Genomic DNA, 1,153,433 nt, shown 5'->3' on the forward strand with positions numbered 1-1,153,433 from the left:
ATGGAAAAAAAAAAAAGTTTCAGTTTGAAGGAGTCCTTTCCTTGAAAAAGCCGAGCGTTACAAAGCAAAGCACGGAAGAAAAGGCAGCGGATCTCCCCTCAATTAGCTCATCGCGCATTCACTCAGTTCTCCCACTCCCGATTTAGCTCCTCCTTCTGCACCACGTGAGGGGGCGGGGCAAGCTCTCTCTGCCCGAGCTTTCTGCCTCTGTGACGTAAAGGACAAGTTCCTGCTCTGCAGGGAGCGAGGTGTGGCCTCGGGCCCGCCAGCCAACCAGCGAAAGGGAACGCTGGAGTAGCGCTGGGCTCGTGAGGTGCTGCGGACGGCTCCTCCTTCCACCCACCCCCGTCCGCAGGGGAATCTAGTAACGGCGGGAAGCCCTTCCCCTCATGGGGCTCAGCCCTACTTGCGGAGAGCGTGCAGGGGCTGGAGGGGCCTGTGTCCTCCCCTCGCCGTGAGGAGCCCCCTTCCCTCCGTCCGGGTAGCATGGCACCCACCCTCCTGCAGAAGCTCTTCCATCGGAGGGGCAGCCTGATGCCTCCCTGCGTCGGCGGCGCCCCCCAGTCCGGGACTGCCTTTAGGTGAGGAGCGGGAGCTGGCTGGGTGCATGATTGGTGGGCGGGGTTTGATCTTTGCAAGATCAGGGGAGGGGACCGGCTGTCTTGCGGGGAGCAGGCTGGGGCTGATTTGTGCTTGCGGGGAGAGGGCAGTGACGTGCTGGTGATTTCTTATCCAGGGGTTCTTCTCTAGCCAGCTGTGCCCCCCTCCCCCCGTGGAGTATACATGGCTTTCAATAGAATGGAACAAGGGGGTTTTAATAGTGCGTTCTACCATATGACTCAGTGTGGTTGAGGTGACAGCTGTCTAGTTCTGGGGTGGGCATGACCGCATTTTGAGAAATAATTGATCTGCATAAAAAATAGTGTTTCTATAGTTTGGGGTTGGTCTTTTTTTTTTTCTTATCGCACTTTGAAAGGAATTCTGCAAAATGGCTTTTGAGAACTAAGGTGGCATTTGGGCACTGCCAGTGAGCTGTTGATAGTATAGGCTTTATGTTCCCCTTTGCGATTTGGATTCTTTGTAGATAATGATACCATTTATTTATTTTATTTATTTATTTAAAAAGCATTTGTTACCTGCTCTTCTACATTTAGAATTGGATAAAATCTTTAAACCTATTTCTTTTTGGGAGGGTAAACAATGGAAAGATTTGACTTAACAACTGAAGATTTAAGTCTTTCAACCCTGATGGGAGTTTGATTCCCCTTAATATTCCTCTAACACATCATCACTGTGAAAATATAAATAATTTCCCTGGAGATTGGTTGATTAATATTTGTAAAAAGTCTTACTTTTTTTTTTTTGTGACCCCTGAAGCAATTTTCTGCAGCAAAAGGCTGGAATAACTGTACTGTCATAGGGGGCTGCTACAAGATCTTCATAACTAAAACTTTTTTGTTTCTTTTCTGTTTAAAACCCCATTCTATAAACTAAATAATTAGCTGGGAAGGTTAACTTTGGCTTTGCAAGCCTGCGATTCTGGGAATATCCTTTGGATATATTCTTGATTTGTTCTCTGCGTTTATTAGTTTTAATTGTTTTTATGACATAATTGCTTTATTATGTATGTATTGAAATTGCTATGTTTTTTAGATGTTAACACCATGTGAACTGTTGTGATGAAACCACGAATGACAGTATACAAAATCTTTTAAATAAATAAATATAAATAAATAGAGCGGTGTACAATATGAAACAAAATACAGACGATAGGAAGGAAAGGCAATGCAAAATTTCAGGGACGGGGGAAGGACAGCAACAGGGAGTGGGATCCGATGTGCCAAGGGAGTAGATTACTAGATAGTATCCCTTGCAGGGGGGCAAGTTGCCGGTAGTCCATTGTCATCTTGGTTCGGGAAAGCTCTCTTGAAGAGGAAAGTTTTTAGGGCTTTTTTGAAGAAAAGCAAGTTTGCTTACCGTAAACAGTGTTTCCGTAGATAGCAGGATGAATTAGCCATGCTGTCATGGAACTGTCCATCAGGGCCCAGGAGGCGGAGCTTTTTAGTAGAAATGGAGCTTTGCTCTGTGCGGCTGCGTGTGCCTTCCTGCGCAGAAAAACAGTCTCTCCTCAGTCTGTGATGTAGCAGATGGTTAAGAACTTGCTGACTATCCAGGGAGGTGGGTGGGTCAGCATGGCTAATTCATCCTGCTATCTACAGAAACACCGTTTACGGTAAGCAAACTTGCTTTTTCCCGTTGATAGCAGGGCTGAATTACCCATGCTGTCATGGGAGTCCTAAGCTCCAGATCATGCTATTATAGTGCTTAGTTTGAAGTCTTTTCTTTTTTCTTTTTTTTTTCTTTTTCTCGTGATCCCAAGCGTGGATAGTCAGTTGCAGCTCAGGAAGAGCTGGACAGAGAGCTGGTTGAAGACATCCATAAGATAGGTAAGAAGGGAGAAGTGGTGATCGTGGGTGACTTTAATATGCCAGATGTAGACTGGAAAATCCCATCTGCAGAAACTAAAAATAGTAGAGCGATAGTGGATGCCATGCAAGTATCTTTGTTCAAACAAATGGTGTTGGAACCCACGAGAGAAGGAGCTATACTCGACTTAGTGCTCACTAATGCAGATAATGTCTCAGATGTCCAGGTGGGCGCCCACCTCAGCAGCAGTGACCATCAAACGGTATGGTTTAATATCAATAAAAGAATAGGGAAAAGAACCACAAAGACCCGAGTTTTACAGTTCAAAAACACAGACTTTGAGGAAATGGGTAAGTACCTGGAGGAAGAACTAAAAGGATGGGAGAACGAGAGAGATGTGGATCAGCAGTGGACCAATCTAAAAGGAGCAATCATCAAGGCAACTGCTCTATATGTTAGAAATGTAAAGAAAAGCAAAAGGAAACTGAAACCTATCTGGTTCTCAAAGGAGGTGGCTGACAAAATTAAAGCTAAAAGAACAGCATTCAAGATATATAAAAGATCCCAAAGGGAGGAGCACAAAGAAGCATATTTGAATCAACTGAGGGAGACAAAGAAATTAATCAAGTTGGCAAAAAGTCAAGCGGAGGAGAGGATTGCCAAGGAGATAAAAAATGGTGACAAAACATTTTTCAGATACATCAGCGAAAAGAGAAAGGTCCAAAGTGGTATAGCAAAATTGAAAGGTGGTAATGATCAATGTGTGGAGAGTGACGAAGAAATGGCAGAAATATTAAACGAATACTTCAGCTCTGTGTTCACTAAAGAAGACCCTGGAGAAGGACCATCTCTACACAACAAGAAACTGGAGGGAAGTGGAATAGATGAAAATCCTTTCACAGTAGAAAATGTGTGGGAAGAGCTAAAGAACCTGAAAGTGGACAAAGCCATGGGGCCTGATGGTATTCATCCAAGGATATTGAGGGAGCTCAGAGATGTTCTGGCGGCTCCACTGTGTGACCTGTTCAATAGATCCCTAGAAACGGGAGTGGTGCCGAGTGATTGGAGAAGAGTGGTGGTGGTCCCGCTTCACAAGAGTGGCAACAGGGAGGAGGCTGGAAACTACAGACCAGTTAGCCTCACTTCGGTGGTGGGAAAAGTAATGGAGTCACTGCTGAAAGAGAGAATAGTGAACAATCTACAGTCCGGAGAATCAATGGACCAGAGGCAACATGGATTCACCAGGGGAAGATCCTGTCAGACAAATCTGATTGACTTTTTTGACTGGGTAACCAAGGAATTGGATCAAGGAAGAGCACTCGATATCATATACTTGGATTTCAGCAAAGCTTTTGATACGGTTCCGCACAGGAGACTGGTGAATAAAACGAGAAGCTTGGGAGTGAGTGCCGATGTGGTGACCTGGATTGCAAATTGGTTGACGGACAGAAGACAATGTGTGATGGTAAATGGAACCTTCTCTGAGGAGAGAGCGGTTATAAGTGGTGTACCGCAAGGATCGGTGTTGGGACCGGTCCTGTTCAATATCTTTGTGAGCGACATTGCGGACGGGATTGAAGGTAAGGTTTGTCTTTTTGCGGATGACACTAAGATCTGCAACAGAGTGGACACGCCGGAAGGAGTGGAGAGAATGAGACGGGATCTAAGGAAACTGGAAGAGTGGTCGAAGACATGGCAGCTGAGATTCAATGCAAAGAAATGCAAAGTCATGCATATGGGGAGTGGAAATCCGAATGAAATGTATTCGATGGGGGGGGGAAGGCTGATGTGCACGGAGCAGGAGAGGGACCTTGGGGTGATAGTATCTAATGATATGAAGTCTGCGAAACAATGCGACAAGGCGATAGCAAAAGCCAGAAGAATGCTGGGATGCATAGAGAGAGGACAGAATGTTGGGAATTATTAGAAAAGGAATGATGAATAAAACGGAAAATGTCATAATGCCTCTGTATCGCTCCATGGTGAGACCGCACCTTGAATACTGTGTACAATTCTGGTCGCCGCATCTCAAAAAAGATATAATTGCGATGGAGAAGGTACAGAGAAGGGCTACCAAAATGATAAGGGGAATGGAACAACTCCCCTATGAGGAAAGACTAAAGAGGTTAGGACTTTTCAGCTTGGAGAAGAGACGACTGAGGGGGGATATGATAGAGGTGTTTAAAATCATGAGAGGTCTAGAACGGGTAGATGTGAATCGGTTATTTACTCTTTCGGATAGTAGAAGGACTAGGGGACACTCCATGAAGTTAGCATGGGGCACATTTAAAACTAATCGGAGAAAGTTCTTTTTTACTCAACGCACAATTAAACTCTGGAATTTGTTGCCAGAGAATTTGGTTTGTGCAGTTAGTATAGCTGTGTTTAAAAAAGGATTGGATAAGTTCTTGGAGGAGAAGTCCATTACCTGCTATTAAGTTCACTTAGAGAATAGCCACTGCCATTAACAATGGTTACATCGAATAGACTTAGTTTTTGGGTACTTGCCAGGTTCTTATGGCCTGGATTGGCCACTGTTGGAAACAGGATGCTGGGCTTGATGGACCCTTGGTCTGACCCAGTATGGCATTTTCTTATGTTCTTATGTTCTTATGTAATATCGAGTAAGAAAAGGGAAGTGATTATTCCCCTGTACAGGTCCTTGGTGAGGCCTCACCTGGAGTACTGTGTTCAGTTCTGGAGACCGTATCTTCAAAAAGACAAAGACAAGATGGAAGCGGTACAGAGAAGGGCGACCAGGAAGGTGGAGGATCTTCATCGGATGACGTACGAGGAGAGATTGAAGAATCTAAATATGTACACCCTGGAGGAGAGGAGGAGCAGAGGTGATATGATACAGACTTTCAGATACTTGAAAGGTTTTAATGATCCAAAGACAACGACAAACCTTTTCCGTAGGAAGAAAATCAGCAGAACCAGGGGTCACGATTTGAAGCTCCAGGGAGGAAGATTCAGAACCAATGTCAGGAAGTATTTCTTCACGGAGATGGTGGTGGATGCCTGGAATGCCCTTCCGGAGGAAGTGGTGAAGACCAGAACTGTGAGGGACTTCAAAGGGGCATGGGATAAACACTGTGGATCCATAAAGTCAAGAGACCGCCAATGTAGAGTGGGTGGCTCACCAGAACGATGGCTACTGCCCGGAGACAATACCCTTATTAAATAAACATACAGATGCTTACTGTGACTCCAACATCGCTCTAAGCTTCAACGGCAAGAGGAAATGTGGAAAAAAGGATTTGCAATCACAAAGAGGGGAGTAGCTGGCTTGTTACGGCGGTTACTACCCCAAACCAAATAAGCCTAATACTTCACTTTCCAAGCATATACAGCATAGTTCTCTGCTTCAACGGCAGGGGAGAAGAAAAGAGGGTTCGCACTCACAAAGCGGGGAGTAGCTGGCTTATTACGGCGGTTACTACCCCAAACCAAATGTGCCTGATACTTCGCTTTCGATGCATATCCAGCATGGCTCTCTGCTTCATGGCATGGGAGAAAGGCTGATATATCAAGCATTTCCAGCATAGCTCTCTGCTTCAACAGCAGGGGAATAAGAAAAGCTGAGGCTTCACGCATATCCAGAATAGCTTCAACTGCAGGGGAGAAGAAAAAAAAAAAAAAAAAAGATTCGCACTCACAAAGCAGGGAGTAGCTGGCTTGATACGGCGGTTACTACCCTAAACCAAAAGGGCCTGATACTTCACTTTCAATGCATAACCAGCATGGCTCTCCGCTTCAACGGCAGGAGAGAAGAAAAACAACCAATAGGGGCTGTATGACATAGTCTGGGTAAAGGGAATAAACATGGGTGTAGCTTGCTTATTGCAGCGGTTACTACCCCTACTACCCCTAACTAATCAAGCTAGGTATTTCACTTGGATGCAGCTCCATCACTGCTCTCTACATTAATGGTGGGGGTGGAAGGGAAATAGAACCAAGAGTTAAGAGAAAAAGATAAGTATGAGAGAAAAAAATGTGTGAAGCTTGCTGGGCAGACTAGATGGGCCATTTGGTCTTCTTCTGCCGTCATTTCTATGTTTCTATGTTTCTATGTATTGTCTGTAAAACCACTTTTCCCAGTTTAGCGTCATCCAATGTCTGTTGGTCTACAGTAATGCGAAGTAAACGTGTGTAATGAAGACCACGTCGCCGCCTTGCAAATGTCTACTGGTGGTACTCGAGAAAGATGAGCGAGTGAGGTGGACATTGCCCTCACTTGCTGTGCATTCGGGCGAGAGGTTAAGGTTAGTTTCCTCTTGTTGTAGCAAAATTGAATGCATTGGGCAATTCAGCTTGATATAATCCGTTTGGCTACTGGGATCCCAGGAGCGTTGGGATTGAAAGAAACAAATAACTGTGACACTGTAGTCTCCGACTGTGTGCAACGTTTATAATACGTCAGCGCCCTTTTGCAGTCCAATGTTCAACAATCTTTCCCTTTGTTCTGATGCGGTTGGGGAAGAACGTTGGCAATGCAATGCGATACGTTAGGGCGATAGCTAAAGCCAGAAGAATGCTGGGCTGTATAGAGAGAGGAATATCTAGTAAGAAAAGGGAAGTGATAATCCCCTTGTACAGGTCCTTGGTGAGGCCTCACCTGGAGTACTGTGTTCAGTTCTGGAGACCGTATCTCAAAGGAGACAAAGGATGGAGCGGTCCAGAGAAGAGTGACCAAAATGGTGGGTGGTCTCCATTGAATGACTTATAAGGAGAGGTTGAAGAACCTGAATATGTATACCCTGGAGGAGAGGAGGAGCAGGGGTGATATGATACAGACCTTCAGATACTTGAAAGGTTTTAAAGATCCATGGTCAACAAACCTTTTCCATTGGAAACAATTTAGTAGAATTAGGGGCCACTATTTGAAACTCCAGGGAGGAAGACTTAGAACCAATGTCAGAAATATTTCTTCACGGAGAGGGTGGTGGGTGCCTGGAATGACCTTCCGGAGGAAGTGGTGAAGACTAAAACCATGAAGGATTTCAAAGGGGCATGGGATAAACACTGTGGATCACTAAAGGCTAGAGGATGGGAAAGAATGAAAAAAAAGCATGGGGTAGTGGGCCAGGGGGTAACCTGCACGGAGCGACATTTACTGCTGTGGGAAGCTTGCTGGGCACACTGGATGGACCATTTGGTCTTTTTCTGCCATCGTTACTATGTTACTGACCTTTCTAGTATAACTCTGAATAACCCTGTACAGTATGTATCTGAAGTAAGTGAGCAATTCTAGGTCTTTTATTTTATTTAAATGTTTGTGAAAGTCACAGTATTTCTTATGAGCGTGAGTGACGGGTATGTCCTTAGTGCGGGGTATTCATCTCAGGGGGTACACTTGGTGAGGTGGGAAGGATCCCAGTGTCTTTAGGATAGTGAAGGGATTCTGATGTCTGTGCAATGCTGCATTTAAAAGTAGGAGAGGGACCCCTTATTTCCCATTTGCCCTGGGCCATGTGCAAGTATAAGAACATAAGAAAATGCCATACTGGGTCAGACCAAGGGTCCATCAAGCCCAGCATCCTGTTTCCAACAGTGGCCAATCCAGGCCATAAGAACCTGACAAGTACCCAAAAACTAAGTCTATTCCATGTTACCATTGCTAATGGCAGTGGCTATTCTCTAAGTGAACTTTATAGCAGTTTAAGGCTGCCCTTGGTGAGTAACTTGGTGTTTATGGCTAACGATGCTCCCCAACCCCCCATTTTGCTAGGAGCAAAGCTTCATATAGAAATGATGGCAGAAAAAGACCAAATGGCTCATCCAGTCTGCCCAGCAAGCTCCCACACTTATTTTCCCATACTTATCTGTTTCACTCACCACCAAGTTCAGGGCCCTTGTTGGTAACTGTTTGATTCGAATTTCCTGCCACCCCCTGCCGTTGATGCAGAGAGTAATGTTGGAGTTGCATCAAAGGTAAATCACAAGGCTTAATGGTTACGGATAGTAACCACCGCATCAAGCAAGTTACCCCGATGCTTGTTTACCCAGACTGCACGTGATCAATGCCTTGTTGGATCTAAATGTAAATCCTCTTTTCCACATTTCCCCCTGCCGTTGAAGCAGAGAGCAACGCTATATATGTATTCAAAGTGAAGTAACAGGCTTAATTGGTTTAGGGTAGTAACCGCCGCAATAAGCAAGCTACCCCACACTTATTTGTTTACCAAGTCTTTGCAGTTCGGTCCTTGTTGGTTGTTGTCTGAATGCAAATCCTCTTTTCCACATTTCCCTTGCCATTTGATGCAGAGAGCAATGTTGGAGTTGCATTAACTGTGTGAAAGCTTATTGAGTAAGGGTAGTAATCACCAGGTAGTAGCCACCTTTCCAGCAAGCCACCCCATGCCTCTTCTCTTCATTCCCATCCTCTAGCCTTTATGAATCCACAGTGTTTATCCCATGCCCCTTTGAATTCCTTCACAGTTTTAGTTTTCACCACTTCATCCGGAAGGGCATTCCAGGCATCCACCACCCTCTCCATGAAGAAATACTTCCTGACATTGGTTCTAAGTCTTCCTCCCTGGAGTTTCAAATTGTGACCCCTAGTTCTACTGATTTTTTTCCAACGGAAAAGGTTTGTTGTTGACCGTGGATCATTAAAACTTTCATGTATCTGAAAGTCTGTATCATATCACCCCTGCTCCTCCTCTCCTCCAGGGTATACATATTTAAGTTCTTCAATTTCTCCTCATAAATCATTTTATGTAGACCCTCCACCTTTTTGGTCACCCTTCTCTGGACTGCCTCCATCCTGTCTCTGTCCCTTTAGAGATATGGTCTCCAGAACTGAACACAGTACTCCAGCTGAGGCCTCATCACTTCCTTTCTCTTACTGGATATTCCTCTCTATGCAGTCCAGCATTCTTCTGGCTTTAGCTATCGCCTTGTCACATTGTTTCACCAACTTCAGATCGTTAGACCGTATCGCCCCAAGGCCTCTCTCCTGCTCTATGCACATCAGCCCTTCACCCCTCATCAAATACAGTTCTTTTGTATTTCCACACCCCATATGCATGACTCTGTACTTCTTGGCATTGAATCTCAGCTAACATATATCTTCAACCACTCATCCAGCTTCCTTAAATCCCGTCTCATTCTTTCTACTCTTTCCGGCATGTCCACTATGTTGCAGATCATAGTATCATCCACCAAAAGACCAGCCTTGCCTTCTATTCCATCCGCAATGTTGCTCACAGAGATATTGAACAGGACTAGTCCCAACTCCGACCCTTGCGGCACTCCGCTTAACACCGCTCTCTCTTCAGAGTAAGTTCCATTTACCATCACACATTGTCTTCTGTCTGTCAACCAGTTTGCAATCCAGGCCACTACTTTGGCACACTCCTAAGCTTCTCATTTTATTCACAAGCCTCCTGTGCTGGACCGTATCAAAAGCTTTACTAAAATCCAAGTAGATGACATCGAGTGCTCTTCCTCGATCCAATTCCCTAGTCACCCAATCAAAAAAGTCAATCAGATTTGTCTGACAGGACCTTCCCCTGGTGAATCCATGCTGCCTCTGGTCCAGCAATTCTTCTGACTGTAGATAGTTCATTATTCTTTCTCTCAGCAATGACTCCATTACTTTTCCCACCACCGAGGTGAGGCTAACCAGCCTGTAGTTTCCAGCCTCCTCTCTGCTCCCACTCTTGTGAAGCGGGACCACCACCGCTCTTCTCCAATCACTCGGCACCACTCCCGTTTCTAGGGATCTATTGAACAGATCACGCAGCGGACCCACCAGCACATCTCTGAGCTCCCTCAGTATCCTGGGATGAACCTCATCAGGCCCCATGGCTTTGTCCACTTTTAGTTTTCCTAGCTCTTCCCACATGTTCTCTTCATTAACAAAGATTTAATGTGGGTTGTGTCTTTTTTCCAGGCCACTATAGGAATAAGCCAAAGACTATATAGAGTGTGAGCTTTTGAAACTACACAGAAGCCAGGTCAGTAAGTGTGAGTGGGCTTCAAATCCGGGGTCTCTCCAGTGGGGAAACTGGTGCCTTTCATGCAAAGCCACAGAGTGGCTTGAACTAAGGCAGCTTCTGATCCCTGTTGGCCCTCCCTCCTGAGGATCTGGATTGGTCCTCGCAGGTCAAGAAGGAGTAACTTGGGAAACCCTAATGGTTCTGGTTCTGGGCCTGCACTGTTTGGAAACAGGAGGTGAAGTTCCATTGCCTTGGGTTGTGCTCTGAACTTGGACAAGAATACTGGTGAAGGAACCTGTTATGATTGGACTGGTGAGTAGTAGATGTTAGAACTGGGTTTAGTGCAGTATTTAAGTGGAAAGATAGCTTCTCCCCCAAAAAGGTGGGGTTAAAGCCGTGGGAGCAGTCCCAAAATCTTTAACGCCTCCTACTATCCCTAGCCTAGAAAAAGTACTTTTGGGGAAAAATATTAGTGATGGGCTGAGATCCCCGTCACTTTTGTATCAACACTGAGATGTGTTGGGGTTTCAACTGAGGATACTGAGAACAGCAGGGGGGAACCTTAGCAACCCTCTGACAAAAACGTAACTACATCAAAGAAAACGAGAGAGGCTGACTTCTGAAATTGATCATGTAGCATAAATAGGACGAGGCGCAAGAACTTGCAGATTAGGGGTAGATCCAAAACAGCAGAGCGTGCCTCTTCTGGGGAGAAAAAAAAAAGGTTTTCTGTTCAGGCTTGAGCTCCCACCATGACCCAAGCTGGGGCCATTAAACTGACAGGAGCTCATAGATAATGAACAAAAGACCAATAGACTTGATTGTTAGCTTTCACAGATTTGAAGACAAATAAACTATTGTGCTAAAGAAAGAAAAAAACACTTAATTAACTTTTTGTCACTCTAGCTAAGCAGAGAGAGCTGAAGAAGGTAACTGCTCTGAAACAAGATAAAATTCAAATAAAGATGGACTTGTTATATGCGCCTGCCTAATAGGTACCACTATGCCACAAATGAACTGTATACACTGAAAATCTTTATGCTCAGGTGATATTATGTCTCTGTAGTCTATCTGTTACTTAAATATATCCCCCTCTAAGGCATCTTCCCAAAGGTGCATGGACAACAGGTCTTCCTCCTGGGCACCCACCACACTTCTGCTGTACTCCTTGCCTGCACAGCCACACCGCTGACAGAAATAGGGCTGTGGAATGGTTGGCACTTTTTTAGCATGCTTATTTTAATGTGGTATTCACTGAACTGCAGTAGATGAATACCTCAATAAAGTACACATTAAAAGGGAAATTAACTGCACCTCTGGAGTACAATTAATTCCAGGCTTATGGCTGCATTAATGCAAATTTGCATGATAAAGTGATCTACATTATTTTGAATTCAGCAGATTTTCCTGATTGGGTTATTTTTAATGAGCTCATTAATATGCACAATTCACGATATTCCTGCAAGTTTCTTTATTATTATTAGCACAAATTTAGTTTACATATGTTAATGTGATATTAATGTGTGCTGACAAAATAGACATGGAGGTGGCCTTATGGTGATTTCCAAGAAATCATTGAACCTCTCCGTAGTCAAATTTACCATTGCATCTCCATTTGAAGTAATTTTGCTTAAGTCACATGATTTCAATTTACGTTTAGTTTACTCGCCACCAGGTCTGTTAGAACATAATTGTTCACCGTTAATCAAATTGCTTGCTAGTAACACCATTGATCTTCAATTTGCATGTTGATATTTTTCCATGAACCGCTGATGCGATGCCTTTCTTGACTCTGAATGCTTTGGGATGGGATCAAATAATCTCTGAACAGACTCATAAGGCAGGCCATACTCCTAGATTTAATTTTAAAAAATAAATCATGTTTCCAATATAGAAATTTCACAGTTGAGTATTCCGTGGTATGAGCACAGATTAATTTAATTCTCACCAAAGAACAGTATATACAATCTCAGCAACAGAATTTTTTTTTTTAAGAAAAATAACGATTTTTAAGAAAAATAATGATGATCTAAAAGCTCTATTGTTGAATTTCAGTAGAATTGATTTTGAAAATATCTCATCCTGTATTGATAATTGGGACAAAATATTATCAAATATAGCTGATAAACTGTCCTATTCGATGTGAGTCATGTAGTGACAAGAAAAATAGTAATGCTTCATGGTATACTAATGAGTTAAAAAAAAAAATTAAACACATCTTATGTAGACACGAAAACAAATGGAGAAAATCACCTTCTGTCCATAATATTGGAACTTATAGAGCTTTATTTAGTAAATATAGAAGAAAAATTTATCAAGCTAAAAATTCGTACTATAATAATAAAATTCATGATTTAAGATTCAATCTGAAGCTATTGTTTTCAACAATTAAGTACTTAACCAAAACACAAGTAATTTTAGCGATTGTAATAAGCCACTTATATCATGCAAGTATAATGATTTTGCCTTGTTCTTTATTTCTAAAATTACCACTTTTCTCAGTAATTTACCATCAACTAATAATTCAATTAGATCTCAGTTGACTCAAAATTTTGCATGGTCACATTTTGAAGTAGAATCAGAATACTTATATTTACAAATTTGAATCCCTTTCAGTGTCCTTTTGATCCCATTCCAACTAGCTCATTGAAAATACTAAATGACATCACTCCAGTGATTACAAAAATAGTTTTTACAGACACTCTAAAATAGTGGTTCTCAACCTTTTTTGTATTGGGACACACCTGGCAGATAATGCTTACAGGCATGATGCATTGAATACTTGACCATCACAGGGCTAAATGTAAATATCCACAGGAACCTGCCCCGTCCCCAAATTATGGATGCAGAGCAGAACTAGCATATTTCAAATACAACTCGTTATATAAAAAAGATATTCTGATTCTCGTGCTATCTCAGTACTAGAAACATAAACTCCCTTACTATGAGGTGCATTGTAAAATACAAAACCTGAAAAGAAAACCCACTCAGCACCTGTGTAGTAAACCTTCCATATTATTACAACACTAATTCCAAGAACTTGAACAGCAATAGCCCTTCCTATGAAAAGGCAGCAGTGCAGCACCAATGCATGTCCTATTGAGAATGAGAAAATGCAACAAAGATTGATACAAATCCCTACTTACTAGTAAAATACCTCATCTTAGTCATACATACAGATCTGACCTTCACCAAATGCAGAATAAAAGACCACAAATTACAAATATGGAGACAGAAACTGGAATGGAAACCTTAAAAAGCCACTCTACATGCAAAGCTGAAGAACTAGAAACAGATACATTTCCTCCTACACTGAGCAAAGTACAAAGGGGCCGATGCAAGACAGTGTGCTCAGCCACGAGCACTGTATAACCCGCAGTCGGTCACGGGATTAGCGCCTATTTAACGCGCGTCCGATGCGGAGTGAATGAGAGAGCGCTCATCACATGCGAATGCACGTGAATGAGCCTATTACTCATTCACTCCGTATGCAAAAAGATAAATGTGCGTCTGAGACACATTTATTGCTCAGATATTAACGCCTTCCTGGAGCAGGCGTTAATAGCTGAGCGCATTGAAAAGAAGTACAGAAAAGCAGAAAAAACTGCTTTTCAGTACTTATTTTATTTTTTTTACTTTAAAAAAGAACTTGGCAGACCGGCGTCGGTCTTCATAACCAGCAGCCGCGGCGGGTCGCGTTAGGAAGGAGGCACTAAGGTTGCGCAAGCGACCCTAGCGCCTCCTTCCTAGCGTGACCCCTAATTTCCATATTGCATGGTGCCCCCCCTTGCGGGCGCCATGCGTGAGTTAAAAAAAAAAAGCGGGTGCTGAAAAATCAGCGCCCGCTCTCAGTGCACATAATTGCATCGGCCCCATAGATAGAAGAAATGCACCTTCCCAAAACTGACATATTATGGCTCTGGCACCTCGTCACTCCCCTTCCGTGCCTCTATCATCCTTCACTTTTCCAAATTATTCCCTATCAATCATCCGCTCACACTGACGTCCCTGCTTAGCATTCCTGACCCCCCACATTCTCTTCCCTGAGCTCCCTCCCTCCCCTGCTTGACTCTCCCTATCCCCTTCATCCCATCTCCCTGCCTTCCCAGTGACCCCCCCCTCCATTTCTCACCCCTTCCTGCTCAGCAGCCCCCACACTCCCTCTCTGTTCCTCCTTCATCTTCCCAGCATCCCCAACCTCCTTTCCCCCACCCTCCACAGGATGAAGAGCTCATCAGCAGCATCACTCCCAGACTCAGCAGGGGAAGATAAAGTTTGTGTCCCATCAGGTACAGAACGGCAGGAGCTGGCAATGTCTCGCTCTGATCTGGGTGGAGGAGAAAACAGCCTCCCCCTTGGCCAGAAAGAAGAGAAGGAAGTGAGAGTCGCCTCCCATCAAGCCCAATGTATGAGAAGTCAACCAACTCCCACCCGGGCTAATAAGGAGGCAGCTACCTGCTGCCCTGCGACACACCTGTCGAGAACCACCGCTCTAAAACACGTTTCTATTAAACCAATTAAAAAACCTAATTGTTCTGATCATAATTCATTTAATAGTTACAGACCAATTTCTTCACTACCATTTATTACTAAAAGTAGTACATTATTAATTGACCAATTATCTAGAAGAGCATCGTATTCTGTACCCTAATCAGTTTGGCTACAGGAGAAATCATAGCACTGAAATTTTATGATCTATAACTAATGTCACCTGGCGTGGCTTTGTTAATGGACAATCTTATATTCTAGTATTACTCGATTTTTATCTGCAGTGTACGACACGGTCGATCATAACATACTACTTTCTCGATTTGGTGAGACTGGTATTAGTAATCTTCCCTTTAAATGGTTCAAATAATTTCTTAGTAATGGAAGTTATCAAGTTCAAATTGATCCCAAATCTAATGTATACTATACAAATTCTGGCGTTCCACAGGATGCTTCTCTGTCCACTACTCTTTTTAACATACTAAATTCCAATATGCAAATTATCTGGTCCAGGTTTAAACTTTAGGATATATGCCGACAATTGCAGTTTTTTATTCCAGTTACTCAATAAGACATACATTGAAGTTACTTCATATGATAGCGATTCAAAAATGAATAGTTCATATAAATAAGATGGTTTCTAAATGTAAGTAAAACTGAAATATTCCTAACTAGGAAATCAATTCCAGATCAACTTCCCATTTTAAATTTGGATCGAGCAGTATTAATGTTTCTGTTGCAGCTCGTCATTTAGGAGTTGTTATTGATACTCAGCTGACAATGAAAATTCTCATTCAAAAGAAATAATCAAGTATGGCTATTACAAGCCACAAGTACTCAAGTGAATGAAGCCACTATTAGAACAAGATGACTTTCGCATAGTGCTTCAAACTTTAATTTTCTCTAAAATTGATTCTTGCAATGCACTATTGATCGGGTTGCCTGCTGCTACTTTAAGAAGAATTACTTCAGAAGACAGCAGCTCATGTACCTAATGACACTGGGGCGGATTTTAAAAGGCGCGCGAATAGCCTACTTTTGTTTGCGCTCCAGGCGCAAACAAAAGTACGCTGGATTTTAGTAGATACGTGCGGAGCCGCGTGTATCTGCTAAAAACCTGGATCGGCACGCGCAAGGCTATCGATTTTGTATAGCCGGCGCGCGCCGAGCCGCGCAGCCTACCCCCATTCCCTCCAAGGCCGCTCCGAAATCGGAGCGGCCTTGGAGGGAATCCTCTAACGCCCTCCCCTCACCTTCCCCTCCCTTCCTCTACCTAACCCACCCCCCCGGCCCTGTCTACACCCCCCCCTTACCTTTCTCCGGGGATTTACGCCTCCCGGAGGGAGAAGTAAATCCCCCCGCGCGAGCGGGCCTCCTGCACGCCGGGCCGCGACCTGGGGGCAGGTACGGAGGGCGTGGCCACGCCCCCGGACCGCCCCGGGCCGTAGCCACGCCCCCGTACCCGCCCCCAAAACGCTGCCGACATGCCCCCGAAACGCTGCGACGACCGGGCCCGCCCCCCACGGAGAACCCCGGGACTTACGCGAGTCCCGGGGCTCTGCGCGCGCCGGGAGGCCTATGTAAAATAGGCTTCCCGGCGAGCAGGGCTCTGAAAATCCGCCCCACTATGAGCACATTACACCTATATTAGTATCACTGCATTGGTTACCAATCCAATATCGTATCCAATATAAGATACTTTCTTTAATCTACAAAATGACACATAGCAAAGATACAAATTGGATTGGTACAGCTTTACATTTACATATACCATCCAGATCTCTTAGATCTTCAGATAAAGGATTTATAAATGTACCTTGACTATGGTCTGCACACTTGAGTGAAATTAATGACAGAGCAATTTCAATAGCTGGCCCTAGACTGGAATACTATGCCTGATGCTTTATAGAAGGCTAAAGATGTAAAAATCTTCAAAAAGGATTTGAAGATCTGGGTGTTTAAATTAGCTTTTCAAACACACAATTTTTTTCATGAAGCTCAGTTAATGTTCTTGAAACTAAAACAGTGTATTTAACATAAATATTGTTATTTCATGATGTATAACTGTTTTGTATTTTTGTATGTTGTGCATACTGTGAATGTTCTTTTATTTTTGTAAACTGTCTTGATCTAAAAATATAGGAAGGATGGTATATAAATACTTGTAAATAGAGCGATTTAGTAAATGGGTCTGTGTGTGTTTCTTTCAAGGATGCACAGAATACAACAGACATCCATTAGCATAATCATTCGGAAGATCACCTAACTTCATTTTAGCTCTCTGTTTCCCATTCTCTTCTCTGCCCCAGAGACCCGCCTAATTCCTGCTGGTCCTCAGAACCCAAAGGCTTAACCCGCAGAGTAAAGATGAAGCTCTAGACCAGTGGTCCCCAAACCTGTCCTGGAGGGCCACCAGCCAGTCGGGTTTTTGGGATATCCACAATGAATATGCATGAGAGAAAATTTGCATGTTATGGAGGCAGTGCATGCAAATTTTCTCTCATGCATATTCATTGAGGATATCCCAAAAACCCGACTGGCTGGTGGCCCTCCAGGACAGGTTTGGGGACCACTGCTCTAGACTGTCCTGCTACAGCTGCAGGCATAGGCCTCAGGGGTCCGCTCTCAAGGCTTTGTCAACTACACCATAGCCCAAAGGGCTCACATACCCGCTACCCTTCACGATCGACAACTACTCCAAAGTTAATGGAGTAGAGCTAGGATGAGCGGAGTTCAGTTTTGAAGCTCAATGTGAGGCTCCATGAAAAGACTTCAGCACAAAGTCTTGCGTGTAGAGTATTGAATCTGTAAGTCCAAAATCTTTTCTTAATCAGGACTTCATGCACATGATCCAAAAGTTGATATTGATTGGAGATTGCCACGATCCACTGGCATAGGATTGTTGGGTTTCCGATACGACAGCTTCTGAGCTGGTACGTGTATGCTTGTTCTCATGTGGATGATAGCATGAGTTGGAAGACATCTGGTGAACAATACTTGGCCTTATGACTGGATACAAAGTTTGTTGCGATACTAGCTAAATTGTAAGTTGAAGACGGATTGCTGTTCTCCTCCATATAAAGCAGCTTCCTCTCCTTGGTACAGTTCACCGGCATTCATATTAAAACTGCAGGGGACATCATATGACTTGACTTCCATCTTATGTTACTCAGGCCTGCAATCAATTTGGTTCAATTACATACTCCATTTATTTATTTATTTATTAAGCTATCTATCTATCGAGTTTTATATACTGTCATTTGGTTTCGCCATCACAACGGTTTACAAAATGATGGTTTACAAGGTTAAGAAAGTTAACAAGGAATCCAAAAAGGTTCAAAAGAAAGTTAAACTCTAAACTTATCCCTACAGCATTTAGTATAAATCATTGATTAGTAAATAGGCCCTTGAGAGTGAGATTTCTGGGATGGGGCAGTTTACAAACAAATGTAAGATATATATATCTACAATGTAAGTAAGATGGTTTTAAAGCTTGATGAGTGACTCTTAGGTTTATTGGGGGGGGGGGGGGGGCAGTTTTCAAATCTTGGTGCATTTTTGCACTCCGCGGGTACATCTACCCGTGAGCTTTGTCCCAGTTCTCTAGGGAAAGTATGAGCGTACATCATTCCCTTTGAAAATTGCTTTGAGGGAAAAATTACCGGCTGATGTATACGCCTGTACTTTTTCCCTTGAAAATTCCATGCAAGGACGATAAGTTTCAAAGCAGATTGTGGACGCACATTGGTGCATGTGCATCGGCCCACTCCCAGGGACGTGGCAGTTTTATAACTTGGGTGCCCATATGCATGCATGTCATATAATAGCCTGAGCGCATGCATATGTGCACCTAATTTTAAGTGGACACGCCCCTAGGCATGCAAAGCCCACGCCCAGGTGGGGAAGCGATGTGGCTGGAGCTGGCATGGGTCATCCCGGATGCCAGTGAAACGCGAGGAGGGATACTCTCTCGCTTTCATCCCCGGCGAGGGGCAAGGGGATGGGGGGGGTCATTGTGCCCCCTGAGGCTGGCAGACTGCTCCCCCGTGCGCACGAGAGGTATTTTATAATGGGTGTGCGCCCACCCATTGCCAGTTCGTCCACCAGTTCGCCTAATTAAGAGCTAGGTCCTCCAAACCCCCCCTGGTTTAATAGCCTGCCCTACCTTCAGTTACACCATACCCTTTAAACCTCCAAAATGGCTTTTTTTTTTTTTTTAAACCACTTACAGCTCCTCCGTAGCAGAAGTAAACTTACGCGGCAGTGGACTGGGGCACGTAAGTCTCTTACACGCACATCTCTTGGCCACGCTCCGCACAGACCATGCCCCTTTTTTTGAAATCAAATGAGCTGTGCATGCAGCGGGAGATACGCGCACAGCGGGGCGGTTTTTTAAAATTTGGTGGGCATGCGCAAGCCAGACTTGTATGCGCGTCTCCTGATTTTGGCGCATGCCGAGCTTTTGAAATTCCCCTTATAGGTTTGAAAATGCCATCTACATATTTTATTCCCCTCCTCTACCCTAAACACCTCCTTTTTTTTTCCTAGCTAAAAGTTATGTGTGGTGGTGATTTCCCTCGTGTACCTTTCTAGCCGGGTAAGGGCTGGATGATTTTCAGACAGCCAGCTTACCCGGGTAAATTGGTTCTGAGAAGTACCCGCTGTAGGAGGCATGGAAGCGACATATGTCTTCCGATTTGATCATCTAAAAAAATAAATAAAAATCCCTTAAAGTACGTTTCATGCTGCCTTTCTGCACAAAAAAATTGCAATACCCAAAAAATCAGTGAAAATGCCACTTGCAGGGCAGGTTTGGCCTTGCTGCACTCGTGTCTCTTGGGTCTGGAGAAGTTGGCTGGTTGCATGGAGCACAGCCTGAAGGGGGGCGGGGGGCGGCTTGGACTGTCTGCTGTGAGCTTTGCAGCTCCTGGTTGCTGTGCTTTGTCGCTGACGGATTTAATGCGAAAAGCAGGAATGCAGGTCAATGCGCACAAAAAAAAAAAAAATGATGTGAGGCATTAACCCTTTTATCGGACTAAGTATATTTTCTGACTTGAAGCAGCAATCGTGATTCTTTACGGGAAAAGCAGAAATAAGTCTGAGGATGATAATAAAAAATGAGAAGACGAACGGAAGGCAAAAAATAGAAAATTTAAAGACTAACGCTCCCGTTTGCAAACCTGGGCTGAGAGAAGCCGAGCAGCCTGCTTCCTGTTTTTCACTGGGCTGAATTTCCTCTTTTCAGGCCTTGGAAGTGAAATTCATTAGTGCCCAAAACAGGTTCTTGGCAGCTCCTCTCGCTCTCATCATCATCGTTTAAATCTGTGGGCTTAAAAGTGAGGAAATAGAAATTTTGCAGCAGATGGAAGAGCAATAGCTTTTCCAGAGAACGCCCACCTATTCTAAATTTCTCCTGCGCTTGGCATGAGCCTGTGGGAGGAGGAAGTTTGCTGCTAGAGGGGGGCGAGGGCTCACATTCCCATTTTTAATGTTGATTTTAAGATTTTTTTTCTTTTAGCTTAGGATGAACATGTGATGTTGGCGGGGTGAGGAGTTGGGGGTGTTGGCTGAAATTGTTGCTCTCGCCCCTGTTTGCACACACCGTGGCATTTTCACCTCAGATTGTACGTAGCCGTCGTGCCCATGACTCTCTCTCTCTCTCTTTTTATTTATTTTTTTGTAATGCAATTTAATTCTTTCTCTCACATAAACACCTGAAGACAAGCTGTAACTGATCAGAGGTCTGGCAGACATAGTGAAGCACCCCAGTTTGCTGCGTAGGTTTTCCGAGGGAGTCGGCATGCTGGAGAGCATCACTGTTTGCTGCCCAACTCAAGGGTGGGTTAGGGCTTGCCTGTGTCACGGACAGCAAAGGGAGTTGCTGAATTTGTTCACGGGGGGGGGGTCCTCAGCGCATCATTTCTCCTCCGGTTGCACTAACCTGATGAAGGGAGCGTGGGCCTTGCAAGCTACTCACGAGTGTATTAAGTCCAAGAAAAATGGTATCGACAATGACTTGTTTGCTGGACCTTTTTTTATTTTTACATATCCAAGCGGGCAAAACAGTGCAACCACGCTACCAGATTCAAAACATAAAAATCTGGGGATTCTACCAGCGCATTAAACAGAAAACACCTTATTGTAATACATCACTAATTATTTTTATTTATTTATTTAGTTTTTACTTAAAAATGGTTTTCAGAGCACTCAAGTGAACAGAACACATATGGGGCAATCAGAAGTTGAGATTTCCATTTTAACACTTTAACCCACAGCCATGCTACTTAAATGTTTTAATAGTTTGCTTGTTAATTGAATGTGTGAAAAATTCTGAATCCTGGGGATAGGTAATTGTGCCAGTGGGTAAAGAAGCTCCAAGCTCAAGATTCAATGAGGGCTTCTTGTGAGCTAAGAAGTCACTGTGAAACCCGTCTTAATGACCCATTTCGGATATGGCTGAATTGAGATTTAGCTTAGCTGTCAGGCAGCATGCTTTCTGCGCCAGCAGCACAGCAGTCGGTGATGTCAGATCTTGACCTCTTGGTTAGACCTGACCATGATTGCCTGCCCCCCTGAATCTGATTCCTTATGCTATTTTGCAAACTTGGCAATTATCAGATAAGATCAGCCTTCTGGTTGGTGCATGTCAGAATTGCACCACTCATCATGCACTGCTCTCTTGAATTTCTGCACCTCAGATGCATTTCTCTAGAAATTTGTTTTTGTTTGCAGTGAATCTTAGCTGCCAAGCAATTGAACATTTCTCAAGCTAAGAAAGCTTACGCCTCATACTGTCTCCTTCAATCGGTGTGTCCATTCTGTTGCAGATCTTAATATCATCTGCAAAAAGACACGAAATGCTGTTCAATATCTCTAACAGAAATATGGAGCAGTACTGGTTTGGAGACTGCTCCCTCAGGCACTCTGATGATAACCACTCTCTCCTTGGAGGGAATGCCATTTGCAGCTACACTCTGTCTCTTGTTCATCCAGTTTCTAATACAGTCAGCCTTGAAGCCCACCCTTAGGTTGCCCCATTTATTTCTGAGCTTCCTATGCGGGACAGTGTCAAAAGCGTTGCTAAAATTCAAGCTTACTACATCCAGCGCTCGCAGAATTAGATAAGGGGTGGTCAACGCAGTCAAAAGAAAGGGATCAGATTTTGCTTGAGATGTCTCCTGGTGAAGCCATGCTGCTTTGAATCCTGCAACCGACTGGCGTTAAGATACGTGGCAATCCTTTACTTTAGTGGGCTATGTGTGGGTTGTTCGTTTTGCTGGTTTCAGGAGAGAATATAAAACAGGCACTGGGGTGTCTTGGTTCCATGAGCTGTATTGCTTCAGTGCGGTGTAGTTGGTGGTTTCCTGTGGATGTTGAAAAGTGTGAGAACATTGTCAGCCCTGTAGTTTAAAGCTTCCCCTCCACAACTGTCCTTCCCTGTATTAATACAGGCAGTCAACAAATACACTTTTACCTGGATACATTCGGCACACCTTCTTTGCCTACTAATTTGTTCATAAAATATTAGCTTATTTTTTTGTTCATTCTCTCAAAATCTTATTAGTAATTTAGTAACTGCAGTACCTGTTGAAGCCAGTAGAGGGTTTAAGTAGGTTAGACATAGGAAGGGGGAGAATTGCTGGATGTTAACCAAATAAAGTTTATAGATGCTTTCTAATTTTCATTGGTGTTGCTGGTATGTTTTGCTTTTGTTTAAAAACTGTGATTTCTCATTGGGTTTGGCTCATCAGAACTGAGATGAACAGCCATACAGTAAGACCCAGAACCTGCAACACCTGTCAGCTTACTGTCTTTGCCCTTAATCTCATCAGGCACCCATTTTATTGTGCATACAAAATAATATTAATAGACATTTTAACCTATCAATGGGGCACTTTTATTATTTGTAAAGTACAGTGGAGTTAATTCGCCCTCACCAATATTTTGGCCTTCAGAAGGTATATTAGCTTACCCAGACGTTGACCAAACTTAGCTTGCACTCTAACCCCGCAGCCCACCCTTTCCCCTCTCCTTTCTGCCTCTCCTTTCTCCCCCATTCTTCACCCCAAGCAAAGACTCCAAAACCCCGCAGCCCACCCTTTCCCCTCTCCTCCTTTCTGCCTCTCCTTTTCTCCCCCATTCTTCACCTAGCAAAGACTCCAAAATATAGTGTTTTTTCCCCTAAGCAATGATGCCTAAATTCTGTTATTAGCTTCCCCTCACCCTCCTTTAAGCCTACCCTACCATTCTCCCTCCCCCCCCTCCCCCCCCCCCCCCCCCACCACACACATCTCCCTGTCACTGCCATCACTGGTCTGGCTCCTACCAGCCCACATGTACATAGTTTCTATTGTTAATTTATTTTCTTCAAATGTTCCTATCAAATTTCTCTCTTTCCTTATCCTTCCTACTGCTGTTCTCTCTCCTCTTTCATTGCTGCTCCCCTTTCCCCATCCCTGTGTATTGTATCTCACTCTCTTGTTATTTTTGTTACAATGTAAACCGGCATGATGTTCTGACGAATGTCAGTATATAAAAATCAATCAGTCAATTAAATAAATAAATAATAAATATAGGAGCTAAATATCAGCCGCTATTTGATATGTTTTCAAACCCAAAAAAAACAAACAAAAAATGGATTTGCAGAAGAAGAAACTGTATTCAGTCTGAGCCGGAAGCTGTGCCAGCTTCTCCTCCATTCCCACTCTTCTCCAACCTAGGTGTGGAGCTTTTATTTGCCTCCCTGAGAATTAAGGCCAGCCGACCTCCCTTTTGCCCACGCAGCTTCCGTTACTGCCACTTCTAGCAAGTCAGGCATGTCTCGTCTCCTGCCTTCCTATATGAGAAAGGTAGGGTCTGCACATGTTGTAGATGGAGTGGAGGAGTAGCCTAGGGATTAGAGTGGCGGGCTACAAACCAGGGGAAGCCAGGGCTGAAATCCCACTGTTGACCCTTGTGACCTTAGGCAAGTCTCTTTACTCTCCATTGCCTCAGGCATAAACTTAGAATGTGAGCCCTCTGGGGACAGGCAAACAGCTACAAGTAGCTGAATGTAATCCGCTTTGAAGCGTTGAAAGTTGTAATATAAAAATAAAATAAATGTGCTCATTGTCTGCTGTTAGAGTGAGTCTTCTGTAGATTAATACTTCTTTTTGCACTTGTTAGACACCATATTCTTTTTGGGGGCAAGTTTTTCAGTCTGTCCCATTCCTCGTGAGATTCCTGATCCTGACCTGGGAGTCTGAGCAGTTCACCCTGGATCCTGGAATCTTCCTTGCACGAATGGCAATATCCAGTGGTCAAACTCGGGCTCCAAGGAAGCAAGGCTTGGAAGGGACTCACAGTTTGCATTCCCCGGCCAAGAACCGGCGCTGCAATGGCTGGGCTGAGATGGGAGTTGGCCACAATACAATGCTAAATTTAGAGACCCACCCCTTCCCTCTCACTGCCAACACATTCAGTGGCAAAAAATAAATCTCTAATTGCATCCCACACCTGGCTACAAAAAAAAGCAGTCCTCTCTCACCTGGCTGCTCCTGCCCCCCTCAGCCCTCCCCCCATATTCTGTAGCAAATAAAATGAAAAATTCTTCTCTTCATCCCTCACTTGGCTGCACCTTTCTCAACTCTCTCAGCAGTTCCCCAAACCCCTACCTTTTTTTTTCTTTTTATTTATTTATTTGTTTGGTGTTTGTATACCGATATTCAACAAGAGTCATCACATCGGTTCACATATAATAGAGAAATACAATGTGAAAAGTAGAATGAAAAATATTATACAAAATAAATAAAAAAATTAAAGAAGACAGAAAAGAGAGAAAAAGAAAAACTAATTAAAGTGAGCTTAGGAGATAATTGTTATTAACATGTTGAAAAAGCTTTTAGAAAAAGCAAAGTTTTTAATTCTTTCTTAAATGTTTGTGAAGAAGATTCAAGTCTTAAATTGATTGGAAGGGAGTTCCATACTATCGAGCCGGCTATTGAAAAAGCACGTTGTCTTGTTGAAATGAGATGGGATGTTTTAGGAGATGGGGTTTCAAGGAGACCGGTGTTTGTGGAGCGTAAATTTGTTCTTGAGGTTTGAAAAAGAAGTGTATCCGTCCAGTCAGACTTATTGTTATATAACGCTTTATGAATGAGAGAGAGAGTCTTGTATTGTATTCTATAAAATATTGGTAACCAGTGAAGATCCTTGAGTACTGGAGTAATGTGATCCGACTTTTTGAGGTTACTAAGTAGTCGTGCTGCAGCATTTTGCAAAAGTTGAAGCGGAGTAATGGTAGAAGCAGGCAATCCAATTTGGAGTCTAATTTGGAGAATAGGAGGTGATCACAATCATGATGGTGAAGAAGAGGTTTAATCCTTTTTAACCAAACTCTCCTCCCTCACCTTGCAACATGCCTCAGTTTTTCTCATCATGGTACAGGGACCGGGGGAAGATCTCCTCATCTCAGCTGCAGAAATATGGACAATGGCTGGGTTCACAGCTGAGGTGCTGGCTGCCATTCTGTTTCAGTAAGGCAAGGAGCTTTGCCTTACTGAAACAGATTTATTTGGCTCACGTGTTTATACTGCGTCCACCGTTGGCACTAGCATGGCACATTACCAGCACTGGAAAGGCTCGGATTTATTTCTGCTGCCTAGATACTGCTGATGGGCATCCTGTGCTCTTTGGTGATTACAAACAACCGGCTTTAGAGAAGGGGAAAGAAGAATGAGTAGCAGCAGTCGTTCTTGGGCCTCTACATGGTTGTGTGCAAAAGTTTAGGCACCGCTAGTCAAAGTGTACGTTTCAGTGATAAATACTGCCCCATTTACAGAAGAGTGTTTGGGCGGAACTAGTAAACTTGAAAGTGGACAAGGCCGTAGGATACTAAGGGAACTTGAATATTTTCTTAGAGTTTGTGTGTCTGTGTAATATTGGCACTTCTCAGATGGCTGAATGGTGCATGCCAGCCTTGTGCATCAGGCTGCGCCCCCACTCCCCCCCCCCCCCCCCCCCCACTCACAAGTACCTGTATCCACCAGTGACATACACCCGTTTGTATGAACTCTGCCCATTCTTGTGAGCTGGATGGACTTGGAACTAACAGGGACCTTGCATAGGTGCAGTGAAACTGCCCCTCTCTCTCCAAATAAACTCATGACAGTCTTTGGCCCATTGCCAGAATCATTTGCTCCTGTGGGATTCATAGGTCCCCCTTCTGGGCGTTGCCCTTCTCCAGTCTCCTGATCTTACAGACTAGGGGGGTAGAAGGTCTGGTGACTGGCCTCAAAGCCCTGCAGTCCTTCCCTGAAAAAATAGCCATGGTGTTTAGTGTGGCATCAGAGAACATATCAGGTCTCATGGAGGCTGCACTTTGCAGAGGGGTGGAAACAGAGAGAAAATGGCCTCTTGCTTGGATGCTCACTCTGTTCCCTGTGCAGGATGAGGGTTTTTTTTTAAATTGCCACTTTTGTGTCTCTTTTTTTTCTCTGTTCTGGGAATGGGCCTGCATGGCCTCTGGAACTTGGGGCACGAATGGCACCATGGGAAAGGTTGTTGCCTCCCTCAGGGCTTCCTTATGTGACTACAATGTGCGTAGTGTTTCAGATGGCAAATGTCATCACAAGTTGTGTGTGTGTGTGTATGTGTATATGCAATACTTTTTTTTGTTGTTATTCAGATATTTTATTTGGATGCCTTACACCTATGGCCTGCAGCTAACCTTTGCTACATTCTTGTGCTGCCCTTGTAAAAGAAAAAAGTATATGTATATTTTGGAACAGTCTTATCGGTTACTTGGATCTCATCCCAGTAGCTTTTCCACTGCCTAAAACCCCCCAGCTTCCAAAGTTTCCAGACAAGCTGAAAATAAATTGAACCTTCTGGCTAACAAATAATCCTCATAGTATTTGTAGACCTTGCTTTCTGCCGCTTAACTATAATTTGGTACAGTGAGGTGTGAAGCTTGAGCCAAGATAAGTAATCCTAACTGCTGGTCTCTTATTTGCTGCTAGAGGTTGGTGTTAAACTTTCACGCTGCCCCCTTGGTCCAGGGCCCTTGGGAGACAGTGGCCCAGCTGCAGGTCGTAACTGCTTATTGATCCTCGTCTATACAGTAAGCTCTTTGAGGGGTTGGGATCTGGCACCTGCTGCATATTGCACCTTGTAGGTTTCTGTCTGGTTTGAACTCCTTTCCCTTGTATATTGACACACACATTGATGGACTTGTTTTCCCGTCAGTAAGCAGAGCTGAATTATCCATGACGTGAATGATCTCATCAGGTGGCACCAAACGGACCTCTCCCTCTCGGCTAGTAGAGCTTTTGCTCTACTGAGCCTATGTGGGAATTTCCATGCCGGCATTGTCTCATGAGCTCCCCTCAATCTTTATCTGAGCACCAGTACAGATGTGTACCTTTCTCACTCTCTCTCTCTCTCTCTGTTCTTTCTGTAAAAACTTAATACTTTTATCTTTAAAAGTTGCCTCGCTGCCTCAGAAGCATCCACTTTTCAGTGTTTCTTCTTCCTCATTTTTTTTTTTTTTATAATTAAGAGTTTTTTTCCCCTCACAATATCATGGAAGAAGAAATCCCCTGACAGTGGATTCAAGGACTGTGTTTGTAGCAGGAAAATGTCCATTACTGATGGACACAAACTCTGCTACTGCTGCCTTAGACTGAACCATAACCAGGCCAGTTGTTGCAACTAAAGACAAATACATGTACTTGGAAATCAGGGCCTGGAACATGGAGGAACTGTATAAGTCTCTTTAGAAGTTGCAGTCTGTCCTCTCTGGGTAATGAGTTCAAGAGTATTTCCCCTGTCGGCAGGACAAGCCAAATCCTCTGGATTGAGTAAGCGTCATACATTTGAAAAAGAAGAGGTGCTCTGCGAAGCAGCCAGCACACAAAAAGCACAGAGGTTCAGATCATTGGCAGCACTGGAGTGAAAATCTTTTGTTGCGCTCAATGCTTCAAGCCCCAGATTATAAATCATACTGATCCTCAACACCTATATCATCAGGGCAGATTGCTTCACCACTGAGTCATGTGTCAGTCCTTCCAACACAGCTGTATGCTGTCTACACAATTTTAATGGGAGAAAAGGGCATATGACATCTCTACCCCCATCAATTTCTAGGGTCCTTTTGCCAGCAAAATTAATGGAACAAGGGCTATACCTGGTATTTGCGTTCTGGCATTGCTCACATCTAATCGGCCTCCAGCTCAGATTTTGCAGAGCTGAGAAGATGTGCAGGATTCCATACTTGTATCAGAAGAGGATGTTCCATAAACTATGCCAAGACAAAGGGCACTTCAGCCTATAGACCAAATAGCACAGTTGGTGAAGGATTTCTTTACCTCTATGGTGGGTAAAGAAAAGAAGAGTATTTACTGTCCAACCTCTCCTTTCCAGGATATTGGATTTACTCCCACACGGAGTCCTTATGTTTACAGTTCCAGAATATACTTCAGAACCTATGCCAGATGGTTCTACCCATGGCAGTCACATGCAGTGGAGTCCAGCCAATCTGAGGATGTACATCAGGAGTATATCTCTCCAAGATGATTGAGGGCCGCTCCTCAGTCACCTATGTCATCATTGGTTCCTGGCTTAGTCCAGTCTCAATAAAGGTCGATAGAAAGCCTCTCCAATCCCTCCTCCTGGAGCTACCAGAAGATCTTTCCTATGCCAGATTTCTGGACAAGTTGGGAAAAGCTCTGAATCAATGTCCACGAAAATAAAGATCCCCGTGCAAATGTCTTTGGTCTCTTCCAAATTTTGGACACTCTGGCTTAATCAGCTGCTATCCCCGTCCATGATATCCTACAAGAATTGCAAACAAGGATATGGGAAAATCCTATTGTGCAAACCAAAACCACAAGAAGCAATAAACCTGCACTTAAGCAAGTAATCAGCAACACAATAATGCAAGAAGACGTCAAGGTTCCACAAACAGTTCATCAAAAGGTGTATATTCACAGAAATTAATCCGGCAACTCCACTTTCATATAGCATACATTTTGTAGAAGTCCCCCGACACGGACCCGTGTTTCGCTGTGGCTGCGTCGGGAGGGACCATGGACATCAAAAAGAATCTGAAAAAATATACATACAAATGTGGAACAAGAAAGAGAGGCTACTTTTATCATTATACATACAAGTAAAAAAGCATACCTTTTATCATGCATTCCAAATGTCAAAAGGGAGCGCGTATAGTCTCCTCAAAGGTAGACATTTAAACAGAAAAAGGCGCCTTTTTCTGTTTAAATGTCTATTTGAACAGCAAAACTGGTGGATTGTAAGATTTATTTCCTGACCTTTTGAGGTTGTGCTTTGTTGTGGCTCAGGACTTCCACCCCTATTGTGTGCATATGCACACAATAGGGGTGGAAGTCCTGAGCAAACACCGTATGCGCATTTTTTTCTTTTCTCTATACTTCTCCAACACGATCGTCAATGCAGAAATCAAGTCTTTGGGTCAATCTTTGCCAGATTATTTTCCAAGGCCCGATGTGGACTTGAACTGGGTCAGCCCTGGAGTTCAGGGCGGCCTTTCTAAGCTTCAGTTCAGCCAGGAATCTGAAGGAAGTGGAAACAGTAGAGAAAACTGCTTCAGATAGCACCCAAGGCAACATTCTTAGGCATCAGGGATTGATCAGTGCTCAGGCAAAAGAGGTTGCTGAGAAGCATGAAGTTGTTTGCAGCAAACTGAAGGCCGGAGGTGTGCTGGGGGGAGGGGGGGGGACAGTCCGCCCCGGGTGGCAACAGGGGGAGGGTGCCATTACTGTTGGCAGGAAGGTCCTGCGGCGGCGCAGAACAGCGACGTGGTGGGGGAAACCCCGCCAGCAAAAGCGAGGAGCTGCAGTGGCAGAGGTCATTGGCGCCGCCGGCATTTCCTAGGGCTGGCACGGTGACCAAGAACAGGAGCAGTGCTGCTGCTGGTGCTCTGGGGGCCGGTGGAAGAAGAACAGATCCAGCATTGCTGCCGGTGCTCCGGGAGCTGTTGGCAGAAGAAGAGGCCCTGCAGTGCCCCTGGTGGCCAAAGAAGGGAAAGACTGGCCCTGTGAGAGTAAGTGCCAGTGTATGAGGATGTGTGTCTGTGAATATATGAGGGATATGGGAGGGTGTGTGGGTGTTTGTGTGTGTGGGTGTGTGAGGATGCCTGTGTTTATGAGACGGTGAATGTATAGAAGAGTGAGTGTGTGTGTGCCTGTGGGTGCGTATGTGTGCAGGGATGGGTGTGAGAGAGAGGAAGCATGTGTGGGTGAGACAGGAATCCTGTGTGAGAGATAAAGAGGATGCGTGTATGTGTGAGAGAGAAACGGAGGAAAGTGTGTGTCTCTTTCTCACACACACACACACACACACACACTCAAGCTTCCTCTGTCTCTCACCAAGCGTGTATGTGTGTGTGTGTGTGAGAGACTGAGGGATCATATTTTATTTGGGTCTGTGTGTGTGTGTACCCCCAGTTCACGACAATCTCAGGGTGACAAGTATGGAGAGTGGGAGATTTTTAAAATCCTTATTAGTTTTCATTACTGGGTGTTATTTAATGTCTGCTGTTTCGAAATATTTTATCGATGTTTGTTTAGGAAATTTTTAAAAATTTGTACAGGAGCTTCTAATTATTGAATAATATTCTATTCAGCTGTTTTGAAATGTATACTTTTTAGTATGGTTTTACTAGTCTGATATTTCTTGAAGTCAGGGAGAGAGCTTTTTCTATATCAGGACCAATAATGTGGAATCAAATTCCTCGTGAACTACGATTGCAAAAAGATCTTAAGGTCTTTAAAAAGATGTTGAAAACTTGGCTTTTTAAAAAGGCAAACGACTTTTAAATTCCTTTATCAGCCATGGCATACTTGCTACATATAATTTTGAGATTGTTTTTTGCTTGTTTTTACTTTGTATTATTTTAATTGTCTTTTGTTTTTACTTTATATGCTTTTTACTTTGTATCCCTCTTATTTGTTATGTTTTCTTTTATTCTTTTTATTTTGTAACTGTAACGTTTATTGTTATAACTTTGTACACCGTTAAGATTGTCCCCACAGATTGATGGTTCATAAAAGCAATAAATAAATAAACGATTGTACTGTTTTAAGCAATAGTGATTTTCTGCTTTTCCATTGTTGTACTGCATACAGAATCTGGCTTGTGGTTTCCAGTTCAGTTTTTGTCTGCATGTCTGAAAGTGAGATAGCCTTAGAAAATAAGGTCCTATCGCAGGCTTGCGCTAACAGCGCAAGCCTGCGATAGCTAGCGAAGGTAGCGCACGCCTGCGCTACCTACACCAGGGCGGAGTCTGCCCCAGAAGAGGAGGAGTCGGGGCGTCACCGGGGCCGACTCTGCGACGACGGCGCGGACAGCAAAAAGGTAAGGGCCTTTTCGCTGCCTATTTCGCGACCAATAACTACACCTTTTATGGTGGAGTTATTGGGCGCGATGCCGGCAGCGATCGCACCTCGGAGGTGCGATCGCTGCCGGCTAGCGCAGGACCACCCCCCACGCTTTGGCCCCCAGCCCCTCATTACCGCATTTTTCTAAAGTATCGCAGGCCTGCGATACTTTAGAAAATGAGGCCCATAGGGATGTGTGTGTGCGTATGTGTGTTAGTGTGTGAGACAGAGGGAAGCGTGTGTTGAGAGAGACACAAGAGGAAGTATGTATTCCATGCATTAAGAAAGGTGGAAGGAAGGCAAAATGATTACCAGCATGGTTAAAAAGTGATGTGAAAGAGGCTATAGCCAAAAAACATCCTTCAAAAATTGGAAGAAGGATCCATCTGAAGAAAATAGGAAAAAGAATAAGCATTGTCAAGTTAAGTGTAAAACATTGATAAGAGAGGCAAAGAGAGAATTTGAAATGAAGTTGGCCAAGGAGGCAAAAACTCATAATAAAAACTTTTTAAAATATATCCGAAGCAAGAAACCTGTGAAGGAGTCGATTGGACCATTAGATGACCAAGGGGTTAAAGGGGCTCTTAGGGAAGATAAGGCCATTGCAGAAAGACTAAATGAATTCTTTGCTTCCATGTTTACTAATGATGATGTTGGGGAAATACCAGTTCTAAAGATGATTTTCAAGAGTGATGAGTCAGACGAACTGAACCAAATCACTGTGAACCTGGAGGAGTAAGGCCTGGACGAGAAGAGGCCGAGGTGCAATCGCTGCCGGCATTGCGCCCAATAACTCCACCATAAAAGGTGTAGTTATTGGTCGCGAAATAGGCAGCGAAAAGGCCCTTACCTTTTTGCTGTCCGCGCCGTCGTCGCAGAGTCGGCCCCGGTGACGCCCCGACTCCTCCTCTTCTGGTTCACTAAAGAGTAGCAAATCACCTGGACCGGATGGTATGCATCCTAGGGTACTGAAGGAACTCCAAAAATGAAATTTCAGATCTATTAGTTAAGATTTGTAACCTTTCATTAAAATCATCCACTGTACCTGAAGACTGGAGGGAGGCCAATGTAACCCCAATATTTAAAAAGCGCTCCAGGGGCGATCCGGGTAACTTATAGACCAATGAGCCTGACTTCAGTGCTGGAAAAATAGTGGAAACTATTTTAAAGATGAAAATCACAGAGCATATAGAAAGTCATGGTTTAATGGAACACAGTCAACATGGATTTACCCAAGGGAAGTCTTGCCTAACAAATCTGCTCCATTTTTTTGAAGGGGTTAATAAACATGTGGATAAAGGTGAACTGGTAGATGTAGTGTATTTGGATTTTCAGAAGACGTTTGACAAAGACCCTCTAAGACTTCTAAGAAAACTAAAAAGTCATGGGGTAGGAGGCGATGTTCTTTCGTGGATTACAAACTGGTTAAAAGACAAGAGACAGAGAGTAGGATTAAATGGTCAGTTTTCTCAGTAGAAAAGGGTAAACAATGGAGTGCCTCAGGGATCTGTACTTGGACCGGTGCTTTTCAATATATATATAAATGATCTGGAAAGGAATATGACGAGTGAGGTTATCAGATTTGCAGATGATACAAAATTATTCAGAGTAGTTAAATCACAAGCAGATTGTGATACCTTGCGAGACTGGAAGATTGGGCAAATGAAATTTAATGTGGACAAGTGCAAGGTATTGCATATAGTGAAAAATAACCCTTGCTGTAGTTACACGATGTTAGGTTCCATATTAGGAGCTACCACCCAGGAAAAAGATCTAGGCATCATAATGGATAATACTTTAAAATCATCAGCTCAGTGTGCTGCAGCAGTCAAAAAAACAAACAGAATGTTAGGAATTATTAGGAAGGGAATGGTTAATAGAACGGAAAATGTCATAATGCCTCTATCGCTCCATGGTGAGACCACACCTTCAATACTGTGTACAATTCTGGTCGCTGCATCTCAAAAAAGATATAGTTGTGATGGAGAAGGTACTGAAAAGGGCGACCAAAATGATAAAGGGGATGGAACAAGTTCCCCTATGAGGAAAGGCTGAAGAGGTTAGGGCTGTTCAGCTTGGAGAAGAGATGGCTGAGGGGGGAATATGATAGAGGTCTTTAAGATCATGAGAGGTCTTGAACGAGTAGATGTGAATTGGTTATTTACACTTTCGGATAATAGAAGGACTAGGGAACACTCTATGAAGTTAGAAAGTAGCACATTTAGGGCTAATTGGAGAAAATTCTTTTTCAATCAATGCACAATTAAGCTCTGGAATTTGTTGCCAGAGGATGTGGTTAGGGCATTTACTGTAGGTGGGTTTAAAAAAGGTTTGGAGGAGAAGTCCATGAACTGCTATTAATCAAGTTGACTTAGGGAATGGTCTCTGCTATTACTGGCATTAGTAGCATGGGATCTATTTAGTGTTTAGGTACTTGTCAGGTACTTGTAGCCTGGATTGGCCACTGTTGGAAGCAGGATGCTGGGTTTGATGGACCCTTGGTCTGACCCAGTTTGGCAATTTCTTACGGTCTTATGTCCTGTGAGTCCCCCTTGCCATGGCCATCCCCAGAAGCCTGGCTCCGGAACTGAAATGGGATGTTCATGCTGCAATTGGATCAGCTCCTCCCTGTTTTTTGTTTTTTTTTTAAAGTTATAAACTTCTTTCCTCTACTCACTTTAAGACAATTATTTATTCACCCTTCTTGAGTTGACTTAGTTTATCTACTGTTTGCTTGACATTAATCTATTGTAAAGCTTGTTGCTATGTTACGTTACAATGTGAACCGGGGTGATGTTTTTAACGTGCCCCGGTATATAAAAAAAATCTATAAATAAATAAATAAATAAATAAATATCTGCCCCCATCGTGCTATTTTATATTTCACAAGTGAGCAAAGGATAAACCTTGTGTAAAAGTCCACAGAAACAGTATTGGTACTTTTTTTGCTTTCCAGGAACATGATGCAGTCATCCTTGGGTTCAACAGCGACCTTGAAAAAGTAAAAGAAAAACATTGCACGTGCATGCTGCTTACGTAATCCAGCAGCCAGTACATAGCGGATATATAGAAATGGGTTTAGTGGCTTCTGGTTTATTTTATCATGAATCTGCGGTGCTCTGAGCTTCAGCCCCCGGTTAGATATTACTCCTGTTAGCTGGGTGGGTCAAGCATCTTTTCTTTCTACTTTCACCAGCTTTACAAGAGGCACCTAATTGGCTGTTAAGGTTAAACACCCGCATTAGTAGAAATTAAAAGGCCAGGGGTTTGAAAAACAGAAATGGCACCAACACCTCATCCCCCCCCCCTTTTTTTCCCCCTTTAATATTTACTGAACATTTTAACCTAATTGTAAAGTCTAGAGGGGGAAGTGGGAGAAGTGGAGGCGGAGGTTTAATAATTACAAGGCAACTATTCTAGAATGATCTGTGACTCAGGTGGTGGTTACCAGAGCACGGCTGTGCTGGAGACCTGGATCCAGCTTCTGCTCCTTGGGTTGGCAGGGGCCAGGCAAGGCCACTTTCACAGGCCCCGAGAGGGCTGGAGGAGAAGCCGTTGCTCGACCCTGGCACCTGCCGGTTGGCTCAGGAGTACATTTTGTAGCAGCTTCCTTTAAGGGATTGTAGTTTTGTAGTGCTAACCTGGAGGATTGCCACTGTAATGATTGGGCAAGGCAGGGAGGGGTTGTGGAGCTTTAAAATAGGGGTGATGAGAAGAGGCCCCAGGTGGCTGAAGATGGAGGCCTGAGATTTTGAAGCTTTACAATACCCAGTGCAATGTTGCATTGATAACTTGGGAGCTTGCTGCACTACTGTGAGTGTAATACATTGGGAAAATAGTTCAGGGTGCATTGAGTGTTGTGCCGGTAAGTCTCTGGTTCTGCGTCTGGGTCCTATTACAGGGCAGGTGAGCTCTTCTGTGGAAGGCTCTGTGCTGACTCGAGGTTTCCAGCTGCATGTTGTTACCAGCGTTTCCTTCTAAGAGAGAAGATGAGCCCTCAAATGTGACTGCCGTATTACTGACCACACACACACACTCCTGCTAGAATGTTTTTTTTTTCTTGTGTGTATAATCAACTAATGGCCTTATTCAGTATTAAAATCTCCTTCTACATTCTGCTCTGGCAGTATTTAATTAGATTTGGCTTATTTTACCGGATAGATTTATTTCTCTTTCCTCCTCTGGCTGGGACTCCAGCTGTAATTCTTTATGAAGAGATATTTGTTGTGATGGTGTACTCTGAACGGTACTTCACCTTCGCTGCCGATCATCAGTCGACTGCTCTCGTGAGAATAAGGAACTGCATTTATCACTCGCTGCAGCCCATTTTTTTCCTGGCACAGGGAAGGAAGCGTGCTTCATTTTACACATTTCAAGCATGCATGCAGAATCTTCCCTGCCCTGTGCATTAGGGCAAGAAGGATACGAGGAACTTTTTTTTTTTTTTTTCCCAACAGTTGTGTTTTGTGCCTGCTGCAAAAGCAGGGCTGGGCGAGTTCTCGGGGGAGGGGGCGTCACGTATATGGTGTGTGTAGCACAGTTCTCACTCCAGCTTTTGATTCCCCCGGTCCCATCCTTCCTTCCTCTTTTCCCAGCTCACTCTCCACTTCTCTCCTTTTCTCCCTCCCTTCCTTCCACCACAGTTCATTCTCTGGGATCTGTCCTCCCTCTAGCTTGATTCCTGGTCTTCTCTCCCTGTTTTCTACTTCTTTTCTTCCCCAATCATCTCATGGATCCCAAGTGAGCCTGATTTTCCAGGGGGGGCAGCAGGTTTGACAGCGGTACAATACCGACGATGAAGAGCACCATAGTGACTCCTAAAATAAAAGCTGCAGCTTGCCTCCATGCCCTCTTCCTGCCAGCACGTGCTTATGGGCACAGAGGAAGTGGTTTATGCAGATGCCACGGAGAGGGGTAAGAGGCGAAGGAGAAGATCATCACAAGGTCAGTGCCTACACATGCTCTTTCTGTCTCCCTCTCTTTTGGGCTGCACTGGAGCTCCTGCAGCAAGATTAGATCAAATCGTCTACTGTGATTGGCCACAGGTGGGCTCTATTTTCTTGTCATGGCCCTTGATAAGGCAGTTTTTTTCACCCCTAGCTAGTTTGGGTTTGCTGGGGTAAAGAATGGGAAGTCTTACGCAAACGAGACTACTTGTGTTTTTTTGTTTTTTTTTTAATTCTTTATTACTTTTGGAATTGTTTTTTTCATGATTTATAGAAACATAGAAATGACGGCAGAAGACCAATCGGTCCATCCAGTCTGCCCAGCAAGCTTCACACTTCTTTTTCTCATACTTATCTGTTTCTCTTAGCTCTTAGTAACCTTAGGTTCTATTTCCCTTTCACCCCCACTATTAATGTATAGAGCAGTGATGGAGCTGCTTCCAAGTGAAATATTAAGTTTGATTTGTTGGGTAAGCGGCAGCATAGCTCTCTGCCGTTGAAGCAGAGATATGCCTGAAGTATTAGTTTTTCTTCTCCCCTGCCGTTGAAGCAGGGAGCTATGCTGGATATGCATTGAAAGTGAAGTATGCCTTGAAAGTTACATTAACTATCATCAATATTGAAAAGCCTAATAATTGGTAATACCTATAGCCCATGAACCCAACCCTGTTTTTTGGGTTTTTTTCTTTTTTTAATTGGGAGATGGCAGCCCTCCATCCTTCCGCTCCGTGAAGGTGGAACCCCAACCACTGGCCACTGGCATCCCGCTCCGTGAATGCCTCTGTGGCTACTGCCGCTCCGTGCAGTGTTTTGCTGCCTGCTCTTTATACGCGACCTCTAGACCTGATGGATCCACAGTGTTTATCCCACGCCCCTTTGAAGTGCTTCACAGTTTTGGACTTCACCACTTCCTCCAGAAGGGCATTCCAGGCATCCACCACTCTGTCCGTGAAGAAATACTTCCTGACATTGGTTCTTAGTCTTCCTCCTTGGAGCCTCAGCTCGTGACCTCTGGTTCTGCTGATTTTTTTCTGACGGAAAAGGTTTGTTGTTGTCTTTGGATCGTTAAAGTTTTTCAAGTACCTGAAAGTCTGAATCATATCACCCCTGCTCCTCCTTTCCTCCAGGGTGTACATATTTAGATTCTTCAACCTCTCCTCGTATGACATCTGATGAAGTCCCTCCACTGTTGCTACACAACATTTTCCATGTTGTGTAGCAACAGTGAAACAAACGTCTACTTTAGTGCATTTTGAATCATATTTTTTAGGCAGAATGAAAAATGTTCAAGGGTGTGAAGGCACCTTGAGAGATATGGAGAAATCTCCCTTGAAGTTTGCTTTTTTTTTTTTAACTAACCTAGTTTCAGAATATGCAATGTTACATTTAATTACATTTCACTTTAATGCCCCCCCCCCCTTCTCAGTATGACCCAGAGATAAAAGCATTTAAAAGAAATAAAAAAAAACAAACCAACAAAAATGCAAAATACAATAAGTAGCCCCTAAACATAACAAAATCATTATCCCACTTTTTCACCACAAGTGAAAGGAAAACCTATCACAGTCTCCCATCCCTGAATACAAAGCTAACATTCACACTCCCATCTCTCTCCCAAATAGGTGACATCAGAAAGCAGAAACTGCAGGGCTGGGGAGTCTCTGTTCAGATATTTGTTAAGTTTTGCATCTTACTAAAAAAAATATCAGTAACCTGATTTAACTCATCTGGGATGTGTCCTGCCAAGAAGGGAAATAAGCACCAGAAAAGCCAACTCAGCCAATCAAATTCAGCAGTTTGTTCAATGACATACGTACACCCAGACCGTAATGCTTTGAATTAGGTCCCAAGATTTTTATTTGTGGCCCCCTAAGTCCAGACTATGAATTACCCCTATGCTTCAGGTAGGGAGTACCACATGAGAAATTATATTTACTAATATGATTTATCTTTGATTTCGTAGCTTGGTTGGCTGATGAGACAGGGTCTCTGTCACCCCAATACCACAATTATGTGCCCTTGCCAAACAACCTTGCTTGTGGCACTAAAGACCAGATAAAATCATCACACCAGAATAAATAAGTACTTAACTCTTTTACTAGAATTATGTAAGTTTCTCCGAGGACAAGCAGGATGGTAGTCCTTACACATGGGTGACATCATCAGATGGAGCCCAATGTGGAAAACTTATGTCAAAATTTCTAGGGCCCATACCACGCGTTCTAGGTGGGGTCTAGGGCCATATACCACGCGTTCCGGTGGGGTCCCTCTTTAGTCTCTTTTTTTTTTCCTGTGGAGCTGTCAGCATTTCTGTTGGATTGAGCTCTAAACTTTGGCTTTTTGCCTTGTGGAAAACGTCTCTTTTTGTGGTTTTTGCTGTCTCTCTTCGAAAGTCTGTCCCCGGGTCCCTCTCGGAACCTCCCTGTAGTGTATCCAGTCATGGTTTTTGGCGTTCAGGTAAGTGTTTTTTTCCTTTCGCGTTCGGTTCCTTCCATGGTGGCGGTGCCTCGATGCCCGTTTTCCATCGATATGCACTGCCATAGTTCTGTATTTTCCAGTTCGTTTTGCCTCGTCATGGCCATGTCTGGCTTCCGCTGATGCACCAATGCCCAAGGACCATGCTGATCACCGATCCTCATGTGGTACTTATCCTGTGCCTGGGTGCATCGCATGATGTCCGGAGTTGCCGCTTGTGTGCCTAGATGACACCGAAGGGATTTTGACTTCAACTTAACAAGATGGACACCCTCTTCGGGTCAAAGAAGTCTGAGGCATCAGCGGCATCGGAGGATCTTGGAGCCATACCAGTGGACACCACGCCATAGAGAAGCAGGACCATTGGTTCCGTTGAGGTCGCTGGTGGATAGGGGCGCTGGAGACTGACCATTGTCGATCTCCGGGCTGAGAGAGTCTGGCTCATCATCCTTGACCTCGGCACGGGGACACGCCAACCTTTTCCACGATGCCCCTGAAGCGACCCCCCATGGTGAGGTGTGCCAAGCCTCCGTTGATGCCTGAGGTCCGCGACTGTCTCCACCAGTCCTGGTGCCAGTCACTGATCCCCCTCATGGGCCCGAGGAAGATCTGGCTACCCTCCTTCCTCCCAGTCAGTGTTGGCATTGGCAACATTTGAGGAGGAGCTGGAGCATTTGAGTCCAGCTAGCAGTGGAGCGGGTGCTGCAGGGCTTTGGACCTGCGGCACCAACAGCATCAGAGCCAATGCCATCCGTGCTTATACTGCTTCTGGAGAAGCTCAGTATGCTCATTGGTGCCTTACCGACCCAGCTGGTGTCTGTTTCAGGGATGGCACCAGTGCATGGCAGGGCAAAGAGGCCTTCCCCTACCAATACGATGGTCATCGCCAGTTCCTCTAAGGAGGAAGCTCTGCTGAGGCTGGCGGAGACACCGAGGTTGGTAGTTCCCCGTCCAGTTTCATTGATGCCTGTACTTCTGAACGACAGCCGAGCACCCTGTGGCATACAGTGAGGATGAGGATCCCTATGGCCCCTGGGGGGATTGTCAGATGGAATCCTCCTCCAGTGATTCAGATGGTCTCCTGTCAGACCTTTCTCTCCAGAGGAGTGAAGGAGGTCCCCGCTTGAGACTTGACCTTTGCAGGGTTTGTCAGGGTGAGCGCAGAGGTCATCCCATTCCAGCTTTTGACTGAGGAAGAAGCCAGGCACAAAATGCTTGAGGTTCTTAAGTTCATGGAGCTTCCAAAGCAGATTGTGGCAGTCCCAGTACATGAGATTCTTATGGAGTTGCTGCTGAGGATGTGGGAACAACCCCTCACGGTGCCTTCTATGAATATGGAGGCAGTCAGCTACCCCACCAAGCGGTGTGGTCGAATCCGCTCTCAAGAGGGCCAAGCGCTCTCAGACCCACTCCTTGCTGCCCCTGGGGAGGGACCACAGAGCGCTGGATGCTCTTGGGAGGAAGGTGTTCAAGGTGCTATGCTTATTGCCCGCATCGCTGCCTACCGGCTCTACATGGGATAATACTCGTGGGACATCTGGAAGCAGGCGCAGGAGGTGGCTGAGCAGCTGCGTCAATAACAGCAAGACACCTCATGTCGCTGGTGCACAAGGGTTTGGAGTCTGAAAAACACGAGGTCCGTGTGACCACGACATCGAGGGTCGCTGCAGCCTGCAGCCTGACGTGGCTGTAGGCCTCGGAACTCAGACCATAGATGAAGGAACAAGTCACTGACATGCCGTGCACTGGAGAGAATCTCTTCGTAGATAGCGTGAAGAACACTGGCCCAACTCTGGGAATCCCATGGTTTACTTCATACTAAACAGATACCTGGCCTCTTTCAGTCTCTTACAGAAACCCACCACGGTCCACCCATTTCTCTTTCCCAGCAAGGATTTATGCTCAACTTCGACTGAAAAACTGAAACAAGATGAGATACTGAATTTGTGACGACAAGGAAATAAACCTTCTTACTTTTCTGCTAAGATACTCTCTCTGCAAAGTTCAGATTTCTTAACTCAGTCTCTTAGGAGGGTGATCCAGCCATGTGCTCCTGGGCCCGGATATCTCTTAAAGGAAGTCTCTTAGCTCCTGGATCCTCTGTCCCTTATTGGGATTTTACATTTAGCTCACCTATAAAGCAAGAACAGCTATCTGTCTATTTCCTCCGAGTGCAGACTTCTGTCTCTCCCTCTTGATAATTAGCTCTTCAGGAGAACTGATTGCAGGGCTGCCAGATGCACTCCTGTACTCCTGCCTCCAACTCCTGGCAGTCCCTGCGCCACACAAACAGATAATACCAGCCAAATTGCGCCTTTTCTACCTTAATTGGTCTTCCAACAATCCTTTGGCTTCCTCCTCCGCTGGCTATGTAGTGCTGTTCTTGGGGCAGGCTAAACAGTACAACCATTTTCCCAACTTGTTAATGCTGTGAGTGCTGGATGCTGGCTTTCCCAGAACATTTGTCATTCGCAGCAGAGCACATGGGTTTTGACGTATTTTTATATTCCTTCATCTTGGCTGTGCCGGCTTGCACTCTCTGCAGAGTTGAAAATCCCTTTTTAATAGGTTCAAAACACTTCACTCAAATCCAGGCGCATTTCGGCTCACATTGTAAGGTTCCAACACATAAGTTCATGGGTGCAGGAACCTGGTTTATAATAGCTTGCTACGTATTGATTAGAGTATTAACGTTCTCTTTGAGAAAATAAAATGCCAGGTTCTATAACACTGAGCTGTTGTGTTGGGTAGGTCATATCTGCACATTTTGTTGCTTGGCATCATGAAATTGCTAGTAAATGTAAGCATGTTGCATATAGCAAGATCATATGGAAGAGAGAGAAGGAGGAGTGGTGACGGCATTTTCTCCTTGCCATTTGTTGTTGCAAAGATTTTGAGCAGTGTCACAGAGGAATAAACTCGCCAAACCCTGCAGTGTTGACAGCAGTGGTGGGACGATAGGCAAAGATCTATCACAGCACTAAAAACCCACAACACAGAAATGAGAGGAAAGCTAGAGATCAACCATTGGTCTATGGCACTGCACCAAGAATGACTGTACAGTGTCATAGACTTAATAATTCTGGTGGATAGACTTAGATGGACTTAATAGTTCTGATCTGCCATCATATTATCTGTTTCTGTATTCCTGGTAGAAAAAGTTAGTCCTTTCTTTTTTTTTTTTGTAGATAATGCTAATATCTGCAACAGAGTGGATATCCCTGAGTGAGCAGATAGAATGAGGTGTGATCAGAGTGTTTCGCAGCTAGGTTTTAATACCAAAAAAGTGCAGAATCATGTTTTTGAGGGTGTAGCAATCCAAGTGCACAGTAAAAAAAAAAAAATGAGGGTGAGACACTAATGTGTGCAAAATAGGAGAGAGACCTAGAAGTGATCATATCTGATGATCTGGAGACAGCAGAACCATGCAGCCAGGTAATAGCCACAAAGACGCTGGGATGTATATGGCAAGCAGAAGAAAAATAAGTGATAATGCTTTTCTACAGGACCTCGCCTGGAGAACTGTGACCAACTCGGGGGAGGGGAGGGCTATACTACTGCTAGGATATTAAGAGTCAAAATAATCCAGAGAAGAGCTACCACAATGGTGCAGAGCCTGTGCCAAAAGGGAATAGGTATAAATAATGCACAAGAAGAAAACCTGTTTCGGTGGAGAGAGCACTCTTGAGCAAGAAGCCATAATATGAGGTTTCAAGGAGATAGCATAAGCAAATATTTTGTATTGTGAAAGGGTGGTAGATAAGTGGAGGTAAAAACTGTAAAATGGAATTCCAGAAAGTAAGAGAGAAGCCAGGAATGAAAACTTCCTGTGCCAGGTTGCCAGAGTGCTTAAAAATTGGTGCCTGGCCCAGAAGTAGCTGCTGCAGTGAGCCTGGGCCCCAAAGAGAGCTGCTTTTTGCCACTACAGAAGAGAACCTGGAAGGGCCAGAATAAAGAAATAAATAAAAATATGAACCCAAAAAAAATTGAAAAACTAAAGAAAACACAAGTAAAACAAAAATGACAAAAGCAAAAATGCAAAGCCAAAATAGACAAAAGAAAAAGGAGAAATGAAAAAAGAATTCCAAAATGTAGCCAAAACAAAAAGAGCAAAAAAAGGTTCTAGTTTCTCAAAATTTTGCTGGTTACCCAAGTTATATAAATATATTTCCAGCTCTAGGATAAGCACAGAGAATCCCTAAATGCAAATAATTGAAGGGGAAACCAGAGATCCACTATGGTCTGTTACATCGCACCAGGAAGGAAATGGAGCAGACACAACAGGTTTTGGAGTCCTTATTTGCTGTCCGATTCTAGGCATCTATGTTCCACCTGTCTTGGTTAGCCTGGGTGCGATTGAAAACCGTGAGGCCATTCATCAGTAAGCCAACCAGCAGTAAAGTTATCTGGATAACTTTAACCAAGCATTCAGCGGGACAAATCTCTCACTGATTAGACTTGGCTAAAATTATCTGGATAAAGTTATCTGGGTAATTTGTTTTTTAATGTAGTGGATGAGCGGCCCTGATGCCTTCCCCCAATTCTACCCCTATTCTGAACCTCCCTCCCTCAACCTCCAAGTGTACAGCTAAGCCAGCAGGAGGAGAGGTTTGGCAGAGAGCTGTACCGACATTTAAATATGCATTTATCCATGTCACTGGCTTTATGATTTGTCCTTTCATTACCAAATCTTTCTCCTGAAGAAAAACGAAACCAACTAAAAGCTTCCCCCATCAGAAGTTTCAGTAATACTGGGGGCCCATCAATAATAGCTGTGACATCGAAAGCATTTTCACTCAAATGACCCCTTTCGTGTAAGGCCGATGGAGAGCCAAAAGAAAGCCATACTAATACTGGAGAGAATCTCAGCTGGAAATATGCATTACCTTAACTGCCTGTTTTGTCGGTACTGTTGCTTTTATTATGTGGCTGTAATATTTTGAAAGCACACGTATATGTAGGTAGCAAGGTAGCTTCTGGCAAAAATCAATTGAAATTCGTCCTGGCCCTGGGGCTCTGGGTGTTTTATTGAGCAGCAGGTGTGTTAGCCTGGGGTCTCAGCCCCGGTCACATGCCCTGTGGTGTGGAGCAATGGGTCCAGCCTGACCCGGGTTGCGGCTAGCTTGCTGCCAAATTTACGGGTTGCTGCAGAACGTTGCACAGATAAGACGGGGACGCAAGTGCCGGGTGCTGCAGCATGAGCTGCAGCAAGGCCAGACACCAGACCCCGAAGTGCCTGGCCTTGTTAAAGTTCAGAGACCAGACTTCGGTCATGCACTGCTCACAGGCAGCTTGCACCATTATTCATTATAAAGGAAATTTTGTCTTGGGGTTTTTTTTTTGTTTTTTTCTGACTTTCTGTGTTTATTTTTCCATGGAATTTGGGAACTCGTGAATCTGTGGCTTCAGGGTGAAGAACTTTCCGAAAGTCACGAATTAACCAGGGCGTAGCTTGCTGCTGCAGGCTACGGGTGGTAATTTAATGGCTGTGTCATTTCTGTCCATAAGTCATCTGCCTGTTTGGAGCATCTCATTGTTATGGGCTTGAGATATTCTTTATTACTGTGGAATTGCCTCATGGAAATAACCTAAAATCATAAGTAAACTGAACTAAAACTAAGCATAGTAGATGTTTCTAAGGAACTCCTTTTGTTTACAAGGGCAAAGGTGCTTAATTATGGATCTTATTTCGTACTTTCTGATTATAAAGAATTCAGTGGCTTGACGCTTTGACTTGGGTGTTTAAAAAAAAGATGCTGTTGAAGGTTCATGTACTGGATGTGAAAGGTTGAACTTGGACCACCAGGATATGCCTGTACTGTATGTATTACACTGAGTCAGCTTCAGAAAGAAGCTGTTTGGCACCATGCTAGTATTAAGAAGAGCAATAGCGGTCAATTTGAGAGACTGAGTCTATTCCCAACCTGTCACGGTAGGCGCAAGACAAGCGATATAAACTCTGCACCTCTAGTTCTGTAAATATATACTCGGCATCACCGGAAATCCCACTCCAGTAGTGGGTGCAGAACAGAATGAGGATATTTCCCTATACGACTCGTCATGCAAAAAGCGAGTAGCCAAGGTGTATGCTAATAGTGCCCCTGGTTACCGCCGGCAAATCGTTCAAGATTTTGCGGCAATTATGTGGCAGAGTTGTATAATTCTGCATGCAATTGCAAATGAATGTAGTTTTATGTAATTTATAAAAAAATAAATTCCTTTTCCGGCAATTCTATGTTCATGTAATATATTTTATTTTAATTTTTTTTTGGGGGGGGGGGGGGAAAGGAATCTTAGTGATGGCAGATTGTGAACCCTCCGGGGGCAGAACCTGAATGCAATCTGCTTTGAAGTGTGGAAAAGCGTAATCTAAAGCAAATAAATAAAATAAGTGTCAGGCGGAATATAAATTAAATAAATAATTCCGGGAAAGGAGGGGGGATAGAGAAAAGAAGAAGGAATCTGGGGATCGGGAAAGAGAAGATCTTGGAGAAGGAATCTCAGGTAGGAGGCAGAAGAATAGAGGTGCAGGAAAAGAGGAGAATAGGGGGAATCTGGGATCAGAAGGAAAGGGAATGAGTGGAAGAGAGAATGGACCCAGGATATGGAGAGAGGATTCACTCAGACCCATCCCCTCAGCACCGATCCCTTCATTCACAGCCTCTCCAATCAGTTTGCTCTCCTCACTCATTTCTGTGATCCCCTCGCTCACACTCCACAGCTCCTCAGATGCCCTCACTTTCTCTCCATCCTCCCTCTTCATGCTCTCTGATCTCCTGATTCATTCTTGCCTCCTATCCACATATTCACTTCCTTTCCCCCATTCCCACACCATGACTGAAACCCTCATTACCTTTACTCCTTCCCAGTCCCCTTCCCGAGTACTTTTCAGTCCTCCCCCCTCCGTGGATCGGTGGCAGGAATTGAAAGCTGCAATTGGACCCGGGCACAAAAAGAGGAGGACGCAATCCTGTGTGCCAAAGCTGCCGGCCTCTTTCGTCCACCCAGTCAGGAGTTACAGCATGGCCGGACAGCCTCTCCACAACCCGCAGCTGGATACTCTGCCTCTCAGCAATTCCGTTTCCCCGGTCTCCTGGGGCAGTTCTGCTGACAATGGCAAAGTCTGCAGGAAGAAGTGGACCTTGCGGTGGTTCCCGTGGAATTGTCTGAGAGCAGGGGCCCTGCTAATAGATTTAACATACAGTAGGTTCATTTCAGATCCTTCAGGCTAACTTTGGAGGTATATTCAATAGTGAAACCACACTATTGAATATAGCCTGCTATCTTATGTTGAATAATTTTATTGATTTTACTAGGAAGATCACAAAGAACAGATAATAATCGTGGCCCGGAGAAGTTGAGTATTGACTCCTACTCAGGCCATATCAACAGCAATAACAGGATAGCACAGAACTCCCATCCAACCACCCTAACCCCCCCCCCCCCCCCAAAAACACTACTAGATATACAGCAAAAAGAAATCCATGCCAGTTGTCAGTCCATCAAGAGGGCGAAACAGTACTAGAGTCCCACAAGATTCTGTTTCTAAGTAGACTTTATCAATCATTGATGAGCAAGCTTCGGGATTGGTGAGGTAGAGACTGCAAGTAAGGATCCCAGATCATCAAAAATTGTCGGCGAGACCGGAGTGTTGCACGGGAACACAGGTCCTCCAAGCGCAGTAGGTGATGAAGATGATTACGCCAAGTCCAAAAGGAAGGACCGTTAGAGTCACACCAATACATCAGTATTACTTTTTTCCCTACAAGGCAGTCTTTGTGAAACAAAAGACTATGTCCCTTTCTCAATGAGATACGTGGGAAGTGGCCAAAAAGAAAAAGTAATGGTGTAATGGGCAAGGAAATTCCCAGAAGGTCCATTAGGTAAGAAGCAATACGGCCCCAGTACCGACGTATACGCGGGCAGGCCCAGAAAGAGTGGGATAAATTACCAATTGCACGCTGACATTTACCACAGAGCGCAGATGTGGACAAACCGGAACGATGGGCAATCTGTGGGGAAACATACGCCCGTCTTAAAAATTTATATTGCATTTCACGATAATACATGCTCACTGTAGTATGGGTTATTCGTCCAAAGCTTGCCTTTAAAATAGAAACATTGAGAACAAAGACACCATCCTTATTCCAACGGTCAATCAGCACAGCATAAGGTTCATTGCGAGTAAGTGATTTTAATCTTTTATAATACTGAGACAAGGATGGAGCCTCTTGACCTTCAAAGCGCAGCATCTTGTCCAAAGAATTAAAGACCTCAGCTGGTCTAGGTTCCAAGGGCAATGACTGAAAATAGTGCTGGAACTGGAGGTAGGAAAAAATGTGTCGAGTCTAATTTATACATAGAGCGTAATTCAAGAAAGGGAAACATCTGCCCGTCACAGTTAAGTACATGATAGCCGGCTATCTTAAAGTTAGCCAGCTAACTATAACCTCCTAACTTTAGGACAGCTGTTTGGCCCAAACGGACTTAACTGGCTAAGTCATCTGACTAGCTCTGATTATTGGAGTTAGCCGGTTAACTTAGCTAACTCAACTCCTCCCAGTTATGCCCGTGGAACGCCCCTAACTTACAGGTCATTCATCAAAATGCGATATGGCGTTAACGCACGTGTTAACACCGTAACGCATGTGATAACATGATTATCGCATGGCACGAATGCAGATTATTTTGTAGGGGTGGGATTAAGTAAATGAGGGGTAGTATCGCACCGTGCAATAGCATAACGCATGATATCACATGGTTTTAACACTGGAAATAACCACACCTTTTTTCCTGGTGTTAAGCTGTGCGATATGCCTGAAACAGCCGTGACACAATTTGTGATAAATATTGCAAATTGCATTTTGGCCATTTCTGGGCTTGGGGAGGGAGAGGGGAGAGTGGAATGGAGTGTAGAGAGAGAGAGCCTCTGGGGAGGCCTTCACAGTATTCAACTATTTATATGACTATAGGAGGGCCAGCTAATAGCCTGAAGTGATATGTTGGTGGTGGTTTAGGGATCAGTTTTACATGCAGAGTACACCTCAGTGAAGATTTGACATCATTTGGAGTGAGGAAAGTCTCATAAAGATGAGATTTCTACTATGTTATGTTATGTATAGAGGGAACCATCAAGCTAGGGCGAGATAACATAGTAGAAATCTCATCTTTGTGAGACATTCCTCACTCCAAATGATGTCAAATCTTCACCAAGGTGTACTGTGCTGTTCATACATCTTACTCTACATGAGAAACTGGCTCCTAAACCACCACCACCACCTCACCTCGAGCTGTTAGCTGGCCCTCCTATAGAGATATAAATAGTTGACTACTATGAGGGCCTTATAAATAGTCTCTCCCTCTCTCATAGCCTGTCTGCTCACTTCTTGAGCTGCAAAATAGTGCTTGACACATGCAAATTACCCTAAGCTCATCCCTTTCTCTTACTGCGGGCATTATCCATGCAATATTATAGCATTTTGATGAATCTAGGGGTTAGCCAGCAAAAATTTTAGCTGCTTAACTTCTGAGTTAGCCGGCTAATTGCTTTTGAACATGGACCTCTGTTACCAAATTTCAGTGAAATCCGTCAAATGAAACAATCCTACAAACATTGCAAAATGACTCACCTAGAACAGAGCTTCTCTGTTTTTATTTCACAGTGCACTTTCAAGTTTGCTTGATCTTCATAGCAGAAGAAACCACATTTTTCATTGTCGTATATTTATTACCTGTTGGACACTGATCACATGACTGTAAAAATGCCAGGGTATGTATCATTTTGCCCAGCACCATCTCCTACTCTCTCGCTCTCCCCTTCCCAGCACCATTTATTTATTTCTTTATTATTTATTTAAGACTTATAAACAGCTTATGACAAATAAAATTGACCTAAGTGATATACATATTAACAACATAAGAACGGTGAGCAGACCGAGAGTCCACTAAGCCCAGTATCCTGTTTCCAACAGTGGCCAGTCCAAGTCACAAGTATCTGGCAAATACCCAAACAGTGAATAGATCCCATGGTGCAATTGCGCAGTGATATGTAATGGCTATTTCTTAAGTCTCTTGGTTAATAACAGTTTATTGACTTCTCCAGGAACTTGTCCAAACCTTTTTTAAACCTGCTACAATAATAGCTTTCACCATATCCCCTGGCAATTAATTCCAGAGCTGAAGTATGCATTGAGCAAAAAAGAATTTTCTCCAATTTGTTTTGAATGTGCTATATACTAACTTCTTTTTGAAAGAGTAAATAACCAATTTACATTTACCCGTTCTATTCCACTCATGATTTTATAGACAGCTGTCTCTTCTCCAAGCTGAAATTATCCAAAACCAGAAAGGTATATAAGTGAAGTAGTTGATAATACAACAAAAATCCAAAACTTCATGACACCAAATTTTGCAAAACACTTATTAGCTGATGATTCTCAGATGTTAAAAATGAGAGGAAAAAAGACCTCAGGACCTCATGTTTGTTCTACATAGAACATACAACATGTAAGAGGTAAGTTATAATCATTGGTCTTTAAAAAAAAAACCAAAACCTCCAAGCACCAAAACTTTTATTAATTCCTAATTTTTTCGTTTTATATTGTCTTAAAACTCATACATTGTATTTCAATTATAATAGCAATCCATTATTCAAAGACACTATTGCTCAAATTTCATGATGATAATTCTTTCAAAAAACAGTTCTCAAAAATCATCCGGATAAAGCAATAATTTCAATTTATCTGAATGAAGCATTAAACAATGCTATAATTGTGCCGGGTGTATACTGTATCCACTCATTATTCTCAAGCAGACATCAGCTGATGATTCAAGGCAGTTACTCTATGAATGAAAAATATCAATTGAACACACATTGGCCACAGCCCAATCACATCATATTACTGAAGTCCTTGCATACCTTCAAAATCACGACGTTTAACATCCGTACAGTTCTTCTTTGCGGGCTAAAACCGCTATGGCGATTCAATAGCAAAAACGCCAGTGCATGCGCCCCTATATTTATTTCAAATTTCCACCAATCACACTTGTTCCTTTTAAATAATTATCCACAGTGATATCTCGTTTAGTAAAAAAAAAAACCAAACAAAATTTTCACATCTCAAAACTGGTGCTCAAATGTCCCCAAAATTTCATACCCATATATAAATGTCTCGTATCATAAAAATGCATATGAGAACAATATCGGAACCAGATAACCCTAGGTATACTTAGTAAAATGGGAACCAATCAATCTCCAGGCTTAGTCCAAAAGGTGGAAAACTCTGTAATTTATAAATCCATCTAGTTTCTTGCTGTAGTAATCTTATGACTTTGTCACCACATATCAGATATGTTCATATCTTGAACATATCAAATCCACTTCTAACAGTGGATTTGATATGTTCAAGAACGGTGCATTTTAAATCACAAAAATTGTTTCATTTCGATGCAATGATTGACTAACGGTGCCTCTCTCTTCGTAGTCTTTAGACAACTTTTATGTTCCGCTAGCCTTCTGCGTAACGATCTAATGGTTTTGCCTACATAAGCCAGCTTACACGGGCACAATAGAACATATAACACAAAATCTGATATCTTACGATTACTCCCTTGTTTCAAGGATTCTCTTTTGGAAAATTGAGAATATATCTTGGCCATCAAAAATCTCATGTTGTGGGGTACAGTCACTGGTGCTTGCCTCACCTAGGATCCAGAGTTGCCTCACAGGTTTTCAGCCCCTTCATGGGAATCCCAAAAGGGGATCCAGCAAAAATGTATCTCACTGCAGTTAATTAGGAGACTATCCTCTGCCAGGTTGTGCACAGAGAGGTACACCTTCAAAAATAAAGTTCATGATGAGGCTGGGAGGTCTCACCAGGGAGTATAAAAACTGCATCCTCACTGCTCTGAAGTTAAATCAAAATGACCACACTGAATACAGGGCCGGCGCAACCCACTGTGCAAGCCGTGCACTTGCATGGGGTAGTGGCCTGAAGGGGGCGGGGGCCTGGGGGCCATAGCCCCAAGATGAAAACAGTGTGGCTGACACCGCCACCACCCGACCCCACCAGGAGGACAGGAACAGGAAGAGGGAACTGCCGCATGGCTGAGCGGAAGGAGTCGCGGGGCCGCCTGGTGCAGAGGGAAGGAGCTGTGGGCTTGCATGGTGGTCCCAAACAGCCAGAAGAAAAAAGCCACGAGGCAATTCCCATCCTGCCCCACGGTGGAAGTGAAGAGAATCTTTGGTGTGTGGGTGTGAGTCTGAGCACGTGTGTGTGAGCATGTTTGTGTGTGTCTGTGTATGTGTGTGTGAAAGGGAGCATTAAGATGGGTGAAGAGACCAAACTCTAGGGATGATGGAGTAAAAGTCTAAATAGTTCTTTTTGAGCAATAAATTATGCAGATTATATCAGGAAAGGTGGTTGTATCCAAGCATAGGGTGTTCTCTGAATGGGTGGGGAGTTCAGGCCTCTTTATGTGTGTGTCTAAGCATGTTTGTGTATGTTTTGAGCAAGTATGTATGAGAGGGATTGTGTGTGAGAGAGGCTGCATGTGTGAGAGCATGTGTATGTGTCTGAGCATGTAGGTATGAGAGATCTTGTATGTGTGTGTGAAAGAGAGCGTGTGCAAGAGAGAACACATATATTTTGTATGCTATGTATGTGTATGTATAGATATATATATCTACATTTACATTTATGAGAGCGGGAAGAGAAAGCTTGTACATCTCTCTCCCCCCTCTTCTTCGACAGTACCAGGGTGACTGGAAATAAATTCCCAGGTATGGAGAGCATGAATCCTTATCCTTATTAGTTATCAGTTTTAATTTTTGGATATTATTTGATGTCTGCTTTTTTGAAATATTTTATTGGTATTTGTACAATTTAAAACAAATTTTATGAGTTTTTTAAATTATTGGATCTTCCATTCATCAGCTGTTTTGAAAATTCTTTTTATTAGTATATTTATACATAAATACTTTTAAATTGTTAAGCTCCGCGGTTGCAGACGGCTGCGACCGCTACTGCTCACCTCTCTTTCTCCTACTTTGGCTCAGTTGGGCGAACTCACAGCTTCTGCCAGCTACCACAGGCCTTCCGGCCTCCGTTCCCGGGCCTACCCGGGCAGGATGGACACTACCGACAGCCATCTTGACCTTGGGGTACCTTAGGCGCGTGCGCTCTCCGACCTGCTTTATCCACGTCATGGTGGGAACCTCAAGGGTGTCTCCATCAGATGATGTCATTCAACTCCGGTATTTATACTCGGCAGCCCAGACAGCTGGCGACTTAGCGACGAGTTCACTTGCTGTTCCTACCTACCCGCTTCAATGTTGTTTTGTTCCTGCTTCCATGGTGTGAGACTATCGGGTACCCGCTCCTCGGGAGCCCTTCCTTGTCTCTTGGCTATCCGCTCCTCGGAGGGCCTTGCACCCGGATTCCTGCCTGCCTCGCTCCCTGAGGCTTTCTACAGAAATTCTACTTATCTTCAGTCGCTGTGAGTACCACGCTGTGTTTATTATCTATGTGGAATCCCTCTCCGGTGTACCCCGCTCTGTGGACCATTGCTTTGAGGAGCCACCTCCGGGTCAATCCTGCTCTACGGACCCAAGCCGTGACACCACTAAGAGGAACCCTTGCCGGTGTACCCCGCTCTGCGGACCACTACCGTGATCTTCCATCGAGGAACCCTCCAGTGTACCATCTCTAGAGACCAGTGTACTACAGAGACTGTATCACTTCCCGGCACCCCCTGCTCCTTGGGTAGTACCGCAGCCTTGCCTGACCACTCTTCAGCTAAGTCTGATGTCAGTCTGTGCTGGCGTTCCGAGGCCCGCCTCCTGGGGCCTGCCTCCATCCCGCAGCCGAGGCTCCGCCTACTGACGGTGAGGCTCCGCCTACTGACGGTGAGGCTCAACGGGGCTCCTCCCTTGGGCAGTACCACCTCGGCCGAAGGGCCCACATACTGACATTTCCTAACATAAATAAATATGATTTATGTATTTATTATATTTCTTGATTTTATTGTTTGACTGAGGATTGGAGATGGTTCTGTTTTCCATTGTTGCACTGCATACCGAGTCTGACTTGTTTCTATTTATACTTTATGGTTTCTTTTTTTCTGTATTTGGTGAGGGTCTGCCTGTGTCCTGCATGTGTGACCAAGGAGAGGTATTCTGCTAGCATTTAGGGATCTATAGCAGCTTGGTTTGTTCTGTTTTCCTAATAGGAAGTGTATTGGTGTTTTAGGGCCTAGTGTAATATTTGCAGTGCTGCCTTATCATTGATGGGGTTCTTACTTTTTAAGTGCTGGCAGTTAGTTACTGTTGTTTTGGTATGGGAGGCTTATTATATTTTAACTGTAATTTATTCCTAGCTTTCTGAGGGTCAAGCCCACATCCAACACATGTAACAGTAGTCCTAATGCCATATGGGTTCTAAGTATCTTTTTTTGTAGGGTTTTCTGGTTGCATTATAGCAGTGCATGTTAATATAATATACATGTGATTTTTTTTTATCTCAGAAGACTGTACTTTGAATATTCTTTTTCATGTAAAGTCTGTTATGAATGTATATTTTTAACTGTGAGTGGGGAGGGTGGGGGTCGGATGCAAGGGTATAAGGTTTGCCTGTGGCACCTAATATTCTTGCACTGGCCATGGGTGTGTGGGAGGGGGTGAAGAGGTGGGGGGGGGGTGACAGTTTTTAAAATTTAGGTTGCTGGAATGAGCTGGACTTTTTTGGGTGGGCCCAAGGCAGAGACTAAATGAAAATTCGGGGGGTGGGCAGCACAATAATCGTTCACCCAGGGCAGCAAAAAGGCTAGCACTGACTGTGACAGAATACTAAAATGGCTGCACTAAATAGGAAGAGGAGTCCAATCCAAACCCTCCAGGTTGGGAAGGGCAGAAAGGGAATGGAAGGCTCACAGGTTCTAAGCAGGGATCTGGGGCCATCTAGTGGCTGACCCAAGAGGGCGCCACAGGTTCCAACGCACCTCATTAAACACATTAGCATATTTAAGAAAATTACATTATTGGTTTTCTTTGATTATTACAATTGGCAACTAACTCAATCCGGGGATTTTATGTTTTACTATCCTGGAATTCAAAATTATATAGGATCCCGATTGGCTTCATGACTAAGAAGTCAGCGTGCAGCTGCCTTTCTGTATATTGAAGACAAAAAAAGAAACAGGCAGAACATCGATAAGACTTAGTCCAAGGCTTGGCAAATCCTGGGCGCCAGGTTGACGTGGCACCCAGGGATATTTGTACTCTGCTCCTGGCCTAGCTGCCACCGCGGCCGCCTTTGCTACTGGAACCTGCTGTCCTCTTCCAGTTGGAGCCACGCAATGCCTAAACTCCAGTGCTGGTCTCGTGGGACTTGATATTTTGAGATCAGTGCCGGAGTTCGTTCATCACGTGATTCAAATTCACCGAGAACCCTGGAATGCAAACTGGAAGAGGACGGCGGTACTGGCAAATGGTGGCAGCCAGCAAGGTGAGGCAGAGGGGTGGTGGCTGGCTGCACAGTGGCTGGCTCGGGCTTGGTGGATGATTGATTGGGGGATGGTTGAGAGAGGAAGACTGCGGAGGATGAAGGAGAGGTTGCGAGAGAGGGAGACTGTTGGGATCAAGATTTGAGAGGTTGAGGGGAACCTTGGCAATGGCAGAGGGTCAAGCTGCTCCTGAGGGGATCGGCCACTTGCTATCAGTGGGGGTGCTAGCGTGCTATTGAGAGCATGCTTGTGGCGGGTAGACTGGCCTAATTTACTCTTTCCCCCCATCCCTTTAGAATCAGAATGGGAAATTTAACCTTAGTAAATCAGGGCCTAAAGGAGCTACAACAGGCCTTGTAGGGGAACCTCCCCCCCCCCCCCCCCACACACACACCCCTGTGCTTGAATATTCCTCTCTTGCACCAGTCCCCCTCACCTCTGTTCGCGGTGCCTGCCCACTGCTGCAGCATGTGTAGACAGGAAGTTGAGCGCTGAGCCTCCTGCAGCCGGGGCATGTGCTGACTGGCCCTGCGGCACCCCCTGCCTCCTCTTCCTGCACAGGCATCCTGTTACCATGGAAACCCGTTTGCGGGCAGGGGGGGGGGGGGGTTGCTACAGGGCCTGTCAGCATATGGCAGCCAAGGAAGACCCAGCGCTAAATTTCCTGTGTCTGCTTTCTGCTGTTCTTGCAGGGCTGGTGGCTTGGGGGCAGGCCCACATTTAGACATGATGCTCTGGCGCCTATAAAACACTTAGCGCCAGAGGCAGCTGCCTCCATTACCTATCCCTAAATCTGGTCCTGACAATACGTGCTGCTATTTGGTTACTAGAACTTGCATTGGAGAATTTTTTTTTTTTAACTTTTTCTGGAACATCATACTTTCTTTTCCAGATTCACCCATAGAGTCCATGATTTGCAGTAGCTCTCCTAGCAGGTTTCAGTTTTTGTGCAAGCCTTCTGGGGTAGCGGATAAAATGATCATATTGTTTGCATCCAGCAGACATTTGATCTGAGTCGTCCAGTGTCAGGCCTGGATTGTAGGATCTCTGCAACAATGTTGTGGGGGAGAGGTCACGGATGATATTGAAAACCCTGTGGGACTGAGTCCGCTCCTGGCTGCAGCCTGAAGTTGTCTGCCTGCGTAGCGATAATGCAACAGGTGTGGCGCTTGCATTCCAGTCTCGTGCAAGCAGACTGTTCTGAAACAGGTATTGCCTGATTGTTGTGCAAGGAATGCTGGAATATTCAGAATGCTCTGTTCACATGGGTAGGAATTAAAACTGCAGCGGGTTTTTGGAAGCCATTCTCACTGTGGAGCACGCTTCACGGTTTTTCCTGTAGGGGATTCGGGTCAAGGAACAAGAGAAGGAAACTCTAGACCATGTTCTAAATTCCACTTCCCCTCCCCCCTCAAGCTCCTGAGTATTTTATCGGGTTACTTGGTTCCCCCCCCCCCCCCCCCCCCCGTGGAAAAGGCATCCGGTCTGAAATCTCCGTGTGGTGAAGGAGGGCAGCAGCTTACTGCGCAGTGTTGAGAAGAGGTTTTTTTTTTTTTCTGCTCTTCTTCAACTGTTCTTTTGTGTTCATGGCAAGGGAGAGAGTATGAAGAAGATGGTGGAGCAGAAACTCTCCTCTTATCTCTCCAGAACCGAATTATTCAGTCTGTTTTCTACCTGGATGCCAAGTGGATCAATCTGGTGGACAATGCGCACCTTGTGCGTGCTTTTTTTTTTTTTTTAATGGCTCAGGTTGGTTCCAGGGAAGAAGGCTCAGTGAATCAGGGCGAAGGGGTATGGCTGGGTTATGATAACATCAGCAAATTTGACTTTCTGTTACTGTAACCAGTGCCGCTGATTGCATCTCGTTTAATGATTAATAGGCAGGACAGTGGAGGTGGCTTTGTTTGCGATGTGCCTGCGGTGTTTCCGGTTCGCCCTCCTTGGGACCCTCTTTCCTTTCCACGCGCGTCACTCTTAACCCCCAAGTCGGACCGTTTTGACCGCTGGATTCTTGAAACGCATCGGGGGGCCATCCTATGTTTGTGTTCTTGTCCCTTGTCCTAGATTCAGCTCGTGATTTGTGTTATGTATTTATTATGAATAAATTTATGTGATCTGTGTTGAATGATGTTTGGAAATTCGGGGCATATAAGATCTTATAAATAAATATACATTAGCTGAAAAGGTATGTATAAAAAAAAAAGACAGTCTGGCTCTGTCTCCCCATGTGTACACGGAGGTCCCGCCTCTCGCCCATTTATGTATTTCCAAACATTTAATATTCCTTTTCCTTCCAGGAATGGTCTTGAAGCAGATTATAATCAGTTTTAGTAGATTAATGGGTACAATAGCAGAAAAACAGCTGCGGCATTGTGTGTCTGCGCAGACCACTTCACACCTACAGCTGTTTCATCCGTGCAGCGGGCCGCTACCTTCTCCAGCTTCCGAGCAGGGCCAGTGCAAGGGTCTGTAGCGCCCTAGGCACACCAAATGTAACCCCCGCATCCCAAGATGAATGTGCACTCTAACAGTCGTAGATATACAGAGCTTTGGTTACTCTCTTACATTGCGCTCTCTTTCTCTCTCTCTCGCTTTACAAACCTAGTGAGTGCTCCATGACTTCACATTTTGAAAATGGTGCCCTCGCATACCTCAGTGGCGTTCCGCCTACTGATGCCACCCTAGGCGACCGCCCAGTCCTGCCTAATGGTTGGGCCGGCCCTGCTTCCGAGCACACAGGTGCTTCTGCTTCAGCTGATGGGAACTGTGATCCCTGCCAGCCATGCCACTCAGAAAGGCCAGCAACATGCGTAATCCGCGGTCCCAGTGCAGCTCTAAGAACATAAGAAATTGCCATACTGGGTCAGACCAAAGGTCTATCACTCCCAGCATCCTGTTTCCAACAGTGGCCAATTCGGGCTACAAGAAGCTGGCAAGTACCCAAAAACTAAGTATATCCCATGCTACTGATGCTAGTAATAGCAGTGGCTATTTTCTAAGTCAACTTGATTAATAGCAGGTAATGGACTTCTCCTCCAAGAACTTATCCAAACCTTTTTTAAACTCAGCTACACTAACTGCACTAACCACATCCCTTGGCAACAAATTCTAGAGTTTAATTGTGCATTGAGTGAAAAAGAATTTTCTCTGATTAGTTTTAAATGTGCTACATGCTAACTTCATGGAGTGCCCCCTAGTCTTTCTATTATCTGAAAGAGTAAATAATCGAATCACATTTACCCTTTCTAGTCCTCTCATGATTTTAAACACCTCTATCATATCCCCCCCTCAGCTGTGTCTTCTCCAAGCTGAACAGCCCTAACCTCTTAAGGCTTTCCTCATAGAAGAGCTGTTCCATCCCCTTTATCATTTTGGTCGCCTTTGTGGCAATGCAGTAAATGACATCCAACAAAGACCAGAATGGCACATCTGGTCTATCCAGCAAGGTGCTTTGGGTGCTAGCTGTTGCTGAGTCCAGGTTACCCCAGATAGAAAAGTCACCACAGGTTATGTCAGTGCTTTTTTTCCATCATCTCTGCCACTGTGGATCCTCTGTGTTTATGTCATGCCCTTTTGAATTCTGATCATTTTTTTCTTCACCCCCTCTTCAGGGAGGGCATTACATGCATCCACCACCCTTTCCGTGAAAAAATATTTCCTGAAATGCAAGTGTGCCCCATTGTAACTTCCTATCATGCATGATTGCTAAAGCTTCTTTTCCATTGGAAAAAATTTGTTGTACTTTAAAATTATTTTTTAGATATTTAAAAGTCTGTATCATATTCTCCTTGTCTCTCCTCTCCTCTAGTGGATATATATTTAGGGACTGAAGGCTGATCTCCTATGTCTTTTGGTGCAGACCCTGTGCTATTTTGGCTGTCTGCCTCTGGATCACTCCTATCCTATCTCTATCCTTTGAGTTACAGCCTCCAGAACTGAAAACAGTACTCCAGGCAAGGTCTCACCAGCAACTGCTACAGGGGCATCCTCTCTTCCTTTTTTCCTTCTGGCTCTGGTAGAGTGGCAGATTGCAGTAGGCACTGCTCACCCTCTGCCAGTAGCCCTCATGTGTGCCCACTGCCCAGAGAAACAAACAAACTCTGATATTTATATCTAGTGCATGATATACTAGTCCTGTGGGAATTCTGTGCTACTGTGGAGCGCAGAATTCTCCTGTGCAGCATCTGTGCAGAATTTGGCAGGCCTCGGCATGCCGTGAGCAGGACTGCCTCCTCTTGCAGCATGTCTGGGCCTATTCCATCTTTGCCGTGAGTAGGACACCCTCCGCTCGCGGCACACCAAGGTCTGCTTAATTTTTTGCCACGAGCGGGACGGCCTCTGCTCACGGCGAATATGGAACAGCCCACAGCGTACTACAAGCGGAGGCCATCCTGCTCATGGCAAAGATGGAGCAGTCCTTGCCAAGAGTCAGTTTGTGTGTGTGTGTGTGTGTGTGTGTGTGTGTAAGACTGCAAGCCTGGGGGGTGAAAGAGAACATGTGTGAAGGTGTTTGTTTGTTTGTGAGAGAGAGAACCTGCGTCAGGGTGTGTGACAGAGAGCATGTGAGAAGGGGGGTGTGTGTGTTTGAGAGAGGGAGTCTATATGTGTGTGTGTGTGGGGGGGGGGGGGTGGTGAGAGAGGGAGTCTGTGTGGATGTGTGTGCATGAGAGAGAGGGAGCCTCTGTGAGAGGTGTGTGTTTGTGCACTAGATAGAGAAAGTGTGTGTGTGAGAGAGAGAGAGAGACACAGGGAGCTTGTGTGAGGAGCAGTATTGAGAGAGGGGTCAAACTTTGGGAGTGGAGATAGAGTGGAAAGGATTGAGTCTAGAGGGGGAGGAGAGAGAGAGAGTGGCAGGTAGAGGAGTTTGGGCCTGAGAGGGCAAAGTGAAAGGAGACTGGCCAGGGGACTAGGGAGAGAGGGTGGAAGAGATACTCTTACAGTGAACTTCTAGGGAAATTCTGATCAAACTATTTAAAACTCTGCATCTTTAAATAATAACTTTTTTCGGTATTACATTTTGAATTAATTTCTTAACGTAATATACATGACAGTCTTTATTTTGACCAATATAAAATATGCAGGATTTTACATTTTTGCCCAGAATTCCCCCAGGAGTAATATACACCCCCCCAATCCTCCAGTTTCGAGGAAAGGGGGCTGCTTAAATGTTTCTTATATCTCGAGCTCTGTGCACGGGGGGGGGGGCGGCAGTCTTGCTGTGATCGGAATGGGCAGCGGCTCGCTTTATAGCGAGGGAGTGCACTGCAGAGCTCTGCAGGGTTGCTAAGAGGTGTCAGATGATGCTCGCTCACATGACAGCCATTAAGAAAGGAGGCGATTGTGGCCAATGTTGGAACAACCTTGCAGCCCGTGCACAAGCCGTGCATGCTCCAGCCCGGCCGTGCGGGGCCGGTCTTGTGACCAGTTAATCACTTACTGTACGATCTCGTGCTGGGGAGCAGAAACCGGGAGCCCGTCCTGTCAGCTGCTTGCAGACTCGCAAGCCTGCCGGAGATGCATTGTCCTGCCCGGGGGAGGAACGGCCACAGGTGGCCGACCGAGACCCTTTTGGGCGGGAGCAGCGCGCGGGAGGCAGCGGGCTGCTGAGAGAGAGAGAGGGAGAGTGCATGGGAAAAAGCGCGCGGGAGAAGCCACCGAGAAGATGTGCGGGGCGATCCCGAGAGCTGGCGAGCACCCGGCCGGGAGCCCCGCGGAGCTGGCGAGGAGTTGCAGTCGCTGCTCCAGCCCCCCCAAGAGACTGTGCACAGGCAGCGGGCAGAAAGCCCGGGCTGCTGGGGAGCCGCCGACCAGGTAAGGAATAATTTATTGAGCAGTTTTTCTGCCAAACTTGGCCAGAGTAGGTAAAATACAAGAAGCAGAATGCGTGCGGTACAACGCAAACTGCTGAAGCAAAATTAAGTAGGGGGGGGGGGGGGGATAGCCTTCTGCGGGTGGGGAAAACCAGTGCGGTGGAGGGGCTGATTCAATCCCACCCCTCGGTTAGGCTGTGGGCAGTGCAGGTGCCGTTGCGTCTCCTGCTGCATTGGGCATAAAAAAAGAGAGTTGCACTTTCCCCCCAGTTGCCCTCTTTCCTTGCAGGGCTGGAGGGACTTGCTTCTTGGGGGATTTTATTAGTTTGAAGGATTTCCCATGCGTTTGCAAAAATCTTAGGTTGACTCTCCCTAAAAAATCTCCCCTCGCCGCCCCCTCCGGGTTTTAAAAGAGGGGGAGATGTAAATTGCAGGCTCAATGTGGCACCGTTAGTAATCGCAGAGCGTAACTTGTTCATTTACTCCATTTCGTGTTTGAATGTAGTGAATGGTTAGGTTTGTTTCAACTTTTTTTTTTTCCTTACAGAAATTGTATCCTAAATATTTACAGCGTGCACAGGTGCAAAGCAGTTTGATTTGATGCTGATAAGAAATCCGTCCCTAGAGTGCTGCCAGGCTGCTTGGGCCGTGCATTTCCCCACAGTGCTGCTATACTGAGCAGTCCCAATTGGTATTAAGTAGGCTATGGCCAGGAGCTGCCTCACTACCCCTCAGCACAGGGTTTGAGGATTTTTGGTGGGAGCTCTGTTATTCCGCATAGTTCAGCGGCATTGGCAGTACATTTTTTTGGATTTTGACATGGGGCATTTATATTTACTGCTGTTTCTCAGACCGTTTTGTTTTTGTTCTTTTTGTTTTTTTTTTATTACCCTGGACAGAATTAGAGCCAGTGGGGGCAGGGGGGAGCTTTAGTAAATCAGACCCCATGTTCGATCTTTTGTCATTTGATGGCCTTCTACGGTGATTGTGACTTTTGGCTATCTGAAGTGTTGTTGCCTGTGTGTTTGACCCGGAGTAAAAAAAAATCCAAAAAACAGTAAAAAAAAGAAACACAAAACCCAGTGAAAAGCAGGAGATCCAACCACTTTGATTGTCCTGACAAAATCCGGAGTCAATAATATAATAAGCCATCCTTTGCCCAGGTAAAAGGAATATAATGAGAGATGAGGAGGGTGTTTTCAGTCCCCAAAACATGTAGGAAATTGAAGGCCACTTCAAATTAGACTTGGGCCTTTCTATCAGAGCAGCACCCCCCTGGCCCATATGGTCGTGACTGAAAGGCCTGGCAGCTTCCAGAAACGTTGTCGTGTGTTTTAATCTGCTGAGCCAGCCCTGGCGCTGCCTGGCTACGTACGGTGTTGCTCCTGAGCCCCTCCGCTCTCCCCCCCCCCCCCCCCCCCACAGAAAATGTGCACCATGTACATTACTCGCAACCTCTGACTGACTTACCTCGGAGTGACAGGTTTTTGCCTCCCAGAATGTCATCTGTTATCTTGTTTGAGTTCTGAAAAAAAAGCAACCCACCAACAAAAATTAAAAATGGTGCTGCTTCATTTTTATTTTCTGTCTGCCTAAAATCTCTGGCACTGAGGCCTGCCTCCACTACAGATATTTTTGCATCTTTGATGAACTGGAAACACAGCTCTCTTCCTCCACCTACCAAGGAGTGGCCTAGTGGTTACAGCCATGGGCTGAGAGCCGGGGACACCTGGAGTTCAATTCCCAGGGACAATGCCTTGTGACTTTGAGCAAGTTGCTTTATCTCCCATTGCCTCAGGTCCCTGCATAGATGATAATTCTTTGAGCCAGGGAATTGTAGCACCTGAATTGCTAATGGTGCTATAAGCCAGCCGGAGCCAGTTTTGGAAAGGAAGAACTGAAATCCCAAAATTCATTAAGACTCATTGGAGCCGACCAATAAATCTGTGCGGGAAAACGGGAAGCTCAGTGTTGAGCACCCGCTTTCCTAACGCGCGCCCAGCCACCTCTCCTGGGTGCGCGATCGAATGTTTAAATGAGGGGTCGCGCTGCCAAGGAGGCGCTAGGGACAAATGTTGCTCCCCTAAGCACCTCCTTGGCAGCGGATGCCCAGGAAAGGTGGCTGTCAGCGGATTAGGAAAAGGGATGCTCATTAATTGATTCCCTTTTCCTAACCAGATCGCTGGCACACCTTTTTTTTTTTTTTTTAAACATTCTGGTCCTTTTGGTTCCTCCGACTTAATATTGCCACTTTTTGGGCTGCTCAGAAATTAACGCCTGCTCTGGGCAGGGGTTAATTTCTGAAGGTAAAAATGTGCGCATGGGGTACACACTTTTTTTTTTTTTTTTCCCAATCGGGGGAGAAGCCCCATCAACGTGCATTTGCCTGCGATGAGCGCTATTAGCTTCGTGGGCGGCTTGGACGCGCGTTTTGGATGCGCTTTTTCCTGTTAACCTTAAAAGGAGTTGGAGTTAGCAGTTGTGTAAATATAAGATGTAAATGTAAACCTCCTTTTTTTTGTGTCTGTTACCTTGTGTCTTGTATATGCACGTTCCGTTTTCTTTTTAAATAAGTAACTTCCTCTTGTTCCTTTTTGGGCTTCCAGCTTGATTCGAACTGGCACCTGCTGGAGTTTTGCTGACTTCAGCATTCTTTTGTGGCCACCTAGAATATTTCCCCCCGCCCCCCTCATTCTTTGTTCCCCGTTGCAACCCTCTTCTTTGTAATCCGACCATTGCAGTGAAAGTCCTGCACGAGGGCCAGGGACCACAGCTTCCATCAGAACCTGGTATTTGGGCACCATGAACCCCAGTGGTAGGTGTAGCAGTGCCGCAGTGCCTAGGATCCCCTCACCACCCCCCAACATCCCCAAACTCCTACAGCAAGCCCCCATCACCTTCCAGGCTCAGGAGCAGGGACTAGATGCAGAAATCAACCTGTGGTCACCTGTGTGGCAGCGTCAGAGCTGGCTCTAGGGCATATGTTGCTCTGGGCAAAAGTAGTCAATGACAACCCCCCCCCACACACACACACATACGCACGCACATTCTCCTCCTTTGCCCACCTCCCATCCCTCCAGGTGCGCGCACACACTCCTTTCCCCACCTCTTGGCCCTGCAGGCATTCTCCCCTCCTCTCCATCCTCCTCCCGCTGGGCAATCTCTCAGTGTATATAATAGACAAATTCTGAGGTCATCTCAATAAAAGCAGCACGAGCTCCCCACTGCCAGGCACTTTGGAAATAACACAAACCCAATAAAAAAAAAAACACATCCCAAACTTACATAGCAGACTTGCTGTAGTAAAACAGCACAAACTTTCAGGTTCAAACAGCAAAAATCCTGTCTATGAAAGGCAGCACTGCAGGTATTTCACTGGGCCTTACAATACCAATACACTTCCTACTGGGAAAACGGTAAGTCAGACTGCTTCAGATCCCTACACAGAAACTAAACACTAATAAAATACCTTGCTTCTGTCACACACAGAAAACATAGACATGCCCTCATCTATTATAGAACAAGGGGCCACAAATGAGAAATAGAAATAATTGTAAACAAAACTAGAAACCCAGGAAGCCAGTCTGTGCATGCAGTGTAGCATGTGAAAAAGAAATGCATTTACTTCTGTACCGTGTAAAATACAAAGGCATCAGAGACGCACATTTCCCAAAGCTGACATATTCAAATCACTGGACATTTTTTTTTCATCCAATTAGTTCTGGTCTTTTTTTTTTTTCCTGCTTCCCGTGCCTTTCTCTTCTCCATTTTTCCTCTTTCTGGGTTTTCTTTCCATTTCCTGTTTTTCTCCTTCTGTTTGCTTCACTTCCTCTCCTACGTCTAACATTGATCTTTTCCTTTAATCTCATTTCTCTGCTACTCTGTTCAGTCATAGCTAGATTTCACCTTCTCCAGTTCTCTCTGACCTAGCTTTCTATCTAACTCTCCTTTTTACCTCTCCCTCCCTTTCCCTTCCTCTCAGCCTTCCATCTCCCCCTCACTGATCTCCAGATATCTGACTCCATTGTTATTATCCCCAGCTGTTGGCTCCTTAATGACTCTCTCCAGCCATTGCCCTGCATCTTTTTACCTCTTTCCTTGCAATTTCTAGTCATATTTTCTTTTCCACCCTCTCTCACCTCTCCTCATACTACCTCTCATCTCTTACCCCCACTGTCCTTCCCAGAGCTCATAATCTCCCTATTTTCATCTTTTGCCTACCTCCCAACTTTCCATCTCCCAGTTTCATCCCCTTTCCTTGTCCTTCTTCCCCTGTTCTCACTCCTTCCCTAGTCTTCCCCATTTCTTCCCTCTGTACTCATCCCATCCCCAGCCCTCAATCAACTTTCTTCTGCCTCTTTCCCTCACCAGCTGGTCACTCACCCTTTCCTCTGGTTCCAGTTACTTTCTTTTGCATCTTGGTCCTCTAACCCTCGTCATCCTCTCATCCCTAATCCTCTCTCCAGCTCCTTCCCTCTCAGGTTTGGTCTGTCCCATCCTCAATCCCTTGAACACTTTCAATTTTCCCTCCACCAAAACTTGGTCCTTTCTCCCTCTCTGTTCCACCAGTCCTGGTGCTCTCTCACCCTTTCCCTCCTTCCCCATCCTGGGCTTATTCCCTTGTCTTGGATCGTTTATTCTACTTCATGCCCCCATCCTTTCTCCCTCTCCTTGTCTGCCCCATCGCCAGCTCATGTTGGTTGCCATCTTCCCCTGTTACCCCATATGAGGTAGGCTCCTGCTCTGTGCCCCCGATTCCTGGTTCTTCTGTGGACCCCTTGTAGCCAGCAGGAACAGCACTCGTTAGCACGCGTGCTTCCTCTGTTGCATGGGGCCAGCCTTGCAGTTTGAGCTGCAAGATTCCATAATCTCGCTCCTCCTACCGTGAGATTGCCCCAGCGTGGCAAAGGAGGTTGACGTACTGTCAAGTGCCCCTCCCCCTGCCAGCTGCGTGCATGGTGGCAATGGTGTGTGTGTGTGAGGGGAGGGAGGTGTGGAGGCATATGCAACCCACCAGACTTTGCGGAGGCTTAGCCACCTCAAAGCTCATCTTATACTGGATGCCAGTGATAACAGCTGTTCCCAGCTCAATGGGCGATGCTGAAAGCACCCTGCGCTCTCCTCCTCTTATGGTACCCTGGTGGCCACACAGCTCATCCTACCCAAGGCTGGCCCAAGTTGCCATTGAGCAATCCCCTGCTTTTTTTTACTTAATTGCAGGGCAAGCTGCCAGGTGTACAGGTGTCATTTTATCCAGTGTCCTCTCTGCCTACAGAGAAACTTTTTCAGTAGGACAGAAATTCGCCCAGAGGGCGGGATAGCGACAAGTAGGAGAGATGAGTCAGCAGACTACAGCGGGGGGGGGGGGGGGGGGGGACAGCCTACAGGAGTGATTGAAGCCAGATGAGAGAGACCTTGCTTCCAGCCCTGGTCGCAGCTCTGCCTTTTGGCTTATCGATTGATTGACTGTAATGGAGCGAAGGCGCCTGATGCATTGTTTCACAGGCAGCCAGCTACATGCAGACTGCCTGGCACTGGAGCTGTGAACCATGCAGGACAGAAGGGCAGCTGTCCCATTGCAACCCTGTACGTACCATGCAGGACAGAAGGGCAGCTGTCCCATTGGCTCAGCAGCTTTTGTGATGAGAGGGGGAAAGTCCTGGTCATCTGATAGTCTTGTGCTTTCTGATGGACCTTCACAGGGAGGTGAGAGAAGTCGCATCAAGGAAGGCTGCGCCTGAGGCTTTTGTGGATTGCTCATGCATACAGAGAAGGCAATGGGAATCGCAGAAATGGTGAAATAATATACTGAAAAAGATTAACTGGCATATTTGTGTGTGCATGTATGTTTTATAAATTGTGTATAATTTTTGTTTTTTTTGGATCATCCGCTTGGGACTTTGAATGTTAAAACACAAACTGGGGAGAGATGGGAGAAGTGCTAAGTGCTTCTGTGCAGTACCAAATCTGTTACAGATGAAGTTGATTGACAAGTGCAATTATTTTTCCCCTCTGTAATCTTGCAGTGTATTTAAATTATATTCCATTAAAACAGGATTGTGCAAGGCTTTTTTTTTTTGTTTTTTTTTTAGGCTCTGCAGCTTTCTCTCCTGTCTTGTGCTGTACTGCATTCTACATCGCATTCACTGCTTGGCATTAGCAAGTTTAGTTTTTCTTAACCTGTTGGTGGGGGTAAAAAAAAAAAAAAGTTGACAAATATACGCAAAAGTTTAACCAGTTTTCAGAGCGGACTTGTAATTTTCCCACCAAATCTACGTGCACAAGTTACACCTGCTAAAAGGTCTGCACAAATGTTTGATGAAAATTTTACATGCACACTTTTGAAAATGCAAAAGTGTATATATATATGTGCAACCCCCCCCCCCCCCTCCTTCCCAGCGTCATGCCTGGAATTGCCTCTCTCAGTCCAGGTGAATTTATGCCTGAGCATGACATACAGGTACATGTTTACCCCCCTTCATATAAAGCAGGCAGTTTTGAAAAGGCCATTTCTGTGCCTAAAATGCTGTTTTACCTGCAGGAGTCCTTTCTAAAAAATTACTCTAGTATGGTCCTGTTTGAAAGCAACCACACAGACTGTGCAAGAGGATCTTATCCATGAGATAAGAGTTCTTGTGAAGAGCTAGGAGACAGGTCACTTTTGTTTTCACCACAGATGAATCATCTAGTGACAGTGAAGAAAGGGGCCATAAACATTTTAGAAAACTGTAATGAGTCTGTTCAACCCTTAGCTTCTGCTTCCTCTTCATCCTTGCGTTTTAGCTCTATCCCTTCCCCACTCCCCCTTTTTTTTAAATCCTGTCTAGGACATAGGACGGAGGGAGACAGGGACAGGAATGGATGTCAGACCATGGATAAAGCCCCCTCACGAGACACCCCCTCAGGATGGTTTCAAACCCGTCGGAATCCACGGGCATCGATATTTCCAGCTTCCCTCTCTCTCTCTCTCCCCCCAGTTGAATTGTCACTGTTGCAGAAAGGTCTTTCTTCTGTTCCTTCGGTCAACTATGATCCGATACAGAAGAGGGTATATGAAATTTCAAAGCCGTTCGTATGCCTGAAACACTGTTTTCCTAGCGTGTAGCAGATGGACTCAAAACAAATGGGTATAGTGTGCTCGTGCTAGCAGTTGGAGACGGATCTGACGTCAGCACGGTTACATATACCCCCACAGGAAGTGTAGCAATTCAGTAATTTCCGTCTCCAAAGCAGTTTGGAGCTACCTCACGCTCGCTGAGCGTGTTTCCAAATTCTAACGACTAAATTCCTAGAAAGAAGTTATCAAGGCAGCCTACATAGAGGCGGGAAAACCACTGCCTCTACAGGTCAAGGCTCATTCTACCAGAGCACAATCGGCCTTTTGGGCAGAAGCTAAGCTGCTGTCGCCTGCAGAGATATGTAAAGCGGCGACGTGGTCCTCCCTCCATACCTTCTCCAGATTCTACCGTCTGGACGTCCAGGCCAGGGAGGACACAGCATTTGCGAGGGCAATCCTAAACGGTCCTCGGGCAGCCTCCCGCCCAGTCCGGGAGTAGCTTTTTACATCCCACTTGTTTTGAGTCCATCTGCTACACACTAGGAAATGTAGAGATTACTTACCTGATAATCTCGTTTTCCTTAGTGTATGCAGATGGACTCAGCATCCCGCCCGGCTGCCGGCATACATGGGGATTCACCGACTCACGGTAAGCCATGTTTTCTTATAATAGGCCATCCACCCTGCCGGGTGTCGACGCCTTCCGGTTGAGAACACTGGCGGTCTCCAGCTACTATCAATCGGTCAGGTTAATCCTGTTCATTTAATCGATCGGTCAGCTACAGCTTTTGCAAGGAAGATTACTGAATTGCTACACTTCCTGTGGGGGTATATGTACCCGTGCTGATGTCAGATCCGTCTCCAACTGCTAGCACGCGCACACTATACCCATTTGTTTTGAGTCCATCTGCATACACTAAGGAAAACGAGATTATCAGGTAAGTAATCTCTACATTTCTGCATGTCTGCTATAAAACAGGCCTGGGCTCAGTGCAAGAGTTATACGTGTGAGACAATTTCCCATGTACTTGCGTGTGCACTGAAGAGGTGATCCGGGAGGGGGGTGGCGTGTGTGTGGAGTTGAGACTCATGTAAATATTTTTTTGTTTTAAAAAGTATGCGCCCAAGTTACACCCTGCAGAGAGCTGCTGTAACTTTGTGCAAGGTAAGTTGTGCGCATCCCGTACCAGTTACCTGAGCGCTTTCGAAGAGAGCCTTGTGCACGTAGGTTTGCTTTGAAAACCTTGGCTAGAGTCTGCGTGTACAAGTGAAGTCCATGCAGACTTTAGCCCTACCCGCACTGCTGTAAAATGACCCTCTAGGTATCCAGCAATCAGAAATACAGATTGTCTCTTCCCCCCCCCCCTTCCACCCCTAAATAGAAATAGATGTTGTTTCTATTACTGGCAAGTTTTTAGCATTGGCAGAACCAGGAAGAGGGTGGGTGGGGCACATTCTAGGTGCTCTTGCATTTTTCATGCTGTTATGGGGGGGAAAAAAGGGAAAAGGGGCTTGAAAAAAAAATTTGAAGAGTGTTCAAGGATTTGAAAAATGAGCTTCAGTAGCAAAAAGTGTAAAGTTATGCGTTTGAGGTCGAAAACCATTGGTTATGTATAATTTAGAAGGACAGGAGCTGTGAACTTAAACCAAGAATAAGATCTAAGGGGAGTAATCTCATGTGACCTGAAAGTAGTCAGTCAATGTAGTAAAGCGACAGGGAAAGCTAACAGTAGGCTCAGTTGCACAAGAAAGCATCAGCAGCAGGAAACAATATTAGAAAGATGTACACAATATTTCCAAAGGTATTCTGTACATAACCCTATATCAGTGATTCTCGACCCAGTCCTTGGGACGCATGTAGCTGTCTGGTTTTCAGAATATCTGCAATAAATATGCATGAGGTAGGTTTGCATGCGCTGCTTCCATTATATGCAGCTCTGTCTCATGCATGTTGGTTGTGGACGTTCTGAAAACCTGAGTGGCTGGATGTATCTCCAGGAATGGGTTGAGAACCACCACCCTATAGCACTCTTATACAATTCCCCCCTACAACACATATACAGTCCCCTACCAAGCCAATTCTCTTATCTCACTAGACCCTCCCCACACTCCTCATCCCCAGTTGACTCTTCTCCCATTCCATACATCTCTCAACAATACTGATCCAGAACGAGTTGTAAGGGTATAAGGGATGTGTGTGTGTGTGTACGTGCAGCAGCCATATATGAGAGAATGTGTGTTCAGGGTGTGGGGTGAGTGTGTTTGCTTCAGGTTGTGTGTGTGTGTGTGCCGGCTTATATGTGTGTGTTCAGGCTCCAGCCATCTGTGGGGTGTGTGTGCTTTAGCCACTAGGGGAATGTGCAGGTTGTGTGTGCTCCTGTTGCCAGCTCTTTCTGTCCATTGAATTTTACGCTTTCCACGCATGTGCACATGAAAGAGGACACAGAGAGGGATCTTTGTTGGGCATGTAATGTTTTCTTCACTGTAAAGAATTCCTAAAAGGAAGGAGATCCACCTTGAGTACTGTTCTGTTCCGGAGGTTGTACCTTTTATGAGGGCATTGAGTGGATGGAAGCAGGTCAGCGGAGGAGGGCTACAAAAATAACGGCCTGCAACACAAATCCTACGCCGAAATGTACTCGCCGGAGGAAAGAAGGGAAAGGGGTGATATGATAAGACATATTCAGTGTTTGGCAGGTTTCAGTAAAAAGAGGGAATCTTTTTTCCATAGAAAAAAATTTCATGGCTTGGGGGTCGTGTTTGGATGGAGAAAGAATCAGAGAAAATGCTGCTTTATTAAGATGGTGGCAGATGTTTGGAATGACCTTACCAACAGAGCAGAACTCGGGCATGCTTAGGATAAGTGGATGGTGGTAGAAACAGGGTTGGGTAGTATTGCAAGGAGCCTACCTTTCATTCCATGGAGAGTAGAGGCAAGGGGGAGAGCTGGTGAGGAGGAAGAAAACCTGTGGCTAAAGGAAGCAGGAGCTAGCAACACTGCTGGCTGTGTTGGAACCAATAATTTACAACTGCCTAGAAACAAAACCGAGTCAGTGCTGGCAGGCTGGTAGTGGCCATTTTCTGTTCAGCAAGGTTATAGGAGAAGACAAGAGGCAGATAAAAAGAACACAGACACAACCAAGTGACACTGCAGGCCATGGTGTAGTTGAACTGGTTACCAGCAAGTTACTGGTTAGGCCCCAGAAACCAGCCAGATTGGTGGTGACCAGGCACCAGATAGCAAGGCCATGGGGTCCTGGGAGATGGATGTTCGGGCAAGAAATTCAGTAATTTTGGTAGCTGTTTAGATTATTGCAGTGCTCGGCGGTGAGAAATTGGTGGGGAGGGGATATTGGTTATTAGGTTAAATATGGCATCTTGTTTGCCTATTTACAAAGGTTAATAATGAAGCAATGAAAATAAAATAAAAAAATAGACTTGGATTAGGAGCGATATTCTACAGTTGGGTGAGGTTCTGTAGCTGGGATGTGTCCTTGGCAGTGTGGCCCAAGATAACTGGGCAGACCGAATGAACTGTCTGGTCTTCGTTTTCCATTATTTTCTATGTTACTGTGTCATCTGTGTTGGTCCTGCTATTTCTGTAGTAGGTTGTTGGTACTAGTTGTTTGTTCAGTGCTATTAGATGTATGCAGCGCTATACAGATACACATAAGAGATGGTTCCTGCTCTATGGAGCTTACGGTCTTTGCCAGAAAATTCTTGGCTAACTGTTAGTTCTGAAGAATTATTTTAGTGCTTTTGTTAAAGTGAACCCTACACTACTTGGGTAGCCCGAGATTGCTTGCCTGGTTGTTAGGTCTCCAGAGGTGGAGGCTGGTTCTCCAAGCTGCACTGCTGCCTAAACTGTACATCCTGTTTCGCTTTGCTGCATGACCCCTGTGCTGAGTGAAGTGTACAGTCTTATGGATAAAAAAGCACAGATAGTGAAGGAATTTTGTATTCACGTTGCACTCTTTCCTTCTCGCCCCTTTACCAAGAATTTGCCCATGGTCTGTGCATGTTCCTTGCTTGGAAACGGGCTTGGCCTCTTGCTCTTTGGGCCACAGACAAGGATAAAAGACTGTTGTATGCTGGGCCGTCAGGCTGCTGCTGGATCAGGGCACTGCTACAGCTGGCTGCCAAGCCTCAGAAAGTGGATACCCTGTATCACCCCATGCAAAATGAAAACACACTGCTGTAATGCGTGCCTAGGAAGGCTGTGCACAATTTTTAACAAGGGCTTCATTTATACCATGAATGAGATTTACTCGTGAGGGCAGTAGTTGGAACATTTTTATGTGGATAAAATTGCTCCTCTCCCTTGGTTAATAAAAGTACGAGCACTGTTTACTTTTACCTGCACAAAAATGGGGCGGAGTTGGGTCAGGGGAGTGAAAGTTTGCGCTGCTACCCTGAACCTGCTCCCAGGCCGGTGCACAATACCCAGGTGGCTTTTGTTACCTGCGTTCTGGGCACTGGCCAAGATTTTCAAAGGGAAATTCTGCGAGGCGCTTCCGTGGGGAGAGTCCTTACTTACCCTCCTCAGTTTTGATGGGTGGGGGGTTTTTTTTGGGTTGTTTGTTTTTGTTTTGTTTTCTGTTTGGATTTTCACCTGAACTCCACAAATCTAATTTCTTCACTCCGTTTTCAAGGCTACCCTTGTAAGGCTTGCCGGTTTTAGCAAACGGACTCCAGCACTGTGCACGGGGGCTATCTGCCCGTGAGAGTGGGAGAGCGAGTTTTGGCACCCACCCTGCTCTTCAGCTCGGTTAGCAGAAGGCGGCTTTCTGGAGTCCAGCGGCGTGATGCCTTGGCAAATGACCAGAAGACTCTCCCTGGGTGTTTTTTCAGGCATAGGACAACAAAAGAAGCTGCTGAGAGGACAAAGCTCTGATCATTTTTTTTTACATAATGCACTTGGTCACTCTGCACTAGCGTGGCTGTGATTTTTTTTTTTTTTTTAAGTGATAAAAAAAAAGATATATATGTACTTTAAAGTTATTGCTAACTTTACAAATTGAAACAGGGCATTGACATTGTAGTCATAAACCCATTGCTGATAACAATCTCTTTATTTTACCTAATACTTTTTCTGATTGCTCTCTGGGGCGTGACAGGAACTTTTTTTTTTCCCAAACTGAGGAGCAATCTGACAGCTGTTTGCCTTCCTCTGACAAGCCAAGTCATTTCCTAAACTTGGAATTTTTTCTCAAAATATGGGCATCCGAGCCACCCACGCCATCTGCCTTCACACTGACTGAAACGCATACCGATAAAACAATAAACTGTTGGATTCAAAATTGGCTACAGTTTTGTTTATCACACTTTCATATACATGACCTTGACCAAAGCAATATTAATACCTAACTCGTTGCCCTATGAGCATCTGCCACGCCCCCAGCAAATATGCCCACCCCAGGCTACCCAGCCTGCAGGCGTCCAGCAGCATCACCACTGCCAGCATGTGAGGTGCCCACTACATTCCAGCAAGGCACGCACACAAATGCGATTATCCCAGCCAAACTTTCTAACTAAATGATGAGTGATCAGCTCCCCCCGGCCAATCCATTGAAGGAAGAGAGTATAAGTTTCCTCGGGTAACACCAGCAAGATATAAATCCAGCTGTGACAAACAGAAGAAAAATACAGAAGAAACGCAAAAGCACCACAGGGAGGGTGGGCGGGAACCTGAAAAACAAGAAAGGAAATGGGGAGAAAAGCGCTGGAACATGGACTCACGCCCCCATATCCCCAATCCCATGTACCAGATACCAAGCCCAGCATTCTCAGTGGAGCCAATCAAAGCACAACAAACCTTGTATGCTTTGAATGAACATAAGAACATGCCATACTGGGTCAGACCAAGGGTCCTTCAATCCCAGCATCCTGTTTCCAACAGTGGCCAATCCAGGCCATAAGAACCTGGCAAGTTCCCAAAAACTAAGTCTATCCCATGCTACTGATGCTAGTAATAGCAGTGGCTATTTTCTTAAGTCAACTTAATTAATAGCAAGTAATGGACTTCTCCTCCAAGAACTTATCCAATCCTTTTTTGAACCCAGCTACACTAACTGCACTAACCACATCCTCTGGCAACATATTCCAGAGTTTAATTGTGCATTGAGTGAAAAAGAACTTCCCCCGATTAGTTTTAAATGTGCTACATGCTAACTTCATGGAGTGCCCCCTAGTCCTTCTATTATCCGTAAGAGTAAATAACCGATTCACATTTACCCGTTCTAGACCTCTCAAGATTTTAAACACCTCTATCATATCCCCTGGGAAACGAGAAGCCCCCCATGTGATCCCACCACGATCCCCCCCCCCCCCTCCCAAAACAAAACCACTAGAGGATGCGTGTGGCAGGGACAAGAGACCACATTGCCATGGGCAAACCCGGATCTGTCCAGGCCCGCCCTGTCAGAGGATGCCTTTCAACCAAACTGAAACTTGCAAGTTACTGTACATAATTTCTGGAATGACTTGCTTTGCCACAGCTAAGGATTCTCTGTCCTTTTCTCCTACCCCATCATAACATGTGGTTCAGATACTTCTCATAAGCTGGCTGTGTACATACATCCCAGGTTAAGGTGACTTACTTTCCCTATAGGTTTTGAAAAGCATAATGTTATTTATGGTGTCTCTTGTTGTTGTTGTTGTTGTATTCACAACAAAAGAGAACATTTTCGGTATCTTTCTCTACACTGTAGATAGCAGTATTTGAGTATATCACATGCACAAGCTACTTTGAGATACAATTTTAGATTTCAGTCAATAAGAAAGTAGATATGCATTTTTCTGCCACTCACCAGCTAGTCATGTTACAGGGCGCACCCACACACTGTTGACTTAAGTCCTGAGTGGGGAGATAAAACGTGCTTAGCTAGTAAATGGCAGGAAGAGCTTCCCTCAGACAGCCTTCCTAGCTTTTGTTTATTTACTCTCACTGTGTACAGACATGTGCGAAATGAGCCATAGATTTTAATAAACCTCTGATGCTTTGTGTTGGGAATATTAGGTTGAAGACACAATTGCTGTTCCGAACACAACATTTTTAACCGAATGTATCTAGCAAAACCTGTAAAAAAAAAAAAAAAAAAGTTGTTAACCATTCTTTATTTCTTTATAAGAGTAATCCTGTGCTGCCACCACCTTCTTGTCTTGCAAAACATATTGGAATGAGTGTATGAAAACAAAGACTGAATTGCAATGTTATGGTGACATGGAGCTAGGCCAGTTAACATTTCTAGCCTTTATGGTCAGAGGGTCTTAGTATATATTGACATTAGAATATATGCACTTTGTACAGTACATAACCGAGTGGGTTTTCTCACAAGTTTCTCTGTATTTTATTATTTTCCTTTATTCGTAATAGTCACGAGCAGACCTGATAAGAAAGTTAAGGGTGAGGGCCCAAACAAATTAAGGGTGGAGAAGAGGTGACCCACAACGTATCCACATTGACAATAAGTTGTTACACTTCGGCCTTTTCTTCCCCGGTCATCACTATTCAGCAACAGCCATGGGTCCCATGTTCTTGATTTTAAGCCAATTACTGTCTGGGTCTGCGCCTGGATTGAATGCTCTGGTTGTGTTTGTTCCACAGCTGGCCATGCTCCGAGTTTGATCTGAATTCCATTCGGCTGATTGTGTACCAGGACTGCGAAAGGAGGGGCAGACAAGTCTTGTTTGACTCAAAAGCTGTTCGGGAGGTTGAGGAGGGAGCTTCACAGGTAGGAAATACTGATTTCTCTTGTGGTGAGCTACTTTTTAATTTTTCCTTCTGCACCTGTCCTTCCAAGTAAGTCAGAAAAGTTTCTTGAGACAAAGGAGGTGTGGAGAATTTATTTCATATGTTCCGATATATGCTATACTCTGGTTCTGGTTGGTTTAACACCATGTGTGCATTGGAGGTATTTTTGTGGAAATGTTTTGTCCGTATTGTGCTAGTGTAGATAAGAGCAAAGAAGTGATGGCACCTATTAACGTTTTCCCCCCATGTGAGGTGCTCTAGCACATCTTGCAAAAAGATTGATTGAATGTTACTGGTTTTGCATTGAGCTTTCAGCCCAGGGTACCTCGTATGAGATGTGGGTGAACCTGAAATGCTTCTTTAGAGACAGGAGTGGTTCTGGAGGATTGGAGACAAGTAGAAGTAAGGAGGAGGCTAGGAACTGCTGCAGGTCCATTAGCCTGACATCTCTGGTGAATAAATGAATGGAACTGCTGCTAAAACAGAGGCTAGTTCAGTTTCTGGAATCCCAGTGAATTACAAGATACGAGGCAGCATGGTTTTACCAGAGGTAAATCTTGTCTGACGAATCTGATCAATTTCTTTGACTGGGTGACCATAGAGTTGGATCAGGGGATAGTGCTAGATGTAGTATATTTGGATTTCAGTAAAGCCTTTGACACAGTTCTGCATAGGTAATTTGAAAATAAACTGAGCATCCTTGGTATGGACCCTGACGTGACTGGGTTAGAAACTAGCTGAGTGGGAGACTACAAAAAGTAGCAATAAATGGAGTTCATTCCCAGGTGTGCAACATGGGTTGGTCCTTGGACTAGTACTTTTCAACATTTTTGTAAGTGACTTTGTGGAAGGACTATTGTGAGAGGTTTTTGCAGATAATACCAAAATCCACAACAGGTTATATACCCAGGAAGCTTAAGGAATGGTCTTGAGTCTGGCAGCTAAGATTTAATGCTAAAAACTGCAAGACTTTTGCATTTGGGCTGCAAAAACCCAAGGGAGTGGTACAGTCTAGGCGGGGGTGACATTCTTCTATGTATGAAACAAGAGGAGGATTTGGGGGGTGATCGTATCAAGGTGACTAAACAGCTGAATAAAGTGACAGCAAAAGCCAGAAAGATGCTTTGGTGCATAGGGAGAGACATGATCAGCAGAAAAAAGGTAGTGATGACATCTCTGTATAAGTGCCGGGTCAGACCTCATTTGGAATACTGTGTACAGTTCTGGCGACTGCTCCTTCAAAAGGATAGGAACTGGATGGAGTCAATCCAGAAAGTGGCTATTAAAATGGTCGGTGATCTTTGATCTAAAGCTATGGGGACAGACTTAGATTATTTAAGCATGTATGCCCTAGAAGAAAGATGGAATAGGGGAGACATGATACAGAAATTTAATTTATCCAAGCTATCAATGCTCAGGAAGGCAGGGCCAGCTCAAGGGCAAATAGTGCCATGGACGAAAAATAGTTCCTGCCAGCTCTTCAGTGCTCCAGAGTCCAGACTAGCATAACAGGTGATCCAGCAGCGCCCAGGTTGCCCCTCAGTTCATGGAGCCTTGGGTGACTTTTCAGTGCACCCTACCAAAAGGATGGCACTGAAAGGAGGCAGGTGCTTTTCAACAGAAAGAAGGCTCTGGAATGAGGGGACATGAGATGAAGGTGAAAGGGGGTAGGCTATACGGTAATCTAAGGAAGCATTTCTTTATATAAAGGGTGGTGTATGCATGGAATGGCCCCCCCCCCCAGTGGAGGTCATGCAGACAAGGACAGCTTTTGAATTAACAAAAGCATGGGACAAGCACAGGGGATCTCTGAGAAAAAGGTAGGGATTGCAGAGCTGAGCAGTTGGTATGGATGGGCAGATTAGATAAGCCTTATGGTCTTTTAATACTGAGGGGGGATATGATAGTGGTCTTTAAGATCATGAGAGGTCTTGAACGAGTAGATGTGAATCGGTTATTTACACTTTCAAATAATAGAAGGACTAGGGGGCATTCCATGAAGTTAGCAAATAGCACATTTAAGACTAATCGGAGAAAATTCTTTTTCACTCAACGCACAATAAAGCTCTGGAATTTGTTGCCAGAGGATGTTGTTAGTGCAGTTAGTGTAGCTGGGTTAAAAAAAGGTTTGGATAAGTTCTTGGAGGAGAAGTCCATTAATGGCTATTAATCAAGTTTACTTAGGGAATAGCCACTGCTATTAATTGCATCAGTAGCATGGGATCTTCTTGGTGTTTGGGTAATTGCCAGGTTCTTGTGGCCTGGTTTGGCCTATGTTGGAAACAGAATGCTGGGCTTGATGGACCCTTGGTCTGCCCCAGCATGGCAATTTCTTATGTTCTTATGTCATGTTTCTATGAAAAGAAATCCCCCATTTCTTAGCATTCAGACAGGTTAATCCATGACCAGTGGGTTATGCACCTCTACCTGCAGATGGAGACAGCGCAAAACTGAAATCATGGTGTGTGTGTATATTTATATATATACCCCTGCAGTGACATCAGCCTGCCAGTATTCTCCGTCTCCAGCAGATGGTGGATTTGCATCTCCCTAGTGGGTATTTAAAAAAAATAAATAAATAAATAAAAATTCAGAAGGAGAAAAGAAGAAAATTAATTTGCCCTCACTTTTGTGGTGATACCTTATGGTTCCTCCCTCAGTTGAGTTTTCCTGAGATGATTTCTGCAAATCCCTCCCACAATAGAGTGCCTTGCTCTGGTATCTGGTTTTCTGCCTTGGACTTAGCTGTAGAGAGAAATAGCTAAAAGGCTAGCGGCTGCAGGAAAGCCGAGCCCAACGGTAAAGGTCTTTGTCCTCTCCCCCCACAGCTGGAGTCCAACTCTATACTCAGCCAGGATGGCCTGAGCTCAGGTAAAGAGTTAATATAAAAGAAAAAAAAAAGAAGAGAGAATTTTAGGGATTCCATTTCCTTTCTGGTCTTCAAGCCTTGGTGCACCAATCTGATGTCCGTTCCCACCTCTGGGGGAGCTTAGGGAGTCGTGGCAGTTTGGAGGGTTGAGCAGCCTTTTGACTAGGCTCCGCTCTCAGGCTTTGCTTAGACACTGCGTGGTAGGCCATGGCGGCGTTTGCGCACTCTTCTGCGTGCAACTCTGCTGCGAAACAGTGTCTGACATTGATTCGCCCTTGTGCGCCTACCTGGACCGCGTATTGGACATATCCATTTTTGGCTTCCGTAGTGTACACTTATTGGACAGAGCTTGTTTTTGAGCATCCTGTCCAGGCTCGCTTGTGCAGATGCGTAGTTGGGTGCACAATTGTCAGGCGCCTTTAGGAGCATGCTTCTAGTGGGTGTTTATCCATGGCGCCAGTAGCAAAGAAGCCTAAGTGCCTTGCCCTTTGTGCTGCTTGCCGTATTCGTGCATCTCAGCCTGGCATCCCCTCTGACTTGTGTCAGTGCTCCTTGGAGGCGCAGGGAGAGTTGTCTTCAGCTGATTTTGCTGAGCCCGGCCCTAACCAGCATGATGTGGGAATGGACCGGAGGGGGACCTGTCAGAGGCTTCACTGGTTTTGGGGCTCCCCTAACTGGTTCGTTAGCAGGGGAAGGCAATTCAATGGACGCAGAACTGATGCCCCCTGGTTTTGGTATGGATCCTTCTGCCCTTTCTTGGGTGAATTTTTTCAAAGGCTGCAGTCCTTCAGGCAGGCAGTGAGTTGGCTAAACCTAAGAGTTCAGGATCGCAGACTACAGATCCCTGCATGCCTGGTGCCTTGGATAAGCGTTGGAGTACGTCTAGACCTGCTGTGGGTCACGCTGATAGAGACACAGATGGCATGATGATGAAGGCGGTCCTTACTCCCGGGAGGCTCTGGTCTCCCAGACAGTGAAGATGCTGCGGGTGCCGGGTGCTGATTCCATGTCTGAGTCAAAGAAGAATCCCATTTTAGTTTTGTTGCTTAAAGCATCATGTTTTTTCCCCATTATGGATGCTATTTAAGAATTGATTGATCTTGAATGGGGCATCCCAAAAGCTAATTTTAAAGGGGTGACGAGCTTTGGATCTGACTGCGAGAAAGCAATTGCGCTTTCCAAAAGTAGATGCCCTGGTTGATGCTGTCATCAAGCGGATGACTATCCCTGTAGAAGGGGGAGTGGCATTGAAGGATGCGCAGGATAGGAGAATTGAAGCTGTCCTTAAGTAAGCCTTTGAGGCTTGGGCAATGAATTTGCAGATAGCCTCTTGCAGCTCCCTGGTGGCTCACTGTTGCTTGCTTCTCTCTCAAGAAGTCGATGAGTCTGGTTTGAATTCCAGAGCAGTGATGGAACCGGCAGCCGCCCTTTTGCTGGTTGCAGGCTGCGGCCTGGTCTGCACTTCTGCCAGAGGGTTGGCTTCGGTGATAGTGGCCAAGCGTCAGTTATGCCTGAGAAATTGGTCAGCCGATACAATTTCAAAGTCTAATCTTACACAATTGCCTTTTAAAGGATCACGCTTGTTTGGGAGTGAGTTGGAAAAAAAAGAGCCAATAAGTGGGGTGAATCCCAGGTTTCTCGGTTACCAGAGGATAAAAAAGCAGGCACTGTGCTCGTTTGGTGCAAGAGGTCGGGCTAGGGGTTTCACATGTTTTTGGCCTTACAGAGGAGCAGCTTTTCAGAGGGCTCGACCTTTGGGTAGGTCTCAGTCCTTTGTCCCAGGCAGGGTGTGGGCTCAATTGGCGCTGCCCCCCAACCCCCTGAATGAGAATGTTCCGACCCACCCCTGGGAACAGGAGATAGGGCAGAGCTTTCCAAACTTTTCATGTTGGTGACACACTTTTTAGACAAACATAATTTCACGACACGGTAATTCAGTCTACTAGTAAACCAGAGGTTAAAGGTTAAACGAATGAAACATATTTCGACAATTTATGTATGTTTCCTTAAATATATACATAAATAAAATGTTTCACGACACAACCTATCTCATGAAAACCTTAAATTTATATTAAAAATATATATTCCAAGATTCATGTTATTGTTATAATTTATGAGAAACAATAATAAAACAAATTGTCTGTCCCCCACACACTCATCTCTCTCCTCCCCCCAGCACATGTCTGGCCCCCACACACTCATATCTCTCCCCCTCAAGCACATGTCTGTCCCCCCAGCACGTTTGCCCCCACTCACTCATCTCTCGCCCCCCAGCACATGTCTGGCCCCCACACTCATGTACCTCGTCTTTTTGATTGTTGCCAGTTAAGTGCTTCACTCCCTTCCATGATCACCAGACACTGCTGCTTGCAGTCAGTACTCCTCATGGCCAGGCCTCATCGGCAGCAGCAGCCAATGCAAGGATGGCTGGGCTCGTTCCACCCTCCAAGCCCCCCAAAAAAACACGATTGACAGCAAAAATCACCCAATAATAAGCAACCCATAAACTGAAAAAAAAAAGTGAATCTCTAGGAAAAAAAAGCCCAAACTCGCATCAGAGTTGACCGGGCTTGCGCGACACACCTGCACACTGCAGGCGACACACTAACGTGTCCCGACACACAGTTTGGAAAGCTCTGAGATAGGGGGTCGCCTGCCTCTCTCTTTTTTTTTTTTTTATCGGAGGTGGGTCAAGATCATGTCAGACCAGTGAGTTCTGGAGGTGATAAGAGTCAACTATGCTATGGAGCTTTTCAGCGTTCCTCGGGACATTTTCATGGTATCTCCCTGCAGCTCTCCACAAAAGAGGCAGGCAGTGGAGTATATGTTGTCAAGGCTCCTCAGCCTGCGGGCTGTGATCCCGGTGCCCATGTCACAAGAAAATACGGGCTGATATTCCATCTATTTCGTGGTACCCAAGAAGAGGGGTTCCTTCCTCCAGAAGTTGTGAGCACCATTTCTGTGCTTTGCAGAATGTCTGTTTTGAAAAGCTAAAGGTCACACACACCATACCCAGCCACCCTCTGCGTTATATATAAGGTAGTCCATGGGTTATTTTAATGTCTTCCACTATAGTTGTTCACATGGGCACATGGGTGAGAGCAACACAGTGTGACTTTTTAAAAATTCTTTTTCTCAGTGACTTGTCAAGCACATGATTAGCAGCCTTTGTTCCTAATGACAGTCACACTGCGGATTAGATAAGCAGCAATTGCACAAAATTCCATGCCAAATGAAAACTGGCATGGGAAGGTAAACAAATAATTGTGCCATAGGGAAGATCCAGAAAAATGCTCTTTGCACCTTTCTGTTTGTAGATGGCAGTGAGGTTTGGGGGAGAGGGGATGGGAGGCATACATGGCTCATTAGTGTCATCACTTCGGCTTTTTCACAACAGAATGGGGGGGAAAAAAATAACCATTCTCTGTAATCCAGCGGTGCTTGCATTTGAACGTTGACACTGAAAAACGGTCTTAATCTATATATGAATGAGCTCTGTGATCAGTGGCTCACTGAGTGACTGCGGTGGATCGTGGCTGCGCTGCTTTACCTGACGGGATGAGGGCTCTGCGTCCTTTGGCATGGTGAGCAGCAGCAGTACCTGCCTTGTCTGCTGTGGTTTGAAATGGGGATTTATGTGAGTCGTCGTGTGTGCGTGTTTGTGGTATTCTTCCTACGATAAGAGGGGCAATTGAGAGAAATGCTTCAACAGGACACACTAATACAGTTGTTGGCCCACCTAGTAAGCTAGATGGTAAGAATCTGTCTCCAAAAATTGGACAAGATAACTGAGATGGGTCAAGCCTCCAAGCAGGATATCTCTTGTGTTACATAAGGCTTTTGCCTTGTGCCCGGTGATCCCTGCTCCTTCTGTAGCATTAACTGGTTGATCAAAACCCTACAGGTTTGGTTTTTTTTAACCATCTCTGCGTTTTTTTTGTAACTACTTACTATGCCCAGAGCAGCTGTCAGCACGACTGTGACTGTGGCTTTGCAAAAGGGTGCTTTTATGCATGACTCTTTTTAGCAGATTTTTTTTTTTATTTTTATGGCTTATTCCTGCTGTAAAACTCTGCTTTTGGGTCGGCAGTGCCTTGCTAGATTTGCAGTCTGAGCGGAAGGCTCAGCAGTTAGACTGACAGAATGTGTAGGCACTTCTCAGCGTACAAGTTGCTTCATCAATTCAGGGGTGAGCTCTTAGATGTATGCATTTCCTATACTGGAGGGGGAACCTGGTGGGGAGAGGGAATATTTCTCTCTCCATCTCTCTCTCTCTTTTGTAATCTGTTGCCGTTTAAAATGTGTTTGACTTGTAGGTCAGCAAATCGTATCATTACGCAGTAGCCTCTTATCCAGCTGTTCGTGCCTACTGGTGTAAAGTGACGGAAAGTGGAGTGCGTGCACTCCTTGTTCTTTTGACAGTCTCTCACCTTGCCGTGGCTTCTTTGTGTTTCACAAGTACTATCAAATTTAGTGTCTCTGGTAATGATCTGATGAAAAACGCCAAGAAGTGGTCATGGTGCCACAATATCTATCTCTCTCTCTCTCTCTGTATGTATATATATATATATATATATATATATATATATATATACTGGTTGAAGGGCGCCCCCTCCCCCTCTAAATCTATATTGGCCTCATTCTCCATTCCATCTTAACATCTCCTATTTGGAGAGTATGAAGAGAGAATGTGTAAGTCAGTGGGCATTGCACTGCATTGCAAAGTTTCTTTTTTGCCCCATTAACAAAAATAAATAAATATAGAGAGATAATGTACCTTTTTGAGTCTCCATGGCCACTATCGCATGTGTGGAAATAATGGTTAACAAATACAAATAAATAAAAGAAATATACCTTTTTTTTAATGTTTCTTGACTAGTTTTTAGGAGCCAACACCACCTTCCTCAGGTCAGAGCAAAATGAGGAAAAGATGACATTATCAGAAAATATAAATGAATTATAAAAAACATTCCAATGATCATGGGAAGACGGGTTGGGGAGAGGGATGATAGGCAGTCAAATGGAGACAGACTGGGCCTTTGAGGCCTTTCTTGTCGGTTTCCAAAGGCACAGCCAGAGGTAAAATCACAGTTGTGCATACATCTGCCAGGGAAAACCCCTCTGGATACTACATTTTTAAAATGAAAACTGTTTGGCACTGTTCAGGTCTGTGTGCATGTGTCTGTAAATGTAAGAGCCTCTGCCTATCCCTAGAAATTAAAACCAAAATGAATGCAAAACGTGTCTGCATTTTTGTTTGCTCATCATTATTTATTTTTTTAAACATCTTTTGGCCCTCAAATCCAGTAACTTTCAATGCGGGTTACAGTAAAAACACACACATTAAAATTCAAAACATACAAATAAATACAAAAACAAATCATAAATCTAAAAATATTTATAAACGTTAAATTCCTGCATATGCTTGTAAAAATAAGAAAGTTTTTAACTTCTTGCGAAAAGACCTGTAATCAGTTTCCTGCCATATTTCCATAGGATACCTGCTGTGTTTTGGCATGCGTGGGGAGAAAATAGTTGAGGAAGATGAGATGTCAGCCAGGAAGGTCCTGCTGGAACTGCTGCTTTAGGTTTTCCAAGGAAATACATTACTTTTTAGTTGTTACCATCCCTGTTGCTTGGGACCCCTCTGTGGGTAGGAAGCCATGGTATAAATCAGAGGTAGTGTAGGATCGGTGAGAATTCGCTAGAGGTTGAGCACGCAGTGATGAGGGAGATACTTGCTCAAAAAAAACCTGATATGCTATGTTTGCCTGTAATATAAAGTCAGAATTAACCTTTTGGAGCCTGCAGATGTTGAGCTCTTGCATTGAATTTTAAGTCCTGAAGGGGTCAGCTCATGGCCAGGGTTCTAGACTTGAAATCATCTAGCAAGCAGAGATCTGTATGTATTTTACCTATTTCGGCAACGTTTTTCAACACAGAAATCATTGGAGGATGCCCAATTGAAGACACTGGCGAAATGCTGCCAGACTAGCAGCAGTGGGACCTGCACCATCTCTTCCCACAGTGCCTCGTCGTCGGCTGGCTGTACGCAGCAGGCCAAGGAACCTCCTCCCAGGTACCAGGTAAGGTGAACATTGCACGTCTGGAAATGAACAGTTTGCAGTCTTGAGTTTTCGGATAGCTGTCTTCTCTCATTCTCTTTGCCCTCTCAGCACTGTTGCTAACATCTGTCCAGGCTGTCTTCCTCTTAAAGGAGGATTTTTCTCCAGAGTTAAAGAAATGACCTTGAGTCTCATTACAAAAGGTCAGTATTGGTCTGCTTAAATCCTCTTTCCTAGATATGAGTCAGGTGCAAACCCAAATCGTTTCTGATAACTGATAATAGTGTTTTTAAATACAATTTTTATTGTCAAAGCTGAGCATCTTTTTCTGTCTCCTGAAGAGTAGGAGAATGTTATTTGCATAGTTCTGCTTATATCCAAAGTATGTATATTACTTGGTTACATGGCCCCTTCACTGAGTAACTTTCTCCAAGTTCGAGCACGGGAAGGACAGGTGACTTGCTTAAGATGATGAGTGAGCAGTGACACTTTTTTTTCCACCTTGGGTCTCCAGTTGTCCTAGCTCAGCCCATGTCATGCAATGACTCCTCTCCAATGCTGCCGCAGGAGTAAGGGGCCAGAACCTGGTCTCTCTTGACTTCAGACCTGGTTTTGTGCCTGAGGAGATTTCTTAGACAAAGTAGTTTATGAATGAAGTTGCAGGTTCCTTTTCCTGTTGAAAACACACTAGGCACGCACTTCATTCTGTAAGGACAGCAAAATCCACTTTAATCAGTATTAAAAATCTGTTTATGCCGCAAATAAGAGATAACTTGTGATGATGCTAATGCAACATCTGACATTTTGGCAATGAGGAAAGGCAGAAAAAAAAAAAAAAAGGAAACTGTGCTTTTGTAAAGATGTTTGCTGTTTAAGCAACTTGACTGAAACCTGCCACGCATCGTATTTGCATGTGGCTTTGACAGTCATGGTGGCCATTGCTCTTGTCCCCGCAAGCAGCCCATGCAGGAATGCTTTCTTGAGACAGCGAAGGGCTCACTAGGCCTTTTATTCGCACAGAAATCCTGCTTCTTTTGGTTTCCCTTATTTCAGTGTATTTGCATAAATAGACATTTATGGCAGTTGAACTCTTAAGTCCAATAACTTGCAGAAATGCCTTGGAAGAGAGGATATTATTGCCATTTACCTCAGTTGGTTTTTGGCACCTCTGCTAAGACCATCAACCAAAGTTATGAGTTATTTTTGGGTACTTGCCAGGTTCTTATGGCCTGGATTGGCCACTGTTGGAAACAGGATGCTGGGCTTGATGGACCCTTGGTCTGACCCAGTATGGCATGTTCTTATGTTCTTAATGTTATGATAGTAACCAGCAATGTTAGTACAGGACCACTGGAATATCTGTCTAATCTATCTATCTATCCTTTTTGCCATCGGGTTACAATAAAACATTCATAATAAAAGAGAAACATATTAATAGAGAAAAGACACATTAAAAAGCCATAGAAAACTCAATTCTATATGGTGCACATCGTAATAAATAATTACTAGACAGGACCAGGGAACTTGCAGGGCATAACAGATGTTATGTGCTAGGGACATGTTGATAATCTTGTCTGAAGAGAGAGCTTTTCAAAGCTTTCTTGGTCTTTAGCACTGGGCATTAATCTAATGGACGGAGAGAGCAAGTTCCAGATAGTCGGGCCTGCAATTGAGAAAGCTTTGGTCCCGTGTGACTGCCAATCTTCTAATTCTTGGAGATGGTACTTCAAACAAGCATTTGCCCTGATGATCTTAAATTTCAGGAAGGGACATGAAAATGTAGGGTTGAGAGTAACCAGGGCCTGCCTGCCTGTTTGCTTGAAAAAGGGCTACCCAGCCCAGCATGAACAATTGATTAGTTTGAGAATACCTGGCTTGTTTCTTAAAGATGTTGAACATGCAGTGTTCAGGATCTGGGTGTCGGTCAAGGTATTTCAGCATGCTGTGGTCAGCTTTTGTCTCCCCTTTTGCCACCATTAGGTAAAGGTTTGTGCATTTAGGTTTGTTTGGGTATCTACAGGGGTAAGATGCATATCTGTCATATTATTTATGGATACTGTATACCCTGGTGAACTTCTGGCTTTAATGCGTATCCAGTGAGGGATTGTGCATCCTTCCCCTGTACTGTTCCTGAGGTCTTTCTGAGTTTATCCTTGTTCTATCTTAATTAGCTACTTTTTCTTCTTTTGTTTGGCATCGGATATCTGCTTTCAAATTCAAAGCCATTGCCTGGCATTATTAATCAATGTGTGCATTCTGTCTACTCCATTTGGATGTTTGTAAAGGTCACTGCTTTCGGTTTGGCTCTGTGCTGTTTGTCGGGCACAGCATATACATTCAAGATGATTAACTGGTCACGTGACTTGGAAATAGCCATATCCATTTGTGGCTTTGAAGTGTCCAGTTTCATCCATGGTTTTCCGTCAAGGGTCATATGCAATGGAAAACTCTTTTGATGCTGGTGAGAAATGCTTTAGGAACAGGCATGGCCTTGGCTGCTGCCCACAGATTTGGTTACAGCATCTCCAAATCCATTCCAGAAACGTGTGGGCTTCCTGTGCAAATGGTTTACGACTTAAATCTCTTAAGCTTCTGCCTGTTCAGGCCTTCAGTTAAACAGTTGATGAGCTTCAGTAAAGCACCAGAAAGTTGTATTTTCCATAGACTGAAAAACATCAAGGGCAAGGTGAAATCATAGGAAACTGAAGGCAGGGAGGGAGGGAGGTTCCTACGGAATGTGAGAAAATACTATTTTTCTCCGAGAACAGTGCTGGACACTTGGAACAGATGTCCAGTGAAGGTTATAGGAACCAGAATATTGGCAGAATTCAAGTTTGCTTGGGATAGAAACAAAGGGACCTTAGCGGCAGAAGGAGGGGGGGAAAAAAATCATAGATTGAGAAAGATCAGTGACATTATAGCAGGGAGGCACAAATGGGCCAACTCAGTGGATTAAATGGTCCTTTTCTGCTGACATCTTTTATGTTTCTGTGATGTAGATAGCTTTCATCTCTATCCGGAGCAGTCCATAATTCTGCAGCATTGTTGTAGTCTACTCTGTGGGTCATGTTTTGTGTCTTTCTGTTTATACGTGAAGGCATTCAAAATATAGTTTTTAAAAAAATGTGAATTATTGAATGGCAGGTACCTTTTATTTGTATTTAGCAATGCCACTTAAAGGTGCAAGTGGAGCCTGGAGGTCATGGGTGTGTTTTATGTAACCCAAGAGGGCACCCAGGATGCGCTGATCCTGCAGTGCCTGAACGTTTAGATCCTGTGCCCTGATTGAGCTTTGAACATTGGTTTAAGGGCCAGAGAAATGTGGATTTTTTTTTTTTTTTAGATTTTTGGACTTCAGATAATTCCTGAATTTAAAAAAAACAAACAACTCATTTTATTACTGAAACGTATTTTTAGAATCGGTACGAATATCTTTTTTGTATATGCTTTGTGGTGGAAGAGGCTTGCCATAGCAGGTAATTTTTTTGTGTGTTTTTGTTTTAAATGTGCATAGTTTAAAATTCAAAACTGGACCAACAAAATAAAATATACATTTTCCAAAGTGAGCAGATTGGTTGTTCATTGTGCTTTCCCATCTCCAGCTGCTGAACCAGTTTTTCTGAAATCTGACAAACTCGCAGGAGAATTGGTACTCGGACTGTTTCCAGAATCTTAGGAAAGAGACTTTTTTGCATTTTGGATGAAGATGGTGGGGGATGAGGCAGATAAAATGAGCAATGGACAATTTTGAACAGAGAAATGACTGCAGAAAAGGTCCAAATGGTCCATCCAGTCTGCCCAACAAGCTTATGGTAGCATCAAAAGTATCAGGCTTATTGGTTAAGGGTAGTAACAGCCGCATCAGCAAGTTACCCCCATGCTTATTTGTTTTCCCAGATCTTAACATTTAATGTCCTTGTTGGTTGCTATCTGAATCTGATTCCCCCTTTTTATTCTTTTCCCCCTACTGTTAAAGGAGAGAGCAATATTGGAGCAGAGCAATAATGGAGTTGCATCAATAGTATGAAGGCTTATTGGTTAAGGGCAGTAACCACCGCACCAGCAAGTTACTCCCATTTACTTTTTTCTTCATTTAGTCTTTAGGGATCCACAGTGTTTATCCCATGCCCTTTTGAAATCTTTCACTGTTTTTGCCTTCACCACCTTCTCTGGAAGGGCATTCCAGGCATTCACCACCCTCTCTATGAAGAAATATTTCCTAGTTAATACACGTGATACTGGAGCAACAGTAACATTGCTGACACTACCACACCACAATAAGCATCCACTCCGTTGGTCTATTTTATAAGTTTTTATGCATCTCCAGTGCCGCAGATATGCTATCGGCCATCCAGCCCAGAGGTGACTCCATGCCTGTTCCTGAAAAATTAAGATTGTTGTTGAGTTCCTGTTTGGGTCAAAGATGTAACTATGAGTCCAAATGTCATTCTCCTTGATTCCTCAAGGAGTGGCTTAGCAGTTAGAGGAGTGGGCTGAGAACCAAGGAAACCAGGGTTCAAATCCACTTTCTCCCGTGACACTCTTTGTGAACTTGGGTGTAACTTGATTTGCTGCTGTCATAGGTTCTCACGCAGCTTCTAAGCTCTTTGGGGCAGGGACTCATTGTACCTGAATGCTAATAATACTGTAAGCCGTCTTGAGTATTACTTGGGGAAAAATGGGTTAAAAGTTAAAATATTATGGGTTTCAGACTTGTCCATATTTGTATGTAGATTATGGTCAGATTGTTCTTGGCACTTGCGTGGACAGAAGGTAGAAAAGTCCCAGTGAAAGTGGTTAGTACTAATCTGGGAATCTTCCGTTCACTTTTCCCGGGATTGACTCTGTGTTTCTGTTGCAACACGTGTGACATGCTGCCTCCTCTTGTTCTCCGTGTAGTACACCAGGCCTGCCTCGGATGTCAGCATGCTGGGGGAAATGATGTTTGGCTCCGTGGCAATGAGTTACAAAGGTTCCACATTAAAAATCCACCATATACGGTGAGTTTATTCCTTTCTTGTACTGCCTCTAATAAGCGCTGTGATTTTGTGCAGTCCAGTGTTGGATGTGTGGTGATAAGAGAATGTGCTTGTGTGTTTTTTTTCTTTGCAGATCTCCTCCACAGCTAATGATAAGTAAAGTGTTCTCGGCTAGAGTTGGAAGCTTCTCTGGGAGCACGAACACGTAAGGATTTTCTTCTGAAATTGTTCCTCGTCTGTGGGCTTTAATTCCAGTTCCAGTAGAGGACCTGTTTTTTGTTTTTTTTTGGGGGGGGGGGGGGTTTGAAGATAGTAAATTTCCTATTAGCAGAAGTTAGATGAAAATCAGAATTGCCAGGTTATTAAAAAAATTTGAATGTGACTTAAAAAAAAAAGAGAGTAGAAGTTGGGGAGGGTGCGCTGTCATCAGCCTATCTTTCAGACTTATTCGTGTTACTGCATATGTGCACGTAAGTGGAGATTTATCCTATTATTTTATAAACTGCATGGCAGGAGCTGCACAGTACATTTGCTCCGAAACTTACATGCATGTGTTTCAGAGTATGCAAATAGTTGCAATGCAATAAAGCAGTTACTTTTCCTACCTATATTATAAACATGCACGTGTATATTTTAGGGCCATAAAAATAGTGCATGTAAGTCTAAAAACAGGTATTTTATAATGTATGCACCCATAAATACTTTGATGATTGCTCCGCCAGTTCAACCAGTCCATTTCCAGTCCACCAGGATCCTCCAGCACTTCAACCTGAACTCCTACCAGTTCACCCAGACCTCCCACCCAAACAGACAACAGACCAGTCCGATTTCTATTGCACAAGTCAATTAGCAGGTGTAAAATAGGGTGAATAAGTTAGATCATTTATATACCAATATCTCTTACAAAAGAGCAACTTCTACACGTACCTCTTGACACCGCCCTGGAATGTCATCTAAATTGCTCTTTTTTTTTGTGCTGGTAAATGTGTACACAAACTGAAAATATGCACCTGCAGACACTGGGACTGCCTATTTTTTTTTTTCTGGTGGTTTTTTTTTTGTCATTGGAAAATAAAGTGGGTAAATATGAAAATGCAATCTGCATGCTTTATTGTCTTTCCCCCGCCCTAAACATGCGCACCTGAGAACGCCTTCTCCTAACGTGGCTATAAGAGCGCATGCGATGTGGAACCCCGCACGACCTCTTAGCTGCATTGAGGAAGGGAGATTTCTCACAATTCCTGCTTTACATGCATGAGCAGCTTTGAAAATTGCCACCTGTAATTACTGTATTTGCACCTCAAAGGAAAAAGCTGTTTACGTTTTCGCAAAGAAATGCCTAAGCGAAAATAAAAATATAACAAAGATATACTCTTATTACAAGAAAAGAATCAATAATATATGGTTGGGTGGGGTCACAGAAGAGATACTTTATTGGAGTGTGAAATGCCATCATGAAATGTTTGTTGGCTGCATAAAAGATCTCTGCAACCTCCTCTTGTCTTACCGTGCACAGGGAATGACAGGCGCGTGCATTTATTCTTCACCACCCGTCTGAGAAGTAAGACGTTTTAATGATCCTTTCTGCAGCGTCGAAGACCTCTCGCGTTCAGGGGGAGGGGAGGGTGATGCGCTGCCTTGATATTGTTTCAGGTCATTGACGATCAGCAGCAGAAGCATAATTTTCCTGTTTCTTTTTTATTTATTTATTTGTTTGTTTATTTATTTATTTTAGTTTGCAAGATAGCTTCGAGTGCATTAACCAAGATTCCAGTCTGGGAAAACTAGGCTCAAATCACAGCGGCTTGCCCACCTGCCCCAGTGGAAGCAACCTAGGTAAAAACAAGACTACAAATCTGCAACAGTTTTGCCTGCGTGTCTGTATGTGTTGTCTCTCCACGTGGACAGCAGTTTTGCTTTAAAGCTCGGATCCCTTTTTTTTTTCCCCCTTTTTATTTTGTGTCTGTTTGCCTCCACTCCCCTTCCCCCTTGTTCCTTCTAGGCTTTTTGCAGGTTTGCAGCAGCAGGCTGCTGCCTGGCGTGTCCGACGCGAACCCACTCCGCCTCATCCGAAGTGCCTCTTTCTTTACAGGTTTGTGTGGCATGCGGAGTGTACTGTGACCCACACAAAACAAATGAATTCTGCAAAATGACAACTCCATTTTGGCGTAAGTTCCACGATCACTCTGCAGAAATGGAAAGACCCGAGGATCTGATACCAGTAATGGGAATGAGAAAATTTAATGAACTATTAAAAAAAAAAAAATTCCATCCCATTTTTCTAATGTTTACTATCAAGATGAATAATATTTGTTAAAAGGAGAACTTCGGGATCCTATACTGTTATTTTTTTATATTATTCAAATACCTTTACGTGTATTGTTAATTTATTTTGGTACTTGTATTACTGTTATCGCTCTCAGTTATGGGTGCTACAGTCTTTTTTGGAGGTTCCTTCATTTCATCCTTTCCCAAAAATGACCTTTGCTGTAATCTTGTACTGCTCACGGCAGCTTGGGATAAACATTTAGCAAACAGTTTAATTCAGGGCTTCCCAAACTATGAGTCAGGACCCCAAATGGAGTCCCAAAGCCTTCAGTTGGGGGTTATAAGTGACTCAAATGGCAGCGTTCTACCAGGAAGCAGAAGCAGCAGCATTAGTAGTAGAAGGCCGAGTGGGGCCAGCATAACGCTCACAGGCCCCGAAGTGGCCTCGCCCTTGCATGAGTATCAGTGGTGACAGGAAACTGTGCATGCTGAGAAATCGGAGCCACTGCAGGGCCTGTGAGCTTGGACTGGGCACCCAGGCTTCATGATGATTTTCATTACCAGTGCTGTTGCCGCTTGCAGATCACAGTCGGGCTTGGGACCAGCGATGATGGAAGGGGGGGGGGGGGGGGCGGAGTCGAGGGCTGAGTGTGCACCAACCAGTGAAGTTTGCCACTGCTCTTCTCACCTCAACCACCAGTGAACCCTACCCAAGAGAAAAATTGTTGCCCCTGCCATCGGCCTGCCCTCTATTCTCACCAGTTGTCATTCACATTTGAACCCAGGTAAACGTTGCCACTGACCCTGGCTGGGGGATGTTTGGAGAAGGGGTTGTTTGAAGGGAGGGATCGGATGCAGGAGGGGTTTGAGGATTAGATCAGCTGGAGAGGGATTGACTATGGAGGGTGAGAGTGTGGGAGTGAAAGAAGATCAAACTGGGGGAATGTAAGAGAGAGGAGCTGGGGGATGAGAGCGGATCAGCTAGGGGAATGTGAGGAAAAGGTTGGCGGGGAAGGAGGTGAACAAGGGATGGGGATGAGGGTGAGGGGGGGATGGGTGAGGTGAGGGGGGGGGGAAGGCTAACAGAGGATCAGTTGAGGGTTTTAAGAAGGGCTTGGGGGTGAGAGAGGACCGGGGGGGGGGGGGGGGGAGTGACTAGGGCTGGGAGGGGTGAGAGAGAGGGGATGGCTGCAGGGGTCAGAGGAGCTGGGGGATGCCAGAGGGGATCAACTGAAGGGGCAGAGGTTGAGAGAAGGGGTCTGCTGGAAGGGAAGACGTTAAAAAAAAAAAAAAGAGGTCCTCTGCAGGGGGTGGAAGATGAAGTAGATGGAAGCTGAGAGAGGATTGACTAGTGAGTGAAGACTGAGAGAGGGGAGTGTAGGTAGGCAAGGTGTGATGGTTCACAGGGACTACACCCCTTCCAATTTGTTTTGGTCGTCCTCTGGGTCATGTAAGTTTTCAAGTGCTAAAATGGGGTCACATTGGCTAAAGGTTTGAGAAGTCCTGCGGGAAAGGAGAGGACTATGGGAACAATGTATGGGCATAGAAAGATTATAGGATGGAATATGGAGATTCTTTTTTTTTGGGTTGAGTTAATGTTGGCTGCAGCCAGTGAAGAAATAAGTAGAGAGACCACCACAAAGTATGAAAACAGAATGTAAGAGAACTGAAATGCTGCTTATGGATGTGAGGAATTAAACTTTCTCTTCTGTTTTCTTCACACTTTTTGCCCCTCTCTCTACTTGTGCTTAATTTTCCTTGGATTATTGGATAGTTCAAAGCTGGAACCTGGAGCCACTGCACCATGGAGGAGTAGGAAGCTAAATAACTACTATTCTATGTTTACCAACAATTTATCCATTTGTAGTAGTGCAGCCAGTAGTGGCCAGCATTTTGACACAGCATGTCAATAAAGCATCTTCTTAGAAATAGCATTTTTTTCCATTCATTTATAATTACTTAAATCAGTGGTCTCCCAGCCAATGTTCCATCTAAGCTGCGCGTTTGCGCAGCCACGCATAACTTTTCTGGAGGCCGCGCACAACTTTTCTACCCCCGCGCATTAAGACCGGTCCAGCTCATCCCACCACGGCCCGAAGTACAGACGAGACCCCCAAAGCTCCGGGTGCCCCACAGTATTAAAAACCCATGAGAGTAGCACTTTCTCTATGCTGATCTCGCAATGCACGAGATCAGCATGAAGGAAGTGCTAGCCCCGCAAATCTTTTATATCGCGGGGCCTGCCCAGAGAAGGTAGCAGAACAGGCTTCAGTGCCAGTAGCAGCAATGGGCTTCTCTCCAACAGCCATGCAGCACAGTAAGAGAGGCTCCTGGCAAAAGAAAGAGGGGGCCTTCCTTAAGTATGTGTATGTCTTATGAATGGGAGCTTGCCTGGAGGGGTGTGTGTGAGAATGTGTGCCTACCTGGGGGTCTGTGTGAAAATGGGTTCCTGCCTTGGGGGTCTGTCAATCTGTCTGTGTGTGTGAGAATGAATGGGTGCCTGCCTGGGGGTCTGTGTGTGAGATGAGTGGGGGACTGCGTGTCTGTGTGTGAGAGAATGATTGAGTGCCTGCCTAGGGGCATCTATGTGTGGGTGTGAAAATAAATAGGGGTGGGAGGAGCAGTGCAAGAATGGATGGGAGCCTGCCGGGGGGGGGGGGGGGGTTGTGGGAGTTTGCCTGGCTATATGTGTGAGAGAATGAATGGGAGCTTGCCTGAAGGTGTGTGTGTGTGTGAGAGAGAGAGCCAATGAGAGTGAGTGCAAGTGTGTGTATGTGAAAGAGAGATAGCATGTGTGTTTGTGTGAGAGAGCCTGTGTGTGTGAGAGCATGTGTGTGAGAGACAGCATATATACCGACATTCGATCTCAATCGAGATATCAGACCGGTTTACAGGTGTGATACAGGTACTGTAGGTATTTCTCTATCCCCACAGGGTTTTTGTACCTGAGGCAATGGAGGGTAAAGTGACTTGCCCAAGGTCACAAGGAGCGACAGCAGGACTTGAACCCTGGTCTCCTGGTTCATAGTCCACTGCTCTAACCACTAGGCTATTTCTCCTCCCATGGGAGAGGATGTGAGAGTGAGAGCTATTTCTCCTCCCCTGTGAGAGCATGTGAGAGAGCTATTTCTCCTCCCCTGTGAGAGCATGTGAGAGTCATGTGAGAGCATGTGTGTGAGACAGCATGTGAGAATGAGAGCCTGTGTGTGAGAGTGAGACAGCATCTGTGAGAAACAGCGTGTATGTATGAGAGAGAGTGAGCATGTGAAAGTGAGAACCGTGTGTAAGCCAGAGCATGTGAAACTGGGAGCCTGCATGCATGTGAGAGTATTTGAGAGACAGCGTGTGAGAATGAGCACCTGAGTGTGTGTTTGAGTGAGATAGGGAAGAAGACGGGTAATGAGAGAAGAAACAGAAAAAAAAAAAAAAGAAATCCTGTAAAAGGAATTGGGAAGACAGAGAGAGGGAATTGGGGGGGGGGGGGGGGGGAAAGCCTGGGACCAACTGATTAGAGACTGCTGTGGCGGTCAAAAAAGCAAGCAATGTTAGGAATTATTAGGAAGGGAATGATGAATAAAATGGAGAATGTCATTATGCCTCTGTATTACTCCATGGTGAGACCACTCCTTGAGTACTGTGTACAATTCTGGTTGCCGAATCTCAAAAAAGCTATAGTGGAGAAGGTACAGAGAGAGGCAACCAAAATGATAAAGGGAATGGAACAGCTCCCCTATGAGGAAAGGCTAAAGAGGTTAGGGCTGTTCAGCTTGGAGAAGAGACGGCTGAGGGGGGATATGATAGAGGTCTTTAAAATCATTAGAGGTCTAGAAACGGGTAAATGTGAATCGGTTATTTACTCTTTTGGATAATAGAAGGATTAGTGAGCACTCCATGAAGTTAGCAAGTAGCATATTTAAAACTAATCAGAGAAAATTCTTTTTCACCCAATGTACAATTAAGCTCTGGAATTTGTTGCCAGAGGATGTGGTTAGTGCAGTTAGTGTAGCTGGGTTTAAAAAAGGTTTGGATAAGTTCTTGGAGAAGTCCATTAACGGCTATTAATCAAGTTCACTTAGGGATTAGTCACTGCTATTACTGCATCAGTTGTTTGGGTACTTGCCCCAAGTACTTGTAGCCTAGATTGGCCACTGTTGGAAACAGGATGCTGGGCTTGATGGACCCTTGGTCTGACCCATTATGGCAATTTCTTATGTTTTTCTGTTTCTTATGTTTTTAAGAACAGACAACAAAGGTAAAAAATAAAATTATTTTGAATTTTTAGTGATTGGCGAATGTGCATTACATATTTTGTATTTTCTTCTTTCTTCACTGTTCAGAGTCTGGTTTCTCGGGTTTTCCATTTTATTTTTGTTTGCCTGTTTCTGTTTCTAATTTGTTGTCCCTTATTCTGTATTTGGTAAGGATATGTCTGTGTTCTGCTTGTGTGACTGAGGTGCAGAATGTCCATTGGCATGTAGTTTTTCTGTGTGGCTTTGGAGCAGTAGGTGGTGTATTAGTATTCTAGGGTATAGTATAACATTTGCATTGCTGCCATGTCCTAGATAAGGCTGCTACTGTTTGAGTCCTGATATACTGCTGGTATGGTATGGAAGGTTCTAGGTGTCTTTTTCTTTTCTTTCTTTTCTTTTTTTTTTTTTTGCAGGGGTTTGTGTTCTCAAAGTGTTTGGCAGTGAAGGGTATGCAGTTACTGAGATGTGTGTGTGTAAGAGGAGGAGTATTGAGTGAGTGAGTGAGAATGAGTGTGTGTGTATTTGTGAGAATGAGCTTGTATATGTGAGAGAGAGTATGAGAGTGGATCTGCAAGTGTGTGTATGTAAGAAAGTTTGTGTGCATGCTGCTCCAATGTTTCTTCTAAGTATTGGGTTGCTGTGAGCATATAATTGATATGCTTTTTGTATCTGAGAAAGTAGTGCACACAAGGTAATTAAACCAAAAATCTTTGCTCACAGCAACCCAATCCTTAGAAGGAGCATTGCTCCCAGCACTGGACCAGACTGCTTGGTCTGGTTTCCAGAATATGAAACTATTCTAATTTAATCTGGTTTGCAGACCCACATGGCACAAATGTCTCACATGCATGTGAATTGTGGATCTCTTGAAAAACAAAACAGACTTCTGTTGCTTACTGGATGTTTAGTGCTTGTGACACGTGCACTGTAGGATCCTGTAGTTCTCCGTCAGCGAAACTTCCAACATGAGGAACATTTTGATATTTTTACTTTGCTTATATTATGCCCTTTACTGGATCAGAAGTGAACCCTTTCATTTCTAGGAGGATCCTGTGACTTACCATGTGATTAACTGGTGTGCGGATTTCTGTCCCTCTTGGATGATTTTTCTTACCTGTGTTTTTCCTTTGCATAGCAATATTTCATGATGATATTTTGTGTTCATTTAGAGTGTGACAGTAATGATACATGGAACCAACCATGAGTTTAATCTTTTTAAGTTAAAACATAATACAGTATTGCAAAAAAGAGCTTGAATTGGTTTCTGGCATGGTGTAATGATTGGACATGCTGGAGAGTAATCTTCCAAAATAATCTGTCCTCTGGATTAAAGTGGAAAAAAAAATACAACAGAAGATCACAAATATTTCACGTTTTTCACAAATCTTGCATGCTTTGAGATTGAAATCCCGAAATACTAACTATTAACAACTATACATATTTGGAACCTTGCACTGCTGACTTGATGTAATTTGAAACATGTCAAAAGTAACAGGTGATCCAAGTCAGGCAGGTGGTCATTCACAAAAAAATATTTGCCATAGACATTTAACATTCAGTTGACTTAATTCAGGATTGGTTGGTGAGAAATGAGATCCACATACCACTGTGGTCACACAGCCACAAGAAAAAGAAGTATAGCAAGAGGGCAGTGAATAGAGACAGGTTATCAGATTTTGGAAACCACCACTTTAGCAGTCTGGATTTCGAAGTCTTTTAGTTTTGTAGAAGGATCTTCTGATTTTGTTCTAAGCGCCTGTATGGGTTGGGAATTAAATTTTGGGAACCACCGGCTTAAATCAGCTTTGCATAACCTGTGGCTGGGGAGAAAAAAAAAACATGACTTTTTGAGAGCCTTAGTGCAGTTTTTACATCCTCACAGACCTAGAATGCAGCTAGAACGTGCAGGGGGGGTCACGAGGAGGGACCTGGGCTGAATTTATGGCTCATGTCTCTTGCTTCATGGGCTGGCGGAAGTTGTGGATGCTGTAGAAGCAGTCATCAAGTAGCGGCAACACTTGCTGGCCGGATTCAGGGCCCATAATTGCAGGCTTCCAGAATGGAGCCATAGAGCCCAGCCCCTAGATGAGAACTTTCAGACAGGAATAGAATAAATTGGAAGGGGGAAAAGTCCCCGAGTAGTTGTGAATGAAGCCTCGTGATTGGCAAGATCCCAGCCCTGCTTCCCACTGAGGGTCAGGAGGAAAGTGGCAGGTCAAAAAGAAAACTTAGAGGAGTTAAATATTTGAATGTTGCTCATTTGTTGACTGGCCCATGGCTAACTTGATTCACTCTCTGACAAACATTGCATGCCACTAGTTCAAACTAAATGGGTATCGAAGAAGGCATATGAGAAACCAAGGTTGGCACATTTACCTTCTGTAGTTCGGTATTCTGTAATTCCAACGCGCATTCTTATCCAAAAGTACATTTTACAGTCAAATGGCACAGTTACTTGCTTCGTTGTTTAATCGTATTTGCTTGTTTGCTGCAGCACATAGTACACCTGTGGATATGCCGAGCAGAGGGCAGAATGAAGACCGAGACAGTGGCATTGCTCGATCAGGTATTTTGGCTTTCATTCTCCATGGGTTGATTTGGAAAGGGTCTGAATGGAAGCACGTTAGTGTCATGTTTTCATTTTGAGGATCTGCACCAGATCCATTCCTCAAGAGTCACATGCATGCATGCAAATCTATCTCATGCATATTCATTATGCATATCCTGAAAACCAGGCCTGTTTGTGTCCGCTTTCAGGACTGGAGTTGGCCACTGCTGAACTAGACTGAGAATAACTCCTGCCTAAGACTAATTATTTTTAGCTGGAGGATATCAGAAAATCCAACAGACAAAGTCTTGGACCTTTTCCTTTAATGAGCAGGGCCGAATTAGCCATTACACTGGATGATATTCAGCAGCACTGAACAGACCTCTCTCCTAGTTAGTAGAGTTTTTGCTGTATGAGCATGTGTGGGAATTCCCGCTCGGGCATTGCCTTGTGAGGTCCCTGAGCACTAGCATGAACGTGTTCCTCTGTCACTCTCAAAATCTTTCTGGGATCATCTTGATAATTCTGCCTCTGCAGCCCCCCCCCCAAAAGCAATTTTCAGTGCCACCTTTTCGATAAAAAAAAATAATAATAAAGCAAAGAGGAAAGAAATTTTTTCCACAGAATGTTTGGCAAGAAAAAAACCACAGTAAGTGGATTCAGAGACTGCATTTGTGGTGTTCATTAGAGACGGACAAGAGCTCTTCTACTGTTATCTCGGACTGGATCACTACCAGGCCAAGCGTGACAGTTGTAGACGGATGTCCCCACATTCCCAAAAGTCAAGAGCCTGGAAAAAGGAGGAACTGCATAAGTCTCAGAGAAGCTGCAGTCTGTCCTCTTCCCATAGTGCAGTTTTGTTTGCTTCACTGGGTTTAGAGTTGCGCAAGAGCTCCTCAAAAATATCTCCCTCCTCGGCAGAACAGGCCAAATCCTTGGGGTTGAATAATCATAGCTAGCATGCATGAAAGAAAAAGAGGCGCCACTCTGTGGAACCTCTGGAGCAGCCGGTGCCAAAAAAGCACAGAGGCTGGAATGATTTGGGACCGTTTACATGTAAGGCTTCATTGGTGCTGTAAACACATAAATCCACGATGCATTGAGTCCCAGAACACTGATCCTCAACACCTATAGCCATAGTCATTGGAAACACCGATGCAACAGGCCGCAGACCTTCCTACATAGCTGTATGTTGCCCTGCCAGCATGATTATCAGGAACATATGGGAACATCTATTACCAGAGCACTCTTTCCAAAAATATTACTGGAAAAAAGCCTAGGTCTAGAGACACCAGATCCCATTTGTTCTCTGGTTCCTCTCATTTATATTCAAAGTCCACCCAGACTTTGAATATAAATGAGTCCGGAGGATGGGCAAGATTCCATTCTGGTATCAGAAGAGGATATTCCACCACCCATGCCAGGTCAGAGGGCATATCAGCCACTTGACCAAGTATTGGAGTTGGTGAATGATTTCTTTACCTCTTTGGTGGCTAAAAACAGAGAAAGTACCTTCCAACTTTTCTTTTCCAAGATGTCAACTTGAGTTCCATAAAAAGAAATCCCAGTATCCCCAGTTCATATGGATACTCCATCAGAACCCCTGTAGGGTGGTTCTAGCCATAGCATTCAATTGCAAAGGACTTTAGCCGTTCAGAGGATGTACACCAGGAATACGCTCCTCCAAGGCAATAAAAGATCCTTCCTTAGTCTACATCTTCATTTTGGAGTCCCGGATCAGTGTTCCCTCATTTCTAGGCTTTGAAGAGGGATTTCCTCTGACCCTCTTCCAGAGCCTCCAGATCGGTTCTTTTCAACATAATTATAAATGATATGGAAAGGGATCCGACAAGTGAGGTGATCACATTTGCAGATGAGACAAAATTATCAGAATAGTTAAGTCACAAGCAGATTGTTAGAAATTGCAAGAAGACCTTGCAAGACTGGAAGATTGGGCCTCCAAATGGCAAATGAAATTTAATGTGAACAAGTGCAAGGCGATGCATATAAGAAAAAATAACCCATTCTGTAGTTATATGATGTTAGGTTCCACATTAGAAGTTAACACCCAGGAAAAAGATCTAGGCATCATAGTGGATAATACATTGAAATCATCTGCTCAGTGTGCTGCGATGGTCAAAAAAAGCAAACAATTTTAGGAATTATTAGGACGGGAATAGTGAATAAAATGGAGATCTAGGCGTCATAGTGGATAACACATTGAAATCGTCGGTTCAATGTGCTGCGGCAGTCAAAAAAGCAAACAATGTTGGGAATTATTAGAAAGGGAATGGTGAATAAAATGGAAAATGTCATAATGCCTCTGTATCGCTCCATGGTGAGACCACACCTTGAATACTGTGTACAATTCTGGTCACCGCATCTCAAAAAAGATATAATTGTGATGGAGGAGGTACAGAGAAGGGCTACTAAAATGATAAGGGGAATGGAACAGCTCCCCTATGAGGAAAGACTAAAGAGGTTAGGACTTTTCAGCTTAGAGAAGAGACGGCTGAGGGGGGATATGATAGAGATATTTAAAATCATGAGAGATCTAGAACGGGTAGATGTGAATCGGTTATTTACTCTTTCGGATAGTAGAAAGACTATGGGGCACATTTAAAACTAATCGGAGAAAGTTCTTTTTTACTCAACGCACAATTAAACTCTGGAATTTGTTGCCAGAGGATGTGGTTAGTGCAGTTAGTATAGCTGTGTTTAAAAAAGGATTGGATAAGTTCTTGGAGGAGAAGTCCATTACCCGCTATTAAGTTCACTTAGAGAACAGCCACTGCCATTAGCAATGGTAACATGGAATAGACTTAGTTTTTGGGTACTTGCCAGGTTCTTATGGCCTGGATTGGCCACTGTTGGAAACAGGATGCTGGGCTTGATGAACCCTTGGTCTGACCCAGTATGGCATTTTCTTATGTTCTTATGTTCTTAATACCTCTGTATCGCTCCATGGAGACACCGCACCTAGAGTACTGCGTGCAATTCTGGTCGCCACATCTCAAAAAAGATATAGTTGCATTGGAGAAGGTACAGAGAAGGGCCTCCAAAACGATAAAGGGCATGGAACAGCTTCTCTATGAGGAAAGGCTAAAGAGGTTAGGGCTGTTCAGCTTGGAGAAGAAACAGCTGAGGGGGGATATGATAGAGGTCTATAAAGTCATGAGAGGACTAGAATGGGTAAATGTGAATCAGTTATTTACTCTTTCAGATAATAGAAGAACTAGGGGGCACTCCATGAAGTTAGCAAGTAGCATGCTTAAAACAAAATGGAGAAAATTCTTTTTCACTCAACGCACAATTAAGCTTTAGCATTCATTGCCAGAGGATGTGGTTAGGGCAGTTAGTGTAGCTGGGTTTAAAAAAGGTTTAGATACGTTCCTGGAGGAGAAGTCCATAAACTGCTATTAAACAAATTGATCTGGGGAATAGCCACTGCTAATACTGGCATTAGTAGCATGTTATTTATTTAATGTTTGGGTACTTGTCAGGTACTTGTAACCTGGATTGGCCACTATTGGAAACAGGATGCTGGGCTTGATGGACCCTCTGTCTGACAGTATGGCAACTTAAGTTCATATGTTCTTAACACTCTTCTACGGAAGACCTTTCCTACTCCAGGTTTCTGGGCAAATTGGAAAAACCCTCATAGTGAATATGTAAGGACAAAGATCCTCACATAAATGCTGTAGACCTCCTCAATCTAGAAACACCAGCAGAGTCTTGAGTTATTCTGGTCCATCATCTCCTGCAAGAATTACAATTTAAATTGTGGGAAAATCCCATTTTCTGTACCTCAGTAGCAAGGAAACTTGACCTCCAATACAGAATGCAAAAATCTCCAGGATTTGGCATAGTGCAAGTACCCCATCAATCATTGTAGAGTTGACTCTTAAAAGAGCAAAGAAAACAAGAATGTACTTAAATAATCCTCCAGGAAAAGACCCTAGGCAATTAGACAAGTTCAGCAAAAAACTGTTTCAAAGCTCAATGCGCAGATTTCTGTCTACTAGTTCTTGATAGTACAATATTTACATGATTGCATATAAAAACTAAAATCTTTTCTTCCAGCTGTTAGATATTGAGAAATGTACACACCATCTTTTCAATCCATCTACGAGGTGTTTGATAACTACCGCAAGTTCCTCGTCAGCCACTATCGGAGCTCACCATATGGTTTGGTTGAGAGCCTTCATGATGATGTCCACAACAAATTGGCAGATGTACCCTGCCTAGGTGATAAGGTCTCTGGAGAAAAGCTCAGAGAAGCAGTAGTGCAAATTTAAAGTACAGCACGTAGCAGTACAGTCCCTCTCCATGGGACCAGAACAAGAATCTTCTATGAGGCACATTTACTACATTTTTAAAAGATCATATTTCTAGAGCCTTCCAACAATTCCAGTGATCTTCTGCTTCTGCTTGCCCAACAACAGCATCTTCTGCCAATGCCCTCAACAGCATGAGCGCTGTTGACCAGAAATGATGCAACAGGTCCAGCCCAAATTTAGACCATGTTTTTGACCTCGTCCAGATCCAGCAGCCATCCTCTCCAGTAGGTGACAGAATCCAGCACAACCTGGAGGAATGGCATGAGATCACGAAAGACCTCTGGATTCTCAAAATAGAAGAGACTGGTTACTGATTGCACTTTTCCCAGTTTCCCTTGCTTCCTCATCGCTCAGCCTTCAATTCAGATCTATCTCACTTGAAGCAATTCCACTTGGAGGTAGAGTTGCTACTCAAACAATGGGTGATTAAAACAGGTCTCTCCCTGTCAACGTGGTCAGGGGTTCAACTCCCATTACTTCCTTAACCCCAAGAAGTTCCTAGGGATTGAGACCCATCCTGGATTTAAGAAGCCTGAACAAACATACTCCAGGAGAAATTAAAAATGGAATCCCTCCATACAATCCTCCTCTTCGTCCAGAGGGGGGAGTGGATGTACATCTAGATCTCAAGGATGCGTATGCTCATAGACCCATCCATCCCTCCCTCCCATTGGCATTACCTATGTTTTATTGTTAATTCCTCCCATTATCAGTACAAAGTACTAACCTCTCTGCCTGTCAGCAGCATTGAGGGTCTTCTCCAAGTGCCTAGTAGCGCATTTACAGCATCAGAGCATTCAAGTTTTCTTTACCTGGACAATTTATTTGTGACAGTGAATTTCAAGAAGGACGCCCTCCAGAAAGCAATACAACTCCTATAATTGCTAGGGTAGCTAGTGAATTTTGAGAAAGTCACTCTTAATTCCCTCTGAAAAAATCAGATTCACTGCAGGAGAGAGCCTTCCTCCCGCAAGATTAAGCAAATACTCTTATGTCACTAGGTTGCAGACTCCTGAACACAGACCCAAATTTAGACCAGCCCCAGCCAGAAATGTATTGGTAGTCCTAGGTCACACAGCGGCGGCATGGCATAGTATTGTTAACCCATCTTCCATTTGTCTCCTTCAATGGGGACTTCATTCCCAATGGGACTAGCTAACTCAATCCTTGACAACCAAGGTGGAAATGTCAACTGAAATGAAACAGGATTTACGTTGGTGGCTAGATCCCTTCACTCTTCAGGAAGGAATACCACTATATCTACCTCCTCACCAAATAACACTGGTAACAGAGGCCTCCACAAGAGGTTGGCAGGCCTTTCAAACTCAAGGGGCATAGTCAATCCAAGAGACATTTTTCGATCAATCTCCTCAAACTGAAAGCAATTGCACATGCTCTAATGACTTTCACTCACCTCCTCCAGACAAAGAGCATTCTCATTCAAACGGATTATCAAGTCACCCTGTTCTTTATGAACAAGCAAGAGAGCACAAGGTCATGGACTCTGCGTCAAGAAGCGATAAAGATATAGGAATGGGTATATAAATATCAAGCTGTCTTACAAGCTACCTATCTTTTGGAATCTCCAATATGCTGGCAGATCACCTCAGAGTTTTTCGACTTCATGAGTGGTCTCTTCAGGAATCAACAGCCGACAGAATGTTCAGTTTATGGGGATTTCTAGCAGTTGGTTTGTTTGCATCAGAGCAAACTCGAATCAACTCGGGACACTTTTCTGTTAGACTGGAAGGTATGATTTTCCACTGATTCCTTTAATAGCCATAGTGTTACAAAAAGTACTGAAAGATTGATCCCCTCTAATTCTCATAGCTCCAGCGTGCCCCAGACAAGTCTAACTCGCGTATCTAGTACATCTCAGGTCATATACTTATTAACTCAAGAAGAAGGACATCTGTTTTATCCGAACCTTCCCTCACTCAGCCTGATGCTTGGATGTTGAACATTCAGTGATGAAATAATTGTCCTTACTCAAAGCAGTTGAGGACATAATAGTGTCTACCAGAAAACTGTCTAGAAATGTGTTTGGGTTCAAATGGTAAAGGTTCTCCACATGGTATTAACAACATAGTTTGATCCATTTGCATGCAAACCAAAAGACTTCCTGAATTATTTGCTCTGGCTTTCTGATTCAGGCTTTGTCACTTCATCAATAAGAGTACATGTCAGTGCCATAGCAGCTTATGTTCAAATAGATGGTAAGCCTGTCTCCATTTATCCATTAGTGTCCAGATTTATGAAAGATTTGTGGCATAATAAACTGCCAATTGTGAAACCTCTTGTACCATGGAATCTGAATGTGGTCCTGACACAGTTTTGAAGTTGCCCTTTGAACTGTTTGAGACTACTTCCCTTGGGTTTCTAGCATGTAAAGTAATATTCCTTATAGCAGTAACTTCAGCCAGCAGAGTCAGCGAACTTCAAACTTTGGTTCATTACCCTCCTTATATGCAATTCTTCCACAATAGAGTGGTGCTCAACACCCTCCCGAAGTTTCTACCAGAGGTTGTGTCAGCTTTCCATATTAATCAAGCCATCATGATACCTATGTTCTTCCTGAGGTCGCACACACAAGAAGGTGGGAAAGCCCTTCATACCTTAAACTGTAAATGAGCTTTGGCTTCTCACAAGAGAAGAACTCAGCCTCATCCTCAGGTTTAACAGTTATTCATCTCTCATGATCCTAACAGACTGGGCATAGCAGTGGCCAAATGTACATTGTTGAACTGGTTAGCCAACTGCATCACATACTGCTATATGCTAGCAGACCTACAAATCACAGACACCATCAAGGTTCGTCAAGTTAGAGCCATAGCTGCATCAGTGGCTCATCTACGAGCTGTACCTCTTGAAGACATCTGAAAAGCTGCAACATGGTCATCAGTTCACAACTGGACAAGCAGTTTTGTGTACGGTATTCACCCAGTAATCCACTCTCCACAGTGGAGTCTGGGTTGCTTAATTAGTAATCGTTCCGCTGTAACCCTATCTGGCGACTCCCCACATGTAATGGCTAATTCAGCCCTGCCTACAGACAGAAAAAGCAAGTTTGCTTACTGTAAATGGTGTTTTTTATGGATAGCAGGATGAATTAGCCATGACAAATACCCACCTACCTCCCTGGAGAGTCGATTACCTAGCTAGACTTAGCTTTAAAAATCGACAGAGGGTTTCACATGCCAACGCCCAAGTAGGAATTCCTGTACACACTCAGTAGAGCAAACGCTCACTACTAGCTAGGAGAGAGAAGTCAGTTTACTGCCGCCAAATGACATCACCCATTTGTAATGGCTAATTCATCCTGCTATCTACAGAAAACACTGTTTATGAGATGCAAACTTGCTTACCTCCCTTCCTTATGAAGACCATGGTGGCTACTATGTGGAAGGGGAGCCACCGCCCTCCAAGGTTGACTTTTTCCATGCTGTTTCCGCTACCCAAAATTGCTTTTTCATTGAGTGAGCATCTCTATTGCTGTTGACCAATCTGGCTGTTGCTTATCTGCCATTGTTGGTGGACACCAGAGGGGCTTGAAGAGTGAGGGATCACTCTTGAATGCTGTCCATCTCATAATGTGCAAAAAATGTCCACAAAAGTACATGAGCTCTTAATGATTTGATTAATGAAAAGTCCCTTTTAATCTGCTTTGTGCTCCATTTCTGCAGCCTCCCTCAGCAGCTTGTTAATCACACCCTTCCCGTCTCCCAGCTCATCATCCTCCAGCAGTTGTGCCAGCAGCTTCCAGCGCCGCTGGCTTCGCAGTCAGACCACCAGCCTAGAGAACGGAATTATTCCCAGGTGGTGAGTGTTTCCTGAACTTGAGGCTAGAAGGATGGGAGTATTTACTGGTATTTCTGTGAGATGCAAATTATTTTAGTTTAGTTTGGTTTTTTTTGTTTGTTTAGTCCTAGGCCATGCCTGCTGTTGCAGGAACTTGCAGCTGCTTTTTGGCAGGCAGCAATACAGAAAGCGTCTAGCGTCAGGCCATGAAGCACAGTATAAGTAACATGCACTATTCCATAAACTCTGCTTCACAGTCTGACAAGCATCCTAGAATACATCAAAACCTGATTATTTTTCTTTCTTCTAAGCATTCTCTTACCATGATGTCTTTCTTTAGCTGTATGGAATGATTTCATGTCCTTCGTTGTTCTGTAATCGGAGAGGGTTTGGTTAAATCTGGTTCTTCTCTATGAGATCTGTGTTGGAAGGTTCTGGAAGTTTCTTTTGCATTCCCTTGTGAGTGAAAAGCCAAGATTTTTCCATCCTGCTTGAGATTCTAATGCATTCTTTTATGTCAGTGTCTGAGACTGCCTCAAGGGAGGCCACATAAATATTTCTAAAAAGAACCTAATAATTTATGCTGCACCATCTGTGTTGTACAGGATAATTCACATGATGGCAGCTTCTGTTTCCTAGCACTTAAAATATGCATTAAGTAGGAGCCACAGGGAGGTTAAGTGGTTTGCTCGTGGTCTCTTTAAGTGGTAGCTGGCAAGAGAAACGGATCACAGATTGGCAGGCTTGTGGTGCTGGCTCCATTAATCACGAGGCTGCTCGTTGCCTGAAAACAGATCTGGTCAGAGCTGAGAGGCAAGAGCCCCAACATCCGGAAAGAGCCTTGCTCGCAATGAGTGCTGCCTCCCCCAGTCACCAGCAGCAGACGCTTCTCCACAATCTGTGCCCTTAAGGAGTCGCCTTTTTGTTTTTTGTTTTTTTTTCCAGGTCGACTGAGGAGACGTTTAGCATGGCTGATGAGAGCTGCAGTTCCAACCCAGCCATGGTGCGGAGGAAAAAAATTGCCATTAGCATCATTTTCTCCCTGTCGGAGAAGGAAGATGTGCAAAGGGATTTTCAAGATTTCTTTTTCTCTCACTTCCCTTTACTTGAGTCTCATCAGGACAAGCTGAAGAGTGCCGTTGAAAAGGTACAGAGTGGGGCCCGGGTGTTTTTACTAAGAGAGCTTGCAGTATCCTCCTGCTGATGGAAAGGCTACGCTATCCTTAATCCGCTGGTGTCCGAATATTAAAGACGATGAGGAATAAAATGGGAATTTTAAGGGGGTAATTTCCAAAAGGATTTGCACACACAAACCTCTGTACTATTCCCATCAAAGGCCTTTTTAAGTGATTTTTGCACGTACTATTACACGCACTGCAAAGAGGCGTTTTTGGTGGGGGAGGGGGTGGGGCGCGCAGAATTTGGGCAGAGGTCAGACCTTGTGCTCATACTTCTGATTTTCGAAAGCACGTGCTTTAAGTCCACACGCACGGAGCTGCACCTGCTCCCTAGCAGATGTAACTTTTTTTTTTTTGCGCGCCTGTCGTTTTCAAAGCACTTAAATCCGCTTTGAGATTTCTGTCTGACGTCTGTGGGTTAAAAGGTACCCAGAGGCTTTAACCTTTGCATGCTGTTTGAAAATGACCCTCCGGATGTATGTAGAGAGGAGCCTTCTTTCTTAGGATAATGCACCGACTTCCAGGGAGTGCTCTCGGGTGTGACTCCACACTTGAAAATTAACTTAGCTTACGGCTTCCTGCGCGGCCTCTAGATCCCCCCCCTCCCCCCTTCTCTTGCGGCTGCAGGCTGCGCTGGAAGCGTAAGCTTAATGTAAGTTAACTCTTCCAGGGCTGCCTGTCTTAGAGCAGCGCCGGAGGTGCCGGGAACGGGGCAGAGGGTCCCTCGCTCCCGGCAAGCGAAAAAAAGAAGGTACTGAGGGGAGGTGAGGGGGGTATCTGCGACCATTTCTCTTCTTAGCAGGAGAGTGGGAGGGGGCAGGCTGCTCATTAAAATATATATAAAAAAAATAACAGCACAGGGCACATCTACTCCCAAAAACGTTTTTGGAGGTAAATAGAGAACGGCCCGACAGGGCCTTCGAAAGATATTATGGGGGGAGGGAGGAGATTGCCCCTGAGGCACCTATATTTGAAAGCTTTTTCGTTTTTCATTGTTATGACAGTGCTACTTAGCCGGATATCTTTTCAGGATAATCCGGTTAAGTAGCAAGTTATCCGGTCACACATGGCCGGATAACTTAAAAAACTAAATGGCTAGGATAACAGTTAAGCAAGTATATTCAGTGGGACGTTTACCTCGCTTGAATGTACAAGGCAAGTTATCCGGCTAACTTGTCCACTAACCACCTTACTGTATGAGGACCTCCTTGTTTTCATGTTTGGTATACGCAGGTAACTTGTGTTGTAAATGGCCTTATTCTGCGTGATGGCTTGCCAATACACGAGTAACTCTGCAGATAGGGGCCTTGCCAAAAGTTTACCCCCAGTATGCAGCAGTCAGTCTTAAAAGCATGTGTACTGTCCTGCACAGCTCAGCTGCGCTCTTTGCCTGCAGTTGTGGGGGACCCAACTAATAGTATACCAGAGCCTTAGTTATCTGCTTCGGGACTTTTCTCATATTCCCTCGAGTGTTTCCCACAGCAACTTCCCCCTCCCCCCCCCCCCCCCCCCCCCCCACCACCACCACGTCAAGATCTTATATACTGCCATGACCTTCTGTAGCTCAGGTCAGGACTCTGCCCCCCTTCCAGGGACTGTCCTGCACTTCTCTGTGATCAACAAACAGGTGTTACGAGAGGGGCTAGTTTCACCCTGCCAGTGAATGCCTCCTCTGCGGCATCGACAACCCAAGGAGCGGAGACTCGACAGAGGAGTCCAACCCAAGGAACCCTGTATGGCAGCGCAGTGTGCTGCAACTCGGCCGGTGGGGGGGTCAAAACTCTTAAACAACATTTTTGGTTCTATGAAAGAGGGAATACAAATTAATAATGCTGGGATAATCTTAAATTCAGGTATGCCTGTTAAAATAAACCCTCTGCTCAGCAAACTGAAGTAGCAATAAAGACTGTACCCATGCAATTTTCCATTCTTCAGCAGTGGCTGTAATTAAAATGCTTGATGTCCAGCCCCTTAGCTCTGTCTTTCAGTTCTGATAAGTGGCTTCCTGTGAATACCTGCTGCTAGCTCGAGCGCCGATCGTGTTCTGCATCCAGGCAGGGAAGGGAAGGCGTCAGCGGTTGTTCTGTTGTTGGGGAATTCATGTGTCTTGGAGTTTGCTCAAAATGGGGAAACTGAAATTGGGAAACTAGTTGTTTCCCTCGTGGGAAAAGAGACAAAGGATTGGGTTGTTTCACGTGCATAAGTGAAATAATCAATTTATTTCCTGCTCACACAGCCAGAATGAAGTGCACTGTGATTCACAGCAGGATTATGAGTAATTTTTAGTTCCATAAAATCCAAAGTACATGTGGGACAAACCATAAATAGTTCCACACAAAGTCAAAAAACCAGGAGGATAGAAAAAAAGAAAAATGAGACAAAAGTACATAGAAGGATTCAGAATCTACACTGTAGGACTCGTATTTAAACTCAAATGCCCCAAGAAAGAGCACCACTAGTAATCATACTCATTTAAAAAAAATTTAAAAAAAGAGAAATACAAACCAACTTGACAATCAGAATGCATGGGTTAGCTTTAATTTTGTACCTATTGTTTTATTTTCACAAATGAACACTGTTTGTATACCAGCCCTGCTTGATAAGTCGGATAATTGTGATTTTCTTCTCTTTTTTTTGTTTGTTTTTTAATTTAAGGCCATGATTCTGTGTAGAAAGATAGCGGATTCCAGTCAGAGAGTCCAGGTGTACATAAGCCGTGTCATGGAGGCCTTGGGAGCATTCAGGTGAGTTGGGAGCCAGGCTTACAAGTGCCATCAAGTCTTTAGTAAGCAAAGGTTCCCCAAATCTGGCCCTTGAGGATCCCTCCCCCCTCCCCCAGCAGGGGTTTAATTTTTCTGGCTATCCACAATGAGATATTTACACATATTGGGCCTGAGAACCAGTCTCTCTGCATGTTGGGCGTCTCAGGGAGAGTATGTGGGGACCAGTACGTCCGCTAGATCGTTGTTACCTGCGTAAGACTGCACTGGCGCAGGGAATTGTTCCATTATGCTGGAAAAGGGGGAATATATACTTTTTAAACTTGTGTTTATCTATTTAGAGGGCAATACTGAGTGGGTCAGCGAGTGGGCGGTTACCCAGGTAAGCCTGCTGCAGAATATATTTGGCTAGAGTTATTTGGGTAAAGTTAGCCAGGGCACCTGAGGACAGACTTATGTGGCTACCTCCTATCCAGATAATACTGAATTTCAGCGCCACCTTCATAAAAGTTGAGCATGCCCCCCCCCAACTCTCCTCTCTTTTTTACATCCGAATAAATTTTACCCAGGTTATGACTTGCTCAGGTAAAATTTAGTCGGCCGGTGGGACAAAAACTTCTTTTAACAATAACTTTTTAAGGTAGTAAAATAAGTGTTCCGACTGAACTCACATTGCCTGGTGACAAAACCCTGAACCTACAATATATACAGCTCTGTTCTCCTCTAAAAGAGCCATTGTCTTGGATGGAGTTCTCACTGGATATGAAATCGCGTGAAGTCCCTGAAATCTGCCGCACAGCATCCTCACTTTTTTTTTTTGTTTTCTGAGATGATTTTTACCACCATCTTCCTCTCGTACAAACCATCTTCTCAGAGGCTTCGTCGTTTTCTTCCTGTGAGAGTAATTGCTGCTGTAAATTATTTATTTGTCTCCTCCTTGGTTGGGCCTTCTCTGCTCTTCTCCTTTTCGGGACCATGAAAAGGCCCTGGCAGCAGTTCAGGGAAACCACGTCCAGTAGGTCAGCGTCTCCTCTGACAGTAGGAAAGATAAGCTGAAAAGGGATGAATCCCTATTGTAGGTGAGATTTCCTCTTTTTCAAATTAATTAAAGGCTTATCTCTATTCACACTGGGGGGGGGGGGGGAAAAAAGTCCCTCTGTGCCTCAGGACTGCCCTTGCCTCAGGTCCAGCGCTCCTTCAGGCAGGCGAAAGGGAACCCAGGACAACTGCAGCATGGGCAGCTCCCAAAAAAGAAAGAAAGTGAAGCTCTAGATGTGGGCACTTCCCGGACTTTACTCTCCTTTATCCTTTAAAGAGGAAAAAAAAAGTCTTAACTGTAAAAGGGATATGCTTCAAGTTAAAAACGAAGAGGTCGATATCCAAAGAATTTTGTGCATGCAGCTTAAAGGTTAATGGAGACATGGAGACATTTTTTCTGTTTGGGTAAGAGAGAAGAGGAAGACGGTGGTGAAAACCACCTCACGTAAACAGAAAAATGAGGATGTTGTGTGGAAAATTTCAGGGACTTTACTCGACTTCGTTTCTGGCCAGCGCTCCAGCCAAGGAAGGCAATGACTCCCCTAGAGGGTTAGAGGGTTTGTGCGTGTTGCGAGTTCTGGTTTTGTCATGACACGGTGTGCGTTCAGGTTAGAACATTTTGTAGACCTATACGGTTGAGAGATGAATTTTAAAAGCTCGAGGCGCAGAATAATTAGGGAATGCGCGAAGAAGTTGGGCTCAGGCGCACCCGAGCAGATTTTTAAAAGCCGCCGAGACGTGCGCGTATCTCCTGCGGCGCGCGCATCTTGAACGTTTTCAGAGTGGGGCGTGGTCTGGGTGGAGCGTGAGCGTTTTGGGACGTGAAGCAAAACTGTGCATGTAAATACTGACAGTCCAGCGCGCCGAGGCCCCCTGCCATGTAACGTTTCTTCTGCTATGGATGCCGTGTAAGTTAAAATTTAAAGAAAACTAGGCAGATCTGCAGGGTTTTAAGGATCGGGGGGGGGGGGAGGGGAGTGAAGGGTGTCACGGCTGGGGGACCTATCTCTTAACTGGATGAACTGGTAAAACAGAATGGCGTCAGCACTCACTTCTCTTAAAATTCCCCAGTTTACGGGGTAGAAACGGGATTTGCGTGCGCCCACTTAAAATTGGTGCAGATGTGCACGCGGCCAGGCTGTTTTTATAACATGCGCGTGTACGTTACAAAACGACCGTGTAACTGGGCGCGGGCTGACATACGGGTGGAAATGTGCGCACGCGCGCCGGTTTGAAAGTTGCCTTCTTATTGTTTAAGGAAAAACAAGAGCTAGTTTTTGGTTTTTTTGCTTTTTTTTTAATTTCCCCGTTCTCATCATTCCTTTCCGGAAATTGATTCCCAGCAGAGGAGCTCCTTGCACCACTGCACGGATCGGTTACTCTTCTGGTCACTGAAGCAGGATCCCCCTGTCCTTTATGACATCCCGTAGGCCAGGGCTCAGGCTGCCACCCGATCCCATTTTGAACGTAGAAGCCAGAACTTCACAAGCTGTTAGACTGGCTAGTGTTATGTATTAAAAAAAAAAAAAAGAAATGTGGGAGCATTTCATGGTTCCTTCTTTGGTGCATAAATTTGCATATGGTTATGATTATTAACCGGGGCAGGTTTAAAAACGCGTGATGGTGTCAGTGTGCTCTAAGCACCTTGCGATTTCAGCTGAGCTGACCTGCTTCCTGTGGGAAAGAAGAAGGCATTCCAAGTGTCAGGGCTTTGAGGGCACATGAAAAGTGAGGGCTGGAGGTCAATGGGCGTGCTAGTGTCTGTGGCAGAAATGTGAATGAAATGAAATTGGATGAACTGCTCCAAACTTATTAGGGGGAGGCAGGGCAAGGACAGACAAGATGGTCTTGCGAGGCCAGGTTCCTTGTGTAAAAAAAAAAAAAAAAAACCGAGGCCAATGGATTTCAAACCCTACAGCATACAAGCTTTCAGCGTCTTTATCTAAGTAACACTGGAAGCGCCGGGATCACATAGCACAGCGATCCCAGCATTGACCAAGGGGGCCCCAGTGCAGGTAGTGGGTGGATGGGAGGGAGTTTGCCTGCGGGGGGGACGGGGGGGGGACTGTTTGTAGGGGGGAGAAAGTGAAATGTATTTCATTCTTAACAGGGAGGCCTGGGCGTGGCAGCGATATTCTTTCTGCTTGTAAAATAAATTTATTGAGGTTGAGAGGGAGGGTTCTTGGCCAGCAGGAAGGGGGTGTGGGGGTTGTGAATTGGGGTGCTGGGGGTCCACAATTTTCTTTTTATTTATTTATTTTTAATAAGGTGCGCTACTTCTCGGATATCTCTGAAGATATGCAGGTAAATAGCAAGTTATCCAGCCACACAAGACCAGATAACTTTAGGACTGCTTCAGAGCGGGCCTAAAATTATCCGGCGCTACTTCTCGGATATCTCTGAAGATATGCAGGTAAATAGCAAGTTATCCAGCCACACAAGACCAGATAACTTTAGGACTGCTTCAGAGCGGGCCTAAAATTATCCGGCTAACCTAGCCAGATATACCTGATATTCGGCCAAGTTAGCCAGAATACTCAACCCCTCCCCAGAATGCCTCTGAAATGCCCCTTTTTTTTATCCAGCTAAATTATAGCCAGGTAACAACTACTTATTTGGCTATAATGTACCCGGATAAGTGGCTGAGTATGCCAAATTTGATATTTAGACGATAACTTTTTTTGAGTTATCTGTCTAAGGGGCTTTTGAATATGGACCTCGTGGGATCTGCCTTCCAGGATATGGGTTTAACCCTGCTGCATGAAAGAGGCAGCAGCAACCTCGTGCCAATAATCCCTCGTGATTTCCACTTGCCAGCGAGCACTTTCTGGGTGAGAGGACCAAAGGAGGCATGAAAATAATTTTCACTTGGGAGCAGAAGCTGAGCTGGTGCGTCAGGCTCCTTCTCTGGCCTTATTCAAAGCCAGCCTAAAAGCTCACCTTTTTGAGGCCATCTTTAAAGTTTTACCACTTCTCTTTGATAAAACACATTTCTCACAGACTCTTGCTTGTCGTGCACGTTTATCTTGACTGGATTGTAAGTTTTTGCGGAGTAGATGACTGTCTTTTATGTATATCTATACAGTGCTGTGTATCTCTGGTAGTGCTTTAGAACTGATAAGGAGCAGTAGGAGTAGGAGCAGCGGGGAGCACAAGAAAAGAATTTGCCAGTTCCAGCGTCAGTCGTGCATGCCACGAACGGTAACACGGATGAAGAGAGCTTTAGATTTCTCACTTAAGGCTGTACTGCTCCAATAATTGGTGCTGTTGCAGTGTTTTATTATGGGGGGGGGGTCTAATGTTGCCTTCTGCTTTATATGTATTTCTGCTATTTTTTTTTTAGGTTATTTTATAATGGTGTTTGTGGTGATGTGCATTGTATTGTAATACCTGTGTTTTAAACTTGTTCTGATCCCGCCTTGAACAGGTATGTACATCAAAAGGAGGGATATCAATCTGTAAATTAGATAATTACTCCCTGCTTGGAATCATGCACTGAATGAAGCTGACATAGTCAGGATGTGTGTGCTTGGTCTTACCTGTTTTGGTTCCCTCCCCCCACAGTTGCAAACAAGATATTTGAGTATGGGGAATTTGTTGTTTTTTTGGGGGTGGTTGTTTTTTTGGTTTTTGGGTTTTTTTGCTTTTGTATTTGCTTAGATTGGAAGTTGATTCTTCTTTGGAGGTGTTCTGGTTCTTTACCTGTGTTTGCTCAGACAGCTTTCGTGAGGACAATGGAATTGTAGTAGAAATGTGAAAAAAAAGTTCAAAACACAGATCATACTCAGTTTAGTAGTTTCCAAATCAGATTTAGTAGGATTATTATTTAATTTCTGTAAGCTTATTATGCAGCACTGTGAAGAAGGTAGTGCTTTCTGTGATGAAGCCGCATGGTAAGGAGGACCTTGCCCCAAAGGATTTAGAGTGGAAGGGCTGAGTACTGGGAGATTTAATGAGGGGATTTAAGGTTACCCAGGGCGTTGAAAATCTGCAGCACTGCCTCAGGGAGGGATCTAGAAGAGATGCCAAACCTACCACAATTTCCAGAGTAGTGAATGCTGGCAATAGCAAAGGAATTGCCACAATCTGAAAGTTAAAAAAAAAAGTACATAAACTTCAGTGAGGCCAATAATCAGCCAGCTGCATCCGGATAACGTTAACCGGGCAAGTTTGTCCAAGTAAAATTACCCAGATATTAAGACCAAAGACACGCGGGCTTGACTATCTGATCTAAAGTTACCTGGACAGAGTTGTAACCCAGAGTTGTTACCTGGACAGAGTTGTAACCCAGGTAACTTTAGGCCTGTGATTTACTCAGTCACCGTTATCCGGATGCAGCCAGCTGCATCCGGATAACGTTAACCGGGCAAGTTTGTCCAAGTAAAATTACCCAGATATTAAGACCAAAGACACGCGGGCTTGACTATCTGATCTAAAGTTACCTGGACAGAGTTGTAACCCAGAGTTGTTACCTGGACAGAGTTGTAACCCAGGTAACTTTAGGCCTGTGATTTACTCAGTCACCTGGGCAATTTTGTCCAGGCACTGCTGCCTTTATTTTATTTTCATTTTATTTTTTTGTGCAGGTAAATTTTTGTCAGGTCTGCACTTTGCCTGGACAAAATGTAGCCAGGATGCAGAGTAAAGAAATTTTAAACCTTTTGGGTCTGAATGGCTAACTCCAACCCTTTGAATATTGACCTTCTATTGAATGATATGAATGAGGATCCAGCCTGTGCAGAGGGTTTCCCTAGTTTGCTTCCCGGATCAGGTCTTCCATATCCCGGTCGGCTGGTGCAGAGGACGGGGGGGGGGGGGGGGGGGGGCGTTTGTGGTCATTGTTAAGGGTGGCGTCTGGTGGCTGTGTTCAGAGCTTCACGCAACAGGGATCTGGAAGGAGCACCTGATGCATGCCCTTCAGCTTCAGGGCTGCTTCTGCTGCTGCAATGTCTGGAGTAGGAACGGTGGAGTGTCTATCAAAATAAGGGAAAATTTCCCTGGTAACTGCAAATGAAGGCTTCTGGTGCCAGGATTCCAGAACTGGTTCCCATTTTTAAGCTGTGAGGAGGAGGAGAAAGGAAGAATTAGCTGGCAAAAAATAAAAAAACTTTTTTTTTTCTTTTTCATAATCTGAACAAGAGTACAGTGAGGCCAGGGTTTTCAAACCGGAGAAAATCCTTTCCCCAACTTGTTTCATACGAGCTCCCTGGGAATTTGAACCAGGGATTCTGTTTCTTCCAGTCCTGTCCTTTTAAGTGGTAGAGTACACAACCAGCAAAGTGACAGCTTATTTTCCACTGAGTCAAACTGGATGCAGTGTAGGCTAGGATAGCTTTTATCAAACCACCATAAGAATTATCCTGAGATGATGGTGTACAGGAGTTTTCGAAATGGCGTATGCCCGGTTTTTTTTTTTTCTCCATCTTTGGATAATTCTCAACATTGGGCCTGTGATGGGTATTGCAAGCTGCAACAAATTGTGCTCTCTCCAGGATCAGAAAATCTACACTTGAACCCTGCACACAATCTGTTCCTCATGTAAAGTTAGTTTTCTTTGTCTTATTGCGTGGATCCCCCAAATCCGCTTCCTGAGAGCCACTGACCAGGTTTGCTTTTATAGAACAGCCAAAATAATTGCATTTAACCTGCTGCTTAGACCAAAAGCCTGCCAGCAGGAGTCCTGACTAGGCATTGTGGAGAGGCTGACTTTCTTCCAGGAGTTCTCAAAACCTGGATGTAGACCCATTGACTTTAGAAAACTAATTCTCTACACTTCTGGTGATCAGTTATTCAGATGTGTCGTAGCTACAGCCATCAAGCATATTCTTGGTGGTTTCAGGGAGGGTAATTTTTTAAAAAGGCAATACCATAGTTACAGCAGTGCTTTTCCTGCATAAATGTGCTTTTATAAAATTGCCTGCCCAATAGGTGGATAAAACTACACATGAGATCCACATTTGGGAGAGGTGAGAGAGGGGGGCAAATATTTTTTTATTTTAATTATTAGGTGCATAAACTTTTTTATGCAGTTTTGCCAGGACAATTTTCAAAGCAGACCTGCGTGCATAAAATCACTTTGTAAACCGGTGTAACTCGTGCAGGCTGTTATAAAATGACTCCCTTAATGCTAGTTGGAGTTTCTACAGGAAGCTGACCTGTAGTTACTTAAAATCTCTATGGAGAAGGCGATGAGCTGCAAGTACTGCTTTGTTGCTTTCATGCGCGTGCCGTAATTCTGACTGGGAACTGCATTACCTTTTGGCAGTTACTATGCTGCAGCAGTGAATAGAGAGGGGTGAATGATTTTCTGAAAAAAAAAAATCAAAATCCTTCAACTTGAACAAAAAGTGTTTCACAAAACATAAAGGTGAATTTTAAAAGACTGATGCATGCATTAATTAGGGGATGCACGAATATGTCGGGCTTGTGCGCATCGAGTGGATTTTAAAAGCCGCCGAGATACGCACACATCTCCTGGAGCATTTACATCTCAAACATTTTCAAAAAGGGGCGTGGGCATTTCGGGGGCATGAACCTGCGACGTGTGCATAAATACTTACGCGATCCGGCACGCGCCGAGGACCCCTGGGAATGGCTTCGGCGCATACCTCTTAAAATTCCTTGATTTATGCAGTAGAATCAGGATTTGCGTACCCAGGTGCACACCCACTTAAAATTTGGTTCACATGTGTGTGCAGCCAGATGCGCAAGTTATAAAATAGCCGCGTCCCTGGACATGGGCCGACGCACGCATGTGTACATGTGCGCCAGTGTGCTGGTTTGAAAATTACCGTCCTCGTAAATGGTGGAGAGAAAATATTGCTCATCCATGGAAATCTAGTTCACAATTTGGTTTTTACATTGGAAATTGTTTAGCAGCAGATGCTAAGCTTTTAGAAGACTTTGAAAGAGAGAGACAGACACCCGAGTTATTAAATATTCTGAAGAGCATCCATGAATTCCTGGCCTTTTTTGAAACAAATCTTTATCGAAATGGTTAGCACCAGAATTTCTAAAGCGAATTTACATATGGTCTTAGGAATTGATTCCAGTAGGGTACTGTGTGCCCATCCCCAGTGATCGTGAGGCTTAAGAGAGAAGAGGGAGCAGTGAGCGGTATGGACATTCCAGTGCTTTGCTGCATGGCATCGAAAGCCTGTACTGCAGCATTAACGTAGTCTGACAACAGGGAGGGGAATTCTTCAAAACCTTTTCCACAAGTAAAACCGTGCTTTCTGGAACTTGCCCTCCTCCTTGCCCCATATTTACGTAGGGTTTCTATGCATGTAACTCCCATCGCTGTAGAGGGAGGTGTTACTGGGGGTGGGGTCTGCAGCAGCGCACGTACTTTTGAATTTTAAAAAGTATGCGGGTGGTGTTTGCCATGAAAAGTACCTACCCAAACTAGTAGGTGTAAATGCGTGTGGATACTTTTATCCTGGGGTAATTTTCCAAGTGAAAGGATACGCATGCTTTCTCTTTGAAAAGTAATACAAAGCCCGAGGGGAAAAATGTACCCACAGACTCCAAGCATATATGATACTGACTTTCAGATACTTGAAAGGTTTTATAATATGATACAGACTTTCAGATTTTCAGATACTTGAAATGTTTTAATGATCCAAAGACAATGACAAACCTTTTCCGTCAGAAAAAAATCAGCAGAACCAGGGGTCACGATTTGAAGCTCCAGCGAGGAAGACTCAGAACCAGTGTCAGGAAGTATTTTTTCATGGAGGTGGATGCCTGGAATGCCCTTCCGGAGGAAGTGGTGAAGACCAAAACTGTGAAGGATTTCAAAGGGGCGTGGGATAAACACTGTGGATCCATAAAGTCTACAGGGTTAATGCAACACCAACATTGCTCTATGCTTCAAAGACAAGAGGAAATGTGGAAAAAAGGATTTGCATCCACAAAAAGGCAGGGGAATAGCTTGCTTGTTACGGCGGTTACTACCCAGAATCAATTAAGTCTGATACTTCACTTGGAATACATATCCAGCGCAGCTCACTGCTTCAACAGCAGGGGGGAATGAAGAAAAGAGGATTTATATTCAGACAACAACCAATAAGGACTGAATTGCACAGGCTGGGTAAACAAGCGTGGGAGTAGCTTGCATATTACGGCGTTTACTACCCCTAAACAATTAGCAAGATACTTCACTTAGATGCAGCACCAGCACTGCTATCTATATTGATGGCGGGGGTGGAAGGGAAATAGAACCAAAAAGTTACTTATAAGGGCCAAGAGTAACAAGAGTAACAGCTAAGTATGAAAAAAACAAGTGCGAAAGCTTGCTGGGCAGACTGGATGGGCCGTTTGGTCTTCTTCTGCCGCCATTTCTATGTTTCTATATGCAGACGGTCTTAAAATTATCCCCATAATGTGCAAGGAAGCGTTTTGTGGAAAAGAAGCGATACTGGAAGCATGTGCTTTGTAAGTTGCTCACAGACCAGATGAGTTTATTGAGCCGTGCGCGCTGTGCTGGAAGAACAAGAAGCCTCCTGTGGTCCATGGGAAGCTGTCCTGTCGGGACACTCTCTGTACTCCTAACTGCAATCGGTAGTAGATGGATTTTAGCAGGCTGCACAGCTGTGATGAAAACGCTAAATCATAGGGAGGGCAATTTTCAAAGCCGCTTCCGCTGGTTATAGCATGTGCTTTGTAAAATTGCTTGCCTGCAGTTGAAAGAAGCGTTCTTGTGGATGGGGGGGGGGGGGGGGTTGGAGCTACGTGCATACTTTTGGCATTTTCAAAGAGATGAGTGTGTTTTCCCCCCCATAAAATATCTGCGTACTGATTAGCAGGTGTAATTGTGTGCAGGTAGTTTCAGAGGGATAATTCTCAAAGGGAAAGCACACATGTATTTCTCCTTTGAAAACTGTGTAAAGTTTGCAGGTTAAAAAAAAAAAGTACTCTGAGACATTACACCAAAACGAGAAGTTAAAAAACCACCTGCCCCATCATTGGGGCCGTTGGGGGGGACATCACTATCTCACTGCTTTCTAAACCTAGTAAGGACCCCACTGAGTGTGGATCGTACCGTCCCGTTTTGCTGTTAAATTCTGATTTGAAAATATGGGCCAAAATCCTCCAGCTTCACTTAGAGAGTGTACTTCCCTTCTTAGTTCACCGCGATCAGACTGGGTTTGTTAAGGGGCGTAACTCTACTGCCAACACTAAGCGTCTGTTTGATATCCTGTGTCTCTCTAAGAAGCTCGGAAAGATGGGTATGATTGTCTCTCTGGACGCAGAGAAAGCATTTGATCCTGGCACTTTCTTTTTCTAGTCCTGAGGAAAGCGGGTATACCCGAGAGATTCTTGCAGTGGGTGAGTGCTATGCACTTGGCCCCTAGAGCACGCCTCTTAATAAATGGGGTACTACCCCCTGTCTTTTCAATAGCGCAGGGGGTGCCCACTCTCTCCATTGCATTTTGACTTCACCATAGAGCCTCTCATGGCCCTATTCAGGCAGACGCCTGCTATTAAGGGGTTTCATTTCGGCTCTCCTATGCATACTATCTCTCTCTATGCAGATGATGTCTTAATATTTTTGTCTGACCCAAATTCATCTGGTCCAGCCTTGCTTGAAGTTCTCTCAGGGTATAAAGTCAATTATGATAAGTCTCTGAGATTCTCCATATTGGTCCCCGCCAGCTGGTTCCTGACTGCATGGCCGCTTTTTGCTTAGTAGGCGAAGTACTTCTCTATTTGGTAATTTTTGCACCTTGGGATCTTTTTTTCCCCAAAATTATGTAGGGCTCTTGGACAGGGTACGTAACGAGTTGCTGAAATGGGCTGACCTTCCATTATCTTGGGTGGGGCGCATTAACTTAATTAAAATGAACATCTTACCCACATTTTTATACCTGTTCCAACATGTCCCTTGTGACGTTCCAACTAAGTTTTTTGATACATTGCACAGTTTGATTTCTAAGTTTCACTGGCAAAATAAACTAGTCAATTGTGCTCGCTAAAAAACAGGGTGAGATGGCGCTCCCTAATTTTAAGGTGTATTATTGGGCTTCTAGATTTCTGCCCCTTAAGGTTTGGTTCTGACACTGGAAAACAGTCGAGGTCTTTGGAACAGCTCCAGTCGGATGAGGTAGATCTTACGATGTTGCCCTTTCTTTCTCATGCCTCTCCTTTATGCTGCAGAGTGACTAGGAATAGCCCTATACTGGCTCACACTCTAAAGGAGTGTAAGCAAGTGCTAGGGTATTTGAGTTTGGATGAGAGTAAATTGTCTTTGCTGGGCCCTGTTTATGGTAACACCAATGTTTCTGGTCTCAACTTCTCTCCATGTTTTAAAGAATGGAGAGATTGTGGTCTATGTAGCTTTGCGCAACTTTGGGACGATGGACATTTTCAGTCTTTTGAGTCCTTGAGTTTAGAATTTGACCTTTTCGCACGCACACACGTAAATGTATTTACAATTGCGAACAGCTCTTTCTAAGCTGCTTGATTTCTATTGCCCCAGAGCTGAATGGTATGCAGTTATTTTTCAGACCCTGAAGCCTTTATTAATGGTACTACTCTTGTTTATTGGGGAATATTACAGGGGATGTTTGGTACTTCATCTCCTCAGGGTCTTATAGACCAGTGGAATCAGGACTTGGGGCTTTCCCTTACAGTGCCCATGTGGAAAGATAGATGGGTTAATGCCCATCGCAGTTCTCTATGCCAGCGTCGTGTTGAATTGATGATTCGCTTCCTGCACAGGATTTACAGAACGCCAGTTTATTATTCCAATATTTTTTCTGATTCTAGTTCCCTTTGCTGGAGGGGCTGTGGGGAACAAGGTACATATATACATATGTGGTGGCATTGTACGGGCATATGTCAGTTCTGGCGCAAAGTGGCTGATATTATAGCTGATATGATTGATGTCCCTATTTTTCTAGTGCCTGGGCATTGGGATGGTTGATGTCCTATTTTTCTAGTGCTTGGGCATTGGGATGGTTCTCTTGTCCCCAGAAAGTTGACGCTTAGTGGGTCAATAGCTCTTAGCAGCCCGTTTCACTATTGCCACCTTTTGGAAGTGACAACCCTGTCTGACATATTAGAAGCAACAAGTTCCTACTGTTGCAGATATAGGGCGCCTCCGATATGCCCCTAGGCATGAACAATTGAAATATAATGCAATCTGGGGTCCTTATCTCAGATTTATTGCTGACAATGTAATTAAGGTCTTGCTTATCTAGGTTCTCGTTTGGTTTTATGTGGGCCGTGGTTGTTTTGTAATAAATGTTCAATGCATGGTTTCTTTGTGCTTGTCAATAGCATTGCACTCTTCTGTTTTTGTATGCCAAGAAAATGTCATAAATAAAGAGTTAAAAAAAAAAATCACCCCATCCAAAAAAAAAGTTCAACAGATTTTATCTTTTTTTTTTTTTATATTCGTTTCCTGTTATTGTGAGAGTGAATTCTGTCTGCAGTGGCTATTGGACAGTTAACACTCGATCAGTTTTTTCTTTTGCTTGTGGAGTTCAGTCACCTTTCATCTTCTCTACATAGGGCTTTTTCTTTCCGTAGGGAAACTGTCTGGAACCTGTACTCTGTGCCAAGGATCGCGGAACCAGTGTGGCTCACCATGATGTCCGGAACAACTGAGAAGAACCAGCTGTGCCAGCACTTCCTCAAAGAGTTTGCACTTCTGATAGAACAGCTCAGCAAAAACCAGTACGTTAATACCCCCACCCCGTCCACAGTGTATTCACTTATTGTTGATTATTTGTTCACACCATCATTAGAATCTGTAGACCAAAAGTTTAGAACGTTGCACCAATCTTGTTTGCGTCTTTTGCTTTCAGGTTTATAGCTGCTTTACTGACGGCAGTGCTGACCTATCACTTGGCGTGGGTTCCAACAGTGATGCCAAACGATCATCCTCCCATAAAGGCCTTCTCTGAAAAGCACACATCGCAGTCCTTGAACATGCTGGCAAAATCCCATCCGTATAATCCTCTTTGGGCACAGCTGGGTTAGTATCTGAATGTTACAAATTTTTCCCCTCTTTATCTACTCAGGTGAGGCTACAGAAGTAGAAACCGGATAAGATTGTGGAAAGGGAGAGGCCGTGCAAGGAAAAGAGAGGATACATTTTTGGAATATCACAGGGGGGGGATATTTTGACAGAGGCTTTATTTTTTTTTTCTTTTTCCCGAACTGCATAACACCACAGTGGCAAAGTAGTCTTACATGGCAAGAAGATACAGAGTAGTGGTCATACTCAGATAATATGAAAATAAACAAGTAATCCATCTAGATCTCCATTTACTTGTATGTAGCAAGGAAAATTATCAGTGGCCTGCGTAGGGCTAAAGTTTGTGTAGCAGACTTTATCCCAAATTTTCACAATGGATTTATGCGCTAAGTCCACTTTGAAAATTAGCGGGTGTGTGCGGAACCCAGCATAGCGCATACATGAACCCTTGCTCATTAGCAGGTGTATATGGTGCAAGTAGATTTCTGCACATGCTTTTCAAAAATGAAAGTGTGCTGCAAATAGTTTCCCTGTGCTGACACTGCCCCACTCCCCACGGAATGCCTTTTTCTCGTTTATGCAAAAATATATAACCCCTTTCCTGGGGCAATTCTAAAAAGCCCCTTTACGCTTTTAAAACCACATTTTATTTGTATAAATCCTTTTGAAAATGAAGCCCAACATGTTAGTTTAGCAGCATTTGTCTCTATCACTACATAGGTTACATAAGAACATAAGATATGCCATACTGGGTCAGACCAAGGATCCATCAAGTCCAGTAACCTGTTTCCAACAGTGGCCAATCCAAGTCACAAGTACCTGCAAGTATCTAAACATTAGATAACTCACAAGCTCTATTGCTTATTAATTAGTGTTATAGCAGTTTATGGATTTTTCCTCTAGGAACTTATCCAAACCTTTTTTAAACCCAGTTACACTAACTGCTGTAACCACATCCTCTAGCAATGAATTCCAGAGGTTAACTGTGCGCTGAGTGAAAAAGAATTATCTTCAATTTGTTTTAAATGAGCTACTTGCTAACTTCATGGAGTGCCCCTGGTCCTTCTATTATTTGAGAGATTAAAGAACCTATTTACATTCACTTGTTCAAGTCCTTACATGATTTTGTAGACTTCTATCATACCCCTCCTCAGTTGTCTCTTTTCAAAACTGACCTAACTTCTTTAGCCTTTCCTCACAGGGGAGCCGTTCCATGCCCCTTATCATTTTGGTCACCCTTCTCTGCACTTTCTCCAATGCAGCTATATCCTTTTTGAGATGCCGTGACAACAGTGGCACACGGTATTCAAGGTACGGTCTCACCATGGAGTGATTCAGAGGCATTATAATATCCTCCGTTTTATTTGCCATTCCCTTCCTAATAATTCCTAACATTCTGTTTGCTTTTCTGATCGCCACAGCACACTGATCCAACGATTTCAATATATTATCCACTATGACACCTAGATCTCTTTCTTGGGTGTAACTCCTAAGATAGAACCTAACATTCAGGTCGATACAGTAACGTGCAGTTAAAGATTGCCCGTCTGTAACGTGCTGGGAGCGCACAATACAGACGAGTAAGGCGATCCAGCAATACAGTCTCCAGTTTCACGCGTCCTTAGCGCTTCCTAAAATAGACTCATAACCCTTTCCGCACCCAGCATGTAAATGAACGAAAAAGCTGTATAATGAAGGAATTAGCTATTCCCCTCCGATACTGTAACGGGCGCTGATATTATCTCCTCAGTAACCCGCTGTTTTGCCGCGGCCTTAACGTGTTAGTTTACCGCCTCCCCCTAGTAGGAGTTAGTGTAGTGTAGTATAAAAAACATTGCTTACCCGCCCTGGTCCCGTCCGGTCTTCGGTCCAGCCCGTCCGGTCTCCGGTGTAGCCCCAGTCCGGTCTCCTGCAGCCCGTCCGGTCCCCTCCTCCCGAAGCAAAAAAAAACAAAAAACGAAAAAGTAGCAAGGCTCGGGCCTGCTACGGCAGTCCCTTCTCCCTTCCTCCCGATTTCGCACGGCCATTCATCCAGGCAAAGGGAACCGGTGGCGAAAACGGCCCACGGTTCCCTCTGCCTGGATGAATGCACGGCCACCGGCAGTGAAGGAATGGCCGTGCGATTTCAGCGCTGAAGGCAGTCACATGCCGTGACCACGGCATGTGACTGCCTTCAGCGCTGAAATCGCACGGCCATTCATCCAGGCAGAGGGAACCGGTGGCGAAAACGGCCCACGGTTCCCTCTGCCTGGATGAATGCACGACCACCCGGCTCCCTCCGCCTGAATTAATGCGCGCCTGTGAGACCCGGCAGGGTCGCACAGGCGCACATTAATTCAGGCGGAGGGAGCCAGCGGCGAAAGCGGCCTCCGGCAACCCCCACCGGCAGTGAATGCACGCCTGCCGGTGGGGGTTGCCGGAGGCCGCTTTCGCCGCCGGCTCCCTCCGCCTGAATTAATGCGCGCCTGTGCGACCCGGCCTCGTTTGAACACGCGCCCACCCGCCCCCCGGATACCGCTGCCGCGCCCGCCCGATCAAACACGCGCCTACCCGCCCGCGGCCTCGATCGAACACCCGGCTCCCGCCGCCGCCCGCCGGCCGCCTGGACCCACGCCGCTGCCTGGATGACCGCATGAAAGTGACAGGTATTTAAAAATTTTTTTTTTTTTAACACTCAGGTTTTTACATATTTTTGGGTTTTTTTTTTTTTACACTTCCTGGTGCCTGTCATTTCAAATGTCATTTGAAATGACAGGTACCAGCGCACCCAAGTTACTGTATAGGCGCTGTATTAAGCGCCTATACAGTAAAATGGGTTACGCGGGCATAACCCTTCCCTAACGCTTTAAAGCCGCGGCATGCATTTGCATGCGATTAGAAGAGAGTATCGGGGACTAAGTGAAGAGAACTGTGCGTGCGGGGAGGAAGGGTGCGCCTGACACTGCCGCACTGTTTCTACCGCGGCCTTACTGTATCGACCTGATTGTGTAACTACAGCAAGGGTTGTTTTTCCCTATATGCATCACTTTGCACTTGTCCATGTTAAATTTCATCTGCCATTTGAGTGTCCATAAAATATAACCCTTCAAGTCGGGGCTTTGATTGATTGTCCTCACTGCGTCTGTTGTACAAACAATATACGCAGACTCCGGGTATGAATGGAAAATTTTAAATCCTGGTGGGAGTGCGGATTTTGTGAAGACTCTGGAATTGCGCCCCAGACCATCGTTGGGGAGACTGGATCTGTTCCCAAAGAACATTACTAAATTGCAAACAAAGAGGGAAATATGAGAGGTTTGACCGAGAAATGGGGAAAAAAATATCAGAATGGAAAGCTATTGCTTCTCTTTGCATGGTATTGTCTGCAACGGGTGCAGGATTTTCTGGTAATGGTTGTCCTGTTCTTTTTCTTTGATTATAATACTTGCTTCTGCATAGCTAATCATATTGGGCTTGATATTCAGCGCCGCTTAGCCGGGTAAGTTGGAACTTATCCAGCTAAAGTGGCGTTGTTTGAATATTCGGCCACGTTCAGCAGCTGCTACTTAGCCGTATAATTATTTATCCAGCTAAATAGTTATCTAATTGGTGGGTGGGAATGGGAGTGTTCTGGGGTTTTGCTATGTATCCAGCTGGATAAGTGACGATATTCAAACTTATCTGACTAAGTTAGTCCTGCTGTTGAGTAGGTCTAAAGGTAGTCGGATAAGTTTTATCTGGCTAACTCAGTGTTATCTGGGTATATCCCGGCTAACTTCCTAAGCCAGATAATGTTTGAATATGGACCTCCTTGTTAATTGCTACATTATTCAAAAAGTCAACTTTTTGAATTAACGTTTCAGCATTCACAGTTCCCATTTCTCTTCCTAATTCTTAGATATTACTGAAGAGTTTAGACTTTGTTTTATCATAAGAACATAAGATGAGCCATGCTGAGTAACATCAAGGGTCCACTGAACCCAGTAACCGGGTTTTATACACATAAATGCTTTTGAAAATTACCCCTAAAATTACCAGGCATGTAGATAGAAATGGTTAAAAGGGGAAGAGTCGATATTGTTTTTGCAAATGGAAATCTTGTCTTACAAATCTTTTATGACTTTTTTTTGAATGTGTAAATAAAGATGTAGATAAAGATGAGCTGGTTGGTACATTATATTTGGATTTTCAGAAAGCATTTAACAAAAGTCCCCCATGGGAGATTCCTCAGGAATTGAAAAAGTCATGAGCTAGGAGGCAGTGTCCTGTTGTGCATTGGGAACTGGTTAAAAGACAGGAAACGGAGTAGAACCAAACGGTCAGTTTTCCAAATAACGAAAGATCATTAGTGGAGTACTCTGGGGATCTGTATTAGGACTTGTGTTGTTTGACATATTTGTTCATAATTATCTGAAAAAGGAAATGCTGAATGTAGAGCTTCGGTGACTCTAGTTCTTTCCTTTCTACAGAATGGCCTTGAGAAAGGGTTATCTTATAATTCCCTGGAGGCTCAAGTCTCCGCTCTAGGATATCTGAGGGGCCAGATCCAGCGGTCTCTTCTGGTGACTCATCCCAATGTGGTGTGTTTTCTCCGGGGTGTAAAACACGTGCACCCACCAACTCGCAGACTATGCCCCTCCTGGAGCCTGAACTTGGTTCTTCGGGGGTTGTGCGAAGCCCCCATTTGAGCCACTCAGGTCACTTTGAAGAATCTCACGCTGAAGGTGGTTTTTTTTTGGTGGCGATTTGTTCAGCCAGGAGGGTCTCTGAGCTTCAGATCTTATCCTGCAGGGAACTTTTTTGCTGCAGCTCGGATTCCAGAGTCTCGCTACGAACAGTCCCATCCTTTTTACTGAAGGTAGTCTTCGCTTTTCACCTGATTCAATCGGTGGAACTTCCGGCCTTTCCTGATGTGGAGCTGAGGGATCCTTATTCGAGACAACTGAGACGGCTGGATGTCAGACAGGCCTTGTTGCTCCATCTGGAGGCTACTAAAGTTTTCTGTTTATCGGATCACCTTTTTGTCTTGTGGCATGGCACAAAGTAAGGTCATAAGGTGTCTAAAGTTACGCTTGTTCGTTGGTTGAAGGAGACCATTGCATCTGTATATATCTGCTGTGGTCGTCCAGTCCCAGAGGGCCTGAGGGCTCATTCTACTCGAGTGTGTGCGACCTCCGGGGCGGAATGTCAGCTGGTTTCCCCACAGGAAATCTGCAGGATGGCTACCTGGAAGTCTTTACACACCTTTGCTAGACATTACCGTTTGGATGTCCAGGATTCGGACATCTGTAATTTCGATGCTGCTGTTCCCAAAAATCGCTTTAGTGGTTAGTATTATTATTTTAGTTATAGATACTTCTCCCACTGTATTGAGCAAGCCCCAGACCTAACCAAGAAACTATTGAAAATAGTAAATGACATACAACTACTACCAGCGCTAAAAAACCTGATTTCTAAACTAATAGCAAACTAAATTGCCACCTATTTTGAGATAAAATCAAGGATCTCCAACAACTTCATCAAAACAACTCCCACTCAGAGACAAAGATAAACTCATCACCACCAAATGCATTAGATGTTTGGAACTCATTTACCCCAATCCCTGAAGAAGGCCTTGGGAAGACTATAGCTACCCTACATCCAACAACCTGCATCCCTGATCCATGCCTATCCAAGCTGGTAAAGTTAGTGAGTAAGGGACTCAAAACCGGGGCATCCAAAATTATAAACTCCTCCCTCTCTAAGGACATTGTTTCTGTAGAGCTAAATAACGCCATGGTTGAGTTACTAATAATTGAAAAAAAAAAAAAAAGACAAACCTATCACCAAGTATCAAATATCCTCTTCCTAGGAAAGCTTATGGAACAATCAGTGAGAACTCAGCTAAACAAGTGGCTAAGAGAAGAAAAGATGGCCATCGCTGTATTGGATGATCTTGAAATATTGCAATAGGAGTCATGCAGCTGTTCTAGTGTTGCTGTAATTTTCAGCAGCTTTTAATACCATAGATCCCAATATCATGATATCACTACTAGCAAAGGCTGGCCTAAGTGGTCATTACCCAGTTCAGCAACTTTCTGTCAGAAAAACAAAAACTGGTAAATTTCGCTGTCACCACGTCAACACCCTGGATCTTGAACTGTGGATTTTCCCAATGCTGTATATTTTCACCAGCACTCTTCAACATATACTTCAATCCATGGTGCAGCTAATTTGAACTTTTGATGTAAAGGCCTACAGATGACTTTCAGCTCGTACCAGCAAAGACACACTTATCAGCAACAATAATTAAACTAAGCACATGTCTTGCAGCTGTTCAAGAATGGACAAAAATACTACCAACTCCATCTGCATCCCAACAAAATGGAGATGCTATGGATACAGAACAGGAACAATGAAGTTCCTGATCTGAAAATCCCATTTGGAGCCTTTGAACTTTCACTAAAAATCCAGGTAAAAAGCCTCAGAGCCCTCCCCATGCTGCCACAAATCCAAGCACAGTAAGGAGCTGCTACTTTCAATTATGTAACTTGTGAAGACTGTGCCTGCTCATCGAGAAGTCAGACCTACTCACAGATGTTCGTGCCTCAGTAACCACGTGACTGGGCTACTGTAATGCATTGTACAAGGGTTTAATAGATATGGCTCTCCACAAATGTATGTATGGATTCAAACGTCATGACCACATCCACAGATGTACGTAAGGATTCATACGTCATGACCACATCAAACCTGTGCTATACTGGCTGCCAATAACATACAGAACAAAATTCAAAACTGTGACCTTGACTTTAGGAGGAGATGGACCTATCTAAGTTAGTGAAAGGCTCTCCTCACATGCCTTCCAGAGCACTAATATCCACACCAGCAGCCTCCGAAACAACAACATCAACAAAAGAGATCAGTACAACAAATACACAAAATCAGTCCTTCACGGGAGCAGCACCTGCCTTCTCAGAAGAGCTCTGAAAAATACATAGAACCATAGAAATGACGACAGAAAAGGACCAAGTGGTCCATCCAGTCTGCCCAGCAAACTTACGGTAGCATCTGCCACACCATACAGGTCATCCCCATTCTTACCAGTTTCCCAGACCGTCAATGTCAGGGCCCTTGTTGCTTGCTGTCTGAGTCCAGTTCCCCGTTACCTCTTGCCATTGAAGCAGAGAGCAATGTTGGAGTTGCATCAAACGTATCAGGCTAATTGGTTAAGGGCATCAGCAAGTTTTACCCCCATGCTTATTTGTTTTCCCTGACCATAAAATTCAATGTCTGAATCCAATTCCCCTTTTCCTCTTTTCCCCCTGCTGTTGAACCAGAGAGCAATGATGGAGTTGCATTAACAGTATGAAGGCTTATTAGTTAAGGGTAGTAACCGCCACACCAGCAAATTATCCCCATTCAATCTTTCCTTCATTTCCATCCTCCAGCCTTTAGGGATCCACAAGCTACTCTTGCTTCAGGAAGCAAATAAAATCCTGGCTTTTCTGTCAAGACTTTAATCTAAACCAGGACCCCAAAGCTGCTAAATTGACTATGGGAAACTGAATGGCACTTCAACTCAAATTGCCTTAAACATGCTGCTACAGTCCAGAGTTTTGCTGTGTGGCTATTTATTCTCAAGAGTTAACGTGATTAGAGCTTAGTCAGGATGAATGTTCTATTTAGAGCTGGGCTTTGAGGCACACCTTAAACCTCTGTGGAATTATATTGTGATATTGCTGCTACTTAAAACTGTTTACACCTTTATATAATGTGAAGCTACAAATGACTTGTTTGTAAGATAAATTCCTAACATGCTTTTTGAGTGACTCTCGTTTTCAAAAAGGCGGGAAGTCAATCCAAGTAATAAATAAATATAACTATTTATTTAAGTTTGAGGCAGTTGTTTGAGGTCCTAACTGGAGGATGCTTGTACAGCTACCATGCTACATCTTTGGAGGGGGTTTCTCCCTCTCCTGCAACTTGGGGGTGGCTGTAGGATTTGGGGGGGGAAGGGTGCTGCCCTGACCCTGGGCACTTTTATTCCATCCCTGTTTGAGGATATTACTTGACAATTTTGGTAACTTTTGAAAGTCTTAGCAGCAGTAGCCTTTGAAAACCTTCACTATTGTTTAATTTTCCCACTGTCTTCCATCATGAGAAATGCCAGGTCCTATTGCAGGGCAATGCAGTACAGTCCTGCCCTCTTGTGGTTATGAAACTAGTAACGTTTTTGTTTTTAAGATCAGATTCCTATTAGCCATTGAGACCTTGGATTATTTATTAGAATGTATTTGATGTCTTTTCTTGGGAGACTAAGATGTAGGCTTGAGTAATAGTGCTGTTTAAAGGAAGATCTTCCGAGGAAAAACTTTATCATTTTTCTTAAATCTGAGCAAGGGTAGAATCTGAATGTGATTAATTTCACTCTGTTCTTCTGCTTTCTAACCTCAGGTTTGTTTGGCAGAGGTTTATGTTCCTTCTCTCTCTCTCTTTGTAGGTGACCTGTATGGTGCTATCGGCTCTCCGGTTAGGCTGACCCGTACTGTCGTGGTTGGAAAACGCAGAGACTTGGTGCAGCGCATCCTCTACGTGCTCACTTATTTCATACGTTGCTCCGAATTGCAAGAGAACCACCTGACCCGGAGCAAACGGGTGAAGGACGGGGAGCAGGTTCTGAATGGCAGGAAGATCACCACCGCGCTGGAGAAGGGACAGGTGGAAGAGTCTGAGTATGTGGTGGTCACCGTTAGCAATGAACCTGCTTTGGTGTCTCCGGTCTTGCCACAAAAGAAGAGCAGAGCAGCAACCTGTGCAAGCAGCAGCAGCCCCAAGACATCTGACACTATTGAAAAGCCGTCTCTTAAAGACCAGAAAGAAGATGTGAAAGTCACAGTAAAGACTGAGCAGTTCTTGGAGGCCCCTCTTCTCTCATCAAGAAGAAGCGTTTTTGAAAGCCTTGGCTCTTGTCGAGAAATGGCTCCTCAGCTGAAAGAAACTAAGCAAGAGACTGTAATCAGTGTAACCGGAGCTGCAGCGTATAGATTAGAGGAGCTAAACAGGCCGCAGGATACAATTTCAAAACTGGAGAACTACAGCCCTGTAGAGGTGGAGAAGACAAAACACGGTGTAGCAGGAAGGTGCCCAGAGAGGTCCTCGGCGCTTCCATGTCCTAGCAGAGAGGCTCAGAGAGGTGCCAGCTTAGAGAAGGTCACCTTCCAGATTGGAAGCTCAGTATCGCCCGAGTCTGACCTGGAAAGTCGCAGGAAAGAGATGGGTGAAAAAATAAATGCCCACCGAAAGCCTCCAAAAGTGAAAAATGGACCGTTGCTTCTAGGTAGTGAGGCACTGGATATTGCCAAAAGCGAGCCAGGAGATCCCAAAGCCTTATGTAAGCCACGTCCAAGGCAGAGAATTTGCTACACACGGATTCCGTCCTGTGAAGATGCTGAAGGTATATTTGATGAGTATTTCACAGAGGGTAATGGCATTGAAACCAATACAGCGGATGATATTTCTGCACCATCTACCTTCCCTGCTAAACGTTTACTGGTGTCTGATACTGCAGCACAGAACAGAGTTGCCCAAGTTCCACAGCACTGCAGGGCTCCCTGCCCTCAGGATTCAGAGTGCACATTGCCATACACTGCCAGAGCCGGTCCTGAAAGGCAGGACTGTGGCAGGGCAGTTGCTGCCACTGTCCCCCGGGGGGATGCTGGCAAAGAGATTGCTCTCGGAAGTGAAGGAGGGATTCCTAGAAATGAGAGTTCAGACAGCGCGCTTGGAGAGAGCGATGGCGAGAGGAGCTCCTGCAAGGATCAAGATTGCACTGGTGACAGGCATGAAGAGTCCACGGAAGAAATAGACCTTCCTCTACCCAGGTAAGGGGGTGCTTGGGGGTCCACACTTTGTCTATGCATTCCGGCCAGAATTATGTTTCCAGAGTCGCTTAAATGGGGTCCATACTAAATTCTTATCTTTTTTGGCCATTTTTGTCTTATTTAATTTATTTTATCAGACAGTGGCATTAGGAATGCATGAACTTGTTTGAAGTGGCAACTTGATTATTAAAATAGAAAATATTTATAATTCATTCTTAAATCCTGTAAAAACTGCACGTCTTCCCATTACATCGTATAAGACTAGCTGCAACCTGCAAAATATTTATGGTGAAATGAGTATCCTCCTCCCTACTTTCTATCCTTCCCCCAACACCTCCTTCCATGCCTCCATCACCCATCTCACCCCTTAGTCCTGTCTTCCTTTTGTTCTTCACCGCTCTTCCTCCAGCCTGACCTCAGCACTGTCCCATTAAACCTCTATTCTACCTCTGACTAATGCCTAGTCCCTCTTGCAGCCCACATGGGCCGATTCACTGACCATAGTGGCTTCATCTGTCATCCAGCCCATGTGGGCTGCTGCCTCTGGCTACTTCCAACTGTGCAGTTGCGTTTTATTGCCACTGTGTGGACTCTGTGCTGCTACCCTGCATTTCCTTGTGGTTGAGTGCACATTATTTAGTACACAATGTGTTTACTTGGAAAACGATTTACAGCATGCTGAATATGCAAACTATGTGCGTTTGAGCCTACTAAAAACCCTTTTTCTGTGAGCCACTATCAAAATTGAATTTGATAGAGACACTATACAGGAACCCAAGCATATTTTATTTATATATTTATGTATGTGTGTGTATGTATGTATGAACGTGTATGTATGTATATATATATATATATATATGTATGTATGTAGAAAGCAAGAGGTAAAAGATCATTTTAGAAAACATGTAAGTTTTTTCCTCAAATATATTCTTCAAGATTTCAGATTTCCAAGTTAAGATACTTTGGAGGGCACTTTAAAAACTATTTTTTTCACCCCACAGTTAACCTGAGGTGCCTAAAACACTTGTCTTGGGTAGGGAACTAAGCCCCCTTAAATATCCACCACTGGTTAACTTTAAATCCTGACCAAATGGTCTATTGAAGAGTGCAAGCATATTTGATTTAGAATAATCAATGGAAAAGGGAAAGATAAGCATGTTCAGATCTCCTTTTTGCAGATTTCTTTCTTCTGTGCTCCACTTTTATGTATTTATTTATTTAACAGCACTTATAAGCTGCTTTTCCGAATGCAATCAATTACACACTTCTGAATACAGCAATTATATCTTGGATGTCATGCTACTGACTGGTTTACTTGGGTTCTCAGAGAACTATTGACGAGCTTATAGCTAGGTCTTGAGACTGCAAATACCTTCAAAACTTGTCCTTTAGATTTACTATTTTCCCATAATAAGGTTGTATTTAAGTATGTTCTGTATAAGTAGAAAAGGAAGGCATCCAACTAACCTGTAAAAGTTTGTAGTCGTTAGGCTTGCCTACTATTGCAGTTTTAGAATAGGGAGATGAATTAGGCCCAGTTATTGCCAGGCTTGTGGTTTGAATTTCTGTTATATTTTTGTGGTCCATCAGTCATAATAAGCTGGTATGTGAATACTGCTTAAAATGAGCTATAGAAATTAACCTCTGGCTGTTTCCAGAGATTGAGGAGGATGTGGCAGCAGCTCAACCCGGGAAGGGGAGGATGATCCTGGCAAGAGACTGAGTTAAAACTTTGTTGAGAGAATGGAGGGAGACTTTCAGTATCTCTCTTCTCTTCTCCTCTTCCCCACCCCACAGCGAGGTGGTCACAGAGGCAAGATAAACTTAGAACTCGCATTGCTGGCGGTAGTGGCAGTGACTGGCAAGAGCTAATGAGAACAAGCTTGTTGACCCATGGCTGCTGATCCTCCTGCTCCTTCATCACGGGGCACACTTCTTCCAAATGGGAAACACACTAGGGAAAAGAAGAAGAGGCAGAGCCTTGGATTCACCAGCATTCCAGCATTAGTCTTGGTTTGTTTGGTTTTTTTTAAGGGTGCCAGCATGGTCCCAGACCTGGGGTTCTCGGGTCCTGTGGTCCACCCCAGATCCTGGAGACCCAAATCCAAGAGTCCCTGCACTCAGGAACTCCAGGTCTAGGACCACGCTGGCATAACACCATAGACTAACACTAGCCCCAGAAATATGAATTACATTTTTTCCACCCCAACCCAGAAGTTAAATTCCCAGCTTTAAAAAAGGCACAAGTTAAGAGTTTAGGATTTTAATGCACCTCCCAGAATTAGGCAGTAATAAGTGCTTCCTTTCATTAACAAGGAATTTACATGAAGGTGCGCTAGTTTGTGCCGTTTTTACTCATACTTGTATGCATTCTGTGAACTAAAATCCTTATTAAATTGCGAATAAAGTTATGCACACAAAACATGAGTACAATTGTGCATTCAGCCAAGTGCACCTTATTACATGAGCCCCTGAGAGAAGGCAGTTCTCAAATAACCAGTTAACATAGGTAGAATGCTTTTTACCCACATAAATTGCTTTGAATGTGTACAATGGACGATGTCCCCAAAAGACTGGGGATCAGATCAGTGGTAACATAGTAGATGATAGCAGAAAAATATCAACTAGTCCATCCAGTCTGCTAGTTATTCCTGTCCACACTGCAAGGATACATCCTATCCAAATTGTGTCCCTCTTCATAAAAGTGACAGAGAGGAGAATGGAAACTATAGGCCAACTAGTCTTACCTCAGTAGTGGGAACATTTAATGGAGGCTGCTGAAGAAAACGTTGTGGAATGTCTAGAATCCAGCAGATTGCAGGATTCGATGTGGCACGGGTTTACTAGGGGGAGATCATGTCGAAGAAGTCTGATCGCCTTCTTTGGGTGACGAGAGAATTGGATCAAGGGCTTGTGCTAAATGGGGTATACTTGGATTTCAGCAATGCTTTAGATACTGTCCCACATAGGAGGCTCATAAAAATAAACTGTGCAGTCAGGGGGTGGGCCCCAAGGTGGTGGACTTGATTACAAACTGGCTGAGGGATAGAATACAGAGGGTGATAGTAAAACAGAATTCACTCTGAGGAAATTGGTCTCTCTCATTTCTCCCCTGTCTTGCCTCTCCTCTAGGATGTCTGGTGCAAACCCCACTCTTCTCTGAACCATCTCCACACCATCTATAACCTCTGGAGAAGCAGCCTTCAGAATTGGACACAGTATTTCGGTCAAGGTCTGCCCAATGACCTGTACAAGGGCATAATCACTCTCTCGTATCTCTCCCTGTGCCCTCCAGCATCCCTCCGGCTCTGGCCACAATTTTATTGCACTGTTTCACTACCTTGAAACCATCAGATATAATCACCCCAAGTCTTGTTCCAGTTCTGTGAACGTCAGTAACTTCCCCCCACCCCACCCCCAACATGTACCTCTCTCCCAGATTTCTGCATTGAAAATGCATAACTGCATTTTTCATTATTGAAACGTAGTTGACTGGTCTTTAAGCTTTCTTACATTACTTCTCATACCTCCCACTCCTTTAGACATTCTGCTCTGTTTCAGATCTTAGCATCATCCACAAAAAGACACTTTTCTATCTAATCACTCCACCATATCGCTGACAAAAATATTGAACAAAACCAGCCTCAGGGCCTATCGTTGAGGCACATTACTCATCGTCACCTTTCTTCCTTCAGAGCAAACTCCATTTGCCATCTGTCTCTCAACCAGTTTCCAGTCTAATCCATCACTGTAGGGCCTACCTCTGGACCCTCTATTTAAGAACCTCCTATCTGGGACTATATCAAAAGCTTTTCTGAAATTCAAGTATATGAAATCCAGTGCCCCCCTCGATCTAATTCTCTGGTCACCCAATTCATCTGTCAGAATCACTCTGTGGTGGAAACAGAATCCTTTGGATCGCACAACATGCCAGATTCAAGTTACTTCATTGCCTTTTCTACTGTTGAAGTCAAATTAACTAGTCCATAATTTCCTCCTCCCTGTCATCCCTTCTCCAGTCTCACGGAGCCACTCCTGTCTCCAAAGGTCTATTAAACAGGTTCTTTAGCAGACTTGCCGGAGCTTCTCTGAGTTCCCTTGCTATCGTGGCATGTAGCCCATCCAGCCCTTCAGCTTGGTCCACTCTGAGGTCTTTACAGTTCCTCACAGTCTCCTTCATTAAGGGCATGGTTGCTACTATACTTAGCCTTGTCAACAGTCGGTGATCTTTCCCCAGTTCCTTCAGTGAATATCAAATAGAAGTATTTGTTTAAAATTTCCGCTTTATCCTTGTCCCTAGCCACACATTTCTGCAAGACTCTCTTTAATCTTAGGAGACCACCTCCACCATTCCTCCTTTCACTGACATGTTTTAAAAGAAAAAGTCCTGTCACTTCGTTTTACCTCTTTAGCTAGCAAGTCTTCTTCCACGTTTTCCTTTGCCATCCTGACTACTTTCCTGTCTCTTTCAGCTTAACAAGATATTTTTCCCTGTGTTTTTCTTTCTGAGATTCCTTGCATGTTTTGAACACCTGGATTTTTTTTTTTTTTAATTTTTGGCACCTTTTTATGGAAACCATATTGGTCTCTTTTTTTCTCTTATTTACTTCTTTAACAAAAATGTGTTGGTTTTTTTTTTCTGTAGCGCCTTTAGCCCAGCTCCCCGTTCTGCTTCACCTACATCTTCCCACCCTGCTAGTGCATTTGAATATACTGCCTCATTTAACTAAAGTTGGTAATTTTGAAATCCAGGTCTCGGCCTTTTGTATGATTCATCTCTATCAGGCTAATAGCGTGTGGAAAACATGCAGCCAACTCCCCCCCCCCAAAACTAATAGCGCTCATCACATGCAAATGCATGTTGATGATCTATTAGTTATCCCTGCTGGATACTGAAAGTAAAATGTGTGGCCAAGCCGCACATTTTACTCTCAGAAATTAACGTCTGCCCAAAGGCAGGCGTTGATCAAGGACAACACCGGGAAAGTGTACAGAAAAGCAGAAAAAACTGCTTTTCTGTACACCCTCCGACTTAATATCATAGCGATATTAAGTCAGAGGTCCCAAAAATAAAAATTTTTTAAAAAGCTGCCCGCTAGCCCGCGGGTTGGAAAACGGATGCTCAATTTTGCCGGGGTCCATTTTCTGAACCCGTGGCTGTCAGCGGGTTCGACCACCAACGCTGGTAAAATTAAGCGTCGGTTGTCAGACCCGCTGACAGCCGCCGTTTCCGCTAATAAGGAGGCGCTAGGGAAGCGCTAGTGTCTCTAGCTTCTCCTTATGAGCGTGGGCCCTAATTTATAGAATCGCGCGCCCAAGGAGAGGTACCTGGGCGCGCGTCGGGAGAGCGGGCACTCAACACGGAGCGCTGGCTCTCCCGCGGAGTTTTTTGAATTGGCCTGCATGTTAGCTGTTATCTTGAGCATAATTGCTGGTGCTCAGGGATCTACCTACCTAGTCATTAAAATCACTTCCTCCATTCCTAAGTACCAGATCCAGTATTGCCCCCTTCGCTCATGGGTTCCATTACCATTTGTCTAAGGAGAACCCTCGATGGGAACCCAGGATATCTCTCTACTTCTAACCAGTCTGCAGACAGTGTGGTCCAGTCTGCAATGTCCTTTTGTGGATTTGGGAACTGGTTAAAAGACAGAAAACAGAGAGTAGGGCTAAATGGTAAATTTTCCCGATGGAGAAAGGTGAGAGTAGTGGAGTGCCCCAGGGCTCTGTTCTGGGACTGCTGCTTTTTAATATATTTATAAATGACCTGGAAATGGGAGCAGCAAGTGAGGTGACCAAATTTGCCGATGACACAAAATTATTCAAAGTTGTTAAATTTCAAGAGGTTTGTGAGAAATTGAAAAGGACCTTGCAGAACTGGGAGACGTGGACAGTGTTTTATAAACCGCGTCGTAGACTGTGCTTGTACGCTTGGTCCCTCCCAACTCAGTGTACGAAACACAGTCCATGTCGGGGGACTGTGGTTCTGATTTTAAAAAAAGCAGGAATATTTATTTATTTATTTATTTATTTAGAATTTTTATATACCGACATTCTTGATAAAAAAAAATATCAAATCAGATCGGTTTCCATTGGAACAAAAACAATCGCAACTATGGCATTACATTTAAACAAGTTGTCAAATCATTAAATAACAGATAATTATAATAATTCACGCTTTGTGAATACCCGGCTCTTTAAATGCTCATTAAAAGCTTATTATTTGAGCAGCTTATAACCGTTTGGACAATATAGTCTTTACCAAATCTTTCACTGTTGATTTGGTGATTTGCTTTCCCACCCTTTTCGTATGCAGGATAACTAGCGCCAGACTGCATTTGAATGAGAGAACATCAGAACTAGACTAACACCCCAGGGCTGCTTAGAGTATTTTTTTATATGGTATGGAAAAAGATTGTGAGATTTTGAACATTATTAGTGAAAGCAGAAACCAGCAAGCGAAGAGGCATAATACTGACACCAAAAACCAGATGATTTAGCTACTGCTGACTCCTGCAACGATAGCAGCAGTTCATGTTGTCACTTGGATAGACAATTTTAGAGAGAAAAGATATAATCAGAAAAAAATCCAGGGACACTTAGAAAGTGACGAGCAGAAAAAATCACTGAGATCACAACATGGGAGCAAGCAGAAATGATTTACAGCTTATCCTAAAGAACTAAGTCCGATAGAAGAACATTTAATAATCAGGATTATCCTTTGTCTATTCTTATGCTTTCAGCCACTTTAACTTTGAGGCAAAACTTTAGAAACTTCAAAAGACACGAACATATTTTCTTTTCAAGCAGGTGGAAGGTCTAAATTAACAGAGTATGGACAAACCCAGGCGTAAGAGCACCTTTAAGCTACCAGTCAGTAATGCAGAAGAAACAGTTTTCTTAGCTTGATCAAAAGGGAAGCCAACAGCTTTATCTGGAGAACCAAATGTAAAGCACATGGCCATCCCCAAACAGAGGGAAGGATTAGCAATTTGAAAATTGTTCTCAAAATCGTTATTAATCCAATTGACAAGGGGCAGCATGGGGGAGGGGTTATTGCTATCCAAGATTATGGCAGATACAGGGAGGAAGCAACTCTCAGAAGCACAGTGCTACAAAAGATTGGCTGATAACCCTGCTTTTAAATATCACAAAAAAATAGACTACTTTTGTCTACGTGTACAGAATGAATGGCTTGAAAAAGCTGCAGCAGCCAGTTCTCCATACTTCACCTGAATCCCTAATTCCCTTAAAAATCCACTGGACAGGTTGATTATATTACTTATTAATTCAGCATGTCAGCTGATACCAGTTATTATAGGACTATTTACTTAAAACAATTGTTTGAACATTTCCATCACATCTGAAAGACAATCTGATTTAATAATTTACAGTTTATTGATAGATAATGAGCTATCTGTAATTAGCTAGACACAGTGGTACCTGTATAATATGTATTTTTGATATGATTGTTGAATAAAATTATACATATTAAATTTGTTTGGCATTAGAATGTGCCGAGTTCCTCTGGTTTAGTAGTAGATTGACTATCTGTAATTAGGACATTTGATCCTTCATGGAAAGAGCATATTTTTTGCATATCACATTAAATTCCATCACTCTATCCATTGCCCAAAACTGTCCAATTCTTACCAGACCTAAAGTCTCCCAGTTTTGAAAAATCGTAGACTTAAGACCTGGAGGGAAATCTCTATTATAGCAAATTGGTTTGTGGACAGAGAGACAATCTGATTTTTAAACCAGTTGGCCAAGATGATTTGACCGAGGAATCAATTTTGGTAAAATTGGACATATCTAGTTTATATCCCAGTAACCCACATATATTGAGGTTTTTGTTTAACTTGCAGAAATCTGTAATAATTGTGAAGGACTACTGATTTTTTTGTATGCATATCATCATTACAAGCCTATACAGTAGTGTTGCCATGTTAGTCCATTTTATATAACCTGATGAAGGGAGTGTATCTCTCAAAAGCATCAAATAAAAAGGTATCACAACTTTTATGTGTTGACTTTCTATTTCTACGTAAATCCTATACAAGAAACTTTTACCTGCCCTCTTCTCCGCCTGCTACAGCTATTTAAAAGCAATTGCCATCTTCAAATACATGCAAGGTTTAAGAATTGAAGGATTTGATTTACATAAATTATTATGTGATGATATTCAATGATTTGTGGAGGGGGGTGCATACATGAGAGAGAGATAAAGGATGCAATGAATAGAGCTAACATTGTCAGTGACTATTGAAAAACCCCAGTTGGCCCTTCCAGTTTGCCCAGTTATTCTTATCCATACTGGAAGGATAGCCCAGTTTTAAATACAAAAATTGTTTTAGACAAACAAGAGAAAAGCATCCTAATTATTCCTGTACATACCCAGATCAGTCCAGACCAGTGGGTTATGCACTCCCACCAGCAGATGGAGTCAGAGAGCAAAGCTTCAAGCCACTGGTATCCCAAGTGTGCCACCTGCAGCTCATCAGTATTTCTCTGTCTCCAGCAGACTGTCGTCCATCCCGGGCAACTTTGGCTCAGGAGGATCTAGCGGGTGCAGTCGACCAGCAGGGGAATGACTCCACTCCGCCCCCGAGGGACACTGCTGCAGATCAGGGTGAGGTCTCTCCAGATGTAGATATGGGTGACGACAATCAGGATCCGGTAGGACCTAGTGCTGAGGGGACGACCCCGTGTAGTCCGGCTGTTTAAGAGGGAGGAATTGCGCCCCCTTATTCCCCAAGTGTTTGAGGAATTGGGGGTGAGACCTTCGCTGAAAGATTCTGACAGCGAGAGAGTGAACCTAGTCCTGGACGATCTCCGGGGTCCACCGAGTGCTTTTCCCATCCCGAAGAAGATTCAAAAGCTCATCAGCCGGGAGTGGGAATCCCCGGAGGCGGGGCTTAAGGTCGGCGGGGCGATGCAAAAACTCTACCCGCTAATGGAGGAACATTTAGAACACCTCAGGGTACCTAAGGTGGATGCGGATGTATCAGCGGTGACCAAGAAGACGACCATTCCAGTGGTGGAAGCGGCTGCTCTCAGAGATGTGCAGGACCGCAAGCTGGAGCTGCATCTGAAGCGGGTGTTCGAGGTCTCCTCCTTAGGACTTCGGGCGGCGGTGTGTGCCAGCATGATGCAAAGAGCATGTTTATGTTGGATTCAAAAACCGCAGGACTCATCATCTTCTGGGACTTTGTCAGCTTCTCAGGCGGCTCGTCTGGAGGCGGCAGTAGCATATGTGGTGGATGCCTTATATGACTTGGTGCATTCGGTGGCCCGGACTATGATCTCCTTGGTGGCAGCTCGGTGACTCCTATGGCTCCACAATTGGGCAGCAGATGCTTCCTCCAAGTCGCAACTGTGCAGTCTGCCTTGTCGAGGGAAGTTGCTGTTTGGAGAGGATTTGGATCAGCTGATGAAATCTCTGGGGGATTCCAAGGGCAATAAACTGCCGGAAGATAGAAAGCCCTACAGGAAATCATTCGGTCCTCGATCCCGTTTTTGGGGTTTCCGAAAAAGCAGGTCAGGGAGGAGTGTTCCACCCTCTGGTTCCAGACAGACGTCTTCCCATACACAGCCCTTTCGTGGCTCCAGTCAGGGAACCGGAACTGGGAAGCCTGCCTAATGAAATCAGGCCCGCCCACTCCTCAGACGGGATGATTGGGGGCAGGTTGTCCCAATTTAAGAGGAATGGGCCAGGATCACCTCCGATCACTGGGTGTTGGAGGTGGTAAAAGAAGGTTATGACTTAGAATTTTCATGGTTCCCAAAAAGGAGGCACTTTCTGACCTATCCTGGACCTACAGAAGGTGAATCGCTGGTTGAAGGTGCCCCGTTTTCGAATGGAAACACTTCGAACAGTTATCGCAGCAGTTCGAAAGGGAGAGTTCCTCGCCTCCTTGGATCTCACCAAGGCTTATCTACACATCCCGATTCGCAGCGCTCACCAGAGATTCCTTCGATTCAAGATCCTGGGTCAGTATTTTCAGTTCTGGGCGCTGCCGTTCAGACTGGTGACGATCCCGTGTACCTTTACCAAGGTGATGGTCATGGTGGCGGCGACCCTCTGGAAGGAAGGGATAATGGTCCATCCTTACCTCGATGGTTGGCTGATTTGAGCCAAGTCAGAAGAGGAAGGTGAGCGGACGGTTCTTCATGTCTCCAGTCCCCCTAGACTGGGTAATCAACAAAGCAAAAAGTCATCTGACTCCGTCACAGTGTCTGGAGTATTTGGGAGCTTGTTTCGACACCCTACAGGGCAGGGTGTTTCTCACGAACGACAGGATGTACAAATTGCAGCAACTAGCGAACTCCTCCTTGAAACCATGACTGCCCTCGGCTTCAGACAAATCATCAACACCTCCACCCACAAATCTGGACACACCCTAGACCTTATGTTCACCAACAGTCACATAGACATCCCCCAGCCTCCAACAGCCTCCTCCATCCCATGGTCAGACCATAGACTCATTCACACCAACCTACAACTAAATCATCCACCCCACAGTATTGAACTGGACCAACAAAATCATAGAATTCACTAAACTATGCCCAAGCAACGAACTCACCAAAATCCTCCCATCAAAACTAAAAAACCTTGACTTGAAAAATGCAAACACTGCAATGAACTCGTGGACAGCCATCAATTCAGAAGTAGCAGAGCTCAAATGTCCAACTATCAAGAAAGTAATCAAGACCACCAACAAGCACAAATCGTCCTGGTACACACCGCAACTAAAAAACATCAAGCACCTACTAAGACAAGCCAAAAGAAAATGGAGAAGAGATCCATCCCTTCAACTAAAAGACAGATACAGAACCATACTATACATTTATAGAACTGACATCAAAAAAGCCAAAAGAGACTACTATGCCAAAAAAATCCATGACCACCAATTTAACCCCAAAACACTATTTGCATATGCCTCAGAACTTATTCAACCCACCACCAACACCACGCACCAAGAAAACCCCAACAAATCATTTATTTATTTATTTACTTGCGGATTTTTGTATACCGACTTTCATTTAGTGAAAAACATCACATCGGTTTACATTTAACAAGAGAGATAATGGCACGTTATAAGAAAATTATAGCGGATGCAGGTAAATATAAGACAGACTAGTAATTAAGGTAGTTAGGAAATTAAATAACTATTAATTGGAATTCGCCAACTACTTCAATGACAAAATAACTAAAATAATAGCCTCAAACCCAATCACCATCAAGCCTCCATCCCACTACAACCTGGACACAATTCGAAGCAGTTGCCTCAACAGAAGTAGAATCCATAATACGCAAACTTAAACCCAGCCGCACACCCCAGTGACCCCCATCCCCATAAAACTACTAAAGCTAATCCCAAACATCATAGCCAGACCCATAACGGACATAATTAATATATCTCTAGACAAGGCATCTTTCCAGACTCCCTCAAGTGTGCCAGCATCAAACCAATCCTCAAAAAACCACAACTCGACAAAGACGACCCATCAAATTACCGGCCCATTTCCAATCTACCCTTCATCACCAAGATACTTCAAAAAATCGTCAGCCATCAACTCTCAACACACCTAGAAAACAACATACTATCCCCCTCCCAACATGGATTCAGAAAACACTTCAACACGGAAACACTTCTCCTCACCCTTACAAACCACGCCCTCAGAGGCCTGGACCACGGCCAATCCTACCTCCTCATCCTACTCGACATATCTGCAGCCTTTGTCACCGTCAACCACAAAACCCTACTAAACAGTTTAAGCGACATCGGCCTTGGCAACATCACACTCAACTGGTTTAAATCCTACCTAACAAACCGCTCCTACAAAGTCAGACTTAACTCCACAGAATCCAAGCAAATACCCCTAATACATGGAGTACCTCAAGGTTTATCCCTCTCTTCCACCCTCTTCAATATCTACATGCTCCTCCTATGCTCTCTCCTCACCTCTCTCAACCTAACCTTCTTCCTATACACCGATGATGTTCAGATTCTACTTCCCATAAAAGACTCCGTCAGGAGGTCACGTGATATGGTGAGCCGGGGAGGACGGAAACCCTTGAGCTCCGAGTGCCTAGCTCCCTCAGCGCTTTTTTAACCTGCAAATAAGGCTCCAAAACCTCAACCAAACGGAGAAACTGTGAGTTCTTATGTCAATCGCTAAATATATGAACAAGTCGTCACCCCCGATGGCTTCAAGAACGGCAAAAAAAGATAAGGAAAAAACGCGGGGCACTGAAGCTAAAATGGCTGCCGCGGGCGAAAACGCCGGGGATCCCATTTCAGCAGGGCTCACGCTCCCAGCTATTGAGCAAGTTATAAAGGCAGCCCTAGATGAAAAATTAGCGGGGCTGAAGGAGCAGCTAGGGGAGGTTCAAGTAGCAATTGCTGAACTCTCCCCCCGTCTTGATCATGCCGAAGGGAGAATCTCTGTATTGGAGGACGATGCCCTCAGAGCTGAGACTAAGGCAGAAACGCAGGGGAAATTGTTAACTCAACTACTTGACAAAGTAGATGATTTAGAAAATAGGGAAAGGAGAACTAACCTTTGTTTTTTGGGGTTTCCTGAGGAGCTCGAGGACACAGCTATGGGAGATCTCCTAGAGCAATGGCTCCCTGAGGTTCTTGATTTACAGCAGTTTAAGGGATCCCTTAAAGTTGAAAGGGCACACCGCTTGGGAGTCAAAAAAACTAACATCGCCAGGCCACGACTAGTCATAGCTAAATTCTTAAGCTTCACCCATAAGAATGAGATATGGAAGGCTTACAGGCGCAAATCCACCATTTCTTATGAGAAGCATAATATCAGAATTTTCCAGGACTACTCTGCAAGGGTGTCTGAGCTGCGCAGAGGTTTTTCACCTATCTGCTCCCAGCTTTACCAACAAAAAATTAAATTCTCCCTTCAATACCCAGCGAAACTCAGGATTTGGCACAAGGATCAACAACTCATCTTCCAAACCCCTGTCACAGCTGCTGAATTTCTGAAAACCATTTCAACCACTTCAGCATCCGAGGGGCAGGGTTGAGCCAAAGGGGCCACGGACATAACCTTTTTCTATGTTCTAGGACACCGATATTGGTGATCCCACGAGAAGTCTCTTCCCATTCAACCAGGTTTAGAAGGGACAGGATCATCCACCTGCGTTCCAGCATTTCAGCCTGGCCTAGTCCTCCATTAACCCTGTCGTCTCTATCTGACAGCCATAACAACCCTACTTACACATCTCCATGAACAGTGGCTTTAATATGTGTACTTCCACTTGGGGACCTGCTGGCTATGATGTCTGGCTACAGCACTCGTACACTAATCAAATGACCTCTATGCCTCCAGGATTGAGGCTTTTTGTTATTTGGACTCAATGGGGAGGGGAAAGGCATGGGGGGGAGGGGAGGGATGTTTTCGATAGAGACAGTTCCATTTCTGTATTCAGCTACTTTAAGGCTCCACACAATTTTTATCTACTGCACTCAGTTGTTATACTCCAAGACTACAGACAACCGTTATGCGTCTGGAAGAGATCTCAGCCCTATCAGAAAGGAGGGAGGGCCAGGCTGGGGGCCTTCCACTCCGCTTCAATTCAGATATTCCCACAACTGTTCAGTTTTTTTTTCTGCCTTTTACATGCCTAACCTGATTTCCTGGAATGTCAACGGGCTGGGCTCGCCCATCAAACGCCGCAAAGTCTTAGACCACCTCAAGCGTTTGCATACAGACATTGCTGGCTTACAGGAAACTCACCTTACGACAGCTGAGAGCCAAAAACTGCAGAGAGACTGGGTTGGCTCCTGTGTCTTTTCCGCAGCAGTCAACAGAAAGGCGGGGGTTGCCATACTGATCAATAAATCAGCGAATTTTCAAACTGTTAAAAGCATAGCAGACCCTGAAGGTCGCTTCATCCTGCTGATTGGCCATTGGAATAACCTCTTGATCACGCTCTGTAATGTCTACGCTCCCAACGAGTACTCCCACTCCTTTTTCACAACTATCGGTAATCTGCTGCATTCTCATGCACAAGGGCAAGTGTTTCTTATGGGCGATTTCAATTGTGTGCATGATGCCTCTATTGACAAGAGCCCCCCGCTCTTACGACCTTCCACCACGCCCAAGAAAGGCATCGCATTCCTCTGTCACCAACTCAATCTCCTTGATGTATGGCGTGTTCTCCATCCTGGGGAATTAGATTATACCCATGTATCCAGATCCCACCTGTCTTTATCCCGGATTGATTATATTCTTGTCTCACAGGCTCTTTTTTTTCGGATACAGAAGGCCTCCATCGAGACGCAGGTGATCTCGGATCATGCTCCAATATCTCTTTGCTTATCCCCTCTCCATGCTACACAAGGTGACCGTCTATGGAGATTCCCGAGTTATCTTAAGGATGATCACAAATTCAAGGACTACCTACAGCTTAAATGGACGGAATATATGGACAACAATCAACCGCACACATCCGACCCCCAGCTCTTGTGGGAGGCGGGGAAAGCGGTTTTAAGAGGGGACATCATCGCCTATGTCTACCGGCGAAATAAGCAACTTAATCAGAACATCTTGCATCACGAACAACAGCTCGCAAAAAGTAAACGGGACCTTAACCTGTCTCCTTCACATCAACGAAGAAAGGAATACTATAGTATTCTCGGAAGCCTGAACGCACTCCTACATATGCGAGCTCAAGCTTTTCTTCAGAAGGGAGAGCAGAATCTATTCCGATTTGGAAACAAATCTGGTAAATTACTGGCAAACCTGGTCCGAGCAGCCAGAAGGAAAACCTTCATCAATAAAATGCACTCCACTAACGGGACAACCACCACAGATCCACGGGAGATCTGCGAATCCTTCCGTACGTTTTATGAACACTTGTACACACCAGACCATGGGAAGGGGGAAGCAGAGGAGGATGATTTTTTCCATAATCTAACACTGCCACGTCTCAATGGCCCTCAAAAGGACTTTCTCAACAGACCGATCCAACCTTATGAGGTCTCCCAGGCTATATCCTCCACTCAAGCCGGGAAGTCCCCGGGACCCGACGGTATATCCTACGACTTCTATAAAATACTTCAGCAACAACTGGCTGTCCCTCTAACCCGCTTTTATACGGCGGGTCTTGCTTCGGGGCACTTTCCCCCTACTTTTAACATGGCTCACATCACAGTTTTACCAAAGCCTGGCAAAGACCCACTGCAACCCTCGTCTTACCGCCCAATATCTTTACTAAATTGCGACTTAAAGCTTCTAGCGAAGGTCCTAACTGAACGCTTGAACGTACTACTGCCCTTCCTAATCTCACACCACCAGGTGGGGTTTGTAAAAGGAAGATCCCCGCATGCTAACATCCTAAAGTTGGTGACAGCCATGGAAATATGTCAATCTCAACAAATCCCCGCATTGGCCATCGGATTTGACTCCGAAAAAGCGTTTGACAGGGTAGCCTGGTCATATCTCTTTTCCACCCTTCAACGCTTTGGAATTGGCGGGGACTTTCTGCAATACCTACAACTTTTATACCATCAACCCCTTTCCCGGATTCTCGCCAACGGTTTCCTCTCCAAGGATGTTCATCTAGGGCGTGGAGTACGACAAGGGTGTCCATTGTCCCCACTACTTTATATCCTGGCCATCGACCCCTTGCTGCGCAAACTAGACCAAACCTCGACCATCCACGGTTTTGGGGGGCCGTGCCACGAATTCAAGATTGCGGCCTTCGCAGACGACATCCTGGTCTTTCTCACTCAACCCACCCAATCGCTGCCGGAAGTGTTGCGGTTACAGCTCCAGTATGGCCAATTTGCAGGCCTAAAACTCAACCTAGATAAATCCGAGGTCATCGACGTCACAGGGTTGGTACACAACAGTTGGTCTGGTGACTTTCCCCTGCATTGGGTCTCTAAGGAACTTAAGTACTTGGGAGTCCGCATACCTACCCGCATTAATCTTCTATATCAAGTAAATATCCAGCCGCTACTAGCCCAAACAACCACAAAGTTACGTCAATGGGCATCTTTGCCTCTTTCGCTCTCTGGCCGGATTCAATTGGTCAAAATGATATTGCTCCCAAAGTGGCTTTACATCCTGCAAATGGCTCCTCTATGGCTCACTAAAAAGGATTACAAAACATTCTCAAAGGCTCTGCGACTCTTTCTTTGGAAGGGAAAGAAAGCGCGATTGTCTATGGCAATTTTGACTTCCCCGGTGGATGCGGGGGGTATGGGGTGCCCAGACCTGCTTACCTACAATTTAGCGTGTACTCTTCGCTACGTCAATGATTGGCTATTCTCCACGTCCCGGTTTGTCCCTTACGCCCACTTTTTGGAGTGGTATGGAGTTACGTCTTTGAACCCACTCTTACATTTACCATCCACAATGATCCCGTCTCCACAAAAACACTACATAATCTTACGCACGTGCCGGAAAGCTTGGCTCACACTTTGTACCAAACATCACTTATCTACTCGCATGACCCCGTTACTACAGATAGTGGGAAATCCACTCTTTGAACCTGGGTATCACAAAGGCCCGTTCCACAGGTGGCTGAGCGTTGGGCTCTCCTACGTTTACCAACTTTTTGAAGCGTCTACAGGTCTTGTAATATCGTTTCCAGAATTGTAGGCAACTTACAAGCTCCCAAACTCGGACTATTTTGCCTATCACCAAATCAGGCATTTTATTCGCAGTTTAAACTTCTCGCCGCCGATTCTACAAGTTGCTCAGCGGATACGGGACATCATTCAACCGGGCCTAGCCAAGAAACTATCTGTCTCCCAAATAACGAAGTCCTTACTAGTCATAACACCACTGTCACATCTAGATAACCTCTACCACAAATGGACGCAGTGGGCTAACTGTACAATTACGCTGGATGACTTTAAGCGCAGTGTGGTAACTACCCCTGAACTTTCAGATAACGTATTACTCCGGGAAACTCATTACAAATTTATGTGGCAAGTATATATTCCGCCTGCTCGAGCCTACCACATGCGGATAGTTCCCACCAACAAGTGCCCCAAGTGCCAGACAGAAGATGGGGATTATTATCACTGTTTTTGGGACTGTCGGAAAATCCTATCCTTTTGGAAACAGATTACCAGTCTCTGTTCACAACTGCTCCACACAAAGTTACCCCTTGATCCATCTCTCTGGCTCTTTGGAACGCCACCAAGTGCGACCGGCTCTTTGAATGACACCAACCTGACATTCTTAAAAAAGGCAGGCCTGTTGGGTAAAAAAGCCATACTTCAGACCTGGACAAACCACCTACCACCAACTAAAGACATGTGGTTCAAGCAATTGGTGCACCTCTGTACTATTGAACATGCAGTGGCGAGGACCGCATCTGCAAAGACTTCGGCTCTAATACCGCTCATTTGGTCCCCTTTAACAGATTACCTGTCACCCATAATTCCGATCCACCATACTATACCGTAATCATACCAGATTGTGCATTTGCGGCTCTTGTTCGCTTCGATTCTACCAATTTTACTGTCTGTGTGCCCGAGATCATATCTATGTTTATGCTTAAGTTTATGTTTGCCTGTATGCTTATGATTCTGCTTCTGATTATGTTTTTGAATCTGAGTATAACTCTGATCCTGTAGTGGTTACTGCAGATCCTCCTATGCTGAACTTTTTGTGCCATTTATTAGAAGCATCTGACGGAAATGGAACTGAGGAAGGGGGGGGGGGAAGGGGGGGATATCAGGGGGGGAGGGAGCAATGCAATATCTATCTATGTAAATAACTATGACACGAGAGGTGAAAGACTATACGGACTCAATGGAGGGGCTGGTTCAACAAGGTTCATTCTGTTATTTGATAGTACTCATTATACAGCTGCTTACCACAGAGGGATCGCACTGCCGATCTACCCGTTTCTCCACATATCGTTGTGTTGTTATGCGTTATCCTGTATTTTGTATCAGAGGATTTGTACAGTGTTGATTTTACGTGCTTATCATTATTACTGTATTGCTTATTTCAAGAAAATCCAATAAAACATAGTTTCAAAAAAAAAAAAAAAAAAGACTCCGTCACAAACTCACTCAAAATCTGGGACAGCCACCTGCTGAAGATAACACACCTACTTTCTCAATTGTCCCTCAACCTCAACCACAACAAAACCGAAATACTTCACCTCAACAACAAGATAATATCACCCCTTAAAGACAACATCTCAATCGCTATAATAGTCAATAGATTATCCTCCTCAACCAGAGACCTCGGTATAATCATTGACAACGAACTCAACATGTAAAAACATATAAGCTGAATAATAAAGGCCGGATTCTTCCAACTGCAAATTCTCAAGAAAATCAAACCTCTTCTCCACACCCAAGACTACAGAACTGTACTCCAAGCACTAATATTCTCCAAACTCGACTACTGCAACGCCCTTCTACTGGGCCTCCCATCTAACACCCTCAGACCACTTTAACTACTCCAAAACGCTGCGGCAAGATCACTATCAAACACCAATAAATCCAAACACATCTCTCCAATCCTCAAAAACCTACACTGGCTACCCATCCCACAAAGAATTCAATACAAAACATTATCACTCATACACAAAGCACTATACACCGAAAAATTTGACTGGCTAAGCCCTGCCCTTCACTTTCAAACCTCCCAAAGAACACTACGATCCACCAACACTGGACTAATCCCTATGCCTTCACCAAAATTGGCCCACATGACATCCACAAGGGAATGAGCCCTGACAGTCGCTGGTCCAACACTATGGAACAGCCTACCAACACAACTCAGACTCAACCCCACAACCCAATCTTTCAAAAAAGACTTTAAAACATGGCTCTTCCAAAAAGCTTATCACAACGACCCAATACATATGTTTACAAAATCATAACATATAATTCCATTAAGATCAACGCAACATGCAACAAGGACCAATATAAATATTCTAATCATTACTCCCACCGTCTCCCCACTACCCCTCAGAGACCCAGTGCAAATATATGAAACATCGCCAAAAGAAGCTATAAAGTTCAACGCAGCATGTTACAAAGATCAATGTAAAATGCTAACAATGTTCAAATTCAGATCTCACAGCATTCCATTGTAAAACAGGAAGCCTATACCAATAGTCTCCCCTGTTGCACTATAAACTGGTGTGATATGTACAATGAACATCGGTATGGAAAAGCAAATAAATAAATGTGTGTCTCTTGTTACAGCTTCCAATTCCCAGAGTGTGGAATTACCTACAAGTTCTGGGGTTCATGGCTTTGACGTTGCAATTGGTGCCTTGGGCCTTCGCTCACCTGAGACCGTTGCAGAGAGATCTACTGTTGCGGTGGGACCCAGTGTCGGAGCAATACCAGATGTCCCTGCCTTTGTCGCAGCGAATCAGGTCCAGCCTGCAATGGTAGCTGTCGGAAGACAGCTTACAGAAGGGGATGCCCCTCGAAGTCCCGGATTGGGTGATCGTGACAACGGATGCGAGCCTTCAAGGCTGGGGAACAGCGTGCCTCGTTCATGTGACGCAGGGAACTTGGTCCTTACCTGAACAGTCGTGGTCTATCAATCGCCTAGAGACAAGGGCAGTCCGCAAAGTGTTGTTGGCATTCCAGTCCCTTGTGCAGGGGAGAATGGTTCGAATCTTCTCGGACAACGCCACCATGGTGGCATAACTCAGTTGCCAGGGAGGAACCAGGAGTCCAGCCGTGGCACAGGAATCACACCTCCTTTTCGCTTGGGCCAAGCTTAGTCTGGAAGGCATCGCAGCCTCTCACATGGCAGGTGTGGACAACGTGCAGGTGGACCTCCTCAGTCGCCAATAGTTGGATTCCGGGGAGTGGGAACTATCCCGGGAGGGTTGGAATCACATTTGTGACTGATGGGGAGTTGCCCAACTGGACCTCATGGCGACCCATGTCAATGCCAAGACGGACCGGTTCTTCAGCTGAAAGAAGGAAATCGGGGCAGTAGGAGTAGACGCCCTAGTCTGAAAGTGGGCAACCGGAATCCTCCTGTATACCTTTCCTCCATGGCCCCTGATCGAGCACGTTCTCCAGCCCATAGAAGACCATCCCGGTTTGGTAATTCTGGTGGCACCAGAGTGGCCGTGGCGGCCATGGTTTGCGGACCTGGTACAGTTGACGACAGACGGCCGGCTACGCCTAGCTCATCTGCCGAACCTTCTGGGACAAGGGCTCACTTCTCTCTCGCAGCCTGGTGTTTGAGAGGAGATGGTTACGGATGAAAGATTATTCGGAACAGGTGATTTCCACCCTGCTTCAGTCCAGGCGGCCCTCAACGTCTATGGCATACGCTCGAGTGTGGAAGGTGTTTGGAGTCTGGTGTGACCAGCAGGGTGTAGTGCCGTTGTCGGTGACCATTCCTCAGGTCTTGGGGTTTTTGCAGCAGGGATTATCTAAAGGTTTGGCTTATAGTTCCCTGCGTGTTCAGGTTTCGACCCTGGGATGTCTCCTAGGGCGGGTAGGTGGCAGGCCTCTAGTCAGCCACTCGGACATTGTCCGTTTCCTGAAAGGGGTGAAGCACCTTCATCCTCCTCTTCATAAATTATGCCCAGAATGGAATCTCAATCTGGTGTTGAGGACACTTCGTGATCCCCCTTTTGAGCTTCTAAGACAAGCTTCCTTAAAGGACCTCACCTTGAAGACGGTGTTTTTTGTGGCCATCTGTTCCATGAGGCATATTTCAGAATTGCAGGCTCTTTCCTGTAGGGATCCCTTCCTTCGCATCTTGGCTGATAGGGTGTCCTTGCACATGGTCCTTTCCTTTTTGCTGAAAGTGGTGTCTGCCTTTCATGTTAATCAGTCCGTAGAATTACCCGGATTCCCTGATTGGGCTCGTGATCCCGCTATGGGAAGAGATCATCATCTGTTAGATGTCTGTCGAGTTCACCTTCGGTATTTGAAGGTCACTAACTCTTTTTTTCGAAAATCGGATCACCTTTCTAAGGCATTCTTGGCTCGCTGGCTGAAGGAAACAATTTGCTTGGCCTACATCAGGAAGGGTCACCCCATCCCGACTGGTTTGAAAGCTCACTCGACAAGAGCGCAAGCGGCTTCTTGGGCAGAGTGTCAGTTGTTGTCGCCTGAGAAGATTTGTAGAGTCGCATTCTGGTCTTCCCTGCATACCTTCACAAGGCATTATTGTCTGGACGTTAGAGATCTGGACAGAGTGCTTTTTGAGGAGAGCGTCTTGCGAGTGGGTCTTTCGGGTTCTTGCCCAGTGTAATGTGGCTTTGGTACATCCCACTGGTCTGGACTGATCTAGGTATGTACAGGAAAGGAAAATTGGTTTTTACTTGCTAATTTTCGTTTCTGTAATACCACAGATCAGTCCAGGTGCTACTGCCGAAAGACTGATTTACCAAACGGTTAGCTGCTGATCATAGGGAATCTATCGGAATGATTTTATAATATTTTGGTTTTTGTTATGAATCGTGGTTCAAACCTGGTTTTCAGGTATTGGGGTAATTTGTTTCGGACCCTTGAGGGAGTTTTTTCCTGTTTGACCTTGTTTCGGAATTAGATGGTTTTTTGTCAATTATACTTTGGGTATCGATAAATACTGATGAGCTGCAGGTGGCACACTTGGGATACCAGTGCCTCGAAGCTTTGCTCTCTGACTCCATCTGCTGTTGGGAGTGCATAACCCACTGGTCTGGACTGATCTGTGGTATTACTGGAACAAAAATTAGAAGGTAAGAACCAATTTTCCTTTACTGCATCACTGAATCATAGAAGATGAATTATACAGCATTTGTCACATCTTACATATGAGCACTACTTTACTACTTGTTTGTTTAAAAGAAGGGAGGGAACCAAAAGGATGGATGATCCGCGCAGATCAGGTTAGAAAATATGCAGTAAAGTATTTATTTCTCAAAAAAGGAAATCATTTCAATGATTTGGGCTGCTCATGCTGCAGTATAATTTATGGAACTATTTTCTAGGGATGTGCATTCGTTTCGTACGTTTCATATTACATGCTTGTATAGGAAACGTATGAAACGAATGCACATCTAATTGGCATGTAAAGGGAAACGTATGAAATGAATGCACATCCCTACTATTTTCTGCCACCCTCCGAGTGGGAAGAAGCCCGCATGCCACTTGTGACAGTGACTTCACCTTTGAATATGTCCCAGTTATTTTTGTATTCTTTTAAGACTGGATTAAAAGTGCAATATGTAATCTGACTTGGTGAAAGGCACTTCCTATCGAGGAGAAACTGCCACAGAATTCTCTTCCTCTGTTTTACGTATGCTTTTTAGAATCTGGTCCCAGTAGATTTATTGTGGGCAAAACTATGAGAAAACCAAACGACAGGGCAGTGGTGTAGTAAGAGTCTCTGGCGCTCAGGAGCCAAAGTATTTGTGTTGCCTTCCTTGCACCACCACCCCTTGTGCCACCGCACCCCTCCCACGTCCCGCCACCACCAAAGTACAAAAAGAGGCCTTCGGGTGCCCCCTACAGCCCGGCACCTGGGGGGAGCTTTGACCCTTTCCGGACCCTCCCCCATTCCCCTTATTGCACCACTGGCCTAGGGCCATAGAACAAGAATATACTAAAGACTAGCAAAAGACAATAATATTCAATGAATTTTTCAGCAAACATAAAACACCCAGTGTCATCCCTGTGCATGCAAGGACTACAGAACAGGAAATAGAGCAAAACTACCACAGGAGAGTGAAGCATTCTGTATATTTCACCTTCCATCAACTTCACCTAGGGCCTCTTCCCTCTGTGCAGAGGGCTGCTGGGATCTGGCTCTCCTTTCATCTCTCCCTGCAAGAGGCATACCTGAGAAATGCTTGCCTGTGACTTCTTAGCCATGGGTTGCTGAGCTCATGCATCGATGAAGGGCACAGCTATCTGCGAGAATTAGAGTAAATTGCAGGACACATTGATCATCAGCGCTTTGAACGCACTTTGCGGCACTAGGTTCCTCGTTGTGATCTCCCTTTTTGACAGTTGCCTACTTTCTACAGGTCTGAGCAATATGACTTCATCTGTGGTACATTATGGGAGTTTGGGGGTTTTGAAAATTGAGTGCCCCTCTCCTGTTGCCATTTCATTTTTTGAATAGTGCGATAAAATGTCATTGGCATGACTTGTAACCCAAATAGCCTTGCCTTTGAGATTGGATAATATCTTAAAAGTGGGCTATAATTTAGTTTCTTAAGCATTTCACTTTCATACTTCACAGTGCACATGATTGTAGCCCATGTACATGGCAGTTCTCCTAATAAAACATGTGATGTAAAAATTATGCCCCAAAAAAGTAATGGGTGAAAGATGTCTCTTATTTTTTTTATATTGTGTTAACAAGGTTTTAAATAATGCTTGTTAATTTGCCACAGGTTTAAAGTAATAGCATTATGAAGAACATGTTTTAAGGATGGATCAGATTGGTGGAGGGGTGGCACTATATGTTAGAGAGCATTGAGTCAACAGGATAAAAGTTCTGCAGGAAACAAAATACAATGTTGAATCTTTATGGACAGAAATTCCAGGTGAAAAAGGGAATAAAACAGTAGTGGGGGGTATATTACCATCCAGCTGGCCAGAAGGAACTAACAGACCATGAAATGCTAAAAGAAATTAGGGGCACCAACAAAATCAGCAGCACAGTAATAATGGGTGATTTCAGTTACCCCAGTATTGAAAGGGTGAATGTTACATGAGGACATTCTAGAGAAGTAGAGTTCCTAGATGAAATAAATGATTACTTCATGGAGCAGCCGGTACAAGAACCAACAAGAGGAGAAACTATTTTAGACCTAGTCCTTAGTGAAACACAGGATTTGGTGTGAGAGGTAACAATGTTGGAGCCACTTGGCAATAGTGATCATAACATGATCAAATTTGTCTTAATAACTGGATGGGAGCGCAAAAAAGAAATCTAGTGTGACAGCATTTAACTTTCAAAAAGGGTACTGTGATAAATTGATGAAAATGTTTAGGAAAAAACTGAAAAGAGCATCTGCAAAGGTTAAGAGTTTAGCTCTAGCATGGACATTTGTTAAAAATATCATCTTGGAAACCCAGACCAGATGTATTCCAGGTAGGCTAAAAGACTACCAGCATGGTTAAAAGGTGAGGTGAGAGAGGCTATAATATCTAAAAGAGCATCTTTCAAAAATGGAAAAGGGATGCAAATGAAGAAAACAGGAAAAAGCATAAGCATTGATAAGAAAAGCAAAGAGAGAATTTGAAAAGAATCTTGCCGTGGAAGCAAAACCTCACAATATAACTTTTTTCAGGTTCTTGTGAGGTAAAAAGCCTGTGAGGGAGTCAATTGGTCTATTAAATGATCAAGGGATAAAAGAGGCAGTTAGAGATGACAGTCATAGCAGAGATACTATATTCTGTTTTCAAAGATTGACTACTGCAATGCGCTACTGCTCGGCCTCCCCTCCTCCACAACGAAACCTCTACAGATGCTCAAAACGCAGCAGCCAGGATCCTCACTAATTCACATCATAAGGACCACATCACTCCGATACTGAAAAACCTACATTGGCTTCCCATCCATTATAGAATACTGTTCAAGACCCTGACCATAATCCACAAATCCATCTACAATCAATCCTCACTACAACTCACAATCCCACTCGAATTCCATAACTCCAATAGACCGAAACGATCAGCATACAAAGGAACTCTCCAGGCACCTCCACACAAATCCTTTATCCACAATTCCTATCAAAAACGAACACTGTCCTCCGCCGGACCACAGCTATGGAACACACTACCCCCAGATCTACGCCAGGAACAATGTCTTCTTTCCTTCAGAAAGAAACTGAAAACTTGGCTGTTCTCTCAAGCCTTTCCAGTAAGAGACTCTCCCTAACTAGCAATGACTTTACCCCCCCCCCTTTCACCTACCCTCTCCTCCTACCTCCCTCCCTCCCCGCCACGACCCTTTTATCCTCCACCTTAAGGAAACGTTTAGATTAAACAATTTTAGCTAATTGTACCCGCTAAATTAGCCTCCATGCAAAACAATTGTTTATAGTTGCCTATTTCGCATTTCCTTAAAAAGCGTCATCTTAATCTAATTCCTTCTACTTTCAATTGTCCTGTATTTCTCTCCCTGTTCATTGTAACTTTCATTCTTATAATTTATGGTTTTCCCCTGGTTTTGATGTAAACCGGTACGATAAGACATTGGTCTTGAGCATCGGTATATTAAAAGAATTTAAATAAATAAATATATGAATTCTTTGTTTTGGTATTCACTGAGGAAGATGTAAAAGATATACCCATTAAATTATATTATAAAATGGCTCCCCACCTCAATATTAATAACTCAAATAAAGTACTCTAATCACTTGAGGTACACTGCAAAAGTAGCAGAATATAACGTAATTACGTTATATTCTGCTACTTTTGCAGTGTACCTCAAGTGATTAGAGTACTTTATTTGAGTTAAAGATATACCCATGCCAGAAATGATATTCAAAGGTGATGATTCAGAGGAACGGAAACAAATCTCAGTGAACCTTGAAGATGTACTAGGGAAAACTGATAAAATAAAGAGTAGCAAATGATCTGGACCAGATGGTATACATCCTAGAGCGCTGAAAGAACTGAGAAATTAAATTGCAGACCTGCTATTAGAAATTTGTAAACTATCAGTAACCTCATCAATGATACTTGAAGACTGAAGGGATGCCAATGTAATGCCAGTTTTTAAAACTGGATCAAGGGGGTGATCCAACAAACTACAGACCAGTGAGTCTGATATCAGTTTCTACCATTTTGCATGGCACAATCATAAAGAACAAAATTGCTGAACATATAGATAAGCATAGTTTAATGGCACCAAGTCAACATGGATGTAGCCAAAGTCTTGCCTCACAAATCTGCTACATTTTTTTGCGGGCATAAATAAACATGTGGATAAAGGTGAGCCAGTTGATATAGTGTATCTGGATTTCCAGAAAGCATTTGAAAAAGTCCCTCACAAGAGACTTCTTCGGAAATTAAAAAGTCATGGGATGGGGCAGTGTCCTGTTGTGGATCGCCAACTGGTTAAAAGATAGAAAACAAAGAGTAGGGCTAAATGGTAAATTTTCCCAATAGAAAAAGGTAAATAGTGCAGTGCCCCAGGGATCTCTTCTAGGACCACTGCTTTTTAATATATTTATAAAAGACCTGGAATTGAGAACAAGCGAGGTGATCAAATTTGCTGTTGACATAAAATTATTCAAAGTTGTTAAATCACAAGAGGATTGTGAGAAATTGCAAAACTGGGAGACTGGGCATGCAAATGGCAAATGTCATTTAATGTGGACAAGTGCAAAGTGATTGAGTTACCTCTCAGGAAAAAGATCTAGGTGTCATCATTGAAAATACGTTGAAATCTTCTGCTCAGTGTGCAGCATCAGCCAAGAAAGCAAATAGAATGCTAGGGACTGTTAGGAAAGGAATGGAGAATAAAATACAGAATATCATAATACCTGTTTATCGCTCCATGGTGTGACTTTATTGTGAGTATTGTGGACAATTCTGGTCACCACATCTCAAAAAAGATATAGCAGAATTTAGAAAAGGGTGAGTAAAATGATAAAGGGGATGGAACAAATTCCCCTATAAAGAAATGCTAAAGAGGTTAGGACTCTTCACCTTGGAGAAGATGGCTGAGGGGAGATATGATAGAAAATAATGAATAGAATGGAACGAGTAATTGATAGTCAGATGTTTACTCTTTTGAAAAGTACAAAGACCAAGTAATACATTTAAAACTAATAAGAGAAAATATTTTTTTATCCAACGCATAATTAAGTTCTGGAATTTGTTGCCAGAGGATATGGTGAAAGCTATTAGTGTTGGGACAAGTTCCTGGAGGAACAGTCCATTAAGGTAGAGTTGCAGAAATCCACTGCTTATTCTTAGGATAAGCAGCTTGGAATCTGTCAACCCCTTGGGATCCTGCCAGGTTCTTGTAACCTAGCTTGGCCACTGTTGGAAACAGGATACTGGACTTGGTGGACCTTTTTGGTATAAACCAGAATAGCAAGTCTTATGTTCTTATGCAAGTGAATCAGTGGCCTTTTTGCTAAGATTCAGGTGTAGAGTCTGGGCAACCATCTAAATTAACCTTCATTAGTTACCAATTCAATATAGGATACAGTACAAAGTATTAACCTTAATTCACAAAATAAGTCACAATAACGATTCCCTGTGGCTTGGTACCAGACTGCATGTATACTGTCCGCAATGTAGCCTAGACTCTGCGCAAAAAAAAAAAAAAGTCTCCATAGTATGCTATCAATCCAGCAGGCACATCTAGAGGAGGTCAGGGATGGAGCGATCTCTGAGGCAGGTCCCCTACTGTGGAACACAATGCCTGATAAGCTGCGACTCACATCTGACCTGGAGGAATTTAAAAAATATTTAGAAACTTGGCTCTTCAATCAGGCGTTCAGTGAACTGCTAAATGCAGAATAGGATCTCAGACAGAGCTTGCAGAAGAATAATATAACTGTCTAAACTTTATGAATTTGACTGTTATGTTTGGATGTGTGTCATCTTAAATTTGTTGTTTTTATAAATGTTTTAACTGTAAACTGCTACAATCTGTGGAGTACGTGGTATAAAAATAATTTAAAATAAATAAGTTAAGGATGGTCCCTTATTGATGTTTTGGCTAAGATTGAGAACCTACATAGTATGGGGAGGGGGGGGGGGTTAACACCCTGCCAGTTGACCCCATTGGGGACACGATTATGTTAAGAAGCATTGCCAAAGCAGAAGAATTAAGCATCCTGTTCATATAATTTTTTTTTTCCTTTTTAACTTTTTGTAAGATCTTGGTTGAAATGAGAAACCCATTCTGTGGCCTTCCAAAGTTGTACGTGTTGACGTGGTGACTGCTCAGTCCCAGCATGGTGTTTGTGGCGGGGGGGGGGGGTGTTTTAATTGTGTTTCTGTAAGTTACTGCTTTGCATTTCAGGTCTGATACCATCAGCAGTCCAAGCATGAAGAACTTTGGAAAGTCCCTCTTTGGTGGTTACTGTGCCACCTACATGCCTGACCTGGTGCTGCACGGAACAAGCAATGATGAGCAACTGAAACAGTGTTTGCTGGCTGACCTGGTCCATGCCGTGCACGTGAGTTGTTCCGACCTTTGGCGTTATCGGATTCTGCTAGTTGGATTGAGTAGGTTTCCATGGAGCCAGGCACCAGTTTTGAAGGCTTGGGTAGGGTGGTCCCTGGTCACAGTGCAATTACCAGCATTATTAGTCCCAAACTGTACCTCCCATCTAGCCAGCTGGAGCAAGTACTCTTATTAAAGTGCACCTAATAAAGGCAAGGTCGTTCTACAAGTATCATTACGTAGGTTTTCATTAAGTAGTTGATAATTCTATACCATATTTGTACATTAAATTTATATCAGGTGCTACAAGTCCTACAGACATACTTTAAATTTCTCTCTTACCAACATGCACACATTCTGAAATTTACTTGTAAATATTTTATATTCTGCCTTTTCATAAGTCTCAAGGTGGATTACAGTCCAAATTGCAATCAGTCAAATCAAAGACACTGAAACATAAGGTTACAGCATATCTACGGGTATGGCTAAAGACAAGAGGTAGATTGTAAGACGTCATCTACATTGAAACAGAACATACAAGTATATAATAAAGGATCCAGTGGGTGAAATGGATAGCAAGAGTCTAAACATGGGTACAAGAGTGCAGATGCAAACACTTTGTACTTAGGTAGTAAGAAGAAATTGAGTAGGAGTAGTCCAGTGGTGGACAAGGTTGTGGGCTCTTGAGCAGGAAGTTGTGACATTTAGGGAGTAGAGGGAGGAGTCACTGCCTTGGAATCTAGGGGAAGGCAGGAATTATTGCACATTTGGGCCGATTCAGTAAAGTCTGCGGGAGAGCGGGCGAACGCCTGCTCTCCTGTGCGAGCGATTCAGTATGCTAATTAGGCCCGGCGGTAAAACCAGATAAAAGGAGGCGCTAGGGACACTAGCGTGTCCCTGGTGCCTCCTTTTGGACCGGAGCGGCGGGTGTCAGCGGGTTTGACAGCCGATGCTCAATTTTGCCGGCGTCGGTTCTCGAGTCCGCTGACAGCCATGGGTTCGGAAACTGGACGCCGGCAAAATTGAGCGTCCGGTTTTCGACCCGACAGCCGCGGGCCGACTTCAAATTTTTATTTATTTTTTTACTTTTGGAAAGTTTCGGGACCTCCAACTTAATATCGCCATGATATTAAGTCGGAGGGTGCACAGAAAAGCAGTTTTTACTGCTTTTCTGTGCACTTTCCCGGTGCCCAAAGAAATTAGCGCCGACCTTTGGGTAGGCGCTAATTTCTGAAAGCAAAATGTGCAGCTTGGCTGCACATTTTGTTTTCTGAATCGCGCGGGAATACCTAATAGGGCCATCAACATGCATTTGCATGTTGCGGGCGCTATTAGGTTCGGGGGATTGGACGCGCGTTTTCGACCCCTTACTGAATAAGGGGTAAGGGAAAACGCGCGTCCAATGGTATCGGCCCGATTGTTAGCAAAGGGCCAGTAGAAACCTTTCCTCTAGTGACAACCATTTGTGTGCCAGTGAGTGTAGTGACAGTTTGTTGCTTATACATAGGGAAAATATTTTTGTATTGATTTTTTTGTTGTAACATTGGAATTCCCAGTGAAAATAAAATAAAACTCAAAACAAAGGTCCCTACTTGTGCATTGTAGCAGATGCATCATATCATTGTGGTCTGTGATGTAAAATAAAACCCCAATGTCACTGACGCAGCAGTGAAGGGAACAAAATGGTTTTTTCTCCCACATATGCATGCAGTCCTTGTACTGCATTGCAATTTGAATTTGTCAACTCCTATTGGGTTTTTTTTCTTTTTTGGAGTTTTGGGATGGGGTAGGGGGCATTTGTTTTATATAATATACTGGTTTCCTTTTACTAATGAGCTGTGGCGTTTTCTCTGTTTTTTGCACGTCTCTGGGGTATATTAAATGGGGAAAATCCTGAATGTGTGCATGCTTTGCAGCCATGAAAAGCTTAATTTCTCTCTTCCAGCGCCCAGTGCTGGATGAGCCCATTGCAGAAACGGTCTGTATTATCGCAGACACTGATAAATGGAGCGTTCAGGTGGCTACGAGCCAAAGGAAGATGACCGACAGCATGAAACTGGGGAAGGATGTATTGGTCTCGAGCCAAGTGTCCAACTTACTTCAGTCCATCTTACAGCTTTACAAACTCAACCTCCCTGCTGCCTTCGTAAGTTTCCGTGGTGGATTTAATGTGCGTGCGTGCGTGCTGTGCCGATGTCGCTCAGAGGTATACCTAAGTCCGTGGTGCGTGGGTTGGTCAGCGTACATATTGGATGGGCAGTTTTACCTCGAAGAGCTGTGCTCCCTTACAGTGTGCAGAATTAGAATTCCTGGTGAGTCACATTTGCGTGCAACCCCCTTCCTGCTCCTGCTCCTGCAGAGCCAGGCCTGGGTTAGTGAGTCGGGCAGAGATGGAAAGAAGAGGGCAGAATAACATGGTGGGGGTGGGGAGAGCAAGAGGGAGAACGGTGGCAGGGATTTAGAGGAGGATCAGAGATTGGTCCTCTCCAAGTTCATCTTATGAAAGATGGTATGTTGACATTTGTTTCGTGTGCAGGGGCTGGCTTGGGAAGCCCTGGTCTAAATAAAAGGCATCACAACCTCCTACAGTATAATCTGTTTTGTTTTTATTAACTGTTAATGAGGTGCACATTGCATGATACGGAAGACTGGACTCGTAGAGTGCATGACAGCTGTACACGCGCTCCCTGCACTGTGGGTGGGGTGGGGTGAGAGTGGGGAAACATTTGTGTATGTTATTTGTAATCCGCTGAGATTTGTGGATCAGCAGAATATAAACTGCTTAAATAAATAAATAAACATTTGAATATTCGGGATTCGGTTTACGGATAATTGCAGCCAGTTTGAAAAATTCCTCCAGGCCTGACTTGCCATGGATGAAATGCCGTCATGCTTCATCTTTCCCCAATGATTTTTTTTTGGGGGGTGGGGGAGTAGCAGGACTTGAATGCCTTTTCTCCCTGGCACATGCACACACCCACTTAACCCCCTCCTGGAGGTCTCTCTCTCTCTCCTCCTACAATCCTCATCCCCCTTACTCTTCTCTTCTGTGCCTCTCTCCCAGCTCTTTCTCCTCCTTTACCCCCATCCCTTCATTCCACATGCTGCATTTCTCACTGTCCCCCTGAGTCCCTGGTCCTGATTGCCGTCTTGCCTGTTGAATAAATCCCAGGTGAGCAGATTATATGAGCCCTGGCCTTAAGCGCTTCAAGTTCAAAGCGCCACGATTTACTCCCATCCTAATAAAACTAATTGGCTTCTTATAGCCGAGAGGTCTAAATTTAAGGTCCTTACAATTGTTTTTAAAGTGTTACAGGATGATGGGCCAGAATATTTAAAAACTTTTATCTTTTTATGTGCCGACCCAAGGTTTACACTCTGCTGATTAAGCAGCAATTGGTGTTCCCTTTTTTTTTTTTTTTTTTAAGATTTTTGACTGCAAGTGACCCAGAATCAGACTTTTTCTTTTGCTGGCCCTCAGCTCTGTAATAGTCTCTTGCTGTGTGTCAGACAGGAGACTGACTTGCCATCATTTAGAAAGAAGCTGAAGACATTTTATTTTATGTGTTTTTATTCCTGGCAAATCACTGGATGCCTGTTTCAGCTGATTTGTTAGACATGTTACTTTCCTGGATATTTTATGTTCTTTTGTCTCAATTTTTATGTGCTTGTTTTGTAATCTGCATTGTACAATGATATTGAGAAAGGTAGACTAGAAATATTTCACATAAATAAAGCATGTATCCATCTTTGTTGGTGAAAAAGTCGTTCCAGAAACAATTTTATGTTGCAGCCAGGGCAACGGGGTGATATAAAGCAGCAAAGAGTCTTCAAGTGCAAGACATAGGAGAAGTGAGTGACATTTGCATGGACCTGTAAATTGTAGCCAGTGTGGTTTGGTACCACGTTTATCAGCCACTTGAAAAAAGTGGTATAGATGAAAGAGGGGGTTCTTTTGTTATTGACTTTGATAAGGCTGGCCTTTCTTCAGAATAATTTCAGTAACTTTTTAAGTTTAAATCATCTTCTCTAGAACTGTGGTTAAAGAGCATGCGTAAATAAGGATAACCCCACTAACAAGACACAAAATAGTACGTGATACGCTCACTAATGAGAATTAACAGGACCAGAATCAAGTCCACTTGACACTGGCCTGTACATTGCTATTCTTTTCTTTTGAATTTTTTCTTCCATATTTTTCTTCCCTCTATTTTTGGTCAACAGGTTTAATTCTTAAGGCTCATTTGAATTGTGAAAAAATGTCTTTGGTGACTGGCAAGCTTGAGCTCTGTTAGTGATGTCTCTAGTACCCTAACACAGTTGTTAGCATCCCAGTCTAATCGACAGCAGAGTTTAGGTCTGAAGAGTGTAGGGTTGGTGTGCTTTGATCTCTCATGTGTACTTAGCCACACAAACCAAAAGGGGGCACCAGTGGGTTACCTAAATTGTAAGAACGTAGATAGCTGCATGTAGTTAAAATTGCGTTCTTCATGTCTCTTGAATTGGGAAGACGCTTAAACTACTGACTTGGGCACCCAACAAAGCAAATAATCTAGCTTTATATTCTGCAAAAAAGGTCTTGTAATGTCATGATTATATATTCTGCTGCTATTTTCTACAGTGCATCATGCATCTTGAGGATAGACTTCAGGAGATGTATTTCAAAAGTAAAATGCTCTCGGAATATCTGCGAGGGCATACCAGAGTTCATGTGAAAGAGCTGGGAGTTATCCTTGGGTGAGTATGATGACATGGGTTTTTTAATTTATATTTTTATATATGTTTTATATATATGTAATAACTAGTACCAGGTTTACAGCATAACCAGCCTTCTTTTCTATCTCCTTGGAAATTTTCCTCTTTTTAAATCCTCTCCTCTTCCTTCATGTAGCCCGTCCCTTGGCAAGTGAGTCACAGACTACAGCTCCATCAGTAACCTGATCTACACGGATCCTGAGCCTGGCCATTAGGTGTCAACATTGTACAATGACTGGGACTTTCTGCCCGCAGGGGCTATGAACACTACCTCTGCAACATTCTCAGTCCCAACTAGTCCAGGGAGCAGAAATGAGGCAGTGCATAGCTTGTCTCTTAAATATGAAACAAGAATGGAATATAAAGTAATTATGAAACGTGTAGAGAAATTAAAGAGAGAACTATTATTTACAGCATCTTAGAATACAAGAACCAGGGGTCATTCTATAAAATAATGAGGCGGTAGGCTTAAAATAAAAAGGACTCACTTCTTCGCACTGGACCTGCCAAGTTCATTGTCACAGGATGTCATGGAGCATAATGGGTTTAAAAAACGGGGTCAGACAAATTTACGAAGGATAGATCCGTCACAATGTTGCCCCCCCCCCCTCCCCCCCCAGTTTCCACCCGGCCCTGAACCCAGAATTATGGAAGCTGATGATAGATCATGGCTGGGCAAGCAGACATACCCTGCTTCTCACACACCTTTCTCTAAGCCCTTGCTGCATGCCCTGGTGTGTGTCGGGCTAGAAGAGTTTTTGGTCAGACCCCATTTGGCAATTAGGACATTCTTAAAATTCTCTGAGGACAAGCAAGATGGTAGTACTCACACATGGGTGACATCATCAGATGGAGCCCGACATGTAAAACTTATGTCAAAGTTTCTAGAACTTTGACTTGGCACACTGAACATGCCTAGCATGTCCTATACCATGCATCTACATGGGGTCCCTCTCCAGACTCTTTTTTTTCCATGGAGCTGCAGTATCATGATGTGAGTGAGTTGACTTTGGTTTTTTCTTTTGGCCTTTGTGGAAAACTTCTTTTTTTCTTGTGGTTTTCATGTTTTTTTCTTCATGGTGTTTGATGCCGGGTCCCTCTCGGTGCTTCCCCTTAGTGATCCTAGTCAAGGTTTTCAACGCTGCTGGTAAGTTTCCTTTCACGGTTGATTCCCTGCAGCAGCGGTGCTTCAGTGGCCGCCGGCCATCGAGGCCCATCATTTGACTTTTCTTCCCTTTTATTTTTCTTTCCTTTTATTCATCCTGTCATGTCTGTGTCCAGGTTTAAGCGATGCCCTCAGTGCTTGAGGACCATGTCCATCAAGGACCCCCATGATGAATGTGTTCTCTGCCTGGGGGCATCATCTGACATCTGGAGTTGCCCAAATGCACTTTGATGACCCTTAAAGAACGTTGTCTTTGTCTCAACAAGATGGAGCACCTCTTTGGGTCAAAGAAAACCGAACCATCGGCATTAGCACCAAAAGACCATGGAACCACACCGATGGTCACCAAGCCATATCCATCGACAGGACCATCGGTGCCATTAGCGGATAGAGGTGCCAGAGACTGGCCATTGTCAGGCTCCTCCAGACTGAGGATGTTGTGTTCCTTGTCTTTGGCCTCGGTACTGGAGAAAGACCGTGCCGAGCATCGAGGGAAGCCCAAGAAGCATCAGCATCAATCTTATCAATGCATGGTGCCAGGCATGGGGATTCGCCAGCTCATGCTGTGATGCCTCCAAAGCGACCCTGTGGTGAGGAAAGCCAATCATCCATCAGTGCTGGGGGTCCGCGACAGTGTCCACCAGTTCTGGTGCCAGTCACTGACCCTTCTCTCAGTTCTGAAGAGGATCTGGTCACCCTTCCTTCCTCCCAGTCAATGTTGGCATCAGCAATGTTTCAGGAAGAGCTTGAGCGCCAAGTCCAACTGGCAGGTGAGGAAAAACAAAAGGAGATAGATGCCAAATGTCTTTTGCAAGTATTTATTGTGGTGGAGACGTGTTAAAAACTGCACAATAAATACTTGCAAAAGACATTTGGCATCTATCTCCTTTTGTTTTTCCTCACGGCTTTTATAGATCACCTACCTTCTTGTTTCTTAGGCCCAACTGGCGGGTGAGCAAGCATTGTGGGACATCGGTCCAGTGGCATCAATAGTACCCGAGTCAGCACCTTTCATTCTGGAACCTTTGTTAGAGAAGCTCCATGCGCTCATCGGCACGTTAGTGACCCAGCTGGTGTCTGTGACCATCAGGACACTGCAGCCTCCCCCTTGCCTATCCGGTGGTCTTGGCCGATTCCTCTGAGAAGGAATCTCCACCACGGCTGACTGAGAAACCAAGGCCTGCAGCCCCCTGTCCAGCTGTACCAGTGCCTGCACCTCTGGACAAAAGCCGAGCGCCCAGGGCTCCTCCGTGAGGATGAAGGCCTTTTTGACCCCTGGGGGAATGACACATGCAGTCATTTACCAATGGTTCTGAGGGTCTCCGCTCAGACCCCTCTCCTTCAGAGAAGCAAAGAAAGTCTCCACCTGAGGACTTGACCTTCGCAGAATTTGTACAGACGATGGTGGAAACCATCCCGTTTCACTTACTGACAGAGGAGGATGCCAGGCACAAAATGATTGAAATCCCCCAGTACGTGGAGCCTCCTAAGGAGATTGTGGCATTCCCAGTGCAAGAGATCCTTAAGTAGTTACTGCTGAGGATGTGGGAATAGCCCCTCCCAGTGCCTCCCGTAGACAAGAAGGCGGATGGGGTTTACCTCATTCGGAAGGCTTCCAGATTCGATAAGTGATAGCTTCACCACCAATCGGTGGTAGTTGAATCCGCTCTCAATAGGGCCAAGCAGTCTCTGACCCATTCCTCTGCACCCCTTGGGAAGGATCACAGAGTGATGGACGCTCTTGAGAGAGAGGTTCTTCAGGGGGATGTGCTCATTGCTTGTATAGCTTCCTACCAACTCTGTATGAGCCAGTCATCAAGGGATATCTGGAAGCAGGTGCAGGTGATGGCAGAGCAGTCTCCTCAGCAGCAGCTGGACACCCTTATATTGCTGGTGTATAAGGGCCTGCAGTGCAGAAAACTTGAGGTCCGCGCGACCTACAATGTTTTTGAAACAGCATCAAGGGTCGCTGCAGCAGGAATCGGTGTCTGCAGAATGGCATGGCTGTGGGTCTCGGATCTCTCACCGGAGGTACAGGAAAGACTTGCGGACATGCTGTTACTGGGGAGAATCTTTTCAGAGATAGAGTGAAAGATGAGTGGCCCAGCTTTGAGTCCACCATGAAATCTTCCAATAATTCTCCGTCAGCACTCTGGACCCGTCCTCCTCTGCTAAGAGTTTGGCAAGATTGGGTTAGAAGAAGAAGTCTTCCTTCCACCAGAGGAAGTACTATCCTCTGCCCCCTCATTCCCGTCAGCATTTGAAGCCTCCCTCTGTGTCTTGGGACCTCAACATGGTGTTAGCTCAGCTGATAAACTCCTTTTGAGCCACTGCGCATCTGTGACCTGAAGTACCGGACCTGAAAGATCATATTTTTGGTGGCTGTCAGTGAGCTTCAGGCCTTAGTGACTTATCCACCTTACACTAAGTTTTATCATGACAGGGCGGTCTTGCATACCCCACCCTGTTTCTGCATAAGGTGGTGACGGACTTCCATCTTAACCAGTCCATCCTCCTGCCAACATTCTTTCCCAGGCCCCATTTGCAACTAGGCAAATGAGCACTGCACAGTTTGTACTGCAAGCAAGCCTTAGCCTTCTATCTGGAGTGGACAGAAGCCCATAGACAGTCCACCCAACTTTTTATTTCTTTTGATAAAAATAAGTTGGGCAGTGCTGTTGTCAAACAGACACTATCCAATTGACTAGCAGATTGCATCTCCTTCTGTTATGCCCAGGCGGGACTGCATCTTAAGGATCATGTCAAAGCTTATTCTGTCAGAGCCATGGCAGCGTTGGTGGCCCACTTGCGAACAGTTCCCATGGAGGAGATCTGCAAGGCTGAGACGTGGAGTTATTGCCACACATTCACATCTCACTATTGCTTGGATAGGGATGGCCGACGTGACAGCAAGTTTGGTCAATCTATCCTTCGGAGTCTTGTTTAAGGTGTAGAACCCAACTTTACCCCGCCTAGGGCCCATTGTTTGGGTTTAGGCTGTCTCCCCCTCTTGTTACCAACAGCACCATTGTTGTGCTTGTTGGCACCTGGTTGGGTGTCTGTTGGTCCCCTTTTATGTTGGGGAGCAGCTTGTAGCTAGAGATTCACCCATGTATGAGGACTACTATCCTGCTTTTCCTTGGAGAAAGCAGAGTTGTTTACCTGTAACAGGTGTTTTCTGAGGACAGCAGGACAGCAGTCCTCACGAAACCCACCCATCATCCTGCGGATTTGGGTTTCTCCTGATTTTTGTTACATATCTAATTCTGTGTTATAAGACTGAGAGGGACCTTGCGTGGACGGGCGATATAGGGCATGCTGGGCATGCTCAGTGTGCCAAGTCAAAGTTCTAGAAAGTTTGACATAAGTTTTCCGGGTTGGGGCTCCATCTGATGATGTCACCCATGTGTGAGGACTAAAATCCTACTGTCCTCGGAGAACACTTGTTACAGGTAAGCAATTCTGCTTTCTATACCAGCATTCTGTATGTTGACTTCCACTTAAAATTAGCTAATAGAAAAGCAGCAAGGTAGGGGAGAGGATACCCTTTTAATAAAGCTGATACAGATGTAGGCTCTCAGGGCTATTTAAATTCTTTTCCCTGGCATTTTATATTGGATCTGTGAACTGGATTAATATGCATATTTTGGACATACTTGAAATCAGATATGTTTGGGGGGGGGGGGTTCATTTAATTTATATATTTGTATATGGCCTCACCAATCTGGGCTACAATAAAACATGAATCAATGAAGTAGTAAAACAAATTTGAGAACTGTATAAATATTTTTGAGGTGGGTGGGTCATAGTTGGTAATTCGATTATTAGGAATGTAAATAGCTGGTTGGCTGGTGAATGTGAGGATTGTCTGGTAACATACCTGCCTGGTGCGAAGCAGGTATACCTCACACGTCACCTAGATAGAGTTTTAGACAGTGCTGGGGAGGAGCTGGCTGTCGTGGTACATGTGGGCACCAGAACATAAGAAAATATGGGAGAGAATTTCTGGAAGCCAAATTTATGATTTTAGATAGAAAGCTGAAATCCGGAACCTCCAGGGTAGCATTCTCTGAAATTCTCCCTGTTCCACGCGCAGGTCCCCACAAGCAGGCAGAGCTCCGGAGTCTCAGTGCCTGGATGAGATGATGGTGCAAGGAAGGAAGGATTCAGTTTTGTAAGGGACTGGGAAACTGTTTGGGAAAGGAGGAGCCTTTTCTGAAGGGACAGGCTCCACCTTAACCAGGGTGGAATTAGGCTGCTGGCACTAACCTTTAAAAAGGAGAGAGAGCAGCTTTTAAACTAGAAGAAAGGGGAAAGCCGACAGTCGCTCAGTAGCAAATGGTTCAGAGGGAGGTATCTTCGAAGGATACTAATGTAGCATCTCAATAGAGAGCATTCAATAAAAGGAAAACTAGTCCATGTGCCTATAAGTAATCATCTGAGCTAAAAGATTCCAAATTATGCCTGTCAATTTATTACCAGAGGATGTGGTTAAGGCAGTTAGTGTAGCTGGGTTTAAAAAAAGTTTGGGTAAGTTCCTGGAGGAGAAGTCCATAAACAGTTATTAATCAGTAGGGAAACCCCTGCTTGTTGCAAGCATTAGTAGCTTGGGATTTATTTAATGTTTGGATACTTGCCAGGTACTTGTGATTTGGATTGGCCACTGTTGGAAACAGGATGCTGGGCTTGATGGATCCTTGGTCTGACCCAGTATGGCATATCTCACGTTCTTATGAAGGGGCTGAGATGGGTGGCTGAGGTGTTATTGTAGAAGAGTTTTATACAGTAATTTTTATTGTACACCACTTTGTATTGGGCCAATAAGGCAGTATAGAGGAAATTATAATAAATAAACCACACAGACATAAACATAAAAACTCATATATTTTTTATATATGCATAAAACAAATAACCCATAAGACTTAAAAGCCTAAGGGCTTCATTTATTAAGCATTTTTCCCATAGACACAAAATTGGAGAAAAGCCTTCATAAATCAGGCCCTAAGATTGGTAATTTGGAATCCTAAGGTCCTTAAAATGTAACCACATTCCAAAGATCCTTGATAGAAATTGACAGACATGTGGAAGTCCATGTTCAGCACTACTTAGCCAGGTAACTACTCATCTGGCAAAATAGCCAGCTAGGTGGTTGTCAGGGTAGAAACTTAACTGGGAGAAGTTGAGTTAGCTAGATAAGTTATCCAGCTAACTCTGGTCCCACCAGAGACCTTTCCTAAAGTTTAGCTGTATAGACTTAGCCGGCAAATTTTTACATCGCTGGTTACATTCAGCAGCATAGCCGTGCTGCTGAATATCCTGGCTAAGTTAAATGGATGAGTTTATCTGGCTAGATAGCTCAGCTGAATAGTGGCTGATTATGGACCTCAAGGATTCTACATCCACCATAGAGTAATCCAACCAAACTGTAAAAATTCAGTATAACAAACAAACCTGAAGAAGCTCAGCAATAAAAGTGCTCATTTTGTATACAGGGTAAAACCCCCAGTTTAACCCCTGTGCAGAATATTTCTGAGAGCCATGTTTTTACCTTGTGTGAATTGAGAACAGAAGGAGACAGCTTGCATGCATAAACATGTTCTTTTAAAGGTGTCGTCTCCATCCAGCCGCTTCACTTGGGTTCTTAAGTGGATTTTTGGCAGTCTTCACACACTGTGTTCTCTTTCCACTTAAGTAAAATAACAGATGAAAGGACAGACTGGTCCCAAAGAACTGTAGAAAAACAGTTGAACCCTATTAAAATCCCTTTATTACAATGAAAATCTATTGAATGTACACAGAGAGAGAGAGAGAGAGAGAGAGAGAGTGTGTGTGTGTGTGTGTGTGTGTAAAACAAATTCCTACAACAATGCAAACCTCGAGCTGTAGGAGAACTATTAACAATAAGATATCTTTTGCTCTGAGATCATAATAAATGGATTTACACTGCACAGTATGTATAAAATATAGTTTGTCAGTGTTTCCCAACCTTTTCAAGCACGTGTTGCACCAACATCTACGGAGCAGGTACTGCGGACATGCGGGAGGACTCATGTGGCCAAAAGAAGAGCCTAGAGAAACACTGAAATCCTCGCCAGTCTCTCTTCCAAACTTTAAAACAGGGCTTCCCAAACCTGTCCTGGGGACCCCACAGCCAGTCAGGTTTTCGGGATATGCACAATGAACACGCATGAGATAAATTTGCGTATCGTGGAGACTCAGTATATGCTAATTTTATCTTGTGCATATTCATTGTACATATCTTGAAAACCCAGCTGGCTGTGGGGGTCCCCAGGACAGGTTTCGGAAGCCCTGCTTTAAAAAAAAAAAAAAAGGAAGAGAGGGGGCAGAGACATACAGGCACCTGTCAAAATGGACCCGCTCCCTCTATATACAGGTGCAGGAGAAGGGAGATGTCGGTAGCCTAGTATGTCATAAAATACTAAATCTGAATATTGCTGGAGGCTGACATGACAAACCTTTTTGGCTGTCTTTCTGTATACTTCTAAAAGGGGCATATATCTTTTCTTTTCTAGGATTGAATCGAACGACCTGCCTTTATTGGCTGCTGTCGCCAGCACCCACTCTCCTTACGTGGCTCAGATACTTCTATAAGCTAAAGTGCCTCAGGGTATCCGTTCTTTCACCTGATGAAGGCACCAGAGGAAGAGCAGAGAAAGTGGCCGGACTGAGGAAATCCGTCGACGAAGCCACATTCTGCCCTTTTCCTTCACCTTAACAACGTCGTCCCCTGCCGGAGAGTTTACAGGATTTAAGAGGCATTCAGGTTTTAAGTACTTCAGCTTGCCTCTGTGCTGCAAAAAAACAAAAACAAAAAACAGTGCACCCGCAGCTTTCTCTTTGCACTTCTCAGAAAACTAAATTGGTTGTAACACTACAGTGAACACTTGTCCTGCTGGAAATGAGCAACGTGGCCCGCGCTAGTTCTCCGCAGAACTGCATCACCAAGCATCGGCTGCTCTTGTCTTAGCCACGTACATGCATCATTCCTGCGTTTTCATATGGGACGGGGAAATGGCTTTCATGCTGTTCGAGCAGAATGAAACAGTGAACGTGGATTTAGCTGTTGGATTTTCTTGCTCGTCTGCTTGCTCTGAAAGCCACCCGAGCTGCGCGGTGGCACGCTAAGTGTTACCACTGCAGTGTTCTTAAAGGGACAAACTTGGTCCATGGAGAGGAAAGGGGCCTCTGTTTAATTTTTATTGTAAGTTTACATAGATTGTTGCATACGATGCGATGCGCTCTCTGGAGGGGATAAGGATTTGTATGGTGAGCGTGCACAAGGGCATTGCTCCTGTGTCTTAATACCATCAGATTTTTAAACCTCTGCTTTTTTTTTTTTTTTTTTCCCCCTGTAAGTTTTGAATCACACTACAATACATTGTAAGGCTCGTAAAGTGTTCGTCGGAGACATGCCATAGGATGAAACGAGATTGGTCTTTCTCGCTGTATTAGTGCTTTCAAGCTTTTTTTGATTAAAAAGGGGTCATTTGGACTAGCTTAGGGGCCGATGCAATACAGTGCGCCCGCTATCGGATGCTGGTTAAATAGGCGCTAATCCACCCCCTAATGCAATAGGAGGATAAGCGCCTATTTAACGTGTGCCCAACGCGGAGTGAATGAGTTGTCGCTCATCACATGCAAATGCATGTGAATGAGGCTATTACTCATTCACTCCAAATGCAAAAAGATAAATGTGCGTCTCAGACGCACATTTATCGCTCAGATATTAATGCCTGCCTGGAGCAGGCGGTTAATAGCTGAACGCATTGAAAAAAAAGTACAGAAAAGCAGAAAGAACTGCTTTTCTGTACTTTTTTTAAAGTTAAAAAAAAGAAAAATAAAACCTCTTCCAGCTGCTTTGAAGACTGACGTCAATAATCTCGGCATCTGTTTTCATAACCTGCTGACTGCAGTTATGAAAACAGACGCCGAATTTATCGGTAATGGTGTTCATAACCGGCAGACCACCGGTAACTGCGGGGTCGTGTTAGCAAGGAGACACTAAGGTCGCGCTAGCAACCCTAGCGCCTCCTTGCTAGCGTGACCCCTAACTTGCGGGTGTCATGCATGTACCCTGAAAGCGGGCGCTGAAAGGTCAGTGCCCGCTTTCCGCAAATTTTATTGCATCGGCCCCTTAGTTACCTTAACCTCAAAGAAAAATCAAGTATGTCTTTTTTTGTTTGTTTTTAAATCGGATCTGGTCACTTTTTTTTTTCATAGCAGTTGGAGTATTTTTCTTTATACCCTTGTAAGAAGAGACTCTTGTCCACCTGAAGATCTAACCTGTATGAAAAAGGTGGCATTAATCCGAGAATTTCTCAGGCTTCTGGGAAACAATAAGGCATCTAGCCTCATTATTCCTAGAAGGCAGGATTTACTGCAAGTTATAAATAAAATTTTATTGGAATTACACACCTGAGGCACGCCTGGCCCCCAAAGCAGATGAGCAGTACAAGCTGTGTTCTTTGTTTTGATCCAATAAAAAGTACCTGCACCTCCAGCAAAACCATCCATTACAACGAACCTTCACAACCTTATTTTATTAGTATTATTATTTTTTGCACTGTTATCTCTGCCTATCTATGTACTAAAGTCTGGTGAGTTGTTTTTTTTTCCTGGAGTGGTCAGAGATCAAGCTTAGCAGTGAATCTCAGGAGTTACATTGCCCCTTAGAAAAATTCGCACAAAGTGTGCCGATAAAACCTGCACGAATTGATGCGGCCAATTAGTGTTTTCCCTGCTGTTGGTCCCTCCCCTGACGCTATACTACTTGTGCAGTTTCCAAAATGAAGAAACCATGTTCATTTCAGCCGGGGTTTACCCTCGATTTAAAATCTTCTGCTTTACTCGCTGCTAGGCCATTTAGCAGTCCTTTTGGGTTTTTTCCCAGAAACGTTCTAGTAAGCCTTTCTCCTTTGCTATAATGAATTGTGTGCACATGGGAAGTGTGTATCTTTATTTTATTTTTTTCTCAACGCTGTAACTAAAATCTGCCTGCCTTCTTTCCAGATCGCCCCACCTTCCCTCCCTTTTCTCGTGTAGAAGTCTGCTCCGAATGTTCAGTCAAAGAACATTGCAAGACTGGCAGACTTCCCTCTGATGTACTATGTCTGTAGTTAGTGCCAGTGTCCCCATATAATTAGAGCAGTTGAATTGTTAAAAACATGAAGTATTTTATAACCGTTAACCAGGTTTAACAAATTTTGGGCTTAAAAAAAAACAAAACTTTATAAAATTAAAACAAACTGAAAAGTTTTTCTTTTTTTCTCTTTCCCAAAATACTACCTCAGTTGTTCAGATTACATTGTTCTTGCACTTTTTTCAGCTTTGTAAGTCTTAGTGTGGAAAGAAGCTTCTTTTATTTTTTACACAGCATTCTGCTGCCAAAGCTAGTGAGTGTGGCTCCGCAGAGCAGAAGGCATGTGAAAATCTCCTGTTGTCAACTGTTCAAAACGCTTTCATTTTACCTTCTGGTTTTTTTTTTTTGTGACATGACTATAAGGGATGCGAAACCAGGAAAGAAGATCGTGCTGAAAACTGATAATGAAATAAAAGGTGTAGCTTTTAAAAAGCTGTAAAATGTACACAAGATTTTCAATTGGAATACCTTCTCATCAGTATTAATGGCAGGTCTGCAAGGATCCAACACTGCAGTTTACATCCTTTTGGCATACAAAGTGTTATTCTTTGGTGCTCCTTTGGGTGGATTTTCTCGCTGATCCTTTGGGTTTCCATCCTGACCCAAATCAGCCTGACTAAGGCTACAGTGCAATGAGGCTTCAGGTACTGGTGGCAACTTTCTTAATCATTTATTAAAAAAAAAAAAAAAAATTACTTCTTGAAAATATTTGAGTTTGGATAACTTTGTGCAGAAATTCAAGACTCGAGGAAACTATGATTTAGAAACAGCAAACCCTACATCTGCGCATAAAAGGGACTAAGTAAACGTGACCATTCGCCACCTTTAATTATCAATTATCATTATCAATTGCACCATCATGAAAATCCTAAAGGTGGAAGCCTGCAATTTTCTTCTCAGCCCTTCTGATGTTTGCATGCAGTTAATTCTCTCTGCTCTGCTTACTGGGGCCCATGATCCACGTATTATGAGCCAGGAAGCTTGGAGAAGGAAGTGGTGCCCATAAACGGCAGGACTGGGTAAGAAATAATCAAGCAAATTTTCAAAGACTGCGTGTGTAAAAATACAGGGATTAATCGCAGAAGTGCCAGGCCCTGAAAAAGGGGGAGGGGCGGGACGGAGACGGGGCAGGACAGCGGCAATTAGCTGCTGCCTCAGGGAAGCGCATGCCGGCAGCTGGTCGGCGTGTGGAAAATACTTCTGCTCCAGAGGGAGCAGTAAGTAGTGAAATAAAATTTGGGGTAGCTAGGTAGGGGTTAGAGGTCGGAGGGGAAAGGGAAGGACGGTTAGGCAGGGGGTAGGGAAGTTCCCTCCCAGTACGCTCCTTAATTGGAGGGAACTGGAAAAAAGGCTGCGCGCGTCGGTGCGTAATTTGAAAATTTCGCCTCCCTCTCCGTGCGTGCGAGCTGCTGTCCGCCTGCACATGCGTGCGGGTGTTAAAATCCGGTGCGCATGTGCACGCGGACATCGGGATTTATAACACGCACGTGCTGGCGTGCGCATGTTATAAAATTGGCGCGTCCATGTGCGCGCACGTGGTTTTGAAAATCAACCCCAAAATGAGTATAATATGCAGAAAACAATCTCTCTCCGCCCCTACTCCTTAGTCAGAAGGCTGGGTAGCTATTCTAATGGCAGCTTCTGTTGAGGGTTTTGGTTTGTTTTAATTATCAAACACTAAATTGCATTTCTCGAGATATATATATATATATATATATATTTTTTTTTATTTTTTTTTTTAAATTTTAGTGAAGTTTTCACTTCTGGGGATAGAAAAACCCAAGCTTTGTAAACTGCCAAACTGTGTCAACTCATAAAGGACTCAGTCACTGTGTTAAGCAGACTTTGTGCCCTACTGTCAGTTTTCTCTGAATAACCAGAAGTGGTTTTATCCAGGCAGATATACCATACAAGCACTCTCTGTGCCATGATGAAACAGAAGAGGTGTTGGATGCTGACTGGTTTATCAACATGGAAAGAATTTGCATTCTGTTGTGCTTAATTGCTATCTGTTCTTAAAGCGCAGGTTCTTATACTTGATGTATATTTGGTTGAATAGTTGGATTGAATTGTTAATGTCAGGTACACTGTGTGAAGATTTTCTGTTATTGTATCATTTGATCTATTTTGTTATGTGAAATTTTGTGCAATAAACTTTTGAATACACTGCAGTACTGGTGGTCTTTAAATGGTGACTTTTAAAAGCCCGACGTGCACATTGGTTGGGCGATGCGCAAATATGTCTGGCTCGTGTACACCAAGTGGATTATAAAAGCCGCCAAGATATGCGCGTATCTCCTGGAGTGCGCACATCTCAAACGTTTTCAAATAGGGATGGAGCCATGGGCATTTCAGGGATGTGCTCGTAAATAATTACGCAATCCGACACGTGCCAAGGCCCCAGCCGCTTAACTTTTCTTCTGCTGTGGTTGATGTGTAAGTTAAAAAATAAAGAAAAATAGGCAGATCTGTGGGGTTTTAAGGGTCAGAGCTAACTGGGGGAGTGAAGGCTATCAAACAGTGGGAGGTTGGAGGACCTTTCTCTTAACTGGGCGAACTGGGGACGAACTGATAAAACTGTGAATGGCAGTGCACGCACCTTTTAATATTCCCTGCAGAATCTGCACACACGTGTGCGTGCCCACTTAAAATTTGGCACACGTGCACGCCACCAGACTATTTTATAACGCGCACAAGTACCGAAATTACCGGTACCATTTATGTATGGAATTACCCTCTTATGAAACAATCATTTAAAAAAACCCTCTTTTTTCAAGAATATGCACATAATATTCCTGGTTGCACCCTCTGAGTTCGTGTAACACACACGTTTATGCATGAACAAAGAGAACCGTGGATACAGCCTCGCACGTTTTTGGGAATATAAGTCCTTTTGTGAAATACAATTAGCGGTTCATCATATCCAATACTCGTGGAAAGCCCCTGATGTAGCCTTTAATTTTGGGCGAAACTCAGCCTGAGTCGGGCCATTCATGCATTCATGATTTTATAAACTTCCGCCCTGCCGCCTCTTTTCCAGGCTGAAGAGCCCTAACCTGTGTAGCCTCTCAGCACAAGGGAAGCCATTCCGTCCCATTCCCTTTTTCATTTCTATTGCTGTCCTCTGCACCTTTTCTAGTTCTGTTATGTCTTTTTCAAGATAGGGGCGACCAGAACTGCACACAATACTCGGAAGTATGGTCGCTCCATGGTTCAATGCAGAGCACACTATATTTTCCATTTTATTCTCTATTTTCAGATCATTGTTAACTTTGTTTGCTTTTTTGACCGCTGCTGCACACTGTGCTGCAAATTTCAATGTTTTGTTTTATTGCATATGTTTATTTGTAAATCGCCTAGAATATAAGCACATAAGAACATGTCATACTGGGTCAGACCAAGGGTCCATGAAGCCCAGCATCCTGTTTCCAACAGTGGCCAATCCAGGCCATAAGAACCTGGCAAGTACCCAAAAACTGTCTATTCCATGTTACTGTTGATAGTAATAGCAGTGGCTATTTTCTAAGTCAAATTAATTAATAGCAGGTAATGGACTTCTCCTCCAAGAACTTATCCAATCCTTTTTTAAACACAGCTACACTAACTGCACTAACCACATCCTCTGGCAACAAATTCCAGAGTTTAATTGTTTTAAATGTGCCACATGCTAACTTCATGGAGTGCCCCCTAGTCTTTCTATTGTCTGAAAGAGTAAATAACGATTCACATCTACCTGTTCTAGACCTCTCATGATTTTAAACACCTCTATCATATCCCCCCTCAGCCGTCTTTTCTCCAAGCTGAAAAGTCCTAACCTCTTTAGTCTTTCCTCATAGGGGAGCTGTTCCATTCCCCTTATCATTTTGGTCGCCCTTCTCTGTATCTTCTCCATCGCAACTATATCTTTTTTGAGATGCGGCAACCAGAATTGTACACAGTAGTCAAGGTGCGGTCTCACCATGGAGCAATACAGAGGCATTATGACATTTTCCGTTTTATTCACCATTCCCTTTCTAATAATTCCCAACATTCTGTTTGCTTTTTTGACTGCCGCAGCACACTGAACCGACGATTTCAATGTGTTATCCACTATGATGCCTAGATCTCTTTCTTTGGTGGTAGCACCTAATATGGAACCTAACATTGGGTAACTATAGCAAGGGTTATTTTTCCCTATATGCATCACCTTGCACTTATCCACATTAAATTTCATCTGCCATTTGGATGCCCAATTTTCCAGTCTCACAAGGTCTTCCTGCAATTTATCACAATCTGCTTGTGATTTAACTACTCTGAACAATTTTGTATCATCTGCAAATTTGACTACCTCACTCGTCTTATTTCTTTCCAGATCATTTATAAATATATTGAAAAGTAAGGGTCCCAATACAGATCCCTGAGGCACTCCACTGCCCACTCCCTTCCACTGAGAAAATTGTCCATTTAATCCTACTCTCTGTTTCCTGTCTTTTAGCCAGTTTGTAATCCACGAAAGGACATCGCCACCTATCCCATGACTCTTTACTTTTCCTAGAAGCCTCTCATGAGGAACTTTGTCAAACGCCTTCTGAAAATCCAAGTACACTACATCTACCGGTTTACCTTTATCCACATGTTTACTAACTCCTTCAAAAAAGTGAAGCAGATTTGTGAGGCAAGACTTGTTCCATTAAACCATGTCTTTCTATATGTTCTGTGATTTTGATATTTAGAACACTTTCCACTATTTTTCCTGGCACTGAAGTCAGGCTAACCAGTCTGTAGTTTCCCAGATCGCCCCTGGAGCCCTTTTTAGATATTGGGGTTACATTAGCTATCCTCCAGTCTTCAGGTACAATGGATGATTTTAATGATAGGTTACAAATTTTTACTAATAGGTCTGAAATTTCATTTTTGAGTTCCTTCAGAACTCTGGGGTGTAAACCATCTGGTCCAGGTGGTTTACTATTCTTCAGTTTGTCAATCAGGCCTACCACATCTTCTAGGTTCACCGTGATTTGGTTCAGTCCATCTGAATCATTACCCATGAAAACCTTCTCCAGTATGTGTACCTCCCCAACATCCTCTTCAGTAAACACAGAAGCAAAGAAATCATTTAATCTTTCCGCGATAGCCTTATCTTCTCTAAGTGCCCTTTAACCCCTTGATCATCTAACGGTCCAACTGACTCCCTCACCGGCTTTCTGCTTCGGATATATTTTTAAAAGTTTTTACTGTGAGTTTTTGCCTCTATGGCCAACTTCTTTTCAAATTCTCTCTTACCCTGTCTTATCAATGTCTTACATTTAACTTGCCAACGCTTATGCATTATCCTATTTTCTTCTGTTGGATCCTTCTTTCAATTTTTGAATGAAGATCTTTTGGCTAAAATAGCTTCTTTCACCTCCCCTTTTAACCATGCCGGTAATCATTTTGCCTTCTTTCCACCTTTCTTAATGTGTGGAATACATCTGGACTGTGCTTCTAGGATGGTATTTTTTAACAATGACCACACCTCTTGCACACTTTTTACCTTTGTAGCTGCTCCTTTCAGTTTTTTTCTAACTATTTTTCGCATTTTATCAAAGTTTCCCTTTTGAAAGTTTAGCACGAGAGCCGTGGATTTGCTTACTGTCCCTCTTCCAGTCATTAATTCAAATTTGATCATATTATGATCACTATTACCCCGCGGCCCCACTACCGTTACCTATCTCACCAAATCCTGTGCTCCACTGAGAATTAGATCTAAAATTGCACCCTCTCTTATCTGTTCCTGAACCAATGGTATTCAACCATGAAGCTCGGTATAGAAAAATGTGAAATAAATAAATAAATAAATAAATAAATTGCTCCACAAAAATGTCATTTATTCCATCCAGGAACTTTATATCTCTAGCATGTGCCGATGATACATTTACCCAGTCAATATTGGGGTAATTGAAATCTCCCATTATTATCGCACTACCAATTTGGTTAGCTTCCCTAATTTCTCTTAGCATTTCACTATAAGCAGTATATAAAGTAAATAAATATCGTCCACAAGGACTCCTAAGGTCTTTTCCTGGGTGATGGCACCCAATTCAGAAACTAGCATTGTGTACCTTGGGATTATTTTTCTCTATGTGCATCACTTCACACTTTTTCACATTAAATTTCATCTGCCATTCAGTAGCCTGGTCTCCTAGTCTCACAAGGGTCTTCTGCAGTTCCTTGCAATCTGCTGCTGTTTCAACAACTTTATGTTATCTGCAGATTTGATCACCTCACTCATAGTTCACTTTTCCAGATCATTTATGAATTCTTAATGTTTTATTGGCCAATGTAACGCCCCTTAACCTCCAAGCACTTTCAGCATAGTGTCCCTCTCTATGCCTCATCCAAGGGCCGTGTAACCTACAGCTTCTCTTATAGGCCCTGCTGCCTAGTTTCTCTTCCTGCCTCCCATGCTCAGGGTCTGTTTGGAGAGTATGCACATTCAGCTGCTCCTCCCCACCCCCTTTTGATGGCGAAGATGCACATCTGCCCATTATTTTAACTTACATGTGTAACTTTCCTGTCATACACACAACTTTTTTTTGTCAGGGAAGTTACATGTGTAAACTACTGTGCATGCACAGCTGAAAAATGACACGACACAGGTCAGGTGCATAATGTATTCTATGGTATAAAGAACACCTCAAAAGGAATAGCAAAGGGAGGAGAGATTGAAATGAGCAAGATAATTGAATGACCAAGAACAGGGAATTTAGTTTATAAGATTCATAACCCCACAGTTACATGAAATTGCTGAGAGATATAGCACCCCTTTTAGTCTTATTTTTTAACCTTTAATGAGAATTTTTATATTTCCTGGTAATTAGGAATGTCCCTTTGCAATTGCTTGCATATTGCCAAACTGTGCAGAATCAAGCCCCATCATCTTTGTTCCTGGTGAAAGAAAGTTAGAAATGTAAAACATGGCAGAGTGATCATGGTAGGAATTAATTCTAATACTGCTAGTTGCTTGAACTTTAATATTCTGTTGCTTGATGTCTGAAATCAAGGACCAAGCCTTATAGCTTTACTGTGTGGCTATAACAAAATTCCATACTTTAGCTGATTTTTATAGTCTGTTTTTCAGCACTGTAGGTATTTCCCTATCCCCAGAGAGCTCATAATCTTAAATTTGTACCTGAGGCAACAGAGGGTTGCCCAAGGTCACAAGGAGCAATGGTGGGATTTGAATTCTGGTCTCCCTGGTTTATAGCCCACTGCTCTAACCACTAGGCTACTCTTCATGGTAGTGGCTGTAAAAACCTTTTTTTTTTTTTTTTTTTTTAGATCTTTGTTGCTGGTTTCTCACAGGGAACTGAAGAGTCAGTCAACAAGGAAGAAAAGCAAACTAAAAACTAGTATCAATTAGTTATTTATAACCAATATACTTCTGCTGCCTTATTTATTTCTCATCCCCTGATCTGCCCCAGCCTCTCTATCCCTTCTGATACAACTCTTTTGGGAAGGCCATGTACCGCTTGGCGGAATTTGATTCTGTATTGTAATATCATGCCTCTGTTGAGGCAGATGGCAGAAAGATATCTGACCCAATGCAGCATGCGCTCATACTGTGCACAAATCTTGACTTTACAGAGGAGACAGCAGGTCCTGCTTATAACTCTCTTAAGAACATAAGAAATTGCCATGCTGGGTCAGACCAAGGGTCCAACAAGCCCAGCATCCTGTTTCCAACAGAGGCCAAACCAGGCCACAAGAACCTGGCAATTACCCAAACACCAAGAAGATCCCATGCTACTGATGCAATTAATAGCAGTGGCTATTCCCTAAGTAACAGTACACAGCTCCTATCTGCTCCCTTCTACCTCAGGAGTGCCGACCCTGCACCACAGCATAGTGCAAGATTTGTGACTCCTGTTGTAACTCTCCAGTGTTTTGTTTTTTTTTATCTGGGGGTGGGGTGTCTTGCGACCGTTGCTGCTCGATGTCCTCACTCCGCCCTCTTTACCTCTGGTGCGACTCCCTCCGGGTCTGGTGGACGGCTGGCTGCCACGGCGTCTCCATGCCGTCTCCCTCCTGCATCCCCGGACCGGCTCGACTTTGCAGATCCGCCATGTTGCCTGAAGACCTAGGGCGCGCGGGCGCGTGCTCTGAAGTACCAGCAAGAGCGCAAACCTCAGGGGCGTCCCCCTGAGATGACGTCATCCGCTTCCAATATTTAAAGGTCTCTATTTCACTATCTAACTGAGTTAGCAAGGGGTTGGGTATGGGACTGTGTCTCGCTACCTACGGACTACTCCCCCCAAGCTCCTCTGCCTCCTCGGACTTACCAGAGGTACCCGCTCCTCGGGGGCCTCGCTCTTTTTCTTTACTTTCAGATTACAGCTAGGAACCGGTACTCGCTCCTCAAGGGCCCATGTTCCTGGACACCCTGAAGATTCTCTATTACCTGGAAGCTATCGCTGCTACAAACAATTGTGAATTACCATCGCTCTTTCAGAGCTTTCCCTGGAACCAGGTACTCGCTCCTCGAGGGCCTAAACCTTTCCAGCTCCTGAGCTTCCTTGAGACTTTATGTGAGTTTTTGTCATCTAGTTCTGTTCATGAACTCTGCCTACTCTGCCTATTCACTTTCTACAGTTTCTCAACAGCTCAGCCATCCTGGATCGCTGTTCCAGTATCTGAGGGACTACAGCCCTGCCGGGCATATCAGCTCACTACTGCCACCTCTGGTGGTTTAAAAAACCTGTTTAATAAAAGAACTAATGTGTTTCTGTCTCCATACTCAAGCCTAGCCCGTGGTCCCTCTCGGGATATCCTCCCGGGGGCATGGTCATCTGCCACCGGCCCAGGGATCCACCCACAACTATATCAGATTCATTACAGATTGCTACTCCTTAGCAAGACGATATCTGAGACACTACAGATTGCTAACTCCGCCTACGGAATACATCAGATTGCTACTCCTATCTGGTTGCTCCTCCTACCAACATAGCGGATTATGACAGGGGGTGACTAAGCATTACATTCCTTTTGCCCAGTTTCGACTTCTGTAATCCCTGTACCACACAGAATCGTCTTCCCAGCTTTGGGGAGCATTGGGGTCACTCTCCCAAGGTGGGGAGATCGAATCTCAGGGGCTATGAGCTGGGGGCAGGATGACCTGCAGGGTCAGAACTGGGCCAAGGACACTCCAGAGTTAAAATAAATAAATAAAAATCTATGGCCCGTCAAAAGTTGGTACACTACCATAAAATGTTTACTGCAGAATCTTCGGAATAAAACATATTGACAAACACCAAATCGTAGAGGTAATCAACCAAAATTTACAGTTTTTAATCAGCTCTTCACTCCTCAAACATTAAATACTTCTTGCTTCTTATTCTACACTTCTCTTCCTTTAGTAATGGTTACTTCTTCTGTTAATGCAATATATATTTCTACTTCACCTTCTTTTTTACTCAGTCTCTACCCAGGTCTATCCTGGCCCTCTTTTCCTTTCCATTAAAACAGTTACTCACAATGTCCTGTTCAGCTCTAGGAAGAAATTCCTCTGATGCAGCAGGTAGGAATACACTGAGCCCTGCATTAAGTCCCTGCTGGTGGAGGTTGCTTCCTGGTCCATGCAAGTCCCCATGCAAGTCCCCATGCAAGTCCCCACCACGGTTAAGTGCAGGTTTCTTCAGATCTTCAAAAACAGTAAGGCAACACTTTAGTTTCTTTCCTTCAGGCTTCCTTGAGATTATGGGAGAAAATCTCTGCCCCTTACCTGCTACTCCCTTCCGTAACCCTGGGAGAGGATCACAGCTCCAACCTTTATCTGTCCTTTCAATCTGGAGCAGCCTCAGACTCAGTAGAGGCAAGACTTTTATTTACTTGTCCCATTGACTGAGCCCAAAGGGGCTGTATCCCATTGTCAGTCAAGAAGGGCAAGTAACACCCTCTGACCAAGAGATGACCTGCAAGCCCTGGAAAAATCTCACTCTAGTTCTAATGTAACCTTTTGCACTTTCCTCATCCTGTGCACCCTTTACAACTGTTAATAGCCTTTTCAGATTTCCCATAAGGGGAAAATCCACAACTTTACATTGTACCTCTTTAGAAATATAAAATGCTGTATACTCTGTGGCAGAGGGGTGCCAGACTTCCTATTCAGTCCTTCAGGAAAGATTGATGTACCTGTGACATGTTTTCAGTAGAATTTTTTAACCTTTTTTTTTTTTTTTCTTAAAGTCAATGACATGAGTTGTGTAATATGTTTGCCTACCTTTATTAACTAACAGTGCCCTTTTTGGGGTTGCCAAGGACTGTGCTGTAGCAATAGCATATTATACAAAGAGAAGATATTGTATCTGTTCCAACTGGAATTCACTTTGTTGTGCCTGATGACTGCTCTCGAGTTCTGAAAAAAATGGCATCAGTGTGGGGCATATATTACTCATGTGGCCCCAGATACAGACTTATTGCATCACAGGCCCAATAGCATAGGTGATTCTGGGTCTAAGCAAAAAAATAAATAAAATAAATCCACGTGTGAGAGTTGAGTATAGATTCTCCTTCCTTCACTCTCCAGCTCTAGATTTCATATTCCTTGCTAGGCTTCCCCTGTTCTCATTGACACAGCTACCAACCTTAGGTGACAACCTAGAGGGGATGGAACTCAGCAATACAGAAATAATTTAAAGAAAAAAAAAATCAACCAAAAGAAGAAAAGGCAAGATACAACCTGGGCAGTACAATTGACCTCTTCTTCAACTGTTAGTTCCCATTTCTCCTCCTGGGCTAGCACCAGTGATCTGTTTAGCATCAAAAAACAAAATAAAATCTAAGCTGATCAGTGACAAAGAGTAGTAATTGACATCACAATATTTGACAATACTTTTACAGGTGTATTGTAAAAAAAAATAAAATTATATATATATGTATATATCTCCCCAAGCAAGACAAAGGTTGACTATTCATAGATCCAAAGACAGAGACTTCCCTCTTTACAATGATAACTGGAATTCTTAATCATGAGACCACCTTAAGAATATAAGAACATGCCATACTGGGGCAGACCAAGGGTCCATCAAGCCCAGCATCCCGTCTCTAACAGTGGCCAATCCAGGTCATAAGAACCTGGCAAGTACCCAAAAACTAAGTCTATCCCATGTTACTGTTGCTAGTAACAGCAGTGGCTATTTTCTAAGTCAATTTAATAGCAGATATTGGACTTCTCCTCCAAGAACTTATTCAATCTTTTTTAAACCCAGCTATACTAACTGCACAAATCGCATCCCCTGGCAACAAATTCCAGAGTTTAATTGTGTGTTGAGTGAAAAAGAACTTTCTCCGATTAGTTTTAAATGTGCCACATGCTAACTTCATGGAGTGCCCCCTAGTCCTTCTATTATCAAAAAGAGTAAATAACCGATTCACATTTACCTGTTCTAGTCCTCTCATGATTTTAAACACCTCTATCATATCCCCCCTTATCCGTCTCTTCTCCAAGCTGAACAGTCCTAACCTCTTTAGCCTTTCCTCATAGGGGAGCTGTTCCATCCCCTTTATCATTTTGGACATCCTTCTCTGTACCTTCTCCATCGCAATTATATCTTTTTTGAGATGCGGCAACCAGAATTGTATACAGTATTCAAGATGCGGTCTCACCAAGGAGACATTATGACATTTTCCGTTTTATTCACCATTCCCTTTCTAATAATTCCCAACATTCTGTTTGCTTTTTTACTGCCGCAGCACACTGAACTGATGATTTCAATTTGTTATTCACTATGACGCCTAGATCTCTTTCTTGGGTAGTAGCTTCTAATATGCAACCTAACATTGTGTAACTATGGCATTTTTCCCTATATGCATCACCTTGCACTTATCCACCTTAAATTTCATTTGGATGCCCAATTTTCCAGTCTCACAAGGTCAAGGGACAAAGCAGTGTCATTAACTAAGGCTCCGGATATATCCCTCAGGTTCCACACACCTTATGGACCACAGGCCTCCGCCCTTATAGAGAGTTTCAATGATAGGTTAAAAACTAAGCTGGGTATTATAATGGCTTTAGCAAATTAACCTAGATAAGAGTCATACCTTTAGTATTAATGGCCTTGGGGGCATCACCCCATTCAAAAACAGGACTCACTCTATTTGAGATAATTACTGGCAGGCCATTGGCTCTTGGTCCTATTCCAAACTTTCTACTGCTCTCATATTTTCTAAGGAGGAGTTTTTAGATCATTATCTTTTTATTGCAGAGGGTATTGGCTTCATACTGGCAGAAAGTATGAGCATCTTTTCCTCCAGTGAACCCTGTGCCTACTGAGAATGTGCAACTAGGTGATTTTGTTGTATTGAAGATTTTTCAATGGAAGAATTCTCTGGCCCCTAAGAAAACTGGGGCCCTTTCAGATACTGTTAACGTCACATTGTGTTGTGAAATTAGAAGGGCACCATCTTTCAGATTGTAAGAAAGCCTACAGTGCTGAGGTGACAGGAAGCACCTAATCATTGACTTTGTGTCCCTGGGCCTTTGGCACCTCACCTAAAGACTTATTCTGGCCCACCAGCGACGTGATACTGCTTCCTCTCCTAATTCGACTGCACTCCACAGTAGCATGGCCATATTTGGGACCACATGTCCAGACTTACCTGGCTTATACTAAGACATTACAGGAATCTCTGAACCTTTCTGATTGCTGGCTGTGTTAACATTTGAAGTACGATGGCTCTGAATTTGCTCCAGTTCCTTTTAATGAGTCTTAAAAGCACCTTGAATTCCGTCTCAGTTCTTCGAATAACCTGAGTTCCGTCTTAGTTCTTCAACCCTTCAAGTATCCTGAGTCTCGTCTCATCCTTCAAGTATCCTGACTCTGTGTGAATCCCTCACGTATCCTGAGTCTTCGTCTTCGTCTGATGTCTTCGCCCTTCAGCCTCTGTCTATCCTGTCGCACTTGCCGTTCCCGTATGGCAGGTCCAAAAGGGCTATCGAGTGGCCGGAGGGCTACCCCAGAGACCAACAATTTGTTGCTGGGTCTCTTGATGCGATCAGGTTCGGCAGAGGCCAGGATCCTGCATCTTCAGCCTGTGCTTGGACACTCCTTGCCTGCCTTGGTGCTTCCTGGAGCTCCTCTGTGGTTGTGTTGTGGCCGAAGAGTACACAGTCTCCCAGAAATGGGAACACTGGAGGCGTTCCCATAACAGTTCTCTAGTCATACAATCAAAAATATCAATTAAATTTGTCTGACAGGACTTTCGCCTGGTGAATCCATGCTGCCTTGGGTCCAGCAACCCACCAGTTTATAGATAATTCACTATCCTTTCCTTCAGCAGAGTCTCCGTTAATTTTCCCACCACTGAGGTGATGCTTATTGGCTTGTAATTTCCAGCCTCCTCTCTGCTACCGCTCTTGTGAAGTGGGGCCAACACACAGTCACGCGGCAACACTCCTTTTTCTGGGGATCTATTGAACAGGTCTTTCAGTGGATACACCAGCACATCACTCAGCTCCCTCAGTATCCTGGGATGTACCTCATCCGGCCCCATACCATGTTCACTTTCAGTTTTCCTAGCTCTTCCCCTACATTCTTTTCTTTAAACAAAGTTTTCAACTATCCCACCCCTATCTACAGTGTTCTCAATCAGCAGTGGCCCTTCTCTTGTCTATCATTTTCCCCTCTATTCTGCATGCAGCTGTGTTGAATCTTGCTCATCCAGTGTCTGTTTCATGTGTCTTACTGAGGGTTGTGTTGTATGGGTAGGAAGCTTCATTGTCAGTTTTTAATTTATTTTGGCTGGGAATTTAAATGTTATAAAATAAAAAAAAAAATCAGTGGAAAAATGACTTTTATAACACACTGGAGAAAAATCAGTGGAAAAGTCATTCTTCCACTGATTTATTTTTTTTTTGTTATAATATTGAAATTCCCAGGAAAAGTAAAATAAAAACTGAAAATGAAGGTTTCTATGTATGCACAATGTTTTTTTTCTTTTACAAGATTATCGTTTTTATCTTAGTTAAATGGAGTAATGAATTTGGCTACAGCTTTATTGCTTTGTCATTTTGTTGTATACTCTGATTTCTGCCTTTCCTTTTTGTTAAGGCTTGTGAGTATGTGGACCCTTGGCCCAAGGCGTGAGTTGTTACAGCCTGTGGGGAGGAGCCCCACAGGTCCATGCCGTCGGGATGCGAGATACCGGCAGAGCGGGGAGCTCTAGGCACAGTGATGGAGAGGTCCCCAGGACCAGGAGCCAACCCCCGCAGGGTGGTAGGTTATAGGTGATTCTCAGAGGGAGTTCCTGGAGAGAGAGGCACCAGGCAAACCATGGAGCGGTAGGCGCAGGAGTAATCAAGTAAGAGGTTCTCCGGGAGGTCAGCCCCAAGGGGCAGAGCTGCAACATGGTGGTAGGTAAGAGACATAGACCACCCACATGGTAGAATAGTGTGGTCCCGAACCCAGCTGCTGACGTTGGCAGGAGCCCGGAGAATCGAGGTATTGCCAGCGGTGTAGCAAAGGACTGACCTGAGGAGCGGGACAACTGACAGTCAGGAACAAGTTGGAGTCCAGCCCCGAGAAGCAGGGCAGGACTAAGTAGTTCTCTTGAATAGAAGCGCGGCCCGAGGAGCGGGCAGGCGCAGCCAGTCTTGGTAGGAACACGACGCAACCCCGAGGAGCGAGGAAGGCCAGACGAACTCACAGGTGGCCGCGGCGTTCCGAAGGAGACAGAGTAGTTGGAGCCAAAGCAGAGTAGGACCCAAGAGGCGCGGAGCCAGCCCGAGGAGCGGGTAGGCCACGGGAGCGAGTCCCCCGACGCAGCGCACACTGCCCCCGAGGAGCGGGTGCCAGATAGGGTCCAAGAGCGAGGCAGCAGGTGGCGTCTCAGGAACACACAGGAGTCAGGCCACGGATGGAACTTGTTGCCAAGTCGGCTTGCTGGGGGCGAAGGTGGAGCTTAAATACTAGAGGCCGATGACATCATCACAGCGGGACGTCCCTGAGGTTCCCGCCAAAGAGGCTTCAAAGGCGGGGCCTGTGACGCACGCGCGCCTAGGAAGGCCCAGCGTTGGAGTAGGAGGAAGCGGCGTCCATGCCACCGAGAGAAGTCCCGTGGGACAAGGCGCTGAGACAGGCCCACGCAGCGAGCAGCCCCAGGGAGGGCAGGAGAGCAGCGCAGGACGTGAGTAATCGCAGTCGCAGCCGTCTGCGACCGACAGGCATAACACTTTTGGTATTCTTCTTTTTTATTACTATTCTCAGCCTTGTCCTCTCCCTTTGCTATCTTGTTTCTCTTCTTTTCTGTATGTTTGGTGGTGAATAGGTCCATTGTAGTTTGTCAGGAAGCATTTAAGTAACTTTCTGTTCTTGTGAAATCTTAACTTGAAAATGCTGCTTCTGTAGCTGAAGGAGCAATAACCTCCAGTAGCAGCACTCATAACTCTTGGATAAGCCCATTCACAACTCAGCCTTCAACCCTGAGGCTCAGCCAGTATAAACCACTTTTATTTTGTTACTTTCTTGTGTGTGATGCCTTTGTGTTTTGTAGTGCAGTAAAATGGTGTGAATGAAATATGGGCGTTACAGGTTGTGTGCTATAAGTCTGACTGTGCTTCCTAAAGCTAGGACTAGAGTCAGTGTGGGTTTGTGATGTTTGCTAATACTACTGAGAAATATCACAGTACTGAACACGTTCTGATTTCCATACAGTCTGGAGAATAGTTAGTGTGAGCATGTAGGATGTAAATGAATGAGTGAAAGAGGAGTATATTTTTGACTGCAAGTACAAATATGTTTAGAGTAGGAGAAAGAAGATAGTATGAAGTTATATAGGATAATGGTAGGCATTATGATATATAGAAGCAGTTTTTGAAAGGCAAACTCTGAGAACCCCCGCAGGAAAAGCAGCACTGGTCCCTTAAAAGTAACTTTCACACTGGAAACTTTAGGGAAGCCTTAAAACAGGAGAATATTGGGGAAATGGCTTTTTATGCGGGTTTCTTTTTGGATAGTCTTAAAAACAATAAGAACCTAATATTTGCCATACTGGGTCAGATTAAAGGTCCATCAATCCCAGTATCCTGTTTCCAACAGTGGCCAAAGCAGGTCACAAGTATCTGGAAGGATCCAAAAAGGTCGATAGATTTCAAGCTGCTTATCCAAGGGATAAGCCCTAAGCAGTGGAATTCCCCAAGTCCACTTTAATAATAGTTTATGGCATTTTCTTTAAAAGTCAAAGAGAGTTTATTACTGATACATTTCTTATTAATTTTTAAAGTGTCAAAACGAAACAGTGGGAGCCAAATGGCTGGGGCAGCACTCCACCCTGGATTTACTGCTGCCTTGAACAGGAATATATATATATTTGGATCGAAGGGATCCAGCAGCTGAATAAAAGACAAATATGTATGTAGTGGACCCTCCAGCTGTTACCATTAAGCCTGGGTGAACCCTTAGTTAAGAGCAGTATAAGTTAGTGAATGGGGGAGATTACCATTCAAATGTATGTCCTCCCTTTGAGGGTGCTGTAATGGCTGTCCCCCTGAAAAGGTTACTTAAGCAGCTCTCTCCAGAGAGACTGGGGCCAGTATGAATTATGTTTGGAGATTTAAGAGGTAGGTTGGAGCTTTTCCCATTTTGGATTTTTTTAGGCCTACTCATAGGACTCCACTGCAAATGCTGCTGGGAGTTTGTGAGTTCGGTCGTGGATCTGCCCTGCTGTATCCACTCCCTGGTGGGTAGGATTTGTATCCCAGGATAATCTGGGCTTTTGAAAGTCTTTACTTTCCGGCTGATACAGTACAGTGTGCTCCTGTGGAACGCACTGTTAGCCCGCTTTTGGATGCACGTTTTTGATGTGCTAGCTTTACCCCTTATTCAGTAAGGGGTAATAGTGCGTCGAAAACGCGTGTCCAACCCCTCCGAAACTAATAGCGCCCACAACATGCAAATGCATGTTGATGGCCCTATTAGTTATTCCCGCACAATCCAGAAAGCAAAATGTGCAGTGAAGCCGCACATTTTACTTTCAAAAATTAACTCCTGCCGGCGCCAGGGAAGTGTACAGAAAAGCAGAAAAAACTGCTTTTCTGAACACCCTCCGACTTAATATCATAGCAATATTAAGTCGGAGGCCCCAAAAATTAAAAAAAAAAAAAAAAAAATCGGCCTGCGGCCCATGGGTCGGAAGATGGATGCTCAATTATGCTGGTGTCTGTTTTCCGAACCCATGGCTGTCAGCGGGCTCGAGAACCGACGCCGGCAAAATTGAGCATTGGCTGTCAAACTCGCTGACAGCCACCGCTCCTGTCAAAAAAGAGGCGCTAGGGACGCCCTCATTTGCATACTAAATCTCCTGTGCAAGAACAGAAATTTATTTATGATTTTAAAATCATGGCACCATATGGTTTAAATTTAGAGATTGATTTTTCTGTTTTTTATGACACATTTTTAAGCATCCATTATTGCTCATGTTTTTAAATTGTTCTCACCATTACAGAATACATCTTTTATTTTTTATTTTTTTATTATTTTTTAAATTTTTTATTTTTTCATTTCTCAATAAAAAAGTTAAAGATAATGAGAGGTTAAAGATTGTCATATATTCATATATTTATTAGGATTTTTCACGGATATGATCTTTCATTTTTATTTTTATTTATATTTTTTGATGAGTTTCACAATACGCAATGTTGCTCCACCTGTAGAGAGTTGATTGACATGTCTGTTTGATAAACACGGAAGTTAGGCTCCATCCATTGTTAGTTGAATGACATCCTCTTAAATAAAATAAGATATTCTTATTTTTTAAAATTTGCCTACACCTGTGGTTCTGTGTATCTTTATTTCTAGTTTTTTATTATTTCCTTTTTTTATATCTGTTATTAACCTTATCGTATTTTTTCTCTGCCCACTCACAGTTGATTGACATCTCATTTTGGCGCCAAACATAAGTTTAAAAGACATTGCCCCAATTGATCATTTTTTTCATTGCATTAGCTGGATACACTTTTGTGTACTTTGAATGTAATGAGAGCATTTACAATTGTATTACAGTTCGGCAAATATTGGTGCATTTATTTTCCGGCACGGCAGGAACATTGACAACGTTGCTAATTTATCGTTTTGAAAAATGTTCAGTTTTAGGTTTTTCCAGTAGCGCAATTTTCTGCTTCTGTGGCTCAAATTTACCAATCTTAGGGCCTCATTTTCCAATATCGCATTGGTATCGAATGCGATACCAAAAAGGGGTGTACCTTATGCTAATAAGCATGTGTATTCCGAATTGCAGTATCAGCTATGCGAAAGGCTGTTACTGCAAGTTGCGCTATTAGCCCAATTTGGGGCTACATTGCCAGTATATCGTGGTTCATGATGTCTCCTGACAGGCTTGGGGGTGGGGCAGAGAGAGAGAGAGCGAGAGAGCCTTGCCATAGTGCCTCCTCCCTAGTCAGGTATTTGTATCCCTATGGTAGGCCCACCTAGTAACTCGAGGTGAGGTTTAAGTATTAGTGTAGGGGGTTAGGGGACACTTTGACATTCAACGGCACTCCAAGATGAGATTTGTGCAATGTTCTCTCCACCTAGCTTGTTGTTACCCAGGTAGAGAGTCCATCAAGCTAGGTGGAGAGAATATTGCACAAATCTCATCTTGGAGTGAGTTTCCTCACTCCGAAGGTCATCAAATCTTCACAAGAGACCACTGTTCTGTTCGTACGTCTCACGTTGAATGTGAAAGTGGCTCCTAATCCCCTACACTAACACTTAAACCTCACCTCGAGTTACTAGGTGGGCCTACCATAGGGATACAAATACCTGTCTAGGGAGGAGGCATTATGGCAAGGTGCTCTCTCTCTCTCTCTCTCTCTCTCTCTCTCTCTCTCTCTCTCTATCTCTCTCTCTCTCAAGACATCATGAACCACAATAAACCTTTACCAGCCTGTAACGCAAATGAAAGAGGTGTAGTTATTGGCCGCATTAGGAACAGTGTGGCTGTTTCGCGGCACACGATAAATCCTCCCTACTTTACATTTACTCCGCCCCCTGAATACGAAATTAAAAATTTGCATTTGCAAACCGCATTAACTGCTGTTAGCGTGGTTTGCGGAATTATCATACGCAGTAATTCCTTGGAAAATGAGGCCCTTAATTTGCAGAAGAGTGTTTTTTTCAAAGGGTTAGTTAGACAGCATATGTTTAAAGAGGATATTGAGCTTTGTGCACAAGTTACTTAAACAACATAGTAATGCTTATATGGCTAGAAGCAGTTTTCAGTAGTTTTTGTATAGAATTGGACTTTATATTCACTTCATTCTTGCACCATATATATGATTAAAAGACATTGTCCCGATCAATCACATAGTATTTACAATTAGTATTATAGTAAGTTTATTAATTTTAGATAATTTTGTTCAGAATTTCAATATCAGTGCCGGCAGTGCACTGTTTATTTATGTTTATTTATATTTATTTCTCGGCATGGCCGCAAGATTGACAGTGTTGTTAACCTATTATTTCGGAAAAGGTTCAGTTTTAAGTTTTTTGATATTGTGGCTCTAACGTATAATTTTTACAATTTGCATAATTAAGGTCTTTTTAAATGATAAGACAGCCAGCGTATGTTCAGAGATCATGCTGACCTTTGTGCATAAGTTACTTAAGTAACATAGTAACGTTTATATGGCTAAAAGTAGTTTTCATTGGATTTTATATTTTTTATGGGGTTATTTTATTCAGAACACCGGCTGTAACTTGTATGCACATCCTTTCCTGTCGGAGTCTGGAGCTGGCTCCGATTGCAATCGAGAATTTTTAATGCTGGGTGTATACACACTACTTGTGCAGTGCGAACACGAAGGCTCACTAAGTGTGGTTTTGTGAGGTAATCATACTTCATTTCATTACTTTCTCATTATATTTAATTTTTTACCATCATCTTTAAAATTAAGTTTTACATTAATAATATTTTTTTACATTAAGTCTGTCTATGATCCTCTGAGGACTGAGCACATTTATGAATTTGACAATCTAGTCTTAAATAAGGTACGATCCTATAGAATTTTATATTTTGTTTTTCATTACAAGAAAAATTAATTCATTTATTATTAATATTTGAGTGTTTGTAAAGCACATTTCGCTGTTTTAGATGACATAAATAATTTTATCTGTGTTTTTATCTCTCCTCTTCTTTGCTTTCCAGAACATGTCTGTACCCTTTTATATTCGTGATTTGAAAAGATATCTATTTTTATTAATTATTTTATATGATGACTGTTTCTCTGTATGCTTAATTGTTTATGTTAAGCCGATTTTGTGTCTGTGTTTTTTAATTGTATTAATTTTTTTAATTTAAATTCTTAATTTAGATTATTTATTTATTTTATAGCCCCTGAAGCAGCCCCTTGACGGGCGAAACTCAGGCCTAGAGTCGGGCAATTAATAAACAGATTTTCAAAGGACTTTCGGCTATTCCTTGTTCCGATTGGATTCAGGACACAGGGAACCCTATATCTGGGACTGCCCAGGTTAGTGAAGACCTGCCCCACTACACCCTCCATGAGGACAGAGAAAAGTGGTGACCTGGTACCAGGACCTCAGCTTAGGGAAAAGAAGAAATTGTTTAGAGAAGACCCAGGAGGAAGTGTCTGCTGCCCCTCTTCCTGCCCACCTAAAGGAAAAACTAGAGCTCCTCCTCCAGACAGGATCCCTCCTTTCAGGTGTTCGATTGAGACAGAGTATTGAAGATCAACTACCTGAGAGTAGAGAACTATTTAATACCATTGAGGACACTCATCTGGAGTCTTCACACCCTGGGCAGAGAGAGGTTTTGAACTGTCTGTGCAAAAGACAGTTTTCACCAATTTTACCAGTTTTTTGGAGGGGTTTTCCTGCCCATCTAAAGGGCACTCCACTGAGCAAAACCCTGGAGGGTGGAGGTTTCCCTGGCCCTGGTAGGGAAATCATCGCACAGATAGGGAAGAAAAGCACTGTAACACACGAGAATTTCTGTGCTGCTGAGAAACACGTTTGTGCTATATCCTGTCTGACTTTTGCAACGGTAAAAGACTAATCCAGTACTTCCCATGTATTTTATTGGGCACGTACAGCACACACAGCAAGGAAAAATACCCCTCCCCAAGGACAAGAGAAATATAAGAGAGTCACCCCTATCACTCTGGGCTTTGAAAGAACAAATCTTTCCCCATCCCCCCCCCCCCCCCCCATCAAAAAAGAACCAGGCCTTGGGGTTAAGAACCTGTGTTCTAGCTAGTCTAAGTTTCCTGCCCCGAAAAGACAGTAGCAAACTTTTTTTTATGGCCCCATGTGTGTGCAGTCAGCACCCAGGGATGAGGTTACATGTATACGGGTGAATAGGTGTTTGTGGACAGATCTGTGGGTGGAGTCGATGAAATAATAGAGTATATCTAGTACCTCCTCTTTATGGGTTTTCCAAATATCTTTTTTTCAGGTCATGACCAAATACTCAGTTTTTTGTAGAATGTCACAGTTTAGCATTCTTCTGCTATCCATCCTTCAGATGCCAAATTAGTTTGGTTGAATCTGAAAAATGCAGATAAATTCTAAAACTATCTTAGGCTTAAAAGAACCGAGGATCTTTTCACACTAACAAAAAAAAAAAAAAAGAAAAGATGACGAAAGGATAATATATAATGTTTTCTTCCTGAATTTCCCTGGAGTAATGTTATTTTTCGATGTCTGGGAGAGAAAACCATGATTACAAAAGAAGAAGCCTGCTGGGCTGGGCAATAAATGCGGCATGTGGAGGATCCAGCAGTGAACATGACGCTTGATAAATATTTCATGTGCTTCTTGCAAGACCTGCTCGTCCAGCTGTACAAAGGACAGGGCAACGGTGAACACATGAAAGACGGCAACCTCATGATCTCACAGAGAATTTCTTTGTGACATTCGCTTTGCCAACTGCAAATTGTCATTTTTCCCCTTGTTACTCATCTTCTCATTCCCTGTCCATCAGCCAAAACAAATACAATATGGTTCTGCTTCCAAACCGTACAGTCGTATGTGTAATCTTTGTGCGTCAGAATTGACATTCAAATATACAAGTGCTTTGTATTTCAGTTGCAACAAGAAGATGGGTAAGACAGAAATAGAGCATGTGTTCTTGTATTGCCTTAGAGATGGCCTGTCTAGCTGGTCATTACTGCTCTGAGCAGAATGTGGCAGTCCCAGCTTTGTGCTACTACTCGTAGAAGCTAGAAGTGCCATGGAGGAAATACTCAAAGCCTAGGAGACATGAAACCTGTACTCATTTGTCTCGCCAAGACCATCCAGAGTTTTCAGTGAAGAGGCTTTGTTTGGTTTTGTTTTTCCCAAGCCTACTGTGTTTTGTTGGAGTCTCCCTTGTTTTTGGGGGGGGAACAGCCAGACGTCTATGTTAATGAACTTATAAACAGGATACTAAAAGGGAATTTCAGAACTACCCAAGAACATAAGACATTCAAAATTAAGATGATCAAATACTGTGAAATAAGCCCCAAAAGACTTAATAGGGCCTGATTCACTAATCTTTTCCTTATAGACACAGAACAGGAGCAAAACCTTGGTGAATCAGACCAAGGGTCCATCAAGCACAGCATCCTGTTTCCAACAGAGGCCAAACCTGGCAATTACCTAAACACTAAGAAGATCCCATGCCACTGATGCAATTAATAGCAGTGGCTATTCCCTAAGTAAATTTGATTAATAGCCGTTAATGGACTTCTTCTCCAAGAACTTATCCAAACCTTTTTTGAACCCAGCTACACTGACTGCACTAACCACATCCTCTGGCAACAAATTCCAGAGCTTTATTGTGCGTTGAGTGAAAAATAATTTTCTCCAATTAGTCTTAAATGTGCTACTTGCTAACTTCATGGAATGCCCCCTAGTCCTTCTATTATTCGAAAGTGTAAATAACCAGTTCACATCTACTCGCTCAAGACCTCTCATGATCTTAAAGACCTCTATCATATGCCCCTCAGCTGTCTCTTCTATGGCTGTAAATCCTGCCATCTGTCTCTGTCAGTTTTCTTAGACACCACTCTCCTCTTCCACCATTTCTGAAAGGGGGGTAACCAGCACAGAATGGCAGTTACTACCCTTGACCCAAGGTACTGGGTGGGGGGTTACTACCCTTAACAGAAGGCAACCTGCACAGAGCGGCAGTTACTACCTTTAATACAAGACATAGGGAGGGGGATAACGTCAACAGAGCAGTAATTACCACCCAAGCAACTTGCTGGGCAGACTGTATGGACATTTTGGGACTTTTTTTGCAGTCATCTGCTATGTTACTATGGACCGTGACCACCCCATCCTTCCTTTCACTTTAAAACTCTTCATTATTGTAATGCAACCTGTAATTTGCTTGCATGCTGGGGCAATTTCATGCCTAGCTCATTTTGCATTGACCTAATGAAGGCAGGGTAGCGCTTGACCTCTAGCCACAAATGTATTAAGTTAGTCCAAGAAAAAGATATTGCCTACAACTTGTTTTTCGACCTTTGTTTTTTTACAGATCCCTACCAAAACTCCTGAAAGTGTACACATGCTCCTTAAGTCCAGGGACAATGAAGCGGAGGGCTTTATAAGGAAGGGAGAACCTTCAATTTTAAACCTGATCAGGTCTCACTGTCAACAAAAATGTCCCATGTCAGGGCAGATGGGGTGGGGGGTGCAGGTGAGATGAAAGTGGGGAGGCTAAGCCACAAGCCAACCCAGCAACAGGAGGAAAAATAAACTGCATGGGAAGCAGTAACCTTACTTGTATTGAATTTTCCTTCAAAAGGGACAAAAAGGAATTCAAACTCAATACCGAGATCCATGTTTTTATAAATAAGGCCATTGTTTTATACATGGGTTACTGGTAGAGGGCCAAATTCTTCTTAATCAAATCATAGAATCTAAGACGGCCATTTTCAGTGGTGTACATAACTGACCACATTCCCACATGAGGAGGTGCACCTAAAGTTCCACCCAGTTTATAAAAGCCCGCATGTCACTGCCATAAAAGTGCACACATATGTTTTGGAACACGCACATTTTTTTAGTTCTGAGATCTGCATAGTTTTTATACCTGTTTTATAAAAGTACATGCATATATTTTACATGCTAAATAATTGTAACAAGTGCATGTAATAAGTCTCAGTTTATGCATGGAGGCTGATGTGTGCATCTATTTCCCTTATGAAAACACTTCTGCGGCGTGCTTCCAAACCCCAGTTCACCTAGATCTTCACCAGTTCATCCACACCCTTCACCACGTTCTCCATACCCCCATCCAAAAACTTCAGACAAAAGAGGTCACATTTAATTCCTATGACTTAATTAGCTGGTGTAAAACAAGCGCATTGCTTGATGACATATGTGTAACCATCCATTTATAAAATACATAAATATGCACATACTTTGAAACCATGTCCCAGAATGCCCTTGAAACATCCTCTCTATATATACAGATTTTCTGAAACAGCAGTGACAGTATGCACATACTCCTACCCTTTTTACATGTATATATGCCGATTTTATACACACAACCCCCATATAAGTCTTTGAAAATGACTCCTAAAATTTTGCCTTGTATCATAAAAAACTTAATATAAACAAAATTCCATCAGATAGTCTAATGTATGACTCTAACGCTCATAAAAAATGGCTGACAAAAATGCTCAATTAAGCAGGAAACCTAAATAAGTCTAGCCAATCAATTCAATCTGATACCTTTGCATAGAATGATATGTACTATACTGGTAGAGTAACACCAAATTTACAGGTAGATTTTAAAAGGAGCGCACGCACATGGATTTGCCGATTTTATAACATACGCATGCCTCCCAGTCTGCTCCAATTAAGGAGCGAACTGGGAGGGAACTTTCCTATCCCTGACCTTACTTTTCCTACCTCTTCCCCTCTCCACCCTGACCCCTAACCTAACTCTAACTAATTCCTATTTTTTTATTTTTTACTTGCTGCTCCATCGGAGCAGAAACAACTTCTGCTTGCCAGCAGCTCAAAACAGCGGCCAATGGCTGCTGTCCTGGCCAGCCTCCATCCCATCCCGCCTCTCTCCATCCAGACCAAGCCCCGCCGGCCCGCCCTTTTTTCAGGGCCCGACACTTGTGCATGTATCAGGATTTACGCATGTGGCCAGGCCCTGTACAACAGGGCCCGGCCACGTGCATAAGACACGATTTTTATGCGCATGGCCCTTTAAAAATTTGCCCGATACTGCATTGAATGGACTGGCATAGATTTATTTAGGAATGTGTGTGTGTGTGGAGAGAGAGAGAGAGAGAGAAAATCAGACATAGTTATAGTTATACATGCGCACATTTAGATATACACTGGACCCTTGACTTACGAACTCAATTGGTTCGCGAGAGCTGGTTGTAACTCGAGTTGGTTGTAAGTCAAGACTATTTTTTCCATAGAAAATAATGAAAAACCCATAATGTGTTCCAAACCTCCCAAAAGCACCACTTACCTAACCATTTCTATAATAAAAAATGGTTGTATAAGGTCTGTAATTACCAGAAACACCAATACTTCCCTAGTGTACTCACTAAAAAGTTATAAAATGTGCTTTGCCTACCAGAAACAACAATTCCAGTTATTTATTTATTTATTTAAAAGTTGACATCTTTGGTTTGCAGAAAGGGAGGAGGGGGGAAGACGAAATGGAAGGTGGGTTATTGTTCGGAAGGAGAGTCCCATTCCATTAGAACATCTGAAATCTGGCTCTCTAGTGTCCTTTCTCTACTTTTGGGGGTGGGGGGTCTGTAGCCCACTAGGACCTGCTTCTGGTTCACTTGGTCTCAACCTTTTCGCAACTAAAAACTGGTCTAAGGTTGTCTGTGTCTGTCTTTTCTTCAACACTGTTCGGTAGTATGACATGACATTATCATTAAGCAAGTGAATGCAATGATTGGCTTTTCCTCTGTCTGGGTGGGTCTTCTCTACAAATGTTTGTAGCTCTGTCCATTTTTTTCAGGAATTCCTTAATTCCAGAAGAGGAAATTTGCTGCACTGATTGTTGCTCCTCCTCCTCCTCCTCCTCTTCAGAAAGCTCCTCAGCTGCCATTCTCTGTTGCTCAGGCAGAAGTTGCTGAAGTTCCTCTGTAGACAATTCCTCTGAGTGTTCCTCCACCAGTTCTTCAACATCAGCCCTGTTTACCTGCAAGCCTATGGGATAGGCAGGAACAACAGCCAATTACAACCAATCTGCAAAAAAAACCCCCAAAACTGCATGTACATGGCACAGGTCCTAACCTGAAATTTGGTCGTAGCTCAAAACCGCAAATGTTGGTCGTAACTCGAGCTGTTTGTAACCCGAGGGCCCACTATATATGCATACATATATATGTATCCCCTGGGATTGTCTCCTATCACAGGACCCCAAAGACAATACCTCAATTTAAGGTCGATTTTTAGAGTTGCACATGAGCACACGTGTGTGTGTTTGCCGGTGTGCACATGGATGTGTGAATGTTATAACATGCGTGCGTATGTGTGTGTGTATATATATATATATATATATATATATATCATGTGCTTAGGAAGACGTGGTGTCTGTCTATCTAAAGCAGAGGACCAGAAGGCTCATAAGAACATAAGAAAGTGCCATGCTGGGTCAGACCAAGGGTCCATCAAGCCCAGCATCCTGTTTCCAACAGAGGCCAAACCAGGCCACTAGAACCTGGCAATTACCCAAACACTAAGAAGATCCCATGCTACTTATGCAATTAATAGCAGTGGCTATTCCCTAAGTCAAATTGATTAATAGCCATTAATGGACTTCTCCTCCAAGAACTTATCCAAACCTTTTTTGAACCCAGCTACACTAACTGCACTAACCACATCCTCTGGCAACAAATTCCAGAGCTTTATTGTGCATTGAGTGAAAAAGAAATTTCTCCGATTAGTCTTAAATGTGCTACTTGCTAACTTCATGGAATGTCCCCTAGTCCTTCTATTATTCGAAAGTGTAAATAACTGAGTCACATCTACTCATTCAAGACCTCTCATGATCTTAAAGACCTCTATCATATCCCCCCTCAGACGTCTCTTCTCCAAGCTGAACAGCCCTAACCTCTTCAGCCTTTCCTCATAGGGGAGCTGTTCCATCCCCTTTATCATTTTGGTTGCCCTTCTCTGTACCTTCTCCATCACAACTATATCTTTTTTGAGATGCGGCGACCAGAATTGTACACAGTATTCAAGGTGCGGTCTCACCATGGAGCGATATAGAGGCATTATGACATTTTCCGTTTTATTAACCATTCCCTTCTTAATAATTCCTGTTTGCTTTTTTGACTGCTGCAGCACACTGAGCCAACGACACTGAGCTGTCTCATGTGGCAAACCCAGCTCATCTGCATACTTCTCCCAGCAGCCCCAGCAGAAGACTCCAGAGGACATTGTGAATCATTTAGGTTTGAGCTTTCACAGCTCCTCCACTCTTTCCATCAAAAGAGGACCTGAAGGCTGATCCGCATACCTCACCCAGTAGCCCCAGAGAGGATTCCAGACGATACCGTGACCTGTCTAGGCTTCAATTTCCACAGTCCCTGTGCTCTGCTTAATAGCTGAGAACTAGAAAGCTCATTTGTATTCTTCCAGCAGCAGACTCCAGGGGACACTGTGAGCCACCTAGGTTTCATCTTCCATGGTCTCTACACTGTTTCCAGCAGTAGAGAACTGGAAGGTTTATTTACATACTTTTCCCTGCAGCCCCAACAGAGGACTCCCAGATGACACTATGAGCTATCTATATTTCAGCTTTCACAGCTCCTGTATCCTTTCTAGCCGCAGAGGACCTGAAGGCTTAACAGCATACTTCTCTTAGCAGCCTGTATCTTAAGCAGGGTATGGCGTTGGTCAGAATAGCCAGCCAGCTTGAAATCGTGCGACCAAAAGAGCACCTTCTTCCTCCGTCTTATAGGAACAATGGTTTTACCAGCGGGCACAGACTGGGTAGATGCCAAGAGGATTTTCTTCTGATCAATAATGTGCTGTGGCTCATCAGGCACATCCTCCGAGTGAAAGGAATGTGACAGAGCGTCTGCTCTGGTGTTTCTATCTCCAGGGCGAAACTTGAGCACGAAGTCGAACCTATTAAAAAATAGTGACCATCTGGCCTGTCTGTAATTCAGGCATTGAGCGTGGCAGAGATACTCTAGAGTTTTATGATCCGTGAATACGGTTATTTGATGTTGAGCGCCTTCGAGCCAGGGTCGCCATTCCTCAAATGCAAGCTTTATTGCTAAGAGCTCTTTATCGCTGATCCCATAGTTTTTCTCGGCTGGAGAGAATCTTCGTGAGAAGAATGAACAGGGACGTAAGGCTTTCGAGTCTCCAGGTTGGCTCAACACAGCCTCTACCCCCCACATCTGAAGCATCAACTTCTACTATGAAGGGCTTGTTGGGGTCTGGATGCCTCAAGCATGGTCCTGTGGAGAAGGCAGTCTTTAATTTCTCGAATACGGAAATGGCCTCTGCTGACCATTTTGAAGCATTGGCACCCTTGTGAGTCATCGCAGTCAAAGGTACAGTTAAAGAAGAATAATTCTTTATAAAGCTTCAGTAGTAATTGGTGAACCCCAGGAATCTCCTTAAAGCCTTCAGGCTGCTAGGTTGAGACCAAATCTTAATACTTTCAAGTTTGTGAGGGTCGATTTGGAAGCCTTCCTTTGACACTATGTAGCCTAGAAAAGGCACAGAGCCTTTGTGAAATTCACACTTAGAGAGTTTGGCGTACAGACGGTGTTCGCGGAGACGGTGGAGTACTTGCTTAACGTCTGCAATGTGAGTGTCCAAATCCTGGGAGAAGATGAGTATGTTGTCCAGGTAGACCACAATGTTCTTATACAGCAGATCCCGCAAGATGACATTCATCATATTTTGGAAAATGTCAGGTGCATTGCACAATCCGAACGGCATTACAAGATACTCGAAGTGGCCGTCTCGTGTATTGAAGGCTGTTTTCCATTCATCGCCGCTCCGAATGCGAATGAGGTTGTAGGCCCCCTTCAGGTCAAGCTTAGAAAATATATTGGCCCCTTGCAGCCTGTCAAACAGCTCTGAGATTAACGGCAAGGGGTAACGATCTTTGATTGTGATTTTGTTTAGACCTCAGTAATCAATACATGGACGTAAGGTACCGTCCTTCTTCCCTACAAAGAAAAAGCCTGCGCCAGCCAGCAACTTTGATGGTCGGATAAAACCCTTCTGGAGATTTTCTTCAATGTATTCCGACATTGCTTTATTCTCGAGAGCTGAGAGAGGGTACACTCTTCCCTTCGGTGGCTCAGTGTTGGGCTTCAGTCTTATGGCACAGTCATAGGGCCTATGTGGAGGAAGAATATCAGCCGCTTCTTTGGAGAATACATCCCCGAAGGATGCATATTGGGGCGGCAGCCCTGGCATCACTGGAGTCGTAGGCATGCACATGATAGATAAGATCTCCTTAAGCCACTTCCCATGACATTCTGGGCCCCAGCGAGCGAGATCCAAGGATACCCAGTCAAATTGGGGTTGGTGCACTTGTAACCAGGGTAACCCCAGGATGATAGGGTGCATGGCCTTTTCCAGTACAAAGAAGGAGAGCGATTCCATATGGAGAGCTCTGGTGCGGAGAGTAGCTGGTATGGTTTGGCAAGTCACGTCGCCCAGTAAGGGTTCTCCATGAATTGAAGATAACAGTAGTGGATTTTTCAACTTGATGAGTCGTCTAAGAATAAAGTTGCTCCCAGCCCCTGAGTCCACCAGGGCAGGGGTCTGAACTGTGATTGGTTCGTAGGTCAAGGAGACTGGAAGAGAAAGCGGGGGAGAAGTCACAGTAGGGCCTAAGAACGGTCCTTTTGCAGGACTTAGGCCCTGTCCGATTTCCGGACGAATGGGGCATGTAGAGACATCATGGCCAGGCTGACCGCAGTACATGCATAGGCCGCGCTTCTTCTGAAGTCTTCTCTCTTTGGAAGTAAAATGTCCATGACCAAGTTGCATTGGTTCATCTTTATCTACAGCAGGAATTACTGGAACCATCCGAGGTGCAGATATGGCACTAGCCTGTTTCAACCCAGGTAACACCTTGGGCCGGAGTTCCTTCACCTTGTCCCGGAGCCGATGATCAATCCGAGTGACCAAGGCTACTAATTCGTCCAGCGAGTCAAATGTTTCGCGAGCAGCCAGCTCGTCTTTTAAACGGGTATCCAGGCCTCTGCAAAAAAGTGTCTTGAGACATTTGGGGTCCCAGCGAAGTTCTGCCGCAAGAGTTTTGAACTTGATGGCAAATTCAGCCAATGATCTGCTGCCTTGCTTCAATTCCACCAAAGCAGAACCGGCTACAGCAGTACGAGCAGGATCATTGAAAACGGATTTAAACAAGTCCATAAATCCTTCTATGTCCTGCAAAATAGGATCCTTGTGCTCCCACAAGGTAGATGCCTAAGACAAGGCCCTACCAACCAGGTATGACAGGATGTAGGTTGTCTTGGAAAGAGCCGTTGGAAATAAAGATGGCTGTAAGGCAAAGTGCATGCAGCACTGGTTTAAGAAGCTCTGGGCCTTCTGAATTTCACTGGAAAAGCGGATAGGAGCCGCCAGTGGTACAGCAGTTTTTAAAGTTACCCCCTGAAACTGACTACCTTGATTGGGAGGTGTGTCTTGAATCTTCTGTGTGTGTAGCTGATGAAAAGCTGAAGTAAGTTTCTCCAAGGCGTCTTGCTGCTCCACAATGCGCTGGGCTAGGCCCGGTATGGCCTGCAAAGCACTGAGTTGTACCGGATCCATGGAGTTAGCAATCTGTTGGTGTTTGAGGTAGTTGTGGGTGGATCTTTGGGCTGGTGGCAGATGATCACGCCCCCGGGGGAAGATCCCGAGAGGGACCACCGGTCAGGCTCAGAGTATGGAGACAGACACACACTAGTTCTTTTATTAAACAGTATATTGAAACACCAGAGGTGGCAGTAGAGAGCTGGAAGTGCCCGGCAGGGCTGTAGTCCCTCAGATACTGGAACAGCGATCCTGGATAACTGAGCTGTAGAGAAACTGAATATAGTGAGTAGGCAGAGTATGCAGAGATCAGGAATAGAACCTTGATGGTAACTCTCACATAATAGTCTCTAGAAGTAGTCCAGGTGTTGGAATGAGTTAGGCACTTGAGGAGCGAGTACCTGGTTCCAGGGAACACTCTGAGAGAGAGAGATGGTAACTCACTGGTGTAGTAGACAGCGATGACTTCCAGGCAGAATAAGTATTCAGCAACCAGTCTGGGAACATGGGCCCTCGAGGAGCGAGTGCCAATTCCTGACTGTGACCTGAAAAACAAAGAGAGAGCAAGGCCCCGAGGAGCGGGTATCTCTGGTAAGTCCAAGGAGGCAAAGTAGCGTAGAACGAATCCTTGCTAATTCGATTAGTTAGCAATTTCTATGACCTTATATATCCGGTACTGATGACATCATCTCAGGGGATGCCCCTGAGGTTCGCGCCATTGCTGGTACATCAGTCGGGGCCGCGCCGAGCGCACACCCTTAGGCCCTTGTGAAACATGGTGGATTACAGCGTCGAGCTGCTCCGGACTCGCCAGAGGAAGACAGCAGAATGACGCCGCGGCAGCCAACCTTCCACTTGAGCAAGAGGGAGTCACCAAGGAGGTGAGGAGGGTGAAGTGGCAACATCGAGCAGCGACAGTCGCAACATCCAGGAACTCCAGAACCTTTGGACCGCACCAACAGCATGATCCAAAAGGCAGCCAAAAAGGGCAAAAAGACCACCAATGCACATCGGAGGCCCATGCCTCAATTTAAGGCAGGTGAGATGATATGGTTAAGTACTCATCAAATACACCTCAGAGTGCCACCTTTGTGGCTTGCTCCATGATACATTGGACCTTTTACAATCCTTCGCCAAATAGGACTTGTGATCTACCAGTTGAGTCTGCCACCTACATTGGGTATACACAACATTTTCATGATTCATTATTAAAGCCTTTAGTACTATTCTGATCCTCTAGAGCACCACCACAAGAGGTAAGACGTGAGGACCGCATAATTTATAAAGTAAAAGAAATCTTGGATTCTCTGTGCAGAGGCAAGTGGTGGGAATACCTCATCTCCCAGAAGAGGTATGACCCCGAAGAAAATACATGGTATCCTGCTGCCAACATTCTGGACCCCAACTTTCTAAGGCAGTTTCACACCCTACACCCCAAGAAACCCAGACCTTCAGAAAAGGGGGATTTAAGAGAGGGGGAACTGTTGCATTTGGTGGTCTGTGGGGTAAGGCAGTGAACTTCCTCACTTATCTCTAGCACTAAGGCCGATGGGATGAACACTGACATCAGGGAAAGCTTCCCAGAGAACATGTGGCAGGCTGCCACACTCAACCTGCCTATGCTCCCATGATGCTGGTCCTTGCGCACTGTGCCGTCCTTAGGCACGCGCATGCAACATCATGGCAGATTTAAAGAGACCACAGCGGGAAAACTTCCACGGCTCCTGCTGATGATGTCATCTTTGTTGCCCTATAAAAGGGCAGTTCCCCCACAGCAAGATATCTCGGCAATAGGTCGACTGTCTTGCAGAGCAAGCTGCCTCAGTGTGTTCCTGGTCTTCATTGCTGTGCTCCTGGTCTTCATTCCTGTATCCCTGGTCTTCCTTCTTGAATTCCTGGTCATCATCTTATCAGTTCCTGGTCATCCTTCCTGAGCTCCTTGTCTTTGTCCTGTGGTCAGTCTTCAATTCTTCAGTGTCTTCTTCTGCCCGCCTGTGCTGTTCCTCACCTCTCTGCCTGCCTATCCATCCTGTCTTCCCTTGGCTGGATCTCTGGTTCTGACCTTGGCCTGCTTGGTTCTTGACTATGATTGAAGTCCACCTGCCACTGATGTTTGCCTGACTCTTGTGACTCGGCCATCTCCATGGATATCCACCTCATCAGAGGTCCACACCTAAGTCCTACCAGCCTCTGCACTCGGGGGCTCAACCGAAGGGGAATGAGGGCTGGTATAGGTGAAGCTCCAGTTGGGCCTCTGCCATAGCCAGCTCCACTAGCCGACGGTGGGGACCTGCAGGTTACGCCAACTCCACCTCAGTCCAAGGGTCCACACCCGCAACATTGGCAATGGTGTGAATACGTACCTCTTTTAAAATTCCCCGACTTACGAGGTAGAAGCAGGATTTATATGCATAGATGTGCACCCACTTAAAATTGGGCACACGTACCAATGGTCAGACTATTTTATAACATGCATGCATATACGCATGCAAGTTATAAAATGATTGCATATCTGAGCGTGTGCCAAAGTGCGTTTGTGCATGTCTTTGCATGTCATTTCAAACTCCTTCCTAACCCTGCTGCTGGGAACACTTCTGCTCACTGTGGGCCTGATTTTAAAAAGCATTTGCATGCAGGGACAGTAACTTTCAGAGCGGCACGCAGGCACAAATGTGCATGCTCATTAGCCCACAGCAAGGGACATGGCCATTTTATAAAATGTGTATTTATGTGCAGATGTTATAAAATAGCCTGACCACCCACACGTGCACACAATTTTAAGTGGACGCGTGCCTGTATGTGAAAATGCCACTTTTACTGCATAAGTGGAGGCATTTTAAAAGGCACATGCGTCAATGTCATTGACTGTTTTCCCACTTTCTTCCCTGATCACTCAGTTAAGGGATAGGACTTCCAAATCCATCTAGTTTAATAGTCTCCCTTCCCCCATGTTAGCCCCACCCTTTAATTGATCTGTCTAGAATTTTTTGTTTTACATCTTACATGTCATCCATAGCAGAAGTAACGTTACGGGGAAGGGGACCCCAGTGTGCATTAGTGCACGTAAGTATTTACACACAAATTTAAGGTTACAATCCCAGAATACCCATGCCCACCAGATCATGCCCATGTTCCACTCCTTTATACAACTTTTCATTTGTGTGCACAGTGGCAAGTACGCGCATATCCAGCCAGTTTTTAATATCCGCTCGGTTCGCGGATATTTGTGTGTCCTCTAATTGATGCGTGCATTAGGCTTTTGAAATTGGGCTTTACACATGTAAATTTATTCCACAGATTTATAGTCCGCAATTCACAAAGCACCAATGCAGATTACAACCGATATGCCTAATAAAAACATAAACATAAATACACTTTACTCGAGTACATTTTTCTTTTGAAAATAGCTACAAAATATTTCATTGAATTGTCCTTAGGATATTTTCATCTAAATGCTCTTTACGTACCTAACTCCTTTGAAAATTATCTTCTCTGGGTAAAAGGACGTGTATTCAGGGCAGGTGATTTTCTAAAAGTTCATTTCAGCGAGCAATGCACTGTTTTACCCACAGGAAAGACTTCGAAAGTTGCCATCATTGTGTCAAGGAAAGGTGCAAGGTCATAAGTTTTTGATGTTGCTTCAACAATACTGTACCTTTGATGTTGTAGGGAGATATCTCCTGTTTACCACTGATGCACCAATTATGAAATGTAATAGCCATGTACAGGCCAAATTCTGACAGGGCCCAGACACTGTCACACACAGCAAAAGAAGGAACTTTGCCCAAGTACTTTAAACATTGTAATGGAAAATGAAAAGGCCTTGGCCTAATACACTGAAGGATACCTTATCAGATGTGCCTGTTTGTCAGTCCTGTGCAAATATAAAGGAGACAGAGAGGCAACAATTTAAAATTCTAAGTAGGTGTCAGGGACAGCAAGCAAGGAGAGGTCATAAAGACCCTCACTCTTAGAAGGGGGAGGGGCAGCCTGAGATGGAGAAAACCCTTCTGACACACAGCTTGGCATACAGACGTGGCAGCTGTCACCCCTAAGGAATGGGGAGGGCAGAAAAAGACCTGCAATGTGGCAAAAGACCTTCCACCCACCACAAGGTTATGCATGAGGTTATGCATATTCATCAGATGGGAAGTATAAGATGGGGGGGGGGGGGGAGGCAAGGAAGAGAAGGAAGAATGGACTCCCTGGGGAGAGTAGCCCTGAAAGAAGGAGGAAAAAGGCAAGCAACAGACCCCCGAAGAAAAGAAGGCACAAACCCTGAACACAAACCCAGAGAGAAACTCAGTGAGCGAGAACCTGTGCTGAGGTGTCCATGGAAGCAAAAGAGGGGCCAGAGGCAGACCAGCCCTCCCTGCTATTGAGAAGGGAGAAGACTAGGTGTGGCCAGGTGATCGGAGAGAGGAGACCCCGGCTCAGGTGTGGAGCGTGACACGGAGTCATAGACGGTGAAGGGTGAGAACCAGCCCAGAGAGCCGGCAAGCACCAGAGCCAGAAGCCTCCTTCCTGCACAGCCTGCCCGCTCTGCCAGCACCAAGTCCAGGAAGCAAGACTCTCCCCTGCCCACATTCTCCATCTCTCCAGCCAGAACCTGCTTCAGAGGTGAACAAAGGTATCACCTGAAAGTTGGAATCAGGGGTAAGTAAGTTAGCCACAAGTATTAACATATTAAGCAGGCTAAGATTTATGGCATGTTTTGTTACCACCCAGGATCCAGAACTTTCTTTAGGGAAACTGGTGCTTAGTGGCCAGGATGTTAGAGATAGGAATTGTTGTTATTTTCTATATGCTATGTCCTGCCAGATCTGATAAATAAAAGTTTATTTCTAAGGAGAATACACGTTGTCTTTTCCCTGACTTAGGATCGCAAGCGAGGTAGGAGGCAGCTGGCATTGTCTTGTAGCAGACAGATCCCTTCACCCCTAAATCTGCCTACAATGTCATCTACCCATCTTCTACACAGTTTGTCATTTTATGTAAGTTTTCTTGGGCAGCAGCTTTCAGAACATTCTCATATGATGGCCCAAAATTATGCAGTTTGTTGTCTAATATATTGTAGGACAGATTGCAAACCTATTTTATCAAATCTTTTCATTTCCAGTTCTATTTGTGTTACTCCTAATGCCATTCTTTATCATGTCATTTCTGTTGTTGTTAATTTCCGTTCATGAGTTGATATTAAAATCCATGTTTTACCATGATAAGTTATTGTTGGCATAAAGATAGCCTCGAAGAGGTTGGCTTTTGCACTATAGATAGCTATTTATTTTGAACCAAGGATGCCACCTGTCCTAATACTTGCTTTGCTTTTATTAATCTTATATTGATTTCACTATCTAGTCTGTCATCTTCCCAGATGCTTAAATTCAGTTGCTTGTTTAGGTTATCATGATATACAAATCTTCCTTTTACCACTACTTTTATTACTTCTATAAAAGTGACATAATGTAACTGCATTTTTATTATCTGTTTATGAAGTCAAACTGCTTTAAACCAATGTACCTCCTCACTCAAGGATATTTTGTAGACATGCCATTGCACAGCTATCACAAAATGAGATCAAACACAAAAAGCACTCATCCTCACACAAATTCACAATTTAAAAAATAGTGAGGGCTCCTTCCAGAACCCACAAGATAAAAGCCAACATTGCCTTCACCAATATTTAAAACAATTGATAATCTATTGTTGCTGAATTCTGTTAACAGTGAGGAAAAGGCCTCAGAACCCAGCATGCACTGTTCATTCAGAACACAAAACATGCTATAGGGTAATATCATCATGGGTCAGAAAAACCTCCATATCCCCCTATATTTTATTGAAAATCACAAAACTTTTTTAATCCATCTTTTTATAGCCTTTTTCTTAATAATAAAATGGGAACTTATCTCATGTTCCTGAATGTGAAAACAAACTGCTGACAATGGCCAGCTTTTCGCTTTCTAGCTGCTTCAGGTCGAATTCTAAAAAAAATAAGAGCATGTAATCACTATAAAAGATCTTAAATGTACATTACTTCAACTGTACAGATACATTATGTTCCCACAACAGCGCATACTCACAGTTCATTACATATTCAGCACTTTATTTTGGTGGACTGTGCCACTCCTGCAGACTTGTATGAAAGACGGCAACACCTGCGCTCAGTGTTTATATAGTAGCCTTAGGTTTTGATGTACATTTCCTTTGATCAATTATGAGGACTCACTAATTATATTGTTCATCATTATGCCAATAAATTCTCCACTACTCCTCATTCATTATCCAGTTGAATTTCGGTGAAAATATTTTTTGAAAAAAGGACAAAAATTTGTCTTCTTCTGAACATACACGCCAATCACCAACTATTTAAAGTTTCGATATTCTGCTTTCTTCAATTGAAAACTTCAAGTAAACTCCTCCATGTATTTCTGAAAAAAAAACCAAACGATTGTAAAGATCAAAATAGATTTTGATACCTGAGAATCACAGAAAAGAGGACCATTCAATAGATACCATGAGGTTCAATACTATGCAGCCTGTAAATCCAGCGTTGTTCAAGCTGGAGTAAATTTCCATCTCGATCTCCTCCTCCTCTAATGTCCTGATCCATTCGATCAATGGCATTTTAAGCTGGAAAAATCATGCTGGAAATCTAAACAGTGGGATGTAATTGGTGCTTTCATCTTTTTATTTTTCAAACAGCTTTTATGTTCTGACAATCTTGTTTTGAAAGATCTTTTTGTTTTACCAACATAAACGAACATCTGATCACATAGACTACATAATCAGAAGAACATATAGTAAAATGATGTAAATCATACTTGCGCTGGTCATAAGGATTTAAAATTCTTTAATTTGTAGCATATTCTCACAGAATGTACAATTACCACCACGATAATGTCTACAAAGAGGTGAACCCATAAAGGTGTTAAAATTATTCTTCTCAATATTGGGCAACAATGCTGGGCTAATATATTCCTTGACGTTCCTTGAAAGAGTATATGATGTGTGGATGGTTAAATCTCTGAAACAGGGATGTAATTCTAAGGTGGATTGATGTTTCTTCATAATTTTTACAATGTCAGGCATTTTATTGCTAAATCTGGTTACAAAATTCAAAGTGCTGTCATTTGTGTTGCCAGATCGAGATCTTGATAGCAATAAATCTCTATTTGAAAATAAGGCTCTTTTGCATGCCCTCCTGATTTGTATATAAGGATAACCTCTGTTTAGTAATTTTTGAGACAGAACTTTTGAATGTTCTTTAAAAACTGTAACCCTTGTACAATTTCTTCTAATCCTTAAAAATTGGGAGTATGGTAAACTATTTTTTAAATGTTGAGGATGAAAACTCCCATATTCTAAAAATGTGTTTCTGTCCATTGGTTTACTGAACAGTGTTGTCTCTAAATTACCTGCCTCAGTCTTTTGTATATGCACATCCAAAAATGAACTGCTTTGTAAATCATAATTCATAGAAAATTGTATATCCTCTTCGCAACTGTTTACCCAGTTTTGAAACTGCTGAAGTTGATCAACAGAACCAAACCACAAAAGGAATACATCGTCAATAAATCTTTTCCACAGTCTTATATTATCTCAAAATGGTGAGCTTTCTATCCAAGTTTGCTCAAATTTATCCATGTATAGATTGACAAGCGATGGTGCCATGGTGGTTCCCATCGCTGTGCCTGACACTTGCTGATACACTTTTCCTTCAAAAATAAAGACATTTTTTGTCAATGCAAGTCTTGACAAAAACATGATAACACTTAAGGATACTTGATGTGGTTGTGGTTTGCTCTCAAAAGATCTCAAAAAATATTTAATAAGGACTGTTGAGGTATTAATGTATACAAAGTGTTGTGGTGGAGGCGGCCTTGAGCATAGGAATGCTCGAAGGCCTTGGCAAATCTGTTGCGCTGCGGTGGAAGGGAGTGCTAGGGGGCGCTCCCCAGAGCAGGACGAGGGATGTGTGCCCTTGTGGCAAGACTAAAGCTAGTCTGGGACTGGAGCTTGGAAGTCCGGAGACAAGACGTGGAGCTTGGAAGTCCAAAGAAAAGACGTGGAGCTTGGAACTCTGAAGACAAGACGTGGAGCTTGGAACACAAGGGATGAGACAAGGCGAGCAAGGTCCCTCAGGCGCTCTACACAGCCCGTAGGTTGGTCTCGGACCACTCTGTCCTCTGTGCGCCCTACTCAGTCGGATGGCTGATCACGGACCACGAGAGGAGTGGGCAAGCTCTGGACATGGACACAGGTCAGGACAAGTTACCCCTTGGATCCTCCAGAGTCGGAACAGGAACAGTCTTTAAAACCACAAAACTTGGAACTGGAATCTCGGATCAGGTAAAAGCAAGGAATCTCCGGAGGCACGGATAATCAGGACCTGGGACAAGACAAAGGCATCAGGACTGGAACAGTGGAAGCCAGGCAGGAACAGGATGCAGTGAAGTCCAAGGGAGGAGAAGCTTCCAGGAGGACTAGCTCCTTGCCAAATTGACGATGGACTGTCTGAGGAGCCCTTTTGTAGGGCAGAGAGGCAACTCCCTGGGAGGAGTTCCAGATGGACCACACCTGTGCTCGTCCTTTAAGTCAGGGAAGAGAGGCAGGCCTGCCCCTAGAGGAATCTGGGCAGGACCCTGGACAGCGGCGTCCCTGCTGCTGAAGATGTAGGAGCTGGAGCAGAAGGAAGCCGGGTCTCAGGACAGGCCCGATGTGGGAGGCGGCCTCTGGGCCGTGCATGGAGGACAGGGGGCGGCTCCAGCCATGAAGAGGACACCGGGGATGCGGCCTCCTGGTCATGAAGAAGCGGTGACGTCAGCCCCAGCCGTGGAGATAGGAGCGATGGCGTGGCCTCCAGGCCGTGGGAGGGAGACCGGCGGCTCCACGCCGCAAGAAAGGCCCTGGCTTCTGCGGCCTCCGTGCCGCGAAGGTAAGCGCCTCCCATGGCTCCAGCCATGGGAGGAGTGCAACACAAAGATTTAACATCTATCAAATAGAATGAGCTGCAATCCTCATTCGATTCTTGTATGAAGTTTAAAAAATGAGTTGCATCTTGAATGTAAGACTTGATTTCATCCACAGAAACTTTTTAAAAAGTATCAACACATATTGAAAGTTTTTCTAGCACTGAATCATTAGCAGAGAAGATAGGTCTCCCAGGTGGATTTATGGGATCTTTGTGTACCTTAGCTAATGTGTAAATCGTAGGAGTTTGCAAATGTTTCAGATTCAAAAAAACAAATATATTTTTCATTAAAAAAACCTTAAGATAGAGCCTGCTTTGTGACTTGTTCAATCTCATTCTGTAATGATCTGCTAGGATCCGATTTTCAACGTTTATATGTATTTGTATCTTGTAATTGACTTAATATTTTATGGACATAGACAGTTCTGACCTGAATCACAATTGATCCGCCTTTATCTGCATTCCTGATGACAATCGACCGAACATTCTTTAAATCATCTAATGCTTACCTTTCCTCTCGTGTCAAATTGTTCTTAATATTCATACATCTTTTAGACTGATTTAATTCTAAACACTCGACATCCTTAAGAATTAATTTTCTATAGGTATCTAAAACAGAATCACATGGACCCGGCGGACACCACCTTGATCTGTCACAGACTCTAAATATTTGTTATTCTGATTGTATTTGCTCACTGAAATATAATTTCAAAATTAAAGTGCGCATAAATCTCTCAAGATCTATGTGAAATTGGAATGGATCATGGCGACTAAATGGAACAGAGGAGAAGCCTCTTGACAATACAAGTTCTTTTGCCTTGCTCAATGAACAATTTGATAAATTAATTATTGTGGATTCCAGTTGTTGTATCATGTTGATGACTGTGTCCATTTTCTCTGATCTTGATCTTGACTGTGGTCGTCTCTCTGAATCCTCCAATTGCCCCTTCCCCGCCTCTCCTCTTCTTGCCATTGTCCGAGGAATCATCAGATGATGAATTCCCAAAAGTGACATGATGTCCATCTTTCTTCTGATGGCCTTTCATCCAAGGGTATATTGATCCACCCTCATAATCTTTTTCATCTCGAGAGAATTTATTCTTCTTATATTTTCTAAGATCACTCCTAAATCGATCCACTGATCTCTGCAGATCTTCATGATTGGACTCAAATAATTCAGTCACTGACTCCGATTTCAACTTATTCTCCTGCTCATCAAGTTGAATTTTCAGTTCCTCATTTAGTTTCCTTGAGGATTCAATTATTAAGAACCTAAGATCTAGTGAGCATTTATTTAAAAATGAATTCAATTTTTCAATGAAATTGTCATTTTCTGTGAATAATTTGGGTGCTTTTAAAATTCTTAGTCCTCTAGGTATTTTCTCCAATTTACAATATTCCGCCAAGGTTACACTGTGGAGCTCAGCATGAATACATTGTTTATTTGACATCAATAATTCAGACCATTGTGACGATTGGCCTTTCAAAAATTCTTTATGTAATGAAGAAGATTCTTGTAGTACAGAATTAACATAATCTGTACTATAACTGAAAGCACTGTGCCAGGCGTTGGCCAGGCCTGCATATTTAAAAATAGCTCAACCAATACAGGCAATGAAAGCAAAAATCCCACAAGATAAAAGCCAAAATTGCCTTCACCAATATTTATAACAATTGATAATCTATTGTTGCTGAATTCTGTTAACACATTCAGGAACACAGGAACATGAGATAAGTTCCCATTTTATTTTTAAGAAAAAAGATATAAAAAGATGGATTAAAACTTTTTTGTGATTTTCAATATGGCGGATTTTCTGACCCATGAAAATATTACCCTATAGCATGTTTTTGCTTTCTGAATGAACAGTGCATGCTGGGTTCTGAGATCTTTTCCTCTGTGTTAACAGAATTCAGCAACAATAGATTATCAATTGTTATAAATATTGGTGAAGGCAATTTTGGCTTTTATCTGTGGGATTTTTGCTTTCATTTGCCTGTATTGGTTGGAGCTCTCCTTCTGGAACCCTGCAAGTGTGAGCCCTAAATCTGGCCACTAGATGTCACCATTGCATGATGACAATAACTCCCTCCCCTATCCAGGGGCTGTAAACACTGCCTCCGCATCAGACCAGGGAGCTGAAGACCTGAATAGAGAATCAATCCCAGGTTCCTCCACCTGCCAGTGCACACCATTGGGATGGAGCCACTTGATCGATCATCCTTTCTCTTTTTTAAAGAAGTATTAATTAAATTTCCTAGCTTTTGTGAAAGGTAGCAATCAAAAACTGATCTTCACTATTCCCAAGAACGAGGCCTTGTGCTTTTCAGATCTCCCCCTCTACCACCACCACCACCACTACCTTGCCCCCAGAATGAAAAGCTGTCTTCATAAAAATATATATGAACTTTGCCTCTTTGGGACAATGTAAAGAAGTTAAATCTCTTTTGTTGTATAGTCCTTGCTATACTGCCAAATTTGATTAATCTAGTGTTTTATAGCCAGAACAATTTTTACCACAAATATGTGTGGAGGTAATTAACTGTCAGCAATAAATACCTACAGTCCGTGGGTATCTATTGCCTGCAGGACTTGATACTAATTTTCAAAGTGCGTCTGTGAACACTGCTTCTCACGGCGGGCAGAGTTGCGCATGTGGTGTCCCTCGTGCACACAGGGCAGGCAGTTTTCTAAAAACTCATTTCAACGGGGAAATCACCATTTTGCTCAGAGAAATGTCATTGAAAATGACCCTCTCTATCAGCTCGATCCAGTAAAGTGTGCTCCGTCGGAGCGCACTGTCACCCTGCTCTGGACGCGTGTTTTCCCTTACCCCTTATTCAGTAAGGGGAGGAAAACACGCGGCCCGCCCGCGGCACCTAATAGCGCCCTTAACATGCAAATGCATGTTGATGGCCCTATTAGGTATTCCCTAGCGATCCAGTAAGTAAAATGTGCAGCCAAGCCGCACATTTTACTCTAAGAAATTAGCGCCGCCCAAAGGTCGGCGCTAATTTCTTCCGGCGCCAGGGAAGTGCACAGAAAAGCAGTAAAAACTGCTTTTCTGTGCACCCTCCGACTTAATATCATAGCGATATTAAGTCGGAGGTCCCCAAAAGTAAAAAAAAGTAAAAAAAAAAATTAAAAAAAATTTTGAATTCGGCCCGCAGCTGTCGGGCCGAAAACCGGACGCTCAATTTTGCCGGCGTCCGGTTTCCGAGCCCGTGGCTGTCAGCGGGCTCGAGAACCGACGCCGGCAAAATTGAGCGTCGGCTGTCAAACCCGCTGACAGCCGCCGCTCCAGGCCAAAAGGAGGCGCTAGGGACGCGCTAGTGTCCCTAGCGCCTCCTTTTCCCCGTTTGCACCGCGTCGCCTCATTTAAATACTGGATAGCGCGCACCGGCGAGGGGCCGGTGCGCGCGCCGGGAGAGCGGGCGTTCGTCCGCTCTCCCGCGGACTTTACTGGATCGAGCTGTATGTGTTTAGAAAGCTGTGAGCCTCTGCTTTCCAATGCTACATGATATTTGTTTGTGAGATATAATAAAATATATTTAAGAATATAGGAAGATAAGATATGTCATACTGGGTCAGACAAAGGGTCCATCAAACCCAGCATCATATTTCCAACAGTGGCCAATCCAAGTCACAAGTACCTGGCAAGTACCCAAACATTAAAAAGATCTCAAGCTACTATTCCTTATTGATTAATAGCAGCCTACGGAGTTTTCCTCTAGGAACTTATCCAAACCTTTTTTAAACCCAGTTACACTATGGGGTAGATCTTAAAAAAGTATGCGCGCACGTACTTTTGTTCGCGCAACTGGCGCAAACAAAAGTACGCCGGATTTTATAAGATACGCGCGTATCTTATAAAATCCAGGGTCGGCGCGCGCAAGGCTGCGCAAAATCGGCAGCCTGCGCGCGCCGAGCTGCGCAGCCTGCCTCTGTTCTCTCCGAGGCCGCTCTGAAATCGGAGCAGCCTCGGAGAGAACTTTCCTTCCGCGTCCCCCCACCTTCCCCTCCCTTCCCCTATCTAACCCACCCCCCAGCCCTACCTAAGTCCCCCCCTACCTTTGTTGTACAAGTTACGCCTGCTCAAAGCAGGCGTAACTTGCGCGCGCCGCCTCGCCATCCCCCAGCACAGGCCGCAGTGCCAGGGGACTCGGGAACGCCCTCCCAGCCTGCCCCCGAACCATCGCCATGCCCCCGGACCCGCCTTGGACTGTCCCCTGACCCCGGACATGCCCCCGGACACGCCCCCTCCTGCCCCTTCTACGAAGCCCAGGGACTTACACATGTCCTGGGGCTTTGCGCGCACAGGGCTTTTAAAATCTACCCCTGTCATAACCACATAATCTGGCAATGAATTCCAGAGCTAAACTATGCGCTGAGTGAAAAATAATTTTCTTAGATTTGTTTTAAGTGAGCTACTTGCAGGGCCAGGCAAGAGGATTAGGTACCCTAAGCACCTTCTGCCTTGTGCCCCCCCCCCCCCCCCCCCCGGTTGCACTCGGCCATGAGCAGGTTGGGCATGGCTCGCGGCTGCACCGCCACCTCCGATCTCGGCACCGATTGCGCTGAAACTCTACTACTCCTCCTTGCCGCCACTCATGGCCAGCAGTCCCACAAAGCTTGCACCCCCTAATGGTCAGCACCCTAAGCCGAGGTCTAGTTTGCTAGTGGTTCTGCCGGCCCTGGCTACTTGCTAACTTCATGGAGTGCCCTCTAGTCCTTCTATTATCTGAGAGAATAAATAACCGATTTACATTAACCTGTTCAAGTCCTTTCATGATTTTTTAGACCTCTGTCATATTCCCCCTCAGTCGCCTCTTCTCCAAACTGAACAGCCCTAACCTCTTTAATCTTTCCTCATAGGGCAGCCATTTGATGCCCCTTATCATTTTGGTTGCCCTTCTCTGCACCTTCTCCAGTGCAACCATACCTTTTTTGAGATGTGGCAACTAGAACTGCACACAGTATTCAAGGTGCAGTCTCACCATGGAGCAATACAGAGGCATATGACATCCACTGTTTTATTTGCCATACTCTTCCTAATAATTCCTAACATTCTGTCTGCTTTTTTGACCGCCACAGCACACTGAGCTGATGATTTCAATGTATTATCCACTATGATGCCTAAATCTCTTTCTTGGGTAGTAGCTCCTAAGATAGAACCTAACATTGTGTAACTACAGCAAGGGTTGTTTTTCCCCTACATGCATCACCTTGCACTTGTCCACATTAAATTTCATTTGCCTTTTGGAAGCCTTTTGGAAGCCCAATCTTCCAGCCTCATAAGGTTCTCCTGCAATTTATCACAATCCGCTTAAGATTTAACTACTCTGCATAATTTTGTGTTAACATCGTGTTCACAGCACAGAGGGGAGGGAGTCATGATCATCGCTGATTGTGAATGAAGGCTGAGGACAGGTTGGCTGGATTTAGAGCCGATGGTACAGGGTTCAGGAAGGAGCTCTGGTACATGGCTCCCAGGCTGCTGCAATGATCAGACTAAGAAGAGGGGGAGGCTTGTGGTGACAGGATCCCAGCACTGGTTGCACCAGAACTGGATGACTGAGTCCAAAAAAAAAAATCAAAGAAAATAGTGCACAGTTTGTACATACTTTCTCTTTGAAATTTGGTATAAAGTATGAAGAATAAAAAATATACCCATGGACTTTGTCCCAAAATGGACTTTTTGAATATTGCGTCTTTATGAACATAAGACTTGCCATACTGGGCAAACCAAGGGTGCATCAAGCCCAGTATCCTTTTGCAACAGTGTGGTCAATCCAGGTCACAAGAACCTGGCAGGCCCCCAAACTGTGGATACATCCCATGTTGCTAAAGCCCAGAGATAAGTAGTAGCTTTCTCTAAGTCTGTCTTGTTAATGACAGTTTATGGACTTCTCCAGGAACTTGTTCAAACCTTTTTTAAACTCAGGTACACTAATAGCTTTCACCACATCCTCTGGCAATGAATTCCAGAGTTGAATTATGCGATGAGTAAAAAAAATATTTTCTCTTATTAGTTTAAATATATTACCTAGTAACTTCATTTTGTGTTCCCTAGTCTTTGTAGACTTTGAATGAGGAAACAACTGATTAATATTTACTCGTTCCATTCCACTCATTATTTTATATACTTCTTTCATACTCTCCTCGGCCAACTCTTCTCCAAGCTGAAGAATCCTAACCTCTTTAGCTTTTCCTCATATGGGAATCGTTCCATCATTTTGGTCACCCTTCTCTGTATATATTTTACTTCTGCTATATCTTTTTTGAAATTTGGTGACCAGAACTGCACACAATACTCAAGATGAGGTCGCACCACAGAGGCATTATGATACTCTATGTTTTATTCTCTATTCCTTTCCTATGAATCCCTAGCATTCAGTTTACTTTCTTGGTTGCTGCTGCACGCTGAGCAGAAGATTTCAACGTATTATCAATGATGATACCTCTTCATGATTGGTAACTCCTAATGTGGAACCATGCATTGTGTAGCTATAATTTGGGTTACTCTTCCCTAGGTGCATCACTTTGCACTTATGCACAGGAGCTATAAATACAGACCTTCCTGGCTCAGTTATGAGCCACAGCTCACCAAGGCTTTAAAGACAAGGTTTACTGGCTGGCCTTTGCTCTCCATCTCTGTTGCCCTAAAGGAATCCCTTTAGAACCAATTCAGGTTCAAGCAGCCCTAATTAAGAGGGAAAAATGTATCCCACATTGGTAATGTTAGTCTTGAATCCTCCTAGGCTTAGCCTTCTAGCCTACTTATGCTGATGCAGGTTCATAGGTTCTGTTCTGGCTTCCTTTGCCAAAAGAATTTCTTTCCTCATGGCTTTGGCATCCTTGGCTTAATGCCTACTTGGGCTTGGCATTTTTGACAATATTGGGAGTCGGTGTAGATCCCCTGTGTGAATTATTGCCAGCTCTCTCTCTCTCTCTGGATGCCACAGTGTCTGGCCAGAATGTACTTCCTTGAGTACTATATCATCATTTAATTATGTGTCAGTGAATGAATTGCTATGTCTGCTTGGGAAGGTTAAGCCAACTCAATGTCCACTGGGCCCAGGCCCATCTTGTATCATAAAGGAAGGGGTTATAGGCCTTATAAGAAGTGCTATACTGGGTCAGACTAAGGTCCCTCAAGCCCAACATTCTGGCTTCAACAGTGGCCAGCCTGGGTCACAAGTACCCGTCAGATCGCCAATAGTTGATCTATTTTTGTATCTCACTCCCAGAGATAAGCACTGGCTTTCCCAGGTTTATCTGGCTCATAACTGTTTATGGACTTTTCCTTCAGGAACTTGTCCAATCCTCTTTTGAACTCCATTATGTAATTGCTTTGATCAAGCCCTCCAGCAACAGAATAAACAAATATCTCCTCTTCCTATTGTTATGTAATGGATGTTTTAGTGTGCCCATGGGCCTCGGCCCGACCCCAGATGGATCCAGGACCGAACCAAGGGTTGACGGCATGTTCCACCATGGTTGACAGTCTTACTGTTTGCCAGGCCTGCAAGCTCCCAAGGCCAACAACAGGATGATGTTGGAAAGTGAATGGTCCTCCTACCATTCCGAACCCTTTCGGACCTGCTGCATGGAGCACCATGGAGCAGCAGGCCTGGCCTGAGGTCGAGGGCAGACGGGCCTTGACACGTAGACATGACAGCAGGATTGATGCAACGGCATCACAGACGAGGACTTGACACCAAGACTGATGCAGACGGCATCAGAGACGAAGGCTGGCACTAGACAAGACACCAAGGTAGCTGAAGACATGACACCAGGATCGATGCAACAGCATCGCGGACGAAGACATGACACCAAGGCTGATGCGAAGACATCACGGACCAATGGTCGATGCAACAGCATCCCAGACCAGGGTCGATGCGACGACATCAGGAACAAGACATGATACCAAGAGTGATGCAATGGCATCCAGGACAAGACGAGGAACTGACAAAGTCCAGACGAGACGAGAAGCTGGGCGGCAGGACATTGGCACTGTCTCTCAGGGCGCCCTACTCAGTTCACCCGCAGAACTGAGTCACAGACCACCCTGTCCCACTGCGCGCCCTACACAGCCCAAGGAGGCTAGTCACGGGCCACGCTGAGAACGGGACGAGTGCAGGGAAGGATCCAGTCGAAGCAGAACTCCAACGACAGAGCCGATGTCGTCCGAAGCTCCACCCACGGCTGGCAGGACATGACGGCTCAGGAGCACAGGACACCAGTCCACCTGTAGGCTAGTCCACGCTCGGGCAAGACATCATCCGAGGGTCCCCCAGCCTACAGGACCAGAAGGCTCAGGAGTGCTGAAGATGAAGACACAGGAGCAGGACATCGAGGAACCAGGAACAAGAGGAAGCAGAAGACCAAGACGAAACACCAAGACACCTGGACGGGGACCTCAGACATGAAGACATAACTTGACATGGTGTGACATGGCGTGACAACAAGAACTCCATGGAGAAGACGAAGAAGACCTGATGGAACTCTGGCAGGCAGGAGCCTCCAGAGTGAAGCAACTCCGATGCAAGGCAAAGACTGACTGACGTAGCAGCCCTTTATAGGGCTGGTACAGGAAGTCCCATTAAAGGTGGAGCCAGCACACTTCCTGTGTCTGGCCCTTTAAATGTAGCAGAGAGGCGCGCGCCAGCACCTAAGGGGAAGCAGGAAGCTGTGCAGGACCGCAGACAGCGGCCTGCACCAACGCACAGCATGCAGAAGAGGCAGGGCTGGCCTGAGTCGCAGGCCTGACGTAGGACGCGGCTCCAGCTGCTGCAGGAAGCTTCGAGGGCGGCTCCAGCCACCAGGAAAGACCGAGGCTTTTGCGGCCTCCAGCCGCGAAGATGGTATCAGCGTGGCGGCGGTCCCGGGCCGCAAAGAAGGCAGGAAAGTCCGCGGCTCCGGCCACGGAGAAAAGGAGAGACATGGGCGGCCTCCGGGCCTCAGAAGGGAGTTAAGTCCGCGGCTCCGGCCACACAGGAGACCCGACAGCGGCGTCCTACCACGTCGGGAACGGAAGAAGCAGCATAGGGTGAGTGAGCCTGCTTGCGGGGGAACCCACGGACAGCGTTCATAACACCTATTCCTTCCACCTTAATCCAAAATGTCAATTTCTTTTTATCACTGTTGAGATGGGCAAGGCTTAATGTTCTTAGGGTTGTAAGACAATTTAAACAATATATTAGGTATTTTAAGGTATTATCTATTTAAGATTTTATTTTGTAGTTTTAGGTATTTATTTATTATATACTATTTTAGTATATAGAATATATTTATTTCCTATATTCTTTGCAAAGCATTTTGATGTAAGTTAGAGAGGCAGTCTAATAAGACAATAAATTAAACTAAACTAGAACCACCAACACCTGGCAGATGGAGACATGAATGCCCTACCCCTCGAGAGGTTCTGCTTCCCTAAATGATCCCCCAAAGTCAAACCCCCCAACTACCCCTACCTACCAAAAGGCCAGTCACCCCCACTTCCAAAAGTAGCAACTCCCACCTGGCAAGAACCTGATACACCTCCTTCCCAGACTGGGGAAGTGGCAGGAGGTGGAGAGTGTTTCATAACAATCTCCACTTTAAATAGATTTTTAAAGATGATTAAATTAGGAATGTAAATGAAAGATGTGTGAATGGACAGCAGCCAGGGTTGAAGATTTGACCATTGATGCTATTGCACACAAGTTTCAAACGCATGCTAATTCAGCCCCTTAAGTGTGTTTGTTATTGATTACAAAATGCCTTGAGCGCTCTTTAGTAGGCATGCATCTGCAGCACAGAGTGATATGCAATAAATGCACAACGTGTGGCATATTTTTGCATGCAAATGCTTGTTGCAGTTTTTTCATGAAAGTGTTCAGAGGTTTAAAGAGTTCCATCCCGATTTATTCCAAAGAGAAGTGGGTTTTGAGCAAACAAATGTTTTAGTAATTTAGTGTTGACCTATCTGGTACTGAATGCCCGATAACAGCGCATTATGGTGCTCTTTCTAGAAATGCAGGCATCGCCAAATAGAATACTCAGGCACTAGTGCTGGAAGAGGGAAAAGAGAAAAGGGATTCTCTGGGATTTTCTATAGCAATTGTTTAAATGCTAGCTCTTTCCCCTCCTAGTATATGGTCCTGTTGCAAAAAAATATAGGAAAGGTCTTTAACTTTAGCTGCTAAATAGATGGTCACACAGAAGTCAATCATCCAACTGTTTAGGTGCCCAGCTTTGGCAGTTAGGATCCTAAATTGACTTTATTGAAAATTTACTATGGCTGAGTGCCAATGTTTAGGCTCTTAGAAGCCGATATTTTAAAAAGCCTGAGTCCCTATGTGACAGACCCCATGGTTACGTCACCATTAAGTCCTGGGTGAACCTTTAGTTTAGCTCAGCTAGTGAGAGTGCAAGTTAGTATGAGGAGGAGGTTATCATTCAAATTCAGCCCCTCCCTTTGAGGAATCTGGAATGGCCGTCCCCCTGAGAGTCTATATAGTAGCTCTCTACGGAGAGCTCAGGGAACAGTCCCTTTAGGTTTGCTGAGAGTCAAGGGGTAGAGAGGAGTTCTTTGCTTGAGTTGTTGTTTCAGGTCCAGTCAGAGGAGCCAGGCAAACCCTGCTTGGTGGTCCTGACCAGGGTTGGGAGGGGTCATATTTATCTAGTCTGCACACTGGCTGGTTAGGATTGTTCCTCTGGGTATTTTGTTGGGTTTACGATTTTAAGTGGTAGGGGCCTTGTGAGAGCCTGTACACCACCTGGGCTCAGGGAACAGGGAACCCTGTGTCTGAGGCTGAACAGGTTAGGCAAGACCTGCCCTCCAAACCCTCCACGAGGAAGGAGGTGTCAGTGACCTGCTGCAAGGAGGAACTCTGTGTTAAATTCAGTTGGGGATAAAAGACTTTGATTCAAGATCCAGGAGGATGTTTTGCCTGTTCTTCCTTCTTGTTTGAAGCAAAGAGAACGGCTTGCTTCAAGGGGATTCCTCCCGTCAGGGCAGGGCCGGCAGAAGCACTACATAAACTAGGTGAGGGACTACAGCGCCAGGGTCCTAGGGGCAGCAGCTGCGGCAGCAAGAGAGAAAAGATGGCCGCGGCAGCGGTAATGGCAGCTCAGCAGCTGCCGGCAGGATATTTCACCGACTAGCGACCTCGTCCGTCGCGCCGCCTCCTATTGGCTTGAGACAAAGTAGTTTGACTTGAGCCGGTTGTCGGGTTGGGTGAGGATGGACGGGTCGCTCGTCGGTGAAATATTCTGCCAGCAGCTGCTGAGCTGCCACTACTGCCGCGGCAGCAGCAGCTGTCTCTTCCCTCTTCCTGTCGACTGATGAGCAACCCGTCCGTCCTCACCTAAGCCGACTACCAGCTCAACGGGGACGGGGGAGGAAGATGCAAGGCACAAAATTCACCTAGGGCGCCTAATACGCTTGCACAACTCTGCATCAGGGATCCAGAAAGAGGAAATGAAGAGACTGTGTAAGAACAAGGAGATCCTGAAGATCTGCCAGCTGTGAGTAAAGGAAATAAAAATTCACTGTGGACACTCATCTGGTGTTTCCACTACCCTGGGGCGAGAGAGAGATTTACTCTCTGTGCCATAGACTCTTTACCATTTTTATCAGATTGGAAGGGGTTTTTGACCATTCTAAAGAGACCCTGCACACCTGAGAGCTCCCATTGACCAAGTCCTGGAGGTTGGATGTTTCCCGGGCCCTGCTATGTGAGTCCTGCACAGACAAAGGGAAGAGACTGTAAGAAAAGAAAATAAGAGAATGCTGTGGTGCTGCCCTTTGAGTTATTGTGCCATCCATCATCAGTGTTTAAATAGTAAAGACTTTCATTTTGTACACTAGATCAGTGGTTCCACAGTATTTCTTTCACACTCACTGTACCTACTATAAGGACAGGTCCCCTCTCCCAAGGGATCACAAAGGAAAAGGAACGGTGTAGAAAGGACACCCCTGTCACATTGGGCCCTAGAAGTAAGAGAGACTGTGAGAAAGCGAGCCGGTGAGTGGTTCCAGCCCCAAAGAGGAACAAATTCTTTTATGGTCCTACCCATGCAGGACAGACACATCAATGTGGGGTAACATCTACATTTAAGAAGCTAAAACTTAGGTACTAAATTTAAGCCTGCTATTCATTTTTCTAGATTTAAGAACCTAAGTTAAGTGTCTAGTGCTGAAAATCAGTCTATGGAGGGCAATTTTTTAAATATTATCAAGGGAGTTGAGGAGAATGTAGAAGAAGAGGAGAATGTAGAAAATTCAAAGTCCTTCTCTTTTCAGTTAATAAGAATTCTCTTTACTTCTGTCTTTTAAAACCTGCACAAATTTTTGTTTCAAAGGTCTCCTGAAATTCAGGGTAATTTTAGCAGCAATTTAAGATGTTCCCTGACACGTGCATTGTGTTTCGCCAGTGGACTCCTATCTGACAGACATTTGTGCAAGTGTATGAATAAACCCTCTTTTGTCCCTTCCTCCTCGGCAAAACACAGTACTCATGTCGGGGGACTACTTAAATTGCTATTAAATTTACCCCGAACTTTTCTTGAGATATCCTTGCAAGTGTATTATTAAGGATTGTTTTGTTTTGTTCCAGAACAGCTAAAAGACTTTTGTTGACTCTAAGAAATTGCTGTTGCCGATTGGCTTACCTAATGTACTGTCAATTTAACTGTTAGGTAAATGATGTTGGATTAAGTTCCTGCTCTGCTATTTCCTTATTTGGTTTCTTTTTTTTTTTCTCTTCTTATTTCTGCTTCCTCCCCCCTTCAATTTGAATTTGTGGACTATTGGATGTGTTCTTATTTCCCTTATTTGTTTCTTGAGTGATTTAAATATGTTACATCATGTTTCTACAAAGTGAATGATTTGTTATAAATGTTTAAAATCAATAAAAAAATTATGCACATAAAAAGATATATATATATATATATATATATATATATGTGTGTGTGTGTGTGTGTGTGTGTGTAATGCTATATAATTTTTTAATTCTAAGGGTAATTAGGAGCAGGGGGTGGTGGAAGATGGCAAGTTAGGTCCTGTATGGCCTTTGCAACTGGGGTGGGAGGGAGGCAGGGAACAGGCCACAAAACCAGCAATGCAATTCACAGCTAATCAGTATTGGCCTTCCCTAGTCTTTCTCTGTCCTGGGCCGCCCCCCCCCCCCTCCCCTCTTCTCCGAGGGCCTTATCCCCTTCTAAGGAAAACGCCCTCAGAGCAGAACTCCCTTCCTGTCTTAAGGTGGACAGGCTACATGCCTGATCCTGGGCTTTTAAGGAGGGTTTGCCATACATTCCTTTACATCACCTTGCCACATTGCTTTAACGCCATCAGTCTTTCACCTCCCAACCCAACCTCTTGGCTCACTGTACCCTAAACGCATGACTTTTCAATTCTTGGCTTTGAATCCCAACTACCAAACCTTTGACCACTCCTCGAGCTTTCCTCGGTCACTTCTCATTCTCATTACTCCTTCTGGTGAGTCCACTCTGAAGCAGATCTTAGAGTCATCTGCAAAAAGACAAACTTCCCCTTCTAATCCCTCCGCAACAATGCTCGCGAAGATATTGAATAGACTCGGTCCCTTAACCGATCCTTCAGGTACTCCACTTACCGCTCTTCTTTCTTCAGAATAGGTTCCATTTACCACTACTCCCTAACGTCTCCTGACTCCTTGGGACCTCTCCACAGTCTCACCCATAGCTCCCTGCCATGCCTGACCTCACCTCCCAATGGTGTGGGCTGGGAGCTCCTCCCTCGGGCCAAGGGCCCACATACCCACAAACCATAACAGTCATCATCTTTTTTTTAAGACAGACCTCAGTGCCTGTTCCTTTTCCCGTGCTCCCTGCATTTCAGATGCTCAGATACTGATTTTGACATTAAGAGCTACTCCTCCCCCATTTCTCTCTTCTCTATCTTTTCTAAACAGGTTAAGGCCTGGTAAGACTGTATCTCATTCATAAGACTCTCTGAACCATGTTTCCATGATAGCAACAATATCCAAGTCCGCCTCCACTATTAGGGCCTGCAGGTCTTGAATTTTATTGCCCAGATTACGAGCATTTGTGCTCATAGCTTTCTAGCTTTTCTTCCTCAGCTTCTTGCTCTTCCTGGTCATCTTTTCTGCCCTTTTGTTTAAAAGTGGACTCGAGCTGATTTTAGTTAATTTCTCCACCCATTTCTTATATTTGTCAGGGGCAACATTCCAGCTTCCTTCTGCCACTCCTGTCCTCTCGTTCAGTGGTTCTCAACAGGTGTGTCGGGACACATTGGTGTGTCACGAGGTCCTGGGAGGTGTGTTGCAGGGCCAGCTGTCTTCTTATCAGCCTGGGTGGGAGTTGGTTAACTTCTCTTACATTGGGCTCGATGGGAGGTGACTTTCACTTCCTTCTCTTCTTTCTGGCCCAGTGGTAGGCTCTTTCCTTCTGCACCCAGATCAGAGCGAGACATTGCCAGCTCCTGCTGTTCTGGGCCCCGATGGGACATAAACTTTTACCTTCCCCTGCTGAGTCTGGGAGTTGATGCTGCTGATGAGCTCTTCATCCTGTGGAGGTTGGGGAAAAGGAGGTTGGAGATGCTGGGCAGATAGAAGTGGAAGGGAGAGGGAATGTGGGGGCTGCTGAGCAGGAAGGAATGAGAAACAGGGGGTCTGGGTAGCTGGGCAGGGAGGGGGTAGGGAGAGTCAAGCAGGGGAGAGAGGGAGCACAGGGAAGAGGATGTTGGGGGGGGGTGTCAGGAATGCTGGGCAAGGATGTGAGTGTGAGCGGATGATTGAAAGGGAGTAATTGGCAGAAGTGAAGGATGATGGAGACATGGAGGAAGAGTGACAAAGGATACAAGAACCATAATATGTCAGCTTGGGGAAGGTGCATTTCTTCGATCTTTGTACTTTGCTTCATGGAGGAGGAAATGTATTTCTGATTCTAGTTCTCTAGTTAGTTTTGCACTGCATGCAGAAAGGCTTTTTGAGGCTTCCGTTACAGTTTTTGTCTCCACATTTGTAATTTGTGGTCTTTTACTCTGTATTTGGTGAAGGTTGGAACTGTATGTCTGAGTGAGGTGAGGTATTTTACTAGTAGGTAGGGATTTGTATCAGTCTTATTTGTTGGGATTTTCTCATTCTCAATAGGACATGCACTGGTGCTGCACTGCTGCCTTTTCATAGGTAGGGATATTGCTGTCTGAGTTCTTGGCGTTAGTATTGCTATGGTATGGCAGGTATGCTACACGTGCAGTTTTTTTTTTTTTTAAGGTTTGTATTATACAATGCGCTTGATAGTAAGAGAGTTTGTGTTTCTGTTACTGAGATAGCACCAGAATCAAAATATATTTTTTATATGGCGAGTTGTCTGGGGAAATCTCCTTTGCATCCAATGTTTAGGGACCTGGAAGGGGGGGGGGAGGGAAGGTTCCTGTGGATTCAGAGTATATGTTTACATTTTGCCGCCATAATGGTCAAGTGCTCAGTGCGTCATGCATGTAAGCATATTTGTCACGTGTGTTCCAAGAGAAAAAAGGTGGAGAATCACTGCTCTAGTTTATGACGTGATCCCAATTTCTCAGTTAAGATCCTTTTTCTGGCCCATCTAGATTGCTTTTGACCTCCCCCAGCTCAACAACTCTCCCCAGCTCTCTCCCCCTTCGTCATGCTTGATCTCTCCTCCCACTTAATCAATTCCATAGTTTGCTCACTATCGTCCCATCCTGACCTCTCCCATCTCTTCCCCCCCCCCCCCCCCCCAATCAGCTTTCTCTCTCTACCCCTACAACCCCCTCCATTCTCTCTCCTCTCCTCTCCCAGAAGGACTCTCAGCTTACCCTCTCTGATCTCTCCCCCCAGGCTCAGACTTTCCCCCAGTTCTCCCTCTCCCCATCCACTAGCAAGAGCCCCAGCTTTCTCTGTCCCTCCCCTACTCTGGCTTGACCCCTCTCCCCAGCTCTCTCCCAACTCTATTTCTTCCTCACTTCCAGCCTGCCATTGCTGTTGCTTCCTGGTCTCTGTGCCTAATTCCATGGGACAAATGCAGAATTCTGCAGGAATTCTGTGCAACACAATTCTCCCAGGAGTACTCTAGGTTGTATGTTACTGCAGGGAGCACTCATTCAGTGGTTTCCTTTCTTTGTAGATGAAGTATTAAACTCCTTTAAACAGATGACTCCCTAAGCACAGGGACAGTTTCAATTCAATCATTCCCAGTTAACTCTTATTCTGTTCATGCAGGCCTCTGGTCATCCTGTTTTTCTTTCAGATTCTGTGGTGCGACAATGTCGTGTTTATCTTTATGTGATGCTGTAAAGAATTCTTTATCAAGCTAATCATCTCATGGTATCTTCTGAACCGAAGATTGTTCTGTCAGCCTGCCATCCTATAAAATCATTTTCACGTGACGTAAATATTTTTATTATATTTTCAAGTTATAATTTATAACTGTTTATTCTTTGGGAGTGCCAGGGAATTTATTTAATTACACATTATGGTTTTGCACTGGGTCATTTTTCCTTGTCATTCCTGCCTCAGGGCCTGTGGTACAACAACATTTCTATTTCTAGCATGTTAAGTCCTACCTTGGTGCAAACCAAAACAAAATATAAAACTATTTTGTATTGCATTGCATATTTCAGCTGAGCAATAAGGCATGACAAGTCAGTGGGGTATGCTTTGAAGTTCTTCAGTTGTTGGTGAGGTTTCAGGTTTATTAACCACAATCTGCTCTCATGCAAATAAGGTTGGCCCTGCAGTAACTCATTTCTGTTTTGAATTGGACTTGTGCTGCTAAATACAGGAGATAAGGCTTGGACATACTGGACCTTATTCATAAAGGGCTTTTCCCCCCATTATATGCCTATGGAACACTAAAGACCCGATGCAATAAAGCTTTACTCCCAGTATGTATCTCTGAGTAAAGTCCTTGATGCATCAGGCCCTAAGCTGTATTGGTTCTTCATATTAAAGTCAATCAGCAACATTTGTGGAAACTATGGGTTATAAAATATCGCTAAATACCATACCATAACAAAACCTGAATGTTTGGCTGTAGACCCTTGGACTGAGGCTTGATTGGCTTTACCTGCAGGGAGGAGCCCTGCAGGTTCTCACCATTGGCAGGTGGACCCAGGCGAAGCAGAGACTGTCAGGACCTTCACCTATACCAGCCCATGTTCCCCTCGGGTTGAGCGTTTGGGTGCTGGGGCTGGCAGCACTTAGGTGCGGGTCTCTGCTGATGGCAGGCTAGGATCATAGGCAGGCAGCAGTCAGAAGTGTCGAGGGTCCAGGTAAAGGTTGGAGGTAAGCAGTGGTCAGGTGTATCTGGAGTCCAGGCAAAGGTCGGAGGCTGGCAGCCGTCAAGCATATCCAGCATCCAGGCAGAAGTTGAAGACAGGCAGTAGTCAAGCATATCCAGAATCCAGGCAGAGGTGAAACCAGGTATCTGTCCGAGGAAGAGGAGGAGGAATGGATAGGGCTTGAGCTGGGAAGCAGGCAGGCAGGCAAGAATGTTGGAACAAGGTGGGCAAATGAAGACTTGAACAGATAGATGAAGACCAAGACAAGCTAGGCAAACAAAGACTAGAACAAGCTGGAGCGAAGGCTGGAAGAAGCAGGAATGAAGAGTAGAACAGCTGGGAAGCAACATGCACTACGCTGGGTAGCTGGACCTGTTGCCGAGGCATCGGTTAAGCGCCCAGGCTGGTCTTTTATAGGGAGCACTGTGTGATATCATCTAAAGGTCCCACAGGGGTTTTCTCGCCACGGGTACCTTTGAATGTCTGAGAGTCAGTGCATGTGTGTGTTAAAGGAGCTGCTGGTGTTCCACTACACTAACATAGAAACATAGAAACATAGAAATGACGGCAGAAGAAGACCAACCGGTCCATCCAGTCTGCCCAGCAAGCCTTACACTTATTTTTCTCATACTTAACTGTTTCTCTTGGCTCTTAGTAACCTTATGTTCTAATTCCCTTTTCACCCCCACTATTAATGTAGAGAGCAGTGATGGAGCTGCTTCCAAGTGAAATATTAAGTTTGATTAGTTGGGTAAGCGGCAGCATAGCTCTCTGCCATGAAGCAGAGGGCAATGCTGGAAATGTGTGAAGTATCAGTTTTTCTTTTCCCCTGTCATTGAAGCAGGGAGTCATGCCGGACATGCACCGAAAGTGAAGCATGCCTTGAAAGTCACATTAACTATCATCAAATATTGAAAAGCCTAATAATTGGTAATACCTATAGCCCATGAACCCATCCCTGTTTTTTTTTTTTCTTATTTATTTAATTGGGAGATGACAGCCCTCCATCCTTCCGCTCCGTGAAGGTGGACACCTACCACTGGCCACTGGCATCCCGCTCCGTGAATGCCTCTGTGGCTACTGCCGCTCCGTGCAGTATTTTACTACCTGCTCTTTATATGGACACCTACCACTGGCCACTGGCATCCCACTCCGTGAATGCCTCTGTGGCTACTGCCGCTCCGTGCAGTATTTTACTATCTGCTCTTTATAATGGCATCGTGTGGTCGCGTCAGGGAGGCAGTCGGCAGTGTCCTGCTATGTTGAGGAAGCTTGCAGCCAGCACGGCCATGAAGGTAGGGGTGACGGTTGGCGGGAGCAGCCTGCGGACTGCTGAACGTAACACTGAATATGTCCCTTCCTGTTAATTCCCGAGAATGGCTTGTCATACAGAAGTTCTTGTTTGAGTAGAGTCCCTGAAACTCTGTCCTTTTATTAAAGGTAAGTATTTCAGATTTAGAGCTCATCTTCCAAAATGTGTTGTGCAGACTTGGATCGCCTTATCTCTCTCTCTTAGATGGCAGACACTGGACCTCTGGAGTTAGAGATTTCCAAAATATCCAAAAATTCAGTTTCTTCTCCTTCTCAGTGGGCAGGGATGGGTGGCAGAAATTTCCTCCCAAAACCACAGGAACAAAACTTCTCAAAGCTCAGAACTGCTCTTCTCTTCTTCTCTGCCAGGTCAGTGATGTCCCTCCTTAGCTGTCGGCTAGCACCATAACCTGACCTCCCACTGGTGGGGGTGAAATTCCTCCTGGGCACCATTTGCAAAAACAAATAGCTCTCCCAAAAACCACTCTCTGAAAATCCTCCCTTCCAGACCTGGGGGTACTGGCCAGGGATAGGTCTGTTAGGCCTAAATTGGAGACCACTACACCACTCTCTTGCTTTTCAAATCTCTACACTTGTTCCTCATGCATTGCTGCTTTTAAGTTGCTAGCAAACCAATCCAGCCAAGCTGCTCTGGAAATGATCTTAAGGGATGGTCAGCAAACTACCCTTCCCACCTACAATCCTAGCCCAAAGCTTAAGCTAGGGTCAGTTTAGAAGGTGGGGACTGTGAAGGGGTATACAGAACACCTGTTACTAGTAATCTGTAATCTATCGTTTAAAACAGCCACAATTCCTGAATACTGGATGGTGGTCAATGTGACACAACATGTTCAATGTGGTTAACAATGTGAGCATTCATTATTACAGTACATAAAACAATTTCACAGATTACATGAAAACATTCAACAATACTGACTATTAAGTCTGTATATATGTTATGTTACATTTATATACTGCCTTCCTTGAATGAAGCTCAACCCAAAGTGGCCTATAACAAAGTAGTAAAACATCATAAGAAAATAAAATGCAAATAAAATATAACAAAAAGAAATATGAGGTCAATACTCATATAGTTTGTTCAGCTAAGTTGAGGACTTAGCAGGACAAACCGCAGATTTTCAAAATTCCCACACTCTGACTGCCTCAGCATTACCCAGCTAAGTAGTTAGCCGGATGCAATATATGTGGAAAACCTGAAGGCGATCCTGGGGTATTCTGGGGTGGAGTTGTGAGCCGGATACCTTATCTGGCTAACTCTGATATCTGAGTAACGTATCCGGCTAACTTTAGGACTACCGGAGAGCAGATAAAGTTATCTGCTAACTCAGACTTTATCTGGGTATATTCAGTGAAGTGCTTAATCAGTAGTGCTCTGCTAAATATCCTGGACAAGTTATCCTGCTAACTTTAGCCGGATAACTTACCTGCTCTTTATGCTACTGAATATCATGCTCTTAATATATAGAAAATGGGGGAGATGGGCACTTGAATGATGAGGGTTTATTTTTGGGTGGGGAATGGAGCAAAAGAGGGAGGTGACAGCATATCAATTTTAATAGCAATTGTGGTATGCTAGGAAGAGAAGAAGGAGTTGAGAATAGCAGTCTTTTCTGATTTGGCAACAGTGTAGAACTGCCTTCTGAATACATCCCTGCTAATAAGACTACCAGATTTACAGGCCGATGCAATACTGTGTGCTAGGTGAAGTGCACTGCTTAACCTGCAACTGGACGCGCGTCCATAACCCCCGAGGCAATACGAGGATTACTGCATCCAAAAAGTGCATCCAAACCAGCGAGTAGCTAATATTGCTCATCACATGTAAATTCATATCGATGAGCTATTAACTATCACCCGCCTATGCAAAAAAAAAAAAAAAGTGCGCCCAACTTGCATATTTTTACTCTCAAAAATTAATGCCTGCCCTGGAGCAGGCGATAAGTCTTGTGGAGCCCCCAAAGTTAACAGAAAAGCAGAAAAAAAACTGCTTTTCTGTAGTTCCTCTAACTTAATATCATGGCGATATTAAGTTGGAGGAACAGAAAAAGGAGTAAGGTTAAAAAAAAAAAAAAGAAAGGGGCACTTAATATAAATGTATTCACTCCTTCACTTAAGACCGATTGGTCTGTTCACTGTCACATGTCAATGAAAGGACCAATCACCTTTCAGAAGGCTGTCTTGAAAGGGGATTGGTCCTTTCCACTGACAAATGTCAGTGGAAAGGACCAATCAGGAACAGCCCTGCCAGAGTTTGGTCTCCGGCATGGATTCCTGGCCGGGAGGGAAGAGATTTGTAATCTGACAAGGGCAGTTTTATCATACGCACCTCCGATTTCTGATTTCAGGTATAGGACCCCCGAGTCCAACCTGGACCACTTGGTCCATCGGGCCAGACCTTGGGGAGAGGTAGCTTAGGTCAGGTCAGCCGCTGGGTGCCCAGCCATGTGTCCTATGCGCCAGATGCCAAGGACATGCTAGGGACGCACAATTTTCCCTAGCGTTTCTTTTTTAGCATGGCAGGTCATTTAAATATTATATCAGGTGCCCAGGAGAGGTGGGAGGGCTCGTGTTAGGAAAGCGGTTGCACAGCACTGAGTGCCCGTTTTCTACGCACTGATATTGCATCGGCCTATTAAAGAGAAAATATTGCAGATTAAATGTATTTATTTAATATACAAAACTATGAAAGCTGAGTGACAATCTCTTCATATGCTGAGTTCATTGTTGTTATATCTTCCTTAAATTTATTAAGTGGACAGTCCTTGACAATACTTGACATTTCTGTATCTTACCACATCTAAATAAAGCTCAAGAGTGAAAATTCACACAAAGATGAGATTTCTACAATGTTCTCTTGCCTTAGCTTGATGGACTCTCTATCAGGATTCTATCAAGCTAGGACGAGAGAACACTGAAGTAATGTCATCTTGGTCTGACTTTCCTTACTCCAAATCATGTCAAATTTTCACGAAGGTCTACTGTGCTGTTCATATATCTCACTCTACATGTAAAACTGGCCCAAAAACCCTAGATCACCACCAAAACCTCACCTCGAGTTACTAGCTGGCCCTCCTATAGTGGTATAAAGAGTTGACTACTATGTGTGCCACCCCAGAGTCTCTCTCTCTCTCTCTTTCTCACTCACAGCACTCCTCTCTCCTCTCCCAATGCCCTAAAATGCCCGAAATGGAATTTGCTATATTTATCGCAAATTGCGTTTTGGGCATTTCAGGCATATTGCACAGCTTAACATTAGGAAAAAAGGTGTAGTTATTTCCAGCGTTAATAGTGTGCGATAGCATGTGTTACGCTATCGCACCATACGATAGCACACCTCCTTTTCATTAATCATCTCACCAAACCCACCCAATCTCGCCCTTTTGAATAAATTTGACAAATTTGCATTCATGCTGCAAGTTGTGATAATTATCATGTGCGTTATGGTGTTATCACGGGCGTTAACGCCATAATACATTTTGATGAATGACCCTGTTTATTTGTTTAAATGAAACAATATAATCACTATCTTTGAATAATAATTAATTTATAATACAATACAGAAAAAAATTACTCAAAGATGTGTAATTTTTAATTTTTTTGAATAGAATGTTGTGATTATTATTTATTTGTCTAATCACAATTTCTTACAATGTAAATCAATGCGATGTACATAAAAACAAAAAAAGTGCAAAAGATTACAAAGAACAAAATTATCATAACTTAAAACATAAATGAACATACAATCAAAGATAAAAATAAAAAGCTAAGACTGTATCATAACATAGAGACATAAAGTGATGGTATGACATGGTGCAATAGTATTAATATAATAAATAAATAAATATCAAAACTTATACACAAGTATTAAAAATATCTTAATAAAAGACAATATCAGGAGGATACAAGGACCTAAAAAAAAAAGGTTAAATACAGAAAACAATTAACTTGTCAAACATTAAAATAAATCAAAACAACATCTTGTTCAAAGTACCTAACAACTGTATGGAGAAACTCGCCAGCAAAACTAGAAGGACATCAGGACAGATATTTCAATGATTTCAGAAATGATTCCATTATTAAGAAAAAGAAAGATCATTTCATCATTAAGAAAACAGCGAAAATGTGCAATTTCTAGCTTAGGCCTAGATTCATCATTCTGCTATATCTATAGCAGAATGATGGCCCACGAACAAAAAGTGGACGGGGGGAGGCGTCTGGGTGCAGCCAGCTGCATTGCGGTGGTTTCGCCCACCATGGTGCGGCAGCGCCACACACTATCGCCCCCATAGCACCATGGGAAAAGGTATAGTTATTTCCCGCGGTGCTACCAGCGATAATGTAAAAAACATTATCGCCTGCAGTACTGCTAGGACATAACTCCGCCTAAACCCCACCCACACTTTGCCCCCTTCCCTTAATCCCTCGATGCGGCCGGTATCGCCTGAGGCAGGGTCGTTATCGCATGTGATCAGTTCACATCGCAGCTTGATGAATGACTCAGTAAGAGAGATGCTAGTCAGACTCAAAGGCCTTCAAGAAAGATAAAGTTTTCAAGGCTTTTCTAAACTTGAGAAAATCCTTCTCAAAACAAATGGCTATCAGAAAGGAGTTCCGTAGACTAGGTGCTAAGTATGATACACTTATTTCTCTCGTTGATTTCTTTTGGAGATGGTAAAACTAATAACTCTTGCTGAGATGAACAAAGCTGATGACCGGGCCAATGAGGAGTTGTGAAACAAGCAAGATATGAGGGGTACCCCACTGTAGGGCTTTAAATGCTAGGCACCCAATTTTAAATTGTATTCTTAGTGATGAAAGAGTCGTATTTTTTTCCTTCCAAATATTAACTTTGCAGCCGTGTTCTGAACCAGCTGGTCTTTTTGTTGGGTTATATGAGAAACTATGCAAGAAAGTGTTGCAATAGTTAAGTAGATTCAGAATAAGTAGAATGGGTTAGAATTTTTAGATCAAAGAGATCAAGCGAAAAAGTAAGATGACTCTACAATATTGGAGACCTGTCCATAGAAATTTAATGAATTAAGCCATACTCCTATTACGGTGATTGTTTCTTTTAAGTGAATGACATTTCCAGCTATAGTACGAGATGGAAGATAATTAAATTAATTTTCCTTGTAAATCACATAGCTTCATAAAGCCTGCCCCTGACCCTAGATCACTTTCTCCTTCTCCTAGTCTTGACTCTCAGCTTTTCCCTACTCCAGGTTCGGCCTTCACCCTTTTTGTTTTGAACTCTTCCTCAAGCTTGATCTCTCCCTCACCCCTCAGGTCATCCCCATCTTTATCCATCCCAACCATGGCAGAATTTATATATGGAGCACCCATAGACAGTGAGGGAATAGGGGTCCTACTCCCACCCCCATCCCAAAATCATCTCTCTGGTCCTCCCGCTACCTCTGAATCACAGCAGCACCCAGCCCAGCAGTAGCAGCAATGCAACTCTAAAAAGAAAATCCAACACAGGGCCTCTTGCCGCCGGCCATGCTCTCAAGGTCCTGTGGTGGCTCCACTCCTCCTTCCACATGGGCTTCCTGCTACTTTGGGGGGCTAACACAGGGCCTTGAGAATGCAACCGGCGTCCCACCCTGGATTTTCTTTTCAGAGTTGATTTACTGCTTCTGCTGTGCTGGGAGCCGCTGAGACTTGGAGGCAGGCCTGGATAGAAGCACAGGAGCAGCATCAATGCTCTGGCGCCTCTCAACATGTGGCACCCAGAGGCAGTTGCCTATGTTGCTTATGCCTAAATCTGGGCCTGATCCCAACTCTTTCTTTCCCCCAGCCTTTTCTCACTCTGCCCCCCAAGGCACAACCTCCCCCCCCCCCCCCATTTTTCACTCCCCAGCAAGACTCTCAGCTTTCTCACTTTGCCCCCCAGGCTTCACCCCTCTGCAGCTCTCTGTTTTTTTCTGCTCCCCTAGACTCAATCCCACCCAGCAAAAGCCTCCAACATTTGTGGCCTCCACCATCCTCCAGTTCTCTCTCCCTCCAATAAGACCTCTGCTTTTTCTCTCTGCTCACCCAGGCTCGATTCCACAGCTCTTTCTCTCTCTCTGCTCTAGGCTTGAACCTCCTCTCACTCCAGTTCACTCATTCTCCTCACCCAGTTTTATGTCTGCCCCCTCCCTTAACTTCTTCATCAATTTTCTTTCTCTCAGCCCCACCAAGCTTAAACCTTCCCTCCCAGCAAGACCCTCCCTCCCTTCTCTCTCTGCTCCTTACTCCTCCATGCTTAACCCCTTCTCCAGCTCTCTCTATCTCTGCTCCCGGTTCCCCCAGCTGTCTCTTTCTCTCTTCTAGCCCCTAAGCTCCTTTCTAGCTCTCTCTCAGGCTTTACCCCCCACTGCTCCCTTCTCTGTTGGCTGTATGAGCAGACCCCTACTGCTGCAGCTTCTTCTCTTCGGGTTCGCATAGCCCAGCAACTGCTGCCACAGAGCCGATGTTAACCCAGATGCTTCATCCTTTCGGTCACACAGGCTGACACTGATGCTTCCTCCTTCTGTCCTGCACTGCTGGCTCCTGTTCCCCCTGCTGAATTCTGCATGGCAGGGCAGTTCTCTGCAAATTCTACATGACGGTGCGGCACAGAGCTCCTGCAGGAGTAAGGGCAAACATGTAGGAATCCCTAGGCTGATGTCCCATTACAAGACCCCAACGGGTATCTTTAAATCCAAGGCCTTCTGATGGCTCGTATTTTTCTTACTAACATTAAGCCCCTCTGAGTCCAGGATTCCCTGTCTGGGACGGGGGAAATTATCTCCAAGGCTCTGAGCGTTATTAAATCCATATTTAAACATTGCGGTCTTTTGAACACAGCAGTAATAATCACGCTAGAAGCTGGTTATGGTTTCCAAATTAACTTTACTGATGAATAATTGAAAATGAAAGAAAACGGTCTTGTACAATTCCTTGTTTCATACAGTAATTTCTACCGTTGCTCTTTCCAATCAATCTGTGACATTATGATTTAAGGTAATGTATTATTATATTATTCATCCTTTCCAATTTCAGAAATAGTTTTAAAGCTCTCCCAGAATTTAGTGGATAAATTCTTAAATCCAATGTAGGTGTAATAAATTAAAGCTGGAAGTCTCTTTCCTTTATCCGGATGTACTGAAATGACTTCTTATCCATTCTCCTCACAGTCCTTGATTCTACCTGGAGGCTACCTCCTCGCTCCTCTCTTCAATATCCTGATAATATTTTACTGGTTAACACTAGATAGATGCCACTGGTCTTGTGCAAAATGCAACTGCTCCTCTTCCTCCTCCCAGAAATGAATGGAGATTCATTCATCCAGGGCCTTTCAAGGCCAAGGGATCTCTTGGATTAGAGACGCTCAGACTCCTTTTAGATGTTAAGCACCGAGTCCCTAGATCCTTGGGAACTCAGGTAGCTGGTAAAAATAAAGATGTCAATATTCAAAAGCCATTTAGACAGATTATTGAAAAATTATCAGGCTAAATGACTAGCTGGCTATATTTAAAGCCGTATGTGGGAGGTGTTTTGTGACAGGCCAGAGTTAGCCACATAAATTATGTGGTTTACTCTAATATTTGGAGTTAGTCACTTAACCAATGCGGCTGTCTCTGGTCGCACCATAGGTCTGTTCTAAAGTTAGCCGGATATACTTATCTGGCTAACTTTAGGATAGCTGGGTATATTCAGTGGCGTAACTGCTCCACTCAATATCCAGCTAACTTAACTAGCCGCTCCGTGGCTGAATATTGGCACCAAAATGTCTCCAAAATACAATCAAAATGGAAAATGAAAGGGTAGAATAAAACTTCCTTTAACCTAATTCAAAAGAGACCGAAAATGACATCATTAAGTTTGGTACAAGGCTCCCTTTCCCCCTTTCTATGTCCATACTTCCTTCCATGAGGCCTAAGGGTCCTTTCCCAAAAGAAAATGCAACAGAGCCAGGAGCAGGACCATGAGGACAAATTGTTCAAAAGTAATAGCTGCAGAGCTGCAAAAGTTTGTTTCCCACAGCAGATGACACTACCAAATTGTTTTCCTTTCACATAAAATCCTTAAGAACCATTTGGAAAACTAGATTCTGTACGCAACCAGTTTGTAAGCTAAAGAAAGCAGAGAAAACCTCTTCTCTCAGCAAACTGGAATGCAGCTTTTTTCAGTAATAGCATACTATTAATAATTACTATCCGTACTTATAATGCCTTTAATATGCAGTAATAAAGAGGTGCTGAAAGGTACAGGCTGCTTTCCCAAAGGGAGCACAGTCAAAGATGACAGGAAAGAAAAGGCTTGATCTTTGATTTTAGCTTGACCGATTGATGTTGTATTTAGTTGATGATAATCCGGCAAAACAAATTAATTCTGACGGAATAATGTGTGTCTTTCTGCTCCATATAAACTTAGGGACGTTTCAGTTTCCGGATTAGTCCTGGATAAGATTGGAGTCTTTAGAAACTGATGATAAAAAGGAGGAATAAAAGAAATAACAAAAAAAAAGATGTTGTCCGTCATGAACTAAAGTGGTCTTGAAAGCTCATATCTTACAAAATCGTTTTGTTGTTGCTTTAAGAACATAAGAACATGCCATACTGGGTCAGACCAAGGGTCCATCAAGCCCAGCATCCTGTTTCCAAAGGTGGCCAATCCAGGCCATAAGAACCTGGCAAGTATCCAAAAACTAAGTCTTTTCCATGTTACCATTGCTAATGGCAGTGGCTATTCTCTAAGTGAACTTAATAGCAGGTAATGGACTTCTCCTCCAAGAACTTATCCAATCCTTTTTTAAACACAGCTATACTAACTGCACTAACCTCTGGCAACAAATTACAGAGTTTAATTGTGCATTGCGTAAAAAAGAACTTTCTCCGATTAGTTTTAAATGTGCCCCATGCTAACTTCATGGAGTGCCCCCTAGTCTTTCTACTATCTGAAAGAGTATATAACAGATTCACATTAACCCGTTATACACCTCTCATGATTTTAAACATCTCTATCATATCCCTCCTCAGTCGTCTCTTCTCCAAGCTGAAAAGTCCTAACCTCTTTAGTCTTTCCTCATAGGGGAGCTGTTCCATTCCGCTTATCATTTTCGTAGCCCTTCTCTGTACCTTCGCCATCGTAATTATATCTTTTTTGAGATGCGGCGACCAGAATTGTACACAGTATTCAAGGTGCGGTCTCATCATGGAGCGATACAAAGGCATTATGACATTTTCCGTTTTATTCACCATTCCCTTTCTAATAATTCCCAACATTCTCTTTGCTTTTTTGACTGCCGCAGCACACTGAACCGACAATTTCAATGTGTTATCCACTATGACGCCTAGATTTCTTTCTTGGGTTGTAGCACCTAATATGGAACCCAACATTGTGTAATTATAGCATGGATTATTTTTCCCTATATGATTCACCTTGCACTTATCCACATTAAATTTCATCTGCCATTTGGATGCCCAATTTTCCAGTCTCACAAGGTCTTCCTGCAATTTATCACAATCTGCTTGTGATTTAACTACTCTGAACAATTTTGTGTCATCTGCAAATTTGATTATCTCACTTGTCATATTTCTTTCCAGATCATTTATAAATATATTGAAAAGTAAGGGTCCCAAAACAGATCCCTGAGGCACTCCACTGTCCACTCCCTTCCACTGAGAAAATTGTCCATTTAATCCTACTCTGTTTCCTGTCTTTTGTCATCTTGAATCAGACCAATGATCCATCAAGTCTAGTATCCTTTTTCCAACAGTGGCCAATCCAAGTCACAAGTACCTGGCAGGATCCCAAAGGGTAGATAGATGCCATACTGCTTATTCAGTGCATTTCCCTCAGTTCACCTTAATAATGGTTTATGGACTTTTCCACCAGGAACTTGTCCAAACCTTTTTTAAACCTAGCTATGCTATCAACTTTCATCACATCCTCCTGCAATGAATTCCAGAGTTTAATTATGCATTGAGTAAAAAAAAAAATCTTCTCCTATTTGTCTTAAATGTATCACATAGTAACTTTACTGAATGTTCCCTTGTAGAAACTTTGTAATTTTTAAAAGAGTAAATAACTGATTCACATTTACCTGTTCTACTCCACTCATTATTTGATAGACTTCTATTATATTTCCCCTCAGCTGTCTCTTCCAAGCTGAAAAGCCCTAACTTCTTTAGCCTTATAAGGCTATCACTAGCTACTAAGACTCCAGTTTTCTGCATATGATAGGACTACTGGTACACAGAAGAGGAAATCTTTATTCTAAGAAGCTGAACATGATGGAATGTACTCCAGCTATGCACGCTGTCTGCAAGGGATAGCCATTATCTTTTTTTTCTCCTACACATTTCAGATTGCTCCCACACCCAGTCCTAGTTACAAAGCCCTGAACAAACTATATTTCTGCGCTCAAGGAAAGTAGGCTACAAAGGTCCTTAGTGTACACTCAGCTGAATTACTGTCTGTTCTTCATTTATCATTTGAAGAAAGCCACAGTACCTCCCCCTTCTACATTCTGTCAACAAAATATATTAAAACCAAAACATTTGATGTGGCCTATTCAAGTCTCTCTCTTCCAGTGATTGTGGAGAATACTCTCTGTGGAATGTTAGGCCGTGGTTGGCCTTCTTTCGTCGTAACTCCCAAGAGAGCACAGCTAAATATATGCCTTCTAAGGGGCAAAGGAGTGTTTTGCAAACGAGCCAAGAGGTTTGTAATATCTGTGCTAGCTCTCCCACAACTAAACATGTAAAAACATCCCCCATGTTTTCATTCATGCTATATGATGTCTGATTTATGTTTTTCTTTTACTTCACAGACTTTTATTTGTCCCATTTGTACAAATCCACTCAGCCACCCAAATATACTGACACAGCTCCTGTGCTTCATCAGTTATCTGTCAGCCTCTGCAGTCAATGCAAAATTCTGGCTTTCTGATATCTCGTCCGGTTGGCCTCCAATTCTGGGAATGAGCTAAGCTTTAATGAAAATATCTATATTTACAGTTTATTTTCATATAGTGCTAGAATTCATCTCATGTTATGTTTCCAACTAAATAATAATACTAATAGGAAACTGACAGCCACAGGGGGACTGATTAGTTTAATATTAAAAAAAAAACCAACAACAACTAAGCCTAAATTTAACATAGTAATGTCAGCAGATAAAGATCAGATGGTCCATCCAGTCTGACCAGCAATTTGTTTATGGTAGTAACTGCCACTCCATGCAGGTTACCCCCATGTGTTCTGTTGGATTTTTTTAAATTAAATGAATCATTCAAAACAAATACTAGGAATTATTCAGAAAGGAATGGAGAATAAGATGGAGAGCATCGTAATACCTCTGTACAGGTGCATGGATAATTGCACCTTGAGTATTCTATATTGCTCTCCAGTCTGAAGAGTCCTAACCTCTTTAGCCTTTCCGTCCCCTTTCCTAATTCTGCTATATCTTTTTTGAGATGGGGGCGACCAGAGCAATTCATATAGCATGAATGAAAACACGGGGAATGTTTTTACATGTTTAGTTGTGGGAGAGCTAGCACAGATTAGATTGAGGGGGAATATGATAGAGGTACATAAAATCATGAATGGTAAATGGGTGTAATCCCACCCTGGTGTGCCTGTGCTGCACGGGCGGGGCATAAAAGAATGGGTTACTCTTTGGGGCTGGAACCTTTCCTCGGCTAGCTCTTTCACATTTCCTCCTTCTCACAGGGCCGCATCCTTTGTAGGAGGGGGGGAGACAGACTTCCTGGGCCTCCCCTGGAGGTGAGGGGTTGTCTGGGCTTAATGTAAGTGCAAAAGAAATACTCTGGACTCACTGTGTTAATGTCCAAAATTAAAGACTTTACTGTTTAATGCTGGTGATGAATGGCACAAACTCAAACTGGAGCATTGCAGGATTCTCTTCTCAATTTCTTACAGTCTCTTCCCTCTATCTGTGCAGGACTCATTTACATCGGGGCCAGAGAAGCTTCCACTTTCTTGGATTAAGGCAAATGGAGCTGCCAGATGGGCAGGGTCTGTTAGGATTGGTCAAAACCAATTCCAAAACTGATAAAAATGTTAAAGAGTCTATGGCACAGAGAGTAAATGTTCTCTCTCTCTCCCCAGAGTGGTGAAACACCAGATGGGGGTCCCCAGTGAGGTTTGCTCTCCTTTACTCACCGTTAGAAGATCTTCAGGATCTCTATAGCTCTTACACAGTCTCTTTCTTTTTTCTTTCTGGATCCTTAATGGGAAGGATCCCCTAGAAACAAGCAGTTCTCTTGCTTCAGACAGGAAGGAAGGGCAACCAAAACGTCTTCCTGGATCTTCTAACAAAAATTGCTTCTTTTCCCCCCTTTTCTTTGCCTTGGAGCGGGTCACCCCCACGTCAGGGGTGTCCCAGACAGAGGAGATTCCCCAAGCCCTGTGCCCAAGAAAGGCTCAGATGTGTCACAAGGCTCCTACCATGAAAAATCTCAAAAGCCTCAAAAACAACCTAGAGGAATATCCCAACCAGCTAGGGAGTAGATTGGAAGAAAAACCCTCCCAACCCTGGTTAGGACCACCAAGCAAGACTTGCTTAGATCCTCTGACTGGGCCTGAGAAATAAAATAAAAAAAATCTAAGCTCCTCTTTACTGTGTGCAAACCAAAAGGGACTGCCTCCTGAGCTCTCTGTGGAAAGCTGCTAAATAGACTTTCAGGGGGGCCGGTCATTCCCGACCCCTCAAAGGGAGGGGCTGCTTTTGAATGGTAACCTTTCCCTCACACTAACCTACACTCTCTCTAGCTGAACTAAAGGCTCACCCAGGACCGTAGGGTCCGTCACATAAGGAATGGTTATTTACCCTTTCAAATGATGCTATGACCAGGGACAATCCTTGTGTGATGGACCCTATGGTCACGTCACCAGCAGGACCTGGTTGAGCCCTTAGTTCAGCTAAAGAGAGAGAGAGAGAGAGAATAGGTTAGAGTAGAGGGATGATCCATTCAAACGCAGCTCCTCCCTTTGAAGAGTTTGCAATGGCCGTCCCCGAGACTCTGTTTAGGAGCTGGAGGAGGCAGTCCCTTTAGGTTTTCAGAGAGTGCAGAGGTGCTAGGAGATTATCTTTTGTTGTTTTACAGGCCCAGTCAGTAAAGGCAGGCTAAAGCAGGTTGTTGGTCCTGACCAGGGTTGGGAGGGATTTCCTCTTCCAGTGTATAACCTGTCACGTTGAGTTCCTTCTGGGTCTAAGTTAAGGGAATTTTTGATACTTTTATTTAGAAGCCTCACTGGACACCTGAGCCTATCTTGCACGTAGGAATTGGGAGACCCTGCGTGTGAGCCGCCCAGGGATAGGGAATATACACCCCGGAAGTGGTGGTGACCTGCTGTGAGGAGGGGACTCCACCGTTAGTTTCTGTTCCTTTTTGGGGAGTACACTTTTGTTAGAAGATCCAGGAGGAAGATTTTGGCTGCCCCTTCCTTCCTGCAAGAGGCAAGGGAACTGCTTGTTTCAAAGAGGGTCCCTTACATCAAGGATCCAGAGAGAGTGCTAAAGAGACTATGCAAGATCAAGGAGGTCCTGAAGATCTGCTGACTGTGAGTAAAAGAAACAGCATCACTGGGGCCGCCCATCCGTTGTTCACCACCCTGGGGAGAGAAAGAGAAGAAACACTTTATCAAACACATTGTCTCTCACCCTTGACTGCCTCCCCTCTCCCCCTACCCCCATCCCAGCCCTCCTACCCCCCCCCCCCTGCTTACCCTCATGCTTCCCCCGTCCACAAGATTTATGAATAATTGTGAATAATTACCCAAGATTAACCCACAGCTGAGTTTAATCTAGCTGATTTTGTATCGCTGCCTTTGGTTTTCTTGGTTTTTCAATGACTATTTTAGCACTCTTCAGTTGATATCGTTTTAAAATATCTCTCCATAGTTTTAAAATATCTTTCCTGTCCTCCAGCTCCCAAGTTTTTCGCTCCCTGTTTGATGTAACTTTTTACCTTCTGCATAGTTGTTAATTGGTTTCCCCTGTTCTATTGTAAACCGGTACGATAAGACCGCGTCTTGAGTATCGGTATAGTAAAAGAATTTAAATAAAAAAAAAAAAAGATTTACTCTGTGCCACAGACTGCTATTTTTATCAGCTTGGAAAAGGGTTTTCACCATCCTAAAGACCCTGCCCATCTGGGAGCTCCACTTCATTTTAAACCATGAGAGTGGATGCTTTCCCTGCTCTGATATAAGTGAGTCCTGCACAGACAGAGGGAAGAGGCTGTAAAGGAACTGATGAGAGATTTCTCTGGTGCTGCGATTTGAGTTTTGTGACATTCACCATCAGTGCTTAAGTAAAGCCTTTTATTCTGGACACTAACCAAGTGGCTCCAGAGTATTTATTTCTGCACTCACATCAAGGACTCCCCAGGGGAAGCTACATACATCAGGGAATGTGTAAGAAGCCATCCCTGTCACGTCGGGACCTGAGAGGACTCCATTCTTCCCCCAGTCCAGCGAATCCACACCTTGGGAAGTAAAGGAGGTACAGGAGCTGGTCAGGGTTCCTGCCCCAAAGAGTATAAATAACTTTATGGTCTCACCCATGCTAGACCTGCACGTGGGGTTACACTCCAAACTAAAAGAGAGTGGATTTAAAACAAATTGGTAAAAGTGTTTTTTTTCACTCAATGCACAATGAAGCTGTGGAATTTGTTGTCGGAGGATGTGGTCACGGCATCTAGCATAGCTGGGTTTGAAAAAGGTTTGGACACGTTTTCTGGAAGAAAAGTCCATAGACTGTTATCAACCAGATGACTCTGGGAAACCCGGTCTTTGTCGCCAGGAAAGAGCAACAGGAAATCGGATCTGCTTTTTGGGACTGGCCGTTGTCAGAGACAAAATGCTGGGCTCCTTGGCCCTTTGGTCTGACCGAAAGTGGCACTTCTTTTGCTCTTATGCTCTTAAGTTTCCAAGTTACATAAACCACAAAGCATGTGGTTTAATTAAATTCAAATTGTGGCATACAAAACATATGTTAGGCCATTTACTATTGAAAGCTGGAGGCTCATATAACAGCCATTTATTAATGCTCCAACAATAGTGGCTGCAATATATCCAGCTCTGTCTAAAGGGGAATTACTAGAAACCTTTTCTGTTTACTTGTTTTAAGAGCCTTCTACACTACTTTCAAATGGAAGGAAACCTATCTAAGGTTTTTAAGGTAAAAACAGTGTTCTACCTCCCTCAGCTTGAGTAGTTGTGAAAAGATGATGCCAGCATGTGAAGTGAAGCTGTGAGCTTGGGTAGCTTTGCTGCCAGCATCTTGCTCCATTGTGTTATTATTTTGACATCTGTAAGTATGCAACATTGGCGGGGATGGGCTTCCTCTGACGCAAGGAGTTTTTTTTACGATTAATAATACCTGTCAGACTCCTAGGAGGACCTTCTTAAGAAACCAGAATTAAGAGTCCATGTATGCAATGGGAATGAAATAAGGACCAGCTGAATCCTGGTCACCCTCACTTCCGCATTACAAATATTGCTGAGTGGTACTGATCAAGCTGGGTGCTCTACTTTCGTGTTTAGCTTTTGATCCAGTGCTTTCTTCCTCATTAAGGAATGGGCTAGGAAAATGCCTGAATACTTGACAGCGCCCTCATTCCAGGTGAACCACAGAGATACTTTTACATTTTATTTTTTGCTTTATTTTTTTTCACTCCGCAGTTCCCTTCTGCTCCTATGGTCTTCTAGCTTGGTTGGAACCAGGACAGAACTGGCACCGTTGGCCTTCATTCACAACTACTCGGAGATCTTCTCCTTTATTTTATATTCACTCCCAACTTTCTTAAGTGCAGTCACTGCAGCAAAGGTCATCAGCTGGGGAGGTGGCGCAGGGGGGAGCGATGCATCAGGGCTCTTTCTGAACCCCTGTAATTATGGGCCCTACGTTCCGCTACTTGGTGTCACTATTGCAAAATGACTCTTCTAACACCCTCCTCCACTGCCCGCACAGTGCCCCCAGCCCTGAGTGGCTTGAGGAATGGGTGGCCAGAGCTAGGAATGGGACTCACTGCCACCGAGCCAGTGGGCCAGCTTCATGTGTGGGAATTTGAGGCTTGGGGATAAATACATGTCATATAATCCGAGGACCCGAACGATCTTCCTACTTTTATAATGTAAATGAGGTAAATAAAATTTAAATAAATACCTGCCTGATTGTTGCTGAGGCCATGGGAGCCTGGGGAGCTCCAGGCAGCCAAAGGGAGCCCAAAAGTGCTGTGATGAGTTTTTTAAAAATAGATAAATGCTGCTCAGTGCGGCCGGTGTCCCACTGCAGCAGCAGCAATGCTGAGAATGCTGCCTCTGCCAGCTTAAGCCAGCAGACAGCGTCGTGGCTGTAATCAAAGGCCCGGCGCGATTACAGTGCAGGCCAAGGGGTCCTCACAGACTTGGGATAGTGACGTCAGTGAGAGGCTGCCGACACAGTACCTGTAAGAAAATTAAAGTTTAAAAGTTAATAAAACTTAAACTAATGATCTTAAAAGTGTAAAAAGGTGACTTTCAAAAGGGGAGCATATAGAGAGACTCCCACCAGTGTTAGCCCCTGAGAAGTATCCTGGTGAACCTGGCACCAATAAATTTAATAAACTTTTGCCTATTAATAAAAATGAACATTTTGCAAGTATTGGTATGATTTAGGGGTGCTTGTGACCTGACCGCATCTGGAGTTTGGGGTTAGAAATGAATATCAATTCAGTTATCCCACCCATTTTCCCAGGAGTTTCCTGTGAGTGAAAAGTGATTAAAACCTGTCAGAAACTGGGGTTTGGCGGTGGTGGTCGCCAGGTGAGTTCATGTAAATATGGATTTAACCCTTGATTTGGGGAAAAATGTTTAATATGTAAGTTAAAAATATAATTAGCTGAAAAAATGTTAAAATAGCTAATATGGTCATGAAAAGACACAGGACTACTGTTACATTTATTTAGAAGCTAACCTGAAAGTTTGGTGTGATTTTGAACTCTGCAAGTGGAGTTTTTTAATTGGTTTCATTTTCCCATTCATTTTAATGGCAATCTAAAATGTAGTAAAAGCAAGTTCCGTGCAGCTCTCAGAGACAGAAAAAAAGAAAACTCTTTGCCATCCCATAGACAATGCCATGGTAATGTCATAGTAATGCTATCTCATCTCACTGTCTATGCAAGGCATCTGGGTGATCAGGTCTGTGTAGCAACACTAAATTGAGACAAAGCACAGAAAGATTTCAGAAGTAATTTGCCTTAAAAGAGTTTTGAACATACTAAAAATTCTTTTGAAAGCTGTGTCCTTAGTCAAGGAGTTTTAAAAAGTTTTCTTGATGGATAAGAAGGTTTTTTTTTTTAAATAGATGAGAACTATTTCTTGAAAAGATTTCAGAGGCATAAGGATCTCTTCTGAGGATTTTTCAGAAAGCACGGGGGGATTGCAGGGAGAGCTGTGCTGGAAATCTGAGACAGGATTGTGCTAGAGGCTGTGTTGCAGACTGAGGCAGAGCTGTGCTGGAGGTTACGGGGAGAGCTGTTATAGAGACTGCAGGGGAGAGACCCAGTTGCCTCTTCCTGTCACAGAAGCCTAGACTAAGTGGAAGAGTACCCAAGTACCCTAGGACACACTAGCTATGTGGGTAACAGTATGAGAAAGTGGTGCTTACTATAATTCTAATCCTTTCTGAGGTGAGGAATTAGTTAAAATTGAGGCTAACTTTCTATAGCTGGTCCATGGTGTTTTTTTGTCAGCTTTGATAGATAAGTGGATATGAGAAAAGTGGATGATTGATGGTCCGATTCTGAGCTGATTTAATTGAAGTACAGACTACCTCAGAACATTTTTCATTAAGTCCCACAGACTTCAGATTGTGTACACTCCACCTGTAGATAAAGGTGCTACAGTGTTTAATCACAGGACCTGTAAATAAAGGTATCTCTGTGTTGTTTCCTTAGAGGAAAAAAAAATCTTTGAAATAACTTGAAATATAGAAGTCCTACAACTTGTTCCTGTCTCTATTGACAAATAAGTGTAGAATGTGAGAGAGACAGAGTGATTAAATATTTTCTTTACTTTGTGAGTGCTCTCAAAGTCAGCATCCTTAGTCAGGGTTGAAATAATAATTTTTTTTTATTTCTATTAGCAATAACTCCAGTCTCATTTGGATGCACATGCTAGCAATATTGTAGACTGCGGAAGATTAGCAGTGTGAGACAGTCAGTCTTTATTACTGATTTGGTTTGAGATAGCATAGTAGGTGGACCACTGTATCCTGAGACTTCATGGTCAGGTCCAGTCTGCACCATCAAGCAGCACAAAATATTCCTCGATCACAAGCCACCAAAGCTTCACATCATTCCTGGGTCAGCGCTCTCTACCCAGCGTACTCAAGCAGCACTCTCAAAAATTATTACCCAGCAATCAAAGATAAGTGTGCACCAACAAACTGTGACACAATTTTGGTAAATTGCACTAGTGCAACACACATGGACATGCAAGAGGTTAAATCAGGTTAAAGATAAAAATACTCTTCAGGCACTTCTGGAAAATTCCAGAAGTGCCTGAAGAGCCTGTAATAACAAGTTAACGCAAAGAATCAGATTTCTTGAACTGAAGTTGAAATTCAACGTTTGTTCTCATTAAGAAGTAACTAACTGAGAAAATAGTTATCTGATAGTATCTTGGTAAGAAGTAATCCTTGTACAGGAAACGGCTTCTATTCCAAACTATGTTAAGAATTAGAGTGAAAGCCACATATGGAAAATTGTTTTTGTGCACCAGAAGTAAATTATTTCTCATTGAAATTATGTACATTATTGAAAGGTTTGTTTGTTCAATAATTACGCTTGTTTCTAGAAGTGAAGAACATAGAAAATTATCCATTTGCCAGCAAAATAAAGTTCTTTAATTATGAAAGTGCCTCTGAAATCATTTTTCTATTTTGATTTATTTTCTGGTGAAAATACCCTGGGTGTGCAAACTATCTCCATACCATCTTTAAAAGCAGAAACCCCAATAGCCTTACCATCTGGCTACACATGTGACAGTGCCCAAGGATGTTTACAATAACACAGTCCTGGATATTTTAGGCTGAGAGCATTATGGATGACATGGTGTGGATCCTTTGCAGGAGGAAAATTCACATTTTGTATACCCTATAGATCATTTACAGATTTTCTCATGCAAGTTGCAGGATTAGACTATATGGTCAGTGTATTTCAATTGATGACTGTGGTGCATCTCTAAGAGACAAGCCATTTGTTGAATGCTGTTGGGAAATGCAAGTGATTTATTTTCTGTTCACTAAATGTCTCTAATGACAGTCAAGAAAAGATATTGTCATTACCCTGAATGCCTTTCTTCATGCTGGTTTATGGTTTGTACGCTGGAGACAGAAAAGCAATAATTTCAATTAATAAGAAGCAAGCGATGGCATTTGTTAGAGCAGGGATTCAGGAGCACGAGTTATAGGAGTATTTTTAGAACAATGAAAAACAGAAAGGCGTCTTAAAAATCTAGAAAGAACTGGTCTTCTGCTGCCCCGGGCAATGGGAGCCAGGGGCTTCCATGGTGGCAGCATTCACAGCCCATGGGCAGGTGGAGCTGTGGTCATTCCATCAAGGTGACAACTAGTGGCCAGATTCAAGGCTCATGATTGCAGGGTTTGGAAAGAGACCTAGTGCATGGCCCTTGGCCCAAGATTATCACTGCAATAACTAGAGTAGGTATGCTAGGGTGCGGGGAGGGGGAGAGAAGGATGGCTATAACATCTGACTTATCTGGCTAAGTAGTGCGCTTTAAATATTTGGCTGTGGTCAGTGGCCACACACTTAGCCGGATAAATACTTATCTGGCTAAGTGATGGGAGGTGAATGGGTGTAATGGGAGGAATTATCTATCTAACTTTGACCAGATAAACTTATCCGGCTAACTGTAGGATAGCTGGATGTATTCAGTGGTGTGGTTGCACCAGTCAATACATAGACTAAATTAGTCCAATAGGTTTATCCCGCTAACTTGCCGAGCCACACAGTGATTGAATACGGATCTCATAATGTATAATTCATTATTATGTAAGAAAGGGTGGGAGAAGAAGGGGGGTTATATTGGTGCCACGGAGCCTTTGTTGTTTTTCTTGAAGAAAGGCAATGAAGGCTCGGCAGCCTCAACATAAATACTGCCCCCTCCCCCCAAAAGAACAGACGACCAGGATTCTTCCCTCCCCTCAGCCCTTTCTTCTCTCTCCCCTGTCAGCAGCCCCTTCCTCTCTCTCCCAGCCCTCTCCTCACCCCTTTCAGCACCCCTCCTCACTCCCCTTTGTCTCCTTCTCTCCCCACTCTTGATCTCTTCTCTATTTCCCTATCCCTTCCTTCTCTCCCCCTGTACCCACCCTCCTGTCCCTTCAATCTCCCTCCTCTCCCTTCATCCACCTTCTCCCTTCCCCTCCTTCCTCTTGCTCTTTACTCTCCCTGCTCCCACCCTTTTCTCTTGCTCTCCTCCAGCCCTCACTGTCTGCTCCCCAGCTCTCCCAGAACCTTTCCATTCTCTGTCCACCATCCACTTACTTGTACTGGTGGTGCCATTCCTCCTCTCTCTGGGTCTCTGGTAGCATTGCTAGGGGCAGCAGTGGCGGCAATGCAGGTCTAGCCATAGCAGCAGCAAAGAAGCACAGGCCCAGCAGCCACAGTGGTGGAAAGCAAGGGTGGGCAGATCCGGCTATGGTGGGCAATGCAGCTGATACTGAAGAGGTCTGGTCCAGTGGCAAAGAGTGTGGGCAGGTGCTAATGCACCTTTTTATGTTCAGCTTGCTGGCAGCAGAGATTATATCTTACAACTTGCGCCACAAGCAAGTCGCACAGAAGGGGGAAGATCAGAGCACTTGTCTTTATGCATTGCTTTTCTCAGGTAGCAGGAGAGGGTGGGAGAGTGAGGAGTTGCCACCTCATACAGAACGCTTTTTTAAGAAAATGGCTTGCTGGCCCAAAGTTGGTGGGGCCATGGCCCCGTGGCCTACCTCGTTCCAATGCTTATGTTTTACCTAACCTCTCAATTCTTTTCCTACTATTGCCCTCCATCTATGTCCAAAACATGGCCAGAATTAGTTAAAATTGCTGACCGTCAGCATCTCTGCCAGTAGGCTGTTTCAGGCTTTATCTTCAACTTGAATTTTGACAAGACCAATGCTTAACCCAACACCCATGCCCCCTTCCATGCCTTATTTCTGAGTTGTGTAATACTCCCTGTAGCCACCAAAATTAGTGAGACTGTTATCCAAAAATATCTGGCCTTCCTTTCCTTACTGAAGTTTAGGTTTTAGCCTTGGTCCTTTCTTGCAGGTTACTGCAGCCTTCTGGGAAGCCCAATGAAGCTGTGCCACTGCTGTTAGGGTTGTAACCACTGCTGTGTGCTGGCTACCCACGTATATTCTTGGAAGTCCGAGGCAGACATACCACTGCTGGCTGAAGGTTATAGCTGCCTTTCCATGCAGGTTACCTCAGAGCCATCTTGGAAGACTCGTGCAGACATACCACTGCTGTTTAGGTTATTGGCAGTTAAGAGACAAAAATTGTATCTGTTACCATGGAGACCATTTGTCACTGTAAGGTTGCTTAAGCCTTCATCATAGGTTAAAGTGATGAAAAGTCCAGCAATGGGAGGTTCCAGGGGTCTAGCTTGCTTTTTGATTGATTTTCTTGCTGAAGCTCATAAGAAGGTTGGGTGTTTGTCTAAAATGTATGTAGGTGTCTCCCTAAGATTCTAGGGAGAGTCATTGATCAGAAGAGTAAGGAAGAGATGGTAAATGTTTGTGGCTCACCAGGGCTCCTAACAGGAAAGGTGGTTTGCCTTTTCTTTCTGTTTGGAAAACATTTATCTTTCCTTCAGCCATTTGGTGTGAGTTCCAGGAGGAAAAGAGCAGTGCCTAGAACGATGAAGATTCCCAGGTCTCAGGGACAGAGACTTGTCCTTGCTGCAGAGTTCACCATCAAGATGTTTGAGTACTTTTCTAAGTGGGAGAAGAGGATTTCAAATTATATTTGGGTCCGAAAGGAGAGGAATCCCATAGGGAACAGAGGAGGACCTAATTCCTTCACTTGTTACTCAAGCAGCCTGAGAAATTGACTTCTTGTGATTTGATTTTTCTCTCTTCTGACTGAGACTGAGTATCTACCATTTGAATACTGTATGAAGAACTGTTTGCCTGTACTTTTCTATTTTTATACTGCTTTACATGATTTTTACTACAATAAAGTATCATTTTGTTTTGGAACACAACAATCAGTGTATAGGTTTGTCTATTGTAAGACTTTACAGCTTTGAGTTCTCCCATGGAAGAATCCTGATCTGAACTGCAGACAGATTTTCTTCAACCTCTGCAGCATTGGAAGGTGGCCCCTTGACTATTTCTTGGTGAGTCTAGAAAAAGGAGATTATATTATCTTTACAGTGACTACTTCAGTTGAGTTCTTCTATACCCTCTGATAGGCCTATATAAGCAACCGTAAGACTATCTAGAAAATTTCTATTGGGAGTATCCCAGTTCTTGCTAACAAGACAGGCAGCTAAGATGGATTCTCTGATGTCAGTAAAAATGGACATTGGCTTTTTTGGGTATATGCAGCTAACAGCAGAGATGAAAGACTTTGCAGTTGCTGTGTTCGTGATCAGCTTGACGGATTTATAGGCATTTCCAGCCTAGCTGGAGCCAGTAAGGCCCAGAGAAACACAAAGACAATTGGGGCTTTGTGAATCAGTACAGACAGAACACTAGGGGCCTCTTTTTATGGCTCTGAGGCCAATCCAAGAGTAGGACTTATCAGTGCACTGTCAAGATGTGAACAACTGGCAGTCCCTAAGCTGATTGCATGCTGAACCTGGACAAAGAAACAAAGGACCTGGAAAAAGGCATAAAATCAGCCAATTAAAAGCCTTAATTATGCATTTACCTGAATATGGATGAAGCTGCTGAATTATGCATAGGTAAGCTCTTAAAAGCAGCATGGTGCAAGCACTCAGGGTTGATCATTGCCCACCCAGAAGAAGATGACCCATTTGAGTGCTGTCATCAAGCTCCCTGCACCCGTGACTGAGAGAAGGACTGATCCCCTCCAAGGTGTCCTTGAATAGAGATATTAAGTGCACTTTGCTGCTGGTGAGTGACAAGATGAAGCCCTTCTCGGTTCTGGACACTCTGGCCCAGAGAACAGATCCTGCATGGCATATCCAGGCCACAGAGAGAGACTGCGCGGAATGTCCACTACACTGGTGAGAGTTTTAATCTGTCCCTACCGTGGGTCAGAAATATAGGTTTATGTTTAACTCTTCTATATAAATCTTGGCTAGCAGGGTCAGTGGAAGCACTAGGCGAGCTAGGGCGCCACTGCCGCTTGCGAGAGTTAGAAATCAGGGCTGTGACCGGGGAGGGGGAGCGGTGCAAGGCAGAAGGTACCTAGTGTGCCTAATCCCCTTATACCAACCCTGTTGACTAGGGAGGTGATGTTAACCTTTATTCTGTAATCTGATAAGCCGGATGAAAGGTAAGCAGTAATCTAATTGTTTGTGTGTTCCCTGATGAAATATTATGCCTTGCCCTGTGTAGCTGAGGAATAAAGCATTACTCAGACAAACAGTTTGATGAATTCCCTGAGCAGACAGACAGGAGAGGTCACTGGTAAATAAGGAGGTACATAAGGGAGAGCTGGGATAGGAAATCCTAACTTTTCTCCCTACATTCCCCTGGAAAATGGGTACATTAATAAACAGGAAAAATTGTGTATCTTATGCTCCAGTAATGAATACCTGAAAGGCTGTGGGGTTCTTTAAAGATTAGGTCAATCAGGTGTTAGAGTGGACCTCTGGTGGTTATTCATTGTTAAGGGAGATCCTGGATTCTCTGCAAGGAGAACTGTTTTGTCAACTGGTAATGGAACTGTTATGCTGGAGGACCCTTAACCGAGGGGGAGTTGACGCTACCTGTGAGGAGGAGCCCCACAGGTCCCCACCATTGGTAGGCGAGGCTGATGAAGAGCAGAGTCCCTGCTGGAGCTTCACCACTACCAGCTCAAGTTCCCCTTAGGTTGAGCCCTCAGATGCCAGGGCCATCTGGATTTACGTGGGGTCTCTGCAGCAGTGGAAGTCCAGGAAAAGAGGAGGTACTAGAGAGTAGGCCAAGTTCAGGAACAAGCAGCAGAGTATGAGATCAAGTTCCAGACAACAGTCGGGGCAGGTAGCGTACCTTGTGGTCAGGTTCCAGGTAAGAGTCAAGGCAGGTGGTGTATCTCGTGATCAGGTTCCAGGCAAGGGTCGAGGCAGGCAGCATATCTCATGGTCAGTATCCAGGCAAGGGTTCAGGCAGGTGGCAAATCTTGTGATCAGTATTCAGTCCAAAACCTAAGCCAAGGCAATCCAAGGAACAAAGAAGAAGGCTGGGAACAAGGAACTCAGGTCAGCAACACATACAGCTCAAGGAGCAAAGGCTGGAAGCAGGGTCCAGCCTTAAATAGTCCTCCAGCAATGATGTCATTTGGGAGGGCCGCGGGCATTTTCCTGCCGGGGCCCTTTATATAAAGGAGAGAGGCGTGCCTAGAACAACACCAGAAGCAGGAGGAACTCAGCGGTATCAGTGGGGTTCCTTCCGTGAAGGAGGAGAATCCGTGGCATCGGGCAGCTTGGTGGCCCACCATGAAGGAAGACACATTCTCCTATGTTGCTTCCTGTGTAAATTGTGCCAGACAGAAGATGCCACCCGGTCATCCTTGGGGTCTATTCCAACCCTTACCAGTACCAGACGAGCCATGGACACATATTGCCACAGACTTTGTGGTGGACTTACCACTCTCAGGAGGAAACAACATGATTTGGGTAACTGTTGACCGGTTCTCAAAGATGGCTCACTTTGTGGCTCTCCCTGGTTTACCCACAGCTATGGAGCTAGCCAAGCTCTTCATCATGCACATCTTCCGCCTACATGGCATGCCCAAGCACATAGTCTCCGATCGCGGAGTTCAATTCACAGCTAAATTCTGGAAGGCATTATGCAAGACGTTTGACATTTCTCTCGACTTCACCTCCGTATACCATCCTCAATCAAACGGACAAACAGAGAGGATGAACAGGACACTCAAGTGGTTCATTCGTGCCTACGTGAACACTCGCCAGAATGATTGGGCAGAACTGTTGCCCTGGGCTGAATTCGCCACCAACTCACATCCAGCAACTTCCACTGGATCAACACCATTTGAAGTGGTTTACGGATGGCTACCATTACCACCACTGCCACTTCCACTGTCTGTGTCATCCCCGGCAGTTCAATCTACTGCCAAAGATATTCAACAACTCTGGACTCAGACCAAAGTGATGCTTATCAAAGCAGGACTCCGAGCTAAGAATGGATACGATGCTCACCACTGCAAGGCTCCAGATTTCCAGCCTGGTGACAAAGTCTGGCTATCCACTAAGCACTCAAGACTTAAAATACCTTCAGCTTGCTTCGCTCCACGCTTTGTTGGACCATTTCCTATTCTCCGACGATTAGGCAATCTCACCTATAGTCTGAAGATACCACCTACATTGAAGATTCATAATGTGTTCCACATCTCACTATTGAAGCCATTGATCCTTAGTGAGTTCTCCAACAAGACACCTGAACCTACACCTATAGATGCAGAAGAAGACATCGAGTACAAGGTAGATGCTGTCCTTGATATAAGAAAAAGAGGCAGAGTATGGGAATACCTCCTGTCATGGGAAGGTTATGGACCTGAAGATAACTCATGGACACCTTTGGCTAATATACTGGATAAAGAGATGCTATAAGGTTTCCATAAGATGCATTCTCATAAACCAAGACCAGGTAGGAAGCCCGGAGGACGCCCTTTGAAGCGGGGTACTGTTGCGTCCGTCGGTGCTAGATGGCTTCGCCCCGTGTGCCTCACCTAGTTCACAGCTCCTCCCGCATCCCTAGGGAAAATGGCTGCCGCCGTGTCTACAAGCCGACCTCTCCGGCGTCCCCAGAACGGCTATGGTGCTGCCTCCCGCCATGCTCCTCCCAAGGGCCTACTAGGGTGTGTGCACACGCACACCACCCACATCTTTATTCCAGCTATGGCGCGAACCTCGGGGGTGTTCCCCTCCACTGACGTCACGCCATCCGGGTATATAGCCTGTTCTTTGTTGCTAGCTCGTTGAGTTAGCAAAGGATTGATTTCAGCAGGTTCTAAGCTACTCTGCCGCTTCCGAGCTGCCGCTGGAAGCTCTCTCTCTCTCTGCCCTTCGGGGTATTGCTAACTGGGTACCCACTCCTCGGGGGCCCTCTGCTTTATTTCAGGTGCCTTACAGGGATCAGGTACTTGCTCCTCGAGGGCCTGCTCTCCCTGCCTCGGTGCCTTTACCATCTTCTTCAACCTGGTGGAATCACATACCTACAGCAACCATCTAGTGATTAATCTCAGTCTATCTCATCCACAGTACTGCCTTACTGGGGAACCTACACAGGAATCCCCCTATACCAATGGGATGAGAAAGGTCCCCTCTGCTGAGGGTCCTGAGACTGCTACTTCCAGACTACCTCATTACTGCCACCTCTGGTGGTACCTACAAGCTGTTTAATAAAAGAACTGAACTCTGTGTTTGTGCGTCTGCGTTTAGCCAGTACTGCGGCGCCTCACGGGGCTCCTCCCCGTGGGCGTGGTCATCTGCCTCAGTACACAGGAATCCACCCAAACACCACTTAACCATAACAAAAAGCTTCTAGATGAGAAGATTCTAGAAAAATGAATTTATTACCTAGCTTCTCCACTAAATATTTGCAAGGGTATTTTAGAAAGCAAGAAGCCTCCAGCGACAAGACTCAGGATTTTAGCTGCAGAAATATTCTCTTCTTGAGCTATGTCTCTCCAGAGATATCAAGGAAAACCTGCACTTTAAACCCACAAAATGGAGTCTCCTTATATTTAAAATACTGTTGAAAGAAAATCTCTTTATCACTGGCTAAGGCAAAAGAGACAGCCAATGTGGATCTAGTTGTGATTTTATCATTTGAGGTCTGAAGAAAAAGGGAGAGATCAGCGCTAGAGAAAGCAGCTAAAATATCAGAAACTCCTGTGATAACAAGAAAGATTTATCAGTAGTGAACTGCAACACCTCAATAGCATATTTCTTAAACAACTCTAATCCAGACATCAAACGAGACTTAGGAAAATTCAATAAGTGCAGGTTTTTAGATCTTAATCTATTTTCTATTGCTTCACACTTAGAATGTAAACTCAAGATATACGTGCCTGACCTCTCCTTATTTAAAGGGCCTGTGGTGAGAAAACTCCTGCGGTGCTCATTGATGACCTCACAAGGTAAGCCCTATAAAGGGCTCACTTGTTCCTTCCCTCATCTCCTCAGCAACAGGTCCACCAACTCCTGAGTACTCCATGTTGCTTCTGGCATTCCTGCCCTTGTCTTCATTTCCTTGTCCAGCTTGTCTTCAGTTCTTCATCCAACTTATTTTCTGTCCTCATCCAGGTGTCTCCGGTTTGTCTTCTGTCTTCGTCTCCATCCTCATTGCCATCCTGTGATTGTCCTCGCCTGCCTATCCATCCTATTTCACTCCCTTTGGTCAGATACTTGGTTTTGACCTTGGCTTAGACCTCGGATTCGCTTGACCACTGTCTGCCCCTGGCCATTGTCTGAACTTTGGATACGTTTGACTGCTGCCTGCCTCTGACCATTGCCTGGACCTCCGCTATGCCTGATTGCCACCTGCCTATGACCCAGCTTACTACAGACCTCTCCTGCCATCTACAGAGAGCCCACTTAAGTCCTGCAGGCCCCAGCACCCAAAGGCTCAACCCAAGGGGAATGAGGGCTGATGTAAGTGAAAGTCCCGATGGGTCTCTGGGTCTCTGCTTTGCCTGGGTCCGCCTGCTGACAGTGGGAACCTGCAGGGCTCTTCCCTGTAGGTAGAGCCAATCCTACCTTGGCCTAAGGATCCACAAAGACAACAACACTGGCCTGGGCAAGAAGGTTAGATTCTATAGATTCCAGCCTACTATCTACCTTTGTTAACTTAGAGGAAACATCTGTAGGATACTGGCATAACTGAGTCACTATATTAGACAATTTAGTTTCTATTTGTGAAACAATCTTCCAAATGTCCTTTAGAGAGATATCCTCAAGTTCCTTGGATGAGCCAGTTGATACCTCCTCTAAAGACTGAGGGGGTCAAACTGGCTCTGGTATAGGCTTTTGCAGACTGCCAAAGTCAAGGGCTGGGGTAACAAGTAGTGTAAAGACTGTCCCTTCAACAACTTGAGGTAGAATCTCCTCTGAAGGACTACTATTATTAATCAAGGTAGCCTACGCATCCATAATATTTAGTCCTAAGGAACTAAAGTGTTAGGTGGGGTGGGGAACAAACTGAGACTTAAGGAGATTTCGGCCAGTTCAGTACACAGATTAAACCACCATGATGAATTTAGCCACTGCACATGTGACTCCATGGGCACTTGTATAGGTATTGAAATATGTGGAGAAGCAGATGTTTTGCCTTTTCTCTTCCTCCCTATCTCCAGATGAGAAAAAAGGACATAAGGGGTGCGCCCCATGGCATGCAGTTTTTAAGCATGCTGGCAGCTGTGCACCATTATTTACCACGATTTAAAGCCCCCAACATTCAGATTACTTCAGTGTTGGGTGGCCAGCTGGTGCCTGTGGCATTCTCTCCTGTCAGTAGGCCACCTGGAACACGTCAGGAAAAGCTGCTTTCCCAGGCCATATTATTTTATCCAGGGCTTACACATGACTATTAAGAACTTGCATTATATTGTATAATAATTTTCCTAAAATATGACAGTTTCTTATAATGATTTTCTGACCATTTAATTAAATAAAACTATATATAGCCTGATGAAATGTGGTTAATTATGAAAAACAAATGAAGTGAGCACTTTGTAAAAATATTTTATGTGCAATAAAACATAATTCATAGTTAATATCCTATTTGATTTGCAGCTGTTAACATTCCAGTAACATTACTAGCATTGGCATTTTGTTGTGTGCGGTAAACACAGGGAGTACTGAATTAATAGGCATACTATAGATCAGAGCAGGGCCGGATTTACTTCAGTAGTCTAAGGTATGATGTTGGGGCTAGGAGGATCCCTAAGAAAACATTGCGGTGAAAGGGGAGTGTCACGTCTGTGCTGATCAATTTAAAGGTAACTCCTAGGCAGGGGTATGCAGGGATCAGGAGCCAGCAGGACAGGCATAGGTCTGCCTGACCAGCCACCTTCCCTTCGGGTTAGGACCTTCAGTGCTGGTGGCTGTCAGGTCTTATGGGAGGCGGTACACAGGGTCGAGGAAGGACACCCACTGGAACCAGCAGGCAGCGAGAAGCAAGAGACGAAAAGGTGCCCTCAAGCAACGGTGAACACCGACAAGCCAGGGATAGACAAATAAGTGCAATGCAGAGTAGGTGCAGAGACCAAACAAGGAACCAGACAAAGTTCAGGACATAACAGAAAGCACAAGGGAAACACTTGGACAAGGGGGCCACTGGGAGGCCTAACACAGAACAGGAACAAAGCAAGGAACACACAACAAGAAAGGCAACTGAGAGGCCTAACACAGGACAGAGCAAAGCTAGGAACACACGAGCAAGAAAGGCCACTGGGAGGCCTAACACAGGACACAGCAAAGCTAGGAACACACAAGCAAGAAAGGCCACTGGGAGGCCTAATACAGGACAGAGCAAAGCTAGGAACACACAAGCAAGAAAGGCCACTGGGAGGCCTAACACAGGACACAGCAAAGCTAGGAACACAGCGAGCAAGAAAGGCCACTGGGAGGCCTAATACAGGACACAGCAAAGCTAGGAACACACGAGCAAGAAAGGCCACTGGGAGGCCTAACACAGGACACAGCAAAGCTAGGAACACACGAGCAAGAAAGGCCACTGGGAGGCCTAACACAGGACACAGCAAAGCTAGGAACACACAAGCAAGAAAGGCCACTGGGAGGCCTAATACAGGACAGAGCAAAGCTAGGAACACACGAGCAAGAAAGGCCACTGGGAGGCCTAACACAGGACACAGCAAAGCTAGGAACACACGAGCAAGAAAGGCCACTGGGAGGCCTAATACAGGACACAGCAAAGCTAGGAACACACGAGCAAGAAAGGCCACTGGGAGGCCTAACACAGGACACAGCAAAGCTAGGAACACACAAGCAAGAAAGGCCACTGGGAGGCCTAATACAGGACAGAGCAAAGCTAGGAACACACAAGCAAGAAAGGCCACTGGGAGGCCTAACACAGGACACAGCAAAGCTAGGAACACACGAGCAAGAAAGGCCACTGGGAGGCCTAACACAGGACAGAGCAAAGCTAGGAACACACGAGCAAGAAAGGCCACTGGGAGGCCTAACACAGGACAGAGCAAAGCTAGGAACACACAAGCAAGAAAGGCCACTGGGAGGCCTAACACAGGACACAGCAAAGCTAGGAACACACGAGCAAGAAAAGCCACTGGGAGGCCTAACACAGGACAGAGCAAAGCTAGGAACACACAAGCAAGAAAGGCCACTGGGAGGCCTAACACAGGACACAGCAAAGCTAGGAACACACAAGCAAGAAAGGCCACTGGGAGGCCTAACACAGGACAGAGCAAAGCTAGGAACACACAAGCAAGAAAGGCCACTGCGGGGCCTAACACAGGACAGAGCAAAGCTAGGAACACACGAGCAAGAAAGGCCACTGGGAGGCCTAACACAGGACAGAGCAAAGCTAGGAACACACGAGCAAGAAAGGCCACTGGGAGGCCTAACACAGGACACAGCAAAGCTAGGAACACACAAGCAAGAAAGGCCACTGGGAGGCCTAACACAGGACAGAGCAAAGCTAGGAACACACAAGCAAGAAAGGCCACTGGGGGGCCTAACACAGGACAGAGCAAAGCTAGGAACACACAAGCAAGAAAGGCCACTGGGAGGCCTAACACAGGACACAGCAAAGCTAGGAACACACAAGCAAGAAAGGCCACTGGGAGGCCTAACACAGGACAGAGCAAAGCTAGGAACACACAAGCAAGAAAGGCCACTGGGGGGCCTAACACAGGACAGAGCAAAGCTAGGAACACACAAGCAAGAAAGGCCACTGGGAGGCCTAACACAGGACACAGCAAAGCTAGGAACACACAAGCAAGAAAGGCCACTGGGAGGCCTAAATGGAGAAAAGAACCAGGCAAGGTGTACAAGAACAAGGAATCTCAGAACAAGGACACTAGGCAAGGAATACAAGGACAAGGGCCACACGCAGAGAAGAGCTTCCACACTGAGGCGGGAAGTAACCTGTGAGAGAGGGTTTTATAGGACTGGCCTTGCTGCATCATGCAGTCTTCAAGGTGGAGGGTACGAGTGTGGCCCATTGAGGGCCCCTGCTGGCAGGAGGGAGGGGGGGGGGGGGGGGTGTTACTTAGCAGCCGTATCATTGCAGGGTTGGCCCTCTTTTTCAAGTGCTGTCAGCCTGAGCAGCAGAATCCTGTCCTGTTGGACGCACCCCCTGAAAAGCCCGGGAGTGAGCCAGTGCTGTTAGGAACATCTTAGAATTGCGACTGGCCTGCCCTTGTGCCTTTACGGCGGGGTTTCAATGGGATGCTGCTGCATAGGCTGTGGGGCGCTTAGAAGAAATTGTTACTAGAACGATTAACAAGGCACCCTTTCAGCCCTAGTCAGCTGCGTATACTTTTACACCCATATACTGTAATCCCTCTTCTCAAGTCTCTACATTGGCTCCCTATCAGTTTCCACATATAGTTCAAGCTCCTCTTACATACTTACAAGAGCCTTCATTCTGCAGCTCCTCTCTCTCCCTACAACACCTCGTGAACGCCGCTCACTCTTATCGCTGCCCCTCTCCCGACCTATGCTTTCCACCTTGCTGCACCATACTCTTGAAAGAGTCTCCCTGATTCGGTGCATCCTGCTCCCTCTCTACAAATCGAGTCTTAAAACCACCTTTTTGAGGCTGCTTTCAAATCTCAACCCCCTGATTATCCCGCTCATAGCCTTATTAATTTTAACCATCTTTTTAGTAAATGAGACTCCCAAACTCTCTTTTCGCCTTATATTTTCCTTGATTAGATTATAAACTCTATGGAGAAGGGGTTGTGTCTTGTGCGTAACTGTGCAGTGCTGTGTACATTGCGTAGTACCATAGAAATGATAAGGAGTAATAGCAAATCTGAATCCAGGTCAGAGACAAATATAGTGGCAAACATGGGGTGTAAGAGAGCTGAGGCATGATGTAGAAGAGTGCAAAGTTAAGAGAATTCCTTCCACAAAAAATTTAGGGGTAAATTTTAGGAAGTGTAGTTGGGATCTGTGTATGTAGAATAAGCAGGTACATGTACACATTCGCTGAATGCACTTAAGTGGATCTTCAGCCAGCTAAAATGGTGCGCATTAAGTTAGAAATCTGCTAAACTTTGCCACATGTAATAGAGAAGTTCTAGGGGTGTGAATTAGATGAATGTGTGTACCGTGCCTGTAGATGGCATGCTGTTAATGTGCCTAACTTTACATTCCTGTTTTACTTAACCTAAGTAAGTATGTTTTTAGCAGTATAACAACCAACATTAATATTTGTGCCTTGTTGTAAACCGTTGTGATGGTACCTAGCTTAACGACAGTATAGAAAAGATTTTAAATAAAATAAAAAATAAATAAACAAACAAACCTGATTCACTTCAGACAATTGCCTTTTGTTTGAAATTCAGCTTGTTTTGCGCAGGCTTAAAAGTAGGTGGGTCACGTCATGCATGCCCGTCTATGTGCTTTCATTGGCCGGAGCGCCCAAATCGACGGGCGCTCTGGCCAACGAAAGAACGCTTCGCTCGTGCCGGAGAGGGCACTTCACGCCGAGCCAGGAGAACCGGGACCTGCATGGGGGGACCGCTGCGAGCCGCTTTCGCCTCCGGCTGCCCCCTCCGGAGGGCGGCAGAGAAGGGAAGGGGCTGAAAAGCAACAAAAGGTAAGAAAACAACAGAAAGTAATGTCGAGTCGCTTCGGGAGGAGGGGATTTTAGGTTTTTAGAGGTTTCCTTTTGGGGGAAAGTTTGCCGTCTACCATTACCCCTGCCTCTAACGCAGGGGTAAGGGTAGGCGGTAAGTTAGCAGGTTAAAAGCGGGGCAAAATGGCAGGGTAAAATAGCGATAGTCGGGGCGCGCGTTACTGTATGGGAGGGAATAGCTAATTCGCTCGTTTACATCTGATATACATGCCGCGTGCGGAAGGGGTTACCCGGGGATTTAAAGAGGCGGTAAGGATGGGTTAAAGGGGATAGTGTATCGCGGGAAGGGCTAACGCGGCCGGAAAGTGAGTAGAAAGCGGGTTAGAAGCGGGGTAACCGCGGCCCCACTTTACTGTATCGAGCTGTTTGTTATTAAGCTCCCAGTTGAGAATCTAGCTCATCCAGTCTAAGGCCTCTGTTCCATGACATTTGGAGGTGTGCAAAAATGTGTGTGGATGAGTAAATCGCCATGAAATAAAGCTGAATATCACCTAAGACAGGCCAAATACCTTTCTTTGTGGTGAGAGAAAAAACAAACAAACAAACCTGAGGCTGAATATCTCCAGACAGCCAAACCATTTTCACAGCTCTGGACTTTTGCAAACAAGAGGCATAAGAGTCTGTCACAGAGATTACCCTATTATTGACCCATTGTGGATATTTATGTTCTGTTGTTTTACCTGCCCGAGTTGTAAATAAGGATAATCAAAATCAGGACTGAGCAGATTTCAATGTGTAATGCAAAACTCTCGTGCTTCTGTGAACTGTCTGCATGCTGTGATACCTATTAGGAAAATGGCTCGCCCGATGGACCCGCGAGCCACTGTACTCACCATGACGTCGCTGAGAGCGGCCCAGAACGCTGTCAACCTGCTCCCATGGCTGGGACGCCACCATCTCCTCAGAGATGTCAAGCGTGGACCCACTCGCCACCATGCTGCTCCTGTCAAGGGATCTCCTTGGGTGCGCATCTGCATACAGTATATGGGCCCTGCAGTGGGGGAACACTGAGCGGTGCCCTCCGATGACATCATGCCAACCGGCCTATTTAAGCAAGAGCCTCGCAGCATCTCCTTGCCTCAGTGATGGATCTCCTGCCTTGCAGTGCATGTTGCCCAGCATTCCTGGTTCTTGTGTTCCTTATTCTCTTCCAGCCTTGCCTCGTCCAACATTGTCTTCTACAGCCTTTCTTGTCCTGTCCTTCTTGTCCGGTGTTTTCAGTGTGTCTTTATCCACTCTGGGCCTAACTCTCTGAATCTTGCCCTCTTGCTTGGACCTGAACACGATTGCCTGCTGCCTGGACCTGACCTCTTGCTTGGATGTTTTTTGTTTTTTTTTTCTTTTTAACTTCTATGTTTCTTCCACTTTTGTTTACCTTTCTCTTTTTTCATAGTTGTCATCCCTTGTTAACAATTTTCATTGTTATTAATGTTAAATGTATTTGACAAAGGTAACTTTTTTCCTGCATCTTCTGTTTTAATGTAAACCAGTATGATTTGTATATTATACAAGAATGTCGGTATATAAAAATTATAAATAAATAAATAAATAAATGTGGCCACAGCTAGTCTATCTCATGAGCCAGAGCCACAGGCAGGCCTGGATTTGTCAATAGGCACACCAGGACTTTGCCTAGAGTTGCGAAAATCCGGGGGGGAGCAGGAAGGCTGAAGATTTATTTTCCTCCCAGCTGTGCTGAATCTCACTCAGGGGAGAACAGCCCTCTGCTTCCTGATCCAGCCCCTCCCTTCCTGGGCAGCATGCAGGCAACAAGATGGGAGGGGGTAAACCCAGAGCACAGAGAGCAAAGGGGGATCATTTTGGTAAGATTGGGAGGGGCTGAATGGGGATCATTGCAAGTGAAAGGCTGAGGCATGAGAGTGGATCACATGGAGGGAAGGGGACAGTGTTTGTGCTTGTGAGAGAGAAGGGATTGGTGCTGAAGTCTGTGTGCCAGACTGAGACGTTGGAAAGGAGTTGTATGAGGGAGCAGGACCAGAGCACAGTAGGGAAACCTCCTTCCTCTCCTTGTCCCCTCCCCCCCCCCCCCCCCAACAGGTCAGGTTCTCTCTCCCTTGATTTCAGATTCTATCCCCCAGGTCCTGGAACACCCCCCCCCCCCCCCCCCCCCACATGTTGTACTCCCTTCACCCATCCCAGAACCACCATCCCTCTCCCTCTTTTCCTGCCTATCTCAGATTCTTTTTCCCCCCTTTCCTCTACCTTCCCCATATCCCATCCTCCCCATCCCCATTACTTTCTACCTCTCCTCCCTCCACCCTCAGTCCTCTTTCCTTCTTATACTCATCCCCCATCCCCAGGCCTCTTTCCTTCTCATAGTCCTTCCTCCTAGCCCCTTTTCACCTTCTCGTCACCCAATCCCTGGTCCTCTCACCCTCTTCCTTCTCTTTTGCCCATCCCTGAGATCTCATCCCTGTACTAATACTTAAGATCCCTTTTCCTCACCCAATGCAAAAAATTAATTATACAGATACAAGCGAAGTTGGGAAATGACTTAATTTTTATAATATAAAAGTTGGAAATGTTTGCCAATGTGCTTCAGATTTTTCCACTTTTTGCCACAGAATCTGTAAGACTCCTGCTCCATGTTGTCTGATCTTACCTGCGGGGGGGAGGGGGGTGGTGGAAAATTCCTATATCTGTCTCTGCCCACTGGGGAAAGGGTTCTGTTATCTGTGTGGCCAAGATAGCACAGGGCTAAAGTCTGCAGAAACCCAGAAGATTTACGGTTGGTGGTACATAAATTAACTCGTTCCTCCTCCAGAAAACTTCAGAGGTGCCCGGTAATGGAGCAGCTGAAGCCCCATGATGCTACCAGCTCCAGCATACATCCTATGGACCTTCATTCAGAGGTTTCCCACCTACGAAAAGGGCTGGTTGGGCCCAAGCTAGTCGTGACCATGAAGGTGGAGGGTCACCCTGCGAAAGCACTGTTGGACAATGGGTCACAAATTACCATCATTTTTGACTACTGGTATGAAGCTGCTCTGAGACACTTACCCAGGGCCAGTGTGTCCATTAGGTGAACTTCAACGGTCTCCTAGGGTGCCGAACCATAGGGGCGCCGAAGAGCAGCCACAAGCGGGGCCAATTCCCGTTCATGGCAAAGAGGAATAGAGACTGTGTACACCGAAACAGGTAGGGGGGTGCGACCGGGGAGGGGGCACGACCGGGGGGGGGGGGGGGGGGGGGAAGGTGGCAGCGCAAGGGTCGCCTAGGGCGCCCAATACCTTTGCACCAGCCCTGCACTTTACCTATAAATCCCATAGAGGGGTTGACCATCTGGGGATTAAGTGAGTCAAGCTACCCCTATCAAGGGTATATAGTAGTGGATAATGGAAAATGTGACAGGGATCAAACAGCTGTTAAGATGTTGGAACTGATGTGCCCTGAAGCTAAAGGTTGAGACAATACTCCCTTCATCACTGGAACCAATGCCAGTTTGTTCCAGCCACTGGCTAAGAGATGTCAAGAGCTGGCAGGACCCAACTACCCTGTTTCCCCGAAAATAAGACAGTGTCTTATATTAATTTTTGGTACCAAAGATGCACTAGGCCTTATTTTCAGGGGATGTCTAATACCGTTGAGCTGCTGGCTGCCCCTGCGTCAGCCATGCCTCACCAGTGTGCTGTCAGAGAGAGGTAAGAGTGTGCAGCATTCATGGTAGTCAGCTTGGGCTGACTCTGCTGCTTTTGAACCTCTGCACACTGCTTGGAAGGGGTCCCCCGACTGGTACTGCCACCATCCCCAGATGTCTGTAATCTTGCTGCCACTGTCACTGCTGCCACTTGGCTATTGGGGAGGCGCCAATTGCTGCTACTGACACTGAAGCCCATTCTGCTGCCTCCTCTGTGCAGGCCCCGTGGGCTTCCACTTCCTCCATGCTGATCTCGTACATTGTGAGATCTGCATAGAGAAAGTGCTATTCTTGCACATTCCCAAAGATCACATGTGCCAATCACTAAAAAGTAATTTTTATTTTTTTTTTTACCTTTGCTGGCTGATGTTAGTTTTCTAATTGGTTGGTCACAGCCTTTTTTTTTTTCCATCTTCCCTTTCTTATTTTTTTGCCAATTCCTTTTATATTGTCCTTTTTTCTTCCGTATTTCTTTTCTCTCCGTCTTCTTCCCTCAAACACAGTCAGGTTCTCATTCTCACATGCATTTCTCTCACACACACACAGTCTCTCACTGGCTCATGCTGTCTGACGCTCACACACACAGGCTCTCTCTCACTCCCACATGCTGTCTTGCTCAAGCATAGGCTCTCACCGTCACACGCTGTCTCTCTCACACACACACACAGAGGCTCTCACATGCTGCCTCTGCAAACATTCAGATCCTCACTCTCACACACAATCTCTCAACTCATCTCATACACGCACGCACCCTCTACAGACCCTCAGCCTCTCTCTCACCTCTGGGCCTCCTCTTCGCGGGTCGCCGCAGGATCGGCTCTGCAGCGGCCCTGAACTTCTCGGGCCTCTTCCTCTTCTTGGGCCGCTGCGACTTGGGATTCGCAGCAGCCCGCGGCGGCTCCTCTTCTTCACGCGCTGATGCTCTTTCTGCTTCCTGCCCATGCGGCTCCGGCAACGTTTACTTCCGGGCCGCACAGGCAGAAAGGAGGAAGAGCATCAGTGCGTTTGCACGCAATCTTTTTCTTCGGGCAAGGAGGCTCAGCGGCCGCATGAGCCTCCTTGTGCCCGGGCGCATCGGCTCCCCTCCGGATACCACTGCAGGCCTCCTCTTCGCGGGTCGCTGCAGGATGGGCTCTGCAGCGGCCCTGAACTTCTCGGGCCTCTTCCTCGCTACCGGGCCTCTTCCTCTTCTTGGGCCGCTGCGACTTGGGATTCGCAGCAGCCCGCGGCGGCTCCTCTTCTTCACGCGCTGATGCTCTTTCTCCTTCCTGCCCATGCGGCTCTGGCAACGTTTACTTCCGGGGCCGCACAGGCAGGAAGGAGAAAGAGCATCAGTGCATTTGAACGCGATCTTTTTCTTCGGGCAAGGAGGCTCAGCGGCCGCATGAGCCTCCTTGCGCCTGGGCGCATCGGCTCCCCTCCGGATACCACTGCTCGCATCTGCTCCTAATACTTTGGAAACTTTATTTTAAAAAAATAAATAAAAAAATAAAAAATGACGTCACAGGATTGACCGGCCCACCGGGGGAAGCCTGATCCCCCGATAGGTCAATCCGCCCCTGTTTACAAGGGATGTCTTACTTTCGGGGGAGGTCTTATATTTAAGAATTCGGCTAAATCCCTACTAGGTCTTATTTTTGGGGGATGTCTTATTTTCGGGGAAACACGGTATGCCAATGTGTTGACCATCCACCCGTTGTGCTTAGCAGCCTACCACCAGGGAACACCATCAAACTCCCTAATGATTGACGAGGATTTGGGTCTAGTTTTCGGGTGCTGTCTGTTGCCTGCCACTTGCAGCTTCTCCCAGAGGCAAAGATGCAAATTGTAATGGTGGAAGCCTCCCCAAATACTCGGCTGCCTGGAGGACTGCTAGTTTAACAAGGGGTTATACCTGCCCAAAGTTTGAAGAGAGATCGGCTGCAGGTCTGGGTGCGAAATGAATCCAAAAAAGAGATCACCTTGGATGAGGGCTCTGAGATAGCTCAAGCTTACACTGTGGACACTGTGACAGTTGGACTCTCCAATCTCCCCTGAATGGAAAGAAAGATTAATTCAGCAACTGTACAAGCGTGGCACACATAAGAACATAAGAACATGCCATACTGGGTCAGACCAAGGGTCCATCAAGTTGTTATGTTATATACCATCGCAACGGTAAGTTGTGATGGTATATAAGGTAAGTAAATGTAGGATATCATACATTCTAACAGGTGCCAATAAAGTTCGGTTACAATTTCATAAATAAAATCATTATTTGAGTAATGTTGGTCAAGTCCAGGTATATTATTGAGTTACTATTGCTTTGAAATATTACTTCTTAAATGTAGGATTGAGTAAATTCATTCTCATCTGCATTACCCTGTACTTTCATTCTCTACCCTCCACACTCTTTAGTGAAGGCTTTTTTAAAGAGCCATGTTTTTAGATTTTTCTTAAAAGTTTTGAGATTATTCTGTAATCTGAGTTCAGGGGGCATCGTGTTCCATAGTATGGGCCCAGCCAATGATAAAGCACTTTCACTCACTTGGGTTAATTTTGCTGACTTTACTGAAGGGATTGTTAGTAGTGCTTTGTTTGCTGAGTGGAGGTTTCTTTGTGGAACGTGTACTCGTAAGGCTGTGTTTAGCCAGTCTGCTTCTTTATCATATATTAGTTTGTGTATGGTACATAAGGCCTTGTATTTTATCCTGTATTCAATGGGTAACCAATGTAAGTCAGCTAGAGTTTCGGTTATAAGGTCCCTCCTCTTTTTTCCCGTTAGTATTCTGGCTGCAGTATTTTGAAGTATCTGGAATGGTCTTATCGATGTGCTTGGGAGTCCTAGTAAGAGTGTGTTGCATTGCTAGAAAAGATAAGTGTTTGCAATACTGTTCTGAAGTGGGCAGGTGTGAGTAATGGTTTCAAACTAAGTCTATTCCATATTACCATTGCTAGTAATAGCAGTGGCTATTTTCTAAGTCAATTTGATTAATAGCAGGTAATGGACTTCTCCTTCAAGAACCAATCCAATCCTTTTTTAAACATTGCTATACTAGTTGCACTAACCACATCTTCTGGCAACAAATTCCAGAGTTTAATTGTGCGTTGAGTAAAAAAGAACTTTCTCCAATTAGCCTTAAATGTGCCACATGCTAACTTCATGGAGTGCCCCCTAGTCTTTCTATTATCCGAAAGCGTAAATAACCAATTCACATCTACCCGTTCTAGACCTCTCATGATTTTAAACATCTCTATCATATCCCCCCTCAGCCATCTCTTCTCCAAGCTGAAAAGTCCTAACCTCTTTAGTCTTTCCTCATAGGGGATGTGGGGCTGGCCAAAGGAGTAGAGCACCCTATACGCCTGCACAACACCCATCCTTTCCATGAAAGGTCATGGCGACTAGCCCCAGACATGAAAGCATCTACAGGACCTGTTGGCTATTGCAATAATACAGAAATCAAGACCTCCCTCATAGTGGTGGCTAGGAAGAAGAATAGGCAGCTCAGATGTGCATAGACTACAGGACATTGAACAAGAGAATTACTCCAGACCAGTACACCCTGCCGAGGATAGATGATGTATTAGATTCTCTGATAGGATGCAAATGGTTTTCTGTGTTAGATGGATCTAAAAAGTGGGTATTACCGGATCCCCATAAAAGAAAGTAATAAGGAAAAAAACGCCTTCATCTGTCCCCTGGGTTTCTACCAGTTTGAGCGGATGCCCCAAGTTATGTTCTAGTAACTTATGGAAAAAACTGTGGGATACATGAAGGCAGTTAAAGCTTTACTTTTTAAATTGGCATTTAATTTGTCCTGCAAACAATGTAGCTGTAAACAGGTAATAAGATCTTCCTATAAACAGGAGACATCTAGCCAGCCAGATGTGATTTCAAGATAATCACAATGAATATTTTATGAGATACATTTGCATGCACTGCCTCCCTTGTATGCAAATCTCTCTTTCATGCATATTTATTGTGGATATCCTGAAAACCTGACTGGCTAGGTGTGTCCCGAGGGCTGGGTTGAGAACTACAGATCTAGTGATCCAATTAACTCCCTGCCAGGCTTCTTACTTTTGAGGTAGTTGAAAAAAAAATTCATTAGTTTTTGTGTGTATGGCAAGTTTCCTCTTAAATTCTCTCTTGACCTGCCTTATTACAGGCCAATACAGTAAAGTGCGCTCTGCAGAGCGCACTGTTAGGCCGTGTGTTTTCGACGAGATATTTTTACCCCTTATACAGTCGAAGCGCATGGCCAACCCCCCTGAAGCTAATAGCGCCCGCAACATGCAAATGCATGTTGATGGCCCTATTAGTTATTCTCGCACGATACAGAAAGTAAAATGTGCACTGGAAATCCAAGATGGCGCCGAGGGGAGATCCAAGATGGCGCCGGTGTGAGAGGACATAGCGTTTGGAGCTCCTGCATCGATATTTAAAACTTTTTTCTTATTGCAAAAGCAAGTTAATCAGTCATGCCTCATACAAAAAGAAAAGGCAGGGTAAGAGCGCCTACCTCGGGAACCTCTACTCCAGCCCTGATGCAGACCACGATAGCAGAGTTCTATCCACCGGCAGTGAGACCTCCAGAGAATCCCATGCATGTGGCGGCCGGAGAGCAGACGGCATCACCAATGGGTGAAACAACTCTAAGCCCTGGAGCAATGCTAACACCCTCCCCCCCCCCCCCCCCCCCCAGGAAAGGCAATGGCAGCGGCAAGCCTGGAGCTAACTCTTCAACGGATGTCGGTGGATGTGAGTACGCCCAAGGCAGACTTTGCTGGGGAGATCGCTGGCCCTGCGATTGAAGGGGGATTGAGAGCTTCTACCCCGGTGGGGGGAGGGGTGCCCTCAGAGAGCATTCCAGCCGAAGGAGGGGGAAGGTCTGATCTCTGAGGAATTAAATATAGTGGTTCAACCGATTTCTTACCCTGTATTAAGGCCGCTGGAAAAACCTAACAATATAACCCTTGAATCTTTATGGTGTGCCATTTCTACATTGCAAAATTCGTTAATGACTATAACAGATGTTCTAAAAATTACACAAGGCTCCTTTGGAAATTTAAATTCAGTAATGAATGCTCAGAAGGAGAAAATGATACAAATGGAAGAAAAGTTGGAAAATTTGAATTCAGTTCAGAATATGATTATAAAAGGTGAAACAGCGATGAATAGATCATATATTAAAGGACAAGCTTTTTCAGAGTTGGGGAGCCACCACTGAGAAAGCCCAATGAACATACCCGGGAACTCTTCAGATTTGATTTGGAGGCCGGAGAACTCTGGGTGCTGATGCTGAAGTGGCCTGTGTGGGCCCCAGAAGAGGAAGTCACCTGGGCCTGCATGGATGGGAATAAGGAGGAGTGTGGCCTCAAGACAGGAAGAAGGAACAGGAGCAGTGTCAGCTGCATGGGCCACAAGGGGGAGGCTGCTGCTGCTGGTGGGTTTGGGGTGGGGATAGAGAAAATGAGTGAACATGTGTGTGAGTGAGTGAGTGAGTGAGTGAGAAAGAGACTGTAGGAGTTGCACAGAATGGGAGTGAGCACAGATGTTTGAGAGAGTGTGAGAGATGGATAGAAATGAGAATGGGAGTGAGCATAGGTGTGAGAAAGTGTGTAAGAGTGCAAGTGAGTGTAAGTTATGTGTGTGTATGTGGGAGTGGGCATGTGTGTGAGGAAGAGGAAGTGAAAATTAGTGAGCATGCCTGTAAGAGAGTGTATGTGGGAGAATGAGAGTGCAAGTGAGCATATGAGTAAGAGTGAGAGCAAACATATGAGTGGGTTAGAGTGTGTATGAGAAAGGAGAAAGTTTGTGTGCATATCCCCCCTCTCCACACTAATCCACAAAAATTTCAGGTTGCCTGGAAAAGTTCCCAAGTATGCTAATCAGAGTAACATTTAAACTGCATTTTATAGTTTGAACTGAAGACAATAAACAACCCTGAGAAGATCTTAATAAACGTCTTGGAGTGTAGCAGACCAGTTTCTCCCATAGATATCTGGGGCCATTGTCCCTCATAACTTGGAAGGTTATCATCAGCAGTTCCAGTCTAACAGAAGGAGTCGCTCTCTTTCTTCCTGATTTCCACAAAATCAAATGTGTCGCCACATTCTGCAACAAGGGCAGTCTGCCTATAAACGTTTTCAGTAAGCCCACGTATAGAATAGTGCAATAATCCAAGACCGAAATAACCAGTGAATAAACAACTCTTTTTAATGATTGTTGATCTAAAAAGGGTCAAAGCTGCTGAATCACTTTAAGCTAGAAGTAAGCCCTTTGACTAACCCAAAACGTGTGTCCATCAAGAAATTAGAATCTAGATACACTCTGAGACTTTTTACTTTAGAGAACAAAGAAATAAAATGATCCTCTCTAACTGGTCAGACTGGCATTGTCTGTAACATCTCAATATTATTGCCCAAATAAAGAATCTCAGACTTGTTCTTGCTCAGAACCAACTTACTATCCAGCAATCAATCTGATAAAGCAACCATGCAAACTTGCATTTGCTTATTTATTAAAATTTCTTATAGTCCGCAGTTTCAACAGTGTTCAGACCAGATTACAGTTTTAACATACATAATTGATTAAAACAGAACAATTAGTAAAACAAAACAACATAATACAATAAAAACAGGATTAAAAAAAAAATTACAATGATTTTATCAATAGCCCCTTTCATGGGCATAGGCAGGATCCAGGGAGGGTTTTTTCAAGAGTGGGGTGATCACAGCATGTTTGAAAACAGTAGGAACAGTTGCAGTAGAAAGTGATAGGTTGAGGATGTGACAAATGAGGAGACTAGAGCTAGTTTTCAACCTTTTTTCGGCCAGGACATACTTGACAGATGGTTCTCACATGCGTGACACACTGAATATATGACCGTCACGGGGCTATATGTAAACATACACTCTGCATCCACAGGAAACCCCCTCCTGACCCCCAATGGGTCAGAACAGAACTAGGGCATTACCCATACAACTCACCATACAAAAAAGATATTCTGGTTCTGATGACATCTCAGTAAAAGCAAAACAAACTCCCTTTACTACCAGGCACATGAGCCCTCCTTATGAAAAGACAGTAATTTACCACTAATGCTATAAGACTGATACAAATGCCTAGATGCTAGTAAAATACCTCATCTTGGGGAGCCGGAGGTTGAGGAGCGAGGAGACCCCATACCTGTTGCCGCTTCTGTTGCCTGGAACAACCGAGGTCCCGGAACAGCTGGCCGACCTGGTGACGGAGGGAGGCGGCCAAACGCGACTGACTACGAGGCCAGGAAGTGACGTCAGCACAGGGCGCCTGCTGCTATAAAGACAGCAGCAGACGGAGAAATATCTGGGAGCCGGAGGTTGAGGAGCGAGGAGACCCCATACCTGTTGCCGCTTCTGTTGCCTGGAACAACCGAGGGTCCCGGAACAGCTGGCCGACCTGGTGACGGAGGGAGACGGCCAAACGCGACTGACTACGAGGCCAGGAAGTGACGTCAGCACAGGGCGCCTGCTGCTATAAAGACAGCAGCAGACGGAGAAATATCTGGGAGCCGGAGGTTGAGGAGCGAGGAGACCCCATACCTGTTGCCGCTTCTGTTGCCTGGAACAACCGAGGTCCCGGAACAGCTGGCCGACCTGGTGACGGAGGGAGGCGGCCAAACGCGACTGACTACGAGGCCAGGAAGTGACGTCAGCACAGGGCGCCTGCTGCTATAAAGACAGCAGCAGACGGAGAAATATCTGGGAGCCGGAGGTTGAGGAGCGAGGAGACCCCATACCTGTTGCCGCTTCTGTTGCCTGGAACAACCGAGGTCCCGGAACAGCTGGCCGACCTGGTGACGGAGGGAGGCGGCCAAACGCGACTGACTACGAGGCCAGGAAGTGACGTCAGCACAGGGCGCCTGCTGCTATAAAGACAGCAGCAGACGGAGAAATATCTGGGAGCCGGAGGTTGAGGAGCGAGGAGACCCCATACCTGTTGCCTCTTCTGTTGCCTGGAACAACCGAGGTCCCGGAACAGCTGGCCGACCTGGTGACGGAGGGAGGCGGCCAAACGCGACTGACTACGAGGCCAGGAAGTGACGTCAGCACAGGGCGCCTGCTGCTATAAAGACAGCAGCAGACGGAGAAATATCTGGGAGCCGGAGGTTGAGGAGCGAGGAGACCCCATACCTGTTGCCTCTTCTGTTGCCTGGAACAACCGAGGTCCCGGAACAGCTGGCCGACCTGGTGACGGAGGGAGGCGGCCAAACGCGACTGACTACGAGGCCAGGAAGTGACGTCAGCACAGGGCGCCTGCTGCTATAAAGACAGCAGCAGACGGCGCGTAGTTGCCGTCGGCGCGCTGCCTAAGCCGCGCGCTCCGTAAGGGGCGCGCGGCTTGGTCCGGCTTAGGCCGGCGAAGGCTGGGAGGCTGCCTAGGACTCTTCGCCGCAGACCCGGGAAGTCCCCTCTACTCCGAAGCCATAATTGTTTGGAGCGACAGAAAGTGAGTACATATCAGTTTGTTTGTAATAACATTTTCAGCTTAGACGATGCCGCATACTAAAAGAAAAGGCAAAGTGAGGCAGGATGCCTCGACCCCAGCCAAACCGAGCCTAGTCCAAACAACAATAACTGATATATACTCACATACAGAAAAAAAGCCCCCAGAGTTTCCCATTACAGTGGAAGATATTGAGCATATGTCTCCACTGTCGGGAGAAGTCAGCTTAAGTCCTGGGGAGCCAACAACACCAGCACCACCAATGGGCCTTGCAACTATCAGTGGACTAGATTCACCCATAAAACGGATGTCGTTAAGTGGGTTGAATCCGTTCGAGGAAGCAGAAGATAGGGTTGTGAGGCCAAAGGAGACGGGAAAGGTTTTCTTCCCGTTCCAATTGGTGGAGCAGAAAAGAGATAATCCTGAGGGTCAACGGAAGGAAACTGGAGGGAATACCCCGACCCCTTCACCTGGACATGTTGCAGGACAGGAGTCTCTTGGTCAATTGGAGGGTTTTGCTATGTTTAATGCAAATGCTGGAAATCCAAAAAATGTATCAATGGAAATGCTATGGTCAGCTATACTGCTATTACAGAAAAATATAGTGTCTTTAAATACTAATATAAAAGATATGCAGATCACCTTGTTAAGTATTAACCCTTTGGTAACAAGTAATGAGGTGTCTCTTGTAAAGGTTAAGGAAGAATTAAATTTAGTTAAAGAAGCACAAGTATCGATTATAAAAGGAGAAAATACCCTATTAAGGAAAGTAGAGAATTTGGAAAATATAGCTCGATATAATAACTTAAGGTTTGTGAACTTTCCTAAGTGTAGATTGATCTCCCCGAGGGAGCAACTTAAGAATTATTTTAGAGAAATATTAGCATTAACACCTGAAAGTTTCCCTTTAATTTCAAATTTATATTTTTTAAATGAGAGAAATCAAGGTTTAAATGTAGACTTGCCTCAACAAGATGATACTCTGAATGTCACAGAACTGCTGGAAACCTCAAGTTCTGCCCAGATTGAAAGAAGGGGAACACTAATGGTTAAATTTTCCCAGTCTTCGGATAAGGAAAAAATTCTAAAAATGTTTATGCAAAATAGAACCGCTTCTTATCTGGGTCAGAAGATTTGGGTGTTCCCAGATGTGGCAAAAGAAACACAGGTTAGAAGAAAAAAGTTTATAACTCTAGCTAACAGCGCTAGAACATTTGGTATTCGGATATATATTAGGTTTCCCAGCAAATGCATAATGTATGTAAATGATCAGAAATACATTTATTATGATCCAGATGATCTCGAGAAATTTCTAGAGCAACATAGGAACCAGAGTAGGGGAGAGGGGACTCCAGAAAATAGCTCAGTTGGTAATGCAATAATTGAATAATCTGTATATTTCTGTTTATATATATAGAATTGTTTTGTTTATTAATTGGAATTGTTCAAAGGCTCCCTTACTGTTTAGTATTATGGAATTAGGAAGAGAAGGAATAATAGTTTTTTTTTTTTATATATATCATTGTTGGATGACGTGATTTATAAACATTCCTGAACCTGTAAAATTTCAATGTAAAAATTGAAATACAGATATGAATGTAGTTGTATTATAACTAAAAATTCATAAATAAAGAATTTAAAAAAAAAAAAAAAACCTCATCTTGGTCACACACCCAGAACTGACCTTCACCTAGTATAGAAAAACTACAAATTATAAATATGGAGACAGAAACTGGAATGGAAACCCAAAAAAGCCACTCTGCATGCAGTGTGAACCTGGAGAAATGGAAAGAGAAATATAGCACCTAACATAGTCCCAGGATCTGCAATAATGCACACAAACTAACCCACAAAGATACACCTGTATTATGGAACACACTCAAACACTAACAACCCTAGCTATGAAAAGGCAACACTACAAATATTAAACCAGGCCCTAAACACTTAATATTAGGAAAACAGAATAAGCCGCTATAGATCCCTACACAGAAATAATTGTAAAGCTATACTAATGAATATTACAAAACAGCTGATGAACAGAATAACATCCAACAATTAAAAACTCATAAAAATTATTAAAAATTGTCCAAATACCAACAGAATATTTCTAAACAGTAGACATCCAATACTTAAAATGGCAGTCAATCAAGAAAAATAAACTTAAAAAGCCACCTTTACTTACCCTCTCCAGCAACTCTCCTACTCCTTTCCTTTGCAGGCCAAAAGCACTCACCAGAAGCAGCAGTGGCTGCTTAAGCTCTGACCTCACAGTCCTCTTCCTTAGGGCCCACAATCGGTCACTCACACATACATACACCCCCCAATTAGACTCCACGACCAGTATCTATCTCCCACATACTCACCAGTCACCTTCCTGACCAGTCTCTGTCTCTTACATACACCCCCAATCATCTTCCTGACCAGTCTCGCACACGCACCAGTCACTTCCCTGACCAGTCTATGTCTTTCACACACACTCTAGTCATCTTCCTAACCAGTCTTTCTCTCACACACATGCTCTTTCACTTACATACAAGATCTCAATCACACACAAATGCTCTTGCTCCCATTCTATCACACACACAAGCTGTCACCCATGCACCCAGGCACCCATTCTACCACATACACAAGCTCACATCCATGCACCCATTCTACCACACACACAAGCTCTCACTCACACACCCAGTCACCCTTTCACACATACACACAAGCTCTCACTCACGTACCCAGGCACCCATTCATACACACACACACACACACAAGCTCTCACTCACGCACCCAGTCACCCATTCCCACCCACACAGAAGCTCTCATTCAAGCACCCAGGCTCCCATTCATACCCACACACAAGCCCTCACTCACGCACCCAGGCTCCCATTCACACCCACACAAACACCCACACCCAGGCTCTTATTCACACCCACATAAATACCCACACCCAGGCTCCCATTCTCATGCATGCACCGGGCCTCACTGCCAAATCTCTTCTTCCTTCGCTGCAGGGATGGGCTCCAGTTCCACTGTGGCTTTACTTCGGTGGGCCTTCTTTTTTGCTGCCACAGGGATGGGCTCCCGTGGCGGCGTTGCTTCGGCGGGATCAGGTTTCCTCTTCACCGCCATGGGGAAGAGCTCCAGTGGCAGCCTTACTTCATTAGGGTCAGGTTTCCTCTTCCTGTGGCGGCCTTACTTCCTCGGGGTCAGGTTTCCTCTTTACTACAACGGGGATGAGCTCCCGTGGCGGCCTTGCTTCATTAGGTCGGGCTTCTTTGCTGCCACTGGCCTGGACACTGCCACTCCTCCCAGCCCCCCTCAATCTACCCCACCCCCCGGCTATGGAATGCCTCTTCTTCCTGCCCCACTGGCCAATCAGAGGATTCCTCCCTTCTTCCTACTGCCACTGGCAGGAAGAAGGAAGGAGGCTTCTGATTGGCCTGCGGGAGCAGGCAAAAGGGAGAAGGGAACCACAACCGGGGCAGTGGGACACTGGGAGCCGAGACACACCTGATGGTGCTTGGCGACACACTGGTTGAGAATCGCTGGGCTAGAAAGATAGATGGGATAGGAGCTGGGTGTGAATGGGGTCAGAGGAAAAAGTAGTGCGTTTGGAAGAGGAGAAGACAGTTTCCGCCTTCTTGATTTCAGAAAAGGAAGAAAGGGTGTCGGTGTCTAAGGGAAGAGGTGAGGGAGATGGAAGGGATTGCTGGAGAACCTAAGATTAATCTTGTGAGCTTTGACATGGAAGCCATGCTATGGGGAGGGAAGGAAGGGGGATGGGAGGCTGAGGCAGTTTGAGGAGGGAAGTGAGTGTGGTAAAGAGATGGTGGGTGTTAGAGGAAAGGGCAAGGCTGTTTGTCAGATGGATGGAGTAGATTTACTTGGTGAGAGCCATAGCAGACTGGAAGGAGGGGAGCATGAATTTGAAACATATGAAGTTAGAATGTGGATGAGATTTAAGGCAGAAACTTTTTGCAGAGTGGATGTAGAACATAGGAAGTGAATTCTGGAGATGAACCAAGGTTGGCGGTTTGGTATGCCTAGAGACCTTTGTTTTCATTTTTTATATATTTTTCCTGGATATTTATCAGTGTTTATTACAACAAGAACAAAAATGAGAGAGCTCAATGGAAAAAAACGAGGCATCATTTTTCTGGGTAAGTATAATTTGTGTTCTTGTTGCAGTAAACGCTTATAAATTCCCAGGAGAAATAAAATAAATTCTGAAAATAAAGGTTCCTAGGTCTGCTTTACAGGACTGAGGTGGTGGGAGGAGGCAGAATAGAGGGCAAGAGTGTTCAAAGCAGAGGAGAGTAAAGTGTTGTATGAAGAATTTGCCGCATCAACAGACTCTAACAAGGTTGTGGAGGGGAGAAGAGCCGAGTGCAAGGGTCAATAGCCTGGAGATTCCCACGTGCGTAGTGAAAAACGGAAGTTAGGTTAAGGCAGTGGGGGTGACACAGCATAGATGGAAGTCAAAGTAAGAGGTTAAGGCAAGGAGAGCTCTGAGGCATAAGATGGGTTGTCAAGAGTGGGAGTTAAAATCCCCCAAGAATAATGAAAAGGGATGTTGGTTCAAGGAAGAAGGAGGGGGGAGACTTAGCGGGGGATCGATAGACGACAGCTACCCTAAGAGAGAATGGGGTGAACAGGCAGATGAAGCGAGTGTCAGAGGAAGAACAGCAGTCAGACCTTGAAAGACAAAGGGGTTGAAACCTGCAAGAGCGGAAGAGTGGCAGCCAGCACAAAAGCAACAGCCTAATTAGTGGGGCGCACGGGAGAAAAAATAACTTCCGTGACAGAGAGCAGCAAGTGAAGCAAAGTCCTCGGGGAGAGTCAGGCCTCATTCAAAGCAAGAAGAGGGAGGGGATGAAAGAGAAAGAGGTCATGAATATTGTTGGAAATAAGAGTTAGCATTTCATAGGGAACACGAAAAAGGGAACATTGGGATAAGACTGAAAGGGTAACGGGTTAATGTGGGGATGAGGTGAGAGTTTACTTAAAGGGCCAGGATCGGGACTGATATCTCCATTTGAGAAGAGGAGGAGGAGGAAGAGGAGCAGGAGAGCATGGAGAACAGAAGCAGAAGTGTGAAGGCAGTAGCAAGGATGAGATGCCCTCAGGGACAGTGGGGATGGCCGGATGACAGAGAAAATTCTGAAGCTGAAGAGCCGGCCTGGAGTCACCGAGAAGCACAGTGGGCCTATGTCTAGGGTGGGAAAGGTCTGGGGGCAGCAGGCTAGCTCGAGATTTATTGCCTCCCAACTGCACCGAATCTTACTCAGCAGAGAACTTTCCTCTGCTTACCCGATCCAGCTTCTCTGTTCCCAGGCAGTGTGCACAGAACAAGGAGGGGGGAGAGCGAGGCCGAAGCAGAGCCAAGAAAAGCAGCTCTACACCTGATCCAGTCCCTCCCCTGTGCAGGAAGGTGGAAGGGGGCAGCACCAGCAGTGCCTAGGGGTGGCAAAAATCTAAATCTATCACCGCTCAAGAGTGGTGGAGAAGGCAGAGGTGGAGAAATTAGAGAAGGGGGGGGGGGGTGGTGGTAATGGACTTGATATTTGGAATGATAGGGGAGGCACAGCATCAGGAAGAGGAAGTGTAGTGAAGCAAAGAAAAGAAGAAATGGGACTGACCATGGGCTGATCCTATGTGGACAGAATTTGTTGCTGAGTGATCACAGAACAGAAACAGAAAGATGCAGACAAAAACTAAACTGGAAACCCCAGGAAGGCAGACTCTGCATGCAACGCAACACTGGAGAAAGAGAAAGAGAAACAGAAATGCATTTCCTCCTATGCTGTGCAAAATGCAAAGAAATCAGAGATGCAGATTTTCCAAAACCAACAGAGAAAATCCAAGACTTCTCACAAAAGAATCCTTGGGGAAACAGCAGCAAAATATGGGCTCCCCTGCCAGCTGGCCAGAAATGAAGCCTGACCAGGGATAACACGGACCAGCAGCAACCCCTGAGACATGGCCCTGAGGCGTGCTGGAATTTCTGTACCCGGACCTTCATTACCTGAGTTGTAATGTTCTCCTCTTCTTTATCTACCCTTTTTTTTTTTTTTTTTTTTTAATTATTCTGTATATTATTTTGGCAAGACATGTAAAATTACCATGCCAATAAAGAAATCAGAATCTGAGTTGATCCTACGGTGCATGGCCTTCTGCCCCGGGGATGAAAGGAGTGGAGGGTGGCAGAAGCCCAAGCCCCGGCGGGTCATGGTGTCCGCAGGTGTCCACAGCCCACTCCCCAGTACCACACAGGCTCTCTGAAGTCCGCTCCACCAGCAACATCAAACTGGATTTAAGTCCTATAGTGCCTAGGATTAGAGGTCGCACCGATAGCCGATGAAAGCTTTCATCCTAATTCTGGCAGGGAAGATTTAGGGCTTGCTCATCTTTAACCTGCCCCTGCCCACTTAAAAACCACTAAAATGCAGGAATATTTCCATCTGCTGCCCCGTCAGGTACGCTCACTGCCCAGCTTTCTTAATCTGCAAGAGGCATAGGTTTGGAAGTCTGCTCTACACTCTAAAGATATGGCTAGTTAGAGGCCTGCACAAAAGGTTTTTGTTGGGTTTTTTTAACGTATTAAAATAAATTGGGTATTACTTCAAAATTCTGGCAGAATCTACAGATTCTTGCAGCATGACAGGCACCCTCTAGCTTGAGCACTGCATTCTCCTTTCAAGAGTCAAGTCCTTGCATTCACTTCAGGTCTGAAGAGGCGGGAGCAACCAGCTTTATGAATAGTGAAACGGAGACTCTGCAGGGTCATTCATGGCACTAACAGAAAGTTCTCACGTTCAGACACTGATACATAATCATCTTTACATGGGTTAAGAGGTTCTGAGGTTCAGCAAACACCAAATTCAGGTTTTCAACCCTGCAATTCTGAACTCTTCACGTAAAATGTGAGCTGCTTTATTCCCAAAGCTGATTACTGGATTAGAGGATCTCTTTGCAGGCTCAAAGATTTCCAGATGTTGAAGCAGCTCCCAGTAGCTTATGGAATCCAAGTTCTCACCTTGTGATTCAGAACCACTAGAGGTGGAGTTAACTTTTGGGTAGTCAATAAGCAGCATTAAGCCTATTAGTATTAACGGTGGGTAGTACATCAGGGATGACATTTGCCATGGGGGGGGGGGAGGGGCAGGAGGGAGAGGCCCAGGTGAATCAGCCTTCCCCTCCACCCCCACTCATTTGTGCTTTTATGTTCTTGCCCCACATCTAGGGGCGGATTTAGGTTTTTGTCACCCCAGGACACTGTTGGTGGTGTCTCCCTCCCCCACCCCAAGTAGCACATTACCAATGACATTAACATTGACCAACTCAAAACAGAAATAAAGTAATGCTGTGTCTCAACCTTTTATATTTCATGGCACATTTTTAAGTTTTCTCAAACCATTTGGTACACCACATAAAATTTTGCACGTCCTATTAGGAAAACAAAATAAGCCAAGCTGCTATAGACTCCTATACAAAAACTACTTGCTAAAAGAATACCTCACTGTGGTCACACATGCAGAACACAGACAGATCCTCACCAAATACAGAATAAAGACATCATAAAGTATAAACAGAAACATGCAGATAAAATTTGAACTGGAAACTGCAAGAAGTCTGACTCCGTATGCAGTGCACATACAATAGAAAAACAGAAACATAACCATAATAATTAAAAAAAAAAAAATTAAAAAGATACAAAACATCAAACATAATACTAAAACTATACTAATAAAAATATTTCAAAACAGTTGACAAACTGAACCAATAATTAAAAACTCTTAAATATATTTAAAAATTTCACAAACACCAGTAACATATTTCAAAATATTGAACCCTCTAGTCCTTTAGATTCCAGTGTGACTGGAATCTAAAGGGCTAGAGGGTGTGCACAGACTTTATCCTCTTTTTCTCTCATATACTCACACACTCTCTAACACACACATGTTCATTCTCACTCATTTGCTCACTGACTCTCTCATAAACACTCTCACTCAGGGCATGTCAGGCTTCAGGGTGCCTGCCTACCTGTAGGACACTCAAACCTCACCATTTCCTACAGTCTGCATGAGTCACCTCCCTTCACCCCCCTGTCTGCAACTGGTGTGCGTGCAAGCTGAATTTAAGTTCCCACAAGAAGAGGATGGTTCACCGACACTGACTCACACATGCTGACTCAAACACACACACATACACACACACACACACACACACACACACATACACTCTCTCTCACTGACTCGCACACATGCTAAGTCCCACACAAACATTTGATAACTTACACACAAGCTCACTCTCACATAAACATGTAAGAGTCCCTTTCACATACTCTTTTGAATTCCCATCTCACCTCCACTCCCCCTTTCCACTCACTCCCTCCCCTTCCTTCCCTTATATATCCACCCCTCTATCACTCATCCCTTCTCTCACCTCCTCTCCCTTCCCTCTCAAACCCCTCTTCCCACTCACTCCGTTCCCTTCCCCTCACATGTGACTCACCCTAACCCAGTGGCATAGCCAGAACTGATTTTTTGGGTAGTCACAAGGTTAACATGGGTGGGATGTAGGCATGCAGGTCTGAGACCTACTAGTTGTATTCTTATTGATAAATAATGCCAAATACTGTACCCTACAATGGCTTTCTAAGTAGTTTGCAACAGCTATTATGCATCATGTGTGAAACTTTAAAACATTTTAACTCAACTATTTCAAGGTCTTACCAGCATTAAAAGTTCCCTATTAATCTGTATTATTTTATATTTATTGTGGTTTATAAAAGCATAAGTATATCAGATAAAAAGCAAAGAAAACAAACAAATCCAATCAGTCATGTAATAAAACAAAAATCAATGTATTATTTCATGAATCCTCTTTGAAGAAAGCCAGAAATCATCACAACTGCAATAAAATAGCATTAATCATCAGAACAGGTGCAAAGCAGAAGTAGGACAATTCACATTACAACCAACATGAAAAGAAAATTCAAATTCTGGTGTCACCTCAGCAAAAAATATCTCTCCACTGCTAAACATTTTGTGTAGTAACATAAACTACAAAAAAATGAGACATCTAAAACCTTGCCATATATACAGGCACAGCACTGACTCTCAGGACTCAAATAACAGTAACCTCATGAAAAAGCAGCAATGCAAATACTACACCAGGCCCTAGAATATTAATACATCGCCTACTGGAGTAATAAAACTAGCTGGACTACTACAAAGAATCTACACGCTAGCAGAAATACTGCACTTCAGTCACACACAGTTACACGGTTAGGATCCATATTAGAAACTACCACCCAGGAAAAAGATCTAGCCATCATAGTGGATAATACTTTAAAATCGCCAGCTCAGTGTGCTGCAGCAGTCAAAAAAGCAAACAGAATGTTAGGAATTATTAGGAAGGGGATGGTTAATAAAACGGAAAATGTCATAATGCCTCTGTATCGCTCCTTGGTGAGTCCACACCTTGAATACTGTGTACAATTCTGATCGCCGCATCTCAAAAAGGATATAGTTGCGATGGAGAAGATACAGAGAAGGGCAACAAAAATGATAAAGGGGATGGAACAGCTCCCCTATGAGGAAAGGCAAAGAGATTAGGGCTGTTCAGCTTCGAGAAGAGACGGCTGAGGGGGGATATGATAGAAGTCTTTAAGATCATGAGAGATCTTGAACGAGTAGATGTGAATCGGTTATTTACACTTTCGGATAATAGAAGGACAAGGGGGCATTCCATGAAGTTAGCAAGTGGCACATTTAAGATTAATTGGAGAAAGTTCTTTTTCACTCATTGCACAGTTAGGCTCTGGAGTTTGTTGCCAGAGGATGTGGTTAGTGCAGTTAGTGTAGCTGGGTTCAAAAAGGGTTTGGACAGATTCTTGGCAGGGCTGGTGCAAGGGTATTAGGCACCCTAGGCAAACCTTACAGTCTGGCACCCCCTCCCCACACACAATTTTAAATTATGCATTTATAACATATTTTACATGAAAAATGACATTCTGAGGTAAAATTAATATACAAGTTATTGTGATAATTTCATGCACTGTTGTGATGCCAACAAGAAAACTTTGCATCTTGGAATTCATATGGCATCATACCTATTGTGATATATTTCGGCATGGTCCTCCCGTATCAACATAGTACTATTTGCCAACACTCAAAGAATAACAACCCCACCTATGAAAAAGAATACCACAAATATTATACCAGAATCTAAAATATCAATACACCTCCTATCAGGAAAACAGAACAGGCCAAGCTACTACAGATCCCTACAGAGAAACCACATGCTAAAAGAATGCTTCATTTCAATCTTTGCATGCAGAACACAAACCCTTACCAAATACAGAATAAAGCCACATAAAGAATAAATAGAAATGTGCAGACAAAAACTGAACTGTAAAACGCATCACGCCAGACTCTATACAGTGTAACAATGGAAAAACAAAAATTTCACCATTCCTCGTGAAACAAATCAATACAATCATGATATATAAATCATTAATCATAATTATAAAATCATACAAATAAAATAATTTCAAAACAGCTGATGAATAGAATGTCCAATAAGTAAAGACTCATGCAAATTTTGAAAGCTTTACCAAACATCAATAAAATATTTCAAACAGCAGACACATCACATTCTACCCAATAATTAAAATGGTAGTCAATCAAGAAAAATTAACTTAAAAAGCCACCTTTACTTACCCTCTCCTGCAGTTCTCCTACTCCTTTCCCTTGCAGGCCATACCAGAAGCAGCAGAAGCTGCTGAAGCTGTCCTCACAGTCCTCTTCCTTAGGGACCACAACCAGTCTCTTCTCTCTCACACACACATACACCAATCACAACCTCAGGACCAGTTTCTGTCTCTCACACACCAATCATCTCCCCAACCAGTCTCTACCACTCTCTCACACACACACATACCAGTCATCTCCCTGATCAGTCTTTCTCACACATAAACATGTCATCTCTCTGGCCAGTCTCTCTCAATCACACAATGCTCTCGCTCTCTTTCACTTACACACAGGCTTCAATCACATACATGCTCTCTCTATTTCACTTACACAGAAGCTCTCAATCACACACATGTTCTATCTCACTTACAAACAGGTTCAATCACACACATGCCCTCTCTCACAGCCATAAGCCAGCCAAAAACATGCTCCATCTCTCTCACACACACACATTGACACACACAAGCACCCTCCCTGTCTCGCATATACACCACACACATACAGAAGCACCTTTCCTGTCTCACATACACATTACACTTTCACAGAAGCACCTTGCTTTCAGACTTGCATGATTTTTCACTTCTACTAAAAGTGAAAGTGATGCTCCCAACCCTTAAATAAGAAAACCACATTCCTATTAGAAAGCAAAATGACACCCTTCCTTCAGGTTCTGTCCTCCCAAGGAACAGCCACCCACACCATACAGCTTCTCTTGTTTTACACTTTCAGGCAATAAAGCAAGTGTCTTTCTTCAAACTATCAGTCGTATGATTATTCATGTGGGAGATATGGAACAGAAAGACATCCTTAGTCAGCTTCCCTTTTAAATGGAAAGATTCCAGTCTTAGGCATTTAAAAATATACATTTTCTAAAGGCTTAAAAAAAAAAAGCAAAACCGTTTCAGATTGGAACTATTCTAGTCTTCATGCTTAAATTATGCTTAAAAAAACTAAACAAACAAACCCCACCTGGCATCAGTATCTTAAATTTGTGATTTTGCTGAGATTAAAATTTTAAATACTTTAATTTTTTTTTTGCTTTAGTATTTGTCTCTACCCACTTTAAGTTAAATTTTATTTTCCAGAAGAGAGATGCTTAAAATTCAGTAATTTCATCTTTCATCCAACTTTTCAAAAGTTGTGCTACCAGCACAAAAGTTGAGGTATATGCATTTTTTAAACTAGCAGATTCCTTTCTCACTCACACACTACATACACACACACAGAAGCTCCATTCCTTTCTCACATAGACATCACATACACACACACACAGAAGCTCCATTCCTTTCTCACATAGACATCACATACACACACACACAGAAGCACCATTCCTTTCTCTCATACACAATACATCACATACACCCACATAGAAGCTCCATTCCTTTCTCACATCACATACACACCATATACACCCACACAGAAACACATACACACAGAAAGATCAGCGCAGCCGGAGACTTCGGCCACATGATCAGCTAGACTGGCCCACCGGGGGAAGCCCGATCTCCCGATAGGCCAATGCGTCCCTGGTGCCGGTGGCCTTCCACCCCTACCATGTGACAGGGCTACCGCTGCCATTGGTTGGCCCCTGTCACATGATAGGGGCTAAAGGTCACCTGTGCCATTTTGGTTAGTGGCAGCCGAGGCCCCGGGAGTGGCAGATCGCTCCCGGGCCCTCCGCTGGACCATCAGGGGGGCATCGGGAGGGTGGCACTGGGGGGAAGCAGGGCGAGTCGGGGGCTGGCAGAATTTTGAAAGGGCACTTTTTGCCCTTTCAAAATTCTGCCGCCTGCCACGGCGCCCCCTAAGTCTCAGTGCCCTAGGCACAGGCCTAGCTCGCCTAGTGGTTCCTCCGGCCCTGGTTCTTGGAGGAGAAGTCCATTAATGGCTATTAATCAAGTTTACTTAGGGAATAGCCACTGCTATTAATTGCATCAATAGCATGGGATCTTCTTGGTGTTTGGGTAATTGCCAGGCTCTTGTGGCCTGGTTTAGCCTCTGTTGGAAACAGGATGCTGGGCTTGATGGACCCTTGGTCTGACCCAGCATGGCAATTTCTTATGCTCTTATGTTCTTAAAACAGAGACTGACTCTTAACTCATATAGAAATAAAAGAGTCTAAGACTACAATTTAGAAACATAAAATGCAGACAAAACTGAAATAGAAAGCCTGAGAAACTAGACTCTGAACAGTGGAATACTGAAGAAAGAGCAAAATACAAAAAGTTAAGAAATGCACATTCCCAAAGACGGCATATTCCAATTGCTAAATCTCAAAATATATATATTTTTTACCTTTGTTGTCTGATCTTTGTATTTTTCTCATCAGTTGGTCCCAGTCTCTTTTTTCCTATTTTTCCCTTGTCAGTCATTTCCTAATTCCTTTTAGGATCTCTATTTTTGCTCCTACTATCTTTTTCCCTTCTTCCCTCCCACACACACGTGCGCTCATGCTTTCTCTCACAGACTCCCTCACACACAGAAGCTCTTACTCTCATATGCTCTACCATTGACCACACATAAGCACTGACTTTCACATTCTCTACCTCAAACATAAGCTCTCACTCTCTCACCCCTCCTCCCCCGGCTCCCATTATCACACACAAAGATGCACACCTAGATTGCCATTCTTATACACACACAGACACACACCTAGGCTCTCATTCTCATCCACATACACTCACCTAGACTCCCATTCTCGCCCACATACACACATGCCCAAGCTCCCATTCTAATCTACACACACACACAGGCTCTCATTGTTACCCCCCCCCACATACATCCAGGCTCCCATTCTCACCCACATACACTCACCTAGACTCCCATTCTCGCCCACAGACACACATGCCCAGACTCCCATTCTAATCCACACACACACACACATATAGGCCCTCATTCTTAACCCTCCCCCACCCCCATACATCCAGGCTCCCATTCTCGCCCACATACATATAGGGCCTTTTCATTAGGGATGTGAATCGTTTTTTGATGATTTAAAATATCGTCCGATATATTTTAAATCGTCAAAAAATCGTTAGGGCCACGATACAATACCAATTCCCCCGATTTATCGTTAAAAAATCGTAAATCGGGGGAAGGGGGAGGGCAGGAAAACCGGCACACTAAAACCCCCTAAAACCCACCCCCGACCCTTTAAATTAAATCCCCCACCCTCCCGAACCCCCCCCAATGCTTTAAATTACCTGGGGATCCGGCGGTGGTCCAGAACGGCGGCGGTCCGGAACGGCCCCCTCAATAGAATCGTGTTGTCTTCAGCCGGCGCCATTTTTCAAAATGGCCGCCGCAAAATGGCGGCGGCCATAGACAAAAACGATTCGACGGAGGAGGTCGTTCCGGACCCCCACTGGACTTTTGGCAAGTCTTGTGGGGGTCAGGAGGGCCCCCCAAGCTGGCCAAAAGTTTCCTGGGAGTCCAGCGGGGTTCCGGGAGCGATTTCTTGCCGCGAATCGTTTTCGTACGGAAAATGGCGCCGGCAGGAGATCGACTGCAGGAGGTCGTTCAGCGGGGGTTCCGGACCGCCGCTGAACGACCTCCTGCACTCGATCTCCTGCCGGCGCCATTTTCCATACGAAAATGATTCGCGGCAAGAAATCGCTCCCGGAACCCCGCTGGACTCCCAGGAAACTTTTGGCCAGCTTGGGGGGGCCTCCTGACCCCCACAAGACTTGCCAAAAGTCCAGCGGGGGTCCGGAACGACCTCCTCCGTCGAATCGTTTTTGTCTATGGCCGCCGCCATTTTGCGGCGGCCATTTTGAAAAATGGCGCCGGCTGAAGACAACACGATTCTATTGAGGGGGCCGTTCCGGACCGCCGCCGTTCTGGACCACCGCCGGATCCCCAGGTAATTTAAAGCATTTGGGGGGGGGGTTCGGGAGGGTGGGGGATTTAATTTAAAGGGTCGGGGTGGGGTTTAGGGGGGTTTAGTGTGCCGGCTCACGATTTTAACGATTTTTCACGATAGTTTACACACCCAAATGGCAACAATACGATTCCCTCCCCCTCCCAGCCGAAATCGATCGTTAAGACGATCGAGGACACGATTCACATCTCTACTTTTCATTAGGCACAGCCAAACTCCTTCTTCTGCTACCACGGGGATGGGATCCTGCAATGGTCTTGCGGCTCTGGCCCTCCTCTTCACCGTCGCGGGGATGAGATCCCGTGATAGCATTGCAGCTCTGGCCCTCTTCCGGTGTCAGACACTCCGTGGTTGGGTGGGCCTGAGCCCAAAGTGGATGGGTCATAACCCACCAAGGCCCACTCGTGGCTACGCCACTGATAGTGGCTGCTGCTGAAATGGGCTGGAGAAGATGCTGTGGAAAATGAGCTGAGGGGAGTCAGAGGATTTTTTTGCTACTGGAGGCAGGGTTTTTTTTTCTCTGGCTGCTGCCCCCCAGATAACTGCCGCCCTAGGCACAGGCCTAGTGTGCCTAGTGACAAATTCAAGCCTGCCTACACCCACTCATGCCTTTGTTTTCTTCTCCCCCTCCCTGGTGTGATCCTCCCTCTTTCTCCTCCCTGCTTGCTGGAAGGAGGATAGTAGCACTTTTCATCTGCATCTGCTTCCCCCTCAGGCTCTGCTGGCTTGAATCTGAAGCATAGGGCTGGTGGGTTCCATGAGGCTATGGGTTGCTGTGTGGTAAAGCCTTCAGATTCAAGCTGGCAGAGAGGAAGCAAACACAGGTAAGAAGCGCTGCTGTCCTCCTGCCAGCAGGAGAAGATGGCACCTGGAAGGGAAAAGGGGGAAGGATGGAAGAGGCTGCTGTTAACACACGCTTACAGCTCTGCAAGGAGACATTGTTGTGGAAGGGTGTCACACTTGTTGTTTTTCCAAGTACTGTGTTCTTTTTTTGCCAATTTACCAGAACTTATTTATTACAAAATTTATAGTCTGCCATCTTACCAGGACTTGTTGATAGCGAATTACAAGCAGAATAACTTGCTGATTTGCAGTGTCTGGGGCACGGACTAATTTGTCAAACCTTAGGGACAGCTGGAATGGGAGCTAGAATTGGAACTGATGGTAATTCTAATGTGCATGCAGATAGCATGGGTTAACATGTTTAATACGTGGCGGTTACCCGTCTTAACCCCCACATTAAGGTGCAGTTAATGTGGACCTTAATATCCATACATAAGTACAGAAGCTCGAAAATTCTCAAGTCCCTATTCTAGAGCGGGGAGGGGGGGGGGGGGGGAGTTCAAACTAGCCCTCAGAATGCACCTAAGTTTTCAGGCTATCCACAACTAATGTGCATGAGATAGATTTGCATACATGAAGGCAGTGTATGCAAATCAATCTCATGCATATTCATTACTCTGTTCTAGAGCCAAGAGGCTAGGTAAAGTCACTCCATGTAGGTTAAGCCTTTGATATTCTGGCACTACTCTAGACTGTACAGTATACTGTCACTTTAAGAGCTCACTCAGGCCCCTGGAGGATTGTATCCCTTAGAGGAGTCTTGTTTTGTTGTTCAAACACCTTTAGATGAAGTTCTCTTGCTCTTAAGAAATCTTCGATTTTAGGGCTCCTGATGCATGGAGCACTGGAAAACAAAATAAATGGAATCAATCTCCAGTAAAGGCCGGAAACAAAATGCACAAGCCATGAGCCGGCGCTAGGTGGCGCCAGGTGTACAGGAGCAGGGCGCCCGCAGACGGGCCCGAGAGCTTCCCCTCGCCGCGCTCCTCCTCCTCTTTTCTTGCTGGACCTTCCCTCCCTCTCGCTGTCAGCGCTTCCTCACCATGGTCCGGGCAGGAAGCGGCGCGCTCGGGCCGCGGTGTTCCTGAGGAGCGCCGGCAGGACTTGCACCCCGGCTAGCACACGCCCCGCCCATTCTCCAGGCTCTGGCCCCTTCCTCTCCCGGATGGAGAACGGCGGTGGCGGCCGCCGGGTCCCCCAGAAGCAGCCGCCGGCAGCGGGAAGGAGGGGCGGTTAGAGCCGGAGCCAGCCCGAGAGGGAAGCGGCGCCGCCGCCTTATTGGCCGCGGCGTGTGATTCGGCTTCCCGCGCCAGCTCCGGAGCAGAGAGGCCCTGCACAGCTCTGCGGAAACGTTGCCTGCAGCCCCCCCCCTCCGGGGCAGGATCGCCCTCTCCTCCTCCCGTGTTTCGCGTCCCCTGATCTTCGCTGGACTGGAGGTTTATGCAGTCACCACCTCCTCCCCTGCCCCGGAGCCTGGATCCAGAGAGGAGGGGAAGGGGAACCGGTCTCGGACACCCCCCCCCCCCCATCCGCTGATCACTTCTCGAAAGGAGACCCCGACGTGCATTGATCCCGAAGGAAGCAGCTGGGAATTATTCATATGCATGTCTATTTTAAAATTACTTTTTAAATCATTTTGTTTGGTCTGAGAGTACTTTCCGGGTGGATTTTTTTTTGTTTTGACTCGGGATGGCATCCTATGTGGATAACAGCTTCCGCCAGGCGGTGATCAAGAACCCGACAGAGCGCAGCCCGCAGGTAACTCTTCCGCCGCCGTCTTGCAAATCGAATGGTGGAGACAGCAAAGGAAACTTTCTGTTGTTGTTTAATGTCGCTTCCTTTCTTGATCAGAGCATGAATCAAGTATTGTGTTAGCCGTATAGGGCCACTCGAATACCTAGCAATAAAGGACAGCAAATACGTTGCAGGCGATGCCTTTTCCTTGAATTGACTTCATAGGTTTCCAGAGCTGCGCCCCCTCCTCCTCAGGTCAACCCTGCACTGACCGCAGTTCTGGACACTACCTGGGCAAATATTGGACACACGGAAACAGACACACAAAAAAGGGGTTGAATTAGCACAAGGTAGAGCCACGCTCGTGCATCTTTCATATATATTCATAATTTAATCAGCTTAATCTTTTATTTTAAAGTGGAGAGTATATTGCACGTTTCCCAGTTATTTCTGATCCACGCATGAGGAAAGTTATTATGATTTATACGCTTCACTTTAAAAGTTTGTTTTAAGATGATTGACTTATGAAAGAAGATGTATTATTAGATCAACAAAGATGCAGAAATGCATTGTTAATCGAACAAGTTATTTGGTGACCTTTTGTTTTCTCCGTTGATCAGTACCGAAAGAGCTCTAGAATGATGAATGAAAAAATGAGTATCGTTTTTATTGTAAGGTCTTGCAAATTTGCAATTTGTAAGGTCTTGCAAGGAAGTTTGCTGTGGGCACAGAGCAGTGAATCCCAGATTGTGTTAGCCTTCCACAACAGTGAGAGGGGGAAGAAGGGGCTAGCATTGATCAACGGAGTTGTGCTTAGGTTGCCAGCTAGTTTCATACCACAAAGAACGGGCTCATCTAGGCTCATTTTTTATCGTATTGCATTTATAGGTAATGGGTGGCTTTGTGCAGCCCAGCCTGCAGCACTTTTTACATTCACACAACCAACCACCCGACCAGTCTTCGGTTACAGTCAGCAGGCTTTTATTAGCTGGTTGTAATTGACATTATCCCTGTTTTACAGGAGAATGCACCAAGTGGTCATATAGTAGATTTTTAAAACCTATAAAATAACAAAGCACACAGAAGGGAATCAAACCACAATAAGTTTCCCCTGGTAATCAACCCAGCCTGCTAAAACACTGCGCCCTGAACTCCCCATCCTGCCAGAACTAAATGTAAGCAGGCTTAGGCAGCTTGGAGAAAAAAACCTCTCATGTCCTTTATAAAGAAAATAGAGCAGTTAATTAAATTAGCCCATTTTACCTGCTCAGAATCAGATTACTTAATGACCTCTGACCTAGGCAGCTTGAGGAGAGAAGGGGGAGCAAGGAGAAATTCCCCCCAACAATTTACTCCTGCTCAAGATGGATTTATAATACCGTGTGTCCATTGGGGCAATTTATCCAAAGTGGTTTTTTTTCATTTATTCCAACCTTCATGTTGTGAAGCAGAGCTGTACAAACGGAGTAAGGACTTTTGATGGTTCATGAAAATTAAAGTCACCATGGTCTAACTCCCCTAGATTATAGTTTTTAGCAAATTTAATATATTGCGCATCTATGGGTAGTCATATACATTAAAAGGGTCCAGCACAGCTCAAAAGTGCAGCCCATGAAAATCCCCTCACAATTAGAAATAAGGAAAAAACCCAGCAGAATACAGTTTACTAGGAGAGAGAATTCTCATATTCTTTTATATCTGCTACACGTGAACTTTTAGTTCTGGTTTTCCCCATTGATAAGAAAATCAAACTACAAATCCATGCCTGCAGTGGGAGAAAGCCAGGACTGGGTTAGCTGGTGCTTTAGGATAAGGAGCCAGGTGACAGCTCTACTTGTGTATGACATTCAGAAGGGGTTTGGACAAGTTTGTGGAGGAAAAGTCCGTAAACGTAGGTGCATTTGGGAAAGCCACTGTTTATCCCAGGAAATAAGCAGCAAGGAAAGGATCGCATAGGCAGCTGCCTCTGGTGTCAGATTTGTATAGGTACCCTAACAGGGGAGGGTTAGGGGGAGGAGATTGTCCCATCCCTGCAGGGGCAGATCCCCCTCATTGCCTATGGGCTTACACCAAATTAATCTGAGTCTGCTGTATGGGATCTGCAGGGTAATTTGTGACCTGGATTGACTGTTGTGTGAGACAGGATGCTGGCCTCAATGGGCCTTTGGTCTGGCTGAGCATTGCACGTCTTGTGTTTTTAACCTAAGCTTTGGAAATGTTAGCTGCCTGGTTTTGCATGTGTCTGCACTCCCAGCCCTTCCTGCTTTTGCAGGCCTTTAGTAGATTTTCTGTGTAATGGCAAAGCTGGGGGCACAATGAGTGACTGGGGCCGAAAGATTGAAGACTGAAGATGAGAAATAACAGGAGTCTCATGAGAAGGAAGGAAGAGTTTAACACGTTCTCAGCCCTGAACTCAGTTTCTTGCATTCCTTGGTAAAGCTTTTTGTACATTTGGACCATAAGGTGCCTTACAGATTCAACAGTAGGTGCCATAGAGTAAGTGTGCAAGAGGGCTGGAAGTGGAAAGGTGGCTTTATCACTTCATCTTGTTAGACTACAAAAGAGCTTTCAAGTGCAGTATTGTTTGCTTAATGATCTGACAGTAGGTGAGAACAAATCCTGTGCAAAGGAGGCTTAAAGGTTTAACCAAAAAGGTGCAAGGTCATGTTAGCATTGCTGTCTTCTGCCAGACATCCACCCACAGATTGGTTTAAAGGCAGGATTAATGCCTAAAGCAGGCAGTGATTGGATTGCAGTTTGTCTTCACACTTCAGGATTGCAGCCCTCTCCTCTCACCAAATAGAAACCTTCCTAGAGCAGGGCTTCCCAGACCTGTCTTGGTGACCCTGTGGCCAGTCGGCTTTTGATGATATCCACTTACTGAGTTTCCAGGTTATCTCATGCATATTTGTTGAGAATACGAGATTTGCTCTGGGGGTCCCTGGGTAAGTTCAGAAGGCCCCGTCTTTGTCAAAACTGTGTTCTTTGTAAGTTGCCATTCCTTTTATTTTGATCAAGTATCAGAATGATTCATAGCTGTTGTAATATGTTAGAGACTGCTTGGGTGCTATTATTCTTTAATAGGTTTGGTCCAGTGTTTTAGTTGAAGGGATAAGTGATTTGTTCCTAGCGCTTTATGTACTGGTAGAGCAGAAGGTGGGTATATGTAAGTATATGGAGTTGTGGTATTACAGGACATTGACAGTTTCTTACTGACTGCCCAGAGTTTGCATTCAGTCACTGGAAGGATGGAGCATACTTATCCAAAAGCACCACACCTTCCTTCCTGACATCACTTGTTAATGGTTCATACTCGAGGCACTAGGGCAGGGGCGGGCTACTCCAGTCCTCGAGTGCCACAAGCTGGTCAGGTTTTCAGGATAGCCGTGATACATTGGCATGTAATGGCATGCAACTACATCTTGTGAATATTCAGTGTGGCGTTCTTGAAAACCAGACCCGGCTTGTGGCATTCAAGGACTGGAGTTGCCTACCCCTTGCACTAGGGGTTGAATCAATGATTCGGAGCAGTGCAACTGTGTAACCCTGTGTATTTCTGTAATCAAAGGTGGAAGAGTGACTTGGAATGGGGATGAAGAATGAGAGTTACATCTTGCTCGTGCTTGGAAGAGTGGAAACAACATTTATGTTACATTAAATGGCTTTTCCCAGTGCTTAGTTGTGTAAACCAAGAACTTTCTGTCTTCCCTGACCTGCGTGCCCCAGTAATCCTGTAGGCTTTTATATGAAGGACTGGTTTGGTGTGTCTGTCATTACATCCTTAGGGTCTAATTTGCTAAGTTTTTTTCCCTTTGACGCACAGACAGGCCGATCCACCAGAGAGCGCTTAGCTGAGCGCACTGTTTAACCTGAGGTTGGATCTGGTGACACTATTAGATATTTTCCCTGAATTAAAAAAAATGCACTCTTCCCATTTAATATCGTGGTGATATTAAGTCGGAGAAACACAAAGGACAGAAAGTAAAAAAAAAAAAAAAAAAAAAAAGCGTGCCGGCAGTCAGGTTAGGAAAAGGGAGGCTCAATTAACCAGCGGTCATTTTCCTAAGCCGTGGCTGTGCACAGGTTAGCAAAACAGAGGACTGTAAAACTGAGCGTCCCTTTTCCTAACCCGCTGACAGCCACCTCTCCTGGGCGCCCGCTGCCGAGGAGGCACCCGGGGCGCACGTTTGTGAACATTCCCCTTGTGTGAATATTCGATCGCACGCCCAGGAGAGGTGGCTGGGCCCGCGTTAGGAAAGCGGGAACTCAACACTGAGCGCCCGTTTTCCACGCTGCTTTGTTAGATCGGCCTGAATGGGAGAGAAGCCTTTGTGAATTAGAGCCCTTAGTTTGAACCTGACCCATCATTGCAAAGGACCTGAAGCTTTCTCTGAATCTGTCAACACATAATTATGGTTTTTAAGGATCCTGAGCCTTGCGTTGATTCCTGGCTGGGGAAGCTTCCTGGCTATTCGAAACTTAGATCCATGGCTAAATACAGCTGTGTTATCTGCAGATGATAGCAGTACTGTCTTGGGGCACATTTTTTGAAAGTAAAACTAAGTGTAAGTGTCTTGGCAGATATTCACAGTCACCTAAGCGACTGGATTAGATCTGCTAGGTCGAGGTTCACTGTCGTCTGAAGGAAGGCTGTTTGATAGGCTTTGGAGCATGAACTGGGGGACTCTGTTCAGTTCCCACCTTACTAATGCATCACTGCTGGCAGTTACTGGCATCCTTGGGAGAAAAGCGTGGAGGCGGAAGTACTCGCTCTCCCCATGAGGTCCTCCCTCCAAAGTAAGGTTGAGGCGTACAGCCAAAGCAGCACTGGGAGCCTCGAGCTGTACCTTTTCTAGGGATAGCTGGTGGACTTCACCATCAGTCCAATAGCTTTTTATGAACACCAAACTAACTAGAATGTTTTATAAATTAAGAGATTAATTGTATAAATTAGTATTTATGGGATCAAAGTATTTATTGCTGCATGACCCATTTCTATTATGTACTATTTCAAAATCCGTTTTGAGCTGTAAAGTCCATCCACCTCCACCGTGTTACTTTTGGAGGAAGACAGTTTGTTGTGTGAATAGGAATTTTACTATAAACTACTCTCCAAACTAAGGGATTGCTTTTAAAGCTTTCTCTCTGACTTCTCTGTTTTTCACACTGTTGGCCACTTTCCAGGTATCAGCAGCTCTGTGATTCTCCTCTTGTAACTCTCTCTCTGGCTTCTGTTTGTGTCCCCCCATGACTCTTGTCTTTTGATCTCTTCTCTCCTCTTTCTTCATGTTGCCTTTGGTCCTCTTCTCCTCTGGGTCCCGATCACAAATTGGTGACAAAGGGTTCCCTGGAACTAGACTGGGATCAGCAAGCAACTCATTTCACAGAGGACCTGTTGTCCCAAAATGGATTTGAACTGGTGACCTAGAGGTGAAAGGCTCTGTAATGCTCTGACAATTAATTTGAGCCATCCAGTACCCACCCTGCCTATAGTAAACCTTCTCCATTTTTTCTGCATAAGATGTCTCTCTTATGCAGGTAGTAATCAAATCTGCCTCACCAGAGCAGAACTGTCTTCTTCTGTTTAGCCTTGGTGCACTGATTCTCCTTCCATGATCTCAACCTATAAGTCCCTTTTGCCAATCATGTCGTCTTTCCTTCCTCTTTATGTCATCCTCCTCCTCTATTCTCAGTCTCAGCTAATGGCATCTCTGCCTTTTTGGTCCCTAAGACTAGTCTTGGCATCATTTTTGACTCTTCTGTTTCTCCTCCTGTATTCACTCTGTTTCTAACTTCTGGTGCTTTGCTCTTCACAACATTGCCTGCTGGTTCTTTAAGTCCCTGCCATGCAAAGATTTTTTTTTTGTTTGTTTTGCATCACTGAGGAAATGTAGTGGTGCGATCACAGTTGCATAGTAGATGATGGCAGAAAAAGACCAGCTGGTTCATGCATGCTGCCTGGTTATCTTGTCTGCCCTGCAAGGGTATATGCCAGCTGCCATCCATAGAGTGTGACCACTGTAAGGTATCTCTCCTTTTCCAGGACAGCTTTTACTTTCTTCCCAGTGTCCTTGGAATGGGCCTCAAAGTGACTGACAGGTTATAAACAGGTTGGGTGGGAAGTATGAAGGGAGTGGTAAACAGCTCACTCTGAGGAAAGTGAGGTGTTGTAGGGATTGGTCCTTGATCTGTTTCGCTTCAACATTTTCATTAGCAATATTGTGGAAGGGCTATGGGGAAAGATTTGCATTTTTGTGGATGATAGTGAAATCTGCAACAAGGTAAATGCCATGGAAGGTGTGGAAAACATGAGGAGGGATCTAGTGCATATTGGGGAATGCTCTAGAGTCCACAGCTAAGATTTAATGCTAAAAATGCAAGGCCATGCATTTGGGTAGTAAAAACCAAGGGAGCAAGGGTGAAATTCTGTTCACAAAAAAGAATGGGATCTGTGAGTAATCATATTTGATGACTTTAATCTGGCCAAGTAGATAAGGTAATGGCAAAAGCCAGAAGGATATCTTGGTTGCAGGGGGAGAGAAAAAGGGGGTTCTTTGTTGCCTCTGTATAAGTCCCTGAGACCTCATTTGGAGTATTGTGTACAATTCTGGGGTTTGCACCTTCAAAAGTATAGAAACTGGATGGAGTTGATTCAGATGGCACCTGCTTACATACAGGCAGATTCAGAACAACCAGCGGGAGAGCCGGTGCTTCGTGTTGAGCGCCCGCTCTCCCGATGTGCCCAGGCACCTCTCCTGGTTGCGCGATTCTCTATTTAAATTAAGGCCTCCTTATTAGCGGAAGCGGAGCTGTCAGTAGGTCCAACATCCGATGCTTAATTTTACTGGCATTGGTTGTCGAACCCACTGTCAGCCAGGGGTTTGGAAAACGGATGCCGGCAAAATTGAGCGTCTGTTTTCCAACCTGTGGGCTGGTGGACAGCTTTTTTTTTTTTTAAGTTTTTTTATTTTGTTTTATTTTTGGGAACTCCGACTTAATATCGCTATGATAACACAAGAAACACAAGAAACTTGGGTGTTATACTTGACAACCAACTAAACTTCAAACCATATATCAAATCTATCGTTAGCAGTTGCTATTTCAAACTCCAAACCCTCAAAAAACTCAAACCCCTCCTCTACTTCCATGACTTCCGCACAGTACTCCAATCACTAATTTTTTCAAAAATCGATTACTGTAACGCACTCTTACTTGGACTCCCTGCCACCCACCTCAGACCTCTCCAACTCCTTCAAAACGCTACTGCACGCATCCTCTCTAATGTCAAGAAGAAAGACCACATTACCCCCACCCTCATCAATCTCCATTGGCTGCCCATCCATTCACGCATCCTATACAAGACCCTTACCCTCATCCACAAAAGTATTACTAATGAACACTACAACTGGTTAAGCCCACCCTTCCTCCCTCGTACCTCCACAAGACCTACCCGCTCCTCCCTTCGTGGAACTCTTATCCCCCCATCTATAAAATCCACAAGACTCATCTCCACCACCAATAGGGCCCTTTCCCTCGCAGGCCCTTCCCTGTGGAACTCCATGCCACTTGACCTTCGCACCGAAACCTCCACACCCACCTTTAAAAAGAAACTCAAAACCTGGCTCTTCCTCCAAGCATACCCCCAATCACCTTCACCACCTATAAACACCTTAACCCAACCTCCATCTAGTACTAGTACTAACACCCCCACCACAGGACCTACACCCATCCCCTCAAGACAACCACAAACCCCCCCACTTATCATGCACACAATAATTTATCTCTTATTAGCACCGTACATATTTTCTTACCCCTTTCACTGTTGCCCTTGCACATTTTCAAATATTGCACACAACCGATGTACATACCACTTGTTCATTGTTTCCCTGTACATATTTTCTCCTCACGTTTCCGTCTTCACCCCCCCTCCCCTCCCCTCCATCCCCTATTTATTTAGTTATTGATCTGTTACTATTTTCTAGGTTACACAATGTTCCTTGTAAAGGCTTTGCCTATATATATCCTTGTTTTAAGTTATCTGTAAACCGGCACGATGTGCAAACGGTTGCCGGTATATAAAATTAAATAAATAAATAAATAAATAAATAAAATTAAGTCTGAGAGTGTATAGAAAAGCAATTTTTTTCTGCTTTTCTGTACACTTTCCCGGTGTTGTCCATGATTAACACCTGCCTTTGGGCAGGTGTTAATTTCTGAGAGTAAAATGTACAGCTTGGCTGCACATTTTATTTCGGGGATAACTAATAGACTCATCAACATGCATTTGAATGTGATGAGCTCTATTAGTTTCGGGGGGGGAGTGGCTGTGTGTAAAAGGTGTGGTCAAACGAGGGCTAAACGGTGCGCTCCACCTGATAGTAATGTACGATAGTAAGGATATCAGAAAAAGATCAAATGGTCCATCTAGTCTGCCCAGCAATTTGCTTATGACAGTAACTGCCTCTCTGTGCAGGTTATCCCCCATGCAGAAAAGTTATACCATCCCTTTCTCTAAGCCTTTAGGGATCTGCAGTGTTTGTACATGCAAACAAGGTTGAAAATCTAATGCTAACTCTGCCCCCTTGTAGCAGATTTTTCCTTGAAATGGTGGGTGTAGTTAAGTAGGTGGAGTTTTCAATAAACGGGAATATTGCTTTAAGAATGAAAAAAAAAAAGCAAAAAGATAAAAGGTAGTCTTAGGATCTGATTCACTAAGGCTTTTCTCCCATCATTTGTTTAAAGGAAATGACCTTGATGAATCAGGTCTTAACGAAGTTAATTATCAACGCGGTCATCTAAACAGTATTTTTACTTTTTCCTAATACTGCTGCTTTAATGCTATGCGCCGGTAAGTAACACAGGGTCAGCGGCAGTGGGCTGGCGTTAAACACACGGTCCTGATTAGCTCTCCGCCTCCAGGGCGTGAAACCTCCAGACTCCTCTTTCTCGGTCTTACACTGACCAATCAGGAGCTTGCGGTTTCAGCCAATCGAGCGCTGACTTTCATTCAGAACTTTGAGCTGCTGGGCGGCCTTACCCCGTGACCCAACCCTGCCAATCGGTGACGCGGCCGCCGCTAGCGTCACGCCCCTCTGCCTATCGGCCTGCCTTACCCCGCCCCGCCCCTAGGTTTCCAAGGAGGCTGACAGCGCCTCCTCCCCCCCCCCCCCCCCTTGGCACTGGCAGGAAGCGGCAAGTGCGGGCCATCGCGGAGTCCCTGAGGAGCGCCGGCAGTGGAATCTCGTCTCCAGCTCCGGAACGGCGGTGGCATCAGGGACCGCCTCGTCAGTTCCCTATCCGCCGCCCATCTCTCCTTCCTCTCCCGGTATGGGGCGGCGGCGCCGGGTCCTGCAGCAGTTGTCGGCGTGAGGGCCGGCTAGAAGCACTCCCCCCCCCCCCCCCACCCCCACAACGCGTTACAAGCTCGGCCTTCGGTGAGACAGTCCCTGCTCAGCGCCGCTCCCGGAGGTTGCAGGGATCCTTTCGCGGGAGGAGTCGCCGCTCGGGACGGTCCCGGGCTCTCCCCTCTTCCGCTCCTTGCCTGGCCTGGGGATGGCATCGTACGTGGATAACAGCTTCCGCCAGGCGGTGATGAAGACCCCGGCAGAGCGGAGCCCTCAGGTAGTAAATGGGTGGGGGGTGTGTGGACAGAGATCCGAGAGGTTGGTGAATGGTTTCCAGCCTTCTCCCTGCCCGTGGTTTCTGTCTGCTTCGGGGCGGGGAGAACTGTTGGCCCACAGTCTTTGAAATTTGCAAAAGATTTTAGTTCTCTCTGCTATGGTGAAAGCATAGACGAAGTTTACTGTCATAACCCTTTCGAAAAACTGTGCCCTTCACCCTTTTAGGATTCACTGATATTTTCTGGTGGTGTCATCTTTTGCCCATTTTATTCTGACTTGAGGATGGGAATGTTAGTTCCTAAAAGTTAGTCGAGACATATATTAAGTTAGCCCAATAAAAATGTATCTGCTTTATTTTGGTTTGTTTGTTAATCTTTATTTCTTAAAGGTTAACAAATGTTATGAAAGTCTTTGCACACTTAGGGTTGTGCTGACAGTAAAGATTGATGAATATTTTGTTTCTAAGTTTCATTTTGTCTGTATTTGTCTAATGTTCTTCCCTGTTATTTGAAATCAGACACACTGCAGTCATAGGGAGAACTGATGACTAGGAAATCTCTGCTGCATTTCCCCCACCCCGCGCAAGAACTTCCAGAAGTGTTCGCTGGCACCAGGGGTGGGAGGGCGAGGCCCAGCCTGGACCCTAGTTCCTGACTGACTACAGTCCAGCTCAACCAGGCTCTGCTTTTAGTAGAACCCGGACTGGGAGCCTGGATCAACTGCCTGCTCTGTGGAAGGAGGAATCTAAACAAGGACTTGGTTGTACATTAACAAGTTTGTGGGGCTTTAGTGAAAATGACATTCCTTCTTTATTATGTCATTTTGTTTTGTTCTGGTTGCTAGAGTTCACTAGAGAAACTTTTTTGCTACTACAGAAGAGACTAAAATAACATGTGGAAGTGAGCATCCCACCCCTTCAGAAATCCATGAGGTTTTATCGCATGCGTTTGTGTACATGGGGCTTTATTAGAGATATGGACAGCTTTCTCTTCCAAAGACTTTGGTTAACAACATTCTTTTTCGCCCAATCAACTAGGTGTATTGGAGCTTTTGAACTTATCCCTTTATTGGTTTTATTCCTTTTGCAGCCTACCGTGAATCCTAGAAATTTCCCCTTCTTCTAAGCTTGATGGACACACAGCCTTTAACTCCTATTACAAACCTAGACCTTGGTTCATCAGAAACTCTGAGCTGTAGAACTGGTTGCTGTCAGGAGATATTAAACTCCAACATGTGATTTTTTTTTCTTTCTTTTTTTTTTTTTGTATTCCTTTAAGCTGCAGTAAAGATACTTGGGTTTGGTTGGGGGATTTTCTGACTAGTCAGGTGGAGATGTACTCCTGAGCATAATTTTTCACTTTCACCTGAATTTTCCAGAGTTGAGGCCTTAGTGGTAGGAAGGAAATGTGCTCTTACCTCCTCAAGAGAGGAGTCCTGTGGTCTGAGTGATTCTGTACTGCCTGCAGTGAGGCCATTATTTGTCACCATGGCAACTTGCCCTGTATAGGCACCCAAACAGGAGAAAATGATAATGTCCCCTTTGTAATTGTCTCATTTAAACCCCCATCCCCCTCCATCCCTGAAAGAAAAAAAATATCTGGTTTGTATCTCAAGGGCCTTTCTTTTAGGATCATTTTGCTATGAAGATCGGGACCTGCTGACCATGGCTGGAATGGTTATGGAGTGACTCGCCTCAGTCTCTCTAGGGCCCTTCTGCACGTTACTTTGTCATCCGTGACTGCAGGGAGATGAGAAGCAGGGTCTGTAGCCCAGCAATGCACCGTGCAACCTAGGAAGGGTTTTATTAGGAGCATTACTACATCATCTAAGCTGGGGAACTACTTGGTTTGAAGCCCTGTAGTGTGCAAAATGATTATTTGCTACCAAGAGGCTGGGAATCCTTTACCCCCCGTTTTTGGGGTTTTTTTTTTTTTTTTTGCAGCGTGCTTGTAATCTGGCAGGTGTAATATTTTGGGAGTAACATGATTGGTTGTCTGTATACATAACAATATCTTTAACAGTCATTTGGTAATATTAATGGACTTTGGAGGGATAAAAATCAGCCACTTGTGCAGCAAAGACCTGGTGTGGTTTGATCTTTTAATAGCCAGGGGCCAGTGATGCTGGCCTAGTGCTAATGACCAGAGAGATACATTTGTCATGGAGATTTGTGACAAATTTCATGGGGAAGTCCTTCACAGCTTTAGCTCATAGGTTTTAATTTCCTTATAATACCATGCCGTTTGACAAAACTTTCTCTTCCCAAGTCTTGCACAAATAGAGTCTTGTTCCTTATGTTTCTTTTCAGGGCTTTGAAAATCCTCTGAGACTTATACGCATCAGATAAAATACGGTCACCTTGCCTTCCACTGTAATGTGTTTTGTGGGACTTGGTGGGAGTGTGTGATGAGGGCATTTCTTCCCTGATAAGAGTGCAGTCCTCTCGCTCCTCCACTTTAATGCAGTCCTCTTGCTCCTCTTCTTACCCACTTAGCCCTTTCATTCTCCTCCTCCCTTAACCCTGCCGCAGCTGCCTTCCAGACCCTGATTGGGGATGAAGAACCTCTTCCTGTGTCTGCTGCACTAAGGCAATGCCTCTTTCTAGGGCCCTCGACCTGGGGGCCAAAGATACCATCACTTCCCGCTTCCAGAGCCTCTCCATTAGCTGTTCACTCCAAGCTAAGTGGGCAAGGGGGTTTTGATTCTGAAAGGAACTGCCCGCCCCCACCTGCAGCATGCAAGGTGAGTTTCTGTGCAGAGGACATTAGTCTGGGATCAGTTCTGCTCTTCATGTGTATCGCTAGGTGACTTTTCACATCCCATGTGTTTATGTATCCACACATTATTTGTGCTTTTAATGATATCTCTGCTTTAGCACATGTAATCAAAGCAGTTTGGTACAAGGGTAGGGGCTACGAGCTGTAGTCATAAACAGCATGGAACATCCAGGTCAAGCGATACTGAGGTCAGGACCTGGAACCCCACCCCCCCAAAAAAAAATGGGGCTAGTGGAAGACTAAAGTAGAGTAACCTTTGAAGGCAAGCATAAAAACATGAGCAAGGCCCAGGAGATGAGCTGGTGAAAGGATGGGAGGGGGCTTGCCAGCCAGCCAGTGAGGGCATAAGGGGAGGGTAGGAGCCGAGAGGTGTTGAGCTGGCATGCTTGGAGCAGTGACTGGCAGTGAAGGCATTGGCGAAAAGGAGAGAAAAGTCACGGTCAGAAGGGATGAGTTCTGGATGGGTTGAGTAGTTGGAGGTGGTAAGACATAAGAATATAAAGATGTACTGTGCTGGGTTGGATGGCGGACCAGCGAGCCCTGCATCCTATCTCAGACAGTGGCCATCCAGGTCACAAGTACCTGGCAGATCCCATAAAGGAGATCTATTTCTTGTTGTTCCCACCCAGGGATAAGCGATGACTTTCTCGAGTCTACCTGGCTAATAACTGTGTATGGACTTCTTCAGGAACTTGTGTTGCAGAGTGAAAACATACTTTCTGTGATTTGTTTTAAATCTGTTGTTTGTTAGTTTCATGGAGTGGCTCCTTGTTTGTTACTTGAAAAGGGGGCACTGCATGAAGTTAGTCTTAAATGTGCTACATGCTAATTGGAGAAAATTCTTTTTCACTCAGTGCACAATTAAACTCTGGAATTTGTTGCCAGAGGATGTTGTTAGTGGAGTTACTGTATATGTGTTCAAAAAAGGTTTGGATAGGTTCTTGGAGGAGAAGTCCATTACCTGCTATTAATCAAGTTGACTTAGAAAATAGCCACTGCTATTAATTGCATCAGTTGCATGGGATCTCCTTGGTGTTTGGGTAATTGCAAGATTCTTGTGGCTTGGTTTGGCCTCTGTTGGAAACAGGATGCTGGGTTTGATGGACCCTTGGTCTGACCCAGCATGGAAATTTCTTATGTTCTTATGTAAATGACCACTGTTTACCCATTCCACCTTATTCCTGATTTTATGAACCTCTATCCCTCAGAGTCCTCTCCTTTCCAAGCTGAAGAGTTCTAACCTGCTCAGTCTTTATTCATAAGGGAGCCGTTCCATCCCGTATTATCATTTCTTTGCTATTCCACCATGTCTTTTTCTAGTTTTTCTAGTTATTTTTCTAGTTCCACCATGTCTTTCTTCAGTGGTCACACCACCACCATGCCTTGCTCAGTGGTCACACCACTGAGCAAGGCAGTGACATTGTGGTATTCTCCGTTCTTCTCTAATTCCTTACCTTGTATTTGCTTTCTTCACCACCGCTGCATACTGAACTGAGGGTTTGAAAGTATTGTCCACAAGGATTCTGAGGACCTTTTTCTGGGTGATGGTGTCTAATATGGAACCTGAATTTTAGATCCCCCCCCCTCCCCAGCCACGTGAATCAGTTTCCATTTGTCCATGTTAAATTTCATCTGCTGTTCAGATGTCCAGTCCTCTAGTCTTGCAAGGTCCTTTTGCAATTTCTCACAATCCGCTGTTGTTGTTTTAACAACTCCTGAATAATTCTGTGACATCTGCAGATTTGATTATCCCACTCATTGCTCTCTCTTCCAGATCATTAATACATTTGTTAAATAGCACAGGACCCAGTACAGATCCCTCAAGCTCTATACTCTCAGTCATATAGACACACGTGGCTTAATGATGGAAGAGTCAACATGATTTTAGCCACGGGAAGTGTTTGCCTTACTAATCTATTAGATTTTTTTTGAAGGTGTAAAAAAAAACATGTTGATAAAGGTGAGTCACTTGATATGGAGTATTTAGATTTTCAAAAGGTATTTGACAAAATCCCTCATGAGAAACTTCTCAGGAAATGAAAAAGTCAGTTTGCCAGATGGAGTTAGGCTAGTCCTTTTGTTTTTAAGAATATTTTCTATCATGTTACCTGGCACTGACATTGGGCTCACTGGTCTCTAGTTTCTTGAATCAGTTCTGAAGCCCTGTTTAAAAATTAGGTGTGACATTGACCTCCTTCCAGTCCTCAGGTACTGCAGCTGTTTTTGAAATGGTAGGTTGCAGATTACTAATAACAGTTTTCAGTTTCATGTTTTGTGATGAATACCATCCAGTTCTGGTGATCTGTTACTCACTTTGTCGCTTTGACCTATTACATCTTCCAGTTTCCCAGTGGTTTGCTTTAGTTGTGCTGAATTATCATTGTCTGAGAATGTTGCTGGTTTGTGTATGTCCCCAACATCCTCTTCAGTAAAGACTGAGGAAAGAATTCATTTTATTTTTCTCCTATTTCTTTGTTCTCCCTGCATATCCTTTTTACCCTTTGGTCACCTGGAGGTCCAGCTGACTCCCTTGTAGGTTTTATACCTGGAATATACTTGAAAACATTTTTTAGTTTTATCTCTAAGGCAAGATTTTACAATGGAGGCATACTTGTGTCACTTTAAATTTCAGAGAATTTGAGTATTCTCATGTATAACGCAAATGTTAAAATAGTTCCCATTGTTGCACCAAAATGAAACTCTGCTCTAATAGGCTAGTGCTAGATGCTTTTTAGTTTTGTACTGTGTGTTGCTGTTAAACTGTAGACTCAACTTTTTTTTTTCTCATACCAACAATGCTTTGCTTTACAGGAGCTTTCTATAGAGAAGAGTATCATACCATGATACATCTGTAAACACGGCATAGAAACATAGAAACATAGAAATGACGGCAGAAGAAGACCAAATGGCCCATCCAGTCTGCCCAGCAAGCTTCCCTCATTTCTTCTCCCATACTTATCTGTTTCTCTTAGCTCTTGGTTCTAATTCCCTTCCACCCCCGCCATTAATGTAGAGAGCGGTGGAGGAGCTGCATCCAAGTGAAATATCTAGCTTGATTAGTTAGAGGTAGTAGGAGTAGTAACCGCCGCAATAAGCAAGCTACACCCATGCTTATTTGTTTTTACCCAGATTATGTTATACAGCCCTTATTGGTTGTTTATCTTCTCCCCTGCCGTTGAAGCAGGGAGCTATGCTGGATATGCGTGAGGTATCAGTTTTTTTCTTCTCCCCTGCCGTTGAAGCAGAGAGCTATGCTGGATATGCATCGAAAGTGAAGTATCAGGCACATTTGGTTTGGGGTAGTAACCGCCGTGACAAGCCAGCTACTCCCCGCTTTGTGAGTGTGAATCCTTTTTTCTTCTCCCCTGCCGTTGAAGTTATGCTGGATATGCGTGAAGTATCAGTTTTTCTTTTCCCCTGCTGTTGAAGCAGAGAGCTATGCTGGAAATTCGTGATGTATCAGTCTTTCTCCCATGCCGTTGAAGTAGAGAGCCATGCTGGATATGCGTCGAGAGTGAAGTATCAGGTACATTTGGTTTGGGGTAGTAACCGCCGTAACAAGCCAGCTACTCCCCGCTTTGTGAGTGCGAACCCTTTTTTCTTCTCCCCTGCCGTTTAAGCAGAGAGCTCTGCTGGATGTGTGAAGTAACAGTTTTTCTTTTCCCCTGCTGTTGAAGCAGAGAACTATGCTGGATATGCATTGAAAGTGAAGTATAAGAATGGAGTGATCAAGCTAGTTGAAAGGCATCAGGAATAGAGGAAGGTGGAGGTAGTAATTTGGATATTTGGTTTGGGGTAGTAACCGCCGTAACAAGCCAGCTACTCCCGTCTTTGTGAGTGCAAATCCTTTTTCCACATTTCCTCTTGCTGTTGAATCTTAGAGTGATGTTGGAGTCACAGTAACCATGTGTATGTTTATTGACTAAGGGTATTGTCTCCAGGCAGTAGCCATCATTCTGGCGAGTCACCCACTCTTCATTGGCGGCCTCTTGACTTTATGGATCCACAGTGTTTATCCCACGCCCCTTTGAAGTCCTTCACAGTTCTGGTCTTCACCACTTCCTCCGGAAGGGCATTCCAGGCATCCACCACCCTCTCCGTGAAGAAATACTTTCTGACATTGGTTCTGAATCTTCCTCCCTGGAGCTTCAAATCGTGACCCCTGGTTCTGCTGATTTTTTTCTTATGGTAAAGGTTTGTCGTTGCCTTTGGATCATTAAAACCTTTCAAGTATCTGAAAGTCTGTATCATATCACCTCTGCTCCTCCTTTCCTCGAGGGTGTACATATTTAGATTCTTCAATCTCTCCTCGTACGTCATGCGATGAAGATCCTCCACCTTCCTGGTCGCCCTTCTCTGTACCGCTTCCATCTTGTCTTTGTCTTTTTGTAGATACGGTCTCCAGAACTGAACACAGTACTCCAGGTGAGGCCTCACCAAGGACCTGTACAAGGGAATAATCACTTCCCTTTTCTTACTCGATATTCCTCTCTCTATGCAGCCCAGCATTCTTCTGGCTTTTGCTATCGCCTTGTCGCATTGTTTCGCAGACTTCATATCATTAGACACTATCACCCCAAGGTCCCTCTCCTGCTCCGTGCACGTCAGCCTTTCTCCCCCCATCGAATACAGTTCATTCGGATTTCCGCTCCCCATATGCATGACTTTGCACTTCTTGGCATTGAATCTCAGCTGCCATATCTTCGACCACTCTTCCAGTTTCCTTAGATCCCGTCTCATTCTCTCCACTCCTTCCGGCGTGTCCACTCTGTTGCAGATCTTAGTGTCATCCGCAAAAAGACAAACCTTACCTTCTATCCCGTCCGCAATGTCGCTCACAAAGATATTGAACAGGACCGGTCCCAACACCGATCCTTGCGGTACACCACTTAAAACCGCTCTCTCTTCAGAGAAGGTTCCGTTTACAATCACACATTGTCTTCTGTCCGTCAACCAATTTGCAATCCAGGTCACCACCTTGTCACTCACTCCCAAGCTTCTCGTTTTATTCACCAGTCTCCTGTGCGGAACCGTATCAAAAGCTTTGCTGAAATCCAAGTATATGACATCGAGCGCTCTTCCTTGGTCCAATTCCTTGGTTACCCAGTCAAAAAAGTCAATCAGATTTGTCTGACAGGATCTTCCCCTGGTGAATCCATGTTGCCTCTGGTCCATCAATTCTCCGGACTGTAGATAGTTCACTATTCTCTCTTTCAGCAGAGACTCCATTACTTTTCCCACCACCGAAGTGAGGCTAACCGGCCTGTAGTTGCCAGCCTCCTCCCTGTTCCCACTCTTGTGAAGCGGGACCACCACCGCTCTTCTCCAGTCTCTCGGCACCACTCCCGTTTCTAGGGATCTATTGAACAGGTCACACAGCGGACCCGCCAGAACATCTCTGAGCTCCCTCAATATCCTTGGATGAATCCCATCAGGCCCCATGGCTTTGTCCACTTTCAGGTTCTTTAGCTCTTCCCACACATTTTTCTACTGTAAAAGGATTTTCATCTATTCCACTTCCCTCCAGTTTCTTGTTGTGTAGAGATGGTCCTTCTCCAGGGTCTTCTTTAGTGAACACAGAGCTGAAGTATTCGTTTAATATTTCTGCCATTTCTTCGTCTGTCTCCACACATTGATCATTACCACCTTTCAATTTTACTATACCACTTTGGACCTTTCTCTTTTCGCTGATGTATCTGAAAATGTTTTGTTCACCATTTTTTATCTCCTTGGCAATCCTTGGCAATCCTCATCATGCTGCCAGACCAGTTCAAACAAGTGGTATTTGTCCCCCCTACCAGCAGATGGAGGCAGAGCAAAAGCTGATCTGATGTTCTTTCCTACATTGTCTGGTACAGCAGGGAAGACCTCAGTAGTTCTCTACCTCCAGCAGATGGTAGGTGACTTCAATTAAGCAGGAAGGAGGAGGAAAAGTTGCTCCTGTGGCAACAGCCTTAACTTCAGGCTGATTTCCTTACTGGGAGCCTTGGCCAAGTCGGATGCTATTCCATTACGACAGTCAGAAGGGTGGCCTGCTCTTCCTCTCTCAGGGCAATCTGGGCGCAAGATCCCTGTATTGCCTTTCTCTGGCTAAAGGACTTTGGTGCTCTGTGACTTCAAGAAACACTGAAAAAAGAAAAATGTTGCAGGAAAGAAAGCACAGCCCTAGGCTAGCAGTGGTGATTTGGCCTGCCGTGTGTGTGGAGCAGTGGGACTTAAATCTGGTCTTGAGAGTCTTAAGAGGGGGCACCGTTCGAGCACCCGAGGATCTTACATTGAAGACAGTGATTATTGGTAGCTATTGGTTTGGCCGGAAGAATACTGCGGTGAAATCTTCTACTCGGTGTGCTCAGTTTCATTTTATCCATCCAGTGACCCCCGGATGTTGTCATCCAGACAGCATGGCTAAGCCTGCTTATTGACAGAAAAAATAGAATACAGGTACCTACAGCTATAATTAGGGTTACTCTTCTCTAAGAGCATCACTTTGCACTTGTCCAAATTAAATTTCATTTGTTGTTTACATGCCCATTCTTCCAGTTTTGCAAGGTCCTCTTGCAATTTCTCACAATCCTCTTGTGATTTAACAACTTTGAATAATTGTGTTTCAGCAAACATGATCACCTCGCTGCTTGTTCCCATTTTTAGCTCATTTATAAATATATTAAAAAGCAGTGGTCCCTGAGGCTCTCCACTATTCACCTTTCTCCACTGGGAAAATTTACCATTTAGCCCTACTTTGTTTTAACGAGTTGGCGATCCACAATAGGACACTCACACCATCCCATGACATTTTAATTTCCTAAGAAGTCTCTTGTGAGGGACATTGTCAAATGTATTCTGGAAATATAGATACACTATATCAACTGGCTCACCTTTATCCACATGTTTGTTTACGCCCTCAAAAAAGTGTAGCAGATTTGTGAGGCAAGACTTCCCTTGGCTAAATTCATGTTGGCTTTGTCCCATTAAACTATACTTATCTATATATTCAGCAATTTTGTTCTTCATGATAATTTCTACTATTTTGCTCACACAGATGTCACTCACTGGTTTGTAGTTTCCTGGATCACCTAGTGATCCCCCTTCTGAAAATTGGCATTACATTGGCAACCCTCCAGTCTTCAGGTACCATAGATGATATTGATAGTTTGCTGACCTGCTATTGGAAATTTGTAATTTAATTCTCAGTTCTATCAGCACTCTGGGATGTATACTATCTAGTGCAAGTGATTTGCTACTCTTTTTAGTTTGTTTGCCCTCGTACATCTTCCAGGTTTACTGAGATTTTTCATTTCCTCTGAATCATCACCTTTGAATATCATTTCTGGCCTGGGTATCCCTTACATCTTCCTCGGTGAATACCGAATCAAAGAATTAATTTAGTCTCTCTGCTATGGCTTTGTCATTCCTAACTTGATCATTTAATGGACCAACTGACTCCCTTGCAGGTTTTTTACTTCAAATGTACCTGAAAAATTTTTATTATGAGGGGTTTTTTTTCCGGCAGCCTTCTTTTCAAATTCTTTCTTTGCCTTCCTTATCAATGCTTTGCATCTGACTTGCCAGTGCTAATGCTGTTTCCTGTTTTCTTCATTCGGATCTCTTTTCCATTTTTTAAAAGATGTTCTTTCAGCTATTATAGCCTCTCTCACCTCACCTTTTAACCATAATGGTAGTTGTTTAGACTTCCTTCCACCTTTTCTAATGTGTGGCATACCAATATGGTATTTTTAAATATTCATTCCTGATTTAAACTCTTAATGTTTGCAGTTGCATCTTTCAGTTTTTTCCTATTTTTCTCTTTTTCTCCTAGTCACAGTTAAATGCTGTCACACTAGATTTCTTTTTTTTGCGCTCCCCTGCAGTTAAGTCACTTTTGATAATGTTGTGATCACTATTGCCAAGAGGCTCCAACACTGTTAGATTTCGCACCAAATCCTGTGTTCCACTAAGGACTAGGTCTAAAATAGTTTCCTCTCGTGTTGGTTCTTCTACCGGCTGCTCCATGAAGCAGTCATTTATTTCATCCAAGAACCGTACACCTCTAGCATGTCCTGATGTGACATTCACCCAGTCGATACTGGAGTAATTGAAAATCGCCCATTATTACTGTGCTGCTGATTTTGTTAGCTTCCCTAATTTCTTTTAGCATTTCCTTGTCTGTTCATTCTGGCCAGATGGATGGTAATGCACCCCCACTAGTGTTTTATTCCCCTTTTCACCTGGAATTTTTATCCATAAAGATTCAACATTGTTTTTTGTTTTCTGAAGAATTTTTTGTCCTGTTTGACTCGATGCCCTCTTATCGCATATAGTGCCACTCCTTCACCAATTTGATCCATCCTATCATTGTGATATAATTTGTACCCTGGTATCAGTGTCGTATTGGTTATCCTCCTTCCATCAGGTCTCTGAGATGCTAATTATATCTACTTCTTCATCCAGCGCTATGCATTCTAAATCTCCCATCTTATTTTTTAGACTTCTAGCATTTGTCTACAGACATTTTAAATTATACTTTTTTATTTGTATTAACAATCCGCTCGTCAGTTGACGAGCGTAATTTGGAATCTTTGTGCTCTTTACTTAGACACCTGGTCCACTTTGGCATTTATTGCATCCTCTCTATTGGGATGCCCTAATTTCCCTGTTCTCTTAGAGCCCTTCTGAACGACTGTCAGCTTTACTCCATCATCTAGTTTTAAAAGCTGTGCTATCTCTTTTTAAAGGTTAGAGCCAGCAGCCTGGTTCCACTCTGGTTAAAGTGGAGCCCATCCTTTCGGGAAAAGGTGTCCCTGTCCCAAAGTGATTTCCAGTTCCTAACAAAACCCTAAAACCCTTTTCCTTGCACCATCATCTCATCCATGCATTGAAACTCTAGAGCTCTGCCTGCCTCTGGGGTCCTGAACGTGGAATGGGGAGCACTTCTGAAAATGCTACCCTGGAGGTTCTGGATTTCCACTTTCTACCTAAAATCCTAAATTTGGTTTCCAGAACCTCCCTCCTACACTTTCTTATGTCATTGATACTGACATGTACGAAGATAGCTGGCTCCTCCCCAGCACTATCTAAAATGCTATCTATGTGATGCATGAGGTCTGCCATCTTTGCATCATGCAGGTAATTTACAAAGCAATCGTCACATCCACCAGTCGCCCTACTAGCAACCTTCCTAATAATTGAATTGCACCCACAACTGCCGTCCTAACCTTTCCTTCCTGGGCACCTGCTCCTGGATACACATCCTTGGTGTGAGAGGATGCTACATCACCTTGAGGGCAGATCCTAGCTACAGCCTTGCTTCCTGCCTCATCAAAGTGATGCTGTACTTCCAATCCCTTACTGTTTTTTTTTTTTGTGTCTTCTTTGTTACTGAAATTATTTGTTCATTTGGTAATATCTTCTTTTGAGCTTCAAGGGAGTTTAATGGTTCAGCTTGCTATACCAGACTATATAGGGAAGGATGTCAGATTAGATCAGCGTTCTCTCTGCCTCCATCTGCTGGTAAGGGGCACAACTCTCACTCATCTGGACTGGTTTGTTAGGACTCAAGGAAAGACAGCAGTTAAGAACCTAACTAAACCTTGTTGGAGATTGTGAACTCTAGTTTTCAATGTTTTGTATATGAGTGATTTTTCTTGTTCAGTTATAAGAGAAGACTTTATATAATGTCTACTCATCTAAGTTTTCTTAGCAGGACAGGGTTTGTTGGCTTGAGCTGGATCTTTTGCACATTGGAACTCATGAAGGTAGTGGTGGGGTGAGAGAAGCAGAATTTCTATTTTCCCTTTGATGTCGGAGGACTTGGGAGTGGGAATGAAGGAATGGATTGGGAGTGTATTGAAAGAAAGTATATATTGATTTTCTCTTTTTCTCTTTTTTTTAATCTTTGATTTTTCTTTTGTGTCTTTCCATGCTTAATAATTCTAGATATTCTTGGGTAATATGATATTTTTTATCAGTTCCTTTAAAATTCTTTCTGTCATGATTTTAGTTGACCACTGTTGATAGCTATGAGAGTCTAAGTTTCCTCCATTTTGTTTGAAGTCTTGAAATTATGAAATTTGTTATCGTAGAAACCATGACGACATTATTGTGTACTTGCTGGTGATTACTAGTTATCATGATGAAAGCTCCAGTTCAGAGGATTACTTTCAACCTTCTTATGGGTTGGCTATGTCCTATGTTGGAAATAATATGGGTGTTTGACTTGCTATTAATTGCCTTATGGAATTCATTTCCTTGCTTTGGATCAACACAGCCATGGTAGAGGAGCACAGACAGCAGCTAAAGTGCTTGCTCTGGTGACAGACACTGGACTCTGGTCAACAAGGATCAGGCAGAAAACTCTGATAATCTGAACATGAATTGAGTGGGGAAGAAACTGAAACACTGTTGGGGGGGGGGGGGGGGGGGAGGAAATGGGCAACACCTTTTAAAAGCATTTAGCATGACTTGAAGCCGATTCTTGCTATGTGTTCCCTTCCACAATCAAGCATACAGCCTGTTCCAGGTAACTGAAAGGTCGGGCCTCTGTACGTGAAGGCCGCTCATCAGTGGAGCACAGTGGCAACGTGATGGGCTTAAAAAATCAGAAGCACATGAGGTAAAATAGTTGCATTTCAGATGTCACTTGTTGATGTGCCAGGGTTTGCTGGTAATGGAATAGATGATGCTGTGTTCCTTGTTGTAAGCATTATTTTTGCTATCGGAATAATTTTAAGCCTTTTTGGTATGAGGCAATGGGAAGTAATAAATTGTAGGAGGCTTAAATGTTCCTACCATGAGTAAAATCTTTTGACAGGAAGCATTTCAGGGCAGCTCTGAGTAACGCCTGTCAAATGAACCTAATCTCCTGGCAGGTCTTAGGCATTGACTTCTAGTAATGTTCCTGGTTTTTGAAGACAGACTTTGACTCGTGAGTGAAACGGAAATATTTAGTAACCTCTGCAGACTGCTGTCACCGCCAGGAACCTTGTTCCAGTCAGCATTGTAATGCTGTGATGTAATACTGAAGTTAAGCGTGGTATAAAAGACTCATACATTTCCATGGTTTGCCGTCAATTTACTTTTTTTTTTTTTTTTGGTTAAACAGGATGTTTTGTCATCTCTTCCCAAGCTGGTTATTGGGTTTGCTTTGCCAGGGCTCTCATGAGACTATAAAAGGGGCAGATTTCCAAGGCCCGGTGGCGTGCGTAAAGCCCCGGGATGCGTGTAAGTCCCGGGGCTTGAAAAAAGGGGTGGGGAATGGGCGGGGCAGGAGCCTCCAAGCACAGCGGCCATTTGGCGCTGTGCCTGGGATTGCGGGCTGGCCATTGGCCGGCGCGTGCAACCTACGCCTGCCTGGAGGCAGGCGCAACTTATAAAATAAAGGTTAGGGGGGGTTTTTAGGTAGGGCTGGAGGCGGGTTAGGTAGGGGGAGGGTTGGGGGGGGGGGGGGGGGGCGGAAGGAAAGTTCCCTCCGAGGCCAGCAGGGCTCCCCAAGGGCTCAGCACACACAAGGTTTACTATTGTGCACTCCCTTGCGCGCGCCGACCCCGGATTTTATAACATGCCGGGTTGCGCGCACAAATGTACGCCCGTGCGTAGGTATTAAAACCTAGCCCAAAATTTGCCATACTGGATCAGATCAAAGGTCCATCAAACCCAGTATCCTGTTCCCAACAGTGGCTAATCCAGGTCAAAAGTGTCTAGCAGGATCCCAAAAGGTCGGAAGTTGGATTTTCCCAAGTCCATGGTTTATGAACTCTTCTTCCAGGAATTTGTCCAAACCTTTTTTAAACCCAGCTATACTAACATCTTTCACCACATTCTCTGGCAATGAATTCCAGAGCTTAATTATGCATTGAGTGAATAAATATTTTCTCCTGTTTTTTAAATGTACTGCTTAGTAACTTCACTGCATATCCCCTAATCTTTGTACTTTTTGAAAGAGTAAACCTAACAACATAGTATTGACGGCAGAAAAAGACTAAACAATCCATCCATTCTGCTCAGCAAATTTCCCATGGAAGTAACTGCTGCTCCATGCAGGTTACTCCCATGCATTCTGTTAAGGGTTGCAATAATTACATTCCAAACCAAGCATCTGTCAAATCCATTACAACATTGTTATAAACATTTGGACTTGGCCGTAGAAGCAGTCCTGTGTGTTATCCCTGATGTCTGCATATCAGTACCCTAGACCAGTGGTTCTCAACCTTTTTTTGGCCGGGACACACCTGACAGATGGTTCTCACATGCGTGACACACTGAACGTCTGACAGTCACGGGGCAAAATGTAAATATACATTCTGCATCCTCAGGAACTCCCTCAACCCATGATTGGTGCAGAGCAGAACTAGGGCATTACCCGTACAACTCGCCATTCAAAAAAAGATATTCTGGTTCTGATGACATCTCAGTAAAAGCAAAACAAACTCCCTTTACTACCAGGCACAATAGCCCTCTTTATGAAAAGACAGTAATTTACCACTAATTCATGTCCTATTGAGAAAACACAACAAATAAGATTGATACAATTGCCTACATGCTAGTAAAATACCTCATCTCGGTCACACACCCAGAACTGACATTCACCAAGTACAGAAAGACAAATTATAAATATGGGGACAAACTGGAATGGAAAACCAAAACAGCCACTGCATGCAGTGCAAATCTGGAGAAATATAGCATCTAACAAAATGCACACAAACTAACCCGCACAAAGTTAAACCTGTATTAGGATTATTACTGTTTGAGTGTGTTCCTTATCTGTGAAAAGGCAACACTACAAATATTTAACCAGGCCCCAAACACTTATACACCTCCTATTAGGAAAACAGAGCAAGCCAAGCTGATCCCCATTCAGAAATAATTGTAAAACTATACTAATAAATGTTACAAAACAGCTGAGGAACAAAATAACATCAGTTTAAAAACTCATAAAAATTATTAAAAATTGTCCAAATATCAATAAAATATTTCAAAACAGCAGACACATCACATAATACCTAATAATTAAAATGGCAGTCAATCAAGAAAAATAAACTTAAAAAGCCACCTTTTCTTACCCTCTCCAGCAACTCTCCTACTCCTTTCCCTTGCAGGCCAATAGCACACACCAGAAGCAGCAGTGGCGGCTGAAGCTCTGTCCTCTTCCTTAGGGCCCATGACCAGTCGCTCACACACAGTGTGCGTCCAATGCACACATTTTCTCTCTCCAAAATTAATATTTAGATTTATATTCCATTTTGCACTTTTTTGTCATCTGCAAATTTGATCACCTCCCTTGTTGTTCCCATTCCAGGTCATTTATAAATGTTAAAAAGCAGTGGTCTCAGAACAGATCCTTATGGTACTCAATTATTCATCTTTTTCCATTGAGCAAATTGACCATTTAACCCTACTCTCTGTTTTCTATCTTTTAACCAGTTCCCAATCCACAATAGGACACTGCCCCCTATCCCATGACACTCTAATTTCCTAAAAAGTCTCTCATGATGAACTTTTGTCAAATGTGTTCTGGAAATATCAACTGGCTCACCTTTATCCACTTTTTTATTTCCACCTTCAAAAAATATAAGCCTGGTGAGGCAAGACTTATCTTGGTTAAATCCATGTTGGCTTGTCCCAATAAATTATGGCTACCTATATTTTCAGTAATTTTGTTCTTTATGATAGTTTTGCCCAGCACTGACGTCAGGTTCACTGGTGTAGATTTTCCTTCATCAACACGGAGTGTTTATAAAAATTGGTGTTACATTGGCAACTCTCCAGTCTTCAGGTATCATAGATGATTCTAAATATAGTTTACAAAATTTCTAAGAGTATGTCTGCAGTTTCCTTTCTCAGTTCTTTCAATAACACTGCACTGCGCGTACATGTCCCGCAAAGAAACCTGAGATCTGCTAATAAGGCTCTACTAACTGTCCCCTCTGTCAAATCAGCACATCTCACGCTAGTAAGGGAAAGAGCACTGTCACTGGCTGGTCCCGTACTATGGAACACCATGCCACTTGAAATAAGGCTGCAGAGAAATCTGAAAATATTCAAAACCAATCTGAAAACCTGGCTATTTAAACAAGCATTTTATAAAGAGAAGGAGAAAAATAGTTGATTAATACGGACGCACAAAACAAGAAGTTATTGTTATTTTTAACCTACAAATGCATAATTAATGTTAAATTCAAACCGCCTAATAATTTCCTAACAAACAGGCTTAACTTAAACACTTAGTTTATTTTCCTAAATTGTTACCGTACTAGGATGGCACATGATTAATTTGTAATCTATACCACTCTTAATTTTCATTATCGTGCCTTTTTGTAAACCATTGTGATGGTTATCTAACTTAACGACGGTATAGAAAAGGTTTTTAAATAAATAAATTCTGGGCTGTATATCTGGTACAAGTGACTTGTTACTCTTTATTTTGCTTTTTTGCTTCAAATGTACCTGAAAAAACTTTCTATTGAGTTTGTTTCCACAGTAAGCTTCTTGTAAAATTCTTTCTTTGCCTTTCTTATCAATACTCACCCTTTAACCATGCCGGTAGTTAGACATCTTCCCACCTTTTCTAATGCATGGAATACATCTGGTCTGGGCTTCCAAGATGGTATTTTTAAACAAGGTCCTTGTCTTCTGTAAACTCTTTAACTTAGCAGCTGCAGCTTTCATTTTTTCCTAACCATTTTCCTCATTTTATCGTAGTCTCCCTTGTGAAAGCTAAGTGCTATCACAGTAATTTCTTTAGTGTCCTCTCTATCTGTTCATTGTGGCCAGGCAGATGGTAATACACCCTATTCTGTTTTATCCCTCTTTTCACATAGAATGTCTACATTCTGCAGTGTGTGTTTTCCTGCAAAAATGTTATCCTGTTGGCTCAATACCCCCTTTAATATATAGTGCCATCCCTCCACCAATGTAATCCATCCTGTGATATAACTTGCACCCTAGTAATCCCAGTGGTTATCCCCCTTCCACTAGGATTCTGAGATACGAGTTATAGCCACTTCTTCATTTATTGCTATGCACTCCATCTCTCCCATCTTAATTTTAGACTTCTAGCATTTATATACTGACATTTCAAAGTAATGTGGTTTTTTTTTTTTTTTTTTAGTTTGCCCCTCTCAACTGACAAGGTTGTTAATTCAATCTAGAATCTTTCAATTCTGTCTGCTCATCACTTAATAGCACTTGGGCCAATTTAGCATTTATTGCAACGTCTCGATCGGGATGCCATAACTTGTTGTATTAGTATCCTTCTAAGATACATCATTCTGAACCATGTGCTTCTGAGCAACTGTCGTCTTGTCCCCCATCATCTAGATGAGTGGCTTCGGGCTTGAGCTGTCTTGTTGTTCCCCAGCAGCGTGGCAAAAAGCACTGAGGTATTTCCTAGCTGGTGGAATGCAACTAATCTCGAGCTTTTGGTCCCCGACTCCCAGAATTTGGAAATCCAGTAATATTTTGAGGTGTGCACTTCTAGTTTGGTTGTTGCATTTGAATTTGCAGGAGAGGCTTTTCTGTCCCTGCTGTCTGCTTTTATTCCTTGTCAACCCAAAACTTTTTTTTTTTGTGTTCACTGTAGATGCTGATTTTAATGGCCTTTTTACATGAATCAAGACTGTGGGAGAGTCTTTTTAAATGGCATTTTTATAGCGGTGATGTCTTCTCTGTTTCTTTGCAAAGGACACAATACGACTATAAAAACAGGACTGGTCAAAAAACGCAGCATTAAATGCCGGTGAGAAATAAAACCAGATAAAGCTGAGGAAAAGAGCAAAACTTGAACAAGGAGCTGCATGTAGAACTATTGGAGCGGCCTGCATTCTGGGATGCACACGTCCACACAGATATATGCAGATCTCATGCCTCTGAAATGTCCCTCTCAGAATCCTCTTGCACTTCCTGATATTATAAAATTTTGCTATGACTAGGACACTAAATAAGTGTTGGGGATATACGCACATAAGGGCAATCTCATAAGCTATCTTCCCTTAGGAAGTTGGGATAAAAATTGAGGTCGTATATGCTGTTAACAGCATCACATACTAGTTTTGATACCCATCTGTTGTGGGCTATACCAGAAGTGAGACTTTCTGCTCTATCATTCATCAGGGTAACTACTTTGTTAGCAAATAATACAATCCTCATCATTTAGTTGTAGCCTTTACATGCACTATTCGTAGAATAAAGCTTTTTTTGCTCTTAAATCTAGCACAACAGAAAAGTGCTTGTGCCTATATTTGACATAGACACAAAAGGGGTTGAATTGATACAAGTTTGAAACTTGTGAGCAGTAGTGCCAGTCATCAAAGCCTTAACTCTAGCTACTGTCCATTTGTGCATCTTTCATTTACATTCATATTGCAATCATCTTTAAAAACAAAAAATCTGTCTAAAGAGTAGAGTATAATAAAACATGTTCTTTCCTCATGTTTGGATCAGAAATGATTGACTAAGTATCAAAGTACAAAACTAATTATTTGCATATTTTAATTTAATTTTAATCTGTCATGGTGGTTATCTTTTCTCCCACACACCTTACCTGGTAGGCTGTGGTGGTGGTGTTGGACTATTGCTCTCCCCCTTCCTATAGATTTCAACTCCTTTTCCCACCTCAATCCCTCCCTTTTTTCTTCCTTTGAAGCCCCTTCCATCCACCTATTCACTCCATACTTCTCCGGATAGCTGTCCTCTATCGACCCCCTGATAAATCTCCCTCCTCTTTTCTCACAGACTTTTGATTCCTGGCTTTCCTTCTTCCTTGATCGGTCTTCCCTTTCTCTTATCCTTGGTACCTTTAACCTCTGTGTTGATGACCTCTCTAACTCTTATGCCTCAAAACTCTTTTCTTTTTAAGCTCTTTATGTAATATCTGACTCTGCTCTACCACCTCTACTCACCAGGGTAGCCATTGCCTTGTCCTAGTCTTTGCTTCCAACTGCTGTCTTTTGACTTTTCCATCTCCATTCTTCCTGTTTCAAATTTATCACCTGATAACGTTCACACTAAACTACCCTCCCCTTCACATTTGTCCAGTCACCACCTAATACTTTAGAAATCTCCAAGCTGTTGACCCTTGTAAATTGTCCACTGTTTCATCTCTCATTTCCTTCAAAACATTGTCTGACTTGTATAAAGAAACTGCTTCATCAACCAACACTATACTCTCTTCAGCCTTGGACAGTCGTGCCTCTCTTCTTACCAGTCCAGTAAGGCGCACTAAACCCCAGCCTTGGCTCACCTTTAGAACTTGTTACCTAGATAAGATAAAATAAGATAAACAATCTTATTTTAGTTGCAATTATTGTAAATAGATCTTTCTGTAAATAAGTTCCTTCTATTTTGACGGTTGTTTGTTATTCTCTATTTCACGCTACCTATTTTTTCCCTCTCTTCTCCTGTCTCCCTTACCCCCCCTCCTTTTTCTGGCCTGCTCCCATCCCCTGATCCCTGTTCATTGTAATTCCTCCTCTATTTGAGTTAATTGTAAACCGGCGTGATGTGCCAAACGAACGTCGGTATATTAAAAGTTGTTAAATAAATAAATAAATAAATAAATAGATTCCTGCGCCTGCTCTGCAGAATGTCTCTGGCTAAAATCCTGTGCCCATACAGACTTCATACACTTCAAATTTATGCTGACCACTTTCCAGTCTAATGCCCTTGCCAAACAAGACTACTGTGCCCATCCGCCAAACTCTTACATCTAATCCTTGCCATTTCTTTGCCACACTTAATGCCCTCTTCAAACTTCCCTCTCCTCCCTCTACCCCTTCCCTCTGCCCAGACTATAGCTAGCCACTTGCATGACAAGATTCACAAAATTAGTCTTGAGTTCTCAACCAGGCCACCTTTATCTGCCTCCTTTCTCTACCCTTCCCTTCCCCTAGCCTCTGCCACTTTCTCCTCCTTTTCTGATCGCCTAGTGGAAGAAACTGCTAGGCTTCTTGCTTCCTCCAAACTAACTACTTGTTCCTCTGAACCTGCCCCACCCAATTCTTTAACTCCATATCCACTGCAATCATTTCTTCTATCTGTCCCATCCTCAATCTATGACTCTCGGCTGTTACTGTTCCTGCTGCCTTCAAACATGCTGTGATCACACCGCTCCTTAAAAAACCCCCTCACTGGACCGTGCCTTAAAAAACCCTCACTGCACCGTGCCTGTCCTGCCAACTATCATCCTATGTCTCTTCTCCCTTTTGCCTCCAAACAACTTGAATGTGTGCTATTCACCGCCTCTCTTGACTTTTTACATCTCAAACCATCCTTGATCCACTCCAGTGGATAATGACATATATAAAGGATAGTTGTTGCTTGATGTTGAAATTGGAATTTCAGTTATTTGAAAACATACTTATAGTGAGACCGCAAATGATCGAGTTGTCCGGAAGACCTTGTCGGGTGACAACGTACTTCGTCAGGCTTATTGATGCGATCTCATAAAGAAAAATAGTAAATTAAAAATAAAAATTTCTGACCATTTTAAACTCAACATGGCCAAGACAGAGCTGCCTTATTTTTCTCCCCAAGCCCATCTCCTCTCTTCTTCCTCTTTTTCTGAGGATAATATGTTCATCCATCCGGACCCATCAGCCCGTAACCTAGGTGTCATCTGCGACTCCTCTCTCTCCTTCTCTACACATATCCAAAACTCTGCTAAAACATGCCATTTTTCTCTATAACTTTGCCAAAATCTGCCCCTTCCTTTCTGAACACACTACCAGAACCCTTATCCACTCCCTCATCTCCTGCTTAGACTGTTGCAATCTGCTCCTCGAAGGTCTCTTGGCAAGCCATCTATCTCCTCTGCAATCTGTCTTAAATTCAGCTGCACAACTTATCTTTCGCCAAAGTTGTTACACTTGCATAACCCCTCTTCTGAAGTCCTTGCATTGGCTCCCTGTCTGCTCCTGCATACAGTTCAAGCTCCTCTTTCCAAGTGCCTTCACTCTGTAGCACCTGACTACCTCTCCTTTCTTATCTCTCTACACCTCTTCTTGATCTCTCCACTCATCGGACAAGTCACTTCTATCTATGCTGTACTTCTTTACTGCTAATTCCTGACTCTGTGCTTGCCACCTGGCTACACCGTGTGCTTGGAATGGTTTTACTGAACTGGTGCGTCATGCTCCCTCTCTTGCTATATTTGACTCCTTTTTCTAAAAACCCACCTTTTTGAAGCCGCTTTTAAATCTTAGGATTGATTGTCAGCTTTTAGCCTTATGAAAGCTTTATGAAATACCCCAAATCTCTTGTCTTGAATGTTTGTCTTATTAGATTAAGTTCTATTGAGCAGGGACTGTTTTTGTGTGTGTGTGTGTGTGTCTGTATGGTGCTGCGTATGTCATGTCGTGCTGTATAAATGTTAAGTAATAATAGGTAACTAGTTTAAGAGGCCTAGTGATGGCTACAGCAGTGTCCCAATCACATCGGCTATTGCCGAGTTTGCTCATGGCTGCTTCTTACTAAAGCCTTGTTCAGCAAAGAGTTTCTTCCATACTTTGCTTGTGGGGAAAATCCTGACAGCCTTGTTCACACCAAAATCTTCAAGTTTCTCAACCCTTGAAACTATTCTAAAGAACAAAATCACCGAACATATAGATATGGTTTAATGGGATACAAAGGCATAGATTTACCCAAGGGAAGTCTTGCCTCACAAATCTGTTGCATTTTTTTTAAAGGGGTTAATAAACACGAGGATAAAGGTGACCTGGTAGATATAGTGATTTGGATTTTCAGAAGGCATTTGACAGAAACCCCATGAGAGGCTTTAAAAAAAAAAAAAAAATAAATTAAAGTCATGGGATAGGAGGCAGTGTACTTTTCTGGACTGCAAACTGGTTAATAGACAAACGGATAGCAGGATTAAATTAAATGGTTGATTTTCTCAGTGGAGTGAGGTAAACAGTGGAATGCCTCTGGGATGTGTATTTGGACTGGTGCTTTTTTATTTTTTTTTATTTTTTATTTATGCATTTTTAAACAAATACAAGCATCCACTTGTTAATGAAATCTCTCAGATACAGAAAGACATTGATTACAAAAGAAATTTAAATATATTGAAAAAACATGTACCTCTGTAATCTAATCAAATAGAAATGCATGGAGAGCGAGCAATCACATCTAGTAGAAATATAATCTTATAAGGGATGGTCCAAGAAAGCAAAGAGGTAGGCGATCTATGATACTGTCAGGTGAGCACAAAAGGAATAGATGCCTTAATCTTTTTCAATACTTTATTGGTGCAGAGACGTTTCAAGTGAATTGCCCTATATCCTGATAAAACACACAACATTTGCATGGGAATTGCAACTTGAAGGTTGCTCCTTTTTGTGTAACTTCCGCCTTCATATTTAGAAACGCTTTCCTCCTTAATTGTGTTTGCTTAACCAAGTCCTGGTAACACCAAACTTTTTGACCAAAGAAAGAAACTTGACTGTTTCTGAAGTATTGTTTGAAAATATTATTCTTATCCATCAGGAAAGCAAAAGTAACTAACAGTGGTCTATGATTTGATACTGCCATTTTCTGTGACGATTCCAATATAGTTGTTAGATCTGGTAAAGCTTGATCCTCAGTATTATTTCGATTATCTTCAGTTGGATAGAGATAGTATGCCTTTGTTATTACTGGTTTAAGTTCCTCCGGTACTTTCAGTATTTGAGAAACATACAACTTGAATAAGTCCAAGGGAGCAATATTTCTTAACACAGGGCAATTTAAGAATCTTAAGTTGTGTGCTCCTTAAATTATTCTCAATTTTTTCTAGTCTTCTGTTGACCACATTATCATTCAGAATTATAGCAGACTGTGATTTTTCTACTTCAGCGACTCGTTTTTCTAATTTTTCAATGTTACTGTTTTGCACCACAATTTCAGCAGCATTTTGATTAACTTGCTATTTGACTTCCAAAACTTCCTTAGTTAAGCCCAATATAGCCTTCTCTAAGGATTGGAGAGCATTCCAAATAGAAGTAGGGGTAATTTCAGGTGCTTTCACAAGCAGCAAGATGGAGACCTGAGCGGTCACACTGTGAGGAGCTCCTGATTTTCTTTGAATTACCCGTTTCTAATGCCGCACATTAAGTGCAAAGCCCGGGTCCGGTGTGGAGACAGTTCCTCCACACTGGTGGAGACAATGCAGCCCAGGATCGGGAGTTTTTTTCGCAGTGGTGCCACCACTTACACCGGGAGAACGGGTTGCTGAGGAGCAGGCTGTGGACCGGTGCTTTTTAATATATTTATAAATGATCTTGGGGAACAAAGAGCGAGGTGCTCAAATTTGCAGATGACACATTTATTCAGAGTAGTTAGATCATAAGTGGATTGTAATAAATTGCAGGAGGGCTTTGCAAAACTTGAAAATTGGGCAACTAAATGGCAGATGAAATTTAATGTGGGCAAGTGCAAGGTGATGCATATAGAGAAAAATAATCCATGCTGAGTTACATGATAAGTTTTCATGTTAGGAGTTACCACCTAAAAAGATCTAGGCATCATAGTGGGCAATACATTGAAATTGACTGCTCAGTGTGCTGCAGCGGTCAAAAAAGAAAACAATGTTAGGAATTATTAGGAAGGAATGATGAATAAATTAGTGTCATAATTCATCTGTATCACTCTATGGTTAGACCGCACTTTGAGCACTGTGTGCAATTCTGGTCGCCGCATCTCAAAAAAGACATAGATACCCTGGAGAAGGTACAAAGAAAGGCAACCAAAATGATAAAGGGCATGGAATGGCTTCTCTATGAAGAAAAGCTATAGAGACTAGGACTGTTCAGCTTGGAGAAGAGATGGCTGGAGGGCAGATATGACAGAGGTCTACAAAATCATGAGAGGAGGATGTGAATTGGTTGTTTACTCTTTCATAAAATAGGACTAGGGAGCACTCTGAAATTATCAAGGAGCGTATTTAAAAGGTAACATAAATACCATACTGGGTCAGACCAAGGGTCCATCAAGCCCAGTATCCTGTTTCCAATAGTGGCTAGTCCAAGTTGCAAGTACCCAAACATTAGATCACATGCCACAATTGCTTATTAATTATTGTAATAGCAGTTTATGGATTTAATCTCTAGGAACTTATCCAAACCCTTTTTAAACCCAGTAACACTAACTGCTGAAACCACCTCCTCTGGCAATGAATTCCAGTTTAACTATGTGCTGAGTGAAAGAATTTTCTTCGATTTGTTTTAAATGAGCTACTTGCTAACTTCATGGAGTACCCCCTGGTCCTTCTCTTATCTGAGAGAGTAAATAACTGATTTACATTAACTTGTTTAAGTCCTTTCATGTTTTTGTAGACTTCAATAAATCAGAGAGAATTTACTTTTCAATTAAGCTCTAGAATTCGTTGCCAGAAGATGTGATTAAGGCAGTTAGCTTAGCTGGATTTAAAAAAACGTTTGGACAAATTCCTGGAGGAGAAGTCTATAAAATGCTGTTAGTTAAGTTGACTTGGGGATTAGCTACTTTAGTAGCATGGGATCTATTTATTGTTGGGGTACTTGCCAGATTCTTGTAACCTAGATACTTGTAACCTAGATTGGCCACAGGATGCTGGGCTTGATGTGACCCAGTATGGCAACTTCTTATGTTCTTAGTCAACACAGTGGCCAAGAGTGAATATGATAGAGTGTAGTTAGGTAGCATTTCCAGTTATTCATCGGGTAAAAACTTGAAAACCTCTTTCAGGGCAGATAGTCCAGCTTAAGCCTATCATGAAGTGAATCTGCCTAGTAGCTCCTGAACCAGGCCATGACAATTTCGACAGGAAGAAAAACAGAAAGAGCTCTATCTTTGTTCATTTAGAAGGCAGTATAAATGGTTAGGGATTCTGATTTTCCATTTTTTTTTTTTAAACAAAATACATGTGGATGGAATGGAAAATGAATTTCATCTGTATTTATCCTTTTGATGACATTTCCATTGGGAGATAAAATAGAGTTGGACCTTTTGATGGTAAGAATTTGTCTGGATAATTCCAGGAGGAAGACTCCCTCTTCCTTGGAAGATGTGTGAACAGCCACCGCACGACTTTGCTTGCCATGACTGCTGATACTCAGGGCCCGAACTGTTGCTATGTCACTTGCTTGGAGGTTAGTTGGTTTTAGCAATGGGGAGTAAGAACTTAAAATCAAGAGGCGAAAGAGCAGACAGTTTTTTAAATATGGGCTTGCTTTGTATAAAAATGTGGTAAAATACAGGCTTGAGTCATAAACATAGTTTGAGATGGTAGCCTGCAGTCATGAAGCTTCGTAAGAATTCCGTAAGTGGTATTTCTAAACAGAAAACACTTTAGTTTTGATTTTATATTGTATAGTTCATAGAGGGTTTTTTTTTTTTTGCAAATGTGTGTGAGCCTAGATTCTCAACAGATTTGTTAGGCTATTGCTGATTAATCTTCATTTCAACAATAGTTTTCACTGTAGTAGGGGAGTACTATGTTAACCCATGAAAAACATAGCTAGTTGAAAGAAAAAAGACAAACAAATTGGGTTGACATGACTTTTTAAAACACTTTTTTTTATTAAGGCCGATGGTATCAACTTTTAGTATGACTAAGGTCTTCTCTGCCTCAGCAGTGACTGGAATTGTGCCTGAAGGAATCCAATAGGAATAGACTTGGAACCAGATAAATGTGCTCATATGAGAGGATTGATTGTACACACTGAGGGCAGAAGAAATGAGAGAGAGAAAATAATTTATTCACACACACGTTAAAAAAGCCCAACTCTGACCGAGTTTTGCACAAGCGGCTGCATCAGGGGCTTATTGGATGAAATGCTCTTAATATTACACAAAAAACTCATAATAGACTGAAGCGAATCAGTGAACAGCATCTTTAGGAATGAAATACATCTACCAGTATACAGAAATCATTAGTATATATATCCTATTATATCCAGCGACATGCTCTTCAGAGATGATACAGTAGCATTACTGGAGACCAGTGGATTCTGGAAGGAATATGACGAGTATATGCTAAAGCTAGAAAGCCCAATGAAGGACGCAGTCATAAAGTCTCTGTATAGTATATCCAAGGAAGAGGAGATCAAGGTGACTGTGGAGAATCTACTTCTATTAGAGGCAACAATATCAGTCCTAGAAAGGGAGCTAGGACAAGGCCATGCTCAGTTTGTTTTGCGGTACCTAAAAAAGGAGCGAACCTTTTGGCTGGTGCTGGATTTGAAGACGGTAAGCTAAATTCGTAAGAATATTGCAGTTTTGCATGGAGTCACTGAGGGCAGTAATGGCGGCAGTAAGAAAAGGAGAATTTCTCGCATCTGTGGACTTGGGGGGATGTGTAGATACGCCTCGGCCGGAGAGGAGCACCAGCAGGTCTTGTGATTTGCAGTAATGGTGAAACGTTACCAATGCAAGGCCGTGCCCTTTGGATTGGCAGTCGCGCCCAGGACCTTCACAGAAGTCATGACGGCGGTGGCGGCCTTCCTTCACGGGGAAGGTCCTGGGGTCTGCCCTTATTTGGACGATTTGGCTAGTCTGAGCCAGTTCCCACCAGGAATGTGACCAGGGAAAAGAAAGCGTCGGGCAGGTACCAGAGAGATTAGGATGGGTACTGAACCAGAGCAAGAATCACTTGCAGACCACGGGAGCACTGGTGTACCTTTGCACACACACACACAGCATGTTTTCTGCACATAAATGATGTATGTGCCTAACAAATGTTTTCTGCACTGAAAATACTTTTATGTGCAGAAATCATACTTCCTGCGCACAAAGGAGTCCTTTCCTTTTATTTAAACCAATGCAGTGTCAAAAAAAGAAAAAAGGGATACATAAAATCAACGGATAATGGACAGCCAAGGGATCAGTGTGTAAAGTCTGGCATTAAAACTGTGCGCAGAAATTGTTTCCTAATGCAGGTGTTAAAGTGACTCCCAATGCAGTAAGCCAATGGGACGCTGGTGCACTCGGTGTTCTTTAATTTGGCTGGCCAAAAGAATCTCTCAGGATTTGAGACAAAAATAGTTCCCCCCCCCCCGTCTCTGATTTTAAGTGTTTCTCCGTTCTCTGACCAGCTGACGAGCTTTAGCTGTTGGAAAATAAGGATGTGTATTTTGTATCTTTCTCTTATGGCATTACATTATAATTTAAATATTTTGGAAGAGATGTGTGTTTGGAGTATCATGAAGCCTGCGTTTAGCCTGATACAGTACTGTTAAACTTATTTATATTTGAAACTACCATTGATGGAATAATCCCTGCAAATTGCTGTAGATGTTGGAAAGCTTCAGCCGGTCTTTGGCTGAGCTAGATCTGTAGTTGTGAAAATAGATTGCCGGAGGAACTTTCCGTTTCTGGAGTCTAGCTTTTTACCTTTTTGGAATAAACTGGCTCTGACTTATCTTTCAAGCTAAATCCAGTGTGGGCCCAGTAGTGGTGAGAAGCATGAAACAGGCTCTAAAGCTGCCAGGGCAAGAGGAAGGCTTTAGGCATTTAGAAAAGAAATGGAGTGAATGATGAGCTGAGTGCGTGCGGCATCACTATTAAGTCGTGTATACCTTTACCTCTCTGTCCTGCTGCTGGCAGGAATCTGTTCTTCAGCTGTGCAGGTTTCAGAACATCCGAAAAGAAAAAGAAACTCTTCCCATGCCATATTGTTTTACTAATGCGTGGATTGAGTTAGCATGCCGAAGACTAAACAAAAGGTAGTGTAATGGATTACAAATATAGTTTCTGCTATAAAGCCCAGGGTTGTTGTAGCCTGAAAAATGCTTCTTGGAAAATCTCAGAGTGCCTAAAATTTTGATGCTTGGCGTCGGGAGAAAAACTGCTGCTGCTAGGCCCTTGCTAAGGAGAGCTGCTGCCACTGCTGCTGTCCAGGCCAGGTCTGGGCCTCCCTCCTAGGCAAGGGCCGTCTGCAGAATCAGTATCTCTTGCTGGACCTAGGTGGTAGCTGGTGCCGTGCAGCAATTTTATTTGTGTTCATCTTTCTCCAGTCTCCTCTTTTGTGGCTCAGTGACAGCCCCTTCACCCAAGCCCAACCCCCAGCAACTTCGCCATATCTGGGATCGGGTTCAGCTGCTGTGGTAGTGACTATCCAGTCTAGACTGGCACCTGGTGCCAAAAGTAAGGTGCCCAGTAGTCCTGATTTCTATGATTTATAGATTTTCCCCGGCCCTGACTTGTTTGTTTGGTAGACTTTCTACTTGTTTATATAGTGCTACTAGACATATGCAGTGCTATACATAGGGCTGGAAAAGTACCGATTGCTCAGCACTTGATGCTGCCGAGGCCTGAGAGGAGCTGTTGCCAGCAGCCTAGGAACCACCTTTTTAGCAGAGTTACTGGTAGGAGACATGGAGAAGCTGAATATGTGACTTGGAACCAGAGTTCAGAAGGGCGCGGTGCCATCAGGCCACACTGGAGAGTCTGATCTACAGCCCAGAAGAGCCCCCCCCTCTGCTTACGAGGTCATGTTAAGACACCAAGGCCCAAAGCAGCTTTCTGCTGCTGGGCTGCACTGAGGAGGAGCTGCAGTTCCTTGCCTCTAGGCCACGGTGAGGAGGAGCCAGGGCTGTGGCTGGGGGCTGCATTGAGGGGGAGAGGGTAGGAAAAGGTTGGTAGGAGGGAAGCAAAATGGTTAAAGAAGCAAAAAGAAACCGATTAACAAGATGAAACCAGGATGAAGTAAATTTCAAAGGAGAAAAAGACTTTGTTTCTACACACTTTATTTGGCACTTAAATTTTCAAAACTACTTTTGCAGTGCTGGCTCTACCAAGCCACCCTGCTCTGGGGAGTTTATAGGTTTGCAGTCTAGTCCTGAGACGGGGGGGAAGTGAGCACTCATTGCTGGGCAGCCTGAGCTAGAGCCTGGTGTTGTGGGACAGGGGAAAAGAGGGCTGGTTTTTAGCCTTTGGATGAGTGGAGAACCAGAAGGGCCGGGAAATCCTTGGTGCTGTGCTAAGCCACACCGAGCTTATCCAGGCTGACGAGTGCTAATGCTCTGTATTCAGCCATGGCTACTGACGCTGCAGTTTCCTTGTACGCTGTTTTTTGTCTCTGAATAACTTCCCATCACCCTCTCGGTGATGTCCGTTTATTTTGTTGAGCCAAACATCTTGTGCTCCTTTCAAGCCCAACTTCTCTAACTCTTCCTCTTCTCTTGCCCTCGGGGCTTTTCCAGAGCCATTTTGAATGCTCCGTTAGAAACAATCCGGGTGAGATTATTAAGGAATGAAGACGGGGGTGACTCATCCATATCCTGGACACAAGCATTACTCTAGCATCAGGCAAGGCTTTCGTTCTTTTTCCCGGGCTTCTTTGGATATTTTTCTGAGAAGCAGCTGGGAATGACTGCAAGGTGTTTATGTTCTTGGGGGGGAAAAGTTAGACTGACATCTTTGGCCATTTCCGCTTCCATTTATAGATTCCTCTGTAAAAAAAAAAAAAAAAAAAAAAATATTTGTTTTGTAGCTGTAACGGAGACCTGCCCTCCCCCTAGCTCAGGCTCTCTTAATTCAAGGGTTAGGAAAATTCCTTGGCATACTATTAAAGAATCTGCTGCAGTTCTGAGAGAAATCACATAAGGTTTTTGTGAAAGAGGCCATTCTGATTGGAGCCCTTCAGCTGGTGAATACTTGTTCTCCTGTCAAAAAGTAAACATTTTCAGACTTTGTGTGAATCTGCCCATTTTCTTTTTCCCCTCCTTTTGCTGCTGCTTCTTAGCTTTCTTCCAGTTATTTTTCTCTCTATCTCTATTGTGTATCTTTCAAGTTTCTTGCATCATGTGTGTGTTTTTTTTGTTTTTTTTTTACTCTTCCAGCCCTTGAGAGTCCATCTGAGTTTTGATTCTCTAGTGAATCTGAAATAACATCAATAAAATGTCACCCTCTCTTCCTTTTCTCTCCTGACTCTCTCCTCTTATCAGGGTCTCCATTTTACTTGTCTGCCAGCTGTCTTCTACCTGTGACTTTATTCTCTCTTTCCTTGCTCCTCTGCAGTCTTGTCTTATCCTCTCTGGGCATCTGTACCCCAGACTTGCTGGCTCGAGCCTTAGTCTACAGGGTTTGCATGGGGTCTTTAGGGATGGGAAGAGTAGGAGAAAAGTTGAATAGATTTTATCTTTTGAAGGTAAGGCAATCTATTCATTAGCGGCTTATTTTTCCTCTCTGATACACCCCTCAAGATGGTTTCTTGATCGATTCGGCACAGGCTGTGTAGATTTTTTTTTTCCTCCGAGTGGTGCTGCATTCTGGCTTGCGTGACTAGAAAGAATTGTCGTTTTGTGGCTTGATGGCATGTCTCATGCATTTCCCGTTTCAGTTGATCTGCGGCTACAGCTGCAGCTACTTTGGTGTTTCGGCGTGTGCACAGCTCCAGAGCACTGAAGTGTCAGGACCAGTCAGTTTAACTTGCCCTTGCCACTCCTGTGCAAAATAGGAGGCTAAGGCTGTCCGCATTCCTTCTGTTTCTAACGCAGCTGAAAGTTTTCTTGGCCATTCGTTTCGATGGGCAGTTAGTTTCCAAAACTGTCAGTGTGGTATTTGTTAAAGAATGAGGAATGATGGCTGGGTTCATTCTTACGTTTTTTCCAGGCTGTGCATTTTTTCCGGGAGTTAGCTTAAAAGAAATCTCCAGTTCAGAATGGAATGTTTTACTGCCCTTCGGATGGAAGGATTTCAGGAAGAATGGCAACTCAAGTTTGGGGCGGAGGACAGGGAAGGACATGCTGTATTTCACTTGCCTTAAAAGGGGTGAGCTTTTTTCCTTTCATTTTTTGGATTTTTAATCTGCCTCTCCAAATAATGCTCAAAACAAGTTACAGTATTAGATTGAGTGTATATTTTGCCTTTCCAGAGCTTGGCTTGGGGGAATCACTGGCATTCAAAAACTGAGCTTCCTTGGTTACAAGAGCATTCCTTTAAGCACATTCGAATCACATCTAGTGAAAAGTATACTAAAGGAATAACCACATTTCTTACGCAATCCAAAGCAGCTACTCCGTTGTGAAATTTGAGCTCTGTGCAGAATGCTGTATAATGTCCATTTGTTTCTGCAGTCCATTTTCCTGACAGTGGGGGGGATATGCAGGGGCTCAGGAATGGGGGTTTTCAGGAAAACAGCAGGAGTTATTCTGCATTTTAAAATTGCATCTTAAATTTGAAACCTTTACTCTCGGATAAATAAGTTAACCATTTACGAAAGACTGGGATATCTGGTGACAGGGTTTGGAAAAAAAAATATGAAAAACAAATAGCGCTAGCTCCCCTGCCTAAAATAGGTAAGACTTGTGTTAGAGAGGGTCACGTGCTTAGCTGCAGTATTTTCTTGTTCACCCCTGCAGTAGAGTCACTGAAAGTGCAGAGCAATTCTAGACTCTCTCATGTTGCATCTTGGACAGGGCCCGCTGGGTGTGGTGATCCTGCCCTCTCCCGTGCTACAACATAAGACGGTGGGGCCTGGAGTGGGGATCCCTTGTCTTCTCTCCCTATGTTACACTGGAGTGGGGTTCCACATTTTCTCCTTCCAGTGGTGCACTTAGCTTTTGGGAATGGATATCTCCTTGTTTTCACTAGATGTTGCTTTTGGAAGTGGGACAGTCCTAGTCTTCCTCCTGCACCATAGACCGTGCAGCTGGGAGTGAGAATTCCCCCCCCCCCCCCGTCTCTTCCTCCTCCTGCGCTGCAGTATAGATGGTGCTTTCATGCTTTTATAACTTTCAACAGATGAAAGATTAGGATCAGCTCTTGCTAATCTGTCAATTTAACTGCAGGCATAATAACTAAATATATTACTCCAGAGTTCTAACAAAACCAGGGCCTTTGGTTTCTTGCGGTGCCATGGCAAGGGTCATGGGGTCCGGTCCCCCATGGTACTGCAAGAGACCTGAGTCAGACTTAGCTTGGCCTGGCGTGCATTAAAGTTGCCTCATCCTGCCAGCAGGCGAAGAGGAGATCTTCATGCCGCATTTGACACCTCCCTGGCTCAATTGGGCCTGATAGCAAGTGCAACTATGAAGACTTTACAAGTAAAAGCTGGAAGGGCCTTTTGTGGAATAAAGAAATCCCTGGTTAGGTTCAACCCTCCCCACACCTCCTCACTAAAACTGCCATCAAAATTATTCAGTAGCATTATTTAGCCGATTCTTATACGGGCATAAAGTCTGCGATCTTGCATTAACTCAGAACAGGACAGAGCAACCAATAGAAACCCTTCAGCTCTGATTTGGGAACAGACACGCTGCCTCCTCAGATATTCCCCCAGCAGTGGGTGCGGAGCAGAAGCAGGACAATTTCCTTTACTATTCAAATATCTGGCGTCTCCTCTGTAACCAAGCCACAAATTCCCTTCACTTTCAGGCACATGGTGAAGTAGTACAAAACCCTACAATAATCCCCATCTGCATCTGTTTAATAAAGCTACCAAGCATGACAGCCTTGGTCACGTAGGCAGAACTTCATCAGACTCACTAAGATTTCTCCCTCCGTTCTCTGTCCATGGGAGAATAGCATAGTGAGTCACTCTTAAGTGGGACCACAAATTAGAAATGGAAGGATGCAGTTAGAAACCATACTGGAAACCCCAAGAAGCCAGGCTCTACATGCAGTGTAGCCCTGGATAAATGGAAACAGAAATGCATTAACTATGTAAAATACAAAGGTACAAGATGCACATTTTCCAATGCTGGCAGAGAAAATAAAACTTCCTAGAAAAGAGAGAGCATAGAATCCTAAGAGTAACGGGAGAGGCAGCAGCTACAGCATAATATGTTGTATCCTGCCACCAGGCCAGAAACTTTATTTTTCTTGTGTACATTGTCATTCTTGTCTGTCACTAGTTTATATAGCTGTGGATATCGCAAAATTGTCAGCAGTTGCCTGCCATTACCTGTAGCTTTTCAATGACTACTTGTAGTGCCTTGTGTCTAGCACATGTATTCTCTTCCAGTCTGTTTCATTTTAAGATTTGTTCCTGTTTTCTTTTTAGTTAGCAATTAATGGGAGGTATCTGACTCAAGTAAGGTATTCCTTCTCACAGTGACACCTAGTGGCTAGCTGAAGAGCAGCATAGGAAGTAGCTCTGGAGTATGATATTCTTCCCTCATGCTCAAGAAGCCAGGGTTACAGGTGGCTTTTGTGGGGCAAGGGACTGGGTGAAGGAGAAATATAGCTGTAGTACATGAAGGGGTCTGATGAGAGCAATATGGTGTATACAGATAAGCTAGGCATGTAGGAGACTTGGACTGAAATCTGTTTTCATTATTATGTAATAAAAGAGATCTCCATTACTCTTCCCAATAGCACTCACATGACACTGTTACAAGTCACAAGTGTTTACAAGAATTATTCTGTGACAAAATCAGTATTTGGCGCCTTAAACACACAGCTGCTATGTTTAGCTATCATCACATGCTTTATGCGTCAGCAATTTTTAATTAGGTTGCCTTAACTTTTTTTTTTGTGATCTATTAAAGCTATTCAACTTACAATCCATATAAATAAAAATGTAAATGTTCGTTTGTTCAAAATCTTAAATCTCCGAAAGTTCTTCATCGATTGCTTCGAAATTTTGACACAACGTTGCATTCGAATACGCGCGTATTTTTATATACCTATATTATATAGATGTCACACCTGTGACAGGTAAAAACATGCTTTTTGGGAAAAACAGCGCCATCTGTTGGACGTAAAAGCAACACATGTTATCTACAATATAAATGGGCTCTGACCCACGGACCACAAATGCGCAGTAGAGAGTAGCTCTACTGCGCATGTGCGGATCATAGAGCTCTGCGCTACGTGCTGGGTGTCACAGAGGGGAGGAGGAAAGGGCAGACGAGTCGCCGCTCCGAGAAACGGCTCAGCCCGTTCCTCCGCCGCTGGGGAAGGGGGGAGGGAGTAGGGACTGCTGGACAGTTACACACAGGAGGAGGAAAGGGTAGAAGAGTCGCTGAGCCAGTCCGTCTACCACCGGGGAAGGGGGGGAGGGAGTTGGGACGGCCGGAGCAGAGCTAATGCGCATTGTGAAATTAAACCAGACTGAGCCACGGCAAAGCGTGGCTGGGTACAGTTAGTATGTCATATTTTTGCTTACTGTTGAGAACTTCTTCCTAGAATAATGATTTGTGTCTTGAAAATCATTTGATTTTTCTGCCTTTTTTGTGTACGTCATGATTTTACTATTTTCGGTTTAGTTGGTGGTGCCAGAAGTAGTAAGTCACTTCTGTTGACAAATAACAGGGCAAGTAGAAAATTGATGGGGCCCGTTTTTGTTGCAGTTTCTTTCACCTGACAGCATTCTCTGAAAAGGAAACCTTGAGAGGCAAAATTCCTCCTTTGGTGCAAACACATCTCGAGTGCAGAAAGAACGGAAAGAGCTCCAAGTGGAAATCAATGCTCCCAACACATCCAAGCTCTCATATTTCTCCAAATCTAATTTAGAACTAGAAAAAAACATAAATACAAAAAATCTCAAGGACTGCTGCTAAAGATTTCTTGGCAACCAACACAAGGAATAACATATTTGCAAACAAATAACAATTTCGCAGCTGTATCATCTACTGGCATACCCCAAACACCTGAAGTCTGTTTCCCAGGCCAGGGTTCTAAAGAAAAGAGAGAGGGGACAAAAGACATCTCTGCCTAGTTCCTTGATGCAAAGAGAAGACTTATGACATACATCCATTCACTAGTACCCGTGCCATTGGATTAGCATAGTGGACTATAAATCAAATACATAAATACTCCAGAATATTCCCACCAAATCCTATATATTTCAAGGTGCAAAAACAGGAAGACCAAGAGACCCAATCAGAATCTGCCTCTGCATTGAGCCCTACTACCAATGGATCTCTCACTATTTCCCTCTTCTGTACCCACACTTCCATTGTGATTAATAATTTCCCCCCATTAATACTCGTACAATTGGACACAAATCCCACCTGAGACCCCGCCACTAATAAAGGCAAAATAGGCTGCAACTCGTTTGCCGTATTTACACATATATTTTAACATTCTGATTTAAGAGAGATCGGCCTGTAAGAAGCAGGGTCCTCCAAGTCCCAACCTCTTTTAGGTATATTAGATATTACCGCTTCCTGCAAAGTCTTAGGCGTCAACCTTTTTTCCACCATTGCATAAGGGTTGGGCCAATTGGGAGGGTAGAAACTTACATAAATCTGAACTCAGCCCATCTGGACCTGGGGATTTCAAAGAAGGAAGTGAACAAATTAGGGAACGTTCACTTTGACCAGATGGCTCTCAAAGTTGTGATAAAGATAATTTCCTCAAATTGTTCCCCTAGTAGAGTATCTTCATTCTCCCAAGAATACAAATTGCAATAATAATTTTGAAAGACAGTACAAATATCCCTAACAGAGTGAACAGTATACCCCTCTAGAAATTTTTTTTTATAGTAGAAATAAATTTAGAGTTAGCTTTAACCAATTGCACAAGAAGCCTTCCTGGCTTATTACCATGTAGATAACATTTGTTGCAGGGATTGCAAAGAATGTGATGAAATATTCAGTAAACACTGAGTATCGGTAAATTCATTCCTTAGAACTTCAGAGTTACATTGAGAGAGGTGTTCTGTGTGTGGGTGGGTTTTTTTTGTTTTTTTTAAGGGCACCAGTTTTATCTTCCAACATTACTATATCCTTGGCCCATTTTTTTTTCTTTTTCCCACACACACAACTTACACAGGTCAATACAATATCATGCGCTGAGCTAGCACGCAGGTTAGCTAGCGCTTGGACGCATGTCCATAACTCTCTGATGCAATAAGGGGGTCAGTGCGTCCAAACGCGCGTAGCTAATAGTGCTCATCATATGTGAATTCCATGTAGGTGAGGCTATTGGCTATTACCCTGTGATGCAAACAATCCTTGTGCGCCCGAGGCGCACTTCTTAACCCGTCAAGTTTTACGCCTGCCCAGAGCAGGTGTAAAGTCTTCCTGTGCGTCAAGGGCTCAATTTAAAAACCAAAAAACTTCTTTTCTGTGCTACTTAGTATTATTGTGATACTAAATAGGAAGAGCCACAGAAAGCAGAACCATGCAAAAAAAGGTCTTGACTTAAATTTCGGGGTGCATAATATGCACCCACAATATACACACTCGGGGCCATATATATTGTGGGCATCTTGTGCCAGTAAATTTGCTGCTGCAGGATAAAGCAGATGCTCATAAATTGAGCATCCATTTTGGTTACCTCCACACACACACACAACACTTAGTATTAATTCACTGCTTAATTTAATGCCGATTGGGTCCATTCACGGTCGCTGTCCTGAAAGGGGATTGGTCCTTTTCACTTACCCTTGTCAGGACCAATGGGGGATGGGGAAGAAACCCTGGCCAGGCTGTTGTGGATGCACAGCCATTTCTCCTGTGCACCTGATGCAGAGCACAAGGGACTGTCTTCAGAGATTAAAATATAATCAATCTGGGAATAGTCTCATGAGCTCTGAAAAGGTGTGTAGACTCTCAATCAGGAGGGTTTAAGAGTTGCCAAGCATCACAATCTTAGTAGTATTTTAACCGTTCTCTGTTTACTTGTTCCTCACCACTCATGATTGTATAAACTTCTCCAGGCTGAAGTGCTCTAACCTGTTTAGTCTTTCTTCGGAAGAGAGCCATTCCATGTCCTCCTCGCTTCCTCTGCTAGGTACTGAGCAGTAGCTGTTTCGCTGAGTTAATGACTACGTCTTTGCTGACTTCGTCCCTGGATCCCTCCAGCCGTTTGGGTACTTATGAGCTTCCAGAATTTTTTTTTTTTTGTTTATACATTAATAATGATCAGCAGGGAAGTAGCACTTCTGTTCCAATATTCCCGGAAGGCTTGATGTAAAACAAAAAAACCCCCCAAAACAAAACCCCCAAGACTGGTCTTCACAGTGTGACAGAGGAAGGTTAATGTGCATGACTACTTGTGACCTTTTATTGAAAATGAGACCTCTCCTAACTTGTACGCCATCAGTAGGATTGTATTTACCTGCCTCTCGTGTGCTAAATTTCAGGGAGTATGTCTACAAACCTGTTACCATTGTATGTGGTGGTATGCTGTAGTGACTATAATATTACATTGCCTCGCCATATAGGTGAGGCATTTGTGTTTACATTCACTTATCTGGTTGTCATGCTGATGCTGCCACTGCACTGTATGTATCTGGTTTATCGCAGCGCTCTTTATGTAGATTGTATGCATACCAAAGCAAACCTCTGACTCTTTGTGTTGGCAAAAGAATCACATTGTTTCACTCTGCTGAACATATATATATATATAGCTGCCTTATAAATAACTTCAGAAACTAGTGCTTATTAATGAATAGTCAGCCGTGAGGAATTTGAATGAGCGAATGTTTAGTTTCTGATTTCCGTGGCCTACTGCCATTACAGTGGCTTGGATTTTTTTTTTAGCTTTTTAAGAATGAAAAGTATTTTGTGAGCAGCCTTGACCCTTCATACTAACAAGGCTCCAGTCTGAGCTACTGGAACGCTGTAGGAATGAGCTGCTCATTTAAATCAGCTTTTTTTTTTTCTTCAGTCCTGCAGCATGGCTTCTAAAAAGGGAAAAGAAACAATACCATTATTATCCCATGGCAGTTGGGTAACCTGGGACCCAGAAAGCAAGTTATATAGAGCCAGAACTGCCAAGTGACCCTGTCTTTCTTGGGAGAAACGTTTGGCCATTTCTGGTTTTTGCACTCTTATCTCAGCGCATGGTGGTAACATATAGTAAAATCCCCATTAGCTGGCACTCTGCCAACTGGAATACTCAACTAACTGGCTGGCATCCTAGCCCCATGTTTGTTTGTTTTTACTGGGTTGCTGCACAGAGGTGGGGATGTGCGTGCTCCTTTACGGCCCTGTGCTCCACACTGAGACTGGGTGAAGGTAGATTGTCCAGAACTGCTGCCAGGAAGATTTTAAACAGAAGACAGAGAGCATGGGGGGAGTGGGAGTTAACCAGCATAGAGTATTCCCCATGTGTACCGGAGAATGGGGCTTTAACTGGGCATAGTAATATAGCAGATGGCAGTGACTAGAGACAGATTATAGTCCATTCGGTCTGGCTTGTGGTTGTGGTCCTCACTGCTAAGGAAACTTCCCAGCTGCCGGCTGCAGAAACTTGACCACTTGTGGCATAATCGTTTGTTCTCCACGTCAGGTTGTGGTGTCTTCATTGGTTTTTGGTCTTCCTTGGTAGTTGAGCAAATGAGTTTCTGTACTTAATCCAATGCCCAGCCTTCCCTAGTAATCTAAACGGCTGCCAACACTTGCAAGGCTGTTGCCAGAAGCACAGTAAAATGTTGGCTGGTCCAGGTAAGCGGTTTTGCTTTATCTCCATCTTGTCTTCTCATCATCTCTCCTCTTGCTTCTGACCTTGAGGGCATGAAGGCTGGATTATTTCCTTGCACTGTTCTCTCTATCTGTCCCAAGCATGCTTGAATTATGATAGCATTGCTTTCTACCTCCTTTGGCTGGTAGGTTATTCTGGGCATCTATCACTCTTCCAGTAACGTAGTATTTTTCTCACATTTCCTTCCTCCAACCTTATATTGTACCCCTTCGTCTTGCAGTTCCTTTCCTGTGGAGATTTTCACCTGTAATCTATTGAGGCCTGCCAGATCTTTGCATTTTCTCTCATATCCTCCTTTTCTCTAGTGAATACTTTTCTTTGTAGAGCTTGTGTCGCAGATCCTGTATCATTGTAGTAGCCCTTCTCTGAAATCCTTCGATCCCTCAATGTCCTTATGGAAGGTATGGCCTGCAGAATGGAGCCCAGTACTAAAAGTGAGGTCCTTGGTGGCCTACATAAGGGGCAGTATTACCTCCTTTTTCATGCTGATGATGCAGGTCTGCAACCCTGCCTGTTCCTCTCTTACATTGACTGCCTACCTTCAGTTCGTCTGAGCTGATCGCTCATAGAGAGATCTTTCTTGGCTAAGAGTTTCTCGGTCTTGTCCTTCTAAGTTCTATCTAGGTAGTGGATTTTTGTACGCTGTCCAATTAACTTTTTGAAAACCTTTGAACATTCTTCTAATTTTTTTCACATTTTTTTCCCTTAAAAAAAAATCTTCTGTATTTTCTTTGTTTACACATCTCTTGAACCATTCATTCTACCAAAATAAATCTTTGCTAAAACAAGAGTTGGGATGCACTCTCTAATTTAGCCCAGCACAGAAGCCTTTGCGCACAAGTTGCTTCAACTTCTGCCTCACCAGCAATCCAGAGGAAGGGGAAGTGATGTTAGTAATCGGGGGTGGGGGAAGAGGGCCTCCCTAAGCTTTTGGATAAAAGACAGGAAACAGAGAAAGGTTAAATAGTTTCTCCAATGGGGAAAAGGAAATGGAGGATTGCCCCAGGAGGCTGTACTGGGAGTCTTGTCACACATTTCAAAAATGATTTGGAAAAGAGAGCAAAGAGCGAGGTGATCAGATTTGCAGACAAGACACAATTATTCTTTTGTTAAAATGAGTGGATTATGAGGAACTGCAGAAGGACCTTGTAAGACTAGGGACCTGGGCATTTGAATGGCAGATTAAATTCAATGTGGACCAGTATAGAGTGATACAAATGGAGTGACTAGGGGGGCTTCTTAACTAAAGGTACACAATGCTGGGTTCCCTCTTTAGGATTCATCATCCAGGAAAAGGATCTTGGAGTCATTGTGGGCAGTATCTTGAAATTCTCAATTCGGTGTGCAGTAGCAGTGAACAAAGCAAATAGAATATTAGGAATGATCTGGAAAGGAATGGCAAATAAAACGGAAATTCCTTATCTTCCTGCTAGACCAGTCATTACTTGTAGGAATTCTGTCCACAGCTGTTGGAGACAGGCCATACCTTTCCATGTGCTTTCCACCTCTCTTGTGATGACATCTATAAGGGAGTTGTGGCTTAAGGCCATTACCAGTAGTCTCTTCCTCTAGTAGCCGTCGACAGTGATTTCTACACTGCTCCCAGAGCCCTGGTTTAGCCTTGGCCTGGTGTAGCCACCTGGCTCCTGGGGCAACAGCTCCTCTGAACTGTTTCCCTCAGTGATAGCCTGTTCTCCGAGAGAGAGGGCTCTTAGACTACAAGAGACCAGGGGGCAAACGTCCCCTTGGAGGGACATAAGGGGTTTGGTTGGACTCCCTTAGTAGGTGGGGCTTCCAGAGAGCAACAATTGACCTAAACTTTCACATTCAATTTTTCTCTTGCTTTTAGAGAGAACCACATGTCTAGCTCGCTGCACCAAGCACTAGATTGCTCGTTTCTTAGACATGGTTGGATTCCCTGATTTACTAATAGAATCGCTTCTGGATGTACATACAAAGGACAATTTATTATGCATTAAAAAAATCTTTCTTCAAGATAGCATGTCATGTTACAATAAAATTAATAAGAAAAGATATTCTCCTATGATTTGTATTGCAGATACGGTTTTCAGTGACATGTATTGCTAGAGGAATTCTGCATGCAATATTTTAAAATTCTGTATATTTTATTTACTGTATAATTATGATCTTGGAGTACTTTAAAATACAGAATAGAGAAATGCATAATTTCTTATTTGTACTGATTTTTCCTCAGAAGTTCTGAAAAAGTACATTATAAGGCCACGATATTAAGTCAGAGGAGCCGAAAAAAGGAGTAACAGAAAAGCAGTATTTTCTGCTTTTTTGTTAACTTTAGGGGCTCCTCAAGAATTAATTCCTACTCTGGGGCAAGCAAGGAGTGGAGGAGTAGCCAAGTGGTTAGAGCCAGGAGACCAGGGTTTGAGTCCTGGTGCCACTCCTTGTGACCTTGGGTAAGTCACTTTATCCTCCATTGCCTCGGGTACAACCTTAGATTGTAAGCCCTCTGGGGATAGGGAAATACCTACAGTACCTGAATGTAATCCACTTTGAAGCGCTGAAAAAAGTGCAAAACGGAATATAAATCTAAATATTAATTTTGGAGAGTAAAAATGTGTGCATTGGATGCACTTTTTTTTTTTTTTGCGCATGGGGGGTGGGGGGTAATAGCTAATATCCTCATCAACATGAATTTAGTTATGCACTGGTTAGGATGTGCGTTTTGTATGTGCTAATCCCCTTATTGAATGAGGGGTTTTGGCGCGCATCCAAGTGTTAAGCAGTGTGCTCGGCCAAATGCACTATATTGCATCAACCTGATCGTGTGGTGATTGGCCTGGTCAAGTTATTCAGCTTCAAACCCAATGAAGTCTGATGCTCCTTGTCCTGCGGAACTGGGCTGGATATTAAGTACTGGATCATCCTCAGTCTGTTGATAATGTGGAATTTGGCAATACTATGACCTCTTCAGTCACAAAATGAGTCACTCAGTAACAATGCCAGGGAGCAGTGACTCTCAAATCCAGTCTTCGAGTGACCCAGCAGGTTTGGTGCTCAGGCCATGAGATATATTTGATGGAACACCAGGCTAATTTGCATATGGGTCAAATTGACTTCCATTACCAAACGTGACTACAGTATAAATTTTAATTTTTAGCGTTCAGAGAGAAAGAGTAGTCTATATCTAAGTAGATTGTTTCAAAATTTTTAAAACGGACCTTTATACCACCCTCTGTGAATAGGGACCACTCTTGTTGGTTCCCTAATTTTTTAGAAGTCAGGTAGCTGTATCTCATTAAACAATTAAAGGGCTCTCTGTAACAATAGAATATCAAATTAGGCACATATACAAACTTATATGGGTTATAAAGCAGAGGTTCACTTCAAATACACTCACAATTTATGAAGTCCGTGGTTTAAATTCAACGTGTCAAAGAGGACTACTTACTGACTCTGCCAAACAGACTTGAAGGCAGGTATGCGCATGTCCATTTAAATATGCACTGGTGTGAATATGTCATAAGTGACGTCGGCTGTCATACTTCATAGCAATGTGCATTCAGCACACTAATTAAAACTGGTATTGGTAAGATATGAACATGATTGTGTAAACAGAACAGTGTTATAGATAAAAAAAATATAGACCATTCTATTTCATGATTCAACCCTCTTGGGGCAGCCATTTGAAGGCGGAAGATCCAATGCTGTTTGCTCTGTTTTAATTTCTTCAATCTGTTACCCCCGCGCCAATGTGAAGGTATAAATTCCAGCACAGTCCACTGTCTTAAAAAATATGTTGTTTCTCCTGAAAATGCAATACTAAAGGGGCCTCCACTTTGTTGGTCTTCAGACAGCTCCGATGTTCAATCAATCGAGTTCTAATTCTGTGCTTGGTCATACCCACATAACTTAGATTACAAGGGCAGCTAATTAAATATACAACAAAAGAAATTCTACAAGTAAACTCCGTGGGTAAAGAGAATTGACGTCCTGTGTGGGATTTAATGGAAGTCAAACAACTTTTTAATGAACAAATGTCACAGTACCATGGTTCAAAAGAGTCCATTTGTATTGGAGGATTATAAAAATCCGAATGCACCACATGATTTTGGAGATTTAAATCTCGTGAACGCAAACCTTAACGAAGAATGAAATATAGGATGGACTTGTAAGATCTTCCAGTGTTTGCGGATAGCTCTACAAATTAGTACTGATTTAGTTGTATGCCACAACATCAGAGTTTGGCGGTTTGAATCCCCTCTAGAATCTTTTTTTCAAAAAAAGGAATTGTCTGTTGGAGTACAGGGCTCGCTTATTATTCATCTTTAATTCATCGTTCTGCCATATGTTGGGCCTGAATTTTAAATTCCTTAGTGTCAGAACATAAGTGACATAGTCACAAAAATTGCCCAAGATTGGTCTTAAAATCTGTTGGATGGAAGCTGTTAAATTGCAAAAGATTATTGAGCTCGTTGGGCTTGTGATATATACTGGTGTTCAAAGTGTCATTATGTTTAGTAATAAGAATGTCCAAAAAAGCAATCTGATGTTGGTGATAATTCATAGTAAACTTAAGAAAAGGGCTTAATGTATTGAGCCATTGGTGAAATTCAAGCAGTCTGGAAGCGGTACATTGATGACATTTTTGTAATATGGCATGGGTCTGTACCCAGTGAAGGACATGTCTGGCCCTTTCAATGATTTGAAATACTGGGAAGGGGCAGAGCCAGGATTCCCAGGGGTATGGTAGATAGTAAGAGTGTAAATAATATTTCTATATTTTTCAGAAATTGCCAATCGTTTCCCCCATTGGCACTTGTTTCCCTCTGAGGTGTTAGGGTGGTGGTGCAGACCCTTCTTCCTCTCGCACTGTTTCCCTTCCCTTGTCTTCTGCTCATTTCTTCTCACCCTTCCTCTCCTTTCCCTTCCCTTCTCTCTGACTCTCCTTCCTTCTCTTACCCCATCCTTTTTTCCTCTCACTTGCTTCCCTTTCTTACTAACTTCCTTTTCTCATCCTTTCATCTTTCGCTTCCCCTGACTCTCCTGCACCCTCCCCCCCTGCCATCTCACTCCCCCCACCTTGGGTTGTGCTTGATCTGCTGGTAGGGCTTGGCTCCTCTATCCAGCAGCTTTGTACAGGGGTATGGATCCAGTTAGATCCCTTTCTGCTGACTGGTCCTGGGAAATCCCACCAGCCTGTATCACTGGGCATGGGGGAGGAGGGGACTTCCGTACCTTAGGAATTAAAAAAATAAGGTGGTGAGAGGAGACCAAGATGGCCACTGTGTAACGAATATACGAGCATAGCAGCTCTGGGCTATTGCTATTATTTTTCTGGTTATCTATCTTCCTTTACTTGGAAATTACTTTAAAACATGCCTCACACCAAGAGGAAATCCAGAGTAAGAGATTTGACTTCGTCAATTTCCGAACTGAGACAGCTGCTGATAGAGGCGTTGTTCATGAGGACCCCACCAATACAGCCTGGAAGTGAGGTCGCTGGGATAATCAGCAAGGAGCAGTTACTGAGCCCACTGATCTATGAGACATCCTTAAGCCCGGGCGCACCAATGACACTCAAACCACCGACGGGATTAAGAGAGGAAGAAATTTCACCTGAGATTTTGAGAGAGAGATCTATCCCGATGAATCTTGGCGTCCAGAGAAGAGATGAGGATTACTCGGCTCTTCGATGAATCCGGAAGTATTGGGTTCCAGGAGCCAGGTCGAGGAGGCACAACAATGCCGGGACCAGCTTGGAGAGGGCCCAGTGGAGGTAGGAACGGAGAATGATAAAATAAGAGTCTTGTGTACTACTCCACTCATTGTACCACAAAAAATAACGCTAGAAGAAATTTGGAACATGTTGATAACTATGCATAAATCCATAAATAATCTGACTACGATGGTACAAGAGTCTATCTGTAAAACCAATATTTTGGAGAAAAAAATGGAAAATATGAAAACTGTAAAGGTAATGGAGGGAAAAATAGAAGATGTGGAGAAAATTCAAATTCACGGTATAAAATTTGAAAAAATACACACGGACAAACTAGAAACAATTGAAAATCAAATGAGAAGGGCAAATCTTAGAATTTTGAATTTCCCCAAGACAAAGATATCTGCAAACGATTTACCTTCGAAATATATTAAAGTATCCTGATCAGGCATTACCTGCGATATAAAAAATGTATTATTTACCCCAACCTTATTCTGAAGATATCTCACAACAAGAAAATCAACTGGACATAAATGTGGACTTGTCTGATTTGTTGGAGAAATCTTTTTTGAGATGGAGATAAAAAAAAAAAAAAAGAGCTACCCTATTAGTTCAATTTACATTTGTGATGGAGAGAGATACGCTTCTTAGATCTTTTTTCTGATTTCAAAAATTGAACTTCTACGGACACCCGATTAGAATATTTCCGGACATTGCAAGGAATACCCAACTTAGAAGAAGAAAGTTTATTGCAATGGGGGGGGGGGAGGTAATTGCTAGAGGGGCAAAATTCGTACTATGATTTCCTTGTAGATGTATGATTGTGCATAAAGATTCTAAGTATGCATTTAATGACCCCGATCAATTGCGCTCTTATTTAGATTCTCACTCCTAGGAATCCCCACTGTGGGTTGGTATAGTTAAGTAGTGCGGAGTGAATTACACCGCATTTGTATTGATATTTGTTCATTTTTCCTTTTGTGTAACTGCTTCTTTCACATCTTGGTCTCCCAATATTTCCTTGAATGAATGGATAGTTACAGAACATTCGTGTTTTCTTTAAGGGATTATTCCAAGATCTGTATTTCTGTTAATATGCTTAAATTTCAATTTAAAAAAAAAAAAGGGTGGGTCGTATTTGGGGACACCCGCTATAAATGGTTTTAATAAGAGCTTCATTCTTCCTCAGCTGAATTGCATTGCTTCATTGGAGGGCAGGAAAAAATGTAGTGATCATGCCCAACCTTCCTAGTTTTCAGCACCTGACCTGTTTGAAAAGGAATTGATTACGATTCAGCTTTTTTTTTTTTTTTTAAAGTAACAGTTTAAAACATATTGAACTAATTTAAAGTTTTTTTTTTTGGACACAGGCCCAAAATTGAAATATAGTACTTTGAGCAAAACACAGAAAAAAAGTTTATGTAAAAGGCATGCACAGGCTCTCTGGCTGCACATTCAGAAGAAGCCAAAGTTCAGAAAGTCTGCTTATTCTGCAGAGCTTTCAGAAAAAACTTCCTTTGTGCGTGAAATCAGCATTCTTGTCGTTCCTTTCACCGTCTCTAAAATTAGAGGATAACTCTGTGATTGGAAAATTTGTTTACTTTGATTTTTCTATCGTGTGTGTGTGTGTATATGTGTGTATGTGTGTATGTATATATATATATATAGTGTGTGTATAAAACCATATTGAAATTTAAATACAAAAATACATAAAATCAAATTTTATCTGGTGATTAAGCATAGAGTAAAATAAAATTAACAAATCATGTTAAAACTATAAAACATACTAAGTGAGCTAAATCTACTAAAAATAAAAAAAAATAGTTTTATAAATGTTTTATTTATCAACAGTTAATACTTTAAAACTGCCAAAGATGAGAGAGCACAGTAAGGATTATCCTATTCTGTTCAGGTGAAAAATTAGGTTGTGGACAAGGCTTTGGATTAATCTTTCAATGAAGGAGATTGTTGCCCCGATGGAGGTGAGTACTCCGTCTCCAGTATCTCAGGAGAATGAAGTATCTATGATGGAATGCCTGCAAAGAATTTGTTCAGGATGGAAGAGATCTGAGACATTGTCTCATTCGCTGAAAGTGTCTGGTTAGATACTCTCAGAGAGTAAAACTGGGGATCTGTACATCTCAGTGAAGAAGAAGGTTCAGAGGAAACCTGAGAAAATAGTTATTTACTAAGGGTGGTAGATGCCTGGAATAAACTGCCCTCCGAGCAAGTGACAACCAAAACCGTGCCAGAATTTAAACGTGCTTGGGACAGACACCAAGCACAGAGGGAAGGGGGCGGGGTGTAACAAGTAAAAGAAATGAGGGAGGGCCCTTGAGACAGTTTACTCTGTCACAGGAAACTTTAGAGAGCCGAAGAGGGGGAGAATAGAAGTCAATGGGCAGAGACTGGCAGGGCAGAACTACTATCTCTAACATCCGTGGTCAGACTGCATCAGGCTTCTAGCAAGGTAGGGGTAAGTTCTGACCTTAATGTTAAAAAGCATGGGGTGACTGGCAGTTTCCTAGAACAGCCTCACTGGTTTCAGTGGCTGCTTGGCTTATTACAAAGCTTGGTGGTAAGACACAGAGGGAGCCTGGGTGTTGGATTAAGATGACAAGGCTTGGAAAAATCTCTCAGCAGAGGTGGAAGACGCCAGCACTGGAGCAGGATTTAAACATGCTTTGGACAGATCTAGAGGGACGTTGATAGGATCAGGCTTGAGAGACTGAGTGAAAGACCTAGGAGGAGCAGGTATTGATTCCAGAATGCTAATTCATATGCTCGTGTGCCCAAAATGGCAGAGGACCAGAAAGGAAGACAAACTGGATGCATTATTTGCTATGTTGTTATGATTCTCTTTTCTTATTCTATGACTAAAATGGCTACTGAAAGGATGTTAGATGTGTGCACAGGAATTAATTGACGAAGCCCTCAGTAGGGGACAGTTATCCATTTGAGGGGCAGCCAGGGATGGCATAACAGTCCACGCTGGCCCTGTAATGGAGAGACGCTTGTTACTGATTTAATTTATTAATTTGTGATGGTTTCAAAAGCTTATTCTGTGCAGTTTTTTTTTTCCCATAGTCTTCACTTGCCAGGACTGTCTGACTGACGGCCTACCCAAGGACTTTGTGAGTCAGCGGAAGTTTAACTGGTGTGAGGAAGATGACCCGAGCGTGTGTGGGAGCCCAGAAGAGCAGGCTGGGGAATGGAATGGTGGAGGGTTGCCAGCGTAACTCCATAGTGCTGCTCATGATTTCCCGTAATTTAAAGATAGACACGCGCATGTGTGTGTTTCTGTTTATATAAAATAGCCCTCCATGCTGGCAGAGCCATTACCTTTCTTTGGTTCCCTTATTGATGTTGGATATTGGGGGCTGTCACGTTATAATGAAGTGTGTTTAAAGGCATGGACTTGTTCTTTCAGTACAGAAATGAGCACTCTGAAGGCAGGCTGGGCAGCAAGATTTCACTGCTCGGCAGCAATGGAAAAATAAATACAGAAGGAGTAAGAGAAAATGATAGAAGGGATTGGCGTAAAAGAAAAAAATGTCCAATTTACTGGATTAAAAAAAAAAAAACCTGTTCAAATTTTGAAATGTATTCTGTTCCATATATGTCCCCCAGAGCCTGAATGAGTTTAGTGTGTGTTAAGAAGGAGGAGTTACTCAGAGGACAGAGGCGGTCTAAATCCAGGAAAGCTTTTTTTTGGCATCGTATCTGAGGTAAAGAATAGAAAACGCGGCTCTCCCTGTAAGAGTCTGCCCCTTCATGCTGACAGAATAACTTGAGGCAATTCAGTTATGCTCTCCGTTGCAGGGGTACCCCGTCACGCTCACCCTGTAGTCTACAGAGTGGGAGTAAGCACAGAGGTAGAGGATATAGGCAGCAAAGTAAACTGAAACTCTTCTCCCAATGACCTTCTATGGGAGTAAAGCTTAGTGAGTCGGGCCTACGGGCAGTTGCTTATTGCTAAAGCAGCACTACTTGGAAAGCATGTTAAAAAGTGGGCAGTTTAAAGTAAACAAAATCTCTGAAATTCCTATTTCTTTTCCTGATTTGTCTAATTCTTGAAGAGATATTAATGTTTAACATGTCTGAAAGCTCTTGACAGCTCCTGTCATGGATATGGATCTGAGAGGGTGGGGGAGCCACCGTGATGTTCCTCCTTGACAAAAATCTGATGGACTCACAGACGCGTGAAGTGTGGCTTTCCCGTGAACAGCTGGCGAGTTGACGGAGAAGCAAATTTCTGAAAACAAACGTGGCCGTAAGGCATGCACGTTGTTTATTTCACCACATAAAGTTGACCAAATATAAGAAATGAGACCAAAAAAAAAAAAGGTGACCTGGGAATAAGACTAAGGGAGGCAACAGTGGAGTCCAAAGCCAGGTGTGCTGCTGCTTTAGCATTTTCTCAAATTCTTCTGGGCCGATTCAGTAAAACGTGCTGGGCCGTGCGCACTGTTCAACACGTGTTTGGCCGCGTGTTTTCAAGGGGCGTCTGTTATACTGTAAGGGGGTTTAGCACCTCAAACTCACGGCCAAATCCCCTGAAAACTAATAGCGCATGTTGATGAACCTATTAGTCATTCACCCGGGATTCCAAAAGTAAAACGTGCGGCCAGTTCTGCAAGGGCAGGCGTTATTTTCTGAGCAGCCCAGAAAAGTGTACAAAAAAAAAAAAAAAAGTCGGCGGGTCCGGTTAGAACGGATGCTCAATTTTACCGGCACCTGTTTTCCTAACCGATCGCTGTCAGCTGGTTCGGAAAACTGACGCTCGTAAAATTATCTGTTTTCTTAACCCTCTGACCGAGCCTTTTTCCTGGACCAAGGAGGCACTGAGGGCATGTAATCGTCCCTAGCGTCGTCTTTTAGCGCGCCCCCTCATTTTACATATAGGATCACGCGCCCAGGAGAGGTGGCTGGGCGTGCGTCAGGAGAGCGGGTGCTCAACACGGAGCACCCGTTCTCCTGCAATCGTTTCTGTATCAGCCTAATTGTAAGTAAAGGCAGTTAAAGACCAAAATGGGCCACCTAGTCTGTCCAGCAAGTTTCTTTTTGGGTTTTTTTTTAGGGTACTAGCAGCTATTGCTCCGTGCAGGCCATCCCCAAGCCTAAATGTAAATTTGGTGTAATAGAGGAGTTACCACATTTCTTCATTTCCATTCTTTAGCCAGCAGGGATCCTTTGTGTTTGTCCCATGCCCTTTTGAATTATATTACTGTCCTCATCTTTAACACCTCTTCCAGGAGGGCATTCCATGCATCCATCACTCTTTCTAGAAAGAAATATTTCCTAACATTTTGTCCTTCGTTTTCCCCCTCGGAACTTCATAGTGTGATCCCTAGTTTTACAGCTTTCTTTCCATCGGAAAAGGTTTGATTTCTGCACATCATTAATTCCTTTCAGGTATTTGAAGGTTGTCACAAATTTCTGAAAGGACCCAAAAAACAAAGCGGTAGCCGATCCAGTGAGCTGTGTAACAGTGACGACAATAGGAATCGGATGATAACAAGCCCTTTATTAAAATGCCCGACTCTGGCCGAGTTTCGCTCCCTTGCACAGAGCTGCCTCAGGGGCAATTCATTTTACCAGGACTTGATTTGATCAATGCAGAAAAATTGTATTGATTGTGCCTTCAGTGCCGATGTATTTTCAATCAAATAGACTTGATCTAATCAGCGTAGTGTTGCTACGTAATAGCTGCTTTGAGGTAAAACCGTTCTATACTTGACAAATTTGAAATGACGAGCCGTAACTTAGCTGGTCAAGCTAAGTTACGGCTCGTCATTTCAAATTTGTCAAGTATAGAACGGTTTTACCTCAAAGCAGCTATTACGTAGCAACACTACGCTGATTAGATCAAGTCTATTTGATTGAAAATACATCGGCACTGAAGGCACAATCAATACAATTTTTCTGCATTGATCAAATCAAGTCCTGGTAAAATGAATTGCCCCTGAGGCAGCTCTGTGCAAGGGAGCGAAACTCGGCCAGAGTCGGGCATTTTAATAAAGGGCTTGTTATCATCCGATTCCTATTGTCGTCACAAATTTCTGAAATCCAGGCTTGGATTCCCCTCTGGCAGATACAGTAAACCCCGCAGGAGAGCCGGCGCTCCGAGGTGAACACCCACTCTCCTGGGTGCACGATCAAGTATTTAAATGAGGGCCCGCGGTAAAAAGAGGCGCTATGTCCCTAGTGCCTCCTTTTTGATAGGAGCGGCGGCTGTCAGTGGGTTTGACAGCTGATGCTCAATTTTTCCGGTGGCTTTTCTTGAGCCCGCTGACAGCCACGGGTTCGGAAAACAGACACCGGCATAATTGAGTGTCCGTTTTCCGACCCGCGGCCGATTTAAAATTTTTTTTTTTAATTTTTGGGGCCTCTGACTTAATATCGCTATGATATTAAGTCGGAGGGTGTACAGAAAAGCAGTTTTTTCTGCTTTTCTGTACACTTTCCCGGTGCCGGCAGAAATTAGGCAGGCGTTAATTTCTGAAAGTAAAATGTGCGGCTTGGCTGCACATTTTACTTTTTGTATTGCGCGGGAATAACTAATAGGGCCATCAACATGCATTTGCATGTTGCGGGCGCTATTAGTTTCGGGGGGGTTGGCAGTGTGTTTTCGACGCGCTATTACCCCTTACTGTATAAGGGGTAAAAATAGCGCGTCAAACATGCAGCCAAATGCGGGCTAACAATGCGCTCCACAGGAGCGCACTGTACTGTATTGGCCTGAATTAGTTATGCTGACATCTGTCAAAGATCTGAGACTGAGGTGCAGAATTAATAAGATGGCTGCTGGATGACGAATGGCTATTGCATGCTAGTGTTTAATTAAATATATATTTTCTTTAGAGGCTAAAGTTTTACATTATTTAGAAGTAAGTAAATTGTTTACTGGTGAAGTTGACTGTTAGGACACTTAGATAAAATGTAATCTTATGCATAGGTATTAGTTACAAGAATTAAGCATAAACTCTAGGAATTGAATAAATATTGAGATATTTGGTTCCTGATTGGTTGAGAGCTAGCTATCAATGTTTCTGGATCATATTTAAAGTGTTAATTTAGTCTGCGACACTCGGAGCTCTCCGGCTTTGGTTAATGACTGTAACCTGTTTACTACTTTGCATGCAAATTGATAAGATCATTAAGAGGAATTTCAACTGGCTCAGCTGATTGCATGGTTTTACACATTTTTCTTGGTAAGTTTTTAACATGGACTTCAGCTGAAGTGTACAAAGGCAATTTTAGGGCCTCTGGGAAAATCCCTTTGGATTTTCCTCAAGGTCCGTATCATATCTCCCCTGTCTCTCATGTCTGATGGTCAGGTTTTCAGGTTCAGGCATTTTTTTAAATATCTTTATAGTCACGTTAAGTAAAATAAGTACGTTTTAAATGGTGTTCGATCCAAAGAAGTTTGGAAATCACCAAGGGATAAAAGTCCTTCCCACAAAACTCCAGAAACATATTGAGACAGGAAAACCTTCTCGCCCCCAGGCTTTGATGCCTTTTGCTGAACTTCGTGTCTGAGGTGAAAGAGGCTTAGACACTGTCCAGAGAAACAATATTATTGCTGAAGTTGATTAAATAGTTGAAGTTCATTAAATTCTTGAAAGGAACTTCCTTGCATAATGCAGCCATGAAGTGAGGGGATTGTGAGAGTTCCTCGGGTATATTGGTTTGACCCGGCAGTGTCCTCATGCTTCTTTGGGCCTCCAGCTCAGTGGTACCCAGGGCTGGGTTCTTGGCATCATGAGCCTTCATAACTACCTGGGAATCGTCCCTCTATTTAATGTACCTCCAATATACCCACGCCAGTCACTGCAGCAATAGTCCTGAGCTGGGCGCTGTGCATCAGGGCTCCTGCTGGAACCCTGCAGTCATAAGCCATGAAAACTGGTCACTAGCTGTCACCCTTGAGCAATGACCAAAACCCCTTACCCAGAGGCTGTGAGCACTATCTGTGCAGCACCCGTCCCCCCCACCCTACATGAGACACTCATGCCTCTTGACTCCCTGCTGGATCCACAGCAATCACTACTTCTTCTTTGACTTCCCCAGTCTCCATCCTTGCCATCTCCTGTCACTGTTCCTCTGGCCTTTTCACAGGAGGAATCTCCCACTTCCATCACCACTGCTGCACCTTCCTCAGGATCTCCACCAGGCCAGAAAACAGACAACCCATTCATAGCCTGAGCCCCTGGTTTCTTGTGATAGACTTTTCAAGAATGTGCAGCAAGACCTGGCAAATTTGCATAATTTTTGCATTTATTTGCAGTTTTAATATTGCATTTTTTAACATTATAAATATAGTCCTTTTCTGACATTAGTGGCCATTTAATTTATGTGGCTCTTTATTAGAGGAAAAGGGATCTTGGTGTGTTACTGGAGGAAGTGGGGTAAAGATCTGGAGATGGGGGAGAGAGAGGGCTCTCAGAGGAGGGAAATGAAGAAGGGACCTCTAGCAAAATATTTATTGGAGGGATAAAGGAAAGAAGAGGATAGAAAGACAAGGGAGGAAAGGATGGGGAGATCTAAGAAGGGGGCTCTCGGGTTAGGAGAAGGAATGATCCATTCTCACCACTCACAGGTATCTCTTCTTTCTCGTTCAGTCCCCTCATTCACATCCCACACTCCTTCCAAGCCTCTCACGTCATGCACCATTGCTCCAGACCCAGCCCTCCATTGTCCTCATTTACACAGCATAGCTCTTCCAATTCCTTCCGTCACGCACGCCACAGCACCTCCGATCCTCCACTCCCTCTGTCCGCAACCCCTCAGATACGCCTCCTCCACCCCTCCCTATCCCTTCACTGACTCTACTCTACACTTCCCACAACACCTGAGATCCCCTTGCTCATTGTTCCTCTAGTTTCTCTTTTTCACCTTAAAAACCCCTAAAATCTCCTAATAAAATGAACTACAAATCATCACAAATAACGGGGAGCGTGACTTTAAGGGATTTGTAGGCATGTCTCGCTATAGCGAGAGCGCCTGTTGGGGAAGGTGCCTCCCTAGGCATGCACAGCCCCCTGCTGGAGTCTGCTGCCGCTGGAGAGCGGGAGGAGCAGCGGAGCAGCGGAGTTGATGCTGACCAGGTTGGGAGGGTGGTGTTGCAGGGAAACTTGCCTTTGTGCAATCCCTCTACCATGCACTTTTCAACTTTGTTACTGCTATCCTAGGATACTTCCCTTTGAGTGAAGAGCCCTATGCAAGAAAGGAAGTACTATAAATAAAAAGTGAAGCCTAGTGGTTAGAGCAGCGGGCTATGAACCAGGAGACCAGGGTTCATGTCCCACTGTCGCTCCTTGTGACTTTGGGCAAATCACTTTATCCTCCATTGCCTCAGGTGCAAACTTACAGGCTGATGCAGTAAAGCGCGGCCATGGTTACCCTGCTTCTAACCCGCTTTATACCCACAATTTGGCCGCGTAAGTCCAACCCGCGATTCACTATCCCTTTTAACCCATCCTTACTGCTTCTTGAAATCAACGGGTAACCCTTTCTGCCTGCGGCATGTATACGACATGTAAATGATCGGATTAGCTATTCCCTCCCATACAGTGACGTCATGCATGGCGTGCGCTCATGCGCATTCACTGCCTTGAGCACCCAAATTGCACGTACAGGCGTGCGTTCATCCACCTTCGCCGGCGGGGGCTGCTGGAAGCCGCTTTCGCCGCTGCCCCCGGGAGGCAGGGGAGCCGCGGTGCGCGCCTCGGGAGGAGGGGAGAGAGGACTGTTTGTCATTCACATGCAGTAAGTTTACTTTTGTTGCACTTTATTCACATTTGCTTTAATAACATGTCGAGTCGATTTTTGCCGTGCGCCTTGCTTCGGGAGGGGGGGGGGAGAGATGACTGGCAATCCCCGATGCCCGAGCGTAGGAGAACCATCCACTTCCTGGTACCTGTCATTTCAAATGACATTTGAAATGACAGGTACCAGCGCACCCAGGATACTTTATAGGCGCTGTATAGCGCTCTATACAGTAAAATGGATGGCTCAGGCCTACCGCTTCATGGACGCGCTTTGGACACGGCTTGCATTTGTTTCTAATTTAAATACTGTATCGAGCGGTATGTGATCCGAACTGTGCGTGCGGCAAACGAGGGTGCGCCCGGCACTGCCGCACTCTTTCTAACACGTCCTTACTGTATCGGCCTGTCAGATTGTAAGCCCTCTGGGGACAGGGAAATATCTACAGTACCTGAATGAGATCCGCTTTGAAGTGCTTAAAAAAAGTGTGAAAAGCAGAAAATAAAAATCTAAATAAATAAAAAATAAAGCCTCTTCCCGTGTAGTTGGAGTTGAAGGGAAGACTCCTTGGAGAACCTCCTGTGTCAGAAACAGATTGTGCAGCTGAACAGTGCTGCCTTCGGCCTGCACAACAGACCTTTCCTTTATTGGTTGTAATTGTTTAAAAAAGGTTCACATGTTTTTAACATATGTGCAGAATGTTTTAATCTGCTGTTTCCTGCATAAAGATTGTGTTGCAAACAGCCGACAGCATTTCGAAGGCCAGAAGATTGCTTTCTTCTCTCCTGTCAGCACATCTACCTCAGTGGGTAGCAATAACCAGTGGTTTATCTTGTGACAGGCTTAAGTTGCTGTGTTTGTTGGTAGTTAAGTCAATAACTTTTACTTTGGAGAGATGAGGTGGTTATATAGTAAATAACTGGAGTGGCCAGGACTTCATGAACTTTTAATACATTATATAGTTTTAATAATTTTTTACAGAAGCTTTCACACAAAATTATAATACAAAATTACATTGTATTGCCATATACATTTAGAAGGCTATGTAGATGATCCAGGCAAATATATGTGCAAGAATGTAAAATATGCTGCATTTAGTAGAAGTAGGTTGAAATGTATTTTTGGAGAGGGAAAAGGCAGGCAGGACAGCAGCCCTTAAAATCCGATGTCCTATGTAATGTTTCTCTTCAGAAGAAGTGGTACCCAGATGGTACAAACACCTGCCAGCCTGTGGTGCTGAAAGGAATGCTCAGAGGTTCAGTGCAGGCCATGAAATAACTGGAGGTTCCCCAGGACAGTCCAAGAGCATGCTGTGGCCATTTTGCAGATGAGGCTGGCGTGTTCCACGGTGCGCCTCGTGCTACTGCATGTGCCTACCCACGTTTTATTTTAGTGGCCTGCGCTGTGTCGGTTGCGATGGAGCCCCATGGTGGAAAGCCGTTTCCTGTGGTTTTTGCTCTCTCTCCCCCCTCACCATTTCTTGTTTCCCTCTCCTGACCTGTAGAGATACTAAGACAGATTTATTTGAGGTTGTTGCTGAGCACCAGCCTTACTGGGGCTAGCTTTCGAAACAAGATGAGGCAGGGTTGCAGGCCTTGGCAACCATTCCCAGTAGGGCATGTTGTTCAAAATTCAGTTCAGGATTTATATTAGTAGAAGTCAAGTTACAGAACCCCAGGGAACAGGAGAAGAAAGCGAAAGCAGCAATCCTAACTAGAATGCTCAAATTCAGCTTGCTTTTTTCTTGACTCGTTTGATCTTATTCCTTGATATCCCTTTTTTTTCACTGATAGGTGTGCACCTTTTGTTATTGTTGCACCCCTGTTTTAAATATCATTTGAGTATGTTCTTCAGCTGTTCACATTTGTTTGATTTTCATTTGGATCCTTTTATGTATTGTCTAAATGTCTGGTAAGGGTTGGCAGAGCAGACGTCTAATAATTGTATGCATGGATAAATATAAGCAGTTTTTGAAATATTTAAATATTAATAATTTTTTCAGGAAACATGAATTGGAACAAAAAAGGGAATCTTACGGTTTGTCCACACTGAAATAGCAAATAATTTCTTTTGAGAAGCAGGCACGAATTAGCCATAATACGTGGGTGACATCATCCGATGGCGCTGATAGGGACCCAGCTCTGAGCTCAGTACAACTTTACTGAGCATGTGCAGAATTTCCCACACTCATGCTGCCTTGTGAGCCACTCAGTCTTTCTTGGTCTTTGTGCCTTGTCATTGTTTTCTATTTCTTTACATTGCCTTTGCAGCCCCTCAAACAGAAGTTTTTCCAGTTTAAAAAAAAACCCAAACAAACAAGAATTTGGGAAGTTCAAGGCCTGTCTCTATAAGCATGGGATGTCATTATGGATATGCATGCTAACACTGCCTGGGCTTGGACCATGACTTCTCCATCCCATCACAGCTGTGGTGGGATGTCCTCTAGAGTGCAGCCACATTGCACTTGGAAGGTGGAAGCCCTAGGAAGGGCGCTAGAAACAAAGAACCCAAGCCTCTATGAGGGGCTGAACAGTGAAGCTGCTCCTTGTCTAGAAGTGAGTTGTCATTGGGCTCTCAACGCAAGGAGTCTAGGTGAAATTCCTCCTCATCTTGACTCTGTGTAAGAGAAGACTCCCTTCCTCCTCCCACCCAGGGTGCTGGTTTCTGGGTCTACCTCAGGCCAGAGGTTGAGTGTGGCACAGACGTCTGCGGTGCTGGATGAGGCACCAAGAACAATTCTTAAATCACCTGAGAGTCCCCCTTTGTGCCTGTCACTCTTGGAGCTAAAGAGAAAATTGGACTGGGCCCCTTCTTGACGCTGAGGCAGGAGATAGCCTGGTTACTGTAGGTCCTTATGGTGTGAAAGTTTCCCATAGTACCGAGACATTTGTTTTACCCAGCCATGGGACTGACGAGAGTGCTGACCATATTCTCTGTGTGGAACTTACAATCCAGAGGACAATCCTGCACAATGTAGCATGCCAAGACGCTGTTGGTTGTATTGGAGCATTTCTGCGCATATGCTCAGGACTCCCACTGTTGAGATTCGGACATGGCGTGAGGCATAGCTAGTGCCATGCCATCTGTGGACTAGGGTGCTATTTGAAGGGAAGTGTTGATTCTAGTGTGGGGCTCCTCAAAGTCAGCTACTTTTGTAGTGCAAACTGTTGCCATGACACAGAGTTTTTCTATAGCTATACAAACTGCCCTTAGAGATGGTAAACCATTCTAGGCTTCTGAAGAGGATGTCTATCCTCTAAATCCAGCACAGAATGTCCCTCTGTCTGTGGGGGCCCAGCTGTCAGAACTAGTGAAGATTTTCTTTGCCTCTGTAAGCCCTGGAGACCAAAGAGGGAAATTGGAATCTCTCCCGTCTAAGGTGGAGGAATTTTTCCCACATTAATGGGGCTGTCCAAGGTCCCACACTTTGTGCTTCTCCATAAAAACTTTCAGAAGTAAGTCCTCACCATGAAGTGATGGCTTCTCGTCATTTAGGGTTATTCCCCTCATGAGTTGGAAAAGGGAAGAGGTGAACTTTGTCTATGTTGAGTTCTTTCCAGATATTTCTCTTGTAGAACAGTGGTAGTCTCCTCAGTCATCTTCAGCCTCATCGGTGCTAAGCACACTCACAGTCACTCAAACATGCCTCTTGGAAAGGACCCAAAGGCACTGGACACATTTTGGGGGAAAAAGGTTTTCCAGGGGCCATGTTGAGTCCCCAGATTGCAGATCATCAGCTCTATATGCTACAGTATCTGCACGAAAGCATGCAAAACGTAAAGCCTCTGATGGACTCAACAGACCCAGAGCAGGCAGACTTCTGCTGAGCAGTGGAGGACATGGAAGAATTATTAAACATCTTATGTTCCGTGAATCCATCTAGGTTTAGCACAGATCACAACATAACATGCATATAATAAAACATACATACTAATAATGTGAAAAGTACCTCATTTTTTTCACTTTTGATATTGTGGCCAAGACTTTGGCCTCTTCTATAGGAGCTCAACGGCTTGCATGACTGTGAGCAAGTGGTCTTCAAGAAATCGTGCCTTGTACAGAGGACAATTTGTTTGGCAACAAAGTTGAAGAGATGGTGTCTTTTTTTATTTTAAAGAACTTCAAGCCACCTTGCAATCACTATCAGCTGCAGTGGGGGACCAACTGGCCCCTCCCAATGCCAATATTTTCCCTACAAGCATCTATTCTTCCAAAAACCCCATACCACTCTATTCAGCATCTCTGAATTCCTCCCGCTCTTCAGCAGCAGCTCCCCTGCCCAAGATTGACAAATAGGCACAGCAACGCCAGACAAAGCCCACAACAAGTTTTTGATGAATGAGGCTCACACCTCCCTGCTGCCTCTGGTGGTGGTGGTGGGGGGGGGGGGGGAGCAGTTCAGTCCTTCCTTCCTTCCTTTATTGATTGATTGATAGACTTTTTCTATACCGGTGTTTGGAACCAGGACCTTCACATCTGTTTACAATCTCAGCAGTATTCACACATAAAAATGTTAAAATAAATCCTTACAATACAAACAGTTATTATTAAAACTTCATCAAAGATGAAGGCAGACTAAAATGATCTAAAAACTAACAAACATAATAAAAATCAGAATGGTTCTGTAGCTCCATAGATCAGTGAGTCCTGAAAATTGTGGTGTATGGCTACTGCTTAAGATTCTCTCTCCCTCCGCTAATGCAACAAACTTCAGTCTTTTGGGTTCATCCCTTCTCAGTTGGCCCAATTACAACTGAAAGTGAAAGCTGCTCCTTTAGCAGAAGACTGTCAAACCTGTTCCTCCTCAGGAGTGTGCCTAGGGATTCTGTTTCAGGTATTTCCTGTTTCTCAAAATGTTTTGGGGGGTCTTAAGAGCTATACTGGACTTAATGAGACTGAACAAGTTGTTGGCATGGAAGGGGTTCAGACGATTCTCGCTTTTATTCAACCAAGAGATGAGATGTATGCTTTAGATCGGAACACTTATGCACACATCCCCACTCATCCTGTATATCAGAAGTTTCTCTTTTGTGGTAAAGAGGGTGTTTTTAAGTCTTATGTATTAGTAGCTCAGCTTATTGGGCAGGGAGTCTGTGTGTTCCCATACTTGATTGAGGACAGGTCCATTTCAGTCAGGAGTTCTAGAGTCCCTTGAAGACCATATAGCAACTCCAGTCCCTGGGTTTCCTGGTCAACTTTACCAAGTCAAGCCTGGTTCTGGCTCAAATAATTTAATTTGTAGGAGTCTGGGTAGACTCACGCGCTTCAGGGAAAAGTATTTCTCCCCATTGAAAGGACTGCATTGCTGATGGGCCTAGAAAGAGCCTTCCTTCAACAGGTCCAAGCGTCAATAAGGTCAATCTTGATCCTTCTCAGACATATGGCAGTGCATTTGGTTCCTTTGTGTCATCTACATAGGCATGACCTTCAGTGGGGCTTCTGGAGCCAATTTCTGTTGTGTTTTGTTTTTGTTTATGCCACTTTGTAGCCTTGTTGGAGAGGTGGGTAACCATTTATTTTCAAATTTATCTCTCCAAATCTCTTCACCAACTGGATGAGATCATGAATCTGAAAGCTCTAAAAGTGAGTTTTTCACTGTGTATTCTACCACATCAAATGACTGTCTGTCTGCATGAGTTATCCCTGGATCAAGGGATTAAGGATGACTTGTTCAATTGCTGGGGAAAGCTGACTATCTGTTCACCTCAGAAGGCAACAGAAAGTTTGAAGTTATGTGTCGTGTATCTGAGCAGCAGTAGATCAGCTCTTGATGGTTTTGTTCTATACTGGATCATTCATATAATCTGTGTAAACTCAGAGATTCCTCTCATCACCAGGACTGTCCAAAAGGTCCTTCAGGGCAAGGTGAGAATCTTCATAATGCCAGCATGGCCATGTCCAGTGTTGTATCCATATCTTGTCCAGCTTTCAACTCAGTCCCTGGTTCCATTGGAAACATCTCCGACTCATCATGTAGGAGGAAGGCAAGCTTTGCCGTTTGAACCTGCCACTGCTGTTCCTCATGGTGTGGATTTTGAATAAGCAGTAATCTCCTTGCACCTTAACAAAGAGATGGAGAACGTTCAGATTTCTGCCAGGTAACCTTCAACTAGACTATCCTACTGCTTCAAATGGAAGAGATTTTCAACTTTGTGTAATATCAACCAGTGGGTTCCCCTTCTTATGTGGCCTGAGGGACTTGCCTTGGTCTCTGTTCTTCTTCTTGGCTTCAGGCCTTAGTACCTCTTCAGAGGTCATCTCAGTGTCATTGTGATATATCACCAGCAAGTGGATGGGGCACCCTTCTCTTGCTCTACCTCCTGGTATCAAAATCCCTAAAATGATTTTGGCATTCAAAGCCTCTGGTCTGCAAATCTCCAGTGTCGTGGGACCTCGGTTTAATCCTAGTACAATTCATGAAATCTCCTTTTGAACCTCTTGAGTTGATGGACTTGAAATTTCTCACCTGGAAAGTGTTGTTTTTTTGTAACTGTAACCTTGGAAGACACAGAGATTCTGGTTTAATATTCACCATATCTGCAATTTTTTCACAATAGGGTGGTTCTACAAACTCCCAAGATTTTTCCAAAGCCATTAATCAAGTTGCATTCTTTCCAAGACCTTGTACACACAAAGGAGAATGGTCTCTCTACTCCTTGGACTGTAAAAGTGCTCTGATAAATTACCTAAAGAAGATTAAAATTCACAGTCAAGTCTCTCAACTGTGTGTCATTTTTATCCCAATAGTTTGGGAAGGACAGTTGCCAAACGAATTGATTGACTAGAGGACTATATAGTATTCCATTGCATGTTGGCTGGCTTACAGATTATAGACTCTTATCAAGGCTCATCAAATGAGATCCACGGCAACATCAATGGCTCATTTCAGGGCGAACTCCATCAAAGACATCTTCAAAACTATTATTTGGTTGTCAGTTCACACCTTTGTGTCCCACTACTGTCTGGACAGCATGCCCTGAGGAGACAGTAACTTTGGACAAGGAGCTCTGTGTAGCCTTGTTCTCCAAGTAGTCTGCTCTCCTCTTAGTAGGGTTGAGTTGGTTTTTTGTAAGTGCATCTATTTTGCAACCATCAGCTTAGGATTCCTCGCATGTTAAGTACTGTACATAAGATTTGTCATACTTGGTAATACCAAAGGTTCATCAAGCCCCCATTATCCTGTTTCCAACAGTGGCAAGTCCAGAGCACAAGTACCTGGCAGGATCCCAAGGGGTAGATAAATTCCATGTTACTTATCCCAGGGATAAGAAGTGGATTTCTGCAAGCTCCACTTTAATGGTTTATGGACTTTTTCTCCAGGAGCTTTTTTTAAACTTTTTAAAGAATTGTTTGCAGTCAGTCTTATGCTTAAGGTCTTGAATTTTCTGTACCTTGTCCCTCCTGATGAAGCGCTATCATGATTGCATCGGGGGATTGACCTAGGTTGAAAGGACTATCAGATTAACTGGACTGCTGCATTTGTTATGATTAAAAGTCTACTTTTGGTTGATGAACTTCCAGTGTTTGGCTACTGCTTTGAATTTTTGTACATCAAACCTCCTTGGCTAATAATTCTACTTGAGGTTGTCGTTTTCCGCTTCCTTTTGGAACAAACCTTTTAAAATGCTTACAGCTTTCACCACATCCTCTGGCAATGAATTCCAGAGCTTAATTATGCATTGAGTAAAAAAAACTATTTTCTCTTATTAGTTTTAAATGTATTATCTAATAACTTCATTGTGTGTCCCCTAATCTTTATACTCTTTAAAAGATAAAAAACGATTAGCATTTACTCGTTCAACTCCACTCATTTTATTAACCTCTATCATATCTCCCCTCAGCTGTCTCTTCTCCAGGCTGAAAAGTCTTAACCTCTTTAGCCTTTCCTCATAGGGAAATCATTCCATCCCCTTTATCATTTTGGTTGCTCTTCTCTGTACCTTTTCTAGTTCTGCTATAATCTTTGAGATGTGCACACAATACTCAAGATGAGGTCGCACTGTTGAGTGATACAGAGGCATTATGATATTCTCTGTTTTATTCTCCTTTCCGAATAATCTCTAGAATTCTATTTGCTTTCTTGGTTGCTGCTGCACACTGAGCTGAAGATTTCAATGTATTAACGATGATGCCTAGATCCTTTTCCTGAATGGTGTCTCCTAATGTGGAACCTTGCATTGTGTAGCCGTAATTTGCATTACTCTCCCTAAGTGCATCACTTTGCACCTATCCACATTAAAATTCATTTTCCATTTGCATGGCCAGTCTTCCAGTTTTGCAAGGTTATCTTGCAATTTCTCATAATCCTCTTGTGATTTAGCAACTTTGAATAATTTTGTCATCGGCAAATTTAATCTCCTCACTTGTTCCCATTTACAGGTTGTTTATAAATATATTAACAAGCAGTGGTCCTAGGACAGATCCTTGGGGCACTGCACTATTCACCTTTCTCCATTGTGAAAATGTACCATTTAGACCTACTTTCCGTTTTCTATCTTTAACCAGTTCCTAATCCAAAACAGGATACCGCCCCCTTTCCATAACTTTTTAATTTCCTAAGAAGTCGCTCATGAGGGACTTTGTCAAATGCTTTCATGCCTGCTTGACAGAGAAAGCAAGTTTGCTTACCTGTAAACAGTGTTCTCCGTAGATAGGATCATCTAAATTAATACCTGTCCACATCCCTGTAGCGTTGATTACCTTGCTAATGCTTAAGCTGTGGAAGAGACCAAGGCAGCCCATGCATGATGACTCCTGTGCTAAAGATTTACTGAGCTCTGAAAGCTGGGTCCAAGTTATGGCTGATTCATTATGCTGTCTATGGAGATCCCTGTTTACAAGAAAGCAGCTTTGCTTTTTTTTTTCTGTTGGTTCATTGGGATACATAAAACGTCTGGGAACTTCCAGTGATTATCTACTAATTTTGCCACCACAAGACAAATGCAATGACTTTGAAGAATCGTAGCTGGCTTAGAACATTTACATGGCCTGCTAGTGATGAACCTTGATGGGAGCATGTGACTGGGTTCTTATGCTCACTGCAAGTCACCATGCATCCCCCCCCCCCCCCCCCCCAGGAGCTTCTCCGATTTGACTGAAACATTGCTGTCTTTATGCTTCATTTATTGCTGCTTTTAGGGCAACTCAAACCATCATTTTGTGATGACTAGTTTTGAAAAAGCTATTCTTTCTCTGCAGCTAGTCAAATTATGCATAGGGGGGCCTTCCTTTCTCAGTTGAAACTGATTTTCACCCTAATTGTGAGTGAGTGACTGTGAAGCCGTGCTTTGGCTGATGCTTCTTCGGTTTCAGCCCTTTCCCGGAGTGTAAGAGCATGGCGTCCCGGTTACCCACCCATGCACGGCAGCCCCCCTCCCGCCTCTCTGTCTCAGCACAGACTCAGAAGTTCATTGTAGGGCTGCGCTGCAGAGGGCAGGATCATGAGATGGCTGCCAAGTATTGAAGGGAGGAGGGGCCCGGAGTCACCACAGCCGGTAAGAAGAATGTTTGAGGGGAGTGAGAAGCTTTTTGTGAGGGGCGAGAGAGAGGGGATTCTTTTGGGGGGAGGAGAGATTTTTGGGAGGATTCTTGAGTGGGGGAAGGAGACTTTTAGAAAGGAGATAAAAGGGGACGTGCAGGGGGAGAGGGGTGAAGGGATCAGGATCACCTGGAGGATCATTGAAGGGGAGGTTATATAGGTGGGTTGGAAGGGAATGGGACAGTGGGAAGTTTCTGTCCACCAAAATAGTTTCCAATATCTCCCCCCCCCCCCCCCGTTGATTTTCTCCTATTTTTGTTCTTGTCAAAATGAACCCTGATAAATTCCTGGGGAAAACATAAACTGAAAATGTAGGTCCCTAATTATGCAGTGGGTTTTATTTGTTCCTCTCTATTGTCTGAGATTGTAACATTCGGGTTGTATATTTAGGGGCTGGAAAAATCCGGGTGCCTAATATTTGGGCGGAGGAGCTGTTGCTGCTGCCAGGGAGAAACCTGCATGGCTGGGCCAGGTGGATGAGTCTCTGCTGCTGGGGACAGAGCCACTGTCACGCTGCAGAAAAACTGAGGGGGAAGTGTAAAAAATAAAGATGGGAGGGAAAGTTTTTTGGTTTGAAATTGTGCTGTACATCACTTTGTGCTTATTGTGAAAAGTGGTTTGTAAATTTAATGAAATGGAAAAATAAGCAAGAAAACCCCCACACTTTTCATTTTTTTGCCCCCAGCTGGTGCCTAAGTTTTTCAGAATTTTTCTCACCCCTGGTACTTTTCTCTTCCTTCCCCAATTTCCCCCTCAAGTGTACTCCCTACAGGCTCGGCCGGAGCACCTTGGACTTCCCTTGCCGGCCGAAGGCTGCCCCAGTAGCACCAGAGCCCTCTTCTTTCCCTGTTTGGCACTCCCAAACCCGGGGGCCTTCTTATAGGGAAGACTCAACTTTGCTTTGACTTGAGCTGCATGGGCTGGCCCTTTAATCTCAGTCTTTTTCCTTTCTCGCCATTTAGCTTTTTAAAAATCTGTACCCTTGAACTGTGTTCGCTTCGGGTTGGGCAGAGTCTATTTATTTAAAATGATTTATATACTGCTTTTTTATACTGGAATGTAAGCAAAACAGTTTACAATAAAACATACTTTATTTTACGTATGCTGTATTTTATTATTTAAGATAAATAAAATAGAAAACAAAACATTGCATAAAAAACAAGGGGGAGGATAAGTGAAGGGCGGAATACTTATAGGGGAAAGCGAGTCAACCGGACATCTGGAGAGGTTAGGTAATGTCATCAATGTTGAAAGCACATTTAAACAGAAATGTTTTTAGATTCTTTTTAAATTCTTTCACATTGTCAAGGTGTCTTAAGTAGTCTGGATTGGAATTCCAGAGATGGAGGCCAGCAACTGAAAAGGCGCGTTGTCTCGTGATGTCAAGTCAGGCAATTTTGATGGTACTTGTAAGAGGTTTCTGTTGGCCAGGCGTAGACTTCTATTGGGCCTATAAATGCAGAGTTGTGAATTGAGCCAAGTTGATGTATCATCATGTATGAGATTATGGATCGTAACGAGAATTTTATATTTTATCTTGTATTCAATGGGTAACCAGTGGAAGGAGTAGAGTACTGGGGAGATGTGGTCTCTGCGAGATTTGCTGGTAAAAATGCGTTCTGGATTAATTGCAGTGGGTGGACAGCATTATTGTACAATCCAAGCAGCAGGGCATTACAGTAGTTGAGACTAATAAAGATTAAGCAAAATGGTTCTAAAATCTACTTGATACAGTAATTGAAACACAAAACAGCTTTGCCCTGCCCTGGCCTTGTGTTCTGCATGGGCCTTTGCTCATGGAGTCGTATGCTGAAGTTGGATGAGGATGGGCAAAGCTCTTTAGGACCTCGTTCATTAGGTAAGGTAGGCTAGGGCATCTTAGAGTCTCCTGGACTTTGGGTGGTTCAGAGATTGGGGTAGTTTGTTAGAATGCTCTGGAAGTTCTTTCCTTTTCCCTAAGTGCTGTCCTGCAGCAGAAAATCAATTCTCCTGCTGGAAAAGTCTGCTGACTTAAGGATATTGCCTGCCCTTCTTTGGAAGAACGTTGTATAGGGTAACACCCGAAAGTGAAGTTACCTATCATTCCCATGATTGCTTGTTGTTGTCTCTTGGCTTGTTGGGAAATAAATTCAGGTTTCTTGATTTCAACATGCAATTTAACCTCAGAAGGTGCAAGATCAGTTTAGAAATGAAAGAGGCTTGGTGGAGCTTTCTGGTATTGTGGTTTTCAAACGTTCTCATTCAGGACCCACCTGAGTCCTTGCAAAATCCCCAATTCTATGACTGCAGTCGCACGATGCCTGGACAGGGGGGCTGGCTTTGAGGTTACGAGTAACCCCTTTCAGGAATCCAGAGCAACTAGAAGCAGCAGTAAAAGAATAGTAGAGAAGCTAAGTTTTTTCCCCTTAGCATAGGCTGTAAGCTAACTTCTCTACACTTCCCAGCCAAGGACCTGCAGGCAGTCAGGCTTGTAATGGTGACAGCAAGGGGATATATTTAACTAGAGTGGTGCAGACGGAAGCAATCTGGATAGACCAAATGGTCCTTGTCTGCTGAAATGTACTATGTTATGAGAAATGAAATGCATTCCAGACCCGAGAGCTTGTAGTGCTGCAAATGGGATGATATAGGTTTATAGCAGGAAAGCAATCCACATACAGTATTGAACTTAGCTGAGTTCCCCGTTTTGTCAGATTGCAGCGGGGATGCCCCAGCTTCTCTCCTGGGTCCTTGCCAGTGGATGTGGAAGCTGCTTTTAAGTACCAAGTTCCAGCTCTCCTTTACTGCCCTGCCACTTCACTGTCATTTGCTCATATGTTGTACCGGAGCACACCGTTAAAACTCAGACCTCCTTTTTCGCTAAGCTAAACACCCCAGGGCTCTTGGGACCCCAGTTGTCCATAAATATAAACTTAAAATGGGGACTTGTGAAGTTTTGTTTTCCACCTTGGCTCGTCTCTGTGTTTGGGGCGGGAGGTTTTGCAAGTTGCCTAACTGGAGCCGACGGCAGGGTCAGGATACTTGGGCAATGGGTTTATCTACGTGACGGACTTTACTGCAGCTTCCATGCGCCATGCGACTGAGCAGTGGAATGCAGGAGCTGGATGCCAGAAATTCTGCCCTTGCACCAGTTTCAAATAGGGGCTTAGAGAGAGGCTACGTCTCCTTTCAGTGCATCAGGCTCGGAGACAGTAAACAGGTGCTGCGGTAATCGCAGGCCTAATTATATCCTGCGGCAGTCTGCTTGTGAATGAATCATTAGATGGTAGGAGGCAGAACCGCATGTAGACCCATTTCTGTCTCTTCAGTGAGCAGAGATGCTGTGGCTGGAGACTGCCGCACTGAAACGCAGGTGTCGCGCAAGTGATAAGTTGTCTAGTGTTTTTATTGTGCCAGCTATGAGTTCAGTTAGGAACACAGAGTAATGTGATTAGCAGGAAGAGCTGTGAGCATCCATGTGCACGGTTAGTGAGGATTAGGAGTGGAGCTGCTTAACTTGTAGGGAACATTGTGCCTGCCTGCCTGCCTGCCTTTCATCTGTGAGCTAGATATGGGCAGCCCAAGATCAGGACAGGTGAGAGAGACCCTGAGAGGCCTTGCTGATGTAGGAAGCTCTGCACGAAGATTGTGCACGGAAATTCAGTGCACAGTTTTAACGCAGGCACAAAAAAAATTGAACTTCAGGTGCAGGAAGGAAATGGTATGCTGATGCAATGGGAATTAAAAAAAAAAAAAAAAAAGGCACGAACCAAATTTAAAATGAGTGCCTCGCAGAGTCTGCACTCTTTATCTTGGGTGGTGGAGGAAGTCTCTCAGACTGGATTTATGCACACAAAACACCATTTATGCTCTTTTTTTGTATGTGCACAAAATGATTTTGCTTTTATAGTGCAGAAAACATGCTTTGTGTGCACAGAGCATGTTTTCTGCACATAAATCCCCAACTGCTGGTCCTGGCAGCAGAAGTTCTGCTTCTGTCCATAGACTGACACAAGCGCTGGAAACTTCACTCCACTTCTGACCAGGAGTAAAAATTTCCAGCGCAAAGAAAGCCGGAGTTAAGCCAACACACCTGTCTGCATTGGGGGGAATAGCTAATGCCTTCATTAGCATGGGATTTTCTTGCAGCTAAACACCAGGCACGGATTTACTGTACGCTTTTTGTGCGCAAACTTTCTGCATTGGGAGTAAAGTGTGTGCACAAGAAACGCGTGGACAATAGAAGGTAAAACTGCGCTCTCGTCCACACGCACCTTATTACACTGGGGCCAGTGTTGCAGCACGCAGGCTTTAAAATCATGTTAATGCAGCCATTCTTCTCCGAGAGAAAGGTCTCTCTTGTTTGCAGTGTCGGAGAAAGCTTCATGCGTTCCTGGCCCTTTTTTTGGGACAGCTGCTTCAGAGATGTCTGCTCCTCGGAGAGGCTCATCTTTTCTCGGGTGGATGGAAGGATCTTGGCTCGTGTCCTTGTTGCCATTCAATCTGTTTAGGGAACAGAAGGGCCGCCGGCTCTGCCTTATCCTCGAAATACGCAATCCGGTGACCTGCTGACTGTTTACCCAGTGACAGAAACAGGTTACGACAGCTGAGCCCCGGTTCCGGGCACTTGGGTTTCTAAGAAAGGTATTTGTAGCACAGATGTTTTGTGGTGTGAAAGATTAGCGCTTTTACAGGGATGGCAGTGAAAAAAGCGATCTGTGCTCCCACGTCTTGCACCTGAATATAAAACCTTTCTCAACACTCTCGTCCCCACCCCCTATAAGTGTAGTATAGTTACTGTGTTAAATGCCTTGTGATAGTAAAGGCTTGAGGCTTTCATGTTTGCATTTAACCACTCAAAATTGCATAAAGTCTTTAACTTAACTTTCTGTGAGTTTTATTGTTGAGTTTAAGCACTTGTTGCTATTTCAGAACTGTAACTTTAATTTAACAAAAATTTAACCAAGAGATATTTAAAGCTAGGAATCCAGCTGGAAGATGGTAGCTGGGGTTTTATAGAGTTCGTCAGGCTTGTTGCTGGGTCCTTCCATACAGTCAGATGGTGCAGTAGGGCGAAGTCTGAGAATGAAAAAGGCATCAGTAATTGGGTTCTTTAGAAGTTATTAATTTATAGCTGAGTAGCAGGGCTGGTGAAATCCCAGGTGCCCAGGTCACCTGGGCACTTAAAATTTGGAGCCTGATGCCATCCTGAGCCCAACAGGCACTGCAGTGGCCACCTAGGTCCCAGGCCCAGTGAAAGCATTGATGACCAGTTCTGAGCTCATACCAGCTTCAAAGACATGCAGGCCGATACAGTAAAGTGTGCTCTGTTAACCCGCGATTGGACGCGCGTTTTTGACTCGCTAGCTTTACCCCTTATTCAGTAAGGGGTAATAGCACGTCGAAAACGCACATCCAACTCCCCCCCCCCGAACCTAATAGGGCCATCAACATGCAAATGCATGTTGATGGCCCTATTAGGTATTCCCGCGCGATTCAGAAAGCAAAATGTGCAGCCAAGCTGCACATTTTCCTTTCAGAAATTAGCGCCTACCCAAAGGTAGGCTTTAATTTCTCCGGGCACCGGGAAAGCGCACAGAAAAGCAGTAAAAACTCATGGCGATATTAAGTCAGAGGTCCTGAAAGTTTAAAAAAAAAAAAAAAAATTGAAATCTGCTCGCAGGTTGAAAACCGGACACTCAATTTTTCCGACGTCCGGTTTCCGAATCCATGGCTGTCAGCGGGTTTGAGAACAGACGCCGGCAAAATTGAGCGTCGGCTGTCAAACCCGCTGACAGCCGCCGCTCCTGTCCAAAAAGAGGCGCTAGGGACGCGCTAGTGTCCCTAGCTCCTCCTTTTGCCGTGGGCCCTCATTTGAATACAGAATCGCGCGCACAGGAGAGTGCCCGCTCTCCCGCGACTTTTTCTGTATCGGCCTGATGGTGAGGCTGGTGAGAGAGGAATGGTCAGAGAGGGGAGAACATAGGCAAAAAGCAATATAAGGAAAAACAAAATACACACACAGGAAAATAAGCAAATAATTAAACAAAACAGAGATTAAAAGCCAAAAAAAACCCAACCCAAAATTGGGGGGGAAAACCTTGCCATGTGCATGTTAATAGGCTTGGGCCAGCGCTGAGTGTCTGTCTGGGAGACTGGGCTTAGTTTATGATGATCCCGGAGTTTGGTTTCTAAAGCACATGCATTTGTTCTTTTCAAGTTCTGGTCTCCTCCATAGCTCTGGCGCCTCTTGGTGATGGTGTTTTCCCTTATTTATGTGTATGTTATTTACGTATTCCTTTCTGAAAGAATCCAGATAATCTGCGTCACCTGCTAGTTAATTTGTTTGGGAGCCAACGGTTTTCTTCTGAGTTTACAGCTCAGTGGGCCAGGGGCTGGGGTCTGGAACCATGATCTTTGGTTTGCAGCTACCCCTATTTTGTATCGCCTCCCAACGCTGCAGTCATGGATCCCTAAATCAGGCCACTAGGTGTTATTGCACGATGACTGCCTCGCCCCCCACCAGGGGCTGTGAACATGGCCTCCATAGCACCTCTAGCTTGGGGAGTGGAAGATCTGTACCGGAAGATTGAGCCTCTCTCAAGGGTTTGAGATACCTCAGCCCAGATTCCAGCTCTCCATCTTTTCTCTAGTTTTGATCCTACCTTCCAGTACATACGCACCAGCTTTTTATCTGTCTCCTCTCACTCTCCGGCCTTCTTCCACACCTCTGTTTTAGCTCCTCTTCCCATTTCCCTGCTTGTTCTCTCTCCCCACCTGTTACCCACTATCATTTCTATTTGTTTTCACCAGCCCCCCACCTTCCTTAGTTTCTCACCTTTCCACACTCCATCTGTCCCATGGCAAGCACCAGAAGCATTGGAGGAGTAGACCTGGGGAGAAGCAGCAGGCATCCTGGGGGACGGTGAAAAGTGCTGCACTTCTGCTCCCGTGGCTGCTACCTTTTCCATCTGTCTCTGCGCAGATGTCCTTTCTAATCAGGAAGCTCATTGCAGTAGGAAGACAGGAGGAGGGGAAGAAGGCACCAGCCGCAGGGTGGCAGGCACAGCACCTGTGGTGCCTGCTTTGTGCGCCTTATTTCCACCCCCAGGTTTCTCTCCTGCAGTTTAGCTGCTTGCAAGACTGTGAGATGCCAGTGATCTCGGAGGTGGGAGGGAGCACAGCTTGGTGCTGTCAGTGGATCACCGAGAGGAATGAGGTTGGCTCTTTCCGTTGCAGTGGCAGGTGCTTATGTTCTTCAGGTACAGATTCCTTTCTCACGTGCAGCAGCGGTGGTCTGACTGCACATTCCCTAACAGGCTTCAAGGAAGTCTCAGGGGTGCACATACTCCTGGCTGAGAACTGCTGTTCCAAATCATTGTGGGAGGAGTAGAAAGATTGAATGCAAAAAAAGTGGGCCGTTTTCTATTTTTGATTGCAGAAATCCAAGCGAGCAGTACCAAATGAACTGTAAGGTACTGGTGTGCACTGAACGAGAGAGAGATCTTAGGGTGAATCATATTTCATGATTTCAAGGTAGTAAAACCATGCAAGAAGTCGGTGGCAAGAAATGGAAGAATGCCAAGGTGCTTTGGAAGAACTAAAGCTAATGGAGCAAAGGGTGGTAACGGATCATTGGTGAGAGAGCAGTTAAAAGTATTGTGTCCCGTTCTGGAGACTGTATCTCTGAAGGGCCATTGCAGTAAGGTGCGCCCAGCCTGGTGCATGGGTTTTACTCATGGACGCTTGCTTTGGGCGTACAATAATAGTGTCTGATGCAGCAAGAAGATTAGCCAGTCTAAAACGTGCATCCTGACCAAAGCTTATCAGATAGCAGTGCACCCATCGCATTTAAACAAAGACAGTAGCTATTACCATCCGATGCAGGAAAGCGTGCCCCAAAGGCCCAATACATATTATTTTTATTCTGGAAAAGTAATTTCAGTTCTGGAGGAGGCATAAAGTTTACTTGCAGTCAAGAGCTCACGAGAAAACACAAAATGGTGGTGCAATAAATGTGTCCCTTGTAGGGTAGGGTTGTTTAAAGAGATTAGTATAAGATTGTTATTTGGGGTTAGAACGAAAAATTTAAAAAAATGTATGTAGGGATTAGTGGTGCGGAGCAGGATGATCAGCTAAAGGACACCTTAAACTATAGGTGATTCCTTTCCTTTTGGTAAACAGGCATGGCAGATTTCTGTAACTTTGTGTAAGCGAATCACTTTTGCTAGGAACACACAATTTAGACATCCATGCTCCCCAAGCAAATATAGTTTTGAGTGCCAGAAATTACCATTTCTCCCTAGCGCCCCCTATTTGTTTGCTCTCATTAGAGCATTGCAGCGAGCGCCCAGGAGATGTGGATGTGCGTGTCTCTTATTGCAACGGCTTGAAAGGGTATAGACAGAGTAGAGACAGTCCAGAGAAGGGCTACCAAAATGGTGCTGAATCTGTACCAAATGTCAGATGAGACGAGGCTCAAGGATCTAAATATTTATTTACAATTTTTTATACTACCTGTATTGGACATTGAGTCTAAGTAGCTTAAAATTCCATGCGTATTATAATAAAAAAAACCCCCACAAACCAACAAAATCCTACCAACAAATATTGATAACAGTGCAGCCTAGTAGTTACACTTATTTATCTTTACTGTTAATATTACTAATATTATACCCATAATGGAGATGAGAGAGAGGGTTATGACGGAGAAATTCAGAAATCCCAAAGCCATAAATAATGCACAGGAAGCACGTATTCTTCAATGGAAAGGGAGCTGAAAGTTAGACACTTGGGGGATGCATGGAACAGACTCCCAGTGGAGGTGGTGGAGGCCAAGCCAACAGAATTGAAGGAAGCCCGGGATAAACATAGGATCCTTGGGCGGGCCCTGAGGAACTGCCTCCTGAATGGGCAGACCTGATGCTCAGTCATTACTTGGTGGAAGCACCTTTAGCAGCAATGACAGCTGAGAAGTTGTTGGGACAGGTTTCCACCAGCTTTGCACACCTAGTATTTTCAACATTAGACCATTCTTCTTTGCAAAACTGTTCAAGCTGTCAAGTTCCTTGAAGTGATGATGGACAACACCCTTCAAGATATGCCACCAAATTTCAGTTGGCTTAAGGTTGGGGCTCAGACTCAGCCACACCAGGACATTTACCTTTTTTTTCCAATCTAGAGTAACTTTACTATGTGCTTCAGGTTGTTGTCATGCTGAAAGGTGACAACAGTTTCACCCTTCTTGCAGAGGGTAGCAGTTTTACTTCAAGCACTTTTCTATACTGTTCTCCATTCATTCTGTTCTGTTCTGACAAGGGCCCCAGTTCATGCTGATGAGAAACATTCCCATAACAGGATGCTGCCACCACCATGCTTCAGTTAGCTTAGTGGTCTCTAGAGATGTGATGTGTCAGTTTGCATCAAATGTAATGCTTTGTTTTTAGGAGAAAAAGTTCTGTTTTAGTTTTCAGACCACAAAATAGTTTGCCACATGGCTGCAGTATCCCCTGAATGTTCTTTTGCATATTTCAAATGGGATTCAAGGTGGGCTTTCTTGTTTGTGTCCTTCTGCCACCTTGTCATGCAGGCCAGAATGATGGTGAGCTTGGAATGTTTTTGTCACATTCACACTTTGCCCATTCTTGAACATGGCAGCCTATAGCTTTTTCAAAGTTGCCATTGGCCTTTTGGTTACCTTCCTTGCTTTGTCATTCAGTTTGGAGGGATAGCCTGATCTAGGTTAGGGTCTTGGTGGTGTCATACACCTTTCACGTTTTAATAATTGTCTTGACCATGCTCCAAGTGATGTTCAAGGACTTTGCTATTCTTTTATACCCATCCCCAGATCTGTGCCTTTCCAGAACTTTTTCCCCAGATTTCTTTTGACAGCTCCTTGGTGGTCATGGTTGGGTCTTTGCAGTAAAGTGCACTACTCAGTAGAGGGAAACCAACAGGAGCTGATGAATTTATCATTATGTGAATCAGTTCAGTTTAACTCAAGTGGGGCCAATTCTTAGAAGTATGGCAGAAAAAGAACATATTGGCTATCTAGTCTGTCTATCCACACCAACTAGTCAGCTTTATAATCCCTGCCACTCCCTCAGAGGTCCTCTTTGTTCATCTCATGCTTTCTTGAATTCATGTATTTATTTATTTATTTATTTTAGGTTTTTATATACCGGAAGTTCCTGTATACAATACATATCACTCCGGTTCACAATTAACAGAGAAAACTATCGCCGGGAAGGCGGTTTACATGGAACATACATGGAACATGGAACATATCGAATAAACTATAGTAAAGTACAATCTAATTTAAAACAACTGAAATAAACTTAGGAAATAACTTGGTACATGTAACTGAAGCAAGATGAACATTACATTATTGCTGCAAGGCAAGGCTGGATGTTTGTTCTTATTGCTATTAGCTCTCTGGGAAAGCTTGATGGAATAGCCAAGTTTTGAGTTTCGCCTTGAAAGTAATGTGGCATGGTTCAAGTCGGAGGTCTGGTGGTAGTGAGTTCCAGAGAGACGGGCCCGCTGTGGATAGAGCACGTTTTCTCAGGGTAGATTTTGCAGGTTGTGTGATCATTCTATTCTGGTATGCCGTTCTGGTTGGTTTGTTAGAAGAGTGTAGTTGAAGCTGGAAAGTTAGGTTGAGTGGGGAGATGTTGTGAAGGGCCTTGTGAATCATCATGCAGGTCTTGAACTGAATCCTATATTTGATGGGAAGCCAGTGGAGATGTTGGAGGATCGGGGTGATATGGTCCCTTTTTTTGGCATTGGTAAGTATTCTTGCAGTGGCATTCAGTACCATCTGGAGTGGTTTGGTAGTGAATGCTGGAAGGCCTTGCAGGAGTGAATTACAGTAATCTAATTTAGTGAGAATGATGGCCTGGAGTACTGTGCGGAAGTCCCTATAGAGTAGAAGGGGCTTTAGTTTCTTCAGCACTTGTAATTTAAAGAAGCATTCTTTTGTGGTGTTATTTATGAATTTGTTGAGGCTGAGTCTGTTGTCTAGTAGTACTCCCAGATCTCTGACTTGAGGTGCTGTGGAGTATCCTGAGGCGTCTGGAGGGTTGCTGGATGTTGGCGGGGCAGATTTATCTGGTGCTATTATGAGGATTTCCATTTTTTTGGTGTTTAGAACGAGGTTGAGGCTGGTTAGAAGATCGTTGATGGATGAGAGGCATTTTTTCCAATGATCCATGGTTTTGTGTATGGTCTCTGTGATAGGTATGAGAATTTGTATGTCATCCGCGTATAGGAAATGGGTGAGTTTGAGGTTAGTAAGCAGATGACAGAGTGGGAGAAGGTAAATGTTGAAGAGGGTGGGGGAGAGTGATGATCCTTGTGGTACCCCCATCTTGGCTTGGATGGGGTGAGATTCCTTATTGTTTATCTTAACTTTGTATGATCTGTTCTCTAAGAAGGATTTAAACCAGTTAAAAGCTGCTCCAGTGATGCCGATATTTGTCAGTTGTTGTAGTAGGTTAGGGTGGTTCACGGTGTTGAAAGCTGAGGAAAGATCCAGGAGCGCGAGGAGACAAGGTTGGCCTTTTTCGAGATTGAAGATGATGGTGTCCGCTAGTGTGGCTAATAAGGATTCGGTGCTTTTTTTCTTTCGGAATCCATATTGATTATTGGTGAGGATATTGTTCTCTTCAAGGAATTCAGCAAGTTGTCTGACAACTTTCTCCATAATTTTAGCTAGCATGGGGAGGTTAGCTATAGGTCTGTAGTTGGCCGGATCTGTGGTGGGAAGGTTGGGTTTTTTGAGGAGAGGTTTGAGCAGTGCTGACTTGAGTTGGTCCGGAACTTGGCCTTGGGCGAGGGAGCAGTTAATGATATTGGCAACTGGCTTGGCAATGATGTCATGGATTGAACTCAGCAGGTTTGATGGTATATGGTCTAAGGGGTGAGAGGACGGTTTTATCTTCTTTAGGATATTCGCTATTTCTAAGGTGGACGTGGGTTCAAGAGATTCAAGGACAGCTGTGTGTGTGATGGGTTGAAAAGTGGTTGATGTAGTTGATTGCTGGTTGTGGTTGTTTGCGAGGCTTGTGTGTGGCGTTAGTCCTTTGAGGGGGGCTACGAGTGCTGTGATTTTGTTGTCGAAAAAGTCGGCAAGTTCACTGGCTTTTTTTTGAGCTTGGTCGTCTGGGATGTTTGGTCCGGGGGGTTTAGTGAGGGCTGAAACATAAGAGAAGAGGGCTCTTGAATCAAATGAGAAATGGTGTATCTTTTTGGAGAAAAATTCTCTTTTTGTTTTGTTGATTTCGTTTCTGTAGGTATTGAGGCATGACTTGTAGTTGAGGAGGGTTGTCGTAGATGGGCTTTGACGCCATTGGCTTTCTTTGTTTCTAAGCTCGTGTTTACGGGACTTCAACTCTGTGGTAAACCAAGGTTTCCTGTTGTCTTTATCCGGGTTGATGGACTTTGTTGTCAAGGGACACACTTGATCTGCCACCTTGTAGGTGATGTTGAGCCAAGATGAGGTTGCTGAGTTAGCGTCAGTGAGGTCCAGATTTATTAGTTCTTTTGCTAGGTGTTTACTTAGTTGATCTCCTGAGCATTGTTTCCTGACTGATATGTTGATTGTTTGAGTTATTAGGGGAAGTGGCTTCTTGATCTCTAACATTGATGATATGACTCGGTGGTCGGTCCAAGGTACCGCAAGGCAGGTTGGGGTGGAGTGGGATGAAAGACCTTCGTTTATAAAGATCAGGTCTAAGGTGTGACCAGCTTTGTGGGTAGGTTCTGTCACAATTTGTCTGAAACCCATATGGTTGAGGGAGGAGAGAAGGGTTTTGCAGTTGGAGGAATGAGGTTGGACATCCACGTGGAGGTTGAAGTCTCCCATCAAGATGGCCGGTTTTCCTGAGTTTAAGTGTTTTGCTGTAAGTTCTATGATTGGGGAAGGGTCTGATTCCAAAAGACCAGGAGGAGCATAGATTAGGGCGATGGTCAGATGTTTAGAGTTGAATAAAGCGAATTCCATATTGGCTATGGTATTGGATGTCTGCAATGTCAGACCTAGTGATTTTTTTGTTGCTAAGAGGAGGCCTCCTCCTCTTTTTTTGCGTCTGGGTATGGACAGTATGTCATAGGTCTGGGTGGGAAGCTGGTTGATTAGGGTTGTGTCAGTTGGTTTTAACCAGGTTTCTGTAATGGCACAGATATCTGGTTTAGAGTCGGATAGGAAGTCATTGAGTATGTGTGTTTTCTTGGATATGGATTGTGCGTTAAACAGCGTGATAGAGAAAAGAGCCAGGCCAAGGCATTGTGTGATAGGAGTCAGCATGATGGGCCTGAGTCTCTGTTGGCGGTTGTGGTGGAGTGGTGTGGTGGGGAGCTTGGGTGCTCTCCACCTTTGGTTGTGGATGATGGGGATGGTTAGGGAGTGCATGTTAGGACAGTAACAGTAAGAGTTGTTGACTGCTGAAGGCAGGAGGATGTTGTCTGGTGCTGGTTGGGTGCAATAAGGTGGGGAGATAGTTTGTTGTTGGCTGACTGCTGGGATGGAGGCTGGTTGCTTCAGTAATAGGTTGGTTAAACGTTGTGTGATAGAGTATCCGTATGGGCCTGGATGGCGGAGCGTTGCAATACAGTTGCGTGCTGCGTTGGGTTGTGAGTACTTGGTTTGTGACTACTGTTGCTGGAAGGAATGTTAGTTAAGCGGAAGTTTACAATCTTAGGCTAAGGATCGGGGCTCCTTCGGGGCTGCAACTAAGGGGCGAAACTAAGGGGCAAGCCCCTTTGTCGCGCTCCTTCGGCGCACGGCGTGCGGCGCCTGAGATGACTGAGATTTAAAGGTGCTGCTAGTCTACTAGTCTTGGTGTGATTGGTTGCCTTGCAGCCGTCTGCTGGTTGGCCGGTTCTCGGTGGGGGGCGGGCTTCGGCCGCGAGGGGAGCGGGCCTGGAGCGGTGCTTCGTTTGCTCGCGCTGTCGGCGGTGGCCCCGTCCGGGTAAGAGGTTTTAAAGAGGCCTTACCCCGATGGGTCGCCGGCGCCGATTGCGCAGGCCTTGCGGCGGGAGCGGCAGCAGCTCTTCCCAGGTAAGCGGCAACAAAGAGGGCGATTCGCGGGCTTCGTATTTAATTTTAAAGGGCCGTCTGACCTCGTCTGATTGGCTGCCTTGCAGCCGTCTGCTGGTTGGCCGGTTCTCGGTGGGGGGCGGGCTTCGGCCGCGAGGGGAGCGGGCCTGGAGCGGTGCTTCATTTGCTCGCGCTGTCGGCGGTGGCCCCGTCCGGGTAAGAGGTTTTAAAGAGGCCTTACCCCGATGGGTCGCCGGCGCCGATTGCGCAGGCCTTGCGGCGGGAGCGGCAGCAGCTCTTCCCAGGTAAGCGGCAACAAAGAGGGCGATTCGCCCTCTTTGTCTGTCCTTGTCTCCATTTCTGCAGGGAGACTGTTCCATTCATCAACTACCCTCTCTGTAAACAAATATTTCCTTAGAGTACTCCAGAGTCCACCTGCTTTCACCCTCATCCCATGACCCTTTGTTCTAGAGCCTCCTTTCCTTTGAAAGAGACACTACTCCTATGCATACCTTGGAGGTATTTAAATCTCTCTCTCTATCTTCCATTGAACCATGATGGCAGAAAACGGCCATATGGGCTATTTAGTCTGCCCATCCACACCAACTATTCAGCTTTCTTTTTTTTTTGCTGACCATTCCTCTCCCTATGCACCCAAGCATGCTTCTGGCTCTTGCCATCGCCTTATCCACCTCTTTGGCCATTTCAAGATCATCAGATACAATCCCCCAGATCCCACTCTCTTGTGCTTAGAAGAATTTCATCCCTAGACGGTACTCCTCTCGTGGGTGTTTGCAGCCTAAATGCGCAATGCTGCAGACCGTAGACCATTCTTTAAGCTTCGCTAGATACCCCTCCGATTTTCCACATCTTCCACCCTGTTGCAGATTTTAGTATCATTGGCAAAAAGACAAACATTTTTCTGATGATCCTTCCCAAATGTTGCTCATGAAAACGTTGAAAAGACCCAGTCCAAGGGCCGATCCCTGTAGTACCCCGCTAGTAATATCACCCTCCTCCGAGTGAGCTCTGCTTACCATTACCCTTTGTTGCTTCCCAGTCAATCACTTTAGGGTCGATACCCTAAAGTCACTTGGTGTGTGCTTTTGAAGGTAATTAATGACACCGAGCTTTGCCTATTTAGGATTGTTACAGAAGTACAAGGTGGGTGAACACTTAACCAACCAAGCTAGTCCGTATTTTCAAAAGAGTTCTGGAATATATTTTTAATTTGGCTGCTGTGGGTTAGGATGTGTGGCCTCATGGTGCAAACACTGTTTTAATGCATTTTACTTCCAAGCTATAAGGCAACAAAAGGTGAACATTTTGGAAGGGGGTGCAAACTTTCTACAGCCAGTGTAACCTGATACCTTTCTGACTTTTTGAGAACTAAGCTCCCTTCATTGAGTCACTGTATTCCCTGCAACTTGTTTAATGGCCTTTTATTTCTGTGCATTGAAGTGGATCAAAATGGCAACCACAATGGTTTATTCAAGCGTTTTCACAAATTTCGGTGTCTAATATTAACACTATATGTTGCCTTCATGTTTAAATACTTTAATTTCTCACGCACCTACCCCCTGAACCCCTCAATGCTTGTCCACCAGAATTGCTCTGCCTTATGTCTTGAGCACCTGTTGCTGACCCCTCGCCCCTCCTTGGCATCGCTGCCTCTTTGTGTTGAAAACTTTTTCTGTTAGCTCTGTTGCCTTGTTTTAAGCGGTAACACATCCTACATGCTGCACGAGTGGGGTCTACAGTGAACACAATGCTCAAGGAATAAAATATTTTTGGGTTTGCTTTAAATAATGGACCTAGCAGACCTAAAAAAAACAAACAAAAAAACAATTAGTAGTTGATTTCCTTTTGATCAGAGGACCTGCTGACTGCTTTCCTGGGACTCCCTCAGCTTGGGGCTGGGTTTACCTGTGACCCATGAGAGGGGTTAGCTGCCAGGATCCTCGAGAGGCTGAGATCTGCTATTCTGCTGCATTTTGTTAGATGTAAGAAAATCACATTTTTTTCAAAGTTTTCTTGGATATGTTTTTAAAACAAAGCTGTTGAACTATTTGTTTTGTTTAGTTAAGTTCCTAGGGCTGATATTCAGTGCTAAGCACCTAACTTAGCTGCCCAAACCTAGTTTTTGCAATTGCAGGCCTAAATCTAGATGCCCAGGTTTTCGGCAACCAGATTTAATATCCTGTTCCGCCACAAACCTAACCAGCTAAATTTTTTGCTGGAAACGTGCCTGAAATCTGAGTAGCTAACTCAGTGGCTCAGCAGAGGACTGAAGATCCATCTCTTATCTCATCTCCGTGCTTGAGCCTATAATGGCAGTTACTGCCCGACACCTCTAGTCTGCCCACACTTTCTGGTCTACACAGCTGATATATAGAAACATAGAAATGACGGCAGAAGAAGACCAAATGGTCCATCCAGTCTGCCCAGCAAGTTTCACACTTTTTTTTTTCTCATACTTATCTGTTTTTCTTGGCTCTTAGTAACCTTTTGGTTCTATTTCCCATCCACCCACACCATTAATGAGAGAGCAGTGTTGGAACTGCATCAAAGTGAAATATCTAGCCCAATTAGTTAGGGGTAGCAACCGTCGCAATAAGCAAGCCACACCCACCTGCCCACCCAGACTAAATAATTCAGTCCTTGTTGGTTGTTGTCTGTATATAGATCCACCTTTCTTTATTCCCCCTGCCGTTGAAGCAGAGAGCTATGCTGGATATGCTTGAATTATGTCTTTCTCCCCTGCCGTTGAAGCAGAGAGCTATGCTGGATATGCTTGAGATGCTGGCCTTAACAGCTTGATTTGCCTGGAGACATTTTTCCTTTCTAAGTCAGGTTTTATTGTCTTCCTCTTTGGTTCTTTGCCTTCCTCAGTAGATGAGCATACAAGTTCCTATACTTACTCCAACACCCAGGCCTTCCGTCTCCCCCTCCCTGAATCTTACCACCAAATTTGTGATAATCTAAGTAGGTAAGGAGCACGACTGTTGCCCTGACATCCGATTAACTATGTCCGTAAGGACTTGCTGGCCGGTAACTAATCGTCGACTTGTTTGTTCCCATCCAGTTACTCTATGGACTGCAGTATCGCTAGCTCGTGTTCCCTTTGTGCCTTATTGTCTTATTACCGCTGCCTTTGCCTTTTGCTCTTGCAGGAGTAAAGGGTGGTGTGTTTGTAATACCGTAACCTCCTAACCTTCTTCCTACCACTATTTCTGTCCTAAGCTTGCTTGAATTCTGTCATGGCTGTGGATGATGATGCTTTTGTCGAGAGGCTATTCCAGATATAGACCCCCTTGGTAAAGAGATACTTTCTTGAGTTTTCTCTAAACTTTCCTCCCTGCAATTTAAGGTTATGACAATTGACCTTAAATTTCTTTTTCTATAGACATTCCTTTCTTCCCCTCAATATCATTATGAAGGTGCAGCCTCTTGAACTGAACACAGTATTGAAGGTGGGATCTTAGCAGCGACTATACAAAGGCAGAGTGCAGCTTTCCTGCTGATGACTGCTTTTTGATGCATACTGTCACCTTTCCCCATTGCTTTATTACATTGACTCCTTGAGGTCATCTGAGATAATTACTGCTATTTCTCTTTCTTGCTTGTTTGTAGGTCTTGTCTTTTGTCTATCTCATGCATATTTATTAGGGATATCCTGAAAACCTGACCAGTGTATGACTCTTGAGGACTGGAAGTTCTCACCCTAGTTCTAATGGATTTTTTGCATCCCAAATCCATAATTTAATACTTTAGCACCAAATGTATACTGCAGAAATGAATATCTGCAGATTCGCCGACTGTGACACAACTCAGGAACCTTGTCCACCAAACGTGTGTATTGGATAAATATATTGTCAAAACTGAATGGTTCAAGAAAACGAGGGATTTTGTGAAACGATGGGAGATATATTTAAACTTTGTCTCCTTTTGTCTGTGGGTTGCTCCTCAATGATCTGCCCGTAGGATGATCTTAGTTGGAACTCTAATATTGTATAAGTGAGTATGACATTATCCTGAGGGTAATTCAGATGAGAAGGTCTTCCCATCCCTATTAGATTCTGAGAGGGTTGGGAATCCTGTGGATTTTCTGGTTGTGTGTTTCTTATTATGTTTTTGTGCCTGTCTGTTTACAGAACTCCTTTCCGACAGGCAATTAATGTTTATTACGAAGTGTTTGAAGAAGAATGCACTGGGTTAAATAGTTATTATAAGGCTGTTATATGAAAAAGTATTGTACTGAGTCTGAGGTGGGAGTGTTGTGCCTGCTTAGCACTCTTGTTTCTTGTGTTTTCATGTCTTTTTCAGTAAATAGATTTAAACATTTATTTATTTATTTATTTATTTATTTATTTAAGTTTTTTTATATACCAACATTCAAGACGATGGTCCCATCATGCAGGTTCACAAGAAACAGGGGTGCAATTAAAATAAACTTTACAATTTGAACAATAGTGCAGAAAAGCAGTTACATGTAACAGGGAAACAATAACTTGGAGTAAGAAGGAAAATGAAGATCAGATAATTATATATATATATAATAACATTATGAGGAGTGGCTATTAATGCTATTCCTAGCTAAGTATGTTGATTGAAGGGAGTTAAGTAATGTTGGAGTTAGGAAAGGCCTGCGTGAACAGCCAAGTCTTGAGTCTTTTCTTGAATGTTGAGATGCTGGGTTCCATTCTAAGATCCGGGGGAATGGAGTTCCATAAAGTTGGACCAGCTGTGGAGAAGGCCCGATCTCTAAGCGTGATGTGTCTGGTAGTTTTGGCTGGAGGTACTTGAAGTGATCCTTTGTAAGCATCTCTTGTCGGTCTTGTTGAGTAGACTAATACTTTAGCACTGAAAGTAAAATTTTCAAACCCTTGACTGTTCCAGTTTTTTCAAATCCCCTTTTGTTTGTTTTGTCAGCTCTTCTGGGTGGTCTCCTCTGTTACAGATTATGTATAGTATCTGCAGATAAGCATATTTTGTCCTGACGTTCATCAGCAATGTCGCTGATTAGAGGTATTAAAAACTAGTCCAGTAATGACCCCGCTGGTCACCTTACCTTTACCAAAATGGACTCCGTTTACTGCCACTCTCTGTGTCCATCCTCTTAACCAGTTCCTCATTCAGTTTGCAAGTTTTTGTTCTGCTCCTATCTTCTTCTTGGCAAAACAACGTTAAAAGCCTTACTGAACGTCAGATAGCTAATGTCTGTGGCTGCTCCCTGATTCAACATTTGCAATACCTCTTTAAAGAGCCCAGTGAAGTTTGACAGGATCTTCCTTTTTTGAAACAATTGTCTAGCATCATGCAATCTATTTTTTTCCATAGTTTTGCCCACTACTGAAGTCAGATTAATAGATCTGTACTTGCCATTAGTTAAATCCGTTGGACTCCAAAGCTGCTTTGGTGTTTACCTGTGAGGTACAGTTCTTAACTTCTGGCTGCATGCTCCTTTGCCTGAAGAGAGGACAGCAAGGCATTACCTTGAACCCTGATTGTCTTAGCAATTGTGTTCGCATCACTTTTTCCCTACAGAAGGACAAATTATTATTAAACGTAGAAATGATGGCAGAAAAGGACCAAAATGGTCCATCCAGTCTGCCCAGTAAGCTTCCTATGAAGCATTTTCCGCATGTGCAGGTTCCCCTGTTTCTCTTAAGGGTAGCAATTGCTGCTCTGTGCAGTTATCCCCAAGCCTTATGAAAACCCATAAAAATTTACTGCTAGCAGCACTTTTATTGGGCGATGAGCCTTTTTGAAAATTCAGACAGTGCTGCGTCATGTGCTTTGCATATGGACTTGGCCATAGAAGCAGCCTTGTTTTATTTTCCCTTATGTCTGTACATCAGTTCCAGACCGTAAAAGTTGGGGCCCTCGTTTGGTTGCTTCTGAATCCTTTTCCCCCTGCTGTTGAAGCAGAGAGCAATGATGGAGCTGCATCAACAGTATCAAGACTTATTGGTTAAGGATAGTAACCACCCATGCACTCTTTTCTTCATTTCCATTCTTTAGCCTTTAGGAATCCGCAGTATTTATCTCATGCCCCTTTGAATGTTTTCCCTGTTTTGGTTTTCACCATCTTCCCTGAAAAGGGGCATTCCAAGCATCCACCACCCTCTCTGTGAAGAAATGTTTTCTGATGTTAGTTCTGAGACATCCTCCCTGGAGTTTAATTTTGTGACCCCTAGTTCTAATTTCTTTCCAGCGGAAAAGGTTTGACATTTGTACATCATTAAAACCTTTCAGCTATCTGAAGGTTTGTATCATATCTCCTCTGCACCTCCTGTCTTCCAGGGTATACACATTCAGGTCCTTCAGCCTCTTATCTTAGGTTTTCCGATACTGATCCCACACCATTTTGGTAGCCCTTTTCTGGATTGCCTCCATTCTCTCTATCCTTTTTGAGATAAGGGCTCCAGAACTGAACACCATATTAGAGTTGAGGCTTCACCAAGGACCTGTACAAGGGCATCACCACTTCACTTTTTCTTACTGGTTATTCTTCTCTCTATGCAGCCCAGCATTCTTATGGCTTTAGCTATCACCTTGTCACATTGCTTTGCCATTTTCAGATCTCCAGACACTAACACCCCAAGATCCTGCTCTTGGTCTGTGCACATCAGTCTTTCGCCCCCATATCACATATTGCTCTTTTGGATTACCGCCTCCCAGATGCATAACTCTGCACTTCTTGGCATTGAATTCCAGCTGCCAAATCTTTGACAACTCTTCAAGTATTCATAAATCACTTTTCATTCTCTCTACTCCTTCAGTCGTGTCCACTCTGAGTATCATCCGCAAATAGACAGACCTTACATTCTATCTCTTCTGCAATGTTGCTTACAAAGATATTGACAGAACCAGTTCCAATACTGATCCCTGTGGCACTCCACTTAACACAGCTCTCTTCAGAGTAGGTTTCACTTACCATTACATGCTGCTGCTGTTTAGGATAGACTCTCGCCTTTTCATTGGTAGTTCAAGGCAAGTTACATTCAGGTACTGTAGAAAATTCAACATGTAACTATCATACTTTGGAATATTTATAAATGAAGAAAGGAATCCATTTGCAGTTACATGGAGCAGGTTTTGGATGACTTGTCTCTTGCTGCTCTATGCGGTTAGATTGGAACTTGCTCACTGTTTGGGTTTTCTCTGATGGGCACTGAGAGAAGCCATGATGCAGGATGAGTTCATATGCCCAAGGGACATGCCTGGTTTCCCAGCATTTCTCTGCAATCTCTGCTGAATGGTGCAAAATCAGGGCTACTATCTCTTGGCTGTTTCCTAAGTATTGTGCTTATGTCTTAGTTGACTTGAAAAGAGCTTCAAGTTGTAGGGGAGGCCTTTTGAGTGGACTGATCTGTTTTTTAGTGCAATAAAAAGGTGTCTCCTGCTACTTGTTTTTACATCGTTATTTCTAGGTTTCTTAAGAACCGAATGGATGAGTAGATAGTGCTCCAGTCCACAGCCTTCTCTTGGTTTCTTTTAATTGATTTTCTGGAGCTCTTGAACTCCACCTCATCCTCCCAGTTTAAGTAACTCCAAATCATACTGCTCCAGGAAGAATTTAGAAAGGAACGTTTTGCCAATTAGGTTGCTTGTAAGTGTGCCAAGAGTTGACTGAGGTTTATAAAATTATCATTTTTTGATCATGGCAGTAATTTGGTTAGAATTTCAGTGTGCTTGAAGCCAAGACTGATTGACATTTGTAGAAAAATGAATATTGAGTTGGTCTGGTCTGCTCTGCTCTGGTAAATTGAGCTTGGTTGTGTCAGGGTGGTATTAATGCACCTCTCTTACAGGCTGATTCAGTAAAAGTCGCGGGCGAGCGCACAGACCACTCTCCTGGGTGCAATTCAGTATTTAAATGAGGGCCCACGGTAAAAAGAGGCGCTAGGGACACTAGCGCATCCCTAGCACCTCTTTTTTGACAGGAGCGGTGGCTGTCAGCGAGTTTGACAGCCGACGCTCAATTTTGCCGGCATCTGATCCAAACCCGCTGACGGCCACGGGTTCGGAAACCGGACGCCAGCAAAATTGAGCTCCAGTTTTCAACCCGGCCGATTTTACATTTTTTTTTATTTTTTATATTTTTTAGTTTGGGACCTCCGACTTAATATCGCCATGATATTAAGTCGGAGGGTGTACAGAAAAGCAGTTTTTACTGCTTTTCTGTGCCGGCAGAAATTAATGCCTACCTTTGGGTAGGTGCTAATTTCTGAAAGTAAAATGTGCGGCTTGGCTGCACGTTTTACTTAGTGAATCGCGCAGGAATAACTAATAGGGCCATCAACATGCATTTGCATGTTGCGGGCGCTATTAGTTTCGGGGGGGTTGGACGCGCGTTTTCAATGCACTATTACCCCTTACTGAATAAGGGGTAAAGCTAGCGCGTCGAACGTGCGTCCACACGCGGGTTAACAGTGCGCATCGGCCTGTTAGGGAGCAGCCTGCCGTGCACTGAGTGTTTTCCTGTGCAGATACATTCATTTGATTGTCAGGATATATCTGCAGTCTAATATAAATTCCTTCACCTTCAGGTATTCTGTACCATCAGAGATGTAAACAGGAGGCAGTATTAAAAAGGGGGCACAGGGATGCGCTAACTGAAGAAGATAGTTTGTAACTTAAAAAAAGGCAAAGCAGGCATTCTAAACGTACATATGACCCGTGGAAGGATACATGTGGTGTTTCATCAGGGCATTTCTGTATTTTGCTGATAGATTTCTGGACTGTAGCTCATTTTTTCCCCAGTCTCAGAATTTCATTCTGTGGATGGATTTCTTGGGTAGTTCTGAGGACTTCTTTGAGTTTGACTTTTTCCATTTTTCATCTGTCTGTGAAATAATTCCAGAGTTCCTCCTGTCCAGAGAAAGCTGGGGGTGCCACCCCCAGTCTTCTGGCAGGTACCCGTGGCAGCTCAGGCACCATTAAGCCCTCTGATATTACCGGGTCCTGAGCAGATAACAGAGAGGTCCTGAAACAGCCCTGAACACTTTTGCTAAGCCGCCTTTGTGCTTCCCTTTAGACATTTCTTAATATGTAACACTAAAAGCCCTTTCCTACAGCTTCCATCTAAAAAGAATCTCCTGTTCTCCAAGGTCTCTGCCTGTTTTTCATTTTAATAGAAAGTGAATGGGTTTAACAGTGCAAACAGTTTCTCAGCAGTTCAAATCGGGGATAGTCTGCTGATTAGGAGAGGAGGGCATGTGAAAGGGGTCATTGTAACCCTGTTCCCTAACGTGACACAGGAAGGCAAGGAAAGCCTGGGAATTAGTGCGGTGATGGCCTTTAACTGGGGGCATTGTTTGAGTGAGGCGTAGTCCCCCTCAGATTCAGGTTCACGAAACTTTTAATCGGCATGACAGTTGTCCGCGTTGCCAAAGTAATATGTAAAGTGGTAAAAAAAAATATAGGAAATACATAGAAGCAATAACAGTAAAATAAAATTACAGGGTACAGAAAGGCCAGGTTCTGGTGCTGGTCCATGTTGTCCTTGGTCACATCATCTTTCTGGCCTGGTAGTAGAAAATAGCATATTGCAGAATGTAGCTTGTCTGTGTGTTTGGTTTTAACATTCATGATACACTTCTTTTTTTTTTTCTCATTTTGCCATTGCGTATAGAAATTGAGAGTACATGTGCACGGGGTGCGATGTTGTCATGCCCACTTCACTCAGATCAAATCTTTTTGTCTTTATTAGCCTGTGAAAGCAATGTAAATGGCTTTTGTTATAGTTAATGCATTCTTTCTAAAGTGAAAGGTATGTTAAAGGTTACTTCTCTGCTTCAGGGAAGAGATCTTGGGATCTTGGGAGGGGAGCTGCAGTGCCAGGCCCCTGTTCACAAGCAGTTTGCAGCTCTTGCTAGCTTGCTTTTTTGAATTTGTTGACCTTTCTACAAAGAAGTGCCTGTGTATTTCTAATCTCTTGCATCTGACCAGTTACTCTGAGCATAGGGCGTTTTGCTGTCAAAGTTAAAACAGCTGTGCCATATAGGAGACCTTGTCATTAGGCAGCTCCCTGCCCCCTCCCCCCCCAAAATGGTTTCTTGTCAAAGATCTGAATGGGTAACATGGAAGTGAAATGGCCCTCCGCCTTAACTAAGCCTGCTCTGCTAAGTCCCCTGCCACCTAGTTCCCTACTATGAATTTGTGCTTTATAAGTAGGTAAATGGAAATACCCGGGAGAGTCCACACAATCTGCCTTGGCAGACTTGCCTCACTGCTTCCATGTCAACCAGGACCAGTTATAGAAGGAAAGTCTGTCTCTCTCTCTCTCGTTCAGGAAACTTTATTGGCATTACCATCTGTACATGCGTTGTCAAAGTAATACATAAAGCAGTTAAAAGAGAGAAAAAAAAACACATACCTAATGGTGATAAAAACTGACTCTCACCCTGAGAAGTGATCTTGTGGTTTCTGTGACCCTGTCGAGGTGTTTGGGCTCGGCAGTATGTCTAGTAGTGCTATAGAAATAAGAGGCGGGGGGCTGGACGTGGTCTTCTGCTATTGTATGGCTTTTAGTACGCAGAGTGCTTTCTGAGGGAGACTGTGTGGTAAGATTCTTGTAAGGCGTAGCCCATGGGACTCCAAAGGCCCAGCCCATGTAGATCTTACATAAACAAGGTATTATCTTTCGTTTCTACACAATGCAGGAAGGGGCGGAGAAAGGGACTTGGGCTTTGAATTCATTGTTTCAGTTTGAGGAAATGCCAATGAAGGTCTAAGCTAGGTAAAAGCCATTTGAGCTAAGGATTTCAGTCAACAGTGCTGTTTCAGGTGGATCTAAAGTGGTCTCCATGGTGTGTGTTCTTCCCTTTAATCTTCCTAAATTCTTTGGAGTGCAGACTGGGTATTCATAGGCTGCATTGCCAGGCGTTTCTTGCTGGAGAAATACGTTCAGGTGACCCTCTGACTCCCAGCATTGCTTCTCTCGCTGGCAAGCTGGGCCGTTGCCATAGCGACTGTCAGAATGCCTTTGGCAGCGGGGAAAACCGAAAACCTGGGATCTCACCCGCTCCCAGCAGTCTTCCACCCCGTACAGCCATGCAGCGTAATTTCTGAGAAATTTAAAACTGACCTTTTATAACGAAGGATTTGCAGTTGTGGTGAGAATTTCCTATTTAAGCCAATTTGATACCCTGAATTTCTTGGCTGGCATGGCATCGAGTGTAATACTGAGATTAAAATGATTAGTTTTATAGCTATGAACCTCAGTTACAGCATAAGAATTGGCCAAGTTTTTTTCTTGTTTTTTAAACTATCTTTGATTTGTGTAATATAAGATTAATTGATACATCTGTTGGGCTGTCAGTACCGTCTTTAGTGTTTAACTTTATTGTTGGCCAAGAGGCCTGTGTTTTGACCATTGGATTGGGCTCAGACTCCTGCCCCTGCCTTGAGCTGGTTGGATTGGGCAATGTGGATAAAACACCACTTGGAGCCCCTGGGGGGAAGGGAAACCAAGAACATCTGCTCTTACGGAACCATCAAGTGGTAGCGCAGAGAACAACCGTGGGAGCAGCACTAAAGACAGCGGCCTTCTGCTTGAGCAAATGCCGGAGGCCTTTGTGTGAACAGTGATGGTTTCCAAGTTAGAAGCAAAGCGCAACAATAGGGGAACAGGTAAAGTAGTCAAAAAGCAAAGTGTAGTGGCCAACTTTTCAATGGAGCAGGACCGGACCCTTGGGCTGGCCGCAGCCGCCCCTCCCCCTTTTAAATCGAGTGTTGATTTTTCCTAGGCAGATTCTGCCTGCCTGCCTGTCCTTGGGGCTTGGTTGAACTCTCCTCTTCCTCTGCAGCTCCCAGGAGGACAGCGCGAAGTAGAAACAATGCGGCACAGCTATGGGAGAGGCAGAGGAGGAGGAGAGTCAAACCGAGCCCCGAAAACAGGCAGGTGGTTGGAGCCGTGCCTGTTCAGGTTTTACAGTGTCCGGTTATCCTTGTAGCCGGAAACTGTACAACAGGCTGCAAAATCGGGCTGTCCAGTCGAAAACCGGGCAGTTGGTCACCCTAAAGTGTAGAGTAAGTAGCTCAAGGAAACTGCAACAATAGAAGCAAATGTATTGTATGATTATTTTTAATGAAGAAATAATCAGTAAGCCAACTAATGAAAAACAAAGTATTTTCAAAAAATTCTGCATGGCAAAATCCAAACACATGGCAAGCTGACAGATAGCACATTTGTAGGCGAAGGCATCTTCCCTAATGAGAAGAGAATGAAGAAGAAAAAAGAGGCCCGACAGGAAAGGACCTGAAAATTAGTTTGGGAAGTAGTCTACAGCAGTTTTTCTCAATCCTCTCCTCCAGGACCAGTCTGGTTTGAAGAATATCCGGAATGAATATGCATGAGAGACGTTTGCATGGTTTGAAAATCCAATTGCCTGCTTGCCACAGGCGAGTGGATTTTTTTCTGCGGACGAAATGGTGGTATTTTAGTTCCTGATTCGGACCTCTTCAGGAGGAGGATTTGTAGGAGCAGGAGGTTGCGTCCAGCAGAAGCAGATGGCTCTTTCTGTGGCCTTCCTTGGGTCCTGGCAGAATGGGGTTGGGGAGTAGGGTGAGGGAGTAGAAGAGGACAATGAGTGGGAGAGGGGATGGATTTTTTTTTTTAAATAGAAATGTTAGCGATAGCGCAAAAGAGGCATTGAGAGACTCTTTGAAGAGGAGGAATATGTAGAGGCTGATAAGGAAAAAGCAAAATTGCTTAACAAATCCACCCCCTCTTCCACAATCTCACACTGGAAGGGCCTGGAGAAGGACCACTTAAAATCAAATAAGATTAGAAGTGAGGCTACAATTTATTTGATTTTCAGAACAGTGTATTTGTGAGGAGCTAACTAAACGTAAAGTAGATAAGGTGTTTGGGCTGGATGGGATACATCCGAGGGTATAGAGGGAACTTGGAGAAGCCTGGCAGCTCCACTGGCTGACCTTTGCAATGCTGCCTTAAGCCCAAATTTTAAAAGCCTAGTGGGCCGGATTTTAAAAAGGTTACGCGCGCCGGGCCTATTTTAAAAAGGCCTGGCGATGCGTGTAAGTCCCGGGGCTTTATAAAAGAGGCGGTTTGGGGGTGGGGGGCGTGGCCAGAGGCCTCCGCACGGCCGCTGGGCTGGGGATCGCGCACCGGCAGTTGGCCGGCGCGCGCAACTTACTTCAGCCCCAGGGCTGAAGTAAGTTCTGAAACAAAAAAAGAAAAATGAAAAGGTAGGGGAGGAGGGAAGGTGAGAAGGCAGCGCGGCTCGACGTGCACAATTGTGCACCCCCCTTGTGCCCGCCGACCCCTGATTTTATAACTTGCGTGTGCCTGCGCGCACCAGTGCATGCAAAAACTGTGGGATATGCGCATGGCCAGACAGAGCGCATTTTAAAAATGGCCCAGCCACGTGCGTATCCCCGGTACGTGCAGAAGTGCCGGGCTCCTTGAAAGGGGCGGGGAAGGGTGTGGGCCAACTGGGACAGCGGCCAATAGGCCCTGTCCGGGGGAAGCGCATGCCGGCAGCTGTCTGGTGCGTGGAACTTTATTATTCAGATGAAGTAAGTTCCAAAAAAAAAAAAAAGGTAGGAAAAGGGGTTTTAGGGGTTTGGGGAGGAGAGGGGGAAAAGGGAGGCAGAGTAGGAAGGGAGAGGGGAAACTTCCCTCCCATTCCAGACCTTAATTGGAGTGGACTGGGAGGGAACTGGTGTAGGCCCGATGGTGTCACCGCGTGTAATTTTTTTTTTTTTTTTTTAAATCCCACCCCTTGCAGGCACGAGATGCCACCCGCCCGCACTTGTGTGCGCTGATATAAAAATCGGGTGCGCGCGCAGGAATTGTATTTTCTAACATGCGCAGGTTTTAAAATGTATCCCTTAGAGTCTGGAGTAGTTCCAGAGGACTGGAGAGGGGCAGATGTGATTCCTTTTCATGAAAGTGGAAGTAAGGAGGCTGAGAACCATAGGCCAGTTAGTCTGATCTCTGTGGTGAGCAAATTAATGGGATCACTGCTCAAACAGTTTCTGGAATCCAATGGATTGCAAGATCCAAGGCAGCATGATTTTACTAGCGGTAAATCTTGTCAGATGAATCAGATCAATTTCTTTGATTGGGTGGGTAGAGAGTTGGATGAAGGGAGTATGATAGACACAGTGTACTTGGAATTCAGTAAGGCCTGTGACACAGTTCTGCACTAGAGACTTACAAATAAATTGAGCGCCCTTGGGATGAAACCTAGAGCGACTGACTAGTTAGAAACTGGCTGAGTGGGAGGCAACAAAGGATAGTGAGCTTTCTCTGAGGAGGGGAAGCAGGAGGACCACCACAGTCTTGGAGCTCCTCCAGTGCAGCCTCCTCTGATGGCCAGGGCCTGAATGATGTGCTTTGAACCATGTCAGCCAGAATTTTGAAAGTTGCTCTGTTATTGGTTAACGCCTGTTGTAAAGGAAGGAAACTAGGAGTTAGCCTGGTGGTTCCAGGAAAGCCAGGGTTCAGATCCTTCTGTCACTAGATTGTGACCTGAATGTAATCCGCTTTGGAGTGTCACAAAAGGTAGAATATAAAAATACATTAAAAAATTAAAAAATACATTGGCATCTTGAAATGTTGACACGTCTCCTTGTTTTTTTCAGACAAGTTCAGTACAGTCTCTTGGCTATCTCCTGATGAAAACTAATGGCCAAATCAGTTTTTTTTTTATGATAGCCACCTGTCCACTGGATTTCTGCCTTGCTGGCTGTCATGATGGTTTGTTGTGGCGTAAGCCCATAACTCATTTGCTGTCTGAAATCTTGGTCCTTGCAGAACCAGGCCTCCAGTGTAGTGAAGGCAAGATTTCATGCATATGCCTAATGTGGGAGACTTTTAGTAATCTAGCAGCATTGCCGATTTCTTCAAAACATCAACTGATCTCTTTCTGGGCTTTGCCATTGCCCATGTGAGTCTTATTTCTAGATTAATTTTCTTCCAGATGGTTTCTTATGTTTTTACTGTCCTTTAAAAAAAAAAGGCAGCTTTTATGGACCCGCCCCCAGTTTTTAAAAGTTGCCTTCCCTGGATTTATTCTTAGCCGGCGGTGCTGTTTCTTGGATTTGCTTGTGTCGCTACAATAGCTGCATGAAAATCTGGCAAGGATTAAAGGCAGCAGGATTTTGAGCAACTCCCGAACATGAATATTATGAAAAGATTAAAATACGAATCTGAGGGAAAGAGAAATGTTAATGAGTTTGTTTCACATGCCAGCTGAATCTTCTAAAAAAAAAAAAAAAAAAAAAAAAACTAGCACTGTAGCGCCAAAATATTTCTGTGCTTTTAAATTCTCTCTTCCCTGCCTCTGAGGGAAAAGGCAGTAGGGGTCCAAGAAACACCGAATGGGATTCTAATTAATTAACATTTTTTTTTTTTTTTTTTAATACAGCTCCAGCTCCCACCACCTGTCCCTTCAGGATAGGGGGAGCCCATGCTGAGTATAAAATAAAACAATCCCCGGTTTCTGCTCCTTGTGTCTTTTGTCTTGGAGGCAAAAAGAAGCAAGAATGCCTCAACTTGTCCTGAGACGAGCTGAGACCAAATGGAAAAAGTGGTTGAAAATGTTAGTGAAGTAGATTGTGGGCGTTGGAGGGACCCCTGTTCTGCAGGAGGGGGAGTGGGATTAAAGGCTTAGAGCCACGAAGCCGGGCCATCTTTTAAAAGAAGTGACCATATGCCACTCTTATGGTTTTCTGTAGAAAAACCTGCCAAAACGTTCCAACTGTAACCTCAGAGAGAGAGCAGAGTGCCCCCTCCTAACCTGTGCCTATTCCTTGCTGAGGCGCTGTGCGTAAAATGGTTGGGATGGGACCGGGATTTTCACAGTACGGGTTCATAATGTGCCAGCGGCAGGATTATGAGCCCTCGTGATCGGCGTACCAGGGAAATGCAGGATCCGGCTGCGGGCAGGAGAGAGATTTCCAGTCCTGCTGGCAGCTGTCAAGCAAGGAGCAGAGGAGAGAGAGCGTTCTTGGCCCCTCCAACGTAGCATAACGTGCACCCTGTATGAATCTGGACCGGGAAGTTAGTGCCAGGGCTCTTCAGATGGGGGATGCTCTTAAACTGTCAAAGGGAGACGTAAAACATAGGAATGCATTGCATTATGTGGGGACATTTGGTAAACCACTCTTGATCAATTACACTCTTTTCAAAAGAAAACAGTCTCTCCTACGCCTTTAATTTGTTTTTGAAACAGAAGCAGCAGTAGCATTTAAGAAGCCGACCGTTCTGAGGTTGTCCAGCTGGGTGCAGGGGAGGGGGAAGGTAAAAGGAATTGCCGAGGTGGCCATAAGGCAGCCGGCAAAGCCCCCACATGCAGACTTACCCGGCCTGAGCTTGCTGGTAAGATGAAGGGGAATGGGCTTGGCGGTTCCATTTCACGTGGCGTGGACTGTAAAGGCTATTCAGCAGCAAATGCGGACAGCGCCCACAGAATGAATGAATGAATGATCTTGTGAAGAAAAATGGCTTGTTATGGTTTGCATTTTGCAAGTGCCGTGTGCTTTGCAGTGTCTGCTGTCCTGCGGTCTAAATCATGAGAAGCGCAACAGCGCCAAAGGGGAAGGCTAGTAATTATGGGCCTCGTTATGTGCTCTGCCTAACCTCCTTGTCCTTGAATGCACTGAGGGGAGACATCTGGGAGCTGCAGGGTCTTCAAACACCCCATTAGACTCCTGCCGTTCTGACGATGGGAGGGAAGAGCAGATTTTAGGCTTCGGATATCTTCTGCACCATGCCATGTCAGTGAGTAGCGTTCCACAAATATAAGATTACTTGGGATACTTGGTAAACCTGGGGTAACCCTCCATTGTAAGCCCTCTGGGGTCAGGAAAATATCGACAGAACCTGAATATAATCCGCTTTGAAATGTATGAAAGAGGGAATATAAACGAAACACGTAGAACTCGGTAAACAGTGTACTTTCTTCTAGTGTAATCCATACAGTAGAAAGTAAAACAACAATACATAAGTCAGAGAATTTCTACAGTCGCACAATTTCCTGGCTCTGGGGTTGTCTGCTCTCCCTAGTCCTGCCTTGGACTTTACCTCCGTTGGTACCCGAGTAAAACTGCAGATTTGGAAACTCCCATGGAATATTAGAGCTCTCCTCTAAGAACAAATTTATAGATGAACCTCTGCTGGTATTCCCTGAAGCAACAGCTTTATAGCTACTTCACCAGCCTGGCCTTCCTCTCCTCTAGACTCTCTTTCTTAAGACAGTAAATATAATAACCTAACCAGGCAAGGCATATGACGTTAGCCCACATCCAACATGCACTATAGGCCTAATACCATATTCATTCCAAGAGTGGGTTTTTTATTTTTTTTTGGCAGGGTTGTGATGTTTTGTGGTTTTTTTTTTTTGTTTTTTTTTTTTTTTTACCTCAGAAGTCTGTACTCTGTGTCCTTTTTCATGTAAAATTATTATAAATGCAGAATTTTTAGTGTTTTGAGGGCATGGGGGGGCACGGGCACAAGACTGTAAAGTTTGCCTAGGGTGTCTAATGCCCTTGTACTGACCTCGAGAGTGTGTGCCGTACAGAGACCCCCACCATTCACCCATCTCCTACTTCTCCTGGGGAAAAGGTGGGAGGCGGGCCTTAGGGTTCCTGGGCGTGCGGCAGGGTTGCCAGCTTCCTAGAAACGTTATCACTGACATACTCTGCCCCCTGCTTCCCCCTTCTGCAGCATTTGAAATCCTCGAAAGGGTCAGACTTGCCCTTCTTGATGATTTTACCTGTACCATGCTTTGTGCCCCCCCCCCCCTCTCTGAATCTCATCCCTTGCCTCAGGCCGGAGATTGCCTTGAGCCGCCCCTGTTAGGAATTGTTGGCTTTTACACGCGTCAAGTGAGGTAACTTTTTAACGTGAGTGTGAAGGAAATGACCAGCTTCACCAGTTAGTCCACCAGTTTGCCCAGTCTATTTCTAAGTCATCAAGACCCCCCCTGGTTCTTTAGTCTGCACTTCCCCTAGTTTACCCAGACCCCTCACAGAATTTGATTCAGACTTACACCTGATAAATAGAAGAAGTAAAGATCGCAGGTAAGAGCCGTACGCATGCTGCGTTCACATGCTTATTTGTTGGCCTCGCCCCGCGGTGCCCTTGACCCGCCCCAAATTCGCCACTTTATGTGATCAAAGATTTTCGTACATCGGTACTTGCACGCGTATGTGCGAGGTTTATAAAATAGCCCCAGCGCAAATAAGTGCTGCTTGTGCCGTGCATCTCCCATTAAAAGGACTGCGTAACCTTGCATGTACAATTCAGTGTGTGCTTGTGGACATCTTTCTGTGCTCATGAATTAAATGTATGATTCATAAGGAGGCAGGTCAGTTTGTTTCTCTCTTCACTTATTTAGCATTTTTGGTTTTGATGATGATCTTTAAAGATTGCATAAAGAACACAGGCATTGTATGTTTACAGTAGGATGGAACATTTTGTGAGTGACAAATAGAAATCATATTTAGCCCTGCCTTCTGAAATGTAACAACAGGGTGAAAGCCATGGTGAACTTGTGCTAATCCTCTCACCCTGAGCCATTCAATTCCCAAAGTGTGGCTTTGTACCACTCCTTAACTCTTGTTTGTTTAGTATCTACCCATTATCCCAGTGTAAGCCACACAGGAAATTATTACCTGCATTCAGCACATCTTTGATTTGTTCTTATTGGAAGCTGCTATTAAACAAATTGGCACTGACCCCCTGCTGATGTCCCTTTGTCAGATTTTGTAGGCATTTTGAAACGCAAAAACAAATGTTGCATTTTCAACTTGACTCTTTCAGGGCTTTGGCTTGAAGAGAGCAGGTTTACTAGGTTTTTCCGTGGGTAAACGTGGTTGCTTGCATAAAAAAACATTTTATTTTTAAGCATCGTAAAAAGGGGCAGAGAGTGTAAAGCACTTGAGTGAAGTCCTTCCATGTACCTCAACACTTGTATGTTGTGTCTGCTTCAGTGCAGGTGGAAGGTCCACAGGTATTCCTTGACGGCCACGAATTTTCAAAGGGAAACTCTGTGGGGAGGCTTCATGAGAAAATGAGCTCACATCCTTGGAGCTGCAAGCTGCCCAGGGACTTTGAAAAGAGTCCAAGATGGACAGAAAAATATATATGCATATTTTGGACATGCTTTAAAAAAAGAAAAAAAGATTGAATTAGCACAGGTTTGAAACTTGTGAGCTGCAGCGGCATCCAAGGAAATGGCTTCTCTTGTAGGCGAAGGCCATCTCTTTGCAACTTCTGAAGTGCAGTTTTAACTAAGCTGACAATCTAAAAAAAACAAAAAACAACCCATCATTAGCCAGGTTTTAGGATTTATATAAGAAGGGGAGCATGATAGGATCAGTGACATTTTGTGGTTTCTTCCTAGATTTTTGTTTCACCTCTTCCCAAGTCAGTTTCCATGCTATTAAAATCTGTGCTTTCCCCCTCCCCTGCAAACTCTACCCCTTTTGATATTTACATTTCCTAGTGTAACTCTAAAAACTGGTGCTACATCTCTCTAGCTTCTTACACCAGCCCAAGCATGAGGTAAATGAAAGAAAATTATTATTTTTTTTTTTTGAGGAAAACAGTTCAAACTCTCAGCCGAATCATAGTTAACAGCCAGATTAATAAAATCATAATGCCATAATAAAGACAGATGGAAAATCCCATACACAGTATAAAAGACACCATTAATTTTAGATAATATCGGGTATCAGAAACCTACCAGATTTGCATGAAATACCAAAGACCTTAGCCTTGCTTATTCTGAAAATGACTATTTGGTATTCAGAAAACAAACTTTTAGTGAAAGCTAATTTCACAACATTGGAGCAGCGGAAGACTGTTTTTCAAATTTGATGGGCCCCCTATCATTTCTGCTAAGAACATGATGTACCAGCAAAAGATAGGATAAAATGAAAAAAGCATATGCAATGAACACTGCTCTTACATTACCCTTTTAAAACATTACTCTCTCAAATTGGGCACAGCATGGTATTGGGAGCCAATGTAGCTTTTTAAAAATAGGAGTAGTTCTGTCGCTGTATTTACCGTACATACAGAGATCACTTAGGTTGCTGAGCTTTGGATTAGTTGCAAGATATGGATAGTTTTTGAAGGAACTGTGGGATACAAAGCAGTACAATATTCCAAATGAGAGAAAGGTAGGGCATTTATCACTATTCTTAGATCATATAATAAATGCATTCCTCGCAATTAAGGAGATAGGTGCTTCCATGCAAAATTTCGAATCCATAGCAATTTCTAGATCTCAAACTTGGGTTCTGCTAGGAAAGAACTACATTGCCATTTGAAATCTGGGAGATCTGTAGTTGGGTTTTTACAAATAGTTGGGGTTAGATCGGATGGGTGGCAGGGAGAAGGTTAAGGAATGTGAATGATTGTAGTGTAGGCTTTGGTGATGGATGATGTAATTGTTTGGGGGATATATGCTCTTTTTGAACTACTTCCATAGAAACATTAGAATCAGATTGTGTATTACCCATTGTTTTTATTGCATATCTGATTTGCACATTACTTTGGTTGAATCTAACCATTCAGCGAGACAGCTTATAAATAATTACATTAAACATCTTTTCATCCATAATGCCTTAGACACTTTTGAATATAGGCTTAATTTATTCACCCATGTCCAGCTGTTTATAGTGTGATGCTTATTTAAGATCACCAATTTGATGTCCTTCTCCAAAGATAGAAAGAGTTTGATTTCTGTGGCCATAAATGCAATAATGCGCTTCGATTTCTCAATAATCTTACCCAGAGGTTGCAGGTAGCTATTAAACGATATGGGTGCTGGGAAGTGCCTTGTAATTCCTTTGGATTTATCAGCTGTATCTGACACTTTTGATCATGTTATTTCATTAGAGCAGCTTTGTGAAAGGCATATAGGTGGAGCCATTCTTCAATGTTTTCAGTCTTTAACCACCAGGATTGCAGTGGGTGGCACTGGAACATCCAGAATGGCTCCACCTATACGCCTTTCACAAAGTGTCAGATACAGCTGATAAATCCAAAAGATTTAACTGGGCAGTTCCCAGCACTCTTTATCTATATCCATATCCCATTACAGAAATGTTATTTGTTCTAGTTGATTTCCATTATGGAAATCAGGTTGGTAAAGGTCTAAGAAATCCTCTTCATTTATAAAATCTGCAGTCGCTGGACTACAAACTTTTCAATCAGCTTCCCCAGGAAGGGCAAATGTAAAACAGGTCTACAGTTTTCAGCATTGCTAACATCAAGTTCATCTTTTTCAAAAAAGGACAAATTGTGGAGTTTTTTAAAATGGGTTGGGTATGTAAAAATAGGAAACTCTGAATCCTCCCACTTCCCCCTCTCCCAAGGCGTCCCACAAGGCTCTTCACTTTCCTCCACCCTCTTCAATATATACCTGTTACCCCTCTGCCACCTCCTCTCTGACCTAGGCCTCAAATTTTTCATATATGCTGATGATGTCCAAGTCCTCATACCTATCCAAGAATCCTTTACCAATTCCTTAAGATTTTGGGAGAAATGCCTCTCCTCCATAAACACCCTCCTCACGAACCTCCACTTAGCTCTCAACACTACAAAAACAGAGCTGCTTATCATAGCAAATCTACAGAACCCCAGACTAGCCCTCTCAAGCAACCCTCCGCTCAACCTGACCTCTAATACAGCCTTTTGTACGTAATCTTGGTGTCATGACTGACCAACAACTGAACTTCAAAAAACACATTAGCACAGTCCTAAAAGAAGGTTTCTATAAGCTCCATGTTATGAAGAAACTCAAATCCCTAAGCTATACACACGACGTCCGTACAGTCATACAAGCGACCATCTGCCCAAAATTGGACTATTGCAACTCCCCTTTTCCTGGGCTTCCCGTACGCCACCATCAAACAGCTTCAAATGCTCCAGAATGCGGTAGCCAGAACCCTCACCAATTCCCGTAAATCTGACCATATAACCCCTGTCCTCAAAGAACCGCACTGGCTCCCTATACCCTCACGTATCCTCTACAAAACTCTCACCATTATCCACAAAACATTATACAATCACAATTCCAACTGGCTTGAAGACCCACTGCGTTTCATCCTCCAAAACCGCCCCTCTAGAACAGCCCACAAAGCTACCCTTCACACCCCCTTCCTCAAGAATGCCCATCTCCCCTCCACGAGGGAGCGAGCTCTCTGTTGCAGGTCCCACCCGTTGGAATTCTCTCCCCGCTGAACTCCGCACTGAGACCTTCGCTCAAATTTAGAAGAAAGCTGGCTCTTTAAGCAGGCATTCCTAGCATAGGTCTCACAAGTCCTCCTCTCAAGCACTCCAACATATAATATTTATTATCAGGTTAAACACTACTATGTAACCTTTTGTTATCCTTACCTTCAGGTTTCTATTATGTTTATTATTATTATCTGACCCTCCCAAAGTGTTCCATTTTGCCTCTCTCCTGTTTATCCCCGCTGGTTAACTTCTTCAATGTTATTATTATTATTATCCGTCACGTCATTATTTAATGTCATACTTCTTATTTGCAAACTTTCAACCAATTGTTCCTCTTTGCTTCTTCTTTGTTAATCCCACCCCACTCCCGTTGTTCTTGCTTCCTCCCCCCCTTTTTCGCTGTATTACTCTTAGTTCATTGTAAACCGATGTGATGTGATGTACCCACGAATGTCGGTATAAAAAAGTAGTTAAATAAAATCATGCCTTTCCTTAAGGAGTAATTCATTACTTGTTGCCTTAATGAAACAGGAAGGACTTGGGCTGGGTGGATTTAACTCCCTGCAAATATTTGGAATGTCTGTCCCCTATCAAGTCATTGAAAATTACTTCATGCTACTGCATAATGTGCATCAAACAAGATTTTCTTAGAGCTCAATGAATCTTCTCAGTTTTCTTACAGAAAAATCTAAAAAGACATTTACTATTCAAATTCACATAACTAGTCCCTGACGAGGGCTGCTATAATAATTTATTTGCAATTTGAAACATCCGTCTAGCATGATTACTTGCTGACATAATCCTCAATTAATACAATGATTTCTTTGCTGTCTTAATACTCTTTATTTAAGAATATAATAATTGCCGTACTGGGTCAGACCGAGTCCATCAAGCCCAGTATCCTGTTTCCAATAGTGGCCAATCCAAGTCACTAGTACCTGACAGAATCCCAAACAGTAGATACGTTCCATGTTGCTAAAGCTCTGCCTTTTCTAAGTCTATATGGTTGACAGTTTATGGACTTTGCCTCCAGGAACATGGCCAAACCTTTTTTTTTAAGTGCAGCTATGCTGGTTGCCTTTACCATATTTTCCAGTAATGAATTCCAGAGCTTAATGGTACATTGAGTGAACAAGAATTTTCTGCAATATGTTTTAAATGTGCTGCTTACTAACTGTATGGAGTATCCCCTAATTTTTGTATTTTTTGAAAGTGTGAATAACTGATTCACATTTACCTGTTCTATTCCAGTTATGATTTTATAGACCTCTATCATATCCCCCCCCCCCATAACATTTATTTTCCAAGCTGAACAGCCCTAACCTTTTTAGCTTTTCTTCATAGGGGAGTCATTCCATCCCCTTTATCAATTTTTTTTAATTTAAAGATTTTTATTGAAACAACAACATAAAGCAACCTACAGACCGGACCATATAATCAGGAGAACAACATGCTTAAGAAACAGCCCGGATATGAAAACAAAACCGTTATCTGCTGTAGGTTATACATCAAAGGTTTATCAATTTGGTCGCCCTTCTCTGCACTTTTTCCAGTTTAGCTATATATTTTTTTTTAGATGTAGTGACCAGAATGGCGCACAGTATTCTAGGTATGGTCTCTCCATGGAGCGATAGAGGCATTATAACATTCACCGTTTTAGTCTCCATTCCTTTGTTAAGAATTCCTAACATTGTTTTTTTTTTTTTTTGACAGCCACCATACACTGAGCTGAGGATTTCAAAGTATTGCCCACGATAACGCCCAGATACTTTCCTGAGTGGCCATTCTCTAATATTGAACCTAACTTTGTGTAACCTCAGTATGGGTTACTTTTCCCCATGTGCATCACTTTGCACTTGTCCCCATTAATTTTCATCTGCTGTTTGGATACCCAGTCTCCAAGTTTTGCAAGGCCCTCCTGCAATTTCTCACAAACCACTAATGATTTTACAAATCTGAATAATCGTCATCTGCAAATGTGATCACCTCACTCATCATTCCTTTTTGCAGAACATTTAGAAACATGTTAAAAAGCACCTGCTCTAATAGCAGCACTCCACGTTACCTTTCTCCACTGAGATAACTGACCTACTCTGTTTCCTGTTGTAACCAGTTTGCAATCCACAATAGGGCATTGTCTTCTATCCCATGATTTTTTAATTTTCTTAGGAACCTCTCATGGGGGACTTTGTCAAAAGCTTTCTGAAAATCCAAATGCACTGCATCCACCAGCTCACCATTATCCACATAGTTATTAAATCCCTATTCCTTCAGGTCCATTGAAGGTGTGTTCCTTCCCTTTTCAAGCTCTGAATTTCTTCAGAAAACCATGAAACTATATCTGTCAGATGTGGTGAGCACCAACATAACAAAGCCACCAAGGGAAGGGCTGTATTGGAATTTCCATTCCATCAGTCTGGCAAACTTACAACAGATTCCTTCTCCATAGCCCCTTCTGGAAACATTATGACATTCTCAGACTTAATCGGGTCAGTTTTATCTCTTGAACAGATCTTTCCTATCATCACACCCCTTCTCCATACTCAAGACTTCCGCACAGTACTTCAGACGACTATATTATCAAAACTGGATTATTGCAACTCATTATTGGGTCTCCCCTTTTCTACTATTAAACCCCTTCAAATGTTGCAGAATGCCATGGCTAGGATTCTAACAAATACCCACAAAGGTGACCACATCACCCCTATTCTAAAGGACCTCCATTGGTTACCCATTTCCTCCTGCATTAGATACAAAACTCTCACCATCCTTCATAACTCCCTGTACAATCACAATCATTCTTGGCTCGAGGATGCGCCCCGCTTCCGCTCATCCAATCGTCCCACCAGATCCACCCTCATAGGAACTCTCTATACCCCCACACCATGCCTCCATCAGAGAAAGAGCCCTCTCTATCGCCGGCCCCTCCCTCTGGAACACCCTGCCCACGGAACTCCGATTAGAACCATGTCTTCGCAAATTCAAAAAAGGAATTAAGACCTGGCTCTTTAAATTAGCTTACCCAGACTCTGACCAAACTTAGCCTGTGCCCCATCTATTGTACTCACCCGCAAAGTTGTCTATTGATTAATGTATAGTTTTTCCCTGCCTTTATTTAGTCTATACCTTGCATCATTTGACTTTTGCTCTTAATATTGTTTTCCCTCCGGCTTACTCCCTTTGCAATGTCTGTCCAAACTGTTTGTATAATTTATGCTTGCGATGTCCTAGTTCCCGCAGAGTGTTTAGTCTGCAAAGTTTTTTTAATTATTTGTACATATAATATGGTGTAATATGGTCCCAGGTACTGTTCCTTTTTACCTTCTTCCTTACGGCTTTCCATCTCTGTTGCCGCTCGTTCTCCTCTCTTCACTTCTGCTCCCCTCCCCCTATCCCTGTTTTTTGTACTTTCTGTTTTTTTCAGTTATATTGTAAACCAGCATGATGTTCCCACGAATGTCGGTATAAAAAAAGTTAATAAATAAATAAATCAAACAATTCCTTTTTTGGGATACTGTTTGAAACCACAAATTTCATGAGAATATGATCCAAGCATTATTTGCTTCTGGATTAAAATTAAAAAAAAAAAAAAATCTAAATTATGCCCAACTGATAAGCAGAGAATCCTCTGGATGATAGTGTCTCATGTATCTGAAAATGAAATCAATGTGACAGAGCGGTAAGTGGTCCCAGAAGGATGTTAAGCTGCACAGAGAGAGCAGCTTAACATAGCAGGGGGAAAAAACATAGCTTAACTAGCAGGGGAAAAATGATGATGCCCCTGCACAGGTCACTGGTGAGGCTTCACCTGGAGTCTTGTATCTCAAAAAGGTTAGGAAGAAGATGGAAACGATCCAGCGAAAGGCAGCTAAAATGGCACAGGGTCTGTACCAAAAGACAAATGAGCTGAGACTTGAGAACCTAAATATGTACATCCTAGAGGAGAAGAGTGATTAGGTGGGGGATATGATATTGACCTTTTGATATCTGAAAAAAAAAATATATATATATATATTAAAAAAAAATAAATTTACAACCCAGACCTTTTCCAATAGAAAGGAAACTGTAGAATTAGTGGTCATGATATGAAACAGTTGGGGGAGAGGCAGCGTAAGTTTCTAGAACGATATAAGAGAATATTTTTTCACGGAAGAGTGGTGGGGATGCCGCCCTGGAGGAAGTGGTGAAGACAAAAACGGTGACGGAATTCAGAAGTGCATGGGAGAAACAGAGGATCCCTATTGGCTACAGGATAGAAACAAAGAATTGAGATAATGTGGTAGCTTTTCTGTATGGGGATATAACCCTAAACACCTTGCTGAACAGACTGAATGGACCATTTTGATCTTTAGCTGCCATCATTTGCTATGTTACTAGGCTTAGATTTCCCATCTGTGGAAAACAGAGCACAGATATTGCTATCGAAATTTTCTGGTTTCCTGACTTGGGCCATATCAGCATGGTGGTAAATATCGCCTGGCTCAAGAATTTTTGGGGTATCCAACATTAAATCCACTAATTCTATAGAAGATTGCCCGTACCTCCCAGAGCATGGTGGACCACTATATTTTCCAAGCTTCAAATATAAATCTTTAATACTTTTAAGTATTGAGTGTTTGCTCCTCCCGTGGAAATGGTTTTCAGATGGTGTTGGTTTGGTACCATTTTTGTAGTTTTGGAATGTGCCGTTAATGGAAAATCCACATGCACACATTTCCATTGGCCTTTGCTCTCACAGCTGTAATGATTTATACAATGATTCTGCATTTAGGCTGCCAGAAGTTAATCATCCCCTGCTTCTTAAGGTTTACCTTGTTATCTTCCTGGAAAAAAAAAAGTCTTTAGTGAAGCACATCTTTCTGCCTACTGATGCTTCCACGTTTCATAGTTATTGAACTGCGAGGTTGCTGGTAATACAGAACAGGTCCCCACACGTTGTTTGCCTCATGGTGCTCGGTCAGCAGTTTTCTCATTATTACCAGAGCTCCCACAGCCAAGAAACTTAAGATGGATCATCTACCCAACACATATTTCTTTTTTGTTTGTTTGACAAGATGATTAAACGGGGTTTTATGAGATAATAGTTTCTCTCTGAAAGAAACCCAAACTGAATGATTTGCAGCAGGGTGTCTAATGCGCAGCCTTTCTGACCCTTTTAGACCAGCATGTTGTCATTAAAGATGGTCCATTCCTCCTGTTTTCCCAAGATGTTTGGTTTATAGTGGCACTGATACTGTAGTACAGGTGCTCTTAGCTTTAATGTTTGAGGGTTGCAGAGAGCCTTGTTTTCAGAGTAACCAAAATAGCAGATTAACCTGGTTCTTGGAACAAGTGTATGTAAACATTCCTGATGGTTATTCATTTTGGGCAACCTGACAATAGGATTAGTTTGCTGCCCTCGGCCAGTGCTGAGAACCCTAAGACAATCTACCTTGGATTATAGTGCTCATATTATAAGTGTAGTGCTAACTGTAGGAAAAGTGTGTCTTGTCATGCTTTTGGGATTACCTGGTTTTGTACTGCAACTGGTCTGATCAGGAAGTAACATGTTGGTGCGGGGTACGTAGAACCAGGGAATGGAGGGCTTCCAGTGAGGGGAAAAATCTATTCTTAGCATGCACTGGAGCCAAAATCAAGGAGGATAATTTGTTTTTGTTTAAAAATCTGTAGCTGTGTATAATGTATATCCAGTGGGGCATTTGAACTTGACTGATGCTGCTTATAATTATGCAGTAGGAAATGTAATGCTCACTTGCTATGCTTTGTTGTATTGTTTTAAAATGTTAGATAACTAGATTACAGATATATTTTGGCATGTTTTTACAGTCAATATAATTCAGTTTTGCAATATTATATCATCGAACATCCTAAAGAGTGACCGATATGGGCAATTATTGTATAATTCCAGGTTGAGACTGAGAAGGCAGGCTGCTAAAATGAAATTGGTAGACACCAGCAGGACCTTTTGATGTCTGGATGATATTCGTTATATAGTATGTTTTGTAAGATTTGGCTTTTTAAAACTTCAAGTAAAGTACTGAATATGATAATATGGGAAATGTGAATTTGGTAGATCATACAAGACTTCAGAAGTCTGGTAAATGTGTTTTGTGTTGGGTAATTTTTGTTACCTTTGGTCTGGTTAAAGTTTTTTCTGTGGATTTCTGATTCTACTACTCAGTAAAAATCTTGTGAAGGCAAATTAAAAACATCTTGTTAACTCACCCTTGTGAATTATATACTGTTTTCACTAGCCAAATTATCTGTTAACATTGAGAGGGTGAAGCTGGAGGAAAACAAATCCCAGCATGCAGTGCAGGACCCATTCCCAAGATGGCTCTCGTCTGTGTCCCCATCGGCATTTATTGCATCACCCTCACTCATGTTGGAATTAGTCCATCATATCTGTTAGAACAAAAAACAGCCACTCATTAGTTCATGAGCAGATTAAACGGAGGGGCATATCCTTATACCATTTGCATGTTAAAAGAGCACTTTGAGTGCAGTAGTTTTATTTTTTGTTCTGCTTATTAACTTGGTCCTGAAAATTCCTTTAAGATGTGGTGTTGGATTTTAGCAGCTGGTTTGAATGTGATCCCAGCCGGTTTTGTTCTCTCTTAGCTGAAGTTATTAAAAATGAGTGCTGGGATGTTTCTGTGATGTCTGTCTGTCTGTCTGGAAAATCAAGAATATTGAACTGGAGGTAGTGCAGTCTAGTGAAGTTTGAGCTGAACATTGATTTCTGATTTAACATGCTGTTCGATGCCAGCGGTAGTGGCTTTGGTGCTTAGCAGGTTATAAATTCCATGACCAACCCCTTCTGCTTCTCTGTTGGGATTGATATTGCAGTATAAATGTCTTAACATTTTTATCATTTCTTCTTACCCCCATAGTCCATGACTTATTCATAAAGAAAAGACTCGCTGTTCTGTGTGTCGTCTTAAATTATGCAGTTGCAGTTTACTCTGCTCCTTCACAGAGACCTTCCTCTTGTAACATTGATTCAGTACACACTTTTATGTGTGTATAGAACACGCAGTGTTCTGGGTGCACTTGATGGGCTGGGTGGCTTCATACTGTCAGCAGCAGACTGTTGAAAGGGGGGAGTACAGCTTGGGAAAAAAATGATTATAATCTGCTTAGCAGTGCACTATGCAGTATTCTCCATGGACAAGCAGAATAAAGTCAGTCACTCATTTGGGCAACGACATCCACCGAGACACAAAAAGCTTTCTCAGAGCTTAGAAAAACTCAAGTTTTTTCTGAACACGAGTGAACCTTCCTGTTTAACTACCTACTGCATGAGTCTCCTCAGTCTTTTTTTCCCCTTCTATTCATGTGAATTAATTTATTGCACACTCTAGCTGAGCAGCAATTTTTGCATTATTACCTAGAATTAAAACTTTATTTTTCAAAATCGAGTTCCAAGTCTGGGCCCTGTTCAGGATGTGCCTAATTTCACTGCCTGTGCTTTTTTTTTTTTGTGGAGCTATATGCTTTGGGATTTTTGGAGCTGCCTCAGGCCTCCACCTTAGGGAAGAAAAGGAAGCCACCATTGCATGAGGGACCATTTCCCAAAACTAAAAAACTAAAAAATAAAAATCAAAGGACCTCTTATAGTCTGTGCCATCATTTGGTGCAGTCTTTGCAGGCATCGTTCCCCCTTCAGTAAAGAGGTAGATGAGCTTACACTCTTCAGTCATCTAGGGATACAGACATTTTTGCCAGAGATCAATACAGACTAAGTAGCAGTCTTTGCAACAACTTTTGTCCAATTGAATCTGTCTTTTGTGCAGATATTCTGCTGGTGCCATCCATTAATATAGGCATTGGAGGTTTGTCTGTGGCCAAAACATCATGACACATCTTTTGGCACTGAACAGACAAAGTAGGAGAATTTGGAAGCTTAGCCATTAGCTATGCCAATTCTGGTCTCAGAATCAGGTAGTTGTTCTCCAGTGATTCCTCCAACAGGAATAGATCATCATTCATTTGTGAAAAGAATGTGGGTGGATTTTATGAAAAAATACCTTATGGATATGCCACCTCCTTTTCCTCTATTTGAACAATTCTCAACACAGGGGCCTCCAAGTTGGAAAGTCAGCCCACTGTTTCACTTTATCAGTGTAGATGAAAAGATCCAAACTCTGATCTGTTCTCAATCTCAAGAAATAGGCCAACCCTATTGTCCGATTCACAGGAAGGCTCAGTGTCCTCTTACACCTCTGTCATTTCATTCAGATGATAGAGTCCATGGGTCTTCTGTCGGATCCCTCCTTTTCAGCATCCTAATAGTACATTTCTTCCTGAGGACATGACATACTTTGCTTTTTGTGCAAAAAATGGCCGCAGAAATTCCATTCGCTTTACAAGATGAAGCAGAATTTAGAGAAGATGTCTTTGGATTGCTCAACTACGTTGTCACCTAAACAAGTAGTAGCAGTTCAGGTGTACAGACTGCTCCAAAACCTTTATGCAGGAATGTAGCAAATATCTTTATCTACTATTCCTATAGCAAGGAAATTCGATCTCAGATACGGAATTTAATCATTTCTGGGACATCACAAGGTTAGATACAGCATCAAATCAGCTGTAGGAGAGTTGAATTTGAAAAAAAAATATTACAGCGCTCTCCTCCTGGGAAGATTGCCAGGATGCTGGGTTACATAGCAAAGAAGGTGTTCAAGCAGCCATGCTGAACTCCAGACTATGAGCTTGGTTCAATATAATGCATTCTTGCCTGCAAATACTGAAGTCTTTGGCAGAAATTCTTCCAGTAGATAAAATGGACCCCTTCAATTCAGTAATTCAAAAAGCAGAAGAATGTGATAAGCATGTAATCAGATCAGCCTATGATGTCTTTTCCAGAATTTCTGTAGTAGCTGTTGGGCCCAGAAGGCTGATTTGGTTGCATACTTCAGGACTCTTCAGAGATGTGCATGAGGAGCTTGCAGATGCTCTGTGCCTGAGTGATAATCTCTTTAGAGAGAAAGTTGAAATAGTTCCTTCTTAGCCTTTCAGTGGCCATGACTGAACAACCCTCAACGTTCAAAGGGTCAGCATCAACCCTATAGAAGGCAATACTATTCAAGGAAAAGATACCAGGAGTACTCTTAAACGCACCCTTGTTTTCATTAGCAACATCAGAACAGGCCACATACCAGAGAAAGATCACAGCCTAAGCCTCTACAGTAAATGGAATTCAAAACTAACACTTTTTTTTTTTTTTTAAATTACAATCTCAAATCTGCTCTGGTAGCCTTAAACACCCTTCTAGTGGGGGGAAGGCTTCAATATTTCAAACCAGCTTGGTCTTTAGTGACAGCAGACCTTTGGGTACTAAATTATTATATAGCAGGACCTCAGATTTAATTTTAATCCACTCCCCCAAACAATTTTCCAATGAGGTGATAGATATGTGTATAAATACATAAAATACATAGAAAGTAATGCAAAATCTAATCCTAGTTATTAATATTTAATACACTTTCCAACAACTATTTTCACCCACTGCTATTTATCACTGCATCATCTTTAGTTATTAATTTTCAATTCTGAATGCTTGCTTGAATAAGAGTTTTGATCAGTTTTTAAAATTTCAAGTAATTATATTTTTTATGAGCCTCCAATGGTAACAAATTCCATAGTAATGGGCCTTAGTAATTAAAACAAGAGTCCCAGGTAGATTAAGTCTCATTTGTGTCTGCGAAAGTAAAGCTAATAAATCTTGATTTGACAATCTGAGTTTTCTTGAGGTAGAATATAGTATTAGCAGTTTAGACAGATAACTAGGCATATCTTTATAAAATGACTTAATTAAATTCGCTGCTGTATTTTGTAGAATTTGAAGTCTTTTTAATAAGATTAAAGGCTGGCTTAATATGCCGCTACAATAATCCTATTCTAGTAAGGATTAACACGTGCTCTAAACACTGTAAATCCATATTTTTAGATAAGATATGATGTACCAAATATATCGAAGATAGAAATCTCTGTGGACTGCCGCTGTTGCTTTGGACTGTCAAAGATAAATCCTTATCGAGGATGACCCTCAAAATAAGTTATTTTCTCTTAATTTTATTTTGGTTCCTGCCATTTGTGGAGCAGACTTCAGTGTCCCCCTTTTTGGCAGTCCACATTGCTTCTGATTTTGTTGGATTAGCCTTTAGTCTGTTAAGCCAGAAAGCAATATCAGCTAAGCAGTTACTAAACTGAGACAATACTTCTGATTCTTTCTCATCTAATATGCTACAACCTAATGTTATTTGTCTACATATAGCAAGTAGAACCCCTTTCTTGTATCATGTTTGCCAATTGTGCAAGATATGAGTTTAAAAGAATGGGGGCTAAAACAGAACCTTGTGGTATACCCCATAATAGTGCTCTATTAGTTTATAACTTTTTATATACCAAATTTTCATGCGAACATATCAAACCGGTTTACAGTAGCTAACTAGTTTAATATTCTTCTTCCCATTTGACTTGGAATGATTGATTATTAAGGAAGGTATTCTCTAGATATGACAACTCCTAAACCTGTTCCACTACAAGAAAGCTTCTGTTCCAAAAAAGTTAGTTAGTTTCCAACCCATCTTGGAACTTAAGAATCTCAACAAATACATAAATACGCGTACACACACACACATCTTAATTCACAAGGCTCCTAGGAAATTTCCATGCTTCCCCAAAATGAATGACCACTAGCAGTGTCATGTTCTTCCATTTGGCCTCTCAGTGGCACTCAGTTTTCACAAAATATCTTGCTGCTGTTGGCGCTCACTTAGGGGTGAACAGTGTTTGTTTTTCTGATGTCGGTGACTGGCTTATACGGGCCAATTCCCTTCAGGAAGCTCGTTCCTCCACTGTGTATGAAGAACATTCATCAGTCCCCAGGATTTTTGACCAATTTTCCAAAATCCAGCATGAAGTGCTCTCATGTTATAAACCTCATTGGAGCCTATGTCACGAACCAGACAAACTTTTCTGCCTGCCTCTTTATGAAGATTTTAGGCCACATGGCAGCAAATGTCCATTTTATCCTCCTTGCACGTTGTCACATGAGACGGGCTCCGTGGCTACTGAAGATTAATGGATCCAACACCCATTGTCGAACAAGGTGAAAATATCCAGTGCTTGTCAAATCTCTGATATAGTGATTGGATTGTTCGAATCTTTTATTTTTGTTTGTTTGTTATTTTTATAGTTACTGAATAAGTAATTATCACATGTTCATATAAAACATAAAAAAAAAAAAAGAAATACTTTGGCATAAATTAGAAATTAAACACATGGTACAACCTTAAATCCAACACTTGGTGGGAAAGCAAAGATTAACTCCATTCAGTCCTTGCAGTTAACAAACAAAAATAGTAGCATCCCTAGTCATTAAATTTCTCTCTCTCTCTCTCTCTCTCTCTCTCTCTCTCTAGAAAGAAATACCCTATATTCCTTGGACATATTTCTTAAACAGCAAACTTATCACTACATACAAATCTTTTAAAATGTCAGCTTTTTCACCAACCCTAAACAGATGCTTCCGATCAGAGTTTGGGAGCTGATCTGAAAAACCTTTGAACTCCAGGGATGTGGTTGCAAAAAGAGAAATTGCTTCATGTAAATCTTCAGTGCTGTGAAAAGTGTTTATTCCATGGATGAAGCTGGTGTTGATCCAGACAGACTTCCAAGTAACAATGATCTATGTTAACAAATGAGGGCAGGCCTTTTCAGTCTTTGTCTAGAGGCCTCCAGGATTTGGAAATGGGCAGTTTCGAAAGAAAACTTCCTTTGAAATGACTGTCTTTCGGGAAAACAGAATCTGATAGTAGATAGATTAAATAACCAGTTACAACAGCATGGATGTTCACTGGATGGTTAGATAGTGCAGGAACTTTCCCAAATTTGGAGCACTCTGCAAATTATGCTTCTTCAGTCTTCCCAACCATATTTCCTGCACTAGTGCTCCAGAAGACCAGCAAGGGACAGTGTATCTCTGGATGTTTCCCCAATTTCACTTATATCCAAAACAATTTAAGAGCTGAGAGCAGGTGAAATGATTTTGATAGCCCCTATCTGTCCTTGTCAGATTTGGTTTCTGTGGCTTTAATGCCTAGCAATGCAACAGCTAATAAGATTGCAAAGATTCCCATCTCTCCTCACTGAGTACAGCAGGAGCCACCTACATCTCAACCTTCAATCTTTGGCTCTCACTTTGTGGATATTGAAAGTTAACTAGAATCTATGCAATTGCCTACTGAAGTAAGGCAAGTTCTTCTAGCTTTAAGAAAATACGCTACCAGTAGTTCATTCTATTTTTAAATGAGGAAAGATTTATTATCTGGTGCTCACATCTTGGTCAGGACCTCGTTAACTGTCCTGTCCATTTTTCACTTCATCTACTAAAGCAATCTAACTCTGGATTGAAAACTAACTCTGGAGTTCACCTTAGTGCTCTAGACGCATATCATGAAGACTGGGGCGGTGCTCCTAACGCCCATCAACTTACAGTTGCCAGATTTATTGAAGGTCTCACACATAAAAGATCCTCCTGTTTCTTGGGATCTAAATGTAGTTTTTGCTCTGCACAGCTCAAGAAGCTACCATTCAAAATATCTGCAACAGATCACAGATTTCTTTCCTTTCTTTAAACGTTTTATTTTTAATAGCAATTACTTCTACTTACAGACTAAGCAAATTGCAAGCCCTGGTTTCATACTCTCCTAATACTTATTTTGTTTTCACAACATTGTAGTTTTGAACACTCATCTTAAATTTCTCCCAAATGTGGTTTTGCAATTTCATTGAAATAATCCATTATATTACCAACAGTCTTTAGGCGACCACACACACCCATGAGGGTGAGCAGGCTCTTCAGACATTGGACTGCAGAAGAGCTTTACTGTCCTGCTCAGAACTAAATCCCACAGGAAGTTCTCACAGCTCTTTGTATCTTTTAATGCGGTTCAGTGGCAAACTATTTCAATTTGAATCTCTGCATCTCCTATTGCTACAATCAGTCAGGATGACACCTTAAAAGAAAGGTGAAAGCCCATTGGGTTAGAGCTTCACTTTGCTTCTGTAGAAGGTATCTGCAAGGCTGCTGCTGGGTTTTCCATTTATACTTTCATTGTTCACTACTGCCTAAAAAAAATGCTTCACAAAACCACAATTTGGAAAGACATTTCTTCCAAGCTCATATATTTATTTATTTATTTATTTATTTATTTATTTAAGGCTTTTATATACCGACTTTCTTGATACAAATCAAATCAACTCGGTTTACATCGAACAAGCAGTTAACCATAACCAATTAACAAAAGACAAAATTTGATGAAGCATAAAGTTACATTATAACAAGGGAACAAAAACTGGGGATAGGAAAATAAAGGGGGGAGAACAGAGAGAGTATACTATATACAGGTGGGGGTGTGGGAGGGAGGCAAAGGAGCCAATGTCGTTATGATGTATTAGTGTGCCTTAGTGCTTGTTTAATTACAGTGGAGATGGGAACAGTTCTGAGTTAAGCTATTGGACTAAGAACAGGGAAAGGCTCGACCGAAAAGCCATGTCTTGAGTTTTTTTTTAAAAGTTAGGAGACAGGTTTCCTGCCTGAGGTTCGGGGGCATGGCGTTCCAGATGGAGGGACCTATTGTTGAGAATGCCCTGTCTCTGATATTTGAGTGGTGCACCGCTTTGATTGGAGGAACGTGTAAAGATCCTTTGTAGGCTTCCCTTAAGGGTCTGGCTGTAGAGTGAAGTTTGAGAGGGTGTAGCAGGTCAAGAGGCGTCTGATGGTGAATGTTTTTGTGAATGATTGTAAGTGATTTATGTAGAATCCTAAAGTTTACTGGGAGCCAATGAAGATCTTTTAATATGGGAGAGATGTGCTCTCTCCGATTTAGTATTCGTCAAGATTCTTGCCGCCGCGTTTTGAAGCAGCTGGAGGGGTTTTATTGTAGTAGCAGGAAGACCTTGCAAGATGGAGTTGCAGTAATCGACCTTAGAGAACAGGATGGCTTGGAGGACCGATCTGAAATCATGATAGAAGAGAAGCGGCTTGAGTTTTTTGAGTACCTGTAGCTTGTAGAAGCACTCATTTGTAGTGTGGTTTATAAATTTCTTTAGGCTCAGGTGACTATTATGACTCCAAGGTCTCTTGCATGGGAAATTTGTGTGTTGGTGTGTAGCTTTTGATGGAAGGGGCTACCTTCTGGGGTGATGAGCAGGAGTTCTGTCTTGTTAGTGTTAAGCACTCTTCCCTCCATCTTCGGACAATAAATATACGGGTTGCAATGATCTATTGGAATACAGATATAACAAACTAATCATGCAGCCATCTGCTTGGGAATCCCCACTTGTGTTGCTGACTTTATTCTGCCTGTCCATGGAGAAAGCCAAATTGTTCCCTTGTAACAGCTTTACAGAGTTTTCAGTACAAACTGAAGGTCTGTAATGTTAGACTGGAACAGTGAATGATATCCAGAACACTTAAAAAACAAACAAACACCCCCCCCCCCCCCCCATGTTTCTGTAAGCAGCAACACCTGATTGAGTTAGGCAGTGTATATGGGGGTATCGGAGTATTCTGTCTTCAGTTGCAGGGAGGTCCGAGTGGCACACACTGAAGACTGGCAACCCTCTTATAGAGCAGATCAGTATCCCAACAATGGATTTCTAAGACAAGAAAGTGAGGGGTTTCAGAGAAATCTGGGGAAAGTCCAGCTGGTAAGGCATTTGTTAAATATTAAAGGCAGCTAGAAGGCCTGTTGGATAGTCCTATCTCGTCACTTGACTTATGCAAGAGGTTATCTTATACAAATTGTATTTAGGGCTCATTTATCAGTTTAAACTGTTAAACCCTGATAACAGCCCCCTCTGTATGAAAAGTGCTTTTATCAATTTAAACTGATAAATACTGTGAATTTATCTCATCCAGCAGTTCTGGCCTTTCTCTGTTGCCATTGGAAACTGACTCCAGGTGCAGTCCTGCAGCAGCTGGGAGGGCTGGGGCCAGAAGCCACTGTATGGGGAGAGCATACTGTGAGAAAAAGGATACAGGGGGCTATGTTGAGGGAGAGTGCTAATGACACTGAGGAGGAGAGGCGAGAATAGTCTTGGGGGCTGTGGGGGAAGGGTACTGGGGTGTAGAGGGCTGCGTTGGGTTGGGGAAGAGTATTGAGGCTGTTAAGGGCCATGCTGGACTACGGCTGTGAGGAATTGTAGAAACCAAAACTATGGTCTGCCTAATTTGTAAGTATTTGCTTATAATTGAACAATATGATTTTCATTCAGCAAAAGAAACTCGTGAGCAAAATGTACACAGTCTGTGATCCAACAACAAAATGTACAGTTGTGCATTTGAGACCCACAAATCCAAGGAAACAGTTCAAGACAGAGGGTGGGATAAACGAACAGCCAGGAAAATAGGGCATTAGAAGTTTGAATATGAAATTTGAGTGAAGTACAAAAGTTACATGTTAAATCTTGTGTGTGGGTCAAGTGATTCTATTTTTAATTGGATATTACTGGAGAGTAGTGGCGCTTATTTCATCCGGGAGAGTGATTAAGCTTTTCCTCAATTTATGAACACTGTATGTGTCCTGTTCACATTGGGCTCTCTTTATGATTATCCAGTCGGTGGTTGTTTTTGAACTCTTATTTCTGTATATTTCCTGGGAAATGCTTTTCTTCTCATTTATTGTATTGACCCCATATGTGTGCTAGGCAACAATCATATGGAAAGCTTTATTTGAGCAATGATTAAATAAACTTCAGGGAAGCCCTGCATTTACTTCTAAGGGAGGGGATGGACAAGAAATGATGCTTTTCCTTGGTTGTTAGTCATGATCAAGGAATGTAAGTTCTCTCTGTGAACTGGAATGCTTTATGAGATTTTTCGGAATTCTACAGAGATGCAGGGGAGAGAACAGTTTGAAGATGCAATTCTGTAATCCACATTTAATTTTCAAAAATTCTCCAGGCTGTCATTTAGGATAGAGGAAAATATGTGGAAACACTGAGAGAAGCAGGAAAGGTAGTCAGGACAGCAAAAATGCAGAGGAAAAATTAGCTAAGGCAGTCGGTCCTTATGACAAATCAGTAAGAATGTGGGCAGCAGAGCTTAGTTGCTTATGATTCTTGACATGGACTGTGATGTGAATGCCTCTGCTATGGTGCCCAGAACTGGACTGAGACTACCAACTATGTTCATGCAGACCACCAGCAATTTATTTATTTATTTAAAATATTTTCTGTACCGTCTTTCAGTATATTACCGTCACAACGGTTTACATAGAGGCACATATAGTAAATTGTACATGCATCTGTTCCTATTTATTAGTAATGGAGGTGCCTGATAAGCTCGGTAACATAGTTTCACAATAATGGCTATGTGTTCAGTGTTGTCTAATCTGACCTGTGACTACAATAAAGACGGTTAGATTATACATTCAATTAAGAGGTGTAGTAAACAAACCATGACGTACATACATAAAATGTGCTAGTGCTCTAAAAAGATTTTGTGTGTACAGTGTTCAGCGTTTTTCTCCTTCTCGCTCGCTTTGTGAAAAGGCTTCTCTAAAGAGCCATGTCTTTAAGCTCTTTTTGAAAGTTTTGAAATCTCTCTCTAGTCTTACCTCTATGGGCATGGTGTTCCATAGTATCGGTCCGGCCAATGATAGTGCTCTTTCTCTGACTTGTGTTAGTTTTGCAGTTTTGACTGAGGGGATGGTTAGGAGGGCTTTGTTGGCAGATCTCAGGTTTCTGTGTGGGACATGGACACGGAGTGCTGTGTTTAGCCATTCAGCTTTTTCGTCGTGGATTAGTTTATGTATAGTGCAAAGGGTTTTATATTTTACCCTGTATTCAGTTGGCAGCCAGTGTAGTTCAGCTAGCGTTTCAGTGATATGATCTCTTTCTTTTGCCTGTCAAAATTCTTGCGGCCGAGTTTTGGAGTATTTGGAGTGGTCTTATTGTCGTGTATGGTAATCCTAATAGGGCATTACAGTAGTCATTGCTGGCAAATATTAAAGCTTGTAGGACAGTTCGGAAGTTCGTTTGATTTAGTAACGGTTTAAGTTTCCTGAGAACCATTAGTTTGGCAAATCCTTCTTTGACTTTTAATGATATGTGTCGTTTGAGGCTGAGTTCTGTCTGTTATTACACCGAGGTTCTGTACTTTCTCGGCTATTTCAATTTTCTGATTGTTTTTTTTAGTACCGGTAGTATTGGAGATTGGATGACTGCCATGTTTTTTCGTTCAAGGTGGAGGAATTCGTTTTTTCTATGTTAATGACTAGCTCCATTTGGTTTAGTAGTTGTTTTATGATGTCAAGGTACATGATTGCTAGGTTTAGTGTTTTTTCCAGTGAGTCTTCGATTGGTAGTAATATTTGAATATCATCGGTGTATATGTAGTGTATGATACGCAGGCCTGCTAGAAGATGGCACAGTAGAAGTAGGTAGATATTAAAGAGTGTAGCGGAGAGTGCTGATCCTTGTGGTACTCCAGTTGCTAGATTTATTTTCTATGACAATGTGTTTTTTATTTGAACTTGATAATATCTGTTACTTAGGTATGATCTGAACTAGGCTTTAGTTTTTTCCTTTAATCCAATTTCATCGTCTTTTTAGCAGTATGTCATGATTTACTGTGTCAAAGGCAGAGGACAGGTCAAGCATTAGAAGGATGTAATGCTTACCATTGTCAAAACCTCTCATTATGCTGTCAGTCAATGAGAGAAGTAAGGTTTCAGTGCTGTAATGTTTGCGAAATCCGTGCTGTGATGGGTATAGAGTATTATTGTTGTCTAGGTGTTCAGCTAATTGTTTCTGAATGATTTTTTCTATTAATTTTGCTATTAGTGGTAGATTTGATACTGGTCTGTAGTTACTCAGTATAAGTGGGTCACTGTTCTTTTTCTTTATTATTGGTTTAATTATTGCTCCTTTTAGGTTATCTGGAAGGGATCCTTCCTCTAAGGAGAGGTTTATGATTTTTGTTAATGTGGGGGAGACTATGTTGGCTAGTTTTTTTTATGTCGTTTGTCGGTATGGTATCAATTATATGTGGGGCTGGATTTATCTTTTTTAGTATGGTTTCAACTTCAGGTTCTGTTGTTTCCTCAAATGTGGACCAATGTGTACTGTCCCTTCTGTGCATTTTGATTTCTTGTTTTGTTGTGTTTCGAATTTTGTTTTTAAGGTTTTATAATTTTGTCATCGAAGTATTGAGCTATTTCGTTACATTTGTTTTCAGGTAACTCTGTGGGAGCTTCTGTTGTGTCGTTTGTAAGGTTTTTGACTATGGTGAATAACGTTCTAGGATTATTTGAGAATTTTTCAATTTTTGTTCTATAGTATTGGTTTTTGGCATCAAGGATTGTTTGTAGTAGGCTAGATGTTTTCTATATTTAGTTAGGTTTTCATTGGTTTTGTGTTTTTTCCAGTCTTTTTCTTTTTTTCTCAGATTTTCCTTGATTTCTTTTATCTTTTGGTTGTACCATGGGTTTGTTTGTTTTGGTTCTTTGAGGGTATGTTTCATCGGGTTGATTTCGTCTGCTAGTTTATTCATTGTTTCTGTCCATGTTTTTGTTGCTGAGTGGCCATCCTTAAACTCACATTTTTTTTAGTTTTTTGTCTAGTTCATTTCCTAATGATAATAATAATCCAGTTCTAGATGTTCAATGTATTAGACTAAGGAATTGTATTTCCTGCTTGTTCGACGTTCACTGTAAACCGGCCTGATTTGCATTTTATGCAAGAAGGTCGGTATATAAAAATTAAAAATAAATAAATAAAATGTTAAATGGTGGTCGGTATTTAAATTCTATTGGTTCCGTTCTATGTTTTGGCTGGGGCCTCGTATATTTAATGGTTGATTGTATTAGAAAGTGGTCGGACCATGGAATTTGTGAGTAGTTAGTAGCTTCTTAGAACACATTAAAACAAATTATGAATGAAAGGTCAAGGGAGTGTCCTGCTTTGTGTGTTGGATTGTCTGTAATTAATGTGAACCCTAGGGCTGACATAATGTCCATTAATGTTCGGCAGGTGTTTGATAAAGGGTGTTCGTCCATATGTAAATTGAAATCACCTAATACTATTGTAGGTTTTGTTGTATTTAAGTGTGTTGTGAAGAATTCTATTAGCCGTGATATATTTAGTTCAAGGAGGCTTGGAGGGCAGTAAATAAGACATATTTGTATGTTAAGAGCTTCAAACATAGCAATTTCATGGTTTGTTGGGGGTATTATAGGTAGCAGTTTACATTTTAAGTTTTTTTTTTCAGTTATTAGTAGGAGTCCGCCTCCTCTTTTGTTTGCTCTGGGAATTGAGAATACATCATAGTTCTTGTGTGCCATTTAGTTTTTTAAAACGGTGTCAGATTTTTTTAGCCAGGATTCTGTTATTGCAATAAAGTTGGGTTTGATGTCATAGAGTAGATCCGTGATGATTGGGAATTTTTTGGTTATGGCTTGTGCATTTACTAGTAGGAAGGTGATCATTAATAGGTTTAAATCTCCATTGTTTGTGTCTTTTGTTCTTTTGATTTGTATTAGGTAATTTGTATTTGTTTGTGTAGTGTTTGTTGCTTTGTATTTTATTTTGTCTTTGTAGCTTTTCATGTCTTTTCTGCCGTACTTACCTTTGTTTAGGCAGACTCTAATTGTTTGTGTTACCTGTTCTTCTCTCTCGTTGTCCATGTTTGGTGATCTGTGGTTGTACAGCAAGAGTTTCCTGTTCTCTGGGAGAAAGGCTGTGTAACATTGTGATGATTCCCTTGAGTCATCAAAGCAAGGCAGCAACTTTTTTTTTTACATATGTTAGTGAAATGCAGAAGCATAGAGGTGGGAGTGTAAGTGGGACATGAATAGGAGGAAAGTGCTGAGGAAGCAGATGTTCTGATCAAAAGTTGTTGTACAGTGAAGAACATATTAGAGAAGTATCACAGACACATAACGAGTACTTTTTTCGATGGGGTGATCAAATTGGGGCCAAGCAGTGTATATGGTGTAATTTGTATTTCATCAGTGAAGTCTTTGGTACTCTCCCATGAAGGGCTCATAAATATCCTGAGCAGTCTAGGATTGAGTCCTAAAGTGACAAACTGGGTTGTAAACTGGTTAAGTGATGGGCAGCAGAGGATAGTGGAAAATGAGTTTTGTTCTAAAGAGAGGAGGGATATCAGAGGCGTGCATTAGGGTTATCACTGGTTCCATTTCTTTTGAGTACCTTCATAAGTGATATTGTGGAACATTTGAAAGGAAAGCTTATCTTTATGATGGACCCTCCAGATAGAAAAAAATTGGGATTTAAAGAAATTTGAGGACTAAACAATAGTGTATTAAGATTTAGTGCAAAGAAAGTGTAGTCATGTATGTGGATTGCGGTAATTGAAGAGAGCAGAGCATGGTAACATAGTAAATGACAGTTAAGGACTAGTTGGCCCATGCAGTCTGCCCAATTATCTTCCTCTTCAGTTTTGTATTACTTTGGGTATATGAGCATATAAATTTTAACATAAGAATAAAAACATGAGTCCTGTTCCCCTATGAGTTCTTCCCACTATGAGAATAAACATTAAACACTGACAGTAAAGAGGAATTGTTTTATTAGTAAGATATCTTATGGAGCAATGCAGAGAAAGGTAAATGCAAGCTCAAGAGCTTTTTGGTTGTGTGTAAAGTTATAAACATTGGTGTTCAGATTTGGGGGGAGGCAATGTGTTAGTTTATTTGTAAGCATAACATTTTCTAATTGGTTAATTCTTTTTATCTTAACTCATATATGCTAATAATACTGAATTGTTGTAACTTTGACCCAGAAGGCAAAAGTGAAACTTAATGCTGACCTTTGAACTTTAGCATTCCAACAGCCTTGGCTATTTCCTCAAGTCTGACCACGTCAGTCTTATGCTGCTGCTATTTTTCTGCTTCTTCACCACTACCAACCAGGCTCTCTCCACAGAGGACCTCCTCAAAATGTTCTTACAAGACCAATAGTTCATTAAGTTCAGCATTCTGTCTCTGACCGATGCCAGTCTGGGTTACCTGGAAATACTCAACAGATCCAAATGAGGAAAGCCATTCCTATACTTCATACCAGCGCTCTCCCCTCTATGCTTTTACCCATCCTCTCAACCCTGCCCCTGCTCTCTACGTCTGTTAGGGTAATAACCATGGCTACTTTATACAGGCTTCCTCAGTCATCTTGGAAGCCTGGTGCCACTGTACGGCTGCTGTTAGATTTGTAATCTTGGCTACTCCATGTGGTTACCCTATCCTTATTTATTGGAAGCCTAATGCAGCGGTACAGCTGATGCTAGGGTTGTAACAATGGTCTCCTGAAACCCCAGCCTTCTTGGACGTCTAATGTAGCTGTACCGTTATTGCTAAGCTTATAACATCCATACATGAGAGCGCATGGGGGGAGGGTTTGAGGATAGGACTGCACCTGGGCGAGGTGGGGAGGTGTTATTTGCTAGTGATGACATGCACTCATGTACTCCTTCCACGCACTACCCCCCCCCCCCCCTCCAAAAACAAATTATAGAAGGGAAGGGAGACGATGGAGAGCATATTTGGTTCCTGGAGGAATTTTTCTCATCCTGTCTATATCTTTCAAGAAAGGAGAATGGGTGGCATATAATAGCGCTTCATAATGCACAAAAAGCAAACATTTTCCAGTAGAAAGGAAGTTTTAAGAACAAAAGGCTGTGATATCAGTCTCAAATGTGATAGATTTAAAAGTAACATAAGGAAATATTTTTTTTATAGAAAGGTAGTGGATACATGGAGCAGCCCATAGTGGTGATGGTGTCAAAAATAGTAACAGAATTCCAGAAAGTCTGGGATCAACTCACAGGATACATAATTGAGAGGCAATGGAAGGTAAAGACAGAAATAAAGCAGGCTCTAGATTGTTGCAGCAGGAAAGGCTAATGCTCAGACCAGATGGGTCTGGTGGTGTGTATCTACTTCATATTCTATAGTTCTATGAGGATCCAGCAGGATTCCATATAACTGGCAGTGAGCATTATCGGTAGGTAAAGCTTGAAGGAAAACACGAGACGTTACCTGTCTGCTGGCAAGGACAGTAGAGCTGCAGGGAAATAGAATTAACCTAAAAGAATGAGTTTGAGACGTCATTTTGTAAGATTCGAGAGACTTTTTTTTGCTTGCAGTCAGTGGCTATTGAATCTGGCTGCTTATTGGTTGATGTGAGCTTTCCATGTTTGATAATAAATAGTTTCTTGTACTCAAACTTGATTGGCTGACAAAAATGTATTTAAAATATTTAGTCTGCCTATCTCCTCTTCTAGGTGGATGATACAATCATATTATAGTATGAACACTCATAAAAATAAACATACAATTACATAAAACAAAGCACATCATATACATAAACAGGACAACTAACAATACTTGTTGAAGCACATTTACTTATATCTCAACCAATAGAAATCCATATCTGACCTCATCCATTGATACTATAAGAAGTTCTACTCCATAATGCAGTATTAACACAGAAATGATGGCAGAAAAGGCCCAAATCGTCCATCTAGTCTGTCCAACAAGCTTCTTATGGTAGAATCTGCAGGTTATGCCAATGTTTCTTTACTGTTAGTAACATTTTTACTGGGTGATGAGCCTTCTTGAAAAATCACAGTGTAGCTTGATGTACTTGGTCGTAGCAGCAGTCCTGTTATTTCCCTTAAGTCTGCACATCAGTACTCAAGACTGTTTAAAAAAAAAAAAAAAAAAGTCAGAGCTTGTGTTGGTTGTCTCTGAATCCAATTCCTCTTTCCTGCCACCCCCTCCCCTCTGTCGAAACAGAGAGTGATGTTGCATCAAAAGCATCGGGGCTTATTGGTTAATGGTAGTAATCCCATGCTTTTTGTTAAGGCATGGGATTACTACCTGTTCCCTTCAGGTTTACCCCTATGCTTATCAGTTCCCCAGACCTTAAAAGTTGGGGCCCTTGTTGGTTGCTGTCTGAATCTAATTCCCGTTATCTTCACTGACTGGAAACTTAGCACTTAGTGAATAGCTACTGCTATTACTGGCATCAGTAGCAAGGGATCTACTTAATGTTTGGGTACTTGCCAGGTACTTGTAACCTGGATTGGCCACTGTAGGAAACTGGATGCTGGGCTTGAACATAAGAAGTTGACATACTGGGTCAGACCAAAGGCCTAGTATTCTGTTTCCAACAGTAGCCAAGCCAGATCACAAGTACCAGGCAGGATCCCAAGGGATAGATAGGTTCCAAGCTGCTTATCTCAAGAATAAGCAGTGTATTTCTGCAACTCTGCCTTAATAATGGTTAATGGATTTTTCCTCCAGGAACTTATCCAAACCACTTTTTAAACACAGCTACACTAAAAGCTTTCACCACATCCTCTGGCAACGCATTCCAAAGCTTAGTTGTGTATTGAGTAAAAAAAAAAAATTCTCTCATTAGTTTTAAATGTATTACCTAGTAACTTTGGGTCTCCCCTGGTCTCTTTGTACTTTTCAAAACAGCAAACAGCCGATTAATGTTTACACGTTCCATTCCACTCATCATTTTATAGACCTCTATCATATCTCCCCTCAGCTGTCTTGCTGAAGAGTCCTAACCTCTTTAGCTTTTCTTCATAGGGGAATTGTTCCATCCCCTTTATCATTTTGATCGCCCTTCTCTGTACCTTTTCTAATTCTGCTATATCTTTTTTGAGATGTAGTGACCAGAACTGCACACAATATTCAAGATGAGGTCGCTCCGTTGAGTTATACAGAGGCATTATGATATTCTCTGTTTTATTCTCCATTCCTTTCCAAATAATCCCTAGCATTCTATTTGCTTTCTTGGCTGCTGCTGCTGCTGCTGCTGCACATTGACTTGCTGAAATAAGTACGCCTTGAGTACTTTCCGAAATCTGACGACTGATGTTTTAGCTTTAATATCTTCGGATATATTATTCCGATTACAAGGCTCGACCACACCAAATACCCACTTCCTAGTTTGTGGTAACCTGACTTGTCGCACAGATGGAGCAAATAGATTTTGAAAAGCTGATTTTCAGAATCTGAACTGCTTGGTAAATCTTTAAAATGGCTCGAGCACAGTTCAGAGCAAGGCAGTGAATGACTGTAAACACCAGCAAAAGGAGCTTGAAGTTAATTTGCTAACACTGGCAACCATTGTGGTCGAGCTAATATGGGTGTGATGTGTTCCCAAGCATTCACCCCAGTAACAGTTTGCGTTGTTGCATTCTGTACAATTTGTAGGTTTATTTTTATTGTGGACAATAGGAAACCCACATAAAAGCATTACGATAGTCAAGTGAGGAAGCCACTAGCACATACATAACAGTTTATAATTCAGCTTCAGAGAGAAAAGGCTTTGTGTGTTTGTCATGTACTCGCCTACCATGTAGTCTCTCCATGCCCTGGTCTTGCTGCTGTGACTCCTCCTCACCTGCAGAGGCCTTAAGCGAGCCTCACCACCAGCCTTGCGCTGCCCAAGTCTCAGTCCTGTGTAACCCAGCCTTGTGAGAATCACCGTGCCTCTTCATGGAGTAACCCTTGGCTCTCTGACCTGGCCATTCTTGTCTTGTACCTTGCCTTGAGGCCTGCGGGCCTGCTCTTGTCTTGAATATTGCCGTGCGGCCTGTCTAGATCATTCCTTGCTCCTTGCCTTGTGGCCTTCTCTAGGCTTTGCCTTGCCTTGTGGCCTCTGGGCCTGCTCTAGTCTTGGATCCTGTTTTGTGACTTTCCAGGCCTTTCTGTACCTAGGGGCCCTCCTGCCTATAGCCTAGTGGCCTTTGGGCCTCTAGTCTTGCTGCCTTTGGGCTTTTATGTTCATTGTTCTGTGTTGTCTTGCCTAGTCCTTGTCCAGTCCTGTCTTTGGTTTTGTCATGCCCTGCCCGGTCCAGCCTTGCTGTTACCCTCCTTGCCCTGTATCAGTGTCCTGCCTTTGCCGGGGTATCTCTGTCTCTATCTGTGCTTGTATCCTATCCCAGTTCCTGCTCTGTGCTCCAGCCTGTCTGGACTCACCATGATGTGCTACCACCGCAAAGACCAACTGGCTCCCAGAACCCAAGGGCTCAACCTGCGGGAGAGGGGCCAGCTAGGCAGAAGACCGGCCCAGTCCTGCACCGCTCCTGGGGGGTGGTTTACCCAGATCCTAGCAACCGTGACAAGTCTCGGCGTACGGAGCTTGTAAAAAGAATTCTTCTCCGTGTTCTTTATCTGATGTTGTAGTGAAAGAGAGGTATCTAAGAAGAACTGCGAAATTGTGCACCTTTCACTCCCTCAAATAATAGATGTGAAGGAGGTGCCACTTTCAAACACAGGGCTTGGATCGGGGGAAGGGGAAGTGGGAGGGGCAGGTTCTGTTTTCTCCTTTTGAGCTTCCAGTTTAATTGGAACCAGCCCCTACAGGAGCCACAGGACCTTCATTTGCAGCCACCCAGAGTTTCTTCCCAAATTTCGCCACCTCTCTCCAAGTACTGCCATCTCAGTGTCAGACTGCGGCTTCCTGGGGAGCCTGAGTCTGGCCATTAGGAGCTGATATTGTGCAAGGACTGGCTCTTCCTCTTGGGGATATGAATGCTATCTCTGCAGCATCCCTAGCCCTGGCTACGCCGGGCTTGGGACTTTGAGCCCAGGTTTTTCCACATTTCTACTGCGCAGCACTGCCTTTGAGGCTGTGGGTCAGCTCCGTGATTATCGTTTGACAATGTAAAATGTTTTCTGTGAGCGCTATTATTACTGTCGGGATTGTTTGCTTTTACACTTTCCATTGCCCCCGAGGAAAGCTGTTTTCTTGCACTGTTGCTTTCACTCTGTTTTCAGTCTGCCGGACAAGTTCCAGTTCTACCCCCCTGGCTTTTAAACTTGTGCTCTCATTAAACTCATCCCACCAGCTGTGCCCACCTCTGCGCTTCACCTTTCTTCGTCTCTGACAAAGAGAGAGGAATTTTCAAGTGCATGTCATGCTTCTTTCTGAAATGCTGCCTGCAGGATTGTTGTGTGTTTTATTCATTCTCCCTATTTGCTCTCAAACCTCATCAAAATTAAACTATGCTTTGTTCCCATCCTCTGAGCTATCCTGATTGTATGGGCAGTCACATCTCTACAGTCCTTTCCTATTTATAGATGGAAACACCTGCATCCTTTCCTTTCACATGCAAGGACTCTCTATTGTTCTCTTCCCGGCGGGCCGCTTAATGTTGTTGGGAAAACAGAGGCTGCAGCACCTAGAGAGGAGTCAAACAGCAGGGCAACACTGGAGCTTTTTCTAGCCGATGGAAGATCATTGGGGAGTCTTCTAGGCCCAAGAAATCCAGAACCAGAGAGTATTTTAATAGCCGTGTGCCTAGGGTGGCAAATGATGAAGGCACCCACAACGGAGACCCCCCTCTTTCACCCCTGATATCTGTGGTAATCTTACATCTGGCCCTATTAATGCCCAGCGCTTCAATCTAATAGTCAACATTTAGAGAAGGGGTTCGGGTTTTCCATCTGTTTTACAGAATTGATTTTAAAGAGTATTTTTTAAAACTATTTCTGAAAACAGAGCATTGCAATAAAAAGGCTCCAGGGGCGATCCGGGTAACTATAGACTAGTGAGCCTGACTTCAGTGCCGGGAAAAATATTGGAAACTCTTCTCAAGATCAAAATCACAGAGCATATAGAAAGACATGGTTTAATGGAACACAGTCAACATGGATTTACCCAAGGGAAGTCTTGCCTAACAAATCTGCTTCATTTTTTCGAAGGGGTTAATAAACATGTGGGTAACGGTGAACCGGTAGATGTGGTGTATTTGGATTTTCAGAAGGCGTTTGACAAAGTCCCTTATGAGAGGCTTCTAAGAAAACTAAAAAGTCATGGAGTAGGAGGCGATGTCCTTTCGTGGATTACAAACTGGTTAAAAGGAAACAGAGAGTAGGATTAAATGGTCAATTTTCTCAGTGGAAAAGGGTAAATAGTGGAGTGCCTCAAGGATCTGTACTTGGACTGGTGCTTTTCAATCTAACTAGATAAATGATGCCTGACCGACGTGCCGCAAATGCGCAGTAGAGAGCAGCTCTACTGCGCATGTGCGGGCGAGCACGTCGGTCTTAGGCAGGGTAAGGAAAAAAAAAACATGGCGGTGGCAGCGGGCGGCGGTAGCGGGGGCGGTGGTGGCAGCGGGCGGTAGCGGCGGGTGGCGGCCAGTAGCGAGGGAGGGACGGACTGAGTGAGAGGGAGGGAGGGAATGGGAGGGACGGAGAGAGGGAGTGGGAGGGAGTGACTTAGGGAGAGGAGGGACTGAGGGGGGAGGCGGGATTGGTGAGGGGGAGGACTGGGATGGAGGGAGGGACTGGGAGGGAGAGGAGGGGAGGACTGGGGGGAGAGAGGGAGGAGAGATGAGGGGGAGGGAATGGGGAGGGAGGAGAGGAGGGACTGGGATGAGGGAGTGAGGGAAGGAGGGAGGGAGGTAGAGGGGAGGGCCTGAGTGAGAGGGAGGGAGGAGTGGGTGAGTGTGTGGGAGGGAGGTAGCGTAGGGGGTGGGGAAGAGGGAGTGAGGGAGAATGGTGGAGAGGTGAGAGACAGGGATGTGAGTAAGTGGAAGGGTAAGAAATTGTGGAGCAGAGAAAAAGGGAGTGGAGGAGGGCTGAGGGGGAGGGGATGGGTTTGAGAGAGGGTGGGGAGTGACTGAGGGAAGGGGAGAGAGGTGGGAGTGACTGAGGGAAGGGGAGGGAGGTGAGAGTGAGGGGAAGAAGGCAGAAGGAGACAGAGGGTGAGTAAGACTGAGTGGAGGAAAGGGGAGGAGTGAACGAGGGGAAGGGGGAGAGAGGGAGAAAAAGTGTAGAAGGGTGCTGTGTTAGAAAATGGACTGAAAACAAAATGTAATGTAGCCCGTTTTAACGGGCTTAACGGCTTGTATATTTATAAATGACCTGGAAAGGAATACGACGAGTGAAGTTATCAAGTTTGCGGATGATACAAAATTGTTCAGAGTAGTTAAATCACAAGCGGATTATGATAAATTACAGGAGGACCTTGCAAGACTGGTGGAAGATTGGGCATCCAAATGGCAGATGAAATTTAATGTGGACAAGTGCAAGGTGTTGCATATAGGGAAAAATAACCCTTGCTGTAGTTGCATATTAGGAGCTACCACCCAGGAAAAAGATCTAGGCATCATAGTGGATAATACTTTAAAATCGTCGGCTCAGTGTGCTGCAGCAGTCAAAAAAGCAAACATAATGTTAGGAATTATTAGGAAGGGAATGGTTAATAAAATGGAAAATGTCATAATGCCTCTGTATCGCTCCATGGTGAGACCCGCACCTTGAATACTGTGTACAATTCTGGTCGCCGCATCTCAAAGATATAGTTGCGATGGAGAAGGTACAGAGAAGGGCAACCAAAATGATAAAGGGGATGGAACAGCTCCCCTATGAGGAAAGGCTGAAGAGGTCAAGGTTGTTCAGCTTGGAGAAGAGACGGCTGAGGGGGGGATATGATAGAAGTCTTTAAGATCATGAGAAGTATTGAACAAGTAGATGTGAATCGGTTATTTACACTTTCGAATAATAGAAGGAGTAGGGGGCATTCCATGAAGTTAGCAAGTACAAATTTAAGACTAATTGGAGAAAATTCTTTTTCACTCAACGCACAATAAAGCTCTGGAATTTGTTGCCAGAGGAGGTGGTTAGTGCAGTTAGTGTAGCTGGGTTCAAAAAAGGTTTGGATAAGTTCTTGGAAGAGAAGTCCATTAACTGCTATTAATCAAGCTTACTTAGGGAATAGCCACTGCTATTAATTGCATCAGTAGCATGGGATCTTCTTAGTGTTGGGTACTTGCCAGGTTCTTGTGGCCTGGTTTGGCCTCTGTTGGAAACAGGATGCTGGGCTTGATGGAGCCTTAGTCTGACCCAGCATGGCAATTTCTTATGTTCTTAAACATTGCTTGTGTAGTTTTTGATCTGTGTTTTTCATGAAGTTCTTCATCATTCACTGCAGCATATCCTAAAATGGAAGTACGGTGTATTTTGTTTGTAAAGATTAGTGTAAATGATGGCAGTAATCTAGCAGTAGCAAGCTGTGATTCTGGCAGCATTGCCCGGTTTAGAAGTCCTTCCTTTTCATATCTTTTAACATGGTAGTGTAATAGGAATAATGTATATGTTGCAGGAGTGCGTGGCAGTAGTGTAGTCCCCGTAGTGGGAGTGTGGTACGGTCACTGCAGGAGCACATTCCCCCTCAGTGATGGGATGTGGAGCGGCTGCAGCCGGAGATTTTCCACAGTTACAGTACTACACTGAAAATTTAAGGATAGATGTTTTATAGTGAAATGAAAAAAAAAAAAATACTTTGAGCATAAATTTGAAATTAAAAAAAAAGAAACAAAAATAAGGATGAAATAACTAACCAGGGAATAAAAATCAAAGATCAGTGTTTTTAATGATGCGGTTTCCAAATGTCGAGTGCCTGTGGACGTGATTGCTGTGTTCATTTACAGTAGGTTTAAAAATAATCTGTGTTAGTCCCTCCTTATCCTCGTTTGTTACGTATATGTCAGATCTGAGCTCTGGATTAGTGCTTTCTTTGGGGCTTTTGTTATACAGAATTCCTTAGCAAGCTTGTCTCATGTACTTTCCAGCAGGCAACTGATCATGGCTCTTAACGTTGAGTTTATTCGGACAAGAAAAGGAATTTTAGGGAGGACTAAGCCTTATGGTTAGAGCAGCAGGCTGAGAACCAGGCAGGCGGGATTCAAATCCTGCTGACACTCCTAGTGACCTTGGGCAGGTTACTCTCAATAGCCTCAGGTACAAAATTAAGGCCTCGTTTACTAAGCATTTTTTCCCCATAGACACAGAATGGAAGAAAATTCTTAATAAATCAGACCCTTAGATTCTAAGCTGTTTTGGAACAGGGCAAATATTTGTTTACTCGGCGCATAATTAAGCTCTGGAATTCATTGCCAGAGGATGTAGTGAAAGCTGTTAGTTTAGCTGGGTTTGAACAAGTTCCTGGAGGAAAAGTCCATAAACCATTATCAAGGTGGCCTTGGGGAAATTCATTTTTTTATCCCTGGGATCCCTGGGATCTATTGACTATTTGGAAATCCTGTCAGGTGCTTGTGACATGGATTAGCCACTGTTAGAAAACAGGATGCTGGCCTTGATGGACCTTTGGTCTGACCCAGTATGGCAAATCTTATTGTCTTAATGTGACTTATGTTGAGCTACCAATGGAAAGGCATGTGTTAAATCTAAATTAAAAAATAGAATAATGAATGATGTGAGAAAAAGCAAAGGAATTGCGAACCAGGGGCAGATTGGCTTGTCTGGGCTTTGGGCATGCCCCGATGGGCAGGTCACATTGGTCATGTGAAAATTTCTGCATTTCCTGGTGTGTAGCCAGATGGACTCAGAACAAATGGGAGGCGCGGCCGGGACCCGAGCCTCCCATTTGTTCTGAGTCCATCTGTCTACACTAAGGAAAAGGGGATTATCAGGTTGTAATCCCAACATTGCTTGCTTGCTGTGCTGTGTCACCGCTGTCTGGGCCTAAAGAAGCCGCCGGCAGAGCCATCCTGCTGGCAGCCCAAATGAGGAAAAGAGATCTGGGCTGCCGGAGCAAACAAAGAATGACCAGGATCCCCAGGCTGGTGAAGCCGAAAGCGAAAGAGACGCGGCTGCAGCTGGGGCAGAGGCAGAAAGAGACCGGATGTGGGCCACCGGATCCCAAGCCAGCGGGGCCGAAAGAGAGAGAGACTGGCTGTGGGGCACCACCGGATCCCAAGTTGGTGGGGCTGAGACATGCGGGCTGGGTGGGGCTGAAATAGAAAGAGAGGCTTGCTGAGAGCCGCTGCTGGATCCCAGGGTGGCGAGGCTGAAATGTGAGCAGAGCTTACAATAGTGTGAGAATTTGGGAGCCTGCTTGCCTGTGTATATGTGCCTGTGAAAGAAAGAGAGTTTGGGAGCCCTCTTGCACGTGTGCGCCTGTGAAAGAATTTGGGAGCCTGCTTGTATGTGTGCGTGCACCTGTGAAAGAGAGTGTGAGAGAGGTTCGGAGCCTGTTTGTTCGTGTGTGAACCTCTGAGATAGATTGGGAACCTGTTTGCATACGTGAATGATTGAAAGGCTGCTTGCTTGTGTGTGAGTGAGGAAGGAGAAAGGTTGTGCACCCCTCCCTCTCTCCTGCTGATAATCCACGTCAATTTTAGGATGAGTGGAAATCAAATCATAGATATGGAGAACCAGGGTATATATTTTATCGTTGCCAGTTTTACTTATTGGGTATTATTTAATGTCTCCCAAACACCAATAATATTTGAAGAGTAAATGAAAAAAAATTGTTTTCATTTATTAGATAATCTATTCATCAGCTGTTTTGAAATATGTGGGGTTTTGTTTTTTTTAGTATGGTTTTTCTATTAGGTTTCATATTTCTTGGTTTTATTGCTTGATGTTTTATGAGGAACAATAATGTTTCTGTTTTTCATATACAGTGTGTGGCTTGTTGCAGTTTTCAGTTCATATTCTGTCTGCATGTTTTTTTTAAATACTTTATTGTCTCTCTATTCTGTTTTTTTGTTGAGGGTCTGTCTATATTCTGCCAGACCAAAGTGAGGTATTTGGTTAGGTTACAGATTCTGTGTAGGGATCTATAGCTGCTTGGCTTGTTCTGTTTTCCTAATAAGAGGCATATTGATGTTTTAGGGCCTGGTGTAATATTTGCATTGTTGCTTTTTCATAGGTAGAGTTGTTGCTGTTTGAGTGCTGGCAGTTAGTGCTGTTTTGAGGGGATTTACTATATATTGTAATTGCAATTTAGTTTACTCATGGTTTTCTTAAGGCCAAGCCCACACATAATACATTACAATATGAGTTCCAAATGTCTTACTTTTTGCAGGGTTTTATGATTGGCACCATAGCAGTGCACATAAATATAGTGTGCATGTTATATTTTTATTTCAGAAGACTGTACTTTGAATGTCCTTTTTCATGTAAAAGCTTATTACAAATGCTTGTACATGAAAGGTACATGAAAGGTACAAGGGTATTAGGCACCCTAGGCAAACCGTATAGCAAGGCTATACGGTTTGCCTAGGGTGCCTAATACCCTTGTACCAGCCCTGGCTCCATGTGGGAAAGCAGAATTCTATCTAGAGCTGTTATGGGTCAAGCTCTCCCCAGTCTCTGCTGCAGCATTGATGCATATAGCCTTGATCAGGGCTTAATTTTCTTTTTCTTTAGCTCTGTAGGAAGCAGAATGGATTACTTCTAGTACACCCTCTCCAGGCAGAGCAGAATCTAGGGTATCATAAAAATAGCAGACTGTAGTACACAGTCAATGAGTATGTGCTGGCGTAGGAAGGGCCCTGAGAAGTGGACATAGGGAAGGAGTGAACCAGGAGATGCCTGTGTAGTGTTAGTGAGACTTCTGTCTGAGGTGACTGGACTGAGCTCTTAGAGGGGCAGCTGACTACGTCGGTGCCAGGAGCAAGGAGGCACTCACTGAATGAGCACAAGAGAAGCAGCACAACAGCAAATGTCTTTGTGTGTGTGTGTTTGTGTATCTGAGCCAATGGCTGGCAGTGTAGTTTTCTCATTATTTGGCAACTGGTTCGAAAGCTGATTGGTTGTAAAAACCACCAGACCAAGAATTGAGGATATATGAGGAATGTGATCAAATTAGTTGATCGACCAACTGATTGTATGGATAGAAGGGGGATTGCAGCACAGTTTGCTCATCCTGGTCTAGGAAGAGCTTTACTTAAATGTCACCTTTTTCATAAAAAATTGTTAGAGTCCGACAAAACTGAGACGAAAAAATGTCCAAGTTACATGATGTATCTCTCAGCGATTAGCTCTGTGTGCTTTTGGGAGGTATTGAAGAAACTACTGCACAGAAAGCACATTAGTCACAAATACCCTGTGGACTGGTTTAGAAAAGATCCCTCGGGCTGGCATCTGCCTGCAATCCGCCCCTCCTGCCCAACCAACTGGTACTAATAAGCAAGTAATGTTTGTGTAATGTTCTGGAATGGTGTATGATGGAGTATCTGTGTTCTACGAATTATGAGATGTAGTATGACTGGACACACTACGTTCATATAATTAAACACAATTGAGTGTAATTCTTGAGTGAACTCATAACAGGGGAAGGGACCTAGAGAAGAGAAGTTTGTGGCAAGGCTGAGAGATCTCTGAGAGTGGAAAACTGGGGGCATTCTGTCATCTCTGGTCACTTGCCCAATGGCAGGACAAATCCAGAGAGATTTTTCCCACCCTGGCTCAGCTACACGCACTTACTCTCTTATTACTAGCTGTTCAGTTTTCCACACATGACTTCATCCATAGCTTTTGCACCCGTTCTTTATCAGACTGGAGGGACTTAGCCAGCAAGGGTCTGGCTTTCTGCTTATTTTAGCATTCATGCATTCCCTCGGACTGAAGGCAGGAACAAGCTCGCGTTACGTATTCTGCTGCCGGTTACTGTTTTTAAAGTTTGCGAGAGGCTGGCAGGTGGATTTATCTCGGAGCCCGTGAGCTGGGCAGTTATCTGCCTTTGTTGTGGGCAGTGTGTGAGACGCTGGCAGCCTGCTCCGACGCTGGAGCGTGCTGTTGCCATGCCACTGGACGGACTGACACAGTCTTCTGGATTTATCGTTTCCCTCCAAGTGGATGTACTTCAGGGCTTACTGAGGGCATTGTTTCCCGCAAGAGCTGGTGCCAAAGATTTCTCTGATGTAGACCATGCTGTTCGCCTGTCTTCCCTGCACCTCTGCTTTTCTCTTCCTCCTCATTTTGCTTTCTGGGTAATACTTAGAAGAAATGTTTCCCAGTTCATAAACTAGATCCTCTTTGGTTATGGGCTTTTGTGGTGCTCGTGGCCCGTTAACATGCTCACTGCCATCACGAGTTGCGCTCCTTGGATCCTGCACAGTGTGGGAGCCCTTGGGGAGAACTTAGACGTAACTGAACTGTGTTTAGTTTGAGGACACTCCCTCCAGTCAGGATTCACGTAACAGATCCTGGACAATACAAGGTCATCCTCAGTGAAAGAAGTAATGGGGAATCTTAAGTAGCTGGTGGATCTTAAGTAGCTGGTGCAGTAGGGTTTTGTGTTGGAGGCCAAAATTGTCCACTCTTGAGTATCTTTTGTAACGTTTTGCATCTGCTTTCTTGGAGGCTTTGTCCGAGGGTGCCGAATGGAAGATATCTGATCATAAATCAGGCTCTCTGTATTAGAGATGTGCTTCGGGTAAAAATTTCGTGTCTGGCTTCGTTTTGGGGCTCCCCCACGGGAATTTCATTTTTCCTGTGGTTCGGGGGATTTTTTTTCCGGGGGCCCTGATTTTCGGGTTAGTGCGCATTATCGGGAGTTAGAATGCACTAACTCAAAAATGAATTTTTTCTGAAATTTCGGAAGAAGTTACATCGTTTTTCGGTTCTCCCGAACCATTCTGAATTAGGCAATTTCGTTGACAATGCCTAATTCGGGAAAAATGATTGCATATCCCTACTCTGTATATCATTTTTGTATCAAATGTGAGTATTTTAGGACTTAAAACTGTTGGGGGAGTTCTGGCTGCTTCTTGCTAGACAGGTCAGAAAACCAGGTAATGGCTCGCAGAAGTGCTTACCCGAGTGGGGTAATATCTGCATTAATACTGCTGTCCTAGCAAGGATGATAGGAATAACTGAAAAGCAGCCCAAACTTTCAAGGAGGGCTAACACAAATTTTTTTTTTTATTAAAGAAAATATTATTGCATAAGAACAATGTAATTGTGTGTTAGTATTTAAAATGAGTATGATATTTTAAAGTTTAATGTCACTATTTTTTTTTTTTTGGCTTACTATTGAAAGTGGTATCAGCTGTGCCTTTTCTAAAATGCAGTCTAAGCACGTTCCATAGGCTGTAATATTGGAAATTGTGGTGGTGAAAAAAAAAACCCCTCTTACTTTAAATGTATTTTAATGTGTTACTGCTGTCATGGGAATTTTAACTTCTGATGTTACTGCATATGGCTCTTGCAGCGACTACCAGAGCTATGATCCCACTGTTGCAATGCTGTTGAAATCAATTGTCGTGTTAAAACTATCCATCAAAAAGGGCTATATATATATATTTTTTTTTAAAGATGTCATTTCCTGTGATAGGTGGGACTATTCTTAACAAAAATTGTGGTCTCTCTCTCCAAGCCCGCAGAAGTGTGCACTTTTTGGCTGCTGAGGTAAAGCCCAGGGAAGACTGGTTGTAACAACTCCACAGCCAACACGTTTCATTAGCACATTGGGAAAGCAGAGCTACCCAGTCAGAATTTAATTACTCGCGCTGTAATCGCTTTAACAGAGCAAAACCAGGTCAGGTCACATCTTTCACGCTACTCTAAAGGTTTACTAGGTGTAATTGGTGATGAAGCATTAATTATCGCTGCACACTTCCCATACATTTCAGATGCATGGATCCTCATTAATGCTTGACAAGTGCTCGGCACCTACAAATTTTAGTGGCGAATCCATCAGGCTGAAAAGGAAACAGCACTGCAGACTTTAGGTTAAAGTATATTTTAAATAAATATACTTGAACAGTAATACTCGTTCAAGGGCAAGCAGGGTGAATCAGCCACACACGTTGGTGATGTCGCTTGACTGTGCCAAGAGAAGAGTTGCCAGAGTATTTTGGAAGAGTCGGAAAGGCTTCCGTAGTCATGGCTACAGTCTTTTGTTCACATGCCACGTCGTAGAGCCCCCTCAGTCTTTTTTTTTGTCCAGGAAGACAGTTGGACACATTTTCTTGTGCAGAACCACTCTATAAAGCATTTTTTTTTTAAATCAGTCAGCTTCTTCTATCTTATCTGATGTTGGTAAAATCCTTAAATTGATATTTTTGGCACTTTTAAGATTTTACTACTTGTGAGAGAGCACTTGGTCTCAAATTTTTCTTCCTCGCTGCAGCCTTTTGTGGTGGTCTTAGGTGATTCCCCCCCCCCCCTTTTTTTTTTTTTTTTGCTCACAAAACTTTTAATTTCACCAAAAAAGGCCAGCAGCATCTAGTGTTGCTCCTGCTACAATTTCAAGATGGCCATTACTGATCAAAATAAAATTTTACATATGATACCCAGGGTTAAGCATGATGCCCATGGATGTGGCATCTGCTCAGAATGATACTGAAGGCCATCAAGGTCTGGAAACTGAAATTCCAGGATATCTTCTTCACCAAGCCAAAATCTGGTGCAACTCTTTCAATATCAGAGCCTGGGAGCTACCTTTATCCCTTGTTACTGAAATTGAGATGCAGGGAACCTTCCAGCTCTTACTACCAGAAGGGTTTTCAAAGTTAAGATCTCTAGAGATTTAGCAGCAAACCATTGAGTGGAGGCATAAAAGCTTTGGCACCATTTGCCATTGGTGCAGGATTCCTAGAACAGGGAGGCTGCACCTTTGGGTGCTTGATCTTTCAAGCAGCGTCATCAGGAGGTAAAATCAATTCCCGTTCAGAAACACAACTGTATCAGTCTCCAGGGACCTAGATGTTGCCATCAATATATTCTTTTTGGTTACCCAGGAGGACGTGTTGTCCCCTACTGAGGCGTCACTAGTGTTTGATACAGCAATGTTTGAGAGGGAATTGGTCATAAGGATCCTCAAAGGCTGATGTCAGCACCAAGAAGCTCGATATCATCTGTGGTACTATCTGGACAGTTGGTAGTAACATAGTAAATGATGGCAGAAAGACTGTCCCATCTCATACAGACCGAATCCCAGCTGTCAGCCACAGGTTATGACCGCCTGCAAGATTTCTTCTTGTCCAGGACAGTCTGTTTTTTTGCTGCCTTCTTTTGTAATCTACAGTCTTAGGTAGAGAGAACAAAAGATTCCCACGTAGTTCTCTCTCACACCCACCTCTCCCATGCCTAACCGCAAGGCTCTATATTATAAATAGCCAGCAATATTAGCGTGGCTGTTTCCCAAATATCTGTCCTCCTAAGTCCCTTGTGCAGCCTTCCAGACAGACTGTTGCATGAACGCTTGTGTTTCCACTAGGACTTCTGGTTGTTATAGAGCGTGCGGTTGCTGCTAGTCGAGTCTACCATTGCAGCCCCTCAAACGACATGACTACCTGGATGCCTGTGTTACTCGTAGGACTTCTAGCATTTATATTAACCTTTTTACCACATATTCTGGCAGTCTCACTAATTGTTGAATCAGATGAGCACAATTCTATAAACACTTAAATACATGTTGCTAAGTTGTACTTTCTTTTCTCCACTATTAGCAGCTAAGGATCCTCTGTGCTTATCCCATCCCCTCTTAAAATCTGTTACTGTTTTAGCTGCCACCACCTTCCCCAGGATGGCGATCCACACTTCTACCACCCTTTCCATGACACAATGTTTCTCTTTAGTCTATACCCTCGGAGCCTCATATCCTGACTTGTTGTTCTAATAATGCAAAACCCCCTTTCAAGAAAAAGGACATCCTTTTTCTTGAAAAGGGGTTTTGCATTATTAGTACCTTTCGGGTTAAAGGAAGACTTCTTTTGTCTTTGCATTTGTCTGACATTCTTTCATTAGCATTGACTTTGTGTTTATTTATTTATTTATTTATTTATTTTATTTAAAGCCTCTTCTATTCCATGTAATACTATTAGTTCAACCCAGATTTACATCTTTGCTTTATATTTTGTTATATTTATAATTGTAATGTTAAAAGCAAACTACATAAAACAGTGACAGACTTTTATTCATGATTGTGGTGGTTGTCCTCAAGCAGAGCCACCGTACGGAGGGGACCACCGAGCAAGGTGTTCCCCTGAACCAGTGGGTGTTGGAGAATTATTCTGTAAAGGGAAAGAGGTTAGTTGGTGCATAGTGATTAATTGCATCAGTAGCATGGGATCATCTTAGTGTTTGGGTAATTGCCAGGTTCTTATGGCCTGGATTGGCCACTGTTGGAAACAGGATGCTGGGCTTGATGGACCCTTGGTCTGACCCAGCATGGCAATTTCTTATGTTCTTATTGGCATCCCAGAAGGATGGTGGTGGCAGCAGCAGCATGCTGTGGGGATGTTTTTCAGCCGCAGGAACTGGGAGAGACTAGTGAGGATCGAGGGAAAGATGAACGGAGCAAAGTACAGAGAGATCCTTGCTGAGAACCTGCTCCAGGGCGCTTTGGACCTCAGACTGGAGCAACGATTTACCTTCCAACAGAACAAGACCCTAAGCACACAACCAAGACCAGGAAGGAGTGGCTTCGGGATAAGTCTGTGAAGGTCCTTGAGTGGCCCAGCCACAACTCGGACTTGAACCCGATCAAACATCTCTGGAGAGATCTGAAAATAGCTGTGCATCGACTCTCCCCCAATCCAACCTGACAGAGCTTGAGAGGATCTGCAGAAAAGAATGGGAGAAAATCCTCCAATCCAGGTGTGCCAAGATTGTGGCATCATACCTAAGTAGGCTTGAGGCTTTAATCATTGTAAAAGCTGCCACCACAAAATACTGAGTCAAGTGACTGAATATTTATGTAAATGTGATATGTAAGTTTTTTGTTTTTTAAATTAGTCTACATAAATTTCTACAAACCTGATTTTGCGTTGTCGTTATGGGGTATTGTATGTAGATTGAGGAGGGAAAAATGCATATTCATTTTAGAATAAGGCTCTAAGGTAACAATGTGGAAACAGTGAAGGTCTGAATACTTTCTGAAAGCCACTTGGAGCCCCATATTATGACTTCTTATTGCCACTGAAAAATGCTTGCCATTTTTACATTTGTATCTTTTGAAGTATTTCAATATCTTTCTCATATTGCCCCTCTACACATTTTATTTAATTTAATGTCTGGAATGTTAGAAAAATGCACAGACTATATGATTAGAGTTCTGAACGTTACACAGTGATGTTCATTCCACACCAGGAAATGGTTAAATGCTTTTTGACAATCTGAACAAAACAAAACAAAAAAATCTGAAAAAGACCTCATTCATAATGGAATATATTTTGTTCTCGGTTAGTAGTAGTTCTGATTCAGTATAAAAATATTTAGGAGATTATTAGAGAATTTTTGAGATTCTTTCTTGAAGTATTTATATGCATTTTTTTGTGAAACTCTTGGAACTCAGATTTTTAAAATGCAGTGTCTTTAAATAGCAAGCTCCAGAACCTACTTGTGCTGCCAGTAGTGGGGTCCAGTGCTGTAACACCTAGACCTGGGAATTGTGACCTTCTGGATAGAGATGGACCTCTCTTCTGACTGAATTGATCAGAGAGAAGGGATGTGGCTTGATATCATGTGATTGCACTTCTGTCATTCAGCCCTGCTCCTTCATATTCAGGATGCTCAGAAAACCAGCCTGCCCTCCACATCGGAGCTCTTATCTGCCCTCATCACTTTTCCCAAGTGCCTTCACATTACAAATAGCAGGAGTGCGCCTTGTCCCCTTTTCTCTTTAGGTGTTGTCATGAACTCCAGAGTTGGCCGATTGTGAAGTGACTTTATTTAAAATCATTTTTAACTCACACCCACCAAGGTTCAGGGTGGAGTTCATAAAAACATACATAAAAGCTAGCCATAAGTACAATGAAAGACTTCATATAATAAATGTCTACATGTGTGTGAGAAACAATATAATTGTCACTCTTTGGGGTGAGGTACTGCTTGAGAGAGCCAACAGGATTATTTAGGCAGGAAGTACCAGGACTACTGATTAAGGTCCTTGAAAGCAAGGTCAAACAGAGGTTTTGAGTGCTTTTTTGAAAACATTATCGGTATAAGCACAGAGTTGACAAGGTAATGAATTCCAAAGTGAGGGGCCTGCTATGGAGAAGGCTCTTTCTCTTCTATTGTCTAATTGGACGAGTTTTGAAGAGGGAATGTCCAAAAGATGCTGATTTGAAGAATGCAAGTTGTGGATTGGTGCATAAAATTTCAGAAATCTGCTGTGGTGTTGATGTAATAACCTGTGGTGGGGGTGTCATATGTTCTAGTAATAGTGAAGCTTAGTGCTTCTACATATGAACGATAAGAAGCTGTGTTGCTCAGTTACCCTGGTGGTTCCATATTCCTGGGTGCTTTTTTAACTTGTAGACAATCAGAAATTTGATCCTGAAGGAGAGAGATGCACCATGCCTGAAGCTTTTCTTCGCACTTCTTCCACCTTGCCAATTCTTGCTTTTTTCATCTGTGCTCATCTACAGCCTGGTCTCTGCAGGCTTCAGTTGGACTTGAGTCAATTCAAAAGCAATCAGCCTCTATGGTTACAGGGCCGGAGGAACCACTAGGGCAATTAGGCCTCGGCCTAGGGTGCCGAGCATTGTGGGGGGGAAGGGGGGTGAGGCAGAAGGTGCCTAGGGCGCTTAATCCCCCTTGCACCGGCCCTGTATGGTTAGCAATGGTGCTGTGAAAGTAAAGGGAACATTTTTAGAAGGTTAAGCTGCCCCAGGACAAATTAAGACACATCCCAACAACTAGGTGTGCCCTGATCCTCTTAAAATGTTCAGGGCTCATATTTTGAATTGGAGGATCGAGTCCCCTTTAATGCACAGAATGCTTTTACAAAGTTTTCTAGCTTGATGTATGAAAGTGAAAGTATTGCGTGACAGCATTGTGCTGGGTTATGAACTCTGGCAGTGCAGCTGGGAGGCAGATATATAGCCTTAATAAAATTAAAAACCGGGCCATTTTATCCAGTAGTCATCTCAAATTATATGAATGGGGTGAACTGGGTTCTAACATTGTCTAAATCACATTTAAAGAAAAGCAACTTATTTTTTAACTCTTTATTTATGCATTTTTAAATGTTAAGTTAAACTTGACAAGAAATAGTATATAGAGATCAAAATATGCAATTGAAGAAATATAGGATCTCAATTACTCTGTCAGACCACAAAAGTTGGGAAATCCAATTCAAATATTCAGGGGAAATAATTGCAACACAACAAATCAGTCAAGCGCTTAGGGAGAGAATCTTCATTTATATTTAAGCACCCTATACCGTGGAGACTAGCAACTAAGGCTACAGAATCCTGTCTGCATCTATCTTTAAGAAAAACATTTAATTGGGATGGGTCAAAGAAGACATACCGTATTTTCCGGCGTATAAGACGACCCCCCCTTTTTTATACATATTTTTAAGAAAAAAAATAATTTTACACTCAAACAGGATCAACCCTATCTATGAAAAGGCAACACTACAATACCGTATATCAGGCCCTAAAAACCAATACACCTCTTATTAGGAAAACAGAACTAGCAAGCAGCTATAGATCCCCACACAGAAATAATTGTAAAACTATACTAATAAGCAGAATAAATGTTTCAAAACAGCTATGAACAGAATAACATCCAACAATTAAAAACTCATAAAAACTGTTAAACATTCTCCAAACACCAATAAAATATTTCAAAAAAGCAGACACATCACATAATATTAAATAATTAAAATGGCAGTCAATCAAGAAAAATAAACTTAAAAAGCCACCTTTACTTACCCCCTCCAGCAGCTCTCCTACTCCTCTCCATGCAGGCCGTAGCACACACCAGAAGCAGCAGTAGTGGCTAAGCTCTATACTCGTGGTCCTCTTCCTTAGGGCCCATCTCTCTCTCTCTCTCTCTCTCTCTCTCTCTCTCTCTCTCTCACTCTCTCTCTCTCACACACACACACTCTCACACTCACACACTCTCACACTCACACACTCTCACACTCACACACGACCAGTTTCTGTCTCTCACACACCAATCATTTCCCAAACAGTCTTTGACACACACACCAGACACCTTCCTGAACAGTTTCTCTCATGCCATACACACACACAGGCTTCCCACTCCCGTGTTCTGCTTACCGTAGATATACGGGCTTCTCACTCTCATAATCACTTTCTCTGTGTCACACACACACACACCAGTCTCTTTCTCTCACACACACCGTCACCTTATCAACCAGCCCTCCCACTCCCATGCTCTCTCTCACATAATCAGGCTTCTTACTCCCATGCTTTCTCACATACCCAGATTTCTCACTTCCATGCTTTTGCTCTCTCTCACACTCACATACACATCAGTCATCTCTCTGAGCAGTCACTTTCATTGCCTCTCACATATACACACACATGAGCTCTCTGACCAGTTTCTCTCAATCACACACATGCTCTCAATCAAATGCATTCTCTCACTTACACACAGGCTGGCTGGCTGCTTCTCTCTCTCACTCACTTCCTCTCCCCTCCCCGCCCCCCAAGCACAAATAGTAGCTGCAGCAGCCTCCTCCTCCAGCCCCCGCAGGCCAAGAAAGAAGAATCCCATCGGCTGTGGGAGGCTCATGCTGCTGTCTCCTTTCCCTATTATCAGCTGCTTCGATTGCTCGGGGGCCTTTGCTGCTGTCGCCGCTGCTATTTTTTCATGCGGCACAGCTTTCTCCTTCCCGCGCACCGCACTGTGTATCACTTTCTGTTCCGGGTCGGGGGGGGGGGCGGGAAGAAGAAAAGGCCAGCCGCGGATGCCACAGCTTTTTTTTTTTTTTTTTGCACCGCTGCCGTTCCCGCTGGGCTTGAACGTGCTGATAGCCCAGCGGCAACGGCAGCAGGGAAGGATGAGCAGCGGGAGAGACCAGGAGCACGCGACACACCTGCCAGTGCTTGGCGACACACTGGTGAGAAGCGCTGCCCTATAAGACAACCCCCGACTTTTGAGAAGATTTTCAGGGGTTAAAAAGTCGTCTTATAAACCGGAAAATACGGTATTTAACTCCCTGAAATTTGACGACACACTTTCAAGGGAACAACAACCAAAACAAAGCCTCCAAGTTCAAAATGGCTGAACGCATCAATAAAAAGCGTAACCTCTTAGATTGGGTGATTTTAGCTACATCTAGAAACATGCAAATTTTAAACCCTAAAAAGGTGATATCTTTCTTAAGGAAAAACAACTTCAAAATAAAATTATGATCAGAGTCTAAAGCAAAAGTAACAAGTAACATTGTAGGTACAACTTCTTCATCCACGGATCATCTTTCAAGAAATGAAGAAAGATGTGAAGAATCTAATGGACTGGCAGCAACAGAATCATCTCTCACTTGAGTGTCTTTCTGATTCACCGGGACTTAATAAGCTTTTGGTATAGGAGGAAGCAAGCTTTCTGTGATAAATTTTCCATGAATTATTTACGTTGCATCTCTACAGGAGTAATCAGCTTTTTCTTTGGAAAGTTAACAATCCTGATATTCCAGTGACTAACAACATTTTCAAGATTTTCAATCTTATTTTGTAGATCCAGGTGCCCAGAGGAAACAACTTTGACAGACTTTTGCAAAACTGTCTCCTTGGTCTCTCAGGAGTCTACTCTCCATGAAATTTCAAGCAGTTAAGAATGTGAAGCTTCAACTGAGTTAGATAAATCTCGTTGCTGTATAACAAACTGAGCAACCTGAGTAGAAAGACTGGTTATAGCTTCCCAAATAATGTCCAGAGTGATATTGGAGGGTCTAACCAAAGGAGTAAACACTCCCTTCCAAAGGAGTTGTAGAGGAAAGAGAAGCGGGTAAGAATTTGGCTCCCTGCACACAGCAGCCAGGAGTGCCATGGCCCTGCTCTGCCATTTGGGCACCTCCCAATGCCGCCACAGTTGGCGTTCTGATGTTATCCAGTCACGACTGAGGCAAAACGTTCTCGTCGGCAACGGCCATAGGGCACCTGGGTTGCGGAGGAATTCTGTGTTAAAGTTGACTTGAAGTTTGGGACTGCCGCTGACTGATCTCTGCTCGGCGAACTGTCCAAAGACACCTTGATAGTCTGAAGGAAGATCTGGCTCCGGAGAATGTGTTTGTTCATCAGGCCGGTTTGGAGTAGAGGTTTCGTACACCTCCGAAAACTCTTGCCTTGCCCTTCTGAGAAAGTAAGAGGGCATTGATGGAACTGCTTCCCTTAGTGTGCCAGCAACTTCCTTTTAATGAGTTTATTATTTAGATTGCAACATCCTCACAAATCCCCATTCAATTCCACCAGGTTTGTTACCCTTTTCCTAAGTTTTTGAAAGAAAACTGAACTGTTCCTTTTATTTTTCCCTTTAATCTATTCTGCATAGGCTTTTTACTTATCCTTCCCATCTGATTCTCATTGGAGGTACAACATATGCAGACTGATGATTCTCCCATACCTGCTTCCTTATGGTATGCATGAGTACAGGAGTGTAGTAAAAAGGATGGTGAAGCAGTAATGAGCTAGCAACATTTTTTCAAGAAAAAATTAGCAAGTCAATTGGCATGTTGATGGGACTTCGGATAATGATGATTTTGTTCCAATTAATTGGTAATATTTTCTCCAATAACTAAAAGAGGTTTGTTGCATATTCTTCCTAAAATCAAAAGATCAATGTGTACCTTGGATCCTTGCCCTTTGTGGGTTGTAAAGAATATGGTTTGGTAATGCTTTGATTAAAATCATTAACATTTCTTTAACTGGAGGAGTAGTTACTCTTTGAAATGTTCCATAGCTAGACCAGTTCTGAAGGATTCTTCTGTGTTTTCTGAACTGTTATCCAGTTACCGCCCTATCTCTAATCTTTGCTCAATAAGCAGAAATCTGGAGACGTGGGTACAGCTTGTTGAACTTTTGGAAGAGCATAACATTTTAATAGAGAGCAATTTGGTTTTAGAGTTGGTCAACACTGAACCGTGACTGCTTTTTGTTGGATGATATGCATTGCAGTTTGGCACACAGTAAATCTGATCTCTTTGACTTTTGATCCCATTAGTCTCATTCTAATCTTATAATGAAAATGCAGTCTTATCGGTGTTGTGGTATGACGTAGCACTATTTAAATCAGAAAAATTACAAATATGGTTAGTATATTGTCCTCCTGGATTGCTTGAACATAACGTTTCCCCCATAATAGAATTTGTGGCCAATGAAATTAAACCTGACAAACTAGCAATCATACTGGGAGACTTCAGCATTCACATTGATAATATCCCACGGTGCAATTCAAGTAACACACTAATTGACTCATTGTCTGCCTTAGGGTTTGAATTAATTTCTTCAGGACCCACACACAAAGCAGGTCATTCCCTTGACTTAATGTTTATTAATTTTAAAACAGAGTGCCCACCTTCCATGAAATACACGAAAGTACCTTGGTCAGATCATCATCAACAACAAATACAAGTGCAACAACTATAACTAATCATCATGAATCTTTTTCCTATCGTCCACCAATAAATATTGAGGATCTCTCAGTTGAAACAGAACAAAATCTAAGTAGCTTTAATCACCAGAATTGTGAAAATGCCTCTGCGGCATGGCTGCACCACTAATAACACAGCTGATAAACTAACTCCCCTGAAAGTGGTAACTAAAAAAATCTAAAATAAAGGAACATAAACCATGGTACAATAAAGAAATACAATTGACAAAAAACACTTTGCGTAAAAAGGAAAAAATATGGAGAAAAAATTCTACAATCCCGAATTTGGCAGCTTATAGAAGTCTCCTGGCCCATAATAAGAAACTTATTAATGAATCAAAAAAAAGAATTCTTTAATAATAAAACTAAAAATGTATTTGCATAATTCTAGGATACTATTTACAATGGTTCAAAATCTCATTAGAGACCCGTCTGAAGATTGCGATTCTTTACCTGAATCAAAATGTATAGAAATTGCCGATTTCTTAAACAAAGAATAATAAATTTACTAATTGGACTAGATAATAACACATCAGACAGGATCACCATGGGCATCAGGGAATATGCGAAATGGTCCAGCTTTGAGGAGGTTTCATCTATAGAAATTGAAAACCTGGTGTATTTTTTTTGGCTGGCATTTGTTCTTATTTGTTTCTTGATATTTTATTTTTTGCTTTAATGTGTTGATTGTTTCTTGTGGTCTCTTATGGTTTGATTTTATGTTTTTGTAAATTTGATATTGTGATGTATGTATTGCAAGCCATGTTGAACAAAATGGAAATAGTGACATATAATTGGATTAAATAAAGAATAAATAAATAATTTGCTGGCAAATAAGGATCACTTTATCCCCTTAGTTTGCTCGTATGTGCCTGCCTACTGTAATGCCATAGATCTTTCTTGATCTATGGTCTTCTCATTCCCTTGCCCTACCACTAAGGTGCTTTCATGTCTCTCCTATGTTTGCTTGAATTCTGCCACTGGTTTGGATCCTATGACTTCTGCAGGAAGTCTTTGTCCAGGTGTTCACCATCTTTATATTGAAAAGTATATTCTCTCATTCTTTTGAGTCTCCTTTTCTTCAGCTTCATATGATGACCGTTTTTGTGTTTGAGTTCATTTTCTATTTCTATTTGGACTTATGTCCTGCCTTATTGAACCCAATGGGAATGCCCAAAGAAGGTTACAAACAGGTTAATAAACTGTATTTCTGATACTTGCTGTTCATTTTTAACACAAATACATCATAATAAAAAAAAGTTGTTGTGATAAGCTACATTTATTATAATTACATTAACTAGTTCAGAGAAGAAATTAAATCTCTTTACGACTTGTCCCTTGTGGAAGGATAATGCCTTCATAAGACCATGTTTGAGACCTTATAAAATTTTGCTTGCAAAATGGTCATATTTGAGCAGTATCATCATTTAAAGTAACCTGCTCATTTTGTTTTGATTTTTTTTAAGGGATTATAGCACTCAAAAGTTTCTCAGCAATACAGTACATTCAGAAAGTATTCAGATCACTTCACTTTTTTCACATTTGGTTACGTTAAAGCCTTATTCTAAAATAGATAATATGCATTTTTCCCCCCTGAATCTACACATAATACCCTATAATGACAAAACGAAATCAGGTTTGTAGAAATTTGTGTAAATTAATAAAAATAAATAAACACTGAGAGATCACATTTACATAAGTATTCAGTCCCTTTGCTATTTTACTCAAAGTTGAGCTCAGGTGCATCCTGTTGCCATTGATCCATCCTTGAGATGTTTCTTTAACTTGATTGGAATCCACCTGTGGTAAATTCAATTGGACATGATTTGGAAAGGCACATACCTGTCTATATAAGGTCCCACAGTTGACAGTGCATGTCAGAGCAAAATGAAAGCCATTAAGTCGAAGGAATTGTCTGTAGACATTCGGGATAGGATTGTGGGAAAGGATACAAAAATAGTTTCAACATTGAAGGTTCCGAAGAACACAGTGGCCTCTATCATTCTTAAATGGAAAAAGCTTGGAACCACCAGGATTCTTCCTACAACTGACCTCCTGACCAAATTGAGCAGTTGGGGGAGAAGGGTCTTCCTTGCTCAGTGATGTGATGAAGAACCTGATGGTCACTCTGACAGAGCTCCAGATTTCTGCCATGGAGATGGGAGAACCTTCCAGAAGGACAACTAAGTACACTCTTCCAATCAGGCCTTTATGGTAGAGTGGCCAGATGGAAGTCACTCCTTCGTAAAAGGCACATGACAGCTTGTTTGGAGTTTACCAAAAGGCACTTAAAAGTCTCTCAGAGCATTAGAAACAAGATTTCTCTGGTCTGATTAAACCAAGATTGAATTCTTTGGCCTGAATGCCAAGCATCATGTCTGGAGGAAACCAGGCATCACTCATCACCTAGCAAATAATATCCCCATGGTGAAGCATGGAGGTGGCAGCATCGTATTGGGATGGTTTTCAGGTGAGTGAACAGGGAGACCAGTTAGGATTGAGGGAAAGATGAATAGAGCAAAGTACAGAGAGATCCTTGATGACAACATACTCTAGAGCACTCTAGACCTCAGACTGGGGCGAAGGTTTATCTTCCAACAGGACAACGACCCTAAGAACATAGCTAGGATAATGCAGGCGTGGCTTTGGGACAAGTCTGTGAATGTTTGTGAGTGGCTCAGCCAGAGCCTGGACTTGAACATGATCTTTGGAGAGGCTTGAAAATAGCTCTGTATCGACATTCCCCATCCAAACTGAGCTTGAGAGGATCTGCAGAAGAATGGTAGAAAATCACCAAATCCAGGTGTCTGAAGATTGTAACATCATATCCAAGAAGACTTGAGGCTGTTTTTGCTGCAGAAGGCGCTTCAACAAAATACTGACATACAGAGTCTGAATACTTATGCAAATATGTTTGCTGTTTTTTTTAATTAATTTGCACAAATTTCTACAAACCTGATTTAGTTTTATCATTAATGGGGTATTGTGTGCAGATTGAGGAGGGAAAAATGCATATTATCCATTTTAATAAAATGTGGAAAAAGTGAAGGGGTTTGAATTCTTTCTGAATGCACTATATATTGAGTTTGTCCAGTAAAAGGTTATCGTCTACTGCAACTTTCTTGTTGAATTTTTATTTCTACATCCCTATAATCTAAAAGACAGTTGAGAGGTTCTGTCTTTGGTCTTTGTGTGTTTTACCGAAGCTGCTCGTCAGATTGAGGAGAGCAAGCTGGTGCCATCTTGGATATAGCTCTTTGTGAGGCAGCAACATTTAGACAATTCTTCTGCCTCCAAAGAGTGCTGTATGCTATGGTGTAAGGGGTGGAGGATTGGTGGGGAGACAGCCCAGAGGGATGTGCGGGTCTGCTAAGGAGCGTAATGGGATTGTGGTGCTCTCTGGGGCTGCAAAATGGTTGTGGAAATGTGGTTCCAGGGAGGGCTGGTGGCGAGAGGAGCGAGGTCATTCTGTCATTTTAATGGTTTCTTCTACTAGTAAAATATAAAATATATTAAGGTGGAGCATAAACTGAGGAGGTAGTATGCATTGGACAGTGGAGGAAATGCCTAACAAAGGCATTAAGTTCATGGGCGAAAAAAAGATTTTAGAAAACAAGTGCCAGCCAAAATTTGTAGAGGCCAGGGAAATTCTTATTTTCTTTGTAGCTTTTATTTTTTTTCTTGCTCTATTTTTTTTTTATTATTTAAATTTTTTTTGGGGTGTATTTTTTTTTTTTTTTGGGGGGGAAGGAGGATACACACACACACACATACATACATATATATATATATATATATATATATATATATATATATATATATATATATATATATAATTTGCTTTTTTGCCCTTGCTCTATTTTTTTTCTGATTCCTGTATCTCTCCCTCTCCCTCGTTCCTCCTCTCTTTTCCAATCTTTCCTGTTCTTTGTGGACAGCAAACTGCCCAGGGTCACAGTGGCTCCCTTGTGACCTGTGGAGGCTCTTCTTTGGCTCAGGCCTGCAACAGTTACTTCAGCTGCCTTTGGGCCTGGGCCAGCCGCAATCAGGGCTGATGCTAGGGGAGTGATGGGCAAATTAGCCAGAGCGGGGACCCCTTTGTGATTGAATTGGGGGTGAGGGGAGTTTGTCCTGACAGTCTGCTATAGGCCCACTGATGCGCAGTCCAATAGCAAGCCGTGGCGGACCCCTAGCAAGCACTCTCCCCCTGCCCCAGACTCTAATAAGAACTTTTACCGCTTCCTTGCCCCAGCGACCACTCTCCCCAGCCTCTAAACTTACTTTACATTGTTTTCCTTCTCAGTGCTTCCTGCATTCCAGCTCATAAATGCCAATTAATGCCACTCTCTCTCCTTAAGTCCTCTGCCTTATTAGCTTGCTTCAAGAGTTGACGAAACTGATGGATTGATGTGGGGCTGAAGACACCAGGGAGTCATCTCATGGTCTGTCTGGCTTAGGGGAGGGAGAGAAGGAGGGAAAAGTGCGGGACAAGCTGATAGCATGGGTGGCTGATAACATTGCCCTCTATATGACATGATAGAGGATATTTATCTCCTTCCTCTTTGGGGACCCCCAGACATCTGCCCAGAGCAGTTGTCCTCCTGAATCACCTCCCTTGCCTCTGGCTGCAGCGAGGAGTCCTAGAACTGAACCCACTAAAAAGGCTTTTACTCCACCACATCACCTCATAAATCTTCAACCCACTCTCCTACATCCTCCCACCCTCAAATTCACGCTCACCACAGCTCTCTATACACCCCCACTCACATGCCATCCACACATACCCCATCCACACCGATCCTTTCCACCCACACGCCGCAATCCATACACATGCTCAGCCATGCACATCCACCTGCCCCCAACTCCCCATGCCCCCTGCAACCCACCCACATCCTTCATTTATTCTACACACCCTTTACTTCCACACTGCATACACCTCATATCCCTATACTGTACACAATACACCCACATTCCTACATCTGCCAAACACACGCTCATGCAAAACCGTCATGCAAACCCACCACATACACCCCCCCATAAAGCCACATGCTCGCTCACATACCCACCCCATCCCGTCTTCCAATACCTTCATACACACCACAAGTATTTACATAATTCCACGCTGCTGCCTCCCTGTTCCCCATATACACTCTCCATACATAAGCACCCACACATTCAACACATTCCTACCCTCACCTGCCTCCCCCCAAACTTCTACACCCAACACTCACATGACACACCCATGCACACACTTGCATCCTCTTATATAATTGTAGCCATCTCCACACTTAATACACTCCCTGCAATCATCCACACTCCCTAAATACACCTCTACAACAAAGCCCACTACCACCACTACTACCTCACACACCACATCCACTCCGTCTCCAAAACTGTTGGAAAGCATTCCCGAAGCCATGCCTCTGCATGACTTCCCTGCTTGTTTTACATGGAGGTTGTTATATCTAGCACTGCATGGTAACTAACTACATGACTGGCATTTCATATTCCAATAAAAAATACTGAGGTGGCTAATGCAAAGTGTAGTATATCCAGTTCCCCCATGTTTTGTGTCTGCTATAAAGTAGCCATTACATCAACACTTGTGTCTTATGGTCCCAGTCCACGATTTCCTTTGGAGTTCAATACCTGGGCTCCCTGAGGCTGCCCCGTGGGGGCTGGGAGCATTGGACTGGCTGTGTCTGTAGCCCCTGGCTGGTCCGAGGAGCAGGAGACCTGGTCTAAGAATTGAAGCTGGTTCTCCTGCAGGGTCCTGAGCAGCACTGTTAAGCTATTGGATTGGTCCATGTACAACATGTGGGGGTGGGGGGGACGGGGGACGGACGGGACGGGACATTTTAACCCAGTTAAACCAGTGATTAGAAAAGATATTGTAATCTGTAGTAATTCTTTTGCCAGACTAGTGTCATCTGGCTAGACTCTCACATTAGTCTAGCCAGCATGATGAAACTGTTTTTCCACTGGATGAAATTTATGGTTGCATTAATTTGACATAAATTTTCCCTCTCTCCTGACAGTGTTCCAGTCCTCCTCACCTTTTTTTTTTTTTTTGTTATTGAAGATTGTTGGTAAGGAGAGGGTCAGGCAGGCGATTATTCACATTCTACACATTTTCAGTTGGCTGGGGGAGGGTGGTTTTGCAGCATGTCAATCTATGGGATAAGTGGGGGAGCGATTAACTTTGACCAGGGGCTCTGGCTTTCTACCAGGCGTCTCTGGTGTGCATATTGCACTAGATTGGCAACACATGATAGCAGGCCAGAGTGAGCCAGGCGTTCCTGGCCGATGGATTCCCTGGATTTATGGAGAAGGAGCCCCAGGTTGTGGGTGTGTGTGGCCTCTTACTTGTGGAAGGAGACGCGTAGTGCAGGAGTCATCTGCCGCTTCAGCTCTTGCAGAAAAGGCAGGAAGGACTTCCAAACAGAGGAAATTATTTAAAACTCATGGTTTCTAGGCAGAAAGAGCAGGGCTATTTGGAAAGCCCTTGTGTGCTACGGCAGACATCAAGAAACCCTGTTCAGAAGAGGATTCTGTCAGTGTTAATGGACGAAGCTAAACTTTTTAAAGAATGGGAACTATTTTTTCTCTCAATTTATATCCTTTCTGTGGTTTTCAGCATTCTTTCAGTTTTAAGAAGTCAAGAAAAGTTGCAGATTACTTCCATGCATGCTGGTCTGAATTATTGCAGGAAAATCACAGTTGCACATATTTGAATTAAAAAAAAACATTTTGTACTTATTTTCCTTATCTGTGAGGTCTTTGGCTTGTAAGTTGTTTACCCAACATTCTTGGATATTGGAATATCCCTAGGAGGTGCTAAATTGGATGGCTCTGCAGTGCAGTAAGTCTTCATTCACAGCTACCTAAGGGATGCCACCATTTTGAATCCCCTTTCATAGAGCTCAACCATTGCAACTGAGAGGCAGCGGGACTGCTTTTCATTCTGTATCCTGGGACGTGCGCCCTTTAGCCAGCCAGTAGATGTCACATATAATGATGGGGAGTTCCTCCCCTGTGGTCTGGGAACGTTGCTCCAAAGCATCTCCAGCCCCTGCTGGGTCAAGGAGCAGGAAAAAAAATGAGAGCAAATGTTGAATGCTGGTGTGTGTGGGAGCATCTGGAGGAAATGGAAGAAGTGGCGAGAGGTAGAGCTAATGCCTGAAAGGGAGGGGAAGGGACAGGAGAGGGCAAAAGAAAACCAAAATTAGGCACAACATTTTTGACAGGCATTTAATTTTAGTAAATATTTTTCTAGTCCACCTGCAGTGTTTGTATGCTATAGAAGAATATAGCAGTTACCTAAGTGACAGTTTTCTGAGTGACTGAAATCTATGCAGATGGCACTACTTTTTTTTCTCCTAATCTTGACCCTTGCTGTGTGCGCTATCCATGATTGGGTACTGTGAAGAGGGTATACTTACAGTATACTTACAGTGGCTTGAACAAATCTTCATACTCTTGTACATTTTTCACATTCTGCTGTCTAAAAAAATACAAATCAAAATGCATTAAAGTAGGGATTTGTTTCACTGATCTGCATAATGTGCTCTACACTTCCATCATGAAATAATTATAGAAATATTCCAAATGTAATTAAGAATAAAACCCCAAAAAGGTCTTCAGTGCCTAAGTTTTCACCCCCTTGGTCATAGCATATCCAAATTAGCTCTGGTTCAAAATTTTCCTTAATAAGGACCATAATAAGTGACATAAAGCCTATCTGATCCAACCATAGGAGCTGAGCTGACTGGAATATTTCTCGATGGAGAATCACGCCGTTTCTGTTATATGAGGTGAATTTGATCTAATCATGCCAAACAAGGAGCTGCCAAAAGAACGGCAGGGTAACCTTGTTCAAAGGTGTGGAAGGCTGTAAGAAAGTTTGTGTCTTTGAATATCCCATGGGGTACTATCAAGCCTTATCTTTTTAATGTGGAAACAGTTTGGCGCCACCATGACACTGCTGCGATTAGGCTTTTCCTCCAAAGTCAGTGGCGATGGCTTAAGACATCTGCTGGAGGAGGTTTCTCTCTGGCTGAAACTGGGGAAAGTGTTGACTGTTCAACAATTTTAAGATTACTCCACAAACATGGCCTTTATGGGAAGGTGGAAAGAAAGAAGCCATTGCTGAAGAAAATTCACATGATGTGCTGCATAGTGTTTGCAAAGAAACACTTGTGTGACGCTGCACCCATGTGGGAGAAGGTTTTGTGGTCCGAGACCAAATGGTTAATGGTTTTTAGTCTCAATGGTAAGCAATATGTGTGGTGTAAAACAGAGCACCCTGCGGAAAATGTCATAATGCCTCTGTATCGCTCCATGGTGAGACTGCACCTTGAATACTGTGTACAATTCTGGTCGCCGCATCTCAAAGATATAGTTGCGATGGAGAAGGTACAGAGAAGGGCAACCAAAATGATAAAGGGGATGGAACAGCTTCCCTATGAGGAAAGGCTGAAGAGGTTAGGGTTGTTCAGCTTGGAGAAGAGACGGCTGAGGGGGGGATATGATAGAGGTCTTTAAAATCATGAGAGGTCTTGAACGAGTAGATGTGACTCGGTTATTTACACTTTCGAATAATAGAAGGACTAGGGGGCAATTCATGAAGTTAGCAAGACTAATCGGAGAAAATTCTTTCACTCAATGCACAATTTGTTGCCAGAGGATGTGGTTAGTACAGTTAGTGTAGCTGGGTTCAAAAAGGTTTGGATAAGTTCTTGGAGGAGAAGTCCATTAATGGCTATTAATCAATTTTACTTAGGGAATAGCCACTGCTATTAATTGCATCAATAGCATGGGATCTTCTTAGTGTTTGGGTAATTGCCAGGTTCTTGTGGCCTGGTTTTGGCCTCTGTTGGAAACAGGTTGCTGGGCTTGATGGACCCTTGCTCTGACCCAGCATGGCAATTTCTTATGTTCTTATGCCTACAGTAAAGCATAGTGGGGACAGCATTATGTTGTGAGGATGCTTTGCAGCAGTGGAGAAAGGGAGGCTTTTGAAGATCGAGGGAAAGATGGATGGTGCAAAGTACAGGCGAGTCCTGGAGGACACCCAGTCTGGTATAGAACTGGGCCTAGGGAGAAGATTCTCCTTTCAGCTTGTCAATGATCCTAATCACAAAGCAAAAATGGAGTGGCTTAGCAAGAAGAAAGTGGATGTCCTCTAGTGGCCCAGTCATAGCCCAGTACTGTATCCGATTAAAAAAAAAAAAAATCATCTGTGGTAAGATTTAAAGATTGCAGGCTTGCACCTTTTATCAAGTATAAAGTGACATAGAACAGAGCTTGAGAGGAAAGAGCACATCAAGAAAACCTCAATGTATCCTCAGAGCCCTATTTTAGGCCCCCTGATTAGCTCTTCTCTGCTGTTGAATTCAACTCCCATGTTTTTAATGTGTTGTCACATGATAGGCTGTGTCCATTATTTAAGAATATGTAATGTTATATGATCTTGTTCCTCGTATCTATGTATGTTTATAGTGTACCCTGCCCTGAACGTAGGAAGAGAGGGTAGTAAATGCTTTTTAAATAAATAAATAAAGCCTTCACATAAATAGTAGTACTGGATGATTTGCACCTTGGACTTCATGTCCCCTTTGATCCATTTTGGAAACACTCTGGTAGCTGAGGATGTGACCTCATTGTTGGGTGAGAGGGCATGGAAGGATAGCAAGAGCAAGCGAGCCATAAATGGTGAATATCCATAAAAGTAGTAGGTGGGCTAAGTACGGTAGATGCATCTGGGATGATTGGGTAAAGGAGGCATATAGAGTGAACATAGCATTAAGAGAAACATCTTAAATTTGCACCTGCCAATAAACATTTGTGTTACCTCAGTAGGCAATTTTTTTTTGTTTTTGACGTGATCAACTACAGGAAAGCAGTCTAATTCTGTTCCTGAATGTTTTATAACCAGTGGAACACCATAAGGAAAGACACAAAAAAAAAAATGTAGGCAAATGCAAGATATTTGAGTTGATATTTGAAAAAAATGAGCTTGCAATTCTACACAGATGTAAAAATGGCCATTCAACCGTATAAGCTGACCAGTACGGTGTATGCCCTTGGTATTCAAAGTCTTACCATCATCCTGAATACCTTTACAAGACGTCTTCCTGTAGTCTACTTTTGGAAGTCTGGCTTCTGATTGCAGCTGAGAATCGGAATCGGATTTTAAGTTGCAGACATCTTTATGAAGATACAGTCGATTAGATTTCTCCTCATGGCCGGTGCTGCCACCTCCAGTAGTACCTGGTGAAACCGAGGGAGACAAAGAAAGAAATCAGGAGAGCAAAAGGATTGCCAAAGAGGTAAAGTGAGGTAACAAAAAACATTTCAGATATATCAGAGAAAGAAGGGAGGCCTGAAGGGAAATTGAAAAGTGACCAGGAGCATTGTGTGGAGACAGGCGAAGAATCAGTTCGGTATTTACAAAAGAAAACTCTGGAGATGGACTGTTGCTGGTTGAGAAAACCGAAGATGGGGATGGGGTAGAAGAAACTCTGTTTACAGAACAGAATGTATGGGAAGAGCTGAAACAACTGAAAGTGGACAAGGATTTGGGACCGGATGAGATACATCCCAGGATACTGAGGGAGCTCAGATGTGCCGATGAGTCCGCTGAAAGACCTGTTCAATAGATCCCTGGAAATGGCAGTGGTGCCGTGCAACTGGAGAAGAGCTGTGGTGGTCCCGCTTCACAAGAATGGTAGCCGAGGAGAGACTGGAAACTATAGGCCAGTTAGCCTCATCGTGATCATGGGAAAATTAATGGAGATGCTGCTGAAGGAAAGGATTGCGAACTATCTACAGTTTGGTGGGTTGCTGTAGTGAGGCAGCATAGATTCACCAGGGAAGGTCCTGTCAGACAAATCTGTTTTTTTTTTTCTTCTTTTTTTGATTGGGTGAAGAGAATTAGATCGGGGAAGAACACTAGATGTGATTTTCTTGGATTTCAGCTTTCGATATGGTCCTGCATAGGAGGCTTGTGAATAAAATGAAAAACTTGGTTTCTGTGCCAAGGTGGTGACATGGACTTTGGTGACTGACAGGAAGAGGGAACCATGTTAAATGGAATGCCACAGGGATTGGTTTTGGGACTGGTTCTGTTCAATATCTTTGTGAATGACATTGTGGAAGGTGGGATAGAAGGTAAAGTTTATCTAATAAGATCTGCAACAGAGTGGATACACCTGAAGGAATAGAGAATGAAAAGTGATTTAAGAAAGCTTGAAGAGTGGCAGGAGACTTGGCAGCTGGGATTCATTGTGCATCTGGGGTGTGGTGATCCAAAAGCTCTGTATATGATGGGGTGTGAAAGACTGTGCACGAACTGGGAGAGGGACCTTGGGGTGATAGTGTCCAATGGCCTGAAGGCAGGGAAGCAGTGCGACAAGGTGACAGCTAAAGCCAGAAAAATGCTGAGTTGCATAGAGAGAGGAATAACCAGTTAAAAGTGGTGGTGATGCCCTTGTACAGATCCTTGGTGAGGCCTCTCCTGGAATACTGTGTTCAGTTTTGGAGACCGTATCTGAGGCGGTCCAGAGAAGGGTGACCAAAATGGTATGGGGCCTGTACCAGAAGACTTATGAGGAGAGGCTGAAGGATCTGAATATGTATTTGGAAGAGAGGAGGTGCAGGGAAGATATGATACAGACTTTCAGATACCTGAATAGTTTTAAAGATGCATGTTCCTCAAATCTTTTCCAGGGGAAAGCAAACAGTAGAGCTAGGGGTCACGATATGATGGGAGAACGACTTAGAACTAAAATCAGGAAATATTTCTTCACAGAGAGGGTGGTGGATGCCTGGAGTGCCCTTCTGGAAGAGGGGGTGAAGACCAAAGCAGGAAACAGACTAAAAAAGTTATGGGTTAAATACTGTGGATCCCTAAAGGCTAGAGTTGGAAATTAAGAAAAGGGTGCATGGGGGGTAACCAGCATGGAGCGGCAGCTGCTACCTTTAACAGAAAGTATGGGGATTTCTACTCCTAATCAATTAGCGTATATGATTTTCACACAACTGCAGCATCACCTTGATGGGGGGGGAGAAAAGGAGAATTGGATTCAGACAACCAGCGCTGAGCCCTGACCTTTACAGGCTAGGGTACGGTTTTGCAGAAATTATGGAAAATCGCAGGATTGCTTCTACAGCCAAGTCCTAAAGCAAAGCACGTTCAAACAGTAACATTGTATGAATTATCAGGAAGGCTGCTCGCTCTGTAAAAATGTTGCTAGCAGTAATTTTGTTGTGGGTTTGGCAATTGCTTGGTTTTGATTTTTAATATTACTACCCTTAACAGAATCTTGAGGGTAACCTGCACAGAGTGTCAGTTACTACCATAAGAAACTTTCTGGGCAGACTGGATGAACCACTTGGACTTTTTCTGCTGTCATTACTACGTTACTATGTGTAAAAAGTGTAATGAACGAGAGTAAAAGAGTATTTTCTCCCATTTGTCTTATACATATCATCTAGTAACTTCATTGAATGTCTCCTAGTCTTTGTACCTTTTGAAAGAGCAAACCGATTTGTGTTTACCTGTTCCACTCCACTCGTTAGTTTGTGAAACTTTATCACATTTCCCCTCAGCCATTTCTTCTCCAAGCTGAAGAGTCCTAACTTCTTTAGCCTTTCTTCATAGGGGTATCGTTCCACCCCCTTTATCATTTTAGCCGCCTTTCTCTGTACCTTTTCTAATTCTGCCATATCTTTTCTTAGAGACACATAATACTCAAGGTGCGGTTGCAGAGGCATTATGATATTTTCTGGTTTTTTTTTTTTATTCTTTATTTCTCAATTTTCAAATTAAATATTCTCTGTTTTATTCTCCATTCCTTTCCGAATAATTCCTAGTATTCCATTTGCTTTTTTGACCACTTCCACACACTGAGCAGAGATCCTTTTTCCTGGGTGGTGCCTCCCAATGAGGAATCTTGCATTGTGTAGCTATAATTTGGGTTTCTCTTCCGTATGTGCATCACTTTGCACTTGTCCACATTAAATGCCATCTGCCATTTGGATGCCGTCTCCCAGTCTTGTAAGGCCCTCTTGCAGTTTCTCACAATTGTTTTGTTATTGCACAGCTTTGAATCATTTTGTATCATCTGCATATTTGATCACCTCATATTACGCCGAGGTTTTTTCAGTTCCCAAATAAACTCTTTAGTTACTGAATTGAGTCAGAAGAATTACCCATACTTTTGATACCATGTCTTTTTGAAGTCTGTTATCATTGTAGCCTCTACCAGCTGCTCTGGGAAAGCATTCCATGTGTTGTCTACCCTTTCTCAAAATTAATTTCCTGATGTTGCTTTTGAGCAATGTTCCTTCAAATATTTGAAAGGCTGTGTGTACCAAAATTTTGTTTTCTGTGCAACTTTTTATAAGCCAAGTTCAAATTTGTGCACTACAAGCCAGCATATCAGGATTTCTTGCGCATGCTATGTTTTGCTGTGTGCGTGCACAGCTTAGAGGGAACGGTGCTTCTGAATCTACCTTCTGCAACCCTTGTTCTAAAAGTGTTTTTTTTTCAACTGAAAAAGACTGATGGTATGGCCCGGAGTGCTGTTCAGCGCTGTGCAAAGGGGACCTGGGCTTGATTCCTGGATCAGATCTTCCGCTCCCTGGGTAACCAGGGCTTGGAATGCTGCAAGAGTTCACAGCCCTGGGGTGTGAAGGAGCCAGTCATTGCACAATGGTGACACCTAGTGGCCACCTTTAGGACCCAAGATTGCATGGTTTCAGGAGGAGTCCTGATGCATGGCCACCCATCCAGGGCTGTGCTGCAGTGGCTAGACGAAGTGAGTTAGGGAGTGGTTATAAAACAAGGGAATACATCCCTGGCTCATGGTACCCTGTGTGGTTTTGTTTGAACTAGAAGCCAAAAGGAGCAGGATGAAAACGGTGGGTCATTTGAATGTGTCTCTCATCTCTTGCCTCTTCTTCAGGATATATGCATTTAGTTATAGATTTTGCTGCAGATCTTTGCCATTTTGGTAACCTTTCTTTGGATCTCCTCCACTCTGCTAACCTTGTCGCTCTTGATATATATATTTTTTAATTAAATACAAGTGCAGAAGGAGAGGTATGATGGAGGCAGGAGCAGTCCCAGCTGTATGGAATTCATTGCTACACCACATCAGACTTGACCCAGACCTGCTCGCGTTCAGGTGAAAACCTGGCTGTTTGAAGCAGCTTTCAATGTTGTTAAGTGACAAATGCCCTGCCATCTCCATGTGCAGACATTTCCCAACCTCTGCATACCACAACCTGGTTCTCCATTTCAGTTCATAGGTCACATTCTTTGAAATCGTCGGCTTAGTGTGTTGCGGCAGTCAAAAAAGGAAACAATGTTAGGAATTATTAGGAAGGGAATGGTGAATAAAACTGCGGATGTCATAATGCCTCTGTATTGCTCCATGGTGAGACTGCACCTTGAATACTGTGTACAATTCTGGTTGCCGCATCTCAAGAAAGATATAGTTGCGATGGAGAAGGTACAGAGAAGGGCGACCAAAATGATAAAGGGGATGGAACTGCTCCCCTATGAGGAAAGACTAAAGAGGTTAGGACTTTTCAGCTTGGAGAAGAGACAGCTGAGGGGGGATATGATAGAGGTGTTTAAAATCATGAAAGGTCTAGAACAGGTAAATGTGAATTGGTTATTTACTCTTTCGGATAATAGAAGGACTAGGGGGTCACTCCATGAAGTTAGCATGGGGCACATTTAAAACTAATCGGAGAAAATTCTTTTTCACTCATCGCACAATTAAACTCTGGAATTTGTTGTCAGGGGATGTGGTTAGTGCAGTTAGTGTAGCTGGGTTTAAAAAAAGGTTTGGATAATTTCTTGGAGAAGTCCATTACCTGCTATTAATCAAGTTGACTTAGACAATAGCCACTGGTATTATAAGCATCAGTGGTGTGAGATATACTTAGTTTTTGGGTACTTGCCAGGTAATTGTACCCTGGATTGGCCACTGTTGGAAACAGGATGCTGTGCTTGATGGACCCTTGGTCTGACCCAGTATGGCATGTTCTTATACTAGGAATCCTGAACTGTGTGGCACTCTGGGCAGAATCCCTAACTCCCTTTGCACCACTTAACCATACAAAGTAACTACCCCTCATCTCAATAGGATATGCCTCTAGTCCCTGACATATCAAGAAAAGCCTATGACACTGTCACCAGTTTGATGAGATTAAACCCTAATTAGAAATCATACATGGTATTTGAATGGGTAGCCAAAACTGGCCCCACTTAACGATTCTGTTCTACTTTTCCTATGCTATTTTAGTGAATCAAACTCTCGTATACCCTTACCTATGAACCCTCCTGCAACTCCCCAACCTATTGATTGTGTAGCACTAAACAGTGTGACCTGCTATGTTATATCAGATTTAACACCAAAGCTGTAAACTTACTTTGAGCTCCCTGGCTGGAAAAGCGGGTAACAGACGATGATACCGCAACTTATAATAGTGCAGGCTTTTTTCAGTAGAAAATAATTTCTAGAGCCAGGGTTTATAGAAAGGGGTATAATTCTTCATGGAAAAGGTGGATAAATGGAGTGGCAGACTATCAGTAGCGGTGAGGGCGGTGAAAGCTGTATTGGAATTTCAGAAAGAATGGGAAAAGCACACGAGATCCTTAGATGTGGAGGAAACACTGGAAAAAAGCCAGAGATGGTCTGAAGGATTGAATTAGGGAGGGAAAATAGACTACCTTAGAAAGGGCCTTGCCATTTCCTACCATTTCGTTCTGCGTTTCGGAGCAACAAAAATCTCCCTGAAGCAGTGCAGTCATTTGGCTCCCTGTTGGTGCAAACTGCTGGTGTATGTGCATGGATTTATTTATTTATTTATTTATTTATTTATTTATTTATTTAATATATTTCTATACCGGACTTCATGAATGGGATTCATATCAGGCCGGTTTACATGGAACTTGTAACCAAACAAGATTTGTATGTGTAGATTTGTATGTGTTCTGCTAATCTGTGGCAATGCTATAATGGTCCGGCTAGCAAATCAAATCTGAATTAATTGTACAGGAAAAATACAGAATTTAAAAGTAATTTCCCTGCACGTCTATGAAATGTTTGTAGCTTAGATCTGACTGCTGCAAACACCACTATTGATACATATATGTTGAGTTTTGCCCACTGTAACTCTTCAGTTCAGATAGCTTGTAAACAGCTTTATACAGCAAAAGTAATTTTTCCAGTTTGCCTTTCTGCTCTAGATCATGGGGCTGGAAAAACAGTGCTTCGCTTCGTAGATGTACCTTTACTGCTTGTCTTACTACTTCCTTTGAGTCAAGGAGAGCCTCCACAGGGCTGGGAAAAACCCAGGTGCCTAAAAACCCATTCTTGGCACCCGCTGGAGGTAGGGTTGCCAACTGGCTTCAGATTTTCAGGACAGGTTGATGCAGTCCTGGTTTTACCCCCACTACATGCAAATATTTACAGTCTTGCTTTTCTTAGGTAATGCAATAGGGAAACTAGAATAAGTCCCAGCAGGCAATGGGGTAAAACCAGGACTGGCTCAACCTGTCCTGAAAATCTGGAGCCAGTCGGCTACCCTAGCTGGCGGGGTGGGGAAGGGAGGGAACAGCAACAGCCTGAGGCCTGAAAAATTATCAGCCCACTTAGGAGGGGGACAAGCAGCGATGGACTAGAAAAACAATTGGTCACAGATTCCTAAGTGTAGAGTGGGGGAAGCAATAGCCATAGTGCGGGACTTGATATAACAGTGGTGGTGAATAGCAGGGGACTGTGGGGCTCAGACAGCAGAGAGTTGGGAGGGGGAATGCTGGAGGGGAGAGAATAAACAAAGTTTCTCTCCTGGTCCTTAAGTCTGATTTAAAATGTTCCTCTTCTGTTCCTTCTGGATGTCAGGTATCTGAGAGGGTTTTTTGGCGCAGAGTAAGACTGTTTATCTGGCTTTCTCGTGCCCAGTTTTCTGTTTTGTCGCTCACTGGGGAAAAGCCTCTAAAACAAACATTGTGTACTGTTGAGGTTGCCTTGTAATCTCTTCAGTTCATTAATCTCCTTTCTGACTGGAGAGGGTGGCAGGCTCTAATTCCTCAGCAAACCTTTTCCCACACCGATCTCTCTCCTCCTGGAATCATTACAAGTTTCCCTCTGCTCTGTGGAAAGCACTTGTAGCAGCCCGGGTATGTGAAATGATTTTGTCTAGAATGACGTCCGCACATCTAAAGCTTGCATGTGTCTGAGTGAATTGCTTGACCTGTGAGCGCTGCATATATTCATTTAAAGGGCGGGTCGACTTGTGAAAACGTATTCAGCATTTTAATGACTGTGGTAGTAATTTGTGTATTGTTGCAGATTTAATTCCATTGCAAGCTCAAATTGATTAGTGGTTGCTCAGCAATCTGTGACACAATGCCTCTTGCTAATCATGGCATCCATGCTCATTAATCTGAAAAGATTATGCTGCTGTAGTCCTAAGATGTCTGTGTGCTGACGAATACGCTTATTAAAGCTGGAGAGAGAGAGCTGTGTTAAGGCATCTTCCTTTGACAATATGCTTAGTCAACTCTTTCATCCTTCTGAGGTATTTTGAGTAAGCGCTTGGTGGTATTGGGCTAAGAATCATTACCTTGTGGATCTGTGAAGTCAATTTATTTTATGGCCCTTCGGTTATCTGTTGCTCCTTTGGGCTTTCAGCTTGGTCGAAACAGGCACCATGGCCCTTAATTTGCAACTATCTTGTATTTTATAATCTGCTTAGTAGATGATGATATTTGTGAAATATAAATGTCAAAATAAATGAATAATACCTGGGCTAGTCCCCCTTATAGAAGCCTCTCCGGTCTAGCCCAGCCGTTACAGCACTCAGAACCTGTGCACCTTGAGTCTAATTCCTAGATAGCAGTGAGATATGCTGGAAGTGCTCCAACCAAGAGGGAGGCTTGCATAGTAGATGACAGCAAAAAGCAAGCCCAGTTGGCCCATCTTGTCTGTCTGATTATTGTCCATGCCACAAAGGGTATGTCCTAGCATCCAGCCATAGTGGGTGACAGCTTGTATGATATCCAGTCTTGTCCTGCACAGTTTTTGTCATTTTCCTTTTTAATAATTGACCATTTCGGGTGGACAAGCATACAAGATCCCCTATTTAGTTCCCACCCAATACTCCTCACTCACCTGTTCTCATCAGAAAGCTAATGCCCCTATTCAGCCAGATTCGCCTGGATATCTCTTCGGGACAAACAAATTAAACTCTACAAATGAGCTCTGCCTCGGGTAGGATTTAAATCTATGATCTCCCTTTCTCCTTTAAGCCTCCTAAAAGTGATATCTTCGTTTAAGATTTAGTTGCATTATCCCATTGGATACAGCCTTTTGCCAGAACTGTGTTGATATTTTCCTTGTTGGTAATATGCCACATACTAAAAGGAAGGCCAAGCTAAGGCCTCCAATTGGTTTGGTATCAGCAGAAACAGGTCAGAGGACTGTATCGGAACGGTTGACCTCACCTAATTCCCTGATTGGGCAGACCGCTGTGGGAGAAGCATTAGAGCGGAATCCTTCGCCCCTGGTCGAGGAAATATCATTGAGCCCTGGGGCACCGAAAGTGCCACCACTACCTGGAATAATAAGGGGTTTTACCCCAGAGGTTCCAGGGGATGAGCAAGAGGAAAGCCTGAGACCTTTGGACATGAATGACATGCTTAAACAAGCTAAGCCTTTAGAACCATCTGAGCAAATGAAGCAAGGTTTTTTACAATTGAGTACTTTAGAAAATTCTAACGTCTCTCCCAAAGATACTAGCACTCCAAAGTCAAAAAATTATATTAAAGAAAGACAGCAAGATATTGAAATAGTTATCAAGTCAGATGGTTTGATGAAACCAGCTAATGTCACCTTGGAAAATGTATGAAATTATTTGGTTAAACTGGATTTGTCAATCAATAAGTTAACTGAAGCTGTAATGAGAACTACAAATACTTCTGTACAAAATACTGTAAAGTTAGAAGATAAAAAAAAAGAAATGCAAGAATTAGACAAATGTGTTCTACAAATAGAAAAAAATCCAAAGTCATCAAATAAATGTTGAAGGGGAGGTAGATAAGAGAATGGAAAATCTTGAAAATTCTATAAGATCCTTAAATTTAAGGGTAAATAATTTTCCAATTGTTAAGAAATTGGACTCTATAGAATTATTTAGAAATTACTTATTGCAAATTTTGAAAATTCCTGATAAATGTCTTCCTGTTATAGTAAGAGCATTTTATTTGGGAACAAGAAAAAAAGAACCAGAGCAAGAGCATTTGATAAGGAATGATAAGGAGAAAGAGAGAAATTTCAGATTTAAAATTAATTAATGGTACTTCAATAGATTTATCTGATTTACTGCAAAAATCTCAAGAAGTCAAAACAAGAGGGATTGTATTGATTCAGTGTGCTTTTATCACTGATAGAGATAATATAATGAAGTTCTTTTTTCGCAACCGGTTAAAGACCTTTTATGGTCAAAGAGTTTGGATTTTTCCCGACTTAGTAAAATCTACTCAGCTGCAAAGAAAGAAATTTCTACTAAGGAAGGATGTGCTAGATAAAGGAGGGTATTATATGCTTAAGTGCCCATGCTGATGCAGTTAAACTAGATTGAAAGAATTATATATTTACAGTCCCAGATGATCTCAGGGGTCTTCTTGCAGTATAACTTACGGTATTTGTAAAAGAAGTGGGTCATAGATAATGCATATTTTCCTTTTATAAATTTATTATTTGATTTAAAACCGCTTAAAATAGGAGATTATCACTTTTGTTTTACCTTATTTAGAATAATAACTGACTGTTAAAAAAAACCTGATGATTATATATTTTTTTCCTAGATAAATGATTGTGATATATTTTCAACTGTAATTTTTATTTGTTGTATTCATTTGTAAAGCAATAAATAAAGAATTAAAAAAAAAAAGCAGCTAATGCCCGAACATTTGGCCTCCTGAGTCTGTTGCATAGCCTGCCAGCTATGTGACAGTCGCTAGGACTTCTGGTTATTACTGTACCAGGAGCCTGCTAGACAGACCCAGTTGCTAATTAATTTTATCGTTGCAGTCTGCTTTCACATCCTATGTTTTTCTCTCTGAACAAGTGCACATACCTCCCGATGTATCCATTTTCTTCTCAATGTCCTCTTTTAGACCCAATTTGTTCCCCTATTCTCTTCTTGAGATAATATGACCACACAGTCCTAGCTTGCGGGAGTAAAACTGTTACCCAGGTCTTTCCAGTTTTCTTGCAGGATGCCTCTGAGGTGAATCGGAATGAGATGCAGAAGGGGATGTATTTCTTCTCTTGTCCATTAAAGCTGGAGCTGTCATAGCTCAAGGTGATGAAATAGTGTGATAAGACCCAGAGGGATACTCAGAGTGCATATGAAGAGGCCTAACAGTAGGGAAAAGGAGTTAATACCTCTGTGCAAGTTACTGGTGAGACCTCACCTAGGCCATACCTCATAAACATATCGAGGAACTTTCTGCCCAGAGACACTAGAATTCTGATCAAATTGCTGGGTCTCTAGACCAATGCCCAAAACTCTAGGTGCCATGCTTGCAGAAGACTGCCCAGAATAAGGACTGGCTGGAGCAGTGTGGGCCCGAAGGAGGAGGGAGCGTCTGAGCCGTGCAGAGAAGGATGAGCGTTGGTCCCCGTCCCCCCCCCCTCTCACAGGGAACAAGAAGTGGGAAGCACTGGCCCCTCTGAGCAGATGCAGGAAGAGCAACAGCGTCAGGCTGTGCAGGGAAGATGAAAAGGGGGGCAGAAGGAGGAAGAGCAGAAGCACTGGTTCCATGGGCTTGGAAAAAGAGCCTGCTGGAGCTAATGGGGATCAAAGTGAGGAGAGAGAATGTGTGTATGTGGAAGGAGGGAAAGGAGTTGTGGGTGTGCATGTGGAAAAGGGAGAGGCCTGTGTGAGCATGTGTGTGAGGGAGCCAGTGTCTGTGGAAGCGGGAGAGGCGTGAGAGTGCATGTGTGTGCGAGCATGTACGTGTGAGTGTGACAGTGTGCGTGAGCATGTGTGTGTTAATGCGTGTGCGAGAGAAAATTTGTGCACATGTTGCTACCAGCCCTGCCCCCCCCCCCCCCCTATCCTGTGACAATCTCAGGTGACTGGAAATCAAAAGTTTCCAGATATGCTCATAAAGGATACAGACAGGGTGTCCTGGGAAGGCTAAAATAGTGCAGGTCGTCTCATGTGACGTGAGACTTAAGGTCAGACCTAAATATGTGTACCCTTGGGAAGAGGAGAGACTGAGGGATATGATAGAAATTTTCAAAGATCACAAGAAGCAAACCTTTCTTTCAGAGGAAAGCTTGATCTAGAGGTCACACAGGATGGGAAGATTCGGGAGCAACAGCAAACTATTTTTTATTTATTTTATTTATTTAACAATTTTTTTTATGCCGACGTTCGTGGGTACATCATATCTATTTATAATGAACTAAAAGAAATACAGCGAACAAAGGAGGGAGGGGAGCAGTAGTAACGGGGGGCAGGGAATAACAGGGCAAAGGCATAACAAAAAGAAGGTTCAATGGATGCAACTAACATGAGAGAGAAATTATATAATGTATGGTGGGGTAATAAACATAAACATACAAAACATAAAAGTAATTAACATAAAGGAAACATAAAATAATTAGCATAACTATCATGTTATTATTGTTAACATAAAGCTAACAAATTAGCTTAAAATAATAACATGGAAGAGCTATTTCTTCACAGAAAGGATAGTGGAGGCGTGGAGAGGTTGCAGAAAGCATGGGAGAAGCCGGATGGGAACCCTAGATGCAAAGAAGTCAGGGGAAAGCCAGAGATCAACTGGGGTCTCTGGCCTTGGACTATGAATTAAATTGGGTGGACTAGGTGGTTTTGTAGTCCTTATCTGCTGTCATATGGCTGTTCCCTCAAGCTTTTGGATGATTGTGTGGTTCAGCCATTAAATTACTTTGCAATTTAACATTTACTATGAAGGCTTGGCCTGAATGAGTGAGTGAACATTGTATGTTTTAATTGCTTTATGTGTATTTGTCAATTGTATTTCAGATCTTGATGGAATGCAGTGAATACATTTTAATAAATAGTCGCTTTGTGTCATCCAATGACGGCTGAGGGAATGATCTTTATATGTGCAAATCATATTATATTACTATTTTGCTTGTTATGAATTTTTGTAGTTAAAATATTCAAGGAAACAAGAACCTCAGTTTTCTCATTTGCAACAATTTGTGCTTTTTTCCCCCCCTTGTATGAGAACCTGTCAGATGAAAATCCTTTGCTTTCCGTTCCGTTGGAATGGAATTCTGCTGAGTCATGGCGCTCTCCACCCCCCATGGCACCACGAGCCTGCGCTCTCCACCCCCCCCCCATGGCACCACGAGCCTGCGCTCTCCAACCCCCCATGGCACCACGAGCCTGCGCTCTCCACCCCCCCCCCCCATGGCACCACGAGCCTGCGCTCTCCACCCCCCCATGGCACCACGAGCCTGCGCTCTCCACCCCCCCCCCCATGGCACCACGAGCCTGCGCTCTCCACCCCCCATGGCACCACGAGCCTGCGCTCTCCACCCCCCCCCCCATGGCACCACGAGCCTGCGCTCTCCACCCCCCCCCCCCCCCATGGCACCACGAGCCTGCGCTCTCCACTCCCCCCCATGGCACCACGAGCCTGCGCTCTCCACCCCCCCAATGGCACCACGAGCCTGCGCTCTCCACCCCCCCCCATGGCACCATGAGCCTGCGCTCTCCACCCCCCCATGGCACCACGAGCCTGCGCTCTCCACCCCCCCCCATGGCACCACGAGCCTGCTCTCTCCAACCCCCCATGGCACCACGAGCCTGCGCTCTCCACCCCCCCCCCCATGGCACCACGAGCCTGCGCTCTCCACCCCCCCTATGGCACCACGAGCCTGCGCTCTCCACCCCCCCCCATGGCACCACGAGCCTGCGCTCTCCACCCCCCCCTATGGCACCACGAGCCTGCGCTCTCCACCCCCCCCCCCATGGCACCACGAGCCTGCGCACTCTCCACCCCCCCCATGGCACCACGAGCCCGCGCTCTCCACCCCCCCCCATGGCACCACGAGCCTGCGCTCTCCACCCCCCCCCCCCCCAATGGCTTTTCCCTCATTGTATAATCCCCTCCCTCCTGTCTAGGCCCGCGGCGGTGCTTGGCTGGGGTTGCGGTCCGTGTCTTCTATTCAAGCCCAGCACGTCCGCTCCCTGTGTTTGGTCATTTTGTGTGGCTGTTGTGTGAGGCCTTGCGGACACTCCAGCCTCGCCCCCAAGGGCTGTAAAGGCTGCGTTTGCATCTCCAGCTGGCTCAAGATGCTGAAGCCGAGTTTGACCTTCAAAAGTGGGCCTTGTGCACTGGACTACTGAGCCCTTGCCAGCCTGCTTATTTGTGGCCTGGTTAATGCTGGTCATCACTGGGGCCCCTGGTAACGCAAGGGATCAGGTCTGTAGGATTTATGGATTGGGACGCAGCAGTTAATAAAGGACATCTTAAAGATCAGTTTTTATAAGCAACTGAAAAGAAGAAAATAGAAAGTGCGACCCCCCCCCCCCCCCCCCCCCCCCTTTGAGAGGCTGTGGCCTGCTCTTCCTTTATTCATGTGACCATGTAAGCACATGGATGAAGCTTGTGTAAACAGAGTTTTTATAAGCATCTGCTAATGTCCGTTAAAATGAGCTCTCAGGACCCAATAGCTAAATCTACCATTTTTTGTTGTTGCAGTTCTGAGGTGGGGTTAGTACGTTGGTCATCGGGAGGTTTGTGGGAGGGAGGCCAGTATGACAGGCATGGGGAGGGAGTGCAGCACAGACGGACATTCCCAGTGTTTCCATCCTGTGATCAGAGGATAAAGCCGAGCAGCTCAGCAAATTCCTCCCAGCTCTGCGCAGTCGAAACGTCCGAATATGCTGAGCTCGCTGAATGGATGTAAGGCTTGGGAAGAGGTTCGTCTCTCTCTCAGCCCTCTCTCACCCCCCACACACAGTTCAAGGAATCCAGCTGTAGTTTCTCCGAGTGAGCTGTCGGTTAATTAAAATGTCAGACTGAGAGATTGCAACCCGTCACTTAAAGAGCACGGCTTAAGTGAAAAGGCCATCGTCCATTTCCTTGCCTCCTAGTGGGAAACAATGTTGTGGCACAACCTTACATCTCCAGGCCTTTGCTGGCAGGGACGGACTCTTCTCCGCAGTGGGTTTCGGTTCTCTCAGCGACTTGTCTGGGCGGTAGTGAGCACTTGAGTTATAGTCATTAGTTACTCTGCTTTCTTTCACTGGCCTGGCCAGGATGCAGACACTCTGCTGATTTTGGCAAGAGGTGCTGCTTTTGCAAACTTGGCCATGAATTTGTGGTTTACCAGTTGCAGTTAAATCAATGGAGATTGATATCTAGGTCGGGCGATTCAGTAGCTCCATGCCAAGGAGGGGACAAGCTGAGCCTGTCCTGATTTTTAACCCTATGGCACGCATTGAAGAGAGCAGTTCTGATTTTGCTATTTCCATAAAATAGTTTTACCCCATGGTAAGGAGATTTAGTGCTGCTATGACTGGCCTAAGCTTAACCTGCTGGAGGTGGGCACTTTACAACCCATGGGTCACTTTTGGCCTGCAGAGATGTGTCGGGCTCTGACCTGTGGCATTACTTCCTGCCAAAAGTGGTCTCAGCTCGCCCATTGGATCTGTAATCCTCCTTCACTCTCGTTAGACCCCTCCCAGACCAAGCCCCCAGAGAGTGGCCCTTGGGCTAAAATGGTTGCCTAGCCCTGAATAGTCACCCTAGATACAGTGCTTGGGGTGCTGCTGCATACAAATACTTGAGTACTGTCCTTTATCCAAAATGAAATGTCTCTGTTCTTTGGCTGGAGTGTGTGGTGAAAGGCTGAAAATAAACCCTTAAATGGAGTAAGCCTACAAATTCAGAAGGGGCAAACCTGGTTTGTATTTCAGTGAGAGCTAGGTTATCACTCTGATTGGTGTCTGATGGCCATTAAATCGCACGCACAGGATTTCTGGGTAGCATCCAGTCGCACACTTTCCAGTGATGGGAATTTGCATGCTGCAAATTGCAAAAACTGTGCATTCTTTCACTTGCAGGTGATTTCACGCAGCCCTATTTGGGAGTTGTATTTTTTTTTTTTTGCTCTGCTTTTATTTAGACTCGCTCTTTCTCCTTACAAGATTACTTGTTAGAATACTTATTTTTTGACTGCATAGAAACCCAAGGCAACAAAAAAGTTGTAGGCGATACTAACTCAGTGTTTCCTGACCCTCTCCTGGAGGCGCACTTAACAGGTTAGGTTTGCAGGATGTCCATAACGAACATGCATATGGGAGATTTGCATATACCAGATCTCCAATGTACACCCATCTATCTCTTGTATATTCATTGTGGCAATTCTGAAAATCCATCTGAATAGGTGTGCCTGCAGGGGAGAGGTGGCAAACGCTGAACTAACGCGAGAGTGATGCTCCCTTCATCAGAACCAATGCAAAAGCTAAAAACCTGATTGTGTTATCTTCATGGTATTTTGGAAGATTGCATCCGCATTATTATTATTTTTTTAAGACTTTGTTGCTTTCTTTTTCTGGTGTTTATTGTTCTACTACCTCTCTCTCCACAAATGCTGGCCTGTCCTTTTAACCTCAGAGAGAGAGATGGAGCCAGGTGGTTCATGCTCTTAAGCACCATGCAAAAGCCAAAGCTCGCTCTGCCATCTTGTGGTAGTTTGCTGTATAAATAAGATAGGGTCCTTCATTTAAACCAGTTTTCACCCATAACATCCTGGATGTTTCCAAACCTGACAATCAGTTTAAACTGATTTTCACCCTAAGTTTAGGATGATTAAAAAGTTGCTCCAGAGCTGCAGATGCATTTTCAAGGCCTCCAGCCACTGCTGGAACCCAGTGCGGTCCAAAGCACATGCAGTGTTTTCAACTTCCAATCCCTGCCAGTGAAAGCGTTCACCCACCACTGCCACCCATGTCATGCTTCAAGTCCTGTCTCCTCACCCCTTAAGCAGCCAAAGTGCCTGCTGTCTGGTGCCATGTGTGCATTTGAAGCAGGCCCTGCCCACCAGAAGCCCTTCCTGGCAGGCTCCCTGCCCTGCACAAAAGCAGAAGTGCATTGGCGTAATCCTGCTGCTGAGGGAGAGAGAAGACTGGCACTGCCACCAATAAGGAGGAAGGCTGTTGCAGGGGGGGGGGGGAGGGGAATGAGGAGGGAGACTCTCAGCAGGGGGTGGGCAGAGAGAGAGAGATGCATGCTACAGGAGGGATGGGATAGAGATGGGGGGATGCTGCTGTGCTGAGTAGGTGGGAGAATCAGTTTAATGTTTTATTGTCCTGGCTTCTGTCTGCCAAAATAAACTTTGATATTTACCCGGAAAAATGAGGAGTCATTTATTTTGACTGATTTTTCTCCTGTTTTTCACTCACTGGGATAAACTGCCTCGGTAAAACGTTCCATACGCCACACGTTGCATGGCGTTCTGTAGCCAAGTTTTAGAGCTGGAACATTTTGCGCCACTTCAAGCCTCTGAATATTTATAGGACTGCACATCAAGTCGTCTTCCTCTTTACTACCCACTCTTCCTCAGCGCAGAGGCTATCGGGAAGACCTAAATAGATTGGAAACTGACTGTCCTGCTTGGTTTGTGGCTTTCTCTGTCGAGGCTGGTGTTCCCATACGGGAGAGGAGCAGATTTGCTTGATCTGCTTTGCAGCGGCTCTGTAGTGTCGTTTACCAAGGAATGTGTCTTCCAGGAACAAATGAGAGTTCTTCTAGGAATTTCACTTTTTCCAGGGTTGGGGCATACTTTACACTACCTGCATGCACAGGTCTTTATTGTTAATGGAATTCGCCTCGTGACTAATTTAGGGAAAGGTGGAATATCAAAGCTTTCTAAATTAATCAAGACGACACATTTTGTGCGACATTTCATTTTACAGTTGGTATTTCTGGTAACCTGTGTACTCCTTTTGCTCTTCTCTGTCCCTTTCCAGTTTCTGTGGCACTGCTACATTAAATTAATACTAATTCTAAACCCCTCCCCCCCCAAAAAAAAACAAACAAACCTATTTTGATCCCTACCATCACCTCTTCTGTGAAGAAATATTTCCTTAATTTACGCCTGAGTCTATCCTGTTTGAGCCTGATATCCCAATCTCTTTCCTGGAATCTCCTTTCGGGGGGGGGGGGGGGGGGAAATGTTTGCTTCTTGTGCAGTTTTGAGGCATTTACATAAATCTTTATCATATCTTGCCTCTCCAGTGCTCTTCTAGGATAGACGTACTGTATGTAGAGGAATATCTTTCTAATTCATAGTGAAATATTCTGAAATAAAGCAATATCCTGAGATTTACTGATGATAAATGTTCTAAAAAACAAACTCTCATTGTATCAAAGATGAGAGAATATTATTTGCTAAAATGGTGTTTTTCTTTGTACCAAATCAGTCTGTAAAGCAAGAAAAATCTCATGTAAAAGCTGTAAGAATCACAGAGGAGTGACCTTGTGCACCAGGGTCAGGATCGGTGCAAGGGTCTGTAGTGCCCTCTGACATTGGTAGAGTTATGGTCACCCACTTACAGTGTGCGCTCTCTCTCTCACCTAGTGAGTGCTCCGTGACTACTGCTTTCACATTTTTGAAAATACCGCCCTCGTGCGCTCCAGCGGTGCCCCACCCTCTAATGCCGCCCTGGACAACCACCTCGTCCCGGCCCTGACCAGGGTTCTCTCTGTATCCTCTGTCTTACTGTCCTTGTGCGACTCTTTCGTTTGCGGTCCACTAGAGAGTGGGCGTTCAGTGCACGGTTGTCCTGGTCCCCCCGAGGCAGTGTGACAGGCTAGCTGGGAGGCTGTGCCAGCCCTGTTAAGACAAGGTTCACTGATTTTATACAGCGTGTGCTTGTTTCGAGCTCTCTGTTGTGGTCTTGGTAGGGAGGACATATCTGAACTATTAGAAAATGGGGTCCTGTAAATCTGTGGTCTGCTGGGTGACTGGTTTCTGTGGTATGCTGTGAATTCACTTTTTCATCAGAATGAGGTTTAGAAAATCTAAATAATAAAAGCTGGTTAAACTGCCCTTCAGGTGGCCGCCTCCTGAGGGGCCAATGGGCAGACATTATTTTTCACATTCTTTTCAAGCCTTTCACATTCTTTTCAAGCCAGATGCTGGCAAGCTTTTCCATCCTAGTCATATTTTTTTTTTTTCCTTTAAATAAAGATTGGCAGTTTTTCCCTGCTTTTAATGATTTCCAATATGACATGTTGGAGAGAATTATGTAAAAAGGGTCCATAATCTGGCCATGGGCAAAATAACTCTCCGAAGAAGGGACAGAAAGTCACCAAACTGAGAACACAGGAAGGAAAATGAAATATTTTGGATGAGCATGAAAACCAGAAACATCTGTGCAGAATGGAATGTCCCCAAAATATTCCCTTTCCTTTATGATGGGAGGCGGTTAAAGGCTGCAGAATCCTAACAGGGAGAAGGGGGGGTGGGGATCTGAAGCAGCTGGCAAAGGATGGCACCTTTCAAGCCACCGCCCGCCCTGCTTCCTCACCATCTCTCCTCCCACCCCCTCTGTACCTCTCACCCCCTATACCACGCGCGCACACTCCTGCATGCATTCCCCGTCCCTCCACACCCTCTCTACCCACCCACCGAGAGAGAGAGAGAGAGAGAGAGGCACTAAAAGAAAACCTCACACTTCGGTGTATCGCATCGGGCGCTTCTACAGATCAGTGCTGCCAGGGAATGCTGACGCCAGGCCTCTGCATGCTGAGCTCCCTTGGCGTTTGGTACAGAGCTTTTTACTGTTCAATCAAGAGGAGAAATCTGCATACTAAAAATGTTTCAATTCAAGTAGAGGTTAGGGGGTTTGTTCCCAGGGCAGATATGTCCTTTTTACAAACTAGGATTTGCTTAAAGTAGCAAATAGTTATGTGTTTTTTTTATTTTGGGTTTTTTTTTGGGGGGGGGGGGGGCGCAGCAAAATCCTACCAGCGCAAGACCCAGCGGGGTGCTCTGCCAGTAACTGGGGGAAGATGGTGCATGACCGAAGGTTCATCTAGGGAGCCAAATACCTTTGCACCGTCCCTGTTTGTTCCGCGGGGGGGGGGGGGGGGGGTCCATGGAGGATCATCCCAGCAGTTCCATTACAAGCCCTGTAACCCAAAGCCTTTTTAGCGTTTCCCTTTTACTGCTTTCTTCTCTGGCCCTTTTGTTTGCAGACTATGATTCTGCTGTTTGAGAAATCCGAAGCAGATTCAGTACTTAATAGCGAGAGTTAAAAGCTGAAACCGCTAGAGGGCGTAGCTGTCTCTTTCTCTGTAGCAATTTATTTTATTTTATGTGCGTCCCGAGACATGGGTCACCGAGAAGGAAAATAAAAGGAGGACTTTTAACTAGGCATGGTGAGGCTTGAGACAACCAAGAGGATGCAGCTTGTGGAATTTGTTTATAACTAATGCTATAAAGCTCTCACAAGGTCTGGAATATTTTTTATAAAGTACTGTGAGCCAGTGCACCTTATAGCAAGCCTACGATTTGAGAAAGCTTACGGGTCTAAGTGGCAATAGTGAGACATTAGTGGTAGGAGTGGGAACTGAGCCCAGGTCTTGTTCTCACTTTATTATTGTAATCACTAGGTCACTCGCTTTCATCCCATGATCTGTGCAAACAGATTTAAGGTAATTCCATATCATGATTTGCTTATGGTTTAAAACAATTTTTTTTTAAACAAATGCCTGTAATTTCCTGGAAAATCTGGTTTTTAGTAATGCTATATATTTTATAATAATGACCACTTAATCTCAAGATTACAAGAATTTTGAGGGTGGGGCATGGTCATGGTGTGAGATTGCCGAGTGCTGTGTGTGCTGGTCAAGTTATATTAATGGTTAATACTTTAAAATAAACAGGCGACGTTGGAGAAGTGGTAAATGAATATAGGAAGCCAGTTCCTCCAGACAGTAGTTACTTGTAGGAATATTCTTCCAAAAAAAAAAAAAAAAAGTTTTAATGCCACAAACAGAATCTTCATTTTTACCATGCTGAGGATTTCATATATGGAACTGACATTTTTTCTTTGCATTACTGCCTGGCGTGCCTGGCTTCAGCTCTTCTGCTGTAAGGAGGAGGTTTCTTCTTCCAAAGTCAGGCAAGATGACAGTCACATGAGGATGATCAAGCCATCGAATGGTGACACCCTTGTGTTGCCAGGTCATGCTGCTGTCCCCTGAGAACACCTGTTACTGGTAAGCAGCTTTGCTTACTGGCTCACCTCGTCTGTTACTGACTGGATGCAGAGCCGTATGTCATCTGGAGGTTGTGTATGATGGTAAGATCTTCTTCAAAACTGGACACTGTATAGCTGCTGGATGCAGCAATACCCTGTTATAACATTCTGCTCTAGTGCGGTGCTAAAGAAAACGTCTGCTAATTTTTGGTGTGGGTTTTAATTTACTTACATGGTAGACTCTCACTGTACTGTGGGATACGGTATGCTAATGGGATGCAAATTGAGCAGGAATGCTAAAAGAAAAAAGTGTGAGTTAACATGAAAATCCGCTCTAAGGCAGAAAAGTGCTTGAAAAACAAAAGTGGGGGCGGTAGGTGTTGGAAGTTGGAAGGAGTGTGACCAAAATGGTCCTGCATGCACACTGTCGCTGTGTATGCTATCTTGGCCACAGTCTTGCATGCAAGGAATGCTGAATGAAATCAAGGGATAAGGTCCCTGGGGCGAGCACCTACAGCCGAACGAAATGCACTTTGGCACTCTATATCACAAATTTGGCGCATAGTTTGGCTGTAAGTGCCTGCCCCAGGGAGCTTATCTCTTGATTTCATTCAGCATTCCTTGCATGCAAGATTGTGGCCAAGATAGCATGCACAGCGTCAGTGTGCATGCAGGACCATTTTGGTCACACTCCTTCCAACACCTACCGCCCCACTTTTGTTTTTAAAGCACTTTTCTGCCATAGGGCGGATTTTCATGTTAACTTGCACTTTTTTTCGTTTAGTATGTCCTGCTCAATTTGCATCCATTAGCTTACTGTATCCCACAGAATCTACCATGTGAATAAATTAACTTGTGCTAATTTTTCTTTAGTAGATAACTTACCCTTTCATTTCACTTGGCTTGCATGTGAGAATGTGCCCAAGGAGGCAATCTTGCCTGCATGACCATTCTGTCACAATGCCAGCGTGTGCTATTCAGCTGCAGGTGTTCACCCCAGAGAGCTTACACTTCCATTTCACTTGCCATGCCTTGCCACAGCTGAACAAGTACGCACAGGCACTGAGGCACAGTGGCATTGCGTGCGAGATTGGTGCTGTGCATTGGGGTACACGTGTGTGTATGCACTTTCTCTCTCCACCCCCTTGCAGTATCCACTTTGTAGCCCTCTTCCCCGATATGCGTGAGGATAGGTCAGTGCTGTAGTTGGGGATACATTAGGGGGTGGGGATGATAGTTGTGTGTGTGGGGCACAAGTGCAGGGATGCAGGCATGTATGGCTGGGGGCAATTGAAATTGCTTCACTTGCCACAACGCTGGAAATTTAACTTCCGAGTCTAAGGTGGAATTAGTTCACATTTCTGGTGACCGTGTTATGCTATTGCTGTGCCTAGCTGCTTCCGCCGCTCTGGATGCAGTAATAGTGTGACTTTGGCCACCAGAAATATGAGTTTACGCCACTTCAGACCAGTGAAGGAGTTACATTTCCAGTATAAGCTCTTTGGAGAAGGCACATTCAGCTGTACGTCCCAGCTTTGGCATACTTTTCAGTTGTAGGTGCCTTTCCTGGAGAGCTTACAATTTGGACAGCTATAGATGCCCACCCGAGAGCTTAAAGTGGAACTGTAATTTCTTCCTGGGGCAGCGGTGGCATACCACACTGGTTTACAGCAGTGGCTAAGGTTGGCCACCAGAAATGTGAGTTTCCTCCACTTCAGACCCAGGAGTTACATTTCCAGTGTCAGCTGTCTCTAGCGGAGATTTTTTTTTTTTTTTTTTGCTTCTCCTGACCAGCTGAATAGTTTATGCCTGGGGCTAAAGTGCTTACTGTTCAGCCTTTGCTTTGTTGCGCTAGCTGTAGGTACCTTTCCCAGAGAGCTTACATTGAGTTTTCATGGCATGCCTTGGGATGGGCACCAGCAGTCTCACATGCAGTGTCATTTTTGCATGCTGGCTGAAGTTATTCTGTTGCTGTGCCCAGTATGGTAGAAGCAGCTAGACACCACCACGCTGGGCACAGCAGCAGAATAACATGGCCACTAGAAATGAGTTGTTTTCCCTCCCATTCTGACCCAGGAATTAAATTTCCAGCGCTAAGAAAATGTGCCTTAAGCTGTCTGCCCTTTAAATGTGCCTCCTTGTATTGCTGGGGAATAGCTAATGATTTCTTTAAGAAGGGATTTGCATACACCAGCGCAAATTTTAGAGCCGGTGCTTACTTTTGTTTTGGCGCACATTTTTTCTGTGTTAAAACTCCCATTAAATACCAGGGATAACTTACTTTGGAAAAATGCAGGCTAAAATGGGTGTAAACATCTGTGCCCCCATCAGCTCATCTTATTACATCTGCTCTACAGTTAGGCATGACAAGGGATTGCAGATGTTGTTTGCATCCTTCTCGTCAGCTGAATGGTGCAGGTTTAATGCCAGTAGCTTATAAGAGGGCTGTGTGTAAAAGGAATTGTTCACATACCCTGAAATGCCTGAGCTTATTTGGTATATCTAATTGTCGGGCCGATACAGAAAAAAGTGCGGGAGAGCTGGCACGCGCCCGCTCTCCCGACGCGCGCACAGGCCACGCTCCTGTGCTCGTGATTTAGTATCGGCCCGCACGCAAATGAGGGCCTGTGGTAAAAAGAGGCACTACGGACACTAGCGCCTCCCTAGCGCCTCCTTTTTGACAGGAGCGGCAGCTGTCAGTGGGTTTGACAGCTGACGCTCAATTTTACCAGTGTCGGTTTTCAAGCCCGCTGACAGCTATGGGTTCGGAAAACGGACGCCGACATAGAGTGTCCGTCTTACTGGCCACGGGCACATTTAACAATTTTTTAAAAAAATTATTTTTTATTTTTGGGGCCTCCGACTTAATATTGCTATGACATTAAGTTGGAGGTTGTACAGAAAGCAGTTTTTTCTGCTTTTCTGTACACTTTCCCCGGTGCCGGCAGAAATTAGGGCCTACCTTTGGGCAGGCCCTTATTTCGGAAAGTCAAATTTATTTATTTATTTATTTATTTATTTATTTGGAGCTTTTTATATACCGCGGTACGTATAGGTCTACATCACCTCGGTTTACAGTAAACAATAACTTAGTCAAAGGCTTTACAAATAACCGGTTATACAGTAAGGAAACAATAGCAACAGGCTTTACATATAACAGTTAAACATATAACAGTTAAAAGTATGTCAACAATCTAAATAAATAGTTTTTACTGAAATAACAAATTCCCGAGATCAGGATATAGCTTCTGTACATGTGCGGCTTGGCTGCACATTTTACTTTCTGAGCCGCGCGGGAATACCTAATAGGGCCATCAACATGCATTTGCATATTGCGGGTGCTATTGGTTTCGGGGAGGTTGGCCGCGCGTTTTCGATGCGCTATTATCTCCTTATTGTATAAGGGGTAAAGCTGGTGCGTCGAAAACGTGTGTCCAAACCCGGGCTAACAGTGCGCTCCACTGGAGCGCACTGTACTGTATCGGCCCGTGTGAAAGTAGGGGATGGAGAGATTAGGGAGGCGAAGAGTCAAACTGGCAGCAGCACTTAAGATTGGGTATTGACACAACTTCTGAGATGCTCTGCAAACATTCAGGACACCATGTGCATAAAGAATATTGGTCCAATCAGGGTTGCATTAAAATATCCACAGGAAAATTTAGGGTGCGCTTCAGTTGGTAGTTTCTTGGAACACACTTTGTTTGTGTGTAAAGCTCTTTACAATTATACTTTTAAGAGGCGTACTAATAAAGCAGTGGTTGTCCTCAAAATATCAACTAAGAAACATAAGTACCATGCTGGGTGAGACCCAGTGGTCCATTGAGCCTAGCATCCTGACTCCCGACAGTGGCCAGTCTGAGTCACTGGGAGAATAGCTGGCAGGAGCTGCATGACAGCAGTCTGCTGTCGGTTTGGCGGGCCATACATAGTGAACCAGGGAAGCATGAGCGACAACAATAAACAGTAAGATAATAAATGATGGCACACAAAGGCCCATCTAGTCTTCACAGCAGTGATTTTTATGTGCATTTACTGAAAGTAGATGAAATTCCCACATGGAGCCCCTAATCCTGTTGTACCTCTTTAGGGTTGCAGCTGTTGATCCTTGCAGGTTTTCCCATGCCTTCCAGGAAGTACGGTGCAGCCATATTGGTGCTGCCTTGGGCTGCAGCTGTCACTCAGTGAAGGTTGCCCAGTTCCTTCATTACCATTCTCTTGCCACTAGGGATATTCTGTGGTTTATGCCATGCTTTCTTGAAGTCCGACACTCTTCTTGTCATCACCACCATCTCCTCTGGGAGGGAGTTCCTGGCATATGTCACCCTCTATGTGAAAAAATACCTCCTGACATTGTTCCTGAATCTACCTTCCTTAGGGCTTCATATTGTGACTCCCAGTTCTCAGCCTCTTCCATTGAAAAAGCTTGGTTTCCTGTGCATTAATATCTTTCAGGCAGTGTCAGTTGTGCTGTTGTAAATGCCTTCCCCAAAGCGCTTATGCAAATATAGCCAATTGCATAAGTGAGAAAAGTGAAGAATTGTGCTAAAAATATCTACCTCAGAGAGCAATGTTATGCAAGTCTAATGCACCTTTTCAGCTGTTACATACACAAATCATGTTTTGTGTATAAGTGTTCTATGTGCAACAAATATTTATGCTCTTGAGATGTTTTCTGTGCATAAAACATGATTTATGAGCCCCATGTGTATTTGTGTCCACATTTTTGGGTTAGTGCACTGCATTTTTTTAAACACCGGATGCATTTGCATGTCGGTAACTTACTGCAGTGTTTTGCAACCTTTTCAGACCCAAGGCACATCTACATTAACAAAAATGTGTGACACGCCAGCCTCCACAGGGCAGACAATTTGGACATTAGGAATGTGCAGGGAAACTTTTTTTCATTTCAGTTTATTTTATTCATTTTTGGAACTTTTTTACATTTTTAATTTCATGGGCTTTTTTCCCTTTGCTTTTTTCCTTTTTATTTGTTTCAAGAGATAGTGTTTACTGTTTTACGAAATAAACCCAAAAATGTTTGCAGTTTTCGGCAGGGATTGTGCATTTGTTTTGGGGTAAAATGAACCAAAATTAAAATATCCGATTTGGTTTGGCTTATAATTTTGTTTTAAAATGAATCCACATCCCTGTTGGACATGGAAAGAACTTACATAGTCCAAAGAAGAGCTAGGGAAGCCCCACAGTCTCTCTTCCAGGTTTTAAAACAAAGGGAAAGGGCAGAAACGCCTATGAACAATGGAGAAGTCAGTGTGATGGAGCCAGGCAGGTAACTTAATTTCCTTGGCTTCCACGTGTGCCTGCTGTCCCCAGTACTCAGAATGAGTTCACACTCTCCCTGTCTTGCTCAACCTGGGGGATAAGACCGAGACTGGAAGGACTCAAAGGAAGAGAGGACAAAGCAGGCCCAGGTTATCCATGCTCTGCAAGCTGCCCATTAATTACCACATTCCAGGGCTCATGCTGTAGCTGGGGACAAGGCATGCATGATTACACACCTCCTCCGAAAGGAACTGCTATATGTTTTTTAAGAGCCACTGCTGAGATCAGAGCTCAGGTGCTGGTCTGGATCTGAGCATCAGGCAGTGATGACTTTTTTTTGTGCATGCCTAATCAGGTCTGAAGCGGTACCAGTGTACCATGACACACAGCTTGGAAAACACTCTGACTGCATTGGGTTATAACTCAGTTTTTTTTATCATGTGAGTAAAGAAAACGTAAGTTAAAATTTAGCTCATGTTTTTAATCGCGTTTTCTTACATCGGGCCCTCAATGAACAATCCTTCAGCAGGGAAAATTAATCATGGGAAATATAGTTTAAAAGCAACATGCATTGTAGGAACATGGCCTTCTGAAGTACATTCTCTATGATTCTTGGTATCGGAGACAATATCCTGACATTAGATACTTCAGAGTCTCTTCCCTTTGTTTCGGGGGCTAAAACTCTTGCTAGTGAAAGAGAATTCTGCTCCTCATGGGTGAGCACTAAGGATTAGAGGGAGATGGCAGGAAGTCATTGCAGAGAAAAAAAGAAAGCAAATTACTCAAGACAACTGTCCAGAGCTTCCATTAATCCATTCACATGAAATACAACTTCCCAATGTATTTAATTTAATTATTTCATATATTTATTGCCTAACACTAAAGCCCAAGACAATGTACAAGCAGTCATAGACAGAATAAAATAATTATCAACATCGAATTAATACATAAAACAACCTACAAAATCAAAATGTAATAATCCTTAAAATAATATAGATGATGATAAACTAGCCCAAAGAGATTGGCTTTTGACAATCCCCCTTCTTTTCCGTTATTAACTGTGGCTCGATGTGTTTGGAGCCAGATTTCTTCCCTTCTTCCTGGGACACAAGGATGGAGTGCCTCAGAGCTGCTGGTGCCACCTCTCTACGTCAACCCTTCTCCACCTGGCCTAGAGTCCCTTCTCTCTCCTCCTCAGTACAAAGCATAGTTGGAGCTGCTCCCCACCTCACACAGACACCAAGCAGCGCTTAAAGAAAATCTGTTGTAAGGAAAATCCAGATAAAGAATCAATAAAACAAAAAGTCGAAAAACCCAAAGCTAGGGAAAAAGGGAACATGTAAACGTAAAAACCACTAACTGATCCATATATGGAATGCAATACCAAAGCCCCTGACAGCTTAAAGACTTGCAGGTTCTTCACAAATGATTCAAGCTAGGTTATCATCCATTGACCTTCGCTTTTATCATAACTGGTGAAATGCTAAACAACTACTTGACTTGATAAAATAGTTTTAATAATTTCAAATAACTTTAATAATCTAAAATATCTGAGAACCCAGAGCATCTCTGTTTACAGCTGAATGTTGTTGTAAGAGGCACAGCACCAGGGACGTGTCAGATTAGCGTGGGATGAGATGAAAGTCCCAAAATATCCTTTGGTTTTTCTCAGGTGGTTGCTTCCCGTATGTGTTTGGGCATAGGGGGAGAGGACTATTATGTGTAGTGCCGTTCCCACCCCAAATTAGAATTGCATTCTGTTGGACTTTGACATTAATCTGGTGGCTTCTCACCAACGTTTTCATGAAATTTTAGCAAGACTATGGACTTTCTTTTCCGTAACAAGGGCAGATGCTATGGATGTCTGCTCTATAGCATGCTTGTCTTAAAATAGAACAGTACCCTGTGAGGGCTTGAAACGGGACACGGAGCCGTGGACAAATTTTTGAGAACAGGGCACTCTGTCTCTCCTAAACTTGTTTGTGTAGATCAATTGCTTTCTTTTAGAACTGCTGCCACAGCTCACTAGCAGCAGAAGCGTGTGCAAGCTGATGCCTGGCAGATGACTCTTAAGCTTGCCAATCTGGGAGCAAGAACTCATCTGGAGACAGTTTAGGCCCTCTCCTGCTGAATTTCTCTCTCTCATTCGCTCCCCATAGGACGTTGATGAATAATTCTGCGCCTCTCTCTTTCTTTGCATGGTGCTCTGTCAGAGCAGGTATGGTGCACTTTTCATGTTATGTGATAAATTTCACTTGTGATATTTTTGCTTTTTGTTCTTTTACAGTCTTATAGTAGTAAATTTACAGCCTGTATGTATTTATCGAATTTGAAAAGAAGTTGGGGAAACTTTGTTTCAAAGAGGAAAACCATGTAATATGTTTTTTTCATTCTCTGAAAAAAGCCACAACATTGCATATTGATCTGATAATTCTAATGATTCCATTTCCATCTGTTTTCAGGACCTGGAGATCGTGTATTCATATCTCCATGGAATGGAAGCATTGTCTAATCTGCGGGAGCACCAGCTGAGGTATGACATTGTCCCAGTACCTTGTTAGCACTGGACATCTCTTCTCTACCAGAAAGGCAGAGAGGAATCAATGGGCTAGAAACTATTGATTGCTGAGGTTACTTGATTTTCTGACTCTGTTTATAGAAGGCTGGCAGTAATAGTGTCGTATTGATCGTACAGAGCGTTTTTTTTTTTCTCCTTTGTGCAGTCAACCTTTAAAAGTCCTCTCTCTCCCCCTCCCGTCATACTCCAGTTTTAGGGCAAAATTTTTTTTTTTTTTTTTTTTTAAAGTTTATTAGCTTAAAGGGACATTGCCAACATTTTCAAAATCTTGAACTTGGAGCACCAATGCATTAGGAAGTCTATTCACTGAAATGCTGAATTATTTCATAAAATTCCCTCTTATTTAACCTGTTAAAGGTGCCCTGCTTGCAAAAAGACTTTTTTTTTTCACAAGTCTTTGTGTTCTCCCTTCCTTTGTCACATGTGGACAAAAGCAGAGATCTGACAGGACACATGCTATTATGCTCCTTAATGCTGGGAATGGATGTACCATGGTGTAATAGTGGGGGACTGGACCACATATTAAACAAAGCTACGTTAATGTGTTTTGGGCAATGATAAAGCCCAAGGGAAGCTGAAGCCAGCACTAAAGAGAAACTTAACCTGGAAGTACTTTGTATTCCTCAGAAAAGCAGCTTGTTTGACATGTGCTAATGTTTTTTTTTTCTCTGAACTGTTTGTACTGAAGAATTGATAGTTATTTTTTAAGCTTAGAAGTTAGCATCCTATTTTTCTTTTTGTTCCATAATAAAGTAAGATAGCTTTAGCTTTTGTTTTGGAGATGGAGATTTTTTTCCTGTTGATAAGTAGGCTGAGTTAGCCATGCTGTTTTGGGGTGTCCTCCGGGTGGCACAGGGTGGAGCTTTTCTTAAAGAATACAGAGCTGAGCTCTGTGCCTGGTCTCCTCAGTTTTTTTTCCTGCGCAGCTCACTGGATGTGCGGATCTACTTCTCTCATTTTTCTCCTCACAGAAGATTTCTTTTTTCCCCTTGGTAAACCCACAAAAGTACTTTTCAGTGCTAACATGGCTCTGAAGACTCCTGGATTCAGATATTGCCAGTGTGGCCAAATTATATTCATTATCGACAGACATAATTACTGCTACTTGTGCCTGGGGCCTGCCAAGACCAGTCGATGTGCTGCGACTGCAGCAGGATGTCTCCAAGGGTCCAAAGGTAGTGGGCCCCAAAGATAGCCAGGCTGAGAGAGAGCGAAAGTATCTATTCGGGTTCCTATGTCCCAGCTTCAATGCACCATTCAGAGCATTCATTGTCGGGGCCTAAAACACAGTGTCCCATTCAAGAGAAACGTGCGTCATCGGTGGGCCTGATGCCATCATCAGGTACTCAGGATAAGCAGAGCTAAGTAGGGAAAGCTCCCAGAGTGCAGAAGGCGTTTCAAGCCATTTAAAAAAATCCATAAGGAGGTAATGGTGTCAACTGAAGTGTCATCGAAAGTGTCTGGAGTCGGGAAATGCCTTAGCCTACGATGTACCTGAAATGCAATACCACCCATAAAAAATCTGTGTAACGCCAACCTGTGCATGCAATGCAAAACGATGCACGGCTCTGACCCCATCAACCTCGAACCAAGCATTAAAGGACAAGCATGCCACAGCACATAAGCCACGATCGACGCACAAACATTTGATGTCTCATTTGATGCATCCAAAGCAGGTGTTGACTAATGACTTACTGGAGAATGATTGGACTTCTAAGCACTCAAAACCTCTAAAGGAGTGACAACAGGATCCACAGATAGTATTCCTGCTGGAGGAACTGTTGGCTTCTGATCCTTCGGAAGTGGAGGAGGTCATATCTTCCCCAGTACGTCCAGGTTCTGATGGATCCTCTACATTTTCTCAGAGGGTTTATTCGGACGTCTCGTCCATCTTCAGACAAAAGGCAGCTACCTCAGCTACAATAACCTCTAACCAAAAGGCATAAGTCAACCCATAAGGATCAGGGACCATCTGAGCATCACAGAGGACCAGATTCTTCCATCTTGCTTGTGGCATTAGCCCCATCTAAAAAGTTAGTTAAAAGATCTTCATCACATGTAGGTGTAGCAGGAGACTCTGCTACTCCACCACCAAAGGAGAAATATTCCCTACCCACAGGGAGAGCAGCTTCACAAGCCATGTCCCAAATTTCAGCTATCCTGAAAACTTTTTTTTCTTCACTGGAAGGGGGCCGCCATCCATGCCCACAGCCTAGTCTGTCGAGGAAGGTTTCTCCCCACCTTCAATTCCTTCTTCTCTGGTTCTGGAACATAGTCGTCCACAAGACTAGGAAGAACATCCAGATCCAAGTTTTTCCCCAGAACCGGGTAGGGAGCATCGGGATTCTTCTCCGACTTCCCTGGGTACTTTAACAGGGATTCCGTTGGATTCCCATGAAAACCCGCCAGAGCCTTCATCACCTCCAGAGGACATATTCTACGTTTGTGGAAAAGGTAGGCTCCGTCCTCAAAGTGGAGACTAGAAAGGTGCCAGATCCAAGGTCCGAGGTAATGGGCTTCTTAAAAATCTTTGATGTCCCATTGGAATGTACCGCACTACCATCCCATGAGGTTCTTGATTCGGTCATGGACAAATCTTGGCCACTCCATCTTCTGCAAAACTGACTTGAAATTTCGCATGAGGAAATCACCTCATTATGGTACAATCCAATATCCCCATGCTTCTGTGGTCATTGAATTGGTCATGAAAAAATTGTGGCTGCATTCCATCACACCTCCTGATAAAGACAATAAGTACCTGAATGAATTTGGGTGAAAAGTTTTTCAAGCAGCCATGCTCAATGTGAAAATACAACATCAATTCTACATCACTCAGTACCTATATAAGTGTTTAAAAACCTTCAAGACACACATTACACCAGCAGTGGGTGGCCAAGCTCTTGCTCAGCCCTTAATAGACATTGAGGAGGGACTACAGCATCTCCTTCATACCATTTGTGAGGCCTTCGAAACATCAGCTGATAAGTCAGCATTGTCCATAGCAGCCTGCAGGATAGCCTGGCTCCGCATCAGTGCTAACCGAGAAGACATCCATGAAAAACTGGTGGACTTGCCTTTTAAAGGGGATAACTTATTTGAGGATAGGCTGCGAGAGACTGTCTCCCAGTTGAAAAAACAGAGTGTAGTAGTTTCATCGCTCACTTCACCTTTGGGTCAGCAGTGCCTCCTCTAAGATATTACTCCAGTTAAAAGGGTTTTTGTTTTGTTTTGTTTTTATTAAGGATATCAGTATAAGTCATACACTCCCTACAGACCACTGCCTTACCAGATCCTGTGGCAGGAGAGGCAGCAAGTTCAACCTAGAGGCCGCCAGAGAGGTCAACATACGCAAAAAACCAAGGCCCCAATCAAAAGCCACAATTTTTGAACATAGTTCGGCCGCAGCTGCCTTTAATGATTGGGGGCAGACTCTCCCATTTCTACCATGCCTGAGATTCCATCACATCATACCGTTGGGTACTGAATATGGTTCGCAATAGATACAGAATAAATTTCCGAAGGAAATCTTTGCTTCCCCATCTCGTTCCATCATTTTGGGATCATGGGCAGAATTTATTTCTACAACAGGAGGTATACTCGCTACTTCACCAACAAAAACGGTTCAGGTGCTTCCTCAACGCCAGCGCAGCAAGGGATTTTATTCCCAATACTTCCTCATCCTGAAAAAGAGTAGGGGTCTCCATCCAATACTGTCCTCCATGCCCTCAACAAGTGCATTTGGAAGGAGAAATTCAAGATGACATCTCTCAAGTCCATTCTACCATTCCTCCAATCCAATGATTGGATGTACTCCTTGGATCTCAAAGTTGCTTAGTCACACATCCTGATGCACCAATATTCCTGGCACTACTTGTGTTTTCAGGTCAGTGCTTAATATTACTAATACAAAGTCCTCCCTTTTGGCCTCTCGTCAGCCCTCAGAGTGTTTATAAAATTCGTAGCTATAGCTGTGCCCTACCTAAGAAGGAAGGATATAAAAGTCTTCCCGTATCTGGATGATTGGCTTCTCGTCTGGACATCCAGGCCAGGGAGGACACAGCATTTGCAAGGGCAATCCTAAACGGACCTCGGGCAGCCTCCCACCCAGTCCGGGAGTAGCTTTTGTACATCCCATTTGTCTTGAATCCATCTGCTACACGCTAGGAAATGGAGAGATTACTTACCTGATAATCTCGTTTTCCTTAGTGTAGGCAGATGGACTCAGCATCCCGCCTGGCTGCCGATATACATGGGGTTTCACCGATTCAAGGTAAGCCATGTTTTCTTACATAGGGCATCCACCCTGCCGGGTGTCGACTAAGGAATCATATTTCCTGCTTATTCTGTTTCATTGTAAACCGGTATGATTTGCATTTGATGCAAGAATGTCGGTATATAAAAGTGAAAAATAAATAAATAAATAAATTGCCAAAGGATGTGGTAAAAGCTATTAATGTTGCTGCATTTAAAAATGGTTTGGACAAGTTTCTGGAGGAAACGTCCATAAACAATTATTAATGTGGACTTGTGGAAATCCATTGCTTATCCTTGGGATAAGTTGTATGGAATCTATCTACTCCTTGGGATCCTGCAAGGTACTTGTGACCTGGATTGGCCACTGTTGGGAACAGCATACTAGGCTTGATGGATCTTTGGTCTGACCCATTATGGCAAGTCTTATGATCCTACCTACTCTGCAGAGAATCCATGGCCCCTTGGAATTGAGCAACCAAATGGAAAATAAAAATCTTGGCAGTATTTTTGCCAGGAAAGAACAATATATTAGTAGATAGATTGAGCCGTCGGTTACAAGTACACCAATAGTCAGTCAATAGCCTCCTACTTCAGAACCTGTTCAGTTTGTGGGGCGCATCGGACAATAGATTTCTTTGCTTTGTCTTTCAATCACAAACTAGAAATCTACTGTTCCAAGAGACCACCTTAGAATGCAACAGCACAGGATGCTTTCCTAATCTCCTGCAACAGGGAAATGTATGCTTTCTCGCCGAATCCCATAATAGGAAGGATGAATCTCAAACTGAAAGCAGACAGGGACACCATGATCTTCATAGCCCCCTACTGGCCCCATCAGCCAGGGTTTCCATGGTTGATAGGTACCCCAGGAATATTACCGACAAACTCAAACCTGTTGAATCAATATGGGAGAACAATCCTTCATCCCAATCTCAAGACCTTAGCATTGGCAGCATGGATGTTGACAGCAGCCTAATTAGATACCTGCATTTCCAGCAAAGAATGAATAAGATTCTGATGGCTTCCAGGAAACCTGTCATAAGAAAGTCTTACAACTTTTAAATGAAAAAGATTTGCTACCTGGTGCTCTGGTACCCAAAGTACTTCATCTCCTGGGCTCAAGTCTAAACTCTAATTTGGTCAGACTGCATTAAAAACGCCATAACAGCTTATCACAACATGACTGAAAGCAAACCAATTTGCTCAGCATCCTTTGGGAGCAAGATTCATGAGAGGACTTTACAACCTTAAACCACCACTACAACAACCAGCACCCCAACGGAACTTGAATGTTGGATTAACACAGCTTTTAAAACCACTCTTTGAGCAGCGGATATGAAATTTCTCACATGGATGTTATTTTTATTAATAGCCATCACTTCAGCCAGAAGAGTGAGTGAGCTGCAAGCATTAACCTATAGTCCATATATACAGATACTCAAAGATAAAGTACTCCTTAGAAAACAACCTAAGTTTCTACCTAAAGTAGTATCTCAATTTCACTTGAGTGAACAAATTATTCTTTCAACACTTTTTCCAAAACATTTTCCACAATCGAACAGATCGAATAGATTGTAGAAGAGTGCTACTATTTTATTTGGATAGAACAAAGTCCCTCTGAAATTTGCTCCAACTTTTTATTTTATATGATATAGCTGTAAAGGGCTCAGCAATGATCAAACAAAGGTTATCCAGATAGTTAAGACAATGCAGTTCATATTGTTAATCTGCAAAAAACTTGGATTCTCTGGCTACAGTAAATGCACATCATGTACAGGCAATGAGTGCATCAGTGACTCATTATAATGTGCCAAAAAGCTGCCGCATGGTCCACCATACATACATTTACTAAACACTGCCTAGATCAAAACTTAGTAAAGACAGTTCCTTTGGACAAGCAGTGCTAAATAACATTTTTAAATAGAATGGAACTTCTTGCAGTATGTACAAGTCTGAATATACAAAACGTCAAAGCATCCTTTAGTTGGGGAGTCCCATTTGTGTGTTTGATGCTTGTCCACTGAGAAAATGAAGTTTCATACCTATAACAGGTATTCTCCATAGACAGCAAACCAACTTGCCTCATGGGCCCTCCCTCTTCCCCAGGAAGTTTATGAAGCTTGGAAAAAGTCTGAGGAGCAATGCTAGTGCAGGAAGGGCCATCATGCTCAGAAGAACCTTCTGAGCATTGAGAGACAGCATCCCAACTTAGTGCCATCAGATATCATCACCCATTTGTGTGGCTGTTTGTTCTGCTGTCCACAGAGAACACCTGTATAGGTAAGCAACTTTGCTCTCCCTCACAATTACTCCTCCCTTCCACCTGGCCTCTTTCATCCCCCATCCCATCCCTTCCTTTCATTTCCCCTCCCTTCACTCACACTGTTCCCTTCTCACCCTTCACCTCTTACCCAAGTGTCTTCCTCTTCTGCCAGTTGGGTCGGACATCCCACGGGCATTTCTATATTAGTGGTGCCAGGGCTGTAGCAGTGATTCTTGTTTGCCAGTGGGGGTCGGAACCCCCCTGGCACTTCTGCTTGCTATGATGTTAGTAAGTTGTATGTGGGGAGGAATCATGGGTTACGTTTCCTGTGCTACTGATCTTGTGCATTGCAGGATCTGCAGCAAGAGGAAGTACTGCTGGTGATTTTTGCGCTTGCTGAGAGAAGTGGCAGAATGTATTCCTGTGGCTCCGGTGGGCCACGTTAAATATGCTGCTCCTCCTTGCTGCCAGGGACCAGATAAAATTTGCCCATGGGTCAAATGTGGCCCTTGTGCCATAGGAGACCCTGCTTTAGAGGGACAAGAGTAGGCAGAGAGTATACTTTTACTGGGATAATATTAAACATGAAAAAGTCTTGAATATATTAGTCTGATAAAATAAACCTGGGAGTGAGTGAAGTCAAGCGGCAGGTGCCAAAGCTGGGTACATAGTGGCATGCTTAGAAAAAGAGTAGAAGCAAAGAATGAGGATGTCATCCTCCCTCTCTTTAAGGTCTTTGTCAAATCACATTTGGAGCACGATGTACTTTTAGGCATCCATTCTCAAAAAGGATATCCAAACGTTAGAAAAGGCATAAAGAAAGTTCATTAAATTAGGGTTTCCCAAACTTATCCTGGTGGCCTCACAGCCTTTTGAGTTTTGAAGATACTCATACTGGACATGCATGAGATAAATTTTGCATATATTAGGTTTCCAGCATATGTAATCTTTTTCTGTGCATGTGCACTGTGGATTTTATGAAAACCTGATTGGCTGTGGGGTCACCAGAGTAGGTTTGAAAGCTTCTGCGAAGCTAATAAAGGGGTCACAGGCTGATGCATGCTGAAAGTGTCCCAACTGGGGATATTTATATTTGAAAAAAGACATTTAAGAGGAGTTTTTTTACACCATGGAAATATATCAAAGGAATTTGCAGTGAAACTTCAGGCAATCTGTTTATTGGAGGAGCTACAAAGCTAGGGTTATCCTTTAAAATTAAAAGGGTAAAAGATGAGGTGGAAAATGATTCAGAAAACTTGGACATCCAGCAACATTTGTAGATACTAGGAAATATGATTTGGTTTTCTTTTCAGTTTTCTTTTGCGTTTCTTTGGTTATTTTGCTCTTTTTCATACTCATTTATTTTGTGCTTTTCTTTGTCATCCCTCCTTTCTTGGCTCTCTCTCCCAGTCTTTTTTTTTTCTCTGTCATTACGAACCATTCCCCTCTGTCCTGAATTTGGCGTTCCAATCTGGCAGACTATTCTAGTGTGGCCAGCTATTCCAACGTTTCCTAATGTGGGCCTGACAGAAGGGAGCTGTGATGGGGTTAAATAGTGGCTTCTGTTATCCACAGACCGCACTGGTGACTTCTGTTCCCTCTGGGCAAGAAGCTGCATTAGTATAAAGGACAAAGCTTTTTTCAAAGTCTTGACAGATCAGCTCAGCCAGTCAACATTCCCTTTGGGTTAAGCCTCGTGTGCTTCTCATCCATCTCAGGCAGTCTGAGTTCACATCCGGTCGAAGCCCCATCTTTCTCCCACCTTAGCCCCACTCCCAGCTGCCATTTTGATGACATCACAGGAAGTTGTCATAGTCATACCCTCAGAACATTATAACCATGCCCCAAAATGTACCTTCTTCTGGCTGGTTTGATGACAGCACAGGAGGGAATGCCCCCTTTTTTAAATGAGGTATACTGAAACTGCAAATACGTTTTACCAAAGTGGGGCCAACTGTATGGGGAATGGAAATGTCAAGATGGCACCGGTTGTATAGGGCTAGGAAAAGACAACATGCACAGTCCGATCATGCATAGTAAACATCACCATGGAGCATGTGGAGGCAGCCATGTTTAATGATGTCATAGGAAATGACATAGTTACTGAGCATACTCAGTAACCCCTGTTTAAAAGAGGCCAAAAAGAAAGGGCATGTCCAGGGGAGTTGGTACTTTCTTTGTTTAAGGGAACTTACAGACATTTTTACAGTCTAAAGAGCGATATTTAAGGCTTTTTTCCTCTATCATATATAGTAAATGTTGATCTAATCTTTTTATTTATTTTTTTAACAGATGCAGGCTGTTTTGTGAAATAGCTAATCTTAGTGTAAAAAAATCCTGTTTTCTTTTTTTTTAATATACCATTCATATTTTTCCTTTAGCAGGCAGTCTACAACCTAGTATGTGCAGTATAGAATTTCAGTTCATAGCTGCTGACACTCACCATACAGAATAAGTGATCACAGAAATGCAGACCCTTGGTGCACTGTACAAAATACAAAGATATCAGATGCCTGGAGAAAATTAAAAGAATGAGCAGTACCAGGACTCTGTAAAATATGCTGAAAGATATTTTCAAGCTGGAGGCTTTAGTAAGAAATCGTATATTTGTAAAAAGAATCCTTTAAGCTTTTAACCCTGGCAGTGAGAAAAGCGGCCATGGAATGACGTGGAAGAAACAGGATGCATGCTGGACTGATTTTTCTTAACACCAGGCAACACCTGAGAGCAAGCCCCCTCCGTTCTCATACCAGTTCAGTGACACACACTTTTTTATTTTTAATTTAGCAGGTTTAAAATGCAAGCAGTCATGCTTTAACAGAGAAAAGCGATCATGTAAAAAATGTTATGAGACATCACAAAAAATCCAGGGCATGCCCCCAGACATGTCCTGGAGGTGAGTAAAAAGACAATGGCACACCATATGGCAACCGGCATATAAATGGGAAAAACATGGTGTGCCGAAATATAGCCATTTTTTTTTTTCCAGAAAATAAATGGTCATGACACAAGATGTAGTTTTAAAATAAAGCCATTGACAGCAGAAGTATAGAATTAGAAGGCAGATGCATGCTGGACCATGTAGTTTGCACCTGGGAACAGAGGCCCCATCCTCCTTTATCACCATAGAAAAAAGGAATGCTCAAAGCATATTCTAAAAGATTTTCAGTATCCATGTTAAATGATGATTAGTTAATAAATTGGGGAGTGTCCTGAAAAGCCATAAATGTGGTTTGCTTGTGATATGAGCTTTTAAAACCAAAGAGAAATGGATTTTGCAAATACTAGCTAATGAATTGGGAGCATCCAGGGGTTTCTCAGACAGGCCAAGAATATGCCTAGATGCTTAAAGTCAGGCTTTGATAGTATGGGAGAGTGGAAATACCTTTTTTTTTTTCTCTCCCAATGATTTTGAAATGGATAGGAGTTAGGATGAGCAAGTCTGAACGTGTCTGGGGAGGGGGGAGCGAACTGGTTCTCAGAAAAGGCTTCACCAGATACATTTTCTGGCTCTGAGGGCTTTCAGAGGTCAGTTTGGCAACAAAATTGACCTAGTTCAGGCAAACAGGCAGCCATGTTCTGTCTGAACAATCAGGGAAGAACGGGTTCTGTGCTGGGATCAGAATATGGAACCTGGGCCATCTTGCAAGGAAAGGATGACTCTCAGAGCCACTTATTTTCCAGGCAAGGAGAATATCCTAGCAGACAGACTGAACCGGCACCTAGAACCATATGATTGGTCCTTGGTCAGAGGGGTTGCAAACCAGGTATTACACAAGTGCAGAGCACCTGTGTTGGATCTGTTTGTATCTCTGAACAAAATATTTCCTCATTTTAGCTTGAAGAGAGGAAATATTACCTCAGTTTTGTTTGAGGAGAGTGTTGAAAGACAAATTTGCCTCAGCTGCTTTCTCCCGAAATTGGGGGAAGGGCCTTCTGTATCTGTATCTTCCAGTCCTTTATAGTGGCTAAAACTCTGAAGAGACTGGGGAACTGACTCTCATCATAGCCCCCTTGTGACTGAGTCATGTTTGGTTCCTGCTTCTTTGGGAGTCGTCCATCAGAGAACTAATTAGCTTGAGAATTTCTCCTGCACTCTTCACATGGAACCAGAGAATACTACTTCATCCTTCACAGCCTGGATGTTAAGAGGGTGGTATTTGATTCCTGAATCTGTTGAACTAGGTGACTTCAGGTTCTTTGGCTTCTAGGAAAGCCTCCACTAGAAGGTCTTATAGTTTCAAGTGGAGGAGGTTTGCTTTCTGGTGTGAGGGAAAAGTCCTAGAACAGGAGTGGGCAATTCCAGTCCTCAAGAGCCACAATACATTTGCCTTTTCAGGATATCCCTAATGAATATGCATGATATGTATTGAGGCAGTGTGCATGCAAATCTGTCATGCATATTCCTACGTGTGAACAGATACTATTAAGGAATAAGTTCTCTCTGAAGCAGGTGGCATCCGAAACATGGGACAATTCGGGGTTCTCTTCAGTGTTATACAGCTAAGTGTTTCTAGCAATTTTTTGGACAATATTAACAGTTAACACCAGTCTTCAGTTAGGATATTATGAACATGGTGTCTAAAACGTTATGTGATACAATTTGAGTATTGATTATTTTATGTCCATTTCACAAAAAAACAAAAAAGAGGACTGTCAACTTACATACGATTGGTTTTAGCTGACTTGGTGGCGATCCGAACATAAGAAAATGCCATACTGGGTCAGACCAAGGGGCCATCAAGCCCAGCATCCTGTTTCCAACAGTGGCCAATCCAGGCCATAAGAACCTGGCAAGTACCCAAAAACTAAGTCTATTCCATGTTACCATTGCTAATGGCAGTGGCTATTCTCTAAGTGAACTTAATAGCAGGTAATGGACTTCTCTAAGAACTTATCCAATAAACACTGCTATACTAACTGCACTAACCACATCCTCTGGCAACAAATTCCAGAGTTTAATTGTGCGTTGAGTAAAAAAAGAACTTTCTCCGATTAGTTTTAAATGTGCATCTTCTACATCCGATTAGTTTGAAATGTGTATCTCCTACATCTATTTTTATAGTATTAAGAGAGATTTATACATCTACTAGTAGGAAATATATGACCAAGTTCTATATTTTTTCTTCTCTTTACCCTAGAGAAAACATAGAAACAAAGAAATGACAGCAGAAAAAGATCAAACAGCCCATCCAGTCTGCCAGCAAACTCCCACACTTATTTTTCCATACTTATCTGTTTCACTGACCACCAAGTTCAGAGCCCTTGTTGGTAACTGTTTTGATTCAAATTTCCTGCCACCCCCTTGGCGTTGATGCAGAGAGTAATGTTGGAGTTGCATCAAAGGTGAAACATAAGGCTTAATGGTTAAGGGTAGTAACCGCCGCATCAAGCAAGTTACCCCAATGCTTGTTTACCCAGACTGCACAGATCAAAGCTTGTTGGATGTTGTCTGAATGTATATCCTCTTTTCCACATTTTCTCCTGCCATTGAAGCAGAGAGCAATGCTGTATATGCATTCAAAGTGAAGTATCAGGCTTAATTGGTTTAGGGTAGTAACCGCCGCAATAAGCAAGCTACCCCTACACTTATTTGTTTACCCAGACTGTGTAGTTCGCCTTGTTGGTTGTTGTCTGAATGCAAATCCTTTTTTCCACATTTCCCCTTGCCGTTGAAGTTGCATTAATCGTGTGAAGGCTTATTAAGTAAGGGTAGTAATCACCAGGTAGTAGCCACCATTCCAGCAAGCCACCCCCATGCCTCTACTCTTCATTCCCATCCTCTAGTCTTTATGGATCCACAGTGTTTATCCCATGCCCCTTTGAAATCCTTCACAGTTTTAGTCTTTACCACTTCCTCTAGAAGGGCATTCCAGGCATCCACCACCCTCTCCGTGAAGAAATACTTCCTGACATTGGTTCTGAGTCTTCCTCCCTGGAGTTTCAAATTGTGACCCCTAGATCTATTGATTTTTTTCCAACAGAAAAGGTTTGCTGTTGACCATGGACCCTTAAAACCTTTCAAGTATCTGAAAATCTGTATCATATCACCCCTGCTCCTCCTCTCCTTCAGGGTGTACATATTTAGGTTCTTCAATCTCTCCTCATAAGTCATTTTATGAAGTCCATCCACCTTTTTGGTCGCCCTTCTCTGGACCGCCTCCATCCTGTCTCTGTCCCTTTGGAGATACGGTCTCCAGAACTGAACACAGTACTCCAGGTGAGGCCTCACCAAGGCCCTGTACAAGGGGATCATCACTTCCTTTCTTTTACTAGATATTCCTCTCTGTATGCAGCCCAGTATTCTTCTGGCTTTAGCAATCGCCTTGTCACATTGTTTCGCCGACTTCAGATCATTAGACACTATCATCCCAAGGTCTCTCTCCTGCTCTGTGCACATCAGCCCTTCACCCCCCATCAAATACAGTTCTTTCGGATTTCCACACACCATATGCATGACTCTGCACTTCTTGGCATTGAATCTCAGCTGCCATATCTTCGACCACTCTTCCAGCTTCCTTAAATCCCGCCTCATTCTCTCCACTCCTTCCAGCATGTCCACTCTGTTGCAGATCTTAGTATCATCCGCAGAAAGACAAACCTTACCTTCTATCCTGTCCACAATGTCGAAATTAAGGTTAATAAATAATAATACAAAACATTTTTAAGGTGATACCATTTAGGTGGACTAATTTAAAAGAAATCTTGACTAGCTTTCGAGAGCTATAATCTCTTCCTCAGTTCAGTATAGAATGAGCAAAAGATGGCATTTCCAGGAAATATAAATGAAACCTAAAAAATATTTTTGTGTCCTCTGCAGACTTGATCACTTCTTGCTTCTCTTTCCAGATTGTTAATGATTAAGTTAAACATGGGTCTTAGTATAGATCCCTGAGGCACTCCATTATTTACCTTTCTCCATTGGGAAAACTGACCATTTAGTCCTATTTTTCTTTTCCTGTCTTTCAGCCAGTTACCAATCCACAAGCCTCCTATTCCCATGGATTTTAGCTTTCTGAGGAGCCTTTCATGAGAGCTTTTTTTCCAAAGCCTTCTAAAAATCCAGATATACTGTATTATGTTACTCACCTCTATCCACATGTTTATTCACATCTTCAAAGAATTCTATTTATAGATAGCATTTAGACTATACATCACTGAAATTCATTGAAAATTTAAATTCTGTGCACAGAAGAAAAACCAAGGCAATTATCAAACCAATAAAACTAAACCAATCTGGAAATCCAATCCACAAATGGTGAGAGTGGTGGCGGGGGGGAATAACTTAAGCTAGAATATCTGCCTATACTTCTATTTACTAATAAAGACCACAATAATGTACAAACCTGTGCCCCACTATAGACTCTTTGCCATGCAAAAAACACTTAAGTATGTTTTCCGTAAGTCATAATATCTGATCTCCCTTAAATACTATAACAGAGTTGTAGGGAAATTTCAGAAAGTAGCTACTATTCTTAATACCTGCTCTTTATAAACCAGAAAAGATCACCTAATAATCTGAATCAATTTAGATAAATCAGGAAAAATGTATAATCGGTCCAAAAAAGATCTATTTAAAAAAAAAAAAAAAAAAAAAGAAAAATTCAAAATCAGATCTCTGTCCATTTCAAGAACATGCATAATAAAGTCTCTCGATGCTATCTCTTTTTGGGAATTTACCAGAGAGCTTAGATGTCAAGATGATCTCTCATTTCCAAGGGTTCCATCTGGCCGCCTTGATCAACAGGCAATTGCTTCTTAGTAACAGGTCTATCCAGTACCGAGCGGTAGGAAGAGCTGCGTTAGTGCCCGGCGCACCCGCGGTTGCCGCACGCACAGTGCAGCTCACCTACCGCTCGATCCTGAACTATAATTTCATGCAAATGTAAACCGCGTCTAAGAAGGGTCCGTGAAGAGTTAGGCCCGCGCAATCCATTTTACTGGATAGAGCGCCTATACAGTATCCTGGGTGCGCGGGCCTAACGCTTCACGCCACGCTGGTATCTGTCATTTCAAATGTCATTTCAAATGACAGATACCAGGAAGTCGGGACTGCCAGTCCCCCCTCCCCTCCTCCCGAAGCAGGGCGCGAAAAGCAGCCTTGCTCCGGGAGGAGGGGAGAAGGGACTGGCAGTACGAAGCGGCGAAGCGACTTACTTTTTGCAGCCCCCTCCGGACATCGGACGACCTCTCCTGCCTCCAGCTGCTCGCGAAGATGGACGCCTGCAAAAAGTAAGCCCGGAGCAAGGCTGCTTTTCGCGCCCTGCTTCGGGAGGAGGGAAGAAGAGACACTGACAGTGTGAAGCGGCGAAGCAACTTACTTTTTGCAGCCCCCTCCGGACATCGGACCTCTCCTGCCTCCCGCTGCGCGACTTACTTTTTTTTGCAGCCCTCCAGCCATCAGCAGGAACGGATCGTGGCTCCCCTGCCTCCCGGCGAAGATGGACGCCTGCACGGGGGAAAGCGGCCCCTGTGCGTGCAATTGGCTGCTCAAGACGTCACGACGTTTGGCGTTGCTCCGGGACTAGGGAAGAAGGGGCTGGCAGTACGAAGCGGCGAAGCGACTTACTTTTTGCAGCCCCCTCCGGACATCGCTTTTTTTTTTTTTTGCTTCGGGAGGAGGGGAGAGGACTGGGGCTGCCCCGGAGACCGGCACCCATGATTGCGGCCGGGGCAGGTGAGCGGGGGCTGGGAGAAAGCTTGCTGCCTCTACCGCAGGGGTAAGGGTAGGCGGTAAGTTAGCAGGTTAAACGCGCGACAAAACGGCAGGGAAAAATAGCGATAGTCGGGGCGCGGGTTACGGGATGCTAGGGAATAGCTAATTCGCTCGTTTGCATGCAATATACATGCCGCGTGCGGAAGGGGTTTCCCGGGGATTTTAGGACGCGGTAGGAGTAGGTTAAAGGGGATTCGGGATCGCAGGAAGGGCTAACGCGGCCGGAAAGTGATTAGAATGCAGGTTAGGAGCGGGGTAAATGCCGCACTTTACTGGATAGACCTGTTAGTAAATAAGAGTTTAGATAGAGGTGGTGATTGTTCACTGGAAATCGTTATAACCTCAGAGAAATGTCTTGTAACTATTTCATAAGGGGAGATTATTTTCCCTCTAGTACAATCAACAAATCTCAAGCTGTTTTCCATAGAATCATCTTAAAGCAAAGAGAATCAGTTTGCTTCTCCAAGAAATAGTTGATTGCAAAGTTAATATTTATGAATTAAAAGAAGAATGTTGATTCAATAAGGCATCATTGCTGGTCAGCTTTTCTGCCACAGAAAATGAAAATGTTATACAGCTGAGTTACAGAACTAGGGAGAATCCCATCCAGTCTTAGTAATATAGAAGCAAAATCTTACAGGAAAACAAGTTTGGCCATTGGAGACAGGTTTCCTTTCGATGTTGGTGAGGGCTCAACTGGTTGGAGCTCCATGAACCTACTTCTACTTAGAATTGCACTTTGAAACCTTCACATTCTGCTTCACTTCCCCTTTCATTGAGCTGAACCAATACTGCTCATTGTTGCAGGGGGGGAGTGCTACACTTAAGCTCCCACTTGAGCAACTTTGAAAGCCAATTCTCCACTTGAGTCTTCTACTTCTACCAAAGGAGCAGGTGAAGATGTGACCAGACTCTTGAGCTGAGTAAAATTTCCAGGTAGAGGTGGAGGGATCCCATTCCTCAGGACTGAATGAAAGTTCACTGCTCAGAGAGGATGCCTTTGTTGTCCCTCTTGGCATCTCTCTTAGAACACGTCCAATGTTGATCTGTGGAGGAGATCATTCACGAGTCCAGGGAGCACATGGCTGAGAGTAGAGTATCTGTCAGAAGAAACTGGGGTTTCCCTTCCTTTTGTGAAGCATCTCAGATAAAAATGAATGCAATAAACTGCCAGTAAACAGAGAACTACAACACACCTGCTTGAGCAGATGCCATCTTGCCCCTTAAAAGAATTTTAATAGGTTAGTAAGACAAGAACTCCCTTTGCTAAATCCATGCTGACTCTTTCCCCATTAAGCCATGTTTATTCATATGACTAGTAATTTTGTTAGCAAGTAGCTTTGACCATTTTACCCAGCACCAGTATCAGGCTTACCAGTCTGTAATTACTTTGCTTACCTCGAGCCCTTTTTGAAAGTTAATGTTGCATTTGCTACACTTCAGTCCTCAGGTATAGAGGCAGGTTTGAATGACAGGTTACAGATTATCAGTAGCAGGTCTGACATTTCATGTTAATTTGTTTTGAACTCTGGGGTGAATACCATCAGGTTTTGGTATTTGCTACTATTTAGTTTGTCACTTTGTTTGACCACCTTGTCCAGATTCAACTGATTGAGTTGAGTTATTCTAAAACATCACCTACAATGAATAGTTCAGGTGTGAGTATCTTCCCAACATCCTCCTCAGTAAAGATTGAAACAAAGAATTTTTTTTTTCTGTGGCTTTATCCTCCCTGAGTACTCCTCTTACCCCTGGTTATCTAATGGTCCAGCCGACTCCCTTTTAGGTTTCATGTTGTTAATGTACTTGAGAGAATTTTTATTAGAAATGTTTGCCTCTTTGGCAAGTCTGTCCTCAGATTCTCTCATGGCTTGCTTTATTACTAAAACATGCCTTTCTAAGTCCATCAAGCCCAGCATCCTATTTCTTGCAGAAGCCAGTTCGGATCACAAGTACCTGGCAGATATCAAAAAGCAGATCTTTTTCTTGTTACTCCCTCCCAAAGATAATGATGATTTTCCCTAGTCTGTCTTGCTGCTAATATTTTATGGACCTTTCCTCCAGGAACTTGTCAAACCTCTCTTAAGCCCATCCATTCAAGTTGCCATGACCACCTCCTCTGGCAGCAGATTGTAGGGCATGGTTGTACATTGATTGTTAGATTCATGGAGTGCCCCCTTGTTTTAGTATTATTGGATAGGGTAAATAACACTTTTATTTGCCCATTCTTCATTCATGACTTTATAGACTTCTGTCATGCCCCTCTTGGCCATCTCTTTTCCAAGATGAAGGCCATAACCTGCATAACCTCTCATCATAGAGAAGCTGTACCCATCCCCTTTACCATTTTTGTTGATGTTCTCTGCATCTTTTTCAGTTTTACTGTATCTTTTTGAGTTGGGGTGACCAGAACTGCACACAGTACTCAAAGGGCAATTGAACTATGGCTTGATACAGAAGCAATATATTTTTCCATTTTGGATTCCTAACATTCTATCTGCCTTTCTTTTGCTGCCACTGAGGATTTCAACGTATTGTCCACAAGAGTCATGTCTCCTAATATGGAATTTAGTATTGTCTTCCTGTAGTTGCGATTATTTTTCTCTATGTGCATCACTTTGCATTTTTCCACACAAAATTTCATCTTCCATTCAGATGCCTAGTGTTGCAAGGCCCTTCTGCAGTTCCTCACAATCCATTGCTGTTTTAACAACTTTGAATAATTTTGTGTCTTCTCAAATTTGATCACATCACTCTTCGTTTCTTTTTCCAGATAATTTATGAGCATGTTAAACAGCACAAGTCCCAGTATTGATCCCTGGGGCAGTTCACTATTGAACTTTTCTTCATTTGGAAAATTAACCATTTAAGTCTTACCCTCTGTTTCCTGTCTTTTAATCAGTTAACAATGCACAATAGACATCTATCTCCTAGCCCATGACATTTTAATTTTCCAGAGTCTCTCATGAGGGATTTTGTCAAATGCCTTCTGAAAATCCAAATAGTCTATCTCAATGGGGCTCATTTTAGCTACATGTTTGTTTACATCTTAAAATCTAATAGATTTATAAGGCAAGACTTCCTTTTCCTAAATCCATGCTCTTATCCATTAAGCCATGTCTGTCTGTCCAGTTATTTTGTTTTTAAGAATAGCTTTTACTACTTTGCCCAGCACTAACGTGAGGCTTACTGCTCTACAGTTTTCTAGGTCACCCCTAAAGCCCTTTTCTAATAAGAATATTACATCGGCCACTCTCCAGTTTTCAGGTATTGTGGCTGTTTTAAAATAGGTTATAGATTACTAGCAATAGTTTTGCAAGTTTCATGTTTGAGTTCTTTCAGGATTCTGGGTGGATATCATCTGGTCCTGGTGATTTTTTTAGCCTTTAGTTTGTCATTTTGATCTATTACACCCTCCATTATCATAGAGATGTGCTTTAGTTGCTCTAAATCATCACCATCAAAGAGTGTTTCTGGTATGGGTGTGTTCCCAACATCCTCTTCTAAAGACTGATGCAAAGAATTCATTCACTTTTTCTGCTATTTCCTAGACATCATTGAGCACTCTTTTTTTTTACCTCTGTCTTCTAGCGGCCTGACTGACTCCCTTAGTCTTTTTGCTTTGAATGTATGTGAAAAGGTTTTTATTAGTTTTTGTTTCTCTAGCAAACATTTTCTTAAGTTGGTCTGCCTACCATTTTACATCTAACTTGCCAGTACTTATGGGCTTGTCTATTTTCTTCATTTGTGTCTACTTTCCATTTTTTTGAAAGATGCCCTTTTGGCTTTAACTGGTTTTTTTTTTCACCTCACTGTTAAACTGGCTGTCATTTGGTCTTCCTTCAGTCTTTTTTAATGGATGGAATATTTTATCTGGGCTTCCAAAATGGTATTTTTAAATAATGTCTAAGCCTCGAGCAGTTTTTAATCTTTGCAGCTGCTCCTTCTTGCTTTTTCTAACTTTAAGAACATGAGAAATTGCCATGCTGGGTCAGACCAAGGGTCCATCAAGCCCAGCATCCTGTTTCCAACAGAGGCCAAACCAGGTCACAAGAACCTGGCAAGTACCCAAATACCAAGAAGATCCCAGGCTACTGATGCAATTAATAGCAGTGGCTATAAGCTAAGTAAACTTGATTAATAGCAGTTAATGGACTTCTCCTGCAAGAACTTATCCAAACCTTTTTTTGAACCCAGCTGCACTAACTGCACTAACCACGTCCTCTGGCAACATATTCCAAAGCTTAATTGTGCGTTGAGTGAAAAATAATTTTCTCCGATTAGTCTTAAATGTGCTACTTGCTAATTTCATGGAATACCCCCTGGTCCTTCTGTTATCTGAAATTGTAAATAACTGATTCACATCTACTCATTCAAGACCTCTCATGATCTTAAAGACCTCTATCATATCCCCCCTCAGCCATCTCTTCCCCAAGCTGAACAGTCCTAACCTCTTCAGCCTTTCCTCATAGGGGAGCTATTCCATTCCCTTTATCATTTATCATCTGTATTTTCTCCATCGCATTTTTTGAGATGCGACGACCAGAATTGTACACAGTATTCAAGGTGCGGACTTACCATGGCATTATGACATTTTCCATTATATTAACCATTCCCTTCCTAATAATTCCTAACATTCTGTTTTCTTTTTTGACTGCTGCAGCACACTGAACAGATGATTTCAATGTGTTATCCACTATGATGCCTAGATCTTTTTCCTGGGTGGTAGCTCCTAATATGGAACCTAACATCGTGTAACTACAGCAAGAGTTATTTTTCCCTATATGCAACACCTTACACTTGTCCACATTAAATTTCATCTGCCATTTGGATGCCCAATCTTCCAGTCTTGCAAGGTCCTCCTGTAATATATCACAATCCTCTTGTGATTTAACTACTCTGAATAATTTTGTATCATCCGCAAATTTGATAACCTCACTCGTATTCCTTTACAGATCATTTATAAATATATTGAAAAGCACCGGTCCAGATCCCTGAGGCACTCCACGGTTTACCCTTTTCCACTGAGAAAATTGACTATTTAATCCTACTCTCTGTTTCCTGTCTATCTTTTTTTTTTTTTTTTTAATTTTTTTTAAAGTTGTATGCTACCGCAATAGTTTTCTGTAACATCCTCCATCCAGTAATGTCAAATTTGACTGCAATATGATCGAAATTGCTATGTGGCCCCACCACAATCACCCCTTGCATCAAGTCATGTATTCCACTGAGGACTAGATCTTAAGTAGTTGCCCCTCATCAGTTCTAGGATTAGTTGTTCAATGAAACAGTTATTTGTGGCATGTAGAAATTTAACTTTTCTAGAATGTCCTGTTAAGACATTGACCCAGTCAATAATGGAGTCATTGAAATCTTCTATGATTTTTGTGTTGCCAAATTTATTTGCCTTTTAATTTCTGCTAGCGAAGGTGTGGCCAGCTCCAGTCCTCGAGCCACAAACAGGCAAGGATTTCAGGATATCCACAGTGAGTGGGCGTTAGATTTGAATGCACTGCCTCTATTATATGCAAATCTATCTCATGCTTGTTCATTGTGGATATCCTGACACCTATTTATTAAATTTATTAAAGGCTTTTATATACCGACTTTCTTGATACAAATCAAATCAACTCGGTTTACAATGAACTAAGCAGAAAATATAATTAACCAATCAACAAGAGATAAGGAGCATTCAGTTACATTATAACAAGGATGCCTTAACTTGGAGTAAGAAATAAAGAAGGGGTGAACGAAAAAAGTAAATAAATAAATACTATATACAAAAGAGGGGGGCAAGGAGCCAACCTCTTTAATAAATTCTGGCCTGTTTGTGGCTCTTGAGGATTGGAGTTGGCCACCCATGTGCTAGCATATCACAGCCTTTCTTCATCTTAACCCATCACACATGGAATTTCTATCCTTAAGAATTCCACATTGTGTTTTGTTTCCTGTATCGTTTTTAATCCTGCTTGACTGTATGCCATCCTTCACATATAGTGGCACCCCCTACCAATTTGATCTACCTGTCATATTGGTATCACACAGTTCCATCATGTCACTGAGATGCCTACAATGTCTATATCCTTGTATAATGCCATAAATTCTAACTCTGGTCTTATTATTCAGACTTCTGATATTAGCATACAGACAATTTAAAGAATATATTTTTTATCTGTATTTCTGTTTGTATTAGATGCAATGTTTTATGCCTAATTTGGCAGTGTTTGTGTCTCTCTGTTTTCCTCATTAGATCCTGCTTTCCCTTTTTCAAAAGATGCCTTTTCAGCTTTTGATGGCTTTTCACATCATTTAGCCATCTAGATGCTTGTTTGTCTTTTGTAGAATACATTTTGTTTGAGCTTCTAAGATGGAGTCTTTAAACAGTTTCCATGCCTCATACAGATTTAAAACCCTTGTAATAGTTTTTTGTTTCTTTACCAGCTTCCCCATCTTATAGTTTCTCTTTTTAAAGTTAAATTATTACAGTAGTTTTATTATTTGCCCTCCAATAATTACCTTAAGTTTGATTACATTATGTTCACTATTGCCAGGTGGCACCACCATCATTACCCCTTGCAGCAGATCCTATATTCCAGTGAGAACTAGATCTAAAGTATTTCCTCCCTTCTCCTTGGTTCTAGGACCAGTGGCTCCATGAAGCAGTCCAATATGATGTCTGGAAAGTTAACCTTAGTGACATCCCTGATGAGACATTCACCTAATCAATATTGGAGTAATTGAAATCTCCCATTTATTATTGTGTTTCCATGCTTAATAGCCGGTCTACCTCTGTTATCCTTTCATAATCTGTTTTACTATTCTGGTTGGGTGGGTGGCAATAAACCCTTCATGGCAGTATATCTCCCCATCACGCATGAAAGCTATGGAATCCTTAACATATATCACTTTGGATGATTTTCAATATGTAAAGCGATTAATAAATGTTGTTAAACAAACCTATAGTGCCATGCTGTTCCACTTCTATGTGCTCTGTCAGGTTGATACATTTTGTATCCCGGGATTACCATGTCCCTTTGCTTGTACATTTTCTACTGTATCTTTGAGAAGCCTATTTTGTCAGTATCTTCATCTAGTGCCATACACTCTTATCTTATTTCTTAGACTTTTGGTACTTGCATATGGACCACCGAAGAGTTATTTTTATTCTTTTTCATAACCTGCTTACTAGCAATTGATTTAGGTAATTTGCACAATATATCAAGTGTAGAGTTCATATTAGAAAATGGTATGTTTGGGACAGACAGTTTGGGGGTAATTTTCAAAAGGATTTACATGTGTAAATGTAACTGCCATTGTGGCAGTTCTCAAAAGCCATTTACCTGTGTAAAGTGCACTTACATGGGACTATCCAATGAACAATTCAATGGCAGGTATTGTAGCAATTTTCAAAAGCCTACCTGCTTGAATAAAGTGCATTTGCAAATGTAAACCCAGTTTTAAGTGTGTAAATACTTTTGAGAATCAAGCCCTAAATCTCTTGTTCTAAACTTGTTCAAACCAGTTTTCAAACTCATTTGATAAAGATAGTTAAAAATATATGGTGTGCTTGGAGTTTCCCCTTTTTCACTCTGGGTTACTCCAGAGTTTACTCTTGGTTTATATAATATTGTGTTCAAGAGTTAGTTTTAATTCTTCTATCAGACCATCTTTGATTTGCTCAATGGACATCTTAAAAGGAAACTTCTTACTTTGCTCGATCTCAGGGGAGAAATTTCACTTATACAACAAAAACATTTATGCCTCCTTACAGGTGAGACACTACTTCCCCAGTTTAAGGATTGGAGTCTATACTCTCATCTGAAAAGTTTGTCCATTGCACAAATTTGATGCCATCATCTGCTAATCTTGACGACAAGCTAAATTTGCTAAACAAAAATATTTAAAGCTTTGTAATAAAGCATTTGAAAACCATAGAGTACAGCATTCTATCTGACATCCACAAATACAGAGCTATTTAAAATAAAAAACCTGACAAATTTGCAAGTTAAAAATGACTCACTCTTTAAACATGAGGTGGACTTGGGGGTTCTTATCCATTGTGGATCAGAGTACTTAAAGTTCTGGTTTCTATCAAATAAAATATACATAGGTACTCGATGTTCCCATAGACTTTTCCTTTTACTTAGAGGTATATAAATGGCAAGAATTTACAACAGAATAAACAGTCTGAGTACAATCCAATCCCATTGACTATGGTTGGCATTTATCAATACAGTTAAATCCTTTCTCTTGGCACATTGATGTTTGCAAGAAAAATACTTTTTACAATGTCAGTCTCTTGTGATTACTCATGTTCAAGACAAATAGGTAAATGTCACTTGTGTGCAGGGTACCCTGTTTGTCAAATCAAATAGAAGATCATTAACTGAACACCCATAAGGTGTGTTTGGATTCTTACTTCTCTCCCCATACAGCATGACCACTGGCAGATTTGGAGTGCTGGTTCCAAGCTGAAAAGTATTCAGAGATCCTATATCCTGGTGTTTTTGGTATTGCAATGAGCTTAACCTACAAGTGATTCTGTAGATCCTCTTTAATGCCTTCCTGTATTTCTACTTTTTTTTATATTTCTATTTATACTTCCATGCTACTTTATTTCCCTAAAAAGTGGACACAAACCAGTTTACATAAAAATCATGCAGTATATCAATACAAATTCTGTTTAGTCTAGTCAAGGACTCCTCTCACTTCATTCTCCTAGTGAAGTCTTTCTCTAGCTTGAAGTAGACTTCTCATTCTTCCATACCCTAGCAAAGAACTTGACTACAGACTTTTCTGTATTTCCTTTCCTGGCAAAAACCACTACCTGCATACCCAACAAAAGGTTTTAATAGATGATGGCTCAGCAAACCAGCAAGAGAAGGAAGAGCCAGTGCAACTGTATCTGCAAGAAGAGGGGGGTGCCCATGTGAGGCAGGAGGAGGAGCTAACGAAACAGAGAAAAATGAAGGAAGAAAATAACCATATGGCCTAACCAGTCTGCTTATTTACACAACTGCTCAGCTATACTATCCCTACCATTACCTCAGAAATCCTCTATGCTTGTTTCATATATATAATCTGCTTGTTTCATATATATATATATATATATATTTTTTTTTTTTAAAATTCAGATACTATCCTTGTCTCCACCACCTCCACTGTGAGGCTGTTCCATGTATCCACCACCCATTCTGTAAAGAAATTCTGCCTTATATTCTCAGAATGGTAGTCTCACACATGGGTAACATCGGATGGAGCCTTGCTCAGAAAACTTATGTCAGTTTCTAGAACTTTGAATTAGCACCTCTGAGTATTCCCAGCATGCATTATACCACATATCTAACTTTTTGTTCTACATTTTAGGGAAAATCTCTTTATTTTTCTGTTTTGCACTTATACTTTACATGGTCGACATGGGGGTCCTCCTGGTTCTCCTGTCAGCATCTTAGATAGGTTTTACTTCGTTTAGTGGTAAGTTTTCTTTTGGTGTTAATACCCCGGTGCGGCGGTATCAACACCGGCATGTGGCTGTTGCCATCTATTTCAATCTGTGTCCCTCTTATTTTGTGACGTCCTGTCCAATTCAGGGTTTAAGCAATGCCCCCGGTGCACAAGGACCACATCTATCATGGACACCTATGATAGATGTGTCCTTTGCCTTGGGGCATCGCAATACATCCAGGGTTGCAGCAAATATGCCAGGATGACACCAAAAGGAGACAAGACCTGCCTTGACAAGTTGGAGTGCCTCTTTGGGCTGGAGAAGACTGATCCATCGGCATTGGAGGCATCTGCATCGAGGGACCTCAGAGCTGCACAGATGGATACCGATACATCGGCAAGGCTGTCTGTTCTGTTGAGGTAGTCTGCTGAAAGGGACATCGGAGACTGGCCATTGTTGGGCTCATCCAGGTCAAGGATATCTGCTTCCTCGACCTCAGCATGGGGGATGGACATGCTGAACATCAAGGGAAGACGAAGAAGCATGGCATCTGTCTCCATCGATGCATAGTGCCAGGCATGGGGATGTACCATTTTTAGCTGTGATACTCCTGAAGCGACCCCAAGGTAAGGAGAGCTAATCCTCCAATCCCAGGGGTGCACCAGGGATTCCATCTGTCCCAATGCCAGTCATTGATCCTCCTCTCAGTTCCGAAGAGAATCTGGTTACACCTCCTCTGTCCTAACCTGTTTTAGCATCTGCAGTATTTGAAGAGGGAAGTGGAGAGGCGTGTGCAGCTGGCCGTTGAGAGGGCAATGTGCAGCATCAGTGCCATGGCACTGTTGCTCCTCAAGCTGCTGCTAGACTCCTTACATGCGCTCATCTTCATATTATCAACCCAGCCTGCAGGACACTGCTGCCATCTCTTGCTGATTCGGTTGTCGTTGCTGAATCCTCTGAGGAAGAAGCTCCTTCTTGGCCAGCAAAGACACTGTGGCCTGTGGCCTCATGTCCAGGCCCATTGGTGCCTGCACTGCTGGACAAAGGCTTGGGCACCCAGGGCCTTGTTCCTGGTCGGTGACATTGGGGACGAGGGCACGTAAGATCCCAGAGGGATGACTCATCCATAGTCTCTGACAATGCCTCTGATGGTCTCCCCTCAGATCTATCTCTTCTAGAAGAACGAAGAAAGTCCCTGCCAGAGAATCTCTTCTTTGTAGGGTTTGTCAGGTTGATGGTGGAAAGCATCCCCTTTCAGTTAATGACTAAAGATGATACCAGGCACAAAATGCTCGCTATCCTCCAGTGTGTGGAGCATCCAAGGAGATTGTAGCAGTCCCAGTGTGAGAGATTCTTGTGGCGTTACTGATGGGGATGTGGGAACACTCCCTCACAGTGCTTCCTGTGAACAGGAAGGTGATCATGATTTATCTTGTCCAGAAGGCTCTTGGATTCGACAAATATCAACTGCCCCACCAATCAATGATAGTAAAATCCGCCCTCAGGAAAGCCAAATATTCTTGGACCCATTACTCGGTGCCCCTTGTAAGAATCATAGAGCAATGGACACACTTGGAAGGTTTTTTCAGGGAGCTATGCTCTTTGCCCACATAGCCACCTATCAGCTCTACATGAGCCAGTATATGTGGGACATCTGGAAATAGGTACAGGATGTTGCCGAGCAATTGCCTCAGCAGGAGCAAAACACACTCCTGTCACTGGTGCACAAGGACCACTCTACCTACAACGTTTTCAAAACAGTTGCGGGAATTGGTGCCTTCATACTTGCATGGCTGCGGGCCTCGGATCTCAGACCTGAGGTGCAGGAGCGACTCGCTGACATGCCAAGCATAGAATAGAATTTCTTCAGAGATGAGGTCAAGGATGTGATGACCCAAATCGGGTATCACCATGCAACACTTCAACAACTCTCTGCCAGCTCTCCAGAGCTGTCTCCTCCTCCAGGAAGTCTTTGAGGTCAGGGCAGAGGAAGTCCATTTTCTTCCTGAGGAAGTACTATCCTCCGCTGCCTTGGTCCTGTCAGTCTCATCAGGACTCCCTTGGCCACCCCAGGCAACAAACAGCCCCAAAGCCCCAGCCGGCATTTCAGTCAACGGGGACAGGGTTTTGACTGGACCATTAGGATCATAGCCCATAGCCTCACATGCTTTTGCCCCTCCATTGGGACGAGGGGCTTTTGTATGCATATCTTTTAGTTCTACTGGTAGCGAAGGCTCTCTTGAAGCTTTGCAAGGTTATAGGGATTATAATTCTCAGAGCCCTTCATTGGCTGAGACAAGTCTGGTTTCCACTCTCGAAGGAAATATCTATCTTTAAACTGATCAGGCTGGGGACTTCTCCAGAACTTATCACCCAGGATTGGGGCAGGTTGTGACATCCCAACCTCCAGGCTCTGTCGCTCACAGCCTGGGTATTGAGAGGTTAATATTGCAATCCCTCTGTCTCTTGGAAGATGTGTCTTGGGTCCTGGTGGCTTCTGGAATGCTTTCCACTAAAAAAATCCTATGGACTGAAGTGGAGGAGGTTTTCCTTGTGGCATGAGCAGACAAACTTAGATCTGTTTTCCTGCTCCCCACAAAAACTGCTTGACTACGCTCTAAACCTATCAGATGTTGGCTTGAAAACCAACAGCATGGAAGTTCATTTAAGTGCAATTGGAGCATATCACCATGTTGTAGATGGTACGTCCATATCTGTACAGCCTATGGTTGTACACGTGGGGCCTGCTTCAGTTGAAGCCTCCCCTAAGGCCCCCCCGGTGTGTCTTGGGACCTCAGCATAATGTTAGCTCCATTGATGAAAGCTCTTTGAGTCACTGCACTCCTGTGACCTGAAGTACCTGACCTGAAAGGTCATATTTTTGGTGGCGGTCACTTCAGCGAGCAGGGTCAGCAAGCTTCAGGCCTTAGTGACTTTTCCATCTTAAACCAAGATTTTTCATGATAGGATGGTCCTGTGTATACACTCTAAGTTCCTGCCTAAGGTGGCGTCGGGCATTAATCTTAACCAGTCCATCATCCTGCAACATTCTTTCCCCGATCTCATTTGCACCAAGGCGAACAAGCCCTGCACAGTTTGGAGTGAACAAGAGCCTTAGCCATCTATCTGGAGCGGACAGAAGCCCATAGAGAATCCACCCAACTTTTTCTTTTGATATGAATAAGTTGGGTATCCCCATTGCCAGACTTTGTCTAATTGCTTAGCAGACTGCATCTCCTTCTGTTATGCCCAGATGGGATTACATCTTGTGGGTGTTGTCAAGGCTCCCTCTGTTAAAGCCATGGCAGCGTTGGTGGCCCACTTGCAAGAAAGTCCCATGGAGGAGATCTCCAGAGCTGTGATGTGGAGTTCTCGCCACACGTTCACATCACACTATTGTTTGGATAGGGATGGCTGACACAACAGTAGGTTTGGCCATTCTGTTGTTTGGATCCTGTTTGAGATGTAGAACCCACTCAGTAGTGCATGGTTCAGAGAAATGTATCCTTGAAGGATCCTAATGAAACAGGAGAGTTAGGACATCCCAACAGAGAGGTTCCATTAAAAGCAAATATAGTTCATATGCCTATATGTAAAAAATCACCAAAGCTAATTTCCGAATTATCCCAAACAACTGAAAAACAGGTTGTTAAATAAGCAAAAACCACACTTTGAAATGTCTGTATGCTAATGCCAGAAGTCTAAGAAGTAAGATGGGAGAGTTAGTTTATAGCAGCAAATGATGAGATTGACATAATTGGCATCACAGAGACCTGGTGGAAGGAGGATAACCAATGGGACAGTGCTATATCAGGGTACAAATTATATCGCAATGATAGGGAGGATCAACTTGGTGGAGGTGTGGCACTTTATGTCTGGGAGGGTATAGAGTCCATACAAAAAACAAAAGAACCAAAACTAGTCTTGTCACCGTAAACCAAGCAAACAAAAAAGACTGTGAAGTCTAATGTCAAACTGTGTGCACCTAGTGTAATACAAAGTGCTGCAGAAATCTTAATGAAATTTTTGTGAAACCGCATCAGCAAGCCTGACAACGGCCGTGGGAACACTTGCCGTTCGGACCACTCGTCATTTGCGGTGTTGGTATGTCCATGCAAATTACTTGTTTCTATGGAGGAACAGATAATGTTTATAATTCTTTGAAAACAAGTAATTTGCATGGACATACCAACACCGCAAATGACGAGTGGTCCGAACGGCAAGTGTTCCCACGGCCGTTGTCAGGCTTGCTGATGCGGTTTCACAAAAATTTCATTAAGATTTCTGCAGCACTTTGTATTACACTAGGTGCACACAGTTTGACATTAGACTTCACAGTCTTTTTTGTTTGCTTGCCAGGGTTTAGAGTCCAACAGGATAAAGATCATACAAGAGAGTAAATGCTCAGTAGAATCTATATGGGTAGAAATCCCATGTGTGTTGGATAAGAGTATAGTGATAGTATACTACCGTCCACCTGGACAAAATGGTCAGAAGATGATGAAATGCTAAGAGAAATCAGGGAAGCAAACCAATTTGGCAGTGCAATAATAATGGGAGATTTCAATTACCCCAATATTGACTGGGTAAATGTAACATCAGGACTTGCTAGAGGCATAAAGTTCCTGGATGTAATAAATGATTGCTTCATGGAGCAATTGGTTCAAGAGAGGGAGCTATTTTAGATTTAATTCTTAGTGGAACGCAAGATTTGGTGAGAGAGGTAAAGGTGGTGGGGCCACTTGGCAACAGTGATCATAACACGATCAAATTTAAACTAATAACTGGAAGGGGGACAATAAGTAAATCTGAAGCTCTAACACTAAATTTTAAAAGGGGAAACGTTGATAAAATGAGGAAAATAGTTAGAAAAAAAACTGAAAGGTGCAGCTGCAAAGGTTAAAAGTGTTCAACAGGCTTGGACATTGTTTAAAAATACAATCCTAGAGGCGCAGTCCATATGTATTCCACGCATTAAGAAAGGTGGAAGGAAGGCAAAAGATTACAGTCATGGTTAAAAGGTGAGGTGAAAGAGGCTATTTTAGCCAAAAAAACATCCTTCAAAAATTGGAAGACGGGTCCATCTGAAGAAAATAGGATAAAACATAAGCATTGTCAAGGTAAGTGTAAAACATTGATAAGACAGGCGAAGAGAGAATTTGAAATGAAGTTGGCCATAGAGGCAAAAACTCATAATAAAAACTTTAAAAAATATATCCAAAGCAAGAAACCTGTGAGGGAGTCTGTTGGACCATTAGATGACAGAGGGGTTAAAGGGGCTCTTAGGGAAGATAAGGCCATTGCAGAAAGACTAAATGAATTCTTTGCCTCAGTGTTTACTAAGGAGGATGTTGGGGAGATACCAGTTCCGGAGATGATTTTCAGGGGTGATGAGTCAGACGAACTGAACGAAATTTCTGTGAACCTGGTAGATGTAGTAGGAAAGATTGACAAACTAAAGAGCAGCAAATCTCCTGGACCTGATGGTATGCATCCTAGGGTTCTGAAGGAACTCAAAAATGAAATTTATGATCTATTAGTTAAAATTTGTAACCTATCATTAAAATCATCCATTGTACCTGAAGACTGGAGGGTGGCCAATGTAACCCCAATATTTAAAAAAGGCTCCAGGGGTGATCCGGGTAACTATAGACCAGTGAGCCTGACTTCAGTGCCAGGAAAAATAGTGGAAACTATTCTCAAGATCAAAATCGTAGAGCATATAGAAAGACATGATTTAATGGGACACAGTCAACATGGATTTACCCAAGGGAAGTCTTGCCTAACAAATCTGTTTCATTTTTTTGAAGGGGTTAATAGACATGTGGATAAAGGTGAACCGGTAGATGGTAGTGTATTTGGATTTTCAGAAGGTGTTTGTCAAAGTCCCTCATGAGAGGCTTCTACGAAAACTAAAAAAGTCATGGGGTAGGAGGTGATGACTTTTTGTGGATTACAAACTGGTTAAAAGACAGGAAACAGAGTAGGATTAAATGGTCAATATTCTCAGTGGAAAAAGGTAAACAGTGGAGTGCCTCAGGGATCTGTACTTGGACTGGTGCTTTTCAATATATATATAAATGATCTGGAAAGGAATACGATGAGTGAGGTTATCAAATTTGCGGATGATACAAAAGTATTCAGAGTAGTTAAATCACAAGCAGACTGTGATACATTACAGGAGGACCTTGCAAGACTGGAAGATTGGACATCCAAATGGCAGATGAAATTTAATGTGGACAAGTGCAAGGTGTTGCATATAGGGAAAAATAACCCTTGCTGTAGTTACACAATGTTAGGTTCCATATTAGGAGCTACCACCTAGGAAAAAGATTTAGGCATCATAGTGGATAATACTTTAAAATCGTCGGCTCAGTGTACTGCAGCAGTCAGAAAAGCAAATAGAATGTTAAGAATTATTAGGAAGGGAATGGTTAATAGAATGGAAAATGTCATAATGCCTCTGTATCGCTCAATGGTGAGACCGCACCTTGAATACTGTGTACAATTCTGGTCGCCGCATCTCAAAAAAGATATAGTTGTGATGGAGAAGGTACAACCAAAATGATAAAGGGGATGGAACAGCTCTTCTATGAGGAAAGGCTGAAGAGGTTAGGGCTGTTCAGCTTGGAAAAGAGATGGCTGAGGGGGGATATGATAGAGGTCTTTAAGATCATGAGAGGTCTTGAATGAGTAGATGTGACTCGGTTATTTACACTTTCGAATAATAGAAGGACTAGGGGGCATTCCATGAAGTTAGCAAGTAGCACATTTAAGACTAATCGGAGAAAATTCTTTTTCACTCAACGCACAATAAAGCTGTGGAATTTGTTGCCAGAGGATGTGGTTAGTGCAGTTAGTGTAGCTGGGTTCAAAAAAGGTTTGGATAAGTTCTTGGAGGAGAAGTCCATTAATGGCTATTAATCAAGTTTACTTAGGGAATAGCCACTGCTATTAATTGCATCAGTAGCATGGGATCTTCTTGGTGTTTGGGTAATTGCCAGGTTCTTGTGGCCTGGTTTTGGCCTCTGTTGGAAACAGGACGCTGGGCTTGATGGACCCTTGGTCTGACCCAGCAGGGCAATTTCTTATGTTCTGTTCCCAGCTAGGGCCCATTGTTTGTGTTTAGGCTGCCCGCCCTCCCCATTACTAACAAAACCAGTTGTGCTCATTGCCACCTATTTTTGGTGGGTTTTTTTGAACCCTTTACATGTTGGGGGCAGCCTGCAGCTAGGGATTCACCCATGTATGAGTTCTACCATCTTGCTTGTGCTCTGAGAAAGCATTGGTAAGGTAAATATAAAACACTGATAAGACTAAAAAGAGAATTTTGAAAAGAAGTTGGCCATAGAGGCATAAACTCATGATAACTTTTTTTTTTTTTTTAATTCTTTATTAGTTTCACATATTACAAAACCAAAAATTTTGCAATGAGAAATAAACAGATAGGTGGAAGATGGCGGCACGATAGGAGTCGGCACCGAACAGCTCCTTGTTTCCTCTGAAAAGTAGCGTTTAAAAGTTTAATATGCCTCCGAAGAGAAAAGGAAAGGTCAGGGTATACCCCTCGACGCCTCCACCATCTTCGGCAGTGTATCAGGAGATTACTCATGATAACTTTTTAAAATATATCTGAAGCAGGAAGACTTGAGGGAGTTGGTTGGACCGGTAGATGATTGAGGGGTTAAAGGGGCACTTAAGGAAGATGATGCCATCGCGGCAAGACTACATTAATTCTCTGCTTCGATGTTTACTGAGGAGGATATTGGGGAGATACCCGTTCCGGAGACTGTTTTCAAGGTCGACTGTTCAGATGAACTGATTCAAATGACAATAAACCTCAAAGATGTAGGCCAGATAGAAAAAAATGAAGAGTAGCAAATCACCTGGACCGGATAGGATACCTCCCAGGATTCTGAAAGAACTAAAAAAATGAAATTTTAGACCTATTACAAGTAAATTGTAACCTATTATTAAAATCATCAGTTGCACCTGAAGACTGGAAGGCAGCCAATATAACACCGAAATATAAAAAAGGGCTTCAGAGGTGATCCGGGAAACTACAGACTGGTGAGCCTGACTTCAGTGCCGGGAAAAATTGTGGAAACTGTTGTAAAGAGTAAAATCACAGAACATATAGATAGACATGGTTTAAGGGGGGGACAGCCAGCATGGATTTACCCAAGGGGAAGTCTTGCCTCACAAATCTTCACTTTTCTGAAGGGGTGAATAAGCATGTGGACAAAGGAGAACCGGTAGATGTGGTGTATTTGGATTTTCAGAAGGTGTTTGACAAAAGACCCTCATGAGAGGCTTCTATGAAAACTAAAAAGTCCAGATCCTGGAGACGTCCTTTTGTGGGTTGCAAAGTATTGCATGAATGGAAGAGGCGGGGGGGCATGGCTGAAAAGGTTAGCTCACTCCTGCACTAGACTAACCCCTCCACTCTTCTCTTAACTTTAAAATATATGTATTCGTTCTATTTAATTCTTTTTTTAACAATTTTGTGCTGGAGAGAGATTGTCTAAAACAGATACATCAGTTTCGAAAGCTGTTGGAAGGCAAATAGTGCTTCACAACTTTCTAGATCAAACAAACTCTTTTCTGTGTGTGATGCAAAAAGAGGCTCCTGTAAAACAGTTGGGTGCAAGCTGATGGGATACGTTCCACAAATTCTTAAACAGTAATTCTTTAAATACATTCCCGGTTAGCAAATCAGCACCAGCGGGTCAGCTGCTTGCGCAACCCAGCGCTGCATCTGTAGTTCTTTCTGATCTCCAATTACATTTTTCTCAGCCAGTTAAAGCCTAGTAAGGGTAAACCTGCTGCTGACCGTGCCTGACCTCTTCTTTTCATAACACACAATGAAAGGTTCTTTGTGAAGCAAAGATCACATTTGCACAGCATAAACGCCAACAGTACAGAACTAAAGGCTTAAGTTCTTCTACTTCATCATTTTTCATCAATTTCAAAATTATTCCGATTTGACGAATGCTAAACTTCTGCAAAAAAAAAAAATATATATCAGCATAGTTGGGTTACTTTAACCCTGAAATTACTGATGCAGTGAAAATGGTTCTGCTGCAGAAGGGTTAAGGACAACATAAGCAGAAGGAAATATTACAGTGATTTATAGTAGAAATGAAGTCTGCCATGGGGCCTGACTGTCACCTGCCTCTCGGGTATTCATTGAGACTAGAACTGTGTATGGCACTGTGATTCCGGCCTTTGAGGTGGCAAGCTAGGCCACCAACTGCTACGGAAGTCTCTCGTGAAGAATGGAATTAGCTCTTCCCTCTCTCCCATTTATTTATTTTGAGAGGGGCTGGGGTGACTTTACTCAAAGCTGCCCCTTCCTCAGTTCCCATCTGGCTAGTTACTTTCTTATCATGCCCTTATGTGCCTTGTCTGCTTGACTAGATTGTAAACTCCAAGGAGTTGGGAATGCCTATTACGTGTGTCTGTAAAGACTGCATATACCTGTTAGTGCCATATAAATAACAAGTGTCAACAAGTTGTAGGCGATGCCTTTTTATTGGATGAACTCTTAACTTTCTGGAGTTATGCTTCCTTCATCAGGTCAGTGAGAAAACAGCACAATTACACTGGATTTAAATAGTACAATTTATTTAAAAGCTCCTATAACTTGCCCTCCTGAACTCAAATGATAGGCCAAAGCAGTGTGCAATAAATATTAAAACGTACATAGACGACATGTGCAGATAAGCTAAGGCCTAACTGACTCTACTATTTAATAGAGATATGAATCGGAACTGATATCGGATCCGATTCTGGTTCCGATTCACATCTATAGAGATGTGAATCGGAACTGAAATCGGATCCGATTCTGGTTCCGATTCACATCTCTACTATTTAAACCCAGCGTAATTGCACTGTATTTTCACTAACCGGATGTATTGACTTAGTCCATTAAAAAGGTATCACCTACAACTTGTTTGACTCTTATCTCAACATATTCATATAGACTAAGACAGCAACCATTATGCTTCGCTCGGTGATTTACAGTAAAAGACTACAGAGAAGGACTGCAGTTCACTTTTATTATTGAGAACTGAAGTAGTACAGAGGATTATCGCTCCAGTGACTCATTTGTGATAATTTTTAATATGATCTGCAATGATATACTCGTCTTGGGATGAATATCGGAGTTCGTCAGCTTTTTATGAAGATTTCAAAACAGAAATTTAAAAACCATAATTTAAAGTTAATAAATATAAATAAAGCAAAGGGACCTATGATGAAATCATGAGTTTGATTGACAGATAAACTCATGGAGTGTGGGTCCTACAAACAATATATGTGGGTGTATTGCACATGTGGTTATATCATAAATGAGAAAATTTGACCAGTGAAACCTATCTTGTTTTGTGAGTGTGTTGCACTTTAAAGGGTTTCTGGAATACATTGTGTATATTGGGCGTTTTTTGTGATTAAGTAGATCTGAACCACACATGACGTATGGTACAGTATTACTCCAGGACAACTTCTGTGCTTACATCCCACACCGTCTGGATCATCTGGGGGGAGGAAGTGTTTGTGTGTGTGACAGAGAAGGGATTGGTGCTAGTGTATGTGCGCCCTGAATGGGGATCATTGGGGGTGAGAAGAGAGGCTGAGTAACGTGTGGATCAGCTGGGGGAGGAAGGAGGAAATGTGTGAGAGAAGGGATTGGTGCTGATGTATGTGTGTGCCAGATTGAAAGGTTAGAGAGGGAGATTCAAGGGGGAGCAGGACCAGAGTTCTGTCAGGACCCTGCCTCATCTCATCCCTTCCTCCCCCCACTACAATTCAGGTTCTCTCTGCCTTGGTCTCCAGATTCTTTCCCCTAGATCCTAGAACCTTCCTTCCTCTCCAGATCCTGGAACACACTTCCCAATATATCCTGCTCTTTTCTCCCCTTTCTCAATTCCTCAATCATCTAGGCCTGTGTGATTTCCTGCTTGGACTACTGCAACTTACTCTATATTGAGATACCTTCTAAATTAAATCATCAGTTGCAACTCATACAGAACACTGCAGCTCAAATGATGATTAATGTGAGCAGGTATGACAAGACTACTTCAACCCTAAGGGTGTACCAATGGCTCCTACCAATCTACCGTGCCAAATTTAAAATCCTAACGCTTACCTCTCAGGCAACATACTCCTTATCTCAGCTGTTGCCTCTTCCCATATATGCCTCCCGCCCTCTGCACTCAGCATCACAAGCCCGACTAGCTGCCCCAGTCCCAATGGAGCTATGCTTTTTGAGCCACTAGGAAGAGGACCTTCCAAGGAGCAGTCTCAACTCTATGGAACTCCCCAACTATCCCAAGTGTCTCAGACCTACTGCCTTTTTCAGAAAGGTACTAAAAGGTGGCTCATCCAAACATTATTCAGCCCACAGCTGACACCCCGAGCTGAAAGCCAAACTTCCTGTCAGCGACCAATGCACTTTACTAGGTACCCATATCAGTCATCTGGCCCTGCCCATCTTCACCGATCCTATTTCAACCACGGCATCATTCTAGGAATTATGGATCCTCTCCTAACTAAACTACACAGTCTGTTTCCACTACATGTTACCTTATTTCACAAGGCGTACTGATGCTCCCCTTGATTCTTTATCTAAGCTGCTCTGTATTTGTAGAATGTAACTATAAATGAACGGCTCATCCTGTAAGCATATATTCATGAATCTGCCAATCCGGCTGCAGTATTCTTGAACATAGGACAAGTCACTCCTATCTGTACCCCTCTCCTCTACCGTCAATTCAGACTCCGTGCTTTCCACTTGGCTGCGCCCTGTGCTCGGAATAGTCTTGCGGAAGTGGTGCGTCATGCTCCCCCTCTTGCCATGTTTAAATCCCATCTAAAGACCCACCTTTTTGAAACCGCTTTTAAATCTTATTTCTGATTGTCTGCTTTTAATCTTGTTAACTAACTTTCTTTTCTTTTTAACCATTGTCTTGCTTCATGAAACACCCCAAGTGACTTGCCCTGTATGTTTGTCTTATTAGATTGTAAGCTCTGAGCAGGGACTGTCTTCTTGTATGTTAGTGCAGTGCTGCATATGCCATAAAGCACTACACAAAGGAGTGCTGCATATGCCATAAAGCACTACACAAAGGAGTGGTATTGTGAATTGCAAGTTTTACACTGTGAATGTAAACTTTAGCCTGCTGCAACACGATTTGAACTCTTTAGCTGGAAAATCATGAAATAAAAGATACATTTCACAACAGAGAGAGGTTCTTAAACTTGCAAAATTTTTAAGTTTTCAGTGCAGAATTCTCCAAGGAATGCAGTAATAGGGCACCCTATCTAGGGCTTCTGGTTTTTCTTGAATATTTTACTTTAGCAATCCACAGAGCCCAAGGAGAGCTCCAAGCTGGTGGCAGTGCTAACATCTTGCGGCAATACAGCAGTGTCTGTGGTTGCAGCTACAAATGGTAGCAGCTGAAAGAAGTTGTTACTGCCTGCATCTCCGCTTGGGCTCTTCCTGTAACCTAATGAAAATCCCTGAAATCCAGAAGACCTAACCATAAGGCAGTGAACTACCCTCCCCTTCTGTATCACCTCCAGCACTCGCTCCGCCTCACCCAGTTCCTCTCCCAACACACACTCTCTCATATCTTGTGCCTTCCAACTCTCCCCACTTCTGACCCAAGGGAATAAAGGCAACATTTGGGAAGCTATATATCCAAATACCCCCGTAGTATGGCAAATAAGGTCCCAAATCATCTAGAGGCAGTCATGGAACAGGCTGCCGTGGATGTAGTGGCTGTCACAGAGATTTGTACATGGAAAACCCTGACTGGGATATAGTTATTCTGGGAGACAACCTATTCAGGAAAGACAGGGTAGGAAGAAAACCGAGAATGGTGGCACTATATGTTATAATCTACATATATTGTATATGTATCCTGGATTATTGGTCTGGTGTTAGTCTTTTGCCAATCAATCAACTCTTGGATCAGTGTCCAATTAATGTGACAACCACCCTTCCAGCCAGAGAGGGAGACGCACACAGTCTGTAAGACATGCTATGTATGTATGTATATATGTATGTATGTGTATGTATATATACACACACACACACGTTGGGAGTTTTTGACACACCCACTCTTTCTGTCCTACACATTCCGCTGTTGTGCTGGTGTACAAAACAGCGAGTGCCCCCGCTCCAGCCCTGCCGCCTCCTTTATGTAAAGTTTTTGCTTGTTGTGAGCCCTTCCCCAGCCTGCAGCAGTCTCCTACCGTTCCCACCCGTCTTGGCACCCCGACTCTGCAGAAGGCTCTCTGCTTCTACAGCCACCCGCCGCCTCTGAGAGCTCAGCCCAGCCACCTCCCATAGAAGGCTCCCCAACACTGCACAGTCACTTTCTCCTGGCTCTCCCCCTCCCCCTCCTGGCTCTCCCCCCTCCCTCTCCCCCTTGATTGCAACTTGCTTTCACCTCTGTGTTCCCCTCCCCACCACTTCAGGGCACTCCCATTAACTGAATGCTACACAGAGCCTGTGGCTTTTATGGCTGCCCAGGCTCTGGTCTGCCCATCTATTCCAGAGGAGAGGGGACCACAAGTGATCCCATACTGTTCCCCCAGGGCTTAATAAAAGAGAAATCGAGCCTTGGCTGAGACTAGGGAAAGCCACAGACTCAAAGGAGCGCAATTCTAGATGGAGGCCTGCTCTCCCACATGGAGCCAGTTCAGCCAGAGCTGGTAGGTGCCCTGGGCCTTGCAGCTTGGCACCTCTCTGTCCGTCCGTCCCCCCCTCCCACACACCATTAAAAATGATGAATTTATAATAGAATTTTCATGGAAAAGGTCAATTATAGTTCAGTCTTCTGAGGTACAAATATCACAACATGTATATTTATTTTCATTGCTGTGGTGCTCACCAGAAAACCCTGCTAAACTCCTCAAAAAAGACACTTTGAATCCATATGGCATTAGCCATATTATGTGTTCTGAGTCTGGACTTGACCCAGAGAAAGCCATGAGTAAACTGAATTACAATTGCAATACAGTAAACCTCCCAAACCTAAACCGTGCTAACTGCCAGTACTTAATCAGTGACAGCCCTACCTATGAAAAGAAACACTGCAAATATTACCCCAGGCCCTAAAACATCAATACATCTCCTGTTAGGAAATCAGAGCAAGCCAGGCTGTTGGAGATATCTACACAAAAACTGCACGCTAGCAGAATACCTCACCTCGGACACGCATACAGAGCACTGAAAGACCCTCACCTAATATAGAATAAAAAAAACCCCATAAAGTATAAATAGAACTGTGCAGACAAAAACTGAAGTGGAAACTGCAGCAAGCCAGCCAGTGCAACAATGGAAAAACAAAATCAATCGCCTTCCTTGTGAAACATCAAATATAGAATCAAGAAATATAAATCATCAATATTAGTAAACCCATACTAATAAAAATAATTATTTCAAAACAGCTGATGAATGGAACATCTATTAATTAAAAACTTGTATAAATTGTAAATAAATTTCCCAAGCACCAATAAAATATTTTAAAACAGCCATGTCAAATAACACTCAATAATTAAAAATGAATATAAAAAACATCCCATGCTCTCAGTGGGGCCAATGCAATACAGTGTGCTCAGCCAAGCGCACTGTTTTAACCCACAGTCGGACGTGGGTTAAATATGCTCTAATCCACCCCCTAATGCAGTAGGGGGATTAACACCTATTTAACGTGCGTCCGACGCGGAGTGAATGTGAGAGCGCTCATCACATGCAAATGCATGTGAATGAGCCTATTAATCATTCACTCCAAATGCAAAAAAATAAATGCATCTCAGACACACATTTATCGCTCAGATATTAACACCTGCCTGGAGCAGGCGTTAATAGCTGAGCGCATTGAAAAGATGAACAGAAAAGCAGAAAAAACTGCTTTTCTGTACTTATCTATTTATTTATTTATTTATTTATTTATTTACTTACTTTAAAATAGAGATCGGCAGACCGCCGAGTTATGAAGACTGACGCCAGTAAACTCGGCGTCAGTTTTCATAACCGGCCGTTTGCCAGTAATGAAAATGGCACCGATAAACTCTGTGACCGTTTTTATTACTGGCAGACAGGCAGGTTATGAAAACCGAGACCGAGTTTACCGGCGTCAGTCTTCATAACCGGCAGCCGCGGCGGAAGGAGGCGCTAAGGTCGCCCAAGTGACCCTAGCACCTCCTTCCTAACGCGACCCCCTAATTTCCATATTCATGGTGCCCCCCCTTGCGGGAGCCATGCATGCATTTAAAAAAAAAAAAGCAGGCACTGAAAAGTCAGTGCCCGCTTTCAGTGCACATAATTGCATCGGCCCCAGTATCTGGGAGCTTTGGATTCCAGTCATCCCTGAGATTATTGTTGATTAGTTTTGTGTGTGGGGGTGGGGGCGCAAGAAGGGGAAGACGCACAAACTTTCTCCTCTCATATACACCCACGTTTGTTCTTACAAATGCTCACCGACACACTCACACACATGTGCTTACTCACACAGTCTCACATACTTGTCACACATGCACCGTCTCTCGCTCCCAAACATGCCATGCCTGATCCAAGAGTGCTCACTAACTCAGCATACTTTCTCTCTCTTCACCCTCCGCAGCCTCTGAATACGTTTAAAAAAGCTTTTACCTTCACTGATGGTCCGAGTTAGATCCGAGCAGGGCTGCCTGTGGAGGTTCCCCATGGTGTGGGTGAGGACGGCTGAATGGCTCCAGTGCTTGGGGGGGGGGGGGCTTGTTGTTTTTTGCAGTGGCCAACAGCAAAGAGTAGTGGGAGGCCTTCAGCCGGCAGTGAGGTAGGAGTGTGGGAGATCTGCTGGCAGAGGAGGAAGCAGAAATGTGAGTGGAAGCGGTGGGAGTGTTTCCTGCCGCCATGTGCTGGGGGGAGAGGGGAGCAGGTCCCAGCTGCCACGGTGCTGGGTGGGGAGCAGACCCCATTCTGCTGCGGCTGTCATGATGAAAATTAGAAGGTAGACCTGAGTGGAGAGCCTCATGGGGGAGGCTCCTGTTCTCTGACAAGAGCTGCTGTGGCCTGAGTGGAGAGCCTCATGGGGGGAGGCTCCTGTTCTCTGACAAGATCTGCTGTGGCCTGATGTTGGTTTTAGCAGCTCCGCAGGCAGGGACCACTGCGACCAATACCAACTCGCATGATTGGCTGAACTGGCCCACCAGGACATCCCCGATAGGCCAGTCCGACCCTGGTGAGAAGGTTTCAGGTGGGCCACTAAGTCTCACGTAAACTAAGTAAAAATAAAATAGAAATATGTTTAGCTAAGTTATATATTAATACTTGAGATATATCATTATTTTAACAGGAGGTGTGTGAGAGGGTGATGCCTTAGAAGCAAAAAGGTTGAGAACCTTTGGTTCTTTTCCTTGAACCGGATGCTCTGGGCCCTGATTGGTAACTGGCACTTGACTCTGATATATTCCTTCTGACTGTAATCACAATAAAAAAAAACCCCCCAAAAAAAACAATGTGGCCAAGCAAATGACGTTTGGGAAACCATCCCCAGGAGAAAGCACAAAAACATTCATGAACCCTGAGCAGGATTTATATCTCTGTTTTCTGTTCTTGTGTTTCAGGCTGATGTGTGAAACCGTGCGATATGAAAGACATGAAGCAAATGAAGTTTTGTACTAGTAAGTGTTTTCTCTCTCTTCGTGCAGTATAGAGCCCAAAGGAAGCATTTCCGCTTGGTCGCAGCTTGCTGATAGCTTGTCCTTTGCATGTCCTCTAATTGCAAAAAGCTCCTGCAGTATCTCCTTTCTGTAGCATCCAAATGTGCAGATTGTAACACATCCCGGTGACAGAGCTTACACTAAAAGTCATGTGCCAGTGTGCACTCTATTACATTTGTAGCCAGGGAAAAAGATCAAGAATTAGTGGGCGTGACACGTTATCTCCTCATATTAAGCTGTCATTTGCTTTTCAGTCTGTAGAGAGAAAATGTTTGTGATCAGCCTTTCCTGCTATAGCTGCCAGATCAGCTCAAACTAGCGCAGCTGATAATTAGCAGGGGTATGAGCTGATGCCATTTCTGATCTAGTGGAAATGTATTACATGCACTGATTGAGCGCACAGCGACACTGTTGCCTCAAGAGGCTTATAATGGTGTTCTTTCATATCACATGACTCAAGCTAATGTGGAGGAAATAGTTGCCTTTACAAAGGTTTTGTATAAGTACTGTATAACAGTTTTACGGTAATCAACAACTTAGGTAATTGTATGTAAAGCAGCAGTGTTTCATGTTTGCATTTATTTTTTTCCTGAGTCAAGTGATCTCGTTTTAGGGGGGAAAATGTAGTTTATGGGAAACTCATCCGGATACACACAGATAATGTCTGCAAGATCTCTCTAGTCCACAGATTCCTGGCCACTGAACCTGCCTGTTCACGAGGTTTATTCTCACATCCTTGTAGCTGTCCCAGACTTTCTTGGATATTGCTAATCTTTTGGCTTCTGACACGTCCACTGGGAGGCAGTGTATTGTCCAGCCAGGTGACAGGGCTTTGCATGGCTATACCAGTGTTTCCCAAGCAGCGTGCCATAGTGCACCGGCGTTCCTGCAGACCTGATTAGGTGTGCCACAGAAAAGTCACCACTGCCTGCTGCTCGGATCCAAACCAGTATATAGGCCCTGCGCTCAGCACCTCGCAGCAAGTAATGGCTCTGAAATGTGCAAGAGTACCTTTTTGAGAACAAGCATAGTTAGGCACGCTGCGTCTTCTTGCTACAGCCGGAACCCCCACTCTGTGGGAATTAATGGGCAGGATGCAGGGCACGGGTAGCCAGGCTCTGCTTTGTGCAGTACATACATTATAGACAGCTCCTCCTCTTTCCCCCATCCTGGACCTCTTCCTTTGAGTCCTTCCAGCCACTGTCTTATCTCCAGGTTGAATGGGACAGGGTGAGTTATGCCCTGCGCATTGGGTGTGACTCACTCTGAAGGTTGGCATCAGCAGCCGTGGAGGAGCTCTAGTAGGCACATGTGGCAGTCAAGGTAACTAACCAAGCCAGCTGCCCACACCTCTCTGACTTCTCCTGTCTCCTGCACTTGTTATATAGAGGGCGCAGGTCCATTCTAATGGGTGCATGTGTCTCTCCACCGCTTCTCTCCCTTTGTTTTAAAATTTGGAAGTGAGAGTGGTAGGGCTTTCAGTGCTTCCCGAGCTTTACTTTTGCAGAGGCTGGTGTGCCACACAATGTTTTGTTAACGTCCGTGTGCCCTGTGCTTGAAAAGGTTGGAAAACATTGGGTTATACAGTTATTTCAGTACCTACAGAGTGTATGCCTGGTACGTAGAAGATGCTTTCTGCTGCTGTGAGAGAACATCCTTTGATTGCCACCAACTGCAGCAGAGAAGTCTGCAAGCTCCCCGTTCTGCGTAGTGGAGATTGCTTAATGACATATCTCTTTTCTTCCAACACAAAACACAGACTTCCAGCAAGATACCCCTCTTCCAAGCACTCTAACATGTTTTACCGAAGGATCTGTTCACCTGCCTTGAATTTTAAAGTTGGGAGATGCCCTGTAAATGGGAAACGAAGAAATGGCTGGAGGATCAGCAGCATCTTCCCATTCCTCCTGCTTTACTCATCAAAATGATAAAGGGGATGGAACAGCTTCCCTATGAGGAAAGGCTGAAGAGATTAGGGCTGTTCAGCTTGGAGAAGAGACGGCTGAGGGGGGGATATGATAGAGGTCTTTAAGATCATGAGAGGTCTTGAACGAGTAGATGTGACTCGGTTATTTTCACTTTCGAATAATAGGAGGACTAGGGGGCATTCCATGAAGTTAGCAAGTAGCACATTTAAGACTAATCGGAGAAATTTCTTTTTCACTCAACACACAATAAAGCTCTGGAATTTGTTGCCAGAGGATGTGGTTAGTGCAGTTAGTGTACCTGGGTTCAAAAAAGGTTTGGATAAGTTCTTAGAGGAGAAGTCCATTAATGGCTATTAATCAATTTTACTTAGGGAATAGCCACTGCTATTAATTGCATCAGTAGCATGGGATCTTCTTAGTGTTTGGGTAATTGCCAGGTTCTTGTGGCCTGGTTTTGGCCTCTGTTGGAAACAGGATGCTGGGCTTGATGGACCCTTGGTCTGACCCAGCATGGCAATTTCTTATGTTCTTATGTTCTTATCATGACTGCCCACCACTTGAATGCCCCTTCAGAAACGACTATTTTCCTGTGCTCGGGCATTGCTGTTTTAAATCTATTCTTGCAGTGAGCACATTCTGATGATTGTGTTTTAGCTGTGTGTGTTAACTTTACAAATGAAACTTGGAACTGGACAGTCTGGCAGGTTGAGCGGCCCCCGGTGGGCTAGGCCTCGCACTTAGGCTTTTTTCTTGTATGCCATGTGGTAGGCCGCGGTGGCCATTTTGGCGCGCTCTTCTGCATGGGCTGCTGCCCTCTATAGGCCGTTGGTGTGCTCAATGTGTCAGCTCTGCGCAAGCGTTGTGCACTCAGTTTTTGGGCGTGCTTTTATGCGCACAAACGTTTTTATGCACTTACCTTGGCGCATAGGTTGCACGTGTGCCTTGATGCGCTTTCTTCTAGGCGCTTTTTGGGTGCATTTCATTTTTTAGTATGAGGCTTTCCGACGCACGTTTACAACAGCGATGGTGCCGGTAAGCAAGAAATCTAAGCTTCTTCCTATTTGTGTTGCCTGTCATATTAGGGCTTCTCAGCCTGACCTGACTTCTAACATGTGTCAGCCTGCTCAGCCGCTCAGGGAGAGCTGTCTTTCTTGGATTTTGCTAAGCCTGGCTCTTCCCATTCTTATGATGGGTTGGTTATGGCCTTGACTGGCGTCCTCTGCTGGCAAGGGCAATTCTATGGGACCAACTCCATTTCTTTCTGGGCTTGGTCTGGACCCAGCTGCTTTTTCTTGTGGAATTTTTTCAAGACTTACAAGCCTTTCTTCAGGCGCAGTCCTCTGCTTCCCCCATTTCTGTCTGGTTGGACCCTCAGCCGGTGGCTCCTCCCTCTTCCAGTCCTATGCTTAAGTGCCGAGGCTTGCCTCAGCTCCCTGTGGATGTTCCCAACAGGAATCCGGATGGCTCCGATGATGAGTTTGATCGTGATTCCCTGGAAGATGGGAAATTCCTCCAGGGTTGGAACCGTATTGAACCATGCTGCGGTTCTTTCATAGAGATGAACTGCCTGCTCTGATTTCCCAGACCTTGAAACAGCAGGGTGGTGTTCAGCTGCTATGTCAGAGCAGAGGAAGAATCCTATCTTGGTTTCCTTATGTAAAGCTGCTTGTTTTTTTCCTGGTGATGGATGCCATCCAGCAATTGATTGATCTGGAATAGGATGCCCCAGAGGCAAAGTTTAAAGGGGGTCGGACACTGGAAGGCCTTTACCCCCTGGATCCGGCTATGAGAGAACGTTTTTTCCCAAAGTGGATGCTCTGGTATGTGCCATGTCTAAGCGGACGACTATCCTCATAGAGGGAGGGCGCAGCTTTGATGGATGTACATGATAGAAGGATTGAAGCTATTCTTAAGCAAGCCTTTGAGGCAATGGCGATGAATTTACAGATTGCCTCCCGTTGCACCCTAGTGGTGAAATCTTGTCTGCTTCTCTCTGAGGGTTGATGAATCTGGAGGGAATTCCAGAGCGGTTATGGAGCCTGCTGCCACCTTTTTAGCAGACACAGGCTGTGATTTGGTCCAGACTTCGGCCAGAGGAGTGGCTTTGATGTTAGTGGCCAGGCGTCAACTCTGGTTGCGAAATTGGTCAGCTGACACAGCTTCTAAAACAAATCTTACCTAGATGCCCTTTAAAAGCTCGCTCTTGTTTGGGAGTGAATTGAAGAAACTGGCCAGTAAGTGGGGCAAGTCTTCAGTGCCTCGGTTTCCGGAGGATAAGAAACCTTTACAGTGCCCCTTTGGTATGAGGGGTCGTTTCTGGGGTTTCAGAATATTTGTGCCTACAGAGGGACGACCTTTCAGCAGACTTGGCCTTTTGGTAGGTCTCAGTTCTTAGTCCCTGGCAGCCCAAGAGAGGAACAGGCTTGGGTGATAGACCTTCCCGAGCTTCCCAATGAAGGTTTACCGACCCACCATCTGGAACAGGAAATAGGGGAACATCTCTCTCTTTTATCCAGAGGTAAGTTGAGATCACATTGGAGCAATGGGTCCTGGAGGTGATACGCAAAGGGTGTGCACTGGAATTTCACAGTATTCCTCGGGACCTGTTCATGGTGTTCCCTTGCTACTCCTCGCAGAAGAAGCAAGCAGTGGAGTTCACGCTTCAAAGGCTTCTCAGACGGAGGGTTGTGGTTCTGGTGCCCGCATCTCAAGAAAGAATGTGGTGATATTCCATTGATTTTGTTTTGCCTAAGGGGGGTAGGGAACCTTTCATCCCATCTTGGAATTCAAGAGGGTCAGCCGTCACTTTAAGGTGACTGATTTTCGAATGGAAACCTTACGCTCTGTAATAATGGTGGTGCAGTCAGAATTTCTGACCTCCTTGGATCTGTCAGAGCTTACCTTCAAATTCCCATCCGATTGGAACACCAACACTTTCTAAGCTTTGCAGTATTGGGGTGCCATTATCAGTTTTGGGCACTGCCTTTTGGTGTAGCCACTGCTTCTAGAACATTTTCCAAGATTATGCTGGTGGTAGCAGCAGCCTTGTGAAAAGAAGGAATCCTGGTGCACCTGTATTTGGATGACTGGCTGATTCGAGCCAAGTCTCAGGAAGAGAGTCGCTTGGCAACACACAAAGTGATCTCCTTTTTGCAGGAGCTTAGTTGGGTGGTGAACCTGACCAAGAGCAATCTTCAATCATCCCAGACGTTAGTGTATCTGGGGGTCCAGTTCAACACGGGACAGGACAGAGTTTTCCTACCGGAAGTTTGGATCCAGAGATTGAAGCTTCAAGTGCGTCAATTGATGAACATCATAACCTTGACGGTGTGGCCCTACCTTCAGGTACTCAGCTTGATGACAGCTACCCTGAAAGTGGTGCTGTGGGCAAGGGCGCATATGTGTCCTCTTCAGTGCTCTCTTCTCTCTCATTGGAACCCACAGTCTCAGAATTATGCGGTTCGGCTCCATTTGCCGATGGAAATCTGCTCCTTCCGCCAGTGGTGGTTGCAGGAGGATCATCTAAGAAAGGGAGTTACCTTGTCCTCTCCAGCCTGGTTGGTACTCATGACAAATGCGAGTCTCCATGTTTGGGGGGGCTCACTGACTGGAGCTATCTGCCCAGGAGTGCTGGAATGCCGAAGAGACCCATTGGAACATCAATCGCCTGGAGGCCCGGATGGTACAGCTGGCATGCTTGCATTTCAGCCATAGGCTGCGGAATCAAGCAGTTCGCATGATGTCGGACAACGTGATGAAGATGGGCTATATCAGTCGCCAGGGAGGAACAAAGAGCCAGCAAGTGTCGCAGGAAATAGATCAGCTGATGGAATGGGTGAAAGGTCATCTGCATATGATCTTGGCCTCTCACATTGCAGGAAAAGAGAATGTAAGAGTGGAATTTCTCAGCGGGGAAAGTCTGGACCCAGGAGAGTGGATGTTGTCAGCTGAGACGTTTCAGCTGATGGTGGATCGCTGGGTCCTTCCATTCCTAGATCTACTGGCGACTTCTCAAAATGTGAAGGTTTCTCGCTTCTACAGTCGCAGGAGAGATCCATGGTCCCTGGGAATAGACACTCTTGGACAGGTCTGGCCAGATATCAGATTGCTTTATGCCTTTCCTCTGTGGCCTTTGCTGGACAGGATAATTCGCAAGATCGAAGGCTACAGGGGGCTAATACTCCTAGTGGCGCTAGATAGGCCCATGCATCTGTGGTATGCAGATTTGCGGTGACTCCTGATGGAGGCCCCCCTTTTGTCTTCCGCTGCACATGGATCTGCTTCAGCAGGGACTGGGTCTTCATGAGGATCCGACTCGATTCTGTCTTATAGTTTGGCCCTTGAGAGGACTTGCCTGTTAAAGCGTGATTATTCCTCTGCGGTGATTGCCACTTTACGGCGCGCTTGCAAGTTCTCCACTTCCTTGGCTTATGTGCGGGTTTGGAGAGTTTTTGAGGCCTGCTGTGAAGAGCGGGGTGTTCTTCCTCATTCAGTTAAGATCCCTCTCATTCTGGATATTTTGCAGGATGGATTGAATAAAGGCTTGGCCCTTAATTCCTTTAAGGTGCAGGTTGCAGCTCTTGCCTGTTTCAGAGGCCTGGTGAATGGTGTTTCCTTGTCATCTCATCCTGATGTGGTCCTTTTTTTTTTTTCTTGAAGGGAGTGAAGCACCTTATTAGGCCTCCTTTGAGGTTACTGGTTCCATTGTGGAATCTTAATTTGGTGCTGGACTTTTTGGCGGGCCCTATGTTCCAACCACTGTGTAGCCTTTCCTTTCGGTTGTTGATGTTGAAGTGTTCCTGGTGACTATATGTTCTGCGCGTCAGATTTCTGAGCTGCAGGCCTTGTCTTGCCGGGAGCCGTTCCTTTAGATGACTCCAGGGGTGATATAGTTGCGTACTGTTCCATCCTTCTTGTCCAAGGTAGTCTTGGACTTTCATTTGAATCAGTCCATTTCCTTGCCATCCCTGGATAAGGTCAGGGATGTGGAGGAGCTTCGCTTTTTGCGCTCCTTGGATGTTAAGCATCTTGTCGTGCGATATTGGAGGTCTCTGAGTCTTTTCAAAAGACGGATCGCCTGTTTGTTCTCCATGGTGGGAGTAAGCAATGCGCTCCAGCTTCGTGGGCTACCATAGCTTGTTGGATTAAGGAGGTGGTCACGGCCGCGTATGTGGATGCTGGAAAGCCGTTGCCTACTCAGGTTAGGGCTCAGGCACTGTCATGGGCAGAGATTAGTCTGTCTCCTGTCTAAATCTGCCAAGCTGTGATGTGGCCCTCCTTACACACTTTTTCCAGGTTTTACCATCTGGATGTGCAGGCTCAGGAGGATGCAGCCTTTGCACATACAGTGTTGACTGGACCACGGGCAGCCTTCCTGCCTCTTGGGGAGTAGCTTTAGTACATCCCACTGGTCCTGAGTCCATCTGTCTATACACTAGGAAATGGAGAAATTACTTACCTGATATTTTTTTTTTCCTTAGTGTAAACAGATGGACTCAGCTTCCCGCCCTCGACTGCCACATGAGTGTGTCAATAGAACTTCTGTGGGGCTTTGGGTCCCAAGGTATTACTGGTAAGTGTTCATCCAGACCCTAGCTTGGGGTACCTAGAATCTTATGTGAGTTCACTATTTATGGTTGGTTGAGTACAGTTCTGTTTTTAATCAAGTTTTTGCTAGTCTGTCCACAGTTGTTTTTGAAGAGAATACTGGCAGGCTGTGACAGCTTGCTCTGTTGCCATCTGCTGGCAGGAGAGCATAAACCCACTGGTCCTGAATCCATCAGTCTAAGGAAAACAAAATTTTTAGGTAATTTCTCCAATGGTGGCAAGAGTAATGACCCTTGTACACTAAAAGTTTTTTCCCATGTTGTTTGTAGGAAAAATGCTTAGAGGCCAGTTTTCAAAGGGTTTAGAAGCTTAACTTTGGGAGTTAGGCTCCTAAATTGTCTCGTTTGAAAATTTGCTAGGCCTGACTGCTTACATTTAGGCTCCTAATTTGACTAGACCCATGAATTTAGTACCCTAAAAAGAGGGCAGCTACAGAGGCAGAGTTAGGACAAGGGAAAAAGTTAGATGCTCTGCACTGATTATTTGCACTATTTATTTATTTATTTATTTATTTATTTATTTATTAACTTTTATTTACCGACATTCGTGCAGCACATCATGCCGGTTTACATAGAACTCAGATGGGCGATACAATAAAACATTAAAACAAAACAATGTATAAAGAATAAAATAATGTAAAACCATAACAATGTAACCTTAGAACAACATACTATTTCTTACAAAAGTACACATTAACTGATCATGATCAAAAAATAAATTAAATTAAGCTGTAGGGGGAATGTTGTTTCTTCTAGGGTATCCAATTATCCACTAGGTACCGAATTTACTCTCCTAAATTTAGGAAAAATATAGTGTCCTAAATCTAAGCACCTAACAGGTCGATACTCTAAGGCCGCGGTAGAAAGAGTGCGGCATTGCCAGGCGCACCCTCGTTCCCCGCACGCACAGTTCTCTTCACCTAGCGCTCGATACTCTCTTCTAATTGCATGCAAATGCATGCCGCGGCTGCGAAGCCTTAGGCAAGCTTTAGGCCCGCGCAACCCATTTTACTGTATAGAGCGCCTATACAGTATCCTGGGTTCGCGGGCCTAACGCTTCACGGCCGCGCTGGTATCTGTCATTTCAAATGACATTTGAAATGACAGGTACCAGGAAGTGGACAGTTATGTTCCCCGATGCTCGGCAAACTTTCCCCCAGCCCCCGCTCACCTGCCCTGGCCCCGTCCGGTCTCCGGTGCAGCCCCAGTCTGTCTCCTCCTCCCGAGGCAAAAAAAAAAAAAACCTGAAAAAGTAGCAAGGCTCGGGCCTGCTACGATAGTCCCTTCTCCCTTCTCCTCTCCTCCCGATTTCGGCGCTCAAGGCGGCCGGGTGGGCGTGCATTCATCCAGGCAGAGAGGGAGCCTTGAGCACCGAAATCGCACGGGCATTCATTCATGCATCAAATTCCTTATAGGAAAACCTCTTTCTAACAAATAAGTTGATCTCCAGCCTTTTTTTTTTTTAAAATCAGAAAAAGACCACTGAACCCTAGTCATAATGAAAATAACTTTGGCTCCTGAATGGGCAACCGATTAGACTGGGATAAACAGAAACAATGCCCGTGCGATTTCGGTGTTCAAGGCATGAGCGCCGAAATCGCACGGGCATTCATTCACTGCCGGCGGGGGCCGTGCATTCATCCAGGCAGAGGGAGCCGGAGGCCGCTTTCGCCGCCGGCTCCCTCTGCCTGGATGAATGCATGCCCACCCGGCCGCCTTGAGCACCGAAATCGGGAGGAGGGGAGAAGGGAGAAGGGACTACCGTAGCAGGCCCGAGCCTTGCTACTTTTTCGGTTTTTTTTTTTTTTTTTTTTTTTGCTTCGGGAGGAGGGGACAGGACTGGGGCTGCAATGGAGACCGGATGGGGCCTTGAGCGCCGAAATCGCCCCCATTTTTTACACTTTATTCCCGTTTTAATTTTCTAACACCACACTAACACCAAGTAGAGGGTGGCGGTAAACTAACAGGTTAAGGACGCGGCAAAATAGCGGGTTACAAAGGAGATAATCTGAGCGCGCGTCACAGTATCGGAGGGGAATAGCTAATTCCTTCATTATACAGCTAATTCGTTCATTTACATATCATATACATGCTGCGTGCGGAAAGGGTTATGTGTCTGTTTTAAGAAGCGCTAAGGACGTGTGAAACTGGAGACTGTATCACTGGATCGCCTTACGCGTCCGAATTGTGCGCTCCCAGCTCGTTACAGACGGGAAATCCTCAACCGCATGTTACAGTATCGACCTGTAAGTTAGGTGCCCAATTTATGCATCTATTTTCAGCTGAAAACTGAGGTCTCTATTCAGTAGCATGGCAAGCAGACAATTTATCTGACTAAAGATAGCCAGAAAAATGGTCGCAGATATTCAGTGGAGTGCTGCCAGTTAGGCACCCCACTAAATATAGCCAGATAAAGTTCCAATTAGGATGTTATTTGGCTAACTTTGAATATTGGAGTTAGCAGGATAAATTATCCAACTAACTTAGCTCTACCTTGAAACACCTCCAACTTATGTGGCTAACTTTTATCCTGCTAAACAGTCAGAGAAGTCTGAGTCTGTCAGAGTAGCAGGAAATTTAAAACATGAGTGAAAGCCTTCATGGAATAGCAGTTACAACCCCGAGCAAGAAGGCAAGAGGGTAATCTGCACAGTGCATCTCTTTCAACCCTGAGCAAGAAGGCATGGGGTAATTGCCACTCTTTAATTTTGATATGTTTCCTTTTTGTCAACTTCTAGTGAACCTCAGGGTGAGGTATAAATTATATGTGGATAACATCCAGTTTTTTTTTTCTTCCTGTTTCTTCCTTACTTCACAATGCTCTTATTCAAATATCTTATTCCTTATTTGAAATTAAAGACTGATTGTCCTGTAATAGAGCTTGCACTGAATATTGGTAAGACCGAGATTATCTTGCTTGCTCATTTTCCTCTTGCAGATCTTCTTCCTTTTTTGTTGTTTAATGATCTACAAATAACTGTCTCTAGCCAAGTGTGGCATCTTGGTATTCAGCTGTACTCTACCTCTGTGCCCTCACATAATAGTTGTAAATAAAGCATTTCTGAAACTTAGATTGTTACAAAATAAACCCTTTGCTGCCAGTTAAAGTCTTTAGCACATTAATTTGCGCGTGTGGCGCGTTAGTGCTAGCTTGGCTTGACCGCTGTAATGCTTTGTGTTCAGTCCTGCCTCAATCTACCTTAAAGGCTTTTCAGGTAGTCCAGAACATGCTGTCTGCTGGTGATTAGAACCCTTATTCATGGGCACATTACTCCAGTTCTGGCAGGACTCTGTTGGCTCCTGACCGTGTGGAGAGTGAAGTTTAAAATTTTAATTGTTTTTAAAGCCATCAGTGGCCTTGTTGCCTATGTGTTTTAATTCTTCTAAAAAAAATCACCCTTTTTGTACTCTAAGTCCTACTTCCGTAGCTTCCTTGATGATCCATCCTTTAGCAGGTGAGTTTGGAGGAATCCAGGGCGTGAATATTTGCAGTAGTGGATGATGGTGGAACTCTTTGCCAGAAGAGCTCAAAGCTGAGACTTTCACAGCAGAAAGTTACTTAAGGCGTATTGATTCGCTCAAGTTTTTTTGCATAATCTAGATTTGATCGGTACTTGCTATGTGCAGTCCCTGATAAGTGGCTGCACTTAGTCCAGTGGTGGGCAAACTATGGCTTGCAGGCCAAATCCGACTCTTAAAGGTTTTTTTCTGGCCCACCTATCACTTGGACACTATTATGTGTGACCTACTGATGCTCCAACCTGCCTGCCCAACGTCATCAAAGACCAAGTTATCGCCCTTGATGACACTCGATGCATGAGCAGGGAAGTTGGAGCATTGGCTCTGCACAGGCAGGATTCCCATCTCCTAGCAAAGAGAGCTTAGCGTACTGGCGAGATGAGACCCGTTCGTTGGCACTGGTGGAATTCCCATCCCCTATCAGTGAGTTACTGGCGTTGGCGGGGTTAACACCCCTCGCCAGCAAAGAGAGACCTCACTTGGTGGTGCTGACAGGGTTATCACCCCCCTGCCAGCAAGGAGAGACTCCATTTGTTGGTGTTGGCAGAGTTTCAATCGCTGCCAGCAAGGAGAGGCCCTGTTAGTGTGCCGAGAGGCCCCATTGTTGGCATGCTGGTGGTGTTTCCACTTCTCACAGCCAGGAGGGCCCCATTGTCAGAGCGCTAGTGGGGTTCCCATCCTCTGCAAGTGAGGAGAAGCCTCACGCTGCTGTGAGGAGGAGCGGTAAGTAATAAGGGCATAAGGGAAGGGACAGAAAGGGAAGGAAGGGAAAGTGGTGAGGATGGTAACAGAGAAATAGAAGGGACATGAATGAGTGGGAAGAAGAGGGTAAGTGACTGAGAAGGGAGGTGGTGAGTGTCAGGGAAAGGAATAAGTGGATGGATGGGAGAGGGGGCGAATGACTGAATGGGAAGGGGTGAGAATGAGAAACAGAAAAGGGTGAGTGGGAGTGAGGGAGTAAATGACTGAGAGGGAGGAGGACTGAGTTGGGAGAGTGAGTGACAGAGGGCATTGACTGAGAGGGAACATAAGAAATGCCACACTGGGTCAGACCAAGGGTCCATCAAGCCAGTATCCTGTATCCAACAGTGGCCAACCAAATCACAAGTACTTAGCAAGTATGAATAGATCCCAAGCTACTAATCCATATTGATTAATAGCAGTTTATAGACTTTTGCTCTAGGACCTTATCCAAACCTTTTTTAAACTCAGCTACACTAACTGCCATAGCCACATCCTCTGGCAATGAATTCCAGAGCTTAATTATGCATTTCGTGAAATAGAATTTTCTCCGATTTGTTTTAAATGAGCTACTTGCTAACTTCATGGACTGCCCCCTAGTCCTTGATTTATCTGAAAGAGTAAATAACTGATTCACATTTACCCGTTCAAGTCCTTTCATGATTTTGTAGTCCTCTATCATATCTCCCCTCAGCCATCTCTTCTCCAAGCTGAACAGCCCTAACCTCTAAAGCCTTTCCTGATCGAGGAGCTGTTCGTACCCTTTTTAATTTTGGTTGCCCTTCTCTGCACTTTCTCCAGTGCAACTATGAATGAGGTGACCAGAACTGCACACAGTATTCAAGGTGCGGTCTCATTGTGGAGCAATACAGATGCATTATGATATCCACCATTTTATTCACCATTGATAAGACAGGCGAAGAGAGAATTTGAAATGAAGCTGGCCATAGAGGCAAAAATTCATAATAAAAACTTTTTAAAATATATCCAAAGCAAGAAACCTGTGAGGGAGTCGGTTGGACCATTAGATGACCGAGGGGTTAAAGGGGCTCTTAGGAAAGATAAGGCCATTGCAGAAAGACTAAATGAATTCTTTGTTTCCGTGTTTACCAATGAGGATGTTGGGGAGATACCAGTTCCGGAGATGGTTTTCATGGGTGATGAGTCAGATTAACTGAACGAAATCACTGTGAACCTGGATGATGTAGTAGGCATCCTAGGGTGCTGAAGGAACTAAAAAATGAAATTTCTGATCTATTAGTTAAAATTTGTAACCTATCATTAAAATCATCCATTGTAACTAGAGGGTGGCTAATGTAACCCCAATATTTAAAAAAGGCTCCAGGGGCGATCCGGGTAACTATAGACCAGTGAGCCTGACTTCAGTGCTGGGAAAAATAGTGGAAACTATTCTCAAGATCAAAATCGTAGAGCACATAGAAAGACATTGTTTAATGGAACACAGTCAACATGGATTTACCCGGGAAGTCTTGCCTAACAAATCTGCTTCATTTTTTTGAAGGGGTTAATAAACATGTGGATAAAAGTGAACCGGTAGATGTAGTGTATTTGGATTTTCAGAAGGCGTTTGACAAAGACCCTCATGAGAGGCTTCCAAGAAAACTAAAAAGTCATGGGATAGGAGGCAATGTCCTTTTGTGGATTACAAACTGGTTAAAAGACAGGAAACAGAACATAAGAACATAAGAAAATGCCATACTGGGTCAGACCAAGGGTCCATCAAGCCCAGCATCCTGTTTCCAACAGTGGCCAATCCAGGCCAATCCAGGCCATAAGAACCTGGCAAGTACCCAAAATCTAAATGGTCAATTTTCTAAGTGGAAAAGGGTAAACAGTAGAGTGCCTCAGGGATCTGTACTTGGACCGGTGCTTTTCAATATATATGTAAATGATCTGGAAAGGAATACGACGAGTGAGATTATCAAATTTGCGGATGATACAAAATTATTCAGAGTAGTTAAATCACAAGCTGACTATAATACATTACAGGAGGACCTTGCAAGACTGGAAGATTGGGCATCCAAATGGCAGATGAAATTTAATGTGGACAAGTGCAAGGTGTTGCATATAGGGAAAAATAACCCTTGCTCTAGTTACACGATGTTAGTTTCCATATTAGGAGCTACTACCCAGGAAAAAGATCTAGGCATCATAGTGGATAATACTTTAAAATCGTCTGCTCAGTGTGCTGCAGCAGTCAAAAAAAAAGCAAACAGAATGTTAGGAATTATTAGGAAGGGAATGGTTAATAAAACGGAAAATGTCATAATGCCTCTATATCGCAGGTGCGGCTATATTCAATGTGCGTTGAAGACCGCACCTTGAATACTGTGTACAATTCTGGTCGCGCATCTCAAAAAGATATAGTTGCGATCGAGAAGGTACAGAGAAGGGCAACCAAAATGATAAAGGGGATGGAACAGCTCCCCTATGAGGAAAGACTGAAGAGGTTAGGGCTGCTCAGCTTGGAGAAGAGACGGTAGAGGTGGGGATATGATGGAGGTCTTTAAGATCATGAGAGGTCTTGAACGAGTAGATGTGACTCGGTTATTTACACTTTTGAATAATAGAAGGACTAGGGGGCATTACATGAAGTTAGCAAGTAGCACATTTAAGACTAATCGGAGAAACACACAATAAAGCTCTGGAATTTGTTGCAAGAGGATGTGGTTAGTGCAGTTTGTGTAGCTGGGTTTAAAAAGGTTTGGATAAGTTCTTGGAGGACAAATACATTAACAGCTATTAATCAAGTTTACTTAGGGAATAGCCACTGCTATTAATTGCATCAGTAGCGTGGGATCTTCTTAGTGTTTGGGTAATTGCCAGGTTCTTGTGGCCTGGTTTGGCCTCTGTTGGAAACAGGATGCTGGGTTTGATGGACCCTTGGTCTGACCCAGCATGGCAATTTCTTAATTTCTTATGTTCTTATTCCCTTCCTAATAATTCTTAACATTTTGTTTGCTTTTTTTGATCGCTCTGCCACACTGAGCCGACAATTTAAATGTATTCTCCACTATGATGCCTAGATCTCTTTCCTGGGTGGTAACGCCTAATGTAGAACCTAACATCTTGTAATAACAGCAAGGGTTATTTTCCCCTATATACATCAACTTGCACTTGACCACATTAAAGTTCATCTGCCATTTGGACGCCCAATCTTCCAGTCTCACAAGGTGTCCCGCAATTTATCTTAATTTGCTTGAGATTTAACTACTCTGCAAATTTAAGCACCACTCGTCGTACCCCTTTATAGATCATTTATAAATAATTAAAAAGCACCGGTCCTAGTACAGATCCCTGAGGCACTTCACTGTTTATCTTTTTTTCCATTGTAAAAATAGGCCATTTAATCCTACTCTCTGTTTCCTGTCTTTTAACCAGTTTGTAATCCACAAAAAGATATCACCTTCTATCCCATGACTTTAGTTTTCTTAGCAGCTTTCATGAGGGACTTTGTCGAATGCCTTCTGAAAATCCAAATACACCAAATACCGGTTCATCTTTTTCCACGTGTTTATTCACCCCTTCATAAAAATGTAGGAAATTTGTGAGGCAAGGCTTCTCTTGGGTAAATCCATGCTGGTTGTCCCCCCCCTTAAACCTTGTCTATCAAATGTTCTGTGATTTTACTCTTTATAACAGTTTCCACTATTTTCCTGGCACTGAAGTCAGGCTCACTGGTCTATAGTTTCCTGGATCTCCCCGGAGCTCTTTTTAAATATCGGGGTTACATTAGCCACCCTCCAGTCTTCAGGTACAATGGATGATTTTAATGAAAGGTTACAAATTTTTACTAATAGGTCTGAAATTTCATTTTTGAGTTCTTTCAAGATCCCTGGGGTGTATACCATCCGGTCCAGGGAAGGAATGGGACGATAGGGAAATGAAGGGAGTGAGTGGGGGGTGAAAGACTGAGGGAAGGGTAATGAAGCAGTCGAAAAGGGTGAGGGGTGAATGACAGAGGGAAGGTAAGATTGAGTTGGGAGGGTGTGTTCCAGAGGGAAGGGTAGAGGGTGAGGGGTTGAGTGACTGAAAAGGAAGGAAGGTGAGTGAGAGGAAAGGAAAAGGTAGACAGGAAATAGAAGAGGGGAGTGAGAAGGGTAGAAGGGTGCATGAGTGTGTGTATATATAAGAAAAGAAGAAGTTTGGTTGTACCCTCCTCACCCCTACTAATTCAAGTCTTCAATCTCAGGGTGATTGGAAATGAAAAGTTTCCAGGAATGGGGGGGGGGGGTTATCCTTATTAGTTTTAATTATTGGGTGTTTGAGGTGTCTGCTGTTTTGAAATATTTGATTTTGGGGAAATGTTTAAAGTTTGGTTTTTTTTTTATCCTTATTCTAAATTATTAGGTGTTCTATTTGTCATCTGTTTTGAAATACGCTCACTGATTTGATTGATTTATATTTCTTGACATTGTTTTATGAGGAATGGTGATATTTCTGTTTTTGCATTATTGCACTGCATATAAGTCTGGCTTTTATTGGTTTCCAGTCTTGTTTTTTTGTCTGCACTGACTATTTATACTTTATGGCCTGCATGTGTGATTGAGGTGAGGTAGTCTGCTAGCTGGAAAAATGCCTTGTGCCTGTTGGGTTGAAGGTTGTCCTGATTTGGGTAGAGCCTGGGATTCATGATTCAAGGGGTTTCTTAGGTGCTAAAAATGATGGCGCTTAAGCTTGCTGGACACCGTAATGCCTGTAGCAAATGGTAGGGATTTGATTGCTGTGGCGAGGACCAATCGCGGCCCTCGCCATGCTTGATAACTTGTAATGTGGCTCCAGCACATTACAAGGATATGTTAGAGGTGTTTAAAATCATGAGAGGTCTAGAACGGGTAGATGTGAATCGGTTATTTACTCTTTCGGATAGTAGAAAGACTAGGGGGCACTCCATGAAGTTAGCATGGGGCACATTTAAAACTAATCGGAGAAAGTTCTTTTTTACTCAACGCACAATTAAACTCTGGAATTTGTTGCCAGAGAATGTGGTTAGTGCAGTTAGTATAGCTGTGTTTAAAAAAGGATTGGATAAGTTCTTGGAGAAGAAGTCCATTACCTGCTATTAAGTTCACTTAGAGAATAGCCACTGCCATTAGCAATGGTTACATGGAATAGACTTAGTTTTTGGGTACTTGCCAGGTTCTTATGGCCTGGATTGGCCACTGTTGGAAACAGGATGCTGGGCTTCATGGACCCTTGGTCTGACCCAGTATGGCATTTTCTTATGTTCTTATGTTCTTATTTGCCCACCCCTGGCTCAGTCAGCTCCAGGTATCTAATTTCTTGAGGTTTCTTTGATCATTTTTGTATTTTTTGGATCTGGTGAGAAGCTCAGGATGAGTTTTGAGAGAGAGGTTCTACCCTTCCTTATAGGTATAGCCACAGTCAAGGTTCCTAAGATATTTATCTTTGTCCTGTTTGCATGCCTCTCTATTATTGTAGTGGTTTTGTTTTTATGGATTTATGTTTTGTTACTCACCTAGAATTGGTGATAGGCAGGCTATAATTTTTTTTAAAGAAATAAAATAAACCTTCATGGAGTGCAGTTATAACTCTGAACACTGTGCTGGGCACATTGGATGGAGCATTTGGTCTACATCTGCCATCATTTACTATGTCCTTCATTTAACTGAACAAGTCATCGAATATTGACCCCTTGGGCACCTGCATTTGGTTGAAAATAGGCTCCTAACTTAGGTGCCTAAATTGAAAAGCCCAGCTTTTTTTGATTATGGAGCTCTGTGTGTACAGGCCCTGTAGTATGATTCAGAAGAGAGGAGGTGGTCTTTATCTTGTCTGCTGCTCTTTAGTTAAATTTCTGCTGGTTTTGGAAATGCTAGTAGGCTTCAGTGACTGGCAAATGCCAAAGCACACAGGCTCAGCACTGACCATCAGGGAATCCATATTTCTGGAATAATGGATTGCTTCGTTTCACACATCTTGGAAATCAAATTCTGAGCAATAAATCATTTTGGTCAGGCAACACAGACTGCTGCTGTTAGAATCTCACTCTTGCTGTGTCGTTGTCACAAATCAGAATCCAAAGGAATATAAATATTCCTTCAGCGTAAACTCTGGATTGGAGCCAAGCATGGTTTAAGAAAGTATTAGATTAGCAAGATGGTTAAAACTGCCAAGAAAAGATGCAGAGATTAATTTCAGATGGCATCCAAAGTATATCCTATATAACAAACACCAGTGAGTGGTGTTAGGAACCTTCCTAATAACACACGCTGGCGTTCTTTTTCACTTAAAGCACAATTAAGCTCTGGAATTTGTTGCCAGAGGATGTGGTTAGTGCAGTTAGTGTACCTGGGTTTAAAAAAGGTTTGGATAAGTTCCTGGAGGAGAATTCAATTAACTGCTATTAATCAAGCTGATTTAGGGTATTGTGACTGCTATTACTGGCATCAGTAGCATGGGATCTACTTAGTGTTTGGATACTTGCCAGGTTCTTGTAGCCTGGATTGGCCACTGTTGGAAACAAGATTCCGGGTTGGTGGACCCTCGGTCTGACCTATTTCCGTCCACCATCTTAAATGTTGGGACACATATTATGTATATAAGTTTGCGTTACCACCTTCAAGCCGTATGCGTGAATATGTATATAAGTTTGCTATATCGCCTTCAAACTTTATGCTCTTTCCTACGTGCACTCTCCTCTGCACCTCCCAGTTCTTCCTTACCCTGTTTTTTGTAACTGCTCTCTTCCTTCTTTGTTTCCCCCCTGTTACAGGTAAACCAGCATGATATCTCTGATGATGGTCGGTCAAGAAAAATCACAAATAAATAAATAAAATAAATTCTTATGTTCCTATTGATCAAATGAATCCAGGCTCTGTTATGGTAGCTGTGCGGGGCTGGTCTTGCTGGCAGTGGCTCTGTGAGAATGGGCAGCCTTCTTTGTTCTGATGCCGCTGCTTCTCTCAATGCTGACACTGCTTTCTCTTGGGAATGGTGCCTGGTTGGGTCCTATGTGCTTGATGGGGCCACATTTACCTGCTCTCAGCTCCTGGTGGTTTCTGCTGCCAGAGGACATATTCTGTAGTGGCCTGGCCAGGGGCTTTCCCTTTCAGCTGGTTGTGCGTGAGGGCCGTATGGGGGTCATATATTATGCCATAGAACACACACAAACAATATCGCAAAGGCAAAACTTAGCTTTCTATGGCGTCAGCTCCCGCACCCGTCTGTGGTGATGAGGTCTGCCCTCAAGAAGGCAAAGCATTCTCTGATATGTGCCTCTACTCCTCAGGGCTAAGAACACAGGGCCCTGGGCACTCTAGGTAGTAAAGTTTTCCAGGGCTCCATGCTGATGGCTTGTATTACCTGCTATCAGTTGTATATGTGCCAATATTCCAGGAATCTCTGGAAGCAAGTCCAGGATCTGGTTGAGCGCCTGCCTCAGCAAATGCAGGAAGATTTCCTGAAAGTGGTTCAGCAGGGGTTGAAGTGCAACAAGCATGCAGTCCGGTGTCTTTGAGATGGCGGCGAGAGTGGTAGCAACTGGTATTGGTGCCCACTGTATGGCTTGGCTCCGTGCATCCAACCTCTGTTCAGAGGTTCAGGAATGGCTTGCGGATCTGCCCTGCATCAGAGAGAATCTCTTTGGTGGCAAGATTAGAGGCAGTAGCGCAGTTGAAAGATCATCACAAAACGTTACAGCATCAGATCTGCAGTCCTCGGGGAAGAAGTCTTCACAGCGATGGCCTAGGCGCCCTTTTTACCGCCCAAAGTAATACTATCCTCCGGCGGCCAGAGTGAGGTCTCAATGGGCCGGAACTAGAGCTCGCCCTCGGCAAGCACGAGTTCCTTGGCCTCGACTGGTGCCGCAGCAAAGCCCCGCCATGGGGTTTTGACTGGCTGCAAGGGAGTGTAAGCCAGTCACCAGTTCCCTTGACGTTGGGCCCTCTGGAGGTAGGCTGTGGTTCTTTGTGGACCCATGGCCGTCTGTCACCTCGGATCAGTGGGTCCTATCCATCGTTCATCGGGGGTACCGGTTAAATTTCCAGGGTGTCCTGCCAGAGTCTCCCCCATGCTTCACTTAAGGCTGCTTGGCAGATCAGGAGATACTGTTAAAGGAGCTCTCCACCCTTATAATGGTTAAGGCAGTCGAGCCTGTCTCCCCAAGGAAAAGAGGGAGCAGCTTCTACTCCAGGTATTTCCTGATTCCAAAGAGAACTGGGGGCCTTGAACAAGTTCCTGAAACGGAAAGGTTCAAAATGGTCTCTCTCGGCACCCTAATATCTCTCCTGCGGAGAGAGGGGACTGGCTGTGCTCCCTCAATCTAAAGGGCGCCTACTCCCACATCAAAATTTCCCGTGCCCACAGGAAGTACTACACTTCGTGGTGGGCGGGAGCCACTTACAGTACAGAGTGTTACTGTTTGGTCTGGCATCTGTGCCTCGTGTTTTCACCAAGGGTCTAATGGTGGTGAGTGCTTACTTGCGAAGGCTGCGGGAGCAGGTGTTTCCCTATCTGGACAACTGGCTCAACAAGAGTGCCACCCGGTAGGGGGCACTGAGGTCTCTGCACTCCACCATTAGGGTACTGGAGACCTTGGGTTTTCTGGTCAACTACCCAAAGTCCCATCTAGTCCCGTCACCGTGGTTGGACTTCATTGGGGCCAGATTTGATACGGTGCAGGCTTGGCTGTTTTTACCCCGAGACCATGTGCTCACCTTAGTGGCCTTTGCTGGAGCAATCTCTCTGTGTCGCCAGGTCTTAGCACACAGTATGCTGCGGCTGTTGAGGCACATGGTGGTGGCCATCCATGTCACTCCCTTTGTGCGTCTGCACATATGCAAGGCTCAGTAGACCCTCTGATCCCAGTGGCGCCAAGCTGCCCAGGATCTCCAGGTGCGCATCCGAGTTACACAACTACTCTGGGTCTCCCTGTCGTGATGGGAGACCCTGTCCAACTTAGAGTCGGGAGTGCCCTTTCAGCTTTTCTCTGCTGAGGTTGTGATCATCATGGATGCCTCGCACCTCGGGTGGGGTGCCCATGTAGGGGATTTCCGCACCCAAGGTCGGTGGTCCACTCAGGAAGTGCAGTATCAGATAAACTTCCAGGAGCTCCGGGTGATCTGATATGCACTTGGGGTGTTTCGGGATCACCTTGCCAACGAGGTGGTCCTCATCCAGACTGACAATCAGATGGCAGTGTGGTACCTGAACAAACAGGGAGGCACAAGATCATTCCTCCTATGCCAGGAGGCGGTCCAGATCTGGTTGGGAGTTCTGTCCCAAGGGATCCTCCTCTGTGCCATGTACCTTCCAGGACCAAGGAATGGGGTGGCGGATGGCCTGAGGTGCTTGCTCTGCCCTCATGAATGGTCCCCGAAGCAGGAGGTAGCGGATCAGATCTTCTGTCCATGGGGAACTCCGGATATGGATCTGTTTGCCTCCCCCTGCAACATGAAGGTAGCTCTGTTCTGCTACCTGATTGGGGAGAACAGCCAGCAAGCCAGCATCGGATGCCTTTGCACACCATTGAGGCAGGGGCCTCCTGTATGCATATCCTCTGCTTCCACTGGTGTTGAAGACCCTCCTGAAGTTCCAGCAGATCCAAGGGACCATGTTCCTCATTGCTTCTTATTAGCCGTGGCAGATCTAGTTCCCACTTCTGCAGTAACTCACCCTGAGGGAACCGATCAGTCTGGGGGGCCGCCCCAGACCTTCTCACTCAGGATCTGGGTAGGCTGTGTCATCCCAATTCCTGAGCCTTATCCCTCATGGCGTGGATTTGAAAGGCTGATCTTACAGCCCCTGGACCTCTCAGAGGCGGTTTCCCGGGTCTTAATGGTGTCCAGGAGGCCGTCTACTAGAAAGTCATAAGGCCTTAAGTGGAAGAGGTTCTCCGCTTGGTGTGAGGGTCATGGGTTAGATCCGTTCTCTTGTGCCACCCCTAAGCTGTTGGACTACCTATTACACCTCTGAGTCTGATCTAAGACCAGTTCAGTTAAGGTGCATCTTAGTGCTATTGAGGCTTACCACCAATAAGTGGATGGTGTGCCTGTCTTGGTACACCCTATCGTGGGGTGCTTCATGTAGGGTTTGCTCCAAATGAAGCTTCCCCTGAGGCCCTCCACAGTATCATGGGACCTCAACATACTCCTGGCGCAGTTTATGAAGGCTGCTTTTGAACCTTCATGTTCATGTGACCTAAAGTTTTTGACCTGGAAGGTCATCTTTCTAGTGGTGGTCACCTCAGCGCACAGGGTCAGTGAACTTCAGGCTTTGGTGTCGTACCCACCTTACACGAAGTTCTTTCCCAATAAGGTGGTTCTGTGTACACATCCTAAATTTCTGCCAAAGGTGGTGACGGATTTCTATCTGAAGCAATCCATCGTCCTACCTACCTTTTTTCCAAAGCCTCATTCACACCAGGGCGAGAGTGCTCTCCATAACCTGGATTATAAGCGAGCCTTGGCTTTTTACCTTGAGTGGATGGCAGGTCATAGGCAGTCTATGCAACTTTCTCTTTTTTGACAGAAACAGATTGGGAGTTGCGGTAACCAAGCAGACATTGTCTAACTGGCCTACGAATTGTATCTTTCTACTAAATGCAGGCGGGACTGCAACTGGGGGGGGGGGGGCCCATGTCAAGATTCACTCTATTCAAGCCATGCAGTTCTCTTCACACCTTTGCCTTGCACTACTGTCTGGGCAGGGCTGGCTGATGAAATAGAAACCAATCTGTGCTCCGGAATCTCTTTCAGATGTAAAACCCAACTCTTCCTGCCTCTGGCCCTTTATTCGGGTTCCAGCTATCTCCCTCTGTTACCAACAGCACCTCTGTGTCTGTTGGTGTCTGGTCATCTTGTTCCGGGAACAGCCTGTAGCTAGATATTTACCCATGTGTGAGGACTACATCCTGCTTGTCCTAGGAGAAAGCAGAGTTGCTTACCTGTACCAGGAGTCCTAGGACAGCAGGTTGTTAGTCCTTGCGAAACCTGCCACCCTACAGAGTTTGGTTTCTCTTACAAAATTTATTTTATTTTTTCTTAATTCTATATTGAGACTGTAGAGGGACCTTGCGTGGATAGTGGCATCCTGGGCATGCTCAGTGTGCCAGTCACAGTTTTCCGTGCCGGGCTCCATCTGATGTTGTCATCCATGTGTGAGGACTAACATCCTGCAGGGGAGAAGAAAAAAAACCAACAAGGGCTGTACAACATAGTCTGGGTAAAACAAATAAGCATGGGTGTAGCTTGCTTATCGCGGCGGTTACTGCCCCTACTACCCCTAACTAATCAAGCTAGATATTTCACTTGGATGCAGCTCCATCACTGCTCTCTACATTAATAGTGGGGGTGGAAGGGGAATAGAACAAAGAGCTAAGAGAAACAGATAAGTATGAGAGAAAAAATGTGTGAGGCTTGCTGGGCAGACTGGATGGGCCATTCGGACTTCTTCTGCCGTCATTTCTATGTTTCTATGTTTCTATAGGAGAACACTTGTTACAGTATGGAGCAAGTCAAAGGAGAAAGAGAAATGGAGGGAAGTGACATATATGGGAATTTGGCATCCCTCTCTGGCTCCAGTGGGGGAGGGCAGTGCCTGGATTGAGAGCTGCAGAGGCGGCTGATTCAGCTCAATGGAACAGCAGCTGCTGGCTCATGATGGTGAAGGGCTCTGGCCATGAATTCCTCTCTCATGCCTCTTCACCGCATAGAGGAATGGTGGAGGAGAGAGAGATGAGTGAGTGAGGCCCCCACTTCTTGGCAAAAGCAAACCATCTCCCTGTGGGGCAGTTATGGCAATCCATTTCGTCCAGCCAGAGAAGCAGAGATTTCCTTGCAATTCCATAGCTGTCTTCAGAATGTATCCTCCAGTGCCAGAGACTGCAGGGAGCCAAGATGGGTAAGTGCAGTCCTACCAAGTGTGTGGGAGCCAAACTCTGTTGCATCCCACTGGTGAGATGGAGATGGTTTGAATGAGAAGGAGAGAGCTAGTGAGGCCCATCTCCACTTCCAAATGAACACTGACAGACCCCCCCCATGGGGAAATCATCTCAGTTTTGACTGGCTTTTTATTTAGTAAATAGATAAAAAGCATTGTTGTAAGATCTGCCAGTATAATTCAATAGCAGTTTACCAAGCTTTAAGCATTCCCATGGACAACTGTTGTGTAACACAAATAATTATCTGTTAAAAAGTGGGTAGTGGCTGCCTTATACTTTCTAGCAGAAAGGCTTATTAAATCAGACCTTTTCTACGACCAGAAATCTTTTCTCAGTATCATAAAATTACCTAGCAGTGCTGTATTTGTTAGTGCGCATATTTACATAATCTGATGGCTTACTGATGTAACTCCCTCTTGGTTATATTAGGCCCTAATACAGGTTACAGCAGAAGTCTCTGGGGCCACTATCTCTCGGATTTCTCTTTTTTTTTTCTTGATCGCTCCATCTGATACGGTACAGTAAGCCCTAAGCTCCTGGGGGTAGGTACCTTGAAAATCTCTCACAAGCAAGCAATCTCTCTCCAATTTGTACTCACATAGGCGGATCTCTCTGTTAGGCAGGCTGGTTCTTGAGATGTAAAAGAGCAGGCAGAGGCTTGGAGTGGTGTTCAACAAAAATAGTTTTACTGTCACTTAAACATACAGTTCTAACAGGAATGGTAAAATCATCAAAAAGAAAACCAGCAGGGTGGCAACTGCAAGCACTACAGTCTCTATCCAGGTCAGCCTCTGAATCAGTGTCCCAATGTCCAAGTCTCTCCCCCAGTGCTGGGGAAAAGAAAGAAACTTCTCTCCAAAAGTAAGGCAGGCAGCTGGTGGTGGAATAAACAAATTCCCTCCTCCAAACGTTGGCACAAACATCTGCAAAAAACAGTTGTCTCCTTCTAGGTCACTACAGTCCCCACTTTTGCTGATTTTAAGGCAACAGTAGACCCCACCTTGACTGGCAGCAGGGCTAACAGCACCAGGCCTGTCCGTTTTGGGGGGGGGGGGGGAGGGGTAATCTGCTGAACTGGGAGCAGGTCACAAAAACCAAACCAACTCTCAAAAAGCAAAATCCGCCAAACTCTTCTGGTGCAGATGGAGGTCCTACTGGGATCCACCCAGAGCAGCAGCTTCCACTTCCAACAAAAAAAAAAAAAAAATACATCCAACCATACCCTCTTGTCTCAACTGGGCTTATGAAGGGGAGCTCAGCCAATTTCAAAATAAGGGGGAATGACAAACAACTGGGGGGTGGGGGGGGGGGGGAGTAAAAATGCAAAAACCTCTCCCAGGAGCTGGAAAGAAGGCAAATACATCTAGTAAGGAGCGAAGCCGTCCTTACACTGATTTTTAATCAGCTCATCTTTGTTTAAAAAAAAAGTTCTTTAAAAAGCCTTCAAATAGAAAAATATTGCAGATTACATCTAGTAAAAACAAAACAACTTGTCACGTACTCTTCAGTGCACAAACCTGATTACATTTCAGCCAAAAAATGCCTGCTTTAGGGATCCTCTTTATGCTCCGGTTTTATGAACACAAAGTTATGTAAAATTTTGTTTGCTTCCTTACAGATCGATACAGTAAAGTGCAACCGCGGTTACCCTGCTCCTAACTCACCTTCTACTCACTTTCCGGCCGCATTAGCCCTTCCCGCGATACACTAACCCCTTTAACTCATCCCTACCGCCTCTTTAAATCCCCGGGTAACCCCTTCCGCCCGCGGCATGTATATTAAATGTAAACGAGCAAATTAGCTATTCCCTCCCAAACAGTAATGCGCGCCCCGACTATCACTTTTTTACCCTGCCGTTTTGCCGCGCGTTTACCCTGCTAACTTACCGCCTACCCGTACCCCAGCGTTAGAGGCAGGGGTAAGGGTAGACGGCAAACTTTCCCCCAGCCCCCGCTCACCTGCCCTGGCCGCGTCCATGGGTGCCGGTCTCCGGGGCAGCCCCAGTCCTGTCCCCTCCTCCCGAAGCAAAAAAAAACAAAAAACCCGAAAAAAAAGTAGCAAGAGAGCGAGGGGAGAGACGGGCAATCCTACGCTCGGGCCTGCCAGTCCCTTGTTCTCTCCTCCCGAAGCAGGGCGCGAAAAGCAGCCTTGCTCCGGGAGGAGGGGGGGGGGGCAGTTTAAAGCGACGAAGCGACTTACTTTTGCAGACCACCCCCCTCCGGACATCGGCGACGACCGCGGCTCCTGCCTCCAGCCTCCAGCTGTCAGACAGACGCATCGCACGTGGGAAAGCGGCCCCTATGCATGCAATTGGCTGCTCAAGACGTTCACGTCTTGAGACGAGAGCGAGGGGAGAGACGGGCAATCCTACGCTTGGGCCTGCCAGTCCCTTCTCCTCTCCTCCCGAAGCAGGGCGCAAAAAGCAGCCTTGCTCCGGGAGGAGGGGGGGAGCAGTTTAAAGCGACGAAGCGACTTACTTTTGCAGACCACCCCCCTCCGGACATCGGCGACGACCGCGGCTCCTGCCTCCAGCCTCCAGCTGTCAGACAGACGCATCGCACGTGGGAAAGCAGCCAATTGCACGCATAGGGGCCGCTTTCCCACGTGCGATGCGTCTGTCTGACAGCTGGAGGCTGGAGCCGCGGTCGTCGCCGATGTCCGGAGGGGGGGGGGGGGGGGCTGCAAAAGTAAGTTGCTTCGTCGCTTTAAACTGCCCCCCCCCCCTCCTCCCGGAGCAAGGCTGCTTTTTGCGCCCTGCTTCGGGAGGAGAGGAGAAGGGACTGGCAGGCCCAAGCGTAGGATTGCCCGTCTCTCCCCTCGCTCTCTTGCTACTTTTTCGGTTTTTTGTGCTTCGGGAGGAGGGGACAGGACGCGGCCAGGGCAGGTGAGCGGGGGCTGGGGGAAAGTTTGCCGAGCATCAGAGAACATAACTGTCCACTTCCTGGTACCTGTCATTTCAAATGTCATTTGAAATGACAGATACCAGCGTGGCCATGAAGCGTTAGGCCCGCGAACCCAGGATACTGTATAGGCGCTCTATATAGTAAAATGGGTTGAGCGGGCCTAACCTTCGCCTAACGCTTCGCAGACGCGGCATGCATTTGCATGCAATTAGAAGAGAGTATCGAGCGGGAGGTGAAGAGAACTGTGCGTGCCGGGAACGAGGGTGCGCCTGGCACTGCCGCACTCTTTCTAACGCGGCACAACTGTATCGACCTGTTTGTTAGATGAATACATGAAAATAACCTGGATAACTGACAGCATGTCGCACTGCTCGACAGCAAAAATGTCTCTGAAATGAATGTAGTCAAACTGTACTAAATCTGGGTCAGTGAGAACAAAAATCATGCTTGAAATTGTTGATCGGCTTTAACCTTCAAGTTATGCTGCTGGGCCAGTATATATGACTTTTGTCTTGTGAATTGCGGGAGGATAATGTGGGTTAAAAAGGAAAAAGATTTCAAATGAATCCAGAAATGACCAATATGCACCTTTTGAATCTGTGACTACATCTATGACCATGTGATGTGTGACAAGGAAAAGACGGCTTGGGAAGTCTTCCAGTTAAGTGCAGTGGTTCCATCCCTGTCCTGGGGACCCCCCAGCCAGTCGGGTTTTCAGGATATCCACAGTGAATATGCATGAGAGAAAATTTGCATGCACTGCCTCCATAACATGCAAACTTTCTCTCATGCATATTCAGTGTGGATATCCTGCAAACCTGGCTGGGGGGGGGGGGGGGGTGTCCCGTCCCAGGATAGGGTTGGGAAACACCGAGTTAGTGGTAACAAATTTTCTCAGAAACAACAATACAGACCACTACAAGGAGTTGGTGGAAAACCTCCTCAAGGCATGGAAAAGCCTTGTCTGCAACATGTCGCTAAAAAGACATTTTTTGCGCACTCATCTAGATTTGTTTTTCTTTTTTTCCACCAAACTGCAGAGCAGTGAGCGCTGAGCATGGTTATTGATTTCACCAGGACATTGCAGCAATGGAAAACAGTATCAGGGCAAATAGAGCCCAGCAGTGTTTGTAGATTATTGCTGGACAGTGACAAATGTACCATTTAATGAATACAGGAGACAAGCCAAGAGCTGAGTACTCACTGAATAAGGACTAAACTATGTACATATTTATACATAATTGCTTTCTATTCCTTTCTCTGACCCATCTCTTAATGTAGCTAAGTCCCTTTCTTTGGCAATAAATGTCATATAAATCCTCATTCTGCTTCAAGGGGGAATGAGAGAAATGGCTTTTTCAGAACTTTTCTTGGCAGTGCCCCCCAGGTGTGTGCCAAAAGCATGGCCACATGATCTACTATATCGCGCGCCACGTCCGTCATTCAAGAGAGGAGTCTCCTGGGCTCGGGTATCATGCATATGAACACTACATTTCCGTCCCCTCTGAAAGATTTCTTAATAAACATATACATAGCCACACATCGATACCAGCATTAAAAAAAAAAATAGACTGTCCTGTTTGTGGCATTTGTCATTCAACAGCTCTGTCCCTAGTGTTTCATTGATCTCCTATATTATTTTGTAAGAATAAAAGGAACCGGACTGTCCCCTGTGGCCTTCCTCGCTCCAGGCCAGTCAAGGGACCTTCAAAATATTTCTTCCTGTCTTCTGGAAAGGACAAGCATTATTGTTTCCTGAGATTACAGGTAAAGGATAAACTGGTGTTAATGTCGAGAAATTCGGTATTTTATTTTACGGAGGAGAGACACCAGAAAATGATCCATCGTGGTCTTGAGCATTTGAATGCTCAGGAACACAATTCTAATTCTAATATCTCCGGGTGCCTTTTGAGCCTCATTGTCTGTCTCCAGAATGATTTTAAAGAGCTTATCCCAAGACAACATAATTACAATTATTTATTAAAAAAAAAAATGCAAACTGGAGGAATTAACAATATTAGTTTAGCTATCTTTCAGCATTATTTCATAATTTGCTGTGACCTAAAGGAGAAAGCAGTGGTACACACTGGATGGTTATTCCTGGAGGCTCAAAGCACACTTTTGTTAAATTATTTTTTGATAACCAAACACGTCATCTAGTGGAGCAGAGCTGGTGAGAGCCCCAGGGTAAGAAATTGGTAGCACTTAGAACATATAAAGTCAACTTTGCCATATGAACCTGCAAAAAATAAACCCTTTCCTCACCTATGGGCCCCTTCATCTTGTTGAACAGGTTATTGAAAGTGGCAATCAAGCTGCAGATAGTTTACCTTTGACAGCTGTTTGCAAGCCTTTCATTTCATAAGAGGTTAATGATGAAAAGGCTGTGAGCCCTCAAGGCAAAATGCAGGCCGCAGGCTGAATATTTTTTTTGCCAGAGAAACAAAAGAATTCTAATTTTCTTACCTGTTCAGGTCATCTCTCCTACAGTCTTTTTGTTTTCCTGCTCTTCTGAGGTCTGACATAAGATATCTTTGTTTCTCTTGCTGTTCTTCTCTCAGATGCTTTTTAAATACATTTGGGGTAATTAATGTACTTGTGTATATTGGTGGTTTTTATCATACTTTTTAACTTTATCACAAACAGCAATGTTGAAAAGTAATTGAATTTTCTAAAATAACAATGGGGGATGTTTAATGGGAGCCCATCCTATTTGAAAAGATGGCTAATTGATGCCTCTTACTTCCAGGAAAATCTGGTGTGAGGTGCTAAGGAGTACCATAAGTCTGTGCTGATCCAGTACAAAAATTCCATTTCAGATTGTAGAATTGCTTCACATAAGAGAAGAATGGAACCAGGAGTTACCTACTAATAGAGGCATTAGATAAAGCAGCCGCCAAGCACATCCTGGTTATTCCTGTTCGCAAGGGGAAGGTACCTTAGCACTCAATGCCTGATGCTTTCTTAACAGCTGCTTTAATGCCAAGCCCAAATTATTTCTATAAGGTTAAAAGAAATCCACATGTTTGTCCTGTTTAGTGCCTACAGTAGCAATATATAATGGCAATGGCTAACTGGGGAAGACTCCCCCCCACCCCCCATGCACTGGGACATAAAGGCTATGTTGTCCCGTTGCTGAGAATTAAAAAACCTATTCATTTAGCTCCTTTCGGTGTTTGTGTATAGCTCCTTTCGGTGTTTCAGTGTATAGTTCAACCAGAGACATGCTAAAACCTCATCAGCATTTAATGCCTTATTGTTCTCATTGTCTAAATAAATAATAAAGCGAACATTGTCTTTAAATACAATGATTTTGAAAAATGTTCATCTGTATGTACTTATATTTTTGTGTTTTTTAAATTTTAATATTACTTGTTTGGTATACATCCAGAGTTAATTGGCTTATGTGCAGCCGAAAGCATTTTAAACCCATTTCTGATCTTGTTGTGTTGAGATCTTACAGTTTGATCCTTCTGCATTTTAATGCTAAAATTGTATCACATCTTACCTGTGTGTGTGTATATGCTCATGCATCAAGGATTAATATAAGAAGTACATACTACTAATTATTTTTCATAAAAAATATTAACCGCTTTTGATTCTAAAATCATCTTTCACACACAAACATCTGTTAGGTTTCCAAACCCTATTAAAAGTTTGCATAAGTGGAAAAATGGTTTAATAGTTGTCTATTGAGTTGTAATGCAGGGGGGATAAAAAAAACAAAAACTTGACAATATGAGGAAAAGTAACTAAATATAAACTATATTACTACTTTTACCCCTCTAAGAAATAATGTGATCACTTGCCTAGATTACTTTTCTAAAGGTTTACGTGATTCATGACTTATAAAGTAGTCTATTCTCTTGTGTGATATGTTGATATTGCATTTTATTGACTCGTATATTGCTTGTAGTTTTCTTGATAGGCATCAAAAATATTTAAATAAATATATAAATGATTTCAGGTTGTTGGTTATTGTAAGAATGTACTTTAACAAACAATACTATAACAAGGATCATAGCCTCCTGAAAGATCAACTTCAAGAAAATGGATGATTATATTAAAGCCACAACATATCAGAGGGTAGTACACACTGCTTTTGCTTTTTAACCACAAATCTTAAACATATAAATTATAAGGGTTGGCATCAAATGGGCCACAGTGGCTTACCCATGTCTGCCACTAATTGTCATGTGCCAGTGCAACTTGATGAAACACTCTAATCCTTTAGTGACTCATAAAACCATGTCCATTTTTCACTCTCAATCCCAAAACAAAAATCTTTTTAAAAAACTGAAATACTGGAGATGATGTGATGTGTTGGGCCTGCAGGACATGAGACTGAGTTACGGGTGCTACCCTGCAAAACATTTTTGCTTTAGCTGCTTTTTTCAATACTACTTAGTTTTTGAAGATTTGGTCCCTGAATTCTATGGACAAATTTCTTCATAAGAAAAAGAAATGTCGCTAAAATTACCAGCAAAGAGAGAGAAAAGGCAAAATCGCTAGAAACTAAGAAGGCTGATGCTAAGGGCCATGTGTGCTTGATGAATCCACACTAACATGCCTAAGCATGGCTGTTGTAGCAGCACTTGATAGTAAATTAGAGGGATCATGAGATGAGGTTAAAAGGGGGTAGACTCAGGAGTAATCTTAGGAAATATTTCTTTACAGAGAGGTTGGTGGATGCATGGAACAGCCTCCTAGTAGAAGTGGTGGAGACAAAAACAGTATCTGAATTAAAGAAAGTATGGGATAAATACAGGGAATCTCTAAGGAAGTGATGAGAATTATAATGCTAACTTAATTGGACAGATGGGCAGACTGGATGGGCCATATGGTTTCTGCCGCCATGTTTCTATGTATGTACAAACAGCAGAGGTTTGAACCTCTACTGCTGAAATTGGGACCTGAATAGAAGCTGCAGTGATCTGCATAAATGCAATTGAAGACACAGAAACATTGAAGGAAAAAGTCCTTGCCATGGAGAAGGCAGCAGAGGACTGAGAAAATGAACTTGATATTGAAAATAGATCATGCCAGAGCAACTTATTGATTGTTGGTATTCTGGAGATTGTCTCAGAATAGGAGTTACCTCAGCTATTGGAGACTCAGCTGGTTCAGGCCTTGAACATATTGGGCCTATGGAGGAAAACTTGTCTTTGAAAGAGTGTACCATCTGTGAGTGTGAACGGAGGGCTGTTATCAACTACAGATGGCCATTGCAAAAGCCATAAATTACACTCATAATAGCAACTCATAAAGTTGCTGCTATTCAAGCATATAACAAGAACAGAGGTTTACAATCCTAAAATCATACAGTGCTAATTTTTCAGGATTACTCCATCAAAGTTTTGCTAAACAAAAAGAATTTGGCTTGTTTACACTGAGTTGGCTAAATCCCAGATGATCAAGCGGCCAGCAAAGCCTCAGAACTAGCCACATACTTCAAGAAAAAATCACCAATCTGATCACACCTTTAAATGCCAATAATGGTCTCCTTCCTCCACCCTCGTACTCTGCATATACCCAGCAGATCACAAGCCTGGAAAACTTCGAGCTGACTTCCTCCTTAGAGATTGAATTAGTCCTAAAGAAACTCAAACCTGCCTCTCACCCCACGGATGCGATCCCTTCCAAACTTACTCATCGCCATCTCTAAAACCTTCGCCAAACCAATCGCCGACATCATTAATTGTTCACTAATACAAGGCTTAGTTCCCAACCCCTTGAAACTCGCAATTCTTAAACCACTTCTGAAAAACCCAACCTGTCTCCAGACGACCCTGCCAACTACCGCCCTATTGCAAAACTCCCCTTCATCTCCAAAATCTTAGAAAAAATACTTATCAACTGTCAGAGTACCTGGATGATGATAAAATCTTAGCACCCTCGCAATTCGGTTTTCGCAAAGCCCGAAACACTGAATCTCTCTTAATCTCTTTAACAGACACCATACTTTTAAATCTTGATAAAAAAACAACCCTGTCTACTCATTCTCCTCAATCTTTCAGCCGCCTTTGACACTGTGAACCACTCAATTCTCTTGGATCGGCTAGCTGACATCGGCATCAAAGGCACCACTCTTAACTGGTTCAAGTCTTTTCTACAAAACAGATTTTACAAGGTCAGAGTCAACAATAATGAATCACGCCCCGTCTGCTCTTCTCTGGGAGTCCCTCAAGGCTCCTCCTTATCCCCGATCCTCTTCAACATTTATCTTTAACCATTCTGCCAGCTCCTCTCTAAACTAAAATTAACTCACTACATTTACGCAGACGATGTGCAAATATTCATCCCGATTATAGAATCTCTACAAAAAACTCTAGAATTCTGGAACAACTGCCTTCTAGCCATCAACAACCTGCTCACGAGCCTTAACTTAATCCTTAACTCCAACAAAACTGAAATACTCCTCATCTCACAGGACTGTAACTATGCAATGTCTAACATGCACCCCACTAATCAAACATCCTTTTCTTCTCAAGTTAGAAACCTCGGAGTTATCATGGACAATCAATTAAACCTAAAGAGATTTATCAATAATGCTGCTAAGGATGGCTTTTTTAAATTGCAAGTCCTAAAACGTCTCAGACCTCTCCTACACTTCCAAGACTACAGATCAGTTCTCCAAGCAATCATTTTCTCAAAAATTGACTACTGCAACTCTCTCTTACTCTGCCTCCCAGCTAACACCATTAAACCTTTACAAATGCTTCAAAACGCCTCAGCCAGGATTCTGACTAATACCAACAAAAGAGATCATATCACCCCCATCTTGAGGAACCTACATTGGCTCCCAATCAAGTTTAGAATCATGTACAAAGTACTAACGATCATACACAAAGCCATTCACAAGCTCATCCCTCTGGAACGCAACATTCCACTTTGACCACATATACCCTGCAGACCGGTGAGAGCAGCTTATAGAGATACTCTCCTTGCTCCACCCATCAAAACCTCTTTAAGTAAACGAGCTATGTCAACAGCAGGCCCCGCGCAATGGAACTCTCTACCTCCAGAACTCCGGCTGGAAAAATGCCCGATCACCTTCAAAAAGAGACTCAAAACTTGGCTATTCGAACAAGCTTTTTATTTATGCCAATGACTTTCCTCTCTTACATCACCTTACTAGCTCAGGCTATATATCAGATTATCTATTCAGATTATCTATCTGAATTAGCATTCCAATTCAGCAGTAGATCAATCCAAATCTTGCTCCTTGTACCTTAATCTTAAATTATTCCAGTATGCACCTAGATCTTTTAACCAGGTTAGACTTGATTCCACATAAGAATCTTATTTATTCGTTTTCGTTTTCTTAATTCCCCAGTTTCCTTTTGATCCAAGTTTTACTCCCTTGTTTAATGTAATCGCATTCTTACATGCTTGTTACTGTTATAATGTAAACCGAGATGATATGTAATATTTATACATGAATTTCGGTATATAAAAATGTTAAAATAAGGGATGGATTTAGTTCTTTAGCTGTTAAGGGGCATATTTTGTTGGCGACTAAGTTGGTAATGTTGAACCAAGAGGAGAGGACTGAGTCGGCGTTTGAAAGATCTAGGTTGTGTAGTTCATTGGAGAGATGGGAACTGAGGTCTTCCATGGAGTAGGGTTTTCTGAAGTGGAGAGGGGGAGGGTTTTTCTTTTACCGTGAGGTTGGCGATGATCGAGTGGTCTGACCAGGGGACTGGGGTACAGATGGGAGGTGTAGTCTGTGATGCTGGAATTTATGAAGATAAGATAGAGTGTGTGGCCTGCTTTATGGGTTGGGCTGTCAATGATTTACTTAAATCCCATGGCCTTGATGGAAGCTAGTATGGCTTCGCAGTTGGGGGATAGAGGAGCCGTGTCGACATGGAGGTTAAAATCCCCCCGGATAATAGTTGGGGAGGAGTCGTTTGTGTTTAGCAATGAATTCTATGAGGGGGGAGGCATCGGTGTCTAGTAAGCCTGAAGGGGTGTAGACTAGGCAGATTTGTAATTGATTAGATTTGAAGAAGCCAAATTCGAATTTAGGGGCGGTCTTCATAGTCTGAGGTATTAGGTATTTTTTGGTGGCTAATAGTAGGCTGCCTCCTCTTTTTTTGTGTCTGGGTAGTGAGAATATGTTGTAAAGATGTGATGGTAATTGTGTTTAAGCCAGGTTTCTGTGATTGCACAAATGTCGGGTTTCGAGTCTAGCAGGTAGTCATTGAGTATGTGAGATTTTTTTTTACGATGGATTGTGCATTAAAAGGAGTGAGGGCGGAGGTCATGATGGGTATAAGGGATCTCTGTTGGTGTGTTTGAGTAGAGATAGAGGGTTTTTTATGGTTGCGGTAGAGATGTTTGAGGATGGGGAGAGGTTGCATCTTTGTTTGAGTGTAGGGGGTATAGTGTGGTAGAAAGTAGAATGTGAAGGGGTGGAGGCGGTTTAGTGTGGAAGGTGGGAATAAGTGCCATGTGACTGCAGAGGAAGGAATGGGGTGCGTGGTTGGAGGGGGTGTCGTACTGGGTTGGATGGTTGAATTTCAGAGGAGGGATAGGCGAGGGGGTGGTGGGTGAAGAGGTTATTTTGTTTTGGTGGGCACACCTAGATCCATCCTTCTTAATGCTTATAAGGTGATGTTGGCAGTGAAAAGTGGAAGCCTGGAATTTCTTTTAGCTGTGCTGAGGGGAATTGGGGAGAGGAGTGCTGGTTAGGGAAAGTGCATGCTTTCCCTCCGAAAATAAGCTACAAGGTCCATAAGGACTTATCTGTTCAGACTATTTGATGAACAGATTTTAGAGAACATGTTTCTCTGAGCTCTTGCATATTTAACATTAAAACACATTTTATTGTTTTAGTTTCTCTGACGTATTTCATAAGAGCAATAATCCCCTGTAGGGAGTCTGGTTACATGAGGTATGCAGTTTGCTCTGGGGCTAAGAGTGCCAAACGTGTTCATTATATTGCCTTCAGGCTTCTGAGTATGTCACATTGCTTGACAGTCCCTGTACCGGCGGATCATGAAGCTTAGGTGCCTTACAGAATCCAATAACCCTTGTACGTAGACACTTGGCCATGGTTTAGCTGTACAGGACTTTGTCTGTTGTGAGATTCCATTGCATTCAAAATTTGACTGCCCATGTTCATTTGGTTTAAGGTGATCTCTTCATTGGATCGTGATTTATTGTGCCTTAGATTTGTCTGCTGTTCAGATGTGGTTTTCAGTTTTTCAGCTTCACATTGCCCCAGTTTGAAGTTTTTGCTTTTCCCTTTGCTTACTCTGTGGGCTTCCTGCCCCTTTCCAATTTACAATCCCTGCCACAATTTCCCTCCATTGGAAGTTTATTCTTTTTGACAGATAAGGGAACACTGTGACATATAGCTTGTTTAAGTAGTTCAAACATTGGATTTTAATAACCATGCTATCAGCGTCTGTGAGGGCAGAGTGAGTGGGTTGCACTTTTCTGAAGTCTGGTGTAGCTGAAATTAGTGTTGCCAGCAAGCTGAGACATTATAATTAAATATTTTTGGGAATGGTGTCATAGAAAGATGAATGAATTCTGTCCTGAGGTGGTAGCACACCTAGGACTTCATTCTGATTGCTCCTGGTATTGTGTGGACTGGGGCAAGGCCAGCTCCAAACAGCTGTGCACACTGAGAGTTAGTGGCTAAAGATGCGCGGAAGTGAAGCGCATAATGGAATTTTCTGGATTACAAAAGCAGAAAATGCAGTGCATTGAGAAGGGGTTACACATTCAAATGGTAGCAAAAGAAGAGACGGTAACCATAAAGCCTTCGATTGCCTATTCATCTTTAATATATGGAACAATCTTCTTCAAATCAAATGCTTTTTTCCCCCCCCCAGAATGCTCCAAAAGACACAAGGCAAGATGTACACTCCCCTGACATGGGCCGTGTTTCGCCGGGGAAGCTGGGATGGCAGTACGAGTACACTTTAGCATCAATATAAGGAGCGGATAAATTCAGTGTTTTGGTCATGATCCGTGTAACAATAAAAAAAAAAAAAAAAAAAGTACATTTCCGTCACTGTGTTACATCACAGTGTGACAGTTGCTGTTTGTAACTCGAGACGTAGTGTTCCTGTCAAAATGTTGCAAGACATCTCACAACCGTCACGCTGTAATGGAAATTTACCTGGTTTTCTTTTTTAAATTGTTACACGTATCACGACCAAAATGCTGTGTGGAATTTATCCGCACCTTAAACTGATGCTAAGGTGTACTCCTACTGGCTCTCATTCCTGGCAAAACAGCCTGTGGTGGGGGACTGTATGTCTTGCAAATTGGCTTGTGTCTTTTGGAGAGTTCTGAATAAAACAGCATTTGATTTGAAGAAGATTGCCTATTCATCTTTAATATATGGAACAATCGAAGGCTTTTTGGTTACTGTCTCTTCTTTTGCTATCATTTTCTGGATTACTCCATCTGTTTACCTCGCTTTACAAAGCAGATTGTGTGGAAATTTGAAGTCAGATGTCGCACTTTGTGTTTTATTATTTTGTTTCTGCTTATTGTAAGGCTCCTTTCCTTACCCATCTTTTCAGCTTTCTAACAAAGGTTGCCTTTCTGGGTCAGACTGAGGGTCCATTAAGCCCTGTATCTGTTTCCAACAATGGCCAATCTAGGTTACAAGGGCCTGGCAAGTACTTTTATTCCAAATGTTAAATATATTCCATGCTACTGATGCCAGTAATAAGTAGTGACTATTCCCTAAGTCAATGTGATTAATAGTTTATGGACTTTTCCCCCAGGAACTTATCCAAACCTTTTTTAAACCCAGCTACACTAACTGCCGTTACCACATCCTCTGGCAATGAATTCCAGAGCTTAATTGTGCGTTGCATGGAAAAAAATGTATCTGATTTGTTTTAAATGAGCTACTTGCTAACTTCATTGAGTGCCCCCTAGTCCTTGTATTATCTGAAAGAGTAAATAACCAATTCACATTTACCCGTTAAGTCTTTTCATTATTTTATAGACTTCTGTCATATCCCCCTCAGCCGTCTCTTCTCAAGCTGAACAACTCTAACCTCTTTAGCCTTTATTAAAAAGAAGAGCTGTTCCATGCCCTTTATCATTTTGGTGGCCCTTCTCTGAACTTTCTCCAGTGTAATTATATCTTTTTTGAGATGCGGTGGCCAGAATTGTACACAGTATTCAAGGTTTGGTCTCACCACAGAGCGATAGAGGCATTATGACATTCTTCGTTTTATTCACCATTCCCTTCCTAATAATTCCTAACATTGTTTGCTTTGATTGCCGCTGCACACTGAGCTGATGATTTCAATGTATTATCCACTATGATGCCCAGATCTTTTTCCTGGGTGGTAGCTCCTAATATGGAACCTAACATAGTGTAACTGTAGCATGGGTTATTTTTCCCTATATGCATCACATTAAATTTCATCTGCCATTTGGATGTCCAGTCTTGCAAGGTCCTTCTGCAATTTATCATTATCCACTTGCGATTTAACGACTCTAAATAATTTTGTCATCTGCAAATTTGATCACCTCACTCTTTTCCCTTTCCAGATCAAAGCACCAGTCCAAGTACATATCCCAGAGGCACTTCACTGTTTATCTTTTTCCACTGAGAAAACAGACCATCTGATCCTACTCTCTGTTTTCCTATCTTTTAACCAGTTTGCAATCCATGCTTTATCTTGCATTATTTGCCCTCCTGTTGCTAGAAGTGCAGGATACAGAATCTCTTCAGACTTACCATTTGTACTGATCCTTGGGGTTGGCAGTGAGCTATTGTCATAAAAACATTGGTTGGCTTTTCTCTTTCACGAAGGAGAGTGAGTGCTGCTTCACCAGCATTCCTAACCTCAGTCGTCCCCCTAGCTAGCCTGAGGAACCCGAGTCAGGAGCTGAATCCATATCCACCGCTTGACAGTGCAGGTCACAAACCATTGGGCTAGGGATCTTCTAGAATGTGTTTTTTTTTTGTTACTGCTTGACCTCGAAAGTACTAACTGTACCATAGTGCTGAGTTTAGTGAACGAGTTTGCAATGAGTTTTTCACAGTGCATGCCTTTGCCATGTATATTTTAACAGTCAGATTATAGCATTGCTTGTAAATGTATTCTCCATGACTACATTACTATGCAGTTATTGGGTTGTGTTGCTCACATTTTTCCTTCTTCCTTCCAGCCCTGATGACATTGGTACATGTTGGTATATCCTTCTGTCCGGTTCAGTGTTCATCAAAGAATCCATGTTTCTTCCGAGGAGCAGGTAGGTTTAATTATTGGCCCTGCATGGTAAGGGTTTTTAGTTGCTTTTGAAGTTGTATTTTTTTTTTTGGTACTGTTGATGAAACAAGTGTGACCCAATATACTCCCCAGTGTTCTTCATTAATGTCCTCTTTGTAACAATATTACTGTATCATAGTAATTGGTGTAGAAAACTGTGCCCATTTCCTTCTTCACTGCTAATTCTGTACCCTTGGGCAAGACATTATACCCTCCTTGTGTGCATATTTAAATAATTAACTTGTTGAAGCAGGGTCATAACCACCATGTAAATAATCACTCACGGCACTCTGTGGGTCTATATGAAATATATTGTTGTTGTTAAATAAACGTATATGATCTCAAGTGTTCCATTAAGATGATTTTGGAGTGTGGTGTGCTGGACTGGCAGTGGAAGCCATTTTCTAGAATCCAGGCTTTTGCGGTGCCAGCTGCTAACTAAACAGCCCTCTATCATGGGACTGTGTATCTTCTCCTTTTTCTTGTCAGTCACTCAGGAAAAAAAAGTGACATTTAAGAAGGAGGGAAGGGGGAAAGAATGGTTTGGAGGACCACGCTAAAACTGTCTGTTCTTCTAACTACAATTCTATTAATACACTAGAAGATGGGTTTGTTTGTGTTTTTTTTTTTTTTCAATTGGAGAAACACATTTTAAAGAACCCATAATTCAGATCTTGACAAAATATAGAAAAAGTAATTATTAATGAGAAGTTAATTTAAAAAATAGGGAGGATTTGCTGATATGTATAGCTGTATTTGGGAGAAATACCTTGGTATCCAGTCCAAAAAGGAGGAGTTGAGGAATATCATTCTCTTTCATAGCTAATAAGACAAAACAGGCTAGCTTACTTGTTTAGCTTTTTTGTAATACTGAGTTAGAAAAATAATTGCAAGCAATCCCTCCAATAAAGATACATAAAAGAAAGCAATTTCATTTTCTGACCCCCATGGGAAAAAAAACTATTGAAAACTTTGCTGCTTTGTTATTGAAAAGATTTTAATGATTCTCCTTTTAATTTTCACATAATTTAGTTGTCTACTGTTTGAAAGTATACCCATGGTAATCATTGTATTAACAGAAATGGTCTATACCTTTCAAGGCCCGAGAAAACAAATGTTTAATAACCAGTGTCTTTACATTAATCCTTATCCTCCTGCCTGAGCAGGGTAGGGTTGCAGTCCTGAAAACATGACTATTGAAACACTCATTTAGCCTTATAGAAGTATTCTATCAGTCCGCTTGGTTTTCTTTGATTATGGTTTGGAGTGTCATGGGATTGTCTTTGTTTTCCACATTAAGAGGCGGGTGGGGGCAGTTTTGAAGGCCATGTGTATTTGAGACCGTTTTGCCTCTCCCCAGTTAAAAATTCCTCTTATGCCTGAAGAAGTCCACGCCAGATATAGAAAGGAAGGCCATTCTGGTTCAAGATATTAGAAGAACCATTGTACATCGCACCCTTTTGTTGTGTTTTGCTTTCCTTGTGATTCTCTTTAGCAGTTTAGCACTGTGCTGTAGAGGATGAGACTACATCCTTTTACAAGGTACCCTAAATTACAACATGGTGGTAGAGTGCCGAAGAGACTTACAACAGCCCAAATATCTTCCTTGTGTGCACTCATGGAATGGTTATTAAATGTTCCACTTCCTTTGAGGTTGCTTGTTTGTAAGAAAAATTCAGAATTGTTTGGCCAGTGGGCAGATGATAGAGGTTATAACGTGTTCAAACTTGCCCCATTCACCTAGCTTCTTGGTGAAGACATACTGAGTAAATTATTGTAGGGCACATCCCGTTCCTTGTCTTTCTCTCCTTGACTTTTCTTCTTGACTTTTCTTCTTTTGCTCCCTTTCTCTCCTCTCACTGCATATCACGTGTACTGCTTTGTGATTTTACGAGGTGATATATTTTGTTATATTTTCTTCTATTTGATTTTGCATTTTAGAAAACGATAACATGGTAGAACAGAGAAATATGATAGGCCATATAGTCTTTTTATTATTTTTTTTTTTTTGCTATCTTCTCTGCCCATTCATACCAACTACTCAGAACAGAACAAAACCTACCGCAGTAGCTATATATAATGGTGAAAAAGTAACTCCTACTTAGTTCAATGTAAACCGATGTGATCTGTATTTTAATACAGGAACACCGGTATATAAAAATCTAAAAATAAATAAAAATAAATAGTTATAAATTGTTGACTTTTTTATACTTCTGTATCATAACTATAGCTCTTTATGCATTAGAAAGCTTGGTTACTGCTGAGCAGTGACCTACCTTGTGTAATATTTTTATATATTTCTGCAGTTGCTCTGCTTTTGATCTCCCTCTTTTTTTTTCCTGCCTTGCTGTGTGGTTAGTTTGATCATATTATATTACCTGTGAAGACAAGCAGGGTTACTCAGTTACACAAATTAGTTATTTGACACTGCATTGGCGCTATATGGATCAAAACTTCCAGAGCTTGCTAGAAAGGCAAAAGACTTTCGCTGCTCATGCATGGCAGTTCTGTGCAGCAGCAGCCCTGTGCCTCTTCTGAGGTCCTGTTTGTCTTCTGTACCTATTGGATATTGTTTCTTCCAGTAGCCCTGCAGCGATATTTGAGGAATCCTCCTCTTTCTTTTAACTTTGATTTTCTGCCCAAACTTGACTTCTAGTTTCACCTGGTGAGATTTTCGGCAGTTAAGCAAGTTTTTATTTCATTTTCTGATGCCTTTGCCTTGCCAGTGCTGCCTCCCCCCCCCCCTCAGTGGGGCCATGCCAGTAGGCCACACAGCCAACCTTTTCGGTTTGGATCATCTTTCTTCAAAGAACAAGAACATTTCTTTGATCTTGCATCAACAATTTTCCTCACCATATCTGAGAAGCAAGCCAAATTCTGTCCCAACCAGAAGATGTTGATCACTGATCATCATAATGTTTTCTACACATGTGATATCTGTGCAAGGACATCACCCAAAATGGTTTGAGCTTGAAAGAATAAGCTTCGAGCTCGCCTCAATGAAATTAAGTTGAGCTCCTCAAAGCCTTTGAAGACTTGACACAGGGGGCCAGATTTTCAAAGGGGTAGCGCATACCTCCCCCCCCCCCCCCGAAAACCTGGCCCAAATACCCCCTGCGCGCGCCAAGCCTATGTTGTATAGGCTTCCGGGGCTTTCCTTGGGGGGCATGATGGGGGGCGTGTCCGGGGGCAGCACCACGGGCGTGGTTTCGGCCCGGGGGCATGGCCGCAGCCTCCGGACCAGCCCCCGGACCAGAACGCGGCAGCCGGCCTGGCGCGTGCAAAGTTACGCCTGCCTCGAGCAGGCGTAACTTTCGCGACAGAGGTGGGGTTTTTTTTTAGATAGGGGGGGGGGGGGGTGGGTTAGGTAGGGGAAGGGAGGGGAAGGTGGGGAGAGGCGGAGGGAACGGAGGCCGGCTGCGCGGCTTGGCGCGCGCAGGCTGCCGATTTTGGGCAGCCTTGCGCGAGCCGACCCTGGATTTTAATGGATACGCGCGTATCTATTGAAATCCCGCGTATTCTTGTTCGCGCCTGCGCAAGTTTATGAAATCTACCCCAAGGTGCATGGAGCTGATCATGCTGCTGAGTACTAGGTTAAAGCGAGAAGAGAAATCTTACCCTCCCACTCAAGTAAAGGAAAGGGCTCATAAAACTTGAAAGTATTGACGAGAGTCTGTGAGGGTTGTGGAAGTTTTGATGAATCGATAAACATTTTTATGCTCTGCTCAGAGAACCTGGTAAGGGCAAAAGGTTCTAAATCTTCCAAAGTTGCCTTGTCTGGTAGAGGACTTCCTCAAGGCTCAGATATCATTCTTGTTTCTAGAGGACCGGTCAAGGGCCAAAGAGCTGTAGAGGATGATCAGGTCCTTACAAGGCCAAACCTGTTTTTTTCAAGACAAAGATGAACAGGATGGTCACTGAGGCATTTGCTTGACATGTCAGAACCAAAGTCTCCATATCAAGCAGTTTAACTCCAGTAGGTTCATCGAGCAATCCATCCTTGTGTTTGACTCCCCATGCCCATGTTGGTATTGCCTGTGTCGGAAACAAGTTAAACTGGGCTGTAGCAGGAAGCCTCTCGTGCCTCTCATTTTGGTTCAGTTCCCATATCCACTAAGGTAAGTTTTAGGCTTTTGCAGTATTTGCCTTCAGGATTATTTTCGTCTTAGATTTTCTTAGAACATCTGTTCATAGAGGAATTGGAGTCCAACAGATCCTGGAGCCCTGCTTATGTTCAGTCTGAGTCAGGTTCTGAAGAAGACTTCTCCTCAGACCACTTATCGGGGTCTTCTCTGCCACTGGCAGAGAATAGTTCTTTATCAGAGGACCTTTCATTCCCAGATTTCATTCAGATGGTTGGCAAAGTTCATAATCTGATTATGAACTTTGAGGTTGAGCCCCAGGCACCTCTTCTAACCCTCTTCAAGTGCCTGTAGGCCTTTATAAAGCTGATGGCAGTATCAATCCACTCTTTTCCTGTATGAACAGAACAGGATGTTAGACTCTGTCTGCTTTACAACATGAAGGTGCATAAAGAACCATGTCCAGGCAACTGAAGGATTTGATAATTCCCAATTACCATATCAGTGTGATGGTCAAATCCATTTTCATTTTATTTATTTAGATTTAGCTCACACCTTTTATTGGAAACTCAAGGTGCATTACATTCAGATATGGTAGGTATTTTAGTAGATATATCTGTAGAGGGTTAAGACATCAAGGGCACAATTCCCAGATTCTATTTATTTAAAATAATTTATTTATCACCTAACAGATTACATCTTCCTAAGTAATTTGCAACATAAACAATTTAAAATAATACATTTACATAAAAAGAAGGCCACAACAGCTCAATCAGTCCTGTTGAACAATTTATTTCATCAAACTATATTTTAGAGCTTTCCTGAATTTTAACAGATCCACCTCTTCTCTCAAACTAGGTGGCAAATTATTCTAAAGTTGGGGGATCATTCCTGAGAAAGATCTTGCATTCAGGTGAGAATATCGAAATATTTTAACCTCCTGAACTCTCAGGAAATGCCCTTTCAAAGACCTCAAATTTCTGCTAGGCTTATACCAACTGAGAAGGTTTTTCAATTGCTGTGAACCTACTCCTTTTAAAGTTTTAAATGCCAGAGACAAATTCTTAAACTTGCATCTGGCACCCACTGGAAGCCAATGCAGATCCAATAATAATGGCTCAGAAGGAGTTCTCCTAGAACTTCCTGTCATTATGAGAGCAGCCACATTCTGGATAATCTGTAATTTATGAATAGTTTTGACAAGCATTCCCAAAAGCATTGCAGTAATCAATATAAGGCAGCACTAAAGCAAAAACCACTGACGTTTTTGGGAGAAAGCATTACCTGACCATTGAGTTTCATCCTCTCCTACTTTTGTACAGGATCTGTATAACTCAGTACGTGCATACAATCTAGAAAGTGCAAAGATTTGCTGAGTTTCTCTCTCCTAATGGCTGCAGATGAGGACTCTGAAAAACATCTGATGCTTCTGACCTGTGATGTTTATGGGATGGTCTCAAAAGCTGCTGCAATAGCTGTTGATGCTCATGGACTCCCAAAGTTGTGGGCTTCAGGCCTTCTTGAGAATGTCCCGGAAAATCTTACAGATGTCTTAAAGTGGAGGTAATTTATTTAGGGAGTAGATTAAGGAAGCAGTGGATCTTATAAAAGACCACCATACTGTTCTTTAAACCCTGTAAACTGTCACCTCCAACTTGTCAAAAGTTTCACAGTGTGCCAGTTGGGAAACAATTTAATCTTTTCCCCAGGTAACAGAACTCAAGCCCTCAAATAACACAAGCTGACTGACTCTCCCATACTGCCACCTGGACAAAATTAGAGATGGGATTTTGACTGGACTCTAGTGGCATAAATTCCACCCAACAGCCCCTATAGGGCAGTGGGAGGAGGGGTACACCAAGGAAGAAAGAGGTGGCCTCTTGCAGTTACTCCTGAATCTTCTGAGGTGGCTCCCGCCTGATGAGAGCCCTTTCTGAAATTCTCTTGGGGGTCCTCAAAATGATTTTATGCCACTATTGGCTGGACCCAGATGAAACATCCATAGTTCTTGAGTGATTTCTCAAAGATTTACCTTTAGGAGTGAGGTTCAACATTTTTGTAAACCATTGGCCTGTCTCAGACAGCTGGGTCCTCTGGATTGCAGAAGGCAGTTAAGATTACATCTATTGTAAATAACTACAAATTGCCTTTCCAGGAGAGCATTTAGACTCAATACCAGGACCACCTCAGTTTGGAAATGTCTTCCCTCTTGAAGAGCCAGGTCATAGGTCGTATCTCAGATTTGTAATAGAGATAATGCACACTTCCAATACTGTGCACTGAGTTTTGACTTAGCCTCAACACTGTAGGTATTCGCAAAAAAAGTGTGGCATAAATGCACAGACTGTGGGTTTATATGTTTCCATGCATTGTTTGCAAATCACCATCTAGCTGTTAGTCATTAGGGTTTATCATTAATTTCCCAACTTGAACCAATACCTCAGCTGAAATTCATAGTGCTCTGCTAAACATGGCTCAGGCCATAAATTATGCCCCTCCAACATAGCCATTAACATTGTGGCAAAGTTAGAGGGATAATGTAGTCTGACAACAGCCTGGTCCATGTTGAGAATTCTAGGCCTATTGGCATCCATAATTCATGTAATTCTTATGACACACATCTGTATGAAATAAACCCAATGAGATATTTGTCTAATGGAAGAGCTTGAAGATGCCCTATCTGGGTGTGTCTCCCATTTCAGTTTCACTTTGGATTTACCCTTTCAAATACCTAGAAACATTGAAACATGATGGCAGATAAAGACTGAATGGCCCATCCAATCTGCGCATCCCTCCAGTTAATTTAGCCTTATAATTCTCACCACTTCCTTAGAGATCCCCTGTATTTATCCCATGCTTTCTATACAGGGGCAATATCACCTCTCTTTTTCTGCTAATCATTCCTCTCTCAATGCAGTCAAGCATCTTTCTGGCTTTTACCATCGCTTTATCCACCTGTTTGGCCACCTTAAGATCATCAGATACAATTACCCCCAGAACACGCTCTTCCTTAGTGCTTAGAAGAATTTCACCACCTCCTTACCAAATCTTCCTTATGACAAATACATTAAACCCTATGAAACTCCTATGAAGGGCTTCATATCCAGAGCCTCTGGTGCCTCCTAAAAAAAGAAGTTGCACATCAACCTTCTGGTGTTAAGGGGAGCAATGAAAGTGCTAAAGGTTTTCAGAAGTCAAGCGGCCTGCAAAATTGTCCTTGTGTAAATGGAGAGTTCGTTGATCATGTTCTACTTGAACAAACTGTGGAACAGGTTCCTCTCCATCCTGTTTTGGCAGACACTGTGGAACTGGATTATCTCACATGGACTACCCTAAGAGTAGTGTATCTACAAGAAAGACAATATCCTAGCAGACAAACTGTGTCACCACCTGGACTCCCACTTATGATCCCTGTATCAGAACGCAGCAAACAGGATCTTTCTCAAGTGTAGTCTATTGAAGATGGATGTGTTTTCTGCAGTCCAAAAGAAGATCAGGAAGCAGGCTAGTGGTGCACACCTTCTGACTTCTTTACTGACATGTCCTCCTGTACATGCAGCCTCTGGTGGTCAAAGCCTTATTAAAACTCAGAAGGCTACAAGTAATTACAATCTTTCATTGCTTCCTTTTGGCTTAGACAGATTTGATTTCCACTTAACTGGGATTTTTCCCTGATTAAATCAAATTGGTAACTCCTGAGTTTTGATCACACAGAACCAGGGATTGCTGCTGTATCTCAGCACCCAGTCTCTGCCCTCACTGGCTGGATGTTCAAGGGGAACGTAGCATATTCCTTTGCTTTCTTTAATGAGATGTCAGATCTTTAGACTTCTAGAAAGGAGTCAATTAGACTATGGTTTTAAGTAGAGGAGGTTTGCTATCTGGTGTGAAAGCAAGATCCTAGAACCCTTCCTTAGTTCCATACAGTAACTGCATGTATACCTGCAACATCTAATAAACGTGAATTATTGAGAGGTAAACCCCCATAAATGAGCTGTTGTACACTTACGCTGTAACAGCGTTTTAACTTTTGTGCACTCATTGCAATCGTGCATGCTCACTGAAATTAATCATGGGGGGTAACCCTTTTCATTTCACGTAAGACGTGCTGCTGTTCTTGAACAGAGAAAACTTTTTTTTGAATTTTTTAGAACAATTTTTTCCTTTGAGAAGATAAGTTTGGTTTGTTTTTTTTTCCTTTTCATTGATGTCTCTTAACTAATGAGTCAGTTGGAGTTGATGTTAAAGTTCCAAAGAATTGTTCTAAAAAATTCAAAAAAAAGTTTTCTCTGTTCAAGAACAGCAGCACGTTTTATGTGAAATGAAAAGGGTTACCCCATGATTAATTTCAGTGAGCATGCACGATTGCAATGAGTGCACAAAAGTTAAAACGCTGTTACAGCGTAAGTGTACAATAGCTCATTTATGAGGGTTTACCTCTTTCAATAATTCACATTTATTATATGTGATTTTTTCATAATTTGTTTGATATCTTTATCACATACAATACCAGTCTTTTGATTTTTGAGTACCTGCAACATCTGTCAAAATAAGGCCTCAAAACCAACTCTTTCATGGTTCACCTCAGTGCAATTGGTGATTACCACCCCCCAGTAGAAGGAAACTCCATTTAAGTACGGCCTCTATTTATCAGATTCATTTGTGGCTTGTTTCATTTGAAGCATCTCATGAAGTCTTCTGTGTTGTCATGAGACATCAGAGTAGTTCTCACTCAGCTGATTAAAACCACCTTTGAGCCATTTACCTCTTGTGAGGTTAATTTTTTGGTGGTGTCCACTTCAGTCCGCAGATTAAATGAGCTCAAAGCTCTAGTGACTTGTCCACCTTATAGAAGAGTTCATCAAATAGGGTGGTGCTCCATACACATTCTAAGTTAGTACTTGACTTCCACCTTAATTGGTCAATTTTCCTGACATTTTTCATTATGAAAAAGTTGCTTTACTCCTTGGATTGCAAGAGAGCTGTTGCATGCCACCTAGAGTGGACTCAAGTCCTTAGAAAGTTAATGCATCTTTTTATTTCTTTTGACTCCGATAAGCCTGAAAATGTACTGTAGTTATAAACCACGTCTGATTGGGTAGCAGACTGCATCTACTTCTCTTATCCCAGGCAGATCTGATCTTTGTGGGGCATGTCACGGCCCATAATGCAAGGACCATGTTGCTGTTGGTCCGTTCTGCCTCCACTGAGAGGATTTGCAAGACTGCAACTTGGAATTCAGTCCACACATTCCCATACTATTACTTTTGAAACATGGCCTCCTGGTGGGATAGTAGGTATTGACCGTTCATCTGCCATGGTGTCTTTGAGGGGGTAGATCCTAACTCCATTCCTCTTAGAGCCAATTATGATGTTGTGTTCTCTTACCAGTTTAAATAACATAAAATAGACTCAGGATTTTTCAGCAACAATATTTCCCACTCATTGTCAGAAGGCATAGTTTCCTCCTTTTGGGGACGACAGCTCTTAGTTAGGAAGTCCCGTGTGTATAATTCGGTGAACTGCTTGACTTCATGTGTTCTCTGAAAATAGTAATTCACCAATCACACTAATCCCCCCCAAACACACACACATACACACAAACTCTGAGTTGTTTTCTCCCCAAAGCTGATAAATGGAACAAAGTTAAATCATGGCGCATCTGCAGCACAGGAGCTGCTGTGCATGAGCAATGAAAAGCTTTTGCCTTTCCAGAGAGATCTGGAAATTTATGTTGATCCAGGTCATGTTCCCACTTCTGTGACTGATGAATTGTTGTCTTCAGTGAACACTTGTTGCAGGTAAGCAACTTTGCTTTTTGAGTATACCGACTATAAGAGTTATGCAATTTTAAAATAGAATGAAAATGAGTATATGGCTGAGTTTTAGTAGCACTAAATGCTGCAGCAACTTTATGGACCAGAAGTTCTTTGTGAGAACTAAAATCAAAGGCTGGATAACTATTTGTCAGAGCAGTATGATGCCTGTAATTCCATCTCCAAGTGTTTAATCCTGCAAGTCAACCCCTGCCTTCTCCCGAAAAAGCTGCTGCTGCTTGTCACAAAGAATTTATTGGATTTTCAGAAGTGGAGATGGGTGGGAGTGAGGAGGGGTAATGAGAGGATTGTATTTTATTCCTCTGGTTAAATTAGGGATTTAACTAAAATTTGGAGTAATGATGGATGTGAGTATGCTAATTCTAGTTGAGATACTAAATAAATAGCTCACTAAGGGCCCTATAATGTAAAGGCAATTCCCAGCTACATTTGATTTGACTGTAAGCTGTTTCAGTGCCTCTGCTCATTTAAACTTACTGTAATCCGCCTTGAGACCAAATTTGGGAAAGTGCGGAACATCAAATGTTCATAAATTATGTACTTGTCCTTCATCTGCGGCCCCGCTTAGGGGTTGGAAGGAAGTGGCAGTGATGGTGACAGGCCTGAGAGCAGTTGGAGGCATCTGCGGTCCTGATTGGGGGCCTGAGAGGCAGCAGGGGGAGGGGGTTATAAAAGCAGTGAAAGGGCTGAGGGTGGGAGAGAAGATTGCGTTGGGATGGGAGTGGAGGAAAATAGTGAGAGAGCTGCATGGTAGTGGGCTGGGTGTGTGCACTTGCCAGGGAAGAAATGCACTCACCATTACCCCCCCCCCCCCATGTTTTCAAAATAAATATTATTTTGGGCAGAGGGGCAGCAGGAGGACTATTGTCGGACATAACAGCGCCCTTGGTGGGGGAGGGTCTCCCGTTCTGCTGATGAGAGGTAGACTACCTCTGTCACTGGTGGCATGGTGCCAGCCTTGCCTACTTCTCGTGAAGGCCCTGGACAAGAGTACATAGCGAGTACATTTTTCCTTCCTTGGTAAATCCTAGAGGAAATTTCACATCTGTTCCTGTTGACACCCATTGTCTCTTCTGTACGGTACTGGCAGAATGGCTATTCTGTGAGAATGTATTCATTTATTTAAAATTTAAATACTGCAAAGCATAATTTCTAAATAGTGAACAATATATATATGGATAAATTCAAATTTATAAAGTCCAAGGGTGTCAAAAATATATTTATGACCCAACACAATAACTCTCTTGTTCCCCTCCAAACACAGCTTTTGTCAGTATGTAAAAGGACCTCATCTCTGCGGGACAGACATTTGCATTGTAAAACTAAATATTTAATCAGCAGTCCACTGAAAGTTCGTGTTCACAAAAACTTTTTCTTTTGAATTTTGTTTGCTAAATATGTGAAATACAGGTGTGTTTACTCTTCAAATAACTTTAAATGATATGAAACCAGAAATGACAAAAATACTTGGATTTTTTATCACGATCTCATATTTGGTCATGCTTCAATGCTCCTTAACAGTATTTGCATCAGGGGTTATTTGCAAACTCTGTGGCTTCTGTAACTCTTTAAACTCCTAGTTCACATGCGCCACTATCAGACCTTTCATGATGGCTGGTAGCAGTGTGTGTGCACTTTATAAGTACTTTTAATAAATAAATCAGAATAGATTAATATTCTGATTTAATAAATATTTAATCTATTCTGATATTTAATCTATTCTAATCTATATTTAATCTAATCTAATATTTAATCTATTCTGATTTAATAAATAAATCAGAATAGATTATTTTAATAAATAAATCAGAAAAGAATAGGTGAGTTTGAGCTGACTGAAGGAAGCAAGCATTGAATTATTGAAACCTGGCTGTGATGGGACTAGGGACACTTAGATCTGACAAGCTAGGCATCCATCGCCTCACTACCAGGAGCTTCGGACTGAGAGTTTTCACCCTTTAAATTTGTTATCTCTTGTTGTCTCCATATTTGGTTGGTTCAAAGTCATTCTTCACTCTTCACAATTGGACTTACTGTTCCACTATCTCCTGCCGTTTGGCTTTTAGCCTTGCTATGGAATACCCTCCCATTTGATCTTGGGCAGGAAAATAATTACTTACGTTTGAGAAGAGGTTAAAGCCTGGACCTTTCCACAGACGTTTGCTCTCCTCATGTTTGTACTGTTCTTATATTCAACCATTACCCTTGGCGTATGACCTGGTTGTTGTCGTTTTAGCTTTTATCCTCTGTTGTATTTGTGATGTTTTATTAGTTATTACTGTTTTATTGATTAGTTTTGTGCACCTTTGGGGCTCACTTTATTTTTAAACTGCTTTATTGGTTAAATGCTTTATTGATTTATTGTCAGAATTATTTTTTTTTATTAGTCTTGTAAACCACTTTAATGGCCTGATGGATTTGCAATGAATCAAGTGAAAGGGGGGTAGACTCGGGAGTAATCCAAGAAGATATTTCTTTACAGAGAAGGTAGTGGATGCATGGAATGGCTTCCCCCTGGAGGGTGGTGGACAATATCTGAATTCAGGAAAGTCTGGGATAAACACGGGAGTGGAAGGGATTATAAAACGGCTGTGATGGGCAGACTGGATAGACCGTTTGGTCATTTTCTGTCGTCATGTTTCTGGGTTTAAACTAAACTTTATTTCCGTTCTCATTGCTTTGTGATAAGAACTGTTCAGTCTATTAAATAAAAACTTCCTTTTGGAACATGGATTCACCAGCATGAAGTATTTAAGTTTGCAAATCTCTTCTCCCCCCCCCCCCCCCCCCCCAAGAAACCCTTAAATATTTCTTGTGCTGTGACATCTTAAAGCTTGAATCATTGATATCTGCCTCTGTTTATATGAATACCTCTTTTTTTTTTAACCGTTCCTATTCTCTGTTTCAAGTTTACTTGATTTTGTTGCATTTCTTCTGTTTTATTCACATATGCTTTTTTTTTTTTTTTCTATTTCTTGTATAAATCTCTTTGGGCCAGGATCAAACTAAGCCTTGACCTAAAGAGATTCTCCCATTATGTGTTGTAGAGCTGGTCCTAAATCTGTGGCTGCGTCAAGAGCTCCCCTGACTTGACCAATCCGGTTAGCCAAGTCAGTTTATTTAATTATGTACCACACAGTATCCAGCTAATGCATTGATTTGAATATGGGCCTTGGATTTTGACCACTTGGTTTTTCCTTTCCTGAAAAATGAAGACAAATAAAAAAAAAAAAAAAGCTAAAATGTTTATTTATTTATTTAATGGATTGTGTCTTGTTTTATTGTTTCTCATTTTATTGTTTCTCTGCAACTTGCTTAGTGTATGGACTTTCTATTATAAGCGGCATGAAAACACTTTGAATAATAAAAACAAGAAAATGCAAAATTATAAAGGTTAAATGTCTGTTAAATAAGTAGGTTATAACACATGGCAGGGTATGCAGTCATGATTGTGGGAGGAGCTTTCAAAACGCCAATATTTTAGGATGAAAAATGAGAGAACAGAATTGAAGGGGTGTGTATGTGTGTGTGTGTGTTTGTGTGGTGGGGGGGTTCTTGTTTAATCTAAATCCATGTTTAAAAATTAAATGAGATGTATTCTGATTTATTGAAACACATTGAGCTAGAGCAGAGGTTCCCAAACCTGTCCTGGAGGACTCCCCAGCCACCTCCGCCATGAATATGTATGCGATAAATTTGCATGCAGTGGAGGCAGTGCAATCAAATCTCCCTCATGCATATTCATGGTGGAGATCCTGAACACCTGACTGGCTGGGAGTCCTACAGGACGGTTTTGGGAGCCACTGAGTTAGAGGATTGTGTTCACAAGGAAAGCTAAAAAAAAAAAAAAAGTTTAGTTTTTTAATCCAAGATTTATCCTTTATTCCTTTCAGCTCCATAGTTAGAGGCTGTGCAGCTCGGATCGTTAAGACCATAAAATTGATACTACTTTCCCAACATTATTATACATGCTCCGTTGGCGTATCCTGGGTTTTGTATTAACGGTGATGGAGTTAAACTGTGTGCTGTGAATAATTGTGATCCTTACCTTTTACCGTGCCTGTCTGCCCCCTGTATTAGATAATGCTGTTTGATACTGCTTCAGGTTCAGCCTCCGTGAGCAGAGGAAGTTTTTGTGTCTGTGAGTTAAAATAAAATGAAAGCAATTTTTCTAGTGCTGCTGTCAAAGTGACCTAACACAGGAGAAATGGAATTGTGGAATAGAGCTAGTGGACCTTGTCTTACTGTTTAGATTCGCTGAGTAGTTAGAAGATATCTACTTTTGGTCATTGCATGAACCACAAATCTAGAAATAGATTTATTGAAGTTTATTTTTTGATTTACATGGTTGTGATTTGCTAGCAATTACAGTTGCCAAGTATTTAACATTTAAGGATTTCAATTTACATAGTCTATGCAGCAGACTTCATAATTGCTATCAGCGCCAATAATTAAAGATAATGGTCCCTTTTTTAAGCTTTTAATGTTGGCTCTGCCTTTTGGTTAATTTAAAATTCCATGGAGGGATGTATTGCAAGTGGTGACCTAATTTCTGCTTCCACGGCAGAACTGGAATTTGTGAGGTGCAGAAATTGTCACGTTTTATGCCAAAGAATGATTATAATAATTTCTCTTTCAATATTGGATTCTCCTAGGGAAACTGCAGCTCAAGTCGGCATTTCAGGGTAAGAAGTGAATTTATGTATGCAGAAGAAGATGATTCCCTTAAGAAGTTCCCTGTCATTGTATGTTAAAGGTCCATTTAAAAGCAATGCCAGGACCTAGATCCAAAGCAAATTTGTCAAGGCTTGTCTTAAGCATCCTGCTTTTATGAAGCTCGTAGTGCTTCTCAAATGTTTGCACTGTTCATGTTAAGCAATAGATGCATAACTCTGGTGTGATCATGTTTAAGGGGTTAATTTGAGACCCCGGGGTTAGGCAGTGTAAAATAGGAATGATGACTTTTCCTCCCTCAGTTGGAGTTCATGAGTTGTGAGGCAGCCTCACCTCCTCAGTCACTGAACTCTGACAGCTGGCTGTCATTTGACCAGATAAGGATTACTCCCCTCAGTCCATGTTGTTCTGCGGCATCAGTTTTCCTATCTGCTGAGAGTTATTTATGGATGGATGCTGGGCAGATTCATCTGGCTCCTTTGGGCTTCCAACTTAATTGAAACCTGCCCCAGTGAGAGCTATGACACCAAGAGCTTTCATTCCCTGCTTCCTGGGGATTTTTTTTCCCATTTTAAACCCCTTCCCTGCCTAGCCCCAGCCATTGCAGTGGCAATCCTCAGCTGATATAGCCTCTGATTTGTCCCTTATCTGTGTCTTGGCTAGATTGTAAGCTCCGTGGAGCAGGGACTGTGCATTATGTCTAGTAGCGTTATAGAAATTAGGCAGTGGTAGGCCCACAGATGGTAGTTTCTGTATGTGCAGCTGAGGTCATCATAGCAGAAGGATTTGGACTTCCTTGTTGGCATTTGTAGCCCCTGTCAACCTCGGGAGCAGGAGCCAGACTCGCCAATCAACCCTGAATTGAGGAGGCAATTTATTATCTGCTTAATCTCCTCTGCAAAGTTTGTGCCTTCTCATCTGGCCTTCGTGCTTTCCTGGTTTTCCCATCAGGGTCCCCATCCCTCCTAAGCAACCTTCTGTGACGGTGAAAGCAAGTCAGTTTCCTTGTATTTAGTTGTCTTGGAGCGTGACCTGCACTTGCCATTTTTATCCTGGTGCACATGCTTCACTGGTAGCTTGGCTCTTCAATAGATTTTAAAATGAGAAGGCCGTGTTCAAGTAATTCTCAATCATTTTGGTGGCTGCTTTTGTGCTGCCTTTTGAAATGTCTTGGTTCAACGTTCCTAGGGCTGCCTGTACAGGTTTTACGATGACGGGCATTTTGCTCCAGTCATACAGGTCTTTGGTTCGACCTTGAGACGTGCCCAAGCTCAGATATTGTAAACGCCCTAATTTTGTCTCTGTTCCATGAGAGAATGGCCACTGAATGAATGGAAATTGATAAAGAGCAGTTGTCGAGCAATAACTGAGGTCAGGACCCTGGTATGCGGAAGCAGCACCCAGAATGACACGTGCAGCTCTAGGCTTAGCAGAGGCCTAAGGGAATGCTGGCCCTAATTCTCCACACTCTGTAGCAATGGAAGCAGGCACTCAGGCTCAGATACCAAATGCCAAGGCTATTAAGTGTTGTACCCGAACCTTACGACCTTGTGCACTTGTCCTTGGACCTAGCAGCTGAGCGCACACTGTTCTGTGGATCTGCCTTGCCAAGCAGGCAGAGAAAGGAAGCACCAGGCTTCAAGTCCTCCTCGGGCCATGCCTACCGGCAGTCACAGAATAGTGAAAGTGGAAGAAGGGGGCCAGCAAGATTACACCTCATACAGTGCTCCAGCCTCTGATGGATGGCCCGGGCCAAGAGTCAGACAAACAGAAACATGACAGCAGAGAGAGACCATAAAGCCTATGTAGTCTGTTCAGCCACCCCATTGCTCAGCTTTAAGTCCCTAGCCCTCCCTCGGAGATGCAGCAGGCCTTCTTCCAGCACTGCTCTTCTCCTGCTGTCCTGTCAGTCCCGAGTGTGCCTGCAGCTGCTCACTTGAGAGACCACACAGGTGTGAGAGCAGAGATAGGTGCCTGGCCCCATCGGCTCTGAGCTGTCAATGAAAAGATGTGAGCTAAGAAGAAAGAAACACACGTGCATTGCTGCCTCTTTCCAGCTGTCGCCTATCTGCTTCTGATTTTCAGCTGCAGTGTGGGCAAGCGAGGCTGACCAGTGGACAACTTGAATTTGATGCTAGCCCAAACCGGCTGCCGTCTCCAGAACCCTGGTGCTCTAGGCATCCACCTAGTGCTTCCACTAGCCTTGAACACGCACTAGGACTGAAGTGAGGATTGTAGCAGAGAAAGAAATGCATGGGTTGCACGCGCTGCCACTCCCTGCACAACTAGTGAAGGCTGTACAGGTTATGGACCAGCTTTTATAACCTGAAGTGCAATCTGCTTTCAGGTAGTCTGGGGGGCGGTGGATCTGTAGCTGCTTTTTCTGTGATCTATGAGGCTGCCTGCCTGCCATGGAATAAGCATGGTGGGGTTATTAAATCCTAAAGGATAAAAATCTGGTGTGCAACTTGGAATCCATTTGTTCCACTTTCAAGGCAATGAAAATCATGCGTTTGTCAATAGCCAGGTGCTGTTCCTTGTTATCTTTTACAGCCTTCATTGACATGATGATTTTAATTTAGGATTGCTTGAATCTTACGTTGGGATTTAGACTCCATATCAGGACTCCCTAGAATATGATGTGCAGTATATTTTGAATTTAGACCTAGACCAGTGTTGGCTCCTTAAGGCGGATTAGGATCAGCGGCACAGGCTGTTTTGTGCGTCCCCTTTTCCTCTCTTTACTACTACTAATTGTTCTGTAGCACTATTAGTTGTATGCAGCATCGTATGGATGCACTTAAGTAGACCGTCCCTGCTCAGTAGGATACCGTTGAATGATGTTCCATCTCACTTTCAGAATTTTGAGGTTAATGTGGTGAGCATTGACCAGAATCGTGTAGCTTTCATTGATAGTAGCTTGACAATGAAGCCTCATGTGAATTTGTTAGTGAAGAATTCATCATTTAAGCTGCGTCTCCTACAGGAGGCTTCTACCTCTGCTTACTGCCCAAGATTTCCGGATGGACCTACAAGCATTAATTCTCACAGGGCTGGACAATTGCAACTCTTTTTGCTTTTGGGACTTTCGGCCAACACAGTAAAGATGCCGCAGATAGTGCAGAACTCTGCAGCAAGAGTTCTAACAGGAATTAGTTCTTGGGAAACCCCATTTACTGGTGTTGAAAGTGATACAGTTGGTTAGCCATTGAATACCACATCAAGTTTAGGATTCTGATGATGGTGTGTCAGTTTTTGAGCAATGACATTGCACCTTGGGCAACTGCATTATTGCGCTTTTATATACCAAGATGATTGCTCTGCTCAGCTGATGCTGGTTTAATTGGGGAGGGGGGGGGGGTCTGTTAATTTTGTATGGTCAGTCTAGATGAGGCACGTGAGAGGAGGGCCTTCTCAGTGGTGGGGCTGCTTTTGTGGAACCCACTTCCAGAAACTGTGAGATCTTTTGGATGTTTCCTCTTTCCGAAAAGCAATGTAAACGTTTGGTTGCACAGGCCTTTGGCGACAATATTATATAAATATGGTAACTGACGAATACTGGAGGATTTTTGGTCAGGAAATGGAATTGATGCTGTCTACATATAATAAGTCAGAAGCAATGGCAGGATTTGGATCTGGATCTTTTGCATCTTGGTTTTTGTTGCATTCTGTTTTTGTTTTCTATTATGCATATGGTTTTATTATTATTTGTTAGGTTGTGATCTGCCTGGAAACTTGGACAGTGCAGAAGAGAAATTCTTTTAAATAAATACCAGGCAAATCGGAAGCTTCAGGAAATGTATTTATTATAGGAGAATGGTTAAAATCAATGTCTGTGGTCATGGAGAAGTACAAACATGCACATGTAGACCTTTACTTATGCAGGGTGATGTTTCAATCTCTGTTTTTATTCTTGCTAATCCTTTAGTTTGGGCACTTGAAAAACAGTTTATAGACAGAAATATTAAGAGTTAAAGGAAAATTGGTCCTTACCTGCTAATTTTCGTTCCTGTAATACCCAAGATCAGTCCAGACAAGTGGGTTTTATTCATCCCTACCAGCAGATGGAGGCAGAGAACAAAACTTTGGGCACTGCCACATATTCGAGAGTGCCACCTGCAGTCCCTCAGTATTGATCGATACTAAAGCCAAGATAATTAAACCAGTGGGCGAACTAAGCCCTCAGGATAGATACCCCTGGACTGGATAGTCACACTAAAAACCTTAACTATACAAAACATGTGAATAAAATCTGATCAAGGGAAGAAAACAAACTCTGCTTTGCTAATAAGAAACCCAGCAGCAGAACCAACAGTCTTTCATTACAGATCTTCAGGGTGGGCCTCTGGACTGATCTTGGGTATTACAGGAATGAAAATTAGCAGGTAAGAACCAATTTTTCTTTCCTGAACATACCCAGTTCAGTCCAGACAAGTGGGATGTACCAAAGCCCCCTTAAACCGGAGAGGAACCCGAAAGACCCGCTCGCAGGACACTCTCCCCAAAGGGTGCTGTCTCCGGGGCCCGCATTATATATCTTTCACTAAGCATTATTCAAACGATAATGCTTAGTGAAAGTGTGAAGCGAAGACCAAACTGCGGCCCCACATATCTCCTCAGGAGACACCAGCTGACAGTCTGCCCATGATGCCGCGTGAACACGAGTCGAATGAGCTCTAAGCCCCACTGGAATCGCACGGCCCTTGGATACATAGGCAGCGGAAATAGTCTCTTTCAACCAACGAGCCACAGAAGCTTTAGATGCTTTCTCACCCCTTTTGTGTCCCCCGAAAAGGACGAATAAATGATCAGAGCATCGGAAAGAATTGGTGACCTTCCAGTATTGCAACAAGACCCAACGCACATCCAAAAGATGGAGATCCCTCCCCATTGAGGAATCCCGATCCCAATCTGGAAAACCAGGCAGCTCTACCATCTGGTTCACATGAAAAACAGTCACCACCTTAGGAAGGAACGAAGGCACCATCCGCAAGGACACCTTGTCAAACGAAATCTGGAGAAAAGGATCACCACACGAAAGCGCCTGCAATTCTGAAATCCTCCTAGCTGGGCAAATGGCTAACAAGAAGACAGTTTTCAAGGTCAGAATCGTTAGACCCCGACCAAGCGGCTCAAAAAGTTCCTCACAGAGTGCTCGCAATACCGATTGAGACTCCATTCCGGGCATACTTTGCGAAGGGGGAAACGTAGATGCTTAACTCCCTGAAGAAAGCGGACCACATCCGGATGGGCAGCCAAAGCCTGCCCTCGAACCTTCCCTCTGAGACAACCTAAAGCTGAAACTTGAACCCGGAGCGAACTGTGGGCCAAGCCTTTGGATAAGCCCAACTGCAGAAAGGACAAGATATGGGGTGCGGAAGCCCTAGGGAGATCCACTCCCTGCTGTTCACACTAAGTCCCAAAAACCTTCCCCACTCTTGAATAGGATGTCTCGCCTGAAGGAGGGTAGTAATCATCTGTTCAGAATATCCCTTTGAACGCAATCGCCGCCACTCAAAAGCCAGGCCACGAGACAGAATCGATCCGCACGATCTGAAAATATGGGACCTTAATGAAGCAGATCCTGTAAGTGGACCAGGCAGAGTGGCCAGACGCAGCAGATCTGCAAACCATGGACGACGCGGCCACTCTGAAGCCATCAGAACTACCGGACATGGATGAGCTTCTATTCTTCTGAGCACCCATGCTATGAGTGGCCACTGAGGGAAGACATACAGTAGAACGCCGGTCAGCCACGGGCACACTAAGGCATCGAGCTCTATGGCCCTCATCTCCCTTCGGCGGCTGAAGAATGTCTTGGCGTTGACTTGTCGCCATCAGGTCGAACTGAGGAGTCACCCCCCTGGCACAGAGGAGGTTCCAGGCTTTCGAGGACAGTTCCCACTCCCCCAGATCCAACTGCTGATGGCTGAGATAATCTGCTTGGATGTTGTCCACCCCTGTGATGTGGGAGGCGGCGATCCCCTGGAGATGGAGCTCTACCCACACAAACAATAGCTAAGTCTCCCGAGCCACGGCTGGACTATTGGTTCCTCCCAGGCGGTTGATGTAGGGCACCATCGTCGCGTTGTCCGAGAACACTCGCACCATGCAGTTGCGGACTAAGGGGAGAAACACCAGAAGGGTCATGCGCACTGCCCTTGTCTCCAACTGATTGATGGACCACGACTGTTCTGATGCTGACCAGTAAACCCTGTGCAGACCTGCCCAGGCACATTGCACCCCAGCCCCGAAGATTGGCATCTGTAGTAACCACCACCCAACCTGGAATTTCTAGGGGCATCCCCTTCTCCAGATTGCTCCTTGTCCTCCACCAGGCCAGACTGGATCTGGCCACCAGAAGGGGCAGAGCCAGAAAATACTGCTCTGATAGGGGGGTCAAGTGGGACAACCATGCTCTCTCTGGAGGGGGTGCATGTGAGCAAACTCCCAAGGTACCAGTGCCAAAGTTGACGCCATCAATCCCAGGACCTGTAAATAATCCCAGACTTTGGAGATCAGCAGTCGAAGCAAGCAAGCTATCTGAGCCTGAATCTTGACCACCCTGTTGGAAGTGAGAAACATTCTGCCCTGCTGCGTGTCAAATCAGGCACCCAAGTACTCCAGGGACTGGGAAGGCACAAGGTGCCTCTTTGGTAGATTGATCCAGCCCCACAATTCCAGGAGAGATCTCACCCGGATTCTGGCTGCACACACTCTTCCTGTGACTTTGCTCTGATCAGCCAGTCGTCCAGATAGGGGTGCACCAAGCCCCTCCTGTCTCAGGGCTGCCACCACCATTACCATCACCTTCGTGAAGGTCCGAGGAGCCGTGGCAAGGCCAAAGGGCAGAGCCCGAAACTGAAAATGCTGGTCCAGCACCTTGAACCTTAGAAACTTCTGGTGGTCCTGTCTAATGTGCAGATAGACCTCGGTGAGGTCCAGGGACCAAAGAAATCTCCTTTTCTGACTGCTGCAATCACGGTTCGTAACGTCTCTATCCAGAATCGTGGTACTTTCAAACTCTGGTTGACCTATTGGAGAACCAAGATGGGACGAAAAGGTGCCCTCTTTCTTGGGGACCACAAAATAAATGGAGTACCTTCCTCGTCCCTGTTCGGAAATTGGCACTGGGACTACCGCCTTTCGGCTTGACAACCTTTGAAGAGTCTCCTGTACTGCCTCCCACTTGCTTTGGAAAAGACAGCAAGACTCCAGGAACACCGACTGGAGAGGAAGAGAAAACTCTAAGGCATAATCTTCCCTGATGACTTCCAGCACCCACTAGTCTGAGGTTATCTTAGTCCTCTCCTTGTAAAAACGGATCAGCCCGCCTCTGATTGCCAATGACAGGAATAGACCTGCATGACTTCATTGGGAGGATTTAACTCCGCCTGCTCCCTGAGCAGCGCCTCTTGCAGCTGTTCCGGATTCCCGAAAAGACTGCCTCGTCGCTGAGGATCCAGCTGATCTGCCAGGACGGGAATGGTTGCGACTCACGAAAACGGGGTCGAGAGGAGAAAGACTTCCGTGTCAACTTCCTATCCTCTGGCAGCCTATTTCCTTTGGTCTCCCCCAAAGATTTTATAAGCTGGTCGAGGTCCTTACCAAATAACAGTTTACCCTTAAAGGGAAGGTTACACAACTGTGACTTAGACGAAAGGTCCGCTGACCAGTTTGCACAGCCACAACAGCCGTCTCGCTGCCACCACCGAGACCATGCCATGAGCTGTGGTCTGAACGAGGCCATAGAAGAGAGTAACTCCTGCCTCAAGGTGGGCTGCCTGGACAGTGTTCCGGTGGCAGATTGTTCCTGTGGCCTCTGGATCCAACACATACAGGCTCCCTGCATCAGACTGGCACAGACCGCCACTCAGAGCCCCAAGGACCGATACCTTCAAAGGCCCACTTGAGCTGCACCTCCAATGTCCAATCACTGAACTTCCTTCAGAGCAGTGGTGCTGGCGACTGGAATTGTGGACTTCTTGGCAACTGCAGCATTCCACCTTCGGGACATTGAAGGAATCCAAAAGTTCTTGCAACAAGGGATAAAGCTTAGATATTGCTCTTCCCACTTTTAAGTCTGAGTCCGGACTCCTACTCACGGCTGATCAGGTTCTGTATCTTCTTAGGAATGAGGAAAGTGCTTGGGGGGTGGGGGGTCTCCGCAGTCCATCCAACACCGGATTAACCCCTTCATTATCCGAATCCTCCAGGGAGAGCTTAACCTCCAATTCTAACACCTGGGGGATAAGCGGGTGCAGCTCCTCCCTCTTGAAGAGACAGATCACCCGCGGGTCATCGCCGTCCCCTTTCGGGTCCTCAAAGGTGCCCTGATCTTACTTAGGTTCCGATGGATCCTGGGGATGCCCCTCATCAGGATCCGCATCCAGATCTCCCGCTGGAGATAAAAGCCCTTCACCCTGAGGGCCATCCGAATCCTCAGAGTCTGAGTCCAGTCGCATTAGTGGGTCCCCTGAGACCCACCCTGTGAGCCTGCGGAACTCTTAGGGAGCCCCCTTGCCCTCTTAGCGGAGTCCCTTGGGCTATCCTTAAATCGTTGCTTTCCCGCCTCCCGAGCTAGGAAGGCCTCGTGAAGCAAGAGGACAAACTTGGGTGGAAACCCACCTGGGTCCCCCGAGGGCCCTTCCGGACTGCTGGGGCCCGAACCTGCTGGGCCCTCCGCTTGCACTGTGGGAGAAAAGGGGGGGATCCCTGGAGCCGTGGGGAAGAACCCCTTTATCCAGATCCCCTTCCATGGGGACAGAACCATGACCCTGCGCCCCCCCCCCCCCCCGATGTTTGCTTGCAGACCAACGAGCTCTCCAAGATTTAGAGTGCTTGGAAGAAGCTCTCCCCCCCCCCCCCCCCCAACACCCCGCTGTAACGAACCGTGCTGAGGAAAAGGGATTAAGAGAGGCTGACCTCACTCACCAGGCCCGGCAAGCCTCCATAAATGGCCTGTCTGCCATCAGGCCTAAAAAAAAACAGCACAGCCTCCCCTAAAATCACGGGGGAGGGGCAACACCATGCAGTCGCCGGCCAGCTCAGACGCGAAAGGGTGCACTGACGCTGAAAATCCCGCCGGGGACAAACGTGTGTGCGATCATCCCGGCAGAAAAAAAACACCAAGGAGACACTTCCCCCAGCCGGGGACTCCCTCTTAGCACCACCGGCGCCAATTCTCCCTTCCCTGCATGGCCCTGTGCCTCCAGGGCCAACCCTCAGCAATCCTGCCGGAGCAGGCCGCCTGACAGGTGCTCTGACACTAAATCTGAGCTGCTGCTGCTGAGCCTCACAAACTTTTTTTTTTTTTTTTTTTTAAAGACACACAGCCAAATTCAGCCCAGGAAAAGGCAAATACAATTAACAGGGGGATACTTCCCTGAATCTCAACCGGTAGGCGGAGGGGCTTTGGGACCCCCTGAGGGAACTAGTCCCCTGGCTATCAAGTGATCCCGGGGGTCGCGGGCTAAAACCTGGCAGGGGTATCCAACCCCCCATTCGCCCAGCTCAACCTTGAGGGATGGCCCTCCACAGGAACACCTGGCACCTTGGGGAGCAGAAGTCCTCCAAAAATCCTAATCAGTCAAGACTGCAGGTTTAGCACCTCTTACCATCTGCTGGAGGTAGAGAAATACTGAGAGACTGCAGGTGGCATGCTCATATATGTGGCAAATGCCCCAAAGTTTTGTTCTCCACCTCCATCTGCTGGTAGGGATGAATAAAACCCACTTGTCTGGACTGATCAGGGTATGTTCAGGAACTTTTGATTTTTGCACATTGCAGTCACGATTTTTGATCAGATGTATTTGACTTAAAAATGCTTTTCAAATAGATGGAGGAGCAGTAGGCTGAGAACATGGGAAGCCAAGAGTTCAAATCCCACTTCTCCCACTGCTTTTCCTTGTTATCTGGGGCTCACTACTTCACCCTCTATTGCCTCAAGTATATCTTAGAGTGTTAGTCCTCTTGTGCAGGGAAATAACTAAGTACCTGAATTGTAGCACTCTTTGAGCTCAGATTTGGAAATGGCGCGTTATTAAATCCAAATCCATATATGAGATTGCACCTCATTAACTAATCTAGCAGTTTAAACATGCACAGAACTCGGTCATAATTATCTTATACGTTTGTAGATGTGTCGTTCATTTATCTATATCATTTCTCCAAAATGTCTCTTATTTTCTAAACGTATGCCAGAGCCTTTATCCATGCGCTCATCATCTCCCGCCTAGACTTCTGTAAGTTCCTCCTCAGTCTGTCCCAAATTCAGCAGCACAACCAATCTAACGTCAACGCCACTATGATCATTTAGCTGCTTCTTAAATTAGTACACTGGCTCCCCGTCTGCATCCGCATAAATTGAAGCTTCTTATGATCGCCTAGAAATGCTGCCACCACCATTACCGTCACCTTTGTGAAGGTCCGAGGAGCCGTGGCAAGGCCAAAGGGCAGAGCCCGAAACTGAAAATGCTGGTCCAGCACCTTGAACCTTAGAACTTCTGTGGTCCTGTCTAATGTGCAGCTAGACCTCGGTGAGGTCCAGGGACCAAGAAATCTCCTTTTCTGACTGCCGCAATCACGGTTCGTAACGTCTCTATCCACTCACGTCTCTATCCACTCACAGTTCCTCTTTGCCTCTCCTCTTATTTCTCTGTACATCCCTTTTCTCCTAGGACAAGGAGGATGGTAGTCCTTACATGTGGGGTGACATCATCCGATGGAGCCTGGCACGGAAAACGTTTGTGAAAGTTTCTAGGAGCTTTGACTAGCACTATCCACACGAGGACCCTTTTCAGTCTCTTCTTTCCACAATGCAGTTGGCCCACTCTTTTCTTGTTTGTTTTGTTTAAAAAAAAAAAAGTGCCGTGTTTTTTTCCCGGTCCCCCTTTGTGGTCAGTTGCCTCCTCGGCGTGGTCATTAAAATTGCTGCTTTTTTCGCTTCTTTGCGATTGATTCTCAACACTTTGCCTCTTGGTGATCGCCGGTCATCGACCACATGCCGGGTAACTTGTATGGTGTTTGGTTTTCGTCGATTGCCCCTAGTTCCCGCAGACTATGTCCATCATGGATCCTCATAAGGTTTATATCCTGGGGGCCTTGCATGATGTCCGTGGGTGTCGCCTGTGTGATCAGATGACCTCCAAAGGCCGTCGTGCATGACTTGATAAGATGGAGAAATTTTTCAGTTCTTCCAAATCTGCTCCATCCACACCTGTGTTGGAGTCATTGACACTGAGAGGTCACGGGGAGCCCCTTGATATGCTCCCTCTTGCTACTTCTCACTCTCCACATCTTCAAAGGATCGCAGGGATGGTGACCAGTCCTCCATGATCTCACAGATGTCCCTAACATTGGGATCTTCTGCCTCCTCAGTGCTGGGGAAAGACCGGGGCCAAGCACCGTGGAGATCCCACAAGCATTCCGCTGGCTCTGGTTCCAATGTGGTACTGGTGGCGGCTGTACTGCCACCAAAGTGATCCTTGCCATGGAGGCCCCATCCTCCTCTGCCCCCAAATGTTCCCCACAGATATCGGTGCCGGCACCTTGCCACCTTTGAGACCTGAGGAAGAGCTGGTGATGCCTCATTCCCCTCCCTCAGTCCTGGCCTCGCCGGACTTCCAGGAGGAGCTGGACTGCAGGGTTCAGACCGTGGTGCTCAGAGCTCTTCAGAGCATCGAGCCGCCCGTTCCACCGGCCCCCCATACCTGTGCCTGAGCCTCTGCCATCTGTCCTAGCACCCCCGCTTGAGTATCTGGATGTTCTTTTAGGTGCCCTACCGACGCAAACTGGTGCCCAAGGGGCCTTCACTCCTCCAATGGCCACCGATGCCTCCCAAGGGAGCGATCCCGATCATCTGGTCCTCCGGGGAGGAAGATGCGGCTGGTTGCCATATTCCCGAGGCCTCAGTTTCCCTGAGCCTTTACCAGATCCTTCTGGCCTCCTATGCCCCCAGTCCCCTCGATGCCAGGGGAACCATCGATTCCCACAGTGCCCCTCGAGGCCTCCAAAGCCATTGGAGCCCAGGGTGATATCACCCACAGGCCTTGCCTGCGTTGCCCTCTTAGTGGGGAGGAAGAGCATTTCGACCCGGGGGGGGGGGGGGGATGATTCTACGGAGTCTTCCTCAGACTACTCAGACGACCCTCTCTCAGAGCCTTCCCTGCCTGAGGAAAGGCGTCGGTCTCCCCCGAGGATTTTCCTTCGCGGGGTTTGTCAGAGTCTATCCCCTTCTAACTGCTCATGGAGGAGGATGCGCGATACAAGATGCTGGGGGTACTCCAGTTTGTCAACACTCCTAAGGAGATCATGGTGGTTCCCATCCTTGTCAGCTTCAGGGACCATCTCCTTTGGATGTGGGAGCACCTGAACTCTATCTCCCTGTCAATAGGAAGGCGGATGCCACCCGTTTGGTGCAAACAAGTCGTGGGGTTTCAAGAAGCAGCACCTCCCCCGCCAGTCAGTGGTTGTAGAGTCCACCTTCAAGAAAGCCAGGCGCTCCCATACTCACACCTCTGCCCCTCTGGGGCGAGAACATAGGGAAATTGCCTTGGGTTGCAAGGGTCTTCCAGGGCGCCATGCTTATCACCCGGATTGCCACCTACCAGTTGTACATGACTCAGTACAACCGGGAACTTATGGAAACGAGTCCAGGATATTGCAGAGACTTACCACAGCAGCAGCTGGAGGCGCCCTCTGCTGTTGTCCTGCAGGGCTTCAAAGCTGGCAAGCACGAGGTGCGATCCACCTATGACATCTTTGAAACTGCAGCTCATGTAACCACCATGGGCATTGGCCCCCATAGGATGGCCTGGCTCAGGACTTCTGATCTCTGTCCAGAGGTGCAGGATAAACTAGCTGACCTCCCCTTCACAGGTGACACCCTCTTTGGGGATAAGGTTCAGAGATGCAGTGGCCCATTGAAGACCCCACCACGACACCCTTCCCCGCCTCTCCGCTAATGCCTCTGATGCCCCTTGCTCTGCCAGGAAATCTGTCCAGGCCCAGTTCCAGGAGCCATTTTACAGGCAGAGGAAATATTATCCTCTGGCCTCCTGATCTTGCATGCCACAAACTAGCTCCAGGGGCCGCCCTCACCAACAGTGAGCACCCAGACCCCTCAGCCCTAACCCACCCGCAACAGCCGGCTTCAGGGTTGTGACTGGTGGTGAGGGAGTACAAAGTCAGCTGGGCATACCCTTGACACCAGATGCCCTGGTGGTAGGCAGGCTCCTCAGCTTCGCCATCGCCGGGAGATCACCTGGGACCGACAGGTTCCTTACCATAGTTCGTCAGGGGGTACCAACTCAACTTCAGCCGACTCCCAGGGACCTCTCCACCCAGCAGGACATACTTTGGACAGACTCTCCGCCCTTCTCGCAGCGGGGCCAAGGGTTCTATTCAAGGTATTTCCTTTTATCAAAGAGGAGCGGAGGCTTGCGCTCCATTCTCAACCTCAGTGTGTTTGAACAAGTTTTCTCTTAAGCGAAGTTCAAGATGGTTCTCTTTGGATATTCTGATAAGTCTCCTCAGAAGAGGAGACTGGCTCCTTCTCCCTCCATCTCAAGGAAGCTTATACTCACATAGCCATCTCCTCAGCCACAGAAAATACCTTGATTTCGTGGTGGGGAAGGTGCACTTCAAGTACAAAGTGTTGCCTTTTGGGCTGGTTTCTGCCCTTCGTGTCTTCACCAAATGTCTAGCGTGGCGGCGGCGTACCTCCGGCGTCGTGCAGTTCATGTCTTCCCGTACCTGGCCGACTGGTTTGGTCGAGCAATTTCCCATAAGGGGGCCCTGTGTGCTCTGACCCTAGCAGTGCAAATGCTGCAAATCCTTGGGGTTTGTGATCAACCACCCCAAGTCTGATCTCTGCCATCTCCTCAACTGGATTTCATAGGAGCCAGGTTGGACACTGTGCAGGCAAAAGCGTTTTTGCCCACGACTTGGGCTCTTGGGCTTGCCTCTCTGGGCGACCCTTTGTATGCAGCAGCCAGTGTGTGACTGCCTGCTCCAATTTTTGGGCCACATGGTGGTCTCAGTCCATGTTACCCTCTCGCCTTGATTGTGCATATGCAGGGCACAATGGACCCTGTGGGCGCAGTGGCAACAGGTCTCCCAGGACCCTCGAGACTTCACTCTTGGTCACAGAACCCGTTGAGGTTGTCTGTCCTGGTGGGGATTTTCCTTCCAAGCTGCTCTGCCTCAGGTGGTACTCACAACTGATGCCTCTCCTCAAGGCTGGGGCAACCCATGTGGGTGGCCTCCACACGCAGGCGCTCCGGGCCCTCCACACGCAGGCGCTCCGGGCAATTCGCTCCGGGCCTCCACACGCAGGCGCTCCGGGCAATTCGCTACGCTCTGTGGGCTTTCAGAGACCAGTTGTTCCACAAAGACGTCCTGATCTGGATGGACAACCAGTGTAGCAGTGGTGGTACATATCAACAACAGGGGAGGCCACGGGCTCATTCCTCTTCTCTGTCACTAGGCAGTGCAGGTATGGACCTGGGCCTTGTCGCAGGGGATGTTGCGAGCGATGTACCTGCGCTGAACGTGCTGGCGGACTGGCTGAGTCGCTCCTTCCAGTCTCATGAATGGTCCCTCAATCCGGAGGTAGTGGCCAATGTGTTTTACATCGGTGGGATACTCCAGATGTGGGACCTCTTCTTTTCCCCACACAATCACAAGGTGAGCAGGTTCTGTTCCCTGTGGGGGGGGGGGGGGCAAGACATCTGCCTGCGATGGCCTTCTCCTCCTCTGGGGGAGAGGTCTGCTTTATGATACTCTCCTCTCCTGCTCCTCTTGAAGACCCGGCTGAAGCTTCAACAGGACAGAGGGGACCATGATCCTCATGTGCCTTTTTGGGCTTTGACAGCCTGGTTCCCTCTCCTGCAGGACCTGTCGATCAGGCCACCCATCCAACTGGGGACCGCGCCAGCGATCTGAACACACAGATCCAGGGCACCCTGCGCCATCCGAACTTCCAGGCATTGACCCTAAATGGATTGGATGTTGAGTGCTTAGTCCTTCAGCCCCTGGCCCTCTCGGACAGTGACTCCCAGGTGCTGTGGCTTCTAGGAAACCTTCCATCTGGGAAGTCCTACAGTTTAAAGTGGAGACAGTTCTCAGTCTGGTGTGCAGGGCATGGCTTAGATCCATTCACATGCCCCTTTCCCCAGCTGCTGAACTACTTGTGGCATCTTTCAGAGACTGGGATTCAAAACCAGTTTAGTCAGGGTCCATATCGGCGCTGTGAGTGCATACCATCAAGGCTTCGCGAGTACACCCGTATCGGTGCAGCCTGTAATGGGTTGCTTTATGAGGGGCCTGCTCCAGCTGAAGCCCCCTCTTTGGCCTCTTGTTGCATCCTGGGACCTCAACATTGTCCTGGCGCGACTCATGCATCCTCCCTTTGAGCCGCTGCGTTCCTGTGACATGACATTCCTCACCTGGATAGTTATATTCCTGGTGGCGCTTGCTTTCAGCTCGTAGGGTCAGTGAGCTTCAGGCCTTGGTTACATTCCCGCCATACGTGAGTTTTTTTCACAATCGTTTGGGCTTGTATACGCACCCTAAGTTTCTGTCTAAGTTTGTGACTGATTTCCACCTTAATCAGTCCATCGTGTTTACCTGCCTTCTTTCCTAGGCCTCATTCCCATTCAGGGGAACGGGCTCCTCATACTCTGGACTGCAAGAGGATCTTGGCTTTCTATTTAGATCACACAGCGTCGCAGGCAGCCCACCCAGCTCTTTGTGTCCTTCGATTCAAACCGGCTGGGAGTGGCGGTGGGTAAACAGTCTTTATCCAGCTGGCTGGCAGATTGCAATGCCTTTTGCTATGCGCAAGCAGGCCTTCCGCTGGCTGGCAGAGTTAAAGCTCACTTTGTTCGGGCTATGGTGACATCGGTGGCTCATATGTGGCAGTCCACATCATCGAAATTTGCCAGGCGCACCGTGGGAGTTCTCTTCACACGTTTGCAGCTCACTTATGCCTTACAAGGATGGGCATCAGGACAGTACCTTTGATCAATCTGTCCTGCGCAGTCTATTCCAGACCTGAACCCAAGTCTTCCTGCCTATTTGCCCCTGGTGGGAGCCAGGGCAGGTCCCCTGCCAACCAGCAGCAACCGCAGTTGTTGTGTTTGTTAGCACTTTGTTCGGTAACTGTTGGCCTCACCTGCTGAACGGGGACATCCTGGAGCTTGGTGTTCACCTACATGTGAGGGCTACTATCCTGCTTGTTCTAGGAAAAAGCGCAGTTGCTTACCTGTAACAGGTGTCTCAGGAATCCTGCCCGCCTCCCCATGGAGTTGGGTTCTCCTTCCGGTTTGTTTTATATTTTCGCTCGTATTGTTGATGTTACGAGACTGAAGGGCGACCTTGCTTGGATGCGTGGATAGTGCCATGTTGAGCATGCTCAGTGTGCTAGTCAAAGCTTCCAGAAACTTTGACAAACGTTTTCCGTGCCGGGCTCCATCAGATGATGTCACCCACATATGAGGGCTAACATCCTGCTGTCCTAGGAGAACACCTGTTACAGGTAAGCAACTGCGCTTTCTCAGACTTCATTCATTTGGTAAACTGCTCTTTTCTGTACCCATCGCCCCCCCCCCCCCCGCCCACCTCTTCACCAAATCTCCTTTCTGCGCCTTCCATCTGACTGCACCACATGCCTGAAGTTGCCTTCCTGAAGTGTGTGCCAGGTCCCCTCTCTTACCAGATTCAAATCCAGCCTAAAAACTCACCTCTGTGAGGCTGGTTTAAAGACCTGGCCCTCAGTGAGCTCTAGTCTGGGAGTGCATTTCTCAGTCTGACAGAATGAGGGCTGATAATCCAGATTCAGAATTTACAAACTACAGTTCTCCTTGAAACATTTCCAGACCCCAGATGTCAAATCTGATGACACTCAAACATTGCCTTTCCTCAACCACCTGTCTAAATCCCTCTTTATCAGTGCTTTGCTGTCTTAGCTCTAAACCTCTTTTTATTTATGTATTTATCTATCTGTGTGTCTCTTCTGTTTGTCCTGACTAGATTGTAAGCTCCAAGAAGTAGCAGTAGTCCTGAATGTCTGCACAGTGCTGTGTACATCTGGTTTGTTCTATATTGGGAATTCTCAGTTGAATCCTTGGGACATATCTAGCCAGTCAAGTTTTCAGGATATCCACAATGAATATGTATGAGATGGATTTTCCTACATTGCTTCCATGGTGTGCAAATCTATCTCAGGCTAGGTGTGTCCAGAGGTCTGGATTGAGGCTCCCTCTCCTATGTAAATAATAATGATGATAATTGGTCTGCTCTCTCTGTTAGTGCTGCAAGCTACTGAATTTTATGTTGGAATGATTCTCTTACTCTCCTATCCTTCTTTCAGCTCACACAACTCACATGCCGATACAGAAAAACGCGCGGGAGAGCGGGAGCGCGATTCAGGAGGGTGGCCTATGCAAGTTAGGACCCACGGTAAAAGGAGGCGCTAGGGACACTAGCACTTCCCTAGCGCCTCTTTTCTGACTGGAGCGGCGGCTGTCAGCGAGTTTGACAGCCGACGCTCAATTTTGCCGGCGTCTGTTCTCAAACCTGCTGACAGCCACAGGTTCGGAAAACGTATGCCGGCAAAATTGAGTGTCCATCTTCCGGGCTGTGGGCCGATTTAAATTATAAAAAAAAAACAAAAAAACTTTTGGGGACCTCCGACTTAATATCGCTATGATATTAAGTCGGAGGGTGTACAGAAAAGCAGTTTTTTCTGCTTTTCTGTAAACTTCCCCGGCGCCAGCAGAAATTAATGCCAGCTTTTGGGCAGGCGTTACTTTCTGTATCGTGCGGGAATAACTAATAGGGCCATCAACATGCATTTGCATGTTACGGGCGCTATTAGTTTGGGGGGGGGGGGGGGGTAGGACACGCGTTTTCGACGTGCTATTACCCCTTACTGTATAAGGGGTAAAGCTAGCGCGTCGAAAACACGGGTCCAAACCTGTGCTAACAGTGCGCTTTACCAGAGCGCACTGTACTGTATCGGCCTGTCGCTGCATCAAAATGTATCCATTTCAGATGAATCTATATGGCTCGGCAGGGCTGCATAATTATGCATATAAATCTGTATGCATAGTGTGGAAAATCCCTAAGAAAGAAGCCTTTGTGATTCCCCGGAGGCCCTAAAATTGCCTTTGTACATTTCAGCTGAAGTCTGCTAAAAACTTTAAAGAAAAAATTGTAATCTCTCAATACTTGGAATATTTTGTAATCTCTCAATATTTCTTCGATTCTTAGAATTTGGCACAAAGCCAGCTCTGAATGAATTTTAGACCAGAGCTGATGGAATGGAGCAGCTGGACGGCTTTATTATGACGTCGGCAAAGATGAAGATCGGTGGCAAGTTTCAGGGATTCCGGCTCTGAATTCCTTTGTTAGTTGTGCAGACAGTTGTCATGATGTTTGAGGCTGCTCTGTTCTACCTAGGAAATAGAGCAGATGCTGCTTGGAGTCTGGACATGTGACAAAATATGCTAAAAAGCAAGCAAACCTATACCAGTAACCTAGATGGCTTTTCTGGTTAGAATTGCTCCTCGATTAATGCGTTGTGGCTGACAAGGCCCTGGATAGGCAGTTAGAAAAAGAAACTAAAGGCCGAGAACCAAAGATGACTTATGGCTATTGCATGCTAGGGTTCAATTAAATCCGTATTTCTTACAGAGGCTAAAGTTTTACATTATTTAGAAGTAAGTAAATTGTTTACTGGTGAAATTGACCGTTAGGATACATAGATAAAACGTAAGCTTATGCATAGGTATTAGTTACAAGAATTAAGCATAAACTCTAGGAATCGAATAAATATTGAGATGTTTTGGTTCCTGATTGGTTGAGAGCTTGCTATCAATCTTTCTGGATCATATTTAAAGTGTTAATTTCATCTGCGACACTCTGAGCTCTCCGGCTTTGGTTAATGACTGTAACCTGTTTACTACTTTGCATGCAAATTGATAAGATCAATAAGAGGAATTTCAACTGGCTCAGCTGATTGCATGGTTTTACACATTTTTCTTGGATTTTAGGGCCTCTGGGGAATTTCAAAGGGTTTTTTCTTAGGGATTTTCCACAATGTGTGTGTGTGTGTGCAGCTCTCCTGAGCCACTTTCATCCTTCTATGAGAAGTAAGGTTCCTGTATTTATTTTGGGATTCCTGTTTGTGTTTAATCAGCAGTGCCTCCTGCTTGCAGCACAAATGAATTTAGCTGAAAGAGAGAGCAACTGTGAGGGGAGTGGAAAATTGACATCTTTCCGTGGGGGGGGGGGGGGGGCGGGAGGACTAAAAACAGAGCTGGTGTTAAATGATTAAGTGGACTCTGAAATGCTGTTAATGGACCCAGCACTTCTGCCGGAGATGCAGCAGGCTGTCACCCAAGTATTCCACATTGCTGTTTACAACTTTATGTATCTGGGTTTTTTGTTTTCTTTTTTTTTTAATATGGACCACAGAAAATGGCTTCGTTTGTCATCATTCCCTCAGACGCTTCTGTTTTACAAATACACTAAAATAAAATCCAGATGAGTGCCCTGCATACAGCCCTTCACCAACACCAAACTGGCCCTGGGGCTTGTGGGTGTGGAGGGAGTTGTCCATTTAAATGGCCCTGTTGACTGCAAATGTGATGGCTTGGTAGCAGGCTAGTTAGAAATGTTAACAAGCTTCATTAAAAGCCAGATGTTAAGGGTTGGGCGGCTTGTTCATCGTTTAGTATCAAATGAAAGCAGAAAAGAAGGTCTCTTGTGAGCAGTTAGGGGTCCTGCGTCAGAACGAGCCATTTAGGAAAAAGGAGGGTTTCTCATTATTATAATGGGCCTCAGTGTCTCTGGTCGGCTTCAGCTTCCTGCTGCTGGTGATGAATGCGTTTACATTCCAGCCCTGAGAACTAAGCATTCCAGTGGGGAGAGAGCCTGACGGGCCTGCCCAGCAGGAATGTGGCTTTGGAGGCCCAGAGCGAGGGAGCAGAGCCCTCCACAGAGTGCCCGGGCTTCTGTCTTCCTTCCTGGGAACCTGGAATAGCAGTGCCAGGATGGCTCAGGTTTGGGGCACTGGCATAAACCTACTCTGTGCGGCCCATCGGATCTTTGCAACGGACTTGGATATAACGGAGAGGGTTCTGTCATTTCCTTGATGCTCTCAACTTTTAAGCAGTGAGTAATTCTGCAAATTGCATTACAAATGTCAAATACAGGAGGCTGTGCCATGTGCAAGGAAGATATTTGTTGTAGTTGGGCTGGGATGTCTTGATGATTTTTTTTTCTAAATTGTGTGGGACAGAAGGGAACGGAGGAGAAAACATTGTTAGCTGTTAAAATGTGTCTCTGGATTTCACCGTGTGTGGGTGGGTGATCTGAACAGCTGATGGATATCTCATTTGCTGTCGGGGGAATATTTTGATCATTGTAAAACTGTGTTTGCCATTAAAAGGGAAAAGTATTGTTCAGCTAAGCAGTTGGCACCATAACTTTGAATCCAAAATATTACAGCTGCCTGTGACATGCAGAGATGTCAAGCCTTTTTAGATTTCCTGCTAGTCATTGTCAATGATTTTTAAGGTTTATGTCCTTTTGATTGTATTTTTAAGTTAGCGGTGCATTTATTTGCATTGATGAAATAAGCAACGACACCCCCCAATTAGATACATATAAAGTGGACATTTGAATTAGAAACAGGAAACTTCCCCAAGAACCAAAACTCATATCAAAACAGCAAAGTTTAATTAAGTAATACTACTTGGAGTGCAGGTCACTTATTTTTTTAACTCTAGGCAGACACACAAAAACATGTGCTGAATTTATTACTGGAAAAATACAAAATACATTGTATGAGGTGAGCAGTCAGCTAATGATGTTGAGGTGAACCCCCATGCACAGAACAATTACTCCACAACCATTTGTTAGTGCCAGTGTTTTCTGTAGGTATGGACTGTTACCCACCTAGGACTGTGGGTAGTGCAGGATATAATTGCCAAACTTGTCTGACTCGCCCCTGAATGAGTAGGTGAGACCTCCAGCGGTTGCAGTGTCAGCAGTATGATGTGCCAAAATCTAGCTGAGGAATAGATTTTCCAGAAAGCCTACCTACATGGCTTAGAGTGACTTATTTTTTTGATGTAGATAGATATGTCCAGAATCTGAAAAGACGTAATGAGGGAGTTGGTATGAGGTTAGATCCTGTTAATGCTGAGGTCTCAGATTCAACCCGGAACCAGAAACCTTGTATCAATCTGTAACTCCAGGTCACAGGTGAAGCCTCACCTGGAGTACTGTATTTGGTTCTGGAGACTGTATCTCAAGAAGAATAGAGACAGGATAGAAGCAGTCCAGAGAGAGGCAACCAAAAGGGTGAAAGGTCTGTATCGGAAGACTTATACATACCCTGGAGGAGAGAGGGGAAATATGATACAGACTTTTTAAATACGTGAAAAGTATTAACAATGTGCAGGAATAAAACCTATTGCAATGGAAAAGAAGCTGTAGACCTAGGGGTCATAATTTGAAACTGCAAAGGTATAGACTCTGAGCCATAATCAGGAAATATTCCTTCATGGAAAAGGTGGTGGATGCCTGGAAGAGGTGATGAAGACAAGAATGATGATAGTGTTCAAAAAGGTACAGGACAAACACAGACCGTAACTTTCAAACTGAGGCGCACGTTTGCCGACCTGTGTCCATTTTATAACATTTCTGCATATATGAGTGCATGTTATAAAATAGCCTGGACGCGCGTACATGCACACAGTTTTACATGGATGCACGCATGTGCATGCAAATGCCGCCTCTACTGGGTAAGTGGGGCGATTTCACAAGCCAAGTGTGCTGAAGCCATTGGTCATTTTCCCAGTTTAGGGATAGGACTTGCAACCCCCCGTAATTTATTAGCCACCCTTCCCTCCCCCATTAGCGCTGACCCTGAAAACCCTGCTGCCATGCCTATATGTTTTTGTTTTACTACCATCTATAGCAAAAGTAAATTTATGCCGCAGGGGAATCCAGCGTGCGCAAGGAAGCTTAAGTGGGCATCTCTTGGCCAGGCCCTGACGCCCATTCCCCGCCCCTACTCTGCCCCCTTTTTAGAAGCTTTCTACTTGTGCGCACAGCGGGGGATGTGCCTGGTGTCCTCGGACGGCTTTTAAAATCCACTCTGCGCGCGCCAGCCCAACTATATATCTCTATAAAGAAAAAACAAGCACTGTTGAGCTTATGTAAAAAAAACTTTATTTAAAGATTCGAAAGTTAAAATAAAAGAGCAGCACCTGCTATATTGTCGGGGCTTTCCATCTACTCGTTCAGAGCACTATTCATTATTGCATGATGGTGGGCTGTGTGAGGGTGCGTGTGTGTAGGTAGTTTGTATTTTACCTCACTTAATAGGACTATATGAGCTTCTTTCATAAACTTTATAACTGTATGCTCGATTTTGTTATAAAAATGTGTACTGTTTTTGTACAATTTTTGATTTGTTGCATTCAATATAGCAAGTGCTGCTCTTTTATTTTAACTTTCGAATATTTCAATAGTTTTTTAGATAAGCTCAACAAGTGCTTCATTTTTCTGGGTTTTTTTTTTTTTTTGGTATTTAACAATGCACTTTATACTTTTGCTCAATTTCCTTATATTTCTATGTATATCTATATATCTATGTATGTATATATCACATTTTGGGGGAGACATGGGCTGCAGCTCAAAAACTGTGCTCATCCCTGTTTATTTCCCCTGTCTGATCTTTGGGCACTGGATTGCTGCTGTGTGAGGAGAATCCAGAAAGTCACTTCTTGTGGTGTTTGGAAGATTTATTAATTGTGACACACACACACTTTATTCTGTCTCAGTATTTCTTTCCATGACAATGGAAAATAACGACCAGCCCTTTAAACATTTTTTTTTTTATCATGCCTTATCAATGTGCTCTGATATTTGAGAGAGAGCCTCATGTGCAAAATCCAGGGACACCATCAGTAGACGGGAAGGCAGTGGAAAATGTTTTTAATTCTAAAACCCTGACTAGATTTTTGGGATCTTCCTTGCATGCTATACATGATATTGGTTTTTCAATTAGATTTACTCTGATACCTGCACTCTCATGGTATCAAAGCTGCGCCCTCTTACTTTTTGGTGTTTTGTTTCATCTTAAGCCCACTTTTGTAGTACGAGTGCAGCTCAGAGGGTGTGGTAAGTAAAGCCGCCTGGAATGGATCTGGGCAGAAGCCTCTGTGCTCATGCCGACCTCTGCAATGTAAAGCAAATCTGTTTTGGAGCTTGAAAGCAAGGAGAATAATAATTGGACGAGCGTGTGATGAAATGGAAAAGGGCACCTATATAGATTTGTTCCAGTAAATTAACTGAGTGAGGACAGAAGTGGGCAGGTGGATATCTTTCTCTACAAAAAAGGATTTGATGGTGGCTTTTCAAAATAGCACAGCGCCTGGCGTGGTGGTTTACTTTGTGACCTTGAAATCTTATCTTGCACTTCCTTTGCATTGAGTTATGCAGAGATCTCGGACTTGTTAATCAGTGATAAGCATGTGAAACTTTGGGCCTGATGTAAACAGAGCGCACAGTTTTACCCACTGTTGGGTGCACAGATTTTACTCCCATTGCAGCAAGGAAACTGTGTGTGTAGATTGACGTGTACTGGTTAGTGCCCTCCAGTTTTTTTTAGTGCTGGAAAGTTTACTCTTGGTCAGAGTTGCATAAAGTTTCTAGCGCCAGTGACAGTCTATGGGCAGAAGCTGGAGTTAACATAGAAATGACAGCAGAAAAGGACCAAATTGTCCAGCCAATCGGTCCAACAAGCTTCCTAAGGTAGTAACTGCCACTCTGTGTAGGTTTCTTCCATGTTTCTTTTAAGAATAGTAACTGTTGCGCTGTGCAGTTATTCCCAAGCCTTATGGTACCCATAAAAATTGCAGTTTTTTTTTAATTGGGTGATGAGCTTTCTTGAAAATTCAGATAGTGTTGCTTGAGGTGCTTTGCTCATGGACTTGGCCATAGAAGCAGCCCTTGCTTTTTCCCTTATGTCTGTGGATCAGTACCCAGACCGGAGAAGTCTGGCCCTCTTGGTTGTTGTCTGTATCCTATCCCCCTTTTCTCCTTGCCAGGTTCTTGTGGCCTGGATTGGCCACTGTTGGAAACAGGATGCTGGGCTTGATGGACCCTTGGTCTGACCCAGTATGGCATTTTCTTATGTTCTTATGTCCTGCCGTTGAAGTGGGAGCAATGTTACATTATATTAGAATCATTTGAGGCCTATTGGTTAAGGGTCGTGATCTCCATGACTTGTGTAAAGGGTAGTAATTGCCACACCAGCAAGTTATCCCTCTGCACACTTTTCTCATTTCCATCCTTTAGCCTTTAGAGCAGTGGTTCCCAACCCTGTCCTGGGGACCCTCTAGCCAGTCGGGTTTTCAAGATAGCTGCAATGAATATGCATGAGAGAGAGTTTGCATGTTATGGAGGCAGTGCATGCAAATTTTCTCTCCTGTATATTCTTTGTGGCTATCCTGAAAACCTGGCTGGCTGGGGGGTCCCCAGGACAGGGTTGGGAACCACTGCTTTAGAGAGTGTTTTGGTTTTTTTTGTCTTCACCACCTCCTCCTGAAGGGCATTCCAGGCATCCGTGAAGGAATATTTCCTGATGTTGGTGCTGGCACCCATACTCAGGATTTATGTGCAGAAACATGTTTTCTGTGCACAAATATTTTCTACTCTGGAAGAATTTTCTGTGTGAAAAACATGATTTTTGTGCACAGAAATTGTCTTGAGAGAGGACCTCCCACGTGCCCATTTTACCTTGGGTTTGTGTGCACATTTTTAACTCCCGATACACTAGAAAGATATTTGTTCGTGGCCGAGTTAAATATTTGCTCAGCACGTGCATTACGAAAATGTGCGCTGAATTTTAGCGCATAGCTTATTACAGCAAATCCTTTTATTCTATTGGCTAATTTAACTTTCCTGGGAACCTACTTTTGAAGATGTATTTGAATAACTATTTTAGTTATAAAGGCTTATTAGAAATTTTCTAATCTGACAAGGAGTTCAGGATAGAATGCAAGGCATTTACAGAAAAATACAAGTGATAATGGCACAAAAATGGGTAGAATTAGCACACATTTGAAATTCATGTGATTTACAGTCTGATCTCATTAATCCTTGCTTTATTTTATGCAGATGCACTTTATCTCCTACATTATCTGTAACCTTTTGCACCATACACAAAATAATATATGATAAAGAAGCACTGGCTAAACACAGCCTTACAAGTACACTTTCCACAAAAAACCCTCCGCTCAGAAAACAAAGCACTACTAACAATCCCTTCAGTAAAGTCAGCAAAATTAACCCAAGTGAGAGAAAGAGCTTTATCATTGGCTGGGCACATACTATGGAACACGATGCCCCCTGAACTCAGATTACAGAATAATCTCAAATCTTTTAAGAAAAATTTAAAAACATGGCTCTTTAAAAAAGCCTTCACTAAAGAGTGTGGAGGGTAGAGAATGAAAGTACAGAGGAATGCAGATGAGAATGAATTTACTCAATCCTACATTTAAGAAGTAATATCTCAAAGAGATAGTAACTCAATAATATACCTGGACTTGACCAACATTACTCAAATAATGATTTTATTTATGAAATTGTAACCGAACTTTATTGGCACCTGTTAGAATGTACGATATCCTACATTTACATACCTTAGTCTATGTGCCTATTTGTAAACCGTTGCGATGGTATATAACTTAGCGACGGCATAGAAAAGCTTTAAAATAAATAAATAAATAATCTGAATTTGATGCATTGAATATAAAATTAAATTTCTATTTAGTCAAGCAGGACTAATCAGCCTCACAAGTTACGTGACATTATTGGACAGCACTGATAGTGTTTCTCAATAACTTTTCTCCATATACTGGGGATTTTCTGCTTTGCCCACCTGCACGTGGGCCGTCTCGGTCCTTTTTGTATGTGGATCTTGTATGTGTGTCCTTTCTCACTCAGAGAAATTTCTGTTGAGGTGCAAGCCGCCTCATTCAGCTTTTTGTTTCCTTTATAGTCCTTGCAAAGAACTATGTGAGGTTTTAAATAAGATCTGCGGAATTTTAGATAAAGGTGGCATTGTCCTAATCATGCTCGATTTGTTAGCGGTGTACGATAGGCTTGACCACTCTATTTTGTGGAACAGGCGTAGATGGGACCAATCTTGAATGTTTTTTTTCCTAGCGTGTAGCAGATGGACTCAGGACCAATGGTATAGTGTGCTCCTGATAGTAGTTGGAGACGGTGTCAGATTTCAATCTGACGTCAGCCCCTAGTACATATACCCCTGCAGGAAGCTCTGCTCTTCAGTATTTCTCCGTCTCCTTAGCAGTTCGGGACTGTACACAAGCTTGCACAGTGTTAGAAAATCCAAACCAAAATTCCAAAACGAAGAAGAAATAATCTTACCTCTACAGACGAGTCCCGCTCTCCTGCAGTGATACCTAAGGGTCCCTCCCCCAGTTGAGAATTCCTGAGGTGATTTCCGAGATCCCTCAGAGGTAAGCCTCGGTCCGGTAGCCGGTTCCTGGCGTGGACTTAGCCCCCAGGAATGGGAGTGGCTGAGAGGCAGAGGGTGCAAGACCAAGTGCGGCCGTGAAGGTAATTTCCCACTCCCTCCGCAGCCGGAGACCGCCCGGCACCAGACCGGGAAATGCCAAGAACAAGGTAAGGTAGAAAACTTTCTTAAGTCTCCGGTCTCTGAGGCTCAGATAACCATACAGATCGCCAACCGGCGTCTGTCCCATCAAGTTGATCAGCCTAGTTCGGGCTAGACCCCGATCCAGCTTGAGTGCCCTCCCACGTGGAGACCCTCCGGGGGGGGGGGGGGGGGGTTGCCATCTTGCTCGTGTGGTCACCGGTGCCATTTCCCCCCCTTGATCGCCATACTGTCCGCCTAACTGAGATGTGCGCACAGTGGCGAGCTGGGCGCATAACATACTTGTGCGCACAGCGGCCCACGCATAGGTACTGTGCGCACGAGGCACACGAGGGTGCTGGGCGCATAGCGACATGCTCAATAGCGCCGGGCGCACAAGTTTGGCTTTACGCACAGCGGCGCGCGCATCTCCGTAAGTGCACATACTGGCCTGCAAGCTTATTTTCACAGCGTGCACGCACATCCTTGGCGCACCCGGAGCGCATATCTAAGCTTCCCGGCGCGTGCATATAACCACACAGACCGGGTTTGAATGCCCCTACGCACACAAACCATGGCACCACCCGCCAAGAAAGCCAAAACATAAGCCTGTCCAGCCTGCCACATAAGAGCTGCGCAGCATGAAGAGGCTACGGCCCTGTGCCTACTGTGCGAGACGGCTCTGGGAAAACCAGGGCAAGGTACCCCCCAGCCAGTACAGGAATCCGGCTCCACCGATAGTACCCCGGACCTCTCTATCCCCAGCTCAGCCCTCCCTCAGATGTGGCCCTCAGGGAACACCGCTGGGTTCAACATGGACCCAGGAACCTTTTCCTAGGTGGAATTCTTTAAAGGCCTGCAAACCTTCGTCCAGGCGCAATCGGCGCCACCGGGGACACAGCCACAGCCTCCACCAGAGGACCCAAACCTACCAGGCCCTTCTTGGCCTCCAAGAGATGGGCCCCCTATGGGCAAAACCTCACCTTAGGGGACACGGACCCCTCAGAGGAAGATCAAGACTCCCTAGAGGAGGGGGAAAATCCCTCCAGGAACAGAACCATACCAAACCATGATGCGTTTCTTCTCCAAAGACGAGCTAAGCCTGAAGGAGCTGGCCATTCCAGGCACCAGCGCCACAACGGAACCAAAGATGAACCCTCTTCTGGTCGAGCTCCGTCAGGCCTCACACCATTTTCCGTTGCCACAAGCCATACAACAACTGATCGACCTGGAATGGAATGCTCCGGAGGCCAGTTTTAAAGGAGGATGGGCCCTAGAAGCCCTATACCCACTGGATCCCTCAGCCAAAGAACTCCTGGTGTTTCCCAAAGTGGACGCCATGGTCTGCGACTTCACAAAGCGCACTACCATTCCAGTCGAAGGAGGGGCAGCACTCAAGGATGCCCAGGACAGATGTCAGGAATCCATACTTAAAAAGTCATTTGATGCGGCAGCTATGTAACTGCAGATTGCTGCCGTGGTGACACGTGTCTGCTTGTCACTTGCCAGGAATACCTCCACGCCAGTCAAAACATTAGAACCAGCGATATCCTTCCTCACAGATGCGACTTCCTAGTGCACACCTCAGCCAGGGGCATCTCATCCATTGTGGCAGCCAGAAGGCAACTCTGGCTTCGAAGCTGGTCAGCCGACGCGACTTCCAAGATGAAGCTCACGAGAATGCCCTTTAAAGGAACCCTCCTGTTCGGAAGCGAACTAGAGAAGTTAGCTGACAAATGGGGCGAATCACCAGTACCTCGGCTACTGGAGGACAAGAACAAGAGAAGCCAATGCCCCTCTCCCCGAACACCCAGGGGCAGAGGATCCCAGCATTTTAGATCATACAAGAATACATACCAAGCACCTTGCCCCACAGGCAGGGTCCAGTCCTTTCGGAACAAGGTCCAGGCCCCAGCCGCACCCCACAATGAGAATCAACAGACCCATCCACAAGAAGAAGCCATAGGGGGCAGGCTTGCCCTATTCTACCAAAGAATGTACAATGTAAATAAGTTTTTTAATTTTCAAATTATCACACCTCTGCAGTCCTCCTGCTGTAAATACCCCCTCCTGTAAATACCTCCACCTCGTTTATGGTTACGCTCCTCTACTTTCTTAGCTGCTATCCCTTCCTCCTCCATCTATCCCCCTCACTCCCGCCCCCCGATTCTCAACTGCTCCCTCACCCGCTCCCTGTTTTTTGCAACTTTCCTCTTTTCTCAAATTTTATTGTAAACCGGCGTGATGTGCCCGCACGAACACCGGTATATTAAAAGCTGTTAAATAAATAAATAAAATAAGATGGGTCGAGATAACATGGGACAAGTGGTCCTAACCATCATTCCAGAGGGATACTATCTGGACTTCCACAGCATCCCCCCAGACAAATTTGTGAACTCCCCTTGCCACTCCCCCCTCCAAGAGGACGGCAGTGGAAACCACATTGACCAAATTGCTCGCCCTAAAGGCTATAACACCAGTGCCCATGCACCAACAAAATACTGGGCACTATTCAATCTATTTTATTGTCCCCAAGAAAGAGGGAACGTACTGGCCCATTTTGGACCTCAAGTCACTCAACCGCTACCTGAGCGTAGGGTTTTGACACTTCTGCATGGAAACCCTACGCTTGGTCCTAAGGGCAGTACAGTCGGGAGAATTTCTGACCTCCCTGGATCTGTCAGAAGCCTATCTGCACATCCCGGTTCATCACAACCACCAGCACTTTCTATGCTTCGCGATCATGGACCACCACTACCAGTTTCGAGCGCTGCCCTTTGGGCTAGCCACTTCACCTCAGACTTTCACCAAAATCATCGTTGTAGTGGCAGCGACACTGAGGAAAGAAGGAATCCTCGTACACCTGTACCTGGATGATTGGCTGATCAGAGCAAAATCTCCAGAAGAGTCATCAGATGATATCCACAGTCAAGAACCTACTGCAGAACCTTGGGTGGGTCGTCAACACAACCAAGAGCTGCCTGCAGCCCTCCCAATCACTAGAATACCTGGGAGTCCGGTTTGACACCCAACAGGACAAGGTCTTCCTTCCCGTTACAAGTTGAAGGAAATTGATGGACCAGCTGAGAAAACTGTTGAACAGTGCTCGCCCCACGGTATGGGACTACCTCCAAGTCCTCGGACTCATGACATCAACCCTAGAAGTCGTACCATGGGCAAAGGCCCACATGCGACCACTACAACGTTCCCTACTGTCACGATGGAACCCGATGTCCCAGGAGTACACCATTTGCCTCCAGCTGCCGGCGGAGGTTCGGACCCAGCTCCTTTGGTGGCTACAAGAAGACCATCTGAGCAAGGGAGTAAGGCTATCCTCACCAACCTGGGTCTTGCTCACCACGGATGCGAGCCTACAAGGGTGGGGACAATGGAACAAGGAAGAGTCTGGATGGAACATCAACCGACTGGAAGCCCGGGCAGTCAGCCTAGCTTGCCTATGATTCAGTCACAGACTCCGAGGAGAATATGTCAGAGTCATGCGGACAATGCCACAACAGTGGCCTACATCAACTGCCAGGGAGGAACCAGAAGCCAACAGGTGTCCCTGGAAATAGACTCCCTAATGACGTGGGCGGAAGCAAACCTGCAAGGGATCTCAGCTGCCCACATTGCGGGAAAAGACAACGTCACTGTGGATTACCTCAGCAGAGTCTAGACCCGGGGGAATGGAGGCTATCAACCACAGCCTTCCAGTTGATAATATACCGCTGGGGAACCCCAGCCATGGATCTTCTGGCAACCCGGTCCAATGCCCAAGTTCCCAACTTCTTCAGTCGGAGACAAGACTCTCAATCCCAAGAGATCGATGCCCTCATCCAAACCTACTACTGGGCAGGATCATCCGCAAGATAGAACACCACAGGGGGCTAGTACTTCTAGTAGCCCCGGACTGGCCAAGAAGGCCATGGTATGCAGACATGCGAAGACTTCTAGCGGGGAACCCCCAGTGTCTACCTCCACACAGGGACCTGCTCCAGCAAGGACCGATCCTCCACGAAGACCCAACTCATTTCTCTCTTACGGTCTGGCCATTGAGAGGACTCTCTGAAGAAGAGCGGATACTCGAGGGCAGTAATTGACACCCTGCTCCGAGCATGCAAGTTTTCCACATCTTTAACTTATATACGAATATGGAGAATATTCAAAGCCTGGTGTGAAGACCGTGACAACCTTCCGTGGACAGTCAAAATTCCAATGATCCTGGAGTTCCTGCAGGACGGCCTGAAGAAGGGGTTGTGTCTCAACTCCATCAAGGTTCAACTGGCCGCACTGGCTGCTTCAGAGCCAAAGTGGATGGAATCAGTCTGTCCTCCCATCCAGACATCTCCCGCTTCCTAAGAGGGGTCAAGCAAATCAGACCACCACTAAAGTGGCTGGTACCCCTATGGAATCTCAATCTAGTACTCGACTTCCTAGCGGGAGCCTCCTTCAGACCTACATGCGGTCTGTCCCTACGGCTCCTGACCTTGAAGACTGCATTCCTAGTGGCAATATGCTCAGCCGTTCACATCTCCGAACTTCAAGAACCATCCTGTCGGGAACCGTTCCTCAGATTCACACTGGGATCCATACAGCTACGCACTGTCCCCTCCTTCCTTCCAAAGATGGTTTCTCATTTCCATCTAAACCAAACCATCTCGCTGCCATCTCCAGACAAGCATAAGGATGTGGAAGACTCACGACTTCTTCTCCATCTTAACGTCGGCAGACTCCTAGTCCGATACATGGAAAGATCGGAATCTGTATGAAAGACGGACCACCTATTCGTATTTCACAGCGGGAAGAAACAGGGGGAAGCAGCCTCACGGGCAAACCATAGCCCGCTGGATCAATGAAGTAATCAAGTCGGCCTACGTAGAGGCAGGCAAGCCTCCGCCTCTACAAGTCAAGGCCCATTCCACAAGGGCCCAGGCAGTGTCCTGGGCAGAAACCAAGATGCTGTCACCCGCAGAGATCTGTCGGGCAGTGACGTGGTCCTCCACACCTTCTCGAGGTTCTACCGCCTGGATGTTCAGGCCAGGGAGGACACAGCATTCGCAAGGGCAGTACTAAGTGGGCCACGGGCAGCCTCCCACCCGGTTCAGGAGTAGCTTTTGAACATCCCATTGGTCCTAAGTCCATCTGCTACACGCTAGGAAATGGAGAAATTACTTACCTGATAATTTCCTTTTCCTTAGTGTAGACAGATGGACTCAGTATCCCACCCATGGCTGCCTCAAAATGCAGAAACCTCGGGTGACATTCCCCGAGAGCAAGACAAGCACGGGTAAGCCAGACTTAACCCTAGTCAAGACACCCATAGTTACCAGGTGTCGGCGTTTCTCGGTTGACGACACTGGCGGTCTCCAGCTACAATTCACATCAACTTTTTCAAGTTAATCAAGTTATCCAAACACACATATATCTGCCAGTGCTTTTCGAGGACAATACTGAAGAGCAGAGCTTCCTGCACGGGTATATGTAGTGCTGACGTCAGATTGAAATCTGACTCAGTCTCCAACTGCTATCAGGAGTCCATCTGTCTACACTAAGGAAAAGGAAATTATCAGATAAAGAATTGCTCCAATTCCTTCCTATCAGGGAAATGTAAAAAAAAATAAAAATAAAATAAATGGCTGGATAATTGCTCAGAACCCTGCATACTTCTGGGTGGAGTTCCCCAAGGGTGTGTCCTCTTTTCAGAATTGTTCAATATTTATTTGCAGTCTTTAGCAAAGATCCTTATTGTTTTTCAGTTGGGTTATTATTCATATGCAGGTGATGTCTTCCTTTTGGCTTGGGCATTGATAAATCAGTCTGTGTTTTAAATGAATGTCTTCAGGCAATAAATAATTGGATGAAAGTGGATAAGCTAGTTTTAAATCCCAGAAAAATAGAGGTCCTATGGGTGGGTAGGTTATTACACCCAAATACAAATTTAAAGTTACTGTTGGATGGATTGGCCTTTTCCTTTATAGCAGATGTCTCTAATGAAGAGAAACATGGATGCAGGCATACCACTATTGCCAAGAGTGCCTTCGCTAAGCTTTGTCTAATGCACCTATTGTGGCCTAATTTAGATTTTAAAAATTGCATGCTATGTTTCCTCATCTGTTGCAACTGTTTGCAAGCTGCAGTTGATTCAAAATGCAGTTGCTTGAGTTATATCTGGCTGTAAATACACAAATTGTATCAGTCTCATCCTTGGAGACCTCATTATCTTCCAATAAGGTGGTGCGCCCAATGTTTTAGGAGTGAATTTTCAAAGGAGTTTTGCATGAAAAAGTTGCACAATATCATAGCAATTTTCAAAAGCCCGTTTACGCATGTAAATCCATTTGAAAAATACCTCTTTGTTTAGAAAATCATTTTTCCCCGATATATCCCAGCTTGCACTTTAAGGTCCTCCTATGAGGTTCCTCTGTGTTTCTTCTCTGGAGGAGATGAGACTGGTGGGATCTTGAAATCGGCCATTCTCATGTGTTGTCCCTGCACTCGAACTCCCTTGCAATATAATCTGTTCAGCCATTAGGAGGAAAATTAAAACATGGCTTTTCTGGCAGACCATTGAACCCTGAGTGAAATTTAGTATCCTTTCTGATTTATATTTTCTTATTCATAGTTCTATTTCTTTTTATTGTGGGTTTGGCTTTTGATACACAGAGGCCACTATTGAAAATAAAACCTTGAACGGTTACTTCTGCAGCTGAAGTTAGTCGGATAAGTTATCCTGCTGAATATCCCTGAATAAATTAATCTGGCTGCATTTAACCCTAGCAGGCCATATTCAAATGATTGCCTGTGAGATTTAAAGTTATCTGGCTAAAGTTAGATAACTGTAGGGTTAACAGACTACATTTGAAAAGAATATAGCTGGGTAAGTGACACTGTTTAAAAAAAAAAAAGTGGTATGCGGGCCTTTGGTCCAAATCCCCCAACAATATTTTACAATTGGGCCCTGCCGGGCTGAGTCCCCACCCCCACAAATCCCTCCAAAAGGACTTGGAAAAAAAACCATTTTGTAGGAATTCGCTGGGCGGCCACCCCTCCCCGGTTTGGCAAATTTTGAACATAATGCTCCTTCCTCTCTCCTGTTAGTCCTCCCGGCCCACTCCGCAGTACCTTCACATACCCCTTTGCTCTGTTGGGATCACTCATGGCGCGATCCCAGCTTCTAATGAAGAGATTTGCAGGTGGCGTTGTAGAACCTCCCATTACTGTTCAGACACTGAGTCCTGATGTGCTAGTAGCTTTGTCAGTCTGTATTCCAGGATCTCTTTGAGGGGTGTAGAATCCAACCTCATCCCTCCAGGGTCCCTTATTATTTATTTGGGTTGTTCTCAGGAAAAAAAAAAAGACACAAGGTTTTTGCCTGCAAAATAAATAAATCTTACTCCGCTAATTAGCGGTTTGATGGTGATGGTTCCTTTTTGTGTTGTCAGCCCTTATCTAGAGATTCCCATATTCCTGACTGACTGATCCTGCAGAGGAAACACAGTTGCTTATCTGTAGTAGATGTTCTCTGTTAGCTGCATGATAATCAGCTCCTGCACACCCTATTGCCTGCCCTTTTGGAGCTGGATTTTTCTAAACTATTATATAGATCTGAGGGACCTTGTGCATGAGCAGTAAGGCGGGACGTTCCATGCACATTGAGATAAACTTTCCAGGCTCTTCTGCAGCTTTCAAAGACTGGTTCCATGTCTGTGTCATCAGAAGGATTTGGCTACCTGTATCCCTGGGTATCCTTTTGTCCACCATGAACTTTTTGCATGCCATCACCAGGTTTGCCTAGGTCATAATTGGGACAGATATTAAGCATTTTTCCCATTGACGCAAAAGCGTCTGCTGTGAGGGTTTTCTATTCTGTGCTCATGTGAGAAGCCTTTGATAAGTTTGGGCCAGACTGATAGCTTTTAAATATGTATGTGCTCCACTGCATTCAAATGTGCAACCATTTATTTATTTATTTATTTAGGCGTTTTATATAATGTTCCAAAAGAAAATCGCAACGGTTTACATTAGGGTTCTTATTTGAGGTCAACAATCATATGCTTTATGTTAATGTTCATTTTTCGAATTCAACACCATAGAAAATACATGTTCTAGATCATAATTACATATCATCATGGCTATCGGAGTGGTTCCTCTTCTAATTACTTGTTAAATGGAATTTAGAGCAAAAATCTTGGATTCAGGATCAATTTCTAGTAGCCTCGTCCACTGATAAAGAGATTTAGAAAAGAATGCAAAGAGACTTCTTTAGTTTAAATTTGTCTAGACAAAAAGAGGAGGAAAAAAAACCCCATATTTAAGCTCCCACCTTTTTACTGGGAGTGCTTGGCGAGTTACATTCAGGTACAGAGTGAGCCCGATTAATTAAGGGTTTTTCGCCATTCTTAGTCTAAGCAAAATCCCTTGGTGTAAATCAAGCTCAGTTTTTTGGTATTAGTATAGTAAGAGAAGAAAAACAAAGTAAGTTTCCTGCTTGCTGGAAAACTTTTTTCTCTCTCTAGAGAGGGAGGAGGAAGCAGATAAACAATCAAGTTTCTTCAGGCCACTTTAAGGAGGAGAGAATCATTTCTATTTTATCTTTAATTTCATCCTGTCAGACTCCGGATGCACAGACAGTCGTACCCTTTGATGTGTGGAATTAGAACCGGGGAAAAGGTCTGTAACTGAGTAATCACCTCTAGCCTAGCGCTGGGCTTTCAGCTGTGCAGCGGTAACTCAAAAGCTTCATGCTTCTTTGATATCCTGCTGCTTCTGCCGTGCAGAAGAGGGGACAGCGCTTCTAGAGCTGGTACGTGAAGCAGGGATGACAAACTCTGGTTCTGTACGTTAATCATGGACTTACCGCTATTAGATGCAATTATAACTCATGATTACCCATTGTAGCTGTCTTAAAATGTAAACCTTAAAAACAGGAACAGAGCTCACCATTCTTTTGACGTGGGATTGCTTTCTTCTGTTTTCTTGAAAAAGGTTTTGGTTTAACCAATAAATTCTCTCTCATTTATAAACCATTTATTTGCTTGTGGACGCTAGGCAGATAAGAGTGAAAAATGTAAATAGCACAAAAATTCCTACAATGTAATTCAAAGAAACATAGAAATGATGGCAGAAAAGGACCAAACGATCCACCCAGTCTGCCGAGGAAGCTTATGCCATTATCTGTCGCACTGTGCAGGTTACCTCCATGCTTATTTTCCCAAACTGTAAAAATCAGGGCCCTCAGATGCTGTTTGAATGCCGTGGAAGCAGAGAGCACTGATGGAGCTGCATCAAAAGTATCAGGCTTAGTGATTAAGGGTAGTAAAAGCTGCATCAGCAAGTTACCCCCATGTTTATTTGTTCCCCAGACCATAAACGTCAAGGCCCTTATTGGTTGCTGTCTAAATTCAGTTCCCCTTTTCCCACAGCTGTGGAAGCAGAGAGAGGTGATAATTTAAACAAAAAAGCCCATATCAACAGTAATAATTATAACTAAAACGATGAATATTAAGTAAAAGTCAACATAACCAAACAAATCATAATTTAAAATAAATGTCTTAGCAGAAAAATCAGAAGCTGTTTAATAAAGTACTAAAACCAAATTAAAAACAAAGGCGAATAAGCAGGTACTACATGTATTCAAAGCCAGAGGAAAATAACCAGGCTTTACAAAGTTTACAAAATCCTAAGTAGTCCCCAGTTTGTCGAAGCAGTTTAGGCACAGAATTTCCCGAAAGCGGGACCTAGGCAGGGAGAAACTTTCTTCCTAGTCTCCTTCAAGGAAGGCATCTCCAGAAAAATTCCTGTTAAGAACAAAGGCTTCTTGTTGGGAGAAATCATGAGGCTGAGGGCCCATTTTCCGTGGACATTTAAAAGCTAATGATAGAATTAAAAACTGAGCTCTGTAATTAATAGGAGGCCAGTACAAAGAATAGAGCACAGTTGGGATGTTGTATAGTTGTAAATCATAAGCTGCTTTAACTTAGAACACAGCAGCTTTCTGTTGTTGATGTAAGCACTCAGAGAATTACTATAATCTAATCGATTTGTGATCAGAGCATGGTTCACAGTTGCCCGATTGTCTTGTGAGGGATAAGAACGTAGATGTTGAACTGTATGGAACTGTGCAATGCATGACTGCATTACGCTCATAATATGAGACTGTAATATCAATTCTGAGCCATGTATGACCCCCCCCCCCAATATGTGGGTCTCAGTCTTCAGAGGTAGTACAGAGCTTTCCAAATTTATCGCTGGGGAATAAAAGAAGATGGAAGGTTTCGAGATCCAGCGAAACCCTCTTTTGAGGGTTTACTTTAAGCTTATTAGATCTTATCCAGTTGCGGGCTAGTTATAAACCCACATGCAACTTCTCCATAGAATCTGTCACAGGTCGAGCTAAATCCCAATATAATTGTATGTGTAAGATTTGAATTGCATGCCAGCAATTTTAATTAGGATCCATACAGGGCTGGCGGAAGCACTAGGTGGGGGCTTAGTGTGCCAGGGTCCTGGGGGCAGCGGCAGCAAGAGCCAGCATAGTGACGATCTTACGGCAGCAGTGCAAATTGGATCAGGGTGAGTGGGCGACTGACGGACATGCTGTGCAGAGAGAAGAGACGGCTGCTGTCTCTGTGGCGGAAGTGGCGGCTCAGTAGCGACGAGCGGCCCATCTATCCTCACCCGACCCGACAACCGGCTCGAGTCAAAGTCTACATAATATTCATGTCAAAGTTTGACTCGAGCTGGTAATCGGGTCGGGTAAGAACAGACGGAGGCTTCACTTGAATCTCTCACCTTAGCCAATGATGCTTCTTCTGCTTGGGGGAGGGGGGTGGAAATTCTCAGTGAGCTGTGGGACAGAGAGGGAGGACAATGACTGGGAAGGGGGCGCAAGGCAGAAGGGGTCACCTAGGGTGCTTAATACTCTTGCACTGACCCTGGATCCGTAGAGGTTTTAGATACGCCCCAAAATTTCATATTCCAGGAAGGAAAAACACATAGCGATCTCTCCACAAGGAAGGAGAGGACCAGGCCAACATACTACTTCTGATACTTTAGCATGAATGCTTCAGGAACATTTTGTAACTTTTTTCTCTGAATTATTAGGGAGATGAAATTGGTTGTTTTTTTTTCTTTTTGTAAGGATTGCCCAGTTCTTAAACATCTACCTTGTACTTTTTATAGATGGCCCGGTATAACATGGGCTTTGAGTGGCACTAACTGCCTGAGCACAGATAGTGGGAGGAAACAGAGGAGAGTTGTGAGTCTCTGCAACACATGTCACTTTGGAGTTGCTTATTTTCATAGCTGCCGTAAAACGGAGGGGGGGGGGGGGAATCACAAAGAGTAGGTGTGCCTGCCCTTACGATGTGTACTTCTGGAAGTCCTCCATATACTGGTATTTACTTGCAGCAACTTTAGAGAACCTATGCACTAAACATTTTCCCCGTAGACAAAATGGGGCCCATAGAAGCTCTCGTTGGCAGAAATAAAACGATGTGCGCTATCTCGTGATGGGCCCCTTTGTACCGATTAGTAGGGATCTGCATTTGTTTGAAACAAAATAGATTTTTATTCAATTGCCTGGATGTAAAGTAACTGTCCCTCTGTTAATAACAAGATTATAAAGCTATTAGGCTATTGTCCTTCCTAACTAAAGCTCTCTGGCTAATACTGCGGTGACCTTTGACATCCGTCTGCACTTTGGTGCTGCCTAGATCCCAGCAGCTATTTCAGACGCAGCGAGATATTTAAGGCTTTTGGAATATGCGCTCTCTGAATATGAGATAAATAGTTGAGAGGTTTGGACCTATACAGTTCTGTTCGGGACAGATATTTATTTATTTATTTATTTAGATATTTTTATATACCGCAGTACGTAAGAAGATACATCACCGCGGTTTACAATCAACAATAAATTAGCAACAGGCTTTACAGATAACAGGTTTTACAGACAGTAATCCTTTTGTCCCAGTTGCAGTGGTGTCCCCTAAAACATTGAGTGCCCAATCTGAAGTAAATTTTTTCTGAGAGTTGAGCTGGCTCTGAGTAATGCTAATATATTTAAGTTAAACCTTCTTCTTAGCCAGGGGTCCTTAGCAGTTCCGGTCCTCGAGGGCCACAAACCAGTCTGGTTTTCAGGATATCCCTAATGAATATGCATGAGAGAGATTTGCATGCACTCTGCCTCAGTTGTATGCAAATCTGTCATGCATATTCATTAGGATACCCTAAAACCTGGACAGGTTTGTGGCCCTCGAGGACTGGAATTGCCCACCCCTGTTCTTAGCTAAACTAAGTATCATGTGATTGGTTTTCTTGCCGTTTTCTTATTTTTTCCTTGTAGTATTTTTTTTTTTGCTTGCTGCAAATCTTGAAAACATTCTTGTTTTTTTCCCAGCTGCTGCTAATGTTAGTTTTCCCTGCATTGCAGCCTCTGCTTTCTATGCAGAGAGTCTGCATATTCACTGCAGGACAATTGTTGAATTCAGTATGCTCATGCCACTGTTGCACAAGTTCACCAGTAACCTCCGGGCAATGAAGCAAGAATGTGAGCACTCCATTTATCCTTATTTATATGCAAAGCAGCTCGGCATATAATCCAAAACTGTGATTTGCCTCATGCCGCAGAAATTAATAATATTTGAAATTTACTTTCAGCAAGGAAAATTTTCCTGTGAAAGTAAACCTTGTGTCTGGAGAGGAGATGAATAATGCCAAACTCTAAACCGTGCATCAAATAAGCAAAGCTGATTAGTGAAAAAGCCCAGTGCATAGGTGAGGACAAAAGATGAGTTGTATGACCAGAACTCTGTCAGCATCAATATACAATTAATAATCCTCCTTAAGAGAAGATGACATTTTAAATAAATACATAAAATAAACGTGCTTCAGCATGCTTAGACATAGGAGGGAGAATACGTGTAGGAAATATTCCTCTACTGTGAGGGTTATAGATATTCACAGTTGTCAAACCTGAACTCCAGTTTTAGCTATGGAAATTCCTTAGTGACATTATCATCCGTGTATTCTGAGAGGATATCAAAGATACAGCCAGAATTATGACTTCTTATTTTGTTTTTAACTTAGCTGATGGAAAAAACTGATCGGTGAAACCCCATCCGAGTTCTAGTGTTCTTCAGCTGTTTGAGAGTTTTTGAAGAAACATATCAACCATGATTTTTTTTTAAAGCTCCCATAATATTCCATCATTAGTAGGTCTATCAAATAGATTGATGTTAAATGACAGTAGTGTCTACTCGAAGAATTGGATAAGTATCTAATATGCTTTTGATATCCAGTCTACGTAGTATATTTTATGAGAAGTAAAGATGTTTGACTCCAGTATGAAAATAGCAACAAACCTGCCACTTATAACATGAAGCCTATGACAAAAGCAAAACATGGAAGCCAAGCATATGACAGGTGATGAGGATTATAAAACGCATCTAGTCTGCCCAGGTACACTTCCTGGTGCAATGCTGGATAACCCATTTTATCTCTGGCTCCCTTCACTGAGCAGAAGAAATCTCTCTTCTTGTTCCCGTATTTATTAGTGCTCAGTTATTTGAGTAAAATTAAGCTGCTTTGTGTGTCCCCACTCAGAGGTTAGAATGGTTGTATTTTTTAGTTTAAATCCTTTTTTTTCATTTTCAAACAAATACAATAACAGTAAAAATATAGCATTCACAAAGGATCGAGCTGTATGGTTGGTCCTGCCCATAGGCTCGTAGCATTGGGCAGATTACAGTAACAAACAGGACTTCTCACATTCCCCACTCATGTTAGGACCAACATGGGTACAATTTGATATATGGGTTACATCCAAACTCTCTTCTAAACCTATGATTCACAGACTAAGCCCAAACCTGGTTAGAAGTGGGGCTGCTGTTCAGCCCTCACAATTTGAATGTTGCGTAAAATTATTCAGGAATTGTGACCAAAACAAAATTAGATCGCTGTCAAGAAATACTTTAATTATAAAGGGTAGAAACCAATGTTTCAGTCGTATTCCTGCTGCGTTGGATTGGTTTCCGTATTGTTTTCTGGGACCATAAAATGATTTGGGTCATGGCCGTGAAGCCCAGCAGAAGTGTCTGGATTTTTAATCCAAATATACAATTCTTCTTTTTTCCATGTTTTCAGAACTGGCATTGGCCTCCTTTTAGCATTTAAAAGTATGTGCACTACTTTTTGCTGTGGAAGAAAGGAATTGGACAAGAGTAGGATTGGGACAGGGAAAGGAACGAATGCAAGGAAGTTTTATTTTGAAATCCCCATGCGTCCTTTAAGTACCTGTGGCTCAACTATCTCTAAAGTTTCAAAGGGAAAATCCACAAGGAGTTTCTCTTTTTAAAATTAGCTTGCAGGTCTGTGGATGCAAAGCCCTGCGGAGTTTGAAACTTGCCCCAATACAGTTATAAGTCTGAAGGGGAGATAATTGTTCACTCAAGGCCAGACTTTCTATTACTATTTCTACTGGTGTATTGTCAAGTCTTGAAAAGGAAACATATCTTTTTAGCCTAATTTCCAACAGGGAATCCGGCCTCATAAAATCATGTCTCTGTCCCTTCCCTTGTATGTATGTTTCCTCCCTGCCCCCAATAACTTTTGAGCCATTCATCCAATTTCTTTCAGATTTATTCCACAGATGACAGAGCATCTGGTGATCCCTTGATGTTCGCATTAATTTTTTTTTTTTTTTTTTAATCTTAGGGGCTCATAGGGAAACAGGGCTGTTCAATTCAGCTGTAGTCCCGGGGAAGACAAAGTACATTATGATATGTCACTGAGCATTTTTAAAACTGTTCCACCAGTGGCCAACACTGAGCATCGCTATCCTTGATGTGAGGGAAAGACCAGCCCAAGCAGCATGGGAAACCTCTGCAGCATCAGCACCGATCACCATCATCACATGGTGCCATGCTCATGGCAGCACTGGGGTCTACTGTGCTGCCCCCAAATCAACCCCACAAAGAGGAGGCATCGATCTCCATCGTACCCAGAAGTCCTGGGTGTCCCCCCACCGACATTGGTGCCGGGAGGCTCCGGTGACGCTTCGTCCTGCTGCTCCTCCCTCCAAACTTGCTTCGGCGCACTTCCAGGAGGATCTGGTCTGCAGGGTGCAACAGGCAGTCCCATCAGGCCCTTGGTGTCTGAGCCTGCCCCTGCGATGCTAGCACTGCTGCTGGAATGCCTCTGTCCTCTTGGGTGTCCTGCCCACCCAGCCACGATCCCTCGATGCCCCAGCGGCTGCTGAGTCCTCCTCCTTTTGGTGTCGTCCCCCTTATGGGGTCCTTGGAGGAGTATGATGCCTCCTGTCCAGGGGTACCATCGGGGATGCTGGTACCACACCTACTTTTGTCTGGTTCGGTTCCCAGTCCCTTGAGGACCTCTGTGCCCTTGAGGCCATCAGTGCAGTCAGTGCCTTTGGTTTCAAGGCTGGGGGTCTCAGGCAGGGGCCTTCCCCAGGGGACTTCAGTGAGGAGGAAGCCCCGTATGATCCCTTTGCAGAACTCTGGAGACCTCCCCTCTGATCCATCTTCTCCGGATGAGAGGCGTAGGTCCCCGCTGGAGGATCTGAACTTTGCAGAACTCTGGAGACCTCCCCTTGGATCCACACAAAAGTTCGCAAAGGATCCACACAAAAGTCCGCAAAGGATCTGACCTTTGCGGACTTTGTGCGGGCCATGCCTGAGTGCTCCCTTCCAGCTTCTGGTGGAGGAGGATGCCTGTCACAAGATGCTGGAGGTTCTCCAGTTCATAGATGCTCCAAAGGAGGTGCTCGCTATCCCTATCCATGATATATTTAAGGAGTTGCTCCTCAGGATGTGGGAGCACCCAGTCTCCATACCACTGGTGAACCGTAAGGCAAATGCACTCTACCTGGTCCAGCCGGCCTTAGATTTTGAAAGGCACCAGCTCCTACACCAGTCAGTGGTGGTGGTGTCCTCAAAAAAGCTAAACGCTTCCCATACCCAAGCTTTGGTGTCTCCAGGGCAGGAACACTGGGCTGCAGATGCCCTGGGTAGGAAGGTGTATCAGGGTGCGATGTTGATCGGTCTCATCACCTTCTCCCAGCTTTATATGACCTAGTACACTCACAACCTCTGGAAGCAGGTCAAGGAGTTAGCCGAACGCATATCCCCGCAGCAGCAGGAAGTCCTCATGGTAGTTGCCCAGCAGGGCTTGTCATGTGGCAAGCATGAGGTTCGTTCCACTTCGAGACTGAGGCAGCGGGCATTGGAGCCAGTAGGCTGGCATGGCTTCAAGCATAAGAACAAAAGAAATTGCATGCTGGGTCAGACCAAGGGTCCATCAAGCCCGGCATTCTGTTTCCAACAGAAGCCAAACTAGGCCATAAGAACCTGGCAAGTACCCAAACACTTAAGAAGATCCCATGCTACTGATGCAATTAATAGCAGTGACTATTCCCTAAGTCAATTTGATTAATAGCAGTTAATGGACTTCTCTAAGAACTTTTCCAAACCTTTTTTGAATCCAGCTATACTAACGGCACTAACCACATCCTCTGGCAACAAGTTCCAGAGCTTAATTGTGCGTTCAGTGAAAAATAATTTTCTCCAATTAGTCTTAAATGTGCTACTTGCTAACTTCATGGAGTGCCCCCTAGTCCTTCTATTATCTGAAAGTATAAATAATTGATTCACATCTACTCATTCAAGACCTCTTATGATTTTAAAGACCGCTATCATATCCCTCCTCAGCTGTCTCTTCTCGAAGCTGAACAGCCCTAAACTCTTCAGCCTTTCCTCATAGGGACATGGTGCAGGATGCAACTCTGTCCGTGTCACCCCCTTGACCCACTTGCATATGCGGAGAGCCCAGTTGACTTTGCAATGGTAGTGGCATAAGGCCTCCTGGGACCTCAGCGTGTGGGTGCACATCACACCACCCCTCCAAGTCTTCTTGTCCTGGTGGCACATCCTGCCCAACCTGGAGTGGAGGGTTCCCTTTCAGACCCCTTCATGCCAGGTTGTGCTCACTATGGATGCTTCTACCCTGGGCTGGGGGGGCGCATATGGACGGCCTTCACACACAAGGTTGCTGGTTGGCCCAGGAGGCTTCATGCCAGATCAACTTCGTGGAACTTCGAGTGATCAGGTATGCACTTTGGGTGTTTCAGGATTGCCTGACCAGTCGAGAGGTCGTGGTCCACACCAACATCCAGGTAGCAATGTGGTACATCAACAAGCAGGGAGGTACCGGATCACTCCTCCTCTATCAGGATGCTGTCCAAATTTGGTCCTGGGCCTAGACTCTGCAAATTCTGCTTGGGGCTGTATACCCGGTAGGGTCAGAGAATGTGGTGGCGTATTGCCTGAGTCGAGCGTTCCACCCCCATGAGTGGTCCCTGGACCAGGGGGGGGGGGGGAGGTACCGGACATGGATCTGTTTGCCTCCCCCCCCCACAACAACAAAGTGAGCAATTTCTGCTCCCTACACAGGGAGACCAGGAGACCAGCCTCAGATGCCTTTGAACACCACTGAGGCAAGGATAAAGCATAAACATTGGCAAGTTAAATGTAAGATATTGATAAGACAGGCTAAGAGAGAATTTGAAAAGAAGTTGGCCATAGAGGCAAAAACTCACAGTAAAAACTTTTTAAAATATATCCGAAGCAGAAAGCCTATGAGGGAGTCAGTTGGACCGTTAGATGATCGAGGGGTTAAAGGGGCACTTAGAGAAGATAAGGCCATCGCGGAAAGATGAAATGATTTCTTTGCTTCAGTGTTTACTGAAGAGGATGTTGGGGAGGTACCCATGATGGAGAAGGTTTTCATGGGTAATGATTCAGATGGACTGAATCAAATCACGGTGAACCTAGAAGATGTGGTAGACCTGATTGACAAAACTGAAGAGTAGTAAATCACCTGGACCGGATGGTATACACCCCAGAGTTCTGAAGGAACTAAAAAATGAAATTTCAGACCTATTAGTAAAAATTTGTAACCTATTATTAAAATCATCCATTGTACCTGAAGACTGGAGGATAGCAAATGTAACCCCAATATTTAAAAAGGGCTCCAGGGGCGATCCGGGAAACTACAGTCCGGTTAGCCTGACTTCAGTGCCAGGAAAAATAATGGAAAGTGTTCTAAACATCAAAATCACAGAACATATAGAAAGACATGATTTAATGGAACAAAGTCAGCATGGCTTTACCCAAGGCAAGTCTTGCCTCACAAATCTGCTTCACTTTTTTGAAGGAGTTAATAAACATGTGGATAAAGGTGAACCGGTAGATGTATTATACTTGGATTTTCAGAAGGCGTTTGACAAAGTTCCTCAAGAGAGGCTTCTAGGAAAAGTAAAAAGTCATGGGATAGGTGGCGATATTCTTTCGTGGATTGCAAACTGGCTAAAAGACAGGAAACAGAATAGGATTAAATGGACAATTTTCTCAGTGGAAGGGAGTGGTCAGTGGAGTGCCTTAGGGATCTGTATTGGGACCCTTACTTTTTAATATATTTATAAATGATCTGGAAAGAAATACAAAGAGTGAGATAATCAAATTTGCAGATGACACAAAATTGTTCAGAGTAGTTAAATCACAAGCAGATTGTGATAAATTGCAGGAAGACCTTGTGAGACTGGAAAATTGGGCATCCAAATGGCAGATGAAATTTAATGTGAATAAGTGCAAGGTGATGCATATAGGGAAAAATAATCCATGCTGTAATTACACAATGTTGGGTTCCATATTAGGTGCTACAACCCAAGAATGAGATCTAGGCGTCATGGTGGATAACACATTGAAATCGTCGGTTCAGTGTGCTGCGGCAGTCAAAAAAGCAAACAGAATGTTGGGAATTATTAGAAAGGGAATGGTGAACAAAACAGAAAATGTCATAATGCCTCTGTATCGCTCCATGGTGAGACCGCAACTTGAATACTGTGTACAATTCTGGTCGCCGCATCCCAAAAATATATAATTGCGATGGAGAAGGTACAGAGAAGGGCTACCAAAATAAGGGGAATGGAACAGCTCCCCTATGAGGAAAGACTAAAGAGGTTAGGACTTTTCAGCTTGGAGAAGAGACGGCTGAGGGGGGATATGATAGAGGTGTTTAAAATCATGAGCGGTCTAGAACGGGTAGATGTGAATCAGTTATTTACTCTTTTGGATAATAGAAAGACTAGGGGGCACTCCTTGAAGTTAGCATGGGGCACATTTAAAACTAATCGGAGAAAGTTCTTCTTCACTCAACGCACAATTAAACTCTGGAATTTGTTGCCAGAGGATGTGGTTAGTGCAGTTGATATAGCTGTGTTTAAAAAAAGGATTGGATAAGTTCTTGGAGGAGAAGTCCATTACCTGCTATTAAGTTCACCTAGAGAATAGCCACTGCCATTAGCAACGGTAACATGGAATAGACTTAGTTTTGGGGTACTTGCCAGGTTCTTATGGCCTGGATTGGCCACTGTTGGAAACAGGATGCTTGGCCTGATGGACCCTTGGTCTGACCCAGTATGGCATATTCTTATGTTCTTATGTTCTGTATGCGCATATACTCTACTACCGCTGGTGATGAAGACTTTCTTGAAGCTCCGGCAGGACCATGATTCTCGTGGCCCCCTGGTTGCCGAGAAGATTTGGTTTCCAATCCTTTGGGATCTCTCCACCAGGGAACTGATCAGTCTAGGGACCTCCCCCGACCTGATCACGCAGGATCGGGGCAGGCTGTGCCATCCCAACCTCCAGGCACTGTCTGACAGCCTGGATGTTGAGAGGTTAGTCCTGCAGTCCCTTGACCTCTCTGAGGATGTCTCTCGGGTCCTGATAGCTTCTCGAATGCCATCCACCAGAAAGTCATACACTCTGAAGTGGTGGAGGCTTTCCATTTGGTGTGAGTCATGGCTTGGATCCATTCTCTTGTCCTACTCCTAAGTTATTTGACTACTTGCTATCTCTTTACAGTGCTGGTCTGAAAACCAACTTGGTCAAAGTGCACCTCAGTGCTATTGGGGGCCTACCATCATGCAGGGGATGGTTCGCTTATTTCCATGCATCCTGTGGTGAGCTGGTTTATGTGGGGTTTGCTTCAGCTGAAACCTCCCCTGCGGCCTCCTGTTCTGTACTGTGATCTCAATGTGATTCGGGCTTACCTCATGCGAGATCCCTTCGAGCCACTGCGTTCCTGTGAGTTGAAATTCCTGACGTGAAAGGTTATCTTCTTGATTGCAGTTACTTTGGCACGAAGGTTCAGTGAGCTTCAGGCATTGGTAACATACTACCTTAGGCAGAAACCTAGGGTGGATGACTGATTTTCATCTCAACCAGTGAATTGTCCTGCCTACCTTTTTTTCCAGGCTGCATTTTCACCATGGCGAGCTGGCTCTACATAGCCTGGACTGCAAAAGAGCCTTGGCTTTCTATCTGGAGTGAACAGCAGGCCACAAATAGTCCACGTAACTCTTTGTATTCTTTGATAAGAACAGATTGGGCATTGCGGTCATCATGCACACGTTATCCAACTGGCTGGTGGATTGCATTTCCTTCTGCTATATGCAGGTGGGCTTTCACTTTGGAGGCCATGTCAAGGCTCATTCCATTCATGCCATGGTGGCTTTGGTAGCCCATTTGCATACATTTCCCATGGCAGACATCTGCAAGGCTGTGACGTGAAATTACCTCCACAAGTTCGCGACCCATTACTTTTTGGATAGAGATGGCCATAGGGACAGCAACTTTGGTCAGGCTGTCCTGCAGAACCTTTTTCAGTGAGAAACAACCCAACTCTTCCTGTCTAGGGCCCTATTTTTCGGGGCAGGTTTTTCCCTGCCATCGCAATTGTGCCCGTTAGATCCAGGTTTGGTGTCTGTGGATCTATATAAATTTGGGTATAGCCTGCAGCTTGGTATTCACCCATATGTGAGGACTGCCATCTTGCTTGTCCTGTGAGAAAGCAAATGTTGCTTACCCATAACAGGTGTTCTCAAAGGACAACAGGATGTTAGTCCTCACGAAACCTGCCCGCCACCCCGCGGTGTTGGGTTCATAACGTTTTCTTATTTTATTTTCGGCACTACCTGTAGCTTTTTAACAAGACTGGAGGGGGACTCTTGCTGGCTGCAAGGTTAGTGCCATGTTGGGCATGTCCAGTAGGGGCCAGTCAAAGTTCTGGAAACTTTGACAGAAGTGTTCCGTGATTGGGCTCCATCCTGTGATGTCACCCATATGTGAGGACTAACATCCTGCTGTCGTGTGAGAACACCTGTTACAGGTAATTAACATTTGCTTTCTTGAGTTATAAGGTGGTCCAACATGCCTCTGTTGAACCTTCCATCTCAACTTGATCCCATAATAACATTTAGACCATAATGACATTTAGACCCCTATGTATAGATGCCTATACTTTGTGCTGTTAATTTCCTAGGTGGTTACTGTTGTTTACTTGGGGGCTGTGTAAGTGGATCCTGTATTGAGAACTAGGGATAGATGGAGATAAATATGTTCTTGCTTAATTCTATTTTCTCTGTTCAGATCATATTTGACTCCTGTAATACCCATGATATGACTGATATGTCAAGATTATTCTTGTATTTTTTTAAATTGCATAAATAAAAAAAAAAAAGAAAAAACTTTGCGTTAATTCTGAATTCATTGAAGATCAGAGGGTACCATTTACTTTAATTCGGGACCTAGAAACATTTCCATCAATATTATATTCACTTTCTTGAGAAAATGGATTTAAGCATATGCTCTGTTTTGTAAAAGACTGCCAAAAGGTTCTATGTATCTGGGATACCTCCAATAAACCCTCACTAAGCAGGGTTTTGGACCTGTCCTCAATTCTATGCTTATAATATACATGAAATTCCTTCTCCCTTTTTGGGCATACAAAGTTGCTCTGCTGAAATCAATAACAGCTGAAATTGGAGAAAATGCACAGAGCATGTTTATAATATGACATCGGCAGAAAATATGGGCAAGAATCCAAAATGCCTGCCCACACTTCAATAAATTACTACCCTGCCTCCTTTAAAATTCTCTCAAAGCATTTTTGTGTACAAGATCCTGATAGTGGTTGATAGCCCACTAGATGTACAGTCTATTTGCAGTATGAAATGTATTATTTTTGTAATATGTAATGTATTGTATTTTCATTTATGTGATTTTAATGATTTAATTTTATTGTGATCTGCCTATGACAGGATCCTGGTATATGTGTAAAATACATTTTTAAATAAATAAATGAGACCTTATTCCATAGGTAAAAACAGTATCAATTTTTATTTGCCTAAAAAAAAAAAAAATTTTTTGCCATGGCTTAGGAGGATAAAAGCCATTACAAACTGCAGTCATGGAAAACCAGTATATATTGTAAACCAGGTGTCCCCAAACTTCTGATCACAGGCCAAATCCTACCCACCAAGACCAGTTTTCTGACCTGCCTACCTCAACCAAAAAAAAACAAAAAAAAACCCCCATCAGCATCATGGCATGTAAAAAACAAAAACTTCTGCCAAAAGAAGTGCCTGCAGCTCAGCTGGTGAGGCTGCATAGTTAGTGTCATGAGACAGAGATATTGGGACCCACACAGCATCAGAGGGGGACCTTCTGTGTGTGGAGTGAGGCCCTGGTATTGCTGCAGCGGTGCTTGTGGAATGAGGGCAAGGCTGGAGCCATTCCAATAAGAGAAGGGGGAAGGAGAAGTTCTTTTTGTTTTTTTTTTTTGGGTGGGGGGGATGTTGGAGTAGTGAGGAAGAGTGAAAAAGATGCTGGGGGGGGGGGGAAGTAGAGGGAGGAAAGAATAAGTGATGCTTTTGAGAGGGATGTTGGAGTGGTGAAGTAGTCATCCCTGGGAATATTTGATTTCCAGTAACACTGAGATTGTCAAGGGGTGAGGGAGGGGGCACAAGGGAGTGGAACCAGTAGCAGCATGTGCACAAACTCTTTCACACACACACACACACATATGTTCACGCAAACTCTCTCACATACATATACATGCTCATTTTCAAACACTCATTCCTCATTTGCTACATACATGCACACTCACATACATGCACACTCACATGCATACTCAACTTCTTTCTCTTCCACACACTGTACACTCATTATTCATCTTGATTCCCATTAGCCACAGCAGCCTTCTCTTCACCAGTCCCATGGGATCAATGCTCTTCTTCTTCCTTCTTTTGCAGCACAAGCCTGCGCTGCTCCCATTTCAATTTCCCAGGGCAGGCTTGACGTTGCTGGATCTGCTGAGAGGGGCTGATGCTGCCCATTTCTTATTCCCTGTAAGGGGTGCCAATGCTGCTGCTCTTGCTGCACAGGAGCCGATAATTTTTCGTAGTCCTTCTCTTTGCGGCCACGAAGCTCCTTCTCCTTTGGTCCATGCTGCTCCAGCTATTCTTTATTCTGGGTCTCCTTCAGCAGGCCATCCAGAGTTTTCAGGTGTTGGTCCAGGGACCTGACAATTTGTTCAGAATTCTGAGTCTCTGGGCCAAATCTGGAGAGTTCCAGATATGGGAAAAATGAAAGATGCTATGTGGGGAATGGGGAAAAGCGAAAAAGAGATGCTGTAGAGGGAGTGGAGCAGGGCAGAAAGATACTGTGGGGAAGATTAAAGGGTAGATGGAGAAGGATAGATGTGAAGGAAGTGTGAAGCAGTGATGCTATTGAGGAGAAACGGGAAGAGGATATGCTGAGGGATCAGGTTTGTGCACTTCCTAGAAATATTAGTGCCATTCTATCTACTGTGTCCCTGGGATACCTGCCTCTCCTCTTTCCGATTTAAAATTCTAAAGAAGGCCAGAGTGGTTTTCCTGATTTCCCCCCACCTCTCACCAGCGCACATTCATTTTGAAATATTCTATGTGGTCCTCACCATGAAAAGTTTGGTGACCCCTGTGCTAAGCCAAAAAACACACCACCAATTTGCCCTTGTCTTCTTTCTACCTTCTTAATAATAGCTCTCCTGCTCATGAAGATGTAATATTGGCTTTTCAGAAAGCACATCTGTTGCTTACTTTGAAAGAACAGCTTTCCATTATGCCGAAGCTAGGCTGGCCTGACAGCTTATACACTTAAATCAAGCCAAAATAGTATAAATAATATAAATATGTATGTATGTTTGTGTTCACTCAATTTTATATCCTGCCTTCCAACTTGCACAAGACAGCTTACATAGTTACACACAAGGTTACCCTATCTACCCAGACATATCATGACATACCATGGCAGCCTTCAGTGGAGCCACACCTGGAAAAGAGAGCACAATTACATCTGACAAGGAACTCATGTATTTAAGATGACTAATATCCTAATCAGCTATTTCATGACTTCACTTATATCACACACACACACACACATTCGCACCTACCCAAATAGATGTTAGGTGAACCATTGGTATACTGTGCAAGCTTTCTGAGATGCCGTATTTAGTCTAGACAATTTTCTGTCGTCCTCTTCTGCCTGCACAGTAACATCTTCTGGCCAAGGAAGATGGACACAGCCATTATGCAGCATGCAGCACACAACAAAGAGTTAATTGGTTTTGGATGGAGCTTGGGGAAAGAAGCATCCATTGTGGCCTAGAGTTCAGAAATTAATTTTCAGCAGGCAAAAGGTTCATACTGTAATCCATCCTCCCAATACAGCCTGATACTTGCATGCACCTATTTACACCCCTCCCCCACACTTGTACTGTAGAAGTAATAAGAGCCTCCAACCATACCAATTAATGGTTAAGAATATATTAATTACTCAAACTGTTGTTGATCAGATTTAGTTTTTAAGAATAAGGATACATTATCTAAAATTAGATTTTAATGCATTTTATCAAATAAAATATATTTTAATATAGCAGTTGCTTTAATAATTCAAGATAGAGGTACTTTCACAGTTTCTAAATTAGCACAACAGATTGTCGAGTTATACCTATAAGGGTCACTTCATAAGATATATACTTTTTGTTTCTATATATGTATATTTTACTTTTCTAAGCTTAAAGACTGAATCCACTTCAGAGACAAGCAATTAACTTCTGCCCTTTTTTACAAATGTGTCCTGTAAAATAGGAACATACACAGAGGTATTTCCTAGCTCAGAAGTTATAAGCAAAGATAGGAAACTGAAGAGAAGGAGTGGAATGGGTCAGTAAGATAGATCTGAATTTAATGTTTCCAGATATCACACACAATAAAATATAGCAGGGTGTGACTTGCTAGCATGAGACAAAGAAAGATCTGAGACCTGTACCAGAACTCAACACAGCATGGAAAGATGTCCAAACAAGTAATTGCAGATAAAAAAAACAAAACAAAACTCAAGAAACTACTGTGGACTTTTGTTAAATAGGCCATGATGATCAAATAAGGTATGACATGGACAGCCTTGTCATTAAATCAGATTTGAAATGAACTCTAGCCAGTTGGTAACAACTTGCTGATTTTGCATTGTCCCTCTGATTGTCATAAGCCTCAGTCATACTCTGAGATATCTGGAAGGCCAGTAATTCAGATTTCTATGAACTGGCTAACCAGTAAAAGAGGCCTAGCACCAGACACCAACCAAATATGGACAATCACTGCATGCAAAACCATCAGTACAGAAGTTTAAACCAGGAAGATCGCAAAAGACAATAAAAAGTGCTAGGAGCACAAGACATCCCAGAGGGTCCTGGCAGCACAGTTGCATGCCCTGCTAAAGACTTTGATTTGGCCAGACTTTTGAAGCAACTAAACTTCGGGTGATATAAACCCTAGATGTGGGATAACTAATCAGCCTCACAGGGTAACCACTTTACCAAAGTAAGCTTTAATAAATTTTGGGTAAATTTCTATTTTAAGTGATATTAATCTTTAGCTTAGAATGGCATGTTGTCTAGGAAAGAAGAAAAAATGAATGGGTATCAACTGGGGAGACTAATGATCAAAAGCCCCTTCTAATAAACAGTTGAGGAAGGAGATAATCTTTACTCCTATAAAGTAAGAGGAAAATTTATTAAACTCACACAATCACTTTTATACTATGACTTTTGTTCATTGAACAAGGAAATACAGCTTCTGCTATGTTCAGTAACATTACTAGCTTTACTTGCTTGTACTGGAATTAATTAAACCAAAAAATAGTTAAAAATGCAATTTAATATTGCTTGTCAGGAAAACTCTGCTAAGCTTGGGTATATTCTTATCTTATCTGAACTGATAGTGTGCTTTTTATGCCCCAGTAATTTGAGATTGACCAAAATTTTGCACAGATTTAATTTAGAAAAATGACATTCTATTTATCCCAAAAATAAAGATTAACTTAAAACCTTCTTAAAATTACTCTTTTCTCACACAGATAAATGGAAGTTGAAAGAGATGCATAGTTTCTCTCTCTGTTAAGACATTGTCATGTTCATTCGTTTGCAGCATCTGTCTTCTAACACCAAGATCAGGAAGCGATACAGGGAGGCAGGGTCATTGATGCTGGCCATGAGAGTGTCAGTCATTGGTATTGATGGGACTTTCATGATGGTGGGCTTTTTGACTCCTTTGTTTCAATCATTTTTATAGAAGTGAACCCACATAGTCATTGCATATGGATGAGGGCTTTACACAGCTTTTAATTGATGTTTCTCTTTTTATAAGAAATTAGTTCATTTTCTATCGAGAACTGCATTATATCAACATAACAGAAATACATGAGGACTGAAGAGTTGCCAGTGTAGTACCATTTTAAAAAAAAGGGATTCAGGGATCATCCAGGAAACTACAGACCAGTTAGACACTTGTGCCAAGTAAAATGGTAGAAACTATCATAAAAAGCAAAGTTGCTGACCATAGTTTAATGGGACAGAACCAACATAGATTTAGCCAATGAAATCTTGCATCACCAATTTGCTCCATATTTTTGAGGGCATAAATAAACATGTTGATAAAGGTGAGCAGTTGATACAGTATATCTGGATTTCCAGAAAGCATTTGACAAAGTCCCTCATGAGACTTCTTAGGAAATTAAAAAGTCATGGGATAGGGGCAGTGTCCTTCTGTGGATTGAGAATTGGTTAAAAGATAGAAAACAGAACAGGGTTAAATGGTAAGTTTTACCAATGGAGAAAGGTGAATAGTGGAATGCCTCAGGGATCTTATCTGGGACCATGGCTTTTTAATATATTTCTAAATATATTAAATATATAAAATAATAAATTAGGAGTGGAGGAGTAGCCTAGTGGTTAGAGCTATGAACCAGGAGACCAGGATTCGAGTCCTGCTGTCGCTCCTTGTGACCTTGGGTAAGTCACTTTACCCTCCATTGCCTCAGATACAAACTTAGGCCTGGATTCATCATTCATCACAGAATGATGAATCCAGCGAAAACAGTAACGTTATCGCAGGCAGCTAAGATACCGCCGACTTCTCCCTCCCCCGTCCCGACTCTTCCCCTCCCCCTAATTTGCATGCGATATGGCCTTATCGCATGCATTAGGGCCCTAATGCACGCGATAAAGCTTTAGTGAATGACCCCCTAAGATTGTAAGCCCTCTAGGGATAGGGAAATACCTACAGTACCTGAATGTAATCCACTTTGAAGCGCTGAAAAAATTGCAAAAAGCGGAATATAAATCTAAAATAAATAAATAAACGACCAGGAAATGGGAACAATGAATAAGGTGATCAGATTTGTCAATGACACCAAATTATTCAAAGTTGTTAAATCATAACAGAAATATGAGAAATTGCAAGAAGACCTTGCAAAATGGGAGACTGAGCATGCAAATGGAAAATTAAATTTAATGTTGATAAGTGCAAAGTAATGCACTTAGGAGTAGATTTTCAGAGGGTTACGCACGTAACACCCATAAAACCCACCCCAAACCCCCCTGCGCGCGCCAAGCCTATCTTGCATAGGCTTCCGGCGCGCGCAAAGCCTCAGGACGCGCGTAAGTCCCAGGGCTTTCCTGGAGGGCGTGTCGGGATCCACGCGTCATCAGGGGTGTGTCAGGGTGCGTGATGCGGCCGGCACATCATCCAGGAGCGGGGCCGTGGGCACGGTTTCGGCCCGAGGGCGTTCCGGCGATGTGGCCGTGGCCTCCGGACCGGAACATGGCGCGCGGCAGCCGGCTGGCACGCACAAAGTTACGCCTGCCTTGAGCAGGTGTAACTTTTGCGACAGAGGTAGGGAGGGGGTTTAGACAGAGGTAGGGAGGGGGTTTAGAGCGGCCTCGAAGGGAACAGAGGCAGGCTGTGCGGCTCGGCGCGTGCAGGCTGCCAATTTTGGGCAGCCTTGCACGCTCCGACCCCGGATTTTAATGGATACGCGCGGCTATGCGCGTATCTATTGAAATCCCGCGTACTCTTGTTCGCGCGTGCGCAGATTTATAAAATCTGCCCCTTAGGGAAGAGTATCCCAAATTATATCTATAACATGCAAGGTATAAAGGTATAAAGCTCTGGAATTTGTTGCCAGAGGAGGTGGTTAGTGCAGTTAGTGTAGCTGGGTTCAAAAAAAGGTTTGGATAAGTTCTTGGAGGAGAAGTCCATTAATGGCTATTAATCAGTTATACTTAGGGAATAGCCACTGCTATTAATTGCATCAGTAGCATGGGTTCTTCTTAGTGTTTGGGTAATTGCCAGGTTCTTGTGGCCTGGTTTTGGCCTATGTTGGAAACAGGATGCTGGGCTTGATGGACCCTTGGTCTGACCCAGCATGGCAATTTCTTAGGAGTCACCATTCAGGAAAAGGATCTTGGGATCATCATTGATGATACATTGAAATCTTCTGCTTAGTATGCAGCAGCAGCCAATAAAGCAAATGGAATGCTAGGAATTATTAGGAAAGGAATGGAGAATAAAACAGAATATTGTAATGTCTCTATATTGCTCCATTATGCGAGCCTATCTTGAATATTGTGTGCAGTTCTTGTCATCACATCTCAAAAAATGATATAGCAAAATTAGAAAAGTTACAGAGAAGGGCAACCAAAATGATAAAGGGATGAACTAGGGCCCTATGAGGTTAGGACTCTTCAGCTTGGAGAAGAGATGACTGAGGGCAGATATGATAAAAGTCTATAAAATGAGTGAAGTGGAATGAGTAAATGTTAATTGGTTGTTTACTTTCAAAAAGTACAAAAACTAGAGAATGCACAATCAGGTTACTAGGTGATAAATGTAAAACTAATAAGAATTTTTTTTTTACTCAGTGTATAAGTAAACTCTGGAATTCGTTGCCGGGGGATGTGGTAAAAGCTATTAGTGCAGCTGCATTTAAAATGTTTGGACAAGTTCTTGGAGGAAAAGTCCATAAATCATTAATAAGGTAGAGATGCAGAAAACCATTTCTTATCCCTGGGATAAGAGGTATCTATCTACCCCTTGGGATCCTGCCAGTTCTTGTGACCTGAATTAGCCACTATTGGAAACAGAATACTGAACTTGATGGACCTTTGGTCTGACCCAGTATAGTAAATCTTATGTTCTTATGTTCTAAATCCTCAAATCACTTTCCAAGCTCATTGTTACAGCAAGGCCAAAGGTAGATAGTCTGATGGCAGTGTCAAAAATGTGTTTTGTAACCTAGGCATACTTTTGTAATGCCTGCATTTCTCACTTCTGTCACATATAGAAGAATATCTATAATGTTTTGCTATCCTTGCTTTCATCTTCTTTGGTTTGGAGAGAATAAGTTCTTTTAAGATATGCTCACCTAATGACGTGAATTTGACCATACAGCACATACACACCCATATCGTCAGACATCCCAATGCATATAACCTCTCCACACTCATACAACTTGCATATAACAACCTTTATCCATAAATACTCCCATACATACTCCACCACAACCACATTCACTACATGCAAACACAGCTACATCCCCAAAAAACACACTCCTCAAACCCTTTTCATCCATATACTCCCGAAAAACAGCCACAGCTCACACATATATACCACAGCTACCTCTCTACATATTAAACACCCTCTGAATTTACTCATGGTATTGACAAATACATACTCCCATGGACACCCACCCATCAACACACACCCATCCTCCCACACCATCCGTTCCCTGCAGCACCCCCTCATACCAACTCTGTCTCCAAATCTGATAAAAGCATTCCCTAAGCCATGTTTCTTCATGCTTTTCATATTTGTTTTTAGTTGGAATACTCTAAGCTCTTTCGGATTTTATAGAAAATTGACCTGTATTGCTCGGAGGTAGATTGTTTGATGTATCTCATCTGTTGGTGGAGACAGAGGTCAGAGTGTTAAATTTAGAAAAATACAGATACAATTTTAATTGAAACACATGGATTTCTTCCTGAGTTCCATTATTTGTGAAGGAGAAAATCACTTTAAAATTGAAGGAAAGGGTTTAGTTCTCAGAAAAAACAGCGATGAAAAAGAAATTGTGAATAGGGCTATCAGCTGCAAACCCTCTCTGGGACTGGAAAAAGCAATTAGTAGAGACCAATCATTTTGTGTAACGGTCCACTAAACATAAATGGGTTTGCTCATCACTTTTGTTACCTTAACTCTGATTGAACTTCATTTCTTTCATCTGAGTTTAGCTACATAACACATGTTGAAACACCATTCTACAGCAATACCATACAAAGGAACATTTAATTTCAACTTTTTATTTGCTCAGTTTATTTTTTTCCAAATTCCAGAAACAGTAGGTAGCAGAGCAGATTTTGCTTCTCAGCAGCAAATTTCTGGGATAGAGGTCTGACCAGCACACTTTCCTAGGCTGTGTGAAAACATGAAGGCCTTTTTAACAGTGCACTGCCATGTGCATGTACACCTTTCTTGTTGATCTTGTTGAATAGCATGACAACAGAACCATTTATTCCCTTGTTTGTAAATACTTCTAATTACTTTTATAGATTCTCCATTGAAAAGCAGGGCTGAAGTAACCATGACACTTGCGGTGACATCAGTGCCAAACGGACCCTCTTCTTTAGCTCAGAAAAGCTTTACTACTGAGAATGTGCAGGAGTTCCCGCACGCTCTCTACTTTCTTAGCCCATCAGTCTTTTTTTTTTGTCCCTGCTTCTGCTCAGATGTATACTCTCTCTAATTTCTCCTAAACTTCTGCTTTTGCAGTTTTTTTGTTGTTGTTTGTTTTTTTACTTCTAATCACTTTTTGAGTTGATTCACTACCTCAGCAGCTCCTCAGTAGCATTAAACTGAAAAGTAAAAATTAGAGAAGTCAATGTGCCAGATTCCAAGGAGGCCGTAACCAATGACTTGAGGGAATCTGTGTGTGGTTGCAAGATGTCCATCACAGATGGCTACCATATCTTCTACAAGTGTCTGGTACCTGATCATAGCTAATTGCTAGTACATGTGTAGTTGCTTTTCTTAGAGCGGCGCTTTCTTGATCTCCTTTCATGGCAAATTGAGCTTGAATTCCTTGGCCAGGGCTTCCTCAGCTGTGGCATTAGACTTTGGATCCACTACAATCCTGGAGTCAAGCAACACTTGGACTCTATGAGTGAAGGAATGCGGTCCTCTGCGCATTCCCAGGCCTCCCCCCCCCCCCCCCAATAGGGCTTGTCAGTGCCAAAGAAAAACTGCTATTTAACTCATTTGGAGCCAAAGATGCATGTACCATCTATGCTGCTGAAAGTTGACAGCATCAGTACATCGGCCCCCAGCACCATCAATGCACTTGGCGCAGGAGCCGTCAGCAACAGTAATGCAGGTTGTGACTTGAGCAACGGGGGGCCCTGGAGGAGATGCTTGACAGTTACCTATCTCCATGTTGGTGATGTCATCTCTGTTAGAGGGAAGGGGCATCTCTGTTAGATAGACCACTTAAAAGTGAAGCAAGGATACCTAGAGAAAGGTAGGTTGGCTTCCACTGATCAAGTCTGAATGACCACATGCTGCTCCTTAATCTGGGCAATGGTTTCTTTGATCTTATTGCTGAAGAGATTGTCCACAGAACGTGGGACATTGACCAACTTGTCATGACAGTCCTCATGCTGGCTGCTGGTTCTCAACCAGGCCATATGGTATACTGTAATGGCTGCTGCAGAGGATCTTGCCGCTGTGTTAAATGACTTGCACAGTGACCAGATGAGATGGCCTTCATTCTTCCATATCCAAAAGAGCCTGCCAACAGCTCTCCTGCTCCTTATCCAGTGTTTACTAAAGAGTATGTTGGGGAGATACCAGTTCCAGAGTAGGTTTTCATGGGTAATGATTCAGATGGACTGAACCAAATCACGGTGAACCTAGAAGATGTGGTAGGCCTGATTGATAAACTGAAGAGTAGTAAATCACATGGTCCGAATGGTATACACCCCAGGGTTCTGAAGGAACTCAAAAATGAAATTTCAGACCTATTAGTAAAAGTTTGTAATCTATCATTAAAACCATTGTACCTGAAGACTGGAGGATGGCTAATGTAACCCCAATATTTAAAAAGGGCTCCAGGGGAGATCCGGGAAACTACAGACCGGTTAACCTGACTTCAGTACCAGGAAAAATAGTGGAAAGAGTTCTAACCATCAAAATCACAGAACATATAGAAAGACATGGTTTAATGGAGCAAAGTCAGCATGGCTTTACCCAAGGCAAGTCTTGTCTCACAAATCTGCTTCACTTTTTTGAAGGAGTTAATAAACATGTGGATAAAGGTGAACCAGTAGATGTAGTATACTTGGATTTTCAGAAGGCATTTGATAAAGTTCCTCATGAGAGGCTTCGGGGAAAAATAAAAAGTCATGGTATAGATGGCGATGTTCAAAAACAGAATAAAGAGACCAGAAGTTAGAAATGTGCAAGCAAAAACTGAACTGAAAACTGCAACAAGCCAGATCCTGTATGTAGTGCAACAATGGAAAAACAGTCGCTATCATTCCTCCATAAAATCTTAAATAAAGAAATCCAAAAAATATAAAATTTCAATTTTAATAGTGAAATCATACTAACAAAAAGAACAAATATTTCAAAACAGTTGACAAATAGAGCATCCAATTAAAAACTCAAATTTTTGTTTTAAAATTACCCGAATACCAATAAAATATTTAAAAAGAGCAGACTAATAAGTATTAAAAAAAAAATCCTATGTTCTTTATGCATAGGAACTTTTGATTTGTACCACCTTGAGGTTGTCATGGAGAAGTCAGGGTTAAGGATGCACACAAACTCTCTTCTCTCTCTTATACACACACTGTAACACACAACTTCATTCTCATATATACTCTTTCATATACACACTCACATAATGCTTACTTGACTCATAAATTTTATTTATTTATTTATTTAACATTTTTCTATACCGAACTTCATGACAGGCGTCATATCAGGCCGGTTTACATCGAACTTAGGGGTTAACTTAGCAAAAAACCATATAACAAGAAGGCCGAAGCGCAGATACAAATAACAGGGAAAAGAACTTGGAGGCTAGAGTAGCCAGGAAATAAAGGACAGAAAAAACTGGAGAATGAACATGGATGAATATGCAGTTACTGGTTTGTACATTTAGTCTATTGAGCTAAATGGAAGCACTGTTGCGATGTTATGCTTGAGGGAAGGTTTGGACAAAAAGCCAAGTCTTGAGTTTTTTCCGGAAGGTAATCAGGCAGGGTTCCAGTCTTAGATCAGTCGGCAGGTTGTTCCAGATGAAGGGGCCAGCTGTGGAAAGTGCTGTACATGTTCACCGGCACACAAACACACTCATGTTCACAAATGCACACTGAAACACACATGCTCGCCCATACTCACTGACTTACATGCACATTCACATGAGTCACTCCAACTCTTTCTTCTCCCTCTCTGCCTCTAAATAAAAAAAAAAAAACCCCAAAACCTTCCATTGGTGGTCAGGCAACATTTATTTATTTATTGTATTTAGTTCACTAAATCCAATTAACAAATTGATCATTGTGGATTACATTGAAATACTGATAAACACATGAACACATTACATCACAATTTCAAAAAATTACACAATAAAACAAATTACAATTCAAACAATAAAAAAAAGATAGTGCTTTCTAGTTGTATTCAGGCAGGGCCCCAAAAGAATAGGATCTGAGTAGCTCCCTGTTGCTGCTGCTGTGGGTAGAGGTAGGTTGGAAGGCCCCGATGCTTGAGAGGGGGGAACTTTTTTTTTGTGGTGGGCTTGGGCATGAGGGTGGTCGCAGCTGAGAGCACTGCGAAGTGTTTCAGCCCATGGTGAGGCAGCGCCAGGAGAAGATAGGTGAGGCGAGGCAGCGAGAGTAGTTCCCATTGTCAGGGTCGAGGAGGGAAAGGAAGGTGGTGGGAGAGGCCCACGGAGCCACCTTACCATTGCTACTGCTTTTATTGCTATGCGCCATAAAAAAGTAAGGTGAGGCTCCCGCTGAAACGGTGGTGGAGGAGGGAAGGAGAGCAGCGGTAGCAGCCATGTATAGCTGGAAAAATAAGGAGAGCCTTGGGGGGAGCTGCAAAAAAAGCCATAGTGCCCCTGCAGGGCCTGACAGTCGCAGAGGCTCCGCAGACATGGGGCTGCTGCCACCAGTGCCAATCATGCGATTGGTCGGACTGGCCCACTGCGGTATGCCTGAAGCCCCGAGAAGACAATCCGCCCTTCGTTGGAGCAGTGGTAACCTGAGGAGGAAGCTGAGTGTGGTAAAGAGGTTGGAAGCAAGAGAATGTTAGATGGGCAAAGCAAGTTTGCTTGGTGGGTGTAATGGCGGACACCACCCCAATCTAAAAATAAAAAAGCAAGCAAAACCAACCCCATCCCTTGCAGCAATGAATCTATACAGGCAGCTCTTAGAACAAATTACACTAATAATCCCCACTCAGTACAAGAGCCTTTTCCAAAACTCATAACCTGAAACACCACATAACAGCCCTCCCTCCACGTCCACAATTTTGAAAAGGGTTGATCTTTTATCCACAGGCTACTTAGATGGCTTACAGAATATATCAAAATAGGTCAAGATTTTTAAGCTGACAAAAAGACAAAAGTAACTTTCTAGGTTGAGAATTTTAAAATACATATTTAATTTAATAAATAGACACAGCAACACTACTTCATAAATATTTCCTTCTAAAAATTGTTTAAAAGCTACACAGATAAAGGGATAGACATAATTGGCTTTCAAAAAATGTTCTGATGAAGTAGGCTCTGTCCTTGAAAGCTCATCCCTCAATAAATTGGTTAGTCCAGGGGTGGCCAAACGTTTTGCTCTTTCATGTGCAAAATGTGGCTCTTGCCCTCATGGCCACATGGCAAGTGAGTAGTGTTGCAGAGGACAGAGTCGAGGGACTGGAGCAAGAAGCGTACATAATAGAATAGAGCAGAGAAGAGCCATTCTGCGCCAGCCTCCTCTCTCTCTCTCTCTCTCCTGACCTGACAGTGCTGGTGGTTGCTGCAGAGACAGGAAGAAGTGGCTGAAGCAGGAATCAGATGATTTTCTCTGCTTATCCCTGCTGTACTACTCAGCCTACCCCAGGAAGGTGGTAGGCTGGAGCTGATAGGCAACAAAGAAGAGCCAGTCAGCTCCCTGCTCCAACCCTCCCCATCCTGACCAAAGCCCGACCCTACCTGCTGCCTGGAGTAGAGAGCATCCTTCTATGGTCTGCACTCTGGAGGAGAAGGACTGGAGTGTACAAAACCCTAGGACTAGCAGCTCAATGGGCTCCCATGACTTTGGATTTAGCCAATAGAGGGAAGGAAAATGTTACCCATAGCTCCAGTCAGGCCAGAATAATTTGTGGCAAAGGATTGGGGGAGAAAGCTGTAAGGGGGAAAAGGTGGTGAATGTAATTGAATACTTGGAGCAGTTCATGAAGTGGTACAAGAGGGGATGAATACTTCTGAGGGTAGTGACTGGAAAAGAGGTGAATGTTGCAAGAGTTAGAGAGGCTCATCACATGAAGAAACTTATGCTATGGGGAAGATTGGGGGGGACGGGACAATATTGTTTTCCTCCCCCATGTCTCTGATCAGTAATGAAATTGGATTGTTTGGCATTTTATTCCTCCCCAAGATCTATTCTATCATATGTTTTGTAACATGTTCTGCAACAGGAGTGAAGCGAGCAGGGCTTGGGTGGGGGAAATAGAGAGAGCTGGGATAGAGTATATGAGAGTCATGGTGGAGGTGGCATGAGAGATCCAGGGATAGGGATAGAAGGGGTTCAAAAGAAAGGGGAAAAGCAATGAAGAGTTGTGAGAAGGGTGGGGGGTGGAGTATGTGTGTGCAAGAAAGGCAGAGGTGGTGGTGAGGGTTTGTATATGAGAGCCAGAGAGGTGGAAGGGGAGGAATGGGTGACAATAATAAGTAGGTAGTGAAGGTAGAAGGGAGAGTGAGAGAGGGTAAAGGGGGAGGGTGGTAACAGAGCCAGAAGGGGTGATGGGACAGGGGAGAATGGAAGCTAATGCTGTGATGGCAAGGAGGTGTGTGAGAACTAGGGATAGTGATTTCAGAGAGACACACACACATGCAAGAAAGGGGGAATGCTTCTGGGGAAAAGAGGAGAATTTTGGGGGAGGGGTGGTGAGTGTGCGAGAGCCAGAAGGGTCATGCGAGAGAGCACTGGGGAAGAGGGGTCAGATGGAGAGAAAAAGGGGTGTAGGTGGGGGCAGAGGCAGGGGAGATATTGGTGGTAGACAGAAGGTAAGGAGGGGAGGTAAGAGTAGGTCAAGGGCTAGGGAGGGGAGGTATTAATGTTGGAGCCATTGGGCCTCTGTCATTGTTCTTGTTATGCTGGGGCTGATTGAGAGAGGCCGATGGGGACAAAAGAGAGAAAGAGACATCGAGCAGAGCCTAGGGGAAGAGAGAGATGCTAGTCAGACAGGTTGGGGACAAGGTGGGAGGGTTGAGAGATAGGGGCCAGGATAGGATTCAGAGACAGGTGGAGTAACTGAGAGCTTGGAAAGAGAATTGAGAGAGACTGGTGAGGACAGAATGAAAGACTTGGGAAGGGGACAGGGTGGAAGGATTGAGAGAGGCTAGTGGGACTAGAATGAGATTGTGAGAGACTGGTGGAGAAAGGGTTGGGGGGATTGAGAAATAGACTGAGGGGGGGGGGGGGGGGGACAGGACTGAGAGAGGTTGCTTAGAACGGGATGGAATTGAAAGAGAGAGAGAGAGACCATGGGGACAGGGTGGGTGGATTGAGTGGCAGGGCTCAGTCTAGGCTCCCCCCCCTCATCTTTTGAAACCTTGAGGCTCTTTGATACTGTGCATCCCAATTTCTTGGCTCTTTGGGTGGGAAAGGTTGGCCACTTCTGCCATACACTACAGTTGGGAAGAGGATTGTGTGGGAGGAAGAGGGCGACCTCTATTTTTGGCAACGTAGTAAAAGCCTGTAAGATGACATTGCTATGGCAACCCCTGCCTTGGGAATGATTTGGAAAAAAAAAGTCATAACTTGGAGGAGGGGGGGACGGGGAGTGAATGACTGAGTCTTCTGTTATAAGTGGTGAAATGTTTGTTTTTCTTGAACGTGATATACTGCTTAGGCAATCCAAGCGGTTTGCAGTCGATCACATAACCTTCAAGCCTTGTGCACGCATTTCTGGCTGTCATGCCACTTTTCCCGCCCCTGATACTGAAAGCATTTCCAAAACTTGTGGACTGGCGTTTTGATCTCATATGTTGGGAGGTCAGCAAACTCATCCCACAAAGTGTGCGAAAGCTCCCGGTGCTGGCATTGTGTGAGTGGGAGAAGAGTGTGCTGCTCGGAGCATGCGGGCGGGTGTCTCTGTGCTGGGGATTGCCAACCCCTGAACTCTGGCATCTTTTTCTTGGTCCCGTTACAGGCATCACAACGAGGATACCAAACGCAAGAGTCTTAAATTAGAGCTCTAAACTATTGTTAGAGGAGATGAGGAGACATGTTCTAAACTGCTGTAAATAGTCTGGTTGTGAATACAGGCATGCCAGTGTTTTCCAAGTTTAACTTTCAGGAAGTGAAAGGCTTTGGCTTTCTTTAAAAAAAAAAAAAAAAAAAAGTGCAAAAAATGCTTTAGAACACTAAAGGAGGGAAGTGGTAGAAGGAATATGACAAGATATAGTCAAAAGCTTAAAAGTACAAATAATGCCCAAGAAGCAAACCTTTTCAGTGGAAGGGAAGTTCCAAAACAAAAAAGTCATGATATGATAGGCAGCTCATTTGTGTGTAGCGTGTTTGTTTCAGGGGCCTCCCGCTGTGCAGGCAGAAATGGATGCATGCAGCGGGCAGCCCATCAGCCTGCTATGCAGCAGCGCTGGACAGGGTGGGCCTGAAGGGGCGCTGTGTGTCCTGCTGGTGAGTCGGTAGTGGCACGTGTGCTGCTGGAAAAATGGCACCTGTAGAGATGGGGGTGAAGAAGGCTTGAGGACGGCTGGAGCAGTGGCAGGGCCCAGTCCAGGCTTCAGTACTTGAGCTGGCAGGCTGTCTTAGCCCATCATTTTTGACTGGCCTTTTCCACTAGTTAGAAAGGGTGGTGGATGCATGGAACGGCCTTCCAACGGAGATGGTGGAGGCAAATATAGTAACAGAATTCCAGAAAGCCCTGGGATAGGTACAGATGATCCTTAAAGTGAGGAAATGAAGGGAGCGCCCGGGATCAAAGACGTTCTTTGGCATTGCATCATGAAGTAAATTGTGCAGCCTAGATGGGGGCCTTACCATCTTTATCTGCTGCTGTAGTCTTTTTCTGAGAAAGCTTTAATAGCATTTATTCCCTCGGACCAGGGCATTTAATCTCAGTTCAAAGCCTTCATTTTTCTCCTTGAATCTTGATCTATTCCACATAAGGAATAAGCCATTGGGTAATAGGGGTTAAGTGTATGTTTATAGTAAGAGCAAATTCAGTAACTTAAATCTTGAGTCTTTCTGATTAGACACCATATCTTGAATGCATGAAACCTGGGATTCGGCTGCAGGGTGCTGCTATTTTTCTCATACAATATATCCTGGATACTTTCCTTGGGAAGAACTTCCTTTGCTTGAACATCGGTATAATTGTAGGGCTTTTGGCTTTAGCAGAGCTTGTGAATTGGGAACATATTTGCAACGATGATCATCTTTTGTGGTTATCTATTGGTCATCAGAAAAAAAAATTCTCATGAAACTAAATTCCTGACTGGTTCTGTATTTCTTTTTCATATGCTTTTAATTGCCTTGGGATGTTTTGAGGGCTAATTTGGGATCATTTACAACTGTGATTTTGCTTAAATTGAGGGATTTTGTATACGTTTGTTTCCCTTGCAGTTTTGGCAAACGCTCTGCAGGAAGCTTCAGGCGTGGCTGTGAGTGCATTGTTTTAGAGCCTTCTGAAATGATTGTGGTAAGTGCCTGCTTCTTCAAACTATTTTAAATCATGATCTTCTTTTCTGCAGCAGATTTCTTTCCCATGGAAGCCTGGTGGCATACTCAAAAGTACAACTGATATTTTATGTAAAACATAAAAAAAAAAACCTCAGCTAATATTTTAACATCATAGCATTCAAAAGTTTAGGAGCTGCATAATTAGAATGAGTTTTTTTCTTTCAAAAAACCATTTACATGACAGTTTGCCTTAATACCTGGAGCATCAATGCTAGATTTTAATGTCAGGTAACATTAAAATGCACCTAGAGCATTGCTTGTTTTATTTTCTGCATGTTTCTTGCGTATTTGCTTTTCCTGTACCTTGCCATTTAAATAGGAGATATGGTAGTGGATCACCCAAAAATTACAGTTCATTTTTTGCATTAATTTAGTTGTGTTAAATTTGCAGAAGTAAAAGTCATTTCAGAAGTTGCCTTTCTATTCGATTAACATGATATTTGGAACTAGCTATTGAAAACTGCACACCCCGTCATAACTTGATGAAGGGTGTACAATTCTCAGAAGCTAGTCACAAACGTGTTAGGTTAGTTCATTAAAAGGTATAAGGCCTGCAAGCTGTTCACATTGCTCCAATAAGTGAAATGCAGTTTTTAAAGCCCCAGATGCAAATTCAACCCTCCTGGACACTAGAATTGTAATACTTTGCTCATTATCTGACTTCAAAGACAAATTGTGTAACTATAGGGCACATCTAGTTTCTACCCAGTCTCAAACTAGTGAGATAGTCATTCCTTACCCTTCATTCTTCAGTTGGGGGGGAATAAGGCAATGTCGCTGGCTGTTCTTATTGCTAGTATAGAATGTGTCCTGTAGAGCTGAAGCCTGTCTTTGATGTCAGTTCACAGGCTAATGATTTTGTTTAAAAAAAAACTTGGAGCAAGCCAGACAGGCACATCAATTATTGATGCATCAGTGATATCCTTTGATATTATTTTGGCACAGAGTTTTTATTTGGTACAATATACAGGAGGGGAAAATGATTGATAGTAAATACAGATATTTATCCCCAAGAGCAATGTTTCTGACCTGACAATAGGTTGCTATTTTTAGAAAGAATATTTTAAGCTGGATGGATAAAAATAATTCTCCTAGGACAAGCAGGGTGGTAGTCCTCACAGATGGGTGACATCATTAGATGGAGCCCGGCATGGAAAGGTTTTGTCAAAGTTTCTAGAACTTCGACTGGCACACTGAGCATGCCCAGCATGCCACTATCCATGCGCCCACGTGGGGTCGCACTTCAGTCTCTTTTTCTGCGATGTAGTTGCCTCACAGTAGTGGAGCTCTGCTCTTAGTTCATCTTTTTCAAAGTATTTTTCCCGGTCGTTTGACGTTCTTGGTGCCGGGTCCCTCTTCTTTGGTCGGTGCCGTCTGGCATGCTGTAGGTGTGTTAACATTTTTCCCTTCGTGTGGTTGATTCCTGGCAAGTCGCCTCTTGGTGACCGGCCATCGACCGCTCGCAGGCTATTTTTCATGGCGGCGTCCTGGTTTTTGCTGATGCCCTAGTTCCTGCGAACCATGTCGATTACTGATCCATATGAGGTATGTATCCTCTGCTGGGGGCATTGCACGACGTCCAAGGGTGCCATCTGTGTGACCAGATTGACCCCAAAGGCTGTCGTGCCTGGCTGGATAAGATGGAAAAGCTTTTTGCCAGAAAGTCTGATCCATCTACTTTGGCATCGGGGCATTGTCACCTAGAGGCCGAGGGGAGCCATTAGCTATGCCATCCCTCTCGTGAGAGAGGAGCCGGTGACAGGCAGTCTCAGGTGTCGTCACATTCAAGGATGTCAGGCTCTTCTCCTTCCTCGGCTCCGGGGAAAGACCGGGCCGAGCACTGAGGGAAATCCCGCAAACAGTCACTGGTCGCTGTTGCACATGGCGCCGGGACTGGTGCGGCATTGGCGGCTGCCATGCTGCTACCGAAGCAATCCCGTGGAGATCATCTATCAGACCCAGGAGTCCAAGGCATTCCCCGCTGATTGTGGTGCTGGGCACAGAGCCTCCTCGGGGCTCCGAGGAAGCTCTGGTGACACTTCCTCCTCCTCGTCCATCTGTTTTAACTATGGCGGACTTTCAGGAGGAGTTGGACCGCAGGGTTCAGCAGGCGGTGCTCTGAGCTCAGAGGGGTATCGAGCCGCCATTGGCACCGCTCTCCATGCCAGTGCCGGAGCCAGCACCGTCTCTCTTGGCACTCCTGCTGGAGCATCTAGACATCCTTCTGGGTGTACTTCTGATGCTGCCGGTGCCGGGGGATCATCGGTTCCCACAGAGGCCACCGATGGTGATTCCCATTATTGGGTCCTCTTAAGAGGAAGAATCTGTGCAGCTGACGGAGCCCTCGGGGTTTTTAGTGCTGCGGCCGGGTTTCCCTGATCCCATTCCTGGATCATCGGGGATCTCTGTGCCCTCGATGCCAAAACCGAGAGGCTTAGACAAGGACCCTCCACTCCAGTTCCCAAGGGACCGCAGTGAGGAGGAGGCCCCATGTGATCCCTGGGGAGATAATTCATCACAGTCTCTCCCCCATGCCCATGTGTGGTCTGTTCTCTCATCAGGAAGTGCTTATGAGAGAGCTCTCTATTTATTTATTTATTTTATTTATTTATTTAAAAGCTCTTCTATACCTTCGTTAAGTTAGCTAACCATCACAACGGTTTACAACAGGGCACGATAATGAATAAAGTAAGTGGTATAGATTACAATTAATCATGTGCGGTAACAATTCACTTCAATAAACTGTGTGTACATTAAGTTTGTCTGTAGGGAGCATATTAGATGGAAAGAATTTAACTTTAATGTGCATTTGTAGGTTACAAATAACAATTTCTAGTTTGGTGCATCCTAATCAATCAACTGTTTTTTTCCTTCTCTTCAAAGATAAAAGTTTAAAATGGTCTCTTTGGGCACCTTGATCTTTCTGCAAATAGGAGACTGGCTCTGCTCCCTCAACCTAAAAGATGCCTACGCTCACATTGAGATCTTCCCCAGCCATAGGAAGTATCTCCACTTTCTAGTGGGCAAGGAGCATTTCCAAGACTGTGTGTTGCCCTTCAGCCTCGCTTCGGCTCCATGGGTCTTCACCAAGTGCCTGGCGGTTGTGGGGGCACACCTGTGCCGGCAGGGAGTGCACATGTTCCCCTATCTGGATGATTGGTTAATCAGAAGCAACACCCAGCAGGGGGTGCTCCGCTCCCTGACACTAACTGCGTCAGGGAGCTAAAGCCTGTTAGCGTTAGTCTCTGGGATTTGTCATCAACTACCCCAAGTCCCATCTCAGCCCATCTCCACATCTGGGCTTTACTGGGGCCAGAATGGACACAGTTCAGGCCAGGGCGTTTCTGCCCCATGACCAAGCACTTGCCCTGGCATCACTGGCGGGTTTGGTCCACTGCAATCAGGTTTCTGCTTGCCTGTTGCTCCGTCTTCTGGGTCACCTGGCTGCATCTGTCCATGTTACCCCATTCACCTGCTTGTGTATGAGCAATGCTCATTGGACCCTGCACTCTCAGTGGCTGTAGGCAACCCAAGACCTCAATGCATGTGTCTGCATCATGCAGCCTCTTCAGGCCTCCCTGTCCTGGTGGGAAAATCTCTCCAATCTGGAGCGGGGACTTACGTTTCAAGCTTCCCCACACCAGATTGTGCTTACCACTGATGCAACCACCCTGGGTTGGGTGAGGCGCATGTGGACAGCCTCCATACACAGGGTCGATAGACGGCACAGGAAGCTTGCTGCCAGATAAATTTCCTTGAGCTCCGAGTGATCCGATACTCTTTGGGCATTTCGGGATCGTTTGTTCCACAAAGCTGTCCTGATCCAACTGGACAGTCAGGTTGCAATGTGGTAAATCAATAAACAGGGAGGCACGGCTCCTTCTTCCTTTGTCAGGAGGCGGTGCAGATATGGTTCTGCACCCTATCCCAAGGATGCTCTTGCAAGCAATTTACCTGGCTGGGGCAGAAAATGTGGTGGCGGACTGCCTAATTCAGGCGTTCAACCTCATGAGTGGTTGCTGGGCCCCAGTTAGACTTCTTCAAAATCAGTTGTTGAAAATATTGCCTTCACTGCCTCAGAAGCAGTAACCATAGAGGAGTGTGCTGCTGGTTTTGGGCATTGTACGCCTACTGCTCTGCTAATGCCAGCCTTGGATAGCTGTCCCTACCTTTCCCCCTCTGCTCCAAAAGAAGAGGGAAAGGAATAAGCAGCAACTGCATATGCTCTCGAAATTTCAATTGCTTTGGCCTTGAGCTGCCTTTCGCTCCTACCATTCTGTGGCTATGAGCATTTCTCTTCAATTTAGGGGTGGGATTATGTTTTTTTTAAATTGCTGTTCCTAGGCTGGGCTGGCTCTGCAGCAATTTCTTTACCCCTGCCAAGGCTGCCATTCCCTCCCCTCCCTTTTCCTCTGAATGATTTGATGGAATTTGAAGTGTGCTTCCTACTGGGGGTTTGGAATTGATACTGGACCCCACTCATTCTACTGTGTGGAGAACTGTTTCTTACACATATATATGATGTATATGTGCTGTGCTTTGTGCACTCAGTGTTGACTGAATCCTTTTCTACAAAAAAAACTGTTAAACAGATCCAAAAAGACTGGCAGCCTGGTAAACTCTTCTCCTCTTAATTCTGTCAATGTGCAGCCCTCACTGCTGTCCTATCTCAGACACTCAGATGAGTCAAGACAAAAAATCACTAGCACTGCTGCAATCTCCACACTTCTACCCTGATCCTCCCCCCCCAGAGAAGAAAAAAAGCAGCAATATAACTGCCTCTGTCTTTCTGAGTAGGACCACTGCAACACAGAAGATCAAAAACAGGCAGTGCCAAATCCAGCTTTTTCTAGGTTTTTAAATTTTTAAGTCTGAAACAGCTTCTCAGAACAAGATTTTTCCTAATATCTGCTAGAGGAAATAGAAGAGCTTCTTGCACATGCTGAGTCTTTTCAATGGGACATCCATGTCACTTGATCCAGAAAGCACTATAAGCTTGTTAAAAAAGATGCTGCACTGTGATTGCCATACAGGCAAGAGTTGGTTGTTATAGTTATCAGATTTATTTATTTTATTTATGGCTTTTCCAATACCTTTTTCAAGAGAACATTCTTGAACAGAAAAGAAAAATGAAATTTACAAAATGCAAGCAGGAAAATAAATAGAAACTTTCTTCAATTCCATAAGTTCATAATAGGAGATCCAATAAAAGGAAAAGCAGTATTAATATAGCGAGTTAATCAAATTAAGGGTACTCAACCTTCTAAAGGAGGGACAGGCAGAACTAACTTGTTCCCCCCTCAGACTGCAAGACCGGTTTGTCAATAAGGAACAGTGCTAATTGGGAAGGAAAGAAAAACACACACGAGAGGCCTTTATACTTTGCAAGACATTAACATGGAAATTTTAAAACAAGGAAAGCCCCAATCTGTAAGACTCTAGGTCGCATCAAAAGAAATTGTTGCCTCCTCTTTTGCATTTGTCTGACTTTAAGGTGGAGAAAAGATTCAGAACTGTGCCTAAAGCATATTCTTAAGATCTAGTTATAATCAAGTTCAAACACAAACATGAACAACATTGTGGCAACTTCCACAAGGTCACTGCCGGAAGTTTCCAGAAGTGTAGATATATCCATATTTGGTGTTAAAGAATCCATACCCTGAGAGCCTGCTTGATTTTCTTTCCTCTTAAAGGGGGGTAAATAATATGATTTGGATAATGGAGGTATTGCCGTCTCAGGAACCTTAGATGTTACCATGAGTCATTTCTTAAACATATCTTTTGCTGACATATGTGGAATTTTAGGAATTTTATGAAGCAAAGGTTTTTTTCCACATATTACATTTTCCAAATTTTCAAGTTTATTCTGCAAAAGTTGATTTTCTTTTATCATTAGGTCCTCAGTAGGCTTCGGTCCTTGTACCTCTTGGCTAACTTCCTCAAATTTCTTTTGAAAAAAGTGATTTGATTTTTCCAACAACCTTACTTTGTTTTCATTATCATTAACTTTGTCCACTAAGGGATTAAGTTGCAGAGAAGTTGAGGCTCTGAGAGTCTCTATAAGCCTCTCATATAAAATCAAAAGTTATCAAGTTGGGTCTTACCAGGGTAGATTGTGCAAAGTTTTGTAAGGGTCTTATAAATGGGGTAGAGAGAGATTCTACCTGGATCTGAAAGCTTCCCTCCATCGGTGAGCCAGCACAGCCCACATTGGAACTTTCTCCAGCATCTCCTCCGTCGCTTCCTGGATGGCCTGACCCTGCACGGGGTCACAGGGCATCAGCATCATCAGCCCCCCCCCCCTTCCCAACATCACATCTGGTTCTCTGGAGGTAGCCAGGTTTGCTGGTGGAGCCCTTACGATTGGGGAAAGGGAGGTTGATAAGTCCAGAGGGGAAGCCAGCACATCCTCATCAGCCTTCACATCCAAGGACAGCACTTCCAATCAAATCCCGCGTGAACGTGAGTGTCCATCGGGCCTGAAACAGAGGGGTACGATGAGACAGCTGGGTAGGTTCTCTCCTTTGCCCTGGGTTTATGGGCTGTATGCAGCATTTCTAAAGAGAACAAATCCTGCTCCATCAGCAACAAAAGGAAAAAATTCACACAGCTTGCTCTGCCACAGCCTTCTTGGATCTCCTTACCAGTTGTTTATTTACTCAGCAGTACACAGTCATAGACTTCAATGGGCCATAGACTTGAATGGGAAACCCAAACAAATGAGACAATGTTTGTTCCATTTGTGGGACCCACACCTGCCATTCGTTTCAGGGGATTCACAAGTGAAATAAAAATAGACTTGTTTGTCGTATTATATCCTTGATTCAAACAAATGCATATCTATAAAGTATATAAAGGCAGCATGGCTCCCCCAAGCTCTGCTCAGAAGGGCTTACGATGAAGGCAAGGTCCTCTTCACAAGCTTGTGGGTGAGTAGTGTTGCAGATCTCAGTATTTGAGGGTGAATGACCTATTGTGTTGGTCATTACAGGTGGACTATATGGATGAAAATGAAGAATATTTTCAACGCCAAGCATCTCATAGACAGTCTCGAAGGAGGTTTAGGAAAATTAACCAGAAAGGAGAAAGACAGACCATTATTGATACTGTGGATCCTTATCCAGTGGGAAAACCACCTTTACCAAGAGGCTATCATACTGTAAGTTACTCAAACCTGATGTGTTCAATTTAAGGAGGGATTAAATATATGTTGACATTTCACAATTCAGAGTGATACCATTGCTGTTTAAAATGAAAAGTATAGTTACCTAAATAATCCTGGCTTTCAATCATCCTTAATGGCAGGCATGCACAAAATAAGTAATTTAGAGTGTAAAAGTGCATGATTTCAAATCATAAAATAATCCTTTAATTTTTTACCTAATGGTTGTAACTGTTTACCAACAGAAATTAACAGCATAAAGCCTCTGACTATGTGAAATTAGCTCTTCCAAAACCAGATTTTTTCAGTGTATTTTTCATGAATGAGTAGTGATGACAGGTTGGTTTTGCAGGGGTGGTGATTATGGGTAAAAGCAATCCAGTCTGCCAGTTCTGCTAATAAGTGTAATTTGAAATGTAAAAATGACAACCTTCTTAGTGAAAGAAAATTGAGTTTGCATTGTCAAGTGGTCAGTGGAGTTCTGTTTAGCATTAGTAAACAACAACAAGAAAAGTTTCCATTTTAGTTGCTCGAGCTCTTTTATTAGATTGTCAGCAGGTTTGCATAAATTGAACTTTGCACAAAATATTCCCCATAGCTAACAGCTTCAGGCTGCCAAATTCAGCAAACATGGATTAAAAGGTTCCCTGTCTCTGTTGGCCAAAATACTGTTTCTCATTTCCCCTTGAAATTGCTTTACTTGTCTCCTCGTCCCTGTTCAAATGTATTTGCATGTGTGCATTTCTGCCTTTCCTTAGTAAGTGACCGCAATTCTCAATTGCTTGTCTTCGCAATTAGTGGTCTTTCCATATGCCTAGAATAGTAATCGCATCCCAGCCCAATACTGCTCATGTGCTTGTACAATATTATGCTTGCTGTAAATTTCAGATTTAGATCACTTTACCAACCCATTTTGAAACACAGCATGGAAATTCTGGGCAATGCCTTTTGGTGCTGGAAAATTATATTTGTATGGTTTTCTATTTGCTGTAGTTGCTGTAAGGACTTTACTCTGGAAATTTGAATTGGCAACTGCGTTGCTTTTGAGAAAACCAACGTGGTATGCCCAACCTGATGCTCCACAGATGTGAAGGAAACCAGTTTCAACTCTTGAGTAAAGCAGATTTACTCTGTTCTAGTTACTTTGGGTCTCCAACTATCGTTTTATTCATTGCAAGTGGATCCCACCCTTTCCTGTTTTACTGAAGGCCAGCAGGACAAGGTCTTTCAAGCAAGGCTGTTTTCACACTTGGAATTCTTTGCTTGAAAAACAGGGCCTGAGGAACAGTTTTCAACGTTTTAGAATAGGAATTTTAAGAAAGTTATCATTGTTTGGTTACTTTCAAGTTCCTCTACTAGGGATGTGCATTTGTTTGAAACAAAAGTGTAAAATGGAATGGACGAGCCCGTTTTTGTTTTGTTTCAAATGAACCAAAAAATAAATTTTGTGAATTTTTAGTTTTTGGAAAATGGTATGTGCGGTTTCCTAAAATCAAAACAAATAAAAGCCTTGAAAATGAAAAACAAACAAACAAAAAAATCCCAAAAAATGAAAAAGCTAAATGAAAAGGAAAAAAAAAGTGTGCACATCCCTGCTATTAACTCAATGGTCATTACTGTCTAAAAGATTTGGTAACCAACTCCTGCATTACAATTAAAACCTTAAATTAAAAATAGCAAAATCGACTTCTTTGAAGTCACACTAGTCTCAGTCCAGTTCATTTTTTCTACTGTATGTGCCCTACCCAATTTTTGAATGAGCGGCAGGGGTTTGAAGGAATGGCTAGCAAGAGGCTATTTCCAAGATGGCGCCACTTCTTAGCACTGCTGCTAGCCCACCACCAAGGACCTAAATTCATTCTTTCTCCATCTCTTTTTCCATATGTATCTTTTCTCGCATCTTTCAGCTCTCACCTATTGCTCCATTTTCCTCTTTCCTAGCCTTCCGTGTCTCCCATTCCTTCCACCTCTTTCCCCATTCCTCCATTTACACATTATCCATGTATGCCTCCATTTCCATTCTTAACCCTTGCCATCAACAACCTCCCATTTTCCCTGACCCCAGCATCCTTTCTCCTGCCGACACTTATGTCAATGGAAAAAAGTGACTGCCTAAATAATAGCAAAGACTTCCCTTAGTTAAAATCTATTAGAAGTCTTTGAAGGTATAAATAAGCATGTGGATAAGGGTGAACCAGTCAACTGAGAGGTCCCTATTCAGTCACTGTGCAGCTTGGCTGTTTTGCCAAATAAACGTGTCCGGCTAGCTTAGCTTATACTGCTTAATATATCCAGCTATCTTAAAGTTAGCCGTATAAGTTTCTCAAGCTAACTTTAGGACAAGTCTGCAGGGCAACCCGAATTAGCTGGCTAAGTTATTTGGCTAATTCTGAATATCGAAAGTAGCTGGATAACTTATCTGGCTAACCCAAATCCTCCCTGTTATGCCCATTCCCCTTCCTCCACCAAACTGGATAAATATTTAAAATGTGCCACTTAACTGGGTAAGTTAAGTGTCGCTGAAAATGGACCTCATAGTGTATTTGGATTTTCAGCTGGCATTTGGCAAAGCCCCCATGAAAAACTCCTCTGTGAATTATAGGCAGGGCTCTATTGTGGACTGGCAGCTGTTCCCAGAATGGGACATAGAGTAGGATTATGTGATCAGTTTTCCCCAAAAGATAGAGGCAGAAAATGGAATTCTACAGGGATCTGGAAGAAAAAAAACATTGAATGAGATGATCGAATTTGCAAATGGCACAAAATTATTCAAAGCAGTTAAAACACAAGCAGACTGTGAGGAATTGCAGAGGCCCCTTGCAAGACTAAGTACCAGGGCATCTAATTGGCAGACTAAATTAATATGGACAAGGGAAAAGTGGTGCACAAAGGGAAAAATTATTCTAACTATATGCAATTCTGGGTAACACATTAGGAGCTACCAGTCAGAGAAAGGAAATGAAACCAACTGAAATCCTCCACTGAGTCAACAGCAGTGGTCAGAAGCAAATATAATGTTAGGAATTATTCAGAAAGGAATGGAGAATAAAACTGAGAATATCCTAATGTTTCTGTATAAATTATGGTATGACTTCACCTTGAATATTGTGTGCAGTTCTGGTTGCCCCATCTTAAAGATGTAGTGGAACTGGAAAAGGTACAGAGAAGGGTGACACAAATGATAAAAGGGATGACGATTGCCTTATGAAGAGAGGTTAACCAGATTAGGACTTTTCAGCTTGGAGAAGGGATGAATGAGAAGGGTAATGAGAGAGATATATATAAAATGAGTGGCATGGAACAAGTTAATAGGGAACAGTTATTTACCATTTCAATAGTACTAGGACTAGCAGACCTTATATGAAATTAACTGGTATCAAATTTTAAAAATTTTTTAATTTGAGTGTTTTTTTCAGTCAATACTCAATCTGTGGAAATTACCACCAGAGATTGTAGTGAAAGCTGGTAGCTAGCTGGACTTAAATGGACAAGTTTCTGGAGAACAGATACAGTTAACTATAATAAAGAGGAAAGTTTGCCCTGTACCTACATAAGTGGTTTGCAAATTGAGCTCCGCCCCTCTCTCTCCCTGTACGCTCTAGCTCTGCCCCACTTCCTAAATTCAGATGCTTCTGCCCTGACATATTTATATGTACTGGTGTGTGCCAACCAGAAAACCCTATAAAACCAAGGCGCTTGAAACCTATATGGTATTAGGCCTATTGTAATGCATGTTGTGTGTAGGCTTAGCCTTCAGAAAGCCATGAGTAAACTATATAACAGTTATAATATGGTAAACTTCCCATATCAAAATACACTAATTGCCAGTACTCAAACAGCAACAACCCTAACTATGAAAAGTCAACTCTACAAGTATTACACCTGTTAGGAAAATAGAATAAGCTAGGCTGCTATAGAACCTTACCCAGAAAATGCATACTAGCAGAATACCTCATCTTTGTCACAAATGCAGAACACCTCACCAAATACAGAAGAAAAAGACCATAAAATCCCCATAGAGTAGAAAGGTGCAGACAAAAACTGAGCAGGAAAAAACAAGCCATACTCTCTATGCAGTGCAGTAACGAAAAGCAGAAACATCACCACTTCCCATAAAACATCATACAATAACATCAAGAAATATAAAATAATACAATAGTAAAACCACACAAATTAAATATTTCAAAACTGCTGATAAATAGAACATTCAATAATTAAAATATGTTTAGAAATTTAAAAAAAATTTCTCAAACACCAATGAAATCTCACTCACATACACACGCCCTGCTTTCACTCACTCATACATATATACTCGCTCTCTAACTTACACAAATGAGCCTTCTCTCTCATACACATGCACTCTTTCACATTCACATGCTCCTTCTCTCATTTGCATTCATACACATTCTCCCTGTTTCTCACTCACACACACACACACACACACACTCTCTCTTTCTCTCTTATTCACATTCACACACGCCCTTTCTCACACATGTGCTCCCTCTCTTACGTACTCACACATACTCTCTTGGCCTCTCTTACAGTCATACTCCCTCTCTGACACACTCAATCACACATTTATTTTTCTCACACACTCACATGCCCCTTCTCTTTCACACAGATGCCTCTATCATGCACAGTTACATACACATCTCACACATACACTCACATGCTTCCTCTCTCACATGTACACACGCTCCTCTTTCATACACTTGCACGCACACATGCTCACTTTGTCATACACTCACGTATACATACTATCTCACACACATACACACACGCTGTCTCTGTCACGTGTGCACTCTTTCATCTACACTCACATGCACACCCATGCCCTGTCACCCACACTCATAGGCATGTTCCCTCTCACACACTCAGACTTATACTCCCCTCCCTCTTACACACACTCATATGTTCCCTCTTATACACATATCTCTCATGCATACATACTCAATGGTCCTCTCTCTCACACACACACACACACCATCACTCCCATTCTCTAAAGCACGCACATCTCTCATACATACATACTCGCATGCACACACTCCCTTTCTCACACACACTTGCACGCACACATTCCGCTAAAGCACAGTCATGCATGCATGCTTCCTCTCTCATGCACACGCCCTCTCTCACACACTCACACAAATGCTCACTCACATGTATACGTGTGCTCCCTTCCTCTCATGTACATGGCTTCCTCTCGCACATATGCTTCCTCTCTCTCACGTGCACATACACATTTGCTCTTGCACATACACACATGCTCCCTCTTTCGCTGACACACAGGTGCTCCTTCTCATACATATGTGCTCCCTCTTTCATGCATATGCTTCTTTTCTCTCATGCCCCACACATGCTTTTTTTCGCGCGCGCACATGCTTTCTCTTTCTCATGCACACATTTGCTATCTCTCACATGCACACAACACTTGCTCCCTCTTACATGCACACATGCACCCTCTCTCACATACAATGCTCTCTGTCATACATGCACATGTACTTTCTCTCTCGCTCATGGACATACACATGCTCCCTCTCTCATGCACACGCAGACATGTGCTTTGTCTCTTGCGTGCACACATGCAAACATGCACACATAGTGTTCCCTCTCTCACATAAGTACACACACGCTCCTCTCTTGCTCGCGTGCACATGTGCTCCCTCTCGTCGCGCACACCTACATGCTCTCACATGCTTTCACTCTCACACATGTTTCCTCACATGTGCTCACTCTCACGTGCACAAACACATGTGCGCTCTCGCTCTCTTACTTTTCCTTTCTTTGGCTCTCAGGCTTCTCTCTCTCCCACTTCTGCCAGGCCTGCTCATGGGGAGGATTGCAGTGCAGCAGAGCAGGATTACTGCAGATAGCAGTATGAGCCTGTTCTGCCATTGGCTCCTCCTTGTATCTTTGAAAGGCACCAGGCAGGTCCTTTCTTTGCGTTGATCTCATGCATTGTGAGATCAGCTGAGAGGAAGTACCAACGGGAGTTTTAAGTAGGCTGCAGTGCTACTACATGAGGGGAGTAGTGGAATGGGCTCCCCTCTTCTTTCTCTGCCTTGAGTCCTGGTCATGCATGAGCTGAAGTGTGGCATGGGCAGCTATATTTATTTATTTATTTAACAGGTTTTCTATACCGATAGTAGATACATCATATCCGGTAACATCAAACAAAAGATGGAAAATACATAGAACGGGGCAGGGGATAACAAGTGGCAAGGGAGCTGTAGACAAGGAGGGAGGCTGTAAGGGAGCCTGAGGAAGAGAGAAGCTGGGAAAGGAACTGGGGAGAAACAAATTAACGTAATTTAAAATAACATATTGTAAATATTAAACATATTAACAAATTATACATAATAAATACATTATAAATCTCTCCATGTACTAGCTATGGGTGTGGGAAACAGCATTTAAGGGTAAAGTATTGGGGTGAGGGCTTATATGAGAGGGGATTAGTAGCAGGGAATGTACTACAAGGGTCTAGTCTGGAAATGCCAGGTGGAAGAGCCATGTTTTTAGCTTTTTTTTGAATTTGCAGGGGCAAGGTTCAAGGCGGAGGTTTGTGGGTAGCGCGTTCCAGCGCGTGGGGCCAGCAATTGATAGGGGGCGCGCTCTTATTGAGGTGAGACGGGCATTCTTGAGACGGGCATTCTTGAGACGGGCATTCTTGAGGTTAAAGCACCGTCCTTAAGTTTTTAACTTGTACACTCTATGGTAAAATTTCTTTTACCGGCCTATCTTCTTTCCAGCTTGTTGCAAGCTTCCAAGTTCTCTCCCCCTGTTGATTGTAACTTTGACTTATTCCTACTTATTGTTATCTTTCGTTTACTTGAATTTGTTACTCTAGTTTTTCCCTTTGTTAAACTGTAAACCGATCCGATATGGTAATTTACTATGAAGGTCGGTATAAAAAACTGTTAAATAAATAAAATAAATGGGATGTGCAAGGTGAAGATTTCTGTGTGGCCATGCACGTATGAACTATAGAGGAAACCTTAGTCCAGTTTCTCAGTGGACTAATTGATGCCATCATTGAACTCCCGCAATCACAAAAGGAATCGGCATTAAATGAGCAGAGAAAGGGAATTGTGAACATAAGGACATAAGAACATGCCATACTGGGTCAGACCAAGGGTCCATCACGCCCAGCATCCTGTTTCCAACAGTGGCCAATCCACAGCTGGGTTGATGCCTATTGGTAGGACCGCATAGAAGGACTTCTGTTGCCAGTTCCTGTGCTGTACCTGTTCTGTAGATTAGTGGCTAAGTTATTAATTTCTAGTTCCATAAGTTCATTACCTTTTACAAGTGATAAGATCTGTATAAAAATAAGAATAAAAATTATAGTAACTCCCTTGTAGCCCTGCTGGTAGGAATAGAAGCCACATGATTGGTGGTACTCCTTACGAATCTGTGGCATTTTTCCCTGCAATAAAGGAGAGGCTGCCTACTTCAACTATTAATAGAATGTAAAGAAGCCTGCTGACAAGAGTGAAAGGAGCATAAAAACCAAAATGAAAAACTTTCAGATCGTCTTTTCTTGTGCTGATTTACAGTGATATGCTCTCCCCAGGGAACAGGAAAAGGGCCTGAGAAAGTACTGTAGGAGACAGAAGGGAATGTGTTTATTGTTGCAGCATGTAGAGACTTTACCATTTATAACTTTTTTTGTTTCCCCAAAAATGTTTTATTATTCATCATCCTACCAAACAGAAAGGTACATTGACATACCATGTCATTCAATTCAACATTCATCTTTTAGACTCTTAATAAAGGGTATTGTAAAACTGCTCACCCTCAAAAAATCCCAATCAAAAGAAGAAAATAAAAGAAACATGGTAAACTGGTGAGGAAGGATATTGCCCTTAACAAGACTTACAGCATTTATTTATTTAAAATTCTTTATAATCTGCTTAACATTGCCATAGTCATTCTAAGCGAAGAACAAGATACAAAATGTACATTAAATCAAAACTATACAATATTCTCTTAATAAACAAGAATCTACTATGCAGTAATCCCAACTAAACAAAATAACCCACCTCCACCTCAACAGATACGAGCCTTGGTAAGACCTGTTCCTGTTTTCCTATACAGATACCAGCCACAGAGAAAAGAAAGTAATTCTGGAGCAAATGTATAACATTTTAGGCACAAATTTGGTTTTTACTTTTCTGTTGGAAACAAGGGGGAATGTTAGCTTGAAAACATTAGTGCTAGCTGTAGTCTTCACAAATAACTTGGGTCAGCTCAGGGGCTCAGTGGTACTAGTATTTATTTGTTTGATTTGCTGCTTCATCAAAACACTCAAAGCAGTTTGCCATAAAATCATAATTCAAAGACAAATATAAGCAGCTTACTCCCTGCTATGTGTTGGATTCTGGGACTGGGTTTGTGCTCCCATGGCTGGTTAAGGCTGTGGATACTCAGGGGGCAGCAGTCACAGCCTGGGGTAGGGGCACCTAGTGGCTGACCCAGGGATAGGTAACTCCAATCCTCGAATGCCACAAACAAGTCTGCTTTCGGGATATTCACAATAAATATGCATGAGATCGATTTGCATAGTGGAAACCAGACCTCAAGGGCCAGAGTTGCTTATGACTGGACTAGACCTTAGTGCCCACATTAGCTGGGCTTCGGAGAGACCTGTGGTTTGTGGCCTTGGGTCCAGGGCTACCTCTTCAATGGTAGGGATGAGTTGGGAAGGGGATTTAAAAAAATGGGTTAAATCCCTGGGTATCTGCAGATGAAGGGTGCTGTAGTTCAATAGAAGCTGTTTCTGTTTTGAGCAGGAGGAAACTGCCAGGCCACAAAGAAGCATCTTGCTTGTATCCTGGCTATATTGTTTCTTCTTTTGGTTATTGATTTATTTTATGTGACCAGATTTTATTATGACCACATCCCCTCCTTAATAAAACCATTTTCCCTTGAGTCTATTCCTCAGCAGTTCATGCAGTACTGTTCTTTTTCATGTACTGGTGTACTACCTGCGTAGTTTTGATAAGAAGCAGAATGGCCATGCACTGATTTATCTATCATAATAGTAATAATACATTAGAGGGCCAAAGTGAGAGTGAAAAGCTCTAGATCACTATATAAATTCACTCAAAGTAGTTTTAAACATGTGACTTAAATCACTGAAAGAGAGAGCAGCAGCACCATACTGACAGGTGCGATTGAAGATACAGAATCCACTGCTGACAGAAAATGGAGAGCAAGTTTATACCAGTGTATGAAAGGCAGCAGATTAACCAGTTATTTACCACTGAGTTACTTCTGATGCAGAAACATTTATTTTGAAACATGGGGACGTATCACTACATTACAGTGCAGAGGACTTGTTACAGTAATATATCGCTGTACTGTTTGAATTTTGTAATTGCATAACATCAATGCCTGTCTTCCCAAGCCACTTTCAGAAATTTATTTTTTTTTTAGTTTTATTTGCATGTGAAAAAAATTGAATGTGACCAATGTTAGGAATTATTAGGAAGGGAATGGTTAATAAAACGGAAAATGTCATAATGCCTCTGTATCGCTCCATGGTGAGACCGCACCTTGAATACTGTGTACAATTCTGGTCACTGCATCTCAAAAAAGATATAGTTGTGATGGAGAAGGTACAGAGAAGGGCGACAATTGATAAAGGGGATGGAACAGCTCCCCTATGAGGAAAGGCTGAAGAGGGTTAGGGCTGTTCAGCATGGAGAAGAGACGGCTGAGGGGGATATGATAGAGGTCTTTAATAAAATCATGAGAGGTCTTGAACGAGTAGATGTGAATTGGTTATTTCTACTTTCGGATAATAGAAGGACTAGGGGGCACTCCATGAAGTTAGCAAGTAGCACATTTAAGATTAATCAGAGAAAATTATTTTTCACTCAACGCACAGTTAAGCTCTGGAATTTGTTTCCAGTTAGTGCAGTTAATGTAGCTGGGTTTAAAAAAGGTTTGGATAAGTTCTTGGAGGACTTATCCAAACTTAACTGCTATTAATCAAGTTGACTTATCCAAACTTAACTGCTATTAATCAAGTTGACTTAGGGAATGGCCTCTGCTATTACTGGCATCAGTAGCATGCAATCTTCTTAGTGTTTGGGTAATTGCCAGGTTCTTGTGGCTTGGTTTGGCCTCTGTTGGAAACAGGATGCTGGGCTTGATGGACCCTTGGTCTGATCCAGCATGGCAATTTCTTATGTTCTATAAATTGCCTGACTGAAGTTCATGTGATTTGTTATCAGCGGTTCGTAATATGAGGGTCACAAACATAATTTAAACAAATATTTTGAGTTTGATTTGTCATATGCTTAAATAACTTTGAGTGATATTTTTATAGTTATTATCATGCCAGGAGAGGCTGCATAAGAAATACTGTCAAACTTCAAACTCGTAATAGCTTATTAGAAATTAAATATAAATGACAGTGAAGAAAGTGTCATTATAATAAAGATAACCGGTATCTGAATGATCCAAAATGTATTTTTTGCAAGTACTGCTGTTTTAACCAGTGCTTTACCCAAGCGATGCAAGTTCCAATGTTTCTCAGAGTTTGTATACTACTATTATGCTGTGTACTCTCTTGCACAGTACACCCTTATCTGAGTGTAACGAAAATTTGCTCCGCTCATTTCTTAGTGCTGGTGTATGCCTGCCTGGTATTTATTCACAGCTGTAGACCTACATCTTCTTACACTTATCTGTCAGCTCTGGCTTACTTTCCATTGCATTGGCCAAGGGAAAGGAAACCCACTCAAACTGCATTCAATGTTGAGGTTTGGTTTGGAGCCTTCTGCCTCCTTCCAGTCTAACTCCTGCATGCATGCCCAGCAAACTAGCCCCATACTATGTTACCTATGATTCTATGATTGTGACAATCTAGAAATGAAGGGGCCCATCTTTGGGGAAGAACCCCAGCATTCTATCTTTTCAAAGGGAGTCTGGTGAACTTAGAAATATATATGTGTGTGTGTGTGTGTGTGTGTGTATATATATATATATATATATATATATATATATATATATATATATATATATATATATATATATATATATATACACACTAGGGTTTAGATTAGGATCTAACCAAGTTTTGAATATAACTTGTGCTAAAATACAGATCATCCTAGGGCAGGGGTCGGGAACCCATGGCTCGCGAGCCAGATATGGCTCTTTTGAGGGCTGCATCTGGCTCGCAGACAGTCGCCACACTTTCCCGCTGACCCAGCTGCTCCCCGATCCTCCTCCGCCCGGGCGGAACGCGGCAGGACAGCTGGAGTCAGCGGCACCGGCGTGCTCTCTTCTTCCCGCCCCCCCCCCCCCCCCCGCAGGCCCGGAAGAGGAAGTGGAGAGTATCGGGTGTGTGCGCGGCAAGAAGAGGCCACGCTAGTGCGCTCGGCATCGGCCCGAAGAAAAGAAGACTGCAGCGCGGCTCGGAGGAAAATGAAGAGGTTCAGCCGCGGCCGATGGGACTCCGCCTCCGCGAGGGCTGAAAATGAAGAGGTTAGCGTTGGGAGGAGGCTGCTGCTGCCGCGAGTTCCTGGGGTGAATGAGCGAGCAAGCATTGCTCATTCATTCACCCTGGGAACTCGCGGCAGCAGCAGCCTCCTCCCAACGCTAACATTGCTCACTCATTCACCCCGGGAACTCGCAGCAGCAGCAGCCTCCTCCCAACGCTAACCTCTTCATTTTCAGCCCTCGCGGAGGCGGAGTCCCATCGGCCGCGGCTGAACCTCTTCATTTTCCTCCGAGCCGCGCTGCAGTCTTCTTTTCTTCGGGCCAATGCCGAGCGCACTAGCGTGGCCTCTTCTTGCCTCGCAGGCACCCGATACTCTCCACTTCCTCTTCCGGGCCGCGGGGGGGGGGGGGGGGGCTGTGTGTGTGTGAGAGAGATTGCATGTATGTGAATGATTGAGAGCCTGTACATGTGAAAGAGAGTATGTCTGTGATTGAGAGCCTGCCTGTGAGAGAGAGAGAATATGAATGTAAGTTTACCATTGGGAACCTGTATGTGTAAGTTTGTGATTGAAAACCTGTTTGTGTGAAAGAGTATGTGTGTATGATTGAGATCCTTTGTGTGTGAGAGAAATCATGTGTATGTATGATTAAGAGCCTGTGTGTATAAGTAAGAGAGAGATCATGTGTGTCTGTGTGTGATTGAGAGCTGGTTTAGGTGATGGAGCATGTGAGTATGTGATTGAGAGCCTGTGTTTAAATGAGAGAGAGAGACCATGTGTGTCTGTGTGTGATTGAGAGCTGATTTAGGTGAGGGAGCATGTGAGTATGTGATTGAGAGCCTGTGTGTAAATGAGAGAAAGAGAGGGCATGTTTGTAAGCATGTGAATGAGAGTCTGTGTGTGAGAGAAAAAGACAGCATGTATGTGTGTGATTGAAAGCCTGTGTGTGTGTGTAAGCGTGAAAAGATAGACAGCATGTGTGTAAATGTGTAATTAAGAGCCTATATAAGTGAGAGAGAAAAAACATGTGTATATGTGAGGACTGAGAGCATGTGTGAATAGGTGTGTCGTTGAGAGCCAGTGTGAGAGAGAGCGCTTTATGTGACTGAGAGAGGAGAAAGTTCCAAGCAAACCACCCCACGTCCTGCTAATTCAGAACAATCTCAGGACACCTGGATATCAAACATTCCCAGGTATGCAGAGCAAAAAAATTTTTGTATCCTTATTATTTTTCATTACTGGGTCTTTGTGTCTGCTATTTTGAAATATTTTGTTGGTATCTGGAAATGTTTTATATGAGTTTTTAATTATTGGATATTCCACTCATCAGCTGTTTCGAAATATGTTCTTTTTGTTAGTACAGTTTTACTGCTGATGATTTTATATTTCTTGATTTGTTTTATAAGGATGGGTGATGTTTCTTTTTTCCTTTGTTACACTGCATACAGAGTCTCTGGCTTGTTGCAGTTTCCAATTCAGTTTTTTCTGCATGCTTCTTGTTATGCGTTTTGGTCTCTTTATTCTATGTTAGGTGAGGGACAGCACGTGATTCAGGTGAGGTTTTCTGCTGGCGTGTAGTTTCTGTGTAGGACTCTATAGCAGCCTGACTTGGTCCGTTTTCCTAATAGGAGATGTATTGGTGTCTTAAGGCCTGGTGTAATAATTTCAGAGACTTATTGTACTTTAAAAGTGTGATCTTACATAAAATGCACACATTTACTTGTATTTAGTTTTAAACATATTGTAAGGCTCTCATGGAATTACATTTTAAAATATGTGGCGTTTATGGCTCTCTCAGCCAAAAAGGTTCCTGACCCCTGTCCTAGGGGGTTCCAAACGTTTTAAGAACATTACAAATTGCCATGCTGGGTCAGACCAAGGGTCCATCAAGCCCAGCATCCTGTTTCCAACAGAGGCCAAAACCAGGCCACAAGAACCTGGCAATTACCCAAACACTAAGAAGATCCCATGCTACTGATGCAATTAATAGCAGTGGCTATTCCCTAAGTAAAATTGATTAATAGCCATTAATGGACTTCTCCTCCAAGAACTTGTCCGAACCTTTTTTGAACCCATCTACACTAACAGCACTAACCACATCCTCTGGCAACAAATTCCAGAGCTTTATTGTGCGTTGAGAGAAAAAGAATTTTCTCCGATTAGTCTTAAATGTGCTACTTGCTAACTTCATGGAATGCCCCCTAGTCCTTCTATTATTCGAAAGTGAAAATAACCTAGTCACATCTACTTGTTCAAGACCTCTCAAGATCTTAAAGACCTCTATCATATCCCCCCTCAGCCATCTCTTCTCCAAGCTGAACAGCCCTAACCTCCTCAGCCTTTCCTCATAGGGAAGCTGTTCCATCCCCTTTATCATTTTGGTTGCCCTTCTCTGTACCTTCTCCATCGCAACTATTATCTTTTTTGAGATGCGGCGACCAGAATTGTACACAGTATTCAAGGTGTGGTCTCACTATGGAGCGATTTAGAGGCATAATGACATTTTCCGTTCTATTAACCATTCCCTTCCTAATAATTCCTAACATTCTATTTGCTTTTTTGACTGCTGCAGCACACTGAGCTGCCGATTTTAAAGTATTATCCACTATGATGCCTAGATCTTTTTCCTGGGTGGTAGCTCCTAATATGGAACCTAACATCGTGTAACTACAGCAATGGTTATTTTTCCCTATATGCAACACCTTGCACTTGTCCACATTAAATTTCATCTGCCATTTGGATGCCCAATCTTCAAGTCTTGCAAGGTCCTCCTGTAATGTATCACAGTCTGCTGGTGATTTAACTACTTTGAAAAGTTTTGTATCATCCACAAATTTGATTACCTCACTCGTTGTATTCTTTTCCAGTCATTTATATATATATATATTGAAAAGCACTGGTCCAAGTACAGATCCCTGAGGCACTCCACTGTTTACACTTTTCCATTGAGAAAACTGACCATTTAATCCTACTCTCTGTTTCCTGTCTTTTAACCAGCTTGTAATCCACGAAAGGACATCGCCTCCTATCCCATGACTTTTTAGTTTTCGTAGAAGCCTCTCATGAGAGACTTTGTCAAACGCCTTCTGAAAATCCAAATACACTACATCTACTGGTTCACCTTTATCCACATGTTTATTAACCCCTTCAAAAAAATGAAGCAGATTTGTTAGGCAAGACTTCCCTTAGGTAAATCCATGTTGACTATGTTCCATTAAATCATGTCTTTCGATATACTCTACGATTTTGATCTTGAGAATAGTTTCCACTATTTTTCCCGGCACTGAAGTCAGGCTCACTGGTCTATAGTTACCCTGGAGCCTTTTTTAAATATCTGGGTTACATTGGCCATCCTCCAGTCTTCAGGTACAATGGATGATTTTAATGATAGGTTACAAATTTTAACTAATAGATCAGAAATTTCATTTTTGAGTTCCTTCAGAACCCTAGGATGCATACCATCCGGTCCAGGTGATTTGCTACTCTTTAGTTTGTCAATCTGCCTTACTACATTTTCCAGGTTCACAGTGATTTCGTTCAGTTCCTCTGACTCATCATCCCTGAAAACCATCTCCAGAACTGGTATCTCCCCAACATCCTCATTAGTAAACATGGAGGCAAAGAATTCATTTAGTCTTTCTGCAATGGCCTTATCTTCCCTAAGAGCCCCTTTAACCCCTCTGTCATCTAATGGTCCAACCGACTCCCTCACAGGTTTCTTGCTTTGGATAAATTTTAAAAAGTTTTTATTATGAGTTTTTGCTTCTATGGCCAACTTCATTTCAAATTCTCTCTTCGCCTGTCTTATCAATGTTTTACACTTAGCTTGACAATGCTTATGTTTTCTCCTATTTTCTTCAGATGGATCCTTCTTCCAATTTTTGAAGGATGTTTTTTTGGCTAAAATAGCCTCTTTCACCTCACCTTTTAACCATGATGGTAATCGTTTTGCCTTCCTTCCACCTTTCTTAATGCGTGGAATACATATGGACTGCGCCTCTAGGATTGTATTTTTAAACAATGTCCAAGACTGTTTAACACTTTTAACCTTTGCAGCTGCACCTTTCAGTTTTTTTTCTATTTTCCTCATTTTATCAAAGTTTCCCTTTTTAAAATTTAGTGTTAGAGCTGCAGATTTACTTATTGTCCCCCTTCCAGTTATTAGTTTAAATTTGATCATGTTATGATCACTGTTGCCAAGTGGCCCCACCACCGTTACTTCTCTCACCAAATCTTGCGTTCCACTAAGAATTAAATCTAAAATAGCTCCCTCTCTTATTGGTTCCTGAACCAATTGCTCCATGAAGCAATCATTTATTACATCCAGGAACTTTGTCTGTAGCAAGTCCTGATGTTACATTTACCCAGTCAATATTGTGGTAATTGAAATCTCCCATTATTATTGCACTGCCAAATTGGTTTGCTTCCCTGATTTCTCTTAGCATTTCATCATCTGTCTGACCATTTTGTCCAGGTGGACGGTAGTATACTCCTATCACTATACTCTTACCCAACACACATGGGATTTCTATCCATATAGATTCTACTGAGCGTTTACTCTCTTGTATGATCTTTATCCTGTTGGACTCTGTACCCTCCCGGACATAAAGTGCCACACCCCCTCCAAGTTGATCCTCCCTATCATTGTGATATAATTTGTACCCTGATATAGCACTGTCCCGTTGGTTATCCTCCTTCCACCAAGTCTCTGTGATGCCAATTATGTCAATCTCATCATTTGCTGCTAACTCTCCCATCTTACTTCTTAGACTTCTGGCATTGGCATACAGACATTTCAAAGTGTGGTTTTTGCTTGCTTTAACAACCTGCTTTTCAGTTGTTTGGGATAATTCGGAACTCATTAGCTTTGGTGATTTTTTACATATAGGCATATGAACTATGTTTGCATTTAATGGAACCTCTCTATTGGGATGCCCTAACTCTCCTATTTCATTAGTATCCTTCAAGGATACATTTCTCCGAACCATGCACTGCTGAGTGACTGTCTGCTTTCCCCCTTGTTCTAGTTTAAAAGCTGCTCTATCTCCTTTTTGAAAGTTAGTGCCAACAGCTTGGTTCCACTCTGGTTAAGGTGGAGCCCATCCTTTTGGAAAAGTCTCCCCTTTCCCCAAAAGTTTTTCTCAGAGCTGTATGTTGAGCATTTTTTGAAACTAGAAAGCTCTGGATTATTTCCAAACAAAACAATTATTAGCATGCTTTACATAATATATGTTATGCTGAGTCAGAACAAAGGTCCATCGAGCCCAGCATCCTATCTCTGACAAGTGGCCAGTCCGGGTCACAAGTACCCAGCAGATCCGAAAGAGTCTGTTCCTTGTTCCTCACTCCCAAGGATAGGGATACTGAATATGTTCAACATCTGTTCACCTTTTTCCATCCTGAAAACTGTTTAGTACTACTGTTTCCTGTCTTTTAATCAGTTATCAAACCACAAAAGGACATTGCTTCCTATCCCATGACCTTTTAATTTTCTGAGTTGTCTCTCATGAGGGACTATTTCAAATGCCTTCTGAAAACCAAAATGCACTATATCGACTGGATCACCTTTATTCTCATATTTAATAATACCTTCAAAAAAGATCTAGTAATTAAAACAAAGAATTCTGTTTGCTAAATCCATTTTGGCTCTTCTCCCATTAGTCCATGTCTATTCATATGGCTTGCAATTTTGTTTTTCAGAATATCTTATACCATTTTTCTTGGCATCTACAGCAGGCTCACCAGTCCTTAGTTTCCCATCTAATCCTTGGACTCCTTTTTAAAAATTAGTGTTACATTGGCCACCTTCCAATTCTTCAGGTGTTGTAGCTGTTGCGGCTGTTTTTAATGATAGCTTATAGATTACATAGTCTTCAATTTCATGATTGACTTCTTTCAGAACTCTGGGCTGAATACCATGTGGTCCTGGTAATTTGTTACTATAGTTTGTCAATTTGCTCTATTACATTCTCAATATTTACAGTGATTTGTTTCACACATGCGTTCCTTGCTATAGCAGCTAACTTTCTTACAGATGCAGTCTGCTGCTTGGTGGCCATCTTGAATGAGGCCATGGTTTGTGTGTGTCTCAAAAAGAGATTATCACTGAAACAGCACTTGAGAGAGTTTAGTGTTTTTTCCAGTTAAATTTTTATTGCAATGTTTCATTTACAAAGAAATGTAAAAAGACAGGAATGATGAAAAAGACAAAGGAAAAACATCCTTACAATAATCAGTAATAGTCAAATAGCCCACCTTATAATGAGGGAATTCATATTACATAAATTAGAAATAACAAAATTAGGAGAAATATTTACTAAGCACCCATCTTTCTAACCAGCCATCTTATCCCTAATAAAGGTTTCAAGTTGTAAGGAGTCAATGAATATAGAACTATTTCCTTGATACATAATAACACATTTACAAGGGTATTCAAGAAAAAAGGTAGCCAAGCCCCCAAGTCAATAACTCTATTTTATAACTGTAAGAATTACTTACTATGACATTGTGTAACCCTATAAATATCAGGAACATATATAGATCCGTTGACCACAGAACAATCTATCTTTATAAACGCAAAACTTATGGAAGACTAAGTTCTTTTCCTGTTCTAAAGAAAAGGAAGCCAGGACAGTTGCTCTAGTTGTATTATCATCCATTGAGATAGATTTTTTTTTCAAACATTTTTAGTGGGATATTTTACACTACAGACCTAAGCAGTGGCAGAAAAAAAGCATATGTTTGTAAAAACTGTTTGAAAACCCTTCTGATATAGTTGCCATTTGAAAGCAGTTGGTTGCGTAGTTATCACCTTGATACGATTGTGAAGGATCTGACAGAGTAAGAAGGCTTTGTTTCTGTAAGACAGACAACTTCAGAGACTCTTTCAATGGGGCATCAGGAGAAGATATAACTGCAAGCCCTCCAGAAGTCAATCCTTCTTTCAGTGTAAAAGGAAAGGCTGGCACTGATCCTTGAACGTTATCTTTCAAGGAATGTTTCTGAAATCGGAGTTGGAGATTGTGAGGCGCTAAAGGAGACTTCAGATGTTTCTGCATGGTTGGAAGGACGTGTTAGAGGACAAATCAGTTCTCAGAGAAAACAGTTATGTAATAGAAGTATTGGGACTTAATTTCAAAATAAAAAATGTCACCATTCTATGTCAAAGAACAAGGAGAAAACAATATTGTAAGAGGTACAATTGGTTATCTAAAAGACATGAAGGATTATCGTTCTAGTTTTCCCTTGAGAGATTCCTAGGGATCCATTCATTCTATTTTGTTTATAAAATGTATGAAGGGTTCCACCCAATGTTGATCTTAAAACATTTCAATCCGTGTGTAATCAGGAAGATTTTCAGAATGGAGTCTGTCATCCTATTGCAATCAGTCAGGCCAGAGGATTACCCGTACTACCTAAGTTTTCAGGACACTTTATGTATTATTATTATAAAATGCCATTAGTGGTATTGAAGGTTTATGATGGACAACAGCCTTCTTCAGTACAGTGTTCTACCATTCAGGATGTTCTCTGCATTTAGAATTTTCTCAGAGGTTTTTGTGATAATCATAGCCATATTGGAAAAGGAGGGAATCCTTTGTTTATCCTTACTTAGATGATTTATTATTAAGAGCGCCTTCCTATTAAATGGCAGTGATCGCCAGGTTGCATATGAGGGTTCTTCAAGGCATACTATTGCAAAGCTGTAAGATAGCATATTTATATCTTTCAGCAACCTTTGAAATGTTCAAGAAAGTGCAAATGTTTCAAACAATTGATTTGTAATGGGCTCCTCTCTAGCATGAGTGCTCGAGTCCCATAGCCTAATAAACTGTTATCTTGGTTCATGGGAAGTGTGATGAAAGCTAAGCAGCTGAATAGCAAATTTGGCTATGTAGTTGCCACCTTAGCAGACCAGACTAACCATAACTATGAGGAGATATGCAAATGGAGAAGAAGGAGGAAATCCTTTGTGAGAAGAGCAGAAAATGATGCTTATATTACATGAAATAATTAGCAGATTATCTGTCATTACATATGTATCGTATCTATGCAAGTCTTGGTTAGATTAGCACACATATATTCTAAGCACAGTAAAGTAATTAATGTTATTACTTGCCTGCTGGTAATGGTTTGGACATGATATTGATCACAGGGAACATAGGTGCTGTTACGTACAGACTAAGTAGGTAACAGCACCTTATCTCAGTGTTGTATGTATGTGTATATAGATAAGGTACTGTTACCTAGTCTCCAAGAGGTGTTCCAGAACAAAACCTGAGATGATGCTACATATAGGAAGAGTTCTGTGTAGAAGAAGACAGTGCACACAAAGATCCATTACTACAAGTGTAATCATCTGGCTTCTCCTGTCCCTGGGTCCCTTATCAGTTTCTCAAAGTCCAACTTGGTCCTGTCCCAAAAGATACAGTTCATAGGATCCTAGATAAACTTGCTTCAGGTGAACATGTTTCTTTCTTGTCAAAGGAACTAGAGTTTTTAATGAACCTGGCAAAGTCCATTCTATAATGGTACTAGAATCCAGTAAAGTAAATCCTTATTCTAGATCACATGGCCATAGCTGTGCACACGGTACCTCTGACTTGGGGGATTTTCGGTGGGATCAATTGGTCCAGCCTTTATCCTATCAGATATTTGTACCTCCCGAGATGAAAACATCATTCCAGTAGTGAATGAGCCTGGAGGTTCTAACGATGGATCTCTCACTACACATCTTGATGCAACAAGTTAGTCTTCCACTGATGCTTTTAAAAGAGGGTGAAGAGCGCATACCAGTTCTGCTTAGACCCAGGAATGGGATCCCTAGCAGAGAGTCACCTGCAAATTCATGTTCTGAAGCTGCAAGCCATCTGTTAAATAGTAAGAATGTTCTTCCATCTGCTCTTGAACAAGAGAAACTTGATTCAGACAGATAACCAGGTGACCATGTTCTATGTAAAAAAGCAAGGAGGTATGGGCTTGTATGCCCTCTGTGAGGAGATGCCACCCCTTCTCCCCCCCAAATCTGGTCATTGGCTGATCATTAACTCACTCATTTTCAGGCAGCCTTCTTACCAGGAGTCCACAATGCATTAGCAGACTATCTCAACAGAATTCTTCAGCCGCACTCATAGTTGTTGGATCAAGAGTTTTCAAACTTCTTAAGTCATTGAGGAATACCGGTGTTCAACCTGCTCACCTCAGAGGGCAACAGGAAAGTCAAAGCTCTGTTTCTTGCATCTGAGCAACTATAGATGAGCTCCTGATGCTTTTGTGCTAGACCGGAGTGTCAGTCTGCTCTTATACCTGCCAATTCTCTCATTGCCAGGACATCCAGAAGGTCCTTCAGGACAAGGTAAGAGTGATTCTCTTAGCACTGACTTGGCTATGGCTAGTGTGGTATCCATATCTCATCCATCTGTCCTTTGTCTCCAGTTCCCTTGAGGAATTCTCAGACTCTCATCACACAGGAAGATGACAGATTCTGTCATCCAAACCTGCCTTTGCTGGCTCTCATGGTGTAGATTGTGAACATGTAGTAGTCTCCTCCTTACTTCTTCTTAAAGAGCTGAAGGATGTACTGCTTTCATTCAGCAAGCCTTCAGCCAGGGAGTCCTACAGTTTCAAATAGAAAAGGTGTGGGATCTCTTCTCCTATGGCCTGAAGGGCTTGCTTCAATATCTATTCTTCCTCTTGTCCTCAGGCCTTGGCATCTCTTCAGTAAAGGTTCATCTCAGCGCCATTGCAGTATATCACTAGCAGGTGGAAGGAGCTCTGATCTCTCTCCACCCTTTAGTATCTAAGTTCATGAAAGGTCTGTCACATTCTAAGCCTTCAATCAGTAATCTTTCAGTGCCTTGGGACCTCAACATGGTTCTGACTCAAGTCATGAAACCTTTCTTCAAACAACTTGAGTCAGTGGACTTGGAAGTATTTCACCTGGAAAGTGTTGTTTCTTGTTGCTGTCACTTCAGCATGAAGAGTAAACAAATTACAGGCTCTGGTTTGCACCACAAGGTTGTTCAGTATGCTCACCCTAAATTTCTTGTGAAAGTGTTGTTTGCGTTCCACACTGTCATGCTACCAGTGTTCTTTCCAAGACCATGTGCTCACTAAAGAGAACAGGCACTTCACTCCTTGGACCGCAGGAGAGCCCTGGCATATTACTTAAAGGACTCAACCTCACTTATTGTTCGTTAATCCCAATAGATTGAGAAGTGAATGAAAAGTTGCCTAGTGGATTGTATAGCACACTATTATGCGCTACCTGGCTTACAGATTACAGATTCCGTTGAGGGCTCATCAAGTGAGAGCCACGTTACAATAAACTCCGTTTATTGTAACGCCTCACCGCGATAGTTTTGTTTTATGTAAACCGACCTGATTTGATATTTGTATCGAGAATGTCGGTATATAAAAATGCTAAATAAATAAATAAAATGATAATTCCAATGGCTTATCTCGGGGCCACTTCTGTTGAAGACATCTGCAAAGCTGCTGTTTAGTCATCTGTTCACACATTTATATCCCACTACTGTCTGGACAACATGCATTATGACTGATTGATCTGTTTATGGAGAAACCCTGTTTATAGGTAAGCAACTTTCTTTGACTTGTTCCTACATTTATTTCCAAGATTAATTCAACCATATGTCCTCATCCTGAGTTGACTATAGGAAATAATTTACTCTCTCTGGCTATTAGATGTTTAATATTTTATTTAGACCAAGGTTTTAGAAAGGCAGCACAATTTTTTTTATTGTGCTTTGTCCAAACAAAAGCGGGAAAACCTATTTGAAACGCTTCATTTCTGGATGGATAAAGAATCATTTTTGAGTCTCGTAAGGCATTTGGCATTCGGGCATCTGCATTTGTGAGAGCTGATTCAAAAGCAGCAATGGAAACGTTGCAAGTAGAGATGGTTGATGTGTAAAGCTGCTATACTGATTTTGTTACAGTCTTTAATGAAGTATTAGAGAGTTAAGTGGAGTTCACCTTTGCAGACTTCAGAAGGGTTCTGCAAACCACCATTGACTTTTCTATATAAATTACAGTACTGGTAAGTCCCTACAGTACAGATTAGAGCAGGGCTTCCTAAACTGTGGGTCGGATCCTCAAATGGGGGTCACAAAATCTTCAGCTGGGGTCAGAAGTGCCTCAAATGGCAGTGTTCTTCAGGTACTAGCATCATTAGTAGTGGAAGTCAGCAATGGGGCCTGTGAGCCAGCAAACGCTCATAGGCCCTGCAGTGTCATTACCCTTGCATGAGTTTCTGTGGTAACAGGAAGCTCTGCATGAGGAAGGATTGGGGTCGCTGCAGAACACACAAGCTTGCATTAGCCCACAGGTCCCGGGCTGACTTTCATTTATAATGCAGCCACTTGCAGAACATAGTCAGGCTTGGGACAAGTCATGAAGGAAGGTGAGGGTTGAGTTGAGTATGTATGGGTTGGTGGAGCTTGCCATTGCTCTTTTTCCTCACCCAACACTGGACCTATCCAAGAAAGAAATGCTGGCCCTGTCATCAGCCTGTCTTCTCTTCCTACGAATTATCATCTACCTATGGCCCAGGGCCCAAAAGAAAATATTGCTGCTTACCCTGGCCAAGAAGATGCTTCACAAGAGGCTATTTGAAGGGACGTATGAGATGCAGGAGATGTTTGAGGGCTGGATAAGGTGGCGAGGGCACTGGTTATGGAGGGTGAAGGGGGGAATAAGACCAGGGAATCTAAAAGGAGAGAGGATCAGCTGGGAGAAATATGAGAGAAGGATTGGAGGGGAGGAAGTGGGAGGTGAGAGGGAAAGAATGATGGGGATGAAATTGAGGGGGATCAGAGAGGATCAATTGGAAGATAAGAAGGGCTTGGGGTGAGAATTAGCTGGGAATGCTACTGAAGAAGACTTTTTCTTACCTGCCAGTGTCTTTTCTGTTAGTTTCCAACCAATCTGGGTCTACACATCCTGCCTTAAGAATCTTCAAAATGGTTATCTACTGTGTCAGGCTGCCTTTTAATTGTATGGTTAAAATGTCTGAGTGGCTAATTTATCTTAGTTTGTCTTTATGTATAACTAATGAATAACATTATCTGGACAGGAAGCAGATGTTGCTTGGGTAAGGAACAGGAACTTTACAAGATTCAGGGGAGTTTTGTTGGTCTTCAATGTACCAGTAGGTCACACAATGCGTTATGACTGTACCTTTAAAACAAGTGTGCGTCACCCATACATACACGCATATGATTTAAAATATGTCTACTACACATAATCTTAAGCTGTTACTCAAGCAAACGTATCTTCCTTAAGATCGTCAGATTTAAGACGCACAAGTATGCAGATTTAAAGCATGCTGGTGTGAAGAACATTGCCAGTTTTACCAATTAGTCCTCCAGTATTGCCCACTCTGGAGGTCATCAAGACTCCTCTGGTTCTTCAGCCTGCACCCCTCACCTTGTTGTATTTGGCCTAAAAAGCAATTTCTACAGACTTGACACCTCATCAGGAGCGGCAGTAAATAAACGTGATTAATGGGCACTGGATTTAAAAATTAGGATTTACATGTGTAATGGTCATGCCTGCCCTCTATGCCCTAGCTCTACCCTCCCCTTTTTTTTTACCTCACGCCCACGAATGTACCCACATAATTTCCAGCTTTTAAAATATGCGCTGTTTGCGCTCGGCCCAAATGCTCACATATAGGGCCCTTTTAGCACGAGCAACACTTTAAAAATTCACCCCTGTGGTTCCAACTGACTGACAACTAACAGAAAAGGAGTTGACAGATTTAAAAAAAAAAAAAAAAGTTCTCTTAACAGACACAACCTGCAAAAACTTGCATCTTAGTAGGGTATTGGAAATTGGGCAATGCATATAAGATTATTAGTAAATGAAACAGCCAGACTGACTAGTGAATTCATCTGCTAATAATGTACCTTTAGGTAGAGCAGAGTTACATTGAGGGGCCTATGGCAAAGACCTGTATTTGTGTTTATATCTTCAGTTGTTGGAGTTATTTCTACTTACATTTGTGTGTATGTTTGCCCTTTATGCATTTCAAAATGAAGTGAAGCTTAATTCCCACCTCATCCCACCCTGCTTTCTTTATAGGGTTAACAGAGACTTTGCCCTCCAGTAGTAGGGATAATAATTATGATAGATCTTGTATATATGTTTTGAAAATTCTGTAATGTGGTTCGTGGGTACCACATTATGCAAATGTTTGCTGAAATAATTTGTTTTTATTTGAAATATTGAATCATCTATTGAGCCCTCATGCTTTCTGGAAAGAGTATGGTTAGCAGTGTTGAAATAGGAAAGGGAGTGTTTGAAGATAAGTCAATTTTCTTTGGGTCCAAGCTCTTCCTCGACATATTATTTAACATTATTTTCATGTTGGAATGTTTTATGGCATGATTGATAACTTTCATCTTTTCCTTTCCTCCTCTATGGCATTCATTTCATTTTGGCTCACAGGAATGCACTAAACCTCAGGTACTGTAACTGTTACGTGTACAGTCCTCTAAGACTAATGGTGTACTTGTACACTTGCACTGTAACTAATCATGTCGTCAGACTAATGTGGCTTAATTTATTATACTGTTTGTCTATTTTCTCTGAAGTTGTGTGTTCCATATTGTGCACGGAAAGTGTTCACAATCAAAAGTGAAATGGTCTGAAACTGTCTAAAATGCTGTGTGGCGTTCACCTTTAACCTAGTTACTTTATCTCCTTTCAAGCCTTCTTGGCTTCTGAGAAGGTAGAAGCTATGTAGCTTGGGAGACTATGTAAAGTGCAAATATAATGCAAACACTGAGCACTCTCTTTTCTAACGCGAGTTTAGCACACACAGAATAACATCACTTTTGATTGTGAATATGAGCCAGTTGTAACCATTCAAAGGGCAATCCAGATCACGCTCTCTCTAAAGCGACACAAGGGCCTGGTACTTCATTGGTGGATACCCTGAACACCAGGTATTAGTTTGGTAATGAATAGCCCAGTGGTGGTAAGTGAAATACCATGTGAATAGGTACTCAAATCGTATAATTATATATGCTTTATTTGCTTATATATTTACTCACATGCTTAAGACAGATTACATATTATGAGAATAATTTTCAAAGCCATGTATCTGGATAAATAAGCATGGCTGAAAAACCCCTCCCTCAGTCCAGGTAATAGTATCAGCCATATTCCAAATAGTTAAACGGAAATACTTATTTAGAGGGGAAAAAAATCAACAAATACACTTAATGTGGTTTAAATGATATTCTGAAACAAATTCAAAGCTTTCTGTAGAAAGAGATTCTTTATTGGAGTACTTGTATAATGTAAATACAGTACAAAGTAGCATGTTCTTCTCTTCTGTTTAAATTTGTGGAAAAAACTGAGGACCCTGAAATGAGTTTAAAAAAAAAAAAAAAAGTCATTTGGAAACTTATGCATGCTAATGTTCATATTGTGAGAAATAAAGTCCTGGATTCAGCAGAAGTCATGGAAGAGGCTTTAGTGGCTGCCAGAGATATGGTACCCAGAAAACTATGACTGGGTTAGAGTTATTCTGGGCTACAATCTATTCAGGAAGGACAGGTTAGGAGGAGTAGCAGCGCTATATATAAAAAAATATTAAAGCAATAGAACTGCAGATCTTAAGGAGGAGGCACTGTTGGTTAATCTGGAAAGATGGAACGGAACAGCCATTTATATTGGTGTGACATACAGACCTCTCTTGCAGGCAGAAGAAATGGATAGAGATTTAGTGGAGGATTTTTACAAAATTGCTATGAAAGGTGAGGAGCTATTAGTAGATGACTTCAATTTGCCGGATGATGATTGGGACATCCCAGCCATAATGTTATTTAAAGGCAAGGGGGATCCTGGATTCTCAGAAAGTAAAACTGTTCTGTCAACTGATAATGGAACCTACATGGGGAGGGGTGGTACTGGACCTGATGCTCACCCATGGGGACATGGTTTCTGATATATAGTGGTCACTGTTTTGGGTGGTTCAGTTTTAGAGTGCACATGTTGATGGTTCATTCAAAAGCAATGGTTCTAGACTTCAGGAAAACTAACTTTGTTAAAATAGAGGAGCACCTCAAGGAGTCATTAGTTGGATGGGAAAATCTAGGGAGAAATAGAAGAGCAGTGGGCAAAACTAAAAGGACATATTTTAAGGGCAATTCACTTTTTTGTTAGGAAAGTTATTAAAGGTAAGAGGAAAAAGAAGCTTCTATGGTTTTCTAAAGAAGTTGAAAATGGAGAAAAGGTTAGTGTTCGTAAACCTCAAGGGATCACAGAAAGAGGAAGACAGGCAATATCTGGAAAAGGTAAGAGAAGCTGGGAAAGTAGTCAGGAGACTGAAGATGCAAATGGAAGAAAAGATAGCAAATATGGTAAAAGGGGACAAGACGTTTTAAAGATATGTTTGTGATAGGAGAAAGTGCAAAAGTTTCATTGTGAGACTCAGAGGTGACGGGGAGGAATATGTAGAGACTGAGGATGGAAAAGCAGAACTGCTTAGCAAATATTTCTGCTTGATATTCACTAAGGAAGGGCCAGGAGTAAGGCAACAGAAAATGGATTTCAAGTGAGGTAAACTTCAAATGGTTTTCAAAAGACTGTGGTCTTGAGGTGCTAGCTAAACTAAAAGTAAATAACGCAGTGGGGCCGGATGGGAAGTTTGCAGCTCCACTGTTGGGACTGTTCTTTTTAGTCAGGAATAGTTCCAGAGGACTGGAGAGAAGCAGATGTGGTTTTTCTTCAGAAAAGAGGAAAAGAGGCTGAACTACAGGCTCCTCACTTCCACTTTAATTTTCTTTAGTGAGAAAATGAATGGAATTGATGCTTAAAAAAAAAAGTGGATCGTGCAATTTCTGGAATCCAGTGGATTACAAGATCCTAGGCAACATTATTTTACCAGAGGTAGGTCTTATGAGAGTGGGAAGGGGGAACTGAATACAAACAACCAACAATGGCCCCTGACTTTTTTGGTCTGGGGTTCTGATATGCAGACATAAAGGAAAAAGCACAGGACTGCTTCTACGGCCAAGTCCCAAAGCTAAGAATGTCAAGCAGCATTGTTTGAATTATCAAGAAAGTTCTCATCCAGTAAAAATGTTGCTAGCAGTAATTTCTTAATGGTTTGACAGTTGCTTGGTTTTGATTGTAAATATTAGGACCCTTATCAAAAGCCTTGGGGGTAACAGCACAGAGCAGCAGTTACTACCCATGAGAGAAACATGGGGGTATCTTGCATGGAGCAGCAGATATTACCATAAGCTTTCTGGGCAGACTGCCATCATTACTATGTTGATTTTATTTTTCATTTATATTCTACCTTTTCTGAAACTTCAAAACAGATTACCTTCAGTAACTTGACCAATTTCTTGGTCAAGTTACTTCACTTTGTCTCTGTGATCTGTTCAATAGATCCCTAGAAACAGGAGTGGTGCCAAGTGATTGGAGAAGAGCGGTGGTGGACCCGCTTCACTAGAGTGGGAGCAGAGAGGAGGCTGGTAACTATAGGCCGGTTAGCCTCACCTCTGTAGTGGGAAAAGTGATGGCGACGCTGCTGAAAGAGAGAATAGTGAACTATCTACAGTTGGGAGAATTGCTGGACCAGAGGCAGCATGGATTCACCAGGGGAAGATCCTGTCAGACAAATCTGATTGACTTTTTCGATTGGGTGACTAGGGAGTTGGATCAAAGAAGAGCGCTCGACGACATCTACTTGGATTTCAGCAAGGCTTTTGATACGGTCCCGCACAGGAGGCTGGTGAATAAAATGAGAAGCTTAGGAGTGAGTGCCGAGGTGGTGGTCTGGATTGCAAACTGGTTGACGGACAGAAGACAATGTGTGATGATAAATGGAACTTACTCTGAAGAGAGAGCAGTGTTAAGCGGAGTGCCACAAGGATCGGTGTTGGGACCGGTCCTGTTCAATATCTATGTGAGCGACATAGCGGACAGGATAGAAGGTAAGGTTTGTCTGTTTGCGGATGACACTAAGATCTGCAACAGAGTGGACATGCCGGAAGGAGTGGAGAGAATGAGACAGGATTTAAAGAAGCTGGAAGAGTGGTCGAAGATATGGCAGCTGAGATTCAATGCCAAGAAGTGCAGAGTCATGCATATGGGGTGTGGAAATCCGGAAGAACTGTATTCGATGGGGGGTGAAGGGCTGATGTGCACGGAGCAGGAGAGACCTTGGGGTGATAGTGTCTAACGATCTGAAGTCGGCGAAACAATGTGACAAGGCTATAGCTAAAGCCAGAAGAATGCTGGGCTGCATAGAGAGAGGAATATCGAGTAAGAAAAGGGAAGTGATGATCCCCTTGTACAGGTCCTTGGTGAGGCCTCACCTGGAGAACTGCACTCAGTTCTGGAGACCGTATCTCCGAAGAGACAGAGACAGGATGGAGGCGGTCCAGAGAAGGGGGACCAAAAAGGTGGATGGTCTTCATCGAATGACTTATGAGGAGAGATTGAAGAATCTAAATATGTACACCCTGGAGGAAAGGAGGAGCAGAGGTGATATGATACAGACTTTCAGATACTTGAAAGGTTTTAATGATCCAAAGATAACGACAAACCTTTTCCGTTGGAAAAAAATCAGCAGAACCAGGGGTCATGATTTAAAACTCCAGGAAGGAAGACTCAGAACCAATGTCAGGAAGTATTTCTTCACGGAGAGGGTGATGGATTCCTGGAATGACCTTCCGGAGGAAGTGGTGAAGACCAAAACTATAAAGGACTTCTAGGGGTGTGGGATAAACACTGAAGATCCATAAAGTCTAGAGGATGTGAATGAAGAGTGGGTGCCTCAAGGGAATGACAGCTACTACCTGGTGATAATACCCTTATTCAATAAACATATGCAAGGTTAATGTGACTCCAACATTGCTCTAAGCTTCAGCGGCCATGAGGAAATGTGGAAAAAAGGATTTGCATTCACAAAAAAGCGGGGAGTAGCTTGCTTGTTATGGCGGATACTACCCCAAACCAAATAAGCCTGATACTTCACTTTCAGTACATATACAGCATAGCTCTCTGCTTCAATGGCAAGAGAGAGAGACTGACACTGCACTTTCAATGCATATCCAGCATAGCTCTCTGCTTCAACAGCAGGGGGGAATGAAGAAAGGTAGATCTATATTCAGGCAACAACCAACAAGGACTGAATTACATAGTCTGTATAAACAGATAAGCATGGGTGTAGCTTGCTTATTGCGGTGGTTAATACCCCTAACTAATTAAGCTATTTCACTTAGATGCAGTTCCAACACTGCTCTCTACATTAATGGCAGGGGTGGAAGGGAAATAGAATAGTAACCTTTTTTTAAGAGCCAAGAGTAACAGATAAGTATGAGAGAAAAAAAAAGTGCGAAAGCTTGCTGGGCAGACTGGATGGGCCATTTGGTCGTCTTCTGCCGTCATTTCTATATTTCTATGTTTCTTGGACTGGGTGACCAGAAAGTTGTTTCAGGGGACAGCGTTAGGATGTAGTTTACTTGGATTTTAGCAAGGCCTTTGACATGGTTTTGCATAAATGATTTATAAATAAACTGAGCAACCTTGGTATGGGCCTTGAAGTGACTGAGTGGGTTAGAAACTGGTTGAATAGGAGATGACAAAGGATAGTGGTAAATGGAGTTCACTCCGATGTGTGGCGTGTTACCAGTAGTGTACCACCGGGATCAGTCCTTGAACCAGTTTTTTTTTCAACATTTTCTTAAATGATATTGTGGAAGGGCTATTGGGAAAGGTTTGTCTTTTTTGCAGATGGTATCAAAATCTGCCACAGAGTAGACATCTAGTTAGGTGTGGAAAACAGGAGGAATCCAGCGAATCTTGAGGAATTGTCTAGAGTCTGGCAGCTAAGGTTTATTGCAAAAAAAAAAAAAAAAGCTGGATCATGCTTTTAGGAGCAATACAGTATGGGGGTGAAATTATTCTATATAGGAAAGAAGGGTGGGATCTGAGAGTGATCATATCTGATGATCTCAAAGTGGCCAAACAGGTGGATAAGGTGACAGCAAAAGCCAGAAAGGTGCTTGGTTGCTGTGATGGCTTTGGGGGTCACAACACTGGCTGACTATACCAAGAACGGGCAGTACACAGACAGGGCAAGACTGGCTGGTTTTAGCTGGAGCATGAGCAGGGTGTTTTCTGCCTGCAGTGGCTACCTTTCCCTTGGGTTGAGTCCTCTAATCCTGGTAGCCAGTAGGACTTGGACAGGAGTAACACACAGCACACACTGGGGCTTTGTACAACTCAAACCTGGAGACATGAAGGCGCCCCTAGAAGCATGACAACCACTGCAGGAGGCCTGGATATATGAAGCAAACTAGGATCAAACAGGAGCACAAAGCAATCTAAGAATAAACAGGAACATGAAATTTGGTCTCGAGACTAGGATCAAACATAGGACCATGAAGATCAAGCTCTGGCCAAGTAGACTTTGAGCCTGGAATATAACTGTGCCCCAACAAGAACAAGATGGCTGTCAGCAGGAAGTGTGGGCCACAGAGCTGGGAGGACTAACCAAAGTATCTGAGGACCACTGAGGCCCTCTTCTGACAAGAGGCAAGAACTGCCCAACAAGGCCTCAAAGGTACATAGGGAGAGAGAAATGGTCAGGAGAAAAAAGGAGGTGATATTGCCCCTGTATGGGTCCTCGGTGAGACCTCATTAGGAATACTGTTACAATTCTGGAGACTGCATCTTCAAAAGGATATAAATTGGATGGAGTTGGTTTGGTGGGAGGCTACTAAAATGGTGAGTGGTTTTCGTTGTAAAGTGTATGGGGACAGATTTAAAAATGGTTGAAAACAATTTGAGTGCTTAACACAAGCAGAAAAGCAGGCTGCATGTTTTAAATAAATGAATAGTCCAGAGCTGCACTAACAGCTTTTAAAATGTCTAATGTTTTAAAATGTTGATGTTCATCTGGTAGGATGTGGGCCACAACTGGATCACAGGCTGACTTATAATGAATTGGAAGAGATCTTCTGAACTATCAGCATATTCATGTCTTTCTCTGGAACTTCAGCCTTAAAAACAGTAGGGATCAGGTTGAGGTGTTTGTATAATTATAACAGAAGATGGCGCTCAGACAGGAATAAGTCAGGAATGACATGGAGAAACTGGCACCTTTGATCCCTCTTAATTTTCCTGCTGCAAAACTGTTAGGCAACTACAAACACAGTAGAAGATTGCTATTGAACTACATGTCTCTAAAAATGTTTGGTTGGTAAATTTTAAGATCTTTTGACCAGAAAAGACATTGCAGTAGAAATCAGTAGTAAATTCTTTATTTCATGAAAAAAAAAAAATCCAAAATCTGCAAGTATGAAATTCAGCTTAATGATGTGCCTAGGCTTCTGCTTTTGTCATTTATAGTTGCCAAGTGTGTAAAAGACTAAGGAAATGCTTTAGTATGAAATGTTTGTAAGGAAAACAATATACAGAACATACGGATTTTGTGACAAGGTAATTTGCTTTCCCCAGTAAAACTCTGTTTGCTGCATGTATTTTGTCTGCCTGAGAGCAGGGTTTATGCCATGGTGCTGTGGATGGCTGACCTCTGTAATCCCTCCATTTTAGGTGGCAAATGTCTCCCAAGTACAGCATTCCTCCAGTGGCGCTTGTATCACAGGGGCAGTTTCTCTCTCTTGAGGGCAGGAACACCTGTCTGAAGTTACTGTGGAGTGTCCTGTTCATCTTGGTAGTTCCAGGTTTATCCTGGGGCAGGCTAGTCTAAAATAATGAGGGCTCCGAGTGCCAGGCACCTTTCCCAGATGTTTTGTTTGTTTTTAAAGTCATCCCTGAGTGTAACTAGCAGGGCTTGTAAAGAATTGGGGAATGGTGGTAATACCACACACATTGGGAATATTTAGTGTTGCATCACTTGCAGGCACTCTTTAAAAGGTTCCGTTTTGAGATACTTTGCATGAGCACCTTTTGAGAGTCTGCTGGGTGTGTGGTGTAGGTTTAACATAGAGGAGGAGGAAGTAATTAAATGAAGAGAGAAGGCTTTCGGGGGGGGGGGGAAGCCCCATGATCATTTCTGTGGCTCACTCTGTTCCCCAAGACCCTGTCTTCTGAAGGTAACTGTGCCTTAGCATATGAGAAGCAGTTCTGGGATATTTCTTATTTGAGCCCACCACTGCAAATAAAAAAAAGAAAATCACCCAAGCTTCTAAATGTTTATGTCCTGTTGCACAATTTTTGAGCATCTTGAAGCACAAAATGCTCATTTTTGCTTGAAATCTTAGGAGCTGCTCACATCTCAGTGTGGGAATTACAGCAGCGGTACATTCCAGAATCTTTTCATGATAACCTAGTGGATGGGAAATCGAAAGCATTAAAATCTCCTTTTCTTTTTTTTTTTTTTTTTTGAGGTTTAATTCCTGATTCCCTGAGATGTTGTTTTTCATTTCAGTGACTGTTATGAATGTCCATAGGTCAGGGGCTGCTGGACTGATGATCCTTAGCAGCACCCCAGGCAGGCGCACCCCAGTACTAAGAACGCTGAAACTTCCTCTCAGATAGCTGAAGTCAGGCCTTTGCTATAGATTTTTACCACCAAAGGGTGCTGTCATAATAAAAAGTGCATGCCTGTGGTGGTCCCCATGATCCCAGGTCCCAGTGCTGCTACATCAGGAGTCTGGTGCCTGTCTTTTGGAACTGGTTGGGGCCCATGTGCACCATGGTGGTGGTGGGTGGGAGGGAAGGCAGTGTGGCCAGCCAACAAGCGATACTGAGGGTGCACTTCACAAGAGGCACTTCTCTAGCCCTTGGGCCTTTGAGGGCTCCCAGAACGGCTTGGGCATGTCATTTTGGGGGGAGGGGTGTCAAAAAAAGGAGGGATAAAAATAGGGGCAAAGAGTAAGAACAGAGACTCATCTGTTATAAAAAAAAAAAAAAATGTCGACTTATAACAGAGAAAATATTAGAGAACATAAAAAGAAAATCTAGTGCCGTAATAAGAAACACATAAGAAACATGACCAAAAAGGCTATTTTTAACAATCGAGCTAATAGGTCTGCTTTAAAATCATGCAGATTTTTGTTTCCAGTTTCTCTGCTAGCATTACATATATTTTAGAAATGAGTCAAACCCGTTTGTTTTTCTTGTGTTTAATGAGAGCTCTGAATAGTAAATTGCAGAACGAAGAATATACATAAACTATCAATTTGTGCTGAAAAGAAAAAAAGCAAGTTTAATAATTAGGAAACAGGAAAGCGATGAGGGTTTGTTTGTTTTTTTTTTTTTTTTTTTTAAAAGGCATTATAGCAATGTAATGTCTTGCTTAATGTAGTTCCTTTGCCATTACAGGCGAAGGCCATCTGTTTGTATTTCATTTCTCAAGTGCCCTTCTCTTTTTATCACAGTAATATTGGTATCAGCATTACTGTTCCATTTCAGTAGATGCTTCCAATATAAACTCTGTTAACTAGTGTATTTCCAGAGTACATCTGACATGATTCGTACTGGTCTTAATCAAAAAACATTACGGCTCTGCATTTTTCAGCATCCCAGTCTTCCATTTCTCCCCCGCTGCACACAGTTCTCAGGTATATTAGTGCAGCTCTTCCAAGCTAACTGTGCTGGGAAGCAGATCCCCGTCTTCATGCTGGTGCGGCGTGACCTCCTGGAAGGTTTGTACTGGCGGTAATAATGTAAGGTCAGAGCAGCAGGAAGAAACACACGCCCTTTGAATATGTGGCATTTTCAGCATCCTGGTGGATCAATGTAATGTTCCCAAGTCTCGCGTACTCGCTCTAACATGATATAGCTAGTATAGCTATTAAACCACTTTGTAAAATTTGGTAACCACATCTCCCAAAGTGCCTGGCATCAAATGAGGGACATTGACCCTAACAGTCAGGAACAAAAAGCCCAAACCAGCAATGTTACCATTTTGCTATTCACTTGGAGTTAGTGCCATCCTTGGGGGAGGGGGGCATAAAAAAGGCTTTGGTTTAATGCACAGTACTGTTACTAGTTTTTGGCAAGCTGACACCCCCTCTCCCTACTCGGCGAGCATTGCCCGCTGCAGCTCAGTCATTTTTGCTTACCCATGACACTGAGTTGGCTCAGGTGCCACCTCTTGCAGCCCAGTCCTTGTGTGAGATGTAAATCAGCAGACAGGAGAGAATGTGGTCTCAATCCCTGGGCCTGATATCAATCCAGTTAAAGATGGAGCATGATTCATGGCAGTCAGAAGGTGGTGATGTTGACTTCCTTCATTATATCAGTAGCTCAACTCCTAAGCTCCACAGTGGGAACACTCTCACTGTTTGTAATGGACCAGACCCTCCTGTCGGACAGTCAGACTTGTTTGCTCCAGACTATCCAACTTGAGAGTTTTTGTACACTCGAATGGTTACCCAATCGGGATGGCCTCTACGAGAAGAAATCCCAGAATCACAGGCCTACTATATCCCTTGTCTATAGTTTTCCTAGAATGGGATGATAAAATCTTTTTCTGGGCCTTTCCCCAAGCAGACGTTTGCTTCTCTTTCCTTCCATTAGCCGCATGCAGTTACAAATTCATGCAGAGCAGTTGAGAGAATGGTATGCCGAGCACAGTTTGCCCGGCTCTCAGCTTTTGTCGGCGGATGTCTATTTTTACGCATTACATCATCTCTGCTGCAGCACACCACAGCCCGCTGGGATTCACTATTCTTTCACTCTGCTTGGAAAAGAAGCTGACGTTGATGTCCTAATTGGGCCTATCTTTTGGCTGCACTGGGAAATTGAAAGTAATAAGGGTGTTTTGTGGCAAGTCATGCAGCAGTTCAAGCAATTTAGGTGTCAGAAATAGTACAGCTAGGAGGGGGGCCTGTTCTAATTTGTGAACAACGATGGCTCTCTTTGGCTGTAAACATTTGAAATCTTTATTCCAAAAAGCTCCAACTGTAGGGTTGTGTGTTTTTAGCCAAATAGATGACGTTTGTATTTTTTTTTTCACCATGAGATACTACAGCAGTTAGAGCTGAAACTGAGCTGTTAAGATGTCTGGGTAATACTGAATGCTAGTGTGCTTGTAAAAGCTTCTTTTATTACTGGATTTGTTTGTATTACTTTCTCAGTGAATTGTACAAATGGAAAAATGATGTGTGTGCTTTCATTGAGCGGAAAAATGAACATTTGAAATTGAATGTAATTCTCTCTCTCTATATATATCATTTTTATATGAGACATTTTCCTTGGGCTTCAGTTTGCTGCTACATTTCGGGTACCTTTTCGGACTTTTGTATATAGTGTTATATGTAAGGAAAATCAATTTTCCTGGAAAGTTTCTCTGTATCCACGGCACTAGGAAAGTGACACCACTCATCAGAAAAGTGATTTAGCACCCTAATAAAGAAAGATTAAGAGATCTGTTTATGAATTGATTCATGCTCCAATTTCCACTTGCTTTTTGTCTGCTGCTCTCCATTGTCACTCAATATATGACCCCCAAGTGAAATTCATCAATGTATAGGTCTGGTCGGCATAGTACAAGAGACTAATTGGATGTGTAATTGTATGTTGGAAGTGCAGAAAAGGAGATAGAAATGAGTGGGAAATGTCGAAGGTCCAGTCAAGCGAAGAAAAATAGTTTATAAGTCTTAGATTGTATCAAGGTGAAGAAGAAAAAATGATTGATTGCTCCATGAATGTTTAAAAGTAACTACTTTTTTTTACTTACAAATTCCCAGTCTTTAGGACATTAAAGAAATTGTAGACCCTTCTCTCCAGGAGTAGTTTACGATATAGGAGTGTTTCGGTTGCTCTTTACAATGCTCTTTTCTTGGATTGCCAGGTTCTATTTACATAGAAGATATTCATTCTTATCATCATCTTTGGGACTATGTAGGATGCTGAGCTATGCGCACTAACGGGAAAAGTCTGAAAAATTCAACATTTTCATTTTTTGGGATGGGAGGACTTGGGCCTTCAGCATTTTCAAATGTATTTTTAGCCAAATCAGATACAATTTTATTTTGGGGGGTTTGAAGGATGGTAATTCAGAATGTGAAATCTGGTTTTCAAGATTTTCAAAACTTAAGGGTACTTCAAAACTGGGAAGGAGATCTGTGCCAAGTTAGCTTTAAACTACACCTCTATTACAGAAAACTTTGAAACCCAGCCAGCCCACTTCTAGTTACATCAAATGAAAGAAAAAGTCAGGGATAAAACTGGAAAAAACATTTAGCTGGTCAGATTGATTTGGCCGAGAATTGTCCCCTTTCCCTGGCTAAAAGTGCAGCCAGGCATTCATGGTGTGTGGACTTTTAGCAGGTTAAAAGGAGGAATTCCCAATTGGTATATTTAGGGCAGGGGAAGAAACTATGTATGTGAAAATTTGTTGGACCCAAGAAACCGATCCAGTTGGCTGTGTTAGAGTAAAAACAATAGGAATCGGATGATCACACGAAGCCCTTTATTATGTGCCCGACTCTGGCCGAGTTTCGCTCGTAGAGCTGCCTCAGGGGCAATTCAATTGTTAGCAGCAGAATGATGTTCAGTACGTTCCGTAGATATGAACAGGAATTAATAAATTTCTGTACGTGATTTTGTGACAGTGTACATGTGACAGCAGCCCAGCAGGCATTGTTAAAATCCTGCCAATTGAATTGCCCCTGAGGCAGCTCTACGAGCGAAACATGTGAAAATTTGTTGAAATGTATGTGAGCTTGTATGCATTACAAACATATCAGTTATTTACAGTTCCCCCCACAGTGATATATTTGGTGATAGTTGTTGATTATCACACTCCTGGCAAGTGATTCCCATTTGAATAGTAGGTGAACTCCCAGGCTGCCAACTGCTCTCCCCGATCAATTCCATCTCCTCCCCCTTTCCCCTCCATTCCCAGGTATGCTGAGAATCTGGGATCTTGGGTCCTAGATTGGTGATAGTATAGAGCTGCTTAACTAACTTTTCCTCCCTCACTGCAGCAATGCCACCAACAACCACATCAGTGACCATGTCTGGAGCCACAGGGAGAGAGCTGAGACCTTGCATGGTCCTGCTATTGCTACCATGACTCTGTGGTGCTTCTATTGAATTAGAGGCTTCTCGGAAACAATGGTGTGGGTGTTTCAGCATGCACAATAAAGAGATACTGTAACAAAAATGGGCTGCATGGTAGAGTTGCAAGAATAAAGCCATCACTGTACCAGTGCCGCAAAACAGCCCACTTACAATATGCCAAACAGCACCTAGAGAAGCCTCAAAACTTCTGGAACAAAATAATGTGGAGTGATGAGACCAAAATTGCTATGATGAGAAGCACATCATCCCTGCCGTGAAGCAGTCAGGGGCATCTCTGCTGATTTGGTGGGGTGTGAGCTTCAGCCGCACAGGGAATGAGTCAAAATTGATGGCAGCATGAATGCAGCATCTTATCAGAAAACATTGGAGAAGTTGCATTCGTCAGCCAAGAAGCTGCGCATTTGGACTTTCCAACATGAAAATGATCTGAAACACAAGGGCAAGTTGACCTTTTAGTGGCTGCAGCAGAAGAAAGTGAAGGTTCTGAAGTGGCCATCACAGTCTCTCCTGACCTCAATAGCATTGAGCCACTTTGGGGAGAACTCAGACTTGCAGTTCATGTGAGACATCCAAAGAATTTACAGGATCTGGAGGCTTTTTGCCAAGAGGAATGGGCAGCTTTACAAACATGTGAATGAGTCTCTTTATTTTCTCAACTACCATAAAAGACCGCAAGCTATCATTGATGCAGAAGGGGGCAATACATGATCCTAAGGGTAGGTAAACTTTTAAACAGGATCATTTTATTATTTCCCTTATTGCTATGGTTTGTTTGTTTGGTGCTATTTTTGATGCATAATATTTTAATTTGAAACACAAAAAATAACAAACGTTTTTATCTGATCACTTATGTTTCCTTAAAATGCTACACATCTTACACATTCTGCCAGGGGTTTGTAAACATGAGCACAACTGTATGTACATTATGCATATTCATTGTGGATATCCTGCAATCCAAGCTTGTTTGTGGCTCTTAAGATTTGGAGTTGGCTACCCCTGTGCAATAGCCTGGTCATCCTCAAATGCCTTTTTTTACCCTGGGCCATCTAGTGGCTCATCTCACTCCCTCACAAGCTTCTTTTTTCACATGCATTTGAAAAATAACTTATTAGTTTTTGCCTCTATGGCAAACTCCTTTTCAAATTCTCTCTTGGCCTGCTTTATTAATGTTTTACATTTGACTTGCCAGTGCTTATGCTCTTTCATTTTTGCCTTGTTTGGATCTGCTCTCCAGAAAAATGTCCTTTTAATTTCCCCTTTCACCTCACCATTTAACCATTTTTGGCAGTCAGTCTGTATTTGTCATTTTTTTTTAAGGTGTGGATTGCATTTTATTTTGGCTTCCAATATAGCATTTTTAAACATTTTCATGCAAACATTTAACATTGGCCTTTCAAACTTTTAACCTTTGTAACCACTCCTATTAGTTTTTTCTTATTAATTTCTTCAGTTTACCATAGCCTCTTTTTTTTTTTTTTAATTAAATATTTCTGTAGTAGTTTTACTTAATATCTCCCTCCAGTGATTACATCTAGTTTGATTGATCACTGCAAAGTGGCCTCATCACTATTACTCCTTCCGCCAGGTTCTGCATTCCACGGAGGATTAGATTCAAAATAGCTTCTCCTCTCATTGGTTCCAGGACCATCCCATTATTACTGTGCTGCCAAATTTGTATAGCTTCCCTAATTTCTGATAGCATTTCATTGTCTGTCTTGATTAAGTCCATACATTCTTACTCTCCAGTCTTATTTTTTTTAGATTTCTAGCATTTGCATTCAATCTTTTTAAGGTATGTTTTTAATTTTTATTCACAAACTGCTTATTAGCAGTTAATGCAGGTAATGTAGAATCTTCAAATTTGTCTGCTCTTTTTCTCTTGGTCTATTGCTGGATATTCTAATTTCCCTGGTAGGCCAATATCCTTGAAATATATTGTATCTCACTTCAAGCCATGAGCTCTTCAGTGACTCAACTTCCCCCATTATTTAGTTTAAAATTACACTTGTTTTTAAATGTTAACGCCAGTAGCAGGGTTCTACCTGTTTCAAGTTGAAGCACATCTCTTTGCAATAGGCTCCCTCTTCTGAAAATGTTCTTTAGTTCCTATCAAATCTAAAGCCCTCTTCTCTGCTCCTTCCTCTCAGTCACACATTGAGCTTCTGGAGCTCTGCCTGCCTTTGGGTCCTGCAGTGGAAGGGAAGGCCCATTTCCATTTTCTGCTGCTGCTGGTAGCTCTAGTTTGGTAATTGTCTTTTGAGGTAGACAGTGCTACAGTAGTCTAAGTGAATTAGTACTATTGTTTGCAAAACTGTTTTGAAGTCGGCTATAGGAAAGGGTGTAATTTTTTACAATGCAGAAATGCCAAAATGCTTTCTTTGTAACTGCTTATACTTGGCTCACCATGATAATGACCAAGTTAAGGATGTCTCCTGGGCTTTTAATTTCATGTTGGGGACATAGGATGATGTCATCCAGAATAAGTGAGAGGGCATTATCTAACCCTAGAGAGCTGTTAACCCATAGCCTTATCCTTGTTTAACTGTAGTTGGCTGATAATCATCTAGTTTGTTACTGTCCTGTGGCACTGATTTAAGGAGTGTCTTGATGAACACGCCAGTGCATGGTTCAAGGATAAGAAGAAATTGTATCCCAAGTTGTTATCTGATATCTGCCAATCAGGATTTAAACCAGTTTTGCACTCTGTCCATGATTAAATTAGATCAGAAGATGAGGACGACAGTCTTGTCTGTAAAAACTAGATTAGCAGAGACTTGTAATTTTGGCTGCCAAATACATGTGCTTTATAAGAGTGCACACTAGCATGCTCTTTGCAAAGAAGCATGTGTGCAGGACCCAGAGACAGTGGAGAGATGCCTAAAGTCATGGGATTGGAGGAAACATGGGTTCTGGCAGCAGGAAGGTTCTGTTCAATAGATCTTTGGAGGCAGGAGTGGTTCCATGGGCCTGGAGAATAACAGATGTTGATTGGGGGACTAGGAAATTAGATCGAGGGCTTGCACTGGATGTGGGTTTCTTTGATTTCAGGAAAGCTTTTTTTTTTTTCGCTGTTCCACATAAGAGCTCACAAATACCTTGAGCAGCTTAGAAGCAGGGCACCAAAGTGAAGGAATGAATTAGAAACTGAGAAACAGAGGTTGGCAGAAAAAGGAATTCACGCTCAGGAAACAGGTGGAGTGCCTTGTGGATATCCTGGAGCCAATTCTGCTTGATATTTTTGTGTTCTAAAAAAAAAAAGAATGGTTTGTCAATTGTTTCATTAAACTAAATTTAATTCTACTATTCCAAATATACATAGAAAAATATTTTTTCATATCCACTTATCGCTTAAAAAATAGTTTAAAATAATTTGTAGATGGACAAAGCATACACAAAACATAGGGGGCCCAACATTAAAAGTACATTCAGCGCCATTTAGCCAGATAAGTAGGATTTATGTGGCTAAGTAGTGGCTGCTGAATGTGTGTCTTAATTTCAGTGGCTGCCGCTTAGCTATATGTCCCTTATAATGATAAAAGTTATATGCACAAAAAGTAGGTGTATACTGGGCAGATTGGGGCAAAATAAGTTAGTTGTGTATAACCTTTACAGCTAACTACCAATGTTCGGAGTTAGCCGCATAAATTTGCGACGCCCCATAGAGCAAATCTAAACTTAGCTGGGTAGTGCACACACATACGTGTATATTCAGCGGCTTTGTAAAGCTGCTGAATACACATTAATACTTACCTGAATTAGTTCCTACCTGCTAAGTTACTTACGTGCCAGCTTGGAATATCTACCTCTTAAGGTGTAAAAACAAAAATACAAAAAAATTACAGAATTGAGAATATAAAGCACATCAAGAAACAGAAATATCCTAACCAAAACTCCAAAGTACACTAGGACAAGAAATGCCATACTGAGTTAGACCAAGTGTCCATCAAGCCCAGTATCATGGGTCTTAACAGTGGCCAACCAAGTCACAAGAACTCAAACATTAAATGAATAGATCCCAAGCTACTAATCCTTATTAATTAATATCAGTTTATGGATGTCTAATCTAGGAACTTATCTTTTTTAAACCCAGTTAGACTAACTGCTGTAACCACAATCTCTGGCAACGAATTCCAGAGCTTAATTTGCATTGAGTGAAAAGAATTTTTTCCTATTGTGTTAAATTAAAAGGCTGACTAATTTTTTTTTAAATTTATGTGAAAATGTCTCCTACCTATAAATAAAAGGATGAGCTATTCTTCATTTCTAAAACTAAGTAGAAAAAAAGTCTAAGAAACAAGTCTAAGAAACAAAACAAAAAAAAAAAGTAATGCAAAAAATCCCTTTTTCAAAAATTAAAAGAACAAAAAGTTAATAAAAACTATCCCCCTCCAAAGTAAGGTCTCCACATTTGAATTCAGCCAGAAAAACTTACCTGTTGTAGTTTAGGTCCTCCACCAAAAGCAAATCATAGTGGGAAACACAAGTCGATGTCTAGGCTCCACATCCATTAAAGACAGAGAGAGTTTTTATTAAAGAGCATGGTTTGAAATTCTTCATAAGCCCAGACTTTTTAAATAACCTCAGTTCCCACTTCTACCCCCAGTCTACCTTAACATTCAGCCCTTGAAGGGTCAGTGTCTATAGATTTGTGATTGCTTGTGGTTGTACAATTTAACTGATTAAGTTTGACTGATAACTTTGTGAGCAACATTATTTATTTATTTGATGCTTTTCTATACCGGCATTCATGATACAATCATATCATGTCGGTTTACATGGAATGGGGGTACAATAACCTTAGATATTAACAAAGCGAAGAGAAGCAGAAGTTACAATAAAACAGGGGTGCTGGAACTGGAGGAAGAGGAAGAACAAAGCATAAGTAACTCAACGGCAAGAGGAGCAATTATTTACATTGTGCTGAATGTACAGTAATGATTGCTATGTTGAATCAGTGAGTTTCTGGAAAGGCTTGTTTAAATAACAAAGTCTTAAGCCTTTTTCTAAAAGTCACCAGGCAGGGTTCTTGTCTGAGTTCAGGGGGAATAGCATTCCATATGGTTGGTCCTGCTGTAGAGAAAGCCCGTTCTCTGGATGCTAGATGGTGTGTGGATTTGGTTGAGGGGGCGTGCAGGGATCCTCTATAGGCTTCTCTGATAGGTCTGGATGAGGTGTGTAATCTGAGTGGGAATTGAAAGTTGAGAGGGGCTTGGTTGTGGATGGTTTTGTGGATGATGGTGAGGGACTTGTGTAGAATTCTGAAACATATTGGTAGCCAGTGTAGATTTTTGAGAATGGCAGAGATGTCTCTTCTGCAGGAGTTTGTCAGGATTCTGGCTGCCACGTTTTGAAGCATCTGAAGAGGTTTGATGGAGGAGGTGGGGAGACCTAGCAAAATGGGAGTTGCAGTAGTCTATCTTGGAGAATATTACGGCTTGGAGGACAGTTCTGAAGTCTTGAAAGTGAAGAAGTGGTTTAATTCTTTTTAGTACCTGCAGTTTATAGAAGCAGTCCTTGGTTGTGTAGTTGATGAATGTTTTTAAATTATAGAGGCTTTAGATAGAAGAGTTTGCCTTTTTGCAGAGCCCATTAAGATCTACAACTCCCAAGGGTAGCAGACAGAGAATGAGAAGTGATCTATGAAAGATTGAGGAGTAATCGGGTGCTTGGCAGTTACGATTCAGTCAGAAAAAGTTCAGAGTTTTGCATTTGTGGTGCAGAAATTCAAGAGCAATATGTGATGAGGACTGAAAAACTGATATGCACCAATCAGGAGAGAGACCTCATTATTGTGAATCAGTGTGAAAAGGTGGGTGGCCAGAATTAGAGAGACACTGAAGTTCAAAGGGAGAGGCATAACCAGTTGCAGTGGCTAGAGCCAAAGGGATACTGAGGTGGATCAGGAGAGGCATAACCTGCCAAAAAAATGGAAATGATAATGCCTGTGGTAACTTGGGTGATAGTGGCTTGGAAACAGCCAGATGGAAGAAGGAGGCAGTCTCTGTTTTCTTTTGTAATTTATTTTCAGTAAACAAATGAAGTATAAAACAAACAAATGATGACGTGACTCCTGGCCTTGAGAATCCGATAGGGTCGTTGCCGTACCACAACTCCAGAAGGTGTAATGATGTCATGGTGCACCAGATGGGTACGACATGGTAGATTCAAGAAGATCGCCTTATTTTGCTCCACCAGCTGCTTTATGTCAGCTATCTGTGCGGTAGACAGCTGCTCTCTAAATGGAATCTGAGTTTGGTCCACTTCAGGTCCAACCTCTGGACCAAACTCTCCTTCTTGTTCCACTCCGCACTCCTGTGCCACCCATTTCTTCAGAAGGTTTATATGATAGATTTGTTTTCTTTTGTTGATCTGAATGTGCTAGTTTGTAATCCTTAGGTCCTATTTTCTCCAAAATTTCATAGGATCCATGCTAACGGGCTAACAATTTACTTTCTGAATATAGAAGGCAGACAAGGATGTGGTTTCCCAGCTGGAATACTCTTTGGATCATAGGACGATTGTAACCTCGGGTTTGGGTAGCCTGAGTTTTCTCTAGGCACAGGTGGGGTACCTCCTAAGCTTTTTTTAGGCGATCTTGCACTTGGAAAAACATAGTCATCAACTTTCAGTGTGGGGTCCTTTCGACTTCCCAAGTCTTACAAGCTGTGTCAAAGATTCCTCTCGGTCTCCTCCCATAGAACAACTCAAAAGGGGAAGCCCCATTGAACTCTGTAGCACTTGTGGATTGTGAACAGCACATGGGGTAGCAATGCGTCACACTTCTTGCCATCTTCATCCACAAATTTCCTCAACATTTGTTTGAGCGTCTGATTGAAGCGATTGACAAGGCCATCGGTCTGTGGGTGATACACCAAAGTATGCAGAATTTTTACCTTGAGCAAGGTGCAGAGTTTCATTACCTTGGACACAAACTGGGTTCCATGATCTGTCAGGATCTCCTTGGCAGCCCAAGTAATGAGAATACCTCCATTAGGGTGGGCGCCACTGTCAGAGTTTTCATATTCTATAGTAGTATTGCCTCCGAATAGTCCAGAATGATGAGGATGTACTTATTTCCTTGAGTAGATATCTCTAGTGGCTTCACAATGTCCTTGCCCACCCTTTCAAAAGGGGTCTCAATTATGGACATTTGTATAAGAGGTGCCCGACCATACGCCAACAGGCTTTGTGAGTTGGCAGCCTGGCAGGACCGGCAATACAACTGGACCTGTTTATGTAGGTCCTGCCCATAGAACTGTGCCAAACTTTTCTCTGGTCTTTTCCTCCTCCACTTGACCCCTGAGCTAGTTGTATAACCTTCTGATGATATGGGTTGGGAGCTAGGAATTGTTCTATCAATTCGCCTTCTATACTTCCCTTTGTAACTCAGTAAATTAGGTTCCCTTTCATAATGAAATAAGGAGGAATAGGGTCTGTAGCCTGCACCCAAGGGACTGGCTTTCCATCCACCCTCTGTATATGCTCCTAGGCCCACTCATAGGACTCATCCTCCCTCTGGGCCCGACTGAAGCTCCCTGAGTCACCCCCATTTTCTGACTTAAAGTGGCCAAGTAGTACATTCTGGTTGGGTTGCTGCTCTTCCCCCTGACTCTGACCCTTTCTCCCCAGTTGCCTCTAAATTAGCAGCTTAACTATATTTGTCCTGTTGGCATTACCTCCGGGACTTAGGTGTTAGTCTTTCTGGTACAGTTCTTTGTCTTCTATGTAAAAGAGTTCTGGAAATGCCAATTCTTCATTGTTATGGCTGCACAAACCCATTGTGAGCTGGTTCCACAGATTCTCAAAGTTTGGACAGTCCCATCCTATCACCATGGTGTGGGGTAGCCAAGGAAGATCTCTCACTTCTGTTCTGCCTTGGCTGACCAAGATCTTCAATTATACCTGGCTTGTGGGATATTGTCATTGGTTCCCGTAGATGCATACCGGGGTCACCACTCTGTTGTAGTCAATTTGTATCCGCTTCACTAATTCTCTTTGAGCATTTTTACACTGAATTCACCAATGACTGGGTAGGATCACCATTTAGCTCAACTTCAAGCACAAAAGTAGAGACTCCCCGGCTGGGGAGATCCACAAAATTATAGAAGTGTGGGGCTATAGCATTAACATCCATTGGCTAGCCTTCCTTGTGGGGACAGTCTTGAGCAAAATAGCCTCTCTTGCCACTGCTGAAATATGGCAGTCCCATGGATTTTTGCAATTGACCAAAAAAAAAAGTCCAGCCTGTCTGGCTCCGTCAGCTGCCAGGGTCTCCTATCCTTAAGACTCCTGCATCCTCTTCCTGGGTTGGGTGGTTTCCCCTGAGCCTGTGATTCAGGGATGGGCTGAGCTTGGTAATAAGCCTCTGCCATTTCTAATGCCTTCTCTAGCATAAGATTCGGGTGTCTGCACACTCATTGCCGCATAGGGCATTCTAGGCCATTTAGGAATTTTTCCAGCAAAACCACGTTGGCTACCCCGATCTTCCCTTCCAATAGCAGCCACTTCCAAGCCACATCCTTAAGTTGGTGGAAAAGGTTCCACAGGTTCTCCTCTGGTTGACAGAATCACTGTCGGTAAGCTTCTGGAGTCTCACTCTAAAGTGGCTGCTTTGGCTTCCTGATATGTGGCCTTCCTTTCCGGATTGGTGGTTTGGAAGGCCTCTTGAATAGATTCCCCAGATAAAGTCATCCAGTTTTCTTCTGGCCAGCCTGCCAATCGAGTGGTCTGTTCAGAATTCTTCAGGAAACAATTGGGGTCTTCTCCCGGGGCCATCTTAAGTATAACTGGCACCAAGGAAGGTGGCCTGGTCACAGCAGTCTGCATGGCCTGTGTTACCTGAATTGGCATTGTTTTGCTGCATACGTTGTTCTCTGAGTACCTGCTGCTGCTCAGTTTGGGTTTGCAGAGCATTCTGCAGTTGCTGCTGCCCTGTAGCAAGGACCTGGATCACTTGCTCCATCTTCCCTGCTTTCCGAGCTGCTTCCAAACTGCATACCTTTCAGGGGAAGGAGAAGTGAAAAAACACCTGCTGATCTGTCTGGCCCTGATTCACTGCTTGAACCCTGACTGTACAGGTCAGCAGCCCCCTTGGCCTGTTGTAGCTTCATCTGGGTGAGTGGAACTGGGAGGCCTCAGGAAAAAGAAAAAAAAAAACTTTGCAGGCATTTTTTTTTTTGTTTTCTGTTGCTGCGGGCTCCTGTCTGTGCTTCCTGCTTAGTTAGGAGATCCCACAGCTAGCACCATATGTGGTAACTTGAGCGATAGAGGCTTGGCAACAGAAAGAAGGAATAAGGAGGCAGATTCTGGCTATTTCCTTGTGTACAATTTATTTACGGTGAACAAATGAAGCCCAAAGCAAAACAAACAAATGATACAGTGCACCTTTAAGTTCAGGTAGCACCAGCTCACCTTAAAGTTCAAGTAGCACAGAGACATCACACACAGGTTTTAGCATAGGCTGGCTTCCTGTCTGTTCCCTGAGGCCTCCCTAACCCTTCTTGGCCCTGTCTTATGCTAGGCTGAAGGGATTTTCCCCTGCGCTTAGAATCCCTTGCCGGGTTGGGACTTAAGGAGGACTGGGCCAGCTAGCTGTGGCCAGTCCCTTAAGGTGGTCTGAGAGAGTTTCCTGTATACTCCCTCACAGCCTCTGTACAGATTATTTGTTGAGACCTCCAGTAGAATATTGTGTCCATTTCTACTACCTTCAAAATTATCTAGACAGGCTGGAGGTGATCTAAAGAGAGGCTTCAGCTTGCCATGGGGGAAGGGGCTTCATGTGGGATTAAGTATGGGATGTATGCTTAGAATGTTGAAAATAAATGGGAGAACACAAAAATGACTTTTGGGAATGGCGTGGTATGCTACAAGTGGTCAAGCTTCTGTGGCTGGCAGCTGGAACATACCCTTGCAGTATAGATAAGAATAACAGGATAGACTGAATGGGTAGGTTGGTCTTTTTCTGCTGCTATCATCTGCTTATGTTATAAACATCATGTGAAATCCTTTTTTGAGAATCACTAAAGCTGTTTCTAGGGGTCACAGTGTGTTTGTGGATCTTGGCTAGTATTAGAATTGGAAATTAACATGTAATATGACAAATCAGTGACCAGTGACATCGGAAGAGCAACCTGACAGATAGAGTTTATCCTAAAATAATAGTATTCGGAATTAATATATTTTTAAACAAAATGCCATTCATATATGTCATAAATAGAATAGGTAAGTTGCTTATTCAGATTCCCCTTCCCCCACTGTTTACTTATGGGGAGGATTTTTTATAAACTAATTTGTGACTGTATCACTCCTGGGACACAAACACTTCCCCTCACTCATAATCAGGATTAAACATTTATTTAATGAGCATCATTATGAATTCCTTGGTTATCAAGCACACAAATACAAATTTAAAATTATATGAAAATGTGTAATTAGAGCCAAGTAATATGTGTTTTATAAGAAGGTGCAAGAATTGTGAAGGTATTCAACATAATTAACTTTCTGATTTTCATGAATCAATTAGACTCATTAATATGGAGAACCACTGTTGATTGTCTGCCCTGGAGCACTTGCATTTCACATCATCAGTGTTTAGAATCCAGATGTAACAAGGAGATGTGTGGAGCGAACACAGCTTAGCCTGCAGCTCTTGGTGATCCCAGGACTCATGGCTCAGCTGAGGGCAGAATGGGGGAGGAAGTAGTGTGTCCCCCCCCCCCCCCCCAGAGCACAAGCTATCTGGGAGCTGGTCTGCTCTCAATATCCCACCAAAAACTGGCCCTTAACCAGCCAGCTCAATTGAAGCTGTGACCCCTGATGACACCAGCTTGGTAGCTTGGAGCTTTTAGAGGGGGGCGGACACCATAGATGTGATTCATCTACCATCCTCCAGCAGGAACTTGCTGGGGCTGACTCCACAGCTGTCTCCTGCACCAGCAGCTGAACTGAGAAACTCCTGGGAGTTTGGAGAATCTGGGGGAACTAGCCCACCTGAAGCTCCGCTCCCTGATAGCATGGCAACCTTGGCTTTTAAAGAGGCACGACACTGTCAGTGGGATGTGGCATCAAGGAATCCCAAAGGGGAATGTCCCTTGGATAACGTCTTAGAAAGTCCAGTTGAAAAGCCCTTGAGGGTTTGTGGCCTATTGGTGAGGCATTTTTTTGTCTGTTTTGGATTATTTGCCTGAGTAAAGGTTGGAAATGGTGGAAGGAGAAAATAAAAGTTTTTTAGTTGACTGGTTTGCAGTTTTTTATATTCAGTTTATTCTTATGTATTAGAAGCTTGTAGATTGGAACCCTCAGAGAGTATGAGGAAGGATAGGGGCATGTTATTTGGATTTGTTTTAATATATGTTAGAATGCTTTGTTTTCTTGTTAATATAATTAATTTAGATTTGCTTATATTAATTTAATGATGCATTGTACACTTAATGTGTATTTTGCTTAATTTAATGATGCACTGATTATGTAGTTGATATATCATGCTTGGATGTGCTTTGGTAGCGTGTCTTGACCCAAGCTACATAAAAAGGGTGAGATGGGAGATAATGAATGCTCTGTCTATGGAAAAACGTGAATGAAATTAGATGAACGGTTTAAATCATTAGTGGAGTTAGGAGTATGGGGGCCAGAGAGACACAGACATAGAACATAGTAACATAGCAATGATGGCAAAAAAGGACCAAATGTCCATCCAGTCTGCCCACCTGGCTTCTTATGGTAATATCTGCTTCACCGAGCAAGTTACCCCCAAGTTTCTCTTAAGGGTAGTCCAGGCAGTTACCCCCAAGCCTTTTGATAAGGGTAGTAATATTTACAATTAAAAGCCAAGTAACTGTCAAATCCATTAAAAAATAGTTACTGCTAGCAACATTTTTACTAGGTGGGGAGCCTTCTTGAAAATTCAGGTAGTGCTGCTTGATTTGCTTTGCTTTTGGACTTGGCCGTAGAAGCAGTCCTGTGCTCTTTCCCTTATGTCTGCGGATCAGTACCCAGACTGCAAAAGTTGGGGCCCATGTTGGCTGCTGTCTGAATCTAATTTCCCACTCCTCCACACCCCCCATCAAAGTAGAGAGTGATACTGCAGTTGTGTCAAAAATATTAAGGCTTATTGGTTGAGGGTAGTACTACCCTTAGCAGAAGCACAGAGATTAACTGTCGCACTGAATAGGTTACCCCAATGCACCTTTTTCTTCATTTCTGTCCTCTAGTATTTAGGGACCCACAGTGTTTATTCTATGCCCCTTTGAATTCTTTGACTGTTTTTGTCTTCATCACTTCCTCCAGAAGGGTATTCTAGGCTTCCAACACACTCTCTGTGAAGAAATATTTCCTTACATTGGTTCTGAGTTGTCCCCTGAAGTTTCATTTCATAACACCTAGTTCTACTGTTTCCTATCCGACGGAAAAGGTTCAAACATAAGAACATGCCATGCTGGGTCAGACCAAGGGTCCATCAAGCCCAGCCTCCTGTTCCCAACAGAAGCCAAACCAGGCCACAAGAACCTGGCAAGTATCCAAACACCAAGAAGATCCCATGCTACTGATGCCAGTATTAGCAGAGGCCAGTCCCTAAGTCAAGTTCATGCATCCTTAAAACCTTTCTTTCAGGGTATACATATTTAGGTCCTATAGCCTCTCCTCATAAGTCATTCAATGGATACCTCCCATACCATTTTGATCACCCTTCTCTGGACCGCCTCCATCTGATATGGTTTCCAGTGCTGAACACAGTACTCCAGGTGAGACCTCACCAAGGACCTGTACAAGTGCATTATCACCTCCTTTTTCTTACTGGCTATTCCTCTCTATGCAGCCCAGCATTCTTCTGGCTTTATTGATTGCCTTGTCACATTGCTTTGCTGTCTTCAAATTGCCAAACAGTATCATCTCAAGGTCCTTCTTGGTCCATGCACAACAGTCTTTCATTCCCCATCACATTCAGCTCTTTTGGATTGCTGCACCATAGATGCATGACTCTGTAAGATATTGCATTGAATCCCATCTGCCATATCTTTGACCACTATTCAAGCTTTCTTAAATCACATTTCATTCTCTACTCCTTCTGGCATGGCAACTCTGTTGCATATCTTAATATCATCCCCAAATAGACAAACTTTACCTTCTGCCCTTTCCACAATGTCACACTCAAAAATATTGAACAGAACCAATCCCTATTGCATGCCACATTAACACCATTCTCTCTTCAGAGTAGGGTCCATTTACCATTACACGTTGTCTTCTGTCAACCAGTTTGTAATCCATGCCACCACCTTTGCGCTCACTCCCAATCTTCTCATTTTATTCACAAGCCTCCTGTGTGGAACTGTATCAAAAGCTTTGCTGAAATCCAAGAAGATCACATTGAGCTCTCTTGTTTGATCCAATTCTCTAGTCAATCAATCAAAAGAAAAAATCTGTTATATTCGTCTGACACAACTTTCCCCATGTGAATCCATGCTACTTTGTGTCTAGCAACCTACCCAGTTATAGATAGTTCACTATCCTTTCCTTCAGCAGAGTCTCCATTAATTTTCCCACCACTGAGGCTAACCGATCTGTAGTTTCCAACCTCCTCTCTGCTACATCTCCTGTTTCTTTAATACTTGAATCTTAATTCTTCGTGCTCATCCAATAGATTCATCGGTTTGTACTCTAGATGGGAGTCCCTTTCTTGGTTTCTTATACAGAACTCGAGTAGACGTTTTATGCCTAGTTACGCTAGAAAAGACAAGGCTGATTAAAATATATCTAACTAGAGTTCTGTAAATATTTCCAGAACCCCAACATCATACTTCATGATACACAACAACATCCTCCATTTAATCCCACTTTAATTTTTCTCGCTTATGATCTTGCTGTTTTAGTTTAAAGGCTCTGTTTTTATTAATGTCTTCTCTGGCTGTCTCTTGACTTGAGTGTGAGCACCAAGGAGTATGGACTGTCCCTTAGGTCTGTCTGTACATTGCGATGTACATCTGGTTTGAGCTAGACAAATCGAGCAGGAGCACCTTAGCAGTTTATGGCCTAAAAGTGCCCTCTGCACCCAGCAGTGATTTAGTAAGCTTCAGGTACACCTAGAAAGATTTTATGTAAAACGAGATGTTTACAAAACCTGATAAAATACAAAGGGGGGGGGGGGCAGAGGATGAGGTGGGTGTGGAAGAACACCTTGCGAGAGCAGAGCTTAGTAATACTGTGATACTCCTCTGAATAATGAGCCTTTCATGAGGGGAGTTAAGCTTCAGACCACAAATGTTCCATAGCGCTTCCTTTGCTTTCCCTGGCCACTGTTTTAGGGCCTTGTTCTGGTAGGCACAAAATGTAGCATCAAAGAAACACTCCTAGGGCCAAGTACCAGTTGGACCAACCACATGAAGGAGATTAGAACCTTTTTTTTTTTTTTAACTTTTCAAAATACAGAAGGAGAGAAGCTTTGGGAATCATTTAAGAGTTCCTGCAGCATGCTCCCACTGAATTTAAAGCCTTTGTATTATTGGAATAACAACATCACTATTATATGGCACCGTTGCTTCCCCTCAGGTCTGTTCTAATATTTTTTTTTACAATGGTTTTTTATCTTTGCTATGGATTAAATGCAGGCACTTTATTTGTATGCCACTTTTTCATGTAAATCTTCCCTGATGTCCCTCTCCGGATGTGTTTGCTGTTTACACACTTGTAAAAGAATTGAGATGTTGTGGAGACGGGTTTCTCAGGATAAAGGGCATGATAGTGCAAGTCTTTGAGTAGGAAGAGCATTCAATAACTTGAAGCACGGATTTCCCTTCAGGATTCAGAAATAAAAAGGGCATGCTTAATGACTTTGTTGTCCTTGCCAAACTGAATAGTTGAAGTTATTTGGCTAAAGCTGCTGCTTTGGGCTATTTCATTCAGGTACTGACGTATTTACACACAGAGATCTTGTTTCTTGAAGGACTGCTCATTTTTAACCCAGTTACCTATAGGGGGAATGGCTTTATAAATGATTGATTGTCTTCCCAATTTGCCCATTTGTCTCCCCCCCTCCACCAATGATTTTTGAACCCATCATCCAATTTCATTCAAATGTATGCCACAGATAGAGCACCCAGTGACACCTCCTCCCTGGCTCCCATTCTCCATATGCCCTCAGTGCCCTTGTTACTTAGGGCCAGATGACCTAAGCATATTCCAGTATACACAAAATGGGAAAACATCTTGTGTGCATTAACCCCTTGGTTTCCATTTTTTTAAACTTCTCATAGGGAAATAGGTCACTTTAGCTCAGTTGAAATCTCAGGGATTCATTGATCATTTTTAAAGCTACCCTGCCTTTGGTTAGCGACTGTGGTCACCAATTGACTTCATGTCTTGCCCTTTTTCCTATAGGGAAAAGAATCTGTTTAATTTATGTACTTAGTACACAAAAATTCACTTAACAAATGTTGTCATAAGCATGTGAAAATGTATGTACCAGAGAAGGAAACCAGGCATCATGAAGCGTTCACACACCTTGTTTTAGGTTTGAAAATACCAGATTGGCTAGATTATTAGGTAAAGAGGTGTTTAAGGTATCGTGTATGTCAAAAACAAAACAAAAAATCCCCCTACCTCATATTTAGATGTGACATTATTTTATTTTTGTTCTTTTATTATTGTGTTTAATTTATGTTTGTTCGTTTTAGTCTTTGTGAAATTTTGTGATTTTATTATTATGTATGTAATTTTGTATATCGCTTAGGCCATTTGTGTTAAGCGATTAATAAATTTCTTCAAATACAAATAAATTATAAACATAGCCAAAGCCCTCCCCGCTAAAGACAGATTCTCCAGCACAGCTCATCCTGTCAAGCCCATAAGAGCTCTGGTGAAGTCCATCCTGCTGAGACTGAAGACTGCCACAGAGGTCACTGGTAGACCTCCCAGCTCACAAGGCAGAAGACCGCCCTACAAGAACTCCGAGTTGGGTGGGAGAAGAAGCAGGGCCTCACAAAGCCAGCAGAAGCAGACGCAGTGTCCCGCCTGGCATGGGTGGCAAAGAAGCAGCATGGTCCTACCAGGTCTAGGCAGGAGAAAGAGACAGCGGTGAAAGGATTTATTGATACAAGACAGCCCTGAATATGAGGATCTTCTAATATCTGGAGTCATTTTATAATCTGGCCAATACAGTACATCATGCTTTAGTAAATATAGATCATTTTAAAATATGCCTGACCCTTTCCCAGTTTCATTAATGAATATAAAAAAAGACCCTTAGTATGTTTTGAAAATGAGGGTTGTAATGTCTTCCGTCACTGGTAAAGAGCGATGATATGTTAGAATGCTCTTTGGCACAGCGGCTTGATTTTCTTGAGAGGACTGACATACATGCTGAACGGCATGTTCTGTGCCAGACGCTGTGAGCAGCCGTGGCATGTACGAGTGGCAGTTCATTCTCCAGTCGAGAGAGAGAGAGAGAGCGAGACCAGCCGAGAGGCTGCACTGACTGCTCCGGTTTTGTGGTCAAATAAAAATCTGGATCTCGGATTCATCTGCAGTAATAGCGCGACAGGAAGGGACGTGGGTTCAAATGGTCTGTAAGATTAGGAAATAGGCTATAGGAACTGCGCATGTTGCATCCAAATAACCGTAACCATGCTGTTGCCTGAATATTAATTGATGGCACCGGGCTGCTTCAGTTGTAACAGTGCCTTTGCCAAAGTCCATGTGTTTAACAAGCTGCACTGCCAGCAAGGCTTTCACACTGTTTAATGCTTGCTTTCAATTAGTCATAAAATATAATAAGAAAACTGTACTTAGTTTGCCAGAATGTTAATTTGCTACTGCTGGGCAATGAAATTAAGGAGTTGTGTTTTTTTTTTTTAGTTCTTATTTACTACTACTTAAACTGTTTTAAATTATTGGAAGCCTTTTCAGATTGCCTTCAAATTGGATCAGCAAATGAGTTGTCAGAGAAATGTTGTTAATGTTGACGCTGCTAATAAGCTAGTATTATGGGAGCAAAATGCATTTTGGATCTGCAAATCCCTCACTTGCCTCTCAAGAAGAGCAGGAAACTGAATTATCCCTTCTGTCTCCTGTTCCAGTTTGATTACTCTCTGGTTGTGGCATGCTGTCTGTTACACGACAGCATTAAGATGTGTTTATTTTATCCACCTATAAATAAAGTTTTTACATTTTGAAGTGGAGCTGAGCTTGAGGAGCACACAGGTTCTCTGTGCTGCACGTGTGGCAATGGGGATATTTGTCAAGGTCCTGGATGCTCTAAATTGTTGTTCAGTGAAAAATATCGCAACGGGTGGTAAGGTCTGGAGGTCCTTGCCCAGGAGTAAAAGATGGAGAAAGCATTTGTTGCTGCATTTATCACCGGCACTGCAAAGAATGACTGCTCTAAGCATGTCTGTCACTTCCAGCTTTTGATGGAGAAGCTGGGGGGGGCAATGTGAAATCCCTACTTGAAAGTAAATGCTAGGAAATGAAATACAATCCTTGTAAACAGAGGCTGCTTGAGCCTAATGTCAGCGCCTAAATATAGATGAAATTTTTGTTTTATCACAAAAGTAAACAGTCGCTGCATTGATGGGTCCCATGATAGTGACGGGAACCAAACACCTCTCCTGGTAGCAAGGGAAGGGAAGAAATGACTGAACCGTTTCATGTTATTTTTTTAAAATAGATTATTTCTAAGTGCCAGAAATTGGCACTGAAGATTAATTAGAAGAGGCTGACCCCATGAGCTTATTTGTTTTGAAGCCCCTGACGAAGTCTGCAGTGCCTGTCTGCTTTTCTCCCATTTGCAGGTCCTACTAGCTGGGGAAACCTGGAGTCTTAGATGGTGAGACCCTTGAAAAGGAAGAACGAAAAGAATTGTAGAGAGCTCTCAAAGACCCATCAGGAATTACTTCCACTCTGACTCTTGCTTTGCCTCTTTCCATTTGGTTTTCCTCCACATTCCCTCTCCCTTGTTGCCCAAGTATGGCTGTTGGTGCCTGTTGGCGGGAGAGCAGGATGCTCTTTGAGCACCTGATGGCACTGGAAGAGTGCTGCTTGATGTATTCCTTTTTGGAACTTGTATTACTGAAAGGGATGCCACTGAGCTCCTCTATAAAAAAAAAAAAAAAAAAAAAAAAAAAACCGATTGAAAAACAAAAAAGCTCCCCTTCGGATCCTTGTCCTTTAGTTCTCCATGGAGATCCTTTTTTTATTTTTTCTCATTTATGGTGCTGGAGATGCAATAGCAATGTTCACACAGACTTCACAATTGAGATCTGCTTTTCAAACTCTTTCCCAATTATCAAAAATGTTGGACATGTGCAGCGCTAGCCACTTTCAAGGAAACGAATAGCAAGGAGGTTTTGGACGAAAGGATTTTCTTTTTTGTTAATTTTTAGAGTAGGCAATTAAGGTCTTTTGAAAGAAGCACTTTAATAGTAAAACTGACTGCATTGAGCTGTGGCATTGCTGCTTGTCTTCCATGCTTTTAACACCTTACAGAGTCCTGTCTGGAAGCGCAACGTCGTCATCGGCCCAGTGAGGAACCGAGAGCACAGCGCGTAGACCACTGACCCCCAGGTGCTAAGTCAGATCTGGGCTCCTATGTGACCATGCAGAATACTCAGCTGCTTTGGAGTTAGCCGCCACCACCACCACCTTAATACCTGAAAAAGCCCAGGTGTATTTTTTGGGCTGTCTTTCAAACTGGCACTTTGATTCTGCTGCCTGCAAGTTGGTTTTGAAGGCATTCTGTAGTTCTAGTTGCTTGCCAGCGTTCTTTCAGGAGCTTCCTAGGTGCCTGTGCTTTCATCACCATGATAAAAATGTAGCTTGCAACCTTTGAAGTGAGCCCTGATTTGAGCTTTGGCCACAGCGCTTTTATGATTGTACTTTTGTTGTAGTAGAGCTGAAACAAAAATGACTCCCTAGGAAAAACCCCTGCAAAGATTAGTGGAATCGGAGCCTGAGGCGTGAAGGAAATTCCAGCTTCTAGTGCACTCTTCCAAATGCTGTTTTCCGAGGTGGTTCACAAAGCGTGTCTTTATATGGTATATATTGTTAAACTTGGGCCTGTTCGTTATTTATTGTATGTCAGCTTACAGTAAAGACTACAATAATCTTTTAGCAGTGACAGCTTGGACTGCTTGAGGTAGCAGGCTGGGTGGCTTGTTTAAAATCTCATGCACTGGGAGGGTTCACTCATTGTCTGCATGGTGTGTCTAGTTTTATTGTCTCGTGTTTGCGAGGTAGGAGATCTGTAATTTGATGTGCAGGAATTTTCAGTAGCTTGAATCTGGACCTCTCGTGGAAGTTATGTCCCTCGGGAAAGCCTTGGCTGAGAGAACAAAAGAAACAGGGCTTTGAACTGATATTACTCTTCAGACTTTGCGCCTCTCTGCTTCTTGTCCTGTATCACACGAAGTGACAGATAAGAGCGAGGTTTAACATTGCCAAGCTATTAATAGGAAACAGTGCAGTTAATGTTGCTTCACTCAACAGTTTTTCCAAGTGTCGGTAATATGGAATATAAATGATGCCAAGTAGCTTGGTGGTAATGCTATGAACTGTGAAACAGAAGAGCCAGGTTGGAGCTCTTGTTTGTTGTAACTGCAGTATCCAAGTCTGTGACAAAACAATGTATTTGTGCATGGGTGGGGGTTGGCATTCCAATCTGCTGGCTTAAAGTAGACATAAATGTTTAGTTTAGAGGAGGTTTCTGTCCTGAAGTGACTGGTGTACAGTAGCCTAGCTAACAACCAAAAAAGATGATTTTACACAATCAAAATGTGAATATAAAAATACTCATAAATCATATCCAAATACATGTAAATATATAATTACAATATAACATAGAAATGATGGCAGAAAAGGACCGATGGTCCATTCAGTCTGCCGCACCGTGCAGGTTACCCCCATGTATTAGTTTTGCTTGACGTGCTTTGCTTATGGACTTGGCCGTAGAAGCAGTCCTGTACTTTTTACCTTATGTCCGAGTAACAGTGTCCCAGACCATGGACGTCGGGGCCCTCGGTTGTCGTCTGAATCAAATTCCTCTTATCCCCCTGCTGTTTAAGCGGGGAGCAATGTTGCAGTTACATTAAAAGCATCAAAGCGTATTGGTTAAGGGTGGTAATCTCCATGCCTTCTGCAAGATTCCCCACTGCATGTGTATCTCATTTCTGTCTTCTAGCCTTTTAGAGCAGTGGTTCTCAACCTTTTTTCTGTCGGGACACACCTGTTAGATAGTTCTCACATGCGTGACACACTGAATACATGACAGTCACAAGGCTAAATGTAAATGTGCACTTTGCATCCACGGGAACTCCACCCCAACCCTCAGCAATGGGTATAAAGCAGAACTAGAACATTCCCCATACAACTGGGGTACTTGTTAGGTTCTTATGGCCTGGATTGGCCACTGTTGGAAACAGGATGCTGGGCTTGATGGACTCTTGGTCTGACCCAGTATGGCATGTTCTTATGTTCTTATATTCTGGTGTTTTCTTAACAGCAACACAAACTCTTTCTTCTACCTGGCACAATAGCCCTACTTATAAAAAGACAGCAGTTCACCACTGATGCATGTCCTATTAAGAAAACACAACATACAAACATAAGGTGAGATATTTTACTAACCTACATTTATTTATTTATTTGAGTTTTATATACCATCGTTCGGTTTTGCCATCACAACGGTTTACAAAGTTACGATGTTTAACAGTGTTTCCAAAACGGTTCATATGATTGCTAACATAGAAGATATTTATGAACTAGGTTTGTAGATTAATCAAAATATATTACAGAACTGAGAAACAATCATACGTTTCTTGGTCCATCTGTTTTCCTAGTGTTATATTATGGGAGCGGAGTTTTGAGTCAGTGGGTGAGTTGGTAGGCTTTGGTAAACATGCTAGTTAAATACCTCACCTTGGTCATGCACACAAAATCGACCTTCACCAAGTACAGAAAGACCACAAATTACAAATATGGAGACTGAAACTGGACTGGAAACCCAAAAATGCCACTGTGCATGCAGTACAAAACTGGAGAAATGGAAACAGAAATATAGCACCTAACATAGTTCCAGGATCTGCAATAATGCACACAAACTAATCCACACAAAGTTACACCTGCATTATGGCATGCACTCAAATGGAACAACCCTACCAATATAAAGGCAACACTACAAATATTAAACCAGGCCCTAAACACCAATACACCTCCAATGAGGAAAACAGAAAAAGCTAAGCTCCTATAGATTCCCACACAGAAATAATTGTAAAACAATATGAATAAATGTTTCAAAACAGCTGATGAACAGAATAACATCTAACAATTAAAAACTCTTAAAAATTATTAAACATTCTTCAAAAATCAATAAAATATTTCGAAACATCACATAATACCCAATAATTGAAATGGCAGTCAATCAAGAAAAATGAACTTAAAAAGCCACCTTTACTTACCCTCTCCAGCAACTCTCCTACTCCTTTCCCTTCAGGCCACACCAGAAGAGCACTAGCTGCTGAAGCTGTCCTCATGGTCCTCTTCTTTAGAAACCACAGACTGTCTCTCGCTCTCATACCCACATAGACACACACCAGTCACACCCTCCGGACCAGTTTCTGTCTCTCACACACCAATCATCTCCTCGACCAGTCTCTCTCTCTCGCTCTCTCTCTCACATGCACACACTTACAGACGCACGCACGCACACGTATGTCACCTCCCTGATTAGTCTTTCTCACACATACACATGCACCTTTCTGACCAGTCTTACTCAATCACACAATGCTCTCGCTCGCTTATTTACTTGCAGGCTTTCAATCACACACATACACATTTATACAGTTACATACAGGTTTTCAATCACACTTACACAGGATCTCAATCACACACAGGCTCTGTCACTTGCATACATGCTGTCTCTCTCTCTCACGCACACACACAATCTCACACATGCTCGCTCACACTCTCTCTCCACCAAACTAGTGAACTAGCGGCAGCAACTTCCTCTTCCAGCCCCCACGGCCTCGAGAAAGGAGTCCCATTGGCCATGGGACTGATGATGATCCTCTTTTTTGCTGCACGCACTTTACCTAGCATGGTCTCTTCTTCCTGCACGCGGCCACTGCACTTCATTTCCTCTTCGGGGTTGGGGGGGGGGGGGGGGAACAGGAAGAAGAGACCAGGCTGGTGTTGCTGACTCCAGCTTTCCTGCTGCATTCTGCCTGAGCTCTCAGCACTTTAAGCCCGGGCGCAGGAAACGTTCTCATCTCGCTGGGGCAGGGTGACCGGGGAGTGAGGCGACACCTGTGCGACACACGGGTTGAGAACCGCAGCTCTAGGGATTGGTTCTCTGCAATGGGATTTTTGAAGGAAATGATATGACAACGTCCAGTAGCTTTTCTTATCTGTCTTTTGAGGAGATTCTGTTCAAGAACATTCTTTGCATATGACTTGCACATTTTTTCCCCTGAAGAAGCTTGAGAGCGCAAAACATGTCAGGAGTTTGTTCAAGATTTTTTTTTCCTATTTAGAGATTTGTAATCTGGCTTTTGGTAGTTCTATGTGGTTTCTGGACATTTCTACAAATTGTTTTATTTTTGCCACAGCATTTTAGGGGGTTTGTCTGTATGCATATTGTTGTCTCTTATATTGTAGTTATATATATATTAATGTATTTGTATATGATTTATGAGCATCTTTGCATTCAAGTTTTGATCTTTTTTTTATTTTGTATATCTTTTTTGGTGGTTTGCTTTTTAGATGGTATATTAAATTAACTTTTAAATTTGTAGAGTAGTCTAGACCCAGCTGTAAGGGATCACTCTTGTGAGGCAGGAGAAAGAGAGTGCGTAGACAGCTCTTACTGTGCAGAATAGAATTATACCGCTCAAAAATAAAGTGCATTGCAGTGTGAAGATAAAATCATTTGGGGAAAAAATGACTATAGTTTAAAGGAACACTGTCGAGATTGATAAAATGGAGATGTCAGAGATTTGTTTTTAAGTCATGGTGGCGTATCCTGTAGAGTCAGATTGAAGCTGGAAAATAAGACAGTAAAAGCAGGACTGCAAACTAGGCAAAGTTAACAAAACGTGAAATTAGGGTGTGCTGTCCAAATGGGTAGCAAAGCCTCAAGAACTGTGAGCAAAATATAAAATAGGTTGAGTAAGACGGGCCCACCAAAATTAAACAAATGGCTTCTATAAATGGGAGTACATATGGAACACAACATTTTTATTTCTATTCAAATTAAGGCATCACAAACTTGTCGCTCAGGAAGAAATAGTTGCGCAGGATGGTCTCAAGACACTAATACAATTTACACACATTTACTGTTGCGCCATAGAGCAAAGTAAAAGATAACAGAAGATTAAAGCTAAGACATGGAAATGTGATTACATTTTGTGGTAGTTCAAAGCTGTTATAGCAATCAGATCATTTTTGCCAGTGGTTTGTTTTTTTTTAAACTTTCATTTTCCTCTTTCGGTGGCAGTAGAGATGTTCAAAATGAAGTGAATTTTAGTATTTACACATTTTAAACAATGCAGTCTGACACAGCATAGTGTTATCTTCAAGTTTATATCCTTAAAAAAAAAATGGCAAACTTCCCTCTTACACGCACACTATTCTTATTAAAAAAAAAAAAAAAGGAGGATACTTCGCTCCTTTCTCTTTAATTAACTTATGTAATGGATGTTAGGATGTGGCTTGCCCTGTACCCTTTCTTTTAAGAGTAAAATGACCATTTGTCATACTTTTAAGCAGAATTCAGTACCTTAAATACCTTTTTTTTTTTTTAAATTAAATAAATTACAACCTAGATTGACAGCATATTAAGATTATAAAACCTATATAATTTGCCCAGTGTTCTTTCTTTTGAAGGATCAGAGATCCAAGTTGATCACTTTTTCACAGCTATGCTTGCTTGAATTCTGTACATTTTTTTTGCTTCCACCTCCTTCACTGGAAGACCATTCCAAACATCCACCACCTTTTCTGTGAAGAGATATCTTCTGTTGCTCCTCCTTCGACTACCCTATTTTATCCTATGTGTAATAAAATATAAAAAAATGGAGCAGGTATTAAAAGACTGATAAATGTAAGTATATTACCATTTTTTTTTAGCATATAACGTCAGGAGAATCATAGGCAGTAGAATCAGAATTTGATTTGTGGCTCCACTGAGTCATCTGCCTGTTATGCATGCTTCTTTTTACAAAGATTGTGTAACCTCATTTACCTACGTTAGTGTCAGAACAGCAGCTCATCAACTGTGGAGCACATTGGACTAATAACTATAGGATGAGTGACTTCCATGGAGGCGGGAACAAATTGCACGTTGGTACTTTATAAGATTCATATTTCATGTGTGTTTATGCATGGTTAACTTTCAGTGTCATAAACTATAGAGGTAAGTTTGTGCCAGGACAGCAGCAGCAAGACAGATTGTCAGGTTCTACGAACCTGTCGTTTCTGATACAAGGAGTACTGTATGGTCAAACTGGGTTAGCAGCTGAAATTGCAGCAGAACGTCTAACATGGAATCAGGAACTTTGTGCTTTCGTGTAACAGGAGGAATACGACAGAGTCCACTTTCTCTAGCCAATCTTTTCCATAGATTGTTCAGTTTGCAAAGTTTATTCAGCTCATGGCCATCTCTAAACCAAAGCCTGGGTACAGCTGATGCATGTAGGAGACAATTATCATTTTGCTTTCTTGATTTCCCTTCATAGTGCCATGATATTGAAGTTGGTATCAGGAAGGATAAGGATGGCAGAAAAGGAGGAGGAGTACTTTATGTAACAAACAAAAAAAAAAAACCAACCTGATATACAGGTAGCATTGAGAAAAGAGGGTGTACTGTGGGCCATCTTAGGAAGGTGAGATGGCACTTTGATGTACACTGGTATGGTCTACAAACCTCCGACTCAGGCAGAGGACCTGGACAGAGAGCTGATCAGACATCCATTAGGGGAATGTGGGCAGAAATGGTGTTGGGAGTTTTTAACCTGCCAGAGGTGTATTTTGAGAATCCTGTCTGTGGAATCTGTTTTGACTCCTTCAAGGTCTTTCTTCAGAAACATGGGATGGGGCTCATGCTGAACCTGATACTTACAAATGGAGAAAGCATTTCTACTGTCCAGTTGGGAGCCCAACTGAGTACCATTGATCATGAAACAGCATGGTTTGAGGTAACAGCCAAGGTCAAAATGAGTCACACAGAAATTTCAAGTCTGAATTTCAGTTACCAACTCTGGTAAAATGGGAAGTACCTTAAAGAGGCTCTGGCAGTTTAGGACTATATAAGTAAAGTGGAAGAACAATGGGGCGAACAAAGCAGAGCTCTAGAAAGAGCAACACATATTTGTTAGGAAATCAAAAGTAAGAGAAAAGAGATCAATTTAGTTTCCTAAAGAGTCCAGTGTATATATATGTGTGTGTGTGTGTGTATATATATGTATATTTTATATTTCTAGATTTTTTCCCAATTCTTTCTCAAGGCAGTTTACATTTTTTTTTTAGATACATTAAGTCCCCTTCCCAAAGAGATTTCAGTCTTAGTGGATACCAGGAAATGGGAGGTAAAGTGACATATCCAAAATCGCAAGGAAATGTCAGTGGGAGAAGTGGAATTTGAACTGTGGTTTCCCTGCTTTTTGCCCATTGCTCCATCCACTAGCCCTCTCACTCCACTCCAAATACTGCAGAACTCTGCTGCCAGAGTCCTAACTGGAACAAAAAGAAGTGAACACATCACACCAATTTTGACCTCACTTCACTGGCTCCCTATCAATGCACGTATTGCCTACAAATCAATGACCATAATCCACAAAATCCTAAACAACGATCATCAAGGTCTTAACTCCCTAAACATAATCCCTCAAAATCCTTCAAGAAACCTACGCTCCAATAACTCTGGTTACTTAAACATTCCCCCTATCAAAGATGCGCATCTGGCAACCACAAGAGAAAGAGCCTTTTCAATTGCCTCACCTAAACTGTGGAACACCCTACCTAAATTCCTGAGAACTCAACATGACCTAAAAACATTCAAAAAGGACCTAAAAACACTAATGTTCCGCAAATTCCTCACTGACTTTAAGACGTCTGATCATTCCAACTCTCAATTGTATACCTCTTAATTCACTCTCTTCTCCCTGTACCCGCATGCCCTCCCCATCTAACCTAATAATGCTCTCTGGACTTGATATGCTTATCTCTGATATTGTTTAAATGGTTTTTACTGCTACTCAACTGCTAAGAATATGTTTAACGTTCATATTGCTTCTCAGTTACAAGATAAATGTATACTTTTGTAAACCGTTATGATGGCTCAACTGAATAACGGTATATAAAACTCAACAAATAAATAAATAAATAATATGGCTTTCGAAAGAGATAAAGTAAGAGTAAAATAATTAGCATTCAGAACATACAAGGGATATGAGAACTAAACACACGAGTGAATATCTGGTGAAGCTAAAAGAAGTGGCTAAAGCAGGACGGGAAAGGAACCAGTAGAAGAAAAGAAAGCTAAAAAGATATAAAGCAAGGTGACCAGATTTTTCCCGTGTATATCTGCGAAAGGAGAAAGGCTAGAGGTGAAATGTGTGGCGGGGTTAAGGAAACACATACTTCTGTTTATCCACTGGGATTGGAGATATACTGCCAGTTGTTGGCAGGGGTACAATGGTAGAGGGATAGATGCACTATTTATGGAAGAGAATTTGTGTGGAACTAGAAAAGCTGAAAGTGCACAAAGCCATGGGCCCTGGACGGGATATATCCTAGGGTAGTGATGGTGAGCCTTTTTAGGCTCAGCGTGTCAAAACTTCAGAAAATGCATAACTTGACTCTTCTGGTGTGTCACCCCGCTTTCCCCGAACAAAACAGACACAATTCTTTACTTATTTATTTATTAAAAATAATTATATTTATATATAGTACCAGCACATCTGGTGCTATGTATTACATTAAAAAAATGGCAAATGATTGCAAAAATGAGTAAAACAAACTAATAACGACAAAAACAAATTCATCATTAAAAACATTTTCATGCAGCAGATTAATCAAACAGGATGAAAACAGCAATCATCCACACACACACACACGCTCCCTTGCACCCTCTATGCAGGGATTCCTAAGGGTTATCTGAGGGCCTTACATATTTTAATGAATGCGGCTGCTCGGGTGATTATTGGCTGCCCATTGTCCGTGCATTTTTTATGCAGCTATACTGGTTTCCGATTGAATCCCGGATCCACTTTAACATTTTAACTTTGGTACATTGAATTGTATACAGTAACTGTCCTGCCTATCTGAAACATTGGTATAGTTGTATAATCCTGAAAGGAAGTTATGTTCCATGAATCATCAGCTGTTAAACATTCCAGGTGGTAGAGGGACACGTTTAAGGTTAACAGCACAGTGTGCGTCCTCTCAAAATAGCTCCCAGTTTCTGGAACTCCATTCCTTCTGACTTGCACCTGATTCAACATTATAAAAAGTTTAGAAACCTGTTTGGGAATGCTTTTAAGTGTTGTGCTAATTGTTTTATGTTTAATGATTTTTTTTTTTTATTGCTGTAATCCGCTTTCAAAAATATTTTGATAATGAAGGCAGAATACAAATTTTTGTAAACAAACCGTTATGAACTTTAAGAAGGTATGACATAAGCAGAAGATCCCCAGTTGTAAAAAAAAATTAAAAAGTGGCGAGAGGGAAGCATGACCCAATGGCACACATTTAAAGTGCCCTACTTAAACAATTCAGTGAGAGCTGGGACTGCTAGAATAAATGGCAAAGTGGACAATATGAAACATTAGAAGGCCTGTCGTAAGTAAATGCTGGTAACCAAGCAGCTAGATGCAAATGGCGGGCTGTGCAGGATACCTAAGAGGTTGAATGTTCGGACAGCAGCTGCAGTAGTATAGGTTGTAATGATAAAAAGAAAGTGGCAGATTGCAAGTAGAGTAAGGACTAGAAGTCCTATTGGAAGTACTGGCAACCACAGAGTTAGGTCTGTCTGGCAGGCTGCAAAGATCATTTAGCTTCTGGACTATGCAGGGAACCTAAGAGAACAGATGTTTGGGCAATGGCCATTCTAGTATTTGCAGCACTTTTGGATTACTACAGGCTTGTGGTTAGACATGGGAAAGGTGGGGTGCTGGGACTGAATTTTATATGCTCATATGCCCAAGATGGCATCATACAGAGGGAAATGACATCATCTCCCCTTGGGCTGACAGTTGATATATACAGTTGTGCTCATAGGTTTACACACCACTGGCAGAATTTGTAAGATATATAGCATTTTAAGAAAACCTGAGTAATCGGACAAAACGTGTCTGTTATTTTTAATGTGTTTCAAATTAAAACTATTATGTAACACAGAAGAGCATAATCATTAAACCATCTATAGCAATAAGGGAAATAATAGAATGGCCAAAGGTTTGCATACCCTTGAACATTTGGGCTAATAATATACACTCAAGTTGACATACAGGTTGCGATGGCAGTGTGAGTTGGTGGTTACTGAAGCATGGGGAAAGCAAAAGAACTGTCAAAGAATCTGTGAGCAAAGGTAGTTCAACTTTATAAATTAGGAAAAGGATATAAAAAGATATCCAAAGATTTGAAAATGCTAATCAGTACTGTTCAAACTCTGATCAAGAAGTGGAAAATGTTGGGTTCTGTTAATACTAAGTCACAGTCAGGTAGACGCAAGTTATAAAATCGGGGATGGCGCGTGCAAGGGGGTGCACAATTATGCACCTTGCACGCGCCGAGCCTGCTCCGAGCCTCACTGCCTTCCCCCGTTCCCTCCCAGGCCGCTCTGAAATTGGTGCGGCCTCGGAGGGAACTTCCCTACCCCCACCTTCCCTTCCCTTCCCCTACCTCCCCACCCTTTCTCCCCTACCTTTTTCTTTTTTTCACTGTTTCAAAACCTACTTCAGCCCTGGGGCTGAAGTAAGTTGTATGCGCCGGCCAACTGCCGGCGCGTGCTCCCCGCCACGGCGGCAAATGGCTGCTGTGCTGGGAGCCTCTGGCCCCGCCCCCTCCCTGCCCCTTTAGTAAAGCCCCAGGGCTTACGTGCTGAAAATTTGGCCCCATGGTTACAACCATACAGCACCACCCCTACAATGAAGCATGGAGGTGGATCTCTGCTGTTTTGGGGGTGTGTGAACTACAGCGGTACAGGAATTTGATGGTAGGATGAATGCAGCATCTTATCAGAAAATATTGGAGAAGAATTTGCATTTATCAACCTGGAAGTGCATGAGGCGCACTTGGATTTTTCAACATAACAATGAACTGAAACATAAGGCCAAGTCAACCCTACGGTGGCTGTGGCAGAAGAAAGTGAAATTGCTAGAATGTCCATCACAGTGTCCTGACCTCAGCATCACTGAGCCATTTTTGGAAGAACTCAAACATGCAGTTCATGCTACAGCCAAAGAACTTAAATCGATCGGGAGGCTTTTTGCCAAGAGGAATGGGCAGCTTTACCACATGAGAAAATAAAGGGCCTCATTCACAACTATCAGAAAAGACTGCAAGCTGTCATTGATGCAATACATGATATTAAGAGGTAAGGGTATGCAAACTTTCGAACGGACCATTTTATTTATTTCCCTTATTGCTATGGCTTTTTAATGATTGTGCTATTCTGTCATGCATAATAATTTAATTTGAAACACATTTAAGAAAGCAGACGTGTTTTGTCGGATCACTCATGTTTCCTTAAAATGCTACGCATCTCACAAATTCTGCCAGGGGGTATGCAAACTTTTAATCCAACTGTATCCTTAGCAGCATGGACAGGAATAATTGGGTAGGTTAGTAGTTTTGTCATCCGCCGTATAAGTCAGTAGTTATGCTGTGGGTACAAACCCTCTATTTTCCTTTAAGAATCAAGGAGAAGGAATTGCTTGGATTTTTCACTTTTTTTTTTTTTACTCTGTTGGTATGTGTGAAGTTTGATTTCCTTCTGATTTCAAGAAGAAGGGCAAAACTGCCATTGGGGTAGAAATGTGAATTGGAGCTGGTAAAAATTCCTTGCTGTACTTTGCGTCCCCAGCTATGTGCAGTTTGACCAGTGGCACAACTCTGTTCAGAGTCTCCGACAGCTTGTCAAGTGAGAGCCCTTTATACATTCTTGCTCGCCAGCTGAACAGCTTCGCAGCGATTCTTCTTGGGGGGCTTTCCGACCCATTCCTCTTGCCTTCACCCGTGTGCGCTATCCGGCTAAGATTCGCTGCTTCTTCTCACCCCTGTCTTAAGCGATGCTGCGAGGAGCCGGAAATCAATGGATCCCCTCCCTCTGGGACCCACAGAAGCTGGCATGATACAGGCAAGAAGAGCTTGTTACGTTATCCGACTTGTCCATTTCTACCTTAACGAGCGGAAGAGTTAAGTACGTTAGGGAGGGGGGGTGGGGGGGGGGGGGGAGAGGCTTGAGGAAGGGCGTCTTTTGGTGTGAGAGGAGTATTTCAGTGACCCGAGAGCGGGGAGGGAAAGGTGCTTGGTTACATCAGCAGGGGCTGCACGGAGTCTTGCCTGTGCAGGTGGAGAGAGACTTCGGCGACTCGCCTGCTGCGGGAAGCAGCGATGCCCTTTGCTTCCGAACAGGAATTTGTATATATTTAGAAAAGGAGGCTGCTTTTTTTTTTTTTTTGCTACCCAGGAAATGGCTTTCCTTGTGCGTTGCTATGCCAACTGCCTGCAGCCGTGGTCCTCCAAAGTAAGCGCACTAATGTAATTATCTGGGCTGTGTTACGTTCTGACTGTGGTGATGGGGGGGGGGGGGGGGGGGTGCATGTGCTTGTCGTGTTTTCCTCCTGAGTGTGAGGGATAGACATCATTAAATGAAATGTCCATCAGTGCCGTGGTGCCAAGATTAATTGCACAAACTTGGTTAGTTGAGTGGAACAGCTCACTGGTCACTGCTCTGTCAGCATCATTAGCAGGCAGGGAGGAGGTCCTTGTTCACATGCTTTGCCCTGATTATGGTCTTTTTCTGTATTGTGTGCGGGAGAGAGAATCTGGGATTGCAAATGAACGTAGAGTGTTAACAATGCCTAGCTGCATGCTGACGGTTGCTGCCCTCACCCTGACTAATTTAGCACTGTATTAAGCTTTTTAGGGAGGGAGTCTGTGCAGTCAGCCATTTTAGCTTTCCCCCTTCACACCCCCTCCCCCCCCCCCCCCCCCCCCCCCCTCCATCCCTTACTCTGCTTTCCTTTTCCTCCTATTCTTCGGGCTCCGCAGTGGTTTTGTCCTTCTGGAAGAATGCAGGATGTGTTAGTGTTTCCTCGGTCTCCTTCCGTACTGAGATGCTTAGACTTTCAGCGTTATGAAAATGGAGACGGACGCTGTGCTCTGGATTGGTTTCCTGCTCGCCGAGACTGAGGGCTTTTCGCAGCTCACCAGCCGTAAGACTTCGGGCTCCTGCTTGCTTCCCCCCCCCCCCCCCTGGCTAGGACGGGGCTCTCATTTTTAATGCAAGGCTGCCGTGTAGGGCAGCCTGCTGGTCCTGGTGCATTGGTGCATGATGTTTAGGTCCCTTTTCGCCTGTGTTCCTTCATTATGAAGCCCCTTGCGTTCCCAGCTAACCATGGAGTTATGGGCCAACAGGAGAAACAGCCAGTAAGTATGGCAAACGCTGATCGTTCTGTAGGCATCGCAGGCTTGCAGTCCTCTGCCCCTTCAGGCAGTAGCTTTGCTGCTCAGCTGCCTGCCCAGCCAAAGGTGGCGAGGTTTTTAAGTGGTCGTGCAACCATTTGTTTTAATTCTGCCTGCCGCTTGGATTTGTGTAAGGAGAGCAGTTCACGCCTGCCACAGCTGCTGTGGTTTCCCCGAGGGTGAGAAAATGTGCATGATGGCTATAGAGAGATGAAAAGGGAAAACAAAATCGTAAACACAAAAATGGCTTTCCGTTTATTAATGCAGAGCAGAGTCTGTCTTTAAAAGACTGGAGATTTTTATGTTGGAAGTGTTGTGTCATGGCTTTCCGGAGAGCCCAGGTAACTGGCATGGATGGTGCACGGTGCCCCCTTTTTTTTTTTTTTGCCAGAAGAGGTTGGTAATATTCGGGCACATCCCACTGAACTGCTTAAAATGCAGTAATGGTTGAGGGGCACTACAGAACAATTTGAGGGAACAAATGCCTTAAATGCCGCTGCTTTATAATTGATCCTGTGAGTCAGCTACACCTTTTGTAATGCTGTAATTTCACAGGCAGCCAGGGTTTGTTTGGGAGAAAGGAAAGGCAGAAGTAAAATGGCAAGTCTTAGCCAGGGCCTCGGGAACATTAATCCATTTAAAATAAAAATAAAAAAAAGATAAAAATGTGAGGATGCAATATGAAATGTAGACACGCGTCTTAGATTTTTTTTTTTTTCTTACAGTTTGATGTGCACTGTTGCTTAACAATCTCTAGGTTTTTAGTGGCAAAGTCTTTAGATAGCTTTTACCAATAGGTTCTCTGAATCTGCATAATTGTATGTGTTAATGTCTCCGTAGAATTAATATGTAGCATGGATGTATCTCCTTGGCGCTGCCCCCTGAAGTTCTGCGTAGGTACCTGGAGTCAGTGGGGTGGGTGTGTCCTCCAAACTAGCAAAGTCATTTATTGCCCGTGACCAACATTTTCTGCATTATTTCATGTCCAGGGAGCTGTTTCCTCTTTGGGATCGTTTTAAAGCTTAAAAGGGAACATCAGTCAGGTTCTGCAGCTAGAAAGAAACAATGTCTGCGTGTCGAAGAGCATCCACTTGCTCTGGTAGTTTTATTAATGACATTAAGAGCATTGCTGACCTGAAAAAAAAACCAAAAAACCCCTCCGCGGCCTGTGTTGCAGTGGTACATGTCGTTTCTTCCGACTTGCTGATGAAACCCAGTGCTTCTCATGATGCAAGGCTGAATGCGTATGGTTGTTTATGTAGTCAGACAACACATGTGGCCATTGGAGCAATTGCTCCCAATCCCACAGGGCCGATTTTAAGGTTGGCTTACAAAACCTCTGTTGTGGAAATAGCCTGAGCTTTGCATATACACAAAGCAAGTAGCAATTTTAGTTTTGCTTGCCTCTTGTCAGGCAGGGGCTACAAAAAAATGGAAACTGTAGCCTGACACATTATGCACGGGTGGGAGATATTTAGGAAAGTTGGGCAGCAGTCAAAATCTTGTAAGAGATGGGGAAACACTCCCCCCCCCTTTATAATTTTCTTACCTTTATTTTTTGCTCTGTCTATTTTTTTTCACCTTGTTGTCGTCTCTAATTTTTCTTTGCGCATCCCTTCCATTCCTGCATCCAGCTTCTTCCTCCCAGTGTTCAAGCCCAGCCTTTTTCCCCCCCCTGCCCCTTTTACTCTCCTGCTGACGAGCCTACCTGCCCTTTCCTCTCTTCTGCCCCAAGCCATGGTGACCGTGGCTGCAGTGCCTTCTCCCTTCAGGCCTTGGTGGATGGTGGACTGCCCTGAACTGCAGCAGCAGGCACCAGGAACCATATCGTGGGTTGGATTTTTCCACTCCTGTGAATATTTGATTTCCAGGAGAGTTGGTTTAGTGTTAGTGTAAGAAGCAAACACAAAGCTGCCACTGTCCCAGGCCTCCCTTTCCAAGAGTGGCTGTCAGAACTGGGTCCCATTGTTATTGCCACCTCAGGTGCATCCCTTCTGGCACATCCCTTCAAGTTTTTTTTATTTTTTATTGTTTTTGCCAGTTAGCCTGTTTTGGCAAGAACTACGGCTGATCCCTTTTGTTACCGTTAGTGTAAATCTTAAACTGGGTGGTGTTCCAGTGTCTCAGACTGTCACGTTGAGGACTTCCTAGCAATATGAGTGAACGCCAGTTCAAGGTTTGTGCAGAGGTTTATTCAGTGATATTTAAGTAGAACCAAAATAGCAACCTGAGAAATTTCTGCAGGGTAAGACCGTTCAGCATAAAGGCAACACAAACAGTCCAGGATCCAGTCCGCCAGTTAATCCAGTTATATCAATCTTCTACATACTTGACAGTTACAGGAACTTCACAGTACCTCAACGTTCTTCTGTTTACAGGAAAAGATACTCGAGAATGAGCATTCACAGGGCTTTCCAGGTCTGATGGCATAATTCATCTTGGCCTTTAGTCCTCAAGTTGCCAGAACACTATGGTGTTCCAAGCAGTCGCCTTTGAAACCCTAAGGACCAGTCTGATCTTCAGGGGCAGAGCCACTCACCAGGCTAACCAGGGCTGATGCAAGCATATTTGGCACCCTAGGCAAACCTTTGGTTGGCCACTCCCTCCCAAACTTAACGACTTGCGGCGGAGTCTCCAGCACAGTGCTCCCGTCTTTGACGGTATTAGCCCTGGTACAACACCTCTGTGGACCTCATATTAGCAGGATTTTGCTGCCCTGAAAATCTTGCTGCTCTATGCAACTGCCTAGTTTGCCTAATGGAATCATCAACCTTGAGGCTATCATTTTTTTGAGCCTGGATTCCTCAGTGCCATTCTGTGGCTCTTCATGCAAGGCAAAAGCTTTCTACCAAGCAGACCCCGGTTCAAGACCCACCAGAGCAATTTTTGCCCTAACACTGAAAGAGGCAGTGACAACTCCAGTGGTGGAAAAAAACAGAAGTATGAATATAAGAACACAAGAATTATCATAGTGGGTCAGACTGAGGGTCCATCAAGCCCAGTATCCTGTTTCCAGCAGTGGCCAATCAAGGTCACAGGTACCTGTTAAGATTTGACAGTAGTGGACAATTATTGCCCTGTAAGTAATCTTGCTTTTCTTAATAAGATTTGGGAAACATTGATTCAGACTCAGATTGAGGGACTTCCTATGGGTTAATCTGGCTTTCTAAAAGGATGCAGTATTGAACTACTGTTTTAGCAAATAATATCCATATGGGAGTAGATAGAGCAGATTCCATTTGGGTACTGCTAGACTGATTTGCTATGTTTGACACTATTGAGTACAAGTGTTTGTTAGAGATGGGGGTATCAGGTGTTGTATTCAAATGTTGTTTTGTCATTTTTAGAAGGCTGATCACACTGGATATCTTGGTGTGGGAAGTATTTTCCAGTTTAATCACTTGCCTGTGGAATTCCACAGGGTTTGATATTCTCTCTACTTTTTAATATAAACTTGGCCCCATTATCTTAAGTAATTTAGGAGTTTGATGTGGAATGATTTATGTTTTTGTTTGATATCCAGGTTGTTGCTAATATTGGTAGAGGTCAGGAACTTGGTATTGGTAACTTGAACAATTGTTTGGGAGCAGTGGTGAAATGGCTGAAATGAAAAGTGGAATCTGATCAAGTCTGTAGCCCTATGGCATAGTAGATGGGGCTGGGCAACATCAGTTTTGCCAGTAGTGGCAGGGGTAGAGCTGACCCCTAAGAACATAAAATTTGCCTTACTGGGTCAGACCAAGGATCCATCAAACCCAGAATCCTGTCTCCAACAGTGGCCAATCCAAGCCACAAGTATCTGGCAAGTACCCAAACATTAAATAGATCCCATGCTACTAATGCCAGCAATGAGCAGTGGCTATTCCCTATTGATTAATAGCAGTTTATGGGCTTCTCCAGGAACTTATCCAAACCTTTTTTAAATCCATCTACACTAGCTACTTTAACCACATCCTCTGGCAATAAATTCCAGAGCTTAATTTTGTGTTGAGTGAAAAAGAATTTACTCCAATTTGTTTTAAATGTGCTGCTTGCTAACTTCATAGAGTGCCCCCCTAGTCCTCATATCATCCGAAAGAGTAAATAAGTTTCACATGTACCCGTTCAGGTCCTTTCATGATTTTGTAGACCTCTATCATATCCTCCTTCATCTCTTTTCTCCAAGCTGAACAGCCCTAACTGCTTCAGCCTTTCCTCATAGTGGAGCTGTTCTATGCCCTTTATCATTTTGGTTGCCCTTCTCTGTACTTTCTCCAGTGCAACTATATCTTTTTCGAAATGTGACCAGAATTGCACACAGTATTCAAGGTGAAGTTTAACTATTGAGAAATACAGTGACATTATGACATCCTCCGTTTTATTTGCCATCCTCTTCCTAATAATTCCTAACATTGTTTGCTTTTTGGATCGCCAAAGCAAACTGAGCCAAGGATTTCAATGTAATATCAACTATGATGTCCAGATCTTTTTCCTGGGTTGTAACTCCTAAAATAGAACCTAACATTGTGTAGCTATAGCATGGGTTATTTTTCCTTATATGTATCACCTTGCACATGTCCAAATTATGTCTGCCATGTAGACTCCCAATCTTCCAGTCTTGCAAGCTCCTCCCGAAATTTATCACAAACCACTTGTGATTTAACTACTCTGAATAATTTTGTGTCATCTGCAGATTTGATCACCTCCCTCGTTGTGCCCCTTTCCAGATCATTTATAAATATATTAAAAAGCACCAGTCCAAGTACAGATCCTTGAGGTACTCCATCGTTTGCCTTTTTCCACAGTGAAAACAAAGCATTTAATCCTCTGTTTTCTGTTTTTTAACCTCTGGTTGGAGTAGGCTTAAGTGATCTTTAAAGAGGTTGTAAGAAGTTTGGGAGTCCAGTTAGACGTCCAGCTGTCCTTGCAAGACTAGATATCAACAACTGTTTGCAGTACAGTCTCTGTTATGATAAAATGCTCAATTGCATCCCTTCATAGAAGAGAACACTTGGCCTTGATTAATTGTTTGTTATACTAATCCACCTTAAAAGTTTAATTTCAGTAAATAAGGAAGCATGTCAATGGTTTGGAGATGACCTTTGTGGGATGAGATATGAAATGAAATGCCTGGAACTTTGTTGGAAGAGTTCTAGGTCCTGTTTAGTTTTTATTGATTGGAGGAGGTTGGCAAATAGTTATAGGAAGTAAGTTGTGACAAGGAAAAGAGAGGTGCTTTCTCGCTTTATAACGTCAGCTCACTGTGCAAGTAGAGTGCTTTGTAAAGAAGTGAAAATGCTCTTGGGCCAAAATAAAACCACGAGTGTGCTAGCAATGCCAAATGAATTATTCAGAGTTTTTAACTTTTTTAGGGATTGGAATTGTTTGGGAGATTTAGGAATATCGTGGTCAGCTATGGTTGTACATCTGCAGGGGGAGGCCATCGGTTCATTTGATTTGAAACAGATGTTAAATGGAATGGCGCCCGCTTGTAGATCAGTGGATCCCTGTTCCCCCGTGCTTATTACATCTTTGACACATCAGCGATTGGATTGGCTGTCTCATATCGTTAATGTCATTGAATGAGAGCTGGCTTTTAGGAGAGCCCTAAGAGGTTAGTCCTTTATTAAGCTGTAGTTGTATCCTATGCAGTATGAAAGTTATAGACAATTGCTCACATATCTTTTTTTTTTTTTGTCTTACATTTTTGAGAAGATGATGGTAACTCAGATTTCTGACCTTTTAGAAAATACAGGAAGAATGGAAGACATACAGACCAGTTTTAGACCAAGGCATAATACAGAATCTGTTACTGTCTATGATGTTTTGCAGCATATTAATATGGGGTATTCAGCTTTGTTGATCCTGTTGACTCTTTCCAGTTCCTTTGATGTGATGGACCATATGGTTCTAATTAATAGGTGTCAATAGGGGTTATGGATTATATATTGTGTGTAATAGAACACAGATGATTTCAGATGGAGGTAGAATATGCACAGCCTAAGGTGGAGTGGATGGGGAGAGCTTTTTCAGGTTCTGGGTATCATAGGGTATATTTATGCAGATGATAACCAGTTTCTGTATGACTAGAATTGTAGTTGGATACAAGATAGTCATTTGAACAAAACACTGAGTTTTTGGAAGTAGGTAGGATTTTTGAGAAGCCGTTAATGATGTTAAGGCAGCCGGTGCTGGAAAATCGTTAGATATTTTGCCTAAGGTTAAGAGGCTAGGGATGACCCTGGACTTTGTATCTTCTTTAGAGGCTTTTGTGTGTAAATTGTGTAAAAGGGCACATGTGTAGTTGAAAAGAATACCTCAGCTACGGCCATTTTCCAATGCAAATGCGCTGAAAGTTTTAGAACAATATTTGTAGAAGTTCCAGATCACTGTAATCACTATCTTGTTAGTGGGGCTACTGGTTCATCTCACTCGAAAACTGAGGTTAATCCAGAACAGTACAGTCCGATTAGTATATGGGAAGACTAGACGGGAAAAATTTCACTATTACTTTCTTCCTTACATTGGCTGCTGATAGCTGAGAGAGCTAAGTTTAAATTGCTGACTTTGACATTCTGGTATATTCAGGCCAATGGCCTAACATATCTGTCCAACAAACTGGCTTGGTGTAAGCCTGGGCGAATGGACAGGTCTTCCTAGGGTTTCTCCTAGAACTATCTCAGGGGTACAGGTTTAAATCTAGCATTTTGTTTGAAATGGCCATTAATACAGCTTTGGTGTCAAAGGCCTTGAATTAGCTTCCAGTTATGATAAGGAGTGAATTGAATTTAAAATTCTGAAAGTTAGTTAAGGCTCACTTATTTACTTATTCCCTTTTAAGGATAGCTAAAGGAGGGTATATAGATTCAGATATTTTAGATATGGCAGTTGTCTTGGGGGGGGGGGGGGATTGTGGTGGTGAACACGATTTGAACATAACTGGAAAAAAGCTTTTCTTGTAGGTGATAGCAAAATTGTTTTATTATGAGTGTGAAGTTGTAAACCACTTTTATTGTGGTAACTGATTATGCGGTATGTAAGTTTTTTTTTAAAGATTTAAAAAAATCAAATAGATTATCAGAGCTCACATTATGAAGGGTTTCTGTTATCTCAGTTGAATGCTTGCAGCTCCTTCAGAACCCAGCGGATAGACTCCTAATGGGGTCCAGGTGCAATGATCATATTAGCCCCATTCTGAAGGAGCTGTATTGGTTGCCAGTATAATTTCAACTAAAATTAAAGTTGTCTTGTCTTGTCTTTAGATGCCTGTGTATTGGGGACTCCACCATATTAGGCAAGTCTCCTGTTGTATTGTACTCCAGAGAAGCGTCTTTGCTTATCTTAGCTGACTTCTGACTACTCCTTTGTCAGAAGCAAAGTTTACAGTGACCGTAATGTGCTTGTGTGTGTTCTGGTTAATTTCTTTGTTCCTTGTGAGCTACTGCAAAAAAACCCAACTACTTTTAGAAAAAGAACTTAAAGGCGTGGTTCTTTGAGTAGGAATTTAGCTAGCAGTATCTGAGATGGGTGAAATTGGGTCAATTAGATCCAAGAACAGGGATTTTATTTGTGGTATACTTGTAGTGTGATTTATGATTGTATATGACTGGATTTTAACATTGTTTTAACTTGTAACTCGCCTTGATAACATTTCAAAAAGGCAAGATATCAAATAAAGATACATTGTTGTATTCTAAAAATTAGTTATTTGTGAGCGCAGATACATACTGTCTATGTGTATGGATGAAAATACATCTATCACACATACAGCACATACATTCAGAAATAAGATATGCCAAGAGGGATACTTTAATCACAGGCATGTATAATTTATGTGTTTGGTAGCCAAGCTGCTGCTATTACTGACTTTATGCATGAAAGCTGGAATTAATTTTGGAAGTACCATATAGTGGGCTCTCTGACTATTACTGTATTGATCTGGGACCATTTCTTGAATCCATTTTGATTTTTCTATGGTCTTCACTGAAAGTTTTTTGTTGAGTTTTAGCCATAGTTTAATGTTGGTGATGCATTGTGTAGTTATTAGCTTTTACAGAGGAAAAATTGAAAATTGATCTACCTTGTTCTTTCCAGTTTATAATGGCGCCATTCTTTATATTTTGTCTGGGCTATTAGTGGTGTTTCTTCAAAATGCAAAATTTAAGATACATGTCATTGATATTCAACAATCTCAACAGCACCATACCTACAGCGACTATCATATCTTTACATACCCTATCTGAAAATGTTTAAACTCCCTGTTCGCTTGTGATACTGTACCTTCTTCCCTCCCCCACTCCCTCAATTGTCTCATAAACAAGCAAGAGCTTTTCTGATGCTTTGCTATGATTGGAGCCTCCTGAGAACCAGAGAAATGAGGAGTTCAGATAGTTACAAAGAACTATACATTTAAACAAGGTATCCTATTATGAGGCGCACTCTGTGGCAGTTAGGTCCAATTCAAGGTGTTGTGTCATGGGTAGGCAACTCTGGTCCCAGAGTGCCACAGACAGGTCTGGTTTTCAGGATATCCACATTGAGTATACGTATGCAAATCTATCTCATGCATATTCATTGTGGATATCCTGAAATCCAAACCTATTTGCGGCACTGCAGGACCGAAGTTGCCTACCTCTGTGTTATGTATAACTGTTAAAGCACTAAATGATTTAGGGCCATTATATTTCTCAAAAGATCAATTGCTGACCTCTAAATTGTCACAGATGTGGAGATTATCTCAGGAGGCATTTTTGATAATCCTTTGTTAGACAAAATGCGGGAGTGTTCCTTTTCTCATATTTCACCCAAACTGGTATATGGCTTTGAGTGAGGTCTGGCTAAAAATCGATGATTAAAATTTTAGAACTATAATTAAAATGTTTTTGTTAGATGTTCTGTGGAAATGGGTCTGATTCACTAAGGCATTTCTCCCATTCTGTGTCTATGGGGAAATGCCTTGATGAATCAGGCCCTTAGTATGGTCTAGACAATTTTATCCTCTTTTTTGGATGAGCTTAGTATCTGACATGTTTTAAATAATCTCCCTTGATCTTATGAGGCTATGTTTAGACCAGAGTATTACATTTTTTTCCTGTTAAATTTTTTTCTTTTAAATTTCTAACTGTTCTCTGTACCGCTATTTATTTATTTAAAAGTTTTTATAAACCGCACATATGGGCACTTGCGTGTCCGTCTAGGCGGTTTACAAATTTACATACATAATAATAACAAAAGAAAATTTAATTACGTATTCAAAACAAAATAAAACTTATTAGGTTGGCAGATATCATTGAGTTAGATTCAGATATTGTATTTGTAAGCATCGTTAAATAAAAAGGTTTTTAGCATCTTTTTAAATTCGTTGCGGTTGGGTGTCATCCGGATAGAGTCAGGTATAGAGTTCCACAGGATTGGATCAATAACTGAAAATGCTCTTTTCCTTGTTAATGCTAGGCTGGTTGTTCTGATGGATGGGATTTCCAGTAGGCATTTGTCTGTTGATCGTAATTGTCTTGTAGGTTTGTATATGTGTAACATGGAGCAGATCCATACAGAGTTGGGGTTATAGAGTAAATTATGAATAGTGGTCAAGATTTTATATTTTATGCGATGGGTTATGGGGAGCCAGTGTAAGTGTTGTAATATGGGAGTGATGTGTTCTTTCTTTGGTAAGTTGAAAATTAGTCTGGCAGTAGCGTTTTGGATTAGTTGGAGAGGATGTAGTGAAGATAAAGGTAGTCCAATATATAGTGCATTGCAGTAATCTAAGTTCGATAGTATTAAGGCTTGTGTTACAGATCGGAAGTCAGATGATAGTAGCAGTGGTTTGAGTTTTTTGAGCATGTGTATTTTGAAAAATGATTTTTTAACAGTTTCTGATATGTGTTTGGATAAAGATAGTTTGGAGTCAACAGTTATGCCAATATTTCTTGCATGGTTTTTTATGGGAATGGATTGTCCATCAAAAGTGAATGTGTTTGGAGGGCATTGAACAGAGTCGGGGACAGTTGATAGATAAATTAATTCAGTTTTTGCTGCATTTAGCTACATGGCAAAATTGATGTTAAATGTAAACCGGTATGATTTGTATCTCTACAAGAATGTATAGAAAAATAAAAATAAATCATTTTATAGCAGCTCTTTTGCTGTGTTCATGATTTTATTTATGCATTGTTTGTTTTTTATATTTTGTTGGGGTAATTAGTGTTTTATGTATTTGTTTGTGTCTTGTATGGTTTTCTGTTTAAAGATCTCAGAATTAATTTTCATTGAATTTTGTTATGATTGCAGTGAGTTATCCATATGGATTTTAACTGTATTTATATTGTATTTTTGTTCAGCAGCTTGAGACTAATTGATGAGAGAGCAGTCTAAAATTAATTGAATTAATAACTATTCATCCCTAGAACTCATGCAGCATGTCTGGCAGCAATGTTTGGCTTTCCTGTAGTGTTTCCACCTTTTGTGACGCTTCACAGTGACTTGCATTCAGGTATCTAGGTATATGTCTGTTCCCAGAGGGCTCGCAATGGAGAGTGAAGGAACTTACCCAAGTCACCAAAGCTTGTTAGCGGGATTTGAACCCTGGTTTTCCTGGTTCCTTAGCCAGCTGCTCTAACCACAAGGGTGTTCCTCCGCTCTGTGCACCCAAGCTGTGATTTTATTTCATAGAGGGCTACCAAGAACAGAAGAATTTTCAATATTTATCTCCAATGTGTATCATTTAAATAATGCTTTAAAAGGGCATGTCATGTTTTATTAACTATTATTGTATGTATAATGCATTATTTCATATGAATATCAACTTGCTTATGTGTTCTAGTGACAGCATAAAATAAGAACAGACGTTAGCTAGATAACCTGCGCTGTCAGATCTATCCCTGAGTTCTATTGGAAAATCTAGAATTCTAGCATTTAAAGAAAATTCTGAAATTAGTGCTTTTGAAAAATGCTGACATGACAGCTGTGGAAAATGAAGATGAGATGACTGCTGTTTTGCTTAGCCTTGCTCTGGAGGGACCACCTCAAGAGGCGAGAGGTTAATTCAGTCTCCTATACTGCTCATTGTTAGGCCTTTCAACTAAAGACTGCCAACAGTGATGTCAGATTGTGAATATAGTATTATGTGGATGCCATATTTATTGTACTGCTTATCTTACTACTTTCGTGTCTTCTCCCAGTTCGAGCCTTCTGTCCTCTCTTTTGCTTATTTTCCTCCCAGCAAACTTGATTTGTATTACTGTACTACTCACATGGGGGCCATCCTCAAGGCATTAAAAGTCATATTTACAAGTTTGTTGCAAAGCCTGTGACTTATGACAAATTGTTGACAGAACTGCCATGAATTATGGCTTTATTAATACTGGCAAATACAAGAGCAGTGTATGCATTATATTTATATTTTATTAGCATTGTCATCAGGCTGGTTCATGCGATCTATCAATAATGTATTCTTGGTGAACAATCTTTCTTTGCCTTATTCACTGTTGGTCCATCAGTATATCTTCCTTGTCAGGTCCTAGAAAGAAAAGTCATGAGTGCTGTGCTAATATAGTTTGAACCATTTTCTACCCCAGAACTTGTTGTGTATGTTGAGGAAGAATGAAGCCATATGATGTGGCTTCTATAATATACCATTCATTTCCACAAAGCTCATTATAAATATAATAATCCTAGTCTTTTTGAATTAAGAAAGTAACCAAACGAAAAATGTAAGTGATCAGCCAATGGAAAAATGCACTGTACAGTTTTTCTGCTGTTTGTTCAGTTTGCTAGGTACTTACATTTATACATTTCTTTTGCCCCTAGTCTTGTATACTGCAGAGAGAATTTATAAGAGGAGACTAGATGGGCCATATGGTCTCTTTCTGCCCTCATGTTTCTATGAAATCAGAGACTGTTTTATCCCCTTTGATATATCATCAAAGGAAACAAAGGACTCGAGTCACCAAGGAATTTCTCCCATTCGGTACTTATGGGAGCAGCCTTTGGTAGATCAGGCCCTAAGACTGCACTGTTTGGCGTGCTTACTCTTTATGAGAATGGATGATGACCTATGAATGAAAGCAAACAGTTTGTTATCAGCAAGGTAGAAGAACTTAATTTATTGTGAATCTTTGCATTGATACAAGAGGACATAGTATATGAGAAGCTGGAAAAGAGAACTAATGTGCTAAAGTCTTGCTGTTACTTTATGACTTGTTTTTTTGGACGAACAAATGAGGAGGCTCTTTATACTTTGTGCTGCAATTTTTCTCTCTTTATTAGCGCAATGATTGGTCTGGAAGCCAGGTTCTGTTACACTTGGTTTAGAATCCTTTAAAGATAGGAAATTGATCATGTCTGGACTGGTAGATTGGTAGCATCACAAAAAAACCCTCACCTCCCAGAAATTCTTATTGGGTAAACTTTTATTTTCTTCTTAGCCATCATTCGTAAAGCTATACATGGTCAGCATGGCACTGTAATGCGACCCATTTAGGGTGGAACTTCTCCGTATCGCCAATGGGTCAGATTCGTAAATCCTCATATAGCTTGTTAGATTATATGAAGTTAATCAGCTTTTCCTAAAATCAAGGTTGGTTCATTAGATGGCTGTAAAATGCCTAGGATGCTTGGGGAAAAGAATGGCGGTTCTGCAAAATGAAACCTCTCATATGGTGTCTGTCGTAATAGTGTCAGACTTCTCTAAATGGAAATATACTCAAGTGGGAGAAGCACTACTTCGGATTCTTCAGGTTCTTGTGAGGCTGAAAAGTTACAGTGCTTTCCAAGAGTGCTGAAATGACAAATGCTGCCAAGAATTCTCTATCAACAAGTAGCTAATGATAGCACGAAGTGATTGATGAGCTATTCAGAGACGAACAGAGTTTTCACCAAGGGCTCCAGTAAAGCAAATGTTGAAAAATAATGAATCCTTCAAGACTTTAGTTACAGCCAACTGGTTTTACACTTGACATATAGCATCCTGTTGGTGTGTGGTGTTCTCCCGTGATAAGCAGCAACAGTGAGAACGGGCTATTGTGCTCTGCAGGTCCTTCTCACACTACCAACTTATATTGGGATATGTTAATGCAGTGTTTCCCACCCCTCCCCAAGAGAAACACCTAGCCAGTCGGGTTTTCAGGATTCTCACAATGAATATGCATGAGATAGGTTTGCATATTCTGAATCTCTTATGTATGCAAACCTATCTCATGCATATTCATTATGGATGTCTTGAAACCCTGACTGGTTAGATGTCTCTCCAGGAGAGAGGGCTGGGAAACTCTGAGTTAATGGAACAACTTAAATCGTGGTAATGTCTAAGCTTTTGAGAACACTTGGTTCCTTCAGATGCAACAGAATCTGGATGGGGTTTCTATTTTTCATATACAAGCTCTATCTGGAGATAGCTGCAGGTATGTAGAATCAGAAACTGTTTTGTCTCAATCTCATTTTAATTTCCCTGACATATTTTTGCTTTGTGTTACTTGCTTCTGCCCCTTGAGGTAGAAGTCTTGTAGCAGATTAATATTGTCTCCATTTATAAATAGTTTTTGAAAATGCACATTCAGGATAGTTCTGTGTGCCACTGCCTAATCTGTCTACTTTTGTTTGGAGATTGCATAGTTGGTTGACATCAGTTCATACAAAATCTGTTAAAATTCAGTAAATTTTTATTCACCACAGATAAGCAAAGGATCTTCCTGATTCCAAGAAAGTGACTTTCTTGGAATCAGGAAGATCCCAACTTTGCTAAAGTGACTTTAGCAAAGTTGGGATCAAGATATTTCCACTAAAATTTACTTCAGTTAAAATCTTGGAAGCATGTAGTAATAGTACATTATGGTTCAGGGCATGACAAATAAGGACTTCCTAGAACAGTAGTTCTCAGCTCAGTCCTTAGGGGCACACCTAGCCAGTCAGGTTTCAGTGTATCCGCAATGAATATGCATGAAGTTGATTTGCAGAGAGTGGAGGCAGAGCATGCATGCAAATCAATTCCATGTATATTCATTGGGGAGATCCTGAAACCCTGACTGGCTAGGTGGTACCTGAGGACTAGGTTGAGAACCACTCTTCTAGGAAATGGGACATTTGTTGTCCACACTGTTTCTTTTGTTCATTTTACAATGTTTGCTATACATATAGCAGGAGCTGTTTTGATATGAAAATGTGTTACCTGAAGAATGAACAGAAGGAAGCCATGCTAGAAATAAATGCCGATTTTAGCACTTCAATATGGAAAATAAATTGTCATGGCCATAAATGTACTGATAATGCAGTGTGGCATTTTGATTGTCACCCATGCATCTGTTTCCAACAAGAAAAACAGAGGAATGTCTTCACACATCATGCATAAAATTTCCTAGATTCTGAGCTTATGTTTGTGCTGAGTAGGTGAATTACTGTGGAGCTGTCTTTGTTTTTTTTCCCAATCATTTCAAAATGCGTGAAATGGAGCGCTACATAGGACTTTGTCACAGCTGAAGCATAGAATAGTATTGTTCTGTCTGGCTTACGTTTCAAGTTGAATACCCGAGAATGTGGGAAAAGATACATGTTTTAGGAAATCAGGTAGCTACGATTGTGAAATCCTTGTCCTTTTTTTGGTCTCAATTTGTTTCCAAAACCTTCAATAGATTTTTTTTTGTATACACAGCAGAATTTTAATGTCTGCCCCATAGTTAAAATGAGGCTTTTTTTGTTTTTATTTTTACAGATACTTGTATGTTGAATCTGTTGAGTTCAAGTTTCACTTTCATAGAGTATAATTCCTTTGCAAGTTAGTTTCCCTTTTTTACATTATTTGTGGCTGGGGTTTTGTTCCTGCTTTACGTTTTAAAATGTAAATCATTGAAGGCAGGCATTGCTTTATATTTTGCAGTGTGGTTATGATTTCACTGCTGTCATGATTATACCAATAGGTTGTTTCCTTTGTCCATTTCTTGATTATTATCCGGAGTCAAAAAAATATTAGAAAATCTAAAATCCAGCCCAGAGTTTTAGAAGCTGAGTCTAGCAATCTGGGGGCAAGAGGAGGAGGTGACACAAGATCTGTGGATTTGACTCTTCTCATGTTGTTGGCCAGGAAGGTTGCTACTATTGCTGGCTTTTTCCATATCCGTGGCCTCAATAGGCAGGAGACCAAAACAGATACATGTATGAAATCAATTTTAATGTGATTTTTAGATAATTCTTCACTATTTCTGTGATGCAAAAATAAATTATTCCAACACAAAACAAGTCTAGAATTCAGTGGCAACTTAAGAGCGCAGTTAATGGGGGTAAAATGTTTGCTTACCGTAAACAATTTTCCGTAGCTAGCAGGATGAATCATCCATTACATATGGGTGACATCATCTGGTGACAATGAATGGACCTTTCTCTCTTAACTAGTAGAGCTTTTGCTCTACTGAGCATGTGGGAGACTTCCTACTCCGACATTACCTTGTGAGCCCCTCAATCAGTTTTAAAGTTAATTCTAGCTAAGCAGTCAGCTCTCCAGGGAAGCAGGTATTTAGTATGGCTAAATCATTTTTATATATGGAAAACCCTATTTTTGATGAGCAAACTTGCTTTTTCTGTCAATAAGCAGGGCTGAATAAGCCATTATATGTGGGGAGTCCCAGGTTGAGAGCTGTTTACTGTTTACTGTAATAAGCAACTCGAACCCACTAGGGAGAATGGAGTACTGGGTAAGCAGGCTACGCAAAACTGCTTGTCTGAATTTACTATCACTCTTTGAGAGAGTTTCCAGACAGTAGTGGGGCACAAAGGTGTGTACTGATAACCATGTTGCAGCTTTGAGGATGTCTTCAAGTGGTACAGCTTGTAGATGTTGCGTCCGTCAGTCTCAGACGGCTTCGACCTCTGTGCCTCACCTTTCTTTATGCTTTCTCCACCAGCCTCTGAAAGATGGCTACCACCACGTCTGCAAGCCGCTCTCCCTGGCGTCCCCAGAATGGCTATGGCAAGGCTATCCGCCATGTTTCTCCTGAGGGCCTCCTAAGGTGCGCGCGCACGCCACCCACATTTTTATCCACGTCATGGCGGGAACCTCGGGGGCGTCCCCTCGAGTGACGTCACGCCATCCGGGTATTTAGCCTGCCCTTCATTTGCTAACAGATTGAGTTAGCAAGGATTGGAATGTCTCCGGTCTAAGCTACTCTGCAGCTTCCTTGCTGCCGCTGGAAGCTCTCTCTGCCCTTCGGGGTCTCTCACCTAACCTGGGTACCCGCTCCTCGGGGGCCCTATGCTTTCTTTCAGATGCCTCTTCGGGATATCAGGTACTCGCTCCTCGAGGGCCTGCACTCCCTGTCTTGGTGCCTGTATTCCAACTACTTCTGCCTGCTGGGATCTACATTCATACAACTACAACTTAGTGAGTAATCTAACCTCTGTCAGTCTGTCTCACCTACAGCTCACTACTGGGAACCTGCATCGGAACCCCCTATACTACCATTGTGTGACTGGTCCCCTCTGCTGAGGGTCCCTAGACTGCCTCTACTGGATCTCCTCGCTACTGCCACCTCTGGTGGTATCTACAAGCAGTACAATAAAAGACAAATCCTCTGTGTTTGCGTGTCTCGAGTCTAGCCTAGTACTGCGGTTCCTCACGGGGCTACTCCTCGTGGGAATGGTCATCACCACAGTACCCAAGAATCCACTCAAACACCTCAAAACCATAACAGTAGATAAGCCACTGATGCAGTCATGGCCCTTATTTAATGAGCCTTGACGGTGGCTGTAATTTGAAAGCCTGCTAGTCTATAGCAGTGCGCAGTGTAGTCTGCTAGCCAGTTACACAATACATGTTTGGCTACTGCAATGCCCATTCTATTGAGATTGTAAGAGGTGAACAGTTAAGAAGTTTGATGATGAGGCTGAGTTCTTCTCTTGTAGTATTTATTTATTTATTTATTTAAAACTTTTTATATACCGGCATTAGTAAGCATACATCATACCGGTTCACATTGTAACTGAAAGGCTGAAATTACAATTAACAGGGAGGGGGAAACAGGGAGGAGTATACATAGAGCAGAAGGCAATGAAATAGAAGCATAAGCTAAGGTGTGAAGGGCTTTCTTGTGTGCATGTGTGTGTGGCCTCAAGAAGACACGATAGCTTGATTACAAGTAAAAGCTGATACTATCTTTGGTAGAAACTTTGAATGGGTGTGAAGCAGCATCCTATTGTGAAAGAATTGTGTATAAGACAGATAATGAACTAAAGCCTGAAGTTTGCTGACTCTTCTGGCTGATATCACTACTAGGAATCTTACTTTCCATGCTAGAAACTTGAGAGAAACCAACTCCAGTGGTTTATATAGTAGCTTCATCAGTTGTGCCACAACCACATTTAGATTCCGGGGAACAGGTGATTTTATCACTGGAGGCTTAGTGTGCCATATGCCTTTCATGAATTTGGATACCAATGTATGAGTTGAGTTAGGCTGGCCCTTGATTTAAGCATAAGCAACTATGGTATTGAGACCTGATTCAAATAGAATGAGCAAATAGTTCAGTAATTAGACTTGTATGCAAATGGATCTAAAGTATTGTGTTGACAACATATGGCGAACCTACTTCTTTTAAAACCATAGGCCCTTCAGTTGATGGTTTTATGGCAGACAGGAGAATGTTCTCAATTTCCTTGGGAAGAGACTTTGGCAATTATTGAGTGCTCAACATCCAAACTATCAAGTTGAGAGAGGGAAGGTTCAGATGAAATAGGCTTCCTTCTTGAGTTAATAAGGATGAATTTAACCTGAGAAGAATTAGTGGATTGCCGGACATCTGTACTAGATCCATGAACTAAATATGTCTGAGCCATGTTGGAGCTATGAGGATCAGCAGTCTGGTCTATCAGCACTTTTTGCACTGCTCTATCAGTGGAGTTGGTGGAAAAGTGTATGAGAGATCTGCACTCTGAGCAGAAAAGCATCCTGAGCTGATCTGAGTTTCTTGGGATGAATGGAGCAGGACTTTTTCTGTTTTCCTCTGATGCAGCTAGATCAATTACTGGAAGTCTTCATAGACTGAATATTCTGCTGTTGACTGTTGTAGAGACCATTCATGTGGTCGAAAAACTCTGCAGAGGCAAACTGCTAACATGTTGGAGATGTTTGTGTACCCATTTCCATATCTTTATCACTTTATGGCAGAGAGTCCATGAGCCTGTGCTTCCTTCCTGGTTCACATAGAACATGGCTACTTGGTTGTCAGTTTGAATGAGGTTGCTGTTCCCCTGGAAAAAAACAGTGAATGTTGCTAGAGAATATTTAATTGCTCTCAGTTCTAGGAGGTTAATTTGAAGCATTCTGTGAATGACCACATTCCTTGTGTTTGTACGGGTCCCATGTGGGCTCCTCAGTCTTTTATGAAGGCATCTGTCACTGTTATGGTTTGTAGGAAATTGTGAACCCCGGGCTGAGATGAGAGATGTCTCTGCCCACAGGGAGGAGCCCCGTGAGCCTCACCATTGATGGGCGTGGTCTCAGCAATGTAAGACACAGCTGTGAGAGAGACTTTAATAGAGAGAAAAGATAAGACATAACCTGAGGAGTGGGGAATGCAATAAACACTGTCCTTTAGCAATAGATATACCCAGGGTGATACTGTAGAAGAGAAGGTCTGGTAGTGGCCCGCAGCACAGGGTACACCAGGAGATTCCTACAGGCGGGTAGAGATACCTCAAATGTGCAGATCTGGTAGTGGCCCGGAGCGCGGGGTATGCCGAGGATGACTGTACTGTAGGAGACAAGGCAGATGGGTCTTGAGATACAGGAACCAAGCAGAAGATCTTGAGTAGCTGCAGCAATACCCTGTAGCTCAGGATAGGTGGAAGCGATAATGCTGAAGAACGATAGTGGCCCGAGGCACAGGGTACACCGTGGAGACATCAGCAATGTTGGTATCGTAGAAAGCTGAAGAAGGTACTCACACAAGGAAGTCCCACAAGAGAGACGCGAGGATCGGGTCAGGAGAAGTCCAAGGCAGGAAGGCCCTCCGAGGAGCGGATAGCCAAGATGCGGAAGGGCCCCCGTGGAGCAGGTACCCAGAGCGTCCGAATGCCACGAGGAGATTCTAGAACAGAAGATCCTAAGTGGAGCGGATTTGAGAACTCCTTGTTAACTTGTCTTAGCAATGGGCCGTTAAGCTTAAGTACACCAGTTAAGCTTAAGTACACCAGTTGATGTCATCAGGAGGGGACGCCCCCGAGGTTCCTTCCATGACATATACAGAAGGAGGCTCTGCACGCGCGCCAAGGTGATTCCGGAAGTAAGATGGCGGTCGGCAGCGCCCACATCATCCCGGATATGCCAGGGAGGTCGGCGTTGGTTAGCATACCTGGCATATCAATCATTCTTCCAATGATTGATAGTGCAGGGAAAAAAGAAGTGAGCATGAGAGGTCGCAGCCATTGCCAGCATGTCTTGATGAGGAAGTAGATGGAATGGAGATACAGTGTAGACTCAAATTGTTACTCTGGTTTTCAAGGTTTGAGTGAGCTGGTCCACAGAAGGAAAGAGATTTTTCACCAGCTCCGCTATCTGGTAAAGAGGCTGATGTGCCTTTTGACTTGGTGTGAGCAGTGGAACATTCTCTTCTGGTACCAAAAGTTATTGTACATCATCTGGGCTCTGTAAAATCTGAATTGGAGGCCTATTGGATGCGAGAAGTACCAGAGAATAAATGGGATCAGGAGTCTCCTTGTTCTATTAATTTTGTTAATGTAATTTAGGGGGTTGGGGTATTATATCCCCTGCTTCCCCTGTCAAAATTTTGGGCAGGCTTGCATTCAGCTGCGTTGGCAGCACTGCACGCGATGTGCTCCTTTTCACTCAGGCATTTGGGCAGCAGGGTTGAGGTGCAATTGGGCCTTTGACTCCAGCCATTGCTGTTAAAAGAATTTGAGAACTGTTCAGGAGTGCAGCACTTAGAGCTCACATCAAAGTAGTCATTAGATCAGGTTTTTTCAAACTCCGTGTGCTGGCTGGGCTTAATTGACTACTACATGAGTCTGAATTTACGAGCTTCTTTATTTCTTTAATCGATTACTGCAATGGTCTCTATCTAGGTCTTCCAATGACCACGTTGCACCCTTTGCAACTCCTTCTCAGTGCTTCAGCCTGCTTGATCTCTGGGATTAATCATTTTTCACATATTACACCGACACTCATTGACCTCCATTGACTACCTATATAACAGTGCATTGAGTATAAAATTGGCCTTACTGTTTTCAAATTTATATACTTGGACTCTTGTCCCTGGTCAAATGCTTTACTTAAACTATACCAACCATCTCAGCGAGGTCAATAAGATGTTCCATCAATCAAAAATGCTCGCCTGTTTGTAACACAAAATCCACCTTCTCTGTAGCAACTCCTATTCTATGGAGCTCCTTCCTTGAGGAATTGCGTCTCTGTACGTGTCTTAAAACTTTTAGAGGTCTTCTGAAAACCTTCCTTTTCAAAAAAGGCTTATTGATTAATTTTTGGTCTGTTTCCCTTCCCCACTGAATGAGGCATGGTTGCAGTTCTGCTTGATATTTGTTTTTCTTCTGTATATGATCTGTTCATTTATTATGTCTAGCAATTAATGTATTTTATACTGGGCATGTTTTTGTAACATATATTTTATGGATGTTTTATTTTGTACGTCGCTTATGCCTTGACTGTGTTAAGTGACTAATAAATTGTAATAAATGTAAATGTAGTCCAAGCTATGTTTTTAACTTCCTTGGCTATTGCATCTTGCTGTCTAGTGGATTGCCAGCTTATGCCCTAGATCCTCTTCAGTTCTTCCAAAACTCAGCTGCTCACTTAATAAGTCATAGAGGCGAGTGCACCTAACCCCTGGTGCTGCAGGAGTTGCACTGGCTCCCAGTTATTTGGAGAATCCAGTACAAAGTTTTGGCTGGGGTACATAAAGGGTTTCCAACTTTTTCACAGACCTAGACTGTACACTTCAGGGAGCGGGAGGAGTGTGTGTCCCCTCTCATTTGCATACATTTGTATACATTTCTCTTTCAGCCCCTCAGGGCCAATGGAGGACCCCTGCTGCTCAGCTACGCTCCATGACTAACTGAATTACAATATTATAAACCTCCCATAATAACAGAATACCTCACCTCCATTGCACATTTATTTAAAAACATTTATTACCCATCCTTCATACGTTTAGGGCGAGGTACATTATAAACATACATAGAGAAGAAGAACAAAATCATGCAACACATTACATACTCTTGAATAAGGGAACATAGCCTATCGTATGACAGCATATTAAAACATAGGTGTTGACTCCAACAAGGACAGAGTAGCTACTAGGGGGCCAAAAATAGGTTACAAAGGACTTGCTGAAGAACACAGACAAACTTTCACCTAAAGAAATAAAGAAGAACATAAGATATAAATAGAAACATGCAGACAAAAACTGACCTGGAAATCACAAGTCAGAACCTGCATGCAGTGCAACAATGGAAAAGCAGAAACGTCACCATTCCTCAACAGTGCATTCAAGAAATATAAAACATCAATCAGAATAATAAAACCATACTACTAAAAAAAAAATACATATTTCAAAATAACATCCAATAATTAAAAGCTTATGCAAATTATAAAAAATTTCCTAAACATTGATAAAATATTTAAAAAGAGCAAATACATCAAACACCTAATACTTAAATAAGGATTTTAAAAATCCCCTGTTCGCCATAGCCATCACCCTGAAATTGCCATGGATTGGGAGGCGCACACGTATACACACATACATAACATGCTCCTTCTGTCTTTTACACATATACACACTCAATGAGAGACAGAGGGGAGGGTGTGTGTGTGACACACACGCTTCTTCTGTCTCACATACACACACACACACACATTCTTCTGACTGTCCTGATTACGTACACATATTTCTTCTGGCTCACACACACATACACATGCTACCTATGTCTCTCGCACACTCACATGCTTACCTCTCTGTCTCACACATACCATGCACACATGCTTCCTCTGTCTCTTGCACACTATACAGGGCCTCGTGGGACTGGAATGGCCAGAGGAGGGAGACAGGCACTGTGTATGTAGGAGCAGGCAGCAGTACAAGGAGGTACATACCTTAATTTTGCAAGACCAGCAGACAGCAGCTTTAATTTTGAAGGCTGCAATGGTGATATCTCTCGAGCGGGACTCAGAGATAGCTGGAAAAGGACAGGAGTGGTCTCTGAGAGATGGCTGGGCCAGCCCAGTACTTGGAGGGAGGGAGGGAGGCAGCAGCTGACTGTAGCAGACAGCAGTATAGCAGGCAATGCAGTGACAAAGGTGACCAGAGACCGAGGATGGCCTCTTTGGAGGCCCAGAGGACTTTGGCTGCAGTGGGCCGACAGCTTGTGCAGCGTGCACACCTTGCAGTCAGACCGTAAAGAAGTTCAGCGGGGCCTGTCGTAAACTCGCGGCTCTCCGTTGTTAGCAGTGGGCAGAAAACAATTAGGGCTGCACCGACCCCCCCCCCCCGCCCATCGCAGTTGTACAAGTCCTGCCTGAGCCGCAGCAAGGAAGAAGCCAGGAGCAGAGGTTCAGGGTCAGGGCAGAAACTGGTTCCAGAGTACAGAATCTGCACGAGAGGCCCATAGGGCAGGCAAAGTGTGCGCTCTTTTCCTTTTTGCAGCTGTGCTTCCAGGCCAGATTTAAGGCACTTAACTGGTGGTACGCCAAGGGCAGGGGCCGCTCAAGGCAGTCTGCCTGAGGTGAGGAAAGAAGTGGCGTTACCCTCTTCCCCCCCCCCCCCCCCCCCCCCCCCCCCCCCCCAATTACAGGACAGGTCAAATCATCGAGAAGGCCAAGGATGGAGGAGTTCCTCTTGGTTTGGCCCTTTTGATGATTTGAAATACTACAGAAGGGGGGAAGGCAGGGTTTAGAGTTCCCAGAGGAGTTGCAGATAGTGATAATATTTCTAGGAAGCTGGCAAACCTGCCACCCACTCTCAGGAACCCTACAGCCTTACCTCTGTTTCCCCGGCATTTGCCCCTGTCAGTGGCGGAGTCTCCAGATTGATGCAAGAGTATTAGGTGCCCTAGATGCCTTGCACCCCCTTCCTCTCAGCTCTCACCATACATAATTAAAAAGTTACACATTTATAACAGATTTTACATGAAAAAGGACATCGATCTCTGCTTCAGCGGCAGGGGGAATGAAGTAAAGATGATTTATATTCGGACAACCACCAACAAGGACTGAGTTGCACAGGCTGGATAAACATGAGTGGGAGTAGCTTGCTATGGTGGTGGTTACTACCCCTAAACAATTAGCTAGATACTTCAATTAGATGCAGCTCCAGCACTGATACTTCACTTAGATGCAGCTCCAGTGCTGCTAACTACATCGATGGCGGGGGTGGAAGGGAAATAGAACAAAAAGTCACTTACAAGGGACAAGAAAAACAGAAGTATGGGTGAGAAAAAAAAAAGTGAAAGCTTGCTGGGCAGACTGGATGGACCGTTTGGTCTTCTTCTGCTGTCATTTCTATGTTTCTATGACATTCATATTTTTCTGAGATAAAAATATCCCAACATGTATATTATTTTTGCATGCACTGCTATGTGCCAACCAGAAAACACTGCAAAAAATAAATTTTGAACCAATATGGTATTAGACCTTTATTAAGGTGCATTTGATAGAAAGCCATACATAAAATAAATAATTACAGTCTAGTAAAACTCCCATACCAAAGCAGCACTAAATGCCAGCACTCAAACCGTGACGACCCTACCTATGAAAATGCAGCACTACAAAATATTGCACCAGATCCTAAAACACCACTACAATTCCTATTAGGAAATAAAACAAGCCAGTCTGCTATAGAGCCCTACACAGAAACTATATGCCAGCAGAACCCGTCATCTTGGTCACACATGCAGAATACAGAACGGATCCTCACGAAATACAAAATACAAACACTGTACAGTAAAAATAGAAAGGTGCAGAGAAACTGAACTGGAAACCTCAAGGAGCGAGACAGTTTTCAGTTTAACAATGGAAAAACAAAGTCACCATCTAACTTTAAAAAACAACAATAAAATTACAAAATATAAACCACCAATCATAATTTATTTAAAAATCATTTAATAGCCTAAGTGATAAACATTTTTCTAAGCGATGTACAATATATTACAAAAAAATCTACACAAGTCCTGTTTAGTAAAACTATATATATAAAAAAAGAAATATTTCAAAAACAACTGAAGAATAATCATTCACTAATTATACTAAAAAAAAAATGTTTAAACATTTTTCAAAGACCCAATAAAATATTTCAAAACAGAAATATCAACTGACATCCATACCTGGGATCTTTTGATTTCCAGGCACCCTGATTGCCATGGATTGGGGGCAGATAGTGCACAAACTATCCTCTCTCTTATATACACACACACACACACACACAAGCTCTTTAATACACATACAGGCTCTCTTGCACACAAGAAAGCTGTTTCTCACTTTGACACACACACACGCAAGCTGCTTCTCAGATACACAAGCAAGCTACACGTGCGAGTGCATACCCACACGTTGCCTCTCCCACACACATGCAGGCTGTCTCTCTCTCTCTCTCTCTCTCACACATGGCCTTGCCCTCTGCCATGCCAAAATGAGATCCACTGCCGGGTCATCTTCCCTCAAGCGGGAAGCCCAGTATTTCATTCAGCGGTGTCTGCAGGTCATCTTTTTGCTGGCGGGGAATAGGAACTCTTCCAGCGGCATCCATGTGGTCTTTTGCTGGCAGGAAGTGGGAATCCCTCCAGTGCCTCATCCAGCAGCTCAGGGTCCTTTGCTGGCAGGGAACGGGAGCCCCGCCAGCACGTCATCCAATGGCATGAAGTCCTTTGCCGATGGAGAGAGGGAACCCCTGCCAGTGCATCAGCCAGTGGTGCCTTCAAGGTCTTTTACTGGTGGGGGAGTAGGAACTCCTGCCAGAATGTATTAAAGAAGCCCCAGCGGAGTAATTTCATTGCTGGCGGGGAGTGGGAACCCTGCCAGCACCTCATCTTGCAGAGCCACAGTCTTCCTGCCAGTGGGGCTTGGGAACCTTGCTGGCATTAGCATCCTGAATATAAAGGGGAGGGTGAGGCGGCCATTGCAATGGTATTTTGGGAGATGCTGCTGCTCCCAAAAGTTTGCCTTCTGGAGCAGCCACCTCATCCTGCCTCATTATAGAACCACCCTTGGCCAGGGGCACTGCTGATTGGCTCTCGAGATGCTGAGCCTTCCCCGCAGTATACCAGGGCTTGTTTGACTGGGCTTTTACAGTGTCCAGTTATCATTGAAACCGGACACTATACAACAAGCTTTAAAACCGGGCTGTCCAGTTCAAAACAGGTCAGTTGGTTGCCCTAGGTACATAAAATGACAAATACTGAGACTATGCCATTGATGAATGTTGATACTGCATAACCACAATCCATCGCGAGGTTTGAGATCTTCTCAGAGGCACTCTCCAAAGTCCCTTCAGTGCATTGTGCACGGCTCTCTGAGACCCGTGATAGGACTTTTTCCATGGCTGCTCCCACGCTTTGGAACTCATTAACAACTGCCCTTCGGCTGGCAACTTGTGTAAAGTTCTTTAATTTCAATTTGGCATTTCATGTCTAAGCAGTGTCATTGGCAGTCCTTTTTTTTTTTTTTCTTCCCAAGATGTTTGAATCTGTCTGGCACTGATTGTCCTATTTGTTTGTTTCAGTTTATATTTGTATGTTTTGATTTAATTATGTATGCTTTGACCTGCGAGCTGCCCAGAGCTGCTGTTTTGGTGCAGGCAAAAACTTTACAATAAATAAACTCCCTGGTTGCTGCAAAAACGGTTTTCTTTAGCAGAGATCTCATCAACTGGGATATTTATTTGCTGTTGCACTAGAGTCCTGGAGAAATAGCCTTTAAATCCTGATGTTGCCAGGATAATCCTGGAGTCTTGGCAACTCAACAGAGAGCTGGAGCTGTAGGTCTGAATCCCGTTCCTCCCACTCATTCACCTTGTGAAGCCTTGCCTCTACGTGCTTTCCCTACTAGTACATTAAAGTCCACTTTTTAACAGCTGGAGCATTTTATTTATGTGGGACTTACATTTCGTGCAGCTTTTTGTTATGCGAGCTGTGCAAAGCCTTAAGTATGACCCGGGTGATTTAAGGTTCACATGGTGAATAAGTGGAATGAAGGTGAGATTCATGCCTTCAGGTTTCACCGCTCTGTGCTTAGAAATGCCAAGACTCCAGGATTGTCTTGGTTTCATCAGAACGTGAAAGGTTAATCCCCAAAGACTGCTAGTAACTCCAGAGAAAATGAGTACTGAATTCTCAGAGAAAAAGAAAACTGACTAGCGAGCTTCAAGAAGCCTATTCACTGACTTCCTAAATGTCAGCAGCCTTTCTGGCTGCAGGAAAGGGCAGAGTTAGTAAGGTGGATTCCAGACCCAAGGTGGAGGCGCAGGAAACGAATGGATGACTGCAGAGAAAGGAGAAAGCAGGGGTAGGACCAGGTAAAAAGAGAGAGGCCGGGCAGATGGAGGAAGCTGGGGGAGAAACCAACAAAGATGGAGAGGGAAACTTGTGAGGAGTGGGAACAGATGGGCTTTGAGGATTACTATGGCAATGTGTCCATGTCGTCATAACCATGTAGAGCCAGAAATAGTTTAAAAGATGTTCAGGAGAAAGCAAAAAAGCATGAAAGTAAAGCAATTTCCCAAGGTATAGGGCAGGACAGGGAGAAGTGCCCTGTCCTGTGCTCTAAGAGGTCAGAGGCGTGGTTTTTAGATGGGGGAAGAGCTGCCTGTATAGTAGCACTGGGGTTGGATTTCTCTCTCGTGTGCCTCTAAGTGCAAGCGTAGGGGGATCTCCCTCTGAACATGCACTGTGGTGATGCCTGAGTGGCTCCCTCTCTCGAACAAGCACCACTCATCCTGAGTGGCAGTGTCCCACCAGAACCCTAAAGGCACAGGGGTAAGCTGGTGGTGACTTTATTTTGCATTGCTCCGAAGGCCACTGCCCTGCAAGCATCTTTTAAGGCTCATCAGTACTTCGGAGAAAGGGCTTCCTGGCTGGAGGAGGTGCTGCTTGATTAGAAATCTAGGTCCGAGAGCACCAGCAGCTCGAGTGGTTGCTGGAAGGTTTTTATGGAATTCTTGAGGCTGCTGATCTGGTGAGTCAGATTTATCTTCTCTCTTCATTACTTTCATGTGTTCCTGAAGACTGTAGTCTAACCTACAGTACCTGAATGTAAACCGCTTTGCAGTGTCTGAAAGGCGGAATAGAAATCACATAAATAAATAAACCAGTGTTTGTATTGTCAATGCTTAAGGAGATCAGCACACAGACCCAGCTTTAGTAGTATAAATGCAATAATATTTCCTTATTAATTTATTTAGTGTGATGAATATATTTTAGATATGTCATTTTGGGACTTGTAAGATTCCTAGTGTTACTAGGGATTTTGTGTAATATGTTTGAACCGTGTGTACATGAAATATCTTGCACGCATTCAGACGCGTATTTTCTAATGATGGCAAACCGTCTCGACAGCTGCAACACTTTTTTTTTTGGCTGAGCTCCAAAAGCAAGCAACATCTCTTTTAGGTGTTAGTGTATGGGGGGAGGGTGTATGCATGGCTTTCTCTTCCCTCTCCACCACACGCCACTGACAAAGGCCATAGGTAGGGGGAGGGCAGGATGGCATTAAGCCACCCAGCAGGCTGCTCAGCCCGTCCTTCTGCCCACCAGCAAACCGCTCGCCCTCTGCTGCCAGCACCACAGCTTGCCCGCAAAGTTTAGAAACTGTGATGGTGTCAGCATTGAGAGGGGGTGAGGTGCTGGGAAGGGATTGGCATGCCACCATTTGCCAAGTGTGCTGGGGGTTGCCAACCTCTAGCCTGCATAATACATTAAGTTTCTGTAAACCCAGTCCTTAAAGCAATGACATCATGTGATGAAAACTTTAGGAATTGATCTAGTCTGAGCTGGAAACCCTATCTATGCACTAAGCAGTACCCGATATAGCAGTGCTGGGACCCGCTTTTTCTGTGCCCATGGCAGATACTTAGAAACCCAACTCCCTTGATTTACCATTGCCTGCCCTAGCACAGCACTGTATCCTTTTTGGCAAAGCAACAGCTATCCCTCTGGTGGTAGCAGTTTCAGCAGAGCGCACACCTATCTCACACCCCTCCTATTGAGGATCCCATTCTCTTCCCCCCATCCCTTGTCCAGCATCCCCTTTCTTTTCCACACCATTCCTTGCCCACCCCAAAATCTGCACTGTGCTCTAAATCTAAATCCCCTTTGACCCCTCCCACTCCTTAACCTGCATTACCATTTCTCTCCCCTACCTACACCATGCCCGGTATCTTTCCCTTTCTCCTCCACTCACTCCCTGTCCAGCATCCCTTCTCTCTATTCCACCAGCACCCCATTCTTCCACCTACCCCTTACCTAGCAGCTTCCTCCTCTCTCCTCCTCACTCCCTCCCCAGCAGCAGTAACACTCCTCCCCCTATTCCCTGTCCAGCAACAGGAGTCATCTCTTTTTCACCCCCTCCCCAGCCAGCAGTATTTGTTTTTTGGCTTCTCTCTCCCCCTCCCTCCCCTCAGCAGTTTCACCCTCCTCCCTCCCCTCTTTTTGGCTTCTCTCTCCTCTGCTCCTCGGGCTGCAATGCTGTAGATCTTTATGCAGCAGCGTCAGCAATAGCTGCAGAAACTTAAAGTAAAATCAGCACCGACCTGTGAGCCATCGTGCACCCACAGGCAGCCCTGACCCTTCTCTCCCACACGGGCCGATTCAGTATGGTGCGCTCGGCTGAGCGCACCTTTAGCCCCCGTTTGGCCGCACGTTTTCCATGCGCTATTTTTACCCCTTATACAGTAAGGGGTAATGCGTGGAAAACGCACGGCCAACCTCCCCCCCCCCCCCCGAAACTAATAGCGCCCGCAACATGCAAATGCATGTTGATGAGCCTATTAGTTATTCCCGCGCGATTTAGTAAGTAAAATGTGCAGCGAAGCCGCACATTTTACTTTCAGAAATTAACACCTGCCCAAAGGCTGGCGTTAATTTCTGCCGGCGCCGGGGAAGTGTACAGAAAAGCAGTAAAAACCGCTTTTCTGTACACCCTCCGAATTAATATCATGGCGATATTAAATCGGAGGCCCCAAAGATAAAAAAAAAAAAAAAAAAAATTTGCCCCGCAGCCCGCAGGTTGGAAAATGGCCGCTCAATTTTTCCGGCATCCGTTTTCCGAACCCTTGGCTGTCAGCGGGTTTGACAACCACCGCCGGTAAAATTAAGCGTCGGCTGTTAAACCCGCTGACAGCCGCCGCTTCTGTCAAAAAGGAGGCGCTAGGGATGTGCTAGTGTCCCTAGCGCCTCCTTTTTACTGCGGGCCCTAATTTGCATACCTCGGCTTCCTGAATCGCACGCCCAGGAGAGTGGCCTGGCACGCGCCGGGAGAGTGGGCGCTCGTCGGCTCTCCCGGGAGGTTTTCTGTACCGGCCCGACAAGCTTATTCATTACAGCATCCTGAAAACCTGAGGGGCTAGAAGACCCAAGGACAGATTTAGGAAACCCTTCTACGCCTCCCCAATTAATTTTCAGGCCTATATTCAGCCCTGAAATGTTGATAATTAAACTCATGAGGTAACCCGCACTGAGCGGCAGTCACTAACCTTAAGAGAAGGCATGGGATTACTACCCTTAACCAATAAGCCTTGATGCTTTGATGCAACTGAAACATCGCTCTTCTCTTTGACGGCGGGGATAGGATGTGGAAGAGGAATTGGATTCAGACGACAACCAACATGGGCCCTGACTTTTACTGTCTGGGGTACTTACATGCAGAAATAAGGGAAAAAGCACAGGCCTGCTTCTACAGCCAACTTCATCAGCAAAGCATTTCAAACTGCACTGTTTGAATTTTCAAGAAGGCTCAACACCCAGTAAAAATGTTGCTAGCAATAATTTTTTTTTTTTATAGGTTATCATAAGGCTTGGGGGATAACTGCACGGCACAGCAGATGCTACCATAAGAAACTTGCTAGGCAGACTGGATGGACCATTTGGTCCTTTTCTACTGTCATTACTATGTTACTGTGTATGTTCCCACCGCAGCCCTTTCCAGAACAATCCTGTAAAATCCCATAATTGGACATCATACTTTTAAATATTAAACTTTCAGTGTGTGTGTGTATATATATGTTTGTTACACATATGCACGAAACTGTTTGTTTAAAAGTGTGTGTGTGTGTATATATCACATGCAAATAAGTTTCAGAATCATATCACAATATCTGATGAATGTCATCTGTGATTTTTGGAGATAAGACTGCAAAAAAAAAAAAAAAATTCCCAAAAAATAACCTAAATTTATCAATTTAAAGACATTCATTCTACATTGGTTGAAGTTAATCTCTGAAATGGCTAGCTGGGCTGAACTGGAATTTTCTATCTTTACTACTCACCATAGGAAAAACATTCAAATTATATTGTCACTTCAGTAGCAGTGACACAAAGTCCATCTATTATCAGACACTTTGTAAAGTAACAACACCCTATAAAAAGTCACTCAGATATCACAAATTTGCCAAACTAAAACAGAATGATCTTCCAGAGCTCAAACAGCAACAATCCTGTATGAAAAGGCAATTCTGCAAATTTTTCACCTGGCCCTAAAACACCAGTACACCTTCCAGTGGCAAAATAGAACAAACTGGACTGCTATAGATTCCTACCCAGAACCTACATACTAGCAGAATACTTCATCTCCATCATACATTCAAAACACAGATCCTCAACAAATACAGAATAAGGGATCACAAATTAGAAATGGAAATATGCAGACAAACTTCTTTTGAGTTGCCATCCACGCTAGCTTAACCCCATTCCCCTTCCCCTCTACCTCATTCCTGTTCCTTGCATAGAAGAGGGGAGAGGGGATCAAGAGAAGAGGAGGTGCTAGATTAAGGAGCAGATGGCTCGTCTGTGCTTTGCATGGTACGCTTTCTGCTCCAGGCTCTTCTCCCCACCATCCTATTCCGTGCATGATACCTGGAAGGGGAGAGTCATCAGGGCAGAGCCTTGTGTGCTTCTGCCCATAGGTAAAACCAGCCTTGCTGATGATGCCCCCTTGGGCTTGCTTACCCTGGACAGTTGCCCCTTGCTGGCTTTGCACTATGATCAGGAAGGGACCCTTGACTTGCTCTACCTATCATGTTTAGAACATAAAGTTACAGGAGAGTGTTTCTAAATAATGATAGATGTTACTTTGATATGATCAGCATTAAAGTAAAGCTACAACTAAAACAAATTTAACCTTTATTTTAAAAAAAAAAAAAAAAAGGTATTTTTTAAAATTAAAGCGCAGCTTACATTATTCTAATTCGCACATGGGCAGAAATGTTTTTCATTTCTGATTTTTATATCTAAACCTGGCAATGTCTCCACTGCTCAGCAGCACCTTCTGGTATGAGTTAAGACTAGAGGCGGTGCCAAACTCTCTTGTGTTTGGGAATTACAAAAGACTATTTATTTATTTATTTAATTTTATATACCGGCAACCGTTTGCACATCGTGCCGGTTCACAAGTAACTTACAACAGAAAGTATATAGGCATAGCCTTTACAGAGAACGGTGTATAACGTAAAACGCAGTAACAGAACAAATAACTAAGTAACTGGGGAGGGATGAGGGGGGGGGTCGATACAAAGGGGGGGCAGGGGGAGGGTGCAAACAGATACATGGGGATAAAATGTGAATAGGGATTAGAGGAAGAAATATGTATGGAACAACGTCTGAAATGGGTGTTTGCACTAATGTTAGGATGACTGCTACTATGCCTAGCTTAAGATATTGAAGTATAACCAGAGGTGTCTAGGATCGTAATGACTGAATTGTAAATTTTTTGCTATATTTATTTTTTATTTTGTTTGAAATAAAGCATTGCTATCTGCCAACAGTCTGTGAGTTCCTGCAGGGCTCTGTTTGACAGAAGAAGCTTGCTGAAACTATAGATCTAATAGGGCCATGTCCCCTGCAAAATTAATGGTTTTCATTTTTTTCTAATTGCGTTTTCCAAGAATAATGGCCTTTTTATTGGGAGCTACAGTCTCCAATGTAATTGGTCTTGATTTTCTTAGATTACCTTAACTTTTGCTTTGAGATGTCCAATGGGGTCACAAGCAAGTTTATAAAGAAGGAGATACCTTTTGTTTGATGAAAGATTAGTTAAGAATCTGACTTAATTGACCTGCTTCAGAAGCAGAATTGATGGTTTAGTACTGTTGACTGTCCAAAGAGCTGTGTGTATTTCATTGAGCTAGGATAAGAATATTGGATTAGTAATTCATTCTCTCTGTTTATCAGGGTGGGTTGCTGATGTAAACAGCATTTGAGATTCAGGTAAATCTCAGTTGCACTAAGAAATAAAGACTCATGATACTTTGATGAAATAAGTGAAAATAGTTGCCTTATTTATTTAGGTTTTATATTCCACTTTTTTTTTCAGCGCTTCAAAGCGGATTACATTCAGGTACTGTAGGTATTTCCCTATCCCCAGAGAGCTTACAATCTAAGTTTGTACCTTTAAGTCTTACTTTATTCATATTTTTACTAGCAGATGCTTATTGTGAAAAAGGATATAAGCAAAATAGCATGTTCATCCCTTTTCTTATAACTATCATAAATATTTAACAGGGAGCCAAACCTTATACACGTTTCTTATATTAGTGTTAAAAGCTACAGTTTGACCAGCACCAATAACTGTCTACAGTGTTTAAAATCTTTCACCAGTTTTGTTTTGGCTCCACTTCTGTGGCTTTTTTTTTTTCTTTTCATTTTGTGCAAATGTTTTACTTTTTATAATTGTATGTATTTTAAGTAAAAAGTATATTTCTCAATCAGAAACACTGAGGTCAGTGATCAATCTTCAGCAGTTTGATCTACACAGCGGCATTGCCTATTATTTCTCTGCATAATTAAAAAAAAAAATGTATAGGTTGAAGGTGTTTTCAGAAAATGTTATGTTTATTTCCCTGTGGTAATGAAACAGAAATCAACAAGAAAAAAAAAAAAAGAACCGCAATACATTTTACGGTTCTAATCAGGTTTGCCAACTGTCAGGAAATGTACTAACCATGCAAAAAAAAAAAAAAAAGCCTGTAAAAAATAATTTCATGGGAGTAAAATGGTCATAAGCGACAGGGCCTGCGTAAGGATCAGTTGTCAATTCTCCTACAGCCTCAGGTAGTGGGACTATCTATCCAGTCCTCCTAGTCCTGTGCCCCTCGCTTCCCAATAGACTTGTTTTTATACTAAGGCAATTGCAACAGCCAGTTGCCAAAGCTTGGTCCTACCCTTCTGGTCCTTGTAGTCTGGCTCCATTCTTGTGCTCAGAAGACTTCTTTGTCTCCAGGTTCTATCTTCAGCATTCCTGCCTGATTCTCTTTTTGTTGCTGGATTTCTGGTTTGTTCCAGCTCTTTGCTATGTTCTAAACCTCTCGCTCCTTGTTCATCTCTGGGGCTACTCCCTGTTTCTCATGCCTCACCAGCCACTTGCTCCTGAGGGCTCAACCCGAAGAGGAGTGGCATAGATGGAAGACTTTTCTATCGTCAGCTGCCTGGATTTCATTCTTCTGTTGCTAGGCCACTTATTTGTGGGGCAACCTACAGACCACAGTCACAACCTGTTTCTGGTGCTGTGGGCCTAGCTTCTGCAAATCTGAAATACTTTATTTACTTAAGTTTAATATTCTGCTTTTCCAAATGAAGCCCAAAGTGAGTTACAATAGCATAATAAAATACCTTATAATTTCAAACCCAGCAGGTTACAATAACATAATAAACAGTACACATACACAGTACTTGAGAGTTGGGGAGTATGTATGTCTCTGTAAATAGCAATTCCAGCTGCACACAAAATAGTGACAGTAAAATGTACGTCAGTAAAACTAGATTAACCGAGCACAAAAGCTGCTTAAAAACTGGAAAAATGGAGGCACCATTAGTGGCACACTTTTTGGAACATCCACACAGCTTCAAAGATTTAAAATGGACTATTTTAGAATACATTCCAAAACATTGGCATGGAGGGGACAGGGTGAAGCAGCTTCGTCAACATGAACAGCGCTGGATTTTTCAATTATGTTAAGTCTCCCCTAATGGGCTCAACCAAGAAATAGAATGGACACAGTTCATGTGAATTAATTCTTGAACTTACAATCTCAGTTGAAATCTATACACAATCATGAATAGCCCGCCTCCAGACCAAATCATGGGCATGCGTATAAAAGTGAGAATAGACAGATAGTTCAATAGGAGGTATCTCCAATACCGCGGGGATGTAATGATAACGCCCGCGGACGAGTAAGCCTATCTCTGAAAAGTGAATACCAAAAAGTAGAAACTCCGTAAATGTGGTTGTGATAATGTTCTTGTCGTTGTAGAATAAATATGAAATGAAATCGAGAAACAATCCCTTGAAACCCGAAGTATCGGAATACAACCTGATATCAGAGAGATCCCTGAGGCATCTGGGACGTGAAACGTGATCACGTTAAAAAAGAAAAAAATATATATTTTTGAGTGCTGGCAGTACACGACTAACGATTAAAAATGGCCCTTTAGCAGTTCAGTAATGGAGCAGCAATGCCCAAAATACTGCAGGGCGTTATGAAGGTCGTCTATGAGATACACTAGGTATTTATGAATGTTAGGATTCTAATATAGTTCTTAGAGTTAACCTAAAGGCAATTCCATAATTGACATCATATTGCCCTCTTTGAGTGCCATTTAGCTGGATTGGAATTGAAAGCAGAAGATGGACAAAAGTAATCAGGAACTTATTTTTGTAGTGTTATTGTTGGGACCTTTCCTTCCTTTGAATCCTAGTCATCTTTATTTGAGGAGCAAGCGTAAGGAGATAGTTGTGTGACGTACATAGCTTTACGTGTGCTAATCTGCCAGCTCTGGTTCCTGCAGTGTGAGCAGCTGCGCACTCTTCTTGAGGTTAAAGGCCACTGGATAATATTTCAGCCTGTGCTAATCTTGCCAGCTACACTCTGATGTATAATATCCAGCCTGATCTCAAATAATCAAATTGCAGGTGCTGCAGCAGAGTCGGGCCACAGAATCTAATAATAATCCCCCAGTGGGTTTGATTTGTACGGTTCAGGTCACTGTGTCTAGGCATCTTTTGGCTTCCAAGCCAGCAGCAAGAAAGATATTTTACATACAGGAAATGCCAAAATTATTCCTTGGATTTATGCATGGATGTTAGAAACAAGGGGCTGAAATTCAGAAGCCACAAAAAAAAAAAAGTGCAGATGTTGTATTTATCCTAATTTTATGATTGCAGGCCCTCATTTTGTTGCTAATCACATTATAACTTTTGCAGTCTTTACCTGCCACCCTTAATCAGATTTTAGCAAAGCCAATTTGTTGGGGATAATTACAGCCTCAAGGCCTCAGCTCAATGGTGTGTGAGTAGAGTGGGCAGGTGTCTTGAGAGCGAGAGTTCTCCATTAAGGAAGGTCCTGAAATGAGTGTTTTTAAATGAGGATTTTTCTCTCTGTATCTGGCTTTCAACATTTTCAGGCCAGTTTTGGTGGTGTTGAATTAACCTCTGTATTAAAGCTTGCATCATCCCGCTCCACTGTGTTGGTAGGATCATCCTGTTCTCTGCACAGTGGTGGAGGTGATACACTGACCTTTCTACTACCCCCACTTCCACTCAGACATGCAGCAATGATGCTGAACTAGGTGCAGGTTTTCTGTCACCAGGTTAAAAAAAAAAAAAATATTGACGTGGCAGACAAGTCGTCAAGAAAGATCACATAGGGCTTTGGAGGCAGAAAACATTAAGTAATTTAGAAGATCAAGCCAAAAGAAACTGCAAATTAAAACATTTCTGAAAAGTTAAAATGCAAAGAACCCAGCTGGAATGTAAAGAAAATGGCTGGATAATAGTTAGCAGAAACCACGCAAGTTAAGTTTTAACAGCATTCATACGGGAGCTGTTAGCAGAGAAAGAGGTAAAATCTTAATTGTTAAGCATGTTCATGATGTACCTTTTGTTCAACCTCCTCCAGGCGCCTTTCCATGACTAAGAGGAGAAACTACATCGTGCTAGAATTGAATAGGAAATAGAATATCAAACTGCTACACTCTCCTTTTATCTACATTGTAACTGTGAATTACCAAGTCAGAGAACGAGCTTTATAAAAAGGGAAAACGACTTCAGGAAAATACTGAACATTCTTTGTTGTTTCCAGCGAGTTCAGAATTGAACTCACAGGACTTGGCGCTCTTCATGACGACTCCCAAGGAAGCCATGCAATTTATAAAAACACAATCTGAAGGACAGAGTGGGAAATGACTGAACCATAAATAGAACTTTTTTTCAGCTTATGGCAGAAAAATGGGCTTACGTATTACCGAGAAGCTGTGAAAAATACTTGCTGACATCTTTAGTTCCTGAGAACTTGAATGGGAATGTTTGAGCTAGCTTTTATTTTCTAGAGAGACTCTCTCCTCATCTCGTTTTGTAGGAGAGGGAAGTTCAGACTTTCCGAGAAGAGTTGATCCAAGGAAACTGGAATTAAGCCCCAACAGGCTGACTGCTGGGGACCTTTTTTTTTTTAAACAAACTAAACTTTATTGATAATGAGTAGAAACTTAACACATTCTAAATAGTCTGTTCTGTTTCTCTTCATGTGTGACTAAATAAGAGCTCTTTCTCGGAATTCACCATTTCTGCATTATATTTTGCCTAAAGTAGCACTTGCAAATGACCCAAATGCTTTCTTTTCCTCTGACCCTCTGTTCCCACAAAGCATCCAATTCAGGGTCCTGACACTTAAATCTGACATGTGAGGACAGACTTAAGTTCATTTTCCCATCGGTTATACGTTCCGTATTCATTCACTGGCTATATGTTTTCATTCACCGGCTATTATGTTCCGTATTCATTATACAGCTTTATTTATTCATGCACTTGTTACATGTTCCCTATTCATTTACTTGTTATAAGTACCATATTCATTCTCTCTTGTTATATGTAACGTATTTAACGTATTCTACTGTTCTGTGTACAGCCTCTGGCTAATGTACAGTTTTATGCACAGCCTTTGGCTAATTTACAGTTTTATGTAAACCGGAGTGATTTGTATTTCATACAGGAACCTCTGTATATAAAAATTAAAAATAAATAAATATATGCTTTTTTTTTTTTGCTATAACGATGTTCCACTAATTACTTCCAAACTACAAAAGTCACATTTCTTCCTAAGTCCCGTTGTTCCCCAAAATGTAATACCCTACCTGTAGCTGTTTCCAAGTTATAAAATTGTGGACACACAAATATTGGTATCATCTTTTAAGCCTCTGTTCAGTTAGAATCAAAGCAAAAAAAAAAAACCAAAAAACCCACACATTTTACAATAATGATCAATAAACCAGCATCAACTGTATTGTAATTAAAACTATCTATTCCAGTGTCTACAAAATTCCTACAGCCACCTCAGAGTGTAAGAATAGAATTTATATATGTTAACTGTACAATTAATGTTAAGAACTAAGGCCTTTCTTCTGAGATCCAGAGGTGTTGCACAGATTTGATATTATACCTGAACCATATTCAGAGTACAGAAGTGCACAAAGGTTTCCTGAACCCAAAAATAAAACACCCCCGTCCCCTACAATCAGTTACTAGAATCCTAATTTCCTACCAATTATATTTAACTCACTAATTGTATAACTGTTATGACTGGTAGATTACATACAACATTTCCATACTGAAATAGTTGAATAAAAATGTGAGCAATTGTTGGCATTAATCATCAAAGTATCAGATGCACGGCAGCTAAAGAAAATTGGATTACATATCTGTTTTGTATTGCAGAAAACCATTTACATAATGTAGATTAACATGATACCAGCCACATAGATGGTGCTTGGCTACCTTCCACCCTGACACACTTAGTTTCCAGGGATTTGGCTTGCTGGTACTAACCTGGTTTTCAGAGTCACTGGAATAAAATACTTATGGTTGTTAGCTTTATTCCTCCTCTGGCCTGTTGTTAATGATATAGCTGTAGAGCACATGAATTAGGGCAGTGGGTCCCAACCCTGACCTGGGGACCCTCCAGCCAGTCGGGTCTTCAGGATATCCACAATGAATATGCATGAGAGAGAGTTTGCATGTTATGGAGGCAGTGCATGCAAATTTTCTCTCATGCATATTCATTGTGGATATCCTGCAAACCTGACTGGCTGGCGGGGTCTCCAGGACAGGGTTGGGAACCACTGAATTAGGGGCTGCGTGAATATGTGAGGCTGGCATGTGCCAAGTGGATTTTAAAAGCCGGCTGGATACACGTGTGCTTGTTGCTGTGCGCACAAATGAAAAGTTTCCAAAAAGGGGTGGGGCCTGGGCGTTCCAGGATTGTAACATGAAATTTTATGATTTCATCCAGCTCACAGCTTGAACATGTTTCATTGTAGTGCATGTTGAAAAACCAAAAAAGACTCTTAGAGATAAGGAAAGACAGTTTTAGCCTTAACTTACGAGTATTTATGACTGCCCCTTCTAATATTCTTTTGCGTGTTGATTTTCCCTCTACATCAAAGTTGGCCTGTGGTATGTCTTTTTTTTTTTAATGTTATTTATGTACACCAGGGTTAGCCAGTTGTGTTTTCAGAATATCTGAATTTATATGTTTCACATATTTATATACAGGGGAGGCAGTGCATGCCAATGCATCTCATACAAATTCAGTGTAGATATCCTGAAAACTCAACTGGTGTGGCCCTCAAGGACCGGAGTTGTATACCTTTGGTGTACACCCTAATTACCCACCAGAAAGATTATATACTATGGGAAAGCAAAAAAGCCCCAAACTACTAACACTAGCTGATGTGATAGGGCAAATGTTATGCAAATGCAGCAAGATGACCTTCTGGCAAAGTGAATTAGACTATACTTCTACAGTACAGAATAGATTACAGAGGATACAAATGATATATTTTATATTATATTGTAGGATAGCTTTGCATTATTGTGGTAAGATGCCTTCGGAAATGTTTACTACAAAACTGAATACAGTAGTAAAGGCAAATTCATAATTACAGTAGCAATAACTAAATTTAATTTCTAGAGAATAGAAGGAGGTAATGTTTGTCGAAGTATGGATTTTGAAGTTGAAGGCAGTAATATCTTCAGAAGAAGCTTACTTAAACAAAGAGCACAAAACCAAACCTTTGAGCAAATATAGAATCAACTTCTAGCCCTTATTGATAAACACATGGAAAACAAAACCCAAACAAACCCTAGATGGCATGAAGGAGTATTGACTATGAGAGGCAGATATTTGGGAAGATTGATGGCAAAAGGAATGTGTCAGTATTAATTGTTGATGTTGACCTTAGGGAAAAGTTTAATACAAAGACTGTTTAAACAAATCTGAGGTGGGATGGGAGGGTAGGGAAGAAGGCCAACTCTGTGGCTCAAACTGTGCCTTGCAACATGGGAAATTCCACCTAGCAGGGCCATTAAGGCTTAATTGAGCCGAAGAGACGTTGGCCTCCCAAAAAATGGTGGCAGCAAACTGCTCTCTATCCAACCGAATGACGGCATATAAAACGCGATAAATAAATAAATATTCTGTGCCATCCAGGAGTGGGTGGGAGATGGTGGCGGGGGCAGCTATCGTGGTGAAAAATGGAAATAAAAAAGGCAAAAAAAGAATTGGAAGAAGGGACCACAACTTAAAAATTGTTATTCCAGTTACATGGATCTTCCAGTGGAATCCAAGTCTGTCCAGCAGTGGTAGAGTGACCTCTGATTCCAGGCCCTGAGAAATCCATTCTGCGTTCAGAGGTGGTTTTGTGTTAAGAAACTCCCATGGTGAGAGGAGTCGAAAAATTAGGACAAGCTCCCCTTTTTAATGATCTAGACCCAAGTCCTCCTCAGCTCTTCAGTACTGTACATCTTGTGCCCAAAAATGGGATGGAATACCAGTAATTGTGAATCTTACTGCATTACCAATATAGGACTTTAGTTTAATATAAGAAGTTAGATGAGCAGAACCTTTGCTGAGTAAGCTTCATCCTTTAGTTGCCCATTTGCTGTGTGTTTAGGCTTAATAAACCTTTATTTGAACAATAAAGTGTGGATAGTGCTCTGAAAGGCTTCTTGTCCCGCTGGAAAAAATATAAAAGATGACCTCAGGGAATGCTTAAAAGAAATGTCTTTATATTATATTAAAAAGCTTCCACCATCGTAGGGGGTGTGACAATATTCTGCTATTTCTATTGCACGGGACCATGTTTTCCTTTTTTTCTTTCTTTTTTTTTTTTTTAGAGAGGGGAAACCAGATTAACTATACATGAGTACATGAGCATCTTTTAAATTAATATACTATGCATATAAATAGAAAATATAGCAACTGTCACATGTAGGCTCTCACTGCACAGATGTGGACTGTTTCCATAACATGTAAGAAGACCAGGGGACATAAAAAAAAACAAAACATGAAGGCAGAGAAGTACTGTAAGGCCCATCTAGTCTGGAGAATTCTCTTCCTCAGAGTTGTAGTGAGTCTGTGGCCAGTACAGTCTTGATCATAGGTATCACTGGATCCCTGCATGCAGTTGATAGCCGCTGTGGGGGGCTGCTGGTGCAGAAGGAGCATGGCAGCACATGCTGCCACCCACAACCTTGCCCTCCTGATGCTTGGCCTCTACTCTCAGTGTTCCCTCTCTCATCTTTTTCATCTCCCTCTCCCACAGCAGGAATGGTGAGAGTTCTCTCCGCCACTGCTCAGTCCTCGTCTGCATCTCTGCCGGCACCATGAGCAAGTTCAACGCCGCGAGCTGGCTCTTCTGCTGGTGGTTTTTTTTTTTTTTGCGAGACCAGCAATAGCAGTGCCAGCCCAAGAGTTTTGAACCCGCTTGCAGCTCTAGCAGAGGGAGCGTGCTGGGCAGCAGGGTGATAGCTCCCCGCCCAGGGCTGGCATGGGGGTAACCAGGGCATTACTTTTACCCACCAACCTTTGCAGCAGGAAACACAAAGATAGCAGTCCACAGGGAAAACAGTAAATGATTCCAGGTGCAATCATGCATAAAATGCAAAATAAACTGGACATGTTCCAGGTAAGCAGCAAAAAAAAAAAAAAATTAAAAACCTGGCTATTTGAGCAAGCATTCTAAGTATTACATCAACACCATCACACTAACCAACATTCTAAATTAAGACTATCCAATCATGCCACCCTTACAATTACCTTACTCTACATCAGCTTACCCCAAAGCTTTATTCCTCTCATATTAAATTATGCGCCTTTTAATATTAATATGCGTTTTTCTCCCCCTTTATTATGTTCCAAGTTTTTCCCCCATATATTCTGATCCAAGTTTTATGCCCTGTTCTTTGTAATTGCATTCTCACATGCCTGTTTTTCAGTTACAATGTAAACCGAGACGATATGTAAAATTTACATGAATCCCGGTATAAAAAATTGTTAAATAAATAAATAAATACTAAAGTACATAAATCTTGAAAAAATGTGGGCAGGGTGAAACTTTTTAAAACCGTTTTTTTGATTCAGCAAATCTGAAGTCAGGTAGGCTTAAATATAACTCTCTAGTATGATATAAGGTTACACTCTTCAAAGGAGCAGGTAAACATTTGCCCAGAGATTAATTTCTGTCTAGTCCTGCCCATGCTAGAGCCTGTCAATGGAGTTTATCTGGAGAAAGAAGGTAGAAGGGCCTAGTGAAGGATTGAAACTTTCCTGATCAAGGAGAACAAAATTGCTAGTAAGTACTAAATCAATTAACTCAAGCATTAATCTTATTTGCTTTCTTAAGACATGTAAATACATATTTGCTCATAAGGAAAAAAAAACTACTTCAAGATGATTAATCCTTGTATGGTTGGGTGACTATGAATCAGCACGAGGCATGTGTGTGCATAAGAGGGGAAGGGACTGATGAACATTTGCTCTGACTGCAAGGAAACAGCATTTTGATGCCACTGGCAGAGAAGCCAAAATGACTGTGAACAATGTTGATCCTTAGAAACCAAGTAAAGCCTTTAAAAAATCTGCTCAGCAGAAAAATGCCACGCTGTTTGCAACGTCTCCTTAAGGTAACGAATACCATACGTAAAATTTGTGCAGATGTAAATTCCCCTTGGAGTTGTGTTGCCGACCATATTGGTTCTGAAAAAAATGTATTCTTTACTGACTCCAGTAACTTTTATTGGATTACTTTAATACTTATCTAAAGATCGTGGTCCTGTCTTCAGACGTTAAAATTTATTTATTTATTTGTTTAATGGCTTTTCTATACCGATAATAGTGGATACATCATATCGATTTACATCAAACTGCAGGTAGAAAATTACATCAAACAGGGACTGGGCAGTGGAGTGAAGGAACGTAACAAGAGTAAATATAATATACATTAAGCAGGAAATCCAACTGAGAGCAAGTTAACATATTAGAAAACGGGTATTGAATTGGAGGCATAATAAAAGCGATGGATGGAGGGGGCTGAGGACCTAATCTGGGAATGCCTGTTTGACAGGATGTAGCATGAAGTCAAATAACTGAGGTTTTTCTTTTCATACAGCACTTCAGGAAAGTCTAAATTTTTGATGGCTGGATGGTAACCAGGGCTATAATGCTGGAAAACACAAGCATTAACATGAAATGGCTTTGATTGTGCAAAGATAGAAGACCAATATATGGTTAACAACATAAGATGGGCCATGCTAGCTCAGACCAGTGGTCTATTGAGCCCAACATTTTCTCTCCGATAGTGGCCAATCCAGGTAACTTGGAAGTACCCAACAGTTCCTAATGGGCAGGGCCGGCACTTCCATTAGGCAAGCTAGGCAGTCGCTTAGAGTGCTTGACCTTTAGGGAGTGGCAAAATTGCCAGTGCTAGCCTCTAGCTGCAAGGTGAAGATAGAGGCCTGGAGAGACCATGGGCAGAGCCCTTGCAGCCAAATCTGAAGAGGAGAAATGCTTGGGAGGAGCCTATCTCGCCCTCAAGTCAAAGACAGAGGAGAAAGGGCTGTGGGCAGAGCCCATCCTGTCCATAACCAAAGAGGAGGAGAAAGGGCCACAGGTGGAGCTCATCCTGCACCAGGCCAAAGACAGTAAAGAAACCTGGATTGAGAGAGCAAGGGAAGCTGTATGTGTGATAGTGAGGGAGTGTGGGAGCCTGAGTGTGTGTGTGTGTTGGGCAGTAAGAAGAGAGAGGGTGCCTGGAGTTTGTGTGGGAGAGAAAGGGAACCTATGAAGTTGTAAGTGATAGTGGGAGAGTTAGAGAGGGGGCCTGTGAGGTTGTCTGTGCGTGGAAATAAGCTAGCAAAGGAGCTTGTGTGTTCACATACGAGAGAGAGCAAGAGGGAGTTGGTGTATGTATGGGAGTGAGTGAAGGAGCCTGTGAGGTTATGTCTTTGGAAGGGAAAGACAGAGGGAACATGTGAGGTTGTGTATGTGGAAGTGAGAAAGAAAGAGAGGGAGCAGGTGTGTTTGTGTAAGAGAGATAGAAATGGTGCCGCTGTGTGTAGGTGCGAGTGAGAGAGGGAGCTAGGGTTTGTGTGTGGAACTGTGGGGGAGCTGATATGTATGTGTGTGTGTGGGAGAGAGAGAGAGAGAGAGCCAGTGTGTGTGAGAATGAGTGAGAGGGAGCCAGATTGTGTGTGTGTGGGAGTGATAGAGGGATCAAGTGTGTGTGTGTGTGTGTGTGGGGAGGCGGTGAGAGAGAGAAGGTTCTGGTGTATATGTGGGAGTGAGAGAGGAGTCTCTGTGTGGGAGTGAGAGAGAAAAATTCTTTGTGTGTCTGGGAGTGATAGGAGTCTATATGTGTGGGAGTGAGAGTGAGCTGGGTGTGTGTAGGGGAGTGAGGAAAATGGAACGTGTGTGTGAGAGAGAGAAGGAAGCCAGTGTGTCTGTGGGAGTGACTAAGAGAGGGAGCTGGTGTGTGGGAGTGAGAGAGAGAGGAAGCCTTTGTGTGTGTGTGTGTGTGCATGAGTGAGAGAGAAAGGGGGACCCGGTGAGGGGGGGGAACCAGTGAGGGGGTGTGTGTAGGAGAGCATTTGTGTGCATGAGAATAAGAGAGCATATTTGTGTGGGAGAGAGGAGAAAAATTGTGCGTAACAACCCTTTTGCCACCCCACCCACCAATCCGTGTCAATATTGGGGCATCTAGAAATCAAACGTTTACAGATATGGAGAATGAGTGGTTATTTTTTATCTTTGTTAGTTTTAATTATTGGGAGCTATTTGAGATGTATGATTTAAAATAGTTTTTTAGTGTTTGGCACATTTATTTTTAAATTTGTATGAGTTTCAAATTATTAGATGTTAATCTGTTTCTTACTGTTTTAAAATATTTTTTTATTTTTGTTAGTATGGTTTTACTCCTATTGATGTTTTTATTTCTTCATTTTATTGTTTGATATTTTATGCAGAATGGTAATGTTTCTGTTTTTCCATTATTGTGCTGCATATGGGATCTGGCTTATTGCAGTTTCCAGTTCAGATTTTGTCTGCACGTTTCTTTATTCTGTATTTGGTGAGGATCTGTCTGTGATCTGTTTGTGTAACCAAGGTGAGGTATTCTGCTAGCATGTAGGTTCTGTGTAGGTATTTATAGTAGCTTAACTTGTTCTGTTTTTCTGATAGGAAGTGTACTGGTATTTTAGGGCAAGGTGAAATATTTGCAGTGCTGGCTTTTCATAGGCAGTTATTACTGTTTGAGTACTGACTGTTTTGATATGAGAGGTTTACCATATCGTAATTGAAATTCATGGCTTTCTGAGTGCAAAACTCATATCCAGCATGCTTTACAATAGGCTTAATTCCATTTGAGTTTCCAGTGTTTTTTTGCAGGTTTTTTGGGTTGCCTGTAAATATGCTAGTGATATTTTTACCTCAGATAAATGTAGTTTACACTTTTTTGTGTAAAATCCATTATTATAAATGCATAATGTTTTCATTGTGCGAGGGCTAGGCTAGATAGTGAGGGGGACCCAGAGCTGTAGGGTTCGCCTAGGGCATCTAATACCTTTTGCACTAGCCTGCTAATGGGTTAGTTCATTCCATGTTGTTTACTCCCAGAAGTATGAGGTGGCGATCCCAAATGCTGCTTGGCTAATAGTTTTTGATGGATTTGTCCTCCAGGATGCTGTGCAAGCCTTTTTTTTTTTTTTAAACCCAGCTGTATTAACCTTGATCATAATCTCCACAACATATTTCACAGCTTACTTATACATAGATCGAAAAAATGCTTTCTTAATTTGTTTTAAATCTAGTTTTATGGACTATCCCTAGGGACCTTTATGTTCACTTTTTATTGTTCTTGAATTTCCTGGTAATTCATCAGGGTTTATTATAACAAGAACAAAAAGTGGAGAAAATTGAAGACTCTTTATTTTAGTGGATAAAAGCCAGGACGAAAAGATTAAGCAGTTTCTCTCACTCATTCACTGAGCAGCATCCCCCCATCTCTATTCCCATCCCCTGCCTAGCATTTCCCTCTCTCTCCCCCACACCCTGCTGAGAGTCTCCCTCCTCATTCCCCTCCCCCCCCCCCCCCCCCACACTGCAACAGCCTTCCTCCTTATTGGTGGCAGTGCCAGTCTTCTCTCTCCCTCAGCAGCAGGATTACGCCAATGCACTTCTGCTTTTGTGCAGGGCAGGGAGCCTGCCAGGAAGGGCTTCTGGTTGGCACGGCCTGCTTCAAACGCACACATGGCACCAGACAGCAGGCACTGTGGCTGCTTAAGAGGTGAGGAGACAGGACTTGAAGCATGGCATGGGTGGCAGTGGTGGGTGAACGCTTTCACTGGCAGGGATTGGAAGTTGAAAACACTGCATGTGCTTTCGACCACACTGGGTTCCAGCAATGGCTGGAGGCCTTGAAAATGCATCTGCAGCTCTGGAGCAACTTTTTAATCATCCTAAAATTAGGGTGAAAATCAGTTTAAACTGATTTTCACCTTTGGAAAAATTCAGGAATTTATGGGTGAAAATCTCAATACTGTGTGAAGGGGTAAATAACTGTTCCTGTCGTTCCACACCAGTCATGATCTTATAAACCTCTTTCATATCCCTGCTGTCTCTTCTCCAGGCTGAAGTGCCCTAACGAGTCTTTTCTTCACAAGGGAGCTATTTCATCCCCTTCATCATTTTTGTTGCCTTTCTTTGTACTTTTTTTTTTTTTTTTTAAGTAATGCTGAATCGTTTTTGAGATGGGGTAAAGAGAATGGTTCATAATAGTCGAGGCATGGTCTCAGCGTAGATTTATGCAGAAATATTCTGATTACGTCAGTGTTATTCTCTTTTCCTTTCTAAGTAATTCCTATCATTGTTTGCTTTTTTTTTTTTTACGGCTGCTGCACGCTAAGTTGAGAATTTCAGTGACTTATTCACAAAGATTTTCATGTCCTTCTCCCGAGTGGTAGCTCCTAAAATGGAACCCAAAGTATTAGAAACATTAGCAGGCCGATACAGAAAACCCTGCGGGAGAGCCGGCGAATGCCAGCTCTCCCGACGCGCGCCCAGGCCAATCTCCTGGGCGCGCGATTCAGAAAAGAAAATATTCAAATGAGGGCCCACGGTAAAAGGAGGCGCTAGGGACACTAGCACGTCCCTAGCGCCTCCTTTTTGACAGAAGCGGCATCTGTCAGCGGGTTTGACAGCCGATGCTCAATTTTACCTCGTCGGTTCTCGAACCCGCTGAAAGCCACGGGTTTCGAAAATGGATGCCACGGAAATTGAGCGTCCGTCTTGTGGGCCGCGGGCAGATTTAAAATTTTTTTTTTATTTAATTTTTTTTTTTTACTATGCACCATACACAAATTAATACACAACAAAAACACAGACTGGCTAAACACGGCCCTTCGTGTACACATCCCCAACAGAAACTTAAGATCAGCCAACAAAGCACTCCTAACTATTCCATCAGTCAAAACAGCACGACTAACCCAGGTAAGAGAGAGAGCATTATCCCTAGCGGGACCCATACTATGGAACTCCATGCCCCTGGAGTTAAGGTTACAAAGAGAAAACAAAACATTTAGGAAAAATCTAAAAACCTGGCTGTTTAAACAAGCTTTTCAAAAAGAGAAGGGAGAATAGAAACCAGGGAAGCGCAAGGGACACCCATACACACAACAGTAATCACCAAGTGTGTAGTTTTTGTTTTAATAGAGAGCGCATCACTAAAGGATAAGTTACAGTTAGAAAACGAGTCTTGAACTCAAACTGCTATAGAATTGACCTGGACATGATGTTTTTCACATTTATCAATTTACATTTATTAAAAACTGTTACCGAACCTTATGGCACCTATGTAAACTGAAAGATTTTAATTGCATTTCTTTATGTGCCTTACTGTAAACCGTTGTGACGGTACCCACCTTAACGACAGTATAGAAAAGATTTTAAATAAATAAATAAATATGTTGAGCAACATTCATCCATTTGCCTGATAATTTTGTGCCTCATGCAGAGTTTTAACCCTTGCAACTAGTCCTTTATATTTCTGTTAACTAATTTCCTCATTTTCTTATAGTCTTTCTTTTTAAAGTTAAATGCCAGTGATTATGTCAGATCTGATTATGTTCTAATCACTATTGCTAAGTGGCTCCACCGCAGTTGCCCCTTGCTCTGAGTCCTGCTTTAATTGAGATGTAAATCTAATGTAGCACCCCCTCACATCGATTCCAGGACCAGCTGCTCCCTGAAGTAATCTTATATGATATCTAAAAACTTAACCTCCCTAGCATGCCTTGCTGAGACATCCACTCCGCTGCTTTTGGAGTAATTGAAATCTCCCTTTATTATTGTATTTTAGTAGCTTGTCTAATCTCTGTATTTGTCTATTTCACTTGTACTCTTCCCCATCACGTGTGGATTTCATAGAGATTTCAGACTGCATTTTGTTTCCTGCAGAACTTATATCCTGTTTATCTCTATGCCTTCCTCATACTTGGTGATTCTCCGGATTTGCCCTGCAGACTCTGGAATTGTCGGATCTCTAGACAAATACCAGAATACTATGGATGCGCCACTGCTACTATAGCATCCTGTGCAGGCCCCAGAAGACCTGGGCCCATACAAGTGGGGAAAAAGGAAGAGGAGTCCCATTAGTCCTGCAGCTGGAAGAAGAAGCAGGGGCAACATTGGCCCGCACATCAGGAAGGAGGAGGAGGAAGAGTCCTGTTGGCCATGCAACAAGAAGGCGCAAGGCAGTGTTGGCCCACGCAGCCAGAAGGAGAAGGAAGAGTCCAGTTGACCACACAGCCAGAAGGAGGAGCAGGGGCAGCGTTGGCCATGCAGCTGAAAGAGGAGGAGGAAGATTTGGCCTCATGGCTGAAAGAAGAATCGGGGCAGCATCAGCCTGAACGGCCAGGAGGAGGAGGGAGGGCAGCATCGGCCCATGCAAGCAGAAAGAGGAGGAAGAGAAAACAGAAGAGTCTCGGCAAGCACACAGCCGGAAGAAGGAGCAGGGCTGTGCTGGCCTGTGCAGTGGGAAGGAGGAGTCCTGTTGGGCATGTGTGCTGCAGAAGGCTGCTGCTGTTAGTGGATTTAGGGTGGGGGAGAGAAGAAGTGAGCCAAACGTGTGTGTGAGTGGGTGAGGGAGAGAAGTGTGAATGAACGTGTGTGTGGGCATGAGTGTATGGAAGAGGGAGAGAAGTGAAAGTGAGTGTGTATGAGAATGAACACATGAGGGTGTCAGCGTGAATGTATGAGAGGGGAGAAAGTTTGTGTGCCTACCGTGCCCCCACCCAGCAAATCCAGACAATCCCAGGGGAACTGGACATCAAAAGTTCCCAAACTTGGCCATCCTTAACACACATAGTTGCACTGCACCTCCAGTTTGATCTGATCTGTCATTTTGACGTCTTTTTTGTTACCCTGGTATCGCAGTGTCCCTTTGGTTATCCTCATTCTGCCAGGCCTACTATATCTATAATCTTCATTTCATTTAGTGTCATATACTTTACCTTTCCAATCTTATTTTTCAGACTGCTGGCATTTGCATATAGGCACACAGATGAATTCTTTTTGTTCCTATTCACAACCAACTTATTAGCATTTGCTTCAGGTAATTTTGAATCATTCTTTTTTATCTGCTCATTATTGAAATCCAGCTGAGCCACCTCAGCTGTTTCTGTCCCCTTTAAATCAGGAGACTCTTCCTTGTTTTAAGAGCATCCTTTGAAGATGCCTTACTCAGAAACATGCACTCCCGAGCAACTGCCCGCTTTCCCCCAGGAAACAGTGTAAAACCGCTATGTCTCCTTTTCGATGGACCCCATCAGCTGGGGGCCATTCTACTTAAGGTGCAGCTAATCCTGTCAGGATAGACTCTTATTTTGCCAAACAAATCCCTCTCCTCGCACCTTTGTCTCCGCCATGCATTGAGTCTGTTAAGCTCCGGTTACCTGTAGGGTTCTGTGCTTGCAGCAGGGAGCATATTTGAAAATGCTGCCCTAGTAAGCTCACATTCATGGTTATTTTAAATCATGTTCACACCAGTATGTTCCAAAATGCTTTGAAGTTGCAAAGTACAACACCTCGGTGCAGCTGAACAGATGAAGTTATATATTGTAGTTTTGGTTAAGGTACATTTTGGAACAGAATTTGAAGAGAAGAAGAGTTTTGGTCAAGTGAAAAGAAATCACTAGGTCATTTCAACAGGAGATGCAACAGAGAAAGGTCTTATCTAGATTTGGAGTTGGAGCAAAGTACTGTGCTTCATCTCTGAGGGGGGGAGGGGAGAAGAAATTATAGATGCTGGCAGAAAGCATAGTTTTGAAGTCCTCCTTTGTCCCTTACCGAAGAGCGGCCTGATGGTTAGAGCAGTGGTCTGAGAATGAGGAACGCCAAGGTTCAAATCCTGCTTCTCTCATCAACAGTCCTTGTGACCTTGAGCAAGCCACTTTATCTCCCGCAGAGACTTATTGTGCCTGCATGTTTATCACCCTCGTGTAAGACCAAGTTCCATGTCTATGGAACACCATACCGCAGGTACTCCGTACGATGGGAGCTGAATACACTTTCCAGAATGTAGGGAATACACTTTCCAGAATGTAGGGAAAACAGAGTATTGAAGGGCTGTGGTCTGTAGTATCTGTATTAAATGAGAGAAAAGGGATCGTCAGGATATATGTGACTGTATTCTTTTGGATTTTAGTGTGTTTAATTTTTGTTTCAATTATGGATGTAATATTGTAAGCCGACACAATCATTGGAGTGTGTGACTAATTAAAATAAATAAATGTGAACAGCTAATTATCACTAGGGGAAGAAATGAAAAGCACACTTTCAGCATGTCAGACCTCCTGCAGTTTTATTTTGGGGTGGGGATGGGAGGGGGGAGGTTCAGGCCTTCTAATAAACTTATTTATTGATAGGATAATGATCTCAGCCCAGGATTTTTCTGCCACCTAAAGCTGAATCATTCTCATAATCAGGCCGATACTGTAAAGTGCGCTCAGCTGACTGCACTGTTCAACATACTATTGGACGCGCGTTTGGACAATAAGGGGTTTGGCGCGTCCATAACATGCATCCCCCCCCCCCCCCCCCCCTCAAAACTAATAGCGCTCATCACATGCAAATGCGTATTGATTGAGGCTATTAGTAATTCCCCCCAGATACCAAAAAAAAAAAAAAGTGCGCCCGATCCACACATTTTATGTTCAGAAATTAGCACCTGCCCAAGGGCAGGCGTTGATTCTGAGCAGCACGAAAAAGTGCAGAGAAAAGCAGAAAATACTGCTTTTTCTGTACATCCTCCAACTTAATATCCTAGCGATATTAAGTCGAAGGAACCAAAAAAGTAAAAAAAAAAAAAAAAATGTGCCGTCAGGTTAGGGAAATGGACACTCAATTTTACGAGCATCCATTTTCCTAACCTGTGACTGTCAGTGGGCTCTGAAAACGGATGCTCATAAAATTGAGGTTCCGTTTTCTGAACCTGCTGACAGCCACCTCTCCGGATTTCTGCTGCTAATGAGGCGCTAGGGGACGCGCTATTGACCCTTGCACCTCCTTTTTAGCGTGACCCCTCATTTAAATACAGCATCGCGCGCTCAGAAGAGGTGGCAGGGCGCTCAACACTTGAGCGCCTGTTTGCCCGTGCACCTTACAGTATCAGCATGAATGTGTAGTACATAATTCATCCATTATATAAGCAGTGTAGCACAGTACAGTAGGAGCTTTCTTATTTAATTAAACATTTAATAAAATAAACAAAAACCTTGCTACCAGCATGAAACGAGAGCAGTGCTTTAATACATACTTATAGATCACTGAAGGGGCAGTAGCAAGTTTCCTAGCCTGGAAGACTGACTTGGTTACACTTCCCATCTAAAAGGAAATAGTGATTATTTTTCAGGCTGTTCAGCTTCTTCAGCCAACAGCTGGGAGATATCATCCGCTAAAATAGTTTCATCAGTTGATAGCAGATGGACTAGGAAGGCTAAATGGTCTTTATCTGCTGATATCTAGTATGTTAAATTGCATTATGTCTACTCCATGTCTTAAACTAACAAGTGTTTGCTCATTTTATAATTCTCTTTCATTCTTATCTCTGCCTGTACTGTTGAATTAAGTCCTCTTTAGGAAGGTTGAGACAACAAGATTTTCTTCAACATAAGTTACAGAAAAAAACTTTGAGGGAAGTCTAAAGAGGTTAGGACGCTTCAGCTTAGAGAAGAAAAGGCTAAGGGGAGATGTAAGAAAGGTCTATAAAATCACGAGCGGCGTGGAATCGGTAAATGCAAATCATTTGTTTACGCTTTCAAAAAATATAAAGACTAGAGGATACTCTGTGAATTTGCTAAGTAGCACATTTAAAGCAAATTGGAGAAAATATTTTTTCATTCAGTGCACAGTTAATATCTGGAATTCATTGCCAGAGGATGTGGTAAAGGCAGTTAACATAGCTGGTTTAAAAGAGGTTTGGACAAGTTCCTAGAGGAAAAGTCCATAGTTATTTGCCAGGTAGACTTGGGGGAAAGCCATTGCTTATCTCTGGGCATAAGCAGCATGGAATCAACTACTCTTTGGGATTCTGCCAGGTATTTGTAGCCCGGATTGGCCATTGTTGGGAACAGGATACAGAGTTTGATGGTCCCTTGGTCTGCTTTCCAGTATTCCCATTGCTGCTTGTCTTGGAGATTCTCTAATACTTTATCTTCCCAGGAATGTTTTATTTTTATTTGGGGCTTTATTTCACGGTGGGTTGCACGCATTTTTCATTTAGGATTGTTCAGAGGTCATCTTCCATAAGATGGCATGGCAAAGCAAAGAAAGAGAATTGGATGGGCTAGTGTCTCAAATGGTTTAGTTTTTGCATATATCATGACTGAAATGAGCCTCACTTATAAGTTAAGCCATGTTAGTTATGACAGTGAGGATCTGCCAGTGTCCTAAGCATTGGGACATATAGATATAAAATAAATGAACCTTCCTGAAGCTCTATTGCAAATAATATTAATTTTTATTTTACATAATGTAAAATAGCAAACTTTAAAATAAAAAACTAAACAAAGTGCTTAAATAGTGCAATATATAGCAACATTTTCACCAAAATGAAATTTGAACAGAGAAAAATATTTGCCAGAGAGCTAAACATAGAAATACTATGTTCAGTTCATGCCAAAGAAAAGTTGTAAAAGTTCATACAAATTAGCAGATCAATAATTTTGCTTCTTCCATGTACAGTTCCTTTCCTCCTTCATTAGTAATTGTCAAATTTCTCTTCCCGATACAGGCCTCTGTTTTGCTTGAATGGCTTCGTCAGGGGGAGAAGGCTACCCAGCTTCTATCCTTGTATCTGTATTAGAAAATACACTTGTATTTAGTAATAGATCTGCTCCTGCTTACTTAGTGACATTTCCACATGTGTACTTGTATTCAGAATTGGCCAAATTCAGCCTTCCTCCTTCATATTTAAACCAGAAAAGAACCTGAATGTTATTGATTTGCTAATTTGTATAAACTTTTGTACATTTTCTTTGGCATGAACTGAGCATAGTATTTCTCTGTTTAGCTCCTTGGCTAATATTGTTCTGTGTTCAAACTTCATTTTGGTAAAAATATTGTTATACATTGCACTATTTAAGCACTTTGTTTAGTTTTTGATTTTGAAATCTAATTTTCATTATATGTAAAATTTATAATACAAATTTTTATTAGATTAATATTATTTGCATTAGTGCTTCATGAAAGTTCGTTTAGATACAGAGGCACTTTATATTAGTAAAGATACTGTCTTTTTTTCAGAGCTATATATATATCTATATATATAGTGTGTGTGTATATATATAAAATCAATATATTTTTATGTTTTGCTTTATAAGGTAGAAGTTTTTTAATTTCTGTTCAATAGAAAAATGAACAACTCAAGTTTTGCTGTTAATAGCTCTTGAGGATTGGAGGTGGCCGCACCTGTTGTAATGGGTCAACAAAAAAGATGTTTATTTTCTAGTGCATGACCTTTTAAGACCACATTTGTCCTTTCCTTAGAAAGTTCAAGTACCTAATCATCTTTGTAGCTGATTCAAATAAAGCTATTTTAACCTAGAGAGATTCCAGTTATAGCAAAATGCCAAACTATGGTTATTACTGTTCTGCATCTGATTGCACAGAAATGGCTTCTAGAGTGTTTTCAGAGTTCTGGATTTGTTAGTGCGGACACATCATTTTAAAGGAGCTCTTTAAGCTGTTTTTATGTTTACTGTTTTGTAAAAAGATGCACGGTGAAGTGATGTAAAATAGCAAAGCCTATGGAGTTGCACTGTGGTTAATGATGCATTTGAGAATTGCATCCTTGTTCAACACGTCATTTTGAGTTAACTTCTGTTTCACACTGCAGTTGAGTTGTCAGTCTCTGTCTTGCCTATAAACAAAATCAATAGAAATTAGTTTATTATCTGTAATTACATGTATTGACTTTGGCTTTTAAATCACTGAGCCATAGAAGCATTGCCTCCCTTGGTTAGTGAATGAATTAAGAGGCTATTGCTAGCATAATGAAATTCCGTCATACCTATATTTCTCTTTGAGCATCAGATTGCCACTTAATTGTGCTTGAGTACTTTTTCTGGTAGGTTATTGATTTCTGGTTAGTGGAATTTTTTTTGTTCTAACATTTATAAGCAGTGCTTTGTAATTTTTTTTATATATTATGGTATTTGACATGCTAATGTTACTTGGATAATAGTCTTTACTTGATAATTGAAGCAAGTATGTGGTTAGAAATCAGTGAACTGATATTGTCTCATTCAAGTTTCTATCAGGATTCAGTGAGGTATTGGGAAAGCATATATTGGATTAAGTATAGGAATGTATATGCTCATCTCCCCAGCAGGGTAAAGAACCAAATAGAAAGACAAAAAAAAACTGACTTGGATAAGAGATGATAACCTCCAAGCACTCAGATTTCTACAGCTGACAGCTGGGATATATCCTTAGCCATGTGGACAGGAGAACTGGGCAGATTGGATGGATGGGTTGGTCTTTTTCTGCCATCATCTGCCATGCTAATCATTGTCCATAGAATAAGCTACAGAACAAATAATCATCATGTGAAAGTGAAAAGAAGGATTCTAAAAAAAAAAAAAGTTAGAAAATACTTCCTTGAGAAGCTGATGGACATATGAAACAAATTTCCAGTGAAGGTTGTATGCCAGTGGTAGAATGCATACATAGGACAGATATAGAGTCCTTAGTAGCAGACATGGGGAAGAAGAGCAGAGATCAAGTAAGACCTGTGACAGCACAGTAGGGAAATAGAAATGGGGCACTGATTGGACCGCTTAGTCCTGATCTGCTGACATTTCTTTTTCCATGGAATTGGTGGCACCTGTGCTAGTTTTTCTGGTCTCAAATGAAGATGGCTCCTTTGTTGAAAGGTGGTTCAGAAATTACAGGATACCAAGTCTAAATAGGGACCCTAAGATAATTAGAAACTATCGTATTTAACACTCCATGATTATTCGCTGTGATGTTTGAAGAATCTCTCAGTAAATATACATCTTCACTTATTCTTTGCGGTTCTTCACTGTTTAACTGTGACTTAGAACACTTAAGTGTTCCTTAGATTTCTGTCATGGCTGCCACATTTCCAGCTAGATTCCCCTCAGTTGAGAAAACGCTCTGCTTTTGTCGGTGGGGGGAAAGATTTAATTTCTACTGTAATAGTAATAGCCCCTCGTTATCACGTTAAGTCTAGAATAAACATTATTGCTTTTGCTTAGTGTCTGTTCATACAGAAGGTGGACATTCCCTCAGCCTCATGGAGGTCCAGGGGTTGATTGCTTAGCTCAAGAATGTGAGCCTTAAAGAATGCGCCTGAAATTGGGATAGTTCATTGCAGATTGAATTATAGATTATTCTTTGTGTTGAGCTCTGGGTATATTTGAAATGTTGGTAAAAGAGCTATGAAGCAACTAGAAGGGCAGCTGAGATTATTCTTGCTTCTTTGTTTGCAAAGACACTATCACTCTAGCTTGTGATACATGAGGAGCGAGAATATAGTATACTTCAGACAGAAGAGTAGTTTTAAAGAAGAAATTATCGAGAGATTTATGGACATTTCCCCCTCCTGGTCTTTTCTTCTTTTTAACACGTTAATGGGTGTAATAAACAAATGCACTATTTTGACAGATATGTTAAGGTGCTTCTATAAGTGTCTGCTTGTAATCCCTTCAGCTTGAACTTTCCCGAGGAAGCTGTTTGGCGAAACATTGCCATGTCAAGGGACTTAGTTGATATACCTTCTGTTTGGGACTAAAAGCTTGTTTATACCTTTTTCTACAATATTTGCACATCACTTAAAGTGTTGACTAATAGGAGTATGCAGAGAAAAAATATTTGTTTTCATTTTCGGGAGTTTTTCCCAATGAATTTTGGTGCGAAAAAATGAATTAAACATTAAAAAAAAAAGTACAAAAAAATGAAAATGGGGCCTTCCTCCCTCCAACCAACCCATTAAAATGCCAGGGCTAGGATCCCCCTCCCAGCCCCCACTTACTTGGTCTGGTGGGGAGCTGCCAACAAGGCCTTGACCCAGACTGAAGCCTCGGCCTTGCAATAGGCCAAGGATGCGGTACATCTCTGCAACCTCAGCCTAGGTCAGAGTCTGGTCCCAGGCCTGAAACTATAGCCTGGCCTGGAGGCCAGGTTCCAACGCTGGGGCCTTAGCCTGGATCGTGTCCTGACGCCTCAACCTAGGCAGGAGCTTGGGTTCAGGCTCAATGCTGCGGCCTGACCTGGAAGCCTAGGCCGAGTCCCGAAGCCTCAGCCTAGACCAGGGCTTGGGCCCAGAACCGATGCTGCGGCCTGCCTGGCGGCCGGGTCCTGACATCTGGGCTTCAGCCTAGGCCCAGAACCCAGGCCTCAGAGTAGGTCCAATGACATCCTCTTCTTTTCTTCTTTAACTGATGCCATCTGCTCGGCTCACATTGGAATTAACTCTGGCGCATTCACCCCAGCGGTTGACACCACTTTGATGTACAGCATGAATACTGAGGAATGGATTACTTGAGCAAAGTCCACTTGTGCAAACATTAGACAAATTACATGGAGCTGGTGTAATTTAAAAAAAAAAAAAAAAAAAAAATCTAACCACAGCAGAAATCTGGGGCTCTAATGATGTTTTGACATCTATTTCAACCCCAAACTACACGAATACTGTACATCAAAATGGCGCTGACTGCTGGGGTGAATGCACCGGAGTTAATTCTGGTACAACCCAGAAGAAAAAAGTAGGATGTCATCGGAGCTGCTCTGAGGCCTTGGCCTGACCCTAGGCCAAGGCCTAGACCGCGGGACCTGGCCTTCAGGCCAGGCCCTGGTGTCGGGCTTGGGTCCGGCTGGGGCCCCAGCATCAGAACCAGGCCTCCGGGCCAGACCATAACGTTGGACCTGGGCCCTGGCCTAAGCTGAGGCCCCCGGCATTGGGCGAGGTGCCTGGCATCGGGGCTGGGCCTCGACTCCAGCGAGGGCCCAAGCATCAGGACCCAGCCTGGCCTCTTCCATGGATACTTGAGGGAACAGGTAAGTGGGGTGGGGGGAGTGCTTGGGTTTTGGCTGAAGCCACTGCGTTGGACTGGACCTTGGGAAAGACCCTGGTATCGTGTTCGGGCCTGTGCTTATGGCCCTTGCTTTGGGCCTTTATTTATTTAACGTTCTTTTCTATACCGATATTAGTAGATACATCATATCGGTTTACATCAAACAAAAGATGGAAAATACATAGAACGGGGCAGGGGATAACAGGCAAGAGGGGAGCTGCAGTCAAGGAGGGAGGCTGTAAGGGAGCCTGAGGAAGAGAGAAGCTGAGAAAGGAACTGGGGACAAACAAATTAACATAATTTAGAAATAACATATTGTATATATTAAACATATTAACAAATTATACATAATAAATACATAATAAATCTCTCCATGTACTAGCTGTGGGTGTGGGGAAACAGCATTTCAGGGTAAAGTATAGGCGTGAGGGCTTATTGGGGAGGGGATTAGTAGCAAGGGAAAGTACTACAAGGGTCTAGTCTGGAAATGCCAGGTGGAAGAGCCATGTTTTTAGCTTTTCTAGAATTTGCAGGGGCAAGGTTCAAGGCGGAGGTTTGTGGGTAGCGCGTTCCAGCGCGTGGGGCCAGCAATTGATAGGGCGCGCTCTCTTGTTGTGGTGAGATGGCATTCTTGAGAGATGGGATGTGCAAGGTGCATTTAAGGTTTGCTCTGTTTGGACGGGAGGAGTGAGTGGTATGGAAAGGCTCATTAAGCCAATTGGAGTTATTTAGGGTCTTGGTTTATGCCCTAGGCGAAGCCTCAGTTTCAGGCCTAGGTCCAGGTGCTGCCATCACCCTAGGGTGTAGGCCACAACCCCTGCTTTGGGACTCGGGCCTAGGACAGATGCGTTCATTTAAAACAAATGCACCGAAGAAGGTTTGTTTCATTCGGGGGTCTTCAATTTGTTTTGTTGTGTTTTGCGCATTCATTTTAAACGGATTTACATCCCTATTGACTAATTGGAACATCACTGTTCAAAAATAAAAGCTCCTTGAAATTCATACTGTGGGTTATTGTCAATTGAGCTTCACACTTCTGCCGGTTCAAATTATAACTTCTTGTGTGAGTTCATTATTCATCCACCTTAACTTTATTTTGGCTTCTTGCAACAAATAAGAACCATAAATGATTTTTCTCTTAAGCATATCTTCTGTTGGACTACTTATTCGCTTGAGAAAAAAAAAAAGGAGGTATATGAGAGAAATATTCAAATATTTGCAGACTTCAGTAAATCACAGGAAGAGGAAATTTTCTATAGTAAGATAATTTCAAGAACCAAGGGATTATTCTATGAAGTTGGAGGGAGGAAGGTTCAGAGGAAATATTAGAAAACACTACTTTGGCCCAAGGCAAGATGGCTGCATATATCTGAACAGTGGTTGAGACAGTGGTAAATTTCTGGGATAACCTACCAGCAGAGGTGGTAGAAGCGAGTGCTGTGACAGAATTCAAATGCACATGGGACAGGTATAGAAGACCATGCTAGAAACAGGATTGGGAGATTGTAGTGTTGCAAATGACCCATTTTCATTTCCTCCAGAGAAGAGGCATAACCTATTGATACTGCAAGGGGCAGCTGGGTTGGAAGCAGCAGCAGGCCACAGCTCCTCAAAAACCACCAGATAAATGCTGGCACTTTGGCAGTGGATGGGTACTGTCCAGCAAGGTGATGAGAGGAAAACATAACCTAATGACACTACAGGCCATGGGGTAGTCAAGCTGAAATCTACTAGCTGAAACTTCCCAGGAATCAACTGGGTCTGTGCTGGCAGGTGGTGGAGGCTAGGAACTATCCAGCAAGACCACGAGGAAACTAGGAGGCTGGATGTTTAGGTAACGATCTCACTAGTTTTGGTAGCTGTTTTAGATTCTTACAAAACTTGATGGTAGGTCCTGGGTTTGGTAGATGTTGGATTCAGAACGGGGAAATCAATAATAGGTGAGAGCCCAACTCAAAAAAATTCCACAATCCAGAAAAGAAGGGCCATCCGATGATACATCTGAGAGATTCCTATAATATTCAAGATGAATGAAATTTAAATAACTGGACAACGAAAAGCTTTATTGGCTCTTCTTTTCTGGATTGTGGGAGTCAGAATGGGAACATGTAAACTCATCTCCCCAGGAGGACAAAGAACCAAAGAGAGAGAACAAAAACTTCATCTGCTATGTTACTGTGTAAGAGGAGAAACCTAGAAAATATACAAAAAGGTGCAAATCATTAGCAGTGCATAATGGAGATGGCTTGCATATACCAGATAGGTGATTCAGTGTGTGGTACGCTCCTCGAGAGAGTCCATTTGAAAACGTGCTACTGCCTGGTGTTTCCAATTGGACAGCTGAAGATAGCTAGATTGATCTGTTTGCGTAATTACCAGCTTATTTATTTTAGACATTTACTTTGTTTTTTCCACAACTTCCCATAAAATGCTCAAACCAGTTTACAAATGAGCATACATACAAATTCTATTTAAACCGCTAACATAATAAATATTGAATGTGCAGTCAAACAAGAACAGAAACAAATGCATTATAACAGATAAATCTCCCATAGCAATAATCACAACTCACAGAAAGTTAAAAGCTCAGACAGCTGCCATTCTAATCTGGGCAACCAGACATTTCATCCAGGTTCCAATCCATAAATATAACTTAAAAACTGTTAATAACTAAATTCCGAAGCCAGGTTTTCAGAGAGCACTTTTAAAGGACTTGAGATTATCTAGTACTTGTAAGGCTTGAAGTAGCTTATTCCACACAAAAGGAACTGCACACAAAAGGGTTGATTCTGAGTGTACGGTTTCTCCAGTGCACATGTAACAGTCTATTCCCTCGTAGCTGGAGTGTATAGCCCGGAACATAGAATAATAGTTTTTCCTCTCAAATATTTGGACCAATCTCTTGGTCCTTTGAACATTAAGCTCTGATTCAAGCTTTCGCAGGCACCTAATGTAGGCTTTCTAGGACAGTGGAAATGTGCTCAGGGCTGGTGCAAGAGTATTTGGCACCGAAGGCAAACTTTTGCTAATGCACCACCTCTCCCAACTTAGCTCTAGCAGAGCATAAAACAGTGCTCTCTTTTTTGGCTGCATTAGCTCTGGTCCCCAGCACCCCTCTGGGTCTCATGGTGGCAGGATTTTGCTGCACCCAACACTTTGTTGCTCTAGGCAGCTGCCTAGTTTGCCTAATGGAAGCACCGGCCCTGGATGTGCTGTTTAAATTTGCAACCCATAAGTAACCGTTCTACAGCGTTTTGAACCAGCTGCAGCCTTGTGCTTTTGGGAGGTAGACCACGATATATTGTATTGCAGTAATGTAGCCTAGACATCACTGTTGCATAGATTACTTGGGCAAAATCCACTTGTGCAAACAGACAAATTACATGGAGATGGTGTAATTAAAAAATAAATAAATAAAAATTCTAGCTATAGCAGAATGCTGGGGCTCTAATGATGATTTGGTATCTAGTTCAACCCCAAATTACATACTTGATCCTTGCCCTCAATAATCTTTCCATCTTCCATCACTGAAGGAGTCACATAGGGACAGTTTGCTTTCTGAATCCCTAAAATCTCTGTTTTTAAATAATTCAGTTTTAATTTATTGCTGTGCATGCACTCTAATTTCTGCTAAACAGAGATTTAGTTTCCCTAACATTGCATTGCAATCCAAGCCAAGGGGAGTACATTAGTGCATAGTATCAGTAAAAATATGAAAAGAAATTCCAGATCTGGCAATAACTCTTGTTATAGGTTGCAAATATATGTAAAATAACAGCAGTGGACCCTGTGGAACGTCATATTCCAGTGGGTATAGACACAAAAACTGGCTCCCCTTGTTACACATTGACTTTTTCTTAACAATTCAAGGCGGGTCTGGATGTCCCTTTGTTAATCAATCTAGCAAAGTCTTGTAATCTACAACAGTGTTTCCCAACCAGTGTGCCTTCAGACCTGATCAGGCATGCCACAGATGCTTAGATCCAGACCAGCACCTGAGCTCTGCTCTCAGCACCTCACAGCTTACAAGAGACACCATTGGTAACTCTTAAACATGTAGGAGCTTCTTTCTGAGAACATGTGTAATCATGCATGCCTTTTTCCTAGCTACACCATAAGCTCCGGTGTATGGTAAATTATGGGCAGCATGCAAGGCTTGGATATCCAGGCTTCACTTTTTGTCACACAACAGTGCAAACTGCTCCTTCCTCTTCCTGAGTCGCCACCTCCTTTGAGTCCTTCCAGCCTCGGGGATAGCGTGCCCTGAGCACTAGTTGCAACTCATTCTTAGTGCTAAAAGAAGCACAGTAGAGGAGCCCTAGTATATTCTAGTGGTAAAACAACTTTAACAGTATTTTCCCAATACACCTGAAACAGCCGTATGGTTAAACACATTTTAAATGGGAAGTATAATCAATGTGATGTGAACCTTGGGCTTCTGCAAATAGCTCCCATTATTTATCACTGAAAAGGTTGAATCAATCAATCCAATGTGGCCTTTATCAGCCCTAGAGCCCCAAGGCTTGAATTGAGACTAATAATTCTTTAATATTCAAGGTGTCAGAATATTTGATAAATGCAATAAGATACTCTTTGGTGAGTGTTATCCCTACTGTGCACTCAGGACCCAAGAAGCTATATTGCATTTGGATTGAGGGGAGTGAAATGCAGGATTCATAATCCACCTTGAAGCACCAGACTATTTACAGAGAAAAGATAGTGATGCTTGTGGAATGCTGCTTCTGAGTTGAGGATAGTTTCAGAAAAGCATCCAGTAGATGCATTGTTAAAGTAGAAGTACAGTACATTATAGTTTTGAGTCCGCTATAAAATGTTCTTTGCTTTTTGTATTTTTCCTACGTTGTTACATGAAGCAGTAACTTGGAATCCTGACAGCCATGTGGATGGATGGTAAACCACATTTGAGGTGAAGCCCATGATTAATAAGCCAATAAGATGCAGTGCATACTTTTTTTTGCATTGCGTTGTAGACCTTTGGCCCATAAGATGGGAGACTCAAGTTGCCTTCTCATTAATTGCATTTCTTTCTGACTGAGGGTTCTTCCCTGGCTGCACATGTTTGTCCCCCTTCTAAGCTGCAAAGGAATGTTGAAAGGCTGTAAATCACAGTTACATTTAATGTTGAAATGCCTTTCTTAGAAAGCTCATTATTTAAAAACATGAATGCTAACTCTCATGTCCTGTGTGCAAGAGGCCCTTTCGACATAATGCATTTTAGGTAGAAAATCTGGTTTTTTTTTACAGTTGACTGAGCAATTTTGGATAATCTGATAGCAAAATAATGATGATTAGTATTATTGGAGGCAAAGTTAAAAGCAGAAACAGCAACACTTCCAAATAATGGGTCTTATAAAGGTATACAGTAGTAGCAAACTGATATCTATGAATTTTGCATCATTTATTGTAACTGAAATACCAGCTTTTTATTTATACAATACCTAAAACAATAATACTGGCCAGATTCCTCAACTTGCTGTTTTTTTTGTTTGGTTGGTTTTTTTACATCTGGCCTTTATTCCTTATGTCTTGCTCCTGTGTAAGGTCTCCTTTCTGTGTTGTCCAAACAGAGAAGGGCAACCAAAGTGATAAAGCGAATTTTAGAAATGTCCCTATGAGGAAAGGGTAAAGCAATTAGGGCTCTTGAGTTTGGAGACGAGGTAGCTGAGAGGAGATATGATAGAGATCTATAAAATAATGAGTGGAGTTGAACAGGTAAATGCAAGTCAATTGTTTACTTTCTCAAAAAGTATAAAGACTAGGGGACCTGCAATGAAGTTACTAGGTAATACATTTAAAACAAATAGGAGAACATATTTGTTTGCTCAATGCATAATTAAATTCTGGAATTGTAAAATGCTAAAAGCTGTTATTGTAGATGGGGGTTTAAAAAAGGTTTGGACAGGTACCTGTAAGAAAAGTCCATAAGCCATTTTTAAGGTGGCCTTGGGGAAATCCACTCCTTATCCCTGATGGATCCAAAGTAAATCCATTGCTGATCCAAAATGGATCCAAAGTAAATCACTGGATCACAAGTGTTGACCACACCATTATGCTCTCACGGTTGACAGAGACATTAGTGGCAGCATATTAATGTGGTTCAGGACCTACCTATCAGATACGGCATTGCATACATTGAGTAGCACTATAGAAATGTTAAGTAGATAGGCAACAGTCCATACAGTGAATCCCATCTTGGGCCCTGACTGGCAGGGTACCACAGGATTCTGTTCTGTCTCCCATTCTGGATGCTCAGCTGATTAGGTCCACGGACCTAAAATTCTACATCTATGAAAACAATGTATAGTTTCTTATACCCATTGAACCAGGCCTACAGCCAGCCATGAAAAAGCTAGCTGCATGTCTTAGAACTATTTAAGATTGGGCAAAAAGTAACCAACTCTGCTGGAACCTGATGCAGATCTCATGTTAATGATAGCATTAGCTACTACCTGCAATGTAAAGAGAGGTGCTGGCTTAACTCATGTTCTGTTAACTCTGGAACATGTTACTCCTGGTCAGCCATGGAGTAAAGTTTCTGATGCTAGGGTTAGTGTAGGGCAGACCTGGAATTCTGTGCTTGGAACCTACCTTCTGGATTTATGCACACACAAGGTGATTTGTGTGCATAAATCATCCCTTCCTCTCTCTCTCCATTAAACTTTTTAAAAGTGACTCTATGGGGCTGCTCTCTCTCTCTTTCCCTCTCTCTCTCTCTCTCGCCATCCTTTTTTTTTTTTTTAAGAGGTGAAGGAGAATCCATTTTGGGAGGAAAGCTGCCTGCAATATTTAAGTAGGGGGGAAGGAGACAGCAATCCTGCAGGGGCTTGAGTTGTGTGTCCTTTCACTTCTTGTCCCACAGTCTCCATTTCCCAGGCTCCTTTCTCCCTTGGTATATATGAGCACACAGCAATCACAAATCTTGTTCTGTGCTCTTAAATCATGATTCTGAGAGACTCCTTTTTCCTGCCTGAGCTCAAATATGCGCTTAGCCTTTGCAAAAGGCTTGAGCCCACATTGTAACTCAGATTTGGGTGCACATTTTTGGGTTTGTGTGCTTTAACTCCCGATGCATTAGCATACCATTTGCTTACTGCATCAGGAGCTACATTTTTTTTTTTTTAGTGTGCATATTAGGAAACTGCACTGAATTTCAGTCCCCACTCTTAATGTGCATGGCTTGTTAGATCAGCCCCACTATTTTTAATCAAATATCAGATTTACATCTCTTGTACTATGGTAGGAATGATCTTAGAAGAGTAATTCAGGGGCCATGACAATATCAAAACCTTAGGGGCACCACATGGATACAATAAAGATTGGAAAACATTTTGCACCTCGCCATGTACAGCCTTATAAATGAGAGTTAAAACTTTGAACTTAACAATGAAGTTGTTTGAAATGGAAGGGGTTATATGGTCCTTGCATTTGGCCCTAGTTATAACTCTGGAAGCCATATTTTGTACTAATTCTAAGGCATGGAGCCATATTTTAAGAATGTCAAGATAAAGGAAGTAGCAATAATCAGTTCGACTCAATACCAATATGTGAACAACAGTGTGCAAATGACTCCTACTAATATAATTCCTCACAGGTCTCACCAACTTTAGGTATTTATTTATAATTTCCTATAGTCCACATCTTCCTATCAAACTTGTCCAGTGTGGATAACGTAAATTACAATCATAAAATACCACATACAATAAAACACAATATTTAAATGCATCATACAGAGTTAAAAACTAGATAATTAGATAACTGAGACTAAAATCCCTTCCCTTGGGGTGACTAGCTCAGGTTTATGCTTCTTCAAATAACATAGCTGTCACCTGCTTTCTGAAATTTTACTGCCGTATCTCCCTCAACCTTTACTGGTAGAAAAATGTCTTCACTACCATTCTAGCTTGCTTTTGCAATATTAAAGCAAAATCTAAATAAATTCCTAAATCACGGCCTTCATCACCAATAGGTTTTTTAACATCTGCTGATTTTAGCAGAACATCAACAGGGGCAAACTATTTTTTTCCAAACCAGAGAAATGTTGTCTTTTGAATATTCAACTTTATCATGTTATCCCTCATTCATTTCTCAATAGATAATGTACAATTAGCCAGACAGTCCATTAGCAAGGAATCAGCAGTTGTACATTGTCGGCATATATCTAGAAGTGGACCCCTAGTGTTCTTAAAATTGTATACTTCAAGGAATATATGTAAATATTAAAAAGAACCACTGTCAGAGCAGATCGCTGTGGGACACCAGAAATCACATAGTTCAAGTCAATGCATCGATTCCACACTCTTTGTTGCATTTTATTTGATAAAAATGACACACACATCTTAATACTGTAAAACCCATTCCTAATCCCTGCAACCGCTGCAACACTATACTATGATTAACAGTATCAAATGCAGAGCTGACATAAAGTTGAACAAAAGCATAGGTATTTCTAATTCAATTTTATGTATATGAAATAAAAGAACGCAAACAGGTTTCTTGTACCATATGCTTGCTGGAAACCATATTGGAATGGGCCTAACACTTCTTTTTCTTCTTAAAAAAAAAATCACATAGTTGAATTAGTACCTATTTCTCAATTACCTTAGCCACAATGTATAGGTTTGAGATCAGTCTATAATTAGATATATCTAAGGACAGCAAAGCAGGATTCTTTTTAATAGGATGTAGCATTGCTCTTTTTAATATATCAAGAAGGTTACGTTCCTGTATTGATACATTCACTATCAATAATAACTTTTACGGGGCTCTTTTTAACTTTTGAATTATCCAAAATGCTCATGGATCCAAGGAACTAGATGTAGCCTTTCATTGAAAGATCATATCGTCTAAACTAGTATCAGTACACACGGAAAATTCAGATCATGCTTCAGTTAAATTCATAGTGGAAACCTCTCCTTCTAATGTCTCAGTATTCTTTGTAGAAGCTCATAGATTAGAGACCTTTTTTCAAAAGGTCTGCTCAGCAACTCACATTCATCTTTTTTTCAGATCACTCAAAGTATGCACAGTTTTAAACAGCAATTTAGAATTGTGTTTTAAGGCTTTACCATGAGTGTAATAAGCCTTTCTAACTTCAACCACCTGTTTTTTGAATTTCACCATAAGCAACAAATCGACGTTCATCTCATCAATCTTTATCCTCCTCCACTTTCTCTCCGCCCAACGGACTTCCGATTGCAATTCTTAAACCATGGCTTTTCAAGGGCATGTTCTTTAACATATACCAACCTTTGAGAGGCCACATTATTATATACCTTAATTAAAGAAGTAGTCCAGTAGTCAACTAAACCTGTACTTCCATTTTGATCTTCATGGATGTCTATTATTTCAGTTAACCAAGCATCATGGAATTTTTCAAGGACTACTTATCCCATACGTTTGTGTTTTATGTACAGTTTTGACTTGTTGCTACCTCATCAAAGTCATATTGATTACCCTGTAATCAGACCATGCAATCTCAAATATATCATTTATGGTTAAAGGTATGTTGTTGCCAAAATTTCTCTTGGCAAAATACTAAATCCAAAATATGGCCATCTTTATGAGTAAATAAAAAAAAAAAAAAGATAAACTGGTTAATAAATAAGCAGACTATAATTCCTTCCTTCTATAGTTTAATTAAATCTTGTTTTGTTTTCCCTTTACTAAAACTACATGTGTGTTCTTCCATTAACACTTTTTCATATCCTATCACTTCTTACCTGAAAAACAATCCTTAGCTAGGTAGTCCCATCTATGTGGAATGTCATTCCTGCTTATTGCTAACTTATAAATGTCATTATCTGAGATGATCTGTGAGGTTCCAGAGTTGTTTCTACTCCAATTCCACCAGTTGGTTGTTAGGCTAGGCTGTGCAGTAAACTGAAGGAAGCATGTCCAGTGATATGTCCAGGAAGACTCCCACACATGCTTTCGCAGAAAGTTCTGGAAAAGTCCTTTAATCAACTCATATTATAGCACTGTTCATTTGCTATTGGAGAATGACAATTCTTTGGCACGCATGTTGACAAGTCGCACTGGGTCACATGGTCATCACATGTTGATCCGTCAGTTTAATTTGTTGATGTGCTGTCATCAGAGACCCATGTTACAGGTAAGCAATTACACTTCATCCTCAGACATGAAATATAAACAATAAGAAGACAGAGGGCCAGACAGTTGTAATTTTTGTTTAACTGCCTTCAGAATTATTTCAACCTTTCCTAGTATTTCTGCTTTGAGCCCTGGTGCCTTTGCTTTGTGCCATTCAGGCTGTGCTCATGTAGGTTTATTTTCCTCAGGTTGGCAAGCTAAGTGACAAATTAGCTTTGCCATTGAACATTACATTAACAAAAGCTATTGTGGTTTGAAAATGTTACTGCAAAAAACCCACAAGATTCCTCGGGTCATTAGAGGGTCAAACACGCTTGTCAATAGAAGAGTTTATTTCATTCAGTTTTGTCCTCTGTTGACCTAATAATACAAAACTATTTCTCTTCTCAACATCTAGCACTGGTAAACTATATATATCAATTTTTCAGTATAAAATGTCTACCTAGTGCAAAGATTGAGTGGTTACTTGCCAGGATTTATTCAGTATCCCTCTTGAACTCGAGCACTGATGCGACAACACTTCTCAGGACTAATTCTCCAGTTGAAGAGAAATTCTGGATAGTTCTTTTCTTTGTAATTTTGATTTCCATCCTTAAAGCCTTCAGGTTTTCTTTTTCTGGTTTGAAGAAATGTAACTTGTGGCAGAATGCTGGGCTGTTCCCAGAGCAGAGTAAGTAGGCCCCAGGTTGCCTCATGTATGTTGTGAAAAACAGTGGTTGGGCAATGACTCATCCTTCTGCAAATCTCATTTTATAAAAGGTAAGGTGATGCAGAACAGTTCTTAATGTTAGTTTCCAGATAGACTTTTTGTTTTTTTGACACATGCTGCAATGCACTTGGATCCTTTTCAAATCGTGTTTAAAGCTACAAACTTGGACTAAAAGTGAATGCAATTGTTTTGCTGAGATGTATTGCATACATAGAGGGCATGAAAGTCACTCCACTCAATCCCATTTTTTAATTCATTTGCTTAGGTTTGAGGTCACTGACAAGACTAACATCAATTTTTCTCTTTCAAAAGAAAATATCAACTAGAGTCATTACTCAAGAATAGAAGCCTGAGTGTGTTCTTTAGTCATAGAACAAGGATTGCAGTCTCTTACCATATTTAAGCGATGCAAACTAGAGGCTTGTTATTGCTAATAGTTCTTAAACGCTGTTAGTTTTGTAGGGTTTCTTTGTAAGATTGGACCAGGGTTCCATGTGCTTTGCTTTCACATTTCCTTTTAATTTTAAATATGCCAATCCCTCAGATCAGCCACTCCTCAGATGTACATGGAGAATGCAGAAAACGTGTTCTTAGGCTCCCTTCTATCTGAGCAAAGGTTTCAATGTTAGCGTACATTAGTAAGGCTTTGAGAAATCAGGAGAATTGATCTTAATTAGCACGTTCTTTAATCAGTGGCGGCAGATTCTTTCTTGTCTGTTCACCGAACTTTTCCTCTTTCTTTGTGGACGCAGCTGTGCAATGGTTTTCATGAGTTGGGTGTGTGGAGGAGATGGCAGAGCTATAGAGAACAAGGAGGGAGCTGCTGTAGGGAAATTGATAGGTAGTTTAATGCATTGAGTACAACATGATGACAGTGTTTGTCAAATTTCATGGAGCACATCCATTCACTGTCCCATTCATTATGGCTCGCACTGCCTGTGGAATGTGTGATTAACACTGACAGTTCCTTAATGCAAGTATAATAAATACATAACATGTGAGAGCTTGTACTGAAAATGAGATCAGTCTTTCATTAAATATATTTCTGATATTAAAAATGGCACAATTTTATTACTTCTTCCTGCATCCTACCCAGTGTATGCTCAGCAGTTGTAAGACTAAGAAATAGAAGGCAACTTTTTTGGTAGGGAACATTTTAATGAAGTCATGTGCAAGCCTTTGCAGGACTCTCCTTCACACTGCTTAAAGCACCGGTGCTTGCTCAGTTTTAAAATAAATATCAGCCTGACTTATTTTGGGGTATTTTTCTTCCAAATATCCTTTTTTATGTTTTGTTTTTTCTGCAACAAATTGTGCCCTTTTTAAATTATTTCAGCCATGCCTGATGATAAAAAAAACGAACCTCATGCCCCTAATTAACTGTTCATCTCTTTTTGATGCATTCATACTTTCTGAATATGTTTCAGCGTCATTTCTGCACAGCTTTCATGAAAAATGCTTGCACCTCTATTTACTTCTATTCATAGTGGTAGAAATATCTAAAGAGAAAGGACATTCACAGAATCTTTTCTGCAATAAATGGAAGGAATGAAAGATGGAAATCTTTTTGATTGCTTTAAATTAAAGTAATGCTGCGGACACGTTACTCCACTGGGTATGTAGAAAGAATGGCCAGCAAATAAGTGATAGGTGATACTTTTTTATTGGAAAACCTTTTCAATGCATTTGTGACTGGCTTTTGGAGCTAGGCCATCTTTTGCATTTGTTTATTGAAGGCAGCTCACCTCTTAGAAACTGGTCACAAGTATATTAAGCTAGTCCAATAAAAAATGTCACCAACAAGTTGTAAATCTTTAGTTCAGCGTTTGTTTTAACTGTACCTGATATAACTAAAATACTTTTCCTATTACTGCTATTTTAATGAAAGAGGTTGACAGGTCTCAGAGTTAAAAAGGGAGAGAGTATAGTATTTGTTGTTTCAACCTACTCTTTATCTTTAGCTGGTATAGGTTGATCATAAGTACACAAATGTACATTATGACAGGCATATTACATAGTTCAAGAATAATACACTGAAGGAGCTGGGTTATTCAATCAAAGACTGACAGAGATAGCATAGCAGCAGTGTTTGGTATGTTGACATCCTACTTTTATTGACAATGTTAAACCTAAGACTATGGGGGCAGTGTGAACCAATCAGTTGGGATGTTGAGATAGGAAATATTGGCACCTTTGCATCTAGTGAATGACCACAAGTGTTAAGTACTGCACAATTAATCATAACAATTATGGGCAGTCATTGCATGGGTTGAGTGATAGTTGGCCGCATATCTTCAGCTAACTGAGAAGTGCAGTTATCCTCATAATCTCACCGTCTTGTTGAGGCCCATTATTTTTTATAATTTGCCTGTTTATTGGATCTTGGCATGCCAGATGACCTCTAGCCAATCACATTGTTCTAGTCCCTTATAGCTGGATTCCAATCATTAGTCTCTTCACTAGCAGCAGAATGTATCCCAAAACATTGGGCTGCCCGAAAATACCAAGGAGCAGAGTAGGATTGGCAGCGTCATATTAGATTCTGCATTCCACGATAAAATAACCAATAATCCCTCTCCTTGCTGTATATCCTTGCATTCCTTTCCTTCTTCCTGCTGCCTTCTCCTTCTCCCTTACACTGTGCTTATGTGTAAAGGAAGGATTTGAGTTTGAATGTTGAATCATTTTACTCTCTAAAGTACGTCCTGTCACACACTTCTACTATTAAAACAAAATACAGATGGAAAGCTTAGTACTGTTTTGTTCTGATGCTAATCAAGTTAAAGTTCTATTGTCTGGGAAACGTTTGTTTTTGAATATTTTGTATAGCTTCTGTATTATTAACCCCAAACCCTTGCGTTTAGGCTATAATGCATTCTTTTTCTCTTTTCTTTTGAACCCTCTGCTCCCTATAGCTTCCTGCAGATTTTACGAAGCTGCACCTCACTGATAGTCTCCATCCACAGGTGACCCACGTTTCTTCCAGCCATTCAGGATGTAGCATCACCAGCGATTCTGGAAGCAGTAGCCTTTCTGATATCTACCAGGTAAGAGGATATAATATTATTTCCCCTCATTTCCGGCTTTACTCTGCCACCAAAAATAAAACACACCACACATTTTTCAATTGTTTCCATGCTTTTGGTGCAAGAGATGTAGTTAATTGAAATGGTGGTGCGCCTGTCAGAACAGATCACCAAGACTGCAGTAAAGGATTTGGTTTTTGTTGCAGGTTTGTTTATTCCTTTAATATTGAAAAAGCAATGATCACAGAGCACAGTGTCTTTGAAATGTAGATTAGTTGAATGTGGTGGGAAAAGTACTTTGTTTTCATATGGAACCAGACAAATCGGTTGATTCTGGTAAAGAATAAGTCAAGTTAAGGTCCATTAGCTCTCTTGGGTCAAGCGTTACTTTTGATTCTTTTCATGTTCTTTTAACGATACTTTGACTGATCACATTTTTCCATTTATTAAAATTATTATGGGGCAAATCTTTAAGATCAATTCAACTACTTTGTCAGTAATATTGTCAGTTTATTTATAGAAAAGTCTAAAATTGAAGCAAAAAATTGTACTTAGTATTATGAAAAGAAAAGTAATTTTTTTTTGTACTGAGAATAGATCTTGAAAATGTTGTTTACACTGAATTTTTGTGTGTTGAAAACCAATTAGTGTTTGCTTTTAGACATAATAGAGCTATCAGTAGCCATACAGTAAGCGGGAATTTGAGGTGAGATGAGGCGCTGAACGCCAGAAATGGAGGGTTCATCTTTGCACTCTGATTTGCCCCTTTGCCAGCTCTTGCCATGCAGCTACAGAGTTATACACTGTGGACTTCTGTGGAATTGAACTTGTGTCTTGCTTGCTAGCTGGAAGGCTAGAAAGTGCTGGATAAAGAACTGGTGGTGCAGGCTATTATAAATGTGGCTAGTAGTATAGTCTGCTGGTTTTACAATTTTCTGCATATATATATAACCCGAAGACATCTCTTCCTTGCTGTGTGCAATTTGGCAGATATGCAAAAACTGATACACCGAAGTAGATTCCCGTGGACAGAGCCCAATGTCCCTCAAGCTGGCCTGAATATTTCTGGCTGTTTAGTATTCATGTGGCTTAAGAATTTTGCAGAACAGTACTTGTCACCCTAGGAAGAATTCACCCCAGAAAACGGAATGTTTCTTCTGCATATAATGTCTTTCATTTTTAATACTTAGAATGATTTTTTTTTCTTTTTTCATTTACTGGACTGTCCAGCTAAGGAGTGTTTAGAATGCATCTTCTGTTTCTGCCCATGGACTCAACTCCTCCTATTCCAGAATAAAGCAGAAGTGTAACTATGTACTAGAATATTCTGGATCCTGAAATAGGTTTTTTTGTTTTGTTTTGTTTTTAAAGCATTTTGTACTAATTCTTAGCAACCTGCTAGTATGACTGAGCCATAGAGCTAGAAGAGTAGAATAGACTCAGATTTTAACAAAATTGCATTCCCTTGTAACGACTGCTGCCACCTTTCATGGTTTGGGATAGTTTGAGAACTGCTGCCTAGAAGTTGATTACCTTGCCTTTTTATGTGTGACCTTTGCAAAAAGGCAATGATCGCTTACTGGGATTTCCATTCCAGCACTGTTCCTCTGCAGTTCTAGGATTACTACAAGCCTAAAATGTCAGCTCACCTATGTATTTTTGGAGTGGATTTTATGGCTCTATTGTGCTGCCAGCAGGAGGTTAGGCTTAGTAAAGGCAAAGAACCTTGGATTAGTTTTTCTGATGTGGTCTAATTTAAAAAAAAAAAAAAAAAAAAAAATCAACTAGCAGCAGAAAAAATTCTCTCTTTCTCCTCCTCACCTCATTGTCATACCCCTGGCCACCAGCTCTAGGCACTTCAGATATGGTAGTTGGATGCATGATGGCTGGAAGAAGGAAACCGAGTGCCTGCTGGCATTGTCAGCTCCCAGTTAATTAAATGTGGTCCTCGTGGATTTTTAATGCCTTTATTTTCTGCTTTTATATGGTGCCTCAGTGTCAACACAAGGAAAAGCCTGCAGTAACAATGGTACAGAGATCCATTAAGGGGATGGTGAGAACAGAGGAATGGGCAAGGCTTAAAAATGTGTCTGCTCGTTAATGACCAGCGAGCGTGTATTGAGGGCCAACAAGCCAGGTACAAGTGTGGGTTTTTGGGGTGGAGAGGGTTTCGCACCTGGAGCCCCTGACAGTCTGCAGTGTTCCTGCTAGCAGATGGCCCAGGAGATGGCGAGCTGCACAGCCCTGGCCACACAGACTTTCCTTCTCCTCTTCATGTAGTATTTCATGTGCGCCTTTCCTCTTGTCTGCTCCATCAGCTTCCCTCCCTCACCATTTCATTGCACGTCTTCCTCTCCCTCCCAACAGCTTTTCCCATCCCTCCCCTCCCCCTTCGACCCCTCTCTGCATTTTCTCAACTTGCCCCTTAGCAATGGTAGCCTCCGAAGCCACAGCAAAGATTGGATTAATAACATTTTATGAACTGTCCACAAAATATGAACACTGTGCCAAACCATTTATGAAATCATCCATGCCAGGAACAATATGAGTAGCCCAGCCCTGGCACAGAAAATCATAAAGGAACCGCTGAACATCATCACTGACCTTTATGAAGAAATAAATCAGAGGAGCTTAGTATAAAAGAAACATGGGATCATATACGGTATTCCAGTGTCATTGATAGGGATGTGCAGCCTTGAAAAATGCATTGTGGTTCATTGGGTCATTTCATGGGTGCCTCAGTTTGTTTCATTAGTTTGGGCCGGAAAAAAATATTGGTTTTTTTTTTGTTCTTCATTTTACATTGAAGTCAATAGAAGGCCCCATTGACTTCACTGTAAAAGAAAAACAGAGGCCTGGGTCTGATGCCAGGACCCGGCCAGGGCTGAGTCCCGGTCATTGAGCAACATGGCTAGGCCTAGATCTTTAATCCTCCTTTGTGTTCTTGCTTGCATATCTCTCCCCTCCCTTCCTATGTGCCCCTCTTCTCTCATCTGTGAGTCTCTCTCACTCCCTCCATGTCTGTCCCTCCTCTCATCGCCTTCCCTCTCCCGGCCGACGCCTTGTTCATCTGGATCAACGAATTTGCTGTTTCTCTGTAACTAAAGGTCATAGCTCAAAGTTAATTTTATGCTCTTTAATATTTGTATAGAATGACAATTGATAAAAAAAAAAAATGAGTTAAGGTGCTATATGGAAAAAATACAAATATTATTGTTTCACTCAATCAAGTTTTCCTTTACTGTTATCTTGATAAAATTTCTGTACCATAATGACTTGTTTTCTACTACTATTTGTAGGATGATTTCATGCAGTTGCAAGCTGAATATAATGTACATAGGATCTTGGTGCTTGACTGTTTCTATATTGTTTAGATCCCACTTGTTTAAATTAGACTTGTAATTTTATTTTCTATGCCTTCACTTAATTTCATATGGCATATTATACATAGGGAATATATCCATTCTTTGAACCTTTTTCTCCAGCATACATGCTTCCATTGCTATTTACATTGCAATATCTTAAAGTGAAAATATGTTTTTATGAAACTCAAACGCCAATCAATGGTGGCTGCTGCAACACAATCAAAATTCCAGTAAAAGAAAACTGACACAATCACAATGCATAGTAAAAGGAATTTATTTTATTTTTTTTTGCAATGCCTTCAACATTTTTCCATCAATAATATACAGAAAAATCTCAGTGAAGCTGTCAAAAAGAGAGGAAACCAAGTCCTGTAGCACAAACTCAATATATCAATCAACCTAGAGGATGGCCATGCCACCAAGGTTACACACCATCTGCTATGCTGAGCAAAGAATGTCGCACATGCGTTTAACAACTTCCCATCCCTGCAGTCACTACTACTGTCTTTTCAGTGCCCATGCTGCTCAGCAGGAGGTGCCAGTGCATAACGTCAGAAAGAAGCAACTGCAAGCGCTGGCACATTGTTACTAGCATTGTTGGTGGAGATGTCTTCAGTGCCAAGGTGGACCCTTGTTGCTGAGGGAGGTGAGAGTGAATGGTCAGGAAGCTGGCGGGAGGAGGTGAAAGGCAGCTGATGGATGGGGAAGCAAGGATGGTAGGGTGAGAGAGGAGAAATTGACTACCAGCCAGGGAAGAATATCTGAAGAGTGTTTATTTTTCCCTGACTGGTAAGCCTTTGGTATGTGGTTTGTTTTTTTTGTTTTGTTTTTTTGTTTATACTTTATTAAATTTCTTCAATGACAATATCATGAAAAAGAAATAAGAAATATGTAAGACAACCATAACTGAAGTACAAAATAATAATCAATATAACCACAACAATCATTTGTTTACATTCCACATAATAAGGGGATAAGGCAATTATTATATATAAATACTAGTTTATATATTATTTACTAATAATTGCCAATCTTAATAAAGATTGAAAATTATTAGCCCATCATATAATAGGAGGGAGAAACAGCTTACTTTTTATTGACCTCTATCTCAAACTAAACCTGTGATTTATCTAACAAAAAAGTCTCTAAATGAGCCGGATCCTTTGGTATGTTTTTTGAGCCACATGAATAAACAAGTTTAAGGAGGTGAATTTTTATATTAGACCCAAAGAGTCAGAGAGAGGACTGACTTGGATATCAGTACATAACGTTGTTCCAGTGGAAGAGTATAAGAAGGCAGAATGTGTAAAAATGAAAGGAGAACTGTTTGGCATGATGAGCTCTGAAGATTGTAAAAGCCTGGGAGCAGAGGAAGTTTGGAGCAGAATGTTAGTGCGTAATAGCCAGACTATAAAGGAATTTGAAGGTGAAAATCAAGTTTAAAAAGCACACAGGGACCCAGTGGGGAGCCAGGAACAAGGGAACCTAGAAGAATAAGCATGGGAGTAGCAGGGCATTCGGTGGAGAAGCCTGGCAGTGGAGTTCTGAATAGTTTTTAAAGGGTGGAGTGAGTTTTCAGGGGAGACCTGTAAGAGTCTGATGCTGTCTTCACTCCATGGGAGTTGGATGTGAAAGCAGGAGCATGAGGGAAAGAGGTGCATGCTCTAGAGCAGTGGTTCTCAACCTTTTTTCGGCTGGGGCACACCTACAGATTGTTGTCACATGCGTGGCACGCTGAACATGTGACAGTCATGGGGCAAAATGTAAATATACATTCTGCATCCTCAGGAGCCCCCTCGACTCCCAAAATGGTGCAGAGCAGAACTAGGGCATTACCCGTACAACTCACCATACATAAAAGATATTCTGGTTCTGATGACATCTCAGTAAAAGCAAAACAAACTCCCTTTACTGGCAGGCACAATACCCCTCCTTATGAAAAGACAGTAATTTACCACTACAAATATTTAACCAGGCCCTAAACACTAATACACCTCCTATTAGGAAAACAGAGCAAGCCAAGCTGCTATAGATAGATACCCATTTAGAAATAATTGTAAAACTATACTAATAAATGTTACAAAACAGTTGATGAACAGAATTACATCCAACAATTAAAAAATGAAAATGATTAATAATTGTCCAAATATCAATAAAATATTTCAAAACAGCAGACACATCACATATAATTAAAATGACAGTCAATCAAGAAAAATAAACTTAAAAAGCCGCCTTTACTTACCCTCTCCAGCAACTCTCCTGCTCCTTTCCCTTCCAGGCCAATAGCACTCCCCAGAAGCAGCAAGGGCTGCTGAAGCTCTGTCCTCACAGTCCTCTTCATTAGAGCTGTCAATCAGTCACAACCAGTCTCTGTCTCACACAGACCAGTAACCTCACTAACACACACACACACACACACACACACACACACACACACACACACCAGTCATCTTCCTGACCAGTCTCTCTCTCTCACAGAAACACTTCACCTCTGACCCGTCTCTATCTCAATCACACACATGCTCTGTCACTTATATACAAGCTCTCAATCACACACAGATGCTCTTGCTCCCATTCTACCACACACACACAAAGCTGCCACTCTCGTACCCAGGCACCCATTCTACCACACTCAGGCACCCATTCTACCACACACACACACAAAGCTGCCACTCACGCACCCAGGCATCCATTCTAACACACTCACACACACACACAAAGCTGCCACTCACGCACCCAGGCATCCATTCTAACACACACACACACACACACACACACACACACACAAAGCTGTCACTCACGCACCCAGGCATCCATTTTACCACACACACAGCTGCCACTCACGCACCCAGGCATCCATTCTACAACACACACACACACACACACACAAAGCTGCCACTCACGCACCCAGGCATCCATTCTACCACACACACACACACACACACAATGCTGCCACTCACACACCCAGGCACCCATTCTACCACACACACACACAATGCTGCCACTCATGCACCCAGGCACCCATTCTACCACACACACACACACACAAAGCTGCCACTCACGCACCCAGGCATCCATTCTACCACACACACACACAAAGCTGCCACTCACACACCCAGGCATCCATTCTACCTCACACACACACACACACACACACAAAGCTGCCACTCACGCACCTAGGCACCCATTCTACCACACACACACACACACACACACACACCTCACAGTCCTCTTCATTAGAGCTGTCAATCAGTCACAACCAGTCTCTGTCTCACACAGACCAGTAACCTCACTAACTCACATGGAGTTAGTGAGGTTACATGGAGGTTACATGGAGTTAGTGAGGTTACATGGAGCCTCTTCTCATTGTTTGGCCCAATAAGCCTGGCCTCCACTTATCAGCTGCCACTGGCCTGACCTCCAGTGGTGTGCAACGTCTCTCCAGCCGCCACCGGCCTGGCCTCCGCTGGCGGTGCACAGTCTCTCCACTTCAGGCGGCGGTGCACAGCATCTCTCCATTCTTCGGCCCCGCCGGCCTGGCCTCCGGCGGCAGCGCACAGGTCTCTCTACTCTTCAGCCGTCACCGGCCTGGCCTCTGGCGGTGGCGCGCAGTGTCTCTCCATTCTTTGTTCCCGCCAGCCTGGCCTCCGGCAGTGGCGCACAGTTCTCTCCACTCTTCAACCGCCACCAGCGGTGGCGCGCAGCATCTCTCCATTCTTTGTCCCTGCCGGCCTGGCCTCCGGCGGGGGCGCGCAGCATCTCTCCATTCTTTGTCCCTGCCGGCCTGGCCTCCGGCGGCAGCGCACAGGTCTCTCCACTCTTCAGCCACCGCCGGCCTGGCCTCCGGCAGTGGCACACAGCATCTCTCCCCTCTTCAGCCCTGCCCCTGGGGAGAAGGGAAGCACAAGCGGGGCAGTGGGACACCGGGAGCCGCACCACACCTGCCGGTGCTTGGCGACACACTGGTGTATCGCGACCCACCGGTTGAGAATCGCTGCTCTATAGATCCACTGCCAACTTCTGCTGCCGCCTCCTCATCTTCCTCTTCTGAATGCTTCTTGCACTAGTCAAGAAAGGAAAGAAGAATAGATTGGAGGAGACCACAGGTTTCAAAAGTCAGAGAAGGATTGATTTTATGAATATTATGCAATTCATAGTGCAAGAGAAGAACAGATAGAAGAAACATGACCAAAGAGAGAAAGAAAGGTCAGTGGTGACAGCTAGATTCCTAGCAGAATCAGGTAAAGCAAGAGCAGCAGGTTTTTTCCTTACTGCTGGAACTTTGCATTGAGTAGGGAGCATGGCTCCTTTTCAAAACAGGATTCATGGGAAATGTTCATTAGAAGTCCACGAGGATGAGAAAAGGGCCGGCCTTAGGTTTTATACCATCATACTACAGTGGAAAATCACTCTGCTCTAATCTAAAAAAATAATTAAGAAATTGGTAGTTTTCAGAAAGCAAATATATTATGCTTCCTTTGATATGGTGTTTATGCTGCTTATATGTCTCCCTGCTCAATAGCAGAATCTGATATAAGTGTTTAAAAGTGCCCAGTTTGGGGGGATGAAGACTGAGGACATTCCCAATGAAAGCTGAAGAACTCTCCCAGCTGATAACTCTACAGTAAATAAGAGCCTTCCTTCAAAGAGAGATTTTGGAATTAGGCAAGTGAAGACCTGATTGTTCTTCTCTGGATTTGATCCTGTTCCTTGGTTGGCTGGGCCTCCTTTAACTGATAGGAGAGACCAAACTCTTACAGTCTCCGTACTAGAGTATAGCTTACTGATAGTGCTAAAGGGAGTGATTTCAAATGTCCACAGTAGAAGAAGGGTGCCAATTTTGCCTAGCAAGACTGTGTGTGTGGGAGGTTGACTTTAACCTTGTTTTCTATGATAAATTTCCTGAAGCCTCTTATTTATCTTATCTGTGTCATGACAAGTCAGTCCTTTCTCTGTGGAGCTATAGAAATGATAAGTAGTAGCAGGATGGATTAATGGAAGATAAGATTTAGTACACACGGCTACTATTTTTCAAGTTTACTAGACCTTGTAATCCATCTCCTTTTCATGGAGTTTGTGTCCCTTTAGACCAGTGGTTCTCAACAGGTATATCTGAACACACTAGTGTGTCGTGAGGTCCAGGGAGGTGTGTTGCAGACCCAGCAGAAGGCTGCTCTTTCCTCATCAGTCTGGGCAGGAGTTGGCTGACTTCTCTTTGATTGGGTATGACAGGAAGCTGCTCTTGCATCCTTCTCCTCTCCCTGGCCAGTGGGAGGTTGTTCCCTCCTCCTTCAGATCAGAGAAAACTTTATCTTCCCTTGCCTGACCTGGCGGTGAGGCTGCTGATGCTCTCTTCACCCCTTGGGAATTGGATGTGAACGCAGGAGCATGAGGGAAAGAGGTGTGTGCTCTATAGATCCACTGCCGACTTCTACTGCCTCCTCCTCATCTTCTGAATGCTTCTTGCTTTCATCTGCTGCTGGTAAAGAGGGAGGGAGACTCTGGATTGGACTAAAGGCTTTTCTGCTGGCTGGGAGTCAGGAGGGGGGGGGGGGAAATGTGCTGGGCAGGAAGGCATGGGAAGATAGAGTCAGGAGACTGCTGGGTAGGAAGGTGTGGGGGGAAAGGAGGATGGGAATACTGGGTAGGGAGGGGTGGGGCTGCTGGACAGGGAAGAGAGGTGGAGGTGTGGGGGCTGCTGAGCAGGAAGAGGTGGGAAAGAGGTGGTCAGTTATGCTGGGTGGGGAAGGTGAGAGGAAAGGGTAGGGAGAGTTCAGCAGGGGAGAGAGGGAGCATGGGGAAGAGGATGCAGGGGTGGAGGGGGTCAGGAATGTTGGAAGGGATATGAGCTTGTGAAGGGATGATTGAGTAGTTGGGAGAAGTGATGGGTGCATGGAGGGGAGTGATGGGGTACAAGAGCCTTAATATGTCAGTTTTGAGAATATGCTTTTCTTGTCTCTTTGAAGAATGCTTAATGAAGGCGTTATAGTTCTCCAGTTTTGCACTGCATACAGAATAGCTTTCTGGGGTTTCCATTCCAGTTTTTGGTTCCACATTTATTTGTGTGCATTTTAATCTATATTTGGTGAAGGTAGGTCTGTCTGTGTTCCCTGTATGTGTGTGTGACTGAGATGAGGTACTTTACTTGCATGTAAGGATTTATATCAGTCTTATTTGTTGTATTTTCTCAATATGATTTTGCATTGGTGGTGAACTACTGCATTTTCATGGATAGGGTTATTGCTGTTTCATTTCTTGGAGTTAGTACTGCTGCACGATGGCAGAATGGGGTTTGTTGGGGTTTTTTTTTTTCCAGGTTTTGTATTAAGTACAGGGAGATGTCTAAGTTCTGCTCTGCATCCTTTGTTAGAAAGAGAGGGATCCTGCGGATGCAGAGTCTGTTTATATTTAGTCCCATGATCGTCCTGTGTTCAGTGAGTCACACGCGAGTGTCATCTCTCAGGTATATCCTGATAGAAAAAGTTGAGAGCCACTACTTTAGACAGTGAGTGGAACATGGGGTTAGTGTTGAACAGCTATAAATAACAATTTGAAAAGAAGTTGGCTGTAGTAGCAAAAATTCATAATAAAACTTTAAAAAATATATCTGAAGCAGGAATCCTGCAAGGGAATTGATTGGACTTTTAGATGATCGAGGAGTTAAAGGGGCATTTAGGGAAGATAAGGTTGTCATGGAAAGACTAAATGAACTCTTTGCTTCAGTGTTTATTAATGAGGATGTTGGGGAGATACCCGTTCTTGAGAAGGTTTTCAAGGGTGATGATTCGGATGAACTGAACCAAATCATGGTGAACCTGGAAGATGTGGTAGGCCAGATTGACAAACTGAAGAGTGGCAAATCAGCTAAACTGGATAGCATACACCTTAGAGTTCAAATTGTCCATTGTTCCTGAAGGCTGGAGGGTGGCCAATGTAACCCTGATATTTAAAAAGGATTCCAGGGTGATCCAGGAAACTATAGATCAGTGAGGAGGCTGACTTAGGTGCCAGGAAAAATCACAGAACATGTAGATAGACATAGTTTATTGCGATGCAGCCAGCATGGATTTACCCAAGGGAAGTCTTGCCTCGCAAATCTGCTACATTTTTTTAAAGGTGTTAAATGTGGATAAAAATGATCCAATAGATGGATTTTCAGAAGCTGTTTGACAAAGTCCCTCATGGGAGGCTTCTAAGAAAACTAAAAAGTCATAGGATAGGAGGCAATGTCCTTTTGTGGATTGCAAACTGGTTAAAAGATAGAAAACAGAGAGTAAGATTAAATGGTCAGTTTTTGCAATGGAGAAAGATAAATAGTAGAGTGCCTCAGGGATCTGTATTAGAATCTGTGATTTTTAATATATTTATAAATGATCTGGAAAAGGTTGTGATGAGCAAGTTGATCAGATTTGCAGATGGCACAAAATTATTCAGAGTAGTTAAATTGCAAGTGGATTGTCATAAATTGCAGGAGGACCTTGCAAGACTGGAAGATTGGGCATCCAAATGGCAGATGAAAATTAATGTGGACAAGTGCATATAGGGAAAAATAATCAGTGCTGTAGTTCGCTATGTTAGGTTCCATATTAAGAGTTACCACTCAGGAAGAAGATCTAGGCGTCATAGTGGATAATACATTGAAATCATGGGCTCAATGTGCTGCGGTGGTCAAAAAAAGGAAACAATATTAGGAATTATTATTAAGAGAATGGTGAGTAAAATGGTGGATGTCATAATAGTTAATAGTTAATAGTTACTCCTAACTGCTCAGTTATCTTACTCTAATTCTCTACCCAGTTATATGAACCTTGTTGTAATGTAACTTTACGAACTCTTTGCACTTGTTAATGTTCCATTTCTGTGTTCATACCCCCTGTTATATGTAAACCGGCATGATGTGATTTTTAATCACGAATGCCGGTATAGAAAAAACTCTAAATAAATAATATCTCTGTATCGCTCCATGGTGAGACCACACCTTGAATACTATGTGCAATTCTGGTTACCACATCTTTAAAAAGATACAATTGCACTGGAAAAGATACAGAGAAGGGTGACCAAAATGATAAAGGTATGGAACAGCTCCCCTATGAGGATTGGCTAAAGAGGTTAGAGTGGTTCAGCTTGGAGAAGAGACTGCTTGAGAAGGGGATATGATAAAGGACTATAAAATTATGAAAGGACTTAAACGGGTATATAAGAAATTGCCATACTAGGTCAAGCCCAGCATCCTGTTTCCAACAGTGGCCAATCCAGGTCATAAGAACCTGGCAAGTACCCAAAAACTAAGTCTATTCCATGTTACCGTTGCTAATGGCAGTGGCTATTCTCTAAGGGGCGGATTTTCAGAGCCCTGCTCGAGTAAATCCGCCCAAAACCGGGCGGATTTACGCGAGCAGGGCCCTGCGCGCCGGTAAGCCTATTTTACATAGGCCTACCGGCGCGCGCAGAGCCCCGGCACTCGCGTAAGTCCCGGGGTTTTCGGAGGGGGCGTGTCGGGAGCGTTCCGGGGGCGGGCCCGGGGGCGTGGCTACGGCCGGGGGCAGCCCGGGGGCGTGGCCGCGCCCTCCGGACCCGCCCCCAGGTCGCGTCCCGGCGCGCAGGAGGCCCGCTGACGCGCGGGGATTTACTCCTCCCTCCGGGAGGCGTAAATCCCCCGACAAAGGTAAGGGGGGAGTTTAGACAGGGCCGGGCGGGTGGGTTAGGGAGGGGAAGGGAGGGGAAGGTGAGGGGAGGGCAAAGGAAAGTTCCCTCCGAGGCCGCTCCGATTTCGGAGCGGCCTTGGAGGGAACGGGGGTAGGCTGCGCGGCTCGGCGCGCGCCGGCTATACGAAATCGATAGCCTTGCGCTTGCCGATCCAGGATTTTAGCGGATACGCGCGGCTCCGCGCGTATCTACTAAAATCCAGCGTACTTTTGTTTGCGCCTGGAGCGCAAACAAAAGTAGGCTATTCGCGCTCGTTTTAAAATCCGCCCCTAAGTGAACTTAATAGCAGGTAATGGACTTCTCCTCCAAGAACTTATCCAATCCTTTTTTAAACACAGCTATACTAACTGCACTGACCACATCCCCTGGTAACAAATTCCAGAGTTTAATTGTGCGTTGAGTAAAAAAGAACTTCTCCGATTAGTTTTAAATGTGCCCCATGCTAACTTCATGGAGTGCCCCCTAGTCTTTCTACTATCCGAAAGATCCCATGCTACTGATGCCAGTAATAGCAGTGGCTATTCCCTAAGTCAACTTGATTAATAGCAGTTAATGGACTTCTCCAAGAACTTATCCAAATCTTTTTTTAAACCCAGCTACACTAACTGCACTAACCACATCCTCTGGCAATGGATTCTGGAGCTTAATTGTGCATTGAGTGAAAGAATTGTCTCTGATTAGTTTTAATTGTACTACTTGATAACTTCATGGTGTGCCCCCTAGTCCTATTATCTGAAAGAGTAAATAACTGATTCACATTTACAGTCATTTATTCTTTCAGGGGCACTCCATGAAGTCAGCATGTAGCTCATTTAAAACAAATTGAAGAAAATTATTTTTCTCTCAGTGCACAGTTAAGCTCTGAAATTCGTTGCTGGAAGATGCGGTTAAAGCAGTTAATGTAGGTGGGTTTAAAATAGGTTTGGATAAGCTCTTAGAGGAGAAGTCCATAAACTGCTATTAATCACGTTGACTTCGGGAATAGCCACTGCTTATTACCGATAGTAATAGCATGAAATCCGTTTAATATTTGGGTACTTGTAACTTGTCTCAAGAGGCGAAAACTCTTCTGAGTTGAGTTGGACTTGGTTACATTTGGGAATATGGCAACTTTAAATTTAAAAACAAAATATCCTTCTTACAAAAATATAATCTCAGTAAAATATCCCTTTGAATCTACCAGTAAACTATCATTGTTGAAGGAATAATATCTTCACCCCAGGTTTTGCTAAAATAGCAATCAAGGTGGACAGATCTAATGAAGCTTGTCCGTGAATCACCATCCTTTGTCTTTTTATATGGCAACATATAATAAATTCTTGAAACAGGTGGGGATTACATTCTCAGAGACATATGAGATTTCTAAAAGATATTTCTTAATCATCTCGATTGACACGAGCTTCTGCTTGGGAAAGTTTATAAGCCTTGAGATTTTTACATATCGTATTCTCAAGTGCTGCCTTCTTATTCTGAAGCTGTGACTGTCCTATTACCAATGAGTTTCTCAAAACCTGTGCTGCTGAAACATTCACGTGTAAAGTCTCCATTTTTCTGCTTAACTAAGGATAGTTCCTTCTGGTTACGGCGAAGATCTACAGTCAGAGTCTAAAACTGGGACATAGACTGAGCCATTTGATTAGATAAACCGGTTAATGTGTCCCATATTCCTTCTAAAGCAAGCACTTTGAGCACTGAATCAAGGGGGTTAAAGGATGCTGGCAAAAAGTGGCTCACTAGGGCTGAACTGAAACCCGCAGTTGTTGAAGCAGGTAGCAAAGCTTCAGAACTAGCCCCCACATTTGAACCATGCCGGTAAGCTCTTTTTCCCATAGCTCCTCAGTCAGAAGACCGAGAGAGCTCCTTCTCCTCCATAGCAGGGCTGATGTCATCTGGTCGCAGCGAAATGATGTCTGGCTTCCACCTCCTGAGCTTGCGATATGATATGCTGCCGCTGAGGCTCGCACGGCAGCAGAGAGAGGGTGAGAATAGGGAGGACTTCCATCCCTGAAACACCCAGTGATGCAGCTTCAGAGCCAAACAGTGTCTGTGCTCCAGACTGCTGCCTAAAGAATGGGTCCAGATGAAGGCGCTCCTGTAACCTTGACTGGTTAGGTTTTAGTCTTCCCCTTTCTTTTCCCCATTATAGCAAGAAAACAACAGAATCAGGAATAGCAATGATGAGAGCTCAGAAGCCCTCTGCCATCTTGGCTCCAGTCAATGTAATGATTTCTTTTGTTTAATGAAGACACAAACTTGTTATAAAGTTTGGACCAATTTTTAATGATTTGACCTAGTATCTAGTAGGCATTCACACATCCTGTTTTCACCTTCCCTGGTCCCCTGGGCTAGTAGGGGTATGCTGCAAGTTTAGTACCGTGGTACGCTGCTAGAGCACTACGTTAAAGCTGGTTTCACATTTACTTGCTTTATGGCGGCTTGTAGCTGGAGCCATTAGTCTCTGATGCTATTCAGCACCAAGAAATTACTAATGCTAATTCATCATCTAGCTAAGAACTTTATATTAACCCCCACTTAATATTTACTTACAAAGATATGATACATGGTGCAGGTTATTTAATTAAACTATCTTGCTTTAATACGCTCATGCATATTGTATTTTCCTTTAAATAATTTGTTCATTTATAAATTGTACTTGAATAATGTTTGAAAGGACCAATTAGATTTTGTCAACCTAAAGAGGGATTTTATTACAAATTACACTACAAATCAATAAGTGGGCTGATTTTCCTTTGGTTTAATTATGGCGACCATTAAATTTAACTAATGCTACTCCACAGATTTTTTCATTTATGGTAGTATACATTTTCTTTGCCTATAGTTATTCATTTATAGCACAGCAAAATTAAGTGGTGGAGCCCAAAGAACAACTGTATGTAATGAGAGAGAGATTCAAGGACTTCTCTTCAATTTGAATAAATCATGAAACTGAATCTTCAGATTGCTTTCGGCATTGATCGGAGAATAGGCCTCTTTAAATATTAATCGGGGAGCTAAATTTGTATGTCAAGTGCTGCACATTAAAGCCGTGTTCATGTAGAGCAAGGACTGGAATCAAGGCTAAATGTAAGCGAGACAGGAATATTTGACGGTCTGAAATGAGAGCATGCATCTGAGTAATGAGTTTGAATGTTGGCATATGAAACATGGGGGGGGGGGGGGGTTGAATATAGACTGTCCTTTTATTTATTTTAGGAGGCGGCTGACTCATTAAGCACGCTTTCATGCACTCCGAGTTTCCTCCATTTTATGTTTGTGTGGGAGTGCAAAATGCTTTTCATCCCTTCCTGTGTGAACACCTGCGTGCTAGCAGCTCACAGCCCAAGTTTGGGGAAAGAAAGAGAAGGCTGTGTTGATTTTCTTTGGTCCTTATTGTGTATTCTAATCGCCTCTGCTTCCCCCTTCCCATTTGGAAATGGATGACTGTTATTTTGAGCTTACTGCTGTGCAGCCCCTGTGTTTTTTTTCCCTTGCATCATACAATCAAGCTGCACACTTTCATTCCTGCTTGCTCTGCCCTCTCTGTCCTCTCTTAGATATTTTTGGCCGGGTGAAGGAAGCTAAAGACAGTTCTTGAAATTTAGAATCTAGGCCTAGATCTTAAACTGGAAAGACCTTAAGAGGGAAAGAGCCATGTCTCTGCTCTGACACTTGTTATTGCCAAGGTGTTTCTGTAAAGATACTTTCCTTCCAGGACCATAAATGGATTATGCCTTTGGTATCTTCAAATACCATACATTTTCAGGGATTTGGTAGGAATAACATAATGTGCTTAGCTGCCTGAGGGTATAGTTTGTCAGGAGCAGGTTAGTATCTACATATTTTTAACCATTTCTGACATCGTTCCGTTGTAACTAAACAAGAAGACTGATATACTAAGCTGAGAAATTCCTGCCAACAAGCTATTCCTGATACCCCCAGTCAACAAACTTAAATCATTCTCACAAACATTTTCTATCCATGTCCAACACATTTTAAAAGTGGGAATATGCCCACTTTGGTAAAGTTAGAAGAGACTTATTCAATCTCCATTGATACCTATGTGATCTCGAAATCTCAGATTTTGTAACAACTTTGGACTATTTTTATGTAGATCCCATAAAAGATATCACAACCTCTTAAAATTCCAGTTTTCTCAATAATGTATATGCTACTAAAACTGCAGCACTCTTATCTTGAAACATAATTTGAAAATTAAGGTGTTTTTTTTCTTACACTTAAGAGTTATGATTGTTTTCTTTAATTCCTTAGAATTGTCATAGTGGATGATCAACCACATTGACCTCTGATTAATGGCATGTCAACCAAAGCACAGCTACTGCAATGCAATTGGTTAAAACACCTGCCTAGTAAACAGGATATCCTGAGTTTGAATCCAAGACACTGTCCTTATGGGGGGATTTTTGAATATAAGGTACTCAATCAAGAACAACCTCTCAAAAGTAATATCGAGTGGAAACAGTTGACACTAATGACTTCAAAAGAAACTGTATAGCCACATTAAATTATCAACTAAACATCAACACCCACAGGTGAAACGGAATTTTTTTGTACTCATGTAAATGACCTCATACATAGGCATGTTATGTAATGCTAAATAGCATATAGAGTAGTACGCCAATCAATATAATCATAGGTCAACTGTAAATGAGCATTTTCACTATGCTTCGTGAAATAGTCCAGGAAAATTCCCAAGATATTCAAAAGTATCACACGCAAAAATTATTTCAAATTGTTTAAACACTGATTTGACTTAGCTTTCATTAGCGTGAAGAAACGCCATGTTCTTTGGTGAAAGAGGCTCAGGTATTAAAAGGTAGTGCCATTCATGGTGACTTGGATGGAGCTGGACAGTAACTTGCCTACACCATCGAGTTTTCTGAGAGAGTGCATGGTGTATAGATGAAACTGGTGGTGGTGGTAGTTCTAGTGGTTCTAAACTACATTTGGTAAATCTAGATATACAAGATATGGTAACTCAAATATATTCATTTTTTGTTTCCTCTAGTAGATGAAATCAACTAAGACATTGATTCATGAATCTTTATGGTAGCCCTCAACACTCTGATTTCAATATTCCTGTTGCCTCTCATAACAACATTTTTGCTAACTGATACTAATCTATTTTCTACTGGACACCTCCTGAAGGCCCATGGTGTGACAATTCTCAACCTATAACATACTCCAGATATAAATGTTTTCCACCTTCAAGCTTGCAATCATATATAAAGGAGATATAAGTACATGCACTTTTGAGACCCCGCATAACATCTTTTAATTATTCTTATTTTGGTCCAGTAAAAGGCATTGCAGTGGCATCTGTGAAATCTTTAATTTCCTTTATATCAGCAGCAGGTTAGGGAACAGTACCTTTTCCATCTTTATTATAAGACGTCATCTTTTCCAAGGTCTACCTGAATCTTTATTTTTCCTGTAGGTCGATATTGAAGAGCATCGTTCAGGAATCTTCCATGTTCCATTCTTTATGCATGTTTCCATTGTTATGATATTTGAGTTTATCATTCGCAGAATAGATATTTAGTTCTTTTCTTACATCTTCATTCCTAATTCTGTCTATTACATTCTTTAACAGATTGTAAAAATTTCATTTCTTCTTCCTGACTTTTCCTAACATACTTTTCTATGGATCCATGTTTTGGATCCATAGAAAAGTATTTGTGCAGCCATAACTTTATAATCTTTAAGTTGTGTTTCTCTTCTAATTTTACCTTTTAATGTTCTATGAATGATACCACAGATCGATTGGAAATGATGTAATATATTAGTCATATCATTGTCATAACCAATATTAATGACATAGTCTTTATAATTTTGAGATTGTTTTTGTTTAATGACTAATCCTAGGCTTCCTGGTTTAGAGTTACCTTCATTTATCCTCTAAACTAAGATTGCCTGCTGAGGAGGCCTTCCTTCTTTCTGTTTAGAGATTTATGGTTATAAGACTACTCTTGTGTCCTTCCATCTTGCTTGCCGCTGCCCTGGGTTTCATTCATTCTAGGGTACCTCCATTTCTACCTAAAACCAAAATGTAAAGGTCTCCTCTAAAATATAAGTGGAATATAAATGTTTTAAATAAATAACCCAAACTATAAAAACGGTTAAGAACTTAAAAAGTGGCATAATGAGTCAGAGTCCAACAAACCCAATGTAGGCAGAAGTACCTGGCAAGAATCACAAATAGATATATTCCATGTTAAGAATATAAGTGCCATTGTGAGTCAGACCAAAGGTCCATCTAGCCCAGCATCTTTCTCTGACAGTGTCCAATTCCTAATAAAAGTAGATTGTTTCTTGATAAATGGCGTCTCCCTATGTCAGTCACTTGGTTAATAGCTATAGACTTTTCTTCTGTGAACTTGTCCAAACACTTTTTAAACCCAACTATGATAGTTGGCTTGACCACATCCTCTGACAACAAATTCCACAGCTTGATTGTGCATTGAATAAAAAAAAGACTTTATCCAGTTTGTTTTAAATCTGCTACCTCTTAACTTAAGGGTGTATCCCCTAGTCCTACTGTTATTTGAAGGGTAAATAACCATTCCTTATTTACCTTTTCTACTTCACTCATAATTTTGTAGAGCTCAATCATATCTCTCCCCCCCCCCCCTTTTTCCAAGCTGAAGATCTGTAATCCATTTAACCTTTCTTCATAATTGTTTTTGTTTCTGAAAGATTTTATGACTTTTTTTTTTATTGTATGCTGCCTTGAGCATTTTACAAATGCGGGTAATAAATTTTCTAAATAAATATGGGAGCTATTCAAACCCCCAACACCATTTTTGTTGCCTTTATCCGTACCTTTTCTAATGCTGCTATATTTTTTTGTGAGATGGGGTGACCAGAATTGCATACAATACTCAAGGGTGAACTATACAGAGGCATTATGATTTCAGTTTTACTCTATGTTCCCATGTTTTTTGATTGCCTCTGCACTCTGAGCTGAGGATTTCAACGTACTATTGACAGACTATTGGATGCTTACTTCTAATGTGGAACCCGTCGTCATATTTCTTATTTATTTTATTTATTTTTATATACCGACATTTGATCTCAATTGAGATATCATACCGGTTTACATTCAGGTACTGTAGGTATTTCTCTATCCCCAGAGGGCTTACAATCTAAGTTTTTGTACCTGAGGCAATGTAGGGTAAAGTCACAAGGAGCGACAGCAGGACTTGAACCCTGGTCTCCTGGTTCACAGTCCACTGCTCTAACCACTAGGCTATTCCTCCTCCCATATCTCTGTTTTTCCCTGTGTGCATCACTTTATTCTTGGCCACATTCAGTTTCATCTCTCACTGCTGGCCAGCTTTTCTACACCACTGAATACATGGACGCTTATGACCGTAACTAAGTATGGAGACGCTTTCCACTCAAAGAAATTAATCTGCATATAGTGATCCCCAAATGCACATGGCGGATCTGAGGCCACCATTACTTGGTGAGAAGTCTGCAAATTGTTTTGAAAAATGCTATAAAGAGGCTTGAAAAATGTTATCTTTTTCATTTCTATAAAAGATTACTTTGTGTATTTTAGATCTAGTGCCCTTCGAGCATGATTCAGTTCCATCTTTATTATGAATTCACTCTTCATTTCTATAACTTCCTACAATACTATTGCTTTACTGTTTCTAATAGCAGCAACTGTTTAAACAGAAAAAAGATTCAGATTGTAAGACACCTTTTGTAAGAGCTTGAGTGGGTGGTTAAAGAACAATGGTCTTGTTTATCCAAGGTTTTCTCCTTTTCTGGGTCATTGGGACAATCCTTTGATAAATGGGGCTTGGAAAAGGCTTTATCTACGAAACAATAGCAAGCACATAAAGCATGCTGTTGCCTGTTATTTAGATTTAAAACCTGAAAAGTACAGAATCAGCCACTGGAAATGTAGATTCCACTGTGTGATGAGTGTTGCCACCATTGCTAGTTAGCGTGGCTCTTTCCTTTTCATGCTGCAGGTGTTACCTGGTCTGTGTCATTGGTCAGGCATATACAGTAATAGGATTCCTGGATAGGACTGGAGGCGTGATTGGATGTAAGGTTATGTCATCCCTTTTAGTAATGCATCCCTATTACTGAAACTTCAAAATGTCTTGTAATATATGATCTTTAGGATGAGTTGTATGTGGGGCATATTCTTTATCATAGTGCCATCTATTACATATGGTGTTATGTACTAAGAAAATTTGAGCTTTGTACTTAAACTGTGCTAGGTTGTTCTCTCATTTGTAGGCATCTTTCACATTCCCCCTGTACTGATTTCCACCTTGTGTGAAGAGAGATCCTCCCAGCAGCAGGTGGTGCCACTGTTGGTGCAATAGACTGCAGAGGAGAGTGCCCACTTCGTGCTTCCCCCTGAACCCACAAGCTGCATTGGTGAGGCTCAGCATTCAGTGGGACCAACAGCAGAGGAGAGCTGCAAGTGCCTGTGTTCCTTATTCCTACTCATCCACATTAGGAGCCTGCTTCTTACACCCACCCTGCCCTTCTTTTGGCACTGAGTGGGAACCTGCAGCCAGATGTTCAAATGCCTGCTTCTCTTTCCCCTCTCCAAAACCTGCCAGCCACATTGGCAGTAGCTCAGCAGGCCATAGTCAAGTCTAAAAGCTCACCTTCTGAGGCTACTTTTAACTTCTAAACACTTGTCTACGATAAATAGTGATTAGTAGTAGGATCAGCGAGCATGGTGTACTGCCCTTGCAAGACTGGAAAGCTAGCTGTCCCTGTCTCGCTCCACTTACTAAGCCTATTTGTGCAGTGCTACTGTCTGAACTGGACTTTGCAGTCTGAACTTTGCCAGAAAGAGAATGTGAGACTAGAGAGAGTGAGCCAGGACACGATACTGAAGTGTACTGCAAATGTTGGTTATTTGCAGCCCTAAATTAAAAAAAAAAAACAAAAACCCAACCTTTGGTGAAGTTAATTTATCCTTGACCACCTAAGGTCAGTATGACTAACAATGTTCTTAGCATACCATAACTGAGTGTTCTAAAACTGTCAAATTTGCATAGACTACTCTGTGATCCTGCTGTGCTTCTCTTTACTAGGTGAAATGTTTTAAACAATTTGTTAGCTCTGGTAGGAACTTTGGCAACCATTTGGAAGGGACAAAAGTAGAGTATGAGACAGCAGGTGTGGTACTAAGTCAGCATTTGGAAATGACTGGTGCTTTGCATGCCATTGCAGCTCTGTGTGTACTGGATATGACTGACTGGCTATATGAATGTATGCCATTTCTTTTGCAAACACATCCAATGTCCCCTCTCAATACATATCTGCACCAATCACAAAAAACTGCCTGAATATTAAACTTTCTGCTGCCTGTCAGAAGGACCATCATACTTGGGGGCCACTCATTATGTCATCTTAGGCTTCTGGCGAGGATCGCTTTATATAGAGGCCTTCGTTTAATCATAGGTCCCACAATTGAAATATATTTTGCAACAGTTTTTGAAACTTGCAATTAAAACCCAACTACTTTGTGACTTTTAGGACCTATGATTAAACGAAGGCCTCTATATAAAGCGATCCATCGCCAGAAGACTAAGATGGCATAATGAGTGGCCCCCAAGTATGATGGTCCTTCTGACAGGCAGCAGAAAGTTAAATATTCAGTCAGTTTCTTGTGATTGGTGCGGATATGTGTTGTTCAGAGTAGTTAAATCACAAGCAGATTGTGATAAATTGCAGGAAGACCTTGTGAGACTGGAAAATTGGGCATCCAAATGGCAGATGAAATTTAATGTGGATAAGTGCAAGGTGATGCATATAGGGAAAAATAACCCATGCTATAATTACACAATGTTGGGTTCCATATTAGGTGCTACAACCCAAGAAAGAGATCTAGGTGTCATAGTGGATAACACATTGAAATCGTCAGTGCAGTGTGCTGCGGCAGTCAAAAAAGCAAACAGAATGTTGGGAATTATTAGAAAGGGAATGGTGAATAAAACGGAAAATGTCATAATGCCTCTGTATCGCTCCATGGTGAGACCGCACCATAAATATTGTGTACAATTCTGGTTGCCGCATCTCAAAAAAGATATAATTGCGATGGAGAAGGTACAGAGAAGGGCTACCAAAATAAGGGGAATGGAACAACTCCCCTATCAGGAAAGACTAAAGAGGTTAGGACTTTTCAGCTTGGAGAAGAGATGACTGAGGGGGGATATGATAGAGGTGTTTAAAATCATGAGAGGTCTAGAACGGGTAGATGTGAATCGGTTATTTACTCTTTCGGATAGTAGAAAGACTAGGGGGCACTCCATGAAGTTAGCATGGGGCACATTTAAAACTAATCGGAGAAAGTTCTTTTTTACTCAACGCACAATTAAACTCTGGAATTTGTTGCCAGAGAATGTGGTTCGTGCAGTTAGTATAGCTGTGTTTAAAAAAGGATTGGATAAGTTCTTGGAGGAGAAGTCCATTACCTGCTATTAAGTTCACTTAGAGAATAGCCACTGCCATTAGCAATGGTTACATGGAATAGACTTAGTTTTTGGGTACTTGCCAGGTTCTTAGGGCCTGGATTGGCCACTGTTGGAAACAGGATGCTGGGCTTGATGGACCCTTGGTCTGACCCAGTATGGCATTTTCTTATGTTCTTATGTTCTTATTGGTTGTGTTTTCATTTTTAATCTCCCTTCCTCGGTGTTGTTACATTAGTGTCATTTATTTTGAGGCTTTCTAACACACTAGTCCTGAAAATAGTTGCTCCTAGCGGCTAACTAAAACAAATATCCAATGTAGAATCAAAATAGACCAGCCCAGTATTCAGCAGCATAAAACAAAATCACCGGTCAAAATCTGCATCAAATAGGTCATATCTAAACTTTACAAACTTACTGGAGGCCACCTGAAGGAAATTCTAGGCATGTCGCTTTTGCCTTGACCCTCTTTGATGCTTCCACGTTTGTACTGTGCAAAGGTAAAAGTACACGGTCAGCGTGAGCTCTGGAAAGACAATCTGAATGACTCGAAAAGTTGTTCCCTCCTGCCCCCAGAAGCAGACTGCCAAGGAGGTGTTAAGTGCCCTCGGGCAGCCTTCCCTGAAACTAGCTCTAACTATTAGTCTGGTTGTCTTACCAGAGCCTGCATGAACAGCAGATATTTGCCTTTCAGCATTATAGACCGAAAGAGGCCCAGTGCTCCTTTATGACTTGACCCTTTGTGGGGCTTCCATTGGCTGCGATTACTTCACTTCTCAGATGATAAACTGGTATTGCTCCATTTTGGCTGCTGTGAATTCAGTTCAGTTGTTATTATTTTGATGCTTGCCTCACTTCTTTTCCTTCCCAGTGTCTTGCAGCCCTCTCATTCTCTTCTCTTCCCCCAACCCCCTGTAGATCGCTCTCTCTCCTCTTTTTCTCCCTTCCCCTCTCCAGCCCTCTCATACTCCTTTCTTCCTGATCCAGGCCCTGGAAGGACATGACAGCTTCTTCATCCTCAGTCGGGGTCTGAAAGGATAGGAGCAGAGCTGCAGAGCAGGCCGTCTGGGGACGTAGAGGGGGAGGAGAGTAGAGTAAGAAGGTGGGGGGAGGGGAGAGAGAGAGGGCTGCATTGAGGTGAGATGGGGGAGGTAAGCAGCATTGCAGTTAAATTAAAAAACAAAACAAAACCTGGACAAAGAGAGGAGATTTCTGTTGATTTACTAATTAAGAAAATAAGTTTTTCTATTTTTTATGCTTCTGAAAAAAATTATACATACACACATTCCATCTTAGACAAATTGCTAATAAAATATAAAATCTTGGTGGGTGTCATGGGACTGGGTTATACTGGTACTCATTGCTGCTTCCTTCCCCCAGAAGTCGTTTTGAGGCCACATCCTATTTACAAATCAGTAGATGCCCTAGTAAGAATCAGAGGCAACCTGAGCTAGAAACTGTAATGTTAGCACCCATCGCTGCTTTCCTGCATTGGCAAGTTGCCGCCATCATGGAGCAGAAGTAGCAAACGCTGACCCAGTTTCCTGGGGAAACCAGGATTCCTCAGGAGAAAGTGCACCTACCCACGCATGTCCGTCCTTCCTCCCGACAGGGCTCTTCCTAGTCTTACCATCACTGTCGTTTTCTTCCCTGCTGCCAGCTGCACAACTGCAGCCAGGGCAGGGGACGATGCAGCACTGTAGATAAACCGAATGTCAAGGTATTAGGTCCTTGGCAGGAGCAGTGTCATCCACGTTGGTTTGGGAAAACATTCGTATTGGAGGCTTGTGCTTCCTTCTGACGAAGGTTTGAACTTCACAGCTATAATACAGTAATATTAAATCAATTTCCAGGCAAAAGGCCATCCATATCATAGATGGCAGGCAGATATGTTTCTGAGAATTGCTAACTGTTTGGGCACAAAAATGAATCATTTAAAATGTATTATTTGCCTCAAGGTGTCATGCTGTTGACCTCCAGCTATACAAGGCCTTGCGGTTTTTCATTTTCCTGTGAATTAAAGAAGATTACCTTTGGCAGGGAGATCTGTGCACTTCTTGCATGATACTGCAGCAACAGCTCACATTTGTTCCGCATTGATAAATTAATCTCCATATCTATGAGTAAATAAACTGCCTGGCTTTCTCCCTTTTTATATTTAGGATTTTCTGCTTGAGTCCTTCATATGCGGAGGGTCTTTTCGATTGTTTCCAATACCATTTGTCTGCATCACATTATGGCTTCAGTCAAGTAATATTCACATTGTGCATGTACAGAGCACCTCCCAGCTGGCCTATTGATTTATTAAATATTTAGGTATGTTTTGATGCTGCACAGTTTTGATTTTCAGCCAGTTTGGTAGACCTTTCATATAAAATTATGAGCAATCAGAAATTACTTGCATTGGGCTATGGTGCCATAATTCACAGCTACCCAGTGTTTTTATGTCCCCCTCTCAGTTCTCTTAGCTCCAGTCGTTACAGCACCAATCCTTAACTGCTAGCCACACATCTTGGCTCCCTGCAGTCATAGGTCCACCACTAGGCTTCACCCTTGTGCAGTGACATGTACTCCCTCCCTGGGGCTGTGAAATGCTTTTCTGAATAGCCATGTTTTTAAGCTTTTTTTTTTTTTAAGAGTTTTGGATCACTCTGTAATCTTGTTTCTAGTGGCAATGTGTTCCATAATGTTGGACCATCCAAGGATAGTGCTCGCTCTCTAACTTGTGTTAGTTTTGCTGTCTTTACCGAGGGGATGGTTAGTAGAGCTTTATTGGCTGATCTCAGATTTCTCTGAGGTACGTGTAAGCGAAGCGCTGTGTTTAACCAATCAGCTTTTTTCTTCATTGATTAGTAGCAGGCCGATACAGTACAGTGCACTCCAGTGGGGAGCACACTGTTAACCTGCATTTGGATGCGCATTTTCGACACGCTAGCCTTACCCCTTATTCAGTAAGGGGTAATAGCGCGTCGAAAACGCGCGTCCAATCCCCCCAGAGGCTAATAGCGCCCGTAACATGCAAATGCATGTTGATGACCCTATTATTCCTGCGCGATACAGAAAGTAAAATGTGCAGCCAAGCCACACATTTTACTTTCAGAAATTAGCGCCTACCCAAAGGTAGGCGCTAATTTCTGCCGGCACCGGGAAAGTGCACAGAAAAGCAGTAAAAACTGCTTTTCTGTGCACCCTCCGACTTAATAACATGGCGATATTAAGTCGGAGGTCCCAAAAGTTAAAAATAGTCAAAAAAATAAAACATTTAAAATAGGCCCGCTGGTTGAAAACCGGACGCTCAATTTTGCCGGCGTCTGGTTTCCGAACACGTGGCTGTCAGCTGGTTTGAGAACAAATGCCGGCAAAATTGAGCGTCGGCTGTCAAACTCGCTGACAGCCGCCGCTCCTGTCCAAAAAGAGGCGCTAGGGATGCGCTAGTGTCCCTAGCGCCTCTTTTTACTGCGGGCCCTAATTTGCATAGGCCACCCTCCTGAATCGCACGCCCAGGAGAATGGCCTGTGAGTGCGCCGCTGTCCCGCGACTTTTTCTGTATCTGCCTGTTTGTGAATTATGCATAATGTTTTATATTGCAATCTCTGCTCTATTGGTAACCAGTATAGCTCGGCCAGTGTTTGAGTGATGTGCTCTCTTTTGCTCTTGCCAGTGAGTATTGTGGCAGCAAAGTTTTGTAGGACTTGTAGTGGTCTTATTGTCAAGTATGGTAATCCCAGAAATAGTAGTCTGTACTAGTGAAAATCAGTGTTTGAAGAACTGTCCTAAAGTGTTTTTGGGTTAGTAGCGGTTTCAGCCTCCTGAGGACCATAAGTTTGGTGTAGCTTTCTCTAACTTTCAGTGATATGTGTTGTTTAAGGCTAAGTTCTGTGTCAATTATTACTCCTAGGTTTCAAGCTTTCTCGGCTAGATCCACTTTCTGATCATTTTTAAGTTTAATGGGGTTTTGAATCAGTTCCATGTTTTTCCCTTCTAGGTGTATAAACTCAGTTTTTTTGATGTTTATTACTAGCTCCATTTGGCTTAGTAATTGTTTAATTATATCTAGGTACAACATTGCTAGGTTTAGCGTTTTATCAATTGCTTCGTCTATGGGTAAAATTAGTTGAATGTCATCTGCGTATATGTAGTGTGTGATACCAAGTCCTGCCAGGAGGTGGCATAGGGGTAAGATATAGATGTTAAACAGTGTTGCTGAGAGTGATGACAGCGGAGATGAGGTCACCTATGACCCCTGGGAGGATGACTCCCTGTGGCTTCCAACGATGCTTCAGATGGTCTCCCTTCAGAATCATCTCTAGACAATCGAAAGAAGTCTTCGCCAGAGGACCTCTCCAAAGGTTTTGTTCTGGTGATAGTAGAGGCCATCCCATTCCAGTTGTTACAGAAGACAATACCAGGCCCAAAATGCTAGATATCCTCCAGAATGTAGAACCTCCCAAGGAGATCATGGCAGTCCCATTGCATGAGATCCTTGTGGAATTACTGGTGAGGATGTTAGTGCCCCCATGAACAGGAAGGCTGACATGATTTACCTTATCCAAAAGGCTCTCAGATTCGAAGAATGTCATCTGCCCCCACCAATCTGTGGTCGTCAAATTAAATCTCAAGAAGACCAAGCACTCTCTGATCTATTCTTCAGCGCCCCCGGGAAAGGTTCAGAGAGTGATAGCTGCTCTTGGGAGGAAGATGTTCCAGGGAGGTGTATTCATTGACAGCATAGTGGCCTACCAGCTCTATATTAGCCAATACATGCATGATATCCTGAAGCAGGTGCAGGCGATTGCCTAACTACTACCTCAGCAGCAGCAAGACACCCTCTTGTCACTGGTGCATTAAGGGTCTGGAGTTTGGAAAACCCAGGGTGTGTTCGACGTACAGTGGTTTTGAAATGGCATCAAGGTTCTCTGCAGCGGGAATCGAAGCCCGCAGCCTCGAGTGGCTGAGGGCCTTGGATCTCAGACCGGAGGTGCAGGAGCCACTCTCTGATGTGCCTTACAGGAGAAAATCTCTCAGAGATGAAGTTAAGAATGCAGTGGCCCAGATCCAGGACCACCATGCAACACACCTGCAGCTCTCCACTGGCACTCAGGACCTACCCGCATCAGTCAGGAGACCATTGAGGTTTAGGCCCAGGAAGTTCTTTTTCCATCCAAAGAGGTATTACCCTCCACCACCTCATTCTCTTTAGCAGCACCAGGGCCCTTGTGGCTGTCCCAGGCTTCAGAGGATCTAAAAACTGCTTACACTGACATTGAGATCTTCTCAGGTCAATGGAAGTATCTCAGATTTGTGAAGGGAAAGCAGTATTTCCAGTATCGCGTTCTGCGGTTGGGCTCGTGTCAGTTCCACATCTGTTTACGAAATGCCTAGCTGCGGTAGCGACTCATCTCCGCAGACTGGGAGTTCGTGTTTTCCCTTATCTGGCTTATTTTCTGGTCAAGCGCGCCTCTCGGGCTGGGATCAGTGAGTCCATGTGTTCGACAGTCAGGGTGCTGGAGACATTAGGGTTCGTGGTCAACTACCCCAAGTCCTATCTCAGCCCACTTGCAAGCAATTCCCATGGAGGAGATCTACAGAGCTGCGACGTGGCATTCTCTCCACACCTTTACATCTCATGATTGTTTGGATAGGGATAGTTAACACGACAGCAGGTTTGGCCAATCTGTCCTTCGGAACTTGTTGTGGTGTAGAATCCATCTCTGTTCCCGCCTAGGGCCTTTTGTTTTTGTTCAGGTTTTCTCCCCCCCCCCCCCCCCCCCCCCCCGTTACCAGCAAAACTATTTGTTGTTGTGCCTGTTGACACTTATTTTGGTGTTTTGTTGGGTCCCCCTTTTATGTTGGGGGGCAACCTGTAGCTAGGGATTCACCCATGTGTGAGGACTGCCATCCTGCTTGTTCTCTGAGAAAGCAGAGTTGCCCAGGTGTTCTTCGAGGACAGCGGGATGTAAATTCTCACAAAACCTGCCCACCAACTCAGAGTTGGGTTTCAAGCAATGTGGGTTTTTTCATTATTTTATTTTTATTCTTCTTCTCAATTCTATGATATAACACTGAGGAGACCCCTCATGGACGTGTGATTATATTGCATTTGTGAGAATGCTTAATGAGTCAAAGTTCTAGAAATTTCAACATAGGTTTTCTGTGTTGGGCGCCATCCGATGATGTCACCCATGTGAGGACTGACATCTTGCTGTCAACTGCAACTCTTATATGTACTTATATTCTGCAAACTCTATACATTGTGTCCAGTGAGGATTCCAATTTTACATAAAAACTCTGAACAATACTAAAAGCAAATTATAATACATTAACCTTATTCCTTGCTTCAGAAAAACAATAACGTAATTAAGAACATTTTAAAAGGCCTGTCTGAATAACATAGCCTTGATTAGTTTCCTAAATATCAATAAATCTGGCTTCACCCATAATTTCTCAGATAGTGCATTCCACAGAAGTGGGCAGCAACAGAAAGTGTTTGATTCTTTATATCCTGCAACCTTTACTGTAGAGACTACTAGCTGGCATTTATCAGCTAAGCACAACAATCAAGACTGCACATATTTCTTGATCAGCTTGTTCAGGCAATGAAAATCATCACTGAATAATTTCTTATGGATTGTTATAAACCCCTTAAATAGAACTCATACCATGTCGAGGAGTCAACTTCTTTGCAGTGCGCTTAAATGGGAAGGTAGTAATTTCCAATTAGAGGAATTACACTTTCTTTTCATATGTACACAAAACCTTTTTGAGTCTAGACAGAGCCATAGCTAGCCTATGGCTGATAAGGCCTTGGCCATAGGCTCCATCCACCAGGGAGCACCACCACTCTCACAATGTGGCTGAAAAGCCACCTCCCCACTTCCTGATATAGCTCCCAGGGGAAGGACTGCTGCACTTGCTCCTGGTGAACCTCCCTCCCTTCAGGGCTGCCCTTGAAAAGCTCTCGGGGTGGGGGTGGGGGGGTTGTGGAAATAAGGACAATGCTGCCACCGAGCTCAGATGCAGCCTGCACAGGTGCTTTTTCTCTCCCCCTCACCCATCGCAGTCAGGAGCAGCATGAGCCACAGTGCTGCAAGAAGCATCATTGCCTTCCCCGCACACACACACACACACTCCAGTTGGGAGCAGAAAGAGCGGCGGAGTGTGCAGGCCACAAAAAGAAGCATCTGCCTCCCCCTAGCAGTCAGGATCAGGAGGAGAAATGTTGCCTGCTGACAGGAAAGAAACACCATTGACTTTCTCTCTCTACGGTCAAAAGCAGAAACAGTGGGGCAGGAGGCCAGAAGAAGGAGGAAAGGACTGATAGGCCAAAGGAGAAGACTTTGTTGCTTCTCCTTGTGCTTAAGAGGGGAGAAACAAATGAGAAAATGTTTGTGTGTAGGGGGGTGAAACTGAGCATCTGAGAGAGTGTGAGTGTATGATTGAGCATGTGCGAGAGAGTACTTGTGTTTGACTGAGTATGCAAGAGAGTGTGTGTGTGTGACTTAGCATGTGAGAGACTGTCCGTGTGAGTCCAGCCTCTTGAAGTTTCCAGTTTACATTTTATCTGTATGTTTCTATTTATACTTTGTCTCTTTATTCTGTATATGGCGAGGGTCTGTCTGTTCCGCCTGTGTGACTGAGGAGAAGTATTCTTTTAGTGTGTAGTTTCTGTGTAGGGATCTATAGCAGCCTGGCTTGTTCTATTTTCCGAATGCTCCATTCCACTGGCGGCGATGCACGAGATGAGAATACAGGAAGTGCCAACACCACAACTGTTGAATTACCACGGGGCCAGCATGCATGAGGAGGTGCAGAATGGCTGCTCTCCCCATTGAAAAAGATTCAGGCTGATGGCAGCAGCAGCGTTGGAAGAGGATTGACTCTTGAACCCTGCCTGCCTGGTCTGCATGGGTGTGGGTGTGAATGGGAGCTTACCTGGGTTGTGTGTATGTGAGTGAATGGGAGGCTGCCTGGATGGGTGGATGTATGTGAATGGGAGACTGCCTGGGATGCATGTGTGTATGTATGAATGGGAGCCCGCCTGGGATGGGTGTATGTGTATGGTGTGCACATGCATGCATGGAGACCCTTCCTGGAATGGGCAGGGAATGTGTGTGAAAATGGGAGCTTGCCTGGCATTTGGGTGGGACGTGAATGGGAGCTTGCCTGGGTTGTGTGTGTGTGTGTGTATGTGAGAGAGTGAGAATAGGGCTGCAGGTGGATACCAACCTACCAGCAGCTGAAATGAAGAGGAGGGCCCAGGGCTGCTGGCAGATCCCAAACAAAAATTGCTGGAGATGCCTGGAAGTTTGTCTGAGAGGGAGCTTATGTGTATATAAGTTTGTGTGTGTGTGTGTGTGTGTGTGTATAAGAAAGAGGAGAAAGTTTGGCGCCCCACTCTCACTAATCCACATAATCTCAGGTGACTGAAAATCAAAAGTTCCCAGGTATGGAGAGCGTGAATTTTTAAAATTCTTTTTAGTTTTATTTTTTGGGTGTTATTTAATGTCTGCTGTTTTGAAATATTTTATTGGTGTTTGGGACATTTAAAAATAGATTAGTTTGAGTTTGTAATTATTCGATCTTTTATTTGTCAACTGTTTTTGGAATATTATTATTAGCATGTCTTTAGTATTATGATTATATATTTATTTTATTTCTTATTTTATTGTTTGATGTTTGAGGAATGGTGATGGTTCTGGTTTTTATTGTTCCACTGCATCGAGAGTCTAGCTTCTTGGGGATTCCAGTTCAGGTTTTGTAACATTTATATTTCTGCTTTATGGTTTCTCTATTCTGTATTTGGTGAGGATCTATTGATGTTCTGCATGTGTGACTGAGGTGTGGTATTCTCCTAATAGGAAGTATATTAGTGTTTTAGGGCTTTTGGAGGGTCAAACCCACACACAACACACATTACAATAGGCCTAATACAATATGAGTTCCAAGTGTGTTTTTAACAGAATTTTCTGGTTGGCATCACAGCAGTGCATGTAAATATAATGTAAGCGATATTTTTAACTCAGAATATGGTACTTTGATATTTTTCATGTAAAATGTTGTTATAAATGCATAACTCTTAACTGCGTGTGTGGAGCGGGCGGGAGGGGGCATATTAAGAACATAAGAACATGCCATACTGGGTCAGACCAAGGGTCCATCAAGCCCAGCATCCTGTTTCCAACAGTGGCCAATCCAGGCCATAAGAACCTGGCAAGCAAGCAAGGCAAGCAAGCAAGGCTATAAGTTTGCCTAGGGCACCTGATACCCGGGAGGGAGGTGGATGGTATCAGTTTTCAAAGTTTGTATCACTGAATGGAGCTGGGATTTTTTATGGTGGGCCCGGGACAGACAATGAATGAACGGGGGACGGGGGACAGCAATAAAGGTTGCACCAGCCCTGTCAAAGCCTTAACAAATTTGGATATGTTGGGAGTATGTTGCATTGTATTAAATCTCTCTACAGTAGACCTAGAGTGTTGGTTTAAAAATTAAATGTATGAGACATTTGTCCTTCACCAAAACACCTGACAGTGATGCACACTATTTCCTATCTCCTTCACCCTTGCTCTAGAGCCAATACCTAATAAGCTAAGAGCAAAAAAAAGTGTTGCTTGTATCAGAGAATGGAATAAAAATCCTTTTCAACATACAAAGGTTTCCTACATTGAATGATTAAAAATATTCCAGTCTGGTTTAAAGCCGTCCTCCTGATGCAGCCATGGTCCCATGTCAGGGAACAGAGATTACCTTGTAACCAGTGCTCGTTTTTAATTTTGTTGAAAAATCAAGCACCAGATTGTAAAAGTTGATCATTTTCTTCCCTGAGGACAGTGAATAAAAACATTTCATTGCAGAAGTAAGGCTGCCTGGTTTCATGCTTACTTTTCATCTGATTATTCATCAACAATGGCTCGTTTACATATTCTGGCAACACATGTCTCCTATGGACATTGTTGTTTGTGTTGCATCATTTTCCACCTGCAGAAAACAGCAGAAAGTACAATAGTAATACATAACTACTAATACAAAGCTACATTTTTTATGAGACCTATTCAAAATGTCTACCTGTAAACCCTAAATGTAAACATCATAAGATCTTAAATCCAATCGAAATGTTCAACTAATGTGCAAATATTATTCCCCAAGTTCCCAACACAGGCCTATGTTTCACCCTTATACGGGCTTCTTCAGGGGATTTTCCCTTATCAATGAATCAAATACTTCAAGCAGGGTGTGATCATAAATTTCTCCTGAGATGACATTCAGATGATTATACTTTCTCAATTGCCATCTGTAGAGGCATCAATAAATATAGTATTACAATCTATAATACGTTGCCGCCTTAACACGATTTAAAGAATTGTGTGCGCACCTCAATGTTAGCGCGTAACAAATTCAAACTGAGGCTGCTAGCATTCTTCAAAAGCAAGTCCGCTGCAGCATGCTTTTCAATCTTTAAAGTGCATGTTAGTGCTATGAATAAAACATTAATTTAATTATACAATTTTTATATTATTATTGCAAATGCATATAACCCTGACTAAACTAGCCTTATTCAGCTTACCATAATGTGAATTCTATTATTATCTGGAGTTAGGCATTCACCGACAGATACATCAAGCAGCTCAAACAACCAGAAGTGCAACTCAAATATACCAGTCATTCAAAGAGCTCAACTTTATTGTCACCCTTAGATTGAACCACTATATAAATATTGTCGATGCTGATCTGACCCAGCCTTATTGAATCCCAAATTTAACAGTTTAGCTAATAGAAGACTTCCCATGTATGTGCCTTATGAAGCCCACTAGGCTTAACTGTATCCCATCCAAAAACATATTGTTTACGTTGTAGGATACATGTGATGTTGCCTCCTCTACTAAGTACAATCTGCTGAATAATAAAGAATTTTAATTGATCAAGGGAATGGTTATATTATATATATATATATATATTGCTGCACTAATGGTGCCTCAACGTTTTGTGCAAATACAACTAGAATTTTGAATAATACGTGTTTTAATCTATCTTTTCGTGTGTCCGATATAGAATTTTAAACAGGGACAAAGAATTGTGTAAATTACTTGTGCTGTATTACATGTAAAATCACCCCCAAGTTGATATCTACTGGGGCGATTGGGATGATTAAACTGATGAAGTGTACCCAGTACACTGTATTCATTTATGCCAGTTTGTTTTACTATAGGTATATATATAGATAGAGAGAGAGAGATGTATAAAAATATTTATTTGGATGCGTAACCACTGTCCTCATTACCATGACAGTTTGAAGAATTTGTTATCCTGATGGCATATTATAGTTTTCAGTTAGGTAGCTTAGCTTTTTACAAGATGATATACAGTTTTCCCCATTTCCAAATAAATTCTGTAATGCATTTGTTTAATAGTTATAGAGTGTGTGTGTGTGTGTGTGTATGTATAATCACAAAAACAAAAGGCACTTACCCTATTTTATAATAGGAGATCAACAGAATTGCAACAGAAAACAAAAAAGTTGACAACCCCACAAAATCTAAAATAAAGGTATTGAAATACTTCCATCTATTTGCAGAAACATAACACAAATTTCAATGTTTTATAAACTCAAAAGCTTTAATAGTCTAATACAAAATTTTGCTGCAAGCATTGTCTAAATAGTGAATGCACACAATAGTGCTAAACTATATATATTTATGAGGGGATGTCAAATAAGATGAATTTAACTATAGCATCAAAATGGTTTAAATTTACCTTATTTATTGATTTTCCCTTCATACATATTTTAAGTTTAGTGCTAATTATAATAATAATGTCACTATGTGCCATTTATGTTTTTTTGAAATACCAATGGGTTGAATTTGGATACACATTTGAATAGTGAACTAGGTGCTCTGTGTACCTTTTTATAGGCCACAGAAAGTGAGGCTGGTGATATGGACCTAAGTGGGTTGCCAGAGACTGCAGTGGATTCCGAGGATGATGATGATGAAGAGGATATTGAGAGAGCATCTGATCCATTGATGAGCAGGGACATTGTCAGAGACTGCTTGGAGAAGGACCCTATAGACAGAACGGACGATGACATAGGTAAGATGGCATAAAAGAGAAAGTTGCATATAATCAAAGTACATACTAGGCTTAACATGAATGTTATGAATCCATTCAATAAATATATAGCTAAGAGGCATGTTCTATATCCCATCTCATATGGCTTTTGGTGAATGGTAGAGACAGGGAGACTATAGTAGAGATTTACATACCCAAATGGTATTAATAATGCACAAGACACAAACCTTTTTCACTGAAAAAGAAGTTGTGAAGCTAGGGGGTCATGATATGAAGCTTGAAGTCAGAAGAGTTAGGAAATATTTTTTCGTGTAAACAGTGGATACTTGGAATGGAGTGGTGGTGGAGACAAAAACAGTAATGGTATTCAAAAACACATGGATTAAACATAGGGTATTCCTATTACTTGACTAACCTGTACAGAATGATGGTTCAGACCAAACAGACTGCATTTTGCTTCCAAGAAAGCACTGGGGTAATCTGCAGGAAGTGGCACTTACAACCCTAATCAGCAGTGATATGATTACTTCGCACCTCCAAGAAAGCATTAGATTAATTTGCAAGCAGAAGAGGTTATAACTGTAAACAGCAGTGGGCTTCCAAGCAGGCTATGATGACCTGCTTGGAGTGACTGTGGTTGAAACCTAAACTTCAATGAGCATAGAAAGGCCAAATTTTGTACAAGCCTCACTAAACTTGGCAGTCTAGGAATTATTATAAAACTTGGTAATAAGGCATAGGAATGGACCTAGGTGTTTAGCTTTAAGTATTAATTTTATAAGAAGCAAAGCTGAAGATGGTAAGGCCTGAAATGACCTGCTAGTGGAGGTATTAGATGCCCCGTAACAGATTTTGGGCATGCTTGGGACAGCTATGGAGAGCAGTGGTGGGGAAGAGGTCAAGAGATCAGGCAAAAGCCACAGGGAAGGGGGAAACTGGTGTTCAGTTGCATGCAGGTATTTATATCCATTTCTACCCAAAGTGGACAAATCTTAACTGGTCAGACTGGATTAGCCATTTTTTTTTTATCTGCTGTCATTTACCAAGTTACTATGCAATCTTTGTGACATAGCAATTTCAATGCATTCTTGTTTTACTTGTGATTTTTTTCATCTGCTACCCTCTCCATCTGCCAGAGTTAAATTCTTCCAAGGACAAGCAGAATAAATCAGCCACACACATGGGTGACAGCATCTAACAGTACCAACATGGCTCATTTCCTATAAAGCTGTGGAAAAGCTTAGAAGGCTTTAACAGTCACATGAGGACTTCCCAGATAGCTGCCACTGCATGAGAGCTTGAACACAAACATGGGACACCTTTACTTCTGCTGGAAAGAAATGTTTCCACTACTTCTCTCTTTGCAGTTGAGCTTCCCAAGATCTTTTTTTCCTATCTCTATGGGGGGCCTAGTTCAGTCCTTGGTTATTTTGTTCTCATTTTATGATTTGATCTTGCCACCTCTGTTTTCGTCAGCATGGCAGAGAAGAAAGCCAGCAGGTTCATCTAGTGTCCATGCTGCAAATACAAAATGTCTATTACCATTCATAACGTGAATTATATGTGCTGTTGGGGCCTAGAGTGTAACCAATTAAAAACAAAGAGCCGACGAGCCGAAAGTAATCCAAAAATCTAAATAACATCAACAACTAAAGAGGGAAACCAAAAATGTATTTAAAAAGAGCTTTTGGTCAGCAGCAACATATAAAGAAAATTCAGTGGAAAGTGTCAACAAGCCTGTCAATGTATCCAGCTAGATAAGTCATTAATCCTCCAGTCAGTTGGATCATTCTCCTTCAAAATAATTCAAAAATATATAAATATTTTAGCAAAGCATGTAAAACAGTCACAACAGTTTCAATACTGAATATCAAACAAGCCCAACACGGCCAATGTTTCACTAAGGAAGCTTCTTCAGGGATGAAATCACAATCCTTAAAAATCATCAGACTATTGTCATATTTCCAGAACTATGGCTCTCAAAGATTCAACATGGAGGAACTGTTGTTCTTAAGGCATTAGAACTAACTTGACTGAGTTCCTGTGTGGACAGAGTTCTTGTGCAGAGCTGAGGTGAACTGATGCTTGTACTCTCTCCTTTTCAACATGTGGTGTCATGCCACTAGTGGCGCAGTCATTTTAGTGCAATCCTTAAGAACATAGTTTTTCCTTAGTTCCTCCATGTTGAATCTTTGAGACCCGTGATCTTGAAAATATGACAATAGTCTGGTTTTTAAAGATTGTGATTTCACCCCTGAAAAAGCTTCCTTAGCGAAACATTGGCCATTTAGGTTTGTTTGACATTCAGTATCAAGACTGTTGTAACTTTCACATGCTTTGCTATAAAATATTTATTAAAAAAATTTTGAAAGTGAATGATTGAACTGACCAGCTGATCCATGACTTATCTAGCTGGATACACAGACAGGCTTGCTGACATCTTCCAATGAATTCTTCTTTATAGGTTGCTGCTGGCCAAAAGATTTTTTATTACATTTTTTGTTTCCTTCTTTAGTTGTTGGGGCCTAGAGTATGACATCCTGGATGTGGCATCTGCTCAAAGATGTCACCCAGGGCTTTCGAGCTCCAGAGATAGGGACTGCATGAGATCTTCAGCAAAACTTCAAAGATCCAATGCCATCCCATTGACACCAAAGGCATCAGTATTGAAGGACCCAAGAGCCTTCACAGTGTTTGACTAGAGAATGTTTGAGGCCATTCTCTTCCATTTACAGATGGTGGATTGAGCCCAAGTTTCCTCTTGTTGGCCACCTCAGGGACTTGAAAACACCTAATGATTTAGTTGCAGCTACCCATCCACCAACTCTATCAGGATGTACAGAAAAGAATGTGGGAAACCCCAGTCTCATTATTTCCTTTTAGACAGAAGGCGGTCACCAAGTACTGTGTCCAGGAGATTCCAGGGTTCAACAAACCTCGGTTACCACATCAGTCTGTGGTGGTTGAAACTACCCTGAAAAGGACAAACCATTCTAAGACTTATTCTTCAGGCCTTCTATGGCATTATTCCCAGACCATTGACCTTTACAGGAAGAAGTTCTTTGACAATGCTGTGCTTAGCTTCTGCATTCCATCGTGGAAATAACACAAAGGTCTCTGAGTTCCAGAGTTCAGAGAATTAAAAAGAATTTGTTGACTTATTAAACATTAGAGAGGATTAAGAATAGCATCTGGTCTTCTTGACCAATGATACTTTGGGGTCAACATCTGTGCCATGACTATTGGCACCCACAGGCTTTCATGGTTGCAGGTCTCAAGCTATGTAAAGCTTTACAGGACAGGCTTGCAGACCTGCCATGCAGTAGAGAGAACTTCTTTGAGGACAAAGTCATAGAGGCAATAGGTCTTAATTAAAAAACACTGATCCACACTTCAGACATTCTCCTTGCCCCCCCCCCCCTCCCGATCCACTCACCACTCAGGGTGTGGACCACAGAGGTGGTGGAAATGGGCTCCATTATTATGAAGGTCCTTAAATGATTCTTTAAAGGGTCATAACATGTTGTTTTAGACATATTTTAATTGTAGATACATTTTCATCATATCAATTCTATTAATAGTGTTGGTAGAATATTTGAGGGTTCTTTTTTTTTTTTTGCTTTTAACAAATTTGAACACCTAATGCAAAATTATTTATTTGTTGATTTTAACAGATTGGAAGTAATAAAGTGAATATAGCATGTGCAAAAATTTAAACATCCTTCTAGTGATGCATTACTACTTTTTCTTACAGCGTTGTTAATAAGACCCAAAACATTGATTGAATTGTTGGGCCTTCATTCAGTTAGATGAATACAGTTTAACACTGACTTAGAACTGTCTGCTTTCAACAACCATGGATTCCTCTAGTCAGCTCTCTGAGTATTTGAAAATAAAGATAATTTACGATTTGCAAAGCAAGGGAAGGCTATAAAAAGCTTTTTAAACACTTCCTGCTAGCAATTTCAACTGTCAGAAACATTGTTCAAAAATGGAAGTTACATGGAAGTGTTGAAATCAGGGCAAAATCTGGGAGACCAAGCAAAATCTCTGATAGACTGCCCAAAAACTGGTCAGATCTGCAAGATTGAACCGGCAATCGCTACAAATGACCTACTGAAAAATGTAGCTGCCATTGGAGTAGCTGTCCACAGTACAGTGTTATTTATACAATAATGATCTGCATTTGAGAGATTTCAGAAGGAAATCTTTTCTCTGACCTTATCACAAAAGTCATTGTCTAAAATAGTCAAACCAAAACCTTTATAAGCCTGAATTATTTTTTTTTTTTGGAACAAAGTGCTTTGGACTGATGAATCTAAAACTAAACTGTTCAGCCACAACCATCCAAGATTTATTTAAAAAAAAAAAAAGAGTGAAGCTTTTTGAAAAAAGAAAACCTTGCTAGCACTGTTAAGCTTGGGGGTGGATCTTTGGTGTTGTGTGCCAGTCAGTGGCCCAGGAAATAGTGTGCAGGTGGAAGGCAAAGCGGATTCAACTAAATATCCCCATATACTGGGAGCTAATGTCCCACAGTGAGTGAAGAAAATGAAGCTAAAAAGAGAGTGGATGTTTCAGCAAGACAATAATCTGAAACATACCTGCAAATCAACCATAAAATATTTGCAGGTAAGAAAGATGAAGGTTTTAGAATGGCCTTCACATTCCCCAGACTTGAATAGTATTAAAAATCTGCAGGGAGATCTCGAACATGGGGAGACCTAAAATTATTTCTGAGCTACACAAGCTCTGCAAGGAAGAGTTGGGGGAAAAAATTCCAAGAGCAAGAATAGAAAGCTTCTTAGCTGGCTACAGGAAAGCTTTGGAAGTTGTTCTGCCAAAGGGGGAGGTGTTACAAAGTTGTGACTGAAAGGAGACACAAACCTTTGCACATGCCATATTCATTATTATTTTTTTCTTCTGAATCTTTAACAAAAAATGCAAAGAAATAGTAATTGTGCAAAAAGATGTATTTAATATTTAAGTATTAACTTCTTTTCATTTGGAGATTCATTGAAACATACAATTTGACTAAGGATGCCTAAACTTTTCCCCACAACAGTGTGCATGTGTGTGTATATCTATATCTATCTATCTATTTATATATACCGTATCAAAAAAGGGTTTTGACCAACAAACATACGTTCTCCATCTTTTTGCAATCTTGTCATTGCTTTCCCTTTTTTTTTTTATTGGAAAGCAAACCATAGTTAGAGATTCCCACATGGGTGACTATTCATTCTGTTTGTCCCCGAAGAAAGCCAAGCTGCTTACCTTAACAGATGTTCTCCAAGGACAGGAGGATAAGTAGTCACACATACCCTCCCTCCTCCCCATTTTGGTGTTGTATTCTTCTAAACTTGATTAGCAACAGATTGAGGGACTCAGCGGTTGGCAGCTGCATGGGACATCCCACGCATGGTCATAAACCTTTCCAGGCTTTTCCCAGAATTCTCTGTGTTAGTGCTGTTGGGTGATGTCACCCACGTGTGTGACTGCTCATCTTGCTATCCTGGGAGATCACTTGCTGTCGGTCAGCAACTTTGCTTTTTGAGCAGCAGGGAAGGAATTTTATGAGAATTCTGATAAGAATGCAGTCCTATTGCAATAGCCAAGATGCATATGCTGCAAAGCAGTCATTGGGGCTTTGCTTTTGATGTTTATGCATATTCTAATGATGTCTGAGTCTGCAGCGAGTAGCATTACTGAGAGATCAATGGGGCTGTCTCCTGCACCGTCCTCTACTCTGAACGTTCTTGTTTTAACGTGCAACTTGATGGGTTTCTTTACCTGCAGAACAACTACTAGAATTCATGCATCAGCTGCCAGCTTTTGCCAACATGACCATGTCTGTGCGGAGAGAGCTCTGCGCCGTGATGGTGTTTGCAGTGGTGGAGCGGGCAGGAACCATCGTGCTGAATGATGGAGAAGAGGTCAGTAAAATCTGAAATACAAGTATAGATAGGTTGGCAATGTACACTATATTCCAGTTTTGGTTTTTCCTAAATATCTCACTTCAACCAAGAGCAATGCTTGCTCAAAGGGAAGTAGTTCTATATCTTTGCTGCACAAGGTGCTGCTGATGTGTTGGTTGTCTGCTCACACCCACCATATGACACTGGCGCGCAAATATTTGATTCCCTTCCCCCCCATACATTGCTTTTGCACTAGCAGAGCAATACTGGAGCTCAAACATGTCTGCTCTATGACATGCCTGAGCAGTCCAGAATATTTGGTACTTGCTCTCTGTGGATTGCTGACAGTCCAGTTGGCACTACAGAAAGCAAGTGTATACCTCATATTCCCTGTCTATAGTCAAGGACTTAGAATATCAAGGGTAATATATACTCAAACCTGTGAACATTGGCTATTCGTTTGGCTTTTCTATTTAGGATTTCTTTTCAGAAAGCATGTGCAATGTGTTTAAACGTTTTCGATGGCTGCATTGAGTGCTACAGAATTGGCTCTTGCCACAGAATTAAAGATGATGCGTCCCGCTTACTGCTGCTCACCCCCTCACCCGAACACTACTACAGCATCATCCACTGCTGCCTCTTCCACCTTAGCCACTGCTGTCATTGTGCTTTCTCCTGATAGTAACAAAAGGAAACGGTGGATTGGAAGGGAGGGAGGTGTTTGAGGTAGGGAGTGTAGAAGGAGAGGCCAGACCAGACTGAAGATAAAGGGGGTAGAGACTGGAAGTAAGATAGTAAAGGAGGCACTAAGGCATAGATGGAAGGTAGGAAGGGGGTGGGGGGGGTCAGAGAGGAGAGACTGAGGAGGGAGGGAGGTAAGTGGGAGACAAGTTATAACAAGAGAAAATCAGAGGAAGAAAGAAAAATGGACAAAGGAAAAGAACAGAAAAATAAATGTGGAAATTTAAAAAAAAATGCATAACAAACAAAAAAAATGCTATTTATACATATAATAATGCCACAGAATTTAAAATGATGTTCTATAGAATTTTCTGATCCTAGCCTGCGGCAGGAAACTGGCATCTTGGTTATAGGATTGTGTAACATGCACTTTATCTTAAAGCAGCAGTACTCTTTAAAAAGAAAAATCTAGATGTATTTAATTATATTGTATAAGTCACTGGGCAGTTAAGTTTTGATGAGGTCCTGCTCTTTTAAAATTCCCACAACTGTAACTCTAAGCAACTCTGGCCAAAACTGCAGGCAGCATCACGATGATACATGGAGGATTAAAGCTACGTAGAACCCCAGTAACCGAAGCGTGGACTGTGGAAGAACATGTCTTAAACGAGTCCGGGCTATGCTTAACAGATTTGGGCAAAAGAAAAAGGGAAGCAGACCTAGGAGGAGTAAGGGCAGAAGAAGAAGTAATATAGTTAATAAAGAAGCAAGTGGATATTCTGTCAGATCAAGCTGAGGGAAAATAGATGTTTCATGCTTAGAATGTTGGAACTCGGGAGAGATCCTGGGGCCTGCATTTCATTTCCCCCGCCTGCCGGGAGACTGCGTGAGGCTTGGGCAGAGTCCTTTTTTCTTGCAGGAATTAGGGGTTGCAATCAGAGTGTAGTTAGTTCCCCCTCTCCATGTGTCTTGCCCGTTTGAAGCTTTAATGTAGTCAGAGTGCAAGCAGTCCACCCAGAGAGGGCCAGGTGCATGTGTCTGGAATATTACTTGTAAGAATGTTAATTTCAAGTTTAGATCAGACACCACATAAATACAAATTACTATTATTATTTGTATTTATGTAGAAAATAGAAATAATAAAATATGAAGTAATGGTAATTAGGGAATCTTGATGGTTTCCTTTATCATTTTCACTTCATTCTTCAGGAGAAAGAAATGTGAAATGTCTGAAAAGTGACCTAAACTAGTGCAAAAACTGTTAGATATGAGAATTCTAAATACCCGGGGCAAGACTAACAGCCAAAGATACATACCGTTAATTTAAAAAAAATAAAAATAGATGAAATCTCTCTTTGGAGGAGAAGAAAAGAAAGGAGACTTAGGAGTAAGAGCATTGAATAAGTAGTTCCTCTGCTTTAATAGTCTCTCTGCTCCTCTTGCAGCTGGACTCCTGGTCCGTGATTTTGAATGGCTCAGTAGAAGTGACCTATCCCGATGGGAGAACAGAAATCCTATGTATGGGAAATAGCTTTGGCGTCTCCCCTACCATGGAGAAGGAATACATGAAAGGAGTGATGAGGACCAAGGTGGATGATTGCCAGGTAATTGCAAAAAAAATAAAATAAAATATTCACGTGCCACAGAGTTAGAGAACTGTTCACAAACTCACCCTGCACGTTTGAGAATTACAGGCCTAGATTTGAGAGCGCTTGGCATGTGATTTTATTTTTCACCTGGGGGGGAAAGTTCTCCATGTGATTCAAATTCAGAATTACATTTTGTGCTTTCTGCAGAGATGTCCTTTGTGATAATGGTGACTGCAGTTAATCTGAATGTGGAGGGATTTTAACATCCAGAAATAGTATAAAAATCCCATGTATGAAGAAGTTGGAAGTAAATGATTTAACTTTTTTTTTTTTTTAATTAGGTTGTCTTTAATAGATTTTTAAAATGTAATTGACCACCTTCCTATGAATATTGTTCATAGGAAGAGAAGAGGCTTTAAAATTGTTTTTTCTTCCGGGTCTCTCAGATACTGGTCCAGTTCACCGCCATTCTTCCCTCTCCCTACATCATCAGACCACAGGTTGGGAATTGTCTGATGAATCAAACACCACAGCCCTGGTTTCACAAGTTCTTTTCTCTCTCTGCATTAACTGTAGTCAGTATCAGGCTTTGTGTACTCTTTCCACCTGTTTAAACTGCTGAATAGATCCCCCTGGATCTTATTCACTACACCAAACAAGTCCCAGGACAGTCAGACTTCATATTTACAAAATGAATGCAGCAGAGGGCTGCCTTAATGCTTTGGCACTAACTCTAATGTGAACTTACTTTGTGGTCCAAACACATCAATCTCATATTCCCTCTCTATGTAAAATAGATGAAAGAAAAATGCTGGGGATTTTCCTGAGGAAAATAGATCTTCTGCTGTATTTGCTTTTTAATGGATCATTAAGGAGTTTAAAAACAATACAAAATCTTGCAAATCTGTGAAATGCTGGAAATGTTTAACCCTTCAGTTTGGTTTTATCTAATGGGTGTGCACCAAAATCGAATGCCCAGGGCCCCTGACGGACAGATCTATCTGTGGTAAATTGCATGGGCTTTTTGCAGTTTGTATGCCTCGAAGATAATGACGCTGTGGTTCTTTCCCAGTTTGTGTGCATTGCCCAGCAAGATTACTGCCGCATCCTCAACCAAGTGGAAAAGAACATGCAGAAGGTGGAGGAGGAGGGCGAGATAGTAATGGTAAAGGAGCACAGGGAGCTTGATCGCACCGGAACACGAAAAGGTCACATTGTCATCAAGGTAAAAAAGCCAGCAATGGTGCTTGGGTCATTGTAAGCAAGCCATCACCCACAGGAGGAAGCATTGGATGAAGAGCATGGAAGGAAGGGAAATCTAAGCATGCTTCAGGATAGCACGTTTTCATCTTTTTTTTTTTTTTTAATTTGTATTCTCTCTCCATCAAAAATTCTCCAGAAAAAGGGTTTTAATTACTTTAATAAATCATCTGCTTTTGATGGCCACCTTTTAAATTAAGATTGATTCTAGTGTGGGAGTGACTGCAACCTGTAGAATGGCAATATTTGCATAAATTATATTTTGTGTTTTCAGGGAATACATTTAGCAGACAGCCCTACTCAGTGTAGTAAGAAAAGAGAGTTAAAGAACGGTGAAAGTAATTTTTCCCCAAGAAAAATCCAAAAAATAAATGAGTGAGAAATTCAAATCAAAAAACAAAAACACTCATCCACTCAAAATTAAATGTTCAACCCGTCATACCACCAGAGCGGTTACTTACTTAACCAAGCAAGTCCTGAAACAAATTAAAATGTCCATGCTGTATTCAGTCTTGTGCCTATCTGAATATTTAGTTTTGAGTGGATGAGTGTGTTTGTTTTTTGAAAGTAAGTTTACAAAAGCTATAAAATGTATCCACAGGTCATTAGACTGTTAATGATTAGTGCTGTGCCATGTCATACCAATTACTGCCCCAAGGTCAAACACACTTAGGAAAAAGCTACCATTGTATCATCAGTGATCCGAGTTTTGTTTGTCATAGGGAACGTCTGAAAGGTTAACCATGCACTTGGTGGAAGAACACTCGGTAGTAGATCCAACGTTTATAGAAGATTTCCTACTGACTTACAGGACCTTTCTGTCAAGTCCCATGGCAGTGGGCAAGAAGTTGTTGGAGTGGTTTAATGACCCTAGCCTCAGGGATAAGGTTTGTGCACATTTAACAATCATGGTCATTTCCACTGGAAACATAATGCTTTCAAAATGAATTGGGCGATAGATTTCTGACAGCTCAGCTATGCCTTAATTAGCATGTTTATGCTGATAAAACAGTTCTTCTCACAATCCTCTTCTGTGTTGAAGTCCTAGACCCAAAGGGAGCCTGAAAATTGCAGAGACCTTTCGCTTGGTCTGTAACCCCCCAAAAACCGAGTTCAGATGCAGCCTCATTCACTTTCTGCTCTACCCCCTGAGTCAGCCATTAGCCTCACTTCTGTTCCTTTGACCCTCTCTCTTTCCTTGCCCCTAAATATATTTTATTGTAAACAATAAACTACCTCAGAGCAGTTAACATCAACAGTTTCAGCAACAAATTAACACACAACAATGCAGCCATCAAAATAATGAGTGCAATATTGCTATCCAAGGGCAAATATTATTTGTTACAGACTAATAAGCCAGGATAGAACTTACAAATAATGCAAATCATTGTATAAACAAACTAAAAATAGTCATCGTAAAATTAATCAAATCACAATTGATAGCAACAACATATGAGAAAAATAAAATAGCCAAATTAAAGCTAATCACTATATAAATATGAAAATGAATAAAAGCAACAAGACAGTGGGCAAGGAGGATCGGCAACAATCCTAAGGCATATGAAAGAAATTTAACAACTAAAATCAAGGGAGAGCTAAGATGAAAGACCTCTAAACAGCTTAGCATAAAACAGATCTCTCTGGAAAAGAAAGAGAACAGGACAAATGCTGAAAGGGACCTCTTTCTCTCTATTAGCCCATTACTCCCTTGCGGTTTTACCCCTTTTACCCTCTTACATTCTGCTGCCTCCTTGGGAGGTCTATGAGACTCATTTTTGTTCTGTAGGTGCAGTAAAAGATGTTCATACTTGATGACAATCTGGTATCTCCATGGGTAAAGTTGGATTTCTATGGAGTATGTTAGTTTTAGGAATGGGCTGCTTTACTGTATAAACAGGAGAAAAACTTCCTGAATTTTTCCATCCCTCCAGGTTACACGGGTAGTTCTATTGTGGGTGAACAATCACTTTAATGACTTTGAAGGTGATCCTGCTATGACTCGCTTTCTTGAAGAATTTGAAAATAATTTGGAAAGAGAGGTAGGATTATTGCTTTATTTTCTTTGGTGGGAGATGTGTCCAGCATGTTCATTTGAAATTAGTGTTATTGCCAAATATCATTCACTCTTTGCACCATTGTTATCTCCTGTAGAAAATGGGTGGACATCTGAGGCTGTTGAATATTGCATGTGCTGCTAAAGCTAAACGCAGGCTGATAACACTAACGAAGCCGTCACGAGAAGCTCCTCTGCCTTTCACCTTGCTGGGAGGATCAGAGAAGAGTTTTGGAATCTTTGTAGACAGTGTGGATTCCGGTAGCAAAGCAACCGAAGCAGGCTTGAAACGTGGTGATCAGGTACAGTGCAACCCTCAAAACTAGAGCCTTCAGAGTAAAACATTTAGGAATGTGCAGAGGCAAAATGTGTTTTATCATTGGTTCATTTTGTAGGTCATCTCCATTCACTTGGTTTGTTTCAAACAAAAGAAAAATGTTTGTTTCATTCCATTTGTGTTTTTAGTTTTCTATTGGAGTCAATGGGGGGGAGCGATCCTTAGGCATTTATGGGCCTGATGCAAAGGCCTAGGCCTGAGTTGGGCCTCTTTGCTGAGACCTAGGCTTGGACAGCTTTGGCCCTGGCCTAGGGATTGCTTTCCCCTTTGACTTTAAAGGAAAATGAAAAACAAGTCGAGGCCCAGGCTGGTCCTTGTTAAGTGCCAGGGCTGGGGAGTTTCCATCACTGACCCCTCTTACTCCCTTCCTAGACCCAGTGACAAAACATAGGAGTGATACCCAATTACTTTAATAATGGCGCCGTCCACCTGGGGATGGTGCAAAAGTGAAGCCATTTTAGTGCCTTCCTCCAATGTGGCCAGCACTATTTTATTATATGACTGTAGAAACATATTGCCATACAACAAAATGGTGCCATCCATATCTGAGATATCACTTTGCTGCTGTTCCCAGGTGGACTTACCATATTTTAAATGACTGGACATTGTTCCTGCCCATTTCACTGCTGGATCTAGAAGAGAGAGGGTAAGAGAGGGCCAGGGTGGGAGCTTCTGGTTTCCCAGGAGTTCACAGGGACCCAGCCTGGTCTGGGCCTAGGCTCTTCACCGAGGAGGCCCATTTCTTAAGGAGACAGTTTTCAGTTGGTTCCATTTGGAACGAACCAAAAAATGGCCTCATTCATTGCATTGTTTACATTCATTGAAAACAAATGCACATCCCTAATGAACTTACCTCTTTCCTGGCCTTATTGCTTGCTCTCTTGATCTCATTCTTCTTTCTTTTCTGTCCTAGTATATTTCATTTCTTAAATGTGGGTATGTTTTGGGGAATGGAAAGTGTGCAGCTGTTATGGTGGCCATTCCTATAAGTTTTAGAAAACTCCCTCCTTGAGCCCACTGTAAAGTTGGTGGTGTGTCCATGCTTCAAATGTATCTGCATGCAGTTCTGTCGAGGGGCAGCACCCTTCTGCCATAGCTCACAATTATGGCTGTGCTATGGAAGAGGAGCTGTCAAATATGCTGAGACATCTCTCAGAAGTGGCATTAAAAAAGGGAAAGGGGGAGGGGGTCTTGATGAGTTTGTGTAACTGTCAGTTTATTTAGTTAACTGAAGAACAATTTTACTAGTACTGCTTCTTCAAATATAGGAAGAATATTTAATATCTAAACAGCTGAGGTCCAAAAATATCACTCTTCACTGGAAGAAATATTCTAGAGATGTTAAGTCATTTCAGTGAAGTGCTTTTCATATGAGGAGCCAATGCTAACACCTTCTCTGAAGGCAAGCAGGTTCACCATGTCACACACGTGGACCACATGCCCACACGTGGTGCTGAGTGTAATGACATTTCCTACTTTCTTATGATGACTAAAAGTCTCTGCTGCATGTGTATGAGACTTCCTGTTCTCTAGGGGCCCCACAATTCCCCGGCTCAGTCAGACATGTTCCAGCAGGCTTTGTGCCTTTTCTTCAGCAGTTGTGCTAATTTTCCCTCTGACCTTGGCCAGAAACATTTTTCTACCCTCTTCTTTCTCTAGTCAGGTTTTTATTGGCCCCCCTTCAAGTTTTATCTTTTCTTTGATGTTCTGCTGAATCCCTACTCCCACAATCCTCCCTGATATTTGTCCTTCATGATTGGGGCATCAGACAGGCCTCCAATTTCTCTAAAGAAATAATTTTTTTCAGCTTTTGATTTTGCATCAGAGAAGCAGGCCAGTGATTGAAATTCTGTTCAAAGGGCACATAAGAAATGTCCTTCACGGACAATCATAAAGTGTACTAAATCTGCCTTAGGAAGTCCCACAAGGCTGATGGCTATGAAATCTACTCTAGGATGTCAGCAGAATAGTTGAGTCCAAGAATGACCAGCTCCGTGCCTTCATTGTCAGGGACTTAAACCTAACTCCAAGAAACTGGCCTTGAAGCTTAACACCCAATCCTGAAAGTCAACCACAATTGGCCAGCTCTCACCAAAGAGATCCCCAAACTCTTGGGTGCCTCATTCCAAGGACAGGATCAGGCATCAAACCAAGTCTCAATCTTCCTACTTAAGATTGAACAAGGAGTCCACAAAATTTGCACTGTGACCCAAATGCAAAAATCACTAAGTCTTGAGGGGAAGAGTTAGTACAGTTCCTCAACATATGACACTTGAGAGCCTGCAGAATTGCAACTAGACTCTAAACCAGATTATAAATCTTGTGCATGCCAGAGAGAACCTTCTAGAAAATGTTTCATAACAGCACTGTCAGGTGGCAGCACCCCTTTGTGTAGTTGGTTATCCTTCTGTTTATGGCGAGTACTCATAAGTAAACAACTTCCATGTGTTCCCTTTGCAAGCAGTTCAAACCATAGATGTTCTAACTGAGCTAGAGAGCCACTTGGAAGGGCTTCATATTTCATGCCACTGGTTCCTTTAGGAGAAAGCTTTACACACATCTCTTAATGTTAAGGGCAATACTGAATCCAATAAATGCTTTCTAAAATTATGTAGTCAACCTGTCTGCCTGGATTAGGGAAATTCTGTTATTTCTTTTACCTGAACAAGCAGGGAGGAACAGGTAACTTCTGAGAAGCAATGAAGATGTAGACACTGTCATCTCTCTTGGCATAGGCTTGAAAACTACATACTTGACAGGGAAGGACAGTGTTTTGGCAGATAGACTAAGTCTTCCCCTGGACTCTTATAAGTGGCAAGTACAATCCCCCTCCAGTGGGACACACCAGAGAGAGAATATATTTGCAGCAATCTTGAACAGGAAAGTACCAGCTTTCTGCACTGGGGTGGGGGATCAGCTGGCAAACTAGCTTGAGATAGATGTTCAAAAGAAAGCTGGTTAGGAAAGTTAGCCGGATAAACTTCTTGAGCTAACTTAACTGGGATATTCAGTGACACAGCCATACCGCTGAATATAAGCAGCTAATTTTTGGATAAGTTGATCCATCTAACTTTTGACCTGCTTAATAGCAGGTCTAACATACCCGGCTAACTTAGCCGGATAAATCTAAATTTTGCTAGCCTGATAAGTTAGCCAGATAAGTTGGTCCTCCTCAATATGCCCTCATCCTGCCCTCTACTTAGCTGGATAAGTAGTTATCTGGCTAACTGGCGACTGCTGAACATGGCCGGATATTCAGAAGCTGCCTTTTAGCCGGATATGTTGAATATCAGGCCCCTTCTGTCTTTGGGAACAGGTTTTATGTAAGTGTATTCTTCAGCACCCTAGTAGTGAAAAGCTTGATAAAACTCAGAAAAGACAAGGGAATGATACTTATAACTCCTTTTTGGCCAATATAGATTTGTTCCCAGTGCTGCGGGAAATGACCTTCAGGAAATCATTCAGGTTAGATTTTCCCCAACCTCGATCATGTAAAACCAGGGATTGTTGCTCCACCCCAACATCAGTCCTTTGCTCTCTTGGCCTGAATATTGAAGGAGATGAATTCATTCACTCATTTTTTTTTGGATGAGTTGTCTTAAGTCCTGCTGGCTTCCAAGACTAGGAGATCTTATGGCATCAAATTGAAGAGATCTGTTGTTTGGTGTGTAATCAGGTCCCTAGATCCCTTCTTTTGTCCCCCCTAAAGACCGCTTCATTATCATCTACATCTCTGAGTCTGACCTTAAAACCAGCTCGGTGTGATTGCTGCTGATCTCCACCATGTAGAAAGAAACCTTATATCATGTAGCCTTTAATTGTCAGATTCATGCAGATTCAGTTAAAACCTCCCGTCAAGCCACCTGCTGTGCCATACAACGTCAGGATGATTTTAATCCAATGGATGAAAGCCATTTTTGTGCCTCTGAACTCTTGGGAGCTCAAGTATGTGATATGGAAGGTCATATTTTTTGTGGTGATTACTTAATCTGGTAACGGCAGTGAGTTTCAGGCTAGAGTGATTTATCCATCTTGCCTTAGATTTTATCATAATACATGGGTGCTATGCATGCATCCTGAACTCCTGCTTAAAGTATTGTCAGACTTCCCTATTTTTTCTCTAGACCACATGCCCATAAGGGCAAAACAGGTCTCCATACTTTGGACTGCAAGAGAGTTGGAGAGGACTCGAGCCCTGTTTTTGTTTTATTTTACCCCGGTAGACCTGGTAGTGTGGTGACAAAACGCACTGTTTTCAATTGGGTAGCAGTCTTCAATTCTCTCTTTTAAACCCAGGTAGTGCTGGCCTTAGAGGGCTAGGTCAAGTCTCACAGTGTTAGAGCCATGGTGATATCCGTTGCCAATCTAAAGTCTATATCCTTTGAGATTTGCAAGGCAGTCCACACATTCAAATCACAATACGGCCTGGATAAGGTCTCCTGTCTGCATAGTAGGTTTGGACTGTCTGTCCTCATGACCTTTTTGAGTAAAGGCCAACTCACCTATTTTTATTGTTTCAGGTAGTCTTCCCATTTTCTTAAGAACATTAACAAAGAGCTATCCCCAACAAAAATATTTCTTGTTCTCTCCTTTTATGTTAAAGACAGTCCCTAGCTAAAGTGCCCCTCATGTGTGACATGGTGGACCTGCTTATCTTCAGAGAAAGTAAAGTTGCCTGCCCATAGCAAATGTTCTCTGAAGAAAGCAATTGCCCAATCACATAAATCCACCCTCCTCTCATCGGGAGTTGTTCAGTCCTTTCCGTAAGCTTGACTATATGGAAAGTAAGAGTAGCTGAGGCGCTACCACAGGTCAGAAAGTCCTGCATATGCTCAAAGACTTCTCCTTTTTATCAGAAAGTTATGGAGCTTTTGCTCCACTCGATGCCATGTGTGGTCACTTGATCCACTTGTGTGACTGGTCAGCTACTGTTTTTACAGCTAGTACAGGTAAGCAACTTTGCTTTATCTCTGCCTTTAGATATTAGAAGTGAATGGTCAAAACTTTGAAAACATTCAGCTGTCCAAAGCCATGGAAATCCTTAGAAACAACACTCACTTATCCATCACTGTGAAAACCAATTTATTTGGTAAGTTTAACATTTTTGGCTCCTTCTGTTAACTTTGTTAAATTTTTCAATGTAGAGCTTTAATTTTTAAGGCTGTGTTTATATTGCTTTTAGAGGTTTGGAAGAAAAAAGGAATTTGTGTCTGCATGAGGCGGGCCGGGGATGGACGTGTTTGTGTCTGCATGAGGCGGGCCGGGGCTGGACGTGTTTGTGTCTGCGTGAGGCGGGCCGGGGATGGACGTGTTTGTGTCTGCGTGAGGCGGGCCGGGGATGGACGCGTTTGTGTCTGCATGAGGCGGGCCGGGGATGGACGCGTTTGTGTCTGCATGAGGCGGGCCGGGGATGGACGCGTTTGTGTCTGCATGAGGCGGGCCGGGGATGGACTTGTTTGTGTCTGCGTGAGGCGGGCCGGGGATGGACGTGTTTGTGTCTGCGTGAGGCGGGCCGGGGATGGACGCGTTTGTGTCTGCATGAGGCGGGCCGGGGATGGACGCGTTTGTGTCTGCATGAGGCGGGCCGGGGATGGACGCGTTTGTGTCTGCATGAGGCGGGCCGGGGATGGACGCGTTTGTGTCTGCATGAGGCGGGCCGGGGATGGACGCGTTTGTGTCTGCATGAGGCGGGCCGGGGATGGACGCGTTTGTGTCTGCATGAGGCGGGCCGGGGATGGACGCGTTTGTGTCTGCATGAGGCGGGCCGGGGCTGGACGCGTTTGTGTCTGCATGAGGCGGGCCGGGGATGGACGCGTTTGTGTCTGCATGAGGCGGGCCGGGGATGGATGCGTTTGTCTCTGCGTGAGGGAGACCAGGGCTGGATGTGTTTGTGCTTGTGTGAGAGAGGTTGGGGCTGCACATGTTTGCATCTGCGTGAAGGAGGCCAGGACTGGATGTGTTTGTGCCTGTGTGAGGGAGGCTGGGTCAGGACGTTTTTGTGTCTTCATGAGGGAGGCTGGATGTGTCTGTGAGGCAGGCTTGACATGTTTGTATCACTGTAGGGGAGACTAGGGCTGGAAATGTTTGCGTCTGTGTGAGAGAGGCCGGGGCTGGATAAGTCTGTGAGAAATGTGGAGTGTGATTGTATCACTGTGAGGGAGACTGGGGCTGGAAATATTTGGGTCTGTTTGAGGGAAGCTGTTGCTGGACATGCTTACCCATCTACTGGGGAAAGCTGAGGATGGGAATATCTGTGACAGGGGTTGTACATATTTGCCTATGGTAAGATAGGCTGGGGCTGTCTGCAGGAGGGAAGCTGGGCCAAAAGTGTTTGTGTATGTGTGAGGGAGGCTGGGGATGGGAATGTCTGTGAAGGGGATAGTGCATGTTTATGTGAGAGAGGCTGGATCTGAATGTGTTTGCATGAGACGGGCTGGGCGTGGTTTGCGCTTGCGTGAGGAAGGATTTGTCTGTAAGAGAAAAGTCTAACAATTACAGTATTGAAAAATGCAATCAAAATGAAGAGACTTGCAAGTTGGTGATGAAATAAGCATGGTAAAAGAAATAGAACACAAGGAAAAAAGCTGGTGTGGTAGAATGGCAAGCAAGCAACACCTTTTTCTCATGCATTTGTAGCATTACTGTCCTAGACCTTGCAACCTTCATGCTGGTAAAAGATAGTCCTCCTCGCATAAAAGTGTGTGCATAGACCGCAAGGGACACTCCACTTTTTAGTGATGGGAAAGGGTGGTAAACTTTGCCAACTTCTCCATTCCTGCAACTTGCCTTTCTTGGTTCTGCCATTCCACTGCGCTTATCTAGTACTTTTTTCATCCTACCCAGTGTTTAAAGAGCTTCTTACCCGCTTATCAGAGGAAAAAAGGAACGGCGCTCCCCATCTGCCCAAAATTGGCGATATTAAGAAAGCCAGTCGTTATTCCATCCCCGATCTGGCTGTGGATGTGGAACAGGTGATAGGACTCGAGAAAGTGAACAAGAAAAGTAAAGCTAACACCGTCGGAGGAAGAAACAAGCTCAAGAAGATACTCGATAAAACTCGAATCAGTATCCTACCGCAGAAACCGTACAAGTGAGCACTTTTGCTTAAACTGCTGATGTGTGTGTGTTTCGTTTAGAGCTGTTAATTAGACTGTAGGAATGAAACGAATTGCAGAGGAAGGAGGGGGCGAGTTCAGTACAGATATTGAAAACCCTCTCTCAGGTCCTATGTCGTACTTTACATGTTGTACACCTACAGCAGTAATCTGTCTCGCCCTTTTTCAAAGGCACTTTCTCCTGCCTTTGCTAGGGATGTTGAATATCAAACAGTTAAATCTTCCTTTTTAATCTCCAGTTATCCACATTTTCTGCACTACGGCTTGGAGCCACAATGCACAGCTGACTTCCAGGTCTCCCTTTCCTCGATCAGGCAGGCTGGGCCACTATTGGACAGCCCAAGGAGGACGCAGGCACACATTGGAGGGTTGGACAGGGAGTGCTTGAGCAGAGCAGCTGCAGGAGGTTTAGGGATAGGTATTATTTAAATGGTTACAGTTTGTTACAATCATTGAAACGCTTAACTATTTAAACAATATATACTTCCTTTTACCTATAGCAAAAATAGGGCCCTGTGTGTCGAGAAGGTAACAATGTGTATCCATTTGTAGGTTGATGGAAAATCTTAGAATGAGGTACGATATGGAAGTGGCGAGGCTAAGAAAACATTTTAGATAATTCAGTGTGCCGTTAATGCAAACAGGTTTTTGTCGTCACGCTTTTTTGCATTTAGGTGTTTCCTTTCTGAGGCGATATTAATGTTCAAAGGTTTTGAAAGCTCCTCCTAATTAGCCGTACCCACCATTATACCAGTGAATCAGGGCAGTGCCGTGCCGATCCATGTCGGAACCGTACACTTATGCATATTAAATACAAATGCAGTGAGCTTGAACCTATGGCTCTGTGGGCTGCCATGCCGGCCAGATCTTCCACACTCTGAGGTGGTGGTGGTGATGTCACGAAGGCAGCACTCGCAGCCCTTTGAGAAGGAAGGGGTCTATCATTGCACAGTGGTGACACCCAGGGCTTACCGTTGGATTCTCAGAACCCTGACGGCTTCTGCTACAGTGACTGAGCTAAGTGCATTGGGAGGAGATTTAAAATAGAGAGAAAACATAAATGGACACCCAATAGAGGTTTGTTTCATCTGGAAGTTTCCTCCTGCTCCTCTGAGTTTCCAGCTCAGTTGAAAGTGCTGGCAAGTGCACCCAAGGGATATTGATTTTTTTTTTTTTTTTTTTTTTTAATGGGCAGCATGATCTTTTTTGTTTCAAAAATGTTTGACAATGTAGGATAGAACTTAAATAGGTAGAAAAAATATCTAGGAAAATTGAGTAAAGTAAAAAGAGGTCAGCAATGAGCAAGTTGGTGTTTAGAGCTACTGCATCACTTTATTGGTATTCACCTACGAATTTGATTTGTTCTCTTATGACAAATTATGAGGCTATTTCAGATACACTATAAATGTATTCAGATTCCGCTGGAGGTATTTCAAATGTGTTTTCTACTTGTTCATTCTGGGCTCTTGCTCAAACTGCCAATATCAATCCAACCTAATCCTAATCTTGTTTTTGTACAAGGAACCAGCTGCGTCTAGAAGTGGCTCTGTTTAGGTGTTTGTGATGTTGGTGCTCTGACCAGGAGCCAGAATCACTTATGAAGCAAACATCCGGGGAAAAAACCCCATAAAATAATTTAAGCTTAGTAAATAAAGATTGATTGTGAAGAAGTTATATACAGTGCCTTGTAGAAGTCTTCACACCCTTCTACATTTTTCCACATTCTGCTGTCTAAAAAATACAAACCAAAATGCATTAGAGTTTGTTTCAACACTTTCATAGTGAAAGAACAAATATAGAACTATTTCATAAGTAATTACGAATAAAACCCCCCAAAGTCTTGATTGCATAAGTCTTCACACCCTTTGTCATATTAAACACAAATTAGTTCCAGTTCACAAAATTGCCTTAAGACCCATAATAAGTTAGTGCCCTAACAAGGCCCATAATAAGTTAAATGGAGCCTATCTGTGTCCAGTCACAGTAGCTGAACTGGTTTGCATACTGCTAGATGAAGAACCTAGCTGTTTCTGATGTATGAAGTGAATTTGCACAAAAGTCAAACTAAAACTGAGCAAGAAGCTGCTGAAAGAACACTGGGGCAGCGTTACTCCAAGGTACGGATTGGGGGAAAGCTATAAGAAAATTCTCATGAGTTCTGAATATCCCTTGAGGCATTGTCTGGTCCATCATTGTAAAGTGGAAACAGTCACCCTCAAGACACTGCCGCAGTCAGGCCGTCCCTCTAAAGTCAGTACTGTGGCTGAGGCTTGGCAAAATGCTGATAGTTCAACCAATTCAAGATTACTGCACCTACACGGCCTGTATGGGAGCGCAGGGCAAGAAAGAAGCCACTGCTGAAGAAAAACTATATGATGTGCCACATTGCATGCACAAAGAAACACTTAGGGGACTTTGCATGCATGTGGGGGAAGGTTTTGTGGTGTGATGAGATCAAAGTGGAACTTTCTAGTCTCAGTGCTAAGTGATATGTGTGGCGTCAAACGCAGCACATCACTCTGCACAGACACCGCTGCAGTAGGTGTTATGCTTTGGGGATGTTTATATTAGCAGAGACAGGGATGCTTGTGAAAAAATGGATGGTGCAAAGTACCGGCAGATGCTGGAGGAAAACCTGTTCCAGTCTGCCAGAGAGTAGGGACTTGGGGAGAAGATTGCACTTTTCAACAGGGCAATGATCCTAAGCACAGTGGAATAGTTCAGCAAGGAGTAAGTCATAGTCGTCAAGTGGCCCAGCCAAAGCCAGACCTGAATCCTGTAGAAAATCTGTTGCAAGTCTTTTGAAGCCTGCAGTCCCCTGGCCAATTTGAAAGAGTTTGAGCTCTTTTGCTAAGAAGAATGGGCAAAAACTTTACCATCCTGCCATGCAAAGTTGTTAAACATTATCCCGAATGACTCCTGGCTGTTATTGCTGCAGAGGGGTCTTCAACCAAGTATTGAGTCAAGGGGGTGTGAAGAAAATCTTTGATTTTTTTTTATTTTTAATTACTTTTGGAATGTTTCTATAATGTTCTTTCATGATGAAAGTGTAGATTATGTTGTATAGATCAATGAAACAAATTCCTACTTTGGTTTTTGATGTAAATTTTTTAGACAGAATACAAGGGTCTGTATATACCTTCTTTACAATCAACTACTGCAAGATATCTACAACAGATTGTTTTTCTAAGTGTCAACTCTAAAGCTGTTTTAAAGGCCGCTTTCAAACTGGGTGCAGCAGTATAAAGTCTGCAAGGATTTTTTACCTGCAGACTAAGCCTACATTCAAAGGGCAAATGTTAAGGGCTTATCGCATGCGAAAAGCCCCGTTTTCGCATGCGATAAGCCCTTAACGCATGCGAAAACGTGTTTACCGCATGCGATCGCACCATATCGTATGGTGCGATGCAAATTCCAAAAATAGGAGGAGTTAGGGGCAGAGAGTGGGCTGGGTTAGCCTGCCTGCGAAGAGCTATCGCACAGCCATAACGCCGATTTTAACAACACCTCTTTCAGATGCGTTAGGCTGTGCGATAGCAGCCGTGACCATGCGGTGAGGTTTCATCGCCATTTGCGATGTGTCCTGTAAGGCTTATTTCAGACAATTTGAAGGCTCTGGAGAGGGAGGGAGGGAGAGAGAGAGAGACTGGCCATAATAGCATGGCCCATAGGCAGGTATTTGTATCCCTAGGGTAGGCCCACCTAGTAACTCGAGGTGGGGATTAGGTAAGTGTGTAGGGGGTTAGGGGCCACTTTGACATGCTACGTGACACCTACGAACAGAACAGTGGTCTCTTGTGAACATTTGCTGGCCTTCGGAGTGAGGAAACTCACTCCAAGATGAGATTTGGGCAATGTTCTCTCAACCTAGCTTGATGGACTCTCTACCTGGGTAACTCTCTCTCTCTCTCTCTCCCCTGTGTGTCTAGGACCATTAACTGGTGGTTGAATGACAGAAATACAACAGGTCTGGCACTTATCGCAGAATCTGAAATGGTATCGCAATTTGCATTAACTTAGCTCTTCGCACAGGTAATTAGTGCAAATTGCGATAAATCCTATATTAGCATAAAACACACCCCTTTTGCTATCGCATGCGGTACTTACCGCATTTTGATAAATCCAGGCCATAGTGCATAATACATTGAAATCGTCGGCAAACAAAATGTTAAGAATTATTAGGAAGGGAATTGAAAATAAAAGGATGGATGTCATAATGCTCTGTATCGCTCCATGGTGAGACCATATTTTGAATACTGTGTGGAATTCGCATCTAAAAAAACGTATAGTTGCACTGGAGAAAGTGCAGAGAAGGGCGACCAAAATAAGGGGCATGGAACAGCTGCCGCATGAGGAAAGGCTAAAGAAATTATGGCTGTTCAGTTTGGAAAAGAGACGACTGAGAGGGAATCTGATAGAGGTCTACAAAATCATGAAAGGACTTGAACAAGTTAATGTAAATTGGTTATTCACTCTCTCAGATAATAGGACCAAGGGGCACTCCATGAAGTTAGCAAGTAGCTCATTTAAAACAAATCAAAGAAAATTCTTTTTCACTCAATGCATAGTTAAGGTCTGGAATTCATTGCCTGAGGAAGAAATTTATTTGTATACACTACTGTGTATGCAAATATTTCTTATGCATATTCATAGGGATATCCTGAAAACCCGACTGGCTGGGGGGGGCCCAGAGGACCGGTTTGAGCACCCCTGCTCTTGAATAAGATGTTACAGCATGAGGGTCTAGGTAGATAAACTTATCAGCAACAGAAAATATTTCTTCCGTAAAAGGATGGAGGATGCATGGAATGGCCTCCCAGTGGATGTGGTGGGGACAGAAACAGTAATGGATTTTTAAAAAGTCGTTGATGAGCCTAGAGAAGTATTAATCATGAAGAAATGAGAGGGAAACCAGAGAGAACCAGGAATGAAATGGGCAGATTAGAAGAGCAATCAAATTCTGTTTCTGTGTTTACTAGAAAATTCAGTGCTTTATATATTCTTCAAGCACATCAGTAGTTTGAAACCGATAAAAGCTGAACTGAGTTTAGCTCCTGAACATGGCAGTTTTCTATCCTCCTTCACAGCAGAAGTGGCAGCAGCAGTCTTTGATGTTAATTCTTTCAAATCCTTATCAAACTGTGTGCTAGGTGTCTAAGCACCCCAAATCCTGCCTGATAAAAGGCAGCACTGCATCCCATGCAACCAAAAGGCACTGAAGCTGGAATGCAGCCAAGCAGCTTTATTATACAGGGGCAGTCCAGAAAATGAGCGCTTTTGTCAGTAATTGTTTAGGCTTTCTGAAGTTCTGCATTTCAGGCTGCACCCCAGGTCCTCATCAGGGGACAGGTTTTTTGATAGGTCGAATCATGCCTGCGCATGTCCAGTGAGAGAGCAGAGAGCCAAATCACAGAGTAAATAACTGCGCAAATGATTTACTCCTTACAGCCTGGAGAGGTGGCATTTCAGCCTAACCCACAAGTGCAGCTTTAAATTTAGCTGTTGGCCCTTAACCCAGTGGAAGGAATTATAACAAGGCGTATAACAAGGAATTATATACAAGGCGTAGGCAAGTATCTTGCCTACGCCTTGTATATTCCTGTAAATAGTCCGTTGCAGTTTTTATTTATTGCTTTAATTCCTCCACCTCCTGCTCTTTGTATACTCCTCCTTGTTCGCCCTCCCTGTTCATTGTAATTTCTACCTTTAAAGTTACATTGTAAACCGGTATGATGTATGCATACTAATACCGGTATATAAAAGTTTTTAAATAAATAAATAACAATTGAAGCCAGTGTTCCCCAGCCAGTGATCAGGTGCGCCACGGAAAAGTCACCGCTGCCTGACGCTCAGGTCCAGACCAGCACCTGGGTCCGAACACCTTGCAGCACCAGCGATGGCTCTTAAAACATATTGAAGATGTTTTCTGGGGCTATGTGTAATCATTTATGCCTCTTCGTCCTAGCTACAGCATGAGCCCTAGACTGTGATAATTAGCGTGCTGCACACACATTGCACTCACCTCCTCTTTTCAATCCTTCCATCCTCTGTCCTAGCCCCAGACTAAGTGATTTAGGAAGAGCGTGTGCTGTGACTGACTTTGCATGTTGGGAGCAGCAGTCGCCGCGGGCAGCAGCCAAGGTAACAAACTGAGGCAGCTGCCCGCACCACATTGGCTTCTCCCTTCTCCTGCGTTTGTATATAGAGGGATCTGGTACATCATGACGTGGTCATGTTTGCCTCCGCCTCGCCCCTGTCTCCCTTTGATTTAAAATTTAAGAGAGAGACTTGTAAGGTTTTCAGTGCTTCACCAGCTCTTCTTTTGGCTATATGAGTCCTCTCCGTGTCCACACTGCTTGCTCTGTGGAGGATAATATAACACATTTTTGTTAATGTAGATGTCCCTTGGTTTTGTAAAGGTTGGGAAATACTGGTTTAAACAATTTAATCTCTGGAGCTATTTGACCCCCTAATGACTGCCATCTCATTAACTGTTTATGGGGTAGATTTCATAATTTTGCGCGAGCGCGTACTTTTGTTCGCGCACCAGGCGCGAACAAAAGTACGCTGGATTTTATAAGATACGCGTGTAGCCACGCGTATCTTTTAAATTCCTGGGTTGGCGCGCGCAAGGGGGTGCACATTCGTTCAACTTGTGCGCGCCGAGCCCGGCACACGCTGCCTGTTCCCTCCGAGGCCGCTCCAAAATCGGAGCAGCCTCGGAGGGAACTTTCTTTCCACCTACCCGCACCTTCCCCTCCCTTTCCCTACCTAACCCACCCCCCCGGCCCTACCTTTGTTGGCAGATTTACGCCTGCTGAAAGCAGGCGTAAATCTGCGCACACCAGCAGGCTGCTGGCGCCATCACCCAACCCAGGGGCTGGTCCGGAGGCCTCGACCACGCCCCCGGACTGGCGCCACGCCCCCTCCCCTTTTACGAAGCCCCGGGGCTGTGCGCACGCCGGCTGCTTATGCAAAATAGGCGCGCCGACGCACGAGTGCCCTGTGCCCTGCAGTATCAAGGTTTAAAATATATTTGAGATGCAGCAACTCGGCATATGCATTTGAAAGGTAAAAGTGTTATGCAGCCCAAATGTATTATTCTCTGCTAAATTGCACAGTCTGTATTTCTGTATTTGTCTTTAGATTAATTTGCCTTTGCTGTTTTCATTTCGTGAGCTCCTGATGAGTTAGAGAAGTGGTGCCCTTCACTTGATTACTTTTTACTGGATAGCAGTCAGCAGTTCACCCCCCTCAATAATCACGTGTGATCTCAGTGATGAGGAGTTACGTGGGTGTGATATTTCTCACACACCCAAGCACCACGGACAGTGCCTAGAAGCACAAACCTCTTCTATCCTAACAAGTTATGGCATTTCATTGTCGCTGGTTAAGTGTTTCATCTTCAGAACACAAAATACAAAGGCTGTCAGTGGCTTATTTCTCTGAATATTTTTTGAGAGGTTAGAATATAAATGCATAGATCTAAAGACAGCTTTTGTCCCTTCTAATTTATTCTGTTCAGCAGCTCTAGTTTTGTATCTCAAGGTGGTTCAAGATCCCTTGTATTCCACAGAGGCAGAAGTGGCTGCAGAATTTTTTTATTGCTTTAGAATCTGCTTTCAGCTGCAGAATTGCTCCTTTTCAACATTTTCATGTTTAAAAATAAAAAATCTCTGATTTAACACGAATAATCAAGTGAAAAGAGAGAAGATGAATGAAAATTGCTCAAAATCAAATTATTTCTTCTGTGCAAGCCAGCGTCTCCTGAGAGAGAGCTCTGAACAGGTTTAGCAGGCAGGTAAACCATGATCATTTGAACAAGGTACAAAAGTGTGTGAAAGAATTATACTGAGAACATTAATGCACTTTAAACATAGTTCATGGGGCCTCAGAATGACTGTTTTTTTTATGCTGAGATGGTAAATCTCTGGGTGCTTTTGAAACAAAGCTTCAGCTACTTAATTTCTGCGTATCTAGCCTTGTGTTATCCTTTCCTGCACAGCGACATTGGGATTGGTCAGTCTCAGGACGACAGCATCGTAGGACTGAGGCAGACAAAACACATACCTGCAGCTCTACCTGTCAGTGGGACTCTGTCATCTAGTAATCCAGATTTACTGCAATCTCATCACCGCATCTTGGACTTCAGTACCACTCCAGGTGAGCTTCAGTTTCCTCCTTTTTATGACATTTTTTCCTTGTCTCAACACTTTTCCCAAATGCATATCAGAACATAGCTGTACAGATCAGTTGTTTCCTGTATTGGTTGTATGTGTTGTCCTTTTAAAATGAGCTGAATATAATTTAAGCATATAATTTTCTTTCCCCATGAGATGCTATTATAGAACAGGTTTGTTAAAAACCTACAATAAAAGGACCTGTAGGCTATCTGTATTGTAGTGGTTAACCTGTACAAACCGTACAGTCACAGTATTTAGTTTTAGAATGCTTTGTGGATGACATTAAGATCTGCAACTCTGAGGGAGTAGGCAGAATGAGAAGTGATCTAAGAAAGCATTAAAAGAGGGTTTTAATGCTTGCCAGGTAAGATTTAGTACAAAAAAGTGCAGTACAGTATGGTGAGAAGCTGATGTACACCAGCCAGGAAAGGGACCTTGGGAGTGATCATAGCTGTTGAACTCAAGGTAGTGAAGCCGTGTGACAAGGCGATGTACAGATCGGTGGGCTGGTCTCATGATGAAAGGCAGCAGTATAACTACTGCATTTTGTTGCTTGTTGTGCTGTGTCCTTGCACACTGGTGAGCCCAAACAGCCTAAAGAAGCCACTGGAAGTCAACGTGCAAGCAACCAAGGGAAGAAGAGAAAATATGGGCTGCTGCCAGAACCCAGGCTGCAGGAGAAGAGGAGCAACTCTGCAGCGAGTCACCATCAGAAGCCAGGCTGGCGGGCCAAAGATGGAAGAGGAGCAATGCGGCAGTGAGTTGCCACCGGAGGCTAGGCTGGCAGGACCAAAGGAAAAGAGGAACAGTGCAGCAGCGGGCTGCCAGCAGAGGCCAGGCCAGCAGAACCAAAGGAGAAGAGGAGAAACTCTGCAGCGAGTCACCATCAGAGGGCAGGCCGGCGGGCCAAAGATGGAAGAGGAGCAATGCGGCAGTGAGTTGCCACCGGAGGCTAGGCTGGCAGGACCAAAGGAAAAGAGGAACAGTGCAGCAGCGGGCTGCCAGCAGAGGCCAGGCCAGCAGAACCAAAGGAGAAGAGGAGAAACTCTGCAGCGAGTCACCATCAGAGGCCAGGCCGGCGGGCCAAAGATGGAAGAGGAGCAATGCGGCAGTGAGTCGCCACCGGAGGCTAGGCCGACGGGGCCAAAGGAAAAGAGGAACAGTGCGGCAGCGGGCTGCCAGCAGAGGCCAGGCCAGCAGAACCAAAGGAGAAGAGGAGCAACTCTGCAGCGAGTCACCATCAGAGGCCAGGCCGGCGGGCCAAAGATGGAAGAGGAGCAATGCGGCAGTGAGTCGCCACCGGAGGCTAGGCCGACGGGGCCAAAGGAAAAGAGGAACAGTGCGGCAGCGGGCTGCCAGCAGAACCAAAGGAGAAGAGGGGCAATGAGCAGCCGGCCACCGGTGGAGGCAGGGCCAAAGGAGAAGAGGAGCAACGTGGTAGCTGGCCACTGCCAGAGGCCAGGCCGGCGGGGCCAAAGGAATTGGAGAGATGTGGCAGCGAACTGGATCCCAAGCCGGTGGGGCTGAAAAATAAGCAGAGGCACAATTGTGTAATAGAGCCTGCTTGTGTGTGTGTGTAGGATTGAGAGCCTGCTTGTGTATGTGTGTGCCTATGAGAGAGAGCGATTGGGAGCCCGCTTGCATGTGTGTATATGAGAGTGTATGTGCATGCATTGTGTGGGGAAAGAAGGAGAAAGTTTGTGCACCTCCCTCTCTCCTGCTAATAATCCAAGCAGTTTTAGGATGACTGGAAATCGATTGTTCCCAGGTATGGAGAGCAGTGGATTTTTTTTATCCTTATTTATTTTAATTATTGGGTATTATTGATATGTCTCCCAAACACCAATAATAATATTTGAAAACAGAAAATTAAAAAAAAATTATGGGATCCATAATTTTATCCTGCAAGTTAGCAGGAAAAAATTAACCAGCTAACTTAGCCCGCACTGCTGAATATACCTGGCTATCTCAATTTTATCCTGCAAACTTTAGGACAGCTAACTGAATATTGAAGTCGGCTTGATAAGTTATTCGGCTAACTTTATCCTTTCAGATCCGCCCATTCCCTGCCCCAGTTATCCAGCTAAAATCTTACCCAGATAAGTCACCTATCCAGCTAAGTGGTGACTGCTGATGCTAGCCAGATATTCAGTGATGCCATTTAGCTGGATAAGTATGACTTATCTGGCTAAGTATTTTGATTATTTGGCTCTTTGAATGTTCAGTTATTGGATATTCTATTTGTTGTCTGTTTTGAAATATTTGTTCAATGTTTAGTATGATTTTATTATTATGTTTTATATTTCATTGTTTTATTTCTTGATGTTTTATGAAGAATGGTAATGTTTGTTTTCTATATGCACCTGCTTGTTGCAGTTTCTAGTTCAGTTTTTTTCTATATTGTTCTTTTTATATTTTGTTCTCTCTATTCTGAATTTGGTGAGGGTCTTTCTGTATTCTTCCTATGCCAGACCAAAGTGAGATATTCTGTTGGTATAGTTTCTATATAGGGATCTATAGCAGTTTGGCTGGTTCTGTTTTCCTAATAGGATGTATATTGATGTTTTAGGGCCTAGTGTAATAATTGCAGTGTTTTTTCATAGGTAGGGTTGTTACTGTTTGAGTGCTGGCAGTTAGTGCTGTTTTGATATGGGAGTTTACTATATTGTAATTTATTGCTGGCAGCACGTTTTACTATTGCCACCTTTTGGAAAAGGAATCTCTGTCTTGACCATTGGCGTAAGCAAGTGCGTACTATTGCTGATATTGAGTGTATAAGATATGTGATGAGACCTGAATAATGCAAATATAATGAGATCTGGGGTCCCTACCACAGATATCTTGTTGAGGCTGTGGACACTGTTCCAGACTCCTGATGGGTCTGTACTCTTTTTAAGTAATGATCTCTGCTGTTATATCTTGAAAATGCTACTTGATTTTTAAGGTGAAATGTTTTAGATCTGTTTTTTATTTAATGGCTGTTAAGTTGGATCATGATCTTTGTTCATTCTCTACTTGTGTTTGCTGTTTGTGTGCCTTGAAACTCATAAATAAAGAGTTTTTAAAAAATAAAAAAAGGCCTAGGATAAGCACACAAGATTCCTGGTTGTGAAAAGGTGAAGAGAAAGCCAGAGATCACTGGGGCCTATGGCACTGCATCAGAAAATTTGGACAGACTTAGACGGCCCTTATGGTCCTTTAATGGCTGAACACATCTATGCTTCTGTGCTATTGTGATTGCTGTTGAGTAACATATATATTTTGTAGGTAAACGCAAAATGGCAGTCTTGCTGAAAAACTGGAAGATGTCACAATAGTAAAAACACTAATACAGAAACCTAGCGCACACCTCTGCCACATCAAAAGGGTGAAAAAGCCGGTTCATATCCTCAGAATAGCATAATGGTGATTTTATAGTCATACCATTTATGTGAGGTAAGGTGTAATCATAGCTGGCTGGAGCTTTGAACAAACGGATCAGAGGCAGCGTGAGGTTGTAAGCCACAATAGTGGCGTTATGCAGTTGCAGCCAGTTATGATGCAAGCTTGGATTTCTTTTATTTGCCTGTTAAAAAGATAAGTTCAATACTGTATTCGTACTTGATACAACAAATCCCCTCAGGAAGCCTTTTTGGTGAAACAAAGGTCTTTATAGGGGCTTCATTTATGCAAATGAAAACGTGCTGCTTTAAATGTATTGTGGCTTCACCGCATTGGGGTTTGAGTTATGCAAATGATAGCTTTTTTTTTTTTTTTTTCAGTAAATGAACTGTGGCTTTGTTGGCATTCACCTTAAGAAATTGTGGATGAAACCTGTTTCAATGTGTTTAAAGTTGTTTCGGGGTTTTTTTGTTGTTTTTTTTACACGTATTTGGGAGGAGGTGATATTACCCACATGTTATAGCTGTTATAAAATTAACCAGTGGGTGTTTTTTCAGCCAGCTATGATTACACCTTATCTCACATAAATGGTATGAAAATCAAATCACCATTATGCTACTCCAGTTGCTATTGTGAAGATATGAACTGGCTTTTTTACTTTTTTTGAGGTGGAGATGTTTGTTTTTTTGTAATATATATATATATATTTATACACACACACACACACACATACAAACTACAGATATATGTTGGCTATATAATGTAGATTTCAAGAAGGGCCATCTGGAGAAAGGGACCTTTTTGTCCCTTTCTTTACAGAATCTTTTTTGGGGGCTCGGGGGACATTCTTTAAAAGGTATCACAGCTTACATGACGTAAGCAATAAATCAAATCACGTGATAAAATGTTCAGGAAACACTACACTCTAGTATGCGTGCTAAAGGATTGCAGCGTATGTCTTGAGTGTATTTGGCCTTGTGCTTTTCATGTCCCCCTAATGTGTTGAAAATAGAAATTGTCCTTGGAGAGGAACATAAAGTAATCCTCGAGTTTTGATGTTTTAAAATAGTAAAAAAGGTCACGTTGAACAATGTGTTCAACTGATCTTGGCAATAGCATTCCTGAAAGCAGAACCGGGCAAGAAGTCTATTTTTAGTCTAGTTGGATACACACGTTTAAATGTACTGCGAGAGCTTTTAGGATGAGGCCTGGGCACACGACATAGTCAGAATATGGAAACTGTGTGCATCCCTTAGAAGAACCTGCACTGCCGAGGTTAGGCAGACAGGAGGAAAGAAAAAAGACCAATCCCTATTCTGGGGGTGCGCTACCCCAACCATACCATGAATCGCCAAAGGCCTAGCCTTAGTTATGAACTTATACTATAGTCTGCTCAACTGAATGAGCTCCCTGGCTGCAGGAATCTGCTTGGATTAGACTCTGATATGAATCTGCTTCAGCTCTTCCCCTGGCTGCATTATGCCTGCTCTTCTTGAAAAACGTCCCCGTGACTTTCTTTTTACAAAAAAAGTCACTGCTTGAAAGTCTTCCTACAGTCAGAACATCTTGATGGAATATAATGCTATTTTAAAAAGTAGCTGTTGCAATATAGGCACAGATACATGACTATCTCTGTTCCCTTTAAATTGGGAGTTCTGTAAAATATGAAAACTAAAAATGCAGCCCAAAATGATTCATTATCTCAGGAACTGTTTATAAGTTCTTTCCCTGATTAGCTATACTTTATTTTTACAGAAGCAGGCATCTATGTGACATACTTATGATAATCCAGAAGCACTGGATAAAGCATATCAGGCTGTGTACTTTCCGCTTGTGCTTCATGACATCACCAGGCTTTCTGTGACCCCCGGTCCTAGTCTAAGTGGCGTTTTTTAAATTGCTATTTCAGTTTATTAAAATTGCAGTCATGTGCCTTAAACTGGCAATTGTTATGATTGTGTGTTTAAATGAAAGCCTATCATGCATCTAAATGCTAGGTACCTTCAAATCTCCAGCAGGCTTCAGTGAGGTACCCAAAGGTAGCGTTTTTCATAGAATGAGAAGCTCTTGGAAAGCGGATCCTTTATATGAAGCTGAAGGGAGGGAGGCTCAAAACTGGTGAACGTACTTTTTCACTGAAAGGATGATGGACACTTGGAAAAGACATCCAGTGGAGGTGACAGAATGCAAACATGTAGGGGACTGGCACAAACACATTAATGTTGGGGCAAATGAGGGAGGAGACTAGCGATTGAGTCGGACTTGTGATTGCACAGTACTGTGCAGACCGAGTGGATCAGGTTGTCCCTGTTGGCGAACAGTTTGTCAATATTCCTGATCTTAAAATTAGAAGATAGAAAGAAATGAGTTGGTGCATAAGACATTGCCAGCACGTAGCTACTGTAGCGTTTGAAATGTTATTGTGTGCTTAATGCTCTCATGTCATCTGACAACCTCTTTGCTCTTTAGTGTGTGAAGACTGTACTTTATAATTTTAGAAATAACTGTACTTTGTCTTACACTAGAGAAACAGCTCACTCAAATATCTAGGGTAAGCATATAAATGGCCTGTTCATCAAGTTGGTCAGTTAGATTTAGGAAAAAATAAAACTCATTGGGTTAGGGTTCTGTGATTACCATCTCTTTGAAGACAATTGGGTGTTCAGTGGCAAAACAGCCACTAAAATTGTGTTTTGTTCAAATCCAGTGTTGTCATGGATTTCAAGGGTTACTTACTACTACCACTATTACTTGACATTTCTATAGTACTAGTAGGCATACATAGCGCTTACAGATACATAAAAAATAGCCCCTGCTCCATGGACCACTCAGTCAAGGCAAATAATTTTCTAGCAAACACTTAACTATTGCAGAGAAAACATATTTAATGTGAAAGGGACAAGATCAGGAAGAGTCTGGATTTCAAAGCAGTCTCAAAGAGACTTGAAAATGGCCAGAGATAGAGCCAAGACTCACCAACTCAGGAAAGCCATTCCAAGCATACAGTGCTAGAAAACAGAAAATGTGAGGCTGGACTTCGAAGTGGAGAAGAGCCCAGATAAGAGCAGCTGCCCAACAAGCAGAGGTCACAGAGAAGGGACGTGGAGAGGGAGATAGCATGGAGCTGAAGAGTGAATGCACTTGTAGGCGAGAAGTAGTTTAAACTTAATGTGGAGCCAATGTAGAGCCATGAGAAGAAGGAGAATGAGGTTAAAAAGATGTTAGGGGGAAGATAAGTCATAATTACATTGAATGACTTGACCCCAGCTATCAAGAAAATCCATTATAACTATTAAATATCAGTCATTTTCATTTCTGGCAGTGCAAAATGTTTTATTGTCTGTTTCCAGTAACTAATATATTTTTCTTACTCTGAATAAACAAGTATGGCCATGAAGGGAATGGACAGTTTTGCCTTTACTCCTAAATTAAGCACAGTCCCCACAATTTTTGTTCATTTTTCATAACATAGTCAAAACATAAAAATGTACAATGAAAAAAACAAAAGATGACAAGAGAGCATCCCTTGTGGGAAGGAGCGTGTTTTCACTTACCTTATAAAGTACTGTTGGTTGCAGTCTATTGATGTGATTAATTCTAGGATGCACTCTGAGAATCTCATCCAGACTGCCAAAATCAAATCCTGTGGGCTTGCACTGCCATATTAACAGTAATAAATATGCACAAATCCCAGGATTGTAAAATAAGTACAAGTAAAAATTGACTACTGCCTTCTGTCTGCCAGAGCTTGACAAATGTAATCTAATATCGAAGAGTTTTTAATCTCATTCATTAACTTTTCCTCTCTTCCCTTGGAAAGTTGGCACTGTATGTGGTATCTTTCTGTTGCCATTTGCAGACTTACCTGACCAAGTGCTGAGAGTCTTCAAGGCAGACCAGCAAAGCCGTTACATCATGATCAGCAAGGACACAACAGCCAAGGAAGTGGTCATTCAGGCAATCAGGGAGTTTGCGCTGACCGCCACGCCCGATGCGTACTCCTTGTGTGAAGTGTCGGTCACTCCAGAAGGTGTCATCAAACAAAGACGACTTCCAGATCAGCTGTCCAAGCTGGCAGATCGAATACAGCTGAGTGGCAGGTAAGAATGCTGGATGTACTGCTCTCTATCCAAGGTAAATGAAAAATATTTGGACAAATCTGGTGCAATATTCAGCCTAATAATATATTCTTGTGGATGATGAAGCAAATGTTTCAACAGCACCCATCTTGCTTGGCAATCCAAGTCAATGGCTGTGTTGTTTGAGGAACGCTGTATAACATTTGTTTAAAAGCACTACAGCTTGCTTATCTGGGTTTTTGTGGGTATTTGATTTTTACAGATATTATCTGAAAAACAATATGGAGACAGAAACTTTGTGCTCAGATGAAGATGCTCAGGAGCTTCTGAGAGAAAGCCAGATCTCTCTGCTGCAGCTCAGCACTGTTGAGGTGGCCACACAGCTTTCCATGAGGAACTTTGAGCTCTTCCGCAACATCGAGCCCACAGAATACATCGATGACCTCTTCAAACTGAAATCCAAGACCAGCTGTGCGAACCTGAAAACATTTGAAGACGTGATTAACCAGGAGACCTTTTGGGTGGCGTCTGAGATTCTGAGAGAGACCAACCAGCTGAAGAGGATGAAAATCATCAAACATTTCATCAAGATAGCGCTGCACTGCAGGGAGTGCAAGAACTTCAACTCCATGTTTGCAATTATCAGGTAGAAAAGAGAAGAGAAAATAGTCTTATGCAGAAACGACTTCTGAATTTAGAGGGAGACTGTCCAGGCTGAGAAAAGGGAAACTTGGGCAAAGAGAAACTGGTCCGAGGGATTGGGTCATGTGATTTGTCATATGGTGGTCGGAAGAGTAGTCCCAAGCTTTAGAGCTTCTCCCAGATTCTTGCACTACTACGTGGCATTAGTGTAACTGTCCTCGCTTCCTTTTTGACTGAGCTGGGGCACTTTCTTGGACTCCTGTCCTTATCCAGTTACACTTTTTCTTCTAGCTTTAGTTCATTTTGTCTAGCTGTGTACCCTTTGTCATATAAAGTTTTTATTTTCTTTTGGAATAGAATTTATTCGTGTTGCCTGCTCCACAGGTTTTCATTGGGTCGGTGTGCATTGAAGTGCGTCCTCAAGCTATGATAATTTTTCCTGGTTTCTTTTCAGTTCTTTTTCTTAACATTTCTTTTGCTTATCTGTAAATTATGCAGATGAAAAATGCAAAAGAGGTGACTAGCAGCTTCATTTCTTACTTCTTATTTAAACCCCTTTTAAAGAGTCATGAACTCGATCTGTGGTCTCTGCAGCATACACGGGTGTAAGACTTGCTCAAAGATGTCACCTTGGGCTATAAATGTCTTGCAGGAATGCCTCTATGCTGCATGGGCCGAGAAGGCCAAGTCTAGCTCCAGGCCTAGCCATGCCTACGTCTTCCTCTCTATGGGTTCCATATGCGCGGTTTGATGTGCACTTTGCGTAGGCTAGGTTTTATTATTGCAACCGTTTGTGCAGTATATGCATTTTTTTCAATAATTATACATACGTTTCCTATGGTAGCCAGCAGTTAGTATCCCATCTGATCCATTTCTTGAAAAAAAGGGTGGTTAATCTCTACCTGAGGACATATCCTTCTCAATTGTTTTGGAAAAATGAAGCAAAACTAGAGAAGCATCAAGAAGTTCAGGATTGATATGCCTGAGCTCCTGTAACTCTTTATCCCTAAAGACACAGACCGTACCCATCCGCTCTCTTCTGGCTAGTACAGTGAAATGGGTTTGGGAACATTTTGATGCTATACCATAGTGTTGCTGTTTAAAATAATCTTCCACCTACTTTCCAGTGGTCTGAACTTGGCTCCAGTCGCAAGGCTTCGTACTACATGGGAAAAACTTCCCAGCAAATATGAAAAGCTGTTCCAAGATCTCCAAGACCTGTTTGATCCATCTAGGAACATGGCAAAGTATCGTAATGTCCTGAACAGCCAAAACCTTCAGCCTCCTATCATTCCTCTGTTTCCTGTCATCAAGAAGGATCTCACCTTCCTCCATGAAGGTGAGTGAATGTCACGCCCTTTGTTTTCTTCTTTTTTTCTTCTGTATACTTTTACTGACCCAGGAAATGTTCTTTTCCGCCTTGTATTGGATAACTGCTACTGTTCTCTTTCCTCCCCACTCCCCTTTAGGCAATGACTCAAAAGTGGAGGGATTAGTGAATTTTGAGAAGTTGAGGATGATTGCAAAAGAAATTCGTCATGTTGGTCGAATGGCTTCCGTTAACATGGATCCTGCGTTAATGTTCAGGACAAGGTAGGCTTTGTAGTTTCTAGAGCTCCGTTTGAGGGGAATGAGAGATGACCTGCAGTCTTGTGTCTGTCTGTAGTTCTGGGAAGAAATCCTTTACGTTGTAAAACCCCATACAAATTCTTTTCTTTGCCACTCCCACAGACATTACCCAAACAAATGTACCTTGAAATGTTCGAAAACCTGCCTGCAGCACTCTGTATGTGTAGTACTGATTACTATTACAAACACACATCTGCTATATCGTCTTAGTCATGGCCGGGTATTGCACACCCGCTTTTACAAAAGTGAGAGATCTTAACAAGGTACCTGTAAAGTAGGACACCCTTAGTTCTGTAGCAATCCTCGATTTCCGATTGCTGTTTAAACTGAATGTTCCTTTCTTCTCTCACTGCCTCCGTGCGCACACACACCATTGATGCAATCTGCTTGCCAAATGAAAGCTTGCCTTTCAAAGGATAGATTGCAAAATGTGACTTGCGTCTTTCTGTGGTGTGGGAATATTCTGCTTCCAACGTGTGAGCGTGGTGATTAGTGCTGATTTCTGTGCTTGCTGCTGGCGCCAGACCGTGCACGTTCAGTGTCTAAACTGTTTTGAAGTGCCTGTGGGCTTCGGATAACTGCTCGCCTCCAAGGTCTGGGCCTTTCTTTCTGAGCTTATGATCTTTCTCTGTCTTTCTCTACCCATGCTTCACTCTTCATGGCTCTCACTTACAGGAAGAAGAAATGGAGGAGTTTGGGGTAAGTGGCTGGTGACATCACACACATGAACTTGCCATTCTACCCATTTGCATTGTTTTCCTATCTGCTGCCTTAATTTCCTGGCTCTTATGGCTTCGTTCCTTTCATAACCCCCTTGCTGCTGTGGCAGAAGACGCACTGACTTACAAGGTGTAACCCAACTGTCCTGTTTGCTTCTGAAGTTGTCATAAAACACATGGGAGCTATGAAACCATCCCCCACTAGTTCTGACAGATTTGAGTGGGGGGAGAAGGACGGGGACAGGCATGCTTATGTCTGCAGCAAGAGAGCGGGCCTCCTATAAACAGCAGTATTGCCTATATCATGAGTACATTTAAATATGGGGAAAAAGAGACAGAACAATTTAAAATTTCAAGCGCAAGAAATGGAAATTGCGGCTGCAGTAAAAACAATGACTAGATTTCTGAAAACATGTTTCTAATGTTTTTTTCCAGCTCAAGCTAACTTACTCCTGATCCCTGACAGAGCCGAATCCACCCTCATTCATAACATGCCATATGCCAAATCTTTCCCATAGACATGCATTACAAAAAAAAAATGTTTGCATGAGAATTGTGTTCTTCATTAACTAATTGACCATCATACTTACAAACGGAAACATTCTTTTCAACCTTGAATATATAACGTGCTATTGAGGTGGTGGGTGGTTGGGGTTGGGTTTTTTTCCACTCGGGAGCCGGTGCTTCTGCAGAATTTGTATTTATTTATTTTTAGCACCAATTTAGCATTTCAGTTTTTGCAAGTAAGGAAATGAAAACGCCAAAACTCTCCTCTGAGAAGCATCCACGTGAGGCTCAGTCACTGTTAAAGCATCTCCTTGCTGCATGAGCTTTCCTTATGACTCCGAACCTGTTTGTTAACCTAGCGGTTCTCAAGCCGGTCCTGGAGTACCCTCTTCCCCTTTGCCCCACCTGGTTTTCAAGATATCCATAGCGAATGTGCATGAGAGAGGCCTGCAGGCAACAGAGGCAGTGCCTGCAAATCTCTCCTGCATATATTCCTTGTGGCTCTTCTGAAAACCAGAAGGGCTGATGGAAAGTTCAGGACCAGCTTGAGAAACACTGAAGTAACCAACCAACGTTGGAGAGTTGACTCACATGCTTTTCTGGAGTGTGACATGGATTTGTCTAGTAGAAAAGAGAGGGTCCAAATGCTTGTGTTACTTCCTGGTTTCTTTGTTTTGTTTTCTGTTTTAACCAAGTAGAAAATGTTCTTTCAGTCCTCATCCTTGTTTACCTGTGTTATAGCTGTTTGACTTACTGGAATGAGGCATGCTGAGCGTTTGGAAATAGATTGACTTCCATTTGACACCCCTCCCCCCTTTGCATGTGACAAGTTTGTTAGCTGCATTCCTTGGCAGTCCGAACCACATCTTGTCCTGCTTCTTCTCATCCCCTGTCCAGGTCTCTCAGCCAGGGAAGCACAAACGCAACCGTGCTGGATGTGGCCCAGACGGGGGGCCACAAAAAGAGGGTACGGCGCAGCTCCTTCCTCAATGCCAAGAAGCTGTACGAAGATGCCCAGATGGCACGGAAAGTCAAGCAGTACCTGTCCAATTTGGATCTGGAAATGGATGAGGAGAACCTGCAGACTCTTTCGCTGCAGTGCGAACCAGCGACCAATACATGTGAGCCGCCTTGTTCTGAATTTAATTTTGGGCAAGACAGCATATGTTAAACACATTTTAGGGGTAAAAGGATATGAATTTTAGGTTTAATTACTTGACTTTCCAAATCTGAGCGCGAGGCAAGTTTCAAAGTCAGGTGCAGTTGGTAGGTCCCCTGCCCCAGAGGGCTTACAGTTGGAGTGCAAAGTGACTTGACCAAGGTCACAAGGGGCCTCGGGGAGAAGTAGAATTTGAACCCCAGCTTTCCTGGTTCTGCGCCCGCTGCTCTAACCACCAGACCGAGCATGGCTTGGTGGCAGTACCATGGCACAGGAGAGTCCCCTGGGAGCCCTGTGCTCTCCTGTTGGTGGAAATGAAGCGATGCGTACAGCTCTGCTTGCCCAGAAGAGGAAAACGGCCGCTGTCACAATTTTTCCCTCATGAGAAGCCATCATGGATCACGCTTGATGGATTTTGCTCTGGAGGAGGCCACCCATTTGAAGGCTCAGCAGGGGCATTTTAGAGGGAAATGAGGGAAAGACCATCATTCCTCCCTGACATGCATTAGACTAGTGTCTTTTTGTTTATTTTCTTTGAAAGGCAGAGCAAAGAAAATTGCCAGTTTGCCTTTCAGCCCAAAATGAGAAATTCTGCCTCCTAATGAGCATACTTTTTTTTTTTTTAAAGCCAGAGGGAGTGCAGCAGTGCGGACTGGAAAGAAGGCGCACGAGAGAATTTTAAAAAAGTGTATTAGTTGATAACCTTTCAGTCTGCAGATAGGGACGCCGCCAGCCTTGTTTGTGGATTGTCAGGTTCCATTATAGTTCTTCCAGGAATGTGAAACCATTCTATCACAGCTGAGGCAAAATATTGCATCAGAGCTAGTGTTTGCTGTATTTTTATCTTCTAAAATATAAAATGCACAATTGTGCCCATAGTGGACCAACCCTAGGAAAAGCATTTGTCACTTAAAGGAAAAATGAACATAGCTCAGAAGCGTTCAGTATGGTATCACTGACGTATGGCGCGGCTAAACTCTGCTCAGTGGCACTGTTGTGCGGTGCCATGTGGAGGGATCTGGGTGTCAGGCCTGAGGGGGTGAGCCCTAGTGTCCAGATTTAGGGTCTGTGATTGCAGCATGCTGGGAGGAGCTTTGGTGCGTGGCCCAGCCACCCCCAACCCCCCCCGCCCCCCCCCCCCCCCCCGAAGCTGAGGCCTGTCTCAGTGACTGTGATATAAAATAGAGGGGAAAAATCCCTGGGTAGTTACAAATGAGGGTGCCAGATCCCCAGCCCTGCTCCATTGAAAACAGGGCTGTGGAAATGCAGTTAAAAAAAAAAAAAAAAGAAAATCACTCATTAACTTTAATAACTTTTTTAGACTGTTAGGAATTTTACCGTCACAACAGTTTTCATCCAGGCACAAAATAAATTACAATATGAAAGTTAAAAGTGCCATCATATTAAAATCCAGTACAGAGTAAAAACTTAAAAATATTAAGAATAGATCAAAGAATCTAAATCTTAACTATGTATTAAAATCTTAATCACTTATAAATAATAAATCCATGTATATAATAAAATCATGAAATCAAAACATAAGTCGTACTTTAAGTTCTACCTTGTTCCAGAATCTAGCAGTGACCATAATAGTAAGAATTAGAACTAAATTTAAAATGTCAAATTATTAATACCTTAACTATCCTGAAATGCTTGCTATCGAACGGTGATCTAATTGCTATAAAATTCAGTGACTACACAGCCATTAGGTTGTGTGGCCATTTTCATCTGTCCATCCCCATAGAGGGCCCAGTGTACCATCATTTCTTTTGTATTTCTGGGATATGCACTTAGTGCATTTGATCCATAATGTTGAGTGGCCATGTCACAGACTTAATGAGAAATGACAGGATAGCGGAGATGTGGGAAGCTGGGAAGTGGCAGGTTATTATAAATGGAAATGTTTTAGTTTTTATTTCTAGTAGGGGTTGTTTTTTGGGTGGGGTGGAGGGAGGAGTTATCTACAGTTATTCCTCCCACAGGAAATGCGTAGCATTATTTGCTAATGTATGCATTTGTAACCACAATGTTTTACAGAGACAGAATTATTTTTCCCTAACTTCTGCTTAAAATGATTGCTCTCCAGTGAACATGTTCAGTTAATAAAATTCTAAAGTATCCATCGCAAATGAACTGAGAAATGGGTAGAGTAACTCAAGCAGAGACCAGAGCTGGATGTAAGATTTTTGGTGCCCCTAGGCAGAGTGCCAAGGCAGTGCCCCTTTAAAGCAGAAGCAGTGTCCTCTTTTTGGCTTGGATATCTGAGGCCTTCAAAATTTGAGTCTCTAGGAAGTTGCCAGGCAGAAACTATATTTGTAGTGTAGTCTGCTATCTGAGTTTCTGGCACATTTCTCCTCCATTTTCTGGCGTGACCCTTCCGTATTCCATGGATGTCATTGACATGTGAACACGGCACAAGTATCTCAGGACCTGGAGTAGTGGAAAGACTATCCATGAGATAAAAAAAAAAAACCAAAGCCTTGTATATTTTTATTTTGTGCAATACTTACCTTAGCTTTAACAGGGCCCGTGAATTCTTTATTTCTTCATGACGGTAAATAGTGCCTAAGAATCCAGGAGACAAAAAATGTGGGAAACCGGAGACCTCTCCAGGGACTCCAAGAGCAGGAACCCAACAGAAAACGCAACAGCAGCAGCAACCGAAGGTCAACCAAGCACTGCAAGTCCCAGCTGTCTCTCTCTATCCTTCTCGGAAAAAAGTACCAGTCAAGGATCTCCCACCATTTGGTAGGTCAACAAATGTATTTTTTTGTTCTGCGGGGTATAAGCAAGAAAGGAATTGTCATTCAGATCCCAAAATTAATTTTGACAGTTTAATTCCAGCTTCCTTATTAGTGTGACTTCCAAAGAAATTATATATTAAAATATATGTGAAAATTTTTTGTCTCAACTTCAAATAGCTTTAAACTGTCAGGATCGTATTTTTTAACCCAACAGGCTCTCATGGTGATCTAAACTATGTTTTATAACTTCTTGGCCCCCACAGACTCCAGATTGTGGCTTCTGAGGCCTGGATCTGGACTTTAGCACCTCATCTCTACCACAGAAACCATTCCCATCTCCTCTACAGTATGGGAACTGCACAGAGTAGACTAATGGGGTTGCAGAACAGCTGTAGGAAAGGTTTGCCTTTTTGCATATTATATCAAGGTGTGCAAAAACGTGAACACTAGATGGCATGGAAAAATGTGATGAGTGGACTAAGAGAGCTCGAGGAGTGGTCACTTGTTTGGCTACAGTGTCGAGCATTTGGGGGAGCAGCACGTGATGGTGGAAAGTTACTGATGCGCGCCACTGCAGCACTTTCACTGCAAATAAACCCCTATCCACTGTACCTTGGCTTACCATTTATAGTACAAAACAGATTTATTCATGAAGAAAGACCAACATGATAAATGCACTCGGAGGCAGCAGCAGAGAAAAAATAGCCAATATGTATATTGCTGGCACTTCTTCAGTGGGTTTTCATACTTTACAAAACCTTTCATCAATGTAAGTGTGGAAGGATTAGTCAGCTGATCTTCAAGTGGCCCAGCAGAATACATCTCTAAGCACCATTTTCAAGACAAAAATATGGAATTTTCTGTTTACAATAGACACATCAGCCTTCAAATACATATCAAGTGGAAATGTGCAACCTACATACTCTTCAATTATAGTTTTCTCAATTTATTTAAAATTTCTTGTATTCCACAGCTTCCCAAACCAATTCATCCAGAGCGGATAACAGTTTTCAATCATAAATTACATTTTCTCCATTTCCCCCCCCCCCCCCTTCCTCTTGTTGTTTTTTTATTGCTTCTACTCCCATAAAATTCACGTCTTTCAAATTTCCTGAAGTGCAGTGGGCCAGATACCTAGCAGTTGCTAACCTAGAGGCTGATGCAGAAAGCTGAGCATTAAAACCGTGTGCTGAAATTCAGTGCACAGCTTCTACTGCACCAGTTAATTTTCTTTTAGCTCCTGATGCAGTAAGCTAATGTTATGCTAATGCATCAGGAGATAATATGTGCACATACACATTTAAAAATATGTATTCTGCACAGGATGAATGCACATTTTAAATACATATGGCACTCTGGGCACAGGTCTGGCTATAGAGGGAAGAGGCAGAGTCTGAGAGTAGCCAAGGGGCAAGGAGGACCCCTGGACAGAGCTCACAGAGGGGGGGGGGAAGGGTGGAGGCCATGCTTCCAGGGCTGCCTCACAAGTTTCTTCTGTCATCTGGGCTAAGAGTCCCCACCTTGATGGTGATGTCTACTTGGGGGAGGGCTCGCAGTAGGAGTGGATACCGTTCAGTGATCTTCTTTGGGGGCATACTGGATGGCCAAGATGATGAGGGTGATGTTGGCTGTAGGGCGGTTTAACTAGAGCTGGAAACTTCACTCCAACTTCCACCCGAGTAAAATTTCCAGTGCTAAGAAAATGTGAGTTAGGTCGGCACATTTCTCTGCATCGGGGGGTGGAGGGTAATGCTTAATGGTTTCTTTTACATGGGATTTCCTTGTGAGGACACTAAGTAGGATGTACAGTTTTACATGCATTTTTTTGCATGTAAAACTCCTTGCTGCTTCAGCAGTAACGTTTACACTCATAAAATGCACGCACAACTACGGGTAAAACTCTGCTGAATGCATCTCATTGCATTGGTCTGCTATTATCCTATCTTTTGATGCGTTGTTTGTGTTCCTGAATTCTCACTTTCATGGCTCTGATCATACAAATTAAGATACATACATATATATATTTTACATAGGAAAAAAGCATTGTATACAATATTTAATAATTTATAGACTGCCCTTCCTGATAAAGTCATAACAAGGTGGTGTACTATTTAAAAATCAATAACATATGAAACGCCACAAAACAGACACAGCATTTGCCAACATAAAATGAGACAAAAGCAAGAAATCATATGTAAAATCAGCACAGAGCCGACGGTGGCAATGCTGAGGGGTGTACTGAGCTGGTGAGGCTTAGTGCAATTATTTCTTTGGAAAACCACTGCCAGCTTTTTTATGGTTTTACCTTCCCTTATAAAAATAGATACTGAACACTCTCCCCCATCCCAATTTATAGGAAACTTATGGCAAAGCTGGGAGCCACTGTACAGGCTTGGTTTTCTTTTCCCTAGGTTCACGTTGCATCAAAATATCTTTCAGGTATTTTTGGTGCCTGTACGTCACCCAGAGGGGTGGTTCTAAGAAATGATCAGTGTTAAATCTTGAAATACAGGTGACAATTCCATTTTAAAGTTGATAGAAAAATAGCATTTTATCTGTCTAGTGACACATCTGCCTAACCTTTGCCCTCCTATGAGTCTTCATTGATCCACCACTGTTTACTTCATCTTTTGCCCTTTTAGCATGACTTCATTTGTAAGCCCTCTGTAAAAATAGTTCTCCCAGGACAAGCAGGATGGTGGCCCTCACATATGGGTGACATCATCGGATGGAGCCCTATCGCGGAACACTTTTGTCAAAGTTTCTATAACTTTGACTGGCACACTGAGCATGCCCAGCATGCCACTAACCCTGCATACAGCAGGAGTCCCCCTTCAGTCTTTTTTTTTTTCCACACAGCAGTTGCCTCACGGTTCTTAGGAGCTTTGTGAGAATTTCTCACAATTTTTTCCTCACGGAAATTTTTCTTCAAAATTTAAAAACATTTTCCCCGTCCCGGGGTCCCCCATCAACTACTGACCTCCGCTAACGCCGGTAGGTTTACCACATTTGATGAAGTCTGTTCCCGGCGGTGTTCCTATCAGTGCCCAATGACTGCGCGACGCCCCCTTTTCACGAAATGGTGACCAGGTTTCGGAAGTGCCCCTAGTGTCTGAGGACTTATCTCCATTACGGACCCTCATGAAGTCTGCGTCTTATGCTTGGGGCCTTCACCAGCATTGTCCCGCTCAAAGGCTTCAACATCCTTGCCTCGGTGCCAGAGAAGGACCAGGCTGAGCATCACAAGAAGCATCGGCACAGACGCGAATCCTCATCCGGTGCCGGCATCGACCTTGGCTGAGCCGCCGTCCAAGAAGTCCCGGGGAGAGGAACTCCCATCCTTCTCTGGACCCGGGACACCAAGGTTTTCCCCACCTGCAACGGTGCCAGGTGCCGAGACTCCACAAATTCCTGCGGACCTTCCGGCAATGCCTACTCAGCCTCCAACCCCAGCTGCTGTGCTACCAACACCAGCCTTCCGGGAGGAACCGGATGGTCCAAGAGGCAGTCCTTCAGGCCCTTCAAGTGTTTGTCACTGCCGGCGCAGACTTCCAATCCAACGCCTGATCCGGTGCCTACTATGTTGGCTCCACTCCTCGAACGACTGGATACCTTGATTGGTGCACTTCCATCGGTGCCCGTTCCTTCCGGACCAGTGGCGCCTCTGCAACCATTGATCCCTCCTCCAGCATCGATCCCAATTCCTCTGTCTTCGGACGATGAAGAGCCGGACCGTGCCTCTTCTCCTCTCCGGGAGCCACCAATGCCAGAACAGATTCCTGGGCCATCGGGTTTACTCATACCCAGACGTCCATCGAAAACACTGATGCCATTGGTGCCACCACCACCGTCCTCGGTGCCACCACCTCCTATCTCGGTGCCTCCACATTTTCTATCTGTGCCACCTCCTCATCCAGCTGGACTTGAACTTCTGCTTCCATCTGAAGGCCTGCAGGGTGGAGGAGACCCACCATATGACCCTTGGGGTGATGATTCCTCTGAATCTCAAGATTCTGAAGACCTTCTGTCAGAGCCTTCACCCCCGGAAGAAAGACGCCACTCCCCTCCAGAGGACCTATCATTTGCCAGCTTTATAAAGGAGATGTCTGAAACCATCCCCTTTAAATTGCAAATGGAGGAGGATGCCAGGCATAAAATGCTGGAGGTGCTTCAATTCGTGGATGCCCCCAAAGAGGCAATGGAAATTCCGGTCCTCGAAGTTCTGCTTGACCTCTTACATCGTACCTGGGAACACCCTGGAACAGTGCCACCAGTCAACAGAAAAACTGATGCTACATACCTGGTTCAGTCAGCTCCAGATTTTCAAAAGAGCCAACAACCCCACCACGCCGTAGTGGTGGAATCCACCCAGAAAAAGGCTAAAAGATCCCGGCCTGCCCCTCCTGGAAAAGAACAGAAGTCCTTGGATGCCTTCGGCCGAAGAATTTTCCAGGGAGCTATGCTGATGGCACGTATAGCCTGCCAGCTATACATGATGCAGTACACCAGGAATCTCTGGAAACAAGTCCAAGACTTCACTGAGACCGTGCCTGAAGAATTCCAGGAAGGATTATCTACCATTCTCAAGAAGGGACTCGATGCTGGGAAACACAAGGTTAGAGCAGCGTATATCATCTTCGACACTGCCTCCAGCGTATCAGCGGCAGGAATAAGCACCATGCGCTGGGCATGGCTTAAATCCTCTGACTTACGCCAGGTAGTCTAGGATAGGTTAGCAGACTTCCATGCACAGGAATTTGTTTGGTGAAAAAATTCAAGAGGCAGTAGCACAACTCAGATCACCATGAGACCTTGCGCCAACTGTCCACTGTCCCATCGGACTTCTTGTCTACCACCAAGAGAACATTTCGACGAGAACCTAGAAGACTAACCTATAAACCACGTAGGTATTACTCTCCTCCATCCTGGGCTAGACCCTCTCCCACGTCAGCACAGGCTCCCAAAAGCCCAACCAGCTCCTCAGATTGGTCCTGCATCAGGGTTTTGACTTTCATCTGGAAAGCAGCAGTCAACTTCCCCCTCCAACCACTTTTCCTGTGGGAGGCCGCCTGTGCCACTTTGCCAACAAATGGCATACAATCACCACCGACCAATGGGTCCTTTCTATAGTAGCCCTCAGTTACCATCTAAATTTCCTTACACTACCACCGGACTCTCCACCACGTCCGGCATGGAGTCTAACCGACCACACTCCACTTCTCGAGGCAGAACTCTCAATCCTCCTGAAGTCCAATGCCGTGGAACCGGTTCTCTGACTGCAGCGAGGAAATGGGTTCTCTCGATATTTTCTGATTCCAAAAAAGCCAGGCAGCATACATCCTATACTGGACCTCCGCACCTTAAACAAACATCTCCGCAAGGAAAAGTTCAGGATGGTTACCTTGGGCACCATGCTCCCTCTCCTGCAAAAGGGAGATTGGCTCTGCTCTCTAGATCTTCAGGAGGCTTATGCCCATATAGCCATATCCCCTCCTTATCAAAAATATCTCAGATTCATAATAGGTCAAAGGCATTTCCAATACCGGGTGCTGCCGTTCGACCTGGCATCAGCACTCCGAGTAATTATGAAATGCCTGGCAGTAGTGGCAGCTTACCTAAGACAGCGCAATATCCATGTCTACCCGTATCTAGACAATTGGCTACTCAGAGGTCCATCCAAGGAGGTAGTACTTCAATCCCTCTGTCTTGCAATACATCTGCTCCAGTCCTTGGGTTTTCTCATAAACTATCCCAAATCACATCTGACTCCATCAAGTACCTTCTCGTTCATCAGAGCAGATCTAAACACCATTCAAGCCAGAGCGTTCCTCCCAAAGGACCAAGCACGCACACTGTCAACCTTGGCCAAAGCAGTACAGACTCACCAAACCACTTCAGCTTGTCACCTGCTAACCTTGCTAGGACACATGGCATCTACAGTTCACATTACCTCAATGGCTCGACTAGCCGTAAGAGTAACACAATGGACTTTAAAGTCCCAATGGTCCCAATCAAACCAAGATCTGTCACAGATTGTCCACGTAACCAGTCCAGTTCGCCACTCCCTGGCTTGGTGGAAAGAATCCAATCTTCAGATAGGACTACCCTTTCAAACTCCAGATCCTCAGATCATATTGACCACAGATGCCTCCAACCTAGGTTGGGGAGCCCATGTTAACGATCTACAAACCCAGGGAACCTGGACTAGGGAGGAAGCAAACCACCAGATAAATTTTCTGGAGCTCCGGGCGATACAGTATGCCCTATTCACATTTCAGGATTGCTTATCCAACAAGGTAGTCCTAATTCAAACAGACAGCCAGGTAGCGATGTGGTATCTCAACAAGCAAAGGGGCACAGGCTCTTACCTGCTATGCCAGGAAGTGGCACAGATCTGGGCCTGGGCTCTCTCCCATTCCATGCTGCTGAGGGCAACCTACCTCGCAGGTGTAGACAAATATGATGGCAGACTGTCTCAGCCAGACCTTTCATCCCCACGAATGGGCCCTAGATCCCACTGTAGTGAACAGAATTTTCCACCAGTGGGGTCACCTGCACATAGACCTCTTTGCATCAATTCACAACCGCAAAGTAGACCGATTCTGCTTTCTGCACCACAGCCACGAGTCACCACCGATGGATGCCTTTACCCACTCATGGAAAACAGGTCTTCTATACGCATACCCTCCTATTCCATTCATCAGCAAGACTCTCGTGAAGTTACGACAAGACCGGGGCACAATGATCCTCATAGCCCCATACTGGCTGCGACAAGTTTGGTTTCCCATCCTATGCAACCTCTCAGTCCAGCAACCAATTCACCTGGGCACAGATCCAACTCTAATACCACAGAACAACGGACTGTTGCGTCATCCGAACCTCCACTCCCTGTCTCTGACAGCATGGATGTTGAAAGGTTGATTCTACAATCCCTTAACCTTTCTAACAATGTGTCCCAGGTCCTCATAGCTTCACAGAAGCCTACTAGAAAATATTATCGTTCAAAGTGGAAAAGATTCTCCTTGTGGTGACGACAAAGGAAATAGATCCCTTTTCCTTCCCCACAACAAGGTTCCTGGATTACCTCTGGCACCTCTCGGAGTCTGGCCTTCAAACCTCCTCAATCCGAGGACATATCAGTGCCATAGCCGCTTACCATAAAGGTGTAGGAGATGCCCCTTTCAGCGCAACCCCTTGTAGGGAGCTTTATTGAGAAGCTTACTCCAGCTAAGCCTCCACTGTGTCCCGCAATTGCAGCATGGGACCTCAATGTTGTGCTAGCACGGCTCATGCGACCTCCGTTCGAGCCCCTACACTCCTGCGAGCTCCGACATCTCACTTGGAAAGTGATCTTTCTAGTTGCTTATAACATCGACTCACAGAGTCAGTGAGCTACAGGCACTGGTAACATACCCCCCTTATACCAAATTTCTACACGATCGTGTAGTACTCCACACTCACCCTAAATTTTTGCCAAAGGTAGTTTCTGATTTCCACTTAAATCAGTCCATTATATTTCCTACCTTTTTTCCAAAACCTCACTCACACCCAGGTGAGTGGGCACTGCATTCCTTAGACTGTAAACATGCGCTCACCTTTTACTTGGACCGCACTACAGCCCATAGGAAGTCCACCCAACTTTTTGTCTCCTTTAATAAGTCCAAACTGGGAGTTCCGGTGGGCAAGCAGACCCTGTCCACCTGGCTGGTGGACTGTATATCCTTCTGCTACCAACAAGCAGGCCTTCCGCTACAGGGACGCATGAAAGCGCATTCGGTCAGAGCCATGGCAACGTCAGTGGCGCACCTCCGTTCCGTACCTATTGCTGACATCTACCACTCCGTGCAGGTTACCCCCATGTTTCTCTTAAGATTAGTAACTGCTGCTCTGTGCAGTAATAAAGAGAATATGTGCTAACTTTAATCAAACATTTATTACCTCAGGTTACTGTTTGGGACCAGAGGATGGCTGGTCAAGAAATGTATTTATTTAGGGGTAAATTTCAAAAGGATTTGGGCACTTAAAACTGGATTTTATGCGTGTAAATGCTCTTTGCGCATGTAAGCTGCCACGTGGAGCTCTCTCCACACCTTTGCAGTTCATTATTGTCTCGACAAGGCTGGCAGGCAAGATTCCTCCTTTGGCCAGTCTGTACTATGTAATTTGTTTCCAGTTGAATAATCCACCTACGACCCACTGTGAAATTCATCCTGCCTTCATAACCAACATCACCCATGTTGTTGTGCCTGTTGCACGTTGTTGAGTGCTGTTGATTCACTCTATTCAGGCATCCTGTAGCTCGCTGTTCACCCATATTCACTACCATCCAGCTTGTCCTGAGAGAAAGCAGAGTTGCTTCCCTGTAACAAGTGTTCTCCCAGGACAGCAGGATGTTAGTCCTCACGAAACCCACCCGCCACTGTGTGGAGTTGGGTTCGCTTACGTTTTATTTTATTTTTCACTTGTACTTTTTGCTACAAATGAGACTAAAGGGGGACCCCTGCTGGATGCAGGGTTAGTGGCATGCTGGACATGCCCAGTATGCCAGTCAAAGTTCTAGAAACGTTGACAAGTGTTCCATGATAGGGCTCCATCTGAAGATGTCACCGTATGTGAAGACTAACATCCTGTTACAGGTAAGCAACTCTGCTCTCCAATCAATGTTCTGCTTAATCTAAAGAGGTTAGGACTTTTCAGCTTGGAAAAGAGATGGCTGAGGGGGGATATGATAGAGGTGTTTAAAATCATGAGAGGTCTAGAACGGGTAGATGTGAATCAGTTATTTACTCTTTCGCATAATAGACTAGGGGACACTCCATGAAGTTAGCATGTGGCACATTTAAAACTAATTGGAGAAAATTCTTTTTCACTCAGCGCACAATTAAACTCTGGAATTTGTTGCCAGATGATGTGGTTAGTGCAGTTAGTATAGCTGTGTTTAAAAAAGGATTGGATAAGTTCTTGGAGGAGAAGTCCATTACCTACTATTAATTAAGTTGACTTAGATGATAACCACTGCTATTACTAGCAACAGTAGCATGGAATAGACTTGGTTTTTGGGTACTTGCCAGGTTCTTATGGCCTGGATTGGCCACTGTTGGAAACAGGATGCTGGGCTTGATGGACCCTTGGTCTGACACAATATGGCATGTTCTTATGTTCTTAGTCCTGTCCTGCGATTATGCTTTGTGTGTGCTGTGCTAGGTCCCCTATAATTAATATGCTGGAAACATTTTGTTTTTGTGTTAATTGCATAGACTTCAGTCCACCATTTAATTAGTGGCCTAAATAATTTAACAAAACAATAGTTTGGCCCCTGTGCTAGTGAAAGCAGAGTAAAGATGTTCAAGGGCTAGTGGTCATGATATGAGGCTCCTAAGGGGGGGTAGCTCAGGATTAACATCAGCAAATATTTCTTCACAGAAAGCGTGGTGGATGCTAGTGGCGGGGTTAAAGGCAAAAACAATACAAGAAAACACGGTACAAGCACAGAGGATCGTTCATGTCAATGAAGTGAGGGGGGAAGTCAGAGATTAACGCTACTGTAGCAGGAAGTAAACTAGGCAGACTAGATGGGTCCTTAACTCCTACTATATTCTGTGTTTTCTAATGGTGAAGCGAAGTAATAAAAGTCACGTGCTTAAACCTTATCAGCAAAGATATAAAACAGTATCTCAAAGTGTGCGGAAATTTGACAGCAACTCTAGGTTATCCTGGACCTGAGGCTCCCAAACTCTGGTTCCCCAGTTCTTAGCACTGTTTTTTTTTTTTTGTTTGTTTTTAACACCAGAAGTGGAATACATTTAACTCACATTTATGGTGCCGTGCCAGCATGGTCCCAGACCTGAGTTCCCATATGCAGGGATCCACCTCAGGTCTGGGACCATGCTGGCACAGCACTATACACTAACTCTACCCAGAAAATACAAGTTAGTTTCTGGGTCAAAGGTGAGGTAAAGTTAAGTGGGCAATATTCAGCTAACTAGCAGGGTATGTTCAGCTATCTTAAAGATACATAACAGTCTGTCTTATGGCCTGATCAGTTAGCCGCATAAGTTAACTGGTTAACTCCGGTTAACTTAAGCGGGTAACTCCACTCCTCCTGCCCACCCCCAGAACGCCCCAACTTACCCAGCTAAATTCTAGCCGGGAAACTCAGTATATCCAGGGAAATCATTTAGACTGATAACTATTACGCTATGGGGTAGATTTTCAAAGGTGTGCGCACTACCCAGGGCGCACATGTACCCCTGATTTTATAACATGCGTGCTCAGGTTATAAAATCAGGGGTCGGTGCATGCAAGGGGGTGCACAATTGTGCACGCCGAGCTGTGCTGCTTTCCCCCGTTCCCTCCCCAGCCCTACTCTAACCCCCCCCCCCCCCCCCCCCAAATTCTTATCATACCTTTTGCGCCTGCTGGCACACAATCCTCCAACACGGCAGCAAATGGCCGCTGTGTCGGAGGCCTCTGGCCCCGCCCCCAGACCGCCCAGCCCACGCCCCTTTAGTAAAGCCCCGGGACTTTACACATGTCCCAGGGCTTTACGTGCATCGCTGGGCCTTTTGAAAATAGGCTCGGTGCACGTAAGGCACTCTATGCGCGTAAATCCAGCCCTATCTGTCTAAATGACATTTGAATATGTACTTGTAAATTTCCAGAGTTAAAAAAAAAATATTAAGAACTTCAGATTTTAACATACCACTTTGCTTTACAGAGTATTACATGGCTTTAGCATGGAGGTGTTCTAATTAAGTGCATATTTTATTCGTGTTTTAAGCGCTAAAACATTAAATCATGAGTAACGTTTAGCACACAAAAAGCGTGCTACAACCTGAGTAAAAAGATGCACTAAAATTGGCTCAAACTTCATACTAGTACCCATCCCTCCAAAGAAGCACTAGTGAAATGCACCTTGGCTATGTTTTATTTCTACTGCACAAGGTTTAACCTACTTCAAGAATAAGGATGCTTTGAACTTCGAGGGGTACTGCAGTGATTTTTTGGAGTGTACAGCTGTCCCCATGTACTAACCATCCTACGCTCTGACATTCTTTCAGCGTACTGATATGCTGCAGACAGGAGACAGATTTGGGCATGATCGCATCTGATTATGTTGGGCTTACCAAACTGTGCAGTAAGCCAATGGCGAGAACCAAAGGATTGCCGAGAGTCACTGCCTCTTTCCGATTCATCCGTGAGATGACATCTGAAGAGTTGTGTCCATTTCTGAAGGGCATATTTCCATAAGGGCATAAACAGAGTGGGAGGCAGTCTGGAGAAGGGCTACAAAAATGATGCAGAGCCTATACCTTAAATGCTATGAGATGAAATTTAACAAAAAGAAAAAAGTGAGCCCAGGAGGGGGATTGGGAAACAAGGTATATTAGAGGCATTCTAATACCTTACAGATGTGAATAATGCACAAGAAACAAGCATTGTTCTACGGAAAGGAAGTTTCTAGAATAAGGGGTCAGGGTATGATGCTGAAAGTGTAACCTTAGGAAATACTTTGTCACAGAAAGCATGATGGATGAATGGAATAGTTTCCCCAATGGAGATGGTGGCGGGAACGCATGGGATTATCGTAGCCCAGTAGCTCAGCGTCTCTGCTGCTTGCTGTTGTGTGAGAGATCAGCCTTTAATTGCCCTTTGCTTAGCATTTAAAATATTTGCAGGCTGCTCTCAGTTGACCTATTAGACCCAACAAAAATCTTATCGCCTAATATACAGACACACCTGAAATTTTATCCAGCAATGTTCCTCCACCGTTACCCAGGTTTTATTGTTGACTTCCTTTGCTTCTCTGTAGGCATCAACTCTCCCCAAGCTTTAAAGAAAATCCTCTCATTGTCTGAAGAAGGAAGTTTGGAGAGGCACAAGAAACAGGCAGAGGACACGATATCAAATGCATCTTCCCAGCTTTCTTCTCCTCCCACTTCACCACAGAGCTCTCCAAGGAAAGGTAGAAGCGAAACCTGGGGCTTCCAATTACATTCTTCCCTTCCCTTATTATTTGTCGGCAAATCTCAGGAGAAACATGGTGTGAAAGATTGCTTTCCTGTGATCTGCAGGATTTTATTTCCAGCTTCTTTATTCAGCACACAACTCAAAGCTAATTACCCAAAACAGGTTTGCAAGGTATGATGCAGCTGATGAACTGCCGGAGCTGCATGTTTTCTACATAGGATGTAATCTGATTTAATAAATGTTATAGCTCTTATTCCTTTTCAGATAAATGCTTTTATTCTTTCTTATTTTTTCATTGGAGCTTTAGTAAGCTTTGGTTAAAAAAAAAGTGCTTTTTAATATTGATTGCCAGGAGCATAAGTGCCAAAAAGTAATATATTAAGTCCAGAAAGGAAGAACAGAAATCACTCTGTACACAAGTACTGATCTTCCTCCTACTCTGCCTCTTGCTGTCTTAAAAAAAAAAAAGAAAAAAAAATCATTACTTGAGTTGCTAACAGGGAGGACCACACACATTCACATCCCAACAGGGCATGGGTCTGAGGCACAGTTTCATAGTTTCCTGTGGCAGCTCGGAAGTAGATTCTGAGGCAAAAAATGTAAAAATTCGGAAGTATATTGGCAAACATTTCTGTCTTATAGTAGATTATAACCTTTGCTTGTTTAGTTTAGTTTCCCTTTATTGGATAAGGAAAAGCAATCTCAAGATCTTAGGGATGGGGAGAGGAGGGCCAGAGGTAGAGTGAGAAGAGGACTGAGGATGGGAAGAGCAGAAGGAAAGATGACAGAAGATGGGGAAGATTGAATGGGGAGGACATCAGGGAGAAGAGGTGGGGAATGGCTGGGATCTGAGAAGTAGGAAGGATTGGAGGTTCCTGGATCTGGGAGTTAGAATCCAAGATGAGAGGATGTAAATGGTGTTCCCTGTACGTACCAGGATCAGTCCAGACTGCTGGGTTATGCCTCCCCTCCAGCAGATGGAGTCAGAGAGAAAACTGAAAGCACCCCCTAGATATACTGGTGTGCTACCTGCCATCCTTCAGTATTTCCTCTGACTCCAGCAGATTGAGAGACATAACCTGCAGTCCTGTCTATCCTGACACAAAATCTTTTTCAGGTGTCATTTATTAATTTCTTGACTTGTACTGTCTAGATCGATTAGTTATTTCTCTGTTTAGTTTAAAAAAAAAAAAAAAAGTGGGACTGTTTTAGTTTCTTGTTGTTTCCTTGTTTTCAGCGCAGCGTGCTATTCTTTTACAGGCAGGCTGAGAGAGCTTTGCTCTCCTTTATTTTTCCGGTTGGTGTCCCGTTGGTCGGGGGGAAAGTCTACTGGTGGTCCGGTCACCCTCCCCCGTCTGTTTCTGCTTTATTCCAGGGGTTTTTTCCTCCTGAAGAGGGCTTCTGTTTAAAATAAATAAATAAATAAATAAAATAAACTAAAGGCTCATTTAAATTCAGCGTGAGGACCCGTAAGTCCTGTTGGTGACAGGCTGTGGTCCCTTGTAGCCCTAGCCTGCCGCGCAGACCAGGGACTCCGGAGGGGGTGAGGTCTCTTCACCCGGCGATTTTTTCCCCTTGCTGTTTTTTGGCGCGAATCCCTGCTCCCAACCAGATACTCACGGTTCTGCCGTAGGATGCCCCGAGCTTCGGCCTGCACGGCCTGCGGCAAGGCGGGGGCGCGACTCTCCAGGGAGGGTCTCTGCTCCCATTGTATTCCCGGGGGCGAGGGACCCTCCCGGGGGCAGAGCGCTGCCCACAGCGCAGCTTTTCGTCCCTCTTCAGGGCGATCAGGGAGCCTGGCAGCTGCGCGGTCATCAGCCCCGCCCCCCACTGTTAGGGAGCCGGCGGCCATTTTGACCACGCGGCAGCCTGCTGATTCGGCATCGGAGGAGGAGGATTTTGCTCATATCTCTCCTCCTGCCTTGAGCCCGTGCAGTGGATCCGAATTGGACGCTCCTCGAGCCCCTCCCCCCCGGGACCAGCCCGCGGGGGGCTCCAAAAGGAAAGTACCCTTTTCTTCAAAATTTGTCCTATTGATGCACCAGGCATTTTTAGACGCGGAGGCAGGTTGGGAGCCGGATGAACCCCCTCCCCCTAAGGTTCCCAGGGTCTCTCCTGAGCGGGGCAGAATCTCTCCTGAGCGGGGCAGGTCTGGGCCTAGGGACAACGCGGGGGGTTCAGATCCCACCAGACTTTATTCATTAGGTGGCAAGGGGGGTCCGGTAGCTCCGGATCTCACTCAGGGGTCTCCGGATGGCACAGGATCGCCGGATGGTACGGGGACAGAGGTCTCTGACGCTCCGGGGGCGCTCGAGGGCGATGACCCCCAGATCCTGCGCCTGTTTAGCAAGGATGAGCTTAACTTTTTAATCCTTCATGTTTTGAAGGAATTAGAGATCCCAGCGCCACAGCAGGACACTGACACTTCCACGGGGGACATAGCTATGGCAGGTTTAAGGGCTCCCCCACAGTCTTTTCCCTTACATGCCAAGGTTTTACAGCTAGTTTCCAAAGAATGGGAGGTGCCGGAGGCATCACTGAGAGTCAGCAGGGCCATGAATAAATTATATCCCCTGCCTGCAGATTCTTTGGATATTTTTAAAGTCCCTGCCGTGGATTCTGCAGTGACGGCTGTGGTTAAGCACACTACCATACCTGTCACAGGAGGGGTAGCTTTGAAAGATCTCCAAGACAGAAAGAAGTGCTGTTGATGCGCATCTTTGAGATAGCGGCATTGGGGGTCCGAGCAGCGGCATGTAGCAGTATGGTTCAGCGCGCTACTCTCCGCTGGGTCCAACAGTTGCTTACCACACTGGAGCTACCACCAGCCGAGGCTGAGCAGGCTAACTGCGTGGAGTCAGCGGTTGCTTACACGGCGGATGCCTTGTATGATTTGTTGAGAACCTCGGCCCGCACTATGTCATCGGCGGTCGCTGCTCGGCGTTTACTCTGGCTTAGGCATTGGTCGACTGATGCCTCATCAAAATCGCGCCTCGCATCTTTTCCCTTCAAGGGGAAGTTGCTGTTTGGGGAGGAGCTAGATCAGCTTATCAAAGACTTGGGGGAGAACAAAGTGTATAAGTTACCGGAGGACAAGCCCCGTTCGTTTCGCTCTTTTGGGAATGTACGATCCCGCTTTCGGGGACAACGCCGGTTCCGTATGGGAAGGGGGGCTCCTTTCCCACAGAAACAGCAGGTTCCCAGGTCTCAGCCTTGGTCTCCTTCCTTTCGAGGCAGGCGGCCACAGCGTCTGGGATCCTCGCAGAACCTCTCCACCGGCAAGCCTTCGCAATGAAGGCGCGCAGGCCCATTCCTCCCTCCCCTGCATCGGAGGTCGTTTGTCCCTGTTTTGGGAGGAATGTGTCAAGGTCACGTCGGATCAGTGGGTTCTCGACGTAGTTCATTACGGCTACGAGTTGGACTTTGCTCGGCCCCTCCGGGATCTTTTTATGGTCTCTCCCTGCGCTCCTCAGGAGAAGCGGCAGGTTATCGCCCACACTGTGCACAGGTTGCGATTGCTGGGGGCGATATTGCCGGTTCCTCCGGAGGAGACCAGAACAGGCAGGTATTCCATTTACTTTCTGGTTCCAAAGAAGGAAGGTACGTTTCGCCCAATTTTGGATTTAAAAAAAGTGAACAAGGCATTGCGGGTTCCCCGGTTTCGGATGGAAACGCTAAGGTCTGTTATTGCGGCCGTCCACAAGGGAGAATTTTTGGCTTCTTTGGATCTGGCCGAGGCGTACCTTCATATCGGGATCAGGGAACGTCACCAGAGGTACCTCCGGTTCACAGTTCTGGGGGAGCACTTCCAGTTTTGCGCCCTTCCGTTCGGGCTAGCCATGGCCCCGAGGGTGTTCACCAAGGTTCTCGTCGTAGTTGCAGCTTATCTGCGACGTCAAGGAATTCTGGTGCATCCCTATTTGGACGATTGGCTCATCCGCGCAAAGTCTGAAGAGGCGTGCCGACGAGCAGTCCAGTCGGTCGTGCAGCAACTTCAATCGCTAGGTTGGGTAATCAACTTTGCGAAGAGCCAGTTGGTCCCGAGTCAACAGTTGGAATTTTTGGGGGCGCGCTTCGATACCTTAGAGGGCAAAGTATTCCTCACGCAGCAGCGCCTAGAGAACCTGATGTCTCAGGTGCAGACCTTGCTAGCTCTACCGTTGCCTACGGCTTGGGATTATTTACAAGTCATTGGACATATGGTTTCTACTCTGGAAATGGTGCCGTGGGCCTTTGCTCATATGCGGCCTTTACAGCGAGCTCTCCTCTCCCGCTGGGACCAGAAATCGGAGGATTACGGTGTCCAATTGCCGCTGTTGGAGCCAGCTCGGTCCAGTTTGGCTTGGTGGCTGATCCCAAACAATTTATTGCAGGGGGTGGACCTAGAGCCGCCCCCGTGGATCGTAGTGACGACGGATGCCAGTTTGACAGGCTGGGGAGTGGTCTGTCAGTCCAGCGCGGTGCAAGGCCTGTGGACCCCTCTTCAGGCAGCTTGGTCCATCAACCGTCTGGAGACCAGAGCGGTACGTCTCGCCTTACGCCATCTGCTTCCGTTGGTTCGAGGTCGGGCGGTGCGAGTTCTATCGGACAACGCAACCACGGTAGCGTATATCAATCGTCAGGGCGGCACAAGAAGTCGGCCGGTGGCGGACGAAGCGTCGCTGTTGATGGCCTGGGCGGAACGTCACCTAGCCCGCATAGCGGCTACCCACATAGCGGGCGTCGACAACGTACAAGCGGATTATCTCAGTCGTCAATACTTGGATCCCGGAGAGTGGGAGCTCTCAGCCGAGGCGATGGGCCTCATCACCCGACGATGGGGAACTCCGCATCTGGACCTGATGGCGACTCGGCAGAATGCGCAGGCGGCGCGTTTCTTCAGTCGACGGCGAGAGCACGGGTCGGAAGGGGTGGATGCCCTGGTGCTTCCATGGCCTCGGCACATCCTCCTCTATGTGTTTCCCCCGTGGCCCCTAATAGGAAAGGTGTTAAGACGCATAGAATCCCATCGAGGCCCAGTGATTCTAGTGGCTCCGGAGTGGCCAAGGAGACCGTGGTTTGCGGATCTCGTCAACCTGGCGCAGGACGGTCCTCTCAGATTGGGTCATCTTCACCACCTGCTTCGGCAGGGACCCGTATTTTTCGATCAGGCGGACCGCTTCTGTCTGGAGGCTTGGCTTATGAGAGGCGGCAGTTGAGGAGGAAAGGATACTCAGAACCGGTCATTTCCACGCTCCTTCGGGCGCGCAGGCCCTCCACTACGCTAGCCTACGCCAGAGTGTGGAAGGTGTTTGACTCCTGGTGCTCTGCATCAAAAATCCCGCCGCGAAAGGCCTCGGTAGGGGATATCCTTACCTTCTTGCAGACGGGTTTAAAAAAAGGGTTAGCTTACAGTTCTCTGAGGGTTCAGGTGGCGGCCCTGGGCTGTTTGAGGGGCAAGGTGGACGGGTATTCGCTCGCTGTCCACCCAGATGTGGCGCGTTTTTTGCGGGGCGTTCGGAACTTGCGTCCACCATTTCGACCCCCTTGTCCTTCCTGGAGTTTGAATTTGGTGCTCAAAGGTCTCATCAAGGCCCCCTTTGAGCCCCTCAGGAGGGCATCGCTAAAGGATCTCACGCTCAAAACCATGTTCCTAGTGGCAATTGCGTCAGCCCGTCGGGTGTCGGAACTCCAGGCACTTTCGTGCAGGGATCTGTTTTTACGGATTTCCAGTGCCGGCGTGTCGCTACGTACGGTCCCGTCGTTCTTACCAAAGGTGGTGTCGGCTTTTCACCTTAATCAGACCGTAGAATTACCTTCGTTCTCAGAGTCGGACCTAAAGTCTTCGCACGGTTCCGATTTGAGGCGTCTAGATGTGCAGCGAGTGCTCATGCGGTATTTGGAGGTAACTAATGCATTCAGAAGGTCGGATCACTTGTTTGTCCTGTGGCAGGGGCCCAGAAAGGGCCTACAGGCGTCCAAAGCAACTATTGCTCGTTGGCTGAAGAGTTCGATCGCATCCACATATATTGGCTGTGGTAAGTCTGTTCCTGAGGGGCTCAAGGCGCACTCTTTGCGTTCTCAGGCGACTTCCTGGGCAGAAAGTCGTTTGGTTTCTAGCCAGGAAATTTGCAGAGCAGCCACGTGGAAATCATTGCATACCTTCGCTCGTCATTATCGGCTTGATGTTGGCGGCACATCAGCTGATTCCTTTGGCAGCAGTGTCATTCGAGCGGGACTCTCTGGGTCCCACCCCAGTTAAGGGGGCTTGGGTACATCCCAGCAGTCTGGACTGATCCTGGTACATACATGGAAAGGAAAATTATGTTCTTACCTGATAATTTTCATTCCTGTAGTACCAAGGATCAGTCCAGACGCCCGCCCGTTGTTGTCTATCCAGAGAGTCTGCTCCACTAGCCAGTTCTTTTTCAATATTTCAGCACGGTAGGTACCAATCCCTTTTCTTTGATTTTAGAGGGTGGTGCCTTTTTGAAGTTCTGTTAATGTTCGCCAGTTTTTGGCATGTGAGAGTTTAACTATTTGATCTAGACAGTTGCCATGGTTTATTCATGGTTGAGTTGGCGGAGGATTGTTTTGGCTTTCTTCTGCTTTGTTATACTTTATACTGAAGGATGGCAGGTGGCACACCAGTATATCTAGGGGGTGCTTTCAGTTTTCTCTCTGACTCCATCTGCTGGAGGGGAGGCATAACCCAGCAGTCTGGACTGATCCTTGGTACTACAGGAACGAAAATTATCAGGTAAGAACATAATTTTCCTATGGGGGAGGTGAAGAGGAAGTGGCCAGAGTACCTTCCATGCTCTGATCCTGCTTTCCCTTGTATCCCCTCTCCTACTGCCTCTCCAAACTGGCACAGACACACACACAGCATCAATCCCCTCCACAAAAACAAGCATTGCCTCCCTCCTCCATTCATCTGTCACCCAGATGCATGCCCCCCCAGCTGATCGCTTTTAATCCTCTAGTAATGCCCCACTCAGTCCCTCCTGATCTCCCCAAAATGATCCCCTTTGCTCTGTCTTCTCTAGTCTCACTCCCTTCCCCCTCCTGTTCCCTGCACGCTGCCTGGAAGTTGAGGGTGTGGATCAGGAAGCATAGAAACAGAGAAATGACAGCACTGAGAGAGCTCTTCTCTGCTGAGTGAGATTCAGCACAGCTAGAAGGCACCAACTCTTCAGCCAGCCTGCTATCCTCAGATTTTTGCCATCCTAGACACAGGCCTAGTGTGCCTATTGGCAAATCTAGGCCGGAGGACCATCAAATTTAGCAATGTTGGGCTTATATTCCACTCTTGGCTTAAAACCACCCCACAAATATTTGTATTTACTTATTTATTTAAACATTTTATATACCAGCATTCCACATACATAAAGATCACAATGGTTTACAGATGACATATATAATATAAGTATAATAAATTAAAAAAAAATTCATAAATCTAAATAAAAATAAAATACATATCAAATAAAATGGTCATCCCATTACATATAACGTTAGTCCCTCTCATTTCAGGGATATACGTAACTTTAATTTCGCTCAACACCACGATTAATATTCATAGCTCTATTACAAAGTCGCAATCTCTGTATCTCTATTAGACAAGCTTATAAGCATTTTTAAATAGCCATGTTTTTAGTTCGCATTTAAATCTCTTACCATCAGTTAAAGTACGTCACATATCTGGAATTAAATTTCATAGCATGGAGCCTTCTATGGCAAATGCACTCCAAATTGTAGAAACAACAAAAAACTTTTATTTTGGGATTTCAATGTTCGTTGCGGAGTATGTAAATGCAATACTGCACCGATCCATCCTGCATCATTAGCATGAATAATGTCAGAATTTTATACTGAATTCTAAATTGCTCTGGTAACCAGTGTAATGAAATCAGAGTGGGCATAATAGGGTCAAATAAGAATCTAGCCGAAGCATTCTGCAGCAGTTGCAAAGGTCTCGGCATACTAGCAGGAAGGCTAAACAGTAAAGAATAACAATAATCCAGGTTCGTGAAAATAAGAGTCTGCAATACTGATCAAGTCTTCAAAAATTAATAAATGTTTTAGTCATCGTAGCAAGAGCAATTTTGCATAGCCTAAATTGATTAAGCTATTAATATGTTTGTTCATAGAGAAACTCTCATCTAGTTGAATACCTAAATTACGTACTTGATCTGATAAAGTGATGATAAAAGTATCAAGGGCAAGACAGATGGTTTATCCATAGTAAGATTTCTGTTTAGCCAAATAATTTCAGCCTTACTAGCATTTAATGTCAATTTAAGATATGACAATACTTGCTGAATAGCTTTCATGTAAATAGAAATCAAAGACACAGTAGGGTTCGAGTGACTTAGTAAAAGGGTTGTAAAATTGTACATCATCATCATAGAGAGAAAACAAAATTCCCAACCCTGCTAGCAGTTTACATAAAGGAAGCATATAAATATGGAAAAGTGTGGCCGAAAGGGGTGAGTCCTGTGGAACACATCAGAAAAATGATTACCAAGCTTGACCTGAAAAGATCTACCAGAAAGGAAAGAAAACCACTTAAAAGCACTATCACCAATTCCAGTCTCAATCAGTGGATGAAGTAATGATCAACAGTATCAAAAGCTGCAGTCAATTAAGACGAGAAAATAGGAATCGCCAGAATCAAATCCTCATAAAACAGAATCCGCTAAAGAAGGAAAGAGTTTCAGTTGAATGATGCTTCCTAATTCCAAATTAATTAGGAAAGAGAACATCCTGATCTTCTAAGTGATGGACTACTTGAGACAGTATAACTTTCTCCTGAACTTTAGACAAAAAAGACAAATAAAATCATCGGTCCCATAGGTTCTTTACTTCTTAATCATGCTTGTGCTTTTTTCTTGAATGCCTTTAAAAATCAAGCATTATTCCAAGATTTTGGATTGATATTGGCGTGGCTCTGGGGGTCGTCAATGGTGCGACTATCCTTTGGTTCAGCCCTGGTTGGAAGGAAATTAAAAATATTGATCAGACAGCTGGTGTTGATATTCCCTTATCAGTACTGGTGCTTTTGTTGGGAGCCTGCTTTCAGGAACAAGATGCATATAATGGACTGTTTCTCACTGGCTGCTAGGTCGGTGCTTGCACGGTCTTGGGAAAGGGTCTTCCCCTTCCTGCCTGAGTCGAGTTGTTTCGAAAGGTTTGGGAAGTGGTGAAGATGGAGGAGTTATGAAATGGGCAGGTGCACTTAGTCTGGGCCCCCTTTTTTGAATGTTAGGATTCTTTGTTATCTTTTTCTCTAACCCCTTTTCTCCCATCTGGATTTATAACTTTTAATTGTTTGCATTCTTCTTGGATTTTCATATTAATATAGTGGATCATCTTTTAGTTTTGCTAATGGTTTCCTATTTGGTGTTTTGATTTTTGCTAATTATTTGTTTGTATGGGCATTATTGCGCTTTTCAGTTTTGAATTCTCTTGTTGGTTTCTATGCATTGCCTATGGTATTTTGACACAAATAATAAAAATACTGAATTCCAACAAATAAATGTTGGCACTTCTCGAGCCTTTTGTGTCCTCTCCCTGACACGGTCTGTGTTTCGAAAACATTACGCTTTCTGCTTCAGAAGGTTCAAGTTTCTCACTAGCAACTCAAACTCTTAATTCCTGGCTCTGTTCATGAGTACCACCAATATTTAAAGCTCAATTTTTAAATGCATTAAAGAAAAGAAGTAAAAACATGAGCACAAGCACGATTAAGATGTAATGATTAATTAAAGAGCTCACAGGACTAGTGATTATATTTGTGGGCTGGCTTTGAGGCAACAGTTTATATGCCTGAAGTGCCTCACATTTGATAGCCCTCCCTGTTAGAAAGCAGCCCAAGTGTCAATGTTTTGAAGCAAACAATAGGCAGAGTAGGAGGAAGATCAGTAGTTGAGTATAGGATGCCATGAAAGTAACACATCAGAAAAGAGCTTTCCTTAATGCTTACTGAATTGTAACAATAGCTTATACCCCAGTGTACATTTTTATTATACTAATTTGGGTCTTGAAGTTAGAAAAAGAGAGAAGAAAAACCTAGAAACTTTTCTGCTTTTTTAAAAAAATAAATAAATAATTCTCTCTCTTTTAAAATCTCTATCACAGCATGAGAGAAGACACTTAGGGCATTTTTAACCTTCTGTTTTGTTTTAATTATGTTGAAATTCTTCTACTGGTAATGGGGTGTTGTACCAATAAACTATAGAAAGATCAGACTTTGAGCCCTAGAACTGGAAGGGCATTCTTAAATGGAAGTATGAATGCTATGTTGATTATCTCATTTGACATAAGAAAGTGGTCAACCAAGCTTTTGAAATGACAGTGGTGTTAGCCAAGAGTGGCCCATCCAGAACTGTCTTTAGGTAGGTACAAAAAAGTGTGACCACACCTCACCCTGCTGCAGCTGTATCACAGGGGCCGATATAATAAAACCCAGAGTTAGATTTTAGTGCAGGTTTTATTTAATGTGCACATTAGTGGTTTTTTTAAACTGGAAAAATATCCTTTTTTTTTTTTTTTAAATGTCATGGTCCATTTGCGTTCCAAACTGCGCTAAAAAGAAAAAGCTAGTTTCCTGCCCTCCCAAGTGGTGTGACCTCCTTCCTGCTTGGCCAGATGTGGCATGGCCAGGCCATATAAGACAGCCCAGCAAGTCCTCCCTCCCTTATCTCCCAAGCATGGCAAACGTCCTCCCTCTCACCTTAAGAAAAAATAGACAGGCAAGGCAGGGTAGGATTAGGTTGGGTCTGGATCCGGTAGGTTTTACTTCCACTCCCTCTCAACTGGGGAAAAAAAGGGGCAGGGTCAGGTCCAGTAGGTCCTCCTTCCTCTCTAAGCCCTTCCCTCTCACTTTAAAAAAACAAACCATAAATCGGGCCGAGCAGAACTCCCATTCTGGAACCCTCTGCTATCCATTAAAACAGAGGAAGCCCTCCAAATTCACCAGCTCTTACCCAGAAACCCCAGCTGGAGAAGACCTTACCTCTTCTGGCAGGGCTGTTCCCTCGCCGGCAGCTGATTGGTTCCTCCAGTATCACATGTCAATGAAAGGACCTTTCCATACTGAAAGGGAACTGCTCTTTTCACTGATGGCTGACAGTGGAGGGACCAATCAGGTGGCAGTGAAGGAGAACACATTCATATTAAGTGACACTTAATATAAATCCCCTTTCAGAAGGCTGTCCTTTCAGAACTGTGAAAGGGAATTGGTCCTTTCACTAACATGTGACAGTGGAGGGACCAATCAGCTGCCAGTGAGGGAACAGCCCTGCCAGAGGAGACATTTCCAGGTGGGTGGGGGGCTCCCTCTATTTTAATGGGTTAAGTGGGCTCCAGAAATGGAAATACTGCTTGGCCAATTTATTATTTTTAGCTGAGTTGGAGGGGGAGGGAGGACCACCCTGGCCTGCCCGACCCAACTGTTTTTTTGTTTTGTTTTGTTTGTTTTTATGTAGATGAGAAGGGGAGGGGATGAAGCATATTTGGGAGGTGAGGGAAGACCCACCCGTTAACCACCTGAGTATGGTTTATTGCCTTCCACTCTCCTGTGGGAAGTTTAACACTCTGTCTATGAGCAGAAGTTAAATTTCCCTAGTGCACCACCATGCATTGCAGGGATGATCAGTATTTATTTATTTTATATACTGACATTCGATCAGAAATATCACATCGGTTTACATTCAGGTACTGTAGGTATCTATCCCCAAAGGGCTTACAATCTAAGATTTTGTACCTGAGGCAATGGAGGGTAAAGTGACTTGCCCAAGGTCACAAGGAGCGACAGCGGGACTCGAACCCTGGTCTCCTGGTTCGTAGCCCACTGCTCTAACCACTAGGGTACTCCTCCTCCCCTTAGGAGATGTGCTAATCTAGCCACAGGTTTTAACCCCTGTTACATACCGGGGTTAGGTTAGTGCTGAAAAACCTGTGCTAAAATAGGAGTTAAAACCCAGGGTAGGGTCAGCATGACTTATTACATTGGACCCATAGTGTGGGCTGATGACGGGAGGAGGAAGCTGGGTTAGGCATATATGCCAGACATTGTGGAAATGGAGAAAAACACAAGAGCAGCTTTGCTAATAGAAGCATCAGTACCAAGCACCTATTCATGTGCAGCAAATGGAAAAAAAGAAGAGTATCCTCAAGTATCTAAAGCTGCAGTCGGGAGCCAAGAAAATGTGGCAGAAAGAGACAGCAACAGCTGCAGCGGTGTTGGGCAGGCTCCCCTTGATATGCTGCCTTTACAGAATACATCCTACGAACTCATGGGGTGCGCTCCAAAAATCCATTTGGAGGCATTAGCCCAGGAACAGTTTGAGGGCCCGAGTGCTAAGAGAGTGCGGTGGTGGCAGTTTGCCCACAAAAAGCACCGGGACTCGCACACCATCCTGAAGACTGCCCTCTGTTCCTGGGGTGCCCTGAGCACTCCTGAAAACAATTTGTGATGCAGAAAAAAATAGGGGGAGGGGGGTCTGGTTAGTGAAGCCGTGATAAGTCTGCCACAAAATTAGCAGTTTATTCGTAATCACTTGTTTCAGAGAAAAGAAACGGAGAATGCACAACTCACTGAGCATTTTTTTTTTTTTTTTTTTTGCCAACCTTGCCTGTGTTTAAAATAGACCTTGGGAAGCAGGCGATTCCAACCGTAATCAGCCACTGTCTTTGCCCGCCTCAGTTTTCAGGATGTTGCTGGGTACTCAGGTGCAGGGTGCTGTCCGGGTCGGACAGTCGCTTTCTGCTTTCTTTGTTAAATGAATTTCTGCAGCCTTTTCCTCATCCTGTTCTGCGGCATTGAGACCTTATGGCTAACCAGTTCCTCCTCTGCTCTTAAAAATAACAAGACTAACAATGCACTGCAGCCTTGTGGGATAGGTGAGACTAGTAAAACAAAAGACAGAAAACAAAGATCACAGCAGTAGTGGAGGATCAGTATTTATAGAAGAAATGATTAAAAAAAACAAACAAACCCCAAAAGTAGCTGTCATTGTGCAGGAGCGCCACCTGCAGGCAAGAGAAATAAACACTTTGCTTTTTCCTCAGCAGTAGTGGAAGCTGCCAGCGTAGTGCATGGAGGGTACGGGTAGAGGGGTCGGTGGGCGTTCAGCAGCCTCTTCTATCTGCCGTTGTCTTGTCATGTGATCTAAATGAGGTCAGGGCAGCTCTGGTGAGTTATGATTTACAGCCTCCCCAGAGCACTGACTGTATTCATGTCTGGGGACTGAGGCAAACCATTACATGGATTCAGAATTTAAGCAAAAATGCAGGAAACTGTTCTGAAAAGGAGGATAAAAGGTGCCGAAACATCAGTCAAAAAGAGGTAGAGAAGTCTCACCCATCTTTCCATTCTGTGTATGCAAGAGTTGAGTCTGGATGTGGATCTGTGACAATATAGAAAATACAAATCTACCTGGTTTCCTTTTCTTAAATATAATTTTGAATTGATTTACCGGCAAAATATCTCAAGGAACCTAGAATTAGAAATAAAATGTGCATTAGATATATATATACTGTCAAAAACAAAAAATTAACTGGAGGAAGATCAAGATGCACATTTTTTAGTTAGCCATCATTTAGGGAGTCTCCAAGAAAAGAAACACCCTGGAGTCTGGTTAGCAGACGGTAAAGTCCTGAAATTAGTCAGTGTCTTGGGTTCTCAGGCTCCTGAAAAGACTTGCTCAGTACTCTCAGCTCCGTGGTTTACGGAGGACGGCACTCACCAATAGTGATTTGGAAAGGTATTGGTGAGAATTTGTGTTCGAAACTGACAGGATGATTTCTTTAGTTTCTTTAGGGTCTCTAGAAAGCAACTGTTGGAAATGATATACAGTGGTTTGTGGATTTTTAAGCCCTCCATCTGGGCATTCACCAATGTGTCATTCTGCGATCAGTTTTCTAAAGTCTATTTTGATAAGATTGGTTTAATTCACCGAGAATGGGTATATGCCTAGAGCATGTGCTTAATGCACAAATCATATCTTCATTTTCCGTGTGTGCAAGATGAATTTTCTGTGCAGAAAGATTGCTTTATGCATGCTAAGCATGTTCTTGTGCACACTTTTTAAAACTCTCACTAGTTTACTGCACTGAGAGTTAACTCTCTCTTAGCACATGAATACAGAAAGTACAATGAAGCTCATCACACATTTATTTGCTTCTTATTACATCGGGCTCAGTCAGCATAAAAGGGGCATGAAGGACTGAAAAGGAATGGGCTTATTTCAGTTCAGAACTACACTTAGTGCTAGCATTTCATTTTTATAAGAGGGAAAACAAAGGTTTATCTTGAAAAGCTTGCTAGAAGTTAATTGAGTGTCCAGGAGTGTACAGAACAACCCACAGCTCTAAAGATGATGAAGCATGTGGAATAAAAAAAAAATGCCCTGCATCTTCTGGGAATTTCAAGGTTTGACATAATGTTGCATCCAGACTTTGAGGCAAAGATAACCCAGAGGTAAATCTGGAAAGAAATTTTGTGAACAAAAAACTTATGGGGCCCAATATTCCAAGATATCAAGTTTTTAAGTTAACTGGATATAACTTATCTGGATAACTTAGAAGGGATATTCAGCAGCACGGCTGTGCTGCTGGATATCCATGTATAGCAGGTCTGACTTATCTGATTAACTTACAGGCCGATACAGTAAAGTTCGCAGGAGAGTGGGCGAGTGCCCGCTTTCCCGGTGGGCGCATAGGCCAGTGTCCTGTGCACGCGATTCAGTAAACTAAAATATTTAAATTAGGGCCAGCGGTAAAAAGAGGCGCTAGGGACACTAGCACATCCCTAGTGCCTCTTTTTGGACAGGAGCAGTGGCTGTCAGCGGGTTTGCCGGTGTCTGTTCTCGAGCCCGCTGACAGCCACGAGTTCGGAAACCGGACACCGACAAAATTGAGCGTCCGGTTTTCAAGCCGCGGGCCGATTTTTCAAAAAAATTTTGTTTTAACTTTTTTTTAACTTCGGGACCTCCGACTTAATATCGCCATGATATTAAGTCGGAGGGTGCACAGAAAAGCAGTTTTTACTGCTTTTCTATGCACTTTCCCGGTTCCGGCAGAAATTAGCGCCTACCTTTCCAAGTACAGGTCCCATCACCAGAACCCCAGCTTCTGAAAGTTCACTCAAGCTAGGATTAGGAGTAAAGGTTCCAGCGCTTAGAAAACCTGAGATAAGCCAGCACACCTTCTGCATTGGGGGGAGGAGGGGGTAATAGCTAATGCCTTCATCAGCACGAGATTTCCATGAGAGGGCGCTAACTTAACCACACAATGTTGTATGCACATTTTTTGTGTTTTTGCACAAAACCCCTTACTGCATCAGCAGTAAAGTTTGCACACAGCTGAGAGTGAAACTGTGCGCATTGTCGAATGGCCTCATTATTTGAACATCCCATCTGTCTCCTGAATAGATCCTTTTGTAGCCAGGCCTTTACAGACAAATCTGAATTTCTCCAGATGTTCCGCGCTCCCGACCCGAAAATGACTGAGGCTAAATCAACCCTAGAATTTCTACGCACTTACAGCGATCAGTGTGTGCTCAAAATTCTCCTTCAGCAATAGAAAATGACAGCTGTGTGCACGTAATCTCCTCTTTGTGAGTGCTGAGCAGCTGCTTAACCTGGCTCTGTTCCATTTGCAGGTTATACTCTGGCTCTCAGTGGCACAGTAGACAACTTTTCAGATTCTGGTCACAGCGAGATTTCTTCCCGCTCCAGTCTCGTCAGCAATTCTTCCTTTGACTCAATGCCAGTGTCGCTGCATGACGAGAGGAGGCAGAGGCACTCGGTTAGCATTGTGGAAACAAACCTGGGCATGGGTAGGATTGACAGAAGACCCGTGCTTGAACCAGATCAATACAGCTTAGGGTAGGTGCTGGCTTTCATTGTTATTACATAAAATATTTTGACATTACTCATCTATGGTAATTTTTTTTTTTAACATTTAACACATTGCATTCTGTGAATAAGTTTTAATGAATAAGGAAATAAGCTGTGTCAGGATCACAATGCACAAATCTGTTTACATGCGGGGCTGGCCCAGTGTCTAGGTGACAAGTGCTGCACGCTGTCATGTGAAAACCCCGAGTTTGATTCCTGGGCCAGCCCTCTGCTCCCCATGCAGCACACAGCCCCGTGGAGTGGGGGAGAGCCCAGCCCCTTGCTCAACAGTGACACCCTGTAACCAGCTTTAAGGTCCACGTTAGCTGTATTAGGAGGAAGGTTTTTGGTTTGTTGGTCTCAAATCATCCTCGCAGTCGCTGGGAGGGAGAGACCAAAACAAAAAGTTTTGGGTTAGATTACTCTAGCCCAATGGAGGCAGGGTCCGACCGAGCTGGAAGCTTAGTGAGCCGGAGAAAGTACTAGGTCAGAAGAAAAAATCAAGTTTGCACACGATTTGAAATGAGATTTCATTACTGCTGTGTGTACATTCTTGTGAGAATGTAATTGCTTGCATTTATAAAACTATATATGGGTCAGAAGGTTAATTAGCGTGTTTACATGGGTTTGAAAGTAAGTTCTTTGTTTTGTGAGCCATAGAGTTCACTGTGAACAGAAAATCTGAAAATGAGTTTTGGCATCTGAATAATTGGAACAGAATCAGTGACACATTGCAGGTGATCGTTTTTTTATTAGACTGACTTCCCATAGCTTTAAACTCTTTAAGAGATGCGCACCATCAGATCAATAGAGCCGAGCAAGCTTTTTTCTGAGACTATACCAAGTGACAGTAAGGTTTTTGCCACCTTATCCTTTGGCAAGGTTAGCATGGCTGCCACTTAGTGAGGAGTACAGGGTAAAGTGATCGGTAGGCATTTGGACTGAATAGAAGATTTTGCTCCTCGAGAGCTCTAAAAGCCAAGGTCAGATTTTATCTGTTCAGTTCAACTGAAATCCCTAGAAATACCAATGAGTATAGTCCAAAGCATAACTTGTTTTTTCTCCTCTTCTTGAATTCTAGTTCTTTTACACCAATGTTGGAGAACAGGGGTTTGTATGCAGGGTCAACAGTGCTGTCTTCCCCTAGCACAGAGGAGCTGTCTCAGGATCAAGGCGATCGGGCGTCGCTGGATGCGGCAGACAGTGGTCGAGGAAGTTGGACTTCTTGCTCAAGTGGTTCTCACGACAACATACAGACAATCCAGCACCAGAGGAGCTGGGAGACGCTTCCGTTTGGCCACGTTCCTTTTGATGGGTCAGGAGAGAGTGCGGCACTGTGGGCCTCTGGCAGCCACATGGACCATATTATGTTTCCTGATCATAGCACAAAATATGGGAGGCAGGATCATGGTAGGGAGGGCTTTGATCAAGCTCAGTCCAGAGCAAGCTGGGCATCATCAACAGGCTACTGGGGAGAGGACTCCGAAGGAGATACGGGTACCATCAAGCGAAGAGGTGGGAAGGATGTGGCTGCTGAAGCTGAAACCAGTAGCATAACATCTGTGACTTCGGAAGAGTCCAAGCCGCTTCCTATGGCTGCACACATAGCAGTGTCATCAAGCAATGCAAAGGGGCTTATTGGTGAGTTTACCTTTAACTCCTGCATTTTGTAAACTATATATGTGTGTGTTATAACTAAGGGTTTTTAAATATGTGCATAGGATTATGTGCAGTGGTCCATGTTTATGGGTTCAGGCAATACTGGGCTAAACCCAGAACCATGGATGCAAACCGTATCTAGTTCTGTAGCTGTGAGCAGCTACGTATTTTTCAGTGACTGGTAACAAATGACTGAAAATGCTAGATGTTATTTTACTAGAAAGTAGGTAAGGAACAATGCATCAGAATTACAGTGTTATTCCTAAAGCCTAACTCCTTATACTGAGCCGGGTCACATTGTCTATTAGTTTCTTTTGCAAAATTAAAGGCCAGAATGCCATCACCGATTTGCAGTAAACATAGTAACATTGTGTTCTGCACATCAAACATACAGGCCAAAGTGAGCACCACGCAACAAAATTAGAAGTAGTGGTGGAGATCCAGTTTAATGGAAAGGTGAGCAGCTCTCGTAAAGCTGCAGAGCAACCTGTCCACACTGATTGGTTTCAGTTGTAGTTCTCCATATCCACTCTAGTTTTTAAAAAATGTTTTAATAGCAAGTCCATAATCAAATGTAACTTCAAATGTGTGTTAAAATATTTTCCAAAAAGAGTTAGAGGTGCTTCCCGCTAGCATCGTTGTCTTTTCATGAGCTGGAGGTATTTCCGATGATGACCTTAAAGAAGAGCTTGTGTCCAACATAAAACTCTCTGAAAACCTTGAAAGGACTTCAGCTTCACCATGCTGGACTGTATCTATGATTGGTTTGTGCAGGCTCCTCCAGCCTTTTCGGAAGCCTGGTGCAGCTGTACTGCAGTTTTTTTGCATATGGCTTTTTATTCCCCCCCTTTTGGCCCGCTGAAGTGGGGTGGACAGCTCCAGTCCTCACTGATCAGATTCTCAGGATATCAGTAATAAATGCACATGAGAGAGATTTGCATGCACACTTCCTCAAATGTATGCAGATCTATTTCATGCATATTTATGAAGGCTATCCTAAAAATCTGCCTGGCTTGTGGCCCTCAAGGATCAGAGGTTCTCCCCCCACCCCCCCCCCCTGCTCTAAAGTTCCATAAAAACTGAGAAAACATTCAACACCCCTTCCCTCTACCAGTTACCTCCTCCTGCCTTTGTTACTATAACGCTCTGTCCCAGATGGTGAAATTCTGTCATCGTTTTAGTTGCTTCTATCTCTGCTGCTAGGCAGCTGGCAGTAAAGAACAAGGTGTTGCACCACAAACAGGTCTGATTTTCAGGACATCCACAGTGACCATGCCCCCATTCTTTGCAAATCTATCTCATGCATATTCATTGTGGATATCCTGAAAACCAGACCTGTTTTTGTGGCACCCGAGGACCGGAGTTGCCTGCCCCTGTAGTAGAGCACTTTTCACTAGTACAGTTATCCCATTACTGAAAGGAGAGCTGGTAATTTTCAAGGTTCCAGTTTAGGAAAGTATTGTATTTATTGCAATACTAGAATCTTATTTTTTTGTTCAGACATTTTCTTCATTATTTTTGCTGCTCATGGTGGCCTCATTGGCACAAAAATAGTGATCTCCAACAGAGGTTTTTGAGCGGGCCGTGAAAGGATTACTATACTCCCTCTGCTGCTTAGAAGCCTCCATTTTGGTTTTTTCCCCTTAGAAACAGGCAGCAGAGCTGCTGAAGGATGATAAAAAGGGTTAATAATTTACTCAGTAAAGTCATGTACTGATGAATTCTGTTGTAGAGTTAATTGGTTTTCAGCACTTTGGGACTATTTAAATGGTTATTTAATAAAGAACAATGTTAAAATTAGAGGGCTTGATATTGGGATTTATTTGATATTGTGGGTTTTTTATAATACAGTAGAAGAGTCACCAGCATATTAATATATTGATATTCTCATTGTATATATCTGAAATATATTTAAGTAGCACTAGTTTAAAAATGTTTAAAACCTGCTTGGCCTTTCAGGCGATGTTGGTCTTCCCTACTTTAAAGTGTGTTTTCCATAAGACTCAGTAGATCATTGGTAAACATTCTTAACGGGTGTTTTAGACTTCTTGAACCTTAAGGGTATGTTGAGCACTGATTTGAATTAATGGCGGTTCATGTGTTTAACAAAAGTATAATCAGATGGGGAGGGACTATTGAAGAAGCCTGAACTGTAAATGGGTGCCAAGTTTAATGTGATCTGCCATGAGATGTAATGTATCTTGCCCATTCAGAAGCTTTTGAAAATGTAGTGCTAAAACTGCAGACTTGCTTTACCAGGTAGGCACTGTCTTACCATCATGCAGTCATTATCAAAGATATTACTAAGCTGCTATAGAAAATCTCTATCTATATAAAGGTCGAACCTTATCAGAACAGAAACTTCAGTATTAAAACAGAAATTGCTGATATGAGGAGCATGGACACCTTATCTCTTGGAGGTCATGTTTCCAAAATGTATCTTTCGTGGAGCCGTGAGTGGACTGACCAAGCAGAAGCGTCCCTAAACCGACTGCTCCAGAGTCGAGCAGTCTCTGCCAGCATGGCAGCCAGGAGTGCTAGGCTGCTACCTAGTGATCAGAGTATCAACTGCAACGTCCCGATGATCAGAATCAAGGAGTTGCCAAGGGGATGAAGGAAGGAAGGCAGTAATTTATGTCAAGGACAAGTTAATTTTATGTTTAGTTTATTGAACCTCTAAGTAGACTGCAAAAAAGGTGTTGTTTTGCAAAGCTCTTTGTTCCATAGCCTCCTCCCCAAATGTATTTATACCTCCGTGTCAGTCTAGGTTAGGCCTCTTCCCTGCTTCTAACACAGTAAAGGCCTTATTTAGAAAACCGTTACCATTCTGTGCCTATAGAAAAAGCCTTTATTGAATAACAGAATATGGACTCCATTATTTCCTCCTGTTCCCAAAAGCTTTGCTGATTTTTGTTGTAGTTCTAATAAATGTACTTTTTCCTGTTCATTTTAGAAGAATGCTCCTAATTACATGGAAATGAGAGGGACAGTGGAGGAGCTTGTAGTCTGCCTTAATTGTGGCACCACTGGTTCTGCTTTTTACCAAAACTGTTCTTGACAGGAGTTTGGTAATGTCAGCTGGCTTGATCCCGTTGCAGCAGAGCCTCTCTAACCTAGGGATCATGAGTCAGCATTATCATATTTGCCCATAAAGTTGAGACTCGTTTGTGCTAAAGGTTACACCTTTTGACAGGAAATGGGGATCGTGATCTTATGGCATTTACTGTTCACCTTCTCGGTTTTCTTCTGACTTCGTTGCCGTTGATGCATTTTCCTTTCCTTTGTGCCTTTTGCCTTCGTTGAAATAATCACCTCTTACTGAAGTGTCTTGTGTTTCTGCAGCACGGAAAGAGGGCAGGTTTCGAGAGCCCCCGCCGACACCCCCTGGTTACGTAGGGATCCCCATTGCCGACTTTGCAGAAGGCCATTCCCATCCGGCCCGGAAGCCCCCGGATTATAACGTAGCACTAAAGCGCTCTAGGATGATGGCCGGGAAGTGCGAGGCCCTGGGAATGTCAGCCACACCAGCAGCACATGGGCCTCCGGCGAGCAGGCCAACGAACAAACCTCAGTGGCACAAACCAAATGAATCGGACCCGCGTTTTACTCACTATCAGTCACAAGGGTTTTCCACAGAGGATGAAGGTAGATATCCATTTATTCTTTAAAGCATTTGGCTGCTCTGGAGGCCAGGAGGGTTTTCTTTTATTTTTTTTAGGTACCCAACTATATTCAGAATATAGCTGGGTGGGGTTAAACATCTGAGTAAACTTAGCCAGATACCATTAAACCTACCTTGCTGTTAGGTTTAAAGATATCGGACTAAACTTAGATGAGTATATTCAGCGACATACTTCTCCTGCTGAATATCAGTGACAAGCTAGCTGGCTAACTTTAGCCAGATAACTGGTCCGCTTGCCGACTTAATGGGTATGGACCCTAGAAATGCTACAGTCGGGTCATTTAAAATCAGTGCATTGTTAATAACTAAGATGCATGACAATACAGCTAAGACACTTCTTGCTCTACTATTAATATTTGTTCATGCACAAAGCAATGGTGAGGTAATAGCACCATGTCTCTTCAACATATTTTAGCCACCATAATGATTTCTGTGAAATGTAATCTTATTGAGAGCAGCAGTATCATAGCAGATGTGTCTGTACATTAACAATGGCCTTTAATTGAGCCCATATCAGGACACTTCTTGAAAGCTAATGTGGGTTACTGTATTCTAGTGGATCTGTAATTAAATATCAGTACAATGTTTAACATATTGCAAATAAGGTTCCTCCTAAACGGAGCTATGATCTGGCCTAATACAGTTCCCTCTGCATCAAGCCAGCACCAGATGCAAGTTCTCCTGCATAACCAAGGGGAGTGATGTTTTTCAACCTATTGTATGCCAGGGATATGCTAGCTACCTTTCTTAAATTACCTATGAAAAAAGACAGTAATTATTAGGAAAGGAACGGAGAATAAAACAGTGTATCATAAAATCTCTGTATCGATCCATAGTGAGACCATATCTAGAGTACTGTGTACAATTCTGGTCACCACATCTCAAAAAAAGATATAGCTGAACTGAAAAAAGTACAGAGAAGGGCAACCAAAATGGTAAAGGGGATGGAATGGCTCCCCTATGAGGAAAGGCTAAAGAGGTTGGGATTGTTCTGCTTGGAGGAGAGGTGGATTAGGGGAGGATATGATAGAGGTCTATAAAATCATTTGTAGAATAGAGCAGGTAAATGTGAATCATTATTTACACTTTAAAATAATACAAAACCTAGGGGACATTGCATGAAGTTAGTAAGTAGCACATTTAAAACAAATCAGAGAAAATGTTTTCATTCAACACACAGTTAAACTCTAGAATTAATTGCCAGAGAATGTGGTAAAGGCAGCTAGCGTATTTGGGTTTAAAAAGGTTTGGATAAGTTCTTGGAGGAGAAGTCCATAAATTGTTATTAACCAGATAAACTTGGAAAAAGCCACTGCTTATCCCTGGGCATTAGCAGCATGGGATAATCTACTGTTTGGGATCCTGTCAGGTGTTTAGTGACCTGGATTGGCCGCTGTTGGAAACAGGGTACTGCACTGCATGGACCCTCAGTCTGACCCGGTATGGCAATTTTTATGATTTGATATACCGGTTGCAATGCTGATGAGCAGGGGTTGGGGGGGGGTCCTCCAGAAAAATAGAAGGGAAAGGTGATAGGGAAGGATATATTCCTTCTACATTAATCTCATGGGTCAGCTCCGCTTTGTCATTTTAAGAAGGTAACTAGCCAGTTTCTTTCTCCCCCCGCAGCATTACTAAAATTATTATCCCCATTCCATAGACTTTTTTCCTGTTTGGGCTAGCACAGAGGCCCGATCTCTGGGAGAGGAGCAACTGCAGCTGAGTGTTAATGAGCCGGCATGAGCCTGAGTTCTCAGGCCCTGCGGCAACCCCCTCCCCTCCTGGCTTCTGTACAGGAGTGGGGGAATGAGAGCGGAGGAGACTCCGGTTTCATGTCTTATTTACTGCTCCCCCCTTCCAGTAGAGAAGGTCTCAGAACCAGACCCAATGGAAAAAAAAAAAGGTCCACAGAGCAGGAAATGGAGGGAGGGGGAAGGTTAAGAAAAAAGTGTCTGCTGGTTGTGGTGCAGGGAGCAGTGCAGCGTGCGCAGCTGCAGGGCAGGTTTGCATCCTTGTCATCCTCCTGCAATTACTGTCACTCCAGAAATACCGCCAGAGGACCTGTGTTGAGAAACACTGCTCTACAGCGTTAGCTTCATAGCTCATAGGTGGTGTACATTTTTTTTTAAACTAATGAGTCATTTAAACTAACATGGGAGGAACAGAGCCCAGAAAAAGACAAATTATTTCTTGGGACCTACGTAACACTGCTGTCTCAATACTGGTGGTAATTAAGTGGGAGCTGACACACATCATGGGTGTACCTTTTAATTTCCCTCTTATTGCTAAGCTTAAAGTAGCATGAATAATCCAAAGGTCTTCCTGTATTTGTTTTCCAACCTACACATTTGGAAAAGCTTGCCTACATCATCATCATTGGATAATTGCTGTGCTTGTCCAATAAAAGGTTTCTCCAAGGACAAGCAGGATGGTAATCCTCACACATGGGTGAAGACATACAATGGAGCCCAGCACGGAAAACTTTTGTCAAAGTTTCTAGATATGTTGATAGGCACACTGAGGCATGCCCAGCATGCTACTAACCACGGGATCCCTCTTCAGTCTCTTCTTTTCCATGAAGCTGTTGCCTCGTGGTCACAGAGTTCGCGCTCTATTTGTCAGCATTTGCTTTGTGGAAGTGTTTTTTCCCTTCCACGCTTCACCTATGGTCCCTCGCTCCTCCTTTGGGTCCTTTTCAGTGATCTGGTAAGACCCTCGCGTTTTTCAGTCGATCACCAATGGCTTTCTTCTCCGGTGCCTGCCAACCATTGGCCGCGCGCCACGTACTTTTTTCCATGGCATCGACCGGCTTCTGCCAGTGCCCCATACTATGTCCATCACAGACCCCCACGAGGTATGCGTTCTCTTCCTGGGTGCATCTCACGATGTCCATGTTTGTGATCTCTGTGCCCAGATGACCCCTAAGGGTCATCGGGCCCGACTTCACATAAAGGAAAAATTGTTTGGGTTCAAGCGGTCGGATCTGTCCTCAGCCTCGGGAACCTCCACCTCGTCGGGCTCGCCCCCTCCTACGTTCCCCAGCCCCAATCTCTGTGCAGGGAACCACCCGTGGTCTTTGTCATCCCGTTCTTGGTCCAGTTCCTCGCCATCGGTTCCAGGCAAGAACCACAGTGACCACAAAGAAAGGTCGGAAGAACACCGTCATCGCTCATCTTCATCTTCTAAGCCAGACCATGGGCAGGCATCGATGTCTGTGCCTCCGACCAAGCGGTCCAGAGCAGAGGAAGCAATTCCCTCCGACCCCAATGATGCCTCCAGGCGGCCTCCATCAACACCGGTGGAGGGCTCTGTGCTCCAGGGGACATCCCAATTCTGCCTGCTCCTCTTCAAGCTGTTTTATCCTTGCTTGCCTTCAAGGAGGCATTAGAGAGGCACATGCGGTTAGCAGTCGGCCAGGCCCAGCAGGTCTTCGAGCCCCCGGTTCCACTGGGACCACCACCGCCACAAGAGCCTATTCCACTGGTGCTTGCACTATTCCTGGAACGGCTCAATGTGCTGCTCTGTGTCCTACCGACACAGCCGGCTCCGGTGCCCCAAGCCCCTTCATGGCTGAAGGGAGCACCGCTGCCACTGCCACCGGCCCCCATATTGGTGAGTGACTCCTCCAAGGAGAAAGGGCCATCAGGGATGCACAGTGCCACGTCAACTCCCAGCTCTCCTAGGGCCATCGGGATTGGTTCCACCGATGCCTTTGGGGCCTCCGATCATACCAACGCTGATGGATCCATCGGCACTCCTGCAACCTCAAAACCCATCGATGCCTCTGGCTCCTCTCTTGGTGCCCTCGAGGCCTACGTCTTGTCTGCCATTGGGTCTTCGACCCCCTCCCCCCCCCCCCCCGCCCATCCCCAGAGTGTCGCAGTGAAGGGTAGGCCCCTTATGACCCCTGGGAGGGGGAGATATCCATATCCTTCTCTGAGGATCTGCCTTCCGAGCCCTCTCCTCCTGAAGAGTGACGAATATCTCCACGGCGGGATTCATGAAGGCCATGGCAGAATTGGTGCCTTTCTAGCTTTTAACAGAGTAGGACACAGGCACACGATGCTTGAGATTCTACAATTCATAGATGCCCCGAAAGAAGTGGCAGTGCCAGTCCATGATATATTCAAGGAGCTGGTAATCCGCTTTTGGGAACACCCCATCTCTTTACCACCGGTTAACCGGAAGGAGGATGCGGTATATATATATAGTCCAACCGTCCACTGGATTCGACCACAGTCAACTCAGCCCAGTCAGCCCTAAACAAGGCGAAAATGATCCGCACCCATGCCTCTGCTCCCCCAGGGCGAGAGCACAGGGCTCTCGATGCCCTTGGATGCCGGGTGTTTCAGGGCACCATGTTGACTTCCCGGATAGCTTGCTACCAATTATACATGGGGCAGTTCTCCAGGAACCTGTGGAAGCAGGCCTTTGAATTTAGTGAGTGCCTACCATAGCAATTCCAGGAGGATTTCCAGACAATCGTCTAGCAGGGTTTGGAGTGCGATAAGCTTAATGATGTCTTTGAGACAGCCATGAGAACCACTACAGCGGGCATAGGAGCCTGGCGGTCAGCATGGCTGCGAGCCTGAGACTTGCGCCCTAATATCCAAGACTTTCTGGCTGATTTGCCCTGTATGGGGGAAAATCTATTCAGAGACAGAATTAAGGAGGTGGTGTCACAGCTGAAGGACTATCAGGAGACTCTTCCACAGGTGTCAGCTAGTATTGCTGACACTCAGCCAGCCAAGAAGCCCCTAAGACAATACCCGAAGAGGCCTTTTTATCGACCTAAAAAATATTACCCACTAGCAGAGAGGTCCAGGGCTCAACGGCCTACTCCGAGGGTGAGACCAAGGCAACCTTGGCCACCCTGGGCAACCACTGTTCTGCCACAGAACCATGCCACGGGTTTTTGATTGGCAGCCAGGGAGCATAAGCCAACCTTCCTTGCCTGGTGTCATCTCCAGCTGTTCACAGATCGATGGTTCTCAATCACATCAGACCTTTGGGGTCCTGTCCATAGTGTGTAAGGGTTACCAGTTTCATTTTCAGCGACTTCCATCCCGCTCACCTCCTTGTCCCTGGTGGAGTGAAACAGGGGGTTTACAGATACTTTGGATAGAGCTCTCCGCCCTTGCCCTCTTTATTGGAGCTCGACGGGGCACAGTCCAGGCGAAGGCTTTCCTGCCCCAGGACAGAGTGGAGACCCTCACAGCTCTTGCTTAAGAGGTCTCCAGCTGCCCCCATGTCTCGACACAGAAATTCCTCCACCTGCTGGGCCACATGGCAGCTACTGTGCATGTCACCCCCCCCCCCCCCTTTGCTCGGCTGCACATGTGCAGATCACAGTGGATGTTGCGTTGTCGGTGTCAGGCTACTCAGGAACTGCATGCTCATGTTCTTATCACGACACTGTTGTAACAATCTCTCCACTGGTGGGCAACCCTCTCAAATCTGGAGCAAGGATACTCCTTTTGGAGCCCTCAACCCCAGGCCACCCTCACCACTGATGCATCTCGGACGGGGTGGAGAGCACATGTTGTGGGCTTCCACACCCAGAGGTTTTGGTCTGCTCAGGAATCGCAACTTCAGATCAACCTTTTGGAGTTGTGAGCAATTCGGTATGCCCTTCAGATGTTATGAGAGCAGCTCCTGAACAAAGTGGTTCTGGTTCAGACCGACAGTCAGATTGCCATGTGATATCTGAACAACAGGGGAGAACAAGGTCCTTCTCACTCTGTCAGAAGGCAGTCCACACTTAGTCGTGGTCCATCAAGAATGGCGTCACCCTCCGGGCATTGTACCTTCCGGGGGTGGACAATACCCTAGCGGATGCTTTGAGCCAGATGTTCAGGCCTCACGAGTGGTCCCTCAATCAAGAGGTAGCAAACCGGATCTTTTGCTACTGGGGGACACCGGACATAGACCTCTTCGCCTCCTTGGAAAACAGGAAAGTGCCCCGCTTCTTCTCCCTCGGCCGGAGGAGAGGGGGGTTCGATGGCAGATGCTTTCTCAATTCACTGGGGCACCGGGTTGCTGTATGCTTACCCTCCCCTTCCTCTCATATCAAAAATGATCCAGAAGTTACAGCAGGATCAGGGTTCCATGATTCTGATCACCACCTTCTGGCCCCGTCAGGTCTGGTTTCCGACCCTTCAGGATCTGGCTTTGCGCCCCCCCTCCCCGCCCCAATCCGATTGGGGACGGCTCTGGACCTAATCACCCAGGACCAGGGCAGGCTCCACCACCCCAGCTTGCAAGCCCCGGCTCTCACAGCTTTAGATGTTGATCGGGTGACAGTGCGGGCCCTCACCTTTCGGAAGGGATGTCATGTGTTATTCTGGCGTCCAGAAAACCTTCCACCAGAAAATCTTATAATCTAAAGAGGAAAGGTTCTCATCTTGGTGCAAGGGATGCGGTCTGGATCCCTTCTCTTGCTCCCCTCCTGCGCTCTTAAACTAGCTGTTGTCCGTCTCAGAATCTGTTCTGCAGACCACTTCAGTGAGGGCTCAACTCAGTGCCATTGGGGCATACCATCAGGGTATGGATGGTACTGCGATTTCTTCCCATCTGCTCATGGGCCGATTCATGAGGGGCTTATTACAACTGAAGTCCCCCCACTCGCCCTCCGGCAATCTCCTGGGATCTCAATGTAGTCCTCTTGCAACTCATGAAATCTCCGTTTGAGCCATTGCGTCTTGCAATCTAAAGTACCTTTCCTGGAAAGTTATGTTCTTGGTTACAGTTACATTAGCCCTCAGGGTCAGTGAACTGCAAATGCTCGTGTTATGCCCACCTTATACAAAGTTTTGTAACGTGGTCCTGCGAACGCATCCAAAGATCCTTCCCAAGGTGGTGTCAGAGTTCCATCTCAACCAGTCTATTGTATTGCCTTCCTTTTTCCCAAGGCCTCACACTCACCAGGGTGAGCATGTGCTACACACACTGGATTGCAAGAGGGCACTTGCCTTTTACTTGGAACGGACAGCACCTCAATGCGTCTCCTTTGGCAGAAGCAGATTAGGAGTTGCTGTCTCTAAACAGATTCTATCCCTTTGGCTAGCGGACTGCATTGCTTTCTGCTACGCCCAGGCAGGCTTGCAGCTTGACAGTCACGTCAAAGCTCACTTCGTGCGGGCAATGTCAGTCTTGGTGGCTCACTTGCATGTAGTTTCCATTCACGAGATTTGCAGAGCACAACCTGAAGTTCCTTCCACACTTTCGACTCACATTACTTCCTGGACAAGGATGGCCGGCAGGATAGTCGTTTCAGATAGTTTGTCCTCTGTAAACCCTTCCAGCCATGAAAACCCAGCTCTCCCTCTGTAGGCCCTTTCCTTGGGTGCAGGCCTGCTCCTGTGGTTGTTGCAGATCTAGTTGTGTATGTTGGCACCTGTTCTCTATTGCATATGTTCAGAGAAGCCTGGAACTACTTAGTCACCCATATGTGAGGACTACCATCCTGCTTGTCCTTGGAGAAAGCAGAGTTGCTTTCCTGTAACTGGTGTTCTCTAAGGACAGCAGGATGTTAGTCCTCACAAAACCTGCCCGCCACCCCGCAGAGTTTGGTTTTCTCTTGATTTGTTTTATTTTTTCGTGAACTCTCCCTTATAAGACTGAAGAGGGACCCTGGGTGGTTAACGGCTTGCTGGGCATGCTCAGTGTGCCTATCAAATACAAAAGTTTTCCGTGCCGGAATGATGATGTCACCCAAATGTGAAGACTAACATCCTGCTGTCCTTGGAGAACACCTGTTACAGGTAAGCAATTCTGCTTTATGTGCAGAACCTCTACCACAAGAAGTATCCCAGACCTCTCGATCATTCATCCATTTCTTCATTTTTCAAAATGCATATAAAAAGTGTATTAAAGCACAGCACTACAGGACATCCCCGTAAATCAACACAGGTGTGTGTTACAAATAAAACGTTGTTCAAATTGTGTTCAAACCAAAAACCCAACCCCAATACCAGCTGACGTTTCGTATGAAACTGCATCATGGGGAGTTATCTGAGGTTATGAATCTTGTCATGTAAAAAAGAATCGCTCTTTGACGGATCATCTGATCTACAAGATTTATTTATTTATTTATTTAATGGCTTTTATATACCGACGAACGTTGGGAACATCTCATCGGTTTACAGAGAACACAAAATTTAGCAACAGGCTTTACAATTAACGCATGATTATATGAAGAACAGTTAAACCAATAGGGATTACATATAATAGCTTCGTTTTTACAAGTAATATATGTGTAAGGAGGTTAGGTAAGGAAGGTTAGCTAACTTGGAGGAGCAGAAAAATCTGAATATAGGGGGGATATCTACATTTATAGGGTAAATATACATGAGTATGAGATTATATCGTCCTTTGTAATCTCCTTATTTACACTTAATGGAAAGAATGAGGGAAAGGGGGAATATGTACAGAGGAAAGGAGGTGGAAAGGCAAAGGGGAGGAAGGGGGGTGGGGAAGGGGAGGAAGAGTCAATGGAAAGGATGGGGCCTTGAAGAGTATGGTGGGGTGGGGAGGGGGGTGGGGTTGGAGTGGGAGAGAGGGAGAAGGGGCGCAGGATAGGAGTAGGGGGAATGTTAGGTGAGATAATCCAAGGAAGGTCTTCTGAACCGGCCGGCACAGATAGTATTAAAAGATGTTCGCCTGGAAATGACATCTGCCGGTGTTAAGCCTCAGCTCTGCCATGCTTGTTTGGAAGTCTTCCCTCCAGTCCATCAAGCCCAGCCTTCTATCCGACAGAGTGGCCAGTATGGGCCACAAGTACCTGGCAGATCCCAGATCCCTGTTGCTCATGCTCAAAGATAAGCGATGACTTTCCCAAATCTAACTTGTTAATAACTCTTTATGAACTTTTCCTCCAAGAATTTGTCCAAAACCTTTTTTATACCCAGCTATGCTAGATGCTTTGATCACATCATCTGGCAACAAATTCCACAACTTGATTGGGTGTTGAGTGAAAAAAAAAACATGTTCTTCAGTTTGTTTTAAATCTGATGCCCCTTAGTTTCTTGGCGTGTCCCCTAGCCTTTGTACTAGTTGAATGGGTAAATGAGGTCCCTATTTATCAGTTCCACCTCTCGCATGATTTTATAAATATCAAACCGATTCTCCCACTCATCCCCACTCAGCAGCTTTTGTAGCTCTACCCCCATCCCCTGCCTAGCATGTCCTTATCTCGCCCTATATCTCCCCATTGCAACAGCATTCCTCCTTACTAGTGGTGGCTCCAGGTTTCTCCTCTCTCCTTCAGCAGCATGCGTGCTGAGGCTCCCACCTCTCTGCAGCACTGCACTTCTGCCTTTGTGTGGGCCCAGGCAGCCTGGTGGGAAGTGCTTCTGGTGGGCATGATATTCTTTTGTTGTCCCAGCTTCTATCCACCAAAATGAACTGTTTGCCCAGGAAAATTAAGACATCACATTTTTTTCAGTGGTTTTCTCCCATTTCTGTTCTTGTCATAATAAACCCTAATAAATTCCTTGGAAAAATGTTTTAAAAATGAAGATCCCTAGTGATGCCAGGTTTATTTATTTATTTATTTTATTATTTTAAAAGAATCTTATATTGTGCATCTTCCCAGCAACAATTTTGAATGCAGATGATAAAATGCAATGTTGAACACATTAAACCTTAACATAAAACCAGAAAGACAAACAATACAGTAAAAAATCATTATCTAAATGCCTCCTTACACAATATTGACTTAACTTGTTTCCTGTACACCTTAACATCAGTCTCTTCCCCCAGCCAAGTTGGCAGCACATTGCAGGTTACTGGTGAGATGTAGGAGAAAGTCCTGGCTCTTGTTTGCTAAAGCTTAGCCTCTCAGTTAGCAGGTACTTATAACAATATTTGGCCTGAAGATCGTAATGATCGAGCTGGAATATACCAAGAAATCTTACTTTTTATCACACAGCAATTATCCCCATACAATAGCTTATTGGTAGTTAGTAACGTTTAAAACTGTGATCTGTATTTAACTGGCACCCAATGCAAATCACTTAATACAGGCTGTATATGACTGCATGTTTCTGTCCCCGAAGCAAATGAGCAGCAGCTGAACTAGTTGTAATATATGCAATAGACCACTGCAATTATCTAGGTGTCCTAACACCAGAAACTATCATTCAGTTGTAAACAAGTCCACAGGTAGTTGACCTGGAGGCTTCTCTTTCTCCTCTCTGGATGGGCGGGAAGGGTGGATAAAATTCCTCCCAAACAACAAAAATCCACTTAGAAAGAAACTACTACTAATCTCTTGGCGTCAATTCAGCAGCCAATTGGGAATAACTCTTTTTACTTTCTAAGCCTCACCAGCCATGTCTTTGGGCCCTCACTCTAAAATAAATTAAGAAAATTGAAAGGAAATGCTCCTTCTCTCTTGAAATCCAAACTAAAGATACACACAGCTCAGCTAGTAGGGGTCATTTGCTTTTATGCAAGCAGGAACTATGTCACAGGGGCTACCGGTGCCATTGGTCGGCAAGTCTTGGGGGGGGGGGTCAGGAGGGTGGGGGTTGTAGTTAATTAAATTTAAAGGGTTGGGATGGGGAATGGGGACAAAAAAAAACATTGGTTGTAGTTAGGGGGGGTTTTTTTGGGTTTTTTTATATTCGCTCCATAAAACGCACAGACATTTTCCCCCCACTTTTGGGGAAAAAAAAGTGCGTCTTATGGAGTGAAAAATATGGTATATTTTATTTTATTTTTTATTTAAAATCTTTTCTATACCGTCGTTAAGCTAGTTGCCGTCACAACGGTTCACAATAAGGCACATAATTTCAAACTTAAATGTGTTGAGTTCTAGTAACTAAACAGGTGCCATCAAATACTGTAACATAGTTTCATATTAAATATTACTTAGTGGTTGTGATAAGTCATGTCTACTTTAAGTATATCGGGTATAAGATAAATTAACTCTTAAGTCTTGTCCTCTGTTGTTGCAATCTAATAGAGGTAAAATAAAATATACTTTACCAGCTTTCTAGTTTGAGATTGTTACTTCTGGATTAGAACTGTGTTTTTATTCTGACATGTTTAACATGCTGTGCATGACAGTCTCTGGACATTTCAGTCAGTGACCTGCTTTCTTTTGTTTTCTCCTGTCACATCGCCTTTAGCGGAAGATGAGCAAGTCTCAGCCGTTTAAGGGACCCTGACTTTTCCAGATCCTGATTTGAGCCACCTTAAAGGGGAGCCATGAAGATGCCCCTACAGGAGCCTTTGGACTCTGCTGAAAGGATGGTGGACCCGTTAGCCTCCTTCCCTGCCTTAAAGCAGTATTGGGGTGTCTCCTCCCTCTCCCCTCCCCTAGCATGTGAAATACTGTGAAGAAACCACCCTGGCACTTTCCAGACTGCGTTGCTTGCAATGCTCCGTGCAGTGGTCGCCCGAGCTGCCGCTGCCACATCACACGGCATCATTCCAGTTCCAGGATCAGCACATCAAGATGTCACACTGGCTGTACTTCTGAATGCCTGGAAGGGTTTTTAAAATTTCATTTTAGATTGTACTCACAAATCTAGCGCTTTATGTCATTGGGATAATGAGATAAGCTAGGCATGAAAAACTGTATGGGCCTTTTAAACTTTGAAGAAGAATGCAATGAAATCATCTGAATGCCCAGTGCATGTTGGTTGGTTTGTTTACAGATGCTAATTTTGTTATGGTTTCTACTTTTGGTGTGTTCAGAGAGCAAACATGTTACATCTGGACTGTTGCAGTATTATTTCACACGTTTTAAGTTAAGATGATGGTTCTATTTTAGCTTTAGGAGCTTATTTTAAGAATTAACTGGAGAACGTTGCAGAGAAGGCAGCTTGGGATTCTTACAACTAATTGCTAACTGTTCAAACGGACCTGCAGTGATCTCTCTTTATGGAGCTGGCATTGAGGAGTGGCCAGCCGAGTAACCCGATCGGACGCGTCAGCCTTTGCAATGAAGAGCATTCCTCGCCCCCTGACCATGGCTGTACGGACCATGCATGTGTTCGGAAGGTCTGCGGGTAGCAGTCACCCGCTTGCAGCTGCTATATGGACCTTGTAACGAGTGAAACAGTCCCCCCTCCCCCCCTTTTCTTGCCTCTCTACTTTTGTCTTGTCTTTGCACAGACTCCAGGAAAAGTGAAGGCTGCCAATCCAAGTAGTACTGGAAGGCGAGGAACTCTGGGTCTTGGTTTTCTTTCTCCAATGAACTCAGCTGATCATATTGATCAGTAGGTAAACGTATATAGATTCAACTTTAAAGAATAAAAGAACAAAAATTGCAGTGGGTTTTTTTTTCACTGTATCAGAAAATGTCAGTGCTTTATTTAATTATTCTCTCTTTATCCTGTAATCATGGCTTTCGTCTACCTGGCTTATATACACACACTGTCAGTTTTGCATTTGTAATTCTCCTTGTAATATGCATTATTTGCCAGCTTTATTATATAGGCTATGGACCTTATGCGCATATAGAAAGGCAGATACCTGGCTCTATCACAAGTTGCACAAATGTTATATAAGCATTAAGTAATTGTAGAACATAGGACTGCTATTCTCAGTTCGCTCGGTGACGTCAAGTGCAGAATGTACAATTAACTGGTGATTTCCTCCTACTTTTGATACTACTTGTACCTGTATGTCTTTTAGAAAGACATTGGTGGAGTCTGTATCCCTTTTGTATTTTTAATACAATAATTGTACATATTGGTTATATTTTTGTTGAAAATGGTAGAATTGTACTATGTTTATGCTTCTACATCCAGTTTGTACGAAGCTGGAGAAATAAATATAACAGAAAAAATGTTGGTGTACTTGTTGATTCTTAGGCTCTCCATACTTTAGAACAAATGGAGAAATACATAAACTTGAAATCTACAGGTGCAGTACAGTTATGTGCTACATTTTGCATCCTATTGTAAAATTTCCTGCATCTTGGTTCCTTCTCTGCTTTTTAGCTTTGTACATTAGCTATGCTGTGACATGACACTGGGCCAAGCAGGAATTTGCAAATAAGTTACAAGATGCAAAGTCAAAAATATATATCTGTTTACCAAAGAAACACAGTAAAATCATAATCGTAGATAACATTTGTATTTATTTTGGTGCTTTAACACCAAACAGTTTAACAATGATGTGTTACTTCACAATATTAAGGATATGCCTTATATCCCAGCATTCTACAGAACTAGACTCTTTCTTCCAGGACAAGCAGGATGGTAGTCTTCACATATAGGTGATGTCATTAGGCGGAGCCCTATTACAGAACACTTTTGTCAAAGTTTCTAGAAACTTTGACTGGCACACTGAGCATGCCCAGCATGCCATGAGCCCTGTGTCCACAGGGGTCTCCCTTCAGTCTCTTTTTTTTTTCATGCTGCAGTTGCCTCGCGTTTAGGAGCTCTGTGAGATTTATTCTCACAACTTTTCCTCACAGAAAAACGAAGTTTTACTTCACAAATAGGGGTAGATTTTCAGACCGCGCGAATAGGCGTACTTTTGCTGGCGCATCAGGTGCAAGCAAAAGTACGCGGGATTTTAGTAGATACGCGCATAGCCGCTAAAATCCTGGATCGGCGCGCGCAAGGCTATCGACTCTGTATAGCCGGCGCGCGCCGAGCCGCACAGTCTACCCCCGTTCCCTCCGAGGCCGCTCCGAAATCGGAGCGGCCTCGGAGGGAATCCTCTAACGCCCTCCCCTCACCTTTCCCTCCCTTCCTCTACCTAACCCACCCGCCCGGCCCTGTCTAAACCCCCTCCTTACCTTTGTTGGGGGATTTACGCCTCCCAGAGGGAGGCGTAAATCCCCGTGCGCCAGCGGGCCGCTAGCGCGCCAGGACGCGGCCTGGGGGCAGGTCCGGAGGGCGTGGCCATGCCCCCGGGCCCGCCCCCAAAACGCTGCTGACACGCCCCCTAAACGCCGCGCGGCTCGGGCCCGCCCCCCGACACGCCCCCCTCGCCAAACCCCGGGACTTACGCGAGTCCCAGGGTTTGGCGAGGGGGGCCTACCGGCGAGCAGGGCTCTTAAAATCCACCCCATAATTTCCCTACATGGGTCTCCCTTCGCATACATTTTCATCAACACTCGGTGAGTACTATTCTCTGTTCTCCGGACAGTTTCTGTCACCTCACTGTCGGTTCCCCCGGGTTACTAACTGTATTGCGGCCCTCTTTTTTTCTCTCCCTATGTCTATCACACTCTGTCTGCCCCATGGGTGTCCTTGCTGTGATCTTCCACTGAGTCCATCGGGGCTAGAGGGATCGGGGCATCCACGGTTCCCACTGATGCCATGGAGGCCGCCATCAATTCCGTCGCAGCTACCGTCGATGCCGCAGTCGTTGCCTCCATCAATACTATCGAAGCCGCCATTGATTCCTCCATCGATGCCTCAGTGCCCTCGATTAATGAAAATGCTCCATACTTCGGGACCTCAACCAGAGCCCCGTGTAATCCTTAGGTGAAAAACAACGCCAGGAGCAGTAGAGGCACGGTGACCGTCCATCACCGATGCCATCCAGGACAGCAGTGGCACCTTCCTCGGTGCTGGAGAATGACCAGACCGAGCACTATAGAAATCATCATCACCAACGCCATCCACGACATCGGTGGCATCTTCCTCGGTGCTGGAGAATGACCGGACCGAGCACAGAGGGAAACATAGTCACCGCCACGGTAACCGTCCGTCACAGACGCCATCCTGGACATTGATGGCAACTTCTTCTGTACTGGAGAATGACCGGGCCGAGGACTGAGGGAAACATTGTCGCCGGCACCAACAGGGTTCCGCGTTCGGTGCCGGCACCGATACTGCATTGGCATCGATGTCCACATTGAGCCAATTGCAAAGCGGGCCCTGGTACAAGAGTCTCCATGCTCCTCTGCACCCGAGGCACCGAGGTGTTCCCCACCGACACCGGTGCCGGGTACTGAGCCACCACAGATCCATGTGGAAGTGCCGGTAATGTCTAACCTGCCTTCCCCTGTAGCTGTTTTACCTATACCAGTTCCAGGGAGGAGTGGATATCCTCGTCCGCCAGGCTGTCCTTGATGCCTTCCGGAATCTACAACCTCAATCGATGCCGGCCCCCATACCGGCACCAACATCAGAGCCATCAATATTCGCACCATTGCGGCACCGCCTCGCTGCCCTTATCGGTATCCTACTGACGACAGCCTAAGTCATCGAAGCTGACTCGTCCTTCTGAGCCTCCACGGGCCCCTATACCTATCCCGGGATTCTCAAAGGGTGAAGGGGACTAATCCCACTTTGGCACCGATCCCATCAAGACCTAAACCAACCTCCCCTCAGAACCTTCTCCACCAGAAGAGTGGAGACGATCCTTCCAAATGACATCCCTTTTGACCTGGTCACTAAAGAGGACCAGAAGTTTTTGGGAGGGTCTAGGTCGTAAAATCTTCCGGGAATCCATGTTGGTGTCACATATTGCTGTTTACCAGCTATGTTTGACACAATACCAAGGGAAACTCACTGCCATCAACTTAAGAACATAAGAAAATGCCATACTGGGTCAGACCAAGGGTCCATCAAGCCCAGCATCCTGTTTCCAACAGTGGCCAATCCAGGCCATAAGAACCTGGCAAATACCCAAAAACTAAGTCTATTCCATGTTACCATTGCTAATGGCAGTGGCTATTCTCTAAGTGAACTTAATAGCAGGTAATGGACTTCTCCTCCAAGAACTTATCCAATCCTTTTTTAAACACAGCTATATTAACTGCACTAACCACATCCTCTGGCAACAAATTCCAGAGTTTAATTGTGCGTTGAGTGAAAAAGAACTTTCTCCTATTAGTTTTAAATGTGCCCCATGCTAACTTCATGGAGTGCCCCCTAGTCTTTCTACTATCCGAAAGAGTAAATAACCGATTCACATCTACCCGTTCTAGACCTTTCATGATTTTAAACACCTCTATCATATCCCCCCTCAGTCGCGCCTCCAAGCTGAAAAGTCCTAACCTCTTTAGTCTTTCCTCATAGGGGAGTTGTTCCATTCCCCTTATCATTTTGGAAGCCCTTCTCTGTACCTTCTCCATCGCAATTATATCTTTTATGAGATGCGGCGACCAGAATTGTACACAGTATTCAAGGTGCTGTCTCACCATGGAGCGATAAAGACGTATTGACATTTTCCGTTTTATTCACCATTCCCTTTCTAATAATTCCCAACATTCTGTTTGCTTTTTTGACCGCCGCAGCACACTGAACCGACGATTTCAATGTGTTATCCACTATAACACCTAGATCTCTTTCTTGGGTTGTAGCACCTAATATGGAACCCAACATTGTGTAATTATATCATGGGTTATTTTTCCCTATATGCGTCACCTTGCACTTATCCACATTAAATTTCATCTGCCATTTGGATGCCCAATTTTCCAGTCTCACAAGGTCTTCCTGCAATTTATCACAATCTGCTTGTGAAGTTTGAACAACATGTGATTGCTTCGAAACGTCCTCCCGTTGCCAACAACAGGACTCAGTGCTAGATGGTGAACCTGGCTTACGGCCCCTGATTTATGACCCGAAGTCCAAGATAAACTGCCTGATCTGCCATGCACCACAGATCATCTCTTTGTGCACAAGGTCCAGCAGACAGTGGCTCAATTGCAAGACCACCATGAGACCCTGCAACAGCTCTCTACGTTTCTTGCAAATCCTCCCTCCTCAGCTAGAAAACCAGTGAAGAGGAAGGCTTGAAGGACCTTTTACCGCCCACACGAGTATTATCCAGCTCCCACATGAGACCAACCAGTCCACTTCAAAAAGCACATACACTTCAACAACTGATATCCAGATCGCACCAGCTCCGCCAGTCGGGCAGGCTTCTGGATTTTGAAACCTTGCCAGAGAATAGAACAGTCCATCCTACTGAGGACCAGGGCTCGGAACACCGTTCCCTGGACACAGCAAGGCAAAGGACTTTAATCCCGCTATTTCCTACTTCCAAGGAAAACAGGTGACCTCCGCCCATCCTGGACCTCAGAAATCTCAACAGATTTCTTCAGAAAGAAAAGTTTTCTCGGAACCATGCTTCCCTTACTACAACAAGGAGGTTGACTCTATTCTCATGACCTTCAATACGCTTCATAGTGAGTCAACAGCATTTTCAATACCAAGTTCTGCCATTCGAACTAGCTTCGACACCTCGTGTATTACACCAAATGCCTAGCAGTGATTGCCACTTATCTAGGAAAAACAGCATTCACGTGTTTCCTTACCTGGACGACTGCCTAATTAGGAGTCACTCCAAACAAGGAGCTCTAAATTCTCTAAGACTCACTATAAATCTACTAAATTTGCTGGGATTTCTGATGAACTACCATAAATCCCATATGGATCTGTCTCACCTCTTTGCCTCCATCGGAGCAGATCTGGGCACTACAGTCCAAAAGGCCTTCCTGCCCAACAACCATGCAGACATCCTATCAAACTATCCACATCTCTGCGCGCATGCAACATAGCCTCAGCCCATCAATTCTTCCCATTGCTGGGCGACATGGCTTCCACGGTCCACATCACTCCTATGGCCAGACTAGCCATGGGAAAAACTCAGTGCACTTTAAAATTCAGTGGCTCTAAACCATTTAACTGCTTTCGTCCCCGATCCATGTCACTGATCCAGTAACCAATTCCTCAGGTGACCTTGGCCACAGTCACCTCCAACTTGGGTTGGGGAGCTCATATTAACAACCTCCAAACCCAAGATGTGTAGACTCCGCTCAATGAACAGTCTCACATCAACTTCCTAGAGCTTCGAGCCATACATTATGCCCTTTATGCCTTCAAACACTGCCTCTCACACAAAACTGTATGGATACAGACAGACAACATAGTGAAAATGTGGTACTCGAACAAGCAAGGATGCACAGGCTCTTACCGGCTCTGCCAGGAAGCCTAGCAGATCTGGGCCCGGGCCCTTGCACACTCCATGCATCTCCGGGCCACTTACCTCACAGGCATACCGAATGTAATAGCAGACCATCTCAATTGATGTCTCCATCCCCACGAGTGGTCTCTGAATCCATGTGTAGCGAGCAAAATCTTCTAGCGCTGAGGTCAACCAACCATCGACCTCTTTGCGTCTGAATTGAACCACAAAGTGGACAGTTTCTGCTCCCTACACAGGCAACGAAATGTGTTAGCATTGGACGCCTTTGCTTGCCCCTGGAACAAAGGCCTCCTATATACGTCTCCTCCGATACCGCTCATAGCCAAAAAAAAAAAAAAAAAGTCTTGTGAAGCTACAGCAGGATAAGGGGTTTAATGATTCTCATACCCCCCATACTGACCTCGACAAGTATGCTTCCCCATACTTCTCGACTTATCAATCCAGGAACCAATTCACCTGTCCATAGCTCAATCTCATAACACAAAATCACGGCAATTTATACCATCCGAACCTTCAAATCTTTTTAGTAATGTTTTTCAAGTACTTGTAGCTTCACAAAAACCTTCCACACGTAAATCTTACTATTCAAAATGGACAGGATTTACCAAATGGTGTAAACAAAAAGGTATTGGCCCCTTTTCCTGCCCCACTCCATCTCTATTAGGCTATAATAGGGTACCTTTCAGATTCTGGTCTCCAGACATCCTCTGTACAGTTACACCTCAGTGCCATTTCAGCATACCACCAGGGAGTAGGGGATGCCCTGATAACGGCTCAACCCCTTATGAGTCAGCTTATGTTGGGCTTTCTACAACTTAAGCCTCCTCTACGATCACTGGTTATGGAATGGGACCTAAATGTAGTGCTCACAAGGCTCATGCGTTCTCCGTTTGAGCCTTTGCATTCCTATGACATTAAAAATTCTAACATGGAAAATGTTTTTCCTCGTAGCCATTACATCTGCTCAAAGGGTCAGTGAGTTACAAGCCCTTGTTGCATACTCACCCTCCGTGAGGACCGAGTGGTCCTCTGTACTCACCCTAAATTTCTTCCTAAGTCTCTCCCCTTTCTCAGTCTATAGTCTGCCCATTCTTTTCCCAAGGCCTCACTCTCACCAAGTGTACGCGTGCACTTGCATTCTATCTAGACCGCATTGCAGTCCATGGGAAATCCACCCAACTCTGTTTCTTTTGACAAAAACAAGCTGGGAGTTGCAGTGGGCAAACAAACTCTCTCCAACTGGCTAGCAGACTATCAAATTCTGCTATGAAAAAGCAGGCCTTCCTCTCCAGGGGTGAGTGAAGGCACATTTTGTAACGGCCATGGCAATGTCAGTAGCACACTATCATTCAGTACCAATTGCCTACATCTGCTAGGCTGCGACATGGAGCTCTCTTCACACATTCGCAGCCCACTACTGCTTAGGTAAGGATGGCCATCAAGACTCTACCTTTGGACAATGTCTTGAAAAAGATTTTTCCAGTATAATGCCCAACTCGTTCCACAACCACCTGCTGTGATTTCAGGCTGCCTCATCATTGCCAATAGCACCCCAATTATTGTTTCTGTTGCATGAGTTGACTGCTATTGGCCTGTTGTAATATGAGTTAGCATATAGCTTGCTAATCACCGTTGTGATGGCTCTACCAAATGACGGTATATAAAACTCAACAAATAAATAAATATGTGAGGACTACCATCCTGCTTGTCCTGGGAGAAAGAAGAGTTGCTTACCTGTAACAGGTGTTCTCCCAGGACAGCAGGATGTAGTCCTCACGAAACCCACCCACCACCCTGCGGAGTTGGGTCCGCTTATGTTTTGTTATTTTATCTTTCGCTCGCACTTTTTTTTGCTACAAATGAGACTGAAGGGGAGACCCCTGTAGACACAGGGATCTTGGCATGCTGGGCATGCTCAGTGTGCCAGTCAAAGTTTCTAGAAACTTTGACAAAAGTTTTCGTAATAGGGCTCCGCCTAATGACATCACCCATATGTGAGGCCTACATTCTGCTGTCCTGAGAGAACACCTGTTAGAGGTAAGCAACTCTGCTTTACAGGTTCTGATACCTTTCTTTGGCTCAACCATGAGGGTCCTTCAGGCTGTCCGTGCCCAGCAAGTAAGCCCAAAATGACAGGCAGAGTGTTTAGACTCCAGAGGAAGTGTATTTACAATGTCAGTCTTTTAGCTGGGCATATTTACATACCTGAACTGTTTGACAAAGCATAGGCTAACTCTGTCAGGGTGGCTTTGTCCACAGTTGCCAAAATCAGTGTTTCTCAAGACAGTCGAGCTCCCCTTATTCTGTTTGGGTTTCAGGATATCCACAGTGAATCTCCTAAAAACATGATTGGCTATTTGGAACTCTGGGACTGGGTTGAGAAACACTGTCCTGAATAACAGCAGCTAGTAGGCTATGCTTGGCCAAAATTCCCCCATCCCATGGGTTTATATTTCAGGGAGTTATCGCCCACACTGAGTTCTACTTCTGGCCTATTCCTGGCTAGAGAACTATTCCCGGATTCTACTGCCACCAGCTCTGTCTTTTTCTCTCCACTTTTGTGTTGCTCTTCTGGGGTGGAGCTTGGTGTTCCCGCCCTCCCACACCCTAGGACTCCATCCCCAGTCGTCTTTTATCCCTAAGGTGATTGATTCTTTTCCTTCTCCCTCACTTTTGTGGCAGCTTCACTGTGGTGTCTGCCGTCTGTGATACAAATGGCTGGAGCGATCTTTTCTCACAGGACAAGCAGGATGATAGTCCTCACATATGGGTGACATCATCAGGATGGAGCCCAATCACGGAAAACTTCTGTCAAAGTTTCCAGAACTTTGACTGGCCCCTACTGGGCATGCCCAGCATGGCACTAACCCTGCAGCCAGCAGGGGTCCCCCTTCAGTCTTCTTTTTTCCGCGCAGCAGTAGCCTCGCGGTTTAGGAGCTCTGAAGAGATTCCTGACAGGAATTTTCCTCACGGAGTTAATTAAAATTTAATTGCCCCACAGGGGTCCCTCCTCTAACTTTTCTGAGGCCGCGGTACTCCGGTAAGTTTTTACCCGTTTTCGGTCGATTACCGTCAAGTTTGGTCCTCGTGGCCTACTGGCCGTCAACCGTACCGTGGCTCGAGTTTTTTCTATGGCCATGGCGTCGGGGTTTCATCGGTGCCCAGACTGTACTCGTACCATGTCTATCACAAACCCTCATGGAGTCTGTGTAATGTGTTTAGGCCATGAGCATAGTGTCCTGACTTGCACCAAATGTGCCCTCATGACACCAAAAGGTCGCAAATCCAGAATGGAGAAGATGGGACTCCTCTTCCGTGCTCACACCCCGACGCCATCCATTGCAACGACGTCGTTGGAACCGGCACCGTAGAAGTCGCACCAGCATTGACCTCCGTCCGGTGACCGTCCGCCATCAACGTCTTTACGGCCATCGACTCCCGTTATTCCCCCTCACGATCGAGGGGATCGTAGGGAGAAACATCGCCATCGGCATCGTAAGTCTCGGACCGTCGAGGGAGCGAAATCATCCACCGAGCCACCGTCCGAGCCACCATCGAAGAAGCCCATCCAGAAATGGCATCGACCATTCCTGCGACCGGGGCATCGAGGCCACCCTCACCCGATCGGGGTTTGGGAGTCGCGATTCCACCTGTAAAGGTGGTCCCTCCGACTGTGCCTCCGCCTCCCTCTTCTGTCACGGAGCCGGGGCTGCTTGCTCCAGGTCTCCAGGAAGAACTGGATCGGCTGGTCCAGGAGGCCATAGACAAGGCGATGCAATGGCTCCAGGTTCCTCCGACACCGGCACCAAGAGTGGAACCAGTCATCGACCCGATGACAGCAGCGCTGGCACCGCTGCTATCTCGCATGGAGGCGCTCATGACCACCCTTCCACCGGTGATTCCCAGGTCTCCGATGGCTCCGGTGCGCTCCCCGTTGACAGCTTCATCGGGAGGAGAAACACCATTCCGCATCCCTCTTTCGGGAGTTTTGCCTCAGCCATCGATGCCATTTTGTCCCTTGCCACCGATTCATTCATCGGGAGCGATACGCACATCGGCACCATCGATGCCTTCGATACCGGCACCGATGCCTTCCAGGCTGTCCACGGTGCCCCTGGCGATTCCTTCGAAATTCTCGGAGCCTCAGCCGGGGCCTTCGGGTATCCAACCCCCTTCTCGTCCTACAGGTCAGCCTGCTGATCCTTATGACACCTGGGGTGATGATACTTCCACAGACACCGATGACTTACCTTCACCTCCCTCTCCTACTGGAAGTAGAAAGCGTTCTCCTCCAGAGGACCTTTCTTTCATTAATTTTGTGAAGGAAATGTCTGAGTTGGTCCCTTTTCAGCTTCAGACGGAGCAGGATGATAGGCATCAGATGATGGAGCTCCTCCAATTCCTGGATGCCCCTAAAGTAATCATTTCTATTCCCGTTCATCAAGTTCTTCTTGACCTCCTCAAAAAGAATTGGGAAAACCCAGGATCCATTACTCCAGTCCACAGAAAAGCTGACACTACCTATTTAGTACAGTCAGCCCTTGCCTTTCAAAAATCTCAGCTCGACCACCTCTCAGTTGTGGTGGAATCGGCTCAGAAGAAAGCAAAAAGGATGAAGCCTCACTCATCTACCCCTCCTGTTAAGGAACACAAGTTACTAGACAATATTGGTCGGCGAGTGTTCCAAGGGGCCATGCTCATCTCCAGAATTGCTGCTTACCAGCTGTATATGACCCAACACAATAGGGTCATTTTCAAGCAGATACAGGACTTCTCTGAAACCCTGCCTGAACAATTCCAACCACAGCTTCAAATCCTTGTCAACAAGGGATTTGAAGCAGGAAAGCATGAGATAAGAACAGCTTATGATATCTTCGACACCTCTACTAGAGTGTCTGCAGCTGCCATTTCGGCAAGACGATGGGCCTGGCTCAAATCTTCTGACTTTCGGCCAGAAGTACAAGACAGGCTATTTGACCTATCATGTGTAGGAGACAATCTGTTCAGTGAACAGATCCAGCAAATAGTGGCTGAATTAAAGGACCATCATGAGACCCTTAAACAGCTTTCATCGATACCTTCCGACTTCCCTCAAGACAGCCCTTTAGGAAGGACTCTAAGAAGTCATTCTTCCGTCCAAGGAAGTACTATCCTCCACCAGCAAAGTCCCGAACTACGAGGCCTTCTCAAAAACCTCAGCCTCGCCAGGCCCAAAAGCAAAAGCCGCAAGCAGCTCCCCAGCCGGGCCTGCTTCAGGTTTTTGACTTTCAATTGGAGAGGAGCAGCCTGATTCCTCTGCCAAGCATACCGGTGGGAGGTCGATTGTGCCACTTTCACGGCATGTGGCAATCAATCACAACCGACCAATGGGTGCTAGCAATCATTGCTCAGGGTTACCACCTAAACTTTCTTGCTCTTCCACCGGACTCACCACCTCTGCAAGCATGGAGAGTATCCGACCATTCTGTCCTTCTGGAGCAGGAGATTTCCCTTCTTCTCCAGTTAAGGGCAATAGAACCCGTCCCACTCTCGCAGCAAGGCCTAGGATTCTATTCCCGTTACTTTTGATCCCCAAAAATGCGGGGGAGTTCGTCCAATTCTGGACCTACGTGCTCTCAACAAGTACCTACCAGCGAGAGAAGTTCAAGATGGTAACCTTGGGCTCCGCTTCTACCTCTTCTGCAAAGAGGAGACTGGCTCTGCTCTTTGGACCTTCAGAACGCATACACACACATTGCGATAACTCCAGCTCATCGCAAGTACCTCAGGTTTTAGTAGGCCCAAAGCACTATCAATACCCGCGTGCTTCCGTTTGGCCTAGCATCGGCACCACGAGTCTTTACCAAATGTCTCGTGGTTGTCGCAGCTTTTCTCAGGAAAGAAGGTGTTCACGGTCTACCCCTATCTCGACGACTGGTTAATCGGCTCCAACCCAGCAAGCCGCTCTGTTGCCCCTCAGTTTGATCCTACACACTCTAATTTCTCTAGACTTTCTCGTCAATTACGAAAAATCCTATTTAGTCCTATCTCAAACCTTGTCGTTCATTGGGGCAGACTTGGACACCTTGCAGGCAAAAGCCTTTCTACCTCAGCAATGAGCGCTAACTCTTGTGTCTCTCGCTCACCAGTTGCAGACTCAGCATACAGCAACAGCTCGCCAATTCCTCGTCCTTTTAGGACACATGGTGTCCTCAGTCCATGTCACACCAATGGCCCGTCTGGCCATGAGACTCATGCATTGGACTCTGAGGTCACAATGGATTCAAGCTGTTCAGCCTCTGTTGACCATCGTCCACATCACCCACTCACTCCGTCTGTCTCTCACCTGGTGGAAAAATCAAAACAATCTCCTCCAGGGTCTGCCCTTTCAAGTGCCAGATCCTCAACTCATTCTCACCACCGACGCTTCCAACCTCAGGTGGAGAGCCCACGTGGACAATCTACAGACACAAGGGTCTTGGTCTCCAAGGGAAGCCAAACATCAAATAAACTTCCTAGAACTTCGAGCGATGCGATATGCTCTCAGGGCTTTTCAGGAACGCCTGTCAACTCACGTCATCCTGATTCAGACGGACAACCAGGTGGCCATGTGGTACATCAACAAGCTGGGAGGCACAGGCTCCTTCCTTCTGTGTCAGGAAGCTGCGCAAATTTGGTCAGAAGCGCTCTCCCACTCGATGTACCTCAAGTCCACCTACTTGCCGGGAGTGAACAATGTCTTGGCAGACAAACTGAGTCATGTCTTCCAACCGCACGAGTGGTCTCTCAACCTCTCGGTAGCGACATCACTCTTTCGCCAATGGGGATACCCCCAGATAGACCTCTTTGCATCCCTTCAGAACCACAAAGTGGACAACTACTGCTCCCTCGTTCGGCGCGACCGCTCTCAGCCCAGAGATGCATTCTCCCTCTCGTGGGCAACCGGTCTGCTCTATGCATTCCCTCCACTTCCTCTTCTTTCGAAGACTCTCATGAAGCTATGTCAGGACAAAGGGTACCATGATCCTGATAGCACCTCACTGGCCACGCCAAGTGTGGTTTCCTATACTCCAGGATCTCTCCATCCGCAGGCACATTCCCTTAGGAATGGACCCGCATCTGATCACGCAAAACGACGAATGCCTATGCCATCCCAATCTTCGGGCCTTGTCCCTGATGGCATGGATGTTGAAAGGTTAATCCTTCAACCACTTAACCTTTCAGATTCGGTATCTCGTGTCCTGATTGCTTCGCAAAAGCCTTCCACAAGAAAATCTTATTCCTATAAATGGAAAAGGTACACATCATGGTGCACTTCGCAGTCCCTTGATCCCTTTTCCTGTCCAATCCCAAGGTTTTTGGACTATCTCTGGCATTTGTCAGAGTCAGGCTTAAAGACCTCTTCAATCAGAATGCATGTCAGTGCGGTAGCTGCCTTCCATAAAGGTGTCGGGGATGTTCCTATATCAGTACAACCTCTCGTAACACGCTTTTTAAAGGGCTTGCTCCATATCAAGCCACCTTTACGTCCTCCGGCCCCTTTTTGGGACCTTAATCTGGTTCTTGGTCGGCTCATGAAACCACCATTCGAGCCTCTTCACTCCTGTGACCTAAAATATCTCACATGGAAAGTGAATTTCCTTTTGGCTATCACTTCAGCTTGCAGGCCCTAATTACCTATCCACCTTACACTAAACTCCTGCAGGACCGGGCGGTACTCCGCACTCACCCTAAATTTATACCTAAGGTAGTTTTGAAGTTTCACATTAATCAATCCATCATACTACCTACCTTTTTTCCCAGGCCCCGTTCCAATCCAGGGGAACGGGCTCTACATATCCTTGACTGTAAACGGGCTCTAGCGTTCTACCTAGACCGTATAGTTGCCCACAGGAAGAGTACTCAGTTATTCATCTCTTTCCATCTCAATAAATTAGGGCAACCTGTGGGTAAGCAGACTCTCTCCTCCTGGTTGGCGGACTGCATATCTCTTTACTATCAGCAAGCAGGCATTCCTTTTCAAGACCGTGTCAAAGCACACTCTGTGAGGGCCATGGCGACTTCAGTAGCACACCTCTGACAGGTGCCGCTTCCTGACATTTGCAGGGCTGCCTCCTGGAGTTCCCTCCATACCTTCGCAGCCCACTATTGCTTGGACAAAGCCGGAAGACAAGATTCCATCTTCGGCCAGTCTGTCCTGCGTAACCTGTTTCCAACGTGACGTACCAACACCCTTCTGCCTGCCCGGTGGGGTTCAGGATGCCCTCTACCAAATTCCACCCCAGTTGTTGTGCCTGTTGCACGCCGTTGGATACATTTGGTGCATTTTCGGACATCCTCAGCTCGGTACTCACCCATATGTGAGGACTACCATCCTGCTTGTACTGTGAGAAAGCAAATGTTGCTTACCTGTAACAGGTGTTCTCACAGGACAGCAGGATGTTAGTCCTCACGAAACCCACCCGCCGCCCCGCAGTGTTGGGTTCGTAACGTTTTGTTATTTTATTTTCGGCACTGCCTGTAGCTTTCAAAGAAGACTGAAGGGGGACCCCTGCTGGCTGCAGGGTTAGTGCCATGCTGGGCATGCCCAGTAGGGGCCAGTCAAAGTTCTTGAAACTTTGACTGAAGTTTTCCGTGATTGGGCTCCATCCTGATGATGTCACCCATATGTGAGGACTAACATCCTGCTGTCCTGTGAGAACACCTGTTACAGGTAAGCAACATTTGCTTTCTCTGGCCAGCCTTTAATTGTATGGATTGTAGTCCCTACCACATCAACATTTTTTGTGCTGGCCCTAAGCTTTGGAATGATTTACCTAAAAAGGTCAAGTTAATGACAGACCTGATGACATTTCACAAAGCTATTGAGTATTTTATTTGTCCATTTATCAGGAAATGGGATATTGTGGGCTGGTTAAGTGATGAGAGGAAGGGAGTGGCCAAATAGGCGTGACTGGCCTGATTATTTTTGTTTGTGTTCGTCTTTTGTGTTAATCTTATTTTAACTTGCTTATCTGTATTAGCTGTAACCCGTTCTGAATGAAACGGAATATAAATTTTGCTAAACATAAGTATACAAAGATGTAAAGAAGGATGCTTTGAGGGCTCAAAAACCCACATACATCTTTTGATTATTCTTATATTGGGCCAAAAAAACAGTATCACAAACTTCAAAGAATCCAGCTTCATCCGGGACCTGCACTGGTACTAGAAGCTGCACTACAACATTCTACACTGTGAAATATTTTTTCTGTTTTGTAGAAACAAAATTCTTGCCCAGTTTCATGCAATACTCTGGATCTGAAATTAAGTAATAAAGTTAAGTCTTGTGTCACAATATTGAGGACAATTTTAAAGCCATTTACCCAGCTAAAATGATTCTAAAAATGTGTCTTCCTATGGCTGGCTGAAAGCTCAAGGAGCAAAAACGAGATCGTGAAAAATGTACATGCCTAATTCCACTCTTCACTTTATGCTTATGTCGTTATCCTCATAGCTATGTTGACAAAAGCCTAATAAAGTGACTGGGAAACTATCAAAGCCAATGTACCAATATCCCACAGTTACTCTCTTGCAAATTGAATAATGCTTTTTATAGAAGGTTTGTCGGACCTGTGAAAGCCAGAGATTATTCAATTTCAAAATCCTTGTACTAAGTTGTCCTAATGGTCCATTTAATTACTTTTGTATACATTTTTGTATGCAGCACTGTGCTGAGTCATACAGTGGTGAATGCCATGGGACTTGCCGAGTAGAAGACTATATACCATTGGTGCAGATAGATGCTGGGTTTCCCCCGGAGGCAGATGGGATTCAAAATGGCTCCATGTCAGGGGCACTAAAGTATTATCACAAGCTGACTTTTTTTTTCAAATTGTATTAGCACCATTATATGATTAAGCACGGTGTTGCATACAAACATGTATAAAAAATAATTAAATGGACCATTAGGAAAACTTAATCCAAGGACTTTCAAATGTAATAATCCCTGGTGTTCACAGGTCTGGACAACCTTCTAGAAAAACATTATTCAGTTTGTAAGAGAGTAACGGGGATATTGGTACATTGCTGCTATCATCCTTCTTGATTAATTCATAATGGTAGGCATAGTTTATACAAACTCTGAACATTAGCATATCTGACGAATGCTGTAAGAATCGTAAATGAAGGACCAGTCAGATGGCTCATTCTGCACACTGCTGTGGGGGAGATTTGGCTTAATTTCGGAGCTGGGTTTCTGCTGCTGGGAATGCTGCAGAGGCAGAGTCGTAGGCCCAAGGAGGGCAATCTAAGCCATCGGACCTCAATGGCACTTAGCTAGACTCAGGGTGCAGGTATACAGGGCTCAGGAATGGATTTAGTCCTCTGCCACCCCAAGGCACAGCCCACCTCCCCCAGGAAACCTTTCAGAATTGGCTATTCTCGCAGGGAGGTAAGTGCAGGGACTGAGCCTGCGATCATAGGCCCCAGCCCCATCCCCCTCCCCCTCCCCCACAGCACAGAAGCTGCGAGCACTGACTTCGTCCCTTCCCTTTGAGAATTGCCACTGGAGCTGGAAGCAGAATTCTGGAGGACAGGCAGAGAATTTGCCATCCCCCAAATTTTGCACTCTAGGCATAGGCTGAATAGGCCTGTTTCTAAATCTAGGCCTGAATGGGCTCCAGCGGAAGCTATGTTCTGTGGTCACTGCCTAAAGATTATAACACTGATAGCTGGGCTGGAGGGTTGAAAATGAAGGCTCATGGTACCATATGCCACAGGAGGCTGGTTTTGGCTGAGCTGCAAATCCAAAAGGAGGAAAAGAATACTGCTGAGCCAAAAAGAGAATTTTAAATGCTAATGAGTTTCCTTATTTACCAACAGGATTATCTAAAAATGTCTTTACTAGTACTGCAGCTGCAATCCAGTTTCCTTTTGGTGCTCAGTAATTGGGCAAATTTAGTTTTCCATTAGCCACCACAAGTGTTTAATTTGCTTCTCTGTAGATTTAGTGCTTCTGTTTTCTCTAATCCACTTGTGCAAATGCCAAAACTAATAAAAGATTTTATGACTACTATAAATTATACAAAATGATAAAATCCTTCCAATAAACATCCAAGCTAGCAAGAGTTCTTGCCTATTTCTGCAGAAATGCATGTGTTGCATGTTCTAAAAGCATGCGCTAGCCATATAGCACACCTGTTTCACAGATGCAGTCCTGCAAGGGATGGCGTGCACCTACACATCCTGCCTGGTAAACTTTAGATGTTCCTGCAGTATTTGTTTGAGCTGCCCTATACATCCCATTGATACATTCGCAAACGAGACCAATGCAAAAAGGTACACTCAACACAGTGCACAGTTTAACTCTCAGTTGCACACGTTTTTAATGCACAAATTTTTACTGTCAATGCAGCAAGGAGTTTTGCACACAAAAAAATGTTTAAATTTGCACCCTTGCATGGAAATCCCATGCTAATGGTGGCATTAGATATTTCTTCCCAATGCACAGAGGTGTGCTGGATTACCTCCTATTTCTTAGCACTGGAAATTTAACTCCTAGTCAGGGGTCGAGTAAAATTTCCAGGGCTAATATTAGTCTATGGAAAGCAGCAGGAGTTCCAGTGCCAGAACATGTAGTTCGGATTTTATGCATAGAAAATGCTTTGTGCACACAAAGCAGGTTTCCATACAAAAAAAATACTTTGCACAGAAAGCATTTTTTAGGTGTGGAAAATGTGATTTGTATGTATAAACTGTTTTCTGCATACTAAACCTTTTCTGTGTACACATTTTATGGTGTGTGCACATTTTTAAACTCCCGATGCATTAGCATAATATTAGCTTACTGCATTGGGAGTTTAAAAAAAAAGTTAGCTTTCGCGTTAGACTTTGCTGAATTTTAGCACACAGTTTTAAGGCCTCAGCTTTTTGTATTGGCCCCTTTAATTGTAACTCATGGTAGGGGACAGCTCTTCCACTCAACCATTTGGGGCAGTACACCACATTCCATTTGTGGAGATGATAAAGGGGGATTATTATTATTTTTTTTTTTAGATAACATTTTCAAAAGTGTTACTAGGAGGACTGAGAGGACAATTCAGCTGAGTGATCAGAGGAACCAGGAAAAAACAGGATACAAATCCTGCTTCTCCCACTGATTCCTGGAACCTTGTGCAAGTCATTTTTTATCCCATTGTCTCAGGTACCTACTTAGATTGTATTTTCTTTGGGGGAGAAGGCTTATCCTATTTATCTCCATTGTACAGCATGGCATACATCCACTAGTGTTATACAAATAATCATTATTACCTGAAGTATGAAGCATACCAGTTCTCAGGCAATAGATCATCAATCAATGGTGGTATCCACCACAGCTTTGTTGAGTTCTGAGCAAGCTCAGTAAGCATTCCCATGACACCAGTCTGGCCACCCAGTACCCATTCTGTAAGCCACCTTGGCTCCTGTAGTTCCATGATGAAAGAAACAAGAAGAGTTTGAAAATGAGGTGAGAGACACCACAACTGAGATGGAGCTTAAATCACACCAGAGGCAAATAAAGGTTGGAACATGATTTATATCATTATGCTGGGAACTGAGGAATTGATTTTTTTTTATGTGCTAACTTTTTCCCACTTAAAATCATCTTCCTTAGGCAATCTGCCCAGATGACTGTTTTTACTTTGGTGTATTCTGGTTTAGGCTGGATTCCTGGCCCTTTTTTTTCCATTAAGGCTTAAAAATTAGGGAGGTAATTTTCAAAGGAGTTACTCCCGTAAATGTAACACACTATTGTTGCAATTTTCAAAAGCAATTTAGTCGAGTAAAGTGCACTTCCACAAGTAAATCCTATGGACAATTCAATGACATATTTTGTAGCAATTTTCAAAACCCTGCTTACTCAATTAAAGTGCATTTACTCCAGTAAAACCCAGTTTTACTTAAGTGTAAGCTTTTGAAAATCAGTCCCTTGGGTTTTAGCTGTTATATTGCTTTAAATGTTTTTAACTTTTACCATTTGTAGCAATTTCTTTTTGCTATACACTGCCATGAGCAATTTTTTTTTTTTAAAGACAGGGAAGCAGTTATAAATATGCTAAATAAATAAATGACTCAAGATCCCTTATTGGTGAGCACCAGAAAGGGGATCTCTTGAGGCTAAACCCTCCGCTTACCTACTTGCAGGGTTACCATGATAGCAGTAGTCAACTTGCCCCTCTCCCCACCTGTCACCACAAACCCTTGATTATAGAGCTCTGCCAATCCTTGGGCATGATATGCCAATCAGTCTAATGCACTACATTACATAATGCTTTGGCCAAATAACGGGGCTTAACTTCTTTTCATGCCCATTCAGCTTAGCTTATGTTTGACTCTTAAGAGTTCAGCCTGACTCCTTAGCTCAGCACTAGTTCAATCTATCTAGCAAATTTTTTGGTTGGCCCACCTATAGCTTAGTCAGAGACCGGAGAGGTAGGAGAAACATTAGAGCTAGTATTTATTTATTTAGAATTTTTATATACCGACATTCTCGATACAAATATCAAATCAAATCGGTTTCCATTAAACAAAACAGTCGCGGTTAAGGCGTTACATTAAACAGGGTGTCTGAACATTAGAACGTAACTATTAGATAGTTATAAATAAATCGTCTAACAGCATTAATAGATGTAACAAAATAAATAAAATAAAGTTGAATGATACATGTAACAGCGAACAAAGTTAATGGGCGTAACATGAGCTAATGAACTAATGCATCTACTAGGGTGTCTTTCATAACATGTGGACTGTCCAAATCAGGCGTAAGCGGCCCTGAGGGGAGTGAGAGTGATCATGAGTCTTGAAGTGGTCTATTATGTCCTTTGACCGGTGTCAGAGTGTTCTTGCGATTCCAGGAAGGCTTGTCGGAAGAGCCATGTTTTTAGGCGTTTCTTAAAAGTTTGATGACATGTTTCTTGGCGAAGCTCTGGAGGCAGTGAGTTCCAGAGGGTGGGCCCGGCTGTAGAGAGTGCTCGTTTTCTTAATGAGGTTTTGACCGGAGGAGCATATAGGGATCCTTTGTAAGGGTATCTGATAGGTCTTTGTGATGTGTGAGGGCGGAGTTGCGTGCTTAGATTGAGGTGGGCGATGCCAATAATGTCCTTGTGGATCATCATTAACGTTTTGAAGGTGATCCTGGATTTTATAGGGAGCCAGTGAAGACCGTGTAGAATTGGTGTGGTGGGCTCTTTTATTTGAGTTAGTGAGTATCCTCGCTGCTGCATTCTGGACCATCTGTAGGGGTTTGGTAGTTATGGCAGGAAGGCCTAGGAGAAGAGAGTTGCAGTAGTCTAACTTAGTCAGAATTATAGACTGAACTACTAAATGGAAGTCGCTGAAATGCAGGAGAGGTTTCAGATTTTTGAGCACTTGAAGTTTGAAAAACATTCTTTAGTGGTGTTGAGGACGAAGGATTTTAGGTTGAATTGATTGTCGAGTCGCTCCCCTAAGTCTCTGACGGAGGGGGAGTGGTTAATAGATGCTTTTGCGAATTGTGTTGCGTTTTGGGAGTTGATGAGAGTGTGGTTTTCATCAGGCGAGATGATGAGGATTTCAGTTTTATTTGAATTGAGTATAAGGTTCAAGCTGGATAACAGAATATTGATAGACTGTAAGCAGTTGTTCCAGTGTGCCCGTTTTTTGCAGGGATTCAGTGATAGGAAGAAGTATCTGAATGTCGTCAGCGAAAATGTAATACTTTAGATTGAGGCTGGAGAGTAGATGGCAGAGCCCTAAGAAAAGTAAAAGTACTCAGATAATTAAATCTTTAAATACGTATAGTGACATGGGAAACAGGGCAACATCTGGAAAGCTCCATCCATTAATGCTCGATTGCTCACAGTATGGAAAATAAAGTCCTGCATCTAGAAGCAGTCATGGAAGAGGCCGACTTGGATGTAGTGGTGGTCTGAAAGACATGGTCTGTGGAAAACCATGACTGGGATATAGTTATACTGGGATACAATCTATTCAGGAAGGACAGGGTAGGAAGAAAGGAAGGAGGAGTGGCACTACCTATGGAAAAAAAATAAAGCAACAGAACTGCAAGGTTTATAAATAAGGAGGAGGCATTGTAGATTAATCTAGAAAGAGGAAATGGAACATCATCTATATTGATGTGTGATCTACGAACCTGCATCACAGAAGAAGAAGTGGATAGAGATTTAATAGAACATGTTCACAAAATTTCTTTGAAAGCTGAGGTGCTTTTGGGGCTGATGTAATAAGGTGCACTAATATTGGCACAGGTTTTACTACTGTTTTAGAGTGCATTTTCCTGGTGTAAGTTAACTGGTATGTAACAGGAATTTTAACTCCTAAAGAATACACGTTAAAACAGGAGTAAAAACCAGCACTAAGATTAGCCTGGGTGCATTTACAGTTTAAATTTACATTTATTGAAATGTATTAATCGCTTACCGCAAATGGCCTAAACAAATCCAAAATGTAGAACAAAGCAAAAAAAAAAAATTCACAAAAACATAACAAAAATGATCAAGTTTCTTGAGTTCAACCAATGCTTAAAGAAAAATCTTATAGAGAGATAATAAACTGAATTATTCAAGTAGTGTCTAGAAGGATGGACTCAAGCTGAAGGCAATGAGTATTCTTCTCATAGGTAAGCCTGCCCATACAAAAATGTCTTCAGGAGATCTCTAAATATCATTCAACAGTCAGACAATTGCAAGTTAATTGAGAAGGCATTCCATAGAGAAGGGGCCACCACAGAAAAGGCACGCTCTCTGGTTTCAGATAGGCGAGCACACCTCACACATCAAGTAGGCCTCTCTGTACTGGTCTTAACTGATGAGATGGCTGCTACAATTAAAGTTGGGAATTGGCCCATAGACCAGACCCAGAATTAATGAATTGAAAAAAGTCATTCCAATTTTGTATTCTACTTGCTGACATAGAGCCAGTGTAGACTCATAAGAGTGGGAGTGAGATGCTCAGGGATGGTAACTTTCAAACTGGTGTGCGGGTGCTCTTTGGTGCGTGTGCATCAGCACGAACCCAGTTATGTGGCCATTTAATAATTTGCACACTTATATGTGCACAAGTTATAAAATAGCCTGACCACACGCATAAGTGCACCCAGTTTTAAGTGGGCGCGCACCTATGCAATTAAATCCACTTCTACCACACAAGTCAGGAAGTTTTAAAAGGGGTGTGCGTCCAAGCCAGTGGCGTAGCCACGGGTGGGCAGGTGCCCACCCAACTTAGACCCAGGCCCACCCAACTGGCACCGGAACTGCAAGGCTGTCGCGGGATCCCATCCCCGCGACAGCGAACAAGAGAACCCACGCCTCGCGCGCCATCACGGCACACATGGGGAAGCGCTGCTGCGGCCGTATGGCCAACCGGTGTTCCTGTTCGGGGGGGGGGGGGAGTGGAAGCGCCGCGCGCAGCTTCCGCTTCCTCCACCCAATGCAGGAAGATCAGCTGCCTCTCCTGCTGCCACCCGTTCTCCTGCTATCTTCGGGCCAAACGGCCCGCCGAACTTCCTGTTTGGGGGTGGGGGAGCGGAAGCGCCGCGCACAGCTTCCGCTTTCTCCCCAGAGCAGGAAGATCAGCTGCCTCTCCTGCTGCCACCGGCTTCCTGCTATCTTCGGGCGTCGGGCCGTATGGCCCACAGATCTTCCTGCTTGGGGGGGGGGGGGGGGGGGAAGCGGACGTTGTGCGCCGCGCTTCCGCTCCCCCCCCCCCCGACAGGAAGTTCGGCGGGCAGTACGGCCCGACGCCCGAAGATAGCAGGAGGCCGGTGGCAGCAGGAGAGGCAGCTGATCTTCCTGCTCTGGGGGAGAAAGCGGAAGCTGTGCACGTGCTTGAATGTGTATGTGTGGATGAGAATGGGAGTGTGTGTGGGTGAAAACTGAAGCCTGGGTGTGTATGTGGGTGAGAATGGAAGCTTGAATATGTGGGTGAATGGGAGCTCGAATGTGTGTATGTGTGGTTGAGAATGGGAGCCTGGGTTTGTGGGTGGGTGAGAATGGGAGCTTGAATGTGTGTATGTGTGGGTGAGAATGGAAGCTTGAATATGTGGGTGAATGGGAGCTTGAATGTGTGTATGTGTGGTTGAGAATGGGAGCCTGGGTTTGTGGGTGGGTGAGAATGGGAGCTTGAATGTGTGTGTATATATGGGTGAGAATGACAACCTGGGTTTGTGTGGGTGGGTGAGAATGGAAGCTTGAATATGTGGATAAGAATGGGTGCCTGAATGTGTGTATGTGTGGGTGAGAATAGGACCTTAAATGTGTATATGTATGGATGAGAATGGGAGCTTGAATATGTGTGGGTGAGACTGGGAGCATGGGTTTGTGGGTGAGAATGGGAGTCTGGGTTTATGTGTGTGGGTGAGAATGGGTGCCTGGATGTGCGTCTGTGTGTGCATAAGAATATAAGCCTGGGGAGGGGTGAGAAAGTGAGAACTTGTATGTGTGTCTGCAGAGAATGTGAGCTGGGGGGGGGGGGGAGAGCATATGAGAGTGAGAGCTTGAGTGTGTGAGAGGGAGTCTGTGAGAGAAAGCGTGTATGTGTGTGTGTGTGTGTGTGTGTGGAAGGGAAGAAGACAGTAATAGAAGAAAGACACTGAAAAGGAATTAGGAAATGAGCTATAAGGGAAAAAATGGGAAAAAGAGACCAGGACCAACTGATTAGAAAAATACAAAGATCAGACAACAAAGGTAAAAATATATATCTATATTTTGAGATGTTAGCAATTTAAATATAAGCAACACAACCGCTCTCTCAAAATTTATGGACAGGTAGGAGCCGTGTATAAAATCGTAATAATAAGAAGGCTAAAGTACCACAAATCACCGTGAATTATGTTTGTATCATTAAGTAAACCTCATACTTAGGCGTAGATGTGAATGCTATGCTGCATAATTTGGCATTATTTATCAGTAAAAAAAACAACTAGTAGACCTGCATGCCTACAGCCCACCCATGTTAACCTTGTGCCCACCCAAAAAATCAATTCTGGCTACGCCACTGGTCCAAGCCATTCCCAGTTTTAACAATTTATCCACCATTTCATCCAGTTAACAGCTAGGACCTCCAAAGCTCCTGGTTTGATAGTCTGCACACACACCCCAGAATCCCCAGACCTTATAAACCTCTGAGAAATGGCTCTTTCTTTCTTATTTCTTTAAATTTGGTGGGCGTGCGCCAGTCCGAATTGTGCGCGTATCTCCCAGTTTTGGCACATGCCAGGCTTTTAAAATTCATCTCATTGTGTTTAACACCAGAAATGAGACGTCTGTAAGACCTAAGTAAAGACCATTAAAATAAGCAATCAATGGAAAATTGAAGCTTGTACAGTGATGTGGAAATCCGCATCATGTAAGATGGGCTTCAAGCCAGAGACAACACGTGACTTATAGAGCCCAGTTCTGATGACAGTCTGTATGTGCGAACAAAATGTGAGGTTAGAATTGAACCAAATACCCAAACTTTTAACACATTTGTTGATGGGAAACGATAAGTTGTCAATAGTATCAGATGATGGTTGAATTGTGGAAGTGGGTCTTTGAATCTAGAGAAATTCCGTTTTGGACATATTGAGGGATAATTTTTTATGATGAAGCCATGATTTGATAGTAGACATACAAATCTGAAAATGTTCAAGAGTATCTTGCCAGATGGTGGGCATACGAATGACAACCTGTATGTCAGCAGCATATATTTTCTAACAGTCACTGAGACTAGCCAAGGTCTTGCAAATGGGGGCCAAATAAATATTAAATAGGACTGATGCATATCCCATGTAAAAGAAGGCATTTAAAGCACATTTTCACAATGCTGGAAATGTAACTCCTGGGTTGGAGCAGGAGTAAAACTTAACTCATGTTTCTGGTTGTCATGTTATACTATTCTTATGCCCAGTGTTGTAGTGCCTAGCTGCTTCTACCAGACTGGGTGCAGCAATAGACTAACTTTAGCCACCAGAAATGTGAGTTTACTCTTCATGGGACCCAGGGATTTGATTTCTGGTGCTCTCAGGGAGGGCACCTACAGTTGAATAGTATACCAGCACTGTGCACCCAACGTTGGCGTTGTGTTTAACTGCAGATGGCCACCCCAGGGAGCTTGCACTTTGTTCGGCTGGCTGTAAGTGCCCACTTCAAAGAGCAAATTCTTGCATCCAAGGCCCTTGGGCAATAAATGGCAAGTAAAATCATAAGCCTTCTGGGGAGGTGGCTACAGTTAGCTGAACAAAGCATTAACATACTGGGTGGGAGGGGTACCGAAAGCTGAACAGGATGCCAAATTTGGATGCACAGCACCAAAGTGCTTACTGTTCAGCTGAAAATGCCTTCTTGAGAGAGCTTACCCTTTGATTTCACTTGGCATGCCTTGTCCAAATGTTCTTGCATGTGAAATTGTGCCCATGTTGGGATGCCCAGTGCCAATCTTGCTTGCAAGGTCATTTTGATCAGAATCCTTCCAACTTACCTATTTATTTCTGTTTTAAAGCACTTTTCTGCATTAGTGTGGAATTTTCAGTGTAACTCCAATTTTAACACATGTTTTTAATTTAGCGTTGGGGCGGATTGGACTACTGGGGGATTGGGCATCCGCTGGTGGGCTGATCATTCTGATCACGTGGGGTTTTTTTTTCCAGCTTCCCAGCCTACGGCCAAAGAAAAGAAGAGGGGCTGCTGTGATCTGAAGAAAAGCTCAGCGGAGCTGTGACCCAAAGAGAAACATTGCAGGGCTGCAGCAGAGCCCATCCTGCTGCGGCCTGAAGAGAGGCTGCAGCAGTGCATGTAGTGGCCTCCTTCCACCTTCCTTCTAGCAGTGAGGAGCACAGCAGCCAGAAGAAAGGGGGAGGCCTGAAAGCTGTATGTGTGAGAGAGACAATGCGTGTATGTGTCAGAGAGTGAGAGAGCCTGGGTGTATGTATGAGACAGCCTGCATTTGTGTCTGTGAGAGACTGCATGTGTGTGTGCAAGAGTGAGAGAGCCTGTGTGTGTGTGTGACAGCATGTGTGAGTGGGAGGAGAGAGAGAGGTTAAAGACTGAGCCCACCCCCCCCTCCTCCAATCCACAACAAAAGACTGGAAATCAAAAGATCCCAGGTATGGAGAGATGGAGATTTTTAATCCTATTATTTTAAATTTTGGGGTGTTATTTCATGCATCTGCTGTTTGAAATATTTGGTGTTTGGGAAATATTCGAAAAAAATTGAGTTATTTTAATTACTGGATGTTGGTTGTTTCCTGCTTGACATTTATTCTTGTCATTAGTATGGTTTTAATATTATGAATGATGTCTTACAGTATATCTCTTGATTTTATTGCTTAATGTTTTATGAGGAGGGATGATGATTATTCTGTTTTTCCAGTGTTGCACTGCATGATAGTCAGGCTTGCAGTAGTTTCCAGAGCATGTGTGTGAGTGAGAGAGAGAGAGCAAGCCAATGAGCATATGTGCGAGTCAGAGTTTGTGAACCAGTCAGCATGTGCATGAAAGAGAATATAAGGGAGTTTATGTGAGAATGAACATATTTGTTAGTGTGCATATATATGAGAGAGAGAAGAAAGTTTGTGCATACCTCCTAACCCTGACTAATTCATGACAATCTCAGAGTGACTGGAATCTAAACTTCACAGGTATGGAGAGTAGGGGATTTCTTTTAGCTTTTGTTTTCATTATTTGGTGTTATTTGATGAGTCTGCTGTTTTGAAATATTTTATTGATGCTTGGAAAATTAAAAATCATTGTTTTTAATCAGTTACTCTATTCATCAGCAGCTTTTAAATATTTATTCTTTTTATAAGTATGGTTTTACTATTATGATTGGTTTATATATCTTGATTTTATTGTTTGATGTTTAATGAGGAATGGTGAAATTCTGTTTTTCCATTGTTGCACTGCATACGGAGTCTATCTTGTTACAGTTTACAATTCAGTTTTTCTCTGCATGTTTCGAGTTATACTTTGTCTCATTATTCTGTATTTTGTGAGGGTCTGCCTATGTTCTGCATGTGTGCCTTTTCAATGGTAGGGTTGTTACTGTTTGAGTGCTGGCAGTTAGTGCTGCTTGCATATGGGAGTTTACTCAAAGCTTTCTGAGGGCCAACATCCTTTACAATAGTCCTAATTCCATATGGCTGCAGATGTCTTTTTTTTTGCAGAGTTTTCTGATTGGTACTACAGCAGTACATGTAAATTATACACATGTTGAAAGTGATATTTTTACCTTAGAATACTGAATATTCTTTTTCATGTAAAATCTGTTACTATAAATGCATAATTTTTAATTGTTTGTGGGAAGGGTGGGACCACCCTAATACCCTTGCACCCAGGGTCGGCGCAAGCCAAGCACTTGCACAGGGTGGCAGCCTGGAAAGGGCGGAGGCCTGAGGGCTGTCACCAAGTTGAAGGAGCTTCTGGCGCTGCCACAAGGAAGAGGATCCACAAGGCCCCGCAATGAAGAGTAGGGAGTTGCAGGACCACGCGGCAGTTCACCCAACGAAAATGAAGAGCTGCATGGCCATGGCAAGGAAGAGGAAGAGCCGTATGGCTGCGTGGTGGTTTGCAGCGAGATAATGAGTTGGAGAGCTGCGTGGCCAAGATGAAGAACTGAAGCCTGCAGGACCACGTAGTACTTAGGTGACCATAATGAAAAAAACAGCTGCGAGGCAGTTCCCAATCTGCCTTGCAGCAGAAGTGGAGGGCTGGGGCTGCTGGAAGAGACCTTGGTGTGAGCATATATGAGTGTCTGTGTGTGCTTGTCTGAGTATGTGTTTGTGTGTGGGTGTGGGTGTCTGCGCATGAGTGTATGAGAGAAGGCATATGTGTGTGTCTGAGCGCGCGCGCGTGTGTGCGCGTGTGTGCGCGTGTGTGCGCGTGTGTGCGTGTGTGTGTGTGTGTGTGTGAGAGAGAGCACTGAGACAGATGCAAGCTCTAGGGATGATGGTTCTAGGCAACCAGAAGGAAAATAGCCACGAAGCAGTTCCCAATCTGCCTCGCAGCAAAAGTGGAGGGCCAGGGCTACTGGGAGAGTTTTTGGTGTAAGCATGTATTTGTATGTGTAGGGGGGGGGGGGTGGTATCTGAGCATGTGAGTGTGTGTGTGGGTATCTGAGCATTTGTGTGTGAGAGGAGGTATGTGTGTGTATGTGATAGGGAGCACTGAGACAGATGCAAGCTCTAGGGATGATGGAATAAGAGGTCTAAAATAGTTTTTTGGTTTGTTTTTTTTAGAAGTAAATTAGGAAAAGTTGAAGTATTGAAGCATAGGGTGTTCATTTATGTGTCTGAACATGTGTGTGTGTGTGTTTGAGAGTGTGTGTGTGTCTGAGCATGTATATGTAAAAGAGAGGGATCTTGTGTGTGTGTGTGTGTATATATGTATGTAAAATGGAACGTGTGAACATGTATATGTAGCAGGGAGCATGTGTGTGAGTCTGAGAATGTGTGTGAGAGAGATGGAGCATATGCATGTGAGCATATGTATATATATATATATGTATGTATAGATATATATCTATGAGAGAGAGTGGAGAAAGTTTATGCATCTCTCTCACTAATCCACTACACTCTGAGTGACTGGAAAACAAAAGGTTCCAGGTATGGAGAGGGTGAATTATTTTATCCTTATTAGTTTTAATTTTTGGTTGCTGTTTGCTGTTTTGAAATATATTACTGGTATTTGAGAAATTTAAAACAAATTGTTTTTAATTATTGGATCTTCCATTTACTAGCTGTTTTGAAATATTCTTTTTATTAGTATGTTTATACTATTATGATTAATGTATTTATTATATTTCTTGATTTTATTGCTTAATATCTGAGGATTGGTGGTGGCTTCTGTTTTTCCATTGTTGCACTGCATAGAGTATGACTTGTTGCAGTTTTCCTATTCAGTTTTTGCTTGCATGTTTCTATTTATACTTCATGGTCTCTCTATTCTTTATTTGGTGAGGGTCTGCTTGTGTTCTGCATGTGTAGGAATCTATAACAGCTTGGTTTCAATCTTTCTATGCTCTTTCTTAATAGAATGGATTTTGTTTTCATATATCGTACCTAAAGTTTCTATTGTGACTCTTAGATTTTGTCATGTGTTATATGGGTTATGTCAAAAGGGAACACTTCAGCAGGAGCCATGAGGGTTTAGAAGCTTATCTTTTGTGATAAAGCTGATCCTCTAAGTCCCTGGCAATTGCCAAGACTATGAAATGTGCCCGTGGTGATGAAGTATTTTTCCTCTAATCTTAATGGCCCCAAATATTCAAAGTTATCTGTTATCTAAATTATCTGGATATAACTTATCCGGATAACTTAAAAGAGATATTCAGCAGCAGAGCTATGCTGCTGAATATATCTGGATAAGTTCTAGTTAGCTAGATAAGTTATATCCAGATAACATTAAACTTGCTTTTGAGCAGGTCTAAATTACAGGGTCATTCATCAAAATGCGTTATGGTGTTAACACACATGATAATGCGTTAACGCACGCATTAACGTCATAACACATGCGATAATTGTACTATCGCATGGCGCAAATGCAAATTTTTGGGAGGGGTTTGAGCGGGATTAATGAAAATGAGGGGCAATATCGCACCGTGCAATAGCATAACACATGCTAGCGCAAGGTTTTAACGCTGGAAATAACTACACCTTTTTTCCTAGTGTTAAGCTGCGTGATATGCCTGAAACGGCCACAATGCAATTCGCAAAAAAATTTTGCGAATTGCATTTCTGCCATTTCTGGGCTTGGGAGGAATGGAATAGAGTAGAGAGAGAGTATCTCTGGGGAGGCCGTCACAGTCTTCAACTATTTATATGACTATAGGAGGGCCGGCTAATAGCTCAAGGTGAGGTGGTGGTTTAGGGCCAGTTTTACATGCAGAGTGAGACGCATGAACAGCACAGTACACCTCAGTGAAGATTTGACATCATTTGGAGTGAGTAAAGTCACACAAAGATGAGATTTCTACTATGTTATCTCGGCCTAGCTTGATGGTACCCTGTTATAGAGTCCATCAAGTAAGGCGAGAGAACTATGAGGGCCTTATAAATAGTCTTGCTCTCTTTCTCATGGGAAAAAGGAGCAGTTTGGAGGCATTCAGGGTGGGCTTCAGAAGTACATAGGCTTTTATGACTGCTAATTGAGTTGTGGAGGTGAAATTGCACATCTTTTGTCTGCAATTTTTAGGTATGAAGTAAGGACTAAGTGCTGGAGGGTCTGGGTGACCTTGTGGTGGTGTCAGGGAATTGTTGATTGCAAAAACACACACACGCACACATTTCCAGAAGCAGCATACACACATTCTTGATAAAATACATGCCTTCGTGTATAACTCATGGTTATGCGCAATGTTGCAATTATTAGGCACTTAAAATATATGTACATAATTTTATAAAATGGTTTCAGAAAGTATACGGTTTCTTGAATTACAAATATATGCCTGTACTTTTGGGGCAGAAATCCATGGTATTTTATAAACTGTCCAGCTCCCACCCCACAGTTTATAAAAATAACTAGCATAAATCTCTGTGGGCCCACTACTGAAAATTGGGCTCATTAGGTTTAATTTACATTGTACCATGCCCTGAGCACCTTCGTGGATATTGATACATTATAAAAGTTTGAAATTAAGAAAATACAAGTTATTCTCCTAGCTTACAACATACTGCTGGTCTGCCTTTTATTACACTGAACATTTCTGTATCTGGGGACAGCAGATTAATGATAGGACAGAGAAACAGCATTGGCCAAATAGAGCACAGAACAATTTGAGATTATTAGCTCTGGCACGGCAGTAAAATGCGGAATGAGTCAGTGCCCAGGCAGCACTTAGTGTGTTCTGCTCCTTACCCCTGAAAAGAGAATGCTTTTCACCTCCTGCCATCTGCCTTCTCACTTTCCAAGCTCTTGCAATTTTCCCAGGTGGTTTAAAAAAAAAAAATCTATATTGTTTCTCTGAAATTCCCTTGTGTATATCAAATATAATGCCTGTTATTGCAAGGCGTTCTTGCAATAAATGTCTTTCACTGCTGAATAAATGCTTCAGCTTCACATCATTGGTTTAATCTCTGTAGAGGTAATTTATGGTCATGTATAGACCCAGAGCCCGCTTGTCAAGTAACACTTGCAGCGGTTATAACCCTGTAATGGCTCCAGCTGCCGTTTTATTGCGATGTTATGGAAAAAGCACCCCCTTTGCATTATGCCTGTGTGCATATTGGAGTTCCTGATTCTACAGCTGGCCCTTGTTGAATTGTCCTGAACCTTCATATAGGGCTTTTCGTGCTGCTTCCTCCTGGACGGCTCCTAGGTGTCTGAGAATCAGGAGTGGGATTTGGATACCTCCAGCACCCTCCCAAATCACTCACTAGTCAGGCCGCTCAGCTGAAAAGCATTCTTTGCTGGCAGCAGACTGGACAGCACAGGACACTCAGAAGAAGGGCACCTGGTAGGACCAAAATGGATTATGCATTAATTCCATTTTTCAATGATTGATTGGTTTTTGTATTTGAGTATCTGGCTCCTCTTTTTCTGCATTTATTTTTTAGCCTCCTCTCTCCTATTTTCCTTTCTATCTTTTCCTTCTTATTTTTTCTTTGTTCTCATTCCTCCCTTTCTTCTCTGATTCCTTCCCCTTAATTCTTTCTCTGGTCCTTTAGTTCCTTCATCTTATTCTTTCTACACCTCCATCCTTTCTCTTTACCCCATTCTTCCCTCCCCTTTCTTCTGTAACCTCTTCTCATTCTCTCCCTCTTCTCATTCTCTCCATTTTCTCCTCCTTTCTCTCTTCTAACTCTCCTTCATTCTTGTTTTCTCCCACTTCTTTCCTCCAGTACCCTTTCATCTCCTCCCCTCTTCTCATGGTCACTAGTCCTGAATGGGCCATTAACCTAGCCTCTTGTGGAGCCAGCGACAGCAGCTTCTCCACCTATAGGGGACCAACAACAGCAGTTTCTCCACTTGTGGGTCATATGGGGCTGGTGGCAGTTCCTCGTTGTGAGGCCCACATACAGCTGGCTCTGGCAGTTTTTTCTTCTGCAGCCTATATAGGACCAGTGGCAGCAGCTTTTGCACTTGTGGCTCGCATGTGGACGGCAGCAGTAGTTTCTCCTCTTGTGCCCTGCTCAGGCTGCTCTTATAAGCATAGAAACATAGAAGTGATGGCAGAAAAGGACCCTTCAGCCATTCCAGTCTGTCCAGCAAGCTCCCATAGTTATCAGTTTCCCATACCTATCAGTTACTCAGACTGCCAAGGTCAGGGCTCTTGTTGATTACTGTTTGAGACCAAATTCCCTCCCCCCCATTGAATCAGAGAGCAATGTTGGAGTTGCATCAGAAGTGTAATATCAGGCTTTTGGTTAAGGGTAGTAACCGCCGCATCAAGCAAGTTACCCCACCAAATAAGTTACCCCCATCCTCGTGTTTTCCCAGACCATACAGTTCAATATCTTTGTTGGTTGTTGTCTGAATCCAATTCCTCCTTTGCTCTTTTCTCCCTGCCATTGAAGCAGCGAGCAGTGATGGAGTTGCATCACATTTTGAAGTCTATTTGCCAAAGGTAGTATCCACCACACCAGCAAGATGCCCCCATGCCTTACTTCATTTCACTACCCCTTGTCTTTAGGGATCCACGGTGTTTATCCCATGCCCTTTTGAAATCTTGCACCGTTTTTGTCTTCACCACCTCCTCCAGCAGGGCATTCCAGGCATCCATCACCCTCTTTGTTAAGAAATATTTCCTGACATTGCTTCTGAGTCATCCTCCCCAGAGTTTCATTTCATGACCCCTAGTTCTATTGGATTCATTCCAGCGGAAAAGGTTTATTGATCATGCATCAATAAAACCTTTCAGGTATCTGAAGGTCTGTATCATATCTCTTCTGCTCCTCCTCTCCTCAAGGGTATAAATATTTAGGTCTTTCAACTTCTCCTCATAAGTCATTTGATGAATACCTCTCGCCATTTTGGTCGCTCTTCTCTGGACTGCCTCCAACCTGTCTCTACCCCTTTTGAGATACGGTCTCCAGAACTGAACACAGTACTCCAGGTGAGGCCTCACCAAGGACCTGTTCAAGGGGATTATCACTTCTTTTTTCTTTCTACTAAATATTCCTCTCTCTATGCAGCCCAGCATTCTTCTAGCTTTAGCTATCGCCTTGTCACATTGCTTCATCATCTTTAGATTGCTAGACACTATCACCCCCAAGGTTTCTCTCCTATTCTGTGCATAATAGCGCTTCACCCCCTATCATATATTCTTTCAGATTACCACATCCTAGATGCATGACTCTGCACTTCTTGGCATTAAATCCCAGATGCCATATCTTCGACCTCTCTTCATGCTTCCTTAAATCAAGTCTCATTCTCTCCACTCCTTCTGGTGTGTCGACTCTGTTGCAGATCTTAGTATCATCCACAAATAGACAAACTTTACTTTCTATCCCTTCCACAATGTCGCTTACAAAGACATTGAACAGAACCGGTCCAAACACCGATCCCTGAAGCACTCCACTTAACACTGCTCTCTCTTCAGAGTAGGTTCCATTTACCATCACACTCTGTCTTCTGTCAACCAGTTTGTAATCCATTTTGTAATCTCATTTTGTTCACGAGTCTTCTATGTGGGACAGTATCAAAGGATTTATTAAAATACAAGTAAATCACATCAAGTGCTCTTCCCTGATCCAATTCTCTAGTTACCCAATCAAAGAAATCAATCAGATTTGTCTGACAGGACCTTCCCCTAATGAATTCATGCTGCCTCGGGTCCAGCAATCCTCCTGACTGTAGATAGTTGCCTATTCTTTCCTTCAGCAGAGTCTCCATTACTTTTCCTGCCACCGAGGTAAGGCTAACTGGCCTGTAGTTTCCAGCCTTCTCTCTGCTTCCACTCTTGTGAAGCAGGACCTCCATCGCTCTTCTCCAATCACTCAGCACCACTCCCATTTCTAGGAGTCTATTAAACAGGTCACTCAGTGGACCCCCCCCCTAGCACATCTCTGAGCTCCCTAAGTATCCTTGGATGAATCTCATCTGGCCTCATGGCTTTGTCCACTTTCAGTTTTCCTAGCTCTTCCCATGGGTTTTTCTTAGTGTTTGGGTAATTGCCAGGTTCTTGTGGCCTGGTTTTGGCCTCTGTTGGAAACAAGATGCTGGGCTTAATGGACCCTTGGTCTGATCCAGCATGGCAATTTCTTATGTTCTTAAGTCATGAGCGTAAAGAACTTTTGACATCAGATTTAATAAAGATTGAAGGAAGTCATAAACTTACTTAAAAAAAAAAGCCCTTGTAATGTCTTACAAGAAAATACATTGGCTGTAAAGAACGCTAATTCATCAATTCCATCTTATCAGTAAAGAGAAACTTTGGAAACCAGCAAATACCTTCTCAAGTGTTTCATTGAGTTATGACTTTAATGCTTGTTACTGCTGTTTGTAATACATAAAATTGGGACTTAAAGCTAAGCAATGTGAAGGATCTTGAAAGGTATCTTCCACCCGCACGCAGAGTGCCCTGGAAATTGCATTTAATGGCATAACAGTGATCTTCCTTGAATAGAAATTTGAGATATGGCCTTTGGAACTTTTATCCGGGTTCTACCATCACAGGGGTTATATGATACATTAGAATGGTCTATTCCAGTGCAATTTTGCCTTTGTGCCATGTAATCAAACTATGTTCCCTGAAAAGCAAACATCCCTCCTGGAGCTTGTGGTGTTTGCAAGCTCCTGCAGCTCCAGAAGCTTGAAATCCTCAGGCTTCATGCTGTTAAGTTCCTCAAGGGAACTGGTGGTCTGTGAATGGACAATGGAAATGGTTTCCCCTTCCCTCTAGCCATCCTCATTCCTCCAGCATGCATGCAGGTTTCTCACGGAGGAATTCCTTTAATTGTATCTTTTTCTTCCTCTTGAACAATTTACAGGGAGGCAGGATTTCCTTAGGTCAGACAGAAATACACAGCCTGAGGTTTTAGGGATATCAGGCAGGTCATCCGAACTCTGCCTTCCCAATCTAAGCATGGGGGTGGTAACGAGCCTATAAAGGGCACCAGGACAGCAGCAATTAATACAATGAAAAAGTTTCAACAGAGAAACTGAAAGAGTGTTTCTCCAAAAATCATTGAACGGAGCAGGAGTTGCGCTACCCAGAAGAGAGACATGGGGTAACTTGCATGGCACAGCAGATACTACCATAAGAAGCTTGTTGGGCGAACTGGATGGACCATTTGGTCCTTTTCTGCTGTCATTACTATGTTATTAGCTGTACTTAAATTTTTGGTATTTTCACATCAGGTGAAATTAGATTGCTGTTTATTTTATATGACGTGAACATAGTCATACAAAAAAACTCAGTAAAAATGTGCAATATTTATTGAGTAGGTCTGAGGGAGCAGAACAGACTGAAATATTTCAGTCAAAGGAAAGAACCTGAAGGCACGTTCCCTGGGCAGGCTGGGAAGAGTCATTTATTCCTGGTATGTGCTTAGCCAGAGAATACTTGGTTTATCCACCTGAACAGTGAAAGCACCCAAAATGCTGAGGAAGTGCACAATGAGATTATCCCATTACATTAGATGTCAGCAGATAAGCATCATTTGGCTCACCCAGTCTGCCTGGTTGCCCCTGTCTGCAGTACTTAAGCTAAAGGTCAGCCATACAAGCCAGTCCATTCCAGTTTTTATCCCATTGCTGGGCCCTTGCTCTAGTTCTTATCACATTTTGGGCCCCTGCCACTACCCATATGTAGCACCCCCTCAGGTAACACAGTACTACAGGCCGAGGGAGGGGACAAACAGCCACAGAAAGAAGAAAACATTCCATCCCACGGGAGTTGCGTCAGCAATAAAAGTGGGTTCGATTATTCGTAAAATAGGAACTAAGGAATAACACAGCCCCAAACCTGGGTCCCCACCAGAGCACCCAAGAGTACTTTTACCGCTCACCCTTCCAGTGGCAGGGGTGTACATAAAGCAGTCGCCACACAGTGCAAGCTTTTATGACTTTACTGATAAAATATAAAAACAGGCAGTAAATAACAAAGGAGAAAAGGTTAAAACGTAAAGTGGAACAGCACTTGAAGATTTTTGTACAAAGAATATCACATTACATACAGTTCCTATGAATACTGGATTACTCGAATCAGGCAGTGGCTACAATTCTTAACTGGCAACTTTATATAACTGTACCTTAACCTGTATAGGCTGGACACGCAATCATTCTCTCAGTCAATTTATGTGCACAAATCAGGAAAAAAAACAAAACAGTTGGGAACCTCTGATCCCGCAGATAAAAGCAAAGAGAATGCTGTTAATATTTTGGATGGCTCTCTATCACTTAAATCTGGATATGGAAACAATTCTCCAAACAGCACTGTGTCCTGGTTTCACTTCCCTCCTAGGCAAGGCAAATGATTAGGAATCTGGAAGTCTAAGTGCAGATCCTTTCCAACGTGCAAGCAGCTTCCCAGGCTGCTCTGCTTTCAGGTGCAGCGCAATCTTTACATGTGTGGCTTTTTACTTTCGGTGTGGAGTTTCTTTTTGCTGTTCTGTCCTCCTCTCAAATAATGCAATAGGGGGATTGGCAACTGTATTTAACCCACGTCCTATGCGGAGTGAATGCGATAGCGTCATCACATGCAAATGCATGTCAATGAGGCTATTACTCATTCACTCTGCATTCAAAAAAAAAAAAAGTGTGCGTCTTGGAAGCACATTTTGCTCTCAATAATTAACGCCTTCCTGGAGCAGGCGTTCATAGCTGAGCGCAGGTAAAAGAAGTAAAGAAAAGCAGAAAAAAAATGCTTTTATGTACTTCTTCTTTTTTTTTTACTTAAAAAAACAAATACTTCAGCAGAGTTATGAAGACCGACGCTGGTAAACTCGGTGTCTTTTTTCATAACCGGCCTTCTGCCAGTAATGAAAATGGCCGCCGATGAGTTTCTTGGTGGCCATTTTCATTACTGGCAGAAGGCCGGTTATGAAAACAGACGCCGAGTTTGCTGACATCGGTCTTCATAACTGGCAGCTGCGGTGGGATCGCGTTAGCAAGGAGGCACTAAGGTTGCACAAGCCATGCTAGCACGTCCTTGCTAGCGGACCCCCTAATTTAGGTATAGCATGGCGTCCCCCTTGCGGGCGCCATGCGCACGTTAAGAAAGTGGGCGCTGAAAAGTCAGCTTTCCACACTTTTTATTGCATCGGCCCCAGTGAGAGAGATAAGAAACTCCTCTTCTCTGGATGGTATCCTCCTCCTTGCCTTTATTTCCTTATCTCTGCCACACAGGGAAGGAAATCCAGCCATCCAGTTCCTAGCTTCCATGTCCTGTTGTGCCTCCCAGTGTGGGCACAAAGTTCCCAGTCTCTCTTCTACAGGGACTGCCTCACAGATCCCAACTCTTTTTCTGCAGGCTGCTGAAATGCTCATCTCTCTCTCCTCACTGCTCTGCCCTGCCCTGCAATTCAAAGAAGGAAAAAGGTGCAATTTCTTTTTTCCTCCAACTAGATAAGTTGAGCAATGTCTCCAGCTACTTCCTGGTTTCTCTCCCGTTTCCATTGGCTCCCAAAGTCAAGTGACTCCCAGGTACTCTAGTCAGTGTTTGTCATGTCACTATTCTCCAGACTGGTTAACTCCAAAGTTGCTGAATCTGCAAGAGAAGATCACTCTTTGCAATGCAGAATTTGACTGCTGTCCTTGCAGTTAGAGGCAGTTTGCAGTTCCTGGCACATTAGTGTCCTTTGGTCATGTTTATTGCCCAGGTTAAGAGTTCAATTTGTTACATGCCCAATTTCTGATCCCAGCACAACATAAGCTCAAGGAAGCAGGGACGTGAAGCTTGTCACAGGTATCACCAAGCTGTTAGTTATACAAGTTTGATCACCTGTAGGATATTGCTCCTCTTTTTGTTATTTGCTAGGAAGTGTGGCCAAGTCAGCCTGCAGCCCATGCTAGAAAACCTATCACCACCTCTTTATTATGATTTTTCACTTTCTTCACAAGAGGTTTGCTACAACCCTGCTCCAATTTGAGGACTTTGGAGGAGCCAGTCTGTTGTTCCTGCAGTCCTGCCAGACCATCAACCCTGCTCGCAGACTCCACCCCTACTCTAACATAAGCCGGATTGTTTTTGCATTACCAGGACTTGGTCTGCTGACTATGACTCAGCCTGATTATTGCAAACGACTTTGACTAAACATTTTGTCTCATCATCTTCACCCTATAAATTTTTCTCACTTCCAATCAATTTAACTTGTGTGTAACCTATTGCCCACCAAGCCTTCTCAACCATAATATTTCTCCTTTGTTTGAATTTCTGCTGTCTCAAAAAGTTAATCACGAAAAAACAATCATCCTGGGAGACTTTAATGTGCATGTGGATGCTCAACTTCTTTCAAACACTGGTGAATTACTTCTAGAAAGCATGAGAACCTGTGGATGGGATCAAATTATAAATCGTCCAACTCACAAGACTGGCCACAGGTTAGATGTAGTATTCATTAATCCAACAGCATTTTCAGGTAACATGGCCAACCTTGTTATTTCAAACATCTCTTGGTCAGATCACCAACTTATCAACATTGGCCTTGGGATTCTCAATCCCTGCCTAATGCTGAGATGTCCACTGCATTTTATAAGCACTCCCATGTTGATCCACCTCTCATTCAAGAAAAACTGACTACTTTATTATCATTACCTGCCCCAAACTGCACTGAGTCTCTAGTTGATAGATGGCACAATTTGATCTCTGTGTAGTTTTGGATGAATTAACTAAAAAAAAAAAAAAGCGCCAAATGAGGAGGTTAAATTTTGCTCTTTGGTAGACCAACTCACTAGCAATTCTTGAACGTAGAGTGCGCTGGGCGGAAGCTTGATGGAGAAAGCTTCCCACAGCTGAGAACCTGAGTATATATATAAATAGCTCCATTCCTTTATGCACGCTGCTTTTCAGCAAAGTGAACATATTACTATGATAGGATCCTGGCATCTGGCAACAATATGAGACAGTTATTTAACACTGTGAAGTCATTAACCAGTACCTTCACCAATTCTCACAACTACCCTAGACAAAAAATTCTAATATATTGCGCCAGTGCCTCCAAAATTTCAAAGTTGTCAGCTTCCTTCACTAATATTACAGGGTCCATCTTCACTTGTCCTTGAGACTCCTGTTATTTGGGATAATTTGAAGAGGTATCTGCCTGAGGTCATTAGCATAATTCAATCCATGAATTGTACCTCATACAGATTCGATTCATGTTCCATCACACTAATAAAATGCTGTCGTGAAAACTTCTGTCAACCTATTGCTGATATCATTAATCTTTCATTATCTTCTGCCACACTATGAGCCTAAAAAAAGTATTAGTAAGGCCGTTATTAAAAAAAATAAATAAAAAATTTAAATTACGCAACATATCAGAACTTGACAACTACTGGCCCATTACTTCTCTTCCATTTATAGCAAAGGTAATTCATCTGTTTTACATCAATTCTCTCAGTTTGTAGCTGATCAAATTCAGTATTTGACCAGCACCAATTCGGTTTCCACAATGCTCACAACACTGAAACGCTACTCATTTCTTTACTAGACATATTTAATTGTGGATTTGACTCTGGCACTGGTTACATCTCAGTCCTGTTAGACATTAGTTCTGCATTTGACACAGATCACGCAATACTCCTGTCATGACTCAGAGACGTAGGAATGGCAGGCACAATTTTCTCTTGATTTTCCTCTTGTCTTACCAATCATACACATCAGATAAAAACTGAGTCATTTAGTTCTTCCTGACACCCCATAGAATCCAGCATTCTACAGAGATCTGCCCTCTTATCAGCTCTCTTCAATATTTACCTAACTCCACTGTATCATATTTTAGGCCAGTTAGGTATATCAGACAAACTCTTTGCTAATGACTTCCAGTTTTCTTTTTCATTATTTTCCACCTGACATGACACTAACCAATTATTTTCTCAATGAGGCTTCTCCAGTTGTCGGTGGCCCTCCCCTGTTCTGATGCCTATGAGTGGAAAAAGCAGCATGGCCCTGCCAGAATCATTAGGATGGCCACTGGGCCACGCTGCTTTTACACTTACTGAGGCTCCACATGGTTGGCACTATGGCACCTTTCGGTAGCGGCGCCTTTGGCCGTGGCTACGGCTCTGGTTAGAAGCTATGCTGGTCTTCTGCCTAAGCCAGCCCTCTCCCCCACAAGTTGAGCCTTTGGGCTCTGGGAGTCAGTAGGGCTTAATTGGATAGGCTGAATAAGGCTGGACAGGCTGAACAAGGCAGGGCAGACACAAGCTGGATATTATGAGCAGATACAGATTGGAAGCAAAGGTCTGGGTATTGGTACAGGGAAGAAGCTGAGGACTAGATATTGGGACAGACAAGGAGCTGAGGACTGAATACTGGGACTGGCAAGGAGCTGAGGACTGAATACTGGGATAGGAGGGTGGCAGGATACTGAACAAGGGCTGGACCTGTATATAGACACAGGCTTGGATACTGAGCAGGGACTCGGCTGGATACAGATACAGGCTTGGGCAAGGTGAAGCAAGGAATGGATGCTGGGGACTGGACTGGGCAGTAAATAATAAGACTAGACAAGGACAGGACTAAACAAGGCAGACTAGGGCAGCACTTAAAGCAGAAAAGGATAGGGGCAGGCAAAGAAAACTGAGATCAGAGCGCACTGAGGCCTCCAGATAGCAACACAGAAGGCCCAAAAGCCACTATGAATAAGGCCTGGACCCACTAAGCAAGGAAAGACCTGACAGAAAAAGGCCTAATGTAAGAGCAAGCCCAAAGGCCAAAAGGTAAGTTAAGGCCTGAGTAGGCCACAGGGCAAAGTAAAAGGAGATAGAAGGCCCAGAGGCTACAAGCAAGGTAAGCCCTAGATAGACCACAAGGCAAGGAGCAAGATACAGGAAGGCCTGGAAGCCACAAGGCATAAAGCAAGGTAAGAGTAACCAATTCAGAGAGCAAAGGGTGACTCCATGAAATGGCATCTAGGTTCTGGCAAGGCAGGGTTAAATGGGGCTGGAGCTTGGGTATGGTGCAAGCATCGAGGCGGAGCTTGGGAAGGCTGGAGATGAAGCTTGCTGAGGGACCCCTGGTGGATTAGGAGGCTGAACCACAGGTTGAGTCAGGTGGCCAGTGAGGAGATGGCTTGGAACAAAGCTCACTGGAGACCTCTGTTGATGGTGAGGTGTCATAGTGGGCTGGATCAGGGCACAGTACGGCTATATGGCAGGCTAAACCATGACAACTCCATTGTGTTATAGTACTCTAATTGAATCTATAAACCAAAGTGGGCTCTAAGAACAGTGGGATATAACCTAATGTATGCATAAATGAAATTCGAGAAAGAACTTTATGTTGCAGGGCCAATCCTTTGGAATAGCTTGCCTGATGAAATTTGGTTAACCCAATGTTACTCTACTTTGAGGAAGCAAAGGAAAGCATTTTCCTTTTCACAAGCTTTTGCTACTATAACAACTTGAAATTTCTAGAAGAAAAAAAAATTGTAACACTTCTGATTTAAGTGGTTTATTACATTTTAAGTTTGTGTATTTTGTTTTATGTTTGTTTTAATTTGTTTTTTAGTTTTTTATTTTAGCTTCTTTTATCTGTAGTTCTTTTTTTTTTATTAGAGTGTATGTCTGCTGTAATCTGCTGTCCACCTGGTCAAGATGGTGAGACAGACAGTGACATGCTAAGAGAAATTACGGAAGCTAACCAAATTGGTAGTGCAGTAATAATGGGAGATTTCAATTACCACAAATAAAGTGGAAACCAAAAAATCTTTATATATAGCTTAAACGAAGGTGTCAGCAAGCCTGATGTTGTATAACTTCAAAGCAACCAACCGGTCTTTTAATTATTCACCTTTGAAAAATCTTTTAATTTAAAAATTATAGTCAAACTTCTTTTTTCATTTTTTATAAGTGATTCAAATTTATGATTCAAATTGGTGTGGTTAACCACTGACTCCCTGTTTTTAAGCTGTAGATTTCAATTACCCCAATATTGACTGGGTAAATGTATAGTCAGTACATGCTAGAGATATAAAGTTCCTAGATGGAATAAATGACATTTTTATGGAGCAATTGGTTCAGGAACCGACAGGAGAGGGAGCAATTTTAGATCTAATTCTCAGTGGAGCACAGAATTTGATGAGAGAGGTAACTGTGGTGGGGCCGCTTGGCAATAGTGATCATAATATGATCAAATTTGAATTGACTGGAAGGGGGACAGTAAGCAAATCCACAGCTCTCGTGCTAAACTTTCAAAAGGAAAACTTTGATAAAATGAGAAAAATAGAAAAAAACTGAAAGGAGTAGCTACAAACGTAAAAAGTGTGCAAGAGGCGTGATCCTTGTTAAAAAAAAAAAAAAATCCATCCTAGAAGCACAGTCCAGATGTATTCCACACATTAAGAAAGGTGGAAAGAAGGCAAAACGATTACCGGCATGGTTAAGAGGTGAGGTGAAAGAAGCTATTTTAGCCAAAAGATCTTCATTCAAAAATTGGAAGAAGGATCCAACAGAAGAAAATAGAATAATGCATAAGCGTTAGCAAGTTAAATGTTAGACATTGATAAGACAGGCTAAGAGAGAATTTGAAAAGAAGTTGGCCACAGAGGCAGAAACTCACAGTAAAAACTTTTAAAAATATATCCGAAGCAGAAAGCCTGTGAGGGAGTCAATTGGACCGTTAGATGATCGAGGAGTTAAAGGGGCACTTAGAGAAGATAAGGCCATCGCGGAAAGATTAAATGATTTCTTTGCTTCGGTGTTTACTGAAGAAGTTGTTGGGGAGGTACTCGTACTGGAGAAGGTTTTCATGGGTAATGATTCAGATGGACTGAAACAAATCACGGTGAACCTAGAAGATGTGGTAGGCCTGATTGACAAACTGAAGAGTAGTAAATCACCTGGACCAGATGGTATGCACCCCAGAGTTCTGAAGGAACTAAAAAAATGAAAATTCAGACCTATTAGTAAAAATTTTTAACCTATCATTAAAATCATCCATTGTACCTGAAGACTGGATGATAGCTAATGTAACTCCAATATTTAAAAAGGGCTCCAGGGGTGATTCAGGAAACTACAGACCGGTTAGCCTGACTTCAGTGCCAGGAAAAATAGTGGAAAGTGTTCTAAACATCAAAATCACAGAACATATAGAAAGACATGGTTTAATGGAACAAAGTCAGCATGGCTTTACCCAAGGCAAGTCTTGCCTCACAAATCTGCTTCACATTTTTGAAGGAGTTAATAAACATGTGGATATAGGTGAACCGGTAGATGTAGTATACTTGGATTTTCACAAGGCGCAGTAAAAAATTTTTAAAAAATGGTAAAAGGTAGGTTAGGTTTAGAGGATGGGAAGGGGAAGGAAGGTTAGGGAGGGGGTTAGGGAAGTTCCCTCCCAGTCCGCTCCTTAATTGAAGCGAACTGGGGGGAACCGGGAAGGCCTCTTTGTGTTGCTGTGCAAAATTTGCAAAAATTAAACCCCCCTGCACACACTGCCCGCACATGCATGTGCGGCCAACGGATTTTATAACACGCGCGCATGTTATAAAATCGGCATGTCCATGTGCACGCGCCGAAAACCATGCGCACATGGACACGCACACGTATGTTTTCAAATCTACCCCTAAGTGTGTTAGCATGAGGTTCTGTACAGATCTCTGGATGGGTAAGACAATTTAAAGATGTTCACATACGTTCTACCGAGCCATCTTATATATCTGCGAATACGGAAGGTTTCTCTAATGATTGTCTTAAATCACAGAAATGGGTAATAAACACAAAATACAAAAAGAGTGAATGAACTATCTCAACAAAGTATAACCTCAACCAATAAATAAGCAATAGGAGATTTTAATTAAATTTCCTGTTTCATTTCCTTTTTATTTTAAAAACTTAGTGAAAAATTGTGTTCATTTTTCTGTTTCATTTTAAAAACTGGGCCACCCCCCTGTAAGAAACAAACCAAAAAACTAAGACAAACCCCTTATGGGCCCAGCCCTGATTTCCCTCGAGCATTGCTGTCTCTACTTACCCCAAATCATTTTTTTTTCACAGGGAAGGAGCAATCCTCGGTTACTATTGCACCACCGGTGTTTCCATTGTAAGTGGCACCAGCAGACCGAGGTTCTTTCCATTACCAATGTCTTCTGCAAAAGAAACTGGTGCCAGTCCCATCAGGGATCACTCTTCACCCATGAAGAAGGAAGACATGGGATAAGAAGAGCTAGGGAGAATCGGAGGAGAGCCTGGGAGGGGTTTGTGGTTTTAAAAGTTGTTTTTTTTGAAGGTGATGGCAGGGATCCGACCTTTTTCTTGTTTGTTTATTTTTTCATTTCAAATAAAATGGAAAAAAAAAACAAAAGAAAAAAAAACCCCAGGGAAAATAACGAAACAGAAAAAGTGTGCGTACATCCTTATCTGATAAATGGCCCACATATGCATATTTAGTAGTATCAATTGCATTACAAAAGAGTTATGGGATGCTTTCCTAATAAAGTATTTTTGTAAGAAAGTATGCTTGAATAATTGCTATTCCCTTTGATAATCTGTCGAATTTTTGTAGGATCATAGATCCTCCCGTCTCATTAATACATAGTATGATTAATGTCATCATGTCACAGTGTTCCAGAAGCAAAAGTAACATGGAGTTTGCCATTCTGGCACCACGGCTGAAACTGCTGCCTCTTGATGTGATTGAAACAACCTGAGCAAGTCTCAGACCTTGAATTCTGATCTGAGACAGAATGAATAGAAAGCTGTAGCAAATGTCGGTAACATTTTAAAGGCAACGTAGTGAAGAACTGGAAAGCATAAATAAATACTAACAAAAAAAAATGCCTACAACTTAAAAATGATGTAGTAAGGCTTTCACAAGATCCGAAAGCTTTCCAACTTCTAACTACCTGACTCAGCAAATAAGAAATTCACAATCTTGTGCTGCTGGAAAACATTGCCATCTTGTGGTCTTGATGATGATAGAAAAAGAACTGATCTTTGGGTTCATGGCTTGTATCTCCTGAACTCTTCAGCTGTCTTCTAGGCTGTTATCTTACCTGGTTTTTGCAGATGTTAAGGATGAGTCACAAACCCTGGCATTTTCTTGCCAAGCTATTTATTTTAAATCTGAAGACCATTTAATCTTTACCTCTTTGCTTAAATTCAGCTTTTTTTTTTTTTGAGGAGGGAGAGGGCCAGAGTGTATATTTTTGGCCTTGCTGTCTGATTCTTTGGGCTCCCAGCTCAGTCTGAATGAGTCTTAGAAGGGCTACAGTGCCAAGAGCCTTGAGTTGTAACCATCCAGGGTTTTTATCTATTTTTAACTATGTTCTTATTCTCATCTAGCCCAGTCCTCAAAGTCATAGTCCTTGTCATGGAGCAGCACACTGCAGCCTTCTCCAAATTTGGTATGTGTGTATCCTTAGCCTGTTAATTGTAGTTTTTTGTTGTTGTTGTTGTCTTTTTTTTAGCATGGCTAAGGTTTTTTCCAGACATTGGCAAAGTAGCTTATTCTGCATTATTTTTGTAATTTATAGAAATAATAATGCAACATTCCAACAATTATGGTATATCAAAATAGTAACATAAATTCTCACTCTACTATACCATCGAGCAGTGGTTCTCAACCGGTGTGTCACGACACACCAGCGTGTTGCCAAGCACACGCAGGTGTGTTGCCACACTTCCTGGTTCCTCGCTGGCCCAGCTGCTCCCCCTGCCTCAGTGAAATGGTACTCTTCTTCCGCCCAGGCTTAGAATGTGGATAGCCCGGGTGGAACGTGGCAGGCGAGCTGGTATCAGCAGCACCAGCCTAGTCTCTTCTTCCTGCTGCCGTGGCCTGGAAGAGGAAGTGGAGTGCAGCGGCCGTGCGTGTGGGAAGAAGAAATCATGTTAGGTAAAGTGAGTGCAGAGTCGGCCCAAAGAAGAGCAGTGTTGGCCCGGTGCAAAAGGAAGAGCTACGTCAGCCCCCACGGCTGATGGGACTCCTTTATTGAGGCCACGAGAGCTGGAAGAGGAGGGAGGCTATTGCTGCTGCTAGATTGGTGGGGAGAGTGAGTGATTAAGAACCTACTTGTGTGATTGAGAGCCTGTGTGTGTGTGAATGAGAGTATGTATATACGTGGGTGAGATAGCATGTAAGTGTGTGATTGAGAGTCTATATGTAAGAGTAATTGAGAAACTGTATGTGAAAGTGGGAGAGAGCATGTGTATGTATGATTAAGAGCATGTGAGTATAAAAGAGGAGGAGCATGTGCGCAGCCTGCCTCCGTTCCCTCCGAGGCCGCTCCGAAATCGGAGCGGCCTCGGAGGGAACTTCCTTTTGCCCTCCCCTCACCTTCCCCTCCCTTCCTCTACCTAACCCACCCCCCCCGGCCCTATCTAAACCTCCCCCTTACCTTTGTCCCTAGATTTACGCCTGCGAGAAGCAGATGTAAATCTACGCGCGCCAGCGGACTGCTGGCGCGCCGTCTTCCAACCCGGGTGCTGGTCCGGAGGCCTGGACCACGCCCCCGGTCCCGCCCCCGAAATGCCGTGCCCCGCCCCCGAAACACCCCGTCATCCGGTCCCGCCCCCGACATGCCCCCTTCGAAAAACCCCGGGACCTACGCGCGTCCCGGGGCTCTGCGCGCGCCGGCGGCCTATGGAAAATAGGCGCGCCTGCGCGCAAGGCCCTGCTCGCATAAATCCGGGCGGATTTACGCGAGCAGGGCTTTTAAAATCCGCCCGACAGTGCACAGCCAGGCACCGTGACAGTGGGCAGTGGGTATTTTTAACAGACTCAACCTGTCCCGGTGCCTGGCTGTGCACTAATGTGTGTGGTATGGACACAGGCGCTGCTTGCTTGTAAGCACAAAAGAGGCAGACTCCATGGGCAGTTGACTGCATAGACCCACCCAACAGTTAGGTTCAGACTGTTAAACTACCCACTACCCACGGAAGCCCAGTGCACAGAGAGACTAAGTGACTTGAATTTAAAAAAAATCAGTTTAAAAAAGCTGGAATTTTTGTCACTCCAGAAAAATGGATGAAATTGAAAATAATATATCTCTCCAAGCCAGCCACAACACCCTAATGGTGAGTGGTAGCTGCTTCTCTCCCTGGCACAGCTTCTTTTCTCAGTCAGATCACCTAAATAAACAGCTTGAAAGAAACAGGACTAGCTGGCCCTGGCACTGCAGCAAAATAAAGAATAATTAGCTTTTTCTTTCCTTAACTAGCCTATCTTTCAGTGCAGCCTCCTCTTACACCAAGCCCACCTCCCCACAGCATCGCTGGAAATAAAATGTGTGGCTCTCCTCGTGCTGATCTTTATATAGTGCTGGCTCATCAGTAAAATCGACAGAGAGCACTGAATGACAGCGCGATTGGTTGCATTCAGTGCATTTCACAAAATGTCAGCGCGGATATGCTGAAGGCCGACCTGTCCGACCCTTTCCTGTGAGTCACTGTGACTCACAGGAAAGGGTCGGACAGGTTGGCATGGATACCGGAAGGTAGGGCATGGGCGCTGCCATTTTGTGAAAATCCTAAGCTAGCTAGTAGCTAATTGGGGCGAAGAAAAGCGCGTGCCGCAGGGCACACTGAATTAAACGGATAATACGGTACATACGTGGGGAGTCACGTTGCGTTTCGCCTCCCCACGTATATGGCAAGATACGTTGCGGATCGCCAATACGGCGAAAACGAATGCGCACCCCTAATATTTCCTGTGCCTAAATCCTGCCCTGACCACGGGGATTTCTAGCTGTTATTTATTTGCTGAGCGCAATGTCTGAGATGGGGTATGCAGATATGCAAAACAGTTCCAGACTATAATACATCCAGGTTATTGACTAACTTATGAATTACCCAGAAAATCTAAATGTGAAAGTCTGTTTTCATGTTGCTCTCTGCAAGAATTAAGAGGTGGAGAAACCAAAGTTTATCTGGCTAATAATTATGTGAACCTGTCCTCCAGAAACGTGTCCAAACCTTTTTTAAACTGAGTTATGCTAATTTTTTAAACCGCATTTTCTGGTATCAAGTTTCATAGCTTAAGTATGTGCTGGCTGAAAAAAAAAACTTTCTTAAAGTTGTTTTAAATCTGCTCATTACTGGAGTCAAAATTAGGATGCATTGCTTCCCTCATGGATTTTAATGGAAACAAATGACATTGGGAACCAAAACGAATACAAAATGGCAACCAAACCATAACAAACCATACTAAACATTTTTTTCATGCACACTCCTAAATATTACTGTAATTGAAGTATTGGCTTCAGAGAAAAAAACCACAGTTGAGTGCTTTTTTAAGTTACTAAACTGGCAAGGTTTTAATTTTTTTTCCACAAAAATATTATTTGGGAAATATATTTGACCACTGATGCATGTTGTCCTTCCTTCTACCATATGATTTCAGCTCTGCTGGTGTAGCTACATTGCATCAAGGAAACAATATAAAGTGCAGGAGAAAGGCACACCATGCATTTCAGCTGCTGGAATTAATTACAACTTGTACAAATGATAGTTACAGCTGATTGGCAGCAGGATGGGAATAGAGCTATTAATACAATTTCTAGATAAAGCCTTGATTACAGGGACATCATGAAAACCTGCTTGGAATAAAAATTTACAAGAGAGATCGTTGATCTGTAGAAAAGTATATCTGCGCCAGAGAACTTATGTACAGTCTCTGAAATTAATTATCATAGTATTTGGAGCATAATAATCAGGATAAGTAATGCAGATATAGAGTTTGGTGTTCTTTCAGATCAGTAATCTAATCATTAGACTAGAGAATTTGACCACAGCTAGGCCAAGTTAGACTATGTGGCTAAAACTGAACATGTTTGGCCAGTCTTTGGGTTGCAAATTCCATCATATTTCTATTGTTTGCTGAACTTGTATTACTTTCTCTTGGAATTTTGACATGCCTGACATCCAATAATCGACAATTTTGATGAAGATGAATAATAGCTGACTTTTTGCTGACAGATGGGAAAATAATTATTTAAAGCTGATAATTAGTAGACACCCATAGATGTTAGAAATGTCCACTTGTGGCTTGATTTAACAATATTATGGAGTCCTCATTTTTTGATATTGTCAACCAGAAAACAATTAGGAAGAGGTGATGGACATTGCCACTAGTGTTTGAAAATGGATAGCATAATCCTCCCTGTCTCAGCAGCCAGCCTCATAGATGTGTACTGGAGTCTGGCTGTTAATCTGAGGGGGGATTGGCTCAAAATATTTCTGGGTTTACCTTGTGCTGTAGTTTATCACTAATTTACCTGATCTTCAAAGTAACAGTACACAAAATCATTTTGGCCTCATTTTCTGTCCCTCCTGATACATCCACTGTGAAACACGACCCATGTCTGGCAACCGACAGTGCTGCTACTCTAGTTGTGAATAATATGCTTCACAGATAAGACTGCCTGATTACTATATTAATAACACTTCTTTTGTGCATTAAAGACATATCTTGCCTGTAGATGAACTTGACTATTGGGCACACTCCTTTCTTTGTGTGGTTTAGATTTAACCATGTGAAAAGAAGAATGTATGGCTCACTAAGGGGGTTATTTTGTAAGCCTATCGCATGCGATAGCTTGCTAGGGGCAGACTTGGGGCGGACTTTGCAGTATCTTCATTGGCGGCGATAAGGTAAGCCACGTTATCGCTGCCAGTAGCGCGCCCAATAGCACCACCTTTCACGGTGGCGCTACTGGGTGTGAAAGCCGGCAGCGATTACACTGCGGTGGTGTGATCGCTGCCGGCTTTCGCAGGCCCAACCCCCCCCCTCCCTTCGCCCCCCCGTTACCGCTGGATTCTCTATTCTCTGCGAGAATGGAAAATCCAGGACTAAATTAGTAAAACACTTCTATACATGAAAGCACCAGTTTTATTGAGTTATAGGCAACAAAGGAAGATTTCCAGACAGCAATTCACTTCTTAAACAAGGAACCCCGACACGGCCGTGATTCGCACCCAACCTGCGTCAGAGGGACCAATGGTTTCTTATCATCTAAAACACAAAAGAAATTCATTAAGTATCAAATAGTGGGCTAACACGGCAAACATAAAATTTAGTTTAGTTAAATAACACAAGGCTTACACCAAGCACAAGGAGACAAATGGTCAAAAAAATAAAATTGGAAATAAAAATAAAAATACAGTGATATATTTGAGCACAAAAACAAAGGAGAAAAGAGAGGGGGAAGGAGGGAGGGACGGAGGAAGAGAAGATGAACTAATTGAAAACTAAAAGTAGCTTAGAAGAGAGTGGTGAGGGGAGGAGGGAGAGGCGGTGAAGAGGTTTAGAGGAAAAAAAGGAGGAATGAGTAAATTGAATATGGAGAATTACAGAGATTAATTAAGATTAAATAAAGAATAATTTAAATTGAAAAATGAGTAATTAAGTTGAAAAAAACAGCAGGATAGATCCTAAGAGTAGGAGACTTTCCTTATATTGAGTTAGAGCAAATTGAGCAGTAATGAAGGTCTTAATATAATTTTTAATAAAAGTTTTAGGGGGGGGGGGGGCTGAGCAGGGAGGGGGAGGGGTACTCCAGACCCAGTTTACACTGTCACAATGCGCAATGAGTCAGACTTACTTTCAATTGGAAAATTGAGACTCCCTATGTAATTTCAGGAGACATTGCAGACAGACAGCAAAACCAATGCAGTTATCGGAGATCAGATATGGTATCGAATCAAAACATGTCTGAATTTTAGGAAAGAAAGGAGAAGGGTAAAACGGAGTAATGAAAAAATAATTCTAAAGAGGCACCAGGGGAGCAGCTAGGACAAACAAATTTATGAAGGAAAAAGCAGTTGCTTTATTGGGCAGAAGCACTAAAATAATGTGCACAAAAAGGCCGGTGGGACATGTGAGAAATGAGAACAGCAAGAGAACGCAAACATTTTGGAAAATATGGGGTGGATTTTAAGAGCCCTGCGCGCCGGTGCGCCTATGTTCAATAGGCCTACCGGCGCGCGCAGAGCCCCGGGACTCGCGTAAGTCCCGGAGTTTTCCGAGGGGGCGTGTCGGGGACGTGTCAGGGGCAGGGCCGAGCGGCGCGCCGTTTTCGGGGCGGGACGTGGTGTTTCGGGGGCGGGCCCGGGGGTGTGGTTTCGGCCCGGGGCGGTCCAGGGGTGTGGCCACACCCTCCAGAACCGCCCCCGGGTTGCGTCTAGGTGCGCCAGCGGCCTGCTGGCGCGCGGGGATTTACTTCTCCCTCTGGGAGGCGTAAATCCCCCAACAAAGGTAGGGGGGGGGTAGGTAGAGGAAGGGAGGGGAAGGTGAGGGGAGGGCGTTAGCGAATTCCCTCCGAGGCCGCTCCGATTTCGGAGCGGCCTTGGAGGGAACGGAGGTAGGCTGCGCGGCTCAGCGCGCGCCGGCTACATGAAATCGGTAGCCTTGCGCACGCGTATCTACTAAAATCCCGCGTACTTTTGTTGGCGCCTGGAGCGCCAACAAAAGTACGCTAATGCGCCGTTTTTGAAAATCTACCCCATTTTTCTTAAAAATAAACCAACTGGTGCTGACTCACTAACCCCAGATTAAAAAAGCAATGCGTGTTTAGTGACCGCCGCTATCTGCTCTTCAGAAAATGTCAAGGTATTTTTCCATTCACCGCCAAAGGTAGCCAGTTAGTTTATTTTTAAGAAAAAATTTGAAACATAAAAATATATCTTAAAAAAGGAGTCAACAATTAAATAAAGTAAATGGACCATAACCAGATTGTTTGATTAAAATACAAACTTTGGCAAGGTTCTCTCAACCTAGCTTGATGGACTCTCTACTTGGGTAACATCAAGCTAGGTTGAGAGAACATTGCCCAAATCTCATCTTGGAGTGAGTTTCCTCACTCCGAAGGCCATCAAATCTTCACAAGAGACCACTGTTCTGTTTGTAGGTGTCACGTAGACTGTCAAAGTGGCCCCTAACCCCCTACACTCTTACCTAAACCCCACCTCGAGTTACTAGGTGGGCCTACCATAGGGATACAAATACCTACCTATGGGCCATGATATTATGGCCAGTCTTTCTCTCTCTCTCTCTCTCTCCATTAACAATGGTCCCCCAGTGGTTGAATGCAGGAAACACAACAGGTCTGGCACTTATTGCAGAATCTGAAAATGGTATTGCAATTTGTGCTAACTTAGCTCTCCACACAGGTAATTAGCGCAAATACTATATTAGCATAAAACACACCCCTTTTGCTATCGCATGTGGTACTTACCGCATTTTGATAAATCCAGGCCTAAGAAAGAAGAAGGAATATGTTCATGATGTTGTTGTTGAGCAAGAACTGAATTTATAACTATCACAGCTTCATCCTGAGGAATATTTGAATCTCAAAGTAACTAAACAATCTCAAAGTAACTAAAAGAAATGGGGAAGAAGGATATGGTAGAGTGTCTAATAGGGAAATAAAATGGCTCAAATCATGAACATAGGAAGGGGCTGAGGCTACAAAAGGGCATAAAAAGAAATCCACAAACCTCAAAAGGGGCTATAAGTTCGAGCCAATGCCTGCTACAATGGAATGTCCTGGGGGATTAACAAGAGATTTGTGTATTTTTGGTAAAGTATAGAAGGTAGGAATAACTGGAGATTTTTCAATCAAGAAGTCAGCTTCCTTGCTTGTAAGAGAGTGATTATACAATCCTTCCTGTACGAGTTCAGAAATGGACGTATGTAAATGTGGTGTTGGATCTTCTGAAAGGGGCATATAATAAGTACTATCTGAAAGTTGGCGTCTGATCTCAGCTTTAGAGTCACTCCGGTTTTGAATAACAATGCTCCCTCCTTTATCTGCTGGTTTAATGACACTCGGGTAGATTTTAAAAAATTGCTCGATCGCATACTTTTGTTTGCGCACCAGGCGCAAACAAAAGTACGCTGGATTTTATAAGATACGCACGTAGCCGCGCTTATCTTATAAAATCTGGGGTTGGCGCGTGCAAGGGGGTGCACATTTGTGCAACCTGCACGCGCTGAGCCCAGCGTGCGCTGCCTGTTCCCTCCGAGGCCGCTCCGATTTCGGAGCGGCCTCGGAGGGAACTTTCCTTCGCCCTTCCCCTACCTAACCCACCCCCCCGGCCCTATCTAACCCCTCCCTTACCTTTATCGCACGATTTACGCCTGCGAAAAGCAGACGTAAATCTGCGCGCGTCGGCCGGCTGCCCCGTCCATGTTCCCGTCCCGGGGGCTGGTCCAGAGGCCGCGGCCACGCCCCTGGAACGTCCCCGGGCCGAAACCACGCCCACATCGCCGCCCCCAAAACGCCGCATCACGCCCCCGAAACGCCGCGTCGTTTGGCCACGCCCCCGACACGCCCCCTCCCGCCCCTTTTTTAAAATCCTGGGACTTACGCACGTCCCGGGGCTCTGCACGCGCCGGCGGCCTATGCAAAATAGGCGCGCGAGGGCCCTGCGCGCGTAAATCCGCCCGGATTTACGCTCGCAGGGCATTTAAAATCCGCCCCACAAGTATGATCTGAAGATAAAGAAACAAGTGCCTCACGTTCCTTACGTGAGATATTCTGGTAGTTGTTTCCAAATTGTTGTTCATAGGAGGATAAGTCATGTAGGACCAGTGTCTCAAAAGCTGATAGTAGAGGATCCATTGGACCAGGGGGGGGACACCCACTGTGACTTGCGAGTGATAAAGCAGTCAGGTGAAGAGGGGGCGGCTGCAAAGAAGAGCTTGACCTTGATAAGGTGTAGAAAACGTTGAAAAAAATACATGGTTGTTGAATGTGTCGTAATGTATGGAAGGAACAAATGAGAGACCCCCATTGTAGAACATGATATTCTGGTGTGGATAGAGGTCTAGAAGATAAATTAAAAATAGTGGAGGAGATGTTGGAATTATTTTCCAAAATGTTTGTGTTCTCCTCCCGTTCTCATTTCTCACATGTCCCACTGGCCTTTTTGTGCACATTGGGGTAGATTTTTAAAAAACTGCGCCCGCATGTACTTTTGTTCGCACGACCAGCGCAAACAAAAGTACGCCGGATTTTAATAGATAAGTGCGTAGCCGCGCGTATCTTTTAAATTCCTGGGTTGGTGCACGCAAGGCTGCGCAAAATCGGTAGCCTGTGCGCGCCGAGCCATGCAGCCTGCCTCCGTTCCCTCCGAGGCCGCTCCGAAATCAGAGCGGCTTCGGAGGGAACTTTCCTTCCACCCCCCCCCCCATACCTTCCCCTACCTAACCCACCCCCCAAGCCCTATCTAACCCCCCCTTACCTTTGTTGGACAAGTTATGCCTGCCTCGGGCCGGCTGCCGGCGCACGATTCCCCGGCCCGGGAGCAGTTTCGGAGGCCTCGGCCACGCCCCAAAATGCCCCTGGGCCAGAACCACGCCCGCGGCCCCGCCCCGAATGACACACTGTCGCGACGCCCCCCAGGAAAGCCCCGGGACTTACACACGCCACCGAGCCTATTCAACATAGGCTCAGCGTGCGCAGGGGGAACTTGGGACAGGTTTTCGGGGGGTACGTGCGTATCTTATCAGATATGGTATCGAATCAAACCGTCTGAATTTTAGGAAAGAAAGGAGAAGGGTAAAATGGAGTAATGAAAAAATAATTCTAAAGAGATGCTAGGGGAGCAGCTAGGGCAAAGAAATTTATGAGGAAAAGAGCAGTTGCTTTATCAGGCAGAAGTGCCTGATAAAGCCAGGGTGAGAGAACATAGTAGAAATTTCATCTTTTCTGAGACTTTCCTCACTCCAAATGACATCAAATCTTTACCAAGATGTACTGTGCTGTTCATACGTCTCACTCTACATGCAAAAACTGGCCCCTAAACCCTAAACTACCACCTCACCTCGAGCTGTTAGGTGGCCCTCCTACAGAGATATAAATACTTCCCTACTATGAGAGCCTTTTAGTTAGTCATTTTCTCTCTCTCTCTCTCTCTCTTGAAAAGCATTCAAAAGCCTTTGCTGCACAAAGCTGAACTTGACATCTTTCTGCAGTTTTGAATGCAAAATTACTATTTATTTGCTGATTTTAACAGATTGAAAATAATCAAACAGTGAATATGGGCTGTGCAAAAGGTTGTCCCACCCTTTCAGTTGATTTGTTACTACTTACAAAACAGGTGAAGGCTATAAAAAGATCTCTAAATGCTTCCAGCTAGCAATTTCAACTATTAGAAAGACTGTTAAGAAATGGAAGTTATTACAGTATCTTTTGTGGTTGTGAGGAGTTCAATTTTCATTTCATCAGACAAAGCACTTAGTTCCAAAAGGTTTCAGGCTTATCAAGGTTTTGATTTGCGTACTTTAGAGAATTATTTTTGTGCTGAGGTTATAGAAAGGTTTCCTTTTGACAACTCTCCTCATGCAAATCAAAATTTATATGTTTGTTTTAAAGACTTTAAACCACTTAGAACAAGTAGATTGAACTAAGCGATATACAAATTAACACAGATCATTTGTATAAAATAAGACAAACAATCATCGCAATATTAAAACAAATTAGTTTGAGCATTGGGAAATGCTTCAGAAAACAAATGTCTTTAATTGCTTCCAAAATGTTTTTATGTCCTGGATAAATCACAAATGGGGGGCAGAGGGTTTCACAGCATTGGATCAATTATGGAAAAAGCTCTTCCACGGATTTCTTCATATTCAATTTACCTATGGAGCTGGTACTTCTAACACCACCACCAAGCCCTCTTGTGAACACAGGGATTGATAAGGCTTATGTAGTATAAGTAGATTGGAAAGATATCATGCACCATTCCCCTTCACTGATTTAAAAACAAGTAATAAGATTTAAAATATAATCCTCTGTTCTGTTTGCAACCACTGTAGCTTTACAAGCATTGGAGATAAATGACCACTAAGTCTAGTACCCACAACTAGGTGGGCAGCAGCATTTTGCAATACTTGTAGTGGTTGAACCAAGTACTTAGGCAGGACGCTCAGTAATGCATTGCTATAATCCACTGAGGTTAAAATGTAAGCCTTAACAACATTCCTAGAATCATTAGGAGATAAGACACAATACAATGGTTGCAATAAATGCAGTTTGTAAAAACCTGAACACAATAACATATTTAAGTGAGACATAGTATAGGGGGCGATATTAAGGTGAAAACCTAAATTATGAAATGACTCCACAAAGGGAATAAGATTGCTATCAAAACCAAAACCTGGATGAGAATCAGGGTAGGATGCCTAGAAAACCACATAGCTTATCATGTAAACAATGCTATACTGTGGACAACTACCTTGGTGTCAGGTAATCTTTCCATTAATTTATTTGTAGTTATCTATAGGTTCTGTTTTGCAGATCTGACCAGTTTTCTAGCAGTTCTATAAGAGAATTTTCTTGGTCTTCCAGAAATTGCCTTGATTCTTAATGTTTCTGACAGTTTAAATTGCTAGTTGAAAGTGTTTAGACATTTATTTATAGCCTTCCCCTGTTTTGTAAAAATGAATTATTTTCATTTGCAAATGCTCAGCAGCTGATTAAAGGAGCCTATGGTTGTTGAAAGTAGATAGAACAACCATAACATGATGGAATAGTTTGAAATTCATAGAAACATATAATTTGACCAGGGGTGCCTAAACTTTGCTTACACCTGTATGTACAGGCAACATATCAAAATTTCTCTGTGGCTTCGGTGATTATAATTTAAGCTCTTTTAGGCTCTTCCATACATCTTCCAAGATGCAAACCTGGAAAGCTGTACCAGCCACACTACAATGTAAGCAGAAGGGGTATAATTAGTGATAGCTAATTTGTTTATTCACTAGTATGGCCAAAATGTCCTTAATTTATCTACTTTGCTGCAAAGTCATAGCTGAACTATCATTAAAAATCTCAATGAATTATCCCTTGAAAGAGAGGGGTTTAAGGACACCTTGTGAATAGTTTGCACTACTTTTGGAAATAGGATCAATCTAATTAGGATGTTTCTGGGTCTTTCCATGGTTTTGTTCACCTAGTTGGACACCAAGTGCGCTCTATCAGTTAGGATACCCTTGCTTGAGTTTTGGTCATTGGCAAAAAGCATAAGAGGTAGATTTTAAAACATTGCGTACGCATGTCCATGGGCGCGTGCTACCCGGCATGCACACATGGACAACGCATCGGGGCCTTCCCCAGTTCCCTTCCAGTCCGCTCCTAATTAAGGAGCGGACTGGGAAGGAACTTCCCAACCTCCTAGCCTGACCTCCCTTCCCCCTATCCCTATCCTGCCTTCCCCCTATCCCTATCCTAAATCCCTCCAAAATTGTTAACTTACCTTTTGCGCCTGCTTATGAGCAGGCACCCTGCTGGCATGCGATTCCCCCGGCACAGTGGCAAATGGCCGCTGTGCCGGGTGCCTCTAGCCCCGTCCAGCCCCAGGCCACCCTGGACCACCCCTTTCACTAACACCGGGACATACATGTGTCCCTGGGTTTTACGCATGGCCGGGCCTTTGAAAATTGGCCCAGCGCACGTAAGGCCCTCCTAGGCGCGTAAACGATTTAAAATCTGGCCCTAATTTTCAGAGTTGCTATAAGCATATATGGGTGCACTCTTCCCTTCACTCAGATATTCTGCCTCTTTATCTTATTCTTAAAGTCACCAATCTTAATGTAAATAGGTGACTTTTTAGAAGCTTTGCTCAAATCATATTTTACTTTCTGCCAAATAATCTAATCCAAAGACACATGGGCAAAAGACGGATCTGGCTATCTTTTTTTAAGTTATGAAGCTCAGCACAGCTAGTGCTGGGTAGATGTCCTTTTGACTTGGTTATGATACTGGTACGCTTCTTTCAAGTTCCTGGCTTTTGTCATAGAAGCCAGTGCTGTATTATTTTCTACACTATACTGATAACATATGGATGTTAAATGGGGAATATTAGAATTTATTATAATTAACTTTTCTTGGTCAGCCTATGAGATGCTGTTTTTTTTTCCTTAGGAGAGAAAGAGAGAGAGGCTTTGTGGGGTTGGGGACTAGGGTAGGATTGGGGGAGGGGCGGGTGATTTTTATATACATAATAGGAGGTATAAACAGCAAAGATGACATCGCTGAAGATTTTCTGCTGTTTGAATCGATGAAAGGTATAAGAGGAGTTGATTTGTACAAAGCACTCTCTCTACCTGAAGCTGTTTGTACCTCCTATTGTGTACATAAAACCACCTTCCCCAACCTACCCCATCCCTCAAACCCCACATTGTGTTAAAAGTGCCGCCTCTTACAGTGATATAAATATTAGAGTGACATATTATTCTCTATAGAGACTCTCTCTCTCCTGTCATGTGTGATTATTTCTGATATAAATATAGCATTTTGATAAATCTAGGGGTTAATTTTGAGGGACTTTCTTTTTGGAAGATTTGTTATGATTTTATTCAGAATGGAGAGGGATTGTTTATTTCATTTTGATGCATTTTTGCAGACATCTCCATGAGCCAAGTTGATCCTAGATCCACATGGAGCACTGGATGAATTCCCCAAGCATATGAAATTGCTTTCATTGGTCACCAGAACTGGAGAGGAGATAATCTAAGTATTCAGCAGTCATGTGAGGTGGAACTGAAACAATATGCTAATATTTTGGCCAGAATTTAGATGGGAATTTTGAGAAATAATTTCTTAATTTACTTGAAATGAAAACTGAGATATAGGGCGGTGTTAGTGGTTTTCTCTTATAAATTATAAAATCTAATCTTTTTATTTGTCCAATGCTAATAAATTCTTCTTCTTCTTATTTTTTTTACTAAAATGTCATGTGCTGTTTCCTATCTATATTCAGTATATTAAAAAGTCTTGTGTTGTGTCGGTGTATGGCCTGGAACAGTGGAAGGTAATGGTGCAAAGACAATCTACTCCATCTACAAAGCCCTGTCTGTCCAAACAATGCTTGCGCCTAGTGGCTAACAAATTAAACAAAGATGTAATGTAACAAACAAATACGGTATCACTGTATCTTATAACTAGTGAAAAGTGCTCAGATTTGCTCAGTAGTCTAGTCCTTAACAGCCTGGAAGGGGGGGGGATGCCTGCCTGTGTATGTGTATGTATGTCTTCCTATGTGTGTGTGCCTGTGCATGTACCTGTGTGTACACACCTAAGTGTGTCTGCCTGTACCTGTGTGTGTGTCTGTCTGTGCCTGCCTCTGTGTGAGTGTGCCTGCCTGTGTCCATGTTTGTGTGTCTGTGTCTGTGTACCTGAGTCTGTGTGTCTGTCTGTGTGCATCTGTGCCTATGCCTACTTGCATGTGTGTGTACCTCTGTGTGTGTTTGGGAGCCTGTGTGTGTCTGTGCCTGCCTGCGTGTGTGTGTGTGTGTGTGTGTTTGGGGAGTCTGTGTGTCTGTCTGTGTGCATCTGTGCCTATGCCTACCTGCATGTGTGTGTATCTCTGTGTGTGTTTGGGAGCCTGTGTGTGTCTGTGCCTGCCTGTGTGTGTGTGCGCACCTGTGTGTGTGCATGTGCCTGTGCGTGTATGTGTGTGGGGAGCCTGTGTGCGTGTGTATCTATGTGTATGTGTGTGTGTGGAAGCCTGGCAGACAAGGCTTTGCACAGTGCACCTTTCACTGTTCTGGGCACCACCTGGTGACCAAATACAGACATGACAATGTGACTGACTGACCAACATGACACAAGCCTTTATATATATATATATATAAATTATATAATGCCTTATTGCTTAATTATAATTTATACCACAAGTTTTATATTTATAATTATCATGTAGAATTACTACTTGCTAGTACTTCTGGAGACAGTTATTGAGCTGGGCTCTTCCAGTAAGTTTTCAGATTTAAACAAACTGAAGGCTAAAAAAATGCAATTTTTATTAAATTAAAATAATAACAAAAACCCCAAAGCAAAAACAAATGGAGGTTTTAAAATCTGTATTCAGATCTTCCACTTATAAGACTGACTAGCTTGTAACAAAGATCAAAGCAATGATAAACATGCATAAATGAGTAGCTCATTATGTTATTCCGTGTGGATATTCTAAGAACCAGACTGGCTGTGTCGGCCTCAAGGACTGGTTTGGGAATCACTGTTGAAAGGATGTAGCCCTTCAGCTTTACTTAGATGATGGGCTCCAAAGTTGTCTACTGTGATATCATTCATTTCTCCCTATTAACCTAATGCACAGATCATTTTTCAAAATGCCATCTCAAATTATCTTAGAAAACTGAGACTCATATATTTCAGGCTACAGATCATTTATTTCATCCTAATATGTCTAATTCCATGGTCTATGCACCATCATTACAGCTTATCTTTGCACCCTGTCTCCTGATGACCTTGGGCTTTTCAGGTATGAACTGAAATGTGAGAAGAGCATAGTCCAGAGTTGAACCATTGCCCTGTAAACCAACTCTGTTTTGCTCTTTAAATTATTTGAGATGCTCCCTGTTAATGCACGGTCTTTTGTACAGCTCTCGTGCATTCATTCCAGTTTGAGATTATTAGAAATAATACTTAATCCTTTTCCTCATAAATGGTCTTCCATAAGAATTATTGTCTTCAAGGTATATTCCTAAACATTTCTTGATATTGAATTATATGTTACTCCTGGGGAAATTCTGTGCACAAAAACTTAAAATTCTGCAAACTTTATATTGGTCAAAATAACACAATTTACATGACAGTCTAAGAAATTACATTTTAAATTAATACAGAAAACGTTATTACTTAAAGATGCAGAATTTTAAATATTTTGAGCAGAATTTCCCAAGAAATTCACTGTAAGAGTGTCCCTTCCACTCGCTCTCCCTACTCCACTGGATACTTTGCCCTCTCAGGCCCCAACTTCTCCAACTTCCAGTATCTCTCCCCTCTACCTCTAGGCTCAACCCTTTCCACTCTATCGCCACTCCCAGAGTTTGACCCCGTTCTTAGTACTGCCCCTCACACAGGCTCCCTCTGTCCCTCCCTGTCTCACACACATGCTCCCTCTCTCTAGTGCACACACACACCCCCTCATACAGGTTCCCTCACTCTCTCGCACACTTGCATACACACCCACACAAGCTTCCTTTCTCTCTCACGCATACACCCTCACACAGGCTACCTATGTCTCTCTCTCATGCATCCCTTCACACAGGCTCTCTCTCACAATCCCTTCACTCAGACTAGCACCTTCACATACATACATCAAACACACCAGCTCCCAATCTCTCACACACATACACACTCCTTCACAATCTCCTCATGTAGGCTCCCACTCTCTGGCTCACACACAAGCACCGCCCCCTGTTCTCTCTCATACCCCTCTGCTCTCTCTCACCCCCCTTGCTTACCCTCCTTGGTCTCTCTCACACACCCCTGCTCTCTCACCTCCCCTGTTCTCTCTCACACCCTCCTGCTCACCCCCCTGCCCGCTCTCTCACCCCCTGCCCCTGCTCCCTCTCTCTCTCTCACACACCTTCCCCCTCCCCTCCCCCTCTCTTCTCCCTCTCCCCCTTCCATCCCTCACACCCCCTCTTCCCTTATACCCCTCCCCTTTCCTTCACCTCCCCTCACTTACATCCCCTCGCCTCCCTCTCTCAATCCCCTCTCCCCATCCCCCTCCTCTCACACACACACACACCTCTCTACACACATTCACTCTCACCAGGGCCTTCATCTTCGCTGTGAGCAGAGTGCACCCCACGTCATGCGGGGGCCTTCATTTTCACCGTGAATGGCATGCGCTCCATTCACAGTACACCGGGGGGCCTTCATCTTTGCCGCGAACGGCACACTCATAAAATGGCAGAGGAGACTCCGGCATGCCGTGCAGGGGGGGAATTCTGCGTAAATTCTGCGTTCTGCAGTAGCGTAGAATTCCCCCAGGATAAGTATGTGCAGTTTATTCAGTTAGGATCAGATTCTAATCATCTAAATAGAGTCAAATTAAAATGACTTGAAGATGGATAGCTTCTTTGCAGATTGTGATATCTTGAATTGGCTTAACTTACAAACGAATTCAGAGTAGTTAAATCACAAGCTGACTATGATACATTACAGGAGAATCTTGCAAGACTGGAAGACTGGGCATCCAAATGGCAGATGAAATTTAATGTGGACAAGTGCAAGGTGTTGCATATATGGAAAAATAACCGTTGCTGTACTTACACGGTGTTAGGTTCCATATTAGGAGCTACCACCCAGGAAAAAGATCTAGGCATCATAGTGGATAATACTTTAAAATTGTCAGCTCAGTGTGCTGCAGCAGTCAAAAAAGCAAACAGAATGTTGGGAATTATTAGGAAGGGAATGATTATTGAAACAGAAAATATCATAATGCCTCTGGATCGCTCCATAGTGAGACTTCACCTTGAGTACTGTGCACAATTCTGGTCGCCGCATCTCAAAAAAGATATAGTTGCAATGGAGAAGGTACAGAGAAGGGCAATCAAAATGATAAAGGGGATGGAACAGCTCCCCTATGAGGAAAGGCTGAAGAGGTTAGGGCTGTTCAGCTTGGAAAAGAGACGGCTGAGGGGGGATATGATAGAGGTCTTTAAGATCATGACAGGTCTTGAATGAGTAGATGTGAATCTGTTAATTACACTTTCGTATAACAGAAGGACTAGGGGGCATTCCATGAAGTTAGCATGGGGCACATTTAAGACTAATTGGAGAAAATTCTTTTTCACTCAACGCACAATTAAGCTCTGGAATTTGTTGCCAGAAGATGTGGTTAGTACAGTTAGTATAGCTGGGTTTAAAAAAGGTTTGGATAAGTTCTTGGAGGAGAAGTCCATTAACTGCTATTAATCAAGTTTACTTAGGGAATAGCCACTGCTATTAATTGCATCAATAGCATGGGATCTTCTTGGTGTTTGGGTAATTGCCAGGTTCTTGTGGCCTGGTTTGGCCTCTGTTGGAAACAGGATGCTGGGCTTGATGGACCCTTGGTCTGACCCAGCATGGCAAGTTCTTATGATCTAAAACTTTTACTGCGCATGATGCTTGGAGATTACATAGGGCCCTTCTCCAGATTGAGTTGGGCACCCTTTTTAAAATTTGACTGAGCTGCTAATTATTGTATTCTCCATTCTGTAGTACAAAGCCTACTCCTGGGGGAATTCTGTGCCAAAATATTGAAAATTCTGTGCACACATTCTGTAAATTCTGCACATTTATTTGTCAAAATAACATAGTATTTTTGCAAATCATCATCCTGCATTTCAGTGCAATCCAGTATTTTCATTTAAATAATAGTACAGAAAACAAAGAGCCACCCTTAGCGATTTCCTAATGGCAGAAAGTATCAAACTGTGCAGAGAATGTTTGCCTTCTTAATTTGAGAATGAATTAGTCTTCTTTGGGAGCCCCTCGGTGACACCAGGCTCATCTGCCTTCAGTTGCTTTCACCCCTCCATCTGAATGTCCTTGGCAACTTGGCTCGTCTGGCAGCAGAAAGAGCAGTTGCTGCTGCTGGCAGATGAACAAGTTGCCAGGGTCTGCTGCAAATGCTGCCACCCGTCAACCTTCATTCCCTCTCCTTCCCCCTCATTTTTCCCCTCCCTCCTCCTTCCCCTCCCTCTTCCCCTTCTTTTCCCAGCTTTCCCTCCCAACTTCCCTTCTTCCCCTCCACTCCCTCTCACTTCCTTCTCCTTCTCCTTCCCCTCCCTTCCCCCTTCCCCCTCTCCCCACTTCCCCCACTTCCCCCACTCCCTTTTCCCTCTCCTCCTTTCCTTTCCTCTCCTTCTTCCCCTCTCCCTGCTTCCCTTCCTTCCCCTGTCCCTCTTCTTCACTCTTCTCATCGTCCCCTCCTTCTTCCCCTCCCCCTCCCCCTCCTTCTCCCTCTCCCTCTCCTTCTCCCCTCCCCCTCTTTCCCCCTCTCTTCCCCTCCTCTCCCCCTTCTCTCTGTCCCTCCCCCCTTCTTCCCCTTCCTCCCCTAGCACCATCACCATTTATTCCCCTTCTGTCTTTGACCATTTCATACATTTTCTGACATGTATTTACCTTTTTCTTATAGTGCAGGAATAATATGCAGTGATTGCACTCCATTGTTTGTTTCCCATTCTGCAACCTACCTGGTTGTGCCGCGTTTGCGAAGACCTCAACCTGTGTTGCGCTGCCTCCCACGAGCCTGTCTCATGCTTCCAGGTATCGAGAAATATTACAGTTAAGGCCCCTCCTCTTCTGGTAGGCTCGCAGAGCCATTATTGTCACAGTGCTGCCTGCGTTTGAGATTGGTGCAACGGTGGGGCCTGGAAGCAGCGGATTCTTCAAGGTAAATGTGAACATCTATGCAAAGGGAGAAATCTGCGGAAATTCTGAATTCTGCAGAGGCGCAGAATTGCCCCTGGAGTACATATTGGGGAATAAGAATGCAACACAGCTATTGCTAAAAAAAAAATAAATATATATATATATATTCAAACAAATGTACCGCATAAGAAGACAGAATGAGAAGTGATCTAAGAAACCCCAAGGAGAGGTGAAATTGCAGCTAAGGTTCAATGCAAAAAAAATTGCAGGGTCATGCATTTGGGATGCAGAAATCCAAAGACATGGAGAAGGACTGTGTAAGACACCTTTGTCCACCAAGTAAGAATAGGTGGATTTTTAAAAGGTTTAACTGGCTAACATTCAGAATTAACTTTGGGATAAACTCTGTAGATTAAAAATTGGCGGTGTCTGGTCTGCCAGTTTTAACTGGCTTATTGTGCAAGGTGCTCAAAATTAGGCCGTTAAAAAGTGGGCAGCCCCAGATGGTGGGGTTAGTTTGAAAAGAGTTAATTGGCTAGCACATTCATCTCCCTCTGTGCCATGAGTACCCCACTTCCCATCAGGCTCCCCCTCCCTACCCCATTTCCCTTCAGGAATCCCTCCTGTCCCTTTCTTCTCTCTACCCTCCCCCTTTCCCATCAGGCATCCTTCCTCTGCTTTTCCCCCTTTTCATTCCCCCCTTCTCATCAGGGCCCCTCTTCCCATCAGGCACCTTCCATTTCACCATCAGGTACTCATCATCTCCCCCAATAGGTTTCCTCTTCCCATCAGGCTCCCCTCCTCTCTCTTTTCACCTCTCTACTCCAATCCTATCCATCTGGCACCCTTCCTCCCCCCTTCTCTATTAGGCACTACTCCTCTCTGCCATCAGAGCCTGAGGCAGAGAGGCTCTCCGTGAGGCATCCTAAGTTATGGTGTGCCTTCTCACCTGCATGTAGGTAAAGTATAGAAACTGTAAGAACTGACTCTTTCAGTCATGCTTTCTCTGTGATCTCCCACTGGATCTCCATTACAGGTGAGGATAACAGCAAAGGGGCCCTACTCAAAGGCTTTCTGCTATAAATCTCCCTTCAAGTTCCTAATGACCTAGGTTGTCTATGTTAACATTATGCAGTTCCAGGCTAAAACAATAAGTTATCCAAAAAATAAAGGTTATATCAGAATTCAAAAGCCATGTTTCAATTATGCACAAAATGTCTGGTGACTCACTAGATAAATTTTCTTTCTGATTACTTACCAATTAACTAACAATTTTCATTTCAGTGATTTTTTGGGCAAACAGATTGTAACAACAGTTAACTGATAAAAGCCAAGATATCCTCTTTGACAAAATCTCTATATCATGAAGGTAGCTCTCCATATCTTCCATGTCCATAAGTTGTTGTAATAGGAGAACGCAAGCCATGAAGAACAGCAGACACATCCCAGTACTGCACCGTTAATTCCTGGCAACTTCTCACACATGAAGGAGCACACAAAGGAGCTCCTTTGTCACACTCCTTCATGTGTGCGATGGAGCATACACCCCCTCCAGCATCCTCTGCCGGCTCTTGACCCCCCCCCGGAATGGGTGACATCAGTGGGGAATATGAACAGGCCCTCCAGATGACAGCTGAGCCGGTGGCAGTGTAAAGATAGGCAAGCAGCACAGCGTTCTCTCTTTGGGGACAACTGATGACAGCAGGCCCAATGCTCTGAAGAGTTAACTTAGAAGAGGCAGAGAGGCTCTTGACCCCCCTTCCTGCTCAGCTGTGGGGTGGAGGGTCAGGCCCTCCAGATGACAACTGAGCTAGTGGATGTATAGAGGTATATGAGTTTTTAATTATTGGATGTTATTCCTTTCATCAGCTGTTTATAAATGTTTATTCTTTTTCTTAGTATGGTTTTACTATGATTGATGTTTTATATTTCTTGATTTTATTGTTTGATTTATGAGGAATGATGATGTTTCTGATTTTTCATTGTTGCACTGCATACATTGTCTAGCTTCTTGTAGTTTCTAGCTCAGTTTTTGTCTGCACATTTCTGTTTATACTTTACGGTTCTTTATTCTGTATTTGGTGAAGGTCTGCCTATGTTTTGCATGTGTAACCAACATGAAGTACTCTGCTAGTGTACAGTTTCTGTGAATTGATCTATAGGCAGCCTGACTTGTTCTGTTTCCCAAATAGGCAGTGCATTGATGTGTTAGGGGCTGGTGTAATATTTGCAGAGTTGCCTTTTTATAAAGGTCAGGTTGTTGCTTTTTGGGTCCTGGTCATCAGTGCTGTTTTAGTATGGGAGATTTACTATATTGTAATTCATGGCTTTCTGAGGGCCAAGCCATCATGATACTTGTTATAATAGGCTTACTACCATATGGGTTCCAAGTGTCTTTTTTTGCAGGGTTTTCTTTTTGGCATTATAGCAGTGTAGGTAAATATAATATAGATGTTGTTCTAAGGATATTTTTAATTCAAAAGATTGTTACTTTAAATGTCCTTTTACATTTTGGGTACTTGCCAGGTTCTTATGGCCTGGATTGGCCACTGTTGGAAACAGGATGCTGGGCTTGATGGACCCTTGGTCTGACCCAGTATGGCATCTTCTTATGTTCTTATGTTAAATCTGTTATTATAAATGGATAATTTTTTATTATATGTGGAGAAAGTGGGACCCAGGTAGGGGATGCAAGGCTGAAAGGTTTGTCTAAGGCACCTAATATTCTTGCACTGGTCCTGGCTGCATTGGCTGCATTAGAATATAGGATTTCATCTGGAGCTGTGCTGCTTCGGGTAAGTGGCTCTCTCCAGTCTCAGCTGAAGCAGTGATGCGTGCAAGCTCGATCGGGCTTAATTTTCTATTTCTTTTTTTTTAAGCCCCAGAGGAAGCTGATAGTATGGAGCAGAGCTGGAGAACCATAAAAGCAGCAGACGCTGTGTAACATATAGAGTCAATGGGAATGCGCTGGAGTAGGGTGTGAGCATGGCCAGAGAAGTGAAGGCCAGCTCCAGTCACAAAAAGGGAGGGAGTGAACCAGGAGGAAGTGTCTGTGCAGTGTTAGATGTGTGCCTGAGGTGGCTGGGCTGGACTCTGCGTGTCAGCTGGCTAAGGAGCTAATACGTCTTCTGGAGACTGGGAAAGGGAGGGGTTTGCTGCATGCTGGGGAAGGGCTGGCAGCAAGTATGAGCTTTACATAATGATGCAGCGGTGCTAGGGCAGGGGGCATTTCCCTCGTGAGAAAGTGAGCAGCAGCACAACAGCAGAAAGTACATGTGTGTGAGTGTTTCTCTGAATTGAACAGATGGAAGGGGGATTGAAACTCAGTTTGCTTATCTCTGGTATAGAGTGTGCTCTACTAAGTCATTTAGAGAAAAATGTGAAATTTATGTTGGAGATATTTTGACTCATTTCTGCCAGGGGCCAGGTCACATGAAGTTTGGGTTGGCCTGCTTTTGGGAGCTGTTGAAATGTGCTGCAGGGAAAGTGCACGAGGGTGGTAACCCATGAACTGGTTTTGGAAAAACAAACAAACCCTGGGCTCATATTTTCCTCCAATCTGCCTCTGGAAGAAGAGATTCTTATTTCAGACTACTAGCTTTGCCAGCCTGGCCATGCCTCTAGCAGAGAAATGTGGCTTCCTTGCAGATGGCTCTGCACAGGTTTTAAAAAGATAAATCTCTGTTGACCTCCATGTGTGTGCAAAAGGGCCCCACAGACCAATTACACATCTAGACTCCCTGAGTCCATGTCAGCTAGGTTCCAGAGGACATGGACTATCATTGTAAGGCTAGGCTAAGTGATCGGGAGAGAAATATAAAATAGGAAAAATGACAAAAATGCAACGGTCGAATGATGAGATTTCTAAGTTGGTTTTTTTTTTTTTTGCTTCTGTGTTCTAGCCCCCCAAAAAAAGAAAAAACAAAGCAGTTGGTAGTTTAATGAACAAAACAATTAAGTTCACATTATTTCATTCTGGTTTGATCTTAGACAGTAACTCTTAAACAGCCTCGTGGGTGCACATTTACGAGGGTACAGCGGCTCGAACCAATGGACGCAGCCATTTTATAACATACGAGCGTATATGCACAAATGATATAAAATAGGCTGTACGCGTATACATGTGTGAACAATTTTATATAGACATGCATCTGCACGCCGATGCCGCCTGTATGCGTAAGTAGGGGGATTTTACTAGACACGTGTGCCGACACAATTACGTTTCCCAAGTTCATTCCCAGTTCGCCCAGGTAAAGGATAGGACTTCCTCCCCTCACCCCCAGTTAAATAGCCTACCTTTTACCCTGTTAGCCTCAACCCTTAAAACTCTGCTGACCTCTTTAGTATTTTTTGTTTCAAGATTTACACGCCATCTATAGCTGAAGTAAAGTTATGTGGTAGGGAACCTTGGCTGGTGTTTGCACATGTAAACACTTACGCGCAGATTTCACTGAGAAATTTAGGGACTCCCATGCCATGCCCAGAACACGCCCATTCTCCGCCCCTTTACAAATAAATGATTGTGTGTGTCCCAGGAAAATCTGCATGACGTGTGCCGGCCCAGCTTCTGAGCGTATCTCCTGGATTTGGCATGCATAGGGATTTTAAGATTTGCCTTTTAGTTCCTGGGAAGACAGTGTTTTGGTTTCGAAGGCAAACCTGATTCTTATAGAGGCAGATTTTCAAACTAATTCAGTCACTCAAATTTGGAGCGGTGGGTGGGAGTCGGGTGCAACTTAGCCAAGTAGCGCTAACTTTTAGCAGTTGCTGAGTAAGTTAGGAGGCTATCTCTGTGGACAGGCATAATTGTCTTAAAGCTAGCCAACTAATTTTTAGTTGGCTAGTTTTAGGAAAATCTTCAGCCACAAACGAGCAAGCTAGTTTGTAACTGAAACTTTCCCTAGAGCTTAGCTGGCTAGATTTACTCTCAGCTCCTATTGAAAACCAGCCCCCAAAACATTATGACTATAGCATGAACCACTTGAGGGCTGGATTTCCTGAAAGATATAATTGTTTTGAAAATGTAGTAATAGTAATAAAAGTTGCACCTTTGTCAAAAAATATAAGAAATGACATATATTAGTGCAAAAAAAGAGAGAGAACTAGGAAAGGGGAACAACAGAGGAAGCAATTAGAAACAGACATACAGTACAGCTTTGTACTGCTGCTTTAAGAAGTGATATCCTCATTCTCCTAAGGTTTCATTGATTTATCCCACATAGACCTCAGTATATCTAGCCCTTTCTCCTATTCAGCGTGTGTATGCATAATAAATATATTAATAAATAAATGCGTCGATCTGACCCATAGTCTCCCCAAGTAAAGGTTTAGTATTTAGGCCTTCTTAATCAGCAGAGCAGACTGGAACCCACCTGTGAGCTACCTCTACTGCTAATGTTTTATCCAGCGTTAAAAATCAACATTATAACTCATCTCAACCCTTCCTCTGGGCCCTGGGGCTGTGAATATATCGGGAGCAGAACTCCCAGCCCAAGGAGCAACAACCTGAATAAAGAAGAATCAGACTTGCTAGATTGTTCAGAGAACTAACCAAAGGGCCACGGAGCTGAGTTTTAAATTCAGATGGACTTTCTGAGAAACCATAACACATTTCAACTGCAGTTTTATACCTTTAAAATTATTTTATGTAGCTAGAGTAAAAGCCAGCATCCAAGAATATCACAATTCATGGATAAGGCAAGAGATAATTCTGGAGCAAAATTAAATCTTTAGTGAGTCTGAAGTCAAACAGACTCATCCATCACAAGTGCTTGCTATTAGAATTAGCAATGGAAGCAGATGCTACTTATGAAAAGAATAGTTCCTGTACCAAGGGATATGCCTGCCTTTGACAGATGGGAACTGAGGGCAATTGTGAAATGAATTAGTGGATAGTGCAGGGGTAATGTAAATGACTTTCCTAATCTGCTTATGAGGATATGCAAGATGTATTGAAATGAAGCCTGAAGCAGCTGACCCCCGAGAAGGAATGAACATAAGGAGAAGAATTTTTATAATTCTCCGCTTAGCAGTAAAGTCTGCATGCACAATGTGCACACAAATTATATCGAGGATTCTCACAGCAAACGTATGCACGTAGGCTCGCTTTGAAAATCTTTCCCTAATTGGTCGAGTAAGCTTGGAATGGTCCATGTGTTCCAAGCAGGGGTTAAATTGTAAGAGGTAACTTGCATGCATACCTTTTAAGACACAAAAGTATGCAAGTGTAAGTCATATCCCTGTTCTAACTCCCAATGCGCATATATGTACGCATGCAACCAGGTTACATGTGTTCTTTTACGTGGACTGCCCCCTGGCTGATTTTTCAAAGTGCTACCAATATGCATAAAACAGGATTTAAGTTATTTTGTAATCAGGTTCAAAGAATATAAGACCTGCCAAACTCAATCAGAACAAAGGTCCATCTATCCCAATATTCTGACCCAGACAGCAGTAAGCAGTGGGTGCTTTAGAGGAAGTGAATGAGAACAGAGCATGGGCAGTTGTGCATCTACCGACATATCTTTCCAGCCTCTAGGAGTCATGGCTAGAGTAAACACCATTGACCCTAAATAGGTCAATGGTGCCTCATTGAACTGAGGTCTGCTGCTATGTATACAGATTGAACCAAAAAGTGAAGGCCTAAGCAACACAAAGATGGAGTCTTCAGCCACGTGATGATCTTGGCAACTTCATATGAGACTTATTCTCACTGAAGAGAAGAAGCTGCAAATGTTCTTCCATATCAGACATTTGTCGGTATCTCTCACAATATGAGATGAGAACCTTGGACCAGAACTGTGCACATATCCTTGGTGAAAAACTTTGTATCCAGCCATGAGGCCAGCTATGAATGGGTATTGTTCCGCACATGGCTGCTAACGAACTTTGTGAGAATTTTCATGTGCATCTGGACTCAGATGACATCAGTTGTATTCCACCAATCCTTTGTCTATAGAAGGTGGTAACATACAATCAAGATCAACACTGGATACTATGGAACTGAATACGTAATGAGGTTTAGAATAGAGATAAGGATTCTGATTTATACTGACTGTGGCTTTTCCAACAGATTACCCCAGAGCTCTGCTAAGAGAGCTTTGGCTTCCGGAGCTTTGACTGCTGCAGTCAGCACAACTTGCTCCATAACCCAGAAGCCAACTATCCCTTGAAAGAATTAAAGCTAGGAACGTCTTTACCCTGTTTCTGCTGACATATTTCATGGAGACACCTGTGAGACATTGGGTTCCAACTGTCATCCAGCATACGGGGATTCACTAGATTTTATCCTGTGGTGTTGAGACAGATCCTACTTCTGCAGATTTGTGACCTGGATCAGATAAGATTGAGAACACTGGCCTAATCACCTTTCAGCTGGGTTAATTAGTTTGGCATTGCGTAATTACTAAGTGCTTAGAGATAATGCATAAGTTCTGTTTAAATGTCATTACAGTGCTGTGAAACTGTAATAAACTAAAATCAAAAAACGAAAGAAACAAAATATCTGTACCGTATTAAGTCTTGTATACTTATCCTCTTGGCTCTTGTAAATCTAAGGACCCTGAATTTAATTGGATACTTTCTTTTTTGGTTCCTATTGATTTATTTTTTTTAAGAGAAATCACAGTAAACATTACTTTTAACACTCATCCAGAGAGTCCAGCCTGGTTTGTAAGTGTGCCTGACCTAAATAGCCCATCACTGCCTGGGCCATGAAGGGCCTACTCCTTGGGAAAATAATGTAAGGAAAGAGACTGAGCAAGTAGCCCCATCTAAGAAATTCTTTTGTGTGCCCTTGGAAAGAGTGACAATCTAGAAAAAAGAGTTACACCGAGAAAATAAAAGCGAGTTTGTGTGTGTTTTTGTTTTTGTTAGCAATTTGGTAATTCTGGAGGGCGGTTGCTCTTGTGAAATTTTAGAGGCATCCAGCATTTAGAAACAAAATCTGTCTGGGGTGTGTGTGTCCTAGCTTCCAAACTGATGTACATATGAAAATATACTCTGGGGTGTTCCCTGGCTCCAAGCACATTGCGGAATTTCATTGCATTTAGTTTCCATTAGCATAAATGAGGTACAGCTATTCCTTAATAGTCAGCAAAGGAAAACACCGTAATGCAAAGGCTTATTGAAAAAGACAAATTAACATGAACCTTTTACAGGTCACGCTCACAGCATTTCAGATTACAGTGGCTTGAGAATATTGAGCTGAAGTGTTTCTGACTCAGAGTAGTGTTGTTGTCTCGAGAGACCATGCTGAAGACATTGCTTCTACTGCTCCTGTCATTAAGGTATGGCCTTGAAGGCCCCTTTGCTCTAGAAGAATGTGTACTACAGAATTTGACATTTACAAGGGTTAAATTTTACATTTTTATTAAGTTAGTCCACTGACTTGGCTGCCTTATGTTGCTGATGCAGTACAGTTACTCTTGTATCTTACATTTCAATGTTAAGCTTGCCAGGGGAGAAAAAGAAGCTGTGTCTATGATAGAATGTGTGCACCTCTTTCTTATACAGATTTTCCACTAAGATAAGTCGTTTTTGTGGCCTTGTACTGATGGGCCCATGTGAATCAGAGCACAGCAGAGTTCTAATTCTAAGCACAACAGCATTCTCTTCTCCCAGTGACACAGAGGACTGGGCCTTCTTGTTCAATAGGCATTGATTACCTGCCAATTCAGATCCCACTCAATATAAGTTAAAGAAATTGGCTTGCAAACATAAGAGAGGAGACCAGCTGAGCCTTTTTCCGTGTAGAATATTCAGTCTTTCATTTCAAATGTGTGGAAGAAGATGTTGCAGCCATGGATGGACAAGAAGGCTCTACTTACCTGAACCAACATTTAAAAAATGCAAAAACATAAAATAAAATGAGTAAAGCTAAGAGGTTAATAACATTTCAGTTTTGTTTTGTTACTTCCTTGATTTTTCAGCCAGGTGCTCTTCTGTTTTTATCATTTTGCATTTACACACGTTTCGTGTTTGAGGCACTTTTCAAGCTGTCCACATTGGAGCAAAGCCCATGGGTACCTTTTACCCAGTTTCCGAAGAGAACGTATGCGTGCCCTTTCCCTCTGAAGAACGGGCTTTGCACCTTCCTTTTGAGCCGGTAGCATTTTCGGAGAAAAGATTGCATATGTATTTGAAAATACAATCCATGCACATTATTTTCCAGTTCCCTCCCAAAACACACCCACACCTCAGGAACGCCTCCCTCAAATGTGGCTAAGAGTCCAAGCATTGTGGAACACTGTGCACACTTTTAGTTGGATAGAGGGAGAGGTTCAGACAATCAGCTTACACAGGTCAATCACTATTTATCTGTTGCGTTCGTGACCCTTAGGCCAAGGCAGGGTTGATGCAACCTGCAGGGAGGAGCAGGTAGACTCAGACAAGGCAGAGACTCTGTTGGAGCTTCACCTTTACCAGCCCATGTTCCCCTCAGGTTGAGCCTTTGGGTGCTGAGGCCGGCAGGCCTCTGCTGTTGGCAGAGAGATCTATCACGATGGCAGGGTCGGAGTAGGTGAAGGTCAAGCATATCTGATGGCAGGCAGGAGTCAGAGGCAGGCAAGGGCTGGTGGCAGGCGGAGGTCAATCATATCCAGAGACAGGCAGTGGTCAGTGGCAGGCAGAGGTCAAGCTTTTCCAGAGACAGGCCAAAGTCCAATACTAGGTATCTGTCTGAAGAGAATGACAGGATGGATAGGCAGGGCAGGAAGGTGAGGAGAAGAACAGATGGGCAACAAAGGAGATGCTGAAGAACAGAAGACAAGGAAGCTGGAGTGAAGAACTGAAGACAAGGACACATGAATTGAAGGCCCGTGACGGGTGTACGCGGGCCCCAGATAGAGCAGGGCCAGGTGTAGTCAGCAGCGTCCTGACGCATGGCTTATTGGCGGCATCCTACCATGTTGGAGTGCAGTGGCCGAGAGAGAGCATGCCATGTTGGAAGCCCAGACGGTAGGCCTTGCTGGGGAGATGAGTGTGGCAGTCCGTGGGATTAACCTGTGGACCACCAAACATAACATTACCCACATAAAGCTTTGCAAATTGCCTTCCCTTTACTTACTCAGCTTAGCAGATTGAACCAAGAGTCTAGGGGAGTGTTAATGCCCTGCCATCAAATCCCATTGGAGATACAATGATATTATGACCCTTGCCAAAGGAGGAGGTTTAAATTTCATGATTACAAAAATAAAGCATTACTGTGAGACCCAGGTATAGTTCCCCACTGTGTGTGCTCATGACTCAAAAAATGACTCAGAACTGATCTCTCAATTCAGTGACCCTGTTGCTGAATACTTTCTCCATGTGTGAGCCAAACTGACCTTCCTGATGCTCTATCTACCAGATATTTGCTGGAGTACACTCAGTTTATTCACCTCACAGTCAAAACTCTTACAGTGTGTGCACTCGCATGTCTTTAAAATATGGAAGTGCAGCAAGGTGTACCATCTGTTCTCCGAGTATGGCAGAAGGGCAGTGCATCCTGCTTTATTCCTGCTGAATAATATTGTCCACTCAGAGCTGAATAAGTGAACCACAAAAGATGTTTGTTTAACACTGGGACCCTGTGTCTATACTGCTCTAAATATTCTGGATCCTTGTTATGAAAGGAGGTACAGTATATGCCTTTAAGTCCTTGGTGTTGAGCTTGGAGACCCTTCATATAGTAAGTGCGTGGTGACACGTCTAGTGGTTGAAAGATATTGATATATCTCTCTACATTTTGTACTGGGAATTTCCCAGCATGGAGAGTTTTAATCTACTTTCCAACTTTCAGGTTCTGGTCTACTATAAAAGCCCCTATGCAGCTCATTCTCTGACAGATTTTACTGGTTTTCTTGGAGATTTCATGCATCTCTCTACATAAAGGACTGAGCGAGTTGAAAACTTTTACTGTATTTGCTGTGGATTGATTGAGAGGAAGAACTGAGAAGAAAAGAAGTACAAATATGCTCAGGATGATAGATGCTGTCACTTGGGAGCTGTGAAATCTTTTCTTTGCTGCTGCTGGGAGAGTATGAGACAATAAGGACAGTATGAGTAGGAATCCTTTGCTATTTCCTAGCACGCCTGAATGAACTTGATTCACTGTGAAGTATATGGGGATGTGGACTTGGTGGCTACCTCTGCTTCTGGTGAATAAAACAAACGCTTCTGGAACCACTGGCACCGTTCTTAGTTTAAATGGTTTGTTTGGACTGGACGTCTGGGTCCAGAACATAAGACAGTGCCTTCCTTTGCCTGTAATTTTGAGTCTGTGCCAAAAAAAATGAAGCTATTCCATCCCAGAGGGGTCTGGTCAACCCTATGCAGAACCTCAGAAGGTTCACTACATCGTCTGCTAGAACCCAGTGAATAGGGTAAAGATTAGAACTTACCCCCAACAATCGTATATGTGATTCGGCCGACCTTCGTTATCGTCCTGCCGCAGGAAATTTTGTTTTCCGTGGTTCGGGCCGATTTTTTTCGTCTGCCCCTCCGAAACGATGCCCGAAACCCGCCCTGAATTACAACGGGGTTGTAAAAAAAAACCAAAAACACCCAAACTCACCCCAACCCTTTAAATTTCATTAATTGCAACCCCCCACCCTTCTCACCCCCCAAGATTTGCCCGACCTCCCGTCTAAGACTTACCGAATGTCCCTGGTGGTCCAGCGGGGTCCTGGGAGCTATCTCCCCCCTCTTGGGCTGTTGGCTGCCACTAATCAAAATGGTGCTGATGGCCCTTTGCCCTTACCATGTGACAGGGATATCAGTGCCATTGGCTGGTCTCTGTCACATGGTAGGAACAATGGATGGCCGGCGCCATCTTAAAAAATTGGATCAGATATTTTAATAAACAATCTGTTGTTTCATAAAGGATAAAGCCAACATTCAACAAATAGGTGAGTGCCTAAATTATACCACTATTTACTTCAAGTAACTTAGGCATCTATATTTGACTGAAAGTAGGTACCTAACTTGCAGACTGATACAGAAAGGTGCGTTCAGCTGAACACACAGGTTTTACTAGCATTTCACAATACGCACATTTTCTGCATACAAGGACTTACTGCCAATGTAGCAAAGAGTTTAGCGACCAGAAAATGTACATTGAAAATTGTGAGTACTGCTTACTACCTTCACATGGAAATCCTAACCATTAATCACCGATGCAGAGGGATGCACCAGCCGATACCCAGGTTCTTTTAACACTGAAATTGTTCTCTTGTTCAGAGGTGGAGTAAAGTTTCTAGTGTTTCTGTGATGGCACAGAAAAGTAGGGACAGGTAAAAAGAAAAGAAGTTTTTCCTGTTGGCCAGATAGCCAGGTAAGTCCAGGGCCGATGGAAGCATTAGGCAAACTAGGCCTGGGTCTAGGGTGCCGAGCATTAGGGGGCGCTGAGCAGTGGTATACCGAGGGGAGGTCAGGGGGAGCCAATGTCCCCGGGAGCAGGGCCATAGGGGAGGCGCTTGATGGGCCGACATGAAGGCTCACGCGGCCTCTGGTGGACCTCATCCCACTGGCGGCTGAGCAGTGAACTACTGCTGTGCTGTGCCGGATACACACAGCAGGCAGATCGGCAGGGCCGATGGCAGAAAAAGGTTGTGTCTAAACCTGCAGGTGCTCCTCCTCTTTCCTGCCTGCTGCGGCCCCGGAAGAAAAATTTTGCGGGCGGCCCAAGAAGATCAGGGGCGCTGCAGAGCCCATCCTGCAGCGACCTGTAAAGAGGAGGCCCAGAGGTGAGAGAGAGGCTGAGGGCCTGTAGAGTGTGTATGTGTGCGTGAATGAGATGAGTTGAGAGACTGTGTGTGGGAGTGAGGAGCTGAATGTTTGCAGAGACAGCATGTGAGAGCCTCTGTGTGTGTAAGAGAGACAGCATGTGACAGTGAGAGCCTGTGCTTGAGCAAGACAGCATGTGGGAGTGAGAGAGAGCCTGTGTGTGTGAGAGTCAGACAGCATGTGCCAGTGAGAGACTGTGTGTATGAATGATTGTATGAGAGAGAGCATGTGAGAGTGAGAGCCTGTGTGTATGTGTGTGTGTGTGTATGTGTGAGAGAGAAAGTATGTGACAGTGAGAGCCTTTGTGTATGAATGATTGTATGAGACAGAGCATGTGAGAGTGAGAGCCTGTGTGTGTATGTGTGGAGAGAGAAAGTATGTGAGAATGAGAACCTGACTGTGTGTTTGAGGAAGAAGACAGATGGAGAGAAAAGAAATAGAAAAAAGACAATATAAAAGGAATTGGCAAAAAATAAGAAAGGAAGGTAGAAAAAAAATGACTGTGAACAACCGATTACAAAAGTAAGATCAGACAGCAAAGGTAAAAAAAAAAAATAAATTACTTTGGACCCTAGCATAACTCCCCCCCCCCCCCCCCAACAATGACTGGGGCTCAGCAGCTGCAACATAAGACCCCTCCCTCCCACAAACAGGCACAGTCCTACAAAAGACGGGGGATGGGGGCTCAGCAGCCTGAACAGATCTCTTTTCACCCCCCCCCCCCACTCTCCCTCTCTTCAGGATCCTCTCTGCCTCTCACCTCCCTCCTAGCGGACAGGCTGAATCCTTCCCTTCCCTGCCCAGGCAGCAGTCCCCCCTTCTCTGTGAAGAGGAGAGGACACAGGGAGGGGAGCGGGATGCAGGTTTTCCTAGGGGGAGCCATTGGGCAATTCATGCAGGTGGAAGAAGCTGAGTACAGGCATGGACCCCCCTGAACGAAAGCCGTGCCTGCCTCTGAGTCTTCTCCCATTCCAGCTTCGTATCATAACCCCTTGTCCTGGAAATGGTGTAACATATTGAGTGCAGGGTTTTCCCACACTCAATAACCCAAACCGAGACTACACTAAACTACAATGTATTGTCAATGGGAAATGTCACTTCCCTGTAACTTATTGAAGCCTATCAAATATTTATTTCAATAAAAAAAATGGCAGTTAAGCCTCAGTATAGATCTGCACAATCCCAGCTTCTCAGACACAATCAGGCCTGGCCATTGCCACTCAGGAAAGAGACTTTGAGTCATTGCAGGGAGTTCACTAAAAAGAGCCCAATGGGCAGTGCTGGAAATTATGAAAAGATTTACAAACAAAATAGAAAACCTTCTGCGTCATCCAAGTCTATGATACACCCACATCTTGAATACTGGATGACCTGCTCTCCCCACAGCACCTCCCCACCCCCACCTTCTCCATCCTCCCCCACCAACAGCAGCCACCTTCTCTCTCATCTATGCATCTCCCCTCTGTGTCTCATCCTATTCCTGCATCTCCTCTCTATCTCCCCCCCAATCCTGCACCTCCCCTCCCTCTCTCTTCCACCTCACCCCTGTATTATTGCCATTCCTCCCCTCTCTCTTTCTCCCCCCCTGTCTCTTCACCCCCAGATGCTCTGGATTCCTCTCTTCTGGTAATGGCAGCCGGCCAGGATTCCCTCTTCTGGTAATGGTGGTGGCACTCTGGACTCCTTTTTGGGTGGTGATGCTCTGACACTTCTTCATCTTGGGCTCTGCTCCAGCTGCTGATCAGCTTGCAACAGACATCCTTGATCCTTGTTTCCGAGAATTTTGAAAACCTGTGTGCTGGTGCCTCTTCCTGCTGATCTCACAACACAGGGGATCAGCAGCTGGAACGTTTTGGCCTGTACATTTTTAAAAATGTTTGCCGTGTTAATACAAGGCCGGGTGAGCCACAGGCTAGGCAGAAACCACTGGTGGATAATTCTGCTCTAAAGGCACCTGCTCCTTGCTACCATGAGAGAGAATCAGGGATGGATGTGGTCTGCCACCACCCCTAGGCACTGATTCGGTGCTGGTGCCCTTCCAATCCCCCACCCCAGCAAAGCTCCAGCTCCGGCAGCAATCCTCACAGGGCAGTGAGGGCAGGGACTATGGCTTTACTCACAGTGCCTGTCCCCTGCATGGAAGCACAGAGGGGGCAGGGCCTGGAAGTGCAGACTTCATGCCCATGCTCACTGCACTGTGAGGATCCCTGCTGAAACCAAAGGGCAGGATTGATGGTGAGTTTTTCCCCTTAGTCTAACATCAAATTAAGGGGGCTCGGATGGGATGAGAAGGAGGACTGTGTTTATCAAGCAGTGCTAGAGACATGGTTAGTAGCAGCAGCAGCAGCTATGTTATGTTATGTTCTTTATTTTTTATGCCTCTTATGCCAAAAGACCCTAAGTGGCTCACAAAAAACCCCATTCATAAATGAATACAGACACTTAAATTAAGCAGTTAACAAATAATTTAAAAAAAACATAAAATAAATAACAAATACAATTAAAACAATGCAAGTTAGGGGCTTCAAAAACAGCGTGGTTAGTGGCTTCAAAAACAGTGAACTAAATTCCCCCTCAGTTTAAATGTCTTGCTGTTCCATGGTTAATCAGAAAGTTCAGGTCCTGTTAACAAGATCAGATTTATGGTTTGTCATCAATGACACCAACACTCCATTGGGATGAGTGCAGAGAGCCTGGGCTGTGCAGTCCTGGAGTTACAAGACGGGGAGAAGCTGAGCTAAGAAAGAGAGAAAAAGATAAAACGCTGCACAGAGAGGATCAGGAACTAGAGATGGGATATTTTAGGGATTATTTTTTTCAATATTTTAGTTAATTGATACTAAAATGAAGTCAGTTCCTCCTCCTCTGCCACCTTTCTTCTCTCCTCTCCTCCCTCCATCAGCCTCAGATGGTCTCTCCCACCAGCCAGTGAGGTCATGATGACAGCAGGAGGCTTATAAAAGGCAGAGCTGCCTGGGCTCAGTGGCATTTCACAGGAGGGCAGCAAGCAGTGAGCATCTCTGCTGGCTCTGGCTCTCAGGAGACTGAAGGACCTGAAGCTTCTGGAATGGAACTACAAGCACAGAACAAAGGGGAGATTATTAATGCATAGAACTAAGGTTTAACTCTACCTGGAAGTACAGATTTTAAACGTCCCCGTCCCTTTCATCCCCGTGCGGGGGGATAGGCAGCGTCACACCACTCAACAGTTCAGCATTCGTACCCTCACCCTCTACGCCTCCCTCCCCCTTGCCTCTCACCCATTTGCCTCTCCCCCTCTCCTTTCCCCATGCATCCTCTCTCTCCTCTCCTTCCCCGTACCTCTCCCCTCTCTCCTTCACTTCCCCGTGCCTCCCCTCTCCCTCTCTCTCCTCCTCCTTCCCCGTGCTCTCTCCTCTCCTTCCCCGTGCCTCTCCTCTCTCTCCTCTCCTTCCCCGTACCTCTCCCCTCTCCCCTCTCCTTCCCCGTGCCTCTCGCCTCTCCCCTCTCCTTCCCCGTGCCTCTCCCCTCTCCTCCCCCCTCTCCCCTCTCCTTCCCCGTGCTTCTCCCCTCTCTCTCCCTCTCTCCTCTCCTTCCCCGTGCCTCTCCCCCTCCCTCCCTCCCCTTTTGAGCTAATCTTTAGGATTTGAGTTCTTTTTGTTGTAGTTATATTTTAAGTTGTGCACTTTTTGGTGTCCCCCTCACCCCTTGCTCAGAAACAAAGTGAAGGGGTGAAGGGTTCCCCCCCTTTTGCTATTGCAGAAACCAGGGTCTGTTGGTGCCCAGATGACCTCTCCTGGTGTGAAGGTAGCGCCAGTGCGCTCCCCAGGTATGCAAAAGATGCACACAGGTCAGTGGAAGGTGAGTGGGTTATATCCCGTGGCCTCTTTCTTTTAAGGCCCCCTCCCCTCCCCTCCCTCCTTTGTTTATTATCAGTCTCTGGTGCCCTCCCTAGAGGGCGCCGGAAGAAAGGTTTCCCCTCTTTTGTTTCCATTTTCTCCCCTTTTTCTTTAAGGGGGTGGGGGCGGCCTATGGCCGCCGGCCACCCCCACCCCTGCCCCAGCCTTAAAATAGGTTCCTCCTCCTCTGCCACCTCCGCTCCTCCCTTCATGAGCCTCAGATGGTCTCTCCCACCAGCCAGTGAGGTCATAATGACAGCAAGAGGCTTATAAAAGGCAGAGCTGCCTGGGCTCAGTGGCATTTCACAGGAGGGCAGCAAGCAGTGAGCATCTCTGCTGGCTCTGGCTCTCAGGAGACTGAAGGACCTGAAGCTTCTGGAATGGAACTACAAGCACAGAACAAAGGGGAGATAATTATGCATAGAACTAAGGTTTAACTCAACCTGTAAGTAAGGATTTAACTTTACCCCTCATCCCCTTGCCTTTATAATCATCTTCAATCCCTCCACTTTCATCCTTCATACCCTCCCCTCTCGTCCTCCCCATCCCAACCTCCCCTCTTCCCTCCTCTCTGCCCCATTCTATCCTCTCTCCCCATGCTTCCCCTCTCTCCTCTCCTTCCCCATGCCTCTCCCCTCCCCTCCTCCTGAGTTAATCCTTAGGATTTGAGTTCGTCCACCTTTCTTCCTCTATCTGCCATCTCCTCTGCTTCTCCTCTTCTTCCCCTTCCTCCCTACTCCCAGTTCTTTCTCTCCCCTTTCCCCTCAATGTCCACCCCTTTTCACTCCATTCTCTCTTCCATCTCCTCCATTTCTTTTACTCCCTCTCCTATTAGACCTGCCAATTTCCTATACCTACCCTCCCTTCTTCTCTTCCAGCCCATACCCATTCTCTATTTTATCCCCTCCTTCCCCACTTCCTCCTTTCTTTTTCCTACTTTCTTATCCCCTTTGTCCCTTTTCTTCCCCACTCCTCCTTTCTTTCTTCTTCCTCCCTCTCTTCCTTTCTCCATCACAATCTAGCCTCCCTTTTATCATCCCTTTCTTTCTACATTTCTACCTCTTCCTCTCCCCTGCGACAAACTTACTTCCATTTTCTTCTCCCCTTCCCCTCTCTGTCCTTCTTTCTCCTCCACTCCTACCTTTTCTCTGATCACACCCTTCCCCCACCACACCCTTTCTCCTTATCTTCTCCCTCCATTTTACTTACCTCTCCTCTCTTTTGCCCCTTCTTCCTTCTCACTTGTTCCACTTCCACTCCCACTACTTCTTTCCCATCTCCCTCAATTCAATATCCCCTCCTGCTAGTACATCACATTTCACACACTGTGTCTACATCTCACCTTCCCTGCTCCACGATCTCTCTAGCCCTTTTTTCCCTCTTCACACTTTCTCCCTTCTTTGTCTCCACCCCTACTCCCTTCTCCACCAACATTTTTGGCTTGCCTCCCCTTACATTCACCACCTCTTCCTCCTCTCCCCACCATTGCTGTCTTCCACCAACCTCTCCCCAATCCTTCACTGTTCACTATGGGGTAGATTTTAAAGAAGCAGGGTTGGCGCACACAAGGAGGTGCACAGTCGCTGCCTTCCCTCATTCCCTCCCCGCTAGCCTGACCTTCCCACCCCTTCCCCTAGCCCTACTCTACCCCCGACCTTTATTTTACCTTTTGCGCCTGCCGGCCAGTGCGCAACCCCCGGCACAGTGGCAGATATGGACATTATGCCTGGAACCTGCCCCTTTAGTAAAGCCCGGGGCTTTACACACGTTGCAGAGCCTTTTGAAAATAGGCCCGGCGCGCGTAACCTTTTTAAAATCCAGCCCTATCTCTCTCACCTTTATCTCCTTTCCCTACTCCTTCCATTTTCCCCCCTCACCTACCTCTTTTCTTTCCTCAACTTTTATCCCCTCTCAGCCCTCCATTTCCACTACCTATTCCCCCACCCTTTCTTCCTCCCCTCCACCTTTCTTCTCTGGTAACTCTTGGTGCCTTGGCCGTGAAGCTGGCCATCCCAGGATAGGGTGCGGAGCTAATGAATGGCCCTCCCTATTTTAATCCTAGGTGCCAAAATAGGAGATTTTTCTTTTGTGAGGATTTCAATAGAAGCTGCTTAGGTCTGATGCCTTGTCACTAGAGGTGGTCCAGTTTCCACCCAGATTGTGAAGAATTAGTGTAGATCAGCCAGATTTAGAGGTAAGACACATACTGGTAAAGATTCCTTTTTTTAAGGAAAAGTTTTGAACTCAGGATAAGTCCATCCTCATCCTAGCCTCGGCATTTTTCCGGTTGGGAGGGATCTGCTGGCAAGGCCCAGGCCGAAGCCTTGTGTTGGCCACGGTAGGTTGCTGCGACCTCATCCTAGACTCTATGCAAAGCTGAGGGGGTTGGAGGCGTGATCCAGATGCCAGGGCCTCTGTTTCAGCCAGGTAGTGAATCCTGGGCCTCTGCCTAGGTCAAAGCCCAAACCCGAGGCTGGGGCCTCGGCCTGGAAGCCAGGTTCCAATGCTGAGGCCTTGGCCCAAAGACCAGGTCTCAATGGTTGGGCCTAGGCCAGAGTCCAGGCCCAGGCCCCAAGGATGGAGCCTGGACCCCTAGGTCCTCATCTTGTCTTTTTTTTTTTCCCCTCCAAATAATGGCATCCGCTGGTGCCGTGCCAGAGGAGTTCTTGTAAAGTTTGCTCTTATCTGCAGTTGAATGAATATGGTGTGCTTGGATATAACCAAAGGAAAAAATGTGCATTTGTACAGAGATTTTGAACATAAAATGCCTGTTGCCACTGCAGTACAGCTGGACGACATCTCTTTATACTCTCATCACTGCACACAGCCACTGATTTTCAGCCAGGAAGTAATACATTTGGACTCTTAAGTTATTTAAAAGGACAATGTGTTCAGAAAGACTTGTTATATGTAAATTTAGTACCAGATATTATACAGACAAACCATTAAGTGCACATGTAAAACTTAGCATTTAAACCTCAGCAATGCTATATGTGAATTAATTAAAACTGTAGTGAAACGTTAAGAGTTCCTGTAAATTAGACTGCTTCCTCCAATTGAAAAGGTATTCTGTACTAGAAAGGTTTGAACTAGATGGGTTACTGAACCTCTTTTGGTTTAAGAAATCACTCCTTTGCAGATGTGTTACATACATTGTAATTCAATTAAATTAACTTTTATGTAAATTTACATTGCAGAAAGGAATTTTGGCTCTCCTCTGACCTCCCCATGCCGTAGCAGCCCTCTTACTGAGAATCCAAACTCAGCATAAATTGGTACCTGGCTGTGGCATGATTCTGCTTCCCTGGTCGTCAAACATACTGTCTCCTCCGAGACATAACATCAGAGTGAGCCACCACCTTTCTGAATAGACGGTGCAGGTTGCAGAGTTCATAGCCCTCGCCCGAGCATGCATCCAGCTGCCAAAATACTGCTTATTATGCCTCTGATTTTTGCATTCCTTGTTCTTATCCACTGCTATTGCTTTTGCATTTTGTACGGTTCATCATCTGAATCTTTGTTACCCATGGAAATGCCTTGACAGATTCTGTCACCAGTGTTTTGTTTTTGGTTAGCCAGTCTCCCCTACCCTCCTTAGAGGATGTGGCCCTTCTCCAAGATCAGGCTCCAGCATCAGGAAAAAACCAAAACAATCCCAGAGCTTGGCAGGATGTGATTTAAACCCGATAATCTGTGCCACAGCATGCATGGCTCGGTTGAGCTGTGGCTCCATGATATTATGGAACCTGCGTTATCTGTCAAGTGCACAATGTGGGTAAAATAAGTCACTCTACTAGCTGTGCAGCCGCAGTCATTGGGTCTGCTTATTAACATCCAAATTTACTTTCTTTCTTTCTTTCTTTCTTTATAACTTTTCTATACCGAAGTTCAAATAACAGGGTTAATTATCACTCCGGTTTACATTGCAACCATAAACAGTCATTGACAAAAAATTGTCTTACATAGAACAGGAGGAGAAAACTTGGATACAACTTAAGCAAGGGGAAAATATAACATATCGAACTGGTAAGAGCTGAAAGAGTTGGCTTTTTGGGGTGAAAAGGAAAAATCTGAGGGAGGGGTTGGAGAGGTGGGGGATGGAAAGTATGCGGGTTACAATAGCTTTAATGAGAGTCAAATGCATATACTGGATAGCTTAGGCAGCAGAAAAAAATGTGCTTAGGAATCTCAACTTGGGAAGGGTGAGTCCGTGGAGGAAGTGGCCAGGACGAGTGGTTATGGGAAGGCTTGTCTGAACAGTGGCGTCTTAAGTCTCTTCTTGAATGTAGTAGGGCATTGTTCCTGCCTAAGGTCGGGAGGAAGCAAATTCCACTGTTTTGGGCCTGCGGCAGAAAGAGCTCTTCTACATAGGGAGGTTTTGATTGTAGGTGCTCTGAGAAGTGCCTCTTTGCGCTAATCTGAGAGGACGGGCAGAAGTATGAAATTGCAGGGGGGTCGAGAGGTCCAGCGGGGCGATGTTGAGAATGGCTTTGTGGGTGATTGATAAGAGCATGTAGAGGATTCTGAATTTGACTAGGAGCCAATGGAGCTTTTTAAGGATGGGTGTTATGTGGTCCCTTTTGTTTGACTTTGTAAGAATCCTTGTAGTTGCATTCTGAAGCAACTGGAGAGGTTTGATGGAGTTGTCAGGAAGGCCGTGAAGAAGTGAATTGCAATAGTCGAGTTTTGAAAAAATGATCGCTTGTAAGACAGATCTGAAGTCTTGAAAATGAAGGAGAGGGGTCTTGGTCTTTTTAACACTTGAAGTTTGAAGTAGCACTCCTTTATTGGGTTGTTGATGAAGCCTGTGTAGCTAAATTGAGTGTCCATGACTACCCCAAGGTTTCTGACTTTGGGAGAGATGGATGGGAGCACTGTAGAGAGAGAGTTGTTTAGTGAAAGATTACCATCTTGTGTGATTAGGAGGAATTCGGTTTTGTTGGTGTTGAGTATCAGGTTGAGATTTGAAAGGAGGTTATTAATGGAGCGGAGGTAGGTGTTCCAACGGCGAACAGTGCTGTCCAGAGAATCGGTTATCGGTAGGAGGATTTGGACGTCTGCATACACGTAATGAGTTAACTTGAGCTCAGAGAGTTTACAAAGCGGGAGTAGATAGATGTTAAATAATGTTGGTGATAACTTTATACAAACGAAGTGTTTTGTTTTTTTCTGTTTTGGTATGCATGTATTCAGGTTGGAGTGAGGCCTACCCTTATGTTAAATCAATGTTTGCATGAAATTAAGAGAATTTATTCTCCGACTGGGTATTCCTGTGATCATCAGCAGTGAGTGAGGTACTCAGTCACTGGTTAGATAATGAAGGGCGTTTGCAAAATATGCAATACCCACCAAAACTTTCATTGCCCATATTCCTCAAGCCTCTGTTCTGTAGAATGAAAAAACATTTTAAAGGGCACCCTAGCTAAAATCTGGGCAGAAACAGCTCTCAAGTGGCCAGATGCCTTCTTGCTTGCTCTTAGGAGATTCCCTGCTGATGTTCATCTGACTGTTACCATTTTGAACTGTTATAAGGTATTAATGAGATGTGCAAAGGCTTTCATTCACAGGTGCAAGCAGCCCACCCCAGAGGACCATGTTCAAGTCCACCACCCAGTCTTCCCTGGAGTCCTGCTGGATAGATCTACACTCAGTGTTGCTCACGGTAGACGCTGAAGTAAAAGACCAAGGCCTCTTGACCTGGATCCATGTATCTTCCTGTAAGATCAAAGCACGTAGAGATCCCCCAATGGAGTCTCCTGCATCTGATTCATCCAAAAACTGTGCTCAATTCAGGAATGCCACCTAACTTGCTCTGGTTAGAGGAATTTCTAGTGCATTTGGGGTAAGGTGAAGCACTAGTAACTCCCTTACCTCTCTTGCTATTTAAGATATCTTAAACAGCATCACAGACCATCCCAACCTGGAGTCCTATGAATTGTTGGGGCCGCCCTCCTGTGGGGAAGGGAAGCTTTTTCTCATCGTAAAACATGCTCCAAGCCGTTTCATGCTGACCTCCTCAGAGGTGGTCATCACCTTAGCTAACTCTTGCTCTTTTAACCTTTTGCTTCCGCTACCAACAACTGGAGTGGGGTGAAGTGCTAGTAATCTCTCTTTCATTGAAGCAGACTTGCCCCGCTGGTAGAAGATTTGTTACTATACTACCCTCCCAAGCTGTTTGTTTGCACTGTAGGACAAACACCTACCTGTTGATACAACATTATGCTGAGATTTTGAATCTGACAAACTACTGGTTCTGGAGCCCCCATTCCTCCCAGCAGGGTATTCGGGTGCACCAGTCCCATTCACTGTGAATGACTTTTCAGTGTCCTTTCTAATTCTATTGCCTAAAACACCATGGTCAGCTCACCTGGACTTCAAACTTACTTTTTTTATAGTTAGACTTTTCTTTCTCAAAATTTGATGGTATTATCTTTTTGGCTGCCTCATAGGCCTCTGTCATCTTTTTGCTTATTAAGTGCTGCCAGACTGGTACTGCTAAGGGAATGCAAAGAACTTGGTTAAGCCCTGGCCTATGTTGAGATGAAAAGAGAGCCCCCATGCAAAACAAAACTTTAAGCAATTAACAAATGCACAAAACTGAGGTAGAATCAGACCCATGAGGCATGAAATGGGGGAATTTTAGGAACAGGCCTCAAATGATTAAATATGTGTGCTGAATTGAGTGTTTGTGATGAAACAAGTGCACATAGTATATTTGTACTGTTCAGGGAACTAGGACAAATGTAAAACTTTTGGTACATTATGTGGCTTTAAGTTAATAAATAGATTTATGTCTTATCCTAAATTGTTTACTCATTGTGCTCTGCAATGTGTGGCTGTGTCTGGAGGGGGTCAGTGCAAGTCTGTGTGGAGGAACAGTGAGCCGGGGGCACTATTTTAAGGAAAAGGGCAAATTGTTATCTTTTCAAGTTTCTGTTCCAGGCTCATAATGAAATGTAAAAACATTTTTGCTAGTTTATACCAGAACTAGCATTCTTAAAACCTCATTAATAAGCAGTGCCTATTAATTTTACCTGCCTCCCTTTATACTCTCCCCCTCCCATTGCTCTTCCTCCTTTCCCATGCCCCCCCTCTCTTCTCCTTTCCTATTTCTCTTACCTATGCTCACCCTCCCCTTCAGTTCAGTGTGTTACAGCCACTACTCATAAGAGCAGGAAGTCTGTGTGATTAGAGATATAGGAGAGACCAACCAATCCTACTAAAACTTTTTATTAGAACCCCGCTATACAGCAAAGCAAAAAAATGAGAAGCTACAGCACGTCAGCTCCATGCAGAACCATCGTTCCATGCCTAGCTACCTCCATGAAGAAAGCAGGCTAAAGGTGCCCAGTCCGTAGTGGTGACTGGTGCTACAGCAGCTGCTCTATTGCTGCTTTTACACATTCATATAGTCCTTGGTTTCCACAGGCTGTGCTATGTCTCAGGCTGGAGTCTTCCTCTTATATTTCTTAGCTGGTTATCTCCTTCAAGAAATGGGAGCCATGTGTGTGCAGACACAGCTGTCTCTTACTCCGGGGGATTTCTGCACAAAAAAATAGCAAATTCTGTGTCCACTTTTTCTAAATGCTGCACATTCGTCAAAATAACAAATATTTTTTGCAAATGATCTGTCATATATTCTCTCACCCTTACACACACACACACACACTCTCTTCCCTCCCTACATCCAACTCCCTCTCTCATACACACACTCCCAGGCAGACACCTACCCACCCCACACCAGCTTATAACAAAAACAAGCTCACACGTACACTCTCAGAGCCTTGGGCTGAGCCTCTTTTTCAGCCACCAGCAGGATGACGTCCACTGGCAACCCCTGGGTCCTCTCTTTCACCACGGTGGGGGTGGCATGAGAGGAGGTAAGCAGAGGTCAAAGGAGGATTCACATCTCCACCTGCTCTAGGCCAGGGGCAGGAACCCATGGCACGACACAGCTGAGCAGACAATGACTTCCATTGCTATTGCATCAGGAAGCTAGCACCAAGCCTCACATGCAGCAGTTGCATTTAACCAAACATCTCCAGCTGCTGTAGGGCCAGCTTCATGCAGCAGGACATGATGTTTGGTTAAACGCAAATTCTGTGGGGGGAAGTCAGTCTGCTCAGCTGTCCAGTGCCAGAGAACAGATGTCAAAGACTGCAGCCCTCTGGCCCAGGGCAAATGGAAATATGATCCCCGCTGTGCTAAGGGAGGGAGGAGAACTCTGCACCAATGATGCAGTCCACAGTAGTGTAAATTCCCCCAGCCCTAATCTCTCTTGCTCAAAAAGACACTATCCTTGAGACAAGGAGCTCATTAGCACGTTCGAGGAGATATTTGCAGGTGGTTATTAAATCCTCATGCTCCATGGCAAATGTCCTCGAAGGTGCTGAGCCTAATGTGTTTCTTCTGGTGGAAGTTATAATTGAAGTCACCCAGAAGTCTTTTTTGCATGCTGGCTTTAAGCAGGGAATAGACCAATAATCCTTAACCTAATCTAAGCCTAAATGCTCAGGTTTAGCACAGAGCTAGGGTAGACATAACACTCCCCCCAAGGTATCTGTAAAAAGGGGCCTGACAAAAGATACCGAATCAGCACAATGATGTTATAAACAAATAGTGATAAGAGTAAATCATTAATTTGAAAATACCATAAACTCAACAAGGGAAATAATTTGAATACCTTTAGCTGATGCAAAAGCAATCACAGATTATACTTATTGCTTTTGCATCAGCTAAAGCTATTAGTATAGATTAGATTATCATAATCAAAGGGAAAGGAATACAAAAATGGATATATGTATAAACCAAAGGAATAAGTGAACAGTATAATCAAGAATGTTATTAGTATACTACTAATCACTATGTCATCGGTTTTTCTTATTACAAAGAAGTGCTCAGGAAGATAGTAAATTCATAATAAGGTACAAAAATAAAATTAGTAAGTATAGGTATGGAATATATCTAAAAGATGCATGTATATGCACGCTATGCCTCTGATAAGAGAGAACAATAAGTTAACATTTAACACAGTCAGCCAACCAAAGCATGAGGAGAAGAAAGATAGACAATCTGAGTTAACATGATTGCCCAACAGTGCGTGAAATCATTTCTTCAAAGGTCCAGTACGGGAAGGAGACCATCCCTTAAAAAATGTCCTACCAGGAGCGTCTCCCAAATTCCTTATTGTCCACGGCCAAATGGAAGTAATAGGCAAGAGTCAGTGTAGAGTTTATCAGGCCGGAAATGTTCTCATCCTGAAGATGATCCAGAGAGTGGTGTAAGGTGAATGAGTCAAAGTATATTTCAGCAAAGAAATATTAAAGCCAAATAGCATGGGCAAATGTTCAGGGGATGGAGAAAGGGTTAGGAACATGCAGTCTCGCATCCAGCAATAACAGTTAATATTGCACAGGCATAGAGTTAGACCTTCAATGACAGTAAAGAGTTGATCATCAGGATGAATAAATGGTTGGGAACTTCTAATGTATCTAACGTATACTCTTACGTTTTAGCTATGTACGTTATAATGTATTGCTCACCCCTTGTTTTATGTAAACCGACATGATACGAACTGCCGTGAATGCCGGTATAGAAAAACACAAATAAATAAATAAATAAATAATGCAAAGGCAGCATTGATTCTAACTCTCAGGGACTGATTATTTGGAAATAAAAAAGGTGCAAGTTATTCAGAATCCATCTGTCATAATATAGGCCCAGATTACTATCATTTCTAGAAACAGCAGTATGTAGATCTTGTTCAATTATCTTCAGTTGGAAACCTGTAAGATATGCAAGTACAGGTTTAATAAGGGTCTAACTAGGGCCAGCGCATCCCAATAGGCGAACTAGGCAATCGCCTAGGGCGCCAGCCATTAGGGGTGGCAAAGAACAGCCATTGGGGCCACAAGCAGAGCCCATCCTACTCATGGCAGAGAAAAACAGAGTCTCGGTGGGCCATGAGCGGCACCTATGTTTGTTTGTGTGTATGAGAGAGCAATGGTGCTATTAAGAGAGGGAGGGAGCCTGTGTCAGGGTGCGTTATGTGAATGAGACAAGGAACCTAAGTGTGTGTAAGGCAAGGGGCCTGTCTGAATGAATAAGATCAGGGCAAGGCAGAAGATTTGCCTAGAACGCCTAATGCCCAGGGTGTAACATGTGGAATGGGTGTATGCTTACAGTTCAGGAGTAATAAGTAACCTTTTCAGCACAATGGCTTAATATGCTGCAAGATAAGTATTGGTAAAAGAGGATCATCTGCACTGTGGTCCTGAAAGAAAGAAAAATTAACATATAAAAGGCCTGTGAGTCAGTAACAGACACTGATAAGTGGATACTAAAACAAGTTTAAACATTTGCTTGAATATACTTCTAGTGAACGATGAATATGGGAGGAATCAAGTCATAATAATGGGAAATGAAAATCAGTTAATAGTTCTTAAACCACAAGATGGTGTGACATGTCTTGAATTTTATATTATTTGAATTTTATATTTGAATTTTATATTATTTTACACTATCGTTACATGTTTGATTTAATAACCTGTCCTTTCTCTTCTCTCTCTGCCAAGTTCTAATCTCCCTGTTATTTGTAACTGCCTTTTTCCGCACCATTGTTTTAGTTTTGTTTACGATGCACACTTGTTTTAATGTGAACCAGCATGATGGGACTGCGTTCTCGAATGCTGGTATATAAAAACCCTAAATAAATAAATAAAAATGTCCTTATGTAAACACATAGACAATGCTAAAGCAGAAAAGTCTATGGATTGAGCAATTTGGTTCCCTAGCATTCATTTTATTTTCCACACTTCGTGTGTCAGAGATAAAGAGCCAGATTTTAAAAAGGTACGCGCGCCGGGCCTAAAGCCCCGGGACATGTGTAAGTCCTAGGGCTTGCAAAAAGAGGCAGGGCCAGAGGCTCCAGGCCCAGCGGCCATTTGTCGCTGTGCCCGGGATTGCGTGCCGGCAGTTGGCTGGCAGGAGCAAAAGATAAGATAAAGGGCGGGGGAAGGTTAGGAGAAGGGGTGGAAAGATCAGGCTAGGACGTACAACCTTTTAAAATCTACCCCCAAAGTGTGTATGCTAAGTAAATAAAGATACACAACCTATAATGACAGATTAGCACAATCAGTGAACTTGTATTACAGCTCAAAATTAGGCCTTTAGAAAAAAGTAAAAATAAAAGATCCAAAATTAAGATAAAATGAAAAATTTTCAAGACAGATCTTTTTAGTTTTCCAAAATAAGTGTCATAAATTCTATATAAGGAATGGTCTGAAAAATAAAATAAAGCAAGAAAAACCCCTTAGAGCATTTTTTCCAAGATCCATCTAAGGAGAAGAGGGTGGAAAGCAGGATCTCATCTTTGGTTTCTGGAAAAAAATGAGCCATTTACATGCCAAGTTAGGGAAATTACCGGCTAACTTTAGGACAGCCCTATGGGCCGAGCAGAGTTATCCGCATAGGTTAAGAGGCCGACTCTGCTCTGCCTGGAAACACCTCCCACCTGCCCCCGGAACGCCAGGAACTTACCTGGCTAAATTCTAGCCGCATATGGCTTTGAATATAGCCAGGTAGCCATTTAGACTGATAACTTTTCACTTATCCGCCTAAATGGCTTTTGAATGTCGACCTCTATATTCACATTTTTTTTTTAATTTCCTAGGAAATCTCTCATGTCAAATGCTTTCCAGAAATCCAGATACACTATATGAACTGACTCGCCTTTATCCACATCTTCTTTACGCTTAAAAAAAAAAAATGTAGCAGATTGGAGAGGGGGAGAGGGAAAGTCCGGGTTTTTCCCTCAATCCCTACTCACTTTGCTGAGCGGCCATTGATTACCACCTTCTGGCCCTGGAAGCTGCATTTTCCTAGAGGGTCAAACCCATTGCTATTGATGGAGGAATGCTGTTTGCTAGGGGCAGAGGTTTCTCTCAGCTTTTCTGCTTCTAGACCAGTCAGCTAAAAGAGATCATTCCTGGGGTGTTACTGGAGAGAGGGCGGAGGGGTAGGGGGAAGGGGAGAGGAGAGGGCAAATTGAGGGGTTTTTCTCTCAATCCCTACTCACTTTGCTCAGCAGTCACTACTTACCACCTTTTTGGCCCTGGGAGCTGCATTTTCTGATGCAATCAATGACGAAGAAGTGCAGACTTGACTAGGGGCAGAGGTTTCTCTCAGCCCCCCCTGCTTCTAGAACGCCATTGGCAAGGAGAGAGGAGAGGAAGGGGAGGGGGAAGGAGGAATGGAAAGGGATGGTGAAGGAGAGATAGGGAGGGATGAGAGGATAAGGGAGGGAGAAGAAGAGATAGGAGGAGGTGATGGATGGGAAAGAGGAGAGGAAACATGGGAAAGGGGATATGAGAGCATCAAGGGAGGGGAGGAGAGGAAAGGAGCAGGAAAGGGGAGAAGAGAGGAGAGGACAGGGAAGATTGATGGAGAAGGGGGAGGAGAGGTGAGGTGGAAGAAGGGAGGAGAAGATGAAGGGAAGGGAAGAGGAGGGGGGAGGTGGATGGGGAAGAGGAAAAGGGGAGGGAGTGGGAAGGAGAAGGATGGGGAAGGGGAAAACAGAGGGGGAAGGGGAGAGGATAGAGTAGGGATGACAAATGAGGAGAGGGAGAAGATGGGAAAGGACAGGATAGAGGAGATGAAAGGAGATGGGAAAGCAATGGGAAAGAGGGGAGGGAGGATGAAAAGGGAGGGGAGAGAAAGGAGGGGAAGTGAGGTAAAAGGACATAGGAGGGAGAAGGAATGGGAAAGGGGAGGGGGAGGTGAAGAGTGATGGGGAAGAGGAAGGGGAGGCATGAGGGGGAGAGGAGAGGAGAGCAGAGGAGAGGGGAGAGGTAGGGTAAAGTGGAAAGGAGGGAAGGGATAGGGAGGGGATGGAGGATGAAAGGGGATAGTTGAGAGGGGGATGGAGGATGACAGGGGATTGGGGATATTAGAAAGAGAGGAGGTGAGGGGAGAGGGATGGGAAGGGGTTAGTAGAGGAGAAAGGGGATAGGCAAAGGAGGAGGAGATGAAGACAGGGGTGAGGGGTAGAGAAGAGAAGGAGAGGGGGTAGTGAGAAAGGGGATTGAGAATAAAAGAGGGGAGAAGAAGGGGGAAGGAGGGGATAAAGGTGAAGAGGGAAGGGGAAGAGAGGATTGACTATGAAAGGTAAGTGGAGAAGGGGAAAGGAGGGGAAGGAGAAGAGGGCTAAAAGTGAAGAAGGAAGGGGAATAGGAGAGGAGTGGAGTAGGGAAGGAGGGGGGAAGGGGAAGAGAGGAGAGGGGGATAGTGGATTGACGAAAGGTGAGTGAAAGGGAGGAGGAGAGGAGAAGTGGTAAGGGGAAATGGAGAAGAGGGGGAGGGGGACAGTGGAAGGGGAGGAGGGAGGAACAAGAGGCGGGGGGAGAGGAGAGCCAGTGGGTTAAGGGGAAGTAGAGAGGAGAGGGGAACGGATGGGGAGTGGGAGAAATTATGGAGGATGAAAGGGGATAGTAGAGGGGGAAGAGTGGATCGACTATGAAAGGGGAAGGGGGAAGGGGAAGAGGAGAGGAGAGGGGGAGTGGTAAGGGGAAATGGAGAAGAGGGGGAAGGGATAGGGAGGGGAGAATGGGAGAAAAGGGATGGAGGATGAGAAGGAAGGGGAAAATGAAAGGGGAGGAGGGAGAGGAGAGCCGGTGGGTTAAAGGGAAGTGGAGAGGGGAAGGGATGGGGAGTGGGAGAAATTATGGAGGATGAAAGCAAGGAGAGGAGAGGGGAGGGGGAGAGTGGATTGACTATGAAAGGTGAGTGGAGAAGGGGAGTGGTAAGGGGAAATGGAGAAGAGGGGGAAGGGATAGGGAGGGGAGAATAGGAGAAGGGGGATGGAGGATGAAAGGCGAGGGGTAAGATGAAAGGTGAGGAGCAAGGGGAGGGAGAGTAGAGAGCCGGTGGGTTAAGGGGGAGAGGAGAGGGGAAGGGGAGTGGGAGAAATTAAGGAGGATGAAAAGGGGGATAGTGGAGAGGGGGAGGGGGAAGAGGGGAAGAGGGGAGGGGGAGAGTGGATTGACTATGAAAGGAGAGTGGAGAAGGGGGAAGAGGAGAGGTGGAGAGGGAGGGGAAGAGGAGAGAGGGAGTGGTAAGGGGAAATGGAGAAGAGGGGGAAGGGATAGGGAGGGGAGAATGGGGATGGAGGATGAAAGGGGAGGGGAACAGTGGAAAGGAGAGGGGAAGAGGGAGGAGGAAGGGGAGGGGGAGAGGAGAGCCGGGGGTTAAGGGGGAAGTGGAGAGGGCCCATGGGGATGGTGGGAGAAATTATGGAGGTTGAAAGGGGGGAGAGGAGGGGCAAGAGTGGATTGACTATGAAAGGTGAGTGGAGAAGGGGAGGTGGGAAGGGAAGAGGAGAGGGGGTGGTAAGAGGGAAATGGAGAAGAGGGGGAAGAGATAGGGAGGGGAGAATGGGAGAAGGTGGATGGAGGATGAAAGGGGAGGGGGAAGATGAAAGGGGAGGGGGGAGAGGAGAGCTGGTGGGTTAATGGGATGGGGAGTGGGATACATTATGAAGGATGAAAGGGGGTATAGTGGAGAGGGGAAAAGAAGGGGAGAGTGGATTGACTATGAAAGGTGAGTGGAGAAGGGGGAAGGAAGAGGAGAGGGGAGTGGTAAGGGGAAATGGAGAAGAGGGGGAAGGGATAGGGAGGGGAGAGGAGAATGTGAATGGAGGATGAAAGGGGAGGAGGGAGAAGCAGGGGGAGAGGGGAGGGGAAGGAATGGGATGGGGAGTGGGAGAAATTATGGAGGATGAAAGGGGGGGATAGGGTGGAGAGGAAGAGGTGAGGGGGAGAGAAGGGAAAGAATTGGCAAGGGGAAGAGGAGGTAGAGACGGGAAGGGGATAGAGGAAAGGGGGAGGCGCTTCAGAGAGTAAGGAAGGGAGGGGAGTGGAGAAGGGGAAGGGATGAGTGGGGAGAGGAGTGGGGGAAGGAAGGAGAAGAGAGGGGAAGGGATGAAGGAGGAATGGGGAGAGGAGGAAGGGAGGAGAGGAGGGTTAGAGCAGAGGGAGAGGAGGAGCATAGAGGGGAGAGAAAGAGGAGGATGGGGCAGGGAGGAGGGGAGAGGGGAGGGGGATGGGGCCAGAAGAAGGGAGAAGAGGAAATTAGAGGAGGAGAGGGGATAAAGGATGAAAGTGGAGGATGAAGATGACTATAAATGCAAGGGGATGAGGGGGAAAGTGAAGGGGAAAGTTAAAATCTGTACTTACAGGTTGAGTTAAAGCTTAGTTCTGTGCATAATTATCTCCCCTTTGTTCTGTGCTTGCAGTTCCATTCCAGAAGCTTCAGGTCCTTCAGTCTCCTGAGAGCCAGAGCCAGCAGAGATGCTCACTGCCTGCTGCCCTCCTGTGAAATGCCACTGACACCAGGCAGCTCTGCCTTTTATAAGCCTCCTGCTGTCATTATGACCTCACTGGCTGGTGGGAGAGACCATCTGAGGCTCATGAAGGGAGCAGAGGAGAGGAGATGCGGCAGAGGAGGAGGAACTGACTTCATTTTAGTATCAATTAATTAAAATATTGAAAAAAATAATCCCTAAAATATCCCATCTCTAGTTCCTGATCCTCTCTGTGCAGTGTTTTATCTTTTTCTCTCTATCTAAACTCAGCTTCTCCCCGACTTGTAAGGACTGCACAGCCCAGGTTCTCTGCTCTCATCCCAATGGGGTGATGATGTCATTGATGACAAACCATAAATCTGATCTTGTTAACAGGACCTGATTAACCATGGAACAGTAAGACATTTAAACTGAGGGGAAATTTAATTAACTCTTGTTTTTTTAAGCCACTACCCACATAGCTGGTGCTACTGTAACCCTTTTTTTGGGGGAATGTTCATTGTCTCAGGGCACCCATCTAATGTATAACCTTGGGGGTTGCTCTGGCTAGCTGATTCCATTCCAAGCTGAACTTTTGATCTATGGGGATGGGGGATTCTTTTTACAGGGGGAGACTCTTGTCTATGGCTCAGACAGTGGTGGGATTTCCCTTGTGTGTGTTGTTAGTTATGGCATTCTCTGGAGGAAGATGCTATGCTATAACAAAACAGGCAGGACCAGGCACTGGGTGTTTAACCAATCAGAGAATCATTATTTAAGTCAAATTAAAGTTCATCTTTAAATAAGTCTGCAGTTATAGTTGATTCTTTGTACAGTTAGGGTGTTTCAATCTGGGTAGGTGTCCTTTTCCTTAGCGAACTGTTCATGCTTCCAAATTGGTAACGTGAAGTGTGCACTAAAGCTCTTCCAGTGGCTTAACTGGGATTCCTATGTCAGGGATCCCCTTCTAGCATTTCAAAACAGTCCTACCTGATGCTCCAGCATCTTTCCAACACCCAGCCCGGTATCCTGGTCCCATGTTGTTGGAGATCCGGATGGGGTCTCCAGGTTCTTACTTGATTCCTTTAATTCTTCTAAAGGCAGTGCATGCAAATTTTCTCTCATGCATATTCATTGGGAATATCCTGAAACTCTGACTGGCTGGGGGGGTCCCCAGGATAGGGTTAGGAACCACTGTTCTAAAAGGTAACTCCTCGGGTTGAAAAGTCTGTAGCACATTTAAAACTAATCGGAGAAAATTCTTTTGTCACTCAATGCACAATAAACTCTAGAATTTGTTTCCAGGGGATGTGGTTAGTGCATTTAGTGTAGCTGGGTTTAAAAAAAGGTTTGGATAAGTTCTTGGAGGAGAAGTCCATTACCTGCTATTAATCAAGTTGACTTAGGGAATGGCCTCTGCTATTACTAGCAATGGTAACATGGAATAGACTTAGTTTTTGGGTACTTGCCCGGTACATTTAGCCTGAGTTGGCCACTGTTGGAAACAGGATGCTGGGCTTGATGGACCCTTGGTCTGACCCAGCATGGGAATTTCTTATGTTCTTATGCTGATCCAGCTCCTCACAACAAAAGAGAAATACTTTCTAGTCAAAATCTTCCTAGACTGGTGTTCATGCTGTACAGGTGCTTGCCTCATTCATGGGGTGAATGGGCTCAATGGTCTTCGGCCCCTCTACTCTTGAGTCCAGCCAGTGAGGATGATCTTCTTCAAACAAGCAGGGTTAAACCAATCCCTTCTACAAAAGAGTTTTCCCAGCCTCCACACACCTCACACAGCCAAGCCTGGGAGTGAATGGTCTTCAGTCAAGGAGTGCAAGTTCCAGAAGAATTCAGGCAAAAAAGCTTTCCTTACTGAAACGAAATACCTAGAGTCCACTACACAGTGAACCCACCTCCAAAAAGGGAGGGACAAAAACATTTACATCATTCCTGTCCTATCTGCTCTGCACTGACTCTAGCCACACCTTTAGTCACAAAATGGCTGGTTTATAAAGGGCATGATCAACCAATCCTGGCTCTTAGGTGGGAAGAAGGCTAGAGGGGATGGAAAGCTCTGGAAATGGAAATAGGGCATAGAGTGACAGAGTGGAGGGTCCGGTCACATCACTGTTAGATTCATTAGGAACTGGGGAATGATTTGGGAAAGGAAGAGCCTATTCCAGCAAGATGGTCCTCACCTTCTTCAAAGTGGAACCCGAATGCTGGTGCATTGCTAACAATTAAAAAGGAAAAAGAACAACTTTTAAACGTTACTATGGGGGAAAGCCAGCAGTCATTTGGCAGCGCATGGTTTGAAGCATGGTACCCACAAGAGAAAACATTGACATGACTATGAGGAAGTAGACAAAACTGATCCCAAACTCTCTGAATCATTTACTTGTAAGAAGGGTGTGGGTAAAACACCTTGAAATGTCTATGAACACCAGAAGAAATCTGAAAAATAAGATGGCCTAGAGGAAATCACAGCTATAACAGGCATCTCAAAGACGTGGTAGATACAAGGCTACAAAACAGTACAAATAGCAGAGGTGGTGGTATGGTACTACATGTCAAGGATTCCATAGAATCAAGCAAAATGGAGATTCTGCAAGAAACAAACTGCAATCTGGAATCTGTATGGCTAGAAAGTCCATGCATGACAAAGAGGAATACAGTTCGGGGCTTTTACTATCGCTCCCCAATGGTGAAACAGACAATGAAATGCTTGGAAAGACTAAACAGGTTACTAAGTGTGGACACACAATTACCCTGATTACATGTCTCATCGGGCCATGACAAGGAGATGGAAGTTTCTGGACACTGTAATTGACTGCATGATGGAGAAACTGGACTTAGAACCATCAAGAGCTGGTTTGTGTGTGTATTTGGGTGGGGGGTGGGTGCTACCTTAGATCTACTTCCCACGGGAATGCAGGATCTGGTGCAAGAGTTTGCAGTCATGGAGACCACCTGGCAGTAGTGATCATAATGTAATTAAATTAGAGTGGTCACTGGAGCAAAAACTTCCCTTAAAACTACCACAGTAATGTAAAACTTTAAAAGGAGAGACTATGATAAGATGAGGAAACCAGTTAGAAGAAGAACAAAAGCAGCAGTTACAAGGGTCAAAAGTCTGCATGAAGCATGGAACCTATTTATTTATTTATTTATTTTTAATTTTTATATACCGACATTCTTACATCCAATGTAAATCATACCGGTTTACATTAAACAGAATAGCAGGAAATAAATTTCCATAGTCTAAATCAAAGAACATTTCTAATTAAAATTATTAACAAGCGAAAAGAAAAGGTAAAGAATTGGAATAAAGTTTAAATAAAAGAAAAATATAAAAGATTTTTTTTTTTTTTTACAAGCACAAGGGTTGCATGAAGGGGTGCACAAAGGGGAGGGCCCCTTTGTCGCGCCCCTTTGGTGCGCGGCGCCTGATGGTGAGGCGCTCTTCAACCGTCGCCGGAGCTCCCAGTGACGTCAGGGGGGGCGTGGTCATAGATCTCAGTCATTCAATTTCCCTCACCTCCTGCTGTTGGTTGTTGGTTCCGTATCTTTTTTTTTTTTTTTTTCCTGCCATTCAGTTTGTTGTTTAGTTCTCGCGGGGGCCCAGGATGGAGGGTGGCCTCCCCGCTCGCCGGCGCCTGATGGTGAGGCCATTTAAAAACAATAGTTTGCACTGGCTTTGAATAAATTTTTTTCGGCATGGAAACAAGGCTGGTAGAACTTGAGCTAACTTGCTCAAAGCTCATGTTGGCTCTAAATGTATAACTGCTTTGAGAGATAAGCATGGGGTGTTAATTTGTTAGATTTTTAAGCAGTTCTATCATGATTTGTATATGGCAAAAACATGACGACCTCCATAAGCCTATAACTGACTTAAGACAAGAACTCTGCCCCAAAATATTTAAGCAAAAACTCAAGACATGGCTATTCAAGCAAGCCTATAACTAAAACCTATCAACAAATTTACCACTTCCACCCCCTTCTCCCTCCCAACCTCCCCCTTTTTATATCCACCCTCACCCTGCCCCTCCCCCCATTTCAACTAACGCTCAAATAAAAACTGTTCCACAACAAACTAACTAAAGCCTAACTCTCGATTACTTATTACCATTGTTATATTGCTACATTCAGAGATTTTCATTGTTATCTTTTCCTCACAGTACAAATATTAAACATTTTAATCAATGTTCCTTGTACAGTTAAACATAAACATTCAAACCTACCCTTCTGTTTCCAAATATTATGCTTCAAACTTTGTTCCAACTACCATATATTCTAATATATGCTCCAAATATCACGTGTTAATCTATGTACCTTGTACAGTTAAACATAAACATTATATTAAAGCTCAATGTTTCCAAATATTATATGTTTGTTTTTAATCCACATTACAGTTACCATATATTTTAATCTATGTTCCAAATACCATTTGTTTCAATCCATGCTCCCTGTAAAGCAATATTATGCTGTATTAATGTTCTATGTAAACCGGTATGATGTTCCCAACGAATATCAGTCTATAAAAATGTTAAATAAATAAAATAAATATTCACGCTCAGCTTTTCAGGGCCTTCAGATCCCAGGTTGTCTTTATCATACCTCGAAAGGCTTAATGACCAGGGCCAGTGGAAGCACTAGACGAACTAGGCCTGGGCCTAGTGCGCTGAGCAGTGGTATATTGAGGGGAGGTCAGGGGGAGCTAATGCTCCTGGGAGCAGGGCCATATGGGGGGCACTGAAGGCCGACATGAAGGCTCTTGCAGCCGCTGGTGGACCTCATCCCACTGGCGGCTGAGTAGTGAACTACTGCTGTGCTGTGCCGGATACACACAGCAGGAAGATCGGCAGGGCGATGGCCCTAAGAAAAAGGTCCCGTGTAAACCTGCAGGTGCTCCTCCTCCTTCCTGCCCACGCGGCCCCAGAAGAAAAATGTTGCTGGAGCCGCATGGGCAGGAAGGAGGAGGAGCATCAGCCGCGTGCAGAAGAGGAGCCGTGCTTACGGGCCGCCGCGAATCCCAAAGATGCAGCGGGCTGAGAAGAGGAGGAGGCCCGGTAGCAGGGCCGCCGCTGCGGATCCCACATTGCGGGCGGCCCGAGAAGATCAGGGCCGCTGCAGAGCCCATCCTGCGGCGACCCATGAAGAGGAGGCCCAGAGGTGAGGGAGAGGCTGGGGGCCTGTAGAGTGTGTGGTGTATGTGGGCGTGTATGAGATAAGTTGACAGATTATGTGTGAGAGTGAGTTGAGAGACTGTGTGTGGGAGTGAGGATCTGAATGTTTGCAGAGACAGCATGTGAGAGCCTCTGTGTGTGTGTGAGAGAGACAGCATGTGCCAGTGAGAGACTGTGTGTATGAATGATTGTATGAGAGAGAGCATGTGAGATCAGCAGCAAATGTAAAAAAAAAATAAAAATTACTTTTTACTGATTGGCACACATAATCTTTGGGAATGTGGAAAAGTATCACTTTCTCTATGCGGATCTCACAATGTACGAGATCAGCATGGAGGAAGTGGAAGCCCACGGGGCCTGCAGAGAGGAGGCAGCAGAATGGGCTTCAGAGCCAGTAGCAGCAATCAGCGCCTCCCCAATAGCCATGTGGCAGCAGTGACAGTGGCAGCAGAGGAATGAGAGAGGCTCTGAGGTTGCTGGCAAAAGAAAGAGAGGGGGTCTGCCTTTAGTGTGTGCATGTGTATGAATGGGAATCTGCCTGGGGTGTATGTGTGTGAATGCATGGGTGCCTGCCTGAGGGTGTGTCTGTGTATGAGAATGAATGGGTGTCTTCCTGGGGTTTGTATGTGTGAGAATAGGTGCCTGCCTGTGTGTGATGTATGTGTGTGGGGGAATGAATCGGTGCCTGCCTGGAGGTCTGTGTGTGTGAGAATGAATGTGTGCATGCCTGGGGGATGGTGAGGGAGTGGTATGAAAATGAATGGGAGCTTGCCTGGGTGTGTGTGTTTGTGTATATGAGAGGGAGCCAGAGAGAGTAAGAGCATGAGTGTGTATGAGAAAATCCAGGGGAGTAAGAGTGTGTGTGGGGGTGTGTGTGGAGGGGGAGAAAGTGTCTTAGAGCCTGAGAGTGTGTCAGTGTCTGTGAGAGCGAGAGGTTATGGTGGGTATAAGATCATGAATGTGTATGTATGTGATAGTGTATGTGTGAGAGAGAATGGACATACACTGACTGGAAATCAAGAGCTCCCAAGTATGGACAGCAGGTGCTTTTTAAAATCCTTATTAGTTTTAATTATTGGGTGTTATTTGATATATGTGCTGTTTTGAAATATTTTATTTTTGTTTGGGAAATTGTAAAAAAATGTATATGATTTTTATTAATAGAAATTCTATTTATCAGTAGTTTTAAAATATTCTTTTATTAGTATGGTTTTACTATTATAACTGATGCTTTATGTTTCTTGATTTTATTGTTTGTTTTTTTTTGTTTTTTTTTTTTTATTTATACTTTATTAAATTTCTCAAACATTTCTTACAATGAAAAAGAATAGGCATAATGTTAAACAAGCAGGAACTTCTCATATTTGAAATTACATCACAGGAAAACATCTTCTTGTTATTCCATATAAGTCCACATTATAGGGGAGCATTTTTAAGAAATTAAACTTCAAAAATATTCATATCTAGAATACAGAGAGAATTAACTTTTTTGACCATCTATACTTCCAACATAAATCTCAATCCCTATCCTCCTTTATCTACTAGAAATACTTCTAAGTTAGAAGGTTCAAGAAAAACAAACTTGTTTTTTTGATATGTCACGAGACATTTACAAGGAAACTTTAAGAAAAATGATGCCCCAAGGGCCAACACGCTTTGTCGCAACAAAAGAAATTGTCTCCTTCTACTTTGAGTATTCCTAGATACATCAGGAAATATTTGTATCAATTTACCACAAAAAAGGAATTTCTTATTCTGGAAATATTTTTGTAGAACAAGATTTTTGTCTTGTTCTAAACAGAAAGCCACAATTAATGTGGCTCTTGTGGATATATCATCCATTGAAGCCTCTAAAAAAGATGTTAAATTTGGGCTTTTTTCACTCAAAACATCTATTCCTCCTTCAGGTTCTATTACCTCTCTCCTATAATTTGATACATAATACATTTTGGATATCAAAATATTATTAGAAATATGTAGTATCTCATTAACATATTTTTTAAAAAGTTCTTGAGGAGAAAGTAATCTCGTATATGGAAAATTTAAAAGTCGCAGATTCTTATTGCGTAATGAATTTTCCATACTCTCTAAATTCTTATATAATATCATAGTGTCTTTTATAAAGGTGGTCCCTGTTGTCTGTAGGGAAGTTATTTGAGAACCCATCACTACATTAGAGGCTTCAACTTTTTCAATTCTTTTACTGAGATCCTCCATTTTCACATTAATTTCAGCTGAGAAGACGGTGGATTGAGTAATGGACTGGGAAACCATCTTTTCCACTTTGGTGATGGCTTTCCATACGTCCACTAGTGAGATGTTATCTGGCACCAGGATCTCCCCTGAAGCCTGCTCTAGGGACTTTTGTCCATTTTCTCTTGTTGTTACTCCCTCCCTTTCTTCCGGGGTATTTAAAACACTTACCCCTTCTAGGTCGGGAGGGCCGTTGGAATTCTGGTCCTGGGCTGGACTTGCCGTGGTCCCCGAAGAGAATGATATTTCTTGAGCAATTTCTCTAGAAGGTTGATTCCGGATAATATGAGTGTCCATTGGGCCTTTCATCTCCTTCCCTAATGGCGTCGATGTTGTGGCCTTGATCTTCCTCTTTTTGCCCATAAATTTATCCGAACCAGTCTTAAAGAGAAGAAAGCAGGGAGAGAGAAATAATTCCCCAGGGGTGCGCCCCTTTGGCGCGCGGCTTCGCGCCGCTGTGCTTCCCCTTAAATCCACACAGCCAGGCGTCGCTGTTAATGACGTCACGGGTGGGGGAGGAGGCGATGTTCCGCTCACCAAAGCGTTCTGTCCCAGCCACCCTTCTCCTTTCAGAGCGTCTCTCCAGGTAGGCTCCCTCCTTACACACCGCTGTGCTTCCCCTTAAATCCACACAGCCGGGCGTCGCTGTTAATGACGTCACGGGTGGGGGAGGAGGCGATGTTCCGCTCACCAAAGCGTTCTGTCCCAGCTGCCCTTCTCCTTTCGGAGCGTCTCTCCAGGTAGGCTCCCTCCTTACACACCGCTGTGCTTCCCCTTAAATCCACACAGCCGGGCGTCGCTGTTAATGACGTCACGGGTGGGGGAGGAGGCGATGTTCCGCTCACCAAAGCATTCTGTCCCAGCTGCCCTTCTTCTTTCGGAGCGTCTCTCCAGGTAGGCTCCCGATTTTATTGTTTTATGAGGAATGGTGGTTCTGTTTTTCCATTGTTAATACACAGAGTCTGGCTTCTTGGGGTTTCCATTTCAGTTTTTTCTAATTTGTGCTCCTTTATTTTGTATTCTGTATTTGGTGAGGGTCTGTCTCTGCTCTGTGTGTGTGACCATGATGAGAGATTCTGCTAGCATGTAGTGTTTGTATAGGGATCTATAGCAATCGGGTTTGTTTTGTTTCCTCAGTAGGTGGTGTATTGGTATTCTAGGACCCGGTGTACTATTTACCCTTGCTTATTCACAGGTAGGGTTATTGTTGTTTGAGTCCTTGATGTTATTACTGTTATGTTATGATGGGATTACAGTATAGATTTTGAAAGTCTTTTTTGCGGGGTTTTGTGTTAGTTTACAATATGTCTGGCAGTGGAAGGTGTTTGTGCTGCTGTTACTGTGAGGTGACACCAGAATTTGAAAATATCTTTTCATATGATGAGCTGTAAGGGAAATATCCAAGCTCCATTGTTTGGGGGAATTTCAGTCAATGCACAGAGTTACAGGATTTGTATTGACATTCTGTCCCTTCCTATATATTCCAGACTTCACTCTCATAGCCATATAGAATTAGTTGAATGAGGCTATCAAATAATTTTATAGTAGTTTTACTAGAAGTGTGAAACTGGCCAGCTTTTTAAAATTACATAGAAGACCCTTTGGACTTTTTTATTAACACTTTTTTTTGTAACCAATTTTAATGCAGGATCCATGCTATAGAGGTGGGTGTGATGAAGAAATGTCATTTTGGCTCCCCCCTCCTCCCCAAAATTCTTCTGTCTAGAGACTTAGCTGGACGAGTACTTATGTGGCTAAGTACTAAGTAGCTGGTCGGATAAGTGGTAGGCGGGATATGAGTGTTCTGGGAAGGAGCTGCGTACTTATCTGGTTAACTTACCAGATAAGTGGCAATATTCAAACTTATCTGGTTAAGTTAAACGGATAAGTTAGACATGCTCAACAGAAGCTCTAAAATTATTTATTTATTTAAAAACTTTTTTATACCGTCATTCATTTGCATATCACATCAGTTTACATATAACGGGGTTATAACAAAAGATTTAGAAAATGAAAAAAAAATGACATGAAACAAGGCGGCGAAGGAACAAGATGGGAAAGAAGTGGAAGGATAAAGGGTCAAGCAGGCGGCTAGAAAATTTACCTATTTTTAAAATTATACAGAGAAGACTTTTCTGGCTAACTAGCAATTTATTTGGGTATGTTCAGTGGTTATGATTGAATATCTACCCCTACATGAATATCGGATAACTAAACCCGTCTGTAAATGCTGTGATTAATTGTTTATGTAGCTATTACAACATAATTGTTTCTCTGCTTTACTTTTAATACGCACCAGGCACCCTGGAGGCTCTTGAGGCCCGGCTGATAACAAAACTTCTGTCTTCCTCTGATTGTCTGATTAAGCCGTTTAAGCACAGACACACAAAAACAAAATCCTTTCCCTCTGATCCTGTTGATTTCCTAAGGAGGATGAGCTTCCCCATCTGCTTTCCACATAAAGTTTAAGTTTCTCCTACTCACCTACAAGTGCATGCATTCTGCAGCGCCTCATTACCTCTCCTCTCTTATCTCTCTCCTTCCTGTTTTAGCCAATCTGCTCTTATCAGTGCCCTTCTCCTCTCATCCCCACTCCTGACTCCATGCCTTCCACCTTGCAGCCCTAAATGCCTGGAATAATTTTCCTGAGTTGGTGCATCTTGCTGCTCCTCTAGCCAGGTTCCTTCCTAAAAATCCACTGTTTAAGGTTACTTCGACATGTCAAACCTTGCTTCTTACAGATCTTAGCCTTCTCATTTTAACCATGTTCACTGTCACAGAAGCCAACTTTTTTCAAAATTATTGGGCTAAGCTCAATACAAATTCCCTGCCCTCTCACCAACAAAGTGAAAAAGCCTTAATTATAAACTGTCCGACAGAATGTGTTCCTTCACACAGCACTTCTGATAAAATAAACTGAGAGGATAATAATTGTTAGCTGTAACCACTTTACTTCTAGCAATCACTAAAATTAGATTTTGAAGTTACTTGTCAATTACTTTAAACACCGTATAAAATAAATAAGGTTAAAAGAGATCAAGTTGAGTTTCATTTGCATATTTGATGGGTATGACTGTTGGTTATTCATGATCACCTTCCAAAGTGGATCAAAAGATGAAAGGTGCGACCTGTGTATCAGGTCTGTTCTCGCTTTCTGCCTTGTTCACGGCACTCATTCTCTGTCTCCCTCTCCTCACTGCTCAGTCTTTCACCCCTCCCCAACTCTGTGTTACTCACTCTCTCTTTGATGCCTCTCTCACCCTGTGCTATTAAATCGTGGCTCCGCGTGGATCTCTCTCTCGCTCTGAACTGTATGGTACCGGTATTCCCATGTCTCTAGGCAAGGACATGGCACAATCTTACTGAGTTCTGTGAGCTGATAGTGGATTGCAGTGGCAGGTGCATGAATTCCTCCCACCCCTCTCCTCAGAAGAGCAGCCCCTCGCAATATCCGGAGGACTGAAGCACAGACACAGCTTGTGCCTGTGTTCATTGTAAAAAATACATTTCCTGAAACCTCACATTGGGGTAGATTTTCAAAGGGTTAGGTGTGTAACCCCAGAAAACCTACCCCATACCCCCCTGCGTGTGCCGAGCCTATCTTACATAGGCTTCCGGCACGCGCAAAGCCCCGGGACGAGCATAAATCCCGGGGCTTTCCGGGGGGGGGGGGGGCATATCGGGGGCGTATTGGGGGGGCGTGTCGCGGTGGCGCATCATTGGGGGCGTGTCGTGGGCGTGTCGTGGCCGGTGCATCATCAGGGGCATTCCAGGGACGTGGCCGCGGCCTCCGGACCAGCCCCCGGACCGGACCATGGCATGCCGGTGGCCGGCTCGGCGCATGCAAGTTACGCCTGCCTCGGGCAGGCGTAACTTGTGCAACAAAGGTAGGGGGGGTTTTAGATAGGACCGGGGGGGGTGGGTTAGGTAGGGGAAGGGAGGGGAAGGTGCGGGGGGTGAAGGGAATGGAGGCAGGCTGCGCGGCTCGGCGCGCGCAGGCTACCGATTTTGGGCAGCCTTGTGCGCGCCGACCCCGGATTTTAACAGATACGCGCGGCTACGCGCATATCTATTGAAATACGGCGTACTTTTTTTGCGCCTGGTGCGCGAACAAATGTACGCGCACGCGCTGTTTTATAAAATCTGCCCCATTGGTTTTGCCTATGTGTCTTGACTAGATTATAAGCTCTAAGAGGAAGAGACTGTCTTTTATGTGCATCATCTGTACAGTGCTACTTATGTCTACTAGTGCTACAGCAATGATAAGCAGTAGTTTAGTAAAGTAGTTATAATGCAGTCATCATGATACTTTTGAAGGGGAGCTCTCATCACTGGAAACAACCCGGAGATAAACAAAAGGTGGCTATCCAGAGCTATAGATGGCACTGTGCAGAAAGAGAGGATACGATTGTTGAGGGAGAAAGTGAAAGAAAAAAACCCCACACTAGACCTCTGGGTATTGTAGTCCCAGAAGGGAGGCGCAGAGGTTCAGCACAGTGGAGGTGTACTGATTGTGTACAGGTGTGTCTGATTTGCAAGGGTTTTACAGAGGAAACCAAAGCCCTGGGAAAACGTGAAAAAGGGAAGACACCAAGGAAGTCAGATGGAGTGTTGTCAGGAAGGCACCGTCAGGGAACATAAGAAGTTGCCTTACTGGATAAGACTGAGGGTCCATCAAGCCTAGCATCCCGTCTCCAACAGAGGCCAATCGAGGTTACAAGTTCCTGGCAAGTACCCAAACATTAAATAGATCCCATGCTACTGATGCCAGTAATAAGTAGTGGCTTTTCCGAAAGTCAATATGATTAATAGAAGTTTATGGACTTCTCCCCCAGGAACTTATCCCAACCTTTTCTAAAGCCAGCTACACTGATTGCCTTACCCTCATCCTCTGGCAATGAATTCCAGAGCTTAATTGTGTGTTGAGTGAAAAAGAATTTTCTCCAATTATTTTTAAATACGCTACTTGCTAACTTCATTGATTGCCCCCTAGTCCTTGTATTATCTAAAAGAGTAAATAACCGATTCATATTCACCTGTTCAAGTAATTTCATGATAGACCTGTATCATATCCCACCTCAGCTATCACTTCTCCAAGCTGAACAGTGCTAAACTTTTTCCTCATAGGGGAGCCGTCATGCCCTTTATCATTTTGGTTGTCCTTCTCTATACATTCTCCAGTGCAGCTATATCTTTTCTGAAATGTGGCGACCAGAATTGCACACAGTATTCAAGATGTGGTCTCATCCTGGAGTGATTCAGAGGTATTGTGACATTCTCTGTTTAATTCCCATTCCCTTCCTAATAATACCTAACACTGGCCTAGATTTTTCTTTCTGCTATAAATATATAGCGTAATGAAGAGCCACAGCTAGAAAAGGGGCAGGGGGTGATAGTGTGCACCTGGCCACATCGCGGCAGTGTGTTTTCAGCCACCGTGGTTGCGGCCGCAGTGCACACTATCGCCCCCATAGCGCCCCTGCAAAAGCTGTAGTTATTTCCGGTGCCACCTCCAGCGATAATGTGTAAAACATTATCGCCCACAGCGCAACCGGGTCCAAAATTTTTAAAATCCTGCCCAAACCCCTCCCCTTTCCCTCATTTAAATGTTATCATTGTGATGTGGTCGTTACCACGTGTGTTAAGGCATCATCGCACGTGTTAACGGCCTATTGCGTTTTGAAAAATGCCCCTGATTGTTTGCTTTTTTGACCGCCACAGCACTCTGAGCTGATGATTTCAATATATTATCCACTATGATGCCCAAATTTTTTTCTGGGTGGTAGCTCCTAATATGAACCTAACATCGTGTAACTACAGCATGGTTTACTTTTCCCTATATGTATCACATTGCACTTGTCCACATTAAATTTCATCTGTCATTTGGACGCCCAGTCTTCTAGTCTGACAAAGTCCTCCTGCAATTTATCTACTCTGAATAATTTTGTGTCATCTGCAAATTTGATCACCTCACTCGTATCCTTTTCCAGATCATTTATAAATATATATTTTAAAAGCACCAGTCCAAGTACAGATCCCTAAGGCACACCACTGTTTAATGTTTTCCACTGAAAAAAAACCTGATCATTTAATCCTACTCTGTTTCCTGTCTCAACCAGTTTGCAAACCACAGAAGACCATCACCTTCTATCCCATGACTTTTTAGTTTACTTAGAAGCCTCTCATGAGGGACTTTGTCAAATGCCTTCTGAAAGTCCAAATACACTACCATCTACTGGTTCAACTTTATCCATATGTTTAGTCACCCCTTTAAAAAACTGTAGCAGATTTGTGAGTCAAGACTTCCCTTGGGTATATCCAAGCTGGCTGTGTTACCATTAAACCACATTTTCTATATGCTCTGTGATTTTGATATTTAGAATAGTTTCCACGATTTTTCCCAGCACTGTAGTCAGGCTCACCAGTCTATAGTTTCCCAGATCATCTTTGGACCCCTTTTTAAATTTCAGAGTTACATTGGTCACCCTCCAGTCCTCAGGTGCAATGGACGATTTTAATGATAGGTTACAAAAAACTAGTAATTAGTAATAGGTGTGAAATTTCATTTTTCAGTTCTTTCAGAACCCTGGGATGTATATCATCTGGTCCAGGTGATTTGCTATTCTTTAGTTTGTCAATCTGGCTTACTACATCTTTCAGGCTCACTGTGAGTTGGTTCAGTTCATCCAAATCATCACCCCTGAAAACCGACTCCGGAAAAGGTATTTTCCCAACATTCTCATTAATAAACACTGAAGCAAAGAATTCATTTAGTCTTTCCATGATAGTCTTATCTTCCCTAGGTGCCCCTTTAACCCCTCAATCATCTAATGCAGTATTGCCCTACCTTTTCAAGCCCAAGGCATACCTAAATTAACAAAACTTTTGTGTGGCACACCAACCTGCATAGAGCAGGCAATGAATACATGCAGAGGATTCATATGGCCAGAAGAATAGCTAGGGAAGCACTGAAAGACCTGTCAGTATCTTTGAAATTTTAAAATAAAGAGGGGGGTGGTGAGGGGTGAAGACACACATGATCCCATCACTAAGGACCAGTTCTCTCTACATACAAGGGCAAGAGAAATGAGAAGTTAGTGTGGCACAGGCAGCCAGCTCAGTTAGTTACCTTGGCTGCCATATGTGGCTGCCAGAGCTCCAGCACTGCCACTGCTCCCAACATTCAGAATAAATCACATCTAGTGCTCAGGGCATGTTCTGCCTGTTGCATAAAGCCAAAGGTAAGACAGAGGCTGGAAGGACTCAAAAGAGGAAGCTCAGAAGGCAGACGATATGTGTGCCAAACAAAACGGGGCTCTGCTATCCATACTCTCCATAGTGCTTATTAATTTCCATACTCTACATGTAATTTTTTAATAATGTCCATGCCTGTTGTACACTCTTTAACTTTGTAGCTGCACCTTTCAGTTTTTTTTTCTATTTTCCTCATTTTATGAAAGTTTAGTGCTAGAGCTGTGGATTTTGAAAGTTTAGTGCTAGAGCTGTAGATTTACTTATTGTCCCCCTTCCAGTCATTAATCCAATTTTAATCATGTTATGATTACTATTGTAAAGTGGCCCCACCACCGTTACTTCTCTCACCAAACCCTGCATTCCACTAAGAATTAGATCTAAAATAGCTCCCTCTCTTGTTTGTTCCTGAACCAATTGTTCCATGAAATAGTCATTTATTCCATCCAGGAACTTTATCTCTCTAGCATGTCCTGATGTTACATTTACCCAGTCAAATTGGGGTAATTGAAATTTCTCATTATTACTGCACTGCCAAACTAATTAGCTTACCAAATTTCTCTTAGCATTTCATCATCCATCTTATTTTGTTATACTCTTTCCCAACACTCAAGGGATTTCTATCCATAAAGATTCTACTGTGCATTTAATCTCTTGCAGGATCTTTATCCTGTTGTACTCTATACCATCCCGGACATAAAGTGCCAGCTTGCCACTAAGTTGATCCTCCCTATCATTGCAATATAATTTATATCCTGATATAGCACTGTCCCTTTGATTATTCTCCTTCCACCAGGTCTCTGAGATCCCAATTATGTCTATCTCATCATTCACTGCTATACACTCTAACTCTTCCATCTTACTTCTTAGACTTCTGGTTTTGGCACACAGTCATTTGAAAGTGTGATTTTTGTTTGTATTAACCTGCTTTTCAGTTGACAGGGATAATTTGGAATATTTTAGCTCAGATGATTTCTTTAATTATAGGTACATGGACTACTTTTGCTTTTATTGGAATTTCTCTGTTGGGATACCTTAACTCTCATGTATCATTATTATCCTTCGAAGATACCTCAGAGCCATGCGCTGCTGAGTGACTGTCAGCTTTCCTCCTTGTTCTAGTTTAAAAAGCTGCTCTATCTCCTTTTTAATTTGCCAGCATCCTGGTTCCACCCTGATTAAAGATGAGCCTGTCTTTTCGGAAAAGGCTCCCTCTTCCCCAAAAGGTTGACCAGTTTCTAAAAGCTGAATCCCTCTTCTCTGCAACATTGTCTCATCCATGCATTGAGGCTCCAGAGCTCTGTCAGCCTCTGGGGACCTGCACGTGGAACAAGTAGCATTTCATCCATTTCTTGGATTTCAGCTTTCTATCTAAAAGCCTAAATTTGGCTTCCAGAGCCTCCCTCCCACATTTTTCTATATTATTGGTGCCCACATATAACACGACAGTCGGCTCCTCCCCAGCATTGCCTAAAATCCTATCTAGGTGTGACGCGTGAGATCCGCCACCTTCAAACCAGGCGGGCAAGTAAGCAGGTGATCCTCATGTCCATCAGCTACCCAGCTATCTACATTTCTAATAGTCAAATCATGAACTTTGACAGCCAACCTAGCCCTTCCATCCTGGACAGTAGCTCTGGGAGACTTGTCTTCGGTGTGAGGATAATGCATCACCTGGAGAGCAGGTCCTTGCTATAGGATCATCTCCTGCTACACCAGGGTGATACCCTCTGACCAGGAGACCGTCCTCCTCCAAGACAGCCCAGGGCTTGCCAGACTAGAGTTGAGAGGTTGCACAATTGAAGGAGCTAGGACTGGTCAGATGGGACCATGGTGAGGACAGAGCCATCATTACTAGGAGTCCAGGTAGGACCCACAACTCAAGGCTGACCTCAGAGTAGCAGGCTACATCTTAGAAGGTGCTGGCAATAAGGTGCTGTCAGGGTGATAATGTGGCTGAGACGTAAGTGCTGATTAAGCAGAATCATGGTGAGGACAGAGCCACCATTATGGGCAGGCAAGGGAGCATGGGAGAAGCCAGTGGGACCCACAGCTTAAAGCTAGCCCCAGCACGTCACAGTATAATCTGGGAAGTAAAGTCTGATTATGGGGAGCAGGTAGTGTTGCCAACTTTTCTACAGACCAGGGCAGGACATTCAAGTACTGAGAAGGGTGCCCCTCCCTTCCCCTCATTTGCATAATTTTCCACCATTTTCCATACCTGTGGACCTGTCATCCTGTTGGTTTGCAAGTCCTTGAAGACAGTGGTTCTAAGCTGGACAGAATAGCTGACAGCAGGTCCAGACCCGACCCCTATATGACCTGGTGGCAATCCTGATGGTTTGCAGGTCTTTTGTGAATGTGAAGACAAGTCAGTGATGGTGCACGGTGGTGCTGAGCCAGACAGCAGCAGCAGACTCCCACCTGGGGGTGATGGCAGCAGGGTGTGCAGATCCCGCTGAGTCCCACACACAGCACAGCCGCGGCTGGACTTTGGCAGCAGTTCCCGTGGTGCACTGTACACTGTGCACAGCAGCAGCAGCAGGCGGAGAGATGACAGCGTCGACAGCTGAGCCAGTTCGACTGAATTGACAGCTGAGCGAGCTAGAAGCAGACTCATGGCAGCAGTGGCCATGGCAAGATTGAGAAGACTGAGACTTACAGCGACAGAGGCAAAGTAAACCAAAAAGGGCAAACACTTGCATCGCTAGGTTTCTAAACTGACTTGCATTGGAAATTACATCTTGATGTAACTTCCATTGTGAGCAAGTTGCAGGCCGGGGCAGCTCGCCTTGTCTATCACCCGCAGCAGAAGGCAGCGCTCATTCTGATTGGTAGGCCAATTGGGGCCATGGCCCCTGTGGACCACCCCTTTCCGACACACGTGCTCTTCAGCCTGAGCACACTCAGATGCCTTTTTTTGTCTCTTGCATGCGACCGGCCAGCCAATTGTTGCGGCAGCCAGTAGCAAGAGGTAATTTGATTAGTCTCCAGCCTTGCCACCATCTTATAGCTAATGCTACCTGCCTGGACTGCATTTTACAATTGAGGGGAAAACCGGGCAGTTTGTCACCCTAGGAACAGGAAGTCTATCTTTAGCACAATCAGTCCGATGCAGTACAGAGCACTCCGATGGAGCGCACTGTTAGCCGGCATATGGACGCGCGTTTTGGACGCACTAGCTTTACCCCTTCTTCAGTAAGGGGAAATAGTAAGGGGTACTTTTAGTTTCGGGGGGGGGGGGGGGGGGTAAAATTTGCGGGCTTTTGAATATTGCTTATTCAGTGAGGGGTAATAGCGCATCCAAAATGCGCGTCCAACCCCCCCGAACCTAATAGCGCCCGCAACATGCAAATGCATGTTGATGGCCCTATTAGGTATTCCCGCGCGATTCAGTAAGTAAAATGTGCAGCCAAGCCGCACATTTTACTTTCGGGGGGAGGGGGGGTGTGTGGGGGTGTGGTTGGATGCGCGTTTTCCACGCGCTATTATTACCCCTTATACAATAAGGAAAACGCATGTCCAAACGGGGGCTAACGGTGCGCTCGGCCTGAGCGCACCGCACTGAATCGGCCTGAATGTGAGTAAAAACCTTTTTTTTAAAACAATAATAGGCTGAGCTCTGAGAGGGGCAGCTGGCTGTGGATCCAGTGAACCTCCTACAGAGTGGGGGTGGGAAAGGGAGGGGTGCTGAAAGCTGGGGAAGGGCTGGCAGCAAGCAAGAGGATTACTTAATGATACAGGGGGCACTCATTAGGAGGTAATTCTCAAAAGGATTTACACTTAAAATTTGGTTTTATATGTAAATACACTTTACCCGTGTAAGTGTGCTTTTGAATATTGCTTATTTAGTAAGGGGTAATAATGCGTCCAAAATGCGTGTCCAACCCCCCCCCCCCCCGAACCTAATAGCGCTCGCAACATGCAAATGCATGTTGATGGCCCTATTAGGTATTCCCGTGTGATTCAGTAAGTAAAATGTGCAGCCAAGCCGCACATTTTATTTTCAGAAATTAGCGCCTACCCAAAGGTAGGCGCTAATTTCTCCAGGCACAGGGAAAGTGCATAGAAAAGCAGTAAAAACTGCTTTTCTGTGCACCCTTTGACTTAATATCATGGCGATATTAAGTCGGAGGTCCCAAAAGTTTAAAAAAGTAATAAAAAATAAAAAATTTTGAAATAGGCCCGCGGCTCGCGGGTTGAAAACCGGACACTCAATTTTGCTGGCGTCCTGTTTCCGAACCCATGGCTGACAGCGGGCTCGAGAACCGACGCCGGAAAAAATGAGCGTCGGCTGTCAAACCCGCTGACAGCCGCCGCTCCTGTCTGAAAAGAGGCGCTAGGGACACGCTAGTGTCTCTAGCGCCTCTTTTTACCGCCGGGCCTAATTTAAATAAATTTATTTACTGAATCGCGCGTACAGGAGAGTGGCCTGTGTGCACGCCGGGAGAGCAGGCGCTTGCCTGCTCTCCAGCGTTTTTTACTGTATCGGCCCAAAAGTTTGCTATTTTCTGTAAAAGCTGAATGCTTGGCCTTTGGCATAACAGGCTGGCAAATAAAACCTCTGACTGCAGTTGTGAGTGTTTGGATAATTGGGCAGCAGTTTTGACCAAGGAACGGATGAATGGCTCGTCACACATACATGTATACAGTATATCTCCCTTCTCTAAGCTTTTCTATTGGCACACTAGGAGAAAACGACTGATGACGGCATTAATTGGCAATTCTGTAAGGATGCGAATGTCTGGGAAATAAGGAAGCCTTTGTTTTACCTCCGTGTCAGTGAGAATTATTTTGATTCATCTTCTGTCTACCATCCAGCAACTGTTTTAACTTCTCTTAAAGCTCATCATCTCCCTCTAGTGGGAAATCCCAGTCATAGCTGATCAAATGCTCAAATTTAATCCAGGAACCAGTATCTACGCTGTGACAATGACCAATTCTGTCTATTCCCTATGTTCGTGTATTTGTATTGAATTTTTATATTCATTTTCCATCTATTGATTATAACATTAGCTCATCTGGGAGGATACCACTACCATACTGCACAACAGAGTTTATCTGTCTAGTTTATATTTTCTCATCTGTAACAGCTCCCTAATGTTAGTGTTGTTGATTTTAACCAATTTTCTATAATAAACACATTTCCTGTAGCTTCTCATGTGTCCTCTATGCATGTCTTGGGTCGACTGTAAGCTCCATGTAGTAAGGGCTCTTTTTCTTATGTGTATTTTGCACAGTGCTGCATACGTCCAGTAGCGCAATAGAAATGATAAGTAGTAGTAGTATATTTATATGTGAAACATAGTATATTTCTAGAAATGAACAATGCATTCAGTTGTTGAAGATGAGTTTTAAAGCCAAAGATACATATCTATGAATTTTTTTTTATCACAGGCAGAAATTGCTTTCCTAATTGCAATCAATTTCCTTACAACAATTTTAAATGAATGTTCATATTGAAATATCACACTATAAGCTTAATCCTTTCCCATGCCCTTGTCCGAAATGTCCCTATATTACAGAAATATAACATACTATAATGAAAGCCCATCCAAGGATGGGGAAATCCTGTGAAATGTAGGGATGTGTGTAATTGAGATATGTGGTAGAAGAGAGTGCAGGATGAGCTTGTGTGTACTCTGTGGTAGTAGAGAAGGAGAATGGGCGGGGCAGAGCTGGAGAATACAGCCAGAGAGAGAGATGGAGCTCAATTTCCATAAGTGGTAGCAGGGGTGGATTGGCCTATTGGAGCTTCGGGCATGCCCCGGTGGGCAGGTCCAGCCAATCGCGTGGTTAGTGTCGGTCGCAGTGGTCCCATGCCTTTTGGGGCCACTGTGTTCAACCCTGGGCCTCAGCCATGCTTCTCCCGTGGTGGGAGCCTCCTTCTTCCCTGTCTCGGACCCGCCATCCCCCGCATACATCATGGAAGCAGGAAACACTGTAAGCGCCTCCCCTCACGGCTTGAGTTCTGTCTCTCCCTTCAGGAGGTGGGTGGTAGGCCTCTCACTGCTCCCCACCACTGGATCCATGCTTTCTTGCCTTATGTTTCTTTGCCACGGGCCCCCTAGTCCTTGGGCCGTGCCAAAGAAACAAAACAAAACGAAAGAGTATCGAGGCTTTCAGCCTGTCCCTTCCTAAGGCAAACGATGCCTCCTCCTGCAGCAACGAGCAGCCAGCTCATCAGACCCTGTTAACCTGGGGTTTTGACTGCATTCCCCTAGCCATCAATCGGGCCGATTCAGTAAAATGCGCAGGAGAGCCGGTGCTCCGAGGCGAGCGCCTGTTCTCCCCACACGCGCCCAGGCCACTCTCCTGGGCGCGTGATTCTGTAGGCAAATGAGGGCCCGCGGTAAAAAGGAGGCGCTAGGGACACTAGCGCGTCCCTAGTGCCTCCTTATTGGCAGAAGCGGCGGCTGTCAGCGGGTTTGACAGCCGACGCTTAATTTTACCGTTCGGAAAACGGATGCCGGCAAAATTGAGGTCCATTTTCCAACCTGCGGCCCATGGGCCGCGTGCAGTTTTGTTTTTTTTTAAAGATTTTTTAAATTTTTTTATTTTTGGGACCTCCGACTTGATATCGCTATGATATTAAGTCGTAGGGTATATAGAAAAGCAGTTTTTTCTGCTTTTCTACACTTGCCCGGTGCTGGCTGAAATTAACTCCTGCCTTTGGGCAGACGTTAATTTCTGAGAGTAAAATGTGTGGTTTGGCTGCACAGTTTACTTTCTGTATCACGCGGGACTAACTAATAGGCTCATCAACATGCATTTGCATGTTGAGGGTGCTATTATTTTAGGGGGGGGGGGGGGGTTGGATGCGCGTTTTCCACGCGCTATTATTACCCCTTATACAGTAAGGGGTAATAGTGTGTGGAAAATACACGTCCAAACAGGGGATAATGGTGCGCTCGGCCTGAGTGCACTGTACTGAATCGGCCTGAATGTGAGTAAAAACCTTTTTTTTAAAACAATAATAGGCTGAGCTCTGAGAGGGGCAGCTGGCTGTGGATCCAGTGAACCTCCTACAGAGTGGGGGTGGGAAAGGGAGGGGTGCTGAAAGCTGGGGAAGGGCTGGCAGCAAGCAAGATGATTACTTAATGATACAGGGGGCACTCATTAGGAGGTAATTTTAGAAAGGATTTACACTTAAAATTGGGTTTTACATGTAAATTCACTTTACACGTGTAAGTGGGCTTTTGAATATTGCTACAATATATGCCATTGAATTGTCCATAGGTCTGAGACACATAAGTGTACTGCAAGTGGGTAAGTGGGCTTTTGAAAATTGCTACAATAGTATCTTACATTTACATGTGTAACTGCTTTGAAAATTACCTCCTGAGCACATGAACAGCAGCACAACAGGAGAGTGTGTATCTGAGCCACTGGTTGGCAGGGTAATTGCCTCATCATTTGGCAACTCGTTCTAGAGCTGATTGGTTGGCAAGAGACTTTATCAACAGGTCAGGAATCCAGGATATATGTACATGAGAGCGACCGTATCTAAAAAGAGAGAGAGAGAGAGAGAGGATGGAAACAGCCCAGAGAAAGGCAACCAAAATAGTGAGGGGTCTGCACAAAAAGCCATACGAAATGAGACAGAAGGACCTGGAGACAGGGGAGATATGATGCAGACCTTTAAATTCCTGAAAGGCATTAATGGAAAGAAATCTGTTATGTTATCTAGTATGAACCTCCGAGGGGATTGGAATAGTGTTAGTAAATATTCCTTCATGGAAAAGGTGACGGGTGCATGCAATACCTTCCCGGAAGAGGAGGTGAAGACACGAAAGGTAATGAAGTACAAAAGGGTGTGGGATAAACCCAGAGGATCCATAGTAGCTAAAGGACGGACATGAAGGGAAGAGGTAACCTGCACGGAGCAGCAGTTATTATCCTAAAAGAAATAAAATAACCACAATTAAAAAAACTTGCTGGGCAGACTGGATAGACCCAGGGGTCTTTTTCTGCTGTAATTTACTTCATATTAACCAGACTTCTGGTGGGCATGGGGGCCAAAGAGTTGACTGGATGGAATGGGGGCTGCAGGTCAGTTTGCTCATCCCTGGCCTGGGGTGTGTTTTTCTTAGTTCTTTAGGAAACGTGTGAAATGTACGTTAGAGATATTTTGGCTCCAGGTCCCATGATGGACCTCTCAAGGGTCAGCTTGGCATGCTTTTGGGAGCTGTTGAAACATGTGTTGCACAGGCAGCGCATCGCAGGAGGGCGTCGGCACATATAACTTGTGGACCTATTTAAAAAATAAATACATAAATAAATCCCCATGGCTGATATTTCCTTACAAATTCGCCCCTCAGTGGTAGTAGAGAGTAGAAGGAGGGGTGGAGCTGGAGAGTTCAGGGAGAGAGGGGGCGGAGCTCAATTTCCATGGAAAGAATGGGGAACAGCTGGAGAGTACAGGGAGGGAAAGGGTCAGAGCTCAGTTTGCATACTGGTGATGCAGCCGCGGGGCGACTTTCCTCTTTATTATAGTTAGATGTGAGAATGTTCCTACCTGTTTGTGGCAAAGCCAACTTCTATTATCTTTCTGACTATTGAGTTTGGAGATGTTTAACATGCGTTCAGACTGCCCAATGAGCAACAAAATGTCTGTGCAACAAGTTTCAAAATCATTTATATGTATTCGGGGGACCGAATCTTCACTTTAAGAATCCCTGAATAAAAGGTGGAAATTCTTGCCTTAAGTTTTCATTTTTTGACTAACTCACCACAAGGATCCGAGATCCTCCAGTGCTATACTGTTATGCCCGTTGGTCGCAGATGGCTGCGACCTCTCATGCTCACCTCTTTTTTCCCCGCACCGTCAATCCTGGGATGAATGGCGGCCTCCGCCAACCACTGCCGACTTCCCGGCGTTCCCGGGACAGCGTGGGCGCTGCCGACCACCATCTTGTTTCCGGAATCACTTAGGCGCGCGCGCGCAAGGGCCTCCTTTGTACACGTCATGGCAGGAACCTCGGGGGCGTCCCCTCCCAATGATGTCAACCTGCTGCTGTACTTAAGCTGACCAGCCCTCTGCTACTACGAGTTAGCAAGGACTTCTCTCATTGCTAAATCCGCTCCATTCTTGGATCTCCAGTTCCAGTGTCTCCTCTTGGTGTTCAGATGCTCTGGGTACCCGCTCCTCGGGGGCCCTTCCGTGTTCCTGGCTATCCGCTCCTCGGAGGGACTTCCTGCCTGGGACTCTGGCCACTACCATTCCTCTTCAGCAATTACTATTCCTGCATATCCTGAGCTGCAGGGTATTGCCGCTTCTACAAGATCTACATCCGGGTTCTTGCACCTCAGACCTTACCAACAGCTTCATCATCAGTACAGTCATCCTCAGCGTACCCCGCCCTGCAGGCCACTACAGGATCTGCACTTCTGAGGTAATCTCCACCCGCCTGTAGGAATCTCCTGGTGTACCCTGCACTGTGGGCCACTACTGGAATTTCATTCCAGCGGTGCCACCCTGGGCATACCTATTGCTGAAGAACTGTGTTTATTTACATACCCGCTCCGCAGGCTATGTCTTGTCTTTCCTCTTAATAAAGTCTCCACTACAGCTGTGTCCTATACGCTGAGACCATGCCCACTGACGGTGAGGCTCACAGGGCTCCTCCCTGTGGGCAAGAGACATCTCTCGTCTCGGCCCAGGGTTCACATTCTTACAAAACCATAACATATACCATTTCTATTTATGGTTAATCACCACTAACGTATATCTCCACTTCCTATTGGCTTAATAGCATTTTATGCATATAAATCAGCTATTGGAAAATTGTTCTTCCTCATTGTGTGACAGTGCATTAAGAGGCGTTGCTCCCGGGCACGTATTTTGGTGCGGGATAATAACATGCGTTCATTTCATTTTCAAAACTACATGCATTTATTTCCCATGAAAAACGCAGCCACAGAAAAAGCAGGTTCCAATGTCTGCAGGTTCTTTGTATCCACAGCCAGGCCTGGATTTGTCAATCAGCAACCTAGACTTGTGCCTAGGGCAGCAAAAATCTTAGGAGACAGCAGGCTGCTGAAGATTTGCTGCCTTCCATTAACAATAATATAAATTATACTAATAAATACAGTGTAAAACTACTTTAGTTTCATGATGGAAATGTTGCCGACTTGCTTCAGAATTTTTTAATTTTTGCCACAGGATCTACCCTTGAGCTGCCACAGGGAAACTAGGGGGGGACTGTGCCTTAGACCTTCTGCCCCCTGCTGTCCAAACTTGGGGGGGGGGGGGAGGAGGGAAGAGGGGGATGACAGGGGGGGAACAGTACCAGCAGTGCCTAGGAGTGCCAAAAGCCTAAATCCGTCACTTCTCACAACACGTTTCAAAGTAAAAGTCTGTGCATATACCTTTATTTTGAAAACTGGTGAAAAGTCCGTGAATTACAGATATCCATGGACTTTGTCCAAAAACTCAAGAGTCTGAAAAAATGCTCCCACAATATGCAAATGAGGGATGCAGACAGTGAAACCAGCAATAGCTTGCTCCAGATAAGAGCCTGTAACGCAGTTCCATATAAGCCTCTAAGTCCCTTTCCTGTCCTTTTTCTTAAGCCATTTAAATCTTTGAAAACTTGCTAAGTTAAATTGCATCTTTATCTCTTGGAAAGTCATAGTGCTGTCAATAGTTAAATGCTTTGCCCAGCTAAGAGCCTCATTCATTAAGCCGCAGTATTTTTCCCTGAGATAAAAATACCATGGGAGTCGCAAAGCCTTGCTAAACGACCCTGATGCTTTGCGACTCCCGTGGTGTTTTCCCTGTGACCCGAGGTGTTTTCCTGCTGGGGAAAAACCCCGTGGCAGTGAAAGCCTCCACCCCCCCCAAATAACTTGAGATGGTGGCCCTAGAACTGTGGGGGGCCACCATAGCTAAAAGGGGATGCTTGGCCTGAGTGAGCTCCCCCGAGTTTTGAAAACACCTGGGAATCTGCGTGGACCCCCCACCACCCTTTGTCACTTCAGTTCAAGCCTCACCCTCTCCCCTTCACTCCAAAGAATCCAGCCCCTGGAAGAAGAGACTTCCTTCCCCAGACCCCACCGTCCAGACAAAATTATCCCTAGTGGTCCAGTGGGCCCCAGGACCCCTCCCTTACACACAAAAAGATGCCTGGTGGTCTAATGGTCCCCCCCCCATCCTAGCCCACCCCTCTGATCCTCCTCTGGTAGTCTAGTGGGGGCATAGAGAGCTCCTTAACCTTTGGGCCTGATGGCGGCCATTTTCCAAAATGATGCTGCCTGGCCTTTGCCCCATCAGGGCTCCAAGAGCCTCAGGACATGCGTTAACATCCAGAGGCTCCCAGGGGAAGTTAGCTACAACTCTTGTGTTGTAGTTAACTTCAAATCAAATAATGTGGCTTGCAAATTTTTCAGTATGCTGCATTATTTGATTTGCAACATTTAGGGTTTAATCAGCTGGTTAGCATGCATTTGTATGCTAATCAACGTATTTAAATATGCACAGTGCTAGGGCTGAAATAACATGAGATATTTCAACTATCTTGCGTTATCCCTGAATTAGGCCATTTACTGTGTGAAAAAAAACGAGCTTTTTCCGAGATAAATGGCTTTATGCATCTTAGTGTTGAGCCTCTAAGTTGGGACTTAGCTGGACCAATTTCCATGCTCTGGCCACCTGCAAGTTATCCATCTAAGGTGTTCTGGGGGCATTCTGGGACAGTTAAGTTAATTTAATAAGTAGTCTGGCTAATTCTGATGTCCCGATGTAACCCCAGCCCAGTATGCCTATCCTGCATGGGTGGGGCCTTAAACATATTTGTAGTTTCTTTGGGGCAAGGGCCTTTTCCCCAGGGTGTGCATCCTTTGACTTGGGGAAGAAAGGAGTCCTTTCAGGTCCCAGTTCAGGGGTGACTAACCTCCTTCCTGAAATTTCCTAAGAGGATAATTTCTATCCACTGGGTGCTTTGTGCCCAAATATGCTGGAGCCACTGGATTAGTGTCCATATCTTATCCTGCTAACTTTAGGATCTGGGTATATTCTAAAAAGCACTTAATCGGCCGTCCTTCACTAAATATCCCAGATAAGATATCCCGCTAACTTCAGCCAAATGACTTGTCTGCTCCCCCCGTTGTTGAATATTGGGATCTAAGTTATTTTCCTTCTGATACCCGATCCAAAATTCGTATGTCCCATCTTTGCCAGTCTGGCCAATTAATGCAGGAATTGTTCATTTTTATATCTTGGGTTATCTGATAGAAGCATTGTGCAAGCATCTTTCCATTTATTTTTCAGTGCTTTCTAGGCTGATATTAATACAATAGTTTCCTTAACAATCTTTGCTAAGACGTTGAAAAATTTCTCCTGCTGACTACTAAAATTTGTCTTCTCAGATTCACAAGACCTAAAACTCAGCCAGTCAGAAAAGGGGCAACTATGGTGGCTTTTCGATTTAGTTGGTCAGTATGGATTTTCACCACTAACTGACTGCAGTTGCCCAAATAGCTGTCCTAAATCTAGTTGGATCCATTCAAATGATGCCTAGCCATGGTCTGTAGGGCAGTAAGACGTGTGTTAACAGGGCATCCATGCCAACATTGTGGGCTCTTCATTAGCATATACTCAAATAGAGCTTACAGACGTGGCAATGCCAATTTTACTGCAGCTGTGTAGCTTCCACCACACAACCCTTTTTCTTTTCCTGAGTTTTACACTGTCACTTCTTTTCTCTTAAAAATATTTTTCAGCAAAGGTAAGTCTTTTACTCTTTCCAAAAACATTTATTTATTTAAAACGCATTTATATATTGCCTTTTGGGCCTAAGACCAATCAAAGCAGGGTACAATTAGCAAAAACAATACATACAATTATATTACAAAAGACTTCTGAAGTATGTGTAGGTGTAACCCATGGTTACTAATTAAAATGGTTCTCTAGTGTCCCCTTGTGGTGTTTTCGTGGTTTTTGTTTTTGGTGGGTTTTTTTTTTTTGTTTATCTGAGCTTGTTCCAACTTTGGTTCAACACTTACAGTAGATGAGAAGGACCCAAGGGTAGCTGAACAGGTTGATGAGATTGATTCAATGTAATAAGTCTCTCTGACAGATGACAGTAGCTGTGGGTTAATAATATATAAGAGTAATAAGAGGTGAAAAAAACGATGCATCTCAAAGCCCAAGAGAGACAAAGCAAAACAGGAATAGATCTTGTAGGGTGCTCCGAAACATTCAAACAGTAACCAATCAGAAAAAAGAGCTCTGCAATGTACAGAGAGTCCGAGCTGTGCGCAGAACGGCAGTTACTACCCTCAACAGAAGGTACGGGGGTTACTATCCTTAATCAAGCCTTGATGCTTGAGATGCAACTGCAACATCGCTCTCTGCTTTGACGGCGAGGGGCAAAAGGGGAATTGGATTCAGAAGACAGCCTACGCTGGTCCCTGACTTTTATGGTCCATGGTACTGATATGCAGACATTAGGGATAAAGCATAGGCCTGCTTCTATGGCCATGTCCAACAGCAAAACACGTTCAAGCAGCATTGTCTGAATTAGGAAGAAAGCTGCTCATCCCGTAAAAATGTTGCTGGCAGTTATTTTGTTATGGGTTTGACGGTTGCTTGGATTTGATTGTAAATATTGCTACTGTTAACATAAGGCTTGGGGGGCTACCTGCACGGAACGGCAGTTACTACCATAAGGAAAATAATGGGCAGAATGGATGGACCATTTGGTCATTTTCTACTGTCATTACTACATTACTATGTTACTTTATCACAAAATGACACCGGGTGACAGCATAATAACTATACATAGACTGAGGAGGCAGATCAATGCTGCTCCCTGTAGACATTCAACAACAATTCAAATTTTTGTGAGTACCATGGGGTTGCATTAGTCCACTGCATCCTGAGATCTCAGATTATATGAGCAATATATCTGATGTGGAAGATCAGATTACATCAGACAAAATTAATATCTTTTCATCCATTGGCTGTTTTGGGATCTGATTGAGCTGTGAAGACTTACCTCCTATCTGGAATCATTGTCTGTCTTGTTAAATGTGTGCAAAAAAATAAACGAGATGATTAGACTCACTTGGAATGAATCCCGTGTTTTATTTTGGAGTCACATGAAGAGCAGAGGGGGACCGGTGAGGAAAGTACAAATAAGGCCTACCTCTCGATAAAGCTTGCCGATTCTGGGAGTTAGTGTAGTGCAAGTTACACAGGGCAATGGGAAGAGCCTTAACTGAATGTGTGCAGGAAGTATCAGCAGCGTACCACAAAGCAACCACAGAAAACAATCTTTTCTTGATGGTTTTCTTTCTGATATATTGCGGGTGACAAAGAGAAAGGGATTAAGAAAGGCTTGGAGTGCCAGAAGCTACAGAAAAGAGACACGGTGACTCCCTGACAGTAATAATACTTAAAATGCACTACTTGTACACATCAGTGCAGTAAATGCACTGGAAATTTTGAGAAGGATTAGTTGTAAGAAGAGCAGCAGAAAGCAAATATATTTTTTGGGAGAAAGCCTACGGGGGGACGGACGACAAAGAGAGAATAAGCACAAGTGATTCTGGAGTATTAACTGTTAATAATACAGCATTCATTGATTCTCCCACCCAATACCCTGCTTGGATACTGGGATTCACAGTCTGGGCCAATATCCTGGTGGGAAGGGGACCAGCACCTTCTTTGGTGCTGGTTCTATATTTCGGTTGGAGACTTTTGCATGTTTTTGCCATTTTTGAGGTTTCCTTCTTGTGAGAGCCCTGGTAGCCCTGGCTGGAGGTATTCCGGGGTATTCAATGGTTAGGTTAACTTCTGGGGGTGGGGAAGACACCAAAGGGGGCTGGACCAGAGGTGACCCCACTGCAGGAGGGCTGGACCAGAGGTGACCCCACTGCAGGAGGATTCCTGATCTTTTTGGCATTTGTATATAGAGTTCCCAGGAGGAAGTTGGTGGCCACTCTTCCTTCCAGAGGAGGGGGACATTTGTAGGAAAACTCTGTGTCGCCTGCTAGTGGACTTTTTCCAAGAAAAATCCTGTTATGACAAGTGGAGAACTGTGAGTAAGACCCAAAATTCTACTTTCAGAACACCCGTCTGGCGTCTTCACCCTGGAGGGAGAGACATTTTAGGGAGACTGGGCAAAGACGGTGGTCCTTTTTACCATCAGGTAAATTAAGGATACTCTGCTCAGCTGGGGGACCTTGTTCTTCTCAGCCCTGGAGGGTAAGAGTTTCCCTGCCCAATACTGAGAGACTTTTCCCACAGATAAATTGGAGAACTGTAAAATTCACCTTTCTGTGCCAAAATCTGATGTGAAATGGCCATTTCTACTCTTAAGAATTCTGGCAGCCTCTGCTGTATTTTGTTGGCACTCACATCCTTGAAAGTGAAAGAGAACTGTTACCCCTCCAGGGCAACTTCTAAAGAGCCACCCCTGCCACCTTGGGCCTCAGCGGGTTTAGGACTCCCCCCTGTTGGAAAACAAATCCTGTCCTGGCTTCCTCCCCCCCCCCCCCCCCGAACAGTGTTAGGAGAGGGAGAAAGCTGAGAATTGTCCCGAGACCCTCGTGTGCCCCTGCCCTCCTAGCCCCTAACACGGAGAGGGCGTTACATACCGTACCTGTCTCCTAGAGCTGATTGTTCCCTGCCGCCTGGGCCTTTAATCCAAAAGAATCCCCTGTGCCATCTGGAAAAGGGAAACAGTGAGTGCGTGAGTGAGGGAGTGAGTGAGTGAGCCCTTTCTGACTTGTTGGGAGCCCCTCGTCGGGAGTCATTGCTCAGAGTCCGGTGTAGTACAGGGACATTCTGGCAGAAGCCAGGGAAGGGGAGAGAGAAACGAGCCGTTTAGGAGGGCCCAGAGATCTCCTGTGGGTGTGTAGTGTTGCTGCCTCCCCCTGAAGTAACATTGCATTTATCCATATCAGCCAGACTTAGAGGCAAACTAAATCCCATCGTTTTCAGCTGGGAAAACACTGACACAGAACTGATGCAATTGCAATTTCATAAATCAGCCCCTGTAACTCGTCTGATTTCCTGCTGCTTGCCAGTAACTGCTTCTTGGGTACTTTAAAACTTGCCTTAAGCTACATCACTGCTATGTTACATAATCCAATTTCTTTCTTTCTTTCTGGACTTGTGTTTAACACTTTCTGTCCTATTTACAGAGTTGGTTTGTTGTGAGCCAGCCTTGCCTTCGCTCTCTTCTATAATACTTATGTAATCCCTGGGCTAGGGTCCCCCCCCCCCCCCCCAGGACCCCAAGGGCCACACCTCTAATCAAGTCGTAACTGTTCCAGTCCCTTCCTGAAGTGATTTAATCTGAATGTCCATGGTTCCCAATCTCTTTCCAGGCCTTTAATGTGGCTTAGATCTTACTCGCACATGGAACTCTCCTTTTGAACCCAGCAGTAATAATCAGGCTGGACTCAGGAAGTGGTTTCCAATCCAGTTTTAGTGAGAGTTGATGAAAATTGATAGTCTGTTTACATCCTGTAATACTTACATTGTCTAGCATCACAATTTATGGTTATAATACATTTGTGACTCTTCTGCGTTATTTGCTTAGATAATTAAAGCCAATTGTTATCATTTTGAACTAGTTCATTGCTTTATAGGAAGTAGATTTTGTGCTTCCTCCCCAATTACTGATGGAAAGAGGGTGTTCCAGTTTACATTTAGCATAAACACAGCCAGTTGCATTGCTGGTTGAAGCGTGAAGAGCTGAAGATGCCATTTTGGAAAGGAATAGTGAGCCAGCACGGGGGAGCAGTATGCTGCTTTCCTTCTACTACTGTTAGGCTGGGGGGGGGGGGGGGGGTGAGGATGGAAATTGAGACGCGGTGGAAATCTAAGGAGGTCGGTGTTCAGAGGGGTTCTGGTGGGGATTTGGGGCCAGAGAGGCCCTGTGACCTTTCCAGCTAGATCTCTCACATGAGCCAACCATCCCTTCAGCTTTGGGCTTATTAGTGCTTGGACTGAAAAAAGCCAGCTAGATGTCTAAGCCCTCTTCCATTCGGAGTCACCTTCCCAGCCCTGGGGAGCAATGGGGTAACTCATTTGGGGGGGCTACAATTACTTTTGGGCCATAGGCTGGGGCAGGCTAACCTGCACAGTGGGCCAAGGACACGCATACCATATCACTTTCCATACCAACTGTTGTGCTCCAAACGAAAATAGTTTATACTTAAATAATAACTTCAGCAGAGTAAACAAGAATATTTAGCTCACAGTTCTTTTTTTTTTTTTTTTTTTAATCTTTTCTACTGAACTTTTTAACATATACACGCATCATTGAAACTTTCCAGTGCACAATCACATTGTCTATCAGTTTGATTCCAAGAGCTCACAGTTCTTAGTTCAATCCAACAGAGAAAACAGCAAACAGTTTCCAAGTAAAGGAAATATTTCACCCTCCGCTTCTCCAGAGCAATAATCTTCTTGGCTCCCTCTCCAATCATCTTCCTATGCAGGCCACAGTCTCTTCCCTGCAGATTCCTGTCCCAGTTTCCAGTGCTCACACAGTCCCTGGAACGGCTCTAGGAAGGCTCACTCCCTGCTCTATAAGTAATGAGGTCTACTCAGCTCCAAGCCAGGCACAGTTTCTTCTTCTGCTCCTGCTGGCTCCCAGTGCAGCTTCCTTTCCTCTTGATCTCCTTTAATCAGCTGTTACACACCCAGTTCTTTACTGAGCTCTTCTGAGTGCTTAGAAGGGCACCCCACTTGCATTATCTCTTCCCCTGCGGTATTCTCCAGTAGGGGGTGACAGCTACATCCTTACACCACTCAGCTATCCTGGGGAAAATCCCCAGACCCACACTGGACACTGGGTTATGTTACGGGAGCCGGCTGCGGACATCCGCGACCAGCTCCCTGCATCTACCGGCGTCACCGCCCCTCCTTTGCCGGACCTGGGCGCCTCGAGGTGGCAGGAAACTGCCGCCGGCACACCCCACTTGCTGCTTTGACGCTGGACCTCCCTCACTGATGCCGCATTGCGGCCTGGACGCGGTCGGGCCCCGCTCGGGCCTGCCAGCTGACCCCCGGCCTCCTATGCATGCACGCCATGTTACCCTATTTAAAGGGATCTCCGCAGGAGGTGCTAGGACCCCTCCTTCCGGGCCTCAGACTATTTAAGGCACGGCCTGCTCCTCAGGCCTTGCCTTGGCTACTTGGCTCCTGCGTCCTGATTTGGAAGCCTGTTCCTGATCTTCGTCCTGCTTTTGGATCCTGCCAAGACCCTTGCCTGCCCGCCTACGAGATTCGCCGCCTGCCAAGACCCTTGCCGGTACCTGGCCTCAAGAACTGCTGCCTGTTCATCCTGCGCTAGCCCCTGGATGTACGTGTTTGGAATCCTCCAGCTGTACCCCTGAGACCCCACATAAGACAAGCTGGCCCCAGTACCCAAGAGCTGAACCTGAAGGGAATGAGGTCTGGTATTGGTGAAGCCCCAGCCTCGCCTGCTGACGGTGGGAACCCTTGGGGCTCCTCCCCACTGGTGGTACCAAATCCCCCCTTGGCCCAAGGATCCACGTCCGTAACAGGTTACCCACTCCTCCTTAGACCATGCCCAAAAAGGGGCTGTACCACATGTCCGTCGCCATGCCATTTTTCAATCTTAAGATGAACTCTCTCTCTCTGGAACTTTTCCATTGTAAAGTATACCACAACCCTTAATAGGACTTTTCCTGAGGAAATCCTTTTTCACTCAACGCACAATAAAGCTCTGGAATTTGTTGCCAGAGGATGTGGTTAGTGCAGTTAGTGTTAGCTGGGTTCAAAAAAGGTTTGGATAAGTTCTTGGAGGAGAAGTCCATTAACGGCTATTAATCAAGTTTACTTAGGGAATAGCCACTAGAGATGTGAATCGGAACTGGAATCGGTTCGGTTCCGGTTCCGATTCAAATCTTATAATTTTTATCGTCCGGCCCGTTTGGTTTTTTGTTTATTGGCTGCACCCGATCTGATAAACAAAAAACCCACCCTGACCCTTTAAAACTGACCCTATAGCCTCCCCCATGTAAAATTTGTTATAAATGCATAACTTAATTGTGTGTGTATGGGGGGGGGGGGTATGAGAGGATGCCTGTGTGTGTATGAGGGGGGGTGTGTATGTGTGTGTATGAGAGGATGCCTGTGTGTATGAGGGTGTGTGAGTATGAGGAGAAGCCTGTGTGTGTATGAGACGGTGAGTGTATAGAAAAGTGAGTGTGTGTGCCTGTGTGTGTGTGTATATATATATGAGAGGGTGCCTGTGTGCAGGACTGGGGGTGGGGTGATAGAGAGGAAGCATGCGTGTGAGTGGGTGAGACATGAATCGAGTTTGAGAGATACAGAGGAAGCGTGTATGTGTGAGAGAGAGATGGGGGAAATGTGTGTGTTTTTTTCACACTCACTCTCAAGCTCCCTCTGTCTCTCACCAAGCGTGTATGTGTGTGAGGGACAGAAGGAGCATATTTTGTTTGTGTGTGTGTGTGCCCCCAGTTCATGACAATATCAGGGTGACAGGCATGGAGAGTGGGGATTTTTAAAATCCTTATTAGTTTTAATTACGGATGATATTTGATGTTTGCTGTTTTAAAATATTTCATCGATATTTAGGAAATTTTTAAAAATTCGTACAGGAACTTCTAATTATTGAATTTTCTATTCATCAGCTGTTTTGAAATGTGTATTTTCAGAATGGTTTTACTATTCTGGTTGATTTATATTGCTTGACTGTATTGTTTTGAGGAAAAGTGATTTTCTGCTTTTCCATTGTTGCACTATATACAGAAACTGGCTTGTGGTTTCCAGTTCAGTTTTTGTCTGCATGTGTGCGTGTGTGTGAGAGAGAAGAAGCGAGTGTGTGTGTGTTAGCATGTGAGAGGGATACAGAGGAAAGCATATGCATGTATGTGTGTGTGTGTGAGAGAGATGGAGGAAGCATATCTGTATGAGAGAGAGACACAGAGGAAATGTATGTGTGTGTGTGTGTGAGAGAGGTACAGAGAAAGTGTGTGTGTGTCTCTCACACTCACACATGCACCCTTTGTCTCTCACCAAGCATGTACAGGTGTGTATGAGAGAGAGGGAGTGTATGTGTGTGTGTGTGTGCATGCCCCCAGTCTACAACAGTCTTAGGAGGACAGATATGGAGAGTGGGAGATTTTTTAAATCCTTCTTAGTTTTAGTTATTGGGTGTTATTTGATGTGTCTGCTGTTTTGAAATATTTTATCGGTTTAGGAAATTTTAAAATGATATATTGGGGGAGGGGTGCCAAAGAAGTATCTGCCCCAGGTGCCAAATTCTTTAGGTACGCCTCTGCAGGGATGGGGAGCCAGGCGATTTATGGAAGGCGTCCATATATTAACTGCAGGTTTTTTCATGTATCCCACATTCCACTGCTTTCAGCTATACTTTGTGCTCTGCTTCAACTGAGCAAACTTTCTCCTGGTCATTCTGACATCTGAGAGATTCATTTTCACTTATTCAACTTTTATAGTTTCCACATACATCTAGAATGTATATACTCTTTAACTTCTTGGGGGTTTTTTCTTACATAAATTGCTGTCTGAATTATCCAGGGGTCAGTAACCTTTCTTGAAGGTGCTTTGGTTTTCTCGTTTTCTGTCCTGGAGCAATATTCTCTGATAGAGACAGTTTTCGCCCTTTCTCTGTGTGGTTTTCATTAAATCCCAATCATTTTAAGTAACCCCTTGCCAGTCTTTTCCATTTTACTTTCTGTGCACTCTCTAGCAATTCTCATTTCAGATTCATCTTTCCTCGCTTTTCACCACTGTAACTGGTCGCTTCAGTGTTCCATTTCAAGCTCTTGCTTTATCCTCCACAAGGATTAGAAATTCCAGTACAAATGCATTTTCTTTTGTTTCTTTTCAAGTGCTAAATTATGTATTTATTTATTTTGGACTTTTATATACCGACATTCATGTAGAAAATTTACATATCATATCGGTTTACAGTGAAAACACAAAAGTTGCAAATAGCATTACATAGAACAGGGTGACATGGAACTGGGAATAAGGGATCAAAAAAAAGGTAAATAATGACAACTGAAAAAGTGTGAGCCACGTGAGGATTAGAATGACTCTTAAACAATATCAAATCAAGAGAAAAGCATATGATAATAAAGACACAATGATAAAAAACCTATAAGATAAACAAATAGTAAGATCAAATTATATACTAAAGCAATGAGAATAAATATACGATGATAATAAGGCATGAAGGAAGTCAGAAAGTATGTTCAGTCTAGACCAAGCCAGATGGCAGAGTCCATTCCGGGCGAGAATGGAGCACGAATGACCTAGAAGAGAGGGACACGTACTTCCTTGTGAGTGTGAAGCAGTATCGATTAGTGTTCCGGGATGGATCTTCCTGATTTCTGGGGGGGATCGTCTGGATGAGGAAAGCCTTGTTTGAAAAGCCAAGTTTTAAGTTTTTTTTTAAAGTTAGTGGGCATGATTCTAGCCGGAGATCTGGGGGAAGAGTGTTCCATTGAGAGGGACCAGCAGTGGATAGGGCACGTTTCCTTAGGGTGGTCTTAATAAGGGGGGGGAGGGCGCGTAGAGAGAGCCTTTGTAGGCAAATCTTACAGGTCTGGAGGATTTGTGGAAACGAAGAGGTAAGAAAAGATCGAGGTATTAGATTGTGTGTGGCTTTGTGAATTATCATAAGGACTTTGTAAAGAATTCTAAATTTAATTGGTAGCCAATGTAAGTCGCGAAGTATGGGCGTGATGTGCTCTCTTCTGTTGGTGTTGGTCAGGATCCTCGCGGCGGAGTTCTGTACCATCTGCAGAGGTCTGATTGTATTTGCTGGGAGACCTAGGAGGAGAGAATTACAGTAGTTGAGTTTTGAAAAAATGATGGATTGCAGCACCGTGCGGTAGTCATGGAAGTGGAGGAGGGGTCTTAGCTTTTTCAGAACCTATAATTTGAAGAAACAGTCCTTTGTTGTAGTGTTGACGAATTTTTTTAGGTTAAACTGATTGTCCAGAATTACACCCAGGTCTCTGACGTGCGGAGAGAAATTCAATTGGGAAGTGATTGGTATGTTGTTAGACCATTATTGTCGTCTTGGGAGATGATAAGAATCTCCGTCTTATTGGTGTTAAGGACTAGGTTAAGGCTAGTGAGTAGGTTGTTGATTGCTTGGAGGCAATTGTTCCAGATATTGAGAGTTTTGGTTAGGGAGCCCTTGATGGGGATGAGTACCTGAATGTTGTCAGCGTAGATGTAGTGGGTTAGCTTAAGAATGGTAAGAAGCTGGCAGAGGGGAAGAAGGTAAATGTTGAAGAGGGTTGGAGAGAGAGATGAACCTTGTGGGACACCCAGGGTGTAGCAGACGGAGTGAGACTCTTTGTTGTTAATTTTGACCTTCGAGCATCTGTTATTCAGGAATGACTTGAACCATCTGTGTGCCGTACCAGAGATACCAATGTCTGAAAGGCGATCTAATAGAATTGAGTGGTTCACTGTATCAAAAGCCGCAGAAAGATCTAGAAGAGCGAGAAGGTACGGTTGTCTTTTTTCTAGGCTGAGGATGATGGATTCTGAGACTGAGATTAGAAGGGATTCTGTATTTAGCAATTTGCGAAAACCGAATTGTGCTGGAGCAAGAATCTTGTGATCATCCAGGTATTCTGAGAGTTGCTTGTTGACAATTTTTTCTAATAGTTTTGCGATGAGCAGTAAGTTGGCTATCAGGCGGAAGTTGGCTGGGTTTACTGGTGACAGGTTTGGTTTTTTTAAAAGCGGCTTGAGAATCGCGATCTTTAGAGCGTCTGGTACTAGGCCTTGTGTGAGCGAGTAGTTAATGATTTCCGAAATCAGCTTGGCAATGATTTTTGGGATAGAGATGAGAAGATTTGACGGTATTGGGTCCGAGGGGTGAGAGGATGGCTTGAGCTTCTTGAGCAGGATTTCAATCTCCAATGAAAAAGTGGGCTCGAATGTTTCAAGTCTAGAGTTTTGCTGAATTGTGGAGTTGTAAGGGAGATAGGGTTGGTTATTGTTGGAAATAAGCGGTGCTACCAGGTTGGAGATTTTTTTTTCAAAGTATGTAGCTAATTCAGTAGCCTTAGTTAAAGCTTGGTCATCTGGAATAGTAGGTGGGGAAGATTTTGTAAGAGATGAGACGTACAAGAACAGAGCTTTGGAGTCAAAAATAAAGTGGTGAATTTTTTGTGCGAAGAAATCTCTTTTTGTTCAGAGGATTGTGTTCCTGTAATGGTGCATAGTATCTTTGAAGGCTGCTTGCGTCATTGTGGAAAGATTTTTCCGCCATCTGTGTTCTTTGCTTCTTAATTCTTGTTTAAGGGATTTCAATTCAGATGTGAACCAAGGTTTCCTGTTGTCATTATTCGGGTGTAGTACTTTGGTGATTGTAGGGCAGGTTAGATCTGCTACTTTGTTGGTTATCTTGAACCATGAGGTGATGGCCGCATCTGAGAGATCAAGATGATCTAATTCTTTAGAGAGGTGGGAGCTGAGGTTGTCTAAAGTGCACAGTTTCCTGAATTGGATTGTGGATTTGTGAGATGTTGGGGAGTGGTTTTTAAAATTATTTTATTTATATATATTCACCAATTAGAGAATGCTTTTGTCACCAAAAATTCAAAAATGAATTATCAGAACAAAAATGGCTTCCAATACCAGACCAAGAAGCAATCTGAAAAAAATGGGGAAAAAGCCAGTTCATAACTTACTGTCAGGTCGATACAGTACAGTGTGCTCCGACGGAGCGCACTGTTAACCTGCCATTGGACGCGTGTTTTCCCTTACCCCTTATTCAGTAAGGGGCTGAAAACGCGCGTCCAACCCGCCGAACCTAATAGTGCCCTCAACATGCAAATGCATGTTGATGGCCCTATTAGGTATTCCCGCGTGATTCAGAAAACAAAATGTGCAGCCAAGCCGTACATTTTGCTTTCAGGTGCTAATTTCTTCCGGTACCGGGAAAGTGCACAGAAAAGCAGTAAAAACTGCTTTTCTGTGCACCCTCCAACTTAATATCATGGCGATATTTAGTCGGAAGTCCCGAAGGGTAAAAAAGTAAAAAAAAATAAAAAATTTGAAGTCGGCCCGCAGCTGTCGGGTCGAAAACCGGACGCTCAATTTTCCCGGTTTCCGAGTCCGTGGCTGTCAGCGGGCTCAGGAACTGACGCCGGCAAAATTGAGTGTCGGCTGTCAAACCCGCTGACAGCCGCCGCTCCAGGCCAAAAGGAGGTGCTAGGGACGCGCTAGTGTCCCTAGAGCCTCCTTTTTCTCGTTTCTACCGCCGGGCCTCATTTAAATACTGAATCACGCACACAGGCCCTCTTTCTTGCACATACACCCACACAAGCTCCCTTTCTTTCTCATACATACATCCTCACACAGGCTACCTATGTCTCTCTCCCACGCACCCGTTCACACAGGCTCTGTCTCACACATACTCAATCCCTTCACACAGGCTAGCACCCTCACATACACACAATCCCTTTTTCATATAGACGAGCTCCCAATCTTTCAAACACGTGCACACTCCTTCACAATCTCCTCATTTAGGCTCCCTCTCTCTGAAACCCACACTCAAACATCCCCGACCCCTGTTCTCTTACCTCCCATGCTCTCTCTCACACCCCCCTGCTCTCTCTCACCATTCCCTCCCCCACATCCCCTCCCCTCATATAGGCTCCCTCTCTCTGAAACCCACACTCAAGCATCCCCCCTCTTACCTCCCATGCTGTCTCTCACACCCTCCTGCTCTCTCTCCCCCACCCTCCTCTCTCTCTCACACACACACACACACACACACACTTTCCCTCTCACTGGGGCCTTCCATCTTCGCCGCGAGATGAGCACACTCCGTTTGCGGCACATGGGGGCCTTCCATTTCACCACGAATAGCGCGCCTGGGCCTTCATCTTTGCCGTGAACGGAGCTCATCCCACGGCACACGCGGGACATGCTCCGTTCGCGGCATGCCGGGGTTTCCTCTCCTATTTTCTGTGCAGAATTTGGCAATTCTGCGTAGGGGGGGAATTCTGCACAAATTCTGCGCTCCGCGGTAGTGCAGAATTCCCCCAGGACTAATATAGGGAAAAATAATCCATGTTGTAGTTACATGCTGTTAGGTTCCATATTAAGAGCTACCACCCAGGAAAAAGATCTAGGCATCATAGTGGATAATACATTGAAATCGTTGGTTCAGTGTGAGGTGGCAGTCAAAAAGAAAACAAAATGTTAGGAAATATTAGAAAGATATAGTTGTGATGGAGTAGGTATAGAGAACGGTGACCATAATGATAAAGGGGATGGAACAGCTCCCTTATGAGGAAAGGCTGAAGAGGTTAGGGCTGTTCAGCTTGAAGAAGAGACGGCTGATTGGTGGATATGAGAGGTCTAGAACGGGTATATGTAAATAGGTTATTTACTGTTTCAGGTAATAGAAGGACTAGGGGGCACTCCATGAAGTTAGCAAATAGCACAGTTAAAACTAATTGGAGAAAATTCTTTTTCACTCAATGCACAATTAAACTCTGGAATTTGTTTCCAGGGGATGTGGTTAGTGCAGTTAGTGTAGCTGGGTTCAAAAAAGGATTGGGTAAGTTCTTGGAGGAGAAGTCCATTACCTGCTATTAATTGAGCTGACTTAAGAAAATAGCCACTGCTGTTACTAGCATCAGTAGCATGGGATAGACTTAGTTTTTTGGGAACTTGCCAGGTTCTTATGGCCTGAATTGACCACTGTTGGATACAGGATGTGGGGCTTGATGAGCCCTTGGTGAGCCCAGTATGGCAATTTCTTTTGTTCTTATGTTCTTTTTCCTCTTTTCTAATGGCTTGTGCATTGGCTGGAAGTGCTGTCTTTTTGTGGCTCCCTATCTGATACTCTTCCTCTAATTCCTTTGGGTCACAAGTTCATAACCTGGTGATCCTGATACTTTTCCTCTTGTAGTGTAACACATAGCATTTATTGATATGCCTTCCTTGGTTCATCTTGTGATCTTCCCTGAGACAGACCAGTTGCCCCCGGCAAAACATATTGGGGTCTCTTAACTTCTCTCGTGTGAAACCATTTCCATGTATTTTGCATTTGAAGAGTGTACACATTGTTATACAGAGACCCAGGAGTTTATGAAAGTTATTTTGATATATAGAAGCACTGTCCATAATCAGGTTTGATTTAATAGAAGGAGAGGAAACAGATGTGAGTGGTGGTGCTTAAAGTATTTCAGTATTTATGGCTGCCGTGGATGGAAAGGTAATGCAAATAAGTGACAGGACTACAGTACTTTAGTATTTATGGCTGCTATGGAAGGAGAGGCCACAGAAACAAATGACACCACGTGATGCTTCTGCAGCTGTATACAGCTGGGCCCATTCGGAAGGGATCATGACTTTCTTATCGTGCTAATTGATCACTGTTTAGCAATAATCAGCCCGTTTAATACCCATTTAAAATGGCAAATACTGTCCTGTTATATTACTATCCGAGGGCTTAGTTGTGTTCTGTTTGACAAGATTAGGATGAAGCACAGGCAATCAGGTCTCTGCACCCTGGCATCTGTGGTCCTCGCTTGGTAGCCTTATTTCATTAGGCTAATGGTGTGCCAGGGTGAGTCTGAAAAGACTGGGAGAGGACATTAGGACACTAGCGATCAAAGCAGATGGTCCTAATTACAGCGAGCTGCTTCTTGCCAATAGTTGTGTTTGTTAAAATCTGTTCAATTCCACTCCTAGGCTCAAGAGCATGAGTTATTATCTCTCTGCTACCCGAGAGCTGCACTTTTTTGTAGGCTGTATGCAGACACCTTCTCCCCCCCCCCCCCCCCCCCGAGGTGATGTTATCAGCCCTGGGGCCAAGGCCCGGGACCCTCGCACTTTAGTAGCCCCCTAGCACTTTGTCTTCTAAGGACTTTTCAGGTTCACAGCGTATGGGGGGGAAGGGGGGGGGGGAAGAGCAAAAGGTCTGACTGTTTCAGGAGAGAGGAAGGGGTTGGATAATACGCAGTGCAAAAAAAAAAAAATGCCTGCCAAAGAAGAGAGCTGCACACTGTGGGTCTAATTGTCTGTGTCAGGCATGGAAAGGCTGCGGCTTTTCCAGCTGTGCTCTCCTTTCGTCCACTTAAAGTGGTGGTGCTTGCAAATATTATTTTAGTTAATGGAGTCATAAAATAAGCAACATACAATTAAGAGATCCTATTGTCTTTCTTATTTGTTATTTTGTCCCTGAGACGATATTCATCTTTAAATATTTTAGTGCTTTTCAACCAGGGCTAAGAGGACTAGGGCAGTGTCCGTCTGCCTGGAGGCAGGGTGATGTCTGTGCAAATTCACTGATCAGGTTCAGACTAAGCGGGAAGGGGGGACACGGACCTGGCACTGACCCTGTAGGAAATGGACTTGATCCATAAATGGTGAGGTTATTTTCCAATAGAGTTAGGTTAGGAAAGCACTGGAGAATCAATGCACAAGTATTGGTTTCCACTTCCTGCCTTGTTAAATCTTCTCCTACCATACCGATTCCATTAGTATGGATCTAAAGACTGTAACAGATGGGAGCTACCTCAGCAGTCAAGGGAGGATTGGATCACAGCCTAAACCTCTCATTGTCCAAAAGCTTCATCTGCAGATGCCACTGGCAAAGGGATAATACTTTGTAAAGGCTTGCACCGATTTCCAGGAAGGTTCTTTGCAGATATTTATCAGGAAGGCCTCCTGCCTGAAATTTTCGATAGCCACGACCATAGAACGAGCTATCACAAATTCAGGCATCTGAGAGTTACCTACCTTGTAGTTCTCAAAGCTACTACAATTCTTTATCTAAATAGCAATGGAAATCTTGGAACCAGACATGTCTCACTTATTTGGCATGCAGAAGGTAAACAGCTGTTCAGCTTAGAGGAACAGGGAAGTTTTGCATAAGTAGAACTTCAGACATGGCTTGACTTCAAGAGAATTTCCAAGTCTCTTTCCAGCTCTGAGTTAAGCTGTGAACACAGTTCTTGAAGAACTATTTATTGATTTAAATGAAAGTTCAAATTGATGTTTGGAATAAAAATTTCCAGGAAAAAACTGAAGATAAAAAACTTGCTTGAACAAATGGCTAAGAAAAATATCATCTTAATAAATAAAAGGGTAAATAAAGCAAAATATCTAATTTTAATTTCACTTATTTGCTTTATATTCTGCAGTTCCTAGGAAAGGAAACATAGTTTGGTGGCTCAAAGAAAGGCTTTATAAGTGCCCTTAAAACCAAATTTGGGATCTAGAAAAATAGGGGCTTCACTACTTCTGGCCTAGTCAACATGGCTGCTTTAAATTAATAATATCCTGATAAGTAAGAAAGATCCTGCTATCTGATGGGTCAATTTTAAAAACGGCCACAAATATACCTGTGTGTGCGTCAAGGGGTGGGGCCAAGACATAGATGTGTAAGTCTGCATTTTAAAAAAGCTGAACATGGCGCTTGTTGGCTTCACTTCTGGTCCTGATGAGGAGCAAGTCTGGGGATCTTTAAGACATTTAGCACAGGATGAGGATTTGGGGGTAAAGTGGGGGGCTTGGAGGATGAAGAACCACTGGGGTCTTGAAGACCTCTATATGAACTACTTGGAAAAACTGTTTTTTTCATTATGCGAGCATATTTTAAAATCTGCCTGCATATGTGCGTAAAAGTCATTAAAGCCCTAGCTGAAATACATGCGAGAGGAGTACTTTAAATGATATGCACATACTTGTGAGTTGAATTTAAAATTAAATCTCTCCGCTCATGCTCCAATATGTGTGTTTATGAGAATCTGCGAGTTCCTTTTAAAATTACCCTGTGAGCGAGCATAACTTTAGGTTGTTCTTTGGTCCAAGAAAGATCGTTTATAACTGCAGAAGAACATAAGATATGTCATACTGGGTCAGACCAAGGGTCCATCAAGCCCAATATCCTGTTTCTATCAGTGGCCAATCCAAGTCACACAAGAACCTGGCAAGTATCCAAACATTAAATAGATCCCAAGGTTCTAATGCAGGTAACATGGAGCGCCCCCTAGTCTTTCTATTATTCTGAAAGAGTAAATAACAGATTCACATTTACCTGTTCAAGTCCTTTCATGATTTTGTAGACCTCTATCATTACTCCTTCAGCTATGTCTTTTCCAAACCAAACAGCCCTAACCTCTTTAGCCTTTCCTAATAAGGGAGCCATTCCATGCCCTTTATCATTTTGGTCACCCTTCTCTATATTTTTTCCAGTGCAACTATATCTTTGAGATGCAGCGATCAGAATTGTACACAGTATTCAAGGTGTGGTCTCACCATGGAGCGATACAGAGGCATTATGACATCCACCATTTTATTCACCATTTCCTTCCTGAGCCAACGATTTCAATGTATTATCTCTGATGCCTGGATCTCCTTCCTAGGTGTAACTATAGCCAGGGTTAATTTTCCCTATATGCATCACCTTGCACTTGTCCACATTAATAGCCGGATACAGGAAGGATCGCGGGAGTACGGGTGCTCTGTGCTGAGCGCCCACTCTCCCAACGTGCACCTAGCCATGTCTCCTGGGCGTGCGATCCTATATTTAAATGAGGGGTCGAGCTAAAAGGAGGCCCTAGGGACGGTTACGTGCCCTTAGTGCCTCCTTGGCCCAGGAGAGGTGGCTCTGTCAGCAGATTCAGGGAACTAATGCTCAATTTTATGAGCATTGGTTTTCCGAACCCGCTGACAGCGATTGGTTAGGGAAACGGATGCCAGTAAAATTGAGCGTCCGTTCTCCTAACCGGACCAGCCGACACTTTTTTTTTTTTAAATTTTTGGTTCCTCCGACCTAATATTGCTAGGATAGTAAGTTGGAGGGTGTACAGAAAAGCAGTATTTTCTGCTTTTTTTGTACCCTTTTCTGGGCTGCTCAAGGGCAGGGGTTAATTTATGAGCGTAAAATGTGTGGATTGGCCGCACAGTTTACGTTCTGAATCACAGGTGACTGACTAATACCCTCATCAACGTGCATTTGCATGTAATGAGCGCTATTAATTTTCAGGGGTTTGGCCGTGCGTTTTCGAGGCACTAAAGTCCTTACAGTATAAGGAGTAGTAGATGCCCCTCGAAAACCCATGTTAAAATAGTGTGCATGGCCGAGCGCACTTTACAGAATCAGCTCGAATATTTCATCAGACATATGGTTGCCCAATCTTCCAGTACCACAAGGTCCTCCTGCAATTTAACTACTCTGAATAGTTTTGTGTCAGCCGCAAATTTGATCATCTCACTCGTCATACCCCTTTCCAGATCATTTATAAATATGTTAAAAAGCACCGGTCAAGTACGGATCCCTGAGGTACTCCAATGTTTCCCTTTTTGCACTGTGAAAATTGCCCATTTAATCCTACTCTCTGTTTCCTGTCTTTAACCAGTTTGCAATCCACAAAAGGACATCGTCTCCTATTCCATGACTTTTTAGTTTTCTTAGAAGCCTTTCATGAGGGACTTTGTAAAACGCCTTCTGAAAATTTGTTACCGCTCGGCGATCTCCGGTGCTGGCTGCCCTCCTCGGTGCCGCCGCTCAGCGGCATCTTCCGGATCTGGTGTGGCCCGGCGCGAGCTGCTTCGTGACTCCTCCCACCGTGGCGCGTCATCACCCCTCCCAGAAGTCCCCACGCTAACACGGGAAAGTCAGATGTTTAAAGCCCCACTTCCAGCACAGCACTGCGTCGGCTGCAGGCTTGCTTGTGCTGGTGCTCTTGTGGGATTGCTCATCTGAACCTCGTGTACCTGACCCTGGACTGTGGTTGTACCTTGCTTACTTGCTTGCCTACCTCTGGATTCGTATTGTACTTGGACCTTTTCTTGCCTGCCGCCTGCCCTGAACCTGGCTGTTCCTTGGTTCCTGCCTAGCCCCGGCCTGGCCTAAGGTAAGACTGTTATTCTACCTTGGATCCACCATCAGACCCACCAAAAAATCCAAAAACACCACATTTATCGGTTCACCTTTATCTTCAACCATTCAAAAAAATGAAGGAGATTTGTGAGGCAAGACTTCCCTTGGCTAAATCCATACTGGCTGTGTCCCATTAGATCATATCTGTCTATATATTCTGTGATTTTATTCTTTAAAACAAGTTTCCACGATTTTTCCTAGCATTGAAGTCTGGCTCACTGGTCTATAGATTCTAGGATCACCTCTGGAGCCCTTTTTATATATTGGGGTTATATTGGCCAACTTCCAGTCTTCAGGTACACTGGATGATTTTAATGATAGGTTACAAATTACTCGTAATAGGTCTGAAATTTCATTTTTGAGTTCTTTCAGAACCCTGGGATGTATACCATTCTGTCCAGGTGATTTTCTGCTCTTCATTTTGTCAATCTGGCCTACTACATCTTCAAGTTTTACCAAGATTCATGTCAGTTCATCTGCTTTATATCCTTTTAAAAGGTTAGTGCCAGGAACCTGGTTCCACCCTGGTTAAGGTGGAGCCTGTCCCTTCGGAAAAGACTCCTCCTTCCCCAAAAGGTTCTCCAGTTTCTTACAAAACTGAATCCCTCTTCATTATACCATCATTTCATCCTCACATTGAGACTCCAGAGCTCTGCCAGCCTCTGGGGACCTGCGTGTGGAACAGGGAAACATTTCAGCTTTCTACCTAAGAGCTTAAATTTGGCTTCCAGAACCTCCCTTACACATTTTTCTATGTCATTGGTGCCCATGTGCACTATGACAGCCGGCTCCTCCCCAGCACTGTCTAAAATCCTATCTAGGTGACATGTGATGTCCACTACCTTAGTACCAGGAATGCAAGTTACCAGGTGATCCTCACATCCACTAGCCACTAGAGATGTGCATTCTTTTATCATGAATTAGGCAATTTCAATGAAATTGCCTAATAAGTCTTGGTTTGGGGCACCCGAACCCCGAAACGGATTTTCCCCAAACTTTGGGGAAAATTTGTTTTTCGGGTTAGTGTGGGGGGGGGGGGCACATTTATTAACCCCCCCCAATTTTACTTTATTACAACCCCTCCACCATCCCGATCCCTCCCCAAGACTTACTAAAAGCCCTGGTGGTCCAGCAGGGTCCCGCGAGCGATGTCTCCCTCTCGGGCCATCGGGCCTACCACGAATCAGTATTCAAAATGGTGCTGGTGCCCTTTACCCATACTATGTCACAGGGGCTACCAGTGCCATTGGTTGGCCCCTGTCACATGGTAGGAGCAATGGACGGCCGTCGCCATCTTGTGCTGGGGGGTTGTAATAAAGTAAAAGTGAAGGGTTGGGATGTTTTTTTTCTGACTCGTTTTTTTTTCCCCCAATTCGTTTTTTCCCCCGATTTGTTTTCTGACTCGTTTTCTCCAATTCGTGCCGCCGAAAAATGACCCGCGGAAAAACAACATTTTTCGACGAAGCGCCCGAACCGAAATATGACCCAACACAGAAAAACTAAGCTCATCTCTATTAGCCACCCAGCTATCTACATTCCTAATAATTGAATTAACAAATATGACAGCTGACCTAACCCTTTTCTCGTGGGCAATAGCCCTGGGAGAGACATCCTCGATGTAAGAGGACAATGCATCAGCTGGAGAGCATGTCCTTGCTACAGGTTCACTTCTTGCTGCACAGGGTTGATGCTCTCTGACCAGGAGACCTTTATTCTCTAAGGCAGTGCCAGGGCTGCAAGACTGGAGTTGGGACTTGGCTACTATGTCCCTGAAAGTCTCATTTATATACTTCTTTGTCTGCCTCAACTCCTCCAGGTCTGACACTCTAGCCTCCAGAGATTAGATGCGTTCTCTGAGAACCAGGAGCTCTTTTCGCTGGTTGCATACATACAACCTCTCACTAGCAGGTAAAAAATCATACATATGACACTTGATGCAAGAGACTGGAAGGCGTCCTTCTTGCTGCTGGACTGCTACCTTCATCTTAATGATTGTTGACATCCTAGTTAAGTTTAGGTTGCTATGGGAGTAGGAATGCATACAACTAGAGTCCTTTAAATTTATTGGTATATTTACTAATTAATCTGGTAGTGACCTACAATGGGATATTTAAACTCTTGATACAACATGGGGAAAATCTGTGTTATAGATAGCCTGATTGATTTTTAGTGTGAAAGTGTGCTTGCCTATAAATCAAAGGATGAGCTAGGGGTGGGTGGGAGGTAGGGACACACACACAAACTAAGCTTTTCCTGCTTTATGGCTATATTTTTATAACAAACACACATAAACTAAACTTTTCCTGCCTTAAGCTAGATTTTTATAACAAACACATACACACTAAAGAATATACCCCAATGGTTTACCTCTCCCCAAAACGTTTTAAGTTTTAAAATTTCCCAAAGCAATATTTACTGATCCTCTTCAGCCACTAACAAGGTTCCTCTCTTCTCACTGGTCCCTACAGGTCCTTCTCTAGGCCATCAAACAAATAAATAAAATTGTCATTGTAAGTGCCTCTCAGATTCCTTACTAATATATTCTATTTACAAGGGTATCTTTTTGGAGTGAGAAAAATGTGGAGTGCTCCATTTGTAAGGCACCCCTTTCAGTGAGTGTCATACTAGAATGTGCCTGTGAGGGGATATATAAAACCCTGCTATCCTGTTGCTTCTTATAAAAAATGGCAGCAGTGGCCTCAGCTGGTCTGAGTGCCCTCAATGTGTGTCAGGGGACTCAACCAGACCCTGCCCTATTGAGAGGGTCATGGTAAGAGTGTATATGGAGATGTGACAGTCCCCATTGGGAGGAGTCATTTGAATTAATGAAATCTCTACACTCAGGTGATGAAGAGGGGAGTAAAAGAGAAGATTCCAGGAACTGGAGGTCAGCAGGGTATCCGTCTCGTCAGGGAGTGGTGCCAGTAGGCCCAATCCCTCCTCAGGGGGAAGGTGCCATGAAGAAGGAGAAGAGAAGCCTCTGGGTTCAAAGCTAGGACTGCTGAGAAGGGTCACCAGAGTGAAAGAGGACTTTTAGAAGAGAGAATCAGAGAGGATTTGACCTTGTAGAGGTTTTGCCAAACAGAAGAAACTGCTAAAGTGAGGATTGATCCTGAAGTCATTCTTGATAGACTAAGAGTTTAGCAAGGAGCTCCCTGTGTTGGTGACTGAGAAGAGAGGTAACAGAAAGAAAGATAGCCTGCTTTACCAACCAGAGAGGAGGGGTACCTTCCCCATTTTGTGGGGTGTTACGGAGTGAGACTGAATTTATATTTTGTATTGGAAATTTGGACTTTGTTTCTGTGTTGCACTAGCAACTGGTGTAATGTTTCTGGACTTGTTTTACCTACTCATCCATTGCTAGTAAGGACTTTTAGTTCTGAATAACACAACTGGAGTCAATGTGGTGAATTTTGGGTGATTGTAATGATGAACAGAAGAGCTCCATTGTGAAGAAAACCCTAAGGTCTTGAAAAACTGTTTTCTTCCCCCTGCCTCCCTCCACCATGCGGGAACCTCAGGAGGTTGTTGGGCTGTGCCCGGTCCGTGACCTTCCCCATGTGCTCCCAGGCCAAAAAACTGACCAGGTTGGGGGCTACACTAGTGTTTTAGGGCACTGTTTATCAACCACTGTGCCATGGCACAGTGGTTGATAAACAGTGATAAACGGTGTTCTCAGCACCTCACAGCGACATGACACAGCAGTAGTGGCTCCTAAACATGTAGGAACTTTCTGAGAACATGTATAGTAGTGCATGGCTTTTTTTCCCCAGCTGTAGCTTAAGCCCCTGAGTGTGGTAATTAATGGGCAGCATGCAGGACACGGATAGCTTGGACTTGCTTGGCGCAGCACAGACATTGCCCACTTCCTCATCTCATCTTTGAGTCCTTCTAGCCTCTGTCTTATCCTCAAGTTGAATGAATCAGGGAGAGCATGCACTGAGTAGATGTGACTCACTTTGAACATTGGGAGAAGCAGCTCGGGTAGCTGCATGCAGAGATAATTGAGCCAACTGCTCGCATCACACTGATTTCTCCCTCTCCTGCACTTGTATACAGAGGGAGGGGTCCCTCGTTATGGGTTCACCCCTTCTCTCCCTTTGTTTCACAATTTAGAAGAGAGACTGGTGGGGCTTTTCTAGATCTTCTTTTGGTTGGGTCTGCAGGGCCTGCTCCATGGAGGATGGTGTGCCACACAATATTCCCCCTTTTCCCCCCCTCCCCCCCCCCCCCCCCCATTAAGCCCACTTCGGGCTATTTATTTGGTTAATCTTTCTTCGCATTTGGTTGATCTATCTTCTTAACTCTACTTAGGTCCGCTAGACCCTTTACTCCCGCTAATTCTCCCTCCTTGTTCCTTGATCCCCTTGTTAATTGTAAATATAAATCTATTTCACAGCTTGTTTATCCCCGTTGATCTGTAAACCGATGTGATATGCATATGAATGTCGGTATAGAAAAGTTATAAACAAATAAATGTTCGTTAATGTAGGTGTGTTTTGGGTTGGGAAGCACCATTCTAGAGATTTGAATCAATGGTTGCAGAACAGCTGAAGACTCAGTGCCAAGGCTCTGTAAGTTCCCTCTAGCAGAGTAGGGAACAGAAAGCAAATATAAGGGGGGGTGGGGGGGGGTGGTCACCTTTATTCTGTGGCAGCCCAAGGCAATCTGCTGCCTGCGGCATAGGATGAAATGGTGCCCCCACCCCCCATGGCCCAGTGCTGGTGTGAAATCACCGAGGGCTAGGGCTGGGGGAAAGCAATGGAGGATGAAGTGACTTGCCCAAGGTCACAAGGAATGGCAATAGGATTTGAACCCTGGTTTCCCTTGTTTTCAGCCCGCTGCTCTAACCACACAGTTTTTGGGCCTGCTATTTTTTTTTTCTCAGTCTTCTGCGTCCGCACTAGGGGGCGCTAGACAAACGTTTACCGGGATAGGGCGGCCTTTGGGGTCTAGAAATAGGAGTCCTCCATTCTCTATTGCCTGCCTCCCACCCTTCTCCAGGATCTGCCCCCTGGGGATGTGAGAGGTTGGCAAATGGTGGGAGTCTGTGTGTGTGACACTCTCTCTGATAAAAGGGTATAGATTGCACTAGATAAACCTTACAGCCTTTCATTCCCCCTTCCCTCCCCTCCCCACATAATTAAAACTTATGCAATCTTTTCCATTTTAAAATTTATTAACTTCCCCAACCTAAAAGGCAGATTGCATATGGAAAATAGATATTCAAACTTCTGAGGTATTTATTTATTTAGACATTTTATATACTGTTGTTCCAATTATAGATCACAATGGTTTACAAAGTGACATTCATAGTTATAACTAACAACTGATTGGTTACAGAGGTAGTATTCATGGACAGGCATTAAAATCTGTCAAGTGAAATTATCTAGTACGATAAAATGCATCTAAAATCAAGAACACAGTAAAACCAAACTAAACTTGCAGGGCTTACATGGTAAAGAAGCAGCCCTGTGGGTTAATCTGGAAAGAGGGAATGGAACATCTGTTTATATTAGTGTAATACACAGACCTCTATCCCAGACAGAGGACATGGATAGAGATTTAATGGAGAAAATTCATAAAATTGCTCTGAAAGGGGAGGTGCTATTGCTAGGGGCTTTCAATCTGCTGGATGTGTCTTCTAGAAGGAGGGAGATCCTGGGGTCTCTGGAGGACTGTTCTGTCAACCGGTAACAGAATCTACAAGGGAGGACCTGGTGCTTACCAATGGGGACAGTATCTATGTTATGGTACCTTTATCCAGGGCGTCTCACAATAGAACATACACAGCAGCGTATCAATTAATAAAACATATTAAAAAAACATAAAATAGGCATAACAGGCCACATGATAGTAAAAGAAATAAATGCCACGTCTCAACAGAAATGCAGAAACAAACTACAAATAAAGGGTTAGGGAATGGCCAGAATAAAATCTGCTGAACTTCACAAAGAGGATAAAATGTCTTTAATAAAATCCATAGATTTGCCAAAAAAATATCACTTACAACAATATATATATTATATAGGCATACACTGCACAAAAAAACACACTTTCAATAATAATTCTTTAATAGACTTAATAAACTACCTTTCTCATAGTAATCAAGGCAGTTTACTGGACCCTATATGGTATTAGGCCTATGGTAAAGTTCACACTGCATGTGGATTTCGCCCACAGAAAGCCAGGAATAAACCGAACTACAATTCCTATATATTAAGCCTTCCATACCATAATTGCCAGCACTCAACCTATGAAAAAGCCATACTGCAATATTGCATCAGGCCCTATACACCAATACACCTTCTAATAGGAAAACAGATTAAAGCCAGGTTGTTGTAAATCCTTACACAGAAACTATATGCTAGCAGAATACCTAAATCCTCAGTCACACAAGCAGAACACAGACTCTCACCAAATACAGAATAAAGAGATCATAAAATATAAATTGAAATGTGCAGACAAAAACCGAACTGGAAATCACAAGAAGCCAAACTCTGTAAACAATGCAAATATAATCACGAAATATAAAATATTAAACATATCAATACAGAGAATGTCAAATCTGCTGATAAATTCAGCCAAGTAAAAACATGCATAAAAAATGTTTAAAATATTACCAAACACTAATAAAATATTTCAAAACAGCAGATACATCACATCTAATAATTAAAACTAACAAGGATAAAAAAAAATCTCCCACTCTCCATACCTGGGAACTATAGATTTCCAGTCCTCCTGAGATTGTCGTAGATTAGAGGAAGGTGCACAAACTTTAACCTTTCTCTCACACACATATATACATGTACTCTCAAACATGCACACACATGTGCACAGGCACACTCCCTCATAGACACATACATATACATATAGATACACAAAAACCCTCTCATATAACACATCTGTTTATGTAAGGGCTCTGCCCAAGGGGTGTTCACTGTAAACCGATGCGATGTGCGAACGGTCATCGGAGAAAAGAACGAAAGAAAAAAAAGAAAGAAATATACACACAACACACCCGGCATAGATCACAGAAGACACACGCACCCCCGCGATACATAATACACACACACACCACCCACACACACACACACACACACAACACACACACACACCCACACACACACACTCTTCTCATATATCACATACATACACACTCACCCCCTCTACATACATACAACACACACAACACTACATACACACACAAACACCCTTCTCATATACACACCAAACACCTTCTCATATACACACACAAGCACCTCCACCACTCTCTCATATATACACATACATAAACACCCCCACTACCCTCTCATACACACCCCACCCCATCACCCTCTTATACACAGCCCAGCCCCATCTCCCTCTCATACACATACACACCCTCATACAGACCCACACCCTCTCATAAAGACATCCACTCACACCCACCCTTCTACTCATTCACATACACAGCCTTTCATATATACACACACACACATATATACCCCCCCACCCTCTCATATGCGTACACACCCCCTCTCATACACACTCACAAAGTCTCTCTCACACACAGGCACTCACTCTCACAGGGCAAGTCTCTTTCTTGCACATATTTTGGACCTTTTCTCTGCCTGTGGCTGGCGGGCAAACGCTGGCGACACCTTAGGCCCTTTCCTGCCGTCGGCTGTGGGGGAAAATGCTGGCAGTACCGTATTGACTCTTCTTTGGCCACTGTATCGTCCTTTTTGCTGGCAGGGAGTGGGAACCCCACCAACATGTCGCTGCTCCATGCCGCCAGCACTGCAGGTTTTCCTGCCGCCAGAGTTTGCCTGAATGAAGGGTGAGGCAGCAGTGGGCAGGAAGGTTTCAGGGGCAATTGTTCCGCCTCAAAATCTTGCCGTCTGAAGCGGCCACCTCACCCTGCCTCATTATAGAACCGCTTTTGCCTTTATTGACTTCATTGTCTCCATAGACACTGGTAGATAAGGTCAAAGGAAGCAGGAGTATAGAAGAGGGTCTGGGAGGGGGGTCTATCTCTAATGAGGGATTTACAAAAACGCAAGATCCTATTGGATTTGAGGTTCTTTACAAAAGATAATTTCTGCCTTCCCGACTCCTGTCCTGAGAGGACATTGGGTGGGTGAGGTGGGTTCCTAGGTGCTTAGGTTCAGGGAGATTTGTCTTGAGGTCCAAGAGTTGGCTTCTGAGATATTCCAAGGAGGCAGAGAAGAGATCTCATGGAAGATGGAAGTTAATCCCATTCTCCTGTCTGTCAGAGAAAGATTTCTTCAGTGTCTCAGAGGAAGAGGATTTATCTTTGTGGGGAATCAGAGGGAAGTCAGCCTTGCAGGGAAAAGGTCGCACAGAGCTGCTGCTTAAATAAAAGCATCAGCCTAGCAGACTCTGGAGGGCGTCAGTAGCAGTGCCAGTTTCCTGTTGGGAAGGAGTCTGCATAAAGATTACAGGTGTCACTGGGGAAGTTCCCAGAGATGTGAAAAAGTATCTAATCTACTGTTCGGCACTTCAAAGCGGTTTACATTCAGGTACTGTAGGTATTTCTCTATCCCCAGAGGGCTTACAATCTAAATTCGTACCTGAGGCAATGGAGGATAAAGTGACTTGCTCAGGACCACAAGGAGGAACAGTGAGACTTGAACGCCGGTCTCTTGATTTGTAGCCCACTACACTAACCACTAGGATACTCCCCCACTACACTAACCACAAGGATACTCCTCCACTACACTAACCACTAGGATACTCCCCCACTACACTAACCACTAGGCTACTCCCCCACTACACTAACCACTAGGATACTCCTCCACTCCTACATCCAGTACCTGAATGTTTATTTATTTTTATTTATTTATTTAAGGTTTTTTTTATACCGGCATTCATGAACTCGTTCACATCATGTCGGTTTACAGAAAACAGGGGTGCGAAGAATACAACCAAAAAACATAATAAAACGTGATGAAAAGAAGCAGTTACAATTAACAAGGGCTAATGAACTGGGATTGTAAGAAATAAAGAGAGATAGAGAGGGTTAATTATATACAAATGTACAATGTAAATATGAATGTAATCTGCTTTAAAGTGTGAAACATGGAATATAAAAAATCTAAATCAATAAAATGAAAAATAAATACGGTCAGGGAGTTCTGACTTATCAGTGATTGTGCCTGTGATTTTTCTTCTGAACCTTTTCTGTGTTGAAGTGCATTTTTCAAAAGTATAGCATTTGTGATTTTTCATCTGCCATCAAGTATTCTGTAAAACAATTTATCGTTGAATGGCCGCTGACTTGTGCAGTGTGATTCCTTTACTGTAAGAAGCAAAAGGCCTCTATGGGGACCCATTAGAGCCTTGAAAGACTGCGCTTACCACTCCCACTTTTAGGAAAAGAATCCAGGATCAAGGGTCGAAATGTGGCCCTGGTACTCCCTAGTGAGACACTGAACCTTCACTAGGCATCAGAACAGGGGTTACCACACAGGGCAGAGGCTTTCTGTTCCTAAAGTGTCTATTAGTGTCCTAAGGTTGAGGAGAGTAGAATTAAGAGCTTTCTGGGACCTGGAAGAAAGGTGTTACATGATTATTTTGCAGGGAAGGAAAGGATCCCTAATCTTGGAGCAAGAGAGTTCCAGCTGGGTTGTCCAGGAGAGATCTGGGACCACTCGGCGGTCTGCTGTCATTATACAAAGAGAAGGAGATGCACACTGCTTATTCAGTCACGTCCGGGTTTTACGTGCGTGGCTGGGGCTTGCGCGTCACGCACCAAGTGAATTTTCAAAGGGGCCCGGCCTTGCATGTAAAGCCCGGTATGCACACAAGTGCCGGGCTTCTTTGAAGGGGCAGGGCGGAGTCCCGGGGAAGCGTGCGCCGGCATCTGGCTGGTGCGCATAAATTATTTCTGCTCCTGGAGCAGCAAGTAGTAAAACAAAAAAATGAAGGCCAGGTAGGTGAGTTTTAGGGGGTGGGGAGGAGAGGGGAAGGGGAAGGAAGGTTAGGTAGGGGGTTAGGGAAGTTCCCTCCCAGTCCACTCCTTAATTCTCCCCCCCTTGCCCCTTCTGTTTACTCTGTGGCACCAGAGAGGTAATGTCGGAAACCATGACACAGAATACTCACACTTTCTCCTTTCCCTGTGCACAGCAGAACGCAGGGAACAGAACATCTCTGGAACTCTCTTAATAGATCCCTCTATATCATTAAGAGGATCCTCTCTTTATATCTCCCTCAGAAGCAAGGAATTCTTAAATCCAGGAAAGAAAACGTCTGCTCTACCATCTTCTCTGAAGGCTCCTCAGCAGAGTTCAAAGACTCTGAGGCCACACCTTCCATTGAAACTCTGCACTCACGCCCACAGACTCTTGCCTCTGAGTGTTGATAGATTTTATCCGGATAGTGGTGGAGCAGGATTTTTAACATGAATTTTCATGTGTGTGGCAGGAGAAGTGCGTGCATAGCTCACCAAACCAATGCCCACACATTTGGCCTCAGCACCGTGCTGGGTTGTTGCCAGTTGCCATTCACCATTCTTGGTGCCACTGCCTGGCCTCTTCCTCATGCCCTGCTGCTCTTCTGATTCAGCATTTTGCTGTGTTGTTGCCAATTACCACACGTGCTACCATTGCCTAGTCTGGGGTGTTTTGTCCCTAAAAAGAAAAACATACAAAAGATAAAACTTGTGTTCCCCTGCCCCTCTTTGGATGTCTTGGGATCTTGAAACCTTGCTGCTGTTGCTGCCACCACCTGGTCTATTCCTCCTACCCTCCATCTCTTCTGGTTCAGTACCTTGCTCTATTGTTGCTTTCCAGCCTGCTCCTCCTGCCCTGCCTCTCTCTTGGATGAGCGCATTGCTCTGATGATGCCATTCCTCTTGCTGACTCACTTTGCTCTCTATGCCTTGGGTGTTGATGCCTCTTGACTTGCTTTCTTACCCCTCACTCAGTGTCTGGGGAGAATTGATGCTACTCCTCTTACTACCTTACCCTCACTCTATGCCTTGGGGAGATGATGTCACTGTGCTTACTGCCCATAGCTCTCACTCAAAGCCTGGGAGTATTGATGCCACTCTTCTTCCTGCCCTCTCTCTCTAAGCCTTGGGGTGTTCATGCTAATGTTTGTTTGCCTTTCCCCTCTTTGGGTGCCTTGGGGTCATCATGCCACTGTGCTACTTTCTCTCCTATGGAAATGTTTCTGCCACTGTTGGTGCTGCTTTACCTCTCTCATGGTGCCCTGGGCTTTTTATATCTCTGTTGTTGGTGCCTTTGTCCCTCGTTTGGTTCATAGGTGGTGGTCATATCTCTTTTGGGCTGCTTTGCCCCTCTCTCATGTGCCTTGGGGTGTTCTTGCCACTGTTCAGTGGTGCTCTTTCTCCCTCTTTTGGATGTTCATTCCATTATTTGTGCTGATTTGTCCAGAAGAGCAGTCTTAGAGTTAACTGGATAACTTTGATTTAGTTGGCCTGGGAGCGCTGCTGAATATCCCCCTGCAAATTTAGCCAAATAATTTTGTCTTGCTAACTTTCCAGGTCATTCATCAAAATGCTTTAGGGCCCAAACGCGAGTTTAGACGACTCTGTTGGAAATGAGGGTCTGCTGGCGCGGAATGCGGTAGAGTAACGCACAGTAACACGGGATTTTAATGTCAGAAATAACTACACCTTTTTTTCTTTGTGTTGTCCTTGTGTTACTTCATTGTACAAATCAACTCCTCTTGTTGGACCTTTCTTCGATTCAAATGATAGAAATTCTTCAGTGATATCAAATTTGCAGTTAATTCCTCTACTGTGCATGTGTAACACCCCCCCCCCCCCAAAAAGCCACCCTGAGTTGAATGTGCCCATCTATAGTGGTAATTATATAAAGAGTCCTCTTCACCCTATTAAATTTTCTCTCTCTCATGTGAAAAAGTACCGTGTGTTGTGATATTTGTCGATGCAGTAAGTCTACAATTTGACTAACCATGCCCACATTTTGCTATTTTGCTATATTTATAAAAATTTGCTAAATCTAGGGGTTTGCTAGCTGGTCAGTATCTGAATATGGACCTTTTGATTTTTATAGTATCTCATTTTGTGGTTTCATATTTTTTTTATGTTATTTGTTTTAATTATCAAACAAAGAAGAGTTCTAAAAATAAAGAAAACATCTCTTAGCAAACCAAAAGCCATGCAGACAGGTAAATAGTGGAATATTCCATGGGGCCTTTAGAACAGGGCTTTCTAAACCTGTCTTGGTGACCCCACTGCCAGTCTGGTTTTCAGGGTATCCACAATGAAAATGCAAGAGATAATTCTGCATACATCTGATACCCAGCGCATGGAAATTTATATATCCTGAAAACCTGACTGGCTGTAGAGTCACCAGGATAGGTTTGGGAAGCCCTGCTGTAGAATATATGCCAAAGCATAAAACCAGGGACCCTCTCTTAAAAAAGAAATAAACCATGTTTCCTCTTAAGGATTCAGAGCCATATCAGTAAGGATTTAGAAGAGTCACATGTGAATACATTTGAATCACTGTGGAACTGGATGCGATTTTTAATACTGATTCCTGGCTAAACTCAGAAGTGATTTTTGTGCAATATGCAGTGGGTTGGATATTACAGGTTTTTCGCTTGTTAACAGCAAAACATCAAGTAAAAGGAAAGGTGCCCATTTAATGATGATTATCATATATAGAGAAGAAATGCACAAGCCTGAAGCCACGCTAGTCAACTGGAACAGCCTGTAATACTGCCAACTGTCCAGCAGAGGGTGCTCAAGCATATTGAAAGAGAGCTGCTTTTCAGCAGTCTCTGATGCTTCCAACACAGAGAAATGTTCCTGTAAACAAATTGGCCGTAAATAGATCACATAACTGCTGTATTAGTGTGAATTGAAATCATTTCAGCAACGATTAGTTTAAAGGATACATGGAAAGGAGCCTGCTACAAGCTTAGGCAGAAAGTTAGTGCGCTTTGTATTCAGCTGTTAACTCCTTCTGGTCTGGACAGCTGGGCTCTTTCTGCCGCACGGTAGAGAATGCATTCTGTAGTCTGGCTGAGATCTGAGCGAGGTAAAGTTTCCTGAGACAGTTTGAGGGTGGTTTTTGTCATGCTGCCAGCAGCTGATCAACCTATGCTCTTCGGCCAAGTCCAGCAGGACTTGAATGTGTGCCACAGAGGATCCTAATGCAGCCTTCCTGCTAGCCAGAATCCACAAAAGTTAGTAACTCCTCTTGTAGCCAGGAAACAAAGTACATTAATGGAATGCAAGCGAGCAGAGATGTATGTTAAGGAGTAACTGTACCAGACTTCCAGTAGCTGGCCAGACTGCTTCACTGATAGCATGTAGGTAGGTACTATATTTTTTATTATTATTCTTTATATAGTTTTGGAAATAGAAGACACAATCCTGTAATTTATAATGAGCTATTAACTCAAGCGTTCCAAGAAAGTTGCCATTGTATGGGTCACTCAGGGTCATAGTCAGAACTGAAATTTTTTGGGGGGTGGGGATGGGGGAGGACCGTGGCAAGGTTAACATGGATGGACACTTTGCTAGCTTCCTGCCCCATCACATATGTGGATCTTCACGGCAGTAGCTACAAAACCCTTTCATTTCGGGCACCACTCTGCATATGTCTTTCCCTCTTCCCTCCCCTGGCTGTCTCTATTGTTTCTTACTATCCCTCTGGGGCTGATGCAATAATTGTGCACTGAAAGCGGGCGCTGAACAGTCAGCGCCCACTTTCCTAAAGAGCCCCCAGGCGACCCTCCTATTTAAATTAGGGGTCGCGTTAGCAAGGAGGTGCTAGGGTTGCTTGTGCGCCTCTAGCGTCTCCTTGATAACGGGGGCCTGTGTGCGTCGGCCGTCTGCCAGTTAGGAAAACAGTCGCCGAATTTATCAGCGTTGGTTTTCCTAAATGGCGGACAGCCAGGGGTTCAGGAAACAGACACTTGTCAACTGAGTGTCCGTTTCCTGCACCCGACTGCTGGCACTTTTTGGGCAGGAATTTAAAAGCTATACGCGCATAAATTGACTTACGCACGCCAGGCCTATTTTATAAAGGTCTGGTGACGCGCGTAAAGCCCCGGGACACGCCTAAATCCTGGGGCTTGCAAAAAAGGGGCGGTCCGAGGGTGGGCCGGGGCGGGGCCAGAGGCCTCCGATTCAGCAGCCATTTGCTGCTGTGTTGGAGGATCGCGTGCCGGCAGGCTGCCGGCGTGTGCAAAAGGTTTGATACAAATTTTTTTTGGGGGGTGGGGGTGGGTAGAGTAGGGCTGGGGGAGGAAAGGTTAGGGGAAGGGGTGGGAAGGTTAGGTTAGGGGGAAGGGAACGGGGGAAGCCCGCGGGTCTCGGCGTGCGCAAGGTGCACTAGTGTGCACGCCCTTGTGTGCGCCGACCCCAGATTTTATAATTTGCGTGCGCAAGTTATAAAATCGGGCATACATGTGTGCACGCCAAGTAGCGCGTGCACACATGTATGCCCGCACACTGGTCTTAAAATCTACCCCTTTTTTAAAAATTGTTTTTTGAAAGATTTCTTCCTCCACTGCTTTTCTATACTACTTTTAGGAGCGCTCAGCAATTAACCTGCTCCGGGCATGCAGAGTGAATGGCTAATAGCCTTTTTTACTTGCATTTGCATGTGATGAGTGCTATTAGTTTCACTCCGCTTTGTGGAGGCGCTAATCCCCTTATTGTATAAGCGCCTATACAACCTGTGTCCAACTGTGGGTTGCATTGGTCCCTCTGAGTTTATGGCAGCTACCATATACAAGCCATTCATGTAAAAAGGCTTCCACCCAAGACAGCACTCCTGAACTTTTAAGGTGCTGAGAGGAGGAGGAGTAATTATCAACCAAAAGTAAATAGAAATACTTTGATGGCCTCAAACCTCTACAGTATCAGTCCAATGGCAGTGATGTTTCCCTGTTCAAGTTTGAGTTCTTGAAGGCGCAGGGGATCGTGGATTGCCGTGTGAGTCCAGTGTCACCAGGCTATCTAACTGCTGTACCTGTAATGGCTGACACAGATGTGTGTTATGGTTATTGATGTTTGGGTGGATCCTTGGACACTGTGGCAGCTGACCACGCCCACGGGGGGGGGGGGGTAGTCCCGTGAGGGACCACAATGTCAGGCTAAACTCCGGACACACAAACACAGATTTGAATCTTTTATTAAACAGTTTTGGAAGTCACCAGAGGTTGCAGTAGTGAGTAATGGATGTTGAGCCTGGCTGGGCAGGTCTCCCACAGAACGCTGGAACAGCGAATCCTCTGCTAGGCTGTGCTGTAGGAGAAAGAGATAGAGTTATGAGTACACAATGAGAAGCATTCAGAGTCCCAGGTAGAATTAGGAGAAGCTCTGAGACAGGGAGAGCAGGCCCTCGAAGAGCGAGTACCTGATCCCTTAGAGCAGAGAGAGACTCAGTTGTATTGTACTCACGTAGGTACCAGAGATTCCACTAGCGAGAGGTCTGGCACTGGAACAGAGGGCAGGCCCTCAAGGAGCGAGTACCTGGTTCCAGTGAAGCAGTACTGTGGAATAGATGGTAGTTGTACTCACAGATGGAAACTGTTAGTGAAGTCTTCCAAGTAGTAAGGTTTGAAGATGCAGGCAGCGACTCAGGGAACATGGGCCCTCGAGGAGCGAGTACCGGGTTCCTGATAGCACCTGAAAGAAGCAGAAGAGGTCCCCGAGGAGCGGGTACCCTGTTAGCAACCTCAAAGGGTGTAAGAGTTCCAGATAGCGCTGGAGTGGCAGAGCAGCTTCGGTATGGAGTGCGAATCCCATCCGTAGAGATACCGTTGCTAGCTCGATGAGATAGCAAATACTGTAGGCTTAAATATCCGGGCAGCGTGACGTCATATCAGGGGGATGTCCCTGAGGTTCACATCAACGTGGAAATAAAGATGAGGGCGGCGTGCGTGTGCATGCCCTAAGGTACCTTGGAGGAGCATGGCGGGAGGCAGCACCAAAGCCGGTCCGGGGATGCCGGAGAGGATGGCAAACAGACGCCGCGGCAGCCAGTAGTCCAAGGTGAGCGGGAGGAGCTGAAGCTGAAGTAGTGAGAGGTAGGTGGGGCGAAGTCGTCGAAGACTGATGGTCGCAACAATGTGACATGACCCTGCTACTAGGGGTGGGAGCTTGAGCTAAATGTGAGGTGCCACAGGCCCCTGAGGCACACCCATAGTTGATTATCTCCTCCTTGGTATCCTAAACCAAGACAAGATCTAAGGTAACAGCCAACAATTTTTCCTATATTTCTTTCCATCTTTTGCTTCTATTAATATCTGTTTTTGAATCTCAATTGCCCACTTCATGTCCACCCAATAGTCTGTAATACTTTCCACTGGCTATTCCTCGGGGAATTTTGTGCAACTGCACATCACAGAATTTACGCAGAATTCTTTATTTTGCTGCAGAATTTGAGAAAGGAACATGAGGCAGCGGCAACCACAATGCCAGCATTGACCCGTATTGACTCGGAGAGGAGACTGTGGGGGCAATGGCGTTGGCCTGCATAGATTGGAAAAGAGGAGACTGCCATGTAAGCATTGACCCATGTGCTGGGTTGGAAGAGGGAGCGGTGAGGCTGCAGCCTGAAAACGAAATAGACAGCCAGCTGGGTTAGAGTGTGTGGTGTGCCTCCTCCTTAGTGCCTCCTGCTTCACATGGGAGCAGGGGTTTTTATACCCCTACTTCACTCCTGCCATTGGGGAGTGGTGCTCCTCCTGAACACACTGACGCTATTTATTTTTTTTATTTATATTCCACTTTTCAGGCACTTCAAAGTGAACTACATTCAGGTCCTGTAGGTATTTCTAGCTTGACATCCCCAACAGGACGGGTCTGGTGAGACCTCTGCCACACCGAGGGCACTCAGACCAGCTGAAGCCACATGCATGCTTGCAAAGGGCAGGGATACGTTCCACAGACTCAAAGAGGGAACCTCTTTATGCTTTCTAAAATGATTTTCTTTTTTGGAGGGAGGGGAAAGGAGGCCATGCAGGGCAATCGCTTGGAGACCCTTTGGTAAAGTTGAGTGATGTCACTGAGGCAGAACTTCAGGCACCTGGCACTGACTGGGGCCCACTGATTAGTTTATGTCCGGGGCCCCAATGTGTCTGATACCTTCTCTGTTTGCAATCAAATTCAAGAATCGTATGTCCACCAAGATCTTTTGGAATTGACTTTGCTAGCTTCTGCATGTCTTCAAAAGTCAGGGCACCAGATAGAACAATTTTTTTTTTTGAAAATGTTTTTATTGAAACATTTTCAGAAATAGTGGAATATAATCACAATATAACGCTCCGAAATTACCTCCTCTGAGACACATGAAACCTTTTGAATATAACATCTAAGTCAAGCATTTTGCTACTTGAAAACAAATTAAACTTACTAAATATTACTACTACTAAACATCAGCAGAATCTCACACCATTACCCTCATGTGCAACTTGTATATGTTTTACATTTCCAAGATTCTCTCTCTTATACCGTCTTATGAGATTGATGATGTCAGAATTGAGTTTCTCTTTGCTTCCCCAGTCCCCGAATTACCCTAATGTATAAGAACTTCATACATAAAATACATTGCATATTTCAGTGGTAGAATACAAAGAAATTATCCTTTGGTTAAATTCAAATAAACCTCAGTCTGGTCCTCTGGCGCCAGAATGTCTCCTATTGTAGAATATGTTTTGTAAATTACAAATTATATATCAGACTTCTAACTTTTGGTGAAACATATATAAATAATCTTGCCATATTTCTAACCTTTGATCAAACCTTTCATTAGTTATACCTTTTGCCGTTAGGTATTCAAATGTTAAAAGTTTAAATATTCATGGCTTCCACTGTGCTATTTTTGGGCTTTCTTTTCCAAACCAACTTGCTAGTATCATCTTTTATTGCTACTAATATAACTTTATAATAAAAATCTTTTTTGTTTTTCTTATTCCAGGCTGGATTTCATCATAAATACCAAATAGCCAAATTCTGGGACACAACGGTATTGATTTCTTTAATATATCTTCAAGACAACTTTGAAACTCCCTCCAGAATTTTTGGACTTGTATGCAACTCCAAAACCCATGTAAATATTCACCTGCCTCTTTATAACATTTTGTTCATATTTCTGAGGAGCAAATTCCAGCTTTGTATGCTCTTCTTGTGACGTATACATTTGTTGTAGGAATTTGAATTTTATTTCTCATATTATAACATTTTCCATAGTCATGTTTATGTTTATAAAACATTCTTTCATCTCTTGCAATGTTATGTTTAATCCTGGATATCTGTTCCACTTATTTAGCACTATTTTGAATTCATCATCTCACTTAATATTTTGCAACACTCTATAAAATTGTTCACAAGAACTTTTTCACACTATTTCCTCTAAAATTTTCTCCATTGCTTTTGTATTACTAAACTCTGGGTTATTCTAGTTATCTCCCTTACATAGTGTCTAAGTTGTAAAAAAGCATAAAAATCTTTGTGAGATAATGAGAATTGTTTTTGTACAATACATCTTGAAAGCCTTGTAAAATTTTCGTTTCCCCAATAAAGAGTTGTTGAACTGGCTTAAGTACTTCTTCTTTCCATACAGTAAATATTGGGTTACTTAAGCCTTGGACGCATATGTGGGATTCCATGTTACCATGTTTTTCTGTTTTAACATATTATACATTAGCTTCCAAGCCTTCCTGCATGAATCCATCAACATATGTTTTCTAAAATCACCTGGAAGATCTCTCTCCCCAACCTGTATTAGAGTTGAGAGAGAATGGAGCAGCCCAAGCGTGTAAAGCCTTCTAGGGCTTATGATCCAAGGTTTCAAATACCCAGTCCTTGATATCTCTTAATATACATGCTAAATTTGTATAGTTGTAAATTTGGGCAATTTAGACCTCCTTGTTATAAGGAGGTCTAAATTGCCAATTTTCAGAATTGGCAAAGATAATCTCTGTTGGGATTTGTGGATCCTTCAGCCGGCTAGTGGATGGAGAAGATCTGTTGAAGGAAGGCCCACAGCGACCTCGTAGCCGGGAGGCGGAACAGGCCAGGAGGAATCCAGTGAACTCTCTGAGTCGAGGCAGGCTGAAGTGAAATGGAGCCAGAGGAAGTCCAGAGGTCGTGGCAGGTGCAAGACAAGAATGTGGGCCAGCAGTCGGGGCAGGCAGCGAACTAGCGAAGACCAGGGACAAGCCAAGGATCAGGACGGGCAGCAGACAAGGAATACCAGAAGCCAAGCCGAAGTCAGGAACCAGGAAGACAAGCCAAGGTGGAACAGGAACTGGAGCGGGAAGGCAGGAGCGGAGCAGGAACACGAAGGCAGGAACAAGCAGGAATTGGATCAGGCAGGAGCAAGCAGGAACTGGATCAGGAACACGGAAGCTGGAACAAGCATCCTCAGCAACTAGATACTCGAAGAATGAACCTCGTTGCAAGGCAAAGTAGCTGTGTGCTGGGACTTCCTTTTATAGTCCTCAGCTGATGATGGGCATTTAGGGGCCGGGCCGAGGTTTCCCGCCATGGCCCCTTTAAATTCTGCAGAGAGACGCGCGCAGCCAGGCTGAGGGAGCAGTTGGCGTCCTCCTTGTGGCGAGGACGCCGAGAGAAGGCCCTGACGTGGCCCGGGATGAAGAGGAGCGAGCCGCGGCTGTGGAGAGCAGCTGAGAGGTAAGAGGGGGACTGCATGTGGCCGCCCGCGGCTCGGGGTTTTAACAATCTCTCTTTCCTACTATTCCACAAAAAGGACCTTATAATATATTTTATGTCTTTAAGATCCTTTTTCCTCAGTTAGATGGTTAACATTAATAACATATAAAGCCATTTGGGAATTCCCTTCATCTTTAGAAAATATATTCTGCCTGTTAATTATAATGACAAATTGCTCCAGTTAGCTAATGAGTTTGCCATATTCTTTATCTCATAGGTTTTACATTTGCCTCATATATTTGCATTACATCCAATGGGATTTTTATTCCTAAATATTTTGTCTCCTTTACTACCCAGCGTAGGTAAAATGAGTCCCCCGAACGCACTTTTCAAGCTATGCAGGACATCTAGCAATTCAAATTTGTCATGATTGATCTGTAGCCCTGCAAATTCTCCAAAGCTCTTTGGAAAGTTAATGACTCTTACCAGAGAATCTTTTGGATTTGTTAGAAATACTAGAATATTGTCAGCGAAGACTGCTATTTTGAATGTTTGTTCTTTGATTTTAAAACCACAAATTGACCTATCATTGTTAATTTTTCTTATTAAATATATATATATATATATATATAGTGTTGGAGACAGAGGGCAGCCTTGTCTAACCCCTTTTTGTATGGAAATATCTGATGATTTATGGCCATTTGCTAGAACATTGGACCCTGGGGTTTTGTAAAGATTAGAGATATATTCCAGAATTTTGTCTTTGCATCTAAATCTCTGCATCAATGAAAATGTGTGTACAGCCAAGGGACTCTGTCAAAGGCTTTTTCTGAATCGAAACCTATTGCTAATGCTGGGACATTATTTTCTTTACACAATGTCATTGCCGTGATCAGCTTTATTATGTGAGTTCCTGCAGTTCCTTCCTTCACAAAACCTACTTGATTATCCAAGATGATAGATGATATTATTGTACTCATTTTGTCTGCTACTAATTTTGCAAAAATGTTTAGATCACAATTTACTAATGATATAGGTCGATAAGATGAGGGTCCTTCCCAGGTTTGTGTCAGTACTGTGATGTAAGCTCTATTGAAGTCTGGGGGGGGGGAAAGTATTCTTCTTGGAGAATGTCCGTGAAAAATTTGATGACTCAGTATCTCATAATAGTTAATATTACTTGAAACATGTTTACTGAAAACAAGAATTGCATACAAACATCAATTGGCATCAAACAGACATGACACAGTCAATAATTGTGCATAACTGATCCAAAGCAGTGAGTTTGTCAAAGAACAAATCAAACATGTTGGGAACGTTACCCCAAATAGATACAGTACCCCTCACCCACCCCGCAAGAGAAAAAAAAAGACAAAAAATTGCAAATTCCATCCTGAGACATGATACAGAATGATGAGCCCTACATCAACCTCCCTGACTGGCGTACTCAGACCCAGGAGGAATCCGGATGGCGTAACTAAGATCTCATTACCTCCCCCCAACCCAACCCTTCCCCTGTACTGCCATAGCAAAATGATACATACAATCAAAAGCAAACGGGGGCAGAGGATTAACAACCACCTTCTATAGATGGTTTAAAAGTAAGCTCCTAGCTCTACTAGAGAGACTCTGAATATATTTGTCCCAGATGTATAGAAACAAGGGATGTGAATCGTGTGCCCAATCGTTTTAACGATTGGGTTCGGCTGGGGGGGGGGGGGGAATCTGATCGTTAGAGATGTGAATTGGGATCGGTTCCAATTCCAATTCACATCACTAATTTTTTTTTGTGAGGCCCGCGCCGATAAACCCCCCCCGACCCTTTAAAATTACCCCCTTAGCCTCCCCCACTCTACCGACCCCCCCCCCAAAACGTTTTACACATACCTGGTGGTCCAGGGGGCCGCGGGGAGTGATCTCCCGTTCCCAGGCCATCAGCTGCGCTAAAAAAATGGCACCGATGGCCCTTTGCCCTTACCATGTGACAGGGTATCCGTGCCATTGGCCGGTCCCTGTCACATGGTAGGAGCACTGGATGGCCGGCGCCATCTTTAAAGATGGTGCCATTAAAGATGGTGCCGTTAAAGATCTTTAATGATTTTTGACGATTTAAAAAATATCGATGAGTTTTTAAAATCGTCAAAAAACGATTCACATCCCTAATAGAAACCTCCTCTTAATAGTTAATATTAAAGCCATCAGGTCCTGGAGTCTTATGAGATTCACCTGATTTAATTAGATTAAGTATCTCCTGCATCTGAATTAGTTTGTTTAGATATTCTAACTGTTCTTTGGTTACTTGGGGTAGCAGTAAATACTTAAAAAAAGATTTCTTCCTCTACCTGTCCTCATTTTCTGCCATCAGTGTACAGAGTATCTTAAAAGTCTGTCAAGGCCTCACAAACTTTCTCACTCTTTATGACCATTTTGCCCAGTTTGTTCTTCAGTTTTTCAGTGAAGGTTTTCCCTTTCCATACTTTAAGCGCATTAGCCAGTAACTTCCCTGCTTTGTTACTGAAGTGGAAAAAATTATGTTCTGAGCTCTGTAGCATTCTGTGCGCACTCTGGTATAAGTAGGTATTAGAGCTTGCGCATATTAATTTATATTTGTCTTTATTTTCTTCACTCACCTGTGTCACTAGTTTTCTTTTTGCTATTTTTAATTTCTCTTCCAAATGTAATATGGTTTTATTTAATCTTTTGTTTTTCCTATTAAGTAAGAGATGATTTCTCCTCTCATAACAACATTACTGGCTTCCCAAAACAACATGGGAGAATCCTTTTGTTGATCACTATTAATTTCAAATTCCTTCTACTTCCTTTGATGGTAAGCTTGAAAATCTATATCTCCAATTAATTGGCTTGGGAATCTCCAAAGCTTTTCTCCTTTATCTTCTTCTGACATACAGATATCCCACCAGATTATAGAGTGGTATGTTATTATAGGTGGATCTATTACTGCTGTGGCAATTTTTGGTAAAAGAGTCTGAGATGTCAAAATGTGTAAAATCCTTTATGTCTGAGTTTAAGATGTGCCACATATCCAATAATTGTAACATTTTACACAGGTATGCTATTCCTTTAAATTTTCCTTTCCCTAATTTTTTTTTATTACTAGCAGATTTGTCTAGTATGGAGTCTGCAGGCAATTGTGATCACCCACCATTTCTAAATCTCCATTTACCTTAGCCAGTAAATTATCTATTATGAGGTTGATTTTAAAACAAGTGCACATGTGCTCATACAAATGCTTATTGGTACACGAGTGAGGATATGCTAGAATTTTTAGTCGTGAGCGCACTTGCGCATGTATGTTTTAAAATGCACCAATCACACTTAAGTGTGCACCTAATTTGAAGAGGTTACTCGAGCACAGCTAGTGCACATGTGTCTGCAATAGGACCATTTTACGTGTGTATGTCAGCGGATTTTAAAACACGCTGGCGCGAGCACTTTCCGAGTTTTCCAATTAGTCCACCAGTTTGACCAGTTAATAGCAAGACCCCCTCTGATTTTTCATCATGGACGCTGCTCGGTTGACCCGGACCCTTCACACTGACCTATAAGCCCTAAAATCTCGATCTGTAGACTTGTTCCTCATCAGGAGCAGCAGTATATTTATGTGGATATCTAGTGTCGTGCGCTACAGGTTTCCTTTTAAAATGTAGAGTTATGCCCGTAAGTCTTGGCCCCTCCCCGGAATGTCCATTCCCCGCCCTGTTTCTGTCCCCTTATTCCTCACGTGTGCATGGCTAATACACACGTACTTTGTGGCTTTTTAAAATCTGCCCACATACATGTACACATGGGCATTTTTGCATGAGCAATGCTTTTAAAATCGACCTGTATGCGTATGTAATTATATTCATTGGGAGCACAGAGATTGCAGTTCGTTATTTCTTTCCCGTAAATTTTTCCTATTAAAATTATAAACCTACCTTCAGGGTCATTAATTTCACTTATTTTTTGAAAATTAACACATTTGTTTATAAGAATAGCAACGCCAGCCTTATTTCCCTTTAGCTGGTAAGTAATGACATGAACTTACCCTTTCTCTCCTTAATTTTTACTTTCTACATCTGATACATGAGTTTCCTGAATGCAAGCCACAGATGCCCTGGGCCTGCTCAAGGCTTGTAAAATTTTCTTCCTCTTGATATGGGAGCCTAACCCATCAACATTCCAGGAAATAAATCTAGTTTTGTCACACTTTTTTGCATATTAACTTTTCAAATACAAAATACCCGTGCAGCATAGTGTGGAGCGCCCAGCCTAGCCCCTCAGCTCTTATCGTCTTCCATATCCCATTATACAATGTCACTTGTTGCTTAAAGATAGCCCCATATTGGTAATTCTGTCAGTCATGAGAATCATTTTTCCCTTTCCCTCTCTCCTCCCCATTTCCTTACCCCATAACCCTCTTTTATTCCCCCCTCTTCCCTTCCGATATCCCTGTCTCTGATATCTCATTATAGAGATGAGATCACAGACTCAGTGCCCTCCTCAACCATTCATTATAACTTTATCAAAAGAAAAAAAACAAATGCATACAACATGAAAAATTAAACCATAACTGGTTTTATCTCCGTCATGGCCCTCGTCTTGCAAGGAGGTCATGGTTTCCATAGTAAAGCCGGTTTCCTAATGCATACTCTCCGTAACTAAGATTATTACATTACATTGTTGTTCCATTTCCACATTTTCTAGCATTTACAAGATCTACGAGAGAACCCTGTAATTACATTCTTTTACAGAAATAAACCTCCTAACTTCAAGGTTGTATCAAACTGCTTATGTGATAGGCTAATTATTGAGATGAACTCAGTTCCATTTCAATTCTCAACATAATGTTTTAAATTATATGTTCTGTTAATGTCTGTTAGAGATATTACTATGTATGTTTGCTTGTAACCCTCTATGAACTTTGGATGTAGCAGGCTAGAAATATATTTTAAATAAAATAAATAAATACATTTCCATTTCCAACTCTACATATCCATGCAAATTCGCAAAGATTTCTCTAGAATTCATGTAGTAGTTTTCAGCTAATCTCACTGCCTCAATTTAAAAAATGTCGGAAACCATTTTTCACTCCAGGATGCAGTTCATAAGAAAGCTTATAACTATTCCAGCTTTTTTTGGATTTAATAACTTGAAATCACAACTGGTGAAACTCTCAAGCTTTTAACTCTGTAAGTGCTTAAAACAATTTTATTCTCTGATGTTTTACATCTTTTCATCAGAGTTAAAGTATATCCTTAATCTCGTTATGCAATCCTTTTCCAATTTTTCTATAAATTGCTAGGAGCCCCCATATCATAAGGGAGCCAATTTTCTAAAGATATCTTAGTTCTTTTTCAATTCTGGGCGGTTGTATTCACTCCCCTTTCAAGCCTTTCATCCATTCAATGACACAGAGTTCTTGCTGCAAATCGTAGCGTAAATCTTAGTCATTCTCACTACCTTGATTACTGAAATAAGGAATCTCCTTCTTCTCCAGGAAATCGTGATCAAAACAGTCATGCTGAAATTATGCATCGCATTGGTTATTTAAACAAGCCTTTCCCGAGTCTAACTGAGTCACTAATATCCATTAAGAGACCTTACTGCACAATGTAAATTATTTACTTCTGTAAAGATACTTTTATTCTCATCTCCTTCCTTTCCCAGTTCCAGCAACCCTGTTATAATGTAACTTTTTGTTTCCTCTGCACTTGTTAAATGTACAAAGTTATTGCACCCCCTGTTATCTGTAAACCGGCATGATATGATTGTATCATGAATGCTGGTATAGAAAAGCTCTAAATAAATAAATAAATCTCTTGCCTTTACAAACATCAACATGAGATGCAAAATGACGACAACTTCAACTTTTTATTCCAATCAGTGCTTGTATTGTGCAAAAGTATTATCCACTACTTGTTGCTTCTTGTCCGACCAATTGTTTCACTAAAGCATCCGCTGCCACCAGGGTCTCAAAAAAATATATTTTTCCTCTCTACCAAACTTTATGCTTGGCAGGGTACTGCATCATAAATCTTACGTTTTTCTTAATCAATTCAGAACGCACTTCAGCGAACACTCGGCATTTCATCGATACTTGGCTGGAGAAGTCCTGGAAAAGTCAATACTCTGCTGCTTTTATATTGCAGATCTCTCACTTTCCTTGACTTCAGGAATATTTCTAACTTTTGTGCAAAGAGTAAGAGCTTTTCCAGAACTACCCAGGGTCTTGAACTTATCATGGTTTTTGGGCCTACACAATATGCTCTATTATTAATTACCCTCTGACTCAGGGACTTGGTAGGGCTTGCAGGAGCCAGGATTCTAACACACACCGATTAAGTCCTGCTCTAGGATTATATTGGGAAGCCTCACAAATCTTAAATTGTTTCTCCATGTTCTACTTTCTAAGTCATCTACTTTTGCATCTGTGCTCTGTAATGTTTTTTTCCAGTGCTACTATTTTACCGACCAGGGAGTCAGTATAAACTTCTAATACAGAGATTTGTCTCTCGGCCATGTCTAATAATATTAATAGTTTCTAACTTGTCTTCTACTGCTTCCACCAACCACCCTAAAAGGTGAATTTTAAAAGCCTGGCGTGCTTAAAACCAGGAGATATGCGCACAAGTCGGGGCCAGCCAATGCCGAGCAGATTTTAAAAGGCACCTGTATACATGCATATCTCCCATTATGAGCACAAACTATTTTTTTTGAAAAAAGGGGTGGAGTGTGTGTGTAGTCTGGGTGACGCATGGGTGTTCTTGGATTTCTCAATGAAACCAGCACATAAATACTTGTGTGCAGAAGCGCGTCCCATGGTTCCCTGTCGCGTAAATTTACTTCTGCTTTGGATGGCGTGTAAGTCATAAAATAAAAAAATCTAGGCATGCTAGCAGGGTTTTGAATTCCTGTCCCTTGACGAACTGGGAAAACTGGCAGTTGCGTCATCGTGCGTGTCTACTAAAATCCCCCCACTTATGCAGTAGAAGTGGCATTTGCACACACATGCATGAGCCTCCTTAAAATTGCATCCACAAGCTTACATTCAGCCTATTTTATACCAAGCATGCATATATGCACGTATGTTATAAAATTGCCGCATCTCTGGACTCAAGCCGACAAGCGCGCGAATGTGTGCTCCCATGCGACTGTTTCAAAGTTACCATCCCTGTGGGAGATTCAATCACTGCGTTATCCATATTGTGCAGACCTGACAATTTACATCTTTCAGCCATTTTACAATTTGCTGGTTTGTTTTTATCCTGTTCCTTTTTTTTGAAGTTTTGTGGTCATGACTTGCTCACTTTTTATCACAAATCTGTCCATAAGGTATTAGAGCATTCACATTATCAACTTTGCAGTTCCATCCAATATTGGCAGCAGCAAATATTTTTAAAAGGTAGAGAGAGGACCCCTGGAGCTCCAGTGAGACCATCCTGCTTGGCTCACCATATGACGTGATCTCCAAGAACAAGTTTTTAATGGACAAGATCTATTATCAGTTTAAGCCTCAAGCCTGAGTCTTTAAAAAAGCATGATCTATTTTTTACAAATCCTCTTAATGTAATGGTGCTAATGGTAATATTACCTATGCTTTGAAAGCATTAGACTGCAGTCATGTGATGCATCTGGCAGCTTGTCTTCATCATCAGTTGCCTTAGATACAATCTCCATCATGCTTTTGTTAATCTATGTTTCTAGTTAATGCATTTTCAGAGCCAAACTAAAGAAATAACTTGTCTGTTTTGAAAAACTGGAAGATTGATTTTATTTTATTTATTTATTTTTTTTTAGCTTCTTTGAATTCCCTTTCTTTTACCTTCTTACTTTTCTGGCTGCCTGATGTGTACACGTGTGTGAGATGTCTTTGCACTATTCCCTATCCAGTTTCAATTCTTCTCTATGCACTGTATAGAACATCAGGCCTAGCTTATTACTCACTTTTAGGCCTGAAAATCCTATTACTGGTGATAAGAATGGTGATTTCCACTTCCCTGTGAATCTGAGATCAAGTGGTAATAAGTTTGCAGCCTGGGCCAGGTCTTCAGTATCTCCAGGTCCCAGCATAGGGTACCTCTTTTCCTCCCATCTTTGGACCATATGTGTTTGCTACTGAATGGTTAGATTGTGTGCATACCTTGGAACTCCCCAGAACCAGAGGCTCATATCTGGGTGCTGGCCTCTCATCTCCTGTTTTCTATAGGCTACAAGGGGAGGAGATAAACAACAGGAAGGGAAGGGCAGGATTAGGGAGCAGATCAGCTCTTCTTTCTCTGCTTTGATCTGTCCATTTCAACCTCACTCCCGCCCTCCTGCTCCCTGCACAGCAAGAAGGAAGGGGATGGATTAGGGAGCAGAGTCTCTTCTTTGTTTTATCTTTTCCAGTCTCAGCCTCACCTCCTGTTCCTTGCACTCTTCCTGAGAGGGAAAGGGCTTGCGTAGGAAGCCAAGAGGTATTTACCTGTTGAATAAGATTCTTTGCACAGCCCTATGTGCCCATGCCTAGGGTGAGGGAGCATGCTGAGGGCTTGGGTATGATTCATCCCAGGAATTGGGGGGGGGGGGGACGGGACATAAAAGGAGAGAATGTGTGTGTGTGTGTGTGTGAGAGAGAGCATGTCAGGGCTCTTGAACCTCAATGTTCTCTTCCCCTCATCCATTATCACTGACAGTATCTCATCTTTGTCACTACTAGCACTCATCTTCTCCTGCTCCTCCTTCTACTCTCAGCTGGGGATATCAATTGCAATCCTGGCCCTCCAAGGCAACTTTCACCCCATCATCATATATCAAACCATTATCCCTCTAATCTTATCACTATTCCCTTTCTCCCACCCTCTTCTCTTCCTTTCTTGTGCTCCCTCTGGAATGCCATCTCTATTCCGAGAAGCTTGCCTATATTCATGAACTTTTTCTCTCTCGTTCTCTTCATCTCCTTGCCTTAACTGAGACCTGGCTTTCTCCTGAGGAGAGAACTGAGTACGGCAAAGAGATGGAGAGGGTTGTTTGCAAGAGAGTAGTAAGATGGACACAGTAGTTTTTTTTGTCAAGTATAATAGCATACTGGAAGGTAGTCAGCATGAATATGAAATGTATAAAGTCTGCATGGGCATGAGATTTTAGCCAGAGATGTTCTGCAGAGTGGGTGCAGGAACATAAGTAACAAATTTGAGGGTGAGCCAAAGCTGGGGTTTACTGCACCTTATAGGATAGGAAAAGAGAGGGGCAAGAATGTCTATGACTGTAGAGAATATAGGTTGTAAGAAGAAACTGCTTCATCAACTGATTCAATTTAGTGGAGGATAGTAGAGATGGAACAGCAGTAGAGAAGATACAAGGATCAACAGCTTGGAGATTCCTGAAGGTGTAAAGTGGTGATTGGATGAATCTGTGGAGGTGAGTGGGAGTGTTAATGTTATCAGATGGTAGTCTGAGGCAGGAAGAAGTGAGGTAGAGAAGTCTGAGAGACAGCAATTGGAAGAAAAGACTAGGTTAAGGCAGTGGCCATGCTGGTGAGTAGGGGCAGTAGATCAGATTTCGAGATTAAATGGGGAAGATGAAGAACGGAGTTATGAACCATAAGAATTAGAGGGGTCTTCAACCAACCCTCTCCGTCTCTTTGCCATACTCAGTTCTCTCCTCAAACTTCCCTTACCTCCCTCCTCCCCTTCACTCTTTGCCCAGACTATGGCTTTTTCCATAAAAAGATTCACAAAATTATTTTTGAGTTATCAAACAGGCCACCTTTACCTGCCTTTCCCTCCCTTCTTTCCTCTACCCTTCCCCTAGTCTCTACCATTTTCTCTTTTCCTGAAATTATAGTGGAGGAAGCTACCCATTTTCTCTCTTTTTCTAAACTCACTTCTTCTTCCTCTGACCCTATTCCTACCCATTTCCTCAGTTCTATTTCTGCTGCAATCATCTCTTCCATCTGCCACATCCTCAGTCTATAACGCTCCATTGCTAATGTTCCTGCTGCCTTCAAACATACTGTGATAATACTACTCCTTCCTACCTGACCTGCCAATTAATGTTCCATCTCCCTCCTCCCTTTTGCCTCCAAAGTACTTGAACCTGCTCTTCACCACTGCTGTCTTGACATTCTTACATCTCAAGCCATTCTTGATCCACTCCAGTCTGGTTTTTGCCCTCTACATTCAAATGAAACAGCCCTTGACAAAGTCTCCATTGACTCATTTATGGCTAAAGCCAAAGGTCTTTACTCAGTCCTTATCCTCCTTGACTTGTCTGTTGCTTTTGACACTGTTGATCATCATCGACTCCTTGATACTCTATCCTCACTTGGATTTCTGGACTCTGTCCTGTCTTGATTCTCTTCTTACCTCTTCCATCACACTTTTAGTGTTTCCTCTAGTGGTTTCTCCTCTACTGACATCCCACTATCAATTGGTGTACCTCAGGATTATGTCCTGGCCCTCTTCTCTTCTCCCCATATACTAATATCCTTGCTACTCTGATTTCCTCTCATGGCTGTCAATACCATTTTTATGCTGATGACTCCCAAATTTACCTCTCTATTCCAGAAATTTCATCGCAAATCCAGTTCCGGATCTTAGTGTCATAGCTTTGCCTGCTATGCAGCTTCAGCGAATCCTGGTCTTGCCTGCTGTGATGCCTCCCCATCAGCAGAGGCTTCACTCACAGTTCTGCCAGTCACATCCTCACTGGATTCACCATGCCTCAGCCTCAGTCCTATTTAGCCCAACCTGCTTGGTGCCTCAGTGCCTCTTCATCGAGTCACCTTGGGTCCCTGATTTGGCCACCCTGTCCTTGCTATCCTGTCTTGCCTTGTGGACTACCCAGGCCTCCTGCCTTGCCTTATGCTTTCCCAGGACTCCTTGCCTTGCTCTGTGGACCCTTGGGCCTATTTGCCTTGCCTTGTGGCCTCCAGGCTTGCTAGGTTCTTCTAGCCAGCCTTGTGCCCTGTTGGGCTTCTGTGTTTACTGTTGCCTGTTCTGTTTAGTCCAGTCCTGTCCTCGTCCCAGTCCTGTCTTGGTTCCTGTCTTTGTCGTTTATCTTGTATCCAGTCCCAGCCGGTCCCAGTACTCAATATGTGTCAGTATCCAATCCCAGCCAGGCCCTGCATTCAGTCTGTGTCTGTATCTAGCGCCAGCCAGGCCCTGCATTCAGTCTGTGTCTGTATCTAGCGCCAGCCAGGCCCTGCATTCAGTCTGTGTCTGTGTCTAGCCCCAGCCAGGCCCTGCATTCAGTCTGTGTCTGTATCTAGCCCCAGCCAGGCCCTGCATTCAGTCTGTGTCTGTATCTAGCCCCAGCCAGGCCCTGCATTCAGTCTGTGTCTGTGTCTAGCCCCAGCCAGGCCCTGCATTCAGTCTGTGTCTGTATCTAGCCCCAGCCAGGCCCTGCATTCAGTCTGTGTCTGTGTCTAGCCCCAGCCAGGCCCTGCATTCAGTCTGTGTCTGTATCTAGCGCCAGCCAGGCCCTGCATTCAGTCTGTGTCTGTATCTAGCGCCAGCCAGGCCCTGCATTCAGTCTGTGTCTGTGTCTAGCCCCAGCCAGGCCCTGCATTCAGTCTGTGTCTGTATCTAGCCCCAGCCAGGCCCTGCATTCAGTCTGTGTCTGTATCTAGCCCCAGCCAGGCCCTGCATTCAGTCTGTGTCTGTATCTAGCCCCAGCCAGGCCCTGCATTCAGTCTGTGTCTGTATCTAGCCCCAGCCAGGCCCTGCATTCAGTCTGTGTCTTTATCTAGCCCCAGCCAGGCCCTGCATTCAGTCTGTGTCTTTATCTAGCCCCAGCCAGGCCCTGCATTCAGTCTGTGTCTGTATCTAGCCCCAGCCAGGCCCTGCATTCAGTCTGTGTCTTTATCTAGCCCCAGCCAGGCCCTGCATTCAGTCTGTGTCTTTATCTAGCCCCAGCCAGGCCCTGCATTCAGTCTGTGTCTTTATCTAGCCCCAGCCAGGCCCTGCATTCAGTCTGTGTCTGTATCTAGCCCCAGCCAGGCCCTGCATTCAGTCTGTGTCTGTATCTAGCCCCAGCCAGGCCCTGCATTCAGTCTATGTCTGTATCTAGCCCCAGCCAGGCCCTGCATTCAGTCTGTGTCTGTATCTAGCCCCAGCCAGGCCCTGCATTCAGTCTGTGTCTGTATCTAGCCCCAGCCAGGCCCTGCATTCAGTCTGTGTCTGTATCTAGCCCCAGCCAGGCCCTGCATTCAGTCTATGTCTGTGTCTAGCCCCAGCCAGGCCCTGCATTCAGTCTGTGTCTGTATCTAGCCCCAGCCAGGCCCTGCATTCAGTCTGTGTCTGTATCTAGCCCCAGCCAGGCCCTGCATTCAGTCTGTGTCTGTATCTAGCCCCAGCCAGGCCCTGCATTCAGTCTGTGTCTGTATCTAGCCCCAGCCAGGCCCTGCATTCAGTCTGTGTCTGTATCCAGCCCCAGCCAGGCCCTGCATTCAGTCTGTGTCTGTATCCAGTCCCAGCCAGGCCCTGCATTCAGTCTGTGTCTGTATCCAGTCCCAGCCAGGCCCTGCATTCAGTCTGTGTCTGTATCTAGCCCCAGCCAGGCCCTGCATTTAGTCTGTGTCTGTATCCAGTCCCAGCATTCAGTCTATGTCTGTGTCCAGCTTTCAGCCAGTAACTGTGTCCAGCTCCCAGTCTACACCATGATGTTCAGCCGGAGATAAGCCCTACCAGCCCACAGAACCCAAGGACTCAACCTGCAGAGAAGGGGTTAGATAGACAAGAGACAAACTCTAGTCCTGCCTTGTTGCCCTGAACTGCCTCTGTGGGGTGCTCACAGACTCCAGCTTGTCAGTCCATAACACTCAGCTTGCTTGTCTGACATTGCTGCCTAGATATCCCACCACTACCTTAAACTCAACATGGCTAAGACAAAGTTCATTATCTTCCCCTCCAAGCCCACCTCCCCTCTTGCTCCTTTCTCTATTTCTGTGGATAACATGGTCATGCTCTCAGTCCCCCCAGCCTGTAACCTAGGAGTCATCTTGTACTCTTCTCTCCTTATATCCAAAGCATTGCTAAATCATGCCTTTTGTTTCTCTATAACATCGCTATAATTCATCCCTTCCTTTCTGAACACCACCAGAACCTTTATCCAATCTCTCATCTCCTCCCGCTTAGACTATTGCAACCTGCTCCTCACAGGTCTCCCAGAGAGCCAACTGTCTCCACTGCAATGTGTCCTAAATTCGGCTGCACGATTAGCCAAAGTCTCTATATCCATATAACCCCTCTTCCGAAGTCACTGCATTGGCTCCCTATCCATTCCCACATAGAGTTCAAGGTCCTCTTTCTCACCTACAAATGCCTTCTCTCTCTCTACACCCCTCCTCATGCACAACCGTTCATCAGGCAAGTCACTCCTATCTGTGTCTTTCCCCTCTACTGTGCTTTCCATCTGGCTGCACCGTGTGCCTGGAATAGAGTTCCTGAGCTGGTGCATCATACCCCATCTCTGGCCTTGTTTAAGTCCCATCTAAAGACCCACCTTTTTTGAGGCTGCTTTTAAATCTTAGGCCTGACTATCCACTTTTATCCTCATTACGAAATGTTTTTGACCATTGTCTTACTTTATGAAATGCCCAAGTCTCTTGCCCTGCATGTTGTTCTCATTAGATTGTAAGGTCTATTGAAAAGGGACTGTCTTTTTATGTGTTGTTTGTACAGTGCTGTGTACATCATGTACCACTATTGAAATGTTAAGTAGTAGTAGTGCTGGTGTGAAAGAGAGAAAATTGATGCAGCTTCCTTCCTCTACTAATCTACACCGACTCTCACAGTGAACTTAACTCAAAAGTTCCCAGGTATATATGTGTGTGTGTGTGTGTGAATTAGTGTTAGTTATGCTATATGTGCCAGAGGAGGGTCTTAGGTCCTTCCAAACTCCTTAAAAATCTCTTTCAAATCCTGAGAGCTTTGTACATTGCACAGTATTTGTATACTTTGTTATTCATTTCTTAAATTCCACATGTCCTAGTGAGCTACAGCTTTTAAGAAAAAGCCATTTATTTTATATTATTAGCAGTAGCCACTGAAGCATTCAGTCAGGAGTACAGGAGTGCTGCTTAAACTGTCAGCAGATATCAGCTTTATCTGTGAGAAGTATGAAACAGTTTGCAGAGCAACACCGCCTTATCCATTGGATGAGATAAGTAAAATTACAACTTACAGAAGGGAAATGCACCTTTCTGAGGGAATGCTAGTTTTCTGTGGATGCCTCTTCAGACAGGATTGTAATGAATATTTGTCACCTGTTTTAACCTACGTTGTCATTGTATATTTATATATTTTTTTGCTCCTGCATACTTCCTTGTGACTACAGTGAATGCTTATTGTAATCTGTCAAGTATTTTGGATCGTGTGGCCCATAAGCCAATCAAATAAACAAATGAACCCATTTAAGTGAAGAAGATATCTAGGGAGATGGAAAGGTGGGGAGAGCAGAATCACTCTTTAGTAAAGTTGATCCTATTACTGATTAAAATTAATGAATACTTTCTTACAGTTTTACTTCAAAATTGTCTGTATAGCTATACTGCATTGCAGTGCAGCTAGTCTGAAAATGATTGATTCAAAATCTGTAATTGTTCTAGGGCTGGAAAACAAGGTGAAATAAGCCAGATGGTTATTTTGATGAAAATGACCCACAAGTTGCTTGAGGAAGGCCAAATCTATTGATTTGGTGTGATTGGCAGTTTCTGTTTCTGTTGACGGTCCCTGCCCTGTGTTGATCAAGCCTGTGTTTTAGATGCAACGCTTAAGATTTCTTTGGTTTAAGCTTTCACAGTGCCAGCAGTTATGTTAGCTCTGCCCAGTGCTATCAATTTCTCTCATTCTTGAGAACTATAACTCTTCTCAAAATCAAACAAGGAAAGCATTCAGACATCATTCACAGGTGTGTGTGTGTACGTGTGTGCTATGGAGAAAGAGAGAAAAAGACATACAATAAAAAGACATATTTATAATAGGCCTTTCAGAGTAGATGAACTGTAGTATGATAATTTTGTTAAGTTACTATGGGCAATTTAGCAAGTTTATTGAGTGAATAAGGCAGTACTGTGTACTACAGTAAAAATATGCAAAAACATTGTGCAGTACAGCAACATCATAGTTACCGTGCGATAAGAGTGGAAAAATGTAAATCTGTGTGGGCATCTTGACCAGCTGAGACCCATCACTTATTTTTCTTTGAAGGTTCCTGAGTGCATCCTTTGGTAGTTAACTTTTCTTTCTACAGGCCTCGCAAGAGGAGTGAAGAGAGAGAAAGATACTATCTTTAACCGAGAGATCACAGGAGTGCATTGATGTCAGGGATGTCTTACTGCATGATTCAAGAGAAGCAGAGATATTGTGATGTGATAGAGTGTTTTATTGTGAACAGGATATGGGGGTACATGCCATTCGGGATACAGGCACCTCCCTTTTGGCCATATTATTCCCATGTTCTGGTGGTTTTTGTATGGGTGTGGATTCAAGGTTTATGGTACCTGATGCTAGCGAAGATGTCTAGGAGAGTCATTTGTTAGAAAAAAAGGGTTGGTGAAAACCAACTGAATATGTCCTTCCACCTGGAGGGCTGGTACAGTGTTATATGATTAATATGTGTGGGGAAAAATGTTGTCTGTAGTGTTATGTGTTTTGTAAAAGAACTAGGTCCATGGTCTGTGCAGGCCACGGGCACCATGTGGTTAGATCAGGTCATGGCAGCATCCAGTGTCATTGTGGTTTGTTTTGTCTTAGAGAAAAATCTGTGGATGTGTCCCATCCCCATATTTTTTTCAATAGGGAGAGAGTCTCCACTAGATGGCCCTTGTCCAATCCCAGGATTAGAGATTTAGGAGAGGGGTGTACTATTTAATACAGCTCTTCTTCTGAGGCTTGCTGGAGAGGTGAGCACCTGGTTGCATTTAGCAGGAGTAGTTTGACATTTCAGGTTAGCTTTTGAAGACATAGAAGCTGTTTCTGTTTTGTCATCAGACTTAGACGTCACTGCCTAAGTCTTCTGGAATAAGAAAGATTTTGGTATTTGGAGTTTTGAGAAGGATTTTTGTGTTTTTTTGCTTGGGACGGAAGTATTAAGCTACCTTTCTTCACCTAAGGCTGGGAAAGGAAAAATCTGATTTTCCCAGTCTAAGACCTTTCCTCCAGAGAGATCCACTGAAGCAGTTTGGAGAGATTAAGAGATAGGAGAGATGTGATACCTGGAGACCCCCACAAGAGTCTTCAGCCTGGGACACATGACACTGAATGGTTTTGGAAGATCTGGACTGCATCTGGATCTCAGGTACTTTTTGGGAAGGGAATCCACCCACAAATAGGATACCCTAGCCCACCTGGGATACTTATCTTTTCACTCCCTGAAGGGTAAGAACATTTCAAGGCCCAGTACTGAGAGACTCTTCCTCAGAGAGAGAGAGAGAGATAAACTTTTGATTCAAGACAACAGCTTGAACTTGGATGTAACTGGAAACAATTTTGTTTATGCAAATTGATTATTCTGAACCAAATCAAAGTAAATATTTAATTTGGAACACCCCCACAAGGGAGTCCAGCCCATTCTTTCCAGTGCGCTGGTCCTGAAGAGTTGATAGCAGAACACGGAGAAGGGGTTCCATCTAGTCGCCTTGGGCCTTGAAAAAGTAAAGAACTCACCACCTGGGGCTAAAGGACTGGTGGCTGTACAATTGGGACTTAGCCACAAGATCCACAGTGTACTTTCAACTCTAATTTTGTTAGACATGGAATCTCTTCTTTTCAGATACAACTTTGTAATATGATTTGCAAACTGGTGTAACAGCAATGCTAGTGAAGTCTGATTTGATGACAGCATTTGATTGGGGGTGTCAAAAGTACACTATGGATCTTGTGGAATTGACCCAGTCTAGGTCATCTAACTGTGATGAATTCCTCCTGAAGAAGACTGTTTGGGGTGAAACGAGGGACCATTGTTGTGGTAGTCATTCTTTTGCATGAGTATCTATAAGAAGATATAATTGGAAGATAACCGAAGAGGCATCTATTATTATGACTCCACATGTGATAGAGAGGATGCACCAATAGAAATATACGTTGAAGAGTTATTGCTTCATTGAAGAGATGTCTATTGTGTTGATACCTATATAGAGTGATTTTATTTGGGGTGGGGTTATGAGATTGCATGCATGTATAGATATGATTATGGGTGGTTTGTGTGATTGATGTACACTTTTTAAATGTTGAAATATTTGTGCATATTATTCACCAATTGTTAAATATTTTTGGATTTGTATTACATGTATAAGAACATTAGAAATATTGTTGTCCAAATATTATTGGTTATGTCTATTGAATTAAGATATTAAATAATATTATTTCATGTATAGTTTGAATTGAATTTATAGTATAGTCGTTGGGTGTAGTCTTTTTTTTTTTTTTTTTTTTTTTAGAAAGGAAGGAGAGTAGCTGCTGGAAGAAGTCAAAGGAGAGCAAAGACTTTCAGGAGAATAGAAATCTGACATGACTGTGTATTTAGAAACATCCGTCTTATCAGTAAGGATCTTCAAAGAGTGATAAAAGAGGGCATGGTTAGAGAAAGGAGCATGCAAGGAGGATATCCGAGAAGGAATTTAGCTGACCTGACTCAGAAGGGCACAGCATCTGATCATTCCTCCCTCTATGACAACCCTGTAGTACAATGTAATAACTGCAACGTGCAACCTCCTACTGCCTCAAAGTTCACAGAAATGCTACCTGCACGCCCACCAAAATAATTAGCTGAGAAGAGCATCCAAAGCTCAGAGTGCTTTTTAGTCACAAGTTTCTGAATGCCTACCATGTTCTTTTGTCACACTAACAATATCAATGACAGCAAAGATCTTTGTCCTTGGGAACCTTTTGCATGAAAATACATTTGTCTTACATAAATAAAGGTGGATTTATTTTTTAAGTACTGAAGAGTGTGTTGTTGTGTCTCCTTTATCACTTCCTTCTCTCTCTCTCTCTCTGATATGCTTCCCCTCTTCTCCATATCTTTTTGTGGAAAGCAAGAGAAATGCCAGCAGTGCTCAGTGGCCAGAATAAACCCAGCAAAGATAGCGATGATCCTAAGAATCAGGCCAATACTTTGAGCCCTGTTTCTTTCCACACCATTATGAATCCTCTGTGCCTTTTACATTGCGAGGTAGGAGAAATACTTGAAGACCTTTTGTGAAGTGTGACTGTTTTGTTTGAGATGCTGTATTTGTGATTATGAATATTTGTATGTGTGTAAGAATTTGTGTGTGTTAGCTACATTTTGTTTTTGCAAAGGGAAGTGTGGCCAGATGCATTAATCCCTAAAGGCGTATGGGTACAATTGTACAGGGTCATTTCCTGTTCATTGATTTCATTTTTCAGGCCCTGTCTTTACAGTTAGCTGAGCTCTCTCATGTGTATGCTGAGTTTAGCATGATCATGCTATTTTAGCTCACCCTCAATAAGGGCCTCATTTTCTAAAGTATCGCAGACGCCTTACCTTTTCATCGTCCGCAGCGTCTTCGCGGAGTCGGCCCCGGTGACGCCCCGACTCCTCCTCTTCCGGGGCCGACTCCGCCCCCATTTTGGTATCGCACGCGATACCATTTTGGTATCGCACGCGATAATTTTCATTTGGAAAATAAGGCCCTAAGTTAGATGTGGAGGAGTAGCCTAGTGGTTAGAGGAGTGGGCTATGATCCAGGGAGACCAGGGTTTAAATCCCACTGTTGCTTCTTGTGACCTTGGGCAAGTCACATGCTAAAATCACACACCTAGTATCAACCCAAGAGAGAGCTATATCCATCACCAGCCCATCGCTATGGAATGCCTTACCCCTAACTCTAAGAACCCAAGATGACACCAAAACTTTCAAAAAATAATTAAAAACCTGGCTTTTTCAGAAGATCTTAACTATCAACACCAACAAACTCCCAACCAGACAACTCCAAAGAAAACAGACACCATTCTATCAACTTATGACAGACTAATCAAACCATGAACTCTACAACAGACATCTAAGAACTTTTCCCTATATAATCTAACCCTCTATTTACCCCCCATTGCTACCCAACTTTATCTTTAAATTGTATTTGTTAAAACTCTAATGTTACTCTCCTAATGTAAACCGTTATGATGGCAAAACCGAATATACGTTATATAAAACATGTTAAAATAAAAAAAAAATATATTTATTTTATTTTTATTTTATTTTTTTATATACCGACATTCATTGGGCAATATCACATCGGTTTACATTTTAACTCGTGTCAAACTGTTAAGACTAACGTGTCTTAGCGTTGATACATTGTAACATAGATAACATTATAACTTAGGGCTAAGGTGAAAGGTTATTAATAGATAGCAACATTGCAACATAAACATTATGGGGATGATTTTAAAACCTGCGCGTGGGCGCAGATTTGTTTGCACAACCCGGCGCAAACAAATCTACGACCGATTTTATAACATGCGCACGCTGCCACACGCATGTTATAAAATCCAGGGTCGGTGCATGCAAGGGGGTGCACAATTGTGCAACTTGTGTGTGCCAAGCCGTGCAGGCTGCCTCCATTCCCTCCGAGGCCGCTCCGAAATTGGAGCGGCCTCAGAGGGAACTTTTCTACCGATCCCCTCCCTTCCCCTATCTAATTCACCCCCCAGCCCTAACTAGATCCCCCTCTACTGCCGGCACGCCATCCCCCGGCACAGGCTGCTGTGCCGGAAGACCCGGGACCGCCCGGACCGCCACCATGCCCCCGGACCCGCCCCCTTCCCGCCCTTTTTCAAAGCCCCGGGACATACACGCGTCCTGGGGCTTGCGCGTGCCGCCGAGCCTATGCAAGATAGGCTCGGCGCGCGCAGGGGCAGCTTGGGGCAGCTTTTCGGGGGTTACACGCGTAACCCTTTGAAAATCTGCCCCTATAAGCATTGTAACATGATAACTAATTTTACAGGTAAATAATTATATCAAACATTCTTACCCTCCATTGCCTCAGGCACAAGCTTAGACCTACATTCATCATTTTGCTATGAATAGCACCTGTGATAAAAATGGGGCCTAGTTAGGGTAATTTTTGAGATACCACAATGTGTGCTAAATTTATCACACCCATGATATTTTCACATCTTGTGCTGCTCTGAGAGAGAGAGACTCTTTATAAGGCTCTATATATTTAAGTAAACTATTTATATCACATTAGGAGGGGGAACTAGCAACTTGGGGTGAGGTTTTGGTAGTGGCCTAGGTTTCGGGGGGCAGTTTTACATGCACAGTCAGAGGTACGAACAGTACAGTACACAGTACACATCACTCCAAATCACATCAGAGCTTCACTGATGTGTACTGTGCTGTTCATACCTCTGACTGTACATGTAAAACTGCCCCCCAAAACCTAGGCCACCACCAAAACTTCACCCCGAGTTACTCATTGCCGCTTCCACCGTGATATAAAAAGTTGGTTAATATGTGTGCCTCCCCAGAGGCTATCTCTCTAACTACTCTCCCTTAGGGGTGTGCATCCGTTTTCCACGTATTTGTATTCCGCAACTTATTTTTTGCAATCTGTTGAATACGTGGGGAGGCGAAACGCATCGCGACTCCCCACGTATTCAACAGATATCCGTTGTACTCGGCCTCCTAAATAAACATTTAAACCCCCCACCCTCCTGACCCCCCCAAGACTTACCAAAACTCCCTGGTGGTCCAGCGGGGAGTCAGGAAGCCATCCCTGCACTCGTTTGCGGTTTCCTCACGGCGCCGATAGCCTGTGTCACAGGGGCTGCCGTTGCCATTGGTCAGCCCCTGTCACATGGTCACCGGCGCCATCTTGTGCTCCTACCACGTGACAGGTAGGTCACGTGGCAGGAGGTCGCTCCGGGACCCTTGTTGGACCCAACCGGAACTTTTGGCCAGCTTGGGGGGGCCTCCTGACCCCCACAAGACTTGCCAAAAGTCCAGCGGGGGTCCGGGAGCGACCTCCTTTCACGGCGTCCGTCCGATCCCAATACTCAAAATGGCGCCGATCGCCGCCATTTTGAGACTCAAAATCGCTGTCCCGCCAATACTCAAAATGGCGCCGATCGACGGCGATCGGCGCCATTTTGAGTATTGGCGGGACGGCGATTTTGAGTCTCAAAATGGCGGCGATCGGTGCCATTTTGAGTATTGGGATCGGACGGACGCCGTGAAAGGAGGTCGCTCCCGGACCCCCGCTGGACTTTTGGCAAGTCTTGTGAGGGTCAGGAGGCCCCCCCAAGCTGGCCAAAAGTTCCGGTTGGGTCCAACGAGGGTCCCGGAGCGACCTCCTGCCACATGACCTGTCACGTGGTAGGAGCACAAGATGGTGCCGGTGACCATGTGACAGGGGCTGACCAATGGCATCGGCAGCCCCTGTGACACAGGCTATCGGCGCTGTGAGGAAACCACAAACGAGTGCAGGGATGGCTTCCTGACTTCCCGCTGGACCACCAGGGAGTTTTGGTAAGTCTTGGGGGGGGGGGGGGTCAGGAGGGTGGGGGGTTGTAGTTAATTTAGTAGTAACGTATTTACAGATCGACAACTTATTGAATTCGCCATATGTTCGCATTGAACGGAATTGACCCCCCACGAATACGGATCGCGTACGCAACGAAAACGTTTTGCCTGCACATCTCTACTCTCCCTTCCCTCCCCTCTCCCCTCTCCTGCCCAAAACAGGATTTGCAATTTTTTGCACAAATCACATTTCGGGCATATCACACAGCATAATGCCAGGAAAAAAAGTGTCATTTCCGGTGTTAAAATGTGCGATAACGTGATCACACTATTGCATGCAATGCTAAGCACCTCTCATTTTCATTTACGCCACCCTAACTCCGCCTATACTCCTCCCCTTTGGGAAACTTTTTAAAATTTGCATACACATCTCGTGATGCGTTATCGCGGGCGTTAGGGCTCTAACGTGATTTGATGAATGGCTCTCTTAGATTGTGAGCCCTTTGGGGATAGGGAAATACCAACAGCTCCTGAATGTAATCTGCTTTGAAGTTCCCTTTGAAGTGCCAAAAAGCAGAATATAAAAAAAAAAAAAAAATTATATATATATATATATATATATATATATATAGATAGATAGATAGATAGATAGATATATAAGTAAATTAGTAAGCTAATACCTGGTGTAGCTGGGTTTAAAAAAAAAAGGTTTTGACAAGTTCCTGGAAGAAAAGTCCATAAACCATTTTTAAGGTGGACTTGGGGAATTCCATTGCTTACCCCTGGGAAAAACAGCTTGGAATCTATCAATCTTTTGGGATTCTGCCAGGTACTTGTGACCTGGATTGGTCACTGTTGGAGACTGGATACTGGGTGTGATAGACTTTGGTCTGACCCAGTATAGCACATTTTATATTCTTATGTCCTAGTGAGTATTAAATAATGGGGAAGTGAGCATAGCATGATATTTAGCAGGAAGCTGGTAACCCTTCATTTGTATGCATGGATATTCACATTTTTGCATGCTTATGAAAATGTCTTTTGGGACCCCTTTAACGCGCATGGTAGGCACTTCTTGTACGGCTATTTTTAGTGTGCATGCAAAAGCCTTATTGTGCGATGTGGAATTTTATTGCATAATCTCTTATATAGTTCTCCTTTGGTTTATTTTTGTAGCTGATTCTGCAGCTGGTACCTTGTACATTTTGTTTTTATGAGTTTTGATGGCCTTTGTACCTGTGCAAATTTATATGATAATGAATTTGAACACTCTTGATGAGTTATGCAAATTATGTAAATGAGCTGTTCAGGAGCTAGGATATAATGTGCTTGTACATACTGATGAATCCTTCCACGGAAGCATCTGTAAATGATGACTGAGAGCAGCTGATTTGTCAGGGTGGATTGCTATTACACCTTTTAATCCATTTTGACTGAGACAGGTTTATGTATGTAGTGTTTTAATGGTTGATAGGTGCCAAAGTAACTGGGCCTTGTCATGGCCACGGATATGATCTAGACAGCAGATACTGTATAAATATAAGTTGTTTCACAGAATGCATAACTAAAAATAAATACTGGGAAACAGTTAATTGCAGGTCACAGAAAGCAGTTCTGCAGCCTTAAGAGGGTCTTTTTTTCTTGTCTTATTCATTAAAATCAATAAAACCTTAAGGATAGCTACTGTATATCAGTCACAGCTGGCAGACCTTTACTACATGGGCCAGTATTAGCTTGATTTTGATATGGTTTTTAAATATATGATTTTCACATCCATTTATTGTATTTCTCCTAAATACTTTCTAAAGGTACATGGAAAATGGTGATATGCAGGTGGCAATTTTCAGTGGCCTGCCTTGTTGCAAAGTCCACAGGTTGCTTTGCACCTTTGAACATGGTAGGCAGTTTTCAAAGAAAATGACGTTTCATTTTTTATTGTTAAAATTCACTTATGCAGGTAAATGGTTACAAAAGTACCCATGGAGTTTGTATCTCTTTTTCTGCGGGTGGAACAAAGGGGGGAAATAATAGCACCCATGCAGAGTGAAACATTCCATTCTGCGTGCATTCTTTTACCCCCTGCCAAAACTGAACACATCCTTGGGAATGCCCCTTTATAATGCAGATAAAAGCAACGTGTCTTGTACCCTGCGTGTACATTTTAAGTGCTCTGGGTAGGGCAGTTTTCTGAAGGCTAGTTTAACTGGGTAAATACCGATTGATTAAGGGGTCGTTGAAGTGGTGTTTGGGCTCATGCCTTCCAATCCTCTACCGCTATAAAAAAAAGGGGGAATGTGGAAGCTGGGCTGTGGGTGCTGAAACCTAGATGGGGTTGCTGGGAGAAGTGTGCAGATAAGCCTTCTGATCCTCTGCTGCTAGAAGTGTGTGGGGGCTGTGAAAGCTCAAATCTATAGGTCTCGCAGTGTCCTCTGTTTGGACTGCTAGGAGAAGTATGCGAATGAGCCTTCCACCCTCTGGTGCTAGAAAATGTGCAGGGGCTCTGAAAGCTGAAGCTTAGAAAGCTTGCAAAGTCCATTGCTGGGGCTGCTGGAAAAGAGCCTTTCAGTTCTGTGTTGCCAGAAACATTGTGGAAGCCTAGTGGCTAGAACAGCAGGCTACAACCTAGGAAATCCAGTGTTCAAATCTCACTGCTGCTCCTTGTGACCTTGGGTGAGTCACTTTACGCTCCATTGGCTCAGGAACAAATAGGGACAGTAATTTTTAAAAAGCACATGGTACCCATACACATGTGAGAAAATAGACACTGGAATTTTAAACCAGGCACGCAAGTATGCACATATGATTTAAAATAGGCCTACCCGCATGTATGTGTGCTCCTTATTTTAAGTGGTTACTCGAGCAAACGTAAAGCGCATATCTTCCTTAAGGATTTGTTGGCTTTAATGCACACAAGGAAGTGGATTTTAATACATGTTCGCATGAAAGCCATTCCCAGTTTTACCAATTAGTCCACAAGTTTGCCCAGTCCATCTTGAGGTCATTCTATCTCATCTGACTCTTCATCCTGCATGCCCCCCAGTTGACCCACACCCTTCACCCAGTCGATCTAGGTCTTAATAGAGATTTATGAAGACTTCTACCTCATCTGGAGCAGAAGTAAACATACGTGGTTAACAGACTGCCATGCACTGCAGCAGTCAATTTTAAAGTACGGAGTTACGCATGCACATGTTGGCTCTGACTTGGAATGATCATGCCTTGCCCTCAACTCTGTCTCTTTCTTTTTTTTTTTTTTTTACTCAAGAACATACATATATGCATATAGGGGTAGATTTAAAAAAAGGGCGCCCTTGCGTACTTTTGTAGGCGCATCAGGCGCAAACAAAAGTACGCTGGATTTTAGTAGATACGCGCGTAGCTGCTAAAATCCCGGATCGGCGCACGCAAGGCTGCCGATTTCGTGTAGCCAGCGCGCGCCGAGCCGCGCAGCCTACCTCCGTTCCCTCCGAGGCTGCTCCGAAATTGGAGCGGCCTCGGAGGGAATTCGCTTTCGCCCTCCCCTCACCTTCCCCTCCCTTCCTCTACCTAACCCACCCCCCTGGCCCTGTCTAAACCCCCCCTACCTTTGTCGGGGGATTTACGCCTCCCAGAGGGAGAAGTAAATCCCCGCGCGCCAGCAGGCCACTGGCGCGCCTAGAAGCGACCCGGGAGCGGTTCCGGAGGGCGCGGCCACGCCCCCGGACCACCCCGGGCCGAAACCACGCCCCCGGGCCCACCCCCGAAACGCCACGTCCCGCCCCGAAAACGCTGCGCCGATCGGCCCCGCCCCGACACGCCCCGACACGCCCCCTCGAAAAACCCCGGGACTTACGCGAGTCCCAGGGCTCTGCGCGCGCCGGTAGGTCTATGTAAAATAGGCGCACCGGCACGCAAGGCCCTGCTCGCGTAAATCCGGGCGGATTTACGCGAGCAGGGCTCTTAAAATCCGCCCCATAATTAGTGGCTTTTAAAATATGCATCATTCACACGTGGCCTAGATATTCATGCATATGGGCCTTTTAGCATAAGCAATGCTTTTAAAATTCACCCCTTAGATTGTACGCCATCTGGGAATAGGGAAATACCTACAGTACCTGAGAATAATCTGCTCTGAAGTGCCAAAAAGTGGAATATAAATAAATAAATGCAAGCTGAAGCCTTAGACAGCTCATGGTTTCATCTGGAGTCCTCTGAAGGGGCTGGGAGAAAATTGCAGATGAGCCTTCCAGTCCTCTGTTGCAGACAGACGCCACTTCCTCCTAAGGACATTATATATCTAGATTGTTAATGATGGTAGATAAAGATCAAAATGGTCTATCCAGTTTGCATTAGGATAATGACTGCCATTCCATGCAGGTTACCCCTTTCATCTTCTGTTAAGGGTAGAAATGCTGCTTCATGCAGGTTGTCCCTATGTCTTCTGTTAAGGGTAATAGCTGTTCTCCATGCGGGTACTTCCATGCAGAAGTTAAACTTCAGGTTTAACAGAAGTTACACCATTTCTTCATTTCCGTTCTCTAGCCACTAGATCCTCTGTGTTTGTCCCACACTCTTTTGAATTAGAACATAAGAACATAAGAAATTGCCATGCTGGGTCAGACAAAGGGTCCATCAAGCCCAGCATCCTGCTACATGTATACCCTGGAGGAGAGGAGAGAGAGGGCAGATATGATACAGACTTTCAAATACCTGAAAGGAATTAATGATACACAAACATCAAACCTTTACGACAGAAAGGAAACTGTCAAACTAGTATTCATATGAAACTCCAAGGGGAAAGACTAATAGGGATGTGAATCGTGTCCTCGATCGTCTTAACGATCGATTTCGGCTGGGAGGGGGAGGGATTCGTATTGTTGCCGTTTGGGGGGGTAAAATATCATGAAAAATCGTGAAAAATCTAAAAATCGCAAAACCGGCACATTAAAACCCCCTAAAACCCACCCCCGACCCTTTAAATTAAATCCCCCACCCTCCCGAACCCCCCCCAAATGACTTAAATAACCTGCGGGTCCAGCGGCGGTCCGGAACGGCAGCGGTCCGGAACGGGCTCCTGCTCCTGAATCTTGTTGTCTTCAGCCGGCGCCATTTTCCAAAATGGCGCCGAAAAATGGCGGCGGCCATAGACGAACACGATTGGACGGCAGGAGGTCCTTCCGGACCCCCGCTGGACTTTTGGCAAGTCTCGTGGGGGTCAGGAGGCCCCCCACAAGCTGGCCAAAAGTTCCTGGAGGTCCAGCGGGGGTCAGGGAGCGATTTCCCGCCGCAAATCGTTTTCGTACGGAAAATGGCGCCGGCAGGAGATCGACTGCAGGAGGTCGTTCAGCAAGGGTTCCGGCGCCTCGCTGAACAACCTCCTGCAGTCGATCTCCTGCCGGCGCCATTTTCCGTACGAAAACGATTCGCGGCGGGAAATCGCTCCCTGACCCCCGCTGGACCTCCAGGAACTTTTGGCCAGCTTGTGGGGGGCCTCCTGACCCCCACGAGACTTGCCAAAAGTCCAGCGGGGGTCCGGAAGGACCTCCTGCCGTCCAATCGTGTTCGTCTATGGCCGCCGCCATTTTTCGGCGCCATTTTGGAAAATGGCGCCGGCTGAAGACAACAAGATTCAGGAGCAGGAGCCCGTTCCGGACCGCTGCCGTTCCGGACCGCCGCTGGACCCGCAGGTTATTTAAGTCATTTGGGGGGGGTTCGGGAGGGTGGGGGATTTAATTTAAAGGGTCGGGGGTGGGTTTTAGGGGGTTTTAGTGTGCCGGCTCACGATTCTAACGATTTATAACGATAAATCGTTAGAATCTCTATTGTATTGTGTTCCATAACGGTTTAAGACGATATTAAAATTATCGGACGATAATTTTAATCGTCCTAAAACGATTCACATCCCTAAAGACTAACGAACAATGTCAGGAAATACTTCTTCACAGAAATGGTAATGGATGTGTTATATTTGGTGATCCACAGGCTCCTCCCACGGACCGCTGCACTCACCTCTTCACCCGGCCCAGCTACATTCTGCTGCAGCACAGCCAGATGCCACTACCTCCCTCAGCAACATGCTCGCAGAATGCCAACACCCGCCAGCAGACCAAGTGCATACGCACGTTGATGTCACAGGATTTAAAGGGCCCATGGTGGAAAACCCCCATGATGCCCTTAGATGACATCACCAAGCCTGCCCTCTAAAAGGGTTACATAGAAGTCTGCTCAATGCCTCAGCAACAGGTCCACCTGCTCTTCAGTAGAGCTTGTTGCTACCAGCATCCAGTCTTCAATTCCAGCATCCTTGTCTTCACTTCCAGTGTCCTTGTCTTCAACAGCTTCTTCCTTGTTGCCTGCCTGTTCTTCTCCTCACCTACATGTCCTGCCTATACATTTCTCCTTTCCTCTCAGATATGCCTGACCGTTGCCTGCCTCTGACCACTGCCTAGTCATAGATATCCCTGACCACTGACCACCTCTGACTTTTGCCTGGACCTCAGACTCAACTGAGTTCAGCCTGCCTATGATCCATGCAACCTTAGGACCTCCTCTTCTGACATCAGCAGAGACTCAACCTAAGTTCTGCTGGCCCCAGCATCCAAAACCTCAATCTGCAGGGAATGAAAACTGGTATAGGCGAAGCGCCCGCTAGAGCTCTGCTCCATCTGGGTCCACCTGCCGATGATGGGAATCTGCAGGGCTACTCCCTGCAAATAGTACCAATCTTGCCTCAGCCCAAGGGATCAGAAACAGAACAGAATCATGAATTGCTCTCCTGGAAGAGATGGTGAAGAGAAGAATGGAATTCTTGGAATTGTACTTGTACTTGGACCGGTGCGTTTCAATATATATATATAAATAATCTGGAAAGGAATATGACGAGTGAGGTTATCAAATTTGCGGATGATACAAAATTATTCAGAGTAGTTAAATCACAAGCAGACTGTGATACATTGCAGGAGGACCTTGCAAGACTTGAAGATTGGGCATCCAAATGGCAGATGAAATTTAATGTGGACAAGTGCAAGGTGTTGCATATATGGAAAAATAACCGTTGCTGTAGTTACACGATGTTAGGTTCCATATTAGGAGCTACCACCCAGGAAAAAGATCTAGGCATCATAGTGGATAATACTTTAAAATTGTCAGCTCAGTGTGCTGCAGCAGTCAAAAAAGCAAATAGAATGTTAGGAATTATTAGGAAGGGAATGGTTAATAGAACGGAAAATGTCATAATGCCTCTATATCGCTCCATGGTGAGACCACACCTTGAATACTGTGTACAATTCTGGTCACCACATCTCAAAAAAGATAGAGTTGAGATGGAGAAGGTACAGAGAAGGGCAACCAAAATGATAAAGGGGATGGAACAGCTCCCCTATGAGGAAAGGCTGAAGAGGTTAGGGCTGTTCAGCTTGGAGAAGAGACGGCTGAGGGGGGGGGGATATGATAGAGGTCTTTAAGATCATGAGAGGTCTTGAACGAGTAGATGTGACTCGGTTATTTACACTTTCAAATAATAGAAGGACTAGGGGGCATTCCATGAAGTTAGCAAGTAGCACATTTAAGACTATTCGGAGAAAATTCTTTTTCACTCAACGCACAATAAAGCTCTGGAATTTGTTGCCAGAGGAGGTGGTTAGTGCAGTTAGTATAGCTGGATTCAAAAAAGGTTTGGATTAGGGATGTGAATCGTTTTTCAACGATTAAAATTATCGTCCGATAATGTTTATATCGTCTTAAATCGTTATAGAACACGATACAATAGAAATTCTAACGATTTATCGTTAAAAATCGTTAAATCGTGTTAGTGCGCACTAACTCGAGTTCGTGCGCACTAACTCCCCGTTAGTGCGCAGTAACTCGAGTTAGTGCGCACTAACTCCCCGTTAGTGCGCACTAACTCGATTTAGTGCGCACTAACTGAAAATGATACAAATAAACACTTTCCAGGTCACTGAAGGTCAGTTAGGAATGAATATGTGTTCCTATTGGCTGGCTGCCCTCTTATCTATTGATGTTACCAAGGTTACCACTGAGGTGATGGTTGGGGGGATGGGAAATGGAACTGGAAACTAACGAACACCAACAGAAAATGAAACAAAGTGTTCACACTTCCCAGGTCAGTAAAGGTCACTTAGGAATGAATATGTATGTATGTATTCCTATTGGCTGGCTGTGCTCTTATCTATTGATGTTACCAATATGGTTGGGGGGATGTGAAATGGAAACAGTTGGAAGCTTGACAAAAAAAGTAATGTAATGATCAGCACTCACGTGACTAGAACTTGTTTGTTTATTATTTTTGTTAGCAGGCACCTGAAATGCTAGTGCATGTTGAATTTGCCAATCACTGTGCATTTTAGAAAGGTGGTCCTGGCTGGAAACTGTACACAGTTCAAATATATGTAATTGATTGTTGGTAAGTGTATTTTTTAAGTAGCCACACTGGCACCAGTATGTTTACTTTTCCTCCTACTTAACTCACTAGCTCAGCTTTGTAAGAAGGGCTTCTCTGCTTGTGTGTTGTTTTTGTTTGGTGTGAGGAGAGCAGAAACATCAGATCTTTATTCAATCTACTACAGTCATCTCTTACAGTGCCCTATCCCTATTAATACCAGGAGTGTTGTGATCTTCCTGCACACAGTGCCCTAACCCTGATACCAGTCTGAGACAGCTCCCTCCCTGCATTACTAGTGAGAGGCTGGCTTCACAGACAGGGGGGAGCTGCCTGACCCTCACTCCTGACTTCCCCCATGTCCCAGCTAGTGAATGGTGTGTGGGTGAGGGGGGGGGGGGGGGAGGATGGTGAAGTCTGAGACAGCTCCCTCCCTGCATTACTAGTGAGAGGCTGGCTTCACAGACAGGGGGGAGCTGCCTGACCCTCACTCCTGACTTCCCCCATGTCCCAGCTAGTGAATGGTGTGTGGGTGAGGGGGGGGGGTGGATGATGAAGTCTGAGACAGCTCCCTCCCTGCATTACTAGTTAGAGGCTGGCTTCACAGACAGGGGGGAGCTGCCTGACCCTCACTCCTGACTTCCCCCATGTCCCAGCTAGTGAATGGTGTGTGTGTGAGGGGGGGGGGGAGGATGGTGAAGTCTGAGACAGCTCCCTCCCTGCATTACTAGTGAGAGGCTGGCTTCACAGACAGGGGGGAGCTGCCTGACCCTCACTCCTGACTTCCCCCATGTCCCAGCTAGTGAATGGTGTGTGGGTGAGGGGGGGGGGATGATGGTGAAGTCTGAGACAGCTCCCTCCCTGCATTACTAGTGAGAGGCTGGCTTCACAGACAGGGGGGAGCTGCCTGACCCTCACTCCTGACTTCCCCCATGTCCCAGCTAGTGAATGGTGTGTGGGTGAGGGGGGGGGGGAGGATGGGGAAGTTTGAGACAGCTCCCTCCCTGCATTACTAGTGAGAGGCTGGCTTCACAGACAGGGGGGAGCTGCCTGACCCTCACTCCTGACTTCCCCCATGTCCCAGTTAGTGAATGGTGTGTGTGTGAGGGGGGGGGGGGGGAGGATGGTGAAGTCTGAGACAGCTCCCTCCCTGCATTACTAGTGAGAGGCTGGCTTCACAGACAGGGGGGAGCTGCCTGTCCCTCACTCCTGACTTCCCCCATGTCCCAGCTAGTGAATGGTGTGTGGGTGAGGGGGGGGGGGTGGATGGTGAAGTCTGAGACAGCTCCCTCCCTGCATTACTAGTGAGAGGCTGGCTTCACAGACAGGGGGGAGCTGCCTGACCCTCACTCCTGACTTCCCCCATGTCCCAGCTAGTGAATGGTGTGTGGGTGAGGGGGGGGGGGGTGGATGGTGAAGTCTGAGACAGCTCCCTCCCTGCATTACTAGTTAGAGGCTGGCTTCACAGACAGGGGGGAGCTGCCTGACCCTCACTCCTGACTTCCCCCATGTCCCAGCTAGTGAATGGTGTGTGTGTGAGGGGGGGGGGGGGGGGGTGGTGAAGTCTGAGACAGCTCCCTCCCTGCATTACTAGTGAGAGGCTGGCTTCACAGACAGGGGGGAGCTGCCTGACCCTCACTCCTGACTTCCCCCATGTCCCAGCTAGTGAATGGTGTGTGGGTGAGGGGGGGGGAGGATGGTGAAGTCTGAGACAGCTCCCTCCCTGCATTACTAGTGAGAGGCTGGCTTCACAGACAGGGGGGAGCTGCCTGACCCTCACTCCTGACTTCCCCCATGTCCCAGCTAGTGAATGGTGTGTGGGTGAGGGGGGGGGGGAGGATGGTGAAGTTTGAGACAGCTCCCTCCCTGCATTACTAGTGAGAGGCTGGCTTCACAGACAGGGGGGAGCTGCCTGACCCTCACTCCTGACTTCCCCCATGTCCCAGTTAGTGAATGGTGTGTGTGTGAGGGGGGGGGGGGGGGATGGTGAAGTCTGAGACAGCTCCCTCCCTGCATTACTAGTGAGAGGCTGGCTTCACAGACAGGGGGGAGCTGCCTGTCCCTCACTCCTGACTTCCCCCATGTCCCAGCTAGTGAATGGTGTGTGGGTGAGGGGGGGGGGGTGGATGGTGAAGTCTGAGACAGCTCCCTCCCTGCATTACTAGTGAGAGGCTGGCTTCACAGACAGGGGGGAGCTGCCTGACCCTCACTCCTGACTTCCCCCATGTCCCAGCTAGTGAATGGTGTGTGGGTAAGGGGGGGGGGAGGATGGTGAAGTCTGAGACAGCTCCCTCCCTGCATTACTAGTGAGAGGCTGGCTTCACAGACAGGGGGGAGCTGCCTGACCCTCACTCCTCCGTGGTATTGTGATCTTCCTGCACACAGTGCCCTATCCCTGATACCAGGGGTGTTGTGATCTTCCTGCATGCAGTGCCCTATCCCTATTAATACCAGGAGTGTTGTGATCTTCCTGCATGCAGTGCCCTATCCCTATTAATACCAGGAGTGTTGTGATCTTCCTGCATGCAGTGCCCTATCCCTGATATCGGGATGTGTGCAAGAAGATCACAACACCCCCGGTATCAGGAATAGGGCACTGTGTGCAGGAAGATCACAACACCCCCAGTATCAGGAATAGGGCACTGTGTGCAGGAAGATCACAACACCCCTGGTATTAGGGATAGGGCACTGTGTGCAGGAAGATCACAACACTCCTGGTATTAATAGGGATAGGGCACTGTGTGCAGGAAGATCACAATACCCCTGGTATCAGGGTTAGGGCACAAGTTCTAGTCACATTGACTGATCACATTACTTGTTTTGTCAAGCTACCAACTGTTTCCATTTCCCATCCCCCATATACTGTCAGTAGGAAACTTGGTAACATGAATAAATAAGAGGGCAGCCAATAGGAATACATATTCATTCCTAAACTGACCTTAACTGACCTGAAAAGTGTCAAATTGTATCATTTTCAGTTAGTGCGCACTAACTCCCAGTTAGTGCGCACTAACTGCCGTTAGTGCGCACTAACTCGAGTTAGTGCGCACTAATCGGAAAAAACGATTTTTAACGATTTTTTAACTAAAAAATCGTGCCTAAGACGATTTTCTTGCCCTGCCACACGATTTCTATCGTTAAGACGATATGGAAAACGATTCACATCCCTAGTTTGGATAAGTTCTTGGAGGAGAAGTCCATTAATGGTTATTAATTAATTATACTTAGGGAATAGCCACTGCTATTAATTGCATCAGTAGCATGGGTTCTTCTTAGTGTTTGGGTAATTGCCAGGTTCTTGTGGCCTGGTTTTGGCCTCTGTTGGAAACAGGATGCTGGGCTCGATGGACCCTTGGTCTGACCCAGCATGGCAGTTTCTTATGTTCTTATGTAATACATCATCTAGAAAAAGTAAGGGAGGCGTAAACTTTAGGTATTTCAGCCTTATTTCATAAGTCTTCCAGTGTAGACCCCACACCATTTTGGTTGCGTTTCCCTGGACCTCTTCCATCCTGTCTTTATCCTTTTTAAGATACGGTCTCCAGAAGTGAACACATTACTCCAGGTAAGGCCCTCACCACCTGCTTGTACAGGGGCATTATTGCCTCTTTTTTTTCCTGCTGGTTGCAAATGCCTCTCTCTGTTTAGCCCAGCATCCTTCTAGCCTTAGCCACCATCCTGTCATAATGTTTCGCCGTCTTCAGATTGTCAGACACTACCACCCCAAGGTCTCTCTCCTAGTCCGTGCACATCAGTCTTTCACTCCCACATCACCTACAGTTCCTTAGGAATCCTGTATTCCAAATGCATGACTGCAGTTTTTAGCTTTGAATCCCAGCTGCTCGGCCTTTGACCATTTCTTGAGCTTTCTTATCTTCTCCTTCAGGTGTGTCCCTCTGCTACAGACCTTAGTATCTTCCATGAAAAGACAAATTTTACCTTCTAACCCCTCCACAATATCATTCACAAATTTACTTAAACACAAAACTAGAGTGTCTTCAACAAGTTCAACTTCCACAGGCTTCCACGATAAGAATGCATACAGTAGCAAATTACATTTATCAGCACAACAAATTACTTATCACAAGGAAATCATTCTTGGCATTCCAGCACATCAGTAGCAGATCAGTTAGATAAATGATGAGACTTCCACAAGCAAGTCATTCTTTTGGTGGTGTCTCCATGATTCCTTCTGGAATTCTTCTAAAAAGAAGGTAGGGCTTAAGATTTGGAGTAGAACTTTGTTATTATTACTCTCTGCATGTAAAAATGTTGCCTTCTTTGGTTTCTGCACCAGAGACACAAACAGCAACAGCTCAGCTTAGAGCTGAGAATAAAACACAGACAAATGGCTGGAAGAAAGGGAGGTGTTCACTGCAAGGCTTAGAGGCATAAACCCAAAATACCCACACTACTGTTGAAACAATTATAGTTTATTCTTTTCTATAGATAGAGGTGAAATACGTTTTAGCTATAGATTTAGCATGGGCCACTTGGGACCAGCAACACATCCAATATTTCTGCTTTTTTCTTTGTCACCCTCTATATAGTCCTTCCTTTCACCTTTCATTTTTTCAAACCCATGCCTGCATTTCCTCCTTTCACTAACACATCTGGAAAAGTCTTGTCATCACCTTGCTTTACTGCCTTAGCTATTTTCCTGTTTACATATTGGCTTTCTGACTACTTTCCCTGTTTCCTTTGTAGATAATTTTCCCTGCCTCCTTCCCTGTATCTTTTGAATGCTAATCTTTTCGCTCTCACTTTCTCATGGCGTCAAAAAGCATTTACAGTAGTTAAAGTTTCAAGATAATGCTTGCTTGCCTCCTGTATTCTAAAGGAGCATTAGCGCATGCTTAGTGCAGCCAGCTTACTGCTGCTGCCCGCCAACCTATAGCCACTTACTCAGTGAAGACCAGACAAGCTGGTTGCAAAGATAACCACTCGATTGTGAAACTACAGCATCCATTTGCAACACAAAACAGTAGAGAAGAAGGTAGTGGGGAAACCCTGCTCTTGCAGCTCAGAAGGTTGAAATAAAGCAAAGCAAAGTGCTGAAAAGCAGAATATAAATAAAGAAAAATAAATACAATCAAACGAATCTCACATTTTCCATGTTGTGCTACAGTTTCTTTGGTTTCAGTTTTCCAAACTGAGCACATTTTCATATTAAAATTAGCCCCCACACTAAGCTACCAACCTAACATTGGTGAGATAAAATAGAAGCTCAGATAACATTTAATAATTAAAAAAAAACAGGTTCAGAAAGATTCCAGGCCCTGCTTACATCTCTATTCTTTCCTGGAGTCCAAATGCTTCCTGAAGGAAGCTTCCATGTTAAGGAGGAGAGCGGGGGAAGAGGACTATTGAGAACTAACTGTTTTCCTTGCAAATCTTTATAGTCCCACTATTAAACAGGGGACACACAAAATATTGAGAAGTTTGGGCCTTACTAATGAGGGTCGCTCTCTCAAATATATTTAGTGGGTTCAGAATTTGGGTCATGCAGATGGTGAAGTGGATCCTGTTAGGAGCAGTGGGGTAGGCTCACTCTCCTTTGACTGGTCACGGTGTCTATGGACACTTTTCCCCTCCATGAACCCAGTCCCCATATTTCTCTAGCAGTGATGGCATAAATAAAATCTCCCGAAACAGAGTTACACCAGTCCAAGGTATAGCCAAACTCTTAACTTTATTTCTGTGTTTTTTTGTTTTGTTTTTTTACAGCCAGACACTGTACATTTTAATATAGGGTAAACATTCCATTCTGAATACTCAGTATTCATGGGATACACAGCCAGAATAAAAAAACATCCATTACTATGGCCTATCTGGTACTCCAACATTTGACATACCCTGCTCTCCGTCCACACTTGAACAGAATTTAGATCTGATGCTCACAGAATCCCTTTTTCCTCCTCTAAGTTTGGGGGTCAAGGAGCTTACATCCCCAAATACACGCCAGTCAATCATACCCTTCCCCAAGGGCTACTCATGACCTCAAGGACCACTCTTCCTTCATCCTGGGCCTCTCTGTCATCAATGTGCAGGATTCCCTGGTCTCTTACACACTCCATTTCTCCTTTGGGGGGGGGGGGGGGTGTCCCCTTATCTCATCTCCTCAAGGCCATTTTTCCTCAAAGGGAGGAACCACCTCTCCTAAAACTCCTCATCATACCAGTTCTTCAAGGGGAGGAATCACAAGCTCTCCACTCCTTGGCCTCAGGCCTTCCCTTGGGAGAAAGCCCCAGAGCTCAGGTGCTGGCTACTCCCATATACTCCATTCTGGATGTCCCTCTCTTCCCAAGTTCTATCCTTGAAAGGGCAATTCCTGCTGATTTGACCCAGATTTATACTTTCCCAGGAGACCTCCCAACGAATCGAAACCTCTCATACGCTTAAGGGGACCCCATGTCACCCAAAACATGAAAGTTCAGATTCATTTACACATACCATAACCACAACTTAGTAATCTATTGTCATGCCAAATGCCATCCAGTGGTCATTCCAAAATAGTGCAGATTCAACATTCAAAATTTTTCATAACACTTCAAACAATGACAAATTCCTGGGTCTCTCACACCCAAAATATCTAGTACTACTAAACTAGAATGGGTCATAAAATTGGGGGGTCCCTCCACTCTTCTAAAGATATTCCTCTTCTTTTTCTTCTAGTGGAATCTTCCTTTCTCTACTCTCTGGGAAACATAAGCTAGGACTCTACTTCGGAAATTAAGAACATATGAACTTGCCATACTGGGTCCGACTGAGGATCCATTAAGACCAGTATCCTGTTTCCAACAGTGGCCTATCCAGGTACAAGTACCTGGCAAGATCCCAAGCAATAAATAGTGACTATGCTATTACCTCTCAGTGTATTTCACACATCAGGACATTGGCAAGGTATATTTAGGTATTTTAAAGTCTCTTTAGAATTTTTTAGGGGCAATTTTCAAATTTTCTGCATTGGGACAAAGTCTACAGGTAATTTTTTTACCCAGGGCCTTTGCACCAAATTTCAAAGAGAAAGTATACATGTAATTTCACTTTGAAACCTGCTACAGGTACAAAGTACCTGCAGACATTTGCATTTGCCTTTTGGATGTTCAGTTTTCCACATTAAATAATGGGGGTAGAGTTGAAAATGAAATCTATGCATATTATTTCCCTGACTAAAACTACACAAGGCCCTGAGAATGCCTCCTTTAAGTGGCCCACAAGGCACAGACTTTTAGTCATACTGGTGGGAAAAGGATTTTCAGACAACCAATTTACACATTTAAATAGCTTTGAAAATTGTCCTTTTAATCTGCTTAAAATTTGCTCTAGCATGTGGTCTGTATGTGTGTGTATATGTATGTACACATACATAGGTGATCTCATGTTTCCAGCATGATCTCTTGTTTCCAGCATAGCACCCCCAGCAGGCGACGTGGAGAAAAAATCTGCCGTCAATAGTTGGAGATATGCTTCAATAGAAGACCCCTCCAGCTCCCATGTAATAGGGCCAGATGGGGATTGCGTGTTCTTTAGATACTGGGGGAAATGACCCAGGTACCCTAGATTCAACGGATATACCACAAAAAGCTGAAACTTTCAACACAACTTTACTCTTTGTCAAAGGTGAAGAGACATAAATGCAATAGCAATCAAACAACAGCAGAGTGCCCCACAGTAACAGATAGGAACAGCCTTTCTGCTTGCTATGTTCCCCTTCATTGTGCCGTAGGATGTTGATGCCACTTTGCCTCTTGTGCTGCCTTCGAAGGTTCATGCAACTGTTATCGGTGCTCTCTTTTGAAGCTGTGGAGTGTTTTTGACTCTCTCGCTGCTGCTTTGCACCTCTGTTAAAGCACTCTTGCCACTCCTGGTACCTCTTTGCCCCTTTACAGTGCCTTAGGCTATTCATGCCACTTTGGTGCCACTTTGCCACAGTCTAAGTACCTTGGAGCTCTTTTCCCGTTCTGATGATTGTTCCCCAGAATTTTCATCAGAATTGATAAGAAAACCCCAATTCTGCAGCCAAAAATAGGCTGCAAATACTTCCCCCATTGACTTTAATGGTAAACGAAAAACGAATGAAACTAATAAACGAATTGGTTTTTTTTTTCTATGAAACTAATGAAATGAATTGGGGTCCCCATGAAATGAAAATACGAACTGAAATGAATTTTCTCCTTCTGTACATCCCTAGTAATAAATATTAACAAACAATCACTTGTAATCATGATGAACTTCCCTTGAGGAAGCCAGATTGGCAAAACAAGGGGCTTGTTGGGATATTACAACATCATACTCACAGGAACACTGCTTTTCAGAATTGCTTTGTCAGTTCATCATGATATATATATATTTCTATAACAGTAGCATGATGTCACTTTTGATAACGGCAACCCAAGAAACAGCCAAAAGGCATGCAAGCAGCCCCAAAATCCCAATGTAAGCTGCTAGAAATAAAAAGAATGGTTTTCCCAGTCCTGGTTGTGCATACACAAAAAAACCCAAAAACCCAAAAGCATGGCAAGGCCCTGAATAATTCAAATGTCCACACAAGGCTGCTGTGGTAGGTTGATATGGATCCTCCTGTGAAAATGGGATTAGTCCAAACTGTGTGTTTGAGCAGGCAGCCACTGTTGGTCCCAGTGTTTACAGCACAGAGGGTTTCTCGGAATTGCAACCCTTCTGCAGGTTGTTCCTCTTGTAGTATTTGCAAGTATAAAGAAAACCCCTGAGTATTGCAGAGGTGACTTTTATTCATTCTAGTGCAGAAATACAACTTTGGGGAAAAACCCTCTGGTTCTCAGGCCTAGTGTCAAGATTTAGATTGTTTTGTTTTTATTCTGTTGGCTCCTTCAGCAGAGGGAATGGCACCCTCTCCACAGAAACCTCAGCCGATGTCTCCTGATGTAGGGGAGGATAGCAAGGTAGGAATATATCCCCAGTACCACCCTGTCCCCTGTTGAGAGATTCTTTCCCTTTCGCTGTGTTCAGCAGTGTTCCTGTTGGTATAGCACACAGGATTTTGCATGGGATTCACACAAAAGCCAGATCCTAGTCTCTTTCCACTCCCTGCCCATAGCTTCTGTCTTTTTTTTTCTTTCAGCTGGAGCCTGTGTCTCCTCTTTCCCTCTCTCTCCATTGGTCAGAACCCTTCTTGGCCTCCGGGTAGTTCTGAGGCTTCCATTGGTCCAGCACACTTCCTGCAGTATCACAGCTTGGCTTGTCCTCAGGAGGGGGAGGGGAGGGAGAGGCCTTCAAGTGCAGTGAACATTTATTCTGCATTCTCTGTCAGTTCTCTGCAGGTCTTTCTTTCTATTCATTTATTTATTTCAGTAAAGGCTTATCATAGTTAATGAATATTTTCCCTGCATGGAACTTAAAAGCAGCTTGTCAATATTAAGTCACTTAAAGTCGTTATGTTGCTCAATTCAGAGACATTTACATGCTCATGGGGACAGGTACCCTTGTCACATCAGATGCAGGGGAACTTGCTTGTGGTGAAACACTGCATGGGTTCCTTAAAATGTTCAGACTGAATCTTGAAAGCAAACTAGAAAAGATTGTCCCCCCACTTCCCCAAAATGACCATCCCCCTCAGAAAACCCTGCTACATGGACGACCTCCGCTCCCTCCTCTCGATGGACCTACATAACCTCGACCTCTCCAAAGCTGACTCTGCCATGAACTCATGGCTCAACATCACAAACTCCGTAACAAAATATGTCCCATGACTTCTAAGGAAATTAACCCAGCCCGACATAACAAAAAACCTTGGTTCTCACTAGAACTAAAGAACCTTAAACAAGACCTATGGCACAAAGAACAACGATGGTGCAAGGACTCCACCCCTGCCTCACGGGCTAGCTACAAAGCCTCCATGAACCATTACAGGAACACCATACTGCGCACTAAGAGAGACTTCTAAGCCAATAAAATCCATAACTTTCTCTACGACGCAAAGGCCTTGTTTTCATATGTCTCAGTACTTACAAAACCCACTCCCCCAACCATCCCAGACGACGAAGCCCAAAATAAATCCATTGAACTGGCATTATTCTTTGAGAGGAAAATCACCAACTTACTAGCCCCACTGACTCCCTCAAACAACCAGCCCCCTCCCCTTTACAACCCCCCATTTATCCATAAACCTGTTCTCGACTCCTTCAAACTCACTTCATCCCTTGAAATCAAATCCATCCTCAAGAACATGAAGCCATCCTCCCACCCATCTGACCACATACCTATGAAACTCCTACTCACCATCCCTAACACCATCTCTAAACCTCTGGCGGATATTATAAACTGCTCCCTCTCCCAAGGATCTGTTCCCAACCTACTGAAATTCGCCACGCTTAAACCTCTACTAAAGAAACCCAACCTTGATCCAGCTAACCCTGCAAACTTTTGCCCCATCGCCAATCTACCATTCATCGCTAAGCTAATGGAAAAAACTGGTCAACAACCAACTATCTGAATACCTAGACACTCACAAGATTCTCTACCCTTCCCAGTTCGGATTCTGTAAACTTCTAAACACCGAATCCCTCCTGATCTCACTCACCGACAACATCTTAATGGGCCAAGACAAAGGACAATCGTATCTACTGGCCATGCTTGACATTTCAGCAGCTTTTGACACTGCGAATCATCCAATCCTCATCAACTGACTTGCAGACATCGGCATCTCTGGTACCGCCCTCAATTGGTTTAAGTCCTTCCTCAGCAACAGAAACTACAAGGTCAGAATAAGCAATAAGAAATCCCACCCCATCTGCTCCTCTCATGGAGTACCTCAGGGATCATCTCTCTCCCTAACACTGTTTAACATTTACCTGCTACCCTTATGCCAGTTCCTCGCAAGTCTAAACTTGACACACTTCATTTACGCCGACGACGTGCAGATCTTGATCCCCATAACAGATCCCATCTCCAAAACCCTCAATTTCTGGAACAGCTGCCTTCACTCCATCAACCTTCTCCTCTCTAGCCTCAACCTAGTCCTCAACACCTCCAAAACGGAACTCCTCATCATCTCTCCTAATGACTGCAACCCCTCTCCTGCAACCTCAATATATCATCAGTGTCCCATGTGAGAGATCTCGGTGCCATATTAGACACCCGAATGAACTTCAAAAAATTCATAAACAACACCACAAAAGAATGCTTCTATAAGCTACATATTCTGAAACAGCTTAGACCCCTCTTCCACTTTCATGACTACTGCACAGTCCTTCAAGCCATCCTTTTCTCAAAAATCGATTACTGCTTCCTCCACTAAACCTTTACAGATGCTCCAGAACGCCGCCACGAGGATCCTAACCAATTCTAGGCGAAGGGACCACATCATGCCCATTCTCAAAAATTTACACTGACTCCCCATCAACTTCAGAATCCTGTACAAGTCCCTGACCATTATCCACAAAACCATCCACTTTCAATCCACACTCCAACTCAAAATTCCGTTCAACCTTCACTCCTCCACAAGACCGATCAGAACTGCCTATAAAGGATCCCTTCATGCCCCACCTACTAAATTCACGCTTCACCCCTCCATACAGAAACGTGCATTCTCCTCAGCCAGACCCTCTCAATGGAACTCACTACCACCAGAACTTTGCCAGGAACATTGTCCATTTACTTTTAGAAAGAAATTGAAAAACTGGTTTTTCGAACAAGCCTTCCCTTGATATGCCCAGCCTCAAATTCTGTCTCGTACAGCAGTCATCATTTCTGAACCCAGCCAGAACCACCCTGATCCTTTAGATATTAAGAACCTTCACTATTCCTGCGGTACTCATGCTGTAATCCTGTAATAATGTTCCCCACCCTGCCTGCTCCTTAGCCCTCTGTTCCTCGATCACCCGCCCCTTTACCCCTTTTCCCTAAGATTGGATTTCAATTCCGTTTCATGCTATGTCATTTAATATAATAATTCCCTTAAGATTTGATTGACTGCAGTTCTGTACTCATGCTAAGTTATTACTCATGCTAAGTTATTTGATTTAAGTCCTTGTTAACACTAATTATGTATTATGTTAAGCTATTCTACCTTTCTTAGTTGTCCTGAATTCATCTCCCTGTTTGTAACTCTCTCATATATCACTGGTTATCCCTTGTTTGATGTGAACCGGTACGATCTGTGTCTTGAATATCGGTATAGTAAAAAGAATTAAATAAATAAATCAATGAAAGATTCAAGCTGATCAATACCAGCCTCTTGTACCCCAAAGAAGAACAAGAGCTTCGGTCTGGATATTGGGGGATGGCTCTTTCATTTGGGCAATACTGACTGTTATTTGGACACAAACAGATTAACACTTCAGTCTCCAGATCTGTCATTTAACTGTGGCTATTGCGCTGCAGCATTTCCATCCAGAGCTTTAAGTACACATTTTAGCACCTGGGGCAGGTAACATATTTGGCTAATAAGAGCCTTTGAAAATGTCTCCTCTCCCAATTCACTAGTGTTTACTTTTTCCCAGGGGAAGAAAAAGGCAGGGTTTGATCGGGACAGGGAACGTACACATGGAGATTTCACTTTCACATGGGTTCTTTCCAGGTGTTTCACTATTCTAGATTGTACTCCTCACGACTTCCTTGCTCTAACTGCTAAGGTATGCCAGAGCTGCCACTGCACACAGACATGTGGCATCCACCAGCTGCTCGTCTCATATCATAACTGGTTACGCCTACCAGTTAGCTGGTTAATTCGGCTGTTCAGAGTTATCTGGCTAAGCCTGGTTGGCCCATAGGACTGTCCTAAAGTTAGCTAGATAAATGTATCTTCCTAACTTTAAGATATTCAGCAGCACAGCTGTACCACTGAATATATAAGCTAAGTTAGCTGGATACGTTTATCTGGCTAATTAGCTGAGTTGCCCAGTGACTGAATATGCACCTCGCGGATTTGACCTTTCATGATGCCTAAATTATTTCTGAACTGGCCAAGGGGAGTTTGTGCCTAACAGGCACCGATGATGCTTTCATAACCACTCTCATTGTATAGAGGGATCCAAACAGTGGTGCATATCGTCAAGAATGATTCACTCACCAAGTCTGATGGTGGCCTACTGCTACTACTACTATTTATAAAGTGCTAGCCATATGCAGGTACAGATACTTATAACAGACCATCCCTGATCCTTGGAGTTTACAATCTAGAACTTTCTGTGGGAAGTGCTTTTATTGTGGAGAAGTATTTAGGATTTGAAACTATCCTAAAAAAAGGTCAGTTTTAAGACTAGACTTGAATATGGCCAGAGGTGGAGCATTACATACCAAATTTGGAAGTCTACTCCATGCATATGGGCACAGCAAGATGGAAAGCATAGAGTCGAGAATTGATGGAAGAGAAGGGCACAGGCAAGAGCAAATTGCCTGAGGAATGGAGCTCACGAGGCAGGGTGCAGGGATAGAGAAGCTGCAGAGCAAATGCACTTGTAGGCAAGTATGAGAAGGCTGAACTGTATGCAGAAGCAGATGGGGAGCGAATGTAGTGATTTCAGAAGAGGGGGGTTACATGGTCATAGTGACGCCGAAGGAAGATAAATTGTGCAGCTGAATTTTGAATAGGCTGCAGTAGACAAAGGAGGCCCACAAAGATCAAGTTGCGGCAATTTAAATGGTTGGTACTGGAGGCCTGGAGTCACATAGCACTACATCTAACTCTGCTGTTGTCTGGATTAACTGAGTAAGCATTTACTAAGAAGTCTTGGTAGTACCATTCATTCCTTCAGCATGAATTCTGTCACACACTGTAACATTTTTTTCTATATCCAGCAATAGTTGATTTCATACATGTCCACAAAAAAAAAAAAAGAAAATGTGGAACTCAGCAATATCCATTGCTTTTATTGACTGCTGCTGCACCAGTGTATGGGCTTACTTTATTGTGTAAAATGAAATGGTTTACTACAACGCCAATAGCACAACCTTCTCACTGCTGACAATAGAGCCTTATGGGAGTGATTAAACCGATTGCATTAACGAGTGACCAGAACTGGTCACAGCTAATGTGAGTCTCTGCTGCATGGGGCCCAAAGAAGCTCTTGATGATTGATTTAGTGGCTGATGCCCTCCAAATAAGAACCAATATCATGGGATATCTGGATTAAAACACCTTCAGGCACTACTGCTGCCTGACCATCCATATCACTGGATTGATTTTTCTTGCAATTATTATTGTTGGCATTTCTTTATGATATTTTTCTTTAGCTTTACTTCTGGTAAATCTGTTATTTTCAGTTGTCATTACACAGAGTACATTTTTAATCGATAATGCAGTTCTTTTCCAACAGTTTTCAGAGCTGAAAGAATTTGAAACAGTTTAGGATATTGGAAAAAAAATATAAACAAAGCTAGAAAGTAGATGTTTAATAATAATAATAAAAATAACTTGTCCGTTTAACCCTTTCTGCCAGGAAATAATGATACTCACTGCCAGCCGTGCAGGTTCCAAACCACTGATCCAAAAGGGTTTTTAAAGCTTGTGCACTTTGGGGTACTTATTCTAAAGGCCCCCGAGTACCTGACCTAGCTGTGAAAGCTTTGCTGGCTCAAGTTAAGCTGATTTTCAACTGAAAATAAGTTTAAATCCAATCGGTGAAAACTTTGACAGCTTAGATTCAAGCCCGCAGTGAGGGCACCCCCGTGATCACGCAGCTAAGCCAGCTCACGCCCATCCTCCGATCTAATCCTGATCCCAGACTGCTCAGATTTTGAGCAGCTAAATTTACCCACTCAGCTGTGTCAGTTGCACCGCAGTTTCATAGGCTCCAGTCTTAGGCGGCTAGAAGGCTTTGAATATCTTCCCCATTTTACCCGCTGCAATGTGCCGAAGAAACGGACCTCTTCCTCTCGCATAAATAAATAATAACTCTCCCTACCACAGGGTTAATTATTACACACTGAGGTCAAGTAAAGCTTGCTTTTCGCGTCTGAAATCTCTCACTAGAGTGGTGTTCTGCCTCTTCCAGTGTAAACAGGATGATTTATGAACTAGTTCAGAAAAAAGATTGGCCTGTTTTTGTTGTTCATGAAATCCAATTCTCTTTACTTACAGAAGCATAGATCCCACAGTACACATTAAGCACTTTATTATCCGCATAAAATGCTAGCTATAGGGTTTTTTAAAATCATGATTGGATTGTTAAGTTTTGATCTGAGCAGATATGTATCACGTATATGCTGATATGTAGCGCAAAAATATATTGTCCGCTGGATCTTGAAGGATGCCAGTGCTGGAAACTGGTTCATGTCCAGGGGAGATGAATTCCAGAAATGGACATTCGGCATGGTGACGGGCCTATTCCCTTACCTTCACCTAACAAAAAGGACTGAATATTTTATAGAAAGAAAAAATAACAGCAGTTCCTCATTGCATATTAAGAAAGTGTCTGGATAGCAAAGCTGACTGGATAAGCTTATCTGGCAAACTTTGGAGGTATATTCATTACTGCAGCCGCCAAAGCTCCAAAAGGGGGACACCAGTGACGACGACATGAACCCTCGATGGCAGCACGAGAGGCAAACTGGCACCTAAAGTGGCATCAGCATCCTATGGCACCACGAAGGGGGAATGAAGCAGAAAAGGTGGCAGGAAAAAGCCCCAAGGATAAAGGAGCCAATCGGCACAAAGAGTGGCATCAAGACGCCAAAATAACACGACAGGTAGAAAGCCAGCCCCCCTCAGAGTGGCAGGAACACCTCAAGGTGTGTAAGGTCCTGGGCATGGCAGCAAGGCAGAGTGGCATGGGTAATGCCAATCATTCTATTGACGGACACTTGCTAATTGTCAGACTTAGTGCAAGAAAATGAACTCTGATATGTATCGTTTTCTTGAAATAAGCTTTAATTACATTCCCTGCTTGAACATGATCCAGCTGCTGGGTGGAATTTTGATTTTCTTGTGAAATGGACTTTCTGAAGCAAACTGTTATCAATTGCACAATCCTCACAACTTACCAGGAAAACCATACCACACAAATTAGAAACCATCTACATATACAGTATAGGTTATATATGTATATGACGCGGCTACACCAATCACTAATATTATCCCTATGTGATTTTTCTATTTAGCGGCAGTAGGACATGTTACGGGGAGTGTTAGGGAGTGGTCCCAATTCCAGGGAGGTTAGTGTGCCCTAGGACCACGGCGCGACTGCAAAGGAGCTCCGAGGAAGCGCCGAGGCAAGCAAGCTGTTGCGCGTCCCGGCCGCATCGCTCTGCGGCTGGCCCTGCTCACCTTGCTCTCCCGTCCACGAGATCCAGGTTCTCCTCCTCCACAGTCGCTGCCAGTTAGTGGCATCCCAGACTCCCCCGCTTGCAGTCTCCCATACAGGCCTCACAGTGAGGCCCACCTAAGACCAGGCGGCCCGGGTAATCAGGGGCTCAACCTGAGGAAACCTTGGGTTGCTAATGGTGAAGCTCCAGCTAGCCTCTGCCTCCCCCTGTGCTCCACCTCCTGGTGGCAGGCGCTCTCCAGGTCCGACAGGAGGGCCGTACCAATCCTGCACCAGGCCAAGGGTCCACCTTCAGCGCAACACAAGCGTGTCCAAGGGTGGGTGAACATGCTAAAGACCAGGATCTCTGACCTCTGCCGAACCTGAACGCATCAAAGAGACACAACAACGCAATGTTGGTCTATGGGGTTGTCCTCTGGCCACTTGATAGCCCTTTTGGACCTGCCGCGACAGGATGGACAGAGGTCGAGGACAGGCGATGGTACTGGAACTTGGAAGTCAGACGAGACGAGGATACTTGGAACTTGGAACTCAGACGAAACGAGGACACATGGAACTTGGAACTCAAACGAGACAAGGATGCTTGGAACCAGATGAGACCAGGATGCTTGGAAACTCAGACGAGAAGAGGATGCTTGGAACTCAGATGCAGGATGCTCAGAAGTGGATGGAGATCGGACATGGACTCTGGATACTCAGACGAGGACTTGGGATACTCAGATGAAGACAAAGGCTCAGCATCTAGGTCAAGGACAGAAGCAGGCACAAGGTACTCCGAAGACCGGGAACAGGATACAAGACTCAGGATTCAAGACTCAGAACTTGGAATATTAAAAGCAAGGGACTTCTGGAGGCTTGCGCTGCCAACGAGAAGGTTATCTGAATACGAGAACATCTGGACACGAGAACATCAGGAGAACAAGATGTCTGGAACATCAGGACTTCAGGACTTCGGACCCCCAGTCAAGAGCATCAAGGAGGTGCCGAGGGACAGATCATCTGGGCATCAGAACATCTGGAGAACAGAACATCTGGAACATCAAGGCAAGGACGAAGACAGGGAATTCCCACGAAGAATAGAGTGCCTATGAGAAGCTGAAATAATGAGAAGTCCAGGAGCGAACTGGCTCCTTGCAAAGGCAACAAAGAACTGATGAAGAACCCTCTTTATAGGGCTGAAGAGGAACACCCAGGATGACATCATCAGGAGGGGCCGCGGAACTACTCCCCCCACGGGCCCTTTAAAAACCAGAGAGAGGCGCGGCCTCGCACCTAGAGGCACTAGGTCGCAGAGCAGGGCCTAACATCGGAGGCGGCTTCCTGCCGCAGAGGAGGAACCAGACAGCAGCTCCAGCCGCATGGGCTGCAAGGTGTGCGGCGGCCCTGCCACACAAGAAAGGATGGTGGCAGCAGCGGGACAGGGAAAAGATGATGTCGGCAGTCTCTGGGCCGTGTAAGCCGAATGGCAGCGGCTCTGACCGCAGCGAGAGGAGTGACAGCGTCGGCGACATCCAGCCACATAGGCTGGATAATGGCGGCTCCAACTGCCACGGAGCACAGGAAAGAAGGCAAGCAGGTGGCGGAGAGGTGAGAGGCTGCTTACGGCTCAGCCATGGGAAGAATCGTAACAGGACAGGGTTTGATATTTTTGTTTCCTCTTATAACCCCACCTTTTTGGGGGATAGGCTTTTTGGGGTATAAAGTCTAATGGAGCAAGCCCAGTACTTCAGTGGATTAGTGGGGGTGACAGAGGAAGAGATAGGAGCCATAGCTGAGATCCCTCAGGATCTCACAGCAAGACTGGGTCAGGAGCTAAGGAGAAGGAAGAAGGATAGAGATTCCATCAGGATCTCAAGGCAACAAGATAGGAGATATAGGAAAAATGAGGAGGTGAAATTTTTCCCAGGGTTTCAAGAGAGAGAGGATTAAAGAGCAAGAAATGTCCCCATAATCTCAAAGGAAGGTGGTTGGAGAGCTGGAGATTCCCCTTGGATCTCGCAGAAGGCAATTCAAGTATTTGGAAAAGAGGTATTAAGGAAGAAGTTTTGAGATTTTTGGATTTTAACTGACCAGTGCCTGAGGGAAGGGCATACCCCCGTTATCCCAAAGGACTGGGAGAGTTCTGTTTGCCCATTGGACCAGTTAGATTAGGTGAAGAGAAGGATGTAGAATTTTGAGCCAATAACTCAAGAGACTTGTATTTTATGACAGTTTGGATTACAGTTGAAGAGTTTGATTTTTTTGAACATTTGATTTTTTTGGATATTTTGACTTGGGGATATTTTTCTTCTTTCAGCCCAGTTCATGCCAGAATTGTAATTATACTCTAGTTATCCCAGTTTTACTGGTGAAGATATTTTCATTCAAGATGAAGATGCAAGAATAGGAATGGAAGTGAACAGAAGAAGGATGGACTGAAAAACCATTTACTTTCTATTGATCATTGGATTTATGCTGCTTTTTATTTATGTAATCTTCTTTAAGTTACAGGAAAGACTATCTTTTATTTGAACACCAACTACAGACTTCACTATTTTCTTTGAGTGTTCTCTGTGTGGTCTTAATAGGAGATGGACGGAGCTCTTTGTGATTCTTGGTTTCTCCCTGTTTTGCTAATTTTGGCTTCTCTGCTGTTATTTTTCACAATCTGGAACTTCTTGGAGATATTTGATATAGATTATGATGTGATCCCCGAGATAGTGATTGACTGCACCGGGGGCCCCAGAAGAGAAGTTGTCCTCCCTGTCCGGACCTGAACCTGGACCTGTAGCACCCCCTAGTCTAGGATAAAGCATCAAAACGGGGGACCGGCTTCATGTAAATGGTTTCTAAAGAGTATGGTTTAAGTTTCCTGGTAAATTGTGAGAGTTGCTTTATTTAGAAAACCTTTTTCCTTAATCTGTAGATTAATTCTGGCTATTCCATTTCCTGATTTTTTGGTTTTGCAAGTTTTCTTTCTCACTACTGTCACTGTTATCACAGTCAGGAAATTGAAATGGTTTTTCTTGAACACCTGTTCTTTTGTGCTTGTCTTCCTTCTGACTGAATGCTTTTGTGGACAAACCAGCCCAATATAATCAACCATCAAACAGGGTGGGAGTACCAGGTCGGTATTGTGGAGGGGTAGGAGAAAAGGAAGAACTATAGAACAGGTGCTGTCTTACTAGAAACCTGCATCTTTTGTCTTTTTTCACATTTTTGTTCTGAGGACAAAACACCCCAGTATAACAAACAAAAAAGAAAGCTAGTATGTAAAGAATACTCCAAGGTTCCAGAAGAGGGCATGATTGAACAACAGTTTCTCGATATGGCAGCTAGATATGAGGCAGCAAGTTCCTACTATTAGGAGTATATATGGAAGAGAAAGTTCCAAGAGAACCCAATAACCAGTTCTTGTTAAAGCAAAATAATTATGATCATAATAGGAACTACTCATAATCAGCCATCATTGGTCAAATCCACATCAAGCCCATAATGTCAAAGCAATTTTTATATCATATTTTTGAAATTGCAAATAAAATTAAGCTTACTTGGATTACTGGTGATCTTCTAAATGTATACATCAAATCCAAACACAGGTTTGTGTTTTGAATACTGCATCTGCATCAGGTAGTCCACTAATGTGCAATGTATTTCAAGCTACATTTCAGATGAGTGTACAAGTGAATTGTGCTGACTTCATAATCATAAATTCTCATATCTTAGCATTTCAGATGAGTCTACAAGCAATTTATGCTGACTTCATAATCACAAATTCTGGTTTATTAACAGCATTTCAACAATTTTGCTGCCAACTTCCAGGAACTAACGCCAAGATTATTGAAACATTAAGATACTGGAATTTATGATTGTGAAGTCAACACAAATCCATTTCATTTCAGTTACAGAAGAGAGTGTTTGGGTGGAACTATCAAAACTGAAAATGAACAAGGCCAAGGATCCCAATGAGAAACATCCCAGTGTACTAAAGAAGCTCAGAGTGGCATGTTGGTTCTCTGAAAGACATGTTCAATAGATCCCTGGAGATAGAAGTGGTTCTGCAAGATTGGAGAAGGCCTGTTCTGGTGCCGTTTCACAAAAATGGTAGCAAAGAGAAGGTTGGAAACTACAGGCCTGTTAGCTTTACCTATGTGGCAGGAAAATTAATGGAGATCCTGTTGAAGGAAAGGATAGTGAACTATCTACAATCAGTAGGTTGCAGGATCTGATGCAACATGGTTTCCAGAGGAAGGTTGTGTCCGATGAATCTGATTTTTTTGAATGGCTGACTAGAGAAGTATATTAAGAATGAGCACTTATTGTGATTTACTTAGATTTCAGCAATGCTTTTGATACAGTCCCACAGAGGAGGTCCATGAATAAAATGATCAGACTTGGATTGGGTCCCAGGGTGGTGGAATGGATTAGAAATTGGTTGACATAGTGGTAAAAAGAAGTCACTTTAAGGAGACAGTTGATAAGTGGAGTGCCTCAAGGACCGGTTCTGTTCAATATCTTTGTGAGATATATTGCAGAGGGAGTAGAAGGAAAGATTTGTCTTTTGCGGATGGTGCTAAGATCTGCAACAGAGTGGATACCCCTGAAGGAGTAGTGAGAATGAGAAGTGATCTAAGAAGGCTTGTGGATTGGTCAAAAGATTTGGCAGTTAGATTCAATGCCAAGAAGTGCAGAGTCATGCATTTAGGTGTAGTACACTGAAGGAGCTGTAAGTGTTGGGGGGCGAGAGACCAATGTGCATGGACTGGGATTGAGACCTTGGAGTAATAGAATCTGATGATCTGAAGGTAACGAACAATGAGATAAAGCAGTGACTTGTCACAGAGGAATGCTGGGCTACATAGGCAGAAGCATAGCTAGCAGAAAAAAGGAAATGATAATGCTTCTCTAAAGATCATTGGTTAGGCCTTGTCCGGAGTACTATGCTCAGGTCTAGAGACCATATATGTTGCGCTTGGGGGTGGATCCTTGTCCTGGAGCAGTGGAAAACAGCTCCCTGGTAGGGACCAGGAAGCAACTGCCCCCAGGGGGCGGAGCACTGGAGGAGACAGAGGCTAGGATGAGCTTCACCACTGGAAGCCCGAGGTCCCCCTGGGAGGAGCCCATAGGGCCCCGGGCCGCTTGGACTTAGGTGGGCCTCGCAGGGTCTCCTGGAAGGATGGAAGTCCGGTGTGCCCACAGACAGAAGGGGAGCGTGGTCAGGTTCGAGACTGGAGGTCAGATGGAACAAGGAGGACCAGAATAGCATAGGTGATGACAAGGCTAGGAACAGAGCCAGAATCTAGAGATGTGGTCAAGCAGGCAGAGGTCAGAGTCCGGGGGTCAGTCCAAGAAGTAGTCAGCAAAGCAGATGTCAGGTACCGGAGGTCAGACGAGGTTACAGGCAGGCCGAGGTCAGAAGGCAGGCAGCAGGCAGATGAGTCTAGGAACAAGCTGAGGTCAGGAGGCAGGCAGCAGGCAGTAGACAAGCAGGTCAAGGAACAAGCCGAGGTCAGTACCAGGAAGACAGTCCGGAGGTACTACCTGGGGAGTGTTATGTGCCAGCAAGAAAAACTTCCTCATAAATATATAGGAGACAGACAGATGAACAGGAACAGAAGGACGCTGGAGTACTAGGATGCAGGAACAAGGCAGGAACAGAAGGATCCTGGAATGAGACTTGGAACAAGACTGGATAAGACACAAATGCAGTGACAATCTAGCACAAATGCAGACCCAATTGCCAAGGCAAGGAAGTACAAGCAGGGGATTCCTTATAACAAGGAATCAATCAGGGCGCGCCGTGGAGCTAGGACCCGCCCTTGGCCCTACAAGAGGCCGGGCGGTCCATGTGCACGTAGGGGCATGGCCAACACGGCCGAGGACACCGAGCTCCGGCGTGAGGCCTGGTGTGCAGTGGAAGGCCCGGTGACTGCCGCCGCGGGATGCTGAGGCCTGGAAGCACTTGCAGCTGCCGCTAGGGAGGCTGACCCGGGACCTGCCGTGGAACCGTGGAACCATGGAAGTGAGCAAGCCCTTGTGTGGATGGGGTGCGTAACAATATCTCAAAAAGGATAGAAATATCGCTCCAAGGTGCAACCTCATATTGAGTATTGTGTGCAGTTCTGGTCATCACATCTCAAAAAAGATATAGCAGAATTAGAAAAGGTACAGAGAAGGGTGACCAAAATGATAAAGGGAATGGAACAATTCGCCTATGAAGAAAGGCTAAAGAAGTTAGGACTCTTCAGCTTGGAGAAGAGATGGCTGAGGAGAGATTTGATAGAGGTCTATAAAATTATGAATGGAATGGAATGTGCAAATGTTAATCAGTTGTTTACTGTTTTGAAAAGTACAAAGACCTGGAGACACACAATGAAGTTACTAGGTAATACATTTAAAACTAATAAGAAATATTTTTATACTCAATGCATAATTAAGTTCTGGAATTCATTGCCAGAGGATGTGGTGAAAGCTATTAGTGTAGCTGCATTTAAAAAAGGTTTGGACAAGTTCCTGCAGGAAAGGTAGAGTTGCAGAAATCCAATGCTTATTCTTAGGATAAGCAGCTTGTGATCTATCTACCCCTTGGGATCCTGCCAGGTTCTTATGACCTGGCTTGGCCACTGTTGGCAACAGGATACTGGGTTTGATGGATCTTTGGTCTCACCCAGTATGGCAAGTTTTATGTTCTTTATGTTATGTTCTTTAGAAACAGTCCGTCGGCCCAAGGGTTCACAAGCCTGAGCATAACAAAGCATGGGGATAACCTGCACAGAGTGGCAATTACAACTCTAAGCACCTTGCTGGGCAGAATGGATGGACCATTTTGGTCTTTATGTGCTGTCATTTATAATGTTACTTTGTTGTGAGAAGGGAACAGGGGGTCTGCTTTGCAGAGATATTCTTTGGTGTCTTGGAGGGGAGGGGGAAGGGGAGAGGAGGATTGGCTCACTGAGGGGGGGGGGTGACTTCTTTAAAGTCTAGAGGAGAAGGACAGTTGAAGTAGATCATGGCCCTCTTCAGGCCTGCCATTACCATGGCCCACATTGGGTTTTGTGAAACTGGTGACGATGGTATCATATGAGCATTACTGAGGTCAAAAAAACTGTTTTTGGCACTGATTTACCAAAGCAAATGTGGACAATTCTGGTCCTTAGCAGACATAAACAGGCCTGGTTTTCAGGATATCCATGACGACTATACGTGAGGTAGATTTGCTTGTACTGCATCTATTGTATATAGATTTATTTCATGCATATTCATTATTGATATCCTGAAAATCAGGCCTGTTTGTGGCCCTTCAGGACCAGAGTTGGTCACCCCCTTTATGCCATTTAGTAAACTGGGTGTTAATATCATGGCTAATGTTTGAATTAATATCGCATCTGAAGTGATTTACTTTCAAAGAGGAAAAAGCACAAAAGCAGAATGCTCTGAAACCTTACAAATAAGCACAGAAGTTGATAGCGATGTAAAAGGAAGGTATGAGCGAGCTGGCTGGCTACGACTTTTGCTCATTGCCCATTGGTATTCTTCTCCCTGTCATTAGTTTTTGGGCATTTATGTATTTAAATGTTTTATATTCCGTCATTTCATGTAAGAATCACTAGTTCATAAAGGTTTACAGGAAAAACATTCATAAATAAAATTAGCGTTACAATGTGGATAGACACTCATAGAAATGGAAGTAATACAATGGTAGACTTCTAACATAGGAACATAGATAGATTAAAGGGGCTAGCGAGGGGGGGGGGGTATTGTTTAAGAAATTAATTAGGGTATCTGAGTCATGGGGAACTTGGTGTTTCAGTCAAGTAGAAGGCATTTTTGATTAGCCGAGTACTTCAGATTTTATTTGTGCGTTCCCTTCAGTTCTTGTTAAACAGCTCTAATCTACCCGGGCAGAGTCCCAAAGTGCTTGACTAACTGCAAATAACATGTTACTAGTAGGTAATACAGCAAAGGAGTACTGAATGGTACTGCTTACTTTACATCCCAAAAAAATGGCTGCCAGTCCCCACAGTACCAGGTGAATCAAGGTTAGCAAAATGGTCAGCGTCTTTGATTGATGGAGAAAAGCATTCGTCTTCATGTGGCTGGCTCTGTTCAGAACAGCTTCCTGCAGGTTTAACCGCTAATTAACAGCAATGTCGGCTGGGAAACTGCAGCCCTGTTTAGCGTGACCTCATTGGTGTGGCATCTGGGTAATTATCTTTGAGATAATGAGCTCTTTCATCCATAGCAGAGGAGTGAAAGTCTCACGTGGATTGTGAAAGATCAGAGCCAATCTGCCGCTCGTTGGGGTGCCTGCCATTCCCTTCCCATCACGCCTCTTTCAGCACTAACCTTTCACAAGACTGAATTAATCAATGTATTTTCACATTAAAAATTAATCTTAACAGCTTTTCTTATTTCTTTTATTTATTTTTTTGTTTCCTACAGGGGAGTTAAAAAGAAGGGGGACATGGATACTAAATACAAAATGCAGTCAGAACAGTTGAATTCTTCATTCCTTCCCCTGTTATCTGGAAAGTGAATCAAAGTTCCTGCCTAGTTGCATGCAGGATACAGTAAGGATCTAATTTAAACCTTGAGGGCTGGTGGTGTATCACCTCCGTTATGGGCCATCTTTAAATTTGACCTGTATCATCTGGAAAGTTTACGTTCAGCCTCCGGATGCTTCTTAAGTTTGGTCCAAGGGAAGGCATCAGAACTTTCAAAGAATCCAATCTAGTTTATTCTATGACTAGCTCAGCTCCTGGACCTCTGCACTCATATAGAGAAGTATTGTTACTGGAAAACACCAACCAGTCAAACTGATTGGTTGGTTCAGCCTTCACCAGCAAGTGAATATCAGCTGTATGGAAATAAATGCCAGCGCTGAATGTTTGAGTTATGTCCTGAAACTGATTTAATTTCTTGGTTAGGCACAATTCCACATCTGTGTTTGCCCGGGACAGGACATTTCTGGTCAGCTCAACAGATTTAAGCAATATGTGATTTTTGTAAAATCTCTAATACAGTCCTTGGAGAATTTTCACTCTTAACCAGCTTTAAGTTACATATGAGCTGTAAATTTGATTTGCTGTTTAAAACTAGCTTGACACTAGTTTTTGAATTTGTTGGGTATGAAAGCTAACTAAACATTATTTTGCACGTCAGTCAGATTATATGATTGCCTTCTGACAGATCATGAAAAGCTTTTTCTTCTTAATGTCAATGCATGTTGGCTGAGTTGTACTACTTTGCAAAAATGTCCAGGTCCTGTGTTAAGAAGCAGCACTGATAACTGTAAATGTACTATAAACCTGATACATTTCTCTCTCCTTGCTCCTTGCACTCGCCAGTTCAACCCCCATTGCCTCAGGTACAAACTTAGGATCATACTTACTAAGGCTTTTCTCCCATTCTGTGTCTTTGGGAAAAATGCTTAATAAATAGGTGCCTTAGACTGTAAGCCATCTGGGGACAGGGACATGCCTACAGTACCTGAATGTAATCTGCTTTGAAGTGGCTGACCAGTCGTGAAAGGCGGAATATAAATCAGAAACTGAGTTAAATTGTCTGGTGCCATTTCTGGCCTGATCTGCTTATTCAGGGTTAAAACTCGGTCCGTGCGCAGCAGTGATCTTCACGCCTCCAGAAGAAACTTACTGTAAAGCAAAAATGACCCAGAGCTCTTCTGTGACAGCATGCAAGGATTCTTTACTTGGGAAACTGTGACAGAAAACAATAAACATTATGAGATCCATATTCAGTCACTGTCCAGATAGCAAAGATAGCCGGCTAACTTTATCTGGCTAACTTTAGGACAGCTCTTTGGCCTCAACAAACTTCGCTGGCTAACTTTCAGATCGATACAGTAAAGTGCAACCGCAGTTACCCTGCTCCTAACTCGCCTTCTACTCACTTTCTGGCCGCGTTAGCCCTTCCCGCGATACACTATCCCCTTTAACTCATCCCTACTGCCTCTTAAAATCCCCGGGTGATCCCTTCCGCCCGCGGCATGTATATTAAATGTAAACGAGCGAATTAGCTATTCCCTCCCATACAGTAACGCGCGCCCCGACTATCGCTTTTTTACCCTTCTGTTTTGCCGCGCGTTTACCCTGCTAACTTACCGCCTACCCTTACCCCAGCATTAGAGGCAGGGGTAAGGGTAGACGGCAAACTTTCCCCCAGCCTCCGCTCACCTGCCCTGGCCGCGTCTGGTCTCCGGTGCAGCCCCAGTCCTGTCACACATAGAAAATTACCTGCCCAGCTGGGATATCTTATAAGTTCTAACCTAGGGCCCTGTACTGAGGACGCATACACAGAAGAAAGAAAGAAGAGTCTAAACTATAAATGTTCCAGTGGGTGCACAGATGTAAAGGGGACCGTTAACTATTTGATCGGACATTTATTTCTGAAGAATCACAATAAAGTGAATTTGAATATCAAAACTGTGTCCTGCCTGTTCCTGCAGCACCAGCACAGAGAGGGTAACAGTAACACACATCTGGAAGATTTCAGTTCATTGCCTGGGCCTTGGAGGTTAACCTTCCCCTCAATAGAAAGAACCCACACCTTGGGACAAGCAAAAAGGGCAAAAATAGCCCATGGAGAGAGCCCCCACCTATAAATGTTGTTATGGTCCTTTGGGACACATCAGATCCAGTGAAAAAGGGGTACATAGTACATACATTTAATCTTGCTATCTGTGGGCTTTTTCTGACCCCTTTCTGTTTTTTCTCCTGTTGCCCTCCTATCATTTTTCCTTTTCACCTTTCAGTCATTCAATCCTATCCCTGTACCACCTCATTTCAGTAACATATTGAAAGAAAAGAAAGTCTTGTCAACTTAACTGATTTTTCCTCTGTTTGTGCATTGGCTGCCCTGTATACTTCCCTATTTCCTTCAGCATTTCCAGATCTTTTCTCTTTCCTCTAGCTAAAAGTAAAATAGGAAGGTTTATAATTTCCTTATGTGTCTCCGTATCTGATTTACTCTTTGATTTGTGTTTTTTCTTTTATTGCTATTTTCCATCTGTTCTTTGCTTTTGTTTTCTTGTTTCGTCCTCTCTTTAAATCCCTCTCATTTTCTTCATTCTAGTTTGTCTTGTGTCTGTCATACCCTTTCCAGGGTGGTGGAGTATTTATGCAGAGTTTAAAATATGGAAATAGGTGGGGGACTTTCACTCCTTTTGGCCCTCCAATCTTCCTAGTCCATTTCTCCCTCTATCATCCTTCCAGTGCCCTGTCAATATTTCCACCCATTTTTTCACTTTTCCTGTTGGATTCGTGGGCCGGCTAGGACAGTTGGTGGCTCACTGAGGAGATACCCAGTGGGTGTTGAAGCCGGGAGGTGGCACAGACAGGAGACCAAGAAATCTTCACCACTGGAGACCCGAGGTTCCCCCAGGAGGAGCCCGTGAGGACCCGGGCCGCTTGGACTTACGAGTGGTCTCCTGCGAGGCGGTATCCAGGGAATGGAGACGAAGAGCTGGAGCCAGGAGTCTAACTGGAACTTCACCACTGGAAGCCCGTGGTCCCCCCGAGAGGAGCTCGTGAGGATCCGAGCCGCTTGGACTTAGGCGAGGTCTTCTGGATGAAGCCGAAGTCAGAAGCCAAAGGACGAAGCTGGATCAGAAGTCTGTGGATGGAAGCCGGAGTCGAAAGCCAGGAGTCAGAAGCCAAAGGATGAAGCTGAATCAGAAGTCTGTGGACGGAAGCCGGAGTCGAAAGCCAGGAGTCAGAAGCTGAAGTCAGAAGCCAAAGAATCCAAAGCAGCAACTAGCAACTCTTACCAGAGTGAACCTCGTTGCAAGGCAAGGGAGAAGGGCATCCAGCAGGGTTATATACCTGCAGCGTCTGATGTCATCCTGAGAGGTGGAGGCTTCCTTTCCCGCGCTGAGCCCTTTAAATGTTTGGGCCTTGTGCGTGCGCGCGCCTAGGGGGCGGGACCTGGGAGGGTTATGGCCCTGAGGAAAATTCCTGGGAGTCTGCCTCCAACATTTTGGATAAAGCTCTTCTTCAACAGTTCCATCTATGTCATCCTGCCAAACCGAAGCCCCCAGGAAGGAGGTGTAGAAGGGGGGGGGGGGGGTACTGTTGCGTGCCCGACCCGTGGAGGTCCATGGGCCGGCCCCCCCCCTACCTCCGGGTATCTGGTGGCAGCGGCAATGTGGCTGAGGCCTGGTCGAGCCTGCAGCCTACAGCACGGCATCCCCTCTGCAGGGGAGATGCCGCCAACGTCTGTTCAGGCCCCGTCCCCTAGACGTTTCCCATAAACTATATGGAAGGGAGACCTGCCGGTAGCAGAGTGTCTATGGTGATTGTAGGATAATTCTGCCCACGGAAGTAAGGCCACCCAATCATTCTGTAGGTCTCCCATGAAGACTTGGAGGAAGGTCTTCAAGATTCGATTTGTGTGTTCCACTTGGCCATCACCTTGAGGGTGAAAGGCAGTTGTGAAATCCAATTGAACCCCGAATTTCCTGCAGAGTGCCTTCTAATACTTCGCCATGAATTGTGATCCCCGGTCAGAAGCAATATAAAGGGGGAGTCCGTGAAGGCGAAAGATGTGGTGCGTGAAGAAGTTCACAAGCTCAGGTGCTGTGAGCAACTTGGTGAGAGGGACGAAGTGGGCCATCTTTGAGAATCTATCGATCGTGACCCATATTACCGTTTTTCCTTCTGAAGCAGGTAAGTCCACGATGAAGTCGGTGGACAAATGGGTCCATGGTTCGGAGGGGGTAGGTAACGGTTGAAGGAGCCTCCACGGGCGACCAGTCGGTGTCTTTTGTCGAGCACAGGTCGGGCAGGAGCTGACGTAGAGATGAACATCTCTCTTTACCTGAGGCCACCAATAATGTTCGGTCAGCAGATCCGAAGTTCGTGCAACCCCCGAATGCCCTGCGGTCAAGGAGTCATGAGCCCAAGACAACACTTTCTTGCGCAGATGCATGCGTATGACCGTTTTACCCATAAGAACCACCTCTGAAGCTGCAAGAAGGACCTTGGGTGGTTCGAAGATATAACGCGGTGGATCTGGGTTATCCTCTTTTTCAGCTGTGCAAGAGAGGGCGTCCGCCCTAATGTTCTTGGAGGCTGGCCTGTACCGGAGGAGGAAATTAAACCAGCTAAAGAAGAGCGACCATTGGGCTTGCCAAGAGTTGAGGCGTTGGGCTCGGCACAAGGATTCCAGATTCTTCTCATATGTATAGATGATCACAGGTTATTGGGCCCCCTCCAGCCATTGTCGCCACTCCTCCAGCGTGAGTTTAATGGCCAGGAGCTCCTTATTGCTGATACTATAATTTCTTTCCGCCGGAGAGAATTTTCGGGAATAATAGGAACATGGTAGGGATTTGCCTTTCGTGGATAATTGGCTCAGAACAGCCCCTACCACCACATCAGAGGCGTCTACTGCCATGATGAACTGATGCTGCGGATTCGGATGGTGGAGACAGACATCAAGGAGAAAGGCTTCCTTCAGCTTCCTGAAGCATCTATTGCCATCTGGGACCAATTATTTACATCGGCACCCTTCCTGGTAAGGGCCGTAAGTGGTGCTACCATCCGGGAGTAATGGGGTATGAACTGGCGATAGAAATCGGCAAAACCCAGGAAGCATTGTAGGGCTTTGACCCCCTACCGGCTCAAATGGCTGCCACTATCAGGGTCCATATGGAAGCCCGTGGATGAAAATATATATCCGAGGAATGGCAAGGACTCCTGCTCGAACTGGCACTTCTCTAGCTTAGCAAATTGTAGGGACCCCGGAGGTCTAACTTGGTAAAGACCTTCGCTCCTTGCAGCCGGTCTAGTAACTCTGGAATCAAAGGCAAAGGGTACCTGTCCTGTCGCGTGATGGCATTGAGGCCATGGTAATCGATGCAAGGACGCAGTGACCCATCCTTCTTGGCCACAAAGAAGAACCCGTCCCCGGCAGGGGAATTAGAGGGCCGAATGAAACCTCTGTCCAAATTCTCTTGAATATATGAAGACATGGCCCGAGTTTCCTGAAGCCACAAGGGGTAAACCCACCCCCTAGGAGGCGTCGTGCCTGGGACCAGGTTAATGGCACAGCCAAAGGGCTGGTGTTCCAGGAGAAGTTCAGCCTTCTCCTTAGAGAAGACATTTTCAAAGTCTTGGTACTGTGGCAGGAGAGCCATGGGCGTGGTCAAGAGCGGTACACTGGGATGAGGAATACTCGTCAGACAGGAGCCAAAACAAGATGGACCCCAAGCTGCAATCTGAAGGGTATCCCATTGTATGACTGGGGAATGTTTCTGTAACCAGGGTAAACCCAAGATAGGATGCATGGACTTCTCCAGGATAAGGAAGGAGATCTCTTCCACGTGCAGGAGACCGGTATGGAGGACCAAGGGCTTGGTACAGGTAGTAATGCTCCCCGGAAGGAGAGTACCAGGAATCGAGGATACCCAGATCAGAGGAAGTCGGGGGTGGACCCCAATGTGCAACTGCTGAACGAGGTCTGCGAGAATGAAATTCCCTCTGGCTCCGGAGTCGACCAAAGCCAGCATATCAACATACCCCCAGGGTAGACGAGGGTAACCGGTACAGTACATGAGGAGGCAGAACATGTATTACCTAGGGTCAGCTCCCCATTGATCCCTAGGTCCTAGCATTTCCTGGCTGCTCACCACATCGGGCTAGGAAGTGCCCCTTGCCTCCGCAATATAGGCACAGACCTTGAGCATGGCGTCTTCTTCTCTCTTCCTGTGAGATTGGGCCCCAGCCCAACTGCATAGGCTCTACGTCTTGATTTCCTGGAGAGGCAGAAGAGGAGGGTACCGGTCGGGAAAATGTAGTTCCAGAGTTACTGGGTTTACGACCGGACCTCCCTTCCCGGAACCGGCATTGGATACGGCGGTCCACCCAACCAGCAAAATCGATGAGGCTGTTCAGGTCATCCGGGAGGTCCCTTGCCGCCAGCTCATCTTGGAGTTTTGAGGAGAGACCCTCCAGGAATATGCCATGGAGACTGTCATCCCCCCCAGTTCAGCTCGGCTGCTAGAGTCCGGAATTCCACTGCATTCTCGGCCAGAGGCCGGTTGCCCTGGCGAAGCTGAAGTAACTCAGAGGCGGAGTGGGCCTGCGAGAGGGCTCATCGAAGATATGTCAGAAGGCTGCGACAAACTGTTCCAGATTCACAAGACGGGGGTCCTGACACTCCCATAGTGGGGAGGCCCACGCCAGGGGTTTTCCGTCCAACAATGAATAATATAGCTGGTTTTAATCCGTTCCATAGGAAACTGGGCTGGCAGTAGGTTGAATTGGATGAAACACTGATTGAGGAATCCACGGCAGAGCTTCGCTTCCCCAGAGTACCGTGAAGGTGCTGGCAGTTGTGTGCGCATGGTCGGTCTGAGATCGGCCATGGCTACTGGTACCGGAGGAATGAATGCAGCGGCTCCATCTATCCGATCGGCTAATCTCTGCATGGGTGTCATCAGGGAGTCAATGCAGATTTGCTGTTTTTGCAACTGCTGTGCAATTCCGGGAATGGCTTTCAAGCCCATGGTGTCTGCCGGGTCCAGGGCCTTGCAAACTGTTGGATTTGTGGACCCTTGGGCCGGCTAGGACAGTTGGTGGCTCACTGAGGAGATACCCAGTGGGTGTCCAAGTCGGGAGGTGGCACAGACAGGAGACCAAGAAATCTTCACCACTGGAGACCTGAGGTCCCCCTAGGAGGAGCCCGTGAAGACCCGGGCCGCTTGGACTTACGAGTGGTCTCCTGCGATGCGGTATCCAGGGAATGGAGATGAAGAGCTGGAGCCAGGAGGCTGACTGGAACTTCACCACTGGAAGCCCGCGGTCCCCCTGAGAGGAGCTCGTGAGGACCCGAGCCGCTTAGACTTAGGCGAGGCCTCCTGGACGAAGCCGAAGCCGGAAGCCAAAGGACGAAGCTGGATCAGAAGTCTGTGGGCGGAAGCTGGAGTCGAAAGCCAGGAGTCAGAAGCCAAAGGATGAAGCTGAATCAGAAGTCTGTGGACAGAAGCCAGAGTCGAAAGCCAGGAGTCAGAAGCCGAAGTCAGAAGCCAAAGGATGAAGCTGAATCAGAAGTCTGTGGACGGAAGCCGGAATCGAAAGCCAGGAGTCAGAAGCCAAAGAATGAAGCTGAATCTGAAGTCTGTGGATGGAAGCCGGAGTCAAAAGCCAGGAGCCAGAAGCTGAAGTCAGAAGCCAAAGCATCCGAAGCAGCAAGTAGCAACTCTTACCAGAGTGAACCTCGTTGCAAGGCAAGGGAGAAGGGCGTCCAGCAGGGTTATATACCTGCAGCATCTGACATCATCCTGAGAGGTGGAGGCTTCCTTTCCCGCGCTGAGCCTTTTAAATGTCTGGGCCTTCTGTATGCGTGCGCGCGCGCGCCTAGGAGGCGGGGCCTGAACAGACATCGGCGGCGTCTCCCCTGCAGAGGGGACGCCGCGCCAGAGACTGCAGGCCCGATCAGGCCTCAGCCACGCTGCCGCTGCCGCCAGATACCCGGAGATAGGTGGGGGCCGGCCCGCGGACCTCCGCGGGTCGGGCACGCAACATTTCCTTCTGTTCCTGACATCATCTGTACAATTCTCTTCTCCATCTACGCCTTCACCTGCCTTTTTTCCCCTACAAATGTCACGCCCTCCTCACATTTGCCCCCTTCTGGTTCCTCTCCTATAGTCATCTTCCCGCTTTCAGGACCCTCCTTCAGGTTCTCTTCGCTCTACTCTCAAAGCCCTTTCAGGCTTGGATCATGCTTGCTGGGTCCTCTGAGCCAGAGTCAGACTTCTTGCTTCAGTGGATTGCATCTAGCATGATTTGCCCAGCCCTAATACGTGAATTCTTTTATTTTTTTACAGTTCTATTACATTAAAGAAGATCTCAGAAATATAGCAGCAAAATAGTTAGATCTCAGTCCATTCAGATACCCCCAAAGCAGCAGTCTGCAGGTTTTTATTTATTTCCACTCCTCAGGTACTATATGTACTGCCATATTCGAAAGCTATTGAATTAGAAATGGTTTCCATTTTCTTCTTCTTCTTCTTCCTTTTTTTTTTTTTTACACTTACGAGGGTAGAGGGCTCGGAGGAATGAAGTTAAACACACAGGAGTGGCAGATTTTGACTGCTGGAGAATAAAACACTATGACATAAGGGTCAAAATGTAATTACCTGAAAGATGAAAGCAGACATAAATAGTTCAGCTCCCTTAAAAAGAGCAGATAAAGTAGTGCACTAATGCATTTTAGTAGGCAGAACCGTTTGACTCATTTTGCTGCCTGTGATTAAACTAAAAAGGAAGAGAATTATGGCTTAATTTTCTTCCTGCCTGATTCAAGGGCACTCCTTTCAGCCGAGTTAAGTTATTGCGTTCTCTTGGAATGAAATCAGGAGAGTACATATTGATTGCTGGGAGACAATAATATTAAAATGTGTTTCAGAACTTATTGTTTCATTTGTAACATACTCCTTGGAGCTGCAAATCTCTGCACTCACCCTGCCTCCTATGAACTACAATAGATGATGCTCCGAAGATCCCCCTGCATCCTTCTGGCCCAAGCTCTTCCACTCGGAGACCCTTCCCTGCCTCCTCCTTCAAGTGCATGACTTGCCGTGCACACGTTTCCCACCTCTGCAAAGTGGGGAGGCTGTCTTTCCTTTGCAATTCATCAGATCAAACAAGTAATTCAATTGTGCTGCTTGCCCCATGCCGATTTCTCATTACCACGTGAGGCAGGTGAAAAAGCAGGGCATTCGTATGCCCATGCTCCGTGTCTCAGAGAGTCAGAGGCACAAAGAGAGCAAGGAGGGAACGTTGACATCACAGAGAACATGCGCGCGATGCTGCTTTAATCTCCCCGGGTGCGAAGAGCCTGGTTTTAATGCATGTTAGGCAGAGAAGGCTCGGAAACTTCCAAGTTAATCTCAGATCAATATCGCAGCAGGGAACTTTCCCGCCTTGAGCAATGCTGCTGTACATCAGAAGCGGAAAACTTTCACAAGTAACGTCACTTTTTAAAACATTTTTTTGGGGGGGAAGGGCTGGGGATTATTTTTCTTTTAAACTTTTCTTTCTTTAGACAAACACGTTTTATATAATTTTTCTCCCTTGTCTGTCGCTCCTTTCTTCTGAATCTGCCTAGGCAGCTTCTTCATCCAAAAATGGGTTAGAGTGCTTTAGTGAATAAAATGATAAAGAATTGCCCCATGGTGGGTGGGATGGGGGGAGGGGAGGGAAAGGCGACACATTTGTTTTAAATTATTCAGTAGTGGATAGAAGTAGCAAGTAGAATAACCACAATTAAAGCGGCTTCACATCCGTGTGACATTGTTGGTTTTGACTACTCGGTATGAATGCCACTGGGAATAAACTAGCTGAAAGTGTCTTGGTGAAAAAAAATACTTAACCTTCTGCAAGAAAGTCACAGTGTCATGCTGGAGGCACAGATGCTGCACGTGCCATGGTGTCTGTGCACTCCAGCATCCTGCTGCATTCACTGGCCAGTTGGGGTGGGGTAGTGACCAGCTGCAGGGAGCTGGTATGAACGGCGGGGCGGGGGGGGGGGGGGGGGGGGTGTGCGTGCAGACTGATGCCCTGGTTTCTTACCTCCTGTCACATCGCTGCTGCAGTGGACTGTGCACCTGATTTTCAGGCTAAACCCTCAACGCTTGTGCTGTCACTGGATGCCCTGTGGTTGCTGCTGCAGAAATTTCACTTTTGGCCACATGTGACCAACAGTCAAAGTAGCGTGGCCTCCACTGCTGTAGTGTAAAGAGCCCTATTGGGTCTCAGCTAAAAGGAATATGCTCTGTAGATAGCAGAGAAGTACTTTGAGTTGGTGTACAGCTCCCCCATGTGGGCTGTTGTATTGGTTGCTCCTTACTACTATAAAAAAGAGAAACATCTAGAAAGGGTGTGCATTTTTGAGTTGATCTTTGAGGAGACAAGTTGGAGTTTCTCTGCTTCTGTTTTGTTTCTTTTATTTGGAAGGAGAGTACCCTTGAATCTTTAGGAGTAAGGTCTGGGTTGGAAAGATGAACGGGTAACTTCTCTCAATTTTTGAGAAACTGGTTTTACTTCTTTTTAGACTTTGCTTTGGAGGAAGTTTTCATCCACCCTTCCTTCATTCTTTGTTGCTTTTACAAGTCCTGGATTTTTGTGTTTGATCCAGCATCTATATTCCCCAGAACCTAGGAAATGTGGTCACTGTCAGGAAAAAAGGAGTTTCTAAGGAGTCCCTCATTCAAGAGAGATCCAAGGACCCTTCAGAGATCAACCTGAGGAGTGGATTCACATTCATTCCTCGAAGGAGGAGAGAAAATCCAATGTTAGCCAACCACACATCATCAGGATATACTGGAGGAGCCTGGATGAGGAGTAATTATCTGAATCAAGATATGACAAGTGGGATTGCATTGTATGCCATCTGAAATTTAGTGAAGAATCCATTTCCACCAATTCTAGGAAGGAGCTTCAAACTACTCCTGCAATTCAAAAAGGGATGTGGAAACAGAAGAGTAACTTAAAACTGCAGTAAAGAGACCAGATTTATTGGAACTAAATTATGTAATGGATTTCATGGAACAAAGATGTGTATATTGTCAATCACTTCATTTCTGCATCAATTATCAGTAAAGTTGCGTTGGAACTACATTCATCGTCCAGTGTGGTTATTACTGTAGATCTTGGAGATTAATGCAACGTTCAGGGCCTTAGAGATCAGTCTCCTCCCCAACAGGGAAACCTGGAACTAGAGGAACTTAAGGACAAAGTAGGAAGTTTGGAAAGATTAAGCCCTTGGAACTGAGGGTGGCCCTTGGATTCTTCAATGAGGACCCTGGCCCAGGGGTTGCCACAGGGTTACTGCCGCTGCTGCATGATGCCTATCTGGCTGCTTCTGCCACTGGTGTGATGCCTTGAACTTTTGCCATCCACGTTGTGCAGCAACACTTCTTTTTACCATTTTTGTGGCTCATTTTGGCTACCCCTTGACAGCTGCGCAAGTGATGTGGTCCAACTCTGGTGGCTTCTGCTGCCTTGACTTTGATGCCAACCTGCTGCTGTTTCCATGCTGCTTCTGCAGCAGAGTTGGGGATCCCTGATGCAGACAAGCATGGGCCTCTATTTTGCTGCTTCTGTCTTGACCCTTGATGCCGCCCCAAACCTATGTTTGGGGCGGCATCAAGGCCTGACTGACCTGATGACAGGTTTATAAAGGGGCAGCAACACCCTTCACCTCTAGTGATTACCATTTTTTAAAAAATCAATAGCTGAGCCACCCACTGGCTACAATAAGAAAATAATAAAAAATAAACAGATATGTAATGCCCACATGCCTGATTACCTTGCATGGGCAATGCTGGGTCCGGGACCATCTTGGCGGGAGCCTCCTCTCGGATGGACTCTGTTAGTCCTTATATGCTTGGTGCCTCAACACTGGAAAGAAGGTGCTGTAAACAGGGCTGGTAGTATTTACAAATATCTTCAAGTTTTATTAGACTATATACATTTCTACAAGATATCAAACAGCATATGTATCTATTGGTGGTTATTAGCCTGAACAACTATATTCATTTCTACATGATATCAACTGGCACACTTAGTTACTTCAGGTGTTATCTCCCCAAAATACCATGATATAGAAAAGAAAGAATCTCTGGCATTATTGTTGATCCAGTACAGTTATCCTTTCCCCTTTCTCCTGCCCACTGTACTTCAAGTCTCACCCATGTGAAGAAATGCAACTGGGCAGGTGGGTACTGCTGTCCATAAGGGGAAAATCTATTGTGTGAAGACTGATTCTGCTTCTTCGCCATTCTGCTCTGATCAGACTGCTATACCTTCTGCCCCACTTCCTTCTGTTATGCTGACAGATCTATGTCCTTCTGTGGTACCAGACTGCCTCCCAATCCACTGCTGGAGTCCACACCTTCCTGGGGGACCTAGCACCATCTCCCAATCAGCCCTCTTCTGGAGACCCGATTCAGTTCATGGGGTCCACGTCCTCCTTGGGGATCCCACTCCATCTCCCTAGTCAACCACTGGGGTCTGTGCTCTTCTGGAGGGCCTGTTGCCTCTGCACAGCCAGCATCCTGAGGCTTTCTTCCTTGGTAGGAGGGAGTTTGCCGAGTCCATCCACAGCAGATAGCGCCATTTGATGTGCCAGAATTATTTACTCCAGTGCGACCCCAGCACACAGCTTCAATTTACGAAAACAGAAGAGGACCACTTCATGGGAGTTCCGAGGCCTGGGTTGACTGAGGCCCAGGCATTGGGACTTGGCCTCTGGGCCAGGCCTTGGTGTCGGAGGCTCCAGCCTAGGCCGAGGCCCAGGTATCAGGACCTGACCTGGCCATCGGATACCCGACAGATCAGCTAAGGGGTAGTTCTTGGGTGGGGAGGCTTGGGTCTTGGCCGAGACCCCAGCATCGCATGCCTGCCTAGGCCACATCCCCTCTTTTGGATCTCGGCCTATGCCCTAGATGAGGCCCTGGCTTAGGCCGAGGTATCGGCATTGTGCTTGGGAAGAGGCCACAGCCCCTGCTTTGTATTCAAATAAATGCAACAAATAAGGTTCATTTCATTTGGGGAGGGGTCCTGATTAATTTCATTTCATTACCGATTGGTTTTCAAGCAATCGATATCTGATAGATTTCCTCTACTTTTCATTTGAAATAGGCTGCAGTTACTTATTGTGTTATGATATAAGAGTTGTTTTATGCTTTTTATGTTTTTTTATCAATATCTTTTGTGAGCTTTCATATATTAATTATGTATGTGTCTTTGGAAACTGCTTTGACCTATACCCATTGTAGAATGCAGTATATAAAACATTTTAAATAAATTTAAATTTTAAAAAAATTGCTCTTATTGTTGTATTTTTCAAATTCTTTTGAAATGAACGCACATCCCTAGTAACTGCTGCTTCAGGCAGGATACCCCCATGTGTCTGTTAAGGGTAAGTTACCCCCATGCATTATGTTAAAGACAGTAATATTAAATCAAAACCAAGCAACTGTCAAACCCATAAAAAATTACTGCTAACAACATTTTTATGTGGTGAGCAACCTTCCAGATAATTTGGACAGCGCTGCTTGAATGTGATTTTGGACTTGGCCTTTGAAGTAGTCATATGCTTTATCCCTCATGAAGTTCAGGCATTGACTGTCTTCAGAATTCAATATCCTTTCCCTGCCCCCTCTCCCCCCCACCAGAGAGCGATGTTGCAGTTGTGTCAAAAGCATCAAGATTAATTGGTTAAGGATAGTAATCCTCCATGCCTTCTGTTAAGGGTATGAACTGCTATTCCATGCAGGTTACCCCCATGCACCCTTTTCTTCGTTATTATCCACAAGCCTTTAAGGATCCACAGTGTTTATCCCATGCTCTTTTAAATTTGTTTACTGTTTTCATCCTTATCACCTATTCCGGAAGGACATTCCAGGCATCCACCACCCTCTCCATGAAAAAATGTTTCTCTATGTTGATTCTGAGTCTTCCCACTTGGAGTTTCATTTCGTGACCCTTAGTTCTACTGTTTCCTTTTCAATGGAAAAGGTTTGAAGTTCACACATCATTAAAAACCTTTCAGGTATCTGAACGTCTGAATCATATCTCCCCTGCACTTCCTCTCTTCCAGGGTGTACAAATCCTTCAGCCTCTCTTCATAGGTCATACAGATCCCATACCATTTTGGACTGCCTCCATCCTGTCTTTATCCTTTTTTAGATATAAACTCCAATAATGAACACAGTATTTCAGGTGAGGCCTCACCAAGGACTTGTACAAGGGCATGTGAGGGAGTCAGTTGGACCGTTAGATGTTCGAGGGTTAAAGGGGCACTTAGAGAAGATAAGGCCATCACGGAAAGATTAAATGATTTCTTTTCTTCGGTGTTTACTGAAGAGGATGTTGGGGAGGTACCCGTACTGGAGAAGGTTTTCATGGGCAATGATTCAGATGGACTGAATCAAATCACGGTGAACCTAGAAGATGTGGTAGACCTGATTGACAAACTGAAGAGTAGTAAATCACCTGGACCAGATGGTATACACCCCAGAGTTCTGAAGGAACTAAAAAATGAAATTTCAGACGTATTAGTAAAAATTTGTAACCTATCATTAAAATCATCCATTGTACCTGAAGACTGGAGGATAGCAAATGTAACCCCAATATTTAAAAAGGGCTCCAGGGGCAATCCAGGAAACTGCAGACCGGTTAGCCTGACTTCAGTGCCAGGAAAAATAGTGGAAAGTGTTCTAAACATCAAAATCACAGAACATATAGAAAGACATGGTTTAATGGAACAAAGTCAGCATGGCTTTAACCAAGGCAAGTCTTGCCTCACAAATCTGCTTCACTTTTTTGAAGGAGTTAATAAACATGTGGATATAGGTGAACCAGTAGATGTAGTGTACTTGGATTTTCAGAAGGCGTTTGCCAAAGTTCCTCATGAGAGGCTTCTAGGAAAAGTAAAAAGTCATGGGATAGGTGGCGATGTCCTTTCGTGGATTGCAAACTGGCTAAAAGACAGGAAACAGAGAGTAGGATTAAATGGACAATTTTCTCAGTGGAAGGCAGTGGGCAGTGGAGTGCCTCAGGGATCTGTATTGGGACCCTTACTTTCAATACATTTATAAATGATCTGGAAAGAAATATGACGAGTGAGATAATCAAATTTGCAGATGATACAAAATTGTTCCAGCCCTTGCACCTCCTCTATATGCTGATTGCTAGTGATTGGCTAATACCATCAGAAATTACATTGTTTTCCTCACATCTTGGCTGCTTGGAACTCACATCTTTTGGTTAGAGATTGTCCTTTGTTGTGGGTGGCGCCAGTCTCAGCAGTAGAGATGAATCATGGCCAAGGTCATCGGCACATCAGCAAGTTGTCTTGTCACTTCAGCAGACATCATGTTAGGTATGAGTGGATGGTGTCCATTTGTCTCACATAGGGTAGGATTTATTCTTTAGTGCTATCTCTAGGGCTCTGGTGTGAGTGCTGTAGCTACAGGGAACCAGGTTTGTGGCTGACCACAGCTTTGGTAAATGGGGAGTGGGGGACTCTAGGCAAGTCCATTAAAGAGCTATCTGGGGTCCTGTGATGTGGGTACCTGAGCCTGAGGGGGTTTAGGTGGGGAGGGGAAGGGGCCGTTAGATCCTGAGCAGTTCATAAAAAGGGGCTCTACCATTATTGGGGCCATTGGCTAACAGTTTCTCAGGTACGATCAGAGGTTTGGCTGACTCCGCCTGTTTGTCCCCAGTGAGATGGCAGCCTAGTTGACCTTTGGTATGGTTATGGCCTAAAGCTGTGGGTTGGCAGCCTTGCTTTGAGCAGGGCAGGCTGCTTGGTGATGATCAGACAAAGACATTCTTTGAGCAGAACAAGGCCTTATTTTTCATGGCAGTCTCTGGGATCCCCTTAGACTGACTCTAGCTTGGATGTTCCACCTCCGCAAATTGGAAATTGTAAAAAGAGTATCTAGGCTAGATTCTATTTTTAGATTATCTAATAAAACTGAGTTGAACATGAAACATGTTTCTTGTTATTGCTCTTGTGGAGGTCCTAGGGATGCCAGGTTGATCATGATTGCCTATGTGAATGGAGCATCTGAAAAACAAACTTGAAAACACAGATTATGAGTGATGGACACAGATATCTGACATCATGATGCAGGGCCAGCTTTTGGGGTGTGCTCAGAGTGCCATGCTTAAGAGGGCACCACTGGCCCTCTCTCCTGCATTCTTCCATATTATGTCTGCAAGTAGGCGACTCGGGAATGCTATGCAGGAGGAAGGAGGCTTCTGTCTGGGGTGGTAGGTGAAGGATGCAGGGAAGAGGAGTGGAGGTAAGAAAGAGGGAGATGCTGCTGGACAGATGAAGATGCTAGGGGGACAGAAGGAGATGCTATTCAATGTGGGCAGAGAGAAAGATAGCAAGGCAGAAGGTGGGAGAAGTGGGGAATAAGAGATTGGGTATACTGTGCTGGAGCCATGCTACTGCCAAAGGAGGGAGTGCTGTGCCAGAACTGCAGCCAAGAATGATGCCAATTTCAGTTTGCACACAGGGCACCTGATAGTTCAGAGATGGCCTTGCTGGATGTCTATTAAAATGTATTTCTCTTAGTTTCTTTTTCACACATTCCTACCCCTATCCTCCAACACAAACACAGATATATAATGTGCTGTAATGGATGAGAATACTTGGACTTAATTGTTGTACTTAGCACACACTCTACCAAAACGTAGCTTGATTTAAAAGAAAACCTTTATTTTGTTATTTGTATGGTGCCCCTATTGGTGACCATGTGCATTGCCTGGTCAGTGGTCTCCATTTCTGCTATACTAGTAAATACACTCCATCTACATTGAGGCATTGAAGTGTTTGTGTCTATGGGTTCTTTTCAAGATCTAACATGAAGAGCTAATGCATCTGATATCATAAATAAGTGACAGTATTGAAAGGGGATCTTGCTTCTATCACAGAGCTGAGATCAGAGGCACAGTTCAAATTCTTCACCTACAAATGAATTGCAGTTTTCCTCACTTGTATTTCGTAAATTAGAAATGGAGGAAATTGATTGCAAGATTTGTGAAAGCTCTATACGCAGGTGCAAGGCCTTAGGTAGGACACGTTTTACAAAGCTTTTGTGTTTTCCTTTTGGGCAGAAAATTGGACCATTCAGCCGTTGCTATTGTTAACCTCAATCACCCAGTCATTCTGAACAATCAGCTGTTTAATCCACAGAGATCCTCACAGCTGTATTTCTTTCAGCACCTGCCGTCTTTGTATTATTGGACAAAGTAGAAAGGTTTTTATTTTCGTGCTACAAAACCAGGAACTTTCCCCCTCAGAGAAACAAACAGGTACTTTCTGAAAAGCCCATAAACAATGCCTGCACGCACAGAGAAAATTTGTGGGAATTGTCTGAGTTCACTAGCTCGTATTTCTTTTTGTCTTTGGGGACATCCTTTGCCGCTATTTGGTAGAGCATTAAGCTTGAGGTGCGGCTGTGTTGGGGGTAATATTTTTTGCTGTGTTTTAATAATGTTTGATGCATGGTAGATTAAACATTTTTTAGTCTCTCTATTTTCATGAGTAAATTGAGTCATAGATCTGCTATGTCGTTTTGAGCAGATCGAGCTAGCCCCCAATGGGATTATAAATACCCAACAGTCTTTT

The 1,153,433-nt window shown here is 43.7% G+C and overlaps 2 protein-coding genes across 16 annotated transcripts; both read left to right on the forward strand.

Annotated features, from left to right (window-relative positions):
• The first annotated feature begins 254 nt into the window (after nt 1–254).
• On the forward strand, nt 255–173,543 carry FNIP2 (folliculin interacting protein 2). 4 transcript variants are annotated; one of them, XM_029617003.1, is made up of 18 exons: nt 255–581; nt 74,651–74,777; nt 83,609–83,752; nt 88,631–88,731; nt 88,844–88,915; nt 90,446–90,546; nt 90,713–90,802; nt 97,723–97,794; nt 105,800–105,935; nt 106,860–107,061; nt 109,748–109,836; nt 122,386–122,532; nt 122,664–122,833; nt 131,298–132,678; nt 160,657–160,813; nt 162,746–162,946; nt 165,422–165,537; nt 173,254–173,543. In XM_029617003.1, the coding sequence occupies exons 1-18, from the start codon at nt 487–489 to the stop codon at nt 173,330–173,332; spliced, it is 3,480 nt and encodes a 1,159-aa protein (XP_029472863.1). In that variant the 5' UTR covers nt 255–486; the 3' UTR covers nt 173,333–173,543. The 4 variants fall into 4 exon arrangements, with proteins under 4 accessions (XP_029472863.1, XP_029472789.1, XP_029472627.1 ...); XM_029616929.1 differs by lacking the exons at nt 255–581; nt 173,254–173,543 and adding exons at nt 59,533–59,988; nt 164,594–164,652; XM_029616767.1 differs by lacking the exon at nt 255–581 and adding an exon at nt 59,535–59,988.
• Nucleotides 173,544–295,858: 122,315 nt separating this feature from the next.
• On the forward strand, nt 295,859–920,679 carry RAPGEF2 (Rap guanine nucleotide exchange factor 2). 12 transcript variants are annotated; one of them, XM_029617182.1, is made up of 31 exons: nt 295,859–296,619; nt 489,805–489,875; nt 531,219–531,275; nt 570,094–570,177; nt 650,660–650,735; nt 657,768–657,935; nt 682,865–682,882; nt 797,976–798,107; nt 832,111–832,173; nt 832,539–832,716; nt 838,492–838,628; nt 840,737–840,895; nt 841,953–842,105; nt 842,863–843,027; nt 844,072–844,179; nt 844,292–844,495; nt 849,511–849,619; nt 851,374–851,620; nt 859,651–859,808; nt 867,030–867,309; nt 867,551–867,934; nt 869,058–869,269; nt 869,400–869,523; nt 870,235–870,258; nt 871,683–871,906; nt 874,507–874,692; nt 886,501–886,653; nt 902,305–902,530; nt 903,624–904,183; nt 907,544–907,846; nt 919,019–920,679. In XM_029617182.1, exons 1-31 carry the CDS (start codon nt 296,551–296,553, stop codon nt 919,045–919,047), a joined length of 5,061 nt encoding a protein of 1,686 aa, XP_029473042.1. In that variant the 5' UTR covers nt 295,859–296,550; the 3' UTR covers nt 919,048–920,679. The 12 variants fall into 12 exon arrangements, with proteins under 12 accessions (XP_029473042.1, XP_029472978.1, XP_029473184.1 ...); XM_029617118.1 differs by lacking the exon at nt 295,859–296,619 and adding an exon at nt 305,756–306,216; XM_029617361.1 differs by lacking the exon at nt 295,859–296,619 and adding an exon at nt 305,757–306,216 and having other exon boundaries at nt 867,069–867,309.
• Nucleotides 920,680–1,153,433: the final 232,754 nt, after the last annotated feature.

This window comes from Rhinatrema bivittatum, chromosome 1, assembly GCF_901001135.1.
Source record: "Rhinatrema bivittatum chromosome 1, aRhiBiv1.1, whole genome shotgun sequence".
Classification (NCBI taxonomy): Eukaryota; Metazoa; Chordata; class Amphibia; order Gymnophiona; family Rhinatrematidae; genus Rhinatrema; species Rhinatrema bivittatum.

Excerpts from the sequence above, each read along its gene's own strand:
- FNIP2 (XM_029616767.1), top strand. The coding sequence starts at position 59,840 with ATGTGCGGGGCGATCCCGAGAGCTGGCGAGCACCCGGCCGGGAGCCCC. Across the intron at positions 97,795-105,799 it reads CAGTGGCATTGCTCGATCAG|CCTCCCTCAGCAGCTTGTTA; the intron begins GTATTTTGGCTT and ends CCATTTCTGCAG. Across the intron at positions 132,679-160,656 it reads ATAGACCTTCCTCTACCCAG|GTCTGATACCATCAGCAGTC; the intron begins GTAAGGGGGTGC and ends TTTGCATTTCAG.
- RAPGEF2 (XM_029617182.1), top strand. The coding sequence starts at position 296,551 with ATGGCATCCTATGTGGATAACAGCTTCCGCCAGGCGGTGATCAAGAAC. Across the intron at positions 489,876-531,218 it reads CTGCGGGAGCACCAGCTGAG|GCTGATGTGTGAAACCGTGC; the intron begins GTATGACATTGT and ends CTTGTGTTTCAG. Across the intron at positions 843,028-844,071 it reads ACCCTAGCCTCAGGGATAAG|GTTACACGGGTAGTTCTATT; the intron begins GTTTGTGCACAT and ends CCATCCCTCCAG.